The sequence below is a fragment of the Rhinolophus ferrumequinum genome, chromosome 20, assembly GCF_004115265.2.
Source record: "Rhinolophus ferrumequinum isolate MPI-CBG mRhiFer1 chromosome 20, mRhiFer1_v1.p, whole genome shotgun sequence".
In the NCBI taxonomy this organism is placed as follows: domain Eukaryota; kingdom Metazoa; phylum Chordata; class Mammalia; order Chiroptera; family Rhinolophidae; genus Rhinolophus; species Rhinolophus ferrumequinum.
The window spans coordinates 53,430,001-54,583,433 of NC_046303.1; the positions used below are offsets into that span (position 1 = coordinate 53,430,001).

General features: G+C 38.3%; 3 protein-coding genes and 3 pseudogenes across 12 annotated transcripts; 4 read left to right on the forward strand and 2 right to left on the reverse strand.

Moving 5' to 3' along the window:
* The first annotated feature begins 60,408 nt into the window (after positions 1-60,408).
* On the forward strand, positions 60,409-160,612 carry CDK13 (cyclin dependent kinase 13). Of its 4 annotated transcripts, none has more exons than XM_033088464.1 (15): positions 60,409-61,993; positions 84,984-85,649; positions 89,178-89,348; positions 90,772-90,911; positions 92,458-92,628; positions 122,568-122,757; positions 124,669-124,725; positions 135,945-136,046; positions 136,148-136,225; positions 145,881-145,997; positions 146,561-146,692; positions 151,174-151,221; positions 152,705-152,910; positions 158,161-158,610; positions 159,189-160,612. In XM_033088464.1, exons 1-15 carry the CDS (start codon positions 60,777-60,779, stop codon positions 160,034-160,036), a joined length of 4,593 nt encoding a protein of 1,530 aa, XP_032944355.1. In that variant the 5' UTR covers positions 60,409-60,776; the 3' UTR covers positions 160,037-160,612. The 4 variants fall into 4 exon arrangements, with proteins under 4 accessions (XP_032944355.1, XP_032944357.1, XP_032944356.1 ...); XM_033088466.1 differs by having other exon boundaries at positions 158,341-158,610; XM_033088465.1 differs by lacking the exon at positions 151,174-151,221.
* Positions 160,613-181,519: 20,907 nt separating this feature from the next.
* MPLKIP (M-phase specific PLK1 interacting protein) lies at positions 181,520-199,680 on the reverse strand. 2 transcript variants are annotated; one of them, XM_033088476.1, is made up of 2 exons: positions 199,208-199,680; positions 181,520-181,715 (listed from the first exon to the last, which is right to left on the reverse strand). In XM_033088476.1, the coding sequence occupies exons 1-2, from the start codon at positions 199,544-199,546 to the stop codon at positions 181,590-181,592; spliced, it is 465 nt and encodes a 154-aa protein (XP_032944367.1). In that variant the 5' UTR covers positions 199,547-199,680; the 3' UTR covers positions 181,520-181,589. The 2 variants fall into 2 exon arrangements, with proteins under 2 accessions (XP_032944367.1, XP_032944366.1); XM_033088475.1 differs by lacking the exon at positions 181,520-181,715 and adding an exon at positions 197,662-198,189.
* Positions 199,681-199,912: 232 nt separating this feature from the next.
* On the forward strand, positions 199,913-919,348 carry SUGCT (succinyl-CoA:glutarate-CoA transferase). Of its 6 annotated transcripts, XM_033088469.1 has the most exons (15): positions 199,913-200,155; positions 216,662-216,713; positions 217,301-217,374; positions 227,546-227,631; positions 228,168-228,218; positions 234,529-234,649; positions 293,563-293,654; positions 315,077-315,220; positions 342,124-342,219; positions 460,327-460,398; positions 473,652-473,749; positions 517,785-517,887; positions 679,118-679,187; positions 806,304-806,367; positions 917,910-918,057. In XM_033088469.1, exons 1-15 carry the CDS (start codon positions 200,056-200,058, stop codon positions 917,929-917,931), a joined length of 1,245 nt encoding a protein of 414 aa, XP_032944360.1. In that variant the 5' UTR covers positions 199,913-200,055; the 3' UTR covers positions 917,932-918,057. The 6 variants fall into 6 exon arrangements, with proteins under 6 accessions (XP_032944360.1, XP_032944359.1, XP_032944361.1 ...); XM_033088468.1 differs by lacking the exon at positions 679,118-679,187 and having other exon boundaries at positions 917,910-919,348; XM_033088470.1 differs by lacking the exons at positions 460,327-460,398; positions 679,118-679,187 and having other exon boundaries at positions 917,910-919,348.
* LOC117012326 (cytochrome c oxidase subunit 6C-like) lies at positions 376,186-376,456 on the forward strand (annotated as a pseudogene).
* On the reverse strand, positions 488,662-489,386 carry LOC117012324 (ribosome biogenesis protein NSA2 homolog; annotated as a pseudogene).
* Positions 919,349-1,057,001: 137,653 nt separating the features above from the next.
* Positions 1,057,002-1,057,708, forward strand: LOC117012572 (ER membrane protein complex subunit 7-like; annotated as a pseudogene).
* The last annotated feature ends 95,725 nt before the right edge of the window (positions 1,057,709-1,153,433 follow it).

Genomic DNA, 1,153,433 nt, shown 5'->3' on the forward strand with positions numbered 1-1,153,433 from the left:
CCTGGAGACATTCGCCAGCTGGGGTTCTCCAGCCTCCAAAACCAGATGGCCGCGCTAGGCAAGGTCCTCACAGATGTACGTGCTTACATTCTGGAAAGGACCCCCATTTCCCTCGGTACCCCTGTATACCCCTTTACCCCAGGAGATCAGGTCTGGGTCAAAGATTGGAAACGCGAACCCCTCCGGCCCAGGTGGACAGGCCCTCATACTGTAATATTCGTTACTCCCACTTCTCTTAAAGTTTCAGGCATTGTCCCGTGGATCCATCACACCCGGGTTAAAGGAGCCCAGCCAGAGACCGACGCCTGGACCGCCCAGCCTGACCCGGCTTGTCCACTCTGTCTGACCCTCAAGAAACAGCTCGGATGAGCCTCGCTGTCATCTGCCCGGCCTCCGTCTTCGCTGTTATTGGACTCCTATTGTTTCTAGTCTTTGCTGGTCTCGTTGCATCCTCTCCACCGAGCTGGTCACCACTGGAAAAGGGACTGTTAGGGTTCTACTTCCTGTTCTGGGCTGGTTGCCTCCTCTCCCTAACCTGTCTTAGGCAGCAACCATGATTTGGCTTTTTCTCATACTATCTCTTCCCCAGGAAGGAGTCACGACCTCCCCTTCCTGTCCCTCAGGCTGCTGGGGAAAATTCGCTGGCCACCAACCTTCTCGTACTTACGTTTCATAGAGACCTCCATCACCCGCTACAGCCCGGATCCTTGCCCTACGGGGTTATCGTCCTCTTAGCTAATATGATGATCTCTAAGTTGTTACCACTTACGATCATCAATAGGAGGGACATGATGGGGAAACTGACCTTAAAATGGTTCCCTGCCACGTGGAACTGAGCTAAAATGGTGGCCCGAGCAGAGAGAGAGGTCCCCAGCCTAAGCCCCAGCCCACTTCCGCATAGCCCCCCCGCAAGCCATACCTTGAGCCAATCACCAGACGACACCTACCCCTTCCCCAACTCAAGGATGTCCCCAACCCATAAAACTTGCTCAAAACCTTGCTAGGGGCTCAGTCTTTTGGGAAGGATCCCGCTGAGCCCGCCGGCGGAATAAAGCTGACTCTCCTAACTCTCTGAGTGCCACTTGGGTTCTTTCCAGTCTTGGATTCTGCAACAGAATCACACAGTATGTAGCCTTTTCAGATTGGCTTCTTTCACTTAGCAATGTGCATTTAAGTTTCCTTCATGTCCTTTCATGGCTTGATAGCTCATTTCTTTTTAGTGGTAAATAATATTCCATTGTCTGATTGTGGGGACAGAGCCAGGAGTGCACTTTCCAGGCTCTCGGCCTCACATGGAAAAGTGCTCACTCAGGTAGTAAATGGCCATCAACTGTGATTGGATGGCCATCAACTGTGGCTAGTTGGCCGTCAGCTGTAACCAGTGAGCTATTCGCCACTAATATAACTGCTGTGGCTATGCTAGCAGAAAATGGGGGCTAGCAAGAAGATGGTGGCTGAGCCTGCAAGCGCGGATTGCAGCTAGCAAATGAGATTGGTTGGCAGAGAGAAGTGGACGGCAGATTGCGGATCGTGTGGCTCCTGCTTCCTGTGTCTCCAACCCAGCTGCCAGAGAGAATATAGTGATATGACTCCCCTACCTATGGCTCCGTGGGTGTTCCTTTTTGGCCTCACTATATCCTGCGTTATTATGTGGGGAGCGGGAGCTGAGACCCCACCTGTCACCTCGCATGACACAGGTGTAAGGCAAAAAAGAAGTATTCTGAATCATATTTCTGGGTCTGAGTATGACCTACCCCTCCTCCCACCCTGGCCCCTACCTAGGTCATTCTCAGAATTACCTGGAGAGTTTCATGCAATGCAGATTCCATCTGCCCAACAGGGAAGTCTCACCCAGGTGTCTTCGGTATGGCTTCGAAATCCATCTTTCTGTTCATGAGCACCTGTGAGCACTCTGGGGCGGGGCAGGAATAGAATAGAGTGAGCCCCGGGGCAGCATTAGGGAAGCACATGGACAGTCCCCTTGGACTCACCCCAGTCAGGGCCCTGCTCGGGTCTCCTAAAATTGTGTAGGGAAAATTGGGTCTCCCCGGGGAGGTGGAGCCAGTGGCCTGGGTCAGAAAAAACACAGGTTATACCTATAAGGTCTCAATTACAATGGGTTTTCACTGTTATCTTTTAAAAACTTATCTTCAATTAGTGGTCACAGCCACAGGGCAATGTTTCCAGTGAACACACACCTTCAGGCCTAGAGATGGCTAAGAACTGTTCATAATTTGTGACACTGACTTTTCTCAAACAGAAGCTTTTAAAGATGCTATATTATTTTCCCAGGGATGCTGTAACAAATTACCATGACTGGGTGTCTTAGAACAACAATTTATTCTCTCCCAATTCTGGAGGTCAGAAGTCTGAAATCAAGGTGTCAGCAGGGCCACGCTCCCTCTGAAACCTGCAGGGGAGATTCCTTCCTTGCTACTAGCTTCTGCCATGTGCTGACAACCCTTGGCATTCCGCAGCCTCAGCCGTATCCCCCAGTGCCTGCCTCCATGGTCACGTGACCTCCCTGTCTGTGTCTCTGTACCTCTGTCACCAGATCTCCCTCTCCTTCTGAGGGCACCAATCATTGAATTTAGGGCCCACCCTAAATCCAGTATGACCTCATCTTTACCTGATTACATCTGCAAAGACCCTATTTCCAAATAAGGTCACGTTTGTAAGTTATGGATGGACATGAATTTTTTGGGGGTTGGGTTCGGGACACTATTCAACAGAGTACTGATGGTTTTTCATTTGATTTGGATTCGTTCTCTTCACCTAGCTCCAAATAAGCTGGGGTCTTTTGTAAGGGTTTTAATGGATGTTGCTAACCATCTAGCACCAATTTAAAAAGAAGAGAAAATGATATTCTTCTCACAGGTGAGCTGGCATACCAAATTATCCATGAGCTCTGCTCCCCTACAGAAATGCACATTTATAGGGGAGCATCCGTTAGGGTTTCACACCTTGTATTCACTTGTACATTTCCAAATGTAGTTTGCCTCAGTTTATAGTCAGTTGAGCCCCACGGAGGCCAAGTGATTTCCCAAGTTCACCTAGTTCATAGTCACCTAAAAATATTTATTGATTCTCTCTTGCATGTAAACTTCTATGCTGGGTCATGCAGGGGCCAGACTAGAACCCTGGACCCCAGGTTCCTGGTGACCTGCTCTTCCTCATCTAAAATGCAATTTCAGCTACAGCCTCAAATCACCTGCCTGGGAACACCTGATGTTATCTGCCCTTTCACTGCGCTGACTGATGGTGAAAAGTAGTACTGGTAAGTTTGTTGGTGCCTCAGCACCGATCAAGGCAGTGGCACCAGATGGGACCAGTAGTCACTGCTTTCTTCATCCCCATGCATGAGAAGCTTTTTCAAAAGCCAGTAACGTTTAAGAACATTCCTGGTAAAGCTATAAAAAGTCATTTTTCTGGATTTGTCTTATTGACTTAATTTGATAAAATCTCGATCCTTGCTAATCAAACCTTGATCCCTGTTAATATCCTGTGTATGAAATAAGTATGCATGAAGCACTTTGCTATATACTGAAGTACAGTGATTGTCCAAGAAAAGCGCCTGAGCCATGGTTTGAATTGCAAACTGAACTAGCTGCATTTTGCATGGAACACCATTTTTACTTTCTGAAACAACTCCCAACAGACAAACCAGATTTATTCGCACTTGAGTACTTGGCAGGCATTTCCTCAAAAATGAATGGAGTGTGTCACTTTAAGGAAAACAATTATCAGCACCTGTTACCAGTGATAAAATTTGAGCTTTCAAGTAAAAAATCGAATTTTGGAAAACTCGAACCCACCACTCTTAGCAAGTGGGACTGGAATGAGTGTTTCCTCACATAAACCAGGTTTTGTGTGGTCTGATTTTTTGTTGGCACCACAGGAGGGAGCTCATGAGCTTTCCTATTGCCTTCTCAGATCTTGGCAAGAGGAAAAGGGGAGGAATAGGCTGAAGGATGTCCACGCTCAAATATCAGATAGAGTCAGACTCACAATTAAAATTCATCCCTGATATTTGATGACTGAAATGTGTCATGCTCCATTTAATTGTTTATTTTTTTGCTTCTTGCCAGGCACATTAAAGCTTGTACCTTTTCATTTTTTTTTAATGTATTTTAAATATTTTTGCACTTTATTTATTTTGACATTCAATATTATTTTATACTAATTTCGGGTATACAATATAGTGGTTAGACATTTACATGACGTAAGAAGTGATCCCCCTGACTAGTCTAGTAGCCACCTGGCACCATACATAGCTATTACCATACTATTGACTATATTTCCTATACTTTACATTCCCGTGACTATTTTGTAACTATCATTTTCACTTCTTAGTCCCTTCACCTTTTTCACCCTGCTCTCAACCCCCTCCCATCTATCACCCCGATCAATCGAGTACCCACCTGATACCATATATAGTCATTACAATATTATTGACTATATTCCTTATGCTATACGCTACATCCCCATGACTACTGTGTAACAACCAAGTTGTACTTCTTAATCCCTTTCCCCTTCTCACTCATCCTCCCAACTCCCATCTGGCAACATCAAAATGTTCTCTGTATCTGTGAGTTTGTTTCTGTTTTATTAGTTTGTTTATTTTGTTCTTTAGATTCCACATATAAGCGAAATCACATTGCAACTGTCTTTTTCTGTCTGACATACTTCACTCAGCACAACACCCACCAGGTCCATCCATGCCACTGAAGATGGCAAGAACCCGCTCCCTTCCATGGCTGAGCAATATTCCACTGTGTATATGTACCACCTCCTCTTTATCCATTCTCCCATCAACAGACACCCAGGCCGCCTCCACATGTTGGCCATTGTAATGGCCAATGCTGTAATGAACATATGGGTGTACCCCTTGAGGCAGTTTTTTGGGTTTCTTCAGATAAATACCCAGAAGTGGGATTACTGGGTCCTTCTTTGTATCTTGCTATAGCATTGGTTTTAAAGTCTATTTTGTCTGGTATAAGTATTGCTACGTACCTCAGCTTTTTTTTTTTTTTTTCATGAAACACTTTTTTCCCATCCCTTTACTTTCAGCCTGTGTTTCTTTTGATCTGAAGTGAGTCTCCTGTAGGTAGCACATATAAGGGTCTTGTTTTCTTATCCATTCAGCCACCCTATGTCTTTTGATTAAAGCATTTAATCCGTTTACATTGAAAGTAATTGTTGTTAGGTATGTAGTTATTGCCACTGGACTATTCATGTTTTTTATTATTTTGTCTTAAAGAAGTCCCTCTAACATTCCTTGTAATGTTGGTTTGGTGGTGATGAACTCCTTTAGCTTTTTCTTGTCTGGGAAGCTCTTTATCTGTCCTTTGATTCTAAATGACAGCCTTGCTGGGTAGAGCAATCCTGGATGGTGTACATCGTTGCTTTTCAACACTTGGAATATTTCCTGCCCCTCCCTTCTGGCCTGCAAAGTTTCTGTTGAGAAATCAGATGACAGTTTTATGGTACCTCCCTTGTAGGTAACTAACTGCCTTTCTCTTGCCGCTTTTAAGATTCTCTTTGTCTTTAACCTTTGGCATTTTAATTATGATGTGCCTTGGTGTTGGCCCCTTTGGGTTCATCTTGTTTGGGACTCGCTGTGCTATCTGGGTTTGTATATCTATTTCCCTCACTAGATTAGGGAAGTTTTCCATCATTATTTCTTCAAATAGGTTTGCAATTCCTCGCTTTCTCTCTTCTCCTTCTGGTATTCCTATGATGCAAATGTTGATTTGCTTGATGTTGTGCCATTAAACCATTAAACGCTCCTAATATTTTGGATTCTTTTTTTTTTTTCTGTCCTGATTGGATGTTTTCTGCTACCTTATCTTCCAAATCATTGATTCAATCCTCTGTTTCATCTAACCTGCTGTCAATTCCCTCTAATGTGTTCTTCACTTCAGTTATTGTATTCTTTATTTCTGACTGGTTCTTTTTCATGTTTTTTTTTTTAATCTCCATTTTTATGTTTCTATCTCTTTGTTGAAGTTTTCCCTCAGATCTGAGCATATTAATAACCAGAGTTTGAAGCTCTGCATCTGGTAGATTGCTTATATCCAGTTTGTTTAGTTCTTTTTCTGGAGCTTTGTTCTACTCTTTTACATGTTTCCTTGTCTCCCCATTTTGGCTGCCTCCCTGTGTGTGTTTCTATGTATTAGGTAGGGCTGCTATGCCTCTCGGTCTTAGTGATGTGTTCTTATATAGTAGGTGTCCTGTGAGACCCAGTGGTGTAGTATTCATGGTCACCAAAGCCGGGTGCTCCAGGTGTGTACCTTGTATGGGTTGTGTGTGCCCTCCTGTTGTAGTTGAGCCTTGGTAGCTGTCTGCACATCAGTGGGAGGGACTGACCCTCAGGCTGATTTGTTGTGAGGACTGGCCGTGACTACAATGGAGGTGCTGTGGTGCAAGGGCTGACCTTACAGAGCAGAGTTTGTTTTAGTGTGGCCCTGGTGCCTGCCCAGTCTTCCCTTTGGGTGTGTCGTGGCCAGGTGATGCTCCAGCTTGGTCTGAAGCTGGCCACCAGGTGTGCCAGCCTTGGGGCCTCCTGGGAGGGAACCCCTTGAGGCTAACGTTAGCCATAGCCTGTGCTCTGCCTGGGACCACGCGGTATGAGCCACAAAACAATCTGCAGGTGGCCGCCACCACACTAGGCTTACAGGTGCCTCAAGGGCCCAATCTGTGAATTGAGGCTGGCTATCACTACTGTGGGCTTAGGACTGCTCAGCCAGAGGTATAGGACACACCAAAGACAGATGCTGCTTGTCTGGGTTTTGTGAACCTTTGAGAGATTTTAGGAAAGTCCGCAGCATGAGATGAGACAGGCCATTTGGAAGGCACTGGAAGATCTTGGGGGGGCTGGAAATTTCGATGGGCAGGGTCTCTGGGAATCACTGTGGTGGAGCACATGAAAGGGGTTAGCCAATTTGATGGAGACTCAGATATGGCTCTATCTGCATGCAGTGATGGGGAGGGCTCAACAAAGAATCAGTGGCTTCTGCCAGCTCCTCCGTCAGAAGAAACCTACCCCTCAGCCCTTGTCCTGAAGCCAGATAACTCAGTTCCTCCCTGTATGTCCCTAGTGACTTCTGAGCTGCTGTCCCAGTAGTGGAGTGCAGAGTGAGTGATTCCATTGGTGAGTAAGCCCACGTGCAAGCCCTTTTAAGAGGAGTGCCTAGAATTGAAGTGGCCCTCCAGCTCACTCAACTATAATCTTTGCTGGTTTTCACAGCCAGAAGTATGGGGACTTCTCTCCCTGGCACTGGAACCCTGAGCTGTGGAGCCTGGTGTGGTGCTGAGATCTCTCGCTCCTCAGGGGGGACCTCCACAGCCAATATATCCCTCCTGATTTTTAATGGTCATATGTGGGTGTGGGACCAGCCTGTTCATGTCTTCACCCCTCCTACCAGTTTCGAGGTGGCTTCTTCTGTATGTCCTTAGTTGTAGGACTTCGGTTCAGCTAGACTTCAGATGATTCTCAGTGATGGTTGTTCCGTAGTTTAGTTGTAGTTGATGTGATCCTGAGAGGAGGTGAGCACAGTGTTTAACTACTCCACCATCTTGACCCAAAATCCCCATTTAATTGAATTTGACTTTGCAACAAATCAGCCATTGCAGTACTCTATGAATCCTATAGCCTGAGACTGGTTAGCAAGTTCTGTTGAATGCCTTGTTCAAGAGCCCAGCACTGCGTATTTTGCAAAGTGAAATGTGTGCCTTGGTCAATATCAATAACATCTGGAACTGCAAAGAAGACAAGAAGTGTCTTGGTGAGCCGTCACATTGTGATTTCAGTATGTGCAGAAATAGGTGTGACCTTGGTATATATTTTGGGTATCTGTGAGGCAACAAATTTCCGGAGTTCTTTTCCCATAAGGATGCAACTTTGGATAAGGAATTGTTGCTGCCATTGACTGGACCAGATGGCTGACCACTGGCAATGAATAGTTCAAGTATCTGTAAAAACATGCAGATAGGGCTGATGGTTGGCCAGGGACCAGTGCTAAGTTGACTGCCTGAAATCTAGCCAATTATGCTGACCCTTGTGTCCCATCCCTAATTAGGGATGTCCCAGTAAAGAGATGAAAAGCAGCAGCTCTCCAGCAAGCTCCATCATGTATAATAATGGCAATGCTACCTGTAAAGTGTGCAAACTCCCATTGCTATTCACTCTATCAGTTCCCAGGGCCTTCCCAGGTCGCCAAGGGGTCTGGGGAGGGGTGACTAGCATTCTAGTATCTGGCAAAGGCTGCCACAAATGACCCAGGGCTACTTGAAAGACAGCCTCAGTCTCATTCTCCAAGATCTAAACACCAATTACTGAAACGTTTTATTTAGATTAGTTCCATCTAGAACAGAGTCTTGGTAGGACACAGCAAATGCAGCACAAAGCAAGACAGTTCAGAGTGGAAGCTCCCCAGCAGGTAGCAGCTCAAAATATATGCTCAGCAGCAGGTGACAGAGCTAGTCAGCAAGCCAAAGCAAGAGAAGAAATATCCTTGGTGGTGGTTACCACCTAGATACCCTGCTCATTATGCCAATTGGTGGGTTCACCCTGCCTTCTTGGGGTGACCACCATAGTTAATACAAAAATTAATAAACATATTTTTAAATTCTCAGTTTTAATTTCCAATACCGTAAATTTCAATAGATACATCCCACATAAACAAAAACATTTTGGGGTCCTCTAAATATTTTAAGGGTATGAAGAGATCCTGAAACCAAAGAGTTTAAGAGTCACTGGCATATATATTTATAAAAATGAAACAAAAGTCTCACAGAACAATGGTGTTCCTTATATCGTGTGATGCATCCTGATGGTTTTTTTTCTATCTTATTCTATTTCATCCTTTAAAAAGTGCTGTTCATGCCCACGAATGGTTCATAAGCTACAGCTTAAAAACACTGAACTAAATAAAACATGAGGGTAGTATACTGTAAATTTCTGGGGGGCACTTTTTATTTAAATTAAACATGATAATTGTTGGAGAAAGACGTGCCTAAGATTGCACTGCCCTACAGGACCATGTTCTCACTTCGAAGCAGAGTGGCGTTAGTGAACTAGAATCTCATTAAGAATATGGAGCCAAAACTCAGAGTTTGAATGATCAGAATAACTTCTGTGTGCTGAGCTTGAGGCTGACCAGTCCCTTCTAAGGGCTAAGGCCCTGTCTGCAGATTCTGTGGCCTGACCAGCTAAGGACTGTATCTCAAGGCCCTCTTCCCAGGCCCCCAGCTGTGGCTTACTGGCACTTGATCCCTCGGTGACTTATTCAGGCTGCCAGCAACCTCTGATGTGGTCTGGCGAGACTGAGCCAACTCGCTGTGAAAACTAAGTAAGGGCTCCCTGTGGGCCACAAGTAAGGTGAGGGTGTGAAGAAGCCCAGTTGTAAAGAGAAGACAGAGTGGACAGAATCACATGAAAGAAGAAGAGAGGCCATGAGTAAGAGTTCATATGGTTGCTAAGGGAGAAAGGGACAGGCATGTTCTGGATGGTTCTCTAGTCCCAGTATACATGTGTTCTTAGAGACAACTCTTTCTCTTGAGATATCTAAATCACGTGAGTTTCTTTAAAGGGACCTAATTTCAACAGGAGCTGTGTTTCTAATTACAACCATTGATTCTAACTAGGAAAGCAAAACTTTCGTCATTTTAAAACCTTCCAGCTTACATACTAGGGAAAAAGTGGTTTAGAAGCAGGCATGCATGTAGGTTTTGAGAGGCCTGAAGCTTACACAGGCGGGGTGGCCATCTTTAAGAAAAAAATAGTTTTGAAGTGCTACTTCCACATGTGTGTGTGTGTGTGTTGTTTCCCCTCATTTTTCATCGCTTAATTTTGGAACACAAAGGAAAATTTTTATTTTTGGTATTTTCTGTTTTAAAAAACATTTCTTTTGGAGAATATTGATTTTCCAATTGCCTGTCTTCCAGATTTCTTGCTAATCATTGGAAATTTGGTTTAAATGAATGGTTTCAAAGAAATCTGTGCTGCTTAGTTCTGCCTAACTGCCACTCTAAAAGAATGGTGAAGGCAAAAGAATCAACAGTATGTATAAATAGGAAGCTTAATTATGATATTGTTAGCTGCTGGAGAGCTTACATTTAATCTTGGCCTTTAGCTTGTGAGAAAGATACACAAATTAACAGTGTGAGTCAATTCAACAAAGTCTCCAGTTTCCTATGTCTTGCTGGTGAAACCCCAGGCTTCTCTCTGAATGTTGGCTGTGCTGTAGGCCATTCCATGTTATTGCTTTGTTTGTTGTGGATGGCAAAACATGTCTTTGACTTTTTCTTTTTTAATCTGGAAGCAGAAGCACTACATGGAACATGTTTACAAATTTTAAACTCTCCTGGATAGTTGTAGGAAAGAAGGCAGGAGAGTAAGGGAATTCACGCATGAGAAAATCTAGGAAGGGCCTGGCACCATTTCACTCTATAGCTGGGCTCAGGTGGCACCTCATGTTGCAGGTGTGGCCATAAGAGATAGCTAGACTCCACCCTGCCTCTGTAGCAGACAACCCTGTAGGGCAATGGTTTCCCAAGTGGGGTCCCAGGGCCTGGAGCATCAGCATCACCTGGGAACTTAGTCGGAATGCACATTCCAAGGTCCCTCCCCAGACCTACTGTAGCAGAAATCCTAGGGGTGGGGTCTAGCAATTGCTTTTAACAAGCCCTCCATGTGATTCTAATGCAGACTAGAATTTGAGAACCACTGTTTAGAGGTTTGTATTTCAAGGTATAAGGATATGCAACACACACGCACTACCGGGAACGGGATCATAAGGACCTGTAATCCATAACATGCATCTCATCTCCCACATTCAGGCTTTTATTCATGTTATTCCTCTAACTAGAATATTCTTTCTCCCTCCATGTCCAGGCCCATCTCTTGGAACCGTGTCCATTTTTCAAAGCCAAACCAGTTCAAAACCTACTTCAAGCTCTAACAGATTTCCCCGATCCATCCACCCCTCTGAAATATGGTGTCTGTCTTCTAACGGGAGTCCAGTATAGAACATATTTGGTCTTGAAGATACTTAAAATTAGAAGCTTGACATAACCAGGTAAAAATAATTTGGAATGAGTGTGGGGGTTCTCCTCCATGATGACTACTAATTGATGCCCTGGATGGCCCTTTCCTTTGCTTTCTATCAAATCACATATATTCCTGCTTCAGGGTCTAATTGTTCCCTCTTCTGGAATGTATTTACTTAAGATCAGGGGTCAGAGATCATGGGTCAGCAAACGTAGCCCATAACCTATTTGTGTTTGGCTTCTGAGCCAAGAATGTGTTTTACATTTTTAAATGGTTAGAAACAAAAAAAATCAAAAGAAAAATATTTTGTGACACATGAAAAGTACATGAAATTCAAATTTCATTGTCCATAATTAAGAGATTAGTGGAATACAGCCTTACCCATTCATTTATGTTGTCTGTAGCTGCTTTCTTGCCTCTAGGGCAAAGTTGAGTAGTTGCAACAGAGACTGTACAGCATGCAAAGCCAAAAATATTTACTATTTGGTCCCTTACAGAGAAAGTTTGCAAACTCCTGCTCTAGATAACCTCAAGTTTCAATCCCTTGCTTCATTCAGATCTATGCTCAAATGTCACCCTATCAGAGCGATCTTCCTGGACCACCCTCCCTAAATGGAACTCGTGCTGCACCCCCCACACCACCGCCCACCCTTTGCAACCTTATGATGCTTTATTTTTCTTTGCAGCACTTATCTTCAACTGATGTTATATATTTATTTGTTTATTATAGGTGTCTTTTCTTTAGAATTCAGCTTCATGAGATCAGAACCTTTATTTTGGTTCATCATCACATGTCCAGATGCTCATAACAAACATTTAAATGAATGAATAAATATTCTCTAATAAGAATCCTTCCTAAGACATTTCCTCATAGTTAAATCATTTTACTTTTACTTTTGGATGGGACATGGGGTCAATTAAGCGTAGTCTCTAGACTAAGTAACAGTAACATAAAGAAAATTGGAGATATTGTTTGCCCTACAAAATAATGACTATAAATTGCAAAATAGTTTTAAATTAAAAGACCTGGAGGTAAAGCCTTCAGACATGGAGGCCATTTATCTAAACAATTTCTCTGGTTTTTAATGAGAACATCCAGAGTTACCTACTGGAATTTTAGAAATTGATTTTGACCACTTAATTTTTAAGAGGTTTTAGGGACTATTTTGTCCCATTCTGTTTCTGTTTCATTTCAAAATTCTTCCACAATTTTAATCCTATTTTACAGACATAGAGTGTAGACAAAAATGGGTTACAAGACATGAGTACTGTTTACTTTAGGGTAAGGAATTTTCTAGGGAAGTAGCCAGCATCACTCAAGAGCCTCAAATGATCTTCTCATGCCCTCCCAATTCAAAGTCCAATCAGTTGTCTTTAAAGGGATAATTCATTTGCTTTTCCCTCATTTTCCTAAGGCTTGTCTTCCATAGTTCATCTGCTCAAGACTTTTAAAGAAATGACCTCAGGTTTACCTCATGCTAGATGTTCACTAGGGATACGCCCTCTTCCCTTCCCTGTTCAACTAAGATAGAAGGATCTATCTGAAAGTACAGATTTTATCATTATATTAGGGAATATATACAAATGACTTCTGGAAAATCTGAATTATGAGATTATAAAATTTTGGTGGTTCTCACAGGAAGACTCTGTCACTTTTGGGAGAAGTATGACTTCTATATTAAATTCTGAACGACTTTTCTTGGCTATCATGGTCTAACCCCCAGAAAACAGAAGTGACTTGGCTGTGCTTACACAGCTAGATGAGGACCATGTGTCCTGACTCCTTGTCTGAGGGCCCATTCCTCCTCCCTGCATCTTTCAACACCTCCCTGAAACACTGTCCTGCATTTCCCCCCTTTAAATGCACAGGAAGAGAAAGATGCAGGGAGGCCATCACTGTGTAGACAAAAAAGGGGTTCTATGAAAAGTAAACTCACAGGGTGATCCGATCATAAACTAACTGGACACGTCATGGTGGGTAGTCGCACCCCAGGCCTGTAACTTCTCAGTAAAAGCTTTAAGCCAGCCCTGTCCATTGTTCTTCTACATCTAGGTTAGCACACCTTTGAAATAACCACCTTCCAGAGAGTATATAACCTTGTAACTACCCTGTAATTCAGTCCTTGCCTGCTTTCTCCCACCTCATGTAATCTCCTTAATTTCTTTTTAAAAATAATTTTTTATTTTTCAATTATAATCGACATACAGTATTCTATTAGTTTCAAGTTTATAACATAGTGATTAGACATTGATATATCTTACAAAGTGATCACCTTGATACATCAAGTACCCACCTGACACCATACATAGTACTGCAATATTATTGACTATATTCCCCATGCCTTACTTTACTTCCCCATGACTATTTTGTAATTATCAATTTGTACTTCTAAATCCCTTCCCTTTTTTCACCCATTCCTCTCAACCTCCCTCCCATCTGGTAACCATCAAAAATGTTCTCTGCATCTATGAGTTTGTTTCTGTTTTGTTTGTTCATTTATTTTGTTGTTTTACATTCCACATATAAGTGAAATCATATGGTATTTGTCTATCTCTGTCTGACTGACTTCACTTAGCATAATACCCTCTAGGTCCATCCGTGTTGTCACAAATGGCAAGATTTAATTTTTTTTTTTTTATGGCTGAGTAATATACTATTGTATGTATGTACCACTTCTTCTTCATCCACTCATCTATTGATGGAAACTTAGGTTGTTTCCATATCTTGACTATTGGCAACAAGAATAATGAACACCATTCAGCAAGACGCCGCCACACATCGACACAAACACAGCTGTGAGACACTGATATACCAAGGTTATGAAACCTTACCAAGCTGTTTGTACAGTGCTGCCAATGTAAGCGCATGGTGGCAAGTTCGTGAACATAATTGTCAGACCTCATATGTCTTTCAAAAAGCCTCCAAATGTAAGGAAGTGGGTGTCCCATAGGAAAAGGAAGAGCCCATCACTGTGGAACTAAACACACATGTGGCCCAGGACTCAGAAGAAAAAAGAGGCTCCACTGGGGGCTGGAGGGGCCGTGAGCCCTGTGGCTGTCCCTGCCATCAAGACAGTGAACAAGTGGATGAGGGCGACAGGAGGACAGTGTCTCAGACCACGCACCAGTCTACACAGAACTCCTTCTGGCGTCTGTTTCACTTCTGCCTTCCAAATTCCTTACCAGATGTCTCCTGCGGTTCTTGCCAACCCGGAACTGTGCAGGGAAGGGAATTCCGGGAAATGTAGTTCCAGTTTAACCAGATTGCTACAATCCCAAGCCACATACTTGGGATGGGGACATCCTACTTTTGCTGGGGAAGCGCCACCATTCTTTCTCTGGCTTTCAAAAAGCTGACGGTGAAAAAAAAAAAAATCCCGTCCAGGAAACTTCCTCTCTTTAATATTTACTTTGTGTTTTGTTTTAGAGCAAAGGTGGAATTATTCCCTGCTGCCAGTCTCTGGTCTGGACACCTGGGTGGGCCCTTCAGAACCACCCATACCCTCTGGCCTTGGGCCTCGTCTCCCCAGAAGTGGGTTGTTATCTCAATCAACACTCAGTTATGGTGAACAGGGAATCCCTCACAGTCACCAGGGGTTTTAAAGAGTTTGGGAAGTGCAGCTAACTTTTTCAAGGATCTTAATTATATAAGCATTATGTTCCAAAATCGATTTTTCCTTAAGTCCTGGAAAACATCTTCTGAATGTGCCATAGTTACAGAGTAACATAAATGGCAGTGTAATTATAGCTCCCATTCTGATCTCCAGGATAGGTCTAGACCCAAAGTTGCTTTTATTTAAATAATCTAACAATTGGAGGCAGCATAGCCTAGGTCAATGATTATTGAACTTTGGACTGTGGCAGAACCACCTGGAGGACTGGTGAAAACTCTGTTGGTTAGCACCCCCAGAGTTTCTCACTCAAAGGTCCAGGGTGGAGCCTGAGAACTTGCATTCCCATCAAGTTTCCACATCATGGTGGTGCTGGTCTGGGGGCCATACTTTAAGAACCACTGGCCTTGTGGTGAAGATCGCAGGCTGCTAGGCCAGACTCCATGGGTTGGGCTTCCAGTTCATCGTGAGTTTGCTGTGTAACATGGGCTAATTACTCAACATACCCGTGCCTCATTTTCTTTATATGTAAAATGGGGATGATAAAGGCACCTACTTTGGGGGGCTACCATGAGGATTAAATAAATTCATCCATATAAAATATGGAAATTGTGTTTCCATAAGGTTCTTGATCCATAAAATACTTTATCCACGTAAAATATGGATACAGCATATCATCAACACTGCAACGTTTGCTATTATTTTAATTCAGAATATGTTTTGTGAGTCCGTGATTACGTAGCAAATGCATATTATGAAATATTCCAGATCCACAGCTATTCACACTTATAAAGGCTGAATCTGCAAGCAACTGAAGTTTTTTATTTAATTTCTCAGTAATTGGTTTTGACATTTTTATGTCTCTTCATACTTGTCTCTTAATACTTTTCTAATGATGATCACGGAGTTTGGAAATGCCAAGCAAATGCCTTAGGGGAAATGTATTATGATAGAAATACAGCAAGTGCCAATGCCAAGTCTTTTACAAAATATTTTAATGGAAAAGCCAACTTTACGGCAAAGTTTGAGTTTAATTTCTTAGTTGAACGGGGGTGGCAGCACTTCACGGAAATTTGCAGGAGAGTCGCTCTGAGCTGTCTCTCTATCCCGCACCCCACCGCCCCGCAAGAGGCTGGCTTTTTCTTGCACTTTGAACCCAGTTTCCTGTATCTCAGATTCTTTCATATCCTTGTTTAGGTTTTAGACTATTCGTGGACCGGGTCCGCTTCCTGTTGGGGACTCTGGCGTCAGTTCGTGGGTTAGAAAAAGCAGTTTCACCGCCGCCGCAAGACTAACCTGAAGTGATCCTAAACAGGTTCCTGTGCCCCTCTGAGCTTCAGTTTCCCCTGTGGAAAATGAGGCCAGTGGAATGGAAGATCTCAGAGGTCATCAGCCTTGACAGCCCCTTGTTCCAAGTTCAGAGTCGGAGCTTGTAGGAGGTGTCACAGCAGGTGGGGCCATTCGTGCTCCCCAGCGAGTTCCAAGTTGCGGCGGCCGGAATCAGGACTCGTGTGTCGGCGCCAGTGTGTGCCCGAGAACAACACGGCGCCCTTCGGAGCTTCCCGTTTACCCAGCGTAAGACATGTAAAACATTGTCTGCGACATGAAAACAAACCAGGACGTCTCAAGAGATTCAGTAGAAAGTCACATCAATTTTTAACACAACACTGATGACGTCAACAAAATTGCATGCCTCAGAAGACTTTTTCAGGCGCCACCTGCCCACTGTCTTTTGTATGTAGGGTACTTCCGTGAAGAACGTCGCTTTGGGCAAGTGTTTTATTTAATTGGAGCCTAACAGGTTTTGTTCAACAGAAACTTCTTTTGGAGAAGAGTGCTGTGGCGCCCTCTGGTGACTTATCACGAGTAAGGCATCACTCGCCTTAGAACGCCTGTTTCAACCTCTCACACCAAATAATCCCATTTTGCCTTTGAATCCTGTTACCTGCTTCTGGGTTTTTGCTTTTACAGCTAACTCTGTGTTTCCCAAGTAGCAGTTGTGAGATTCCACGTTGATAATATGGTGGGCTTCAGGCAGGCTCAGAGAGGAAGCGTTAATAAACTAACTTGGTGGAACTGCCAAGTCTGGTGTTGGTGAAGGTTGTCAGTCTGAGCAGGGATAGACGGCGTGTGCCAGGAACCTCACATGTTCTGTGCTGGCAGTCCAGGTGTCTGGCTCTCTGGAACCCCTTGCATTTCCTCTACCTCCCATGTGCACAGCTCACACAGGCGTTCACCTTGTTCCTCACAGGCTGGCTCCTCTTGGAGCCCCGATATGTACCCTAGTGCTCCGGTGAGTGAAGGGCCAGATCCTGATCCTTGTGCCTGAAAGTGTTGCCAGAAATACCAATATTTCTCCAGGGACCAACTGCATCAGAATCTTCTAAGACACCACCTACTTCCAGACTCCTGGGGTCCTGCCCTGGACTTGCCACATTAGACTCTCGGAAGGTAGAGATGAGAATTGTGCTTATATCCCTAGGTGATTGTTAGGCAAGCGAAGATTTAGGAATGGCTTCATAGATTTGTGACTCATTGCCATGATACCCTCTGTCCACATAATAAGTGTCTGCATTTCTGCTGCCACTGCGCTAACCCAGCACCAAGAGAATTGGACCTTCTCAGATATGAGCACCAGCCAGGGAGTGCGAATGTGAGCCTCCTGGCTCCCGTCCCAGGAAACACGTCATAGAGTAAATTTCCCAGCTCTTTCCTGGACCCATTTTGCTTCCAACAGTCTAGTGTTTCTGAGGTTTCAGTAAGACTCTTGGCTGAGCAGTTTTAAATTATGCCCATAACATTAAAATAAAAACCTGAAGGAACTTGTAAGGTTATAAAAGCACATATAATCTGATATCTATGTATTCTCAGCATCATTTATATTTAGACAAAAGCTACCTACCTAAACAATTGTGAGGTATTTTGGTGGCTTCGCTCAGCTGAGACACTCTGTCTTTATTAGTGTCTGTCTTTCTGTGTGGGGTGGGCATGGCCCATGGCCCTGCACTTGACATGAATAGGAAGAACCTGAAAGTGAGCATTTGCCATTTCTGTTAGAAATAGTCAGGTCAAGGGCTTGAAACTCACCCCAAGTTCAGGGACTCAGGGTTGGGAAGGACAATAAAATCCAGCATCTTCCCCAGGGCAGGAATCCCTTCCCACATGCTCACTCAGGGACGTTACCTTAGGTGTTGACTTTTGCAGCTGTCTGCCCTTGGACCACGTTCAGGTATACTTTTCATCCAAGTTCCCAGGTGCTTCTTTGCCCAGCAAGCCTCACAAAAGAGGCAGAGAACGAAATAGCCTACGAGTTCACTAACGCTGGTCACTGTGTTGTAAGTGCTGACGCTCACAGACTCTAGAGCAGGGCTGCCCAACACAGTAGCCACAAGCCACAGGAGGCCACTGAGTGCTGGAAGTGTGGGACACACCAGACGCTGGAAACAGGGTAAGAATCTAAAATATCTCATTAGTAATTACATATATGTATATACTGATTGAATGTTGGCATGATAATATTCTGGACATACTGGGTCATATAAAACATATTATTAAAATGAATTTTACTTGTGTATTTGTCCTTTACAAATTTGGCCATTAGGCAATTTAAAATTACATAACAGGGCTCAGACCCTATGGGTCTGAACCTGTGGTGTTTGTATCATGGTCTGTACTGTGACTAACCTTTTGGGGCTTAACCACTTCCCCAAGCTATATGATCTGTCTGCTTCCTGCTAGTTCTTCTCCCCCGGGCCAGCCCTATCCTACTGCCCATGGACATGTGTGACACATGACACTTTTTGCTAGAATGCCCCAGGTGGCTCATTCCATTGCTGCATAACCCTAGCTGTTAGAAGATGCAATCTCATGATTAAGCCAAAACATGCCTCCCTGGGACAGCTTTCTATGAGAATAAATGAGTCATGGTTAATGACTAGATAGTAACAAATTTATGCCATTTATTTAACGAGTTCCCTATTGCTAGTTATTTACTCTGCCGTCAGGTTTCTAAAAATTATGATAATCATCCTTACACTTAAATCTTTTTACACATGTTAAAATGATTTCCTTGGGATAAATACTTACTAATATCATCTTTAAAACTTTTGACACCATTCTGTATTACATGAACAACTTTGGATATAATTTTTTTAATCTTTGTAATTATCATAAAACGGTAATTTTTATTAAAAATGTTGCATTAAAATGGTTTAAATGAGTTTAAAATAGTACTTTATTATTTTCCTTTGTTTTAGTGGTATGATATTTTAACTTTCTTAGTTTATTAAGAACTTAATTTCTTTTTAGCTCCCTTTCTGTTAATGGTAGAAATTAAGTAGAATTCAAATGTCAGTTATTACATGCATGTTCTCTTTGAGAGGTATTCTATGCATTTTCCACACAAAGATACGACACAATGCACGTTTTCCTATGCCTTTAATTTTCTTTTTTTTTAAAAAAATCCCAGACTGGCTTTTTTTTTTAACCCTCTTTAACAAATGTCACCTGTTACCTTAGTCTTGCAATAACCACTTGGAGCAGTGAGTTCTTTTCCTTTCCTTTGTTTTTAAATTTTATTTTACTTTCCTTATTTTCATTTGTCTTTTCTTCAGATGGAAGAGTAGGCAGTCACATCCTGAGTGTCCTGGGGACCCACAATGGACAAGTTTGCTCACCCCTGTGTCTTGTGAACTAAAAAGGGTGAACACCAAGGCCTTGGGCCAGGCTGCAGAACCCTCTCCTCTAAGACCTGCTGGTGGAGGCAAAAGGTAAGAAATGACAGAGTTCTTCTTCTCATAAGGAAGTTCCAATCTTTCCTCCTCTATGCCGCAGATTCTTTTCTTTCTTTTACCCCTTCTCGATTTAACAATGCAAAGTCCCTGCTTTGCATATAATTGGCACTATACAAATGCTTGCTTGTTGAATGAATAAATGAAAATATCAATGGGTGAATAGGGAAATACAGAGTTAGGCTTGTTAAAGTAATACTAAAGATTTTCATCCATGTGAATGGCTTACCATGAATGACCAATGGCAGTGTAGCACAAACACTATTGGGGTACCATGGACTCATATACTGTTAGAGCTGGGAGGGACTCTTGAGCTTTTCATGTCTCAAGGTCCCAAATTGATGAATGCAATTAGAATTCAGTTGGAAGTTGTATTTATTTAGCCTGCATAGTTTTGTTACTGCTGATGCTTTTTACTTTTAAATCAGTTACCAACATATAAATATTGGGAGATTTCATAAAAAGTATTTTGGGGCATTTTTTTTAACTGGAAAATCTGGCACCCTATAAGTTGTTAGTCTATAAATAGCCTAATTAATTAGGTAAGCTGTGGATGATCTAACATTGAGCACCACGACCAGGGGGAAGCAGCATGACCAGGAATTCTTTAATGATTTGTTTTCTTCTTATCAGTCCTATCCAAGGCTCTTATTTACTGGAAAAGCATGTCTTAGAGGTGACTCATTCCATCGTTAGAGGAGTGAGCCTCATTCCATCGTTCCCTACATGGGCCACACTGTCAGCCTCTAACCAGCCTTCAGCCATAGCTTTTCCTTCCTAACAGCACCCAGATTTTGTTTACAAGAATGCCACACCCACTAGAACCCCCAGGTCTAAGAGGAGGCCTAAGTTTTCCATGGATAATCCCACTGCCCCTTGTCAATGATCAGTTAGGAGTGATCCTGTGACTCAATTCTGGCCAATGAGACATGAGGGGAAGTCTTTTGGAAGCCTTCTGGGAAAACTTCCCTCATTCATAAGAGAGAGCTGTAAGAGAGGTCATCCGTATTTCTCTTGACATTTCCTTTTGAGAATGTGGATGCTAGAATTGCTGCTGCTCTCTTATTATGAGCCCAAGAATGAAGTCAATGTCAAGGGCTTCAGGAGAGAAAGAGAGAAATAATTCCAGTCTTTGGTAGCACAGTGAGCTCTTGAATTGACCAAACCTGAAGCATTCCCTACCTTAGTTGAGACTTTTAGTAATGCAAGATAGTGCATTTTCTTATTTTTAAACCAAATTGATTTAGACTCCCTGACATTTGCAGCTTAAAACATCCACATGATACATCTCCAAAACACGGAAGCTATCTTGTACTTAACCATTTATCCCTTTCCTCATAGCGCTAAGATATTGTAGTATATTTTGTTTGATGGTTCAAGATCAACTTTTCATGAAGTGCCTAACATGGGGGTGATGTGACCTGAAAAAGAAATTTCAGGTATCAACTACTGTTCAGTTATCTTTTTTAACTCCTATCAAATGGTACATAAAATTATATTAGTCAGCATAGGATAGGACAGAATAGGATAGGATAGGATAGGATAGGATAGGATAGGATAGGATAGGATGCACTAACACCCCTGAAATCTCAGTGACTTAGCACACATTTTAAAAAGTTTACTTCTCACCATCACAGAATTTGATTTAGGTGAGTGAAAGGGCTCCATCTGGTGACTCAACAATCAGACTTCTTCTATCTAGAAATGCTGCCCTGTCAATTTGGGGCTTCCAAGGTCACCATGACAAGGAAGAGAATACATGGAGACAAGAATGATAGGACACTAGCTCTTAAATATCTCCATTCAGAAGTGACACATCACTTACATTCGCATTTCATTGGCAATAACTAGACACATCTCTTGCTTAATGGCAAAGGAGCTAGGACGTATAGTCTCCCCACATGCCAGAAAAAGAAAGGAGAACCAGATATGGATAAGCCCTTTCCGTCTCTATAACAATGTCATATACACGTATATATTAGTTTTGTATAAAAAAGTGACTATTTCATGAAGAGGAACCTGAGAAAGCACTAGTTTTAAAAAATACTACATGGAATTCTTTGTAATCAGATCAATGAAACATTGCTATTCTATTCCATGTATAATTCAAGAAAACAACTCTGCTATACAGAGCCTTCTTAGTAATCTATTTGATAAAGTGGTCTTCTCTACTCTGAGTAGTAAAAATTATTGTAAAAATTACCTTTAAGTACTTCCACTTTCTAAAAACTAAATATGGGAGTTCAGCATTACTGTTGTTTCACACTAAAGTAGCATTCTTTTAAAAAGGGACTGTAAAAGAAAAGAAAGAGGATGTATTCTCCAAAAATATCAATGTCATAAAAGACGAAGAAAGGCTGATGCAGAACTGTTCCAGATTAAAGGAGATTAAAGAGACATGACAACTAATACAACATGTGACCCTCATCTGGAACTATACTGGGGAAAAAATGATATAACATTACCGGGTCAATTGATAAAATTGACAAGAAACTGACAAGCGATGAGGTAAAAGTATCTATGTAACATATGCTAAAATGATAACTGTACTATGGAAATATAAGAGGATATTCTTATTCTTAGGAAATAAACACCGAAGAATTTAGGGGTAAAGGGTCATGAGGCTATGCAGCTTACTAAAAACATTACGTACCACATTCATGAATCAAACGATTCAGTATTGTTGAATGTCAATTCCTGCCAAATTGATCTATAGATTCAATGCAATCCAATAAAAATCCCAGCAAGCTCTTCCGTAGAAAATGCCAAGATGATTCTAAAATTCATCTGGAAATGCATAGGAGATACAATGCCCAAAACAACTTTGAAAAAGAACAACAAAGTTGGAGGACTTCCGCTAGCTGACTTCAGTACTTATTACAAAGCCACAATAATATGGTATTGGTACTGGGATATAGACATATAGATCATTGGGGCAGAATAGAGACTTCAGAAATAGACCCACATATATACATATATACAGTCAATTGATTTTCACCAAATAGGGCTGAGACAATTGGATATTCACATACAAAAAGATGAATTAAGACGCTACATTTCAAACCATATACACACAAAAAGACAACTCAGAATGGATAATGAACCTAAATGTAAAATAGAAACTATAAAACTTGTAGAAGAATACATAGGAGAAAATCTTTCTGGTTAGTCTAAATAAGATTAAAAAAAATGCTCTTAGATATGATACCAAAAGCATGATCCATAAAAGAAAAAATTAATTGATTAATTGGACTTCATAAAAATTAAGAACTGCTCTTCAAAGACACTGTTAAGAAATAAAAGGCGAGCCACTTTGGGGAAAATATTTGCAAATCACATTATCTGGTAAAAGTCATGTATCCAAAATATATAAAGGACTCTCAAAAACTCAATAATGAAACAAGCCAATAAAAAATGGGTGACAAGACATTTCACCAGGAGACACTTAATGTCAAATAAATACCTGAAAAGGTAATTAACATCTTACTTTTTATGGAAATGCAAATGATTACCATGACATACCTCCACACACCTATTAGAATAGCTAAATTCAAAAAGACTGACCATAGCAAATATTGGCAAGGATGTAGAACAAGTGAAACTGTCCTACACTGCTAGTAGGAGTGTAAAATGATAAAACCACTTTGAAAAATAGTTTGGCAGTTTCTTAAAAAGTTAAACATACACATACTATGTGATCTAAGTTTTCCACAACTAGATGGTTACCCACGAGAAATAAAAGCATGTGTTCATTCAAAGACTTGTACATGAATGTGCTTCACAGCTTTATTTCTAATAAGTCCAGGCTGGAAAGAACCCCAATGTTCATCAAGGGAAAGAACCCCAATGTTCATCAAGTGATGAATGAGTAAACACACTATGTGTCTCTATACAATGTAATACTACTCAGCAATAAAAAGGAATGAACTACTGATACATGCAATAACACACATTTCAAACTAATTATGCAGATAAAAAAAATACAGGCTTTGTGATTCCATTATATAGAATTCTAGAAAATATAATCTGTAGAGGCAGGAAGCAGATTAGTGGTTGCCTGGGGACAGGATAGGGAGGGGAGGGGCAAAAGAAACTTTTAAGGGTGATGGATGGGTTCATTATCCTGATTGGGGTGGTAGTTTCATGGCTATGCTTAAACTCATCTAGTTATACATTCTGAATTTGGACAGTTCATTGTATGTCAATTATACTGCAGTAAAACTATAAAAAAACAAAATCATGTTACTTACTAATAATGCACAACCAAAATCTAATACCTCTGACATTAGAACTCTCATCTCTTCTTTGTCTCTGTTCCCTCTTTCACTACTTATAGGAGGAGTAATAACCAATCTTATTGGGGAGATTGAAGAAAGGAACATGTGTGACTGCTCCCCTCTCTTTTGAAGCAGCTTGTCTTCAGTGCTTGCAATCTAATTACACTTGTATAAACTTCCTAGAATGAGAATTATCCTTGAAGTGGAGGGGATTTAAGTTCAATTCTGGGAGGAGATTTAAAGAACCCAATTGTAGTTATTGATCAAGCTACGTTTTTCAATTCAGCCTCATCACCAAAAAAGCTGATATATATATATATTTAACTTTTAACTTGTATTTATTTTTTAAGTGTGTTTTTCCAGGACCCATCAGTTCCAAGTCAAGTCGTTGTTTCAATCTTGTTGTGGAGGGCGCAGCTCACACTGGCCCATGCAGGGGTCGAATCGGCAACCCTGGTGTTACGAGCATCACGCTCTAACCAACTGAGCTGACTGGCAGCCCCAAGACGCTGATACTTTGATCTCTGTGTCTCTCAGATTGTTCGGAAGTGGGAACTTGAACTTCTTAAATAGCACCTCCTCCTCCCTCATAGACCATTGGGAAAACAGTGGCACAAAGATGAGAATCAGTGATTTGCCCATAAATATTTCACAGTCTGGGAGGAAAACTACCCCAAGATTTGTAACGTATGACCATTTGCACGGTGCAAATATTCCCACAATGAAGTGGCTGAATCTCAAGTTGCTGAACGCAGTGTTGGGAAGAGGGGCACATGGTTGGCTTTTGTCAGCTGATGCAAACGAGCTCCTGCACAGCAAGGAGAGAACTCAGGGCAGAGCTTCGACCGCAGTCCTATGTGTGAGATGCCGCTAGGCAGCCGCAGTGAATAATAATAATAATACCCTATGATGGAATAATGTTAAGCCCGTTTCTCAAGTAGAATACAGAATTTGGAACCACATTCAAATCCCTGCTAGAATAGTTATTTAGTCACTCAACAAACCTGGCAACACCTAAGTGTGGTCCTATTCTAGGTGCCATGATAGAGTGATAGAGAAAATAGACAAACTTCCTGCATTCATGAAGCTTATTCCAGTGGTGAAGAAAGACTATAAATAAGGACAGTAGTGACAATGCTATAAAGAAGAATAAAGAATAATCCAGGGTAACAGGAAAAAGTGTGATGGGCGAGTGAGGGTGAGGGGCTATGGCAGAAGGCTGACCTAGAAGCCTGTCAAGGCAGTAAAGATTGATCAGTCAAGAGTGACAGGAGGCAGTGTCCCGGGAGAAGAGTCTGGAAGAGGACTCTAGGCAGAGGGGACAGCAAGAGTAAAGACCCTGAAGTACAAGGCTAAAAAGGTTGGTAGGTTTGTTGATGGGAAGTAGTGGAAATGCACATCTATTCTCAGTGAATTAAGAGTCAAGTGCACAGTAAGAATGGAGCAGAGCAGGGGGCTCTGAAACAGTTGTATGAGAAAGTGGGAGAGTGACTAGGCCAGGGGAAGGTAGGATCGTGCGGCCATGAAAGGTCAACTTGAGGTTTGTGATTGCAAATTTAAATGAGAATCATTTCTCTGGCTGTGTCTGCTTCTCCAGCCACAGTTCTACCAGATGCAGGCATGGAGAAAGTAGAGTCAAGTAGAGTAAGAACCTCTCCCGGGTCCCAATAGGAGACAGACGGCACACTCCAATCGGAATCATTGTAGACTGGTTTAATAAAGGTGCAGTTTCAAAGATGATGGGGGTGCTTCTGTGCCGATTCCAGGCCTTGAACCTTAGGACGGTCTGTCAAATTCTACTTCTGCAGTTTTGGGAGCCGTTAGTCACCAGGCCGAGCTCCTCTGCTGCACAGCCCATGTGGGAAGAGCTTATGGAGGAGCCACACAGAGAGGCCCAGGCTTGGGGCCTACTTGGGGAGAGAGAAGTGTCACTTTCCCACACCCCAGTGGAGCCCATCCTTCTTGCTGTCCCCGCCCGGGTACCAGACACGGGAGTGAAGACATCCTGTGGACGTTCCAGCCCAGTCATCATGTGACCACAGCTTTAGGAGAGACCACTTAGGAGACCAGCAGAAGAACCGTTCAGCTGAGCTTTGATCAGCTCACAGAATCATGGGAAATAATAAAATGGTGGTGGTTCTAAGTCAGTAAAGTTTTGTGTTAGGTAATTAAAATAGCCACCAGCCAGGCAGCAACCCCCAGAGAGCGAACCTGGGAATAAACATTTCCACCTCACTCTTCTCCCTCCCTCTGACCTTGTAGGTGCTCCCCATAAGTTGAACATAGTCAGAAGCAGAAGGCAGGGGAACCTTTCATGCTGTCTGTAAAGGTCAGCCTGTAGGACACAGAGCAGGGGAGAGAAGACTGGAGATTGGATCTGGAGAGGCCAATAAAAGAATATTCTGCAGGGTCCACTCCCTTTTCCTTTCAGGTCTTTCCCTTCTTGCTCTTTGTGCAGGTGAAAATTCGTCTCCCTATCACGGGAGATATTCAAAGTCCTTCAGCTTCTATATTATCACAGGAAAATGTCTATGCAGTCATAGTCCCACCTGAAACCTAAAATATTAGCCAACACTAGTGCTGTTCATATCAGATGGCTAGGGTAAGGGGGGAAAGGGAGTAGAAAAATAATTAATTCATAGAAAACATTCCCATCCCTTCTTTGTGACTGATCATGAGGTCTAAGCAGGTGGTAATCACATCTGCTTTCTTTCACATTCCCTTCATATTTCTCTTACCCTCTGATAGCACCTCAGCTGGATGGGGTTCTTTACCTTGTAGGGTAACTCAAACCTTCATTCCTGTGAGATTTGAGTCCTTAGTGGTCTTCTTTTTTTCCATTGCTACAGTTTCCCTTTGACTAGAACAACTGGCCAAGTGAGTACTAGGAGACACCCAGTGAATTCTTTGGGCTCCAAATATAGATCTCTGCCTTCTTTGTGTATCAGCAACCCAATGTCTCCCTGGTAATCAGGATCAATGACCCCAGTCAGCATAGTAGTCTCATTCTCTGCATTGCTTCCTTGGGCACTAGGATCTCTAAATCCAGAGAGGCCAAGGTCACAGGGACAAAAAGCAAAAATTCTTCAAGTGTATGGTGTAACAGAGGGACCACTCCCAGCTCCAACCCTTGGTTCCCAGGCTCATGCATTCTGGCTAGGAAAAAGAAGACACCGTATATTGGTCACTGGTTAAAAGCATACCTCAATTTATAGATCAGCAGCCCAACCTCACAGGGGGCTGTCTCCCAGCTGATGTCATGGCCAGACTTTCAGCAGGCCATCCCACTGTGCTGTTACACCAACCACTTCTATAGAGTGGAGCCTGTGGTGAGATCAGTGAAGTTCACAGACGCTGAGCCTATTGCTCCACTTCTGTTGCCATAAAATGCATCCCCAAGTCTTGGGGATATGTTGGTGATGGATAAGGTATTTCAAGAGTTCAAAAACTAGCGGAACTGGCAGAAGCACTGAGATCTTGCCACTGATTTTTCCAGAATTAATTTTTCCAAGTCTCTGACCAACAGAGTCACTGTCTGTGTGTCACTATAGTTCTGTACCTCAGGCTGCTTCTTCTTCCATATGAAGCACACAACTAGATGCAGCACCCAGAGCTCTGCCCATAGAAATTTCTCTTCATTGCTGGCCACCCTTTGGCAGAGTGCTAGTGTGGCCGCCACCACTTGCAGCTGTGATCGCGAAACAGGTAGAGCACCAATAAATGCAGCCTATGTTTTTCCTCTATTAACTGGCCATGCGGCATTCCTCATAGGGCACCAGTGCAGACTGAGGAAGCGGCGACAAGGCAGAGGACCATGGGAGTCTGTCCCCCTGCTTACACTTTCCTCGTGCTTTCCAGATCTGTTTACAAGACTGGCCATCACATTTCTATTTTATAAGAAATCTTCTGTGCATGTCCAATTTTGATGTTTTGGTGGAATAGATAACACCCAGTTCATGATGGCAGTTTGGGACACAGGTGTCTGTCAGGGCCCAGTAGTAATCCAGGAGCTTTTCTTCTCTCTCTCTCTCTCTCTCTCTCTCTCTCTCTCTCTCTCTCTCTCTCTCTCTCTCTGAATGGATAATACTTGAAGGGCTTTCAGGAGCTGAGTCCTTCCAATGAAGGATGGAGCCCATACATAGTGAGTTCTTAAGGAGTAATAAATATCCTAACTTCACTTTCCTCCCTCTTTCTGACCTCCTTCTGGGTTTTCCATGGGTTGAGCTCAAATGAGACCCAGAGAAAAGGAGTTCATTGATGACCATATAGGTCACCTTCCCAGGGCACAAAGCAGAGTAGAGAAGGGTGGAAGGGAGATCTGGAGGCAAATAGGAGAGATCATGCACATCAGGTGACTATAGTAAAGGGAGGAGTGAGAGGATTAAGAGTAAAGCAAAAGGTCATAAAACACTTAAGTTAGGTAGGAGGAGTGATGAGGACATGGGAGGAAGAGGAAGGCAGTAAAAAACTGCAGGATCCTGTAACTATTAGTCCAAAGGGAGCATTTATGTGGGGGGACCACAGCAAGTTGGAAAGATAGAAGGTGCCCCGTAAGAGAAGGGAATTGCTTAAAATAGAAGTTCTGTGTGAAATATTGGTTATGATAAGGTTTAGAGGAGCACAGTCCAATGGAATTTTCTGTGATGATGGAGGTGCCCTGTATCTGTGCTGTCCAATACTGCAGCCATGAGCCACATGTGGCTACGGAGCACTTGAAATGTGGCTTGTGTGACTGAGACTGGATTTTAAATTTTATTTAATTGTGATTAATTTAAATAGCCGAGTGGGGCTGGTGGCTACTAAATGGAACAGTAAGGTCTAGACTAGAGTATGATCACATCAGGTGCTTTATTGGGGCTTGCAATCCTAAGGCTGCAGAGTGATGGAGAAAACGAAGGAGAAGAAGCAAATACATTGTGGTGAGTTACTGAGTTGGTCACAGCTTCACAAGGAGATTCACTAGTTGCTTAGCTACACAGGATGTCTCTGGAAGTGCCATGTGGCACTGTTTTATATGGGAAGGAAGAAAGATGCACTCAGCTACTGGCTCCTACCCATCACCTGCCTCCCGTTGTCTGAGCTTGCCCCCGGGGCATTAATTACCCCATACTTCTGGGTTGTGCAGGGAAAGCAGTGCAGCTAGTTCTTCATCTAATCTGGAAGTGGTGGAAGAGGCCATTTGGTGGGTCAGTTTGGACCTGGATGTTGAAGCTGCTGCTTCGTGATTTGGCATGAAGGAGGTAAGGCCAAAGCCAGGCCCTTACCCTGGGGCAGTATGAGTTAGCTGGGATGTTAGGAGACTAGGTGAGCTCATTGAACAAGAGGCCAAGGTCAGAGGGTGGGGTCCGTGGGAGCCTGACCTGGGAGTCTGATCTGGGGCATAAAAGTAGTGTGTTATGTTGTGAGTGACCTTGGGCAAGTCACCTAAGCACTTCAGGCCTCGTTCCCTCTTCTATGCAATGGGTAGCAGTACCTACCTCATATGCTGGCTTGAATTATTCGTATCTATTATACCAACTATTATTATAAGAGTTTTGTGATAATAGGTGAGGCAGCTATCATTCTTGCCATTCCATGGATATGAAAATTGAGGCTAAGAGAGATTAAATAAAACCCCTTATAAATGGCAGAGCCAAAGTTCATCTGACTCATCCTCTTACTTTTTCTACCATATCACACTTCCCCTTAAGATTTCATCAGAGAACTGGATTTCAAAACTCTTAGAGAAAGATTCAAGCATGAAAGTGAGCAAAAAGTTACATATGGGTACAGATATTAGAAAGGGTAAAATGTGTGTCCAACAACATGCAATTCTAAAATTTCTTAATTGATTTTATAAAGTAAAATGGGGTTTGAAAGCAGTTTTTAAGTAGAGTTTTAGAAGTACTCCAAAAAGTGTTTGTTTTGAAATAACTTATTTTGGTTGACTCACAGTGATCCATTGAAGCATAGTATATAAGACCCATTCACCATTCCGAGCAATTTTCAGGGGACCAGTCTCATTTGCTAGGTGAGCACAGCAGGAAAGCGGCTATCGTTGGGATCACACATGCTCTGACTTGTCAAGACCTACCTTCGAGTTTTGTCCTGCCAAGTAACAGGCTCAGCTATCATGATCTCTAATCCCTTGGATCCAGGTGCCTCACAGACTGTTAGAGCCAAAGCCACACAGCTTCCCCTGACAGCAAACCTATTTTAAATCTGAGTTCCAAGGCAAAGAAAACGAGATGGAAGGAGTCATTAAGCAAAGGCCCTCCAGGCTGCTATGAGTAAAACTCAACAATTAGAAAGAGCCGTGAACTGTTAGTTTTTTGCACTTTATGTAAATGTAGAGAAAAATCAAGACTCTTTTAAAAATAGGGTTGCTACTTTCTAGCCTTCAAACTTTCCAAGTAAGGTGATATGGAAATGACGTTAATGTAATGGAGGTAAACAGAGCTCTTCACACAGCAGAGACGAGCCGTCTTATAACTGAAGGCTTTTCTTGTAAATTGTATGGACTTCATAAGGCTATGGAAATAGAAACTGACACCTGTTAACTGATGTTATTATCCTGAGAAGCTAATACTGGAAGGGATGAGGTCATCCAAATGTTAGGCTGAGTCAGGTGTCCTGGACACCCAGGGCCTCCCCCACGTGACAGAAACAAACAGGGGTTTTACATCTCCAAACTTGCTCCCCTAGCCCTAAACCAGAAGGTGGTGGCAGGGCCAAAAGGTACAATGATAATGGATACGGTCTCCTTTCATGGGGAGCTGAATGGTGAGCTACTGATGTAAACATTTACATAGACTATCTCTGAGGCCATTTATAGTGATAAGGAAGAAGAGTTTCAATACGTTATACTCTAGGATGGTGGAATGCTCTAGAAGCAAATTTAAAATAAAACTTCCACCAAAAGAGAGAGAAACTGTGCTGTCAGAGAAGAAACAAGTCTACCTACGTCTTTATGTTCTGGTGCCCAGAAAGACACCTCCACGGACACAGCAGGACTCAACAAATCTTTGCTATCAATGCTGACAGGACAAAAGATCAATTTAAAAAAATAAACTTGTCCTGAGGTTTCCGAAGTAATTATTTGTTTGCTTTTTACTTTCAGTGATCAGGGGATGAAAACATGTATGCTTTGACTTCACATTATCTCATGAGGCATAACTGGCTATCATTTCACAAACAGCTGTGAAAAAATGTTTTAAAACTACTTGTGTCTTCTTCAGATGAATTTTCATTTAAACCCCTCTCCTTTTTCCAACATTTACAAATATCACTTAAGGTTCTGCTCCTTGCTAGTTGTGTGATGTTGAGAAAATTACATGATTTCTTTGATCCTATATTTCTACATCAATGCCTATTTCGCAGGGATGTTCTGAACAGTAAGTGAGTTGTTGTCAGTGAATTTCCTTGGCAGGATTCATAGGATTATTGGATTAAAAACTTGCAAAAAAATGACAGTTAAGTTTTACTGATGATATTTACATTTTCTCTTTTGAATCTAATGTGAATATGTGAAGAAAAAGGGAAAGAACCAGGAAATAGTCCATATTTTAGAAAGTACATTAGAAGAAAGTCAGTGACATATGACCTAAACCTTTTTCTCAGATTTAGGCCAGTTCTACCTTTTCTGAAATATGGGCAGTTTGAATTTTATTTTTTGAAGAATTTTGTTTAAAACAAACACCTTTATACATCTAGATTTTTCGGAATAAATACAAAAAATTATCAGGAAAAGAATCCTGCAGCATTTCTGGTTTTATCTGGGTCTATCTTGTAATGGTTTATAAAATGGGACAAACTGTTTAATTTTCATGCACCCTGTTTTTCTCAATTAAAATTTTGTGCAAAAGAAACTAATGCAGTAAGTTTCTGCTCATAAATTCAGACGTGAATGGAAATCAAGTTTCTTTAAAAATCATCAGCAGCAATAAATATTTAGTGATTTCCTACTATTTTATGCAGTATGTAAGCAGTGGGGATGTAATTCAAGCTTTCAGGAAACTTACATTTAAATCATTGAAAAGGAAAGTTAGGAGAGTTGATTATGAGCACATTATTCTATGAGAAAACAATTCTTTTTGTTAGAAATTTTGTCTTTTTTTCTGTTTGATTTTGTGTAAATGTGGTGTTATACTGGGACACCACTATGGGGAGTGGGAAGAGAGCATTTGAATGTAAAGTGTTCTGGGGTGGGTTAGGAGCACAGGCAGGGGTTTGATTATTCATCTGGCTTGGGATTTGCCTGTTTTATAAGTGAGCTGAGAACTAAAGTCATTCTTTAGAAACAAAAGAAGAAGCTTTCTCATTAAACCAAGTTCACTAGTGAAATTAGGGTCAGAAGAGATGAGTGAAGATGCCAAACTACGATGAATTATTCAATAAGATGCTGTGGAAATACCCGAGATAGTATATAACTCAGCTTTGGAGGGAGGGAGGAGGTCCCTCCTTGGAGGAGGGGCAGACCTAAATTGAACTTTAGTGGGATAAGTAGGAGTTAGCCATAGGAAAGAAGATTGAGAAAGGAAGAAAACATGCTCAGGAGCTCAGGTTCAAGGACTAGCAAGCACCGCATTTGGAATGGTAGTTGGAGAGCTGAGAGATGAGGCCAGAAAGGTGAGCAGAGTCATATCAAGAAAGGACTTAACTCCGTCATGAGGCAACGAAGATCCATGGAAGGATATAGGTTCGGGGAAGGCTGGAAGCAGATGTGTCTTTGATTAGGTCCCTCAGGACTAATGTGGAGAATAGACTGAGGGAGATAGTCTGGGTATTGGCGCAGTTTTTCCTCAGTGCCTTAAAGGGAAGAAAGTGACATATAATAAACCTGTTTCCCAAATTTAATCCAATTTAAATTTTTTAATGTTGCTTTTAGAAGCAACTCAGAGCTTGACTAACTACCTAAATAAATAAATTCAACTTTTAAACTTCATGTAAATAAATATACACTGCTAATGTATTGGTAGGTTTTTATAGAAACAAGAATTTCAAGAAAAACTGGATGTAGTTCTAGCTATGATTTTTCCCTTGTGCAATCTCTATGGTTTGATTCCTTTGATTTATCATTTAAAATTATTAGTCATGTCTGATATCATACACAGTTGTATAATTAAGGATCCTTACTCCCTCTTTGAAGGGCACTAACACCTCCATGAAATACAGATGTCGCTTTCAAGGTTTTTCATAGGCGGTTTAAAAATGAAATCAGCAGAATATGTTCTTAATTTTTTTAGTTTCTCAATAGTGTAAAACTTAACAGTATAAAACATTACTCAGTGATTTCCTTTCCAAAACTTAAAGCGTACTCAGGATTAAGGGCTCTGGTGGTTTTCATTGAGATAAATTCTGAGAAACACAAGAGTGTGGAAACATTCATTCTGTCTGTTCTTTCAAAGGTGCTAAGATATGTTTTTCTCCATAGAGAGGCAGTGCCTTTTGCTACTTCTCCAATTTTTCTCAACTATTGGCCTCTTCTATTATTACTGGCAGAAACATTTTTAGTTCCTCCTTTCTAAAGCAACTTCCTCCTAACAGTAATGCCTGTCTACCTTTAAAAATCAAAGAATATAAAAGAACTTATAACAAAAAGCAACAGTCACCTGCCCCACCCCCTGTTCCATTTTCCAGAGGCAACTGCTTTGAATCATTTTCTTGCTATTTCTTAATCAATTTTAGACATTTTCTTTTTACCTCCTGCTATGACAGATGAGGGTTTAGCACATTTATTCCATATCTCAGTTCATTTACCTCCCTTCTCATTTCTATTAGTCATATTCCGATACTGTATTTAGGTTCTCTATTGCAGCGATTACAAATGGATGGCCTGGAAACTAGCTCTGACTACACATGTATTTGGATTTCATTGAGTTTAAAAGAAAAAATTGAAAAATGGTAAAGTTTCACATTTAAGAAAAATCTAAATATTTAGCTTCTCACAAATGTCAGATGGAGCATGCTTTCATTTCCTAGGGCAGTTATAACAAAGTATCACAAAGCAGGTAGCATAAAACAACAGAAATTTATTCTCACACTGTTCTGGAGGCTAAAAATCCAGAATCAAGGTGTTGGCAGGGCCATGTTTCCTCTGAAACCTATAGGAAGGAACCCTTCATTGCTTCTTCCAAGCTTCTGGTAGTTTCCAGAAATCCTTAGTGTTCCATGATTTGTAGCTGTATCACTCAAATGTCTGCATCTGTCTTCATGTGGTGTTCTTCCCTCTGTGGCCATGTCTCTTCATCCAAATCTCTTCTTGTAAGGACACCAGTCGTTGGATTTAGGGCTCACCCTAATCCAGTATAACTTCGAATTATATGAAAAAAACCCTACTTTCAAGTACAATCACATTCTGAGGTTCCAGGTGGGCATGAATTTGGGGGGAACACTAACCCAGTACATGGCAAATATGGCCCCTATCCCAAGAACTGATCAAAGCCGGTCAAGTGGATGTACTCTCCACTTGAGAGACACCTACTTAGTATGGGTGCCTACTTAGTATGGGTGCCTACTTAGTATGCCAAAGTTCTCATCACATCTACAAGGCAAACACATACACTAATATCTGAGCCCTTCTTTTCATGTATATTACCTGCCTCACTCCTGTAAACATCTCAGTTTGCCAACTGTGCTATTGGTTACCTTTATAACTTTTAAATAATATACCAAAAACTTCGATTTCACGTTTCATAATCTTTTGTCAATATCTCATGGCTCCTTTCCTGTTTTGTAAGATCAGGATATTAGTTTTTTCCTCTCTTCCCTCTATCTCTTGTGTTCCTTTTTCATCTCACAGATTTTGTCAGCAGCACCTTAATTGTTATTATGAGTTGATTTATGTCCTGCTTCCCAAAATTCATATGTTGAAGTCTTAATTCCCAGTACCTCAAAATGTGATCTTATTAGGAAACAGGGTGATTGCAGGGTGATTGCAGATTGGTTAAGATGAGATCATTCTGAAGTAGGGTGGATACCTAACCCAACATGACTGATATCTTTAAAAGGGGGAAATTTGGAGATAGAGACACACAAGGAGAATGCCATGTCAAGGTGAAGGCAGAGACTGGAGTGATGCAACAGAAGCCAAAGAACACCAAAGATTGCCAGCAAATCACTAGAGAAGAAGCATAGAAGAGATTCTCCCTCACAGTCCTCAGAAGGAACCATATAATATGCAGACAGTAATTATAAGAAAGCTGGAATAACTCTAGTAAGATCAGACAAAGTAAACATCAGAACAAAAACTATACTAGATATAAAGTGGTACATTTTAGTATTAAAAAACTAGGAGAAGTGTTTAAATTTAGCAGGAAGGTAAAATTTCCAAATGTGTATGTACCTAATAATAGCATTTCAAAATATGTGAAGCAAAGTCGATAGAATTAAAAGAGAAATAAAAATATTCACAGTTGCAGTCAGAGATTTCACTCAACTCAGTAATAGATTAAGTGGCAAATCTGTAAGAATATACAAGATCTATAAGCCAAATTGACCCATTGACATTAAGGACACTTTTTTATCAGAGTAATAGATTAAGTTGGGTGTGGAGAATACACACCCAACAACAGAAAAATGCACATTCTTTTTAATTTACAATAGAATAATTACTACAATAGACCTTATATTGGACAACAAAACAAGTTCAATAAAGTTAGATGTATTGAAATCATAGTGAGCATGTTCTCTGACCATAATGGAATTAAATTCAAAACCAGTAGCTAAAGTTATATAAGAAAAGTCTAATTATCTAGATAATCAACACATTTGTAATTAACTATGGGCTGAAAAAGAAATCACAGAAGGAATTAGAAAATATTTTGAACCAATTGATAATAAAACAACAACACATCAACTTGCAGGGTACAGCTAAAGCAGATCTTAGAGGGAAATGTGTAGCTTTAAATACTTATATTAGAAACAAAATGAAGTCTAAAATCAATAATTTATGCTTTCTCCATAAGAGACAGAAGCTAGTTAAAGAAGAGTAAATTAAACCTAAAGAAAGTGAAAAAAAAGAAATGGTAAAGATAAGAATGAATTCAATGAAATAGAAAATGGACAAACAAAAAATGATAACTAAAAGCAGCTTCTTTGTAAAGGTTTGATAAAAATAATAAGCTACTAGCTAAACAGTTAAAAAATGAAGAGAGAGATATAAATTAAAAATAATAAAGCTAAACAGTTAAAAAATGAAGAGAGATATATAAATTAAAAATAATAAAGTTGAAAGAGGGGACACTGCAACACACATTGAAAGATGATAAAATAATACTATGAAGATCTTCATGGCTATAAATTCCACAACTCCAATGAAATGGAAAAAATCCTTGAAGAACACAAATAACCAAAATTGATATAAAGCACAATAACTATTAAAGAAATTAATTTTTAATTAAAAACTTTTCCACAGAAAGCTCTATGCCCAGATGGCTTTACAAGCCAATTCTCTGAAGCATTTAAGAAAAAAATAATGAAATTTTTATACAAATTCTTTCCAAAAATACAGAATGAAAGAATAATTCTTCTCATTTTAAGAAGTCAGGATACTCTTGATACCAAAACCTGAAAAGTCATTTTAAAAAATGTTTATAGAGCAATATCCATTATTTACTTAGGTGCAAAAATCCTTGTGCAAATCTAACAATATATAAAAATGATAATATGCTTATAATATGCATGGCTTATTCAAGGAATGCAATGTTGGTTTACCTTTTGAAGAGCAATCGATGCAATTCGCTATATTAACAGATGAAAAACAAAAACAAAACAAATCTATATGATTATCTCAATCAATGTACTTCACCATGTTAGTGAAATAAATGATAAAAAACTCATCTTCATGTCAATAGATGCAGTAAAACATTAAGAAAATTTATACTCATTAATGATAAACTATCAGCGACCAAGGAATAAAATGAAGCTTCATCCAACTTAAAAAGGATATCTATAAAAAATATACACAGAACATCACACTTAATAGTGAAAGACTTAATGTTTTATGCCTAAGATTAGGAAAAAGGAGGAAAATTGTTGGCTCTCAACACTTTTTTTCAACACTCTACTGGAGGACCATGCTTACCAAAAAAGACAGGAAATGGCAATAAAAAGCAATGCAGATTGAAAAGTAAGATATAATACACTTTATTAGAGATAGCATGATCATATTTATGGAAAATCCTAAAGAATCTATCAAGAACTTAATGGAACGAATACGTGAATTTACCAAACTAAAAGTAAAGCAGGCCAAAATACAAAAATCAGTTGTATTTCTAAATACTAGCAATGAAGTGAAAGAAAATGAAATATTACAAAACTCTTATATGAAAATTTAACTAAAATTTTATGAAAATTAACTAAAAATGGATCATGGACATAATATTCAAATGCAAAAGTATAAAACTTCCAGTGGGAACATATATTTGACCTTGGGTTTGGTGATGAATTTTCAGATACACCGAAAGCATGGTCCATGAAAGAAAAATTTGATGTTATACTTTATAAAAATTAAAAACATCTGTTCTGTGAAAGAGACTCAAAGACAAGCCTCAGACAAGTTATTTGCAAAACACATGTTTGATAATGCACTTGTATCAAAATATACCAAGAACACTTAAAGCTCAACAGTATGAAACAACCCAATATTTAAAAATGGGCAACAAATCTGAAGAAAAACAAAAAAACACATCACAAAAGATACACACATGGCAAATACACATATAAAAAATGCTCAATAGCATTTGTCATTCGGGATCTTCTAATTCAAACGATGAGATACCACTACACACACATTAGAGTTGCTAAAACCAAAAAACTGACAATACCTGTTTCTGGTAAGGATGTGGGGAGCAGGAACTCTCGTTCATTGCTGGTGGAAATGAAAAATGGTATAGATACTTTGGTAGTTTCTTACAAAGCTAAAAATAGCTTAAAACAACCTATTGAATGGGAAAAGGTATTCATCAATGATACATCCAATAAGGGGTTAATGTCCAAAATATATAAAGAACTCATATAATTTAACACCAAAAAAGCAAAAACTCTAATCAAAAAAGGGCAGTGAACCTGAATATACATTTCTCCAAAAAGGACATACACATGGCCAATAGACATGAAAAAGTGTTTAGCATTACTAATCAAATGCAAATTAAAACCATAAGATATCACCTTACACCTGTCAGAATGGCTATCATCAACAAATCAACAAACAGGTGTTGGTGAGGATACGGAGAAAAGGGAACACTCTTGCACTGTTAGTGGGATTGTAAATTGGTGCAGCCAATTTACATTATGGAAAACAGTATGGAGATTCCTCAAAAAATTAAATATAGAACTAGTATGAGACCCAGCAATTCTATTTCTGGGTATTTATCCAAAGAAACCCAAAACACTAATTTGAGAAGATGTATGTGCTCCTATGTTCATTGCGACATTAGTCACAATAGCCAAGATATGGAAGCAACCTAAGTGCCCATCAACAAACAAATGAATAAAGAAATGGTGGTATATATATATATATATATATATATATATATATATACACACACACACACACACACACACAAAACACACACATATATATGTATATATATAGATATATACGTGTGTGTGTGTGTGTGTGTGTGTGTGTGTGTATATATATATATATATATATATATATATATATATATATATACTGGCCATAAAAAAGAATGAAATCTTGCCATTTGTGACAACACGGATGGACCTAGAGGGTATTATACTAAGTGATATAAGTCAGACTGAGAAAGACAAATACCATATGATTTAATTTATATGTGAAATCTAAAAAACAAAATAAATAAACAAAACAGAAACAAACTCATAGATACAGAGAACATTTTGATAGTTGCCAGATGAGGTTTGGAGGGATGGGTGAAAAAGGAGAAGGGATAAAGGTGTACAAATTGCCAGTTATAAAACAATCATGGTATGTAAAGTACAGCATAGGTAATATAGCCAGTAATATTGTAATAATTATCTGTGGTTTCAGTTGGATACTAGACTTACCTGGGTGATCACTTCATAAGTTATATAAATGTCTAAGCACCGTTTTTTACATTTGAAACTATTATAATATTTTAGGTCAATTGTAATTGAAAAAATTATTTTAAAAAAGATCAGCAATTGACAGAGGTTTGAGGGGGAGTAGGAGTGGGTTAAAAAGGTGAAGCACGGGAGAATTTTTTAGGGCAGGTAAACTATTCTATACGATAATCTAATGGTAGACACATGAGTTTCACAGCAGTTTGATTCACAATAGTGGTGAACTGGAAACAGTGTGAGTGTCCAACCACAGGTGAATGGATAAACAATGTGACATATCCATACAATGGAGTGCTGCTCAGCAATAAAAAGAAAGTGATTACTAATACAAGCCACAACATGACAAATCTCAAAAACATTATGCTGAGCAAGGGAAGCCAGAATCATATACTCTATGATTCAGTTCATCAGAAATTCTAGAACATGAAAACTTATCTACAGTTAGTTGCCTGGGGCTACGTGGTGGTGGTGGTGGGGATTGACTTCAAAGAGGCAAGAGAAAACTTTCGTTTTTGTGAATGAAAGTCTTAGCTTAGTGTGGTGATTATGAGCCTTATACATTTGTCATTATGTTATACATAAATTATACATCAACAGAGTTGATTTCGTTAAAAACAGAGGCAACCGTAAGACTGACTGGATCATTTGTGCACAAAGCTGAGATTCTCAATTGATAGGCCTTCCTTGAGATTACAGGTCAAGTGCTGGCTTTTATACTGGAAACTTTTTCAGCGCCAGAATGGAGAGCTTTTCTCTGCTGTGCCAGATCTTTCCTATCTCTCCTAGTTCTCTGTAACAGTTCTTCAGAAAGGAATTCTCCTGTGCTCCCCAACCTCCCAGGTGTAATCGCCTGGCTGCCAATGAATCATTGTTTCAGGGTTCACGTGTGAGTTGGTCTGTTCCAGCTTCAAACCATTCTCATTCTGACTCACTTCTCTTTTCTTCCCTCTGTAATACTTCCTGTAACTGAGTCCAGAACCTCTCCAAAATTCTGCAAATACAAAGTTGTTCGTTTGTTCTAGGATTTTTACTTCTTGATGTGCATCCATTGATTTAACCTCATTGAAGGGCAGTGTGTTAATTATGTATTGCTGCATAACAAATACTGTAAAATTTAGGGGGTTAAAACACAATGAAATGGAGATAAGGATCATTGGGGATCACCTTAGAGGCTAGCTACTACAGTCAGTAAATACTTACTTGTCTGTTTATGTCCATCTACTTCATTTTTATTCCTCACAAATGTTTCACCTGTCACTTGTGAAGAAAATCCCAATCTATTTTTATTAGTATGATAGATATGATGATGCACATAACTAAGGAGTTTATAATATTTTAAAATTACAATTGTACATGTTTTTCTCTTTTTAAAACATTATTGAATTTTTTTGAACAGTTTTAGGTTTAGAGAAAAATTGAGCCAAAGTATAGAGAGCTCCCCTCTACTCCCCACCCCTCAGTTTCTTCTATTAACATCTTGCATTAATGAGCTAATATTTATACTTTGTTATTAACTAAAATTTATAGTTTACATTAGGGTTCACTCTTTGTGTTGTACATTCTATGGATTTTTACAAATGTATAATGACATGTATCTACCTTTACAGCTTTCATATAGCACAGTTTCACCTCCTTAAAATATTCCTTGCTCCACCTAGTCATCTCTCCCTCCCCTGAATCACTGATCTTTTTACTGTCTCTAGTTTTGTCTTTTCCAAAATGTCATATAGTTGGAATCATACAGTATGTAGCCTTTTGAAGTTGGCTTCTTTCACTTAATACTATGCACCTAAGATTTCTCCATGCCTTTTTGTGGCTTGATAACTCAATTATTTTTATCGATATAATATTCCATTGTATAGATGTACCACACTTATTGAAGGATTACATGGTTTCTTCCAAATTTGGGCAATTATAAATAAATAAATTTGGCAATTATATAAATAAATATATAATATTGATGTGCAGGCTTTTGTCTGGATATGTATATTCATGTCATGGATATGTATATACATGTATATGTATATGTATATTCTTTTTCATCCCTGTTTCTTCAGGTTTACACTGGATTTATTTTTATCTTAGATGGTTTATTTCTTCTACATCTGAGAAAATGCCCTCATCTTGTATATATGAGCCCGAATTCTTATTAGGTTCTCAGTAAATATTAATACCACAAAGTTTCCTCAAAATTCACAAAGAAATTTTAAAATTTGTTGAGTGATTTTCAAAGTTCTTTGGATTTTTAGGCTCTGGCCATTTTCACAGAAAAGTAGAACTGTGTGCTATAATTGAGATTGGAGCACTAAATAACTCTTGCGTAATGCAACCAAAAGTATTTTAAGTTCTTTTCAATTGATGTTTCAAATGTCTATTTTGTAATTTTTTTCTGTCCTTAACTGAGCACTTCATTAAGTAAAATTTCTAGCATAACCACATCTGAATTACATATTCCACTTAACTACAGAATGATGATGTTTCTCTAAAAACACCACACTCAATTCATGTGTTTTTATTACCTTTTAAGCCATTCTCAAGTCCCTAAATACACCAAAACAGACTTCTCTGTGTGGGAACACATATTTTGCTTTAGTTCTAGAGAGCTGTACAGAAAGATGTCCTTTCTTGGCTGCTCTGCATCCAACAGTTCTTCCTGTCTGAGGGTCCCCCACTGTCTTGCTGAGAGGCATGCCCTCCTTTCCACTCTGGAAGTGTGAGGGACCATATCCTGATGTCCCCCACCACTAGCAGCCTGGGCATGGGCACATGAGCTTCAGCAAATGATTATGTTCCCAGAAATTTGATTCTTGACCAGTGACAAAAAGACGAGATACAATTTACTGAATGAGGAGATTATTTCCAAGGGCACTGAGGTGGAATCCCCAAGGGACTTCAGCAGTTCCCTATAACACAGGTGTTTGTGTTCTGCCCAGGCTATTCCTGCTAACATTTTCCAGCTTCCTGGCTTCCTGGAGTTATCTGGGTCTTTACCTATTTTTCAAACTTGCTATTACAGCTTCCTGTCAATTCGTGAGCCCTTTACACTGTTCCAATAAACTCCTTTTTCACTTAATATTGTTAGAGTAGGTGTTATTTTATTTATTTATTTATTCATTTATTTATTTATTTTTTAGTTTCAGGTGTACAAAGCAATGTATAGACATTTAACCCTCATAAAGTGATAACCTCCCCCCAAGCTATTACCCCTCTGACATCTTATATAGCTGTTACAATTCCATCGACTATCTTCCCTATGCTGTACTCCACATCTCATGACTATATGTACCTATATATTTAGTTATAGTTGACATTCAATATTATTCCACTTCAGTTCTTCAAGTGTATAGCGCATTGGTCAGGCATCTACACAGTCTATGAAGTGATCCCCCTGATAAGTCCAGTGCCCATCTGGCACCTTACATGATCTTTACAACATTGTTGATTATATTCTCCATACTGTATTAATTACCAAATTGTATTTCTTAATGCCTCACCTTATTTGCCTGCCCCCAGCCCCATTTCTATCTATCACCCTGATAGATCTAGTACCTATCTGGCACCATACATAGTTATTACAATATTATTTACTATATTCCTTATTCTATAACCTACATCCCCATGACTACTGTATAACAACCAATTTGTACTTCTTGATCCCTTCCCCTTTCACCCATCCTTAACCCCCCTCCCATCTTAAAGAAGTCCCTCTAAGATTCCTTGTAATACTGGTTTGATGGTGATGAACTCCTTCAGCTTTTTCTTGTCTGGGAAGCTCCTTATCTGTCCTTCAATTCTAAAGGACAGACTTGCCGTGTAGAGCAATCTTTGTTCTATGTCATTGCTTTTCATCATTTGGAATATTTCCTGCAACTCTCTTCTTACCTGCAAAGTTTCTGTTGAGAAATCAGCTGACAGTTGTATGGGGGCTCCCTTGTAGGTAACTAACTGCTTTTCTCTTGCTGCTTATAAGATTCTCTTTGTATTGAACCTTTGGCATTTTAATATGATTTGTCTCGGTGTTGGCCCCTTTGAGTTCATCTTGTTTGGGGCTCTATGTGCTTCCTGGGCTTGAATGTCTATTTTCTTCACCAGATTAGGGAAGTTTTCTGTCATTATTTCTTCAAATAGGTTTTCAATTCCTTGTTTTCTCCCTTCTCCTTCTGGTACCCCTATAATGCATATGTTGGTACACTTGATATTGTCCTGGAGGTCCCTTAAACTCTCCTCAATTTTTTGGATTCTTTTTTCTTTTTGCTATTCTGGTTGGGTGTTTTCTACTACCTTATCTTCTACATCACTGGTTGGATCCTCTGCTTCATCTAGTCTACTATTGATTCCCTGTAATATATTCTTCATTTCCATTATTGTATCCTTTATTTCTGACTTGTTCTTTCTTATGGTTTTCATCTCCATTTTTATACTTCCTATCTCTCTGTCGAAGTTCTCCCTGAGATCATCGAGAATTCTTATACCAGTGTTTGGGACTCTGTCTGATAGATTGCTTATCTCTGTTTCACTTAGTTCTTTTTCTGGAGCTTCATTCTGTTCTTTTATTTGGGAAAAGTTTCTTTGTTTCCCCATTTTGGCTGCTTCCCTGTTTCTGTTTCTATGTATTAGGAAGAACTGCTAGAACCGGTAAAAACTCCAGTTTTAGTAGAATAGCCTTATGTAGTAGGTGTGCTGTGGGATTCAGTGGTGCAGTCTTTCTGTCCACCTAAGCCATGCGCTCTAGGTGTGTCCCTTGTGTGGGTTGTGTGTGCCTTCCTCTTGTAATTGAGCCTTGGTTGATAATTGCACATCAATGTGAGGGATTGACCAGTGGGCTCTTTTGTTGTGAGGACTGGCTGTGACTATAGTTCTCCTATGGAGCAGGATCTGCCTCAACAGGACTCTGGTGTCTGCCCAATCTGCCCCTTGGGTATGTTGTACTTGGAGGCAGCTGGGTGATGGTCCATCTCATTTTGAAGCTGGCCATTGGGGGCGCCAGCCCCAGGACCATCTTGGAGGGGATCTACTGTAGGTCAAGTTCAGCCACAGCCCCATGTTCCAGCCAAGGCTACCCAGCGGGAGCCAGAAACAAATCCTCAGATGGCTGTCTCCCATGCTGTGCTTGGAAGTGTCTTGAAAGGCTAAGCCATAATCCAAGGCTGGCTGTGGCTAGTGCTGAGTTTAGGGCTGCTCAGCCAGAGGTACAGGACACACTCAAGCCAGATGCTCCTTGTCTGGGTTCCGCGAACCTTTCAGAGTCTAGGAAAGTCTGCAGCTTGAGCCAAGGCAGGCGGTCTGCAGGAAAAAGCCACTGAAAGCAGCCTGGGTGTGCCTAAGTTGGGTGGGGCCAGGTCTCCAATCACCAGGGTGGGGCGAATGAACTGCAGCACATCAGATATGGCGGCCACCTGTGTCCACAGGCCTGGGAAAGGGGGAGGGCTCAACAAAGAAACAATGGCCTCCACCAGCTCCCCAGTCCAGGAGATAGCCGCCCCTCCAGCCCCCGTCCCAAGCCAGACTCAATTCCCCACCATTTGTCCCTGCTGCCTTTCCAGCTGCTGCCCCAGCGCTGGAGCTCAGAGCGAGTGATTCCATTGGTGGGTAAGTCCGTGCACGGTCCTTTTAAGAGGAGTGCCTGGGAATGCAGCCATGCTCCATCCATCTCACTCAGTCACAATCTCTGCTGGTTTTCACAACCAAAAATTATGGGGACTTCTCTCCCAGCACTAGAACCCTGGGCTAGAGTGGGGCTGGGATCTCTCACCTTTCTAGGGGATGGGGAGGGACCCCCACAGCCAAAATACCCTTCCCAATCTCTAATGGTCACACGCAGGTGTGAGACCAGCCTGTTTACGTCTCTGACCTTTCTACCAGTCTGGAGGTGGCTTCTTCTGCACGTCCTTAGTTGAAAGGCTTCAGTTCAGCTTGATTTTAGGCGATTCCCAATAATCATTGTTCTGTGTATTAGTTGTAATCTACTGCACCAACTTGGTTCTAAGTTGAGTAGCTCTTACTTTTAATAGAAGTAGTTTAATTGATGAATCAGCAAAATCAATCCATTCATTAATTCTCCCAATATTCATTAAGCACCTAGCAGGTACCATACCTTGGGTCAGGCTTTAGAACATGATGGTGAGTAAAGTAGACACTGTCCCTACTATCTTGAAACCTACAGTCTACTGGAAAATACAGAGGAGCAAAGAGATGACTGTAGTACATGCCTGATGCGGAAGGACACTATTCATTGGGAACAAAAAGGAGGAGCATTTAACTCAACCTTAGTGATGGCAGTAGTGGGGGTTACCAGAGAAAGCTTCAAGCAATATCTACATTGAGATTTGAATATGTAAAAATTTGACCTAGTTGAGAGGTAGGAGGTGGGGTAAGTATTCCAAATAGTAGGGATCGCCCATGTGAAGCAGCAGAGTTGAGAGAGGTTCAAGACCTTCACAGAACTAAAGCAAATTTTTATATGACTGAAGTGCAGAGTTTGAGCAGAGATAGAAACATGATTCTGGAGCAGTAAGTGGGCCTTGGATCATGCAAAGTAATGTGAGTCCCATAAAGGTGTTAGTACCTTCTCACATAAGGAGTTGGGAACAATGAAAGGGTTTTAAACGGGATCCTCAGCCTGGTGCCTGAGTGCCTGACACAACTGTGTTAGAAAAGCATGCAGAATTTAGGAATGGGAGCAAAAATCTCTGCTATTTCATGACTTCAAAATATTTTTTTTAAAAGAACAATGACAATGTGCTTTCCTTTAGTGTGGAAATGATCATCCTGAGTTAAAAATCAGCAGAAAGGTTTATTGAGAATATTTTTAGAAAATGGTAATGGATTTACTGTGAGTCATCAATATTCTACAGAGGATTGCCTATGACCGTGGCCTTCAGGTTTTTTTTGCTTGTACTTCCTAAAATAATTTTGAAAGCCTATATATTCCTTTGCACCTTTTTATATTGACATTTAAACTTTTTTCTTTATAAATTTAAATAGTTGCGAAGAATACAATTTTCTGTCATAAATATTAATATTTAAAAATAAAACTATTATATCACTCTTGTGTGTTTCCAAAAGACTCTCAAACAATAGCTATTTGATACCCACTATCATTCTTTTTAAAAAATGACATCAACCTTTAATTGGCAGAATTTTACACTGTTCTTTTTCTCTTTGAATTTGTATTTCCATTTTATTTCTCTCACATAATTATCTCCAGTTGTAACACAATAACACACCTTTTTGCTTTAAAGTCTTTTATTGATCACCCTATTATATACATCCTGCTATAAAAATATGTATGTAAATGGAAATTTATGATAATTTTTTCTAGATTGAGTCATAATTTCAACTATCAGTAATATACAGTTGAGTAAAACAGCAGGCATATTTCATGTTTTGACTAATAATTTTTAGACATTAGTTAATCTGCCCCCTATAAGTTCATGTATCCATAGAAGAATATTACTTAGTATGAGACAGGTTGTAATGATTAAAAGTCTTCTTCACACCAGTGTTTTGAATCATGGCTTGGTTTGCCTTTGTTCTTACACTTTTGGGCGATGTGCCATTAACATTAGAGAATGAGTGAGAATTTTGTCTTTGTTTTGTAAAGTTGGAGAAAGAGAGCCAGCAAGATAACTTGATCACAACAACATTCTTAGGAATATCAATTTTAGAAGTATGGAAGTTGAGGATCTGAAAACTGATTTCTTCAAAACTTTCCAGCCCATGTACCCTTTGGAATGTCTTTGAGTACCACTAGTGAGTTTGAAAACCGTGAGAATAGCGTAAAGAGTGCTGAACAGCAGGCAAAATAAACTTGGCTTGTTTGACAAAGTAGGAGTAGGAACTTAGACATTTGGTTTGTGTAACTCTCAGTTTCCATCAATAAAGGATGGGATTGAGCTAATTTGAAGATTCTTTCCAGCTCTAAATGCCTGCAATTTCCACTGGAAATTTTCAGCTATGCCCAGGAAACTGGAAAGAAGGCCAGGCACCAATACAGAAAGAGAAAAGGAAAGAAGGATAGGATTTGTGTGGTTACTGAGGACACAATAAAGGACAAGGAAAGGATATTGCTTGGATATAGATCAAGAAACACTTTTTAAAAAATGTTTTTATTTTGTTTAGGATACACAGAGGGTGCCAAAAAAAAATGTATACACATTTTAAGAAAGGAAAAAGCTGTATTAAAATTGTAATACCATGAATGACGCTAACATTCATTTGATTAACACCATCTTTTGAGTGAATGTCATACTGCACATTGCTACCGTAATTCAATTCAACTTCGTAAAGTAATACATAGATAACATCTCTTAAAAAGTGTATACATAATTTTGGCACTTCTGGTACATTTGGGTTAAAATGCCAGTTTCACATTATTGTTTATGTGTCTGTAGACAACTCAGTGTCCTTGAGATTCACATTGCTTGACTGTTAAATGAGAATAATACTGTATACTTTGCACTTTAAGGTGACCATTCAGTGACAGAAACTAAACTTTATTCCGCTTAGGATAATGCTTTCAAAGTTCATCCATGTTGTGGCATATATCAGAAATTCACTCCTCTTTATTGCTGAACAAATACTGTATTGTATGGATATGTCACATTTTGTGGATGCATTCATTTGTTGTTGGGCATTTGGATTATCTCCACTTTTTGGTTTTTGTGAATTATGCTGCTATAAACATTGATGTACAAATTTTTGCATGGAAATATGTTGTCATATCTTGTGGGTCTGTACCTAGCAGTGTTTATACCTAGCAGGTTTATGATAGCTGCATCATATTGTAATTCTATGTTCAACATTTTCAGGAACTGCCAAAGTGGCTGTACCATTTTTCCATTTCCACCAGCAATGTATGAGGATTCTAGTTTCTCCTCATCTCTGACAAAACTTGTCTATTAATTATAGCCATCCTGGTGTTTGAAGTGGTATTTCATTGTGGTTTTTATCTGAATTTTCCCAATGGCTAATGATGTTGAGTATATTTTCATGTCCTTTTTAGCCATTTGTATATCTTTTTTTGAGAAATGACTATTCGGATCCTCTACCCATCTTCAAATTGAGTTATTTATCATTTCGTTATTGAGTTGTAGGAGTTTTTTATATATTCTAGATAAAAGTCCCTTAACAGGTATATAATTTGTAAATACTTAATAGGCTGTCTTTTTCACTTTCTTAATGGTGTCATTTGAAGCACAAAGCTTTGAGAAGTCCAATTTATCCATTTTTCTTTTTGTCACTTGTGCTTTTGGTGTCTCATCTGAGAAGGTTTTATGTTACCATATGTTGTATTTATTCCTATGTTTATATCTCAGAGTTTCAGAATTTTAGCTCTTCTATTAGGTCTTTGATCCATTTTGAGTTAATTTTTTATATAATATAAGGTAAGGGTCCAATTTCATTCTTTTGCATGTAGCTAGACAGTTGTCCCAGCATAATTTGTTGAAAAGACTATTTTTTCCTATTAAATTATCTTGGCATCCTTGTTAAAAATCATCTGACCATAAATATAAAGGTGAATCAATTTTTGCTAATTCTAATACTTTTATTGTAATGCTCTGGAAACAAAGATTCACATTCTGGTAGAAATTATTTTCTTTGACCTATTACATCAATAGTGTATTTTAAGATTATAATGACCTTATTTATGAGAACTTTTAAAACAACATAGATGAATTGTTCATGTTGATTTATGCTTTCTCCATCAATTCTGTTAGTTGATGTAATTGGAAATTTAAAGTGTTGTTCCGTAGTTGAACTTCCAAATATTCCTTAATAGCTATTTCCTAAGAGTATATATTCTTATGAAATTAAACATTAACAAAATATTTATTCCAATTAATTATATCTCCTTTACATTCTGACATAATTCAATGTATTGATTTGATTTATCTCTGTAAGGCATAACTAGTATAATCTAACTATAATGCACATATTTTGTGCCAGGGTATGAATCCTAATTTTTAGACCAACCAATTCCCTAAATAACCACAAAAATTGCTCTAGGACAGGCATGAAAAATAATTTCATTGATGGTACCATCTCTGACCTATTGGCAATGGGCCTCTAAATGTGTAAAAGAGGAGTGTGGGGGCGGCATATCTATCAGTTCAGAGTTTTACTAGTGAAATTGATCTTAAAATTTTATCATAAATTTTACATTATACTTTCTTTTATTCTGGAATATATTACTCTGTGTGTGTGTGTGTGTGTTTGTGTGTCCCAGATTTTAAGAACAAAGTGATCTGTGATTTTTGGGGATTAAAATCAAGAGCATCATTGAATTTCACCTTCCCTCCAATCAGTTCTCCAAAACTGTCTGCCCCAATACCTATTGTGTTCCCAATTCCTTTCTTATTGAAAGAAAATTTAATCCTAAAAGTGCTGTTATAAACTTCAGGATTCTCTTTCTGTAATTCTCTCCTTTTTTCTTTCCTCCATTTCTGGGATGTGGAGACATGTCAGTATGAATACATGGAAGAACCCAGAGTATGACACACACAGAGGGAAAGGCTTCACTCTCGGGAAAAGGGACTGCGTGTAACATAGTGAAGTGAGGGCTCCCATAGCCTGGCATACCAATGGGGCCCCAGTGCCAGAGGTAAAAATACTGGTCCCCCTGAGAAAGGGGACCCAGCAGCCTCAAAATCCTCTCTATGCAAATAGCCACTGCTTGGTTTTTTGCCCTTCCAGTGATGGCTGCAGAATCACACTCGGACCATGTCCTCCTGAAGCCTGAGCTGCTGGGTGGTGTGGCTGATCTACTGCAGTGTGGGAGTCAGGCACTTACGTTGAGATGGAGTCTGAGGCTATATTTAGGATGAGCAGGAAGGAGTGCTATCATTAATTAATGATCTCTACCATGAAAGTGGGATGGGAACGTGGGGTCACCCTTAATAATTAGAAATTTAGCTATGATAAAACTGGAAAAAGCAGTAGCTTAAACATATTACCATTTTTATATGTATTTTTCAGTCCAGGGGTCGTTTGGCAGATCTATAATGTCCTCAGGAAGCCAGGCCCTTCTATCTTTTCTTCACCAAGCCATGCTGAGTATGCGCTTGTTCCTTTGTAGTCACAAGATGGTTGGTCAAACTCCAGTATTGCATTTAAATTCCAGACAGAAAGAATAGTAAAGGTGAAGGGCTAAAGGCACAGGTCAGCTAAATTGGCCTTGCATTTTAAGAAGCATTCCAAGAAGCCTCAACCAACAACTTCCATTTACATTTCATTGTCTGCAACTGCATAATATAATCATGTCCATCTGCAAGGAGCGCTGGGAGATGTAGTTTCTAGTTAGGCACATTTATACCCCAGCAAAACCAGTCTTCTGTTACTTATGATTGGGGAGAATTCATATTAGGAAGGCCTCTAGCAGTTTAGTCCACCATTATTATTCTATGGATAGGTATCCTTCAGCTTTATTGAACCAACAAGAACTTTCCCCCCACGCCCCACCCCCCACACACAGAAGCAGCATTTTGCTTCTGCAAAAGGTTCATAGCAAGTGTGGGCCTCTGAACTGTGTGAAGATGAGTGTGGGAGAGACACATCTATCATTTCAGTTGTACTAGTAAAATTGATCTTAAAATTTTATCATAAATTTTGCATTTCTTTTATTCTTGAATATATTACTATAGTTGGGTTTAACATAAATTTCAGGAGCACAGTTATCACTGTGAAACATCTTGTAATTCGTAAAAGACTGAACTACAAAGCTGACAGACAGACTTGGTTTAGGATCCTGGATCCACATTTACTAGTAGTATACTTTGGGCAATACATTCAACCTCTCTATGCCTCATTTTCCTCATTTGTAAAATATGAATAATAATTTTTATAGGTAGGGTGGTCAGATAATTATATATTTAAATTTGGAAACTTATGTGCTAGAAAGGGGATACTATTAATAATTATGCTTGAATAAGAGGCATAAACCAGGCCCACCCCAGGCCAACCCGGGCCCATAGTCGCTCTACTTACAGGCATTGCTGAGAAGATTAAATGAGAAAATAGACATAAAGCACTCAGCACAGAGCCTGACACACAGTGAGTGCTTCAATAAATACTAGTCACTACTTCTTTTCACCACTGAATTGAAATGTTCCATTATTTCAGCTTTGCTTTTCTCTCTTTTAACAATATGAGGTCAGACAATTAAGTTTGTGAACTCATCCTAGAAAAAGTGCTGCATACCTCATTGCTGAATATCACTATAGTCACCTTTGAAGTACTCCCCTTGGAAAGCTATGCACCATAGCCAGTGCCTAGCCCACCCTTCAAAGCAATTTTGGAACTCTTTTTCTGGAATGGTCATCAGAGCTGTTGTCATATTACCCTTGATGTCCTGAATGTCATCAAAATGTCTTTCTTCCAATATTTCCTTTATCTTTAGATAAAGAAAGAAGTCAGTGGGGGCTAGATCAGGTGAGTAGGGAGGGTGTTCCAATACAGTTATTTGTTTACTGGCTAAAACCTCCCTCACAGACAGTGCCGTTTGAGCTGGTGCATTGTCGTGATGCAAGAGCCATGAATTGGCAAGAAGTTCAGACTGTTTTCGTCTTTTTCACGCAGCCTTTTTAGCACTTCCAAATAGTAAACTTGGTTAACTGTCCAGTTGGTACAAATTCACGATGAATAATCCCTCTGATATCAAAAAAGGTTAGCAACATCTTTGCAAGAAGTTCACAAAATTAATTGTCAGACCTAGTATAATATGCTTGATTGTTCTTCCTTGTGATAAAAGATAGTGGGCTGAAATAAAGATAGCTTAAATTTTTGCAAAACAGAAAAACCTAATTTAAAGTCAAACAACCAACCCCTTTAAAGGAGGAACAATGTAGAAAGACACTGCAGAAATTCCTAGTTATAAAGATTCTGGAATGATTGCGCATGACCTATCTGTGAACTATATGTACCATTTGGAAGCATGAAGGGGAGAATCAGAATATTAATGATTTTTGTATTTTGCATTTCTCAAAGGTTTTGGTCTGGGTAATCCCTTTACAGTCTTAAATTTAGAGGACCACAAAGAAGCTTTTTAAAATTTGACTTATATCTATTGATATAGAAATAAAAATTGACAAAATTTAAAAATATTCATTTAAAATAACAATGATCCCATCCTATATTAACACAACATATTTAAATGAAAGTAATTATCTTTACGAAACAAAACAAAAATTAGAGGATTATTGCTTTACCTTTCTGCAAATCTCTTTATTGCCTGGTTAATAGAATTGAAACTAATGCTCATATCTGCCTTTTTATGCAATTTGTTGCAATATGTTATTTTGCTGAAAATATATGAATGCAATGTGTTGTTGGGAAAGGAAGGGTGACATATTACTAGCCTTTCAAGATAATTCTGTTTACTCTTTGACACAAGATCAAAAGTACACTTTCTTAAAGGTTAATTGTAAAGTAGAATCTGAAATTATATCAATGAACTTTTTGTACTGTTACATTAAAACCCATCAATCTGTCTTGTACTTTAAAAAAAAGATTTTTATTAAAATACAGCTAACATACAATATTATATTAGTTTCAGGTGTATACCATAGTTATTCAAAATTTATATACCTGAAGAAATGATTGCCATAATAAGTCCAGCAGCCATCTGACACCATACCACGCTATCACAATGTTATTGATTATGTTCCCTATGCTGTACATTACATCCCCATGACTTATTTGTTTTATACCTGGAAATTTGAACCTCTTATTCCCCTTCACCTTTCCCATCCCTCCTTTTAAATTTTTCAATTACAGGTGACAGTCAATATTATTTTATATTAATTTCAGGTGTACAGCACAGTGGTTAGACATTTATACTGGAGGTGTAAAAAAATGTATACACATTTTAAGAGATGTTATCTTATAATGTGTATACATCTTTTTGGCACCCTCTGTGTAATTCAAGAAGTGATTCCACTGATTACTTCAGTACCCACCTGGCACCATACATAGTTATTACCATATTATTGACTATATTCCCTATGTTTTCTTTTATAACCCCCTGACTATTTTGCAACTACCAATGTGTACTTCTTATTGCCTTCATCTTTTTTACCTAACCCTCCTTCCATCTATCACCCCAATAAATCTAGTACCCATCAGATACCATAAATAGTTATTACAATATTATTGCAATAAGAAATATTATTGCAATATTCCTTATGCTGTACGCTACATTCCCATGACTACTGTGTAACAACCAATTTGTGCTTTCTTAATCCTTTCCCCTTTTTCACCCATTCCCACCCCCCTCCCATCTGGCAACTATCAAAATGTTCTCTGTATCTATGAGTTTGTTTCTGTTTTGTTTCTTTATTTTGTTCTTTAGATTCTGCATATAAGTGAAATCACAATGCATCTGTCTTTCTCTGCCTGACATACTTCACTCAGCACAGCACCCTCCAGGTCCATTCATACCACCACAGATGGTAAGAACCCATTCCCTTCTAAGGCCAAGCAATATTCCATTTTATGTATGTACCCCCTCCTGTTCATCCATTCATCCATCAGTGGGAACCCAGGCTGCCTCCACATCTTAGCCATTGTAAACAATGCTGCAATGAACATATGGATGCACACATTCCCTCGAAGTAGCATTTTGGGTTTCTTCGGATAAATACCCAGAAGTGGGATTACTAGGTCCTTCTTTGTCTCTTGTTTTAAAGTCTGTTTTGTCTGGTTTGTGTATTATTACTCCAGCTTTTTTCTTGTTGTTTCCATTTGCATGAAATATCTTTTTCTATGCCTTTGCTTTCAGTCTGTGTGTATTTTGATCTGAAGTGGTTCTCTTATAGGCTGCATATGTAAGGGTCTTGTTTCCTTATCCATTCAGCCATCTTATCTTTTGAATGGAGCATTTAATCTATTAACATTGAAAGTAATTGTTGACAGTTATATAGTTATTGTCATTTAATATTCATATTTTTTATCTTTTTTTTCTTTCTTCTTCATCTTCAAGAATTTCCTCTAAGATTCCTCGTAATTCTGATTTGGTGTTGGTGAACTCCTTTAGATTTTCTTGTCTGGGAAGCTCTTTATCTCTCCTTCAATTCTAAATAATGTTATGCTTGATGTTGTTCCAGAGGCCCTGTAAACTATCCTCATTTTTTTTTTTTTTGATTCCTTTTACTTTTTGCTCTTCTGTTTGGGTGTTTTCTGCTACCGTATCTTCTAAATCACTGATTCAATCCTCTTCTTTATCTAATCTACTATTGATTCCCTCTAATGTATTCTTCATTTCAGTTCTGACTGGTTCTCTTTTATGTTTCCTATCTTCATTTTTATGTTTCCTATCTCTTTGTTGAAGTTCTCGTTATCATTGAGCATCCTTATAACTAGTGTTTTGAACTCTCCATTTTGTTTGCTTCTTTTTCTGAAGTTTTGTTCTTTTATTTGGGACATTTTATTTCTCTTCCCATTTTGACTGCCTCCCTATGTTTGTTTCTATGTATTAGGAAGGGCTTGTCTTCTGGTTTTAGTAGAGTGGCCTTATGTAGTAGGTGTGCTGTGGGGCTCAGTGGCATAACCTCCCTGGTCACCTGAACTGGGCACTCCAGGTGTGTCCCTTGTGTGTGCTATGTGTGCTATCCTGTTGTAATTGAGCCTTGGTTGCTGTTTGCAAGTCAATGGGAGGGACTGACCCTTGGGCTCATTGGTTGTGAGGACTGGCTGTGACTACAGTGGAGGAACTGTTGTGCAGGGGCTGACCCTCTGGAACGGGATTTGCTTTAGCAGGACTCTGGTGCCTGCTCAATCTGCCCTTTGGGTGTGTTGTTCCCAGATTTGACCAGATGATGCTCTGGCTGGGTCCAAAGCTGGCCACCAAGCTTGCAAGCCTCAGGGCTTCCTGCAAGGGGCCCTGTCATGCGGGATATCAGGTGGGGTCTCAGCTCCCACTCCCCACATAAGAACGCAGGACATGGTGAGGCCAAAAAGGAACACCCATGGAGCCACAGATAGGGGAGTCATACCACTATATTCTCGTTGGTGGCTGGGTTGGTGACACGGGAGGCAGGAGCCACACTATCCATAACCCACCATCCACTTGTCTCTGCCAAACAATCTCACTTGCTAGCAATCCGCTTCTCTGCAATCTGCAATCCACACTCCGCCGCTTGCTAGCTCAGCCACCATCTACTTGCTAGCCTCCATTTGCTGCTAGCATAGCCATAGCAGTTATATTAGTGGCCAAGGCTCACCGGGTAGAGCTGACGGCCAACTAGCCACAGCTGATGGCCATCCAATTGCAGTTGATGGCCATTTACCACCTGAGCCAGCACCTTTCCACGTGAGGCTGAGAGCCTGGAAACTGCACTCCTGGCTCTGTCCCCACAGGCCCCCACCATAAACTAAGTTCAGCTGCAGTCTGAGCCTTGCTCAGGGCCACCTGGCATGAGCCACAAAACAATCCATTGATGGCTGCCACCTGCTCAGGACTTGGCAGTGCCTCAAGACACCAACCTACAAATGGAGTCACCGGTTGTCATGAGGGTTGGGCTTGGGATTGCTCAGTCAGAGGTATGGGACACACTGAAGCCATACCTCTGACCCATACCTATACCTTGTTTGGGTTTTGTAAATTTTAAGAGATTTTGGGAAACTGTGCAGCATGAGCCAAGACAGGCTGTTTGAATGGAAAAGCCACTGGAAGTGGCTTAGGTGGGCCTGAAAGTTGGGTGGGGTAGCGTCTCAGGGAATCAAGGTGAATCAACAGTGTTAGCCAGGTTAATGGAGACTCAGATATGGTGGTCGCCTGTGCGTGCACACCGGGAGTGGGGAGGCCTCAACAAAGAAACAATGGCTTCTGCCAGCTCTGTCTAAGGGAAAGCTGCCCCTCCAGCCCTTACCTTAAAGCCAGATAATTTAGTTCCTCCCCGTATGTCCCTGGCACCTTTCCAGCTACTACCCCAGTGCCAGAGCTCAGAGTGAGTGAGTCCATCAGCAAGGAAGTTCATGCGTGGTCCCTTTCAGAGGAGCACCTGTGACTCCATCCACCCTCGTCTCACTTAGCCACAATTTCTGCTGGTTTTCACAGCCAGAAGTATGGGGATTTCTCTCCCCATCACTGAAATCCTGGGCTGAGGAGTCTGGTATGTGGCTGGGACCCTTCACTCCCCCGGGGGGGACTTCCTCAGCCAACATATCCCTCCTGATTTTTAATGGTCATATGTGGGTGTGGGTCCAGCCTGTTCTGCATATCTGCCCCTCCTACCAGTCTCGAGGTGGCTTCTTCTGTATGTCCTTATTTGTAGGGCATCGGTTCAGCTAGAATTCAGGTGATTCTCAATGATGGTTATTCTGTAGTTTAGTTATACTTTTGATGTTGTTGTGAAAGGAGGTGAGCACAGTGTTTACCTACTCTGCCATCTTGACCATATTTCCACACTGTCTTGTACTTTGAATGAATCTTTTACTCATGCTTTTCTAGTATCATCCATTAGTCATTTGAAAAATATTGGTTCACTGAGTTTTGCAGATATTCCAAGTGTTTACACATTTCAGAAACCTAATACTTTAGAACATTCTAGAGAACATGAACACAGAACACACATTCCATTAACCATGATAATAATGATGTCATAACATGTTGTACTGCCTCTGGAAAACTCCACGGTACCTTTGTAAAAGAATGACAGTGAAAAAGACAAATCATGCCCTTATTATTATGAAAATAGTCCTGTGATCCACTAAAAAGTTTAAGTCTCAGAGCATATGTTAAGAACAGTTGATATTGTATAACATGATCTGTTAGATAAAGCAAAAAATTTACCACTTTTTTTTTTAAACCAGGAGACAATAAATTATAACACAAACAGCAAAATACTCCCAAGTGGCAATTTCAAATCTCCTTATATGGACAGAAGTACACAAGCTTATTATCAAAACAGATGGCTTCTAATTTAAAGGTCTTTCTCTTTTTTTTTTTTTTTTTTGGAGTTTGAATCCTATACATTATTAGTATTTCAATGCGTGTGGGCAGGTATCTTTGGGGAGCTCAAAATGCTTAATTTCTTCCTGTTTTCCCCACCCCCTGTAAGATAGAACTTTTGTGGAAGCATGTAGGTGGCAAAACCCCAGTAAAGATATTTTAGTACATGTTTTCTTTTTATAATCTGTTTGCAGTTTTCTGTTTGCAAATTTCTATCCACTTACTATGGATCAAGTTTGCTTTGCAAGTGTAAGATAGATGACATCCTCAAATGGAATTGGTTATAGCTGTGAAGAACTGCAAGGTAAACCTTGTATTTTGCTTTACTTGTTCTCTTACACCAGGCTTTTCAAAGTAGGATGATGAGGCAGGTTGATCTACTTTTTGGAAAAACCCCTTATAACTAGTCTTTAGCAGGAGGCTGCCTATAGGACCTTCACTCAGCAATACTGCCAAGGAGAAATTTGTTCTAGGCACCTTGCCCTTACTTTTCTATTCAGTTTCCCAATGCTCTTACCATTTCCTTCTGGCTGCATAGTAGGTCCCACTGTGTGGCCCACCTAGGCCTTCTCTCCTGAGAAATGCTCTGACTTCTAGATTACCTATTCCTTTTCTCCTTTCTTTATCCTTCAGCAACACCCTTTGTATTCATTCTTTCAGTGAAGTCTGATCTTACTTTTTAACTCAGTCGTTTGAAATACAGTGTTAGTGGATGTGAAGTCAATTAAAATTATTTACACTGAGGTATGAATGATGGATCGATACCAAGTGTTTAAGAACTAAGAACCAACTGATGGTCTGAACAAATAAATGCGCAAAGGGTGACTATACATAGCCATTGAATGGACTGCTTAGCTTTTCAATTGAACCGTATATTAAATGCCAATAAGGCATTTAGATTTTAATGTAATTATCTTAAGGGCCAAATCTATAAATAAAAGAGAGCTTGGTAATGTAAGAAATGAGACATAAAGTTGCTAAATGAAGTTACTAAATTACTTTTGGCAGCCCTACAGATTTAGATATTAAGACGAAAGTGGGTGAAGTGCTAAGGGGGCAGCCTTATTTTTTTTTCAATTTTATTTATTTTAAAAACATTTTTATTAAATTTATTGGGATGACATTAGTTAGTAAAACTATATAGGTTTCAAGTGTACAATTCTGGAATACATCATCTATATAGTAAATTGTATGTTTACCACCCACTCAGTTCTCTTTCCACCACCATATATTTGTCCCCCTTTACCCTCTTCTACAACCTCCTCCCTCTTTACCCTCTAGTAACTACTAAACTGTTGTCTGTGTCTATGATTTTTCATTTGTCTGTCTTGTTCATTTGTTGCTTTTAGTTTTATATCCCACATATGAGTGAAGTCATATGGTTCTCAACTTTTTGTCTGACTTATTTCGTTTAGCATGATAATCTCAAGATTCATCCATGTTGTCACAAATGGCAGTATTTCATCTTTTCTTTTGGCCGAGTAATATTCCACTGTATATATGTACCACATCTTCTTTATCCAATCATGTATCGAAGGACACTTTGGTTGTTTCCATGTCTTGATCACCATGAATAATGCTGCAATGAATATAGGGGTGCATACCTCTTTATGGATGTTTTCAGATTTTTGGGGTAGATATCCAGAAGAGGGATTACTGGTTGTATGGTAATTTTATTCTTAATTTTTTGAGGAAACTCCATACTGTTTTTCATAGTGGCTGTACCAATTTACATTGCCACCAGGAGTGTATGAAGGTTCCTTTTTCTCCATAATGTCTCCAACACTTGTCATTACTTGTTTTGTTGATGATAACCATTCTAACAGGTGTGAGGTGGTATCTCATTGTGGTTTTTATTTGCATTTCCCTAACAGCTAGTGAAGTTGAGCATTGTTTCATGTATCTGTTGCCCATTTATTTGTTTTCTTGGGAGAAGTGTCTGTTTGTGTCCTCTGCCCATTTGTTAAGTGGATGTTTGTTGTTGTTGAGTTGTAGTAATTATTTATGTATTTTGGATATTAGCCCCTAATCAGAGGTGTTGTTTGCAATATCTACTCCCATTTGGTTGGTCGCCTTTTTGTTTTGTTGATGATTTCTTTTCCTGTGCAAAGCTTTTTAATTTCATATAGTACCATTCATTTATTTTTGCTTTTACTTTCCTTGCCTTTGAGGTCAAATTCATAAAAATCCTATCTAAATCCAAGGTCCACAAGTTTAGTACGTATGTTTTCTTCTATGCAATTTTTGTTTCAGGTCTTATGTTTAGGTCTTTGATCCATTTTAATTTTGGAATTTGGTGAGATGGCAGTCTAGTTTCATTCTTTTTATGCAAGGTTAGCCTTCATTTGAGCAAGATATTTGCACTTCAAGGCCGCTGGTAATAATAATTCCAAGATTTTTCAATAGTTCCTTTTGATGGTACACTTAGTCCCCAGATTAATTTATGGCTTTTTTAGAAAAAAGTGAACTTCGATGTTATCTAAACTTGACACAGAGATTCCCAAGGTGTTTTTAAGTTAAGATGGGGCCTTGGAACTTCCATGTATGTGAGGCAGTTTAAGCTTAAAGCTACATCTGTCTTCTATTGCAGGGTGACCACTCTTCTGCTCTCGCAGCTCTTTCAACCTCTGGGCTTGGCTTAAAGTAGATGATGGGAGACTACCAAGTCTAGGAGGCCACAAAACACATTTTTCTCCTCAGTCTCTCTAGATTCTTGGCTCTCGCAGTGACCTTTCAACAAGCAGGCGATGCAGCGCCTGAGGGAGAATCGGAGAGACATTGCGCGCTGGACGCAAGGAACAGGCACAACCGGCGTACCATCGCTGCGAGAGTCTCAAGCAACAGCAGTGGGCGGTGCACGAAGTCTCTCCTTTCTTTAACCCTTCTTCACACATAGTCCCACCCCCACCGGAAGCGGTTACTGTTACGCCACTTCCGGCCCGGAAGCCCATCGCTGGCGGGAGCGAGCACGCCGGTGCGCGGCAACTTTGTTCCCGCCTCCTTGTCCCCTGACACCGCTCACCCTCGGCTTCCCCGGAGCGTGACGTGCGTGCGCGCTCCTGGCCTTGCGTCTGGGCCTAGGGGAAAGGCCGAAAGAGCGAGGAGAGGGAGGGGTTGTGGAGGTTAGGGTCCAACCAGCAAGTCCCGTCGCCTTCCCTCCTGACGAGGAGCGGAGAGGGAAGGGGAGGAGCGAGCCGGGGCCGGTCGCGCACACCAGAAGCCTCCTCGTGGGAGGGGGGAGCGGAGCATAGGGGCAGCTCCGCCACCTCTGCTCGCGGCGGCGAAGGAAGAAGAAAGTCAGGGCCCATACCCTCCGCCAAAGACTCAGAAAGGCCCCCCCCACCCCCATCTCCCCGGAAACAGACCCCCGCCCAGCCCCGCACACTCGCTGCCCCAACCGAGAGCCGCAGCCCGGTCGCCCCCGCCTTGCCCCGCCCCGCCGGCCGTCCCAGCGGGCAGCAGAGTGCGCGAGGCCCTAGGCCGGGAGTTGTCAGGCCCAAGCCACTTCAGAGGCGCCCGCCGTGTGTCGCCACCACCGCTGGAGGACGACGTCGACGCGGAGGAGGAGGCGGCAGAGGCGTGTTGTTGTCTCGCCCACTCCCCTCCCCTGAACTCGCACCCAACGTCAGGGCGCGATGGAGTGAAGCGGCGACGAAGGTGGTACTTCCGCGTTGCGCTGCCTGAGCTGAGAGCGCGGCGGAGGCCGCTCCTCCACCCCGGGGGCACTTGGAGGACTCCGGACTCCCCCGCAGGTCAGCGCCCGGCGCATCTGGTGTTTTTGCTGCTGAGGATAGGACGACGGGCACGGTCGGGAGCTCTGCCGCCCGGATTCCTGCTTCCCTCAGGCCTGGAGGCCGCTGCGTATTCCACTGTGACCTGGAACCCAGGGACCCGAGTCCCGACCCGGATTATCGTGGCGTGTCTCCCGGCCGGCCCTGGTGCTCGGTGTCCCTCCGTAGCCGCTGCTGTTCCCGTTTCCGGAGCGGGAGATGGCCAGGATCTGACCCGGGGAGAGGCCGCACCCGCGCCGCGCTCTGCGGCGAGCTCTAGGCGATGCCGAGCAGCTCGGACACGGCGCTGGGGGGAGGCGGGGGCCTGAGCTGGGCGGAGAAGAAGTTGGAGGAACGCCGCAAGCGGAGGCGATTCCTGTCCCCTCAGCAGCCGCCGCTGCTGTTGCCGCTCCTGCAGCCGCAGCTCCTGCAACCGCCGCCGCCCCCGCCGCCTCTGCTCTTCCTGGCTGCTCCCGGCACGGCCGCCGCCGCCGCAGCCGCCGCCGCCGCGGCCTCCTCCTCTTGCTTCAGCCCGGGCCCCCCTCTGGAGGTCAAGCGGCTGGCGAGAGGCAAGAGGCGCCCAGGAGGGCGGCAGAAGCGGCGCCGCGGGCCCCGCGCCGGGCAGGAGGCGGAGAAGCGTCGGGTCTTCTCGCTGCCCCAGCCGCAGCAGGACGGCGGTGGCGGTGCCAGTAGCGGCGGGGGTGTGACGCCGCTGGTGGAATACGAGGATGTGAGCTCCCAGTCCGAGCAGGGGCTGCTGCTGGGGGGCGCCAGCGCGGCAACGGCGGCGACGGCTGCCGGGGGGACGGGGGGCAGCGGCGGGAGTCCGGCCTCCTCCTCCGGCACCCAGCGGCGCGGGGAGGGGTCGGGGCGCAGGCCCCGCCGGGACCGCCGCCGCAGCAGCGGCCGCAGCAAGGAGCGCCACCGCGAGCACCGGCGGCGGGACGGGCAGCGCGGCGGCAGCGAGGCCTCCAAGTCCCGCAGCCGCCACAGCCACAGCGGCGAGGAGCGGGCCGAGGCAGCCAAGAGCGGCAGCAGCAGCAGCAGCGGCGGCCGCCGGAAAAGCGCCTCGGCCACGTCCAGCAGCAGTAGCAGCCGCAAGGACCGAGACCTGAAGGCTCACCGGAGCCGGACTAAATCGTCCAAGGAGCCGCCTTCGGCCTACAAAGAGCCGCCCAAGGCCTACCGGGAGGACAAGACCGAGCCCAAGGCCTACAGGCGACGGCAGCGGTCCCTGAGCCCCCTAGGAGGCCGGGACGACAGCCCGGTGTCCCACAGGGCCTCGCAGAGCCTGAGAAGCCGCAAGTCCCCCAGCCCGGCAGGAGGTGGCAGCAGCCCTTATTCTCGGCGGCTGCCGCGCTCTCCGAGCCCCTACAGCCGCCGGCGCTCCCCCAGCTACAGCCGCCACAGCTCGTATGAGCGGGGCGGCGACGTGTCTCCTAGTCCCTACAGCAGCAGCAGCTGGCGCCGCTCCCGGAGCCCTTACAGCCCTGTGATCAGGTGAGCCCGCTGTCCCGTGCGTTCGTCTTTAGCTGGACTGGCCAGGTCCCGGAGGCAGGGAAAGTGGTGATTGGGCTCTTCCAAACCATCCGAGACTAGAAAACTCAGCTTCGGACGCGTTTCTAGTAGGGAGAGGCGTTTTGGCGCCTCTGACACCTCTTACGGGGTTGGAGGGACAAAGCAACAGGTCCAACAGAGCTTTTCTCCTTGCTCAGGCAGGAAAGATTTCTAAGGAAGAGTTCAGAGTTTTAAACTTGTTGCATTAGTTTACGAACAGGTTTTTCTCAGTTCGTTGTTTTTTCAGCAGCTAATTTTGGTAAACCTACAGCCTGTTTAATTTGTGATAATTTTGAAAGCTCTCAAGGTTTCATTGTTGGAGATTTAGGAATGGACTGCAGTTTAGGGCTAAATATTGTAAAGGAGAATTTGAATCACGTGTTTATGTCAGTTAGATATAGATTGCAAGTGTGTCATATGATACAACAATGGGAAAAGCAGCTTTTCTGTAAAGTTCGTTCTTTTAATATGTAAGAAAAGCTTATGTGGAAGCTGTTATAGAACTATAAAGTTCCAAATTCTGAAGCTGAGGAAGATAATCCATTTTGCAATATTCCTGTGTGGAATAATTTCTTACACCATCTTTCAAAGTTGTAATTTCAAAAAAAAATTAGAAAAATGACAATATTGTGGTTTCTGTGTTGGTTTGTGATGACACCCAGTTGCTAATAACATATAAATGTAATCTAGTTGGTGTAATCCAGTGGAACCAAGTGAATGGCTTAGTATATTCTTATGCTTTTACACTATTTACTGTTAAGTTACTATTTACACTTACTTTAAAGTTAAGTAGACCTTTAAATATTAGGATCTTTGCTCAGAAATCTTCAAAAGGTGTAATTTAACCTAGTGAAATTGGAGTAAATCTTCCCTATATCTGTTATGCCTTCTGATGTATTCTCCAAAAAAAAAAGTGTGAGCATTGATATATACTATGTTAAGAAGTGTGAATTAAAAATAACTTTTGCATGTTATAGTCCTTAAGATGTCTGGAAATTCTAGGCCTTTTAGTTTAGGGTATTACAAAATGACATTTGCATTGATTGTGGTTTTCGTATTGGTCTTACTTTCATTAGTGCCAAGTGGATGCTAGGTACAAGTTATATTGAATCTCAGAACAATGTATGTACCTGTAAAATTAGCAGATGTTTTTGAAATGTCAGCCAGGTAAATGTTTGTAAAGATGTGATGATGTGAGTACAGCTATAGATGTGAGTTTGTCTTTAAACCAAAACAGCTAGCTGTATGAATCTCTTCATTCTTGCTAAGTGTTCAAGCACACTTAAAATCCTAGTTGATTGATGCTTTAAGCAAAGACTGTCAACACTGAAGACTCATTTCACCAGATTTAGCCTTTACATCTTGTAAGACCTTATGTTTTACTTTTAGTTATTTTAGGTTTGCCAAAAGGTTTGCATTTTTTCAATTGAATTTATTTTTGAAAACTGATTAGGTTAAGTTTCAGGACTTGAAATAGCAATTTTAAGTATATGGTGCAATTTTAAGAATGGATTTTGTGTTTATCAGACCTTTTAGTTGCTGGATACTTTTGCAAGGTCCTTTATTATCTACTAGTGCTATGTGTTTTGTTTATATTATGTAGTAGTGGTATGTATGATTAGGATTATTCATGATTAGCAAATATTTGTTGAGCACATATTATATGACAGATACTGTTCTAGGGACCGGGGTATAGCAGTGAAGAAGGCAACGTCCTTGCTTTCATGAAGCTTGCATTCTAGAGGACCATTCATTACTGAATCTTTTCATGGTGTTTATATTGACCACTAGTATTTCTAAAGGGTTGTATTTGGAATAAGCTTTAGAATATTTTGGCCAACACTACTGACAGCTGGCCATTTGGTATGTGCCTGAATACATCTAGTAGAAAGACATGGCTTTGAAGACAGCCTGTTCCATTAGATTTGGGACTCGAGTTCTAGTCTTAGTTTGCCCAGGGTCTTAGCAAGACCCTTGCAGACTCAGTTTCCTAAACTGTAACAGGGAAATACTTGTTTTTGGATGATTTTAAGAAGTAAATGAAAGTTTATGTTTCACAAAGTATAGAAATAGTGTAGACTATTACAGAAATGTGATGTGATTGAGATACTGTTGAATAGCTTGAATTAGACTTTTCATATTGAAACAGAAACCCTTCTCTGTGTAACTTTCACCCACTGCTTTAAGTTTAAACTTTTGGAATGATACAGAGCAAACCTGTATGCTACCTCTTTAGAATTAAAGGCAGTTGCCATGTCGTCTGAGTCTTTTTTTCTCTTGGCCAAAAATACTCATTTTTCATAAGGTACGTTTTTAGATTTTTCGCATTATATCTAGTTTGTCAAATGTCCTTCTTAAAATGTGGGGCCCAGAATTTACAGCTAAAATAGTTGATTGAAAAACTTAAGATTTTTAAATATAACAAATGTATAATTACTGTTTAGGAAACAATTAATTGAACTCTCTTATCCAGTTTAATACAAAAAGTTTTATTTAGTTTCAGAATTTAGTAATTGTGATCCCCCATGTTGTGGTGGCCCATGTTGTTTAATGAATATAGACTGCTGGATTGGGAGCTCCATGAGGGCAACTAGCCTGTCTTGCCCACCATTGTAATCCTAGTGCTCAGCATAGTATCCGGCACAAGTATATTTTTAATTGTTAAATGGGTAGATGAAGGGATGATGGAGTTTACTGAGCATATGAGATATTATTGTGGGCCTGGATTATGTAAGTATTAATACAGACCATGTGTTGCAGGAAACAGCAATGTGATCTTTTTCCAGCCTACCTGGAGCTTACCATATTTTGCCATGTATAATGCGCTCCTGTGTATAATGTGCACCCACGTTTTGGGGCCAAATTTTCAGGGAAAAAATAATCTTTTTTAATTTTTTAATTCAAATTTTTATTTGTTTACATTTAGGTACTTGTTTTTTGTATTATAAAGGAATTTTAACATTTTTTAATATGTTATGGTACAAAAAATTTTATGTAATAAGTAATTACAAAACATAAGAACAGATACAAGGTACAAGAAATTTTATGTACCGGTAACAAATTTAGAATATTTACGCATCACAGAAGGCCAAGAACTCTTAGTTGTTGCAAGTTCGTCGTTAAGTTCAACAAAACCGATGATCGATGATCGATGATCGTAATCCAGGGTATTATTTTGCGTATGGATATCGTTATTAATTTCTAGAGTTACGTTTTTAACTCATAAACGTAAATAAAAATATTAAAACCATATAGATACAGAATTAGTGCTGCGCATGTATAATGCACGTCCTTATTTTTCTCTCACAAATTTGGGCAAAAAGTGTGCATTATACATGGCAAAATATGTTATATGTTAATGAACTGTCAGTGTAGATATTTTTAAGGAAGTGCATACACATCCAGAATACTAGTATTGAAACCATGGTATTGCTGATTTTTTTTTTTTTTTTGGTGTTAATTCCTAGAATAAATCCTCTCCATTTTATTGATAACCTGGTTTACAACCTGCTCTTTGCCTTCATCTGAATCTTTGGTCCTTTGCTCATGCTTTTCTTTTCATCAGTTCCTCTTTACTTTTTCCCGTATGAAACCGGTTTACCATATTTTCTTTATTACTTGATTATTGAGGTGTGGGAAGTCACATAATTTTTGCTGATTGGCTCTATAATAAATGTGAGGGTGTACCGAAGAGAGGAACTGTTTAGTATTTAGGTAGGAAAGGTTGGGAATGGTACTGACATTCGGGTTTTACTGTGTGCCAGTATTGATAAATACTACTATGTACCAGTATTGATAAATACTTCGTGTACATTCACCCCAAAAACTCATGTAGTAGTTGGAGACATTCCTATTGATAGATTGGGAAACGGAAACTCTAAAAAGTTAAGTGATTTGTTCCAAGGTCTTCTTAGATTCAAATACAGAGCTGGTTCTAAAGTACGTGCACTTGATATTATGCTGTATTGAACCTCACCTGGCATTCAGGGGAGCTGACCATCTCACATAATGATCTGTTTTGCTAAAATTCAACCCATTTGAGTATTTATGTATTAATTTCTGTTTCCTGGCTATCTTTGCAGCATTTTGAAGTTTTTTTGGGGGGTGGTTCTGAAGGGTAGTTCTGTCTATATTCTTGGGATGAGGATTTTAAAAAACGAATTCTATAGATTCTTTCAGTTTATTTTGTCTTTACTAATTAGTAGCTTTTATGAAAATGATGCTAAAATCATTTCTTAAAGACATTAATTACACTTAGTTATTGATGGAATATTGTAATGGAATATCTTGATCTGAAGTCACTCAAGTCTGATCAGTTACAGTTAGTACAGTAAATTGTTGCATATACTCGTAATTGGTTCTCTCTCTGAACCTGTGAAAGTGTTCTATCCCACAAAGAAGCTGTAGAAGCCTGCATTATGGAAAAATATCGAGACCCTGAGAATCTGAAGATGGGTGGACCCTAGATGTAAATAAGTAAATTTGTTAATATTCACTTCAAGCGAATGTGGGGTATCTCTATTATGGAATCTTTAGTGTTTTGTCCTAACAACTGGTGTTCAAAAATATATAAAATAAAGACATTCCAGAATAATAAAAAAAAGAAGCTCCTGTCATAAAATGCTGCTGATTTGATGTGTACTTAATAGAAATGTCATGAGTGTCTTTAGATGCATGGAATTCTTAAAATGCTTTTAAAAAGTGTCAAAAATATAGGATACTAGAATAAATGCAGAAACAGACGCTCAGAAGGGTTGGAAATTTATGTGAACTGTTTTAAGTCTTCAAACCTGTAATTAATTTTTTCATTCTCAAGATGGCCTTGTGTTTTGCTCTTTCCCGGACCAAACTTTACCTGACATTTACATCTATTCAGACCTTATCACATTTTTGTTCTAACTGCTAATTCCATTTCCCTTTCTAGCACCGTAGTTCAGGCCCTCATTTTATTTATCACACTTCCTGTTATTCTGTTATTCTTTTCTTCCCTGTTCATCCATTCTTTTCTTCTTAGTTCATTCCTTATCAGGAAAGTTTTGTTAAAATGTGGTTAGATTGTATCACTGCCATTATGTAGATTTAAGTCCAAACTGTCTAATGAATCTTCAGGAAATGCCATTTTTGATCTTGCCCCATTCTATCTTTTAGAGCCACTTTCATTTCTCTATATTTTTACTCTTGCTGTTCTTTTAGCTTGAAATGCTCCTTTTTCTCTTCTATGCCTCCAGCTTTGTACTCAAAACCCAGCTCAAATTCCACCATCTTGAGACCTTTCTCCTTTCATCTAGAAATATTTCATTCCTTTTCTTATATTTCTAGAGTACTTTGCTTGATGTTTGTTTAGAGCTTTAAAAAAATTATATGTCATATTTTAATTATTTGGATGGCTACATTTGTGTTTTCCCTACTAGATTATAAGCTTCTAGAGGACAAATTCTGAAGTGTAATTAGTAGTTGAATTAATTGAAATAGTATTATTCTGCACAAATCAACTTTTGCACAGATACTGATTGTGTCTGTAAACTTGCTATTTTTGGTCTGCTGTATACTCTAGGATGGGGAAATTAAATGTTTTGATTTAAAAGGAGAGAATTTAAGAATCTGCTCTTTCTAGCTTCTGCTTTACTGGAATGAGTCAGGGATGCGGGGAGTTGGCTTTCAGTGTGAGTAGAACAAAATCAGACCTGGTGTTTATATTTTTACTCTTGTTGTACTGATCAAGATAAATGATCTGGTTTTTCTGGTGAAACTTTTCTGAGTAACCTATATGTTTTATTTCCTAATGCTGAAGAATTGTAGCTATTTCTGAAAAACCAGTTTAAAATTAATGTTACTTACTATTCATATTTCAGGTCATTTAAATCTTTTATTGTGTACTTTTTCTGTGAATATTACTTAAGTTTTTGTTATTTAGTTTTTGGTTGGCTTTCATATGTAGATATTTGTAAGCTTTAAAGTTGGTATTGGAAGCAAAAGCATCAAGCTATAATAGGATCAGAAGTATTGTTTGCAGTGGTTTTTGTTTGGTGAATTTCCAAACTGTGTACAACTAAATTGTGAGAGAATCTAGTGTTTTTAATATATTTGAAAAATAAAATGAATGTAGATTAGAGGGTAAAATTTCGGTTAAAAACTAGAATTTATATAAAATGGAAATGGAAAGCATAGTGAGAGAAACTGAAAACTGAAAATAGTTAATGGGCGGCATGCTCCCCACTTTTCTGTTTCTTCATTTTCAGTTGGATAGGGTCACTTTCACTAAGGTAGTTGATTGACCCTTCAAACTTAATTTATCTAGCATTAAATTAATTATTTCATCTCTCTCGGAGTCATTTTTTTTCCCCATATGCTGCTCTTTGTTATTTTTCACCTGTTTGCAAGGATAATAGAGGCCAAGCCGATGGTAGAAATTTTCCGTTAGTGTAGAAAAGTGTAAGATTTTAAATAAGGTCCCCCTGAATCCAAGCTCTTGAAATGATAACCTATGACATTTTGATGAACATTATTCTCAACTTCTCTATGCATGTATGTATAGGGTTATAAGATTTTACATAAATGAGAACATACTACCATGCTATTTTGTACCCTGTACTTCATAGTATATTCTTTTTATTGGCTCCTAGTGTTCTCTGTTGTATGGATGTAACATAACTTGTTTGGCCGAGTCTGTTTTGCTGGACTCTTAGTTTTTAATTTTTGTTTTGTGTATGTATTTATTGCAAATTTTTTTGTGTGCATTTGTCCCATAATATCTTCCAGATTGGATTTCCCAGGGGTAAAGTAAAATTGTTGGGCCAAAAATGATATGCCCAGTAGTTTTAATATACTGGGCATATCAGTATATGAATATTGCATCTTCAGAAGGCTTTTACCAGTTTGTATTTTCCAACAGTGTGGGAGTGTTCATTTCCTTAGTCTCAACATCAGTTGGCATTGTCAATTAACCCATTGTTTTCATTTGCATTTCTTTAATAGCTAATAAGGCTGAATTTATTTTCATCTGTTTATTGGATGTTTTAACTTATTGATTCATTTTTGTTTGTTTTCTTATTAATTTATGAGTCCTTTTTGTATTAGTGGTATTAACTTTTTTGGTGGCATTAGCAAGTATTTTTCATGAGTTTGTCTTTTGTTTTTTAACCTTGTTTATGTTTTAAGTTTTTGGTGTGTGTGTGTGCACGCGCGCACACATGTGTTTTAAGTGGTGGTAGTTTCTCCCAGTGCCCAAACTTTAGTAATATTTATCTTTTCTCCCTCCCCACTTCCAATAAATTGCTTGTTCTGTTGGTCCCTTTGCAGTGGTCTTTAGCCCACTTACTTTGAAACTTCTTAGTTTGAAACTTCTTTATGTGCTTATTGTTGGGTCTGCTTGCTTTTGGGCTGTTACTCTTCGAGCCTGTCCAGTTTTCTGCATTCAAATTAATCTTAAAATACCATTTTTTATAAAACATATTTACTGAATCAAATTCCTTTTTTTTTTAGGTTTTATTGGGGAACAGTGTGTACTTCCAGGATTGTTTCTTTCAATCATAGTTGTGGAGGGCACAGCTCAGCTCCAGGTCCAGGTCCAGTTGCCCTTGCTAGTTGCATGGGGCGTAGCCCACCATCCCTTGCGGGAGACGAACCGGCAACCTTGTGTTTGAGAGTCCGCGCTCCAACCAACTGAGCCATCTGGGAGCTCAGCGGCAGCTCAGCTCAAGGTGCCGTGTTTAATCTTAGTTGCAGGGGGCGCAGCCGGTAACCTTGTGGTTGAGAGCCCACTGGCCCCTGTGGGAATCGAACTGGCAGCCTTCAGCGTTTAGGAGCACGGAGCTCCAACCGCCTGAGCCACTGGGCTGGCCCAGAATCAAATTCTTGAACTGGGCTTTTAAGATCCCCCACCCCAGACTCATTTAAACTGCCCTATTTCCTACTGTATATGCTGATCATGATATAAACTGGACTCCTTACTATTTTCTTTTTTTTTAGAAGGGGGAGATGATAAAGGTTCACTGGATGTGGGTGAATAGAATTTTCCCCCTGCCCTTTATTATATGCCACTCATATCTGTTCAGTGTTGCTGTTTGTAAATACAAGCAAATATGAATATATGTTTTTATTTCCCTCCCTACTGTTTTATACAAAAGGCTGCATGTTATGTAACCTGTTTTTGTAACTTTCTGTCCTTAGCAGTATGTCCTGAGGATCTTCCATGTTGGTACTGCGAGAGCTCCCTCCTCCTTTTATCAGAGCTGCATAGCGTTCCATTGTATGGCCGGTTGCCTCCTAGTTTATTGAACCGGACCCTTACAGATGGACATTTGAGTTGTTTCTAGTATTTGCTGTCACAAGCAATACCTCAGTGAACAAAGGAAGCTTTTTAAAAGGTTGCACAGCACTGCATATGCTGCTTATAATGAGATTATTTATTCTTAGAATGCTGGTTGGTTTTATTGGTTGATAAGTTCCCAGTTACAGCTGTTCATGACTGAAACATTGATGATGGGACTGACGTCCCTTCATAATTCAAGAGTCATTAGTATGACTGCCCCATGGAGGCCTAAAGCCCTTACTTTAATAATAAAAACTTAGGAGATTTTAATAATAAACCTAACCTACTTAAGGCCCTTTGCTGAATAAGTCTGAATCACTGATCACTGCAATTACTGCTATGGCAGATGTAGAGCAATTTAACAGGGATAAGAGTGAAAAGATAAATTACACCTCAAGATTCTTTTTTTACTTTTTATTTTCACCCTCCACCTACTCTCCTCCCCCCTTTTGGTAACCAACAGCTTGTTCTCTGTATCTGTGGGTCTGGACTCCTTACTATTTTAAATTGTAAGCCCCCTGTACCTTAGTTTATGTCATTCCCTCAGTTGGCCAATCCTATTGCCCATTCTTCCGACCATAGTTCAGGTGTCATCTATGAAGCCTTCATTAATTTCATCCAGAGTGATTAATTCCTTTAGCACTGAGATTATCTTTATGGATACTTCCTACATCCAGGATTGTATTAGTGTTGTCTCTCCCCCCACCCTCCTTAGGTATATGGGACCTGTTTTAGACATTCAATTAAAAAAAATCAGTTTTATTGAGGCGTAATTTACATACAGTATGATTCACCAATTTTAATTGTACAGTTGAATGGGTTTTGACAAGTAGTTACATTTGTGTAACCACCACAATTACAATCATGATAAAGAACATTTCTGTGGCCCCCAAAAGTTCCCTGTGTTACTTGTAGTCGGTCCCCTATTCCTGCCTGTGGCAGTCCTTGGCAACCACTAACTTGCTTTCTGTCATGTTACCTTTTGTGAACTTGATACAAATGGGTTCATATGGTATGTAGTCTTTGGTGTGTGCGTTCACTTAGCATGGTGTTGAGGTTCATTGATATTGTTGAATGTTCAAGTGGTTTCCTTTTTATTTTTGAGTAGTATTCCATTTATGGTTATGCCATTAATTTGCCTATTCATTCACCCAGTTGAGGAACATCTGATTGTTTTCAGTTTTTGGCTATTATGAGCAAAGCTTCTGTGAACATTTGAGTCTTTTGTTTTTATTACTTGAGCCTTACAGGTGCTTCATATCCTCACTAAGACTTCAGTTTTTGTCAGTCTTTGATTTTAGCTGTTCCAGTGGATGTGTAGTGGCATATTGTGGTTTTATTTGCACTTCCCTAATGACTAATGTTGAGTGTCTTTCCATGTACTTATTTGTTCTTCATATCTTTTGTTAAGCGTTTTAAAATATTTTGTCCATATTCTTTATAAACTGGGTTGTCTTACTAAATTGTAAGAATTCTTGTACATGTTTTGATACATATTCCCTATACAAGCTCCTTGTCAGATATGTGTTTTGCAAATGTTTTTTCTCAGTCTGTGGCTTGCATTTCCTTAACAATAATTTCAAAGAGCAGAAGTTTTAAATTTTGATGAAATACAATTTTGCATTTTTTTTCTATAATTTGTGCTTTTTGACCGTACCTTCCCCCACCCCGCAAAAAAACAAAAACAAAAACAAATAAAAACCAAAACTGCTAACTCACGGTCACAAAGATTTTTCTCCATGGTTTAAAATATACATCTTCAATTAATCAGTCTACCTTCATGCATAATATAACATTACAAGAGTATACTTCCATTTTCTTCCTCTTTTGCCATGTTCTATTTCTACATATGTATGACTTAACGTATGTTATATATAGATACGAAATTTTAAAATGGGAGAAGTCACTTGTATCTACTTTAATATGTACCTTTGCAAAAACTTGATTCCTTTGTGTACATCCAGGCTTCTATGTAGTATTTTCTTCTGGTCAAAGGAATGATTTTGAACATTTCATAAAATGCTGTTTTGTTTGTCTGAAAGCCTCTATTTTGAAAGATATTTTTGCTGGGTATGGAATTCTACATGGACTACTTTTTACCCCTCAGGACTTTGACTTATTCCACTTCTGGCTTGGCATAGTTTGACAAGGTTTTCCATAGTATTTTGTCTCTGTTTTACCCATTGGATTGTAAGTCCCATGTAGTTCTTTTTAACTCTTAGTGTCTCTTAAGCACCCACCACAGCATATGGTATGTAATAGGTACCCAGCAAATGATAAAGTGATTTGGATAAGAAAATACCCAAGACTTCAGAATTAAAAAAAAAAAAAAAATCCTGTGGATACTAACAGGGTCTGATATTGGCCTATGAACAGATTCATAATGACTAGTGCTAGACTAATCAAAAGTATCTGTCTTTGGACAAATCAAATATTAAGCTCTCCCTCTACTTCTCACCATCTTTTTCTCTCTTCAGTGAAACATGAAGACAAACATGGACTTTATGTTCAGTGAACTGGAACTTATTTGCCTGAGCCAATCTGTAAAAAGTCTGCCATGTGTCTTATTTTTTTTAACTTTTAGTGTTACATGAGGAACATGAAGTATACTTTTAGAATTAACAAAACATTGCAGTTTTATGTCATTTTTTCTAGTTTTAAAAATTACGTCTCTTTTGAGACATAATTCACACACACCATATGATTGACTGATTTTCAATAGTACATTCAGTGGTCTTTAGAATATTCACAGAGTTGTGCAACCATTACCACTAATTTTAGAACATTTTAATCACCCTCAAAAGAAACTGCCTGTTAGTAGTCACTCCCCATTCTTAACCTCCCTCAGCTTCTGGGAACAACTGATGTACTCTCTGTCTATGGATTTGCCTATTTTGGACATTTCATATAAATGAAATATAATTCATGGTCTTTTTTTACTTAAGCATAATATTTTTAAGATTCACCTATGTTGTGCTGTACTTCATTTGTTTTCAGGGCAAAATATTCCATTGTATGCATATATCACATTTTATTGTCAGTTTCTGGGCATTTGGGTTTCCATGTATTGGCTATTAAGAAGTATGCTTCTGTGAACATTTATATACAGTTTTTGCATAGAATTACATATTTTTTTCTCTTGGGTGTATACCTGGGAGTGGAATTTTTGGGTCGTATTTCTATTTTTAACATTTTAAGGAATTGCCAAACTGTTTTCTAAGGTGGCTACATTATTTTTATATTCAAACCAGCTATACATGAGGGTCAATCCATGGCTATAGTTGTCTTTTTGATTATTGCCATCTTGGTGTTTAAAATGGTATCTCATTGTGACTAATGATGTTGAGCATTGTAAGTCTTTATTGGCCGTTTGTATGTGTTTTTTTGGAAATGTTTATTCAGATCCTTTACCCATTTTAAAATCGGGTTGTCTTTATTGCTGAATCTTAAGAATTCTTAAAGTATTCTGGATAAGAGTCCCTGATGTGACTTGTGATATTTCTCTGTCTAGACAGGAATTCTTGTATTCAGGAGAGTCAGTAATAATTTAACACAAAGAAATGGAGTTTTCCTTACGTGATGTGTTCATAACCACTTTGGCCATTCTAACAGTGTGATTTTGTACAAGTCTCTTAGTTTCGGAGTCATTGTGTGTGGTCTCAAAAGGAGAAGAAGAAAAGAATTCCTAGTGCGAAGTGTCAACAGAACAACCACAATACCCACTTAGTAGATCTTATACCTTGGTTTAGCTGGGTAAATATCCAGTATAAAGGAAAAAGCAAGGACTTAGAAATTATACAGATGTGGATTTAGGTACTTTTGTAGCAGAACAATATCAAGCGATCAAGCAGTTCCATTTATTTATCGTTTTTGATCCCTGGTCTTTATACTTGTAAAGTGGGATGCATAATGCCTACCTAATAAAAAATCGCTTGAAACAACCTAAGTACTATGAATAGGGGAGCTGTTAAATTATGGTACAGATATATGATTTGCAGATATTTTCTCCCATTGTATCCCTTTTTGTTGATATGTCCATTAAAGCATAAACGTTTTTAGTTTTGATGAGGTCCAGTTTATTTTTTCTTTTGTTGCTTGTGCTTTGGTGTCATAGCTGAGGTTTTGCCTAATCGAAAGTCAGAAAGCTCTTACATCTTGGTCTTTGATCTGTTTTCAGTTGATTTTTGTGTATGGTGAGATAAAGAGGTGCAACTTCATTCCTCTGCATGTGGATATCCAGTTGTCCCCGTTGTTTCTCTCCATTATATTGTATTGACATTCTTGTTGAAAATCCACTGACCATAAATGTGAGGGTTTATTTCTGAACTCTCAATTCTATTCCATTTATTTATATGCCCATCCTTATGCCAAGTACCACACAGTCTTGATGGTTATATAACTTTGCAGTAATTTTTGAAACAGGAAGTGTGAGTCCTCCAATTCTGTTCTTTTAGATTGCTTTGACTTTGTTTTTCTTTTGGGGGTAGGAGTGAGGCTTTTCCACATGAATTTTAGGATCAGCTTGCCAGTTTGTGCAAAAAAGGTAGCTGGGACTTTCACAGAGATTGCACTGAATCTGTAGATCAAGTTGGGAGTATTGTCATATTAATAACATTAAGTCATCTAATGCATGAACATAAAATGTCTTTGCATTTATTTAGGTTTTCCTTAATATTTTCAGTTGTGTTTTGAAGTTTTCGTGGTGCAATCCTTGCACTTCTTTTGTTAAATTTATTCCTAGCTATTCTTTTTAAGGCTTTTGTAATGGGAGTTTTTTTTTTCATTATTTCATTTTGCTTGTTCATTATTAGTGCATAGAACTGCAATATATTTTTCTATATTGATCATTTTTCCTGCCATCTTGCTGACTTGTTTCTTAGTTCTAATATTTTTCAGTGGATTCCTTAGGATTTTCTATATGCAAGATTATGTCATATACTATAGTTAGTTTTACTTTTTTTTAGGCTGAATTCCTTTTATTTTTTTTCTTGCCTAATTGAAATGGCTAGAATCTCAAGTACAATGTTGATTAGAAGTGGTGAGATTGGACTTGCTTTTCTCATTACTGATCATATGGGGAACGTATTTAGTGTTTGTCTACAAAATGATGCTGTGAATTTTTCATAAATGTCTAATTTTATTTTTTGATTAAAATTGTTTCCCTCAGAGTCTAATTTTTGGTGTCAGAAAAAAGTTCTGGATGCTTTGGTTGATTCTTAAACATGAGCCTATGTACTATCCATTATTGTTCTAGGGACTAGGAGAAGAAAAAATCTGTTCATTATGAAAAATTATGTATTAATGTTGATAGTATTTTCTTTATGTAATTAGTGTTACTTAAAGCACTCATGATTTTCTAGATTTAATTCTTGGAAGTTAAGCAGTTGATGTAGTGAAATAGGAATAAATCTGTACAACCTTTTTCATTTTTATTAAAGAACGTAACATTGATTTTTTCATACTATACATTTTGGTTTATAGTAATTTCTGATGGTGTTTATCTTTAAACTTTTCTGTATATTTCAGTTTTCTGTAATAAAATTATTTTACTACTTTTAACCTTTGCACTCTGTTTAAAACTTACATATGAAATGCTTGAAAGCAGTACAGAGTCATGCAGAACAATATGTGAAAGAAACCCTTTAATGTTTTTCTCATTTCCATTCTCTTCTAAATATATAACCATGTAAGGAGATTGATATACATTCCTTTTCTGCGTATACTCATATACTTACATACAAACATGTACACATAAACATTAAGAATGTTATGCCATAAGTGTTGTTACCTACGTGGTTTTTTTCAGTGGTATGATTTGAAGATCTTTCCAGATGGCTACATACAATTCCATAATGAAATTTATCAAGTTTCATTTAACCATCAATTGTTGGGCACTAAGCTATTTTTTCTGTATTACAAACAACCCTTTAAAGGTTATTGTGTAATAACTTTTTGACACAAATGGAATTGTTCTTATGAGTGGAATTGCAGATCAAAAACATTTCATAAATACTGCCAAATTGCCTTTTTAAAAAGGCCTAGCAATTTTATATTCTCTGATTATTTATGTGTGATCATTTCTCTGCATTATCAAAAATACTTGATAATTTCAAAATTCCACTTTTTGCCATTCTGATGGATGCAAATTTATTACCATTATTTTATTTTACCTTTTCTGGTTACTAGAGAGAAGGGAGCATCTTAATTTTTTTATTGGTGATTTGTATTTCTATCATGACCGAATTATTTTTCTTATCACAAAGACCCTCTAGTTATTAAAAATAAGGGATATTTTACGTTAGAAAAATTAGTTTTGCTCATTAAATCCTAATTGATAGTGGATGCCAAACATTTGATTGTTAATAAAAATAAATTTAGCTTAGTGTTTCTATGAAGAAGCTAATTAACTAAATGTAATTGTCTCCTAACTTTTTAGTTTAAGTAGAATTTTATCAGTGGACCTATAACCATTAGTTAACTAGATGGATATCAGTTATGCAAAGCGTTCTGCTAGTATTTGCAGCCATTCAGGAAAGTATATAACCTGTTGTTTACTCTTCTATTCATCAAATCAGTAAATACCTTTTGATCCTTTACTGCATGCGATACACAGTTTTAGGCATTGGGAATATAGTAATAAACAAGACAGTGATGGAGGAGGGGTTATATATGTGCTAATTTATCTTTTTAGTGAAGGAAATTCTCATTGTGGAGTTGATAAATGGAGACCTGAATGACGAGAAAGAGCCAGCAATGTGATGATCTCAGCATCCCAAGAGAAAACACTGTGTGATGAGATACCACGTCAGGGAGAAGGGTGACCTTTTGAAGAATCAGAAAAGAGCCTCATGAGTGAAGGAGGATGTAATAAAGATGAGAGGCAGTTTGGGTCTTGTGGATCACAGTAAAGATTTTTACTTTTATTCTAAATGCAGTGAGAAGCCATTGGCGAGTTTTAGGCAAAGGCTTGACATAATGCAATTTATGTTTTTAAAAGGTAAAGATATAAAATACAAGGCAGTGTGTAACAAGTGTATGTGATTTCAGCAAATGGGGAGGTGACAGAGGAAATGGGACTTGAGCTTGATCCATGAAGATAGATAAGAATTGAATAAATTGAAGGGAAGGGTGTAGAATAATAGTGCCTGGCTTTAAATTGGAAGACTTGGTCTTAAATATTGACTCTACCCCTTCATAGCTCCTGGCCTGTAAATAAATTTCTTAACACTTTTTATTTTGGTTCTCCCATTTGCTTTCTCTATACCTTGCTTGCTGTGAAGAGTAAGTCAAATGAAAAATGCTTATAAAAGTGTTTTGTAAACTGAAGTTCAATGGGGTATGTTTGTGTATTCAATATAAGATGACTGTTTGTAGTATTATGCTAAGGGCTGTGGAATGATAAAATTAATTAGACCTGGTTTCCGCTCCTCAAAGAGGATATAGTCTAGTAGATAATGTGGTAGATAAAAGACAAAGTTAAGAGTGATAAAGATCATAAGAAGAATGCAAATAAAGTGCTATGGGGATTCAAAGAAAGAAGAGCATGTTTCTTTCTTGGAGTTGGTGGTAAGGCTTTATGAATAAGGAAGGACTTTTGATCTAGGCCTTGAAAGATGAATAGGACTTAAGTAGAAAATGGAGGGAAGACAATTTCTCAGTAGATGAATCTGGGAGTCAAGGCATGGATGGAAGCATTAGGCAAATTCAGAACTTGATAAGGAATGGTAGGTTAGGGCCAGACAGACCATGTAGCACCTTAATACTAGGCTAATGAAGGTGAAGTACATTCAGTAGGAGCACTGTCAGCCGTGTTCTTAATTCTGGAAATATTTATTGAGTGTCTGTCATTGCTGTTTCTGCTAGTTAGGGCTATGAAGATACAGTGATCTCAGTTTAGTTGGGGAGGCCAGATTATCTAATTATGACTCTAATGAGATGGTCAAAGGATGGTGGGATCATGAGACAAGGAACATCTTCAGCTGCCTGGCTTAATAAGGGAAGGCATATGGAGGTGTGGTAGACCCGGTGCTCTGGTATGAAGTATTCCTTTGCTTAGCAAATAAAAGAGGTAGAGAGAGGAATGTGAGAGAAACATTCTAGGCCTGGCACTTTATGTGTTTTGCAAAGACTGGACAAGGTCTTTGGGATTGCTGGGCAGGGTCTTTATATGCAGTGCAAGCCTGAGGTTTTGGTAGAGGGATAACTACCAGAAAGCTTCAGGTGGCGGTGTGGAGAGTAAATTGGAAAAGGCAGAGACTAGAGGTGGGCAACCTGGTAAACGTATATTTTAGAAATGATGTTTTATGTTATTTGGTCTCTATACCAATTGGGCCAAGTGGGAGATGATGTTGGACCTAATGTGAAATAGTAGTTATGGGGATAAAAGAGACGGGAAAACGGGAGAGATGCTTAAATATAGAATTGGCAGGACTTGGAGATCAACTGGATATGGAAGAAGGGAGGAGGGGACCGTGTGGAATATAGAATGACTTCTGGATTTCTGCTATTTCAGTGGACACCATTGCCTGAGAATAGGGTATATTTAAGGAGAAAGGGGGTGGGTTTGGAGAGGAAGCTTAATAGTTTTAGCTGTATTATGTTGAGGGTGCGTGTAGGATAGTTGGGAGTAGGGAGGATGACTTGGGGGGGTAATCAGTATTTAGGTGATGATGTAAGCCACACATAAGCATAAATTAAATTATTGTAGGAGAATGAGTATAGTGAAGAAGAACCTTAAGGAACACTGAGAAACAGCCAGAGAAGTAAGAAAATAATCAGGGGGGGGACAAAGGTAGTGGAAGTGGTTAGGAAGTGTGTTTAAGGATGTGTCAACATGGTCGTCACAGATAATGATATTTTTAGTTTCTCTTCCCTTCTCCACCTCCCTTCCCCCCCAAGAAAAAGTATATGGGCCACTGATCACCACAGTATTTGCAGTGAGGAGGGTATGAGCCAGAATTTGGCTGTAACTGGAAGGAGAGGTAAAAATACAACATCAGGTTACCATCATTTGCTTGGTTTTTTTCTGGTCTGTTTTTAAACATCTGAGAGACTTGAATTATTTATTCCATGAGGGGAAATAGCCATTGGACAGCAAAGGTTGAAGTCACAAGTAATAGAGTTGCAGTAGAGGAGCCTGGCCTAATGCATTTCAGACTTTAATGGGGATCTAGTGAAACGCAGATTCGGAGTCAGAAGGACTGGGTTGGGGCCTGAGATACAGCGTTTCTGACAAGCTCTGTGTTGATGTTGATGCCGCGGGGCTGTGGGCCACGCTCTGTGAAGTGAGGGTCTAGAGAGCGCGGGACCCATAGCCTGCTCCAGGGCTCAGCCTGGCGTGGGAAGAGAAGCGCCGCTCCTCAGGTGGGATGTAAGCTGCATGGTGATGCAGTTCAGTTTGCAGGTAGGAGACATGCCTGATAATCTTTGTTGTTGTTTTTTCTGTGAGATAGAATAATAAGGTAGGGTTAAGAAAAGACTGGGAATGGTGGTGTGAGCAAGAAGAAAGTTGCGAAGGTTTTGAATAGCTACTAAAAAAGAAGGACAGTGAGTGAATTGGGGACATGTGATAATTATTGAACAGTGAGGATTAGTGTGGTTATGGTGTCTAGAAATAATTGGAGCAGGGAGAGGTTAGATACGAAAAGATCAGTTATTTTGTAGATGATAAGGTAGCCGAGAGGAAAGGAGAGGTAATGAGTACAGGAGAGGAGGGCATGGTAGGCTGAATAGTGCTCCCCCGTTGTGAACCTGTGTATATGTTACCTTACATGGCAAAAGGGACTTTGTAGAGGTGATTAAAATAGGGGTCTTGAGATGGAGAGATGATCCTGGGTGAGTACTCTGTAATCACAGGGTCTTTATAAAAGGAAGCAGGAGGGTTGGAGTCAGAAAAGGCTATGTGATGATGGAAGCTGAGGTTGGATTGTTTCGGGACCATGAGCCAAAGAATGGAAAGTCTTTAGAAGTTGGAAAAGGCAAGGAAACAGGTTTTCCCAAGAGATTGCAGAAGGAATAAAACTCTGGTGACATGTTGATTTTAGCCCTCTGAGACTGATTTTGGACCTCTGACTTCCAGAACTGTAAGATAATAAATTTGTGTTGTTTAAGCCACTAAATCTGTTGTAATTTATTACAATAGCAATAGGAAACATGCAGAGATGTATGGATGTAAGGGAATGTAGAGCTAGAATCAGTAAAATGAGACAATTGATGGTATGGGCACAAAGGAATTGGGTAGATTTCTAGCCTGGGTAAATGGGTGGAGGAGAGTAGTGAAAGTAAAAATACAGACTGGCAAGGAAGCGATGTTAGAGGAAGGTGTTCACTTTGCCTATAAGTATGGATTAGTTTGGGTGAAGGAAGATTTGAAACAGGAGATAAATTTAAGATGCTGCCATAGTACTGTTACAGTTAATAGAGCTCTTATAATCCCAATACACGACATACTAGTTTGATTACTATAGCTTTGTAATATAGTTTGAAATCAGAAAGTGTGTTGTCTCCACCTTTGTTCTTTTTCAAGATTGCTTTGACTGTTCAAGGTCTTTTGTGGTTCCATATGTATCTTAGGATTGTTTTGTCTATTTATGTGAAAAATGCCATTGGAATTTTGATAGGGATTGCATTGAATCTGTAGATCCCTTTGAGCAGTGTGGACATTTTAACAATAATAATTCTTTCAGTCCATGAACATGGAGCATTTTTCCATTTATTTGTGTCTTCAGTTTCTTGTACCTCCTGCGTTAAATTTATTTATAAGCATTTTGTTGTTTTGATGCTATTGTAAATGGGATTGTTTTCTTAATTTTTCTTTACAGTACTTTGTTGTTAGTGTATAGAAACACAACTGATTTTTGTATATTGATTTTGTATCCTGCAACTTGACTGAATTATTATTCCTAACAACTTTTTGGTAGAGTCTTTAAGGGTTTTCTATCTAAGATCATGTCATCTGCAAACAAAATTTTAGTTCTTCCTTTCTGATTTTGATGCCTCTTATTTCTTTTTCTTGCTTAATTGCTTTGACTAGGGCTTCCAGTGCTGTGTTGAATAAAAGTGGTGAGAATTGGGCATCATTATCTTGTTCCTGATGTTAGAGGAAAAGCTTTCAGCTTTTCACTGTTGAGTATGATATTAGCTGTGGGCTTGTCATATATGGCCTTTATTATGTTGAGGCATGTTCTTTTTATACCCAGTTTATTTAGTGTTTATCATGAACAGGTGTTGAATTTTGTCAAATGCTTTTCTCTGTATCTATTGAGATAATAGGATTTTTATCCTTCATTTTGTCAAGGTAATGTATCACATTTATTGCTTTGCATATGTTGAACTATCCTTGCATGGGAAGCGTTTTATACCTTTTTTTGAGGGGTTGTCAACAAGTTTTTGAAATGAACTCAGTTGCTATTAGCATGTGAAATAAACAGGGTAGAAAAATTAAGCTAAAAAATACTGTGAATAGTGGCTACTATATTGGATATCACATGTATGGAACATGTCTATCATCCCAGAAAGTTTTATTGGATAGCACTGTTCTCTGTTGTTTTATGCAATGAGGGATTGGATATTATAGTAAAATTTTTGAGAATCAGTGTTTGCTAGTTAGGTACAATTTCAGAAGACCTGGACTCAGAGAGATTGTGTGATTGGATCAGGTGAACAGTATACTGTGCTGTGTCTCTCTGTGAGGGACACTAACCTAATTAACAATGAGCGTTAAGCAGTTGGGTTTCAGGATACTGGAGTTTTATCCTGGTTCTGCTTTGTGTTGTATGAATTTGGGAAACCTTGTTAGAAACATCAAAAGGTATCTTCACTTCTTAAAGAGATCCTATAACCTTAAAAACATTAACAACAAACAGGAAACAGCTAATACATATTCACTGCAAAATCTGTAGCATAAAAGTACTAGAGAAAACATTTTTAAAAATAAGAAAAATCTTATTTATAAAACAAGAACTTGCTGTCTATACCATCCTTTTCAGTTCTTTTAGTAAGACATCATGCTGCGGTTCGTTATACAGTCTTAGAGATTTACTTCTCTTACCCTCATAACTTTGTATGGCTGAAGAATTAGATCATTAGTAAAAATGACCTAACTTGAATTTTATATTTATGTTTCATGTTCTCAAATTATGTGTTATAACAGTAAATATAGAATTGAAATTTATTATCAGATGTGCAGTACCTGAGAGAATGCAAGTTTACTGGGACATGAAATTAAAAAGTTAAGGAACTTTTGAAGGAAATAGAGCAATTGGAGAGGAATGGAGGATGTGTCTAGGAGAATTCAGTTGGTATATATCATAATACGTCATTCCCAAGATATCTTAAGAAAAAAACAAATCCCTTTTATGGAGCAGAACTTTTTAAAAGTCTTTACTGATAGCTCTCTTATTTAGATTCTATCCAGAAAGGAATAATTTAATATGCCAGAGGAGTTAATTATGTTGGGATTTTTAGCCAGTATCTTTGTAGCTCTTAGGTAAAATTCACTGATCATAAATTTCCAAGTTAAATAAAATTTATGTGTCTATATGCTAGTGTAGGAAAGTTTATTTGAGAAAAGGTCTGTGCTGTTACCCCTGATGAGATGACAGTCTCTCTGCTTTCTCCTGCTGTGTGCTTTTCTGCTGCTCATCAGTATCTGATCAGGGTGTGGAAACACCACTTGTATCAATCAGGCCTGTTTTGAGGTCCAAGACTCTTAATTCTTACTGGGGAGAAAATTAAAGAGGGACTGATGGTTTCATAATATGACACTTTTGGTTACTATATTAAAGTTATCCAAAATACGTTACAACCCAATTTATCACTTTTCTATTTAGCCAAACATCGCCTCTCATTTCCATGAATAACTATAAGCTCATTGGTGATTTTTAAGGATTAGTGTGTATATAGATATCTAATGATAAACAAGTGTTAGAATATTTTCTAAATCACTGTTCTTATTAATCGAAAATAATGTGACGAATACTTTCTATGAAGTTTGTATGAAGCAGTGGCTCAGTGCTGAATACTAGTTGGCCCTTGGTACATTTTGAAATGTTTTTGAAAGAGTGAATGAGGGAGAAGTTGAATTTATATTACTTGCGTTTATTCTAAACGTAATCATTTTGTTTTTCATACTAGAATTGTAGAATGTTTCTACACTTTTCTCTCCATACTATACTAATGTCAGATAAACAAAAATGTCCAGTTCTTCCTTTTCTTTCACCCATCTTAATTATGGGTTTCTAGAAGTTTATTTGTTTTCTCCCCATTTACGCTTTCTCTGTAACTTCCACAAAATGTTAGCAAGAACTTTCTCTTAGGGAGTATGTTAATGTGTTCATTGTGTTAACTTACCTACTTCACAGTCAAAAGGTCTGGGTTTAAGACCTGGTTTACAACTAGATCAGGCAAGATTCTAGAAGGAAACTGAATCCAACTCAGATGGTTCAAGAGGCTTTAATGAAGGGCCATAGACATAGGGGTGGATTACGGGAACCTACAAGGGATGTTTTCACTAGTTACAGAGGGCAGCTCAAAGGGGCGAGGAAAATAATGGTGTTACTGGAGGCTGGTGACAGCTGTGGAGAAGGAGGTGCTTGTCAGGTGCCATGGTAGTAGAGGGACACAGCTTCTATCAGAAAATGTGGCCAGAGAAAGGAGGGAGCTGGCAAGAAATAATCCAGCCTTTCTCTGCCTTCTGATCTTCTGTCACTGACAGATGGCATGAGCACCTAGAAGATGGGTGTGTTGAGGGCAGCCTCCTTGGTCACAACGTAGGGTAAAGCGTATTGGAGGGAGAGGGTAGCGGCCATATGATAATAACCAATGTGACTACTACGCAGCGAGTGCGGGATTGACTTAGGTAACCTCGTATTTTAAATTCAGTTTTTTATCTGTAAGCTGTAGATACCTGGGTTGGTATGAGTGCTTTGTCTTGTATTTTGTTTAAGTTTTGATATGGATTTGAAAAGCTCACTGGATTCTGTGCTGCATTTGTTTTACAGGAGCTTTGGTTGCCACCATGATTTTAAATGTTAGTTTTATGTTTTCCAGTAATTTTTGAGAAATGAATTACACATTATTACACATTATTAAGTATTTTCCAAGATTTAGAGACTTTTACTTATTGCCTAATGACAGGTTTTGTCTTTTTCACTCTTGCTGTAGTCAGAACACTACTTCTGAGCTTACGGGTGAGGGTGCTTCTGAAATGTAGAGATTGTCTCCCTCGTAGAAGATTGGTCAGAGTTCACCCTACTGCTGCTACCACTGGTCTCCTTGTTGCCGGCTTCTGTTTTTTGAGACAGCGTTGATGCCTTGTCACACTTTTTTCCTCCTACTTCTTAACAGTATTTCTTCTCACAGAGATCTACTTTTATCCAGCTTCACCTGAACATTTGTAGGCTAGACCAAGGTTAAGACAGTCACCCTGTTTTAAAGACAACTATAGCTACCAGATCATCAGATAACATTCGTAATTTTTTTAAAAAAACCATACAAACTATGTTATGATTTTGAAATTAAATCTCTAACTCTCTTTCATTTCATGGCTCAAATTAGAAGTTTTTGTAAATCTCAAACTGAACTTTTCTGAATTCTGACTAACTCTTAATTATTTTCCGCCAGACGATCTGCTAAATCCCGAAGCAGAAGCCCATATTCATCTAGGCATTCAAGATCACGTAGCAGGCACAGATTGTCTAGATCCAGAAGTCGTCATTCTAGCATTTCTCCTAGCACACTAACTCTGAAGAGTAGCCTGGCAGCTGAATTGAACAAGAATAAAAAAGCCCGGGCTGCAGAGGCAGCACGAGCTGCAGAAGCAGCGAAAGCTGCAGAAGCGGCTAAGGCTGCTGAGGCTGCCGCCAAAGCTGCCAAAGCCTCGAACACTTCAACACCAACCAAGGGGCACACAGAAGCTGGTGCCAGTGCCTCACAGACCAACCATGTGAAGGATGCGAAGAAACTGAAGGTCGAGTGTGCACCTTCTCCCTCCAGTGGTGGAGCTGTAAAAAACGACAAGGCAAAAACAAAGCCACCTCTTCCTGTAACAAAGGTGGACAATAATTTAATTGTAGATAAAGCCGTCAAGAAAGCAACTGTAGTTGGGAAGGAGAGTAAATCTACTGCTGCTACAAAGGAGGAACCAGCATCTCTTAAAGAGAAAAGTAAACCACTGACACCGAGCATAGGCACCAAGGAGAAGGAGCAGCATGTGGCTCTAGTGACCTCTACGTTACCCCCTTTACCTTTGCCTCCCATGCTGCCCGAAGATAAAGATGCTGATAATAGGTAAGCACCAAAATTTGGTCAGTATCTGTTTCAAGAAAAAAATAAAAGTTTTTCTTTAAAAAACTTTACAGACTATAAGTAAGTGAATTAATTCTCTTTATTATATATGTCTTAAAATGAAGCACATTGCTTGTAGAATGGCAAAATTATAGTTTAGGCAAAGAATTCCAATAATGCAATGTATAAATATCAGTTTGAGTTTGGGAATTAGAAATGCCAGTATTTATTTTGGTTTAGTATTTCTCGATGATACTATCAGAGACAGGACATTTTATGAAAGAGTCTGTTCTGGGTGGTATAAAGCTTGTATCTTGGTTATTTCTAAGTTTTTTCAGAGGCCTTTTAAATTTACCCCTTTTGGTGGCTTTACGAATTCATCACTTGTTAGTAGTTTTTTCTTGACTTTTAAAAACTTTTTACAATTAGAGATTAATTACATATTACAGAAAATCCATAATGCTTTCCTTTAACATGTTTACAAATTTCTATTATGAATATTGGGGATGTGGCTTGTTTTTTATTTTGAAACATTTTATTTTTAAGAGAATGAAGGTAAGTGTGTCTAAAGTAAATGCAATTCTAAGAATGTTTCTTAAATGTATGCTAGGATGGAAACATTATGCTATTGTGTGATATTTGCCTATTATACTACTTAATTTTTTTCATTTTTATTTTTATGAAGAAATTAGAGCTGTTTTCCCCGCTATTTTTTGTTAAAAAGCAGCTATATGGATAATTTTCCTAGATGACATCTTTATAAAAAATTTTAAATGTAGTTAGATCTTTTAAAACTTCTGAGTTTATAAATTTAAAAAAGGTTAACTCAAATCTCACAGAAATTTGGTTTTGGATTTTATATGAAGAAGAAAGATGAGGCTCTCCTCTATCACCTTGTAGACTAATAGACCCAATCAGTAACATTATTTATTGAATAATCCATCTCAGTGACTTGTAGTGTCATATATAAAAATTCTTACAGATTCCTGTATGTTTCTGCACTCTCTTTTCTATTAACTTGCTTTATTATTTATTTGCCAGTACCTTTTGTTTCAACTTCTTTAGATGCATGGTATATTGGCTCTCAAACTCAAATTTCTGTTATAGGGGTAGGAAGGTAATGTAAAAGTGAGGGGATGGGATAAATACTGACTAGTGAACAGCCCAGATATTCAGCCTCAACCTTAGTGTTGCTGTTGCTGTACATGAATTTGGGCCCAGTGGTGCTAGAGTTTTCTTTTTTTTTTTTTTAAGAAGCCTGGAATTTGAATGTTTATGTAAATCTTCTGATTTAAAAATATTGACAATTAAATCAGAGTGTTTTACAAAACATTGGGTAGACAAAAATATATGTTCTTTGACTTCAACCAGCCTTTGGCTTCTAGTTTGAGATCTTTCTAGACAGGCTGACCATATGACAGGGCAAATCCCACTTCATTATTCTTTTTTAGAAATTTCGTGGCAGTTGTTTGCTTTTATTCTTAGACAAATTTTAATGTCAGTCAGCTTGTCAAGTTGTATTTAAAAAACTCTTCCTTGGGTTTTGTTTGGGACTCTATTAATGTAATAGATTAAGTTGGAGACTGACAGCTTTACAGCATTATAGTTTCCTATACAAAAACATGTTCTCTTTTCATTCATTCAGATCTAGTTTTATGTTCATCAGTCAAATGTTTTTTAGTTTTCTTCTATTGGTCTAGTACATTTCTTGTTAAGGCATTGTATTGTTTTTGTTGTAGTGTATGGAAACTTTTTAAAAATCACATTTCCTATTTGGTTATTGCAAGTATTCAGTGAAAATAAAATATTTTTAATTATATAATGTTATTCTTGGAAAGCAATATTTCATTTCTCTTAAGTCGGGGAATCTTGCTGAATTTGATAGTTCATATAATGATATATTTGAATATAGGCAGTATTTTAAATTTCAAATTATAAGTAAAATTAAGACTTTTAGTTTAGTTTTTCCCCCAAAAAATGTTGATTTGAATCCTCAGATAAACGAGAATTTTTGAGTAAAGTCTAAATGCAGGTTAGCGACTACAGTTTTCTAAATAAATTATTTTAAATAGGCTTATTTTCAGATAGTGTTCAAGTGGAGTCTTTTCTAGAAAGAAGTTTTTCCTGTCTTTGAATCCTGATTTAGTTACCCTTTAGTTACCACATTACACTGGGTATCTGTTTGTATAGGACTTTATCCTGCTGCTTACCTGATGGTGTCTTCCAAAAAACTGGAAGCTTTTTTCTGAGAGGAACAATATTTTAATGCATTTGTTATTGTTTTTGTTGTTACCTCTTCAGTGCCTTATGTAATACCAGGCACATAGGGGTGTACAATCTGGATTTGTTGAATGGGACAATAAAATTGAAAAGTGGGCTCCGTGATATTATTAGTTTAAAAATAAAACTGCAAACCAATTTTCTTTTGAGCATGTTTTCTCTCTTAAAGAACCTTCTAGGGAGTAACACAGGGTTATAAAGAACAGGTACAATTTTATTATGATTATTGGTAGTTTTTATCAGATGGTATTAAAGGAACCATTTGTTCTACAATAATACTAATGTTCGAAACTAATAGAAGGTATAATTAAAATTAAATGATATGTTGATAACTTTATTAGTAACTTATGACCACAGCAGTGTAGTCTCTCTAAACCTTTTCATTACGGGACTCGTAACTGCCATGTAAATATGTGAAGTCCAAATGTTACTGTCCTTTTATGATTCTCTTTCAAACATGTTCTATTATTAGATAACAGATTTTGTAATATCTGGGAGGTTTAAAATCAGTTACCAAGTTCAGATATACTTTAAAAGTCAGAGCTCTTTATTCATTCATAATAACTACATAACTAAGCTTCAAGTTTCACTTGCAATTCTAGTAAGCTAGAGCCTTAAAAAAATTTAGAAGAATCAGTGTCCAGTTTAGAAAAATTAACCTGAAAAGGGGTGCAGCTAAATTAGTTGTTTGTGGTTATTTAAATGGGCAAGATGAATAACAGCATGTAGTTTTATTTATTTCTTACAAGACAACTTTTGTTCTTTCACTGAATCAAACCAGTGCTATTACAAAATTAATAAATTTTCTTGTAAAACATGACCAGTTGACTTTCGATTTTAATGTAGTTTTATAGTAATTATATATAATTTTTAAAAATACACAATTTTTTAAAAACAGTTTTAAAATTACAGTGATGCTATAGGGAGTCCCCATATACCCTACACTGAGTTTCCTCATTATTAATATCTTACATTTAATATGGTGCGTTTGTTACAATTAAGGGACCATTGTTGCTAGTCCATACTTTGTTCACATTTCCTTAGTTTTGATCTAGTTCTGTATCGTTTTTACCCCTACATTTAATATTTTGCAGTTGGATATAGTATATTATTTTAGCTGGAAAGTAAAGAAACTCAGTTTAGTATTTTGCCATTTCATGCTACTTAAGTGTAAAACATGGCTGCATTTTAATTTTTCAACAAAATACATTTTTGTGTTTTGTTATTTGTCTGACTCCTTTCCTTTTTTAGTTTACGAGGAAATATTTCAGTAAAAGCAGTTAAAAAAGAAGTAGAAAAGAAACTCCGATGTCTACTTGCTGATTTACCACTGCCCCCTGAGCTACCAGGAGGAGATGATCTGTCCAAGAGTCCCGAGGAAAAGAAAACGGCAACACAGTTACATAGTAAAAGGAGGCCTAAGTATGTGCTTGCTTTCTACCTGCTCTTAAATTGATCAGAGATGATTCTGGATCATCATAAAATCATAAAACACAAAATTAGGATTTAAAATAATAAAAAGTGTATTTATTCCTTAAGTATATGAATAAATTCTATTAGCGTTTTGAAAAAAATTTTTCATAATTGCCTGCATACCTATTCAAAATGACTAATAAAATCACATTTAATTTTCTGTCACAATTTGTAATGTATTAATTTCTTGGCCTATTGTATGTGTTCAATACAATATCTTCTATAATTAAGATATTTAAATAACACAGAATCACCGAAATTGGACAAGGTGGAAGTTGGCATTCAGTGAGCTCAAACAAAATTAGTAATGGGCAAGCTGCTCTACTTTCCTTTGGTTTTAGCTCCATTTGTTCCCATAACTGAATTCATTCTTCATTTTGCAAGAGGTGGAATCGAAGAAGGTTTGAAATTTGTGTTATAAATTAGCTTCGTGGAGATAAGTAAGTAAGTACGTGGAGATAACTCTTTCCCTTGAAACCTATTCCTCAGTTAAGGGGGGAGAATGTTGATTCCATTTTTACTTTTATTTAACCAACTGAAAATGTGAGTAAGACTGAGATAGATCCAATTTAAGCATTGCTGTTCGGGTAACACCCTGAGGAGTATGAGTTGATTTTCTAGTATGGAGCAGAAAGCTAGAAAACTTTTAAGATAGTATCTCCTTGAGTATTAATAGCTTTATTCCTTTTTTTGAATTTGTTATCTACCAGAATATTAAAATACTACAGAATTACATATCTCTTTGAAGAATGTCAGGTTTTATCATATGACACACACGCACACGCACACACTTAAAGTGTGGATTCCTGAGAGTTGGTTTTAATACTTCTGTACTCTCTTAGACTAAAAGTCTTTCTGGTGTTTCCATTTTTAAGATAATTTTATCTAGCCATAAGTCTACGTTTGTCTGTTATCTAGCCATAAGTCTACGTTTGTCTGGAAGCCTTATAGTTAGATTTTTGGTGATGTTCATTATCCAAATTTTATCTTTTGAAAGCTAATATATGTAGTCAAAGAATGAAAAACAAAATTTTCTGGAGGTTGATTAGAGAACTTTGACTCTTCATACTAGTATCAATTTTGTCCACTCACTGAAAAATTATGTTTTATTTCTGAAAGTCCTTCATACAAGCTTTACTTCTCTTTCCCAGTTTAAGTGCTAGTCTACAGAAGAAGGGTTAGTGTGGTGAATGACACCTTGACTTTCAAGATAATTTATAATACCAATCCCAGAGTTGCTTGTCTTAGATCACAAATATGGAATGGTAGGGGAAATAAAGTATATGATTGGGTGGAGGTTGGATATTGAGTATTAAACAGTGTATTCAATTTGCTTGATTGTATATAAAAACTTCAGAACTATATTTGATAGAATATGTGGGCCTCGCTATGGTGAAATCAAAGAGAAAGATATTGACTGGGGAAAACGCTGCGTGGATAAATTTGATATCATCGGAATTATTGGAGAAGGTACCTATGGACAAGTTTACAAAGCCAGGGATAAAGACACTGGTAAGAATGCCAAAATGCGGTGGATTTTTGGTCCTATGGAATATCATTTGTATTTCTCTTCTAATTTATCATGTTTTTGTTTCATCTTGTTTTTTTGTTTGATATGTGCACTTATGTAAGATATGAGTACATGTAAGTGGGTTTATATACATTTATATATTTTTAAAGTGTTCCTTTAGTATTTGTGATGTGTAGAACGATGGGTTTTGGTTTCTTTTAGTATATGTGCTGCCGAAGCAAGCACGGTTTTGGTTTCTTTTATGGTGAGTAAATTCTTACATTGTTAGTAATCAGAGGAAAAAAGTATCTTGACCTTATTTCTTAGTAGTCAATTTTGTTCTAGTAAGCCTTATGCAACACTTATTTTGTCCAAAATATATATATATATATATTTTTTTTTTTTTCTGTAGAAATTACCCTTTATTTGGAGGCCAGATTTAGCTGCTTAATCTTTCAGAACATAATCAGGAACTTGAGAGACAGTTTTAGTTTTAAAAGTCCTTGCAGAAGAGGAAAAAGTAACTGTCAGATGCTATGTATTTTACTAAGTAATGCACAGAGTCAGTGTATAATCCTATAACTTCTTGTTAAAATAAACCAGTAGATTAAAATTACATAGCTATTTCAGGCCTTTTAATACAGGGGAGACTACCTTATACTTAGAAACTCCTGAAGGCAATTATAGCATGGAGTAATAATATGATAATGATGCATTATCAGAAAGAGATTAAATTATAACTTTTAAAGCTGTTTATTAAAACAAGGAATCACCCTCATTTTAGAATTCCATAAAAAAGAATCAAATGCATTTTAATGATTAAAAGGATAAACATTCTTTTAGAAAATTTGTTAAGTACAGAATTCCTTTTCTTCTCCAAAGTAGATTGAACAAAACTTTATTATGATGAATAGTTTCTTATAATAGAATCTGTGTGTGTTTAATTTAATGTTTAGATTTTATCCAATACAAACTCACTCATACCTAAATTATGAGGCTATTTAGTATAGGGAGAAGAGTGCATATTTTTGAGACAACTAAACCAGATTTTGAATCCCACTTTCACTAGTGCGTAACCGGGCAACTTTGGGCAAATTACTATGTCTGAGCATCTGTTCTTACCTGTACGATCTACAGAATTTTCCCATCTGTTCAGAGAGATTTTATGCATATATTAGCATATTGGATATATTTATCCTCCCCCTCCTTTACTTTTTAAAAATGACAGTGTAATGTGTCCACTCTTCATCATCCTGCTTTTTTCGTTTAATATATATTGGAGAGCATAAAATAACAATACATATGGACCTACCCTGTCTTTTTATACACTTGTATAGTATTCCACAGTTTGGATAAATATTCCATAATTTATTTAACCAGAATGTTAATTTCTTGAACTGTCAACATTATAATTTGGTATATTGCAAACTAAAATATATTTTGTGGGTCGTAATTTCAAAAGGTAGGAACAGAAATTGTGAATTAAAATATATTTAAAATTAAGAAAAATGTCATGTGGTAACCTGATTTTATTTAATTTTCTAATAGGAGAAATGGTAGCCTTAAAAAAAGTACGTCTAGATAATGAAAAGGAAGGCTTTCCGATTACAGCAATTCGAGAAATTAAAATACTCCGGCAGCTTACTCACCAGAGTATTATCAATATGAAGGAGATAGTTACTGATAAAGAAGATGCTTTGGATTTTAAGAAGGATAAAGGTATGTGTGCATACTTATGTAACCAGTTCTGTGTCTCATGATTTTGCTATCTTGCAGATTTTGTTACAGATATTTGAGTAATTACTAGATACATTTGAGTGAGTATTAGATACATAAAACTATTACCTTAATGACTATTACCTTAATGTCAAACTACATTTTTAAATGTAGTTATGTTGAAGAATTATTTTATTTACTTTAGTAGTTTTTGAGTCACCTACATAAACATCAAAGCATGTTTACCAGTATCACACATAAAGTATTTGCTAGTAGTATTTGTTTTTCTGAGCATCAATATAATATTTAGTCTTCATTTTTTAGTGATTGAGAAACAGTTTGTAGTACTGTTAGAATATATTTATCTTACATTTTTAATGTTATAATGCTTAATATATAAAGAAACTTTATAGTAGGCTTATATGTTATTTCTAAAAGTGTGGAGGCAGAAATCTTAACCTAAAATAGAACTTAATAAACTGCAATGGTATATGGTTGGCTTTTATCAGAAACCCTGAAAAAAAACGATTGGTGTTTTTATTGAAGTAGTTATAATTAGGACAGCATATGATGGGTGAAAGAAAGTCTCTACTGCCAGTAGGTTTTAGATCTTCAGAGTAAGATTTTGGAGCCAAGGTTAACTTATTTATAATCTGTGGTTTTCGAAGAGCAGAATCCTTTTTTCAAATTAACTCTAACTATAAAAGATTAAAGTATGTTCTGTTGAACATGGAACTTAGCCTCCTCCTGTCCCTAACTATACACACACACATACACATATTCTCTCTCTCTCTTTCTCTCTCTCTCTCTCTCTCTCTCTCTCATTCTGGGGAATGCATTGTAAAATGATTGATATAATATATAGTAATTGTTTTGCATAAAGGAACTTCTGCTTGCATGTATTCTGTGTGCGCTGTGCAGCTCATCAGAATCATTCATTGATGTCACTTCCATTTGTTTTTGTCCATAATAAAGCCCATATTCTGTAGCCTGACTTTATAACCTGGTTTGTATTTTTAACCTTATTTTTCATTACTAGTGGTTGAAAGGATACTCGTTTTACTTGGGCTAGTATGTCTGGGATTTGTGCCTTAGCTTATTAGCAGTGCAGTCTTATTATTAGCAAGGCTTTTAGCCCTTTTGAGCCTGTTACTCCTTCCATCCCTTTAAGGGAAACATTTCTCTTACTGTGAAGTAAGAATTAAATTAAAATTTTATACCTGAGGGTTGTATGCAAATGTTTTTTATTAACCTCGTACTTTAGCCAAATTGATATATTTGTTATTTCTCCCACATACGCTGGACCTCCTGTTTCTTTGATCTGTGGGATCACACCCCTGCCTGTTTTTCCAGCTCCATGCCATTTTACTGATTGCTCACCAAACTTCGGTCACGTTGGTCTTTTGAGTCATCAGATATTCCATTGCATTTCTCTGCCTTAAAGTCTTTCAACATGCTGCTTCCCTGGGCTTAAACTTCTCTAACCACGCACGCATGCACATACACAAACACACCACACATAAACATGTGCACTCACGATTTGAAATGCTGACTTCTCATCAACTAGGTCTCTGCCTGGATGCTGCTTTGTTCATTAGTGAGGCCTTACCGGACCAGTCGTCCCACTTTCTACTGCATATAGACACATACAAGTTAAGAGCCCTAGCTAGTCTTTTTCTTCATAACCTTTTCCAGAATAACTGTATTGATTTGTTACTTGTTTCTCCACATGAGGATAGGAACCATACCGTTTTATTCACTGTTACACCCCCTCCCTAGCTCAGTGGCTAGGCTACAGAAGGTACTGAATGACTAATTGCTGAATCAATCAATCAATGCACTCTACTTATTATAATCTTGTCCATCCTTTTTGAAAGACTGCTATCTCTGAACATGTAAAGTATTCATAGTTTCTTTGTATTTGTGGTCACGATTTACTTTCTTTACCAGATTATAAATTCCACGAAGACTTTTGTTTTAATTGTTCCACAGTTCCTAGCACTGTATTTTATAAATCATAGCTTTTCATGTATTTGTACCCTCATCTTCTTTTTCCTCCACCATAATTCTGTAATTATGAGTCATGATAAATAAGAAAGTGTGTTTTATCATGTAAAAAGTTAGATTTAGGTGCCAGTTATTAGTTAAATATATTAGAATATGTGAGGGAGTATAAAATTTAAAACATTATCCCTTTTCAAAATTATTTATTTTATTGAGATATAATTGACATATTAGTTTCAACAACATAATTCAATATTTGTATATGTTGTGAAATGATCACAGTAAATCCAGTTAACATCATTTACCACAGTTACAGTTTTTTCTTGTGATAAGAACTTTTAAGATTTGCTTTCAGCAACTTTCAAATATACAGTACAGCAATTATTAACTCCAGTCACTATTCTGTACATTGCATCCCTGTGACTTATTTATTTTATAGCTGGAAGTTTGTGCCTTTTGATTACCTTCACACATTTCACCTCCCCCGCACCTCCTGCCTCTGCAACCAACTTTGCGTAATCCCCTCAAGGTCCATCCATTTGGTAGCAAATGTCAAGATTTTCTCCTTCTTTAAGGCTAAATAATACTTCGTTTTATGTATACATACCACATTTTCTTTATTCATTCATCCTCTGATGGACACTTAGGTTGCTTCCATGTCTTGGTTATTGCAATAATGCTCCTGTGCACATGGGGTGCATATGTCTTTTCAAATTAGTGTATTTGTTTCCTTTGGATAAATATCCAGAAGTGGAATTGGTAGATCATATGATAGTTCTATTTTTAATTTTTTGAGGAACTGCCATAGTGTTTTCAATAGTGGTTGCACCAATTTGCAGTCCCACCAACAGTGCCCGAGGGTTGTTCTCTTTTCTCTGTATCCTCACCAACACCTGTTATTTCTTTCCTTTTTGAGAATAGCTGTGTGAGGTGATACATATTCCTTGTAATGAATCTATTAATTTTGATGGGAACCATGTGAGGCAGCATGGAATGGGAAATAGATTTGGAATTTCTCCCAGTTTCATCGAAAAATCACTGTATAAATTTAACATTTCTGCTGCGGTGTTCATCTATAGTTGAGTGATATTTCCATGCCGCTGACTGCGGCGTTCGACTTTACCCCAGGAGCTCAGTGCTCCAGAAAGGAAGTTTAGGAAAGCAGATGTACATTTTTCTGTATTTTTGTGTTTTTCAAGAATGAATAACAATAGGAAGTTTTAATACTTTAAAGTAATCATTTATTTTAATAAAATGTAGCACCTTAACTGTATTTACTTTAAAATATAAATACTGTAATTATTTTCTGTGGATTTTTGACACCTTTTAGAGAACAAACTTGAAATCAATTAATGCATTGAAAAGGTTAAGGTGTACAGCCTGATGGTTTGATTTACATATACTGTAAAATGATTACAACAATAGGTTGAGCTAACATCAATCTTCTCATGCAGATAAAACAAAAAGAAAGAAAATAATAAAAGAAAAAACTTTTCTCCTTGAGATGAGAACTCAGGATTTACTCTCTTAGCAACTTTCCTATGTATCATACAGCAGCGTTAGCTCTAGTCATCATGTTATATGTCACATCCCCAGTACTTATTTATCTTATAAGTGGAAGTTTGTATCTTTTGACCACCTTCTTCCAATTCGCTTCTCCCTACCCCTTGCCTCTGTTAACCACAAGCCTGATCTTTTTTTCTATGAGTTTGGTTTTCTTTCTTTTCTTTTTTAGATTCCACATATAGGTGATATCATATAACATTTGTCTTTTTCTGTTAGACTTATTTCACTTAGCATAAGGCCTTCAAGTACATCCATGAGGGTGCAAATGGTAGGATTTCCTTGTTTTTTTATGGTTGAATAATACTCCGTTCTCTATATTTACTACATTTTCTTTATTCATTCATTCATCCAAGAACACTTAGGTTGTTTCCATGTCATGAACATGGGGTGCAGATTCTTTTCCAGCTAATGTTTTCATTTCCTTTGGATATATTCCCAGAAGTGGAATTGCTGGGTCATATGGTAGTTCTGTTTTTAATTTTTTTGAGGAACCTCCATACTGTTTTCCATGTTGACTGTACCAACTTGCATTCCCACCAACAGTGCACAAGGGTTCCTTTTTCTCCACAATCCTCAACACCTGTTATTTCTTGTCTTTTTGATGATAGCCATTCTAACGGGTATGAGGTGATACATAATAATTTTTAATGAATATTAATTTTGATGGGAACCATGATGAGGCAGCATGATTTGGTGTAAAGGGAACTAAATTTGGAGTCCTTGAGTTCTAATTTTGACCATTCTGTTTGACATTATACATCAGCCATGCTGGAGCAGAAAGTATGGGAATTTTTATTTAATATTGCATATTAGAATTCATAAAATTTTAAAAAGTGGAATTAAATACATAAAACAGTTTTAATATGAAAATTACAAACCACAAACATCAACTAAAATATGAACTTATGAACATTTGCATTATCATAACAAGCCATTGGCTATATAAAAATGGTAGCATAATTTTTTAAAAAAACTTGGCTGTATATAAAAATGAAAAAAAAGTCATGAAAACTTGTGAAAATGAAATATTATTTGGTCTTAAATCATTGTCCTTATGAAAACAGAGTTAAGTGGTATCACCAAGTCATGGGTGTATTTTTGTGCAAAAACTTAGAGATGCTGAAGGAAGTTTTTTTGAAATAATCGGGGGAATGGAGGAGAGGTAAACTAATACTAAACTTTGTTCCTCTTTTAATCCTCAGGCAGTCCCATCTTTGTTTAAATAACTTTGAGAGGATGTTGAACCTTTTTGTCTTCAATTCTTTTATTATTAGGAAGGGGGAGTTTTTGTTTCACATAAAGTATTTGTACCTCTAGATCTTTATTGTCTTCAAGTATGGAAGGAGAGTGAGATGCATATACTTGTATTAATTTCAGTACTCTCATGTTCATATTTCACTGTTTTTGAACTAGTATGTGAATTATTTTGCAATAGAAGCTTTGCTTTATTTTCTTCCAGTGAGGACTATGAATTTATAGAAAAGTACTTTCTGAATGAGTATAATATTTAATTTAAAATTTTAATGCAGTTTGTAATTCTCTAGAGAATACCTTTGTTTTGCAATTACGTGCAGTATGAAATAAAAATGCCATCATTAATCTCCATCTCAAGATGTAAATATTTCAATATTCAGATTTAAAAAACGAAATGATGTCACTCCAATAAATTAGTATTTTGATACTTAAAATTAACATAATATCCTGGAAAACCAAAAACCAGTATTTACTATGTACAAATTAAGTTAGCTGTAATACTTTCAATATTAGTATTTGTTTAATGAGGAAATTTGAACAATCTAACTTTGAATTTTTCCTAAAAATCAAGAAAACAGTGTTCTGATAAGTGTTTGTGACAGAGTGTCAATGTATGGTCAGAGAAAGAATTCTCAAATGTCACTTCCTCTGTAGTTTCTGATTCCCACGCGGTGCTCCCCTACACTTGCGTTTCGTGTTCTACACAGTTCTGTTATAGTATTTTCTAGTTTAGTTTGTCATTATGTTTTCATATTGTATTCCTGTCCTTGAGAGCGGGGACTGAATTTTATTTTATTTTGTATTTATAGTGTGTAGCACATACAGTAGATTATCACTAAATTTTGAGTAAATAAATGAATGAATGAAATACAAAAGTGGTAAGGTTCTATGGAATAAGTAGAATGTTAAACGTGGGTGCGATTTGGATAGGTAAAGAGGAGTGCATTCTAATTCATAACTGTCATGATTTGTTTTATGAAGCAATAGAAGATTGGCCTATCCCCACAAAATGTCTTGCTTTAAAATTACCTGCCCTATGTCATTTTCTTAAAAATGTGAGCTCATTTCCTCTATGTAGAACTGCTGATATCTTGTAAGCTTTGTGAAGGAAGCATTACGGTGTGATTGACTGGTTCATTCTTTGACTACACAGATATTTATTATACTAGGTTCTAGACCTGGGCAAGTTCAGTTCCTTAGTGACATTAGCCACCCCTCAAGTGCTCTGTAGTTAACCTTGACAACATTTCAATAGTGTAGCTATAGAACATTTCTATCAAATTAGCAAGTTCTATGGAATGATTCTGCGATTAAAGAAAATAACATCCCTGACTCAGGCTAGTTTCTGGGAACCAGAAGGATTAGTACTTGGTAGATCTATATCAGACTAATATATGAATGACAAAATTATTTCTGTCCAGAAGTTTTTCCTTATTGTTAACTCAGTTAATATATAATTATTAACTGGATTTTTAGTGGTAGGTGTTGAGTTTCAAAAGAAGTGGAAAAAAATTAAATACAGATTGGTGCAAAAGTAAGTGCATTTTAAAAGGTTAAAAATAATTGCAAAAACTGCAATTATTTTTGCACCAACCTAATACTGTAGGCTGTGGAACCTACCAAATGAACAAGAGAACTTTGTTAATAAAAGGAGTCTGTTCCTACCAACTATAAACTATGTCTTCTTTTTTTTTTTTCCACCTTAAAAAAGAAAGAACTTGCAGGTTATTTTATTAAAAATACAATTTTCTGTTACTTTGGGCCTCCAGTAGCATATTGAGGCAGGACTGAAAGTCACATGGAAGTTTAAATTTTTTATGTACTGGAGGATCCTACTCATATATTGTATTCATTATGTTATATAAAAGATAAAACTTATAGACTCAGTGTTACATTTCATTTGTGTGTGGAATTTTATGTGAAATTCCCAATTAAGACTATCAGGCCAGGGATTTATAGTTTTAAGATCCTACTATCCTCTTTTTATGTAGTACTGTTAGTATGTACAGTTAGTAACTTTTTGAGTGGGGCAGAGGAGAAGAAAGGCAAATATTAATGTATAGACTTTCTGTACTTGATTATAAAAGTAATAAGTTTATTTTTGCAAGTTTGGTAAATAAAGGTGAAATTAAAGTGACCCAGGTATTATCACTATTATTTTTCCCTATGTATCTTTTCTCACATATCTGTGATTATTCCCAAACTGAGAATCTGCTTCTTTCATTAATGCAACATGCATTTTTTATTGGCGTAATTTATCACATGAATGAACCATATTTCTTGCCTTCATTGTTGCGTATTTAGGTTGTTTCAAGCATTTCAGTACTGTTTCCTATATTGAAATTTTACACTGGGAAATTCTAGCAGTGGTGTGCAACTATTCATATACCTTTACTCAAATAAGGGACTTTATCGGCTAGGAAAAGTCCTGACCAACTCTGAATTATACATTTGGTTAGAAATCAGGTAATGAGTGACAGCATTACTGGAATTAATGAATAGATATCCCATTAGTCCTAGCAGTTAGTCCATAGACGTTAGAACCAGATTCTTTTCATTCTGTTGTTCTTGTGTATAAAACTCTTATTCACGTCTGATTATTCCCTTAAATACATTAATAGAAATAGGATTACTAGGTCAAAGGATTTGAACTTTGAACTTTCTTGACACATATCACCAAATTGTTTTCCGGAAAGGTTGTGGCAATTTACATTCTGAAATACAGGGCGGGAATAGAACAAACTAGGAATAGAAGGGAACTGCCTCAACCTGATAAAGAGCATCTATGAAGGAAAAAGAGCCACAAGTGGCTCTTGCCCCTTTAGTTCAACATTTCCAGGGCAGTTAGGCAAGAAAATGAAACAAAAGGTAACCAGATTGGAAAAGAAGAAATAAAATTACTACGAGATGTGATCAAAAAATATGGTGAATGTTGAAATAAAAACATTTATTACAACAAAAGACATAATGGCATTAATCCCCCTCAAAATACTCCCCCTCATTTCAAACTCACTTATCCCATCATTCTTGCCGCTTTTCTGAAGCAGTTCTGGAAGTAAGTCCAGTTTCGTGAATGTCTTCAGTTGCGCTATTGTGGCTGCCTTGATGTCCTGAATCATTTTGACTTTGGGGAAGAGCCAGAAGTGGCATGGTGCCAGATCCGGTGAATAAGGTGGATGAGGACACACCGTAATGTTTTTATTTGACAGAAATTGCCGTACCAGAAAGCGATGTGTGACACGGAGCGTTGTCATGATGGAGGATGAACTGTTTGACGATTTAATGGCATTGTTCATGATCCGTGATTTACAGCACACTTTAAAACACACCTCCCCTCAACCATAACTCCCATCTGACTGACTGCGCTGAACAAGTGGAAACTTGTCATACACTGTTATTTAGGTTCGACATACCGCTTCCTGTGTTAAAGATCCCTGCCTTTCCTTTGGATGGCACTCGGCAGCAGCATTCACCATAGTTTTTGATCACACCCCATATTTCTCATTTGTGTGTGTGTGTACAATATAAAAAACTCTATGGAATCCATTAAAAAACTCTCTGAACTAATAATAAACAAGTTCAGCAGGACAGAAGGTCAGTATACAAAAATCTTTCGTAGTTCTGTATACCAGCAATGAACAACTCAAAGCAAAATTAAGAAGAGTTTAGTTTACAGTAGTTTTAAAAAGAATAAAATATCTAGGAACAAACTGACAAAAGAAGTATAAGGACTGGTAGCTCGAAAACTACAAAACATCATTGAAAGAAATTAAAAAAGGCTTGAATAAATGGAAAGACATTTCATGTTCATGGATTTAGCTGAATAGAAGGAAAGTCCACAGTTAACATCATATTCAGTGGTGAAGACTGAAAGTTTTTCTTCTAAAATCAAAAGAGAAGGATACCTGCTTTTGTTACTTCTGTTCAACACAGTGGTGGAAGTCCTAGTCAGAGTAATTAAGCATGAAAAAGAAGTAAAGATATTCAAATGGAAAGGAAGAAATAAAGTTATCACTGTTCATAGAAAACATGATTTATATGTAGACAATCCTAAAGAGTCCACGCAAAAAATATGAGAATTAATAAGTGAATTCAGCAAAGTAGCAGGGCACATAATTAACGTGCAAAAATTAGTTGTGTTTCTATACTCTTTAACAGTGAACAGTTTGAAAAGGAAATGAAGATAGTTCCATTTACAGTAGCACTGAAAATAATAAAATTCTCAGGCGTATATTAACCATGGAGATGAAAGACTTGTACACTGAAAACTGCAAAACATTGCTGAATGAAGACACCAATAAGTGAAAGACATCTGTGTTCATGGATTAGAAGACTTAATGTTGTTAGGATGTCAATACTACCTAAAGCAATCTACAAGTTCAGTGCAATTCCTATGAAAATCTCAACAGTGGTTTTTTTAGAAATAGAAAAATTCATCTTAAAATTCATACAGAATCTCAAAAGGACTCCCAATTGCCAAAGCAATCTTTAAAAAGAAGAACAAAGTTGGAGGTCTCCCACTTTCTGATTTGAAAACTTACTACAAAGCTACACTAATCACTCAGTGTAGTACTGGAATAAAGACAGCTGTATAGACTAATGGAACAGAATAGAGAGCCCAGAAATAAGCTCTTGTGTATATATGGTCAAGTGATTTTTGACAAGAGTGCTAAGACAGTCAACAGGAAAAAGGCAGTCTTTTCAAAAAAGGTGTTGGAAAACGTGATCTCCACATGCAAAACAATGAAGTTAGACCCTTACCTAGCACCATATATGTGAGGTAGTTGAGGTAGTCAAGCTCATAGAAAGTAGAGTGTTGGTTACCAGGGGATCGAGGGAGGGCGGGAAGAATGGGGAGTTATTGTTTAATAGGTACAGAATTTCATTTGTGCAAGATGAAAAGCGTTCCAGAAATACATGGTGATGGTTGCACAACAATGTGAATATACTTAGTGCCACAGAACTGCACATTTAAAAATAGTTAAGATGGTAAATGTTACATATATTTTACCACAGTTTAAAGCAAACAAAAAAGGAACCATATATGCTGCAGCATGGATGAATCCTAAAAGCATTAATGCTACGTGACAGCAGCCAGTTACAAAAGACTGCATTGTATGATTGCATTTATAGTTGTCCAGAATAGACAAATCCATAGAGACAGAAAATAGATTGGTGATTGCCAGGGACCTGGGGAAGGGGTGGAAACGGAGGAGTGAATGCTAAGGGCTATAAGGTACTTTCTGAGGTGATGAAATGTCGTAAAATTCAGGATGGTGATGGTTGCACAACTCTGCAAATAAGTAAAACCAATTGAATTATATACTTTAAATGGGTGAATGTATGGTATATGAATTAGATCTAATAAAGCTGTTACTTAAGACAAAAATAGCCCAGCTAGCTCCCAAGAATTCTGTGTTCTGATGAAAATACTGTGTAAACTGAGAGGGGTAGCTGTTAGAGGAAATGGCGGGTCTGTTATAGAAAAATGAAGCTGGAAAGATAGATTACGACCAAAAATGGTACTTGACCTTAAATACTGTGCCAGGGAACCAAAATACCAACTTTTATTTTTTTCAAAAAAAAAAAAAAGAAAAATAGCACAGTGCTTATTGTGTATTTTGACCAGCATTTATTATTTTATTTGATCTTTGGCAATTTGATGGGTAAGTCATATCCTATCTTATTAAAAATTATTTCTTATATTATGTAGATTAGATAGTTTCTTGTGCAGAGGCCATTTATATTTCTTTATCCATATACTCCCTGTTTACGTCCTTTGCCCATTTTTAAAATTAGGGCATTAGTGTTTTTCTTAATTGATTTTAAATACATTTTTTAAATAGTAAGAATGTTCATCTTTTGAGTGATAGTCACTAAAACTGTCCAGCCATCTGGTTTCCTTGCTCTCCATGTGTTTCTTACGTTAGTGCTCAGTAAATGTTTGTCGAGTTGAATTGAGGAGGAAATTATTTATGAAATAGATTGTAGTCGGTTCTAAAATAACCAAATGAACCTTTCATGATTGTGAATTTTGCATAATCAATAAAAGATACGGGAAGGTGCTTTAGTTATATTCAGTGAAATATAACAAATAATGCTTTTAAAGGAAGAAAAATAAAACTTAGGAATGACTTCCTTCTCTGGGTCACAAGAAAATGTAGAGTTAGCATCATGTGTTGAAATGTGGAGTTTTAAGAACAGAGAAATCAGTATATATAGGTGCCCACCAGGACATGACCTATGCAAAAGGATTGTCAGGAATGTAAGGGAAAAGGAATCTATGGGAAAATAGGAAAGGGGTTGTGGGAATGGGAAGGGGGTGGGGTGGGGAATACTGCCAGTGTCTTTTCCCTGGCAGTATTTCCTGAAAAGCTAAATAAGAAATATGTTCTTTGGGGGCAGATGTTACAAAGTAATAGTAATGGGAAATATGTGTAGAGCTTAAGAAAGAGTATAGTTTGAATTCTTTTTCCATCATTATATAATCTGTTTTCCTCATCTGGAAAATGGGGTAATAATACCTAACTCATAGGTTTATTGTATTAAATGAAATAATGCATGTGAAACAGCCTAGAATATTGCCCATAGTAAGTACACAGTAAAATTTGCTGTTATTATAGCTTTGTGGTAGTTTGTGAGGGTAGAAATAAATCAATAATATAATTATTTATTGTTAAATAGAGCATGGAAGTGTGGGAAAAATTAATATTTTAGTTTTAGTTCGCTGGTGAAATTTCATTATGTGATCAGACATCAGGAACGGTGCTGACCCAGAAGTTGGGAGGAAAAAAATAACCTTGCTGAAAGCTTGCAGTAGTCTCTAATTATTAATAGTAAAAGTTGTCAAGAAGAGTGCAAAACTTCGGCCATCTTTGACTAGCTGTGATTGATTGGTTAACCCACTAGAAGTTAAAAATTGCATTGGATCCTAGATTCCTTCTGAGAAAGATGTCAGAAGAGTGCAACTGAGCAGCAGACGATAAGACAGATGCCGATTGCAGAAGCCATGGTATGGGTTTGGAATGGAGAATAGAAGGGGAAAGTTAAGAAGCAGGTGGTCTGACATTGAGAATGTTATGGCCGTCAATAAAGAGAAAGAATTCTGCATTAAATTCTGTAGTGGGGAAAGGCAGTGGGGAGAGGTGGCAATGACAGCGCACCATTTAGGCCTCATCACCATGTAGGGCGGTACCTAAAAGATAGCCGTTATATTGCTCTGGGGTTTTTGTCCTCTCTTAGCAAACTAGTAACTCCTCATGGTTTCTTCATGGTGAAAAGAGGAATGAGGCAGTCAGGCTGGGGATTGTTTGTAGTAATAGTGATAATGGGCAAGTTGTTTAGTCTCTGTGCCTCATGTGTACAAGGAGATAATACTTTTATAGCTTATTGTAAAGCTTAAATGGACAATATATGAAATATTTTCATCTCTTTAATAGTTTACCGTTTTTTTCTTTGTGCTTACCACAGAGTCAGCCGACATACTAGGATGCCACTCGTACTATGATATGTTACAGAGGAGACTTAATATAATAGTTGAGCTATTTTGCAATTAACACATAAGACTTTTGGATTTCTTGGTTTTTTTTTTAGCTTGTGTGCAGAATGTCGATGAAAGTCAGATGTTAGAGTTTGGAGGGTATTATGCCAGGTGTCATTATCTTGAGAGGTATATCATCTAAGGTTTAAAAAAATGTGAACTGTGGCATGAATGCTCTGTAGGCAAAGTTCTCCTTTATAGCTTATAAAAAGTTTAAGAGAAAAAAATAAACAGGCAATAAGACAACAATAGTTTCCAGTAAATATTAGTAAAAATATTCAGCCTCACTATAATAAAGGAAATGTACTGTAAATATATTTTTTTCTATCAAACACTGGTAGTGTTTTTAAAATAACTTTTCTTCCTTATTCTTTTTAGAATTATAAAAATAACATCAGGTTGAATTAAAACACTGAAAATAGGAAATAAAAACCATAAATGAGTAGAAGGGAGATGCATGCAAAGATGCTGTGACACTTGGCCAACAGTGAAAGAGACACTGAGGTTCCTCTCCTTTTCAGTTTCTTTCCAAACTTTTTGTGCAAAACAGGTATACACAGTATTCATGAATTTTTACAAAATTGAGAATGTAATACGCAGTATTCTGCAAAATAGATATCTCTGATTATCATTCAGCCATTAAAAAACAAGATAGGGTTCTCTAGTTTTGTAATTTGTACATGTTTTTTTGCACTGGGCTTTTTCCTGTAGATGGATTTTTGGTTTTTAGCTTTTACTAACAGCTTTAGCTTTTACTAAAACACTGTTAGTAAAAGCTGAAAAGCTAAATATCTTTTATAATTCTAAAAAGAATCAAATACGTTAAATATAAATCTGTGCATGTTTGTTTGGGTCTTTCTGCAGAATACCTTTCTAAAAGAAATTGTTATGTTAAATGATATAATTATTTTATGTTAATAGATATAGCCAAATTAACTTATAAGAAAGCTTATACCAGTTTACATTCTTGTTAAAATTTTGTATGAGTGCCTAGTTTACTGAAACACATTACATTATTGATTTTACATTTTTTGTCCATCTGATAAGAGAAATTAGTATTTTTATTACTTGTGAGGTTAAAGTTTTTTCATGTTTCTTCTATTCTGTGAATTGCCTGTTCTGTTTATGTTTTCTTACTGACTTGAGAGATTTATTGTGATATAGATATTAATGCTTCATGTGTTTCACATATCATAGATAATTTTTCCCATTTCTGTTACTTGCCCTTACTTTGCTTTTCCGTGTTCCTTTTATTCTAAATCTCGTATGTGGTCATGTCTGTTAGTTTTGGGGGGTTCTTTTTCGAGGGAAGGTGGTTTGTCTCATTCTTAGGAAAGTTCAGCCCTCTGGAAAATTATGAGACCTTTTTTGTATTTTTTTTTCAACCTCTATTTTAGTTTTAAAAAATATTTAAATGTTTAGGTCTTTTTTTGTCTTACTCTGTTCTGCCATTTTTATCCTATTTAAAGTTCTCCCATGTTCTGGGTGCTCCTGTTTTATTGATCCTTGTGTATGTCCTGCTACTATACCATGTTGTCACAATTATTGCAGCCTTATATTACATTTTAATCTCTGGTTGATAAAGGTCTCCTCATCCCCTTAAAAAAAGATCTTGCTTATTTTCCTGCATTTAGATGGATAGGAAGTGCAAAAACTTATTAATAAAGATTTGACTGAAATGACCTTGAAAATATTTGAGGAAGGGCAAAGATTTTTTAAAAACTTGGTTAGTGTATGGGATCATAAACAGGTATTACTCATGTAATGATTAAGAGTGAAAATTGGTATAACTTTCAGAGAGTATTTAATATTTAAAGGCATGATATGGTGCCTGGCACATATTAAATGATGTATAAATTTAATGTTGATTAATAATGATTTCTTAAAAATGTAATAAGTTTTAATTCAGCAATTTTATTTTTAGTAACATAAGGAAGTATTGACTAAACGTAGGTATAGCTATGAGAATGTTCTTCATAGTTTGCTTATAATAGCAGAACGTTAAAAATAAACATCTAGCAATAGAGAATTATTGAACAGAACTATGGCATATTACTGCGGAATACTATATAGCCATTAAAATTATATAAAAGTTCAATAAGGAAAATTGTTTACCCTATATATTGTGAACTAGGAAAAGTTTACAAAGGAATATGTAAAGCTTAATCCAATTTTTGTATTAAAAATTATTCCAGGAGGACAGAGAAATCTTAGTGGGTGATGGAAATTACCTTAATTATAGCCACAGTGTCACAGGTGTATACTTTGTGAAAATTGCTTTAATTGTACCTTCTAAATATGTGCAGTTTATTATTGTCACTATATCAAAGCTGTAAATATTTTTCTGTTAAATGTAATAAACGTAAAGGAAACTGTTGAGTTTATTACTTCAAGAAGTAAAACTAATAGTATATATACATATAGAGAGAGACTTATTTTAAGGAATTGGGTCATGCAGTTGTGGAGGCGGCACGTCTGAAATTGGTAAAGCTGACTGATGGCTGGGAATCCTGGCAGGAGTCCTTGTTGCAGTCTGGAGTCCACAGGCAATTCTGAAGGCAGAATTCCTTCTTTAAGGAACCTTAGTCTTTTTCTTTTAAGGCATTCAACATTATTGAGGGTAATCTTCTCTCCTCAGAGTCTACAGATAGAAATGTTAGGCATATTTAAAAATACCTTCACAGCAATATGTAGCCTGGTTTTGACCGCACAGCTGAGCACAACAGCCTCACCAAGTAGGCACAAAATTAACCACCGTTCTGTCAGAGTGATTTCAGAAGAGTATTGGAAAATCCAGTTGAAATGGTTTAAACCACATGGGAATCTGTTAGCTTATATATAAAGAGATCTAGAGAATGGGCAGGCTTTAGGGTTAGTTGATTCATTGGCTTAAGGATGTCATCAGATGCCCAAGTTATGCCATCCATGTGTGTTTTCCTTCTCACTGGAGTACGGTTTGGAGTGTGGCAGTTGTTCTTATCTGGTGAGAGGGAGCTTTTTGGCTTCCCATGGCTTTCTGAAGTCCCAGAAGGGTTCTCTTTCAGGGCCCTCCTCAGGCCTCATCGGCCCAAATCTACTTATGAACCAGTCGCAGCTGTGAACGAGCCACCAGGAGGAGGGTCACCAAGAATCTATGTAACATAAAATGTACCCAAGTTAGAATATGATATTAATAAAATGAAAAAAGAAATGCAGAAAAGTACCGTTTTCCAAACTCAGGAGCTTGGTAGGAGGGAGGGAGATAATTGAGTTGTACAGGGGCCAATGCAGTGACTTTACCTGAAATCTGAAGACACTCGAGTGAGTATTATGGAAGAAGACTCAGAAGTATCTCCTCTGCTAGGCGAAGTAAAAGATATGTACATTTTTTCCATTTAAGTTACTCTATCTCTAGGACAGGAAGGAATTGGCAGCCAAATATGCTGAGTAATCAAGTTAATGGAATTACCGACCATTTCTAATTTAGGATGTGGAGAGTTGCATTGATATCCTCTTTAATCTTCTGACTTTAGTGTTTTATTTTAGTGAATGTAATAATTATTTCCTGACTAGTCTTTCATCGCTTTCATTAGGGTTTAAGTTCATTTCACTTTTGGGTTTTCAGGTACCAAACTGTTAATTTGGGGATTTTGGGTCATTTTAATATAATGTGATTTTCTAACAAATGTTATACATTCGTAATATTTGTCCATTTTTACAGATACTTGGTGTAACAGGAGTTGAATGATTTTTCACCTCAGCGCTTTTCGTTGTTTCTGGCTTTAAATGAGTTTTCTGAAAGTGAACTGAAGTTTTACCGTATGTTCTAGATTTAATATAACCAGTAAGCTTTTCAATGTCTGTAAGTTCAGGTTTGCTCTTCATTTTTAAACCTCTCTACTCCCCCAGGCTATTTCGTTGCATAAGAAAGGCTGGACTGGCACGCTCCCCATGCAACATGAAGTGATTATGTGCGTCCCAGAATGTGACTGAGGTTGCACATGCATCTCATTGTATATTCAGCTCTTATGTTAAATGATGGCAGTTTAATAGGGCGCTTATGATTAAGCTAAATAAAAGTTGTTTAAACATAACAAATATGCTTTAGGTGGCGACAATATAGCTATGGGTAAAACAAGGTATAAGTATAGTTTTTTAAAAGCAAGATAAGTTTGGATGATACGATTGCTTTAAACGTTGATGTTATGAATCATGAAGTTATAAATTAAATGAATCTGAAATTCCCAAAGATTAGTTCATCTGCTAGTCTTTAGAAATAATATTTTTGCTCTTTTAACTCTCTACAATTCTCTTTGAGGTAGAAAACTAAAAAATTATGAAAACACCACTAAATAAGTAGACCCAAATATACTCTTTTGAAAATTAATTAGAAAAACTTATAACAAATCTGAAATATGAATTAGTGTTTTATATAATATTAAAAAATGCTTACTGTGGGCCAGGCACTGTCCAAACCTCTTTACGTATATTAACTCATTTAATCCTTATTTTTTTAAAAAATCTATGAGAAGTGGAGAAGGAAATGAGGTACAGGAAAAATCACAACCAGTCTTTGATACACAAAATATCTGATATATGAAAAATAGTCACTAGAAATATTCTCTGTCAAGCAGATTGATTTTAATAGGATATGGAAAGTCTAACTTTGATGTATCACAGTATATTTATGGGAGACAGCATTGGAAATAAAATGTTGAGGCCAGGTACACACCTATGCCCTTCTGCTCCCAGTTTGGTAGCATTAATGGATTTCTACTCTTTCTAGTCTTACCACCTTTCTCGTAGTGGGAGCATGTTTACTTGCCTGGCTCACTGTCTCTGGAGCTGTGACTAAGTTAGGAATGGAGACCCTGACGGGAAGAGGCAGGAGCTCTCAGGTTTTCTCAGAGTTTGAAGTTTAGAGGACTAGGGTTTTCCTTGGACCTCTTTATGGTGTAAACCCCCCCTATGGAACTTACATTCTAGTGAGTATGATTCTACCATAAGAGCTGAGGATTGGGGCTGGGATGGGGTTAAGGGAATAGGGAAAAGAAGTTCTTTCCTCTCTACTCCAACTTGAACAGAACGCAGGGTCAGAGGAGAGTGGAGAAATGTCCCCCATCCACCCTCAGTGATAATATATGGCTTGAAACTCCTAATGTTAGGTCAATTCACTTCTTCCTGTTATAGCTAAAAATGTTTTCTGGCAGTTACAGATTAAAGGCAAAGATGGCCACAGGAAGAAGGGTTTTGCTTTCTTTTCCTTTCTTTACAGATTTCAGGCAGAAATGTTTTTGAATTTCACATAAATGTCTTGAAAATTTACACATTATAAATAGTTCGTCTTTGATTCTTTTACTTGTTTTCTCAAGTAAAGAAAAGTACTTTTTTTGCGGCCCTTACTTTTAGAACTGTTAGCTCATGTCCATTAACTACCTTGATTATTTCTGATGTTGAATTTCAGAAAGCAGAGTTCCAGGGCAATTTATACCTTCTTTTTGATTATACATTTTCATAAAGATACGTGGAGTCGTAATACTAATATCACTGATACTTGTCCTGCCATACCTGTCCTAACATTCAGTCTTGCATCAATCACTTTGTTAAATATTAAAGCTGCTAGAGAAAAATCGTACAACCATGTGGGTTATTTTCTTCTCAGATTTGTGCTCTACAGTGCTGGCACTTCAGGGCTGCTGGACAGTCCGTAGTCAGCTTCTTCATTCTACAAAGCAGAATCCTGTTCTCTTAAGAGAAGACATTGCTTCATTCTCTACAAAGAAACTCACACTTACCGGTGAGAATTCACTCTCTCAACTTCTAACTTTCCATGCACTTATCTCACTCTGTATCCATTTCACTCTTTTATCTCAGAGCAAGTAGTATTTCTTCTTCCTGATTAAAGGCGGTTCTTTGAAGTTCCTAGGAACCTTGTTGTGTGTTACCTCGTGTATTTTCAGACTCTTCGCTCTCCACTGGCTTCTTACTTTCAGCAGCAAACCTACTCATCTGTCTCCTATTTTAAACAAAACAAAAAATCTTCCTCTGATTTGAATCGGCCAATAACTCCATTACTCTTGTTCCTTTCTTTGTTGCCAGACTTTTTGAAAGAGTAATCAGCACTTACTGTCTGTAGTTCCTCACTTTTTCATTCATTAGTTGGTCTGAATTATCCTACCACTTTATAAAAATAAGGTCACTAATGATTACTTGTCAAACCAGTAGTAATTTCTCAGTTTTTTCTTACTTTACTTGGGCAACATTTACTATATTGACTTGCTTCTTTAATGTCTTCTTGGCTTTTCTGGAAAAGCTCTGGTCAGACTTGTTTTCTCTCTGTCTGATTGTTGCTTCATAGCCTCAGTCACTGGCCCTTTCTTTGCCTTTTCCTTAAATGTTGATGTTCTTTAGGGTTATGTCTTTGGTGATCTCTCTTCTTCCCAGATACTCTCATAGCTCTAAGGTGATTGTCATCATGAGCTCTGTGCCATTGTCTCATAAAAGTATTTCTAGGCCTGAGCTCCTGATGGCCACCACTATTCCTAGATCTCTGTGCTCACTTTACAAAGGTGTCTCAGACTGAGCATGCCCCGTCGCCCCGTCCATCTGCTTGCTCCTAGCCCTGCCTTAAATCTCTCTCCTTGATTCCCCAATAGGTTTCATCTTTCAGGGTAGTACTGCATTTTTTTTTTTTAATTTTTATTGGGGACTATTGGGGAGCAGTGTGTTTTTCCAGGGCCCATCAACTCCAAGTCAAGTTGTCCTTCAATCTAGTTGTGGAGGGCGCAGCTCAGCTCCAAGTCTAGTCGCCGTTTTCAATCTAGTTGTGGGGGGCGCAGCCCACCATCCCATGTGGGAATTGAACCGGCAACCTTGTTGTTAAGAGCTCACGCACGCTCTAACCAACTGAGCCATCCGACCACCCCCCACTGCATTTTTCAGCCTATCAGTTAAAGCATTATAATACAATTATTTAGTTATCTATCTGCAATGTTACTTTATTAGGCTATTGATATCAGTGTTTCTTATTCATCTTTGTACTTATAAAAAATAAATTACTGTTGGCTGTTCTGTTGAATAGTCTCACTAAGGTAAAATTCTAAAATAACTGATACAATATAAAGACTTATGTAAAATATAGATTCTGAAAAAATAGGGTTTTCAAATGGAAACTTGTAGTTTTTTAGTCCATATTCACCATTCTTATTCCTTGTGTCTGCTTCCAGCGATTACTGATTTATTATCTTTAAACAAGTAGGATCTAGGTTAATACAGATCATTTACAGAATGGATAATTGAAAGTAGATTGGTCTCTCGCATCCTTTTCTTGAAATGGTTTTTCCGTTAAGAAGAACCATCTGTAAGAATTTTGAAACACATTTTTATAAGTTGTGCTAGCTATGATTTCACCTTTTCAAAATGTTTTGGTCATAGTGTAAAATACTGTTTTGGATTAGTAATAAGTGGACAATTTACTTTCATCTTGTTTAAATTGGTGTGCCAGTGAATTTATTTTCTTGGTGTATTCCCCCCACTTCTTGCCATATAGTTTAATAATATAACAGTGTTTCTTCTTGTTATTTTTAGTAACATATTTTACCCAAAATAGCCACAAATATTTTTTCAACATGTAATAAACATTAACATTATTTTAGGTGGTGGTTTACATAGTTTTGTACTAAGTCTTCACAGCCACCGCACCACACATCTCGTCTCAGTAGGTCTAGCCACATTTCAGGTGCCCCATAGGTACTTGTAACTAACGCTTGTGAATGGACAGTGTAGTCATAGACAGAATATAGCTTGATGTTGGCCCTTCTTTGGAATTGACATTGTGTTTGACCTATTTTGGTGTCTCCTACCAATATCTTTTTCTCTACTTCCTATTTACCTTACTTCCTGTAACAGCCTGGGGCTTTTTGTGGAGGATCCACCTTTTATCTCTTCTAAATCTGTGGAGCTGACTCCACTTCCAGTTCCCTAGGGCTGCGTCACTCAGATCTGGCCACTTAGAGCCTTACAGTTTTCCTGTCCCTGGGTCTGAGACTTTCCCTCAGATTGCTGTATAGAGTGATGTCTTCTTAACTGAGATGTGAGCCTGAGAGCAAGAAGGCATTGTTGCCGCAGCAAGTGCCTGAGGCCATATGGGTTCTGAGGCGAGAGCCCGCGCTGAGGAATGGAGAGAGGGAACTTAGACTCTCGCCACAGGATTTTTGAAAGTTCTGTTTCATTCCATATCCAAAACAAAGGAAAATATTTAGAAGATCGATAAATTACCTTTTTTGTTTTTTTTGTTTTTTTTGTGCATTGTCTTGTAGAAAGTCCAGGGCTGACTAAAACTTGGATTAGAGGTACGGATTAGGGAATAGCACAGAATTCTTCTGGGGCTGTTGGGAGGGTTTCCACCGAGTAGAAGTCAGGTCCAAATTGTGATTCTTACGCCTCAGATGCTTGACTTGACTTCTTAGCAAGTTGTTCAGACCTTTTGGTGGGACAAAGAAGGATTCAACCTAATTATAGTGAACAATAATGATTGTACTATCTTAACAAAGGGGATCAGAAATACAAGCAACACAATAATTTATCTCCCTAGGGTGTTCTCTTCATTTCATTTTATTGCTTTGCCTGTGAGTATAGAGCTTACTCTGATCAGCTTTTACTGAATTTAAAATCTCTTGTATTCTAAGGAGTTTTAACTAAATATTCTTTAATCTTTCCCTCTTGAAAATAAAGTTCCTCTGTAAGAAGTATAAAAGTAAAATGAGTTTTCCATAGTCATTGAAATAATGCCAATATACATGAAAAGATAATTTCCCATTTTCTCTTTCTACTTTGTGCCCAACTCAGTGTTAACGGCCTGTTATGTATCCTTCTAGACCTACTATGCTCAAAAATGGAAATAGAAATAATAGAAGTGTATATTTAAATATATACATAGAGGGAGAGCGAGAGAGTCAGGCAGTCAGTAAAGCAGAGACATGGTCCAACAGAGAGAGTTTGATGGAGTCTGAGAGAGACCCACAGATAGGGACACAATGAAACAGAGACAGACAGAGAGCCACAGGAAATCCCACAAACACACACACACATGCACGCACACCTTTCACTGTTTGAAAAATCCTCTGTGTTCCACCTATTCATTCCCACCCTCAAAACCCTGGCAGCTACTGACTTTTTACTTGTCTCCATAGTTTTACCTTTTCCAGAATGTCATATAGGTGGAAACATACAGTATGTAGCCTTTCCAAATTGGTTTCTTTCACTTAGTAATATGCATTTAAGTTTGCTTCGTAGATTTTCATGGCTTCATACCTCATTTCTTTTTAGTGCTGATTAATATTCCATTGTCTGGATGTACCAGTTTATTTATCCATTCACCTACTGAAGGACATTTTGGTTGCTTTTGTATTTTGACAATTACGAGTAAAACTACTATATACATTCGCGTGCAGGTTTCTCTGTGGACCACTCTTGGGTAAACACCAAGGAGCGTGATTTCTGGATCAAATGGTTAGAGTATGTTTGCTTTTGTAAGAAACTTCCACACTGTCTTCAGAAGTGGCTGTATCTTTTTGTATTCCCACAAGCAATGAATGATGGTCCAAATCTTCACCAGCATTTGGTTTATCAGTGTTATGGGTGGGATTTTTGCCATCCGAATAGGTGTGTATGGTATCCCATTGTTATTTTAAGTGTCATTTATTTGTCTAATGGCATCTGTTGAAAATGTTTACAAATGCTTATGTGCCATCTGTGTTTTTTCTTTGATAAGCTGTCTCTTCATATCTTTTGCCCACTTTTTAATTGGGCTGCTTGTTTACTTATTGTTGATTTTTAAAACCAGTCTTTTATCAGATACATGTTTTGTAAAGATTTTCTCCCAGTCTGTGGCTTGTGTTTTCATTCTCCTAATGGTGGCTTTCTCAGAGCTGAAGTTTTTAATTTTAATGAAGTCCAACTTCTTTCTCAAGAAGACCATTTCTGCTTTACAGATTGTGAATTTGGTGTTGTTTCTACCAAGTCATCAGCAAATCTGTGTTCACCTGGGTTTTTCTCCGATGTTACTTCTAGAAGTTTCATAGTTTTGCATGTTACCCTTAGGTTTATGATCCATTTTGAGTTAATTTTTGTGAAGCGTGTAAGGTCTATATCTGGATTCGTTTTTGTTATCGCATGTCTGTTGTTTACCTATTCCAGCAGCATTTGTTGAAAAGACTATCCTTTTGCCACTGAAGTGTCTTTGTTAGGTTGTTGTAGATCAGTTCACTTTTTTAAAGAGTCTATTTATGGGCTTTCTGTTCAATTCCATTGATCTCCTTGTCTGTTCCTTTGCTAATACTACATTGTATTATTGTATTGATTATTACAGTTTTATAATAAGTCTTGAAGTCCGATAGTATCAGCCCTGTAACTTCATTTTCCTTTAATACTGTATTCAATATTGTGTTGGCTATTCTACATAAACTTTTGCATTTCCATATGAACTTTTTCAGTTTGTCAGTATCCACAAAATAACTTGCTGGGATTTTGATTGGGATTATGTTAAATCTATACATCTGCTTGGGGAAGAACTGACATCTTGACAGTATTGAGTATATCCTATCCATGTACATGGAACATTTCCATTGATTTAGATCTTTGGTTTCTTTCATCAGAATTTTGTCATTGTTCTCATATAGCTCTTGTACATATTTTGTTAGATTTATACTAAAGTTGGGTATTTTTTTCCTGCTAATGCAAATGGTGTAATGTTTTTAATTTCAGATTCCAATTGTGCATTGCTGATATATAAGAAAGCAGTTACCTTTTTGTATACTGTGTTTCCCCGGAAATAAGACCTAGCCGGACAATCAGTTCTAATGCATCTTTTGGAGCAAAAATTAATATAAGACCCGTTCTTATTTTACTATAATATAAGACCGGGTCTTTATAATGTAATGTAATATAATATAATGTAATATAATATAAAATACTGGGACTTATATTAATTTTTGCTCCAGAAGACGCGTTAGAGCTGATTGTCTGGCTAGGTCTTATTTTCAGGGAAACACGGTATTAACTTTGTACCTTGCAACCTTGTTAGGAACTAATTGCTTATTAGTTACAGGACTTTTTTTCTTGACCCTGGGATATTCTACATAGACAGTTGTGTCATTTGTGAACAAGGCATTTTATTTCTTCTTTCCTAATTTGAATACTTACTTCCTTTTCTTGTCTTGCTGCCTTAGCTAGGTCTTACAGTATCATGATGAATAGAAGTGGTGAGAGGGGGTGTCCTTAGCTTGTAGATGTTAGTGGGAGATCTCTCACCATTATGAAATATGATGTTAGCCACAGGTTTTTGTAGATATTGTTTATCAAGTTGTGGACGTTCTCTATTCCTAGTATGTGAGTTTTGTTGTTGTTTTTGAATCATGAATAGTTGCTGGATTTTGCCAAAAGCTTTTTCTGCATCTATTGCTATCATCGTATGTTTTTTCTTTGTTAGCCTGTTGATGTCATAGCTTACATTAATTTTGATTTTTGCCTTGCATACCTGGAATAAACCCCATTTGATCATGTATATAATTCTTTTTTATACGTTGTTGGATTTAGTTTGCTTATTTTGTTAAGAATTTTTACATATATGTTCATGAAACGCATTGGTCTTTAGTTTTCCTTTCTTGTAATATCTGATTTTGGTGAGAGTAATTCTGACCTCATAGAATGAAGCTGGGCGGTAGTCTGTCTTTTTGTATCTTCTGGAAGATAGTGTTGGGAATTGGTATAATTTCTTCCTTAAATTTTTGGTAGAAATCACCAGTATATCCATCTAAGCCTGGTGTTGTCTGTTTTGGGAGGTTATTAAGTATTGATTCATTTTCTGCAGTATATAAAGGCCTATTCAGATGATTTATATCTCGTGTTAGTTTTGGTAGATTGTGTTTTTCAAGGTATTGATCTTTTCCATCTAGATTATCAAAGAGGGCATCGAGATGTTAATATATTCCTTTACCATCCTTTTAATGTTCTTGGGAGCAATTGTGATGACTTGATATTAGTGATTTCATTTCTGATAATAGTAGTTTGCACCTTTTCTCTTTTTTTCCTTTAGTTAACCTGGCTAGAGGTTTACCAGTTGCTTGATCTTTTCAAAGACTCGGCTTTTAGTTTTGTTGATTTTTCTCTGTTGATTTCCTGTTTTCAATTTTATTGATGTGTTCTAATTTTTATTATTTCTATTTTTCTGCTTACTTGGAATTTAATTTGCTTCTTTTTTAGTTTTCTAAACTGGATAATTAGACTGTTGATTTTAGATCTTCTTTTCTAATACATTCATTCAGTGCTGTAATTTCTCTCTAAGCAATAGCTCTGCTGCATCCCACATAATTTGGTAAGTTGTGTTTTCATTTTAATTTACTTCAGAATATTTTAAAATTTCTTTTTAGACTTGTTCTTTGACTTATATGTTTTTTAAAGTTTTTTTTAACCATTAGGATGAAATTTCTTTTTTTTATTATTATTTGCTGCGGGTATACAGAACAACAATGATTAGACATGTACACCCCTCACAAAGTGATAACCCTCCCCCCAAGTCTACTACTCCTCTGACATCATACATAGCTATTACAATACCAATGACTATATTCCCTATGCTGTACTTTACATTCCATGTGTCTCTATCTATTTATCTATCTATCTGTCTACACACACACAAACACATACACACACACACACACACACACACACACAGTGCCAAAAAATGTATACACATTTTAAAAAAGGAAAACTGTATTAAAATTGTAATACTCAATATATATATTACCGATAACAAAAGATGAACACAAGTCACGTTTGACTTCTGCAATTACAAGAGGTGCTCAAAGTGGTTGCCATCAGCGTCCAGACACTTCTGATGATGGTGAACTACTGCTTGAGCAGCATTGACCAAAGTGTCCACTTGTGTACATTTTTTGGCACCCCCCCGACCCGGTATATATATAATTATAGTTGACATTCAATATTATTTTATATTAGTTTCAGGTGTACAGTGCAGCGGATAGGCATTTATATAATCTACAAAGAGATCCCCCTGATAAGTCCAGTACCTATCTGACACACTACATAGTCTTTACAACATTACTGATTATATTCCCCACACTGTATTTTACATCCTCATGACTATTTTGTGACTACCAATTTGTACTTCCTAATCCCTTTACCTTTTTTTACCCATCCCACAATTCCCTTCCTGTCTAGCAACCATCAGTTTGTTCTGTATATCTATGAGTCTATTTCTGTTTTGTTTGCTCGTTTATTCTGTTCTTTAGATTCCACATATAAGTTAGATCATATGGTATTTGTCTTTCTCAGTCTGACTTACTTCACTTACCGTAATATCCTTGAGGTCCATCCATGTTGTTTCAGATGGTAAGATTTTATTTTTTATGGCAGAATAATACTCCATTGTATAAATGTACCACAATTTCTTTATCCAGTGGTCTATTCATGGGCATTTTGGTTGTTTCCATATCTTGGCTATTGTTAATAGCACTGCAGTAAACATAGGGATGCATATATATTTTCATATTAGTGTTTTAGATTTCTTTGGATAAATATACCAAGGAGTGGAATAGCTGGATCATAAGGTAGTTCTATTTTTAAATTTTTGAGGCATCTCCATTCTGTTTTCCATAGTGGCTGTACCAGTGTGCAATCCCACCAACAGTGCTCGAGGGTTCTCTTTTCTCCGTATCCTCCTCAACACTTATTGTCTGTTGATTTATTCATGATAGCCTTTCTGACAGGAGTGAGGTTGGTATCTCATTGTGGTTTTTATTTGCACTTCTCAGATGGTTAGTGACGTTGAGCATCTTTTCATATGTCTGTGTGTGTGTCCTCTTTAGAGAGATGTCTATTAAGGTCCTTAACCCACTTTTTAATTGGATTGTTTGTTTTTTTTATGTTGAGTAGTATGAGTTTTATATATATATATATATATATATATATATATATATATATATATATATATATATATATATATAAATTTTGGATGTTAACCCCTTATCAGATATATCATTGGCAAATATTAAAAGTTTTTTATTTTTTTAAACTAAGTATTTTGTGGTTTTTCAGCTATCCTCCTGTTAATGATTTTTAGCTTAATTTCACTGTGGTCTGGTAGTATGCTTTATATGATTTCTGTTCTTTTAAATTTGTTTAGGTATGTTTTAAGGCCCTGAATGTGCTTTATATTGGTGAATGTCTCATGTGAATTTGAAAAGAATATGTATTTTGCTATTGTTGGATGAAGTATTATATAGACATCATTTAGATCCACATCATTGATTATTGTACTGTTCAGCTCAAATATGTCCTTACTGATTTACTTTTTGTTTTTTTTTTTGCACCTGTCAATGAATGTTAGGGAAGTCTTGAAGTCTCTAGCTATAATAGTTTGTGTACTTTTAAAAATTTGTGTACTTCTATCAGTTTTTTTTTTCCTGATTTTGTCAGTAAGGAGTGAAAACATTAAGGGTTGTTGTGTCTTGGAGAATTGACCCCTTTATCATTATGCAATTGCCCTTTATTCCTGGTAACTTTCCTTACTCTTATGTCTGCTCTTTGTAACATTAATATAGTTATTCCTGCTTTCTTTTGATTAGCGGTAGTAGCATGGTAAAGCTTTCTCCATTTTACTTTTAATCTATCTGTCTATATTTAAAGTGGAGTTTTTGTGGACAACAGACAGTTGGGTCTTAATTTTTTTATCCATTCTACCAGTCTGTGTGTTTCAATTGGTATATTTAGATGATCGGCATTTAGGGTAATTATTGAGATAGTTGGATTAATACCTACCATATTTGTTATGTGTCCTATTTGTCCTCTTTTTCTTCTACTCTTTTTCTGCCTCCTCTCATCTTAATTAAGCTTTTTATATGATTTCATTTTTTTTTCCCTCCTGTCTTATCCTATCAACAATGCTTCTTTTTAAAATTTCTTCAGTGGTTGTCTTTGTGTTTCCAATACATTCACAATTTGTCCAAGTCCTCTTTAAAATAACATTATGTTCCTTGATAGGTAGTATAGATATCTCATAACAATATTCCCAATTCCTCCCTCCCTTCCTTATAATATTGTCACTCATTTCACTTACCTACAAGCTGTAATCACTGAAAACATTATTGCTGTCATTTTAACAAAGTGTTAACGGTTAGATGAATTAATAAGAAAAATAAAAGATTTTGTTTCACCTTTATTTATTCTTTTCTAATGTTCTTCCTTTCTTTATGTAGATCTGAGTTTCTTTCCTATGTCATTTTCCTTATTTCTGACGAATTTCTTTGGCCTTTGGCAAGACAGATCTACTGGGCACTAATTTCTTCACTTTTTGTTTGTTACAGATTGTTTTTATTTCTCCGTCACTTTTGAAGGATAATTTTGCTCGATACAGAATTTTAGTTGACAATTTTTTTCAGTTTTTGTTTGAGAATGTTTTTATTTCTCTGTTACTTTTGAAGAATAATTTTGCTGGATATGGAATTTTAGGTTGATGGGTTTTTTCTTTCAACACTTTAAATATTTCATTCCACTGTCTTTTTGCTTGTATGGTTTCTTAAGATAAATCAGATGTAATTTGTTATCTTTGATACTGTATAGGTAAGGTGTTTTTCCCTCTGGCTTCTATCAAGATTTTCTTTTTGTTTTGATTCTCAGCAGTTTTAATGTGATTTACCTAGGTGTGGGTGTTTTAGTATTTATTTTCTTTGGTGTCCTCCAAGTTTCCTGGATCTGTAGTTTTCATATCTATTATTAATTGGTGGAAATTTCAAACATTTTTTACTTCAAATATTTCTTGTGTTCCGTTCTCTTTATTGTTGTTTCTGGTATTCCCATTGTACATTATGTTAACACATTTTGTAATTTTCCCACAGTTTGGAAGTATTCTGTCCCTTTTTTTTCTTTACATATTTTGGTTTTGGAAGTTTCCATTGATATATCTTCAAACTCACTAATTCTCTGCTTGTCCGTGTCCTATGTACTATTACACTGTTTTCGGTTTTGAGCATTTACTTTTGATGCTATCTTAGAATTTCTATTTTTGTCCACTGACTTAAAATGGCGATTTTAATAATTATTAGATACATATTTGGGACTTGTTTTCTAGTGTATATTATATTACAGTGTTCTGTCTATTCCTATATTATGCTGGGTCATATTAATTTCTGGTAGGACAAGTGTTTATTTTCAGAAATGTTTTGGCTGGTACTCTGGTTTTCATTTTCTTCAAGGTGAATTTTGAAATTATTTTGTCAACTTGAGTGTTCTTAGAGCAAAAGAAAACAAACCAAATTGTTGGTGCTTTTATTGAAATTGTCTTAAAATACAGAATTTCATAATTTGGTATTTCTTAATGAATTTGTATAATTCTTTTTAAACTTTATTCCTAATCATTTGTAGTGTAATTTTTTTCTATTGTGGAGTCATTTAAATTTTATTTTCTAATTGTTGCTGGCATATATGAAGTCTTTTGCTTTTTGTATATGGTTTTCTCTAACCAAACTACTCTCTGTTTATTCTTTTGGATTTTCAGGACGTTCATCTTATCTACCAATAATTATATTTTTGTCTCTTTTAATATTTATACTTTGTCTTTAATTTTACTTCCTAACTTCTAGAACAGTTAGTAACAATGAATTTTTTTGTTTTGTGTACAACACCTGGCATTTTACTAGTAAATATGTTATTAGTTTTGGTTTCAGAGAGATAACCATTATAAACTTTTAAGAAAGAATCCTTCTATTGGAAGTTTACTACGAGATCTTTGCTCTCTTTAATTAGAAACTGACTGTGAACTTTCCTCAGATTTTCTGACATATTGATAGTTTTTGTTTTTTGACATAGATGTATTGAATTTTATTAGCTTTTCCATTCTTGATTTGCTAAACTAAACTGCTTGATTGAGATTTTTTGGTTTAGCTTTTGGTTCAATTTGTGCAAGCTTCATGTAAGATTTTTGAATCTCTAATATGTACAGTTGTGTATATGCTATGTTATTTTATGTTTTGGTAGCAGGATTAAGCTGGTTTTATAACTTAAAGTTGTAATTTGTGTGCTTTCAAATGCTCTGGAGCTGTATAGACAGAGTTCAGTTATGTTTGTTGAAGGCTTTAAGGAAGTCATTTAAAGTCCAACTGGGCCCAGATATATATTTTTTTAATTAAAAAGAATTCTTTTACCACCTTTAAATTTTCTTTGATGAGCTACACTGATTTTATTCAGCTTCTGCTGAGAGACAATTTGTTCGATATGTAAGACAGTTAAGAATTTATTTTATATTAATCACACCCAGAAACTATGAAATGTGGAAATCAGCAGGCTTGATTTTATGTCATAAGAATTTTGTTGATGAGAAGCAAACTGAGTTAAGATGTGTCCTTGGGGTGTATTAAACTAATATTACATTCAGCTAGAAAGAAAGACGTTATTAAAATGACAAAGTGTAGCGCCTCTTTTCAGGGATTAATTTTCACCCCAGAATTTTATTTAAAAAATGTTGAACCCGCAGAAAAGTCGTAAGAATAAAAATATTTAATGTTTTAATTGTTCTTGTTCGTAGGTGCATTTTATCTGGTATTTGAATATATGGACCATGATCTGATGGGACTACTGGAATCAGGCTTGGTTCATTTTAATGAAAATCACATAAAGTCATTTATGAGACAGCTCATGGAAGGTCTGGATTACTGTCATAAGAAGAACTTTTTGCATAGAGATATTAAATGTTCAAATATTCTTCTAAACAATAGGTATGATATATGTGTTCAAAATGAGTGTTATAAAATGTATGCCTTGATTTTGTTAAAAGGATTTATAATTTAGGTTACAGGTGACCCTTGAATAACTCTGGGGATAGTGGTGCCAAACTTCTCACACACACACACAATTGAAAATCTGTGTGTAACTTTTGACTCTCCAAAACCTTAAATACTAAATAGCTTCCTGTTGATCAGGAAGGCTTACTGACAACTTAAGTAGTTGAGTAACACATATTTTATATGTTATATGTATTATATACTCTATTCTTAGAGTAAAGTAAGCTAGAGAAAAGAAAATGTTATTAAGAAAATAATAAGAAAGAGAAAATACATTTATAGTATTTATAAAAAAAAAATATCTGCATATAAGTGGACCCATGCAGTTCAAAGCCATGTGGTTCAGGGGTCAATTGTACAAGGTGTGATCAAAAAATATGGTGAATGTTTTAATAAAAATTTATTACAGTAAAAGACACATCGCCATTAATCCCCCTCAAAAAAATACCCCCTTGTGTCGAACACACTTATTCCATCCTTCTTGTCACTTTATGAAGCAGTTCTGGGAGTCCTCTTTCATGTCTGTAGATAACGCTGTCGTGACTGCCTCCATGTCCTGAATTGATTCAAAACGTTTACCTTTCGTGGTCATTTTGACTTTGGGGAAGAGCCAGAAGTCACACAGTGCCAGATCCAATGAATAAGGTGGATGAGGACGTACCATAATGTTTTTATTTGACAGAAATTGTCGCATACCAGAAGCCACGTGTGACACGGAGTGTTGTCATGATGGAGGATGATTTATGGCACATTATAAAACAACACCTTCTCTCAACTGTAGTTCACACCTGACTGAATGCACCGAACAAGTTGAAACTTGTCACACACTGTTACTAAGGTTCGACGCACCGCTTTCTATATTGAAGGTCCCTGCCTTTCCGTTGGATGGCACTTGGCAGCGGCATTCACTGTAGTTTTTGATCACACCTTGTATTTATTGCTCAAACTATTTTAACATAGTCAGCAATATTACAGCTTGGGGTATTTCTGAAGTTGTGTTAAATATACTTTAGTTAATTAACTTCCAGTAATAGTTTGTCATATACATAAAATACTTAGTAGTTGAGTTTCTTGTTTGTTATTTCAAATAATGTGAATGGATCTTCCAATAATTAGTATGATTTTAGCTTTAGTGTAAGAATAGATTTTAGAATTTTTTTTATTTAGTTTTTTAAAAAGTCATTACAGTTTTAAAGTGAACTTTTATTGAAGTGTGTACAGACATACATACACACATACACCTACCTACATACATACAAACATACAAAGCTTATGTTGAATATTTTACTGAGAGCATAACCTGAAGTCTGATAATTCCATTGTAATTGGTATTTTTTGTTAGTTTAAGTGAAGTATGCCTCATCCTGATTTTAGTTGATATAAAGTGTTCTATGCACCTAGCCCGTCTGAGAAATGGAAAATTAAACATAAATTTAAAACAGTGGTTTAGTTCTTGAGCATTATTGACTTGAACTGATAATTTGTCTTATTAAATAGTAGACATTATCTCATTTTATTTTCATTGAAGTGTACTTTTGTAGATAGGAACTAAATAGTACTGAAATATTGTTACAGTAGTACTACTGTAATAATTGTAATAATAGTAAAAATAGCACTAGTATTATAGTAGCTGAAATTACTCAAAGAGAAGTACTGATTTTTTACCTTATTTTATCCTGACTTTTTCCACTTGCCTTTACCTATAGTACCTTAGGTACTGCAGTGTGATCAAAGTTCAAGTTTATATGAGAGTATTTTTGATTAGCTCTGGGAATAGAATATGACTGTGTGATTAATTTAAAGGAGACTAATAACCTTTTGTTCGTTTTATTTTACTTCCACCAGAGGGCAGATAAAACTTGCAGATTTTGGACTTGCTCGGTTATATAGCTCAGAAGAAAGGTAAGAGTACTTTCAAATAAATATTATAGACACCGGAGACCAGTTTTAGAAGCTATAGTAAGAACATCTTATTGATAGTTTATTTGTGTAAGGAAAGGGAAATCTACTTTTCATGGTTAAATGCATGGAGTAATAAAATTTTACACCATAATTGGATTGACAGAATTTTATACATTTATCTCAATTTTAAAATAATTGTTTTTTTAAACACTTAGAAGTAAATATAATTTCTTTTAAAATGTGCCATTTTAAATGTAACTTAAGTGAACTTAAGGGTTTTTTTTAGAAATTTATACTTAAATTTCTATTGCATGTTGAGACATTAAGATGTTTGTAATTTTTGTATTTAGTGAAAAACCTTAGTATATACTTTTTATATTGCATGTTTAAACTAATAAACTTTGTTTTAATTATTATTTTGGACTTCCTTTTTAAAAAATTAGTTATATCTACAGCTTGTTTTAAGCTCCCTAGGACTTTTTATTTAAACAAGTTATTGTGAGGAAGTTCAGTATATAGCTTCTCTTTGTGGCGCTTCTCTGGCTAAAGTTGGCATGTTTCCCACTTTGGCTCCTTTTGTGCCTGGTGATAGTGAAATATGACTTGTCTTGTTAGACCTAATATGTAATTTCAAAATAAAATTGTTTTGTGAAGTAGTAGATTATATGTAAATAAACTGGAATTAACTGAGTTTAATAAAGCTCTAGTTTAGCCCATTCCTTTCTTATCAGACACCACTGTTTCTTCATTTTTAGATACATATTTAATTCTGACTTTTTTTATGTATGACAACACTGATTTCTTTAGTGTAATTATATTTAATATAATGAAATATCACTTATTTGGAATTCTTAGAAATAGGTATGTACTTTCACTGACTCTTTGCCAGTTCCTGGTTAATTGAAAAAAAATCCTCTTTCGTTGAATTTTTTTAGAGTGAAAAAAATCTGTTTATTTTGAAACTTGTAGTGCCTGTGACATCATTCTGAAAATTATTTTCATTGTTTAGTGTGTGGAGGTTTTTAAATGGTGTGCTTTGGATCTATTTGAGGTCCATGAAACCGGTCAGAAACTGTGGCATGGGTTGTTAATAGGCATGGCTAAGGTCCCTCTATACCTACATTAGCCAGAGCTTTTTTGGTTTTGTTTTACCTACTATGCTTCTAATTAATATTTTAAGAAAGTGTCGTATAGTTGGTTTTTTTTATTTAAAGTTTAAAACTATTCTAGAGCTTAAAAGCTACAACCTTCATTTTGCATTTGAGAAAACTGAGACCCAGAAAGGATTGAGTGAGTTTAAAAATAAAAAAAAATATTTGTTGCCAGAGTCAAGAGAGTATATAGTTCAAGGTTTCCACCTCCCAATTTTTCATTCTTTCCATCCTATATAATAGTGCCTCATGGTAGAAATTGAAGGAAAAAAATGAATAGGTCCAAATGTTTACTTAATCCAAAATTTGACTCGAAGTTGTTTTTTTTTTAAATTTTTTATTGGGGAATATTGTGTTGGGGAACATTGTGTTTCTCCATGGCCCATTAGCTCCAAGTCATTGTCCTTCAATCTAGTTGTGGAGGGTACAACTGAGCTCCAAGTCCAGTCGCAGGGGGCGCAGCCCACCATCCCATGTGGGAATTGAACTGGCAACCTTGTTGAGAGCTCACACTCTAACCAACTGAGTCATCCGGCCGCCCCTCTGGAAGCTCAGCGACAACTCTTTGTCTTCAATCTGGTTGTGGAGAGTGCAGCTCACTGGCCCGTGTGGGAATCAGACGGGCAACCCTGTTGTTTAGAGCTTGCATTCTAACCAACTGGGCTATCCACTGCCCTGTAAAGCCAAATTTTATCTATCAAATCTTTTTAAATGGAATGTTGGGTTTTAATTGTCAGGTTGTGATATGGTCCTCGTCCTGCTGAATTGATACCGGAGTTTTGAGCTTAAAGAAGTAGGAAATTTAAAATCTTAATAACTTTGCGTTTTTAGATAGTGTATACTGAATTTTTCTGCTTAATCAAATTTGTAAGGTAAAATTTGGTGTATAAGTTTGTTTTATAAGCAAATATCCTATCCTTCAGGGGTTTATGTACTCCTTTAAAGCTTTTCTTTTTTCAGATTTGGATAATTCCAATTTCTTTAAAATCAGAAAAGTAGGCTTACTTTAATGGAACGACTTTAAAATACATCTATTGTTCCAGTAAATTTTAATAACATAGTGATTTCTAGCATACTGAAATCTGCCTTTAACAGATTTACTGTATTGTCCCAAATTTTCTAGCTGTTCCTTCAAATAAACACACAGTAAATGATTTTTCCTTCACATTTCTTTGTTATAAGCAGAAAGAAAGATAGGGGTTTACCATAATACATTCCTCAAAATGTTAAGTCACTTTGAAGTATTTTCTAAGTAATTAGCTAGAGACAGAATAACTGAAGTGGTCAAGAAATTACTGCAGGGTTTTGATTTGTTTTGAAATAGAGCAGATATCATCTTACCGCTTTGTAGCATCATCCACATTCCCACTCATTTGATTTGGAAAGTCTTTCTTTGAATTTGAGAAAAATTGATGGAGTTATAGCTAGTAGGTAGGAATTGAACATTGAGGGAGTGTTACCAATATGGATCTCCTCTGTCAGGTGTGTTACAATGTAAGAAAGAAGGAAAGCCACTGGGTTAAAATTAGAGGGAAAATGATTCCTTTAAACTTGAAGAAGCATTTTCTCATTTTGAACGTCAGTATTCATACTTCGTTCCATTTGGTGTTGGGAAATATAGAACTTGAGAACAGAGGTTTTTGCCCCAGTTTTTCATTGCCCAGTTCATTTTTTTTTTCGGTAGCTATTTTAAGTCCAACTTTTCCTGAGACTTTAGTCACAGTGATATATTCTCTTTGGAGTTTTTATTTTATTTTACTTATTTATTTAATTTAATTAATTAATTAATTTTTTTGCACTTTATTCCTCAGGGACAGAATGAGGGGGTGGAGGAGGCCCTTGGTTCCTTCCCAAGCAGCTTGTAGGGCTTTTCATTTCCTATTTCCTGGACTCTCATAACATCCTTGAAATCCTCCCCAAGCACTACTTTTGCTATAAAACTTTCTTAACCCTTCAGGCACGTCTCCCTAGGCCCCACACCAAGCCTCTCTCAGCCCACCCTGGTAGCCAGGTCGCTGAACTTCCCACTCTGATCACTGACTCCTCTGAGCTTCATTGTTTATCCTCTGGAATGATGATTTCATGTCTCCTATCTGTGAGTCTCATCTTCTCTCCTGGAAGCTGAGGCCCGTGGCTTATATCAGTGTTATATAGGAGGCAATCCATAGGTGGACACTCACTGGGCTAGCCAGTCACTGGCCCCAGCCCAGCCTTTGTTCTCTGGTCATCAGTGGAGGACTATCTACTTGATCTGAATTCTCAGAACATTGTCTCTTTTCCCATCCACCTGTCAGTCTGGAGGACATTTTACTCACGGCTAGCCCCTCCAGTGTTGCTGGAGCTGGGGACAGAAAAGATTCTGAAACCAGAGAGAAAGGGTGAAATTTCTGGGCTAACTGAATTTCTGATATTCATGCTGTGCTAGGTTGATACATGGTCTTCCAGAAGATAACCCACATTCTAATACTGGAGTTTTTATTTTAACAAGTGGTTGCTCCAATGCTTTTCCAAATGATGGGAGTAAATTCTCTTTATGTTTCTGTGCCATACGAAAAGTATGTGCCTTCCATATAAGCTGAAATTAATTTCATTTTAATGCAAGGAACATAAAGCCCTTAGGCCTGAATTGGGAAACTTTGGCTTTAGTCCTGACATTGCCACTTACCTAGTTGTGGAATATTGGGCAAGTCACTTAGTCTCTGGAGACCTCATTATTCTCAACTTTAAGATGAATGACTTAAAGTCTCTAAAAATCCTTATTTATAAGGTATTGAAAAATAACTTTCATGGTCCTAAAAATTAATGTGATCAAAATAAGTCTTTAGAACATTTTGAAGGCAGTATTGCCATCTAGTGGCTTTTCATAAAATTGCCATTAAAAGCAAAACTAACCCAAAGCTATGTGTATAGGTATTAATGGGGGAGGAAGAGAGATATTATTACCTCTTCCTACTTGCCCAAGGACTAGGTGAGATTATATTCAGGATAAAATTACCTCCTTGATGCTGGTCTTTACTTGTGTTCTTGTCTTTTCACTCAAGCTAGAATTGTAGTTACTTTAAAGACAGGAGTGTCTTTTAAAGTTTTGTATTTCATATGCCCTGAAACATAAAATACATTCCTAGTTACTGTTTCATTGATTTTGATCCGGATAAAGGTCATCTTGATTTGGCGGACGCTGCTGGTATAGATTAGTGCAGAGGGCTTTGGGAATTCTAGGTCACACAGAGGATCTTCTAGGAGACCCTGGGCAGTATTGGAACCTTGGAATATAAAGATCACTCAGAACATGAATAACAATAAAGAAGGTGACTAAACAAGCTTCAGGACTGAAAATCTCATTTAGATCACTGTTAACTATAAGATCAGTTGTCTTCCTTTGGCCCTAATGGAGTAGATTACATTTCGAGTGTATAAAATGGGAAAGGCAATTCAATTCTTTAGGGTACTGTGACCCCTCCTCAGGTAGGGGAAATCTCATTAATTCCCGTAATACTGAAAACTTACAAATCTGAATTTCAAGCCGTGATCTTTTTTCTGATCTCTAAACCTGTGTGTTTACTGGACCCCTCTGGATGATCTAGGTACCTTAAATTTAAAACATACTGTTACAAACCCTATCTTCACATCTCCCAGAAAAACGCCTATTCCTTTTCCTTTATTCCCCACTTTAGTTAAAGGTATCCAGTCACACACATATGTAGATATGTCTCACATAGACCATTGCAAATAAAATTTAATTCATTTTCTTGCCTTTGGTCTTTCTCCCTAATAGTCTTTTCCCTTGCCATTCTGACCAACTACCATCCCCTGCCCCTTGGATAATAGTAATGTTGAACTATTTGCAGTTCAGTAAACAAGCTGAGCTCTTGATTACCTTGTGAATCTGTATAAGTTGTTTCCTTTTGTATGGAATTATACTTCGAGTTACCTCCATCTGACAGATTTGTGTTTTTCCTTCATTGTGCAGTTGGGCAATACTTCCTTCGAAATCTGCCCTGAATCCCACAGGCTACACTAGGCACATCTTCGTTTATGTGTTCAGAGAAAAGTATTCATTATTTTATGTAGTACTTGGAATATATTATTATAATTTATATTGCTTCCAGAAGTTGAAGGCTCTGTCTAAATAGCTACAACCATAGTCAGTTGGTTCTTTGGTCTGTTAGTGCTTACTTAGGGCAGTGCCTAGCTCAGAGTTTCAGTCAGTATTTGTTTATAAAGAAAGGAACAAACTTAACTAGCATTTGTGCATGGTACTTTATTTTATATAATTCCCCTTCACAAGAATTATTTTAAGAGAAAGCAGTCCTCTGAGATGGGTAGTGTCGATATCATTATTCTTACGCACATTTTAAAGATAAACTGAAATTTAGAAAACTTAAGTGTATTTCCAAGATCACACAGTTAGTAAGTGGCAGAGCTAAGTAAAAATTAAATTTGGATCTTTTGTCAGAAAAGCTGTTTACTTTCATTATACTGGAGTACTTCCCTGTTAAGACTCTGGATCTAACCTGGGCTACCTAAAAGTATCTTCCAGGTGCAGAGCTCTAGGGGCCTCTAAAGTTGGCTTTGGAGATACCATTAGGCTGATGGCAAATAGTCTTTTGTGGCAAATCATCTGCTCAACTTCATGGTCGGTGTTATCTTGTCCTTCAAATATTGTATTTTATTTGTGCCAAACGATGTATGCTCATTTAATCTTCAGCAGGTTAGCAAGTATGTGATGCTTTCATTTCTGAATCTCCCTTAAAGCTTCTTGAATATCTAATAAAAGGTCTTATAAATGAGAAATATTTTGATACCATCAAATATTTAAAATTAATCGAGATTTCACATGAAAGTTTTATTAATAAAAGTCTAATGACTACGTTTTAATGTTTTGTTAGCCACATTAAGGCAGATGGTTTAAAAAAAAGACGAAGGAAGTGGGGTGTTTTTAGATGTTACGTCCCAAACTATTCCCAAGAAATAGTTTCTGCTTTCTTTTCAAAAATTGTTAATGAGATTTACGGATGAAGATATATGGTAGAAATTGCAATTCAGAATGTTTAACGTTGAGACCATTATTTCTGGATCATTACAAAGTTTAGTTTCTAGACATCCAAGAATAGCAGTTTATTGGCATTTTGTTTTGTTTTTCTCATCTAATGGCAGAGGGATTTTTTTTGTGTGTGTATGCTAGGTTATGGACGTTGTTGCTTGGATGTTGTTAACTTTAATTATGGGAATGAATTGGAGTGGTTCATTTTCTTTTCCCTCAGCTGCATAACATTCCACTGTATAGTTGTACTAAATAGGTTTCTCTTTTTAAAGTGTATTAATTTATTCTGTAACCTAAGAACCTGACCATATGTTTTTCAGTCCTGTTTCTTTTTCAATAGGAGTGAATTTGCTTTTTGTGAAAACATTGGGTAGCCATCTCTCAAGAATGTAATTTTTTAAAAATCCATAAGAAAAAAATAAAGCATCTTGCATGTGGTGTCACATCGGTTTGCGTTTTCTCTTTGTGATCTAAACAGGACCATCTTTAGAATGTTGGCAATGGGTAGCCAAACCTGGCAGACCAAGTTTGAAATGTTCATTTCTGGGGATTCTGGATTTTCATTTATATGTTAAACTTTAGATGGTGTATTTTCATATTACAATAATAGTATTTTAATTTTCTGGGCTTTAAATGTCCTTGTAAAAAGTACCTTTTCCTTTTGTCTTTACATTTGTAAAGACAGCATCCTAATCGTAACATGGAATGTTTTCTTGATAGCACTGTGAACAGTTATTAATTGGGTGATTCAAAACTGGCCTTAGTCTCTGCTGACTCCACCCACCTTGGAATTTGCTCATATGATTAAGGGCCTTTTGTCTGCAAACTTTCTTGAAGCTTACTTCTTTCTCATTCAACACTAAGGTGGAAAGTGAGGTATGGCACCTAGTTTGCCAAATTTTGGAATAAATCACCAAAAGTATTTTCTTGACTTGAAAACAAACATTTTCATTGTTTATTGTGAATGTTAACTTCTAAAAGTTTATTAAAGACTAGCTTAATAAAAATCTTATTTAAATTGTTTATTAAAAACATTTAAAGCATAATTATAGCACCACTGTCTTCTTGAAAGTTTTCTTGCTGGCTCTGCTCTCTCCCTTGCTTTATCTCCTTGCTCTCAAAAATGAGCATTTGCTCAGTCTTCTCAGGGAACCGGTGGTTCTGTGTGATTGGAGCAAGAACCAAGTAATAAAGAATTCTGTAAGCCTTTCATGGATATTCTCTAGAAGGCAACAATGTGAATTAAAAGTGTAACACATTGACATTTTATTTTATACTATCACTTTGACTACACTTCAGAAAATGGACTGACCTTGTAAGTCTGGGAGCAGGGGCAATCAGGAAATGGTTGCAGTAAACCTAGGCAGTATGATTACGGCTAAAACTAGGGAATGGACTTAGGTGTTGGGAAGATGGAGATGAATTATATCTAAGATGTAGAATTGTTAGAACCTCATGGTTGAATGTGTTGTTAGCCTCCATTCCTATTATAAAATTTCTGTTTAAGCAACTGGATAAATGGTTTATTAGTTAGGATAAGGTAAACTGCTATAACAAAGAGAACCTCAAAATTTAGTAGCTTAAAGAATAAGAAGTTTATGTATATTTCTCACTTCATAATTTGAGTGTTTTTGTTTACCGTGGTATATAACTAAGAATATTTAACCATATCATTAGATCAAGTGGTGATTCTGCATCATACAGTCATTCAGGGATCCCGGTGGGAAGATCTGCCATCTTTTTCACATGCCTTCCAAGGCTGTCACCATCTCTGTCAGCCCGAAGCTAGAAAAGAGGGAGGAGTGTTATGAGCCAGACAAGAAATGGCGCTGATCACATATGTTCATGTTCCGTTGCGAGAGAATTTGGTCATGTGACCACACCTAACTGCAGTGAGGATGGGAAATGTAGTGTAGGTGGGCAACTACTATGGAAGAAAGGAAGAACAGATTTTAGAAGACAGCAAGCAATCTCTGCCATAAACAGTAATGTTTGTGGAGACAGGAAGCTGGTTTGCGCCGAAAGATAATAAATTTCTTTTGGGATGTGCTAAGATACAAGTACATAAAGGACTTCTAAGTTTGCATGTATAATAAAAACAGACAAATGATTGTAAGATGACATCAATTGAAAAAATTACTTTTGTTTCTGTGTAACAATGTTATGATACATTGTTTAAAAGTTATTGTTCTTGGAAAATATCAAAAGGAGGAAAGTGGGAGTGAAAATCGGAAGGAAGAGGAAAAGGACATGACAACAAGGATTGTGTTTATTGTTATGTGGTTATGGCATTAAGTCAGTCAATTAAAAATATTAAGTGCTTACTTTATGCCAAACACCGACCTAGGTAATACCTGTGGTTTAGGTATTAGACATACAGCTATGAAAGATAGACCAATTCCATTGTCTCATTTACATGGTGATGAGAAAAAGTAGACAATGAACCTGTTTAGGTATTATCCTTCTATGTGATTCTTTTTTCATTTCTTAGAAGTTTTTTAAACAAAGTTAGCAGCTCTAATTTGTAAATTTTAACTGGGATTATCCAGAACCCCCAAATACTTGAAGGGCCTCGGATTTCGCTCTGAGCATCTACTCTGCGTTTTACCTGTCTAGACCAGATAGGAGGCTGAGTCACCTGCTGTCCTGGGAATACACCCGTAAGGCAGTGCTGGGTTCTTGGGGGAGTACAGTACTACTTGTCAGGCCCTAAGGTAGGGAAGACCATAGCCATATTTCACCTCTCCTTAACGCCTCAATCTTCTGAATTCCTGGGATGTCTAAGGGCAAAGTGATGGAATCTGTCACTGAACAGATCTCTGATCTCTGACCAGAGTCTCTGATCTCTACTCTATTGATATTTCAGTGACCGTAAAGAAAAATGGCAGGATGGTACTTTGTTTTATTGAAATTATTTCTCATCCTTTACTTAGTTCTTATCTTTATTCTGACAGAAACTAAGCTTTTGGAAATATTTTGAAAAGCTATTAATTTGATACTGTAAGAGTTAAAAAAACTAGTCTAATTTTAACTGCTAGAGATGACTATATTCTAAATGTTGCCTGAAACTTGATACAGAGTATATAAAGTAATCTTATTTAAGTACTCCTTTTTCAGTAGAATTTAGTAACCTTAATTTATGTAATTTCTCCACATAATTCAACATGCTTTTTAAAAAAATATATTTAGAAACCTTTTTTAAACATAAAAGGATTTAAAAATTAACTATTTACAAATAGATTTGTATTAATTTAAACATTTTCTTGAGACTAAGTATATAGTTGCACTTTAGTAACAAGATCATAGGTTTCATATGCTTATAGACCCTTGAAATGTTTTAGAAAACTAGTCATCATAATTTCACAAACTTTGTCCTCCCCCCCAGCTAGCGAATTCATGTGTGTCACCTCAAGTTGCAGGGCCATGCACACTAAGGCATTGATCTGGGCTTTGTGTGTGGGGTTCATAATAAAGATGGTCTCTGGGCTCTTTTGACTTTCTGGGAAGATAGAAAACAAAATAGAGTGTTCAATACAGTGGTAAGTATGATACAAATTTAAGGATGTGCAAATAAATCTATTGTAAGTAGAGATTATACTTTATGGAGATGAGTCACAATGTCTTGAAGAAGGTATAGAATTTGAATAAAAAATAAGGAATTTCAAATTTAAAAGGAGTTAAGCATAAAGAGGTGAACATATTTTTAAAAGATGATTAAGTCCAGTTTAATTCGAGTAGCTAGAGTTTAAAAGATCTTACTATATGAAGATAAATGATGCCGGTAAACAAACAAAATCACTTTAATATTATTAGAAAATTCTAATTTGCTGTTGAAAATATACATCTTATACTGTTCTCCTTATTTCCACAATTTATACCAAGGTCACTTATCCTTTTTTCCTTGAGTTTGGCACACTGTTACTGTAGTCCTATCTGTGGTAATGCTGTGATGTCCAGAGTTTAAATTATTTGGAGAACTTTGGCTGGGTGGGGGCAGAGCACATAGGCTGCTGAGCTCTTAAGCTAACTGGATTTTCAGACCTACAGTTGGCAAGAGGAAATTGCTTTATAAATATATTATGTGCTCCTTTTCCTTCTTCCCCAAACTAGTCCAGATCTAAGCCAAAATAAGTGAATGTCTTGGAATACAGCCTCCCTGGGGAATTTCCTATGACATGGCCTTTGCATCCATATTATTTGGAGGATATCCAGAAAGAGAGGTTTAGAATTTAAAGACATAAATCATCACTCTGAAGTATGTAATCCTAACCACAGATCAGTCAAAGAACCACCTCTCACTTCTTAGTGAATCACCTAGAACATGATCATTCTCTGAAGATTGAAAACACTTTGCCAGAGAATTTATATTGTGGTGGTCAACCTAGTCCCTAATACAACTCCCTAGATAATCTCTTCTGTGATAAAGAGGTAACCATGTGTATGTGTCCTCTCTGTTAGACGGTGACAAAGGAAACATCTGGTAAAGTAACATACCTATTGCTAGTGGTTCTTTGCATCATGGACCTCAACTACTACGATCTGCATTTCTGTACTTACTATTCACATACTAAAATGGGTTGAAATCATAGATGGCAAAAGATATGCCCAGTTGAAAACTTGTTAGTTGGTTCCAGTTAGAACTGTATCTTGCTACACGTTAGTAATTTGACAGATTTGGTCAAAATCAACTCCCTTTAAATTCCTTTAAAAGTTATGAAAAGTAAAAGCAGTGCTGAACAGTTGAGTTGATTAAAAAGACCTTTCTTTGACCAGATTACAGTTAAAACCAGCCAACTACTTTTTTATATATATATTAAGGGAATTTTTTTCAGTCAATCACATTGCTCTCAGATTTATTTTATGACCACATACTAGATGTCATAGCATGTCTCTATTTGGTAGGCATACGAAAGTGGTTTTAGTTAGGATTGGAGGAACGCTTTGATTAGCCAAAATAATATTTCCTAAGAGAATCTCTCTTATTCTAACAGATACTAACTCCAAAGTTGGTTTTGTTTTTTCAGTCGGCCATATACTAACAAGGTCATCACTTTATGGTACCGTCCACCTGAATTGCTGTTGGGAGAAGAACGATATACACCAGCTATTGATGTATGGAGCTGTGGGTAAGATAGGCTTATTGACTGGCTTAATTTACTTGAAATTTCTGTTAGTAAGGTAAAATCATATCTTTTGGTAATGGTGGGTATTTTTTTTTTTTCATTAGATGTATCCTTGGTGAACTCTTCACTAAAAAACCTATATTTCAAGCAAATCAGGAACTTGCACAACTGGAATTAATAAGGTAAGCTCATGATTGTAATATTTGCTGGGTGGGGATTATTATACTCTACAGGAGCTTTTAAATCTTTTAGACTGTTTTCAGGAAGAGAACAGCATGGGTCAGATTAATGATTGCGGAATGGAGGAGAAACTGGAGTGCAGGCACTTCGATACTTGATCTAGTAAAATCAAGGATATTAAAGGGCTTGAGGCTGAAAAGATAAGGCTGGAAAGGAGTGAATATGAGAGAGAATGAATGGTAGATAATTTTTTGTTAAGTATGACAGGATGGAAGAATTAATGTTTTGGGATATTGTAAAGAAATAACTTTTATATACATTTATGCATATATATGTGTATCTATATATATGTGTACACAGCAAAATATATGCATATATCCACTAGCGTAGATCTTCATTATTTGGAGCCCATCGTTGGACTTAGGTTGTAAGTCACCTTTCTCTTCATCTACTATTTTAAAACAAATTTCTTTTTTTAAAAAAAGAGCTTTGGTTTTCATACGTAATGTTATTTTGCAACTTGTAAGATTTACACGACTGTTTCAAAATACGGTTGAAAACTTTTAGAAAAAATATTACTATGAGGGACAGATAACCAATATACTATGAATTTTCTCTTCAACAGACTTATTGTATTAATAGATGCTTTCCATTCCTTCTGTAAATAATACTAGCTTAATAACATGGCAAGCTGAATGTCTGCAGCTAGTAGTAGGCTATCACTCTTAGTAAGACTATATACTTATCCCACCAGTTGAAGGGTATGATGACCAAGAGGTAGTTGTTTCCAGTTTTTTATGCCAACTTTTTATTGTATGTTTGTCATTAATTAAATATAGACAGATGCAGTGCTTTACAAAGACAACAAAGTTGCTGTCAAATTAATTACGGATGGGCAAGTAACTATAAGTTAGAAAGAAAATGTAAAAGACTTTATACTCAGATTGCTTTTAAATCCTTGATGATATGTTATGGGTATGGTTTGTGCAAGAAAGCTAATGCAGAATCCCATCCAGTGACTCCTCTGTTCAAAGAGAAGGCCTTGGCTCTCCGTCAGAAGATTGAAGAATAAATGTACATTTATAAATTTTCAGTTAAAATAAAATATTTGAATTATGTGTCTGTGTATCCTTTTTTGAAGTGACTACCTTTAACCTATTTTTTCACTTAACCATTTGTCCATATCGTATTAGATACTAGGGCATCTATTAATGTTAGCATTTATTTAGTTTATATATGATGCTAACATTACTTTAAGACTTTCACCTGAATTGGCCTCAGTTAAGCTTCATAACAACTCTATGTCTTCTTTTTAAAGTTAAGAAAACTGAACCTTACAGAGGTAAAGAATTTGTCCAGAGTCAAAACACTATCATGGTGGTAAAACTGAAATTTAAATGTAGACAGTTTACCTTAGCATCTAAACTTTTAACCAATTTCCAGTACTAGAAAATAAAACTTTGGGGAGCTTTTTACAAAATCAATATGACATAAACACCAAATTGACAAAGACAACATGAAACATTTCTGCAGAGTGTTAGTCCAAAAATTCTAAAGACGATTAGCCAGTAGTGTCCAACTTTTCATTAGAAAATTAACTTGTATAGTCAAGTAGATTTTACCCCAATAATACAAAGATGTTTCAATTTAAGAAGTCTATTGTTGTAATTCATCATTTTAATAGAAATAAAATAATATGTTCGTCTTGGTAGGTGTTCAATAGGCACTTGCTAGAAAATATAAACTGCTCATTAAGGAAGTATAGAGGGATGATTCTTTAACATTGATAAAAATATATATCACAAGCTGACAGCCTGAATAATTATTGGTAAATTATTAGAAATAAAGACAAGAATGAAAAAACGTTGTCTTCTTGTATCATTATTTAAGAGTATTTTAGAAGTACTAACCAGTTATCTGGTAGGGTTAGAAAAGGGATCCAATAAGAGATAATTAGTGGAAAGATGAAGGATGAAGGCAGTATTGTCATAAATTACATATAACATTGCATATATGCATGCATGCAACATACAAGGGAATCACCTGAAATATCTTAAATAAAAAGTTTGGTAAAATGACATGTGTTAAGAAAATTACTAATTACATGTGTTAAGAAAATTACACAATATACTAATATATATTATACACTAATACACATATACTAAAAGCAATAGCTTAAAACAAAATACAAACCAACAACCAGTTAGAAACATAGTGGGTGGGAAAGATGCTTTTTAAACAACCACTACCGTATATACCCCAGGAATATTGAAAACTGTAATGTCCCACTTAAAATTGTAAAGAAGATTTGAATAACTATTGGTGAGGCATATCTTGTTTTTTGGCTAGGAAGCCTTAATTGTTTTTAAAGATTATCCTGTATCATTATAGTTTTATAGATTAATTTTAATGTTCATTCAGCAGGATAAAAATGAAAATAATGAGGAAAATCTTAAAAAGGAGGACATTTTGGCATATCATATGTTAAAACAAAATTATAGTAACTAAAACCATTTTGTACTGGCATAAGATACGTAGATAAACCAGTGGAATTATATGGGAAGTCCAGAAATAAAGCAAGCTTCTATGGACCTTGGAATATAATACAGAGGACATTTCAAGTTGGGGATTAATTGAACGGTGTTTGTTGATTGCTGGTTGTGTGCCAGTTACTAGGTTCTCAGGATACAACAGAAGGTCAAAGTAGTATCCTCAGTGCCTGGTAACTGGCACCCAACTTTTTCTACTTTCTGGTTGGGGTAACAGACAACACAAATAAATTAATAAAATATATTGTGTTTCCCCGAAAATAAGACCTAGCCAGACAATCAGCTCTAATGCATCTTATAGTAAAATAAGATTGGGTCTTATATAATATAATATAATATAATATAATATAATATAATATAATATAATATAATATAATATAATTAATGTAATATAGGACAGGGTCTTAATATTAATTTTTGCTCCAAAAGACACATTAGAGCTCATTGTCCGGCTAGGTCTTATTTTCGGGGAAACGGTATAAGTGTAAGGGGATAGAAAGTGTTGGGAGGTAGTGTTGTAGATAGAGTCAAGGAATGTCTGCCCCACAAAGTATCATTTGAGCAGAAATCTGAAAGAAGTGAGGGAACAGCAAAGTAATGAAAATCCTGAGGCACAAATATATTTGAGTTATTTTATGAGCATGTCAAGTCAGTAACTGACTCATATGGCAAAAGAAAGAAAGCTCAGTCGATCCACTTGGTGTACAGTTATTAAAAAGGAAATGGTAGATCTGGAGATACTGACTTGGAAAAAAGCAACATAGTTACAAGAGCAATTTTCCAGAAGGCTATGTTCGATTTGATCCCATTTAAGTAAATCAAATTGAACACCTCAAGAGTCTGGAATTGTTCATCTCAACATGAACATGTGAGAGGGCTAGGGAAGGTTATATATTTCAAATTGTTTTTGTGTTGTTGGTAAGATAGCACATATTTAGTAAAACAGAAAAAGATGCTTCAACTTTGATTCTGTAGCATTAATTATTTTGAAAACATGAGAAATAAAGGAAGTTTCTGATAAAAGAAACAAGGCTCCCTGATTTGAAGGAGGCAGCAGAGTATATTGAAAGGGGAGGGCTTTGGAATCTCTCAGACCTCGGTTCTAATGACCGCTCAGCTACTTCCTGCTCTTGTGACTTAGGGTAAGTTCCAAAATATTCTAAGGTTTTGTTTTTTTTTTCCCCACAAGTAAAACAGGACTAATAGTATGTTGAGGGTTGTAAGAATGAAATAAATGTAAGTTTCCTAATATATACTTCTCCCCCTCATGCTGGGATATTTCTCACATCTAAGGTCTCAGGAATGATGAGGTCTAGAGTTTGTATTGTACAATTATGTGCAAACAGATCAAGGGTAGGATTACTAATCAGAATCTGTCTTAAAGAGGTTTATATTACTACACTGGTCAAATTATTTGTATTTTGCTTTGTTGCAGAAGGTATCTTAGGCAGATTACAAAAGTTTTGCTATAGAAGTAGCATGGATTAAAAAGTGATGGCTAAAGAGAGTGAAAAATTAAAGGTGAGGACAAATTGGATGAATGAAGGCAAAAATAATTTTACACAGAGTCACCACTTTTAACTATAAGCCTTCCTTATGAAATAAAAGACACTTACAATCTTGGAGGAGATTAAAAGTAGATTGGAATACAAAGAATCCTGCTTCTCTCTATCCAGCCTTCCCTTACTTCCCCTATTACCCACCTCTTCCCAAAAGCCTCAGCCTGGATGGTCACACAGGTGAAATTTAAAAAACTTTAAAGGCATTGGCTTTGGTTGTTCCAGAGTATATGAAAAGAAAGAAAGTTCCTATATTTTTAAAAATGAAGCATGAATACCTTCATAAATCAATAGCATGAAAAATTCTGTAGACTTGTGCTTCTTAATTGTTTTGGCCTCAGGACTTCTTTACCCTCTGAAAAATTATGAAAGATCTCAGGAGCTTTTGTTTGTGTTATTTGTCTCTGTTGCTATGTGCCACATTAGAAATAAAAACACATTTAAAATTTTAAGTTCATTTTAAAATGTTAAAAATAACATCTTTAATTGTAAGAAGTCAATATTTTCCAAATAGAAATAAATGTTCGTTAAATGAATAGCAGCATTTTACGTTTTTAGAAATCTTTTAATGTCTGGCTTAATAAAGTACATCTGGGATCCTCATATCTGTGGTATGCCTGCTGTTCTCAGTAGTGTTTTCAGATAATTGTGCATATTTTTTTTTGAAACTGCACTAAATAAGTGGTAATTTTCCACAGGTTAGTTGTAATGTGCAGTCTTGAACCATATGAAAGAATATTTTGTACACTTAATATACTGAAATCCACTGGTCTCTCTTGCACTCTTGAATGGATATTTTACAACTGTGATGATTTTGTAACATGTATTGAACATTTGGAAAACACTGTATCACTGAATTGAGCAGATCTTCCAAATATAACATTTCATCATATTTTTGTTACCACCACTCATCAGAAAAGCCTTCAGGTATTAGTTGTGAAGCTGTCAATTTCATGGTGTAGATAATAAGTTTTTTAGTATTCTAATTTTCTTCTGAATGCTTGAATTGTGCAATTGACAGTTGTCTTCCTCGGAGTTGTCTTTCTTGGAGTAACAACCTAACTTTGTTCCTTTTCGAGAAATTGTCTGTCAGATACCTGGGTCTGAATGACCGTAGTTTGTTAGTTCTTCTCGCAGGTAAAAATGTTGATCTATGAAAAAAGCAGCTACTTCAGCTTGCAACTCATGTAATTGCACAGGTGCTTCTCAAGATAGCTGTCAGACTTTGCTGTGCAACAGAAGTGCTTTGTTGAGTAATACTTCAGCACTGAGAATATTAAAAAGATGTATATACTCAAGCGTTAGGGTTTAATAACATTAATAATTTTGACTGCTTCATTAAGTGCATTCTTAAGAGAAACTGGCTTCCTCCCTGCCCTGAGGTTGTGTGGTTGTGATGAGAACTTAACTGCTCATAGTTGGGTGCCACTGCCTTGAGTTGGTGGGTGTGCCCACGTTGGCTTTGCATCATGAGGGCAAAGTCAGCACATGGAAAAAGGCAAATCATGTCTCCATGATGCCTTTAAATGTCCAGACCCTTGAAGGGTCTAGGGGGTACCCGAGGTCTTTGGACGATTTGTGAGGACTGCTGGATACCGACCTCACATGATTATTGATGCAAAACAACAGCATTATACTACAATAAGAGTACTTTTAATAGGACCAGTTGTATTCCTCATTTGAATGTAAGGATGAATAAATATTAGGAAATCTCTTAATACAATTCACTACATTAGTGGCCCAGGGAAGAAAATGCAGATGATGATTATAGTAATAGGGTTTCTGAAAATCAAACTGATAAAACTGAAGTATCTTTTTAAAAAAGGCACAAAAATAAAACCCCTAGTAAAAAGGAATAAATGAATGTCTCCTTCACAGGATATATTTGTGAATTTGTGTCTGTAAATATCTTTAAGTATTGTGCTTTTCAAACCAGTCGTCATCCTTCCTAGTGGTAAACAATGAAAGTACTCCCATTAAAATCAGAAACCCCCAATATTGTGTTGCATCATCATTCTGACATTGTTTAGGAAAAGTAAAAGATAAAACCCATTAAAAAAAATACAGGATCTAATTGAAGGAATGTATATAAAAATGAAGGAAACATAAAAATTGAATATTTCTGGGATAGAAATAGTAAGTTGTGTAAAGACAGCAATTCTTTCTAAATTAATCTATAAATTCAGAGCAGCAGTTGAATCCCAGGAGGATTCTCCTACTTTTGGAGTGTGACAGTATTGATTCTACATTTCATCTGCAAGGAAATTCTGAGAGTAGTAATTAGAGGAATGAGTAGACCAAGGAGTTTGTCCTGTCAACCTTAAAAAAAATATAAAGCTACAATACGGTATTGACACCAGAATAGATAAATCAGTAGCTCAGAATACATTTGCAAAATAGACCTTAAATATTTGGGGTTTTGGCATATAAGTCATTTTAAGACATCTTCAGGAACTGATTTTGGGATAGCTGGTTGGCCATCAGGCACAGATTTTGCTAATAGGCAGTTATCATCAATTACTGTGCTTCCTAGTTTCTACCGTGTTTCCCTGAAAATAAGACCTAGCCGGACAATCGGCTCTAATGTATGTTTTGGAGCAAAAATTAATATAAGACTCGGTCTTATTTTACTATAATATAAGACTGCGTCTAATATAATTTGATATGATATGATCATGATATGATATAATATAAACTGGGTATAATATAATACCAGGTCTTATATTAATTTTTGCTCCAAAAGATGCATTAGAGCTGATTGTCCAGCTCGGTCTTAATTTTGGAGAAACAGGGTAGTAATTTTCCCTGCCTCAGTATAAATATTCCATCCTGCATGCTGCTACCAATTAGATAACTTTAGTACTCAAATGTCTTCCCACAACACATACAATAAAATAATTTAAACTCTTTAGCTAAGAAACTGATTTTTATTATAAGACTATTAATGGACCAGATACTAGCTCATTTAGTTTCACAGCTTTGAAGTAAAATTAATCTCCATTTTACAAAAGAAGAAACAGATTCTTATGCAATGCAATTTGACCAATATTACACAGACAGGATTCCATTCTAAACGTTATTTTCGGAGTTTGTCTTTATTGTACAGTTGGCCCTTGAACAACATGGGGTGGGGCAGCAATCCCCTGTGCAGTGGAGCATCTGAGCATAACTTCTGTCCCCGGTGCCCCGTAGAACTTCACTACTAAGAGCCTGCCGTTGACCAGAAGCTTCACGTATAACAGAAAGAGGCAATTAACGCAGATTTTGTATATCACATGTATTATACACGGTATTCTTAGAATAAAGTAAGCTAGAAAAAAGAAAATGTTACTAAGGAAATCATAAGGAAGAGAAAATACATTTATAGTATTTATTGGAAAAAATCCACATGTAGGTGGACCTGTGCAGTTCCAACCTATGTTGTTCAAGGGTCAACTGTATTTAGGCAAACTGCTGCTTAAACTGTATTGCGTGGCCCTGTCTATGCTTCCAGCTAAACCTGCCTGAGCCCTAAGTTCCTCCTATACAGATTTCCTCACTTTTCCTCCCAAAAGTGTGTACGTGGCTACTGCCATGCCTTTGCCTGTGTACTTACTTCTCTTACTCCCTTCCCCACTTGTCTATTGTTTGAGGGACATGATTCCCAAACTGTAATTTAGTGAGAGAAACATAAATGTAAACAACTAAAATACAAAGTAGGATGAAATAGTGTCAAGAGAAACAAGTAGCATGCAAAGAGTGACCATTCTGAGTAGTATTGGGGGTACAGAAAACTTCTATACCTAGGTTACTTTTGATCTGAATCTTGAGAAATGAAAAGAATTCAGCCAGGTAGAATCTACGGAGAAGGAATATGAGCATAGCTATGGAGGAGTGGTTGACTTGAGGGGAGAGATGAATTGGGAGATGAGACTAGGAAGGCAGTTTGGGACCAGATCATACTAGAAAGCCAAGCTCCCAAGTTTGGCCTTCTTTCCCAAGAGAGCCACGATGTTTTTCAGGCGGTGCTGAAAATTGGCTTGTAAGAAACGAGATTGGGAATGTACAAAGAAGATCTTGTATCTTTTAAAAAGCTTGGGTGTAGGAAAATCCTAAACTACAGTAGTCCCTCCCTTATCTGAGGTTTCAATTTCAGTTAACTGCAATCAACTGCGGTCTGAAAATATTAAATGGAACATTCCAGAAATAAACCATAAGTTTTAAATTGCATGTTGTTCTGAATAGTGTGATGAAATCTTACGTCATCCCACCTGGGACATGAATCATCCCTTTGTCCAGCGTGTCCATGCCATATAAGGGTGAATCCAGTCCAATAAGATAACTTTGAGAAAGATAGACCATACATTTTATTACAGAATATTGTTATAATTGTTCTGTTTGACTATCAGTTATTGTTGTTAATCTCTTACTGTGCCTAATTTATGAATTAAACTTTATAGTAGGTAGGGAACAACATAGCAGATGTATGGTTGGGTACTGTCTGTGGTTTCAGGCATCTACTGAGGGTCTTGGAACGTACCCCTGCAGGTAGGGGATTACTGTATATTGAAACAAATAACAATTTGAGTGACATAAAGCTTAAAAAACGTGAGAGGTCATCTCAAGTAAAGTACATGTTTCTGAGGTAGCATTCTAAAGCTCAGCTAAAGAATGTCTGGCAACTGTAGTTGTCATGCTTATTTACATTGGTGCATGCATTTATATGTACGTATAAAATATTTTTACTTTTAGTCAGTGATACATGGACCTTTTCTTTTTACGTTTGAAGACCAGTTGACAATTTTATATACAATGTACATTTATCCTTGAGATTCAGTATACTCAAGCATATTCAACCAATTTTTTATCTACATATTACCAACATCAGTTAGTATTTAACTGTTTACCAGCTGGAGTTACCTATTTGTTACAGCATTCTATAAATTATCATAACAAGGGCTTACTAATTGATACAAAAATAATGAGTGTTTTCAAGATGTAGATAAATAGAGAGTAAAACAGTTAAAAATTTCCTATACCTTGAAATCAGTGGCACAAATTTGAAGAACTTGTTTGTTTCAGGGATGTTACTTTCAGGTCCTCCTGCTGATGGAATTCAGCAGTCTTTACAATATACTTACCTTCCTGAGGGTAGGATATCTGTTTCTGCTATTATTGCTAACTTTATTATATCCATGAGAAGAGGTAATGACAAGTACCTATAAAACCAGAGAAAGACATATATTAAACTCGAGTTCCTTAATTTATGGGCATAAAATTCTTCAGTTTGGTTCAGAATATGTTCAGTATATTTTGAGTGTTACTTGTGTTTTAAGATTTGATTTTGTAAACATTGGAATGTTTGGAGTGTTAGAAGTATCCACTGAAAATAAGTTTATTTCTTAAAACAAGTAATTAAGTTGGATGACTACAATATTTAATGCGACTTATACTCGTATCAGGACTTCAGCTTTTGTGTATTTAAAAATGAGTTGATGTTTTGTATAGCAGTTGTATGTGTTATTTTTTCTGTGTAGTTTATAGTGATGTACTTCTCTTTGTGTGTTTAGCCGTATATGTGGGAGTCCATGTCCTGCAGTGTGGCCCGATGTAATCAAACTACCATATTTCAACACCATGAAACCAAAGAAGCAATATCGTCGAAAGTTAAGAGAAGAATTTGTTTTGTAAGAAGGGGGAGCTTAAACATCCATACTACACTGAGTGATTTTTGTTGTTGTTATTTCTTGTGAATTCTAAATGTCACTCTATCCTGTATTGACCCAAGGTAGACTTAGCACAATTCTTCTGTGTCATATAATTTTGAGTTTCCCTTTGCTACATGCAAATTACCATGTCACCACCATTATGAAATCAGTGGTTTGGGTTTGTGTGTTTGATTTGGTGCTTATGTGAAAGAACTTGAATAATATTTTAAATTTTAATGAAACAGCTTTCAAGTTACTTGAGCTCAGGTTTTTATTTTGTTGTAGGAAACTGTTTTGTTCAGTTCTTAATTTATGTTACAAATTACCCATAGAGTAATAAAATGTACTGTTGTTGGCCAAATTTAAATTTATTTAGAATAATAGTTATAAAATTATGTAAAAATATTTCTCCAAAAGAAAATTGGAATTTAGTGGAATAAAGTATTGCAAATGTTATAAAATGCTAGTCTTTGAAAAAAGCTGCTAAAGAAACATTAAGCGGTGTGAAGAACATGTCTGACCCCTGTAACTCTTCCCGCCAGCATTCCTGCAGCCGCGCTAGACTTGTTTGACTACATGCTCGCCTTGGACCCCAGTAAGCGCTGCACTGCAGAACAGGCCCTTCAGTGTGAGTTCCTGCGGGACGTGGAACCCTCAAAAATGCCTCCCCCAGAGTAAGTGACCTTTTGTTATTGTTAGATCCCATATGTAAAGAATTCGGACAGTTTTAATAACACCTGTATATAAACAATCAAAAACTATTCCATGATTAGTTAAAAGAAATAGAACAAATCAAAATAAATAGAATAATAGTAAAACACATAATTTGCACATTTAGAATACAGAATCTTGTTTAATGTTCAGCTAACCATATAGGACTAGCAAAAGTAGCCTTCCTCTAGCTAATTTCACTAATATATTTTAACTCTAAGAAAATATTACTGCTGTAACTCATTATTATTCTAGAACTCCTTATACCAGTACAACTGCTCATACTCCCAGTTGCTATAGCTAAAATTTTGAGTGCTGTGCTAAACATTTTTCATGCCTACATTAATCTTTATAGTCCTCTCAGGTGGGTATTAGTATTATTATCATCATTTTACAGAGGAGGAAGCAGGCTCAAAGAGGTTAAGAAACTTGCCCAAGAATATAAATCTAGTAAAGGGTGGAGCCAGCTCTTAAATTCAAGTTAGTCCAATAAGAAATAGGAATTCTGAAATACTTTTTGGCAAACTATGCAATAGAAAATTTTTATCATTGAATAACAGAATATTAGTATCAAAAGCCTGATTGTATACAGTTATATACTGTATACAATCAGTATATAAACTGATTGTATACAATCAGTTTATTGTCCAATGTGGGAAGGGGGTGGAATGCATAGAGTTTGGGAGTGAGGATAGCTGGGTTCTTGAAATGCCCCCCTCTTGTGGCTCCTGTAATTTCTCTAGGATTGATTTGGGGAAAGGGGAGGGGACAAAGCAGTCCATTTGGTTCTTCTTGGTAGGATCTGGAAACTTTGTAGGGATTTTCTTAGTAATTTTTAAAAGGAAGAAGTGTCCTAAAAGCAAGCCTATCCCAATAATAATAAAATGTTTCCATGTAATTCAGTTATCATATTGTAAATGAACAAACTTGGGCTTTGGAGTTCAAATCCTGGCTCTTCCACTTAGATTGGGCTTACTATAATTCAGTGAGACCATCATATTCAACTTCATGAAATTTTTGCTGTATTTGAATAGCCATGTGGGGTTATTTGAAAGGCATAAAGGATCTATCATCTGACATGTTGAGGGACCTGAATCATTCATTGTTGAATTATTTCATGGGTTTTTTTTGTTTTTTTTTTTTTCTTATTAGTATATATCAGCAGTCTTGAAACTTTGGCTCTAGTATTCCTTCAAATATTTTTAAACTTTTGATTTGGAAAACTTTCTACTTTAGGGAAAAATTAGGAAGAATAATACAATGAGCATTCATAGATCCTAAACCTGCAATCAACAGTTTTTAATGTGTAGGCACATTTGCTTTATCACTCTATATAAACTTCTTTTCTGAACTATTTGAATATCACATATTGTGTAAGTGACACTTCATTTATAAATAATTCGCACGTATCTATAAGAACTAGGACTTAATTCTATATAACAACAGTACCATTATAAAGCACAAGAAATTTAACGTTGCAGTATCTAATAGTCCTTTGTCAAATTTCTTCACAGTAATCTTTACAGCCTGTTGATTTGCGGGGGTGCGATGAAGAATTCATTCAGAACTCACACATTTCATTTAGTTGTCATGTCTCCGGTCTTGAATCACTTTTTGGGGAGGACTTCTATGACACTGACATTTTTTAAAAGTCTGAGCCAGCTGTTTTGTAAAACATTCTACAGTCTGGCTTTAAAATTGCTTTCTAGTAATTAGAATTAGAGTAACTTTTTATTTATTTATTGTTTTTGGCAAAAAATACTATGTAGGTAGTGATGTGTACTTCCTTCTGTTATCATATCAAGAGGAATATAATGTCATTTTTCTCCCATTATCGATAACACTACGTCGATCTCTTGGTTTAACTGGTCCACATGAAAGAATTCTGGTAAAACTGTATCAAAGCACATTTTTAATTGACATCTAAACTTTTTTTTAATCGAGGGTTTGAATAGCACAAAAGATGTGATTTTTAGTGTATCATAAATGTTGACACCTAAATCAAGCAGTTACATCACTTTTAAAAATACATTCAGTGGAATCAGAATATCTTAGTATGTTTATATTCAGCAATATTTACTTAGAAAATGTATGAAGAAAACTCTTCATACATTGAACATTGTTATTTTTTCATCTTGAACTTACATTGCTTTTGCAGGTTTTTAATTGCAACATATATTTTTGCTTGAAAGTATTTTATTGATTACCCGATTATACTTCCTCAAAACAATGTGTATATAAATGAAAATTCAATTTAAAAAACTTCCTCTTACTGGTATAAAGCTCTTGTCATTGCAAATAGTAGTAGTACATATTTCAGTTAAAAAAGAAAGATTTAGTTGAAAATTCAATGTAATGAAATAAATAGTGCTGAGATTCCCCCCCTCGTGTAATTTGCGTATCTATCAATTAATAGTACTTATTTTAGAATGGCACATAGTTCCCCATTAATTGTAATTGTGTTTTTATTATTTTAAGTACCCTTATAAACAAGCATTTGAGAAGGGTAGAGTTTTGTCAGTTATATCACTGAGTTCTTTGAACTCATTCCATATTATGTCCCCCTAATCACAGTGATCGGTCATCAAAAATTATTTTAATGACCTTTAAAACAACAAAGGTCATTATTTTAATGACATTTAAGGTTTTTTTTCCTCCTTTAATTTTTTTTGACAGTAAAGAATTGGAAACAGCATGACTGCCAAAAGATACGTATTTTATCCAGTCATTGATCATTTAGTTTTTCAAATTTTGGTGAAATTACTTCAGTTACTGCATTACTGCAGTACATCTGAATTCAGAATATCCCAGTAAAGAAGGTTTACCAATACTTATTAAATGACTTCTTATATTTGTTACTTTTTCTTTTGCTAGGACTTGTTTAATCCAGTATACTTAATAAAGGTTAGAAAGTCAGCATGTAATATCAGTGCTACTTTGCCAATCAAGTTTATTAAATTGTGTTTCTTACTACATTTTTAAAATATGTTTTTGTCAAAACCTTGAAACTATAGAGATATCCCATTCAATTTATGAAAAATGCCTGCTATATAACCTAATTGGAAACGCTGTTCATATTGTCAAATGCATCACATCACCTAAATTCATTCAGTTTTTATTAGAACATACCTGACTGCATTTTTTCCCATTAAAAATAAATGTTAATACACATCTTAGTGAAAATTCTGTAAACAAGTAATAAATTATTGGATACATCTTGTTAGATAACATCAATAAAGCAGTCAGGTCGTAATTATGATACTGAATTAATATTTAGATTAAGAGTTTACAAAAAGAACATAATCTCTCAGTATTTTGTAATATGTAATATGTACTTAAAATTTTAAGTGATTTATGAGGTTAATCTCTCAGTATTTTGTAATATGTAATATGTACTTAAAATTTTAAGTGATTTATGAGGTAAGGACTGTGAAGAAAGGCCTTGGTATTCCTTTGGGAACTGTGTATGTACTAAACTCCTCTGATCAGTTTCTGTTAGGAATAATCAAATGAGAGTGGGGCATAAAAAAAAACAACACTCCATTAATTGGATGTCCTGTCAAACTTTTTTGATATATTTAATGAAAATAGAAAAAGTGAATTAGAATGACAGCTAGCCTATAATTTTATTTTTTCTTAATAGCAGGTATAAAGCATTAAACAGTTTATAAGATAGAATATGATCAACTGTAATCAGAATAAATATTTCATGATGTGACTTGATAAAAATAGTTTTAAACTACCTTATTGAATGATGATAAGTGGTCTCAAACATGAACATAGGGACTCCTATGTGAGAGGCGCTGTCTGAGTACTTACAGCTGTTAACATACATTACTGCTGCCCCATAAGGTATTATTAATCCCAATTTTAAAGATAAGGAAACTGAGGCACAGAGGTCATTACTTGCCTAATAATATACAGTAAGTGTCTGAGCCAGTATTTGAACCTTCAGAAAAGTACATAATTTGGTCATCCTAGTAGAAAACATTCCTGGTACATACATCTGTGAGTCAGCTTCTCTAAATCTATATACTGTTTGAACTATTTGATGGGTAATGTTTATCTTTCCTAGAGGTGAGTGTTGCAATCATCCAGAAAGAATCTTACCTTTACATTATGGGAGGGAGAAAAAGCCCTTTTCAGTGGCTTTCTTTGCTTTACTCGTGGGATTCTCCTGCAATAGCAATGCATTCATTCCCTGAACATCAGGCTGAAGGAGGTGAAATTACTTCAGTTACTGCATTACTGCAGTACATCTGAATTCAGAATATCCCAGCAGAGGCTAATGCCACATAGCTTGTAATACACACAGAGAGAGAGAGGGAAGGGAGGGAGAGGGAAAGCGGGAGAGGGAGAGAAAGGGAAGTCTTTGGCGGGATTATGATGCCTTATAGCTTCCCAATATCAATATTTCAAATTGTCCCTTTGTTTGTTACTCCAGGAGGTTTTTACACGCTGAGGCAATGCACCATAGTAAGATGGCTGAGAGGTATGCCTTTGTTTTGTTTTTGGACCTCAGGTGCATAGACTTGGTTTAATCATAATCCTTGTGTCACTCATCATTGGTCCATGCATGGCTCTCTTTTTTTCTTTCAGTTACTTAATTTAATTAGTTATTTTAAATGATGTTGATAAGCAGCCATGAGCCTACCAAATTAAAGCTAGCAGCTTGAAAATAACCTACTTGAATCATATCATACCGTCTCCCCCCCCAAAACCTATCCCCTTGCCTTCCTCCACCTGAGGTAATTGTCATTCCTGTTCTCTTTTGTATATATTTTTGTTGCCATCTATATGTACTCATAAAAAGTTATATTTTAAACTTTTAGTTGTTTTTAGTTGTATAAAAGAGTGTCATGCTGTTTGTAATCTTTTGGGAATGACCTTTTTTTTTTAACTTAATATATTACATTGCTAAGATTCGACCATATTGTTGCATATGCCTTTATTTTATAACATTAGATAAGAGTAAATGTGAAAGCGGAGGTATGAAAGAATTTGCTGAATATGTAGCTCATTCTCAAAGATCAATTTTAGGAAAGAGGACATATGGATATGGAAATACTTTGAAAAACAATTCTAGGTTTACCCCCTAGAAAGTCTTCATGATCCTTAGAAGAAAACATATAGGTTGAAGACTGCAGATATGTATCACCAGGTTGGGGCTGCTTAAAGGAATTTATAGTTATTCTGGGCAAGTTTATTAACCTTTCCAAGCCTCAATTTTCTCATCTTTAAATAGATATAACAGTAACTTCCCATTGGGTTGTTAGGGTAAGAAGAAAACATTTATAAATCAAATATTTATGTCTTTATTTAAACAAAAGTTATTTTGCAGTGTTGTCAGGTTTATGAAATTACATTCAGGTAGAATTGTTTCAGAATTGTGGGTCATTTTGATAGCTACTAGTTATTCAGAACTCTTTGTTGATGAGTAATGAGCCTGGAGTACCTGTTTTTGAAACTCCTCTGTTGCATCAGTTTAATTCTGCAACATTGCTTATAGAGGCAAATACGAGGGTATTAAAAAGTTAAAAGCTCTTACTAGAAAGTTTTGCACAAATGTCTAGGCTTACTCCTTTTAATCCTATGTCTACTTTTTGCAAATCGGATATTTTTTGCCTTTTTTTCATGTCATATTCAGTGTATGATGTATAAAAATTGGCTTTAAAAAATTGCACCAAGGATAATTGAAACCTATTTTTATGACATGCTCTTCATTTATAGTTATAATAAATTATTATTTATTGATTATTCAGAAGCCATAGATTAATAGTCTGTCTATGAAGGTGAAGTCCTGAAAGGAGGTGGGGCATCAAGGCTGATTTTTAGCAGAAGAGTTTACAAAGCCGATGTATGAAGTCTTCAAGGACAACTTCGGGGTGATGGGGGAGGTGTTGTTAAAAATACTAGCATTTTGTCGTTAAGAAATGTCACTGCAATTACGAACAATTTAATTTTTGTTTTTTCAGTCTTCCTTTATGGCAAGATTGTCATGAGTTATGGAGTAAAAAACGAAGAAGACAGAAGCAGATGGGCATGACTGATGATGTTTCCACAATTAAAGCCCCCAGAAAGGACTTGTCTCTGGGCTTGGATGACAGCAGAACCAACACACCCCAGGGTGTGCTGCCGACTTCACAACTGAAATCTCAGGGCAACTCGAATATGGCATCTGGTCAGTAATGCTTCCATGGGTTGGTTTTCTTCATATTGTTTTGTGGCTGGTGTTGATTACATTGCTGGAGTGTTAAAGCATTTGTGGTTAAAGTTGAACATTAAGGTTTATTCACTAAACTTGACATTTCCTTGATACTTCCTTATGCCAGTATAGACATTTCACTGCTACGAACACCACAATGTTGAAGAATCTCAAGGTAAGATTAATTTATAAAGGAGGTATCAAATTACATGACTAGTGATTAGTCAGATTTCTCTTGTTTCCTTTTCCCCCCTAGTGGCGGAATGGGTAAGTCTTTTACTCAACACTATTCTCACAGGCTCAGCGTCAATGTGTGTGAATGCTTAAGGAGTAAATCAAAAATTATAATAGAAGCTCTTTTCATACTGTTTATAATATCCTCAGATTATTCTTAATATATTTCCCATAGTACTATAGAATCTCAAAGGTTGGAATCAGATTTTGTGCCAAAAATGACTTGAAGTATGACAGAGAAGAATATTTTGGGGAAACTTAAATTTCTTCGTCTGACTCAATCCGTTATAAGTGTAAGCATCTTCATGAGAAACCAATCTCATCAGTGTTGGAAATATTGTTAAACTTATCCTCTCATTTAATTAACTTTTTTAAAAATGGAATCTACTCCCTCATTTTGCCTCAGGAATCCAGAAAGCATGCAGCTTCAGGTTTTTTTTTTTTTTTTTTAACGATGACAGAGACTGATATGAAATAAGTAGAAGCAACTTTGTGTAATTGTGCTATGCATTATTGCACTTCACAGACACTGCAATTTTAACAAATTGGAAGTTTGTGGCAACTCTGCATTGAGCAAGTATATTGGCACCCTTTTTCCAAGAGCATTTGCTCACTTCGTGTGTCTGTCACATTTTGATAATTCTCACAAGATTTCAAATTTTTCCATGATTATTATATTTGTTATGGTGATCTGTGATCAGTGATCTTTGATGTTACTATTCTAGTTTTGGGGCTCCATGATGGTGCCCACATAAGAGAGCACTTAATTGATAAATACTGTATGTATTCTGACTGCTCCACTGACAATTCCCCCATCTCTCTCCCTCTCCTCGAGCCTCCCTATTATTCCCTGAGACACAATAATATTGAAACTAGGCCAATTAATAACCTATTATAATGTCCTCTAAGTGTTCAAGTGAATGGAAGAGACACATCGTCTCACTTTAAATCAAAAGCTAGGAAAGATTAAGCTTAGTGAAGAAGGCATGAGACGAAAGCAGAGCTAGGCGGAAAGCTGGCCCTCTTGCGCCAGTTACCCAAGTGGAGAATGCAAAGGAACAATTCTTGAAGGAAATTAAAAGTGCTACTGCAGTGAGCAACTGAATGATTCAAGAAAGTGAGATAGCCTTAATTGCTGATTTGGAGAAAAGTTTAGTGGTCTGGACAGAAGATCAATCCAGCTACAACATTCCCTTAAGCCAAAGCCTAATCCAGAGCAAGGCCCTAATGCTCTTCAATTCAGTGAAGGCTGAGAGAGGTGAGGAGGCTGCAGAAGAAATATTTGAAGTTAGCAGAGGCTGGTTCATGAGGTTTAAGGAAAGAAGCTGCCTTTATAACATAAAAATGCAAGGTGAAGCAGCAAGTGCTGATGGAGAAGCTGCAGCAAGTTACACGGAAGATCTAGTTACGATAATTAATGAAGGTGGCTACATTAAACCACAGATTTTTAGTGTAGACAAAACAGCCTTATATTGGAACAGGAGGCCACCTAAGACTTACATAGCTATAAAGGAGAAGTCAGTGCCTGGCTTCAAAGGACAGCTGACTCTCTTAGGGGCTAATGCAGCTAGCAGTGGGAAGCCCGTGCTCATTTACCATTCTGAAAATCCTAGAGTCCTTAAGAATTATGCTAAATCTACTTGCCTGTGCTTTATAAATGTGACAACAAAGCCTGGATGACAGCACATCTGTTTACAATATGGTTTCCTAAATATTTTAAGCCCTCTGTTGAGACCTACTGCTCAGCAAAAAAGATTCCTTTCAGAATATTACTGCTCATTGACAATGCACCTGGTCACCCAAGAGCTCGATGGAGAAGTACAATGAGATTAAGGCTGTTTTCATGCTTTAACACAACACTCATTCTACAGCCCATGGATCAAGGAGTAATTTCAACTTGAAAGTCTTACTGTTTAAGAAATGCATTTTATAAGGTTATAGCTGCCACAGGTAATGGTTCCTCTGATGGATCTGGGCAATGTAAATGGAACACCTTCTGGAAAGGACTCACTATTCTTTGTGCTACTAAGAGCATTTTGTTATTCATGGGAAAATGTCAAAATATCGAATTTAATAAGAGTTTGGAAGAAGATGATTCCAATGGATGAGTTTGAGAGGTTCAAGACTACAGTGAAGGAAGTCACTGTAGAAGATTTGGTGGAAAGAATAAGAGAACTAGAGGTAGAAGTGGAGCCTGAAAGTGGGACAGAATTGCTGCAATCTCATGATAAAACTAATGGATGAGGAGTTGTTTCTTACGATGAACAAAGAAAGTGCTTTTTGAGATGGAATCTACTCCTGGTGAAGATGCTGTGAAGATTTTTGCAAAGACAACAAAGGCTTTAGAACATTATATATACTTAGTTGATAAAGCAGCATCAGGATTTGAGAGGACTCCAATTTTGAAAGAAGTTCTGTGGTAGAGTTTTATCAAACAGCATTGCATGCTGCAGAGAATTCGTTTGTGAAAAGAAGAGTCAATTGATGTGGCAAATGTCATTGTCTTATTTTAAGAAATTGTCACAGCCACCCCAGCCTTCAGCAACCACCACCCTGATGAGTCAGCAGCTGTCAACATCTAGGCAAGACCCTCTACCAGCAAAAAGTTTACCAACTCACTGAAGGTTAGCATTTTTTAGCAATAAAGTATTTTTAATTAAGGTATGTATAGTGCATTTTTAGACATGATGCTGTTGAACACTTAATAGACTACAGTCTAGTGTAAACATAATATGTTATGTCCTGGGAAACCAGAAAATTTGTACTGACTTGCTTTATTGCGATACTCACTTTATTTTTGTGGAACCAAACCAGCAGTATTTCCAAGGTATGCCTCTCTCTGTGTGTGTGTGTGTGTGTGTGTGTGTGTGTGTGTGTGTGTGTGTGTGTGTGTGTGTAGAGGTGGTAGTTTATTAAACATGAAAAAGTAGCCTATATATATTAAGAGATGAGTAAATATTGATTGGTTAGTTGATTGTAACAGATCTGTGAATCAGATTGAGCTACTGGTGGCTGAGTGTAAATACAGAGTAGATTAGCTGAGAAAGCTTTAGGAAGATTACCATTAATGCTTTCCCATGTAGTCTACAAGCTCATACTTGACCTTGGTCAGACTACATTAAAGTGCTGATACACATTACTTTAAAAACCAGAAGCAATTGTTATTTGTTGTAGAAAAGTAGTCTTCAGAGTTTCTTGAAACAGAGAATTCCCCTTATACATGAAAATATTTGATCCACATAGCTTTGGAAAACACAGCTGTTGTACGCCATGAGGGCTGTCTACGTTAAGTTAAATATTATTTCTTTTCATACTAAAAATGTGTGAAATATGGAGAAAGGCAAAAGAGAAGCAACAGGAAGTTTTCTTAATTTGTATTTAAGTTACATGTTTTACATACCATCTGCTGAAACAGGATTTGAGTGACAAGAAGTTTGGGTGGCAGTCAGTTGTCCTAGGTGACTCTCTGGTCTTCATTGCTCCTCTTCATGGAACTGATGTCCTTTCTATTCTACTGGTAGAGATGGTAGAATAGAGGGTGGTTATTTTACCCTATTTTAGCTGGTAAGAAATGAGTTGCCCTTTCTGGGCTCATTTCATTATTGTTTATTACCTACATATTTAACAACCTTATTAATGGAGTGTTTCATTTTATATTGTGTTTTCCTTTTTTTAAAAAAACTCATTATTAAGTGAGAATTCTGGTTTTTTGAAATAGAAATGTATCCTCTGCTCCATTTTCTTCATTAATCAGTAAAGTGTCTTGAAATAAGGAAATGCCGCTTCTGTGAAGGAGACACCACAGTTGAAAAAGAGTAGTTCTCTGAGCTCACACAGAGACTGCCTGTTAATAGAGAAATGAAAGGGAAAATGAGGAAAACTGGCTCTTGGGGTGTAGTAAACAAGCTTGATTGCCTATTAATGTGGCAGGTCACAAGAAGAACTTGCCAAAGTTTGTTTTGATTAATCCAAAAATAACATGAAATAATAAAAAGTATCTCAAAATATGTAAAGGGAATATAGAAAGATTGCATTAATAATCAGTTTTTCATCTTTTTGGTGTTGCTTTTCTATTATGTGGTTATGGAAATTGCTTATCAGTGTCTGTATTATCACTTAACATATATAATATTATATGCCTTTGAGCTGTGTTGTTATATATGACTCAGATAAGTTTGCATAAGAACCTGTATAAACCATCAGAAGTCTAAACTGAAAATTGGAAAAAGAAAAAAAACTGAATCTGTTTTGTTGATGATCAGTGAATATCATCTTATATGTACATTGTAAGAATGCTTCTGTAGGAGGTCCTAACTTACCCCACAGGACTTAAAGTTAATTTGAATAAAACACACTTTATCAAAGAGTCTACCACATCCATGAATTTAACTGCAAGTATAAGGTTAGGTTCTTAGATAATAAGCATTATTTTAGATAAGCAATACCGTGAATAGTTAAGAGCTCAGACTCTGGAATCAGAATACTGGGTTCAAATCTCAACTCTGCCACTTACAGAGTTTGTGACCTTGGGCGAGTTATTAATATTTAGTCTGTCTGGATGTCAATTTCTTCTTCAGTAAAAGAAAAAATGTAGCTAATAAGAGAGCAGGCCTTATAAGGGTGTTGTAATACAGGATAGAACCTGCTTAGAAAGCTCCTGACACTGTATCCCTCGTCATCATTGTTCCGTTCACATTCCCAGGTGGTATTTCCTGGTTAGAGCCATAGTAGTGGTAGTCTTGATTTTCCTTTTGAAGTATTTGCCCCTAGAGATAATTTATTCAAAATGGACCACAGTTCGTTCTTTCGTTGTTGTTATTTTATGTGCAGTGAAATCTTTACATGAAATTGAACTGAGATTCCCTTTTCACAGTGTTTCTTAAGCACTCTCCTAGCTATACATATTCATGTGATAATAATACAGAGCCATTTTGGGTGGTGGGAGGAGATGTGAGTTGTGGCAATTCTAATTAATACAAATTTTGTCTTTAGTAAAAACAGGCCCTGGACAGCAGTTAAACCACAGTGAATTGGCAATTCTACTAAACCTACTACAGTCTAAAACAAGTGTTAATATGGCTGATTTTGTCCAAGTGTTGAACATTAAGGTAAACTCTGAGGCTCAACAGCAGCTAAATAAAATAAACCTTCCTGCTGGAATTTTGGCAACAGGTGAAAAACAGACAGATCCATCCACACCACAAGAGTCTTCGAAACCGCTGGGAGGAATTCAGCCTTCTTCTCAGAGCGTGCCGCCTAAAGTGGAGACAGACGCTGCCCAGGCGGCTGTACAAAGCGCCTTTGCAGTTCTGCTGACTCAGATAATAAAGGCTCAGCAGTCAAAGCAGAAGGATGTGCCGCTGGAAGAGAGGGAAAATGGGTCGGGACATGAAGCAGCATTACAGCTGCGGCCGCCTCCGGAACCCAGCACGCCGGTATCGGGTGAGTGGCAGGCTTCAGAGCGCCGACATGGCGCGTCCCCACCGCAGCCCTGCTGTGGGCGAGCGACCATCAGTGTGTACTGTTCAGTGCTCTGCAGATGTCACTGGTCTTAGGGTGGTTTTGTAGTCTGTTTATTCCTAGCAGTTGATTCTTCAGCTAGTTACTCATGTGCGAAATGACTCATGATGAGTACCATAGATTCTTCCCTTGTGTAGACCTATGGTTACGAAATCATATTTTACTCCAAGAACAGCACGATGACTGACCAAGGCAGAAACTTTATGTGTACAGTAGTTTTTATTCTTCAAGCAGTGTAAACAGGCATAGATGAGATCGCTTTGAAAAGGCAGATACGATACAGATTTGGTCACCATAGACTTAAATGGTAGAAGGCAATATTAGTCCTTATATACCGTTGTCCTTTCCATTTCATTTTTCATTTTTTGTTGTTGTTGTTGTTGGGGGGGAACAGAGATGGAACTTCTGATGCTTTTTAGGATCACCCGTAGGAAATATGAGCTATATTGAACATTTAGTTCTCCAGGTTTTGACTCTCCATTTCGCTTTGTTTCACTTAGGGCAAGATGAGCTTATCCAGCACCAGGACAGGAGGATACTGGAGCTCACACCAGAGCCAGACCGGCCTCGTATTCTGCCCCCCGATCAGAGACCTCCCGAACCACCTGAGCCACCACCAGTCACCGAAGAAGACCTGGATTATCGGACAGAAAACCAGCATGTCCCCACCACTAGTTCTTCACTAGCAGACCCTCATGCTGGAGTGAAAGCAGCCCTCCTCCAGCTGCTCGCCCAGCATCAGCCCCAGGACGATCCCAAAAGAGAAGGGGGTATTGATTACCAGGCAGGAGACACTTACGTGCCCACCTCAGACTACAAGGACAATTTCGGATCCTCTTTCTCTTCTGCTCCGTATGTTAGCAGCGATGGGCTAGGGGGTAGCTCTGCCCCCCCATTGGAACGACGGAGCTTCATTGGAAACTCAGATATTCAGTCTTTGGATAACTACAGTACTACTTCATCTCATTCTGGCGGCCCACCTCAGCCTTCTGCCTTTGCCGAGTCGTTTCCCAGTTCCGTAGCTGGGTATGGAGACATTTACCTCAATCCCGGTCCTATGTTGTTCAGTGGAGACAAGGACCATAGATTCGAGTACAGCCACGGCCCCATCGCGGTCCTGGCAAACAGCAGTGACCCTTCCACAGGGCCCGAGAGTACTCACCCTTTGCCAGCCAAGATGCACAACTATAGCTACGGCGGCAACTTACAGGAAAACCCGGGTGGCCCCAGCCTCCTGCATGGACAGACCTGGACTTCTCCTGCCCAAGGGCCCGGGTATTCACAAGGATTTAGGGGACACATTAGCACGTCAGCTGGCAGAGGTCGCGGCAGAGGGCTACCGTACTGAGTATCTGTTTTTCCTCAGGCACATCATTTTTATCTGGAAAGACTTTTCTAGCTGCAATTTAAGGCAGCAATCCAAGAGACTTGAATAATATTAATTCAACAACAGCTTTATTTTTATGTGGAAAGGGTCTTGCATACAATAGTTTAAAAAAAGACCAAAAAAAAAAAAACCTTTGCTTAAATTCATGCTGTTCTAAAAACTAGATCTATCGATTGTACATCTTCACAAATTCTAGTTAACAATTTTATTTTGTATTCTTGCAGTTTTAAGTGGATGCTAATCTTAGGGACATAAAAGTCTTTTATGGCCCTCTTGCAGATCTTCTGAACTATGCACATTTGTGCTTTTTTTGTAAGTTTGGACCAACTTTTATGTAACAACCAACCAACCCCCCCTTCCCCTTCAGTTTTACAACAATCAGAAAGGGCACTGATTTATTTGGTATTTTTCTTTTTACAAAGCTACCTTTAGTCAAAGGTCACTGTCAGTCTTTGCACCTGCTTTCAGTGTTATTGTGAAAGGTGTACTTTGTGCTCATTTCAGAAAATAAAACACAACCTTTCTCTTGATGCAACAGTTTTATAAAAAAAATGGTCAATGTTATTTTTGTTTTATTTTGCAGATTATCATAACCTGGCAAAATGCATTCGAATAAAATAGTGGGTTTTATATGAGAAATATGGGTGGGGTGGGAAGGGTAAGTAAGTGCCTTAACAGGTAAGCTTAAAGTCTGAAAAAGTAGTTAACCTTTACACCCAGTTGTCTTCTCAAGGGAATCAGTACATTGTATTGAAGAGGCAGGGAGCTCTCGGGTGTTTAGGGTCTGCTTGTTCAGTTCCTGCTAGATCCATTCTCTGCCCATCACACCGTTCTCCTTTTCTGCCTGTCTTTGGGCTGTATTACTTTCCACTCCACCTTCTCTGGATAGGGGACTAGAACTCCAATCAGTACCTTTTGTTACTTCTGACACATTCTGAAAAGTTTTGTCATTTAAATGGTTGAAAGTAATAACTAAATGGGAATTTTAGAGTACTGTTTCCTTTTAGGCTGCCATATTGTTCCTGTTTCCTTTTGCCTTGGGTAATTGCAAGATAGGAGCAAAGCATAGTAACAGAATTTGCATAATTTTTCTCAAGTTCGTGGGGAAGGGTGGCAAACACCATATTTGAAGTTACACAATTGCCATTTTAAGAAAAAAATTAACTGTGTTCACTTGTTAACTAGAAACATTGCCTAGATTGAATTTATTGAAGCAAAGAAAAAGTAGTAAGAGGAAAACCTCTTATCTTCCCTCCTCTCATCTTTTGTGAGGTTTATTAGGACTTCTTTTGCCAGACTTAGAGCAACTTTAGTTTATTTTAACATTTTTTTCTTTCATTAAAAGCAGCAAAGAATGATGGGCAAATCCTTATTTAAACTAATGGTGTCACGTTTAGCTTTTTGTGCCCACTCACACACACACATATAATAATTCAAGAAAGGAACCAAAGGTAGATAACCAATGTTTCCATGTCACAAAATGGAAAAATAGATTCTGGAAATGAGAGTTGTGCCAATTAACCATTTTGTTTTGACTATCCTCCTGGTAACTTATGTTTTTTATTAGAATCTTAAATTGAATCAACTGTTACAGAATGGATATTGCTCTAGTTCTAAAGTCAGTCTTTTAACCCTGTGCCCTCTATCTGACTTGTGAACCTTCATTTAAAACAGTGTATGGGAAGCATTCTAGTTTGGTGAGAGTGAGACTATTTTAAAGTGGATAATTTACCATTTTACTGCTATAAATTGATGTCCGTTGACCGTTTTGTTTTTTGATGGAATTTTTTGTTGGGGAGAAATGAATGGAAGAAAAATTTATTTTGCTTTTATTTGAATATTAAGTACTAACTACTTACGAAGCTACATTGCAGGAAGTGAAGAGATATTTTGAAATTTAGCAAAATAGCTACAGTATTCAAGTATCTGAAATTTTAATATGGTGAGTCTTAGAGCTTTAGACTTTCCTATAAGTGACAGTACCTAAGTTATTCTTAGTAGTCACACTTGTTAATTCTGCTGACCATAGCAGCTAACATAAAATTGACGATATTTATGTGACATGAATAGCCTGTGTTTTAAAAATTAAATATTTTATATAAAATTGAACTGTGTTTGGATAGTTTTTCTAATCAAACATTCTAGTCATGTATCTATGTTACAAGAGTGGCTCGGAGGACAGGGAAATTGTTGCTTGAAATTGAAAATTTGAACTGCAACTTCTAATGTTACCCTAAGAGAGCATTGATTGAGACACATACCGATGTTTATGCATCACTTAGAAAAAATGTTGCCAATTAAACCACAACACAATTCTAAATAAGCTGCGTCAATTTTAAGATATTTCCCAAATTTGTTAAGTGAAAGAAGGTGTCTTAAAATTGATGAAATATGGTAGTGAAAATGTTAATGCATCCTTCCAGATCATTTAATATTTTAGTGAATTTGGATTAATAAAAAGAGTGGTGGAATCGGGAAATTGCTAATCCTCTAGGTTATAGTAATTGCAGTAATATTACTACTACTAGTAATATTATTTTTGAGTGAAATCGAAGGAACATAAAATCATTGCTCAAGTTTTTTAGACAGAAACAGGTAAGTCAGGTTGGAAATAAGATGACGAAAACGTAAGAGGTTGAACAACTAAAGAAGAAAATATTTGGCTCCATGTGAAATTCCCCTTTGTATTTCCTGCACAGCAAGCTTTCCTACATGCAACTCGTGTTTCCCGTCTTCACTATTTGTTGGAAAGGTGCCGTCTCCTGTGTAATTTTAAATAACTCATTTTAAGGGGTTTATTGATTAAAATAGTTTGTGGAATGTGAATTAATATAAAGCTTTAGCTGTGGTTGAGAGCTTCATTCTGTCAGTAGATGTATATCCAGTGCCTACCAAGTGCCAGGTACTAGTCTAGTATGAGCAGGCAGCACTAAACAGGAAAGGCTTTATTAACTCATGCTTCTAGTAGGCTGAATGAGCGGGAGGATTTAAAAAGTGTCTGGAAGAAGCTAGTGGTGTTTGCTACCGTCAGCTGTATTTACACTTAAGTGAATGTAAGAAATGAAAATGTGAATGTATGTACAATTTTAAAGTCATATTTGAACAGAAGGTTCTGGAAAGCAATAGAACAATTGAAAATTCAGTGATGAAAAAAATTTAAGTTGCATCTAGCCAGTTTGCAGTAATCCAATCTGTAGGAAATACCAAGATTTCTTGAGAAAAAATAGAAGGTAATTGGGTTAAATGCTTCCAAATTAATCTAACTGGTACTTCTGAGTTCGTTTTGCTCTATTTGCTTTGAGCTGAATCCAGTTTTCACCCTAAGTCCTTTTTTTTTTTTTTTTTTTTTTTTTTTGGAATAAAGATCTATTGATTCCCTGGCATACTGGTTTTGGTATTTTAAAAGTCTGAACAGGACATTCCAATAATATTAAAGCATCTGGTCCATGTCCTCACTTTACAGCTAAGAAAAATGAGACTTAGGTGTATTGCCAGTGCTTGTTCGTCTAAGTCATGTCTAAATTCTGCAGTGAATACTTAACTTTTCAATAAGAAAATGGACTAAAAATACCAGTGTTATAGTAAAATAAAATCATTAAATTTAGAACACTGAACAGCTAGTTTAATACAGATGGCTTTAAAAAGTCAAAAGACAATTCAGAAAAAATAGGAAAAACAATTTTAGGAAACTTATTTAATGAGGAGCCTATGGAGACTGTCACATAAATAGTCTTTTAAAAGGCAGTTCCTTTTCTTTTGAAGACACTAGTAACTTAACTATTCAACAATTAGATAAGACTGAATCTTTTATTAAAGCATTTTCTGTTTGTAGGAGGAAGATTAATATCAGCGGGACTGCAAACACATTCTTTCAAGTTTTTATAATTAATTTGTTTTACAAGGGGAGCAATGGTTTCCCATATACCAGAGGCCTCTGCAGATAATTTCTTGAATGTTTCCAGTTTATTTTAAAATAAAGCTATTAACAAATTAAGCTATTGAGGGATCCAGTTGAAGATGGAGAAAACAAAATTTTGATCATAATGGAAAAACCTGCCCTTTGAATTATGTAGACTAATAAATTTTGTGGGTCTCACTCCTTTCACCGTATCAAATGTCTCATTAAAGAATTTTCTGCTTCTAATTGCATTCAAAATGAGACTGTGTAGGGGTGGCTCATTAGCTTAGTTGGTTAGAGCGTGGTGCTAATAACACCAACGTTTCTGGGTTCAATCCCTGCATGGGCCAGAGCTGCGCCCTCAAAAAAACCCCACAAAAAACAATGAGGCTGTGTAGTTTTTATTCTTTCTTCACAATTAATTTATTGTAAAGGTGTTCTTTTTCTGCAAGAACTTTTGGTAATGTTTTGTAACTGTTAAACCTAATGTGTTTAATATAAGCCATTTTTTTTTAAAGGCTGTATTTGATAGTCTGTAAATTAACTGCCATTAAGAATTCCAGGCCATTTTTAGCCTTGTTTTCTTCTTGCTTATCTGCAGAACAGACTTAGGATAATCTTATCTGATAAAGATGACCACTTGTTAGCTACTATGGTATGTTTTATTGACAAACTTAAAACTAGCCCTTATTTTTTCCTTTTTACATTTGTACATATTTGAAAACATAGGAGCAAGTACAAAGCTAACCACCATTAATATTTTGCCTTTGAGGAATGTATGTGAATGCATATCTACTTTTTTTTTCCAAGCCATGGGATTATATTGCCAATATAATTAATTAATTTTTCTCAATAATATATTGTGAACATTCTTCTATGTCAATAATTCTACCCTCTTTAATGGTTCTAAATTATTCCTTATAGAACCATAATTTAAAAATTCCTTATTGCTGGACCAAAAATATTTCTAATTTTCTGTTATAAATAATAATTGATGAAAATCCAAATAAATACATACATACAAGCATACATAATTTCTTTGGAATTACTGGTCTACAGAATGCACTTCTAATATTTTGCTGCATTCTAATTGCCCTCAAGACAAGTGCAAGTTTTATGTTCCTATTACTTCCTGTTTTCATTTAGCTATGTTGTGTATTTAAAAGTTTTCAATCTTTGCCATTTGACACGTTAACTTGTTTTAATTAATATTTCTTTGATTACTAGTGAAAGTCATTATTTCATGTTAGCCAGGTGTCTTTTATTAACTATGCTTAATTTTTATTCCTATGCTTAGTTTTTAGGTGTTTGTCGCTTTGAAGAGCAGTTTATATAAGGAAGGTAGCCCTTTTTAAACTATAATCTTAAATATAGAGATGTGTTTTGATGGGGGGGTCTCTACATTGAAAGCATAGAATTGTGTGTGTGTGCGCGCGCGCGCGCGTGCACGCCCGCGCGCACGCCCCTCATTAAAAGTTAAGAATTTTCTTTATAGTTCTGATATGTTGGGTTTTTTAAAGCTTCTAAAAATATTTTTGTTGCTTTTAGAAATGGACTCTTCACATGATTATAAGTATTGCAATAATTTAAATGTCACTGCTTATATAGGAAAGCTGTCATCATGTGATTTTTAAAAAGTCACATATTTTTAATTTTCAGTTGGTTATGATAATGGGAATTCTTGTTTTTGATTTTATTAATTTTTAGTGTTTATAATTTAAACTGTAGATTCGAATACTTCAGTATGTTAAGAAAAAATCTTTGGGAAGTCCATTTATTAGTATCAGATGTTAAATGTTTTTATCAGATGCTTTTCAGTGTCTACCGCTTGGGGATTTTCTCCTTTGATCTGTTGATGGTAGACACCAATTTCATTAATAGAATCTAATATTGAGCTTTTTGTTAAAAATGCTGCTCTATTCTATTGACTAGCCCTGTATTTAGTATTTTGTATTTATATTTATTCATAAGAGATGTCTAGTTTTGATAGCTTTCCAGAATAAACTGGAAAACTATTTCATGTTTTATTTGCTTTATAATAGTTTATATGTCCTACGATTATCTGTTTACTGAAGTGATGCTGTTTTATTTATATGCAGATCCACCTCTTTTCTTGAAGGTAATTCACAATTTTTCTATTTCCCCATGTGTTCTTGCTGTGTTCAAGCTTATGTTTCTTGACTAAATCTTGGTAATTATCCTTTTGCTGGAAATTCGTCATACAGTCTACCTTGTATTTAAAATGCTTTCAGCATATAGGTGCACTTAATACTTTCAGTGTTTTAAATACACATATCATCTATTATTAAATATCTTTTAAGTGTCTTTTCTCATGACTAGACAACTACAATTTGCGCCTTTCTATCTTCATCCACTTTCTTACCACCAGGGGATAATAATCTATCATTTATTTCTAATTTATTTCAGCATTTTGGCTTTGATTCCTTCCTTCTACTTCCCTTATTTATTTCTACCTCTTGAGTTGAATAATTGGTCCATTTATTTTTCTTCCAGTTCTAAAAGAAACCATTTTAATGTTATAAATTCTGTGATAATTTCTTTGGCTCCATCTTGTAGGTTAGGAATGTTGTATTTAATTTCATTATTTTCTAAATATTTGTTGGCTGCAAATTTGATTGCTTGTTTGACCCAAGAATTATTTAGGATAGTGTGTTTCCACTTCCAGGTGGTTGGCTTTATTTTAATTTTTAGTTTAGTTTTTGTTAATAACTTATAATTTGTATTACGTGTAGTTTGCTTTGCGAATTTATTAAGGATTTCTTTTTAGGTTGCTAATCAAACAACTTTTGTAAATATTTTCCGGCTGCTAGAATGGGTATGTCCTTTGGTACAATTTTCATATAACCATTAAATCAATATTATGAATTAAACACTGGTGAGATTCTCTATATCTCCAAGGAGTAAGACATGTAAAATAAATTCTTACACTGCTTTGTGTATTTTCATATATATATGTATGTGTATATATATATATATATATATATATATATATATATATATATATACACACACACATATATATGGGGTTACCAAAAAAATATATATATGCAAATGGACACTTTGGTTAACGATGCTCAAGCAGTAGTTCTCCGTAATCAGAAGTGTCTGGATGCTGATGGTAACCACTTTGAGCACCTCTTGTAATTGCAGAAGTGACTTGTATTCATCTTTTATTATTGGTATATATTGAATATTACAATTTTAATAGGTTTTCCTTTTTTAAAATATGTATACATTTTTTTGGTACCCTCTATATTTTGCTTTATATGTTCAGTGCTATATTCAGCATATACCAGTTCATAAATGTGTATTCTTTTTTCCATTTATTGAAGTTTCTTTTAACATTTCGAATTCTGCTAAGGCCGATTTTAATATTACCACCATTATGTGGGCTTCTATCAGTTTATGTTATACTCTCCACTTCCCTTTAAAAATATATTTTTAATACTACATTGCTGGCTTTGCTTTTAATCTTTTGGTAAACTGATTTTCATTTTCTCTTTTTATATTTGTACTTTGGTGTCTTTTGTTGATTTGTAATGTATACAGACTGTTTCTATTTAGCTTTAAATATTTCAAAGATATTTAAATCTATTTTTTGAATGAATGACTTCAGGAATGAGTTGCTACAGGCTGTTTCCTATATAAAATGAAATTTGCACTTTCACTTTATTCTGAACACGTACTTCCTCTTTTTTGGTACTAAAATTCATGATTTTAGACAGTTAAAAAATAATGATGTTTCTGTCCTGTTACATAACTATTATAAACGTTTCCAAAATGTACTGCTGAAAACATGCTTGGGTAGAATGTTAGACACATGCATTTTAAGGTTAGGAATGGATGAGCACGCCCATCATTACAGGGGTTAAACATTTTGTGGCTGATCTTTGTTACCCAGTTAAGAAAGAGAGGGGTAGATGGAGGGAGGAAGGAAGAGAAAGAAAAACGAGGTTTGGAAAAGAAGAAAAAATTGTTGATGGCAGACTATATGACTGTGTAGAACATCCAAGAGAACCTACAGATAAATTATTAGCAATAATACGAAATTTGAGCAAGTTGCTAGAAACATTTACATAGAAGAACAAAGAGCCAAGAATAGCTCATTTTGAAAAAAACAAGAATTTGGACTTGCTTTACCAGATATTGAGATTCCTGGAACAGTTTGTTATACACAAGTAAAATAAAGTGAAGAAAAGACAAATGTTGAAACTACACATTTTCATGGGTCTGAATGACAAAAATTAAAAATACTGAGGAAGTGAAAATATACTTTGTTTGACCTAGCAATTCCATTTATGAGAATCTGTTAATCAGAAATAACCCATGTATCATTTATATAAAGTAATGAGTAAGTATCTTAAATATTTATAGGAGAATGATTAAATATTATGGATAAAAGTATAGTATGACTCCATTTGGTTAAAAAAATATGTCTATATATAGTGCATAGAAAAAGAATTTGAAAACTCAAGCTTGTTATGGGTTATTATAGAGCATATTGGTTTGAAAAGCAGGCTTACAAGCCAGTTCAAATCCTAGCTTTTACCATTAATCTATATAACTTTAGACAAGTTATGAAACACTGAGTCTCAGTTTTTACTTTTGCGAAATGGGTACAATACCTAAAATTCTCAGGAGTGAGTAACTTCATAGTGCCTGGTCTATAGTAATTGTCTTATGAATATTTGATGCTGTTAGATTGGGAAGGTGTGGTGAGGGGGAAAATCATGTTTCGTCACTGATAACTTATTTTTTATCTCAAGAAAAATGTCTTTGTAATAAAATAAATTTTTATGTTGGAAGATAATGGTTTCAGTCAACAAATAGCAATATTCACCATTAACGTTTTCCACAGAATATAAAATATTTGAACTATCTTCTATCTAGTTCCATCTTAAATATCTGAAAGAAGTGATTACTGGAGAACTATCTGAAGTATATGTAGTTCATCTGTTCTTTTTCTTTTAAACATTAGATTTTATTTTCAAATTTAGAGAAATGATTTCTCTGTCTCCATGGGAAGGGATGATGGTAAGCTAATTCTACAATTGCTAGGAGGAAATGGTATGTCTTCTAGCGTTGGAACCATTCGCTTCGGATATTTTGGTCTCTACCAAGCGTTCAGATTGGCTCTCAGGCCGCACCTGCACAGTCTCATGTGCGCATCAGGCTCGTGTGGGCATCAGAATCACATGTTAAACTTTATTTTTAATTGTACTTTAAAGCTTTTATGTAAGTATAATGTATTAATTAAGGTAATATTAAGTTCACCTAATAAATTTTTAATTACGTTTGTACACATGTAACCACCTCCTAGATCACGGTGGAGAGCATGTCTGTTACTTCAGATGGTCGTGCTCCTTCCCAATCTTTACTCCTCGAAGGAACTACTTTTCCAACTGTTATCACTTTAGGGTACTTTTCCCTGTTCTAAGCTTTATAGTAAGGAAACCAGACAGTTCATACTCTTATTAACAATTTTGAGATAGCATCATCTCAAGTAAGATTAAACATCCATTTATGATAAAAGTTCTCAGCAGACTTGAAATAGAAGGGAACTTTCTTATTTTGATAATAATAAAATACCTACAGTAACAAAGCTAGTGGGGAAATGTTGAACACACTCTCCCTGAGGTCCAGACAAGACAAGGATGTTTACTATCATTACTTCCTGTCAATATTTTACTAGTGGCCTGAGCCATAAAACATGTAAAGATTGGAAAGGAAAAAACATCTGTCTATTTGTGGATGACGTGATTTTGTATATAGAAAATATGGAAGAATCCACAAATAATTCAGCAAGAAAACCGAATGAAAGATCAATATACAAAAATCATTTTTATGTTAGCAAAATTGGAAAATGAAATTCATTAAACATCACTTACATTAGCATAAAAAATCAAATACTTAGGAATAAATTCTACAAAAGATGCACTTCTATACTAAAAACTACAAAACTTTGTTGAGAGTAGTTAAAAATCTAAAGCTATGGAGGATGAGTGAGAGTGCGAGACAGTGCACTAGCTCACAGGTTGGAAGTCTCAATATTATGATGTCAATTCTGCTCACATGGGGCTATCTATCAGAAACTCAGCAGATTGGTGTGTGCGCATACTCACGCTAATGTGTAAATTGACATGTTGACATTAAAGTTGTGCAAATGCAAAGGAACTAGTATAGCTAAGGCAACCATGAGGAAGAACAAAGTTCAAAGAATTTTTTCTAACCAATGCTTAATATAAAGTAACAGCTATTAAGATAGTGAGGTATTGGCACAAATATGGACAGAGAGCAATAGAACAGAATATATAGGTTGTTGAAGGTCTTTGAAAATGTGACCACTGGCTGACACTGAGCTCCATCTGGGCAGTCGGAGACTCCACACCCCCTGTGCTTGGAATATAAGTTCTGCCCATTGTTCCCACAGTGGGAGTTTTTAAGGACACAGACTTCAGAGAAATGTTTTGTTGAGCTTAACTGGGCGGTATATGTGACTGAACTCATTAAGGACTCTATATAAACTTTTAAGATTCCAGTGGGAGGGTTGAAATCGACTCCTCTTGCAGAGACCAAGACAGGCTTCGTACTACCGTGTTTCCCCGAAAATAAGATCTAGCCAGACAATCAGCTCTAATGCGTCTTTTGGAGCAAAAATTAATAGAAGACCTGGTCTTATTTTACTAGAAGACCGGGAATATAATACAACGTAATATAGTGTAATAATAATACCTGGTCTTATTTTACTATAAGACTGGGTCTCTAATATAATATAACATAATAAACACTGGGTCTTATATTAATTTTTGCTCCAAAAGACGCATTAGAGCTGGTTGTCCAGCTAGGTCTTATTTTCGGAGAAACACGGTAAGTTCCCTTGCTTTTTACATCTGTCGTCTGCCTATCTCCAGTGGTCTGCTCTTTCTTCAGTCTCTCTTTGCCCTCTGTGTATGGGGGCCTGTGTCAGATTTCATCTGGGAAGCTCCCAAGATTTTGAACTAATACAAGTTCAGAAACAGACCCTCACATACACTTTCACCTACATGAAATTCAGGGGAGATAAAGCAATCTTTGCTAAAAATGTTGCTGGGGTAATTGGTATCCATGTGGGGAGGAGAATGAAGCTTGAGCCCTATATCACATCATATTCAAATAATTAATTTGGGATAAATCATAGGCCTAAATGCAAAAGGGATAAAAGCAAAACTTGTAGAAAAAAATTGATTTTTTATGACGTTGAACAAAACACAAAAGCACTAACATTACTTCATTAAATTTAGGAAGAAGTTCATGTATTCTTGCACTTACTCTAAGTAGTACCTCAGATCAAGCTAGACCTTCAGAATTTCCATCATCATCCTGATAGTAAAATTGCCTTAACTAAAATATTTCTGTTCAGCTTTCAGCTTTTTATCAAAGGACACTATAGGAAATCTGAAATTACTACTGCATTTGCTATAGTTGATTCTTTAACCAATACTTTGTGGTGTTTACTGTGGGTTGGGTAGTGTTCTAAACACTTTATAAATATTAACTTATTTAATCCTCATAACTCTTATGAAGTAGATACTATTCAAAACTACATTTTACAGGGGTGGCCAGATGGCTCAGTTGGTTAGAGCCATCAAGGTTGCTGGTTCAATTCCACATGGGATGGTGGGTTGCGCCCCCTGCATCTAAATATTGAAAATGGTGACTGGACTTGGAGCTGAGCTGCACCCTCCACAACTAATCTGAAGGACAATGACTTGGAGCTGATGGATCCTGGAGAAACACACTGTTCCCCAATAAAAAAATATATTAAAAAAACAAGACAAAAAACTACATTTTACAGAAGAGGATACAGTCATCCTCCCTTATCCATGATTTCACTTTCCACAGTTTCCATTACCTACAGTCAACAGTGGCTGGAAAATATCAAATGGAAAATTCCAGAAATAAACAATTCAGAAATTTAAAATATCCCACCTGAGTAGTGTGATGAAATCTCACACTGACCTGCTCCATCCCTCCCAGCATGACTCATCTCTTTGTCCAGTGTATTTACCCTTTATTTAATTATTTATTTTATTTTATTATTAGTTTCAGGTTACAAAACAACATGATTAGACATTTACACCCCTCACAAAGGGATAACACCCCCAAGTCTACTATCCGTCTGACATATATACACACACACACACACACACACACACATAGGATGCCAAAAAAATGTATACACATTTTAAGAAAGGAAAAAATTATTAAAATTGTAATACTCAATATATACTGATAACAAAAGATAAATACAAGTCACGTTTGACTTCTGCAATTACAGGAGATGTTCAAAGTGGTTACCATCAGCGTCCAGAAACTTCTGATTATGGAGACCTACTGCTTGAGCAACGTTGACCAAAGTGTCCACTTGTATACATGTTTTGGCACTTGCATACATTTTTTACACATAATTATAGTTGACATTCAGTATTATTTTATATTAGTTTCAGGTGTACAGTGCAGTAATTAGGCACTTACACAATTGATGAAGTAATCACCCTGATAAGTCCAGTACCCATCTGACACACTACATAGTCTACAACCTTATTGATTATATTCCCCATACTGGGTTTCACATCCCCATGAACTATTTTGTGACTACCAATTTCTAATCCCTTCACCTTCTACCCATCTCCAAAACCCCTCCCATTTAGCAACCATCAGTTTTTTCCTCCATGAATCTATTTTTGTGTTGTTTGCTTGTTTATTCTGTTCTTTAGATTCCACCTATAAGTGAGATCACATGGTATTTGTCTTTCTCACTCTGACTTATTTCACTTAGCATAATACCCTCTAAGTCCATCCATATTGTTGCAAATGGGAAGATTTTATTTTATTTTTTTTAATGGCAGAGTAATATTCCATTGTATAAATGTACCACCATTAATTTATGCAATGGTCTATTGAGGCATTTCTGTTGTTTCCCTATCTTGGCTATTGTGAATAGCACTGCAGTAAACATAGAGGTGCATATATTTTTTTGAATTAGTGTTTTGGATTTTGTTGAATAAATACCAAGGAGTGGAATTGCTGGGTCATATAATAGATCTATTTTTAATTTTTCGAGGAACCTCCATACTGTTTCCAATAGTGGGTGCACCAATTTGCAATCCCATCAAAAGTGCACAAGGGTTCCCTTTTCTTCACATCCTTGCCAACACTTATTTGCTGATTTACTGATGATGACCATTCTGATAGGTGTGAGGTGATATCTCATTGTGGTTTTAATTTGCATTTCTCTGATGATTAATGACGGTGAGCATCTTTTCAGATGTCTATTGGCCATCTGTATATCCTCTTTGGAGAAATGTTAATTTTGGATATTAACCCCTTATCAGATGTATTATTGGCAAATATCTTCTCCCATTCAGTAGGATGTCCTTTTGTTTTGTTGATGGTATCCTTTGATGTGAAAAAACTTTTTAGTTTGATGTAGTCCCACGTGTTTTGCTTCTGTTGCCCAATATCAGTAAAAATATTACACTGGTAATATTAAAGGGTAATGTCTAACAGTTTACTTCCTATATATTTTTTAGGAGTTTTAAGGTTTCGAGTCTTACATTTAAGTCTTTAATCCATTTTGAGTTTATTCTTGTATATGGCATAAGAAGGTGGTCCAGTTTCATTGTTTTGCATATATCTGTACAGTTTTCCCAGCACCATTTATTAAATAGATTGTCTTTACCCCAATGTAAATTCTTGCTTCCTTTGTCGTAGATTAAATCACCATATAGACATGGATTTATTTCTGGGCTCCCTATTCTGTTCCATTGATCTATATGCCTGTTTTTATGCCAGTACCATGCTGTTTTGATTACTATAGCTTTGTAGTGTAATTTGATATCAGGTAGCATGATACCTTGAGCTTTGCTCTTCTTTATGACGATTGCCTTGGCTATTCGGGGTCTTTTATGGTTCCGTATAAATTTTAGAATGATTTGTTCTAGTTCTGTGAAAAATGCCATTGGTATTTTGATAGGGATTGTGTGGAATCTACATATTGCTTTGGGTAGTATGACATTTTAACTATATTAATCTTTCTTACCCATACGTGTGGTATATGTTTCCATTTATTTGTTTCCATTTATTTGTCTTCTTTAATTTTTATCTTCAATGTCTTATAATTTTCTGAGTACAGGTATTTTACTTCCTTGGTGAAATTCATTCTTAAGTATTTTAAAATACAATTGTAATTGGGATTGTTTTCTCAATTCCTCTTTCTGATAGTTCATTATTGGTGTTTAAAAATACAACAAATTTCTGAATTTTTATTTTGTATCCTGCTACTTTACTAAATTTATTTATCAGTTCTACCACGTTTCCCCAAAAATAAGACCTCGCCCGGACAATCAGCTCTAATGCGCCTTTTGGAGCAAAAATTAATATAAGACCTGGTTTTATTTTACCATAATATAAGACTGGGTATAATATAATATAATACAATACAATACAATATAATAATATAATATAATGTAATATAATAGTAATAATATAATGCTGGGTCTTATATTAGTTTTTGCTCCAAAAGACACATTCGAGCACATTGTTTGGTTAGGTCTTATTTTCAGGTACACATGGTAATAGTTTTTTGGCAGAATCTTTGGGGTTCTCTCTATATAGTATGTCATCTGCAAATAATGACAATGTTACTTCTTCCTTTCCCATTTGAATGCCTTTTATTTCTTTTTCTTGTATGATTGCTGTGGCTAGAACTTCCAGTACTATGTTGAGTAAAAGAGGTGAAAGTAGGCAACATTTTCTTGTTCCTGATCTTAAGGGGAATGCTTATGGCTTTTCCCATTGAGTGATGTTAGCTGTTGGTTTATCATATGTGGCCTTTATTATGTTGAAATATGTTCCCTCCATTCCCACTTCGCTGAAAGATTTTATCATAAATTAGTGCTGGATTTTGTCAAATGTTTTTTCTGCATCTATTGATATGGCCATATGATTTTTATTTTTCATTTTTTTAATGTGGTGTATCATGTTAATTGATTTGTGGATATTGCACCAACCTTGCATACCAGGAATGAATCCTACTTGTGCATGGTGTTTGATCACTTTAATGTATTGCTGAATTCAGTTCACTAATATTTTGTTGAGGATTTTTGCGTCTATGTTCATTAGGGACATCAGCCTATAGCTTTCTATTTTTGTAATGTGTTTGTTTTTCAAATCTGGGTAATGGTAGTCTGGTAAAATGAGCTTGGGAGCCTTCTGTCTTTCTGGATTTTTTTTTTTTTGAACAGTTTGAGGAGAATAGGTATTAATTCTTTTTTGAATGTTTGGTAAAATTCACCTGTGAAGCCATCTGGTCCAGGACTTTTGTTTGTTGAGAGCTTACTGATTACTGATTCAATTTTGTTGGTAGTAATCAATGTATTCAGATTTTCTGTTTCTTCTTGATTCAGCCTTGGAAGATTGTATGCTTCTAGGAATTTATCCATTTCTTCCAAATTCTCTAATTTGTTGGCATATAGTTGCTCGTAGTATTTTCTTAAAATGTTTTGTATGTCTGTTGTTACTTCGCTTTCATTTCTGATTTTATTTATTTGGGTCCTTTCTTTTTTTCTTGATGAGTCTGGTTAAAAGTTTGTCAATTTTGTTTATCTTTTCAAAAAACCAGCTCTTGGTTTCATTGATCTTTTTTTTGGGGGGGGGGGCGGTCTCTATTTTGTTTATTTCCACTCTGCTCTTTATTATTTCCTTCCTTGTACTCACTTTGGGCTTTGTTTGCTATTCTTTTTCCGTTCCCCTAGGTTTAAAGATAGGCTGTTGATTTGTGAATTTTCTTGTTTCTTTAGGTAGGCCTGCGTTGCTATGAATTTCCCTCTTAGGACTGCTTTTGCCATGTCCCACAAATTTTAGGTCGTTGAGTTTTCATTTTTGTTTGTCTCAAGGTATCTTTTGATTTCTTCCTTTACCTCATTATTGACCCATTCATTATCATGTTATTTAGCCTCCATGTGTTTGTTTGTTCTTAAGTATTTTTCTTATAATTGATTTATTGTTTCATATCAGTATGATCATAGAAGATACTTGATATGATTTCAATCTTCTTAAATGTATTGAGATTTGTTCTGTGGCCTAACATGTGGTCTATCTTGGAAAATGTTCCATGTGCCCTTGTAAAGAATATATATTCTGCTGCTTTGAGGTGAAATGCTCTAAAAATATTAAAGTCATCTGGTCCAGTGTGTCATTTAAGGCTGCCGTTTCCCTGTTGGTTTCCTGTCTGGAAGATCTGTCCATTGGTGTCAGGTGGGGTATTAAAGTCTCCTACTATGATTGTGTTACTGTTGACCTCTGCCTTTATGTCTATCAATGTTTATTTTACATATCTATGTGCTCCTATGTTGGGTGCATAAATGTTTACTAGATGATGTCCTCTTGTTGGATTGATCCTTTTATTATGTAATGTTTTTCTTTGTCTTTTATTACAGTCCTTATTTTAAAGTCTATTTTGTCTAATATAAATATTGCTACCCCTGTTTTTTTCTTGTTTCCATTTGCGTGAAATATCTTTTTCCATTCATTTACTTTTTTTTTTGCCATTCATTTTCTTTCAATCTCTGTGTGTCTTTTGATCTGAGATGGGTCTCTTGTAGACAGCATATGCATCAGTCTTGTTTTCTTATCCACTCAACTACCCTGTCTTTTGACTGCAGCATTTAATCTATTTAAATTTAAAGTGATTATTGATAGATATATCGTTATTGCCATTTTATTATTTACATTTTTGATCTTTGTTTGTTTTTCCTTTCCCCTGCTTAAAGAAGTCCTCTTAACATTTCTTGTAATCCTGGTTTGGTGGTAATGAATTCCTTTAGCTTTCTCTTGTCTGGGAAGCTCTGTATCTCTCCTTCAATTTTAAATGACAGCCTTGTGGGTAGTCTTGGTTGTAGGCCCTTGTTTTTCATTACTTTGAATATTTCCTTCCACTCCCTCTGGCCTGCAAAGTTTCTGTTGAGAAATCAGCTGATAGTCTTATAGGAGCTCCCTTGTGAGTAACTAGTTGGGTTTCTCTTGCTGCTTTTAGGATTCTCTCTTTGTCTTTAACCTTTGCCATTTTAATTATAATGTGTCTTGGTGTGGATCTGTTTGGGTTCATCTTGTTTAGGACTCTCTGTGCTTCCTGGGCTTATATGTCTATTTCCTTCACCAGGTTAGGAAAGTTTTCAGTCATTATTTCTTCAAATAGATTCTCGATCCCTTGCTCCCACTCTTCTTCTGATACTCCTATGGTACAAATGTGGTTAAGCTTAATGTTGCCCCATAGGTCCCTTAAACTATCTTCATTGTTTTGTATTCTTTTTCCTTTTTGTTGTTCCAATTGAGTGTATTCTGCTACCTTGTCTTCTAAATCACTGATTCCATTCTCTGCTTCATCTAATCTGTTGTTGTTTCTTTCTAATATATTCTTTATTTGAGTTATTGTTTTCTTTATTTATGACTGTTTCTTTTTTTGTGGTTTCTATGTCCTTCTTTATATCTGCTATTTCTTTGTTGAAATTCTCACGAAGATGCTTAAGCATTCTTATAATCAGTGTTTTAAACTCTGTCTGTGGTAGGTTGGTTGCCTCCATTTCATTCAGTTCTATTTCTGGAGGTTTTCCCTGTTCTTTCATTTGAGACTTTTTTTGTTCCCTCATTCTGGCTGCCAGAATGTATTTGCTTCTGTGTATTTGGTAGATATCCTATGTCTCTCAGTTTTTGCTGTTTGGCCTTATGTAGTTATGTGTCCTTTGTGGTCCAATGAAGCAGTTTCCCTAACTCTTGTGCATTGTCCTACAGTGTGTTGTGTGTGTTCTCCTGTTGTAGTTGAGCCTTGATTGCTTTTGGCCCATTAGTGGGTGGGATTGACTCCCAGGTTGACTGACTGTGAGGATTGGCTATGCCCACAGTGTATGAGCTGCTGTGTGGGGGCTGACTCCTCAGAGGAGGCATCACCTCTGCAGGCTCTTGTGCCTGTTTAGATCCCCCTTTGGGCATGCCACTAACCAGGTAGTGCTCTGGTGGCCTGAAGCTGGCCTTTGGGTGTGTTGTTTCTGGTATCTCTTGGGAGAGTCTTCTGTGCAGGCTAATTTCAGTCTTGCTTGTGACTAGCCCATGGCTACCTGGTAGGACCACAAAGCTATATGTGGTTGGCTGCTGCCTGTGCTGGACATGGAGGCACGTAGGGACAGCCTCACTGTAAACTGAGGCTAGCTGCCACCAATAGTGGGCCTGAGGCAGCTTAGCAAGAGGCTCAGAGGCCCCTAGGCCTATTGCTACCTGCCGGCTGCCTATAACGCCCATCCATTAAAAGAGCCTCCTTAGATGTGCATGCTGGTGTAGTTGATCCGGTGTTAAGAGTGCCCTTGGTGATGCAGCACTAGCTGGGTGGGGTGGAGTCCTAGGGAGTCACAATACGTGGCTGGTGGTTTTTACAAAGTTGATGCAGATTCAGTTCTTACACCAGTGCCCAGCCTGTGACCACTTCGCACAGTGCCCTAGGAACACTGCAGCCAGCTACCACATGCCTCAGGCCAGCAAATCCCCAAGAGCTGCCCAAGAGTGGCTGTGGCGCAGGTTTGGGTCACTGTCCACCACCAAAATCTCTCCAGGCTGTCACTGACTGACTGCTGCTGTAGAAGTCCTCTGATGACTGTGGGGCAGGGCCGGCCAACCAGGCACCCAGAGTGCAGGCCCTGGCAATGCAGCTCTAGGTGGATCGGGGTGTTGTGTGGGGGGCTGGTACAGGGAGCTAAGGGTTGTGGTTGGTGTTTTCTAAAAAGTCAATGCAGTTTCAGCTCCCGCACTGGTGCTGGGCCTGTAACCACCCTGCAAAAATGCCCTGAGAACATCACAGCCAGCCACTGCCTTTCTCAGGCCCTCAGGTTCCCAAGAGCTGCACAAGAGACGTGCTCGTCTTGGGTTACTGCCAACGTTTTCGCAGGCCATCGCAGGCCATCTGCCCACTTCAAACACACTTCTGCCAGCAGCCCAGCAGTCAAGAGTCTCCCAGGTGATGTAGCACCTGTTATGCGGGTTCAGGGACCCAGGGCATCTCCAAGGTGGTGTGCATGCGTGGATTCCACCAGGCAAATGCACGCAGTCCCTGACTTGTCCCTTTGCGGGAGGGCTCAGCACTGAAAAGATGGCACCCTCCTGTAGGCCACACGTGTGCAGGCTCCACACAGGGACAACAACGGCTCCTGTCACTCCAGCTCCCACATTGATGCCACACAACTCAGTCCTTCTCTGCACATCCCTGGGCCCGAGCTCTTGCCCCTCCTCCAGAGACCAGGTGAGTGCCCACCAGCTAGTCCACGTGCCAGCTCTGGGTTTCCAATTGCCCTCTGCTCCACTGGGAAGGGCAGACAGAGTCCTTGCTGATTTTCACTGCCAGATGCCATGGGAACTCCTCTTCCTGGCACAGGAAGCCTGGGCTGGGGAGCCTGGAATGGGGCTGGGACCCCACCCTCTTCTGGGGGGGACCTCTGCCCCTGAAATGTCCCTCCTGGTGTTCAACCTCTCTCTGAGGGTTTGGGGTCAGCCCGTTTCGCATCTCCGTCCCTCCTACCAGTCTCGATGTGGCCTTTTCTTTATATCCTTAGTTATAATGGTTCTGTTCAGCTAGTCTTCAGATGATTCTTGAGGTTGATTGTTCTGTAATTTATTTTTAATTTTGGTGTGATCCTGGGATGCAGTAGGCATAGCGTTTACCTAATACACCATCTTGGACTACTCTCTGTATCTACCTTTTATACACTACCTGTTGGTAAGTTGCTTAGTAGCTGTCTATGCCTTGGTTATCATACAGGGTTCGGTACTATCTGCAGTTTCAGGAATCCTCTGCGGGGCACAGCACGTATCCTACATGGATAAGGGGGACTACTGTACTGATAAAGAGACATTCTACAAATTGACCACAGTCCCAGGGTTGGGATTTGAACATAGCCATAACAAAATACTGCAGCCTGGGTGGCTTAAACAGAAATTTATTTCTCATAGTTCTGGAGGCTGGAAGTCCCAGATCAAGGACCAGCAGGGTTCAGTTTCTGGTGAGAATTTCCTCCCAGCTTGTACATGGCTGCCTTCTTGCTGGGTCCTCACATGGCCTTTTCTTGGAGTTCATGGAGAGAAAGCCAGATCTCTGGTGTCTTCTTTTTTAACAAGGACACTAATCCTATTGGATCAGGTCCCTACTCTTATCACCTCATTTAACCTTTCTTACTTCCTTACTCCATATATAGCTACACTGGGGGTTAGTGCTTCAGTATATGAATTTGTGGGGGGACATTCAATTCATAACAGTCAGTCTGGCTTCAGAGTCCATACAGAACCACTTATTTTAAGGCCCACATGAAAACTTTCTTTAAGAAATTGGTGCCAGGACAGACTAGCATATGAGCACACTCTCCTCCCAAAATGTGTGTATGTGTTTGTAACAATTCAATAATAGCACTGGGACATAGGCCTCTGTGTCCTAGAAGTTTTTGAAAATTCTTGGTAGAGAACAAATGAAGTTGGAGGAACTAGTATAATAAACAACTAAAAACTTAGGAGCAAACTACCACATTGTGAAATACTCCAGAGTTTTCAAGTTCAGGGACACTAAATATAGGAGGTCTTTTGTATGCCAATATAATTAGTGAAACAAAAACCTAGTTACAGAGAATCACTTACAATGGGGATGGGGGGAGGAGTTAGGAGGGGGGGAAGGGCAGAGGAGAATTCCATAATGGGGAAAAAGTCTGATTGGTACTTGATCTTCAACGATTATGAAAGCTATGAAAATAAGTATTACATTTATAGTTAACAAAATTCTGGTTATAATTGCAACTATGCTAATGGTTAAAATGAATCACCCCTTTGAATGAATCACTAACTGAATCACCCCTTTTCCTTTTTTGGTATAATCTTTCTCATGAAACAGTGTGACAGCATAATAGATAGCCTTCATTCCATGCTCATTTTTGTAACCTATTCATCCCTCTGACCTTCTATTTAATGATATCTGGCCTTAAGGCAATTTGAAACCATGGCCTCTGGTAGGAAGGAATGATTTCATAGTCCTATAGATCTGAGAAAGGAGTAACAAAGTTTATCTTTTCTCCCTCAATCTTATCTCCTGCTATGTCTTCTATTTCCTGGGGCAGAGAATCACATTACAGGCCACAGCTGGAGGGGATGTCTGCTTTCAGATAGGCCTCCTTCAGCTGGATGCATATTATAAGAAATAGCCAACATATTTCAACAGCTTGAATTTTTCCCCTACCATTTTCCATAATACTACACTTCCGTAGGTACATGGTTAGTGTCTCAATGTGTAAGGTAACAATTTATCAAATTTAAGGGTCATCAGAACCCAATTCTCTATCTCTTTTACCTTGCCAATTCCACATTCTAGGATTTGCTACTTGAAGCACCCCACTTCATTTAATTATACTCTGTACAAAGTCAGGATGTGTTTGGCTGCAAATAACAGAAAATCCAGCTAAAAGTTGCATAATCAATAGGGAAATTTATTTTCTCACATAAATCCAGAATAGGTTAGGCTTCAGACACGGTATTTCAGGACTGCAGGCTTACTTCTTTGTAGTTCTCTTGGTTCTGTCTTTCTCTGAGTGTCAGTTTCATCTTCAGCACAGTGGCAAGATTGTTGTGGCAATTCCAGGCATCCCAGTCAGACAAAGTTCTCTAGAGCAAGAAGCATCATCTCTTCAGAAGTACATCTCATAAGCCAAAATTGAGCTACATACACACTGCAAGTCAATCACTGAAAAGGGGAACGAAATGACCAGCCTGACTTAGACCAGGGTAGATGGAATGTTGGAGTGTTACCTATAATCATTAGTAAGCATTAATTAAAAAACAAAAATGTGGACAAAAGTATGAGTCAGAGTTATTGTATTTAAAAACATGATTGCAAACAAAAAAGTGGATGGGCTGTAAAACAGAATATCCACAGCTGAAGATCAAATTAGTGAGCCTGAACATCAAGCTGAGAGATGCTAGGATGATCCTGTCTAAAATTCACCACTAAAAATTTAAATGAAGAAAAGTGTAAAAGGAAAATTAAGAAACGGAGGATAGATCTAGATATCCCACCGTTCATCGATAAGAGTTCCAAAAGTAGAGAATGGAGAGAATGGAGAGAAATAAATAAAGAAATATTGGAAGACAATTTCCCCAGGGTTGAAAGAGACATCAGTCTTCTAATTGAAGAGTTTCACGGAATGCAAAACAAGATGTAAAAAATTTACAGTTGAACTACATCAAAGTAATATCTTGGAATTTTAAATTTAATGGAACTTTGGCTTTATTGAGGAGCTAGCAAAAACAGACTATCTACAAAAGAAAGAGAATCAGACTGGCATCCGATCTGTCACACTAACACAGGATGCTAAAAGTTTCTGCAACATCTAAGGGAAATAATTCTGACCTTAGAATGCCATACTCTGTGTGTTAAGGTAGAGTTGTGTTCCCTTGGCCTTCTTGCTTTGACTGAAATGTGGCTCTTTCCGGAGAACACTGATTGCCCTGCAGCCTTCTCAAGTGATGGCTATTTTCTCTCCCATGTACCACGAGGCCTGGAGTTTATTAGGTGTCATTCTTGATTTTCATTTTCACTTTCAGACCATTCTTGTTGCTTCCTTAAAACTACACAGCTTTGACTGTCATGTCATCAGACTATATCACTCACTTCTCCCTGTTGCTGTTATTTATTGATCTCTGAGTTATTCTTTTCCTTTCACCCTCCCCAGCATACTTCACTTCCTACCCCTTCTTGTAAGATTTTAATTCATGGCTCACTATCACTCTCCTATTTCTATCTTGATTTCAACATCCTTGTGGATGATTCTTCAAATCTTGGCTTCTTTGTTTCTTGACCACTTTTCCCACGATCTCATTCTCCACCTCATGTCAGCTACTGACGCTCTTGCCAAACTCTGGACTTTATCAACCGCAATTCCATAATCCCCCTTTAAGCCCTAATTTAAAGCAGATTACTTATACTACTCCTTGAAATCCCTCCCCATAAGTTTGCAGCTTGCTCCCTTCAACTACCTTTTTCATTATAATCACTCCCTCACTCCCTTATATACATGTTTAACTGCTGTGTCACCTTCTTGCTTTCTTTTACTCACTTAAAAAACCAACACTCTGTTTCGACTCAAACTCCCAAAACACTATTTAAATCCACTCTATGCCTACATCCATACAGCCGAACACTACTGCCACATGCAATTTCCCTGCACTTCATGACCACTGATCTCTTGTGGGCCCGTAAGGCTGCCCAACAATTACACTGCCATATTTCACCAAATCTAAAACATACACATTTCACACTTAGTAGCTCTGAAATGAGGATGTGTCTTCTACGTGCCACTGTGGCATGTCCTATTTAATTTGCAGGGTTTTCACTTTGTTAGTGGAATCTGGAATAACAGTGTGTCTCACAATCACGGGCATCTTAGATTTGATCAAGTATAGCACAATTCTCGAGTCATTTTCGTTCTCTAACACGGTCATCTAATACTGTCCTCCTCTCAGACCGCCAGACCTCCCTTCCTGTATTAGTCGCTGGAGCTTCCGAGGCTGCCATCATGCTGTGTCCTCACATGGTCTTTCCTGTGTGCTCGCATGTCTCCTTCTGTGTCCAAGTTTCCTCTTCTCACAAGGACATCCATTATATTGAATTAGAGCCCACACTAAAGGCTTCACAGTAACTGAATTATCTCTTTAAAGACCTTACTCCAAATATACTCACATCCTGAGGTACTGGGGTCTACAACTTCAACATATGAATTCTGAGGGGACACAACTCAGCCCATAACACTCCCTCATCCTAAATTTCAGTTGATGACTTTTCTCTATTTCATAGATGGAGAAATAAATAAGAGAAATTCCAAAGCTCCTACCTTTCATTAACCGTCTCCATTTCATGAACGTCTTTCCTGTTACTATGGATAAACTATCTGTACTCTTAGAAAATCCCTTCTTGCCAAAACAAAGAGCCTCCCTCCAGCTCACATCTCTCTCCTGCATTATTAATTTTTTCCAATATAAGCTCCAAGGGGTCCAGAGTTTTTTATTTTGTTCTTCTCTACTAGAATTGTGTCTGGTATGTTGTTCAAACTCAATATTTAGTGAACAAAGGCTGATTTTATATATACATAGATATTTTATAATATTTTATATATACATATATATTCTATATATACATATATATCATAAATATATCCATTTATATATAACATGAATGGGTGTACTAGAAGGGAAACCCTTCACTGGAAGTAGAATTATAACAGTTTGTTAAGAGAATAAAATGGAACAAAATTAAGTCAATCATTCCAAGAAAGCAGAACCTTCATAAGAACAAGTAGGTAGTTAAAGAGATGTAGTTGCCTGAAGAGAAAAGTCTCATTGCTCATCTCCATCGTCATGTAAGAATGACAAAGGAGATTCAGATAGAACCATGGCTGAGCAAAAAACTCACGTTACTGGCAAGATAGGGAGTCTCTGCTATTCTCTTCAGTTAGCGTGTGTTATATGTATATGGTGAACATTGTATGTTTCCATTTCTCTCCCATCCTTACGCAAGTTTCTTTTTTTTCCCCTCACTTCTTTTCTTTTCTTTATCCTCCTTCTCTCTCTCCCTCTCTCCTCCTTCTCCTATTCCTTTCAATTCTAATTACCCTGTCTTCTTTCTACCACTGCATATTGAGTATGGTGGAATTGTTTAACTGTGTAATTTAGCTATAATTTGCCATAAGCCGTTGTATTGTATCTAGACTAGAAAACAAATCTATATCATCCAGAACTTTTTTGAACTTCAATATAAATGAATAATGAGACTAAAGATGCATCCAGGGACTAAGAAATTAGATCAAGAAGCTGGAGACATGTAAAAAGCTGGCAAATGAAAACTCGAATCTCAGGAAAACTACAGTCTTTCTAACCAGTGGTGGCAGCCAGACGCCATATTGAAGATGGTCTCTGACTCACTTCTGCCTCCCAAATCTTGGGCAAGTGCATCTAACTGGCAAAATGGAATTTATGTTCAGAACTCTGGGTGCAAGGGAACCAGAATAATTAAAAGAAAGAAAAAAACAAACCCAGTTTTCTAACCTTTCCGAAGAGAAGAAAAGTGAATGAAATAAAAGTTGAGGGACAATTGAAATATTTACTATATACATGATTTTTATATAATTTGTGTTGATTTTTATAAATGTACACTTTAACACATATAAAATTAAGTATTACAGTGACAATTTAATTCTAGGTATTGGTGTATACAAACATTTAACACAGATCGTACACAAGGCAATAGCAGGACTGAGAAAACCAAGGAAGGAATCATACTTTTCCCTCACACAGAGATCAGCTGGAGGTCTAACACCTTCTAATTCTTACACCTGGAACCTGCTCACTCCCAGCTCCATGCTCACTATTTTAATGCACGACAGTCTTTAACCATGACTATTTCTGTGGTTTTACTAAATGTCCTCTGGGAATCCACTGTCAACTCTCTATTCTGTTTTCCACACAGAATCCAGAGCAAAACAAAATTAATAGTAATAACAATTAATAGACTTTTTTTTTGAGCACTTTAGGTTTACAGAAAAAGAGCAGAAAATACAAAGAATTCCCATATATCCTCCCACCCCCACTTTCCCTATTATTGGCATCTTGCATTATTGTGGTAACATTTGTTATAATTGATGAGCCATTATTGATACATTCCTAAGTAAAGGCACAGATAAGAGTTCACTGTGTTGTACATTCTATGCATTTCGGCAAATGTAGAAGGACATGTACCTACCATTATAGTAGTTTCAGTGCTGTAAAAATCCTCTGTGCTCCACCCTCCCTCCACTCATCTACCCCTCCCAACTCCTGGCACCACCGATCTTTTCACTGTCTCCACAGTTTTGCCTTTTCCATAATGTCACATTGTTAGAATCACACGGGTATGTGGCCTTTTCAGATTGGCTTCCTTAAGTTAGTAATATGCATTTAAGTTTTCTCCATGACTTTCTGTGATTTGATAACTCATTTCGTTTCATTGGTGAATAACATTCCATTTTACAGATGTACCAGTTTGCTTACCAATTTACTTACTGAAAGGCATGTTGGTTGTTATAAACATTCGTGTGCAGGTTTTTGTGTGGACGTAAATTTTCAACTCATTTGGGTAACAACCAAGGAGTGGGATTGCTAGATCATTTGGAAAGAGCATATTTAGTTTTTTACGAAACTTCCAAACTGTCCTCCAAATTGGCATTTCCACCAGCAACGAATGAGTTTCTGTGGCTCCACATCTTTGCCAGCATTTGGTGTTGTCAGTGTGTTAGATTTTTGCCATTGGATTTAACCATTGTAACAGTGGTGTTTCATTGTTTTGCAAATATATTCTCCCCATCTGTGGCTTGTTTTTTCATTCTCTTAACAGTGTCTTTTGGTGAAGTTTGAGGAGAAGTTTCAATTTTAATGAAATCCACCTTTTTCTTTTATGGATCATGCTTTTAGTGTTGTATCTAAAAAAGTCATTGCCAGGGGCGGACAGGTGGCTCAACTGGTTAGAGCTTGAGCTCTGGGCAATGGGGCTGCCGGTTTGATTCCCACATGGGCCAGCGAGCTGTGCCCTCCGCAACTAGAATGAAGTCAGTGAGCTGCTGCTAGCTCCAAGTGGCCTGATGGCTCAGTTGGTTGGAGCACAGGCTCTCAACCACAAGGTTGCTGGTTGGATTCCTCCACTCCTGCAAGGGATGGTGGGCTCCGCCCCCTGCAACTAACTACGGCAACTGGACCTGGAGCTAAGCTGCGCCCTCCACAACAAAAATTGAAAGGACAACAACTTGACTTGGAAAAGTCCCGTAAGTACACACTGTTCCCCAATAAAGTCCTGTTCCCCTTAAAAAAAAAAAAGTCATTGCCAAACCAAAGGTCACCTAGATCTTCTCCTGTGTTATCTTCTTTATAGGTCTGTGTTTTACATTTAGGTCTATGACTCATTTTGATCTAATTTTTGTAAAATCTGTGTCTAGATTCACTGTTTTGTTTTTGCATGTGGAAGTCCAGTTGTTCCAGCACCATTTGCAGAAAAGTATTCTTTCCCTATTGAATTGCCTTTGCTTCTTTGTCAAAGATCAATTTGTGTTGGTCTGTTTCTGGTCTCTCTAGTCTGTTCCATAGGTCTGTTCCATTGACCTAGTTGTTTATTCTTTCACCAATACCACATGGTCTTGTTTACTGTAGCTTTATAGTAAATCTTGAAGTCAGGTAGTGTCAGCCCTGCAACTGCGTTCTTCTTCAATATTGTATTGGTTATTTTTGGTCTTTTGCCTTTACAATTAAACTTTAGATTAAATTGGTTAATATCCACAAAATAACTTCCTGGAGTTTTGATTGGGATTACATCGAATCTATAAATCAAATTGGGAAGAACTGATATCTTGACAACATTGAGTCTTCCAATCCATGTACACTGAATATCTCCATGTATTTAAAATTTTTTATTTCTTTTGCTAGGTTTGTAGTTATACATACATATCTTGTGTATATTTTGTTAGATTTATACCTAATTAGTTTTCTTAGTGCTAATATAAGTGGTATTGGATTTTTAAATTTCAAATTCAAATTGTTCATGACTAGTATATAAGAAAACAATTAACTTTTGTGTATTAACTGTTTATACTGCAACCTTGCTATAATTGCTTATTATCGTGTTTCCCCGAAAATAAGTCCTAGCCAGACAATCAGCTCTAATGCGTCTTTTGGGGCAAAAATTAATATAAGACCCGGTATTTTATATTATTATTATATTATACCCGGTCTTAAATTATGGTAAAATAAGACCGGGTCGTATATTAATGTTTTGCTCCAAAAGATGCATTAGAGCTGATTGTCCGGCTAGGTCTTATTTTCGGGGAAACACTTCCAGGACTTTTTTCTTTTTATTTGTGATTTTCTATATAGATAATCATGTCATCTGCAAATAGTTTTATTTCTTCCTCCCCAATTTGTATACCATTTTCCCCTTTTCTTGTCTTACTGATTAGGTAGGGCTTCCAGTATGATATTGGAAAGTAGTGGTAAGAGGGGGCATCTTTGCCTTGCTCCTGATCCTGGTGGGAAAGCATTTGGTTTTTCACCATTTAGCATATTAGCTGTAGGTTTTGTGTAGATGTTCTTTATCGAGTTTTGGAAGTTCCCTTCTAGTCCTAGTTTGCTGAGAGTTTTAATTATGAATGGATGTTGGATTTTGTCAAAAGCCTTTTCTGCATCTATTGATATGATTGTATGATTTTTCGTCTTTAGTCTGGTGATACATTAATTGATTTTTGAACACTGAATCAGCCTTGCATACCTGGAATCCTACTTGTTCATGGTACATTTCTTTTAAAACATTGTCGAATTTAATTTGCTGCTATTTTGTTGAGGATTTTTGCATCTATATTCATGAGAGATATTGGTATAGTATTCCCTTGTAAGGTCTTTGTCTGATTTTGGTATTAGCGTTAATTCTGGGATTATAGAATGTGTTAAGAGATCAGAGTTATAGTTCTAAGAAATGAGAAAAGCATATGTGTACCCCATAGCCAGCCTTAATAAATCGTAATATTTTTGAAACTTGGATAGATTGGAACACACACCCACCTACCCAAATTTATTTGAAGCCTTTAACTCCCCACCCCATCTCCAAATAATTACTGTTATGAATATAGTGTTTGTTACTTTTATTCATGTTTTCATACTATTACTTTACACTTATACATCTATAAATAATACAAAATATTGTTTTGCAGGCTTTTACATTTTATGTGAAGACTATCATATAGGCTTTTTTTTTCTTTCTTTTCTTTGCTCAAAATTATTTTGAATTTAATTAATATTATATCATGAAATTCTAATGAATTCAATTGTTGAATTTTATTACATTGTGCAAATATACAACTTATTCACCCTTTCTCCTATTGGTGGTCAGACTGTTGCTAATTTTTTGATTACTGTAAAGAACATTCTTGAATATGTCTCTGCACAAATTCAAATGCAAGGATTTCTCTAGGTTACATATTGTAAAGGAAAATAATTCATTTTGTGTCTTACTTCCCTATTTGCAAGAATAATTTCTGCTAGGAGGGCTTTCATATACTTTTACTCAGTAAGAAAATTAACAGTATTTTTATGCTGAGTTAATATGAAAACGATGAGGTCATGTTCAGCAGGTTATTATACAAAGTTTGTGAGCAAATTCAACCTACTATTCCAACTCTAATAAACAAATTTCATGCAAAAATATTTTTAAAGGTTTACTTTTCTATAATCTCATGTTGACAGGTAACAATTCTTGGAGGATAATATTAAATATGAATCTAAGAATGTATAGGAATGAGTCTTTGTCCTTCGGAGTCAACACTTAACAAGTACATCTGACCTAGATTTTATGGTTTCTGCTACATAGTCTCTGACCTTACAAAAAAATCTTTCTGAACATATTTTCGTTCCCCAAAGTACTTTGACAATGTTAGAAAGCTTTCTAATTCTACGCTATTCTAACCTGTGGCTGTTTCCAGCTACAAATTTAGGAAAGGCTGAATTATGTTAATTGGGGTTTATAATAATTTTATTCCACAATATCTAGATATGGATTTCCTGGGTTTCAGGATATTGAGCATCTTTGGCTTTACTATATTGCCAAATGCTCTCTAAAGTGATTCTTCCTACCAGTTTATATTCGCATGAGTTGTGTAGGATGCTCCACATCTTCAACACATTGTGTTGTCAGTCTTTTACAGTTTTATCAATCTGATGAATGTGATGTGAAGTCATTGTGACTTAAATTTCTTTTTGATTATTAGCGATTCACATGCTTATTGCCCATCTAGGTTTTCTCTTCTATAATTGTATTTCTTGGCCCATTGGGTTACTTGTCTTTCTAATAGATTTGTAGAAATTGTTTACATATTCTAGATATGAATAATTTTAGTCATCTGTATTGTAAATAGCATATCCTTTAACTTTATGCTATTTGTTGTTTTTAATATTGATACAGTCAAGTTTCTCAACCTTTTATGTGCTCTTTGTATAAGAAATCCTTCCCAATTCAAGTTACAAAAAATGTTGCCTACATTTTCTTCTAAACATCTTTTAAAATTCTTTTTAGTTTTACTTTTCACATTCAGGCCTATTCTACTTGGAATTTTGTTTTTAAATGGTATGAGGTAGGGATATACTATTATTTTTTTCAAAACCATAAACAATCGACCTATTACCACTTACTGTCTGTTCTTGTCCCATTGATCTAGTGCTATCTTAACCATATATCTAGTTTTTATATATGTGTGAATTTGTTTCTGAAGTCTCTATTTTTGTGTCTTTAGTCTGTTTATTCTTGCACCGATCAGTGATTAGTTTTACAAGTTCATCTGGTTGAGCAAGCCTGCTTACATTTTTCTCATTCAACCTTTTTTATGGTGAAACTTGACCCTTCCTTCTTTCATATAAATATTGGAATCATTTTTTAAGGTCCACAAAAATTATTTTGAGATTTTGAATGGAATTGGATTGACTTTATAGATTAATTTAAGGAGAATGGACATACATGCAATATTGTACCTTTTCATCCGTGAATAATCTACTTAGTCATGCTTTTTAAAAAGTTCTTTAGAAATGCCTTACAATTTTCTGTTGTCTTCCCCTTCTCCACATGCCAGTATTTATTGCAGCTTGCTTTGGAGGGTGGGGCATTTTATAGCATTTTTTGACAGCTGTGTAGAAATGTCGTTAATTGTATCATTCTTTGATCCACAGTAGTTCAAAAACATTTGCCTCTTGGAGTCATATACAGACAATATTATCTGGAAACAAGATCAGTTTCATCTCTCCATTTACAAGTCTCAGATCTCTTCCCATTTCCTGACAACTTTCGTGTATTTGATTTTAAGCAATATTTTTTTTCATGTACTGTTATTATAGATCCTCTCATTTAACCAATTAATGAGGTGTATTATAGAAATAAATTTCCAGATGCCGAAATACCATTGTGATTACTGAGATAAACCCCATTAGTTCCTTTTTTGTTTGTAATTGCTTAATTGTGATGTCTTATTTAGGATTTTTAACAAATACGTTCATAAATGAAATGATCTACAATTTCTGTTTTTAGGGTCCTTTGCCAGGTTTGAGATCAAATTAATTCCATAGGTATAAACTGTGTTGAATTTTTTTTTTTTTTACTAAAAATTATTGTAATACAGGAATTATGTATCCCTATGAAGGCCTGGTAAATTTGATGTTATTTGTAGGGAGAAGACATGATTATCAACTCAGTATCTGTAATGCTTATTGGTTTATTCTGACTTTCTATTTAAGCTGATTATAATAATGTATTTTCTAAAATATTACTTATTTCATCTATGTTTTTAAATACTCTGGCATAGAGTTGGTCATCCTGTTTGTATGATTTTCAAAGCCTTTATTGGTAGTAATAGAATTTCTTCATCTTACTCCTCAGCATACCAGGAAAACCAGTCATTTTTTGTCATCTGGGTCCAATGGACCCTTTAATTTTGAAAAATATTTTGTTCTTTAGTGAAAATGTAGAGAGTAAAGAGATAGTTAGAAACAACTTTATTAGAAATTTTAATAAGAATGTAAACATAAACACACAAATTTTTATTTAATATTTTTCTGCTTTTGAAGGTATTTAATACAAAAGATGGGTAACATCCCTTAAACACAGCTAGGTGTTCATCAACTGTCATGAATCTAGTATATATTCATCTTATGAATCTTGACTCCAGAGTTCAAATGTATCTCTAATGGGCTCTTGTTTATTATCACTTTCTTTTTGCACTTTCATCTTCAAAATGCAATGCATTTAAGAACTCTGATGTCACATTTTTGTTGAAGAGAGGATGGTGATCTTTTTTGCTTCATAATTGCAGAATATTTTCACTTTCTGATTTCTAAACACCAATTAAAATGGGAAATCCAATTGATTTTTCACTTACATCACCTATTTTTTCAATCACCTGCCTTTAGTATTTGTCTACTTACAAACCCTATCATGTAAATTTATGATGAACACGAAAGATGTTCTTGTCACAAATTATTGTGTTATAAAATCCTTCCTTTTGGATGACTGACTGGATGAGCGTATCATATGTCCTTTTGTCCTTAGAAACATATTGTTTGCTCATTGAATCTTGAGTTTCAGAAAATTTTTTGTCTTGAGATTTTGCTTATGAGTCCAGAGTGCTGATCTTTTTAATAATCATGAAACATCTGTTAATTTTCTTTGCCATTATGGATGAAAAATGAAAAGTGTTAAATTCCTAGTTGGGCCCAAATAAAAGCTTAAAAAACATTTACATAAATTGTGTTGCTAGACTTCTTTTATACCTTCTTTTAAGATGATGCAATATTTGAGGCCATGAAATAAGAAAACTGAAGGGTAATGCAAGTGATAATTTATTTCACTGTTGCAGTATCCTTCTAAGTGATCCATCACTTGTTTTCTTACTGCAGTCATTTTTTTTTTTCAGCATAGTTCCTGATGTTACACTAAAGGTTAATATTGCTTATGTTTTTTCCTCTTGTTCTTTTTTTTCATTAGTCTTGGTCTACTTTAACCCAAAGAATAGGCTTTTACTTTTGTCGACAAGCTCTATAGTTTGTCTTCTGTTTCACTGACTTATTTTCTGAGGGAGGGTACTTTTTGTTCTTAAATTTATTGAACATTTTGGTCAGAAAATATGATCTGCACATCTATCAAATCTTTGAAATTTGCAGAAATTCTTTGTGATTTAGAACATTAAAAATTTATTCTATACTGTGTATATTTGAAAAGAATACATATATACAGAGGGTGCCAAAAAAAGTATATATTTTACAAGATTTTTAGGATTCATTTGATTCACACCATCTTTCGAGTGAACGTCATACTACACATAGCTACTGTGATTCAACTTTAAAAAGTAATACTACATAGATAACATTTCTTAAAATGTGTACATTTTTGGGCATCCCTGGTATTACATATAATCTCTACTTTGTATACCAGTTCTCTGTATCGTTACAGATTCTACATCACTTTTCTAAACTAGCAAATAGATTGATTCCATTTCTCTACTCCAATCTGATAATGTCTTTTAAAATTTTTTTTACGTTTTAAAGATTCATTGTTATTACTGAAATATTTGGACTTATTGCTGTCATTTTTTACTTTTTTTCTTCCTTCTCTGACTTCTCTTGGATTTATGGTTTACTACAGTTCCCTTTCTACACCCTCTGCTATGTTGAGATCCTTAAAAATTTTGGTTATCTATTCTTTAAAGTAATTTTGAAAAGTGATGTACTGTTTTACGTATTTTCATGTCAATATAAAAATATTTTTATCATAAGTTCAGGAAATTGCAAAGGAAGTCATTTCTGTAGTAGTGATATTTTAAGCTAAATCTATTACATTAACTCAATTTAAGTATCACTGCAATTTGGTATCAACCATCACTCCTTAAATTAGTAAAAATTTTACACTATTTTATTGGCAATTCATTTCCATTTTACTGCCTCATGTAATTTTTATCTCATTGCGAAATACTGTGATTCTTTAAAATCTTTTACTGCTACTCTGTCAGATAGCTGCTTTTCAAAATACATAAAAATATATTTATTGAAATAAAAAACATTTTTGGAAATTAAAAAATTCCATTCCTTATGACTGTAAACCTCCAAATGTTAAAGACTGTTGTCTGGATTATCATTAGTATTCAAATGATAAAAACAACAAATATATCAATTTTAATAAGTTATTAAAACACAAAATAAAGTTTAATTGGAAATGTATCTATTAATGAAATGGATAGTGCTGTATTTTTCTATATTCAAGGGTAAAGACTGCTCATTGCTAGAATGAGACATCAATTTTATTCCTATTTTTAAAGTATAGATATAAATGCTGAGAACTCATTCACACATATAAATAAAAAGCGAATTTTATTATAGCAATGCCACTTAGTTCTTGGATGCTTTTTATGTAATATACCACAAATCATAAAACTGATCATTAAATTATTTTTAATGATCATTAATTGACAATTTGATTAAGGTTTCTTCAATTTTGCTGAAAGCAAAGAATTAAAAACCACTCTTACTAAAGACCTTGTTCAGGCCATTTTCCTTTTCAGCTTTTTGGAGTGTTAACCAAAAAGATTTACTAAGACTTACCTACAACTCTTACACTTAGTCACCTTGCTTATTGATCGTTAATACAAACTGAGTAAAAACACCCCCACAAAAATTGGAAGTTGCATAGGTTTTTTTAAGGGTGATTATATTATATATAGATTAGAAATTTTGTTTGAAAACCATTTTATGCTTTTTATAGAATTAGGATACAGTTTAGAAATCTGAGAAAAGTTAATCCTAATTGAGTAATTAAAGCTAGTTTTTTTAAAGTTAAATGCGTTGTATCCTAAAACTCTGTTTTACGGACATTTATGCCTATACCTACCTATATGTAAGTATATGTTCTGCTTTTAAGAGTATTGTTTATGCTATTTCATCAAACTAAGACACACATTTTAACATCTCTGGATGGCATATCATAGTTTAGTTGACAGTGTTTTTACTAAGTGGTATATAATGGTGAATCATATAATAATTGTGTCTTAGATTAGAAGAAAAATTAGATTAGACTATGGAAATTCAGAGCAAAAAGATACTGGGTCACTAATAAATTCAGGGCTTATGCAAGGTATACTGATAGTGATCACATTTTATGACTACTACTGATGACTACTATTTTATTTACAGTAAAACCCACAATATATTTGTTAATTTAAACCTAAATACACAGGAATGAAAAAAGCATAGAAATGGCTTGGAGACAATGAGCAGATTTTGGCCAGATAAAACATTAATACGAATTTGCAGAATCTAATAATAAACCTGGGAAACGTTAATGAAAATGTTTCTCCTAGGAATCTGAAAAACGCTCTAGAAAATATAAAACCATGAACTTACCTTTGAAATGATCTTTCAACTTTAAGATGTAATGTTATTATCAGAAATAAACATAAAACTTAACTTCCTCCTCCTTGGAATCATGCAAATTATGCTACTGAGACAGGTTTGAGATATATTCACTGTGCTCTTTACCATTATTGATCGTGGTCAGTATGCCTGACAGCAGATTTACCAAAACCCATCATGCTTTTATACCAATCTTGAATATTCTAAGCTAGATGAGGCAAGCAACCTTATGATTTGTTACCTAAAAATAAGGTGACTTTCCCTCATGCTCTCTTACTTTCACACTATTCACCCCCAAGAAAAGTGTTTTTTCGAATAGTCATGAGAAGAAAGGCAAGGTCATTAAACAAAAACTGTCACCACTCTCTTTCTATTTGACAACACATCTAAATTCTGAACATCTCCACGTGGGCCAATATAACTCATTTCTAAGATCACACTCCACCCATGATGAAAATACATTAATTTTCACCACACTTCCTTGTTGGAAATGAAGAAAGGTCTCCTTAGGTTCAAAGGGAAGGGACATAACTCCACATCTTGATGGGGTAGGGGCAAGATTCCGGAGAGTATGTGGATCTAAAATATTGTTGGGGTCATTTGAGAAATACAGTCTGTCACAGGTTTCTCTTGTAAAGTAAGGAAGAGTGACTGTGAAAAGGCAGAAGGGAAAATGGGCAATTGATCATGGAAATGCTCCTTAGGTAGACCAGTTTTAAGAGAGCACATATGGGAATTGAGGATCTGGCTCTGGATCCCCAAAGCTATCTATGCTTGCACACCCCTTGGAAAGTTGACTACTTCTAGGAGTATACATACCGTTGTTTGAAGATCCAGCTATATATTATTTTTCCATTCTTTAATTATATGAATATTTAAGATGCTTACTTAACTATAATTTTTTGTTCTAACAAAATTATTTAGTATTTCTGTAGAGGTAAAAATGGGTATTCTAGAACACTAAGAAAAATCATTTAAAGAATAATCCATTTTTTTTTTCACTCAGCTAAACAAAAATAGGCTAATAATAGAAACAACCCAAAGTATCAATGTGGAAAGAACTTTGACAACTAAACACATGACCGACTAGAGCAATACAGCAATGCACCTTTGCTGAAATCAAAAAATATTCCTCTAAAGAAGATTAGAAAACATCAGACCTCTGGAAGTAGATGTTGGTAATGTGGCAGGAAAAAATTTTTAGAAGTAGTTGTTTAAAATTACACTTATAAAGTAGTAAAATAAAATGCACATAAACCATTATACAGTTACAGTTTGAAAGTCTTCCAAATATGAAAAACTTTAGCACAAAATCCTTCCTGCCTTCTTTTCTTTGCCAATAACCCAGTGATCTCTAAGAGATGGCTTAATAATTATTTCCAAAAGCCATTTCCTACAGATTTAAGCACCTACTATTTTTCCAGGCATCATTCTAAGAGCTGAGGAGATAGGGGTGAATGAGAAATAGCTTACAATTTATTGAGTGCTTACTATGTGCCAGGCTCTGGCTTAAGTTTCACACATGTAAACCCATTTAATCCTCAAACACAACACCTCTATGATATGGGTACTATTAATTTCTTCATTATACATATGAGAAAACTGAGGCATAGAGAAGTTAAATAACTCATCCAGCTAGTAATCGGTAGTAGTAGTCCTGGGTTTTCATGGAGATTTTATTAATCTAAAATCCTTTCCTTTTCATTTTCTTCTTTGCCTCTATGAAAGACCCAGCAAACAAATAGTACTGGGAATGGCTCAAATAGGTGTGGCCATTTCATTTTTAGACATTTATTTCTGGGAACGTTTAAGAGAAATTTTAAGTAGCTCTATTTTCATGTATTATGACCTCAAAATATCTAAAAAGCCTCGTTTAAATATTTTGGGGGAAAAATCCCTTTATATTTTTCTCTCCATTACTGTAGGTAAACATACATAGCATTCCTTCCTGTGGAAAACCATTTCTCCAATCCAGGTAGGCCTAGTGGGGCTGAGGATCACAGGACCCTATCTCATTGTTGGGGTAGGTCCACTGTTCAAACTAATTAAGCCACACTGCCTTTGTCATAGTTATTAGATCAGGACTACCGAAACATGATCTAAGCAAGGCTAATCTGTCATCCCTGGGAAATGTCCTCTTCACAATGGAAGTGAGATGGCTGGAAGCCAGTCCTCAAGAGAAAATGACTCTACAATACTGAGAGATGTGGAGAAATTCAGACACTAAATACTTTGATCTAGCTATGCAAGAAATAAATATATCCTTGCCCTTTCCAGCTAAATGAGTATGAAGGGTTTAAAAACTTTTTTTTACTTGAGTGCCTGTGACTTCCAATCAAGTTTCAATGCATTTTTACAAAAGCATTACATAAAATATGCACATAGAACAATGGTTATAATAGGAATAGAAATCTCCTTTATTCACTTCTTTTACCCCCCTTTTACTTATGAACATATAGAACTGTCTACAGCTCAAAGAATCGTTTATCTCTTTTATTTTCAAATGTAGTAGGCAAAATATTTACTTATGAATTCTAACTAAGTGATTACAAAGCATTACTTTAATAATTCTACTTCTTTAGCATATGACAAAACCACAATATAGCTAGAAAACAAAATGTTTTATTTTAAAACACTGGAAAAACATTAAAAGACAAATGTCCATTATATTACCAAGAATGTTAACTATTTGGAAACTATAAATCTTCTAATTTGTGGTAGGCACTTCCAAAAGAGCTAAATATTGCAATTTATTCTACCATATGTCTTCTCTAACACCAACAATATTTGACAAGATGAAAAATACCAAGAAGCCCTAACTAATTATTCAATCAAAATCACCATGTTAGGGTTCAACTTAATTACACAAGTAAAAGTTTTGTCCAAGATGTTCCTGACACATGAGGGTTCCAGTTGAATTTCAGAAATGTTAACAAAAGTATCTTCCTTTTTTGCCTGTGAATGTTTGAGTATTGCTGTATCGTTGGCTTATATCCACTACAGATATTGGTTCTAGGCCAGCCCAAGGGTCTTCAAGCATTGAAGGCTTGAAATAACTTTCCAACTCATTAGATATTCTTTTTTCTCTACCACGCCCTGATCCAAAAGGTGTAGATGTCCTTGGAGAACCCTTTAGAAAAAAAATCAGTTAAAAATAACATTTAGTAGCGATAACTGGTACTTTTTCTTTAAAAGCTAATTGGGATCACATTGCTAGTTAAAAGTTGTGCCCTGAATTCAAATATGTTCAACTGCAAAGTCTTCCTTCAATCTAGTGTTTTTGTTTTTAAAAAGCATTTAAACTAATTTGATATGCTCATTTATTAATAATTCCATGCCCATTGTCACCTCACTTTTGGGTTTCCAATGTAGTAACTTTGCAGAACTATCAAATGGTGAAGAAATAATTATATTTCATTTTTTCCTCAAAATTTCCAGTTTCTTCTGAAGAAAAATTAAAACTTTTTAACCCTACAGCTTCAAAATTTCTAGAACCTTTCCATCTCATTAGCTCCAGACTCAAAGGGGTGGAGTTGGTTTAGCATAAGGGGAAAAGCACCGAGTACATGCAAGTTATAAACCACAGAAATCCTACACACACCACAAATACTCTCTTTCATCGTCCCGTATTCACTCTCACTGAGAGGAACGGGAAATTTACAACCATCACCGATATTCCCTTGAGAGGACTTGGAGCAGAAGCCAGCGTAGTTCGAAAACAAAGGCCGGAAAAAAGTGCCAGCAAATGGAAGGATGGTACTAGCCTATAAACAACCCTCTAAACTAGATGAAGTCTATGTGGGAATTCATTTGCTTTTTTTCCCTCTGGAAGACCCGGGCTCAGAATAATTTACTGGAACAGTCGGCAAGGCCCGACAAAGGAGATGGAATTAGGGAAATCTCCTGTGAATGAGTGGCGTGTAGCGGCTAAAAGCAGGAGGGCTCTAGAAAGTAGGGCTCTGCCACTTTCTAAGGTAATCTAAGAAAGTTACTTAACTTCTCTGAGCCTCAGTTTATTCATCTAAAAAGCAGGGCTAACAATAGTGTCTCACCTCATAGAGGATTAAACAAAATAATCCACGTAAAGGGATTATTAGTCCAATGCCTGCCATACAGTAAGAGCTCAGCAAACGCTGGCTATTTATTACCTGGGGGTGGGTCAGCTGCTGCCCTGGGGAGTAGCCGAATTGCTGCTGGGACCCCGCGGGAGACCTGGAGTAGGAGCCAGGGTAGCCGCCAGGGGACGGAGACCCGAACCGGCCCCCCGGGAAGCTGCCGCCGTGTCGCGGAGAGTGGCTGCTCCCGTAGGGTCTAGACCGGGGCCCGTAAGGCGACGTGTGGTGCTGGCTCCCGTACCCGTCCCGAGGGGAGGGCGGCCGTGGTCCGCCTCCGCCAGGGGTACCCCGGAAGCTGCTCCCGCTACCCCAACCTCCTACACCCGGGCCGGGGTAAGGAGGGGTAGGGGGTCGAAAATTCTGTCGGTGCATATCAGGAGACGAAGACCTCACTGCCGCGTTCTCTCCCCGGAACTGTCCCGCTCAACCCTTCACAGAGCATTGGTGGTCCTTTAACAAAACAGTCCTCCGCCTGCTAGTACCGTACAACACATTGGTTCCGGACTCACAAAAGGTTCCGCTAGGGGCAGAGGGATAAGTGGGTTATTGAATTGGGTATCGAATGACCGAATTTAAATGAACAGAGTCGAGGAAGAAGAATTCTCTTCTTTTTCAGGAAAGCCGAACACACACAGCCCCAGCACAGCCTTTGCAGTCTCGCGGTCTTTGGTCGGGACCCACTGACCAGATGATTGCCCAGCGAGCGATGCGGCCCGGGAGCGCTCCGCCCAGCGCGGCTCCGCTCGGCGTGGTCGGGCCCCGCTAGCGCGGGGCGGGGTGTGAGGTGTCCGTGGGCGCCCCCAGCGGCTGTGGGCGGCGCGCGCACTGTGTTCTCTCCTCACCGCTGGGACCGAGGGTATCTCGGGACCGAGAGGCGCGCGATGCTGGCAACACTGGCGAGGGTCGCGACTCTGCGGAGAACCGGACTTCTCTCCGGCCCGGGCAGCAGGAGGGAGCTGTGGACGGGCCGCCCGCAGTCAGGTACCCTCCAGGATTCGGTTGGTGCGGCGAAGGGGATCCCAGCCCCAGACCCCTACCTCAGGCGGCATCCTGAGTAGAGCGCCCATGCTATCCTGAAGTTTCTGCTGCCCCCGCAGCCCGCCTTTTGGCCGTTGCCTCCCCGCGCACTGGCTCCGTCGTCCCGCGGCGGGCCCTGCCCCGCTCTCCGGCCGCCCCGGGGTCACCCTGCCCCGCGCCGGGGGTCGGGAGCTCGCTGCAGCGGGTCGCCCCGCGCGCGGTCCTACTGGCGAACGTCTCCCCTCTCTGGTGTACCCCTACCCTGTCGTCCCTCAAGTGTAGATAACTAAACATGTACAGCCGGCCGCGTTTCAGGAGGGAGTTCAGATTGCCTCTTTAATTTGAGGGAGAAGCTGTGCTAACAAATGCCGGACTTTACTCCCTTCCTTGGATTAGCAGGTTAGGGAGGTGGCTAGGAAGCAGGGATACTTATTTTCAAAGAGCAAAATTTGGCCAAAGCTCTTAAAATCTTGATTCTTTCACAGACTTTTAGTTATAAAGAAAAAATGTGATAATTTAAGAATGACACCTAATGTATAATGAAACGCCTTTGTACCAGGCAGCTGTCCTAGAAATTGTTTAGAATTTGAAATTTGGATTTAACTACAGCTTTATAGAACTTTCTTTACTCCCTCAGAATGTGGAATGATAATCACTGAGTCCTGAAATAAGCTTGTATGAAACATAAAGAACTTTAGGACTGATTCTTGCTGCTGCCACTCCTCACTGCCTCTTTTACATGTTTTGTGACATGCCTAGCTGGAGTGTGCCTTCTCAGCTTCCATACTCTTTGATGGATGGAGATCCACAATTTTGTTGTTCATTCTGAGGGAATTTGGTTCACCAAATTTCTCCTTTGAAGCAAATTGTAGAATCAATCAAGGCAGTAGAGTGTCATCAAGGCTTTCGATGCAATTAAGGCCTGAGGAACCCAGATTATGTACTTTACTATATACTTATGTTCTGGCCCAAAATTCTCCTTTCTGGGCATTGTCTTTGGTGCTTAGTTTAGTACTTGGTAATTGGGCACTCGGTTCTTAAATGAATGAATGAGTCACATCATACTGGTCAGTGATTCCCACCTGATGTCCTTTTATATCATCAACCAATCTACTTTTCCTGGGTGGAGGGAGCAGGAAAATGGGGGTGATAGGAACCAGAATGCCTTTATTAATTATTTTATAACTGGCAAATGATTTCCAGAATTGCATAAAATACTGTAAGTGGTCTTTTTACTTGGCTTATACTTCTAGAATACTCTTCCCTATAGTGATATCTTGCTATCTTCTGCACACATGAACTTGCATTAGAAAAGGGAGAGGGAAAGAAATACAGTGGAAAATTTTTGACAGGTAGGTTATACATGACAGTGTGCTCTTCATCACCTTTGCAGGTATATATGAGGATTGAGGGAGAATAAATCATTAATAAGTATCTTGTAGAACAAACTAAAAAGAGTCTCGAGGCTTTGGCTAGAAATAAATGATAAAGATTTGTTCAAGGGTCTTAGGGTTTGCAAACAGGAAACACAACTAGGCAATACCCCGAAGAAGACACAAAAGCTGAGTTCTTAAAGTACATTTTTGAGAAGTACATTCTTTAGAAGAATTAACCCTGCATTCTTAGCCTCTGGATTGGTTCGAGATAGTAATCCCCTAGATGACTGGTGACCTGGATAATGGATGTCAGGTGGTCTGAACATTCTTTGCTTTGCCCTTCAGGGAATAATCAGAGGGTTATCTGAATAGAATAGTTTCCTCATACCTCAACTTATTTGATTTTAGTAATTTAGCAGCTTGACTATAGTGACTCTATTTTATTTCTTCACTCTATTCCTGAATATGAAAACTCCATATTCCACTTGGATTACTTCTGAGAATAGGCCACTTCTCAGGTGAGAAACTGGCCTAGAGAAGTTAAGTGACTTGCTTTAATTCACATTGTGAGTAGAGGTGGGACCAGAACTCAGTCTTCTTGCATCTATTAAACTAAAAGGGGTTCATTTTGCCTGCACGCGTCAAAGCCAAACGAGATACTAGGGGTCTGCAGCAAAAAAAGTAAAGCTTTATTTAAGGAAATGGTTCCAGCCAGAGACACAGGTGGGCTAGTGCTTAAAGACCTGGCTCCCCATGACCCCTAGGGGATAGGTTATATAGGGGAAAGATTATTAGTCATGATGGTAAGGGAGTTGGTGTGGTGGGCTCTACTGGTTGGTCAGGGCTAGGGTAGGAGGCAGGTGATCATTGCATCAGGTCCTGATGTCAGTCATGGCAGCATTCTTCCTGGTCTCGAGGGGATACGGCTGGTCGGGTCCAGCCACCTTTATGGGTCTGGAATCAAAACACAACTGTTGTCGAGATGTTACTTTAAGTTTGACAGAAACTTTGTTTCTGTGGTCAGTAGACCTGAGGCTTTGTTCCTAAGACTGTTTGAGGGTAACCTAAGGGCTTAACGAGTAAGAGAGGGGTCACAAAGGTGGAAGGATAAGGAAAGAACAGAAGCAAGTGAGCCATGGTGCTATTAGACTTTTTCAAGGCCAGTTTGAATCACGGGGAAAGAAAAGAGAAAAAGTAATTTTTAAGGAAGTGAAGTTTTTGAAGTGGCTGCTGGATTTTATCAAATGCTTTTTCTGCATTTATTGATATGACCATATGATTTTTATTTTTCATTTTGTTAATGTGGTGTATCATGTTAATTGATTTGTGGATATTGAACCAACCTTGCATACCAGGAATGAACCCTACTTGATCATAATATATGATCTTTTTAATGTATTGCTGAATTCGGTTTGCTAATACATTGTTGGGGATTTTTATGTCTGTGTTCATTAGGGATGTCAGCCTATAGTTTTTTTTTTTTTTTTTTTTTTTTTTTTTGTGATGTGTTTGTGTGGTTTTGGAATCAGGGTAATGGTGGCCTTGTAAAATGAGTTTGGGAACCTTCCGTTTTTTCTGGGTTTTTTGGAATAGTTTGAGGAGAATAGGTGATATTTCTTTTTAAACAATGTTTGGTAAAATTCACCTGTGAATCCATCTGGTCCAGGACTTTTGTTTGTTTGGAACTTTTTGATTACTGATTCAATTTCATTGGTAGTAATCAGTCTGTTCAGTTTTTCTGTTTCTTCTTGATTCTGCCTTGGAAGATTATATGCTTCTAGGAATTTATCCATTTCTTCCAGTTGTCTAATTTGTTGGCATATAGTTGCTCGTAGTATTTTCTTAAAATGTTTTGTATTTCTGTGGTGTCTGTTACCACTTTTCCTTTTTCATTTCTGATTTTATTCATTTGGTTCCTCTCTGTGTCTTGATGAGTCTGGCTAACGGTTAACTAAGATTTTTTGGTGTTTCTTTTTTCAGTGGACTTAAATATATATATATTTTGTAGAATCTTATCTTAAAAAGAACACACACCATACTTGGAAGCCCAAAATATGAGCACAGATGGGTTTCAAGCAGGAATTGGGATCCTAGAGCCCAGCTCTAACTCAGTATCTCCACTTTAATTGCCCTACTGAAAATGGGCTTCTGGGGCACCTCTGAGGAATTCCCAGGGATTTCTAGTAAGGGTTTGAAAGCAAGTTTTGTAGGAGTTGTCAAGTATTAACGAGTGCTGCAAATATAAATACTTTGGTTAATTTTACTATCTATTACCAAGAAGTGAATATTTTCATGTTTCTGCATGGTCAGGGCTTTCTAAACTAGAAACTAGAACCTGGGTTAAAGGACAAGCCTTGGAGGTTAAAAGATGACTGAATAGATTGTTAAGGTACTCCCAGGAAGTTTATGTTTATATTTCAAAGGGGTATAAAACTCAGAGCCTTGGAGATATTTCCACAGAGTTAGGTTGTAAAACCAGTGAAGTTTATCTTCCCCCTGGAGATATTCCAGAGGGTAAGAACCCAGAGACCTTCCCCTTTTTTTCCCAAGGAGACTTTGCTTACCTTAGGGAGATTAACTTTTTCTGCCTTTTCCAGGGAAGGTGGCAGCCAGGCAGCTATCCTATACAGACTGCCAGAATTATAATTTTGGGGACCTTTCCTGTATGTGTAGGCTGAACAGTTGGCTCTCATTACAATGCCTGTGGCAAATTAGATGTGGGAAATGGTGCATTTCTTGATATAAGTAACAATAAGTGATCTCTGATCTAGATACCTGTTTACTTTGAAATATTACGAATAAGCATAGATACTAAAAATGTTTTTGATGTGAAACTTTTTTTAGGACAGGAGAATGAATTAATAATTTCTGTGTATAGAAACATTTGTGTGTATACTTAGAGCATACTTAATATTTATGTCCTCAAACTTTTTAGATTATCTCAGTTTTCCTTATAGAGGTCCTATTGTTTCACGATAAAGCCTGACAATAGTAGAAATGGACATGCATCTTTAGGAGATGATTGGCTCACTCCTTGATAGGGTTAGGCATGCACTGAACACATTAGACCGCTTAACTGTCACTTAAGCAATGTTCTCATTGGTAAGTCCAGTATCAGAAACAGTTTGTTCAAGAATCTGAGTGCCAAACTCTTTGATGATCCTTTTAATTCTAAGCATGTATCCATTGTCCATGGTAATGAAGCACAGGTGAAATGTTTCATACATATTTACTTCTTTGTAGACTAATATTCTTCACCCAGGTGTAACACAGGTATTAATGCATTAATTCACACTTAAAAGTTTTCATTGAAAATAATAAAATTGCTGACAGAATACTTCAAAGTGAAGAAAAATGTAAGAGTATGAATATTGTGTTTCAGACATAAATTTTTGTTTTAAAATGAGTACATAAAATTTTAATGTTGTTAGAATTTGTATCTTTCTATTTTTACAGTTATAAAAATAATACATATTTTTTTGTAGAAAACCTGAAATGATTGGAAAAGGAAGAAGCAAGAAAAAATATTAATCTCTTATCCAAACAGCAACTACTAATACCGTGTTTTCACAAAAATAAGACCTAGCTGGAGAATCAGCTCTAATGTGTCTTTGGGAGCAAAAATTAATATAAGACCCAGTATTATATTACATTATATTATATTACATTATATTATGTTATTTTATATAAGACCGGGTCTTATAGTAAAATAAAACCGGGTCTTATATTAGTTTTTGCTCCAAAAGACGCATTAGAGCTGGTTGTCCGGCTAGGTCTTATTTTTGGGGAAACATGGTATTTAAGTAGAGAAAATAAACCTCAGTTTAAATCTTTAAAGAGGAAAATAAAAGCTTTTTAAGGGGAAAACCCACTATACATGAATATTTTATATAATCTGGACTTGGAAAAACATGATACCTGTGCAGAAAAGTGTTAATATAGCAGGCTTCAGGCTATTATTTAGAAGGACCCTCTAATAAGTTTGGCTCTTGGTTAGCATCTGAGAACTTGACACTTGAACTGCTTCCTAATTAAAAGGGTGCCCAGATGGTTTGTACAATAAATATGATTTATGATGAACACTTTCTTTTCTTCTGGGAGTCTGGGATTTTGGTACATGGGAAGCAGAGTGCCTATGTGAATAGCCCTTAACAAAAACCTTGGATTCTGAGTCTGTAATAGATTTCCCTGAGCAGAAACATTGCACGTTACCATATTTTTTGTTGTTGGAGAAAGAAGCATGCTTGGAGTGGCGCCTCCTGGGAGGGAGAAGACCTAAGATGTCTATTCATGGATTTTCCCAGAATCTGCCTGTCTTTTTCCCTTGGTGATCCTGTCATATATCATTTTGCTATAATAATCCTTAGTTTACTTATGAATACATTTATATGCTGAGTCCTGTGAATCCTTTTAGCAAATCACTAAAAGTCTGGATAGTCTTGAGGAACTCTGGAACAATACCAAAGGCAGAAAGTAGAACAATTGATTTTTTGAAAGTGAAATTCCAAAACAATTCAAAAAGCAAATAGCAGATAGGGGAAAAATACTTTTGTTACTGGAGAACAAACTCTTCTCGGCATGGCATCCAGGATTTTGGTATCCTGTACAAAGAATTGAGCGGGACACCAAAAGGCAGTGGTGAAAGAGCAGTTTATTAAAAGCAAAAGTACACTCCAAAGGATAGGAGTGGGCCTGAGCAAAAGCGTGGCTCAAAAGGTGACGACTGGCGAGGACTTGGAATTTTTATTTCCTTTTCTTCTAGAATGGGCTACTCCTCTCTGGGTGTGGGGTTTCTTGCTGGCACTTATGACTGACAGGATACCATTACCTTTATCTTTTCAGACTGCGCATGTTCCTTCCCAGAATTCAGTCTATTATAATGATATTAATGAACTTCTGAGCATATGCATGATATAATGATGGTATAAAGAGGCCAAGGTGAGAAGAAGGTTGTTGTGGCCTTTACTGTGCAGATGTGAATGACTCGTCTAATCTAGTGAGGTAGTTTGTGTCTTCTGTCTTCATAGTGGTTAATGGTTATGGTAGATAACGGAAAAATTTGGATGTAGAGGGAGGTTTCTGGGAGGTCTCTGAGTGGTCGCTCTCCGTAGGCCATGTAAACATGCAGGAATATTTGGAGACCCCTTTCCTATCTCTAACTGCCTGCCTCATTTCCCCCTGAGAAACATGATCCCCATAAATCTCTATGGAAAGTTAAGGGACAGGAGGTCTCTTGTTCTGCATCTGCTTCCTGCTGAATGTGGTCGTTGTCCCTACCTATCAGGGATTCACAGAGCTCTCGCCCTATCTGATCTTAGCTTAGAGGAAGGAGGTCTTGGGATCCTCCTGGAAGACCGTGTTGACCTCTTTGGTAAGGATGTATGATGGCCACTAGATGAGGAGAGATAGATTTTAGTTAATAGACTAAAAGCGCTGGCCCAAAGAGCAGGACTCAAAGCTACTGACGCAGGGTGAAAGTCCATTTAGCTTCATGGGGCCTGTGGCCTTTTCCTCTGGTTTTAACTAGTTATTCAGGTGGCATTGTTTACCCAGGAGCTGGGCCCAGAATAGCCTGGAAAGAATGCTTTGCAATAATGATTACAATCATCAAGCATAAATTGCAAGCTTCTGTGTAATTATCTGAAGCAGGGGGCAGGAGACATTCTATGATTCAGGTTAGGAAAAATCTTTTGTTTAAGATTAAGAAACTAATTAAAAAAGTGATTAGGACCAGGGATGAGGGAGCTAAGAAACTATGGAAAAGGAGACTTAAAATTCCTATAATGAGGGGGCTCTCTATAAATATTACTTATAGAAAGTTAATGTTTATACTACATAAAGAATCCATACAAACCAATAAGAAAAAAAATGTGCCTGTAAAAATATGGGCCAACAATACTGGTAAGAACAGGTAATTTATAAGACGATATGAAACAAAGCAGTTATGAAAAGTTTAATTTCAGAAGTTATTAAATAAATGCAAAATACAGTGGAGGTGACATGCAAACTTTTTTTTTTGTTTTTTTTAAAGATTTTATTGGGGAAGCGGAACAGGACTTTATTGGCGAACAGTGCGTACTTCCAGGACTTTTTTCCAAGTCAAGTTGTCCTTTCCATCTTAGTTGTGGAGGGTGCCGTTCAGCTTCAAGTTGTTGTCCTTTCAGTCTTAGTTGTGGAGGGTGCAGCTCAGCTCCAGGTCCAGTTGCCTTTGCTAGTTGCAGGGGGCGCATCCACCATTCCTTGTAAGACTCGAGGAATCGAACTGGCAACCTTGTGGTTGAGAGGACGCACTCCAACCAACTGAGCCATGCAGGAGCTCAGCGGCAGCTCAGCTCAAGGTGCCATGTTCAATCTTAGTTGCAGGGGGCGCTGCCCACCATCCCTTGCGGGACTCGAGGAATTGAACTGGCAACCTTGTGGTTGAGAGCCCACTGGCCCATGTGGGAATTGAACCGGCAGCCTTTGGGGTTAGGAGCATGGAGCCTTAACCGCCTGAGCCACCGGGCCGGCCCTGACATGCAAACTTTTAACTTCCAAATTTGCAACAAACAATAAATACCCTACAAAACTAAGAGATCATATTCAGGGTTATAAAAGTTGGTGGAGAATACCATTTTCATATACTGCTGGTGCCAGAATATACACATATATATACATTATATGTATATGTATATATATATATGTATATACTGGCATATACTGGCATGCATATATATATGTGTGTGTGTATATACATATATATATATATATATATACGTATATGTATATACACACAAACATACACTGGCCTGCCTCTGTTCCTCTGTTCTTGGAAACATTCTCGTTTTCCCCTCTCCATTTCCCAAAACTCTAAAAGCCTTAAAGAATAATTTATTTATTTATATACACACACACACACACACACACATTTTTGTTTTTTTATTTTTTTTAATTGGGGAATATTGGGGAACAGTGTGTTTTTCCAGGACCCATCAGCTCCATGTCGAGTCGTTTTTTTTTCAGTCCAGTTGTGGAGGGTGCAGCTCACTGGCCCATGTGGGAATTGCACCGGCGACCTTGGTGTTATGAGCGCTGCGCTCCAACCACTGAGCCAACCGGCCTTCCGCCAGTATATATTAATAATGACTTTCTGGTGAACAATTGGTATGTATTAAAAGTTTTAAAGAGTTTGGAACATGGACATGGCCTGCCTCTGTCCTTGGAAACATGCTCCACATTTCCCCCTCTCCATTTCCTAAAACTCTAAAAGCCTTAAAGAATAATTTTTTGTCTTTACTTCTTGAAGTGAAGTCTCTGGGAGAGTTCCATAGTCTTTCACACAGAAAGCATCTTAAATTCTCTCTAGGCATCTCTCCTGTTCTTCAGAATTACCCTTGGAATCTTTAAAAAACAAATGAAATCATGAAATATATGTATTCACCTCACACACTTCTTCCAGTCTTCTCTTCCCTTCCCTTCCCTTCTGTTTCTCCTACTTAAGTATCTGCACTGTTCTACAAAATAGGGCCCACAATTTATTTTGGGTTGAAAGAGCCTGATTGCATTCAGTTTAACGTTGCACCCCCCACTGATGCGCACCACATTTTCTTCCTTGCTGTGATACTTTTAATTCCACCTCAAGTACCTATGACAGTATTTCATCAACCTAGAATGGGTACTGTTTTTTCAGTTGTCCCCTGGAGGGGATGCCTTTTTCTAAATTGCGCAGAGGACTTGCCTTTAGTCAATTTTCTCCCATCGGAGAGTCATATTGCAAACACAGACATTCAAGGGGCCTCTTGCGTTTGTGAGCACTCATATTCAGGAATTCGTAACTACCGTTTACTCCACCAGTTCCTGGTCCAACCATGTCTGATCCTGTGAGTAGTTGCTTCAGGATGGCCCATTAAAGACGCCTGAACACTGAAGAGTTTTTTCCTTTGGCTTGCTGACTCTTGGTTATGAATTCTGTAACTGTTGGGTTGGTGCAAAAGTACTTGTGGTTTTTGCCATTTTTTTTTAACATTTTAAACCGCAATTACTTTTGCACCAACCTAATATAAATTGATTTATAAAGTCTATAAATTGTACTGTTTTCCACCCTTCCACATACTAATTGATAGCAGTGTTCTATTTCCTAAATGACTTGGAAAACAATCTGTTGCATACATCAAGTTAATATTTAAAAGTTTTTGTCACTTACGTAAATTTTATATGAACTAAAGTGAGAGTAAGATCTGGAATGTGTGAGGAATTTGTTTCCCTTTTGTCTAGTGGGAGAATGCTTGTTGTGAAAGATTTATTCGTAGCCTGATTGATTTTAGGAAAGAATACGTATGGAAGTTGAATACCTGTATATTGACTTCTTTAAAATGATTCAATATCTCTTGGGAAGGTCTTCTCATATCTCAGAGTTTGGAGGACTGCTGCCAAAGGGACAGTAAAAGAGTCTCCCCGTGAAATGGACTTCCCAGGTGTTGGTTTTGATGCTGTGAAATTGCATAGAGGCTACCATTTCTTTTCCTCCAGTGCTTGGCATCTTTGTTGGTCAGGATAGGCGAGGCTGTGCCGTGGCGCAAATTAGCCCACAGTCTCAGTGGCTTTATACTGTTGATGGTAAAGGGGCCACATGTTAAACCTGACAAACTCAGGAGACTGAAAATAACCACATAGGAAGGCGTGAACATAAAAATTCCTAATTAAGGTGGGCCATGGCGGGAAGTCACATCTTTAGCCTGAAGCTTCCTTGGTAAAGTCAATCTTTACCTTAAGTGAGCCTATCTGTTGTCTTTTTGCATCATCTGGGATAACATCCTTGGAATGTCAGTAATCCCTTTCTGGACCAGAGCAGGAAACTACAGAATCCCTCATTATTATTCTTGTCCCCTGATTACCATCTCTATGTGCTGTAAAAAGTGAACTATTAATGATCCTGTACCCACCTATGTAGAAGAAGTAACTGTCTCTAATTTACTTTTATCCAATCCCAGAAATTTCCCTGCTTTGCTTTCTCCCACCCCCTTAATCTACAACCATTGGATTTCATTTAACCATTCTCCTTTGATTCTACATATAAAATAAGTTGCAAACTGCCATTTTGGGTAGCATTTTCTCAATTCATTGAGATTTTGCTTCCTGGCGATTGTTGTCAGTTTGGTTCAAATAAACTCTTACAAGCTTTTTCTTAGGCTGGATGTTTTTTCATTGACAATACAAACAGTGAAAACATTGTTTGGGCACATAAAGCTTCACAATTTGAAACTTGTAGCCTCTAAAGTCACTGCAGCAGAATAGAGGCCTAGAGGATTTCATGGGACATTTTTGAGGGTTAGGCCTGGAATTGACTTATATTGCTTCTGCTTATGTTTCATTGGCCGAATTCCAGGCATTTGGCCCCAACCTAACTGCAAAAGAAGCTGGAAATTGCAGAAGAGCAGAGGGATTTGGGATTAGCACTGATTTGTACTTTGGTTGTGGCATGCTTGACCCATAACTCAAAAGCCTTCTTCTGTTCTTTTTTGCATCATTCATACTGTAAATTTCTCAAGTTTTCATTAAAATGGTAGCAGCTAACATTTCCAAAACCTGTCTGATTGCAAATTCCACAGTAATAATTGAATTCTTGGAGTGGAAGGGCAGTTCTGAAGAAATTGGGTGTCAACAGATGGTGAATAATAAGTTATTATAAATTATTATCCATTTCACTTGTTCTCTGGTTGTCTCTAGATGGTGTAATTGCCTTATAATGCTAGCATCACTTTCATACTACCTTTTTATAACTCAAAAATTTTAATTTTCCTGGAATGTCTTCCAGTGTATACTAATTTTCCAAGTACCCAAAACTCCTAAAATTACCTGCCAAGCTATACAATTAGGAATAGAGCTTTTTTCAAGACTTCTAACCTGTTCTAGAATGAAAACATCTTGCTAACTACTCTAAATAAAGCTTCAGTACATTAAGAGAGCATGCTTTGAAGAGATGTCCATCTTCCACTTTCTCACTTCTAAGTTCTCGTAGTCAGATTCTCTGTAAAATAACAAATTAAATAATTCTTTTGGTGTATATCACATGGTCTGTTTGCTACTGATATTTGATCAGCTTGTTTTTTTGACCTGGCACTTTTTAAAAAAAAATTTTTAATGCCTCACTAGTTAGCTCATGTGGTGAGAATCCAGATGCCATGATTTGCTGTCACACAAATGAGCCACTTGTGTGTGCACCTGTCAGTTACCTCCACTTTGGTGCTGCTCAAGTTTATTTGTGACCTGTAAACCTTAGAGCCCAATACCAGGAAAGTCCTAGAAGCAGCTCTGGCCAGTATAGAGTTCATGGCAGCTTCATTATAATTGTACTTGTTTACATGGTTGCTCAGCTGTACCATCATAACAGGTTTCCATCATACAGGCCAAATAAGATAGAGTGATATACAAGCTGCTCAATGTATCTCAACAAATTATAATGGATGCCCTTTCCAACTGTTTTTCCCCTGTAGTAAACCCCGCATTCCCATCCAGCCTATTGTGGTCTTTCACAAACAGGCAAAATATTGGCCGTAGATGTCCTTTTTAAGTATAGAGTATTCAGAATCACGTTTTTTTTTCCCCTATCCTTAAAATAATCATGTATTTTTCTTGTTTTCAAATCTGGATTAAGGTTTTAATAGGTGGTGTGAGTGTATAATACATATAGATGATGATAATGCTGCTGCTGCTGATAACAATTGTCAACTTGTAGTAGCATTTATTTACATGCCCGGAAGTGCACTAAGCACTTTACATACATTTCATTTAATCTTTGCAAACTCTTGATATAGAGATATAGATGTTTCAGATGAGGAACCTGAAGCCTGAGAAGGTAAGTTACCTTGCCCAACGTCGCTTGGGTAGTAAGTAGTGGAGTCGGGAATTAAATCCAGTTTCCAAAGTTTATGCTGTTAAGTGTTCAACTCATTCATTGATTTTGACTTACATGTGCTCTAGAAGTTCTTTCTGGATGTCTTCTTAGGTAATAAAAGTAAACTCTCTTGACTGATGTCAAATGAATTCAGTTGAAAAGTTTTTGCTTCACTGAACAAAAATTTACTAATTTATTATCACTGTGAGACGACATTAGTAGTGAAATTTAGACTTCTCTTCATAGATTTGTAATAAGATTTATGGGATGGGAAGACCCCTAAACATAGTTCCTGTGTCACTTGAAATAAGATAAAGGCCTTAAAAGAGATCTGAGTACAGAAGACCAGTTATTTTAGAGACTTATGTAACATAAAGAATTACTTGCCTATTCATTCTTAATGATGTCAAAATATCTATTTATATTTGAGGTCTTTTCTATGTTTTTTTTCCTCTAAAATATTTTGTTTTCTCTCCCATTTTGTTTATTTTTTATGTCTTCACTTTTTTGCTTTTTGTCTTTTTTTTGTGCTGATTATACACACAATTACAATTAAGCAATATTACAGAAATATGTAACTTAGCTAGTGAAAGTTCTCCCTAAATTGTTTCCCTAAGAGTTGAATACTGATAACATTTTATGAATGCTTCTGCAACTACCAACATATATTATTAATGTTATTTTTTTACAAAAATAAGATCATATACATTCTATTCTACAATTGTATTTTATTTTTAAACTTAGAAATATATATACAGAGGGTGCCAAAAAATATGTCACGTTTTAAGAAAGGAAAAAACTGTATTAAAATTATAATACTCAATATATACTGATAACAAAAGATGAATACAAGTCATGTGTGTAAAATTTTTGGCACCCCTGGTGTGTGTGTGCATGTGTGTGTATTCCTTTTTTTTTTTTTTTTTGAGAATTTTCATAAGAGTCTATTTGAACCAAACTGACAACATAGACCAAGAAGCAAGGTCTCAAATGTTCCTGAGAATAACTGTTTTGCAGCTTCTTTTATGCATTCGAAATCAAGGAGGATATTTTGGCCAACATTCTATGTCAGGGTATGTAAATCTCTAATGTTTCTTAATATCTGCGTGGTATTCTGTTATATGGATTTGCAAGTGCTTATTGAACATTTCACCTGTTGGTGGATTTTTGCATTGTTTTGAATATTTTGCTTCAGTATTAACATTGGGGCAATTCACTAAAGAAGATACATGAATGGCCAATTATTAGATGAAAAGATGTTCAACATCATTAGTCCTTAGGGAAATCCTAATTAAAACTATGAGAAACATTACATACATATGAGAATAACATTAAAAAGATTACCAATTCCTGGTGTTGAAAAGATGTGGAGCATCTAGAATTCTAATGCACTGTGATACAACCACATTGGAAACCTGTTTTACAGTTTCTTAGAAAGGTAAACATACACTAGGTATTTACTCAATAGAAATGAAAACATGTCCACACAAACACTTGTACATGAATATTCATAGCAGTTTGATTCATCGTACTGAAACTGGAATCAACTCAATGTCCATCAGCAGCTGAACGGATAAACAAATATGGTGTATTCCATGTAGTAGAATACTACTCATTTATAAAAATGCAACAGTATGGATGAATCTCAAAGTCATTATGCTGAATGAAAGAAGCCAGACACAAAAGAATACATACTGTATGATTTCATTAATATAAAATTCTAGAGAATGCAAACTAAATTATAGCGACAAAGCCAATCACTGATTGCCTGAGGCGGGGAATGAAGGGAGAGGTAGTTTGCACAGGGACTGAGGAAACTTTTAGGTGATGGAAAGTTCTGTTTCTTGATTGCAGAGGTGAGTTCACAGGCATGCATCTGTCAAAATTGATTTAAATGTGTACCTTATATGTAAGTTATTCTCCAACAAAGTTGATTAAAAGACATCTAAAGTATAGCAGAAAATTAAATAAAAAGTTCTGCAGTGACATATTTTTATACCTGTGTCTTAGTATACATGTGGAAGTGTGCCATAAATCATCCTCCATCATGACAACGCTCTGTATCACACATTGTTTCTGGGACAGCAATTTCTGTCAAATAAAAACATTATGGTCTGTCCTCATCCACCTTATTCATGGGATCTGGCACCATGTGACTTCTGGCTCTGCCCTAAAGTCAGAATGATTCAGGACATCAAGGCAGCCGCGACAGTAACTAAAGACACTCATGAAAGAGGACTTTCAGAACTGCTTCAGAAAGTGGGATAAGTGTGTTTGAAACAAAGGGGAGTATTTTGAGGGGGATTAATGGCAATGTGTCTTTTACTGTAATACATTTTTTTAATTAAAACATTTGCCATATTGTTTGATCACACCTCGTTTATGAAAGTGCCCATTTCACCACACCCTTGCCAATACTGGAGATATTATAAATGTTTGCCAGTCTGGTGAGAAAAAAATTCTTATTGCTATACATTTAGTTTTCATCTTTTTGATTATAAATGAAATTTCTATGAATATCTTTTGCTATGCATACTGGAAATTTTTATTTATCTGTGAATCGACTGTTCATGTCCTTTTCCTGTTTTCCATTGGGCTTTCTTTCTTACTGAGTTGTCAAAGTTCCTTATGTGTTATAGAAACCTTTTGATGTTTATAGCAGCTTTCTTCATAATTGCCAAATATTAGAAGCAGCCAAGAAATCCTTCAGTAGTAGGTGATGGATAAATAAACTGTGGTATATCCAGGTAATGGAATATTATTCAGCACTAAAAATGAAGTGATCTATCAGACCATGAAGGAAACTTAAATGCATATTATTAATTGAAATAAGCCAATCTGAAAAGGCTACATACTGTATAATTCCAATGTATGATATTCTGGAAAAGGCAAACTATGGTTACAGTAAAAAGATTGGTTTCCAGGGGTTAGAGGAAAGGAAGCAATAAATAGGTGGAGCACAGATTCTTAGGGCAGTTAAACTGTTTTGTATGATGTTGTACTGATAAATACATGTCATTATGCTTTTGTCCAAACATTCAAGTATAATGCCAAGAGTGAACCCTAGTGTAAACTATGGATTTTGGGTGATTATGATGTGTCAGTGTAGTTTTATTGACGGTAAAAGTGGACCACTCTGGCGGGGATGTTGAAAGAGAGGCAAGTTTGTGCATGTGTGGGGGGAAAAGTGCACATAGGAATTCTCTGTACTTACTGCTCGATTTTGCTGTGAATCTAAAACTAAATCCAAAAAAATTAAGCCTATTATTAAAAAAATGTGTGGAACCAGTAGTTTCATCATTTTTCTCCATAAATTCAACCTGATCTCAGTCATGATGTAAATTTTGTAAGGCATTTGACTAGAATTTGATTTTGTGATTTGATGTTAAATATGTTTAGTGAAGTAGTGATATAATTACTGACCTATCTACTTATTTTTAAAGCTGACAGGTGAAGAGAAGAAGGAAATACACATATGATTGTATATTGTTTAATAAACTTTGAAAGTCGACCTTTTTCCTTGTCTTAAGTGTAGAATATGCAGAGGCCTTTGTTGTTACTTTTTTGTTGTTAGTACTTTTTTCTTATTTGGTTTACTATTTATTTATTTAAGATGGTAAATTTTTACAGCAGTTTTAGGTTCACAGCAAAATTGAGAGGACGGTACAGAGATTTCCTGTATATTACCCCCCACCCCCACCCCATGCACAGCCTCCTCCATTATCAACATCCTGCACTAGAGGGTACTTTTGTTACAACTGATGAATCTGCACTGTCACGCACTGACATAATCACCCAAAGTCCATACTTTACACTGGGGCTCACTCTTGGTTTTGTACATTCCTTGGGTTTGGAAAAATGTATAATGACATATCTAACATTATAGTATCACGCAGAGTATTTTCAGTGCCCTAAAAATTCTCTCTGCTCAGCCTATCCATCTCTCCTCTCACTTTTTATTTTTCATTAGACAAACTATCTTAACTCTAGCTGGGGACTTAATTAATTGGGAATAATCTGGAATTGGAGGCTTTAATTTTTAGTGATTGACTTAATTGGATCAGGTCAAGATTGCTGTGTACGTATAAAGCAGAAATATTGTAAAGATAAAACACTTTTTTGGTAGTAATGGAGAGTACTTAAAACATAATATAAAGAATTCTGCAATCTTTTTCTAAATTAGTAATCGATACCCTTCAAATATTTTCTGTGTTTTGCCAGATACTGACAATGTGAAGCCATTGGAGGGTGTAAAAATTCTGGATCTAACAAGGTTTGTATTGGCTTATCTGTGTTTTGGCTGTTGAGTTTTTACCTTCTCTCAGAAAACATTTATTTTTTAGATTATAAAAGGATGCTTATTATCAAAATTTTGGAAAGAAACAAAAAAAAATTCCTGTAGTTTTATCATTCTAAAGGACAATTAATATAATATTTATTCATTTCTTTTCCATTTGCATATTTATAGTATATAATTTTTAAATACAAAAATTTGAACCATATTGAAATTACAGTTTTACCCACAAAAATGTAAGATTATTTTATTATATAGTTGTCACAAAATTACTTAGTCATCCCCCAATATTTCACTATTGTAAATTAGTCTTCCTTTTACAAAAGTCATTGTCTCAGGAAATCTTTTAATTTATTTCCTTAGGATAGAATTCTGGAAGTAGAATTACTGCACCAAAAGGAATAAATATACTTTTTAAAGCTCTCGATACATATGACCAAATTAGTTTTTTGAACAGTTCTAACAATTTCAATACTTACTAGCATTATATGAGCTGTTTGTATTGACTATTAAGAAAATAATATAAAAATCTTCAAGATGGTAATTTTTCATTGTTTACATTGTAGAGTACTGGCGGGACCTTTTGCTACTATGAATTTAGGAGATCTTGGAGCAGAAGTTATAAAAGTGGAAAGACCAGGTAAAGCTATTGCTCCCTTTAAAACATAGAAACAAGCTAATAAATATTTTTAATAGTTTTAAAAATATCCATGTACTTATATGTGGGATGAGGAAATGATTGAAATGCAATGATTATTTTCTCTTCTCCATTCCTTACCGTATTTCTCCAAAAATAAGACTGAGTCTTATATTAATTTTTGCTCCAAAAGACGCATTAGGGCTTATTTTTTTTCATGTACAACAATCTACATTTATTCATTTGTTCATGTACAAAAATCTACATTTATTCAAATACAGTCATGTTGTCTTCTTCTGGAACTTCGTCATAACTCTCCAAACCCCGAATTCCGGTTTGAATTTCTTGCGACTCCATTTCCTGTAGAACCGTTGGCACCAATCTCTCATGTCCAGCAACAGAGCTCTCCTTAAATGAGCACTTCTTGTCCATGTACCCTGCTTATAGTGCATTGGCAACACAGCTGTCAATGATTTTATCCTATGAATTCTTCACCCAAGTCACGACCTCTTGCAGGCTAGGCTTCACAAAGTTTCCACACTGATTTCTCTCCATTCTATTTTCAATGTAGTCATTGATTTCCATGCTAAAATGGTCTTTGAATGGCTCATTTATTGCAATATCAAGAGTCTGGAGATAGGCAGTCATTCCTGTGGGAATCATTATTTGATCTACTCTCTGCGAGGAAATTCTTCATGTCTTTAGCGCGATGAGTGCTGGCTGAATCCCAGACCAGCAGACCTCTTTGGCAACCTCACAAAACAAGTGGCAGCATTAAATCGACCCACTTCCTTATAACTGCTTGTGTGCACTAAGCTTTTTCGGTTTCAAGAACATAAATGCCTGGAACACGTTCCACCTTATCTTTCTTGCCCGTAGTGATGATTGGAGGTGGGGCTTTCTTTCCATCCAGACGAATTGCCAAAATACAGGTAACATGCGCTTTTGTAACCAGTGGAGGGAATATAGATTGATGAGGCACCCCTCTGATCAATTGTCGTTTGAGATCCTTGGCCCATAAACACTGCAGTTTCATTCATAGCAATCATGTTGGAGAGTTGGAATTTAGAAGTCGATGCCATCAACAAAGGACTTGAATGCTAGTGCACGTTTAATAACTTCAGTATCTTCCAGCTTGAACAGTGTTGTCGATCTTAGAGACAGTTCATATCACTGAAGGAAGCCATCCAGCCAGTGCTGTGATGCTTTGACTTCTTCTGGGGATATTTCTAACTGTGGTGCCATTGCAAGGGCAAATGCTTGAATATCAGCCCTGCGCACAACCAAAGCCTTTGCTCTCCTGTCTGTAGTCCATTCACAGATGATGTCTTCTGGCTCAGGAAATAATGGTTGCCGACCTGATTCACACTTGCGCTTCTTAGCATTTCCCTCGTCTACCTGTTGACTGAGGTTAGTGTACTCTGCTCACCATTTTCGGACCACTCGGAGATCCAACTTCTTCTCTTTGCAGAAAGCCCTAAGATACTTGCCCCAGGAGTCCTCCACATTTCCTTTTTTGTACTCGACGGAATAGCTCTTTCTTTTTGCACTCTTCTTGTCTGGGGATCAAAATGTTATTCCCTTTATATCTGCCATTAAATCAAGTGTTAATTGAAGACTTACGAGACAGGAGTGGCACCAAAATGATGACAGTTAAGAATGATGGTCCACACAAAAGTGATGAAAAATTGCAGGCATCAAAATTCAGAAAACGTTTCTTTATTTCACACAAGTGCATTAGATATGTCCTTTACAACACACGATATATTGAATTATGAAGATTTATATTAGGCACAACCATATCTGTTTGTTACCAAGTGCACACATTTTTCGTGCATTGTATCTGTACTCTGATTGGTCATTTGGCAATATGTCTCGAGTTCATCTGTTTATGTAGGCGTTTATTTCTTGTCCAAAGGCGCCTGCTTGGGTATTTACAAGTAATTAATTATAATTTATATTATCACTTATTTTAAGTATTAATGTCAATAATATTATTTATACTAATTAAATATCATTATTATTATTTTTTAATTCAATATGTCCGTCGTGTATTGCAATGGATGTACTAAATGCGTACATCTGGCTGACGATCTTAACTCGGGCTTGTTTTTGGGTAGGGCTTATATTATGAGCATCCTGAAAAATTATGCTAGGGCTTATTTTCCAATTAGGTATTACTTTTGGGGAAATACGGTGTTGCCTCTGAACCTATGCTAATGATCTCTTTTTACTCTTTATAGGTTCCTAGTGCTCAGACTTAAGCCAGTTTCTTCACATGCACCTGGAAGCCTCTGGTAGAAACTGAGATGCAACATGTAATGATGCTAACAACCCTTATCATAGTGCCAGGCACATTTCTGAGCACTTGCCTATGTTAATTTAATCTGTACATCAACCTTATGGGCTGATGTTATTATTCCTAGATTATAAATGAGAAGACAGAGACAGAGATAAAGCAATTTACCCAAGGTCACACAGCTAATAAGGAATATCCAAGCACTTAGCTCTGATTCTGACCCTCCTTAGCCGCACACAAGCTTTACCACTGAGACAGATTGGAGTGGGCCTCGTCATAGTCCCTCACTGTGCCATGAAGTAATGGCAAGAATAAGGGGAAGGTAAAAGGAAGAAATAGGACATAGAGGAAGGAGAGAAGCAAAAGGAGTCAAAGTACTTCAGCAAGGAACCCAAGAGTGGGTTGGGTCATCTCTGTTCATTCAACGTCAGAAGGTGGCTTGCACCACACATGTCACCCCAGCTAGTTTAAGTGGGGTGCTGTAAAGCCCAGGGTTTGATCATTTTGAGCTGAGGCTTGGGTAGCCCCAGGGCAGTTAGCTCTGGTTCTCAGAGTGGGCGGCATCATATCACGGATGGGGGCAGCATGTGGGCATTGGGTTGGCTCTCACACCACTGGCTGGTCCAAGCCACTGGAGAGGGTGGGCAGACATTTCTCAGATTCGACTCCAGACTCTGAACTCAGGTTCAGAACAGGATTAACTTGGATGATCACGCACACTTTGTGTGGCATCCCTGGCCTCCCACCACGTTCAGGCCATGGGTGCCTCTTACTAATTGCTGACTGGCAGTGCATCCTTCGCTCCGAGAGTCAGCTGTTGGTTTAAGGTAATAGCTGCTTCCCTGTCCATTTCCTAAATGACATTTTCTAAATGAGACGTAAACAACACTGTAATGTGTTCCTTCCAGCTCTTCCCCTAGTTAAATGACAGTTTCCTTTTGGAGAGCCACCTTTACAAAGCAGTAGAAGCTCAACAATATTAACACCAAGAGATCCCAGGACAGAGTGAGCAAGAGAGAGAAAGCTTGCAAGTGAAGGCACAGATGGTGCGTGGGTATGCAGGGTACTCTCAGCAGGCTTCAGTGGAGATGCATTGACTCCATAGAGGGATGAGGGCACCCCACCAGTACTGTCATGAATTATAACTGAGTATGGGAGTGAGGTCTTAGTGCCTGGCTCACATCAAATAGACTGCTCTATTTTCCTGAACAATCACCTTTCACCCTTATAAACTCAAAGCACAGCAAAGCAACTGCTGATATTTAATGGTATCACAGTAGCCTTTTATGTGTCTAGAAGGCACAGAAACTTTGCAGATGTGCCCAGTGGTGTAAGTCAGATAATTATGAAATTAAGTTTTGGCAATGTAAAAAAGGAAACCTTTTACAGGTGATTCGGGTTTCCAGTGAAAGATAGTTAAAAAAAAAGAAAAAGAAAAAGGAACCCATGCAACCCCAACCTAAGTCATTCTTTTCTATTTCTAATAAAGAAACATTTTCCCATTTTATAATTTTAGAGATTTTGAGGGAAAAACACCTAAACTTATATCAATTCTTTGTTTTTATGTTTTTCATTTAGCATCTTTCCCATTCATTCTTCCCTCTTTGTTCACCAAATAAAATTATCTATGTACACAATCTCACTTTTATTTGATGCCTTCTTAGCATTTTGGTGTTCAGTTCATGCTAGTATTCATGGTAGTTCATGGTCAAGTGGCTTATTGCCCCTTGTTGTGTGCCCCTTTCCTCCAACAAGCACTCAAAGGGCAGAGTCTGTGTTCTGTATATCTCTACATCATCCTACAAGCAGTTTTTTGGGGAAGGTTTCAAAAATTAGCGTCCTTATTTATTCTTGACTATCTAATCCTTGTGGATTTGGAAGAGAGTTCCCAAGTCAGTGAAAATGGTCTAGCCTTGAAGAGTATGCCTGTATTTGTAAGACTCACAAGAGACTATAATTACATCAACTTCTTAATTTACCATAATGATTAAACCTTTAATGTACAATGCTTGATTTGGAAGATTCAGCTTTCTGCCTATTAGATCTTCTTAGGAGGCCAAAGCAGTTAGCAGAAGATCCTCTGATCAGCATGGGAAATATATATTATATATTTATCTGACTGTTTATCAGGCTCCAGGTGGTAGAAGAACCTGATGAATCCTGCTTTCCAGAGATAATGCTTCATTTATCCAGTCAGTTTTGTTTGCTGCTTTTTGTTGTTGCTGGATACATGCTGAATAACTTTCTAGCCGAACATCTTCTTTTTCAGGTTCCAGAAAACTTGTAATTTCAACATTGTTATCCAATTTCAGTACCACAGCACTTTCTAATTTCAACCACTGGGTCTTTCATTCCTAGATAGAGCATCCAATCTAATTTTTCACTATTTCAGGTGATCACTAGGTCAAATATTTGTATTTATGTTAATTTGAGAAATTATTTCCTGTTTACTTAGGCCTATTTTTCCTTTACACTTTTTTGTTTCTATGGAGGGCCACTTTCCTTTGTCTAGGGCTTCATTATGTCCCATAGCTGTACACTTGGTATGAAGCTTTGTTCCCTGCAGGTGTTCATCACTCTTTTTCCACAGGTTGCTCTCTTTTCCTTAACTCCCCTGCCCAATACATTTTAGTATTCTTATTATATATTGAATTATTTTGGGTTTTGAGGTAGTTATTCAACACAAATATGAGGAAAAGTGACTTAGCAGTATTTTCAAATTTTAGTAGAGAACTAGTCACTTTTTGTGTCCACTTCTCCAGTTCTATAATTAAATAAAATTTGGTTGTAGTTTTCTGACTTAGGACTTAAATTATTATTATTTGTGTATTCAAAGAGCATATCAAGCTTAAGTATGTTCTTCTAATTTTAGAGTTAGTCATTAGGTGTTAGCTCCATGACTCCAGGGCCAGGCAGTTTACATGAATGAGTGAAGTAGACTGGGTGTTCCAGGGTTGTCACTAGTAGGCAGGGATATGAGGATAGGCATGTTGGTCTTTTGTTCACTGCTGTGTCTGCTCTGCAAAGAACAGTGTCTGTGACCTTGGAGATGCCTAATAAATATTTGCTGAATGAGTGAATGTGCTAAAATATCAATTAAGAAAGACAGTCTGAATTTTTATATGAGATCTCCAGATTTTGAAATCATGGCAGCTAGTTAAAAACTTTAAATTGTGTGTGGGTCAAATAAGGTATGTCTCTCCATTTGCCCATTTTACCAGTTTGTGACCTTTAATGTTTATTTCCTGTCATGTGCTGTTGGCATCGATCCTGTGCCTCTCTAAAACCCTGGTTGTATACCAAGGACAGGTGGGGCAGGAAAGCCGAACAGCCCTCTAATTTTTATTTCTGACATTATGTCCCCCTGAGATATGAACACGTACATTGAAAATAAACTGTTTGATTTTAACTTTATCTTGGCATTGCTTCATTAAATTTTTTTTTTAATGTGTTGGGAACTGCAAAATAATGGAAGTGTCTGGACTTTCTCTTGACTGTGAGAGGTCCTGTCTAATCTTGAAGATCCAGATTCACACATGCATTTTCCATGAGGCCTCTGCTGGTTTCCTGCTAGAAGATTCCCTGTGTGGGCTCTTGGAGTTTGTTTTTTCCCAGCTGTTTTGAACATGCTATTTTGTTTGATACTTATCATTTATTGCTTTGTGTTATCGGTTCATCTTCCATTAGAATTAATGCTTCTTTTTCCTCTGTCCTGTGTCTTCTGTTTCTCTTGTGAGTTTTTTTTCTTAAATAAATGAGTCCATTTTAGTCACTGGTTGTGTTTTCCAAAAGGCTGCGTCTATTTTTCTTTGTCTATTTCAGAGGGCTAATAGATTAGGTACTGTGTTTCCCTGAAAATAAGACCTAGCCGGACCATCAGCTTTAATGCGTCTTTTGGAGCAAAAATTAATATAAGACCCGGCATCTTATCTTATCTTATCTTATCTTACCTTACCTTACCTTACCTTACCTTACCTTACCTTACCTTACCTTATCTTATCTTATCTTATCTTATATAATATAATATAATATAATATAATATTATATTATAATAAGACCAGGTCTTATATAAATTTTTGCTCCAAAAGACGCAGTAGAGCTGCTGGTCTGGCTAGGTCTTATTTTTGGGGAAACACGGTATATCATTAAAATGAGATTGAAATTTAGGCTTTAACTTACATTCACAAATTCTCTTTTGGGGGGGCTAGTGATAGATTCTTCAAATGTAATCACATATAGAGTGATTAGTTTCTTACCTCAATATTTAATCTGAACTTAGGAAATTCTTAAGTGATGCATTTAATTATTGATTCATTTTCTGAGTTCTATCTGTGTTTTTTGCCAGTTGTTTATTGTGCAAGAAAACTTTTTTCTGTTAATTATTTCTGTCTTTGAATCAAACACAAATACATTTCAGAATTACTTGAAGTAGATGTCTAGACTAAAATACCCTATTTTTTGATGTTTTTAAACTTTTATTTTGAAGCAAGACCTGGACAACTAAAATTTTATTGTAAGATAGTACTTTAAATTAACTGAATTTGCTAATCAGTAACTTATTTTGCCTTTTCTGATTTGTTGTTGCTACAGACCTTTTTTATTTTATTAAATTTATTGGGGTGAAATTGATTAATAAGATTATGTGAGTTTCAAGTGGACAATTCTGTAATACAGCCTCTGTAAATTGCATTGTGTATTCACCACCAAAGTCCAGTCTCCTTCCGTCACCGTATATTTGACCCTCTTGACCCTCTTCTACCTCCCCACCACCCCCTTTTCCCTCTGGTAACCACCATACTGCTGTCTGTGTCTATGAGTTTTTGTTTGTTTGTCTTGTTTGTTCGTTGCTTTCTGTTTTATATCCCATATGTGAGCGAAGTCATATTCTTGACCTTTTCTATCTGACTTACTTCGTTTAGCGTGATATTCTGAAGATCCATCCATGTTATTGCAAATGGCAGTATTTCATCTTTTCTTATGGCTGAGTAGTATTCTGTTGTATATATGTACCACATGTTTTTTATCCAGTCATCCATTGAAGGACAGTTAGGTTGTTTCCATGTCTAGGCTACAATGAGTAATGCTGCAATGAACATAGGGGTATGTATACCTTTATGATAAATATTCTCCAAAATTTCAAGTAGATACCCAGAAGTAGGATTGCTGGGTGATAAAATAGTTCTATTATTAATTTTTTGAGGAACTTCCATACTGTTGTCCATAGTGGCTGTACCAATTTACATTCCCACCAGCAGTATATCAGGGTTCCCTTTTATCTACAATCTTTCCAATGCCTGTTATTTCTTATCTTGTTGATAATAGCCATTGTAACAGGTGTGAGGTGGTATCTCATTGTGGTTTTGATTTGCATTTCCCTAATAGATAGTGAAGTTGAGCATCTTTTCATATATCTGTTGGCCTTCTTGGGAGAACTGTCTGACTTTGTATGTCTTCTTGGGAGAACTGTCTGTTCGTGTCCTCTGCCCATTTTTAAATTGGATTTTTTTGTTTTTGTTGTTGATTTGTTTGAGTTCTTTATATATTTTAGATATTAGGCCCTTATTGGAGGTGTTGTTTGCAAATATCTTCTCCCATTCAGTTGGTTGCCTCTTTGTTTTGTTGATGGTTTCTTTTCCTGTGCAGAAGCTTTTTTAGTTTGGTATAGTCCCATTCATTTATTTTTGCTTTTATTTCCCTTGCCTTTGAGGTCAAATTCATAAATTCCTCTTTAAGACCAAGGTTCATAAATTTAGTACCTGTGTTTTCTTCTATATATTTTGTTGTTTCAGGTTTTATATTTAGGTCTTTGATCGATTTTGAGTTAATTTTTATGTATGGTGAGAAATAGTAGTCCAGTTTCATTCTTTTGCATGGGGCTTTCCAATTTTCCCAGCACCATTTATTTAGAGGCTCTCTTTTTTATTGTATGTTTTTGGCTTCTTTGTCAAAAATTATATGCCCATTCATATATGGTTATATCTCATAAAATAGCTTTCAAGGTAAAAAAGGTAACTAGAGGTAAAGCTGGACATTTTATAATGATAAAGGGGACAATATATCTAGAAAACATAATGCTTGTCAATATATATGCAACCATTCTAGGAGCACCAAAATGTATAAAGCAATTACTAACAGAACTAAAGGGAGAAACTTTTTTTATTGTGACAAAAGTCACAATTATATGAGGGAACCTAAATATCCCATTGCCAGCTATGGATAGATCATCTACACAGAAACTCAATATGGAAATATCAGCCTTAAATGACCCATTAGACCAAATAGACATAATTGATGTTTACATAACCTTTCATCCCAGAATACCAGATTATACATTCTTCTCTAGTGCACATAGAACATTCTCAACAATTGACCATATGCTGGAACATAAAACTAACCTCATCAAATTTAAGAAGACTGAAATCATACCAATCATATTCTCCAACCACAGTACTTTGAAATTGGAAATCAACTGCAAAAAGAAAGAGGGAAAAACCACAAATATATAGAGATTAAACAACATGCTACTAAACAATGACTCAGTCAAAGAAGAAATAAAAGGAGATCAAAAGATACATAAAGAATGAGAATAACAATACGCCATGTCAAAATTTTTTGGATACAACAAGATTGGTAATAAGAGGGAAGTTATATCATTACAGACCTATTTCAAGAAAGAAGAAAAAGCTTAAATAAACTAACATTTCATTTTAATGAACTAGGAAAAGAACAAATGAGGCCCAGAATCAGTAGAAGGAAGGGAATAATAAAAGGTAGAGCAGAATTAAACAATAGAAAACAAAAAGCCAATAGAAAAAGTTAAGGCAACAAAGAGCTAGTTTTTTGAAAAGATTAATAAAATTGATAAATGTGTGGTTAGACTCACTAAAGAAAAAAGAAAAGACTCAAAATCATAAATGAGAGGAGAAGTTATGATGTACACCACAGAAATACAAAGGACTGTACGAGAATACTATGAAGGACTATATGCCGCCAAATTCAACAACCTAGAAGAAATGGACAAGTTCTTAGACATATATAAACTTCCTAGACTGAATCACAAAGAACTGAAAAATCTAAATAGACTGATCAACAGTAAGGAAATTGAAACAATCATCCAAAACCTCCCCAAAAGCAAAAGTCCAGGACCAGATGGCTTCACTAGTGAATTCTACCAAACATTCAAAGAAGATTTAATAGCTCTCCTTTTCAAACTTTTCCAAAAATTGAAGAAGTGGCAGTATTTCCTAACTCATTTTATGAGGCCAAGATTATTCTGCTATCAAAAACTTGCAAGGATAACACAAAAAAGAAAATTGCAGACCAATATCTCTGATGAACACATATATAAAAATCCTAAACAGAATTTTTTTACAATTTATGTATCATTGTTCTATACCTAGGCTGAGATGCCATTTTATTGTAAAGGCTAACTGATCATTATTCTGATTTAAATAATATTTAACAAGCATCTTCTGTAGACTGAACATTTTCTTTGCATATTTAATACCAAGAAACACTTAGAAAGAGCTGACTGATTTGCTTGCCAAAAACAGAGTAATTCCCCCTCCCCCCGCCAAATTTGCCATTAATGAAATCTGAAGACTGCCAGTAGGACATTACTTTCTGGATTTTGACTTTCAGGGGTGGATTTTAGTGAAAGAGGATTTAGGAAGGATTTAGTGATTAACATGAACAGGTAAAGATTTTGGACAGTCTGACTCGCTCCTATGGCCTTCTCTAGGTTTTTAATTTCACTGAATTGAGTAGATTTTGTTCAGGCATCTGTGAATGTACATATATGATGAGTGAGCCTGTTGGTTTGAAATGTCTCATGATATTTTAGAATTAAAAACTAATAGCTCATATTATTTTCAGGAGCTGGTGATGATACACGAACTTGGGGGCCACCTTTTGTGGGGACAGAAAGTACTTATTTTCTCAGTGTAAACAGAAATAAAAAAGTAAGAATATCATTCCTTTTTTTTTCTTTTGCTCTCTTTGTGTAATTTTCTTGTAATGACGAAACTTTTGATATCATCTTTGTTTGTTTGCACACTTTTTTGTAGATGCAACTAATATTTCACATAAGGTGAAATTTTATTCATTCACCAGTTACCAAATAGAAACAACAGAGCTTTTACTAATCTTCCTTTTCTACTAACTTAAAACATTTCATGAGACTTTATAATGGTTTTATAATGGAAATAGTTTTATTAAAATCGTTTAATGTGTCTTACATTTGTCATTATTTTGGAGATTGGTAATTGCCTAATATTTGGTATTATTATTTGAAGAATTTTTACTATAATCCTTGCTACAGTGTAACATATCTAAATTGCAAATAAAATCAGTAAAGATGATTTAAATGTTCCTTTGGGAGGAAAATACATTTGTTTTTAGAGGAGAATCTATCATATGAATGGCTCCCTTGTTGAACTGTCAGTAATAAAGAAAAAACTTTTTGATACCATTTTAACATATATATTTTAATTTTTAGAGTATAGCTGTTAATATCAAGGATCCAAACGGGGTGAAAATCATCAAAGAGGTACAGTATGCTCAATGGAGGGCCTCTTACCACCTGGGTTGTAATTAGGGATTTGAACATCGCAGTAAAAGTGTTATAAATTTTATTTCATTGACAATCTGTAATTTTGCTGTAAATGCCATTGTAGAATTTAATTTTACTTTTAGAGAGAGTATAATTTTCTTTATAATTTCTTGTATATTGTGTATCATGTTTCTCCATGAGGGTGTTCAATTGTAGTACTAACTACCATTTACTGGGTGCCTACACTATATCCGATCATAGGCGTGGGCACGTTAGTTAGATTATTTCCTCAAATCTTCAGAATTTGACTTTGTGAATGAGGTATTAGAATCCTCATTTTCACAGCAGGGAAATGAGTCTTATGGGGCTTAAGTTATGCTCTAAAGATCACATAGCTAGTAAAGGGAAGAGCTGGAATTTGGACTCTGGGTAACACCATGTGAGAGCCCAAAGCTATTTTAAACATTCAAATGGCCAGTATGTCCAGACCTGATCTATTATCTTTCCTTCAGGGGCAGGATTACACAATGGTTTGGGGCATACCTTGCATTCCACTGCTGAGATTCAAGTCCCTTCTCTATTTATTAGCTATGTGACTTCAGGCAGGTTACTTAAGTTCTTTATGACTCTGTTTCCTTATCAGTAAAATGGGGATAATAATAGTACCTACTTAGGGTTGTTGTTAGAATTGAGTTATGTGTAGGAGAGTGCCTCCCATAGTCAACACTCATTAAATAGTCATTATTGTTATTGTTTCTGATGCACATGAAGTTGGATTCATCATGTGAGATAAAACTTATTTGCCATCCTTGTTCAAGTTTAAATGTAATCTAATATATATATGTCTATTTGATTAGAGACCAAATTCCAAAATTTGTTTTATACCAAATCATTAACTTTGATATTGCTCTTTTGCTACTTTCCTTTCTGTTTGGCTGATTGAAAGATAACTTATTAAGATGCGAATCCGTGACCATCCACTTTGGTTCTGTTGGATCAATCCAGCAAATTTAGAATTTTTGTTTACTAGATATGTTTTGAACCCAAAGCTTGATGATTGTCCTGATCTTACTGTGTTTTTTCCTATACCTTTTCTATAGCAAAATTTAATTTTTTTGTTTTTTCTTTTTCAGTTGAAACTTAGCGTGATTTTTCTAAATTGTTCTTCATTTCCTTGTAGCCCTGCTCTGTTTTTCTATAGTGGCTACTCTCACCTCAACCCAACTCCCACTGTCTTCATTTTCAGGTTTTTTTTTTAATCTTCTCAGTAGTTATTATTATTATTATTATTAGTAGTAGTAGTAGTAGTCGTAGTGTTTTATCTAAGAGATTGTTCTTTCCTTAATTCTTCTCTTTCTGTTCTCAATTTCATCTTCAATGTTCACAGTTTCTACTTCTTTGCTTTCTTTTCAGGACATTCTGATATTTTATCCTGAATAGTCAAGGTTTCAGATTTGATTGAACAAATACTTTACAATTTCAGTAGGGCTTCTTGATGAGGCAGTGTTAGGTGGAATTCATAACTCTTATTACTACTGTGTTTTCCCGAAAATAAGACCTAGCCGGACCATCAGCTCTAATGTGTCTTTTGGAGCAAAAATTAATATGAGACCTGGTATTATATTATATTATACTATATTATATTATATTATACCAGGTCTTATATTAAAATAAGACCGGGTCTTATATTAATGTTTGCTCCAAAAGACGCATTAGAACTGATGGTCTGGCTAGGTCTTATTTTCGGGGAAACATGGTAAGATATCAGTGTATATTTGAATATTTTAGGCTTACAGGTATAATTATGACCAAAATAAATAAATTGCTGGGACTTCCTTTTCACTCTCCTTTGATCCTGCCAGTGTCCTCCACCAGACTATAACAATTTTAAATCAAGTTTCATTGTGGGCTTGATTTCTCCTCATGTCTGATTGATAACAATAAAGTACGTTTCAACTCATATTAAACTTAGATTGTCTGGGGACATTATTCATGGCTATGGTTTTTAGTTGGTTATATCATTCGTAAGTTATTTATCTTACTGCCTGGAGGAAAAATTATTTTTGCCTAGTTTTTTTATTCTTTATGGCGTGGATTTCTTTTTTGGCCTTAAGAATAGCAAAACAACCTCTGCATTCAGACCTTGGTGGCTATGACTGCTAATAAAACGAGTCTAGTTTATAGAAATGGTTCCAAAGTGTTATACAAAGCAATCAGCTGGATACATGAGCGTTCCAAAAAATATGACTCCTTTGTCAACTAGGTTAACCAAAAATATGTTGTCTGAAAAATAAAACTCAGCTTAGAAAATCTGTGTGGAGCCTGGTATTTTCATGACAATATGATTTGATAACTTTGTAACATGTTGTCTGTATTTTAAATAATTCTCCATGTTAATTAGTTGACACAAAATATCCATGCTGTGTGCATGAATAATGGTCCACAGAGTAATGTCATAGGTTTTACTTTCCTCCAGCATTTTATTATGAAAAATTCAAATATAAAGAAGTTGAAAGAACAGTATAATAATCAGCTCTCATTTGCCCTATCCCTAGATGCAACAATTTTAACATTTTCCTATATTTGCTTATTTACATATGTATACATATATATATTTGTGTTTATGTGTGTATTTTGAACTACTCAAAAATAAGTGGGAAGTGTTATGAAACTTTGCCCTTAAATCCTTCAGAATACATCTCCTATGAATAAGGATATTCTTCGATATAACATTTAAAAATTATTTTATGATTTTTTTTCACTCATAATGTTAAATTATTATCATCTCTTTCACCTCTATTTCTAACCTTGCTCATCCATTCTGTTCCTAAATTATATTCTGAAGAGAACTCAGAATCTGATACTCTATATTTCAAATTGATTCTAGTTCTTATTTACTCTGTCACTGGAAGGAAGATTTATTTTTTTTACACCCTTTTAGAAAGAAAAAGATGGTGCATTCTCTAACTCATGCAAAATTGTGCTTGTTTTTATTCTGGGCAAGATTCTAGAATAGATTATTAGGTAATTTGTGACCTCCTAGGTGAAGAAGAGGTGATGACCAGTAAAACTGGAAACCAGTATTTTTTTTCTCAGTTTATTTCCTAGTAGCTTATTGTGTCAGGGAAATGCAGTAAACATTTGGTCTCCGCTGAAGCAGTTGAGTTGTATAAGACTTGGAGATAGCGTAGAGATCAGTATAACTCAGAGAAAGTTTTCTGATGACTCTGATTTTATCACTGTTTTGAATTTTTATGAATGACTTTACTAAAGCTATAGGGGACATACAAGTACATGATCTTGAAATGGGCGAATGTCCTGAAACAGAGAGGGAGAGAGAATGTGTTGAATGACAAACTCATGAAGAATCAGAATCTAGTAAGTGGCTAGTTTTTACTTATTTAAAACAAATATTTATAAATTGGAGAAAAGAATAATTTCTTCCCTACATACTCTTCCAGGAATATTTTATCAATAAATATCAGTGCATACATATTCTTGGGTATCATAAAAAACTACTTGGGCATCTTTATCAGTAGAAATCTTTCGCTCTTAAACTCAACTTTTCCATATTTTTTTAAATAACATTGTAGCGTCAGACTACATGGTACTCTGAACACATTTTTAATTAAATTTTTTTTTTCTTGTTGCATAAGCAATGTCTGTTCATGGGCAAATAGATTAATATTTTAGTGTATCCTATCACATCTCTTTATGCCCTTGTGTACCAATTTCCCCCCCAAAACATGAGATAATACCATGTATATTATTTTTTTAATCTACTTTTTTTGGGTTAATTGAGATATTTAGAATAATTTCTGTTAGCATAGGTTATTCATTATATCTATATTTTTGTCTTATTGAAACAGTGATTTTGTTTGTGGTCCATCTGAATACTTTATGTGAATTGAGATGTGATGTAGGATTCCATAGAAGTCTAAATATACAAATGCCCTATGTAGTTAAAAAATTTGTTTCTGTTGTGGTAAAATATATATAATATGAAAATTTCCATTTTAACTATTTTTAAGTTTACAATTTAATGGCATTACATTCATAATGTTGTACAACCCATCACTACTATTTCTAAAATGTTTCATCACCCCAGATAGAAACTCTTATCGATTATATAATAACTCTCTAAGAACTCCATTTCCCTCTCCCCCAGCCCCTGATAATAGCTAATCTACTTTCTGTCTCTGAATTTGCCTATTCTGGATATTTCATATGAGTGAAATCACACAACATTTCTAGTTTTCTGTCTGGTTAATTTCACTTAGCATCATAATCTTTTCAAGTTTCATCTATTATGTTTTTCCTTTTTATGGCTGAACAATATTCCACTTTATGGATACCTCTGTCTGTTGATGGACACAGGTTGTGCCCACCTTTTGGCTCTTGTGAATAATGCTGCTATGAACATTTACATACAAGTATCTCATTGAGTCACTGTTTTTGATTATAGCCAGGAGTGAAATTGCTGGGTCATATGGTAATTCTATGTTTAACTTTTTGAGGAAGCCACACAGGGCTTTTTAAAATTAAAAATAATTTATTAAATGTTATTTGCATAAAGTACTATATCATGCACCGTCCAGAAATCATGCAGTGAGAGATGACCAGTGTAGAAGCCTAGATGTGTCTGATGTAGTTTGTTTTCTTTAGTGCTTGAAGGAATGCCCTGTAAGTAGTAAATAGAGGTACAAAGAAATGTGTAGAATAAAGTGATGTGTAACTGTAGCTTTCTGTTTTAGTAATACTAAAATCTGCCCTCTGTCCAAATCCCCAAGCAATACTTGGTAGAATCATTAATAAATGCACCTTTATTGGGACTCTCCCGTAGCATGCTGCCATGGAGTTGCCCATAGGAGAAGTAGCTCAATGTTAATTGGCACCTGAAATTTGGAAAGGATACCTATATGGCTTGAGATTTGGGGTGCATACTTAAGCTTTTCTGTCTCTGTCTGTATCTTAATCCATTTATCATTCCTCTTCTGCAGGTGGTCACCTGGTTCTGGTGCCTCTGTTTCAGGTGATCTCGAGGATGACAGCTTATTTCCTTATTTCCTTGAAATGTCTCCTAAGATTTCCCCCTTTTATCCTAAACTTGGTTAAGTCAGGAAATTCCATATACATACTCCAAATTTGGTGACACAATAATAGACAAGCACTCAATTTATTTATGTGTTTCCATCTAAAGTTTATGTTACTTCAACCTTTTCCATTTAGAGCAGAGGTTGGCAAACTGTGTGGGCCAAATCAGGTTTATTTTTGTATGGCTCATGGAGTAAGAGTGGATTTTATATTTTCAAAGATTGTTGAAGGAAAATAAAGAAGAATGTGTGATACGTAATCTATGTGGTCTGCAAAGGCTAAAATATTTACTATTTGACCTTTTATGGAAAGAGTTTGCCCACCCCTGATGTAGAGTCTGATTCTTTTGCATTAGTTGCATGTTTGTGAATGTATCTACATCTATGTCAATATGGCTATTAAAATTTTTGTTAAACAATTATTAGGTACTTGGATGTGTTCAAGAATTAGTGTAATGAATTTCTCTGGGTGACCTAGAATAATTTATGTGATGACTTTAAAAGACTTTAAAAGACACGTAGTCACAATTGAAATTTTGAAAAGAATTTTAAGATTAAGGTTTTCAATGGTTCGTTGTCCTCTAATTCCTATGGCAATGATCTTGGAATCAAAATCTATGTCTTGTTTCACTGGGTTATAGTTTAATAGATTTTCAAAAATGGTTCGTTAGTTAGATTTAAAACTTTTTGGAAAGAAAGCATCTGAAAAGTATGGAAACATTTCAGAATCACGTTTACATGTGTTAAGTGCCTATATGTACATGTTGTAATGAGTAACATCAGTTAACAAGGATGAAGAATAGTAGAAACATTATATTTAGTTTTTTATAAAGGGTTTAAAAAGATGTTTTTCATATATTTTATTATATACTTATATTCTAATTTTTCTACCTAAACTTCTGAAAATATATTTGGACCATGTAACTTAGATATTTCTTACATTTAAGATAAGCAAAATCCATTTAATACCATGGTATTTACTGAAAATTTTAATAGCCATGGTTTTATTGGCAGTAATACCTCAAGTAGTTGACCAGTGCCTTTATGTTGATCTAACTCTACTTTGTAATTTTACTTTTCCTGTGATTTTTATGGACTATTACAAAAGTGAGTGTCAGTCGTGTTTACTGAAATTAGAATTCTAGAATGTGGGGATTTGTTGAAAGTTTGGAAGTCCTTTGAGGAGTCTGACTCATCTTTACCTCTTCTTTCAGCTTGCAGCTATTTGCGATGTATTTGTGGAAAACTACGTCCCGGGCAAACTATCCACCCTGGGCCTGGGGTATGCAGACATAAACAGGATCGCCCCGCACATCGTCTACTGCTCCATCACAGGTATGGCAGTCCCACTCTCAGAGGACGGGTTTCCAGTTTCTGGTTTTCTTTGTCTATAAGAAACCTCTTACTAGTGTTGGTTTTCTTGAAGCTGTTCTGCTTTCCCTCTCCTCCAAAGCCATTTTAGGTTGCTGAAAATTAACCATTAAAGAACATTAATCTAAATGAATATTTTTCGTATATTTATTGGTAAATTATATTTTTGTGAGTTGTCGGCCTATAATTTTTGCCAACTGTTTAAATTGCTATTTTGCAAACATATGCAAAATACCGTTATTAACTCATATATAGAATTACAGTTGAAATGTTAATGAGCTTATGATAACATAGGAACTCAGCATATCCCTTCAATATATTCAAAAGTGCTAAGCCACATGAAGGAAGAAAGTGCTATAAAGTCTTCCAGATTGTTCAGCCCTCATATTGAACCTCATATATGTGTGTTTGTGTATGTGTTTAGGCCAAAGGGAAAAAACAGTCATCATATTCATTAGTTTTACATATTTTATAAGCACGTAACTATTAGTTAGGGATGTGATAAAGTGGCTCTGAAAATTGAAAGTTACCTTAAGAGTTTTTGTCAGAAAAATTCATATTTTCAGTCTTCATTCCTTCATTCATTCATTCACCAAATACTTACTGCAGGCCTGTTATCTGAGGGCATTGTTCTAAGGTTCTGGTATACAGCAATGGGCAAACCATATCCGTGCTCGCAAGGAGATTTGCATTCTAGAGTAGGGAGACAGGTAATCAATAAGTAAATAAATACACTTTTTTTGTTTTTGAACTTGAGTTTGGTAGTTTTAAAGACTAATGAGAGAAATAAAACAGGGCAAGGGGGGTGGGGTGAAGAGGATGTATTTTATACTGGGAGGTGAGAAAAGCCTTCATTGATAAGGTGGCATCTGAGCAGAGACCTGAATGAAGTAAAGGAGTAAGTCGTATAGATATTGACAGAGGGGGAACAATAAGTGCAAAGGACCTGAGGTAGGAATGTGTGGGGCATGTTTGAGAACAAGCAGGGATGACTGAAGCAGCCTGGGTGAGGGGGAACGTAAAGGGAGAAAGTCAGGCGATGTTGGTTAGCAAGATCTTAAAGGGCCTCTTAAGGAATTTGACTGTTACTCTGAGTCAGATTGGAAGCTACCGGAGGGTTTTGAGTAGAGGAGTGATGTGACCTGATGTATTTTTAAAAGGATCATTCTAGCTACCGTGTTGAGAACAGACTAGAGGACAAGGCTGCAGATGGAAGAACTACGTGTTACAGACAAAACTATTGAAATGTTCTAGACGAGCAGCGATGGTTGCTTGAATTAGGGTGATAGTGGTGGAAGTAGTTGAAGGGTGACAGGATTCTGAATATGTTTCCAAGGTAAAGGGGATAGGATTTGCAGAAAGATTAGATGTGGTAGCAGAGAAAGAATACACATGGCCTGAGCAATTAGAAGAATGGAATTGCTATTTGCTGAGTTGAGTAAGACTGTAGAAAGAAGTTTTGGTAGGGAAAATGTTAAAAGTTTGGTTTTGAAAGTTTAGAAGTCCCTTAAGACGTGTGACTCACCTTGTGATGCCTGTTAGATATGCAGGTGGAGATGTAAAGTAAGGGATATGGCTTGAGAGTTGAAGGGAGATGTAAAGTTTGGTAGCTGTCAGCAGCTAGATGGTATTTGAAGCCTGGCTGAAATCATTTAGAGAGCGAATGTAGACTGAGAAAGGAGAGTCCGAGCGGCTCAGCCTGATGCCCTCCAATGACTAGGTGTTTGGGAGCTGACAAGAACACAGTGAAGAAGACTGAGAAGGAATTGTTAGAGAGGTGGGAGGAGAACCTCTGGAAGCCAAGTGAAGAAAGTGTCTATTTTTACAGACAATTTAAGCTTTAAAGTGTAGACGTTTAAGCAGAAGGGCCTAGAACATAAAGCATGTATAGACCGGAATGACTTGCAGCTCCTGAATTCACTGTGCTGCCTTTCACTTCAGAGCCTTTCCATGTCATGTTCCATTACTTGGAACTCTATTCTCCAACCACACCTGCTGACTCTTTGTCCTTTAGCTCTCGCCGTGAAAGTCATTCTGGGCAGCCTTTGTTGGTCCTTGAAGATTGGGTGGGGTGTTCTCTGTCACATTTTGTGTTTGCCTCTCTATTTGCCTGTCTCCCCCACTACCCTGTTCATTCTCAGTTCTATACACAGTGCAGAGCACATGGTAGGGACTCAACAGGAGTTTCTTGAATCAGTGAATAAATAAGCAGAACTTGATTAAAGAGTTTTTAATAGCTGCCATTTTTTTTGTGCAGTCCACTTTTTGGAGATGATACCGAGCTGTAAATATTATGTTCACATTTTCCAAATAAACTTTCAGAGGATAGCCTGGGGTTAGTGCATAGTTGGCCTAATCTGTTATTTCTTCTACAATTTGTCCATGGCTCTATATAGTGATCGTTACTGTAAGGTATCAAAAGAGCCTGCACCATGAAGTAAATATTCAGGTATTGTCGTTATGCGTTAGGTTTTTTCCTAAGACAGGTAGGGGAATTAATACATTTAAAAAGGTTTTAAAAAGGAACTAAGCCAAAATTTTCCTCCTTATATTATTTCAATAAATTTATCTTAAAATACATAGATATGTATAAATCTTGTTATACTGTAAAAGCCACAAAAACATGTTATCTTAAAGTATTTGTTACTCATAAAATAATAACTATCAAAATACTGTTTTCTGTGCATTCAGGTTGAGATATTTTGATACTTTGACTATGACATACTATTTTAGTATAAATGGTGCTTTTCACAATGTAATTATCTGTGTAGTGGTATTTTAAAGCTGGAACTGCAAAGTGTCACTGCTTGTTGTTATTTTAGATGATGAAGAGCCCAGCGATCATTCACTTCTCTGCTGAGTGAGCACGAGAGACAGGCTCTGTACATAGCAGATGCCTTGGGCACTAGATCTGACTCTTTCGTATGTACTATTTGATAGATCTGTAATCACACTTTCATTTTTGTGTCTCTATCAATATGTGAGACAGGAAGTTTTCCTTAAAATCTTGCAGTCCAGTGGAAATTCTGAGGTCTAAAATATTAAAATAGGTAAAATATTACCTCTGAATTGCCCTCTTAGCATAAAAATACTGCATATATGACAAATGCGAAATCTTATATGACAATAAATATTCTCATTCCCATGACTGTGGGTCGGCTTCAGTGGATCTAGACTGATCAGGTTTGGCTCCAAGTTGTAGGCTGGGCCTGGTCTGCTCTGTGTCTCATGCCCCTCAGATCAGTGGCTGCCCAATGCCCATTCTCCTCCTAGTGAAAGACAGGAGCATAAGAGAACAAGCCCGTTCTCACAAGCAAGGGTAAAGCCGCTGCTTACATCACCTCTGCTAATGGAGGAAAGTCACATGACCAAGCCCAATACCACTGGGCGATGAAATATATTCTACTCTAGTGGCAGGAACTACAAAGTCGCATGGCAAAGGACATGGATTCTGAGAAGAGTGAAGATTGGGAATGACAATGCATTTTATCACATCACCAAGCCAAGTAAAATGGGAAGTCTCACACTTCCCAAAGTTCTACATCTGTACCTAACTGTGGTTAGAGTCCAAAATTCCTCTGGGCCATGGCTTGTGATGGGAGAATCTCTCTTTTCTTTCAGTTCTCAAATCCTGCATTAACATTTTAGTGTGACAAAGAGCCTAGGAGATAGATTATATAATTCAGAAGTTCTCAGCTAAGGGGAAAATGGGGGTATCATATGCTTTTAAATGATAGGACTGGGGGAATAAGGGAGTGATGGAGAGAGGCATGTGTAGTCTGAAAAAACAACTCTCGTAATTCTGTAATCTCCTGCATCCACACACAATCATTAGAAAAACACCCATACAGTAAGTACCGTCTCCTTTATTTCCTGATTAGGAAACAGGTCTAGAATAGCTACAGTCCCTAAAGTCACACAGCTATGTAATGGCAGATGGGTTTAAAATTTAGGCTTCTTGCCTTAATATTAAGTGCCTCTGTGCTTTCCATTCTTAGACATATATCACTGTTAAGTGATGACATGAACTTTGTGATTACAAGACACTGAACAATTTTAGTTGAGAAAAATACATTTTTGCTATTCTCTTTCATTTGTTGTTAATCATATTTGCAATGGTGGGAGTCACCAAAAAATTTGCTCATCAGGGAGTCTAAATTTCAACAGATTCTTTTGGAAGCAAAGGTCATTTATGAGTCATGAGTTTGTGTGTATATAAAGCAAGGGCCATCTCTTTTTTAAAAGTTTGATATTCTTGGTAATCAATGTTTGTTTTTTTATTTTTTAGTAAGACTGATTAGATCAGTCTAAAGTTGCACATGTTGTTATTGAGACCCTAGACTTTCCTGATGTTTCCAGTGTTATTGCTGTCTTGTCAGTGCTGTCCAAGCCCAGATAGTCTGTTTTCACTCCCATGTTGGCCTTATTGCTGATGAGAGTAATCTTAGAATGGTTAGGAGATTTACTTTAACGCACTCTGACAGTTGTGTGGTTGAGATTGCCTCGGGCTGTGAAATCTGGTCTGCCAGACAAAAATGCTAGACTGATCACAAGGGAGGAAGGACCTGATTATTTTTATTAGCACAATCCTTTTATCATCTTAGAGGAAGCTGAGTATGAACAATAGGGGGCAGTGTTTAAAAAGCTATTTCACTAGGAATTTGTTTTTGAGAAAACTGTAGGGTTTCCTGTGTACTACTGGCTAGAGAGAATCTCTGAAAGGACCTATTTATATTTTGTAAAAAGTCTTTTTTAAGAGTGACCATTCTCTATCTCTCTGTGCTTTTAGAATTATATAAATATTTTCCACAACAACTTAATTTTAAATTGTGCCTTCTTTTCCTTGTATCTTCTGAGCATGTTACTAATTATAAAAATTTATCAGTAAGAATTCTCTCTACCACATGTTAAAATATTTATTTTTTTCCTTGTTAACTTTATTATTCTTTTTTTTTTCTTTCTAAAAGGATAAACATTGCATTTTGACTAGACTAATTTTGTGGTAGGAACATTGTGTATGCTTTTTAATAAAATTTTCTTTTTTTTTCTTTAAGGAAGGGGGTTTGCAAAGTACCTTTTTGATTTTTGTGAATCCCCAATGGCTCCAAGATTCCACTTGGGCCTCATGAGGTACTTTAGGACTCAATTTAGAGAGAACAGTACAGAGAGTTAGACCAATTCTTTAGTTTTAAATAGAAAAAGCCAGAGAGCTTCACTTATAAAACAAAGGAATAGCGCATATAAAAACAACGGAATAGCACGTATAAAAACAAATAGCCGTGTGATTTATGGATGATGTGATACAGAATTGCACAACTGAAATCTATGTAATTCTACTAACAATTGTCACCCCAATAAATTAAAAAATAAATAATAATAATAAAAAAAAAACAAAACAAAACAAAAAAAAAACAAATAGCCAAGACAGTTTTAAGGAAGAACATGGGAGGCAGGTTTGCCCTGTTAGGTGTGAAGACCTGTTATACAACCATAATAATAAGATTATGTGATATTGGCCGAAGAATAAAGAAATAGATCAGTGGCACTAAATGGAGAGGTCAGAAACATACTGGCACATATATGGAAACTTTTTTTTTTAGGGCTTATACTACAGATCATTAAAGGATGAAATATGCAGTAATTGATGGTAGAACAATTGGTTGTCTTTTTGGAAAACAATAAAATTTAATTTAGGGTTTATTCTATATAGTGAAATAATGTTTTTGGTTGACTTAAGCCCTAAATGTGAAAAGTAAAACTTTTAGAAAATATAGGAAAATGCACTTATTACTGTAGGGCAACATGCAAAAAGTACAAACTACAAAGGAAAAGATTGATAAACTGGACTATATTTTAAAACGAAAACTTTTATGCATCAAAAGCCACTATAAAAAAACAAGACAAGTCACAGACTCTTGGAAGATAAATGACAAAGGATTAATAACCAGAATAAAAATAAAACTTCTTTAAATCAAATAGAAACATGAGAAACAATTCAAGAGAAAAATGGGCAAGACCTAGAAAAGGAAACCTGAATGACCAGTAAAAAGTTTTTCAATTTCATTAGTCTTTAGAAAAATGCAAATTAAAACAAAAATAACATCCAAGAGATTGACAGACATTTAAAAGCCTGACAGTACCAAGTGTGGATGAAGCAAGGAACCCTTGAGCATTGCTGGAGGACTGTAAATTGATATTCATGTGGGGAAAGCGAATTGGGGGCCCTTTTGAGACTGGACATGAATCTACCCTATGACCTGGAGTTTCACTTCTAGGTCTGTTCCCATAGACACTCTGGAACATGCACAAGGGGAGACATAAAGAAGAATGTTTGTGGCAGCATTGTCTGTAATAGCAAAAAGGTGAAAATAGCAAGCATATTTCAATATGAACATGGATATATGTGTAATATAATGTGAGACTAGTTAGCAGTGGAAAGCTGAACTGGAATTACATAACATCAGTGTACATGAATTATACAAAGATAATAGTCAGTGAAGAAAGCAAGTTACAAAAGATGATACAGAATATGACAGTATTTATATAGTGTTAAAATTATACAAAATATTATGTTTTTTTGAGTAATTCACTCTTATGTGGTTAAAATGTAAAGACATATATGGTAATGAAAACTTCTAAATTTAAGAGAATGATTACCCCGGGGGGAGTGGGGAGGCAGGGACATAGGGCAGGGAATGGATATTCACAGGACTTCAGTTATATTTGCCAAATAAACATGAGTATTGTTATATTATTTCATGTACCTTCTTATAGGAAGTAAGAAGAAAGGTTCAGAAATGCTCACATCATTCCCTCTTCCCTCCGTCTGTCCCCTCCCACCCACTCCGACACATATTTCTCAAGCGTCTGTATATTCCTGGCTGTGCTGCATGTAGAGGGTGAACTTGGTGACATGTACAGGCAGACATGGTTCCTGTCTTTATGGAGTTTACAGCCTAGTGTTGGAGACATTTTCTTTATGGAGTTTACAGCCTAGTGTTGGAGACATTTTATAAAAAGTTGAAAATATAGTTTGGCATGTTGTAACAAACTGTGCTATTATGAAAGAATCGAATGGTACTGTGATGGAGATTAATGGAGGTGGGGATGGATACTGTAAATGGGGTGGTCCGGGAAGGCCTTTCTGGGGAGGTAACATTGAGTAGACCTAAAGTATGAGAAGAAGCCACCCATTCAGAGAGCAAGGGGAGGAGTGATTCGGGCAGAGAGAGTGTCAGGTGCAAAGGTCTGAAGGTGGGAAGACTCTAGATCCTTCTAATGGCTTAAGTGGGCCCGGACTGCCAGACTGGAGCAGGTGTGAGAAGACACTGCATGGGTGTGTAAGTACCCTAGCATACGGGAAGGGGTTAGAGGAGTAGAGGGGTTTGATGCAAGTTACATTAAAAATCATCTTTAGAAGAAAGAGGAATTAAATACTGGTTGACTCACTGAAGAACTTCCTCATAAACATTGGAAATTGAAATAAAGTTCCTGTTTCAGAGAGCAGCTACTAAGATAAAATATCTTTAGATTACTAAAGAAATCACTGCACTCACAGAGTCCCAGAGTCAGTAGCAGAGAATTTTGAGCTAGCAGCTCACCCAGCATTCATATCACGGCAGTGACAATACGAAACAGAACACACTGCAGTTGATTTCTTACGGAGTGAGTTATAGTCATCATTTTCTGTGTATTTACCACATAACCAATCTTCTAAAGAATAATTAGAAGTCTGCTTGCACTGTAAATCCATTAAAATTTTGAAGGGGAGAAAAAGAAGGAAGGGAGGGAGAGAGGAAGGGATGGAGTGTGGGGAGGAAGGAAGGAACAAAAGGGAAAGAATTAGAATTAAGTCTAATGGAGTAACAAGGGCAAGTTTTTTTAACCTCTAAAAATGATAATCCAGGTTAGTGCACAGGACATTCACATGGCATTATGCATCATTTCTAGATTGAATAATCAATATTGATATGACATTAAAATGGGTCCTCATAGTCAAAATAATTGGAAACCACTGGTCTGAATTATGAGTGTCTCTTCTATCAGGAAATAGTTTTTCCCCAGAATTTCATGGTGTTGTGGCCATCTGTCCCACTTTATAGTCAGTGATCCCAGACAGAAGGGTGGTTTGACGTATTTACCACTGCATACCAAACTCATTATTTAAACAAACAATGACACCGTCTCTGCAGAGGAAAAGAATATTAGCACATAAGTACAAGATTTCAAAACAGAGCCCATAAAGCTAGAGATGTAGATTATATTTTGTCTGTAGACATGGACTGACTCCAGAAAGTGACTTTATGCCTTCATTTTATCCCCCAAAGGCATACCCTTTTTATCTTTAAATACTTTTTACCCTTACACATATAACAGATGTGTCACACGAGCTACTCAGTGGCGTGTAAGCAGGAGCTTCATTCTTTCCCACCCTACCTCTGCAAACCTGCACTCTTGACTCATTTTCCTTGCTCATGGATGAAATCCCAGGCAAGTCCTATAGATTTTTTTCCACTTATTTCATTTAAAGTATTAAAAAGTCCAGTCCAATCTAAAATAAAGACTTCATACTCTTGTACAATTTATGACTTTTCCTTTCCCCAACTTGAGCCTGCCTTCTTGGAAGCCTGAAGAGGAGGGAGGTTAAAAGGGGGAGAGGGAGAGGGAAAAGGAGGGGGAGGGAGAGAGAAAGAGAGAAAAGAAAAGAAGAGAGGAGAGGAGAGGAGAGGAGACGAGACGAGGCCAGACAAGACGAGACGAGAGGAGAGTCAGAGTCAGTTTCTTCATTCTTCCATGATCTTTCTCTTCCTTATTGCTAGTTGCTGTTTGTAATTCCTTTAGAGTCAGGCCCCCTTAGGGAATTGCAAGTGAACTGGTACACAAACCCCATTATCTGACTGGTGTAGTTGGAGCCCTACATTGGAGCCTTCTGCGTGCGTGAAGATCAGTTGATGGCTCTTTGTCTTATGGGGCGCTTTGTAGGGTTGTCAGAGAGCTCAGACTGTACTCGTTCCCCTCTGGTCCCTGGGTTTTGGTAGTCCTCTATGCAGAGTCTATGTGTTCAGGGAGTCTTGTCATATAGTCTGTTCTCCTGAGTACAGTTCCTTTTAAATGAACTAGGTCTGCTCTCCTGATGGTCTGCGTGGCCCCCGGGGAAAGCTTCCTCTTCTTCACCATTTTAAGAAGTGCAGTTTACTCCCAAATCTGTTAGTTTTGCTGCTTTGAACTGATGTAACCGTAACCTCTTGCTTTGGTATGATTTTCAGCACATGTCAAGTTCTGAGGTAATTTCACATTCTCAGAACACAGGCCCAAACCTCGGATGCTCCTGTTGAAGTCGTTCTCATGTGGCCTGAAGTAAAGGGGAGGCTGTTTGCCCTCCACTGTGGCCGGTGACGTGCACAGCACACTGCTAACTCTTTCTAAGGAAAGCCTTGCTAAAGGCCTTCCTTTTCCACTTTTGCTTGCGTACCCTCAAATGGGTGATAATAAGATAAACAAAAATGGTTTTATAAGTTTTTAGCATGGCCTGCATTGTGTTCTGGCACTTAAGACATTTTTTCTGGGTTTGAAGTGTCAGCTGAAATTGAGACAAGAGTCCTTTTTGAACATTCTTAAACTCAAATTTTATTGAAGAAATATGTTGTTCAGGTGGGAAAGAATAACATTAAGTAGAGCAAACCAGAGATATCTGTCTTCAAAGTTTTTAAGTATGAAGAGATAATATTTAATAAAAGTGTTTTAACTAATTTTATGCACACTTTCAATTATTTAAACAGAAATGAAAAGGTCAAGTTTTTCCATATACGTAATTTCTAAATAAATGTATTTTCCCAATAGCAAATACCACTTTAAAACTGAAAATGAGTTGTTACTGGGATAAGGACAATTATTATACTTTTCCTTGGGAACTCTTTATGAAACTATGGGATTAAGAAAACTAAAAAAATAAAAGAAAATCTGTTGGACAGGAACATGGACGAAATGATACTCCATTATGTTAAAAGAGACAAAATCGCTCTTAAAAGAGCTCTGCTGGGTGTCATTATGGATATGCAGTAAGTACCATCTCATGACATGACTTTATACATAAATGTATGTTTGACCTACTCCAATTCCCAGATACTTTTATTTTTCTTAACAGTATTGATCTATAAAAGAGAAGCCCAAGACTTAAAAAGGAGGTTGAGCTGTCTTCTCAATGCTTTAAAACTCCAGAAGCAAAGACATAGCTTGGACTTAGAAATATGGTATAAATCTAGAATCAGTTGGTTTTACCTTTGGTCTCTGATTTCTAATATTCTCATATAAAGGCTCCCAATTTAAATAACCTCTTGGGGTCCAGCGACCAGCAAGATGGAAAAAGATGACAATGTTAGTTAATGTCAAAGCAGTAGTAATTTCAAAACCCTCACAAGTTGAATGTTTCATAGATCGTGCCAGATAACCGTGCCAAGACTTAACCACTATCCAAAAATCCTGTCGTCAGAACTGAATTGTTTCCCCTTGTGGTAATAGGCCTGGTAAATAAGTCCATAAATTTAAAGAAGCGACGTTAGATAAGAAGAAATGTTATACTTAAAAGGATGAAAAAAAATGTTAGATAAAATTTAGATGGCATTTATTTCATGAATGCTAATATTTTTTTCCATTTTTTGGGTAGCTTTCCAAGCGTTCATTACTTCAGTATAACAGCTTTCAGCCTTTTATTTAAACCGTAGTATCTTTAATCACAAAGGTCAAATGTATGTTGAGTAAGTGATAGTCATGTACCCTGAAAGATCAGGGAGGTCGATAGAATATCAGATTGTGGGATCAGCGAATATGATTTGTGAAGAACGTAAAACCCACAAAAGTTTATCAAATGAAAAATACTAAAGTTTAAAAACTTTGGCAGACTTGTTTGGTTATAAGAAAGAATACTCTAACAAATAACCCTATTAAAAAAGTGGGCAAAAAACTTGAGTACACATTTCTCCAAAGAGGAATGTGCCAATGGGCACATGAAAAGATGCTCAACATTACTATTCATTAGGGAAATACAGGTCAAAACCACAGTGAGATACCACTTCACACGCATTAGGGGGACTGTTACAGAAAAAACAAAACACCGAAAGTGTTGGTGAGGATGTGGAGAAATTGGAACCCTTATGTACTGATTGTGGGTATGTGAAATGGTGTAAACCACAATGGAGGTTCCTCAGAAAATTAAACATAGAATTACCACATGATCCAGCAATTCCACTTCTGAATATATTTCCAAAAGAACTAAAAGCAGGACTTCAACAGATATTTGCACATGTATGTTCATAGAGCATTAATAAAATGGTCAAAAGTTGGAAGCAATCTGGTGTGTATTGATAGATGGAGAAATAAAATGTAGCACATACATAAAATGGGGTATTATTCATCTTATTAAGGGAATTCTGATACGAGGTGTGGTCAATACGGTGAATGTTTAAATAAAAAGAAATTTATTATAGTAAAAGACACATTGCCATTAAATCCCCCTCAAAATACTCCCCCTCACTTCGAACACACTTATCCCATCATTTTTGCCACTTTCTGAAGCATTTCTGGAAGTCCTCTTTTGTGAGTATCTTTAGTTGCACTGTCGTGGTTGCCTCGATGTCCTGAATTATTTTGACTTTGGGGAAGAGCAAAGTCCCCAAATTTCACAGTGCCAGATCTAGTGAATAAGGTGGATGAGGACACACCGTGATGTTTTTATTTGACAGAAATTGCCGTATACCAGAAGTGATGTGTGACACGGAGCATTGTCATGATGGAGGATGATTTATGGCACACTTTAAAACACACCTTCTCTCAACTGTAGCTCACACCCAACTGACTGCACCGAACAAGTTGAAACTAGTCACACACTGTTACTAAGGTTTGAGTACCTCTTCCCGTATTGAAGGTCCCTGCCTTTCCATTGGATGGCACTTGGAAGCAGCAGCATTCACTGTATTTTGTGATCACGATGGAGAGGCTCCGTGTCACCCATTGCTTCTGGTACAGCACTTTCTCTTAAATAAAAACATTATGGAGGGGGATCAAATGTATGGTGATGGAAGGGGAGCTGACTCTGGGTGGTGAACACACAGTGTGATTTATGGATGATGTGATACAGAATTGCACACCTGAAATCTATGTAATTTTACTAACAATTGTCACCCCAATAAATAAAAAAAAAAAACAACACATTATGGTGTGTCCTCATCCACCTTATTCATGGGATCTGGCACCATGTGACTTCTGGCTCTTCCCCAAAATCAAAATGATTCAGGACATAGAGGCAGCCATGACAGTGCAACTAAAGACACTGTTTCAGAAAGTGGCAAGAATGATGGGATACGTGTGTTTGAAGTGAGCGAGAGTATTTTGAGGGGGATTAATTGCAATGTGTCTTACTGTAATATTTTTTTAAAAATGTAAACGTTCATCTTATTTTTTGACCACCCCGTACATGCTACACAATGGATGAACCTTGAAGAAATTGTGCTAAGTGAAATAATCTACTCACAAAAGGACAACTACTGTATGATTTCACTTATACCTAAAGTAGTCAAATTCTGTAGCATGCCAGGGGCTGGAGGGAGGGCAGTATGAGGAGTTATTGTTTAATAGATACAGAGATTCAGTTTGGGAAGATTAAAAAGTTTTAGAGATCGATGGTGGTGATGTTTACACAACAATGTAAATGCCACTGCACTGTACACTTAAAACTGGTTGACATGGTAAATTTTATGTTATGTGTACTTTATCAAAATTAAAAAATAGAAAGCAAAAAAAAGATTAAAAAAAACAAAAAGAGACTAGTCTAAGTCACAAGGTTTACTATGGAAGAACATAACATAATGGTAACATAGTTACAACCACATGAAAATGTTTTACTGTGTCATGAATAGTGGCCTACAAATACAAATATTTGATGACTAGGTATTAAATATATAAAACACTCCTTTGTTCAAGAATAAATTATTTCAAGGATTTTAGTTTGTATTTCTTTTTAATCTGATGGGATTAGTCTATATGTATTAGCACACAGTTGTCATTTGCTTTGTCAAATGAATTCAAAATGATTCTGGAGGCTCTGGCTAGAAATAAATGATAAAGACTTATTTGAGGGTCTTAGCATTTGCAAACTGGGAACACAGCTAGGCAAAAACCCAGAAGTGTTCCAAAGAAGAAAGAAAAGTTAAGCATTCTCTTAGTAAAAAGTACATTCTTGAGAAAAATCAGTCCTGTATGCTTAGCCTCTGGATTGGCTGGGATGAAAGTAATCCTCTAGATGATTGGTGGTCTGGAAAATGGATGTCTGGTGGTCTTGATATGTAAACATTCTTTCCTTCGTCCTTCAGGGGATAATCAGAGGGTTATCTAGAGATTTGATGTATATCCCAGCATTGATACAGGACTGGAAAGTTCAAATGTTTAATTTTCCAGGCTAAAGCAAGGATAGAATAATTTCCTTATACCTCAACCTACTTGATTTTAGTAATTTAGCAACTTGCCTCTAGTGACTCCATGTCACTTCTTCAATGTATTCCTCAGCTTCATACTCAATACTGACCAATACTCTATTTTTTTTCTTCTTTTTTTTTTTTTTGGTCAAAATTGTAACCCATATGCTAATTTTACATCTTTAGATTCTATCTTTATCATGCTGTTGACAATTTATCACTCTAATATTGTCTAAGAAATACTAAAAGGATTGAGGAAAGTATTTATTCATTTAAATGACTACTTTCTGAAGAGAAGACTTGCCTGTTAGGATAAATAGTTATAATCATGAGAGTTCTATGAGAATTGCTGATTTTACTTCAAGGTAAAGATATTATAATTATTTAAAATTTTTCAATTTGACAAATAAAATTTTATGGTCCCAAGTATTTCTAGGAAGGCACATTTCCCCTATTCCAGCTAGAAATTTCAGTCATGTTTCTTGCAGCTCTCCAAGGAAAGCCAAAATGGTAGTATGGGGATATGCTGTCACCTCAGTTAGACACATCCAGAATTTTATTTATTCTGTTACCATCCTTGTGTTTTGAATTCTCTGTTCTTTACCCACAATACCTTGGGCCCTTGCCTCCCACACACCCTCATTTCTGTTTCTAACCCAGCATATGGGTGCAGTGATTCCACCTAGCTGTACATGTTCGTGTCCACAAAAATAGCTCATTTAGATCTTTTACCTGTGAGAGGTTAGTTGAAGGTGCACGGGATCAGTTATCAGCAACAAAGTCTTCAGTCTTCATCTCTCAGTGTTTCCTTTGGTTTTCTGTTTCTTTGGATGGAATACTATATGCTTCTGCTCTCTAATCTCTTCACCATTTCAGATCTGGTCTGTCACTTGGATTTGAACTATTTTCTTACATCTGGAGGCCATGGAGATTACTGCACATAAGCCATTTGGTCCATCTTTTTTACTGTCTTGAGTCATGCAGTATCGAAAACAACCAAAGCTAATGTGAAAAGCATAGAACCAGAGACTGTGTGGCTCAAACACTTTTCAGGTGAAGATAGGAAGGAAAAAGAGGGAGATGGCATAGGGGGAATCTCACATTGTGAGATACAGCTATGGAGAGGCCAGTGTTACGTACAGTGTATTTCCCTTTCAGGCCCCCTCCCCCACCTGCCTTACCACTGCACCCCCAGTGTTTCATTGCATTCGTGCAGGTCCCCAACTCAGTTATCCAGACCAGGGGCCTTGAGGGGCCTGTGGCCAAATCTGAGCAGCTGTCTCCTTTTGAGAATAAAGTTTTATAGGCGCACAGCCATGCCATTCGTTTACATATTGTCTGTGGCTACTTCTGCATTGCAACAGCAGACCCCGCAAAGCCTGAAATATTTACTATCTGGCACTTAACAGAAGTTTGCAGGCCCCAGATCTAGAGCATGTGGTGTTTATGGCCAGAAGGCAGGGATGACACCACAGGATGGAGAGAAAAAAGTATTTGTTCCTTTTGAGTCTAGGCCCTGCGGACACTGAGGATAGAAAACGCATTCTGATGTTAAAGCCAGATATCTGAGTCCTGTGCCCACATTCCCAAGAATTAAAACAATTCTCTACAATTAAAATGATTACAGATGTAGTGAGAAATGGAAGCAGGACAAAAATTACATTTGGTTTGGCTTTTATAACAATATCTAATTTATTGAGTGTTTATTATGTGTTAGATATTGTGCTAAGCATTTATTAGGGATTACCTCATAAAAGAGAATACATAATTGGCATAATTTATGTATGTAGAGGCAAGTCTTGTTATATCAGTTTAATTGTTTATTATGCAAATATGTGGCATACTTTAAAGGTCTCAACAAGGATTTGTGTACTGTGTGACCTTGGGGAAGTCATTATACTGATCTGAACTTAAATGTCCTTGTCTCTAAAATGGGAATAAATCTGCCCCTGCTAGTGAGTCTGAGATATAATTCATAAAAGTCTCATCAAAATTGTAGTCTATAGATATTAAAGACATCGAGTAATTAAATGTGTTTCAGACTGTGTTATGTAAATTTTACATTTGGTATAATGCTAATTATACTTGGAACTCTTTTTCATGAGACTGTTAGAATGGAGAGCAGAGTCAGTAGTCAGAAGACTTGAATTCCCAGTTCTATCGTTATTGGTTGTGTAACTTTTGTCAAGTTACTTATCTCTTTTAACCTCTGTTTCCTGGTTATAAAATGGGAAGTGGTACAGCTGCCTCCCCCGCAGTGTTATTGTAAGGATTAAATGAGTGCAAATAGAATAATGCATACAAGTGATACAGTCTCAACATGCAGTGTATTTTCATACCTGAGTCTTCTACTCTCCTTCCTCCACAGTACTCTGGCCTTTCGCCTTCTTCACGCCATCAGCTCCAGCAAGTACACAGTGAACTCAGACGGAGAGGACACTGCCCTTGAGCAACCTAAACTCAGGGCAACCTCATCTGAACTGTCAGTCCTCATGTTCTAGTATTTCCCACATTCTCTGGCTTATTCTCAGATGCTGTCTGCGCTTACTTTATTGTATGTTGTGGTAAAGTGCAGTTATTTTTGCTTTGTAACTGAGCCCTCCCAAAAAAATACAAATGGAGGAATGTTTTCTAAGTTAAAAAAAGAAAGGATTTGTGGAACCTATGCTGAGATGGTGGAATAGCTAACCATTGAAGAAATAGTAATTGACATAGATACTTTGTTAGTTACCTGGAGCATAAAGATTACTAAAACATGTGGGCAGCCCACAGCCCCTCCGGGGAAGGAGATAGTTCATATGGAACCAAATGGTTACAAATCAGTTTCAGGAATGGACAAAAGTGCAATGAAGCACAGATTAGGAGGTGACTTAACGCTGTGATGATGGTGGTGTGTAGGCAGGTCTTAACAATGGAACAGTTAAGTTGGCTTTTGAAATATGATTAGTTTTGTTCCCAGGCAGAGAATGGAGGGAAAAGGCACTTTAGACAGTGAAATCAATCAAGCAAAGGAATTGAGGCATGAATGACAAAGTATGTTCAAAGAACTGTGCAAAGTCCTTATATGGATAAAGTGTGAGGTGGAAGATGAGGCTGGGAAAGTAGATTGAGGCCCCACAGAAGAACTTTATATGCTAGATTTTAAGCTTCGTCTCCATCCTGTTATCAATAGGAAATCATGAACTATTTTAAGCAGGGAAATGTAATGGTCAAATCCATTTTAGGAAGATAATTAACTGCAGGTAGAGAATTGCATTTAATAAGAGAATATCCTGATGGCAGTTGACCAGTTATAGATATATTAAAATAGTACTGGAGAGGAACAGAGAGTCTAAACAAAGCCGACTCAGTGGAGACAGTGGAAACGATGGATTGAAGAATGACTTAGCACATGAACTGAGTGATCAAAAGAAAGGAATTGAGATGACTTAAAATTGTTTAGTTGAGCCATTGGAGAAGCATCTGGGGATCTGGGAGAAATGAAAAATGTTAAGTAAGTTCAATATCGGGGGCCATGCAGGAGAGAATTTCAAGGGGAAGATAAAATGATCAGTGTGGCTCAGATACTATGCAGAGGGCATTTCTGTCCTTGTACTCCCATAGCCCCTTTTATAGTATCTTGATTTTAACATTGATTAGATGGTGTTCATCTGAGTATGCACGCATATATCCACCCATCCATTTATTCATTCAGCAAATAAGTATTGTATCCACTCCATACCAAACACTGTAATGTAATTATTTAATTGACTTCCTTCTTCCCTCAAGTAAGTCTGTGATCACCTCGAAAGCAGTGTGTCCTTTTCCTTTATGTCCCAGTACGAGTATGATGTCTATAATGCATTAGTTACTCAACAGATGTTGAGTTAATTGTTGAGCCAAATTGGATATGGACTGGAGAAAGAAACCATGAAATTAAATAATGAAGAGGTTAGTGTTAATCCCCCAAGAGCCATTTGCTAGAATGCTGGGAGAAGAAGTAAATTATAAGGATGTTTAGGAGTGAATTGGAGGTGGTAAAATAGAGATAATAAGCTTTCAATTCTTCAAGAATTTTTAGGTTAAACGAAAGGTGAGTTTGGATGGCAGCTGCCAGGGAAGAGAGGGTTGGAAGGCTTTGATAACACACATGCAGTCGGACAATGAAGTTCGCGAACTTGTGGCAACGATGTCGCTACCGTTTTTTGATATCAGAGGGATTATTCATTATGAATTTGTACCAACTGGATAAACAGTTAACCAAGTTTACTATTTGGAAGTGCTGAAAAGGCTGTGTGAAAAAGTTAGACGACCTGAACTTTTTGCCAACAATGCATGGGTCTCACATCACAACAATGCACCAGCTCAGCTGTCTGTGAGGGAGTTTTTAGCCAGTAAACAAATAACTGTATTGGAACACCTTCCCTACTCACCTGATCTGGCCCCCAGTGACTGCTTTCTTTACCCAAAGATAAAGGAAATATTGAAAGGAATACATTTTGATGACATTCAAGACATCAAGTGTAATACGATAATAGCTCTGATTCCAGAAAAAGAGTTCCAAAATTGCTTTGAAGGGTGGACTAGGTGCTGGCATTGATGCATAGCTTCCCAAGGGGAGTACTTCAAAGGTGACCATAGTGAAATTCAGCAATAAAGTATGTAGCACTTTTTCTAGGATGAGTTCACAAATTTAATTGTTAGACCTTGTATGTTTTCTTGAATGCAAAAATTGTGTCAATATATAAATTTTAGAGAATGGCCCCCTCGTGCAGCATTTAAACTGTATACAAGTCTTAAAAAAGTCAGCCTTTTGCTTTGCTATATGGAAAGGACAGTAACTTTGCTGACTGAATGCCCTCTAAGCTGAGGCTGTCTAACATTCTGCTTACTTCTTCAGGTTACTCAGCAGTCTGTCCCACCCCTAGTCAAGTCCTCATTAACTTTAAGGCAAATGCTTTTCATATTTCCTCTTGTCTCCTTAAGAACCATTCCCCCAGTTTCTCTCAGTTCCATACTTCCAATTCAGCATATATCTTTGCTATCAAATGCCAATTTATATGTTGTATAAGTCAGGGTTCTCCAGAGAAACAGAAGCATTAGACTACATACAGATATATGAGGAGATTTATAGGAATTGACTCCTATGGTTATGGAGGCTGAGGAATCCCACAGTCTGCCATCTCCAAGGTGGAGATCCAGGAAAGCCAGTGGTGTAATTCAGTCCAAGTCTGAAGGCCTGAGTATTGGGGGGATGGGAGTTGGAGAGGGGCAGTGGAGTAAATCCCAGTCTGAGTCTGAAAGCTCGAGAACCAGGAGCACTGTCAGAGGGCAGGAGAAGATGGATGTGTCAGTTTAAGCAGAGAGAGATAATTGCCCTTCCTTCACATATTTGTTCTATTCAGGTCTCAACAGGTTGGATGATGCCCACCCACATTGGTGAGGTGATCTTTACTTAGTGTAGTGTTTCAGATGCTAATCTCGTCCTGGGATACCCTCACACACCCAGAAATAATATTTTACCAGCTATTTGTGCATCCCTTAGCACAATCAAGTTGACACATAAATTGAACACATGTATTGCCTCAATTTCAAGAATGTCTACCTTAACAAATAACAGCTTATATTTATTGAGCCTTACTTTGGGATCAAAGTGTTGCAGAAAAACTGTTGTAGGAGGAGGGTTCTTGGCTACACCAAGAAAGAATTTGAGAGCGAGCCAGATAGTAAAGCGAAAGTAGTTTATTGAGTAAAGATCTACTCTATAGGCAGAGCAGAGGTTGCCTCCGAGTGAGAGACAACCTTGACTTGATGTATAGCAGTAATTTTTATTTGGTATGTATTTTATATGGAAATGAAGGGGAGGAATATTCTATTAGTTCTAGGAAATGGGTGGGTTTTTCACAGAATCGGGAATACACCCATTTTTTGTGCTTATGTGGTCTTCAGAAGTGTCATGGTGGGTATGTTATTTAGTGTGGAAATGTATTTTAATGAGGGTTTATGAGGCTGGAGGTTACTTGGAGGTGAATCGTGTTGCCATCTTGGTCTTGGCCAGTTCTGGCCAGTTTGTGCCACATCCTGGTTTACTGTTGTTTTTCACCCTTAGTTGACCTTCTATTGTTTTCTGTCCTTGGGTGTCCTGCTGTGTCCTATCTCAAAAACTATATATACATTACCTCCTTTGGTCCTCATACAAATTCATGTGGTAATACTAATTATCCTTACTTGCAGTGATGAAACTGAGGCCTAGAGTCTTGGCCAGAATCACAAGGCTAGTGCCAAGACTCAATCCTTAACAATAAAGATAAATTACCTCAACTTTTTGTAGAAAACTGCCATAATAAACTACTCCAAAATCTCAATAACTTTATACAGTGGAGTTTATTTCTTATGTCAGTCTAGAATGAGTCACTGGGGGCTTTGCTCCATGCAGTCATTCAGGTATCCAGCCTTCTTAACCTTTATGATAAATTAAAAAAAACGAAAGTAAAGTTTTCTTTGCAAACCACCAGTTGTGATGAGGAGGTTAGGAAAGGCCCCATAAATGAGGGGGCATTTAAGCAATGGTCTAAAGGAAGCGAGGGAATGAGTCATATAAAATCATATCGAGGAGAAGAGCATTCTAAACAGATTAGTAAGTGCAGAGGTCCTCAGGTAGAAGTGAGCTTGCCTTGTTCAAGAAACATTGAAGAGTTGATATAGTTGGAGCAGAGTGAGTGAGAGGAAAATGAAGATTTGATTAGATGGGTAGTTAGGGACCAGATCCCATGGGGCCTTGTGGGCAGCTTTAAGGATTTTGGCTTTTACTCTGAGTGAGATGGCAAGCCCATGAGGGATTTTGGAGCAGAGCAGTGGTATAACATGATCTATATTTTGAAAGAGTTAAGCAAGGAAACCAGTAAAGAGTCTATGTGTGAGAGGCTGAGGGTGCCTTGAACCAAGAAGATAATAGTGGAGCTGGTGAGAAGTGGACATATTTTAAAGTTAGAACTGACAGAATTTGCTGAAGGCTTGACGTAGAATTCAAGAAAAGGAAAGAAATCAAAGATGACTCTAAAGATTTTTGCCTGCACAGCTGGAATGGTAGTATGTTGATTAGTGGTAATCTGCTCTAATAAACAAGTCCCACATCTCCATGATTTAATAGTTTATGCCTTTCTTATGTTTCATGTAGTATGAGTCAGAATGGGCTTTGTGCTATTTAATCGTTCCAGAACCTAGGTTCTTTCATTTAGTAGCTCACCTATTACGTAGAGTCCTGCATCACATCATCTGTAACCAGCTGTCAGATGAAGAAATAGTGTATGTAGGATTACTCTAAATCAAAACAAGATAAATAGGAAGAAATCCTCATCTGTGCATATCATAATGAAACTGTGTAAAATCAAAGACAGAGAAAACATTAACAGGAGCTAAAGGGGGAGGGGAAGACAGATTATTCTCAAAGGAATGAGTTATCTTACAGCTGAGTACTCAATAGCAGCACTGGAAGCTAGAAAATAGTGGACAAATATCTTTACCAAGGTGCTGAAATAAAACAACTCACAGTTCTCTAACCATGAAAATATTCTTCAAAAATGATGAAGTCAAAGACGTTTTCCAATAACACTATACTGAGAAAATTCATTTAGTAGCAATCCCCTACTAAAAACAATTCTAAAGGCTGTTCTTCAGGCAGAAGGAAAATGAACTTAGATGGGTAAATCTAAATGAATGTTAACTGTATAAAGCATAACATCATGTGGGTATTAAGAATATATATGTATACACATATTACATATGCATTAATATATAATATGAATAACACAAATATGATAGCAATGGCAAATAAGTCGGGAGGGGGTGAAAGGGTTGTAATGCTTTTGCATTGTCCAGGAGGAGGATAGAGGTAAAGATAGACTGATAATTCCAAGGATATATGGTATATTTTGTAGGCTAACAACTAGAAAAATAGAAAAGAGCATAACTTTTAAACTAATGCAAGGGACAGAGAATGACAACAGATATGCAAGCAATCCAAAAGAAGAAAGGAGAGACAAGGAAACAATAGTTGGAACAAATATAAAGGATCTTAGAAGATGACTGAGGCGTTAAACCCAAATATATCATGCAATTATTTTAAATATAAAAGTATTAAAATTCCCAGTTAATATCAAAGATTGTCAGACTAGATTAAAAAAAAACCCAGAATCCAACTGAATGTTATTTATGAGACACATCTAAAAGAAAATAATTCACAAAAATTGAGAAGAAAAAGATGGAAAATGACATAGCATGTACATAGTAGCTAAAAGAGAGCTGGTGAAGTTTTATTAATACTAAACAATAGACATTAAAGGAGAAAACAATATGAAGCAAAATAAGGGATACTTGATAATGATTTATGGCTCATGATTCACATGATTTATAATGATCAATTCACCAGAAGTTTGACAATTATAAAGATATATGTCCCCGACATGACGTCATAATATATAAATCAAAAATTGAAAATAGCTATTAGGAAAAAAACATAAATTCACAATTATAGTTGAGGATTTTAATACATCTTTCTCAATAACTGATAGGACAAATGACCAAACAAATCATTAAAGTTTGAAAGATTTGGATAATTGGGTAATGATCTTGACCTATTGGAAGGAAACCTTCAGAATTTTAAAGCAAAATATTTAACCTTGAATTCCATATCTAGACAAATCAAGTGTAAGAGTAGAATAAAGATTTTCAGACATAAAAGTTTTATTCAAATTCAGAAGTTTTACTTCCTTTGCATATGTTCTCAGGAAGATACTGAAGGATGTTTTCCACCAAAATAAATGAATAATAATAATAATAATAGTAATAATAATAATAGAGGACCTCGGATCCAGGAAACAAAGGATTCAATAGAGGAAAGAGATGAAGGAAAACCCTTGATGACAAGGTGTAGAGCAGGCCTAGAGAGCATCTGGTTCAGCTTGGGCAAGAGGTCACAGGACTCCAGGAGGTTGTCTCCAATGTAAAAAAAATGGAACTGAGAGAGTAGCTGATGTGTTCTGTCATCATATGGGAAATTCAATTCTATTGATTGGAAAGGTAGGGGGAAAATTTAGGGATAAGCATGGTAAACTAAGCACGCCAAAAAGTGAGGAAGAGAAAGATAATGGAGCTCAGAAATGGACAATATTTCCATAGTTCTAATAATATAAATACTGGTCAAAATCTGTCATATAAGTATGGGAAGGGAAATGGTGTGTGATAGCAAAAGCCACACCTTCCATATTAGAAAGCTAATATTTGATGTCTGAAGTTGAAATTCAAGAAATAGTAATATGTGTATCATTTAACGTATTGAGGTAAATACACTAGAGGAAACAGCTAAAAGGGATGGAAGTGGTCGTCTTAGGGTAGTGGGATTTAAATGTAGGGAAATGTGACTATGGTTTTTTGTTATTCATCCTGGAATACTATTTATCTTACAAACTAAGTATATATATTACTTATATGAAATAAAAATTAGAGCAAACCTGAGGTTAGCAAGGGCATTAGTGATGTCTGCATTAAATGTTATCGAAGCACTTCTTGCTGGAATTGGGGTTCACATTGTAGTGGGATAATATCAATTAGTAAACACATTAGATGTTAGGCATTGTTCATCACTTTGCATGTATTAATTGATATAATTTTACAACAGCGCATCAAGGTAACTTCTATAATCATTCATAGTTTTTGAGCAGGAGAACTGCAGCACAAACAGGTTAAGTCACTTGTCCGGGATTGCTCTGCTGTAAGCGGTAGGTAGAGCCAGACCTTGACCAGGCAGCCTCACTCAGTCCTGCTTTTATCACGTCATAGTCTCCATTGTTTGTTTTCCTGGGAGGAAGTGCAGCTGAAAGAGGTGAGTTACATATCTATACACCTTTGACCAAACTAATCCCATTGAATTGTATTTAGTAAAAATTCCTGAACTTTAGGCATTTGGAAGGCACAGATGTAGGTTTTCCCCATTTTTATATTTCTTTGGTTATTTCTGTCATAATTAGGAGAAAGGATTGTGATTCCTGAGCTCACTCTCTGGTTGGAAACCCATTGCAAATTTTTAAGGTTGTGATTTATCCCTCTCTGTATGTCAGAACTATGGACTGGGAGCAGGGAGTTGGGGTTATGGTGACATTTTTCATTTCATTGTGGGTTTAAACTGAGATTTAGTTAAAGTAGAAAGACTGTATAGAAAGGAGGCAATATGTATATGTACGAGCTAATTCAGAGGGAAAATTGATAGGTCTTGATGGTGTGAAATATGAGTCAAAGGACTGAGAAAGATCCCCAAAATTTTTGGCATAGACATGTATTTTAGGGTCTATCAGAATTAGTGATGTCTCTTTTTTTCTGGGCCATATTATACTTTGATATTTTTAACGACAATGATGAATTTTTAGGATACCAACAAACAATGACTAATTGAAGAGTTTCATATATCATTTCTTATCAAATGCAAATAATATTTAGAGATAGCTGAAGGTTTTTAACTCATATGCTATGGATGGTTCTGGATTTTGGAACTATTCCATTAGTAAGTAGAAATAGAGGAGGACACCTCATAGTCCAGACCTTTTAGGAAATACCTGGCTATAATTATCTTTTGTAGGACAGAGATCATGGAACAAAAATGAAGGTTTCTTACTGCTTTCATCCACAGGAATGCCTGTTCTAACTTGTTTACTTGTTTTGGGAGACAAAAGTGTTTTAAAAGTATTTCAATGTTTTTGTTGTTTTTTTTCTTTCCTTTTGTCTTGGTTCAGAAATACAGATAGATCACAAGAAAGCATGAAGGAACATGACTGGCTAGTACCCTTTTTACGTAAGAAGGAAAAAGGGATTACAGGGCAGCCAGGAGGTTCAGGCCACATAAGGATGTTCCTGGTGGAGTTTTCTTTTCCACTCTTAACTGTCCACAGAAATGCTATATTTCCCCTCTCTCAATATTAAATTGAATGGCAAGTTTATAGAATCCACAGCTGAATAGAGCAGAGGTTTGCTGCATCGAGGTTTTTAGTCTCTTCTTTAACTGCCCGATACTATGATTAAGCCAGGGCCGCAGATACTGTGTGAGGTCTGCCCCCTTCCCTGAATTGTTTCCGAATTACTCTTGTCTCCATCTCTGCTCACAGTGCTTTTTTTAGTTATCAAAGCACACCAGCATGCTGTGCGTGTCTACCAATCTTCATCTAATTTCTCCTCTGTTGTGTAGTCTCTGAATGGCCGTAGAAACAGAAAACAAAATGGGGCTGATGGAGGACCCAAATTCTGGTTCTGGAAAATTGTCTTTTTTTACATGCAGTTTATGGATTCTAGAATTAATGACTGTGCCAGGCTACTGTTGGAAAATCTTGCATTTGTGTGCACAGATGTTTGGCTATTTGCCATGTGCTAATCCTTCTGGAAAAAGATGGGTTTGAAAAACCATTGCTAATGTCCCTTGTGTCATGCAAGGTTAGGGAGTTCCATTCCAAGAAAACAATTTACACAATTTAAAAAAAAGGGATGAAAGAATGACAGGAGAGTCTCTGAAAAATTATTTTATTTTACTCTTTGGGGAACTAAGCAAATATGCTACTTTGTAGTAGTAATGTTTCTATTAAAGAATGGAAGAAGCTTGGCTCCTAGTGCTCCAAACGAGAAAAAAGAAGGTGTTAATTGGATGTCATCATGATCAGTCATCTCAATTATAAGTCAGGTCACCTTGTCTCTGAGAGGTAGTGACCAGGCCAGGTCTGTGGAGATTTTCCATGGATGAACCTCTCTTCACCAGGCGTGTTAATGGTAAGGATGGTGATTCTGTTGTTTGTACCTTTAAAACAAATGTTAATCAGACACAATAAAACAAAAATAAAAAAATAAAAACTGTATCAGCAAGCACAACAACAAAAAGAAAACAACAACAACAACAAAAAAGTGCAGATAATACCTTAACATAGACATTAAAAGGGACCTTGTTAAAAAAAGAAATCTCTTTAACCCAACTTCTTTCCTTAAAATTCTAAATATTTTGTTTATTGCCATATAAAAAGCATCAACTAACTAGGACCTTGTGAAGATGAAGAAATCTATTCTCATCTCTGGCTGGTTTTCCTTAGAATAGGAACATGTGGAAAAAAGTCTGTTTTTTCTACTCATTTGAAGGTGGCCTGTGTGATTCTGGTTCAGAACAGAACCCACAGGATTTATCACTCAAGAATGTGCTTCTTAATGCTTTGCACCAACCATACTTTTAGTAGACATTCTCCACTAAAAACGGAATGTGATGTTATCCTCCCTTTTAAGTTTTTTTTCCTTTTCCCCCCCACTTTTGGTCTTTATTGTATCTCTTCGTAGGTATTTTAAAAATATTTTTTAAAAAATTAGTTTCAGGTGTACAAAACAACAGAGTTATTAGACAATTATATACCTCACAGAGGGATAACCCCAGTAATTCTGTTACCCATCTGACACGGTACAAAGCTATTACAATATTATTGACTGTATTCCCTATGTTGTACTATATGACCTTGTGACTCTTTTAAAATTATAGTTGGCATTCAATATTATTTTTTGCAGCACTATACACAATAGCTAAGACATGGAAACAACCAAAATGCCCATCGGTAGATGACTGGATTAAGAAACTGTGGTACATTTATACAATGGAGTATTATGCAGCCATAAGGAAGAAAGAAATCTTACCATTTGCAACAACATGGATGGATCTAGAGAACATTATGTTAAGTGAAATAAGTCAGACAGAGAAAGATAAGTTCCATATGATCTCACTTATTTGCGGATTCTAAAGAAAAGAATAAGTGAATGAACTAATCAGAAACTGTTTGGGAGACAATGAGGAAAAACTGAGGGTTGCTAGATGGGCGGGGGGAGTGGGGGGTGGGGGGGAGGGTGAGGGGATTGGAGGGCAGTCGGTGACCACAGGATGGCCACGGGGTTTGAAAATTAATCTGGGGAACGTAATTTGGTGGTTACCAGAGCGTAAGGGGGTTGGGGGGTGGGGGATGAGGGTGAGGGGGATCAAATGTACGGTGATGGAAGGGGAGCTGATTCTGGGTGGTTCTACTAACAATTGTCACCCCAATAAATTAAAAAATAAAAAAAAAAAAAAAAAAAAAAAGATAAAAAGAAACAGGCCAGATTAATTTGAGTAATCTCTTCTACTTAATCCATTTTGTCCCACATATTATCACTTCATCATCTAATCAATGTGAATTATTAATGAGATATATTTTACGTTACTTGTTTCTCACCAAGTCTTGGAAATCTTTGTGTATATTATCCTTGCCGCATATCTCCTTTCTCACAAGGCACGTTCAAGTGCTCTGATGTCACGTTTCATGGGGCTGATGGCTGCCATCCTGGCCAGTGCAGATATAGATAAGCAAATCCGAGGACATTGGTTCTCTCGGTTTCTATGGGCGGGATAGGGAAGAATTGTCCATCTGGACATAAAGAATTTAAGGAAGCTGCTGGGCTGACGATGAGCATTAGAACAGAAATGAGACCGAAGAGCCAAATGTATTAAAGACGGAAATAGAACACGCAAGAGAAGCTCAGAAGAAGGAAGACTCGGAAATGCTCCATTGAAGGGCTTTGTCCACTGTGTAAGCTCTGAAGACACATCACCCCACGAAGTTCTCACAGCTATCTCTGTCATCTGAGGAAACTGAGGCCCACAGCACACGTACAGCTAGGAGGTCGGGACCACAGGATTCAAAGCCACATTTGTGTGACTGCGATGCCGCCCTGAAGTTTCAGTAAGGCACCGCGGGGATCAATTATGTTTGCGCCAAGGTAGAAAAGTTTCTGCTGGAAAGGTTTGTCAGTAAGTTACTATGGATTTCAAAGTAACTGGCTCTGCGTGGTTTTCATCCCAAGACCGACTGGAAAATTTAGGCAGAATAACATCCTCATTGTAACTAGAGGCCAGGCATCGCTCGTCGGCAACTTTACTCACTTCTTCGGCAGAAAGGCATTTTTGAATTCAGAATGGAAGTATCTTTAGTGTTTTATTTTTAAAGGAAGTGCATGTCCATTATAAAATGTCCAAAAGCATAAAAAAGAAGAGCTTCCGAAATTCCTCTTCCCATGCTGCCAGAATCACTACAGATGGTTTTGTATAACTAGAATAAAGAGGGTCCACACAGTAAAAAAAAAAAAAAAAAAAAAAAAAAAAAAAAAAAAAAAAAAAAATTATAGTTGGCATTCAATATTATTTTTTATTAGTTTCAGGTATATAGCATCATGCTTAGAAATTCATATAATTATGAAGTGATCCCCCTATAAGTCTAGTACCCACCTGGCACTATACACAGTTTTAAAAATATTATTGACTATATTTCCCATAGTGCACTTTACATCCTTGTGACTCTCTTTTAACTACCAATTTGTGCTTCTTAATCCCTTCATCTTTCTCACCCAGGCCCTCACATCCCCTCCCTACTAACCATCAGTTTGTTCTCTGTATCTGTAGGTCTGTTTCTGTTTCGTTTGCTTATTTTGTTCTTCAGATTCCACATATAAGTACGGTATTTATCTTTCTCAGTCTGACTTATTTCACTTAGCATAATACCCTCTAGGTCCGTCCATGTTGTTGGAAATGGTTAAGGTTTCATTCTTTTTTATGGCAGAGTAATATTCCATTGTATAAATGTATGATTTCTTTGTCCAGTTGTCTATTGATGGGCATTTCGGTTGTTTTCATATTTTGGCTATTCTAAGTACCACTGCAGTGAACATAGGGTGCACATATCTTTTTGAATTAGTGTTTTGTGTATATTTGGATAAATACCCAGGAGTAGAATTGCTGGGTCATAAGGTAGCTCTATTTTTAATTTTTTGAGGAACCTCCATATTCCATAGTGGCTGCACCAATTGCAATCCCACCAACAGTGCACAAGGGTTCCCTTTTCACCACATTCTCGCCAACACTTGTTGTTTGTTGATTTATTGTTGATGGCCATTCTGACAGGTGTGAGGTTATTTCTCATTGCGGTTTTTATTTGCATTTCTCTGATGATTAATGATGTTGAGTGTCTTTTTATATGCCTATTAGCCATCTCTGTGTCTTCTTTGGAGAAATGTCTATTCAGATCCTTTACCCATTTTTTTAATAGGAATTTTTTTTTGTTTTTTGGTGTTGAGTTGTATGAGTTTTTTTTTTTTAATATAAATTTTGGATATTAATCCCTTATCAGATGTATCATTGGGGAATATCTTCTCCTATTCGGTAGGATGTCTTTTTGTTTTGCTGATGGTTTCCATCACTGTGCAAAAGCTCTTTTAGTTTGATGTAGTGCCATTTGTTTATTTTTTTCTTTGTTTTTTTTGCCTGAGTAGATATATCAGTAAAAATATTACTAAGGATAATGGCTGAGAATTTACTGCCTATCTTTTCTTTTATGAGTTTTATAGTTTCGGGTCTTACATTTAAGTCTTTAACACATTTTGCGTCTATTCTTGTAGATGGTGTAAGAAAGTGATTTGGTTTCATTTTTTTTTGCATGTATCTGTCCAGTTTTCTCCACATCATTTATTTAATAGACTGTTTTTACCGTACTGTATTTTCTTGCTTCCTTTGTCATAGATTAATTGACCATATAGGTGTGGCATTATTTCTGGGCTTTCTATTCTGTTCCATTGATCTATGTGTCTTTTTTTTTTTTTATGCCAGTACCATGCTGTTTCGATTACTATAGCCTTGTAGTATAATTTGGTATCAGGCAGTGTGATACCTCCAGATTTGTTCTTCTTTTTCAAGAGTGCTGTGACTATTTAGGGTCTTTTGTGGTTCCATATAAATTTTAGTATTATTTGTTCTAGTTCTGTGAAAAATGCCATTGATATTTTGATAGGGATTGCATTGAGTCTGTAGATTGCTTTGCATAGTATGGACATTTTAACTATATTAATATTTTCTATCTATGAGCATAATGTATGCTTCCATTGACTTGTATCTTCTTTAATTTCTTTTTAGACTGTCTTATAATTTTCTGGGTATAGGTCTTTAACTTTTTTGGTTAAATTTATTCTTTGGTGTTTTATTTATTTTTTTTGATGCAACTGTAAATGGGATTTTTTTCTTAATTTATCTTTCTGATAGTTCATTATTGGTATATAAAATACAACTGATTTCTTAATATTAATTTTTTATCTTGCTACATTATTGAATTGATTTATCAGTTCAAATAAGTTTTGGTGGAATCATTGGGGTTCTCTATAATATCATGTCATCTGCAAATAATGACAGTTTCACTTCTTCCTTTCCCATTTGGATGCCTTTCATTTCTTTTTCTTGTCTGATTACTGTGGCTAGGACTCACACTACTATGTTGAGTAAAAGTGGTGAAAGTGGACATTCTTGTCTTGTTCCTGATCTTAAGGAGAATGCGTTTATCTTTTCCCCATTGAGTATGATATTAGCTATGGGTTTGTCATATGGGGTCTGACAATTAAGTTCGAGAACTTGCCACTGTGTGCTTACATTGGCAGCGCTGTACAAACAGCTCAGTAAGGTTTCATAGCCTTGGTATATCAGTGTCTCACAGCTGTGTTCCTGTTGATGTGTGGCAGTGTCTTGCTGAGTGGCCTTCATTATTGTTGTTGCTTGTTTTTGTGTGCTCTTGTGAGAATGTCTGAGCTTGAATTGGAGCAACAAACAATGTATTTCTTTAACAATGTTAAACTTGGCAAGAGTGGAAGTGAAATCAGGGACATGTTAGTTGAAGTTTATGGTAGTAATGCCATGAAGAAGCGGCAGTGTACAAGTGGATTAACCGTTTTTCTGAGGGGAGAGAACGCGTCACTGATGAAGAGAGGTCAAGGTGCCCAGTAACTAGCAGAACTGATGAAAAGATTGCAAAAATTCACCAAATTGTGCGTCAAAATCATCTGCTGACTGAGAAGCATAGCAGACCAAGTGAACATCAATAGAGAAACAGGAAAATCTTAACTAAAAATCTTGGCATGAGAAAGGTGTGTGCAAAAATGGTCCCAAAGGAGCTCCCTGATGAAGAAAAGTAAAGGAGAATTGAAGTTTGCCAAGACCTTTTGGAGAGGCAAGGCGATAGTTTGGGCCATTTTATCACTGGTGATGAAACATGGGTGACCCTGAAACAAAGTGTCAAAGTATAAGATGGAAGTCAGCCAATTCTCTATGGCCAAAAAAGTTCTGTCAGTCCAAATCAAGAGTCAAAACGATGTTGCTAATGTTATTTTGATATCAGAGGGATTATTCATTATGAATTTGTACCAACTGGAAAACAGTTAATCAAATTTACTATTTGAAAGCGCTGAAAAGGCTGTGTGAAAAAGTTAGACGAAAATGACCTGAACTTTTCACCAACAATTCATGGCTCTTGCATCACGACAATGCACCAGCTCACATGGCACTGTCTGTGAGGGAGTTTTTAGCCAGTAAACAAATAACTGTTTTGGAACATCCTCCCTACTCACCTGATCTGTTCCCCAATGACTTCTTTCTTTACCTGAAGATAAAGGAAATATTGAAAGAAAGACATTTTGATGACATTCAGGACATCAAGGGTAATATGAAGACAGCTCTGATGGCCGTTCCAGAAAAAGAGTTCCAAAATTGCTTTGAAGGTGGACTAGGCTTTAGCATCAGGGCATAGCTTCCCAAGGGGAGTACTTTGAAGGTGACCATAGTGATATTCAATGAAGTATGTAGCACTTTTTCTAGGATGAATTCGTGAACTTCATTGTCAGTCCTTGTATGTATGGGTCTTATATTCTTATCCATTGTGCTACCCTATGTCTTTTGATTGGAGCATTTAATCCATTTACATTTAAAGTGCTTAGTGATAGGTACTAGTTATTGCCATTTTATTATTCATATATTTGATCTTCTTTTGTGTGTTTGTTTTCTTGCTTCTTCTTAAATAACTCTCTTTAACATTTTTAGCAATACTGGTTTGGTGGTAATGAATTCCTTTAGCTTTTTCTTGTTTGGGAAGTACTTTATCTCTCCTTCAATTTTAAATGATAGCATTGTTGGGTACAGTTGTCTTGGTCGTGGGCCCCTGCTCTTCATCACTTGAAATACCTCCTGTCACTCTCATCTGGCCTGCAAAGTTTCTGTTGAGAAATTAACTGATAGTCTTGCGGGAGCTCCCTTGTAAGTAACAAATTGTCTTTTTCTTGCTGCTTTTGAGATTCTTCCTTTGTCTTTAACCTTTGGCATTGTAATTATCATGTGTTTTGGTGTGGGCCTGTTTGGGTTCATCTCTTTCGGGACTCTCTGTACTGCCTAGGCTTTTATGTCTATTTCCTTTGCCAGGTTAGGGAAGTTTTCAGTCATTATTTCTTCAAATAGGTTCTTGATTGCTTGTTCCCTCACTTTTCCTTCTGGTAACACTATGATGCGAATATTGTTATGCTTGATATCCCAGAGGTCCCTTAAACAATCTTTGTTTTTTAAAATTCTTTTTTCTTGTTGTTGTGATTGGTTGTTTCCTGCTTCCTTGTCTTCTAACTTGCCGATTCGATATTCTGCTTCATCTGGGCTGCTCTTGATTCCTTTTAGTGTAGTCTTTATTGCAGTTATTGTATTCTCTATTTCTGACTGGTTCTTTTTTATGGTTTCTATGTCCTTCCTTATCTTTACTATCTCTTTGTTGAAGTTCTCACTAAGTTCCTTAAGCATTTTTATAATCAGTGTTTTAAACTCTGTTTCTGGTCGGTTGGTTACCTCTATTTCTTTTAGTTATTCTTCTGGAGTATTCTCCTGTTCTTTTATTTGGGACATGTCTTTGCTTTTTCATTTTGGCTGCCTCTCTGTGTTTGCTTCTATGTATTAGGTAGATCTTTTAGGTCTCTCAGTTTTTACGAGGTGGCCTTATGTAGTAGGTATCCTGTGTGGGCAAGTGGTGCAGTCTGCCTGACCACCTGTATATTCTAGGAGTATTCCTTGTATGTGCTGTGTGTATTTTCCTGTTGTAGTTGAACCTTGATTTTGACACATTGGGAGTGGGATTGACTCTCAGGCTGACTGGCTGTGAGGGTTGCCTATGCCCACAGTGTATGAACTACTGTGTGGGGCTGACGCCTCAGGAGGATTTGTGCCTATTGAGACCACCATTCGGGTGTGTCACTTTGGGGCTAATCAGGTAGTGCTCTGGAGGGATCTGAGGCCAGCCTCTGAGTATGTTGTTTCCAGTTCATCTTGAGTGGGACTCCCATGCAGGCCAATTTCAGCCCTGCCTGTTACCAGCCCATGGCTACCTTTTTGGAGCCTCAAAGCTATATGTGGTTGGCTGCTGCCTGTATTGAACTTGGAGGCATGTTGATGTGGCCTTACTGTGAACTGAGGCTGGCTGCCACCAATATCAGGCTGGGGCAACTGAGCAAAAGGCCCAGGGCCCGCTAGGTCTGTTGCCACCTGCTGACTGCTCATAAGGCTCAGCTGCTGAAAAAGCCTCCTGAGGTGCGCTGGCCGGGCTGGTTGAGCTGGTGTTGACAGCACCCCTGGTGATGCCACCAGATTGGGTTAGGTGGGGTCCCAGGGTGTCATGGGGTGTGGCTGGTGGTTTTCATGAAGTTAATGCCGATTCAGTTCTTGCACTAGTGCTGAGCCTGTGGCCACTCCACAAGATGCCCTGAGTATACTCTGAGAATACTGCAGCCAGCCACCACTTGCCTTGGCCACATAGATCCCTGAGAGCCACCCAAGAAACGCTGCTGCACAAGGTTGGGATGATCATCCGCCACTGAAAGTTTCTCAGGCTGCCGCAGTGTGTCCACTGCTGTAGAAGCTTCCCGCAGCTTGTGGGGTGGATATGGCTGCCCAGGAGCTGAGTATGATCTGGGCAGTGCCACACTGGCTAGGCAGGGCAGGGTCCAAAGGAGTCACCAAGGTGGTGTGTGTGTGCAAATGTTACCAGACCAAAGGGTTTTCAGATTTGACTCTTTGGGGGTGGATTCAACACAGGAAATACTGCACCCTCTCGTAGTCTGCATGTGAAGCGGGCTCCACACAGGGACAATGGTTGCTCTCTCTCTCTGGCCCTCTCCCTGAAGCCACACAACTCAGTTTTCCCCCATATAACTCTGGTGCCTCTAGAGTTGGGGACCTTCCTCCAGAGCCTAGGGTGAGTGCTTGCAATTGAGTGATTCTCTGCATGGGTCCTTTAAATGGATGTCTGGGTTTCTGGCTGCCTTCCATCTCACTGGGACAGATCTCTGGGATTCATGCTGGTTTTCACTGCCAGATGTTGTGGGGAGTCCTCTTCCTGGCACAAGACCCCTGGGTTAGGAAGCCTGGTGTGGGTTGGGAACCCTCACTCTCAGGGGAAACCTCCATCGTCAAAGTGTCCTTCCCTGTGCTCACACTACCTGGGGGTTTGGGGTCAAACTGTTTTGTGTCTCCACTCCTCCTTCCAGTCTGAATGTGGCCTCTTCTTTATGTCATTGGTTATAGGTGTTCTGTTCAGCCAGTCTTCCGATGATTCTTGAGGTTGATTGTTGTATAATTTACTTACAATTTTAATGATATAATGGGAAGTGGAAGACACAGCGTTTATCTATTCCGCCATGTTGGGCCCTCTCCTCTCCGCAGGTATTTTGATGGGATGTTGAGGGAAAGCATAGTGGGATGTCTTTCTCCTGTCATGTTAACCCATAAATTGAAGAACCAGTTTTGATATATTCCCTGATATTTTATCTGGCTTTAATGATATTCTCAGAGTGTTCCAGATATTTATTTACCTCTGGTGCAAATTTAGTATTAATTAAAAGCGTAAGGCTGGCTTTGGAACTACCCTATCAGGAGGAAACTTGGTATTGGTTCATGACTTTGTGACAAAAGTTTTGCCACGTATTTCAGGCTATGAGACCATCATGCCAAGTGATAGTCTCTGAGTGATAATGGAGGACATACTGCTTAGCCTAAGTTGTATGTGGAGATGACAGAATCCGAAGGTCTCTAATCATTTCGTCAAGCCCATTTAACTTAGGGCTGCAACAGAAACTACTCTTTGTGCAATAGTTTTTCATATAATATAGGAAGTTTTCTATTCCTGGTAAAATTTCATAAATATATAGATATCAATTTTCTGTGAATTAATGCCAGCCTCACCTTAGTTTGTTATTCTAAATTGGTAAATTCAAAATTGGTTTTGGATTAGCCACAGAACAATTTTGAACCTGAGCTGACTCTCCCTGATGCAGAATGTTTTGAATCATCTTTCTTTGCCATTGTTTGGATTATGGAAAGAAAATGTAAATTCATCTTAATATTAGTTTAGCTGAAATAATTAGGAAGACAACTTTATTGAAATAAGACTATATTTTTGTATGGAAGATACACTTAACTGATCACTGTACTGGACACCTGAAGCTGAAGTTGAGCAATAATGAATGTCAACTACAGTTTTATATATATATATATATACATATATATATATATATATAATATCTATATCTATGTCTATATATTTTATTATATATATAAAATTTTATATACATTTTATTATATATGTATCATATATATTATATATATATTTTATATATATATTTCATATTATATTCATATTTCATATATATTTCATATATATTATATGTAAACATATATATACATAAACATATCTATATATACATAAACATATCATGTATATATATACATATCATATATATATATTTACAAGAAGTGGAGTACAGCATTAGGAATAGAGACAGTGGAAATGTAATGACTGTGTGATGTCAGATGGGTAGTGGATGGGGTGAGGGGGGGCGGTCACTATGTGAGGGATATAAATGATAAATGTCTAACTAGTACATTGTTTTGTGCACCTGAAACTAATTAACAAAAAAGATACACCAACTGGAATGTTTTATTTTAAATTTTTTTTTTATTCAGTGTCTTCACCATCAGGGGAGATACCAAAGATATGAGTATGGTCAGGTCTCCTCTTAATATTTGCCAAGCTTTTATCAAAGCAAGCAAACAAACAAAAATTAGTTTTCATCATTTAGTATTGGGAAATAGACTTTGTAATTATCATTTATTAGAAATCTAATTATAGAATAAACCACATTAACTATGCTTTTTTTGGTTTTAATTTTTTATTTTTCAATTACAATTGACATACTATATTATATGAGTTCCAGGTATACAACAAAGTGATTAGACATTTATATCACTTACAAAGTGATCACCCCGATAAAGCTAGTACTCATCTGACACCATACACAGTTATTACAGTACTACTGACTATATTCCCTATGCTATATTCTATATCCCCATGACTGTTTTGTAACTACCAATTTGTATCTCTTAATTCCATCCTCCACTTCACTCATTCCTCTCCAATCTGGCAACCATCAAAATGCTCTCTGTATCTATGAACTTGTTTCTATTTTGTTTGTTCATTTACTTTGTTCTTTAGATTCCACTTATAAGTGAAATCATATGGTATTTGTTTTTCTCTAACTGACTTATTTTACTTAGCACAACACCCTCTAGATCCATCCATGTTGTTGCAGATGTCAAGATTTCCTTCTTTTTTATGCCTGATTAGTATTCCATTTTATATATATGTGTCACTTATTCTTTATCCATTCATCTATTGATGGACACTTAGGTTGCTCCCATATCTTGGCTATTATAAATAATGCTGCAATGAACATATGGATGCATATGTCTTTACAAATTAGTGTTTTGGGTTTCTTTGGATAAATATCCAGAAGTGTAATTACTGGGTCTTTCTTTGTTGCTTATTATAGCCTTTATTTTAAAGTCTGTTTTGTCTAGTATAAGGATTGCTACCCAAGGTTTTTTTTTTCCCATTTCCATGAAATATGTTTTTCTATCCCTTTATGTTTTCCATCCCTTTCCATCTCTATGTATCTTTTGATCTGAAGTGAGTCTCTTGTAGGCAACATATATAAGGGTATTTTTTTCTTATCTATTCAGCCAGGCTATGTCTTTTGATTGGAGCATTTAATCCATTTACAACAATTAAAGTATTTGTTGATAGGTACGTAGTTATTGCCATTTTATTATTCATATTTTTTATCTCTTTCTTTTTTTCCTTCTCCTTAAAGAAGTACCTTTAACATTCCTTGTAATACTGGTTTGGTGTTGATGAACTTCTTTATGTTTTTCTTGTTGGGAGCTTTTTATCTGTCCTTCGATTCTAAACGACAGCTTTGCTAGGTAGAGTAATCTTGGTTGTAGGCATTAGCTTTTCATCACTTTGGATATTTCCTGCCAATCCTTTCTGGCCTGCAAAGTTTCTATTGTGAAGTCAACTGACAGTCTTATGGGAGCAACCTTGTACATAAATAACTGCTTTTTTTCTTGCTGCTTTTAAGATTCTCTCTGTCTTTAATCTTTGGCATTTTAATTATGATGTTGTTACCATAGAATCAAAGGGTCTGTTGCCTGTGTGTACTCAAGCTAAATAAGACAGGAAATTGCAGCAAAGAAAGTAAAGATTTAAGAAGTTTTTGCCAAGCCCGGATAACACGTGAGCTAGTGCTCTCAAAAACCTGGCTTCCTTATGGCCTCTAGTAGGGTTTCCAGGCGGGAATTCCCGTCTGTTCTCAGGAATTTTTTTCACTTTCCCATTCCCGAATCCCGAGAAAAGTTGGTCGGTAAATCAGGAAAATCGGCTCCTTGAACCCAGTAATACCCACAATGGGAAATAAACGTACTACTCCCAATGTATTTCTTAGACATTTTTCCTATTTATCGCTAGGGTTTCTGGATGGGAATTCCCTCCTGTTCTCGGGAATGTTTTTTGCTTTTCTATTCCCGAATCCTGAGAAAAGTTGGTCAGGAAATTGGGAAAATCGGCTCCTTGAACCCAGGTGGTTGGTAGTGTCAGCCGTCACTTTGTGGAAATGATTCATTGTGGAGAAAAGAAAACAGTTTATATCTCGGGATTTGGGAATGGGAAAGCGAAAAAAATTCCTGAGAACAGGCGGGAATTCCCGCCAGGAAACCCTAGCCTCTAGTGACTACGTTATATGAGGGGAAAATCATTAATCATGGTTACTATGGGAGTTGGGGCTGGGGACTCTACTGATTGGTCGGGGCCAAGGCAGGGAGCAGTCGATTACGGCTTCAGGTCCTGGTGTCAGTCATGGCACTGTTTGGTCTGGTTCCAGTGGATGTGGTTTATGGGGCCATTCTGCTTTTATTAGTCAGGAACTGAAAAACAACTGAGCCCAAGGTGCTATCTTTATGTTGTTAAAACCTTATTCTAGTTTGAGGTTTAGCTGTTATATCCTGTCACAGTTTATAGACCAGAAGCTTCATTCTTAAGTGAGTTTGATGCTGATCAGAACCTAAAGTCCTAAGGGCTTAATGATGAAAAGGAGTGAACATACTGTATATGTACAGGTAGGATGATTTGGGGAAAGAATGCAAGGGAGTCATAATTCTATCAGGCTAAACAAAGCTAGCTTGGATTAAGGAAAAATTCATGCTAAAGAAATGAAGTTCATGTGCGGTTACAATGTGTCTTAGTATGGGCATCTTTTGGTTCATCTTGTTTGGGACTCTGCACTTCCTGGGCTTGTATGTCTATTTCCTTCACCAGATTAGGGAAGTTTTCCATCACTATTTCTTCAAAATTTGAAAAAGGTTTCCAATTCATTGCTCTCTCTCTTCTCCTTTTGGAGCCCCTATTATGTGAATGTTGATACGCTTGATGCTGTCCCAGAGGCCCCTTAAAACTATCCTTATTTTCTTGGATTCTTTTTTTTTTTGCTGTTCTGATTGGGTGCTTTCTGGTACCTTATCTTTTACATGGCTGGTTTCATCTAATCTACTGGTGATTCCCTCTAATGTATTCCTCATTTCAGTTACTGTATTTTTCATTTCTGGCTGGTTCTTTTTTATGTTTGCTGTCTCTGTTTTTACATGTCCTACCTCTTTGTTGAATTTCTCACTGAGATCATTGAGCATCCTTATAACCAGTGTTTTGAGCACTGTGTGTGGTAGATTGCTTGTCTTCATTTTATTTAGTTCTTTTTCTGGAGTTTTTTCTGTTCTTTTATTTGGGACATGTTTCTTTGTCTCCTCACTTTGGCTGCCCCCCTGTGTTTGTTTCTGTGTATTAGATAGAGCTGCTGCTATGTGTTCTGGTCTTGGTAGAGTAGCCTTATGTAGTAGGTGTACTGTGGGGCTCAGAGGCACAGTTTCCCTGGTCACCTGAGCTGGGTGTTGCTGTGTGGGTTGTTTGTGTCCTTATGCTGTAGTTGAGCCTTGGGTGCTGTTTGCACGTCTGTGGGAAGGATTAACCCTTAGGCTGATTAGTTGTGAGGACTGGCCTAGACCCTACAGTGGAGGATCTGACTCTAAGAAGCAGAATTCACTTTAGCAGGGCTCTGATGCCTGCAGAGTCTTTCATTTGGATGTGTCATTTGTGGAGGTGGTTGGGTGGTGCTCTGGTGTGGTCTGAAGCCGGCAACTGAGTGTGTTGGTTCTGGGGACTCTTGGAAGGGTCTCTGGTATAGATCAGCCACTGCTTGTGCACTAGTTGGAGCCACTTGGCAAGAGGTACAAAAATCTGCAGATGGTTGCCACTTTTGCTGGGCTTAGAGTTACCTGGGAGAGCCTAAGCTGTGAACTGAGGCCAGCTGCTGCTAGTGCTGGGCTTAGGGTTGTTGAGCAAAAAGTACAGGGCATGCCGAGGCCAGTTGCTGCTTGTTTTGGGTTTGTGAATGTTTGAGAGGTTTTTAGGAAAGTCTGTAGCATGAGCCAAGACAGGCTTTTTGTATGGAAAAGTCAGTGGAAGGGGCCTGGGTGAGTCCACAAGTTAGGTGAGGTGGGGTATCAGGAAATAACCAGGGTGGGGAGAATGTTAGCCAGATTGATGGAATCTCAGATATGGCAACTGCTTGTATCTGCATGCTGAGATGGGGGGAGGGCTCAACAAAGGAACAGTGGTTTTTGTCTGTGAGAAAGCTGTCTTTCCAGCCCTTAGAGAAGCTAGACAAATCAATTCCTCCCTGTGTGTTCCTGGGACTTTTACTGCTGTTGTCCCAGGGCTGGAGCTCAGAGTGAGTGAAGTCCATGCACAGGCCCTTTCAGAGGAGGGCCTGGGACTCCAGCCACCCTTTGTCTCACTCAGCCACAATCTTCTGGTTTTTACAGCCAAAAGTTGTGGAGGCCTTTCTTCCTGGCACTGGAATCCTGGGCTGAGGAGGCAGGTGTGGGCCAGGGAACCTTCGCTCCTTAGAGGGGACCTCTGCACCTGAGATATTTCTCCGAGTTTTAACCACCAAATGTGGGTGTGGGACCAGCCTGTTCTGCATCTTCACTCCTACCAGTCTCGACATGGCTTCTTCTGTATGTCCTTAGTTATAGGACTTTTGTTCAGCTACATTTCAGGTTATTCTCAGTGATGGTTGTTTTGTGATTTAGTTGTTTGTTGTGATGTGGGAGGAGGTGAGCACAGCGTTTACCTACTGTGCCATCTTGACTGTAAGTCTAATGTTAGCTATGTTTTTAAATTTAAAACTGTTATTGTTCTTTTGTTAATCATAAAAGTAAAAAATGTTTATTTTGAAAAACTTTGAAAATAGAGGACTATTAAAAAGAAAATAAGACTTACAAGCCACCACTCTGAGATAACTACATCAGATTTTGGTACATTTACATAATTTTTAAATTAAAAAACAGTTTCAAAAGAAATAGTTCTACAAAATTAATAATCTCAAGCCAAAGGAAAAGGCCTTCAATGGGACCTCTGGGAGGATTTGGTTTTTGTTCCCTGGAAGTTGGTAGATAAATGGATTGATGTGTGATTTATGTCTTAGATATTTAGAGAGCCAGAGGATGTCTGGGGGGCTGTGGTTTGGGAAGCCATAACAGTCCTGCCAATATTTCCTGTGGATCAGGATGAGAAAGAGGAAAACATTGTGTGGTGGTTTTAGATCCTGCCCATGAGGGCAGAAAGAAACTGATGGTGTATTGATGACGTCTGGGGCTGAGGAAGGACTCAGAAGTCATCAGCTGGAAAAGACATCAATTCACCAGTGTAAAGAAACCCTAGAGCTGAGATCCCTACCGATGAGATGGGGAAATCTTTGAAGAACCCATTAAATTGCCCATGTGACGAGTAAGCTTTAAACCCCTTCCAAGCCTAGAGAGCACCAACACTAGATCATCACGATGGATAAAATTAATTAAGACTTTCCCTGCTGACCTCTTCTTCTCTTCCAACCCCCTCCAGCCTATGCCCAACCATGGAGGCATTAGAAACTGCTTAGTGGGGAGCTATGTAGAATTGTGTTCTGTCTCTATTGGACACTGGTTTTTCTGAAGTGCTGCTAATTTTCTTGAAAGCAATATTTGCACATTGCAGGTGTTTAGTAGGTATTTTTCAGATTAATATTAGTGGAATAAAATGTTGCAACTAGAAATGAAGTGACTGTTGAGGTTCCTACTTTGGGTTTGAACAGTTTGGTAGGTGTTATTTTCCTTTCCCAAGTTTTGCTTTAAGGCACTGGACTTGGTAAGTGGTTTTAATTAGCTTGTGCTGCCCTCTTTGTAGGCTTAATTTTGTGTCTTTCTGAGTGACACCTTCATTACAGTTTAGGGAAAAGTCTTGGAATATTGTGAGGGAGGATAGTGTAATATATGTTGACCCTTGAACAATGTGGGTTTGAACTGCACGAGTCCTCTTTTACATGTATTTAGCATTATTTTAAACGTTATTGAAACTTTTCTTCAAGTATCTTACACAGAAGCCCAACACAGATAAAGGTGGAACTGCTCAGATTAAAGCAGAGCGAAGAGAGGAGGGGCATTTTCCCCTATAGACTGGTTGAGACATTGGCTGTGCCACTTACAACTTACGTGACTTTGGAAATTTACTTAACCTTTCAAGTGCAATTTTCTCATCTGCCAGTGATAGGGTTATTGTAAAGATTAAATGAGACAATGAGTGTGAAGTGTTTGGCATTTAGACAGTGTCAGCTATTCCTAACCTTCAGTGCTGCTGCCTCCCCCTCCTGTTCTTCCTCCTCCTCCTTCCTAAAGCACTGGGGCAAGTTAAATGGTTTTCAGGTTCGAGTTAGAACTCATTACTTATAGTCTCTTATTCCATGGATGGGGATATATAAATACTGTTGCTTTATGCTTCTTTCTGCAGCCATCTATCTGTCTGTCTGTCTTTCTATCTATCATCATCATCCATCTCCTATATCATTTATCTAAATCTATCTACATATTTTATGAACAATAAAAAGTAAGCTACAGATTTGTGATGCCCTTTTACCCCTAAATTTCTCAGTTTGTGTTTCATAAAAACATGGAATTCTGTATGTAACCAGAGTACAGTTACCAAAATCAGGAAATTAACATTGAAATAATACTATTATATAATTTAAAGACCTTATTGATAATTTGTCACTTGTCCCAGTAGTGTCCTTTATAGCATAAGAAAACCCAAAAGCTGTATTGCATTTGATTGCCATGTCTCTTTAGCTTCCTTTAATCTGGGTCTTTGTAGTTTTTGGGTCTTTTTGTATAGTTCATGGAAAACATTTTTGAAGAGTGCAGGTCTATTATTTAGTAGAATGTCCCTCAACCTGGAATTGTCTGTTGTTGCCTCATGAATAGATTCAATTTAAGTACTTTTGACAATCACACCATAGAAGTGATGCTGCGTTCTTCTCAGTGCTTCATATCAGAGGCACATACTGTCGATTGTGCATTACCAGCAATGGAACTTTGATCAGTGGGTTAAGATCGTATCTGAGAGGTTTCTCCTGGGTACAGTTATTGTTTTACCCTTTATAGTTAAAAGGGTATATTGTGTGTGGGGGTATACTTTGTGACTATGTCAATATTCTGATACTTGCTGAAACTGGCATCCACTATTTTTATCATACATGGATGATTCTTGCCTGAATTTACTATTATTATGATGTTATTAAATGCTGATTTTCTGATTCTACCATGCCTTTACCTCTATTATTTGTCTTTCTATTAAAGGGAGAGCTTTCCATTTCCTTTATTTATTTATATCAGTGTGGACTATTGTATTCATATTTTATTCAATCAGTTACAATCCTTTATTATTATTATTTATTTTGATGATCAGATTGCCCCAGATTTGGCCAGTGGGAACACCTTCAGGATGTCTCCTGTATCTTTTTGATGTGTCCTCATCATCCTTTGAGCATTTTCTTAATTTTTGGCATGAGATGTTCCACGTTTATCCTGTTTCTACCCCCAACCCTTCCATTCCTGGAATTGACCATTTCTCCAAGGAGCCCTGGTTCTGTTCAGTGGAATGTTATTTAAGAACCAAGATCTGACCATTAGATGTAGTTAAAACTGCAGATTTTAAAACCTCTTATTAGTTTATTCTACAAATGATTATTTTCACCAGTGCCATTAACATGTTATACTATTTCTCCTGATTTCATGTTATTTCTCTGCTTTTGGATTGATGTTACTATGTGTATTTGCTTATTTAGGAAGCATTGCTTACTCGGAAGTCTGTACTTCAGAAAGGCTTTAATTGCTCCCAACTTTGAGTAGTTCAAATCTTACTGGATTTTATTTGATATCTTCTTTACTTGGATTGCTTTTATCCTTTTGTTTCATTGATCTCTATTAAATAAAGATGTAGACTGTACTTAACTGAATATTTTTCTCTTGGCAATGGAACAAGGCTAAAGGGGATACTTGTTAATTTGTTACCCGACCAAGTTATTCATTTATCTGGATTTAATTTGAGACAATGTTTAGTCTCTATAAAGAGGTTAGTACTGAACATTTTTGTGTTCTTTGCCTAAAATGTCCTCTCACAGGCTGACGTAGTGCTGCTATTTGGAGTGTGGGAATCTTGCTATAGGGAATTGGTTTTATGTGAGAGTCTGGCTGGATTTTTATTTTCTTTTCTACTTGTTGAGTTTTTTTTTTATATTTCTGTCATTTAAAATTTGATTTTGCTCCTAAATGAAAAATATGTAGCAATGATAATTCTCTTTATTCTTTAATGATTTTTTAAGGCACATCTCTCAGAATGTGAGCTACTACATTCTTCTTGTCAAAAATGTTGGGGTATAGATGTAACTATTGGTATAGTTTCTTTTGAATATATTCCATGAAAATATATTTGAATTCTTAATTTGAGGGCAAATTCTGCAATTTATTTTTATCATATCAATATGATTTATAATAGTGTTTTTCCCTCCCTACTTGATTAAGGCTTCTGGAATTTAGGATCTCTCTCTCTTTCTGTACGTACATCATTGTGGGTGTAGTTAAAGGCACTCTTAGCACGATGCATTGGCATTGAGCATCAGAGCCTTTGTAATTGTAGACTCCATTTGGATGTTGATGGTTTTGAAGACTTTTTATTTCGTTTCCATAAAAAATAGTGTATATTATAGACAAGATGGTGTCTTGATGCCCAGTAATCCCAAACTCCTGTCAATCCTTGCCTGTAAAAACATTTGTTTTGATAGTTTATGTGAAGCATATCACAGGCATACATGAAGTAGTATAAAATACGAAAACATGCAGTAGTCAAGTAACAAGTGTTTATTCAGTTCCTACTGTGTGTTTAGTGTTATGCTAAGTAGTTGGAGAAAATGAAACATGCATAAGAAATAATTGTCAAACAAAGCATACTTTTATATACTGGCATCATCAAATTGAATATCATAAAACAACTAATTCTGTGATAAGGACATATCAGTATAAAATTTTTTTTTTTTTTTGGCTTAGTAAGCTTTTGCTGCATCACAGAATACTGCTTAACTTACAAATTTAATTACCTTCTCCAAATAGGACTATATACCTCATAGTATTATATTTCAGATGTTTTAGGTGCTGTGCAATTAATCAACCAATTTTGCTGCCTCTCTGTGATAGCGATTTGAGGGATCTAATTTCAAAGGTTATGGGGTAACAAACAATATTAATCACATTTTTGGTCTCTGAACAATGTATGAACTGTTGATATTCATGGAAATATTTTATAAAAGTGGTTACATACTAATGAGTGCCAACACTTCAATAATTACTTTTAGAATCCCAGTAAGTAGATGTGTGACTTTAGGTAAGCACTTAGTTTCTCACAACATCATTTTTCTCAATAGTAATTAAACTAGGATTATAAAATTTACCTCTTATCATTCTTGTAGAGGTAACACACACAGAGCACCAGCACGGTTCCTGGAACATAGCAAGTGCTCTGTACATGTTAACTATTATTATTATTATTATTACCCTAAATTACCTCTATTAATTGACTGTATAGAGTCTTTGGGTTAAGTACTAGTTGTGATTGTTTAGCAGGTATGCAGGGAGATCTCTTGCTACATTGAAATATATAGGAATCTCACTGGAATCCCGCTGAGGTATGTTATCTTGCACGTAGAAAGGTACTTACTTTACAGCTTGTAAGTGCTGTCTCTGTACCCTGAGGGAAAAAGAAAAAAAACATCCAAATGACATGTGACTGTGAGAATCTAAATCATTGTACATATGACAGAAGGACAAATCCTATGAAATGGAAGGGATGATTGTGGGAAAACTTTCACAATAGGAAGGTTTTACACAATGCCAATAGAAAAAGTTGAGTGACAAGCCATTAAGAATATGAAACTTGGGCCCATTTACTGAACACATCTCATTTAGTTGTCACAGTGGAAGAAAGAGGCATAAGGGGAATGTCCACAAAACACAACACACAAATGGAAAAAACCAAAACACTTATAGAGAACTGGCTCTTGAATTTGTTTCTGAATTAATCCTATAAAGTAGAAAGAGGCTAAGAAGATTCTTCAGAAGAGAATAGAACTCTCCTGTTCAGATGAAGGAGAACCAGATTGGGAAACTGAGAACTTGAGTGTTCTCGTTTTGCTATTGATTTGCTTTACGACCTTGGACAAGTCCTTTAACATATCTAGGCCTTAGTTTTCTCGTCTCATAAGCAAGAATTTTTGTCCAGGCCCATTCAGCTCTGATGTTCCTTACTGTACTTACAGACATTCAAAATGAAATTTACAGGTAGTTCTGAAATTTATTTATTTTTTTGACATTTTATTGTTGAAAATTTTGAAGCTACATAAAGTAGAGAGGATAGTCTGATGGCTCTTGGGGCACACATATCCAGCTCCATAATGACCATGGCCATTGTATTTGTCTTATCATTGTGAGTGCTTTGGCGAAAATGAAAATATGGTCAAATGTGAGAGAGTTTCTAGACTGGTCAGGGAAGACACCTTTTAGCAGGATATCTTTAAGACCACATAATCAGTAGTAGGCAGCCATGCGCAGGTTGGAGGAAGAAACATGCTAGGTGGTACCAAGTCCTCGGGAATAAGCCGTGGCGTGTATTCAGAGAACAGTGAGTAGACCAGAGGGCCTCAAGGTAGAAGGCAGTGGGAAAACTGATGAGAGTTGGCCAGACAGCGGGCGGTGACCAGGTCATAAAGGACTCTCAGCCAGATTCACTCTGGGTGACTTGGGAAGCCCCTGAAAGCATTAGGCAGGAATACAGTGCACTCTGGTGGATATTTTAGAAAGATCACTGGATCACAAGAGGCAAGCAGGAGGTAGAGAAACAGGAGGCTAATGAAATAGTCTGGATAAGAAACACTGGAGTTAGCTATCTCTGCCTTTTGTCATTGGGCCAAAGAGCCATTCTGAAGCTCTCAGTTGCTTGGAAGCCTGAAAGGTGTCCTTGATCGGTGCCCTCAGAACTGCCCTGATAACGAGGTGCTGTGGGCCTGGAGCCCGTGGATGAGCAGCTGTGATTACCACCAGGCTCCTGAACCTATCTGAGCGGGGTGGGGGTGGGGCGTGAATGGGGTGCCAGGAGTGCCAGCATATATGTTCACTTACTTTCTTCTGGGGAGAGTTCATAGCTTCTCATCAGTCTGTCAGAGGGACCTTTGACCTCCGCAAGATTAACCTAGGACAGAGTGTTGAGTGCTGTGGTGGGTGTCATAGGAGTTACAGAAAAAAGCACCAGTGGGAGCTCCTGCTTTTCAGGAGCTCCTAAGTTAGTGGAAAAAGAAAACACTAAATTAGACACAAGAAGAAAAATGAGTGAAATAAGGAGTGGGCAGGCCAGGTCATCTGGTATTAAGGGCAAATTAAAAGATAAAAAAAAACTTTTTGCTTTAGTTTCCTTCCCTTGCATTTTTACTGACAAGTCTGAAAATGCGTTTTGTTTATAGTGAATGTTCATGAAAGCCACAAGATGGCGCAGTCGTTCCTTAAAATTAATGTGAGTCGGTGAGGGGGTGGGGTGGGAGAGGGGAGAGCGAGAGAGCGAGAGAGCGAGAGCGAGAGCGAGAGCGAGATAGAGAGAGAGAGGGATAGAAAGAGGGAGAGGGAGAGGAAGAGAAGGAGGGGTGCGGGGGAGAGGGAAGCAGAGGGCAGGAGGGGGAGAGAGGGAGGGGAGAGGAAAGGAGAGAGAGGGAAGGCGAGAGACGGAAGAGAGGGAGGGAGAGAGAGGGAGAGAGAGGGAAAGAGTGGGGGAGAGAGGGAGGGAAGGAGAGAGAATGAATCAAGGAATGAGGGAGAGAAGGGGGTTGGGGAGGGAGAGAGGGAGCGAGAGAGAAAGAGAGTGAAGGGTGTTTCTCTCTGATTGTTCATTACCTCCTTAATTTTCCTTACCTCCTTATTTGAATATAAAATAGAACCGACATGCTTAAATTTTTGCTCTTTAATTTGGATTTTGATCATAGTTGTTTTTGGAATTGTCAAGTTAAAAATAAAATTAAAAAGAACTATCTAGATTCCATGCTTACCATTTTTCAGCTCTTTATTAAATTATTAATGAATAATTCAGTCTTCACATTGCCAACAGAGTGATCTTTGCAAAATACTGTTTTGATAATGTTAGTTTTCTGCTTTAAAATATTCTATTTATTGTCATAAATATTTGTTGATAGTACTGGTAGTCAGTATTCAAATAGTTAAGGTAAGTGTATGTGAAAAGGTAGAGTAATCTTTGACTCATACTGCAAATATATATATATATATTTAAACATAAATATATTTATTATTTTTAAAATAAATATAATATATAAATATATACATATTTATTATTATAGACAGCTTTTCTAAAATGAACAAGTGCAAGGATCAAAGTACAACAATTTTCAATTTTAATGGGTTATTAAAGAACATAATTGCAATGCTTATAACATTTATTCTCATCATTTCAACATATCTCAAGGCAGTTTTTGTTATTCTCAATATTTTGTGGAAATGCAAGCTACTATATTATTAGTATATTAATCCATGAACATTTATTAACTAAGTATATTTGGTTCTTGATGAAAAATGCATTTTGTCTATACTTTCGTATCAAGTTGGATCCTCAGATCTTTGAGATAAATGAGTATCGTGGACACTGAGGCTCAGGGAGGGTAAATGAATTGTCAAAGACACAGCAGTTGGCAGAGCTATAATTTGAATCCAGAGTTTTTCATTCCTAAAACACATCCTCTTATTTATTCACCATGCCATATTGCCTCCACGAGAGTAACTATATTTTTCTTTAATAGAAATACTTGGAAGTTGTAATTTGTGTAATAAGACATGTATGATGGTACACTTTTATTTAGCAAGCTGTTTGTTTTCCTGCAGACCTTCATTTGGAAAACTCTGTTTAGAGTTGTGCTGATGGTAGGGACATCGTGTATGTCCCATTTGATGGATTTGGGCTCCAGGCCAGAAGCCTGAGCATCCGAATTTGCCTATGTGGAGCAGACTGAAACTTAATTCCTTCTCTTGCCTTACTGTTGAGATAGCAGGTGTTTTGTGGGCACACAGTGTTCCTGCCTTATGGTGGAGTATCTCTCTGCTCCTGGAGGGCTGTTTTATGCTGGAGATACCTGGGCTGTAAAAACCATTGTGTTTGGGACTAGAAGCCTGGTCTAGGGTGCCCTTTATAGCTGTAAACTGGATGCTCTGAAATACAAATTCTCTCATAAGCTTAGCACTAATTTCTGTATTTCTGCATGGAGAATGTTGACTTGTACTTCATTTCCCTTTATATTTCTATCATATCCCATTTTTGCTTTTCTAAAGATTTAAAAAGTAATAGTTCAGAATTTATGTGATTTGTTTTTGGAACTGGGAGACAGACGTAGCAGAGCCTATACTTTTTTTTTTTAAATATAAGTGGAAGTATTGTATACATTTTAAGTGTTTTTTTTTTTTTTTAAATTTCATTGGGGAGTATTGGGGAACAGTGTATTTCGCTAGGGCCCATCAGCTCCAAGTCGTTGTCCTTCAATCTAATTGTAGAAGGTGCAGCCAGCTCCAAGTCCCCTCGCCGTTTTCAATCTTTAGTTGCAGGGGTTGCAGCCCACCATCCCATGCGGGAATTGAACCGGCAACCTTGTTGTTGAGAGCTTGTGCTCTAACCAACTGGGCCATTCGCCCACCCCAGAAACTTTACTTTAGTGTGATTAGTTTCTACATGAATGAAGACATTTTGGTATTTTTTTCCCCCTTTCTTCCGCCTTCCCCCCTCACTCTAGTTCAAGCCCTTGTTTCTCAGTCTAGGACTGAGTTCCCTGGCCCATGCTGGTATTATGAGCTTTACACTCCCCTTGGCCGAGGCAGTCGGTCGCCGGTCATCAGTCGGCTGCTCACAGCAGCCCACGGCAGCACTCAGCAGCCCACGCCGACCTCAGGCTGTTAACGGCAGCCCAGCTCCAGGGAGAGCTGTTGTTCACAATCTTAGCTGTAGAGGGCGCAGCTCACTGGCCCATGTGGGAATCAAACCGTCAACCTCGTTGTTAGGAGCACAGCGCTCCAACCACCTGAGCCACCAGGCTGGCCCCCTTTTGGTATTTTTTAAAAAATAATTTTATTTTTTTATTCATTCAACAGTTTTAATTGAAATAAGCATAGTAAGTTTAAGTATAGTGGAAAGAATACTAGCTATGAATAAATATTGAAGTTGGCTGATGGATTTATTATACAATTCTCTACATTTGTGTGAAATTTTCCAAAATAAAACATAAAAGAGAGACATGTTGTGACACCTTTTCTGCTGTCAATAATGATAAATATAATTTAATCTTGAACTATGTTAATCTCTTAATATTGAGTGATAATTTTGTCTGGGGACTTTGTTTTATAAACTCACATTTTGTTTCTTTTTCCCCCCAGACTTACTGAGGAATAATTGACAAAACTATGTATATTTAAAGGGTACAATGTGATGATCTGATATACATATACACTGTGAAATGATCACCACAATCAAGTTAACGCATCTATCACCTCACGTAGTTAACTTTTATCTTTTTTTTGGTGGTGAGAATAATTAAGATCTACTCTTAGCAAAATTCAAGCATATAACACCATATTATTAAGTATATTTGCCATGCTGTACATTAGCTCTAATTCATTTTATAACTGAAAGTTTATAGGGTGTACTCTTTGACCAACATCTCCCTGTTTCCCCAGCATCTCTCAAACACCATTCTACTGTCTGTTACTATGAGACTGGCTTTTTAAGATTTTTTATTTTTTAGATTCCACATATAAGCGAAACCATACAGTATGTGTCTTTCTCAGCTTGGTTTATTTCACTTAGTATAATGCCTTCCAATTTTATCCAGGTTGTTGCAAATGGCAGGATTTCCTCCTTTTTTATGGGCAAATATTTCATTATATACCGGGGGTGCCAAAAAAATTTATATACATGACTTGTATTCATCTTTTGTTATCAGTATATATTATTACAATTTTTTTTTTAAAGATTTTATTGGGGAAGGGGAACAGGACTTTATTGGGGAACAGTGTGTACTTCCAGGGCTTTTTCCAAGTCAAGTTGTTGTCCTTTCAGTCTTAGTTGTGGAAGGTGCAGCTCAGCTCCAGGTACAGTTGCCATTACTAGTTGCAGGGGGCGCAGTCCACCATCCCTTGTGGGAGTCGAATCTGCAACTTCGTGGTTGAGAGGACGCGCTCCAACCAACTGAGCCATCCGGGAGCTGAGCGGCAGCTCAGCAACAGCTCAACTCAAGGTGCCATGTTCAATTTTAGTTGCAGGGAGCGCTGCCCACCGTCCCTTGCGGGAGTCGAGGAATCAAACTGGCAACCTTGTGGTTGAGAGCCCGTGCTCCAACCAACTGAGCAATTCGGGAGCTCAGCGGCAGCTCAGCTCAAGGTGCCGTGTTCAATCTTAGTTGCAGGGGGCACTGCCCACCATCCCTTGCGGGACTCGAGGAATTGAACTGGCAACCTTGTGGTTGAGAGCCCACTGGCCCATGTGGGAATCCAACCAACAGCCTTCGGAGTTAGGAGCATGGAGCTCCAACCGCCTGAGCCACCTGGCCGGGCCCTACAATTTTTTTTTTTTTTTTTTTTTTTAAAGGAGGTCGCAGCTCACAGTGGCCCATGCGGGGATCAAACTGGCAATCTTGGTGTTGTTAGCACCACGCTTAACCAACTGAGCTAACTGGTCACCCCCAGAATATTACAATTTTAATATAGCTTTTTTCTTTCTTAAAATGTGTATACTTTTTTTTGGCACCCTCTGTGTATAACATTTTCTGTATTCATTCATCCATTGACAGATACTTAGGTTGTTTCCATATCTTTGCTATTGTGAATAATCCTTCAATGAACACAAAAGTGCAGATACCATTTTTAGATATTGGTTTCATTTCATTTTGACATATATGCAAAAATATGATTGCTGGATCATATCATAGTTCTATTTTTAATTTTTTGAGGAACTGCCGTATTGTTTTCCATAATAGCTATACCTATTTACATTCCCTCCAACAATGTTCAAGGGTTCCCTTTTTTCCCACAACCTTGCCAACTTTTGTTCTCTCTTGTGTTTGATAATAACCATCTTAACAGGTGTGAGGTGATACCTCATTGTGGTTTTGGTTTGCATTTCTCTGATGATTAGTGAAGTTGAGCACCTTTTCATGTACTATTGGCCATTTTTACGTCTTTAAAAAATTGTCTGTTCAGGTCCTTTGCCCATGTTTAAAATCAGATTATTATTATTTGCTATTGAATTGTGTAAGTTCCTTTACACATTTTAGATATTAATCCTTTATTGGATATATGCTTTGCAAATATTTTCTCCCATTCCATAGAATTGCCTATTCATTTTGTTGATTGTTTCCTTTGCGGTGCAGAAGCGTTTTAGTTTGATGTAATGCCATTTGTCTATTTTTGCTTTTGTTGCCTATGCTTTGATGTTGTATCCAAGACATTATTGCCAAGGTCAATGTGAAGAAGGTTTTTCCCTATGTTTTCTTCTAGGAATTTTACCGTTTCATATATTACCTTTATGTCTTTAATTCATTTTGAGTTGAGTTTTATATATGGTGTAAGATAGGGATCTAATTTCATTCCTTTGCATGTGGATATCTAGTTTTCCTGACACCATTTATTGAAGAGACTATCCATTCTCCATTGTGTGTTCTTGGCATTCTTGTGCCAAGAATTGATTGATCATGTATGTGTGGGTTAATTTCTGGGCTCTATTCTGTTCCATTGGTCTACATATTTGTTTTTATGCCTTCACCACCTACTGTTTTGATTACTGTAGCTTTGTAACATATGTTGAAATCAGGAAGTGTGATGTCTCCTTGCTCTCAATAGCTTTGGCTATTTTCGGTCTTCTGTAGTTCCATGTGAATTTTAGGATTATTTTTCTATTTCTCTAAAAGTGCCATTGGGATGTTGATAGAGATTTCATTGACTCTATAGATCACTTTGGGTAGTATGAATATTTTAACAATGTTGATTCTTCCAGTCCAAGAGTATGGGATATCTTTCCATTTATTTGTGTCTTTTTCAATTTCTCTCATGAATGTACTATAGTTTTCAGTGTACAAGTCTTTCATCTCCTTTATTAATATGTTTCTAAGTATTTTATTGTTTTTGATATTATTGTAAATAGGATTGCTTTCTTAACTTCTCTTTTAGATAGTTCATTGGTAGTTTATAGAAATGCAATTGACTTTTATGTGTTGATTTTATATCCTGAAACTTTACTGAATTTGTTTATAGGTTCTAAAGGTTTTTTTTTTGGTGGAGTCTTTAGGGTTTTCTATATATAAGATCATGTCTTCTGCAACCAGAGACAATTTTACTTCTTTTTTTCATGTATTTGATCTTGCCTCATTTCTCGGGCAAGTATTTTCAGTACTATGTTGAATAGAAATGTTTCCTTGTTCCTGATCTTAGAGGAAAAGCTTTTAACCTTTCACCACTGAGGATGATGTTAGCTGTGGGTTTGTCATGTATGGCTGAGGTACAGTCCCTCTATGTCCAATTTGTTGAGAGGTTTTTTTTTCTTGTTGAGTGTTTTTATCTCAAAATGGTGTTGGATTTTGTCAGATGTTTTTTCTGCATCTATTGAGATGATCGTATGATTTTTTTATACTTCATTTTGTTAATGTGGTGTATTACATTGATTGATTTGTGCATGTTGAACCATCCTTGCATCACTGAAATAAATCCCATCTGATCATGCTCTTTGATCCTTTATATATATTGTTGAATTCAGTTTGCTAATTGTTTTTGAGGATTTTTATATCTATGTTTATTAGGGATACTGGCCATAATTTTCTTGTAGTGCCCTTGTTTGGTTCTGGTGTCAGGAGAATGCTGCCTTCCTAAAATGAGGTTAGTGTTCCCTCTTCTTCTATTTATTGAATTTAAAAAGTATTGATATTCTTTTAAAAATATTTGGTAAAATTCACCAGTAAAGCTACCTGTTCCTGGACTTTTGTTTGATGGGAGTTCTTTTGATTCCTGATTCAATCTCCTTATTAGAATTTGGTCTGTTCAGATTTTCTATTTCTTCATGATTCTGTCTTGTGAGGTGTTATATGTTTCTAGGAATTTATTTCTTCTAGGGTGTCCAATTTATTGGCGAGTAATTGTTCATAGTAATCTCTAATTATCGTTTGTATTTCTGTGGCATCAATCGTAATGTCTCCTCTTATATTTCTGATTTTATTTTTTTGAATCCTCTCTCTTTTTTTCTTGATGAGTTTAGCTACAGGTTTACCTATTTTGTTTGTCTTTTCAAAGAACCAGCTTAGTTTCATTGATCTTTTCTATTGTCTTTTTAATCTCTAGTTCACTTATTTCCACTCTGATCTTTGCTCTTTCCTTCCTTCTACCAACTTTGGGCCTCATTTGTTCTTCTTTTTCTCATTCCTTGACATGTAGAGTTAAGCTGTTTGAGATTCCTTGCTTTGCTGCAGTCCATAAGTGTTGGTATGTTGTATTTCCATTTTCATCTGTCTCAAAGTATTTTTTGATTCCTATTTTGACCCATTGGTTGTTCAGTAGCATGTTGTTTAATCTCCACATATTTGTGAATTTTTTAGTTTTTTTGTAATTCATTTCTAGTTTCATACCATTATGGTCAGAAAAGATGCTTGATGTGATTTTAGTCTTCTTAAATTTATTAAGACCTGTTTTGTGGCCTAACATGATTTAGCCTAGAGAATGTTCCATGTGTGCTTGAGAAGAATGTGTATTTTGCTGCTGTTGGATGGTATGTTCTATAAATGTTTGTTGAATCCATCTGGTTAAGCATGTGGTTTAAGTCCAATATATTCTTATGATTTTCTGTCTGGATGATCTAACCATTATTGAAAGTGGGATATTATGCTCCCCTACTGTTACTATATTGCTGCCTCTTTCTCTCTTCAGGTCTGTTAATATTTGCTTTACGTATTTAGGTGCTTATATGTTGGGTGCATAAATATTTACGAGCATTACATCCTCTTGTTGGATTGACCCTTTTATTATTATATAATGACTGTCTTTGTCTCTTATTACAGTCTCTGTCCTAAAGTATATTTTATCTGATATAAATACAGCTACTCCTGCTTCCTTTTAGTTGCCATTTGCATGGAATATATTTTTTCATCCCTCACATTCACTCTGTGTTCTTAAAACTGAAGTGAGTCTCTTGTCTCACTTCAGCATATGGTTGGATCTTGTTTGTTTTATCCATTCAGCCATTCAGTGTCTTTTGATTGGACAGTTTAGTCCATTTACATTTAAAGTAATTATTGATAGGTATGGACTTACTATTGCCATTTTGTTAGTTATTTCCTGGTTTGCTCCTTTCTCTCTTGTTTTCTTCCGTCATGATTTGCTGATTTCTGTAGTGGCATGCTTAGATTGCTGTCTCTTGATGTTCTGTGTATCTGCTACAGGGTTTTGCTTTGAGTTATTACTATGAGTTGGCATAAAATATACTTACAACAGTCTATCTTAAGGTGGTAACAGCGTAACTTCAAATGTATACAACAGTTCTACATTTTTACACCCCCGACATTTTATGTTTTTGATGTCACAATTTACATCTTTTTATATTGTGTATCCATTAACAAATTGTAGTTATAGGCAGTCTTAATACTTTTGTCTGTTAACCTTTATGCTAGAGTTATAAGTGATTTACCCATCACTATTATAACATTAGAGTATTCTGAATTTAACCATATATTAACTTTACCAGTAAGTTTTGTACTTTAACATGTTTTAATGTTACAATTAGCATCCTTTCATTTAAGCTTGAATAATTCCCTTTTACATATCTTGTAAGGCTGGTCTAGTGGTGATAAACTCTTTCAACTATTGTTTGTTTGGATAACTCTTTATCTTTTCTTCAATTCTGAAGACAATTTTGTTAGGTAGAGTACTCTTGGCTTGTAGTTTTTTTCTTTTTCTCTCACCACTTTGAATATCTTATCCCATTCCCTTCTGGCCGGCAAGGTTATTGTAAAATCTGCTGATAGTCTTATGAGGATTCTCTTGTATGTAACAAGTTGCTTATCTCTTGCTGCTCTTAAGGTTCTCTCTTTGTCTTTAACTTTTGAAAATTTAATTATAATGTCTATGTATGAATCTCTTTAGATTCATCATATTTGGCACTCTTTGGGTTACCTAGATATAGATGTCTGTTTTTTTGCCCCCAGGTCAGAGAAATTTTTAGCCATTGTTTTTTTGAATAAGGCACTTCTGGGACCCTTATAGTGCATATATTGGTCTGTTTGATATTCCATAAGTCCCCTAAGCTAGCTCCACTTTTTCTCAGTTTTTTTTTTTGTTTGTTTGTTTTCCTTTTGCTCTTCTGGATGTATGTACTCCACTGTCCTGTCTTCTAATTTTTTTTTTTTTTTTTTAAGATTTTATTGGGGAAGGGGAACAGGACGTTATTGGGGAACATGTGTACTTCCAGGTTTTTTTCCAAGTCAAGTTGTTGTCCTTTCAATCGTAGTTGTGGAGGGTGCAATTCAGCTCCAGGTCCAGTTGCTGTTGTTAGTTGCAGGGGCACAGCTCACCATCCCTTGTGGGAGTCGAACCGGCAACCTTGTGGTTGAGAGGAAGCACTCCAACCAACTGAGCCATCCGGGAGCTCAGCTCAAGGTGCCATGTTCAATCTTAGTTGCAGGGGCAGAGCCCACCATCCCTTGTGGTTGAGAGCCTACTGGCCCATGTGGGAATTGAACCGGCAGCCTTCAGCGTTAGGAGCACGGAGCTCCAACCGCCTGAGCTACTGGGCCAGCCCCCTGTCTTCTAATTTGCTGCTCCTTTCTTCCATTTGATCTAGGGTGCTCTTGAACCCCTCTACTGAATTTTTCAGTTCAGTTATTTTACTTTTCAGCTCTTTGCTTTCTGTTTAGTACTTTAAATATTTTCTATCTCTTTGTTGAAGTTCTCTCTTTATTCAGGCATTGCTTTCCTTGCCATGGTGAGCATCTTTATAATTAAGTTTTATTTTTAACTATCAGGTAAATCACTTATCTCTATTTCATTATGATAATTTTCTGAGATTTGTCTTGTTCTTTTATTTAGAGCATACTGCCTTGATTTCTTCATTTTCCTTGACTTCCTGTGTTGGCTTTGTGCATTAGCTAAAATAGCCATCTCTCCCAGTCTTGACAGACTGGTCTCTGGTCTTGTGTGGGAGATGAGTCTTGTTGGTGAGCCCAACCAGAGGTCCTGGTTGCCTCTCAAACCTTTGTAATTGTCCAAGCCACTGTCTTTGCTCTTCATGCCTCTCAGTAGTGAGGGTGTAAGAAGACCCATCAGTGTCCCAAAGAGGGTGCTTGTGGTCAGCACCTAGATGCAGGCTGATTAGAAGCTGGGCCCCTAGGCAACAATTACTGAAGCTCGCAGTCACACTCCTTCTGGAGGGAAAAAATGGGAGACAGGCATTTTTGCCATCTCTCTCTGCACTGAGACTGGGTGTATAGCTGTGGGGGTGCTCCCAAGCCTGTTAAAAACTGCCTGTTTGTTTGCTGTAGTCCTGTGGGACTTGTGAATACATGCCAGGTTGGCAGTCAGAGCTAGGTGATGCAGGAGCTTATCCCTCAGGTAGTAGCTGTAAAAGTTGAGGAACAAGAGACACGTGTAGAAGTTCTTTCCAGAGACACTCTGGTGATGTGGTTTTATTGTTAGCATTGCTGGAGAGGTAAGGTGGGAGAAGTGCCGGTTGGTTCTCTCTGGTTCCGGGTAGCATCACAGTCAGCACGTAGAAGTGTGTTAATGAGTGTCAGGCCCTCAGGTAGCAGCGTATGAAGTACACCATCAAATGCTTACCAGGGAGAGACTGAGAGGCTGATGGTTGGTCCACCCCTTGTGTTCTGAGCCCCGGGGCCTAGCTGTGGTTCCAGCTCCAGCGCCCATTAACTACCTCTTTGTTTGTGACAGTTTTGTGACCCAAACTGCTGGCTATCAGCGCTAGTAGTTTTGGGGGCCTGTCCCTCAGGTGGGAGCCTAAAAACTGGAGCACTAAATGTGCTGTTGAAACCATTTGCTCCTGAGAGAAAGTGGGAGTTGGGAGTTCCATCCCAATTGTCTGACACTGTGGAGTGGGGTTTATGGCGAGAGTGTCTCTCAGCCTTTCCTCCCAATTTTGATGTGGGTATTTTCTCTTGCCCAGTATGTAGGAGTCATTCAACTCGTTTCTGGATTTCTCTTAGACGGAATTCCTCCATGTGTATCTGTAAGTTCAGTGTGGCCATAGCAGGAGGGAAAGGGCTGTCTGTGTTGCCATTTTGCTCAAGAACAGAGCAAAACGAAATAGGAAAATCCTCTTTGGTTTCTTTATTAATTTACTTTCTACCTATTGGTTGTTTTTTTAAAAATTGTTTTTTATATAACAAGTATTTATTTATTCATTCATTCATACAATAAATGTTATTGGATTCTATTCTAGATGGTGGGGATACAACAGTGAATTGAATGGAAAAAGAATTCTTGGAGTATATATTTTCATAGGGAGGAAGCAAAATAAATTAATAAAAACTACGTTATATATCTTGTCACAGGGGCTATGAAGACAAGTATAATCAGATAAGGGGAATAAGAGTGAGAAGTGAGAGTGCTCTTTTCTAAGAGTTCTTTGGGGAAGGTCCCTCTAATAAGGAAACAGGTGAGTGCAGCCGTGCAGGACGGAGGGAGTGAGGTATGTGGACAGACGGAGCCGATGGCAGGACGGTGCTCCAGGTGGCTGGAGAAGCGAGCAGAGGCCTTGAGGCACCCACCGCTTTCCTGATGGTTCTAAAGCAGAGTATGCAGGGAGTTTCGGCAACTAGCTGATGGGCATGGGAGGCTTCTCTGCTGGCCACTCTCTGATTGGCACACGGGGTTTAGCAACAGACTCATGTAGCTCATGATGTAACTAACCTTGTTATTCAACAGTAAGCGCCAGGGCTGAGGAAAGCAGGAGAAAATACTTGTTGTGTTTTCTTGATTTTTGCTGATGCCAAAAAAAAACAAAAACAAAAAGGTATGCTTTCACTGTCTCTGTAATCTACAAAGCACTGTTAGATGTAATCTTTTATTTATGTTCAAGATTTTAATCATTGTTTATATTTTCTTTGTATACTTGAGATAATATGCAAACAGAACCTGGGGGAGACATTGTTTTGTTTTCCTTTGCGTATTGTTTGGTATAGAACAAGAGTAGTAAATACCCGCAGGAGTCGGTAAGGTAAGTGAAATGAGGAGTGAGGATGAGGCAGAAAGGAGTGAGTGGTGGAGACCTTGCAGACTTGGAGAATTCATGCCCTGTGTAAAGGGAGAGCTGTTACTAAACTCTCATTGTTGCCATGTAAGAATGTGAACCTAGTTTGAATTTACTTTCTGATTTTTCAAGAAAAGCCATAAATTTTCATTTTTTGGTGCCATCTCCTGGTTTTCAAACGTTAGAAACTAAATAAAAACATTTCAAGACACTTCAGGCCAGACAAAACATTCGTGCAGGTGTTTTGCGAAGCTTCTGGGGTACACACTGTAATTAATGTTTACTGCCTCCTTCAGGGGATGTGTAGCTATAACAGTAACCAAATGCTGCAGGATTCCTGGATACAGATGGTTGTAACACACCGTTTTATTGCTGCTCTCCTGCATGGTGCTGAGTATGTCTGTTCTCGTTTTAGGCTATGGCCAGACGGGTCCACTGTCTCAGCGAGCTGGTTATGATGCGGTGGCCTCCGCTGTTTCTGGCCTGATGCACATCACAGGACCTGAGGTACATACCCTTCTTCAGACGACTCATAATTGTTTTCCCCAGGCGTTCTAAAGGGAGTCACATCTTTACTCACCCATAGGCTTATAGTTGAGTTACTTTTAGAAAGAAGCCAGGGAAAGTGAATGACTTGTTAAAGGTGGAAGTATTCATTATGAATGTGCTTGAGCCTAAATATCAATCTGGCCTCATGAAAAATAACACTCTTTTTATTTAGCAAGAAGCAATAAAGTATTAAACACAGAAGGTATTACATGTATTATATTATTCCTGCTTAAATAGACACATCCATGTGATTTAGGCATACTGCTTTTGTAGAATGACTGACTGGACTAGTCCACAGATGTCCATTCTACCAGAGTGCCTTCATGTGGCCTTCATGTTTCCTTTTCCTTCTTCTATATTTTAAGAGGTTATTTATTCAAAAATTTGTTACTTAACGCTTCAGGTGTGGTTGTATGTGATTGTTATATGCATTAGATTCTGACAATGAAAGAATTATTTGCTTTTATAATAATCTCTCTCCAATGATGATAGGTTGAGAAGTTCCTAAAAAGTATTTAAGCAACCAAAATGTGGTTGGTTAAATCAAAGACTTTTAGAAAATGCACTCTGGGAGAAAATAGTAAGAATGTCCTTAAATTAAAAAAAAAAAAATGTGTGAAAGCCCAGTAAACAAAAATACTAAGAGACATCCATTTCTAAAACAAATTAGATTGGTAGGCTTAAATTTTTTTTCCCCAGTAGGTGTTTCTTCCCTGAATCACTTTCTTCAGTTAATTCTTCAGAAAATATTCCTGCAGTATTAGGGTAAATAGGTAAAGTAACCCCAAGTGTTCTTTTTTAAAGCCTTCTTTTTTATGAATTTTAAAGCAGGCGTTCAGATTTCAGTGACTTGAAATATAAAGTCTTTTGTACTTTCTTTCTCTGCTGTTTCATTTTCACAAGTCTTAGAAAAAGATGTGTGTGGCCTTTCCTTAAACTGTTCAAGGGCATTGCTCTTCATTCTGTCCCTTGAGAGAATGGAGCATGGATCTATTTCCCTTTGCTCTATCCCACTGAAGTTGTTGTATGTACAAGTCATTATTGTGGGTGGTTTTATTTCAGAGCACTGAATTACATTGTGAATATATGGAAGGATCTGGGGCTTTTACATTTGTGTGTTCAAACGTGAAAATGAATGAACACACAAATGACTGAGCTGAAGGGTTGCTGTAGCTCCTACTGCACTGCACTCTGTCCTCTGACTGGTGACCACACTGTGCTCGCCGTGCCACCTACAAGTCAGTAACTTTATCTCTTGTGTTATCCTGCCTGGGCGAGCTGTGTTCTACCTCACCATAGATTGGGCGCTTACTATGTGCCAAACATTATTTCATATACTTTACATGTATTAAATTATATAAACAGTATTTGTTTCACATGGGACACATCTCCCAGTACTTAATTCATCGATTGAATGAGTGGTAGGGGACATGTGTTCCCTCTGTATACTGGGAGCTCTGGCAGACAACAGGGTGGGCACAATCCTTAATGGGAAAAACAAACATTAGCAGCAAATAAGCATTAAATACAAGTAAAAAGAGCTCTGAAGTACAGGGTGCTATTAATATATATCACAGCATGCCTCAGACCACTGTAATACTCCCAAAAATCTCTGCAAAGTGTGGTTCAACAGCAAAGGATAAAAGCAGATTGAAGAGAATCAGGTCGTGCTTCAAGTCACCCTTGAAGGGGTTGTTTTCCTGTTATCAGCGATATAGATCACAATGTCCCAATCCTCTGCAGAGGGCGCGCAGGAGGGGTCAGCTCTGAAAACCCTGGTGTATATTTTCACTAGCCAGTGCAGACTCACTACTGCCAACTACCTCATGTGACATAGGAACGTTTATCTGGCTACACAGCTGTGCATTTGTGCTGTAGCTTAACTCCATGTTGTCATGTGACTGGTGGGAACCCAGGCTTCTGTACCACTAGGAGGCTTCGCCACATCCCCTTGTACGGTGTACCTAGTGGTTTCGGGATGGTCATTCAGGGAAGGCTTCCCTGAGGACCAGATAGTTAAGGGGGGATGCAGTTGGACATTAGCCTGGTGATGAGAGGGCAACACCATGCATGACATCCAAATGCTGGGAGTCTGGAGACTTAAGAGTCTGGGAGACTTAAGGAGCCCAAGGAATGCCAGTGTCATCTGATGGTTGTGAGGTAGCAGAGAAGGGCAAAATGAGGTTGAAGAGGTAAGGAGTGGTGGCTGAACTTACTATTTATGAACTTATTATATTAAGAGTTTGAAGAGAAGAGAAGATACATTATTATATAGACATATTTTTAGTGATGATCTAATATATTTCTGCTTGGAAAAATGGGTGATGTTCCCAAAGTATAGACAAGTATTATGATGAAAAAACACAAATTGCATATGTTTTCTATAACAGAGTATTAATACCATTTTCTCCCAAAGGGGCATCACCTAAATGTATAATATAGGATAAAATTTATGATGAGATTTAAGCAAACTAGTTACAATTGACTTCCACTACATCTAAAGTCTAGCCTTTTAGGTGTGCTGTGGTGTTGTCAGGTAAGATTTGTGTTTGATTAGGGAGGAAAAGAGAACTGATATTGAGGACCTGTGCTGGGCTAGCCTCTTGCTTGGTGTTTTACACATGCTGTTACATGTTTTGATCCTCACGTTGATCCTTCCAGGTAGGTGTTGATAAATTCTGTAGCTGAAGCTTAAAGCCTTAGGTCACTTGCCCATAGTGCCCAGATGCATAAAACACTGAAGCCAGACGTGGAACCCAGGTCTGCTTTACTCCTTCTAGCTATACCATATCCACTCTCCGTGCTGCCTGAAGAGCGAGTCCTGACTTCTGCTGTACCTGCGTCTTGCTACTGTGCACTACTGATACAACAGGGTACAGGGGATTGAGCAGGCCATTGGGTGTCGTGAGAAAAGACTGACCTAAGTCCGGAGGCCTGGCTCCATTTAATTCACTCCTATGTGATGTTTACTGGCTGCTGAAAATGGGCCCCAGGAGAATATGAGCCTCAGAAGACCATGGTCTTTGCTTGGTCAAAGCTGTATCTGTGCCTAGAACAGAGCGTGGCACTTAGTAAGCACTTAATATATGTGCTGAGTGAATGGAAAAGTGAATACCTGGAACTGTGCTCTGTGATCTTGAACATCTCATACAGCTTCTCTGTGTTTCAGTAAAGTAAGTGTGTGAGCATCACTTCCAAGTATGTACTACCAATGTAAGGTAGTACACTAAAAATCAGCACTTGCTTGGCTTATCTGCAGGTTCCTCAGCTGCACCCTTGTAGATACTGATTTGTGGATGGAGCCCTTGGTATGCATATTTAATGCTGGAGATGGTTTGTGGGTCACACTTGGAAGCTTTATGAGAGGTGTTATTATTAAAAACACCTTTGCATTGGAAGTAGACAGCAGGTATTTTTTCAGAGACTCTGACAGAAGTTAATGACTTATTAAGGTCTGTATATTTAAAGTATAATATGTGTTTCAAACAAAATTATATTCCCTCATTTTTTTATGTTCATGGCTCTATGCTAACCGTTTATTATTCATAAAGGATATCTATCTATCAACTTTTTTAAATGCATAGTGGTTGGGAATGAAATCAGTGAGTGAATATGAGAGATTCTGGAAAGTAAATGACTCAGACATATGTCATACAAGTACATGTTCTAAGTAACAATTCACCTGTAACATCAAGAAGAGTTACATTGGTAAATCAATGAACAAAGATGGATTGACCGTATGTATATAATATTGTATTAGATACTATAAGGAATTTAATAAATTGCTCTATAAGTAACAATTTATTTGACGAGTTTAGATTTATACTCATGGAAAAATTAGAAAATAATAGAAAACTGTATAAAGTTAAGTACTTGTAGATCATTATGTAGCAAACAATATAGAAAACTGTAAGGTAGAAAAGACCTCTAACAAGGATCAACAACCTTTGAAAGCCTTTGAGTTTTATTATCTTAGAAGCCTGGGCTTAGAAGCCTGTGTGTGTGTGTGTGTGTGTGTGTGTGTGTCTACATATGTGATGTTTGCAATGAAGGAAGTTCTTCGCAAGCAGCTGAGAGGGTTAGATATATGAGGGCAAATTAGTATGGTGGTAGTTGTCAGCTATTTCAGTGAGAACTTCCAGGGTGGGGACAATGTCTTAGTCAACTTTATGTCTTCGTGTCCAGTACAATAGATGCACTTAAAATGTTTTTTAACAAAATTTAATTAATAAAATCTTTAAAATATAATTTATGGCTCTAATTTATGGGATCTGTTGGAGAGAACTTATTATGACTTAAATAAATAAAATATAAATGTGGCTCAGTGATGGGATTTGAGTTGAATGGTACCTGGAAGGATGAATGGGATTCAGATGGTTTGAGACATTCCTAGTGGAGATTGCACTGTGAGCAAAGACGGAAGCAGGAAAGAATGAGGCATACCTATGGAAAAGCAATAGGCCAGTTACGGAAGAGCTGAGTTAAGGTTTCAGAGTAGTGGGGAAAGTTGGTTGAAGCCATACTTGGGAAAGTCTTCAAGGTCAAGTAAACAAGTTGGGATGTTGTTTGCTCACAGTGAAGTTAGGGAGATTTCTCAAGAGGAATGACATGATGAAAGCTGTTCTTTATAAAATTAGTTTGGCTCATGTGTGCAGGATGAATTAAATCAAGTTTACAAGTAAGACTTCTTAGATATTTATCTCCACTTTTAAAAACTGAGGAAACACAAATAACTATGCAAAAAGAAAATGCTCTTACATTGTTGTCCAAGGATACTGTATTATATTTAATTTATATTTAATTTATTTTTGAAGAGGTAGTAATACATTAACATAATACTAAATCTACAAGAAACACAAATATGTTGTCTATATGCTTTATCATACAAACCAGGACTCTTAAGAGTGGAAGGGCTCTCTATATGATAGCATTGAGTAATAAACCAGGCTTGTTTTTGTCACCCTATCTAAGAGTCGACAACATTAATCTTCTTTCCTCTGCCCCTACCCCACCTTCTTCTCTTCTCAGAGACAATCAGTGCTATCACTTTTCTTTTGCATCCTTTTGGAAATATTCCTTAAAAAAACAAGCAAAATAGTCCTTTCTCATTTTTTAAAAAATGCAATTGGTAATATACTTTCTCAATTTTTAAGAAGTCTGATTAAAATGAGGTATAATATCTGTACAATAAAGTGAAAAATCTTAAGGGCGTGGTTCAATGATATTTTAAAGATATATACATCTGGATAAACACCTTTTCAAGATATAGCATATTTCCATTACTCCAGAGAATTCCCTCATACCCTTCCCAAGAATTACCACCTCCTCTTAGAGATAACTACTATTTTGACTTCTACTGCTATAGACTAATTTTACCTATTCTTGAACTTCTATAGATAGAATTCTACAGTATGTACTTTTTTATGTCTGGCTTCTTTCGCTCAACATAATGTTTTTGAAGTTCATCCTATTTTGTGTGTATCAGTGGTGTGTTTTATTGCTGTAGGCTGTATTAACATACCACCGTTTAGCCATTGTTGTGTTGATGAACGAGCTGTTTCCAGCTTTTCTCTATTATGAATAAAATATCTACAAACATTCTTTTGAATGTCTTTGGGTGGTCATGCACAGAGCAGAAGGGTCACAGGTTAGATGCATATTTAGTTTTAGTATACTGTCAGTTTTACAAAATGGTACCCGGTTATACTCTACTAGCAATGCACGAGAGTTTTAATTATCTTCCGACTTTTGACAATGCTAGTGTTTTTAATTTTGGTCATTTTGGTAGGTTGGTTTGTTGGTCAGCAGCTCACAACAGCTCTTGCTGGCTGCCGGCCAGTTATGGTGGCTCGGCAGCCCACCGGCAGCCCAGCTCCAGGGAGAGCTGTTGTTCACAATTTTAGCTGTAGAGGGCGCAGCTCACTGGCCCATGTGGGAATTGAACCTGCAACTTTGGCGTTAGGAGCTCGGCGCTCCAACCACTTGAGCCACCAGGCTGGCCCAGCTTTAGAGTTTTAATATTCACATTTAGGATTACATAAACTAAATATTTTATATTGTATTTTATTTCATTTCATATATCTTGGAGCTTTTTCTTTATCAGTATACTTGCTCTTATTGTGTCTATATCTATGGATGTACCATAATTTATTTAACCATCCTCTTCTTGATGAGTATTTCGTTTCTTTTTTATTATTTTGCTATTAGCATAAGACTACAGGGAATATTTGCATACCTGTGTTCTTTCTCACATGTGTCATTATATCTACAGGAAAAAAGTCCCTAGAAGAGGAATGCTGGGTTCATTTGTACTTTCAATAGATACTGACATTCCTGAGATTGAACCAACTTACATTCCTATCAGCAATGTCTGAGAATAAAGACCTATTTTAAATATGAAATATAGTACAGTTGACCCTTGAGCAACACAGGTTTGAACTGTATGGGTCCACTTACAGGTGGATTAATAGGTGAGAAAGTGGAGGCACCTAGGAGAAGAATCTACAACTCTGAGTTCAGAGTTTCAGCCATTAAATGGAATTTCCTTCACGTAAGGGAAATATTACTTTGTGAAATTAATATGTAAATGTCGCTATAAAGCACAATTTTAGCATCAGTGAGTGGTTTGATTAGAGTGTGTGTTTAGAAGGTTCATATACTGTGTAGTTCCAGAGTCTGTGCCCATAAATGTGAAAGGAGTGGCTGTGGTGACTGTGTTCTTGTACATTAAAATCCTCTTTTGATCTGAATATACCAGTTTTTGTTCTCCCTGATGTCCTTTGTACTTCTACCATTTTCCTACCAATTAGGGCTGAAGCCACCTACTTAGAAAGTTTTAACATTTTTGTTGTTTTATAAGTAATTAGGTTGATTAATATAACTAAAGAAAAAAATGCTTAGTGACTTTTCAAATTCATACCTCTTTATTGAATATCTGTCCAAATTGATTAGTTTCTTATATACTTTTTTGTTTTTAACCAAAGGAAGGTTTTAAATAATAACTTAGAAAAACAGATAATTTTTTACTTCCTCCTTTCCTCCCTCTCTTCCTTCCTGTTTTACAGTATATTTCATTTGGCAGACTCTGAAAATAGTGGGAATAGATATGGAAAAATGAATGAAAATGTTAAATAGTCTTAAATCGTGTCTGGGAAATAATGCTTGGTAATTTTTTCATTTTATAATATAGGATACTGTGATGTAACAGAAACACCTTTACAGGTGATTTTCCCCCTGTAGTTTTTGTTTTCTTTTTATCTAGATTGCATTATTTTTAAAAAATAAAAGGCACTAAAACATTTCTGCTACTAGAAATTGTCATTTTATTTTTTAAAATAAATAATTTAGGTTTTACTTTTTACTTTTTATTTTTAAAAATACTTTATATTTACATAAAATTTGCAAAAATAGTACACAAGGTTCCTATACGCTTCATTTATACCCTTCTGCATTACCCTGTACTCACTACCCTTTACCACTTTGTAATGTTAACACTTTATAAAACTGGAGTACAATGATCAAAACTAAGAAATTAACACTGGTACAAGACTATTAACTAAACTCCATATGTACTTTATTCACATTTCAGTAGTGTTTTCATGAATGTTCAGGGTTTACCTTTACTGAGTACTTGAATACATGAATGAATACTGGGGAATGAAAGAATGTAAGAAAACATCATTGATAACAATGACGGTGAAGAAATACATGAATGTATATGGAAAGTGAATAATTGGGAAAACTCTTAGTACTTTCATTTTATACTTTGTCCTCCCACTATAACTGTGTGTTTTCAGTCTTAAGTAGAATCTTCCTTTTCTTATACCTTTGTTGATGAGAAATATACCTATTTTAGTTTTACAGGAAAATCATCACAATTTGTTCTTATAAAAGGGTTTCATTAATTTATTAAAAGAGCTAAATGCATTTAAAGTAGTTCGTAAGTGACCATGATAAAAATAAAAAAAATTCTACTCTTAATTTCTAGAACTAAAATTTAGTAAAATAAAAATATTACTTAATTTCTAAAAGTCTACATGGCAGTTTCAATCCATTTCTTTCAGTAAATTAGGATGGGATTCTACGGCATACTGGTTAACAAATTTAGTTAATTACCCATTTTTCCTGAAATGGAAGTTTACTAAATATTCTGAGTGATGAATTCCTATATCTATTGACATAAAGAGACAGTGCCACTCAATTTCTCCCAGATTTGAGAAGGGACACATTGTTTTGTATTGTCATGGTGGTAGGACTCCAGCGGAGCTTCAGATATGAAAGGGGAGTTTCAGTCCTTGTGTACACACAGCTGCTTCTCGGATTGTGTCTGATTGTATTATACCTGGGAATACTTAGTCTCTTCAAAGCCACAGTGTGGTTCTCTGGGGTTTCCTGCTGGCTAAATGGTAATTTATTTTCATTTCCTTTTTCCTCTGGCATGCTGACAATTCTTCGATGACAGGAATATGATTACGAGGGATTTCCAAAGTATGAGCATAGCTATCTCTGAATTATACTAGAAAATGAATGGTACATCTTTAGTTATTGGTACCAAATAGCCTTTATACAAATACAAATTCTACCAAATACAAATTCTTTAGCAGGCCTTTAAAAAAGACTTTTTGTTAACTTTATTTTTATTTATTTCTATTTTTCTGTTTTGTTTAATTACCAGCATTATAATGGTATTTTAAAAAAGAAAACAGTTTCATGAAGATGTAGTTCATATGCCATACCAGTTACTCATTTAAAGTACACAATTCAATGGTTTTTAGCATAGTCACATAGTTGTGCAACCATTAATCACCACAGTCAATTTGAGAACATTTTATAACCCCCCCCCCAAAAAAAAAAAAAACACCATGCCCATTAACAGTACTTCCTATTTCCACTTCCTCCCAGCCTCTGGCTTTACTTTCTGTGTCTAGGGTTTGTCTTTTCTGGACATTTCATATAACATGTGTCCTTTGATGACTGGCTTCTCTCACTCAGTATAATGTTTTCAAAGTTTTTCCATGTCGTAGTCTGTATCAGTACTTTATTTCTTTTTATTGCCTAAAATATCCCATTGTATGGCTATTCCACACTTCATTTATCTATTTATCAATTGATGGACGTTTAGGTTACTTCCACTCTTAGGCTTTTGTGAATAATGCTTCTATGAAAATTTGTGTGTGTTTTTTGTGAGGACATATGTTTTCATTCTCTTGGGTATATACCTAGAAGTAGAATTGTTGGGTCATATGGCAACTCTATGTTTAACATTTTGAGGACCCGACAGACTGTTTTCCATAATAAGTACACTGTTTTACAACCCCACCAGCTACGTGTAACAGTGTTGATTTCTCCACATCCTTGCTAACACTTGTTATTATCTTTTGTCTTCATGACAGCCATTCTGGTGGATGTGATATGGCATCTCATTGTGGTTTTGACTTGCATTTCCCTAATGACTAATGAAGTTGAGCACCTTTCATGTGCTTAGTGGTTATTTATGTATCTTCTTTGGACAAATGTGTATTTAAACCCTCTGCTTATTTTTAAATTGGGTTATTTGTCTTTTTATTGTTGAGTTTTAAGCTCATTGTGGTTTTGATTTGCATTTCCATAATGGCTAATGATGGTGAGCACCTTTTCATGTGCATTATGGCCATTTGTATATCTTCTTTGGAGAAATGTCTGTTCAAATCCTTTGCCCATTTAAAAAATGGGTTATTTGTGTTCTTATGATAGAGTTGCAAATATTCTTTCTAAATTCTGGTTATAAGTTCCTTATCAGATATGTGATTTGAAAAAAGTTTCTCCATTCTTTGGGTTGTCTATTTTCTTGAAGCACACATTTTTAACTTTAATGATGTCCCATTTATCTATTTTTTTCTTTTGTTGCTATTTGATTTCATATCTAAGAAATCATTGCCAAATTCCAGAACATGAGGAATTACTCCTTTCTTTTCTTCTTTTCTTTTCTTTTTGTATTTTTATAGTTTTAGCTCTTATGTTTAGGTCTGAGGTCCATTTAGAGTTAATTTTTATAGAGTGAGGAGGTGGGGTCCAACTTAATTCGTTTGTATTCTTTTCCCCATTTTTTTTGGAAAAGACTATTCTTTCCCCATTGAATTGTCTTGGTACGCTTGTCAAAACAAATTGAAAGTAAATCTGAGAGTTTCCATTGTCTGTATATTTGTTTTATACCATGCTGCCTTATTTACAGTAGCTTTATAGCAAGCTTTTCTTTTTTTTTAGATTTTTTTTTTAATTGGGGAAGGGGAGCAGGACTTTATTGGGGAACAGTGTGTACTTCCAGGACTTTTTTCTAAGTCAAGTTGTTGTCCTTTCAGTCTTAGTTGTGGAGGGTGCCATTCAACTTCAAGTTGTTGTCCTTTCTGTCTTAGTTGTGGAGGGTGCAGCTCAGCTCCAGGTCCAGTTGCCGTTGCTAGTTGCAGGGGGCGCTGCCTACCATCCCTTGCGGGACTGGAGGAGTTGAACCGGCAACCTTGTGGTTGAGAGCCCACTGGCCCATGTGGGAATCGAACCGGCAGCCTTTGGAGTTAGGAGCACGTAGCTCCAACTGCCTGAGCCACCGTATAGCAAGTATTGAAATTGGGAAGTGCAATTCTTCCAACTTTGCTCTTCTTTTTCTAGATTGTTTTGGCTATTCTTTGTCCCTAGTATTTCCATATGAATTTTAGGATTAGATTTTGTTTCTGCAAAAAAACGCTCCCAGGATTTTGGTAGGTGAAATTTCATTGAATCTATAGATCAATTTGGGGACTATTGCCATATTAACAATGTTAAGTCTGATTCAGGACAGTTGGATGTCTTTCCATTTATTTAGGCCTTCAATTTCTTTCTTTTTCTTCTTTTTTTTTAAAGTTCTCAGAGTATAAGTTTGTACTTTTTATGTTAAATTTATTTCTATATATTTTATTACTTTTGATGCTATTGTAATTGGAATTGTTTACTTAACTTCATTTTTGGTTTGTTTATTGTCACTATGTAGAAGTACAATTTATTTTTATATATTGCCTTGTATCTTGCAAACTTGCTGAACTCATTTTTTAGTTCTAGGAGGTTTTTAGTGACTTACTTAAGATTTTTTATATACAAGATTATGTCATCTGCAAGTAGCGATAGTTTTCCTTCTTACTTTCCAGTTTTACTTCTTTTTCTTCCCTAATTACATTGGCTAAAGCCTCCAGTACAATGTTAAATTGAAATGATAAGAGCAGTAATCCTTGTCTTATTCCTGATATTAGGGAAAAGCATTTAGTTTTTCACCTTTCTGATGTTAGCTGTATTTTTTTCACGTATGGCCTTGTGAAGTTGAAGTTCATTTCTAGTCCTAGTGTACTGTGTATTTTATCATGAAGGATGTTGAGTTTCATTAAGTACTTTTTCTGCATTTGTTGATTATGTTGCACTTGTCCTGTATTCTAATGAGATGGTAGTGTTACACTAACGGATTTTCAAATATTAAAGAAAGCTTACGTTTCTGAGAAAATCCCAATTGTTCATGTTGTGTAATCTTTTTTATATATGGCTGGATGCTGTTTGCTAGTATGTTGTTAAGGATTGTTTTGTGTTCACATTCCTAAGAGATACTGGTCTGTAGTTTTATTTATTTATTTTTTATGTCTTGATGTGGCTTGACCTCAGTATATTACTGGCTTCATAGAATGAGTTGAGAAGTGTTTCCTCATCTTCCAGTTTTTGGAAGCATTTGTGAAGAAGTAATATTAATTCTTCTTTAAATGCTTGGTAGATTTCACCAGTGAAACTAAAAACCACAGCCTAAGCTTTTATTACTCTGTTGGAACCTTTGTGATTACTAATTCTATTTCTCTACTGGTCATGTTTATTCATTTTTTTCTATTTATTCTTTATCAGTTTTTGTAGTTTGTGTCTTTCTAGGAATTTGTCTGTCTCATCTAGGTGATCTAATTCGTTGGCATATAATTATTCATAGTATTTCCATATAATTCTTTTTATTTATGTTAGGTTGTTTAGTGATGTTCCTTCTTTCATTTCTGATTTTAGTAATTTGATTTTTCTCTTTGTTTTGCTTAGACAGTTCAGGTAAAGATTTGTCAATTTTGTTAATCTTTTCAGGGAGCCAACTTTGTGTTTTGTTGACTCTCTCTATCGGACTTCTACTCTCTATTTCATTTTTTTCTGCTCTAATCTGTATTATTTCCTTTCTTTTGCTTGCTTTGGGTTTAGTTTTTTTCTTTCCCAATGTCTTACGGTGAAAGGCTAGGTTATTGATATTGTCTTTCTTCTTTTTAAATATAGGTATTTCCAGCTATAAATTTCCCTTAAATACTGCTTTAACTACATCCATAAATTTTGTTATGTTGTGCCTTTATTTGAATTCATCTTAAAATGTTTTCTAATTTCTTATGTGATTTTTCTCTGTTACTTTTTGGTGTTTGGGAGTATCTTATTTACTGTCTACATATTTTTTTTTCCAAAATCTGCCTTTGTTGTTGATTTTAATTTCATTGCATTGAGATCTAAGGACATATTTTGTATGAATTCCTTTTAAATTTATTTCCGCTTGTTTTGTGGCCTATGATATGGTCAGTACTAGAGAATGTTCCATATGCACTTAAGAAGAATGTACATTTTGTTGTTGTTGGATGGAGTGTTTTATAGATATCTATTAGATATACTTGGTTTATGGTGTTAAAACCTTTTGTTAAAACCTTTTATTTCTTTTTTTAATCTTTTATCTAGTTCTTCTATTCATTATTCATATTTGAGTATTGAAGTCTCCTATTATTCCTGAGCTATTTCTCTCTTTAAACTTGTCACTTTTTGCTTTTTGTGTTTTGGAGGCTCTATTGTTGGGTGTGTATTTGCTTATAATTGTTATATCTTCTTATTGCATTGACCCCTTTTTCATGACAAAATTTTTTTCCCTCTAGTAACATTCTTTTTTTTGTCGTATTTTTCCTGACATTAGTAACAGCTACTCCAGCATTCGTATAGCTGCTGTTTGCATGATATATCTTTTCCCATGCTTTCATTTTCAACTTATCTGTATCTTTGAATCTAAAGTGTGTTAGTACCTAGTAAAATAAGACCGGGTCTTATATTAATTTTTGCTCGAAAAGACGCATTAGAGCTGATTGTCCAACTAGGTCTATTTTTGGGGAAACACGGTAAGCCTGTTTCAATTAGTGTTTCACTAAAATTATGTAGCAAAAATGGTCATTTTTAACAGTGACAATATTCTCTCTAATATATGGGTGACTTAATGTTTGTTTAATGTTCATTCATCTCACATTGTTATTCTGGATAATGTAATAATGTTTTTAGAATATTTATCAGGTATAGTCTCCCCTTTTCAGGAAATTAAAGTAAAATACAAAGGATTTATTACACTATTTATTCCTATTGGTCTGAAAAGCAGAGCAGATATGATTGAATTCATTTTTGTAGTGAGAAAGCAGATGTCCATAAACTTAAACATAAATTTGAGTTCGTTACTCACGGTTTTTTTTTTTTTGGCATTCAAGGTGAAATTTTTTTTTTTTAAGTTTATTGGGGTGACAATTGTTAGTAAAATTACATAGATTTAAGGTATAAAATTCTGTATTACATCATCTATAAATCCCTATAAATCCCTATAAATAGGTGAGCATCTATTGTGTGCTCACCACCCAGAGTCAGTTCTCCTTCCATCACCATATATTTGATCCCCCTTACCCTCTGGTAACTACTAAACTATTGTCTGTATCTATGAGTTTTTGTTTCTTCATTTGTTTGTCTTGTTCTTTTGTTGCTTTTGGTTTATATACCACATATCAGTGAAATCATATGGTTCTCTGCTTTTTCTTTCTGACTTATTTCGCTTAGCATTATACTCTCAAGATCCATCCATGTTGTCACAAATGGTCCTATTTCATCTTTCCTTAACCACCGAATAGTATTCCATTGTGTATATATACCACAACTTCTTTATCCATTCATCTATCGAAGGACATTTTGGTTGTTTCCATGTCTTGGCCACCGTAAATAAAGCTGCAAGGAACATTGGAGCACACGTGTCTTTATGTATGAATGTTTTCAGATTTTTTTGGTAGATATCCAGGAGAGGGATTGCTGGGTCATATGGTAATTCTACTCGTAATTTTTTGAGGAACCTCCACACTGCCTTCCATAGCGGCTGCACCAGTCTGCATTCCCACCAACAGTATATGAGGGTTCCTTTTTCTCCACAGTCTCTCCAACACTTGTTACTATTTGTCTTGTTGATGGTAGCCGTTCTGACTGGGGTGAGGTGATATCTCATTGTGGTTTTTATTTGCATTTCTCTGATGATTAGTGATGTTGAGCATTTTTTCATATGTCTATTTGCCATTTGTATGTCCTCTTTGGAGAAATGTCTCTTCAGGTCGTCTACCCATTTTTGGATTGGGTTGTTTGTTTTTTTGTTGTTGAGTTGCATGAGTTCCTTGTATACTTTGGATATTAGCCCTTTATCGGAGGCACTGTTTGCAAAAATCTTCTCCCATTCAGTTGGTTGCCTCTTTATTTTGTCGATGGTTTCTTTTGCTCTGCAGAAACTTTTAAGTTTGAAGTAGTCCCATTCATTTATTTTAGCTTTTACTTCCCTTGCCTTTGGAGTCAAATTCATAAAATGCTCTTTGAACTCAAGGTCGGTAAGTTTAGTACCTATGTTTTCTTCTATGCAGTTTACTGTGTCAGGTCTTATGCTTAAGTCTTTGATCCATTTTGAATTAATTTTGGTACATGGTGACAGACAGCAGTCCAGTTTCATTCTTTTGCACTTGGCTGTCCAATTCTGCCAGCACAATTTATTGAAGAGGCTGTCTTTCCTCCATTGCATGTTTTTAGTTTCTTTGTCAAAAATTATCTGTCCATATTTATGTGGTTTTATTTCTGGGTTCTCAATTCTATTCCAGTGATCTGTATGTCTGTTTTTCTGCCAATACCATGCTGTTTTGATTATTGTAGCCCTGTAGTATAAGGTAAACTAAGGGAGTGTGATACCTCCAGTATTGTTCTTTTTTCTTAAGATTGCTTTGGCTATTCGGGGTCTTTGTGGTTCCAAACAAATCTGATGATTTTTTGTTCTATTCTTTAAAAAATGCCATTTGGATTTTGATGGGGATTGCATTAAATCTGTATATTGCTTTGAGTAATATGGCCATTTTACCTATGTTGATTTTTCCAATCCGTGAGCATGGAATGTCTTTCCATTTCTTTCTGTCTTCTTCAATTTCTGTTAAAAATGTCTTACAATTTTCAGCATATAGGTCTTTCACATCCTTGGTTAAGTTTATTCCTAGGTATTTTATTCTTTTTGCTGCAATTAGAAAAGCAATTGTTTTTTGTATTTCTTTTTCTGAGATTTCATTGTTAGTATATAGGAGTCCAGTGGACTTTTGTATGTTGATTTTGTAGCTGGCAACTTTACTTTATTTGTTGATTGTTTCTAATAGCTTTTTGGTGGAGTCTTCAGGGTTTTCTATATATAGCATCATGTCATCTGCAAAGAGTAACAATTTAACTTCTTCATTCCCAATTTGGATGCCTTTTATTTCTTTCTCTTGCCTGATTGCTCTGGCGAGGACTTCCAACACTGTGTTGGAAAGCAGAGGTGATAGGGGACAGCCCTGTTGTGTTCCTGAATGTAGAGCAAAGGTCTTCAGTTTTTCACCGTTAATTATGAGATTAGCTGAGGGTTTGTCATATATGGCCTTTATTATGTTAAGGTATTTTCCTTCTATATCTATTTTATTAAGTGTTTTAATCATAAATGGATGTTGTATCTTGTCAGATGCTTTTTCTCCATCAATTGATATAATCATATGATTTTTGTCCTTTATTTTGTTTATGTGATGTATCACATTGATGGATTTGTGGATGTTGAACCATCCTTGTGCTCCGGGGATTAACCCCACTTGGTCGTGATGAATAATCTTTTTAATGCATTGTTGTATTCAATTTGCTAGAATTTTGCTTAGGATTTTTGCATCTGTATTCATCAGAGATATTGGTCTGTAGTTTTCTTTTTTTGTGTTGTCCTTACCAGGTTTTGGTATCAGGGTAATGTTGGCCTCATAAAATGAGTTGGGGAGTACTGTCTCTTCTTCAATTTTTTGGAAGAGTTTGAGCAGGATTGGTATTAGATCCTCTTTGAAGGTTTGGTAGAATTCACTAGTGAAGCCATCTGGTCCCGGACTTTTGCTTTTTGGAAGGTTTTGGATGACTGATTCAATTTCGTTACTGGTGATTGGTCTGTTTAGATTTTCCAGTTCTTCATGGTTTAGCCTAGGACGGCTGTATGTTTTTAAGAACTTGTCCCTTTCTTCTAGGTTATTGAATTTGGTGGCATATAATCCTTCATAGTATTCTTGGATGATCCTTTGTATTTCTGTGGCATCCGTGATAACTTCCCCTTTTTCATTTCTGATTTTGTTAGTGTCTTCTCTCTTTTTATCTTAGTGAGTCTAGCCAAGGGTTTGTCAATTTTGTTAATCTTTTCAAAGAACCAGCTCTTTGTCACATTAATTTTTTTCTATTGTCTTTTTGTTCTCTATTTCATTTAGTTCTGCTCTGATTTTTGTCATTTCCTTTCTTCTGCTGACCTTGGGTTTCATTTGTTCTTCTTTTTCTAGTTCTTTAAGGTGTCACATGAAGTTATTTATTTGGGATTTTTCTTGTTTCTTGAGATAGGCCTGTAATGATATATAAATTTCCCTCTTAAAACTGCTTTCACTGCATCCCCAAAATTTGGTAGGATGTATTTTCATTGTCATTTGTTTCTATGTATCTTTTGATCTCTCCTCTAATTTCTTCTTTGACCCGGTCGTTCTTTAAAAGTCTGTTGTTTAATCTCCATGAATTTGTGTTTTTTTCTGTTTTCTTTTTGCAGTTGATATCCAATTTCAAAGCCTTGTGATCAGAGAATATGCTTGGTATGATTTCAGTCTTCTTAAATTTGCTGAGGCTGATTTTATGTCCCAATATGTGGTCTATCCTTGAGAATGTTCCATGTACACTAGAAAAGAATGTATAGTCTGATGTTTTAGGATGAAGTGCTCTATACATGTCAATTATGTCCATTTCATTTAATGTGTCATTTAGGGCTGCTATTTCATTATTTGTTTTCTGTTTGGATGATCTATCCATAGCTGTCAATGATGTATTTACGTCCCTTAGTATAACTGTGTTTTGGTCAATTTCTCCCTTTAGTTCTGTTAGTAGTTGTTTGGTATATTTCGGTGCTCTCTGATTGGGGGCATAAATATTGATGACTGTTATGTCTTCTTGTTGTATAGTCCCCTTTACCATTATGAAATGTCCATCTTTGTCTCTTGTTATCTTTTTCACACTGAAGTCTGTTTCATCTGATATTGGTATGACTACACCTGATTTTCTCTGGATACCATTTGCTTGGAGTGTCAGTTTCCACCCTTTCACTTTGAGTCTATGCTTGTCCTTGTAGCTGATGCGTCTCTTGGAGACAGCATATGGTTGGGTTTAGTTTTTTGATCCAATCTGCTACTCTGTGCCTTTTTATTGGTGAGTTCAGTCCATTTACATTTAGGGTGATTACTGATATGTGAGGATTTCCTGTCATTCTATCTTTAGTTTTCTGGTAAGGCTGTCTCTCCATTGTTTCTTTGCTTTTTTGTTGTTGTCTATTATTTCTGTGTGGTTGTATTCTATGATGTTTTCCTCTGTTTCTTCTTTTATTACAGTATATATTTCAGTTCTGGATTTTTTTTTGAGTGGTTACCCTTAAGTTTATGTAAAAGAAAGTTTGATATTTAGAGTATTCCATTTTCTTCAGCACACTTACTTTCTCCATTACCATATTCTGGTTCAGGCCTTTACTCTCCCCCTGTTTATGTTTTGGTTGGCACAAATTGTCCCTGTTGATGGTGGTCCAATAGCCTCCTTTAGTATTTCTTGTAGTGTAGGTCGTGTATTAGAAAATTCCCTCAGCTTCTGTATGTCTGGAAAGGTCTTTATTCCTCCTTCATATCTAAAAGATATCTTTGCTGGATGTACCATTCTTGGCTCATAATTTCTCTCTTTCAATGGTTTGAATATTTGTTTCCACTCCCTCCTGGGTTGTAGAGTTTCTGCTGAACAATCTGTTGATAATCTAATGGGCTTTCCTTTATCGGTTACCGTCTTCTTTTCCCTGGCTGCCTTGAGGATTCTTTCTTAGTCGTTGATTTTAGACAGCTTCAATACAATGGTCCTTGGAGACGGCCTGTTGGGATTGAGGTAATTATGTGTTCTATGTGCTTCTTGGATTTGAGGGTCCAGTTCTTTCCACAAGTTTGGGAAGTTCTCATCGACAATTTGTTTGAATATATTCTCTGTTCCCTTCTCTCTTTCTTCTCCTTCTGATATGCCCATTATTCTTATATTGCTCTTTCTGATGGAGTCAGAAAGTTCTTGTAGAGTTCTTTCATTTCTTTCAAGTCTCAAATCTGTTTCTTCTTCCATCCGTGTAATTTCCAGGTTTCTATCTTCAATGTCACTGATTCTTTCCTCCATCCGGTCAACTCTACTACCTAAGCTGGCTATTTCATTGTTAATTTCTTCTATTGAGTTCTTAATCTCCAGAAATTCCATTTGGTTCTTTTTTAAAATTTCAATCTGTTTCGTAAAATGCTCATGTTGTTGTTTGATTGTGTTTCTGAGTTCATTAAACTGCCTTTCTGTGTTTTCTTGCATCTCGTTGAGTTTTTTCAGAACTGCAATCTTGAATTCTCTGTCATTTAAGTCACATATTTCCATATCTTTAAGTTCTTTTTCTGGAACTTTTCACTTCGTTTCTGAGCTATCTTGTTGCCTTGGTTATTCATGGCAATTACTGATTTATTATTTCTCTTCCGAGACATCTACAGGATTGGGTTCTGCAACAGGTTGATAGGAAAAGGTCTTTCTTTTGTTTTCCAGGACTTGTTGGTCGAATGTTTTATTTTCTCTCCGACTGCAGCCTTTTTTTCTCTCTCACACGGTAGTGCTATGTTTTCTCTGCACTATTCCAGCTTCTCACACAATTGGGGGATTCCATGGGAGACGTGCTTCTCCTCTGTTAATAGTTTGCCTGGGTCACAGGGCGCAGTGTCTGTGTGGGTATGTGGAGAGCTTTTGAAGTTCCAAAGCTCTTCCTGCACCAGATTCAGAGTCCATGTGTTTCAGCAGTTCTGTTTACTCCTGCCGGAGGTATCTGCCCAGGTATGTGGGGACCGGGGCCGGGTGAGTTGTGAGAGGTGGCCCAGAGTATGGCGGCGACCGCCACCACAGCTGGTTCTGCTTCCACAGCTCCCTCCTCTTTGCCAGAACTAGTTGGGCTGCGAATCTGTGTCTTGTGGTCCACAGTTCTCAGAACAGCAAATATTCTGTTCTTTTTATCTGACACTGCTACTGTTCTATTTCTCGTATTCGGCAGGTGGGGTTGGGGCGAGCTCTGGGAGGGTAGGGAGGGGGCGATTAGTCTCAGTGTCTAAGGCTTCCTTTCTTTGCTTAGCAGTTAGGGCTTAAGCCACCATTTTCAGCTTTCTTCCCTCAGACTTTGCTCCGAGGTCTCTGCTGTGAATGTTGGGTTCAGCCGTATTATATGCTGACCCCTCAGGAGGAACTGTGGGCCATAAGCAGAGCCCTAGGAGTCCGAGTTCTTTCCTCTCCCGTAGCTGCGGTAGTTCTGGGATGTAGCGAGCTTGGAGCACTGAGATAGGTCTGCGTCCTGCGCCCCCACGGCTCCGTCTCCACACTTCTCCCTTCCCTCCTCCCCCGCTTGCGGGATTCGCCCACCTTTAGGTGAATTCAGTAGTGGGCCTCTTCGTCTTGCCTGTCTGCTGTGCAGGGAGTCCTTTGTGGAATTATAGCTGTTCCATTTGTTGTAAATTCCAGGGGAGATTTCCAGAGGCTCACCTCACGCCGCCATTTTGATGACGTCTGTGTTTCTCACTGTTAACACATTAAATAATCTTAAATCCCAATGACAAATTAAATTCTAAATTTACTGATTTCAAACTACTACAATACAAGTTTTGCCAATAATGATAGTTAGAAAACTGCTGGAAGTTTCCAATTTTCATGGCATTGTTTTCCTTGCACTTACTTGCTTTTAACGTTATTTAGTACTGTCATAAAATGATTAATATAGTTTATGTGTGGACTGCAGAAAAGGAAAAATTAGCTTCTGTAAATGAATGGCATAATGAGTCAGGAAGTGAATGAATGAATGTATCAATGAGATGAAGTGTTAAATGTAGGTTTTTTTAGGTATTTGGTGCAATGAGAGCCTTAGCAGAATTCAAGGTAGTGAAAAATAGGAACTGTCAGATATAACTGTGACTGATAATGATGCTGATGATAATTTCGAAAGCTAATTTTTATAGGGTACTTAACGTTTGCTGGGTACTGTTCTGGTATCTTTACATAAATGGGTCAAGGATTGGATTGTCGAATCAGACTGACATGAATTGTGTATGTTAATCATAATCAAGTTTTACTTGTAATTTCAAGGATACAAGCAATGAAAAGACACAGGAGAAGCAGAAAGAAGTCCTGGAAATTGAGAGAGGTCCCCAGATCCTTTCTTCCCACAACAGACAAAACTTTCCATGTCAGAGCAGTAGATAAGATTTCTAATGAAGTACATGGATTACTTCATACAAAAGAGAAGAATACTGCAGGCTGTGAAACATCTCCATTTTATACTCAGATAATTGCATAGCTTATTCCCCATACCCATAAATCATATCTGCTATACTTTTTAGACCAATAGGAATTCTAGCTTTGTTTGCCATAGTAAGTTAATAATTCTAACTCAGGAGTATCCTGATAAAAGTCTTATGTGGGTAAGTTCTTTCTTTTTTTTTTTTTTTTTAAAGCAAATATCATCAGTATATTTGCCAGTTATTAGCATGCTTATAAGGATATTACCCCTTCTCGCCCCCCCCACCCCCAGCCTTCTCCCCAACATGGGAAAAATATACTACTTTAACTCTTTCCTCGCCAACAGATTGACTCATTTAAATTCAAGTTCAATTATTTACCTTTTCAGTATAAACAAGATAAAATATATTAAGAAGGAACTTCAGACATGTTTAAAAAAATCTTTTACTTCGTTTGCTTTGGTTTAGTTTGGTTGGTAGAGGGTGGGGTGAGAAATACAGTAAATATACAGTAAATATAAATACATCCTTACCACCAACAGATATCCACAATAGTAGTTTATTGTATTTCGTGCATGTGTGTGTGCGTGTGCACGTCATATGTAGTTCTTTCCTCTATTTGACCTTAGAATATTTGAGAAATAATAGATGGTTTTAATTTTAAATTTTCTCTGTTTTTTTCCAACCCAAATCTTAAATTAGGATGACGATCCAGTTCGTCCAGGAGTGGCCATGACTGATCTTGCCACTGGCCTATATGCATGTGGAGCCATTATGGCTGGATTGATACAAAGATATAAAACTGGAAAAGGACTGTTCATTGATTGTAACCTACTGTCATCTCAGGTACCAATCCAAATAACATTTTAGATGGTGGTGTAAAAACATGTATCTGGATTATATTCTTTCATATCAAATTCAGTGGGTGCATCTGTAAAAATAGAAACAAAACAGGAAACACCAAAAAGCTGTTTTTTTTTTTGGTGTACTTAATTGTTGTCATATTAAAATAAATGGACCATGAAGATTTTGTTGTATGTAGACATTGCTGTTGAACTAGATTTTAAGGACTGTAATTAAGTGGGTCTATTACTACTTGTAAAATGAGAATACAGTTGTTTCTATTTTATTGTAACATGAATTTGTAACTTCTTTACCTTTTTTTGTGCCATGGACCCTTTGGGTATTCTGGTGAAGTCTGTAGACCTTTTCTCAGAATTATGTTTTTAAATGTATAAAATGATATACTTAGGATTACAAAGGAAGCTAATTATATTGAAATGTAGTTATTTCAGTGTAAAAACTAATTTTGTGTTGTACCATATATGATTTTTTATAAACACATCAAACCGCAAGATATATCAGTGGGTCCAATAACTGTTGCAGTTTTGAGGTAGTGTTGAATATTAACGACATTTAAGATACATGCAATAACTGTAATATATGACAATGTATATGACGTTTATTGGTGATGAAGTCATAGGTACTGCTAATACTCCTGTGGTTTGTTGCCTACATTCGTAATTGAAGAAAATGCTAAACTTTATTTAGATGTTGATGAAAATAAAGATATATATTTTTTCCATTCAAGTCAATTAGTTCCCAGAATTCTTTCCATGGAGTCCAGGTTACCTGGTTTAGGTAGTTATCAGTTATGTTATGCTAAATACTAAGCTAGTGGAATAAAAAGGTTAACTCACTGTCAAATGGACATTTTACCTCTTTTTTACTGGAGCAAAACCAGCTGCTATACCATATATGGAAGTTGATTCTGACTAGATAATTTTTCAGGGATAGAAAAAAAGAAAATGTCTAATTTGTAAAAGGAGACATTTTACTGTGGGAAAAGTCACTTTATAGAGAGAGAACTCTGTTGGGAATTTAAGATTTAAATGGTATACATGGGAAAATAATAAACTTAGAGCAGTGCTTTGGAGATTTTTTTCTCTTAGATAAAATTAAGGCGGTGTACACAGGGCTAAAGACATCAATATGAATGAAGGTGAAATACTGTGTATACGTTTTCAACACTAGCTTTGAGACACGTCAGGAGTTTAATGGTTATATGAAAGGGCAAAGGAATCTCTCCAAATGAATGATCTATCTCCTTAACAGAGAAACACAAATGTTAGTTGTGGGAATAAGCTGAAATTTTTTTCTTACTTCCACTGGTTTTATAGCTGTAAGGAACCTGACATAGGTTAAATGACTGGTTGAAGGTTGCATGTGTAGTTAAGTATGGAAGCCATGAAAATTTCACAGGTGTGTAACTTGTGCAGTCACAGAGGGCCTGAAGCTTAGTTTAATTGTTCTGTTTTCATTGCCTTGAAATTCTTAATAACTTTGAACAAGAGGCCTTACATACATTATTCATTTTGCACCAGTATTTGCAAATTTTGTAGCTGGATCTGGATTTGGGACTCTACTAGGTCTGCAGATCTCTACCTAGATTGCTTAACTTCTATGTCAATGATGAATTAGCTTTGGAAAAATTACCTTTTTAGAGTATTGTTGAGTTTAATTCTCTTCTAGCACCTAATATATTAATTCACAGCATGGAAGTCTATGGTTCCCTGGAAGTTGTTGGTTCAGGTAGGTGTTTCAGAGTGAGGGTACAGTAAGTGCAAACATATGCATTACATATGCACACACACATACATTCCAGCCATTTTTATTTTTACATTCTAGCCATTTTGGGTGTGTGTCTATATTTGTTGTTTATGTTGCTCCTTGAGACTGTCAGTTTCGTAAGTGCAGGAGTAGTATTTGTTCTTGCTTACAGTGGTATCCTCAAAGCCCAGCCCAGTTATTTGTCAAATAGCAGGCTCACCCAATCTTTTGAGATCAGATGGAGAACTGTATTACCAATGGGTAGGTCTCATTAGCCGCTAAGTTTGCTAGGGAAGATTAGAAAAAGGTAGAAAACCATTGACTTAGGATAAGTACTTGAGATGATTTGCTTTTGGAAAACATGGTAGCAGTGATTTAGCCTGTTGTGCTGCAGCTAACCTAGTTGGAGGTTGCTAAGATTATTAGTGTATCTAAGACTCATTAACTACCTTTTTAAAAATTGAGGTATAAAAAAAAATTGACATGTAACATTAAATTAATTTCAGGTGTACACCATAGTGATTTGATATTTGTTTGTACTGCAAAATGGTCACAAGTTCTAATTAACATCCATTACCATAGATGTTACAATTTCTTTTTTTTGTGGTGATAACTTTTAAGATCTATTCTCTTAGCAACTTTCAAATATGCAATTCATTAATAATAACTATAGTCACCATGCTGTACATTACATCCTGATGATTTATTTATTTTATAACTGGAAGTTTGTACCTTTTGATCCCTTTTACCCATTTTGCCTATACTCACTGCCACTTCTGGCAACCTCCAATCTGTTCTCTGCATCTGTGAGCTTGGTATTTTTTAAAAAATTAAAAAAAAATTTTTTTGTATAAATGTTCACCTACATTAAGTAGATAACATTTGAACTTAATTTTAGCTGCCTGGAAAATGATTGTGATTTCATACAGTGGTAAAAAACATACCTTTCCGCTCCTTTTGATTGCATTACATAGCATGACAAACTAATGATTGTAACATTTAATAGCAGTTGCTAAAAATGAAATTTTGTACTCCCTCTCTTAAAAGCAGTCTAGTGTACAATGGACAAACTACACTTGATTTGAATAGTAGCTAATTATTAACTCAGAGATGATTGCCTCAACCACAATAAAAGTTACATTGTATAGACATGACAGTTGCCGGGATGTGGTTTTTAGTGGGCACCAAATTTTTTGTAGTTTCATGGCTATAAACTTTTAACCCTTGTCATAAAATTCTTTGGTTTTAAAAAAATTTTTTTTAGTCTTTATATGATTTAAAGTTGTCAACTGAAGATTGTCTAACGTCAGCATCTAAACAGTGTTCTTTAGATGATATTGGTAAATAACAAGGAAGTGGGTTTGGATATGGTTCCAATTATTCTGTTGCTCTTATTCTTCTGTTGTGGCTTACAGAAATATCTTTGGAAGCTTTAATATCCTTCCTGTACTTAATTGCAACCAGGCTCCCATAATTACTACTACAATGAGTTAGTTTTTTTTAACACCAAACTTCAGCAATTATTTTCACATTCTTTCTCCATGTTTGTAATATTGTTCATATTTAGAGTAGATAAAATTTTAGCTCTCATTATTATAGCACATCTTTATGGATAAAATTTTGAATTTCAAACAAATATAGAAATCTGAAGTTTATCTTTTTTGTGTTTTTAGGTATCCCTCTGTTTCTGCTTTTCTTTTTTAATTCTATATATATTTTATTACAATTTTAATGAGTTATATTTTACATACTATAAAATTCACCCTATTTCAAGTGACTATTTAACAGTTTTCAGTAATAATTGATAATTACTAGTGGGAGAATGTCTCAAAGGAGAAAAGAATAAAACGAGAGAATAAACTTCACAGTAATCTAATTTAATTCTCTTGTTAGATAGTTTAAAATAATTATGTGCTTTTAAAATGTTTTGAAAAATAGAAATATAATTAACATCAAGATATAAAATAAATTGGAGGAGAAATATCCATTGGTATTGACAAATATTCACTGAAATTAGATTTTGACCTTGTAGAATCTTATAGAATAATGGATTTAAGTGACTGTTCCTAAAGGTGAGTTTAACAGTGTTTTAGAATCACCTGTATTCTATACTACTAGAGTTAGAACAATTTGTTTTCGTTGCTAAGTTAATGGATTTCACCTTCATCTTTGTATTTTCTAGAGTCGGAAAATTTTATGTAGAATAAAAGGTAGTAATCGTATCCTTCTGTATTGGCTAGTTAATGGTGGCTCTTTGTCTGCCATAAGTTATGGACCAGCTGATCCTAGTGGAATGTGTCCATTTGGCCCTCACTCTTAAACCATCGTAGCTGAAGGATAAGTAGCCACTAACATTGAGCATGGTGGCTCAGATTTAATTTCTAGGAAAATCAGTTTATTTCTTCACAGAAGCTGTATGAGGTATAATGGCAAGTAATTTAAAAATATTTTTTAGCCTAGAGTCATTACATACCAGCAATATATAATAAGATCTTGATTAGTTGGAGTGCTTAGCAATGTGGGCATTCTGGTTGATTTCATTTTCTAGGTGACTGAGGGCTAGAGGGAAACTGCTTTGGTTTCAACCATTTCCATATAAAATGTCCTAAAATGCTTTAATTTACTTTTCTGTTGTGGTAAATGCCATATACTAAAAATATTTTCACGTGAAGGGTTATTCTGATCTCTATTTTTTTTTTTTTTACCTATTGATATTCACTTTAGGGAGTAAGAAATTAAGTCAGATCTGCTCTATCCATCTATCCATCCATCCCTCCATCCATCCATCCATTCATCCCTGTTCCTCTATACCAGAGGATACAATAAATGATAAATAATCCCGCAAGTGTCCTGCCCCATGGAATATACATTGTAGTTGGAGATACACTTGTAGACAGCAAACAAGTAATAAGTGATAAATTTGCAGAAGGAAATAAACAGTTTGATAAAGAAAGCAGAGTCACTTCTGTTAGCCAGGACAAGATTATTCCAGAAAGAGGGAACAGTGCATGCAAAGGACTGAAGCAGGACAAAACGTGGCGTGTTCCAGGAACTGACAGAAAGCGGCCGTGACTGACTGGAAGATGTCCCCTAGAAGGTGACGTTGGCACTGACCATTCATACTTATCTGAAGAATAAACATGGGGTATAACATTTAACGATAACTCAATATTGTACAGTTAGTGGGCCCATTAAAAGCCAGGAGTGGGTAACAGACTGTTCTTTCTTGGGGGGGAGGGAATTTCTTGGCAGGGTATGAGGTCAAGCCTGTCGGGCAAGAGTTGAGTTCTGGTGCAGTTTTGGTAGAATGAAAATAGAAACAGCACAGGACTGCAGACAGGTGTCTGTTTTCTGCGACTTGGGCTGAGTGAACACGGGTACTGAAAGGGCTGAGACAGGTTCTGGAAGAAGAGTGCTGTAATTATAACAGAATCTTCCAAGGTGCAGCGTTGTGAGAAAGCCGTAAACATGCTGACTTTGGAGTAGATGCTGCATTCTACAGGCTGTTTATATTCTCCACAGTTGAAATTTTGAGAGTGACTTGAATAACACAGTAAAATTTACATCACATTTACTTTATGCTAGACCCTGCTCTGAGCACATTGCATATAGTTACTAATTCATTTCCCCAGCAGCTCTGTTATTCCCATTTTACTCTGTGAGCGTGTGTCACAGAGCCAGTGAGGAGCAGAGCTGGGACCTGAGCTGTGTGGATCCAGAGACTGTGCTGCTCTTCCGCTATCCCTAAGAGTATAAGGCCCTCCCAGGACTTATCCATTTATTGAGTGCCCAGTGCCAGGAATGCTGTTATTCCTGGCAATGTTCTGGTGAATAAGGATGTCTGGGGAATATGTTTTACCTCTTAAAAGGGATGTACAAAGATCATACGTCTTGGCTTGTCTTTGGGAGGATGATTTTAATAAGTAACGTGATCAGCACTGAGCAATAGAATTTAACATGATGAGTGTACATTGATCTTGTATCTTGCAACCTTGCTGGGCCTAGCTTTTTTAGTTCTAAGAGTATTTTAGTGGATACGACAGGATTTTCATGTCATCTGCGAATAGAGATAGAGTTACTTCTTCCTTTCCAACACCGATGTCTTTTGTCTCTTTTTCTTGCCTCATTGCTGTGGGTAGAAAGGATCCCAGTGTAATGTGGAAAGAACAGACATACTTTTCTTTTTCCTGATTTCAAGGCAAAAAGTTAAGTTTTTTCCAGCATGTATGATGCTAGCTGGGGGTTTTTCATGTACTTTAATCAGGTTGAAGAAGATCCTTTTACTCCTGGCTTACTGAATGTTTTTATCATGAAAAGGTATAGATTTTGGCAAATGCTATTCCTGCTATTATATTATCTTACTACTTTCCTTGTTTTGCTAGATTTTGGCAAATGCTATTGAGATCATTATTTGGTTTGCTCTTAATTCCTATTAATATGTTTTTGATTACTGACTAACATTGATTAACAGTTCATATTGATTAGTTTTTGTACATGTACCAATTTTGCAATCCTGGGAAAAATATCACTTAGTCATATTATACAATACTTTGTATGTGTTACTGTATTCGGTTTGCTAGGATGTTGCTGATCATTTTGGGGTCTGTATTCAAAAGGGGGAATTGGTCTGAAGTTTACTTCTGATGTGTTTCTCAGTTTTTGGTTTCGCTGATACTCACCTCATAAAATAAGTTGTTCCCTTATCTCCTAGTTTTTGAGAGTTTGTGAAGAATTGTTACTAATTCTTTAATTGTTTGATAGAATTCATCAGTGAAGCTAAAAAAAGCCTGGGATTATTATTTTTTGTGAGTTTTGTGATTACTAATTCATTTTCTCTTCATGTTATATGTTTATTCAATTTTTTCTGTTTATTTTTTATTCAGTTTTAGTAGTTTGTGTCTTTGCAGGATTTTGTGCACATCCTTTAGGTTATTTAATTTATTATTAATACACTGGCATCGTGTTCTTATATAATCCTTTTCATTTTTATAAGGCCAGTAGAGATGTTCCCTCTTTTCTTCCTGGTTTTAGAACTTGAATCTTTCTTTCTTTCTTGGTCAGTGTAGCTTAAGGTTTGTTAATTTTGTTGATCTTACCAACAAACCTACTCTGAATCTCACTGATTTTTCTCTGTTGGTTGTCTATATTCTCTTTCATTTATTTCTGCTCTTTATTATTTTTTTCCTTTTGCTAGTTTTGGGTTTAGTTTGCTCATCTTTTTCTGTTGTCTTAAGGTGGAATGTTAAGTTATTGACTTGAGGCCTTTTTCTTTTTTAATATAGGCATTTTCAGGTATAAATTTTTCTCTAGGAATTATTTTAGCTTCATTTCCTAAATTCTAGTTATTGTGTTTTCATTTTCAATCATCTCAAATTACTTTCTAATTTACTTTGTGATTTCTCCTTTGTTCCATTGGTTTTTAGGAATGTGTTGTTTAAGTTCCACCTGTTTGTGAATTTCCCACATACCCTTCTGTTATTAAAATCCCACTTCATTTCATAGTAGTTAGAGAACATTCTTTGTGTGATTTCAGTCCTTTTAAATTTACTGAGGATTGCTTTTGGCCTAATGTATGGTCCATCTTGCAAGATGTTCCAGGTGTGCTTGAGAAGATTGTATATTCTGCTGTTGTTGTGGAGTATCATATAGATGTCTCTTAGGTCTGCTTGGTTTATATGGTAATGTTATGCGTAACATTTGAAGAATTTTTTCTAAAACAGAGGCACTATTTTACAATCCCACCAGCAATTTATGAGGTTTCCAATTTCTGTTCATCCTTGCCAGAACTTTCTATTCTCTGTAATTTTTACTTTAGCTATTAAAGTGTGCAAAGTGGTTTTGATTTTGTTGCCATCACGACCAACTGGGTGTTAAACATCTTTGTTGTCCTTGTAAAAATCTCAGGTTGAGTATGCCTTGACACCCAGGAAGACTGAATTTGGTCTCTGAGTGGTACCGTGAGTCTTTATAACCAGTACTCATACTTGGCTGCACATTGAAAGCACCTGGGAAATTTCAGGAACTGCTGCCTATGTCCCACCCCAGGACCTGTGGTGTAATTGGTATGGGGTGTGGGGTGGGCATTGGAATTGTTAAAAGCTCTCCAGAGGATTCTAATATGCAGCAGTGTTTGAGAGCCACTGTTCCATGAAATGATTCCCAAACTTATGATGTATGAAAATCAACAGGGAGTTGATGTTTTTTTAAACTTATTTTTTTCAGAGCAGTTTTAGGTTTACAACAACATTTCCCATCTACTACCTGCTCTTACCCCTTATCAATATTACTCATCAGAATGGTACATTTTTACCAAGGGTGAACCTACACTGACACATCAGAATCCCCCAAAGTCCATAGTTTAACTTAGGGTTCATGCTTGGTATTATGCATTTGGTAGGTTTGGATAGAAGTGTAATGATACATATCCATCATGACATCATACAGAGTATTTTCACTGCCCTAAAATTCCTCCGGGCTGCACCTATTCATCCCACCCTCCCTCAACCACTGGCAACCACTGATCTTTTTACTGTCTCCATAGTTTTGCCTTTTCCAGAATGTCATATAGTTGGACTCATACAGTGTGTAACCTTTTCAGATTGGTTGCTTTCACTTAGTAATATGTATTTAAGGTTTCTTCATGTCTTTTCATGACTTGAGAGCACATTTCTTTTTAGTACTATCTGGATGTAGCACAGTTTTATAATTATGAATATCCAACATTTTGGCAATTACGAATAAAGCTATTATAAACATCCCGTGCAGGTTTTGTGTGGATGTAAGTTTTCAACTCTTTTGGGAAAATGCCAATGAGCGCAATTGCTGGCTCGTATGGCAAGAGTATATTTAGTTTTGTGAGAAACCGCCAACTGTCCTCCAAAGTGGCCGCACCATTTTGCGCCCCACCAGCAGGGAGTGAGAGCTCCTGCTGCCCCATGGCCTCACCAGCATCTGGTGTTGTCAGTGTCCGGATTTTGCTTATTCTAATAGGTGTGTAGCAGTCTAGGGAGCTATTTAAAAAAAACAAAAAACAACAGATTCCCTAACTTCATGTTGTCATGTGTCAGATTGAGTGGGTCTGGGGCAGCACTCAGCAGCCCCAGGCATTTTGAAGCAGCACCCAGGAATCTGACGCAGTAGACCGTTGGGTCACAACTGAAAAAGAAAGTGTGTCTCAGAGTGAACCTGCAAGGTTGCTCTTCCATGCTTCATCTTGACACTCTTGACATTACATTAAAGTTCCCCCAAATCATTTTTAATCAAGACTCCAGTTATACATGTAGCATTTTTTTTGGCTGTCCTGTGGGTTTCATCATGGGCATCACTGTGTACTTCACGTCTCTGTTCTATGAGCTCCATGGGACTTTAGCTGGACAGGGAACTGAAACAACACAGAGTGGTTAGAAAGAACCCTTAGGCTTTCCGATTGGATGGCCCACTGAGCACAACTGCAGGCTATGATGAGATGGACCCGCTGATGGGCCAGCCGGCAGCTGGCTGGTCAGTGTGCCTTGCAGTCCTAAGGAGTGTGGAAATTCTTCAGAATGAACCCCTGACTTGAACGGAAATGGCTGCAGAGGGGACATTCCCCGGGGCCACACACACAAACCTCATTCGATTGCACTTCTCACGTGCTGGTGACTGGAGTTCACATATTTATCTTTTTAATTGTATTTATTCCCAGGGGCATGTTATCAATCATGACATGTTAAAAATGAAAGGGTTTAAAAGCTGGCCTTAGGTGCTAATTGGAAAATATACTTTACAAAATATTTAGATTTGTAAGTAGTTCTGTGGTGCAAGGCATTCGTTAATTTAAGCGAAAGTTGTGTTTTATTAGTGTATGTTAAAAATGTCACTTGCATAACAATTTAAATGTATAAGGGATACATAGGAAACAGAAACAAACATGTTACCGTTCTATGTTCCCTCCTGATGACTTTACAGAGCAGAGCACATGACTTTTCCACACTTTTAACAAAAGAAATACATGTCCAGGAAAAAGATGCCAAAAATATACAAATGTGTAACTTAGTACCGTGCTTCCCTGAAAATAAGACCTAGCCAGACCATCAGCTCTAATGAGCCTTTTGGAGCAAAAATTAATATAAGACCTGGTCTTATTTTACTATAATATAAGACTGGGTATAATGTAATATAACGTAATGTAATGTAATATAATATAATATAATATAATATAATATAATATAATATAATATATATAATACAATACCAGGTCTTATATTAATTTTTGCTCCAAAAGGCGCATTAGAGCTGATTGTCTGGCTAGGTCTTATTTTCTGGGAAACATGGTAACTAAAAGTTTTTGTACTGCCACTCGTTAGCAATAACTACTATTAAAAGTTTGGTGAATATTTCAGAAAAAAATCTTGTTTAAAAGAATTCATTAATGGATCTTTTTTGAATTCCTTCCAGGGAGATATCTATTTACCTATCTACCTGTCTATCTATCTATCTATCTATCTATCTATCTATCTATCTATCTATCTATCTATCTATCTAAATTATTTTGGCTTAGTGGTATAATCAGCCATAATAGTATGGTTTTGGATAAAAACTAAACTTTAGAATTCAGTTAAGTCACAATATACTATTCCATGTACGAGGATTTTGAAAAAGTAATTACCTTTCTCTTTAGGTGTATAGGTAAATTTTGCCTGTTTGATGCTTGGTCATCTGTGCTCCCTACATCCCCAGGTGTCTCCAGCACATGCTTAAGGTGGCATCTGGTTTCCTCTGGGAGTTCCACATGGAGGTGCTGCTGATGGGGTGCTACCCACAGTTTGCTTTGCTGTTTGGAGCAGCCATTCCAGCCCTCCGTCCTTACTGACTGCTTCTGAACTCCATAGGTTTTACTGGGCAGCACTGCAGTCCCCTGGATGGTGACAGCATTGTGTCCTCACTGGTGACCGAGATGCTTCATGAATAGTTGGAATGATTTCTTGAAGAAAACGAAGTATTCTAGCCAATTATCAGCAACCTCTCTTACCCCTCAAATTAATGGTTTGGGTTGGTCTTATCAAAGTCATGTTAATTAAGAAATAGTAGGGGGAAATTTAAATGTATGGGTAATTTGACGAAAGTCACGGTAAAGTCAAAGTGAGGTTATTACTAATGTTAGTTTCCCTTTTTATGGAAACATTCTGGAGTAGTTATAGGAAAGATGGTGATAACTTGCAGGAGGATGTGCACGTGATTCTCCCACTTTGTCACCGGATGGCACTGTGGGCCCATGAGCTGACTGGAGGTCGGGCCTCCTGTGCTTCAAGCATTGTTCCACAGTGCTGGAGGACTTTTTGTATTCACTTCTAATGTCTAATTGCACTTGTTGCTTCTTTCCTAGTACACATTGAAATTGATGTTGGTTTATTAGGTAGAACATTTTAATCTGCGTGCAAAATATATATTTTTCCCTATAAAGTAAAACCTCGTTTTTTTTTTTTTTTAAACTTAATTTTAAAGTTACTGTTGAATTAACGTCTTTGCGTTTGGGAACCTTATTCAGGCCTGCGGAGTGGAGGTCAGGCAGGCGGCATAGATTTCAATCTTCACTTTGCTACTAAGTAGCTGAGGTCCTTGGGCAAGCCTCGAAATGGCTGTATGCCTCAGTCTTCTCATTTATTAAACAGGGACAATAGCAGTGTTTGCCTCCTAATACTGTGTGAGGATTCAAATTCGTTTCTGTGTGTGAAGTGTTTACGGCAGTGCCCATTACATTGTAATCACTACATGTTAGCTTTCATTATATCATTATTACCATCGTCTCCTCTTACTGCCTCCTTTTTCGTTCCCTTTACTTACCTCTTCAGCACACGGTCACCTTATTCCTACATCCGCTTCACCCTGGCGTGTACTGATATTGGGAGCATATTGGTTGCAGCAATAGAATATAAACATTAAAAAGTAATTTTTGCTACTGCTTTTTTTAAGTTGAGGAAATGTGCATGTTAACATGCCTCAACAAAAATTAAGTTAAAAATACCGATGACATACTTACTGCTTATTGTAAATATGTGAGGCCCATGGATGCTAGCTGGTACTTAGACTAGGCAGAGAACCGCAATAACTTGTTATAAATCTTGGAAATACTCTCTAGTCAGCTGCAGCAAAGATGTGAGAATTTTGAGTAAAAGTACTCGGGCTCAGCTGTGGGAACTCTTACTATGGGAACTCAGTTACTCTTGAGGTAACAGGTCCAGGCCTTTAGCACTAAATTGGTGAAAATCAATGCACTGAACCACAGCTCGACAGAAATTAGTGCAGCTAGTACATATTGCTGAATACAGGTAAACCCTTGTACTTTTTGCTCTTGCTTTTCTTTGCTTTGGTTTTGGTACTATCAGCAAACTCCTATTGACTTTAGTGGGATCACTTCCTGAGCTTCCCATGTACACTCTAGAATATCCCGTGATGGGAGCATGTTGAAAATCAGAAGCAAAATTTTTTCATGGTGATCAATAATAACAATATTTGGATTCTACCCCTGCCCAAAATTTACATTAAGAGCAGTCTAAAAGGACACATGACAGTTGCTTTTCTCTTTTTTAACCACGGTCCCTTTCTCTCATGCTTTCTCTCAAAACATGCCCTCCCTCGCTCCTTCTCTGCGTCCCTCTCTCCCTCCTTCCTTCCTGTTTCTTTAATCTCCCTGTTTTCTTGCTACAGTAAAATTGACCTTATTATAATTTTTGGGTTGCGGCAAAATTACAAATTCTTGTTATTTTTGAGCATCGTGAAAAAAAGAAAAGACCAGTAACCTTGCTAAAGTAGATCTGAGACTGAAAACAAATCTTGTGGGAGGTAGGGAGGGAAGATGGAATTTCAAAGTGGTGCGTTGAGGTAGACTCCTGACACATGCCCATGTGGCCCCTTCCTGTGACATGGTGGTGATTACTGCCAGGACAGTATCCAGAAATATCAACCACGGATGGGAACTGTTTTAGGAACTTCCATGGGTCTGTGTCCTTCCAAAATTTTGTCGTGTTTTTGTTCTTGGGACCTTGGAAGCGGTTTCTGGAAAATGCTTTTCTTCTAGCCCATAGGAGTATGACATTCATGCCCCAAGGGCAGGGAGTGGTAAATAAAGTGTTGCCTTCGGAAGCAGACACGTGTGTGTTAGGGCGGCTGGGCAACAGTCGTCTGGGTGTGAACCCATGCAATGTGACACGACAGGGATTTTGCCTGACTACAGTCATATCTGGTTTCATGTCCAGATATCCTTAATGATAAAATCATTTAATCAGAGGTTTGTCTTGTGTAGGAATTTTTCTACTCAGGTTTGTAAGGTCTCCATCAAATATCTGTTAAGATCTTCAAACGAATCAAAAGCCTTCATAGTTTTGAGACGCAATCATGATTCTGCCACCAAGAAATAAAAACTGTTTTTCATATTTTGTTTCTTAAGAATATACAATTAAATAATACTCTTAATTTGTAAAAATATCCATTTTTGCTAACTGCTGAATTTATGACTTAAAATCTGTTACAATGTCCTTTTTTTTTTTTTTTTTGTGTGTGTGTGTGTGTGTGTGTGTGGCTTAAATAGCACAATGGTTAGAAAAGGGAAAAGAATCCAAAGATGGTGTTTCAGATTGTCTAACACTGTTGAATTTAAGCCGGTTTTTGTTTTTATGTTTTTAAGTATCAAGCAAGCACAGTGTCTTGGTTTTTTTCTTTGTTATCATCTAAGAGTTTTTTGTTGTTGTTGTTGTTGTTTACTTTTTGAATAGAGTATGACTATAAACTAGGAATTGCAAAATTGAATGCTTAAATATTACTGGCAGGTAATTAAAATGAGTGGACTGAGCCAGACAATAGGGACTAGTGGGGGCCATGGGCTAAGAAGGCGCATTGTATCTGAGGGCATTGTCATTACTCAGCCCAGCCCATTGCCACCCTGTGAGAATGTGGGCCTGTGGAAGGTGTGCTTGTAAATATTTAACTAGCCTTCTTAAAAGAAAAAAAAGCTGTGATTTGCAGCATTTGCAATTCTAATGGTGTAAATATTCCCACATAGCTTGTGTCAGCCTCTAATGTGATTGTCACTGAACATGTTTGGGAGAGTTATTAACAGTAGGCACTTGCACACCAGGTTAAGCTTGCTCCCCATACCACCAGCCCAGTGTGGCCAGAGGTGCAATTTTGAAGCAAGAAACCTGAATTTTCATATAAAACTTCTCAGGTTTTAAAGAACTATGTAGGCCAAACAAAACCCGTTAATGAAACGCATCATGCTCACAAGCTGCCAGTTTACAACCTCTGGAGGTAAACTGACTATACTTGTCTTAGAAATCTTATTGGAAATCCATTTTTGCTACTTTATAGTCAAACTGCAGATGTTTAATCAGTAGTTCCACTGGTATTTTTCTGAACCAACTGTGTTTTAATGTGTGTTTAATATTTGTAAAAGGTAAAAAATTTACAGTTCAGAAATTCCTCCTTGATTAATAAAAACAAATATACTTGGAATTTCTAAAACTGATTAACCAGGTTTGCCATCTGTAGGAGGTATTTTTCCTAGATGGATTATTTGTATCAGTGAAAGATGGAAAACACTAATCTAATTCATACAAGTTACTGAACTGTATAATAAAACCCTATGTTAGCTGTTTGGTCTGTATTGGCTTGAACAATATGTTTTTTTAAATGATAAACTTTCATTATTCTTCTTTTGGAGTATTTTCAAAGCACTGTTACAATGTTACTCTGTAGCCACACAGACAGCAGCTGTGAGGAGGCTGCAGATGATTCAGAGCTCAGGATGTTGTGTGAGGGGCCTGTCTGAGACTCAGACCCAGGCCTGTTGACTCAGGCTCCACATTTCTTTCCACCAAACTGCTTAGGATGTCAAAAAGTTTCAAAGGCTGTGCTCTCTTCAGAACTGTCTAGCCCTCCAATTGTGGTTACGGAGTAGGAGGAGGATGTGGCTGAGAGAATGATCGAGTCTGATGAGATGAGAACTGACACTACAAAGCAGTGGCTGCTAGGGTTCTATCACATTACAGTCTCCTGGCATATAAAAACATATTTGTGGACATGTTAGAATACAGGTCATATGCAAATGTGCTGAATTAAGGACATCTGAGAATATGGATACATGATACAATGCATCATCAAAGGCTGATTATGTTGCTGTACCTTTGAGGTCTGTTAGAGGTGATGTTGAAAAGCCCCACACATCTACAATTTGCAGCTTAGATCTTAAAAGCCAATCGACTTGTGCCATGTGGCCTGTTGTTGCTGAGTTCTGACTGTGATGAAACTTAGTGATGTTCTGAAATCAGTTTACTTGATTTTAATCTCTGATGAGATGTGTTCGAACATGGGAGAGATTGGCCAGGCATTTGTATATATAGTGGAATATTCTCATTGTTTCTGTTCCTGTGTAGTGGCTCTCAAATTAATAAAGATGGTCGTTGTATTTGCCAAATGCATTTTGTGTGTGTTGGGAGGTGGGCACAGGGTGGTGTGAAAAGAATGTGCTTGTCACTCAAACTCATCCTTGAGCTGAGTTCCTTAGGCCAGCTTCCAGTCAGATTGCTGCCCCCAAACTACTCATGTCACCGGGCTTCAGCATGTTTAATGAGTCTTCTCATGAGACTGTGTGTCATGAGGGCAGAGAGTGCATCTCTTTTTGCCATTGTCTTCCCATCACCTCGCGTACTGCCTGAACAGAGCAGTCAATCAGGAAATATTTGCTGGATGAAAATGTGAACTGTAAATGGAAGATTTTTAAAACTTTCAGGTAAAATAGAATTAATATATAAGATAGAGAATGTGTTTTCTCTCTCTTGGTGTTCACAGAGTTGGTTTTTTCCACCACTTAGTTGGTTTTTGCTAATTAACACAGCAATCCTTGGCACTGGGTACCTGTATTCATTGTCTGAATTTTTGCTTGAAGTTTAATGACATAACACATATTTTACCTGCTGAATCATATGGTCACTGACATCATGATTTCTTGTCCTAATCCACACCTGGCTTTGCGCCTTTCCCCAGAACTCCCATGAGGTCACTTTAAAGAGTCACCACTAAAGAACTCAGTCCTGTACTGCATTCCAGCGAGTCTGCCCTGTTATTCTGGGAACTGTTCCACGGAAGCTGAGAAGGCAGTGTGACATGGCGAGAGAAGAGTCATCATCAGGCACCTTTGCTTTCTTAGATGTTAGTCAGAACGATAGATGTAGGCAGAGTGTAAGTAAATACATTTTGTTCTTATGCTGGGGCTTGATTTATAGGCTGTTGTGAAGTGCAGGGTTGTTTTATATAGTTCTGTGACTTAGAGGTTCTAGGCAAATGCCATGAATTTTCTCCCTTCAACCTGGGAAAATGCCTGACATTCCTCTAAGAGAGATTCATTCCTTTAGCTCCAAGGCTTTTGAGGCTTCATGAATTTTCTATTAAAATCTGTGTATCCTGGAAAAGGTAACATCATGAACAATCTTTACTTGACACCATTTTTGGTGATTTGGCTATGCATTCCAGCTATTGTTCTCTTTCCTGCTTTTACTGCCAAACTTAAACTATTTGTGTTTGAGGTGTCTGCTGCCTACCTACTTTTCTTAACCCCTAATGTTACGATGTCCACTCCAATTCCTCCTTCAATGGCTAATTTCCTTTTGTTGATTCCAAGATATTCACCCTGATCCTCCTGGACCTTACTTGGCTTTTGGACATACATTCAGCACGATCCTTTTCGCATGCCCATCCTCTGGTCTCCAGACACCACACCACACCTTTCTGTTCCTCTTCCTACCTTTACACCCCGTCCTTCTTTCATCCCCTCCTCGTTGGTCTCCAGTGCCTGCCCTTCTCCTCTGCTTTCCCTCTAATTACCCCAGCCTCGTCTTCCACTTCAGTGGTTTCAGAAATGTGTGAGTTTTCTATTGCTACATTATAAATTAACACAGATGTAGCTTAAAATAACAAAAAGTGATTATCTCATAGTTTCCATGGGTGAGAAGTCTCGGAAAGACTGGATCCTCAGCTCAGGTCAAGGCTACAGCCAGTGTCCATCGGACTGCAGTTCTTTCTTGGGGCTCAGAGTCCTGTTCCAGACTCGCTCAAGTTGATGGCAGAATACAGTTCTTTGTGGCTGAGGAGTTCATGGAAGCTGTGTCTTCAGGGCCAACATGAACAGGTCTCTCTGAGCTTCACCTTTTAAAGGTTCTTCTGATTCCATAAGCCCCACCCAACACAGTCTCCCTTTTGATTAAAGGATACCAGGGCCTAAAGGTAGAGGTGATCAGAAGCAGAGGAAAAATGTGACAAATAGAGAGAATTGGAGAAGTACCCTGAACTAGTACAGCTGAACCAAGTGTATATAGTTCTTCCCCAAATGAACCACACCTTTCTGTCAAAGCAGCAGGCTCCAGGGCTCCGTGCAACAATGGGGAGATCTGCAGGCGTCGGGGTGTCAGTCTCTGTTCAGCTCCTTAGCCTCTGACATGCCTCATGCTCCCTCAGAGGTCCCCCGTTACAGACCCACCACCTCAGTTATGACTTCGGGGGAGACTTGTTATTGTATCTCTCTCCTCCTCCATGAACTTTTCGCTTCGATCATACACACGCTTTTAGCCCACTGAGGTCTTGACCCCTAAGTATTCCCTTCTTGCTGCCTACACCGCTGTTGCTTTTCTCTCCCTGAACACAAGGCCTCAGGGCCTGACATTCCGCTCTATCTCAGCCTCTGTCTATGTTTACCCTCTTGGTCTGTGGTAAAAGCATGGATGTGCTTGTCCTGTGTGACTCTGCTCACCAGAGCCAGGGTTAGAGGGACAGAGAGGCAAATTTCAGCCTGTCTCATTCTATGTATCTGCTTTTCTGTGGGGTTTGCGTCTAACTTTCCTCTTTTTTACTTGAAGTATTTCTTCATTAAGATTCTCCTCCCAAATTAGACTGTCACTCAGTCATTTATTCACTAGTTTAATAATTACTGAGTGCCTGCAATATGTCTCAGGTAGTTTTCCTGGTGCTGGGGAGAGAACAGTAAACGAATCGTTCTTCCCTCTCGAAGCTTCCATTCTAGTGGCCAGAGAGACCAAGAAGTGATTCCATCTAATGCTAAGACTCCACACTTTCAACTGTTCATTTTTCTAGCATATTTAAATGAACTTCAGGTGTTTTTTTTTGTCCCCAAAAATAAAACTTTTATCTTCCTGCTCAGCTGCTTGAGCTGCTGACCAGTCTCTAGAGCCCCTTTGCACAGCCTCTAGATGCTCCTGTGCCCCCACATTCTTTTCATTCATTCCTTAGCCCCCTTTAATCTGGCTTCTGTCCTTTATTGATACTGAATCTTAGTGGTCAAATATAATCTGGTCATCAAATCTAATGACTTGTTTCAGTTTTTATATTCATTCATTCATTCATTCATTCATTCATTCAGAAAGATCCAGTACTTTTCCATCTCTGCTATGACTTGGCCTATACTGTTTCTTTACATGGAGGCTCTTTTCCTTGTTTTATGACTGAATTCCCTTTACCAAAGGGTCAACTCAGATGTCACTTCTTATCCTTACTTGATTTTTTAAAACAAGTCCCTTGTGGCACTGATTATTTCTATTTTGGAGTATAGATTTTAACCTTCTTGAGAGATGAAACTCTGTTTAATTGCTTGTGGGGTCTCCAACCACACCTGACAGCATGCTTTGCATATAGTGCTTATTAAATATGAGGGGTGCCAAAAAATGTATGCACATGACTTGTGTATACATTTTTGGGGCAACCTCTGTATCTGCTAAATGCATGAAGGAAACAGCAAAGAAAAGTAACTTTCCTTCTTAGAATTTCTTTTTAAAACTAGTGTTGCAGAACAATGTACTATTTTATTCTAAAAACAGACATATTTTAAAGAACTAAGTTATTTAAAATATAAAACCCTAGGTTTCAAGTGTACAACTCTGTAATTAAAAAAATAATTCAAAAAAATTCAAATCATAAAAAAATATATAAAATCATATTTGAAGAAAACTTTTGAAACTGAAACTGTGGCATCACAGATATAAATAAATAAATCATGTCATTAAACGTTGCTTTTTTACATTTGTACTTACTCATCACATTTTTTTTCAGTTGTTCATAACCACTTTTTGAGTATAGTGATTGACTGTCTCAGTGGTTTATGGTAAGAAATGTGTTTGATGTATTATCCTAAACATGTTTTTGATATTCTGTCTCTGCTGTCTGGTCTTACCTTCTAGCATTTGATATTCACTTTCCTCATATGTCTGATTTTGATTCAGATGGATTGGCAAAGTTATTCTGAGTATAACACAACTATATTTTTATGTAATAATTAAAGTCAAACTTATCTGTGGAGGTTTACCTTATTGAAAAGGATGCTTAATCACTGTTTTTTCTTTACCAGGTAGGACAGTCCAATAAAGCTTTTCCAGGATCAAGTCCCTTCAGAATCTTAAATAGTCCGATTTAGTATATAATTTAGTATAGAATGCCAGAATCTGGACTCGTTGAGTTCAGGTCCTGCTGACCATTGACTAGGTATGTAACCGTGGGCAGATTTCTAAACTGCTCTGTGCCTCAGTTTTCTCATTTGTAAAATGGGTTCATGAAATACCTCTCTCATACAGTTGTCATAAAAATTAAATGAGATAATTCACATAAAATGCTTAGAACAGTGCACGATAAGTGTTTAATAAGTTTTAGCTTTTTAGGTTTACTCCTTTACAAACACTTAAAATGACAAATGTAGTACGAATAGGTAGAATTCTTATTCTTCTTTCAATATGGGTAGCCAGAATACCTTCCCTACTTCTGAATGTTTTTCTCCTTGGCCCTGGTGGTTCTGAAGGAATTAGTTTACTTTAAGGTGTGAAGGACAAAGTGTAGCAGATTAAATTGCATAGGAAGTTTGACATGCAAAGTAATGGTGTTAGGATGAAAAAGATAGATGTCAGGATCTCAGAAGCTCTTTCTGACGTGAGGCTCAGTTTCCCTTCCTCAAAGGTATGTTCTCCATGAATGCCAGCCTCTTCCTTTCTGTTCTGGCGTGTTTGTCTCGGAAAATCTTACAGTTAGGAAATGAGAGAGGCTGAGCAGACGGAATGTGAGGAGCACTGTCAGTGCGGGTCATGGTGTCTCTGAGCAAATGCAGACAGCTGAGTGGTCATGGAGGGGTTGCAGTGCACTCCAGTGATGGGGGAGGGGTGGGGCTGCAGGTATATCACACGTGGAGCCAAGGATATAACCTACGCTGCAGATGTGAAGTCACGCGCTGCTGGGGCGAGGGGCTGGGAGCAGAGTGGTCGGACAGAGGAGGTGGTGGTGCAGGGGTGGCTTAGAGAGTACAGTGACCTGAGTGCTAGTCATTGTTTTTCCAGTCACCAGCTGTGAGATTGAAATGAGATACTTACCCTCCCTAGGCCTAGTTTTCTCATCTGTAAAATGGAAGTTGTAATGCCTACCTCATGTGAGATATTTGGGTTGCATTCATTGCCCCTTTGTACTCCATATAATGGCCAGGTGATCTAATTATATAAATCAGTGGCTTCCCATGATCCTTAGAATAATGCCTACAGGAACCCATGTGATATGGCGTTCGCATACCTCCCTGACCTCACCTTACTGTTCCGTCTTTTACTTACTATGGTCCAGCGACAGTGACCTTCTTTCTGTAATTATATATGGTAAGCTTTTTATCTCAATAAAGTCTTTTAATGAATTGATCTTGTTGCCTGGAATGATCTCCCTTAGGTTTTCACATGCCTTCTCCAGGCCTCACGTTAAACGTATTAATAACGTCTTCAGAGAGGTCCTTTCTAACCCATCAGTCTAGAAGATCCCTCTGTGTGATTCTGTTTCAGTTTCTTCATATCACTTATCATTTCTTGACGTTTTCCCATTTGTTTATGTCTGAATGTACCTCACACTAGGAGTGCGACCCTATCTGTCTGCTATAGCCCCCGGGCCTAGAACAGTTCCTGGCACATAGTTTTTGAATAAATGAGTGGATGAAAGAGGTGCTGGTTGACACTAAAATAAGTATCAGTTTCCTTTCTTTCTCTGTGACTCCTCTTCCTTTTCTGCTTTCCTGTGAGATGAGAATAAGACATATAAAGATGAGCCTGGAGCGTCTTGTAGTGCCATGCAGGGCGGAAGTGCGGAAAGCACACTCACAATAATGGAGAATATGTCAGGGACACGGGAGCCAGTGTCCTCATACGGAATGCTGTGAGCAACAAAATAAAGTAGCAGCGGGTTATAATGTAAGTGTGAAGGAAATATCCCTGAGTCTGTGCTGATACGTAACAAATACATGATTGAATAAATGTGCAAATAGGGGAGAAAGACAGATTTCCTGTGCAGAATTCAAAATAATTTATGTGAACTCTTGAGAAGGAGGATCATAACTGCTCACCTCTTAAGTGTGGGCTGTGTCAGGTGACTTCCATCTAAAGAGTACAGTGTGGAAAGGGGAGGAGAAAAGAGCGGTTTTCCAGTGGAGTAGCCTGATAAGCACGACCTCTTCCAGGTGATCGAGCCCAACACCACAAGTGATAAATCATGTTGATAGTAGGTACCTTTGATATGATGTGTTGAAAATGGCACTTACTTTTGTGGTCTTCCTTCCAAAACCCCATAATCCCAGTGTAAGGATCAGAAAAACATTTTAAAAATCCCAGTTGAGGAACATACTACAAAATACCTCATCAGTATCCTCAGATCTGTCAAGGTCATCAAAACCAGGAACGTATGACAAAGCTGTGACGGTGAAGAGGGGCTTAAGGCGCCGATGATGGACGAGCTATCAGGTGGTGGTTAATGGGGATGGGACCGTGGAGCAGATGAAGGGCGTGGAGTCAAAGGAAAGCTCAGCAATAACGGTTTATCCAGGTTGGTTTTCTCATTGAAAATAGGTATCACACTAACGGGAGATGTTACTAATAGGGAACTGAGGGTGGGGATACTTGGGAACTCTACTCTGTTGGTGACTTTGCTGTAAATCTGAAACTGTTCTAAAATAAAAAGATTTTAAAAAAGAGTAGTGAATATTTTCCTACATGATGCTGTATCCTTCTGTTGCATCATTTTTAGTGCCTACTTTGTCTTCTATTGTATGTATTAATAGATTGATATCATATCTTATTTACCCTACCCCCTATTTTGGGGCATTTAATTTGACGCCATTGACCATACCTGGGATTAGTGGAAAGTCTATTTTTGACATGGAGGCTTTTCTCCTTTTGTTTTATGTTATTTCTGAGTTCTTCTCTAATCTATCTTTCTAAATTTCCCCTTGGGAATGACTTTAAGTACGTTCTATATGTTGATGACTACAGCTCAGGTGATTGTCTTGCAGGCATCTCCAGTTTAACACATTCGAAGATGCACTCTTATTTTCCTTTACCTTCAACTTGTTCCTCTCTCTGACTTCCTTATTTTTGTTAGTGCCTTAGTAGTTTACCCAATATTCAGCCAGAAATCTGGGAGCCATGTTTGGCTCCTTCCTCTCCCTCGCTGTTCTATCTGATGTTTCATTCCCTACAATCTTTCATATCTTCTGTCCATTCTGTCCGTAGAATATACCTTAAAGTGACTAATTTTTCCATATCCACTGCCAGCATCCTAGTTTGAGTATCATCGACTTATGCCTGGACTCTTGGAATCCCCATAACTCATCCATTTTCTCTCTGGCCTTTTATCAGTTCATACTTGGGATTGAATTGCACATGCAGTGGGAAGCCCTGTGAGTTTTAAGTAGAAGGGCAGTATGATAAGATGTGTGATTTTAAATTGAGCATCCTGAAAGATGTGCAAAGAATGCCTCCTTACCGTGACCTGCAAGGCTGGCATGACCTGGCTTTTGTCACCCTCTCCCATTTCATCTCCAGGTCTCCTCCTTGCCACCCTTCAGCTACATTGGTCTATTTTCAGTTTTCTGTGCCCCATCTGCCAAGCTCCTTCCTGCCTTAGGGCTTTAACACGCGTTACTCTCTCTGTTTTGAAAGTTCTCCTCCATCTCCTCTCCCCATGCCAGTTCATATACCTGTTTGCTTAGCTGTCTTCTCCGCTGTTCTTAAGTCCAAAGGGGGCAGACTATGCCCTTTCACTTACTTAGGTATATCCAGTACCTAGCATGATGCCTCACACAGAGCAGCCCTCAGCATTCGTTGAACAAGTAAACAGCTAGTAATTGCTGTTGTCATTCATGCATTAAAGAAATTAGTGTGCAAGCTCTGTTAGGTGCTGTGAGAACATAGAAAGGGTTTATAATATAGAATCTTTACCCTGAAACGGTTCCCAATTTAAAAGGAGTGATAAGATGGTAAATAATATTGCAACATGGAAAAGGGCACTGTAGTGAATTTGAAGTTCTGCTAGGAGACAGGTGTGTGACCGCAGATAAATTACCTCCCTTCTCTGTTCCTTTATTTATCCATCTGTGATATTAGAGTTTGACTAGATTTTCCTAAGCCTCTGGCTTTATATCTGGTGTGCAGTTAATGTACATTGGTTGAATTATTTATTCCCGAGCACCATCCTTGGAGAGATGGTTGTGATCACATCTGGGTTTAAGAACTATTGACCTAGGTCTTTCTAGCTTTGCCGTCTTATAATTCTAATTGTAGTGCAAGGCAGACTGTGACAGTGCAGCAGGAATCAGGCAAATTAACGCCTTGTATTTGTTCAGAAGCAGAGAAAATATTTTGTTTTTGCTTGGGTGATGGGGGGAACTTAATGGAAAAGGAGTGGACTTTGAAGGATGGATGGAGGTGCGGGCAGGCGCGGGAGTGAAACATAGTGGGTGTTTCGTCTTAATTAGAGGCCAGAATACATGCAAAGACGCCGGCGAGAGAGGACCCATTTTGATGTAATGGACCAGAGTTTTAGCCTTGTTTTCCCTACTTTGTCTGTCATACTTGGTTGTCCTTTTGGAAGCAAAAGATTCTATTATTGCATCTGGATCCTCATTTGGTGGAAGTGAAATATATGGTGATAGATCCCATGGGTCTGCTTTGGGAAATAATGGGGCATTTTTATACTTAAGCCTTTTGGGGCTGTGCCCTTTGAGATCCACTTTGACCACCCTGTTGGTTTTCTGGTTACACACAAAGACTATCAGGACCCGCTCTGTTATCTAAAATAATAGTTTTGCTGTCAGAATGATTATTATTCAACCAAAGTTGGCTTTTTTGTTTAGATGAAACCATATAAAGGCAACATTCTGAGTAAATTATATAGCATCCACATGATGAAATAATGAGCCTAAGTTTAGGGGATGAAAGTAATGATCTAATGCAACATTTAGAATGGATATGAACTACGTAGTTATTAACCGAAAAGTCACATCCTGCATTCTTTTGATTTGTGGAAAATTTGTCATTAATTGCCAGGAAGCTTCTGATTTTTTCATACATAATCACATCATAGCTGTTAACTTTCTCCCCCTTCTCCTGCCTTAAAATACATCCTTGTAAATAGTAGATTACTTTCAGATCTGTAATACCCCTTTTAAACATTGCGTTACTAAGTTTAGCTCGGTTGCTCCCTTTTTAAAAATAAAATTCTTTGTTACCCTCAGCTTTGCCTCTGAGTAGTTACTGACAAATCACACTTTGTTTTGGGATGACAACTGGCTTAAAATCTGATTTAATCTTTTTTCCCAGTGAGAGTCTGCTAGTTGTGAAATGCTTTGTTTTCATGAGTTAGCAGTGTGTGGAGAAAATGGATATGGTATTCCATTTAGAAACAGTCTGCAAGATGAGTTCTGACCCTTCATTTAAACTCATTCTAAATGGGACTACTTTTATTAATAGTTGTCACAGATAGCTTATCAAGGCAGGGTTAGAAAAACAGAAATTAAAATTCAGAAGCAAGAATGAGGTCGTGGGCAAGAAGTGAGGCAGCCAGGTGGGATTCAGTCCGTGCCTAAACCCCGGCAGCCGTCTCAGACGCGTGCAGGACTCACAGGCTACCCTGTGGGACCAGTCAGCCCGTGTGTCAGGCAGCTTTTGCCGATGCTGGTGTACTGACATCAGTTGACTTCGAAATCCAAGAAGTGGAAACACTAAGCCTGTTGTGATTAATTGCTTGCAAAGAATTACTTCTATTAATGTGAATTCGTTGCCTCCAATAGCACCAGAGCACCTTAGAGAGTGCTTTAACCAGGATGTATTTGAAAAGAACAAACCGCCCCACAACACAGCTAGATGAAAGAAGGACATTTCCTGTAGATAAGAAAATAGAAAACAAAACAGAAAAACCTTAGACTAGAGAAAATATCCCCAATTTCAGGAAGAGCCTTCCTGGGAAAATTGCTACTGTGGCAACCCTGCTATCTGTTATCTGCCAGGCTGTTCAGTAGAATAATAGTCAGAAGTTAGAACTTGGAAGTACATTTAAGACCATTTACTGTTTTGCACGTTGCGTTCTGTGTTTGTGTTGCCTCTGGTGACATTGTAGGTCAGCCTCTGCTTCAGCCAGAGCGCTGGGGGGTGTTATCTGCTTACACAGGAGGATTTCACGTGTTAGGGGATTGGATATGGGAGTTCTGCTCTTTTATAAAGTCTGAAAACCATTGGTTTATGTCAAGTGCCCAAGATTTTAAAGAGAATGTATCTGATGGTCAAAGTAGTTAAATTATATACCTACAGTTGCACAACTAATTAGAGGTTGACAGAAATTAGAAACCATGAATCTGGACTTCCCATCCAGTGCATTTTTACTACAAAATGTTGATTTGATTTTCCACTTTGAAAGACACAGAAGTGATCTGTGAAATGGTGATTAACACTAGGCAGCCCCAGGCAGCCCTGGAATGCTCCATGGTTCAAATGCGCAAGACCAGATGGAGGTCCAGAAGTGGATGACTCAGAGTTTATTAGTTTTGCCACCTGGGCGCTACAGCCGAACCAGCTGCCATGAGGCAGTTCCAATTTCAACAGAGCAGTAAATGAACATAAAAGTCAGTGTAAATCCCGAGAATACAGGAAAGGAGAATGGCTGCTGTTGCAAGGAGATGCACCCAGGCCGAGCCCTATTTATAGCCCTTGTAGGAGGCGCAGGTGCCGTGCCAGGCACAGGGCAACAACAGGTTGTGTCACCACGCCCTGAAAAATCAGCCCTGCGTGTTCCAGGAGCCAGTCTCAGTGGGATATGTTTGCCTTGCTGGCTTGGTAGATGCCCAGTCACTTCTGATGCTCTAGAATGGCATAAGCAAGCCCATGCTCTATGTGGATTATGTTATGAGGCCAGAAGCTTTTTTCCTGGAAATTGGGAAGTTGTTGTTAGGTCACCTCCTTCCCATGTTTCTAGGCCCTTGGAGCCATGGATATTCACTGGAACATAAGCTGCTTATGGCAGATTACCCAGAATCAATCCGTTATCTTCCTGTTTTCATATGGAATTGAATTATTGTGGGTTTTCAAGATCTGTATTAGGAAATATTGTAAGAGTCAGAAGTTGACCCTAAGGTTTTAGATGACCTCTTTACTAGAACTATGGTTCTTGAAAACTGAAATGAGTATATAGTGAGGACATGGGGCCAGAAGCAAGTTGGGGAAGGTGCAGTAATTTTTGTTTAAATGAGGATGATTCACTAATGAATGAAAAAAGGCAAATAATCTTGATCTGCTGTGTGTGAATGCCTTGGACAACAAGTAACAGAAACTTGACTAAACTAACTTAAACAAAATAGAGGTTTCTTATTGTTTTATGTAATGAGGAGTGTAGAGGACTGTGGCTGTTACTTTGGTTCAGCTGCTCAGTGATGACACAGCTCTTTTATCTTGGTGGAAGGTCAGAGGACAGGTGGGTGGGGATAGGCCTGTGCTGGTGGCTGGCGTATTTTCCTGTGGCTCTGATGTTGAAGGCTGGGCCAGGTTCATGTGCTGGGTCACCCTCTGCCTTCAGGTGATCTCAGGAGCTCATTGATGTTGGGTTAGTATTTCTCGATTGACGATTACTCAGGACTAGTCTCATGCAGTGATGTAATACTGCTCTTCCTTTCTTGATGTCTGCGTATTTTCTAGCCTGTTGGGAGTTTTGTCTCTTTTTTCTTTTACAATGACGTAAATTGAAATCAAATGAAAACTCTCATAATTTTCTGCTTATGAGTATCCATAAACTAGCTTTTTCTGTTTTTTTTCCCTTTCTGGTAGGTGGCATGTTTGACCCAGGTAGCTGCTAATTACCTGATTGCCCAAAAGGAAGCGAAACGGTGGGGCACAGCTCATGGCAGTATTGTTCCTTACCAGGTAAGAGCCCGACAGTGCAGCATCCGGCTGCTCTAATGTGCAGTTCTGTGCAGTGTGAGTTTGAGACATGATTTCCTTTACAAAGGCTTCCAGGGTATTCTGTCATGTATCTTTGTCTGACTATAACAAGGTTCTGTTGTTCACTTTAAATGCTGTGTTTTACACATTTCTTCATCAGAAGATTAGTAACAGGACACTTAAATGGATCAAAGAAACTCACTGAAAGTGAGTAACTTTTGAACTCATGATGGTTTGCTTTTTTTTCTTTTTTCACCTAAAAGAGGCCCTGATTGTAACCATTTTATAAAGCATGGTTTGTTCACATGTCAATTATAAACCAAATGCTACCTACCCCAGCTGACAGTGATATTCTCACAGGGTTGGAATAAAGTGAAAATTTGTGTGTGATGGATATTCATTTTTGAGCAAAGCAGAGGGTTTAGGAACTACTATTCTTTATTAAGTGTCTAAACTTAGAAATTCTTGACTTCGGTAGTGTAAATGAGTATGTGAAGGAACTGTGATCTTCCAAAAATAAAACAAAATAAAAAACTTTAACTCTTCTTCCAAAAGTCTAACCTTTGCTTAGCCCAATTGCATCATATCTCATTATATTTACCAATGTATTTGTCATATTTTCTGCGCTGTGTTGTCACTTTAAGAGTAGAAGTGTCTTTTCCATCATGGTGTCCCTTCTAACATGCAGTAGAACTACGTACTAAATACTGTATAAACATCTGTTGAATAAAGAGCAAATTTTATGATAGTCATTTCAGTGCTAGTGCTCTTGACAGAACATTTTCCATTTGCTAGGAAAGCCATCAACACTGCTAATCATCCTTTTAGTTTTAAGAACATTATTTCCTTGTGAAAAACTAGTTTCATTTTCATTGTTAATACAGATTTGAGGAAAGACTGGCCCAGTGTGAATCTAGACTTCCTTCTTTCTATTTCTATGTATGGTCCCTCTACACCTGAGGCATTGCTGTGATTTCTCTGGAGAATTATGATTTCTCTTGTTCACACATTTAGCTAATCTTTTGGCATAATTACAGTTGTGGCGACATTTTCTTTAGTGCCTTCCGTGTTCTCTTCCACAGTGGTTTTATGGCCACCATTTTCTTCCCCACTACTTCGCCCTCTGTGTTTACCCCTACACTTCTAGTCAGACCTACTTCAGTTCACAAAAGTGGTATTTTTCAACTAGTTATAAACCATCAAATTCAGCCTTCTCATTTTTCAGGTGAGAAATGTGACACCTACATTGAATAGGTGGACTCTAAGTGTGATCTCCTGCCTCCTTGTGGAACGTTCTTTCAGATCCTGGTACTTTTGACAGGGGAGTGTATGATTCCAGTCCCCTCCTTCTTCTCCACCCCACACCCGCTCCATCAAACTTTCTCCTAGCTGAGGGCTTGATCATATGGACTAATTAATTATGCTCATCATTGATAAGGGAGAGCCCTCTCAAGGGCATTTTGACAGAGGACAGGACAGTGTTGGAACCCATGGGAATTCATCTCAGATAATGGGAGTCCAGGCTTCAGTTTTTGATGTGCGTGGAGAGAACATTTGTAAATGGAAGGCTTTGCAGTGTAATTCCAAATCACATTGCATAGGGAGGTGTTCACGTATATGTTCAAATATAAGATTCGTAATTTGTTTTTTGCTTATTTGAAAGAGAATGTCCTTTTAAATAATCTTTTTTTCTTTTTCAATTGCAGTTGACATACAATATGATATTTAGAATGTATTTTTTGAAAGTTTTGTGTAGACTGCAGTTATCTACCTGGGTGTTTGCACCAGAGCTGTGACATCTTGGGTGTGGTGTCAGTTATTTCATTGTGATGTGAAAGAAATGTATACTCTTTGGCTTTTATTACTGTAGGTAAAATACATGAGGACCTCTCTCTGTGTGTATTTGTGTGTGTATTTCTGTTCTTTGAAGAGAGAAATGTACATTTTCTGCTTAAATTTTCTGCTTAAATCCCAGTCACACAAAATGGATAGTGTGCTTATTTGATCTAGTTGATTGCAGCTTTATTATTGGTAAGAAATAAGAAGATATGCTAGGGTTTTTCCTCAGGAGCCTAGAATTAAATTGTTTTCTCTTGGTAGAGAACTGGTTTTGTGATTCAGCGCTGTGATTAAGGAACAAATGCAAATTTAGCCCGAATGAAACTAACATACCAAGATGGGCCCTAGATATGCTTATAGGCCCTGATCTGTTTTCAATTTTTAAAATAGATTTGGGAAATATTTTTATGGGTGAATGCCAGGATAATTATAATTCAGTTTTCTATAATAATTATAGATTTGCATCTGATTTGAGTTGTCTTGAATTTTGAGCTGAAGTCTATAACGGAAGACCCTGACGATCCCAGGATATAGTTACCGGGCCCAGCCCACTTTCCTCAGCTCTGGATGAACCCTGTCCGCAAGATCACAGACCTTGAATGCATGGAATGTAAATTTCTGAAAAGTAGTGATCCTTGATTTGTTATTTTATATACATGCAATTCTTAATTTCTTGGGTTGATTATCCACTTTTGCCCTTTCTTCCCTATTCTTTGCCTGCCCACTTTTTGAGAATGAGTAAGCTAAACACATGTAGACAGAACTCTGGTAATCATTTGTTACTTGTTGAACATCTTGGTGGATACTTTTCTGAGAGTTCAGATTTTAAAAAGAATTTTTGGATTTCAATTACTTTTTTGTTCCCGTTATCATTGTATTTTGCCCCTGAGAAGCACCCAGCTCAAGGGATTAATAATTATATAATGTTCATGTTAATATGTTTAATGCACAGGCTTTTGTCCAATGCTTGTCAGCGTTTCAAACAATTATACGAGTATTTACAAAGACCGGACGGTTTTGTGGATGGGAGAGGAGAGTGCAGAGAAAGCAGTTAGCTAGTCTTCAAAAAGAATATGTTTTATTAGGTAACAAAGGTATCAGTGGGGCCATTGCCCTTTAGATTTATGACTAACATGATAATCCCCCTAATTTCATAGGCTGTGTATATGTAGAACTCTCTCCCAAGTTTCTTCAACATTCTAGAACCTGTATGTGTATGTCCTCTGCTTTCCAGTCTTGTGACCCACACTGACTTCTGCCTTTCTCCAATGTCACAGGAGATCCATTCACAAATATACTCATGAGGACAGGAGACTATACTGAATATTTTGAAGAAAAATGGGGAAGTTTTTACAGATGAAATTTATAGTCTTCCATAGGAGGCCTCACCTTTCTTAATCAAAGCCTTTGGCTGCTAATAGGGAGTGTCACTGTCGTGAATAGCATAAGATTCTCCCCACCTTCTATTCCGTTCTTTCCCTTCTTCTTTTTGGCTTCTCTTCAAGAGCAATGAATTCCTCTGGTATTATACAGAGTTGTTACACTCTCTAGGGCAGGCACAGATCTTTGGGCGGCTATCTAACTGCTTAACAATTTACAATTTATTTGAAGAGAATCCCTTCCTAAGGGAAATGCTGGTGGATCTAATAGAACCCTACTGAGCTCTCTGTGTATCCTGATAAGCATTTCTTTCTGAGTCCAGACCACCTGAGAGAGATCAGAGCTTCACGTACTCCTTCAGCTATGGTGTTGCTACCATGATCAGCATAAAATGTCGAAGAGACCAATCCAGAGAATGAGACCACACCAGAACTCTGTCATCTCCGTAGAAGACTACCAGAACGAATCCCATTGTTCTTTACACATTTGCTCCAATTCCTAACAGGAATCCAAGTCTTCCAGACATCTGTTACCACCTGGGTGATCATTCTCACGTGGCTCTTTCACCTCTTCCTTTGACCCAGCCTTTCCTTCTGTCATCAGTCTTGGTGGCTCTGAAATCCACGTAGAGGATCCAAGCAACAGCCTGGCCTCTTATTTTTTAATCCTCACATTGTTCTTAATGGTCTTTTCCTGTTTCACTCAGATCCCACTCAGGTATTTCTCAAACTTGAACATGCACTTGAATCATTTAGAAGCCCTGTTAAGATGCGGCTTCTAATTCCAGACGATGCCAGTGCTGCACTATGAGTCATAAGGTTCAGGATCTAGACTTTGTGGTTATTGATGACAGTGCCACCTCCTTTGTATTCAGCTGGCAAATCCCAGTGTTGATTAGACGTCACACTCCATGTGTTCCAGTCCTGCACTCAAGCAGTGAATGTGGGTAGAGGAAAACATAGCTGCCCCATTGACTATCCTGCTCTCAGTTTATGGCTGCCTTTCTCAAGTGTCTCTCTCAGCCTTACCCAACGATCCTGTCACATTTAGCTACATGTTTACCTCTGAGAGGACTTTTCCACATATCTCTCTCTTAAAGTTCCCCCCCCCCACTCATCCTGCGCTAAAGACTTCACCTCTTATTTCACTCAAAAGTGATGCAATCAGAGGAGAACTGTTATATCTTTTCTCAGCTGTACCTCCCAAACTTCTACATGTATATCCGTAGGTAGTTCATTTTATTCCCTCCGTAATGGATGAATCGTCTCTTTCCACATTCTGCCTACTTAGTGGCATTGCTTCTGCACGTTATCTCAGTAATCGTTTATGTTATCTGCCAGGGGATAAACATACGATCACGTCCTTCATCTTAAAAGAAACCCAGCAGCCTTCCTTGGACCCCCATGGCATGTTTTTTTCCATCTTTCATCCCATTTCTCCATGTTCCTATGTTACAGAACTCAAGAGTTTCGGGTGATGTCTGCTTGAAGGAATCACTCCACCATCTCTTTACGAATCCATTTGTGCCTCACAGGCAGAGATTTTATAGCACTCTGAGGCCTCAGGAGGGTGGGTGCTGGGATAGCTAGGGGAAGTTGACTTTCTGAGCAGTTCATTAATAAGAATATTCTTTTTTTGCTTTTTCTCGAGGCTTTCAAATATAGGGTCTTCAAAGTGAATTTTTCCCAATGACCTGATAATTCATACGGCAACTTCTTTAAAACTTTTTTTTTTTTTCTGGAGTAGCTTCTAATTCAAGATTCTGAAGAAAACAATTATTCATATGATTACATAAAATCGTGTCTCCCTTTCTTCAGTTGGTTTCATTCAACCAAAGAGTACAGCAGGAAGCTGTGCTATTATTTCTGGTAGGGACGTTATACTGTATATTTAACTTGGCACAGAGATTCAGACTGGCAGTGAATTTCAAGTTCGAAGAGATATAGCACTTTGTTATCATTTCTGAGAAAACATCAGAATGCTGCTAAATCATAGCAGATAGGTAATCTTGGAAACCTTTTATTTAACCCGTGTTAAGGATTTTTTAATAAGTCAAAGTGTAAACGATATACATCTGTCTTTTCTTGGGTGATTTTTTTTTTTTTTTTTTTTACCATATACTAAAGTATTCACTAAAGTCTGAAAGTACAGTTTAAACAAGTATGTGATGGTATTGCATATTTAATTTAATTGGTGCATTGGTAGTAACAGTAATAATATCATGCTGTCTTCCACTGAACACACTGTGTAAATGATACGTGTGTGTGTGCATGTGTGTATAAACACACATAGACACATATTTTTTTCTCATTTTATTGTGATGAAAGGAACACCTACAGAGATGAAGAAACTTTCTTGTGGCCATAACTAGAAAGTCAAAGAACCTGGATTGGAACAATGGTTTTAAGATTTCAAAGCTTATTTCCTTTCTCTCTATATCCAAACTAGTAGGTTTTGTTGTTGTTGTTGTTGTTGTTTTGTGTGTATGCGCTTGATACATCATGGACACCTGTCTTAATTTTTTTGGCAGATGATAGAATTCTTCTAATCTGTGTCCATCATCTCTTTGTCAAATGACCTACTTGTCATGATTTTAGAAGTTACCAAGCCTACCAAGTGACCTTATGATAGAAGTATATTTGAATTCTGAGCTATGGGTAGTTACAGGTTTCCCTCTACCATGTTTTCAATTTATGCTTTCACAGGACTCAATAAATCAAATAACGGTTTGTTGAGCCCTCTATGGGGTTTTAGTTCCTGAAGGCTTCCAGTTGAGGAAGAACTGGGCCCCTTATTTCAAGACAATCAGAGGCTATCTAGCAGGCACAGCTGGGACAGGTTGAGCTGTGGGGTTGGACAGACCTGGACCCATTACTTGACTTACCACTAATTGACTGTGAAATCTTGGACAAGTCTTTTAATATCCCTAATGTTAGCTGCTTCCCATCCATAAAGGTAATAATGATAGTTGTTTTCCTGTTTATTGAAGGAATTAAATAAGATAGTGTGCGCTAAGTGTTTTGTGTAGTACCTGACTCTCGTAAGCGTTTAATAAAAGGTGGCTCCTATAATTATTTCTGTCCTTGAACTAATAATTATAACTTTGTAAAATAGTTTCTAAGAAACTACAGAATAGTATTTATGGAAACTATTCATGGCAGCTTAGGGGCAGAGTAAATAAGATATAATGTACTGTACGTTTTTATTTAAAAAATCTGTTCTCAGATGATTTTTAGAAATTATAGTATTGAGCCTTTGCCCAAATGTAGTGTTATTGAAGAAAATACAGTTTGAGGAGAATCATACGCAGCAGTACCACTCAATTGTCAGAGGGAATAGGGATTCTAGTTTTACTGAGGTGTCTAGTTAATTGAAGTTTAATATAAATTTGTACTTAACCAAATGAATCATGACAGAAATGATTTTCAGAAATGATCTCTGAGAAGCCACAAGATGGGAACCTGACTCTATAAAAGATACATACTCACCCTTTTGTCGCCAGAAGTTGTGGAGATTTCTCCTTCAGTTTTTAAAAAGTGAGAGAACTACAGAGCATTTTCAGTATCTGTTCTTATAATCTTAAGGTTGCAATGAACTTGGGTAATGTATACCCAGTAAAACATACTAGGTGATTTATTGGGAAGAAAAGTGTGGGTGATAGCAAATGGATGAGATTACATCTCAGAGGTTTCTGCAAACCTTTGGATTTCTTAGCACTGACACGTTAGAATGTTCAAAGTATGTATGTGTGGATGTATTTTACGTTAAGGCATGAATTGTCTGAATTTCCCCAGTCCCTTTTGTTCTAAAGGTTTTGGTGAGGTCACTTTTAAATATTTGCTTTGAAGCTTATGTGCGCCTTGAGCCTTACAAATTTGGGATCCTTGTTAAAACAAAACAAAACTGTTTATTTGAAGATCCAGGTTGAAACCATTGACCAGGCTTTGCCACGGTCCTGAGAATATATCATTGGGCAGTCCAACAGGAGATAAAATTAGGGCAGATATGCCAGCTACTGACACAACAAGCCCTCTAGTCTTCTCCTTAGAGAAGGTTCAGGTTTCTTTGATTTAAAATAAAATCCCTAAATCTAAAATAAATTAGGCAATATGACGTTTAAGGAGAGCATATTGTCTGAAGAATAAACATATTTATGACTGTTCAAAAACTACTGTGATTTTTAAAAATCAGAATTGCCTCCAATTGACAAATATGGTATTTTTAATGCATTTCACTAGTAGGTAAAAAAGAAAGAGGCACAAAGAAAGGCAATGTATCTTAAAGAATAAATCTGGAATTTTTTAGGATCTTATCAGCTTTTCTTGCATTCTCAATTTTGTCAATATATAGGCAGAATTCATGGAATAATGTTGTTTATGCCTATTAAATTTGGCTAAAATTATCCAAAAGAATCAAATGTCGTTATGAATATTCAGTTAAATAATATTACTTTTAATATTATATTAATAATAATCATTATAATCATCATTAGGAATAACATTTATCGAATCATTATGTGTTGGTTATTAAGTACATTAAAAATATTAATTCATTCCTCACAGCAATGCTGTGAAATACCCGAGATGTCAAAAATTGTATGTACATGACTTGTATTCATCTTTTGTTATCAATATGTATTGAGTATTACAATTTTAATAGTTTTTTTCCTTTCTTAAAATGTGTATACGTTTTTTTGGCACCCTCTGTAGGCATGCTGTTGCTCTCACTTTCAGGTGAGTAAGCTGAGGTATGGAGAGGTTAGGTGACTCGGTAAAGGTCACATGTAAGTGGTATAGCTGGGTTTCTAACTGAGGCGGGGAGACTATACCCCAAAGGCGGATGATGCAATGCTACTTACTTAAACTGGCATGGTTAGTGTCATTTTCCATCTTCATCCCACGTTTGAGGAAGAATTATGTGACATTTTCCTCTACGTAATTTTCCCTTTAGGACTGCCAAGAGCAATTGAAGAGGTATAAGCAATTCTGTTGTTTACTCATTACAGAGATCCTTAATTATGACTTAAAAGCAAATTTCCTTCAGGAAGTCAGGTTGTACATCTTTTGAATAAATCCTTTGATTGCATATGCTGAAATTGTATTAGGAGCATAATTAAGTCAAGTTACAGGGAAATCGCTATCTCTGGCTCAATCTGTGTAATAAGAACGGTCCATCCTTGAGCAGTGTAGAAGCTTCGTGTGGTTTTAGTTGTTGGGAGACTCATAGTTTCTGGTTTTCATACTGTATTTCTGTGAGGCTGGTAGGCTGGGGCAGGAGTTGGGGTGGGAAGGGGTATTTTGGGCACGAGGAAGTGTATTCAGGGGAATGGGGTGGGGGCAGCCTTGGAAGAAACCCAGTAGGCAGATCTAGAGATTCCAACCCCATTTCAATGAGAACAGCTCTCCTCTTCATTTGAAATAGGGGTTCCACTGCTTAAAAATGATTGTCCAAGATCCATTGACTTGTACTAAAGGATTCTACTGGACATGAAGTGGGTTTTGTACGTGTGTGTGTGTGTGTGTGTGTGTGTGTGTGTTTGGGAAAAGAGACTGATTTTCTTCACTGTTGATGGCTCCTAGAACTGTGACCCAGAACCAAAGAAGGGGCTCTGATTTAGCTGAAATGGAGGCTTTGACAGGAGGGATTTGCGTGGGGCCTGGCACTGGCAGAGCTCCTCTGTGGAGGGGCCCGCACCTTACTTTACAGCCAAGGTCTGGCCTGCTGGCTCTGCACGGAGGCCAAGGCTCTTTGGCACAGACGGATGACCCAGGACTGGATTCTGGACACAGTGGATTTGGGTGTATCGACACATCCTGTTCTGTTCTTAGGGGTGTTCCGGACAAATGCTGAGCTGCTGAGGAGCTGCGCTTAGCACTGCTATAATCCCCCCACCCCGATGGCTCCCTGTCCAGGTGCAGGTTTCCTGGGAGAAAGAAAGGAAACGAGTTCTGATATGGTACAAATTAATATTATAATTCAATATCCAGAAAATCAAATAATGAAAGGAAACCTGTAAGGTGTTATGTTCTGAGGTTAACCTGCATTGGAGACTTGAACAAATCGTGTCCACATATAAGTCTGCTCTTTTCTTCCTTAGTTTTGTTTCTGGCAGTTAGTTTCCTGAAGGAGTACTGTTGCAGGGACTCTGGTAATGGTAAAGCAATGTGCATGCCAAGTGGGCTAGTGAAATACGGTAGTGACATTGAAAAATCATAGTATTAATCCATTTGATCTAATTTTGACCCAGAAATGATTCTCATGCCTGTCTCTTCCTTCTTTTCTTTCCTGAGGAGTCAAAGCAGGTGTGGAATGCTTTAGGTCCTCCCCACTCAAAGTGGTCCAGGGTGCAGTGACATTGCATTACATGGAAATTTGTTAGAAATAATAGATTCTAGTTTATTCTGCTGAACCAGAATCTGCATTTTAACAAGATCCCTAGGATCCTTTTTTTTTTTTTTTGATTTTTATTATTCTTTTTAAAATGCTTGATTTTGAGAAGCCTGGCTCTAAAGTGTTTGTGAAATCCTTTTGGTCATTGTATTATGAGTCCACTAGATGTCACTCTTGTAACCTGGTAACGGATGGCATTTTTCATTGGGGACTTGGAAGAATCTGTGAACATGATCACATTATTAGGTGATTTCCTCCCTGTCCTTAGAGCCGCTGATATACACGTTGATTATTTAAGGTAAAACAACCTTTTTCTCTGGTTCAACATCTTGGAGAGAGGTTCCTGGGAATGATTTTAATTTTGTTGAATCAGCACTCTTGCCTTCTGTCTTTTCTGCCTTCAGGTCCCCTGTAGTTGGGGTTAGTCTGTCATTATATAACCTTAGCACAGAATATGCTGCAGTTGCTCTGACTGCCTGGCTTAGTGAGAGAACAGCATGCTGGCCTGCTCAGCACAGGGACTCAGAATGAACGTACAAGTTTGACCTCTGTGGAAATGATGGAGAGCAGAAAGGAAACAAGACTGTCCTGAAATTAGCATCAACCTCTGTGTGATTGCTGGAGGAAGTGCAGATCTTTCTGAATTCTTGGAGTGTCTCAATGGTGGTTTACAAAGAAGATGGAGTCCACTTCTGCTTAGAAAGAAATGTCCCCCGTGTAATCTTGTAGGGTGTTAGTTTCAGCCATGAAGATGAAGGGGCATTTATAAGTAAAGTAAGATCCAGAGGGAGGTGATATACTTTCAGAGACATATGAGTCCCCTAGGACAAATCCTGTAGCAACTGGTTAGGTCTGCATATTAGGAAAGAGGGCTGAAAACGTTAAGGAAGGACTGTGCTTTAGAATATCCCTTTTTTTTTTTTTTTTTTTTTTTGCCAGATGCCCAGCTTGAGAAGATCTTGAAATAAATCAGTTCTTTCAAAACACAACTTTCTCTGAGTCTGATGTGGTTTTTCATCTGTTCCAGTTAACAAGGCAGCCAACAAGTCATAGAGTAGCAGTTGTGTGTGTATGTACACCTGGGTATGTTTTGTGAGTGTGTCTTTCCTCTTCTTGGTGGATGTGGGGGCATTTCATTTATAATATCACTAAATGAATGAAATGTTTAATTTGATTTCAGTCAAGTAAATGTACTTATTGGTATGAAAACAATACAGTTTTAGCATAAATACAATCTTTTGTTAAAAATAATTAAGGTGGCCATAAAATTTCCTTCTAAGCTTTAGAGCCCTTTTTGTAACATCATTTGCTATGATGTGATTCTAATGATCAGGAGCAGAATTAATTTTAAAGCACTTTACTGAAAATCAGTTTTATTTGTGAAAAGCAGGTTCTAAGTTGTGGAAAACAAGTCTAAAATCCCCATTCCTAGCCACAGCCTAAATGTTTGCCCCTGCAGTGATCAGTGATAGGAATTTACACCACCATCGCCTTACTGTTGAATTTCCTTTTCTCCTTTTTTTTGTTGTCTGTTTTTTGTTTTAACTGTTGCTGCTGAGACTCCAGATGCTGCCAGATATAGGAGCATACTTAGATGTATCATTTAAAAGCAAATTGCTTCATTCCACTCAGCCTCCTTTTTCATTTGTAAAACAGAGATAATACTACCTACCCCATGAAAGGCAGTGATGATTTATCAAGGCAGTGTATACAAAGGGTGTGGCACAGAGTTAGGCCCATAGTGTGCGCTCAGTAGGTGACAGCTGTTACTGCCCTATCGCAGCCACCCCACAGACCCACATCTGGTACTCTTTTCCCTGTCTCTCAGTGTTATGACTCAGTCCACCAAGGGCTACAGGAGCCCTTGTTCCTATACGTCTTCCCCACCAGAGGACAGCTGCAAGTCAAGGAGGCGTCTGCCTTTCCCACTGCCTGGCAATGTGTATGCTGAGGAGGTGAGTCAGTGGGGAGCAGATAAAGAGGTAGGGAGAATGTTGATTCTAGAACTGCAACACGGAGAGAAGTTCTTACAGGCCCCATTGGAACTGTCAATGACGACTTCCCTCAGTGTTATAAAGCAACAGAATTGTTAGCACTGTTAGTGTTGTCACGACAGCCACCTCGCAGGCTGGCTCGTGATCCTGTTTAAACATTGTTTCTGAAGAGACACAAGCCCAGAGACGTAAACTGCCAAATCCCAATTGAATTTTTGCACCATAAGTTCCAGATTTCCTGATCTTTATTATCTCTACTGCTCTGGACTGACCTTTTTGGCTTAGAACGACCTCTAGGGTTTGAATAGTTATAACTCATACCTTGGGGTCACTGGGACGTTACCTGGTTAGCAGCAGCCACGGAAAGCTACTGTGAGTGAGTCTGAAGAGACCTTCCATGCTGAAGACACCCTCGGAAGAGTCTCTGTAGTTCTGTCATAAGCCCTCTGTTTCATTCGGTAATAACCTGTGGATAAAGAACAATGGGGATTCTGGTGTACCCACAACTTTATTAGTGTACAGAAGATGAGGAAAACTATTAAAGAATTATGAGCACTGTGTATCTTCAAAATATACTCATTTTTCTTGCTAGACTTCTGGAAGCTGCACTGGATTTTTTGCCATATATATATATCTATCTATATATCTATATCTATATCTATATATCTATATCTATATCTATATCTATATCTATGATTGTTTAAAATACATTCTCAAAAAACCTTAAAAAGGGTGTGGGCTCTCCTTTGTTTGTACCACATCATTCTTGTTTCCATTGCAAGGAGTCGAGTCAGTAAGTTCAGTCCTAGTTCACAGAAGCTGGGGGTAGGGAACAAAACTTATAATGGTGTTACTGTGTAGATTGCAAAAGAATCTGAGGTTTGTTCAGCAAATATAATGGTGCATTGAGGTGTTGTGTTAATGTGGGGGGCCAGAAAATGAGCTCTGTGTGTAGCAAATCTGTTAAGTGGAAGTTTGGTGATTAACCTAAAAATTGGGAGAAAGTTGATAAGTGCCTGAGACCCAATTTGAGACTTTGCTGGGGTGATGGTGGTGGAGTGTGGCAGGAGGAGTGAAAGGAGAAGGGGTTCTGTGATGTGTTGGATGAAGATAGGCATGGCAAAATTATCCATTGGTATAAACAGGAAATTGACAACTTTGTAGAAAAGCTAAGCCCCAAGTATTTAAATGTGTATTGGATGTATAAACTCTAGAAGTATAAAAAAGAGTGGATAGGATGGTTGGTAGCAAGCAAGGAGCCTGATTCCATTTTCTTTTTGTAGGCTTGATAGAAGGAGAAAATCTGTAAACTAATGAAAACTGGTACTGCTATGTTAGAAAATCTATGGGAGTATTAGGGATAGATGGACTGATGTGATTGTAATAACATTTTATATGTAGAAATGAGGAAAACAATAAGCATAATAAAAACAGTGATACCATGTGCAAAATAATACTGGAGAAGTAAATTCTCTGTGGATGAGAAATTCATGCTCAGTAACGAATATATTTAGGGATGCTATGGACCAGTGGCTTTTAAACTTTTGTTTTCCTCCTAATTCCTTTGAGAAATTAGTAGAAATTATGGAATCCTTTCTCAGAAAAATATACATATACCTGTGTAATCTTGCCTATGATTCCAGGAGCTTCTCACACTTCCTGAGTTCCATCCCTGGACCCTAGGTTAAGATTTCCCACCAAAGACCAACTGAATTGGGTAATAATATTGAAATTCTATTGATAATACTGGAAAATTAGACTAAAGTAGCTATGAGGGAAATCCTATCCTGAGATGGAAAGATGTCACACAAATGTCTGCTTCATAGGTCATGTTTTAGAATTAAGGAAGGAATGAAATTACGCTGGATTTGGACCTAAGATTAGACTGGGATTGGTGCAGGAAGTTATCTGTGACTATTGTAATAATGTTCACAAGTCAATTCAATGCAACCTTTTGAAGGGTAGTGAGAAACCAAAAAGAAAAAAAAAATTCCTATCAGTTTATTACTGAGTTTTACAGAATGGAACTATGATCAAATCAACATGTGCATGAAGTTAAAATTGAAAGACAGTAATGTTTTAAAAAGTCTGTAACTTGTAGGAAACCTGGAAATGCTTTAAACACATTAATGGAAGGGCAAGGAACTATGTCACATACTAGAGATTAGGAGCTCATATAAAAACTTTTGCGTCCATCTCATAAAGTAAAAAGCAAAAATCGGGGGGAAAAGTTAGGAAAAGATTGTTCAAGTGAGAACAGGGAAGGTGTCAAAGTGTGACAGGTCAGGTGTAAATAAGAAACCAGTCAGACACTAAAGGAATTCAAGAAACAGCACAAAAGGATTGCAATCCAGAAAGAAAAGCTTTTTTATACATGAAAGGCAGAAGGTCAACAGGAGAATCAATGGGACCTCTTGATGATCAGGGTGCAAAAGATGTACTCACGGGGAAGAAAGAAGATCTAAGAGGCTCAATGAATTCTCTCCTTTGATCTGTGTTGAAACATAGAAATTTCCACTGTCATCATGTCTTTTGAAGCAAAGAGGTAAGAGATGTAGTATTAGATCAAATAGTGGTAGGGGACCAGGATGTTCTATCTGATTGACATGCTTGGTATAAGTCAATTGATGAAACTTTATAGTATTCATTGTAAGGGTGTGAAGAAACTCAAGGGAATAAACTGTGACCAAAATGTGAAATAAGTCATTGCAATTCACTATTAATGAGTTGCACTCTTGTTTCCATTCTAATGAGGAGACCCTACAGTTTATTGACGGGTGAATCGTATTCATATTGGAGAGTCCAAAAGTTGTAGGATCATCGACGACTTAGCCGTATACCGATGGAGAAAAGTACTCTGTTTTCTGTCACATACTTGAAGAACTTGAAGAGGTAAATAAGCACTAGGAAAAAGCAACCGATGTAATTGGTTTAGACTTCAAGGAGTCAGTTACAAAGTTTCACAACAAAGCTATTATTCCAAATTGTGTTACCATGGAATTAGAAGGAATATTTTATCCCACATAGGTATTAACAGAGGAAACAAAAAGTGGGATGTGTGAGCCTGCTGTTGATGGAAACGTGTAAACACTGAGGCCCCTCTCGGGATTTCTGCTGGACCTCTTTATTCAACATGTTTCTAGATAATCTGGAAAAGTACACAATGAAATTTCTGAGAGTGCAGGACTGAGCTCTTTGGCTGGTGAAGTTATAAATCAACAGGAATAAGCTTTTGAAAGACTGTATAAGTGCACAAGAAAATCGCGGGGAGGCTCCGGTACTGTCAGAAGCGCTACCCATGTAGGGAACAAGAAACCAGACTAAACGTGTAGAACTGTGGGCTTTGAATTATGTAGAAACCTGCTTTCATTTAGGAACCAGAAGAGGAATTTGGAGGCACTGTCATTGCATGCTTCTGAATAGGCCAGCAGAATGCTGGCAGGTTTTGAATCAAAGGTGCACTTGAAACAAACCATTGTGCTCACTGTGGTTGTGACTGTCATATTTCAGAAAGGGGTCTGAGAAAGACCTGGTTTTGAATTCTTACTCAATCTTTAAAGGATCGTTATGAGAACCAAATTAAGTGTGTGTAAAAAATTGCCTGGTATGGTGAACTGTGGCAAGCCGTGAATGCGGGTCTCAGAGGGGACACGATGAAATTAGACTGTCCTAGTTGGAGGAAATCATTTAGTCTCTCACCCAATACAGGAAAGTCCATTCCAAATGCTGATCCAGCCTCCCTCCAACTCAGCTGTAACAAAATCATTTCTTATGAGGGAGACAATTCACATTTTGAAGGCTCTCATTGTCACTAAGGACTTCTTATTTAGTTGAAAGCTGCCTTTATGTCATTTATAGGACAGGAGACTAATAGGGCAGAAATAACTTAGAGAGATAACTTAGAGAGAACCTCTTTGTGGATGAGGATGAGGAATATAAGGTGAAGGCACGTGAGAGACACATTGCTGTTTGTGAACGCTGATTTTTCAAATGATTAGTAAATCATAAAGATGGCTACACACAAACCTACACACCTCTGTTTAGTTAATAGTTATTAGATGTTTAACTCAAAGTGGTAGGCTTTGTGCCAAGGGTGAAGAGTCGTTGACATTCCATTTTCCAAAGTCTTTAAAAAAAAATATTTGGGAGCTCTCTTTATCCATATTGACACTTTCAAATCCTAGGATAACAGAAGGTCCCAATATCTTAAAAGTTGGTCTTTCTCAGCCTTGAAAGAATCTAGTCTGCACTGTCTTGCTTTTTTTTAGAAGCATGGCATATAAGAAGCTTTCTATGTGAAATAATGACTTTTGATAAACATCTTTGCTTGCTTGTTCATTCATTCATTCATTCATTCATTCATTCATTCATTCATTCAATAAATCCTAAGACGAAGCTATGGAATAGGTTCCATAGTTATACCCCAGTACACATGTCTTCATCAGCCTTTCACTCTTAAGTTTATTTCAAAATTTTATCCTAATTCTTCTGTTAATTCTGAAGATTATTGTTAGAAATCACCGTTAGCTCATTAACTCGTAGCTATGATAATTACTTGCATAATGTAAATAAATCTGTGTACTAATAATTCGTGACATTCACCTATGATAATTACCAGCATACCATCCCACAGAATGTAATGGCCAAGGCTATAGAGCAAATTAGACTTAAGAGTTGGAGCCAGATCTTTCCAAGGCTGAGGGATCAGAAACTCCTTTGGTGTTCCAGTCACAGAATCTCAGAGAAAAAAGATAGATCATGAGGGCACTTCACAAAACTATCAAAAGCGGAATCCCTTGAGCTGATCTCAAACTTGAAAATATATTTTTTTCTTCCCACCACCCGAGGCCCCTTCTTTGCACATAAACATTTCCGTTAGTAGAAAGTGTGACCACCTTTCCTCCCTGTCTTCCATGCAAACCTTACGCCTGTTTCCAGGAGGCTGAGTAGTGGCCATTCAACCTGCTCACTTTATCTTCAAGTAAATGTGGTGGCTCCAACCCGTGAGATACATTCCAGTTCAATGATGGCATTTTGTTCTCTTTCTTCCTAAAACTTGGGAAATTATAAATTTAAAACGCCAGGTTGGGATGTGTTTCCACCCACATGAGTTCATAAAACATTGCCTCATTGATATTTCTGTTTGCATTATTAGTATGTTTATTTTATCTTGATATTTGTAAGACCCCCAATATCCAGGCCCACCTTGATCTTCCATTTGTTTTATTTTTACCGCTTTTTTTTTTACCTACCCTCAGGCTGACATTTCATTTTCTGTATTGCAACTGGCAGTCCTTTGGAGCAGGGGTTAGGGGATGGCAAACTATGGCCCATGGGCCAAATCCAGCCTATGCCTGATTTTATATGGTCTATGAGCTAGGAATAGTGTTTACATTTTTAAATAGTTTTAAAAAGTCAAATGAAGAATAATATTTTGTAACACATGAAAATTATGTGAAATTTAAATTTTGGTATTCCTAAATAAAGTTTTATTGAATCACAGTCGTGCTCATTTGATTATGTATTATGTATGGCTGCTGTTGTGCAATAATAGAAGACATAAACTGTATGGCCTGCAAAGCTGAAAGTATTTATAATGAGTCCTTTACAGAAAAAATTTCTGACCCTTGCTGTAAAATATCTTCAAAGACCCAATCAACATCACTCTATGTTCCCCTTTGGGCCTTTTCCTCTCTCAGGACTTTTACAACTATTTTCGTAAGGAAGCAGGCCCGGAACTTTCTTTTATCATATTGTTCTTGTTTTGTTTTGATTTTTGTGTTATTATGGAAGTCTCATAAAATGAGCTGGGGAATATTCATTTCTTTTCTGTTCTAAGAAGATTACTTCTAAGAAGAGAATTATCTGAATATTAAACGGTTGGTAGAAACAGACTGTTAGACGATATGGGCCTAGTAGTTTTTTTTTAAGTTTTCTTTTTTAATTAAAGTTTATTGGGGTGACAATTGTTAGTAAAGTTACACAGGTTTCAGGTGTATAATTCTGTAATACATCATCTATGTATCACATTGTTTGTTCACCTCCCAGAGTCAGTTCTCCTTCTATCACCATATGTTTGATCCCTTTTACCCTCATCTACCGCTCCCCTCCCTCCTTACCTTCTGGTAACCACTAAACTATTGTCTGTGTCTATGAGTTTTTGTTTTTTCATTTGTTTGTCTTGTTCCTTTGTTGTTTTCAGTTTTGCATACCATATATCAGTGAAATGATATGGTTCTCGACTTTTTCTGTCTGACTTATTTCCCTTAGCATAATAATCTCAAGATCCATCCATGTTGTCGCAAATGCAGCAATGCATTAAAAAGATTATACATCATGACCAAGTGGGGTTCATCCCAGGAGCACAAGGATGGTTCAACATACGCAAATTGATCACTATGACACACCACATAAACAAAATAAAGGACAAAAATCATATGATTATATCAATAGCTGCAGAAAAAGCATTTGACAAGATACAACATCCATTTATGATTAAAACACTTAATAAAATAGGTATAGAGGGAAAATACCTTAACATAATAAAGGCCATTTATGACAAACCCTCATCTAATATCATAATGGTGAAAAACTGAAGCCCTTCACTCTACGTTCAGGAACACGACAGGGCTGTCCTCTATCACCTGTGCTTTTCAACATCGTATTGGGAGTCCTAGCCAGAGCAATCAGGTAAGAGAACGAAAGAAAAGGCATCCGAATTGGGAATGAAGAAATTAAATTGTCACTTTTTGCAGATGACATGATACTATATATACAAAGGCCTAGTGGTTTTTACATGGCTAAATTTTAAATTACAGACTTGGTTAAAGATCTATATAGCCTTTCTATTTCTTTTTAAGTCTATTTTATTGAGTTACAGTTTTTCTAGAACTTTGCCCTTGTAATCTAAGTATTCTAATTTATTGTCATACAGTTAAACGTATTCTTCCATAATTATAAAAAATGCTCTTATGCCCATTGGTTTCTGTTTTCATTCCTAGCATAGAGAAAAGAATGATAATGTATTAGACAAAAGCACAGCCTGTATAGCCAGATTGTCTAGGTTTGAATCTAGTTTCCACAATTTTCTGGTTGTGTGACAGTGAGAAAGTTGTATAACTTTTCTGTGCCTCAGGTCCTCAACTGTAAAAATGATAGTAAAATGGCATCTACCTCATAGGCTGTACTTAGAAGTTTATAAATTTTTGATTATATGTTACAGACTCTTAATAACTTAATATTAATTTCTATAGACAATAAAAATTGTGTATGTAAAGAAGAAAAATTAGCTGAAATCCACCATTCAAGAGAGAACTACAATAAAATATGTGTGTGTTTTTTCCGGTCAGTTCTTTCTTTTTATGTGTGTGCATGCATGTTTTTGTGTGTATATGTGTATCTGTGTGTTTATTTCTAGATTTGGATACACACACACGCACACACACATACACACACACACATATACATAGCTGTATAATGCATATCAGTATCTCCAATTTTTTCTTTGTCCCGTGCATCTACCATATCATTATAGATCCTTCAAAAACATAATGTTTTAATGTCACATGGGGTAAAAATGATGCTGTGATGAATAGGCATGTATATAACTTTATCAAAGATTTTTAGAAAAGGAACGATGGACATTTCCCAGTTTGTTTTCCTAAAGTTTGTATGGATTTAATTATTGTTTTGTTTCACTTGTGTTATTAAAAAGTATCAATAGCACATTTTTATCACTTGAATTTAAGTGTAAATTCCTTAACGTATCCTAGAAGGGATCTATCCTCTGCTTGTCTTTACTGTTTCAAGTCTTGGTATTCTGTTACATTCCCCGCCATTGTCAGCACTTGTTGTTTGTGACTGTGCGGTGTGCGAGCTCAACTCTGCAGGTTTCCTTGCTCTTCTTCCGCTGGAGACACTGCCATTTTTCTATTGGTTATTGGCTAGTGAGTTTATTTTGCTTGTTTTGTTTATTCTCTTTCTTATTGATTCGTAAAACTTTTCAGATGTTGAAGGTAGTAATCTTTTGGTATATAGTTGTAATATTTTTTCTGTGTTATTTGTATGTGAATTTTATATGTGGTAGTTTTATTTATGTAGAATATGTTGATTTTGAAAAGTAATGAAATCCATCAATCTTTCCTTTAAAATTTAAATTTTTGGAGTAATTTATGTTTTCCTATTAATTTTATAATTTTGTTTTCCCACTTTTGAATTTTGAATTCATTTGTAATTTATTGGTATGTAATATGAAGTAAATTTTAACAATTTTTTCCTCTTAATAATATCCTAATTATTCCTGAATATTTGGTTAAACAATCCATTCTTTGTCCACTGTTTAAAGTGTTAATTTTGTCACATATTAAATTTATATATGTTGGGCTTTCTCATCCCTCTATTCTATTTATTCTACTAATGTTTCCTCTTAAACCTGTGTCACGCTGTGACTCTATAATATGCTTTGCTATTCTGTGGTGAATATCTACCCCTTGTTTTTCCTTTTCATCATTTACTTAGATATTTTTGTTAGTGATTTTTTTTTAAATAGGTAAAATTATTTTTTTCAAGTTAAAAAAAATCCCTTTGAGATTTTATTAGGAACTGCAGTAAACATATGTTGTGTTTCCCTGAAAATAAGACTGGGTCTTACACTGTTTTCCCCCGAAAATAAGACTGGGTCTTATATTAATTTTTGCTCCAAAAGACGTATTAGGGTGTATTTTCAGGGGATGTCTTATTTTTTCATGAACAACAATCTACATTTATTCACATACAGTGATGTCATCTTCTTCTGGAACATAGTCATGACGTACTAAATGCGTCCGTCTAGCTGTTGATCTTAACTGGGACTTATTTTCAGGGTAGGTTTTATTTTCAGGGAAACACGGTAAATTGTTTGGTAAGAATTTTCCCTGTCACTTGCTGATTAATGTATTAATATAATAGATTTCTTAATATTGAGTTAATTAAATATTTTTGTGACCAATTGTCTTTAATCCTAGTTTATTTTTCTTTTTAAATGTTGCCGATCTAATTTGGTAGTATTGTACATCTATTTTTCTAAGTGTGTTGAATCATTACTTTTCTTTGTGTTTTAGGTTGTAGTATGAGGGCAAATTTTGGGATCAAATTAGGCAGTTTTCTAGTTTTATTAAGATTGCACTTTTTAATCTTTTTTTATTATTGAGATATAGTTGAAATATAACATTATGTAAGTTTAGGGTGTACAATTGTTGATTTGATGAATTTGTATATTGCAATATGATTGCTATTGTAGTGTTAGCCAGCACCTATTACGTCACGTCATTATCATTTCATTTTTTGAATGTGGTAAGAACTTTTTTTTTTTAACATTTAAGAGCTAGTCTCTTAGCAAATTTGAAGTTGAACTTTTTTATGTATCAGGAGAAGTGTATTTTCTTTGAATATTTGATAAAAAAACTTCTAAAAACGATCTGGTTCCAGTGCCTTTTCGTAGGGGATAATTATTAATTCATAATAGTTGTTTATTTATTCAGCTATTCAGCTTAATTAATAATCATTGCTCTAAATTATGTAATATTGTTTCATAGTTTTATTAATCACCTCTATTTGTCACCAGGTCTCCTTCTAAATTTTTTTGTTTGATTCTTGACCCTCTTATTTTTTTTTTTAATTGGAGAAGGGGAACAGTGTGTGTGTGTGTGTTTCCAGGACTTTATTGGGGAACAGTGTGTTTTTCCTGGGACCCATCACCTCCACGTCAAGTTGTCATTCAGTCTTAGTTGTGGAGGGCACCGTTCAGCTCCAAGTTCAGTCACAATTTTCAATCTAGTTGCAGGGGGTGCAGCCCATCATCCCATGCGGGAGTCGAACTGGCAACCTTGTTGTTGAGAGCACGCAGTCTAACCAACTGAGCCATCAGGCCACCTACCGGCAGCTCAGCGACAGCTCAACTCAAGTTGCTGTCTTCAATCTAGTTGCAGAGGGTGCAGCTCACTGACCCATGTGGGAATCAAACCAGCAACCCTGTTGCTCAGAGCTCGTGCTCTAACCAACTGAGCCATCCGGCCACCCGACGCTCTTATTCTTATGTCAATTTAACTCATGTAGTTTTTGTTTTATTTTAAGAAATTCATTTTTGATTTGTCAGAATGATAGCTTCTTTTTTTTAAAATTAAAATTTGCAGAAGATATTGTAAAGTTGGTCTTCATTTAGTAATTTTTTGAGTCTTAAATTTACAAATGTGTTTTCTTTTAATTAGGAAGATGTACTTCCATTATCTTCAGATTATCTTTATTTTGGGTCTCTATCTGCCCTCCATATTTATTATGTCTCCTCAATTTCATTCTTAGTTTTCTTTTTGGAAGAACTTTTCAGATTTGTCCCCCACATAACTTATTCCAATCTCTGCAGCACTGAAATTTACTCTTTTTGCTTTTAATACGTTTGTGTCATAGTATTCTTATCTGCCTCTATTGTAATTTCTTCTGACCTCTCAGCTAGTGCTGCTGTGTCATTATCTCATGTTTTATCTTATATGTCTTTGCATTTTATTAAGTTGATAAAACAGATGTCATATATAATTTACTTCTTTTCCCTACATAAATGGTTTTGAAATTCTTCTTTTCATAGATTTGAAGTGCTATGTTCTCTTTCTTTTATGTTGTAGAATATTTTATAGGGCTTCTTCATCCCTTCTCTGTATAACTGAACAAGTTCTCATCTCTAGTGTCTGGTGTTTGCTGGCAAACTAGGTAGGTGGCCTTGCTTCTGTTTAGTACTTATTGCTGTCTGGTTGCTGTTCAAAATTCTTTTAACTGCATAAATTATTTCAATGTCTAAGCACTATGCTGTACACCTGAAAATAATACAAAATAATATTGAATGTCAACAGTAACTGAAAAAAAATAATAAAAAATATCTTCATGTGAAATGCTCATTGACATAAATTTAGATTCAGGAGGAATTAGAGGAGTGGGCAGTCTCATCAGGGGAATGATATCCCTTTTCCTCCCTGTGCATTTCATTTAGCTGTTTCCCTAGTGACTAACTTTCTGAAGCTGACTTTATAGTAGTCTGTTTTTTTCAGTTGTAAACGGGGTCTCATGTCTGGAATATTTGAGTCTAGCTCTTGTCATTTTGCTTTCTGTTTGGTGATATCAGTGTAGCAATTCTGCTTTCAAATATTGCTTCTTCCTCAGTTGCAAAATGGAGGCTGTGCCACTTGCTCCCCATCTATTGTATCGTCACCTCATTCCTCTGACAAGGGCTTCTTATATTTATGTTAGTGTTGTCTTTTAGTTGTATAAGTTATCAGTGGACCCCTGGTGATTTCATTTTTGTTTTTTGGTTCATTTAGAATATACCTAACAGAAAATCTTCAAAATTACTATTCCAGTGTTCTTTATTCTAGTACTGTTATTTTTGCTTTTTAAAATAATTTCTAATATAAATAAATAAATCCATTTAAATGGATATCTAGAAAGAGTAATATGAGTAGGTAATATTTTTCATGTCAACTTCTTACTTATAAGTTATACTTTGTTTAAAAAAAATCTTTGCCTGTTTGATAGGTGAATCATACTCATTGCTTTTCTTTTCATTTGTTATATTATTGATTTTGAATGTTTTTTCTCATTTATTATATATATAATGAAATATATATTTATATTCTTTATCTATTGTGGTATAAGTTTTCTTTTGAGCATTTTACAGATTGATAATATTATGCCTCCCTGATAATTGTTATAACTATTCCTTCCAATTGTTATAACTATTCCTTTTCTATTTTTTTTTAAATTTATTTTTAATTTATTGGGGTGACAATTGTTAGTAAAATTACATAGATTTCAGGTGTGCAATTCTGTATCACATCATCCATAAATCCTTTTCTATTTTTAATGCATAAAATGTTACGTTAGGCATTACATTTAATGAGTATGATTTTATGCTGTAAAAGCATTTTCCATTCTGAAATGTGACAATAATTGATCTCTTTTGGTCAAATTTGTATGATTTCACGTTAAACAAATTATATATGCTTATTTCCCCCTATTAAAACTAAACAAATTATGTTCCTATTTCCTTGAATGGATTATTAGATTTATTTGGGTATTCAGTATATTGTGCTAATAATAATGTGATTTTTTTTTTCACTTCCCTTCCAAGATTCTCCAAGCCTTTACCTCATTATCTCATTAATTCACATAACACCTTTGTGGGTTAGGTAATAACTGTGATCAGAGTTCCACAACCTGTTTTTAGAAAATTTCTAGAATAAATAAGGCTTTATTTTGGTAACAAAACATTTGTAAGCAGCTATTAATCACTAGCTAACATCACATTTCGAGTTAGGATAAAAATGTAATCCCATTTAATGGCAACTTTGCCACCTTTTGTTTTCTGTCTTCATTTTTCAGTCAATGGGAAATTTGCTACTCTTATACCTCTTTCGTAAATGAAGTAGGTTGAGTATGATTGAAGAAATGGATATTTGAAATTTTAGATTAGTGGTTCTCAATTTTGTCTTCATAGTACAATTATCTGAGAAGCTTTTAAAAATATTAATACTCAATATTTATCTCCAGAAATTACTAATTCATTGTTCTGTGGTGGGACGGGGCATTAAGAGTTTTTCAAAAGCTCCCAGGTTATTTTAATGTGCAGCCAAAGAAGAAAGCCATTATTTGACATCAGTGGTTCTCAAAGTGTGATCCCCAGACTGCTCTCTCTCCTCGGAGCTTGTGAGGAATGTACGTTATCAGGCTGCACACTGATCTGCCGAATCGGAAACTCTGGTGATAGAGCCCAGCAGTCCGTGCGTGTGCGTGCATGTGTGTGTGTGTGTTTAACTGTAATTTAGATCATTATAGATTCACATATAATTGGAAGAAATAGTACAGAGACCAGTTTCACCAGTTGTATGTGCACTCGTGTGTGTCTGTTCTGGGCAGTTTTATCACATGTGTGCTACCACCACAGTCTAGACACAACAGGAATCTGTGTTTTGCCGAGGCTCCAGGGGATTCTGATGCAGCTAAGGCATGAGAATCATCTTTTAGAATGAAACTACAAGAGCAGGCAGGGACAGTTTTTTCATAAGGATTTGTCTATGTACTCAAAATGTGCTAACAGATAAGCGGCAGTCTCACCTGGGAGCTTGACAGAAATGCAGGATCTCAGGTCTCCTCTCAGATCTAATGAATCAGAGCCTGCACTGTATACAAGATTCCCCAGGTAATTTGTGTACACATTGAAGTGGAAGGATACCTGAGGAATAGGTTAAAAAAAAGAAAAAACAAACTCAAGCAAACGAAAACACCAAATTGGTTTTTGAAATTTTGTTTAGATATTTATTCTTCTAATCAATAATTCTTGTAGTAAAGCTAAAATCAGTTGTTAAGCAAACTAATATCAGTTTTTCTGCTTTTATAAGTCATTTTAAGATTCATTATACTATTATTTTTGTCTGTAGAAGTGTTGTTTTTCTTTTTACCACATATATAAAATTTGATATTTTCTGTTAGTCTTACTATTATAACATCTTAAGTGCAAGAAATACGACAATCATCATCAGCTTCATCAGTATCAAACTTGAATGTGCCCAAACCCATTTTTCTCCATCTCTTTTTTTCACTTCAGTCATTTACTTCTGATAAAATTGGAGATACTGGGTTTGTTTCTGGCTCCTCTTGCAGCAATTTTGATGACTATCATTATTTTATGCTTTCATTTTATGATATTTGTTTTGAGAATCTGAGAAAGAATTTTAAGGAAAAAGTGCTACAGTGAGGAAAACAAAAAAGAACAGGGTGGGTAGCCCTATTAATTGATTTCTATTTTGTCCATTTTTTAAATTCTCTTCTGCCTGGATACCCACCAAAGAATAAGTGAGCACATTTACAGTTTTGTCCTCTACACTCTGTAAGGTGTCAGAGAGTAATCAGTGAGACTAGGGATATGTAAAACCATGACAAAATGAAGAAGAATGTGTGAGAGGGCCATAAACAAGGGAGGACGCAGCTCAACCTGGGGAAGGTGTTGTCAAATAGGCTTTCACTGAGGTGCATCTATTCACACTGCATGTAGAAATCTGAGTAGGAATTTGCCAGGCAGATACATCAGTCAGGGTGTCAGCAGAAAACAAATTCAGCTCTGATAGTGCAAATGAAGGCACTACATACACTAGTGTAGGCGGAGGCAGGGAAGGGAGGAAAGGTGGGAAAAGGGGAGGGGAAAGAAGCGCAGGCAGGCCTCATTTGATTGCACTACGCTTTATTGCACTTCACAGATATTGCAATATTTACAAATTGAAGGTTTGTGGCAGCCCTGCACTGAGCAAGTCTAGGTGGCATTTTCACAACAGCATCTGCTTATTTCATGTCTCTATGTCACATTTTGGTAATTTTCATAATATTTCAGTTTTGAATTATATTTGTTATGGTGATCTGTGATCAGTGATCTTTGATGTTACTATTATAATTGTTTTGGGGCGCCATGACCACACCCACATAAGATGGTAAACTTAATCTATAAATATGTTGTGTTTTCTGACTGCTCCACCAACTCACCGCTCTTCCATGTCTCTTCGTCTCCTCGAGCCTCCCTATTCCTGGAGACAGAACAATATTGAAATTAGGCCAGTTAATAACCCTGCAATGGCCTCTAAGTTTCAAATGAAAGGGAGAGTTGTATGTCTCTCACTTTAAATCAATAGTTAGAAATGATTAAGCTAGTGAGGAAGGCATGTTGAAAGCCAAGAAAGGCTGAAAACTGGGCCTCTTGCACCAAACAGTTAGCCAAGTGTTGAATGCAAAGGAACAGTTCTTAGAAGACATTAAAAGTGCCACTCCAGTGAGCACACAAATGATAAGAAAGCAAAACAGCTTTATTAATAATACAGAGAAAGTTTTAGTGGTCTGGACAGAAGATCAAACCAGCCACAACATTCCCTTAAGCCAAAGCCTAATCCAGAGCAAGGCCCTAACTTCTTCAATTCTGTGAAGGCTGAGAGAGGTGAGGAGGCTGCAGAAGAAATATTTGAAGCTAGCAGAGGCTGATTCATTAGGTTTAAGGAAAGAAGCTGCATTCATAACATAAAAGTGCCAGGCGAAGCATCAAGTGCAGATGTACAAGCTACAGCAAGATTTCCAGAAGATCTAACTAAGATAATTAATGAAGCTGACGTTGGGGCTCCAAAGATAATTTTTCCTCCCACCTTCTAAGTTCTTCTAGCTGGGCTAATAATTACACTTAACAGAGACAGATTAATAGGAGAAAATGTCCAAAGTTTATTTTACAGATATATATTTGGGGGGTCCATAAGAATATGAGACCCACGACAGATCAGGCAGTTGAGGCTTATATGCCATTCTGGAGCTAAGGATAAAGGGGATTTGCAGTTTGGGACTTTGAAGGGCAGGAATGAAATTCACATGGAGATGGAAAAGCAAATGTTTGGTAAATAAATGGTTTGCTGGGCTATCTCTAACCATGAGACCCAGAGAAGACTTTGATCAAATGGGCCTTGCTGGGTTTCTCTCTATCACACCCTAGTTTATATTAAAGTATAGTAATCTGTGATGCTATTTCCCTTCCTACAGCATGTTCTCTAAATTCCTTTTAGACAGTTAGGGGGAAGGTCAAAGGTTTTTCCTGAGTCTTTTGTTTGTTAAAAACCAGCTTAAAATCAATATCCCAAAAGGGGGTGGCAAAACTTTGCTTCCCTTCTGTACTTAACACTAAACAACAGATTTTCAACATAGATGAAACAGGCTTTTATTGGAAGAAGAGCCCATCTAGGACATTCATAGCTAGAGAGGAGAAATCAGTGGCTGGTTTCAGAGGACAGGCTGACTCTCTTGTTAGGGGCTAATGTAGCTAGCAGTGTTTAAGTTGAAGCCAATGTTCATTTACCATTCTGAAAATCCTAGAGTCCTTAAGAATTATGCTAAATCTATTCTGCCTGTGCTTTATAAATGTGACAACAAAGCCTGGATGACAGCACACCTGTTTACAATATGGTTTCCTAAACATTTTAAGTCTACTGTTGAGACCTACTGCTCAGCAAAAAAGATTCCTTTTAGAATATTACAACCATTGACAACGCACCTGGTCACCCAAGAGCTCTGATGGAGAAGTACAATGAGATTAAGGTTGTTTTCATGCTTTAATACAACACTCATTCTACAGCCCATGGATCAAGGAGTAATTTCAAACTTGAAAGTCTTCCTGTTTAAGAAATGCATTTCATAAGGTTATAGCTACCACAGGTAGTGGTTCCTCTGATGGATCTGGGCAACGTAAATGGAACGCCTTCTGGAAAGGACTCACCATTCTAGATGCCATTAAGAACATTTGTGATTCACAGGAAGAGGTCAAAATATCAACATTAACAGGCATTTGAGGAAGTTGATTCCAACCCTCATGGATGACTTTGAGGGTTCAAGACTTCAATGGAGAATGTAACTGCAGATGTGGTGGAAGTAGCAAAAAAGCTAGAATTAGAAGTGGATCCTGAAGATGTGCTTGAATCACTGCAGTCTCCAATGTGGAGTCCACCCTGTACATGGGTTCTTTCTTTACTATTCCTAAAGTCTGATTCTGTGTCAGAACCTTTTGGTAAGAGTTTTAGGAGGTATATTGTACCTTGTATGTATGTACCTTGTTCCTCTTCTGACAGTGTTAGAGTTTTAAATTTATATCAATCATAATCTACACCAATTTTTATACTTTGGTAACCTGTTGTACTTTTGGGATCTATAAATAGTTCGTGCTCCCTGGAGACTGAAATGCTCCATTTTACTATCAACCTTCTTGAGCAGGGGTTGGCAAACTTTTTTGGTAAAGGGCTAGATAGTAAATAATTTACGCTTTGCAGGTCAAGAGGCAAGCTAGAGGATATTATGCAAGTACTTGTACAATAAGAGAAAAAGTAAACTTCAACAAAATTTCGATTGATTAAATTAAAAATATAACAATTGAGTATAATTTCTTTTTGTAATACAGATTTGCTAATGAGAAGAATGGAATTCTTTTTGTTTTGGGAGGATAACATTTCACTTAATTTGTGTATAAAGTTAGTGTTCTCTATCATCAGCATTGTTGCAAATATTTATCTCTTAATACTGATCTGTAATAAGAATTTACACATTTCATCTTTGAAAATGTCTTTTCACATAGAAAGGGGCTGCCAAATAGTGATATCAATTCACAACTATCTGATTTTAATTGAGCGTATTCATTGCCTGGAAGGCATTCATAGAATTTATTAGAATTTCTCCTGACATTTTCTTTCTACATATCATTATATTGCCGATTAATCACTTACAGTTGAAAGTTAGGTGAAAGCTCCTCAAATGCACAGTAAAATGGATTTTGAAATACGGAAATTTCTTTTGCACTTGCATCGAAGTCTGAGTAACACTGCTGTATTTTAAGCTCAGAAAATGTATCTGCTGCAAATGTGTGTGGGAATGGAAATCTCACTTTTTGTTTTAACTTTTGCCAGCATGGGAAGTACATGAAGTAGCCTGACATTATTTGTGATTCAAACATTAGTTGTCATTGAAATGACTTTACTGCCATAAAGTTTTGCATGTACTTGCTGTTTTGCCTTGTAATTTCAGGTGGAATTAATTAAAAACGTTATCAAGTCCACAGGAAAAGCTAATCTTCAAAGTTATTCAGTGTTCGGTGATAGTGGTTAAGAGTGTGATTCTCCTCATTCAGGAAAGTCTCATTCTTGACCAGGAGTCAGGATATTCAGCTTCTGTTTCTGAGAAAACTTTGTGGGGCTATCAGAACAAATGAAGATGACCATTAATACTACTGGTTTAATGTCACATGATAGATTCATATATTTTTCTCAACGTTCCTGCTGATGAATAATACAATGAATAACCATAGGCTTTAAACACCCTACATTTTTACAAGCTCTGTAAATTTGTCCAACTAAGGCTCTTTTTGCTCCACACATAATTTTTACCATCCTGTTATAACATATCTTAGCAGATTTTACTTACGTTGTATTGAATTAGTGGTTTTTTCATCTTCTTTGGAAATATTTTTGTTTATAGTTGTTCCGTGCAGCCTAGTCATAGAGGCTGATTCTTCAGTCACTTCAAAATCAGTGTTGATTCCTTGTATAAAGAACAACTAAGCAGTATCCATAACATCTGTCAACTCATCAAAGCCAAGGAAACCACTCAAAATAATGTGTCTCATTTTAAAATTGACTATTGATATTGCTTCCAATGTCTTAAACTCTTTGAACAACTGTTCTTACCAAAAGACTAATAGTCCGAAACAAGTTTGTTTTCTCTGGACATATTGCTTCAGCTGCTGCAATCAAACATGACTTAATTAACTCACCATTGGTAAATGGCTTTCCTTGTTTGGCTAACAAATGAGCCACTCATGAATTCACTTTGGTTACAATCTCATTTTCATTTGTTTACTTTTGTGAAGAAATTCTGCTGTGATGAGATATTCTGTTTTAAATGTTGTAATTTTTCTGACTCCTGCTTTTCCTGCGAGTTGGGAATATTGCGAAGCTTAATCGGGCATGTATTGTATTCTTTTAGTACAGATAGAATGTCATGGAATAATAAACAAAATGCTTTGTCATCTAATTCAATAACTATATAGTCCATCTTCAGTGTGTGCTAAAAGTATGTCATATTTTCCTCTTTTCTGGTTTTGATGTGATAGGTATGCAGTGGTAATAAAAAAATTGTGATAAAATAATACGCATGACATTTGAAATGCTGTTGAGTTATAACTGTCACTGTGATTTGTAGTGCACCAAGCAGGTATGCAAAGCAGTGAGTGTGAGAATGCTGTATGTGGTCTCTGTCACAACCGCTAAACTTTTGTAGTGCAAAAGCAGACATAGATGTCAACAGATGAACATGGCAGTGTTTTAATAAAAGTTTATCTATGGACCTGAAATTTGAATTTAATGGAATTTTTGTCTATCATGAAATATTTTTCTTTTCATTTTTAAAAAAAACACTTACATATGTAAAGATAATTTTTACTTTGTGTGTCATATAAAAATGGTCAGCTGGCTGTATTTGGCCTGTGGGCTGTTGTCTGCTGACACTTGCTACTGAGCAAGTGTAGGATCTCAGAGTCACTGAAGAACACAGACGGCAGGTCTTGCTTTCAGACTTGGTATAAAAGTCAGGAAACCTCTGCTGTCTCATTCAGCATCAGATCCCCATTCAGCAGATAGATGCTCAGTAAGCAGTTTTTGAGTAAGTAAATGATAGACAATTCTGGCATATGATAAGCCTATAAACGTCTGTGGGATGAATGAAATGAATGAATGACTTAATGTATATCTTACACAATATATGGGATTCTAAAAACAATGAGATTAAAATGAATTGTTTAATCTTAGGTTAAAAATAGGGTGGCTAGCCCTGAGAAATACGAAAAAGTGTTCAGTAGCTGGGAATCCTTTGGGCTGGGCCACTCATTTAAGTAATAATAACTGGAGAGTGTATTATTTTGGATAATTCAGGTGTGAGGGAAGTTGTAGCAGACAAACTATATACTCTATGGGTTATTTCAGTAAGGCTCTTTACGGTTATGTTTTATAAATAAATTCCTTGAAAAAAGCTATGCAGAAAAAAATGGAAATAAAACTAGGAGCTAATAGTGTTTTCCGGGGGGTGAACTCAGTGTATTTTAGTTATTCAATGTACTGGACTATTTAAATGAAGCCCACCCTCCCAAATTAATGTGTGCTTTCAGGAATCCGGTTTGTCTCTAGGATATGGGTAACTCTGGGACATAGGACTGTTAGCCAAAGGTACATTCTCCACTACAGTTTCAAACTCATTTAGATTGCATGCAGATGAAGAAATCAGTGAGCTTTTGCTCATCCCCTTGGGCGTGGGGCTGCCCTCTTCCATCAACTCAGAGGCGTTTCTTACTCCAGCCGTCTTAACGTCGTGTTGTCACTTACTAGAGCAAGATTGGATGTGACGTGGCGTCAGTCCAAGTTTCTTGTTTGGTTTTGTTCGAGAAGGGTTGGCATTCTGGCTTTTTTACATCCTAACTGTGTCATCACAGGCAAGGTGCTTCCCCTTCCAGAGCCTTGGTTTCTTCCTCTGAGGAAAGTTGTAACATGATCTACTTCAGAGTTTGAGTGTAGAGATTAAATGAGACAATATGTGTCAACTGCTGAGGGCAGTGCTTGGAGAAAGGTAACGGTAGATATTTATATTAAATGACAGATTTCATACTTTAGTATTTCTTCATTTAAGATGACTAGGTGACTATTGACACTGCATAATGCAAGCTTATTATGGACAGAGTTAACAGTAACTACTTACAAATGTTGGGTGAATGAACTACAGCCTTTTCATACCCACAGGATAGCCCATGGGTCTGCTGTGCATGTGTGTACAAGACGTTTTTAACTACTATTTTGTTAACTAGTATTTTTGTTGTTTTCTTACTTTGCTTGAAAGAGGTTAATGCAAATTTCGTTAATGAGATTTGTGAGAAGGAATACAAGGGCTATTAATCATTTGTTAGTTTATCCATTCGTTGTTTATTTCAACAAATGCTGATCACCTTGTGCAAGCACTGGGGACAGTGAAGGACAAGATGGGGACCCTGCTCGTAAGGTGCTCACTTATAGCTGGGAGACCATCAGTCAGTGAGTGAAGCAGTAATAGAGTAGAGCATGGGATACTGGGAGGAACGGAAGGGGCGCCTAAGCTGGCTGTGGGAGACCAGAGATTTTCCCAGAGGAAGGAAATCTCTGCTGAAGCTGGTGAAGTAGTGATGAGGGGTTCGGACTGGCAGCAGAGGGAGCAGTGAAAGTGCCTTGGAGAAGGTTTTATGGGGCAAGCGATCTGATGAAATGCAAACGCTAGCTAAAGGCAGGAAGGAGCCTGTGAAAGGTTTTAAGCACACAAAAACGTTTGTGTTTGAAATGTGATTTTGATAGGTGTGCAGGACAAGTGAAGGCTGTGAGCAGGGAGACCACTGCAGAGGCTGTTGCAGTGTGCCACGAGAGAGGAGATTGTGGCTGTGGAGCTAGAGAGAAAGGGAACAGATTCGAGATCTACTAAAGAGTTAGAGTTGATTTTATTTGGTCCTCATTGAGGGCAGGGATGTGAAAGATGGAGGATTAAATAATGATTCCCAAGGTTTTTACTTCAGCCTCTGGGTGAGTGTTAGTGCTATTCACTGAGATAGCTAACCTGAAAGGAAGAACAGGTTTTGTCGGGAGAAATGAAGAAATACTGAGTTCTTTTCCAGTCATATTGATTTTTCAGTGATTATGGGACCTTTGGATGGAGATTCCCCCTAAACGTCTGCAGTTTAGGAAAGGCATTCTAGCATGTGTTCCATCTCCCAGGAAGCAGTCTAATCGTTTTTTGGGGGGCACCAACAAAGCATGGGCACTTTACCCCTCAAAAAAGAACATTAGAAAAATCTATAAAGAAGTGATTTAAAATTTAAAATACTTTTAAGTTTTGTGTCAATTTAAAAAGCATAATTTTAGTTTGTGGTTTAATGTTGCTTTTATTTTGAATGACGAAGGCAGTGGGCACTAGAAGGACAGATTTGTGAGTCACTGCCATAAAGATGATAATGAAAGTGACTGAGCAGACGAGCTTATTCAGGGAGGGAATGGAGAGCAGCGGTTTTCTTTCCTGACCGCACACTGGAATCACTTGGGGGCTTTAATAAAATTCTATAACCTAGACCCGTCTCGAGAAGTTCTGACTTAATTGCCCCACGGTGACCTGGGCCAAGATTTCAGAAGCACTGGCCTGGAGTGGGAAGAGGTCCCAGTAAAGAATACGGAAAATCACAGCAATTAAGGGTCAAGTAAGACAGGTAGACTGCCACAGAGTTTAAGGAAACAGCACCCTTCAGGAGCAGGCGTATCTGCATCATATGTGCTGGATTCAGATAATTGAGAAGTTCAAAACCAACCAACGAACCAACCAACCAACCAACCAAGTGACCAACCAACCAACCAAGCAATCAACCAACCATTATAATCCTCCGAAGTCCCCATCACTACCAACTAAAGTATCCCGCCTGGGATGTATAAAAATGAAAATGACCGCTATGGTTAAAGATTCTGTTATAAACCTACATGCTAGAGAAGGGAGCTTGGGAAAGGAATTCATATGCATTGGCCTCAGTATGTATGTATGTATATGTAATTTTTCTCTTGTAGTATTATATAGCTATAAGTCTTAACAATGATTCAGTCCAACATAGGAGGAAACTTGAAAGTGGAAGCTTAAGTCTGGAAGCAATAATGTTTTTTTTAAATTGTGATATGATTCATATACGATAAAATTCATCCTTTTAAAAGCGGCATCCATTTCTCCATCTGGAAGGATGTTGGTATTAAGGGAGTGTACATAGCTACCATGTCTTCCAGTGCTTTGGCGAAACCTCAGATGCATGGTCTTCTGGCCAGGCCCCTGCGATTTCATATTGTTGGAGCAGTCATTGTTTCTCTGGGGGTTGCAGCTTTCTATAAGCTGAACCAAGGAAGAAGGCGTATGCAGATTTCTACAGAAATTATGATCCCATGAAATATTTTGAGGAGATGAGGAAGGCTGGTATCTTTCAGAGTGCAAAGTGATTTCGGAGTGTAAAGAATTTCTTTGAGTTGACTTCCAAGGAAGTTTGTCACTGACCTGTGTTCCAGAACTATGAAACATGGATATGTGGGCTAAGGGATAGTTTCTCTTGATAAATAAACAAATGTTGTAGACAGTAAAAAATAAATAAATGAGACGAAAAATTCATCTTTTTAAAATGTATCATTCAGTGGTTTTAAGTATATTCACAAGGTTGTACAACTACCACTACTAATTCCAGAAAAAAATGTAGTTTTATCCTATGTGATAGGATAAAAATTTGCTTTTAGTGATTTTATTTGTAAAATATAATTTTGTCTAATAGTATATTATATAAGACCCAGTATTATTTTATATTGTATTACATTATATTATATTATATTATACCCAGTATTATATTATATTATACCCAGTATTATATTATATTATATTATATTATATTAGACCCAATCTTACATTAAAATAAGACCAGGTCTTATATTCATTTTTGCTCCAAAAGACACATTAGAGCTGATGGTCCGGCTAGGTCTTATTTTCGGGGAAACACAGTATGAACTTACTCAACACCACCAAAAACAACCTCTTATTTAAAAAAAGTTATTTGACTTCTATATAGTGAAACCTAGCATCACATGCTATAAATAATAGGTAACAGTAAAAATAAATATAATGGAAATCAATAATGTAAGATTCAACTAAAGCAAATATTTATCTTTAATATATGTTGAATCTCTCCTCTCATGTCCACTTACTTCCATCACCGCTGCCCCCACCTTGGACCACAGTCTCTGTCTCTCTCACAACACTGCAATCCTCATTCATGTTTCCCTGCTTCCACTCTTGCCTCCCAAGCATTAGAGACGCAATCCTTCACTTGGCCTTCATGTCTGACATGATCTGGCCTTGGTACCCGGCCTGTCCTCATCTCCCACAATCCTCCTCCTCTTTTACTGCTCTCCAGGTAAACTGCCTGCTTTCATTTCCTCAGATGAGTTACTTTCCTTTCAGCCTCTAAGGCTTTGTTCCTGCAATTACTTTAATCTTCCTGGAACACTCTCCGCCTCTTCTCTTTACCTAGTAAACTCCTACTCATCCTTCAGATTTCGTGTCTGATGTCACCTTCTCAGGAGCTCTTCATGACCACACCCCCCATGCTTCCTGCTCTTCCCTCCTGAGTCAAATCACCCATTATAAAACTTTAGCCTAGGGGGCCGCCAGGTGGCTCAGTTGGTTAGAGCGCGAGCTCTGAACAACAGGGTTGCCGGTTCGATTCCCACGTAGGCCAGTGAGGACTATACTGAAAGACGATGCAACTATACTGAAGGATGACGACTTGTACTTCTAGTAAGTTCTAGTAAGTTCTCTAGGTAGGTCACATCCAATGAGGTCAGCACTAGACTGCATAGTGGTGTTGGGGGATCAATACTCTAGAAAACTCAGCAAAATGTTTTTTGTAACTGTCTTTCCTCTTTGTTTTGGAGGTGAAATGGAGGAAGGGGAGGGAGTACAGTACTGTTATATATTTCTCTGGCTTTTCTGGGAAGAAAACAACTTCTAAGTTGAGTTCTTCCTGAAGAAACTAATTTCCAGTTATACCTGTAACAATTTCCCTATAATTGCTTCCCCTTTCACACTGTCATCGATTCTGTTCTAATCCTGACTCCCCATGTCCGTATTGCAGCAGCTTGGTATATAACTGTTTAACCATTTTATATACATTTGTGTATGGCAACTCACGGAACGTTACAGTATGCCACTGAGAGAAAGAAGGAAGTTGAGGTGAGGTAGGTCCACTCCGGGAATGACTGCAGAAGCTGTGGTCACAAGAAGGGGGGTGGAGTGGGCGTTAGCCCCAATTATATTCTTTAAGAGGCATAGAAAAGTTGAATCCAATCTGGGTTTAATATCAGAGATTCCAGTTATCATGGTACCATGGGCAGAAAATAGCAGTGTTGGATAGAGGCCACAGGGAGTCAGGTGGGCCTGAGGATTTCCATCCCAAGGATCAGTTGCCAGAGACCTGGCTTCTGTGGGTTGTATGGGTATTCATGTCGGGAGTGGGCCAGGTTGTGGAAAGGGAGAGGGAAACTGGTGACATTAAGCAGCCTTTCAGAGCAATGGCTAGATGAGGGGATGTCGGTGGCCAGGCTGTGGTCCCGGTGGGGCCTGGAGGGGGATACTAGGCAGGTGACGGAAATTCAGCCGAGGATACATGGTTCATGCAGCACTTCCCCTGTCATTCCATACTACTGATTCTGCCTCCTAATCCCTGAAGTCTGTCCCCTCAGCTCTTCTCTCCGCCTCCATGCTCTCCTTGCCCTACTGCCTCCTCTAAGAAAATCTGAGTGTCACCATCCAGCTCAGAAGGCTTCTTCGCTGGTTCCTGCTGGCCAATACTTACTGAATATTTCTTAGTGTTTCTATACAGTTGATCCTCATCATGTATGGACTGGGTACTGTGAATTTGCCTTTCATGGCCATTTGCAGCAGTGTCACCTGTCATGCATGTTCCCAGCTCAGGGCGAACAAAGCAGTGCTTTGCCTGCTGGTTTCAGCTCTCATACTTTAAACTCATGTCCTTTCGTGGTCTGTTTAATGCCATGGTTTTCACGTTTTTGGTCCTTTTTCTTGTGATTTTGCTGTTTAAAATGGACCCAAATTGTGGTGCCGAAATGCTGTCCAGTGTTCCTAAAGTGTAAGGAGGCTGTAATGCACCTTACGAAGAAAATATATGTGTTAGGTAAGCTTCATTCATATATGAGTTATAGTGCTGTTGGCTGTGAGTTCAACATTCATGAATCAACATGTGTTAAGTAGGGTGTCCTTAAACAGACACACAGCAAACAAGGCGATGTGTTAGTGCATCCACGGAAGTGGCAGGCCAGAGGCTCCCGGATCCTAGCCCTGTGTTTGGACTAAATCAGTGCTCACTGTGAGTTTATAGAAGAAAACCACTGCAAGTAACTAGAATTGAGTGAACAGTGACTCAGTTTTTACACACACACACTGCTATTATCCCTGTTTTACAAAAGTGGAAACCAAAGCTTAGGGAAGTTAAATAATTTCCTCAAGGTCCAGTGAGTGGTGTACCTGGAACTAAAACTCAGGACAGTTTGACTCCAAGGCTCATGCGCCTAATCCATAGGCAGTGTGGTCTCAAAGCCTTAGCATGGCAGATGAGTTCCCTTGGTATGGCTCTAGCCTAGGGACTCTGCAACAGAGAGTGGGGCGTGGGAGAAGGGGACCGAGAAGGGAGGCAGGCCCAGACAGCAAGGGGGCTCATGTGCCATGCTAGGGTTTTTAGACAACACAGTCAAGTGGTCAAAAGAGAAAAAAGCGAAAATCATCCCATCATATCCTAAACTGAGAAAACCACAGTTAACACCGCTAGGTGTATCCCCACCTTTCCCTCTGCCACACTTCCTCTCTCTCTCACTCACTCATAACCCTTAACATCCATCCTAAGCATCGTGAAAAGAACCTGAAAGTGAGGATCCCTAGGTATGGTTCTTCGTGCGGCCCCACCTACATATAAAGCACTCCACTTCATGTAGAGGGGCTCAGCAATGATCCCTCGTGGGGGAAAATCACTCCTGATTCTCCAGATTGGACAGTTAGAAGGATTTGTGTGCAGGGAGAAGCAGCTAAAGCTCGGAATCCTACACATCTCCCCTGAAGACTCATTATCCTCTCAGGGATTTCTCAGGAGCCAGTCAGCACCACCGGGTCATGCAGAGCCCAGGGGCATCACTCTGTTCGTGGTTTTGTAACCTGCTTTATGTTGTTCATGTTGATGTAGACTTTAAAATTAGCACTGAAATGCAAGAAGAATAAATACAGATTTGTGCAGAATAAGAAGAAAGTAAGATATACAAAGAAAATAGCATGACCAAAAGCAGAGGCCTGAGGGAGGGTGGCATTTTCCAATGAGACCCAGGGTTGTGTTTGTGTGTGTTTGACATGATCTTACTGGCTTGATGTCTTTCTTTTTTTAAGATTTGTTGTTGGATTATTTTTTCCCCCCCGATGTTCTTCCTGTTTTCTTACAAGTGCAGTAATGGAATAACAGTTGAAGAGCTGACAGATTCACATGAAGACAGTTTTTGTAACATCATCTGTCAGGTGTCTGTCTCTTTCTTAGTAGTCATCTGGGATTTTGAAGACCAATGGTAGCCATTGCACAAATGTATTGCTGACCTTAGACCCTGCATCTTTTTTAAACAATGTTCGCAAAGCAGTTTGTGGTTGATGATGAAAACTGTCTGTTAAAATGTACTGAATGGTTAACTCTTTTTATATTTTTCTTATTTACACACCAAATGCATTAATCTGATTTTTAAACTAAAGTGTTTAAGTCATGGCTGCTCTTAAGCACGTTTTTCTTTTGAGCTCTTATATGTTATTCACCATTTGTATATGGGTATCCTCCATAGTTTTGCTTCTTCTGATTTTCCTGGTAAATATATATTCCTGAAGGTTATATATTTTTTTCTCAGCTGGAAAATAGCATCCAAATGTTTTAATTCTTAATAGAATTAACTTTTTTATATCAATGGAAAAATCTTTAAAATTGTTCAGACAAATCATATAGAAATATACACATATACATATGTGTGTGTGTGTATGTATATATATATATATATATACAGAGGGTGCCAAAAAATGTATACACATTTTAAGAAAGAAAAAAATGTATTCATATATACCGATAACAAAAGATGAATAGAAGTCACGTTTGACGTCTGCAGTTACAAGAGGTGCTCAAAGTGGTTACCATCAGTGTCCAGACACTTTTGATTACAGTGAACTGCTTGAGCAACGTTGACCTAAGTGTTAACATCTCTTAAAATGTGTGTATACATTTTTTTGGCACCACCGATATATATAAACTTTGAATGAGAAACCTATAAAAATCACAGAGAATGCTTTCTAAGAGAACATTATTCCATGAAGTATGGTTGTTTACAAGAAAAGGTAATGTTTGTCTGAAACACAGGAACAAAAGTGACTGTAAGGAGCAGGTCTATTCTTAATCAAATAACTGCAAAGTTTCAATGTGAGTAACCTACATACACTGTCCTCTAAGAATTCGTAATCTCAAATCCATATTTGTTTTCATAAAAAGTTGTACAAATATATAAAGACAGAGGATTATTATGTTGCAAGACCGAACTCTAAAATCAAGACTTAATACTGTGTATAAAAATTATATCACGTGCTTTAATTGTATATCATAACAGTAAGTATTATTAAACGATTTCAGAGAATTCATAGGTGAAAATTACTACCAGTGAAGCCCAAAGGAGAAAAACTATGACAGTATAAATTTCCACATAGGTGTTTTAAAGTTAGAAAGCTACACTTTTTTCTCCTTTTACTTTGTATGGACATGTTAAATGATTCTAGAAATAATAGGTATTTAATTCTGTGGTTTTCCACTTAACTATAATAGAATAAGATGTATATCAAATTTATATCTGTAAATTAACCCTAAAAGTAACCCTAAAGCTTTACAGATTTTAACCATGGAGAGCATTATGAGATTTTAAAATGACTTTTAAGTTAATAGTCCCCTCATAATTTGAGGGTATTGGTTTTAATGCATGAGAATTTTCAGCGGAAGGGTATGTACTTCTGAAGAAGGAATGTAATACAAGGAAGTTCTCAAATTCAAATTAGGAAGATACTGAGTGTCTCCGGACTGGATTCTGTCTATATATGTGTATTTCTGATTGTTCTTGATATTGGAATGTCTAGTGTAAGTTTATTTTTATAAGTAACAGCAGAGATAAACAGGTGATTTATCTATGACTCATTCTGTTTATGGAGAATCAATTTTAGAAAGTATTCTTAGGGGTTTTGATGAGATAACTCAGTTTTAGTAGAAATGAGTCAATGACAGGAGTAATAGAAATCTGTTATGATGTTTCAGATATTCTGTAGATAAAAAGTACTTGCAAGTTGAATTCATTATCATAGAGTTTACTCAGGCAGGTACAAAATAGCTACCATGTTCCCCAAAAATAAGACGTCGCCGGACCATCAGGTCTAATGTGTCTTTTGGAGCAAAAATTAATATAATACCCAGTCGTATTTTAATATAAGACCAAGTCTTATATCATATATCATATCATATCATATCATATCATATCATATCATATATATCATATCATATCGTATATACTGGGTCTTATGTTAATTTTTGCTCCAAAAGACTCATTAAAGCTGATGGTCTGGCTAGGTCTTATTTTTGGGGAAACACGGTATATTAATTTTTTCTTTTTATGTATGTAATTTATTGGCATATACCTATTACCTCTTCTGCATCTGGTCATATACCACAATGTTTTGGTTAATTATTTTTGTTTTTTTAATTTTTTGCTGTGAAGTAAGACTTGAAGTTCTTAGTGAAGCAACTGAGTTGCATGGCACGTACTTGGCAGTGCAGGATACAATTGTATAGACACGGAAGGCAGCATGTTAATACAGTGTGTCGGGCACGTAGCTGGGCACGTGCTCATGATGGATTGAGGAACAAGGAATATTAATCTGGCTCTGGAGTAAGAGCTATTTCTGGAATGGAGGTGAGGAGAATCTGCAAGTACAGTTTGAATTAACATTTATCTGGTGCTTTTCGCATGTATTTTCTGTATTATCCTTCAAACAAACCTTGTGAAGTAGATGTTCTCGTCATTTTACAAATGAGGAAATTGAGGTTCAGAGATATCAATTGCCTTAGTCGTAAGTTAGCAAGTAGATTTAGCCGATGTCTTCTGGCTGCATATTCTTTCCCTTTTCTATCAAGTTGAAATAGAGGCAAAGTATTGATTCAAATTAAGGGGAGCAGCACAAACTTTGTGAGAGAAGCAGTGCCTGAAGGCCTTGAGGAAAGGTAACATCTGTATGTATGGAGTAGGGGTGTCAGAAACTGGATGAGTGGCTTCTGGACTGAATTTAGCCTGCAGATGAGTTTGGTGTGATTAGCCTGGTGTTTTTTTTTTATAAAGTCTGAATTTGAATGGCTTAGGGAGAAAACTCATTTTCTAGGTTTATCAGTCTCCACTATATTATTTTCATCTGATTGCACTCACTGGTCTGTTGGGATTCTGCCATTCCTTTAGCATGCAATCCAGAACTGAATGAAGCGCATGTGCAAGACATGGAGGAAGATGTGAGGGGAGTGTAGAGAGCAATGTCATCTGGCCTGAGCATAGGTTGTTTTCATCAAGGGTGCAATGGTGGAGAGTTGTTAGGGACCAAATTGTAGATGCCATCCATCCACCTTCATCCCCAGTTCCCCTACCTCTCCCATAGAATCTAGATTGGATGGGTTGGCCACAATCCAAAGGAGTAGGATTAAAAAGTGTGCTTTATGGTGCTGAGTACTTAGAAGGGAGGGCCTGGAATTTCAAACTTAATTGAGGTAGGTCCAATTTCTGTGAGAGTACTGGTGCACACAGGGTCACAAACCTCAGTCTTCTGAGTTTGGAGAGGAATCATGGTGTTGTGGGTAAATGAGGAAAGGTCTGGAGTTTTGCTGTGAACACTGGATGATGTTTGTGTAGTAGTCCCCCTGTATCTGGGGGTGGTGGTGGAGACATTGCAAGACTCCTAGTAAATGCCTGAAACCACAGATAGTATCAAACCCTATATATGCTCCATGTCACACATCGCTTCTGGTATGGCAATTTCTGTCCAATAAAAATATTACGGTGTGTCCTCGTCCACCTTATTCACTGAATCTGACACGTTGTGACTTCTGGCTCTTCCCCAAAGTCAAAATGACAATGAAAGGTAAACATTTGAATAGATTCAGGACATCAAGGCAGCCATGACAGCGCAACTAAAGACACTCGTGAAAGAGGACTCCCAGAACTGCTTCAGGAAGTGGCAAGAACGATGGGGTAAGTGTGTTCGAAGTGAGGGCGTGTATTTTGAGGGGGATTAATGGCAATGTGTCTTTTACTGTAATACATTCTTTTTAAAATTTAAACATTCACCGTAGTTTATGATCACACCTCATATACTGTGTTTTTGCCTTTACATCCATACCCATGATAAACTTTAATTTATAAATTAGGCACAGTAAGAGGTCAGTAACAATAATAACAAAACAGAACAATTAGAACAATATTCTGTATGTAATAAAAGTTATGCGAATGTGGCATTAAGTAAAATAAGTGTTACTTGAATTTAAGCACTGTGGTGCCATGACATCTGACAACCGCGATGGCTGCTAAGTGACTAATGTGCGTGGAGAGTAGAGAGATAGCATAGATATGCTAAACAAAGGGATGATCCATGTCCCTGGCAGGACAGAGAAGGGTGGTGCGAGATTTCATCACATACCTCAGAATGGCACCCAATTTGAAACGTATGAATTGTTTATTTTTTTGAATTTTCCATTTAACATTTTGAGACCATGGTTGATCAGGGTAACTGAAACTATGGAAATTGAAACTGCAAATAAGGGGGAACTACTGTAGTACTCTTATGGGACAATGGAAGCATGGTGTTTTATCAATAAAAAAATTTTAAGAGTCGGAGAGAGTGGAAAGGTGCAATCAGTTTTGTTTGGGTATGTGTAAGTTTGTTTCTTGGAATACCTAATTAAGACAAGTCCCTCTGACTAGCCACTTTTAGGGTAGGAGTTCCTTCTTTTCTTCCAATGGACTTTGAGTTTTTGGACGAAATATTACCATATTTTGCTGTGTATAATGCACACTTTTTTGCCCAAATTTGTGAGGGAAAAATAGGATGAGATTGTACATGGGTAGTACTAATTCTGTATCTCTATAAATGTTTTTAATTCTTTTATTTATGCTTATGAGTTAAAAACACTTTAGAAATAAAAAACGATATCCATATGCAAAATAACACCCTGGAATACGATCATCGGTTTTTTTGAATTTAGGATGAACTTGGGACGACGAAGAGTTCTTGGCCTTCTATGATGCATAAATATCGTAAATTTGTGACCGGTACATAAAATTTCTTGTACCTTGTATCTGTTCTTATGTTTTGTACTTATTTCTTACATAAAATTTCTTGTACCATAATATAGTAAAAAATAAATGCTAAAATTCCTTTATAATACAAAAAAACAAATACCTAAATGTAAACAAATAAAAATTTGAATTAAAAAATTAAAATGGGGTCTGAACACACAATGTGATATGTAGATGCTGTATTACAGAATTGTACACTTGAAACCTATGTATTTTTACTATTCATTGTGACCCCAATAAATTTAAATTAAAAAAAAAAAGTTAAAACAAAAAAATTTTTTTCCCCTGAGAGTTTGGGCCAAAAACCATGGGTGTGCATTATACACAGGAGTGCATTCTCCGTAGCAAAATACAGTACCTATCTGTGTCTGAATCCATAGCCATATCTGTATCTGGATTTTGAAATCGCAGGCTTCTTTTCCACCTCAGGGCCTTTGCACATGTTTTATTTCCTGTATGTTATGTTCTTCCTCCACTCTTAATGGAGCTGATTAGTTCTTATTCTTAATGCTTTACCTGTCAGCATAAATATCCCTCCTTTGAAAGTTTGTTTCTGACCACCCTATTTAAAAAGTAAGTTATACTGCTACCTTTGTTATTTAATCTTTTGTTAATTTTTACCACAGCATTCATCAATTTATAATTATTTTGTCTAGTTATGTGTTTGTAGCTATGTACCCTCATAGTAATGTACCCCATAGTACTCTCAGGGAATGTAAATTCTGTGAGAGCAGAGACTATGAATTCAGAATCTAGTTTATCGACAGAATGGATGTTCAAATATGTGTTTGTGAATAAATGAATAAATAGCTAGGATACAACTGAAGAAAAAAATACCATGAGTTTTGATGAGCGAGCGTACCATAGGTTCCTATGTCAGCTGGAAGATGTGAAGATGTTTTTCTAATGTGTATTATAACTGAAATTCAATGTGTAATAACAACAGGGGATGCCATATAGATATAGATTAGATATATAGATATAGATTATATAGTTTAAACTGTTAAAATAGAACATTGCTTAATTCTTTTAAAAATTATGTAATTAACACATTTGAAAGTAGAAAGTTTAAATCACAGAGAAGGCTGTAAAGGGAAAGTAAAACTTTTCCTTTCCTCTAATTCCAGTTTTAGTTAATTACTATTAATATGTTCTTATATCTTTTGAGAAATTTTATATATGTATCTCTCTATCATTGCTCTATTTATCTTTCTCTTGCCAGTTAACTAGTAGTTATCTATTTGTTATTTAAACCATTGACAGATTATAAAATTAATATGGTTTGGCTATTTGTTATTTTCGTTTAATATGTCTTGGGTATCTTTTCATGTCAACACATAAAGGTATAATTACTCTTTCTTTAACAGTTTGATACTACTCTATTTTTGAAGTTTCATCCCATTATTTTCTTTCTGTCTTAAAAACTTCCTTTAGCAATTCTTTTGGAGCAAGTCTGCTGGATACAAATTTTCTTAGTTTCCATTCATCTGAGAATGTCACTATTTCATCTTCATTGCTGAAGGGTGTTTTCACTGGATATAGCTTCTGAGTTATAGTATTTTTTTTCTTTCAGAATTTTAAAAATGTTGTGCTAATTCCTTCTGGCTGCTGTGGTTTCTGATAAGAAATCCATAGTCATTTGAATTATTGCCCCCTTATAGGTAATGCATCATTTTTCTTTGGCAACTTTCAAGATAGTTTTTCTTTCTCTTTAGTTTTCAACTGTTTGGCTCTGTATCTGGTGTGGATTTCCTTGGCTTTTTCATATGTGAGATTCATTCAGCTTGTTCAATCTGTGTTTATGTCTTTCACCTGGGACGTTTTCAGTTATCATAAAAGAGTTTTCTCAGCACTGAACCTATTCCCATCCTTTCTTTCTGTTACTCTTATGGTATGAATGTTAAACCTATTGTTATTATTACTTTTCATTTTAAAAATCTTTCCCCCCCTTGTTTTTAAGATTGGATGATTTCTGTTGATCTGTATTCAGGTCACTTACTCTTTCCTCTGTCATTTATAGTCTGCTATTGAGTCCATTTAGTTAATTTTTAAATTTTGGTTATTGTATTTTTCAGTTCTATAATTTCCATTTGATACATACATAATTTTCATTTATCAAATTTCCATTTGGTAAAATTTCCACTTGATTAAATACCTGATACTATAATTTTAATATTCTTTTCAAGAGTATTTGTTATTGTTATTTGAACATTTTTATAACAACTGCTTTAAAGACTTTGTAAGATAATTTTAACATGTGCCATTTTATCTGTGTCTGTTGAATGTCTTCCTTTGTGAGTTGAGATTTTTGTGACTCTTCATATGCTGAGTAATTTTTAATTTTATCCTGGATATTTTGAATTTAATGTTGTGGAACCCATGGTTATTTAAATACCATAGAGAATGCTGATGTTTTGTTTTAGCAGACATTTGACCCAGTTAGGTTCCGGCTGTGAGTTCAAACTGCCTTCTGTTGACTCTGGTTCTAATGGCTATACATTTTGAAAGTTTTTGCAGTGCCATTTGAATCTGTCCTGCACGCACACCACCCAGTGGTCAATCTGGGACCTGGGCTGAGGTCTCTGTTAGTTTAATTTTCAAAGTCTCTGACATACTAATGAAGGTCAGATCCATCCATGTATAGATAGGGGGTGAGCCCTGAGTTCATAAACAATTTTATGGGGTCAGTTTCCAGACCTTTTTCTTTTCTACTACGTCTTCAGTTCTTTCTGTTTTCCTGGGCTCTTCTTTATGATCCTCAGACCAGGAACTGGTGGGTCGCCCAACCAAGAGAGAGGAAATAAAAACAAGGGGTTGGTGCCACACCATTGCAGCTGCACCAATCAGAGATAAAGTCTCCCCTTCCTTATAGTTCTGGCTTTTATGTTACTGGCCACTTTCAATGCCACCACTCTACCCCTCCAACCTCTCTTGGGCAGTATTGCCTCTGGACTAAGGCATGAGAAAACAACAACAACAACAACAACAACAACAACAACAACAACAACAGCAGGAGAGAAAACAAACCCATGGAAATTTTCCCCATAGTTTTTGAACTTTAGGAGTTTCCTTTTCTGCTCTTTGAGCAAGAAAGGAAGGTTCACTACTAGATCTCTCTCTGTCTGCACCACAGTGCTCACTTTTAGGTTTTGGCTGTCCTGAGTGCAGACCAGTGGCACTGGAGGAAAACAAAATGGCAATCTCACTACCAGTTTGATTACACTTTACATTTTGGTGTTCCTTCCTGATTTACCTGCTGTTACTTACTTTTCTGAGTCAAGTCGCTGCACCACACATCCTGTCCAGGTTTATAGTTGTAGTCATTGGGAAAGAAAGTTGGCTTGTGCTTACTTCACCTTATGAGGTGCTGGAACTCCATCCTATTCTTTATTGTTTGTAATTGTCTATTTGATATGAAAAGTTTATTCTCAATTTGTTTGCTTGTATGTTTACTGTTTGTACATTTGTACATGTGATTAAAAAAGTGAAGAGCTATTTTAAGTTGGAAGTGAGCTTGGCTTAGTTTACGTCATCCCTTGATAGAACATCACTCTGAAGGATTTGCTACTTCTGCTCTACTTTATTGGATCAGAGGAGGTCATGGGGAACTAGTCTCAGTCAATTTTTCTCTTTTTATGGAAAGGAATACTTCCTAAGTATACAGAAAAGAGCATGTGAAAGAACATATAAAGCTTTGGATTTGTGGTCTAAGATTATACCTTTAACTCATAATTATATTGGTAACTATAATGGCTTAAGTGAGCTTAGAGAGGAATAAAATATTACAGGTTATTAAATCAAATGTATTTACATTAATTTAAATGTGATAAAGAAATAAAGAAACCAATAAGCTTCACATGTTTATATCAAGTTAAGCATTTCAAGTTTTTAAATTTTTTTTTAAAGATTTTATTGGGGAAGGGGAACAGGACTTTATTGAGGAACAGTGTGTATTTCCAGGACTTTTTCCAAGTCAAGTTGTCCTTTTTTTTTTTTTTTAATTTATTGTGGTGACAATTGTTATTAAAATTACATAGATTTCAGGTGTACAATTCTGTATCACATCATCTATAAGTCACATTGTGTGTTCACCACCCAGAGTCAGTTCTCCTTCCATCACCATATATTTGATCCCCCTTACCCTCATCTCCCACCCCCAACCCCCTTACGCTCTGGTAACCACTAAATTACGTTCCCCAGATTAATTTTCAAAACCCCTTGGCCATCTTGTGGTTACTGATTGTTTTCTAATGTCCTTTTGATCTTAGTTGTGGAGGGTGCAGCTCAGCTCCAGATCCAGTTGCCATTGTTAGTTGCAGGGGGCGGAGCCCCACCATTCCTTGCGGGAGTCGAGGAATCGAACTGGCAACCTTGTGGTTGAGAGCCCAGACTTCAACCAACTGAGCCATCCAGGAGCTCATGGGCAGCTCAGCTCAAGGTGCCGTGTTCAATCTTAGTTGCAGGGGGCGGAGCCCACCATCCCTTGTGGGAGTCGAGGAGTTGAGGAGTCAAACCGGCAACCTTGCGGTTGAGAGCCTACTGGCCCATGTGGGAATCGAATTGGCACCCTTCGACGTTAGGAGCACAGAGCTCCAACAGCCTGAGCCACCGGGCCAGCCCAACCATTTCAAGTTTTATTTCCTACTATGTTGATTAGCTCTATCATTAAGATAAGGTTTAGTCTATACTTATTTTTACACCAAAGATTTGCAGTTACAAAAATGATTTCATTGATATTTCATTTATTAAATCATTAAATCTGTTTTAATTTATATTTGTTGATTTACAAAATCAAGTATTAAATTGTGACCATTTACAAAGAAACAGTCTTGGTTTTTCCTCTGCTCATAGTAGGGCCTTACTTTCTACATCCTAAAAAGAATCTCGAAATTTCTATTTTTACTTAATTAATGATCCAAGAAAATACATATGAGGAATTGTTTAATAGATAAGTTTCTTTCTAGTAAAGAAAAAGTACAGATAAAAATATCAAAGAGCAGAAATGAAATAAAAGAAAATTTATTTTAGATTGTATGCTTAGAAATAAATCTATCAGAGAGCATGTTCCTTGAATATATAAACTGATGAAATGACAAGTTAGATGCTTTGAAAATTATGTTAACTCTAGCTTGTGAGAAAAATTGAACTAAGATTTATGATTTATGATTAATGCCATTTCCATTAAGCCATGGTCAAGACCTAAGAGCAACAGAACAAAAACCCATTAAGCTTTTATGCATTCTTGTATTCACTCAGTGTGTAGTTATAATGTCCTGCTGTGTGGACAACCCTGTGCTGCTTGCGGCGGGAGACACAGAGGTGGGTGTATGTGGACTTCGTCTATGGGTGCTTACCATCTAGTAGGGATTATAAAGCAGTATCTGAATTTATAAAATTATGTTATTTATGTCAACAGAAAGATATAGATAAAATGTGGGAATTGAGATGAGGAAGGGATTATGTCCATTTAAAATGAAGTTATGAAGGCTTTTTGGAGGAAATGGTAATTGAGCTGGGTTCAAGCATTAAAACGAAGGGCATTTGGTGCAAAATGAATTGTAAGATCAAAGGCAAGAAGGCTGTCAGGGTAGCTCCCTGTAGATGACATGAAAATGGGTGAAGGGAGGGATGGGGGAAACCAATTTGGAATATGGATTGAAGCTTGATTGTGGATAAGTATATAGATAAAGGAGAACCATTATTAAAAAGAGACATAAACTAGTAGTAGCTGTAGGTCAATGCTAAGTGCACTAGGTAGAAGATGAAGGTTGAATGTGTAGGTGTTTTACAGTATTCAGGGATACAAAGTTGAATATATGCAATTTCGGGACAGAAATAATTGTGATGGTATGACACACGGAGAAAGCCATCTGATAGTTTCATATGTAGTTTGGGGAGATAGCCATTAGTTCTGTGGAGTCTTCAAAGGCTTTGTAGAAAGGTGGAGTTTTAGTTGCTGTTTATCTCTGGTCTTGTTATTATCTCCTTGAATCATAGGTTTTCTACCAGTCAGTCATGACCCAGCTGTTGACCATGAAGTCTTTCTCTTCCGGGTGCCACCACTATGCCATGCTTCCCTTAGCTCACAAGACTGCTCTAGCTCTTTTGATCATTCATTCAACAAAGGGTTATTGAGAGCCTACTATGTGCCGGGCACTGTGCTTACCTGTGGAGACTAGTGGTAGATGAAGATAGGCGTTTTTCCTGTCTTCATGGGTCTTCTTGGCTGGCAGGGAGGACATGTTCAACAAGTAATTAAAATAAGGTATGATCTATATTAAAGATGGAGAGTGTTGGGTAGTATGGAAGATAAAGTCAGGACTCTTTTCAATGGTCGTAATATTTCAAGGAAATTGAAAGTAGTCCTATTAGTTCATAGATTAATTGTCACTGCCAGAGTCTTTGATAGCCACTAGGAATAATCTGTATTAATTCTGAAATGCAATTAAATTTCTTCATTGTGTGAGGGGTGAACAAAGCAGGAGGACTTGTGGCTGGGAGGCAGGGCATTGAGTCCAACGGTCCCAACTGGGATTCAGTCAATACTTCCTTGCTGTGTCATCTTGTATAAGCTGCCTAATGTCATTGCCTTCCGTTTCTTCAATTGTAAAATGGGGGAAATTATATCCATCAACTAGGGTTGTAAGATTTTAAGTGAGAAGAGTATTTAAAGTATCCTTTCTTGTCTTAGTAAGTGTTCAATGAATGATATCTTTTAAAAAAGGTACAGTGCTTGTAAAAGAATAGGAATAACTAGTGTCTTAAGCTCCATGTAGGATTTTTACTCCATTTCCACTGATTACTGTCCTGAGTCAAAAAATCTGAACTTGTGCTGTTGCTCCCTATAAAAGAGGGATCACGTTGCCCCCACCCTTTCTACCAAAGAGGTATAAAGATTAATTACACCATATAACTCTTTATTCACTTTGACAGAAGGTGCTACATAGTGTTTTATTCCTTCTCAAGTTAGTTTTTTTACAAAAGTTGAAAATACTCACATCTCTAATTCTGTTGTTTTTTTTTTTTCCCTTAATGCATGTGGCTGTTTAGTTAGCTTTTAAGGTGATGTGTGGACATTTCTCATTAAACCAACAATTTATGTCACTTTATATAGCACTGCCAAAGTCCTTTCTTGACAGTCTTGTGACATGTAACAATTGTTAGGTGGGTTGGATACATATACAGATGCTTAACCAGATTTTATTGATTATAAATAAAATAGCTTAAAAATAAAATTTTAAAAATATAATCACTGCTGCCATTTTCACAAAAAACTCAGAATAAAGAAATATGGGGTGTTCTCTTAGGGACAAGAAGGATGGCTTAGTGTTTTCTTCTTTGTACTAGGATACAGGTGCAATCTGGAAAGCCACTTTAAGAACTGTCACAAGTACAAAATATAGTGTGTCCTCAGGAGTGTGTGGAAGACAGGACGAGAGCTGATCATGCCTTTAGAAAGCCCCCTGACTCTGAAAAATGAAGTATCTGTAGGGTGTATGAATCTTCTCAGTAAGGTCCAGTGTATAAGAAACGTTGCATTACGGTTTTTTTTTTGTTGTTGTTTGTTGTTTTAAAATCAACCTAGATTCAACTCTGAGCTCTCATCCCACCACCTGAAGGGAATTCAGTCTCGGTCCTAGTGGGATTCCCTCTCTCATTCACAAAACTGTGCGGCTGAGGGGCTGTGGCACAGAACCGAGTGTAAGAGTGATCCTTGCTCTTTTAGTCCAAATTAGTTTCTACTTTGATGCTTATTGTCTACCAGTTTCTCTTAACAGAGTGTACTGGCATTGTGGGGGAACACTTTTGTGGTATAGGACTGTCCTGTACGTTGTAGGATGTTTTTAGAATCCATGATTCTCACTCATTGTGATAACCCAGCCCTTTGGTTGAGCCCCCTAATGGATGGACCTACTTTTATCTCTGCAGCCAATCCCTTGCAATCTGATGGTGTTGGGGCTCTCATGTCCTCCATTACATAGGGACCTAGTGGGCTCAGGTACTCTGAATGGAGCCTTGTGTGACCACGTTGCTGTCATTTCCTATGGAATGACATAGGAAACTCTTGGAACTCTGCAAGGGGGTAGCTGTGGGTCCCATCAATGGAGGTCCCATAGATCTCCAGCCCATCCTTTTACTTTTCTAAATTCTCTTTTCTATTTATTTGTTATAGATAAAAAATACTGGAATACATTTTTTTGATATATTTAAGGTAACACTATGACTTTCTTCTTATATATTTTATTTATATATTATTATTGAAAATATAGCTGACATACAATATTATATCTGTTTCAGGTGTACACCATATAAATGTTATTCAACATTTATATATCTAAAGAAGTGATCACCTAAGTCCAGACACTATCAAAATATTATTGACTGTACTCCCCATGCTGTACATTATATCCTCATGACTTATTTGGTTTTTACCTGGAGATTTGAACCTCTTATTCCCCTTCACCTCTACCCAACCCTTTTTAAAAAGGTTTTTACTTACAGTTAACATTTGATATTATTTTGTATTAATTTCAGGTGTACTGCATACTGGCTAGACATTTGTGTAATTTAATAAGTGATCCCCCTGACTAGTCTAGTACCCACCTGGCACTATATGTAGTTATTACCATGTTATTGACTATATTCCCTATGTTTTACTTTACATCCCCATGACTATTTTGTAACTGCCAATTTGTTTTTCTTAATCCCTTCATCTTTTTTACCCTGTCCCCCAACCCCCCTCTCATCTATCAGTGTGATAAATCTAGTACCCATCTGACACCAAACATAGTTATTACAGTATTACTGACTATATTCCTTCTACTATACCCTACATCTCCAAGACTACTTTGTAACAACCAATTTGTACTTCTTAATCCTTTCCCATTTTTCACCCACTCCCTCAAGCCCCTCCCATCTGGCAACCATCAAAATGTTCTCTGTATCTATGAGTTTGTTTCTGTTTTGTTTGTTTATTTTGTTCTTTAGATTCCATATATAAGTGAAATGACATTGCATCTTCTTTGTCTAATATACTTCACTCAGCACAATACCCTCCAGGTCCATTTATGCCACCACAGATGGCAAGATCCCATTCCCTTCTCTGGCCGAGCAATATTTCACTGTATGTATGTACCACCTTCTTTTTATCCATTCTTCCATTGATGGACACCTAGGCTGCTTCCACATCTTGGCCATTGTAAATAGTGCTGCAATGAACATATGAGTACACATGTCCCCTTGAAGTAGCATTTGGGTTTCTTCAGATAAATACACAGAAATGGGATTACTGGGTCCTTCTTTGTCCCTTGTTATAGCCTTTGTTTTAAAGTCTGTTTTGTCTGGTATAGGTATTGCTACTGCAGCTTATTTTTATTTTATTTTTTTCATTTCCATTTTCATGAAATATCTTTTTCCATCCCTTTACTTTCAGTCTGTGTGTGTCTTTCAATCTAAAGTGAGTCCCTTATAGGCAGCATAGGTAAGGGTCCTATTTTCTTATCCATTCAGCCCTCCTATGTCTTTTGAGTGGAGTATTTAATCCATTAACATTGAAAGTAATTGTTTTATATATATATATAAATGGATATATATATATAAATGGATATATATATATATATATATCCATTGCCATTTTATTATTCATAATTTTGATCCTTTTCTCTCCCCCCATAATAAAGAAGTCTCTCTAATATTCCTTGTAATACTAGTGATGAACTTCTTTACCTTTTTCTTTTCTGGGAAGCTCTTAATCAGTCCTTCGATTCTAAATAATAGCTACACTGGGTAGAATAATCTGATTGTAGATCCTTGATTTTCATCACATTGAACATTTTGTGCCAGTCCCTTCTGTTCTGCAAAATTTCTGTTGCAAAATCAGCTGACAGTGTTATGGGAGCTCCCATATAAGTTACTAGTTGCCTTTCTCTTGTTGCTTTTAGGATTCTCTTGTCTTTAACTTTTGCTATTCTAATTATGATGTGTTTTGGTGTGGGCCTGTTTGGGTTCATCTTGTTTGGGACTCTGCACTTCCTGGTCTTGTATGTTTATTTCCTTTACCAGGTTAGGAAACTTTTCAGTCATTATTTCTTCAAATAGGTTCTTGATCCCTTGCTTTCTCTCTTCCCCTTCTGGTACCTCTATGATGCAAATGTCATTAAACTTGATGTTGTCCAAGAGGTCTCTCAAACTATCCTAATTTTTTTAGATTCTTTTTTGTCTTTGGTGTTCTGATTGGGTGTTTTCTGGCACCGTATCTTCCGAATTGCTGATTTGATCATCTGCTTCATCTAGTCTACTGGTGATTCCTTGTATTGCAGTCTTCACTTTAGCTATTGTATTCTTCACTTCTGTTTTTTTTTTTTTTTTTTTTTTGTGTGGTTTCTATGTCCTTTTCTATGCTTCCTATCTCTTTGTTGAAGTTCTCACTAAGTTCCTTGAGCATCTTATAACCATTGTTTTGAACTCTGTCTTTCGTAGATTGCTTGCCTCCATTTTATTTAGTTCTGTTTCTGGAGTTTTCTCCTGTTCTTTCATTTGGGATATATTTCTTTGTTTCCTCATTTTAGCTGCCTCTCTCTTTGTTTCTATGTATTAGGTAGATCTGCTATGTCCCCCAGTCTTGGCCAGGTGGCCTTATGTAGTAGGTTCCCTTGGAGCTCAGTGGCTCAGTCTCCCTGGTCACCTTCACCAAGTGCTCCAGGAGTGTCCCTTGTGTGAGCTGTGTGTACCCACCTGTTATAGTTGAGCCTTGGTTGCTATTGGAACATCAGGGGGTGGGATTGACCCTCAGGCTGATTGGCTGTGGGGTTTTGCCACGTCCACAGCTTCCAGGCTGCTATGTAGGGGTGTACTCCTTTGAGATGGATTTGCCCCTGTGGACTCTGGTGACTGTTGAGATCGCCCTTTGTGCGCCACTTGTGGGGCTAATTGGGAGGTGCTCTGCTGTGGTATGAAGGCAACCTCCAAGTGTGTTCATTCTGGGGCCTCTTTAAAGGGGCTCTGGTGCAGGTGCAAGTTATCCGCTGCCTGTGACCAGCCTGGGACTACCTGGTAGGAGCTATACTGCAGTTGTTCACTACCTGGGCTACATCTGGAGGAGCATGGGAGAGGCCACACTGTGAACTGAGGACTTCTGCTATCAGTACCAGGCCTGGGGTAGCTCTGCAAAATACCAGGACATCCTGAGACCTACTGCCCCCTTTCAGCTCCATTAAGGTTCAGCCACTGACAAAGCCTTGTGTGGTACGCAAGTTAGGTGATGCAGGGTCTCAGGGAATCTCCAGAGTGGGAAGAGTTGTGGTCACCAGGTTAATGTAGATTCTGGTTTGGTGTCAGTGCTGAACCTGAAGCTACTCAGCAAAAGTGTCACAGCACACTGAGGCTAGTCGCTGCCCACCTCAGGTCTGTTGGACTCTAATAGTTTTCCAAGAAAGAGTGCAATGCATGCTGTGTTAGTTGCTTGCCAGAGAGGTATTGTGGGAATTGGGTGAGGTGGAGTCCCAGTGAGTTAGCAGGGGGCAGAGCTGTGGAACTCACAGACCAATCAGATTCAGATTTGGTCATAAGTGTAGGGGGCGGGCTCAACACAGGAAAGATGGTGCCTGCCTGCCGGCTGCTGGCTACATGGGAAATAGGACCCCACACAGGGTAAACGGAGACTGTCCTCCAGCCATCGCACCGAGGCCACACATCTCAATCTGCTCCCTCGATGCCTCCGACATTCCTTGAGTCACCGTCCCTCCTCTGGAGCCCAAGGTGAGTACCTGCTAGTGAGTCTGTGCATGGGCTCTTTAAGAGGACACCTGGTTTCCTGCAGCCTTCCGTCCCACTTGGACGGTTAGAATCCCCATTGTTTTTCACAGCCAGATATTGTGGGGGCTCCTCTCCTGGGCACCAGAACTCTTGGCTGGGGAGGCCGGTGTGGGACTGGGGTCCCTCACTCCTCTGGGGGGAGCTTCACGCCCGAGATACCCCTACTGATTCACAACCACCACATGCAGGTGTGTGGTCAGCTCAGCGTCTTTTCCCCTCCTACCAGTATTGACGTGGCTTCTTTATATCCTTAGTTATATAACTTCTGTTCCGCCAGTCTTCAGATGGTTCTCCAGGTTGATTGGTGTGGGGACAGAGTCCCAGAAAACAGTTTCCAGGCTCTCGGACTCACATGGAAAGGTGCTGGCTTCGTTATTAGATGGCCATCAGCTGTAATCAGATGGCCATCTGCTGTGGCTGGGTGGTCATCCATCGGCTGTTACCAGTTAGCCGTTAGCCACTAATATAACTGCCGTGGCTAGGCTAGGGGGTTGGTTGGTTGGCAGAGAAGCGGACGGTAGCTTGCAGCTAGCAAGTGCGGTTAGCAAGCAGATTGTGGATTGTGGATCGTGTTGATCCTACTTTCTGTGTCTCGCTCTGCCGCCAGCGAGATGGGGGTGCAGGAAGACCCCTCATTGGGGTACTGGCGGATGTTTGCTTTTGTGTCTCAACCATCCGCCATCGAGAATATAGTGGTATGACTCCCCTATCTGTGGCTCCATTGTTGTTCCTTTTTGGCCTCTCCATATCCTGCATTCTTTTGTGGGTAGTAGGAGCTGAGACCCTGCATGACAATTGGTCTATAATTTAGTTGTAATTGAAATGTGTTCGTGGGATGAGGCAAGCACAGCGTGTATCTACTCCACCATCTTGGATCGTTTAATCTCCAGCCATTCCTTATGCTTAGAACAGTCTTTTTCTTCCTTTTGCTGCTTGTGCCACACCTGTCACCTTTTTTGTCCTCCACTATCACACCAAATGCAGTAGCTTCTTTTTGTCTCCATAGCACAAGGCTTTTGGAAAACTATAGCCAGGAAGGGAGGTTTTCTCTAGGTCACTTATGCTTTAGCCCTGCTGTTTATCCTGTGCAAGGAAGTGCAGAAAGTTTGGGCATCTTCTCAGAAGGTGGGGTGGAGGCAAAATAGAAAATACAAATCATTTCACTCTTTTGGGCTATTCAATAGCAGCAAAACCAAAAAGCTAATATCGCAATAAATGATCCTGCTATGTACCCCAAAATAGATTTATATCATATTCCCTTCAAAAATGAATGTTTCTGCCCTACCATTATGGTCTGATTTCTTTACCACAGAGAATCAGAACTCTGTAACTTGGGCAAATGGGACACATGGCTGTCAGTAATGAGGCAAAGGCAAGGAATAATGTGACAGGGTGGAGGGCTGCACTTGGATTTTTTCTATTGGGGTTCCTCAACTGAACAATGGAACACAGAAAACGATTTGAGCTACTATTGTTCTCAGTTCTCCCATGGCTGGCACTTTCTAGTTTGCTAGGAGAGTAGCTAGTTCATTCCCTGCAGTGGATGCCTTAGGGTATTAGAGTTTATTTCTCTAGCTGAGCTCTGTAAAGTGCTTAGTGCTAATCCGCTAATCCCTGATTATCTGGTCCTGTTATCCTGTGAAATAATCAGAACGGGTTTACAGACGGCTTTTCATCTGTTAAAAGAGGAGGGTAATAGTACCTACCAGATGGGGCTGTTAAAGTATTAACAGAGTTAATGTATGTTAAGTGCCTAGAACACTGCACTGTGTGGTAAGTGCTGTTGGAGGGTTTCATGTCATGGGTCCAGGCACTGCTGAGCACCCTACACCTTCGTGCATGCTCACTTACACTCTCTAATCCCTCCTGAGACAGAGACTAATACCCCATTTTAGAGGAGGAATACAAGGCTTCAAGAGGTTTTTACTCATCCAAGGAAACATCACCAGTGAGTGGATGGGTTGGAACAGGTTGCAAGTACAGAAGGAAGTCACCTCGCACAGGTGGTGCCGAGGGGCTTGGTCTCACCTATGGGAAAGCCTCCAGCAGCACTGTGCTGAGTTCTGCATGCCTGTCCACGGCTTTTGACCGAAAGAGGAAATCTAATGAAAATTACTACAATGTTAAGACTGAAAAATCAATCTGGTAAAGCCTGTTGAGTATGGAGCTCACACCTGGAATATGTTTGTCCTCCTTCCACACTACTGAAAACTATGCTGTCATTACAGGCTTTAATGAAGTGCAGGAGGGTGCTTTGGTAATTAATAGATTGCATTGTATTTTCTTTAGGGTAGTGAACAGGCTTATAATATAATGAGGAAACAGGCTTTAGAATTGAACTCAATTTTAATACAAATCATTGGAAAAATACAATTTAGAATACACAATTTAACATTTTAAAAATTAGCAGATGTTCTTGTAGAACTTCACATTTTATATTTTCACATCATCATACTCTGAAGTAAACTAAACGCAGGATCTCCTATTATTTTGTGTGTGGATAATTCATCATAATTTAGTATAAGGGATCTTTTTTCCCCCCAGAAAAAGTCATTCATGGTTCGTAGTATTCATGTTTTTATCAGTTAAGAACTTGAAAAATATGTTTGAGATAATTTATTTGTTGTGAGAAAAACTGCTCCCCTATCTTTTCATTGGTATTTTAACCAGATTCTCGGGTGACTCAGATGCAGATTCAAGTCTGTGAGTCATTAATCTGCTGTAGGCCATACTACCTCATTCCCACCCAGCTCAGAAAATAAAGGAGCCTCTTCACCCCTCCAGGTGTTTCTGACCTCTTCATGAAAGCTAGAGAGCATTCCAGAAGAACTCTGTGGGAAGAGGCTATTGTCCATAGGTTCTGAATTGCTTACCAATTCAGGTAGTTTGGTTTTAGGTTAAGTACAAGTTGAAAGCTGACATCCTGGTACTGAAATGAGGAGTTCATTTTATATTCTAGCACCTACAGAGGATCTGTCTTCATACAGAACAGGGTCTTGGAGGCAGGGCCAAACTTTTCTTTAAGAAACACCTTGAATTTACTCAACAGCCTCTAACAAGGACTTTTTTTGAAACTCTAGAGAACTACAGCCAAGAGCATGTAAGAGGTCATCTTAGCTTAGCTTTGTGGAAGGAAAACCATGTAAATCATGAAAGAATATTAAATGTTTAAAAACTACCTTATCTTAAGTGACTTCCTCCTTTTTTTCCCCATTGCACAGATTCAAGAAGTGAATTATTTAGCAAATAATACTTACTTACTTCTAAGACTAATTTCAGGTAAATTAGCAAGAACATTAAAGTGGGACTCAAAAGACCATAGTACAACTTGGACATGGGGAAGCCATTTAACTTTTTTTGAACTTTACTTTTTAAATTTGTAAACGAGGATAATGTTTTCCTCAACCAATTTTCTTTCCAGAATTATTCTAAAGAATAAATATTTGGAATGTGCTCTGAGAAGTATTAATTGATATTCTGATGTAGATTAACCCATGCTATTGTGTGCTTACAAGAGCTAGACTAAGACTGAGTATTTGAGGGCTGACAAAACAACTGTTAGGACTCTCTGAAACGCTCCTCGGGCTGAAATGAAGTATTTGTTCTGTAAGAAACAATTGCCCTTCAGCTTCAGTTATTGCTTGTTAGCAGATTTAATTCCCTTTTGACTCTGGTAAGAATAAGATTAATAATGGAATTGAAGCAAGACTAAAATGTTAACTCCCCCAGGATGTGGAGAAAAACCACATGCGTACAAATGTGTTTAACATTGATTTTCCACATTATTTACTTTGGCTGATTTCCTTTTAAACTCACATATATGTGTAAAATTAGGCACCTGTTGAAGAGAGTATTAAGCATTGACTTATTTTGTTCATTCATCTTTTTTTTATTACCTCATTCAACGTCTTTTGTAAAATACAAACTATTCTTTTTTTAAGCAGTGTTTGGACAAAGAAAGACAAAAATGATCACAGGCTCCTAAATTTTTATGCTATCCTTATTTACCATAAGGGAATGACTCCCTTCTGACCTCCTACATTCCTTTTCAACAAGTTTGATCTTGTAAAAATTTTAAAATATGAGTACTAACCTGGTATTAGAAAGTGACATGCAACTGACGGGCCTTACCACCAGACGTGTTCACGTCATGCCACTTGGAAGAGTTGAGAGCCTTGATGATCGATCACTGAAGTGGTTAAAATGCTCGCAGAGTGGTCTTGTCCCGCTGTATCTCCCAGCACACCTCTGTGATGTGTACATTAGCTTCAGCCAAACCAGACTGCTTCTCAAAAGAGCATGCGTTCTTCTGTGGTTGGGACTTTGCTTATAATGTTCTCTATATTTAGAAAGCCTGTAGCCAGCCAGCCAGCTTTTACTGACCAAATCCCATACATCCTTCAGAGCTCATTTCACAAGCCTCCTTATTCACATACTCTTCCCAATCCTACCAACTGGTTGTGATATTTATGTCCGTTGAGCCCCCAAAGCACTTTGTACGTACCTCTCTGATGGCACTTAGTTCATTCTGCCTTATGCTTTGGTTATTTGTGACCTTGACTTCTTTCCTTTGCTAGGCAGCTGGAGAGCAGGGACTATGTCTTTCTTCTTGAAACTCTTTGAAAGTTAATGCTCTTCTTTCCTCAAGATAATTCTTGAGGAATCTAAAGAAAGACTGGTCAGAAATGGGGCGGATTATATCAAAGATAAGTTTCTTTTGTCTTTTAGACAATATTGATCAAAGGGGAATATATGTATTCTATTTAATAAGGGAGTCGAATCAGTGTTAGAAATAGAATATGTAGAGTAGTGAATGAAGAGGCATGTAAAGACTAGAGAAATCCGTGAGCTAATGAGGAGGACACAGAAGAATGTTGGTGTCTGCGTGATCACAAGAGGAGGTGACTGAGGGCTCAGCTGGACTGTTGGCGTCCCGCCCATCGCGCGTTTATCCACTTCGGAGCTCTCCCACTGTGGGCAGACAGTTCCCGTGGCCACTGACAGCTCCCACGTCAAGCACCTGTGTCTCTCTGATTCTCTGCCTGAGGGCTTCACCCACACACGGCTGCTCAGAAGTGCCAGGGAGTTCATGCCCCCAAGGACAACCCTCAGCCAGTGACGATGACAGTCTGGTTACATAGTCCACCTCCTCCGTCCCTTGTGAGGTAATTTGGGGGGTATTGCGTGTGGTTTCCCAGGATGTACCAGTGGGGCTGAGTGTTCCTTGACCACAGCCGTAACCTGATCGTTACCACGTGATTCGTTGGCTTTTCTCCCTTCCCCATCGCGCTTTCATTTCTCCTTAACTTAAGCTTCCTAGGATCACATAACAAATAGAGTCCTCTTTTGGCTTAGTCCATCCCAAGACATTCTGACCAAGTAGGGCTGAGGTCTTAGCTAAGAACAAATTACTTCAATTATAAGGTCCCATCTTCATATTAATAATGTGATAATGACAGTAGCCACAGATAAAAACGACCATGTGGTAATTAGAGTGGGAAAAATGTGGTTGAGTTAGGATCATTTTGGAGAGGATTTTTGGAGAGATTTGGGAAGAATTTGTGCAGTGAACAAAGGATGGACTTATAAAGGGATGATCTTGGGTTGTAGATAAAAGTAATTGTGTTGAGCCTTCCAGTTGAAAATGTAATATATGTTATATATGTCTCCTATCTTGTGATGAATTTGGCCATAATCAGTATAAATAAAACATGTTTTGTACCTCTACATTGCACAAATCTGCCACATCTGATGGCCGTCCTAATCCTATTGCAGTATGGAAAGTGAATCTAGAAGGAGTCCAACAGGTGAATCTGCTGTCACCCTCTTACATTTGGTGAAGGGGTTTACAGCGGATTCACTTTGATTTGCTAGCTGGGAATTAAAGTTTTTTTTTTTTTTATCATATTACACTTATTTATCATACATGTATCAGGGTAATATTTACATATACTAATTTCTATGTTGTTATTTTACCTATTCAAAGTAGATTTAGAGTCAGTTTTCAGGGGAAAAAAAAGCAACAGCAAAAGAATTCAAAAGTGTAAGCCCTGAGGGGATTTAAGGCATGAAAGAAGTTACCATGTTTTCCCGAAAATGAGGCCTAGCCGGACCATCAGCTCTAATGCGTCTTTTGGAGCAAAAATTAATATAAGACCTGGTCTTATATAAGACCCAATATTATATTATGTTATATTATATTACATTACATTACATTATATAAGACCCGGTCTTATATTAAAATAAGACCGGGTCTTATAGTAATTTTTGCTCCAAAAGACGCATTAGAGCTGATGGTCCGGCTAGGTCTCATTTTCGGGGAAACAAGGTATGAGAAAACGTTAGAACTCTTAGGTGATACCCCAAATTGGCTTAAAGTAAAAAGAGAATTTATATAACTCAGTGGCCCCCAGGTGGAACTACTCCCAAGCCAGCTTGATTCGCGGCTCAACCACACTGGCATCATTTTTTAGGCCTTGCTCCAAATGGAGCGATTCTTTTCTCAGACTGTATTGTGGCCCCAGACGATGGAGGTTCTCTCACTGCCACGGGAGACAGACAGCACAGTGGGCCAGAGTTCACACTCAAATTCGAGAGTTGGAGCCTGTTGGCCCAACTTGGGTCAGTGTCCATCTCCACACCGAAGCAGACTGAAATGAACACATTACTTTCCACTTTCCAATCGTATGTCATTTGTTTCTTTCTCTTGATTTACTGCACTGGTTAGGTCCTCCAGTACAATGCTGAGTAGAAAGATTAAGAGCAGGCAACCTAGCCTTTTCTTGATATTAGAGAAAAATAGCAGTGTTTCATCATACAGTGTGATGTTAGTTATAGGTTTTTCATAGATTTCATCTATCAGATTGAGGAAGTTCCATTCTATTCCTAGTTCGCTGAGGATTTCTTTAAAATCATAAATTTGTGTTGAATTTTGTTAAGTGTTTTTTTCTGCATTAATTGAGATGATTATGTGGATTTTCTTCTTTATTCTGTTAGTATAGTGAATCATGTTAATGAATTTCACCTTGATTCTTGGTCTAAATCAACCCTACAAGGTCATGATGTATTGGATAAGTTTTATAAATTGCTGAATTCAATTTTTGTGTGTTTAATTTTTATGTCCATGTTCTTTTTAAAATATTATTTTTTCAGTTAAGTTGACATGCAATATTATTTCGCATCAGTTTTAGGTGTACAGCATATGGTTAGACATGTATATAATTTATGCAGTGATCCCTGGATTAGTCTAGTGTTCACCTGGCACCATACTTAGTTGTTACTGATTACATCTCTATGCTGTACTTTACAGCCCCATGACTATTTTGTAACTACCAAGTTGTATTTATTACTCCCTTCCCCCTTTTCACCCAGCTTCCTAACCCCCCTCCCTTCTAACAACCATCATTTTGTTCTCTGTCTGTATGAGTCTGTTTCTGTTTTGTTTATTTTGTACTTTAGATTCCACATATAAGAGATACATAAGTATTTGTCTTTCTCAGTCTGACTTATTTCACTCAGCATAATAACCTCTAGGTCCATCCATGTTGTCGCAAATGGTAAGATTTCATTTTTTTTATGGCGGAGTAATATTCCATTGTATATATGTACCACTTCTTCATCTAATTGTTGATGGGTGCATGGGTTGCTTCCATATCTTGGCTATTGTAAATAATGTGCGTCCATGTTTTTGAGTGATATTGATTCATTATGTTATTATTATTATTACTTTTTTGTAATACCTCTGTCTGGTTTTGGTATCAGGGTAATGCTGGCCTCATAAAATAAGTTAGAAAGTGTTCTGTCTTCCTCTATTTTCTGAAAGAGTTTGAGTAGGAAGATTAATTCATGATCTTGCTCTGATTCTCAAGGGATACAGTCAGTTTTACCCAAGTGACGATGGAAGAAGGATAATTCCCCTGCAAAAAAAAAAATGAGGTAGTGTTGCCAGAAGAGAGAAGAGTGGAAGCTAGATGGCACACACAACAGATGACCATTACAGAGTGAGGCAGAACAGGGCTAGATAAGACTAGATTAGTAAAACTAGGTAAGATTCCCTGGGTTGGTAGGGCAGGAGAAATGGAGAGGGCTGGAATGGGGAGGTCGGGCTCCTCACGAGAGGCCAGGAGCGGGAGCAGAGTTTGTATCCAGAGGCTGCCCATTGTTCACTCTCCTGGGAAGCTCTTGGGACCTACCTTTGTCTCTATCTGAGCAGAGTTTATTAGTGTCACCTGTGGCTAGGGGATTGCATGCATCATTCTTCTGATTGGCGTTTGGTGAGGACTTAGCCCCCTGCTAGCATGTCTTCCACTGACTTCCAGCTGGGGTGACGTGATCCATTTCTGTGCATCCACATTTGACTTACTTCCTATTCTATTTACGTAAGTGGCAACCCACCTTTCAGTGTCTTTTGATACTCGCTTCAACCCCGTCCCCAGGGGAGTAGTGGGAGTGAGAGGGAGGGCACAGCTACCCTCACCTGTACTTGGATGGTGTGAATAGAGCCAGATGGAACTCTCCAGTGCAGGTGGTCATCAAAAAAGCGACCTAATTCATCCCTTTGAAGTTGCTAAAATGCTTTTGTTTTACACCCTTCTTTCATCTTAATGTTAATCTTTAACTGTGATTTGCTCCTTTCTTGTCAATCTTGAATTATGAATTATTCGTTTTAACTTCTGAGATTAAGGAAAGATAATGGGCTGATTTGTTTGCCTTCTGGACTAGTCTGTATCTCACAAAGCCTCAGATAACATTTTTTAAAAATTTATAGTGTTTGGTCTTAAAAAGGACAATTTTTTCTTTCATGATCATCTGGTAAAAACTATCTACTTGGGCTTTTTTTTACCCCAAACCTAGAAAATCATTGTATGACAGGATAGGACCCTGTACAGTATAGGACACTTTGCTCTCCTTACTCACACTTTCAAAGGGTCTGTTTTACTCGAGGTTAACGTCTAGGAAGGGCTGGATGTTGAGGTGGTTTAGACAAGCTCTGCTCTCCGGGGGACCTGCAGCCCTGTAGACTGGAAGTGGTGGGCACTGAGGAGGCAGGGGACAGGACACACAGGAGTGTCAATGGGAGATGCTGCTAATGTACTCCCTTACGCAGGACACTGGTAAGGCCCACGCAGAGAACAGTCAATGAAACTTGAGAGGTTCTGAAAATGTACGTTAAGGACTCTTTATTATCTGGTATTTGTTCTTCCAATTTTGCAGTCTGGGAGTTGGCTGTTCGGTTAAAATAAGGAGTGATTAAGCCCTAGGGAAAATGGACTCACAATGACTAAACTCTGATTTTAACTATACACTAGTTTAATAACCTAAAGTAGCAAATCCTTCTTCCTAGAAGGGAAGTTTCCATAAGACCAGAAATATCAAGAGCTATAAATCAAGAAGAAAAAGCAGCGTGGTGGGGATACAGGATTTGAATAAAGTGCTGCCCCAGGAAAAGCCTGTCCTGACTATTGGGGTACTCTACCCTGTTCAGGCAGGCTCCTCTCTCCCAAACCAGGGTCCTGTTTCTTCCTGGTGCTCTTTCAAAATGGCTCCAAGTGGCTCCTTTTAATATTTTTGGTTGAAAGCACTTTTATTTTTAACCACACATTCCAAATGGCTTAATAAAAAACACATTTAAGTGAGTACTCAGAACTATAATAGCTAATATTAATCGAGCATTTACTGTGTGCTAGGTACTGTTCTGAATGTTTCATATAGATGGTCTTCTTGATCTCTTACACCCACTCTATGAAAGAAGTATTATTACTGCCTGCTTTTTGTTCCCAAATGAAGAAACTGAGGTATATGGAGGTTGAGCTTAGTAACTGAGGTCCTACCGTTAGAAAGGGTGTTTCTAGAACCTGTGTGAGTAAGCGTTTTGTGATTCTGCCTCAGTGTTTCTTTTGAGCTGGTTGGACCTTAGAGATGATTTGGTATAAGCTGTTTTCATTTTGAAGATGAGTGACAGAGAATGTTATGGGAACTCAGTTTATGGCTGACACAGAAGACCAAGCTGCCAGCTGTCCCTGAGCTTTCTGACGTCCTATGTCCTATGACTTCAATTAGGAAGGGCAGCTTATGTCATAAGAAGCAAACATTTTGTTTTTATAAACTTCCGTGGAGTAATATCGATGGTAAGATAGAAAAATAAAGCCCAATAACAATATACTAATGCAAGGACAGTGAAATTTTTGTTTTGGAGATATTATTTATACGAATAAATAAATATTATTTATACGTTCCTACTTTCTTTCTGTTCTACTTTTTTTTTTTCTGTTCCACTTTTGAAAATGTATCTAGCTTTTTTATTTTTGGCCCAAATGTGTTGGGATGGGAATCCATATATATAGTTTATTAAAAAGTTACATTAAATGTTTCTCGAAATAAAATCAATCCCCCCATCCGATTTTAGAAAGGCCTCTCATTGCTTCATTCTGATCGGGTAGGATCCACCCTCTTTAGGGTGAGAGGAAGTTCAATCTCCAAACAGCTTAAGCTTTGGACTCTCCAGAGGAAGCACAGCCAACGTGCTGATTTATGTATGGTTTTCATGATGAGGACTACTGTCTTCCGTGGATTTAGGTGAGGACACCAGAGACATTTATTGGAAACTTCATGTTGCATTCACTTAATTTCCAATAGGTTAGAGGCAGCCCGGTAGGTGATTTTATGCGCAGAGGCATTATCTGGTCTCGATAGCTGTGTTATTTACTACATTTTAAACTGTAACCTTATTCCTTGTGTCCTATGTTCATTCTTACATGTATTTTTCCATATTCCTTCTTTTGCCTTTGGGGAATGTATGACTATAAACTATATGTTAAGCACAAACAATTTGCTTTTTGCTGTCAGTTTCCATAATTTTATTAGGTTTTGTACAAAAATGTAAGTGCTTTTGCTGATGACCTTGCACAAAAATAAGGAAGTTGATAAGCCAAACAATATAAAAATCCTTCTGTCAATAAATAAAGTGTCCCATACAATTTTTGCTCACTAATAAAATAAGGCTTGTTGTGACGAATGAAGCTGGATAGTGTTCTATCCACCGCACATTTGAATGTGGTACAAATTATATCTCATTGTATTAAAACCAATGATAAGACTTTCAGGAACGCTGACTTTTGCCAGAGGTACTACAAGCCTAAAGGAACAGAGGGATAGCATTTGCAAAGAAGAAATATTAACTATATTTTAACTGTTAGTATGTTGGGCCAAAGGGGAAAGTTACACGGTATAACAGTGGAGGAGCCATTCTGAAAATCAGGACGAATGTGTATATAACCCATACAGGTCACTATGACCTGAAAACCCATCAGAGTAGCTAAAACTTTTAATCTCTGAGTCTGCCCTGTCTCTGGTTTTGATGTACTTAGATGACTCAGAACTATTTCTACTCAATTTCTTCACAAGAGAATGGAACTAATTTAATGCAGTTTGATGGCAGCATGTTTTTGTTTTCTTTGTCTATATAGCAAACAGGTTGAGTTTATAGTGTGAACATGCCCTTTTAATCGCTTTGAAGGTTAATTTTGGAAGCAGCATCTGCTCCTGGGGATTCTTTTTGACTAGCTTGCTGGCTGATGAAATGTAATCAATCTAGATGGAATCATACATTCCAGTCTTGGCCACTTCTTTTGTGAGTTTTCTTTTCCACATTTAGCAACACAGGAAAAGGAGCTAGGGTGGGATGGCTAGCTAAGGTGGGATCAGGAGAGCACAAGGAAAATGCCGAGCGTGGGGATAGGTCACGAAGGAGCTGACACAGACTTGGGAGCATTACGCTGTGCGCTCTCTCCAAGGGAAGCTCTGCTTCTGATGGAGTCGTCTTGGGCAAGCTGCCGAATTTTACTGGGCTTGAACTTTCTCATCAGAAAGAGGAAACATTAGAGCTGATGAGGTTCTGTGCAGTCACTGTTCCACGACTATAACTGAAAGAGGGAAAGTGACGTTGGTCTTACTCCTTAGGAAGTTGGGCAAGGCTCTTGGCACCTTGCGAAGGACAGGCACCTCAGCAGTGACCATTGTTGTCCTTTGTCCTCCTTGGTCTGAGGAGGACATGCCTTCGGGAGAGACCTCTAGTTGCATGCGTTGCTCTCTGTCTTTGCACACGGAGGAGATTCTGATGTCTGATGCCTGTACACAGCTTCTTGTACAGAAAAATACTTTTCAGGCCACCAGAGGCTCTGCAGTCTGATCCCATGCTCTGCCAGGTCTGCGCTGCTAACAGAAGTGTGCCCCCGTGATGCTGGGACTGCAAGGTTTCTGATCCTCATTCTGGGATCTTGATAGAATCAGCTGGGCGTTTTCACCTGAAATACCACACGAAACTCTGTGGTCTTCTGAGCTGGGGTATGTGGTTTAATTTCTAGACCTCTTCATCACCTAAAACCCAGACCTAAACCTCATCACCTTCCTGCACACTGCACAGGAAATCAAAGAGGTGAGGCCCCCACAGGTCCCGAGAGCAAGAGGAGCTTAAGCAGATAGGCTGCCTTCTGGGCTGTTAGTAAGGCTGTGGCGTCAGCTTACTCCTATGTATCCAGTTGCGTGGCTGGAAGGAGGAAGTTTCAGTTATGAGGCTTCAGTGACCTCATCCCAGGTAACAATCTAGTCTGTGTTTTATGCTGATTTTAAAATGATAGCAGATATAAGTGTAATAGGTTGTGTGTCAGACGAATATGGACCTCAGTCTCTCCATTTCTATAATTAGGATAATGCCTTTTCTTTTTCCATTACCATTAAGATAATATGTTTCCTGCTTTAAAATTAGCATTTGGATATGTCATCTTTTAAGTATCACAAAGCACATTTACTTTGCTTCTTACAATATCAATTTTTCTTATTATAGAAAAAATTTTATAAGATTAGCATTTTTAACAATTAGGCAATGTCCCTTTTAATTTAGGAAATCCTATAATGCTATCACAGCAGATTTTAATTGTGATACTATTAGGCAAATAAAGTGCTTATTTAGGTTAATTAGAGAGCTAATGGGATCAGGGTTTTTTCGGTTCTGAGTGAATTTAGACAAATCTCTTTTATTCAGAAAGCTGTAACTTTTCATAAAAATATAGCTCAGGGATAAACATGCGCAAAATCTGTTCTAGTCTTTTGAGAAGTTTTTAAAAGAGTAAATAATATTGCACAATATTTTAGGTGCTCATTCATATTCAGCGTCAGTTTAGAGAATTCTGAATTTTTCCATTGATCATTTGGCTTGGGAGTAGAAACAAAGGATCCCTCTCTTTTTTTGTTTTCTATTTTTGCTGAGCTTTAAATTATATATAAGGATGGAAAACTGGGAAATATAGTGATAATCTAGGCTCTTGGTTTAAAACAAATGTCGAAATAAAGTTCACCTTACAAAAATAAAACTTAAATATATTTTTTGAGGGAAAAAAAAGAACGAACAGAGCTTTGAGGCCTTCTTTTAAAAGACTACAACAAAGAAAACAGAAAATATGAATGAAAATGAGAATTCAAATGCCCAAGCTTATAGAAAAATAGTTACAACTTACCTTATTGTCATAAGATACCATTTTGTATTGATACCTCTTTGCTGATTCAAGAAAAAATTTTCCATACTTCCTGGACTTTCTGAATAAAAATATAATAAACGTTGCTATATGACATTTCAGGAGCTGGATGAAGTGGCTTTTAAAATTTAAGAACTATTCCAGTTATTTTGTTTTGTTAAGATAATAAAAGCCAGAAAGCATTTGTCAGAATGTTATCTGAAATGAAGGTAAACATTTGTTTAATCGTATATTTTATCTTTTAAGTTGATGAAAACAAAACATTACATGTTTACTATTACTGTGGCAAAAATGAAAAAATAAACTAAGTGTCATATATTTTGGGATGATATACTCCTATATATCTTAAAAGTGGTCCAATTTAAGTTGTAAAAGGATGGAAACAGTTAGTTTCAGTACTTAAGAAGATCATGCCAAAATGAATGAAAAAGTTACATTGAACTCTGTAAGTACTGAAGAATGAACAACATTGCCAATACTTTGCTTTTGATCTTCCCTCATTCAGTTTTGGCAATCCTCAGCAAAAGGATTTGGCAGGTCTGAGAGTTTAGAAGGCTTTTTAAGGAGTACAGGTAATATGAGTACCCTTTTTACACCACCCCCAAGTTATTTTTGAGTGCACACAGGAGAATCGGCAACAGACTAGGAGAGCATTTTCATTTATATTCTAAACTAGAGGATCTTAGCTTCAAACAGGACACATTCTCTGAAACAAGAGCCGTTCCCCAGTGAGGCTGGGAGAGTTTTCTCTGACGGTTAACTCACTAACCTATCCTTGAGTTCAGATGTTTGCTTTAGTCTGTTTTACCTGTTTCCCTTGGAAGGATATTAATGATTTGCTGATTTTGAGGCCAGCAAGCTTTTCTAAGTCATTCAAACTAAATGTACTTTTCTGTAATCCTTTGGTGGTCACTATGTAAAAAAAATTTAGATTGAGGAGCTGCCAGTTAGCTCAGTTGATTAGAGCGTGGTGCTCTTAACAACAAGGTTGCTGGTTCGATTCCCACATGGGCCACTGTGAGCTGGGCCCTCCACAACTAGATTGAAACAACTACTTGACTTGGAGATGATGGGTCCTGGAAAAACACACGTAAAATAAATAAAAGTTAAAAATAAATTTAGATGGAAGGTGCTTTTTTTTTTTTTTTTTACATGACAGAATTCCTAGACCATTCCTCAAACTTGAAAGTGACTTCCTTACAGTCACCTCCTTTCTTTAAATGACAGATGCTCCTGGTTATCAGTGTATAATGAGTATACTTGCACATTCTATTTATCATATATGTTGGCGCTTCTATTGAGAACATATTCTTTAGTGATTTTTCTAGACATGCTCATCTACCTTACCAGTATTAATAATGTAGAAGAACTAGTCCTTTTCATTTGAATGTTTTTGTTCTATTTAGAAACAGGCTTATGCAAACTGAGGAGGACTGACTTTCTTTGATTATGGCTATTCTTCCTAGGATGCCTCCCTTTCCTACCTACGAAGGTGACCTAATGGAACACCTTTCTGACTAGTTCTCACTATAGCTTCTCACCAAGCCCTACTTTTCCAAGGCAGTACTCAACCTTTGAGATGATTTTCACCCCTTTTTTCTTTCACAGTTTACCGAAGCAATTTTTTTCTCAGTTGCTTTTCACTGTGGAACGAATCTCACATTTATAGAATTCAAACAACATATTTTTCTTTGCTAATTACAACTTTAATTGAATCCACATCATTAAAATAACATTTATGAGGTTTTTCTAATTACAAAATTAAAACATTCTCCTAGGAAAAATACCAAAATGCTAAGGAAAGACAAAACAAACTGAAACAAAACAAAGTAAAAATCATTGGTAATTTTACTGCTTAGTAAAAAGTACAGTTTATATTTTTTGTGTGGATCCTACAAATAGTTATCCCATTAACTTATAACCACTTATTAATTTAATCTCTTAATTATAAAAACTAATTTTATAAACACATACACAGAGGCTCACATGATCTGTTTTCCATTGTTTCGGTTAAACTCTATTATCATTATTTTAACTTCAAAACACGTTTAGACATCTGTTTTTATAAACTCTCAAGCATTCTTCTTTTTAAATGTTTTCTTATGATTATCTGTGTATACTTTCAGAGAAATTTTGAGTCATAATGTCAAGTTAAAAACATCCTTTCAGATTTTGATTGGAATTGCTTTAAATACAAAAATTTATTTGGTTAGTTGACCTGTAAACCATTACTGAATCTTCTAATCCAGGAAGATGGCACTAATCAACCCTTATAGTATGCCTCTCAGCTAATTTTTATAGGTTTCTTCATATAGATCATATATATATTTTTGTTTATTCCTAGATATTTTACATGTTTTGGGGGCTGTAGTAGGTAGGATCTTTTCCCATTATGTTTTCTAACCAGTAACTGTTTATGATTTATAAGGCTCATAACTGGCCACATCAACCAATATCCTTTTTATTTCTAATTGATTCTAATCAGATTTTGGGCTGTATTTTAACCTCTAATTTTACTTAGTTATTTTTAATGATTTTTAAAAATTCAATTTCGTATTTTTGCCCTGAATTCTATATTTGTTTGTTTGTATGACGTTTTATTTGTTTGGTACAACTTTGACCATAACTGAAGGCAATGGAGAGACATGATGGATCTGCAGGGGCTAAGAGTGTGTATCACCCACATCTGAGCACCAGTAGTCATGGGCCACTTGACCATAGGGATGCGCCAGGCAATTTCATTGTGCGATTATCATAGAGTGCACTTTCATAAGCCTAGACAGTACAGCCTATGACACACCCAGGCTGCATGGTGCAGCCTGTTGCTCCGAGGCTGCAAGCCTGTACAGCATGGTGCTGTACAGCACAACATGAGATTAAATCAAGTAGAAGATGAAATGATGCAATCAAGAGACATGGAAAATTCGAGGTGTACAGGGTGGCTGCCAATGTAACAGGGCATTCTGTTTTACCGCCAACCTTTTTTATAGGTAGAAAGAGTACACTCTAAGGATAAAAAGTTTAGTGTAGTAAATACATAAACCAGTAACATAGTTATTTATTATCATTATTAACTATTATGTACTGTACATAATTGGATGTGCTCTACTTTCATACGACTGACAGTGCAGTAGGTTTATTTGCACCAGCATCACCACAGACTTGTGAGTACTGCCTTGTGCTACGATGTTATGACAGGTACGATGTCACGGGTGATAGGATTTTTCAGCTGTTATACTTTTTTGGGAGCACCATCGTTTATGCAGTTCGTTGTTGACCTAAACATTGTAATATGGTGCCTGACTGCATTGTGGTTAAAACCATGTGCTGTGGTGCCAGACTTGCCAGGTTTGGTCATAGCTGTGCCACTTATTGTCTGATTGGCCTTCGGCAAGTTAGTTAACCAATTTGCACCTCAGTTTTATCATCTATAAAATGGGGATGTTTTGAGAAGTTAAGTAAGTAGATATAAAATGCTTGTGGTAGTGCCTACAGTGTACTATGCACTATGCGAGTATTTGCTGTTATCATTATTATTCTTTATTTTAAACTTTTTGGAATAATTTTGATTTAGATATGTCTTTTAAAATATAGTGCTGTCTTTAGTGCTCATTTGTATATTACTGATCTATTTGGTTATCCTTCTGACATATGTGATTTGAATTTTTCAAAATCTTTTTTACTGTTCCCTTTGTTTTATGTCTTTTGAAACCTTGCTGTATTGCTTATTTGTTCCTTCTAGTATTTTGGAGTCTATACATTTGCTTTAATTTTTCTAAAAAAATTTTCCTGTTAAAAAAACTTACTTGAAAATATATTTTTCCAGTAACCCACAGGAAGAAACAAACCATGTTGATTGTTTCCCTTGATAAATGGAAAGAATTTGCACCCTTTCACTTTCTTTGCTTTACAACTTCCAGACTTCTGTTTGCATGTTTTGTTATTTTTGATCTCAGTTACTAAATTATTATTTTTAACTCATGTATATTTTCTTTCAATTATTATACTATTTTATATTCATATATTAGCAGCTATTGGGATATAATTCTGAGACTAAGGAGTGGCAGTATTCCTTCCCATTTCTTTCATAACTCAATTTGCATATTCATGAGTTTTTCTTTTCTTTCCTTTCTTTCCTTCCTTCCTTCCTTCCTTCCTTCCTTCCTTCCTTCCTTCCTTCCTTCCTTTCTTTCCTTTCCTTTCTTTCTTTGCCTTACTTAACCTCTCAGTGACTGAAATATTCCTCCAAACATTTTATTTTTCCTCTAGTATACATGGTGGGTATATTTTATAAGCCCTTATATATCTGATAATATATTTCTGTTGTCTTTACAAGTGAGTGACATTTTGCCTGGATATAGAATTCTTGAGAGGCAATCTTTTTCCAAATATATATTATATATATATATATATATATATATATATATATATATATATATATATATATAATATATATATATACACATGTATATTTAAATATATATATATGTATATATTATATATATATATACATATATATATTTAATTTCACATGTAATATTGTGAAGTGATCTAGGTCAATCTGCCATTTAAAAATACAGACTTTTAAAGGACTATTTCTTTATCTTTGAAAAATATTCATCAGGATTTGTCTAGGTTTAATGACTTGTGTCCTGTATAGGGTGAAGATTTTTGGTTGGAAAATTTAGATTTTTATTCAGCTCAGTAATTTTGTTACTGAGAAAGCTGATTAAGCTAAAAGAATACAGACTAGGAAAAATAAATGACTTATCTCGCTCCTCCGTGATCCACTGACATAGGCCAATGAATCAGGCATTTAAAATAAGGAAATTTACTGAGTGTGTTGGGCAAAAAAGTGGCAGGGCATCCTTTGCACCCCTTCACCCTAACCCCATCCACTTTTGTAACCCTGTTCTAATGATCAAATACTCTTCCTCTTGTTGGGCGTTGTTGATGGCAGATATGATGTAAGTGACTTCTTACTCAAAGATGGAAGTCAGAGGCACCAGTAGGGTTTCATATCTGATCATTCCTTTTATGGTGTTCCCAATCCATACATTCTTGTCCATTTGACCAGAGACTCTGCTAGTGGTTCAGTGTCCTCATGACTGTCACTTCAGAAGCCTCTCTCCTCTCATTGGCTTATTTCCTCCTAAGTTTGATGCACACATAGAGTGCTTACTTCTTATTGGTGCATCTCCTTATCTTGCTAGAAGGCAAAGGTTAACTAGGAAGTAACCATTTTTTAGTGGTGAAATGTGCTGACCAAGACAAAATTCTTAATTACTGCTTAGAGTAATTGTAATTTGTAAAACTAGCTGATGCTTTCCTCATTTTTCCAAGATAAGATTAAACAATATCAACAAGAATAGCTATTAAGGAAAGTTTCTTGTGTACTATTAGATGCTTTTGTCTCATTAAGGTTTCTTTTTTAGTAAAATACATTATTTATATGTCAAAGCTCCATTTTTATATCTTATATAATTTTTTATTTTTTGACCAATTTAATATTTTTGTCCCTTTTTTCTTCAGTCTTGGCCAGGTTTATAAGTTTGTCTGCCACATGACTTATTACATTTTCTGCAGTATAGATTCTAACCTTTACATAAAGTTTAGTTCAATTTTAGATCCTATTAAGGCACTCTCTCATTCCTCCCTGCATTCTTTTAGTGAGTCCATCAATTTTCTCTTCCTGTGAGAGTTTTTCATAGATCATCTTTACTCTTTGTTTGGAGAGTCCACAGTGTTTTCTTTAATTTCTTTCAGAGCATAAATAAATGCTTTCTAAAATTTACTTATGTTTTCTGTTGTATTTACGTTAAAAATATGCTCTTCACCTCTTACATGCTGTATTTATTTTCTTTTCTAGGGCATACTATCTTTATGGGTATCATTTCATCTGTATATTTATACATTTTTAAATGAAAAAGATTTATTTTGAACATGTATTTGCCAGTAAGTAGCATGGATAGAGTTTTTGGGGTTCCTGTCAATAGTCTGTTGTGTGATGTTAGGATCATTCCATAAGATCTACAGTTAAAGGGCTGGATGGTATAAATTTATATTAGTGACCCAGAAATCTGAAAGAAGTTGGAGACCTGGACATCCAAGCAGGGACATTTCCTCTCTGCTTGCTTTATTTTCTATACATGGGGAAACTGCTATTCTGTAAGCCAGCTTTCCATAGCTAGTTTCTTTTTCTTCTGGCTTCCCCTCAAAAATACTGTTTGGCTGTATCTGACATCCTTCCTGCAGCTCCTGACTGTTGTTTCAGGCAAAAACTCTACTTCAATGGGAGAGTCAGATTCCTAACTCATTTCATTCACCCAAATAAACTCCAGATGGGTTAAAGATTTATATGTAAAAAATTAAAACTTTAAGAGTACTTGTAGAAACAATGGGAAAACATTCATATACTGTTTGGGCGGCAATGTACATTTTAAGTCCAAATACAAGGGCAAATTAAATTACTGGTAGGTTTAACAATTTAAAAATGTATCACATCTGTATGTAAGAAGGCTCACTCCATGCACACTATTATATAGTAAATAAAAATATAACATGATTTGATGGTCAAGGAGTGAGTCCTATGTATGAAGAATTTTACAAACTAATAAGGAAAATATGAAAATCCGAATAGAAAAATGAGGAACATTAAGAGCTAATCTATAGAAAAGAAATACATATGACCCATAAGGATATGAAAGAAGTCTTTCTATGTCATTATTAATCAAATAAGTGTAAATCACAGCAATGAATTATAATTTTCTGTATTATATTGATAAATGTAAAGAAAAGGTAATAATACTTACCCAGTACATCATGGAAATTTCTCTTTCCAAGACCTCATTCTTTGGAATAGTTGTGTAATATTTCATGGCTTGGATGTGACATGATTTATTCCCCTTTTGATGGACAGTATTTTGTTTCCATTTTTTTTGCCACTGTAATAAATTCTGCAATAAGCATTCTTTTAAATATCAATAAACTATCACTATTACCACCATAGGATAGCTGATCAGGAATGGGATTGCTATAATTTAAGATAATGAGGAAGCAATTCACAAATTTACCAACAATATATGAAAATGCTTTTGTCCTACCTCTAATTTTCTCTAATACTGGGTTTTATCATCCTTTAAAATTTTCCCCAACCTAATGGGTAATAAATTGAATAGCAGTGCTATTTTAATATTGTATATTTGCATTTCTATTCATATTATATTTTTCTTGTTTTAATATTTTTCTTATTAATATGTAAGAACTCTTTATATTAATGATATTTTCCCAATCCATTTTTCATCTTTGACTATGGTTTTATTTTTTTATCTAGGCATGCCTGACTTTTCTTCTGGAACCTTTGGGCTTTCTACCTTTGCTTACAAAAGCTTGATTAAAAGGTCTCCCCAACATTTATTTTCCTAAATTATTTTACTTTTGTTTTATTTTTACATTTGTCTTTACTCCAATTTGAAATGTTTCTTTATATGATGGGAAGTAATAGCCAACTTAATTTACTTACAGATGGATAACTTGTTTTGACAGTATTTTGAATAAATACTTTTTTATTATTAAAATACAGTCCTACCTTTGTCATATTAAGTTCTTGTATATATTGGGATCTAAACTGACTCTCTTTCTTTTCATTATTTTTTGTTTGATTAAGATGATGTTATAGGAAGTTTTAGTAGATGGCTGGTAAGTTCTCAACTTACTTTTTTTCTTTCATATTTTTTCTCTTTTTAGACATTTATTCTTCCATATGAATATTAAAATCATTTTAACCTAATTCCAAATGATTTTGATTCTCACTAGATTGCTTTCAAAGTGTATACTTTTTGGAGGATATGTATTTATAATATTTTGTCATCAAATCTTGCTTTCTAAAGACATAGTTTGCTTATCTACTTGTTGAAATCTTTCTTTGTATTAAAGAATAAAATTTTATGCCTACTTAGATAGTTTTCACTGTTGTGAAGAGCAGTTTTTTTTCTATTTTAATTTCTAAATGATGTTTGTTTGGACATAAAATTTGGCCTGCATATAACATATCTAGTCACCTTATCAAATTACCTAGTGAATTATAGTAGTTTTATTTTTAGGGTCTTTTGAATTTCTAGGTATAAAATATATGTCTAGAATATAACTTTGTATCATCTACTGTGTGTGCCAATTATTTTATTTTTTAATCTTCATATACTAGAATTTCAAAATCCAGTTTTGGATAACAGTGGTGATAAAAGATAATTGTGATTTTTATGATGTTTGTCTTTCTATGTAGTATTTACTATATTTATTTCCTTCCAGTCTTACTTGGAGTTCTTATTAGAAATTACTACTAATTTTTATCAAGTAACTTTTTATACTATTTATAGAATTGTACATAAATGTAAATTTTTCTTTAAGTTTGGATGCAAGAATTTGTTATGTTTCTTGTCATATTTGGCTTCCTACCGTGTTTCCCCGAAAATAAGACCTAACCGGACAATCAGCTCTAATGCGTCGTTTGGAGCAAAAATTAATATAAGACCAGGTCTTATTTTACTATAATATAAGACTGTGTATAATATAATATAATATAATATAATATAATATAATATAATATAATATAATATACCAGGTCTTATATTAATTTTTGCTGTAAAGGACGCATTAGAGCTGGTTGTCTAGCTAGGTCTTATTTTTGGGGAAACACGGTAAAATAACCCTTGCATTTTGATTATATTGCATCATTCTTTTGAACAATTGCAAATATGGATAGATTCAATTTGATAATTTGTTGACATTATCTGTATATTATCTCCTCAAGTGAAATTGGACTATTATTTTCTGTTTTAAAACTTAATTTTTGCTAGTTTAAAATTTAAGAAATTAGGAAGCTTACTATCTTTTACTCCAATCTGGAATAATTTAAATAGCATTGAAATTGTGTATGAGTCTTTTAAAACTTGGAAAGGGTGCAGTTGTAAATCTGGGCCTAGTGCCTGTAAAATTATTTTTTAAGTGATTGATAATCTTGATAATCTTCATCATTAGTGATTTGTTCTTTCTACTCTTTTCATTAAGTTTTGGTAACTTGTATTTTTTAGAAAATTACTCATTTATTTTTTATAAAATTACTCATTTGAAAGCTAGGCTTTCAAACATGTTTTCATTGAATTACATATAATATTTTCATACTTTTTTCTAATTTCCTTTGTATCAGTTATATCTCTGTTTTCATTTCTTCTTGCCTACTTCAACTATTTATCTTTTGTTCTTTATCAGACCTGTTATGTATTTTATGTATTTTATTGGTTTTAGCAAAGTCAATTTTTGATATTTTTTTATTATATATTTCAGCTTTTTCCTTAGTTAATTTCTACATATTACTTTCTTTTGGTTTATTTTGTGGCTTCTTTTTACTTATTTGAAATGTACTTGATTCCATTATTTTCAGTTTTTTTTAAAAATGATATTTAATCCTGTACATTTTTCTGTAAGACTTTGTAGCTGAAATGTTTTGATATGAAGTAGACTCTCCTTTTCATTGTATTGTAGATAATTAGTAACTGCTGTTTTTATTTTTTTTCTGATCTAGGTATTATTTGGGAAAATATCTATCAATTTTCAAAGAAGTTTATTTTTTATAAACTTTTATTATGTTTTTCTAATTTATTGGTTTATAATCAGAAAATGTGACCATACAATTTGTCAGGTTTTATATATGTTAGGCATTTTTTTGTGTTCAAGTGTGTGAATTATTTAAAAACTTGTTTTACGGACATTAAGAAATAAAATGTTCTCCATTTATAGTATGTGAATTTGTATTTTTATGGATTTATGTAAAAATCTTATTGACTGATTATCTTATTCTGTTTTTCTATTAAATATATTATTTGATTTTTCTATGTGATTACACATTTTTAATGTATTAGGTCTGTGGTATTTTGGAAGATGTATATTAATATCTCTCTGATTGTGTTATCAGTTACTTGCATTTCTGCTAGCTTTTGCTTTATTTTGCTTTGTTTATTTTCTGTTACGTTACTTTAACATCCTCATTATTTAAATTTTATGTTTTTGAAATTAAACCTTCCTTATAAATCATGGTTTTATTATTGCATAATGCCTTTCATTATCATGTTTTATACTTTTAATTTAAATTCAGCCTTGTTGAATATTAATATTACTACTTTTGCTTTCTTTTTGTTTACACTTGAATGGTAGTTGTGTTTTTCTTTTAATTTCACTTTTCTATGTCTATCATTTAAAAAAATATATAAATATGTACTTGGGTATTATTTTTCATTCAGTCTATTGTATCTGTCTTTATGGAGGCATTCAGCCCATTCACCTAGTGCAGCAACTAATTTGATTTCCTTCTTTCCTGTTTACTAACTCGTTTTCCTTGGGTAACCACTATACTCCTTCCCATGCGTTGTTTTCCTCTGGCTAGTTTGGAAGTTCTGTGCTTCCTCATTGCACTGGTAGTTATTAGACTATTCCTAACACTCATTAGAAAACATTTTGTAAGTATTATGTCAAAATGAGCCAGTAACTCTCCTCTCTTCCCCAACGTGACCTGTTTCCTTCCCTATAGACACATCCATCACCCTTAGTCTGGGCCCCCTCTTCCAAGTTCCTACTCTTGGCATGCCCTAATCTGTTCTCTATTTGTATAATTTTGTTATATGAATAGAATCATACAGTATGTGACTTTTGGAATTAGCTTTTTCTCTTGCTGTATTTCCCCAAAAATAAGACCTAGCCGGACAATCAGCTCTAATGAGTGTTTTGGAGTAAAAATTAATACAAGACCCGGTATTATATTATATTATATTATATTATATTATATTATATTATATTATATTATATTATATTATATTAATTATATTATATTATACCGGATCTTATATTATAGTAAAATAAGACCGGGTCTTATATTAATTTTTGCTCCAAAAGACGCTTTAGAGCTGATTGTCCGGCTAGGTCTTATTTTCGGGGGAACACAGTAGTATAATTCCCCAGAGATTTATTCAAGTTATGACATCCATCAATACTTTATTACTTTTTATTTCTGGGTAGTATTCTGTAGCATAAATATACCTCACCATTTTTAACCATTCACCTAATGAAGGACATCTGGATTGTATTCAGTTTTGGGCTTGTGAGTAAAGCTTCTAAAAACATTCATGAGCAGATTTCTGCGCATACCTAATTGTTCATTTGTCTTGAACAAATGTCCAGGAGTGCAGTTGTTAGGTTGTATGGTAGTTGCATGTTTGGCTTTATAAGAAATGGCCAAACTATTTTCCCAAGGACTGTACCATTTTACATTCCCACGAGCAATGCCTGAGTGATCCACTTTCCTTCCTGTTTCCCAGCATTGGTGTCATCACCATTTAAAAAAAAAAAACTTAGCCATTCTGATATATTTGTAGATATACCTCCACAATTGTGGTTTTAATTTGCTTTCTGTAGTCACTAATGATGTTGAACACCTTTTCATATGCATATTTACCGTCAGGTAGTGAACTGTCTCTTTATGTCTTTCGTCCATTTTCTCATTGGATTTTTTAAATTTTTTTTACTTTTGAATTTTGAGAATTCTTTATGTGTTCTAGTCTTTTTTATATTCTACTAATCCTTGGTCAGATAGGTAGTCTGCAAATATTTTCTCCCACTTTGCAGTTCATCCTTTCATTCTCTTAAAATGGTCTTTCTTAGAGAAAAATCTTTTACTTTTGATGAGGTCCAATTTATCATTTTTTTTCTTTTATAAATTATGATATTGTGTCAAGATTAACAACTCTGCCTAACCCTAGATCCTGAAAGTTTTTATTCTATTTTTTCTACAAGTTTTATGTTTTACATATATGTCCATGATCCCTTTTGAGTTATTTTTTATATTAGGTATGAGGTTCATTTATCGTCTGCCATTGAGTTGCCATTGGCTGGCCTGTGGATGAGCTGCCAGTGGTGAGGTGCCACTGTCTAACCCCCACCAACTATAGCAAGAGAGAGGTTCTGTGCTAGAGGACGAAGCCACATAGAGTACAGGGGTTATATAGGTAGGCAGATTATACAGTACATGGTCACTGAGGTGGTTTGCATGGGCACTTCAGCTTTACAATCTGTCAGTTACCCAGAGGTTCTTTATGTTTGTAAAACAGGAGAAGCGACATTTTTTTCCATGTGCCCTCTGAGTGTTAGACAACTTAATTCTGAAAGGAAATTAAAATGTCTTTTTAACTATCAGAATTCATAAACTGTAATACATTTCTAACGAGAATTTTAGTATTCATCAGGGCCCTGAAATGATGCTTTATTCTTTTCCTTACTCCCTGCCTACAGCAGAGTGCTGTAAATATATTTGGAAGTTATTATGACAAGAGATGTAATTTAAAAGAAGAATACCAGTGTAAAGTGTGTTAACTTTAAGGTGTAATGGGATGCAGCAGAATCAGAAAGGAATGTGTTCATTTATGTAGCAGTGAGTTCCTGTTTCAAGGAGCAAAAGGCAAAGTTCATATTACATATTGTCAATGGATAATTTGTCATAGGTTTTATTGATTAAGTTTCTTTGGCCAATGACAAAGTTACTCAAAAGTAGTGTAAAGAGAGATCTGATAGCAGGAATTCATTTTTTTTCTTTTACTTAACCACACTTTTGTATCTTGTTAGCCAACACTAAACCCAGATAGAATTCTCAATATACTCATAAATCACTTGATTCATTACTGGAAAGGGAAAGTAATTTTGTCTTGGATTAGAAGGAAAAGGAGGAGAGTTATAATTATTTATCAATTTAAAGCTACTTTCTCCAAATTTTTTCTGTCCACAAAGACATACAAAGTACAGTTTGTACTTTTGGTAGCTCTCTCTTCTTTGATAAATTTGATATGTTACATTTTGTAAATTTAAGATATATAGTGTGTTATCTTGATACATTTATATACTGTAATACAATTGCCATTTAAGCAATATTTATATCATTACAACATTATAATACAATATTATTGTCTCTATGCATTATGCTGTTCATTGGCTCTCCATGGCTTATTTACTATTCCTTACAAGTTTGTACCCTTAAACACGATCAGTCTTATTTCCCCGCCCCTATCCCCTGGTAACCACCATTTTCTCTGTTTTTTTTCCCCAGGTTTGACTTTTTTGATTCCACATAATTTATATCATATAGTATTTATCTTTCTCTGACTTATTTCACTTAGCATAATGTGCTCAAGGTCCATCCATGTTGTCTTGAATGGCAGGATATCCTCCTTTCTCATGGCTGAATAATAGTCCATTGTGTATATATACCACACCTTTTTTTTATCTCTGACTGCCATTTGGATTGTTTCCATATCTTGGCTATTGTGAATAATGCTGAGGTAAACATGGTTTGCATATATCTTGTCAAAATCCCGTTTTCGTTTTTTTGTGAGGGGGGTATATACCCAGAAGTGGGATTGCTTGATCATGTGGTAGTTCTATTTCTAATTTTTAAAGGAAACTCCATATTGTTTTCTAGATTGGTTGGACTAATTTGCTTTCCCATTATCAGTGTATATCAGTGGGTTCCCTTTTCACCACACCCTTGCTGACACTTGTCTTTTTTCTTTGTGATAGCCCCTGTAACAGGCGTGAGGTTTTAGAATCTCACTGTGGTTTTGATTTGCCTCTCCTTGATGATTATTGATGTTGAACGTCTTTTCAAGTGCCTGTTGGCCATTTTGATAGCCTCTTTGGAAAGATGTCTATTAATCAGATTGTTTGTATTTTGTTATTTAGTTGTGTTAATTCTTTTTCATTTTTAATTTTTTTTATTGGGGAAGGGGAACAAGACTTTATTGGGGAACAGTGTGTACTTCCAGGACTTTTTTCCAAGTCAAGTTATTGTCCTTTCAATCTTAGTTATGGAGGGTGCCGTTCAGCTTCAAGTTGTCCTTTCAGTCTTAGTTGTAGAGGGCGCAGCTCAGCTCTAGATCCAGTTGCCATTGCTAGTTGCAGGGGTCGCAGCCCACCATCCCTTGCGGGAGTCCAACCGGCAACCTTGTGGTTGAGAGGACGTGCTCCAACCAACTGAGCCATCCGGGAGCTCAGCTCAAGGTGCCATGTTCAATCTTAGTTGCAGGGGGCGGAGCCTACCATCCCTTGCGGGACTCAAGGAATTGAACTGGCAACCTTGTGGTTGAGAGCACACTGGGCCATGTGGGAATCGAACCGGCAGCCTCGGAGTTAGGAGCATAGAGCTCTAACTGCCTGAGCCACCGGGCTGGCCGGTTGTGTTAATTCTTTATATATTTTGGATATTAACCCTTTATCTAATACATGTTTTGCAAAATTTTTCTCCCATTCTGTGCACTGTTTCATTTTCTCACTTGTTTCTTTTGCTGTTCAGAAGCTTTTGAGTTTGATGTAGTTCCATATGTTGATTTGTGCTTTTGTTTGTGCTTTTGGCGTCATTTCCAAAAAATTATTGCCAAGACCAATATTGATGAGCTTTTCCCTTTTTTTTTTTTTTTTTATTAAGATTTATTGGGGTGACAATAGTTAGTAAAGTTACATAGGTTTCAGGTGTACAATTCTGTATTACATCATCTATATATCACACTGTGTGTTCACCACCCAGAGTCAGTTCTCCTTCCATCACCTTTACCCTCACATATATTTGATCCGTTTACCCTCATCCACCACACCCCTCCCCTCTTACCCTCTGGTAACCACTAAACTAGTGTCTGTTAGTTTTTGTTTCTTCATTTGTTTGTCTTGTTCCTTTGTTGTTTTCAGTTTTATATACCACATATCAGTGAAATCATATGGTTTCGACTTTTTCTGTCTGACTTATTTAGCTTAGCATTATAATCTCAAGATCCAACCATGTTGTCGCAAATGGCACTATTTCATCTTTTCTTATGGCAAGTAGCATTGCATCGTGTATATATACCACAACTTCTTTATCTAATCATCTATCGAAGGACACTGATTGTTTCCATGTCTTGGCCACCATAAATAAAGCTGCAGTGAACATCGGAGCAGCCGCTATGGAAGGAAGTGTGCAGGGAAAAAAAAAAAAAGTTAAGAATAGAATTCCCAGATGACCCAGCAATCCTTCTCCTGGGAAGCTACTCAAAAAATCTGAAAACATTTATCCATAAAAATATATGTGTTCCCTGTGCTTTCTTCAAGGAATTTTATGATATCAGGTCTTACATTTGAATCTTTGATCCACTTCAAGTTAATTTTGTGAGTGGTATAAGATAAGGGTCTGATTTCATTGTTCTGCATGTGTTTCTCCAGTTTACCCAACACCATTTGGTAAAGAGACTCTTTCCCCCATTGGGTGTTCTGGGCTCCCTTGTTGAATATTAAGTTGATTGTATAGGCTGGGATTTAATTCCTGGTTCTCTAATTGTCTCATTGGTCTGTGTGTCTATTTTTGTGCTGGTACTGTATTGTTTCTATAACTATGTCTTTGTGGTATAGTTTGAAATCAGGAAGTGTGATACCTCCAGTTTTGTTCTTTTTTTCCTCAGGATTGCTTTGGCTATTTGGGATCTTGGTTCCATGCAAATTTTAGGATTGTTTCTTCTATGTCTATCAAGAATGCTTTTGGTATTTTGATGGGAATTACATTGATCTGTAGGTGGCTTTGGGTGGTATGACCATTTTCACAATAATTATTCTTCCCATCCATGAATACAGGATATCTTTCCATTTGTTTGTGTCTTCTTCAGTTTCTTTCATCAAAGTCTTGTAGTTTTCATTGTGCAGATCTTTCACTTCCTTGGTGAAATTTATTCCTAAGTATGTTATTGTTTTTGATGCTATTGTAATTGAGACAGTTTTCTTTATTTCTTTCTCTGATGCTTCATCATTAGTGTAAAACAATGCCACTGATTTTTGTAAGTTCATTTTGTAACTTGCCACTTTACTGAAATTATTGATTATTTCCAACAGTTTTTGAGATTTTCTATATATAAGATCATATGGTCAGCAAATAGTGACAATTTTACTTCTTCTGTCTTGATTTGGATGCCATTGATTGATTGATTGGCTAATTGCTCTAGCTACTGTGTTTCCCTGAAAATAAGACCTAACTGGAAAATGAGCCCTAGCATGATTTTTCAGGGTGACATCCCCTGAACATAAGCCCTAATGTGTCTTTTGGAGCAAAAATTAACATAAGACCCAGTCTTATTTTCGGGGAAACTTGGTACGACATCCAATACTATATCGAATGGAAGTGGTGAGAGTGAGCAACCTTGTCATGTTCCTGATCTCAGAGGAAACCCTTTTCATTCTCTCTATTGAGTGTCATGAGAGCTGTGGTTTGTTGTACCTGGCCTTTATTATGTTGAAGCATGTTCCTTCTATACCCAATCTGTAAAGGGTTTTTATAATGAAAGCACGTTGCATTTTGTTGAATGTTAGTGTATAATCCTTTTATTGTATCTTGAATTTGGTTTGCTAATACAGTAGTTCACTCTTATCCATGGGAAATATGTTCCAAGAACCCCAGTAAATGCCTGAAACAAAACATAGTACCAAATAATATATATGCTGTTTTTCTTACACATGCATGCCTATGATGAAGTTTAATTTATAAATCAGTCACACTAAGAGATTAACAGCAATAACTAATAATACAATAGAACAATTATAACAATATGCTGTAATAAAAGTTCTATGAATATGGTCTCTATCTCTCAAAATATCTTTCTGTATCGTACATAGAGTGTGGATATGCTGGACAAGAGGATGATTCATGTCCTGGGTGGGACAGAGCAGGATAGCACGAGATTTCATCACACTTCTTAGAACAGTACACAATTTAAAACTTATGAATGTTTATCTGTAGTTTTCCATCTACTATTTTCAAACTGTCATTGACTGGGTAACTGAAACAGTGGAAAGTGAAACCATGGATAAGGGGGGACAAGAGTATTGTGTTGAGAATTTTTGCATCTATATTCATCAGTGATATTGGTGTTAGCTTTCTTTTCTTGTGGTATTCTGATCTGATTTTGGTATCAAGGTAATGCTGGCTTCATAGAATTAGTTTGGAAGTGTTCCCTCTTCTTCGATATTTTGGAAGAGTTTGAGGAGGACTGGCATTAATTGTTTTTTAAATGTCTGGTAGAACTTACCAGGGAAGCCATCTGACTCTGGACTTTTCTATCTTGGGAGTTTCTTGACTCATTATTGGTCTGTTTAGATTTTCTATTTTTTCCTGATTCAGTCTCGGTAGGTTGGTAGTATTTCTATAAATGTGTTCATTTCTTCTAAGTTACGTAATTTGTTGGCATATAATTGTTCATAATAGTCTCTTATAATTTTCTGTACTTCTGTAGTATCAGTTGTGATGTCTCCTTTTTCATTTATAATTTTATTTATTTGAATCTTGTTTTTTTTCTAATTAGTCTAGCCAAAGGTTTGTCAGTTTTGTTTATCTTTTTGAAGAACCAGCTTTTACTTTTGCTGATCCTCTCTGTTGTCTTTCTGGTCTCTATTTCTGCTCTGATTTTTATTATTTCCTTTTTTCCTGCTAACTTTGGGCTTAATTTGTTCCTCTTTTTCTAATTCCTTGAGGTTTAAAGTTAGGTTGTTTATTTGAGATCTTTGTAATTTCTTAATATGCGCACTTTTTTAACTATAAACTTTCAGAACTTCTTTTGCTGTATCCCACAAAAGTTGGTATGTTGTATTTTCATCTTTATGTGTTTTGAGATAATTTGTTAATATCCCTTCAATTTCTTCTTTGGCCTATTGGTTGTTTAGATGTGTGTTTTTTCTGGATGGCCGGTTAACTCAGTTAGTTAGAGCATGGTGCTGATAACACCAAGGTTGCCGCTTTGATTCCCATGTGGGCCACTGTGAGCTGCGCCATCCTTAACTTAATGCCATGTTTGTCAGAGAAGATAGTTGATATGATTTCAATCTTAATTTTGCTAAGATTACTTTTGTGGCCTATTGTGTCATCTATCCTATAGAATGTTCCATGTGCACTTGAGGAGAATGTGTAATCTGTTGCTCTCGATGGAATATTCTGTATACATCAAGTCCATTTGTTCCAAATTGTTCTCAGTTCTAACTTGTTCTCAATCCCAATGTTTCTTGTTCATTTTTCTGTTCAGATGGTCTATCCATTGCTGGTTATTAAAGTCCCCTTGTATTGTGTAGTTCTATTTTTCCCTTAAGATCTCTTAGTAACTGATATATTTTGGTGCTCAGATATTTGGACCATATATATGACTGTTATGTCTTCTTTACTTATTAACCTCTTTGACATTATAGAGTGACGATTTTGTCTCTTCTTATTATATTTGGCTTGCATTTGTCTGAAATAAGTATGGCTACACCTATTTTCCTTTGGTTACCATTTGCTTGGAGTATCATCTTCCACACTTTCACGTTGAGTCTGTGTTTATCTTTGGAGCTGAGATGAGTCTCCTGGAGACAGCATGTAGTTGGGTCTTGTTCTGTATCCATCCAGCCACTCTGTGTCTTTTGATTGGCAAGTTTAATCCATTTACATTTAGGATGATTATTTGATATACGAGGACTGACTGTTGCCATTTTATCTTTTGTTTTCTGGTTGTTTTGTATCCATTTTTTCTTTGTATTTCTGTTTACCTTTTAGGTTGCTGGTTTTCTATGGTGATTTGTTCAGTTTCCCCTTGTTAAATGTTTTGTATCCTTGCTCTCATTTTTTGTTTTGTGGTTACCATGAGGTTTACATAGATAGTCATAGATAAAATAGTCCTTTTTTTTGTTGATAGCACCTCTTCATCATTTGCCTATACAAATTCCATCATTTTCATCCTTCCCTTTTTTATTTTTGTTGTCACAAATTATTCCTTTTTAATGCTGTGTTTGTTACCAAATTGTAGTAGCTTTATTTTTAATGTTTTTTCCCCTTGAATCTTTATGTTATGATTGTTTAACACTGCATCCTAAAATAGTTACAATTTTCTGATTTTCATTTGTTTATGACCTTACTAAAAGTTTTGTGTACTTTTGTCTTTTTATTTCAAGTGGAAGAGAGTCTTTCAACATTTCTTGTAAGGCAGGTCTAGTTGTGGTGAATGCTTTTAGCTTTTGTTTGTCTTGAAAAGCCTTTATTTCTCCTTTGTATCTGAAGGATAACTTTGCTGGATTGAGTATTCTTGGCTAGCAATTTTTACCTTTTAATGCTTTGAATATGTCATTCTGTTCTCTCCTGGCCTATAGAGTTTCTGCTAAGAAACTGCTGATAGTCTAATGGGAGTTGGGTGTGGTTCCTTTGTGAGTTACTTCCCCTCTGTATTCCCCCTGCCCCCACCAAATGCCTTTAAGATTCTTTATCACTGATTTTTGACAGTTTCCATTACAATGTATCTTGGAGAGGGTCTTTTTGCATTGAGATAGTAAGGTGATCTATTAGTTTCATGGACTTTTATGTCTAATTATTTCACCAGGTTTGCAAAGTTCTCAGTTATTATTTCTGTAAGTAACCTTTTTGCCCCCTTCTTCTTCTTCTTCTGGTATACCCATTAGTCTTATGCTGGAGTCTGATAGCTCTCATAGTATTCCTTCACAGTTTAAAAATCTTCATTCTCTTTCACATGAATCATTTCTATATTTCTACTTTCCAGATTGCTTATTCTCTCTTCTATACGATTTGCTTTATTTCCGTTACTTTCTAATGCAGTCTTCATCTCATATACTTTCTTCAGCTTCAGAATTTTTGTTTGGTTCTTTTTTAGGATTTCAATCTCTTTGGTAAAATATTTCTTCTGTTCATTAATTTTATTCTTGTGTTCATTGAATTGCCTTTTTGAGTTTTCTTGTAGCTTGTTGAGTTTCTTTATAACAGCTCTTTTGAATTCTCTATCATTTAGATCCTAATCTTCTATGGCTTTGAGATTGGTTGCTGGAGAATTGTCATTTTTGTTCATATTCCTTTGATTTTTTCGTGGTGTTTGATGAGATATGCTTCTGCCAGTGTGTTTGAAGTAGCAAACATCTTTCTTATTTAGTGAAACAAACCCTTGTTTATTTTTGATTTTTAGCAGTTCAACAGGTTAGGAATTAGAGGCCTTTCTTTTGTTTTCCAGTAGGTGGCACTATAGGACAAGTTTTTGGTTACTCTTACCTGGGCTGCTTCATGGCTATATTTGGGTGTGCACTTGTCACTCTTTGCCCTGGGGGGAGGGGGGGCGCACTGATGCCGGGTTGGGGTTGGCCAGGGTCACTGAGGTTTTCGGAGTCACCAGGGTTGTGGGTGCCATTGTTGGGGTCATGGTCACCACATCCGCTGCAAAGGGGTTGGTGTTGGTGGGTGTCGCCACCACTCCTGGAACTACTGGGTTTGAGGGCATCGCCACTGCTGCTCCCCAGGTTTTGCTGCTGCTTTCCTGGTTCACCACTTCCAGAGGTCCAATTTACCCACATTCAGACATATAGATGTGTGGATCTTTCAGGCATCTGGTGTGCTGTGCAGAGAAACCTTTGTTAAGTTATGGATTGTATGCTTGTAAATTGAAGGGGAGACACAAAGTGAGTGACATGCTGCCGTGATGATGTTGTCACTCTTTTCTTCACATGTCTTCTTGTTTGCTATCGGTGGGAAGACATGAAGAATTGGATATCTTTCCAGCATAAGACTAATGGGTATACCAGAAGAAGAAGAATGGCATGGATATCTCTGTGAATTTACAGTCCAGGTCCACTGTTGAGGTGGGTCACTGCCAAGCGGCATGTCTGGATGGAAGGAGGTGCATGAGGGACTGATATCTTGGTCAAAAATCTGGTAGTAGTCGTTGACCTTGGTGGTTACCTGGGGATGTTTAGTCTGTAACATCACAAGAAGAGTTAATGGAGGAGCTGTATTAGTCAATACTTCTGCCATGTCAGTCACTGCAGTAATTAGTTTCTGTGTATTGTCTTACATATTTCTTAAAGCAGTCCAGTGAGGTAGATATTAGCTGCATTTTGCAGAAGAGGATAAGGCCCAAGGATGTTATGTAGGTGGTAAATTGCCAAAAAAGGAGCCTGGGCTCCTAACCTCTGCATTTGACTTTATTTTTCCCCGTAACTGGTTATGGTTTTAGGCGAGAGAACAGGAAACTTGAGTTAGCACTTGGTGTATGGTGAGCACCTTGGGCGAGACTTAGAAGGCTGCTGTGGGAGTACTCGGACACAGGGAGATCAAATAACTTCAGGAAAATCAGATACTGATGGGAGTTTTGAAGCATGAGAAAGAATTGATAAATGAAGAAGGTGGGGAAAGAACGTCCTGGTGATAAGGAATATCGTTCTATGAAGTTATGCGGGTGGGTAACTATATGGGGCGTTGACTGCTTCTAACTGCAGTGGAAGTTTCTTGAGAGTAGTGATGGGAAATGAAGCTATGAAGTGGGCAGGAGTCAGATGAGATTGTGTAAATTACTTTTGGCAGAATTATGTCTGCACATTTCATTTGAAATTTCTAAGTGCTGTGAGGCAGATTCTCTTACAGGCTCTTTCTGCTGCTGTGGTTTGCATCCCATTGCCATGGAACAGCCCTAGCTCAGTATCTAGTTTTCACTGGCTTGGTCTACTGTACAAGCTGCACCTCCTCCTCTGGTTTTTCTAATATATACTTTCTTGAACCTCGAAGCAAAGCTTTGATCAGGTCTCTCCCCTGACCGCAAACTTATAGAGCCTCTCTAAGATTTATTGATTAAAATCCAGCTCCTTTGACATGGAAGCTATTGAGGCTCCAACCCATTTTTTCAGCTGTACTCGAGTATCCTCTGCCTAACATATGTTCTGATCAAGAGCATTGTTTGTGTTCCCACTGTGCTCTCTCACGGAGCCTGATCAGGCTCCAGTCAGGCTACCTTCCCATGGCTCTGGATTTGCAGTCTATCTTGTCTAGCCAGGTAGGTAGAAAGCTATAACAGATGCTTTTTAACCCATTCCTGAGACCTCTGGCACCCTTCAAAGACCTATAGGAGCTACCCTCTGCAGCTCTGGGAATTTTTATAACATTTACCTTCTACTTCTCACTTTCATCTACTTTTCTGAGTTTCCATCTTACTGTCAAGTTCCCGGAGATCTGTTGCCTTCTTGTTTCTTTGTTTTCTCCTCGTTACCTCACCTCTTGCATCATTAACATTCGCTTTGAGAAACCCTAAGGCAAGTGACCCCCTACCCCTAGTGCTGACCAGATGGGACTCCATGATACTTTACCAGAATCCCAGCTCAGCGTTCCTCCTGCCCTCTGGCCTGGAAGGATGATTGACCCTAACTCCATGACACTGTTCATTTGTTTTGTAATCTATTCCTTCAACAAATATTTACTGATACCTGCTGTGTGCTAGCACTGGAGACAGCCTGTTGAGCCAAATGGTAGAGATGACCCCTGCTCTCTAAGGAGGTTAGGAAATGCTTCCTCAGGAATTCCCCAAGGCTGAAACTTGTCGCCATCCCTAAGACTATGAGCACTGACCCTGAGCTGTGGCTCATCCACACAAAATGGCAGGTCTTTCTGAAGCATTGTCAGAGAAGCGCTCTCAGCTTCCATCTCTGAGCTTTTTATCTTGCCCCAACTCTCTCCCTTATGTATTAAAATATTGACCATGTTTTTGCGATCTTGTGTCTAACATTTGAATTCCAGTATCTTCCACTTGTGTCATCTGCTCCCAGATCAAGACCAGGTATAGGTAACTCAAGGAACTGTTTGTACCTTTTTTTTTTGATCTGTGGAACACAATCAAAATGGATTTAAATGCTTCTAAATTAGTCTTAAATTTATAATACACATGTAATATGGTGGAAGCAAGTGGTCAGAAATATGGTGTGTATTTCTGTGTTTATGTTGGTAATATTCTACTAGTATTTAGAATGGGGTGTGATTAAATTTTTAATAGATAATTTATTGGCTAGAATTTTTGAGTGGTTAGTCTGTGACAGGCACTGTACTAAAAGTTACCATATGTATTATTTCATTTAATCCTTCGGAAAAATGATCAACACATCTTTCACTGAATTATGTATAAATCCTTTCTTGGGCTTTTCACAATTTGGCCTACACCTTCTTGTCCAGACCCGTTTTCCACTACCTTGGAATCCCTTATGACAACTAAACATGCGCCTGGCTGTTTTGTGTACTGTATTGGCATTAGCATGTGTTTTTTCCCTCCACCTAGAATACATTCTTTTTTCTTCACATCGAAATCTTTGGAGTTGTTACCTCTTCAGGACACTCCACTCACTAGTATTGAATATGAGCTTTGGCATCTTCCATAAATGAAGTAGATGCTCAGTGAATATTTGTTGAATTAAACATCAGGTCCTTTGGGTAGCTTTGCTGATTTGTCACATTTAAACCAAGCAGATGTTCTGTAATAGCTTAGTAATTAATATGATTCGAGATGGGTTGCTGCTTTTCACCTCTGCCATCTTAGAGAACTAACCAGCTATCAAAACAAATAGCCTCTCTAAAGCACAGAATCACCAAGAATCGCTAGTACTTCATATTGAGAAATTTCCATGATTTAGGAATAATTTATATTATATTTAAATGAAGCAAGTTCCAAGAAGAACAATTTATAGCTCTTTCTCCCTGTAGGTGCTCAGTTGTTTTGAATGAATGGACCCTAGGATATAGGTACTGTTATTATTATCAGATTAAAAATGGGGTGCCCCATTTTTAATAATAAAATAAAAAAGAGCGGTTAGATGCCTTGCCTTGGTCACACACAGTAACAAGCAGCAGAGCAACACCTTCACCTATGTGTTCCTGTCGCCTGGTCCATGTTCCCAACTGTTTCAACAGTTTATCAGAGGTATAATTTTAAACTGAGTATCATTTCACATTTAATTCCATTATTACTTTTTGGCATACCACCCTTTCAGGAATACCCAGATTCCCAGATGTTGTGACTAGTGACTAGAAAAATAATAATGTTACTGCTGATGTATTTCATATCCAGTGAGAAAATGCATGTCAAAGTTTCTGAAATCACGGATTATTTTATAGAAAAAGGTAGGACTAAATTTATTTGGCAACAAACTTCCAAAATATATTTATAAATATGATTGCCAAACTCTTTTGTATGACTTTCCTTTATAGTACCTGTTCTTCAAAATAATTGAAAAAAATCTTCCAAATGGTCAACAGTTGCTTTTATTTTCCTTTTACTTTTTAAAAATGTTACTTACAAAGAACACACATGCCAGATTTCATTTAATTGCATTTTTATGGTCTAGTCATTAACCCACTAAAAAAAAAAAAGTAGCTTAAATGGAAACACTGACATAAACCTCATTACACTGGCTCCAATGTGTTGCTATCATAAAGTATTCATCTTCTATATGTGTATGTTTTCACAGGATACTATTGAAAAGGTAATGGAAAATTAACGTTGCAATGGAGAATTTGATTCTGTGTATACATTTTTTAAACACTCCAGCACAGTGTATGTTTATAACATCAAGGAGTTTATTTGGAATTAAGGTTTATCATAAACTTTATGATATTTAAAACATATTTTACAACTGGTCATATATTATTTCTGTTCCCCATTTTCAAGTTTTTTCTTATTTCTTTTACAAAATATTTGTTATGTATCTCTCTGGGCTAGTAACAGTCTACTTATAATCAGTTTTTAATAAGAAAGAACAAGTCTTAGGATTTCAAAGTGATCAGTTACACTTTGCCTCATCACTTATTTTTTTGACATTTAAATTCTAAAGCATGCTCTGCTGTGGTGGGGCAGTGTGTCACATGGTAGAAATGGCTGAGCCTGAAATAATCATTTTAAAGACACCACTGTGATTGTCATCACCATCGTTATTATTGTTACCTCACCATCACCTTTGGTCTCACTGGTATGGACAGAGAAACTTGTCAAAGGAAGCCAGGTATGGGGAACTGACGACAACTGAGGTGGTGACAGGGACGTGAGAATGTGTGCAAGCCTGGAGGCAATTTCTTTCCATACGTGGTACTTGATATATGTGTGGATATGTGGCAATAGTAGACGTGGAAGATTTTCATGATTGATTTTAGACTCTGTGGTCTTTGCCTTATCAATCCAATCATCTCCATATCAATTTGTGAAACTTGAGAAGAAATGAATACTTTTCTCCAGATCTAGAGCTTCTGCCACATTGTAGGTACTTTGCATGAAGAGGTTTGATGTTTTTTAACAGTGTAACCATAGACAAGTTACTTAACTTCACTACGGTATGCTTCAATTTCTCTACCTGCAAATGGAGATACGCATAAGACTGACAAGCTGATAGGTTGCTGGGAGGCCTAAGAGGGTTTTTACATAGCAAGAATTCAATAAATTGTACTATTATTACTTAGATAGTGAGCAGTTTTATAGTGAGCTTGATAGACGTGGGTTCTCATCTTGGTTTCTTATTTAATGGTGTTCAGCTAAGCTACTGTAAACTCGGAGGCCTGATTTTCTTATGAGTAAAGTGGGATAATAATATAGACTTGCTAGAAAAATGCGATTATGTATGTAAATTGCTGAGTGTAGAGCCAGACCCAGTAGTGGGTGCTCAATGAATGGGAGCCATTATAATTATTTACAAAAAACACAGTAATAATTAGATTGAGTGCCTAAGGACACTATGTTTTTACAAAACAGCTTTACTTTACCCAACAACATAAAGAACAAAAGTCAGTGTTCTTAGGGACTCATGTAGTTCAACATTACCTCTCAGCCAAAAGAAATATATTACAGAGTAAGTGGTTGTAAATGCTATGTTCTATTTATACATGAAGAGGGTGTTGTGAACTCTGGAGCCACATTTTAAATATCATGTGTGTGAGGGCTTTCTTGTTTTTTACCTCATAAAATATCCTCATTTTAAATGTCTCTAAGTGCATGTAAACATGTATAAACTAGCCCCAAACACTCATATTAAAATAAGCGAGATCTCCTAGACCAGACCATTTTCTTTCTTTTCCATTGTTTTATTGCAGTCCTCCTATCAGGATTTCATGTTTGATGTTAAAATCACAGAATTTTATAGCTGGAAGGAACCAGTCCAACACCCTAAATTTGTAAGTGAGGAAACTCTGACCTGACAAGTTTAAGTGATTTGCCTAAGGCTGGATAGTGAGTTAGTGGGAGAATCCTGGTCTCTTGTCTGAGCCAGAGCATTTAGGGACGAGAAATGACAACTGGATCCAGACAAAGTTGAAACTTTTATCACTCAGGAGAGGTAGTTTTGGAGTCCGACAGAGTGACCCTCAGCATACACATGTATGATGTAAATCTTACAGCTGAAGAAAGGATTAGGTGGAGCTGGTGCTGGGGACCCTTATCCTGTGGCAAAGGATGGCTGTTGTGAGGTTATCTGATGGAGTAACATACTAGTTATAAAGGATATTGTGACCTCAGGTATGTTAAGTAGCAATTATGTAGGGATGTCAGGGCATACCAGAAAGGCAAGCACCACGGAGTGTCTAAGTGGGGGCAGTAGGTTGAACAGAAGAGCACAGCACCTTAGCTCCAGGCTGCTCTGCTAATTAGTAACGGGAGGAAGTTACTTATCTTTAGTGTTTCAATTTCCTCAACAGTATATTTATAATAATGCCTACATATTACGGTTGTGCTGACAATCAAACAAGGTCATTCATGAAATGAATTTAGCATAGTGTCGCACGTATTGTAACCACTTAGGAAATAATAGCTATCACTATAATTCCAAGTGATCAGTCTCTTCGTGGTGGGAGATCTGTTACAGGGAGATGAAGTCTATCCCTTAAGAAAGTACTTGGAGAATTTATTAGGTTCTCAGAGTCTTAGCAAAGTCAGCCACAATTTAGGATACCATTCTAGTCTGGACAGATAAAAGGGGTGCTTAGTAGAGAAATGGAGGCAGAAACCTGTACCCTGAGCTTGCCAATCAGGTGGGTATGTAGTATTCTTAGAGAGTACAGCATAGAGAATATTATGTTTCCCAGTGTATACAAGGGAGCTGACTATGCCTTAGACTCAAGAGGCTGTGTGTCTAAGACAAATTTCAGTGACTTCATCCTGACTGGACTCAACGATCACTGGTGGACTTCCCTCCTGGGCGCTTGTAGAGAGATGCTTTTAAATAACATCAGGTTACTATTTATTGTGATGAGCTACTTTGAAACTTACTGATATTCAGTAAACATCTTTCAGGTATGACATTTTCTAAAGATGTGTGTGTGTGTGTGTGTGTGTGTGTGTGTGTGTGCGCGCGCGCGTGCGCTCGCACAACTGCTGTTCCATAATGAGTTTTTAACTGTAATGATGACTAGGGATAGTTGTATTTAAGGTTTAAGTTCTAAGACGTTGCTCTAGGTTTCGATAATGCCAAATAAACATCCATCTGAACTTCAAAATTCTAAGCAACAAATTTGTCCCCACCACAAATTTCTGATATATTCCAAGAAACATGAAAATATATGGTTTTTCTTAGCTCTTCATATGGCTTAATTTCTGTTTGGATCATGGAGTTTCATGGGAAATCTGTGCAGCCTGAACCAGCTTGAGTGAGTAAATCTTGTCAGCATGACATGTTGTTAAGCCTGTACACTAAAGATGAACACAATAGGCAAATAAATCCACAAATAATAAAAGAAATTTATTTATACATGTTTTTTATCCCATTAGGTCTTCCCAAATTCTCCTTGGAATGTAGATGTAAACATTGAAAACTAAAGCCAAAGTACAACCATAAAAATAAAATTTTGAACCAAAGTGAGACAGAAAACATTTTGTTTCTTATTGGCCTTCCAGAATTGTCAGAAATAAATTTCTGTTGTTCATAAGCAACTCAGATTGTGATATTTTGTTATTGCAGCCTGAATGGTCTTGGAATAATCTGCACAATATCCTATAAGGTGGGTGTTACTGTTATTTTATAGAAGAGGTAACTGAAGTTTTGTGACTTGACTGGGTCACACTGCTAAGTAAGTGGTAGAACTGAGGTTTAGAAGCTGAGTGGTAGAACTCAGCTGTCTGATTTCAAAGTCAATGCATTTCCCCCTTAACGTCTTGTATGATTAACATTATACTATTGAAGAGTAACCTCCCACAATTCCGCAGTCTGCCCAGGCCCTGGCAGTCACCTTTGTACTTTCTGCTTATATGAGTTGGCTATTTTAGATACCTCATATGTGGGATCTGTATTTGTCTTTCTGTGACTGGCTTTTTTCACTTAGTATAATAGCCTCAGGGTTCATTCATGTTGTCGCATATGACAGGACTTCCTTTTTTTTTAAAGGCTAAATAACATTCCATTGTTTGTCATGCATTTTTCATTATCTACTTGTCATTGTGTATTCAGGTTATTTGCACCTCTTGGCTATTGTGAATAATACTGCAATCAATGTGGGAGTGCAAATCTCTCTTTGAGATCCTGTTTTCAGCTCTTCTAAATAGATACCCAGAAATGGGATTGCTGGGTCATAAGGTAGTTCTATTTTTATGGAACCTCCATACTGTTTTCCATTGTGACTGCATCATTTTGTGTTCCCACCTCCAGTGTTCAGGAGTTTCATTATCTACATCGTTGCCAATATGTGTTGTCTTTGTTTTTTTGATAATAGCTATCATTACAGATGTGAGGTGATACTGTATTTTGATTTACATTTCCCTGATGATAAGTGATGTTGAATATATTTTCATATATCTGTTAGCAATTTGTATGTCTTCTTTGGAGAAATTATTTCTATGTCAATTCAAGTCTTTCTATGTCTATTCAACTCTTGAGCTGATTTTTAAATTGGATTATTAATTTTTTACTGCTGAATTACAGGAGTTCCTTTGGATGTTAACCCCTTATCAGACATATGGTTGGCAAATATCTCCTTCCATTCTGTAGGTTGCTTTTTCACTGTGTCATTATTTCCTTTGCTGTGCAGAAACTTTTTAGTTTGATCTAATCCTACTTGTTTTTATTTTTGTTGCCTGTGCTTTAGGTGTAATATCCATGACATCATTGCCAAGACCAGTGTCATGAAGCTTTTCCCCAATGTTTTCTCTAGGAATTTTATAGTTTTGGGTCTTACGTTTAAGTCTTTAATCCATTTTGAGTTGATTTATTTTGGTATGACGTAAGACAGATAGATGTTCATGTTGACATCCAGTTTTCCCAACACCATTTGTTAAGGAGACTGTCCTTTTTTCATTGTGTATTCTTGGCAATCTTGTTAAAGATCAGTTGACTGCATATGCATGGATTTATTTCTGGGCTCTCCGTTCTGTTCCATTAGTCTGTATGTCTGTCTTTATGCCAGAACCATGCAGGTTTGATTACTATAGCTTTGTAATATATTTTGAAATTAGGAGGTGTAATGTATCTAGCTTTGTTCTTCTTTCTCAAGATTTCTTTGTCTATTTGTGGTCCTTTGTAGTTCCCATATGAATTTTAGAATTGTTTTTTCTATATCTGTAAAAAAAATACCATTGAGATTTTAATGGGGATAGCGATGAATTTGTAGATCACTTTGGTTAGTGTGGACATTTAAAAAATAGTGAGTCTTCCAATCCATGAACATAGGATGTAGTTTCTTTTTGTCTTGTTTAATTTTTTTTTCATCAACGTTTTGTAGGTTTCTGTATACATGTGTCTTTTTTACCTCCTTAGTTAAGTTTATTCCTAGGTATTTTATTCTTTTGATCCTATTCTAAATGGGATTGTTTTCCTAATTTGCTTTTCAGATATTTTGTTGGTGGTATATTGAAACAAAATAGATTTTTCTTATGTTGATTTTGTAACCTGCAACTTTACTGAATTTGTTTAGTAATTCTAACAGTTTTTTAAATGGTATTTTAAAGATTTTCTATATATTAATGAAAGATCACATCACCTGAAATAGGGACAATTTTACTTCTCTTTCCTATTAGAAAAGAAAGTGCCCTTTAGTTCTTTTTCTTGCTTAATTTCTCTGGTTAAGATCTCCAGTACTCTAGTAAATAGAAGTGGTAAGTAAGTATGGACATCCTTGCCTTATTCCTGATCTTTCGGGGAAATTTTCCACTGTTGAGTATATTGTTAGCTGTGGGCTATTCATATATGGCCTTTATTATGTGAAGCTGTGGGCTATTCATATATGGCCTTTATTATGTGAACAGAATTTCATTCTGTTCCTAGTTTGTTGAGAGTTTTTATCATGAAAGGGTGTTGATTTTTGTCAAATGCTTCCTCTGCATCTATTGAGATTATCATGTAACTTTTATTCTTCATTCTGTTAATGTAGTGATTAACAGACATTAATTGATTTTCATATGTTGAATCATTCTTGCATCGCTGGATAAACCCTCTTGGTCATTGTGTACGATCCTTTTTGTGTGCTGTTGAATTCAGTTTGCTAGTATTTTGTTGAAGAATTTTGCATTTATATTTATGAAGGATATTGGTTTGTTATTTACGTTTCTTGTGGTGTGTTTGTCTGGCTTAGTATCATGGTAATGCTGGCCTCATAAAATAAGTTTGGAAGGGTTTTTTCCTCCTCAATCTGTTTTGTAAGAGTTTGAGAAGGAATGGTATTAATTCTTTTTTAAACATTTGGTAGAATTCACCAGTGAAGCCATCTGGTCCCTCTATGAGGGTATTCCTGGATGCAGTTTCCCAACTTGTCCCAGTCCTGGTAGTTAATGAATTCAATTTTGATTACTGATTTTGAAGAATTTAGTATAAGAGCTTAGAAGTAGGTCAGTGTTACAAAGCAGATTCCTGAAGAAGTCATGGTTGAATCTCTGGGAGTGAGTGAGGTGACAGAACTGAAAGATAAGGAGAAAAAAGAAGACAGGTGAGGAGAAAAGCTCAGGAAATCCCACAGAGTAGGAGAAATTGGAATTAAAAGGAAGTAAGATTGTGTAGTTTCTCCCCAGGGTAAAACAGGAGAGTATTGTTATTGGGGGCAAGGAGATCAACCAAGGTGAGGACTTTGAGAAAAACAATTGTGATAAAGATGCCATTTGAGAATAGTTTTGGTGGAGTACTGGGATGGAAGCCATATTACAAGGAGGGCAGGAAGGAAGAAGTGAATGGTAGGGAAATGGAAGCAGAGAGGGACTACTACCTGAAAAGCAAAATAATTTACTGTATGTAGTTAAATAATTAAAAACTGAATTTTAATTTATTAACATGTGGAGAGAAGTGCCCGAAGAACTTTGCAAGTGTCATTCTCTGCTCACACCACCTGATTAACAAGATTTCATGGTCATTAACAATTTTTTTTTTGTTTTAAACTTGACCTTATTAGATGGAAAATATGGATTAAGGTAAAATAAGTCACAACATTTTTCTTTTGCAATTTAGCTAAATCCTTTATTAGGGACTTGTATAAAATTGCAAACATAGTTTATCCTTTAGGGTATAATAGTAAATCAAACTTTAAATAAATCGGTTAATTTGTGAAATAAACACTGGAGAAAATGAAAGCTCACACTCTGTGGAGTCTTCTGGCTGTCAGCAGGGTCCTCGCTCCTGTACAGGCCTGATGGGTTTCTGGCCTTTTCTGTGGAAAAGTCTTCTGGGAGAAATTAATTGGTATGCCTTCAAAAAAGGGTTTCATGATCAAATTAATCTGAGAAACTCCTTTTAAAAAATTCTAGGCCTCTTTTGGAGATTCATAAACTTACTAGCACATTAAAGTTTGAAAAGTAGAGTAAAAAATGCTGTTCAATTGCATTTCTCAAACTTAGTGAAGAAAAGATGTGTGAGTGTGCACACGTGTGTGTGTGTGTGTGTGTGTGTGTGGTGGAAAGAAGGAAGATTGTAATTAGTACTTTATAGAACAGTGTTTTATGGAACTAGTTTGGGAAATGTCAGTTTAAAATCTCTAGTAAAAATAAATATATTCAAATACATGTAAGGACTCCTTATATGTCAGGCCCTGTGCTAAGCAAATTGACAGTGAGCCCGTAAGATATAGACCCAGCCTTGTGGCTCACTGCTTCCCCAAAACTCTGCTGTGCAAAGAACTCCAGTCATATATTGACTCCGAATTTGCATCATATAACAGTTTAGGAAATCTATATTGAGGTCTTTTTTGGTTCTAACAAACAGAAATGGAGTCAAACCAACTCTGATAAATAGGGGTGGAGTGGATAAGGGGAAGGTTATTGGAAGGCTACAGAGATTTTGCAGAAACAAAAGTGTAGCTGTGTGGTGAGAATCAGGGCGACATCGTGCACGTGCAGTGGCTTAGTCCATATTGTTTGCTTTGCATAGTCTGAGTTTCAGTCTTTCTGAGACTTTCTTTCTTACTTACACCTTGATGGCCATCCCAGCCCCACCTCCACATGAGTTTTTGAACTCTCAAGCTGATGTAACTGGTTCCTGGCTAGTGGATCTATTGGCTGGCTTGAGAGTGGTATCCACGCTGTTTTAGTCAACTAGAGGTGAGGAATGGTTGGTCACATGATGCATGAAGCTGCTTCTTCAGGGGGTTTTGGGAGGGGGTGAAATAGAAATTAGACACATTTAATGAAATTGGGATGAAGAATTACAGTGCTTGAGGAAATAGAGAGTGATAAATTATTTCCAGAATATTCTGTTAGTATGCATAAAATTTTTTAACTCATTCCCACCTTTATTTATAGAGCATGAATCCCAGAGGAACTAAGATGTAGCAATTACTTAAACAGATAAATAAAGTCTAAAACAGAATTTCCTGCTACTCTTGGCCTTTTAGCTAATATGACCATTGCTGGCAGGGGGGTACAGAAATACCAAATATCTTCTCTGAAGTGGTTATGGAGACCAGAAAGAATGACTGCTTTCTTCACCTTCCGACCTACTGGAAGGACTTATTGAAAATTCTTTTCAGCTTGTTTTGGAAGAATGCTTGTAATGGCTCTGCTGTTAAGTAACTTTGGAAGGAACAACTTCCTAGTTGGTCTAAATTTTGATGCAAAAGAACCTCACATAACAGCCCCCGGACCTCCGTCCTGGTATATGTGCCTGTGTGAGTCTGCCTTCCTCGGGTAGCCTGTGACAGACACGAATGTAGAGAAAAAGATTTGGAGTGCATCTTGTTTTTTCTTGAGTATTTCATGAAATGGAAATGGTTGAGGTACGTTTTGAGACCTTGATCCTCTAGCAATTCAGCATGACTCCTTCTTTTGAACAAGCCTGGGCTCATTTCTGCTGCTTCTCATAGCCACACATAGAAGGGTCAATTGATCTTTCCATCATCAGATTCAGGCTTGACTCAGTATCCAGATTCATGAGCACTTGAGACCAGAAGTAATTAATCCATGCTCAACTCTGATAATTTGGCCTTCTGATTATTAATTTCCCAGGGAGAGAATTCATTGATCATATAGTCTTCAAGGGTTCTGGCTTCTAATATAGTTCTTTCTCTCTATACAGTAGCAATTCATCACTCTGGCATCTACCTTAATCTCACATGCATGTTAGATGGCCTGAGTTAGCCTCCCAGGTCCTAATCACCTAGGTGAAGGAGTGAGTTCTCTAAAGAACCAGTCCAGACCCTGAAATATGGCAATCTCATCAAAGTCCTACTAGCTGCTTGCAGCCTACCACCTTTTCCATCACTTGTCTCAGTTAGAAAGGTCTGTAAATATTTAAGGTGGAGACTTCCCTGAGCTTTTCCTGACCCTGGAGTTGATTTGTGTTAGAGAACGTGGTTATCCCATACGGACTGTGTTTCACCTGCCCCTGTGAGATAGCAGGGCCATCCCATAAGCACTCATTCTCGACTGAATAAGCCAAATAGCCATCGGCACTTCCCATGATCTTTGGGCCAAGCCTAATGATGTTTTGAGTATCTGTGTACTTTAGATTCTAAAGCTTCTATACAGGAACCTATTTTATATTTGGATGAAAAAGAAATTTTACTTCCAATTCATGTTAGTTACTTGTAGTAGCTATCTGGAGTGTTTTCTGGGAAGAATACTAAGGTTGATCCTATATGCTTCAAGACAGTGCCAGTTACAGCAACATCTGCCATTGGTGCTGGGTTGGTATGATGATGATGTAATTGATGGTTGGAAGTGGTGGCGTATGAGTGGATCTTTGTTGGTCCTGCTCCATGGCAAGATGCCAGGAGATTTCTTCTGGCCAGCCTTCAGGATAACAACTTCCAAACACTGTGGCAGGTTGAGAGATCCTTGGCTCTGAGTATTAGGGGGATAAGAGAAGAGATCTTTTGGACAATTAAATAGCCTCTGAAAGTAGAAGAGCTGTCTTGTGAATGGGCTAAATTTTGACCGTGGTAGAAAGAATGAGAAGTGCTTAATTAGAGGGACTGAGTTCCTCATTGTTCCAACTACAGGGCACATTTGTCCATTTCCCATGACGTTTATGTTCACCCTTACATGTAGTGAGGAAGGAAGTCAGGTGGGAATTGATTCTTAGTGTGTTTTTCATTCCCAGGGGGTCCTCATTTTTGGGTCACTTACAGTGCCTCATCTTTTTTACTTCATGCTTACCAGTTTTGCCAACAACTTTTTTGTATATTTCTTGAATTTCCTAGTTTGCTGTGATCCATCATTAATACGTTGGACTCGACTGAACAGCATGTGTTAAGCTCCTATTATGCCAAATATTGTCCTAGATGTTAGGTGTGACTACAGTGGGTAGCATGTTGGCTCTAAGTTGTCTTGATCTGGTAGCCAGGCTGTGATCACCAGAGGTCATTCTCATTGCTTCGTGTACCTTTGTTCAAGGGCTTGGGCTTCTGCTTTTGCCTGTATTCCCCGGACTTCTCATGTAGTTAACTGCTTGGTCGCAGTCCATCCACCCTTTGCCTTACTTTCACAGTTCCTCTTATAGACATTTGGCAAGTCTCTGGGCCTCCTTTCGTAAGTGGGACCTTGAAGCGTCTGCATGTACGTTTCAGGGACCAGCTGCCTACTGTAGGGCTTTCAAGGATTATTCTTTTGAAATTTCTCACATCATTTCCTTCCCGTATCCCATAGTTTTTCTTACTGACTGCTTTCCTGAACCATGCTTATTCCACCTTTACATATTCTCCTGTCAGCTGGGCCTATACCCCAGTGCCGCTTCACATCTAATGGGCAGGCCTAATGTCAGCTCCGCCCACCCCCCACAATTTCAATCTTACTGTATGTGCTCTATGTCTTGTCATTGATAAATCTTCAGATATGATAGAATTAAGATATGTTTGCAAAACCTTATTGGCAATCCACTCTGTAATCCACTTTAGAATATTCTTATTGTAACTTTAGTTAATATTATTTTGTAGCTTGATTCTTTGCTTAAAGGTAAAATGTGACAGCTTGAATAAAGCGCTGGCCTATGAAGGCTTTTAACTAGTTTGAGATAAATGTAGGCTCATTGTCAGAAATAATGTTTTATTGTATGGTACATTACTAGTATGCTAATGTGATTGATGTAACATGTTTGAGATAAAATCAAGGGCACTTAAAAAATGCTTAACACATTCAAGGGGTTTTTTACCTTGAAGTGCTCCTGGATAATCAATATGGACTTTGCAGTAGAATTTTTTTGTTACTTTTCCATTAAATAGTAGATGCTTTTGGCAGCCTATTCCAAATAATTTGGTTTAAGATTTTTTATAATGCAATTAATTTAGGATTATCAAAACCAGTTTCTGGCCCATACTTTCCAGGAAAAATAACTCCATGTGCCATTTTACATTGTGTCTGAGACACATGTTGACTGTTTTCTTGAATGACTCCAGGCTTCCCTTGAAAAGGACTTCTTCTATAAGAAAAATAATATCCATTGACAATTTGGGAAGAATATAAAAAATTTAAGACAGTTTCCATTTCCTTCCTTGCCATTGTTTCCACACAGAGTATCAGAAACTGAGTGACTGAAAAACCTAGATACATTTGATTTGAAATAAAATTTAATTGGTTTTGAAGAACCTCAAGCAAATCTTTGAACATTCAAACTTCCTGTGGAATTTGTAAATCCTGGCCTGTGGGGGGACCGGAAATCAGTACATGATATTGCTTTCAAGGCTACTCTAGAATTCAAGAAAAGGGTTAATATATAGAAATGGGTCCTCAAAATGGCCATTTCCTATGAAAATGTGCAAAGTCAAATAGGTAGTAGGTGAAATTAGAGACTCCCGGGCTCGCTTACCACTTATCACCCAGTTCCATCCCGTAGATGACGCTGTGCTTGAGTGGTAAGCAGTTTGTGCCTCATTGCCATCTGGCTCATCCAGCTTCAGCACCATAAGGTGAACTGAACTGTTAATGGTAGGAAACAGTGCTCTATATTTGTCACAATGTACTAGCACAGACCCAAAGTCAAGAACTGCTTGACATTCCAGAAAACATTCTCATGGCCGTGAGTTAAACTTCATGGAATGTCTTTTTCCAGTGGATGATGAAATCATTTAGCAATGGTTACCTTTTGTGGAAGAAAATCTTGTTAAAAATTAAGTATCTCCAAGAAGGCTTGACATTTGTGCCTTTGTTTCTGAAGTAGACACACTACCAATTTTATGCACTTTACTTAGACCAGAGAAAATACTGATAAATCAATATGTTAGCTGAAGGGGGTGATACAGAAAATTTCCGTTTTCCTTTTTTCCTTTTGATGAGCTGATATATTGAGTTGATGCAGAACTTCTAGAGATCCTCCTGTGGTTTTATATTTAGTCAGCTCAATAATTAGGACACAATTAAAGCAGGTTAACATGCCTAGAAGCTCAGAAAGCAGAGTATCTGGGAAGAAATAGAAACTTCCAAGAACAATGAGAACTCCAGATTGATCCTCCTATTTCTTTGCCTTCAAGTCTGCTCAATATTCTCTGCTCCTGAATCTTACATCTTTACCCCTCTGTCTTTCAGGTGTGGTCCCATTTTATATCTGAAATTGCTCTGACAAGAGGAACCAAACTCTGAACCTCCAGGTCCTCTTGACTTTTACATGTCACCCGATTTGCTAAGTTGTGCTGTTTCCTTGGGGCATTTCCTTGACACAATATTTCCTCAGCCTAAAAAACACCTCTCTCCCAAGAAAAGAGGTTTATCATGACTAAAATGTGAAAAAAATTCATATAATTTCTGTGTGGTTTCCCTATCAATGAAACTTGTCACCCTTGATTGAAGAAGCATAGCTCATAGCAAGAAGCATTTCTTTCCTCAGAAATAATAAAATCTGGTCTTCCATGAGCAAAGGCTTGGTTTTGGCTTTGCCTTTTAAAACTATAGAAATTTGGAGTGAAATCAGGAGCATGGTGGCATGAAGCGTCCCCGTGAACTCTCCCCTTCACGAGTTGAACAGCTGTAATTCAACAAAGGATTCCTTGCACAATATACAGACATGCCTGAGAGATTCATGCATTGAGACATCTGAAGGTGGGCAAATAGGGGCAGGGCGAATAGGAGAGGAGGGAAGGGAGAAGCAGAGATGGTGCCATGGATGTAGCCTGGAGCTCACTGTGGTCCCAGGTGCGGGGGAGGATACAGGCTGCAGGTGCACTCTTGGTGGCCCCGAATATTTCTGCCTGAGTGATCAGCATATAACACAACTGAACCCAATGATCGGGGCAGAGACTGAATACAGAAGTATGACAGCTATGTTCTAGCAGCTGCCAGAACATTGGAACTTCCTATAGCAGAAAACAAAGCCACAGAGCCTGGCCACCTCCCCTCACCCTCCCAGAACTCACCTCCCTGCACCCTTCCAGAGCTAGCTGGAGCCCCAGAAGAAACTACCAGTGAGTATTGGGATTAAAGAGAGATTATCTACAGCTCTGAAAGCTGGAGAGACAGTTCCTGAGTGGCAGATGCATACTGCGACTAATCTGAGTGGTAAGGGTGGAGATAGAGAGGCAGTCGTGGTCTGGCAGTTGCCGTTACTTGGAGGAGAACCAAGCCACAAATACACCAGCTGGCCTCTCCCAGCCCACCTTTCACTGCTGATCCCAGCAGGGCACCCAGGGCTGCTGAGGCACACTGCTCTGCATCTGGCTGCAGGGGCAGCACTGGGATTTCAGGGGCTCAGAAACCCTGCCCACCACATTCTCCCATGGGGGTTGGGACCTGAGACCAGGGTGACCTGATCACAAAGGAGACACTCACCTCCCCAGGGAATCTTCCACTGTGAGAAGCCAGAGCAGGGAAAGAGAAAATAAAACACTCCAGTACTACCTAGTGGAAAACAAAACAAAGACCCCTTCATATCAACTTGCCTCAGAACTCATTCCCATAAATGTCTAGGAGGAGAAATAACTCATCAAATGCCATGAACAACCTAAGTAACAAGGCAGTTCAGAAAGAAATTTAAAAATCTCCAGAAAATAAAGACATGGAAGTATGGACTTAAATGACAGGGAATTCAAGATTGCTGTCCTGAAAGAACTCCACAGGATGCAAGGAAACTCAGATAGGAACTTTAATGAACTCACAAATAAAATCAATGAACAAATACTTTACCAAAGAGATTGAAACTTTCAAAAAGAACCAAGTAGAAATTCTGAAGCTGAAGAACTCAATAAAAGAGATGAAGAATGAAATAGAGAGCTTCGGAAATACAGCTGACTGGATGGAGGAAAGAATTTGTGATATAAGAGATGGAAATCTGGAAATGATGCAGATAGAAGGAGAGACCTGAGAGTTAAAAGAAATGAAAGAACTCTACAAGACCTATCTCACAGAGCAATATAAGAATAATGGGCATACCGGAAGGAGAAGAGAGGGAGAAGTGAAAAGAGAGCCTATTAAAACATAGTCAGTGAGAACTTCCCAAAATTGTGGAAAGAACTGAATCCTTGAATCTAAGAAGCAAACAGAATACCTAATTATCTCAGCCCAAAAAAGCCTTCTCCAAGGCACACTATATTAAAACTGTCAAAAATTAATGACAAAGAAAGAATTCTCAAGGCAGCCAGGGAAAAGAAGATGGTAACTTATAAAGGAAATCCCATTTGATTATCATCAGATTTTTAGCAGAAACCATAAGCTAGGAAGTAGTGGAATCAAATATTCAAACTATTGAAAGGGAAAAATTGCCAGCCAAGAGTAATGTATCAGCAAAATTACCCTTTAGATATGAAGGAGTAATAAAGACCTTTCCAGACATACAGAAGCTGAAGGAATTTTCTACCACAAGGCCTGCATTACAAGAAATACTGAAGGGGGTTATTCTACCTGAAACAAAAAACCCCAAAGAATACAAAACTGTGAGGAAGATGACTAACAGACAGAGAGAAGCAGAAAATTGCAACCCCTATTCAGAATAGGGCACTATACACTTAAATATAACATAAAAGGTGGAAGGAGGTAAAAACATGAAAAAGAAGAAGAAGACAATGGCTACTGCAACTCAGAAGTGAACTCACAGCATAAATAGGGATAATTTGTGACAACACAAACATAAAAGAGGACGGGGTAAAGGTCTGAATATGAAAAGGGGAATGGAGGTAAGATGCATGCATAAGAAAAAGCACTACTGTATGTATGAAACTTTCTTTTACATAAACTCAATGGTAACCACTCAAAAAAAATCTAGAACTGAGACACATACGTATAAAAAAAGAGAAAACAGGGGAAAAAAATCACAGAAGACCAACAAACTACAATAACAGACAGAAAACACAGGGCAAAGAAACAATGGGGACACTGAGCTACCAGAAAACAAAAGATAAAATGGCTATAGGAAATCCTCACATATCAATAATCACTCTAAATGTGAATGGTCTGAACTCATCAATAAAAAGGCATAGAGTAGCAGATTGAATAAAAAAACAAAGCCTAACCATATATTGCCTCCAAGAGACATATCTCAGCTACAAGAACAAATACAGGGTCAAAGTGAAAGGGCGGAAAAGGATGCTCCAACCACATGACATACAGAAAGAAGCGAATGTATCCATACTTATACCTGAGGAAACAGACTTCAGGGTAAACAGGTAACAAGAGACAAAGATAGACATCTCATAATGATAAAGGGGACAATACAACAAAAGACATAACACTTATCAATATATGTATGTTCCCAGTCAGGGAGCATCAAAATGTGCAAAGCAACTACTAACAGAACTAAAGGGAGAAACTGACGAAAACACAGTTGTACTAGGGGACCTAAATACATTGACATCTTTGGATAGATCATCAAACAGAAAATCAATAAGGAAATATCAGCCTTAAATGACACTTAAACCAAATGGACACAATTGACATTTACCAAGCTTTTTAACCCAGAACACCAGATTATACATTTTTAGTGCGCATGGAACATTTCTAAGGATAGACCTCATGTTGGGATCAAAACTAGACTCCTCAAGTTTAATAAGATTGAAATCATACCAAGCATATTCTCCAACCACAATGTTTTGAAAGTGGAAATCAACTGCAAAAAGAAAGCGAGAAAAACCACAAATATGTAGAGATTAAACAACATGCTACTAACCGAATGAATAAAAAGGAGCAATAAAAGGACAGGTCAAAAGATACATACAAATAAATGAGAGTGAAAATAAAACATATCAAAACTTTTGGGATGCTGCAAAAGTGGCAATTAGATGGAAATTTGTATCATTATAGTCCTATCTCAAGAAATAAGAAGTATCCCATATAAACAACCTTACATTACATCTTAAAAAACTAGAAAAAGAAGAACAAATGAAATCCAAAGTCAGTAGAAGGAAGGAAATAATAAATATTAGAGCATAATTAAGTGAAGTAAAGAACAAAAAGACAATAGAAAAAATTAATATGACAAAAGCTGGTTCTTTGAAAAGACTAATAAAATCGACAAATCCGTGGCTAGTCTCATTATGGAAAAATAAAAAAAGACACAAATAAAATCAGAAATGAAAGAGGAGTAGTTAAGGCAGATACCACAAAAATACAAAGGATCATACAAGAATACTATAAAGGACTATATACCACCAGATTCAATAACTTAGAAGAAATGGACAAGTTCTTAGAAACATATAGCCATCCTAGACTGAATCACAAAGAACTGGAGAAACCTACATAGACCATTCAACAGTAAGGAAATTGAAACAAATCATCCAAAACTTCCCCAAAAGCAAAGGTGCAGGACCAGATGGCTTTCCCAGTGAATTCTATCAAACACTCAAAAATGAGTTAATGCCTGTCCTTCTCAAATTTTTACAAAAAAACTGAAGAAGAGGCAATACTTCCTAACTCATTTTATGAGGCAAACATTACCCTGATACCAAAACCTGGGAAGGATAACACACACACAAAAAGAAAACTACAGATCAATTTCTCTCATGAACACAGATGCAAAAATCCTAAACAAAACTCGAGCAAATCGAATACAACAATACATCGCTATCAAGTAGGGTTCATTCCATGGGCACAAGGTTCAACATTCGCAAATTGATCAGTGTGATACACCACATAAACAAAATAAAGTTTAAAAATCATACGATCATATCAATAGATGCAGAAAAAAACATTTGACAAGATACAACATCCATTTATGATTAAAATACTTAATAAGAAGGGTATAGAAGGAAATTACTTCAATGTAATAAAGACCATATATGACAAATCCTCAGCTAATATACTTAATGGTGAAAAACTAAAAGTTTTTCCTCTTAGATCAGTAACAAGACAGGGATGTCCCTTTGGCCCCCACTCTTATGCAACATAGTATTGGATGTCCTAGCCAGAGCAATCAGGCAAGAGAAAGAAATAAAAGGCACCCAAATTGGGAATGAAGAAGTTAAATTGTCATGTTTTGCGTAAGACATGATTCTTTACATATACTCATAAAATCATAAAGACCCCACCAAAAACCTCTTGGAAACAATAAACAAATACAATAAAGTTGCAGAATAAAAAAATCAATGTATAAAAAGCCATCTCATTCCTATATTAACAATGGAAATTTCAGGAAAAGAAATTAAAAAAAAAATCCTTTTGCAATTTCAACAACAAAAAATACCTAGGAATAAATTTAACAAAGAATGTGAAGGAACTATACACTGAAAATTATAAGATGTTGTTAAAAGATATTGAAGAAGACACAAATTAATGGAAAAATATTCCATGTTCATGCATTAGAAGAATGAACATAGTTAAAATGGCCATATTACCCAAAGCAATATACAGCTTTAATGCAATCTCCATCAAAATTTCAGTGGCATTTTTTAAAAGAAATACAGCAAAAAAATCATCAGATTTGTATGGAATCGCGGAAGACCTCAAATATCCAAAGCAATCCTGAGTAAAAAGAACAAGGCCGGAGGTATTAAAATTACATTGGAAAGCAACAATAATCAAAACAGCATGGTATTAGCAGAGAAACGGACACACAGAGCTTTGGAACACAATTGGGAACTTAGAAATAAACCCACATATTTATGGGCAAATAATTTTCAGCAAAGGAGCCAAAAATATACAATGGAGAAAAGAAAGCCTCTTCAATAAATGGTGCTGGGAAAATTGGAAAGTCACATTCTAAAGAATGAAACTAGACTGCTATCTGTTACCATATGCCAAAATGAACTCAAAATGGATCAAACACCTAAATAAAAAACCTGTGACAATAAACTGCATAGAAGAAAGCATAGGTACTAAAGTTAGGCACCTTGGGTTCAAAGAGGATTTTATAAATTTGACCTCAAAGGCAAGGGAAGTAAAAGTCAAAATAAATGAATGGGACTATATCAAACTAAAAAGCTTCTGCATAGCAAAAGAAACCATCAGCAAAACAAAGAGGCAACCAACCAAATGAGAGAAGATATTTGCAAACAACACCTCTGATTAGGGGCTAATATCCAAAATACATAAAGAACTCCTACAACTCAACAGCAAAAAAGCCCTAACCAATTAAAAATTGGGCCATGGACTTGTACAGACACTTCTCCCAAAAAGACATACAAATAATAACAAGTGTTGGAGAGGCTGTGGAGAAAAAGGAAACCTCATACACTGTTGGTGGGAATGTACATTGGTACAGCTGCTATGTAAAACAGTATGGAGGTTCCTCAAAAAATTAAGAATAGAATTACCATGTGACCCAGCAATTCCTCTTCTGGGTATGTATCCCAAAAATCTGCAAATATTTATCCATAAAGATATGTGTTCTCCTGTGTTCATTACAGAATTTATCACAGTGGCCAAGGCATGGAAACAACTGAAGTATCCTTCGATAGATGATTGATTAGATAACGATGGAATACTACTCTGCCATAAGAAAGATGAAATAGTGCCATTTGCGACAACATGGATGGATCATGAGATTATAATGCTAAGTGAAATAAGTCAAGACAGAAAAAGTCGAGAACCATATGACTTCGCTCATATGTGGGATATAAAACTGAAAGCAACAAACGAACAAGGCAAACTAACAAAGTAACAAAACAACAGTTTATTGGTTCCTGGAAAGTAAGGGGTTGGGGATTAGTAGAAGAGGGTAAAGGGGGTCAAATATATGGTGATGGAAGGAAATTGACTTTGGGTCGTTAACACGCAATGCAGTATATAGGTGATGTATTATAGAATTGTATATCTGAAACCTACATAGTTTTATTAACCAGTCACCCCCAATAAATTCAATAAAAACAAAATAAAAAAACTATAGATATTTGCCCCTGCTCTTTTCATGTAGAAGCAATTGTGTTTTCCTCCTGAAGCTTGACTTCCTTATAAAAGTGGTGAGTGTTTGCAGCCCAATTCAGTGCTTTTGATTGAATTCTCCCAAAGATGGAAATCCTGCCAGTGGGGTGAAAGCATGGCATGTTGTCACTTACCTTGCCTGATATGGAGAGTGGGGCAATCATGGGAGTGAGAAAGATGGGTGATTTGCAGAGTGGATGAGGGCCTAGGCATCAGGATGTAAAGGGTTAGAATGCACTATGTAGAGCTCAGTATATTAGTGATTATTTAATAGTAATGATATTTATTGAGTCCCAACCTTTTATCAGCAACTATTCTATGTACCTTACACTGTGGCTCAATTCCCTTGAAATTGTTTCATTTCAATAATCAGTGAGTGAAGCATTTTACCTTTTGACCATCTGTAGTCTCCTGTTCTTCTACCATGCTCTTACTATGACTGTTTTTTGACTTCATCAGGATTTATCCACTGACACGTCTCCCTTTGCCCTATCCATACCACCTCCTGTCTTCACCACCTTCCTTATCCAGATTGTCCATGATTCATTGTTTAATAACATCCTGGGTATTTTTCTAATTTTCCTAAACCTGTATCTTTTCTTCATATTATTCTGGCAAAACCCTAAACCTAGTGAATGTAAATATTCATTTATTGTGTGTAACTGGGAGATAATGGAGAAAGGCATTCAGTTGGGTTCTCAAATCTTCAGCGTTCCCGTTGTGTTTATCTGGTGACTCTGTTCTACCACTCTCTTCAATGACACATCAGCACGTCTCTGTTCAGTCTTCTAGTCTCATATCTCCCAGCCCTACTCAGTTGGTGGCCTCCTCCCTTCTTTTATCAGCAAGTACATGGACCCAGTTGGAACTTCCTCAGCTTCCTGCCACCATACTGACATGGGGACCAGCCTCTGCATTGCAGGCAACCTGTATTCTCAGTCCCTTGCTCATTTTCCCCCTTCACAGCCACACTTCTCAGACAGATATTTGCATGTGCTTTCTCCATTTCCTTAACTGTTACTTAGTCCTTGAGTCCCTTCAAACTGCATTCTGTCTGCATTGTGACACCAGGGAATCATTTACCGAGATCACGAAAGACCACCTGTGGGCATTCTTTAGTCCCCACTTCACTGTCTGGCTAACTCCTCTTCTCCCAGGTCTTCCAGGGGGGGAGGCCTTCAGACTCATCCTTGGCTCTTTTTTCCCTTACTCTACAGTTTGAACTCTCTTTCTAAATGGCCTCATCTATGTGATGGCTTTAGTAATAGGTTAGAATCAAATGACTCCCAAGTGTTATCTACAGTTCCGACTTTCATCTGGTCCTCAACTCCTCCTCATTTGAAATTTCTTCTGGAATATCTCAAAATATCCTCAGAAACCTAAACACCATACACTCCACCTTCTTCTCCCTTAACCTTTAACTCTCAACCATCATATTCAAGTCATTACCAACTCAGTCGATTTTACCACCTAGTACTTCTTGACTCTATTTCCTTCCATCTCTGTTGTCAGGGCCCTAATGTAATACACTGGCATCTTAAAAAAAAAACTTAACAATATTGAGATAGTTTTAGATTTACATGTATTTTAAGAAATAATAGAGACAGATCCTGTGTAGCTTTTATCCTGTTTACTCCAATGGCAACATCTTGCAACACTATAGTACAATATTCACAACCAGGATGTTACCACTGATACAGCCAAGATACAGAACATCATCATCATGATAAGGATGCTTCCCGTTGTCTTTTTTTTTTTTTAAACAAAAAATCTTTCGAGCAGTTTTAGGTTCACAGAAAAATTGAACAAAAGGTACAGAGATTTGCAATATATCCCCTCCCCTACACATGTAAAGACTCCCCCCCACTCCCTTCACCCCAGAGTATATTTGCTACATCTGATGAACCTACATTGTACATAATACTCATCCAAAGTCCATAGTTTACATTAGCGTTCCCTCTTGGTGTTGTACATTCTATCAGTGTGGACAAATATATAATGACATGTATCCATCATAATGGATAGGATCACACAGAGTATTTTCACTGCCTTAAAAATCCTCTGTGCTCTGCTTATTCATCCCTCTCTCCCCCCCTGCTCCGGAAACTACTGATCTTTTTACTGTATCCATAGTTTTGCCTTTTCCAAAATGTCATACTCGTATATTTGGGATCATACAACATGTAGCTTTTTCAGATTGGCCTCTTTCACTTAGTAATATTCATGTAAGATTCCTCCATGTCTTTTTATGGCTTGATAGCTCATTTCTTCTTAATGCTGAATAATATTCCGTTGTCTGGATGTATCACAGTTTATTTATTCATTTATCTGCTGAAGGACATCTTATCAAATGGACACTTGGCCACACCTTTAATGTTTTCTTCTGACCACATTTTCTCATTTTTCACAGTATAGATAGTCTGTGAGCTTTCCAAATCCTTAATTTCTGTTTTCTTTTTGCTTAACAATTCTGTCTTTGAGTCATTTCTCTTTTTACATTGTACTATAACAGTCAGGAGGAGCCAAGTTGTACTTCAGTACTTTGCTTAGGAAGAGCTTTAGCTAAATATCCAATTTCATCACTTGCCAAGTTCTACCTTCCACAAAACACTAGAACATGAACATAGTTCAGCTAAGTTTTTGCCATTTTGTAACAGGGATCGCCTTTCCTCCAGTTTCCAATAACATGGTCCTCATTTTCATCTTAGACCTCATCAAAATGATCCTTATTTCCACCAGCATTCTGTTTAGGATGGCATAGGTATTCTCTAAGAAGTCTAAGGCTCTCTCTACAGTTTTCCGCTTTCTTTCTGAGCTCTCACCAGAATTCTCCTTAATGTTTTGTTGAAGGCAATATAGATTTTGTTCTATCATGTACCTCAGAACTCTTCTAGTCTCTACCAATTACCCAGTTCTAAAGATGCTTCCATATTTTTATTTTTTATTTTTGAACTGCAGGACCCAACTTCTCAGTACCAAGGTCTTAGTTCATTAGGGCTGCTATAACAATACATAGACTGCGTGGCTTAAACAACAAACATTTATTTCTCACAGTTGTTGAGGCTAGGGGGCTCAAGATCAAGGCCCTGACAGATGTGGTGCCTGGTGAGGACCTATTTCCTGGTACATAGACGGTCATGTTCTTGCTCCTTACACCGTCACATTGGGTTAGGATTTCAACATACCAATTGGAGTGGGGGGACATGACCATTCAGTCTACAGTACAATGTCATATTTTTAAAGAAATTTATTTAAAATATATTTATTAAACAAACAGTGTAGCAACAAAAACAAGGAACAAATAAGTATGTAAAGCTCTCAGAATCTTACCTTCATTCCCACAAATATGTGTGGTGGTCTTCAGTCTAATTGTATTCTTGTGGCCTAGCTGCTATTAAGTCTTCACTTTCCTGTGATCATTAACTAGTTATCTCTGCTTAAAATGAAAAAAAAGTGGATTTGGAAAAGATGTATTTCATGGTATGGTTCAGGATTACAGGTATTTGTTCATTAATTTAAAGGAAATGAACACACCCCAAAATGTAAACTTGTTGGGTATGTCACTAATCTAAAATTTTGAAAATCTTTCTGTGCATTATACTTGGCAACACACATTGTTACTTCGCATCACTTATCTACTCCCTGACTCACTCTCTCTCTGCAAAAAAAGACAGCAAACAGCCTGTGTACCTTCATAGTCATCAGTGGTTTGTTGAGACATCTCTGCTCAGAATCTTTTGTCCCTCACTCACAGTTTTATTTCAGATTCCTTTTCAATGGTTTGAGAACACTAATGCATTATTTATAACACTAACTTTGTTTTGTCCTGTGGACAAGGGAAAATAAACATTTAAAATAGTGCATGTGATACCTTCTTAGTCACATTCATTACCAAATCAAGCAAAAATGTAAATAAAATAAAACTCTGTTAAAGTGTTTTTCTTGATCCATTTTAGCCACAATTCTATTACATGGAACCAATCATTTGATTCATTCATTAACATTTTACAAGCATTTATTAATTGCCTATTATTCTTCAGATATCATGTTAGGCCTAGTAGGAACAATAAAAGAAAAACTACAGTCTGCCAGCTGCAGTCTAACAGCACTGTGCAACTGTCCAACTTTCTGCAATGACGGAAGTGTTCCCTTTCTGTGCTAATATGGTGGCCACTGGCCACATGTGGCTATCGAATGCTTGACATGAAACTAGTGTGTCTGTGGAATCGAAATGTTAATTTAATTTTTCTTAATTCTCAACAGGTTTATTGAGAATTCACATACATTTCACCCATTCAAAGTATAGAATTCAATGGTTCTTAGTGTATTCTGAGTTATGCAGTCACTACCACAATCAATTTTGAATATTTTCATCACTGACAAAAAAAACCTCGATATTAGTTAGCAGTAACTCCCAAATTCCCACAATTTCCTCAGCCCTAGACAGCCACTAATCTTTCTGTCTCCATAGATTTGACTATTTTGTGCTTTTCATATAAGTGGAATCATAACGTATAATCTTTTTTGACTAATTTAATTTTAGTTTATTTAAATTCAATAGCCACATGTGGCTAGTGGTTACCATAAGAAGCAAGTGAACTAAAAGGCCAAATACAGATGCTTAAGGAATCCTGAAGGCTGAGGAGGAGATAATTCTGAGAAAGAGGCATGAAACAGGTCAGAGAGATTGGAGATGAACCCAGACAGAGCTTAAGAGATAAGACAATTCCTGAAGGATAGGATGGGTAATAGTACTAAGTAGTACAGAGGGGTCAAGGAAAGAATCTCAGTGTAGTGATAGCATAAGAATCCCGATGACAGAGGGCATTGGAATACCGTTGGTGGTTGATGAAGAAGTGTAGGCAGCTGGCACTTACATATCATTTGGAGATGGGGGAAGAAAAAAAAATTTCAAGATAGCTTGAGAGGGGTGTCAGGATTGATGGAGATTTTGTTTTGTTGTGGTTAATAGTTTTAATGTAGGCATGAGCCTATATGTAGACAGAAGACAACAATCCAGTGGACGAGAAGAGATTCAAGGTGATTGAGCAGGGTTCTGGAGGATGTGAGCCAAGGTAGGACCGAGATCATTAGCATAGGAGTAAACCCTGCCAAGAAAGATGTTTCTCAGAGGCAGGAGTACGTGGAGAAAAAGCAGGTGAAGATCCAGAGCAGTTGCTACATAGAAAGGAAGGAAACTAAAGGAACTCATTTACATAAGGACAGTAGGAACAAGTCTTTCTGAGGGTAAAGTTTGGTTCCTCCAACCTGTACTGTGATCACATGTGGAAAGCGAGTGCTGAGTTGTCCAGAGGGGCTAGGACTATGGGAGGTGGGAATGTCCATTGCTTATAGGTGTTGCTGTCCAAATGAATGTGTTTCCGAAAAGGGCAGACATTTTCAGGTACATAAAGCCACATGAGGTCCAGAGATCCAGATGTGTCAATTTTCACTTACTAAAAAGTGAAAATTGCCCAAAGGTTTATATCTGAGATTTTCAAAGATGAAATGTAGCTCCATCAGCTCACTCATCCAATCCTCCCTTCTTCCTTTCTTTCTTTCCTGCTTTCTTTTTCCCCCATCAATTCTTCTTACACTTTGTAGAAAATAACGTACCCTTTCTTTGCCCTAGAAGGAAAAATGGAAACAAAACACAAAACTTTGGGAAAGTCCAATATTAATCCATACTGTAATGAAGACAGAATTTCATGTTATGAGTTGTAGTAAAACTCCAAAATTCCCGTATTTTCTCCCCCCGCCCCCCGCCCCGATGTTATAACATTGGAAGAGCCAGGAAGTGCTTTGAAAATCCCAAATGAAAGTAACTATGCAAATATAAGTGGAAAATATACTGATTAATTGATACTGAATTGATAGCATTGCTTTAGAACAGACTTTCTGTATAAGTTTTAGAAATTAAAGCCAACTTTTGTGGTATTCTCAATATATAAAAATATATATTTATGTGTGTATTTATTTATTTTAGGCTTTTAAAACCAAGGATGGATATCTTGTAGTTGGAGCAGGAAATAACCTGCAGTTTGCTACCGTGTGCAAGGTAATTTGTAGCCATTGGGATGGGTGGATGATACATGTAACAACTCATTTAGTTTAAAGCCAGAAGGTTAACTTTTGCCTAGAAAGGTGTTGCTTAGTCTATAACCAACTCAGGACCCCCGTGTTAGCACTTAAACAAATGCCATTTTCATACTTACAAATGCTAAGTACAGGGTCTGAATCAGCACTCTGACTGTATTTTTTTTTTTTTTGAGGTATCTGTATTTTGAAATGAAGAATGAGAGTAACTTAAATTATCCTAAAACTTGACCTGTCTACCAGTTCAGACAAAAAGGAAATGAAAATAAGTAAATAAATATAAAGGAATTTTTACAGCAGGATTTTCCCCTTCTCTCCCTTTCACAGCATGAGATCTAATTAGGCCCACATATAGTTCATTTAAAATTAGCTTTTGTTTACTGAGTACCTTTCTGCAAAATGCATGTTTTAAGGTTTTAGCAAATAGTTATATCAGAAATATTGCTCCTCAACAAGGCCTTAAAAAAGGCCTTGGAATCATTTGAAATAATTTTATGTTGAATATACTCTAATTTTTAGCATTGCTTAGACATTTCTTAAAATGTTGATGTTTTTTCATTTATCTAGACGTTTTTGGCCTTTTCTTTTAAATTAAGGCCTTAGGTTTCAGTTCACTTTTTCCAGTAGTAACACCAGGAATATAATCTATTTTTTAAAAAATATTGTTTTTCTTTTTCTTACCTGTAGGATAAGGCCTCACCTCGCCTACTAAGGATGTTTTCTCTGATTGCAAGAGGTTTATTTTTTTGTACTAACCATACTACTATACCATGAGCTTTCAGTTTTATTCAGGATGCTTGTGAGTTCCTTATACAAACCTTGTTTATTGCAGTTAACTTATTATGTACAAAAATTATTTATTACCATGCCTGTTTTGTATGAGAGTAGAACTGAAAACCACAGCAAAAGGGTGGGAAGTACCATGGAGAAGGTGACAAATGGAGATAGTTCCGATTGCGGGAAGGGCTGTAACATCTGAGGTGGGAAAGAGGGGAACTTTTATAATGGTGACTCTGAGTAAGTGTAGAGAAAATTGATTCAAACATTTGATCTGGGATCAAAGAATCTGTATTATGAACGGTCAATGTTAAAAATATGAAACATACGGAAGCTGTTGCCTATGAAGTCATTTGCGTACTCTAGCTGCAGAGATGCTATAAACGAGTACAGATTTTCTTCCTGGGCCATATGTTTTGGAGTTTGCTCTCTCCAGAAGATGGGGGAAGGAGGGAAGAGAAATCACTGGTTGACATATTCTTCACTTTTGAAAATAACTGTACTGATTTCTTTTTATTTTTGATTCATTACTGCTGATTAATTTGAAACTTTTGAACTTCCTCATAAATATCCACAAGAACATTTTTTGAAAAAAGATTTTCTGAAAGCAGAATATTTGCCATAAAAAAAGTCTTTGTACTAAAATGTGACTTATTGTCATGGTGTATTCTGACACATTGTTTAAAAAGTAAACTATCAGAAGGCGGTAGAGAATGGCATAACTTGACCTTGTTTTTTCCATATGTGAGTTAGGAATGATAATCCCTATTGTGAACTGTTAAGACAATATCTATAAAACTCCTTGGGATCCTCAGAAGAAAAGTTTTATGAGTATAGGATTTTAATGTTATTTACATCATTTGCTAGGCATGTTGAGCAATATTGCAATCTGATTGATTTTTTCAACCTTCATAATTATATCCTTACATGTAAACTTGTCCTAAAAACCTTTTCACCTAAGAGAAATCATCTGTGTCTTTATTTTGATGCAAAGTTCTCCCTGCTCCCATATATAGTGAGTGGGTTTCTTATCTCATACTGAGATGCTTGTCATTCAAACTGGACTTACAGAATATGAGGTCCCCAGTTTTTTTGACAGTGAGCCCCTCAAAATTGTTCTTTTGCCAAATTGGGTCCATCATGAAAGATAGGGCCGCTCTACCTCCTGGGAAGAAATGTGGCAGATTGTCTGCCAGAATGAGTAGAATTCACTTAAGTCTCATCTCCACCCCAAATAGAATTTGATACACTCTTAACTAACAGTTCTTGGGGAGGGATCCTCTTAGGGGGCTCTTACTGTCAGGGATTAGAGTGACAGCAAGAGCATTGTGTTCAAGGCTTAGGGTTCAGAAAATCTTCCTGCATGTAAAGTGAACCTTGGTTTATAACAAATCCTATTTTATGGCCCTTAACATGATACAGAAGAGTGGGGAATGTGAGCATATGTAAGCTATTTTAAACTGATTGATGCCAACACTAATGGGTGTTCCTATTTGAAGTACATTGACATCCTTTTAAAAGTCATTTAGACTGAAAGTTTCTTTTATTGGAGGCAATATGCATCGGTTCTCAACTTCAGCATGCATAGGAAATCCCCGTGAGTTCCATTCCCAAAGATTTTGACTTAGTATGTCTGAGATAGGGCACAGGAAACTTCAATTGCAATATGCATTGTAGTTGATTTCGGAGCAGGTGGTCTGAGGATATTATAATAATTCCACGGCATTCTGTAAGTCTTGAAACTAGTCCGATGACCTCTGGTAAAGTCCTTAATCTTTGCTAAGCATCTGTGTCTTCATGATAAGATGAAGATTATAATACGTACGTTTTGTAAGAAATTAGATAAGTAAAATACTCAGTACAGCCCTGGCTCACAGTATGCACTTACAAATGGCCTTTATGAAAATTAGGTGTGGAGATTCTGGTTCTGGGTGAGATGGAGTGGGATAAACACACTTCTCCTTATCTCTTCCATGGAACACAGAGATAAAACCTAGACAGAATGCATGGAGCATCTATAAGAGGTCTCTGAAAAGGAGAGAATTGGGGAAGAACCCCAGAATTTGAAGTACCTCTAAGTAGGCAGGAAGTTTTCCAATTTTTCCCTGCAGTATGAGCATGGCCACCCTGGAGCTTGAACCCTGGCAGTGGGTACCAGGGAACAGAGTTGAGCTTTATTAAACGCCCTTCATTTTTGGGCGAGGAGCATGAAAGTGAGCTCTGAGGTCAAAGAGCTTGTGAAAATCTCCATTTTTCCTTCCCCATTTCCTCAGGGCCCAGCACCCAAGAAACCCTATAATGACAGCAACAGGTGAGCAGGATCCAAACCTTCCTTCTTTATTGCTGAGCTGGGATCCCAGGAAAGAGGAGTGAATCCTTATTGTTTTATTCACTGTCCTCCCGTGGCCTCTGCCCCAAAAGTATGCTGGGCAGTGAGGTAACTAAAGGGGGAGCTGCAAGAAACTGAAAAGAGATTGCAGAGAGGGAAGAGCTTCAGAAAGTGATCGTTAAAGTTGTTTATGAACTCCTGTGCTCACCCCGGAGCTGCTCATACACTAGTACAAACCTAATCAACACACCAAAGATGTTGAGAACTGAGTTAACAAATAGACGACTGTCCAGGCTGCTGGATGACCATTAAATGGGGGCACATGTGGGACAGATTCGAATAGTACAGTCTTTGAAAACTGAACCAACACTAGAACCGAAACACCCAGAAGGGTGATTGGAATTTGCAGCCTGAACCTAACCAGGTCAACTGTTTGCTAAAAACAATAACAACAAAAAATATCTGTAGAATTTAAACAGACCCAGAGACTCATAATGTAATATTCAAAATGTCCAGGACACAATCCAAAATTACTCAGTATATGAAGAACTAGAACTTGCATGAGAAAAGACAATCAATAAATGTCAATGCCAAGATGACACAGATGTTGGAATTAATTTGCAAAAAATTTAAAACAGCTATTATAAAAATGCTCCAACAAGCATCACAGACACAGTTGAAATAAATGGAAACATAGAGGATCTGGTCCCAGATGACAGTGTAGAATATCCTGAACTTACCTCTCCCACGAACACATTGAATCCTACTTATAGGCAGAGAAGTACCTTTGAAAGAAGAATGTTGGGCTGACTGAACACCTTCCGCACATGAGAGAGAACACATAGACATGGATGGTAGAGATGCAGGGTATCTGGGAACCCCAAATGCACTAACATTAAGTAGGGAGGGATCACTGAAGGGCCCATGCACAGACTCATCCACCCTGAGGCACAGCAAAAAAACCAGTGGTTTAAAAGGCGCCTAGACTATATGGGAAGGAAATCCATTTACTAACCATAGAACATTTTCTAAACAGGAAGGGGACTGTGGGAACTCTATCCAATATCAGAGACCCTAGAGAGTACCATTTGTCATGCTCCCACTCCATGGGTAGGAGCATGACATGGGCAGGAACACAATCCAGGTGCTCTGGGCACCTGGCAAAGGTCATCCCAGTGTGCTCTAGGCCCAGACCCACACCAGGTCTGTGGCTTGCCCTTGGGACTCCCTGCAGCCCACGCCCCCTCCAACTACAGCTCACACCCCTGTGAAGCTTGTCTCCTGAACTTTGCGCAGTCTGAATCAGCTCCAACTAGCTTACCAATGTGGCTCTGGTACGGCTTGCCCCCAAGACTCCTCGCAGCCTGAGCTGTCCCCAACAACAGACCCAGCCAGTCTGTCAAGGCAGCCTGCGTGAGGCTTGACCCTGGGACTCCCTACGGCCCATGCTTTCTGCATCTCCACCTCCAGCTGGCCTGTTACAGACACCTCGTACATGCAGTCTACAAAGGGGGAGCTCCAAAGAGGGCTCTTCCTCAAGACCAGGAGAGGTTGCTGTTTTGCCTAATTCAAAGAAACAAACACAGAGAAACAGCAAAAATGAGGAGACAAACTTGTTCCAAGTGAAAGAACAACACAAAAACCCAGAAAAGGAACTAAATGAAATGGAGACAAGCAATGTACCTGATAAAGAGTTCAAAACATAGGTATAAAAATGCTCAACAAACTCAGGAGAAGAATAGATGAACTCGTTTAGAACTTCAACAAAGAGACAGGAACAGTAAAAAAAGAACCAGTCAGAACTGAAGAATACAAGTGAAATGAAAAAGAAAAAAAAAAAAAAACAACAACACTGGAGGGAATCAGCAGTAGATGAGATGATGCGGAAGACTGAATCAGCAACCTGGAAGACAAGGTAGTGGAAAAATCACCCAATTGGAACAACAAAAAGAAAAAAAATTCTTTTAAATGAAGATAGGGTAAAGGACCTCTGGGAGAACATCAAGCATACCAACGTTCATAACATAGGGATCTCAGAAGAAGAGAGAAAGGGACAAAATCTACTTGAAGTAATAATGCCTAACAAGATGAACCCAGAGACCCACACCAAGTCACATCATAATTAAAATGCCAGAGATTAAAGATAAAGAGAGAATCTTAAAAGAAGCAAGAGGAAAGCAGTTAGTTACCTTCAAGGGAGCTCCCATAAGACTGTCCGCTGATTTTTCAGCATAAATATTGCAGACCAAAAAGGGAATGGCATGATGTATTCAAAATGATGAAAGGGGAAAAACACCCTATAATCAAGGATACTCTACCCAGCAAGGTTATCATTCAGAATTGAAAAAGAGACAGAGAATTGTCCAGAATAAGCAAAAGCTAAAGGAGTTAATCACCACTAAACTGGCATTATAAGAAATGTTAAAGGGACTCCTTCTAGTGGAAAAGAAAAGGCCAAAATTAAAACTAAGGAAATATAGGAATGAAAAAATATCACAGACAAAGGCCACTTAGGATAGGCAGTGGAACAACCAATTATAAATCTTATATGAAGGTTAAAAGACAAAACTAAGAGCATGTGTATGTACAGTAATAAATTAAGGGATACACACACACAAGATGTAAAATATGATGTCAAAAACACAAACATGGGGGTGTATAAAAATGTAATGCTTCTGGGATGCATTTGAATTTAAGCTACCATCAATGTAAAAAATAGATTGTTTTAAACATAGCATGATATATCTAAATCTCATGGTAACCACAAATCAAAAACCTATAATAGAGACACACAAAAATAAAGACAAAGGTCCCAAATGCATCATTAAAAAAAAGTCATTAATGGACAAGAAAAGACAGAAAGAGAAGAAGAAAGGAACAGAGAAGTACTACAGAAACACCTGGAGAACAATTAATAAAATAGCAATAAGTACATACCTAACCACTATTACTCTAAATGTAGAAGGACTAAATTCTCCAATCAAAGGCACAGGGTAGCTGAATCAATTAAAAAGAATAAGACCCGTGCATATGCTGCCTACAAGATACTGACTTCAGACCGAAAGTCACACAGACTTAAAGTGAAGGATATTTCATGCAAATAAAAGTGAAAAGAAAACTAGGGTAGCAATCCTTATTTCAGACAAAATAGACTTTAAAACAGACTGACAAGAGACAAAGAAGGGCATTGGATAAATCCAAAAGATTGCATAACACATGTATGCACCCAACATAGGATCACCTACATACATAACGCAAATAATTACAGACATAAAAAGAGATTGATAGTAATACAGTCATACTAGGAAACTTTACCACCTCACTTATATTAATGGATAGATCATCCAGGCAGAAAATCAACGGGAAATAGTGTCTTTAAATGACACATTAGGTCAGATAGAATTAATATATAGCTGCAGAACATTTCACCCCAAAATAGCAGAACACATTCTTTTCAAGTGCACATGGAACATTTTCCAGGATAGACTGTATGTTAGGCCACAAAACAAGTATCAGTAAATTTAAGAAGATTGAAATCATATCAAGTATCTTCTCTGATTACAACAGTATGAAAAGAGAAATCAATTACAAGAAGAAAACTGGAAAAATCACACACAAGTGGAAGCTAAACAACATGCTGCTAAACAATCAATGGGTTAGTGAAATCAAGGAGCAAATTAAAAAATGTCGTGAGACAAATGAAAATGGAAACAGAATGATCCAAAATCTTTGGAACACAGCAAAAGCAGTTCTAAGAGGGAAATTTATAGCGATACAGGCCTACTTCAAGAAACTTACAAGAAAAATATCAAACAATCTAATGTTACAGCTAAGGGAACTAAAAAAAGAACAAACAAAGCCCAAAGTGAGTAGAAGGGAAGAAATAATAAAGATTAGACTAGAAATAAATGAAATGGAAACTTATAAAAATAGAAAAGATCAATGAAACTAAGACCTGGTTCTTTGAAACATAAACATAAACAAAATAAATAAACTTTTAGTCAGACTCATCAAGAAAAAAAAAAGAGGGCCTAATTAAGTAAAATTAGAAATGAAAGAGGAGAGGTGACAACTGACACCACAGAAATACAAAAGATTATGAGAACACAATGAACAATTACACCCCAATAAATTGGACAACTAGTAGAAATGAATAAGTTATTAGAAACATAAAATTCCAAAATTGAATAAAAAAGAAACAGAAAATCTGAACAGATTGATTATTAGAAATGAAATTAAATCAGTAATCAAAGAACGTCTAATAAATAAAAGTCCAAGATAAGATGGCTTCACAGGTGAATTCTACCAAACCTTCAAAGATAAATTAATATCTATTCTTGTCAAACTAATCCAAAACATTGAAGAGGAGAGAAAGCTTCCAAACCAATTCTATAACAAGGCCAATGTTATCCTGATACCAAAACCAAACTATAAAAAAGAAAATTACAGGCCAATACCCTCATGAGCACAGATACAAAAATCCTATTAAAATATTAGCAAACTGAATTCAGCAATACATTAAAAAGATCATACAACACGATCAAGTGGGATTCATTCCTGGGATGCAAGTTTGGTTCTATATCTGCAAATCAATTAACGTGGTACACCACATAAACAAAATGAAAGATAAAAATCATATATCATCTCAATTGATGCAGAAAAAGCATTTCACAAAATTCATTCATTTATGATAAAAACTCTCAACAAGGAACAACAAGGGTATAGAAGGAACATACCTCAGCATAATAAAGGCCATATATGATAAACTGCACAGCTAACATCATACTCAATGGTGAAAAGCTGAAATCTTTTTATCTAAGCTCAGGAACAAGACAAGGATGCCCATTCTCACCATTCTTATTCAGCATAGTGGAAGTCCTAGCCACAGTAATTAGGAAAAAGAAATAAAAGTTATCTAAATCAGAACAGAAGAAGTAAAATTGTCACTTTTTCCAGATGACATGATACTACATATGGAGAATCCTAAAGGTTCCACCTAAAATCTATAAGAACTGATGAATGAATTCAGTAAAGTTGCAGGATATAAATTTCATATTCAGAAATCAGGTGCATTTCTATACACAAATATCAAGCTGTCAGAAAGAGAAATTACATAAAAAAAAATCTCATTTACCATTGCATTAAAAAGAGTAAACTACCTAGAAAGAAATTTAAATAAGGAGGTAAAACACCGGCACTCTGAAAACTATAAGACATTGAAAAAAGAAACTGAAGGAGACACAAGAAAATGGAAGGATATACCATGGTCATGGATTGGAAGAACTAATATTGTTAAAATGTATATAGCACCCAAAACAACCTCCATATTCAATGCAATTCCTATCCAAATACCAGTGGCAGTTTTCACAAAACTAGAATAATCCTAATATTTACATGGAACCACAAAAATCCTGAATTGCTAAAGTAATCTTGAAAATGAACAAAGTTGAAGGTATCACACTACCTGATTTCAAACTATACTACAAAGCTATAGTAATCAAAACGGCATTGTTCTGGCACAAAAACAGACACTTAGATCAATGTAACATATTAGAGAGCCTAAAAATAAATCCACATTTACATGGTCAATGAATATTGAGAAAATAGGTAAAATGTATAATCGGGAAAAGACAGTCTCTTCAATAAATGGTGTTGGGAAAACCTGACACATACATGTAAAAAAGGAAACTAGACCACTTTCTTATACCATATACAAAAAAACCCTCAAAATTCATTAAAGACTTAAATATAAGACCTGAAACCATAAAACTCCTAGAAGAAAACATAGGCAGTAAACTCTTTGACATTGGTCTTAGTAATCTTTTTTTTTTTGATTTGGCTCCTTGGGCAGAGGCAACAAAATAAAAAATAAATGGGACTACATTAAAAAGCTATTGCACAACAAAGGAAATCATCAACAAGATGAAAAGTGGGAGCTATCGAGTGGAAGATATTTGCAAGTGATATATCTGATAAGGGGTCAATATCAAAAACTTACAAAGTATTCATATAACTCAACATCAAAAAAAAAAAAAAAAAAAAACAAACGAAAATCCATCCAATGAAAAAATGGGCACAGGACCTGAGCAGATATCTCTTTAAAGAAGACATACAAATGGGCAACAGACACATGAAAAGATGCTCAGCATCACTAATCATTTGACTTACAGGGAAATGCAAATCAAAAACCACAATGAAATATTACCTCACACCTGTCAAAATGGCTATTAATAAAAAAGACAACCTATAACAATTGCTGGCAAAGATGTGGGAAAAAGGAACAGTTGGGAACTGTTGTTGAGATTGCTAATTGGTGCAGCCACTATGGAAAACAATATAGAGATTCCTAAATAAATTAAAAATGGAACTGTTGCATGACACAGCAATTTCTCTTCTGGGTATATATCTGCAGAAAATGAAAACAGTAATTAAAAAAGATGTATGCACACAAATATTAACTGCAGCATTGTTTACAAGAGCCAAGATACCTAAGCAATCCAGGTGTCCATCAATAGAGGAATAGATAAAGAAGATGTGGTATAAATGTATACAATGGAATATTATTCACCCACCAAAAGAAAGAGGTATTGCCATTTGTGGCTACATGGATGGCCTAGAGAGTATTTTGTTAGGTGAAATAAGTTGGACAGAAAAAGCAAATATTATAAGATTCCCCTTATATGTGGAATCTAAAAACCAAAACATGAACAAACAAAATGAAACAGAAGCAAACTCATCGATGCAGAGAACCAATTGATAGTCGCCAGTGGTGAGGGGATTGGGAGATAGGCAATAAAAAGGAAGGGATTTACGTAGTACAAAGTTCCAAGTATGAAACAAATAAGTCATGGAAATGTAATGTACAGCATGGGGAATATAGTCAATAATATCATAATAACTGTATAATGACAGATAATTACTAGACTTATTATGGTGATCACTTTGTAAGATATATAAATGTTGAATCAGTATGTTTTCACTTGAAATTAATATAATATTGTATGTCAACTATAATTAAAAAGCAATAAATGGAAAAGTAGAAGTGTTCAGTAAAGAAATAGAAGATATGAAGAACAAAATGGAAATTTTGTAACTGAAAAAATACAGCAACTAAATAAAAAAGAACTTTTCACTAGGTGAGCTTAATAGCACAATGGAGATGCAGAGGAAACATTCAAAGAACCTGAAAATAGATAAGAAATTATTCAAGCTGAACTATAGCAAGAAAAACACAATAGTCCTTTCCCCTAAAAATAAAAGAAGGAAAGAACAGATCTTTAGAGACAATAACAAAAATATTTATGTTATTGTAGTTCCAGAAGGAGAGGTGAAAGAATATATGTTGAAAAAAAAATTTGAAGAAATAATGGCTGAAAACTTCCCAAATTTGGTGGAAGATAAAAACCTACAGATTTAATAATTTCAGCCAACCTCAAATTGGATAAAACCCAAATACATCCATGCCCAAAACATCAAAATCTTACTGCTGAAAACTAAAGACCACAATAAAAATTTTGAAATCACCTACAGAAAAATGATCTATTAGCCATGGGGGAACACTGCCTCAACTGACTGCAGATTTTTCAGAAGCTACCAGCCCAGAGCGAAGTGGCACAATGTTTAAAGGGTTGAAAGGGAAGAACTTCTACCCAGATTTCTACACCCAGTGGAAACATCCCTAAGAAATGACGGTTAAGTGAAGACATTCTCTCTTCTTTTCTCCTTACCTTCCTCTTTGCCATCCTTCTTTTTTGAATAAACACTTGCTTTGTTATTTCTTTGGGGGAAAATAGGACCTAGTTGGAATACTTCACATTTATTTAGTGCCTGATATATGAAGCACTTTCCATTTACATTGTTTCATTTTGTCCCAGGCAGTATTATTTATTTATTTTTTTTAATTCTATTTTTTTTATGTTAGTTTCAGGTGTGCATAACAACATAATGATTAGCCATTTATACCCCTTACAAAGTGATAAGCGCCCTCCCCAAGTCTACTACCCCTCTGACATTGTACATAGCTATTACAATACCATTGACCATATTCCCTATGCTGTACTTTACATCCCATGAATATGAATATATATATATATATATTTATAGTTGACATTCAATATTATTCTACATCAACTTCAGGTGTACAGCGCAGTGGTCAGGGATCTACTCAGTCTATGAAGTGATCCCCCCATAAGTCCAGTGTCCATCTGGCACCCTACATAGTCTTTACTACATTATTGATTGTATTTCCCATACTGTATTTCACATCCCCATGACTATTTTTTGACTACCAATTTGTATTTTCTAATCCCTTTACCTTCTCCCCCATCCCCCAACCCCCTCCCATCTAGCAACCATCATTTATACAATGGAATATTACTTAGCCATAAAAAAGAGTGAAATCTTACCATTTGCAACAATATGGATGGACCTAGAGGATATTATGCTAAGTGAAGTAAGTCAGACTGAGAAAGACAGATACCATATGATCTCACTTATATGTAGAATCTAAAGGACAGAATAAACGAGCAAACAAAGCAGAAAGAGAATCACAGGCAGCACTCTTTAAAGCACGTAAAGAATGTTTATGATCACAACATGGGAGGCGGAGTCCAGAACATTCTGAATATGTGCATAGCTGAAGACAGACTTTGACCCATTACTTCACATCAACTGTCAAGGAGAAAAGAGGTCCAATTAGTCAAATTCAAAGCAGAACACATGAGGGCGTCTCAGTTACCCTTAAGTGCAGTCACTGAATAGTCGTTTATGTCGCGTATGGTGTATTCTGGGTGAGACCAGATTTATAAATTTCACCTGTGTATCAGTGAAGGCACTTGTTTTTCCTTGAAGTGACTTATTCACTCTAAGGCAGAGAGGCTGGGTTTGGATTCCTTGACAAGCCTTGAGGCCAATTCTGGGCTCAGGTGTGACAGGGCAGTGTTTAGAAAGGGCACTGTACATGATGTTGTTTTGTAAAATGTGAGAGAGTAATGCTGTGTTTATATTCCTGAAGGAAATGAACTGGTGAAACATGTGAAAGAGAAATCACACCACTGACATGCTCTCTTCACTCCAGGGAATAGTCTTCACTTCTCTCTGCTGTGTGAGATGATGAATGGATTGATTTTATTTAACCTGTGGGAAACAAATGAAACCATTAAATGTTTATATTTAAAGTAAATACTTAATAGAGGTAGTGAAGCTTTCTGTAGGCTGCATGCCCTACCCCTAGCCCATAAATACTCCTGACTTTCCAACACAACTGCCAAACTGCTTCCACAGATTCTTTTTAAAACTTCTTTTCAATTCCAAAGCCACTTGGTACTTCCACTGTGGTCTTTTTTTAAAACTGCAAGATGTCCAAAGGGACTTGCAAGATAGATTTTGCCTTTGTTGAGGAGGAACAAAAGAGGAAGTATATATATAAAAGCATTTCAATTTGTTATTCCCTCAGGGAGAGATATTGAAAAAAAATAGTGACACTTCTATAGGAAGAGTATTTTTTAATTTGGCATTGTTTTAATGGTGAGCATTTGGGGCAACTGTACACACTTTCCCTTTATTTTAGCACCTTGTACAACAGCCTGGATAGGACTGCTGGGACAGATAATATTATTTTATTTACATGTGGAACAAATAAGTGAATGCACCTAGAAGATATATGTTGATTATGGGCTTCATGTAAGTTCAGATGTGCACTTAAGACATTGGTTCTCAGAATTAGGTCAGTTTTATCCAATTTTGTACCTCTCTTCATACTCCCTCTAGATGAGAGTTTATTGTGAGAATCTGATAACTCTTTTCCTATATTGTCATATATGAATCCAAGACTTATTACAAGGGTCTGATGACTCCTTTCCTGTGCTCCCATATGTAAGAGCTGTAGTAAGAACTTCTTATAAATGACCAGCCCAGTCACAGCATTACATCTTAATTGCATGATCCTCCCTGCTGCTTCCCTCTGTTGCTATATAGCTCCTGTTGAGAGAAGATTAAAGACCAGCTAGGAATGGTCTTGGGGAGCGAGTGGTAGACCTTGGACACTAGTACCCATAGGCAGGTACATGAAAAACTTGTGAATTAGACAGTAATTTTTTTTCCCCTTTTAGATCTTGAATTTGCCTGAACTGATTGATGACTGCAAGTATAAGACTAACAACCTTCGGGTACAGAACAGGAAAGAGCTTATCAGAATACTGTCTGCACGGTAAGCTTGGATCTACTGTTTGTACATTTAAGAATGATGTCATTAGCATTTTACTACTGATGTTTTGCGCTGTTCTTTTTTGGCTTATTTAGATCAACTTGTAATTCTCTTCCATTTCCCTAAATTGGTTAGTGGAAAGAAATTTTAAAGCTAAGTATTTTCTTCATTTGAAAGCATTTTATATGTCTTCTTAAGTACTGAGTATAACAATGATATAAACAAGAAACTCACAATGTCTTGAATGTCTGTGGCATGTTGTTTGTGTTTCGTCTGTCATAAATACCAACAACAAAAATAACAATTTAACATTACTTTTTACCTTTACTGTGTTGAAAACTCCACATTCCTGATCTCACTTAACCCTTACCATCATCCTGTGAGGTAAGTTTTGTGTTATTTCCCTTTTTACAGATAAGGAAAATGAGACAAAGGGAGGTTAAGTCAAGAGTGTGTTGGCTTTCCTGAGCCTCTCCTGTGAAGTTTGTCATGATGTTTTAAAAACGTCCGAGTGATTTATGGGTCACAAAGGATTAATGTTAATCGATTAGAGTATTGGATTTCCAAATTATTCCATTAATGTCAGGTTGTGCTTTTGTAAAAACCTGTACCAATTTTTCAAGTTTGCCTCAGAAAAGGGTAGTAATTCTTAATATTTTTTTTATCAGTCTCACTTGTTTTATTTCTACATTTCTCAGGCTATAAAATAGGCTTTGTGGTTTTTGCGTATCTGGATGTCAGCTTGAGCTATTCATCAGGGTGGAACATTTTATTTGTTCTTATGCCAATAAATTAAGTACTTTTATTCGAATACCATACTTTTCTTTTGAAAAGGCCCTTGTATTTCTATGCAGTATATATCAAAGTGCTTAGAAGATAAAATTCTGCAAATGTAATTTTATTTCCGTCGCCTTTATATCTGGGGATCTGTACACGAGTCACTGGTCATTACCTGTTGTCTCCCTCTTGGTTTTTAAGCACTTCTCCACACTGCCCGTATCTCCTCCGTGTGCCAAATGCTCTTCCCTCAATGGGGCTCTGCGGGTGGGACTGATTCGCAGAGAACAGGCAGTGGGAACCCGGCTCTCTTTCCTGGTCATGGAGTAGAACTCTGACTCTCCTGCAAAGCCTGAGAGCCCGCAGTCATTAACCTTTCCCCACATAAGAACTGGCCATTTATTCCTGCTTTTTGCCTCTTTGCCTCTCAAGCAGTTTTTAATTCATTTAATTCATTGATATGACCTTTTCCTTTCACACCATGGTTACCAAGTTTCAATAATAGGCACTTGTGAGAACTTTATAAAAGCTCTTTGATAGTCTAAGTAAATCATATCCATGCTGTAAGAAGAGTGGACCCAAGAAAAATAGAAAACCTAGGCAGACACAAGTTTCATCTTATTATTTAGCTGCCAACACTTGCATAACTTCAAGAACCTCAAAGTTAAGTTAATTGGTTTCCTAAGTCCTAAAACTTTTATTCCTTGCTAAATTCTGTTATAGAATTCTGCTGTGAAAAGGCTGTTAGTAGTACCTATAATAGATTAATTTCTGTTTTCCCTCTTTGGGGTGAATTAAATAATCTGTCACCTTCTTTTTTCTACTCATATATACAGAAGGGGAATTCCAGCATTTTGGAACCCATAGGTTTGTATGTCTTCATTTAAACTGAATAAGGGACAAGGAATCAAAGTACAAAGAAGAGAGCAGAGGATGGTCTCAGGACAAGGAATTTCATGGGAGATGTCACATCATAGGACCTGCTGTTACACAAAGTCCCAGGAGAGCCCGTTTTGCTTGCAGCCCAGATTTTTGGCTCCCTTGTGCCAGTGTGCTGACGTTTTTTGGTGCCCTCATGCTACGCAGTTCTTCAGTCTCTTCCAGCTCAAGTCTCCTCTCCTATGGTGGATCAAACAGTGGTGACCAGGGAAAGTTAGGATAGGATACATTCCCACTTATAACCTTGTCCTTTGTTTTTCTGAACAGATGTCACTGGGTTCATTAGTATGGTCTACTCCTCGGCTTTCGAAAGTCTCTGAACATTTTAAAATTTACCATTCTCATTATGTGATTTTATGTTTTTCTAATGTTCAAAGTGTTCAGTGGCTCTCTCCTAACTGTGATATTAAATTTGGTCTCTTCAGTCTGTTTAATCTGACATCATGGTCTTCCACACCCTGACAGGATCTTTTCTTTTCCCCTTTCTCAATAAAAAGCGCCTGCTCCAACCACACTCCCCTTCGGTTTCTTTCATTCTCTCCCTGGAATGCTTCCCAGACTGACCATTATTCTGAAACAGTCGTGCTTTCAGGTCAGTTCTACAGCTTCATGAAACCATCCTCAAATGTCTCTACATTGGTTTAGAAGACAAGGTGTCCTTTTGTGCCTTGTATCCAGCCCATCAGTTATTAAACACAAACAGAATCCACATGAGTTGTTGTTGGGAATATTATTAAAGGTCTGCTCAACACATTGTTCCTTTCATTTCACAGCAGTCTCAGAACTTGTGAATCATAGACATATTAGCTCCCAACCACAAAAAGGAGGCAGGCAGAAAGCAAGGATAGGACCCAGCATTTTTTCAATGCCAAGTAGTTACCAGAAAAGTATTATTAGTATTCCCACTTTACAGACGAAAATTCCAAAGTGTGGGAAGGTTAGTCTCAAGGTCAGGCACATAGTGAATAGTTAAGAATGGGATTCAAAAGGCAATACTTTTTACATGTATCATATTGCTTCCCCAAAGTGGTACATGAAACGTTGCTGTGTCCTTGTTTGTTCAATCACTGAATAAATATTTGTTGAGCACTGGGGATAGAGAAGTAAATGAAACAGTGAGTTGGTGAAAATGCAGGGAAGGGAAACTAGCAGTGCCATAAATTGGGAGTCCGGCTGGCTGGCTAGGGCCTCTCTGATAAAGTGACACTTGAGCAGAATCCTGTAGGAGAAGAGAGAGGGAGACTAGCAGACATCTCGGAGAAGCTTCCCGGGTGGCGGGTGCATGGTTGGGAGTTTAAGGAGAAGCGAAGAGGACAGTGTGTGGAGGTCGTGATTAAGAGGCAGCGTGGACGTAGGTGGGTCCAGAGAGAGCATGGGGGAGGTGGCAGGCCCATCATGTTGTAAGAGTTATGACTCTAGGATGAGTGGTTTCTTAAACTTGTGAAACAGAGGATTTTGTTTGGTCATAAAATGAGTTTGCTTATCAATGAATTATTTTCTAATTAACCTAACAGGGCATCTTTTTTTCCCCAGTTTTATGGAGTTATAATTGACATATAACATGTATTAGTTTAAGGTGTTCAACATGATTCTATATATATAATGTATGTATATATTATATATATATTAATATATGTATATATTATATATATTAATATATGTATATATTATATACATATATGTTATATATATATCAGGTGTGATCAAAGAACAAGGTGAATGCTGCTGCCGAGTGCCATCCAATGGAAAGGCAGGGACTTCAATACAGGAAGCAGCATTCAAACCTTAGTAACAGTGTGTGACAAGTTTCAGCTTGTTTGGTGCAGTCAGTTGGGTGTGAGCTACGGTTGAGAAAAGGTGTGTTTTAAAGTGTGCCATAAATCATGGATCACGAAAAACGCATTAACATGAAATTTTGTTTCAAACTGCAAAATAGTGCTCAAGAAGCACATAAAATGTTAAAATTAGTTTGTGATGATGCTGTAGTGACCATGAAATCAGTTTACAAGTGGTTTGAGCGATTTCATGATGGGTAAATCCATGGAAGACGATGAGCGATCGGGATGTCCTGCAACATCAAAAAGCCAAGAGAATGTTGAAAGAGTAAGTGAAATGAGTCTATCAAACAGGCAGTTGACTATTAGGGAAATTTCTGTGGATCTGAACATCTTTTATGTTTCCACTCAAAGCATTTTAACAACAGATTTGAACATTAGGCGAGTGAGTGCAAAATTTCTTACACGCATTTTGACTGTCGAACAAAACCAACAGCGTTTGTTAATTTCATTGGAGTTGCATGATCATGCCACTTCAGATTCCAGCTTTTTAAGACATGTCATCACAGGAGGTGAAACTTGGGTGTATATGGTTATGATCCTGAGACTGAGGTTCAGAGTTCTCAGTGGAAATTACCCAGCTCTCCTTGTGCAAAAAAAGTGCATCAATCAAGATCTACGAGTAACATCAAGGTGATGTTAATTGTGTTTTTTGACTTTGATGGAATTGTGGGGGCTGAGTTTGTACCCAGGAGCACTACAGTGCACTCTGAATATTTTAAGGGCTTATTAGAGTGTTTAAAAAACAATGTGCATGGAAAATGGCCTGAGAAATGAGCAAACGATTTCATCCTCCATCATGACAACGTTCCGTATCACACATCGCTCCTGGTATATGGCAATTTCTGTTAAACAAAAATATTACGGTGTGTCCTCATCCACCTTATTCACTGGCCCTAGCACCGTGTGACTTCTGGCTCTTCTCTAAAGTTAAACTGACCATGAAAGACAAATGTTTTGAACCAATTCAGGACATCGAGGCAGCCACGACAGCACAACTAAAAACACTCATGAAAGAGTACTTCAGAACTGCTTCAGAAAGTGGCAAGAATGATGGGATAAGTGTGTTCTAAGTGAGGGGGAGTATTCTGAGGGGGATAAATGGCAGTGTGTCTTTTACTGTAATAATTGTTTTAATTTAAGTATTCACCTATGTTTTGATCACACCTCATATATATATAACATGTAATATGTTATATATATATATATATATATATATATATATATATAAATGATCACCACAATAAGTTTAGTTAACATTCATCACCTCATGTTGTTAGTTTTTTTGTTGTGATAAGAACTTTTAAGATCTACTCTCTTAGCAACTTTTAAGTATATAATACAGTATGGTTGACTGTTGTCACCATGATGTACATTACATCCCAGAACTTACTCATTTTATAACTGCAAGTTTTTACCTTTTAATCACCTTCACCCATTTTCCCCACCCTGAAGAGATGTCTTGAAGGGAATACTCTACCTGATAGAATTCAAAGTTTTCCAGTAGCTTAGAGTCAGCAAAACTTCCTTCCTCACCTGAGGGACCCAAGAGTTTCAATGGTAAATGCTTCTCATTTATTCATTCTTTCACTCATTAATTCAACAAATAGTTACGTAACATCTACTATGTGCCAGCGACTGTTCTGAGCACTAGGAATATAGCATAAGGAAAAAAAAAGACAAAAGCTCTGCCCTCCCATCCAGACTTTCATTAGAGTAACGCTTGCAGACTTTCTAGAAGACTAAAAACAAAAACGAAAACAAAAACACACTCTTCCATAAAATCATTTGTTTTGATATGTCTACAAAGTTAGAATTCCATATTTTTCATATAACTGTTTTTAAAATGTTGGTTGACTAAAGTACTGCAGCTATAGGCTGTATAGGTTAGTATTTTATTGTCTTTTCGTGTTTTTTTGAGCATGTTGATACACATGTTACAATTTTTTTAGTGTGGTTTTCCAATCATTCCTATAGTAAAAGCCTTATTTTGGTGACAGTAGCTATAGTACCATGTTTTTGCCTGTTGTCTGCTATTAAACATGTTGTAAATATTATGTTATAAATGCTTTCCTTTAATGCTCATAGACACTTTCCTCAGCCTACATTTTTATTTTAGAAAGTTGTTAAAATATGTAAAAATGTAGAGATTTGTGAGAGTGAATTTGCACTGCAGACAACTTTTAAAAAAAATCTAGGAATGATGCACTCATGGTTTTCTTGAAACAAACAAACAAACAAAAAACCAAAAAAACAACTCATCCTTTTCACCCAATTTGATATCCACATGTGAACCAGACGCATTTATGGATTTTTACAAAATTACTCTCCTAAATATACATAAAAAGTTTCCTCTCCTGTTTCAAAATCTTCGTTTCAAAGTATTTTTATGGAGTAAATTTTGATTCACTTCCTGAGTAATTTTCCAAGATAACTTCCCCGCCCATGGTAAGCGTTCATTTAAATGTTTTAGAATCTGGTGATTCCTTTTGCGTTCTCCTATGAAATTCACAGACTCTTTTGAAAGTGCCTACTAGAAATGTCAGTCACTTACCTCACTTTTCTGTTATTCTTGCTAAATATAGTTTGATGCTACTCGCCGGAGCGGTGGGTCTCATTCAGGAAGGCAGCTGCATGGTTTTGTCATCAAGCGAGTTTTCCTTCCCCCACCAGCCCACGCACATTCCCTCAGCTCTCAGGTGTCCCTACTCCCCATCCACGCCATAAGCAAGGATTTTTTTTTTTTTTTTTTTTTTTAATTTAAAGGTTGAAGACTTTCCCCTTGAGCTTGCCATCTGATCCAGGGTGTTGCAGAAAGTTTGTTTACCCAGCTGCTGATCTTGAAAACTAGGCAAAGCTAAAGCACGTTAAAAGTTCCGAGCTGAAGCACAGAAGAGGAGATATAATAGAGGCCCGTCCAGGGCCTGTTAAAGCGAACCCCATCTCTGCAATGCTGAGGAATAACAAACTGCTAAAGCAGCAGCGCTCACAACGCATCAGCATTTTTACCATAGTTAGGACCTCACAAAGGATGAAGATCATGATGTGTCTTGAAATAAAGAGAAGGATGAAGATGACGTGTTAGCACTTGGGGAGAAATAATTGGAAGACATGAATGAGGATGAAGGAAGAGAGAAATGGTAGAGACAGTAAACTACAATTCATTTTATTTCTCTCCTTTCTCTCCTCACCAACACTGTTGGCCACAGACTCTGGGCTCTGGTGCTGCAGATGCAGAGGAGACAGATAAGGTCTGAGCCCTTGACGGGCTCCAAGGTCTAATTAGGAAATAAATGAGTACAGCGATGGTTGAGTAGTGTGTGCACCAGCACATGCGAAGGTGCCGGAGCCCCGAGAAGGGGCAACCACCTCCATCTGGGCAAATCAGGGAAGGCTTCCTGGAGACGGCGCCACCTGAGATGCCTCCTGAAGGACAAATAGAATTAGGTAGGTGAAGAAAGATTGTTCAACAGGTGAAACAGCAAACTGAATGTAATTTTATCGGGCAGAAAAAATAATCATAGAAAAATAAATGTAGCTTGGAAAGAAGCTGCTGACAACTTTAAATTGCTTTTTTAAAAATGCTGTCTATGAGTATACATGTTGCACAAGCCATGTCTGTATAGCCCTAGTGAGGCATTTCTAAACAGTTGGTTACACTACACTGTGATGAATAAAACGAACAGCATTAGATAAATTTAGCTTTTACAATACTGTGGCAATCCCTTTAGTGAAATAAGTTATTTTGGGTTTTGAATGATATGAATTTTCTTCAGTTAAGTTTCTAATATATAATTGAATATTTATGTGTTTTCAGAACTTACTATATCATAGTACTGTAAAATTAAATGCCATAGATCATGGCCTTCTAACAGAGGCGCTAAACAAATATTGGTTGAATCAAGGGCTTATTAAAGAGCTTCATCTAATCTGATCATTTCCAAAATTGGCGTCAAATTAATGTTAATAGACGCACAGAATGTTAGATAATTGGACCTGCAGATGTTAGTTTTAAAAAACTGGCATCTTGGTACCATCAGGCAAATGTGGTCCCTCATGTGCTTCCCTGCGTGGGTCCTTCAGAGACTCTGCACAGGTAAAGTTTAAACCTTAACACATGTAATTGCATTTTCCACCTTGTCACCTTACAAGCACTTGTAATTCCTGATAATGTGGCCTGGACTTTTAATCCTCTGTGGCTTTCCACTAGCTCTGCACAGCTCTTCCCAGAGACTCTGCACAGGTAAAGTTTAAACCTTAACACATGTAATTGCATTTTCCACCTTGTCACCTTACAAGCACTTGCAATTCCTGATAATGTGGCCTGGACTTTTAATCCTCTGTGGCTTCCCACTAGCTCACTGCTATTCCTTAAACGATGCAGCTTCTTTGTCTCACTGGTTGCTACCACCAGTCCTTTAAAATGAACACGGGATTCAGGAGCTTTCCTGCCTCACTTGTCTGTTTTAAGGAGTCCCTCCTTTGCTGCTGTATCAAAGCATCTACGAGGTCAGACACTGAAGTTCACGAACTCATTGTAGAAAAAGTGCTACATACTGGTTCTTCATTGCTGAATATCACTACAGTCACCTTCGAAGCACTTCCCTTGGGAAGATATACACTGATACCAGCGCCTAGTCCACCCTTCAAAGCAATTTTGGAACTCTTTTTCTGGAATGGCCATCAGAGCTGTCCTCTTATTATCCTTGATGTCCTGAATGTCATCAAAATGTCTTCCTTTCAATATTTCCTTTATCTTCTGGTAAAGAAAGAAGTCACTGGGGGCCAGATCAGGTGAGTAGGGAGGGTGTTCCAATACAGTTATTTGTTCACTGGCTAAAACTCCCTCACAGGCAGTGCCGTGTGAGCTGGTGCATTGTCGTGATGCAAGAGCCATGAATTGTTGGTGAAAAGTTCAGGTCATCTAACTTTTTCATTCAGCCTTTTCAGCACTTCCAAAGAGTAAACTTGGTTAACTGTCTAGTTGGTACAAATTCATAATGAATAATCCCTCTGATGTCAGCAAAGGTTAGCAACATTATTGCAGCAAGTTCGGGAACTTAATTGTCAGGTCTGGTATTGCACTCAACTGTCATCATTTACTTCTGTTTCTCCTTTACAAGACTAATTTTTTAAGGTAGAGACTATGTCTTTTTTTTTTTTGTAATACAATTTTTTTTAGAGCAGGTTCAGGTTCACAGCAAAATTAAGAGGGAAGTACAGAGAGTTTCCCTACTCTATGTCCACACAGGCGCAGCCTACCCCTTCTCACCATTCCCGCCAGACTGGTGCTTTTGTTACAATTGATGAACCCACAGTGACACATCATAAGAGATTATGTCGTTTTCATTTTTATTTCTAGTGCCTATTTGGGTTTCTGGCACTCAATGAATGTATGAACCAATGAGGGGCAAAGCTATCCAAATTTGGCAGAACTGGTTAAAGGGAGACGAGAGAAGACCCCCTCAGTGTCAGGTGAAAATAAAAAGAGAAGAGCAGTGGTAGTTGGAAATGACAACTTTGTCTGAACTAACCTGAGCTGTCTCTGCTATGATCACAGAATATCAGAAGCCTGAATTCGTGACCAGAGTCTCTCACTACTAACTCTTGGTCTCGAGCATGTCCCCTGATTCTGCTGAGCCTCAGCTTCTTGTATGTACGGAACACATGCCAACACTTACATCCTAGTGAGCACTGAAAAACAGACGGGAGTGAAACGGCTAGCACGGTGCTGGGCACCCAACGGTGCTCAGTCTGTTTGAGGAGACTCAGCCCTCAAGAATCAGCAATTACACTTCTGAATCCTTTTACCATCAAACTTTTCCTATATCATTTTTTAAATTCATAAATTCCATGTTTTTGAGAGATTCTTCTCTACCAAACTGTAATTATGATATGAATTAACTTCCATAATTTTGATTTAATCGTTATTTTAACTGCCAATCAAATCCTAATTAGGATGATTTGTAACTAGTATTATTGTACTGATTTAATTTAATTCTAGCAAAAGTAAAGCATGCCATTCTCGTCAGCCTGTCTAGCCTTATTGTAGCTAAATAAATGATTTTTCTTCAACTTAAACCAATTTTTTTTAATAGCTCACATGACTGAGGACTACATTTAACTTTGTATAGCGCTGTTCATAAAGCCTGTTAATAGTGCTTAGTTGGTTTTAAAGCAGAAGTGGACCCTAATAGCTCATACTCTGTTCCCTTTCAAGAAATACTTGTTTCTCAGTGTGAGCAATGAATTGGGAACTTGTGAACATTCCGCTGCATTTGTGGTTGTATCTCATAAAGAAGGAAACACTTTTGAGTGTTCTGTAGTGACTGTGCTGTGTTAATAGCCGCTATGAACAGTTTCAGTCTGGGCCTTTGGACTAAATGAGTGTGTACATTATGATGGTTACAGTTTTCAAAGTTTTGGTGGCTATCTTTGGCCTTCCTGAAAGCTGAAGTCTTACTTTTCTGTTAAACGACATCCATAATATCCTGAATTTTTATTTTTGGTAGAAAATCAAACTCCGACCTGCACGGAACCTCCCGGGAGCCCCATTGGCTGTCAGACCTGAGACGTGCACCAGCATTCACTATGCGTTTGAAGGTGGGAGCCAGACCCTGGCTCCTCCCTGAGGCAATTTGTGCCTGAAAAGGGTTCACTTCGCGGCTCTAGGGTGCCCCCTGTTGGCTGTTCCCAGCCATGCTCGCTTTTACCTTCTGACCTGCCTTTTTCCAGCTCTGCTCTTCACTGCCCAAGCTCTCTGTCATATTCTCCCCTCTGTAGCTTCCCCCGTTCCACGGAGACCTACTTCCTGCAGCTGCCCGGCCGCCTGCTCCAACCGGACGCAGTGGAGCTGTGGTCCTGGACAGCTCTCTCTCCTGCACTGGCTCTCTTTCCTACATCTCAAATCTTCCTCTTTCTTGGTCAATTCTTTCATTTTCTGATATGGCTGCTAAGATTGGTTAATGGATGGTAAATGTTCAAGAAAAAAAAAAGTAAAGCTACGTCATATTTCATTTCTAATAGCTATGTATCTCTTGCCTCTTCCTCTTCCCTCTTTCTTAAATAATCCCCATTTCAATCCTCCCTCCTGCCTTCCTTCCCTGGCCCCATCTTTTATCCTTATCCGTCTTTCACAATTTAAACAGTTTTAAAATTAAATATAGATATTATGTATCAACTTGCTAGTTGAGTTTTACTTATTTTCGTAAAGGTTTCGTTGAACAAGTGGTTTGCTTAGAGAACAGGCAGGATTTTATCAGTGGTCACCATTGTGATATAATTTAGAAGTATTGGAAGTTACCGCTAGTGTGCAGAATATTTTGTTCATTTCACAGATTCTGCAGTTAGAGATTCTTTTGTTTTGGCTTAAAAGTTTGTCTATTCTTCAGCTTTAGACAGCACAGGGAGAGTAAAAGCAAGAACTCTTATTCTTTAGTGTAAATACATTTTCCCGAACCTTTTCCTCAGATTCGATTTGAATGTTGAGAAAGTAGAGAGGTCATGAAAGCCCTGACTGCCTAAGGCGGGTGAAGAGCAGAATGAGAAGTGAGAGCGTTCAGGAGCCCAGAGGTTCAGATCCCCCTGCCAACACTGGTGCCAGGGCCAGAAGGCCACAGAGTCTCTTAACGCGGGTTAATTGCTCCCCTCTCAAAGCCTCACAACAGTTGACTCTCCGTGTCTACATGTTTTTAGTACTCATAGAGAAATTTATTGTTTTCTCCCTCTGAAACTTTTTGGTCAGTCTAATATTCTCTTTCCCTTATGATCATATTTTAAAACCTCTTCTGCCAGCCTTTACCCCCTGACTTCTATTAGTATCTTATGAGGACGCATTTCATGTGATTAATGTATATCCTCAACCTACATATTTAATTTATTGTAACCTCCTCCCAGCCTTTCATAATGCTTTGAATCATATCATTGTAGGTTTATCTGGCATCCACTGCAAAGAGCTGATTTGGGTAAATAGACCTGACATTTGGTGTGGGTCACATTTGTTTTCTTATGCATTCCATGGCAGCTCTGCCATTATCAGCTCATAGATGGTCCCTTGTAAAATCTCTGTATTTTATATGGCACATTTTCTGAATGTTGGTTATTTGGAGATAGATTGAAGTGGCTATGTTGTTGTTACTATAAAATCAGCCTGGAGGAAAAAAGAATGAAACACAGCCCTGGAATCCATGCTTTTGGCTTACAGAATGCAGAGACAACCACTGCAACTGCAAACAAGCTGCTCAGGACCAGGGCTCTTTCCAACCTGTTAGGAGAACTCTCTGTGACTGAGAATCAAATGATGTCTTTAAGTGAGTCAGGATGGAATGGAATGTCATCCCACTCCTCTGCACCCCCATTCCCCATTTTTTTTCCAGGAGGGCTGTAAACCATTCCACACTGCCTTTTAGTGGAAAGAATTAGGTGGTAGTGGTGGGATATTTATGTGTACGGGTAGAGGGGAGATGATGGTGGTGGGAGGGAATCCAGTAAACTGCTTCCCTGGATAAAACAGGTAATACCCTCGTTTTTCCGTTGGAATTTAATGCATAGTTTTAGATTTATAGAATGTTACAGTTCTAAACTTGGTGAGCTGGATAGAACTTTGGATGTCATTGAACTTAACCCCTTCTGAAGTGTAAGAACTTAGAATTTAACAGCATCATGGCCAGAGACCCCTCAGAACCAACTCCAGAGGCCTTCCTATTGGGAGCGTGTAGGTGCAGCTCTCCAGACTTTTCTGGCTGACGTTGTTTTGCTCCTGACTTTTGAATTGGATAGAGAACCTGGAGTTTGACACAATCCCCAGGCACTCTGGTTTGCGCCCAGACTCCCAGACTCCTTTCTGCCTTGCCCGATTTCCTGCCTGTCTTTGACCCAGACTGAATTCTGTGCTACAATTTCTTTGCCCCCACTTGGGTTCTATTCTTATCTCCTCTTAGCTTTGGCTTGCCAGCATAGGCCTTCCTTTGGCCTTTGAGCTTACACCAGCTGATGTTTCTAGTTAGAGCTGGTTCTACCTCTCTTCCAGTGTTGACAGCTGACATCCTTGCTGAGTCTTGATGTCCACCAGCTGTCCAGCATCCTGGACCATTCCTGCGTTACCAGCTGCTCCTGACCATCTTCACCTAGACAATGCACAGTAGTTTTGGCAAGCTACTCACTGCTTCCAATGCCAGACTGGACCTACCTTGACTCTACTTTAACATGTTTTTCCCAGTGTCACATAGCTCATTGGTGAGGCTCAACTTGGAATCTAATTCAATGCCATTTCTGTAGTACTTACAGAATAACTGCTTATTTTCCTTTTCTCTAACTATAAATTTTATGTTTAGAATAATCTAGCTAGGAAAAGAGCATAAGTGATCATTCTGTCCCTCCCCACTTAACACACACACACACACACACACACACACACACACACACACACACTTTTAATCATTCTATTTCTATTTTCCTTTCTTAATGATTCTTCTTTCCTCTGTTGTGAATTGTTTTTCTTTTCCTCATTTGCTAACTTTGGAAAAAGAAAAATCCAGACATTGGAATGTCTGAGTTTATTTAAGTCTCAGTATGCTGTTCAATTTAATGAAGGGAAACAAAAAAGGAAAATTAGAATGCTGGCCTGGACCTTCCTGGCTGTGGGATTGGTCCTTTTTGGAGGCCACTGATATATACTGTATTAGGAGAATACGAGTAATCGATGGTGCCAAGCTCTTTCTAAACACATCAAAATATAGAAGTGAATTCTAAAATAAATTTAGAACTATTAGAAAGTTAGAAATTGTCAGAAACTTAATTGTTTTATAATAATTTAACATTTTCTAAAATAGATTAAGGAAAGAAAAGGGGACCTATGTAGTATACTTAATGAGGCATACAAGGTATGATAAAAAGATATGGTGAATGTTTAAATAAAAATTATTACTGTAAAAGACACATTGCCATTAATCTCCCTCAAAACACTCCCCCTTGCTTCGGACATACTTATCCCATTGTTCTTGCCATTTTCTGAAGCAGTTCTGGAAGTCCTTTTTCATGAGTGTCTTTACTTCATCCTCCATCCTGACAATGCTCTGTGTCACACATCACTTCTGGTATCTGACAATCTCTATTAAATAGAAACATTATGGTGTCTCATTATCCACCTTATTCACCGGATCTGGCACCGTATGACTTCTGGCTCTTCCCCAAAGTCAAAAATGACCATGAAAGGTAAACATTTTGAATCGATTCAGGACATCAAGGCAGGCACGACAGCACAACAAAAGACACTCATGAAAGAGGACTTCCAGAACTGCTTCAGAAAGTGGCAAGAACAATAGGATAAGTGTGTTTGAATCGGGGGGGGGGGGGGTATTTTGAGGGAGATTAATGGCAATGTGTCTTTTACTGTAATTTTTTTAAAATTAAAGTTTATTGGGGTGACAATTTTTAGTAAAGTTACATAGGTTTCAGGTGTACAATTCTGTAATACATCATGTATACATGACATTGTGTGTTCACCACCCAGAGTCAGTTCTCCTTCCATCACCATATAATTTTATCCCCTTTACCCTCATCTGCTAAGCGAAAATTTTTAAAATTTAAATATTCACTGTATGTTTTGATCACACCTGATATGTCATACTTGGATACCCAGCTAACAGAGAGCATATATTGTTTTCTAGTGTCTATGAAACATTTACAAACTCTGATGACAGACTAGGTTACAAAATATATCTTAGTAAGCTTCAGAAAAGAAAAACCAACTACAATGAAACACTCCAAAAATTAATAACTAATTTAAATATATAAGCCTAGCTATAACTATAAAACAGTACTGTAAGTAAAAAAAAAATTAATGGGGTGAAAATTTTAAAACCTTAGATAACTATTGTGCTACAGCAAACGATCCTAAAACCTCTTGCTTTAAAATGGGTTGGCAAACTTTTTCCATCAAGGGCTAGATAGGAAGTATTCTAGGCTTTGCTGACTGTATGGTCTCTCTCCCAGCACCTCACTCGACCACTGTAGCAGGATAGTAACTAACCACAGACAATACTTCAGTGAGTGAGACTGACTGTTTTCCAATAGAACTTGAGTTATGGACACTGAAATTTGAATTTTATATAATTTTCATGTCTTATGAAATATTCTTTTAAAAAAACTGGGCCATTTTAATGTTTTTTTATGGTAGAATAAATAGTTCTCTTGATGACTTCAGACACGTAAGCTGTTTGGTAGTACTCAGAAACATCACAATAAAGGTGGTTTTCCTGACTGGTATATAGTCTTCAGTAATTATAAGGAGTTTCTAGTAGGAGCCTGCTGTCAAACCAATGAGATGGCGTTTATGCATCCATCATTTTCAGCACTGGGCATATTTGGTAACCTGGGCATATCTCCCCCAAATAACCTTGCTTCCCGTGTCACAAGGCCCAACTTGCCCACGTTCACCTCAGTGAGCATACCTTTGGTAATAACACCCAAAGCTGCATAAAGTGGGGATGAGGGACTCTTCTTTATCCCCGGTACTGGCAGGCAGAAGGTGGCTCTCAGTCAGGAGTGTTACATGGGGTTTCCAGAAACAGAAGCCCATCGGCCTGCTGAATCTTTCACATTTACGTGGTTTTCGAGTAAAGCCATCTCTAGCAAAGCAGACTTCAGTAACCATCCTCTTCCATGTTTTCTCTTTCTCTTTTCTATTCTAATAACTTTTCACACCTCTGTTTCTCCCTGGGCACAAACTTGGGCAGAGGGACTTCCCATTTTCCCCACTTTCTCTTTTTGTTTTTGTTTAATTATACTGGAAAGTAGCTCGGGCCTGTCTCCTCTCTGCCCAGAACATATGCAGGTACTGCTCCTTGTGGAGTCTTTTCATCATTTTTCTGTTTGGTATTTCTCTTTTCATGCATCTTGATTGTCTTTTTCATGTGTATTTTCTCAGCATGGCGCTATTTATGGTAGAGCTTAGCTTTGAGACCAGTCATCGTTTCTGCCTTCTTTGAACGTTCATGAGCCTCTTGACCTTCCACCTTCCTTCTTTCTCTTTGTCTCATGATAATCTAAACGGGCTTACGGTGTGACTCAATATATTCGTTTTGTGACATGGTTACAGCCACTGAGTCGCCTGGCACAGACCCACCCCCCGCGCAAGAAGGTCTCAGCTCTCGGTCTCAGAAACTTCGCGAGCGAGATAGTCTTCTTTTGATTTCTGTCAACCACAACCACTTAAAAATGTAGCATCCATTTTTAGCTTAAGGGTTCTACAAAAACACACTAAATGTGGTCCATAGTTTTTGAGCCCCCGTTTTGAAACAACAGTGGTTTTTAATTTTTCATGTTTCTGAGCATTGTATTGATGGTTCTGCTGGATTTGGAGTACCCACTTATGTATTTTGGGGGATCCATCTAGGTTTCAGCTAGGTAATCATGTAGGCTGGAAAGTCCACGATAGCCTCACTCACGTGTCTGGTTGGTACTGGCTCTTGGCTGCATGGAGTGACTTGGATCTCTTCCTTATCTTTTTTGTCCTACAGGCTGGAGAGCCTTTCTGACATGGTAGTAGTTGAACACATGTTCAAAGAGGAAGGTAGAAGCTAGGAAGCCTCTTGAGGTCTGGGCTCTCGAACTTGCACAACGTCTCTTCCATCACGTTTTGGTTGTTAAAATGAGTCATGAGGCCAGCCCAGATTCAAACCAAAGGCAATCGTTTATTTTTTTAGAGAATTTCTTACAATCTTAATATTCTAATATATATCACAAATCCCTATGGCGAAATGTAGCAAGCAGTGATTTCCAAACTATGTGACCAGAGAAACTTGCTTTTCTCCTTTCTATTCCACTCTCCCCTACTTCTATTAACATATTGAGGGACGCTAGTGTGCCTTGGAACACAGTTAGGGAAATCAGAGTATATCATCTAATATAATTTAGGAAAATAAATACTGAAATAATACCAGATAGGATAATAATAATATGATTATAATTATATATAAGTATATAATTATAATAGAATAATAATCTATCAAAAGAATAAACCACTGCAATTAAGCAGAGCTTGTCACAGATATTAAAGTTATAGAAAACCTTGGACTTAAATTTTCATGGGAGTTCTGAACTTTGCTGTTATATTGCACTACAATAGAGTTATGTAATTCTTGGACTAGTTTGGATTATTTTAATAGCAGAACAAAAGGACTGTGCATTCATGCTCAAGTTTATCTCATAACATAAAACAATCAAAGAATGTATAATTAATGCCACAGCTATCTGTGGTATGCTTAAAGATAAATTATTTAAATTCTTAAAGTAATTAAATTCAGTAATTACTTAAAGCTAGTAGAAGATTTAAGAATGATTCAGAAATAGCATAGGGTGGTGTCTTAGTTTGATCCAGGGACTTGGGTACAGATAATTTATTAGGAAAATGACCTCAAGAAATACAAATAAACAAGGGGAACAATGAGGCAAGGAAGGGTGCGCTGATGAGCAGGTTGTCATTGTGGGCAGCTGTCATGCTGGGGACACTGACAACTGTGTGGGACATGCTTCAGAATCATCTCTGCAGAGGACGGGCATGCGGGGGCATTTGTCCACAGCTCCTACCTCCCCGTGTTGGAGGGCTGCCCCTCAAGGTGCAGTCCAACCAGCTCCATGGCTTTGGAGAAAGCCCCCCTACAAAGCGGAGGTGCGGGCATTGGAGATAGGAGGCTGTCAGCAGGCTGGGACTGTCCTGTGTAACTGCCGTAGAGCCCTGTTGGTCAGGGCATGTGGGATGGTGCATCGATAGCCTCTGCAACTGTCGGTGTCAGAGGACAGGAAAGGATGAAGGAATCATGGTTAACAGCAACTGACGCTCGAATCAGAGAGCTCAGCTTTCAATACTTGTCCTATTAGTTGTAAGATATTTGGCAAACTGTGTGACTTCTGTGTTTCAGATTTTTTGTAATTGGGGAATAATAATACAGTAGTACCTCGGTTTTTGAACGTCTGCGTTGAACATTTCGGTTTACGAACACCATAAACCCGGAAGTAAATGCTTCAGTTTTCGAACATACTTCGGAAGTCGAACATGTCAAGCAGCTTCCGCTGAGTACAAGATCCTGAGGCCTAGTTTTCAGCTGTTTTCGAATGTTTCAGAATTCTAATGGTCTTCCGGAACGGATTACATTCGAAAACTGAGGTACCACTGTAATACTAATCCTTATCTCTAGAATTGTTGGAGAATTGAAAGCACTCAGAAGAGTGCCTGGCATAGGGCAAGCACCTGGTACGGATCTGGCTGGTCAGCAGTATAGTGAGATGCTGCTCGGTGTGTGGGTAACAGATCTGTTAATGAGGTCTAAGCTTTCTGCCCCATTTGGCAGACATGGGGCACGCTGACCTCCATTAAGAACTAACCCCAAAACACTTGCTTTTTTAAACCCTCACTACTACTAAGCCTCATTTGTCTTTGTGCATTTATTATTTTTGGACTTAAATATCTTTTTCATTACTTTTGTTTCAAACAAATTAACTGTTCAAACAACCTGACTGCTGTCTCTACCCATTTCTTGTTATTCACAAATCTGACCAACATGACATCATCTAAATCCTCATTTCAGTTCAACAGCAGAAACCATCCTTTTTCCCCAAGATTGACACTAAACTCTGGGTGTATCCTTGCCTTACTTCAAATTCACACAGTTATGGCATCATGCTAACTACATTTCTCCACCTCGCCCACAGAGATATTCTGAACGACCTTGTTAGTATTGGTGGTGAAATCCAGCATCCCTTTGCCCATAGTATTTCCCTCACATACCTGTTTAGAAACCAATCAGAACAGAAAATGAGATTGGCTTGGTATTACTTGCCTATAAGAAAACCATATTAGCTACTAATTCTTACTATTTACTTTTCTAAGAATTAAAAATGTGCTTCAAAGTCCTTCACTCAACAAATACATATTGAGCTCCCACTCTGCCTATCATTATTTTGAGTCCTAGGGTTACTTTCCACAATTCAACATCAAATGAATAAAACCCAGGTTCCTCATATTAAAAACAGGACAATAATCATGCCTCCTTGCAAAGTCGTTACTATGATTTAGTGAGATAATGGATGAAAGCACCTAACACAGTGCCAGAGTGGAAAAGGTAGTCCATATGTCCGTTTCCAGAGAGAGTAAACTCAAAAAACTTACGCATACATTTATTGATCGATGCATTCATCCATTAGTGCATATGTTCAAGCACCCTTTTGTTGCTCACCTCATTTATTGAGGTGGTGAAGCATAAGGGGAGGTGGAAAGACCTTGGATTCTGGAGCTTATACTACCTGGGTTCTAATCCTGGCTCTATCTCCTACTAAGTCTGTGACCTTGGCAAATCACTTAAACCTCCGTAAGCTTTAGGCTCCTCATCTATCAAATGGGGACAATCCAGTATTTATGTTATAGGGTTGTTGTGAATAATAGATGTGTAATATGTAAAGTGCTTACAACAGTGTCTGGCACATAATATATGCCATATAAATGTCAGCGATCAAATGTCATGCTCTGTCCTGACACACCAGAGACAAGCCAGACTCATTTCCTGCTCTCAGTACTTACGATTAGTGGGGATCCCCATATTCTGTATGAAGCCATGAGACTGCTTCAATCGTCTCTTTTTTTTTTTTTAAAGAATTGGAAAAATTTTGAAGCAAAAAGAATGTGATGGACACTTAGTTCTATTTATATATTGCCAAATTGTTTTGGTGTTTTGTTAATGGACATACATAATTATATGCACATATAATTATGAGTTCTGTTTTTGAATTTGCTTAAGTATTTTTGTGTATGTTGTGTAAAGTATGTAGTGTATATTGGTTATATATTTACTTTAAATTGCTTATGTAATAACCTGTTGTATACATATTCTGTAGTATATGAAGGCATTTTGTTATTTCCTAGGCATTTAGGGTATTTTTACTATTTTACTGCTATTAGAAGCTTTTGATTTGAATATCACCGTGCAAAAGGAATCATTCAAACTGAATGAATAGATTTATAATTCTTATTATTTAATAACAGATTGTTTTCAAGAAAATTTGAGTTAATTTGTAGCACCTCAGTAATGTGTTATCATTCATTTTTCCCACTTTGTACAGTAAATAATGATACCTCAAATTGTTTAATTTGCTTTTCTTAAATTATAAGTGGGGCTGAGCATGTTTCTTTGTAATTATTTATTTTCATCTCTTCCCTTTACATAAAATATTTTTCTCCACTGATGAGTAGGCTCTGAATTGTTTAAATCCTTTTTATATGCCATATTGAGGAGTAAGTAAAGGATGCAGTAGTGTTTAGCTCATGGAAGAGAAGACTTGGTAGAAGAGCATGACTGTTGTTTTAAAATATTAAAGGGCTGAGAGGAACATGGTATGAGCCTCCTTAGGCTTCAACAAGGATCAATGGGAGGAAATTTCCAGATGCAAATTCCAGGATGAATGTGAATGGTTGTATTCTAACTTTACAGCATTGGTTCTCACCAGAAAGGATCCTTAGAATCTCCATCAGGGAAAGGAGGCTGGTGTGGCTGAGGCGAGGGAGAATGGAGAAAGAGCAGAAAGATTGGGAAGCTGGAGTCCTTACTGAGAGATTTCTAGGTGTGTGCTGAGTTACTTCTGAAAGCACTGTTTCCCCCAGCAGAGCACCTCCTATACTGTACACATGCAAGTGCAGCTGGGGGACCACTATTCTGGGTTTCATGTGTTGGGGGAAACTGCCAATAAAATTCATTCCACCTCTAGCATCCTTTGAAATAAAAAATATCATTTTACAGCTTATAACTCTCTATACCATTTTCATGTTAGTGTATTGTGTGCTACAACAATATAATGTTCCTTTTCCTGAGACTATTCATTCATGGAAGACACCAGATGAGCACATGGGTAAATTTGTGAAGCCGTAGGTTTTCATGCTTTATTTGAAAATTTCTTTTTTTTAATGGATTTAAATTAAATTCAGTAGAAATATATTAAAAACAGGATTTTGAAACAGGAAAATGAAGGAGAAGTTGCAGGCTTGCATTTCATGGTGTGTTGCTTTCCATTACCATATATATGGATTTAGATTATGTTTGATATGATGCTGATGGTCTAAATGTGAATTTTAAAGTGGCTTTGGGGACTATGAATGGACATCATAAATCACCTAGGTGATGTATTTTAATCTAGTGCAGGACTGGATTAAAGGAAGCATGAAAAAGAATAGAAACTGAATAATAAATGAGTGTCTTTTGACCTTAAAATGGCACCTGAATCGCAGTCTATTAGGAAGCTTCTCCAAATATCTTAAAAATAAAACCAGATGGTGGTGGCAGAGGCAGCATAGTATTTGGATATTCCCAAATCTCCATATAAAAACAGAGCTACTAGAGAACAACATGAGAAAAATCGTGCAAAACATTTACAACAAAATGACAAGGAACCCTCTTGTTCCCCTAAGTATGAGTAGGAACAAACTATCAAAAACCATATGACGTGAACAATATGAATATTTGTAAGGGAGAAAGTGGGGGAAAGCACTGGGGTCTCTGATGGACCTGAGAGCAGGTCCAAAATAGCCTACAGGTATTCTTTGGAAGCACAGGGCAAATATGAGAATAGCAACTGGAACTAGGAGGTGAATACAAGGGATCCTTGGTAAGATCTGAAGAGACTGGGGCAGTGTAGCCTCTATGAATTCTTGAAAATAACCCTCCAGAAGAGGGCTCCACACAGAGAAACTGCAGGGAGTGAAATAAAAATTAAGCAGGATATGGACAAGAGAGATAAAGACAGAGAAGATACACGTAAAAGTGATAGAGGAGAATAGACTCACGAAATTTTGAAAAGCAAGCTACCATATATATTTTTAACACTACACAAAAAAACTAAAGAGGGATTTCTATGATGATAGAAGGGCTGTTTGAACCAAGCCACTTTATAAAAGTTCAGGAAAACTAATTTGACATAACAACCGCAGAGATCACATCATACAGCGATCACATCCTACACAAGGTTATTATAAGATTTTAAAAAAGGAATAAGCAGAATAATATCCCCATAGGCAATGAAAACATTGCAAAGACATGTTCATACAACACATAAAAATGAACTAAAAGACATTAAAAATGATATAAGACATGAAAGAATAACTTGACAAAGAATTAGAAAAACACAAAATTAAGTGAAAGAACTCAGGAAAGTATTAGGCAGAAAAGTAAAAAATTAAGATTAAATTAGAAGGCACGCACATGAATCAACAGATAGTTTTCCAGGAAAACAATGAAAATAAAGAAAAGTTTTAAAAAGCAATGGAAAAGGATACTACAAGCAAGAATTTGAGAAAGTGTAAAATGTTGAAGATAGTGAAACACAGTCTAACACATGAATAATAGGTGTCTCCTAGAAACAAAACCAAAGCATGGGAACAGAACAAATACAAGAAACAAGAGGGTGTCCATAACCTCTGAAAACACAAGCTAATAAACATAATGTCATTAAAGATATTTTCAATATATAAAACTAAAATAATATCTGTGTTTCCAGAATTTTAAGGTCGTTTCTATAATCAAAGAAAACTTACTGGAATTAAAAATTAAAAGAATTTGAAGTTACATAGTATTGAAACAGCCCACCATAGTACTGAAACGTCATCAAAATGGCGGCGTGAGGTGAGCCTCTGGAAATCTCCCCTGGAATTTACAACAAACTGAACAACTAGAACTCCACAAAGGACTCTCTGCACAGCATACAGGCAAGATGAAGAGTCTCACTACTGAATTCACCTAAAGATGGGCAAATTGCATGAGCAGGGGAGGAGGGAAGGGAGAAGTGCGGAGACAGAGCCGCGCGGGCCCAGGACACAGACCTAGCTCAGTGCTCCGAGCTCACCGCATCCCGGAGCTACCGCAGCTGCGGGACAGGGAAGAACTCGGAATGCTAGGGCTCCGCTTATGGCCCACAGGGCTGAGGGGACAGCATATAACATGGCTGAACCGAAGTCTCACGGTAGAGACCTCGGAGCAAAGACTGAGGGAAGAAGGCTGAAAACGGTGGTTTAAGCCCTCACTGACGCAGAGAACAGAAGCCGTAGGCACTGAGACTGGCCGCCCCCTCCCTACCCTCCAAAAGCTCACCCCGCCCCCACCTGCCCGGTGCTAGAAGGGGAACAGTAGCGGTGTCAGATCAAAAGAACAGAATATTTGCAGTTCTGAGAACTGTGGACCGCAGACACAGATTCGCAGCCCAACTAGTTCTGGCAAAGGGGAGGGAGCTGTGGAAGCAGGACCGGCTGTGGTGGTGGTCGCTGCCATTGCTCTGGGCCACCTCTCACAACTCACTTCACCCCTGTCCCCACCTATCTGGGTGGATCCCTGCAGGAGTAAAAAGAACTGCTGAAACATATGGGCTCTGAATCTGGTGCAGGAAGAGCTTTGGAACTTCAAAAGCTCTCCGCATACCCACATGGTCACTGCGCTCTGTGACCCAGGGGAACTATTAACAGAGGAGAAGCCCGTCTCCCAGGGAATCCCCCCATTGTGTGAGAAGCTGGAATATATAGTGCAGAGAAAACATAGCACTACCGTGTGAGAGAGAAAAAAAAGGCTGCAGTCAGAGAGAAAATAAAACATCCTACAAACATGTACTGGAAAACAAAAGAAAGACCTCTTCCTATCAATCTGTTGCAGAACCCAGTCCTGTAGATGTCTAGGAAGAGAAATAATAAATCAGTAATTGCCATGAATAACTAAGGCAACAAGATAGCTCAGAAACAAAGTGAAAAGTCTCCAGAAAAGGAACTGATATGGAAAGATGTGACTTAAATGACAGAGAATTCAAGATTGCAGTTCTGAAAAAACTCAACGAGATGCAAGAAAACACAAAGGCAGTTTAATGAACTCAGAAACACAAAGAACAACATGAGTATTTTACGAAAGAGATTTAAATTTTAAAAAACAACCAAATAGAATTTCTGGAAATTAAGAACTCAATAGAAGAAATTAAGAATGAAACAGCCAGCTTAGGTAGTTGAGTTGACCAGATGGAGGAAAGAATCAGTGACATCAAAGATAGAAACCTGGAAATTACACAGATGGAAGAAGAAAGAGACTTGAGACTTAAAAGAAATGAAAGAACTCTATAAGAACTTTCTGACTCCATCAGGAAGAGCAATATAAGAATAATGGGCATACCAGAAGGAGAAGAAAGAGAGAAGGGAACAGAGAGTATATTCAAATAGTCGATGAGAACTTCCCAAACTTGTGGAAAGAACTGGATCCTCAAATCCAAGAAGCAATTAGAACACCTAATTACCTCAACCCCCACAGGCCTTCTCCAAGGCACATTGTATTGAAGCTGTCAAAAATCAACGACAAAGAAAGAATCCTCAAGGCAGCCAAGGAAAAGAAGACGGTAACCTACAAAGGAAAGCCCATTAGATTATCATCAGATTTCTCAGCAGAAACTACAAGCCAGGAGGGAGTGGAACCAAATTTCTCTCTATTGAAAGAGGGAAATTATGAGCCAAGAATAATATACCCAGCAAAGACATCCTTTAGATATGAAGGAGGAATAAAGACCTTTGCAGACATACAGAAGCTGAGGGAATTTTCTAATACACGACCTGCACTGCAAGAAATAGTAAAGGAGGCTATTCGACCACCATCAACAGGGACAATTTGTGGCAACCAAAACATAAAAGGGGAGAGTAAATGCCTGAACTGGAATATGGGAATGGAGGAAGGCATGCTGAAGAAAATGGAATATTCTAAATATCAAACTTTCTTTTACATAAACTGAAGGGTAACCACTCCAAAAAAATCCAGAACTGAAATATATACTGTAATAAAAGAAGAAACAAAGGGAAACATCATAGAATACCACCACACAGAAATAATAGACAACAACAAAAAGGCAAAGAAACAATGGAGGCACAGTCTTACAAGAAAACTAAAGACAGAATGATAGGAAATCGTCACATATCAGTAATCATCCTAAATGTAAATTGATTGAACTCACCAATAAAAAGGCACAGAGTAGCAGACTGGATCAAAAAACTAAACCCAACCATATGCTGTCTCCAGGAGATGTGTCTCAGCTACAAGGACAAGCATAAGACTCAAAGTGAAAGGGTGGACGTTGACACTCCCAGCAAATGGTATCCAGAGAAAATCAGGTGTAGCCATAATGATATCAGATGAAACAGACTTCAGGGTGAAAAAGATAACAAGAGACAAAGATGGACATTTCATAATGATAAAGGGGACTATACAACAAGAAGACATAACAGTCATCAATATTTATGCCCCCAATCAGGAGCACCGAAACACACCAAGCAACTACTAACAGAACTAAAGGGAGAAATTGACCAAAACCAAATTATACTAGGGGACCTAAATACATCATTGACAGCTATGGATAGATCATCCAAACAGAAAATAAATAACGAAATAGCAGCCCTAAATGACACATTAGATGAAATGGACATAATTGACATTTATAGAGCTCTTCATCCTAAAACATCAGACTAAACATTTTTTTCTAGTGTACATGGAACATTCTCAAGGATAGACCATATATTGGGACATAAAACTAGCCTCAGCAAATTTAAGAAGATTGAAATCATACCAAGCATATTCTCTGATCACAAGGCTTTGAAATTGGATATCAACTGCAAAAAGAAAGCAGGAAATAGCCCACCATGTATCTGAGAATATAAGTCCCCCAAAATCAATCCTAAGACATAGTAAAATTATTGGACTTTAAAGAAAAATCCCTTTGAGCATCGAGGCAAAAAAGAAAACATAATTTATAAAGGAAAGAATATTAAAATTATCAGATTTTTTTCAGAAACAGTACTTAATGCCACAAAAACAGGAGTCGCATTTTTAAGATACTCAAAATAAGAAAATAAAGGTTTTTACATCTGCCAAACCTGACCTTAAAGTATAAAATACACAAATTGTTAATAATGTACAAACACTGAGTAATGTTCTAAAGAATTGAGCTTCAGTTAACAGAGGCACTTGGGAAGATAGTGACTTGACCTAAAGACTGATGGAGAGCCTAATTTACATATATATTTATATGTATATGACTAAATGGAGTCAAAGGGAAAGAATATAATATATAATATGTGATGACTACATCGTCTGACTGTAGATGCAGAGATATAGTACATTAAACATGGGCGGTAGAATTGGGGAAGCATAATTAAATTTTTAAAAAACATTTTAACAGGTTGTGGTAGCATTAAGATAGCTATGCTGAGAATATGTGTATATGATGTAGGATAAAGCAAATGAGTAGTTATATGCTGTTCTAATTCTATCATCACATATGTCCTTGAGAACCAGAATTATTCTAAAAATTCTGTACATTAAAAACCACCATAGATAAAAGTTTAAGGTAAATGCAAGGCTGGACTAACATTCATAATGTAAAAAGACTTTTCACACATTAATAAGAGAAAGGAAAACTCAATAGAAAATTGTTGAAAGATTATAGTTATGGAGTTTTGTAAAACAAGACACACAAATAACCAAAAGCATCAGGAATTATTGACACCTTTTCTTCTCCTACCAAATTGGGAAAAATCAAATCCATGATAAAAATGATAATGCAGAGTTTCTGTGAGAGAAACTGCTTATACAATTCATTTGTCAACATTTATTCTTCTCACTGAGACCTTCTCAAGTCACCCTATTAAAAGGTGCAACCCCATCATGGAAGGGCTTTATTTTTCTGCTTTATTTTTCTTGATAGCATTTCCACAAATATATACATATTCCTCATTTATCCTCTCCCATAGGCAAGCTCCAAGGTGAGGATTTTTGTCTGTTTTGTTCACTGTTGCAGCCCTAGACAGCATTAGCACTTCATAGGCCTCAGTAAATACTTGTTCAGTGAATGAATATAAAAATGTATTAAAATTGTATTTTAAAGGATTTCGATTTCTAAGAATAAAATCATGTATAGAGATTTAGCTACAAGGAGGTTTATTAAAACAGTATTCACATACTTTAGGAAAATAAAACATAAAAATTCATATTGTAGGTAGGTAACTGTTTCTTGAGATGGACATATGATTGCCAAATTTGAATGGTTACAAAACATTATGTATGATCTGTTCATCTGTCAATGGACACTTGGGTTGTTTCAACATTTTAGCTATTGTGAATAATGCTGCTGTGAACATGGGTGTGCAAATACTGTGCTATGTATTTTATAGTCAGAATATATAGCCATTGTATATCTTCTATTATTTCCCTTTAACTCCATTTAGTCATCTATATGTATATGGCTCAGCACCAGTATTTAAGTCATTATTTCTCAGTTACTTTGTTATCTGAAGTTCATTCTTTAGTAGATTACGTGAAGCCCTGCTTTCAGTTTTTCTGGGTGTATACCTACAAATGGAGTTGCTGGATCATATGATAATTCTATTTTTAGTTTTTTGAAGAATCACCATGTTGTTTTTCACAGTGGCTGTATCACCTTACATTCCCACCAGCAATGCACAAAGCTTCCAATCTCTCCACATCCTTGTTAACACTTGTTTTCTGCTTGTTGTTGTTGTTTTCCCCATAAGCAGCCTTCTAATGGGTATGAGGTGGTATCTCATTGTCGTGTTTTTTTTAATGTATCATTTTATTTGTACACTTAAAAAGTTGTACATAGAAACTTATAATACAGTTCTGTAAAACTGGAAGAATTGTCAGAGAAAAGGGAGGATATTACCTTTCATTGAGTGATCATTAAGGAAGTTAAGAGAAATAAAAGCACAGTCAAATGTTAAAAATAGAACATTTTCCAGGTACAAATTTGATAAATACAAAACAAATTCACAAATTACTTTGAAGTCTAAATATCTAGTTAATAAACTCAGACTTTATACCTCTAACCAGCACTGGTACAGCACTTCAGGGATATAAAATTAGTTTAACTCATGTGTAGTGTTGAAAGAATGTGCTCATTAAGCAATTCTTAAACATATACACTTTTTTCTAAACTGTGCTGTAAGAGAAGATTTATCTAGGCAGATAAATCTCCCTTAATACTACACTTCTAAGAAAAATCATCAGTGACAAAATGAATCATAGGTGAAAAAATATTTTCCAAAATATGGGGACACATGAATGTATAAAATGTATAAAAACCTTTGTAAATCAGTACTGTATCCAATACATGTATCAACTTATTAGATACTGTATTCTCAAATTTAATATTAAACAATCACAAGAATGTAGGAAAAATTTCCTTTGCTACAGTTTTGTTCAGTATCATTGTAGTTTTGATTTGCATTTTCCTAATGATTAGAAATGTTGAACATCTTTTCATGTGCTTTGGAGAAATGTTTATTTAAGTCCTATGCCCATTTTTGAATTGAGTTTTTGTTGTTGTTGAGTTTTCCGAGTTCCTTATATACTCTGGTATTAATTCCTCATCAGATGTATTATTTATAAATATATTCTCCCATTATGTAGGTTGCCTTTTTACTCTACGGATAGTGTCTTTTCATCTACAATTTAAAAACATTTTATGAAGTCTAATTTATCTATTTTTTCTTTTGTTACTTTTGCTTTTGGTGTCACATCCAATAAATTATTGCCAAAACCAATGTTGTGAAGCTTTTGTCTTATGTTTTCTTATAAGAGTTTCATTGTTTTAGGACGTCTTACATTTAAGTCCTTGATTCATTTGAGTTAATTTTTGTATATGGTGTAAGGTAAGTGTCAACTTCATTCTTTTGCATTTACATATCCAGTTTTACCAGCACCATTTGTTGAAAAAACTATCCTTTCCCCCATTGAAAGGTCTTGGCACCCTTGTCAGAAATCACTTGTGAGGGTTTATTTCTGGGCTCTCTATTCTGTCTCATTGGTCTGTTTTTATGCTAGTACCACACTATTTTGATTACTGTTTCTGAAGTTTGAATGATCTTTTGTATGGACGTAAATTATTAATATGATAATAATTAGTGTGAGTTGAGACATAATGGCTATTTAGCTTTGTAAGTATCTCAACGTGTTTAAGAGCTAGTTGTATGAAAAGTCCTGAGTGACCTTGAACTAGAAGGCAGTGACTGGATTCCCTGGATGGACTCTTACTTCATATTTTGTGTGGCCTGTGAGTTGACATTCAGACAACGGAGAGAGCTAGTGAATGCTAGGAGGAAAAAGATACTTTAACCATAATTTATCAGTAATAGGAGTATGTAGAGATAAATTCCCAAGATGAAATAAGGTCTATGGAAATTACAGGAAATATTAAATCTGTGATTCTGTTTATGATAGAAACACCAACAAATTCCAACTGTTTCTCTGTAGGTTATGGAAATGTCACAGGCCTGTTTAGGGTTACTGCATTGTGGACTCCAGCCTGGATCTTATGGAATCTCATTGGTTTGCTTTGGGTTTATTCAGATTTGTCCAAGAGACATTTCCTATGGGCAATACATTTGTGGAATGTAGCCCTGTGCCTAATTTTTGTTTCCAAAACTTCTGTTTAAGTTTCTTCTACCTCCTTGCCAACAGTTTGCCTGCCTAGAAATGTTAGTGTGGTTTTATTTATTTACCACTAATGTAACACTTAATTGGACTATGCACTGTTCTAAACACCTTCAGTGTATTAATTCATTTAATTCCTCATGACAAGCTTATGAGCTAGATACTATTTCTTAAACCAACATGAAAAGCAATAACCCTAAAGGACAAAGAATAATAATATGTCTACATTAAAATTCATAGTTTCTGTATGAAAAAGAAAATAAACCTAAAGACAAGCTATAGTCTAGGAGAAGAAATTTGAGATGCATATGACTAATAAAGTATTTGCATCTAGACTATGTCCACCCAGAGAATGAATGTACCTGTTGAGAAGGGCTCCTGGTGGCTAATTAGGCACAAATTTAAAAACAGAACCTAGCAGCCATTGCTGAACAGAGACCTCTCACACATGCCACACTTCAGGAAGCAGTTGCACTGAACTGCCTGCCTCATGCACTAAGCTGCCTGCCTCCTGCACTGAACTGCCTGCCTGCCTGCGTTGTGTTCCTGCCTTGTGAGCCAACCCTTATAAAGGATCTCTTAGGATCCTACATCAACCAATGGGCTGAAGACCTGCCCCCTTCAATCAGAGCTGCACAGCTGTAACCTCATTTGCATCTTCACCAACCAATCAGATAGGCCCCATTCGAACCAATTAGGACAGTGCTTTTTGGACCAATCAAAGTGTGAGGATTTGGAGTCCTTGTTTGCATGAGAATGGACCTATCAGAGATCAGGGCTGGGGACTTCTCTCTATAAGTTAGGTCTCTTCTGCCTAAGAAGAGACCTGACTTATAGGTCTTGGTCAGTTTCCATCAAAGACTGTTTCCCTGGCTGGAGCTGTAAAATGGGAGCTGTCTTGCCTGAGTGGAGCAGAGCAGAGTTGAGGTGCAACACCAGGGGGGCCAAGTTGCAACACCAAGGCCACCTGCTCCAGGGCCACCTCACTCCAGGGTCACCTCACAGCTGTGCTGTTCACAGCCATGCTGTATTATAATTGAGCTGAATCATAATTGAGCTGTTGCACAGCCACAGTTGAGCAGTTTGCACTGCATAAAGTCTCCCCCTTCAGTGCACCCCAAATAGGGACTCCTTTTGTGGTTGAACAGGTACCAACAACCATTGGTTGACAATTTTGCAAATATTTCTATAAGTCAATAAGAAAAGAAACACAGTCCAGCTGAAAAATGGGCCAAAGATATGAAGAGGAAAGAAACAATAGGAAAATAACCCATCTAATAGCCCTTAAGATTATGAAAAGAAGCTTAATTTCTCTAGTTGTGAGAAATGCAACTTAGTTTAGAGTAACCATGAGATGTTGGTTTCTATCAGATTGGACAAACTTTCATCTAACAATAACAAGTTGGTGAGAATACAGAGTATGGTAGAATCAGAAAGTGGCATCAGCCACTTTGAAGAGCAATTTGCAAAATCTGAGACAGCTAAAGATGTGCCTGCTGTATGACTCAGGAATTCCACCTCTGTATCTATGTGTACCTTAGAGAATCAGTCCCATATGAACAGAGAAAGTATAAGGTTCTAGTGAAACACGGTGTGTGATATTAACAAACTGGAACTAATGGACCATTGGTAGGAGAAAAGATAAATTTTAGAATATTTGTACAGGAATGTGCCCAGTGGATAAAATGAATGAGCCAAATCTACATGTATGAATATGGATAGATCCTGAAATTAAAATGCTCAATAAGAAATGCAAGTGTAAACTTTAAAGACACACATGATATTTGCATTGCTTATGGATTCATCCAAACAGATACATGAATAAGTAATACAAATAAAATAACATGAACAGAGAGATGCACATGAACCTTAGGACGGCCGTTACTTCTGAGAAGGAAAAGAATAAGGTTGAGGAAAGGTACGAAAGGGGCTTTACCTGTGTGTAACATTTTATTTCTTAAAGATATGAAACAAATATCCTAAGATGTTAACATTTTAATAGTGTGGGTAGGTGAGAGGACATCGGTATTTGTGTTACTTTATTTTCTGTGGTTTTCTGTTCCTACACTTTTTGGCTTGTGTGAAATAGTTAAATAAAAAAAGATATTTAATAACTTAAAAAGTAGCTCTACTGGATAATATTCCTGAATTTTCTTTTAAAAATCTTTGGGAAGCATTGCTGTGATACTCAGATAAACTTCCAAAAACTTTAAAATTATATGGACAGGATGTTTCCCCAAGTTTTATATTCAGTTCTTACTGGTTTATAGTGTAAGGTGTTTTGCAATTCTCCATCGTTTATATTAAGTCTCTGTAAGATGTTTACTTAGTTTTATGGGTTTTTCACAAAATTATTTGGAGTTTAAAGGCACAGCTTTCTGAATGTAGTCTTTTGCATATCACGAAGATGGTGTGTTAAGAGATCGTTCTGTCTACTATCTTGGAGAGCCACCCTTAGAGTCTAAAAAGGAAATCCACAATTGTAATTACATTTATTTGTGTAAGGTGATGAAACTGCAAATTTTAAAAGATTATGGGTTTGGGTTATACAACTATCAAAACGTACTTTCAGAAAACTTAGGTTGGCAAATCTACAACTCTAGAGATGGTAGAACAAAAAGACAGGTAAACCTTTCTGCTTACACATAAATATATGACATTTTTTTTTGTAAATTCATATTTCCATTTATATGAACAAATCATTGTATGCGTTATAGAGTGCTTTTGTAACATAAAGTCATATGTTAATATTTGGATTTTCATATAAAACCTCTGAAAAGACAACTAACTAGACCTCTCCAAATAACTTACATTTTTAGAGCCTGAATTTTTATGTGGGAAAATAATTGACAGGATTCAAAATGTAGTCTTACTACAGAGTCTCCATGTAAATTTGTCCTTGAAATACTTTTCTGTTGTGACCAAAAGTGGTGAAAAATTCATGAAACCAAGAGGAATATGATTTCACTATTGCCATAAACTTCGCTCTATTTTCTGATCAAAGGACTGAAAATCATGGAAAGAAGTATCTTTGAGCACCTCATAAAGTGTAGCAGGAGATAAGATTAAAGGAAACCTTTCATTTGCTCCAAGTTGCTGTCATTTGACTTTTTCTTTTAATTGAGGTAACATTAATTAGTAGTAACATTACGTAAATTTCAGCTGTACAATATTATAATTGCATATCTCTGTGCTCTATTGCGTGCCCGCCACCAAAAGTCTAGTTTCTTTCTGTTACCATAAATTTGCTCCCCTTTACCCAATTTGCTCTTCCCCATCCTCCTTCCCCTTCGTAACCATTATTCTGTTGTCTGTATTATGAATTTGTCTTTCTTTTGTTTGTTTGTTACTATTTTTTATATTCTATATATGAGTGAAATCATGTTTTTTTTTTTCCATTTGTTTATTTCACTTAGCATAATACCCTCAAGAACCATCCACGTTGTCACAAATGTCACTGACTTTTAAGCACCAGGTTTTGGCCAGGGGCACTCCAGGCCTGTTAGGGAAATGACGCCTCCTCTGGATATGGACACGGCATCAGTCCCAGTAGGCATTTTTTCATTACTGACAGGAATTAAGGCTTTGGACTTGTCTTAACCATTAGGATGAGACAAAAAGACAAGATCTTTAAACCTCTGAGGCCTCTCCACAAACTATATTGATTTTTGTACCTTTTCTAAAATATTTATTTTTCAATGACAGTTGACATACAATATTACATTAGTTTCAGATGTACAACAGTGATTACACGTTTAAATAACTTACGAAGTGATCACCCTGACCAATCTAGTACCTATCTAACACCATACATAGTTATTGCAATACTACTGACTATATTCCCCATGCTGTATCCTACATCCCCATGACTACGTTGTAATAACCGATTTGTACTTCTTAATTCTCTCCTCCCTTTCACTCATCCATCCCCAATATGGCAACCATCAAAATGCTCTCTATATCTATGAACTTGTTTCTGTTTTGATTGTTCATTTATTGCGTTCTCTAGATTCTGTATGTAAGTCAAATCATGTGACATTTGTCTTTCTCTGTCTGACTTACTTTTTTTTTAGCACAATACTCTCTAGGGCCATCCAGGTTATTTTTTTTTTAATTATTTTATTATTATTATTTTTTTATGGTTGAGCAGTATTCCATTGTATATATGTACCACTTCTTTACCATCCATCTACAGACACCCAGGCTGCCTCCACATCTTGGCAATTGTAAGCAATGCTGCAGTGAACATATGCATGCACACGACCCCTCGAAGTAGTGTTTTGTGTTTCTTCAGAAAAATTCCTAGAAGTGGGATTACTGTATTCTTTGTCTCTTGTTATAGCCTTTGTTTTAAAATGTATTTTGTCAGTATAAGTATTGCTACCCCAGATTTTTGCTACCCCAGTTTTTGTTTCCATTTTCATGAAATATTTTTTTCCATTTCTTTACTTTCAATCTGTGTGTATCTTTTGATCTGAAGTTAGTCTCTCCTAGGCAGCATATGCGAGGGTTTTGTTTTCTTATTCGTTCAGCCATGCTATGTCTTTTGATGAAAGCCTTTAATCCCTTTACAACAATAAAAGGTAATTGTTGATAGATATGTAGTTAGTTATTGCCATTTTATTATTGATATCTCTCTCTCTCTCTCTCTCTCTCTCTCTCTCTCTCTCTGTCTCTCTCTCTCTTTCTCTCTCTCTCATCTTAAAGAAGTCCCTCTACAATTCCTTGTAATATTGGTTTGGTGGTGATGAGCTCCTTTAGCTTGTTCTTGTCTGGGAAGCTTTTTATCTGACGTTTGATTCTAAATGAAAGCTTTGCTGGGTAATCTTGGTTGTAGGTCCTTGCTTTTCAGAATATTTCCTGCTACTCCCTTCTGGTTGTGAAGTTTCTGTTGAGAAATCAGCTCACACTCTTATGGGAACTACCTTGTAGGTAACTAATTGCTTTTCTTTTGTTGCTTTAAGATTCTTTCTTTGCCTTTGACCTTTGGCATTTTACTTATAATGTGTCTTGGTGTGGGCCTCTTTGGGTTCATCTTGTTTGGGACTTTCTGCGCTTCCTGGGTTTGAATATCCATTTCCTTCACTGGGTTAGGAAAGTTTTCCGTCATTTCTTCAAATACGTTTTCAATTCCTTGCTCTCTCTCTTCTTCTGCTACCCCGATAATGTGAATGTTTGTACTTTTGATGTCCCAGAGGCCCTTAAACTGTCCTAATTTTTTTGAATTGCTTTTTCCTTTTGCTGTTCTATTTGGGTGTTTTCTGCTACCTTATCTTTTACATCGCTGACTGGATCCTCTGCTTCATGTAATCTACTATTTGATCCTCGGTTTCATGCAATCTACTACTAGATTCCCTCTAACGTAGTCGTCATTTTAGTTATTGTATTCTTTATTTCTGACTGATTCTTTTTTATGTGTTCTGTCTCCATTTTTCCATTTCCTGTTTCTCTGTTGAAGTACTCCCTGAGATCACTGAGCATCCTTACAACCAGTGTTTGCAACTCTGCATCTGGTAGATTGCCTGTCTCCATTTTGTTTAGTTGTTTTTCTTGAGCTTTGTTCTGTTCTTTTATTTGGGACATATTTCTTTGTCTCCCCATTTTGGCTGCCACCCTGTGTTTGTTTCTATGTATTAGGTAGGGCTGCTGTGCCCCACCCTCCATCTTACTAAAGTGTCCTTATGTCGTAGGTATGCTGTGGGGCTCAGTGGCACAGTATTTCTAGTCACCTGAGCCACGCACTCCAGGTGTGTCCCTTGTGTGGATTGTGTGTGCCCTCCTGTTGTAGTTGAGCCTTGGTTGCTATTTGCATGTTAAGGGGAGGGATTAACCCTCAGCCTGATTGGTTGTGAGGACTGGCTGTGACTATGATGGAGGAGCTGTTGTGCAGGGGCTGATACTATGGAGCAGAATTTGCTTTAGCAGGGCTGTGGTGCCTGCCCAGTCTTGCCTTTTGGGTGTGTCATTTGTGGAGGTGATTAGGCAGTCTCTGGTGTGGTCTGAAGCTGGCCACTAGTTCTTTTGAATCTGGGTCCTCTTAGGAGGGGCTCTGGTGCAGGCCAAGTTTAGCTGTAGCCTATGCCTTGTCTGGGCCCACTTGGTATGAGCTGCAAAGTGAACTGCAGATGGTTGCCACTCGTATTGAGTTTGGAGTTTCCTGTAGAAGCTCAGCTGAAACCGAGTCTGGCTCCCTCTAGTGCTGGGGTTGGGGGTACTTAGCAAGAGGTATAGGGCATGCCAAGGCTAGATGCTGCCTATTTGCGGTTTGTGAACTTTTGAGAAATTTTAGAAAAGTCCATAGCATGAACCAAGACAGGTTGTTTGTACGGATAAGACAATGGAAGCAGCTTGGGTGGGCCCACAAGTTGGGTGGGGTGGGGTTTCAGGTAATCACCAGGGCTGGGCGAATGGTGTTATGTTAGCTAGGTTGATGGGGACTCAGATATAGTGGTTTCCTGTGAGTGCAGACTAGTTGTGGGGAGAGTAGAACAAAGGAAGAACGGCTCCTGCCAGCACTTCTGTCTGGGAGAAAGCTGCCTTTACTGCCTTCGCCTTGAAGCCAGAGAATTCAGTTTCTCTCTGTATGTCCCTGTAGCTTTTCGAGGTGCTGCCCCAATACTGGAGCTCAGAGTGAGTGAGTCCATCAGCAAGGAAGTCCATTCACAGTCCCTTTAAGAGGAGCACCTGGGACTGCAGCCACCCTCTAGCTAACTCAGTCACAAACTCCACTGGTTTTCACAGCCTGAAGTTGTGGGAACTTTTTTCCTAGTACTGGAACCCTGGGCGGGGGAGCCTAGTCTGGGCAGGGATCCCTTAATCCTCAAGTGGACCTCCACAGCTGAGATATCTCTCCCAGGTGGATATGGGACCAGCCCGTTCTGCATCTCTGCTCCTGCTACCCGTGTTGAGGTGTCTTCTTCTTTAGTTGTAGGACTCCTGTTCAGTTAGACTTCAGGCAATTCTCAATGATGGTTGTTGTGTAGTTGTAATTTTGATGGGGTTGTGAGAGGAGGCAAGTGCAGCATTTACCTACCCCGCCATCTTGATTGGAACTCTGATGTTGGTACCTTTTTAAATTGTTTCAACTATCCTCATTGCTATTACTCCCTGCCTGGCTTGAACTTTCTGCATTGTCATACCCTACTACGGGATCTCCAAATGTAATAAAGGCAGCTTGGGATTCTTGACACTGGTGTCATCACCAATCCCCAGAGGCTTCAGTACAAACACTGATGTTTTTCAGAAAAAGAAATAAATAACAATGAAGTAATATATATATTTTAGAATTCCTAGAAGCTTAGACTTTTTGTCTTTAAAATTTTTTTAATTAGTTTTCCAAATTGAAATATAATTGACATATAACATTAGTTTTAGGTGTACAACATAATGATTTTATGTATATCCTTTCATAACTACTAAATATCTGAGAGCTAATGCTCAATAAACAGGACTTGCTATAAAATTATTAAAATCCTGTCGTTGGATTTACAATTATAGACATTTATATTTGACGTGACATTACTACTAAGTATGCACCATTTATTGGGTGCTTAGTATATGTTAAGTGCTGTGCTAAGCAATTTATAGCTAATTACATTTTCTTAGGTGAGAAAATTGTAGCTCAGAGAAGTTAAACAATTTACCCATGGTCTCAGAGCTAGGTCAGGTTAGGATTAAAATTTGGGCTTGTCTTCTCAATAAATTTTATTAAATAATTTCTTATTATCTTTTATAAATGGCAGCAGTGTATAGTGAGATGAATTCTGAGCCTGAAATGTAAAGACTTGGGAGTGAGTCCCAATAATGCTTCATTTTTCTCATCTTCAAAATCAGAATGATTTTCCCTTTCTCATAGAATTCTTGAAAGGGTCAGATTAGAAATGGTGACCAATTTTATGAGACGTTATGGGACTGTAGGGTTGATCTGTGGTCACTGGTAAACAAGTCAGGAATAGCTGGAGTTGAGACAAGTCACTTGGTACAGAGGTAACGTCCATCTTTCTGCAAACAGTAGCTGAACTGCCAAAGGCCTAAGTCTGGCACTGTGTGCTAAATTTGATTGGGCTGGTGCTGGCATCTAGCCCATCTACTCTGCTGAAGCAGCACAGAGAAAGACTATTTCAAGACCCCACCAGCTGAGAAGATTGAGCCTTCTGATCCATACACTTCTACTTGACTTCTCTATGCCTTAGTTTCCTAAATCGTGAGGATCATCAAACTCACCTCATGGGCTCATGAGGACTAGAAATAATATATACAAAGTATTTCTGATGGTGCCTGGTACATAAAAGGCTCTCAGTTAAGAGTAGCTTCAAGATGCTGTGCTTCCTTTTTTAGCCCTCTGTGGGACTGGCCTTCAGCCGCACATCACTCACAGAGCTTTGTCTGGTCTGCTCTCCTAGACTTTGCTGCCCACAGAGTTGGGGTAGAAAGTGGTGATTAACTCATGAGCTTTGGACCCAGGTAGACTTCCAGCTTTTCTACTTAATGCTGATATGAGTTTAAAAGGTTACTTAAACTTTCTAAAGCTTGGTTTGCTCATCTTTAAAATGAGCATGATGATGGTGACTACCTCACAAAATTTTTGTTAGAATTAAATGAAATAATTTATATAAACTTCTTAGCACAAAACCTTGCACTTGGTAAATATTTAAATAGTTTCTTTGAGTTGAAAAATTGTGAATGTCATGAATTGATATTTCGATTAAGGTCATATAGATAGGTGCTGGGACTGTGATCAAAACCAAATCTATCCACATCTCATACATTTTCTAGTGTACCTCACTTCCTGTGTGTATTTGAATACTTAGAATAGCATTGCTCCCTATTACTAGAAATATTTCAGTATACATAATATGATGATTTTGTAGGATCATAGAAAACAACAGATGATTTTTAAGGTCCTTTGAACTCTGGAGATCATATGATTCTCTGGGTAATGTAGGCATACACTAAATCGAAACATTATATTTTAAGCATTTATTTGTAAGATGATGCAAACTTGAAATTTATTTTTTGTAAGACATACTTCTGTACAGAACTTAGAGATCAGTGTAGAAGAACAAGAAAGAAGAGGAGATGCTGTCATAATTACAAGGTGTGATTGAAAAACATGGTGAATGTTTAAATAAAAAAAAATTATTACAGTAAAAGACACATTGCCTTTAATCCCCCTCAAAACATTCCTCCTCACTTCAAACACACTTATCCCATCACTCTTGCCACTTTGTGAAGCAGTTCTGGAAGTCCTTTTTTGTGAGTGCCTTTACTTGTCTTTACTTCATCTTCAATCATGACAAAGCTCCATGGCACACATCACTTCTGGTGTATGGCAATTTCTGTCAAATAAAAACATTATGGTGTGTCACCATCCATCTTATTTACTGGGTCTGGCATTGTGTGACTTCTGGTTCTTCCCTAAAGTCAAAATGATTCAGGACATTGAGGTAGCCACAACTAAAGACACACATGAAAGAGGACTTCCAAAACTGCTCCAGAAGGTGGAAAGAACAGTGGGATAAGTGTACTTGAAGCAAGGGAAGCTATTTTGAGGTGGATTAATGAGTATGTGTATTTTACTGTAATAATTTTTTTAATTTAAACATTCACCATATTTTTCTCTCACACTTTGTACATATAAACTAAGAGGCTCCAATTGTCTTCCTTCTTCCAATCTCTGTATCTAAATAAACCTTTGTATGCGTTGCTTTCTCTCAGCAACATTTTAGGAGAAAATAATCCGCCCCACTAATTCAAGCTTATGTGACTGAGAACCTCTCATTCTTCCCAAATAGTCATATAATTATTCATTCAGCAAATACTGAGTGCCAGCTATGTTCTAAGTTCTGGGAATATAACAGTCAAGAAATAGTCCTTTTTTCTAGGTTAAGAGAAGATAGTGATCCTAGGGAGGGAGACAGCTGGACTGATTTGAGACATAACTAAAATTTGTATTTTGTTAAAGGAGAAAGATTGGAGGCAATACGTTTTTAATGAACTATTGCCACAGCCCAAGTGTAAAGGATCAAGGGCCTGGATTGTGATTGTAACGGTGGGAATAGAGAAATAAAACTTAACTTTTGAAAAGTTGTTTCTACAGGGCAATTATGTATAAATTATATGAAGTGATGAAGAATTCCAGATTTAGCCAAGGGTGTGAGTTCCAGCAAGTGTGGGATACTAAGTTTATAAGGGAATCGAAAATTGTAGCCATCCACGGACATGTATTTATGGGGCTAGTGCGTGTGAGTGGAAATAGCCCATGATAATTAGGAAAAGGGAACTGGGGAAAAGCCAGGCCTAGAAATACTGATTTGGGTGTCCTCTGCATAGAGATGACAGGATTACTTAGGTGAGTAAAAGAGAGCAAAGAATATTGGGAGTGGATGAAAAAGGTAAACAAATTAATAAAAGAAACAGAAATGGTCACAGAAGTATTAAAAATCCAAGAAGTTACAGTGTCATAGGATCTAAAGATCAGAGCACCAAATACTGCACAGAGAGCAAGTAGGATGAGGACTGTGAATGAATATTGGATTTCAGAAGTGCTCGCTGGAGACCCTTGGGGACTGGGTAAGAAAAGGTGTTGGTGACCAAGTCAGATTTCAGAAGCTCAAGCAGTGATGATGAATTGGAAACTGATAAATGAGATAGTAACAAAAGGGGTAAGAATGTCAAGAAAACTTTTTCAAATGGAAAGTTGTTTATGGTTGACAATAATATGGAAGATAATGATAGATTGAAGATGCTTCAGAGGGAGAGAGTATGTTGCCTCCTGTGAAGTTTCTTTATCTCCAGCTTCACCTGTATCCTTCCATTGTCTATATCGATGATGATTATGTCAATCTGATGATTATGTCAATCCCCTGCTGAAAGACCCCTCTGGATTCCTCAGTGCCAGTGCAAATCCAGTATCTTTAGCATAACCGACAGAGTGCCTATGCTCTGGTTCTAGCCTTCTTTTTGCCATTTAGGGCACAGATTTCAGATTATTTCTAGGTGGGGCCTTTGAACACATTATTCTCTCTCTGTCTCAAAGATCCTCCCTCCCGTCTTTCACATGGAAGACTCTAACTCATCCTTTTAACAGCTGGCTGAAATATCACCTTGTTTTTGAACCCTTTCCTGACTCCCAAGTCCAGTTCAGATCTCCTTTTTTGGTGCATCAACTGTATGTTGTCCATTTATATTTTTGTCTTAGCATTCTGCATTGTAATTCATCAGTTTCCATAGCTGTGTTCTCCATTAGACTGTATGATCTCTGAATGCAGAAACTTTTTAGTTGTTGTAATCCCCATGACTGGCACAAAACAAACTCTTACTAAGGTATATAGATGGGATGGAAGTGTAGAAGCATCATAGTACGAAGTGACATAAGCCAGACACAGAACTACAAATACTGCATGATCTCATTTATGTAAAGAATCTTAAAAAAAAAGGTGAACTCATAGAGCTAGAATGTAGAATGGGGGTTGCCAGAGGTTAGAATGTAGAGGAAAAGATATTCGTCAAAGGGTACAAACTTTCAGTTATAAAATGAATAAATTCGGAGAATCTGTTGTGCAGCATCGTGATTATAGAAAATACTGTATTTTACACTTAAAATTTGCTAAGAGAGTAGATCTTAAGTGTTCTCACCACATGACACACACAAAAATGGATGTGTTATTTAACTTGATTGTAGTAATCATTTCACAGTATTATACAGATTAAATCATATTGCTCTCCTTAAAAATCATATTGTGCAAAGTAAATATATATAATTTTTATTTGTTAATCATACTTAAAAAATTGAGGGGGGGAGCTATATTAATTTGAGCAAGTTAATTCTCGGAACCTGAGATTCCTATTGGTCAACCGAGGATAATACCATGCAGTCTAAATTATTTCCCACTCTCACCTTCATGGCCTGATCTCTTAGGAGTTTCTCTCAGGTCTGATTTGGTTGCAACTTGAATCCATTCTCTAAAGAGTTGTTTGTTGTTTAAGTTAAATTTTGATGTTAAGAAATTTAAACTCAAGTCCATCTTTATGTAGCAGTATTTATTTCATCTACCTAAGTGATACAGTCTGATTAACAACACCTAATTGGGCATCAAGTGAATTCAATAAAAATCTAAAATTAAATATAGGGATCGATTTAGTAAGTCCACGATCATGAATTGTTTTATGAGTCTCCAGGAGGAGGCTCTGGCTTTGAGGCTCACTGAGCTGGATCTGAGGACACCCTTCTTGTCTTATCTTCAGGGTAATATTGCTCTGAGTGATTCAGATCAGCTCTTTACATGTTTTTAGCAGAATTTTTGTGGCTAATGAAAACATGAGCTTACAGCTTTTCTGCATAGATAAAGGAAAAGATTCCACATCGGATTTAGATCAAGAGATAGACTTTCAGAAGAAAATGATGGATGTGTCCTCTGGGAGCAGAGGAATGCAGAGATGTTCTGTCTCTGACTGATGGAGTCTACAGCATTTAAGAAAACTTCCACGCCCACACCCACGCAAATACACAAACAGTGGTCACAACTGCAGCTCCAGACGCTGCCTCCCTCCCCAGTCTCATTTCTAAAGTGCATCTGTTGTTTTCCATAACATGAAATAAATCCCTCTCTTTTGCCCAGTGGTGAAAAGCTTATATAAATACTAAAACTTCAACTATTCCTCCGAGTTTTCTGTTGGCAAGCCTGCAGCTATGGGTCTGTTTGGATATTGACATGCATTTTCTGTGTATATTTTTCAGGCCACTTGGGTGAGTCCAGTGGTGATAAATTCACTTGTCTGGAAAATTTATCAGACTAAGCCTTCTAACACTCTGTTTATAAAACCTTAAATAATTGACACTGTTATTAAAAAGGCTTCGGTTTTGAAGTATCTCTTATTTTTTCAGCATATATCATCTGGTGATATATATCTGTATGTATCTTAGGAAGTCTTGGCCCGGAGATGACTTAACAGTCATTGAAAATAGAATATGGATGTGAAGAATCGATTAATGCAAGACATTTAATCTTGCATTGTAGTGTTCCCATAAAGGGAATATTTTTCAAAATTTAGAAATAAAGTATTGTGTACTAAGTGGAGATAATTAACATTCCTGGGCTACAATTAAAATGCATGATGAAAAAACTTTATTCGTCATAATGGAGAGAAAAGGGAAGGCAGTATATTTAAAGACAATAATGCCTGGTGTGTAGTAGGCATCTCTAGATGTTAGTAGAATAAGTGGATGCATGATAGGATTAATTACATTCCTAGTGAAAGTTAATACTACCTTCATTAAAAATTGATCAGAGGGCCGGCCCGGTGGCTCAGGTGGTTAGAGCTCCATGCTCCTAACTCCTAAGGCTGCCGGTTTGATTCCCACATGGGCCAGTGGGCTTTCAACCACAAGGTTGCCAGTTCCCCCTGCAACTAAGGTTGAACACGGCACGTTGAGGTGAGCTGCTGCTGAGCTCCCAGATGGCTCAGTTGGTTGGAGCACGCCCTCTCAACCACAAGATTGCTGGTTCGATTCCCGCAAGGGATGGTGGGCTGTGCCCCCTGCATCTAGCAACGGCAACTGGACCTGGAGCTGAGCTGCGCCCTCCACAACTGAGATTGAAAGGACAACAACTTGACTTGGAAAAAAAGTCCTGGAAGTACACACTGTTCCCCAATAAAGTCCTGTTCCCCTTCCCCAATAAAATCTTTTTTTTTAAAAAAAAAGATCAGATCCTTATTTATATGGACATTTTTATATAAAATTATATAAATAATTATCTAAATATTTTATATAAAATATATATGAACATTATTAGATGGCAAACAGAGAAGTGTCGTCAAAGTATTGATGCTGTTTTTACACTTTTTATTCAATAGTAGAAGTACATTTCTCTAATATAATCTCCAGTGGAATCTGCAGATCTGAGATTAATTCTAGCTATGCATAAGAGATTTGAATTAGAAGTTCATGAATACTAAATATTTCTACTATATGTGCCCTAGTCCTTCCATATTAATAAAACAGTTTACTTGCTGCCAGTAATCTACTTTAGCTAATACTTTAAAAAATCTCTTTTCACCTAGATTGTTACTTTAAAAATAGTTTGCTGTTTTAACAATTAGCAGTTCTAAAATTCTTCATATGTTACAAACTGTAAGTGTTGAGTTGTCTTTGAGGATCCAAGATTTTGTTCACTGTCTTAACAGAGAAGAAATATAAAACAGTAAATCTCATAAATGAATTATGTCCCCTTTCCTTCCTAATAGAGAAAATAAAGGAAATCAAATAAGCTTTTATGTTTGTGAAATCCAATTTTAAATTGCAGTCAAAACAAAACAGAAGTAAAGGACTTTAATGAATTTGAGTGTTGTTGCCTAAACTGAGATATCAGTCTTTACATGTCTAGATTTGTTCTGCTTAGTAAGTCACAGTCCAAATAAATAAGTAGCTAAGATTGTTTTTAGGCTACTGGTTATGGCTGTTAGTTCTGATGTTCTTTAAATGTAATGGTGATACATAGCTTTCTTTTAAAACATATTAGTTTAGTTTTTATTTTGAGGAATCATTTAGTATATCAGGGTCTTTCACCTGATATACTATGCCCGAGAGCTAAATAATACTTTACACAATGACATCATGCTCAAAATTGGAGTATTGTTATTATTATTTTCCTAAAGAGCTCAATGACACTTTGAAATTCAATTAATACCATTTTCCATAGAATCTCTCTTTGCCAAGGGTCTCTCTGTCAAAAAGTCCATAAGGACAGAAATAGAAGGAATTACATCTGTGAGGGTGGATTTTCAACCATGGGATCTGGGTGGCTATTCTTACCACTATGGTGCAGCTCAAGACAGTTCGTATCAGCAACATTCTCTCAAAACTAGGAGCAAAGGAAGCCTAGGAAACAGTGTCGGTATTGGTTGCTTCCAAAAAGGGCCACATGAGCAAAATGGTGTTACATTCTTTAGAGTATAAAAATGCATGCTTTTCGTTTCTGTTTCTAGGTTTGAAGAAGCAATGACCAGCGAGTGGTTACACCGCTTTGAAGGCAGCGGCGTCCCATATGGCCCAATCAACAATATGAAAAATGTATTTGCAGAACCACAGGTTTGGTTTTTGAAATTTTTAGTACACTGCAGTTAAAACACAAATATTTGCCTCTGTTTTCTATCCAGATTGATTCATACAAATGTACATTAGCCATTGGCCTAGCACTTTAGTCATATAACATGATTTTTTACTATTACATTAAACTGTAGGTCTGAAATACAAAGAATGAGAATTTAGAACTGACTGTCTGTGATCATACTTTTATGTTGATCAGATCTAACGTATTTCTTCAGCAGCGTACATAAAATTTCCAAGGTCAGGACATTTATTTTTCCTAAAAAACAGAAATACAGACACTGAGAGGTTGGGGTCAGACACTCAGAGATCATTCTCTGTAGAAAGAAATATGAGAACTTTCACAATTATAGCCCACCTCATAGGTACAATGCAAGTCATAGTTCATTCTGCAAACGAGAGGCTTTTATATGCTCTGATTAATGTGCATTATTCATGAAGAATAAATTGTACTTGAATAGAGATTCATGCTGTACATTGATAACAGGCTCCTTTGTGAGGTCCAGAAATAAGGATCAACTGAAAAAAATGTTTCTTGTAAAGCATTGTTGAAATGATTATTTTTAGATGATGTCAAAATAACAAGTTTTGATTTTATTACTTTAATACCACTGCAAACATTTTACCATTTCTGAGATTCACATAACCCCAAAAGGTAGAAGAATTCCATTTTTCTGCGAAGCTTTCACTATGATTATTCACATAGCTTGTTAGTCTCCAACATATACAAATTATAGGGTTTTCGACAGATACTTTTCTTTTATAAAGTGGCAGATTTTTCTTTGAAATGAATTACTGAAAATGGAATACATTTTTTAAGGGAGGAGAACTTTACTGAAAACTGATTTAACCCTTTAACTTTGGTACCTTTGTCTTACATGAATATCTATTTGAAAGAGAATTGGAGTATATTTAACTTAATATTTACAATATTTGCTGGAGAAAAAAGTGAATGAATTCAGGAATTCTGCTTTGTGCTGTTTTTTCTGTTAAGATTGTGACTGTGGCAAAGATTTGTTCATAATAAAACAGTGGTCAATGAGTATTTGAGATGAAGGAGCCCACTTGATGTGTACTGAGTTTGTGTGAAAGGGTCCCCACCACATCAGTGGATTTAATGCCTGGTGATTCGTTGTGATGATGTAGCAGTGTACACACTCGAAAGTAGTAGACCAGAAGGCCAGTTTTCTCATTTCCTAGCTTTGAGCCAGTGCTTTGGCGTTAAGCTGTTGTGGGGGAGCGGGGGAGTTTTATTATTACTTTTCTGCTTAAAAGGGTTACTGAGGTATGTAGGGCTTCACATTTAACTCAGTTTGAGAGCACATTTCTCTAGAGATATTTCCTAAGAGTTTTTCCATTAGCATTTCTGTTGCTCCACCTGTGTTTTGTCAGGGATTTAAAGTCATCAAAGTAAAGGATGTTATTGCACAAATTATTAGATATTTTCTAACAATACCTATTGTTTAGGCTTTGATGAACCAGGATCCAAGTTCCCACTGAGCACCTTAAAATTGTTCACTTTATGGGCTGGTTCAGAATGAAGATAGGATAATTAGAATTTCCATTCCCAATTTTCTCCCGTAGTTCAGTTTAATTACTTTAACCTGCATATCTCATCTCTTTTCAATCTTCAAGGAATTTCTATTACTGGTCTATGCCATGTTCCCAGTGCTTAGCCCATCTTCCAAATGGAGAAGATTGATATTACCTAAGTCGGGATACCAAGTTTTCTTTTTACCACATCTCTGAAAATTGCCTTCTTAGACTTCAAAATAATAGATTCTAATTGTTACAATTCTAACCTCAAAAATTCTTAATCATGCAGTGATAGTAGTTGACAATTTCACTCTATTTACAAGAGAAGAGTTGGATATATATATATATGTATATATATATATGTATGTATATGTATGTATGTGTGTGTATATATATATATATATATATATATATATATATATATATATATATATATATAATTTCATTCTTCTTTGGAATTTAAACCCTAAAATATATTTAGAAATTTATCTGATTTTTAGTAAGACTAGAGAGCAATGTAGTAGTAGTATATTTTTAAATTAGCAAAGATGACTATGACAATTGTAAGTAGGACTTTTCCTACACAAGAGGCAAGGATACCGTCTCCCCTGTGTTTGAAAATGTTTGGCCCCTTTAGGAAGAAGTCCATATAATTTTGAATTTTGAAAGGAATGTAGAAATTACTGGGCTGTTTTATAAACTTTCTAGGCTTCAATTTCTTCAGGTATAAAGTGGTGAGATGGGATCTTTTCTCTATATTTTTGTAAGTGTTAAAGGAGGTAATGTTTATTAAGGACACATAGTAGGGATTGCCAAGTGGTAAATGCTCAATGAATGGTAGTAGCTCTGGTTTTGATGGTGCCTTTTATGGTTAGTTTTTTGTTAAAAAAAAAAAAAAAAAACATTTGCTTTTACTTACCACTGTTTAGTAGATCAAGGCAAATCCAGTGTAGTGTGGGGATGGGGAGCTCTAACACATATCCTTTTAAGAAAATACATCTACAGACTGTGCCAAGTTCTCAACCCTTCGTTATTTCTGATTACTGAAAATCCTTTTTTTTTTCATTTTCCATAAAAGTATAATTTCCGTTTAAGGTGGCCTCCCTTGTTTTTCCCCTGATGAGCTGTGCAGTTTCTTGGCGCTGGGAGCGTGGAGCCGGCCACTTGTGTTCAGATGTGGGGCCGCGTTGCTGGCGCCCACGGCCGGCTCTCCATGTGTGCGTGCCGCGCCAGCACAGCTGCTATTTCAGCTGAAAATTGATTTGGGTGAAGTACAAGGCCTGGAACATGGCACAGGAAGTGAAACTTTGATGAAGTGCAAGGGGGTATGTCTAATTAAAAAAAAATTAAAAAAGGATTAGAAGCATCGAAAAATACGAGAGTGTTTCCTGTGGGCCTACTTACCAAGTGGACCATTGACATGTCATTTGTGGTCTACATTTCATCTTGGTAGACAACAGAAATTTACTGAGGGTAGTAACTATTTCTAAACTAAATAATTTCATCAATGTTTGGAGAAAACTGGATTTTTTGACTCAGTTGAAATGCCAGATGATTTCTCTTTCTTAGATAGATGCAAGGTTCTCTACTTTCCATCCTTCGATTTCATGCGGTAGACCTTTGCACAGTTAAAATGATCCTGCAGTCATCCACTTTTAAGTCAGTCAAGAATACTGTGGGGGTTTGGTCTGTATTTACTGATAAGTCTGAGAAGTTTTGATCCCAAATTCTTCCAGTGGTAGTGTTGTTTTTGTCTCTCAGTGATAAATTATCTGTTGAAAACTCTTTGCATTGTAGAAGGGTAATATAGATTGTCTGCATATAGATTTTCGTGGTCATTTTTCCAAATGGTTTCTTAAAATATTTTCTTTTAATTAGGCCAAGATTGTGTAGCACAATAAGTGAATTCTTAAAAAGCTTAAAAAACATATTAGATGACCTCAGTATGGTCTATTTAACAGACCCTTGGGAATGTGTGCATGAAATACATTGTGGTTTGAGGTTTTCCAACCCAAACAGCTTAAAAGAAAATGCAGCTTTTAATAGAAACTATTCAATTTCCTGCAAAAATAGGTATGGATCTCACCACTGAGACGATTTAAAAGGATCATTATCTATGATGAGAATCAAAAGAGAGTGTGTTATCCTGCCTTTTGTATTTTGTATGTTTGGCGATTCTAGTGTATCACTGTCTTTGAATGAACTGCTCAGTTAAAAAATATATCAAACATATATGTGTGTGTGTGTGTGTGTGTGTGTGTGTGTGTATGATTAAACCTCTGATTAATGTTTTTCTTTCTCCTTCACGCTGTGACCTCTGGGTGGGGAGGAGAGGGCAAAGGGTGTCACAGAACTGGTGTTATTTAAGTCTTCACATTTGTACCACACAAGTTGAATACATCAGGTGTGAGACATCACCCTGGAGCATCACTTCTGAGAACTATTGGGAGGGAAATATCAGAACTGAAATATCGCAGCTGGCCCTGACTGTAACTGGCGCCAAACACCTGCAGACTCTAGGAGGATACCAAAACAAAACCCCGCCCTGTGCAGCCGGCCAGCCCGTACAGCCCTTCCTTAACTTTGCATCACCATCAAAATTAATTTAACATTTTCTACGGAAAACTTATTCTTCCTGTCCCAGAAGGCCATTACATCTCCTTCAGCAAATCTTTCATATGGGATAAATATGTCGTAGAAACAAACCGAGTGAAGTATTGAAATATTTGATAGCTTAAAATTATCTGTTGTTTTCATATCATAATTTGTGGAAGCCTGTGAAGTTTGAGGTTTTATTAATCTCTAGGCTAGTTCATATTCCCTAAGTGATTTTGTTTTAGCATATTTTGGCAAAATATCTGAGTATCTGGGAAAAAAAGAAGCCTTCAATATTCATATAGTAAGCACCAGAAACACCCCAAAACATAGACCAGCTTTTCAAGCCCTTCTAACACACACACACACACACACACACACACACACACACACACACACACTATTGATTACTTTCAAAGATTACCATTTAAATGGCATTAGTTAATATTTATTGAAATGCAGTTGCATAGTCCTGGCAGGGTTATACAAGTCAAGCAAAATTATATCCTTGTCTCTAATACTGCTGGGAAATATATACATACTAGCTCTCAGTAACTGGAAAACAGTTGATGAACATCTGAAGTATAACAGTATGTCTGAAAAATAATTTGTAGTAGACAAAGGAGGTAAAAAATAAATTTTAAGTGTACCTCTGAATATACGTGGCACATTTTAGATGATGAACAAATTCAGATATATTATGTATGTCTGTTTTATGATACCTGGGTATATAATATTTTCAGTTTTTGAAAAAATAATGTATTTTAGACTTCAGTAATTAAACGAAATACAAATTGAGGCTTTAAGGCTTTAATTTCATATTACAATATAAAGTATAAGAAAATAATTTCCAATTTTATTTTGTTGAGTTGAAAGGAATCAATGTAACAGCACCTTGTGTATTATTATGTAAGAGGAAACTCATTGAAATGTCAAATAAAAATTACTGGTATTTTATGTTCATTTTTTTTTTTTTTTTTTGCTTTTCTTAGACAAAAGATTAAGCTCAGTCAATTTTTAATTGTAATTTCCTCATAAATTTATGGAATTTATATCTTACATGCTACAAATCATTGTTGCTATAATCATTTTTTTTTAAATTTATTGGGGTGACAATTGTTAGTAAAATTACATAGATTTCAGGTGTATAATTCTGTATTATATCATCTATAAATCACATTGTGTGTTCACCACCCACAGTCAATTCTCCTTCCATCACCATATATTTGATCCCCCTTACCTTCATCTCCCAACCCCCACACCCTTACCCTCAAGTAACCACTAAACTATTATCTGTGTCTATGAGTTTTTGTTTCTCATTTGTTTGTCTTGTTCTTTTGTTGTTTTTGGTTTATATACCACATATCAGGGAAATCATATGGTTCTCCGCTTTTTCTGTCTGACTTATTTCGCTTAGCATTATACTCTCAAGATCCATCCATGTTGTCACAAATGTTCCTATATCATCTTTTCTTACCGCCGAATAGTATTCCGTTGTGTATATATACCACAACTTCTTTATCCATTCATCTATCAAAGGACATTTTGGTTGTTTCCACGTCTTGGCCACCATAAACAAAGCTGCAATGAACATTGGAGCACATGTGTCTTTATGTGTAGATGTTTTCAGATTTTTTGGGTAGATACCCAGGAGAGGGATTGCTGCGTCATATGGTAATTCTATTCGTAATTTTTTGAGAAACCTCCACACTACCTTCCATAGCAGCTGCACCAGTCTGCATTCCCACCAACAGTGTATGAGGGTTCCTTTTTCTCCACAGTCTCTCCAACACTTGTTACTATTTGTCTTATTGATGATAGCCATTCTGACTGGGGTGAGGTGATATCTCATTGTGGTTTTTATTTGCATTTCTCTGATGATTAGTGATGTTGAGCATTTTTTCATATGTCTATTTGCCATTTGTATGTTCTCTTTGGAGAAACGTCTCTTCAGGTCCTCTGCCCATTTTTCAATGGGGTTGTTTGTTTTTTTGTTGTTGAGTTTCATGAGTTCCTTGCATATTTTGGATATTAGCCCTTTATTGGAGGCACTGTTTGCAAAAACCTGCTCCGATTCAGTTGGTTGCCTCTTTATTTTGTCAATGGTTTCTTTTGCTGTGCAGAAGCTTTTAAGTTTCATATAGTCCCATTCGTTTATTTTAGCTTTTCCTTCCCTTGCCGTTGGAGTCAAATTCATAAAATGCTCTTTGAACCCAAGGTCCATAAGTTTAGTATCTATGTTTTCTTCTGAGCAGTTTATTGTGTCAGGTCTTATGCTTAAGTCTTTGATCCATTTTGAATGAATTTTGGTACATGGTGACAGATAGCAGTCCAGTTTCATTCTTTTGCACGTGGCTATCCTATTCTCCCAGAACAATTTATTGAAGAGGCTGTCTTTCCTCCATTGCATGTTTTTAGTTTCTTTGTCAAAAATTATCTGTCCGTATTTATGTGGTTTTATTTCTGAGTTCTCAATTCTATTCCATTGGTCTATGTGTCTGTTTTTCTGCCAATACCATGCTGTTTTGATTATTGTTGTCCTGTAGTACAAGCTAAAGTCAGGGAGTGTGATACCTCCAGCATTATTCTTTTTTCTTAAGATTGCTTTGGCTATTCGGGGTCTTTTGTGGGTCCACACAAATCTGATGATTTTTTGTTTTATTTCTTTAAAAAATGCCATTGGGATTTTTTTAAATGATGGGGATTGCATTAAGTCTGTATATTGCTTTGGGTAATATGGCCATTTTAACTATGTTGATTCTTCCAGTCCATGAGGATGGAATGTCTTTCCATTTCTTTGCGTCTTCTTCAATTTCTTTCAAAAATGTCTTATAGTTTTCAGCATATAGGTCCTTCACATCCTTGGTTAAGTTTATTCCTAGGTATTTTATTCTTTTTGCTGCAATTGCAAAAGGAATTGTTTTTTGTATTTCTTTTTCTGAGATTTCATTGTTAGTATATAAAAATGCAATGGACTTTTGTACGTTGAATTTGTAGCCAGCAACTTTACTGTATTCGTTGATTGTTTCTAATAGCTTTTTGGTGGAGTCTTTAGGGTTTTCTATATATAGCATCATGTCATCTGCAAAGAGTGATAGTTTAACTTCTTCATTCCCAATGTGGATGCCTTTTATTTTTTTCTCTTGCCTGATTGCTCTGGTGAGGACTTCCAACACTATGTTGAAAAGCAGAGGTGATAGGGGACAGCCCTGTCGTGTTCCTGAACGTAGAGCAAAGGGCTTCAGTTTTTCACGATTAATTATGAGATTAGCTGAGGGCTTGTCATATATGGCCTTTATTATGGTAAGGTATTTTCCTTCTGTACCTATTAAGTGTTTTAATCATAAATGGATCTTGCATCTTGTCAAATGCTTTTTATGCATCAATTGATATAATCATATGATTTTTGTCCTTTATTTTGTTTATGTGATGTATCACATTGATGGATTTGCGGATGTTGAACCATCCTTGTGCCCTGGGAATGAACCCCACTTGGTCGTGATGAATAATCTTTTTAATGCATTGTTGTGTTCGATTTTCTAGAATTTTGTTTAGGATTTTTGCATCTGTATTCATCAGAGATATTGATCTGTAGTTTTCTTTTTTTGTGTTGTCTTTACCAGTTTTTGGTATCAGGGTAATGTTGGCCTCATAAAATGAGTTAGGGAGTACTGTCTCTTCTTCGATTTTTTTGGAAGAGTTTGAGTAGGATTGGTATTAGATCCTCTTTGAAGGTTTGGTAGAATTCACTAGTGAAACCATCTGGTCACGGACTTTTGCTTTTGGGAATTTTTTGGATGCCTGATTCAATTTCGTTACTGGTGATCGGTCTGTTTAGATTTTCCAGTTCATCATGGTTCAGCCTTGGAAGGCTATATGTTTCTAAGAACTTGTCCATTTCTTATAGGTTATTGAATTTGGTGGCATATAGTCCTTCATAGTATTCTTGGATGATCCTTTGTATTTCTGTGGCATCTGTGATAACTTCCCCTTTTTCATTTCTGATTTTGTTAATTAGTGTCTTCTCTCTTTTTGTCTTAGTGAATCTAGCCAAGGGTTTGTCAATTTTGTTAATCTTTTCAAAGAACCAGCTCTTTGTCACATTAATTTTTTCCATTGTCTTTTTATTCTCTATTTCATTTAGTTCTGCTCTGATTTTTGTTATTTCCTTTCTTCTGCTGACCTTGGGTTTCATTTGTTCTTCTTTTTCTAGTTCTTTAAAGTGTCACATGAAGTTATTTATTTGGGATTTTTCTTGTTTCTTGAGATAGGTCTGTAATGATATAAATTTCCCTCTTTAAACTGCTTTTGCTGCATCCGAAAAATTTTGGTAGGATGTATTTTCATTGTGATTTGTTTCTATGTATCTTTTGATCTCTCCTCTAATTTCTTCTTTGACCCAGTCGTTCTTTAAAAGTATGTTGTTTAATCTCCATGTATTTGTGTTTTTTCCTGCTTTCTTTTTGCAGTTGATCCAATTTCAAAGCCTTGTGCTCAGAGAATAAGCTTGGTATGATTTGAATCTTCTTAAATTTGCTGAGGCTGATTTTATATCCCAATATCTATCTATCCTTAAAAATGTTCCATGTACACTAGAAAAGAATGTATAGTCTGATGTTTTAGGATGAAGTGCTCTATACATGTCAATTATGTCCATTTCATCTAATGTATCATTTAGGGCTGCTATTTTGTTGTTTATTTTCTGTTTTGATGATCTATCCATAGCTGTCAATGATGTATTTAAGTCCCCTAGTATAATTGTGTTTTGGTCAATTTCTCCTTTTAGTTCTGTTAGCAGTTGCTTGGTATATTTCGGTGCTCCCTGAGTGGGGGCATAAATATTGATGACTGTTATGTCTTCTTGTTGTATAGTCCCCTTTACCATTATGAAATGTCCATCTTTGTCTCTTGTTATCTTTTTCACCCTGAAGTCTGTTTCATCTGATACCATTATAGCTACACCTGATTTTCTCTGGGTACCATTTGCTTGGAGTGTCAATTTCCATCCTTTTCTTTGAGTCTATTCTAGTCCTTGTAGCTGAGATGTGTCTCTTGGAGACAGCATATGGTTTAGTTTTTTGATGCAGTCTGCTACTCTGTGCCTTTTTATTGGTGAGTTCAGTCCATTTACATTTAGTGTGATTATTGATATGTTAGGATTTCCTGTCATTCTATCTTTAATTTTCTGGTAAGGCTGTCTCTCCATTGTTTCTTTGCCTTTTTGTTGTTGTCTGTTATTTCTGTGTGGTGGTATTCTATGATGTTTCCTTCTGTTTTTTCTTTTATTACAGTATACAGTTCAGTTCTTGAGTTTTTTTTTTGAGTGGTTACCCTTAAGTTTATGTAAAAGAAAGTTTGATAGTTAGAGCATTCCACTTTCTTCAGCACGCTTACTTTCTCCATTCCCATATTCCGGTTCAGTCCTTTACTCTCCCCCTTTTTATGTTTTGGTTGCCACATATTGTCCCTGTTGATGGTGGGCAAATAGCCTCCTTTAGTATTTCTTGTAGTGCAGGTCGTGTATTAGAAAATTCGCTCAGCTTCTGTATGTCTGGAAAGTCTTTATTCCTCCTTCATATCTAAAGGATATCTTTGCTGGATATATTATTCTTGGCTCATAATTTCTCTCTTTCAATAGTTTGGATATTTGGTTCCACTCCCTCCTGGCTTGTATAGTTTCTGCTGAGAAATCTGATGATAATCTAATGGGCTTTCCTTTGTAGGTTATGGTCTTCTTTTCCTTGGCTGCCTTGAGGATTCTTTCTTTGTCGTTGATTTTAGACAGCTTCAATACAATGTGCCTTGGAGAAGGCCTGTGGGGGTTTAGGTAATTAGGTGTTCTATTTGCTTCTTGGTGTCGAGGATCCAGTTCTGTCCACAAATTTGAGAAGTTCTCATCAACAATTTGTTTGACTATATTCTCTGTTCCCTTCTGTCTTTCTTCTCTTTCTGGTATGTTCATTATTCTTATAGTGCTCTTTCTGATGGAGTCAGAAAGTTCTTGTGGAGTTCTTTCATTTCTTTTAAGTCTCAAATCTCTTTCTTGTTCCTTCTGTGTAATTTCCAGTTTTCTATCTTCGATGTCACTGATTCTTTCCTCCATCTGGTCAACTCTGGTTATTTCATTCTTAATTTCTTAATTTCTTCAATTGAGTCCTTAATCTCCAGAAATTCTTTTTTTTTTTTTTAATTTCAATCTCTTTCATAAAATGCTCACGTTGTTCTTTGATTGTGTTTCTGAGTTCATTAAACTGCCTGTCTGTGTTTTCTTGCATCTTGTTGAGTTTTTTCAGAACTGCAATCTTGAATTCTCTGTCATTTAAGTCACATATTTCCATATCTTTAAGTTCCTTTTCTGGAGACTTTTCACTTTCTTTCTGAGCTGTTTTGTTGCCTTGGTCATTCATGGCAATTACTGATTTATTATTTCTCTTCCTAGACATCTACAGGAGTGGCTTCTGCAACAGGTTGATAGGAAGTGGCCTTTCTTTTGTTTTCCAGTACATGTTGTTTTTATTTTTCTCCGACTGCAGCCTTTTTTTCCCCTCTCACATGGTAGTGCTATGTTTTCTCTGCACTATTCCAGCTTCTCACACAATGGGGGGATTCCCTGGGAGATGGGTTTCTCCTCTGTTAATAGTTCACCTGGGTCACAGGGCGCAGTGTCTGTGTGGGTATGCGGCGAGCTTTGAAATTCCAAAGCTCTTCCGCACCAGATTCAAAGCCTGTATGTTTCAGCAGTTCTGTTTACTCCTTCAGGGATGTGCCCAGATAGGTGGGGCTAGGGGCGCGGTGAGTTGTGAGAGGTGGCCCAGAGCAATGGTGGGGCGACCACCACCACAGCCCGTCCTGGTTCCACAGCTCCCTCCCCTTTGCCGGAACTAGTTGGGCTGCGAATCTGTGTCTGCGATCCACAGTTCTCAGAACAGCAAATATTCTGTTCTTTTGATCTGACACTGCTACTGCTCCGCTTCTAGCGCCGGGCAGGTGGGGGCGGGGTGAGCTCTGGGAGGGTTGGGAGGGGGCGGCTAGTCTCAGTGCCTAAGGCTTCCGTTCTCTGCTCGGCAGTGAGGGCTTAAAGCACCGTTTTCAGCCTTCTTCCCTCAGTCTTTGCTCCGAGGTCTCTGCCATGAGTGTTGGGTTCCCCCGTGTTATATGCTGCCCCCTCAGCCCTGTGGGCCATAAGCGGAGCCCTAGCAGTCCGAGTTCTTCCCTCTCCTGCAGCTGCGGTAGTTCCGGGATGCAGTGAGCTCGGAGTACCGAGCTAGGTCTGCGTCCTGCGCCCGTGCGGCTCCGTCTCCGCACTTCTCCCTTCCCTCCTCTCCCACTCGCGCAATTAGCCCACCTTTAGTTGAATTCAGGAGTAGGCCTCTTCATCGTCTGCCTATCTGCTGTGCAGGGAGTCCTTTGTGGAGTTATTGTTGTTCAATTAGTTGTAAATTCCACGGGAGCTTTACAAAGGCTCACCTGACGCAGCCATTTTGATGACGTCTCTCCTTTTTTTAATATAACCTAAGAAATTTGGATGCACCAATTTTTCCAAACTATTACACTTTTACATAGTTAGTTATCCAAATGGAATGCCTTGGAATCCAATTGGAATTACCTGATTGACCTTGTCGGAAATAAGATTGTTAAATTTATGTTAAAGAATAAAAGCTTTCTTTAGTTTTTATCTTTTCATAAAAATATGGAAGACGTGGTTTAGGTCAAAGGAAACTGTAATCAGTTATTCATTCATTCATTCATTCATTCATGTGCTATATGTATATGGCCTTGTATTGGGTATTCTGCCAAGGGGGAAGGATGATGGAAAACAGTGAATCAATAGTACAAAGATGAAGCTATTAAACATTCAAGGAGAATGCATGGTCCATTTCAAAGTAGAAAATGTCCAGTGTCACAGAGAATTACACAGATATGCTCTGAGTATTTTTAGTGGTGAGAAATAAAAAGCATAAAACAGCATTAGATTTTCCCATTGAATGAATTAACAAAAGCTTAAAATCTGATAAAAACTTATAAAATAACTTAATCCTGAAACTTACCACAGAGCTCTTTATTCCTTTAAATACTTTTTGTAATTATTTTATCATATTACTAAGAAATTCCTTCTCAATGATTAAGAGGGATCTAATGGAAGGTTTCAACTTTTGCTATTCAGCTCTTTTGAAATTATTTGTGACCTGAGAACATCCTTAGGGTTTTTGGTTTTTATAAAGGTTTTTTTCTGTCTGTTTCTCTTTCTCTCTCTCACACACACACACATCTTATTCATCAAATTCCATGTATGTATCTCATATTTTCCTATTATTTCCAAATATTTCAGAGTAGAGATACATACTATAATCACTGACTTTTACAAGGCTTGAACTCTCAAATTAGGTAAAAAATGAAAACCAAGAAAGGGTAACCTCAGGGAAGTAAAAATCGGAACCACAATGAGGATGCTTCATACTGTTTCCCACAGTGGCTGTACCAATTTCATTCTCTCCAACAGCGCTCAAGAGTTCCCTTTTCTCCACATCCTCACCAGCACTTTTTATCTCTTATCTTTATGATGATAGACATTCTAAGAGGTGTGAGGTGATATCTTGTGGTTTTGATTTGCATTTCCCCAATGATTAGTGACGTCAAGCACCTTTGTATGTACTTATTGACCATTTATATGTCTTTTTTTGAAAAATGTCTTTTCAAGTCCTTTACCCATTTTAAAACAAAAATATAGATTAAGTAATTTGAAATTTATCAATACAGTGGAACAATGTATTGCTTCTATCAGGTTTTTGTGGAGTGATATGGAAAGAGTTCATTTATAAAGATGGGGAAAAAAGCGTGTACAAAATAATATATAATGTGATCTCAACTTTGCGAAAATACATGTTCTTTAAAAAATTATATATTACCTTTTTAATCAGAAAAAAATGGTTAAAATATTCCCATAGCTTAAATAGTTCCTTAAGGGGAAATTTTAAATAAATGCTGACTATTTTTGAATAGTTAAAACAGATGCGAATACTGAATGTTATGATGTAAGAGATTTATTCTAGTGAAAATACTTTTTATTATCATTTAATTATACTTATTTGCATGCATAAAACATTCTAGTTGCATGATTGGTAGTACCGATCATAAATAATGATTGACAGGGACTGAGTGCCATTGATATTTTAATAACTTTTCTAAACTGATTAACGATGAAGGAGGAATAGATACAAAATGGGATACTCATAGTCTAAGGGGACCATGGAATGGAGGTCTATGTTTTTTGAGAACTCACAGTTAGAAATGGATTCTGGATTTGCAATTTATCTCTTTTATTTTTGCACTTGTGCTTTAGGTGTCATACTAAGAAACCACTTTCAAATGTAAGAATGTGAATATTTTCACTTATACATTTTTTCTAAGAGTTTTGTAGTTTTTAAGTCTTACATTCAGGTCTATGATCCATTTTGAGTCTGTGTGCACACGCATTTCTGCATGGTGTGAAGTAGAGAGTCCCAGGTTATTATTTTGCATGTGAATATGACTACATCCAATTGTCCCGACATCATTTGTTGAAAAGACTGTTCTTTTCCCAGTGAATTTTCTTTGTACTTTGTTAAAAATCATTTCACAATTAATGTAAGGGTTAATTTCAGAACTGTGATTATTTAGGAGTATCTTATTTTATTTCCATGTTTGTATGTATTTCTCAAACTTGTTAATGTTGATTTCTAATTTCATTTGTTGTATTTGAAAAACAAACTTCGAATGATTTCAGCTTCTTCAGATTTATTGAGGCTTATGTTATGTCCTAACATAGGATCTATTCTGCTGAATGTTCCGTGTGTTCTTCAGAGGAATGTATATTCTTTGGAGTATTTCATAGGTGTCTGTGAGGTCTTCTTTGTGTATTCCATTGTTAACTCTTGTATTTCCTTGTTGATCCTCTGCCTAACCATTATGCCCATTATTGAAAGGTGGGTGTTGAAGTCCCCAACTATTATTGTTGAATTGTCTATCTCTCCTGACAATCAGTTTTTGCTTCATGTATTTTGATCTCTGCTATGTGCCTATATGCTTATCATTGTTTTATCTTCCCGATAGATTGTCCCTTTTATCACCATGAAATGTCTTTTTTCTAATAACATTTCTTTTGTTTTAATATCTATTTTCTGTTATTAGTATAGCTACCCCATTCTCATTTCTGGTTGCTGTTTGTATTGTACATCTTTTCCATTCTTTCATTTTCAGCCAATTTGCATGATTGAATCTCAAGTATCTCTTACAGAGACAGTATATAGTTGGATCCTGTTTTTTTCTTAAGCCAATCTGAAAATATCTGCCTTGTGATTGAATTGTTTAAGCCATTCTCACTCAATGTTATTATTGATATAACTGGATTTACATTTGACCTTTGCTTTTTGTTTTCTATGTGTCTCATGTCATTTTCATTACTCTGTTCTTCCTTCATTGTCTTCTTTTGCATTAAGTGTATATTTTCTACTGTAATATTTTAATTCCTTTAATTATTTAAAAATATTTTTAGTTATTTTTCTTACTATCTTTTCTGACTTAGTTACAGTGAAATATGGAAACTACTCCTATATAGTTCATAGTTCATTTTTTGTGTATAAAGATATAAAACATCTATGTATTACAAACTCAGCAATACACTGTTATAATTATTACTCTATGTAACTTGTTATATAATATTAAGTCTTTCAAGGAAGCTGAAAGAAGAAACGAGTGCAAGCCTATACTTACGTGAGGTGTGGTCAGAAAATACAATGAATGTTTAAATTAAAAATTATTACAATAAAAGACACATGGTTATTAATCCCCCTCCAAATACTCCCCCTCGCTTCAAACACACTTATCCCATCATTCTTGCCACTTTCTGAAGCGGTTCTGGAAGTCCTCTATCGTAAGTGTCTTTAGTTGTGATGTATTGGCTGCCTTGATGTCCTGAATCATTTTGATTTTGGGGAAGAGCCAGAAGTCGCACGGTGCCAGATCCAGTGCGTAAGGTGGACAAGGACACACTGTAATGTTTTTATTTGACAAAAATTGTTATATACCAGAAATGATGTGTGACACTGGGCATTATCATGATGGAGGATTATTTATGGCACACTTTAAAACACACCTTCTCTCAACCGTAGTTCACACCCGACTGACTGCACCAAACAAGAACAAGTTGAAACTTGTCACACTCTGTTACTAAGGTTCGATGCACTGCTTCCCGTGTTAAAGGTCCCTGCCTTTCTGTTGGATGGCACTTGACAGCAGCATTCATCTTTACCATCTTTTGTGATCACAACAGAAAGGCTCCGTGTCACACATTGCTTCTGGTATGTGGCAATTTCTGTCAAATAAAAGAGGAAAAACTGAGGGTTGCTAGATGGGCGGGGGTGTTGGGGGTAAGGGGGAAGGTGAGGGGATTAGAAAACAATCAGTAACCACAAGATGGCCACGGGGTTTGAAAATTAATCTGGGGAACGTAATTTAGTGGTTACCAGAGGGTAAGGGGGTTGGGGGGTGGGAGATGAGGGTAAGGGGGATCAAATATATGGTGATGGAAGGAGAACTGACTCTGGGTGGTGAACACACAATGTAATTTATAGATGATGTGATACAGAATTGCACACCTGAAATCTATGTAATTTTACTAACAATTGTCACCCCAATAAATTAAAAAAAAACAATTAAAAAAAAAAACAACAACAACAAAAAATTATGGTCTGTCCTCATCCACCTTATTCACTGAATCTGGCACCATGTGACTTCTGGCTCTTCCCCAAAGTCAAAATGACCACGAAAGGTAAACATTTTGAATCTATTCAGGACATCGAGGCAGTCACGACAGCACGACTAAAGACACTCACGAAAGAGGACTTCCAGAACTGCCTCAGAAAGTGGCAAGAACTATGGGATAAGTTTGTTCGAAGCGAGGAGGAGTATTTTGAAGGGGAGTAATGGCAACGTATCTTTTATTGTAACAATTTTTTTTTAATTTAAACATTCATCGTATTGACAAATATATTGTGATAGGCCCAACGGTGCACTTATATACATATTCTTTTTATTTATTTATTTATGTATGTATGTACTTATATTTTTTAAAGTTTATTGGGATGACAATTGTAAGTAAAGTTACATATATTTCAGGTACAATTCTGTATTACATTATCTATAAATCACATTGTGTGTTCACCACCCAGAGTCACTTCTCCTCCCATTACCATATATTTGATCCCCTTTACCCTCATCTACCACCTCCCTGCCCCCCTTACCCTCTGGTAACCACTAAACTGTTGTCTGCATCCATGAGTTTTTGTTTCTCATTTCTTTGTTTTGTTCTTTTGTTGATATAATTTATAAATTACATCATTCTTTTTTATGGCTGAGTAATATTCCATTGTATATATGTACCACCTCTTCTTTATCCATTCATCTATTGATGGACACCTAGGTTGCCTCTATGTCTTGGCTATTGTAAATAATGCTGCAATGAACATAGGGATGTACATGTTCCTTCAAAGTAGTGTTTTGGGTTTCTTCAGATAAATACCCAGAAGTGGGATTACTCGGTTCTTCTTTGTCTCTTATAGCCTTTGTTTTAAAGTCTGTTTGGCTGGTATAAGTCTTGCTACCCCAGATTTGTGTGTGTGTATTTTTCTGTTTCCATTTTCATAAACTATCTTTTTCCATCCCTTTACTTTCAGTGTGTGTGTGTGTGTGTGTGTGTGTGTGTGTGTGTGTGTGTGTCTTTCAATCTGAAGTGAGTCTCTGTTAGGCTGCATATGTAAAAGTTTTGTTTTCCTATCCATTCAGCCACACTATGTCTTTTAATTGGAGCATTTAATCCATTTACATTGAGAGTAATTGTTGATAGAGATGAAGTTATTGCTATTTTATTATTCACACTTCTGATTTTTATTTTTATTTTATTTTACTTTTTTGTCTTTTTCTTCTTAAAGAAGTCCTTCTAACATTTCTTGTAATACTGGTTTGGAGGTGATGAACTCCTTTAGCTTTTTCTTGTCTGGGAAGCTCTCTATCTGTCCTTTCATTCTAAATGATAGCTTTGCTGGGTAGAATAATCTTGGTTGTAGGTCCTTGCTTTTCATCACTTTGAATATTTCACGCAACCCCCTTCTGGCATGCAAAGTTTCTGTTGAGAAATCAGCTCACAGTCTTACGGGAGCTCCCTTGTAGGTAACTGGCTGCTTTTCTCTTGCTGCTTTTAGGATTCTCTCTTAGTCTTTAACTATTGCCATTTTAATTATGATGTGTCTTGGTGTAGGCATCTTTGGGTTCATCTTGTTTGGGACTCTCTGTGCTTCCTGACTTGAATATCCATTTTCTTCATGAGGTTAGGGAATTTTTCAGTCATTTCTTCAAATAGGGTTTTAATCCCTTGCTCTGTCTCCTCCTTCTGGTACCCCTGTGATGTGAATGTTGGTATGCTTGATGTTTCCCAGAGGCCCATCAAACTCTCATCATTTTTTGGATTCTTTTTTTTTCTTTTCTGTTTGGGTGTTTTTGGCTACCTTAACTTATAAAATGCTGATTCGATCCTCTGCTTCACTTAATCTATTGTTGATTCCTTCTAATGTATTCTTCATTTTAATTGTTGTATTCTTCATTTCTTTTTTTTAATTAAACTTTATTGGGGTGACAATTGTTAGTAAAGTTACATAGGTTTCAGGTGTACAATTCTGTAATACATAATCTATATATCACATTGTGTGTTCACCACTCAAGTCAGTAAATGAGGGATCAAATATATGGTGATGGAAGGAGAACTGTATTCTGCATTTCTGACTGGTTCATTTTATGTTTTTTAATTTCTGCTTTTATGTTTTCTATTTTTTTGTTGCAGTTCTCCCTGAGGTCAGTCAGCATCCTTGTAACCAGTGTTTTTGAACTGTGCAACTGGTAGATTGCTTGTCTCCATTTTGTTTAGTTCTTTTTCTGGGACATGTTTCTTTGTCTCCCTATTTTGCCTGCCTCCAGCTGTTGTTTCTATGTATTAGGTAGGGCTGTTATACCATCCCATGTTCACAGAGTGGCCTTATGTATTAGGTGTGCTGTGGGGCCCAGTGGCACCATCTCCCTGGTCACCTGAGCCAGTTGCTCCAGTTGTGTCCCTTGTGTAGGCTGCGTGCACCCTCTGGTTGTAGTTGAGCCTTGGTTGCTGTTTGCACATAAGTGGGAGGGAATGACCCTCAGGCTGATTGGTTGTGATGACTGGCTGTGACTACGGTGGAGGAGCAGTTGTTCATGGGCTGACCCTGTGGGACATGATTCACTTTAACAGGGCTCTGGTGCCTGCCCAGTCTCCCCTTTGGGTGTTATATCCATGGAGGCAGCTGGGTGGTGCTCTGACTTGTTCCCAAGTTGGCCACTTGGCATGCTGGACCTCAGGACTCTTGGGATGGTTTTGACCACAGGCCAATTTTAGCTGCATCCTGTGCCTTGCCCAGGGCCATCTGGCCTGAGCCACAAAGCTATCCGCTGATGGCCGCCACCTGTGCTGGGCTTGCAGGTGCCTGGGAGAGGCTAAGACATGATCTGAGGCTGGCTGCTATTAGTGCCGGGTTTGGGGCTTCTCACCATGAGGTATGGAGTACACTGAGGCCAGAGGCTTCTTGTTTCGTGTTTGTGAACTTTTGAGAGGTTTTAGGAATGTCTGCAACATGAGCCAAGGACAGCTCATTTGTATGGAAAAGCCACTGGAAGTGGGTGGGCCCACAATTTCCGTTGGGGCAGTGTCTCAAAATTATCAGGGAGGGATGTAGAGTCATATTGAAATTGATGGAGACTAAGATATGGCAGCTGCCTTCCTCTGCATATTGGGAGGGGGAAGGCTCAACAAAGAAACAGTAGCTTCTATTAACTCCTCTGTCCTGGAGAAAGCTGCCCCTCCTGCCCTCACTCTGAAGCCAGACAATTCAGTTACTCCCTGTAGCCCCTAGCAACCCCCAAGCTGCTGCCGCAGAGCTCAAGCATGGTCCCTTTAAAAGGAGCACCTGGGACTGCAGCTGCCCTTTTCTCACTCAGCCACAATCTCTGCTGGTTTTCCAGTTAGAAGACGTGGGGACTTCTCTTCCTGCCACTGGAACCCTGGGCTGGTGAGCCTAATGTGGGGCTGGGTCCCCTTGCTTTTAAGGGGGAAACCTCCACAGCTGGGATATCCTCCCTATTTTTAACTGCCATATGTGAGTGTTGGACCTGCCCTTTCCATGTCTCCATTCCTCCTACCAGTCTCTAGGCGGCTTCTTCTGTATAATATTAGTTATAGGACTTCTGTTCGGCTAGACTTCAGGCGATTCTCAATGATGGTTGTTCTGCAGTTTAGCTGTTTTCTGATGTGGTCATGAGAGAAGGTGAGCACAACGTTTACCTATTCCAACTTCTTGACCGGCCAGGAGCCTTGTTCAAATTCATATTTCTGGGCTTAACAAAGCCCAGTGCTTTCTAATGTCTTTGGATGAGACTCAATTGGCATGAAGATTTCCCCAAATTTTTCTGGTACAAACTGCATTTTAAGAACCATTACTGGGATTTGTAGAAGATTAAATTGAAAGTGTAGTTTGGGCCTCAAATGTGAGGCACTTAAAATGTTACTCTAAAGGATTTGGATTTTGTCAGTGAGACCAAGAGTGATTTTAGACCAAAAAAAAAAAAAAAAAAAAAAAAAAAAAAGCAGGGGGTTGGGGGGTGGGGGATGAGGGTGAGGGGGATCAAATGTACGGTGATGGAAGGGGAGCTGTCTCTGGATGGTGAACACACAGTGTGATTTATGGATGATGTGATTCAGAATTGCACAACTGAAATCTATGTAATTCTACTAACAATTGTCACCCCAATAAATTAAAAAAATAAAAAAAAATTAAAAAAAAAAAAAAAAAAAAAAAGCACTAAGTATCTTTCCATGTCTTCTCACCTTCCTTGATCTACTTCTGTTTATGTTCTAGGCAACTTGTGTGCTCTTCTCCCATTCACTAAAGACTTGTTGTCTGCAATACTCTCTCCACATGCTAGAAAAAAAGGGACAATAATTTTATACCTCAATTTGAAATTTCATTAACCCCTAAAATTCTGAAAGGTGTCAGCCTAATATAGGCATTGATTTAAAAAAAAAGGGAAGACTCTTCTAACAAGGCCACATATATGAAGACATTGATATGTAGAGAATATTAATTTTGATGCTAAATGAAAGGTGATTTGAGGGGTGCTTTTAAAACCTTAGTAAAGAAGACATCCTAAAAAGCTGTTTTCATAGATTAATTAGAAGATTATTTTGCTTAATGATTAATCTAGGCCTTAGGTGCTAAAGACTTGAGCCAAGTTGATAATTTTGCATTTTGGAAATAAGAGATATATTCTCATTAAAAAGAACTGATTGGAGTCTGTGACTATTTGAATATTGGGAACTACAAGTTAGAATAAAAATACCGTAAGTGTCTAGTATCCAGAAAATATAAGCAACTCCTTCAACTCAACAATCAAAAGACAATCCAAGTAAAAGTGGAGAAAGAATTTAAATAGACATTTGTCCAAAGAAGATATACAGATGGCCGATAAGCACATTAAAATACACTCAGCATCAGAAGTTATTTTAGAAATATAGATCAAAACCTCACTATGATACCACCAGGATGACTATCATAAAAAATATAGACGATACAAGTATTGTTAAGTATGTAGATGAAATGGAACCCTCACATATTGCTGGTGGTGACATGAAATGGTGGAGCTGCTTTGGAAAACAGTTTGGCAGTTTCATAAATTTTTAAACATGGAGTTATTATCAGACCCAGCATTTCCACTCCTAGGTATGAGAATTTAAAACATAAAAATGTGTCCACATGTGTGCATAGAAGCTTTATTTGTAATAATTAAAATGTGAGTAACAATGAAATTTTGATCAGGTGATGAACAGATAATCAAATGTGGTTTATTCATACAGTGGACTTTTCTTCATCTATAAAAAGGTATGAAGTACAGATACATGCTGTCACTCTTGAAAGCATTATGCTAAGTGAAGGGAGCTAGACATAAAAGGCCACCTATTGTAGGATTCCATTTACATGAAATGTCCAGAATAGACAAAATCACAGAGACAGAAAGTAAATTAGTGGTTTGCAGGGGCTTCGGAAGCGAGGGGGGATGGGAGTCGTTGCTAATGAGTATGGGGTTTCCTTTGGGGGTGGGAAAATGTTCTAGATACTTGTACTGTGCAAATTTGAGAATATTTAAAGTCACTCAATTGTACACTTTAGAAGAATGAATTTTATGGTATATAAATTATAGCTCAAAAGAAAAACAAAAAGGATACCATAAGGGGTTAGAAAGTCAAAAACAGAAATTAGTGTTGGGAGGGTTTAATATGATGTATGTGGAGGAACATGGAAAATAGACTGAATTAGGTCTTGAGTTTTAGAAAAGAGTAGGATATCTCATATACTCCCTTAAAGCTGGTTTCTGTGTGTTTGTTGGACTTTGTATCCTCAATTCCAGGCACATTATAGACCTACAGTATAATTGGAAACAGGATTAATAGAACACCCATACATTCTTGAAAATGTGGTGTTGTATTTTGATTTGGACTGTATCTTTTTGTATACTATTTTAGTAATTACTCCAAGGATTATAATGTACCTACTTAACTTTTCACAATCTACATAGAATCGATATTCTAAGTTCACTTCAAGTGGAATATAGAAACTTTACCATGGTATAGGTCTCTACCCTCGACTTTTGTGTTGTATTTGTCTTATAAATTACATGTACATACATTGAAAAGTCTATCAGACAATATTATAATGTTTGTTTTTAACCATGAAATATATTTTAAAGACTTCAGTAGAAAAATAGTCTTATATTTACAAATATGTTTACTATTTTTCTTGTTCTTCTTTTATTCCTGATGTTTCCAGTTTCCTTATAGCATTATTTCTCTTCTGTATGAAGAATTTCTTTAACAGTTCTTTTAGGATTGATCAGCTGGCTACAAATTACCTTAGTTTTCCTTCATCTGAAAACATCTTTATTTCACTTCCCTTCCTGAAGGACATTTCTACTCAGTAGAACTGTTGGTTGACAGTTCTTTTTCACACCTTAAAAGTATTGTGCCATTGCCTCCGATGAAAAATCCATAATCATTCAAGTTGTTGTTCCATTATTAGGTAGCATGCCATTGTTTTACTGCTTGATCTGAATATATATATTTTTTTAATCTTTAAGTTTTAGCAATTCTGAGATGTCTGGGCACAGATTTCTTTGGCTTTATCCTAGTTGAGATTTCCTGAGCTTCTTGAATCTTTAGGTTTTTGTTTCTGCCAAGTTTAAGACCTTTTTGGCTATTAATTCTTCAAATATTTTTACTGCATTACACTCTTTCTCCTCTACTCCTGAAACTCCAGTATGAATGTTAGACCTTTCGTTATTGTCCCACAAATTCATGAGACCTGTTCATTTTTATTCAATCTTTTTTCCTTCTCTGTTATTCACATGAGCTTGTTTCTCTTGATTTATCTTCCAGGTCACTTGGTCTTTGGGTTCCTGGACCAAATTCCAACATGTGTGTGAGGACTTCCCTATACAAACAAGTAATTCTCATACATCAGCAGGGTGTCCAAAAATTCAATTCTATTCTTATGTTGTCTACCCAGAGATAGCATCAGATTCCACAGGTTCAGGGTTCAGTCCCAGAAGACTGCAAAGGCCAATCACAAGCCCAAGGTGTTATCTATTTTTCTGACTGACAGGCTAAACACTGGATGTTCCAAGGATGCCCTCCAACTCAGGATGACAATTGCAAGTCCAGGTTGTGGTTGGTACATCTGACCGACTGGCTATAAGCTAGAGGTTCCGATGACCCCTTCTTTGGGTTTCATTAATTTGCTAGAGCGGCTCATAGAACTCAGGAAACCCATTTACTCACTAGATTACTGATTTGTTACAAGGGATATTACAGGATATGAATCAACAGCCAGATGAAATTCATAGGGCAAGGTTTTAAACAAAGGAGCTTCTGTGCTTGTGCAATTTGGGGCCTGGCATGCTGGTACATGGAAGTTCTGGCTTCCCAGCCTGGACGCTCTCTGAACCCCTTCCCTTTGGGTTTTAATGGAGGCTTCATTACATAGGCATGATTGATTAAATCATTGGCCATTGGTGATTGAGTCAACCTAGGCCCCTCTCCCCTTTCCAGGAAATCAGGGTGTGGGATTGAAAGCTCTAGCCCTGTTATTCATACAACCAGCTCATCCTTAAGTGCCTTCCAACCTCATTTCATAAACTCAGTTGGGGTGGAAGGGGACTTGTTATGAATAACAAGAAACCTGTTTCACCTTTATGGCTCTGAAGCATTTTCAAGAACTCAGGACAGAGACCAAATATTGTAACAAAAGATACTCCCATTACTTTTATTGCTCAGGAAATTCTAGGGAAAAAACATATATATATATATATATATATGCATTTCTTCTGAATCACAATATTGGACTCTGTCATTTCAAGGTGATTGGGTTCAAGTCACAAGTTCTGGTTAGCCTCCTGTGAGCATGGTGAATATCACTTCAATTTTCCAGCTTTTTGTACAGCAGTCTGAATCTGTGTGGTGTATACTCCACCTAATAACCAGTCTGGGACCTGGGTGGTATTGTATCTGTTAGTTCAGTTCTCAAAGTGTGGCTTGTCGAATTCTATATGTGCGCACCCAGGAGTTCATGAGCAACTTTATGCGGTCACATTCCCAAGTTTCTCTCAAGATCTCCTCGGTAATTTCCCGTTTCCTGGGGAGCCTCTTTTGGCCCTCTGGCCTGCATGTTATCCTCCCGTGCACTTCCACAACTGTACCTGTCTTTGGGGCCAGGTGGCAGCAGGACAGAGAGAGAAAAAGAGCAACTGGATTTGATGCCAACTTTTTGAATCTGCCGTTGCATAGAACTTAGAGTTCCTTTTTTCTGAGGATTTTGGCTTTTGCTGGCTCCCATTGCCTCTGCTTGTCAAGGCTGCTGCTATCACTGTCACTACAGCATAACCTGAAAGCTAGGGTAGGGGAATGGATAAAAGAAAAAAAAAATGAAGTAAGTCCATACTCTCTTTGATTTAGAACTAAACGGCTTCTCCTCGAGCTTTCTCTATCTACATCTGTCTTACTCCGTTTGGGCTACTTGAACAAAACTACCATCACTGACTGGGTGGCTAATAAACAACAGACACTTATTGGTGGCACTTGTGCTGGAGAATGAGAAATCGAAGACCAAGGTGCTAGCAGATTCAGTGTGTGGTGAGGGCCCCTTTCTGGTTTATAGATGGCCGATTTTTTGGTGGCAGGGGTAAGGGTGTTCTCAACAGCTTCTTTTATAAGGGTGTCCATCCCATTCATGAAGGCTTCACACTCATGACCTACTCACTTCCCAAAGACTCCACCTCCAAATGCAATCACACTGGGTTTCAACAAATGAATTTGGGGGTGGAGGGGAGAAACATGCATAGTTGTTTTCTCTGTGATGAGTTCAGACTAGGGGATACAGCAGTTAAAAAAAAAATTGATAAACTTACCGCTTGTGTATATGGTAGTATTTGAATTCTGTTCTTTCCCAGTCCATCTGTTGCTGTTTAGTTTTGAATCCTCAAATAGCTGTTCCATGTATTCTGTCCAGGTTTTATAGCCACATTCAGTGGGAGATAATGTAGAGTATACTTGTTGCTCTATAGTACCTGGAACCCAAATGTTTCAACTTTTAGGCAAAAATTTCTTACGATTTTTAAAAAAAATTTCTAGATCATTTTCCTTGAAGAGAATTCAAACATAGTTGTTAAGTTGAAGTGATCAAAAAGCTCATGTACTTTACAACTACTTATTCATGCAAATTAGAAATTTTATGAAATATGGAATAAAAACAAAATGTAGAAATAAATTGAATGAAGAAGTTAATAAATAACTGGAACTATAAATTAAAGCCCCAGTTTTTATATTGCTTATAGGGTAAGCAATTGTTACAATTTTGAGCATCTATATTAATATATTTGTACTAATACCGTACACTATTGGTTTTGAATGCTTTATATATTGGGGTTTTGTTTACTTTTTTAATTAAAATAAAGGATTCCTGATGAAAAGAAAGAAAATCTTCTGACATAGGAATAAATAATTAGCTTGTTCTTAAACTACTTTCCTTAAATATCAGTTTTCTGTGTCAGGCATTTGACAGTTATCTAGCACTATTCGGCATTCTCTGATAGATGCAACATTCTGGAGTATGAGGGAAAACAGGAGTTTGCAGAAAGATGAGTAAGACATCAGAGCCTGCAGTGGTCAAGGAGACTGAGAACAAAAATCTGTTTCCTTATTTATGAGCAGTACTATATCATTCATCCAATTTTTCACAGCAAATATGACATAAGCCTGGAACATCTTGTGCCAGTAAGTGAGGAAGTGCCCACAAAACGATGGGAACATGGTGAAAGTACAAAGGAGCCAACGTCAAAGAATTCTCAATGACCATAATGGGACAATTTGAGTAACAAAATAAATATAATTATGAATATAATCCATGGAATACAATAAATATACATGAGTCTATACTACTACATACATGTAGTACATATAGTATGTACTACATACATACTATAAAAAAATAATTGAATGAATAAATAAATAAATAAACATGGAAGAATGGAAAGAACTCTTCATATTATAGAATTTCAACTAATAAACATAGAAGGAATGAGGGAAATAGAAAATAACCTTTAGGTAAACATCATAGTAATGATTGTTGCAGGGAAGAGCCATTGATAGATGCTAAAATTATGATGAAATAGAGGATATTTGTATAATCTCAAAGTATCTCCCCTTCTTAGTTACAAAGTGAAAATTAATAACTTTACAGCGGGGGAATCTTACTGTCACCAGTTTATTTAAGTGATCAAAATTAGTCTCACCAGTAATAAGATCTATCAACATCATGAACCCTTTGATATGACACATAACATCACTTTTGTGCCCAAAATATATAACTTTAATTAAGGGAAAATAGCTCACCAACTCAAATTGAGAGACATTCTATAAAATAGCTGACCAGTACTCTTCAAAAGTATCAAGGCCATGCAAGATAGAGATTTAGGAACTGCCCCAACTGTAGGATGCAGAAAAGACATGACAGTTACACACAGTGTGGGACCCTAGATTGTATCCTAGTCCAATGAGAAGGACATTCATGTGATACCTGTCAAAATTCAAACCAAGTCTTTAAATTAGTTACTAATATTATATCAACTTTACTGTTTGGTTCTGATAATTTTACCATGGTTCGGTAAGATGTTCATAGTAAAAGCTGCGTGAGGAGTGTGTGAGAACTTATTACCGGCCCAAGGTCCATGTGCCTTGAAAAGCCAAAACTCACATCAGAGTTTGGAGTAAGGAGAGGTTTATTGACTGAGAAGGCACCAACTGAGAAGATGGGATCCCCCTTGGTACCTCAAATCCATGGTAAGAAAGTACAGAGTTTAGCCTTCTTTTATGTCAAGGGAAGGGGGGATGGGAGGGACGAGAGGTGATTGACACAGATTCCCGGGTACCAGCAGGGGTCCGAGGACTATTATGAAACTTCTTTGTTCTTAGTCTGTTGACTCTAGTTGAAGTGAGTCCAGTCACGAGGTTCCTGCAAATCTTTGATAAAGTCTTTATTTTTGTATATATTTCCCTTATCTCCTGGGAGAGGCACCTTCTGGTAACAGACTGTTTTGTAAAACTCAAGTCGCAAGCAGAATTCCTCTAATGATTAGCATGTCTACATGCAAGAAGCTATTATCCCGAAGGCCATAGGAACAAAGCAGGCTTGAGCAAGATGGAGTCAGGAGGCCAAGCATTTCATTCTGTTATAAACTGTGCTTTGCAACTTTGCTGTAAGTCTAAAATTTTTTCAAAATGAAAAGTAAAAGATAAAACACAAAAAAATCATTTCAAATACCTCACATTATATACATGCAAAGACAAAGAGGCTTGCACTTAAAAATAAAGTTAAAGTGTAAAGTGGTAGGAAGTCCTCTACAGAACATGCAAAAGAAAATTCCATATTTCATTGTCTTTTTCTTATGTTTGTGTCATTTAAAAACAATGCTTATCAAAAATCAGAGGATTCTCGTATGTCATTGTTTTTGTTTTCTCACATTTCAAATTTACTGATTACAATTATTCTCCCTTTGCTGTTTCAGGGACATGAAATACTGAGTAGTATGAAGCCTGAACTATTATTAGTATTTCTGCATCATAGTTGAGATTTTATTTCTGATGACTGAAGACCACTAAGACAGCCACATACTCAATCAAATGTTCAGATCTTCTCCACATAATTGTAGTTGATCCCTTGTCAAGAATTTAAATGAAAGATAATTTAAATTCATTTTTCCTTACCAAACAGATTTTTGCTAATTTATAAAATGTAATTAAAATGTTACCAGAATGCAGTTACTCTTGGAAATACTTCTCTACAGAATCTCATTTTTGCAAAATAGATATGTCTCATTTAACTTTTATGAAAAATGGTTAAATTTTCAAAATTGGTTCAGATGCTGTCTAATTTCTTGGTGGCACACTGAAGTGTCAATAGTTGTTGTAAGCCCTTCTATATCATCAGCAATGGTTCTCAAGCAGGATATGCATTCAAGTCACCTAGGGAACTTTCTTAAACGCGGACCACAGAGCTCCAGCCTCAGGGATTCCGCTAGCACAGGTCTAGTATGGATTTGGGGATATTTAGAAGATTCCGCAAGGATTCTATTGTAGAACCGTAGAATGTTTAGGAGAGAGGAGAGTGTGGTGATTATGAATGTGGTCTTTATAGTGGAGCAGACCTGGCTTTTATTCGGGCTTTGCTGTTAACTCACTGGGTGACTGGGTAACTACTCAACTTCCATGTGCCTCCGTTTCCTCCTCTGTAATATGGAGGCTTTAATGATTTGTACCTCATTGGAATTTTTTTTTGAAAAATTTCAATGAGATAATGCATGTAGTGCACTTAAAATGAAGACATTTTTATTGATTAGCTTTTTAAGCTGACAAGGTGTTTTCTGGAAAATGTGATGGGGGAAGGGAAGGTACTTCAGGCAGAAGCAGTAACCAAGCAAAGAGATGGGAGATGTGAGACCCTCAGGTGGTGTGCTATGGCCAGAGCACAGAGTTTGGGTGAGACATGGTAAGAGATTCAGGACAGAGGATAGATAAGCCCTCAGGTCCAAGCTACAGTTAACGCAGCCTCCCAGAAACTTGCGTTGTGAGTTACTGGGAACTCAGTGTGGCTATTCATTCTTCGTTCTCGACCCTGTTAGCCAGAACTATGGGCCTGAGCCTCTATTAACCTCAAATTCTGGGAGTAATCAAACTATAGATGACCAACAAACAAGCACTGTGAAAACGTATGTTCCAGGTTACAAGAAATCAGCTACTTTAATATATAGACTTGTGTGGGCATCTTGGGGAACAGTGTTTACTGAGATGCAAGTGGATTAACGTTTCCCTTTCTGAGCCCCATTCCTAACCATCTTGGGGTGTAAAATCTGTTTGAAAGAGCTCTTCCCAGGGTAAGATTTACTTTCTAGTCCCAAGGAGCTCTATTGTACTTATCCTCAGGTTGTCACTAGAGAGAAGGCAGAACCTAAGTGTGTTGGGACATGCACATGCAGGGGCAGACCCAGGCTAAACAGCATGATCTGTGCTCTGGGGTCCCGTCACAAGGCACGTGGTGACATCAGGCCATTGAGAATGTCACCTTCATCCAGAAAGTTTTTAGGAATGCAACTGGGGCTTATTTAAATTAGGTGGTTCTCATACAGATAGTGGTGGTTTCATGGTATTTGGGCTCAGAGAAGTGATTTTATGCAAACTGTAGTAGAAATACAGTTAAATAAGGACTGGATTTTTTCAGAGACTGAGAAACGTGGAAAAGATGCAGCCTTGGATGCCCTGATGTGTCATTGTCTGTTCTTCACTTGTAACAGTGTAACTGGTGTGGAATGTGGACAATAGAAGAGGCTGTGCATGTGTAGCCTGGGGGGATGTGGGAACTCAAGGTACCTTCCTCTCCAGTTAGCTGTGAACCTAAAACTGCTCTAAGAAACTAAAGTCTTTCAATTACAACAAAGGAAATGCTCTAAATAGAGGCTGAGGCTCCCTTTAGACTGGGCTTCACAGCACTGAGGTGCCGCCCCCCCAGCTCAGTGCCAGCTGTGTGCAGAGTGAGTGCTCAGCCCTGGGGAGGAAGAATCCCAGTCCTTGGTTGACTCTAAGCAAATATGAGATTAACGAATAAACAAATCCCAAATTCTTTGTTGGCAATGAGAAACATTGCCCCAAAGCCTGCAATACATTATATCGTTTCCCCAAAAACAAGTTCTAGCCATACAATCAGCTCTAATGCATCTTTTGGAGCAAAAATTAATATAAGACCCAGTCATTATATTATTATATTATATATTATTATATTATATTAATATATTATATTATATTTATCATATTATATTATATATAATATGATATATATTATTATAATATATATATATTATATAACACCCGGTCTTATTTTACTATAAGACCGGGTCTTATATTAATTTTTGCTCCAAAAGACACATTAGAGTTGATTGTCTGGTTAACTCTTATTTTCGGGGAAACACGGTATCTATCTGCCAGGAATTGAAGAACTCAGAGAGCCAAGTTAGTCATTAGGACATTGGTGGTAAAGATGAGATTTGAAGACTATTCGAGCTTTCTTGTTTTAATGTTCTAAAACTTTTTGCTTTGAAACAGATTCACAGTGCACTGCAGAGATGGTACAGAGAGGTCCTCTGGGTCCCTCCCTCAGTCCCCTCAGTGGCTGCATCTTACTTAGTAATAGTGGAGTAACAAAACAAGGAATCTGGTAGTGGTACAATGTGTATGTAGTTCTAGGTCGTTGTATTACACCAGCGTGCAGATTTCTGTCATAACGACCCTAATGAAGATGCAGATCTGTTTCATAACCACAAAGCTCTCCCTTCTGCTACACCTTTGTGGTCACACCCATCACTGCCTCACTCCTAATCTGTAGCAACCATTCATTTGTCTTCCATCTCTGTAATTGGCATGTCAAGAATGGTGTGTGACTTAAAAAAATAACAGCTTTACTGAGATATTATTTACATTCCATGAAGTTATTCTTTAAAGTATACAATCAATTGTTTTTGGCGCATTCACAGAATTATACAACCATCACTACTATCTAATTTCAGGACGTTTTCATAACCACTACAAGAAACCCTAGCAGCACTCACTCCTATTTTCTCTCCCCTTGGGCCCTGTTTGTATGTATTTGCCTATTCTGCACATTTCATATAAATATGTGTCCTTTTGTGAGTGGCTTCTTTCACTTAGAATGTTTTCAAGGTTTTTCTATGCTGTAGTATGTATCAGTATTTCATTCCTTTTTTTGGCAGAATACTATTTCATTGTGTAGATATACTACATTTTACTTAGCTGTTCATCAGTTGGTGGGGTTATAGCCACGTTTTGGCTATTACGAATAGTGCTTTTATGTAAGTTCATGTACAGCTTTGTGTAGACGTATGTTTTTGTATCTCTTAGGTGTATACCCAGGAGTGGAATAGCTGGGTCATATGGTAACTCTTATATTTAACTTTTTGAGGAACTGCCAAATTGTTTTCCAAAGTGGCTGCTCCATTTTATAATCCCATGAGCAATGTGTGAGAGTTCCAATTTCTCCACATCCTTGCCAACACTTATTATCTACCTTCCCTCCCGTCGTCTTTCCCTCCCTCCCTCCCTCTCTTCCTTCCTCCATTCCTTTCTTTCTTCCTTACTGAAGGGACTATTCTTTCCCCCATTGCATTATTGGACACCCTGTTGAGAATCAATTCACAGTAAACGTGAGGGCTGATTTCTGTTCCATTGACCTGCATGTCAATCCTTTTGTCAGTACCACACTGTCTTGAACTATAGGTTTGTCAGTTTTGAAATGAAGAAATGTGAGTACTCTGAGATTGTTTTTCTTTTTCAAAATTTTTTTTCAGATCCCTTGCATTTCCATATGAATTTTAGAATAGCTTGTTAATTTCTGCTAAGAAGTTGGTTGGGATTTTGATAGGAATTGTTTGAATCTGCAGGTCAATTTGGTCATGTTGCCATTTTAGCACTCTTAAATCTTTTGATCAGCAAAGATGGTATGTCTTTCAAGGTTTTTAGTCCTCTTTAATTTATTTCAAAAATATTTTATGAAATACAAGAATACAAGTCTTGTATTCTTTTTGGTCAATTTTATACCTGACTATTTTATTCTTTGTGATAATATTATAAATGAAATTGATTTCTTAATTTTACATTTTAAATTACGATTGCATGGAAATAAAACAGATTTTTGTATATTAATCTTGTATCCTTCACTCTTACTGAACTCATTTATTAGTCCCAATAGTATTTTTGGGAGAAGGATGTGGATTCCTTGGGATTTTTCTATCTGTCCAGTCTGGAAGACTTTCATTTCAATTTTTGCCTGAATTCCCTGGGTAGAGCCTCCGGTATAATGTTGAATAGAAGTAGCAAGAGCAGACATCCTTGTCTTGTTCATGATCTGTGGCGGAAAACATTCAATCCCTTACCATTGACGTTTACTGTGGTTTTTTCATAGGTGTCTTTTAGTAGGATGAGGAAGTTACTTTGAATTTGTTGTTTATTGAATGCTTTTATCATAAAAGGGTGTTGTATTTCTTATCTGTTGAAATGATCATGTGTTCTTTTATTTTTTTTATTGATATGGTTTATTACATTACTTGATTTTAAGATGTCAAATCAAACTTCCATTCCTGGGATAAATTCCATTTAGTCATGGTGTATATTCCTGTCTTTCATTTGCTAGTATTTTATTGATGATTTTTGTTTTGTTTTGTTTTCGCACATAAGAGATATTGGCCTATAGTATTCTTGTTACATCTTGTCTGGTTTTGCTTTCAAGGTAGTACTGGTTTCATATAGTGAGTTGAAAATTCATAATAATGAGTTTGCCTCATATATGTATATGTATAATTTTTTTAAAAAAAAATTAGTTAATAGGAGAAAGAAGAAGAAATATGTTTTATTATATCCCCTATATTTTCATATTTGTTTTTACTGGTGTTATTTTTAATTTTTTTTAAAAAATATGGACTTGAAGAACTTCCTTTAATATGTCTTATAAGCCAGGTCTGTTAGCAACAAATTCTGTCAGTTTTGTTTACTTGGGGATGTTCATCTAGATATTTTGAAAGATAATTTTGCTGTATATAAGACTTTTGATTGACATTTTTAACTTTCAAAATTTTTCAAAACTTTCAATACACCATCCACTGCCTACTGGTTCATATGGTTTCTGATGAGAAGTCAGCTGCCAATCTTGTTGGTGTTTCCTTTTTGTTTTAACTAATTTTTCTCTTGATTTCAAGATTTTATTTTTCTTTCTTTTTTTTTCTTTTTTGCTTTTAACATTTTGGTTGTGATATGTCTCGGTGTAGATCTCTCTACATGTAACCTACTTGGAGTCATTGAGCTTCTTGGATATGTAGATTAATGTTTTCATCAAATTAGGGAATTCTTTAGCCATTATTTATTTATTTACTTATTTATTTTTCTTCTTCTTTCTTTCTCTCCTCTTCCCTGGTACTCTTATTATGCCTCGGTTGGTGTACTTAATGGTATCACATTTTTTCTCTGAGTCTCTTGTTTTTCTTCATTTTCTTTTCTCTCTGCTTTTCAGATTGCATAATTGCTATTAATCTATCTTCAAGTTTACTGATTCTTTCTTCTCCCAATTCAAATTTACTTTTTAGCTTCTCTAGTGAATATTTCATTTTACTTATTGTACTTTTCAATTCCAAAATTTTTATTTGTTCTTTTAAAAATAATTTATCTCCCTTTATTGATATTCTCTATTTGGCAAGACATTTTCATCATTCCTTCTTGTAATTCACTAAGTATACTTTTCTTCTTCTTTATCTCCTTCTCCTTCTCCTTCTTCTTCTTTTTTTTCCTTCTTCTTTTCCTTCTCCTTCTCCTTTGTTTTTGTTTTCTGAACATACTTATAAGGTTATTTTGAAGTCTTTATCCATTAGGCCTGACATCTGGATACTCTCACAAGCAATTTCTGTTGTCTATTCTTTTTCTTGTGTATGATTCATATTTTTAATGTTTCTTTGCATGTCTCATCATTTTTGTTGAAAACTGGACAATTTAGATAATGTACTGTAGCAACCTTGCATAAGGATTCCCCCACCACTCCTCGGCAATGTTTGTTTTTATTTTCTTGTTTATTTGTTTAATGGCTTTTCTGGACAGATTTAGTGAAATATTTCTCCCCCCCAATATTTGACACCTCTAATGTTTTCCTTCAGAGGGTGCAGCCTCAGTCCTGTGTAGAGTCACCATGGGGTTACAGTGGTTTTAGCAGAACTCTCTTTGACTTATCCAAATCTCTTTGTTAAGTTGTCTGCCTCTGTTGATATCACATCCAGCTGTTAGGCTCCATTAATCGCCAGGCTATTTCTGTATTGTTTTTAGCAATGCCCTTGAGCATCAATAGTTCCACATTCTGATCCTAAATTAGCTCTCATTTGCAAGGATAGATTTGGAGGCCAGTCTTTGTGGTTTCTTCTGACCTCAGGAGGGGTCTGTTTAGCTTTCCTGTTCCCTGGCTTTCTCTGGTAAATAAGCTGGCCTCCAGTTTCCTTTTTATCGCTTTTCTTTTTTGGCTTTTATGTAGCTACTAGCTTCTTATTAATTGCCTTCCAGTAAATCTCCAGTTATTTATTTATTTATTTTTGAGAAGATCTTTATTCATGAACTTCCCCTTCTCTCCCTGGGGAAAATCTCTGAGGCATTGGTCTGGAGCTATAGGCAAGGACAATGGTGGCTTCTCTCAGAGTAACACCCCTTCTTTATGAGCAGGGCAGTAGATAGGAGTGGCAGCTTCTGGTATTTTAGTTTTGCCTTTCCCAGTATGGAACCTCTGTTCTGTGAGCAATCTGGGACAAGAGTAACTAGGATCTCAATATTTTTGGCCTATCTTACCTGGGGTAGAGCCTTGGTTCTATTAGTTGGAGTTCGGTGTAAGAAGACAGCACTAAACGTGTAATAGTTCTTGCCTGACATAAAGACTATGTAATACTGAGCTGGGGATTGGGGGCGGAGATGAGAAATGCTGTTGGCATGCACCTTCTGGAGAGATACTGTAGCCTTAGGCTGGGAGCTGGGTGGATAGGGAGTCCTGTGTTCTTGGATGTACCAACTTGGAGTATAGCTTCTATCCTGCCATTCTCAGGGGCCACTAAGAGAGGTAGAGGGAGTGGGTTGTGGCTCAAGTACCATAGATTTTTGCTGTTCCTATTGAGATTTAGTAAAAATTTGTTTCTTTGCTGTATACCCTTAGGATAATTTAAAGAAACTTTAAATGGTTGTTTTTAATCTTAATTTTCACCAGTGATGGGTCTTTCACTGAGGAGTGGGTCCATGGAGCTTCTCATGTCATAATTCTGTAAGTCTCTAAATGCCCCCCAGAGCCGCCTTCCCTCCCATACATACATCTGGTAAATTTTAAGTGCATTTTGATATGTGAAAGAAGCCAGGAACAAAAGGCTGCATATTATATAATTTCATTTATATAAGACATTCCAGGAAAGGTAGAAATATAGAAAAACCAATTTGTGGTTGACACTGGTTAATACTGGGAGTACAGATTGATTACAAAGGGGCAGCATGGCAAACTTTGGGGGGGGTGATTGAACTGCTCTATATGGTACTGTGTTGGACAATACTGAACTTTATGTATTTGTCAAAATCCATACAACTCTATGCTATAAAGAGTATGTAAATGACTAAAAAAAATCAACCAGGATGTCAAGAAAACCCAAGATGCAATCCAGACTATGACAAATGAATGGCATAACTACACTGAAAGGGGTAGGGATAAAAGGAGCTGACCTAAGTAACTTTAGTTAATGGTTTTTTTTTTGAAAATGGTTTTTTGATGGGATACTGTAAAAGCTAAAGACAAAATTACCACATACATATAATGTGTTCTATTTGGTAAATTTGTTTTTCAAATGGGCATGGGTTATGACTTCTGAAAGTACTTTACATGTATACTAGGTTTGAATAAATAAGTATATATATATAGTAATGAAAATCAGATTGTTTATATTGTAAAAGAAGCTATAAATAAGCATAGTAGGAATAATAAAATGAATTCTGTGTTGCTGGGTTTGAACTAAAGATATCAATATCAATCCATGTGTTCTTTTAAAAATACATACAGGTACATAGATATGGAAGTAATATAGGTATATATGCATGCATTACTTAGTATTCATACATATGATGTCCTAGAAGTAGTGATTCCCCAGTAGTCATGACCATATTAAACCACAGATCTTGCTTTCTAAATATCATTGTCCTGTTAAAAACTATCAGAGCTTCTTGGGGTAATAGTTGATTTCATGGCTTGTGAAGGAAAAATCCAACATAGGCCTGGCCATTTGTTGATGTCAGAAATAAGGAAGTGGTAAAAAAAGAAAGTATAGGGGCATATTAAAAGGATAAAGAAACTAACCTGAAAGAACTCCCAATCCCAAATATAGAACAAATTGTACAACAAAAGATCCAAACAACAAGAAACAAACCCACAAGTCGTTTGAATTACTAATCAAATAATATAATAAATAATGATTTGTTCTTACTGACGTAATAAATGGTTACATAAATAAATAATTGGGGGATAAGGGAAAAGTCTTCTTTACCGAAGTATTGCACTTAATAAATATATATGTATAGGAATGGAGGAAATAGAAAATTGCCTTTTCTAGTCAAAATGGGGGAGTAGATAAACACTGTGCTTGCCTCTTCTTGTGACCACATCAAAATTACAAGTAAACTACAGAAAAAACATTATTAAGAATTGCCCAAAGTCTAGCTGAACAGAAATCTTACAACTAAGGACATACAGAACAAACCACCTCAAAACTGATAGGAGGGGCAGAGAGGTGGAACAGCCTGGTCCCACACCTATGTGTGATTGTTAAAAGTCAGGAGGGATATCTCCACTGTGGAAGTTCTCTCTGAGGAGGAAGGGGTCCCAGCCCCACACCAGCCTCCCCAGATCAGGTTTCCAGTGCCCGGGAGAGAAGTCCCCACAACCTCTGGCTGTGCAAAACAGTGGCAATTGGGACTGAGAGAAACAGAGGGCTGCTGGAGTCCCAAGCGTTCATCTTAAAGGGCCTTACTCACTGACGGACTCACTTTCTCTGAGCTCCAGCATTGGGGCACCAGCTCGAAAGGCCCCAGGGACATACAGGGAGGAACTGAGTTGTCTGGCTGCAGGGTGAGGGCTGGAAGGGCAGACTTTTCCCAGACAGTAGTGCTGGCAGAATCCATTATTTCTTTGTTGAGACCTCTCTGCTCCCAGCATTAGGATGGAGGTAGCTGCCATACCTTGTGTCTCCATTAACCTCACTCACACTGTTGGCTGCACCCTGGTGATTCCCTGAGATCCCACCCTATGTAACTTGCAGGCCCACCCAAGATGCTTCCAGTGGCTTTTCCATACAAATGACCTATCTTGGTTCATGCTACAGACTTTCCTAAAATCTCTCAAAGGTTCACAAAAGCCAAACAACAGCAACTGGTTTCAGTGTGTCCCATACATCTGGCTGAGCAGTCAGCCCAGCACTAGTCGCAGGCAGCGTCGGCTAGTGGCTTGGCCTCTCAAGGCACCTCCAAGCACAGCATGGGTGGTGGCCATCTGTGGATTGCTTTGTGGCTTATGCCAGGTGGTCCTGAGCTGGGCACAGGTGGAAACTGAACTTGTTCTGCAGTGGGGTCCTTCACTAGAGGCCCAGGGCCCAGCATGCTCCAGAACAGGTTTGGACTAAGCCAGAGCACCACCCAGCTGCTTTCATGGGTGACATACCGAAAGGGTAGACTGGGTAGGTGCCAGAGCCCTGCTAAAGCAAATCCTGCCTCATTGGGTCAGTCCCTGCACAACTGCTCCTCTGTTGTGGTTTTGACCAGTCCTCACAACCAGTCAGCCTGTGTGTCATTTCCTCCCATTGGTATGCAAACAGTGACCAAGGCTCAAATATAACAGAAGGTCACACAGTCCATATAAGGGACACACCTGGAACACCCAGCTCAGGTGACAAGGAAGACAGCACCACTGTTCCCCACAGCATACCTACTACATAAGGCCATTCCAATAAGTCTGGGAGACATAGCAGCCCTACCTAATACAGAGAAACAAACACAGGGAGGCAGCCAAGATGGGGAGACAAAGAAACATGTCCCAAATAAAAGAATAGAACAAAGCTCCAGAAAATCTAGGCAAACAATTGACCAAACGCAGAGTTCAAAACACTGGTTGTAAGGATGTTTAATGATCTCAGGGAGAACTTCAACAAAGAGATAGAAAACACAAAAATGGAGTTAGAAAACATAAAAAAGAACTAGTCAGAAATGAAGAATATAATAACTGAAATAAACAATACACTAGAGGGAATCAACAGTAGATTAGATGAAGCAGAGGATCAAAGCATTGATTTATAACTTAAGGTAGCCTAAAACACCCAATCAGAACAGCAAAAAGAAAAAAAAAATCCAAAAAATGAGGAGAGTTTAAGGGCTTTTGGAACAACATCAGTCGTATCAACATTTGCATCGTGGGGGTACCAGAAGGAGAAGAAAGAGAGCAAGGAATTGAAAATCTGTTTGAAGAAATAATGATAGAAAACATCCTTAACCTGGCGAAGGAAATAGACATACAAGCCCAGGAATCAAGAGTCCCACAAACAATAAATCCAAAGAGGCCCACACCAATATGCATCTTTATTAAAAAGTCAGAGCTTCAAAACAAAGAGAGAATCTTAAAGCAGTAAGAAAAAAGCAGTTAGTTACCTACAAGGGAACTCCCAGAAGACTGTCAGCTGATTTCTCTATAGAAACTTTGCGAACCAGAAGGGATTGGCAGGAAATATTCAAATTAATGAAAAGCAAAGACCTTCAATCAAGATTACTCTACCCCAAAAAGCTATCATTTAGAATGAAAGGACAGATAAAGTGCTTACCAGACAAGAAAAAGCTAAAGGAGTTCATTACAAAAACTGTTAGCAGGACTTCTTTTAAAAAGAAGAAGGAAAAAAAAAGATGAAAAATATGCATAATAAAATGGCATATCTAGCAACAATTACTTTAAATGTAAATGGTTTAAATGTTCCAATCAAAAATAGGGTGGCTGAATGGATAAGAAAACAAGACCCTTACATATGCAGCCTACCAGAGACTCACTTCAGAACAAGACTCATGCAGGCTGAAACTAAAGAAATGGAAAAAGATGAAAATAAAAACAAGAAAAAAAAGCTGGATTAGCAAAACAAAGGCTATAACAAGAGACAAAGAAGGACCCAGTAATGTTACTTCTGTAATGTTACAAGGTATTTATCTGAAGAAAAATTCTGCGTATTTATCTGAAGAAATCCAAAACACTACTTTGAAGGCACATGTGCATCTATGTGTTCATTTCACCATATTCACTGTAGCCAAGGTATGGAAGCAAACTGGATGTTCATCAAAGGATGAATGAATAAAGAAGAGGTGGAATACATATACAATGGAATATTACTCAGCCATAAAAAAGAATGAAATCTTGCCATCTGTGACAACATGGATGGACCTAGAGGATCCTGTGCTGAGTGAAGTCAGACAGAGAAAGACAAATGTCATATGATTTCACTTATATGTGGAGTCTAAGGAAGAAAACAAACAAAACAGAAACAAACTCGTAGATATAGAGAACAATTTGATCTTCCACCTGGTGGGGGGGAGGTTAGGGGATGGGTGGAAAAGAGAAAGGGATTAAAAAGTACAAATTGGTAGTTACAAAATAATCACAGGGATGTAAAGGATAGCGTAAGGAATATAGTCAATAATGTAATAACTATGTATGGTATCAGGTGGGTACTAGATTTATTGGGTTGATCACTTTGAAAGTTATATAAATGTCTAATCACTGTGTTGTACACCTGGAACTAATATAATATTGTATGTCAACTGTAATTGAAAAAGAAAACAATTATTAATATAAGAAAATTACCATAGAACATCACAGTAATAATTCCTGTAGGCAACATCGACCAGTGAATGCTTAATGTGGGTGAATGTTTAATAGGAAACAGGATATTTGCGACACAGTACATCCTCTCTCCAAATATGTATTAATTTTAATAGGAGGAATAATAACTTTCAGCAGAGAAAACGTGCAGATGAACTTTAACTGTAGTCCTGGCAACATCATAATAATTATAATAAATTTATTATAATAATATCATTAATATTATTATATATTTAAGATATAATTAACTGTAGTCCATGGTTTAATTAATAGTGTTATATCAATATTAGTTTCTTAGTTTTGATAATTATACCTGATTATGTAACAGGTTAGAATTAGAAGTGAGGTAAAGAGTACATAGGAACTGTTTGTAACTGTTTTTTCAACTCTTCTGTATGTCTCAAATTATTTTTTAAAAATTTAAATAATTAAAAAATACAACAAAACAACACTGAATAAGAGATGTTGCAAGATGGTATGTGTATAGTAGGTACAAAATGTGTTTTGAGCTGAGAATAGGGAAATGTTGAGAAAATTCTGACAGCATCTGTCTGAATTAAATCTCTGAAGTAAATTATCAGAAGAGTAGAATTTATAATAAAAAGGATTGTAATGGGGCCAATTGATAAAAGATAAGACAGGCTATTGATAAATTTTATTAGCTTATAATAGCAAACAAACAGACAAAGCTTATTTTTGCTTAATAATACATGTGGGTTTTTCTTCCAGTAGAGGACATATCTTGCCAGGACAGATTCAGTGTGAATTTGATGAAACCTTAAGGCAGAATTAGGATAATTTATAAAAGTGTCCAACAAACTTCAGCTTTTTTGAGAAGATCATTCAACTACTCATTTATTCCACGTACTGAGTAAATGACAGAGTCAGCAATACCATGTGACTTATTATACTATATGTTGCTTTGGTCTTTGGACTATTTTTACAAAAAGGAAGCTGAATAGGTTCTGATTTTAAAGTTTGGAAGACTATGGGATAACCAATGGGAAATTAGCTTAATTAATGCAGACAAAGAATAATCAAAAGGAAATAATATGGAATTTTTATATAGGGCTAGAAGAAAAAGAATTTTTATATAGGGCTAGAAGGGTTGGCACCCAATTCATACTTAGGGGATACTAATAGCAAGTTTCCTAGACAGGTGGAATAGAAAAACAGAAATGAAAACTAAAAGATATATGATACCTTACAATACTAAGAATATCCATAATCTTCAACATAAAGCATTAAATATAACTAAAAAGGCTAGAGATGAGATAGATCGAAGAAATTAGTGTGGCGTTAAGGTAAGCTTTGTAGGGGCTTTCATGATTTAGAAAAAAATTCTGTGAGAAAATCTGGGTTTCAATCCTCTAACCTTGAATAAGTCTACTCCTGGGAACCTCAGCTTCATGATTTGTAAAATGGTGATAATATCGATCTCCCAAGGTTATCATGAGATCAAATGAAGTAATGGATATGAGAGGACTTTGGTAAAATATTAGTTATTATATTTTAAAGGAAATGTGTTGCAAAACAAACAACTAGGACTCTGTCAAGTCATTTGCTCAGTTAGAAAGGAGAATAGAATGAATTCTTGGTCTGGACAAACCAAGCTGGAGATGAGGCATTGCCACTACAGCTGTGCTCTCACTTTGTAATACTTCTTGTTTGTGGAAAGTCTCCCATATGATATAACTCGACTCAGAGCTTCATTTTCCCCTTATTAATTGGCAGCACACTCACGTGCCACTGCAGAGTCCTCGAAGGAGGTGTTTATTGTTGCAGTTTAGATGGAAGGAGAAAGGATAGAAATGTTTAAAAGGGACACATTCTCTTTAGTTGTCTTCTAGATTGGCAGATATAATTTCAACTGCTTTGGTTCTAAAACAAGATTTCAACCACAGGGTAGTAAATAATTTTGTAGCAAGAGTAGCCAAAGGATTTGCAATGCCTAGAATTGTCCTGGTCTGGGAAATACAGGTGAAAAACCAAGATTATGGGACATATGATGAAAGTAAAACTGGATGCAGTCAGATTAGAAGCAAAACTCTCCTTTAACTCGTTTTACATTCGAATGGGGTATGTGTGAGTTCATTGCTGCAGAGTATGTAAGAAGTACTACCATTACTAATTGAAGTATTTCATTTCAAGGACTTCCTTCTCTTGTTTTCTCCTTTCCTCTCTTTTATCTCTTTGCTTAGTAGTCATGCACGTGGCTTTTGGAATCAGAGACAGATAGCTGTCTCTGTCACTAGTTATGTGACCTTGAACAAGTCACTTGTCTTTAAACCTTGGTTTCTTTATTTGCAAAATGGTAATTATAATATTGGCAATTGTAGGGTTATTGTGATGATTAAATGAGGTAATCTAAATATTGCTTAGTAAGTACAGTATGTGGTACTTAATAAGGCTTCAATAAATGTAAGCTACATATTATAATTACTATGACTGTCACCGTTAATTACTATTTGCTGAGTGCCTCCTATGTACCACTCACTGTCGCTGGGTGAGTTCACATATCTTTTAATAATCCCAGCAGTTCTGTAGGTAGGTATCATTATAAACTCTCCTTTATTGGGGAACTTGGAGAATACACTGGACCTACTATTTGTTTGCTTTGCTCCTGCAGTCTTTGCACACGCCTTTCATACACACATCACATTAACACGTTCACCTTCACTCTTCTACGCCTCTGTTTTGTTCACGCTTTTCTGATCTTCTTTTATGCCGTGCACTATCTGTCATGTCTTTCGTATTTGTCTACCCTGCCAATCTCCGTTCAACTCCAAACAGGACTCTGAAATTTGATTACTATCTTCATTTTTTTAATCAAAACTTCTCTATTACAGGTGAAAAATGACTTCCAATTCGTTCATTTTTTTTTTTTTTACCTCATACCTTCTGACTCTTTGCAGCACTGACCTTGGTGAAAAGACTCACCTTTAAAAGCTCCTTAAAAAAAACCCAAAACAAACCAAACTTTGTTCATAGTGTAATCATATCCCTCCTCTGGTTCCTTCTTTTAGAGACACTGTAGAATAGTGAGAGATGTATAGGCCAGCATCAAATGCATTTAGGGCAGGGTCCTTGCTCTTTCTGTTTCTGTTCTGTTAAATTGAGGGTAAGTTCCTGAACTTCCCTAAAATTGCCAAACCTTCCTAGGCAGCGTTGTCTTATTTATAACATGCTCCACCCCTCTGACTAGGAATTGAGTGAAGATATTTGTGTACCATGTTCATGCTCATTAATGTCTCTCAATAATCAGACAGAGAAAATGACACATTTATTTATTTATTTATTTTTTAAATTTATTGGGGTGACAATTGTTAGTAAAATTACATAGATTTCAGGTGTACAATTCTGTATCACGTCATCTATAAATTACATTATGTGTTCACCACCCAGAATCAGTTCTTCCATCACCATATATTTGATCCCGCTTACCCTCATCTCCCACCCCCCAACCCCCTTACCCTCTGGTAACCACTAAATTACGTTCCCCAGATTAATTTTCAAACCCCGGGCCATCTTGTGGTTACTGATTGTTTTCTAATCCCCTCACCTACCCCCTTACCCCCACCTCCCCCGCCCATCTAGCAACCCTCAGTTTTTCCTCTTTGTCTCCAAAATTGTTTCTGATTAGTTCATTCACTTATTCTTTTCTTTAGATTCCGCATATAAGTGAGATCATATGGTACTTATCTTTCTCTGTCTGACTTATTTCACTTAACATAATGTTCTCTAGGTCCATCCATGTTGATGCAAATGGTAAGATTTCTTTCTTCTTTATGGCTGCATAATACTCCATTGTATAAATGTACCACAGTTTTTAATCCAGTCATCTACTGATGGGCACATCGGTTGTTTCCATGTCTTAGCTATTGTGTATAGTGCTGCAATAAACATAGGAGTGCATAAAGATTTTTGAATTGGAGTTTTGGATTTCTCCGGATAGATACCTAGGAGTGGAATTACTGGATCATAGGGTAGTTCCATTTTCAGATTTTTGAGATACCTCCATACTGTTTTCCATAGTGGCTGCACCAATCTGCAATCCCACCAACAGTGCACAAGTGTTCCCTTTTCTCCACATCCGCACCAGCACTTGTTGTTTGTTGATTTATTGATGATAGCCATTTTGACTGGGGTGAGGTGGTATCTCATTGTGGTTTTTATTTGCATTTCTCTGATGGTTAGTGAGGTTGAGCATTTCTTCATATGTCTGTTTGCCATCTGTATGTCCTTTTAAGAAAAATGTCTCTTCAAATCCTCTGCCCATTTTTTAATTGGGTCGTTTGTTTTTTTGGAGTTGAGTTGAGTGAGTTTTTTATAGATTTGTGATATTAATCCCTTATCAGATATATCATTGGCAAATATCTTTTCCCATTCAGTAGGATCCCTTTTTGTTTTATTGATAGTTTCCTTTGCTGTGAAAAAACTTTTTAGTTTGATATAATCCCACATGTTTATTTTTTCTCTTACTTCCCTCGCACGAGGGGATATATCAGTAAAAATCTTACTCCGGGTAATGTCTGTGAAGTTTCTTCCTATATTTTCTTCTAGGTATTTTATGGTTTCAGATCTTACATTTAAGTCTTTAAGCCATTTTGAATTTATTTTTGTATATGGTGTAAGGAGGTGGTCCAGCTTCATTTTTTTACATGTGTCTGTCCAGGTTTCCCAGCACCAGGTTTCACCATTTATTGAATAGACTGTCTTTACCCCACCATACATTCTTGCTTCCATTGTCGTAGATTAAATGGCCATATAGGCATGGATTTATTTCTGGACTCTTTATTCTGTTCCATTGATCTATGTGTCTGTTTTTATGCCAGTACCATACTGTTTTGATTACTGTAGCCTTGTAGTATAATTTGAAGTCAGGTATTGTTATACCTCCCACTTTGTTCTTATTTCTCAAGATTGCTGAGGCTATCCGGTGTCTTTTATGGTCCCATATAAATTTTAGGATTATATGTTCTATTTCTGTGAAAAACGTCGTTGGTAGTTTGATAGGAATTGCGTTGAATATGTATATTGCCTTAGGCAGTATGAACATTTTAACTATATTAATTCTTCCTATCCATGAACATGATATGTGTTTCCATCTATTTATATCTTCTTTCATTCCTTTCTTCAGTGTCTTATAATTTTCTGAGTATAGATCTTTTACTTCTGTGGTTAAATTTATTCCCAGGTATTTTATAGTCTTTGGAGCAATTGTAAATGGGATTGTTTTTTTAATTTCTCCTTCTGATGTTTTATTATTGGTATATACAAATGCAACTGATTTCTGAATATTAATTTTGTATCCTGCTACTTTACTAAATTCATCTATCAGCTCTAATAGCTTCTTGGTGGCGTCTTTAGGGTTCTCTATATATAGTATCATATCATCTGCATATAATGATAATTTTACTTCCTCCTTACCAATTTGGATGCCTTTTATTTCTTTTTCTTGTCTGATGGCTGTGGCTAGAACTTCCAGCACTATGTTGAATAGAAGCGGAGATAGTGGGCAGCCTTGCCTTGTTCCTGATCTTAGGGGGAATGGTTTTAGCTTTTCCCCATTGAGTATGATGTTAGCTGTGGGTTTGTCATATATGGCCTTTATTATGTTGAGATATGATCCCTCTATTCCCACTTTCTTAAGGGTTTTTATCATAAGTGGCTGTTGGATTTTATCAAATGCTTTTTCTGCATCTATTGATATAATCATGTGATTTTTATTTTTCATTTTGTTAATGTGGTGTATCACATTAATTGATTTGCGGATGTTGAACCACCCTTGCATACAAGGGATGAATCCCACTTGATCATGGTGTATGATCTTTTTAATGTATTGCTGAATTCTGTTCGCTAATATTTTGTTGAGGATTTTTGCATCTATGTTCATTAGAGATATCGGCCTGTAGTTTTCTTTTTTTGTGGTGTCTTTGTCTGATTTTGGGATCAGGGTGATAGTGGCTTCGTAAAAAGTGTTTGGGAGTCTTCCCTCCTTCTGGATTTTTTGGAAGAGCTTGAGGAGAATAGGTGATAATTCTTTTTTTAACGTTTTGTAAAATTCACCTGTAAAGCCATCTGGCCCAAGGCTTTTGTTTGTTGGGAGATTGTTGATTACTGATTCAATTTCCGTGGTGGTAATCAGTCTATTCAGGTTTTCTGTTTCTTCTTGAGTTAGCCTTGGAAGGTTGTACGCCTCTAGAAAATTGTCCATTTCTTCCAGATTGTCAAATTTGTTGGCATATAGTTGCTCATAGTAACTTCTTAAAACTTTTTGTATTTCTGCAGTGTCTGTTGTCACTTCTCCTCTTTCATTTCTGATTTTATTAATTTGGGTCCTCTCTCTCTTTTTTTTAATGAGTCTGGCTAAAGGTTTGTCAATTTTGTTTATCTTTGTTTGTCAAGATGAAATTTTGTTTATCTTGTCTATGTTCAATCCAAGAACCAACTCTTGGATTCATTGATCTTTTGTATTGTTTTTCTGGTTTCTATTTCATTTATTTCTGCTCTGATCTTTATTATCTCCTTCCTTGTGCTCCCTTTGGGCTTATTTTGCTGTTCTTTTTCCAAATCCCTTAAGTGTGAAGATAAACTGTTGATTAGTGATGTTTCTTGTTTCTTGTTTCTTTAAGTAGGCCTGCAAAGCTATGAATTTCCCTCTTAGGACTGCTTTCACGGCATCCCATAGATTTTGGGTCGTCGTGTTATCATTTTCGTTTGTCTCGAGATATCTTTTGATTTCTTCCTTGATCTCCTGCTTGACCCATTCATTATTTAGTAATAAGTTATTCAGCCTCCATGAATTGGTGTGTCTTCCAGTTTTTTTCCTGTAGTTCATTTCTAATTTCATAGCATTGTGATCAGAGAAGACAATTGGTATGATTTCAATTTTCTTAAATTTATCAAGACTTGTTTTGTGGCCTAACATATGGTCTATCTTGGAAAATGTTCCATGTGCGCTTGAGAAAAACGTGTATTTTGCAGCATTGGGGTGAAATGTTCTGAAAATATCGATTAAATCCAAGTGGTCCAATGTATCATTTAAGGCTGTTGTTTCCATATTGATTTTCTGTCTGGAAGACCTGTCCCTTGTTGTCAGAGGTGTGTTGAAGTCCCCTACTATGATAGTGTTACTGTTGATCTCTGTCTTTATGTCATTCAGTACCTGTTTTATATATTTAGGTGCTCCTATGTTGGGTGCATAGATGTTTACTTGGGTTATGTCCTCTTGTCGGATCGATCCCTTTATTATTATATAGTGCCCATCTTTATCTTTTAATATGTTCTTCATTTTAAAGTCTATTTTGTCAGATATAAGTATTGCAACTCCAGCTTTTTTCTCATTTCCATTTGCATGAAATATCTTACTCCAACCCTTCACTTTCAGCCTGTGTGTGTCTTTTGTTCTGAGGTGAGTCTCTTGTATACAGCATATACAAGGGTCTTGCTTTCTTATCCAGTCAGCCACCCCATGTCTCTTGATTGGAGCATTTAACCCATTTATATTTAAAGTGATTATTGATAGGTACATAGTTATTGCCATTTTTAAATTTGTAGTTAGGTTGTTTTGATCTTTCCTTTCTTCTATTTACAGAAGTCCTTTTAGTCTTTCTTGCAATGCTGTCTTGGTGGTAATAAATTCCTTTAGCTTATTTTTTTCTGGAAAGCTCTTTATCTCTCCATCAACTTTAAATGATAGCCTTGCTGGATAAAGCAATCTAGGTTGTAGGCCTTTGTTTTCCATCACTTTGAGTATCTCCTGCCACTCCCTCCTGTCCTTCAATGTTTCTGTAGAAAAATCATTTGATAGTCTTATGGGAGTTCCCTTGTATGTAACCCTCTGTCTTTCTCTTGCTGCTTTTAGGATTCTCTCTTTGTCTTTAAGCTTTGCCATTTTAACTATAATGTGTCTTGTTGTGGACCTGTTTGGGTTTATCCCAAACTCTCTGCACTTCCTGGGCTTGTATGTTGGTTTCCTTCATCAGGTTGGGGAAGTTTTCCGACATTATTACTTCAAATATGTTCTCAATCCCTTGCTTCCTCTCTTCACCTTCTGGTATTCCTATGATGCGCATGTTGTTGCGCTTGATGTTATCCCAGAGGTCTCTTAAGCCATCCTCATTGTTTTTTATTCTTTTTTTCTTTCTGTTGTTCCGTTTGGGTGATCTCTGCTACCTTGTCTTCTAAGTCGCTGATTCGATCCTCTGCTTCATCTAACCTGCTGGGAATTCCTTCAAGTGAGTTCTTAATTTCGGTAATTGTGTTCTTTAGTTCTAACTGGTTGTTTGTTATGATTTCTACATCCTTCTTTATGTCTTCTCTAAGCTCCTTAAACATTTTTATCACCAGTGTTCTGAACTCTGTCTCTGAAAGGTTGGTTACCTCTGCTTCATTTGGTTCCAGTTGTGGAGGTTTCTTCTGTTCTTTTTTTGGGACGTGTATCTTTGTTTCCCCATTCTGGCTGACTCTCTGTGTTTGCTTTGATGTATTAGATAGATCCCCTAGAGTTCTTAGTTCTTGCTAGGTTATCTTATGTAGTATGTGTCCTTTATATTTGACTTGCACTACGTCGTTCTTCTCCTCTGCGTGTGCTTCAAAGGTGACTCTTGTGTTGTGTACATTGTCCTGTTCAAGAAGATCTTTAATTGCTTTTTGCTTGTGAGTAGGTGGGGTTAACTCCTAGGCTGACTTGTTGTGAGACTTGGCTCTGCCCACCGCAGGGTGTTCTGCTGCCTGAGGGTTGACCACTTAAATATGGTTTGGCCTCTATGGTTTCTAGTGCCTGCAGAGAATTCCCTCTGGGTGTATGACTTGTAGGTCAAACCCAGTAGTACTCTGGTTTGGTCTGGAGTTGGCCTCTGGATATGTGGAATCTTGTGCCTCTTAAGCTGGGCCCTGGTAGGGCAGTTTCAGAACAAAGCAAATCACCAAACACAACAACAACAACAAAGAAAAAATTCAAATACATTCACATGTAAAACACCCGATAACCCCCACTCGACACAGGCAAAGATATCAAAGATATAAAGACAAAGCAAAACAAAACAAAACAAAGCAAAACAAAAAGCAGTGCCAGTCTTGGCTTAAGCCCACCAAGTAATGTCCAGGTTGTCCTCTGCTGTACCAAAGAGCCCCCTGCTTATTGCGCAGGCAGAGCCTGTCACCTGGTGCCCAGAGTGACTTTGGGACTGTAGATTTAAATGCGTGTGCCTGGGGGGTCTGGATGATAGTTTTTACAAAGTCAGTGCAGTTTTTGCCCTTGCCTGCACATATGCACACTGAGAGTAGCACCACCAGCCCCGTGTCCATTACTCCTGAGTCTTAGGGCACTTCTTCAGTGTGTGTGTGTATGCGGGGGTGCAGGCGGGAGATTTCTGAGCTGCTGAAAGCCCAGAGCTGCGTCTGCCTTACTGCTGATCCCTGGGAGTGTCTCTTCAGTTGCACTTGCCCCACCCTAGGCAGGCCAGAAAGAGTGGGGGCTGGGGATGGAGGGGTCTTCTCTCTCCCAGCCCAGCTGCGCGTCACCCTCTTCCCACAGGTCAGAAAAGGTGGTGGCTGGGGATGGAGCAGTCTCTTCTCTCCTAGCCCAGCCAAAATCACACTCTTCCCAGCCTCTTCCATGGGTCAGGGCTGCCTGTCAGTCTTCCCAGAGCCTGAGCACCACTACGGCTCCTCTGTAATCTGACACTACTCCTCAGTTCAGGGGCCAGTTTAAGTCTCTGGAAGGGCGGGGTAGGATTGGAAGAGCGGGGGGGAGGGGCCCAGGTATGGAGTCTGTGTTGTTTGTCCGCCCTAGGGCCCACTAGCCGCCCTCCCGGCGGGAGAAATCAGCCGTGGGATGCAGTGAAAGAGCCCACCTCCTGGTCTCTGTGCTCTCCGTTCCGCCCTGGATCCCGTGCGTGCCCGGAACTGCGGGTGCCACTGTGGTTTTCGCCGCCGCCGCCGCCGCCGCCTGGGACCCCGCCGGGGCCGCGCGTTTTCACTCCGCCCCCTTCCTTCCTTCCCCTGCTCGCCCAATTAGCGCACCTTCAAGTAATCCTTCCACGAGTCTCTTAGCTGTTCTGTGTGATGAGCAAAGAGTTCTTTGATGGGTTATAGGTCCCGTTTGTAATAAGATCCGGAGGAGAACTCAGAAAATGCGCCCTGCTGCCGCCATTCCTACGACGTCGAAAATGACACATTTTTAATGGATGTCAGTCAGCCTTTTTTCCTCACCACTTTCGTACCTGTTCAATGGGCCCGTGTCCCAAGTAGCCGGTGGTGCAGGGACAGAGGTTATGGGTGGGCTCAGCCACAGAGATCTCTGCTCACCAAGGCTCCTGTGTAACTTCTGTCTGACCAAGAGCATAGACCAGTACTGAGCTATTGATACGGCTCCATTTTCCGGGGGCACCAGTCAGCCACTTCATTGTAGGTTGATTATATTGGACCCCTTCTGCCCTGGAGGGGGCGTGATTCGTCTACCCTGGAATTGACATGTAATCCTGACACAGAAGTACCTTCTCTGCACACAATGCTTTTGCCAGCACCAGCATCCGTGGACTCACCTGAAGCATTATCCACTCTGAAGATGTTCTGTACAACATTGTTTCTGATAAAGAACCTTATTTCACAACAAAGGTGTGTTGCAGTGGCCTTATGCCTATGGAATTAATTTGTTTGACCGCATGTGTCCTCACCAAGAAGCAGCTTTCCTAATGGACAGGTCGAAGGATGGTGCTCTGTGTTACAGGATGCAGAGCCCAATATGTGGTGCTTCTCTCCTGTGGTCAAAATATACGGATCTGGAAATCAAGGAGTTAGGAGTGGCTCCTTTTAAAACCAGAACATTAGATAACCCACTCTCAGATTTTTTTACTTTTCTCTGTAGAGCTTTAAGCTCTGCTGGTTTGGTGGTCTTGCTTCCTAAGAAAAAAAGCCTCTACCAGCTGACACCATCATGACTCAGTGAACTGAAGACGAGACTACCACCTGACAGTTCTGGGATTCTCATGCCTCTAAAGCAACAGACAACAACGGTCGTCACAGCTGGCTGGGGAAATCGATCCTGATTACCACGGGAGACCAGGATTGGTGCTAAACAGCTGGGGCAGGCAGGGCCGTTTTTGAAACGTAGGGCATTCCCTTGGGAGCCTCTTACTACTTCCCTGTCTAGTAGTAAAAGTAAATGGAAAACTACACCAACACAGGATTCAGACACTTCAGGAATGAAGGTTTAGGTTACCTCACCAGGTAAGAAAAGCACAGTTACCTGCTGAAGTCTCTGCTGAGGGCAGAAGAAATTTGGAATAGGTAGTGAAAGGAGGGAGTCGTAAACATCAGAGACAGCCTCATGACCAGTTGCACAAATAAAGACTGTAGCAGCAATGTATATTTCACTCTTTGTTTGTTCTGTTTGTATGAATATACATACATATTTGTATCTGTTAACTTTCTTCTATCTGGTCCTTCTTTTTCTTATTTTATAGATGTTTAGAGATTAATTTCCATTTAGCGTGAGGTAAGAGGTAAGATCCAAATCGACTGACTGAATTTGGGGAGTAGCATTGCATAAGGATGGATACCATGATTGTGGCAATTTGGTCTCTGAAGAGAGCGTGTCTTCATTTCTCCTAATAGCTGTATCTTGTTAATGGAAACATTGAGTTGTGTTGTTTTTTTTGACAGGCGGTACGTGGGTGTGGGTTGTCCAGGTTGTGACCAGTGGCTGAGTGTTTCTTACCTGCATATCCACCGTTTTCTATCCTGCTTTGTGGTGTTGGAATGGAATTCTGAACCACACTTCTGCTTTGCCACCTTATTTCCTGTTTGAACCTTACACAGAGGAGGCGCTAGAGGGAGTCAGCAAGGTGGGAGAGGAAGAAAAGACTTCCCTGTTTTTCTGCTCTCTTCCTGTGGGCTCCAGTTCCTTTGTGGTTCCCATGATCATCACCCCAGCAACACTCTTCACCCCGGCGACAGCACTTCTGCCATGTGGCAGAAGCTGAATCAAGTCTGAAGTTTTTCTCACACTTGAAGGATTGGCTTCAAACTGTCCTGTCTCAGAGAAACCAGATCCAACTGGCCAGCACCTTCTCCTCAGAGGTCTGGGGTTTAGCTCCACAGCTTCGTTCTCTAAGGTTGCAGTTTAATAATTCTCACATTTTCTACTGTGTCCTAGGAGTGGTGACTGCTTCCTGTGGTTGCTACCTTTGTGATAGGACTTTAGAGTCCTCCTTTTATCTGTTCAGTTGACCACCTAGCTAACAACTTTAGTGGAGAATTCTTTTTATTAGATTATCTCTGAAAAGAGAAATGGTGTGATTTTTCTCTCCTGACTTGACCCTGAATGGTACTAAAAGTCTCAGAAAAAAGACAATTTAATTGGGAGAAAATTTTGTACAGGGAATAAATAAAATGTACCACAAAGGAAAATATCTCATAAATACTTGAAAATTTCCATCAAGGAGTACCTAAACTAAGCTGTCCGTTTACCTCTTAGTTTGACTGATGAGTAGAATTACTAGAAGTTGCTATAGCAATAACCCCCAAATTACAAGCGAAAATATGTTCTCCCATTTGCATATTTACAAGTTATTTTCAGTCTGCTGCTGAGGGTTTCACACCACTGTTGTGGGCAAGGCTCTAAGCACCCTTGGGCAACACTAACCACTCTGTTCCCCAATAGTAAATTACATGCAGTGTATTATCAAACCCCAGGTCAGAAATCCCAACTGACACAAACATTTTGCTTACTTTCTAAAAATTTCAGTGTTCAAAATCCATTACGTAAAATTTGTCTTATGCTGAATGCTCAATGATACCTTATCACTAATGTCTGCCAAACACTGAGTGAAGTTAACAGTGAAATATAGAAAGTCCGAGTCCCTTTGTATTCCTATGTTAATAATAATTTTATAACATTATCTATAGAATTTAGAAAGGTATGAAGAGTGTACTAATAGCAAAGACTGAGATGTTTAGGACAAAGTTGTGAGTGTTATTTCTTCAAATCGATAATATAAAATCTCCAAAATAGTTTTTCCCAACATGGAGACATCTAGAACATCTACAGATTTTAAAGTAGGAATTTCAACAGATACAATGAAATTATGCATAATTAAAAAGAATCAGAAAGTCTTATACCTCGATATTTAATATCTATCTTAAGAATTGTAATTTGTATCTACCTATTTTTTCCCCTGGAAGGACTGATCTCAAAAGGCAAAAGGATATCATAGTATTGTTATAACCTAATGCAATGTCTGATTGTATTGATTTTCTATTATTGCTGAAACAATTTTCTACATAGTAGTTTCAAATAATGCAACTTTGTTATCCTCTAATTCTAGAGATCTGAAGTCTAAAATGGGTCTCACTGGGCAAAAATCAAGGCATCTGCAGGGTTAGGTTCCTCTTGGAGGCTCCAGGGGAAAATCCATTTTCTTGCATTTCCAGCTTCTAGAAACTGCCCGCAGTGTTTGGCTCATGGCCTGCTTCCATCTGTAAAGCCTGTAGTGGCCAGCTGAGTCTTTCTCATAGGATGTTACTTTGAAACTGATTCTTCTGCCTCCCTTCTGCTTTTATAAGAACCCTTGTGATAACACTGGGCCCACCCACATGATTCAGGATAATCTCCCCATCTCAAGCTCCTTGGCTTAATCACATTTAGAAGTCCCTTTTGCTATGTAAGTTAACACATTCACAGGTTCTCGGATTAGGATGTCAACATCTTTGAGGAGTTATTATTCTGCCAACTGCACTGGTCTATGGCAGGGAATAGATATTACTGACTCAATGGACACAATAAAGTTGCACCTTGTACCCAAAAATAGGGACAAAAAGTTTCCATGTAAATATTATGCAGTGGTTAAGGCTATCGTGCAATGGTAGGCAGTGCTGTGGTGAGCATTATTTTTAAAGAATCATCTTAATAGTTTTAAAATCATTAATTGTTTATGTTATATTATACTTAATTAATTATCTAAATGTCTAATTATTTTTAAAGAATGCACATGGTATATAGGAATGACAAATTTCTTTAGATGGTACAATTGTGACTCAATACACATCGATGAACATCTTCATATTTATCTGGACTTACTTTTGCAAGTGTTTCTATAATAAATTCTTTGAAGTATTATTTCTGGTCGAGTGGGTAAACACAACTTAAAAATTTTAGTAAAAACTACCCAAATGCTTCTCAAAGGTGCTGCTAATTTATATTCCAGTCAAAACTGAATGGAAAATGCTTGTTTTCCCAAATCATCACCAAGACTAGATACTATCTGTCTTCAGGACTCTCACTAATCTCACTGACAAAAAGATGTGCCATTTGCATTTCATAAACACTACCACTAGCACTTTCAGTTCCTACATGAAAAATGAGAATGAGACTTTTTTATGTCTGTTTGTCTTAACGATTAAAATCCTTTGCCTGTTTTTCTATTAGATTTTAAGAAGTTTCTACTCTTGTATATTATGGATTATGCCCCCCTTTCTATATATAAACAGTAACTTTTTTCCCTGCAGACTGCGTGTCTTTTAACTTTATGTGTGCTTTTCTTATTGTTTTATTTTTGTTTGATTTATTTTTGCCAAACAGAACATTCTAGTTTCTAATCAAATAAGTTAGTTTTTTCCTTTCTGGCGCCTGGGCTTTGTGTCTTTCATAAATGGAAGCGCACCCCTTTAAAGCGATTAAAGTAGTCATATTTGTTTTTCCTTTGATATTCTTATAGTTTTATTTTTAGTTCTTTATTATTTCAAGAATTTTTGACTATGATGTGATTTTTTTTTAACTTTATTTTTTTAACGGGGCGAAAAGCCATATATCGCAATGCCATTTATTGTAGTCATCCTTTACCTGCTGGTTTGTTATCTTACCATTCTCACAATAAATTTTCTGTATGTTTTTCTGGATTCTCTATTCTGCTTACTGTTCAGTCTATATATACCTGGGTTAGTTTCTTGCTGGTTTTTAATGATTGTATTTGCATAGTACGTTAGGCCAAATTTTCTTTTTAAAAAATGTTGTTGCTCATTTCATGAATCTACTTTACATAGATTTTAGAAAGACATGTGGGATTTTCTTAACTTATAGATTAATTTGGGGACAAATTTACACTTTTACAATATTGAATCTTCCCATTCAGAAGCATGGTGTTTCTCTAGGATTTAAGGCTTATTTATGTCCATAGCAAGATTGACAGGTTGACAGTATTTCTAAAAACATGTTTTACACATTTTCTTTATCTTTATTTGTAGTTATCATATGAGTATTTGAATTCTGAATGAAATCTTTAAGGGTTTCACCCTCTAATTTGTGATTGCCACCATGTAAGATAGCTACTGATTTTATGTTGATATTGTTTCCACCTGGCTTAGTAAACTCATATTTATTTTGATAATTTTCTAAATGTTTCACTGGACATCAAATTGTTGTTAAAGAATGCTAATTTTGTTTCTTACATTACATGCTTAATTCTGTATGTCTTTTTCTGTTCATAGTATATTTGTTATAACCTACTTTTTGTCCCTTTTACTATATCCTGGGAGATTTCTTATGATCTTCTAAGTCACTAATTGAATTTTTATCCATATCGATCTTAATATTTACTCATCTATTGATTTATTTTGGCCACAGTGCTTTTAATTTCCAACATATGCTGATTATTTCTCTCCTTCCTTCTCTTCCTGTTCTTCCTTCTCTTCCTCTTGTTTTCTTTCTTCTGAACAGCTTTTTAAATTTTTTTTTATTATTTTAATTTTTTAAGTAATTTTTTATTCAATTACAGTTGACGTACAATATTCTAATTGTTCAGGTGTACAACATAATGATTAGACATTTATATCACTTATGAAGTGATTGCCCTGATAACTCTAGTATCCGACGCCATAAATTGTTATTACAATATTATTGACTATATTCCTTATGATACAGTTTACAGCCCCATGACCATTTTGTCACTACCAATTTGTATTCCTTTCCCCTTTTTCACCCATCCCCCAACTCCCACCCCCCCATCTGGCATCAATACATTCTCTGCATCTATGAGTTTGTTTGTTTTGTTTGTTTGTTTTGTTTTTTAGATTCTACATATAAGGGAAATTATAAGGTATTTGTCTTTCTCTATGTAAGTTATTTCACTTAGCATAATACCCTATTGGTCCATCCATGTCGTTGCAGAAGGCAAGATTTCATTCTTTTTTTATGGCTGAGTAATAATCCATTGTATTGAGTATATGAGTACATGAGTAAATCCATATGTACCATTTCTTTATCCATTCATCTATTGATGGACATTGAGATAACTTTCATTATCTTGCCTGGTGTAAATAATGCTGTAATGAACATATGGATGTATATGTCCTTTCGAATTAGTGCTTTGGGTTTCTTCCGATAAATACCCAGAAATGAGATTATTGGATCCTTTTTTGTCTCTGGTTATAGGCTTTGTTTTAAAGTGTATTTTGTCTGGTATAAGTATTGCTACTCTAGATTTTTTTTTTTTGTGTGTGTGTGTGTGTGTGTGTGTGTTTCCTTGAAATAACTTTTCCATCCCTTTACTTTCAGTCTGTGTGTGTCTTTTGATCTGAAGTAAATCTCTTATAGGCAGCATATGTGAGGGTCTTGTTTTCTTATCCATTCAGCCATCCTATATCTTTCACCTGGAGCATTTAATCCATTTACACTTAAAATAATTGTTGATAGATGTGTAGATATTGTCATTTTATTATTCATATTTTATATGTATATTTTTCTTTTTAAAGAAGTCTGTCTAACATTCCTTGTAATACTAGTTTGGTGGTGATGAACTCCTTTAGCTTTTTCTTGTCTGGGAAGCTCATTATCTGTCCTTTGATTCTAAATGATAGCTTTTTGGGGTACAGTAATCTTGATTGTAGGTCCTTTTCATCCATTTGAATATTTTGTGCCTATCCCTTATGGCCTGAAAAATTTCTGTGGAGACATCAGCTGACAGTTGTATGAGAGCTCCTTTGTAGGTAACTAACTGCTTTTCTCTTGCTGCTTTTATGATTCTCTCTTTGTCTTTAAGCTTTGGCATTTTAATTATGATGTGTCTTGCTGTGGGCCTCCTTGGGTTCATCTTTTTGGGGACTCTGCACTAACTGGGCTTGTATGTCTATTTCCTTCACCAGGTTAGGGAAGTTTTCTATCATTATTTCTTCACGTAGGTTTTCAAGTCCTTGTGCTCTCAATGATGGTTGCTTTGTAGTTTAATTGTAATTTTGATGTGGTCATAGCAGGAAGCAAGCAGTGTTTACCCACCCCACCATCTTGACTGAAACTGAATGATGCTTTTTAAAAGAATACGATATATTCTTTAGTCTTGTCAATTATAATGATTATAATCCTCTAAAATGTCTATTTCAGAAATTCGTATTTCTTAGGGATTAGTTCTGTTTTGAACATTTTTAACACTTTGTTGGTTTCTCCTAAATGTTGGTGATTCTTGTTAGTTTTTTAATAGTTATTTTTTTTTTTTGAGGGACTCAGTTGAATGTTTTTGGTAATTAGAGGGTTGTTTCATAAGGACAAATAGGCTTTCTTATTCCTTCAGCAGTTAATTTGGTCGAATCTCAGGAACCTGGGCTCTGGTGGTCGTTTCGTGGAGAGAGGAAGAAGCCTGTCTGCTTCACGTCTAGAATAGAAGCCCTCTTCCTTTATAAAACTGTTTACTCTTGCTATGTGGAACAGCACTAGCTTAATATTTAATTCAAATGCTGCTATATAGATTAACCAGAGACCAATGTTAAACTTTTAGACACATTATTTTCTCCTAGCAGTTGTAAATTCAGCATAGCATAATAATGAAATTGGAAGCACTGATGTACAGTGAAATCTAGGATAAACAGGCTTTAATTTATTTTCTGCCATAATGCCTGTTCTCAAATTGGTATTTTACATCTTTTATCTTTTTTCTGAAGTTGTGGAGAGTGATGGAAAAGAGTTGCTGGAACATTCATGACATGTTTTGGAGATACTGAATATAGAACTGTGATTCAAGTCTAGGATTCACATAAAGAAATAATTGGAGGTAAAGGTGGAGCCAGACAGTGAAGGTGTTTATATTTTTGTTTAAGGACGTTGGACTTTACCCTGTCAGAAATGAAGCATTTTTGATGGGTGTGACAAAGGAAGTATCATAATAAAAGTGGCTTCATTTGACAGTGGTCTCCATGTAAGTATGAGGGAAGAGGAGATTAAGATCCCATTGAGGTAATGTAAGTTGTGGTGCAAAGAAAGTGACATATAGAAGAGTCTGCATGAAATAGTTTTAGCCTTTGATGATTTCTTGGATGAAGAGAGAGGAATGCTTCAGAAGGTATCAAGGTTTCAAGCCTGGGTTACTGGAAAAGATGTAATAAAACTACACAAGGAAACAGAGGTTGCTATTTATTTCCCGATTTTAGCTGTCATTTACACAGTTAGACACAATCATATTTTATATCTTGAGTTATTTTATATATTTTGTCCATTAGTGCTAAGACTATCCATTGATTACCTAAGGCTGTGTGATGGGAGCAAGGATGAAAGTGAGTTTTTAAGCTATGTGCTGGTCAGACTTGACTATTTAGTTGCAGTATCTGCCGTCTTGTCACCAAAACGATTCAGTGCATCCGACCACCTGGACTCAGTCCTGCTCCCATTCTGGATCATAATGAGGGATATCAGAATGGAGCCGATTGAAGAAGTGATTCATGAAAAAACTAGACCTTGACCTGTTTGACTTTAAAAGAAATTTCAAAAATTTATGGAGATTTTTACCATGTAAAGTTGGTGTAAAAGTCCATGAAAATCCTTGTTTCAGGCCACCTAGTAGTGTTTGTTTATGCCTCTATTTCTATTGGTAGATATACATTCAAGAAAACACTTCTCATAATTGCACTGTTTTTTCAGTAACTTAGTTTCACTGTGTCCTGTCTAGCCAATAGAGTTGCATGGTTGTACTAGTTATGGGATTGCCATAAGGTTTAAATGAGCAAATAAAAGTAATGTGTCACAAATGTGCTTAGTGAGCCCTCAGTAACTCTTGACTATTATTGCTATTAGGATTCACAGACTGAAGAAAGTCATCTCTTGTTTTTACTGATCATGTTGTGATGTTTAAGGCAGTGGATCTTAAACTTTTGTGTGCATTGATATAATCTTTAGGGTTTATTAAAACACAGATCACTGGACCTCATCCCCAGAATTTTTGATTCAACTGGTCTTAGGTGGGACCTGAGAATTTGTATCTCTAGCAAGTTTCCAGATGGTATTGATGCTGCTGGTTGGGGACTCAATTTTTGAGAACCAGTGCTTTGGGGGTGGGGAAGGGGGGATGAGGTTTATATTCATAGTAGAGTAAGTTATTCTGTAGTTAGCAATTCCATTCTCTTCTGGTTGTACATTCTGAACCCCAGTCTGCTGTGCTCTTTGTTTTCTGAAGCAGCAGCGACCCGTCAGCAGGTGACACATTTCCTTGCTCCTCTGTCTTTGAGTTTTCCCAGGGATTACTAAGCAGACCACTGTGAGTGCTGGCACTTTTCTGTTATTTTAAGGAGTTCTTGTTTTTTTCCAGGGTGGTTTTCCCTTGATGCCAGAAGATGTGAATAGGAACATTATGATGATGCTTGGGTCTCTCTTAGTATTTGATATCTTGTAAAATTTATATTTTCCATTTAATATTAATTTGAATGCAAGCTTTTCTTTCTCACATCCTTTTTAATTCTCATGTAATTAGTCAGAGTTACAAATGGCATCACTTATTAGCACGGCAATGTGGTTTTCGGCATCTCTGCAATGAAAATTTAAACTACTTGGAACTCTAGCTTACATTCCTTTAAGTCTCTATGATCTAAATATTCTTTTCCGTGATGCCAAAAGATTCTGTGTGATCATCTAAAGTTTGAAATTCTTTTTCAAATCAAAGGCACTGCCAAACTCAGAAGCAACTGTGTGAAGAAAATGTGTGGAAACACCAGTCATTACAGGTTGGTTTATAAAAAGAGTTGCAGATTGATAGGTCTTTGAAAAATGTTTGGTGACACAAAACTCTTTCAATCAGTTCCAAATCTGGCAACTCTCTTGTTGCATTAGATTTTCTTTCCTTCACTTTTCTTCTCTCTCTAACAGAGACAGACACATCCCTTTTTCTGCGTCCCATTTTAGATGACTGATGGAAAAGTAAACACCGAATATGAGCATGTGGGGATGGTTTATTTCTTTTTACATTGACTGGAAGGCAGTGTTGAAAGGGAGACACTGCTGTCATTTCACAATGTAGGAAATTTAGAAAAGGTGTTAGAGCTGTTTTAAATAATTTCTATTTTTGGATTATGCCATTCATGAGGGTATGTAGTCTTTCCTTTATAGAAGGAATTTGTTTAAAATATATCTGAGGTCTCTTGGTGACAAATAAACAATGTGTTCAAAAGAAAGCCCTGTAATTTTTTCATTAGATGATTCATGCTTAAAAATGTCAAATGATCAGAAATGAAAGACCCAATGATCGGGTCATTTGAAACATATGGTTCTGGGAATTATCGTGCAGGCCAGCTCTAAATATGGAATCTCTGTCCCTTCTTTTGTCCTTGCAAAGAGAGCGTAATTGTTGTGCCTACTTCTTTTCTTTTTGTATCGTAAATTCAGTGTCCTCACTTCTCCTTTACTTGTCAGGCTGTACAGGATAGCAGTTAGAGGTAAAGACTAGGGAGTGAGTTTCCCTGGATTTAAATTGTGACTTTACTGCTAATTCATTGAGTAATGTGGAGAAAGCCAGCTAGCCTTTCTGGGCCTCCATTTTTTAATTTGTAATATCCAAGATAATGAGTATACTGACCTTGAAAGATTGCAGTGAAGATTACGTAAAATAATACATGTGATGCCCTTAGATCAGTTCTTGACACATACTAGGCACACTCAATCCATGTTAGCTTTTATTGTATCCTTTGATTGGACTACCTGGTTTGATCATTTCCCCCAGAGAGGGAAGATTATGACAACCTCAGTGTAAATTGCTATTTAGGATTTCATTTGGGAATGGTTCAGACTTAAATTACCATAAATGTTATAAATTTAGACGCATCTTTGTGAAAATTGAACATGTGACATTTGGGTCATGGGATATCTTTCTACGAGAAACCATATTCTATTACAGTAATTTCCCCATACATTAACAACGGAAAATTCTTTCATTTTGTGAAAAAGGGTCTGTGATCTTTATTTCTATTCTGTTTTCTCTGATGAATGAAACCATTAAGAATGGCTTGAGTTCAATCTTGATATAATATAAATAAATACATTCATTGAAATGAATTCTTTGGACATGACATGCACACTGATGATATTTGGGGCATATTAAAATGAGGTATCTAGATTCTTTATAGTCCAAGCTCCTACTTGTTCCTTGATTCTCCCAAATCATTAAATCAATATCATTCATTACTTCTTGGAAAGGACAGACCCAGCTGAGAACCACAGAGTCATCATTTGGCATTGAATAGAACAGAATTTGTCACACCTATAGTAAGATGATAATCTTGAAGTAAGCACCTTTTGTTTGCAAAACAAACAAACATTATTTTTTGAGAAACAAAAGAGGGGCATATGTTCTGATTTCTTATAAATCAAAACTTGGAGTGGAGATCAAGCAGTAGAACAGAGAAGAGCAGAGCAGAGCACAGGCCAGAACATACAGGAAGTTCCCACAATGTGGGAAGGAGTGGACCTCCCAGGACTGGAGAGGATACTGAAAGATTAGTGTCATGCGAGGCGGCCTGCGGGGTCTCAGCTCCCGCTCCCCACACAAGAACGCAGGATATGGCTAGGCCAAACAGGAACATCCAGGGAGCCATAGGTAGGGAAGTCATACCACTATAGTTTCACTGGAGGCTGGATTCACACAACCCGCAACCTACTGTCCGCTTCTCTGCCTGCCAACCCACCAACTGACCAACCAGTAATTGGCTCACTGGTTACAGCTGACGGCCAACCAGCCACAGCTGACAGCCATCTACTACCCGCATCAGCACCTCTCCAGTGAGGCCGAGAGCCTGGAAACTGCTCTCTGGGACTCGGTCCCCACAAGCAGAAGGTCAGAAAGCTGGCAGAATACCTTCACTTCCACACCCTGCCACCTTGGAACTGGGAGAGGAGAATAAAATACCTGATTTGTCTGAATTCAAGAGCACTGACAGTCGATACGCCCAATTATTTGGGAAAAGCCTGGTGAGGTTGCAGATTCTTTATCATGGCAAAATGCCCGACCTACTGGGTGGGCCACTGGCTCACACGGAGGCTAAGGGTCCCTGGGAAGAGCCCGCGTACCGCACTGTGCAGCAGAGACAGCAGCTGAAAGTCTCCTTCCCCTTTCCCTCCCCACTGTCCCCATTGTGGGAGGACACTAGACCAAAAGCTGGGATGCTGGAGGGTGCCGAGTGCGGGGATTGCCCCACCGAGCACAACGGCAAGCTCCATGGCCATCAGCAGTGGGTGCCAGCCTGGCACAGGCCAGAGTGATCAGTATCACTTGTAAAGGATCCCCGTAGAGTGGGCAGACTGAAGGACATCTCAGCAGAAGCCAGAGAGGACCCAGAGGATAAAGGAACCAGAGGTGCCTCTTCACCCAGATCGTATGATCGTGGAAGAAGAAAGAGGAAACAAAGTTTTCCTGTAATTGTCAAGTTAAAAGATTTTTTATTCATTTGTTTTGCCATCAGTAAGAATGAGGCCTGTAAGGAAAACAATATCAGTGATAGTAAATCCAGTTGTAGAATATAAACTTCACCCTCGCTACAGCAATTATTAGTTAAGATAATCATTCTGTGTTCAAAAGAATGAAAAGTTGAGTTTTCCAAGGTCTGGAAATGTGGCAGTATAAACACAGCTCACTCAGCCCCATCGTGGAACACATGCCCCCACAACCCCGGTGTCTGGAGAGTTTTAACCTAATTGCTCACCTGACTCTAATTTCTCTTTAAATTCTATCCTGCATAGTTCTGCCGACATAATCATCTGCCTGCAGTCTGCCTCTGTTGTCTAGTAGTTCCCTGACTCAGGAACCTCAATGATGTGTTTGTTTATACCTAGAAGTCCTGTGATTCACTCTTAAGGTTTATTTGTTTCTTGCTTTATTGCTATTTTTTGTTCCTTTGAACGGTTCTAATTATAACTTATGGTGAGATGGGAGCAGTGTTCTGTAATTTTTAGCTACAGAAAATGACTATTTGGAATCAGTTTTCTTTCTTTGTCTTTGCTGTTATTTGAAACATATACTTTTTGGCATGAAGATATAATTGTTTTAATAAAGAATCAAGCTGACCTACAGCAGGAAGTGTATATAACTCTTCAAATACTACTGCTAAGCAACTGGAGTCAATGAGCAGACTGAAACTTGAGAAAAGCATGCTTACAATTTAGCTTTGTGGGATATTGAGTCTTGTGTATCAGTTTGCCCGTTTCATGGGATTTGTAAGCTGCAAGACCTTGATGCTAACTTAATACAAACAAGATAACATATTCTTAACAGAATGTGCTGGCCATATGTGGGGTTCATTTGATGACGTTTTTCATTTTCTTTATGAAATATATCTCAGGACCACTAGCAGTGATATCATGGAGAGCCAAGTATCCATCATCTCTAAGGGTTTAAATTTCAGATCCAGTTAACCTGACCTGAATCCCTACTATACTACAAATGACTAAGCCCAATGTTTCTGTGCATGTCATGTATGCATTTTATCACTCATTCAGGTTTTTTCTTCTGCTGTGGGTTAGGCATGTGCTAGGTACACATGATGAGCTGGAAGGCACAGTTTAGGAATTCAAGGAATGTGTAGAGTGTGCTTGGGAGTTGGACCAATGAACAGGTAAATATTAAGTATTTGTACAGGTTGATCTTGGAGCCTAAAGGGTGAGCTGATTTAACTTGGAGGTGGTCAGGGAGGGGTTCCTTGATTGTTTTTTAATTAATCCTTATTATCCAAGTACACAGAAGAAGATGGCGTTCAAAAGAAAAAGGACATGAAGGTGACACCTTTAGGGAACCTTAAGGAGTTTGGTGCGAGCAGAACATAGGATGCACGTTGAGAAAGTGGTTAGATATTGGGGTTGAAAGGCAGGCTCAATCACTTGCTTTAAATCTCTCAAGGACTCTGTAAGTGAGGTGGGGTTATGCCTTTTTACAGATGAGGAAATACACTTCGGAGCTTAAAGAACTTGGTTCTGGCCACAGGTGAGCAGCAGAGTTGGCTCTTCTGATCCAGTGCTCATCTCACTATCACAACAGAGAAGTTACTGGGTGTTTTAGTTTCTTAATGGCCACTTTTATTTTTAACAATATGATCAGTCATAAAATGTGAGAAAGTGTTGAATTAGAATTGCTTTCTGGTTATGAACAATGCTATTTAGATAACTGGACTACTCAAAAATGTATTAATAATAATTCTTGCTCTTGTTATAGCAGGCGAGAAGTTCCTATCCACCTCCACACTGTATGGTTACAGTTTGTGTTGAGCATGAGAAATTTAAAAATATGTTTCTGCCACATGCATAGGACAGTCGTTTAGTTTAGTTATTCCAAATACCCACCTGTTGGGAAGCCTGGGAGGTAAGCTCACATAGCTGAGGAAACAGACCTAAGGGACAGAGCAGGCTAGAAGCGTGGCCTCATGTGCATTTTTATGTAAGTTTGGCCAGTATCATTGCATGAATTTTTCAGGAATTAGGATCTAACACTAGTGAATGGTTTGATGTCTTAGAGTGACTTTGCAACAGCAGAAATATTAAAAGAATTTCAGAACCCTAACAAAACAAAACAAAACAAAATAAGACAAAAAACTTAGCCATGTCTTATGCTCTTTTGAGGACCACAGAGGGAAAATAATCTTTTTTAAAGGGAAAACTGATTAACTTGGGGCTTATTCCTCCTAGAAGAGGTCCAGTATTAGGCTTTATCCAGGTCTATGTGTTTGTATAATTTATCTGGAATGAATGGAAGGAACCTATAGTATTCCTTATGTTCTTAAATGGACCCAGTAAATCATGAAATATTAAGCATTTCAAGTGTGGCATCCCAAACTGAACGTGTGTGTGTGTGTGTGTGTATGTGTGTGTGTGTGTGTATTTTATATGTTTATGGGTTGCCTCAGGTTACTTTTAACTTGTAGTGTTGAATCCAAAGTTGATCCAGAGTAAGCATGCAAGAGGTTTTAGAAGACATTTCATGTTAACATTTGACAAAAAAGTTTTTTTTAATATTAAGAGAGGATTTTCATAAACTAACGTACTGATTCCATTTTGTCATACAAACAATAGTATCAGCATAATGTTCCACAACAATAAAGCTTTTGAACCTATAAGTTAATGTTTAATATGTGAATTATAAACATAATATTTTAATTATAAATCAATACTACATCATCTGTCTCTTAGCTTGTGTGACTGAATAGAACTGTGGTCTTTAAATTCAGTTGAGTTGGTTAACAATTTCTACTATTTGTGACAGGCTACTAAGTCTCTCAATAGACCCTCTCTTCCACCCCCAAACTATTTTAAAATAATGCAGAATAGAACATGAGTTGCTATAATAACTGTACAAACTAAAGTAATATACCATGTAATAGCCATGAAATGCAAGGAGCATTATTATGAAGTTTGTAATAAATAAAGAGCGAAAGTGTATAAAGGTGATTCAACCATAAAAAGTTTAATTTTACGTTTTAACTAAAATCAAAATCTGAGAATCATGTTTGCATCATCTGTACAATTTATGCACATCCTCAATTGTTTCTTTTAAATGTTTGTTTCTTTTAAAGATAATGCTGAAGTTTTTTTCATTTTGTTCAAATTATTGGCCTCAAAATGTAAATTTAAGTTTAATGATATTACATCTAATCTAACTAATACACATTTTAGAATAGTAATTGAATATCAATCTTTCTATGAGAACCATGGAGAAGTATGTAAATAAAAAAACCATAATCTTGTCTTCTCTGAGAATTCAGGCTTTGTTGATTTTCACTTGTTCAGAGAATATCTTTTCATATACTTTCAACTCTTTTGCAAATAAAATAAAATAAAATTTGAAATTTAGCTGAAACTTCTACTTTTGAAGGTGAAGAAAATATCTATGTTTAAGTTCTTTAGAAAGAATTCTTATAACTTAACATATGATAAAGAAATTTTAAACCAAATGTAAGTTCAGATTTGAAAAATAATATCACCAAATCCCTTGATTTACCAGTCACCTATTTGTTTGATTGAAAAATCATTTTTTACAACATCAGTGTTTTAATAACTTTTGGAAATGTTTCAGTCACACCTAATAATGCACTATGGTGCAAGCCCAGCATGTTTTTTAAAATTGTATAGCTTCTTGCACATTATTAATCTCTACTTGTTGATATTTTGAGAAATGGCCAATCTTTTTGCAGATGCATACAAAGAACTGCTAGTATTAGAGGCAGTTTGCAGTTCTTTAATTGCCATTTCCTCTGAAAACTTTCTCACTTCTAAATCTAGAAGACATATATAACAGTATATACACTGAAATTTTGCAACAAAATGTCTTCATGTGTTAATGGCATGATGTTAGGCCAGGTTTAAATTTTTAGGAAAATAATTTTGAATTGGTGCAATAAAAAAAACCAAACACCTATGTAAGATGATCCCACTATTCTTCATAATGTCCTGTTTAAGGTGGTTTCTGATGCCAACTGAATGCGTCCTACACAAACAAATGGTGTTTTGTGACGTACCACCTATTGTTGCATCTGATATTATTGAATAAACTGAAGGATATCGATGTCATTAACAGTATTGAATAAGAACTTGCTATTTGTTTACCAATGATTTCTTATTGAACTTGGGCATACTTGTAAGAATCAAATCATGAATTCTTAAGTTAAAATGATTTTTAAAAATCTTTCATTCTGATTTCCAATAATTTCCAAAAACCTTTAGTCACTGTTGAAAATTTATTTGTGCCATGTTAATGGTAAACATGTTTTTAAGAACTAAGATGTTTTCAACCATACGTTCTTCCGACTTTCTGGTTTTCTTAACATTTTTATAATTTATTCGTGACAGTTGATCACGAAGGGCTGTACTCCAAAACTGCAATGATTTTTATTTGTATACTTCATAAATATTTTCAGTGTTCTGTAAGTAACTTTTTTTATAAATTAAATTTTTGATGACAGAACAAATTTATATCCGTTTAAGTGTACTACCCCAGTTACCATTTATCTAAATATCAATATGCTTTAAAATATATTTTGTCTTAAAATTATTATAATTTGGAGATACAGTTTTGTACATAATATCACTTCCTTTTATGAGTTTCCCACAGTGTACAGAATCCAGGCGTAAAGCACACTGTTCTCTGCCCGTGCGCCGATGCCAGATCTGCAGTCACAGAAACCGCAGCTGTTTTCACCTGATGCCATTAGCACCATGACTTGACTCCCCCATTTTTTGTAAAACATTATAACATTGACTTTTATTTTAACATATTGCCAAGTAACTTAAGTTAATAAGAACCCCAAATCATTGAGCATATGTTGTTTGTGCAGAGAGATTTCTGTGGCATGGGGGCGGCAGAGCCCTGGTAGAGGAGGTTTAAGTGTTCACAAAAGCAGGAAACCAGTTGGATTGATCTTTTCAGAAGCTTGGCTGTGAATGGAAGGTCAAAGGAATCATTAAAGGGTGATATTGGGTCAAGGATGGGAGAGACTTACACACTTCAAAAAAGGCACTAACAGCAGGGAGGCAGAGATTGCTTATTCTAGAGAAAGAAGGAGCATACCAAATGGAATAAGATCATGACCATGAAGGAAATGGGAAGGGATAAATTCAGAACCTCGGAGAAAGGGTATTGCAGGCTCTGACATTGGCAGGAAGAAGCTGGATGTGGGGGGTGGATTGAAGGTTAAGGGCCAGGAAATCGAATGAGTTCGTGCTTTGTTCATTTTCTCAATTAAGGAGGAGACAAAATTATTTCTGAATGGTCAGAGGAGAAGGCAATGCAGTGTGATGGGTGTGTGAATGGAAAGTTTTGAAATGGCTATTCTCAGAATTGGAGGTGAGTTAGTCAAGTGGGGCCCGGCAAGTAGTTAGCCGTGAGATGCTAAGAGTCAGTTTAACAAGCATTTCCCGAAGGCTCCACGTTAGGCACTCGGTTAGGCTCTGGGGATACCACGATGAAAGAGCTTTGTAGACGTGTAAATCACTGGGTACCCTGAGGTGCTGCTCTGGGAACTGAGAGGAGGGTGTCTTTCTCAGCATGGGGAGAAGAGGTAAGCTGATAAATTTTTCTTAAAGGAGAACATCTTAGACCCTTTATATGTTTGGTTAGCTTTCATTTATGTATTTCAAACAAGATTATCTAGTTTTTAAGCAAATTAGCAGCAGAAAATTCTAAAGGTCTAAGTAATGCACTAAATGATATCTGATAGAACAATAGGAAATAAACCAGAAAACCGAAAAAAAAAAAAAGAGCACTGACATCTTAGTCAGACTTTTCCAGTTGTTAGTGACCAAAATCCAATTCTTAGTGGATTAAAGAGAAAACAAAAAACAGGGGTACAGATTCATACCATTGTAAAGTCTGGGAGTCACTCGTTGGTTTCAGGAATGGCCACATTTAGGGGTTCAAATAATATCATCAGGTCTTGGTCTTGCTACATTTTTTGAGAAAGGATCCTCTTCTTTACTCCAGCAGTCTCACACTGTAGCACCTCTAAACCTGTGCATTTCCTTTGGGGAAGTAAAACTTCCCTTTTTGCCAACGCAGCGTTGCAGACCCCTGAGCCTTGGGTGTGGGAAAGCGGCGTTCCCTGTCACATCTGGTCACAGGACTGGGTGGCTAAGGTTTGCCTTACATTCCAGGAAGGACAGAGAAATGCAGTTATTCATGTTTGGTGTTTCAACTTTGGGTGAAATTACAAAATCTACAGTTAAAACTTATCATGAACTTTTTCCTATGGATTAGTTAAGTGTTTTTAAGGCTTTATTCATTACTTCTGAAAGCTTCATCTTTATTAACAGTATAGCCTGATTACTTCAATATAATTCTGAATACATACCATGTGCAACCCTGGTTTTTAGAGTGAATAATTTAAACAGTAGAAAACAGAAATATACATCAGAATCATAGATATTGTAGACTAAATCATATGTGCTTGTTTGAGAAATCAGTTTTGTGGTTATATAGCTCTGAATAGATGAAGCGTTATAAAATCTTCATTGTGGGGTCCCCTTAATATACAAATATACTGGCCTCTTAACAGAGGTCTTGAATCTTTTGAAGTTAATATAATCCAAATGACTATTAAACACTTTTCTAATAATGTTTAATATAGATAGCAATAGTAAAAATTGAATATTCCTAAAGAGATTAAAAAACAGTCAAAATGTAGTAGCATAAGGCTAATTTTAGACTATATTATAAGCAAGGGAGTTACTATTTGGGGACGTTGAGAAAATAATGCATATATGTTTTATATCATTATGAGTTATTTTTAGTGTGCCTTAATGACCTGTATCTGAATTCCTATACTCTTTCCTTTTTGTTGTTAGAATAATGACCATGGTCACGGGCTTGAAAATTAATCTGGGGAACGTAATTTGGTGGTTACCAGAAGGTAAAGGGGTTGGGGGGTGGGGGATGAGGGTGAGGGGGATCAAATGTATGGTGATGGAAGGGGAGCTGACTCTGGGTGGTGAACACACAATGTGATTTATGGATGATGTGATACAGAATTGCACACCTGAAATCTATGTAATTTTACTAACAATTGTCACCCCAATAAATTAAAAATAAATTAAAAAAAAAAAAAGAATAATGACCAAGGATATCTACAAAACAGATTGTTTTCTTTACCTGATTTACTTTAACTCTTAACACCTCAAGGGCATTCACCTGTAGGAGATTAATTTAACTTTATTATTGATGTTGCTCTTACAATAAGCCAGGTAAGAAAGTACATCTATGGTGAAGCATGCCATATTGTGTTTTGGTAGTTCAATTTTGTTACTATAATTAATGACAATAATAACTATTACTATTGTTGCATCATTTAGCTTTGGTGTTTTTGACATAAGAAACCATCAGCACGATCAAGGTAATGAACATATTTATCCATTTAGAATTAATAATTTTTAATGTTTGGCTTTTGAAACTATGTTTGAGAGCAGTTTGAACACAGTTTGAATGCAAGCGTTAGGATTATTACTGATAACCAGATCAATGTCCTTGCATGAAAGATGTGAAACAATATAAAAAGTTTAATTTAAAGTTTGTATATAACCTATAGAAAATGAAGGCTTATGACTTGATCTTGGCAGTCAAAATATCTTCTTCCCCCCTTCCTAAAATATACCAAACCAGATAAGGTTACTGTCAAGGTCACCAACTTTATTTATTTATTAGAGGGCATTCTGCCCTCTAAGTTTGTGCTCAGAGGTTGAAGCTTCCTAAAACAAAATAAGCACCATTGTTATATAAGCACTCCATGTAGGCAAGGTACGTTTAGCTTTAACAGTAGTTTGGAATATTAAAGATTAGAATACGAGAGCTAATAATCTGGGTAATTTTTTCAAGAAGTGCTTCTCAAACAAATAAACAAACAATCAAACAAAAACAAAACAAAAAAGCAAACCCGAAAGCGAAGATTAAGGCTCTGTGCTGACAATACAAAGGAATGATAAGACAAGTAGGGATTGAAGTTTCACTGGAGACGTCTTCTTGGGTAAAGACAGAACATGCAAGACCCCTGACTCTATGAAGTGGGTGTGCAGATGAAGGAAGGTTGAATGAGATGCTTGGTACTGCCCGGGGGCAGGGGAAAGCTGGCTATCCTTTAAAAGGCTCTAAAGTGAAGCTTGAGCTCATTCCTCCCTACTCACTGAGATGGTTCTGTTTCCTTGTTTTTAACTTCTTTACTCAAGAAGATAAAAGAGCAAGTAGGGAAATCTGGGAAAAGAGAACTATGTGTAAGGAATACTAAAGTAAGTCTGGAAGAGGTGAGAACATGAAAGACAAGATGCTGTGTAGTCCAGCACATTCAGAAGTGACCTCAGCTTTGATTCTGAGGTTTCTGGCAGCCAACAAAAAGAAGGAAACCAGGTCACTTACAAGCATCATGATTTTCATAAGATTACAATAAACAATTGTTCTAGAGAAGCAAAATTCCTCAGTGGAGCTAGAGAGAGAGACTACTTTTGGTAGTCCTTACAGAGTTAGGGAAATTGGTGTGCCTTTTCATTTATCTCAAATGTTACACAGAATCTTCTGATCTCCAAACTTCTAAATAAAAATTAGACCTCTCTCAATCATAATGTAAAAGGTAAAAAATTTTGCCAGCATTTTTTCATCCTAGAAAAATGCTTCTGATGTTTGTTTTTTTAAAATTAAAGTTTATTGGGGTGACAGTTGTTAGTAAAGTAACATAGATTTCAGGTGTACAATTATGTATTACATCATCTATAAATCCCACTGTGTGTTCACCACCCAGAGTCAGTCCTCCTTCCATCACCATATATTTGATCCCCTTTACCCTCATCTACCACCCCCCGCCCCCTTACCCTCTGGTAGCTACTATACTATTGTCTGTGTCTATGAGTTTTTGTTTCTCATTTGTTTGTCTTGTTCCTTTGGTGTTTTTGGTTTATATACCACATATCAGTGAAATCATATGGTTCTCTGCTTTTTCTGTCTGACTTATTTCGCTTAGCATTATAATCTCAAGATCCATTCATGGTGTCACAAATGATCCTATTTCATCTTTTCCTACCGCCGAATAGTATTCCATTGTGTATATATACAACTTCTTTATCTATTCATCTATCGAAGGACATTTTGGTTGTTTCCATGTCTTGGCCACCGTAAATAAAGCTGCAATGAACATTGGAGCACACTTGTCTTTATGTATAAATGTTTTCAGATTTTTTGGGTAGATACCCAGGAGAGGGGCTTCTGATGTTTTGAATCATGGAATAAGTTATCGTTTTCAGCATTAACTAAATGCCAATAATAAACAAGGTGCTGTCAAGCTTTGGAACTCAATGATATTTAGCATGTTTTATGCTATTTTTCAGGTTGCAAAGTGCTCTCACATTTATTATCACATCAAACTTTTACAGTGTCTCTATGCAGTAGATAATATTATCCCTGTAATACTATCTCTTGATAAATGGTAGGTATTTTATTATGCCTATTATTTCTCCACATTATCAAGATTAAAACAATAGATGAAAGTATGCTCTTCATAAATAAAATAAGTATTAGAGAAAAACATCTATAACTACGGTTTGAGGTCCAGGGAATGGCTCGTGTGAGCTCACACAGCGAGGAGGTGGTGGGGCCAGGACTCATGCTAGCACCTGATCTTTCTTTCTTAAAATGGTATGTTTTTCCCACTGTAACAATTACAGTTGAATTTTCCAAGGGAAAACCTCCCACTGAATCATTTACCGTAGTTATAGATGTTTCTTTCTAACATTTATTTTATATATGAACAGCATACTTTCATCTATTGCTTTAATCTTGATAATGTGGAGAAATAATAGGCATAATAAAATAGCTACCATTTATCAAGTACCATACCATTATTTTATTTGACTATTACAATAGCCCTACAAACCAGTATTGTTTCCACGTTTCACATATGAGGAAACCAATGTCGTCAGAAGAAATAAAAAGTAACATAGCTGGTATGTGGCAGAGACACAATTCTAACCAGGTCTGTTTCACTCCAAGACCTTGTTTTGGATCACCACACTGTGTGGCTTGGCAGCTTTCATGATAGACGTCATGATGGTCGGGTGAATTGAGTTTGAGACCATTGTTATTCTGCCGTTGTCAGGAAGTTATAGAAAGTACAGCTGTCTGCCCTGGCTGCTGGGGAAATGCCTGCTGACTCTCTAGGGCTTAGTAATGTCGGCACCCGGGGAATGTTCCCAACCAAGCTTTGCACCTGTATTTAAGAGCAGGACTTCGGAGTTCCAAGATGAAGCTGCCAGCCTAATTTCCATTAGGTCTTAAAGTGAGTAGTGAAGAGAATGAACTTGCACTTCTGACCCGGGCACCATGTCTGTGTCACAGTAGAACCTGCACTTTAGAATTCAGCACATGGGCACCTTCCTCCTTCCCTTCACTGTGGTATTTGAGGCAGTAAGTGGGTGTTGCCATTTTCAATTCACTGGCTCATGAAGCTCAGGGAAGTCATGGTTTTAGCAAGAAGAAGATGAACCATATCCAACTTATTTTAGAATTCAAAGCACTCATTTTATTTTTTTTCTGTAACAATTCCTATCCACTCATATTCCCATGCTTTCGATTTATTTTTGTGCACATGGTTTATGTTTTTCCTCAGGAGCTATAGTAGGCACTGTAGTGAGTGCAAAAATGAGCAAAAAAATAAGCCCCTACCTTGAAGGAATTTAGGATTTTGCGGAGAGTGAAAAGGACAAGCAAGTATTTTAATTAAAAAATCTCCAGGCGATGTAAGCTAAATGCCCAAGGAAAATAGAACCATGTAGAATTAAATGCATTAGTAAGCAGAGAGATGCAAATGAAAAGAATGAGATGTCAGTTTATACTGAATAAACAGCAAGAATAAGAAGGCTGGATAGAGTCAAGTGTTGGCTGAGACGTGGGAAAACGAGGCCAATGTGCACCTCTGGTGAGAGTGCACAGGTGCAGACATTCTGCTGAACAGTTTGGCATTACTTAGTCAATGACTGACTTATCTCTGTGACCCTGCAATTCTGTGACCCCTGCAAAACTCTTTGATGTACGAGGTCAGACAATTAAGTTTGCAAACTTGTTGCAACAACGTTGCTAACCTTTTTTGATATCAGAGGGATTATTCATTATGAATTTGTACCAACTGGACAGACAGTTAACCATTTGGAAGTGCTGAAAAGGCTGCGTGAAAAAGGTAGACGACCTGAAATTCTTGTCAACAGTTCATGGCTCTTGCATCATGACAATGCACCAGCTCACACGGCACTGTCTGTGAGGGAGTTTTTAGCCAATAAACAAATAACTGCATTGGAACACCCTCCCTACTCACCTGATCTGGCCCCAATGACTTCTTTCTTTACCCGAAGGTAAAGGAAATATTGAAAGGAAGACAGTTTGATGACATTCAGGACATCAAGGGAAATACGATGACAGCTCTGATGGCCATTTCAGAAAAAGAGTTCCAAAATTGCTTTGAAGGGTGGACTAGGCACTCATGTCGGTGCATAGCTTCCCAAGGGGAGTACTTCAAAGGTGACTATAGTGATATTCAGCAATGAACTGTGTAGCACTTTTTCTAGGATGAGTTCGCGAACTTAATTGTCTGACCTCGTACATCCCAGTAAAATTCCCAAACAGGTCCATAAGGGGCCATATGTAAAGATATTCATTTCTGGGGTCCAGGAGTTCATTGTCAGAAGTGTAGATAAAATGTGTGCAGTGCGTTAATGGAGTACTGTGCACAGTTAGGAATCCCCACGGCAACACGAGGGATCACACAGTGTGGAACAGTAAAAGAAGCAGAACGCAATCTAGCTCAGTATCCATTTGAATAAACTAACTTACATGCATAAAAACAGTACATATTTTCCAAGAATCCTTACTAATTAAAAGATTCATATTCAGTATATTAGAATGGCTTCCTATGGGAAGCGGAGAATGGGAATGCGGGTTGAGAATGAAAGGGAAAATATGAACAACACAGGGTGTATCCATAAACCAATAATTATAATGGGACATTAAATGAGGGGTACATATGTTTAAATCAACCTTAGATATCAGGAAAAAATATAAACCATGGAGATTCAAGGTAGTAAGAAGTCACAATTGGGGAGTTCAGGAAGTGCTATATTGAGAAGGAGTCATGTGAGTTGTGTTTTGAAGGATGGATAAAATTTGGACAGAAATTGGAGAGGATAGGAAGCTGGCATAGGACCTAGATACTGGATATATGAAGACAGCCTTCCCAGGAAAAACGTCAGGACCAAAAAGTGCTTGGCAGCCCGGTGGCAAGAGCCTGGGTTCAGTGAGGAGAAAGGGATTTGCTTTGGTCCAGGTGGGGCACTAACGTTTAGCACTGAGTGTCAGGCGCCATGCTGAGTCCTGCACCCCTTATCCCTGTAATTAATCCTCATAGTGACCATATGTCATCACTAATCTCATAACCATCATCACCATCATCATCATCCACTTTGCAAATGGGGAAACCATGTCTCAGAGAGGTAAGGAACTCTCCAGGCACACAGCTTGTGCTGGAGTCGGGACAAAAGCCAGGTGAACCTGATTCCAAAGCCTGTGCCCTTGGTCCCGTGCTGGACTCCCTTCAAGGCCATGTTCTGTGTCCCTCTGGCAGGTAAGTGGTTAAAGTAGTCAGAAACAGCCCTGTGCTATGCATGGCTTTAATTATCCCATATGCTGATTAGTTTGATAGCAAAGGATATTCTAGAAGGAAGCTGCCCGTATTATAAAGGCCTGCCTATATTATAAAGCGTTTCTGCTCATGTGTCTCTCATTGAAATGATGGAGGGGCTCTGCCAACATCAAGCTAAATAAGGAGAAAACATTTATAAGCACCTCTTTAACCCTGTTAGAGCTATATATTGTGAAATCCCTTCAAGTAACAAATGGTAAGAACAAAAGGGGCAAAACTGGCCTTTCAACTACAGACTGAGATTTAAGCTTTAGAGGACCTGGTTTATCATGCTGTCTTGACACAATTAATCTCCAAGCTTCTATGCAGTGACTAACAGGAGAAATGACATCTCTAAGACAGGGTTCTGAGTCTCAGCATATTGAACTGGAATGTAGCACACATATTTTGGTCAATGCAGGAATAGAATAGAATAGTTAGTTGGGAATGAATAGCCAGGCGAACATTTAGGCCAATGATTAAATGTTGCCATGTTTTGGAAAGTGACATTTGCAACATGAGAAATGGTTATGTATGGAAGCCCATCAATGGAAACCAAACGCCAAAATGTTGGGAAAGGGCTTTTAGTGATAGATCCATGTGAACTGAAGTTTTAACAGGTCTGTTTTTTATTTATTCCTTCCTCTTTCTTGCCTCTCTACCCATTTCTCAAATTCTTTCTTTGCTATTTACACATCAAAACATCTGGGATTGGGTTTTCAGCACCTGCTATAGGAAGCAGAGATTTTCCTGCTGCAGACATGTTTTTAAATGGCAAAATTTAAATGAATATTCCCTATTTAGTTCAAAAAGGGCATGTTTTAAAATCTGATTCTGGACAAATACGCAGCTTAAGAAATAATAACAACAACAAAATAATATTAACAAAAGAAATACCCAAACATGAAAATCTTATTAAAAGAATAAAACAAATGAAGGATTCAACACGCAGACTGAAAACACTCTTCCTAGTTTAGGCCTGGAAGACTCGGCAGTACATCTGGTTAACATCTTGCACTTTGAAGAACTCTGCCTTGCAAAACCTTCTGTACCAATGGCACACAGAATAAACGGTTGTGTTATGACTTTCAGATGGAAACCTGCAAAAGTTTATCTGCTGGACTGGGCTCTGAACTCTTACGACTTCTGGTTCCAACGGTTAAAAAGGTTTTGTGTGTGAATTATGATTAACTTTTTCAGTTTACACCAGAAACACCAGAAAGAATTTTTACTTGGAGAGATTGCACATGCTGTGGAATGAGTAGAATGTTTTAGTTGTGATGTCCAAATGGAACTGAAATCTCCCTAATAGGGATTTACAGGGTGCATTTTGATAATCATGTATGTGTGTATATTGAATTGGGAACATAAGCACCGTATTTGAAGTATGAGCAGGTTAGAAAACCTCCATAACTGGCAACATTCATTGAAAGTTTTGTTGAGATAACAGGAGTCTATTTGCTTCCAAGTATGTACAGAAAAATGCCCTTATATTGATGTGGCAAAAATCACACTTGGTAAGGAGGGATTGTAGTCTGGAATAAGTTGTTGACACATTAGAAAACCCTTTTGAGATTAGTTTGCTACCAGAATTTCACTCTATTTGTTTACAGTTGGCATGGCTCTGGGGGTAAAAATCAAAAAGCGCAGTTTCCACACACACAGGTTCTTTGTTTAGCAGCCATGCGGACGTGCGTTTTCTTGATCTGTGGGAAGGAGATACTTCCTTCTTTCCTGGCCGCCCAGGAGGCTCGCTGCCAGCCTCTTGCCTCTGTGTCCCTAGCACCCAGCAGACACGTCTCAGAAAAGCTATTTGAAGCTCACTGTGCAGCGAGTGGGTGTGTGGGCACAGGAGAGAGATCATTTCCTTCAGAGACATCCACCACCTCGGAGCCAGTCAGAGGGAGAATCCGCTGTGGGTGCGGGGGCTTCCTGCAGACGGGTTTCCATGTGCGTTTTATGCTGAAGCGGACCGTGGTGACAAGTTTCACATTAAATAGCTATCTGCCTTTTCCGAAATTTCACGTTCTCTTGTCTTTGTAGGGAAAGTGATGTCGTACTCTACTGCTCCTGTAAACAGTGTCATTTAATTAGTGTCCGTTTATCCTTGCGCGCCGTGCAGGCTGCGTTCTCCTCGCTGGGACACCTTCACAGACTGGTTACCTGTGCTCTCGGGGACGGTGAGGTGTGTATTCATACACTGTTAGTAGCCAGAAGTTTTCACTAGAGAAATAAGTTTAGTATACTGCTATTATTTTGGTTTAGAAAATAGCTGCAGACTTCTCAGATGAATAAGACATAGCAGAACACATGGTCTTCGTTATTCAATAACTCTCCCTCTGTAAAGGAAACATGGTCTATTTCCCATTTGAGAAGGAGCTTACAACAAACTAGTAAATATGGAAAGAGGGCTACACATGTCCTATAATTTTATTGAATAGCTCTCCCCATGCACTTATATAGCCCTCCCTCACCCCAACTCACACACACAGCATGTCCAGGGAGACGTTTTCCCAGCTGGTATTAGCATAATCATTACCACATTATAAACAAGCCTGTGGAAAAATAGCCGGAGAGATTTAGATGGCTTGTTTTATAAATGAAGGCAGGTGGGGATGGAGAACCAGATATTTTGGAACAAATTCTTTTCTTCCCATTCTTTAGAAATAATAGGTTAGATCTCATAAACCTCAATGAATAGCGTGGACTGAGGACATCAAGTTGAAAGGAGTCATGACATATTCAGTATTCCTGGATAAAAGTCAGCGAGAGGTTTACCATAGAGCCCCTCTGCGGGAAACATCGGCCTCTCTTTTTTCTCTCCTCTTGAAGCAGAAGTGGAATACTTCTCCTCTGGTTTCATGCAGTTCCTGTTGGTCAGGCTGCTGGCTCTTTCCTCCTTTCTCTCTCTTACTTTTTCCTGGAGTGACTAGATGAGAAATCCGGCCTTACTAGCTAATTCCAAATTTACTGCCAGGACCAGAAATAAAATATGACGTAAAATATGGCCTTACCTGAAAGCTTCAGGACGTTAAATGCTGTTAGATCCAGGTTTCATTGGAAAAAGAACCCAAGACGAAGGAAAAGAATTTTATGAAAGTAAGAGCTAGTCCATGTGTCCGAGTTCTAAGAGATCAGACAACAGGCTAAAAAGAGATTTAGTGTGCTGTCCTCTTTTCTTTCTTTCTTTCTTTTTTCCCATTGATTTTTATAGGCATACAGAGAATAACTATGTGTGTTAGCCATGGAAGAATCATGGGTGTGTTCTTTTCAACTTCTGACTGAGGAAATACCCAGAGAACTGTACGGTTCCGATGATGAAGGCTTTGGTGACCGTGGGTGCGTCAGCACACTCCCTATGGGCTTATGACATCTTCTGTTGCCCAGTGACTGGTTTGTAAGATTGCCTTAATTTGATCAGAAGGGCTTAGCTGTGAGTATATCTATAAAACCAGAATCATATGTAATGTGGATCACATGAATTGGAACATCCAGGAAGTTAATCTTCAAGTACAGTATTCAAGTGTCTCTTGACTTTCTGTTTGGAATAGGTTAATACAGCTCCTTTCTCCTAGCCCAGCTTTGGCTCAGATGTAGGTAACCATTACCTACGCAGACCGATGGGAAGGGAATGCACATGTATCAAACTGGCATCACTGCCTGGCCTACTGGGACCTCACCTAACCCCTGTGCAGTGTCCTCAAATTGCATTAAGTGCTAATGTTACTTAATGCTTCATTATAAATAAATTATCTGATATGAAATGTGTTATTCTCTTAAGTTGGTGTTTTCCATGATTAAGAGAATTAGATTAAAACAGGCTTATATCAAAGTAATGTGCTTATTTTTCCATTATATGCTTGTAAAGTTAATAAAATAATTGATAGTGCGAAGACTGCCAAGCTTAACAATTAAGCCGTGATGTCCAAAAACCTTGCTTGATTCATTATTGATTGAGCACTGATGGAATATTCATTGTAGTACAAGAACAAAGTTAAGGCAATGTATTCACAGCTTGAATAAAAACAGCTAAGTATTGTTTCCTATTGATAATAGATCTTAGGTTTATAGAACAGAGAAGGAGCCTGGAGGATCTCTGGTCTAAACGGCTCCTCTTGTAGATGAAGAACTGGAGAAGCTTAGAGAAGGGAAGTGCCTTTCTTACTCCAGGGCATAGTTGCTCAGCTAGAATTAGAACTCAGTCCTATTCATTCTCTGAGCAGCGGACACTACCCTTCCCACTTGCCATACCCTAGGCCTATCCCCTCATCCTTGGTGCCAACTTCTGCAGCATCTTTCAGGCTGTATGCTTAGTCTCTGGCCTTCCCCAACTTCAGTCCATCCTGCATAGCACTGTAAGATTAACCTTCTTTTAAACATATTTCTTAGCAAGAATCCCTCCTGTATTAGAGTTCTCCAGAGAAACAGAACCAGTGGACGCACGCCCGTGCGTACACACACACACACACACACACACACACACACCACCCCGGGAGAACCAGTGGTACGGTGTGAGTCTGAAGGCCTGACAACCAGGGGAGCCAGAGGTGTAAGTTTCAGTTTGAGGACAAGAGAAGACCAGCTGAGTCTGCCAGAAGTTCCCGCTTCCTTTGCCTTTTTGTTCTATTCAGGGCTTCAGTTGATTGGCTGAGAGCCACCCACACTGCGGAGGGTGACCTGCTTTATTGGTCTTTGGATTCAAATGTTAATATCATCCTAAAGCACCCTTACAGACACACTCAGATTCACAGTTGACAAATATCTAGTATCTCATGGCCCAGTAAAGTTGACACATAAAATTAACCATCATACCTTCCTTAAGAAGTAACAATGGCCAAGTCTTCTTATTTTTTCTCTTTTTAGAACAGCCTTTCATTAATTTCAGAACTCTTTCATGAACTTGACCAGCTTGGACCTCTTGGTTACAGAGAAAAGCAGAGCGAATGCTGGCTTGGAGTGCCAGATTGCTCTGAGGTACTGGGAAAAGCTTTTTCTGATGATTTTTCTTGTTTTAAAAGAAATACGTGTTTATCATAAAATGCAAGTTATGGAGATAAGCAAAAGAAGGAAATAAATGGTTTCCTTAATTCAAGGATCATAGGTAACCTCTTTATAGCTGTTTAGACTTTTATGTATGTGATTAGTTTTATACAGATCATATATAATACTCATTCTGATTAAGTTTTCATTTTTCATTCACACATCTATGAAAGAGTTATTTTTAATCATTTCATATTATTTGCTTTGTGGGTATCTTTTAATTTATAAACTAATGCACTGTTGGATACCAGGTTATTTCGTTTTATACTGCGATATACACCTTTGTACATACAGCTTTGTGCACACATCTAATTTTTCTTTTAGAAAAAAACTTAGAGATGTAAATTTTAGTTTCATTATCACATCAACTCATCTTCTAATCCTAACTATGTTTTTTACATCTTTCTAAAACAAATCTTCTAACTAGTGACCTTAGTTTTATACTGTCTTATAGTCTTTACTTTCTCACAAGTGTTAATTTTAGTTCTCCAAATCAGCTTGTCGAAGGGAAAAATCATATTTTATATTTCTGTGTATAGATATAAACAAATATAAAGTAACTGATTTGAGTTGTTAGTAAAACTTACTGTGGGTGGTTAAGCTATTTTCAGTTTAATAGTCTAAAACCTAAAGAAATTATCTAGTACAGTTTCTATCAGCTTTGAAAATCTAATAGCTCACTAGACAATTTAAATATAAATAATGTTTCTCAATCTTTCCATCATTTTACACGTTATTGAACACTTATTTTTTTGAGTACATTGTTGCAATGGTGATGTTTGAGAGTTCAGTGACACACAAGACACTAGTTTTACATATAAACACAGTGATCTAGCTGTGTTTAGACCCAGCGATCTAGGTCATACATCATACATACCAAATCATTTTGGGTACTTCTATGCTTGCCATGGTATGATGTTCTGTGGAGAAATTGTTTCATTTAATTAATGACATGGATGCTACCCTTTGTGAAAATGACATCCACTGTCACTTTATTGTTTGGACTTTTACTTGATATTTGGTCTAATGATCTAGACTTTCTATAGGTTTGCTTAAGTTATAGATAGAAAACACTGCATACTAAAACTAGAGCTATTTGTGTGATAACTAAGACTAACCACTAATAAGCCTTGGGATGATCATTGATTTAAATTGAGTATGAAATTAGAACAAGCATAAAAGTAGTGCAAGCATCGCCTGGAACTTGTTCAGAAGGAAAACACAAAGATGATAACAGTTCCTCTGCCTAAGGACTGGCTCACTCTGTTGGGAATTTGGACACACAACTCATTCGTGTGTCAATTTCAAGTGGTGATTCAGTTTGGCGTTAACATAGTGTCATTTGAATGCAGAGGCAAGAACAATTATTGTGACTCAGAGGACTAAGGAAGGTTCATTGAAAAAAAGACATTTGAGCAGGGCCTTCAAAGATAAGTGGAATTTTGGTGTGTGAGTTGTGAAAAGTGAATTATACATGTCGGGATAGCATGAAGAGGCAGTATAAACATCTGACCATACATATTTGTCACTGGAATGTTGAATGGTCCAGTCTAATGGAAGAAAAGGATGAGGGGGGAGGAAAGTGGTAGAAGACAAAGTGGAAAAGTAGATAGGGGTCAGAGTCTGAGGAATATTTAGTGCCATCCTAAGCAGTTCAGGATTCATTCTGTAGGCATTGGGAGGCAACGAGGAGAAGATTTGAAGCGGAGGATGGCACAATTGGGTTTAACTGTTAGGATCATTACTCTGACTTTGTCACAGAAGATAGATGGCAAGGGCTAAATACTGGAAATGAGGGCACAGTTGGGAGTCTTTACACACAGTTCAGGATGACTGTCCACAATTATAAATTGTTAGTTATCATAGTGACTCTACTACATGATAAATAGACACGTTAATTGAGTTAAACTGACGTCCTGGGTCTTATCTTTGACTTTGGGTCTCCCAGTACTTTTATGGGATATCAATGTGTTATATAGTCTCTTTCTGTAAGAGGAGGGAGTGTTGGTATCGTCATAGGTATTGCCAGCGCTACTAAGTAGTCCTGATATTCCAGAATTCATCTTCTCTTAAAGACTTAGATTTTCAAGAGGTTGCATTTGCTTTCTGGTACAGATTCTGCACCATTCCACCTCTTTATTCCCTCCTCAGAAGGCAGGAACAGAGGCAGATCCTATTAAGAACGAGTTATTCCTGCTTGGGTGGAAGACAGTTATTATTCCCCTCACATTGAGGCAGTTGTTACAGATAAGTCTTACAGATAATTTCCTTACAGATAAGTCTTATCCTGAGACTTACAACTAGCAAAGATTTATTTGAGAACCATGTAATCACACACGATGGAGAAAACCTTAACTACATTTATTAAGTGATTATTTGAACATTAAAAAACAAGTATACGAATCTATTTCTCCTTGGTCCCCAATTTCAGTTCACTTAAAAGTGTCCCCCAGCCCCAACAGTCATTGTTCTTGTCTCTGTCCCTTACTCTCATGCTCTATTTTGCTGCCTTGCAAGGTGCTCTGGATGCTTTGCAAAGTTCACATACATTTCACCTTTTTTTCCCCTTCTTCTTCAGGACCCATTTATTACATTACAGAGCTCTCCCGATCTGGCTAGAAAGTCTTACCAGAGCACTTTCCCTTCTTCTTGTTTTATCTTTTCCTCCTTTTTTCTGTTTCTTTTTCTTGTGCCTTCTATGTCCACCCCCGACCCTCCACACCCCATGGCAGCTTGCTCCATCTTTCATCAGGCTGCAATGTGCTGTTGTCCCAATGACTCCTTGCTCAGCAGCCCTCACTCAGCTGTTCTCAGGCCCTCTGTACTCAAGTGCGCGGACTCTTTAGCTAATGGGTGGCCCTAGGATGCCTCCTGATTGTCTTCTTGGGCCCCTTTCATTTTTGTGGAGCAGGACTGTGAAGACATTGCCAGGAGTGCAGTTTCCACATCTTGCCCTCATGTGGAAAGGTGCTCACTCGGGTAGTAAATGGCCATCAACTGTGATTGGATGGCCATCAGTTGTGGCTGGTTGGCCGTCAGCTGTAACTGGTGAGCCATTGGCCACTAATATAACTGTCGTGGCTACGCTAGCAGCAAATGGGGGCTAGCAAGAAGATGGTGGCTGACCTAGCAAGAGTGGATTGCAGTTAGCAAGTGGGGTTGGTTGTGAGAGAAGTGGGCGGCAGGTTACGGATAGTGTGGCTCCTGCTTCCTGTGTCTCCAACCCAGCAGCCAGCGAGACTACAGTGGTGTGACTCCTTTATCTATGGTTCCGTGGGTGTTCCTTTTTGGCCTCACTATATTCTGCGTTCTTATGTGGGGAGTGGGAGCTGAGACCCTGCATGACACCCTGCATGACAAATGGCGCAGCGAGTAGGGTGCGGTGCGGGCCAAAGCTTCCCGAAGGGCAGTGGAGCAGTTTGTGTGTATGAACACTCAGTCTCAGGAGGACAAGGAGGAGCAGCTGCCAGAGAGCTGGACCCCCATGGAAGGGTGGAAAGATGCGGATGGTTTTCCAACCAACATTGGCTGGAAAAAGCAAAGGTTGCAAAGGTCGTTGCTGCCCTGTAGGCTGGGAAGTGCTTGCTGAGGCAGCCCGGATGCGGGACTTGTAGTCCCAGGAGGAAACGTTTGCTGAGTCCTCCATGGGAGATGAGGGTGAGGTCAAGGTCATCCCTCACCCCCAGGTTGGGGAGGACTTGGAGCCCATGCCCTGCGGAGAGGGCACACATTGTGAGGCCAACACACAGCCCTGGTGAATGACTGTGGACTATGGGGAATCGGCACCATCCCTAATTTAATGGACCTCTTCATTGTTTGCTTGGGGACGTACCACCATGCAGTGGAACTGGCGGATGTTTGTTTTGTGTCTCGACCCGGCCGTTGTGGAGAATATGTGAGAACCCTGGCTGTGCCCAGAAAGACTGGCTGTGCCCAGAAAGACTGGCGGTACTCTAAGAGGCCCTGGCTGTGTCCAGGAAGTCTGGCTGTGCCCAGAGATAGTGGCAGTGCCCTGAGAAACCTGGCTGTGCCCAGGAAGTCTGGCTGTGCCCAAAGAGAGTGGTGGTGCCCTGAGAGCCCTGGCTGTGCCTGGGGAGACTGGTGGTACCCTAAGAAGCCCAGGAAGTCTGGCTGTGCCCAGAAAGACTGGTAGTGCCCTGAGAAACCCTGGTTGAGCCCAGGAAGTCTGGCTATGCCCAGAGAGAGTGGCAGTGCCCTGAGAGGCCCTGGCTGTGCCCAGAGAGCCTGGCTGAGTCCAGGATATTGCATTCACCTCCAGGCTCCTCGCACAGGGCCCTTTGCGGAAGATGCTTGTCACGTAGATTGTGAGGTGAGATCCTGTAGGGGTGGAGTGTGGGGACAGAGCCAGGAGTGCAGTTTCTAGGCTCTCGCCCTGACATGGAAAGTTGCTCACTCGGGTAGTAAATGGCCATCAACTGTGATTGGATGGCCATCAGCTGTGGCTAGTTGGCCGTCAACTGTAAACAGTGAGCCATTGGCCACTAATATAACTGTCGTGGCTACGCTAGCAGCAAATGGGGACTAGCAAGAAGATGGTGGCTGAGCTAGCAAGAGCGGATTGCAGTTCGCATGGCAGATTGCAGCTAGCAATTGGGGTTGGTTGTCAGAGAAGTGGACGGCAGGTGCAGATAGTGTGGCTCCTGCTTCCTGTGTCTCCAACCCAGCGGCCAGTGAGACGATAGTGGTATGAACCCCCTATCTATGGCTCCGTGGGTGTTCCTTTTTGGCCTCACCATGTCCTGCGTTCTTATGTGGGGAGCGGGAGCTGAGACCCCGCATGATGCCCTGCGTGACAAGCACTCTCCTGCTCCCCTGCCCCCCTCTTTTGCACAGCCCCCTGCCCCCCACTCCTGGCCTGCCTTGGTTACCTCCTTAGTGAGCGAGTGTTCCCGCCTTTGCACTGAAATGCTGCTTTCTGGTGTAAAAGACAACTCAGTTTCTGCATAATATAAAGTTCTGTTTACTTTCCCTTGGAATAGTCTGTCTCTTTGGAGGGAAAGAATTGGACTTCCAGGCTGAATGCTCTCAGAAATACTATCACTTCTATGGACATATTTAATGTATACTCCCATCTAACTTTTAAAACATATTTAAACTATCTCGCAAGGTTTGTAAACAGAGAAGTGGTTCAGTTAAATCACGAGGAAATACACAATGTAAGGGAGAAAGAGAAGTAAATATATAGTGCTAGGTTGTAACCAATACTGATATTCATGCGGCAGGACATGCATTCATTCAACCCAGCGGAAGCGCAGTGGTTGGGGCTCTGTGGCGGCGGGGAGGGTCTAGTTGGGGAGACACAGGTACATTCGGATGATGACAGTGTGGTAGGAGGGGTGCCACAATACAGACATGTGACAGTCATCTTGAGCACATGGGTCAGACAGTGAATAATTGTGCCCCAGCCCAGGAAGCTGCTCCGTGGTACTGGTGCTCAGTCAGCCAGCCTGGGAACAACCGAGAGGCTGGAATAAACGAGCCTCCACAGGCAGGCGTCACACCTGTGCTGCAGGCCGTGACAGGGCACTTTCAGCTCAGGTGTAGGTTGGTCAGAATCATTACACGTGAGCTACCCGGCCTGGGAGACTTGAAGGATCAAACGTGAATCATTCAGATTGTCTGCAGAACAAAAGCACCTCTGAGGTGCTGCAGGCTTGTTCTTGAGAGGTTCTTGGTCGCCATTGTCATGTCACACTGACCCTTTTCTTAACAGCACAGCCAGTAACATCTGTTTCTGTGTGAGTCCATGGAAGGGGACAGGCAGGCGTGGTTTAGTGCAGCCTGCGTGCGACCTGTAAGAAATTTCATCTGGAGTGAATTCTACTCTGTGGTTCTGAAATTAGGGAAAAGAGGAAGTTGCTTTTATTACTGTGGCAAAGGAGGCCCCTCTATCCTGGATTCCTCTTTCTTTTTCTAATTTGTAACCATTTCCTGACTGACATTCATGTTGCATGCTTTTCATGAGCTCCCCATGCTTAAATCAGTGAATGGCTGGGGCTGTGCTCGCAGCCTGGCCCAGTCCCACACCTGGGCTCCCACCGCTCCTGGATCACAGAGCGCCTGGTGCGTGGTCCTATCAGGCGAGGCCGGATGGAAACTGCTCAGCCAGCTTCCTCCAGCACGTTACCATGTGCGTTACCACGTGCGGGGCTTGCTCGCCTGGCTCCTCTATTTTCTTTGTCAGCATGACTAAGATCAAAGTGCAAGAAAGATACATGACTGATAACCTAGAACTTTGCCCAAACACAGAGGCTACTATCTGGGCAACGTCTTCCATACACTTTCCCCAAAGGCACGGAAGGAAAGGGCCAATTATGTTTTAAGTACAGCCTCTCGCCACAGCCACTTCCAGCCACCCCCCTGCTGTGTTTCCTGAACCATCATAGTCATTAATCAATTGGTTCAGGGATTTGAGATTTCCTGACCTAATCACAGGATTTGGGAACGCTGATTTCTGTTTATATGAGGCTGCGGCTCTGATTGCCGGCTTTGTACCTGGCTGAGCTCACATCTCATTCCATATTCAGGGCCTGAGATGGTTCTGGCCATTTCCCTGAAGACTGGGTATGAATTATGTCTGCTTGTGCTGTGAGCCGAAGACAATTCACTTCTAGACTGTGTTCCGTTTAAAATAGTATTGACAGACCATGTTCATAGTGGCAGCAAGAATCTGTGGAAGTAACTGGACAGGTAATAATTGCGTTAGGGCTTGTGTTCCAATTTTAAAAAAAAAGTACTTCTCAGTGTTTCTGAGTTTACTTCTGTCCTATATATATTTCCTCTTGTCAAAATGAATATTGCTGCCTTAAACAAGGGGAGAGATGAATTGGGGGTATGGCCACAAGTTAGGGAGTAACTAGCAAGTAACAAAGAGGAATAATTCTTTTGGAAAAAATAGCATTTAGATGACACAAAAGGTCTTATTTGTTTCGCGGAATTTATGTGATTATTCTCTAGATTGGTGTGGTCCCTGAGATGTTGAATCATATAGAATAGCCCTAGAAGGCTGAGTTGGGTGACGTAGCCCTTGTGTGCTAGCACTGTAAATTCTATTTTCTTTATCAAGACGATTATGTTTTGCACAGCACACAAATGGTAATTCCCCCCATGGATTTCCAGAAATCACAGCTAGTCCATGTGATCACTCTCATTCCTTCTGGAAACAGATAGATAGATAGATAGATAGATAGATGGATATAGGCAGATAGACAGACAGATATCCACACACATGCACAGACTGCCATGTCATTAGCTGAGAGTGTAGATGCTTCTCACACCACTGTCGTCTTTAGTAAGCTGTCACATTGTGTTTGTGTGTGTGCGTGTGTGCACATGCACACACAGGCATCTTCAGTGCTGTTAGCTGTGCTGTTTTTCAAATGTTTCGTTTTCTTTCCCGGAAATATTGGCATGTTTTGGAAATACTGAGAATGGCCCAATCAGAGTAACCCTCGTACCAGATAGTGGAGCAGCGCTGCCCCAGGACGCAGACCACTCAGGTTAGCTCTTCCTGGTGGGCTCATTGAGATTGACACTTAACTTCTCTGGTTCTCTTATTCCTCCCCTGTAAAATGGTGATAATAATGACGACCACAAGGATTTTGAAGAGGATTAAATTAAAAGAGATAATGTATGAAGAGATATTGTTCAGTGCTTTCAACTATCTTTTGAGTCTGCAGATGTGGATTTGAATCTTGGCTTTGCTATTTAAAAGCTATGTAACCTCAGGCAATTCATTTAATTTTCTGTGTCTCAGAAATAAATAGCAGAAGGCGTGTAAATAGCATAGTGCTTGGCACAAAGTAAGCACTCAATAAATATTTGCTATTATTATTAAATTATAAAAACTATGTAAATGTTAGCTTTTTATGATGAGCTGATAGTAAGACAATAGCTCTGAGAGTGAATGGTTTCCTTAACCTATGCTAACAACAAATCTGGAGAGTTTAGTTCAGTTAGCATTTTGTTGATTTATAACCTGACAACTTTGTGAGGGAATGAATGTATGTGTATCTATAAGTTTAAGCTAAAAGTTCGACGGTGTGCATTTGTCTTAAAGACACCTGGAATCATTTAGCTTGTTCATGGTTTGGAACTTTTCTGGGGTAAATACGAAAGTTAAACAGCATTTGTATGGTTGTAGCTTCTCTGAACTATGTTTTGCTGTGGGGATCATTTTAATGACGGTTGTTTTGAGGGTAAGAATGAGTTTACTGTTTCAGCTAAAAAAAAAAAAAATCAGACTTCGTAGAAGTGTATCATATCTATTGATACATGCAGTTTGCCGGAAAATATTCCCCTGTCTTTCCTTATACATGCCTGGCCCCAGATCATATTTCCATGACCCCTTTCTGCATATCCTGTCCCACTAAACTATGCTAGTTTTTCATAAAGCATACATTTCTGTATTATGTATTCATAGTCACTTCTAAGCCACTTATCTGTAGGAATTATCTGGTCTTCTAGACATTATTTATGATTACAAGCTATGGTAGCAACGCATGTCTTCATCCTTGGTTGATATAAACCAATTCTGAGGCAGTGTGGGTATCTGTGAGCCCTGGACCTGGCCCAGACGCCAAGGAAGGAGGAAGGAGAAGAACTTCCAGGAGATGGATGGGGAGGATGGCTCCCATGGGGCTTCAGGCCCTCCTTGTGACCAGTTACAATTGTTCTCCTCTGTCATTTTGTTCTCACTGAATTGGCCTCATGGAACTGCATCACCTGAGCCTCAGCTTGGTGGTCAGCAAGGCGTTCTCTATGTGGCTGTCCCTTCATCTAGTCCAAGTTCCCCTTTCTTTCCTGCTGTATACTTGCTCACAAGAGGGTGTGGGGGCTGGGCAGGCAGCAGGGTCACAGATGGCCTTGTGCATGGTGCCGTTGAGCTTCCATGGGGCTGTCATCCAGTGGTGGAGCAGACAGTGTCCCTCCAACTACAGCCTCATCGCTCACCTGCAGGCTGTTAGAACAGACCGCTGGAACCCCATCCCCGAGGATCTGACTCAGCAGGTCTGGGTGGGGACTGAGATTTTACATTTCTAACGCTTTTGGGAACTCATTACATTGGAAATACAGTGTGCTGAGCACCAGGTCCATGCACCTCTGTAGTGATCTTTATGATTCCCTCAGCCAGGGCCTAAAACAGTAGTTGTATGGTCTCTTCTCTCCAATTTCTTAGCAATTTATTTGCCCCTCATAGTATCTACTACTATCTACTCTATATAAAGTATGCATGTCTTGGCTTTGCTACCAATGTATAAAGTCTGAAGTTGAGTGTATTTGTGGCATTTATCTCACTTCTTCGAATGTTCAGTAACTATACTTATACCACAGGTTCTGGTGGCCCGCTACCCAGATCCCCTGGGAATCACTTTACTATCTCTGTGTATCTACCCTCCAGGTTCTGCATACTTTGTTTTCTACGAAGTTAAACTTGTAACTTTCTTCAGAGGTCTAAACTTGAACTGCTAGAGGCACTTATCTCAGACACATGGAGAGTTAGATTGTCTGTAATCTTCCATCAGTACAAAAGCCCAGCTTTCTTGCCTTGAACTGGAAATGTACACTCTACAGCTCTCACACGTCAGGCCTGAGAAGGAGCCTCACCTGAAGGTAAGCCCCGTTTAGCTTCTTGCACTTTCCTCTCCGGCTTTCCTTACTTCCTTAATGGTGTTCTCCCAGGAGCACTTCCTAAGAAATCACTTGCACACTAACTGGTATTTCAGGGCCTCTTGCTGGCGAACTGACAGGTGTTGTGTAAATGCTTGAACAAAAGAGTGCGTGGAAGGAGTACAGTATCATAGGCACATGGACTGAATCTAGACTGCCTGGGTTAAATCCCAGTTCTACCAGCTATGTGACTTGGGCAAATTATTTAACCTCTTTGTGCTTCAGTTTCGTTATTCATAAATGGAATTAAAATAGTACTTCATCAGGTTGTAAGAGGATTAGATAAATTGATATTTGTAAAGCACTTAGAATGGTTCCTGGCACAGAGTAAATGCCAATTAACAGTTTGTAGAAACAAATTAAAGATGCATTGAAAGAAATTAAGAAAACAAATAATTGCGATGACATACTGTATTCATTGATAGGAAGACGCTATTGTTAAGATGACAATACCAACCACAGTGACCTATAGATTCAGTGTAATCTCTATGAAAATCCCAATGGCATTTTTTGCAGAAATAAAAACCCCATTCTTGTTTTTTTCTTTTTAAGATTTTTATTGGGGAAGGGGAATAGGACTTTACTGGGGAACAGTGTGTACTTCCAGGATTTTTTTTTTCAAGTCAAGTTGTTGTCCTTTCAATCTTAGTTGTGGAGGGCGCAGCTCAGCTCCAGGTCCAGTTTGCCATTGCTAGTTGCAGGGGGCGCTGCCCACCCATCCTTTGCGGGACTCGAGGAATCCAACCGGCAACCTTATGGTTGAGAGCGCGCTGGCCCATGTGGGAATCGAACTGGCAGTCTTCAGAGTTAGGAATATGGAGCTCCAACTACCTGAGCCACCGGGCCGGCCCAAAAAACCCCATTCTTAATGAACTCTGAATAGCCAAAATTATCTTGAAAAGGGATAAAAAGTTGGAGGGCTCACACTTACTAATTTCAAAATTTACTACAGAACTATAGTAATCAAAACAGTGTGTGGTACCAGCATAAGGACAGACACAGAGACCAATGGAATATAACAGGGAGCCAGGAAATAAATCCTCACATATCTGATCAATTGATTTTCACAAAGGTGCCAAGATCATTGTATGGGGGACAGTCTTTTCAACAAAAGTGCTGAATATCCACATGCAAAAGAATGAAATTGGACCCTTACCTTATATCATATACAAAAATTCACTCAAAGTGGATCAAAATCCTAAATGTGAGACCTAAAACTATCAAACTCTTTGAAAGAAAACAACAACAACAACAAACGGGAAAATCTTCATAACTGGGTTTGGCGATGATTTCTTGGATATAATTACAAAAGCCCAGGAAGCAAAAGAAAAGACAGATAAAATGAACTTCATTAAAATTAAAAACAAAACAAAACAAAAAAAAAAAAACATCTGGACATCAAAAAACACTATCAAAAAAAGTGAAAAGACAACCCATACATAGAATGGGAGAATATATTTGAAAATCATATACCTGATAAGAGATTAATATCCAGAATATATAAAGAATTCCTATAACTCAACAACAAACAAATAACCCAATTCAAAAAATGGGCAAAAGACTTGAATAAACATTTCTTCGAAGAAATTATATAAGTGGTCAACGAGCAGAGGAAAAGATGCTCAACATTTTTAGCCATTAGGGAACCCAAATCAAAACCGCAATGAGAAACCACTTCACACCCATTAGGATGGCAGTTACAAACAAACAAACAAAGCAGAAAATAAGTGTCAGCAAACGTGGAGAAATTGGAACCCTCATGCAATGTGGGAATGTAAAATGGTGCAGCAGCTATGGAAAAGTTTAGCAATTATTCAAAAAGTTAAACATAGAATTATAATATGATCCAGTAATTCCACTCCTACGTATATATACCAAAGAATTGAATGCAGATACTCAAACCGATTCTTGTACACCAATGATCAGAACAGCATTTTCACAATAGCTAAAAAGTAGAAACAATCCAAGTGTCCATTACACAGTTGAATGCCTGAACAAAATGGTGTATACAAGGAAATATTATTCAGCCATGAAAAGGAATGAAATTCTGATACATGCTACAATGTGGATGAATTTTGAAACATGCTAAGGAAATAAGTCGGACACACAATGACAATATTGTATGATTACACTTATATAAGGTGCCTAGAATAGGGAATTCATAGAGAAAGAAAGTAGAATAGAAGTTACCAGAGATAAAAGAAGAGTAGGGATTTTTATTTAATGGGTACAGAGTTATTGTTTACTGGGTAAAGTTTCTGTTTAGGAAGATAAAAAATATTTGGAAATAGATAGTGGTGATGATTGGACATTATTGTAAATGTACTTAATGTAATTGTATACTTAAAATGGTTACAGTGGTACATTTATGTTACGTTTATTTTGTCAGATTAAAAAAAAAGTGCATTAATTCTAGTCTTTCATTTTGCTGTTCCTATTCTGTATCTGGAACTTTCTCATTAATGTTTCTTTTCTCTCTCCCGAAAGAAGTACATATAAGTTGTCTGTGGGCATTTAAACAAAGTGGCTGAATAGTGTGAAGTTGTAAACATCCAATTAAAAGCAGAGAAACAAAAAAACACACTGTGGATAAACACGAATAAATAAAGGAATAATTAGATTATTTGAAAATTCTTTACGTTTAATCAGAATTTGCAATAACCCATGAGTGCAGTGAGTCAGGTTTAATTATTGATGCCATAAAGCAGTCTGAGCCTAGAGTTTTCTTCAGCTTTACCATTTATGATTTTATAAAAGCTATCCATATGGGTCCACTTGGTTTGGGCTTATAGGCAAATTGGTCTCCAGCCAGAAGCTCCATCTTCTTATGTATCACGTCTCTCCATAGAGCTGAAATGTTCCCCTGAAGAAAAACTTTTAAAAATCCCACAAACTCTAATTTAGATTTGGCAGTCACTGTGCTGTGGTGTTTGAGTGTTTTAGACTTAGCAATAAATAATGTTTTAAAACTTCCAATGTCTTAGTTGCTGTGCTCTCTGTAACTGTAGGCAAAAATCCGAGACAAAAGAGTAAATTACATCTGATAGAGTCACTTTGTTTAAGATTGTCCTTCCCACCCCATAGCCTCAGATTCTCCTCATTTTTATCATGAATAGTGAAGGAAAGTGAAAGGAGGGAGGAGAGGAGGTGCGTTTGTTCATGAGCTAGTGTTCCTCAAGGAATCAGCTGACAACTTTGACTAATAATCTTCATGACGTTTACTCTGACATACTTGTGCTTTTGCTTCTCATACTTTTACATCTTTATCTTAAGACTTTCTGGTCTTCCTCTGGGCAGCCCAGTGCCGGGGGTCTGTGAGACAGAGGACTGAACCATTTAAATATGTTACTTAATATCCAATTTCATCAAAAGGAAGACAATGGGAACACAAGGCCAAATTCCATTTGACAGGTTTCCAAACTTCAGCCAGTCTCACACTCATTTTATACAAAACTAAGTCATATCTGGAAGAAGACAAGACATAAAGAGACAAAACGATATGTCAAACTATTTAATACAAAAAGATTTGGTCTTGGACATGTAATAGAATATTTTTTAATCTTTACTATTTAGATTCAAATCAGCTTATTTTCCGTTGTTGGTCTCGGATTCTAGGTGAGATGGTAGTTGGTTATAAACTATCCTGTTTAAAACATCGTGATGTTCCTGGTGGATCTGTTCTTAAAGTGTGCAGATATGATGCATCCCTCACCCTTCATGCATGGAGTTAACTGTAACAGGTGAGTGGCCCTGAGCGTATAGCGAGGTTGGCCATGTGAGTACTTAGTCAGTACCCACTGATTGAAAATGTGAGCATTTGGAAAGTCACACACACCATGTGTGTATATATATACATACATACATACATACATACACATATTCCCCCTTCCTTTTGTGCAGAGCGACTTCAGAAGCAATGGCATGGCCAGTGCACAGACAAAAAGGAATGGCCTCAGGGCACAGAGCAGCGTCGTATAACTTATGGGGGGGGTTACAGGCAATCCCCCTATAACACGGCACTTCTGTAACACGGTTTCACTCTAACATGATTTGAGAATTAGAAATCTCCGAACAACATGTAGCATAATAAGAGCTTTAAGAGCAAAAAATATCTCGTTTGAAAATTTTCATTTGAGTGTAGATGTCGTATCAGATTTGACTGCAGAATTTCCTAAATGAAGCTTCCTGAAAGAAGCTGAGTTTGAGAAAGGACTTCACAAGTGCTTAGCACTATATAATGAAATTTATAAAATCTCTCAGCTAAAGCAAGCAATCTTAAAATAACAGATTTTTTTGCAAAAAGTACAGAAGTCAAGAGTAAGCTGAAGAAAAGTTCAGAGGATGAAGATATTTTGTCAAAAAGAAAAACGCCCTTGGTTAATGGTGCTTAGCAGTGATGATGAAGAAAACATTATTTAATGCATATTATATGTTATACTTTTGGTGAAAATTGCTTTAATAAAGATATTTGTCTTAATTATAAAAATATGATAGTATGTTTTTTAAAAATGTTGGAACCTAACCCCATTTTTTACTAGTTCTCTTGTTTCATATAACCCTGATTCACTTAACATGGCATTTTTAAGGACTCTAACAACCGTGTTATACAGGGATTACCTGTATAACTTTTAAAACTGGTGTGTAAGGGTTGCTGTTTTCACACAGAGCAGAATATCGTTCTCACACAGTTAACAGTGTCAAGCATACTCCATCACAGCAAGCTCAAACTCCTGGGAAATCTGAGACGTGATGTGTCTCAAGTGGAAACCCTATCCACCAACAATCTTAAATTCCTGAGTAGAGATTATACTGATAGAGAAAAGTTGGTTATTTCCATCCAGTCCTCCAAAGCTCACTATTTTCCTGTATGAAATGAATGTATTATTTATTTACCTTTAGTGCAAAATTTGCGTGGTGAAAATTTGTTGATGTGCAGTGAATCCCTAGTGGGAAATTACTAGAACTGACAAGACTAGGAATATTGTTTTCAAATAAATTTTTAAATTGACCTTGATTTTCTGTGTTTCTTAATTAATGTTTGCAAATCTGCTGATTTTACTAAAAATCTTTTCTTGCTGTATTAGAGTATAGCATCACAACAAAATTAGCATTCCATATGTTGTTTTGTTAAACATACTTGGTGATTTTCTTTAAAATCCCTTGGGAAATGTTTTGAAATTTGCTGAAACAAATATGCGACAGTGGAAATTAAATGGTGATCATCACCACATTGTTTTTCTTGTAAAAGCTAGCCTGTGCTTGGACTCGGGAATGCTATCACTGAACACACCACCCTTAGGAATTACTCACGGTGGGTAAGACCTAGAGAAAAGCATGTTTACAAGAGGTGGGTAAAAGCAGCTTGCACAGAGTCCCAGCACTGCCACGAAAAGCACATCAACTTTTCCAATGGCCGTGGTGGCAAAAACCATCTAGAAACGTTTTTATTGGGTTTGGTCTTTCCTAACGGAACAAGAAATCCAGCTACATTTCCCCTAAAATCCCCTTTAGAATCTTAAATAGAAACAAAAGAACATGTTTCGTCTGAAATTGGAGAGCTGGGTTGTGTCCCATTGGTAATCACTTTGACATTTAATCATTTATTGAAACTGAGATGTGGAGAAAGTTGTCATGTCTGTCTTCATTTCAAACTTAAAATTAGTCCACAGACATATTGAACGTCTACTGTGCTCTAGGGGCTGGAGTGACTGATAGGAATAAGTCACAGGCCACCAGTACCTTTGCTTTGCAGGGCATCAGTGGGCAGCACGTCAGGGCGCTGGGAGGTACTCGGGGTGATTTCACAGATCAGATGCTTAAGCTGAATCTTAAAAGATGAATGCAAGTTTTACCAGGTAGAAAAGGTGGGAGAGAACATACTAGGATGAGCGGCTGACCACATAGGGCATTGAGGTGGGAAAAGCTGCAGGATGTTGGTGTGATGGTTGATCATTCAGGGTCACTGGGGCATGGGGTTCACGCATGGAGGGACACACATTGGAAAGAGAGGTGGGTGTGTGTTTTCCGTGGTGTGGAGGACCTCAGGCTTTATCTTGTAGAATATGGAGCCTTTGAAGAATTTTAAGGAAGGACAGAAATTGATCAATGTGGTATGAGGGGAAGGCAAAGAGACTGAAGACACCGGTGTTAATTAGGAAGCTGGTTTAGTATGCTTGGAGAGGATGATGAGGGCCTGAACTAAAGCATAACAGTGGGAATTAAAAGGCTCTTTTTTTAGGTCTGAGAAATATCTAGGAAGAACTAATTTCACTTTCAGGAATGAATGTCAGATAGAAGGAGTCACGAGGAACTGCAGAGTTTGTGGTGTGCACCCTGTGCAGATCACAGTGCCGTTCTGTTAGGTAATACAGGGGAGGCGTCCAGAGGAAGAGAGGAGTGCTGTTTGTGACACGTGGAATTTGAGGTTAGAGTGAAACATGCTGGAAGGATGGATCTTTGCCTTGGTTCTGATAGATGAAGAATTTCCTGCCACCTTTAGGGGCTCAAGGCTCTCCTTCCTCGGAGAGAAGGGTCCAGGTTTAATGCTGCCCCCTTACATGTGTGTGCCACCTAGGGGCCCTCTCCCGTCTCCTGGCCGTCCTCAGCCTTTCTAATGAGCACTGGGTGGGTCCGCGTGGAGAAGGGCTCACTGTCAGTGCAGGCTCCCCTGTCATGTGTGGCTTCTAGTTATTACAATGCTATGCCCTACTCATACTCTAAGAATTTGTGAAAGTTTTAGGGGTTTCCTTCTTAGCTGCTTGTAGGGCAGTTACCGCTTCCTCCCACGCTCTGCCCAAGGTGACATAGTTCTGCATCCGGTCTGTCTTCAGAGGGCTGGTCACTTCTTTGGTCCTGGTTCACCTGGCTGCCTTGCTACATTTGCTCTAGGATGAGCTCAAGAAAAGTCACTGTTTGTGATCACTTGGCTTTTTCTCACTGTCAGGGAAAGAACCTCCTGTGGCTTTCTCCATTCTCATCGGAAGAGGTACTCCCTCTATAGAATCAATTTTGATAATTAAAGAGCTGGCAGTTACTTTAGAACATGATCTGAAAGGCAGACTTTGACCAACTGCTGGCAGGTAGTTAGAGCGAATAAAAAGTGGTTCCTTGAAGATGCTGAGGTTAGAGTTATCTGTCCTCAAATATTCTCAGCAAGAACCTGGATAGACTCTTCTAGATTATTATCCAAATCAAAACTGTTTCCATTACACTGCCTTTACTTACTGTCCTTCTGACACTTCGACACCTTAAAGACCCACCTTGCAACTGAGGATAAATAAGCAAAATGCAAAACAAAAACCTAGAGTGTCCCTAAACCTCTCATCCTTCAATGGGGACATAGTGCTTTGGAAACTCTTACTATGACCATTGAAAACCTGAAGATGAGTGTGGAAGAGGGAACAGTTGGACACGGGCACAGTATTTTTCTTCCGTGAATTAGATTAGGGGGTGGGAGGGGTCAGCAAACATTTTCTGTAGAGGGCCAGCAGGCTGTAAGTATTTTAGGCTTTGCAGGCCTTGCAGCCTCTGTTGCAGTCATTCTGTTGCAACTTGATGCTGCCTTGTAGAACAAAAGCAGCTATAGACAGTACAAAGGCAAATAGGCATGTCTGTGTTCCAGTAAAGCTGTCTTTACAAAAATGGGTGAAAGCTGGATTTGATTCCAGGGCTGCAGGTTGAAGGTATGCCACCCCTCCATTTTGGTCATGTGGCATCTACATCACAGAGTTTGCAGAGAAACTCATTGAATTCAGGCCTAATCTAACGTAATGAATTCGAATATTTGCCAATGAGATAAGGATCCTACTCTGACATGTAAAATCAATAATAAATGTTTACTGTATGGTCACCCCAAGTGCTTTATGGAACAAGGCAGAGAATCAGTGATTACATAAATATCAATAGATACATGTAACAAATATGTATATGATGAAAGAAATAGCTAAAAAGAAAAATACCAAAATATTAATATATTTTATAACTGAGTTGTGGATTTACTTTTAAAATATGCCAAGTCTCAAACAAAAAGCTTTTATAACTATATAACTTTCACAATCAACCAAAAATTATTTTAAAATAAAAGAACACTGATATGTGTATCATAGGGGAAAGGGATGTCCTTAAAATTGTTCTATATAGGAATTAATTTTAATTCATTCTATTTACTTGCTTTAAGTCATGAATCAGAATCTCAATTTCCTTTCCTGCTAGAGATATGTCCATTCCTTTAGATCACCATTGAACGTCTTGAGAATGAAGATAATGGCATCATGTTAAAAGGGCTTAATATTACTCACATTTACTAATATTAATATCACATGGCCCCTCATAGGAGGAACTGGGCCTAACATTCTGTATCCAAGGATGGAAGGAACCAGATCCCCCCGATGGTCAATTTTCCTTTCTGTTAGTGAACTGAACACTCCGAGAGACACTTTTCTTAATTCAGAGCAGCCTTTTGGTATATTGAGAATGAAGGCACTTTTCCAACCTCCAAAAGGCCCAATATTTGTCTGCTCTCGATAAAAAGCACTTGCTATGTTCTCCTAGAAGTAGAACCACATCCATCTTCTTGTACCCTGGGAAGAAGGTAATCCAGGATGGATAGCCAGGCCTTTCAGCTAGTAAAACTGGGTCTGGAGAGGTAGGGTGGGCCCTAGAAGTAGGCTGTAGAGGTGGCCGTGTGTTATTATCAGGGCTGGCTGAAAAATAGACAGAATTCATCATTATTATCTTTCCATTCCCCTTTTAGTGACTTGCTCTCAATTCTTTATTTTTACTCATTAATTCTCAAGAATCTAACGCACAGTTCTCATCCCCTAGATCTCTTTGTATCCAGACATTTATGAAACTGGCTTTCTGCCTGTAGTCACACTAGGCAGAAACTGTTAGCTAATTTATGAAACTCACTGATGACATAAAGTGACTAAATTGTGATTCTGCACAGGTATATTCTGCAGTAGTATGAAAGGGAACATAATTTGAGGAGAGGAATAAAGGTCAATGGTGAGTCAGTTTTGTACTGGGGCGTAGGCCCATCACCATTGCGTCTTACACAGCGTATGTAAGATTCCTAGCGTATATTCAATGCATGTTTGCAGATTGTCGAATGATTCTGCTTCACTTGGTGCATCTGCAATTCAGCCTTCTCAATCTTGGGTTCCTGTCTTCTGCCCAGCACATAATCAACTAAACAAAGAAGGAGTAGAATTACTGCACTGAAAATATTATTAAGGGAATTCAATCACAAGAAGTCTCAGTTACTTACTAAAGATATCATGAATGTTAGATCTACAAGTTCCTTTCGTCAAGCCCTGTTTCGGGACATTTGGCCATTGTGACTTTGTCTTGGCTCTGCTGTTATTTTTTACATGGTGTTAATGTGTTCCTGACGTATTTCAGAGACCAGGTTTGTCAGTTACTTTGAGGGGGTCCCATGAATTTCTCTCTTACACTTTTGAAATGAAATTTCAGAATTGAATCAAATTTATGTTTCAGTCAAAATGGATATGATTTACAGATGTCTGATCCCTTAAAAACAGGTCTAAAAAAAAAAGCTTTTCTATCAACTTCAGTTTTTGTTTTCTTGTCTCCTCTAAATAAGAACTTATTCTAAGACATTTTCTATAAGACTATATTGTGTTAAAAACATCAGTGCATGTTAAACTAAGTACATTCTATTTGCTTATGTTTGAAGGTTTGTTCATCGGGGAAGTTGTATAATCCACTAGCAAGTTGTGTGTGCCTTTCAGAATGTGATTATTGCTCATAAAAGTGGTTTTAATTGAAAATTTTATGTCATGGATAGCCTGTAGCAATCTTAGATCCACATACCTATATTTATGTGTCTATAATTTATTTTTTAAGGTTCCCTATACAACAGTATTTTGAAATTACTAAAGGGGTTTTCTTTCTTTTTTTTTGTTACTCATAGGGTAACTTAGAAAAGTATTGCTGTTATGTTCAACTGTTGGCACTATTGCAGGCAACTAAAAGCTTAGGAAAATTATCCCCCGCCTTTCCCCTCCAAAAGCCACATCTAAAAAGGTCACAAAAGGAAACACACAATTCAAATAATCTCCATGCTGTATCTGAGATTAACTTGGACACAGATGTTTTAACTTACAGTTTGATCTGGCGTAATATATACATTTAACAAAATCCTGTTTTGTATTGCTTCTATAAACACTGAAGTCTGATAAAAGTATATTGATTTTTCTGCTATTTAAGAGCTTTTTGAACCAGTGCTTAAAGCGGGTATTCTCTAAGGCTTAAATTAACTCTTTCAGCTTTGACATCTGGTTTTTGTGTAGGGGTATGTGTGTGCATGCAAATATGTGTTGGTTTATGCTTGAAATGGATTAGAATGGCAAACCATTTTGTGGTCTGCAATATTTTACTTGCTAAGGATAATCATTAGACTTTGTTCTTGATTTTTTTCTTAGAAGATGAATGATTCAACACTGTTCATTACTGCTCATTTCCTAACCACACTGTACTCATTATAGGCCTAGATATTATCTAAAAAGTTTCTGAAAATATTAATGCAACATGAATAGAGTTTCCTCCCCACCCTGGGCATTTCAATATGGACATCATACTTCCTCCTCCTGGCCTTCAGGCTTTCTGTCCAACTGACCTTAATGTGAGGGCCCTCCCAGAAGTGGCTCGGTACACACCAGTCTTGCTTTCAAAGTTATGCTCACACTCTGTCCTTTCTTGGCAAATATTAATGCCACCAGATTAACTGCTCTCCTTGTGCAGGAGCACGGCAGCCTCCACAACTGTGAACAGCCTTCCCCCAGTTACTTGTGTCTTCACACCAGAATTGTAACCTTGGTAACTCCTCGGGAAAAGACCTCTCCAACTTTAAAACATAAAAAGAAATGTCCATTCGGCAACACCACGACCTTTTGCAGCTACAGAAACTCTTGCTAAGTGGAGTCTTTTATGATGGCATAAGATAGGTTCTGAGTTAGACAAGACACTGGCTATTCTGAGGGCTTCTGGGGCGTTGTCATTTACAAAAGGTCATTCACACAAATGATTTCGTTTGAGCTTCAGTGTAAAGTTCTGAAGTTGGTGTTTCAGGTATCTCTATTTTGCAGATGACCACACAGTCTCTGAGCGATGATAAGTGTAGAGGCAGGAACCTAAATTCTGCATTTCTTTTATTTCACCATGCATAAAGACCATGTGTCTTTGGATATAATGGACAAACATTTGATTCAGTGCAAAGTTAGTCAAATGGCTATTTTGTGATGTTGGACCACATTTCTTAATTTTTAAATTCATCATCCAGGTATACAGTAAGCATAATGTATAAGAAAATTATTCCTCCATAGAATATTTATTTACTAATCAGACAAACTCCGGCACACACACACACACACACACACACACACACACACACACACACACCTTTCAAGGTCAGGGGATGAAAACATATGCAAAAACAAAAGCTAGAAATCTATAAGGTATTTTGCAAAGGCTTCTTACCTTAAAGAGCTTTCTTGAACAAAACTTATAGAAAATACAAATCTATTTCAGTGTTTGCATGAAAACCATTTGAAAAAGACTTTGCTTCTCAGCTCACAGCGTGGCTGCTTCACTGACCCACAGCGGTCACTGCCAGCTACTCCCCTTTGCAGATCGTCAACACGAGGCAGGGCTTGTCCAGACGTCTGGCTGGAAAATGACACTGTAGACATGTTAGGCTCAGCAAACCCAGGACATAGTCTCAGGTACAGTTATTATTTATTGGTGTCAGCATTATAGGATTATTCTGTATATGCTTTTTGAGATTTTCTTTCATTTATACTTTATAAAAGTAAAATATCTTCTGTTAGCAGAAAATACCTAATAAGTTCCTCAATGAGAATGGGGATTCTATCAGCAATGGTAGAAGGCAAGGAAGTAGTGTAATTTTAAAGAAGATGGGTTTAAATCCTGACTCTCCTACTTACCAGCTGTGCAATCTTGGATAAATTAATTTTCTCTTTGAGCCTTGGTTTTTCTCATCTGCAAAACATAAATAATAACATCTATCTTGAAGTGTTGCTTAAAAGATTGTAGAGAATATGTGTATTGGCCCAAGATGACATTTGAAGAACTCAGGTATTTAATTTACGTGAGGAATGGCACCGGGAAAAGCCTCACTGGAGGACGTATGCGCTGCCAAGGCCCTGTAACTCTATTGCTTGAAACACCAGGTAAGGGAGACGGTATTCAGGGAGCAGGCGGATCAGACCGGAAGCAGCAGGACAGTAAGCGCTCCTCTCCTCTAGGGGCTGCCCAACCTGCGGCCAAAGTACTGTCGCCGGATCAGTAACGTGTGAAACGTCATGCTTGTGCTCAGTATCTCTTCCCACATAGTTTTGATTTATATCTGCTTATTTTATCCACCAAATTCGCTTTTATGATCTTCAGCTCTGTTGAGCCAGCACATCACTGCAGGCACAGGCTGGCTCCGATTCCGCTTCTCACGGTCCTGACAGAACGGTCAGCTTAATTTCCGTCACAAAATCTTAGTGGCTCTTAAGGGTGTCAAAACTCAGTGTTTCCCATTCCAGGTTGAATCGGCAGCTCAGTGGGGCCCAGAGGAACCTCCTTTAGACTTGCGAACTCAGCAATGTGGATTGACAAATCATTGAGAAGACACAAATGTGGGTTTGAATTTCTACTGTAAAATCTCAGTTATCTGAATGTCTAAGGATCATAAAAATGAACTTGTAATTAATTCATTGGTAGTTGAGAGTTACATTATAAAAATAATCATACCATCTGATCCCTTTGACCTGTGGTCTATTCTATACATAAAATTGCATTACAGCGCTTTTAATCTTGTTAAAACTCCAATCCTAACCTTAACGATAAGGTTGGTATTGCCCTTAATGTAATTAATTGGAAATTAATAGGCCGTTATTTTCCCACTAAAATACGACCTCAGGTACCCAAAGTTGATGGCTTGTAGCTTCCATAAAAATAAAGGCTGCGCAGGAACACCTCTATCAAAGCTTTCATGGAAAATGTGTCTTTCCAGACAAATGACTACATTGGGCTAGCAGCTCAGTGGTGATCGTATTACGTTTCAGAAAATAAGAATTGTTTTAATTACCAGAAGTTGCCGCTGCTTTTATTAAGACTGACTCATTCTAAACGTTTTTGGTGGACATGTTGTATGTATTTCACTCTTTACTTTTTAAACAGAATATATTAAAGATAGCTTTTTCTGAAAGACATGGGGATAACGTTATAGATATTTATTCTTTCATTTGTTTAGTCAGCAACTATTGGCTGAATGCCTGTCCAGTGACAGTCACTGTATAAATGGAATTTTGAAGAACGAGAATGTAGCTATGTGAAGACTGGGGAGAAGAGTTCCAAGCAGAGAGAACAGCATGAGCAAAGCCCTGAGGTGGGAAAGAACGAGAGAGGTTGCGGAACTGAGCGAGTGGGGCAGAGAGTTGGGGAGGGACTGAGAACGATAGATTGGAATGCAGTTAAAGCTGAGGGGTTATTAGTGTGCATAGTAATTGTCCATAATGTAAACGTCACCAGGATGCTGTAGATTCTGTAATGTGTGCGATGTCTTTATTTTGTGACATTTTTGATGTTGTTTTCTCCAGTTTCTTCCTTTACTAATTCTTTGACTTTGTACCAATTATTGCATCTGATTCTTATAATGAACACTATCTTCTTTCCAATTTTCTTTCCATTGGAAAGATGAATCAGATAAGGAAACTAATTAGAATTCTGTCTAAAGAGTAAAAAAGTCATGGATTTGGAACACTCTGGGCACAATCTGTAATCTTTCACCAATGGACCACTTTCCTTCTACAGCTCAGTTTCCTCATCTACAAAACAAGCTCATGAGAAAAATAACACGTATTGCTCTTTCAGTGTGTAATTTGACCTACAATGGTTTGGTAAAAGATCTTTAAACGTCAGTTGCACAGTTATTCTTGCTACATTTCAGTTATCTGAAAGTGTTAACTAGTTCTTTAAGTAACAGAACCCCAAAACATTAATATTTCTGCATTTTGGAAATGCATGTAATTATTTCTATTCCAAAAGTCTAGACACTAAACGTTCCATGCATGGACACACAACTATTAACTCTTTGAGGGGAGGAGCTGTCTCTTCTATTTTTATATCAACTGCACCATTTGCCACAGTATTTTGAGCAAAATAGATGCTCCAGAAAATGTTTCTTGAATGAATCCATAAATGAGTAAAATTTGTTGGCATGAATATGACTTAAATTTTTGCTAAAAGCATCAGGAGTCATCACCCTGCTGCTTTTCTGTCTTCAGAAAAGCTTTTGTCTGGCACCAGTTTGTTAAAAATAAAGTGTGGATATATGGTATTCTAGAATTCTCTGGGAGTATGTAGGAATGTGTAAGATGTTCTTCAATGGTCTCAAGCGAAAAGGGTTAGAAAGCAACGCTTATATAGAAATAAAACCGTTTCAGACAGTGGCCAACCTCTGCAAAGTATCTGCAAAGCAGCAGTTAAATGACAAGAGACTTTTCTCCTTGGTTGTTGTGGTCCGAAGCTGTCCACTTACCTCCAAACCGCACTCCTGGACAACTGCAGGGGAGGGCTGAGTGGAAGGGCAAGGGTGGACGAGTGCTGACAGCTGTCCTGAATGTGGCATCTCATTCCCCGTGGGCCCAGGTCTGCTTAGCATTACACAGCTTAGCTCTGGTCAGGATGTGGTCAGTGTTTGTGGGAAGGTGTATGAGAAATTGGCTTTCCTGGAGGAACGCTCCCGAAAATTTACACTGTGCATGTGAATTTTAGTCTAGAAAATTGCCTATAAAAATTCAGAGGGGAAAAGAAAACTTACTGGTTTGGCAGCAGGGAAAATATTTCTTTGCCTCCCCTAAGACAAAGTCCACAGAACTCATAGTCTATATGTGAAAACAGAAAAATTTGTTCTTGGAAATATTTTGGGATCACCAGCTCTCAGATGGTTCGGGTCAATTCATTAGGGGTCGAATGATTCTGGAGAGTTTTATGGGGGTCAAGGAAAGAAAGATGAAGAGTTGGGGTGGGGACGTTGTAAAGATGACGAGTACACTTGTGATAGAGCTTTCCTTGAAGATCATGAGACAGTCATGGAAATTACTGATCTGTGCCTCAGCTTAATGGGGATTTCCTTTAGTTCAAAGAGCCGTGGTGGAAGAAGGCATTGGGGAAAAACATTCACACTTCTGAAAGAAATTTATGATTTTAGTCTCATGATATTGCTGTGGTGTTTAACTCTTCCTTAAGCATAAGCAACTAAGTCGGTGATATGTGAGTCCTGATGGCTGGAGATTGCAGGGGTTAATCCAGAGCGAAGGGTGTGTCTGATAAGGACCAGGTGTGTCTCCTTATTTCTACCTGGGGTGGTGTCATTGGTAACATCCATTGTGGCATCAGACTTCGGTGGGACCAGAGCAGACAGGATGTTAGCCATGTGGGTAAGTGATTATCTGTAATGGAGAGACCTGTCCTCTTCATTGGGCTGAGAAACTCCTGACTGAGGAAGGATGTTAGAGCCACAGAAACGCATCCCATCAGAATGTGTAAGCACAAAAGTTCACTTTTTGTTTCAGCTTCAGCGGTGACCTCTCAAAATTGCTTGCTCAGCCTTTTTTAACACCAGAGCAACTTAACAACAAATCCCGTCTTTTACCGATGCTGCGTAAAGCAGCTCCTCTGGGCCTCTGGCTTTGACAGGATTCATTCTGAAATGGTCCTGTGTCATCCAACCCCGAGCCATCTGAGAGCTGGTGTTCTGTTCTGTTACCCTTAGCACAGAACAATCAGACAAGGTTTTCCAGAGTCCAGCTGTGACTCTTTAGATTATTGTCATGTTACAACAGAACAACTATTTGAATGGAAGCCAAAGATGTCCTTGAATCATTTGGTATCAGGGCACTGATGAGCTCTGCAGACATTTCAAATTCCTTTTCCTTTCCTTCTCTCCATCCCCTTCCACCTTAACCAGGTGTGACTTAATCCAGTGTCCTTTTCCCCTAAGTAATAAGCTCGCGCACGCGTGTATATGTACATAAAATTTAGGTACATATAATTTTTTGTATTGTGAAGTGAGTTTTCACAATAGTGGGTTTTTTGTTTGTTCGTTTGTTTGATAAGAGCTGGATACTCTCCTGGTCTGTTTTAGTAATAGGTATGTGGAAGTGGAGCTCCAGTTTTCATTGCATCCTATGGCTCTCAGAGCTAACAGATACCCTAGTGATCTGCTAAGCCAATTCTTGGTTATTAGAGATGAGGAAACTGAGGCTCAGAGTGTGAAGAGCTTTACTTAAGATCACACAGGTAGTGAGTGGCTGGCAGAAGTAGACCTGACTCAGGCCGTGGAATTCTGGTTCTCTTTCCTCTGAGCACATGATTTGAGAGCTTTATTCATATATTTTACTTATCACATTTTTCTCCACTTAAAATTGTCTGTTACAAATGGGCTAGTTTTATTCACCTATGATGTGTCCCTTGTTTTTCATGGTAAATGTATGAAATGATTTTCTTCTGAAATGAAGTTACGTGAACACATATACTTTTTGTCTGTCTGGTATGCTCACTGCTGTCTCCCCCTCCTCTCAACACATCTGTCTGAGGAACTCCCACTTATAACCGAGGCCCAAGTCCTCTGGGAGTCTGTGCAACATAAGACCTTCTCCGGATAATACCCTCCCCTCACCCCACAGCTTGTCCTGTCTGGCACCCCTTTGGGTATATGACTGAGCAATTTCACATTGCGATTGATTGAGTGATTGATTGATTGATTGATTCTCTTATCTCTTTTATCTCCAGTTTTATAATATAGAAAATGGATTTTGTGTAGACCAACCTCTAAATAATTTAAAACCCCTTTCCCTTTATTTCTAATTTTGTTTCTGAACATGTACGTCATCTTGAAGGGGATCCTATTAGTTCACTCTCCCCATAGATTATTGGTAAATCAGTTTTTAGTTTCAATTAACTGACATTTATTGAGCACCTAGTATTGCAAGTAACCACAGGACTTGATCGTGAAGACATCATCATATTAAATCCTCACTACAGTCCTGGGGAGTTAAGTTGTCCTCTGTGATGTGTGGGTGTGGAAACCGACTTGCAGAGAATGCACATCTCCCCGAAGGTGTATCGAGTCTCTGCATCTGAAATTCAGACTCAGCCATTGAAGTCCATATTCAAGATTTTTCCACATTACATCCATTCTTGTCTCATTAAGCACTTTGTTTAGTATGCCTGTTTTTCATTAAGATACAAGAGTGGCAGGGGTTGGAGTTGGGGGTGGAGATTTTGGAAGTTTTGGGGTAAATTCTTTGGATTATCTGCCATATGTGTATCTGTTCAAAAATCACCACCACCAATATAAAAAAGGTTTAAAATGTTAAAACTTTTGAAAGAAGTGGATCCCTTGATCTTTGGTTGTTGTTGTTATTGTTGCTTTTATTTCTGTTTATAACTGCTCTGATTTAATTTCTTACTAATACTTTTTTTTTCTTACTAGGAACGAATATTCTAACCAGTAGAAGTTCATTATTCTAACCATTGGGAAATAGTTCTTAATTATCTAAGGATAATGGACAAGAGAGGATGATAATTAATTTACTCATTGGTTCAAAATGTGGAATTTGTTGTCTAGAAGCTTCCACTAAATTCTTTGTCAGACCTAATCAATAGCAAATATGAAATTAAGCTACTTGTTTTTTTCTTTTTTCTTTTTATTAAACTCAGAAGTCCTATTGGTTCATTAAGTAGCCATATATAAAATGGTAAAAGGGAAGAGAAGTTAGAACTCTCTCAGGTTTCCTCAAACCAAAGCACCAGCACCTGAAAAGTCGTGAGTCACGTGTAATGCTCTCCTGTGTTGGGAAAACTAGACAGCACTGCTGAGCTGTAATAAATCAGTCTTTTATAATTCACTGTTGCTCATTTTGGGCATTTGTCAGTTAGAATTGAACAGTAAAAGATGGGTTATTTTTCTTACATAAACTTACAAAATAAGGCTCGTATTGCTTATTTAGCTTTTGGAACAACTCAGCTCTTGTGGCAAAGCAGAAATGTGTTGGAAAGAATTAAAATAATGAAAAGTGTTTCTCTGTTGGTAGAGCAGCAGCATGAAAATTGCATGTGAGCTTTACCTTTGCAGTGTTTGGATATTAACTCTATTTTGTCTTCTGTCTCACAGCTGGCCACTAAGGGCAGCAGGTTTTGAAAAGCAAAAGGGACAGAAAGTAGTGCCTGCTGTCACTGGAGGAAAATACTCCTTAGATGTGGTTGGCTGAGAAGCTATTTCATCCCACCAAAAAGATAAAAATATCTCTCCAGTATGGTGAGAGTATGGTGAGAACAAAGTTAGGGAAACCAGAAGGCTCTTGGAGATCTGAGTATTTTCGCAGACCTAATATGTGAAAGTTGGAATGAGGTGGGAGGGGAAGGCTGGTCAACATCGTTGCTGGTCAGTGTTGTTCAGGTGGTCAGCCAGACCAGAACGGAGGAGTTGCCAGAATTGTCCTTAATTTTATAGACAATGGCTTGGCTGAATTTTGTTAGAGCCATTGTTTTCAACTAATGTTTTATATTAATATTGGTACTTCTACCCTCTTTTTTGCAATTGCCTATCTTTTTGTTTATCTATTAATACTAAACCCTTATTACTTTCTTTTAATTAAAAATAAATCTGATTTGTCAACCTCTTTTTAAATGGGAGAATCATGGCTATTCACATTCATTTGACCACTGATATATTTAGTAGTTTTCTTTCCATTTTATATTATATTTAATATCTATTTCCTTATTTTCCCTTTATGAAAAATGTATACTATTTTTTGAAATTATAATTTATTTACTTTATTCCCTTGCTAAATTAGTTTCTCTTCTATTAATGGTTACCTTCACTTTCCAGTACTCATGCTCTCACACATGTTTCTGTATTATCACATAGAATCAAGATACCAAAGTTTCTTTTACCAACATACTGTATTTGTGCAGGAAGATAAATTAAACCTATAGAAAACCTTTGCTATCTAATCATCTTTTCCTATATCTTTACCCCAAACTCCTAAGTTTTACTGAGATAGTGTAATATTAGCACAATATGTTTATTAAAATTTCCCTCGTGGTAGATCTCTCTTATCTCAGGAGTCCTTATACAGCATGTATTTTATACATTTCTAGACAGTCTGTGAGTGTATCATTATCTATAAATTTAATTGTATGTTTATAAGATGTGCATATATGTGTGTGTATTTATTTCTCATTAATGTTTCCTCTTAGTCTCTCTTCTCTTGGGGCTCCTGTTCATGCATATTGTTTCAATGGATTTTTAAAAATATTTTCTTTAGTTGGATGTGTGGCTCATTTGTTACTTGAATATCTGCATATCCAAAGATGTGTTTGTTTTTTTCAAGCCTAATAATGAGTGGACATTCTTTGGGTTGCAGTTCTTTAGATAATCGATAGTTATTATTTTGCTGTCTTCTAACATCCAAGTATGCAAATGAGAAATCTGATCCATATATGATTCTTCTTTTCTTTTTGCAAAGTAATTGTTATTTCAATCTGGAAGACTGTAAAATTTGGTTTTAAACCCTTGTATTTAAAGAATTTTTTATCATATGTGCCTAAATGTATTTTATCATCATTCTATTTAAAACTCCATGGGTTCTTTCAAGTCCTTCTTCCTTTTGGAGGATTTTAAAAAATTATTTGTTTAACAATTATTTTTTCTCTATCAGTTTCTTCTCACCCCTTCTCCCCACAATTTCCATTCTTCGGATGTTAAGGACCCTTGGGTTTATCTTGAGTTGACTTCTCGTTCTCTCATGATTTCTATCTCTTTGCATGTTTTCTCTTTCATTTTCTAGGCTATTAATTTGACCCTTGACAGAAACCATTCTCTCCTTCAGTGTATGTAACAAATTTTTTAGTTGAAAGATTATGGTGGTTTTGGTTTTTTTAAATCCTTGGGTAGGGTGCCACAAGTGGTTGTGGTTGTGCGAATGGCAGAAGGGCTGTTGTCTCTGACCTCAGTGCAGTAACGAGCAGGTGGTGAGGTTTATGTCCAGATACCAGAAAGCTTCTCTGTCCCCTGGTCTCTACATGCAGTCTGGAATGTTCTTCCTCTACAGTGGTTCTCATTCCGGGCTGTCTGTTAACATTGGCTTGGGAACATTTGAACAATACCAGTGCCCAGGCCGCACCACCTTAGCCCAGTGACATCAATCTCTGATTCCTTACTCCCCCAGGGATTCTCAGGGGAGCCCCAGTTGAGGGGTGTGGTGATCTCCCAGCAGGCTCCAGCCACTCAGTGGAAAAGACCCATCCTGTCCACTCAACGTAAATGGGCTTGTCAACGCCTCACCATGACACTTTCTAGTAGCATTGAGCACTCTCTGATATTTTCTTTTTTATTTAATTCTCTATTTGTGTATCGTCTGCTTCCTCTCCCCAAATAGAATGTAAGCTCCATGAAACAAGAGCTTTGTCTAGTTTATCACTGTATCTCCAAATCTCAGAACAGTATCTAGAACGTGTAAGCACTCAATAAATATTAATTCATGCCTGCAATATAAAATCACAAAATTGTGGCTTTATCCCAAACACTGTGTTTGGCCCCAAGGACAGTACAATAATAAACAACAACAAGAGTAGCAACAATAGACAAAAAATTTACAAGCAGACCTCATTGTATTGTGTTTTGCTGTTTTGGGCTTCACAGATGTTGCATGTTTTACAAACTGAAGGCAAGACCCTCCACCAGCAAAAAGATCCCCACTCACTTTGTTGCTGTGGTCTGAACAGAACCCGCAATGCCCCCGGGGGTAGGCCTGTAGTGCGTTCTGCCCTCATAGAGCTCATGATCAACTAGATTACTTTTTTTTTAATTTTTAAAAAACATAATGTCTTGTTAGAACCACCCAGAAAAGTAAATGGTTAAACAAATAAAGGGGAAACATTTTCCCATTTAAAGACGGCCACTAGCATCTTGTCTTTTTATTACAGTTATCATCAACACACATTTACACAGTTTGATGGACTGTGTGGTTTATGGAAACTGAAGTGGTTTGGGGGCTCTGATTCCTTCTGCCCTCCCTTGCAGCTCAGTGCTGTCGGAGCTGGGAGACAACACAGTCTCCTCCCCCGCACAGCCTGTCCTTGGTGTGTGTGGGGGGGTCCTCCTGGTGGTCCAGGGCCAGCACCAGCCTTCCTGCTGTGGTCGGGCTGCAGGAAGTACTCTGCAGTCCCTCAGTTCAGCCGGACAGACACATGAAAGAGCCCAAGAACACACACAGAGAAAACACATAAACAACAGTACACTCATCCATTTTTATGGAATGGACAGAAATGGTGTGGGGGTGCTTTAGCACATGGGGTGTCTAGATGCCAGAGGGTTTAGTCAGGAGACAGTGGCTAACTCTTGACAGCAGAATTCCAGTGGAGGGAGCTCAGTTGGGGACAGTAGGACCAGAGGCGGCAGGCCAAGGGAATGCTGTGCAGAGTCCTGGAGACTAGCTACAACATCCTGTGAGGCCACAGCAAAGCGTCCCCTTACTGCTCTTAGGGAATCCTGCCTGGACAGAGCGCGCTCGCTCGCTCCTTAGGGATTGGGCAGAGCAAGCATTTCCTCATGCTCTCCTTCCTTCTGAGCTCACTTACCAACCTGATCAGATGTATTAGAGGACAACAGAGACAATTTTAAAGCAACTCATTCAACCATTTGAAAGAATCTGCATAGCCAGTGTAGAAATTGTAAGAAAACAAACCTCAGTGTTAACTAGCTTATCTAGATTTATTATGTCTTTAATTGTTAAGCCATTCGAAAAGCATAACTCTAGAGCTTTGTTTTTGCAATGCAAACTTTCAAAGAGAAATTAATTAGTTGATTGAAACATGAGTATGAACAAGATATATTTTTTCATATATAGTACATATGGTGTATATATAATATAGATTATGTATATATTGTATGTGTATATGGCTGTTTGTCTAAATGAGATGACAAAAACCTGCTGTCTGTTTTGCTGCTTATTTAATCATTAATTCAATACCTATTTATTGAGTATGATGGGCATGGTGTATATAATGGTTAGATTTTTAAAACGTTTACAATTAAGTGAAGGAGGCTCTAATTAGGAGAACTCTAATTCCAGGTGTGGTCTTACTTGAATAAAAATGGTTCTACGAGAGACTGGTGTCGGGGAGACCACCTAAATGGGGGTGGGGGTGTTAAGGGACATTTAAGCCTAGAAGGAGTTAGCCAGCCAGAAACTACTTTCCATTTAAGGGTTCCTAGAAAATCTGCAAACTTGACATATTTCATAGTTGGCTTTCAAAACTAAAGGAAGAAAAGGGACAGTAACTTGTTTTGGTTTTTATTGTATTCTTGGAGAAAGATATGGAAATTCATTTTCCCCCTAAAATATATTCATTGTGGAGGAAGCCTAAAAATGGACTACTTCTTTTTGTTTCAAAATTGTGATTTTATCCCATACATTTAATATCCTACCTCCCAAATGATGTGTGTGTATGTGTGTGTATAATCTCTTCCCTGATACATATCGGGTAAAATACTATATTTGTACAGGAAATAAGAAATAGGAACACCCACGGGCTAGAATATTTGAATAATTTCTGTAAGATGTAGTACAAATAGAACGTAATCTAGGAAGTGCTGCTCAGCCTGCCATTTACAGCAGGGGAGGGAAAAGTTGCCTGGAAAGTAACCAGAGAGAATCTCAGAGTCCCAAATCACCTCCATGTTTGTAAAGGCTAGCCTATGAAACTAAAGACAGGAAACCATCTAACACAGAAGTAAATGTACGTTCTCTTGCAGGACTAACTTGGGAAAACAAAACTCACGAAGCATCATCATCCTTCTTTCCACTTTGGTACTGGAAGTATTTAACAGGGACACACAAAATCACTCACAGAACCTATTGTAAACTCCAATCCTGGACAGACACACACCACTTTTATGAGGATCAAAAGGGAAAAGTCACTAGGGGAGATTGCTTTCAGAAATAACAGGCAAACATAAAAACATCCTCATTTTCCTTACATGGAGTCATCGCAGATTATAAACCTACACGTATAATTGGGTCTCAGAATGGACTTATCCTTTTGAAAATGGCCTCACTGGCAGGACTGTGAAGGATGCGTTTTATGATATCATTTATGTTATTTTCAAATTGAGGACATATTAACAAATTGTGTAATGGTTTTGGTGTCTCTCAACAATAATGTATTTGAATTCCATTATTACATTTCACAACCAGAACTAAAGTTCAGTCACTATTTGCCACTGAACAATTATAGTCAAGGCATAGGGTCTTAAGGATATTTTTCATTAATAAAAGTGCTGTAAACGTAATTCATAATTTATGTATTTGATAGTCTTCTTTTGGTGGACACTAGTTTTTATCTGTCCTGAAGATATACTGTGGCCCAAAGTTTGAGAAGTTACAGCATTCCTACTGCTACTATAACAAAGGCCTTTCATTGAAGGCCTGCTCCTCCTGCCAGTTACTGATGCAAACACAGAATTAGGTTGCTGAGTAAGAGCAAGTGTGTGGAGTCAGGTGACTCCAGCTTTCTGTAACCACTTTGCCCCAAATTCCTCACCTGTACATTGGGGAACTAAGACTGGTTCTTGCATTCGGTGAGCCCTTAGCTCCATGTCTGCACAGAGCATGTGCTCAGTACATATTAGCTCTATATCCAGAAAGGTTAGGAAAACGATGGTTTAATAATGTCAATATATGGCATTTTCATAATAATAATCATCTTGATTTTATTTTTATATCCTAGATATTGTCATGTTTTCATTCACAAAGAACTTAGGTAGCTCTATTTCATGTATAGGTATACCTTCCTTAAAAACTAAACCAACACAATAACAAAAAACTGACTCACTGTGAAGATATGATTTATTGAACACAAAAATTGGCAGCTCTGTAATGGACTTTACAACATAATACCCTTAAATAACAATTAACTGGTTATCTGAAGCTTTTGAAAACAAACAATTCATTGAATGAGGAGGTACATCAGTAAAGGAAGATATATTTTTTAAAAAAACCTAAAACTAAGTAAAAAGCAAAGGTGAAAAAATAGCCTTGAATTCCCGTTATATAATCTGAACCTTAACGGTTATTTATTTTCTTGAATATAGAAGGAGACAGATATTTTTGGTAGTCTATAAACTCTTCTGTCCTACATTGATACAGCTTTCCTTGGTTCTTTTAACAAATACATTTTAGCATTACATATTTGTCTTAAAGTGATCATTAAACATCAAATATCCTTACTAACAATAATTCAACGTATATTTTCCAAAATACATCTTTCTTGGAATTATCTGATGATCTTTAATTGAGTCAGTGATTTTACCTTCACATTCAGATAATTAAACTTAAAATCAAATCCTTTTTCAATTTAAGGCTTTTATTAAAATATAGCTAACATACAATATTATTTTAATTTAAGGTATATCCCATAGTTGTTCAACATTTATACACCTAAAGAAGTGCTCACCATATGTCCAGCACCCATCTGACACTGTACCATATTATCACAATATTATTGACTATATTCCCCATGCTATATATTACACCCCATGACTTATTTGTTTTATACCTGGAAATTTGGACTCTTATTCCCCTTCCCCTTTTAATTTATCAATTACAGGTGACATTCAATATTATTTTATATTAATTTCAAGTGTACAGCATAATGGTTAAACATTTATGTAATTTAAGAAGTGATCACCTGACTAATCTAGTGGCCACCTGACACTGTACATAGATATTAACATGTTATTGACTATATTCCCTGTGCTTTACTTTACATCCCCATGACTATTTTGTAACTACCAGTTTGTACTTCTTAATCCCTTCCCCTTTTTCACTCACCCCCAAACCCCCTCCCATCTGGTAACTGTCAATATATTCTCTGTATCTATGAGTTTGTTATGAATTTGTTTCTGGTTTTTGTTTGTTTGTTTTTTAAATTTTGTTCTTTAGATTCCACATGTAAGTGAAATCACAGTACATATGTCTTTCTCTGTCTTACATTCCGCTCAGCACGTCACCCTCCAGATCCATTCATGCCACCGCAGATAGCAAGAACCCATTCCCTTCCCTGGCTGAGCAATATTCATTGTATATATGCACCACTTACTCTTTATCCATTTGTCCATTTACTGACATCCAGGCTGCTTCCACATCTTGGCCATTGTAAACAATGCTGCAAAGAACATATGGATGCACATGTCCCCTTGAAGTAGCGTTTGGGTTAATTCAGATAAACACCCTGAAGTGGAATCACTGGGTCCTTCTTTGTCTCTTGTTATAGCTTTGTTTTAAAGTCTATTTTTTCTCTCTGGTATAACTATTGATACTTCAGCTATTTTTGTTGTTATTTCCATTTTTGTGAAATAACTTTTTCCATCCCTTTACTTTCCATCTGTGTGTCTTTCAGTCTTTTGATCTGAAGTGAGTCTCTTGTGGGCAGCATATGTAAGGGTTTTGTTTTCTTATCCATTCAGCCATCCTATGTCTTTAGAGTGGAGCATTTACTCCATTTACATTTAAAATAATGTTGATAGATTTGTAGCGATTGCTTTCATTATTCATAATTTTGATCTTTTTTTTTCCATGTAAAGAAGTTCCTCTAACATTCCTTGTAATACTGGTCTGGTGGTGGTGATGAACTCCTTTAGCTTTTTCTTGTCTGGAAAGCTCTTAATCTGTTCTTCAATTCTAAATGATAGTCTTGTGGATAGAGTAGTCTTGGTTGTAGGTCCTTGCTTTGTATCACATTGAAAATTTGGTACCAATCCTTTCTGGCCTGCAAAGTTTCTGTTGAAAAAGCAGCTGAGAATCTTATGGGAACTCCCTTATAAATTACTAGTTGCCTTTCTCTTGCTGCTTTTAGGATTCTCTCTTTGTTTTTAACCTTTGCATTTTAATTATAATGTGTCTTGGTGTGGGCCTGTTTGGATTCATCTTGTTTGAGACTCTCTGCGCTTCGTGGGCTTGTATGTCTGTTTCCTTCACCAGGTTAGGAGAGTTTTCAGTCATTATTTTTTCAAATAGGTTCTCAATCTCTTACTTTCTCTTTTTTACTTTTGGTACGCCTAGGATGAGAATGTTGTTATGCCTGATGTTGTCCCAGAAGTCTCTTAAACAATCCTACTTTTTGGATTCTTTTTTCTTTTTGTTGTTCTGATTGGGTGTTTTCTGCTACCTGTCGTCCAAATCACTGATTCAATCCTCTGCTTTATCCAGTCTGCTGGTGATTTCTTCTAATGCATTCTTCATTTCGGTTATTTTTTCCTTCACTTCTGACTGGTTATTTTTTATGGTTTCTCTGTCCTTTTTAATGCTTGCTGTCTCCTTGTTGAAGTTCTCGCTAAGTTCCTTGAGTATCCTTATAACTATTGTTTTGAACTCTGTCTCTGGTAGGTTGCTTGCTTCCATTTTGTTTAGTTCTGTTTCTGGAGTTTCTCCTATTCCTTCATGTGGGACATATTTCTTCATTTCCTCATTTTGGCTGCCTCTCTGTTTGTTTCTATGCATTAGGTAGATCTGCTGTGTCTCCCAATCTTGTCCTGCTGGCCTGTGTGGACCTGGTACAGTCTCCTTGGTCACCTACCCCAGGTGCTCCAGGAGTGTCCCTTCTGTGGGTTGTGTGTGCCCTGCTGTTATGATTGAGCCTTGATTGCTACTGGCATGTCAGTGAGTGGGATTGATCCTCAGGCTGATTGGCTGTGAGGTTTTGCCATGTCCACAGCTTACAGGCTGCTGTGTGGGAGGATTACCCCACTGAGTGGGATTTGCCCCAGTGGGCTCTGGTGCCTTTGGGCGTGCCATTTGTGGGGCTAATTGGCCTGTCCTCTGCTGTGGTCGAAGCCAACCTCCAAGTATGTTGGTTCTGGAGCCTCTTGCGAAGGGCCATGGTGCAGGCCCAGGTCACCCACTGCCTGTGACCAGCTGAGGACTACCTGGCAGGTGCTACAAAATGATCCATGTTTATTCGCTGCCTGTGCTAACTCTGGAGACATGTGGAGGAGGCTATGCTGTGAATCAAGGACATCTGCCACCTGTACCAGGCCTGGGATAGCTCCACAAAAAGCCAGGACACTCTGTAGCCTGTTGCCACCTGCCGGCTCCCTTAAGGTTCAGCCCCGATAAAGCCTCATGAGATACACACATTGGGTGAGGTAAGATCTCAGGGAGTCACTTGAGTGGGAAGAATTGTGGGCAAGAGGTTATGTAGACTCCAGTTTGGTGCCATTGCTGAGCCTGGAGTGACTCAGCGAAAGTCTCAGAGCACACCAAGGCCAGCTGCCACCCACGTGTGTCCTGTAGACTCCAATGGTTTTTCATGAAAGAATCAAATGAAGTTAAGGCTGAGAAAGTGCCTCTGGTGTTGTGAGAGTTGGATGGGATGGGGTCTAAGTCAGCCAGCAGGGTGGAGCTCTGGAGCTCAGTAGACCAGTCGGATTCAGATTTGGCCATGGTGGGGGCGGTCTCAACACAGGAAAGATGGCATCAGCCTGCCAGCTGCATGGGAGGAGGACTTCCTCACAAGGAAAATGGAGACTTTCCTCCAGTTTTTACTTTGAAGGCACACATCTCAATTTGCCCCCTTTATGCCTCCGACACCCCCCAAGTTACCATCTCTCTGCCGGAGCCCAAGGTGAGTGCCTGCACATGAAAGAATCTGTGTGCGGGCCCTTTAAGAGGACATCTTGGTTTCCTGCAGCCTTCCATCCCACCTGGATGGTCTGAATCCCCACTGTTTTTCAAAGCCAGATATTGTAGGGGCTCCTCTTTCTGGCACCAGTACTCTGGGCTGGGGCAGCCAGTGTGGGACTGGGATCTCTCACTTCTCTGGTGGGAGCCTCTATGGCCGAGATATCCCTTCCTTCTGGTTCTCAATCACTACGTGGAGACTTGGGGCTAGCCTGTTTCGTGTATGCACCTCTCCCACCAGTCTCAACAGGACTTCTTCTTTATATCTTTAGTTATAAAACTTCTGTTCACCCAGACTTCAGATGGTTCTCCAGTTTAATTGTTCTATAAGGGTAATTTTAATGTGTTCACAGAAGGAAGTAGACACAGTGTTTATCTACTCTGCCATTTTGGATTTCTCCCTAAAATCATTCTTAAACATATAAAATATAAAGAATGTTTTCATACTGAACCAATGGTTCTTTTCATATCTGTAGCATGCTTTCATTTCTATACAAATACATAAATTGGCAGAGTACCTTATGGGCTACAATAATCCTGATGACTTAGAACCAATATTTTGTCATCATTGAACAAGTCCTGAGCCCATCTACCCTGACTCTTTGGATAAAGACAAAACTCATCCTGCTGTGCACCTGGTCAGTTGTGCAATGCTGACCAATGAACAGCTGTTAACAATAAGGGTATTGTGCATATGTAACACAGTTCATGATCTTGTAGTTAGTCTCTTGATAAATGGTGAAACACTAGGGAATGTCCTGTTGCCAGGATGCCTGCTTCATGGAAAATACGATGTCTATATTGAACTGTATGCTTAAATCTTCTCTCTATATATCTTGATGGACTCAGGTTCTAGAAGGTCACATTAGCCTTCCCAGTTGGCTTTGAGGGGGTTAAGCCTCTCTCAGCCAAGAAATGGCCATAGAGTGTATAATAAGGGAATGTAATTTTAGGAACCATTTTCTGTTGACTTATCTTACCACTTGAACAAAAGTCTGTATCATGTTTCTTCCCATTGATGTGGGTGTGTCCTTTTGTGTGTATTCAGGAAAGGCTTCCGTTTGTTGAGTGATCTTCATGCAAACATCTTGGAGTGCTTTACAAAAGAATTTTAAAAATTAAACCAAACAGGATATGAAACTGTGCTGCCAAACAAGTAAGTCTTTAGGCATGATTTAAATTTAGTTAATGACATAAAGAGCTAAATCTGTGAAAGGAAGCACGTTCCTTGGAGCAGAGAAAAAGAAGCAGAAAACAGATACGAATATTTTGTGTAAATCTTCCTTTGAGTAGCTCCAAAAATGTTCTTTTAGAAGTGTAACTGGAAAACCCTAGGTTAAGTAAGTTCCAAGGAACACTGTTTTAGGGGAAAAGACCAGATAATATCTTCCATGTGTGTAGTGATATACAGATTACAAAGTGTTTTCCCAGCCATTATCTAATTTGATTGTCACATCATCCCATCAAAGTATTTAAGGAATGTGTTATCCCATTTTACAGATGAATAAATTGATGACAGGAGATATTAAGGTATTAAAATCACTTAACTAGAAACTGTTAGAGCTAGGATTCGACTATGGATCTTGACCTAAATCTGGTGTGCTATTTACGGTATCATGAGTCTGTGTCATATCATTTATGCTGGATATTTTTCTCCTGCCCTTATGGGTCTCTGTTTCTGAGGTAATAGTGATGGCTCTGGCTTCCCAGGGTAACCTGGCATTCTGCTCCCTCTCAGGAAGAACTCTTGCCATTGTTGTGTAAGTGGGAAATTAGAAAACCAGGGTCTTCTAATGCAAATGAATTGCAGATGATAATGTCAGGACTTAATCCTTTAAGAACATTTAAACTGACTTTGGTGCTTTCTCTTTCAAGCCACCATCCAGGTGTTCCCAGAATCCTCCCCAAGTAGATGTGATTGGATTGATCTGGGCATCAGCTCCTGTAATTGTGGGTAGATTCTCATGGTAAGAGACTGTAGTAGGGAAAATGGAGACATTTTAATGAGTGTCCTCTCCATTGCTGGCTCAGACCAAGGGTGGTTATTCTAGGACCTCTGAAGATTCTGTGAGTATTGTGGCTTCAGACAGTGATCCATGGCCTTGTGGCCGAGGGGCAGGTGATGTAGTACCTGAACTGGTTCTTGAGACATACAATATCTATCTCTTTAAGGCAGATCACTCAGAAGTGACTGCTACTGCTGTCAAGTTTTGTGGTTTTGCATTTTCTTCTGAAAACACATTTCGTTTCTTATCCAAAGGGATCCATTTTCTTTGATACTCCTTTAGCCTTAGACATAGCTGGGAAGAACACGGTTTTGTGACTCTATAGATCTTTGGCAAATCACATGTGGTGGGGCCAACAGCAAGCAGCTGAAACCACGTCTCTGTGATCAGCTTCCTGAACAGGTCACTCAAGCCAAATATCAGCCCAAATAAGGCAATGGGAAACAGAGGAACACCACCTGGGCAGGTGGGGCTTTCCAGAAAGCGAGCAAACTTATGGATGTTACTTTTTTATCTTACATTTTAATGTACTATTAAGTTGTTGCAAAAGTAATTGTGGTTTTTGCAATTATTTTTAGCCTGTTAAACCTCAATTACTTTCGCACCAATCCTAATAGTTTTTGTGGAGTTTTACCTTTATATTTAAGAAATTTATATAAATACTTCAGCCGTCTTGCCTTTAGCCAAATAACACAGCCTATCCAAAAGATTTATGTGACTTCCATATGCCAGCTGAGTATGTGAGACAGGAAGACAGACCATCCATGAGGAACTATCAGGGATAAAAGATATGGGCTGAAACGGCTGTTCCAAATGGCTGCATTCCCTGCTGGCCTCCTGGATGGGGACCCTTCTCTCACCTTTAGTCTCTCTGGTGATGAGTTATTTCTGGATGCATTGTGCTCATCTTTGGATGCTGCCTTCCCCCTTGAGCCTGTGTTTTTCTCAGAGTCACTTTGATTGCCTGTTCTCTATTCATTCTTTTCAGCCTGACTCAACTTTGCTTGTTAGCCTCTTTGTCTGGATTTGTTCTACACTTACTTTGCTGATCTGCCCTTAGTTTGATGTGTTTCGATCTACATCCTCATCATGTGATTGTCACATGTCACCCTCTGTCTGACTCCATTCCTGATCATTTAGTTCCTCCATGTCTCAGTGTGTTAGTTATGACCCTCTGTGTCTAGCACTGTGCTTGATGCTCTGGAAGGAATAGAAAAAAGTATAAGATAAGATCGTGCCCACTTTTCTACCTGTGTAGAATACTCCTTTTCCTATATGTCCTAAGCATTTCATGCCCCACTTCTTTACTAGCCTGACTTTGATAATCATTTCTTCTTTTCTACAGTCTGAAAATAAGACCTAGCTGGCCCATCAGCTCTAATGCGTCTTTTGGAGCAAAAATTAATATAAGACTTAATTTTTGCTCCAAAAAACTCATTAGCGCTGATGCTCTGAATAGGCCTTATTTTCGGGGAAACACGGTATTCCTCCAGCATTTGTGGTCCAGGTGGCTCAGGATCACATAAACGATGCTGCATCATTGCTTAATGTTTGTATTATGATAAGCTCTTGGAAGGCAGGTTTTCATATCCTCAGGCCCTGCCAGAGTGTCTTGCACAGAACAGATGCTTAGTTAGTGTCTGCTATTTACTGTACTAGTTTTGTATGGATTGTAAGATTATATGCACAGAAAAACTGATAATTTGACTGTGTCATGTAAGCTAGTTCTACATGGAACTATATGTATAGATTTAAGTGTTAAGTAGTGTTGTTCAGTAGAAGTTTATGTGAGGATTGAAATATTCTATGTCTTCATTGCCCAATATAGCAGCCACTAGCAGCTTTTTCTGTCGAGCACTTGAAATGTGGCTACTGTGACTAAGGAGTTCAACTTAAGTTTGATTTAATTGTAATTGACTTAAAATTTAAAAAGCCACATGTGGGTAGTAGCTAACAAATTGGATAATACGTGCTACAGGAATGTGGAGAATGGAAAGATACATGTGGACCATGAGTTGGAAGAGTCCTCATAGAGGAACATGACCTTGGGTCTTGAAGATGGGAAGCTGAAAGAAGGGGTGGCATATTTTAAGTGAACGGATGTAGCAGAAGCTCTGAGGTAATTGAATATCTTACATTTGGGATCAGTTTGAAGACTTGAAGTTAGGAGAATTTGAGAACTAGAGATAATAGGAATAATAATGGCAACCATTTATTGATACTACAAGTCACATACTGATTTAATTTTTATAACAATACTATGACTCAGAAAATATAAGTAATTTGCTTAAAGGTAAAAATGAATATATTGCACACCTGAGATTTGAACTAAATTCTGTCTAGCTCAAAAACCTTAACTCTTAATCACCATACAATACTATGCTATAACATGTAAAGAAAGACTTACACGGTAAAGTCTTTCTTTACATGTCATAGCATAGTCATCTGGTAAATGGTTAAACAAGTAATGAACATATCCAACCAATGAATGCTACTTAACAATATAACAAATAACAGACTACAAATAAATGGAACAACATGGATAAATGAATTTCAAATGCATCATGCTAAGTGAAAGAAGCCAGGTGTAAAAGGCTACATACTGTATGATTCCATTTGTATGACATTCTAGAATAAGTAAAATTATAGGAACAGAAAACAGATCAGTGGCTGCACATAGACTGGGAGTAGGGGAGGCATTGCTGCCTACTGAGAAGCAAGACAATTTGGGGTGGTGCATAATGCAAATATTCTGTACTTTGTAGTGGTGGTTACATGATTATGCATTTGTCAAAGCTCACAGAACTGTGAACTAAAAAGAGTGAATTTTACTGTATGTAAATTGCACTTCAGTAAATTTGACTAAAAAAGAAAAACTTACAAGTAGATCCAAGTTTATTTTCACAAAGGCAGGTGGGAATATGGTTGGTTATTCTAACTTGGGCTCTTTTGAAACATAAATAATTCTAAATTTCTTGTGTCTAAACATATCTTCATATTTATGATATATATACACATATAACAGAAAAAGGATGTAGGAATTGAAGACCTTTAAAAGAGATGTGTGTGTGTGTGTGTGTGTGTGTGTGTGTATGTGTGTAGCAGTTAAATTTGTATTTAACAGGAGTTGACACAGTAAATGTTTATTCAACTTGGTGTTTATTTGCCATTGGCATGGGAAAGAGGGTTGAGGTGCAAAAGGAAGAGATATTTTAATTAAACCTGAATGGTAAGATGTTGTATGATTTATCCCATTTTCCTTTTATTTTGTTAAAGTGAAAAATAACTACCATATGAGGTCATCAGCCCTTTTGAAAGCTTGCTTTAAAATTTCCCAATACATAATGAAATTCTTGCTTTTACAGCAAACTACTATATGAGACAATAGTACAATGGATATCTTTTTGCATATACTGATTTACTCCTTTTATATTTCCAAGAAAACTGTCCTGCAGAATTATCTAAAAGGCTTACATGATTTTGTCTTCACTCATTTTGTTGTGTGTTCATAAAACCATACATACATCCAATTCTTAGGCAGAGGGGACGTCAAAATATTATACGGCCCAGGCTGGTGTCTGTGAGCAGGTAAGGGATTATCTCTGTGTTAAAATTGAAGCGGTGATATACAGAGTTATTAAATAGCTTTCCCAGGGTTGCATGGGTTTTATGCTTTAAAAATGATTAATCTTCATAAAGAACTAAAAACAAGATTAATGACTGTGATAGAAGCATTTTTCTTGGTTTTCTGCTTTAAGCATTTCTCCAGGTTCAAGCTTTATTAGCATCATATATAATAATACTTCAATAATCCTTGTTTATTTTAAAATAGTCTTATTAGGGAAAGTCTAAATTACAGAATATGTTATTCTTTGAATAGATTGCATTCATCAATGTGGAATTTGAGGTAATGAATATGAAAACACTTTGCTGGCCATAAAGTACTAAACAAATGTTATTCTTTTCTTTTAGTTTTATCTTCGAGTCTTTTACTTGACATTTTTTCCTAGACTCCCGAATGGCATAATGCTTACATTTGCAGAGAAAAGTGTTATCTGATATTTTTTTCTGGCTAGAAAGTAATTCTATCGTGATACAAGTAAATATATAATTAAATATCTATATCTACATATAACAAAGTTTCAAAGAGTGAGCTAATTAAAATAATCTTAATAAAATTGCTTTTTGAGCTGATATAAAAGCAGGGATTGGTGTCTTAGCGACTTGTCACTCTGTTCAGTGACCTCGGAGTATTATTTAAATATATAATACATGACTGTGTGTTTGTGTGTGTGTATCCTTAAGGCGGATCCTAAGCAACATTTCCATATTTACCCCTTTTAATTTTCCTTCTTGTAATTTTACTTTAAAGGTATTTAGGGACAGATGGAATATAAATAGAGCCAGAATTTACCAACTTAATTGTGTTAAGGTAATATTAATATTTCCATAAATATATTTCGTTTGACACTTCATGAAAACTTAAAACCAAAGAAAAAATGGTAACTTTGTTGATATTATGATTTTTTTTTAGGTATTCTAATATTCTAATAACATCTCCATAATCACTTTACATTGGTAGCTGATAGCTCGTAAAATAGGCATCTGGTCCCATTGCCTCCCTCATGACCTGTCACAGAGATCACATAAAATTATGATGGCTGCTATTCCTAGATTTGCAAACTACATGCTGAGAAGTCCTACAATCGCTGATTATCTGGAAGAGAGGTGCATCTTCTCATGTTGTCTGTCCGAGCCTGTAGGCTCTGGGCAGAGGGAAGGTGGGCAGAGGGCTAATGAAATCAGAGGGCAAAGAAAGGAGGTGGGCCTGTGTATATTGTAAAATGCTCAGTTGCTAATCTGGGGAGATGCGTATGGAATGGGGGACTGTGATTTTGGGAAAACATGGAGTAAACTCAGAAGGCAAGTCATGCCTGGGGATTTCCAATTTGATTTTAGATTCTGTATTTGGGTTCTGCCAAGAGTCTGTTGATTGAGGGGCTTACCTCAAGTTAGGCAACGTTTTGAATACAGTTTTGACTGAGATGTTTTGATGTTTACCATGAAAAATTTTTGAAAAAAAGCAAGGTAGTGGTAATTTAATATATTTTCTCCCAAGAACTCATTTTGTTCCCATCTCTAGGTCTTGGGAATGGTGAGTGAAGTTCAGAGATATCAGCTGCACACATTTTCCGTTATAAACAATGATTTTTCCTTTGACACATTTGCATCAAAAAGCGCTCCGAAGAGCTAGATGAAATATGCTGCTTGGAATTAAGGTCACAGATAAGAGCCAGGTGATCAATCTAGATCAGAGCCTATTGGCAAAGCATAATTGTGGGTCTGACTCTAAGTGAGTGCGTGACAGAGAGAGGAACAGGACACAGATGGGGAAGGACGTGGCCAGGTAAGAAGGCAGCAGGCTTGCGGGGCTATTGGGGTGCAGCACACGTAGGTGGAGTGACCTTGGAGTACAGACCAGGGAAGGAGCCGAATGACACTTCCTGCCCTGGCCTCCACTTCATGCGCTCCTGGCAGGAGCCTGTCTCCTTTTCTTTCTTGTTTCTCTCCTTGATTCTGGGAAGGACTGGATGAGTAAATGATGGTAAAGCACTCAGTGCTTGGCACATAATCTGTATCAGTGTTAGCTTATTATTTCTCTTTGTGCCTCATGCATGCCCCCAAATAAGCACCTCCTTCTCCCTTATCCCCTGTTGACCCAACTCAGACTCCAAGTCACCAAGTGGTTGCCTCGGGAGAGCATGCTGGGCTAGGTGTCTCCTCCCAGCATCAGTCACTGCCACTCCACACTTTGGTTTCCACAGAAGGACCTTGTTCCCCCGGGGTGGACACAGGTCCTTACCTAAATCACCATAGTACATCACTTTGTGTGAGACATAAATTAAATTTGGGGGTAACCGAGGGAGAAGGCAACACTGGGAATGAGTCTCGATAGCAGCACACGTCCAGATTCAGCTCAGACTCGTTTTAGGCCAACTGCTGACTCTCTCTCTCTCTCTCACACACACACACACACACACACACATACACACACACACACACACACACACACAGCAGAGGTAGCTCAGCGTCCCCCAGCAGAACCACCCAGGCCTTCCTACCGTGAGACTTTCCCAGGGTTATGCAGAGCAAGAGTACCTGTCCCTTCTGGGCAAACTCCTTTTCTCTTCACAGGACTACAGCCTGGTCCTGTGTGGCACCAACAAGAAAATCGTCACAGGTCGTCACTGGTGCATTTCCCAACCCTGTGTTTACACACAGTCATTATAAAATAGAACAGAGTACAACTGCTTTGACAGTTGCTTCAACAAAGCACCGCTGAAGTGGGATGAGAAACCCGAAGCCCTTCTCCTGGGGCTTCCCCACCCCCATGGCAGTCCGTCAGGCCACTCTTGTGGGTTTCCAGTGAACATCAGGTCTTTGACTCCTAGGAGTAGCTTATTGACTTTTTCTGCATGATCATTGAATCATTTTCACTTTATAGTAGCTGCTGGCATTGATAATGAAAAAGACAAGGAGGGGGGGAATTTTCACCAGATATCAGGAAAAAGAATGTCCTTTATATATTTAATGTTCTAAGGAAGAAACATAAAATTTTAAAGCTTACAATCTTCCAGAAACTTTTAAATATGTATTATTTGCCACAACTCTGTGGTGAAACTATTATCCTCCATGTTGTAGTTGATGAAAATGGGCACCTAAAAAAGGTGAAGTTATTTGGCCTGGGTCATAATGCTATACAGTGATGGATCTGTGTGACGCTAAAGGCTGCATTCATTCCATTCCCCTTTCCATCTGTGGAGCCTTCCAGAAATATACTATGCTTGTTTAATTTCTGCTATAATACATTCTTATAATCCATTAATACCTTGAGCAGAGAAGCAAGTGGAGTAGAGCCTCTGAACCTTGAAAAGCATTTCATAGAAAGTGGGAGTAGTTAATTGGCAAGTTGAAGTTCCTAAGACTGACAATATTTTAGAGGCAGAAGACAAGTCCTCACATTACTTCTTAGACGGGGCATGGAGAAAGGAAAGCTTGAGGAATTTCAGCAACTCCCTTTGTATTGTGTTATCTCAATGGGCTACTAGCTACATCACCTCCTTTTTTTTTCTTTTTTGCCACAAAAAGAAGAATACAGTAAATTTTCAATATAATATTAGGAACTAGATACAGCTATCTCACCAATTCTTTTCTTCAAAATCACTCAGCTATTAACAACCATTAAAAGTGAAATGTGGTAACCAGAATAAACATAGAGATGGTCTTTGCTAAGAAAGTATACATAGTCTATTTACACCTGTGAACTAGGTAGGATTTAGAATTTGTACCAGTGGTTGATAGCCTATGATCTTAAACTTCGTAGATTAAACAATTTATATTGATCAAAAGCAGTTACTGGTACCGTTCCCCTGCCTAACGTTGATGGAAAAATTATGCTAAATAAGACAAATAATTGGAAGGAAAAACATCTCAAAATAACACTAAGTAGTCACATTCCCACGTAGTGTGAAGTTTTCATTTTATTCAGAACATGGCTGACATGTTTATAAGTTAAGCTTCTTTTCAGGCCAGAGAAGCCCACAGATGTCTCATCTGGGAGGACTTATTTGCTGTGTGACTTGCTTTATTGTTACTGTTAATAATAAAACAAACTGTTCAATTTAGAAATCATTCCTTATCCTTTCCATTGCTCTTTGCACATTTCCTTGGTAGCTTTAAAATGATCCTTTGTATTTTAATAGTCTACTCGCTCCTTTCAATAAAAAGAGCTAAAAAATTAAACTACAGTAGGCATTGGGGGTACACCGTGTCCTGGGAAGCCATGTTGGTATACCAATATGAACCAGATCACAGACTCACAGACAAGATGCTACAACTGCTTTTGCAAATGGAAAGGGAACATTTTGATAATGTTGCATGTTGCTGCTGCAATGTAAATTTTTATGTTCTTTAGGAAATTGGGTTCTTTAGACATGCACAAATTATTCTAAGTTGAATCCTTAGAAAGTCAAAGAAGAACGCTTTAAGGCCCTATGAGCTAGCAAGAAAACATAAGGCTTCAGCTCCATGAATGGGCCACATACCAAGAGGTTTGACTTTCCATATCTTTTACTACTTGGGCATATGTTTCACTGTGTGTTGGAGGTCCAGCAGTTGGAGATGGTAGGAGATCTTCTTTCATCTGTTACATTTGGGTATTAAAGTGTTCATTTGCCTTTCATATTCCTTTTCTCCCCTATCACTTATCTTCCCTATTACCTCCCTTTAGGGGCTCATATACTAGTGCGTTAAACACATCAGTGAGAGTTTTAGTAATTTTCATATTATGGTTATCCATATCTGTATTACCACATTCTGTTATTTAAAACCAAGTGATTTCGATCACTAGTGGTAAATAGATTATAAGATTTATTAGGTCAAGGATCATGCATTTCCCCCCCTTAATCTCTGTGTTACCAATGTAGCCAAGTACTGTATCCAGTGGGTGATAAATGAATATTTGGTAATTAGATGAAATAATGTTACCCATTTCTGGATATAAACGCCGAAGCACATGAGCTTACGATCCTCTTTAGATAAGTTACACAGCAGATAGATAGAAGATGAGGAACTTGATCTATCTTTTTGCTGTTCTAATCAATCTTTGTTTTCCATCAGACATTAAAAGGAAATTCTTATAAAAATTTGATTGCTAATAATTGAATTAATTTTTTCCAACGTATTTATCAAACGAGGAACTGATTTGTCCTGGCTTCCTTAGCAAATGCTCTTAGAGATATAATTGTGTAGTTGTTGTGCTACTTCAGGTTCAAACAGGTTTTTCTAGAGTCTTTCAGACTGGACAGAGACTCACCACAATACCTAGGAACAATGTGTATTTTATTCATTTAAACTAAATCAATAGAAAATCCTGTTTCAGTAAAACACAATTCAATTTACTGTAATAAGCGTGATCTACTTTACAAGCCTGGGGTAGGTACAAATAAGGTCAGGTGGTACATAGTCATCAGTGCTGTTTACCAAATATTTCCAGCTTTCTGCCTTCTTGCAACATGGTAGCATTGCACTTCCTGGCTTTCTTATAGTGTGATGGGAATATGTGAGTAGATCTGGCCAAAGTGTTGTGAACAGAGAGTGTATGTCATTTCCAGGCAAGAGCATTTATTATCCGGTCTCATTACCTTTGGCATGGTGGACTGGTAAATGTCTGAGATGGTGGCTTCTCTGTCAGCCTGGGCCCTTGAGTTACTAAAAGGACCAGGGTCCACCGCTGACCCAAAGTTGTCACATAGCACAGGAGAGAATGAATCTGTTGTTTTAAGCCATTGAGGATTGGGTGTTTTACCGTAGCATAATCTAGCCTATTCTCATTGCTGTAGGTAATATTTCTCTTATTTTGCAGCTAATCTGTAGAACACTCAAAGATTATCATCTGCCTTCTCCTTCAATCTGTCCCCCAAAACCCAGTGTTTTTGTATTCAGTAAGGTCAGAAAAAAGACTGAAAAGTCTTATCATTCCACTACTACCTTTTCTTCATCTCTGCCACCTAGTGTGCCTGTGGTTTCTCACAGACAAGTGGTGTTTGTCCACCAGAGCGATAATACTTTGCTGGTCCAGATCTCTGCTAGGCCTAAGTAGTGTCACATGCCCAGATGTCCGCTGTATCCTTGGCCATTCCCCAGCACATAGCAGTGTGAACGGATGTGGACCACAGCGTCACTCTACTGGAACCACAGCTCTCTCTTGAGTGTTGGGCCATGGTGGGTCCCTCTCTGGGCACTTGATGCCCTCGTCTGTCACTAGATCATAGTTAGACTCATGATTCATCGGAGAGATTCTAATAATCTTGGACACCGTCAGGAAAGAAAGCAGTGCCTTGCCCTTGCTCAGGGAGACAGATAGATACATATACAGTAAATTCTAGTATATCAGCATGCCCTGTCCATATTACAGAGGCAGAAACTCTGTGAAAGGAAAGGCTTTGCAGAGTGGTAACTGATTGAAAACTCAAAGTGTCTGATTTTTTTCCTAGTAGAAAACTAGAGAATAAAAATTGAACAAAAAAAAAAATGAAAGAGAGAGAGAGAGAGAAGAAAGAAAGAAAAAAAAGAAAGAAAGAAAGAAAGAAAAGAAAGAAAGAAAGAAAGAAAGAAAGAAAGAAAGAAAGAAAGAAAGAAAGAAAGAAAGAAAGAAAGAAAAGATAAAAGAAAGAAAAGAAAGAAAAGAAAACTGGAAAAAGGACTACAGGGAGAGGGACTGTTCACGTAGACCTGAAAACGTTAAGGAAACTGACTCCAGAGTGGTTGGAGCAGGTGGGGACGTGATGAGACATACACTGGGAAGGGAGTCTGTTAGAATGCATGGGGAGTGAGAAATAGCTGTAGGATATTATTCAGGAAATCAGGTGGTGACATTGATAGAAGATAGTAGCTTTCACGGTGATGACAGCCACCGTCCCAAACACAGAGTGCCAGTTTCCAAAGCTCTCCTATCTGATGCTTGACTTCTAGAATTGAGAGTATTCTCTTTAAAGTGACTTGAGAGAGGGAGCTTGTTGGTCTTTCGAAATACTGGCAAAGAAATCGTGCTTCCTAAAGAGGTCATCTCCAAATCCATCGTATCCTCGTCTAGCCAGGATGCTACCCGTGGTGGCTGTGGAGTTGGAATTGCAAGGGAAACCTAACGTGCCTCACCTTGCTCCTCACTTCCTTCTGAATAAAAGGCTCTCTCTTTCCTGCTGCCCATTTCAGATGCCACAGGAAGCAGCTCTGCTTTGTGGTCAGATGCAAGAAAGGGTGGTTGAAACCAGCCTTTTAAGGGAAGCCTCAGAAGTCGGTGCTTGGATTCAATTGCCACTCCCGTTAGCCTTGCCACAGGATACCACAGTGTTAGGGGTGTTTCTGAGAAGTATGTGGGAAGCTTGTGCATTCTCATTAATTAGGAAATTAGACTGTGGACTACAAATTGAAGAGTTAGGAATGTCTTTATTTAAAGTTGAGGAAATGAAGCGTGGGAGGTTAGATGATAGCTATGCTTTTTACACCAAATTGCGGTAGGTGGCTTGCTTTTACTTTGGGGGTCATATTAACTTCAGCACCAAAGCTGCTCCCTTCGAAAGCTGGTCAGTCCTCCTACGGGTGGGTTTGTTTTACAAGACTTCCTGTGTGAGCAGGATTCTGAGTAATATAAGTAACCTTACTGATTACAGGCCTTCTTTCTCCTCCCTCAAACTGCCCATCTGAGTTTTCTCTTTAAAACTCTGACTCCTAGAAACAAACTTAAAATACAATTGTTTTTCATTTCTAAGCCAAGTTTCTCTAGGCTTACCAGCTTGTGCATAATACACGTGAACTGTAATCTCATCTCCATTCACAAGTATAATTCCAGGTCTCTAGTCCCCCTCTTAAGTGGTCCTTTCTTCTGATCTCCTCTCTAGTCCCTGACCCCTTGCTGGGGGCCAGGCCCCAGGAAATCAGTGGGGGCAGTGCTTCTGCAACCAGCAGAGCCTGCCATCGGGACCCTGGCATGTGCATCAACAGAGCTGGCAGCAGGCGCTCTTCTAGCTCAGCTCTTTCAGGGTCTCCATGTGGTGCCAGCACATCTAGTTGTGAGGAAACTGCACTAGGCTCCTCACAGATGAGGAGGATGCCTCTCTTCCTCTTTGCAGTTTACTTTGTCTGTGGGCCCTGGAGCAACATTCCTTGTGCCCATCAAGGAAAGCCGTGTCAGCTGTACCTGCAGTCCTTTCTACAGACTGGTCCTGGGCCCTGCACCCATGCGAGACTGCAGACTATTCTGCCTGGTGCTGTCTCTCCCCGCATGTATACACAAAAACATTTTATTATTCATTTTCGGGAACCTGCCCCCTACTCCCCAAACAATCAAAAACAAAAATTCCAGTAATGAAACCCTAAAAGCCAGAGTTCTTATCCACCCTTTCATCAGGTGTGTATAAATCCCAATTTAGACTCAAGTTGGATCCCTGCACATCTAAAACAAATCACTTCGTGTAGGTCTTGTTTTAACCAAACTGAAGCGGGTGTGCTGAACATCTGTCCGGCAGCATCTGACGTGCCGTTGCTGTTAGATGAACGGGTTCTAATGCTGGTGGTTACCACATCGTTTGCAGAATGTCATCCACGGTATTAATTTTGTAAGTGTCACAAGTCTTACGAGAGAACCTCTGTGCGTCAGCTTAATGCCCAGGGCTTTCGCGTCAGTTTAGGGTTAAAAGTCCTAACAGCCCTTGTTCCTTTTCCCTGGCCGGAGTCACAGGACACTTAGTACTGACTTCCTACGTGATTCGAAAAATCAAGCCTCAAATACTGTGGGGGGAAAATGGAATTCATTAAAATCAGAGTCAACCACTTTTCATGGTCAAGGGCGCAGGGAAATCCAGAATTTCTAAGGAATCAAGGTCGACATGCTTTTCCTCAGGAGTCTTCTGGAGTAGATTCAATTGAACAAGAACTTGTTGTGTGTAAAGGAAGCAGATAATTCCGTGAAGTGAGAATGGTGCTCAGACTTCTCTAATTAGAGACAGCTTTTTGTTGTTTTTTAAAGCCATCTTTCCTTTGAAATAGGTAGAATTCAAGGACATGTTTAGGTACCTATGTTCTACACTCTCTTCCAATATTTTTTGGTTGAAACATAAATGGAATTCTATGAATGGTGCCAATTCTAAAAAGAAAGAGAAGAAAGGAGCTGTGTTTTTCAGGTCACATATTTACATGAAATTTGGAACTGTTCATAGCCTGGAAACAAACACATCAAAGCCACGCATGGGGTCCTGCACAGAGATGATCTTAAAAGGAAGCAAATAGCCCCTACGGTAACAATTGCACACATCAGAGATATGTAAAGTTGGACATCTTGATGTGCACTCTAAAAATTCCTTGTTATTCAAGTTTATCTTTTTTTTTTTTTAATTTATTGGGGTGACAGTCATTAGTAAAATTACATAGATTTCAGGTGTACAATTCTGTATTACATCATCTATAAATCTCATTGTGTGTTCACCACCCAGAGTCAGTTCTCCTTCCATCACCATATATTTGATCCCCTTTACCCTCATCTCCCACCCCCCACCCCCCTTACCCTCTGGTAACCACTAAACTATTGTCTGTGTCTATGAGTTCTTGTTTCTCATTTGTTTGTATTGTTCTTTTGTTGTTTTTGGTTTATATACCACACATCAGAGAAATCATATGGTTCTCTGCTTTTTCTGTCTGACTTATTTCGCTTAGCATTATACTCTCAACATCCATCCATGTTGTCACAAATGGTCCTATTTCATCTTTCCTTAACCACCGAATAGTATTCCATTGTGCATGTATACCACAACTTCTTTATCCATTCATCTGTCGAAGGACGTTTTGGTTGTTTCCATGTCTTGGCCACCATAAATAAAGCTGCAATGAACATTGGAGCACACGTGTCTTTATGTGTAGATGTTTTCAGATTTTTTGGGTAGATACCCAGGAGAGGGATTGCTGGGTCATATGGTAATTCTATTCGTAATTTTTTGAGGAACCTCCACATTGCCTTCCATAACGGCTGCAACAGTCTGCATTCCCACCAACAGTGTATGAGGGTTCCTTTTTCTCCACAGCCTCTCCAACACTTGTTATTATTTGTCTTGTTGATGATAGCCATTCTGACTGGGGTGAGGTGATATCTCATTGTGGTTTTTATTAGCATTTCTCTGATGATTAGTGATGTTGAGCATTTTTTCATGTCTATTTGCCAGTTGTATGTCCTCTTTGGAGAAACGTCTCTTTAGGTCCTCTGCCCATTTTTCAATTGGGTTGTTTATTTTGTTGTTGACTTTCATGAGTTCCTTTTATATTTGGACATTAGCCCCTTATCGGAGGCACTGTTTGCAAAAATCTTCTCCCATTCAGTTGGTTGCCTCTTTGTCGATGGTTTCTTTTGCTGTGCAGAAGCTTTTAAGTTTCATATAGTCCCATTCGTTTATTTTAGCTTTTACTTCCATTGCCTTTGGAGTCAAGTTCATAAAATGCTCTTTGAACCCAAGGTCCATAAGTGTAGTACCTATGTTTTCTTCTATGCAGTTTACTGTGTCAGGTCTTATGCTTAAGTCTTTGATCCATTTTGAATTAATTTTGGTACATGGAGACAGATAGCAGTCCAGTTTCATTCTTTTGCATGTGGCTTTCCAATTCTCCCAGCACCATTTATTGAAGAGGCTGTCTTTCCTCCATTGTATGTTTTTAGCTTCTTTGTCAAAAATTATCTGTCCATATTTATGTGGTTTTATTTCTGGGTTCTCAATTCTATTCCATTGGTCTATGTGTCTGTTTTTCTACCTATACCATGCTGTTTTGATTATTGTTGCCCTGTAGAACAAGCTAAAGTCAGGGAGTGTGATAACTCCAGTATTGTTCTTTTTTCTTAAGATTGCTTTGGCTATCCGGGATCTTTTGTGGTTCCAAACAAATCTGATGATTTTTTGTTCTATTTCTTTAAAAAATGCCATTGGGATTTTGATGGGGATTGCATTAAATCTGTATATTGCTTTGGGTAATATGGCCATTTTAACTATGTTGAATCTTCCAATCCATGAGCATGGAATGTCTTTCCATTTCTTTGTGTCTTCTTCAATTTCTTTCAAAAATGTCTTATAGTTTTCAGCATATATGTCCTTCACATGCTTGGTTAAGTTTATTCTTAGGTATTTTATTCTTTTTGCTGCAATTGCAAAAGGAATTGTTTTCTGTATTTCTTTTTCTGAGATTTCATTGTTAGTATATAGGAATGCAATGGACTTTTGTACGTTGATTTTGTAGCCAGCAACTTTACTGTATTTGTTGATTGTTTCTAATAGCTTTTTGGTGGAGTCTTTAAGGTTTTCTATATATAGCATCATGTCATCTGCAAAGAGTGATAATTTAACTTCTTCATTCCCAATATGGATGCCTTTAATTTCTTTCTCTTGCCTGATTGCTCTGGCAAGGACTTCCAACACTATGTTGAAAAGCAGAGGTGATAGGGGACAGCCCTGTCAGTTCCTCAACGTAGAACAAAGGGCTTCAGTTTTTCACGATTAATTATGAGATTACCTGAGGGCTTGTCATATATGGCCTTTATTATGTTAAGGTATTTTCCTTCTATATCTATTTTATTAAGTGTTTTAATCATGAATGGATCTTGCATCTTGTCAAATGCTTTTTCTGCATCAATTGATATAATCATATGATTTTTGTCCTTTATTTTGTTTATATGATGTATCACATTGATGGATTTGCAGATGTTGAACCATCCTTGTGCCCCGGGAATGAAACCCACTTGGTTGTGATGAATAACCTTCTTAATGCATTGTTGCATTCGATTTGCTAGAATTTTGTTTAGGATTTTTGCATCTGTATTCATCAGAGATAATGGTGTGTAGTTCTTTTTCTGTCTTGTCCTTACCAGGTTTCGGTATCAGGGTAATGTTGGCCTCATAAAATGAGTTAGGGAGTACTGTCTCTTCTTCAATTTTTTGGAAGAGTTTTAGCAAGATTGGTATTAGATCCTCTTTGAAGGTTTGGTAGAATTCACTAGTGAAGCCACCTGGTCCTGGACTTTTGCTTTTGGGAAGATTTTGGAATGACTGATTCAATTTCGTTACTGGTGATCGGTCCGTTTGGATTTTCCAGTTCTTCATGGTTCAGCCTTGGAAGGCTATATGTTTCTAAGAACTTGTCCATTTCTTCTAGGTTATTGAATTTAGTGGCATATAGTCCTTCATAGTATTCTTGGATGATCCTTTGTATTTCTGTGGTTTCCGTGATAACTTCCCTTTTTTCATTTCTGATTTTGTTAATTAGTGTCTTCTCTCTTTTTATCTTAGTGAGTCTAGCCACGGGTTTGTCAATTTTGTTAATCTTTTCAAAGAACCAGCTCTTTGTCACATTAATTTTTTCTATTGTCTTTTTGTTCTCTATTTCATTTAGTTCTGCTCTGATTTTTGTTATTTCCTTTCTTCTGCTGACCTTGGGTTTCACTTATTCTTCTTTTTCTCTTTCTTTAAGGTGTAACATGAGGTTATTTCTTTGGGATTTTTCTTGTTTCTTGAGATAGGCCTGTAATGATATAAATTTCCCTCTTAAAACTGCTTTGGCTGCATCCCCCAAATTTTGGTAGGATTTATTTTCATTCTCATTTGTTTCTATGTATCTTTTGATCTCTCCTCTAATTTCTTCTTTGACCCAGTCGTTCTTTAAAAGTATTGTGTTTAATCTCCATGTATTTGTGTTTTATCCTGCTTTCTTTTTGCAGTTGATATCCAATTTCAAAGCCTTGTGATAAGAGACCATGCTTGGTATTATTTCAATCTTCTTAAATTTGCCGAGGCTGATTTTCTGTCCCAATATATGGTCTATCCTTGAGAATGTTCCATGTACACTAGAAAAGAATGTATAGTCTGATGTTTTAGGATGAAGTGCTCTATATATGTCAATTATGTCCATTTCATCTAATGTATCATTTACGGCTGCTATTTTGTTCTTTATTTTCTGTTTGGATGATCTATCCATAGCTGTCAATGATGTATTTAAGTCCCCTAGTATAATTGTGTTTTGGTCAATTTCTCCCTTTAGTTCTGTTAGCAGTTGCTTGGTATATTTCAGTGCTCCCTGATTGGGGGCATAAATATTGATGACCGTTATGTCTTCTTGTTGTATAGTCCCTTTTACCATTATGAAATGTCCATCTTTGTCTCTTGTTATCTTTTTTACCCTGAAGTCTGTTTCATCTGATATCATTATGGCTACACCTGATTTTCTCTGGGTACCATTTGCTTGGAATGTCAATTTCCACCCTTTCACTTTGAGTCTATGCTTGTCCTTGTAGCTGAGATGTGTCTCTTGGAGACAGCATATGGGTGGGTTTAGTTTTTTGATGCAGTCTGCTACTCTGTGCCTTTTTATTGGTGAGTTCAGTCCATTTACATTTAAGGTGATTATTGATATGTTAGGATTTCCTGTCATTCTGTCTTTAGTTTTCTGGTAAGGCTGTGTCTCCGTTGTTTCTTTGCCTTTTTGTTGTTGTCTATTATTTCTGTGTGGTGTTTTTCTATGATGTATCCTTCTGTTTCTTCTTTTATTACAATATATATTTCAGTTCTGGATTTTTCTTGAGTGGTTACCCTTAAGTTTATGTAAAAGAAAGTTTGATATTTAGAGTATTCCACTTTCTTCAGCACGCTTACTTTCTCCATTCCAATATTCTGGTGCAAGCCTTTAGTCTCCCCCTGTTTATGTTTTGGTTGCCACAAATTGTCCCTGTTGATGGTGGTCGAATAGCCTCCTTTAGCATTTCTTGTAGTGCAGGTCGTGTGTTAGAAAATTCCCTCAGCTTGTGTATGTGTGGAAAGGTCTTTATTCCTCCTTCATATCTAAAGGATATCTTTGCTGGATATATTATTCTTGGCTCACAATTTCTCTCTTTCAATAGTTTGAACATTTGGTTCCACTCCCTCCTGGGTTGTAGAGTTTCTGCTGAAAAATCTGATGATAATCTAATGGGCTTTCCTTTGTAGGTTACTGTCTTCTTTTTCTTGGCTGCCTTGAGGATTCTTTCTTTGTCGTTGATTTAGACACCTTCAAGACAATGGGCCTTGGAGAAGGCCTGTTGGGATTGAGGTAATTAGGTGTTCTATTTGCTTCTTGGAGTGGAGGATCCAGTTCTGTCCACAAGTTTGGGAAGTTCTCATCAACAATTTGTTTGAATATATTCTCTGTTCCCTTCTCTCTTTGTTCTCCTTCTGGTATGCCCATTATTCTTATATTGCTCTTTCTGACGGAGTCAGAAAGTTCTTGTAGAGTTCTTTCATTTCTTTTAAGTCTCAAATCTCTTTCTTCTTCCATCTGTGTGATTTCCAGGTTTCTATCTTCGATGTCACTGATTCTTTCCTCCATCTGGTCAACTCTACTACCTAAGCTGGTTATTTCATTCTTAATTTCTTCAATTGAGTCCTTAATCTCCAGAAATTCTATTTGCTTTTTTTTTTTTTTAATTTCAGTCTCTTTCGTAAAATGCTCATGTAGTTCTTTGATTGTGTTTCTGAGTTCATTAAACTGCCATTCTGTGTTTTCTTGCATCTGGTTGAGTTTTTTCAGAACTGCAATCTTGAATTCTCTGTCATTTAAGTCACATATATTCATATCTTTAAGCTCCTTTTCTGGAGACTTTTCACTTTCTTTCTGACCTGTCTTGTCGCCTTGGTTATTCATGGCAGTTACTGATTTATTATTTCTCTTCCTAGACATCTACAGGAGTGGCCTGTGCAACAGGTTGATAGGAAGATGTCTTTATTTTGTTTTCCAGTACTTGTTGGTAGAATGTTTTATTTTCTCTCCGACTGCAGACTTTTTTCCCCTCTCACATGGTAGTGCTATGTTTTCTCTGCACTATTCCAGCTTCTCACACAATTGGGGGATTCCCTGGGAGACGGGCTTCTCCTCTGTTATTAGTTCACCTGGGTCACAGGGTGGAGTGTCTGTGTGGGTATGCGGAGACCTGTGCAGTTCCAAAGCTTTTCCTGCACCAGATTCAGAGCCTGTATGTTTTAGCAGTTGTGTTTACTCCTGCAGGGATGCACCCAGGTAGGCCCAGAGCAATGGTGGCGACCATCACCACAGCCAGTCCTGCTTCCACAGCTCCCTCCCCTTTGCCGGAACTAGTTGGGCTGCAAATCTGTGTCTGCGGTCCACAGTTCTCAGAACAGCAAATATTCTGTTGTTTTGATGTGACACTGCTACTGTTCTGCTTCTAGCACCGGGCAGGTGGGGGCGGGGCGAGCTCTGGGAGGGTAGGGAGTGGGCCGCTAGTCTCAGTGCCTAAGGCTTCCATTCTCTGCTCGGCTGTGAGGGCTTAAACCGCCATTTTCAGCCTTCTTCCCTCAATCTTTTCTCCGAGGTCACTGCCGTGAGCATTGGGTTCAGCCATGTTATATGCTGCCCCCTCAGCCCTGTGAGCCATAAGCGGAGCCCTAGCAGTCCGAGTTCTTCCCTCTCCGGCAGCAGCGGTAGTTCCGGGATGCAGCAAGCTCGGAGCACTGATCTAGGTCTGCGTCCTGTGCCCTCGAGTCTCTGTCTCCGCACTTCTCCTTTTCTTCCTCCCCCGCTCACGGGATTCGCCCACCTTTAGGTGAATTCAGTAGTGGGCCTCTTCGTCTTGCCTGTCTGCTGTGCAGGGTGTCCTTTGTGGAGTTATTGTTGTTCGATTAGTTGTAAATTGCAAGGGAGCTTTACAGAGGATCACCTCATGCCGCCATTTTGATGACGTCTGCATCCTACTTAAGTTTATCTTTTGTCTTGTTGTGTTGACCTGAAGCACCTAGCTCATTTGTTCATGACCCAAAGTGAGAGATTGTGGGCCTGCAGACATCAGGATCTGTGGGCAGTAACCACCAACCACGTATGTCTTTGCCACAAATCCATGTGGTGCAAGTGCAATGGATTTCCGAGTGGTAAAATAATATCACTTAGAATATTTTGATTTCTGAAACAAATTTCCCTAGGCTTACCAGCTTGTGGATAATACATAATAAAGTGTGATATTCTCTCTATGCACTAGTATAATTCCAGTCTCTAGTCCCACTCTTAAGCAGTCTTATTTTCCCCGACCCTCTTGCTGGGTCCAAGACCCAGGATCCCTTGAAGTTTGGACCCCAGACTAATGGGGTCCAGGCCCCAAGCTGATCCAAGTTAATGCTTATAGAAGCTTTTTATGTTACAAAAAAAATTATGTGAACCACAGAATGACCTGACTTCACATTGTGGTTCATTAACGCAAAATTCCATGGTGAGGAGTATCACAGGAACCTCACTCCTCTCTCTTCCAGTATGGGAGGACAGCTGCTCTGCGGTAGAAAGCTAAGCGTGTAAAATATAACACAAAATAAGATCCCAACATTCAAATAGCCAAATTTGAAGTGTATTTAAAAATCCATAATTGCCCTTTGCCTGAGAGTTTTCATATTAAAGCACCTAACATATCCAAATTAGAAATAGTTTCTTTGGCCTTTTATAGACATAGTATTTCAATTTTGTACTGAAACTAAAATGTAACTTTATGTCATTATTTTGAAGGCTTTCATCTTTCAAATTTAGGATTTTAAATATCGTTTTGCATTAAATAATCTCAGTTCAACTTTGCTGAGTGAAATTCATTCTTTTCTCCCCCAATCTTGTCTGCTATAATATAAGATTAGATTATAAGTCTACCTTCAAGATATGGCTGTGTATTTGCTCCAGACATAGGGAAAAAACAAACAAACAAACAAACCCAAAACCGGAGTTACTGAAGCAGTAGGAAGTCATAGTGGCATCAGGAGAACCGTTTCCTTTCCTTCTGGAATCTTCCCTTCTTTTTCTCCTGAACTCCAGTTACTTCTAGGTGCACTCTCTCTCCCTTCCAGTATGTTAGCAGCCCTTGTCCTCCCATAGATCATGTTCAGTAGCCCCAACGTCCTTCACAGCACAGTGATGCCCGGAGGACCCACCCCCTTGCTTCCTGAAGATGGCTGGAGTCTCCCTAATGCTCTGCTTTTCAGACCTGCAATAACGATGGGATTTTGGAGCACATGGGCTGGCATAGTCATTTTAAACATAAGAAGGTCTAAGGGAAAAGAACTTCCTCTGAGCTTCTGGAGAACTGAAATCCTAGGAGGAATTATATAATTGTTTTATTTAGAGTTATTCTCTATTTGGTGCTAATGTGTTTTTAAGAATATCTAGCCTCTATTTTTAGGAGCAATATAACCTAAGAATATAGAAAATATGTTGATTTAAATTTGATTTTCCTAAATTCAAACTAGATGCTTAGAGAATTGGGTGTTAGAGACTAAAAGGGGTTAGATACATATAAATATATATATAAATACATAATGATAACAAAACGTGCTTTCATTGGTATTTTTATTTGCCCAAAATAACACATTTAAAAACGTGTTTTCCTCTCTACTTAATTTGTGAGTTTCTAGAAGACAGAGATTACATTTTATTAATCTTAGAATTCCCAACAGAATCAACATAGTAGCTGCTCCATAAGTATTTGTGAAATTAAGTCCCTTTATAATAAATAATACTTTTATGATTGGCAAGTGGGACTGCAAGTCAGGTCACTTGAGATTTTATTCTGAGTTTAGAAAGTTCTAGGCTTTGTGGTGAGCATACATGGTGGCCTTTGGGATTGTGTACGACATGGGGCCCAGGTCTAGGGCAAATGGTCTAGAAATGGAAGGAACTTCCATCCTTATTTGGTGTGCTCCGTTTTTTAAAAATAAACTCATGATATTACTATGCCTTATTATAATAGGTAAGCATGAAATTTAATCAACATTGAATATTTGATATGCATAAGCTTGCCCCACTATCTTCTACATCTAGAGTGATCTTCCGAACATGCAAATCTGATCATGTCACTCCCTGTTTAAAATTCTTCAGTGGCTTTTTATGGCATCAGGGTGAAATCATACCAGTTAGCGTGATTCACAGGTCACATCCAGCTTCATGGTCCACTGCTCCCTTGCTCCCCACTCGTCTCCAGGCAGCTGGAAACACCTGCAGCCTGCCAGTCATCATTCCCCATTCTTCTCTGGACCCTTGCACAGGAGGGGAGGGAGGTCCCTCAATTTGGGGATAAAATTCCACCTTTTATCTCTGCTCAAGATGTATCTTGAATCAGGAAAAAGACAATATTTTATGTGCTCTTTCTGCGTGTTCACAAGAGGCCCTTGCTACCTGCTCCCTCTTGACAGGTTTTGTGGTGAACAGAGCAGACAGCCTCCCTGTTCCTTTGCTTTTCTCAGACAAAGTAGAGACAGGGAACATGGAACATTTCTTGAGAGTTACATGAATCTGTTCGGTTTTTTATTTTGCTTTTATAGATTAGATTTATTTTGCTTTTATGTCTTACTCTTAAGACAACAGAAACATGTCTTTAGAAAGTGAGAGGATGCCAGTCTTCTACTTACTTACCCCTCCTAAAGTATAAATATGGATTTAGCGGAAGGAGTTTACCCCTATTCAGCCTTTTAATAGCGTGGTGACCTTAAGGCTATGCTCCCGATGCCTAAATGCCTCAACGGAATCATTAAGAACGGAAAATCATTTTCCTTCACATTTGGGGAGGGCACATGGAAAGCCTCCACCTCCGCGTTCCTTTATTTACTCTGAGGAGGCAGGAATCAGAAGATATGCTGTCGCCCGTTTGGGATGCTGTTCTGTAGCTGTCATATCATTAGGAGTGAGAAAGGTGTCCTTTTCTAGGAAATTAGCACGCTCCTAAGTGAACAGCCTCCCTGTGGCCCCCTCTCCCCACTGGCGCCCACACTAGTGTGCCAGAGATCTGGGAGTTCGCTAACCCCTCATGGTGAGTGGGGAGAACAGAACAGAGCGCCCGGAGCAGGCGAGGACAGCAGGTCAGCGTGCTGACCCGGGTTCGGGTTCTGGTTTGCTGAACGACTCCGCCCCAGCCCAACTGCGCACGGCGTTGGCGGCTGTGCGCCCTCTGCTGGGCAGAGCAACACAGGCGGCCTCCTGCAACACGTAGCCGAAGGAATTTGTAGCTTCTGCTTTACACAGGGGCAAGTTTCCTTCTCAGGGCGAGGCTCTGCCAGTGTAAGATGAAGGTCCTGAAAACAGAACCTTGAGTTATTTACGGTAAGTTTAAGTCTAATCTGAGCAAACAAACCAGAACTCATTTTATGTTCTGCCCGGTCAACTTCCTCTCTATGGGGAATGTGGCTTTAATCTTGTGCTTATGGCATGCAATTCATTGAGAGGATACACCAAACTGGGTATGTCTGTGTTCAGGGTAGATGGAACACAAGAGGAACCTACTAACTCATACTTTCTATTTGACCTATGACACATTTTTAGGGGAGTGGAAGATTTTGGTGTTTGAATGCTTTTCCTTATGTTTAATATAGATCCTGCTCATTAATATTTCAATTTCAGAGCTTAAAATTTTATTTGAATTCCATGCATTCATTTATATTTTAGTCATTCAACAAGCATTAATGGGCCCCTGCTATATACGAGGCATGGTGTAGGGTTGTGTAGAGTGCTAGGAGATGGAGGAGAAAAGCAATACCCAGAATCTTGAGAAGCTTAGTCTAGAGGAGGACTTTTAGTCTTGCCACATAAAAAGCAATTAATAAAGGAAGCGACACCTTGTTTGGAAAACACAGAAGTCAGAATAACAACACCATGAAGGGGCAGACGTTAGGATAGACTTCACGGCATGGGCTGTAAGTACTGAGAGATGTTTGTGTGTCTTCCGGTTGGACAAAGTGGGACAGGGCAGATAGGAGATGGCAGTGGGAAGAGATGTATGTGTGTGTCTCATGGAAGGCTGGGTCTTCTGAGAGGCTAGAGTCCAAGCAGTGGAGAGTGGAGAGGGCTGAGGCTAGAGGAAGTGTAGAGCCAGTTGTGAAGGGCCTTGCAGCATGGTAAGCTGATTATATCCAACCGGATTATGTCTGGATTATGTCTAACTGGAGATGGGGAGTCAAGGAACTGTAACCAGGAAAGGAAAGGCAGCTTCTCAGCGTAGAAATGTCGCAGGAAAGTAGAGGGGGAATAGAGGGCAGGGGAATGTCAGAATATCAACAGGAGGCTAGGTAAGAAACTGTTGGAGTCAAAAAAAAAAAAAAGAATGAGAGTGGGGATTCTGGAAAAAGGATTAACTGGAAAACTGCTTGAGAGGTGGAAACTGATTGTCTGAGGAGGACTTGACAGGTTGCTGATGATGAGACCAGGTGAACAGAAAAAGGTGTGGTGTGTCGATAATGACTTTGAGCATTGGAATTTGAGGTAACTACATGTAAGGATATCCACTAAATGGATGGAAATAAGGGTCTTGGGCTCAGAGAGAGGAAGTGGCTACAGTGGGAGATTTGGGTTCACCAGCTGGAGGAATCAATGACTGTACAGGAAGAGTCTCCATATGGAGAGAGGGCAAGAGGCAAAAATGGAGCATTTCATACTTCCTTCTTACTTAGTAAGGACGTAATTTCATGACCTGCTTTTTAAATATTAAATGTTGTCAAGGATGTGGATTTGGGTAACATTTTACCTTAATGAGAAACCCATGCAAAAGTAAGTTTTCAAAAAAATATTTGTGCTCCTACATGATCAGCTTACATTGTGGAGTCTATTAGCTTTAGCATGTTGGGTTTAATGGCAATGTATCTTTTCAAAAACTCATTAAATCAGAAATGACTTAAACATAAAATCTTAATGAAGTTGATCTATTCAAGTTAAAAAGTTAAAAGCAGGATTAAGTTTTACATATATGATAAAGCATCAAAGATTGAATTCTTTTGGGGTGAGCTTTGGAATGGGAAAATAGAAAAAGATTTAATTTGTCCTGATCAAGGGAGAATCAACATTCATTTTTATCTATATTTGTATGTATAACTAGTTCTGAAACATGCCTAGAATTCTTTCTAGCCTCTTAATGAGGAAGGAGGAATTTAGAGTACATCTAAAATCTTATGTTTTGTTGATGAGGAAGCTGCACAATAAATTTAAGAAACACTGCAGATTGTATTTATGCCTCTTTCGAGATTCATAATACACATTGTCACATTAAAGGCTCTGAGAAGTTCTGCAAGAAAGAAAATTGTTTAACCTAGATTTTTCCCAGTGTTATTTGATGACCAATCCAATATTTCCCAGAATTTGAATAATTGTACTTCAAAGGTTTCTTTATAATTAAGTGGAAGAATGTAAGATTTCAAGCTATTAGTCACAAAGCTCAGCTCAGTTAGCAAACATTTATTGATCCCTTAATATTTATAGGAACTGTGTTTGATAGTAAGGACACAAAGTTTATTCATAAAATAACAGTAATAATAGTAGCTAAAACTTACTGAGCACTTTCCAGGTACTAGAATATTTGCTAAGTATTTTATATACACGTATACCATCTCATTGAATCCTCTCAGTTCTGGGAGGGAAGTAGATCTATTTTAGAGATGAGGAAATTCAGGCTCAGAGAGGTGAAATGATTTTCCTAAGGTCATGGACCTAGTGAATTACAGAACTGGTTCCAATATAGTTTCTATCTGATCTTGCTGCTCACATTCTTATCCACCTTAGAGCATTCACAGCCTAAATCATGGCCATAAACAGTCCCAAGACGGGCTTCAGAAGGTCTTTGGACTTGAGAATTTCCAACCTGTGCTAACAATCCCTGACATGACCTTGACATGACCCTGACAAGTCTTCCTCACGTAGCATCCAGGGTAGCCCCTTTCTCTCTGAACCTGAAGCTCTTGGTATCAAACAGCCCTTTGTTGGAGTGCAGTATCTCGTTTCTCCCACATTACATAATGTAACATATATGAAGTAGATCAGGATATAGCTAATTTACAACTTTCCTGTATGGTTCCTGAATGTTCTTTTTTCATTTTTTTAAGTGGGAAAAATGAGCACTATATTTAAACCTTCTTTATACACTCTAGGCAATACTTAAACACTTACTCTTAGCAATTTGTGTTTTTAATGAAATAGGGTTTCCTTTTGGGTCATTTTCATAGAGTAACTTTGGTTGTTCAAACATACTCTGAAATACATTGGGGATTATGGTTTCAACACATGTAAGCCTAAGGCCAAAGTATGAGTAACACATGATATTTTGTTACATTTCATGAACAAACCACTGTTTTGTGGTATAATACAAAACACAGCTAAGTAGTTTAGATCACTATCAGGCATTACAAGGTTAGGTTTTCAATTTATGTGATTACTCAAAGCTCATTAGAAGTATATTCTCTAGCTCTAGGGAATGTGGCCTAGAAAATTGTGGTTTCCCTTGAGAAAATGGTATATTTTTAGTCCATTTATTATGTTTTTAGTTTATCTCAATTATAGCCCTTTGTACTTTTAGTACAATAGTTGAATTCACAAATAAACTTACAAAGTCTATTTACCAACAGGCTAAAAGGAGAAAAGAAAAGAAAAGAAAATACATTATTTTTATTTATTAACTTAAGCTCTGTCTTCAGAATGTCACAGACTTTCTATGAGTGAAACCACTATTACAAATTACTCTCTTTAGATCATACCAACTGTAATGTGGTAGAGAGCACGAAGTTCTAGTTCTGGCTCTAGGGTATGCTAGAAAATCAGTTGACTTTCTAATTTTTTGGTTTCCTCACTTAGAAAATGGGCCTACTTTTGTGCTCCCTGGAATGTGGAAGTTCTTTGGCGGTATTTTAGGAATAACATAAGCTTCAAAATGACTACTCAGGTGCATAGGGTCATATTCTCTTGCTGGCTCTGTGATCTTGAATGAATTCTCTAACTTCTGAGCCTCAGTTCCTCATTGTATTAACCTTGTGATACTTTAGCATGGGTCTTATTTTACATGGCCCTGAAATTTACATTTATCTTTTATTAGTGATCTCATAAACTTTGTTGCGTAAGGGGGAGTATTAATATAATAAACAAATAAATAAATAAGAAAAAAATAATTAAACCTTTTGTTAGAAAACAGCTAGTTCCCAAATGAGCCTGACATTTGACTTGTAGTGGGGTAAGAAAAACATGGGTCAACTTACACCTTATTTGCTCCCTCTTGGAAAATACATTTGTTTTGGCAAACCCCAAATTGAATGTTTGGAAAGGCAGTATTCCTAGAAGATACCAGCAAATCCCCATGATTCTGGACTGCTCTTGGGACCACAGTGCTAGTTTGAACAATCGTCCTGATTTTTAATAGCTTATTTTGTTGTGGCTTGTTTTGGGCCAGGGGGATTTATTCATGCTGATGACTTCAGATCCCATCCTGAACCTCCCATGTTGCCCCATGTCAGTTTAAGATTAATTATGGTAATTCTCACAGCACTGAGTGTGCCTCAGAGTTTCTATCTGGACAGATATGCCTCCTCTGATCCAGAACCCAGGGCTGGGGGCTGGGAAAAAAGGATGAGGGTTTGGGGAAGGACGTGCGTTTTTAATGTTTCCCTGAGCACGCTGGGTCTCAGCAGGACAGGCCTTGACTTCCCGAGGCTAACAGCACCAGTAGGCACTTCCTGTAGACTCGCTGTACATTTCCTGGCTCTCATGCATTTTCATAGTCAGGGTTCATCAGATTTAGTAATAAAACTCCAGAATGACCATATGCCTTGAGGTGTAATTCCTTTTCCAACATTGAAAATGAAAAGGCTATTAGGTTGTGAATCTGTAAATAATCAGTCATTCCCTTGTTCAAGTAAAACAAGTTAGCATAATTTATCAGTAAATTCAGTTTTCTTTCGAGTGCCATTTATATCCCCATGCTGTATCACGATGGTTTGTAATGACTTATTAACAGTAATACCTTAGAAGGTTTTCCATTTTAGATGACCAGGGGTGAGTTGTGGTTGAAAGAGGACCAAAATGTACTGGATGTCCTTTGGCAAATAGAGTTATTGGAGCTTCATGTGGAGTGTTGGTTTTACTTTAAATCAAATGTGTTTCTTGTATCACATGTACCCCATCGGGGCAATAATCCTAGGAAGAAAAAAGTCACAAAATATACTGAGTTATATAGTAGAATTGCACAGTGGTAATTGTAGGAGTAATGGTAGTAACAAAGCTACCTTTTTTGAGTATCTGCCAAGATTTTTTCTAAGTACATGGCATATATTATCTCATGTAAGCTTCATACTCCTAGAAAGCAAACATTAATAATAATATCTCTACTTTACAACCTTCTAAGGACAGGCATTTTTTTTTGTCTTCCTTTTACAGGTAAAGAAACCGAGGCACAGGCAGGTAAAGACACTTGCCCAAGGTCGCACAGCTATTAACTAGGAAGGCTGATCTTTTGACCTGGGCAGCTGGTGTGCAGTTGCTGATTTAACCACTATCACGGAGCTGCCTCCTTAGTCATTTTTTATTGTTAATAGTTATTTCATCATTTTATTGTTAATAGTTTATTTCATCAAAGCATTGCTAGAAGCCTAGATTATTCCCCCCACCCCCTTTTAATAACATGGCACTGCTTTGTAGCAGCCTTCCTTCGAAGCAGTTATAATGATTATTATGGTCATAATGCGTTATGGAGTTTAAGGGTATGCGCGTGATTGTCTGACAGCTACCATTTATTGACATGTTATGTCAGGCATGTTCAAAGTTCTTTACATGCATTACAACATTAATCCTATTATTACGTATCAATAAGGATAATAGCAATACTTATTCCACAGACTTAAAACTATCAATATATACAAAGTATAGGATGCATGGCACATAGTAAATCCTCGAGAAATGCTAGTTATTATTATCCATGTTACAGATGAGGAGACTGAGACTTTAGTAAGGTTAAATACTTGCTCACTGGTGCACAGCTTGTTCAGAGGCAGCAGAGGGCTTTGAACTGAGGCAGTCAGAGCCCACACCCAACCACCACACAAGCAAGGAAAATCAGAACGTGCGTGTATTATCTTTTGTTTTACTTGGTTTGATTGCCAATCAGAACTGAAGCTTTTGTTTTACTTATGAAAAGCAGTATAGTATCAGATAAGAGACAAGATTTGGAGTCAGCCTGCTTGATTAGAATCTCATTTCTACCCCTTGACGGTTGTGCAACCTTGGGAACTTTACCTAAAACACTTGGGAAATTTACCTAAACACTCTGTGCTTTAGGTTCCTCATCTGTACAGTGGGGACAGATGTGCTTTAGGTTCCTCATCTCACAGAGTTGTTTAGGGGATTAAATGGGAAAAACCCATTTAAAACTCTTAGTATAGTGCCTGACTTATGACAGCATTCAAATAAGATTAGCTATCATTATTATGGTTATTTGGAATAAAATTACACATGTATACTTTGAATTTTAAAGTCACATTTAATCCTGGGAGCCAAATTCAGTGAACACTCCTACAAACCATACCGGACTCAGAGTGGCACAGTTATAACAGGGCTTTAGAGGGAACACGATGAGGCTGCTTGCACAGCTAGAGAAGCTGGTGGGGCACTGGGTAAAAATGCCAGGAGTGAGCCACATTGTTACATTTATTTGGGACGCTTAGAAACTGTTTAGGCAGTTAATTCTCAAGTTATGCAGGGAATCAGAATTCACTTAGCTCCAGCACCACTGTTCTCCAGACCTAGGATACATGGAGTGGAGAGAGACAGAGAGAGAGAGAGGGAGGGAGGGAGGGAAGGAGGGAGGGGGAGAATAAGAGCAATGCACAATGACGTTTTGACATTGTGTCTTCCTCATCTTTGATTCTTTTATTCTTGGAAGATAAGCCAAGTGGTGTAGTCTTCTTGCAGCAGCCGACATGCAAGCTTCTGTTCCCTCCAGTCTTACTATATCCCAGTATTTCTAAATAACACAGTAGTGAGTGCTATGAGTTACAGTTTTGATTTTATTAACTTTGGTTTTGTCGGGTTTTGGATATCTTATTTATGCTAATTCATATGTTTAAGATTTCACAGTCCCCCTGTCTGAAGAGTCTATAGTTTCCTTCAAGGAATAACTAGGGATGAAAAGATCAAGAAATACCATAAACAAATCCAACACTTGTTTGTTTCAAAACCCAGTCTGTTGTCCAGTTGGCTTTGATGTTGCTTCATTTTTCTTGCTTCGCCTTAATTTTGTTGAGTTCTGCATTCAGAAGACAACACATTCCCATGTGGCTCCCACCTACTTCTCCAGTCCGTTCTGTTCAGTGGTGGCTTAATGGACGTTAATAGATGCTCTGCTAAAGAAGTGTACTGTTTTCCATTAGTTTGGGAATCACTGGCTTATGCAACATAACCAGGCTTCTTTTCAGCTGAAACTTCAAAGAGGCTGTGTGAACCCAACGTACATGTCAGTCTCCCAGGGGACATGATCATAGCTCTGTATATTTAATGGTGGCATCTTTATTTCTTCTGACGTCTTGAAGTTAGTGTTTGAGAGCCATGCTGTGGGAAGTGCTAGTTTATATGGCACTCATTTTATACATGGAATAGTTAGGGAAAAGTGCCGCAGCTTAATGGTAATTGTGCTGTTATTTTTTAAGATTAAATAAATGCCATTCCACAGCTTATTAAAACATGAAAATCTTGAATTCAGAACTTGCTAGAGTGTTTTTTGCCTTGTATCCAACTTAAAAAAGAGGGAAATGACAAAAGAAAATAATTTATTTGAAAACATACTCTCATTCTATACTTGAATCCTGAATCTACCATAAATTTAATTTAATAGTATACTTGTTCTATCTACAGTCAGATTGTTGAAAGACACCTGGGTACAGCGAGCTCCTCAGGTAGGAGATGTTGTTGTTGTTTTACAAATGCAAGCCAGTACAATATAGCTTAATAACAACTAACAACTTTTTATAATAGAGATTAAAACAAAAATATTTCTGTTCTCTGTTCATCCCCAGCTACCCAGAAAACTACATTTCTAGAACCTCCCAATCCCAGTACAGTAAATGGGGTGATTTATTGTGGTGATATTTTAATTCTTAGATGGGAAGAAAATTAACTTTTGCTATCAAGACATGAGACTCTAGAAGAATACTGGATAGAAAGTCAGGAGGTCTTGGTGACCTTGGTTGAGTTCCGACCCCATTGAGCACCAGGCCTGGTACACAGCAGGTGCCCAGCACATGTTTGTGGAATGAACTTCAGCTGGATGCCTTTTATTTCTCATCTGTTCAGAGAGGTTGGGAAGAATACATGACCTGTTAGGTTCCTTAGAGCATGGAAATGTAGGTTCTATAGTACTCTGTAGTTCTTAGATCGTTTAGGGAACACACAAGGATCATTAAATTTGCTATATATAATAATAAGACCCACTATAAGCTATCTTTTAAAAATTGAGTCTTCCTCCTCACTTCAGCTTTATCCTATTGATTATACATGACATGCTTTCAAATGTAAAGAGTGAGTCCCTTCTCTGCACAGACATAAAGGAAATTATTACTGTATTGCTGATGCTATAGGAGAGTTTGCAATCTTGGAAATCACACACCATTTAGTATTTTTAATATCCTTAGTGTTGAATTAATGTACTTAATTAACTCTTAGAAACATGAGCAGTTTCTTTTCCCTCAAAGATCTCTTTATATTTTGAATTCCAGGACCACTATGTCAAAAATATAATAAATATGGGACTGGAGAATGGAGTTAATATTGATTGCCTGTTATGTGCCAGATACTATATGTTTACGTATTTACATATACCAACCTCCTTTATTCTTTAAAGAAACCTAAGTACGATAAATTAGTTTGAGAAATCAAGGCTAAAGTTCAAGTGATTCGCACAAGATGTGAGAGCTAGTAAATGGTGAAATAGTTATACAAACCTAGTTATCCTCAGAGAAAAAGAAAAAACTATTTCAGGGGTAAGTAGTCCATTTCAAGTAGGTGGTGTCTGTATAACTGCGGAATTAGTAGGGAGAAGAGAGGCCCTGATGGTGGAGAGGGATGGGGCCCTCGTGGTCCCTGAGCAAGGGTCTTCAGTAGAAGTGGGGTATGACCTATCCTTTCCACCTTGTACTTTAAGGGGAGCTGAAAGCCTCAGGTGGCATTCCATTCTGAGTAGCCTGTGTTTGTGGACAATACACTTAGCAGGATATTTTTATTTCATTAATGTTGGTTGCCACGGCAAAGTCTACATTTTCCATTTACATATAAATGAACTCAGACATTCAATAAATGTTTCTACTTCAAATATTCATAAGATATCTTTAGTGGATTAAATGTCGGGAGTAGTCATGACTTTTTCATACCATGATGTAAAGCAAATGAATATTATGCCTTTTTTAAAAAACTCATACTTTATTTTCAACTTCTTATTTCTGCTTAATATTTAGAAAAAATAATTCTAAGACATTTGCTTCTACTTCTCACTGTTTTGAAGAAATCATTCTTAAAGACTGGAATTATGTCTTTAAAAGATGGATGAACATTGTTTTAATATCTAGAAGAACACCTTTGTGATACAGGGGTTTAATGAATACTCTAAGATGATCAAGGTTAGATGGATGCATTGAGAGGTCGTCTAGTCCTGGGCTTTGAATAAGACCTCCTGCAAGGTTTCTATCAAGCTTGAAGCTTTATACTTTGATGCTATCTGAAGTTTGCCCGTGAAATCTGTGCTTTGACATATTTTTTAAAGAAGAAGTTTTTATTGTCACTGTAAAAGAGCTCAGTTGTTCAGTAAAATTGGGATGTAAATTCAACTGGTTATATTTCTGGTTTTTAAAAGAAGGTGCTATTATTATTAACTGACCTGCTCTTCAAGAAAAAAAAGAACTTAGCTACTTTAAAAAGTCACTGTAGATCCTCACTAACTTAGTGGGATTAAAAAGTTGTTTTAAAATCTCAGAAGACTTAAGTCACACATCTCAGAAATTCTATATCCTTCGGAGTTTGCCTATAAAGTAGTTCTAAATATTGAAAACCAATAACCACATATACATTTTTCAGTAAAGAACTGACTGTATTTGCTTTTTTTTTAATTTATTGGGGTGACAATTGTTAGTAAAGTTACATAGATTTCAGGTGTACAATTCTGTATCACATCATCTATAAATCCCATTGTGTGTTCACCACCCAGAGTCAGTTCTCCTTCCATCACCATATATTTGATCCCCTTTACCCTCACCTCCGACCCCCCCCCCCCCTTACCCTCTAGTAACCACTAAACTATTGTCTGTGTCTATGAGTTTTTGTTTCTCATTTGTTTGTCTTGTTCTTTTGTTGTTTTTGGTTTATATATCACATATCAGTGAAATCATATGGTTCTCTGCTTTTTCTGTCTGACTTATTTCGCTTAGCATCATACTCTCAAGATCCATCCATGTTGTCACAAATGTTCCTATATCATCTTTTCTTACCACCGAATAGTATTCCATTGTGTATATATACCACAACTTCTTTATCCATTCATCTGTCGAAGGACATTTTGGTTGTTTCCATGTCTTGGCCACCGTAAACAAAGCTGCAATGAACATTGGAGCACACGTGTCTTTATGTGTAGATGTTTTCAGATTTTTTGGGTAGATACCCAGGAGAGGGATTGCTGAGTCATATGGTAATTCTATTCGTAATTTTTTGAGGAACCTCCACACTGCCTTCCATAAGGGCTGCACCAGTCTGCATTCCCACCAACAGTGTATGAGGGTTCCTTTTTCTCCACAGCCTCTCCAGCACTTGTTACTATTTGTCTTGTTGATGATAGCCATTCTGACTGGGCTGAGGTGATATCTCATTGTGGTTTTTATTTGCATTTCTCTGATGATTAGTGATGTTGAGCATTTTTTCATATGTCTATTTGCCATTTGTATGTCCTCTTTGGAGAAATGTCTCTTCAGGTCCTCTGTCCGTTTTTCAATTGGGTTGTTTGCTTTTTTGTTGTTGAGTTCCTTGTATATTTTGGATATTAACCCCTTATCGGAGGCACTGTTTGCAAAAATCTCCCATTCAGTTGGTTGCCTCTTTATTTTATCGATGGTTTCTTTTGCTGTGCAGAAGCTTTTAAGTTTCATATAGTCCCATTCGTTTATTTTAGCTTTTACTTCCATTGCCTTTGGAGTCAAATTCATAAAATGCTCTTTGAACCCAAGGTCCATAAGTTTAGTACCTATGTTTTCTTCTTTGCAGTTTATTGTGTCAGGTCTTATGCTTTGATCCATTTTGAATTAATTTTGGTACAAGGTGACAGATAGCAGTCCAGTTTCATTCTTTTGCACGTGGCTTTCCAATTATCCCAGCACCATTTATTGAAGAGGCTGTCTTTCCTCCATTGTATGTTTTTAGCTTCTTTGTCAAAATTATCTGTCCATATTTATGTGGTTTTATTTCTGGGTTCTCAATTCTATTCCATTGGTCTATGTGTCTGTTTTTCTGCCAATACCATGCTGTTTTGATTATTGTTATCCTGTAGTACAAGCTAAAGTCAGGGAGTGTGATACCTCCAGTATTGTTCTTTTTTTCTTAAAATTGCTTTGGCTATCCGGGATCTTTTGTGGTTCCAAACAAATCTGATGATTTTTTGTTCTATTTCTTTAAAAAATGCCATTGGGATTTTGATGGGGATTGCATTAAATCTGTATATTGCTTGGGGTAATATGGCCATTTTAACTATGCTGATTCTTCCAATCCATGAGCATAGAATGTCTTTCCATTTCTTTGTGTCATCTTCAATTTCTTTCAAAAATGTCTTCTAGTTTTCAGCATATAGGTCCTTCACATCCTTGGTTAAGTTTATTCCTAGGTATTTTATTCTTTTTGCTGTAATTGCAAAAAGGATTATTTTTTGTATTTCTTTTTCTGAGGTTTCATTGTTAGTATATAGGAATGCAATGGACTTTTGTACGTTGATTTTGTAGCCATCAACTTTAATGTATTCGTTGATTGTTTCTAATAGCTTTTTGGTGGAATCTTTAGGGTTTTCTATATATAGCATCATGTCATCTGCAAAGAGTGATAATTTAACTTCTCCATTCCCAATTTGAATGCCTTTTATTTCTTTCTCTTGCCTGATTGCTCTGGCAAGGACTTCCAACACTATGTGGAAAAGCAGAGGTGATCGGGGACAGCCCTGTCATGTTCCTGAACATAGAGCAAAGGGCTTCAGTTTTTCACCATTAATTATGAGATTAGCTGAGGGCTTGTTATATATGGCCTTTATTATGTTAAGGTATTTCCCTTCTATACCTATTTTATTAAGTGTTTTAATCATAAATGGATGTTGTATCTTGTCAAATGCTTTTTCTGCCTCAATTGATATAATCATATGACTTTTGTCCTTTATTTTGTTTACGTGATGTATCACATTGATGGATTAGCGGATGTTGAACCATCCTTGTACCCTGGGGATGAACCCCACTTGGTTGTGACGAATGATCTTTTTAATGCATTGTTGTGTTCGATTTGCTAGAATTTTGTTTAGAATTTTTGCATCTGTATTCATCAGAGATATTGGTCTGTAGTTTTCTTTTTTTGTGTTGTCCTTACCAGGTTTTGGTATCAGGGTAATGTTGGCCTCATAAAATGAGTTAGGGAGTACTGTCTCTTCTTCAATTTTTTGGAAGAGTTTGGCAGGATTGGCATTACATCCTCTTTGAAGGTTTGGTAGAATTCACTAGTGAAGCCATCTGGTCCCGGACTTTTGCTTTTAGGAAGGTTTTGGATGACTGATTCAATTTCGTTACCGGTGATCGGTCTGTTTAGATTTTCCAGTTCTTCATGGTTCAGGCTTGGAAGGCTATATGTTTCTAAGAACTTGTCCATTTCTTCTAGGTTATTGAATTTGGTGGCATATAGTCCTTCATAGTGTTCTTGGATGATCCTTTGTATTTCTGTGGTGTCCGTGATAACTTCCCCTTTTTCATTTCTGATTTTGTTAATTAGTGTTTTCTCTCTTTTTATCTTAGTGAGTCAAGCCAAGGGTTTGTCAATTTTGTTAATCTTTTCAAAGAACCAGGTCTTTGTCACATTAATTTTTTCTATTGTCGTTTTGTTCTCTATTTCATTTAGTTCTGCTCTGATTTTTATTATTTCCTTTCTTCTCCTGACCTTGGGTTTCACTTATTCTTCTTTTTCTAGTTCTTCAAGGTGTAACATAAGGTTATTTATTTGGGATTTTTCTTGTTTCTTGAGATAGTCCTATAATGACATAAATTTCCCTCTTAAAACTGCTTTCGCTGCATCCCAAAAATTTTGGTAGGATGTCTTTTCATTGTCATTTGTTTCTATGTATCTTTTGATCTCTCCTCTAATTTCTTCTTTGACACAGTCTTTCTTTAAAAGTATGTTGTTTAATCTCCATATATTTGTGTTTTTTCCTGCTTTCTTTTTGCAGCTGATATCCAATTTCAAAGCCTTGTGATCAGAGAATATGCTTGGTATGATTTCAATCTTCTTAAATTTGCTGAGGCTGATTTTATGTCCCAATATATGGTCTATCCTTGAGAGTGTTCCATGTACACTAGAAAAGAATGTATAGTCTGATGTTTTAGGATGAAGTGCTCTATATATGTCACTTTTGTCCATTTCATCTAATGCGTCATTTAGGGCTGCTATTTCGTTATTTATTTTCTGTTTCGATGATCTATCCATAGCTGTCAATGATGTATTTAGGTCCCCGACTATAATTGTGTTTTGGTCAATTTCTTCCTTTAGTTCTGTTAATAGTTGCTTGGTATATTTCGGTGCTCCCTGATTGGGGCATAAATATTGAGGGCTGTTATGTCTTCTTGTTGTATAGTCCCCTTTACCGTTATGAAATGTCCATCTTTGTCTCTTCTTACCTTTTTCACCCTGAAGTCTGTTTCATCTGATATCATTATGACTACACCTGATTATCTCTGGGTACCATTTGCTTGAAGTGTCAATTTCCACCCTTTCACTTTGAGTCTATGCTTGTCCTTGTAGCTGAGATGTGTCTCTTGGAGACAGCATATGGTTGGGTTTAGTTTTTTGATCCAATCTGGTACTCTGTGCCTTTTTATTGGTGATTTCAGTCCATTTACATTTAGGGTGATTATTGATATGTGAGGATTTCTTGTCATTCTATCTTTAGTTTTCTGGTAAGGCTGTGTCTCCATTGTTTCTTTGCCTTTTTGTTGTCTATTATTTCTGTATGGTGGTATTCTATGATGTTTCCCTCTGTTTCTTCTTTTATTACAGTATAGATTTCAGTTCTGGATTTTTCTTGAGTGGTTACCGTTAAGTTTAAGTAAAAGAAAGTTTGATATTTAGACTATTTCATTTTCTTTACCACGCTTACTTTCTGCATTCCCATATTCTGGTTCAGGCCTTTACTCTCCCCCTTTTTATATTTTGGTTGCCACAAATTGTCCCTGTTGATGGTGGTCGAATAGCCTCCTTTAGTATTTCATGTAGTGCAGGTCGTATATTAGAAAATTCCCTCAGCTTCTGTATGTCTGGAAATGTCTTTATTCTTCCTTCATACCTAAAGGTTATCTTTGCTGGATACATTATTCTTGGCTCATAATTTCTCTCTTTCAATAGTTTGAATATTTGGTTCCACTCCCTCCTGGCTTGTAGAGTTTCTGCTGAAAAATCTGATGATAATCTAATGGGCTTTCCTTTGTAGGTTACCGTCTTCTTTTCCCTGGCTGCCTTGAGGATTCTTTCTTTGTCGTTGATTTTAGACAGCTTCAATACAATGTGCCTTGCAGAAGGCCTGTTGGGATTGAGGTAATTAGGTGTTCTATTTGCTTCTTGGATTTGAGGATCCAGTTCTGTCCACAGGTTTGGGAAGTTCTCATCAACAATTTGTTTGAATATATTCTCTGTTCCCTTCTCTCTTTCTTCTCCTTCTGGTATGCCCATTATTCTTATATTGCTCTTTCTGATGGAGTCAGAAAGTTCTTGTAGAGTTCTTTCATTTCTTTTAAGTCTCACGTCTCTTTCTTCTTCCATCTGTGTAATTTCCAGGTTTCTATCTTCAACGTCACTGATTCTTACCTCCATCTGGTCAACTCTACAACCTAAGCTGCTTATTTCATTCTTAATTTTTTTCTATTGAGTTCTTAATCTCCAGAAATTCTATTTGGTTCTTTTTTAAAATTTCAGTCTCTTTCGTAAAATGCTCATGTTGTTCTTTGATTGTGTTTCTGAGTTCATTAAACTGCCTTTCTGTGTTTTCTTGCATCTCGTTGAGTTTTTTTCAGAACTGCAATCTTGAATTCTCTGTCGTTTAAGTCACATATTTCCCTATCTTTAAGTTCGTTTTCTGGAGGCATTTTACTTTCTTTCTGAGCTGTCTTGTTGCCTTGGTTATTCATGGCAATTGCTAATTTATTATTTCTCTTCCTAGACATCTACAGGAGTGGCTTCTGCAACAGGTTGATAGGAAGAGGTCTTTCTTTTGTTTTCTAGTACTTGTTGGTAGAATGTTTTATTTTCTCTCCGACTGCAGCCTTTTTCTTCTCTCACACGGTAGAGCTATGTTTTCGCTGCACTATTCCAGCTTCTCACACAATGGGGCGATTCCCTGGGAGACGGGCTTCTCCTCTGTTAATAGTTCGCTTGGGTCACATGGCACAGTATCCATATGGGTATACAGAGACCTTTTGAAGTTCCAAAGCTTTTCCTGCACCAGATTCAGAGCCCGTGTGTTTCAGCAGTTCTGTTTACTCCTGCAGGGATCCGCCCAGATAGGTGGGGCCAGGGGCGGGGTGAGTTGTGAGAGGTGGCCCAGAGCAATGGCGGTGACCACCACCACAGCCGGTCCTGTTTCCACAGCTCCCTCCCCTGTGCCGGAACTAGTTGCGCTGCGAATCTGTGTCTGTGGTCCACATTTCTCAGAACAGCAAATATTCTGTTCTTTTGATCTGACACTGCTACTGTTCCGCTTCTAGCACTGGGCAGGTGGGGGCGGGGTGAGCTCTGGGAGGGTAGGGAGGGGGCGGCTAGTTTCAGTGCCTAAGGCTTCCGTTCTCTGCTCAGCAGTGAGGGCTTAAACACCATTTTCAGCCTTCTTCCCTCAGTCTTTGCTCCGAGGTCTCTGCCATGAGCGTTGGGTTCAGCCGTGTTATATGCTGCCCGCTCAGCCCTGTGGGCCATAAGCGGAGCCCTAGCAGTCCAAGTTCTTCCCTCTCCTGCAGCCGCGGTAGCTCCGGGATGCAGCGAGCTCGGAGCACTGAGCCAGGTCTGTGTCCTGAGCCTGCCTGCGCGACTCCGTCTCCGCACTTCTCCCTTCCCTCCTCCCCAGCTCGCGCGATTCGCCCACCTTTCGGTGAATTCAGTAGTGGGCCTCTTCGTCTTCCCTGTCTGCTGTTCAGGGAGTCCTTTGTGGAGTTATTGTTGTTTGATTAGTTGTAAATTCCAGGGGAGCTTTACAGAGGCTCACCTCACACCGTCATTTTGATGACGTCACTGTGTATTTGCTTCTTGATGGTTTCAGTGATATGCCCCTTGTGCTATTAAAAAAAAACAAAAAAAAAAACCCAAGTAAATTCTTATTTCTTACATCATACCAATTTTTCAAATCATGTGTTACCTCAGCTTTTTCATATGTACTCCATCAGACTTTCTCAAAAAATATATATTTTTTCTGTTTTTAGTTGCCATTCTTTTATATACTTGAGAGAAAAATACATTTTTACTTTAACTTTGCTCCTTAATCACACTGTGTATTTCTTATAATCTATTTCATTCTTTTTCTAAAAGGCATTGCTCTTGGAGATTTCCTGTTTTAATTTTGACTGATTGTTTTCTAGGCCTGTTGCAAAACTAACATCCTGAAAATTATTTTCAAAGGTCTCTTGAGTTGATTCAGCATTAGGTATCACTGATATCTTTCTTTTTTGGTCTTTTTATTCCTATGTTGTCAGAGTACTATTTGACATCTCTACTTGGATATCTAATAAGCATCTCAAATTTAGTTGATCTTCCCACTAGACCTGCTCTACCCAGGGTCTTCTTCACCTTTGCTCATGGCAACTCCATCTTTCCCGTTGCTCAGGCCAAAAATCTTGATGAAACCACACTTGACTCCACATCTAACCCAACAGGAAATGCTGAAGCTTTACTGCCAAAGTATATTGGAACCTAACCAGACATCTACTATGACCATGTGCAACACTGAAGTGGTAGCCATACTATGGTCGCAAAATTGGGCATGACCAAATGACTTTATTATCATTACCAAACTGGAATATGCAAGAGCTGCAGCCAGGCTAAAAGAATGTCTTGACGCATTTTGAATGAAATTTCCCCCCCTCAAAAACCCTTGATGGCATTTGGTAGCTATTTTCAAATAACTTAGGGACTATCAAATAGATGGAAATAGTAAGAAGTATTTGTTGGAATTTACACTGTCTGTTTTTTGTACAGCAACTTAAAGTTTATAAAGCACTTCATATAATTATCTCATTTGATCTTCACGAACTTTCTAAGTGATAAAGAAACAGAGACTCAGAATCTAAATTATTTGACCTAAGCTTGCTAACTGAGATGACATCAGAATTTAAATCTGATTTTTCTGTCTCTAAACTTTATACTGTTTCTGTTGCTTTTCTTGTCTTCCAGGAGGCATAATTAGGACCAATATTCTGAACTTAGAGACTGCGATTCTCATTGAACAAAAACGGACATTCTCATAACTAGAGGTTCCAAATTAGAATGTGCCCAAATTAGAATGTATCCCTGACGAGGGATACCCTGGGATCTTCCACATACCTTTTGAGAGATGAAACTCTGTTATTTATAAATGCCTGTGGGCACATCTGCTTCTGTAAGAACTCACACATCAGACATACTGCTGGGCCTCTTGCAGTCTCATTTTAATAGACCTACTACATTTTTATTAAATTATTGAAACTGCTAAATTATTAGTCATGACTACCTCTTCCTTGTCCATTAATTCTTTAATATTTGTATTATTTTCTTCCATCCTATAGTAGGCCAGTGTATTTAAAATGAAAGCTAATGATAATTCCTGACAAATAGTTGGAAAATATATTCTGTATTTCACATTGCCAAATGATATTAATCTATTTATTTTTTTCATTCAGAGTGCTTAAACACTTTGTTAAAATCTAGATGAAGTGAATCATTTCTGACAATTTTATGATTTATTGTTTTTGTGTTTGCCAGTCTTTATACATTAATAATAAGTGGCTTTTCCATCAGGTTTACAATTTTTTTTTGAATTTTTAATATATATGAGAACATATTTTCATGACATAGTTTTTAAAATCTGATATAGAAGATTTATTTTAGTTTTATAACCATATATAATATAATTCTTACCTTTTATATCACAGATTTTGTCAGTCAAGCATAGCCATTTTAAAATGTCTTTCTCTCAAATCATTAGTGATGTATCAGCAGGGTTATGATTGATTTTGAAGTAAACGCTGGGACCTTACATTTTCATCTGCCCCTCTCTCTTCTTTTTGGTCAAAGGTACTTATGGATGACTTAGGCTCATCATTCAAAATGTAGATATGCTTTTCTCCTTTTCCTTTCATTAGCAGACATGAGTTAGACAGGTATTGATTTATAACTTTTGTCCTAGAAGATGAATTCTAAGATATTTTGGAAAGTAACCAGCCAAAGACATTTGAATGACTTTAGCACAAGGTGGTGCGCAGATGAATGAAAGAAAGATAAAAACCCTGGTGTTATAGTGAGGATGAGGTAGTATGAGTTTTCTTTATTGGATTATAACATTTGGTTTTGAAAAAAGTCTCAAGTAGAAAGAAGCTAGGCCTCATGTCGAGGGCTGATATTTTTCATTAGTAGAGTATCAAACTTCATAGACTCTTTTACTTCCAATTCAACTTTCAAAGTTACCCACAGAGTTTTCATTTTTGATTCTGATTTTACACAATAATAGCAGGAGAATTTGGTGGCTTTCCTCTGTATTTTACCTTTTCAATCAGTGAAAAAATAAGCTGATTTTTATAAATTTTTCAGTACTGCTAGGATAGAGGCGTGGCCAGTGTCCAATCCCATATCACAGGATTGCAGGAGTGCTACAGGGGATGAATAGTCCATGTTTCCATGAGGCTGGCCTACATCCCAGCCATCATGTACTGGAGTCGGCACCCCAGCTGACAAGACATGGCACATTTTCCCAGCTTGAAATCCATAGATGGTAGTATTTACACCATGGGAATCGACAAATAGTATAAATCAAAACTCCTGCCTGAACTCAAAGAGCTGGTTGGTAAACATTTACCAGCATATAGTAGCTGACTCAAACACACTTAATTTCTGTGACTTTGCTAAAGATATTTAACTGCTCTGAGTCTCATTTTCCATCCCTGTAAAATGTGGGAAGCTAGTACTTCACAAACCTTTTGGAAAAAAAACAAATGAATAGCACAGATAATAACATGTAGTATAACAATGAATGGCTGTAATAATAGCGATAATGATAAAAAATAATTATCTCAAACACAAATAGATTGTGTGTGTTAATTTATATGACCGCTTTACTCACTGTTAGGTACGTGGCAGGAGGAACAAGGTTGCAAAACACTGGGAGAAACTTCTGCTTTTCAGTGGACACAGTCTTGGTGAGCTCTTTCTCCTGTCATTCTTTTCCCAGTTTTGGTTTCATTCAGCATTTATTTTCAGGATTTGTCATATGGCAAACCACTATGTAAGTATAGCGAGGACTGTGTTTTGTATTTTGTGGCCTGTTCCATTTTGCTTCTGAAATAAGGAGGAAACCAGTTCTAGCAGTGAGCACCAACAATGTACCATGTGCTTTCACTCATGCTGTCTTCTAAAGCATTTTTATTATACTTGTTTATGTATATTTATGTGTGTAATATTTATTGTGTATATGTAATACTATTATATTATTGTAGCAGGTTGAGGAATAAATGGGAAGCAAAAAATTGAAGGTACAGAAGGACATCAGCAGTTATGGCCCAGCAAATGCATCAGAAGGAACCCTGTGAATGAGGGAGCTTTTCCATGATTTTTTGCTTTTCCCTGTCTTTCACCTTGCAGCAATCAGTGATATAAATGGGCCAGTGTGGTTACTCCTGGAGTCAGCTGGAGATGCTGAGCTGTATATTATTCTTTGGCTTGTAGCTTGAGGGGACAGAGTCGCAGATATAGAGTGGATGGAAGTAGCTGCCTAAGGAGAAAGACCTAGATGAACTCTCTGGGGCTTTTGCCGATAAAGCAAAGGAGAATAGGAGAACAGAGGAAGGGGTCTCAGGCCACAAATCAGCCCCGAAACTTATCAGAAGAGGCTACAGTGAGGTTTTCTGACATATGGAGCAGTTACAGAAATCTGGTGATAAGAGGAAGAAGGGTGTTCCAATAGTTTGAGGAGAAGGTAACAGGCAAAAGAAAATTAGAGTTGCAGGATGTGAAATCAAATGATGGAACTTCCCTCTTAATGTGGACCATCTGGTCATCTTATCTTTAAAGCAGTGATTTCTCAGTCATTTTTCATCTTACATCACGATGACCATATGTCCCAGATTTCCTAGGATGGGGCAGATTTCAAATTTGTTTGCCATTGTGAGACCACTGGTTCCAAGTCAGGACTGGAAAATATAATCACTATTCTTATACCTCCCTCTGCCGGTTTGTATTACCTTTGTCACCTTTTGTTTCCAAGTGGTTAACAGCATCAGGAAGCAGCTGTCCAAAGCAATGGTTCCCAAACCTGGCTGTGTATCAGAATCACTGGGACACTGGTTAAAATACTGGTTCCTATGGCACTTGCTCCTGCCTGTTGTCCCCCAAATTCAGGTTCATTAGGACCTAGAAGATACTCAGCTGTATTTTTTAACAAGTGTCCCCTGTGATCATGAGGTAGCTGGCTGGTAGTCTAGTTTTGGAAACCAGTAGACCAAACAATGCCATTCACAGCTACCTCCAAGCATGGCGGAGCTTCTTACAACAGGACTTCTCATATGGGTAGGAGGTCTTTGAATTCCTGGAATTTTATTATGAAGTGTGTGAGGATGGGTCCATAGGCAGTTCCCTAGGAGAGGACTGTAGCTTTAATCAGGTTCTCAATGGAGTTAGTGGCCCAGGAAAAATAGACCCAAGGCTTAGCGCCGACAATCTGCGATGCTGTCCAAAAAGTGGCAGGCAAAGATCTTAGACTTCAATTCCCTCGTGCTTTTCTGTATTTTTTGTTTTCCATCTCAGAACTAATTACTGATTAATCAAATAGGAGTTTCTTTCCTGGGTTTAAGGAAAACACACACACACACACACACACACACACACACACACACACACTCCTATAAACACCCAACTGACTTTTTCTAAAATGATGACTTCTCTCTCACACAAGTATTTTCAATTTTGTCAGCCAGTAATGTTTAATATGGTGTGTGTGTGTGCACGCGTATGTATGCTTGAAGGGTGATGGTTTGCTGGGGTTGATGATCTGATTACCTGAGTAAGCCTCCCTGTATCCTCCCCTCCTTGCTGTCCACCTTTACCTGAATGTCCACCCAAACAGGTTCTGGACCTGTGGTCCAGTGAAATCCTGTTTTAAACCTTGGGGTTGATATTCTCCAGCTGTGTTTCCTCAGCTCTAGGGAGATGTTTTCCCTGACAAACATTTGTGGTTTAGGGAGCCAAGCAATAGATTGGAAACTTCAGGGTTGCGAGTTCTAACTCTGGGTCTGCCCTGACACAGTGTGTGACCTTGGGCAATTCATTTGATCTCTTTCCAAACTCTCTGATGCTTGATAACAGGATTTTCTAGAAATCTTCCTGCCAATAAAGGCATATGGAACCACTCCTTGGTTCCACAAGGGAAGGCTACACTTCATTATCCTCAGGCTTTTAACTCTCTCTCTCCCCCCGTTTGCCCGTGTCCTTATACGGGCCTTACTGTGGCTGCTTGTCCAAGTCTTAGAAATACTTTCTTACTTTTCTTTCCAAAAGCACATCAGTAGTGCTACTCTGCTTCAGCCCTCCCCAGGATTCCACACTTTGTCCCCAAATCCATACCCCATGGGACTAAACTGCCCAGGCTGCCTAGGAACAGTGACAACTGTGCAGAACTGTCTGCCCTGGGGTTCACATGGCTACTGGAAACAGAAGAAAGTTAAATGTCGCTCTCATTTTTTTTACATTCTACAAAGTACAATTTATTGTTTTATGAGCGTCCACAAATCATTTTTATACTTCCTCTACTTTTTAACATCTCCTTTTATAGAAAATGATTAAGTTAATAAATTTTATTAAAAGCAATACAATTCCAAAAATTTTTTTTTTGGTAGAAAATATGCACTATTTCAGTTTTTGTACTTTGTTAGAAGATCATTTACTCAGATAAAATGTATCTTTTAAGTTGCGGGAAACACACACACACATACCCCAGTGTGTTACCAAAAATTTTGTGAGGTGGCATGGGAGAAAATCATGTTTTGTAAGGAGTTTTACATTCCTGAAAATTGTTGCTTCCTCATTTAAGAATAATGCTGGAGCAGTAGAGTTGTGACTCTTCCATTCTTACTAATATTTTCTTCTGCCTCAAGATACCAGGTCCGTCTGGAAATTATAGTCACTTTATTTTTGCCAATGATAATTAAAGGTTCTTGACTCAAACTATAAGAGTCAGCATATAGTTCAATCAAATGGACTTAGGAATTAAACAGTGGAGTACCTTTGCTTGTGTGTTGTATGTCTGACACCTTTTGACTCGTCTGGGATGGGGAACCTTCCTTCTGCTGGGTGACCCCCTCATTGTCCTCTCAGCCTGAGGCTGCCCAGAGCACCTCATCCCTGGCCTGTCTCCCCAGTGGACCATTCTCTCTCTTCTGTCTTCACTAAGACATCTTTTGGGTAATTGCCAACCTGGAAATTGTTTGATAATCTAATATCTACATATTATTCCTCTAAAAAGGAAGTGTTTTAAAGTAACAATAATAGTTAACATTTATTATTTTACTCTGGGCTAGTACTTTTTACAATACTGTATATGTAATTTTGTATTTACTCATCACAATAATTCTGTGAGGTCTTTTACTCTTACATACCTACCATGTAGATGAAGAACAAAAATGTGTTGAGGTAATTTGCCTAAACTCACACAGTGAATAAAGGTAATCTGACTTGAGATCTTGTGTACTAAATTAATGTGCTCCATCTGTGAAAAATAGCCAGATGCACCTTTAATGTGGTTTTAAAACAGTGATGGGAAGACCCCAATCACAGGTAGAGCTGCTCTCTGGGTGAGAGGAGAGTGGTGGTGTGTGGAGGTTCCCTCTCCTCTCCTCTCCTCTCCTCTCCTCTCCTCTCCTCTCCTCTCCTCTCCTCTCCTCTCCTCTCCTCTCCTCTCCTCTCCTCTCCTCTCCTCTTCTCTCTCTACATATGCACACACAGACCAAGCTGAGCAGACATTCTTTTATCTGTTTCCACACTGGATTTCCTAGTAATGTTTCATCTGAAGAAAGAGTTTCTCTGTAAAATATAATACAAAATAATTAGAAAATTATTGCTCCCTACAATTCTACTTATCATAGTGCATTCTTATCTTTCCCCTCTGATCTGGAAATGCTAATGGAAGTCAGATGTTAGCTGAGGTCACCCTTGTCTCTGAGGTCACCCTGTCCTTTGAGATTTAAATAAAAATGTCTCAATCTCCCATTTCATATCTCCTGGAAGGTTCCAATGCCATCCCCCACATTTCTGCACATTCTCGAAGTGATTACCATGGGCAGTTTTTCCTGGTAAACTCTTGACCTCAGCTGTGTCTTACCTCCCCCAGCTGCCTTTTCCTCTGGGTTCCATGCTGACCTTGAGGGGAACTAAATTCTTTTTTTCTTAACTTGCATTTCCCCCCCACTCCCCAATCCACTCCCACAAGGAACAGTTCATAATGAAGACCTGCAGGCAACAGGACAGGGTTTATATTTCAGCAGAATATTCCAATAGAATAGTGGGCTTCCTTCCTCTTCAACATTCTTAACACCAGGAAGTTCTTAATGACTGTACTTCTCTGCCGCACCAGGCCCAGGCTGCACACTCCTCAGGGCTTGGTCCTCCTCCTGGCCTTCCCCTCCCTCCCCTGTTCCGTGCCCCCTTCTCCCCTCCTTCTTCCATTCCCCCTCTCCCTCCCCGCTTCCCTCCTCCCCCGCTCCTAATCCTCCTTTTCCTTCTCCTCCTCCTTCTTGCCATCTCTTATTTTAAAATCCCTCAGTATTTCTTCAGCTAGTCTTTGTTGCGTCCTTCTGAACCATGTCTCCCAGAACCTCACCTTTTCTACGCCGAGAAATTTATTAGGGTATTTTTCTAAATGAAGACACTTTTCTGACCAGGAGAAACTCTGGTGCGAGCTCCTGAGATGAGTTTTGTCCCAGCCACATGAGCTCAGCGTGGCCCTGTTGGATGGGTGTAACCGCTGACTAGCAAACCCACTGGAGGCTAGTTTCACTCTGGCTGGGTGACAGTCAAGAGACTGTGAGAAGGATGGGTAAACAACTCATCTTTTCCCTCAAACAATTAATATCAAGAGTGATAAAAACCACTTTTTAAGCAGATGCTCAGCATTAGGCACTACGCTCAGCACTTTACATTTTTTACTTAATTGAAATTTCACACTCTCTGAAGTCCGTATTTATACTTTCTGTCAACTAGTGAGAGCGGTTAAGTGACTTGCCCCGAAGTCACAGGTTAGAAAGTGCAGCAGCCTGCTTCAGGCCCTCACTGACATTCCATGCTCTTACTGCATTACTAAGCTGTTCAACCACCTAGTGGTCAAAAGAATATTCTTTTCCTAAATTTTCCAGTCCCCCTCCGGCATCCCTCGCTCTCCTCCAGAGGTTCCTCAGAGGCCATGTCCTGCTCCAGCCTCCTGTCATAGAATTTGAGGAAGGCACCTATTTTTGGTTCCCTTGGAGAATATGCGCTTTTTCTAATATACATCAGAGAACTGAGCTTAATCTGCACGTCATGTTAACTGTGTATTTAGGTATCTGTATTTCTAAATGAAATGTGCTAAGTAAACTTTTGTTTTAAAAGCAATTACGAGACAGCTTTTGAGGAAAGGCTGTAGACAGTCATGGGCCTAAATTGTGGTTCCATATCGTCTTGTGTGTCCTGTGGCACGCCGTTTATCTTCCCTGAGCCTCTGTTTCTGTATAACATCGCAATAATACCTACTGCCCTAGCGTAGTACTTGGCACTCAGAAAATGTCCAATAAATGTTAGTCTCTTGCCATTTATATTTCTGGCTGAAGTGCTCAAGTCAGCATATTTACTCAGTATTTGTTCAAAATATCAAGTGGGTCCAACACTGGAAGTTGAGGAACGTGTTATCCATCTCCTACTTTGGGGGAAGATTCAAAGGCATGTAGATGAAAAAGCTGAAGTGGATTTAAGACCGCTGGGGTGAAACTCCTCTGCTAGTGCTTGATGGCAGGCCAGCTCTCTAAATGTGTGAAGAAGTTGAGTATGGTTTTCATATCCTCAAGTTGAAACGTGTCTCCCGTGCTCATTTGAATATAGCAGTTGACTGACTTTTGTATTTTGGATTTTTATGTTATCAACTTTTACTATATTGATTGATTTTATATTCAAGTTTACAGTAAATGTTTTGTTATAGTGGTTAGCACCAATCCAATGATTTGACAAATATCTTCTCCAATAGTCATAAGTATAAAATATCTACATTGTATTTGTCTAGAACCACTTCTCAGGCAGGTATGATTCAATCACCAGCATATACTATTTAATTTCTCCTTAAATCAGTGGTTCCTGTCAGGTGAGACATCTATGTCCAGAAATCAGGCACACACAAGGATTCCTCTTGTCCTGAATGGAGACATTCACCTAACAGCAAATCCTGCTCCTTCGTAACATAAGCAACTGCAAGCTGAATGGAAATGTGTGTCCAAGAAAAGTGATCCTTCTCCTTCCAGGTTCTAAGTTATTTCTGAAGGTGAATAGTAGTAAAAACCGTGAACTTTTCTGTCTGTTTACGCATATTGATTGTATAGCATTGGTTCTCAACTCTCACTACCCATCGCAATTACCAGATTTGTGGGTGCCACCCCTCCTAGGTTCTGACTGAGTTAACGTGGGATGGAATCCAAGAATCTTGACTTTTCAAAAGCTTTTTCTTAAGTATATCTGTACAGATAGTGCCTGTCTTTCCAATGGCTACATTGAGACAGCCAATACATACAAATAGCTATTTCTGTTCCTTTCCAACCTCTGACATATCTGTTCTTCCACCTGCTCCTCTCCACCCAAGCCCTTGTTATTCTTCATAGAAAGTTGTTTTGTAAATATCCTTGGGTTTCCATGGACTCTGAAGTAGAAGGAGTTCAAACAATGGTAATTAGCATAGGTAATGCTTATGCAGGGATCTCAGCAAGTTTGATTTGCCTGAGCAGTGACTGGGCGCCTGTCCGCAGCCGTGTTTACTCTGTTTACTTCGAGTAGTCAGGGAGGGTGCCGCTGCAGACAGCAGAACTGATTATAGCTAGTTAAGTAGACAAAGATTTTATATAGGGGATTAGATACTTCAAAATTGTCGGAAGACCTGGAATAGAAGGCTGACCTCCCAGAAGCTTTCTGCTGTGTTCAACCAAGAAAGTTGCACTGTCTCTGTAGGAAGCCGATGGCAGGCAGCTGTTGCTACCAGAGTTCTGCTTTCTCTGCTGCCCTCAGGAAAGTGACAGTGGCTGCTAAGCCAGGAAAACCTAAGTCAGGAACCACAGTCTCTGGCAGGAAGTCGGGTGCTTCACACTCTGCTTCTCTCTCCACATGACTCATTATTCAAAACCAAAATTTCATGTAAGTTCATCTGATTGGTGGAAACAGTCTTGCCTGAAACCCTAGTTACAAGAGTGTCTTGGAGTTTTCCCCGCAATTTTTAACTCTCCAGTCTCTTGCTAGCTAGAAGGGAGCTAAAATAGATCTTGGACCAAAATATTCTCGGTATCTGCTAATTCCCTTGCATGTTGCATGTTTTCACTTAATTTTATTACATTTTCAGAAGTGTCATCATTTAAAAGTTAATTTGAATCCTAGAATTCATTGAATACTATATTATAGTCATTGTTTCTATGAGGAGGGGGAAAACATTTCTGAGATCAAAGAACACTCTTATCAATATGTTTTTAAATCAAAGCTCTTTGTAATATCAAGACTGCCTCATTGGAGAAGCTATCTTGTTACATATATGTATATGCATGTGTATAGGTGTCTGTGTCTATGTGTGTTCTAGTAACACAAATGATTTTGAAGTCATATGAGTACCTGGGCTATCATTATTATTGCAGTTCATAATGTAGAGTCGGAGGTCCTGCCAGATTCTGAAGTGCCACAATGATTACAATAGTAACATTGATTGAGTCCTTGCTTTGCACCAGGAATCATGCTTTATGAGTTCTTGTATTTAATTCTTCCAGTGATATGAGTTAGGTATCATTTTTATCATCCCATTTTACCTAAAAAGAAACTGAAACCAAGAGAGATTAAGTAACGTCATCTCCTACATAGATCCATAGCAGGTAAATGGCACAGCCAGGACTTGAATCTAAGACTCAGATCATCCAACAAAATGAATATGAATGTAACTTTAGTGTCAATATTTTATTTTAATCTAATACCAGATGGTGTCATTTGTTCTTTCTGTCTCTTTCTTCTTTGCTGGTGCATGTGTATGTGTGTGAGTTCAGTTTTGGACATGTTGAGTTTGAGGTCCTATGGAACATTCTTTTATCTTCCCATCTTTGTTTAGAATAAAATTTAAGATACATAGTTTATTCATCTGTAGCTCCAAAAGAAATACTAACCCACATTTGTCCAAATGGTAAGCAGGAAGGAGAATGTATGGGTTCACAGCTCATCAAAAGCTACAACACTCTTGTGATACTTCACCATCTGGTGGTCAGAAACTCAAGTGAGCCATCTGGGCACTAACTAAGCAAAGACCATGTTATTGAGGGACCTTCTTACTTAGCTGAGAATTCTGTTATAATCTGGCCATTTGCCAGTTCCAAGGACTGCTAGCTAGCTGTCATGTAAAAGTGGAATTCTCAATTTATACTCTAACCCATGCAAATCTTAGCATACATAAGAACTGTGTGCATTTCTGCACCCACCCTCAGAGGTTCTGGTTCTGTACAACTCCACTGAACACCATTTTCTCTGAGGCCGTTTGTGACCCTTCTAGTTGTCATATGCAATAGCATTTTGCACTCTTGACTATTTGCTCTGTCTAAACTCTGTCCTCCCGTGACTTCTCGAAATGAATACTCTCTCCTAGCTTTGTTTTCTTTTTTTTTTTCTTGTTCTTTTAGTCTCTCTTCTCAGGCACCTCCTCAAAAGTTTCTAAAATTGTCAGTCCCTAAAATTTAGATATTTATCAAGGTCCTGTGTTTGTCCTTTTGGGTTCAATGGGGAGCTCTTGGGAACTCTTCTAACTCTGACTCCTAACTTCATCCCCAAGGAAGAGGGATGATTAAGCGGGATCCAGGGCAATGACATTTATTAGATCCAGGTGCATGGGATTCTCTCTCTGTCTGTCTCTCACTGATTATGACCCTTATACAATCTCTCTCTTCCTCCCATGAAACTGAGAGTAATATGGATTTGGGGCCATTACTGCCAGGGAAATGCCTTACTCTGATAATACCCTGGTGCTTGAATTAGGCAATCTTTACTCTAGAGCATCTCTCTTGTTTACCTCAGCTTACCTCTTCTTTGACACGGTTTTTCTTGACAGGGAAGTGGTCAGATACAGAGGACTGAGACGTGTGTTTCCGTTTAGGGCAAATGGACTAAGCGGCCTTTGTAACTTGCTGTAAGTGTTGTGGATCCTTTGTATCTGCCTCTGGTGTTAGAACACGGATGGTCCAGTCTCTCTCACTCCCCAAAGGACTTTCTGTAACGGTGAAGGTACAGTGGTGAAGTGTTGCAGTGGTAACACAGACACTTTGATCTGGTCTTACTAGTTTTGACCTGTAGGCATGTATTTCCTTGGAAATTTGTGATGGGAGCTTGAGGGTCAAGGGTAGAGCCTGGGAATTCTGGGGCAAGATAAAGCTTAGGATTCTGGTTTCTGAATCTCTCCTACTAGACTTCCATCATAATCATAACTTACAAGACCTACTTCTCGTTGCATATCCTTCCTTTGTTTCTAAATAGAATTCAGCTACGACATATACATGTGTAGGCATTTCCAATATTCTTGTCTTCAGCTAATTGTCTGTACTATATGTCAGACACGTATAATCACTTGTCATCTGGAAGTTTTTCCTTGGGTGCTCCACAGGATCTCAAACATGTCCCAAACTAAGCCCTGATCTTTCTTTTTCTCACCCTCTGAATCTGCCCTTCCCTACCCACCTCAATATAACAGGCACTCATGTCAGAAACAAAGAGATCACCCTTTACCTGACTCTCTTTTAGCCCCCACATTCAACCTGTCAATTTATACACTGGTAACTTTTAAAAGAAGCTTTCTGGAATCTCTCTTCTTCACTCTCACTGCCACTGCCTTACTTAGGCCTTCATGATTTCTGACATGTTTCTTAAAAAGAGCATCCTAAGAGGTTTCTCCACCTGCAATCACCCCCTTACAGTTTCCAGGTGTACATAAGATGGAATCACCTGCGTTCAGTTTCTCAGAACAAAACCCAGAGCCCTCATCTTGCTCCTCTGTGATTAGCTCTGTCCTCTCTCTGCATGTATTGTCCACACTGGACAGTATCTGCTCCCGAAGTCTGTGCTCCCTGTCCACTCCACAGTGATGCTGGCCTACTGCTCCCTCCCACTGCGCAGGTGTCCTCACCTGGAGGACACTGCCCACGAGCCACTCCTGCCTCGCTTTCCAGCCCCTCTGTGTGGGACTTACTCCTTCCAGATCCTCTCTTTTACCACTTCTTTGCTTCTCTCTGTCATGGTACTTGCCTCATCCTATTATACTTTTCAATTTACTCATCTGTTTATTCATCTTCTACTACACTGTGATCTCTGTAAGATCAGGATCTAGGTCTTTTTCATCTTTACATAAGCCCAGCCAAGCACACAATCTGACACTTATAAAGCATAGATTCTGTAGTTTACATCAGTAAATGAAATATCTATCCAGAAAGAATGAACCTGTGCGCCACCCTTTAGGACATGTAAGATCTAAACAATTTAGCCAATCATTTGAAATCAGAGAATCTCTCCTATAGAAAGTAAGTAATAAACTCAGGACAGAGAAAATGTTCTCTCTCCCTGGGGGTCATTAGAGTGGTCAGGCAGGCTTCACAGAGGAAGACCTGTAAGGACAGCCTTGAAAGTAGACTCTGAATTGCCAGAGAGACAAGAGGCAGAGGGACTTTCAAGCTACAGCTATGAAAATAATGTTTGGACCTCCATTAATTCTCTATGGCTGGAATGGGGGTGGGTGTGTGGCAGGAGGAAGGGGTCAAGTTTGAAGGAACTTGAGAGGGAGAGTATGTCGCCCAAGTTCACATAGTTTATTAGTTGCTGAGTTGAGAATCAAGATTTTTTTCAGTTGAGAATGAGCCAGGAAAGTTGTTGTTGAGAATTAGCCATCCGAGTTAAAGACTGCCTCACCTGTCAGAGTATGTACCATAAAATATCAATCTTGTGAATCTGTATTATGTATTTTATCCATGTAAAATTGATATTGCATGTAAAATATCAAGGGAGGAAGATATTCATGACCCTTTGAAAGATTCGTCAACCCACAAGAGGAGCTAATTTTGTGGACTGAAGAGTTAGAATGAAATGCTACAGTTTGAGAAGAAACATCTCGACATTTTTGAGACCAATTTCAGCGGGGGCAGTGAAACCCCAGCACTTTAGAAGAGAAAGTTCCAGGTGTTGCCTGCCTCCATCCCCCTGACTTCTGGCTTCCTGCTTGTTGATTTCAGTGTGCTCGGGCACAGACACCCCGCACCTCCTCTTCAGTCAGCTGGCTCAGTCCTACCCTCTGTGCTTCCGGTACTTCTTCTGCCTCCTTCCTCTGTGCTGCCCTGGAAACTGCTGCTCTGTCAACAGCTCCCTTACTGCATCTGCTGTTCCCAGCCTGCTCCTTCAGGGGCCACTCAGCCCACACCCGGAGGCCTTCACAGAGGAAGGAGGCAGAAGCATAGCGAGCATACCAGCTGCATATCGAGTCACACCAGAGAAGGAAGCCCCTCTTTGGCTCCATGTGGGCTCTTGGGAAGTCCAGAAGTAGCTCTTTTTCTTCTTTTACTACTGCTTCTTCAGTTTACATTATAAAATACCTGCTATCTGTTCACAGCTGCTTCACTCAGTATCTCAGAACCTAGATACTGTTCCTTAGGAAAGAGTAACCACAAAACAAGGATCAGCAGAAACGAGAAATAGCATTCCTCGTGTTATAATGCCATTTGTGGTAAAAAGACTTTTCATGTGCACAGTTGTAATATTGGAACTGAGGTGCTGTCATTCTTTTGTTCTCATTTCCTATCTCAAATGGAGAGGAGGGCTCTTGTGACATGAGCACAGTAAATGTTAGAAAAACAAAGACATAAAAGCCCTTTTTTTTTGAGTACCTACTCTATGCCAAGAACTTTCGGAATCCTCGTGACAGAAAGATAATAAGATGTATGTTCTGTCCCCAAAGAATAGAGAAGGTAAATTTATAACAAATGCTTACACAGTTGTATCATAGAATACACATAAGATTCCGAGCTGACAGACTGGGAATTAACTAACGGGTGTGGTGTGGTGTGCTGTGTTTCTGTGTGTGTGAGAGAGAAAGAAAAAGTGCAAGAGAGAGAACCTTGTTTGTTTCATATGAAAATTTTATGAAATACCGGGAATGCCAAAAAATGTATACACATAGTTTGTATTCATCTTTTGTTATCGGTATATATTGAGTATTACAATTTTAATACAGTTGTTTCCTTAAAATATGTATACATATTTTTTGTACCCTCTGTAGTTACTAGGTTGGTGCAAAAGTAATTGCGGTCGAAAAAGGTTAAAAATAATTGCAAAAACCGCAATTACTTTTGCACCAACCTAATATTAATATCTCTGCTTTATAGATTAGAAAATTGAGGCTCAAAGTGGTTGTGTAATTTGACTCAAGTCATCTAGTAAGTGATTAATGTGACATTCATACCTAACTTTGTCTGACTCCAAACACCACAGTTGTTTTATTTGACTCCATTGTCTTCTGTCTTCATAACCCTGTATTCTAGAATGATAGAAAAAACAGCTGAATGAAAACAGGAAATAATGTTTGTTATCCGGAGCCCTCTGTTGTAACACAGATGTACAGTGCAGCTTAACTTTGAATCAGTCTTCGTTTCTCACAGCATTATTTCTATGTAATGGGAAACCATTTAACTTTCGGCATGCACTCCTGATTTATGTTCAGTAACACCTTTTCTTCCTAACTTCGGCTGTATTGTATGATTATGGAGTTTGAACATGATATGCATGTGGGACGAGAGTTAAATTGTCATGTGGCATTTGTTGTTCCTGTCACCAGCCATTTAGATTTCATTTTACAAATCAACATTCAAGAGGCTGTTTTAACTTATCAACAAACTAAATCAGCAGTTGCCCTATAAAGTGGCAAAAGAACCCTTTCGTGATATGCTAGGGATAAAGTGGCTCGTTTTTAGGCTGTTTCTTTTGTAATCAGGATGGTAAAAACCAAAGATTTCTTCGGTCAGACCCTTCCAGTACATGTTCATCTCTTCTGAGACGTAAGACCGCCTCCATGTGAAAAGCCTGGGTGCAGTATGGCACACATAGCTGGAAAGACTTGAGTTGAGATTCCCTTGATCACAGACTGACGCTTTTCTAGGAAAATAGAGGTCTACCTTTTGCTACATGAACTTGAACCTGGAGTCCCCCCTGCATTTGCACCCACGTTTGGCTTTTAATCCATCTTGGTTTTTGAAGCTCCTGGAGTCTTTCTCTGGACTCTGACCGTACCCCCTGTAAATGCTTCTCGGCCCAGAACCCTTTCTGACTATTTGACTGGGATGCTGGCCTCATGGAATTGGGACCTCCAGCTCCCTGGCCTAGAACAGTGCCTTGTACACATTGTGCCCCTGTAAGTGTGTGTGAACTGAATTCGCGATTATACAAACTCAGGCTGACCCATTGTCGCCTGACATTGTTTTCCTCCTAGAATGGAAGTCCTGGCCTATGTTAGCATCACAGCGAAACATTTTTTTTTTTTTTAAATCCCACACTTTTACTGAGGTGTATTGACATATACCATTGCATAGGTTTAAGGTATACAGCATAATGATTTGATACGTGTATATATTGTGAAATGATGAAAAAATGTTTAGTTAGCATCTACACCTCACGTAGTTACAAATAATTTTCCCTGGGATTAGAAGTTTTAAGATCTACTCTTGTAGCAACTTTCAAATACACCATACAGTATTATTAACTATAGTCACCATGTTATGCATTATATCCCCAGAACTGATTTATCTTATAACTGGAAGCTTGTACCTTTTGACCACCTTCACCCATTTCCTCTACCCCCTAATAATCCTGCCTCCGGCAACCACAAGTCTGATCTCTGTTTCTACAGGTTTGGTTTTTTTCGATTTTACCTTTAAGTGAAATCATACAGTGCTTATCTTTCTCTGTCTGGCTTACTTCTCTTAGCATAATGCCCTCAAGTTTCATCTATATTTTTGCAAGTGGCAGGATTTCCTTATTTCTTACAGCTGAATAGTATTCCACTGTATATATGTACAGCATCTTCTCCATCCATTCTTCTGTCGATGGACGATTAGATTGTTTCCATGTCTTGACTATTGCAAGTAATGATGCAGTGAACACGGGGATGCAGTTATCTCTTTGGGATAGTGATTTTCTTATCTTCAGATATATACCCAGAAGTGGAATTGCTGGATCATATAATAGTTGTTTTCAATTTTCTGAGGAACCTCTATATTGTTTTCCATAGTCGCTGCACCAATTTACAATCCCACCTACAGTGCACCAGGTTTCCCTCTTCTCCACATCCTCACCAACACTTGTTGCTTGTGTTGATTTATTGAGATGGCCATTCTGACTGATTGACGTGATAACTCACTGTGGTTTTGATTTGCATTTCCCTGATGATTAGTGACGTTGAACATCTTTTCGTGTACCTGTAAGCCATTTAAATATCTCCTTTGGAAAAATGTCTGCCTGTGAAACCCAGATAGACTCCTTCCCTTGTCTTTTGCTAGAAAATGGGAATTATGTCTTTGTATCTAGCTGGCATAAAACTTCTGGCTAGTAGATGCCAGACTTTCTCGTCTGAGTCTCCTCTTAACTGTTCTGAGATTGCCATAGGTGTGCTAGTCAATCATCTGTCCCTTCCACACTTCACTTTCCATTTCCTAGTCAGTATCACTCAGCATGAAAGTAAACTAGACAGCCATGAAAAAGGAATATGGAGCCATCCCAACAGTTCCTTTCTTCTGACTTTTTGCCCTTCTGTGCCTGAGCAAGAAGAAAAAGAATCAGTCATATAGCTGTTTTCATATGTGTTGTGTAAAATCATATTTATTCATGCAAAAAACAATTAATTGGTGTTAACTATATGTCAGTCACACAAATTTGTGAAAATATGATTTATTTTCTCTGTATCTTCAAATAAGAAATTTAGAATCTCCCATTTAGAAATATTAAACAAAAAATGATGAGTTTACAACTTCCTTTGATATTTCAGGACAATTATATTCCTAAATGCCACTAAGGTTACCTTTAATAACCTGTATATTTCATAAGTCTAGTTACAAACTCTATTAGCTAAGTAAAAAAATATATATATATGCTAAGAAAATATCTTCAAAAACCACAAGAGGAGAGAGAGACAGAGAGAGAGACAGAGAGAGGGAGAGAGAGAAGCTGATTTACAAGGATTTCATCACATATCACAACACAAATTCTATTAAATTGGCTAAAGGAATAATCGTGTGTCTTATACATTCTTTGTATCACCCAACGAAGGTACTCAGAAACTTTACCTCTGCGTTCATTTACTGATATTTAAAAAATAAAATCAGAAGTGTCAGTATTGTTTTTTCTTTTCAATCGATTTAATACTTAATAGTAAGGGTTGAAAGAGCGTCTGTCTTTTTTAAATAAAAGAAACTTTTGATAAACGATATAACATGCAGAAACTGACTTCTCTGCAGAAAGACACTGAGATGGGCTGACTCAGCAGTGTTTTGGAGCCCATTAAGCTTGCTCACAATGAACTGACATGTAGGCCAGTGTTTCTGTGAAGTCTGCGGTCACTGCATGTGTCAAGTCACCTGCCCCTTCAGACAGGAAAATGATACCTTTTAGCAGGTGCTTGTACAAAGTCAGGCAATCAGAGCTTGTCTTTGAAAATTAGAAGACCCAAAGAACTAGTTCTCATTGGACTAAGAGCTTGTTTGTGCTTTGAATCTAAAGCAAAATCCTGTAATTCAAATATTTAAAGGCTCCTAAACAGCTGTGGATATGTGCAAATGGTTCATTTCCCATGTGAGGAATGGAACGAGTGCTATCTGCGTGTCTTCTTTTGCATAAATATACACACATATTTAAAAGTTGTATTCTTTTGGTAGTACTAGCGGTGAGTCAAGTAGTCATCAGACCCTTCTGTTAACTGTAGCAGTTGCTTCATTGTATTCATTTCAGTTTTTTATTAGAGCAAGTATATCATTTCATGCAGTGATAGAATGATTTTACCTTCTTTTCATCATGATAAAGATGAAAATTTTAGCTATGAACATAATAGAGATTTTCATGCAAAATAGAGAAAAAATAATGTTTGCCTCTGTGGTCAAGACGGCTGAGCGGGTTCACATGGGGTACAAAGTGGAGAGTGTCTCCCTATCTATTTGAAACACAAAACTGAAAAAAAACTTTTAAAAATGTAGAGTTTCGCTAACAAAGCAGGATTATAATTTAAAAAAAATCTCTGGTGAATAAAAACAGAAGGAAAATTCACATAGAGAGCAGGGGCTGAAGTACCCAGGCACTGAGACTGGGAAGAGGGAGCAAGCCAACTAGCCCACCCCATGGAGTGCGCACGATGCCTCCATAGTGCACCAGGGGCCCCTGGCCTCTGTGGGGTCGGGGCTGTGTCAGAACCAGCCCAGCAGGCAGCGGGGAAGCTGAGCCCCTTGCTCATGCAGCCGCATTTCCGGTACTGCCTCCCTTTGCTTCCAAGGGGACTAGAACGCTGGCTTCCTGCTTCTGGCTGGCAACGCCCCAGTCTTCTGGTGTAAGACCTAATTCTGAGCTGCACACTCCCAGGTCAGGCTGCGGCTATAGTGAAACCTCCCACTGTATGGAAGTGAGTTTAGGAAGACATAAAGGCAAAGAAAAAAAAAAACAGAAAAAATACTTTTATTCCAATTTTTGCAACAAAACAAACAAAATTTCCTTGGCAAGAAAGAACTCAAAAGCCCAAATTTAAAAACACAGATGGCAATTTAAGACAATGAAAGATAGCCAGTATTCCTCCCCAACGAGAGGAATTACGCTTGGGGGATTGGAATCCAGCATTCATTAAATCTTTGAAAGGATAAAAAGGAACTAGTATTCAAATTAAAAGGTAGTAGGAGACTGAAAATAAATATCAAAATTTTTGAAACTAGTATAGAGGAATGAGGCTAAGAATCCATTAGAAATCTTGCAAGTATATTTTTCATATAGATTAAAAATTGACAAAAAAGACTTTCATAAAGAGGATGAATAATAGGTTAGACACAGTTGAAGCGATAGTTAATGAAATGAAAAATAGAACTGACTAAATTATACAGAATGTTGCCAAAAGGGAGGTAGGAAGGAAGAAAGGCAAGAAAGAAGGAAGGAAGGAAGGAAGGAAGGAAGGAAAGAAAGAGATGAAAATATGAAAGAGAAAAGTTAGAGGATGAATTGAGACATTAAAATATATTTGTAATAGAATTTCCAGAAGGAGAATGAAGACAATATACAACAGATGATAACAGCTAAGAATTTTCTAGAACTGAAGAAAGCCATGAGTTCTCAGCCAGAAAAAAGCACAAAGTACCAATCAGATTAAATTAACACAAAACAAAACAAAATCTACTTGTAAACACATTTTGTTGGAACTTTAAAATAAGGTAATATTTTGAAACATTAATTTTTCTTGTAGACATATTGTTGCCAAAACAGAGTCTGTCTGCATTATTGTTTCTTTTTCTATCAAGATCACCTATTAACTTGTTTTTATCACCATTATTTATTAAGTGAAGGACTAAGTGATTAAAATAGCCAAAATCTGAATTTCGTTTTCTTATTAAGGAGACACACACTTTGGTTTTGTTAGTGGATTAGACATATTTTCTTTCATAATTGGTTTTGCATGTATCTGTCAATACTATTAACATATGTAATACCCAATTAAGTATTTTCTAATTTTCTCCCAAGGTATGAATATTACTCACTGTTGTGCAGATATTTAGGTATAACTACCGTGTTTCCCCGAAAATAAGACCTAGCCGGACCATCAGCTCTAATGTGTCTTTTGGAGCAAAAATTACTATAAGACCCCGTCTTATATTATATAAGGTCGTCTAGTAAAATAAGACTTGGTATTTTATATTATATTATATTGTATTATATTATATTATATTGTATTATATTATATTATATTATATTATATTATATTATATTATATTATATTATATTATATTATTATATTACATTATATTATACAAGACCCGGTCTTATATTATAGTAAAATAAGACTGGGTTTTATATTAATTTTTGCTCCAAAAGACACATTAGAGCTGTTGGTCCAGCTAGGTCTTATTTTCGGGGCAACACGGTAGTTGATGCAAGACTGTTGTTCCCTTCCTGCCTTAACTTTGGTCTTAAGTTACTATGAACTTATTTAATTGAACATTCCAAAGCCATCTTATCTCTAGGATTCCTTGGAGTGGGTTTCTTATTTTTTTTTTTTTTTGCTTATCTGTTTTATGGGGTACATCAAGGGCTGATACTCAGCTGGATACACTTGTGTAATATACTGACCAGCACTCATCCAGATTGCTTGATATTCCAATGATCAACTGGTGCAAGATTCAGTGATATAAAACTCCCTCAAGATTCAGTGATATAAAACAGTGACAACATTTATCTTGCTCATGAATCTGAAATTTGGGGAGGGCTCAATGAGGCCAGCTTGTCTCTGTTTCACTTGGCATCAGCTGTGATGGCTCCAGAGCTGGGGGCTGGGATTATCTGAAGGCTCACTCAGATTGACCTGATGATGCTAGTTATTGGCTGGATCCTCTGCTGGGGCTGTGGCCAGAATACCTACACTTGACCTTTCTATGTGGCTGCTTGGCTTCCTCACAGTATGGTGGCCAGGTTCCAAAGGTGAGAGAGGGAGGAAGCCAGGTAGAAGCTATGTCTATCTATCATCTTTGTCACCTAGTCTTGAAGTCACCCAGGGCCACTTTTACCTCATTCTAGTCATTGGAAATAAATCACTAAGGCAGACAGACTCACAATCAGGGAAAGAGGAATTGGACTCATCTTTTGATGAATGGAAGTATCAAAGAATTACAGACATTAAGACAACCATAGTCTTTATATGAGGTACAGAGAATAGACAAATTCACAGAAACAAAAAATAAAGTAGAGGTTACCAGGTGTTGGGGGAGCAGGCATAGGGAGTTGTTTAATGGGTACAGAGTTTCTGTTTGGGAACATGAAAAAGTTCTGGAAATAGATAGTGGTGATACTGAACAACATTGTGAGTGTACTGAATGCCACTGAATTGCACACTTGTAATTGTTAAAAAGGTAGATTTATGTTATGCATATTTTGTTACAGTTAAATAAATAAAAACATATAGTCTGCACTTGTTCTAATTAATCAGTGCCTGACCATTTTGGTCTTAAAATATTTTAAATACTCCTTTTGGATACATATGTATCCCAAAAGTATTCATGAAAGGTATGGACTCCTTACTCCTCCCTTTCCTGGAAGGATTCGTAAAGATAGAGGTAAAGATTGCTAATGAAAGGAGTGGTAACATTTCCTAGCTATGTGCTCCCGGGGCCATAAGATCTGGAAAAATTGGGGAATAAGCTATTTCCAATTTTAGTTGGTGAGCAACCCAACAGGGGAGCAACTTTTAATATGTGGGGATGACTGAGGAAACACGTTTTCCACTTAGTTTTGGTGAACTCATAATTTTGTTTCACTTCAGGGAAAACTCACTAAAAGAGAAATTATAATGGAGATTTTCAACTTCTAAACCAAGCTTCCTCTTTCTGTTCATCAAGGGCAAGAAAAGCCAATATCCTCAGTGACTCATAGTTATGTTGGGACTTGGTGAGAGGCTGTTAGACTGATCATCTAGTCAGCAGCACTCCCAGAACCTGTGCAGTCTTGTCACACCTGTCACTTCCCCGAAAACATTTGAATTCAGTATCTGGTATCAAGGAGAAGTACGGCTGAGACTTGGGAACCAGCATCTCCAAAAGGTAGCAGTGTTTACTACCAAACAGGGTGTGTCAGCCCTGGGCCATTTCGTGTGGCACCCTCATCCAGTCCTGTGAATAGAGTCATTTTGGTATATTTGCTAGTTCTTTCACATCAGACTTTAGTCATCACACCACCACAGCACGTGGCTCACTGACCTTAGAAAATTGGCTGTCTCCATTTCTGTGTGCTGGTTCTTTAGTAGGAATGTCAGAGCTTGGTCTCTTCATATTTTGCCACTATGTGAGGATGCCAACAGGGGTTCTAAATATTTACCTCTATGGTTCCTCAGTTTTATAACAGTGATAACATCTTCATAGTAACTTAATGATTATGCCAACAACATAAAATCTACTCCTTTGAGGATGTAATGTGGTGATTGGAAGATTCTTTAGAGGCAAAGGGTTAGTACGCATAAAATTTAACACAATCAACTAATGTGGAAGGAAAGCTTTGGGCTTGGTATCATAGTGTTTCTCCTTTTGGGGAGTGTTTGGAAGTATTTGATAACATTACTATTATTTGGGGTGATGCTGCTTGAATTTTTTCAGAAAATACTATGGGGCATATACTTGCACATATGTGGTGAATTTTATCAGATCTACTCAGACAGTGTGCCCTAAAGAAGCTCATGCACGTTTCTGTTTCTATAGCTTCCGTCTCTTGAACAGTAAGTTTCCTTCAAAGTGAGAGTCAGCTGCCTTTTGATGGGTATGAGCCATTGTCTTCCAACTTGCAGAGGTTTTCAGTGGCAGGTTTGTTTCCACAATGCCTTGGTTGTGAGGTATATTGTAATGCATAGGTAATTCCTTATTGCTCGTTAAGTTAAATTTTTGAACGGTTTATTTAAAAAATTTTTGAATGGTTTATTATAAAAAAAAGATAAATTAGAACAGATTCCAGGTTTTCCCTTTAATCATATTGACTTGCATTCTGACTTGCTTTCGTGGTGGAAGAGAGTAAGTGAAGCGATGACTGATCACTCCCATGTGAGTGTATTTAGCAGGGAAAGGTCATTCATCAGGTACATATTGAAGAATTCTGGTTAATTGGGCACTTTGTGTTAATCTTGGCAGTTTACTTGTGTCTGTTTTTGAAACATCTCAAGAACAAAATGACTGAACACATCCCAAAGTGGAGAAAACTGCCTTAGACTGCTTCCAGAACAGTTCTTGCTTTTCTGTGTAAAGTGAGGAGAGGACCTGGTACCTGAGAAGGTTGTGAATTTGTCCTGTCTGTCTTTGGGAGATGTTTAATCCTAGTGTATGTGTGTGCTGTAGAGGTCTGCGGGGGACGAGAGGAGGAGACGTGTGTCAGGAAGAGGGTGTGGGAGGGACACAGAGCCTGGACTGTGAGGACCTGGGGACGTGCAATGGAGATCCAGTGAAGGGGGAGAGGAACAGATCGCTCCAGAGATATGCTGGAGCATGTGCTAGAGAGGAGGGCATTGTAAAACTTGAAATCCAAGGGAACAAAAGTCGATTATTCTTTGCTTTGCATGTAAGAGCTCTTCTAGTACCTCTTATTTCATTACTCTGTCTGGCCCTGCTGAAATCAGTCAACCAAAGAAAATGGATTGGATGGTCACCCACTTAAATAGAAATATCAAGATGTCAAGATTGAACTGAATGAACAGTGAGATGATTTAAAGTTTGGGGCATGAATGTGACTGCTTAGCAGGTGTGTTTCTGTAGCTTCTTGTGCAGTTTACAGAATTTATACCATTGGCCAGCCCAGCTTGTATCCTTAGCCCACTCTGCTGCCTGTTGATAGCCCAGATTTCACTCACTACTCCTCTTCGTATGTCTATCTTCTTGGGTAGACAGCAAACTGTGGGGGAAGGACCACATGTACCCCATTAATTACTACATCACCTGTGCAGGGCAACGCCAGCGTCAGTGCTAACTGAATGTTGGCAAAAGATGAAGCATCACAACATCTCAAACCAGGTGAATCTGAATTTGAATTCTACTTACTTGACAGATATCTAACTTGAGCCAGTTACATTATTACTCTAATTTTCAGTTTCTTTGCCTGCAAAATGAGGGTAATAATATGTGCATATGTAAAAATTAAAGACAATGTTTGTAAATGACTTTATTCAGTTTCGGGCTCTTAGAAGGTTCTCAATCATTTTTATTATTTGTAATGATAATATTAAAGTCATCTTTCTCTGGTTTTTGCTGGATTGGTTAGAAGAAACGACTGCAGCAAAAAAGCCAGGAAGATTCAGCATCACTGTGTTTGAATATGTATGTGAGAATGTGTAAACTATCCTTAAGATCTTGCTAGAAACTCTTCATTTCAGAAGAATATAAAACAATGCTGTACCTTCTTCATGAACCCTTCCTTCAAACTTCTGTTGGCTGTCGTTTTCCATTAAACCCAGTAAGTCAGAAAATCAAACAACGAAACTAAAAAGCTAAAACTAAACATGGGAAGTGAAGTAAATATTTACACATGGCTTCCATAAGCATGATATATGTTTATACCTTTAGTATGTTTTGATTTGTGTATCCTACCACCTCGAGATGTAAGCTTCTCGCAGCTGGGATCCTTACCCCGGACATATTTTGTTTGCTCTTATTGTATCTAATGACTGTCAGAGTCCACCAATAAATATCCTAGGCTTAGTGTAGATACAGGCATGGATAATTCAGCAAGGGTTCTTATCGACCATTCTGTGTCTTTGCTTGGCTGCTGTATCAGTAGACTCGAAGACTCAGCCCCAGCTGTCCTTAGAGGCCGTCTATAAAAAGTGCAGGTGTTCAGCATTAGCAAATAGTTCTTATTATATGGATCGACTTTTGGCAGCTAGTAACGATGTTTCCTGAGATTGAAAAATGATTTTCGACCTTAAACAGTGGTTTCACATTACTGGAATGCCGAATTAAAAAAACACACAACACACACACACACACACACACACACACACACACACACACAGAATTCCTTTCATCAAGTAGTACTGAAACGGTTTTTGTTAGTTGTATACATTGCATGATTTGTATATTTTATAGTAGAATGTAAGCCTTTCTTTTTAACTGTTGTGGTTAGGTTTAGGTCCTCTGCCAAATGAAGCAGACTATGAAGAATTAAGGAAGGGTAATGCGTGCTGAGGTTCTGTTCTTGGTAAAAGGGACCAGGGCCTGGCCGGACGCCCCAGAAGGACCTAGGCTGGAGATGTTTCCAAGACTTTAAAAATACTAGGGCATTTTGTGTTCTACTAATGAAGACTTGTTTTTACTTAATCAGATTTAGCAGATCACCTTTTATCCCTGTTTACAGGAAGTGCAAATGCCCTTTGTGATGTAACTCTTAATTCTGTTGAATCCTTTCTCCACCTTAGCCTGAAGTCACCACTGGGCAGAATTGGAGGACCTTGTTTAAAATGACTATGAGGAATTGAGAAATGCCCTCTCTGCAGTCTCCATTCCATATAGATATAGATATAGATATATATATATATATACATACATGTATCTATATATATATATATATATCGATTAAAGCAGAGGAGGAGCTACATGGCTTGGTACATTTGGTACATGTCAACTTCTAGGTAAAAAACACAAGACTAAAAATTTGAAGCACAGGGCAGAAGAGTGCAGAGGTGCAACAAGCTTGCAGCTACAATTTGAGCCCTTCACTGCTTACTTGGGAGTTTGCTGAGGCAGCAGAGAGATCAGTTTAGCTAAAATAAGGACAAGACAGTGCCATTGGGTGGGGTGGTGTTGGGGGACTATACCTGAATTTATCTTAAGGAAGGCCGGTTCTGTTAAATGAATAATTTTCCTTACTTTGGCAATACATCACTGACTTTTTGGAATCTTTGCCGAGGCAGGTTAAGCCTTGATACCAGGGAAAACCAAACAACCCAATGTCAATTATCTCAACTGAGCTCTACTTTAGCAGACTTGAATTACGGCCCATGGCAGGAGAACCCGAATGTCCCATGTGTTAATGTCCCCTCGATCATCTTACCTTCTATGTCCTTCAGGTCTTTGCAGCAGAGCGCATTTCAGGTTTTTGTTCACATATGAAAGGCTCAGTTTCAAAGGCCTGGGTTTTCACACCCATGTCAGTATCACAGACTGAAATGTGACACAGGTACCTGGCCCTGGCTGCATACTTTCTTTAAACCTGAGCCAATAATACTGCAAAATGTTAGGGTAGGCACTCTTTCATCTCACACTTTAAAGTGAAAGGTTTGTTGATATAACCCAATTTCCAGTCTGCAGAGGTCACCCTGTAATGTAGCACAATGATGATAAGCTCATCAGTGTTGTTTGATGTTCCAATTTCCCTTCCTTGGTTTTTAGCCCCACTTTGTTTTGTGAAGCAAGTTTAGTAATAGTGATATTTTGGCTTGCCAACATGTGACAAGATGATTTCCCCTGACACACAGAGTGGCTTTAAACCACGCACAAGCTTTGCAGGGTTTATACCTGGATATAATTTGGAGAGGGAGAATAGAAGTGAGTATGTTCTTACATACATTTGGTAGTGTTGTTGGGCAGGATAAGGGATAAGATGCAGAGATCCTAAACTCTAGTTCCTGGCTCTCCCGTGACCTCGGCAGCAGTGAAAGTGTTCTGTATGACAGCATTCAGCAGTCAGCATGAAGTCAGCTGGTCTCAGCGCAGTGTCTGCACCATGTGGTATGTGGGCATGGACTGACTGTGGGGACGGAGGAGACATATAGGAAGCAGTGTCACCGGAGGGAGGGCATGAGCTAGTGTCTGTGAGATGCTCAGTTGCCCTTTGCAGACCTACGAACCTCAAATCTAAGGCCACATCATTGTTTCTAGTCCCTGTCCCAAGTTCAGAAGCAGAATCGAGGACGGACATGGAACAAAGCCTGTTACCTGGAATACTGGAAGGTGCCAGTTGGTTAGGGATCAATCCATCAGGCAAGTGAAATACAGGTAGAAACATCTAAAAGAGCCAATATCTGGCCTTTTATGATTTATAAAAACATATGACTCAATGTTTTCACTTGATTTGATTTCATATTATGCAGCCTGATTCTGTCTTTAAAAGCCAAGTCAGTTTTATCCTTCTGGTGTAGAAACACCCCCACTCTAGCCCAAGGTCAGGGTTATAGCGAGGGCAGTACACACTAACTAGCAGCTGCCTGTTGTGATGGAATCTGTTATCTTTGTTGACAGAAAGGCGCCTTATTCAAATTATTGTGCGGGAGGTCATCTTGGAAGCTCTACTAGTTTATTTCTTTTCCTTCAGTTAAACCATCCTGACAATAATTCTTTACTCTTTTATAAATATCTGTTTCAGCAGTCAAGGGTATTCACAGATCTTTTGGTGGCACTTTTCAGTGTGAGCTCCCGGCCAGATATGGCCTCCTCTAAGACCTGTGGACATTATTAGATGGGGTGTATGGTAGCAGAAAATGGAATGAGACCAGTATTGATACTGCTGCCTTCCAAGTGAGTTGAAACTGGCTGTGTTGTTTTCCAGCCCTTGACTTGAGGGGGCCACCGTGATAGATGCTGGTCTCCCGGTCTCCACAACTGACTCAGCAGCACAATGGGGGCCCTCAGATAACTCCTCTGGTTAGCATGGTTCCAGCACAGTAGGACCATTGCAGAGGTTTAGAAACAATAGTGCAAAGCCCTGAGGTTCGTCTGAGTTGCCTTTGGGTGGCTGCTGGGAGGAGAGGGGCATCCTCCAGGGTCAGGCCTGGGCTTTTCACACCTCTTACTTTTTGCTCCTTTCAGCCAGAACAGCTCTGTCTTTTGTGTTTTATATTGGAAGAAAGCGTTCAACAACTAAAAGAAAAAAAAAAATTAAACACCACTGGGCCAAATGATCTTTAGGCTCTTCTAGCTTGTTGAGAAATTAGAATTCTTCCTCTAAATATCAAAATGTACAATCTGACAGTATATGCCAGTACAAAGGAGAATAACTTTTTTCCTTTTTCAGGCATCCCTACAGAGGCCCATAAAATAGAAACATCTGTCCTTCTGGAGACACTGGGAAGGGAGGAAGCTTTCAGCCTTCCTTCCAGCCCCCACCCAAAGGACAGGGGGGCTTATTTGATTGCCTAATTGAAGGAAAGTAATGAACTTGGCCAGCTTGGTCCCGTCGGGGTTGTGTCACCTGGTTTGCTGGCAGGCAGGGCATGTCCTTCCCTCTCGTGGTGATTGGATGGGCAAGCTGTGGTTTCTGCCTCAGGGACAACTTGCATATTGGTATGGTGTGGGCAAGTAGGGAGCCTGGTTGTGACCTCATGTACTAGCCACATTCTCTGATCCAGCTTCACTAGTGATAAAGCTGATTGATCCTATGTGACTCCCGCATCCATTTCTCAGTAAATCCTGAAACTGTAGGAGTGCGAGAGATGGAGGAAGTTTCTTTGGAGAAACTCCAGCAAACTAAATCCTTACTCCTTGGCTGTTACTTCTTGATTTGCAGTGTAGAGAGACCCTCTGCGGACCTCCTGACCTGCGCCTTCCATGTGTAGACTAAGAAGTCCTCTTGTGTGGCCCTCGCTGCTCACTGCCTCCCCGAGGCTGGGCTGTGCGCGCCGCGGGCGGCCACGGCTCCCTGGGCGCTGGCTCAGTACTGCGCCCCCTTGGTGCTGGGGCCTTGCCTCTCCTCACATTGCAGCTACAGTTCGGTTTGATTCAAGGCCCTGTGAACACCACAGGTAGGTCTGTTTTTCATAAGAACGCTATCATGCTTGTTTGTTTTTAACTCCCTAGAGCCATGTTTGTTGATCTCAAGAAAGCACGCAGGGAATTCAGCCTGGCTGACAGGAGCAGGCGCTCAAGCACGCCCGACCTTTCATCTCAGGACGTTTCCCTCTGTGTCATGGCGAGCAGAGGTGTCCCCGGTCGCCCGCCAAACGTCCGGGAGCCTTGCAGTCAGTCTGTCATGCCCTTTGCAGATCCCGGAGGAAGCCCTGTTGTTCCTCCGTCTCTTCGTGCCCCTATCGGGCAGACCTCGTGCAGCATGTGCCCTCCTCAGACTGGTTCACGCGTCCACCGGAGGCCCTTTCTGGCTCCATTCACATCTCTGCACCTGGGTCCAGGGGAAGGCAGATCTTAACGCTTTTCCTCAGCTGCGTGGCTGCTGTGTTTCTGTCTTAACTTTTCTCCAGTGCTTACAGCATGATACCTTTTGAAAAGCTCCCCCTCCCCTTTCCCTCCTCCTACCCCTCTGGCATTCTGTCCCATTGGCATGGGAAACATGCTCCAGCCCCCTGCATCAGTGGACAGGGCTTCCGGTGTGAGTCAGCCGGGCTCTGAGAAGCAGGGGCTGCTGTTCTGCGCTGTCAGGCCCGTGTCCCATCCCTTTCCGTCATTAGTCAGCGCCCAGCTTAGTGCAGAGGGGCTCCCCACACAGGCTGCAGCCAGGCCTCTGCCTTCCCTCCTATGGCTGCTCTCCCCAGGCAGGGAGCTGGAGAAGAGCAAGGAGGTTTTGACCTACAGGGCACGTGAGAGGACCATCTAGAGTCCCTCCAGGGCTTGGAGATGTTGGCTGTGGCTCTCTGCTCTCCGCTGGGTTGGTGCATGGGGCAGGAGGGCCAACGGTGCGCAAAGGGCCAGAGATGAAGTGGACATAAGAGGAAGCTCTCAGGGCTACCTTTCTTGTGATACTTCAGCTCACACTACACGGGCAAACACCTGTTCAGGGGCACGCAAACAAAGCTGCCTATCCCAAGATTTTCCCACCCACCTCCCCGAAACACTGATGTGTCTTCCACAGAGAGCACTTACCACTGCGACTCTTTTAAAATACAAGTATGTGGTCAAGTGCAGGCAGGATTCTGATCACAGGAGACAGGTTGGGGGATAAAAACCTTAGGTCATTTCAGTCGGGATGTCAGACAGATGAGCCCTTGGTGGGATCCAAGGATAGATGTCATTCTCCTGCAGGGTCCCCACCCCTTATGGGAGGAGACGGAGGTCAGCCCTCAGCCAGTCAGGCTGGAGTTCAAGCCACGGCTCTAGCCTGAGTGGGAACTGCCTCTCCAGGTCCCGGCAGCTCGGATCCTGATTAACTAATACACTTTCATCTCGAGTTCAGACTCCACATCTCAGTTCCAGGTGTGTGTATCCAACTGCCTCCTTTTATCTCCAATTTGGATACTAGATGTCTAGATATTTCAAATATTACCTTTGGAAAACTGAACTCTCATCTGCATGTTCGACTTCACCACCACTAGCCTCCCCGCAATATTTTCTCCAAGTCCATCCTCGTCTCAGTCAGTGGCTCTGCCACTGAGCCATTTGCTCATGCGAGAATCCTAGCAATGGCCCTCAGTCCCTTCCTCCTCCCTACACACGATGTAGTAGCAAGCTCTGGCATCTCTCACAACAGACGACGCAAATGCCTCCAATTCTCCACCACCCACTAGTTTAGGGCCCCATTACTCTTCACCCAAACTCTTCATATAGCCTCTTTTCTACTCTCCCCATTTCCACTCCTTTCTATCTATTTTCCAGAAAACAACCAATCTTATAAAAAACAAAATTTGAATAACTTGTTCCTTTGCTTAAAACCTATCAGTGCCTTCTCAGTACAGTTAACTAGAATAACAATGTATGTCTTGCCGTATCCTCTGAGACCAAGCTCTGCAACGTCTGGCCTCTGTTTAGCTAACCCATACTTCCCCGTCCTCTGCCACACTATACTGACTCCATTTCTGTTGTTTAAATTTGTCTAGTGCCTATGCCTTCAGGACCTTCCCTCACCTGGGCCACTCTTCCAGCCCTTGCCTCCCGCCCACCCTTTGTCTACCCTGTTCCTCTTATCCTTGAGGTGTTTAACTAATTGTCACCTCCTCCAAGAGGCTTTCCCTGACTACCCAATCTAACTAGGTCACCTCTTACTATTTTTCTCCATCTGTAGACCTGTTAGTTCCTTCATGCTGCATATCACAATGTATGATTCTGTGTTTCTTTAGTGCTTTAATTCCCTAAACTCCAGGAGGGAATGTGCTATTTTGTTCAGCATCTAGTACAGGGCTTTGTGTCAATGAATACTTGTTACTTGGCCGAATCATTTAATCCAGTGTGGGTCAGGGTGGGAAGGATGGTAACACTGAGTCAGAAATTGGGCATGCCTACCAGCAGAGTCAGTGCCGTGGGCAAACTGCAGACTTCCTTCTTCTTGGGGCTCTGCTCTGAAGGCACTGACCAGGGTCCAGTGGGCTGGGCTGGGCTGGGTGCCCTTGGAGGTTTCAGGCCTCCAGTACCTGCAGCGCTACAGGGCAGGGCGGGCACAGAGAGGAACTAATGGTATCAGGGACCTCAGCACCCACTCTGGCCTGTTTCACTGGGGGCTGGACAAGCAACTGAAATCCATAACATTAAATCATTACAAATCAAGGCGATATTGAAGGATATCGAATAATATGTGGAAATATATCAGAATTACTTGTGTGTTTGGGAGGAGCGGAGCAGGAACAGCTGTCCAATCCCCATTTGATTACTTTATGACCTTTGTGCCTTGTGTATCATTAAAGTTATCATACTGTATTTCAGGGGTATGCACTCAGTCAGAACATACATGTGGAATATTTAGAAGGTACAATTATTCCTACCACCGCTTCTGTTTCTACTAATACAATCAGGCATACCATATGAAATTGCGGCCAAATTATAGGTAAAATGCAGCTGACCTGTTGTTTTTGTTGAATAGATGAGCAAAAAGTTTGCTAAAACAATGTTCTGAGGCAGACCCTATTGTACTTCCAGCTTACAGATTAGGACACTGAAACACACAGAAGTTAGGTCATTTGCCCCATGCAGCCGGAAAGTAGCAGATTCTGATTATAAACCCAGGTTATTGGTGTGTGGTCTCAGCATCCCATGTAAACTTACCACTACCTCCATCCCATGCAGTCCCTGAGCTTTGTTAAATTCCTTTGAAAAGCATACAGGCATATCCAGAACTATCAAAAGGTGAGTATGAAAAATACACTTTACTTTTATTGTTATCAAGCAAACAGACTAAGAAAGTCTAAAAAAAATCATTTTAACTGTAAGAAAATCTTGAAAGTACAGCAAATTATGATGAAAATATGAATTGCCTCTTATACCAACCAATGTTAACTACTATTACTATTTTAATGTATTTCCTCTAATATTTTTTCTATGTATATTTATGTGCATAGATTATTTGAGGTCATTATATAGTTTTATATATTTAACTATCTATGTATATGTCAATATTTTTTACTTTATATCATGTCACCAATATTTTCTCACTTATTAATTATTCATTCACAATCTGATTTTTAGTAGATGTTTAATATTTGTATAGATGTATGCTAATTTGACTGTTTCCTTATTGTCACATATTTAAATTGTTTCAGATTATTTTATGTGTGCCTTTTGTAAATATCACATCTCTGTTATGGGTGGAACAGTGTCCCTTGTGTGATATGTTGAAGTTCTAACCCGTGGGAACTGTGAAGGTGACTCTGGAAATAGGGTCTTTGCAGATGTAATGGAGTTAAGTGGAAGCCATACAGGATTCAGGTGGGCCCCGAATGCAATGACTGGTGTCCTTATAAGTAAGAGAGAGAGTTAGAAGCAGTCACTCACACAGGGGGAAGATGGCTTGTGAGGACAGTGCAGGATTAGAGCGATACAGCTACAGGCAAGGGAACTCCTGGGATTGCAGGCAACCACCAGAAGCCAGAAAGAGGCAAGGAAGAGTTCTTTCCCAGAGTGCTGACACCTCGCCGGCTTCCAGAACTGTGAGAATCAATTTCTGTTGTTTTCAACTACCGAGTTTGTGGCAATTTGTTACAGCAGCCCCTAGGAAACTAATTCAATAGTAATATTTTGGTTTTTGACCAAATTTGAGTTTCCTTGAAAAAGTTTTCAGTTGTTACTCTCACTAATATATTTATCTAATGCCTTTGACTTTTTTTATTAAATTTATTGGGGCGACAGTGGTTAGTAAAATTACATAGGTGTCAAGCATACAATTCTGTAATACATCATCTGTATATTACATTGTGTGTTCACCACCAAGAGTCAGTTCTCCTTCCATCACCATGTATTTGACCCCTTTAATGTTTTTTATATGCATCCTCCTGTTACTTTTTTGTTATCTTTTCAATTGCTTATATCTTCTTCAGTGTTTTGAAACATGTTTATTTTATTGCCTTTACATTTTTGAAAACCATCTTTGACATATATTTTTCTAATTGTCAGAATTAAGATTGAAACAGCAATATTTAAGTTGCCTATATTTGAGGTTATGAGTTGAGCAAGTTTACTTTTCCCTCCTTTCTACTTTTAGGTCTTAAAATATAGTAGTGATAATACCTCACATTTACTGAGTAAGAGCCATGATATAATACTGTGCCGGTGTTTACATGTACTTGTAATAGCGTATCTCATTTTACAGAGAAGACCAAAACATTGAGAGATTGTGGAACTTGCCCAAGCTTACTAGGGAACTGTACTATTGGGCCTTCCAAATAAATTCTGGCATTTTAGACTTAATTAGTATTAGACTATGATGTTTTACATTAATTATATCTTTTACTTTAAGAATTTTTTCAGACATTTTATTTTAGTATTGAAGATAGATGGATTAACTGATTAGCTATTTTCTATGTTTGTGTAGTTTATGATCAGAGACTTGATGAAATTTAGTACGTGTATAAAATGCTTGCAATTCTTTTTTTTTTTAATCAAGTGCTTTCTCAGATCAGATCTCAAGACCAAGACTAATTTTCAGTTATTTACAAATAGGCCATATGGTAGAAATTTTAGTACACCAAGTGACACAGAGGCCAAAGAATACTTTTTTCCCCTTTATTTATTTATTTTTTCAGTTACAGTTGATATTCACTGCTATTTTATATTAGTTTCAGTTATGCAGCATATGGTTATATATTTATATAATTTATGCAGTGATTCCCCGACTAGTCTAGTACCCACCTGGCACTATCCATAGTTGTCACAACATTATTAATTATATTATCTATGCTGTACTTTACATCCCCATGACTATTTTGTAATATCCCTCTATTCTTTACTGAGTATTAAAATGTTATATATTGGTTATCTATTGCTGTATAACAAATTATCCCAACACTTAGCAGCTAAAAACAACAAACATTTATTCTTTCAAAGTTTTTGTGTCAGGAACCTAAGCATAGCTCAATTGAGTGCCTCTGGCTCAAGACTGCAATTGACACGCTGGCCTGGACTGCATTCTCATCTGAAGGCTCAAGTGGGGGGTTGGATTTTTGGTAGGGTTCAGTTCCTCCTAAATTGTTGGACTGAGGGCCTCAGTTCCTCATAGGCTCTTGGCTGATGGACTCCCTCAGTTCCTTGTCACTTGGGCCTCTCAATTGGGCAGGTTATAATGGCAGCAGGAGTCCTCAGGGCGAGGGAGAGAATGAGAGTACCCAGGACAGAAGCCACAGTCTTTTTGTAACCTAATCTTGGAAGTATCATTCTGTTACCTTTGCTACGTTCTGTTTGCTAGAAGGGAATAACTAAATTCAATCCACACTCAAGGAGTAGGGATTACATAACAGTATGAATACCAGTAGATGGGAATCATAGGAGGCCATCTTAGAGGCTACCTGCCATATTTTGGTTTTAGCTCTTTGACGAGATAACATTTGAAATCTCACTTCTGAGGAAGTCTGAATCACCTGAGATCATTTAGAGGAAAGTGACCTGAGGGTTTAGACTACAACTAGGCACATGCTTCTGGGGGGAAATTGTTCTGCTTCCTCTTATAATCTGTTTTAGGCAGAAATGAATAGCAGGGATCACATGGGCACCTTTAACCAAATTTCAGCAGTAAATTAGATATTCCTTCATTGTCATTTGGTATTTAGTGTTGGAAAGGATCTTGCTAAAAGTGACCAAAATTTGTTGCTTTGCATTGCTGAACTTGGAAATTTGTTCCACTTAATTTTGTACTTTAAAAATGTTATCAGGATGTGCCTAGGAATACATTTTTTCATTGGTTTTCCTGTGAATTATAATAAGCTGTCAACCATTGCAATCTGCTTATATGGGCCTTTCTTCATCTCAAGAAAACCTTTTCCTCTTATATCTTTGATTATTGCTACTTTTATTTCATTCTTTTCTTTAGGAATACCTTTCAGCCTCAGCTTAGTAGCTCTCATGTCCTTCTTCCTGCTTAGCTCTTTTTCTTTGTTCCAAGAAAACTTCTATGCCCACCACTACATGATTGGAGTTTTTGTGTTGTTGATTCATCTGTTCCTTCAATGCAGATTTTAATGATTTTAAATCTAACAATGTGGCTTTAGTGTCCTTGCAATACTTTTTTCATTTTATCATTACCCTTTTAATTTATCATTTCATGTTTTCACTGTTGTTTCCTTAAGATTATTTGTTTCTAGTCATAGTTGTCTTGTCTTCTTGTCCTTTATTGAGGAAACCAAACATTTCCTTAAAATTCTTCTCAGTCCTGAAATAGATAATGTTATGAAGTGTTTTATTCTTCCCTGTCTCCGGAATGCTTTTTTTTCCTTCTCTTTTTCATCAAATTATTTTTAATTTTCTTTTTACTCACCTTCAAACAAGGATCCAAACTCAGTATTTTTCTTTCTTTCTTTCTTTCTTTCTTTCTTTCTTTCTTTCTTTCTTTCTTTCTTTCTTTCTTTCTTTCTTTTTCTATTCTGGAACACGAAGCTCTTTTTAATTAAAGTATAGTTGACATACAATCTTATATTAGTTTCGGGTGTACAATAACGACTTGACATTTATATACTTTATGAAGTGATCACAAGAAGTCTAGTACCCATCTGTCACTGTACAAAGTCATTGCAATATTGACTATATTCCCCATACTGTATATCATACCCCCATAATTTATTACATTATAAATTTGCACTTCTTAATCTCCTTCAACTTTTTTGTCCATTCCACCCACTGCCCTGCTCTCTGGCAACTATCAGTTTGTTCTCTGTATCTATGAATCTGTTTATTTTGTTTTGTTTGTTCATTTGTTTAGTTCAGATTCCACATATAAGTGAAACGATACAGTATTTGTCTTTCTCTGACTTATTTCACATAACATAGTACCCTCTAGATCCATCCATGTTGTCGCAAATAGCAAGATTTCATTTTTTTTTTTATGGCTGAGTAATATTCCAGTGTATGTGTGTGTGTGTGTGTGTGTGTGTGTGTGTATTCTTTATCCATTCATCTATCAATGGACACTAAAGTTGCTTCCACATCACAGCTATTGTAAATAATACTACAATGAACATAAGGGTGCATATATCTTTTTGAATTCGTTTCTTGTTTGTTTGTTTGTTTTCTTAGTGTAAGTGCCCAGAACTGAAATTGCTGGATTGTAAGGTAGTTCTATTTATAATTTTTTGAGGAACCACCATACTATTTCCATACTAGCTACATCAGTTTACATTCCCACCAAAAAAAAAAAAAAGGGTTCCCTTTTCTCTATATCATCGCCAACACTTGTTTTTTGTCTTTTTGATGACAGCCATTTTGACAGATGTGAGGTGATATCATTGTGGTGTTTACCTGCATTTCCTTGATGATTAGTGGAGTTGAGTACCTTTTCATGTCAGACTCGGTATTTTTCAATAAACAAGACAACTATATTGTACTTTATATAAACTGAGACTGAATTGCTTTTTTCAAATGAAATTTATTGGGGGGTAACACTGGTTATTAAAATTATATGTTTCAGATGTACAATTTTATAGTACATCATGTATATATTGCATTGTGTACTCACCACCCAAAGTTTAGTCTCCTTTTGTCACTGTATGTTTGACCCCCTTTAGTGTCCTCATCCCCCCACCCATATGCTTTCTCTCTGATAATCGTCATACTGTTGTCTGTGTCTATGAGTTTGTTTGATTCTTGCTTTCAGTTTAGTATTCCATATATGAGTGAAATCCTATGATTCTTGTCCTTTTTTGTTCGACTTGTTTCAGTTAGCGTGCTACTTTCAAGATCCATCCATTTTGTCACAAATGGCAATATTTCATCATTTTTTATGGCCAGGTATTATTCCACTGTATACGAGTATATGTACTACCTCTTCTTTATTCAATCATCAGTTGAAGGACTGTTAGGTTGTTTCTGTCTTGGCTATTGTGAATAATGCTACATTGGACATAGGGGTACATATACCTTTACAATAAATGTTTTCAAATTTTTCAGGTAGATACCCAAAAGAGGGATTATGGGTCACATGGTATTTATAGTGTTAATTTTTTTGAGGAATCTCCATACTCTTTTCCATAGAGGCTGAAACAGTTAACATTCCCACCAGCAGTGAATGAGGGTTCTCTTTTCTTTATATCCTCTCGAACACTTGTTGTTTCTTGTTTTATTGATAATAGCCATTCTAACAGGTATGAGGTGATGTCTCATTGTAGTTTTGATTTGCGTTTCCCTTACTGCTAGTGAAGTTGAGCATTTTTACATATATCTTTTGGCTGTTTGTATGTCTTCTTGGGAAAATATTTGTTCAGGTGCTCTGTCCATTTTTTTTTAATTGAATTATTTTGTTGTTGTTGTTGTTGAGTTGTATGAGTTCTTTATGTATTTTGGATATTAGCCCCTTATCGGTGGTATCATTTGCAAATATCTTCTCCCATTCTGTCCGGTGTCATTTTGTTTTGTTTATGGTTTCTTTCGCTGTACAGAAACTTTTCAGTTTGATATAGTCCCATTCATTAATTTTTGCTTTTACTTCCCTTGCCTTTGCGGTCAAGTTCACAAAATCACCTTTGAGACCAAGGTCCAAGGTCCATTTGTTTTTTTCTATATATTTTATTGTTTCAGGTCTTATATTCAAGTCTTTAATCCATTTTGAGTTAATTTTTATGTATGGTGACAGCACCTAATTTCATTCTTTTGCACGTGGCTTTCCAGTTTTCCCAACACCATGTATCGAAGAGGCTTAAGATGTTAGCTGACTCTTGAATGGACATTGTCTGAGTATATTGAAAAAGCTGAAATCAATCACCCAGCTCCTTTCCCTCTCTTTATGGCTTGAACAACCAGAATAATCTGTGAGTTGTCTGATTAGCAGCATAGAGTCCTATTTCTGGCCCAGGTAGGCTATAAATCTTTGAGGAAAACATTTACCCATTTGGATCTCACCTTTAACCTCTGAAAAACAGGTTGACCAGGTTCACTGGGTTATTTCACAGGACCTCTGTCTGTTAAGTAGCAGAAAAGTTGGGTTGTTTTCCCTTCCTGAATTCTAAAATTAGTGTTTATGGAAATGATTTAGTTGTCACTAACAGTATTATGGGCTCCTGTGTGACATGGCAGTGAGTACACATCAGCTGTTAAGAAACAAAGATCTTGCTTTCCTACTGGAGACATATGGTTAAAACCACAACAACAACAATTACAAAAAAGTACCAAAAGGATATTTTGCACACACAGAAAAAAACCTTAAAGAGAATTAGTTTTAAGAAGTATACCACTGACTTTTCCTTGATATCTTATAAACACTGAATAATATTGAGCTGATTTTTTAAAATTTGATGTTAAATTAAGATACTAGTTACTTTAGCAGCAGGGAGATGGGTAGAGTACATTAGGGAGTGAGAAGTAATCTTTTGCTGTTGTCACTTCTGAGAATGAAAAGTATAAGAAGAGCTCCAGCAAAAAAAAAAAAAAAAAAAAAAAAAAAAATATTTCTAATTGCAGTGCAACCCACAAGCTTGCACATCCTATAATGAGAAAGCTCCTTGTTCACTGCCAAAATCTGCCATCCAATCTGTCTGGTAGTTGATTTCGTTATTACATTTTGATGTGCCCTTGACAAGCTTTAGCACACAAAAACTCAACACTTCCTCCTGAACCCCTCCAGTACCAGAAAGATCAGGGAGGCTGACAAAGGCCTGTGCTCCACTCAGTTATTTACATAGCTGGAATGTTTATAAACAGAATGAGTGTGAGGGGAGCAAAGCCTTAATCACACCAAGCAGCTCTCTGCCCTGCATGTGTTAAAATAGCAACTCTATCTTGTCCCGCACTTCGTGCTTCACAGAAAGACCCAAACTCAGTGCCTGAAAACTGTCCTGAGGGGTTTAAAAATGAGGAAAAACAACTCTCTTTTCCTTTGATAATTCTGACGCATTGTTCCCCCACTTTGGGTCTGTAGCATCTGGTGTTGTTGCAATCATCTTTCCATGTCACCCTGATCCCCTTGGTCCCAGCGACAGCACCAGGCCCCTCCCAGTTCCCTGACCTATCCTCACAGATTTACTCCCACATCCAGACTCCAGTGGGAAAATAGATAGGATTCAGTATTATAGTAATTTCATGAAATATGTTACAAACCTCAGAAAAACTTAAGGGAAAGGCAATAAAAACAAACAATGCCACTGTGCCTTTGCAAATATAACTCCATTTTCCTGCTCTCGTTTTAGTTTTTCATCCACAGGTGTTAATGTGATGTAAATGTTCTGGATGAGTTTTATTTGAAAGGTCCTAACCTGTTCCTGGGAGTGAAATGTTGCTTTCAGCATTATTCTCAGCTACACTAAATGTCTTCCACGTAAACAGGTTTCTCTGGTGTGGGCAAAGTGTTAGTTTGCGAACTTGACTGTTGGTAACCCTAAATGTTAGAAAGGGCTCTGTTACAAAGGTGAAGACATGCTGTGGTCCAGGATTGGCTCTAACTCCAGGGCTTGTGATTGCCCTGATTTGGATGAACTAAGATGATCATAATATATTACTAGGGACTATTTTTGGTGGGGCTGCTGGGGGCGGGGGCGGGCAGTGGTGAAATCATAAAGGTATAATTCGCTACAATCATAAAAATATATATCAAGAGATACATTTCATGAAATGCCTTTAACTGTAATGATAAACTTTTCTGAGAGATCCAGAGGAGAATACTTTCAAATATATATATATATATTATATATATATATATAAATACGTATATATATGTGTGTATATATATATATATATATACACACACACATATATATATATATATATATATACACACATATATGTTTAATTTCCTGTATTCTCTTGTGCTATGCCACTGACATGTTAAGTTGTAGTGTACATATAGCTTCCTGTTTCATTATGTTTTGTTTACCAAAAATATCTTGCTTTTAGAAAAATAAATTAACAAAGAATAGACTGAAGAGTGAAAGGGAAAGTTGAGAGAATTGTTAGCATTTGTGGAATGCTTTCTATACCAACATAGTCTCCTAATCATTAGGTATTTTATGTAGATTATAAAATTTAATGCAATAATCAGAACACAGATTTCTTCAGGATAAGAATTATTCCCATTTCCCAGATAAGGAAAAGATAAAGAAAGATTAAATAACATTCCTAAAATGACACAGCCAGTAAATTAAAATCTACATCAGACTGATGCCAAAACCATGCTTCTCACAGCACCTTTTTTTTTTTTTTTTTTTTTTTAAAGACACAGGATGTCTGAACACATAGATTTGACCCTAACACACAAAATCTCCCAGGCAGAATGTGCATTCAGAAATTTGCCTTAGTTGATCAACAACTGATAGAAACTACTCATGCATATAGTACTAATGACTCTAGTGGAAATAAGAAGCAAATATACCCACTAGGCAGGGGTAGCTCTTTCTTGTTTTCCAAAGGTAATTAAGCCAACTAAGTCCTAAGAAAACTCTTCCTTCTGTTTCACATATAACCAATTCCAGATGTGAAACTGCTTCCCTACAATAATTGGTTAGTGTTTTACTTTGACTGGCTTGACATTTCTTAAAACCTACTCCTCTCTCAAACTCATTTAGATGCTGGTTTCCAGACTGAAGTCAAATGTGGACCCTAAAGTGAGGAATGTCTGCAAACTGAAAATTCCAATTTAATTTGCACACTCCTCTTGAAACCTTAGAAGGGAAGGGGAAAGGAGGAGTGATGATCTTCCAAGGACCAAAGATCCAGTCCCACTCTGGTGTGTTCCTGTGGCTTAGTCCCTCTTCCAGGCCAGACCCTCAACTGGGGCCTTCTTGGCTTGGAGTCGTTTTGCTGCAGTTAACATTTAGTTCACACATCATTAGGTGAACCCAGGTTACAAAGATACACTGCTCTTGTCATAGCAGAAGTATGCTGCGTGCACCTGCAGTCTGAAGTTTTTGTGGAGGGAATAGACTAAAATGAATGAAAAGATTGAAACCATTTACTTTTTTTGTGACTCCACCTGCTGTGGTATATTTTTGTTGGAAGGGATAACTAGAGGTGTGTTTATGGCTTTAGGGAAAGGATACATTAGGGGTTACATAGTTTTAAGGCTATTTTTTTCTTTAAAGCTATAAATCAAATTTCCATGAAAACAGTTATATGTATATAACTGTTACAGATTTTGTGTATGTATATATGTATGTGTTATCCTTTGGTGAGTCAGGAAGGGATAATTTCCTTTGTTGTTAGCCCAGGAGTAATTTGCTCATGGCAAAACCATACCTGTGCTGTATTTGATATTGACAACGAGGTCAGAATAAAAATGAGCCTACCATCCTTATAAACTTACAGTCATCAGATTCTGCTTTAAGTGTCTTTCAGGAGAGCATATTCTATATCAAGTGTTCAGTTAGGCCCTGTTACATTTAATTAGTACTCTCATGAAGTAGATTTCATGATCCTCATTTTCCAATGAAGAACCTCAGGTTAAAGATGGTAAGTGACTTGAGAAGCTCTGGTAGCTCTTCAGTGATGGAGTTGGGGTGAGATACCCGTTTAATGATAAGAAATCCAGAGATCGACAGCAAACCACCATTAACTGAAAGCTCCAAAGCCCCAGATGGCAGTCAAACACATTCCCCCTCTATGAATACGTATCAAGTCTTCAGTTAATCCATTCGTTTCTATTTATGACTTCTAGGAATTCCTTCTATGTAGCATTTCTGTTATTAACCTCAGAATACTTACAGGTCAGAATGACTATATGCAGTCTAATCTCTGTCTTGAGGAGTCTCAGCTTACTGAGATAGGAACATGAAACGGTCTTGATTTTTACCCTTCGATGTTTTCAGGTCTGTTATGTTGAACACTCCCCACACCACCCTCATCTCTTAACGTCATATTGGGGTGACTCCATAAATTTCCAGTTATTTTAATAATATTAGACCTAATATTCGTTTAAGCCTATACTCAATTTAAAGCCCTCTCTTTGTCCTATCAAAGGCTAGTTTCTTCCTTAGAGTTATGAGGTGTGTGGCCTGGCCATGACTTGCCAGCTTGCCATACTCTTGGAGACTTAGATACGTATCTGTCAGGGTCAGCAGGAGGAATAGCAGAGGCAGATATTTTCTCTTTTCTTCTCAGCCTTACTGAGGTATAATAGACAAATGAAACTGTAATGTATTTAAAGTGTACAGTGTGATGATTTGACAAATGTATCCACTGTGAAAGGATTCTCAACACTGAGTTCATTCACACCTTTTTCTCCCTTGGCTTTGTGTGGAGCCACCAGCATTCTTTCTTTCTCCTTAGATACATGTATACTACTCATGAAATCAACCCCTCACCTCCTGCTTCTTCTTAGTCCTCTCCTTGCATGAGCCGCAGAGGGGGTGTGGGGTAATTGTTGGTGGGTAGAAGTGTCTCCGGGGGCTCACGGTGATGTCCAAGAGAGGGCTCATCCTGAGTGATCACGTTCTTGTGTTCATGCAAGAATTCAAGAGCGAGACAGATGCAGGAAAGCACAGGGAGTTTATTGAAACGGAAGTATTCAGTTGAGAGGGAAGTGTGGGTGAACTCAGAGAGCAAGTAGTAAAAAAAAAAAATAAAAATGAGAAAGTCCTAACCAGGGTATTTATCCCCTCTGGGGGCAGGATTTGGTGACTTCCCATTGACCTGGCTCTTCAGTTTCCTCCCAGTAGGTGGCATCCTCAGTTTCCCTCTCTTTCCTCCTTATTGGCTCCTCTGGAACTTTCATGGAGTCAGATGCATGCTGGGAGTCATAGTAACCACAGTGCAAATGAGATTATAGTGATATAATCAGCTAAAGGGCAGGTCCCAGTCAAGGGCATTAGCCTAGCTGGATGAAACTGGTTCTTGTTCTTCTCCAGCTGCAGGTGCCAGATACAGTCACTTGTTACCTGTGGAACCAGTGAGACACGTCACGTTGTACCTTGCAGGGGGTTGTCAATTTCCTAGGCTACCTATCCTGCCTCAGTAGGGACACTACAGTTAGTAATTTTTTTTGAAGCTCTCTCTGGCTCCATTTATGAGACATGATAGATGATATTGTTTAAAGTAATTTTAGTTGCTATAATAAATAAACCCTGAAATTTTAGTGGCTTATTCAACACAAGTTTGTATTGTTCTCATATAAAACCTCCTAATCGGCACAGTTGCTCTGTATAGTCATTCAGGCTGAGAGAGGCTCTGGCATGTTCCATATGAGGCTTGTGATGTCACCTTGACCTAGACACCTAGACAGCGACAGAGAGAAAGCATGGGAGTGTCTGCGAGTTAGACCTGACCTGGCATTCGTAACTCCTGTTCACATGTCACTGGCCAGAACTTAGTCAAAGCTAATTGTACAAGGAGGAGGAGAGAGGAAGTGGCTGGGAAATGCAGTCCCTGCTCGGGAAGCTGCTTCTCATTCTGCATTAAGAAAGGGGAGCATGAACGTTTGGTAGGCAACTGGCCGTGGCTGTCATAGGACGGCCATCACAAGTGTAATGGGCACACGTGTGAGGTGTGACACATGCAGCAAGCACAGCCACGTGCTCTGAGAGTGAGCCCCTCCTTGCAGGGACTGTACCTCACTCCGTGGGCTCTATTGCCTCTGCAGCTGCCCGCCCTCCCGAGCTGGCCAGTTCCTGATCGCACAAAGTCAAGACCAGCACATCTGGCCTTGGGACAGTTTACATCCCGCAGGGCCCATCAGAGCTCTCCACCCCCCACCTCTGCATACTAACAACCTCAGTCATATCCCATTTGCCACCCTCCACACCCTCACTCTTTAAATCTCCCATCATGGTCTCTCATCATCAACTTCCCTACAGGCTCAGCCTTTTCTTGGAAAGTTCCCTTCACTTTCTTGCTCTAATGACAGCCTAACCTGCTCTCACCTGAGAACACTTCCTGTCCTGCAATCTGCTCAAATGATAAATAGGTTTTCTTCCTGCTGCACACATCTCAGGGCTGGAAGGCCAGATACTTATCACTTTTCTCTACTTTCTCCTTCTAAATTGTCTTTTCTTCTTCTATCTTTGGTGTGCATGTCATCAGATTTTATTACCCTTAGCCCTACTTATTGTCATCTGTTGGCCCCCTGCCTCTCTTATTTATGGAAGATGTCAGCATTTAGATCATCGTCTCACTGTTGTCTGTTTTTCCTTTCATTCTTAGCAATTTCGCATCTAAGCAGACAATTCAGATAATGCCCGGGGTCCTAGTTCTCTGACCTTTTGGCTTCCGTGATCTTCTCCACATGTTGACAACTCACTCAGGCAGTAATATCTTAGATGTCATAATCAGTAATAATTGCGCCACCTCAGAAAACTTGGCTTGATAAAAGCAACCCAGAATGACCATCACTTTCTATAGTACTAACTCATTTAGTCTGGTTCTACCTTTCCAAGAACTCTCCCACTAATCGCTTGCTTTTCAACGATTCATCCTTCTCCTGTGCCCTCACTTCCTTGCTTGCTGACCTGCATTTCATTACCCATCCCTGTAACTTTCCTTACAATCTCGTGTTCCTTGTTGCTCTCTCCTTTTATTGTATTAGACTGGCAAAACCCGAGTCTGATTAAAACCCCCATCTCCTTCTGCCACATCGGCATCTGTGCAGCTGAACATCGCCAATGAAAAAACATACACCTTTACTGACTGGACTCAGTTCAGATTTATGACCAAAAATCTCAAATGGGAAGTAGTCTTGGTTCTCATATATAGAAAATAGGAAGACTTTTGTACTTTAGCTGACATCAATAAAAATTTCAGCATAATGTCCAAATAATGCAAAAATTACTAGTGTACTAGTGTATCTTCATATTACAGTAAATAATTACTGCCCTCTTTCATTAAATTAAAATAAAACAAAACTGGTCACTGTTATTGCTTTTATTTGTTCAATTTTTAATTAAGGACAATTCTTTTAAAAATAACATTTTTTTCTATTTCCTGCTTGTTAATGTAATACATAGACATTTCAAAAAATTGGAAAATTTGTGGATAAAAAGAAAGTTATGTAAAAGTATGACTTACTTTTAAAGCCATCAAGAGAAAATTATTTCTGACTTTTTGGTGTAATATTTATATGTGTTTAGTTACTTAATGGTCCCTCCCCCAACGCCTCTCTTGGAGATCCTCTCTGAGTGGATGGTCTCTTGTACATGTGTTCTTAAATTAATCCATATCATAATCATGACTGGTAACCTGTTGCCAGCACTCTGACCACAAGCCTGCTGATCCTCAGGTAGTTTCAAGGCTATTCATCTTGGACTATGACGGCTTCAATCTCACCTGGTCTTATGTATAGGAAACATAGCAGGTAGAACCTCGCTGTTCAACGTGCGATCCACGGACCAGCAGTATCAGCATCACTTGGAGGTGTGTTGGAAATGCAAAGTATCGATCCCCGCGTGCTTTGGGTTGAAATATGTCTTATTAAACTTCGTACATTATGTTCACCCCCCCAGCACCTCAGAATGTGACTTTATTTGGACATAGAATCTTTACAGAGGTCATCAAGTTAAAATGAGGTCGTTAGGGTGGACTGTAGTCCAATATGACTGGTATCCTTATAGAAAGGGGAAATTTGGACACAGAGAAACATGCATAGAGGGAAGATGTTGTTTATAAGCCAGTAGAGAGGCTGGAACAGATCCCTCACCATCCTCAGAAAGCACCAACCCAGCCAGCACCTTTGTTTTGGACTTCTAGACTCCAAAGTTTTGAATACATATCTTCTGTTGAAGTCATCCCGCTTATGGTACTTTGTTACAGTAGCCTTAGCAAACTAATACACACTGTAGAGCTATGAATCAGAACCTATGAATCAGGATTTTAAAAAAAATTCTCAAGTGATTTTTATGCATGTTAAACTTTGGAAACCTGGAGTTAGAATGCTTCAAGGGCAAATAAGGGAAAACCTAACTCAAATAGTCATCAACAATCAAGAGGATTGATTGCAGTGGTTCTCAACTCTGGAGACAGGTTAGAGTCAATTGGAGAGCTTTTAAAAAATACCAATGCCAGGAGCCTAGCTCAGAACACTTAAATAAAGACCCTTTGGGATGAGACCCAGGTATCAGTAACCTTCCCAGAAGGATCTAATGGACAGTCAGGGATGAGAACTACTGATTTATTGCCTTAAGTAACTGAAAAGTCCTGCATGGTGTGGGCCCTGGGTGTGGTGAACTAGGGCTTTGGTTTTGATTCTCTGCTCTCCACATGCTTGTTTTGTCTTCAGATGACTTCATTCAAGGTCGCAGAGACGCTGCTGACAACACTTATGACTTATTGCTTTGTCAGTCACCTCCAGAGGGGAGGGAGGGTGCTTTGCTTTATTCTGACTGTGTCTACTTATTGCATTGGTTGTCCCTGAGCTATATATAGCTAAGGCCCAGGGAACACAAAGTACTGAAAGGTTTGAACCTGGTTTCTGTGCCCGTTCCCAAATCAGTAATGATGATGAGGGCAGAAGGGCAACTCTGATTGGCTCAGACCAGAGGAGGCTGACCTCTGAAGTCAAAGGTGAGTTATTCCCCTTCAAACTTCTGGGCTGTTACAGAGCAGGACAGGGGTAGATGAAATCATTCGGTATGAATTCATCAATTTTAATGTCCCATGTGCCAATAGATGTATAAATACAGTAAATAGGAAGGAAGGGAGAGGGGAGGGAGAAAGGAAAGGGTTAGCTTTGCTGAGGGAGAGTTAAATAAAGCCAGCTAAAACAGAAGGTTTAAATGAGATCCAGAGTCTTACAATACTCAAATTACAGGTTTCAATCACTCACATCATACCAAGAACTAGGACTATCTCAAATTTAATGAAAAAAGACAATCAAAAGATGCCAAAACTGAGATGACACAGATGCTAGAATTATCTGACTAATTTTATTTTCCGATTTTTTTTTTTTTAATTAAAGTTTGTTGGGGTGACAATTGTTAGTAAAGTTACATAGATTTCAGGTGTACAATTCGGTATTACATCATCTTTAAATCCCATTGTGTGTTCACTACCCAGAGACAGTTCTCCTTCCATCACCATGTATTTGTTCCCCCTTACCCTCATCTCGCACCCCCCACCCTCCTTACCCTCTGGTAACCACTAAACTATTGCCTGTGTCTATGAGTTTTTGTTTCTCATTTGTTTGTCTTGTTCTTTTGTTGTTTTTGGTTCATGTACTACATATCAGTGAAATCATATGGTTCTCTGCTTTTTCTGTCTGATTTATTTCGCTTAGCATTATAATCTCAAGATCCATCCATGTTGTCACAAATGGATGGATTTGTGAAGGTCCTATTTCATCTTTTCTTACCGCCGAATAGTATTCCATTGTGTATATATAACACAACATCTTTATCCATTCATCTGTCGAAGGACATTTTGGTTGTTTCCACGTCTTGGCCACCATAAGCAAAGCTGCAATGAACATTGGAGCACACGTGTCTTTATGAATAAATGTTTTCAGATTTTTTGGGTAGATACCCAGGAGAGGGATTGCTGGGTCATATGGTAATTCTATTCATAATTTTTTGAGGAACCTCCACACTGCCTTCCATAACGGCTGCACCAGTCTGCATTCCCACCAACAGTGTATGAGGGTTCCTTTTTCTCCACAGCCTCTCCAACACTTGTTACTATTTGTCTTGTTGATGATAGCCATTCTGACTGGGGTGAGGTGATATCTCATTGTGGTTTTTATTAGCATTTCTCTGATGATTAGTGATGTTGAGCATTTTTTCATATGTATGTTTGCCATTTGTATGTCCTCTTTGGAGAAATGTCTCTTCAGGTCCTCTGCCTATTTTTCAATTGGGTTGTTCGTTTTTTTGTTGTTGAGTTTCATGAGTTCCTTGTATATTTTGGATATTAGCCCGTTATCGGAGGCACTGTTTGCAAAAATCTTCTCCCATTCAGTTGGTTGCCTCTTTATTTTGTTGATGGTTTCTTTTGCTGTGTAGAAGCTTTTAAGTTTGATATAGTCCCATTCATTTATTTTAGCTTTTACTTCCCTTGCCTTTGGAGTCAAATTCATAAAATGCTCTTTGAACCCAAGGTCCATAAGTTTAGTGCCTATGTTTTCTTCTAAGCAATTTATTGTGTCAGGTCTTATGCTTAAGTCTTTGATCCATTTTGAATTAATTTTGGTACATGGTGACAGGTAGCAGTGCAGTTTCATTCTTTTGCACGTGGCTTTCCAATTCTGCCAGCACCATTCATTGAAGAGGCTGTCTTTTCTCCATTGTATGTTTTTTGCTTCTTTGCCAAAACTTCTCTGTCCATATTTATGTGGTTTTATTTCTGAGTTCTCAATTCTATTCCATTGGTCTATGTGTCTGTTTTTCTGCCAATACCGTGCTGTTTTGATTATTGTAGCCCTGTAGTACAAGCTGAAGTCAGGAAGTGTGATACCTCCAGCATTGTTCTTTTTTCTTAAGATTGCTTTGGCTATTCGGGGTCTTTTGTGGTTCCAAACAAATCTGGTGATTTTTTGTTCTATTTCTTTAAAAAATGCCATTGGGATTTTGATGGAGATTGCATTAAATCTGTATATTGCTTTGGGTAATATGACCATTTTAAATATGTTGATTCTTCCAATCCGTGAACACGGAATGTTTTTCCATCTCTTTGTGTTTCCTTCAATTTCTTTTAAAAATGTCCTGTAGTTTTCAGCATATAGGTCTTTCATATCCTTGATTAAGTTTACTCCTAGGTATTTTATTCTTTTTGCTGCAATTGCAAAAGGAATTTTTTTTTTTATTTCTTTTTCTGAGATTTCATTGTTAGTATATAGGAATGCAATTGACTTTTCTACGTTGATTTTGTAGCTGGCCACATTACTGTATTTGTTGATTGTTTGTAATAGCTTTTTGGTGGAGTCTTTAGGGTTTTCTATGTATAGCATCATGTCATCTGCAAAGAGTGACAATTTAACTTCTTCATTCCCAGTTTGGTTGCCTTTTATTTCTTTCTCTTGCCTGATTGCTCTGATGAGGACTTCCAACACTATGTTGAAAAGCAGAAGTGATAGGGGACAGCCCTGTCGTGTTCCTGAACGTAGAGCAAAGGGCTTCAGTTTTTCACTGTTAATTATGAGATTAGCTGAGGGTTTGTCATATCTGGGCTTTATTACGTTAGGGTATTTTCTTTCTATACCTATTTTATTAAGTGTTTTAATCATAAATGGATGTTGTATCTTGTCAAATGCTTTTTCTGCATCAATTGATATAGTCAGATGATTTGTGTCCTTAATTTTGTTTATGTGATGTATCACATTGATGGATTTGCATATGGTGAACCATCCTTGTGCCCTGGGGATGAACCCCACTTGGTCGTGATGAATGATCTTTTTAATGCATTGTTGTATTCGATTAGCTTGAATTTTGTTTAGGATTTTTGTATCTGTATTCATTCGAGATGTTGGTCTGTTTTCCTTTTTTGTGTTGTCCTTACCAGGTTTTGGTATCAGGGTAATGTTGGCCTCATAAAATGAGTTAGGGAGTACTGTCTCTTCTTCAATTTTTTGGAAGAGTTTGAGCAGGATTGGTATTAGATCCTCTGTGAAGGTTTGGTAGAATTCACTAGTGAAGCCCATCTGGTCCCTTTCTGGACTTTTGCTTTTGGGAAGATTTTCGATGACTGATTGAATTTCGTTACTGGTGATCGGTCCGTTTAGATTTTCCAATTCTTCGTGATTCAGCCTAGGAAGCCTATATGTTTCTAAGAACTTGTCCATTTCTTCTAGGTTATTGAATTTGGTGGCATATAGTCCTTGATAGTATTCTTGGATGATCCTTTGTATGTCTGTGTCATCCATGATAACTTCCCCTCTTTCATTTCTGATTTTGTATATTTAGTGTCTTTTCTCTTTTTATCTTAGTGAGTCTAGCCAAGGGTTTGTCAATTTTATTAATCTTTTCAAAGAAGCAGCTCTTTGTCACATTAATTTTTTCTATTGTCTTTTTGTTCTCTATTTCATTTAATTCTGCTCTGATTTTTATTGTTTCCTTTCTTCTGCTGACCTTGGGTTTCATTTGTTCTTCTTTTTCTAGTTCTTTAAGGTGTAACATGAGGTTATTTATCTGAGATTTTTCTTGTTTCTTGAGTAGTCCTATAATGATATAAATTTCCCTCTTAAAACTGCTTTTACTGCATCCCCCAAATTTTGGATGTATTTTCATTCTCATTTGTTTCTACGTATCTTTTGATCTCTCCTCTAATTTCTTCTTTGACCCGGTCGTTCTTTGAAATTATGTTGTTTAATCTCCACATATTTGCAGTTTTTCCAGCTTTCTTTTTGCAGTTCATATCCAATTTCAATGCCTTGTGATCAGAGAATATGCTTGGTATGAAATCAATCTTCTTAAATTTGCTGAGGCTAGTTTTATGTCCCAATATATGGTCCATCCTTGAGAATGTTCCATATACACTAGAAAAAGATGTGTAGTCCGATGTTCTAGGATGAAGTGCTCTATAAATGTCAATTATGTGCATTTCATCCAGTGTGTCATTTGGGGCTGCTATTTCTTTATTTTTTTCTGTTTGGATGATCTATCCATAGCTGTCAATGATGTATTTAGGTCCCCTACTATAATTGTGTTTCAGTCAATTTCTCCCTTTTGTTCTGTTAGTAGTTGCTCGGTATATTTTGGTGCTCCCTGATTGGGGGCATCAATATTGATAACTGTTATGCTTTCTTGTTGTAATTCCCCTTTATCATTATGAAATGTCCATCTTTTTCTCTTGTTACCTTTTTTATCCTGAAGTCTGTTTCATCTGATATCAGTATGGCTATACCTGATTTTCTCTGGATACCCTTTGCTTGGAGTGTCAATCTCCACCCTTTCACTTTTAGTCTATGTTTCTGCTTGTAGCGAAGATATGTCTCTTGGTAGCAGCATATGGTTTGGTTTAGTTTTTTGATCCAATCTGCTACTCTGTGCCTTTTTATTGGTGAGTTCAGTCCATTTACATTCAGGGTGATTTTTGATATGTGAAGATTTCCTGTCATTCTATCTTTGGTTTTCTGGTAAGACTAGACTGTGTCTCTATTGTTTCTTTGCCTTTTTGTTGTTGTCTGTTATTTCTGTGTGGTAGTATTCTATGATTTTTCCCTCTGTTTCTTCTTTTATTACATTATATATTTCCGTTCTGAATTTTTTTTTCTGAGTGGTTACCATTAAGTTTATGTAAAAGAAAGTTTCATATTTAGAGTATCCAATTTTATTTAGCATGCGTACTTTCTCCATTCCCATATTCCATTTCAGGCCTTACTCTCCCCCCTTTTATGTTTCAGTTGTCACAAATTATCCCTTTTTGTCCTGGGCGAATAGTCTCTTTCAGTATTTTTTTGTACGCAGATTGTGTGTGTGAAAATCACTTCAGCTTCTGTATGTCTAGAAGGTCGTATTCCTCCTTCATATCTAAAGGATATCTTTGCTGGATATATTATTCTTGGTTCATAATTTCTCTCTTTAAATTGTTTGAATATTTGATTCCACTTCTTCCTGTCTTGTAGAGTTTCTGCTGAGAAATCTGATTGTAATCTAATAGGCTTTCCTTTGTAGGTTACCATCTTCTTTTCCCTGGCTGCCTTGAGGATTCTTTCTTTGTTGTTCATTTTTGACAGCTTCAATACAATGTGCCTTGGAGAAGGCCTATTGGGGTTGAGGTAATTAGGTGTTCTATTTATTTCTTGGATTTGAGGGTCCAGTTCTTTCCATAAGTTTGGGAAGTTCTCATCGACTATTTGTTTGAATATACTCTCTGTTCCCTTCTCTCTTTCTTCTCCTTCTCGTATGCCCATTATTCTTATATTGATCTTTCTGATGGAGTCAGAAAGTTCTTGTAGAGTTCTTTCATTTCTTTCCTCCATCTGGTCAACTCTGCTAACCAAGCTGGCAATTTCTTTCTTTATTTTATTGAGTTCTTAATCTCCTGAAATTCTATTTGGTGCCTTTTTAAAATTTCAAACTCTTTGGTAAAATGTTCACTTTGTTCTTTCATTGTGTTTCTGAGTTCATTAAACTACCTGTGTTTCTCGCATCTCGCATGAGTTTTTTAAGAACTGCGATCTTGAATTCTCTGTCATTTAAGTCATATATTTCCATGACTTTAAGTTCATTTTCTGGAGACTTTTCATTTTCTTGAGCTGCTTTGTTACCTTGGTTATTCATGGCAATAACTGATTTATTATTTCTCTTCCTAGACATCTACAACAGGTTCTGCAACAGGTTGGTAGAAAAAGGTCTTTCGTTTTCCAGTAGGTATTGGTAGAATGTTTTATTTTCTCTCTGACTGCAGCCTTTTATTCTCTCTCACACTGTAGTGTTATATTTTCTCTGTTCTATTCCGCTTCTCACACAATGAGGGGATTCCCTGGAAGGCAGGCTTCTTCTCTGTGAACAGTTCACCTGGGTCATAGCGCGCCACCTTCCTGTGGGGAAGTGGAGAGCTTCTGAAGTTCCAAGGCTCTTCCTGCACCAGATTCAGAGCCCATTTGTTTCAGCTACTCTGTTTACTCCTGGAGGGATCCACCCAAATAGGTGGGGACAGGGGTTGGGTGGGTTGTGACAGGTGGCCCAGAGCAATGGTGGTGACCACCACCACAGCCAGTCCTGCTTCCAGGGCTGCCTCCCCTTTGCCGGAACTAATTGGGCTGTGAGTCCCTGTCTGTGGACCACAATTCTCAGAACTGCAAATATTCTGTTCTTTTGATCTGACACTGCTACTGTTCCGCTCTAGCAGTGGGCACGTGGGAGTGGGGTGAGCTCTGGGAGGGTAGGGAGGGGGCGGCTAGTCTCAGTGTCTAAGGCTTCTGTTCTCTGCTCAACAGTGAGAGGTTAAACCACCATTTTCATCCTTCTTCCCGCAGTCTTTGCTCCGAGGTCTCTGCCATGAGCGTTGGATTCAGCCGTGTTATATGCTGTCCCCTCAGTCCTGTGGGCCATAAGCAGAGCCCTGGCAGTCCGAGTTCTTCCTCTCCCACAGCTGCAGTAGTTCCGGGATGCAGCGAGCTCGGAGCACTGAGCTAGGTCTGCGTCCTGAGCCTGCGTGGCCCCGTCTCCGCACTTCTGCCTTCCCTCCTCCCCCACTCACGCAGTTTGTCCAACTTTAGGTGATTTTAGTAATGTGCCCCTTAGTCTTGCCTGTCTATTGTGCAAGGAGTCCTTTGTGGTTATAGTTGTTCAATTTGTTGTAAAATCCAGGGGGAGATTTCAAGAGGCTCACCTCACACGGCCATTTTTATGATGTCATTTGAGAGAGTTTTCTAATGTAATTATATACGTTATATTATATGTATATATATAAAATATACGTTGCCTACGTGCACATACATTCATATGTGTAGAGAAAGTGGTGTATTTTATGAAGAAAATTAGTAGTTAAATGTGCTCACTTAGTCACACCATGTGCCTGGGTTCTCTGTTGTACCTGTGAAACTGGCAGAATGGTGCCATCTTGGAGGCTGGCCCCCACAGCAGCAAAAGCTAAGGTCAAAGTCCTATTTTATCTCCTGTTTCACAGTATTTTGTTGGCAGCCACGGTGACATTTTTACAGCTTTCTATGCTCCCTATCCATGAGCAGGAATGAATAAATTTGTGCTGAAGTTAGGAAGAGGCTTGATGTAGAGTTACACTTAGCTGTCAAGATATAGTTATCCATACCTTCTTACTCCACTAGAAAAATTCATCTGAGCTACCAGTTACCAAAAGAAAGAAAATAGGCATGACTAGGGCATGAATGACATCTCCCACTGCCTTCCTGAACACATTCACTGAAAAAAAAAAGCCAGGCATCAGTGGGCAGTTTTTAACAAAATCATAAGAAAAATTCCATGACAATAACATAGAGTGAGTGGCGTGAATTATTTTTCCAGGGATGGTCTGCTCATGTCGTATAGCTACCATAAGAACTATGACATTTTGAATAAAGTTTTTGATGTTAGAACATATATATATATTTTTTTTACTGGGGTGACAATTGTTAGTAAAATTACATAGATTTCAGGTGTGCAATTCTGTATCACATCATCTATAAATTACATTGTGTGTTCACCACCCAGAGTCAGTTCTCCTTCCATCACCATATATTTGATCCCCCTTACCCTCATCTCCCACCCACCAACCCCCTTACCCTCTGGTAACCACTAAATTACGTTCCCCAGATTAATTTTCAAACCCCGTGGCCATCTTGTGGTTACTGATTGTTTTCTAATCCCCTCACCTTCCCCCTTACCCCCACCCCCCCGCCCATCTAGCAACCCTCAGTTTTTCCTCTTTGTCTCCAAAACTGTTTCTGATTAGTTCATTCACTTATTCTTTTCTTTAGATTCCACATATAAGTGAGATCATATGGTACTTATCTTTCTCTGTTTGACTTATTTCACTTAACATAATGTTCTCTAGGTCCATCCATGTTGTTGCAAATGGTAAGATTTCTTTCTTCTTTATGGCTGCGTAATACTCCATTGTATAAATGTACCACATTTTCTTAATCCAGTCATCTACTGATGGGCATTTTGGTTGTTTCCATGTCTTAGCTATTGTGTATAGTGCTGCAATAAACATAGGAGTGCATAAAGATTTTTGAATTGGAGTTTTGGATTTCTCCGGATAGAACATATTTTTTTTCCACAAAGAAAATATAGGTAATTTGATCCAATTAACTTAACCCCACACTGTAACCAGTTTGGTTTACTTGCCCCAGGTTTTTAGGAAGGTCCCTTGACAACTAATGCAATAGGACCTTAGCCAGTTATGTTATTCATAAGTTTCAGATTCTTTCTGGTTGACTTTGTCAGCCACATATAGTTTAAGGTAGTGGTGATCAACAATTCCTCACATCAGAGGCTGGACACAGACTGCTTCAGAGAGCCCAGGCGGCCATTATGAAGGGCTCTGGCTATTGGGCTTACCAGATTTCTCAAACCCATTTATGTGAGGATAGAAATACATTTACAATATTTTGATCACATATTTTGCCACTAATTTCACTGATTAAAGAGTATTTCCAATATCCGTTATGCTACTGAACAAAGACCCTGGTATATGTCAGATCTGAAGATAGCTGAAGACTGTCTTGTGATAACTGTATCTGGAATTGTCCTTTTGATTAAGATTTTTCTCATGCTGACTAACCACCCCTGAGGTATTCACTCCTGATTAACACAGATAAGCAGCCCAATGGTGTAGATGAAAATTAAAGCACTTGCACCGTCTATGCTGGAGTATTTTTAAAGAAAGTTAGAGTCTCATAAAAACCATTCATTGGGGAGCTGACCAAGGTTGCATCTGCCCCACCACACACCACTGCCCATTATGATGCCAGACCCTTCAGTGGAGTCAGGATCCTTTTTCCACTTTGTTCCTGTTTTGATACTTTGGCCCCTGTTTTGATGGCTGAAGGCAGGCATGGACAACAGAAGATAATTAGTTGATAAAATAGCAATAACATTGGAAAATTTATAATAAAACAGCCCAGATGGTAGGGTAGAGTCCTGAGTCTACCGCCAAGCCCCTCATGAATTAAAATTTAGTTTGTCTTTGTTAAAATTTTCCTCCCTTTTTCAAATCTCATTTGCTGTCTTGTAATTGATCTCTTCTTACTCATGCCAGTATTCTTTCATGATGGGAATTTCATATCTAAGCTAGACAATGCCTTAACATAAAGCCATTTGCTGTACCATAGGATTTTGTGCCATTAATAGATCTATTTTATTTTTTAAGCCAGTAATGCTAATATGTGTTCCTCCATCCTAAATTAAATGGTTAGTGAAAAGAAAATGTAATGTCACATTTTGGACCCTTAGCGTTTTAAGGAACAAGTCTACATGAGGTCATGTCTTAATCTTCACAGAAAGTTTATTTTTACAGAGAAACGCAACCCTTTTCCTAGAACAGAATAAAGAGGAAGGATAAAATTGTTAAAATAACTTAAATAAATAGAGCTAATTTTTTTGGGGGGAGTTGGCAATAGATGGATTTGGTTCTTTAAAAAATTAAAGTCAGTTGTTTAACACCTGCAAAAGATTCAGGATGTAACTTTTTAAAAGGGGGAAAATCAGAGAGGAAAAAAAAAGAATTCTTAGTACAGTAAATGTTAGCATCTGAAACTCTCGCTTTGGCTTACTCATGAGTGTTACTTAGAAGTCTGTCCGAGACTCATTAGGTTATTTAAAATCACAGGTCTATCCATATGCAGACCAAATGTTTAAAAAAGGACTGCACACCCACAAAAGAAGTAAAAGAAAAATAAAAGGCCTAACAGTTTGCCTTGAAAGACCCAGGGTACATTCTATTGTCAAAGGTAATTATATTGCCCATCCCCTACCCAAAGATGTAACTACTCCTTGTTTCATGAGGTTTTATAGGGGAGAAAAATTCCATGTTTCACAATGGTAAAGTTCCAATCCGGAGGGAATTTTGACATAATTTATAATTGGGAGTCACATATTTCCCATTCTGCATTTTCTGTGTTCTCTTTGATTATAGTGACTATAGTTCCAAGATTCAAATCTGGGATGTGTTGCCAGTGTAGCCATGGTCATTCTACCTGCGGGTGGTGATCTATTAAAGTCGTACAGTAAGTGAGAGCCTAGGGAGAGTGATGACTAACAAGATGAAACACCATGTCCAGCTTATTACCGTGACCTATTCAACATCAGATTTTATCCACACTTACATCAAGAAAGTCCATGCATTTTCTTTAAACTTAAGCATAGTATTAAGTGGAAGCAACTTTCCACTAGCAAAGGATAACCGGAGACTTGCTATGAGACATTAACTCAAAACATGCTGTGTAAATACAGCTCAGGTAAGGGCGACCTCGAGGAGGTTTCATAGAAAACTCAGGCTAAAGACAAAAAAAATCCCCTACTCTTCCTGGGAAGAGGGAGGGAAGTTAGTATTTTGTTTGTTTTTATCTAGCTTGATAATAGCTTTTATTCTTTATTTTTGCAACTGTAGGCCTAAGTTATATTCATCTTATTCTCTTCAAAGTTTTTGATGTCTCCAAAAATAAAGGATTTGAAAATGAACAATGTGTAGTGTGAAATTGAAAGGATCAGTTCCGTTTATATTATTGTTATTTTTTTCAACAGGTTTTGGAGATTATATCATGTCAGTAGCAGAAATAGGATTCCTTTGTATTTTGTAGTTTGTCAATTTACTTTCCTTGCTTTATATCAACAATTTATTCTTTTTTAAAATTTAGATTACTTTTCTGCTTGAAAAAAAAACAACACCTAGACCTTTCCTTTGAATAGGAATTTTAATAAAAACAATTATCCAGTTATTCTGTGTAAATTAAAAAAGGCTTTATCTAGTGAACAAAGGGATCATGGAAAGGTGCTCGGCATCACTAAGCATCGAGGAAATTCAAATCAAAACCACCGTGAAATACCACCTAATACCTGTCAGAAACACTGTCATCAAGAAGATAAGCAATAACAAGTGTTGGCGAGGATGCAGAGAAAAGGGAACCCTCGTGCACTATTAATGGCAATGCAGATTGGTGCAGCCGCTATGGAAAACAGTATGGAGGTTCCTCAAAAAATAGAACTACCTTATGACTCAGCAATTCCACTCCTAGGCATTTATCCAAAGGAAATGAAAAGAGGATATCGAAAAAATACCTGCATTCCGTGTTTATTGCAGCATTATTTACAATAGCTAAGATATGTGGTATCTATCGATCTATCTATCTGTCTATCTATCTATCTATCTATCTATCTATCTATCTATCTATCTATCTATATCTATCTACCTGTCATCTATCTATCATCTGTCTATCATCTATCTATATTATATATAAACACATAAATATATATAAGATTTTTATTAAAATACAGCTAACATACAATATTAGTTTTAGGTGTACACAATAGTTATTCAACATTTGTATATCTAAATAAGTGATCACCATAAGTCCAGCAACCATCTGACACTGTACCATGCTTTCACAATATTATTGACTATATTCCCCATGCTGTACATTACATCCTCATGACCATCTTGTAACTACCAATTTGTAGTCTTTAATCCCTTCACCTTTTTCATCCTGTCGCCCAAACCCCCTCCCATCTATCACCCTGATAAATTTACTACCTAGTACCCATATGGCACCACACATAGTAATTACAATATTATTGACTATATTCCTTTTGCTATACCCCACATCCCCATGGCTACTATGTAACAACTTATTAGTACTTAATCCCCTTCTCCTTTTTCACCCATTCCCAACACCCCCCTCCTGTCTGGCAACCATCAAAGTTTTCTCTGTATCTATGAGTTTATTTCTGGTTTGTTTGTTTGTTTGTTTGTTTGTTTTGTGTTTTAGGTTCCACATACAAGCAAAATCACATTGCATCTGTCTTTCTCTGTCTGACATACTCCACTCAGCATAATACCCTCCGGGTCCATTCATGCCACCACAGATGGCGAAAACCCATTCCCTTCCATGGCTGAGCATATTCCATTGTACATACCTCCTCTTTATCCATTTATCCATCAATGGACACCCAGGCTGCTTCCACATCTTGGCCATTGTAAACAATGCTTCAATGAACATGTGGATGCAACCCTTGAAGTAGTTTTTTTGGGTTTCTTCAGATAATTACCCAGAAGAGGGATTACTGGGTCCTTCTTTGTCACTTGCTATAGCCTTTCTTTTAAAGTCTATTTTGTCTGGCATAACAATTGCTACCACAGTTTTTTTGTTTGTTTTCCATTTTCATGAAATATCTTTTTCCACCCCTTTACTTTAAGTCTGTGTGTGTCTTTCAATCTAAAGTGAGTCTCTTGTAGGCAGCATAGGTAAGGGTCTTGTTTTCTTATACATTCAGCACCCCTGTCTTTTGATTGGAGCATTTAATCCATTTACATTGAAAGTAATTGTTGACAAATATGTAGTTACTGCCTTTTTGTTTTAATTTTTGTCTTAAAGAAGTCCCTCTAACATTTTTTATAATATTGGTTTGGTGGTGAGGGGCTCCTTTAGCGTTTTCTTGTCTGGGAAGCTCTTTATCTTACCTTCAATTCTAAATGATAGCTTTGCTGGGTAGAATAATCTTGGTTGTAGGGCCTTGCTTTTCATCACTTTGAATATTTCCTGGTAATCCCTTCTGCCCTGTAAAGCTTCTGTTGAGAAATCAGCTAACAATCTTATGGGAGCTCCCTTGTAGGTAACTAATTGCTTTCTCTTGTTGCTTTTAAGATCCTCTTTTTTTCTTTAACCTTTGGCATTTTAATTATTATATGTCTTGTTGTGAGCCTCCTTGGATTCATCTTGTTTGAGACTATGGTACAGATTGCTTGCCTGCATTTTGTTTAGTTCATTTTCTGGAGCTTTATTTTGTTCCTTTATTTGGGATATGTTTCTTAGTTTCCCCATTTTGACTGCCTCCCTGAGTTTGTTTTTCTGTATTAGGTAGGGCTGCTATGTCTCTCAGTTTTAGTAGAGTGGTCTTATACAGTAGGTGTGCTGTGGGCCTCAGTGGTGTTGTCTTCTTGGTCACTTGAATTGGATACTCCAGGTGTGTCCCTTGATTGGGTTGTGTATGCTCTCCTTTTGTAGTTGAAACTTGATTGCTGTTTGCACGTCAGTGGGAAGAATTGACCCTCAGGCTGATTGGTTGTGAAGACTAGCTGGGACTGCAGTGGAGGAACTGTTGTGCATGGGCTGACCCTACAGAGCAGGGTTCGCTTGAGCAGGGCTCTGGTGCCTGCTGAGTCTACCCTTTGGCTGTGTCATCCTTGGACGTGGCCAGGTGATGCTCCTGCCTAGTCCAAAGCTGGCCACTGGGCATGCCAGTCCTGAGGCCTCCTGGGAGGGCCCTCCGTGCAGGCCAATTTCAGCTTCAGTCTGTGCCAGGCCTGAGGACGCTAGGCACGTGCCAGAAAGCAATCTAGAGTGGCTGTCACATGCACTGTACTTCGAGGTGCCTGGAGAGGCCAAGCGGTGAATGAAGGCTGGTTGCTGCTAGTGTCGGCCATAGCGCTGCTCAGCCAGAGGTACAGGACAGGCTGAAGTCAGATTCTGCTTATTTAGGTTTTGTGAGCCTTCGAGAGATTTTAGGAAAGTCCACAACATGAGCTAAGACAGGCCATTTATACAGAAAAGCCAATCAAAGTGGTTTTGGTGTCCCCAAAAGTTGGGTGGGGCGTGGTCTCTGGGAATCACTAGGGAGGGGTAGATGAAAGGTGTTAGACAGTTTGATAGAGACTCAGACAGGGCCTTTGCATGTGTCTGTATGCAGGGAGTGGAGAGCTCAACAAAGAAATAATGGCTTCTGCCAGCTCCCTCCATCTGGGAAAAAGCTGCCCCTCCAGTCCTCACCGCGAAGCCAGACAAATCAGTTCTTCCTGGTATGTCCCTGGCACGTTTCTAGCTGCTTCCCCAGTGCTGGAGTTCAGAGCCAGTAATTCATCTCTGAGTAAGTCTCTGCACGGTCCCTTTAAAAGGAGTGCCTGGGACTGTAGCTGCCCTCCATCTCCCTCAGCCACAATCTCAGCTGGTTTTCACAGCCAGATATTATGGGGAATTCTTTCCCTGGCACTGAAACCCTGTGCTGGAACCCCTTGCTCCTCTGCTCCTTGGAGGGGTGGGGGACCTCCACAGCTGAGATATCTTTCCCAATTTTTAATGGACACACGTGGGTGTGGACCAACCCATTCTTCATCTTTGCCCCTCCTTGAAGTGGCTTCTTCTGTATGTCCTTAGTTGTAGGACTTTCGTTCAACTAGACTTCAGATGATTCTCAATAATAGTTGCTCTGTGGTTTAGTTGTAATTGATGTGGTCTTGAGAGAAGGTGAGAACAGTATTTACCTATTCCACCATCTTGACCAGAAAAAAAAATGATATTATTCATCCGTAAGAAAGAAGGAAATTCTGTCATTTGTGACAACCTTGAGGGCATTATGCAAAGTGAGATATGTCAGTCACAGACAGACAAATATTGTATAATATTATCTCACTTATACATAATCTAAAAAAGTCAAACTCGTAGAAACAGAGTAGAATGGTTGTTACAAAGGGCTGGGGTAGGGTAATTGGAGAGGTGTACAATTAAGTTCATGGACTTGTTGCAACGAAGTTGCTAACCTTTTTTGATATCAGAGGGATTATTCATTATGAATTTGTACCAACTGGACAGTTAACCAAGTTTACTATTTGGAAGTGCTGAAAAGGCAGCATTAAAAACTTAGATGACCTGAACTTTTTGCCAACAAGTCATGGCTCTTGCATCATGACAATGCACCAGCTCACACGGCACTGTCTGTGAGGGAGTTTGTAGCCAGTAAACAAATAACTGTATTGGAGCACCCTCCTTACTCACCTGATCTGGCCCCCAGTGACTTCTTTCTTTACCTGAAGATAAAGAAAATATTGAAAGGAAGACATTTTGATGACATTCAGGCCATCAATGTTAATACAATGACAGCTCTGATGGCCATTTCAGAAAAAGAGTTCCAAAATTACTTTGAAGGGTGGACTAGGTGCTTCCGTCAGTTCATAGCTTTCCAAGGGGAGTACTTGGAAGATGACTATTAGTGATATTTCAGCAATGAAGTATGAAGGACTTTTTCTAGGATGAGTTCGTGAACTTAATTGGCAGACCTCTTTGTTAAAGGGCACACACTTACAATTAGAAGATGAATAAATTTTGGAGAGCTAATGCACAGCATTGTGATTATAGTCAACAATACTGTATCATAAAGTTCAAAGTAGCTAAAAGACTAGGTCTTAAATGTTCTCACTACAAAAAAAGAAGAGATGATTATGCTATTAGGTTCGCGCAAAAATAAATGTGGTTTTTGCAATTATTTTTAACCCTTTACACCACAATTACTTTTGCACCAACCTAATACATGATAAAGGTAGTAGCTAACACCGTGGTTGTAATCATATTACAATATATAAATGTATCAAAAGAATATGTTGTACACCTTAAACTTATACAGTGTTATATGTCAATTACATCTGAATTTTTTAAAAGTTTCCCATATTAGAAAAAAAGATCAGAGCTATTTTCCTCATTTGCTCTCTGTCAGGTCAAAGTAAATGCCAGTTTACATCTTTAGTTAAACTTTATTTAGCCTTGAAACTTCTCATACTATTGCAGAAATGGCTGTTTGAAGAGGTCAGTTATTTTATATTCTCACCTGTACTCCTTTTTGCAGGACTTACTCATGAAGTCAGAGCCTGTGCTTTTATCTTGGGTGTTTACAAATATCTATATTCCATCGTTAGCACATCCCACTGGCTTGTATAGCATTGATAGGAATGGCTCTAACAAGAGTGTGGAAGACATTTGGATGTTTGAAGTTCTCTTTTCCACTGTGGGGAACTTCAGACCTCTTGGTTATGCTCAAAATTATTGATCAGTGTGTGATGAGTAGGTGGGTCCTCCATTGTTGACACAGAGTTGACCCTTGACAATTTTATTGAGAAGATAAGACAGTCTCTCTGGTGAATTTTAAATTTGTGTATTTATCAAGCCTAGTGAGTGTCCACTTTCACTCTCAGGCTTTCTTACTTATAGTTCTCCCATTTATAATAACTGTATGAGTTGGTTTAGAAGTTGGTAATCTATATTAGTTTACTATTGTTGCCATAACAAATTACCACAAACAGAGTGGATTGAAACAACACACATGTATTATCTAACAATTCTGTTGGTAATTTAAACCAGGCTAAAACCAAGATGTCATCAGGCTTCATTCCTCTGTGGAGTCTTCACAGGACAATCCATTTACTTCCTCATGTGGATGGTTAACAGAATTCAGTTCCTGGTGGTTGGAAGATTGAGGACCCCATGTTTCTGCTGATTGTCACCTGAGGGCTATTCTCAGCTTCTAAAGGCTGCTGTACTCTTTGGTTCCTAGCCCCCGTCGTTTGTCTTCAAAGCCCAACAATGGTGTGTTGAGCCCTTCTCATGTTGCATCTCTCTTGCTGCAGCCAGGAAAGGTTCTCCAGTGCTAAGGCCTCATGTGGTTAAATTGGATCACAGGATAATCTCCTCACATGAAGGTTTGTAACCTTATTACATCTATACTTTTCCCATGTAAGGTAACATCACAGGTTCCAGGGCATGGCATCTTTGGGGACCCATTAGTCTGCCTGTCACGCAGTCTCTGTGTGACTAGCAGGTAGAGATGCCAGAGAAGCATTGCATTTTATTTGGGGCCTCGTTATGAGACTCTATCCCACCCTATTAAAATCCTTCCTTGTAATTAAAAAAAATTATTGTATCAAAATAGTAACATACATGGTTTGAAGATACAAGAAGAACTCAGGTTTATAATGAAATGCAGCATCCTCTTGCCCTACCCATTTCATCTCTAGATTCTTGTTTTCTGGAAACTCTTAAAGTTGTTTCTTCTGCTAATTACCTCCACATTTCTAAATAACGTGATACTGCTGTTTCCTAATTGTTTAAAATTATAGACATTATATATTTTTTATGTCCCATGGACAGTGAGGATTTAGCTCTTTGGTATCACCTCCCACACAACTCACAACTTGTTTTGCACCCATCCCTTTCCAGTGTAATTGGTTATTGTTTTTGGTTAAATCAGGAGCCAGTGTTTACATTACTGTGGGTACGCAAATATTTCTCACAATTGAGAAACATAGTGTTTTATGAGTATATTTTTTTTCTGAATTTAACAGTTGCCTTTATTTATCCATCCCTTAGTTTTCTCTGTTTATAGTAGTATTTCATACCTAAATTTTCCAATGGAGCTGTAATACTCCACTATAAGATAAAAAATAAAACATCATCTCTCAGTTCGTGTTTACCTAGATATACTTCCTTACCCCTTTATCCTGTTGCTCTGATTTCGATTAATTCTTTATAGTCCTGATGTTCAAATGACTTTCTGACACTTCCCTTCATCGTCACCTTGAGGCTATTTTCTAGAACCTTGTTTTTCTATTAGAAAAAGACATGTAGGACATAATTTTATTAAGACTTTGCATATTGGAAAAGTTCTTTGTTTTCACCTTTGATTGATATTTGGTTAGATGCCACTCATTGTCTTCTGTCTTTCAGAGTTGCTTTGAGATGCCTATTGTCATTCTAATTCTTTATCTTCTGATTGTGTTTTCTTTCCTCTCCAGTAACTTTCAAAATAATCTTTTTATATCTCCTGGCTGAATATTTATCATTGATGTATCTTAGTATGAATATTTTGTCATTCATTATGCTACTTGGATAGTCATTGACTCCTTCAAATCTGGAAGTTTTCTTGCATTATTTTTTTGATGATTTCACAATCACAGCTTAATTTGTTCTTACTTTCTAGATGGATCATCTTAGTCTTCTCTCCTGCTTTCTATATTTTTAGTTCTACAATTCTATTTCATAATTCACCTATTTAATTTCTCCTTCTATATTCTCCTCTGTTTTGAATGAGGAAGGCATCTTTCCCTCAAACACCGAATGGATGTAATGAGTAAATGGGTAAATTAAGTGTGTTATACTTGATTTATACTGTTCTTCTGGTCCCTGGTTGCCTGTTTCCATTTTTTCCCTTTTTCCTTTTCTTCTTCTTCTTCTTTTTTCCCCCCTTAACTTTGTCTCTACTTTTCTTTTGAAATAGTATGAGTTAGAGATTAGAAACATAGGCTCTGGATCCAAATTGAAATATTGTGAAAGTTGCCATACTACTTTGTAGCTTGTGACCTTGAGCAAGTTACTTTAGTCTTTATGTAGCTCAGTTTCTTTATTGGAAAATGAGGATAATAATGGTACTTACCTTATAAAATTGTTATGCTGATTAAATAAATTTATGTGTATATGTACAAAACATCAATATGTGTAAAGGATTAAGTGGATTTATTTGTGTAAAAAATTAAAATGTGCTTGGATTGATGCTTAGCCCAAAAAAGACAGCATTCACTGCCCATTAATATTGAAGAATGTGACTAAAAAGATGATTAGAAGCTTATATGTGAGGACATGGTTTGTTTCCTGGTAGCTTTTTTAAAAAAATTTTTTATTGGGGAATATTGGGGAACAGTGTGTTTCTCCAGGACCCATCAGATCCTAGTTGTTGTCCTTCAGTCTAGTTGTGGAGGGCACAGCTCGGCTCCAAGTCCAGTCGTTGTTTTCAATCTTAGTTGCAGGGGGTGCAGCCCACCATCCCATGTAGGAATTGAGCTGGCAACCTTGTTGTTGAGAGCTCGCACTCTAACCAACTGAGCCATCCGGCTGCCCCTCCAGAAGCCCAGCGGCAGCTCGTTGTCTTCAATCTAGTTGTGGGTGAAGCTCACTGGCCCATGAGGGAATCGAACCAGCAACCCTTTTTTTCAGCGTTTGCGCTCTATCCAACTGAGCCATCCGGCCACTCCTCTTGGTAGGATTAGCTGATAAAAAGGTGTTGTTTTTTTTTTCATTGGGGAACACCAAATACCAGCATCTACAGATGTATTCTCTTGGTCTGTTCAATTCTCTAGAGAGAAATCCTACAAATCTCTGCCTGTGGGGTTTAAGCCTGGTTGTCTGTGTTCTAGGAGCCAAGTGGGGGAAGGAAACTAAGGAATCTTACGATTGCCATGCAGATGTTTACTTAATTGTCCAGTTTCCTTCATGGAATATGGCTTCTGTCCTCATCTATAGATGGTATTCAACCTTTCCAGAAAGTATGGGGAATGGCAGTCAACACTCAGATACAAATGCTCTTGTTTTCGGCTTTACCTTAAACCCCCACCTTTCTGAGGTTGCTGGTGCTTCCAGCTCCAGGATTTTACACTTAAACTAGCTTGTTTCTCACAGCTCTCCCACCCTCCAATCCGTAGTTTGTTTTTCCCACCCATTTTCAAGTTTCCACTGCATTTTCAATTTATAAAATGTTGCTACCGTCTCTCATATTCTGTCACTTCCTGTCCTATTTTCTTTGTCTTTGTATGTCTAACGTTTTTTCAAAAGTTCCTTTACTATCATTTTTGTGGATAATTTGTAGGGAGTAATAATAAACATTTCTGTTCAACCACCATGTCTAATTGTCTGTCTCCAAGCAAGGCCTAGCTTTACTGCCAGAGGAGGGGGGATGGGAAAGCAGAGATCTGACATCAGTGGACACTTGGTTGTGAGCAGGTATTCTTGTTTCTGGTTCTGTCTTATTTTCTCTAACTCTGCTGATGTTGTAGTTGTGATTTCTTGTGGTGACTTTCAACTTGACTCCAACTCTCTCTCAGAGTGGAAGATTAATTTCCCTTTGCTGTACCAGTAGTGGATGATGCTCCAATCCTTTTTCACCTGTAGTGCCCCCTACGTGTATCTGTTGGCCCCTTGGTAGCCCCACCACTCACACACCTCCTCTAATCTCTGTGTTCCTTCTTGAGGAGCTCAGAAACAACTGAGTTTCTCTTCCACACCTCAAAGTTTCCAGGAGGAACTGGAATGGGGTGCCTATACTTTTCTCTTGCCACAAACACTATACTGTAACTGCTTCATTCTATTGTCCTGGGCTGCTGCAACAGATCTCTGTCCTGCAGCAATCTCTAGCTGAGAAGCAAACACTAGCCTCTATTTTTGTCCACACATACCTCGTAAGACTCATGTCGAACTCCTTAGGAACTCTCTTATGATGATCAAGATCCTCTGAGGGCATTTCCAGAGGATCTTTCAGATTCTACAAGTCAGCAAGTCTCAAGCAGAGGAGAGGAGATGATACTTGGACATGGTGAAGATGAATTATTCTTGTCTTTCAGTGTATTTGGAATTACAGGCCCAGAAATGTTGTTTTGTCCATCAACTTATTTACCAAGGAAGTGACTTGGTAATATAGAGCTATTCATTCTTCAGTAAAATTTATTGAACATTCAAGATGTTAAGACAACCTGGAAAGTGTCATAGAAATGTAAAATCTTAGTAACATTTTTAACGCTATCTGAGTAAATATCAGTGCTATGTAAGTAAAGACCTTTGGACTCCCATGGCACTAGACTGAACCTTCTTGCTCATGTCCATTTTGCAATGGATGCCATTAGAGACTTAATTTCCCTCTCCTACCAACATTCCAGCTGGATCTACAGGGTCCAAAGAAGGTCTCTGTTGTCAGAGATCTAAAGGGAGATGCTTTAAGAACAGCTAGCCATCGTGTGCCTGAGTGCCAATTTATCCTCAAAATCAAAAGACAGGTATTGTTCCCAATCACTGGAATAGTTGTTATGGTGCTTTTATTTGTCTTGAAATTTTTTGTTCCCAAGATACAATTAATAATAAAAAACTGAAAACAACTCCTAGAGCCCCAAAGTAGTTGTATCTAAATAATAGATTATCATCAAATCATTGAAATGTATATAATATTAAAGAAGAGATAGAAAGATACAAAATTTTTCACACAGTTTGATTGTAATTATAGTAAAAGCAACATGCAAAATAAAAAAGTGTGGAGGGAAATATACTCAAATATTAATACTAATTGTGTTTGGAAATGAGATTATGGGTAATTTTCCCTTAAAAATGTTTTTCTGCATTTTCCAAATTTTCTATAATGAAAATTTATTCGAGTTACTCTTTTGTATATAAATAATTTTTTGTAATACATATAATAAAAATAACTTTCAATTAAAATTGGCATATTTGTGTATGAGATTGAGTATTTAAATTTTATATTTATATTTTAAAGAAACTTTAACATCCTAAAGTACCACTATGGAGTTCTACACTGGAATGGATTTATTTCAAGGCTAACTTAAAGGACTGTGGGACCAGAGTGAAGGAAAGAAAGGAAGAAACTTATTTAATTCCATGAGGTAAAGACCCAACTTTACATTTCTTTAAAAACTTATCATAAGCAGGACTTGCTCACAAAGCCACAACTTGGGATTGGTATGTATTGCAATTCCCATCGTCCTGAATTTTTCCCTCTCTATTTGTTCATTCTAAGCCTATCAAGTAATTGAAAAAGCGGACATCTCATTGTTCTAGAGAAGATTTAAGTTTCCAGTTGATGGCAAGTGATGAGTCCCAATTTCTGGGGAAAATAAAAATCATAGGAAGGCAGTATCTTTTATCTTTTTACATGTGAATTAAAAAAAAAAAAATCACAGCTTTCCCAGCAAACAGAGAGCAGAGTTTGTTTAGAATGTTGTTCTTAAAGGGTAGGGAAGATTCTTATCAGTGATTTCCTAATGAAAGAAGTTGACAACCTTAGATGGAGTCTTTCTGCCGCTGGCCTGCGAGCCTTCCATAAAGACCAAAGATTTCCTTGATCCATAGTTCTTTCTCATTGTGTGAAAGGAATCATACAGCAAAAGCAGAGAGTCTTCTTGGAATCCTGGTATGAATGAGATGAAACCACAGCAAAAGGCTCATTTCTTGTAAATAGACCAAGTCTGTTTGCTGAAATTTAAATTCTTGTAGTAAACTCTGCTGGACATTTCTTATTTAGTTGAGTAGCTGGCGGTGTGGTGGATGGATTGGAAGGTGGGGAAGTAACTGGGGAATTGGAAGGGGACAATGATACAGAGTTCATGACAAGGACTAGCTGTGGGTATCTTATTTTACCCAGGATACTCTCTTCCTTAAGTCCCATGATCTACCCCTGTGGATTTTCCACATTAAGCAATAAGTAGCCACTGTAAATTACCACTTAATAGGATCAATTCCTCATGTCAGAAACCTAAAGTGTTCCAACAGAAAGGGAAATTAATATTTTGCTTTTACTTTCTGAGGATTGCTGCATATGGTCACCATACTCCAAAGAGTTTCAAATTCATATTTAGATAGATGGATTTGTTCTCTCATGCATTTGGAATAGGACTAAAAAGAATCTTCATAGTTGAGCCCTTATTGTTGAATCAAAAAATGATGCCAGAAACATGTGGAGCTTGGGACATGGGCCAGGATGGTAAACATAATGGTTACAATTTGGTTGTCTGTGACTATTGCCTTAAAGCTCTTTTTAAAACTTGTGTTTACAGTATCATTATCCATATGAACAAGAATATTTTTGTGATGTGAGTTGACTTCTGTTCAAAAGAGGGTTTAAAACAAGAAAATGCTTTAGACTTTCTATCCAGCCACCTTTAGATGTGCTTTGTAAGTCAAATATTATTTTCTTAAGTGCTGACTTCTTCTCCATGGCTAATTAAGTTACGTATTAATTATTGAAAAGCTACATTTTCATAGGTTTTGCTGTAAGTCACATTAATGGACCAGTTAGAGAGATTCATCTATAGAAACATTTAAGCTGGAATAGGAGGACCTAAAGTTTGTGACCTAGAAAGTCACTGACAGGGTCTATTTCTCCTCCAGTAGTAAAGGGAAGAGTCCCTCCAGACCAAATATACTTGAGCCATTTGCATTGGGCTCTCTGACTTTTCCTCTTGGAGGCAGAGAGGAAGATCTAGGAAAAACTGAGGTGTTGGGGTCCCTACTATTGGAGAAATAAGTATCTCAAGGAATGCACATGGAGGCTATGGAAACAAGAGGAAGAAAAGGAAGTTGAATGAAGTCCTGGATTGATTTGGAACTTTCATTGAAGATTCAGGACATTACTTTCTCTGTGTGTTTACGGTCAGTCAGTATTGTCTCATGCTAAGAAAAAAAACGCATATGAGTATAGTAGGCTCCAGAAAACTGAGTAATGTACGTGAGAGACTTCTTTTTTTTGTCTCTAGGACCCGAGTAAGACCAGAGATTTTCTCCTCACAGCCAGATCATAATCAAAAGCCATACCATTTTCTGACTGTGAAATATCAGTCATAGAGGTCTGGAAACAGTCAAAGTCAGTGTGATCCATAATTCTCCCCAGAAGGCAGGCACAGTTTTCTGGTGAGTGTGGAATCAAAGTAACCATGTTAGATGTATTAAAAATTTAATAGAGCCAAACCAAAATAGCCTGCTATATCTACTCCACAATGGTGATAACTGTGTCAGTGGGGCCAGAAATCCTTAAAGTCCATTGGCTTAAGAATCCTACATTCATCTGCATATGAAGGCCATCCTTGATATCAGGGGTGTAGTATTCCACTCAAAGGAATGTCTCCCTCTCTTAGACTATTCCTGGAGGGACGCTTCTAAAACCTGTTATTATAATTTTCCTTTATTCAAGCTTTCAACAGCTACATTCCTCTTTTCTATAAAGAATACATGGTGTGGGGGTGGGAGAGGGGACAAGGAGTATACAGACGAGAAAACATGCACAAAATTCAAGAAAGCCACAAAAATTTGTTAAATGTGGACCGTGTAGCAAAAAATGTTTATATTTCTTTCTCATTTAATTTCTCATTTAATTATTATAATAATACTGTTTATTTCGTAGATGTAGAAATGGAGGTTCATAGAGGTCTTGCCCGTGACCACATAGCTAGGAGGTGGTAGAACCAACATTTGTTATCCTTTAATGATGTTTCTCAATAAACCCTATTGAGTGTCTCTTATATCTCAAGACTATACTGGGTGCCGAACAGAGAAAGCTCATGATACAGTGTGCTGTGTGCTGTAGGATGATGAGAGACTGAAGAATGCAAAGAAGGTAACCGTTTTGCAGGGAACACAGATGTTCCTGTGGTTTAGGGAAGTTTCAGTGAAAGCATGGCATTTGTCGTTCCTTAGAGCAGCGGTAGGAGTTTGCCAGGTTAAGAGGACAGAGGTGTTGGGGATAGAATAGGCAAAAGAAGGTATTTCAGCTCTAGGAAGTAAGAATAACAAAAGCAAAAATTTGAAAGCTTGACGGTCTTGATTTTATGGACTTTCATGTTAGTCACAGAAAATGCATTAAAAGATCTTTTAATGTGTAAGAAAATAATGGAGACTTCATTAGGGGGAATCTGGATGAGAAAAATAGAACTGCAGAATTTTTTGATGATTAGAATATGCTACCACAATGGACACTTTCATTAACGCAACTAAGAACATTTCACAGAGCTTGGATTTTGGGGTGGAGAGGGCTCGGGCGTAGGGTGAGGGCAGGGACATCGGTAGAGGAGAGAGGGTTCCAGAAGAAAGACAGGTACAGATAGGGCACCAACATTAATCTTCATTTTAAAAGTTTGCAAGAGCCTGCTAGGCCTCTGCCTTCACCCAGATGTCAGCTGAACTTGACTCACGGTCAACAAAATTCTACCAATGACAGACTGAATTCTGACGAGAGGGGCATGTTCTTGAGAAGTTTGTTGGGGAAGGAGAAGAAGAAGGAGATGGCTTTCAGATATTCATGCTTTGTTTTAAGTGTTAAGAAAGGGACCTGATTAAATGGAGGGAAGAAGAGTGTTGACAGGTGTCATCTTTGTAATCATGCCCCTTCACTCCTAAGTGCTTTGGGGAGAGAAAAGGAGGTGTGGATGCCTCTTGGAGAGTTATGGAGAACTACTCTCTGGTCTGAGAATGTTCCTAATCTCTGCCCTAGCAGCCATTATTTCCTTTAGTAGAAAAGCCCAAGCCTTCGTTTTCACAGTCCTCTTCCAAAATACTTACATAGTGAGTGCTTATGAGTTTGGGCTTTGGCCTGAGAGAGAGGTTGTGTCCCATACTGGCTCCACGACTAATGAGTTGTAGGACCTTGGGCAAGTTAATCTACCTATTACATCCCCACTTTCCTCATCTGTGAGATAAGAATGATGGATAGCACTTACCTCACAAGGTCTGTGTGAAGATGAAATTAGATAAGGAGAGCTACAATTGATGGATATCTTAAAGAAACTCAGGTGCTGTTTTTCCAAAGTGCTTATATGCATTCACTCATCTAATTTTTAAAACAGTGACCTTATTATCCTCATTTAACAGGTAAGAAAGCTGAGGACTGGAAAGGATAAATAAGTTTCCCAAAGTCACTCAAGTATCAGAGCCGGCATTTGAAACCAGGCTTTGGACTTCAGAGGTCACACTGTTTGGCTACCATACTATACTGACTCTGAAGGCCTGTAACATATTTGGGTACATTAGCTGGAAGATATAATCATGTAACAAAGATTTGTTACATAAGCCTGATGCTCGACATATCCCTCAGTAGTAGAATTTTGAAATCCTCATCTTACCTTGATGACACTTTAACTGATATTCACTTCTTCACAAATCTCAGTGACATGTCTGCAGTTAAAAATAGTTATTCTTTCCATGACCTGGAAAGTTTTAATGAGTGGTACACCTTTCAGTCACTATTTTAAAACATTTCATTTCAACCTGTGGAAAATAGAAGCCAACATATCAAGCCCTCACAAAAACATTGTCCTGCCATGTTTTCAACCATATTTTTGAAAACATTCCCACAGCTCAAACAAGTTAAAGATGTCAGTATCAATTGTATAATCAACATGTACCTGGATATTTCTTGGGTTGCATATTCACGTAAATTTAAGTCGATTCTGGTTTTATCAACCATTGCCCTCAAAAGGGATCTCCAGATGTTCCAAAAGTTAAAGTTGTGATTTTGCCTGGCTACCATTTTTGTTTTCCGTCTTGACAGTTTTTGCCCAAGGCCTGAAATGTTAACGAGGAAGACTGTCTTTAGTCCAAAACCTACCACCTTGTTTCCATGTGCAAAAGCTGACATGGAGAAAGTTCAGCAAGAATGTCAGGTCTGCCCTAACATATCTGTCATGGTTTGGAAGCGTGTGATCAGAGTCTTGGCAAAACCCCGAGGAGAGGAACTCCTCCAGCGGGAGTCCCAGCCTGCCATCCCTCTCTTGAGCTTGGCACATAATGCATTGGTCTTTAGTGTGTTTGCATCTCAGAGTCAGGCTGGAATAAGCTTCATTCTCAATGTAGGGCTTTTCAGTTTTGTCTCTAGTATTTCCTTTGCAATAGAAATTTTATTAACATTCATAAATAAAGTTTTCCACATACTGTCATCTATCTCTCTTCCACCTAACTTTTCCCAGATTTTCTGGGGCTTGTCTGAAAATGATTCACATTGTTAGTGAACAATTTCCACATTGTTCTTGCTGATCTCGAAATAGAACCTTCCCCTTGGTTAAGTCAATGAGAAAGATACGAATTTGTCCTCTTTTGGTCTTGTTAAACAAACAAACCAAAGAAGACATAAAACAGTTCTTGCCATCAGTGGCCAGATTGCTCCTTTTGGAAGATAACACTGCCGAGGAAATGGTGCTGCATTTTCTGAAATAAAATTAGTGTCTTGCCTCAAGAAATAGTGGGATGAATCTGGACCACACACCTACAGACTTTTTGGGGGGTTAGATAGCCCAATGACACTGGGTCACATGGTCAGTTCTAGGGGCTTCAGCTTGAAAATCAGACACACTTGTGTTTACCCCTTTGTTCTGTGGGTCTTGGTTTTAGGAAAGATTAAGGTCAGCATTGGGCATAAAATGAGTACTTACAAGGTATTACTGAGGGGGATTGAAATTGCCACCTGCACTCAAATAGCCAACACACAATTGCACCCAGTTAAGAACTGCTGCGCTAAGAAGATGATGAAACTAGGGCCTGGAGAGGTTGAGCAGATTCCTACGGCCACACAGCTAGTAAGTGGCAGAGCTAAGACTACAGAACTTTTCTGAGTGCAAAGTGCTTATCCACTCCCCTATCCATACTCCATTCAACCATCCTCTTTCTTCTTTTCCCTTTTGTGCCTAATATCATATGTCTCATTGACATTTGCTTAACGTACTGTGTGTGCATGCACCCATGTCCAGCAGATGTCTGCTAATATTTCAGAGCACTCTTAAACAGACTGTGCATTAATCTTCAGACACCCTCAGAAAGAAATGGTGGAAAGGAAACCTATACTTGCATCATACGGTAGCGGTCTCTGGACCAGCAGGTCATTTGAGTGGAGATCTGAGGTCAGAGGTTTGGGTATGTGTTCAGACTAGGAGTCCCCATTGCCAGCAATCTCTCATTTCCCAGTGGGACTTACACTGCCCAGGCTGTATCTTACGTTTGGGGTACGTAGACTATCCCAGTCTCCAAGAGATGAATTAGATAATACGAAACGCTTTTTACCCATGTGCTGTTGTAACACAGAAATGACACCCAGAGCTGTAACTAGCCAACTATATCGTTGGTTTTCCTTCTCATTCTGTAGACATCATCTAAACCTCTAAACTCCAAGTTTCAGCTGTGTTCTCTGAAGAAACTGAGCCTCTAGGAAGGTGTGAGAATGCTAATAGATTTAATGTTGTGATTTATTCACTCCTGACTATTGACATCAGCTCTTCATGTTCAGCAACGTTTTCTTCATTACTCCATAAATGCACGGGTGTTTATTCCTATGGGGAAACACTACTGTTCACGATGACTGCAGCTGAAAAACAGGATGATAAACATGAGAGATTAGCAGGACTCAGGAGAGGAAGCAGTTCAGGGATGGCCAGCCAGGGTCTGTGGAATGTTAAAGCAACTGTCATCCGAAGAACAGTTAATATCTTAGGGACATGCAAAAGGACATTGTGTTGGCAGAAAATAACCGAGGGGAGTTTTAGAGTACAATGTATAATCAGTGTGCAGTTCACAATTGCACAAATATTCACACCAGGGCACTCTGCAGATAGTGGCAGCAGATAACCCAAACACACTCGTGAGTATACGTGGACTCACCATTGAAGACCTGCTTCAGAACTCATGCCCGTAGCTGAATCTTCCCTGTCTCGCCGACAAAGACTCATTGGCATTTCACTCAGCCCTCTATGGCTCTTCTCTGTGTATAAATCTGTTAACTCCCCAGACTCGAGACCCCTCTAGGTCTTGGGCTGAACTGGTCGTTGTTTCCTCATCACCTAGTGAAATGTGCGTATGTAGCGATGATCGATAATGATGGCTGAATGAATACAGGTGGTCAAGGCAACAACCAGGTGGTTCAAGTCATTTAACTAACTGATAAGGTGTGCCAGGCATGGTGTGAGGTGCCGAGCAACAGGAACATCTCACAGAACTGTTGGCTTTTTCTCCCCAGTGGTCTAAGTTGATGTATCAATATGACTGCACCTTACTGCAGTCAACTCATTGAATTTGTCAGTCAGCCAAGAAGTTTTTTCCTCAGTTCTCACTACGTGCCAGATGTTTGCAGGACCTTTGAGAACACAAGGTAGAGAAGTTAACAGGAATTACTCTTTGGTGTCATAAATTCTGTGCTTCATATATGTCCAGGATTTTGGGAAAGCAGAGGAAGGGATTCTAACTTTCTAGCTGGACGGAATCAGTAAAGACTTCCCAGGTTGTGTGAGCTGAGTTTGAAGGCTGAGTGGGAGTTCCTTGGGTAGGACTTTGCGGTAAGGTACAGGATGAATAAGTCCTGGGGATGCAGAGAGAGCCGTGAGGGGAAGCCTGCCAATTGTCGGCGTGGATGGGGCAGGGGTGACAGTGGCTTAGAGGCCACCGGGGAAGGAATAGGTGGTATCTATCAAAGGTGGCCTGAGCCATGGCTCTTAGAGCTGCCAGGGACGAGGAGGCAGGAGGAGGTGACAGGGACAGAACCCAGTGACTCAAAGTGTAAACTGAAAAGGCTGAGGCTAGGAGTGGACTTGCCCTGGATCGGAGTCTCAGGAATTTTCAAGGCTGGAATGTAGACACCTTTGCATATATACATTTGTAACAGGAGTACAAGGTCAGGGCTGAGCTATTATAGCTCAGGATTCTTCTCCTTAAGAGTTAGGCCTCCTTACGTGGTCCACATCAGAGGCAGAAATGATTGTTGTTATTTGCGTGGAAATTTCACAGACGCTTTGAGTTACTTATTTCAGGATATCAACATAATCTTCTTAAATAGCTTACTTTTCTTCTCTTGGGCTTTTACTTTGATTTTTTTTTTTTTTTTTTTTTTTTTTACTTTGTCTAATTGGTTGCTAAGATTGGCCTTAGCATTGAGTTAGGGTTGAAACATTACATTTTACTATCTAAATAATTGGTGAGTTAAAAATACTTCCAACAGTATATGACTCATACTTTTCAGCTTGTATATGAGAAAAGAAGGTGGGCGACTGTGGATGGTTGTACTGCAGCACAGACTTCAGTACCACTGAGTTCTAAATGTCATTTCTGGCCTGCTGGGAAGGCTCTGACGTTCCCAAGTCACCCCAGACCTGCACGCTATGCCTGAAATGAGTTAGAACCACAGCCGTTTAGATTCAAGTTCATTACCTACAGTGATGTATAACACTTTAAGTTCCCATCAATCATACAGTTTTTCATGTGTTTAAAAGACCTGGGAGGAAGTTTTGATAGGTGGGAGTTGAGGTTGAGAATAAGAGGTTACAGGGTGGGAGATGCACAAAATTGACCTGTTTTGTAATTTTGTCAGATTGATTCAGTTTGGTTCAATTTGCCAAATATTTACGGAGCATGTGCTGTATCAGGATGCTGTGTCACACCCTCCGGCTGTCAGACCTGGCTTCATGTGCCCCTTGCCCTCAGTGAGGGTCCTAACCTTTCCCAAAGCTAAGGTGAGCATACAAATAACTGAGGTGACAGCTCATCGTGTGATGAGACCAGCTGCTACGGGGCACCGAGGGTTGAGAGTGAGTCAGCATGTGTGTGCAGTGGCAGGAGTGGCGACTTGGGGAGGCAGGGAGCTCAGGCCACGTGGTGGATGCTGAACAAGAAGGCTGTGTGACAACTGCCCCACTAATACAGCCAAATGACCTTTGATAAATTATGCAGACCTCAGAGCTGGCTTTTGCGCATCTGTAAAGTAGGGATGACAAAGTCTCCCCTTCTCACTCAGAAGTTTGTTACGAAGGTCAAATGAGTTACTTAATGTTAAAGAATGTGAAATATATAAAGGGCGTTTCAATGCTTTTCATTGTTTAATTGTTACCAGAATTAGAATCAGAATCCAGGCTATTTGAGTTAATCCCTGAACCACTAAAATCTGTGAGCATTTTGAAACTCTTTTTTTCTTTCCTTTTTGCTGGAATTTACTTTATTAGAGAACTCTTTGTGGTTGCTGTAGGCAGCTGCATGTGTCTCTTGATTTCCAGAGGAGGGTGGAACAAGGACAGGGAAGAAGCTGACATTGATAAGTGTGGGCAGAGAATTCTAAATTGTATGAGTCACATACAATTCCTGGGACTCTGAAGATGCCTGAGACTTCTCGAAAGACTGCCTCACATGCTGTGTTTTAAACTGCACGGTGTACACGCACAAGCCAAGTGGACCTGCTCTCACATCTTTAGCCCCACCTTAGGACTAGAGACCCAAAGCATTCAGGAGAACTTATCTTTTTCTTCAGAGATGGGTCTTCAGGCCTTGCTTGAGTGGAATCCTACATTGTAGGATTTAAGTGATCATGAAATGAAAGACCTGAGCATTGAATCCATTCAGGGAAGCCAGCAAAGGAAATCTTGACCTACTACGGTTGTTTGAGTAATTTGGAAAACTGAAGGAAATACCCCAATCATGCTGTCTGTGTTTTGAACAATTTTCTATTAGCTCTGCTTCAAATCGATTATTCGTATTTTTCTTGGGACTGAAAATTGACAGATGTCAGAGGGAATGCTCCATGACTTCCTTTGTCCTGAACGTCAGATGAAAGAAACGTATTTATTGACTATGTTGATGGTTTTATATCTGAGTTATGGCCCCAGTTGAATCGTTCTTTTTCTCAGTTTGGACAGCGAGGATTCGGATTGCAAGGGAGACTTTCTGAGCAGTAGCACGTTGTGTTAGCGACCACCAGGAGGTGTGTGGTGCAAAAAGAAGCCACTGATTCTGGTTTAACTTCCTAAACAGACCACAGCGGGAGCATGAGAAGACTAGATACCATTACAGTCATGCACTGAAGACAAAAGAACCAACACAGAAACAAAAGCCAACATCACATCCTTTCTGAGGAGCTTCGTATGGCAAACCCAGTCGGAAAATTACAAGCAAGGCTAGGGGCTGAGAGGGACACTTCTCTTCCCCTCTTTGGTTTGGTTGGTAGTGGCCCTTCTAAAACCCTGGCTCCTGTTATCATTCTTTCCTTCTATAGTTTCTTCAAGAAAGCCCCCGGCCTCTGAGGCTGGCTCCCAGCCCCACAGCAGATTTTCAGTAGGAGGACAGGACAGCGAACTAGCTCGGCTCTGTCATTTTGTGACACTGTTGTCCACTCCCCCACCCACACTCCCTCTTGTGGTGTCTCCTAAAAAGTTCTGCCAACATTAAGCAACCACCTTTTAATGTTGCTTTGGCTGAACTTGTCTTCTAGGAAGTGAGTACGGTAGAGCACCCCTACCTCAGCCACTCCAGCCACTTCCGAAAGCCAAGTTCACGGGCCACTCCAGGACTCAGCGGCCCTGCAGGTGTGGGCCATCTGTGAACCATGCTGGCTGGCCTCAGCCGGACAGGCTGGCAGCGCCTGCGAATAACACTACTTTCAAAGGTGCTGCTACTTGCTTTATCAAAGACAGAGTCGTGAGAAATAATGATTGTACACTGGCTACATTCATAGTATTTTCCTGATGATCATCTGGAAAATGACAGAATTATTTAAGGAAGTAGAGAAATACGTAGCAACTAAAAGAACTGTTCAAAGTCCACAAGCCATTCCGGCACCAACAAAAGGTGAATTCCAGATGCTTTCTACCACATTTCGTCTCATAAGCCGCGTTCTGTGTCTGTGTTGAGAATTTCTAGAGCAATTCTAAAAATGGAACATGCTCTGCCATCTCAATTTGTTAAAACTCCACTGAGAAGCTCTGTGAAGTAGGTAAGTGGGGGCTTCCCCTCACTTTCAACAGAGGAAATTGAGTTGTAGAGGCAGTTTCTGTGTGGCCTGCAGCCAGACGGTGAGTCTGTGGGAGATCTGTTCTGAATGCCTCGCCTCAGACGGGGAGTACCGGCTGTACCCAGGCCACAGCTACAACCCTTTGCTGACACAGGCTGCCAGGGTGAAGCAGTAGAAATGTGTAAGAAACTCGAAGATTAGTGTGAGGTCCACCTGGGTTACGTCATCACAGGATGCAACTTACACTTGGTCCTCAAACCTTCCTGTAAACCCAGCCAAAAACTAACTTCCCAAAATAACCGTCACCGCCACTAAAAGCCTGGCTGGCTGGTGCTGCTCTCAGGGCGACTTGGAAGCAGCCAGGTCTTCCTCAGATTTTCCAGGTGGCAATAGAGATAATTACCAATGACCAGATTTCTTTTGCGTGTAACTATTTGTACTGGATGTGCAGGCAGGCTGCAAGAACAAGTTTAGAAGACATTTTCAAATCCAGCTCCTAATCTTTCATTCTGTTGAGATACTTTTCCCTAATGTGAAGGAAACTTGGCACTCTTTCAGATGAGGACAATAATGGAGTGGAAAATGGACATTTTCATGTGACTTGTTCTGCAAAAACATCAAAGTCAAAGAAACCAGGTTAAACCATTATTCATTACCTCTAAGAGCCACAAATTACCCTCTCAGCTTCTCGGACTGTGGGCATCTGTCTGCCTTTTCACCCCCCCCCCTCCCCCGCCCCGCCCGTGTGCTCAGCAGTGACATCTGCAGCAGATGGAGGCATTGGTACATTCCATGTATGTGTATCAGGAAGGCTCTGAGCCCCCCTCACTTAACCCTCTCTGCTGTGGGGGCCAGCCTACTGGAAAGCTACTTTCAGTGTCCTAGTGATCCGTCACCGTGAATCCACTCCATGTTTTCGGGATTGAGAGCGCTGCAGAATAAGGTGTTGTCCTGAACGCCCTGCAAGCACCAGGTGGCATTTCCAGCTCAACCAAACATCACTAAAATGCATTTTTCTGGGCTGTCTCTTATCCTGTGGATCTCTCACCTATAAATCAGAGCTAAACATGAACTACTTTGACAGGAAAAATGATGCTCCTTTCAAATCAGCCCACACAACGTGCAAGATTTTGACTAGAGGCAGTCGTGTTCCGTATGCATAATGGAGCCATTCTACCATCTCTGCCTGCCTTTTGTTATTCTAAGGAAAAGCATCTTAGGGATATCCACATAGAGTATCCTAACAGGAGAGCTGTGTATTCTGATGCATTCTGTGTGTGTGTGTGTGTGAGTGTGTGTGTGTGTGTGCGCACGTGTGTGTGTGTGTGAGACACACACACATACACACACAGAGAGAGAGAGAGAGAGAGAGAGAATGTGTACGCATACCTGAGTCTCTGTATTCTGTATGGGTGTTGGTTGTTGCTGGACCCACCTGACATGGTTCTTTCTAATAGTTCTGCCCGGAGAGCTCAGTCGGCACAGGCGCAGCTCTGCACTGGCCCACAGCATTCCCTCAGAGTGTGATTTTTGAGCCCTCTCCTCCTCCCACCTTCCTCCATCTCTCTATAGGTACTCAGATTTCTTTGGAGATTGGAAGAGTTAGAGATTATCTTGCAGAGTAGATTTCCTGAAAAGTGTAAATTCCTTTCTTAATGTAGGAAAAACAGATCCAGTAAAGTTTAGTCACTGGCCCAAGGTCAAACTAACTAGCGATTTTAAGAAAATCCTATTCTTGACTCCAAGAGCTAGCAATAAAGCAAATACCTTTTTACTTCATTGGTTCCAGGGTAACTGATACTGAACTTTCCATACTTATAATCCCAGGTGGTCATGCATATACACAAGAGATTCTCAAACAGAAACATGGATCATCTCTTCCTTTTTCAAGCATTGTTCCTGATTTGGGGGCCAACAATCTGAAGTTACAGACCACTGTACTAATTGCTTTGAGTGGATACCAGATAATGGTGACACGTGGTCCCTGTGTTGTATGAGCCTCCAGTCCACCCAGGGAGGCAGCGCTCCACAGCATCTTACGGAGCCCGGGCAGTGATATGTGCTCCACAGAGAGTGCGACCTAATGATAGGAGCAGCCAACCTGCCAGGGGGAGACTTGGATGGCGAGTGTTCCTTTCTGGAACACTGATATGAGTCAGGAAGAAAAAAGTAAAACCTGTCAGGAGTCAACAAGGTTGTCCAAAAGCCCTCGCTAGGAAAAGTGGAGCTCCATAGATCCTCATTGGGAATCTTAGTGCAGGCACGATGCTTATCACGTGCGCTAGAGGGTTTCTATCACTCTGGAAACTTCCAGGCTTTTGATTCAGAAGAACTGGTCTTGAGATCAGGTGCTATTACTTGCTGGCTGTGTGACCTTCAGAAGTCACTGACTTCTCTGAGTTTCCATGTCTTCTCTAAACAGAGATGGTAGTATCTACTGGACAAAGATAATATGAGGATTAACAGACGTGATGTATGGGAGAGTGAGGAGGATAACACTGGACAGGGGCACGCGGGAGCTCCTACATCTGTCCTGTAACCTAATTGCAGTGAACTAGAAGCACCAGAGTAGAAGAGAGACAGGGACGGAAGGCTGCAGAGTGAAATTCATTACGGAGAGCACAGACTTCCAGCTCACAGGTGACCACTAGGGCAGAGGTCACTTAACACAGATCATCAGCTGTCAGGATAAATGTCCAGGCTTCACTCAGCATGAGGATATCATTATATCAGTGCCATCTGTCCACTTATTAAGAATGAGTGTACTCCAGCCAGATCCAGAATAGCCGAGAGCCTGGCCTCACAGAAGCATTTATCTTTTTGAGTATGAAATTGCAGTAATTATAACACCAACAACTAACTCAGCTAATACTGCATGTGTTACTGTGTTCCAGATGCTATTCTGAGAACTTTGCATTGTATTAACTTACTTAATCCTTGCAACAGCTCACTGAGAAAGGCACTAGTCTCCCTATTTCGCAGATGGTTAAGTTGAAGCTCAGAGAGGATAACTTTTTCCAAGTCACACTGCCATCAAGTGATAGAGCCAGGATGTTAACTAAGTAGTCTGGTTCCAGAGTCCACACCTCTAACCACTATACAAATGATATTAAACTAACTAAGTGCTCATTTGTCAGATATGCAGAAAATATCTGAATATTTGCCTGTCAGTTTTGTATTTTGGATATTCAGAAAACCACATTTTATTCAAATTTATCAGTTGAAAAAATTGGATTCTTTCTTGCCCACACTAAGTTTAGCTATTGTTTTGTTCTGTTTGTTTTAGATTACATTTGAAAATTTTTTTGACTTTTTATTTTAACATAATTATAGGTTTACAGTAAGTTGCAAAAATAGTACAGAGACGTCCTGTGTATCTTTCCCCCAGTCTGCCCCAATGGTTACGTCTTACATAATTGCTGTACACTATCACTATGAGGAAATTCATATTGTACAATGTGAATACACAATTCTCTGCCATGTTATCACATGTATAGATTCATGTAATGATCACTGCAATCAAAATGCAGAACTATTCCGTAACCATGAAAATATTCATACTTTCATTTTCCTTCAGAATTTATTGGTTCATCTGGAATTTATTTCAATGTGCTATTGAGAAGTAGGGAATCTATTTCTAAATTCCAACTTTCTCAGCACCATTTATTTTACAAATCATTGTTTTGACATTAATTAGAAATTCCACCCTTCTGTTCCAGCACTACATGATTACAAACCCAGATCTTACAAATCTCACAGCCATTGTTTCTTCCAGTTTACTATGTCACCTCCTGAAATTTGGGATGTGGCAGAAGTAGGCTTTGATTTTTACGCCGTCAGAAACAACAGAGCTTACATCACGGTCTTAGGGCACTAACCTGTGCTGTTCATGTGAAATTTTTGCCTTTCTGTTTTTGGTCTTACATATCTCTGGGTCTCATTGGGACAGTGGGGAGAGCTGGACCATCTGCCAGAACTACTAGTAACTTCCTTCCAGGGCAGTCCATCTCAGAAACTCAGAGGTGACTGGGCATGAGATCACAAAACTCCATATTCCATCACAGTTTTAATTTCCTTAATTGTTTTTCAGCCTTAGTTTCTTCATCTGTAAAATGCAAAAAGTTATATCTACCTCAAAGGGTCATGATTTTTATGTGGATTAAATGAGGTAATATATTTAAATGTATAGCCTAGGAATGGCTCAACATAATATGTGTAATATTTTATGATCATTATTATTTCTAATAAGATATTTCCTTTATTCTATGGCAGATATATTTTTATGCTTTGTATCAGTGTGTGCTTTCAGTCATGATGGTATTTGTATTCCCTCTTGAAAAGTCAGCATGATAGGGTCTTAGAATTAAAGAAATGTGGTTATTATAAGATTTGAATATGAAGTTGATGATCAATGTCTTATTCTGTTCAGGTTGCTATCACAAAATGCCATATATTCGGTGGCTTATCAACAACAGAAATGTATTTCACACAGTTCTGGAAGCTGGGAAGTCCAAGATTAAGGTACCGGCAGATTCAGTGTCTGGTGAGAGCCCACTTCTCAGTTCATAGGTGGCCATCTGTTTGCGGTGTCCTCACAGAGCAGAAGGGGACAGGGAGCTCTCTGGGGTCCCTTTTATGAAGGCACTATTCCCATTCATGAGGGCTGCACCCTCATGACCTCATCACCTCCCAGTGGCCCCACCTTCAAGTACCATCACATTGGGCGTTAGGTTTTGACATATGAACGTGGGGGACCCAAACATTCAGTCTGTAGAAGTCAACAAGCAGGAACATTGTCTTTGCTCCCCTGGATGGTGTCTCTCATGGCAGTGGCCTCTTCTGTTGGCTCTCACATCCATTCCGCAGCTTCCTAGAGGTGGCTCTGGCATAGGAACAACTCTCCTTGCTCCCAGGACACCTTCAGTGGGCAGCTGCCTCTCGTGATCTTGCTAAATCTTAATGTAGAGGCAACTACAGCATCATCAAGGGTTTACAAGATAGCTTTGTGTGATAGCTTTGTGTTTAGGAAGCTGGGCTACATGAGCCAGCTGCTCCTCCTTCTTCCTCTTGTGGACACAGCCCCACAAATCCTCCCATAGGTCAGATGAGCAGCCCTAGTCCTTAATGGAGACGTCAGAGATATAGTGGTCATGACACAGCTCTGACAACTGGAGAGCTACTCACCCTCATTGTCCATCTTCACCTTGGAACACAAGAACACCAGTCCCAACAGCAACCCTGGGTATACTATAATTGCCCAAGGTAGAACTGCTTTGAATTAAATTTTAATAGTAACTCAGACTACCTGAATCTATATCTGACACTAAAGGAAAGAATGTACCTTCAAATGAGGGGTATAGATTTGAAATCCTAGTGTAAGCCGTGAAAATACTGCAACAGTTACTATTGCAAAACAGGAGAGGTGAAACAGACCATTTTTCAATGGTCTTGGGGAAAACAGACCATTTCTTCACTCTCTTTCCTCTGCATCACCCTCAGTTTGCTTTGGGGGGTGTATATGGGTGTTTTGCTACTCAGCTGTCACTAGAAGACACAAGAATTATGCTGTGATTATCATTTCTGAAAGAGACACCTCTGCAGGAAATTGGGCTTCAAGAGAGGAAAAGTGTGTCTTTTCCTGAAGGAAGTGCTTGTAGAAAGCTACATCTGGGAAACAAATCAGGGAGAGTGTATAAATAAACTTCTGGCATTTTGCTTGAATGGTGAGATAGTACCTTTGGTCCCAAGGAAAGTAATTTCTTTTTGGACATGATCCTTAAGGCATGTGAAAGATTCAGGTTTAATTTTAAAACCAGTACCTTCATTCTTTCCATTTTCCATAAACCACCTGACCACAGGCACATACACCACAACCACCAACACTGGGAAACACACAAATGGGAAAATTGAATTCCACTTAGAAAAGGAGTATTAGAAATCTCCACAGATTTAAGCCTTAAATATTGTTTCTAAATAAGCTCTAGTGGGTTTTTTGTTCCTTTCAAAAGAATTCAATTCTTATGTTAAAACTTGCTTGGGTTATAAATTGTAATTGAAATCTCTTTTCCATTCATTTAAAAACTTACTGACAATAAAATTTTAGCAAAAAAATAGATTTTATTGGGAGCAAAAAAATGAAATAGAAAATTTTAGTTAGCATAGATGGTATCAAATGTCTTTTGTATGGTATTGTTTAATAACATGTTTATACACTTTGAATGAAATGGAATGGAAGGAAATAAAGTATTCCTTACATTGTAGCTTTAGAGAGTAGAACTTGGTCTCAGTGAAACTTCACAGATCTCCACAGTACTGTATAAAACGACAGGAAGCAGGGAGCTATTTCATGAAATACAATAGTTCTAGTGTCAACCAAGATTGAAACATTCCTTGAGTACTCTGTGCCATAATGATGTCCTATACCTAACTCAGTCTGGGTACCAGACTCGGTGCCTTTGTGAATTCTTCCTTCCCATTCCATGTTGTGATAAAGCAAAATGGAAGGAGAATTGCATAGAATGTGCACATCTTGTAGGGCCATTCAGATCTCTCAATGAATTAAAGAAGTAAATGAGTAGATAAGTAACTTTCCTGACAGCCATTTGTCTTCATCTCATTCTTGCCCAGTCTACAGCAATACCCTTTTACCCCTGGTCTCTGATTCTCTTGCCCCACCTACAGTCTATTCTCTATAAGGATACACTTTTAAAATGTAAGTCCAATTCTGCCACCACCTGCTGAGAACCTCTGAGAGCTTCCCATGACGTCATGGGTGCACTATGCCCTACAAGCCTCTCAACTCCTGCCACTGTCTCCTGGCTATGCAAGCACCTATGCAGTGTCATTACACTTGCTGCTGCTTCTGTCTGGAACACTCTAGTTATTCCCAGGACTTCACTCACTGCATTTAAATGCAAATATCTCCTCCTCAATGAGCGCCCTGCCCCCACCCCAAGGTACTACTCTCTAACCACTTTCCCTGCTTTACTTTTCTTCATAATATATATTTTTTTCATTCTTTGACATCAGGGTACATGTACTTACCCGCTTTTTGCCTATCTTCCTCATCCGAGTGGGAGCTCCCTGAGGGTAGGCTTTTACCTGTGGCCTTTGCTATGGAAGCCAAGATGCCCGACACAGAGGGACTCAGTAAACATTTGCTGAATGAACTGTTTTATGTTAGTGACCATGAGCACCAGCCCCTCTTGGTTCTTCTTGTCCTTTCTCTTCATATCATTGAACATAAATAAAATTGTACAAGAAGAATCTCTTATTCACTACCAGGGATTGTCATGACATGTACAGTTTAGAACTTAAATGGTCAGTACAGATGATCTGGTCCATCATTTTTCAGCCTTTTGTTTTTACTGTGCTGAAACAGAGTATAGTCTGATATACCCTATGGGTATTCCCATATGTATTTGGGAACTTCTTTCCTCACCAAACAATATTGATTCTCACTCATCATTGCTTATAGAAAAGCTTTATAATCATTACAACTATTAATGTCTTAGGCTGGTTCTTTAGAAGCAGAATGTGAGAAAGGGGTTTGGGTGCACAGATTTAGGAAAAACCTGTAGAGACTGAGGATAGCAGGATAAGGAAGGAGACGGAGTCCCTAAGGGTGGGGTCTGAGGTAAACTCTAGCCTTGGCCTGACACACGTGGCTCACAGAGCAGAGCTGTCTGACCTTCAAGGGGTCCAGGCTTAAGTACCTGATGTAAGTCAGCCACTGGCCGCCCTGGGGTCGGGGGTGCTAGGTGGGTAGATTCCCAGGCATCTCCTCTCGTGCTGTCAGCCAAGGAAAGATCTGTGGAGAAGGCCGCAGGAGTGAATCCTTGGCTCTATTGCTCAGAGCAGCCTGAGGATGGCTGCACTGGCTGGCCGCGCGGATCTCAATGGCCAGGCACAGCAGCCTCCACTACAGATGGTTTTCAGTGGTGACTGCTCACTAAAGGCCATAGTAATAGTGCTCAAACTTCAGTATGCATCAGAATCACTTGGAGGGTTATTTAAAACACACATGGCTGGGCCCCACTGCCAGAATTTCTGACATAATTGGGGTGGGGCTCAAAGATTTATTCTAACAATTTCCCAGGTGCTGCTGATGCTCGCAGGGGTAGGGGGACAACTTTGAGAACCACTCCTCTGGGTTGAATCATGCGGAAGATTTCCTTGAGGCCATTCTTAGACAACAGAAACGCAGACCTTACTCCAAAAACCTTGGAAATTAATGTAGATCTTTACTGGAATTTTCTTGAAGAAGGGACCGAGTGTGTGCACACTACCCCATACTTAGCAAGGTTTCTAAGAAACAGTTTTGGATGTTGTTCCTCTCTTCAGAATTTCACTGTTGACTGTAACTGCCACATCTCCCTAAGTTACCAAACGTTCTCTGCATGTCCGCCATGCGACGAGCCACATCTTTCCATTCCAGAAAGTGTTGCCGAATTCAAGACAGAAACACATTACTATACCTATAGCCTTGAGTTTGCTTTTATTTACGTAGAAACAAGCCATTTGTACTATTTTTTCTACAGGTCTTAGGAACAAATTATTTGCGATCCTTCTCATCATTTGTAGAAAGAATACAGATACAGTTTCAGTCTCTGTTCTATAGATAGTGAGTAGGGGGTACAAAGTGGGGGTACGGTTTTTAATGTTCTACCACAGAGTCCTTATCTTTGGACGTTTTTTTGCACTTCATGCCTCCTTCATCCTCATTCCTCTAATATTGATAAAAGGAATGTTTTTAGTGATTAGGGTGTATGAATGTGAGAGAGAGAGACAGAGAGAGAGATTTCTAAAATCATGCCTAAGGAAAAAGAGATGAGAAAGTACTTTCTAGTCACATTAAGAACTAGGCTGGGTTTGTGGGGGGAGTATGCTAAAAATAGATAATTTTAGTTGAGTAGAGAAGCCTAGCAAATAATCATCAATTTATTGAAAGATCAGCCCCAAGGGCTCACCAGAGGTTTTCTTATTGTTTACTTTTTCCCTGGGATTTTCATTTAAGAAAATTTCCTTTAGGAATTTATTTGAAAAGATGCCATCTGAAATACACTCAAGGTTTCACTGTGTTTAGAGTGTGGAATGCAGCCCTGAAGGTGTGAGAAGATGAGCCCTTGCCAGTGGAACGAGGTAAAGAAAGGACCAGGAAGTAACTGGTTGCCTGAGCAGGCCGACGCTCACTTAGGTTTGGATCACTGTTTCATAAATTCAGTGAAACTCCTAGCTTCGAGTTTAGCAATCCCAAATACCTACGAGGGCCAAGTCAGGGAACATGGGTGAGGAGGCCGAAGAGCGTAGGTAGAAACGCAGTGTGGAGACTGCGGCGGTGACGGGGAGGGCAGCGCGCATGCGTTTCTGGGGGCCACGCAGACGGCCCCATACTTAGAAGAGAAGCTAGAAATCAGGATTTTGTTGTGAAATCTTATAATTGGGCCACCAGTTTGCAAGTCTGTATTAAATGCGCCCATACCTGTTGCTCTTCTGCTGTCTAAGCCCCCTCACCCAGCTCCCTTCCCCCACCCTTCTGAAACCCCAGCGCTGAACCCTGCCGCTCATCTGCTGCACTGCCTCCTGTGACAGCCCCAGACTCGGAGCCACTCATTGGACTTCATACTCTTCGGAGACCTCTGTTTTTATTGAATGTTTGAATTATTGTTAAAATGTCTTCTGTATCCCCAACTAGATTTTAAGTGTGCAAAGTCTCTGAGCACAATATCCACTTTCATGTCTTTGCTTCCCCTGCAGTGACTCATCCTTTGCCCTATACAGAGCAGGGTGACTGGCTTACACTGATTTAGTCCTCCCCGCAGGGCAGGGGCTTCATATCCCCACCTGCATCTGGTCCTTATTATGGCGGGCAAGTGAGGCCTGCACGGAAGCTGAGGAAAGCAGGCTCAGGAAGCCCACCTGATCTGCAAGGTGGCCCAGGCTGTGAGCAGAGGAGCTGGCGCTTGAAACTGACTTGGGCTTCCTTGCCCTTTATGTTACTGTCTTCCTCAGCTTGGGATGCTCTAACAAAAACACCACAGACTGGATGGCTGAAACAACAGACATTTGTTTCTCATCGTTCTGGAGGCTGGAAGTCCTAGCTCCAGGTGCCAGCACATCCTGTGTCTGGTGAGTGCCACTTCCTGGTTTGCAGATGTCCATCTCATGACTCCTCTTATAAGGGCACCAATCCCATTCAGGAAGCCTCCAGTCTCATGACCTAAACACCTCACCAAGGTCCCTCTAATACCATCATCGTATCGGAGGTTAGGATTTCAACATGAACCTTGGGGGGACACAGTCATTTAGTTCTTAATTATACTGACCACAGCTTCTTTGACTGGTAAATAAGGATTTTAAATGGTGAATCAATGATTGAGTATTCAAGTTATTTTATACTGATTGTTAGGCCATCATCTTGTAACCTCTAGGATATGTTATTTGTTAAAGGGGGGATACTATTAACAGAGAAGGATGGTAGTGAGGTCTGATCAAAATATAGTCTACCTCCTTTTAACCACAAGTAATTTTGTAAGAACAGATCTGCTGTATTTTCTGGACAAATAAAACATGTTGTGTTTTATCAACAGAGCTGGAGATATGTATGATATAGTGTAAGTATATAAGTTGACTTTTCCCCCCATATTTTGTAATAGGATGTTGAACAAACCTCCCGTAGCATGTACAGTGTAGAAGGGAAACTAGTGACTGCGTCTAGAAAGAAAAAGAGAGTTTAAGATCATATAAAACTTGGTTTGAGTATGCAATTCTTACTTGTAAAGAAATGCTGGCCATATGAAATGGAAGTGTAGTGCATTTGTCTCTTTTCTTATATTTATTAGAACCCCTAGTTATATGCTATCCTTGCAAAAAAGGATGTTGAATCAAACATTTCAATATTCAGCCTCTGAATGTGCCTCAGAGAAGGATTGAGTCTCTGAGCTGGGTTGATAGGTTTCCTGTAGGGCCGGTGATACATGCAGGCCTCACATCTCCCAGAGTTAAATTTAGGAGCAGACTTCAGAGGATGCTGCCACACCTTTGTTCTTTTTAAACCCTTGGGTTTTCCTGCTACTGGATCTTGGGACGTTCCTATAACTTTTTCAGTGATCTGATAAAAGTCTCCTATATCTCTTTCAATCCAAGATTTATCTAAAAATGTAATTCATATGTCAATTACAGTAGAATTATAAAATCTCTGAACTTACTTTAAAATGAAAACGACTCTTTCCCCTCAACCCACTTCAATTCAGAAGTCCGTTATAGGGGTCAGAGGTGGGACACACGATTGGCTTCTGTTCTATTTCCTCACCTGTTGTTTGCCCCCCACCTGTCACTCCAACTACATGCTGGGAGAGGGCTCCAAGGAGAGCTGGGCAGACCTAGTGTTGACTCTCTGGGCTTTGCAGTCTGCTCAAAGCTGACTCTCTCATGGAATGCTGCCATGGATGACTCTGAGTGTCTCCCACTCCGAAACCCCACTGCAGGTCCCGTGGCTCAGAGAGTGCTTCCCTTGCCCCTGGCCAGTTAGCATTTCCTCTGCCCTAGCCTCGGGACCCTATAGATACGATAAACCTCCAAACTTTTCTTTGTTGTCTTCTTCAAGCCTCTCTTATTAAACTTGAGGGGAGGAGGAGTCTGACCTGGCCAGAAGGTGTTATTACAGCAAATGCCACCATTCTCCACCATTTTCATGTTCAGGTGCTGGATGCTGAGTTGCAAACCAATGTTCACTGCCTCCTTGCAAGCCTTGCAAAGGTAGTCTAAGACCACAGCCACCTCTTACTTTGTGTTTAACCTTTGTGCTTTAACCAAAACAGTGGTGGAAGTAATTCTGTTTCAACATTCTATAGCACATGTAAATCCTACTCTGGGTTTAGGTATCCAGCAGTAGTCAATTTGAGTGTTTGTCTGGGAAATAGCAGTTGTGTATAGGATTGTTTGAGTTATTCTTTCAACAATTATTCCTTCAGACTCCAGCCCCCCAACTTCTTCAGCCCCTGCCCCCACCCCCAACCCCTTGCATCATGCTTTACATTTTTCTTCTATTCTCTGCCCCCTTTTGGAAAGGAGGTATTTTGACTACATCAGGGGGTATCATTTGGCACCTACCTCCCTTTTCCCATGTAGAAAACTACCCCAAATTATTAAATTAAGAGATATTTAAACTTTATGACACTTTCTATGGTGATATTATTTATCTGATATTAATTATTGAAAACAAAAGCAATAGAAATACAACTACTTATTCTCCCTCCCCCATCCCAAGAAAATCAAGATTTCCTGAGATTTGCTGTGTACCGAGTTAATTGCCTCTAAAAACTGAGAACTATGGCTCTGCTGTAGTTTCCGTTTAATCTCCCAGTTTTGCCTGAAGCCACGTAGTCGGCCTCAGAGCAAGCCTCTTGTCAGCCCTTACTCCCAAAATGAAAACCATGTGTTTATGTGGGATTTTTTGTTTTTCTCTTAAAAGTTCTTCTCCATTATTTAATGAAACTATTTAGTAATGCAAAGGTCTTAAATAATAGGGTTCACATTGACTGTTGTAAATTAAGTCACATTAACACAAACACTTGTTCTCAGAAGCAAATTTAACTCGGGACATGGTTAAAACCAACCATAAGACCCTGGAGGAAGCTAGAAACTCTGAATTTTTATAGCCAATCTATATAGGAGAGTACATAAAAATAATATGTAATGAAATATTTAATACTTACACAGCTCCCATCCATCTTTTCCTCCTTTCATGAAGGCAATTTATCAATCTAAACTCCCACCCTGGATAATGTTAGGTCTGAACCTGGTTTAATGGTAGAAAAGTCTAATTCACACTGCAGTTGTATCACACTCCAGAAAGAGGGACGCAAGTCATAGGTCTGCCCCGAGTGAGTCATGAAGATGTCCCCTCCTTCCACGGACCAGGAGTTAAGATTGTCTGGAAAGTAAGAATTGCAAGGTTGTGACTTGGATTATGAAAAATCACATTTTTAATTCTACTGAAACAGTATTTTAAAAAATAAATTCTCTCTTTTGTTTTTAAAACAAAGCAACCTAGTACAGATTCTTGAGTATTTATTCATTCCATTTGTGTAGCAAAGAATGAGCAGCTTATGGGCAGTGCAGCAAACAGAACAGATGTTAATGTAGGAGGTGGGATGGGGAAATTTTGCCATTGTGACCTGATCTGCACAACTGTAAGGAACAGTTGGCCTGCTTCTGCGCCTTCTTAAAACCCCTTCTCCTGGCACGTCCTCTCCTACCATTTCGTAACCCAGTGTCTGACTGGAAGATGAAAGGAATATCACCGTACTCCAACCATGAACTCTCCTTATTTCCCACAAAACAGACAGACGAGGAAAAACGCTCAGCTCTCATTCGCCAGCAACGGTGCTCTCACTGGGAAAGCAAGTGAACTGAAGTAGTTTATAGCTGGATGTGACTGACTGTCCTCTGAACTCCGGACTTCTATATGCATATCTAATGAGAGCCAATGTGTGGATGTATCCACGTACAACAGCTCAAGCTCAGCATGTCCCAAACTGAGCTTTTCTTGGCCCCTCCTGCTGTGTTTTCTCTCAATGGATGGGCACAAACATATCATCCGGCATACAAGCTGCTAAAGGGACAATCTGCCCAGACTTCTCTCTGTCCCTCCCTCTCTGTATTCAGTTGTCAGGTGCTAATTCCACTCCTCACTGTATCTTCTATCTGATTCTTTTTCAGTTCCCCCACACTTGTCACTTGACATTCTTATTGTCATTTCAGTCCCTGAGCCCAGGTCCACTTGCAGTTTCCTCAACCAGACAGGCTGTTGGTACACACCCTCCACGTTGTTAGGCAGTTCCCACCTTCACATCTCCACTCGGCTCTTAGATTCCCATGATTCACCACATACCCCTCCCTGTGGTTTTTTTTGTCCTCCTCCCTTGCTCTGGACCACTGTTGACTTCTTTGTTCTCCGTTTCTCTCCCAGTGTACATTAGTAAACTAAAGATTGAATTTTCTAGCACTTTTTATTGACATCGCTCCCCCACCCCGACCTTCCCGGCTGGTTCTCTGAGAGCAGAAACATCCTCTTAGCTATGTGCCTGTCACATGTGCCAGGCACAGAACAGCTGCTCATCAAGTGTCTGCGGAGCGCACTGACTGGATGTGGGCACTGTAACGATGAACTTGTGAACTCCGTTACTGAGCTGGGGACGTGGGGGAAGGGTGGGGGTGGGGCTGCTGTTCCACCCTGCTGGGCTCTCAGTAAATTCTTATGGAGTTTTGTTGAGTACTAAAAGCAGAGACGTTCCAGCCCTGCACAATATCCTCCCTGACTCCAGTGGGCCAGATGCGTGGTCGCAAGCAGTGAGGAACAGTAGTTTTTAGTTTGCTGGGTCCTGTTCTTTATTATGTGACTGAAGCAGTGATAATTCACTGACGGGTGTTTCACACCTACAACTAGAATCCCTTCCGAAGCTCTAAACATTGACTTCACAACCTTCAGTTAGGCCGAAGTCTACAAACTGTTTCTGTAAATAGAATTAATCAATCAATGAAAATCTATTAAATGCTTGTTGTGTTTAAGGTGCTGAAATAATAAGAATTACTAATGTTTAAATAGAATAAGCTTTAAATATGATATAGGATCAAAACAGAATTATTCAATAAATATTATTAGAGTAATTGGCTAATCCATTTGTGCAAAACTAAGTTTCAAGTTTGTTAAAGATTTAAATGTAAAATATAATAATAGAAGAAAACACAGGTAAATATTTATGACATAAAATTAGAGAAATCATGAGCATGAGAGCTAAAGAAGAGATCATTTGACTACATAAAAACTAAAATCTTCTGTGTATCTACAAAACACAGCCACACATATAAAGCCATGATATATTTTATGGCGTGTCAGACTGATTACATAATGCAACCCTATATTATAAGTATTACTAAGAAAGGGGAAAATAACCCCCAGTTATACTATGATACATCCTCAGATGTAAAATGTGATTTGATTTTAAGGACGTTACAATGTGTGTGGATCCCATGTGCCTCTTGGGATCAAGGAAGTATGGCAGCAACTAGCAAAATCAACATGACAGAGAAGTGTCAGCGACTCAGCTGTAGTGGGAATTTTACTTAGTATCATCTTTCTGGGTGCAATTTAGCAGTTTTGAGCCAATGTTTACAAAACACTCATCCTTTTGACCCACAGATTTTACTTCTTGGAATTCATGCTGAGGAAATAATCAAGAATGTGTAGAAAGATTAAGCCACATATTTGTTCACTGCCATAATATTTATAAAGCCAAAACACTGGAATAATTTAAATGTTCAGAAATCAGTGATTAGTTAAATAAGTTATAGCAGATTCATCTTAGGACCCTGTCTTTAGTCATTAAAAATGATGCTGAAGATGAAGATGAATTGACAGGAAAGATTTTCACTGCGTGTTGCAATTCCATTTCTCCAAGACAATATCTGTAGATATGGTTTTATATATACACACACACATATATATGTATGTATGTGTGTATATACGTACATACATATATACATAGGAAAAAAAGCTGGAACTAAATTTATATTAGAGGTGGTTTTACTGAGGGTGGTGCCATAATGAGAATTTTATTTTCTTTGTTAATTCATACATTTTGGTTTTTAAAATATATGTAACCTATAATGGCACAACAATTAGTTATTTTCTATTTAAAATGAAAGACGTGCCTTTAGTAGATTTAAAAGATTACTTGATATATGAAAGGGAGAATGCGAACAAAACTTATTGTTTCATTTGTTTAAAATCGTGTTTCATGTAATGAGCATTCTAGTCTAAAAATTAGTTTCTCCCTGTTTTATTACTACTTTGATTAGTAACAAGTCAAGTGTGTCTCATGCGTGTATTAAGACTCTAACCCCTACAACCAAGTCCAAAAAATCTTGTGAAAAATTTCAGAAAGAATTCTTGAGAAGTAACCAGGCACTTAAAAATTAACAAGTATTCAGTGTAAGCTGACCTTGAGTGTCACATGTTAACATCTGTTTTTCATGTTGTGATACTTACTTGAGATCTGGTATTATTAAGTAATGAGGAAAATATCTCACTGTTAATTATAGGTAACAGGGCAGTAACTTGAGGCTGATGGATCAGCATGCTTTGTCTGTATAATGCAATTCAAATAAAATCATAACATTATGGCTATGACCTTCATCCGTCAAGCATTTATACATTTTTTTCTCTGATAAATGAACTGCTAGGCTTTCTGACTGCTTAATAATAGTCCAATAAAAAGAGAGAGAAACAATTTTTGGCCTTCCATTTAAAATTGCTATCTGCAGTGTGGCCATTTAGGTATATATCTAAACATTTTTAAGTGATTCTGCAGTGACATTTTTTTTTTCAGTGAAAGAACGTTGAATATTTTAAATAATACTTATTGAAATGGATTCCACATACTTGTTTCTGAGCCAGTGTCTACACTATTGCCACAAACTCTGGGAACAAGTTCTTATAATATTAGAGACTATAAAAATATTTATTGATAGTCTTTCTTCCCAAAGACTATATAATATAAAATTTTGTAAAACCCACAGATATGAAAGGAGACCACTTTGAAAAAGTGATTGAATATAGTTCTTTCAGCTACTAACGATAATCTGTACATTGCCTTTGCAGCATTCCTAAAATGCAAATTTCACCATGTTACTGCATGTTTAAACTTTGTAGTGTCTCTCACTGTCCTTATGATAAAGTCCAAACCCCTAGCATAACTTACAAGCCATCCATGGCCTGACACTAGCCAGCCTCCTGAAGCTCCTCCTTTCCTACCTTCCCTTCCCATACTGCCCTGCACCAGGTAGCACTCCCTTTAGGGCACTGGCTGTCCCCTGCTCTCCAGCATATGGTCCTTTGCTCGTGCTGTTCTTTCTGAAGCTGTCTGGACATTCTTTCTCTTCCTTGGTCTTCAGTCCTCTATATCCCAATCAGTTTCTCCTTCTGTTCCAGGCACTTAACTTTATCCCTTATTTATTATCACCATTGTTATTGCTACTACCGTTATTATTTAACTCTCCTGCTGTTCTAGCTGTCAGGTAATTGCATTAGGTCAGTTTCTCCATTCCTGACTCTGATCTTTCTCAGGAGCTTTGGGTTCTGCTTGTTTTTCCCACTTTGGTTCCTTTGGCAACCTACTGAGCTGTGGCCATCCCTCAACAGCCACACGTCAGGGAACCTCAAAATGTATGGGGGCGACCTCTACAAGCCACCAACTCAAGAACAACAAAACTGAAAAGTGGGTCAGGCAAAGACTTACCAAAGCCCACAACAGAAAACTCAAAGGCAGAATGATGTTGATCATTGGTTGAACACAGGGAAAATTGGAATAAATAATTGGCAGGGTTTCACAAAGCTATAGGATACAAATGTCACATCTTCTTGGAACATCAATTTTATATAATGGAGTAATGTGAAGTGTCATTTTAAAAAAATCATGGCAGAATGGATATGTTGTGGATAAAGCATGAAATTACAAAGAAATTTTATCCATGGTCAGGCCTCTGTAAGCTTTCCCCCCAAATCTCTGAGGAATCCCTCTTCAGTTCTGTGTTCTATTTGGGTCCTTTCGGAGGACATGGCTGAGAAGCAGAGACTACAGTATTACTCAGGCTCCTTCCAGATAAAACAAGAAGGGTTTTTTTGGTTTGTTTGTTTTGTTTTTAATAAAAAGATTAGTGTGTCATGTTAAACATGACCTCTGTTAACAGTGGTATTCTGCCTCTTTTATATAAGCAAAATAGTAACCTTAATGTGACCAAATACCACTTGTCTATATCATGCTTTTGCTTCTTGCATGTGTATGTCTTGTATCAAAACACATCTTTTACATATCATCTTTGAAATAGGACAAGAAGCTACATGGAGTTTTGAAAACATGAAGGAAGACCTACCACATGTTACATAAAAGATTTTAAAACAGACCTATATTTTCTCTCTGTCTATGTTCTACCTGGATTTATAATAGTAGGATGTTTTTCCTGGTCTGTATGAGCCTGAGATTCTGAAAGCACAGCTAAGGTTAATTTTTCCCAAATACTCAAACAATGAGTCTGGTGACAGTAATTGGGGCTTTTGATGTGCCCACTCCAGTGACCTATTTATGCAAGAGCCCTACATAGGCAGGTAGGTCCTGGAGCCAACCTGTAGCAGTTCCCTTTACTCTGAGGATGTGTTGATGGATGAAAGCAGAACCTAGTCACTGCCTGTCAGTTGCTCTGTAGATGAGAACACCCTGATTTTAAAAAGTGAAGGGTAAATCTTGGTGCTGGGAGGTAACACACCAGATTAGCACAATACAGAGCTCCCATTTGATCCTATACCCCAATTAAGTGACACTTATGCAAGTTGCATTTTTATTTCAGCCCTGAGAGGTATTGTGGACTTTCTTTAATGAGTGTTATATTTAAGCCCTTTGAATAATTTTCTTTCTGCAACTGGGGTGGCAGACAAGGAATGCTATCAGTGCATCTTGCTGGGAGACATAATGGTGAAATGCTGCAATGCATGGAATTTTATTTGGGGCCGCAATTTAATAAATGATGGACTATCTCTAGGTCAAATCTAGTCCAGATCAGTCACTACCATCTGTCACCAAGCTACAGCCAACTGGCAGCTGGTTGGTGGCCATTATGAAATCCATTAGTAGTTTTAGTTCATTTCTTAATGAATGGACATACTTATGCACAGAACATTCCATAATTGACCATTTTCTTAAACAGCTTCATTCTGTTCCTATAACCTGGATGTTCTTTGCCTCTGTGGAGTATCTCCTGGTTTGCAGTTGCTACAGTGGGGACCAAGTTTCTTCTATCCCTGTTTATGCAGATGTGTACAATCTGTGAAGGGATGGCAGGTTTGGACATTTTGTTTTTCATAGCTTGAAGTAGAAAATGTGATTCCCAGTGAGACTCCTAGAGTTGGAAGCACGTCAAGACTGCCCTTTCGGGAAGGATGTGAGTACTGCATGGATAGTCTGGACCCAGATGAAAGCAAGACTTGTAGAAGTCTATGACCAAGAAAACCTATCCATTTACCTATGAAGAAAGCTGGCCTGTGTTTGGGGCCATTTTCCCCATTGGTTTTTATTTCATCTGAATGATTCCATCCACCACAAACTGACAGAGTAGAGGACTTCCTCTTTTTGGATTGCCAACAAGCACATTTTGCTACCAGTAAATTCTCCTAAATAATAAGCACCATGAATAACACCCATAGAGAAAAAAAAAAATTAATGTATAAAAAAGGCTGACAGCTGTGAAAACAAAACAAGCATGCACTCTTCAATTTAAAGAAATCCTAGATCGCTCTTATGCTGTAATATGGGAAAGTCTGTTGGCAGAGTCATAGCTTCGCTCTGTGTTTGTGTAATAAACACACATATAATCAAGTGAAAGTAGGGCTTGATGCAGTGCTCAGCCATTCCCATGTTGAGACAATATAGCTCATTTAAATGCTCCTTGAGAATGTTGGCTCATTCAACGAGAAACAGTCAGCTTCAGACCAAATAAAGTAATTCCAAAAAAGCAGTCAAACCAGTTGCATGAAAATGAATTTTTCACTTCTCTACTGGTTGTTTTGGAATCACACTGACACAGAGAGAAGGCGGAATGAGCATTCTAAAACCACATTGTTTATCCACTCTAGATACAGTGGCCCTCAAGAACCACTGATGAATCTGCATTTTCTTCAGATGCTTGTGGTCCTGAAGCAGGACCTTTCAGAGGTGGGAGCAGAGGGGGTGCTCTCTGGATCTGATCAGCTGGAGGACTGATGCTGTGAAGATCTCAGGCTGGGGTGGTGGCAAAGGGCCAGAGAGTGCTCTGTCCCCCACCACCCGCGCACAGAATTTTCACTCCTTGTGCAGTCGATGAGTCTGGAACGCAGACTATGTACAATTCTGCCAAAGCAAGAGTTTCTCCTTACAAGGAATCAACTTCATGAGGACATTAAGTCTGATTCAGGGGCTAAGCCTGTATTCTATACATAAAGTTGCTGATGGCTCCATGTCAGCCAGTAGCATTCGAGGAGACAACTGCTGTCAGTGACTGACCACAGAGAGCCGTTGCTTCCTGGATGGGCAGTCAATGAGTCCTGGGCAGGATTTAGTGATTTAGTCATTGGTTCTTGCATTCAATTAAATTCGACGAGTAGAAAGTTAAGGAAAACTCGAACTCTCAAGTCTTTATGCTGTTTTCAGTCTGTCAGAACTCATGCGTAAGGGAATGAGAAGAGAGCACCCGAGTGAGTGCCAGTCTGAATGGAATGTGTGAGAGAGCAGACGCTGCTTCCTCTGCTGAGGTCTGTTTCTGAGGGATTTGGTGTTAGCCTTGCTTAAACCAATTAGGTTGGCTCTCAAAACACAAGACAAAGCACAACAACCAAAAATCCTCTTAGTGGTGTGAAAGCCTTCTCAAGCCAACCTAAAACAGATCACAAATCCCTGAAAGGTACTACTTTACCTCTAGCATGCAGGAAACTGGTCAAAACAGGTCATTTAATCCTCTTTCTTAGAAAGTGAACATTTTGAACTTTATTGGCTCAGAAAGGAAAGAAATTATGAAAATCATTGTAATATGCATTTTAATAGCCTTGTACACTTTACAAAACCATTGCTCATCCGTGATTTATCACGCCAGTGGAGCTCAAGAAAAGTAGGTGTTCCCAGAAGATGCTTGCTTTCTAGTTCCAAAAAGCTCACATATGGAGGTCTACATTTATTTGATTGTATCCATTCAGACAAATAATATAGTAACTAGTGTTCCTTGTATTGGAAGAGGATATCAAAATTCTAGTCTGCTGATTCCCCTGTATTTGAATGTAACCTGAAATTAGAAAAGTTATAGGGAGTAAGTGGAGAATTCCCACTAAATTACATTGTAATGTAAATCTTGCCCAAAGGTAGTTTTTGAAGAAGGGTAGCCAAATACTATCATTTACGAGTTTTATTCTTAAGCGTTCAAATTTCTTAGATGGGAATGTGTATAAATAAATTAATGTGTAGATTTAGAAATCCATTTCTAGGAAATATGGGTTGGTAATGCTACTTCAGAGACAGAGAGAGATGTCCAAAGGAGATGGCTGACTGATACATCATTAAGCATCATACATGTGCACAAGATTTTCTCCTAGTTTGAATACAGAAGCAATCAGTAAACAACTCTTGACTGAAGGAATGAGTACAATACATTTCTATATGATGTTCTCTCTCTCTCTCTCTCTGTTTCTTCCCTACGCTGAATTACTGCATTCCTACTTTTCCTACCACATCTTTTAAATAGCCTCTGTGCTCTTCAGTAATGTCAGCCATCTGAAATGAATCTGTCAGTAATGCTATGGGAGTCATTTGCTTCCAAGATCAGTTGGCTTGGGGTCCAAATACAGAAAGCAAACTAGCAGAGTTTTCTGTGAACTTTCTGTAGGACTACTGAAATTTCTCGATAATCAAAATGGTCAAATGCTTCTGTGGCACTGTGTGAAAACTGGGAGTCACCACTTCATCAGGTACTTTTCCGTGGGGCTGGACCTTGGGCCCTCACCTAACATGGGATACAGCAAGATCAATTGTATGTGGGCTGGAATCTTTGCCCTATGGCTTCTTTGTGACTTTTGAAAAGACTTTCTGAGTTTCAGTCCCCTTCACAGTGGACACTTAGTGAGCAGGTCTGAAAGGAAAGGCTGGCCTGGGAGTGACTGGCACGGTTCCAGGGGTCAGCAAGGGTATTCTCTGCCTCTCTGCCTCTGCCCTTCCCAGCAAGTGCAGGGGCTGCCACCTTTTCTTTTCTTTTTGCTTCTATTTGCAGAAAAATACAAAAAGCACAGATACCTCACCTGATCATTGGGCAGGTGAGCACTTACCTTCTGGGATGTCTTGTCTCCTTGAAGTTATCGTTCTCTGAAAGAGAATGAGGATTGTTTTGATTTAACAAGAACAGTTTCTGATACTAATATTCAGAAATGGACTCTTACTGCCGATTCTGACTTTTCAATTAAATCATAAAATCACAGGAAATCACTGACTAATTTGATTTTTAAGACCACCTTTTTGGTGAAAAACACTAAACTGTGACTTTCCAGGAAACATTAGTTATTTATCTCACATACTACATCCTCTTAATTCAGGCACACAGTGGGGGTGTCGAGCCTTTAACCACTCACATTGCGATTGTCTGCTTGCTATCTGCACTTCAGGACAGGGGATCTTACTCCTCTCCACCCCCAGTACCTTCCATGTAATAGACACTTGGCAACTGTTGTTGGATCGACAAATGGATCAATATTTATGTATTTCCTGTCTATTTTGTATTCCTGTCTAGAGAGTTTGTAACAAAACACATGTGGACAAGAGCAATCAAATTATGATAAGAAAAAGACCAGACGTTAAGAAAATGAAAAGATATTTGTGCCAAGGGCCAGGGCCTGGGATGAGATCATTGAAACACTAGACTTAACTCCAAATGGAGGCAAAAAATGAGCCATGATTGACTATATGGTTCTCTTAATCTGGGAAAACAAAACAAACAAGGGGATTTCCTCACACAGAGGCACCAGAAAGTGGGAGCATTTTCAGATGACAGTTGCCACATCTGATCCTGTTTGTGCTTACCAAGTAGGAACAACCTACTTGATTGTTCCCCTCTCCTGTGGCGTTCTGAGATGGAACGCAGTGGAATCTGAGATCAGGTGCAGCAGGTGGTTTAGTGAGCTCTCCTCTAAAGTCAGTGCAATGCGATTTGAAAATGTATTATACGTATACATAATGTATATGTTTATTATGTATATGATGTATTATACAGAATATGTATATATAGTTATACATGTAACTTACACATGTATGTTTATCTCATGTGCATGAAAGCCAAATATCTATTGGAATCAACTCTATATCCTTTATTTAAAAAGAGAAAAATTTGACTGAATTTGCCTATAGCCCATCTTTATAGCCATGGAAATCTCTAGGAGGCTCCACATACTTGAGGGAAACGCTTGGCTAGAGGAGCGCCCTCAGCTGGGAGCTGTTGTGCGCCCCTTGCAGTTCCTGTTCCCCACGTCTTCCTGTAGCCTGGCCTTGTTCATCCCCAGGTGTATGCCTCTGGAGGTCTCATGCAGTTATATAGTGTCTTGCCGCTGAAGGTGTGCTCAGGCACCAGCAGCATTACTTGGGAACTTGTTGGAAATGCAGTCTCTGATTTGCAAACCTCCTACACCAGCTCCCCAGAGGCTCTTAATCATGCTAGAGTCTGAAGCAGTGATATTGAAGACACTTAATTTTGAATGAATGAGTGAGTGAATGAATGCAAGAAAAACACTAGGCCTTCTTTCTTTAGAGTATTAGATATGTATTATCTGAAACTTTCTTCTTAGAATCCTAATATCCAAATGACACAATGCATTTTCTATTTTGGTAGAGAGGGACCAACTTAGAATCTTCACCCAGTTTTAATCTTTTAAGTTCCTGCTTACTTTTCTTTTTTAAAATGTAATTTTATTTTATTGTTTATTTGTCTTAATTAAAAGTTAATTTAAATATATTTGCCATATAATATCGTGTAAGTTTAAGGTGAAAGCAACATGTTGATTTCACAATTTGAATATTGCAGTATGGTTGGCATTGTAGCCTTAGCTAACACCTCTGTCAAGCCACATCATTATCATTTGTCTGTGTGTCTTTGTAAAAGTGTTTCCTTCTAGATAAAACCCCACCTACTAAGGAGGTGGCCAGCAGGACCCTTAAGGGTCTTAGAAGACAATAGGCAGTGGAAACTTCTACTCCCCTTCCTGACTGGCTTCCCAAGCTTCCCTCTTTGTTCTTTTCTCTCTCTTTTAACTATTGGAATTCACCAGAACTTTCTCTCCTCAGAGTTGACTCACAGGCTCCCTCCTAGGGATAATCTTTGAATCCTATAATCAGTCATGTGTACCTGCCTTACAATCCTATTTCTCAGCAGACTTAATCCAGGTCTCTAGTGCTCAGAATCGCTGTGCTGTTGATGAAAGCCCCAGACGGTTTCCAGGGAGAAATTGGAGTTTTCCTTGCTTTTCCTGCCTTAAATCCTTTGGCAGTCTTGATATATGAGGATACATTTTTTAGACAAGGAACTTGCCAGAGGGAGTATGGAGAGTATAGAACTTTACAGAGAGAGGTAGCAAGCAACTCCTGGTGAAAAATAATAGATAACTTCATAATCAGGAAGACAGTAATTAGGCATAGAGAGTGGGGCGGTGGGGGCGAGGCAGCGTTGGTCCTGGCACCGGGCAGTCCCGATTCCGATCCCAGTTCTTTAAACTGGCTGGTGACCTTGAAAGTTACATCGACCTCTGTACTTCAGTATCTTTTTTGTAAAATGGGACTAATGGACAAAGAAAAGAAATAACCCACACAGAATGCTTGGCACCTAGTAAGCACTCATTAAATCTAGGCAATTACTACCTACTATGTACGAATCTGTATGGCCCAGGCACTCAACTCTTTCTTAGATGTCTGTCAGGGTCATAATAACTCATGGAGACAGACTACATGTGGAGCGGGGTGCAGAAGAGCTGAGGTTTCACAGCAGTGCAGTAATCTATCAGCCAAGTTGCCAGGGTTTTGTTTTGAAGGACACAGACATTGGGTTGACTCCCCACCACCATGAGGTACACACTGTAACTGACCACACAGGTGCTGCATGAAATAGGCATTTCAAGGAACAAGCTTGATCAGCAGGGGAGGGGTGAGTGCTTACAGCTCAAGGGCTTTGCAGAAAGAAAACAAAGAATGACACATAAACAAGGTGCAACACTTGTGTGGCAGGTGGAAGATGAACGGCATCCTCAGCAAGGCTCTTGGGACAGTGTGTGATTGAAAGGCTGCACACACTGTGCGTTGTGTTTGGAGAGACAGGTGAGGCCTGTGGGCTGTCAGATACCCAACAATATATTAGTAGGAATGCTATCGTGTTACTATTGCTCACTCCTTCGGTCCCTGTTAGCTACATTGTAACTTTTTCTCTATCCGAGGATGTCAGTGATCTTTGAGATTTCGTTTTTTTGCTTTGCACTAGTATACTTTTCCACACTTAATACAAAGCTGTCATGGTTTCTTTAGTAGGAAATCTATTACTATTGTCCCCTGTGAGTTATTTTTTAGCTTATCCAAGAGATACGAATTCATTTTTGCATTTCCCAGTCACAATTGTTGGTTAGCTAGTCTCACTGGATATGAAGCTGCAACATTTTGGAAACCGTTTGCTGAGCATTCTTCTTCATTTTCACCAATAGAATCTAGCCCACTGGACCATTCTCCTCTTTTGTAAGCACTTTTTATTTAGGTGAGTCCCAAGGGCCTTTATAGTCCTTTTTCATCACACACCCATATTTATTGACAAATGGAGACCATTCCACTGAAAACACTCAAGTATGCCCTTCACGCCTGATAGCTGTGTTAAGGCTCAGCAAGAAATATCCTCTCTTTCCATGGAGGTGTCGTTTCTTCCAAGTTAGCCATCCTGGTCAGATTAGATTTTTTTTAAAGCTTTGATTCTTGACTATGTCACTATCAATTTAATGTAAACTTTTTGTCTAGTATTGAATGCATGAGTCATAACGATGAAATGTTTAGTTACTATGTGCAGAGAGAAAATTGTGCCTACCTTAGGGATGCTGTGGCTCTAGGTGCTAAAATTAAAAACGTGGAGATTTCACAGAAAAATCTGGACTTAGGAATTGTCATGAAAAACTGCAGGGTCTGGGAAGCCTGGATCTAACCTACAGGAGCTGAGAGTCAACTGTTGCCTTCAGCTGTGGCACATGCTTTCCTGTTTTCCCTGCCACTCACTGGTCACTCATTCCGATCCCCTCACCGGCCTTACCTGCCCAACACCTGTAGGTATTCCAGCTGTGACGTCTAGTCTACAGGATACAGTCCAAACTTTAGCCTAGACTAGAAAGCTGCACTCTTGCCCTGAGCTCCTTTTCTAGCCTGTCTCACACTTGCAGATCACACTCTTTCAAGCCCCTTGGCCTTTAATATGCTTCCATGTCCCACAGACATTCCAGTGTTACCCTCTTTGCAACCTGTGTCCCGTAAGACTCTACTTAAATGACATTTCTTTTGTCAAGAAATGGCCTTCTCAGAACAACTTCCGTGCTTCCTCTTCTAATCCTATACTATTAAAGCATTTATCACATTGGTTTCTAATGATCCGTGACATGTAGTCCCTGGGAAAGTGACCACACCTACTTACCTTCACACCTCTTGAGTGGTACCTGCTATAGATAGTTGTGAATAAGTGTTAGTTAAAAAAAAAATCAGTATGTTGAAGTGCTCATCTACCATTTGGCACATACCATGTTTCCCCGAAAATAAGACCCAGCTGGACTATCAGCTCTAATGCATCTTTTGGAGCAAAAATTAACATAAGACTCGGTCTTATTTTACTATAAGACCAGGTATAATATAATATAATATAATATAATATAATATAATATAATATAATATAATATAATATAATATATAATATAATATATAATATAATATAAGAACGGGTCTTACGTTAATTTTTGCTCCAAAAGACGCATTAGAGCTGATTGTCCGGCAAGGTCTTATTTTCGGGGAAACACTGTAGCAAGTACTTATTAAATTTAATCTGAATTGGAGCAACTAGTACTAGTATCGGAGACTGGAGTTTTACATGAATGAGTTCTGCTTTGGATCCTATGAAAAGATAAAGTCATAGTGTAATGGCTAAAGGTATGGGCTCTGGAATCAGGCTTTCTAGATTTAAATTCTATTGTAGCTCTTCCCTTGCCAACTGCTCAATGTTTGGCAAGTCTCCTTCCTAAGTTAGCTTAACAATCTGTGAGTGGGCATTCTAATAGTATCTGCTTCAAAGGCTATAGACACAGGACTCAGCTCTCAGGAAAGTCTTCATGGGGAGCAGAAGCATAATGTCCAAATCAGAGGAGTAGTGTCAAGTGTCAGGTCCAAAAGGTAAAGCATGGTAAAGCATCGCTACAAATAGGAAGACAGATCACACAGCTAGAACTCAGAAGGCAGTGTTTCCCATAACTGGGAAGTTAAGCAAACCAGAGGCAAGAAGCACTTTTCTGCCTGTTCCACTGAGAAATGCCAGTGCCCTGAACATCCAGGCTGAAAAATGTGTCAGACAGGTTGATAATATGTGATGCAATTGATGAGCCACTGGACACAAAAAGTCGGCTGGGACTTGACTGTGTGGAAAGGGGGCTCGGGCCCCGCTCTGGCTAAGTGCACTCTCTCTGTTTTCCTTTCTACAGTTACCCCTCAATCCACAGCCTAACTAACTCAGGCCACAGTTATATGTGCAGGACTCCGCCTTTTTGACTGATAAAATCTCTTGGCGCATCCAAAGGATTATTTGCCCACAAAGTTATCACAGACTTTGCTCACACATCAATGTTATCTCCCCCAGCCCTAGTCATACAGACTCTTTCCTAAAATAGTTCTGCTTATCTCTTGCCCTGGAGCAAACACAACAAATGAAGTGTTTCCCCACCAACACAAATTCCCATGAAAACCAAACCAAAATGTAAATTGAAAACACAGAATTTATTGAATTTTGAAATTACCACCTTACTGTTTTTGTTTTAGCAACATGCTATTTATCATAACAGTTTTGGGTTGTTTTTTGTTTGTTTTGCACCTGAGCAGATTTGTTGAATGATGAATCAGGTGCAAGGGGAATGGGTGTACAGGTCCATGACCTTCCTACAGCTGCAGGACTGCAGCTTACTTGCCTCTTGGGTGGCTATGGTTCTCTAGAATGGCTGACAAAGCAAACAAGTGACATTACTATCTCAAGGCAGACGACTGAGTACTCACCACATATATCACTCGTGTTCTGCTCTGTGGCCGCTGAAATATTGTGTGTGCCCCACAACATTTCCTCTGTGGTTTCCTGATGCTGAAAACCTTTCCTGGTGAAACTGACATACTGACTCCAGAGCGATAACGAGTCTTAAACGTATTTGGCATACATGACTTTATTAAAGAAGAAACTGTTAAGGAAGCAGACGCTGATGCTTTGTTACTTCCTGCTGTCCTTCGTATCCCTGTGGACTCGTTGAGGGAAAGCTTTGCTTTGCCAAATACAGAGATGCCTTATTGTAATTGGATCCCAAAGGAGATTTAATCTCAATAAAGTTTACAACACACCCATCAGGGAGACAGAAAGGACGCTCTCAATAAAGTATTCCTGGCGTCTTACCGCGCTCGAGCTTCAAGGCAGCACTCGAGCAACAGCAACAGAAGCAATGACAAGCTGCCAAACATTTGCAAGGTTTGGTGTCCACCATTCCTTCTCCTATGTCTATGTGGCCTCCAGGTCAAGAACGCTGGAAGCTGTCACAGTGGGAAGTGATACTGAACACTTAGAAACAGCATAATGTGTGGAAAGAGTACAGGCTGTGCCATCAGGGAAGTGTGAGTATGCCACTTTCCCCCTCTTTTTACCGTATTAGTCAAATCATTTTACCTCCCCAAGTCTGCTTCTTCATCTGTAAGATGGAAAGAATAACTCCTATTTCACCTGTCTCTGTATGGATGAAAGGAGCCAAGGCAGGCACATGGCCCCTATGTGGTGGGCAGGTCCTCGGCCCTCACACTCACCTTTGTCCTTCTTTGCATTCCTGCCGGTTACACTGTCTAACCCTGACACATCACTCAGAAAACTGCCCACTCACAGAGTCTACATGAATTTTTTTTGGTCATGCTATATTTTTACCCAACTAACTTTTTTCCTTCTCATACTCTTTTGCTACTTTGGTCCCTGAAAGAGAAGAGTGGTTCGCAGTGATTTACTTTCAGGTGACAATTTCTTGATCAACAAATGAACATTAATGAGGAAAATGTTTCCTTCCATGGCTTCTGAATAGGATCAAGAACTGCTTCATTAAATGAAGTATGTCAGTTATGCCTATTGGACTGGGCACCCAAGTCTGTTTAGCATCTTCAGAGTCTCCAGGGAGAAGAGGACTAAATCCAGTAAGAAAAATTTCCAACCTTCGGATTTTTTCTTAGACCTGATCAAAATTCACAGTTTTTCCACTGGGCAGTTGGAAAATTCCTAAGAGGGAAGAAATTATTTGGTTCTTGCTATGTGAAGACAGCAAACACCATCACCCTGCTGATCACCTTTTAAAATGTCTCTGCAGTCCCTGTGCTGGAGGGGAAACAATGCTTTCTCAATTGTCACTGAAGTTTGTAGCAAAGGGCCCTGGGATAATTTTATTAAAGGCTCCAATGCCAAGGAGGATTAGGTTAAAGATATAATAAATCTGGGATTCTAATATCCTGACTTTAAAGTTCATAAATCACCTTTATATTTCACTGGATTCTATTGTATTTCCTCTTTCATTTAATGTTTTTTTGTTGTTGTTGTTGCTGCTGCTGCTGTTGTTGTTTTTCGTTTTTTTTTAATTCCTTGAGCTAATTAATCTTGGGAAAAGTTGGAACACCAAATTAAGTCAGAAATAAATGCATGTTAGTATTTCTAGAGGAAAATAATTGTAAAGGTATCTATATCTTCCAAACTAGTAAGTTTGGTAAAAATTGAGTGTGGGAAAATTATTTCAATCAATATCAAACAAGGCACTATTTTTTAAAAATAGTGGGACAAAAAGAAGGTACTAAATAAAATGCTAGAAATGAACTCAAACATACTAATATTCCCAGTTTATGTAAATATACTTGAAATCCTGCAGTTAAAAGACAAAGATGTAACAGAATAAATCCTGTGATGTTCTACTTTCAAAAGACACACCTAAATCTTAGAAAGGTTGACTGCATAAGCACAAAATGATATACGAAAAAAATGCAAACCACAATTAAGCTAGTGTAACTTGACTAACGTTAGACACTACAGACTTTAAAACAAAATTCATTACTATACAAGTCATGGAATGATAATAAAAATTTCAATTCACTGGAAGGGTAAACTAACTCTAAAACTGTGCGATGTGTAATGAACAATTTTAAAACAATAAGTTTGACAATTTAGTGGAGTGGTAAAATTATTAGAAAATATGTGTTATAGAAATTTACTCACAAAAAAAGAAAATCTGAACTGTTCTATATTGATTAAAAGAATACATTGATAACTTAAAAACTTCTCACTAATAAAACACCAGTTCCAGGTAGTTTGCTGGCAAGTTTCTACCAGGTATTAAAAGACCAGATAATTCCAATCTTACACAATTACTTTTAAAAAAATAGGAAAAGTAGCATTACTCTAGTTCATTTTATGAAGTAAGGTTGTTCTTAATACTAAAACTAAGCAAGGGAAATATAATAATAATAATAATAATAATAATAATAATAATAATAATTGCAGGCAATCTCATTAATGAAAATACGAGAAAATTGAAAACAAACCAGAACTCAAAGATTAGTTGGTTTTTTAAATATAAGGTTGGTTTAATATTAGAAAATTAGTTCCCCATGTTAACAGATTAATGGAGAAAACTATATAATCCTTCTAATAAATGGATAAAAAGTATTTAATGAAAATCAACATGTATGGTAAAACTTCTCAAAATAATTGGAATAGATCTCCTAACCCAATAAAATATGCCTGTTAATGTCTTGATGCAAACATACTCAATGACAAAACATTAACCGCATTTCCTTTAAAATTGGGAGATAAAAAGATAAAAATGTTTTCTACTAACCCTTCACCAATGTATCAGTAGTCCTAGCCAGCAATATAACATAAGAAAACAAAATGAAAGGTATAAGAATTGGAAAGGAAAAACAAAACTGTAATCATTCAGAGATGGCATAAATAACTATAGAAATCTCAACAGAATCTACAAATGAGTTATTAATAAGTGTTTGCCATGTACAAAATAAGAAATTTAAAATTAATTTTATTTCTATATGTTAGCAATCAACAGAAAGTTTTATTTAAAAATATCCATTTTACTAGCAGCTAAAATGGGCTGCTTTTGTTAGGGATAAATCTAACGAAAAAATGTGCAAAACCTTTATGAAAAATGCTAACACCTTATAAAAATATTAAAATGACTTAAATAAATGGAAATTATTAAAGTAAATTTTTAATGGGTAGTAAGATAATATTGTACAGATATTGTTCCTGCCCAACAGGGTTTTCCTGGAAGTTGACAGGCTGATTTTAAAATTTATAGAGAGGAGCAAAGGGCCAAGAACCCCTGAAGACAAAAGACAAGGCGGGGTGCGGTGGGGTAGGGATCTTGCCAAATGAAACCCTGATACTTATAAAACCCAGTGACTTAGTCAGGGTGGTATCAGCATAGGGGTAAACAGACCCACAGTACAGAACTAACAGCCCAGAAACAAACCCAATGTGTTTAGAAATGATCTACAATAGAGCTGGTATCGCAGATTCATGAGGAAAGGAAGGACTGCTCAAAAACTATCTGAGGGGAAAATGAAATTGAATTCCCTTTCACATCATATATAAAATTCAATTCCAACTTTCAAAAAACAAAATATGGAAGACCAAAATTAAAAAATGCATAAAACTTTTCTTTTGAGATAATTATAGAATCTCATGCACTTGTAAGAAATAACACAGAGAGCTCCCACGACCCTTTGGCCAATTCCCCACGGTGACCCCTTGCAAACCTACCTCAGAATTCACAGCCAGGATAGTGACTGATACACTCAGGATGCAGAAAAGCTCCATCACTGAAACCCCTCCTGCAGCCCCTGCACACATTGTCCTCTCCTCCACGCCCATTCCTCCTCTAACCTGTTGTCTATTTCTGGAGTTTTATCATTTTAAATATGCTATGTAAGTGGACTCATACACGCGTAACCTTCTGGAATTGGCTTCCTTTTCACTCAGCATAAGTCTCTTAAGATTCATCCAAGTTGTCGCATGAATCAATAGTGTATTCCTTTTATTTGCCTATGAGTATCCCACAATATGGATGTGCCGCCAATGGCTTATGGATGCTTGGTTCTAGGATAGCAGTGTTGTTTCCAATTTGGGGCTGTTACAAATAAAGCTGCTATGAAGATTCATATGCAGGTTTTTTTAGGAACACAACTTTTCATTTATCTGGAATAAGTGCTCCGCAGTACAACTGCTGGGTTGTATGCAGCTGCATGTTTGTTTGTTTATTTATTTATTTAATTGTAAACTGCCGAACTATTTTCCACAGTGGCTGTATCATTTTATATTCTCACCAGAACGTATGAGTGGTCTAGTTTCTCTTTGCCATTATTTTCTATCACTTTAAAAAATTGCAGCCATTCTGATAGATGTATATAATATCTTGTGCTTTTAATTTGCATCTCCCTAATGATTAATGATATTGAATGGTGCTTATTTTCCATCTTTATACCTCTTTGGTGAAACATCTGTTTATGTCTTTTGCATATTTTTTAATTAGGCTGTTTGTATTTTTACTGTTAAGTTGTAAGAGGTCTTTACATCTATACCACATAGTAGCCTTTTGTTAGATATATTGCTTGAATATTTCTCCTGGTCTGTAGCTTTTTATCTCCTTAACAAGAGCTTTTGCAGAGCAATCCTCAAGATTGCTCCTAAGATTTTATAATTTTAAATTTATACATTGAAATCCATGATCTATTTTGAGTTAATTTTTGTATAAGATATGAGATTGAGCTTGATGTTCATTTTTATTTTTTTCCTTCAATTGTTCCAGTTCCATTTGTTGAACAGGTTATCCTTCCTCCACTGCATTTACATCTTTGTCAGAAATTATTTGGGCATCTTTGTGTGGATATGTTTCCGAGTTCTCTATTCTGTTCCACTGATTTGTGTGGCCAAGCCTCTGCCAATATCACATTCTCTTAGAGGCTATGGGGTATACCTTAATATCAGGTAGACAGATTCTCTTTCATTGTATTCTACTTTCTAGATTGTTTAAGCCATTTTGAGGCCTGTGTCTGCCCATATACATTTTAGAATAAGCTTTTTTATTTCTACAAAATAAAAAATAATAAAAAAATCTTTGCTGGGATTTTGTTAAGAATTGCACTAAACCCATGGATAAATTTGAAGAGAACTGACTTCTTTACATGCTGACCCTTCAAATCTAAGAACATGGCATGCTTCTTCATATATGCAGGTCCTCTTTCGCTGCTTTCACTAGCATTTTGGAATTTCCAGCATACAGTCTCTACATGTTTTGTTAAGTGTGTATCTAAGTTTTTCATTTTCTTTTGAGTGATTGTTAATGATATTGTGTTTTTAATTTTGGGTTCCTTATGTTCATTGTTGGTAAACAGAAATGTGACTTATTTTTATGTGTTGATCTTGTACCTGTGACCTTGTAAATTCATTAGTTCTAGGAGTGAACATTCCTTGGAATTTTCTATGTAGACAGTCATGTCATCTGTATGATTTCTTCCTTTTTTTTATATTAGTTGCAGGTGTACAAAACAACATAATGATTAGACATTTACACCCCTACAAAGTGATAGCCCCTCCCCCAAGTCTACTACCCATCTGACATCATATATAGCTGTTACAATACCATTGACTATATTCTCTATGCTGTACTTTACATCCTGTGATTAATATATAAATATCTATATTTAATTATAGTTGACATTCAATATTATTTTTTATTAGTTTCAGGTATACAGTGCAGTGGTTAGGCACTTATATAATTGACGAAGTCATCCCCGCGTAAGTCCAGTACCCATCTGACACCCAACGTAGTCTTTACAACATTCTTGATTATATTCCCCAAACTGTCTTTCACATCCCTGTCACTATTTTGTGACTACCCATTTATGCGGCCTAATCCTTTCCATCTTTCAACTCCACTTCCATCTAGCAACCATCACTTTATTCCTGTATCTATGGGTCTAATTCTGTTTTGTTTGTTCATTTATTCTGTTCTTTAGATGCCACATATAAGTGAGGTCATATGGTATTTGTCTTTCTCAGTCTGACTTATTTCACTTAGCATAATGTTCTCTAGGTTCATCCATCCTGTCACAAATGGTAAGATTTCATTCTCTTTTATTACCGAGTAATATCACAAATGGTAAGATTTCATTCTCTTTTATTGCAGAGTAATACTCCACTGTATAAATATTCCACAATTTCTTTATCCAATTGTCTATTGATGAGCGTTTTGTTTGCTTCCATATCTTGGCTATTGTGAATAGTGCTGCAGTAAACATAGGGGTGCATATATTTTTTCGAATTAGTGTTTTGGGTTCCTTTAGATAAATACCCAGGAGAGGGGCTGCTGGGTCATAAGGTAGCTCTATTTTTAATTTTTTGAGGAACATCCATACTGTTTTCCTAGTGGCTGCACCAATTTACAATCCCATCAAGAGTATATGAGGATTCCCTTTTCTCCACATCCTTGACAACACTTACTGTCTGTTGATTTATTGCTGACAGCTATTCTGACAGGAGTAAGGTGGTATCTCATTGTGTTTTTTATTTGCATTTCTCTAATGATTAGTGATGTTGAGCATTTTTCATATGTCTATTGGTCATCTGAGTGTCCTATTTGGAGAAATGTCTGTTCAGGTCCTCTGCCCATTTTTTAATTGAATTGTTTTTTTTTTTGGTGTTGAGTTATATGAGTTTATATGTATATATAAACTCAACACCAAAAAAACAAACAATTCATATATATATATATATATATATATATATATATATATATATATATATAGTAACACCTTATCAGGTGTATCTTTGGCAAATATTTTCTCCCATTCAGTAGGATGGATTTATATTTTGTTGATGGATTCATTTTGTGAAAAAACTCTGTAGTTTGGTGTAGTCCCATTTATTTATTTTTTTCTTTTGTTTCCCTTGCCCAGGAGATACCAAGTTCTGACAATTCTGTTCATGAACTTGTTTCAATGATATCACTAACCGTGTTTGATATCGGAGGGATTATTCATTATGAATTTGTACCAATTGGGTAAACAGTTAACCAAGTTTACTATTTGGAAACTATAAAAGGCTGAAAAGGCTGCATGAAAAAGCTAGGTGAACTGAACTTTTTGCCAACAATTCATGGCTCTTGCATCATGACAAAGCACCAGCTAAAATGGCACCGTCAGTGAGGGAGTTTTTAGCCAGTAAACAAATAACTGTATTGGAACACGCTTCCTATTCACCTGATCTGGCCCTCAGTGACTTCTTTCTTTACCCAAAGGTAAAGGAAATATTGAAAGGAAGACATTTTGATGACATTCAGGCCATCACTGGTAATACAATGACAGCTCTGATGGCCATTCCAGAAAAAGAGTTCCAGAATTGCTTTGAAGTGTGGACTAGGTTCTGGCATCAGTGCATAGCTTCCCAAGGTGAGTACTCGAAGGTGACCATAGTGATATTCAGCAATGAGGTATGTAGCACTTTTTCTAGGATGAGTTCATGAACTTAATTGTCAGACCTCTGTATATAAGTGAAAATATTACTAAGGGGGTCTTACCTTTAAGTCTTTAATCCATTTTGAGTCTATTCTTGTATATGGCATAAGAAGATAGTCCAGTTTCAGTTTTTTTTTTTACGTGTATCTGTTCAGTTTTTCCAGCACCATTTATTAAATAGACTGTCTTTACCCTAATGTAAATTCTTGTTTCCATTGTCATAGATTAAATGACCACATAGGCATGAATTTATTTCTGGGCACTCTGTTCTTTTCCATTGATCTATGTATCTGTTTTTATGCCAGTACCATACTGTTTTGATTACTATAGTCTTATAGTATAATTTGATGTCAAGTAGCGTGATACCTCCAGCTTTGTTCTTCTTTCTCAGGATTGCTATGGCTATTTGGAGTCTTGTATGGGTCCATATAAATTTTAGGATTGTTTGTTCTAGTTCTGTGAAAAATGCCATTAGTGTTTTGCTAGGACTTGCATTGAATCTATATATCGCTTTGGGAAGAATGGACATTTTAATTATCTTAATTCTTCTTATCCATGAGCATGGTCTATGTTTCCATTTATTTGTATCTTCTTTAATTTCTGTCTTCAATGTTTTATGACTTTCTGAGTACAGGTCTTTTACTTCCTTGGTTAAATGTATTCCTATGGATTTTTTTTTTTTTTGATACAATTGTAAATGGGATTTTTTTCTTAATTTCTCTACCTGATAATTTGGTATCAGTTTATAAAAATGCAACTGATTTCTGAATATTAACTTTTTATCCTGCTACTTTACTAAATTCATGTATCAGTTTTAATAGTTTTTGATGGAATCTCTTGGGTTCTCTCTATATAGTACATGTCATCTGCAAATAATGACAATTTTACTTCTTCCTTTTCCATTTGGATGCCTTTTATTTCTTTTTCTTGTCTTATTGTTATGGCTAGAACTTCCAGTACTATGTTGAATAAAAGTGGTGAAAGTGGGCATCCCTGTCTTGTTCCTGATCTTCAGGAGAATGCTTTTAGCTTTTCCCTATTAAGTATGATATTATCTGTGGGTTTGTTGTATATAACCTTTATTATGTTGAGATATGTTCACTCTATTCCCATTTTGCAGAGAGTTCTTATCATAAATGGATGCTGAATTTTGTCAAATGCTTTTTTCTGTATCTATTGATATGACCATCTGATTTTTATCTTTTGTTTTGTTTGTGTGGTATATCACATTAGCTAGTTTGTGTATATTGAATGAAACTTTCATACTAGGAATGAATCCCACTTGATCATGGTGTATGATTTTTTAATGTATTGCTGAATTCGGTTTGCTAATATTTTGTTGAGGATTTTAGCATCTATTAATATGGTCTTTAGGGATATCAGCCTATAGTTCTCTTTTTCTCTAATGTCTTTGGTTTTGGTATCTGGATAATGGTGGCCTTGTAGTGAGCTTCGGAGACTTCCCTCCTTTCTGGATTTTTTGGAATAGTTTGAGGAGAATTGGTGTAAATTATCTTTTGAATGTTTGGTAAAATTCACCTGTGAAGCCAGGACTTTTGTTTGTTGGTAGCTTCTTGATTAATTATTCAATTTTGTTGGTAGTAATTGTTTTTTTTCAGATTTTCTGTTTCATCTTGATTCAGCCTTGAAAGATCCTATGCTACTAGGAATTTATCTATTTCTTCCCAATTGTCCAATTTCTTGGCATATAGTTGTTCATAGTATTTTCTTAAATTTTTTATGTTTCTGTTGGTCAGTTGTCACTTCTCTTTCATTTATGATTTTATTTATTTAGGTCCTCTTTTTTTCTTGATGAGTCTGGTTAAATGTCAATTTTGTTCATCTTTTCACAAAAACAGCTCTTGGTTTCATTGATCTTTTGCATTTTTTTGTCTCTATTTCCTTTATTTCCACACTAACCTTTATTATTTCCTTCCTTGCACTCACTTTGGGTTTATTTTGCTATTGTTTTTCCAGTCATTTCCGTGTAAAGATAGGCTGTTTATTTCAGATTTTTCTTGTTTCTTGAGGTAGGCCTGCATTGCTATGAATTTCCCTCTTAGGACAGCTTTCTCTGTGTCCCATAGATTTTGCATTGGTTTGTTTTCATTTGCATTTGTCTCAAAATATCTGTTGATTTCTTCCTTGATCTCATTATTGACTCATTCTTCATTTAGTAGCATGTTATTTAGTCTCTAAGTATTTGTGTGTTTTTCAGGTTTTTTCTTGTAATTGATTTCTAGTTTCATATTATTGTGGTCAGGGAAGATACTTGACGTGCTTTCAGTCTTCTTAAATTTATTGAGACTTGTTTTATGGCCTAACATGTGGTCTATCTTGGAAAATGTTCCATGTGCCCTTGAATAGAATGTATATTCTGCTGCTTTGAGGGGAAATGCACTAAAAATATCAATTAAATCCATCTGGTCTAGTGTGTAATTTAAGGGTGCTGTTTGCGTGCTGATTTTCTTGCTGAAAGATCTGTCCACTTGTGTCAGTGGGGTATTAAAGTCCCCAACTATGATTGTGTTATTGTTGATCTCTGCTTTTATTTTGGTCAATATTTACTTTATATATTTAGGTGCTCCTATGTTGGATGCTAAATATTTACTAGGGTGTTGTACTATGGTTAGAGTGTTCCCTTTATGATTATGTAATGTCCTTTTTTGTCTATTGTAGTTTTCATTTTAAAGTCTATTTTTTCTGATATAATTATTGCTACCCCAGCTTTTTTCTCATTTCCATTTGTATGAAAAAATATCTTTTTCCATCCCTTTGATTTCAGTCTTGATTTCAGCCTTTCGATCTGAGGTCTGTCTCTTGTTAGGAGGTATGACAATTAATTTTGCGAACTTGCCACCGTGCACTTACATTGGCAGCACTGTGCAAACAGCTTGGTAAAGTTTCATAACCTTGGTATATCAGTGTCTCACAGCTGTGTTCGTGTGGACATGTGGTGGTGTCTTGCTGAGTGGCGTTCATTATTGTTGTTGCGTGTTTTTGTGTGCCGTTCCGAGAATGTCTGAGCTTGAATTAGAGCAACAAACAAACACTAAATTTCTTGTTAACCTTGGCAAGAGTGAAAGTGAAATCAGGGACATGTTATTCTAAGTTTATGGGATAATGCCATGAATAAAATGGCAGTGTACAAATGGATTAAACATTTTTCTGAAGGGAGAGAATGTTTCACTGATGAAGAGAGGAAGAGAGGTCAGGGTGACCAGTAATGAGCAGAACTACTAAAACATTGCAAAAATTCGTCAAATTGTGTGTCAAAATTGTCAGCCAACTGTGAGAATCATAGTAGACCAAGTAAACATCGATAGAGAAACAGTTAGGAAAATCTGGACTGAAAATCTTTGCATAAGAAAGACGTGTGCAAAAATGGTCCCAAAGGAGCTCACTGATGAACAAAAGCAAGAGAGAGTAGAAGTTTGACAAGACCTTTGGAGAAGCAAGACGATGTTTTGGGCTGTGTTATCATGGGTGATAAAGCATGGGTGTGCCAATAGGACCCTGAAACAAAGCATCAAATTGCACAATGGAAGTGAGACAATTCTCCATGACCAAAAAAGTTCCATCAGTTCAAATCGAAGAGCCAAAACAACGTTGATAACGTTTTTTGATATCAGAGGGATTATTCATTATGAATTGGTACAAACTGGATGAACAGTTAACAAAATTTACTATTGGAAGTGCTGAATAGGCTGCACTGTGTAAAAGATGAAAATGACCTGAACTTTTTGGCAACAATTCATGGCTCTTGCATCATGACAATGCACCAGCTAAAACGGCACTGTCTGTGATGGAATTTTTAGCCAGTAAACAAATAACTGTGTTGGAACACCCTTCCTACTCACCTGATCTGGCCCCCGTGACTTCTTTCTTTACCTGAATATAAAGGAAATATTGAAATGAAGACATTTTGATGACATTCAGGCCATCAAGGGTAATACAATGACAGCTCTGATGGCCATTTCAGAAAAGAGTTCCAGAATTGCTTTGAAGTGTGGACTAGGTGCTGGCATCAGTGCATAGCTTCCCAAGGTGAGTACTCGAAGGTGACCATAGTGATATTCAGCAATGAGGTATGTAGCACTTTTTCAAGGCTGAGTTCGTGAACAGAATTGTCAAACCTCGTATGCATGGGTCTTATTTTCTTATCCATTCAGCTACCTTATGTCTTTGAATGGAGAATTCAATCCGTTTACATTTAAAGTGGTTTTTGATAGACACATAGTTATTGCCATTTTGTTATTCATATTCTTTCTCTTTGTTTTTTCCTGTCTTCTGCTTAAAGCAGTCCTTTTAACATTTCTTGTAATACTGACGTGGTGGTAATGAATTTCTTTAGCTTTTTCTTGTCTGGGAATACCTGTGTCTCTCCTTCTATTTTCAGTGATAAGCTTGCTGAGTAGAGTAGTCTTGGTTGTAGGCCCTTTTTTTTCCCATTACTTTGAATATTTCCTGCTACTCCCATCTGGCCTGCAAATTTTCTATTGAAAAATCAGCTGACATTCTTATGGGGGCACCCTTGTAAGTAACTAGTTGTCTTTTTCTTACTGCTTTTAGGGTTCTCTCTTTGTCTTTAAACTTTGCCATTTTAATTATTATGTGTCTTGGTGTAAGCCTGTTTGCGTTCATCTTGTTTGGGTCTTGCTGCTCTTCCTGGAATTCTATGACTATTTCCTTCACCAGGTTAGGGAAGTTTTCCGTCATTATTTCTTCACATAGGTACTCGATCCCTTGCTCCCTCTCTTCTCCTTCTGGTACTCCGGTGATGTGAATATTGTTATGCTTGATGTTGTCCCACAGGTCCCTTAAACTATCTTTTTTTTTTCATTCTTTTTTCTTTTTGTTGTTGCATGGGTATTTTATGCTACCTTGTCTTCTAAATCACTGATTTGATCCTCTGCTTCATCTAACCTGCTGTCAATTCCTTCTAGTGTCTTCGTCATTTCAGTTATTGTATTCTTTATTTCTGACTGGTTCTTTTTTATGGTTTCTATGTATTTTTTTATGATTGCTATTTCTTTGTTAAAATTCTCACTAAGTTTCTTAATCATTCTTATAACCAGTTTTTTAAACTTTATCTCTTGTAGGTTGGTTGCCTCCATTTCATTTCATTTCATTTCATTTCATTTCATTTCATTTCATTTCATTTCATTATTTCATTTCATTTCATTCTATTCCTAGAGGTTTCTCCTGTTTTTTTATTTTGGACATGTTTTTTTGTTTCCTCATTCTGGCTGCCTCTCTGTTTGCTTCTACGTGTTAGATCTACCATGTCTCTCAGTCTTTGCTGAGTGGCCTTATGTAATATGTGTCCTGTGTGGTCCAATGATGCAGTCTCCCTGATCTCCTGTGTGTGTGTAATGGTAGTGTCTCTTGAATGTGTTGTGTGTATTCTCCTGTTGTAGTTGAGCTTTGGTTGCTTTTGTCACATCAGGGGGTGCGATTGACTTCCAGGCTGACTATGAGGTTTGGCTATGCTCATAGCGTATGAGCTGCTGTATGGGGGCAGACCTCTCAGAAGAAATTTCACCCCCATGAGCTCTTATGTCTGTTGAGACCCATCTTTGGGTGTGACACTTGTGGGCTACCCAGGTAGTGCTCTGCTGTCATCTGAAGCTGGCCTCTGAGTGTTTGTTTCTGGCATCTCTTGGGAGGGACTCTTATGAAGACCAATTTTAGCCTTGCCTGTTCCTGGGCTGCAGCTACCTGGTGAGCACCAGAAAGCTATATGTGGTTGACTGGTGCCTTTGCTGAACCTGGAGGCACGTGGGAGTGGCCTTGCCACAAACCAAGGCTGGCTGCCCCCAGTATTTTGCCCGTGACACCTCATCAAAAGGCCCAGGGCTCCCTACGCCTATTGCCACCCACCAGCTGTCCGTAAGCCACAGCTGTTGAAAGAGCCTCCTTAGGTGTGTGGGTTGGGCTGGTTAACCCAGTGTTGAGAGTGCCCTCGGTGATGCAGCATTAGCTGGGGTGGGGGCAGAACACCAGGGAGTCACAAGACATGGCTAGTGGTTTTTAAAAAGTTAATGCAGATTCAGTTCTTGTACGAGTGCTGACCTATGACCACATTGCACAGTACCCTGAGAACACCGCAGCCAGCCACCGCTTGCCTCGGGCTCACAAATCCCCAAGAGCTGCCCAATAATGGTTGCAGTGCAGGTTTTGGGTTACTGTCCACCACCAAAAGTTCTCTAGTCTGTTGCACACCTTCTGCTGCTGTAAAAGGCTTTTGCAGCTTGTGGGGTGGGGCTGGCCACTCAGACACCAAGAGTACCTCAGGCAATATACTCTAGGTGGGTGGGGTGGGGTTACAGGGTGTTAAGGGGTGTGGGCAGTGGTTTCTACAACAACAGTGTAGTCTCAGCTCCTGCACCAGTGCCGGGCCCATCACGACCATGCAAAAATGCACCAAGAACACTATGTCCAGCCACTGCCCGTCTCAGGCCTACAGGTCCCTGAGAGCTGCCCAAGAGACTCTGTGGTACATGTCTTGGGTCACTGCCCACCACCAAATATTTCCTGGCCCCTCATGGTTTGTCCGCTGCTACTGAAAGTCTTCCACAGTCTGTGGGGCCTGGAGCAGCCCAACAATCAATAATTTCCTGAGCAATGTAGCACCAACTATTCGGGGGATGAGGATCTAGTGAATCACCAAGGCAGGGTGCATGCACAGATTCCACCAGACCAATGCAGTTCCAGACTTGGCCCTTTGGGGAAGGGCTCAGCACAGAAAAGATGGTGTCCTCCTGTAGGCCACATATGTGTCAGTCTCCACACGGGGACAATAATGGCTCCTGTCCCTCCAGCCCTCTCCCCAAAGCCACCCCCATAATCTCACCCCCCTTATCTCTGGACCTCTTGAGTTTCCACCCTTCCACCAGATACCAGGTGAGTGGTTTCAAGTGAGTGAGTCTGTGTGTGGGCTCTATAAGAGGGTGTCTGTGTTTCCAGCTGCCTTCTGTCTCATCCAGATGGGCAGACAGAGTTCTCACTGATTTTCACTTCCAGAGCCCTGGGCTGGGGAGCTCAGAGTGGGGCTGGGACCCTCCCTCTTCTAGGGTGACCTTCACTACCAAGGTATTCCCTCCCGGTGTTTAATCACTATCTGTAGGTTTGGGATCAGCCTGTTTTTCTGCTCCTCCTACCAGTCTCAGTGTGGTCTCTTCTTTATATCCTTAGTTATAGGGTTTCTGTTCGGCTAGACTTCAGAGGATTTTTGAGGTTGATTGTTCTATAATTTATTCGTAATTTTGGTATGATCCTGGGATGCAGTATGCATAGAATTTACCTAATCTATGCCTATTACCTAATCATCTTACACCTGTCTCTGAGTTTTTCCTTTTAATTTTTTCTTGCTTTTCTTTTTTTGTTGTATTTCTTTTCATATTTCTTCCTTTTATTTTTATTTATTTATTATTTTATTTCATCCTTTCTCATTTGTATGTCTTTATGTAAATTATGTCTTTATTTCTCAATGTATTACAGTAGGTAAAACTTCTAGTAATACGTTGAATACAGTGGTGAAATCAGACATTGTTGCATTGTTCTCAATATTTGAGCAAAAGCATTTCATCTTTCACCAGTAAGTATGATGTTACCTTTAGGGTTCTCATAGAGCTTCTTTATCAAACTAAGGTAATTCTTCTCAATTCCTAACTTGCTGCGAACTTCTATTATAAATGGCTGATGTTAAAACTTTTATAAGATAATTTAGGGGAGTAGGGAAGAAATTTTAAAATATGTCATAAAAACTGTAGAACATCAAAGAAAAAGTCAATAATTTTGAGAATGCTGAAATTAAAAACTTATGTTCATCAAAACACCACAAAGTGAGAAATAAAGCCATAGTAACTCAATTTATGTTTCAATGAAGAATTTGTAACCAGAATATGTAAAGAACTCTTATGAATCAATAATAAAAAGGTAATTTAGCTAATAGAAAGACATGCAAATGACTTGAACAGGCATTTCACTGAAGAGGAAATATGAATGGCTATTGTAAGCAGGGAAAGTATACTTAACTCATTGGTAATCAAGAAAATGCAAGTTAAAGCTTCAATAAGATACCACCTTGCAGAGATTAGATTGGAAAAACCTAAAAACTCTGGTAAATATATACAAAGGGTGCCAAAAAATGTATACACATTTTAAGAAAGGAAAAATCTAGGGCTCAGCTGGTTGGAGCCCTGTGCTCCTAACCCCGAGGTCACTGGTCTGATTCCCACATGGGCCAGTGAGCTGCGCCCTCTACAGCTAAGATTGTGAACAACGGCTCTCCCTGAAGCTGGGCTGCGGTGGGCTACCGTGTGCTGCCAGGGGCGGCTGGTGGCCAGCATGAGTGGCCAGCAGCCAGTGTGAGCGGCCAGCAGCCGGCGAGAGCTGCCGTGTACTGTTGTGAGCATCCGACCTATGACCGGCGACCGACTGCCTCAGCCGGGGGGAGAGCAAGGCTCATAATACCAGCATGGGCCAGGGAGCTGTGTCCTACACAACTAGACTGAGAAACAACGGCTTGAACCAGAGTGGGGAGGGAGGAGGGAGAAGGGGGAAAAATTGTGTTAAAATTATAATAATATATACCAGTAACAAAAGATGAATACAAGTCATGTTTGACTTTTGCAATTACAAGAGGTGCCCAAAATGGTTAGCATCAGTATAATTTTAATACAGTGTAATTAAAATACATTTTTTTGGCTCTCTCTCTTTCTCTCTCTCTCTCTCTCTCTCTCTCTCTCTCTCTATATATATATATATATATATATATATATATATATATATATATATATATATACACACCAATAAAGTTTTGCTAAGGATGTAGTGCTGAAAATAATACTCACTGTTGGTGAGAATTGTTGGTACACCATTAAAAAAATAATTTGCCATTACCTAACATGTATCCTGTGTCTTAGCTGTTCGAGCTCTAGGTATATGCCATAGAGAAATTGTTGCACCAAGAGATAGGTTAATAGCAGCATTGCTTGTCATAGTAAAATAATGGAAATAATATAAGAGCATAGTGGATTAATAAATTAGTATATTTATATAATGGCATACTTTACATTAACAGCCAAAATTGACCCATGGTCACGAGCTCTAAAATGGAAGAATTGCACAAGTAATGTGAGAAAGGCAACTCAGAGAAGAAATATACACTCATTGTTTCATTGATATAAATGTTGATTGTAAAGCAATCACTAAATTATAAGAGATACACACTTTTGGTGTATTAATATGAAAAAAGTAAGGAAATTATAAAAAATAGAGGAGAGTGATTATTTGAGAATGGAAAGGGGAGTTACTGGGGCAAACTTGGAGTTTTAAACATTTTGATAATAATCTATTTCTCAAGCCAGATGTTGGATAGGATTTTATTAGTATCTGTTAAGCTATGCATTTATATTTTAGTACCTCTTTGAATGATTAATATTCACATTTTTTAATTAGAGAAAAGAGGGAAAAGGCTGTGTTGTATGCATTAGCAGAAGAATAGGTTGTTACAGTAATGGTTTAAAAAGAAATAAGAAACCCCAAAATGTAGTGTTTAAATCTGATCTTTATTATCTAAGTAAAGCTAAGAGTTTACATGTCAAGTTTTTCATGAATTCATGTTTTTGCATTTTTATGGCCATTGTTTTCAGAAACAGTTGAATTAACTTTTAATGTATTAATTGTAAGTCATGCCTTCAGTTATGTCACTTTCCAAATTTTATTCCAAGGTTGTTTTCCTCTTAAGCTAAAGAAATGACTAAATTGATAAAATGGACAATACAATATATGATGTTACACCAATAGTTTTTTGCTTTCAAAGATATTATTTCATGTTTTGGAAATAGTTTTCTGAGTTTTCCCAGTGAAGAAGAATGCTATCATCGTTTTCTTCAAGTGTGGTAGATTCACTTTACGTGTATAAAGCCTGTGCCCATTGTTTCTGTGAATTCATAGGCCACCCTTTCTGACTTTTAATAACTGTCACTGACCATGCAGAGCCTCTCAGCATGGCCTCTGGATGGTCTTCAGATGTGCAATATCTAGGACAGATTCAATATCACCTGGAAGATGCATTAGGAAACTGAGGGAATTGCCAAGCGACACTGGAACTTGATAACTAAGTTTGTAAAAGTGAATACATTTTGGAAGCCCAGTAACACAGTTCTGTGTCCAGATAACTATTAGATAGTAGTACTTCCTTTTTACTGATGAGGGTTCTGAGCCTGGATACTAAGTGCCTTGCCCAAGGTCACCTGCTGGGTCTGTCTCCTCCAAATTTGAGCTTGGGTGGGGTCCAAATCCTTCCTCTTTTCACAGCCTTTGTATCTGTGGTATCCAGGATATCCTTTATTAACTAATTGGGCTGCATGGTGCTAAGCAGTCCAGACAGTCCGTTTGGCTGATTTTCTTTCCTCAATGAATTGACTAATTTGTTTTACAGAATTGATCACATAGATTAACAATGACTAATAATAGAACAATTATAAAAATATACTGTAATAAAAGTCTCTCTCAAAATGTGAAAGAAAAAAAATTGACCACATCAGCTAGTTATTTTCATGGTAAATCTAATTATGCTCATTCATTTGTTTCTTTTACTAAGTCTCCAACTGCCAGGTACCTGGCTTAGAGTTTAGGGTCAGACATATGTACATTATCATCCAAGCTCAGCCACTCATTGATTGTGAAATCTTGGGCAAGTACTTGACCTCTTTAGACTTCCATCACTTTATCAGTGGACATGCAGATGATAGTAATACCTACATAGTTTAGTTAATGAGAGGGTTAAATGGGGACAACCCATTGACAACTCCTAACTCAATGCCTGACCCTAAGAGTTTTGTTGAGAAATAGCTGCTGTTATTTTGTTCATTATTGTAATTGTTAACCTTAATGTTTTATTTCAATATCACTTTTGTTCTAAGACTTTTACTTGCCTCCTTGTCCTATATCCTTCAGCTTCCTTCTGGAGAAAGCAGAGGCATTTTCTTGTTCCTTATTGGACATTGCTCTGTCATTATGGAGTTTAAACTGTGTTATACAAATAGGCTCAGGTCTCTAATTCCCTACCCTTTCTTCTAATTATAGGCACTGTGAATGAAGTTCAGTCATCTTTTTATCACTAGCCCCTTCATATAAGCTAGTACATAGATCTTCTGTGACGTTTGCTAAATTGAATTGACTAGGTCATGCCTCTATTCACAGTGAATGGATAGATCAGTTCTCTTTTGTGCATCATTGTTAATATTATTGATAGTGTTCTATTGATTTTTGATGTGCTCCTTACATGTATCATTTGTGTAGGTCATTTAATATTGACACTCTATCAATTTCTTTTCCTTTGAATATGGCTTGCTACTTCTACTCTCGAGTTTGAATATGCCTTGCTACTTCTACTCATGACCGAGATCTATTGCTTTCTGTAAAGATTTTCACTGCATATATAATGGGTATCATTTTTTATTTTACAGATTTTTTTTTCAGATTCCTGCCATAGGATTTTATAAAAAGATTTTCTTACTTTCACTTAAACTTTTATTTCCCACATCACTTTAAGGTATACATTTTACTCTTTCCCCCATCATTAATACATTACCATTTGACTCTGTCATTAGGCTGTCAATCTGTAAATCTCTTGAAGAAGAAAGAGAGGACTTATTTTAAATAGGCCTGATACTTTGCTAAAGAGTATCAGGTGCACTGTCTACAATTTTATTCTTGTCAAGAAAATGCTTTTGAAATTTCAAGAAGAAGAAATGAAATTTAGAAAAGCTACTGAACCAATAAAGATGTAGGGGGGATAAAATAAATTTAAAAAGGACAAAATCCACTACAAAGTTCTAGGGAAGGTCCTTTCCATATTTCAGAATAACTAAATATGTAATGAAGAATATCCTGAATGGCCAGAGTGAGGTTCTAGGCAGGAAATTCTCCCGAAAGGAAAATGCTGGTTGAACCAAGGTCCCTATTCCATGGTTGGTGGTCAGAAAATGAAACACTATTAAATTTGAATTTCTAAGTTGAAGGTACTAGAGATTGGGATGTTGAGCCTGAATGAGAAAAAGAAAAGGGAACATTTACTCTCCATTCTCAAAGAAATGTGGTAAGCGGCAGTTCCTCCATCTCCAATGAAGTTAAGATGAGACAGTATGCCTGACTTGCAGCAGGAGAGATTTATGCTAAAATCCAGAGAGACTGCCTGGGCTCAGAGATCATTGAATATGTTACTAAGCAGAGCAGGACTCGCCCCACAAACAAGTCTGGAGAGTTTTCCAGCATTCCGAATCATTAGGCAGGGTTTCCAAGGACAGCACTACCACAGCCTCAATTGTTCTCTGAGATAATCTGACCTGATTCACGAAGAAAGCCTATCAACTTCAAACTTTATGTAAAAAAGTGGGTGGCGACCAAACAGGGGAATAAGGCAGTTCTTTCTCAAGACTGGGACTCAGACTATCCCATTTGCCTCATAACTGTATAAATCCTCCAACAAATGAGAAACTGCAGTTAGCTTTCTTTGCCAGACATCGGGAAAAGTTATATTTCTGCTTAAAACAGAATAGTTTTCAATGCAAAGAAATTGATAGGTTAGATGACAAAATTTCCTATTGGGAATCACATCTATAGACAGCAATGGGGGGAAGGTTGGAGGAAGTACGCTCCTTAAGCTGCTGGCGTGAAAAACTTCAATCAGCCGCTCGCTTTTGCTTCACAAAACTTTGACGTATGTCCCTTGACCTTTACCAACTATACCCTTTCACGTTTGATACTTCACGTTTGCTGCCTGATTACAATGCAGCGCTAATTTATTTCAACACTATCGGTTGAGTTATATTTAGCTAAGAACACTCACTTTTGTCTTTTGTGAGTAGCACTGCAGTGTTATTACAAAGAGGTAGTCAGGAGGGCAAGAGAGATACGAGAAGAATGATTCAGTGTGCAGATAATTGTTTCGAGTGAAATTTAGCTCGGTATTTTTGTTCCTGTCCTCAGAGAACTGAGATTTAGCACCGCGGTGGCATTTAGCCCCCACCCCCACACAGGCGGGGGCTGTGCTGGGCGGGCGCTAAGAACGAGCCACTCCAGAATTAAATTATAGCACAGTTCCAACACTGGCAAAAATTTTCTCTGGCCAGCTTTGGGTGCCAAACTGGTGATTCCAAAAGAGAGGCAAGGGATCCCTAGAAAGGATCTCCATATGGTGTGACGTCACCCTCAATGACGGGGGTTGACATGGTTGTTTAAAGAGTATGTCATCCAAAAAGTGGTAACCATTTCCAAAAAAAACAGTGAGCATATTTAGCCACAGCAGAGTTATAGTTCTAACCTTAAAAAAGTCACCTAGGAGGTTGTCTTTTTGATGGTTTATTCCATAATGGGACCAAAAAGTTCACTGGAAATGAATAAAACCTGACACTTGAGCTCTTTCTCTGAGTTTTCCAAGTGAGAAAACATTTTTACTAGTTTATTTATTCTATGCTCTTTTGCTCTGTGAAGAGATTATATAAGACTATGAATATGCAAATTTTGCTTTCACCCGAGGCTCAAAATGCTATAGAACCCTTACAACTTGCCATTCTTTGAGATGTTAGCATGAAATTGTGGTTCATGAGTGTCCTGTACCACTGGAATACTTCTGTCCTTTAGATCCACATACAGAACAGGAAGAGAGAAGCTCTCCATTTGGTAGGTAGTGCCGGTGAAACACAATTCATGTGTAAGCCATGCATATGTCTCACTGAATAGACAGTAATAGTAATAGTACATTGAATTTTGGGGATTCTTTGAGACAGTATCCCCAGGTAGCCTCCAGTTGTTAAAAAACAAAGAGCTAAAAGAAATAAAGGAACTATCTTAGTAGCATTTTCATTTGTGGGATTATAAAACATTTTGCATCCAATAATTTGGCTTTTGTGTCTGGTGTCTAATTCCATGTCCTCTCATCTCGTCCTCTTCCAACAGCTGGAGGGTACTTGATCCCTGGCAGACTTTTGTTTTCCTGCCCACCCTATAGAAAAAGCTACAGCCCCTGTATGCCAAGGATTTCAGTAGCTCTGATACAGTAGTCAAGCAATTCAGTAGCGGGTCCCATTTCTGCTGGCTGGGCACTGAAAGATTGCCCCTGTCCCAGTAACTGGCTTTGAGTCTTAACCCCGAGACCAAGTCTACCACGCGTTATTGATGGGACACCAAATACCTCTCTTGGTCCCAGTGCACGAGAATCTAGTCAGCTCTCTAAGATGAGGTTTCTGGCTTTTTTTTTTTCTTAGTTGTCTCCCCCACCCTGCCCGCCCTCCACTGACTGCAAAATAGTGGAGTCCTAGTTGTGAAAACTAGTCTTACGAGTAAGATCTTACTACCACTGAAAACATCTCTGGTTTCAATCTCCTGCTCAGGCCTCTGACCTGTCCCTCCTCTGGGGTTCCTGTCAGTGGGCCCTGCTCATTGCTTCTCATAGCAGCCCTGAATGTGCCCACTGCCAGAAGTCACTGGGCTTTCTGATACTCGGATTCACCTTTCACACTGGACTGACTCCCCACACCTTCCACTGAGTAAATTGACAGGAGCACATGTGCCACACCAGGTCTGGTTCCTTCCGTCTTGTTCTGCAGTTGAGCTTGGCCAAATCTTGCTATGAAGTAATGCAGGAAGAGGCTGAGCTTTAATAGTCAAAGGATCATACATACATGAAAGGGGGGAAATCATACCCTACATTTAGGAGCAATTAATGTTTTTAAGAGTGGGAAGACGATAAAAATGTAGTTTGCTAGTCATTGAGTCTTCTATTTTTTTTTTTTTTTTGGTTTCACTTAGTGTAATATAAAACGAAACATTATTTTCATCTCAAATATTTGCTTTCAAATGAAAATTTCAAGCATCTCTGTGTTTTCCAATATCTGTATTCTATGGTCTTAACAGCTGGCTTTCCATCTATCTTGAGATTGAAGATAATTTCCTTTTGTAATGTATTTTTCTCTCTGTTTTTACATTTTAAGGTGTTACACAATGGCCTCATTATGGAAATGAAACATCCGACTGTAGGGAAGATATCAGTCCCAGGTTTGAAATTTTTTATTTTTCTTAACACCTGCCTTAATTAATTGTTCCCTATGCTGATCACACAGGTAGCTGATGATCCCCCAAACAAATTGTCAACACATTCTGCAAACTTTTCATTTTGGATAAAAGAATCACATCCACAAGAATGCATGCTGAAGCTATAGAACTGTCTTTGCTCTAAGGAACACCCAATTGGCTTGGTGCCAACAAAATGCTCGTATTACCTAACTCCATTTTGTGTAGTCATGTACTCACAAGAGTACATTACGTAGTTGTACAGAATGATAATGATAGATATGGCAAATATTATGAAGTTATGCATGGTTCATATGAGAATGGGAAAGGAAGCCTTGATAGAGGTGGTATCCAATGAAGGCTATTGGCTGGTCAGTCTGGGGCATTTTCTTTCCAAACTATGGTTCAGGGCATTGATTTTAGCTTTGCAGATCAAGAAACTAAATGTTTTCAGTAAACTCAGAATATATTGAAATTTTGTAACTTGACTCATACCAAACTCACCAAAGACATTTTGGCCTGAGCCAAAATGCCAACTTTTTCACTTCCGGGGGGAGTTCTCTTTCCTTGTAGCCAGAAACCTCATGCCTACTCTCAGAGTGTTCAAACTGTACTGAGAGCATATGACCAACATGTTACCACCCACACACTGCTCTAGTGATCATAATATGACCATTCCTCAGATCTGTTGTCTCCGCTCTGGGCATTGCCGGAAAAACACTCCACATTCTTCCTCACTGTGTCTCCATTTTCCAGACTATACACAAACCATACACTTAATTTTTCTTTTCTTCTGACAGAACATAATGAAATTAGTTAAGATGTAACTTTGGTCATTGTCCTGAAACTATATCCTTATCGCCTTGCTTGAAATTTGGGTATCTCCCAAAATCCTCAATCATGGCAGTTAACTGGCATTGAGCATTTACCTCTACAAGTTTTGGGTCTCATTTATTGAATAATTACATTGTTAGTTTCATTCTAGATGTGATCTAATTTTAAGATTTGGGACCAGCCTGACAATAATGTCCCAGAACAGATCAAGTAATGACTATTGGCATGTAAAAAAATAATAATTAGAGGGAATTATGAAGAATAAATCATAGTTTATTCTAATAGAAAATTCTAATGTACAGAAGCATAAGGAACATTATAGCTGAATTAAGGAAGGTAACTAAGAGAGAAAGCAGGTGTGGCATATCAGAGATTGGGATCACATGTTAACATGGAACTACTATATCGTGCAGAAGGTGATGAAGAAAACATGCTAATAAAAGGTAAGGAAATTGTTCATTAATTCATATTATTGAGCATATAGTATGTACCAGGTAATGCTTTGGGTCCTGGGAATGCAAAAATAAACCAGACTACTTGGCCCCTTGCCAAATGGATTGCATACTCAATGGAAAGTCTGATGATAAAAGCAAGCAATAGATGTTCCCATAACTGTAAGTCATGATAAGTGCAAAGAAGGGGAATTAATACTGTGCTGTCATAGAGGATAATGGCAACAGAAGTGACCTATGTTAATTTGGTTGATCCGAGAAAGACTCTCTGATAGGATGTCTTATAAACTGCGAATTGATGAATAAAAAGAAGTCAACATTTGGAGAGTCGGGGAAAAGCATTCCAAGCAGAAGGACCAGCATGTGAGGAGACCCCAAGGTGGGAAAGAGCTGGGTGGTTTTAAACCAGTATGAAAGGTGAGGAAAGAGGACAGGAAATGAGACTGAAGAGAGAGGCAGAGCCTTGAAGCCCCACTGAATTTGCTTTTACTCTATTTTTAAGCAGGAGAGTGAAATGACACAATTACAACTTGAAGCAGGGAGTCAGGTTAGGAAGTTAGTATAGGAATTCAGGTGATGATATCTTAAATTTGGATAATGGTAATAGCAATAAAAACAATGGTCTGGTCAAAAAAATGTAATCACAGTTCTTTCAGTATAAAAAGACTTCAAGAAAAATTTTGTCCAGTAGTTTTTAACTTTAATTTTTAAACAGTGGAACTGATTTTCCAAATGAAGTCTCAATATCTAAAACAGACCAAAACAGTTTTACTGATTGGTAGGTTAGCATTCCAACTGTTTAGCTTTCTCCCCCTGCTTCCATCATTCTAGAGTCCTCCAAATGCCTCCTTAGAACCACGGGCCCGGAAAAACAATTCCAGAACCTAATTTAATTCCACACATTTACAAATGAGGTAATGCAGTCTTTGATATCCCCAACACATGAGAGGAAGGGGTAAATATTTGAAAGTTAATACAACTGTTAGCATGATAGTAAGGAAAAAAGTAAGTCAGTGGCCAACCTAGAATGAACTCATTGGATGCAATACTCTCTCAATAAATCAGATGTGAGTTTGCTCTTTCCTGGTAAATAAATGAACAATCAGTCTCAGGAAAAGGAAAATATTTTATCAGATTCCTAAAGAGGAAAGCATACCCCTTTGGTTCACTTTAATTTATAAGTGTATCTGTTAGCTATTATCACAACAATGCTGTGTAACAAATAACCATAAGCATTTCAGTGGCACTAGAACAGAAGCATTTATTTGTTCCTTGGATGTGGATCTGTGTGGAAGATGGCCAATCTGGGCTGGGTTTGCCTGGGTCTGACAGGTGCAGGTCTGGCACCTGGTGAGGCTGGCTTCTCACTGTGAGTTCGGCTCAGTTCTGCTCTGTGTGTCTCTCATGTGCTTCTCATGGCAGTGGCAGTGGCAGAAGAGCAAGAAGCCAAACAGAAACCATGAGCCACTTAAGGCCTTCTGCAGAACTAACAGAATCCTTCTGCCCGTATTGTATTGGCCAAAGCAAGTTCTAAGCTGTATCCCAAGAGGTGGGGAAATATATTTTTTCTTTTTAAGTGAAACTGCAAAGTTACATGGCAAAGGCATAGGGAGGGGTAAACTACTGTGGCCAAAAATTCAACTACCACCATAAAATTCTTAGATCTATAACAACATTTTCTTATCCTTTATTTTTATCTTTATTTCTCTTTGGAAAATTCTATTGTTGTTTCTTTAATGTCTGTAGGGCTTAAGCATATTTTCGGTGTCTATCTTATTGACTCACCGTATATTGTTTCTATAGAATTATCAACATAGGCAGTCTCAGACTTGAGATGAAATGGATATGTTTAGGTTATTTTTGGAATTAGTATCTGATCTCAAGGGCAGCACATCTGGACTGTCCATGAAATAGGAAAGACAATTCTGCTTGTAGACATCAGATAAGATGGTGCTATTGTTTCTTCTAATTCAGTGTATCCCAGTAAGAGGTGAGTCAGACAGGATAGGAGTTATTAAACTCAAAGGGAATTTATCAGTAAATAATTAACAATTTTCCCATGCATTGCCTTTTTCACTGATTTTATTTACCTATAAAACTTCAAGGGATGTCCCCATTGGACACCTCATGAATGCTGGAGAAATAACTCCACAATTGCTTCAGTGATTCTCCCACAATGCTTCAGTGAGGTGACTCTGCCAAAACACCTGAAAGGTGGGTAGACTTAAAAGCGATTTTATGCTACACTGTTTGCTACTTAGCCAGTGGAGATACATTTTTGAATTCATTAAATGTAGGTCTACAGATTTACATATATATCTGCATCTTTACATTTACAGTAAAAATCCTGTTAACATTACTTAAAACTACTTACTTCTATTTCTTCTGTTATTAGTGAACTTCTTGTAATTTCTTGTGATGTACTGAATTTTCTGTATGTTGTACTAATTTGCCTGAAGCATTTTTTCTTCATAGTTACTAGAAACATGTCTCTTGAAGAACAGCGATAATTCTTATGTAAGGCTGATTGCACCTTTTTTAGAGATGTAGAAATCCACAGCATTCCTTCAGATTCTCAAATTAGAGTTCCTATATACTCCTAATCAATTAATACTTAAAGGTGCTGGTCAACCAATGTTTAATATGCTTTGAACAGGGATGGGAAATTATTTACCTCTCCAGAATTCTTACTGGCTACTTAAAGAATTGAAAGCATTTAATACATTGTTACTATATTTGCAATCATTACCAATATTAAAGTACAACAAGTAGTATTATCTAAATTATCTCCTTTATTAATTAATACCTGTTTCCGTATGATATGAGAAATACTCCCTTTTCATATCATTTCCTACCACCTTGAATCTACAGTAAATAATTAAGAAAAACATTTCATTTGCATATGTATATGTCATCGTTAAAGCATGCAAACTAGTTAGTGCTCATGAATTATCTCTGAATATGATTTGTGGTTATGCTAATGCTATTGTTTTTTGTTTCAGATATTTTTCATGAGACTAGTCTTTCACTTGAGCTTTAAAACCTACTTTACAATTAAAGGTGGAGAGAAACTAATAAAAATTTATTATTAAGGGGAGTATAAATGAGAAAACGTATCATTCTTTTCTTTGCCAGGCTTAAGTATTCTAGTGTTCTAAGAATCCCCAATAAGGGGAATAGTCATTCATTTTAGCTCGCTGTTAGTGACAGAAGTGTCAGCACACTGGGCACAATGTACTAATATGCTCATATTTAATTAATACAACCTAATTGAGTGCCAAAACTCACTCACAGCCACACCCACAGAACTGAACTCACTAAACCTATTGTCTTCCATATGTTACATGCAGCTCTGTTGACAGAGCCAGATCCGAACAGGTCCAGTCACTCACAGAGCTTACACTACCACTGAAAGGCAGTGTACAATAAATACACAAGGTGGGTGAGTGTTTCCATGGAAAACCAGAGTCTACAGCGTGATGCTCTGGAAGCACCAACCAGGGAGACCTCACCTAGTGTGCGGGACCAGGAAAGGTTTTCCTGAGAAGTGAAATGCAAACAGACGCATGAACAATGACCAGGTATCAGCTGGGCCAAACAGGTGTGGGCTGAGAGAGCACTGTGGAGCCCTGAGTTCTGGTGCACTGGAGGAGCTGCGAGGGGCTCAGATGGAGAGAGCAGGAGGGGCGGGCTCACAGTTACTCTATGGAGGTAGCCAGAGGCCAGAAGAATGGGACCTAAAATAGAACTAATGACCAAATAAAATGCAAATCAAAATGTAACGGAAACTGATGCTCAGGTCTCTGAGCTCTCTCAGATCTAGAGGCAAAGGTGGAACTTGGAAGAGGAGGTTGGGCAGGAACCTCAAACCCAGTTGGGCAGAAGTTTCATTGATTAGTTTTAGGGGTCATTTCTACAAAGCTGCTGAGTTGGTTGAAGATTTTCGTGAAACTCATAATGTTCTGCGTTTTAAACTGAAAGTGATAAAAATTTGTCATTGCTAATTACTGAAATGGAGAGATACTTTAAAGTTCATACCACAACATTTCTTCAACAAGAGATTGGCTATTCTATAAACATCACCTTATCTGTGACTTTACTGGAAAGATCTTACATTAGTTGCTACATTCCCCAGGATGGCCAGTTTCCATCGAGCCAGCCACAGTTTGCATCTCCTTGTGATGCTGCTGGACAGGGTGGAGAGCACTGTCCTTTCACGGCCGGTGCAGGTGCCCAAACTGCCTCAGTGCTGAGTCCCAAACTCAAAGGCGATCACTGAGATGGTTTGCTGTGTAAGTGAGGTTCCTCCGCATAAGCCCTCAGATGGTCCTGTGCTCGTGCGCTGCTACTGCAGCAGCGCTCTGGGAAGTGCTGGAGTGATGAGTGTGTCGGCCCTATGACACAGAAGCATGCAAAAAACAGAAAGCAGGTCTCTATGCATGCAAAACAATTTCAAATTGCATTCCCCTCACCTGCTGGTCCCCTGATGTGTGTTTTTCAGAAAGCAGCTCTAAGTTCTTTTAAATAAAACTTTCCCTAAGCCTTTTCCCATAGGATTTTAATATTCATACTTGGAGCCTGCTCCAGTTTTTCCCTGGGGGGGTGTTGGATGCAGGAAGACAGTCACCACTGTGAATTAATGTAGCTCAAACCAAATTATTAGAATATTGATGTCTGGATTGTATAGTGAATTTTTAAAAACTTGAATGTTCTTTATTTTATTATTTGACACATTTTATTTCTGAATGTTTTGCAACTTTATTGAAATGATCTAAAACATCTTTCTTTTGTAAGCTCCTGGAGGGCAAAGATGCAGTCATATTTTTGTGATTGTTGTATTGATATTATTTTTATTCCATAAAATTGATCATCTTTTACAGAGATTTAAGATCTCAACATTAAAATGCCTTTCATATTTACTGACGTATTATACTCTGCTTTATCCCTACAGTTTTCTCTGTTATCATTCAGTCCAAAATCATCTTTGAATATTTCTTGGATACATGCCAGTTATCTGGCAATAAATCTTTCAGCATTTAATGTCTCCGAAAATATCTTTACATCACATTTGTTTTGAGATCATGATCGCTAGGTATAGATATGAGGTTAACAATTGATAGCCTGAGAAACCAGGAGGCGTAGACTGAGTACGAGGCAAAAGCTGCCTGCAGAAGAGTGAGGTGGAGGAACGCTGGGAAAGACCCACATCCCAAGGTGTCCGTGCCAGGCTGCTAATGCTGAGGACAGGCCAGGAGAACTAAGGCCAGCCTCCTAGTGACTGAGAGGCTGTCATTTTAAATCTCACCAGCATCCTCTGCACTAAGTACTTAATAGATATTTTCTGGATGATGATTAGAATAAAAAACTATTAGATGAAAATCACTGGAAAGATGATTTGTGACAATTTTAAGCAATATGTGTTTTTTTAATGAACAGACTGGCTACCTGTGGAAGCTATGTGTGATTTAGTTTACTCCTTTAGTTTGTTTCTAGTTTGAAGTATGTAAAGAAGTGAGCACCTAGTCTCTTGAATGGTTACAAATCTTCCTCTTCTGGGCTACACAAGACTTCACCTTCACCTTTACTTTCAGTTTTTTTTTTTTTTTTTTTTTTTTGTTGTTGTTGTTGTTTTTAGCCCCTTACCTAGAAAATTAGATAGTATTTCTGAAATCACATGTCCTCAAAGTGCAGGTACATTTTTACAATGGATAACATCAGTGGGGAAAGTTGTCAAAAATCTCAATGGAGAAAAAGAAAAATTAAGAGGAACCAAAGTTTCAGCTTATACCTCTCCATAAAGTTTAAATATGTTAGTCTTGAGAAGGGATTCTAAGTAAAACTAATCTGACAGTAAAAGGTGGGATAAGTTATTTCTTCCAAGTAGAAAAATCTTTCAGTTGACAACAGGAAGAGTGTAAAGTTTTCATGTAGTGTGTAGTGCATAATCTGTCTTCTAGAAAAAGCATACCCCTTCAGGGAGCAGGGTAAGCTGTAAATAGAGAAAAGAGATGAAAGGAAGATTCTATAGTGTCAACAGAATAGAGAAAGCGGGCAGGGAAGTGAATTTTCAAATAGACTAGCCATGGCACTTCCCAAAGTCCTCAATTATTTTTACCTTTATGAAACCCTTAATGCACAACAATGTACTGAGAGGTAAAGAAGTCAGTGTACCCTCAGCTGACTTGACCCTGAGTGCCTGCAGCCTTCTCTGGCAACTGCATGGCCGTGAGGCGGGTGGTACACATTGCTGCCTTTCAGTGACAAATGGATAGCACAATTACTCTGTTTCCTAGGACAGCCGGGAGGAAACAGGAGGAGTGACTTGCATCCCCAGGAATGTCTTTCTATCAGGAACCAGAGAAGCCCTAAGATCCAGGTGACTGTCGCTGACATGACTCAGGGACCTCCACCAACTAGGCTTATTGGTGCCACGACAAAGAAATAATTTGTTAGACCTGGGCTTTCATGCTTAGGAAATTCACGTTCCTGTTAGTTGGAACCGGGGATGTGGTCAAGAACTCAGTTGTTCCTCTTCAACTTGTCCTCTTCCACCTAAGATGTTAAGCCAATCTAATAGACAAGAGATTCTTCACTCATTAAGAAAGTGACATTTAAGCTAAATAATTTTCCTGGATGAATATTTAATTGGACTCACACATTATTTGGTGTGTTTTCTCAAGGATCACTATACTGAATGATCCTTGAGGTTAGAAGTGTGTTTGAAATCACCAGAGAGGACCACTGAATGTCAAACCAAATCAAAACGATGAAAACAAAAATGAAAAGCCATAGGAAGAGTGGAAGCCTCAGTGATGTAAAACATTTTTGTTGTTGTTGTTATTTTGTCTTAGAAGGTGAATCAGAAATCTTCTGGGATGAATTCTTGAGTTCTTGTATTTTTTGCAGCCAACTTTCATTGGGTACCCAGAGAAGTCTTTTTCTAGATCAAACCTAAGTGCTGACTTGATGATAGATCTTTAGAGAATAAATTAATTCAATGTCATTAAGCAAGTAGACTGGCTGAAGAAGTGAAATCATACACCATGTAATAGCTAAATGTAAAAAAATTTAAATTATCTTCCAGTTTGGACTTCCATGCTATGGAATTAACTTGGATAATCAAGAAGGGACTTTATCTTTGCCTCCAAGTGGGCTTCAGCTTAGAGTGTGTTGCTTGGCTTCCTAGCTGGGTTTATTCATGGCTGGCGGTGGAGGTCATTCAATTCCTCTCTGAAACAGGAATGGCTTTGCTGTTCTCCAGCATTACCAGGTCGGTATTCTTTGGTTCATGAAGATATGACAGTTGGGCTGAATCCCATAGGAGTTTCTTTTTTCTTAATATAGATCCTTAAAATACCAAGATATATCCCTGTTAAGAAATGTTAGCCAGAAAAAAATATCAATGAGTAAGCCATCTTAATGGAATTATAGTTTAATTTTGACTAGGTACATAGTGTTATGTTAATATAGTAAGTGTTGGTGGAGGTGAAGAAATGGTGGTTAAAGGGTTAAATAAGAACCTCCAGATATTTTCATATAACCAGTGGGTCATGTTCAATATCCCATTTATCACATCACTTCCAAACCTTAAGGATTTATTTGACACTGAGCTGGTCTGTGGGGCTCATGGCATATCTCAGCAGGAGCGAATGCTGTCTTGTGTGTGTGAGTTCTGTATCAGGCTTTATGGAACCACATCTCCATGTTGTCATGTCTTTATCTGTTATGGCGCTAGCAGTCAGTGTGTCTCTAGGTTCATCCTTTGAGTGAGGTTAGGATACCGCATAGAGGGGAAGGGATGAGGGGCCTTGAAATGCTTCCCCAACTTGTCCTTCGTTGGAACATCATCTAAGTCACAGCAGCCATGTGACTCTCAGAGTGGGTAACCCATTAGTCTAACGGACGTGCAATCCCATGTCTGTTGAAAATGTTCCTATGAACCCTCTACTTCAGGTGATTGCAAGAAGCTATATGCTTTTCAAACAATTAAGGAAAAACCTAATTTTAATTAGATGAAAAATGAAAAAGAAATAAAAGACATTTGGGGAATTTGAGGATAGTATGTGGTGAAATAAAAGTACTAACAAGATGCTGCAGCCACAAAAAGCTAGAGAAGCACTACCCCCACTGGAATTGAAAGCACATCCTCAATACAGTTTGCTTCCCATAAATTCCTCAAAGACATCAGCTTTCTCTTTGTTGCTGGGCCTTCAAATGCGTGTGTGACCTTAAGTAACTCACTTCACATTTTAGTGCCTTGTATTCTGTTCTAATGGGACCAATTTTTTCATTCTTTCAATTTAAAAGAAAAATGCAATTTACTGTACTGCATATAAATATATTTTGTGAATAGATTTTAATGGCATCTTTGCCATGGAACATTCAAATTTGAAATGAGGGAATGTAAGCAAACATCTTTCGAGTACTTCTCTATGTAGGGTGTGTGTGTGAGCCCATTATTATACACAATTTGTTTCGTCTCCAGGACAATTCAGTAAACATCACATTATTATGTCCAATTTACAGATGGGAAAATTGAGACTTGTGGAGTGTTGTAGCACCAAACCCAGGTTTAGGTCTCCCCGAAATCTGTCTTCTTTTCCCTATTTACTATTGTCTCAGAAGGTGGAACCAGCTCTTGTGTTTTTAACCTTCCAACTTCTGTCTCTCATTTAAAGGCTGCTTAATGTATTTTACATGTTTTGTTTAAAGGTAAGCTTGGAAATTTGTGTAAAGAATGTTTAAATTTCAAGAATTTGAACTTAGATCGAGCCTACCTCCTCTGGGAGTTAAGTTTGTTTTTTTATAAAGTCTGTAATTGTGTTTATATATATATATATATATATATATATATATATATTTAAAAAGCCCTTGGAAAATGCATTGTTAGGCTCTTTCGATATTCTCAAGAGCATGTAAGTGTAAATGCACCAAACATGTGGATTGCATTCCCCTCCAGTTGTACTGTTTTCACACATTAACAGAAAGGCAGTTGGAAAGGGGGGAAAAAGAGAAATGTTGGGAAATATATACATGCTCGTATGCAGATTTTAATCATCAAAAGACTCAAGATGCCGAGTTGCCCCTGACTTTCCTAGACTTCTCACCTTTCCCATGATCTGCCCTCGGTCCGCATGGTGTGTTGCCGAATTTCCTCTTGCTCACTTGGGGCTGGCTGTGTTCTAAGTCAGAGCTAGCTTTTCTTTGAGCAACATTACACTGCAAACAATGTTGTATTGGTATATGAAAGTTAAGATGAGTGGTCAATACTATGGCCAGAACAAGAATTTAAAGATTAATTAGTGAAATTCTATATGATTCCACTCATATGAGGTACCTGAGTGGTGAAATGCATAGGAACAGAAAGTAGAATGGTGGTTGCCAGAGACTGGGGGAGGGAGAAGAGGGCAGTTAGTGTTTAACAGGCACAGAGTTTCAACTGGGAAGATGAAAAAGTTCTGGAGAGGGCAGTGGTGATGATTACACAACGATGTGAATGTATTTAATGCCACTGAACTGTCCACTTGAAAAAGGCCAAAATCATACTTTTTCTGTTGTATATATCTTACCACAATAAAGAAATATAATTACTAAAAGCTAATTAGCTCAGTTCTAGGTTGTTTTCCTGAGTACTGTGCTATATAGGTGTGGTGTGCACAAAGGACAGGGTAGAGTGGGGTGCGGACAGGCTCGCTCAGGGGGCCTGAGGGCAAAGCTTGGCTCCGCAGTTTGTATTGGAGATGAGCTTGCTAAGCTGCTTTAGTGGCATCTGTCATAGGACGAACAAACACTTACCTCACTGTGACTCCTGGTACTTAAAACATAGGTACCAAGTGCTCAGCCCAGAAGAGTTCAGTGGAAGCACATTATAGATCGTTAATAAACTCTTAACAGTATCTACAGTAGCAACAAGTCTTGGGAGAAAATAAAATGAGTCACATTATTAGTTATTTTCCAAACATTAGAAACTAAAGACTCTTGCATATTTCTCTAAGAAATACAGTCACATAACAATTCTTTTGTTTAACAGATATTTATCTAGTATAGTATCTACTCTGGGCCAGTGTTGGCTGACAAGGAGCTCAGCCTAGAGGGCATCTGGTAGTGACCCATCAAATAAAATGCAGCAGGGACAGGGAAACCCCGGACTGGTGCGACCAGACATGTGTTAGGCAAAACCATCTTCTACTCTTTAACCATCTTCTACCTAGGAGCTCCCGCACAGATATGTTCTGCATGAAGTTAGTGGGGACCATGCAGTGTGAAAGCATCCTTGAAAGCCAGCATCGTTCTCTGACAGAGCATGCAGGTGAAAATAATATTCAGAGATCACAGATGAGAATGTAACAACTTGTGCAGGGGAAATTAGAGAAGGACCACGATACAGTGCAGTGTTTTCCAAAAGACACTCTGCAGACCCTACAGTTTCTTGAATCCTTAATAGTTGTCCCACCAAGAAATGACCCTGTTGTCAAACAACTTTGGGAAACCTGCCTTAAACAAAGACCAGTGCATTCTGTTTACCTTGACAGTTCTGAGAACTGTTAATTCACATTCTGAGATAGGTCTGAGTCTCTAAGGAGATACTAAAAACCATGTTTTCCTGTTAGTTGACAGTGGCACCCCCTTTTCCCCGGAGCTCTTACTAAGAACTCATGGAAAAGCATTTTGTGGGTCACCGCCCTGGGAACATGTGTGCCTTGGAATCATATGTGACGAGCTGTAATGGCCATTTACTGGAGAAACTACTAGTTTACACTCAAAGGGAAGAGACACCAAATAAGAAAACTGACCATCGTCCATCCGAGGGTTAGAATTTTCTCCTGTTTCTTAGCTCAAGGGACCAAGGGTCTTGAGAAGTATTAGAAGGGGTTTTACCTTTTTACTATGGGGTTGGACACCTATGAACACTGGGCAGGAGAGGGTCAGCCAGGAGCACAGCCAGGGGGGTGTCTGGGTGGCTGAGGGGCCGTAGTGTGGGGGGCACTTTCAGCCCTAGCTGGCTAGGCCCCCACCAGGGAGGGCCTCGCTGACAATGAAAAGCTTTAATAATGGAAGTGGTTGAGGGCAGCACCAAAGTGCAGATCAGAAATAGCTCACACGGTGATGCTCTTGCACTAGAAGCAAAAACCATCCTGGGATCTAAATAAATCACTTAAGAAAACACTTTCTCTTCATTGAGCCTTAGTAAAGCCGCATTAGGAGAATTCTGCACAATTGTTCCTACTCTGGCTTAGAAAATGGAGTTGATTAAGTGGAAGGAAATTTTTTAAATGTGACAAAGATGATGAGGTGATTAAGGGGTAGGATTTAAGTAGCAAGATGTGGAGAATTGAAGATGTATGAGTGAGTAGCAATGACAGTGAAGTGTATGATAGCTGCCTATAAATACCCAATTAATTGCCTAATGTGGCAAATGAGAAGAAACAGGCTTTAAACACCAAAAGGGAAACTTGAATTGAATTCATTTAGGGAAGCAGTATTTACCAGAAAGGGTGACTTGAGTGCCATTGCACGGAAGCCAGCTGAGTTATTTGGGTAAAGACTCTGGATGATACTTTCCTTTCTTAATATAGCCTGGTACCAACAAAGATTGTTTCTTTTAAAAGGATGCATAAGTTTTCATGTTTCTTAGGAGCAAAAATTGAAGAATGAAAAAAATGATTAATTTACGACAGGGTATAGTGAACTGGTGACAACACATAGGGTTGCTTCAAGCCTTTAGATGTGTTTTCCTTTAAGGTGAATTATAATAATATGTGTAAGAACCATAGAGAATCTGTGCGTTATGCTCCATTGTGTACAGACATTCCCCCTGTAATGTGAAGCATAAGAAGCACTGTTACTCTAGGAAGCACTTGGCAAAACCAGCTAACCCTTAGTGAGTGTGCTTACACATTAGGTGCATCACATATATTGTCTCTAATCATATTGACACACTGAGGGAGACACTAGTGTGGGGACAGAGCCCCAAAAAGCAGTTTCCAGGCTCTCGGCCTCACATAGAAAGGTGCTGGCTCAGGTAGTAAATGGCCATCAACTGTGATCAAATGGCCATCAGCTGTGGCTAGTTGGCCGTCAGCTGTAACCAGTGAGCCATTGGCCACGAATATAACTGCTGTGGTTACGCTAGCAAAAAAAAGGGGGAGCTAGCAAGAAGATGGTGGCTGAGCCTGTAAGTGGCACAGTGAGGGTTGAGAATTGTGTTGCTCCTGGTTCCTGTGTCTCCAACCCAGCCGCCAGTGAGAGTATGGTGGTATGACTCCCCTACCTGTGGCTCCGTGGGTGTTCCTTTTTGGCCTCACCATGTCCTGCGTTGTTGTGTGGGGAGTGGGACCAGAGACCCCGCCTGACACCCTGCATGACACTAGTATCTCCATTTTACAGATGAGCAAACTGAGCCTCAGAGAAATTAAATAATCTGCTTGCACAACCAGTAAGTTGCAGAGCCAGATCTGCATTCAGTTCTGAGTTTCTCAAAAATCCCTGCCCACTTATTGCGATGCTATGCTGCCTCCTGAAGGCATTTTCACCATAATTTTTATAAACTTTAGACCAACGACTTAGCATATATGAAGCACTCTGAGTGAAATGGTTTGCTTGTGTTTTAGCGGGTGGTCACTAAGATGTTACCACACTTATCCTGATGACATCACGGCTCAGCGGAGGCAAATAGCTTACCTATGGCTGCCTGTGGAATGAGCTAGGCGAGGCTAGATGGAGGCTAGGGCAGCTGGCTCCACCTCTCTGCATGCAGAGCGAATGTATGCGGAGCTCTGTCAGATCTCAAAACCAGCATCCAGATTTGATTATAACTCCTCTTTGTGGGCTTTGGAGCTTTTTGTTATTTCTTCCCTTGCCTCATGGAGTTCATATCTGTTTTCACATAAACAGAAATGATTCCTTTCTGAGCACTTCATTGTTGGTGGCATTATGGAATGTCCCAGGAAGGGGAAATGGGGCCAATTATAAAGAAATTCCTCTTAAGCTTCATTGTTTATATGAAAATGCCAAAGCCACCAGCTGTTACAATAGCAGACTTCGGTAAAGCCCTCGTTCCCAACTGTCCTACAGCATACATGCAGCAGGGGGAGATAATTCCAGTAGACTTGATTAGAAGATGAAAAGAAAGTTCCCCTCGTGTCATCCGACATTCATGAGTTTTATGGGAAATTTAGGAAATCTGCACTTTGGTACACTTTTTATCTCAGTAAGAACTTCCCAAATTGTAAGCATGCAAGTGACAACTCAGGTTCTAAGCATTCTCTTAAATATCTTACCTCAACTTACCACTGAGATATTTCTTTGAATAGAGAGAATATAGATTGAGAAAAATTCATTTCACATCCAATTTATAAGACATTTGAGACAAACAGCCCGTCAGTGTTACCGTTACCTCATTCGCCTTTTTTAGTCATCAGGAATGACTGCTTATGTCTTTTACATTCATGGAACACATTTCAAATCTAAGGAATTCAGTTCCATAGCAGGCCCTTAGCAGAAATGATATATATCATCTTGTTTGGCTATCTTTATAATGATTTCTTCTTTTCTTAAAAAAATATATAAATGGTATATTAGGACTGATGGAAAAAACAGATCTGATGGGAAGGTTGAAAAATAAGTTATTTAAACAATTCTTCTGGAATTATTTAAAAGAGTAGGGTGGAATAGACTCCAAGAACAAAAGAATATAATACTGAAGATTAGATTTTTTAAGTGAAGCTTAATTGGAGCAGCTTTACCGTACTGACATGGTTAACGCATCTTCCCTGTTAGCAAGTCCAGTAGAGGTAAGCCCAGCTCCATTTCCCGCCTCTGCCACCAGGTACCAAGGTGAGCTGTCAGTTTCCGGGATGTGAACTGTAGGACAGCTGGGACTCACAGCCAGCTCACCCGTGCAGGCCACAAATTGGAGCAGCGTGCTCTTCCTGGGAGAGAAGCTCTTCCTGGGAGAGAAGCTCTCCCTGGTGGTGTTGGAGGCTCATCCTTCTCTGTTATTCCAATTTTAGAGGCTCTTTGTGTTTATGGTAGCTCAAGGTATAATCACAATGACACCAGGGTGTTTCTTCGTCTCCTCTGCCTGGGTGTAGCAATATGGCCCATAAGTCCTCAGCTTACACGATATTTGGCATTTTAGGTCTAACAGTAGTTTTCATTAGTTGCCTTCCCTTCGTTTGCAGTGAATTACAGACAATTTTCTCTCTGGTCTATTTTTGTACATATTTAATTGTGAAAATTTTCATTAAGATAAAAAAGAAGAAGGAGGAGAAGGAGAGGAAGAAAAAGGGGAAGGGGAAGGGGAGGGGGAGGAGAAAGAGAGGTGGAGAAGGAGAAGAGGAAAGAAGAAGAAAAGTCATTTAAACACATTTGGTCTTAAATCAAATGAAAACTATAGGAACTGCAAACCAAAGCCTGCCATTTTGGTTGAAATAACAAAATGGTTTCTGTGGAAATGAATTCTTTGCATTAAAATACAAAACAAAACAAAAACAAAGTTTACTGGAAGATGCATCTTGGACTCTTTAAATTCAGTCCTCTCCCCAACTTCCTGCCTGCAGTCCAGAGTCTGATACAAATACTTTAGGGGGCATGTCGTTTTGAAAAAGGAAATAAAAGCCGTGTGTTTTCCCTGAAATAAAAAATAACCAACTAACTTTTAGGCCTTCACGTCATCTATTTAAGTATTTGAGCCAAAAGAAAAGTTAACTATTTAGAATCAGAGGTTTCTAAACCAAATAAAGAGCAAATTTAATTCCTTCTAATCATTTGTTTCCTTTGTCTTTATTTTAAAGGTCATAGGAGGTAATATCAAAGAACACTAAAGGAAGGCAAGTTAAAGGGGAAAAAACAGAATTCATGAGTGAAAAAAATAGAGGGAATGCTCATATTTGAACAGTTTCTGAAATGGTCTAAATCAATCTTTCACTGTGACCAGCGAATGTGCCTTCTCTTCTGAGCAGGGAAACTCTCTGACAACACGCCTCTTCCTCTGCTTTTCTTGAATATCAAGCATCACCCTCTAATTTGCACCCAGGTATTTTCTTTGGACTGCTCTTCTTTACCCTGATTAAATTAATTCACATATCCAAAAGAAAATGTCAACATGGAACCTTTCATGTGAGGTGGGAAAAGGAAAAAGTTTATTTCAGTGCTCTTCTATTTAAACACAATGGAATTTTGCTATAACTTTATATTCTTGCTTTCCAATATAATATGGTTGAAATCATATTATGATTTGAAAAAAGTGCACAAAAAGCAATACATAGCTCTCATATGCAAATCCTGGTATCAGTCCTGATGTTACAACAAAATTCAACCTTATATTTTTATATGTGGGTATTACACCTATTGTTTTTTTTCCTCTCCCAAATTTAAATCTCAATGTCAATTTATTGTTGTTTTCAAATAAAATGTAAATATTAATATGTTAGTGAGAACTAAGCCTTGGAAATAAATATTTTTCCCTACAGTACTCTATTAGGGTAGATAGATCTGCTGGATAATTTGAAAATTAGTCAGTTTTAGAGTTTAGGAGATACACATATTTTTAATATAAGCAGCCAAATTTTATTTTTCTGGCTTATTGTCATGCAGGGCGGCCTGTGGGGTCTCAGCTCCCAATCCCCACATAAGAACGCAGGATATGGTGAGGCCAAAAAGGAACACCCAGGGAACCATAGTTGGGGGAGTCATACCACTATATTATCGCTGGTGGCATCCGACTCTCTGCAATCCACTCTTGCCAGCTCAGCCACCATCTTCTTGCTAGCCCCCATTCTCTGCTAGCCTAGCCACGACAGTTATATTAGTTGCCAATTGCTCATTAGTTGCCAATGGCTCAACGGCCAACTAGCCACAGCTGATGGCCATCCAATCACAGTTGATGGCCATTTACTACCTGAGCCAGCACCTTTCTATGTGAGGCCGAGAGCCTGGAAACTGCTCTCTGGGGCTCTGTCCCCACACTCCACCCCTACAGGCTCTCGCCTCACAATCTGCACGACAAGCGTCTTCCGCGAGGGCCCTGTGCGAGGAACCTGGAAGTGAATGCTATTTCCTGGACACAGCCAGCCTCTCTGGGCACAGCCAGGGTTTCTCAGGGTACCACCAGTCCTTCTGGGCACAGCTAGACTTCCTGGGCTTCTTAGGGTACCACCAGTCTCCCCGGACACAGCCAGGGTTTCTCAGGGCACCACCAGTACTTCTGGGCACAGCCAGACTTCCTGGGCTTCTTAGGGTACCACCAGTCTCTCGGGCACAGCCAGGGCCTCTCAGGGCACTGCCACTCTCGCTGGGCACAGCCAGACTTCCTGGACTCAGCCAGGGCTCTCAGGGCACTGCCACTCTCTCTGGGCACAACTAGACTTCATGGACTCAGCCAGGGCTCTCAGGGCACTGCCACTCTCTCTGGGCACAACCAGACTTCATGGACTCAGCCAGGGCTTCTCAGGGCACTGCCACTCTCTCTGGGCCTCTCAGGGTACCGTGCTGGAACAACAGCAGCTCACAGTCAAGGTGCTTACATATTCTCGATGGTGGCCGGTCAAGACACAAAAGCAAACATCTGCCAGTTCCACTACATGGTGGTATGTTCCCAAACAGTCAAGTGGTCCATTAAATTAGGGATGGAAGGCAATTCCCCATAGTCCATAGTCATTCGCCAGGGCTGTCCTGGGGGTGAGGGATGACCTTCACCTCACCCTCATCACCCAAGGAGGACTCAGCAAGTGTTTCCTCCTGGGACTACAAGTCCTGCATCCGGGCTGCCTCAGCAAGCACTTCCCAGCTCACAGGGCCGCAATGACCTTCGCTTTCTCCGGCCTATGTTGGTTGGAGAACCGTCCACGTCTTCCCACCCCTCCACGGGTTCCAGCTCTCCAGCAGCTGCTTCTCCTGGTCTTCCTGAGACTGAGTGTGCACATGCACAAACTGTTCCACCGCTTTTCATAGAGCTTTGGCCGACACCGTACCCTGCTCGCTGCACCATGTGTCATGCAGGGTGGCCTGCGGGGTCTCAGCTCCCATTCCCCACCTAAGAACGCAGGATATGGTGAGACCAAAAAGGAACACCCAGGGAGCCATAGATGGGGGAGTCATACCACTATATTCTCACTGGCGGTATCTGCTTCTCTGCAATCCACGCTTGCTAGCTCAGCCACCATCTTCTTGCTAGCCCCCATTCTCTGCTAGCCTAGCCACGACAGTTATATTAGTGGGAAATGGCTCACTGGTTACAGCTGACGGCCAACTAGCCACAGCTGATGGCCATCTAATCACAGTTGATGGCCATTTACTACCTAAGCCAGCAACTTTCTATGAGAGCCTGGAAACTGCTCTCTGGGGCTCTGTCCCCACACTTATATATGCAATTCAATGTGTATGTGTGTTTGTATGATATATTTTAAAATGTCATGTCAAATATTTTAAGTGTTATATAAATGTCACTTTTTTGCTATTATTATATATGCGACATCTACTTTGTGCCATGGGAAATTTAGTATGTTGAATGGAGGTGATGGACTGGAGGTGGTAATGCAGGCATGAAAACTGGAGTTCATATTTAAGGAGACCTTATTTTAATGACGATGATTTTGTAATAGCAATAGCTCTACATCTAACATAAGATGTGTTTGGAAATGTATTGTATGTATTTACTTATGAGGTGCTTTTGAAAATGTTCCAGTGACTCAAGCCCTTTAAGTCTGTAGTTTGCAAAGAAAAAGTTTACCTAACCCACAAGACTAAAAACAAAATAAACTAGTAGGAATTAACCTACTAATTTTTTCCTTTTTAATAACACAGGTTCATAGAATTCTTCATAGAATTTTTTAATATTAATTCCTGTACTGAAAAAAAAATACCCTCCTTTATATATTCATACACAAACGGTATGCTATAGAATGTAAATCATGCAATATAAAAGTAAACTGTATGGTATTCCTACGCCTAACACTCCAAAAACTATCTTAATGGGGCATTTTTCAAAATGCCATTAGTCCACAGGATCTCTTATGGGATCCTTGGGTCTTACATCAAACCACAAAGGAGAGAGACAGGGTTTGTCACCCTAGCAGAATGGAGCCAGGGATGTGAGAATTTGGAGCTGGACAGACAGACTGGTGTAGGTCAAAGGATAGCAGAGGACAACCTACCTGTGGGCAACAGAGAATGCCAACCCATCAGATGGGGCACAATAACTGGTACATATGGGGTCATACTTACCAAGAGATAGCAAGATGTCTTGATAGGCAGTGGACAAAACACACAGAGATCATAGGTTCAAGGGACATCGTGGAGTCCTAGCAAATAGTGTGCCATGGGCCTCAGGTAAATCCTTCTGCTTAGCAAGGCCTCAGCCTAAGGACTGATATTTAGGAGCAAATCTCAAGTCCTGGCATGAGAAAGAAAATGGCAAGAGCAAGATAGAATCATGCATTTTCTCAGTCCTGGAAGGACAAAGCTGCCAGAATAGTTTGAAGGACAAAAATGAGCTCCAGGGAAAGAGAAAGAACATAGTTTTCAAAACTTGAGCAAAATGCAAGAATTTGTTTCAGGGCAAGTCCGAGCCTGCAACGAAGACTACCCAACCCCGTGTCTTCCGAACACAGTCCCCAAGGCCCTCATGCTCTTTGGAAGTGGAGAAAAAGTATCAAGAGGCAGGAAGCCAGGCAGAATAACGACAAGAGAATGTTTCCCACTCAAGTGTTGGGGTTGTCCCTCTCTGTTCAGCAAGTGACAGTCCAGGGGTAGTGGTTCTCAAGCTACTTAACAGACTATTTATCAGAAATTTCCACAATATCAATGGAAGAGGCAGTAACTGCTCCTGGAGGGATCACAGCAGTCAGTCAATAGGAATCAAGGCCATTTCTACACCCTGGACAACTTGTAGAAGTTTCCTGGGGTCCCTGATGTCCCCATGGACTCTAGATCTCTAACAAGGACACTGGGGTGACGTTTTAGCTTCTCTAGGCCACTTTGTGGGAGTTACCTTTTGACCAGGGGGCAAAGCCACCCAGGAATCTGTTCAGTTTATTGGGACAGCTGGATGCCAACAGACAATCTGTTTTAAAGAGCCAAGACCCACCCCATCTTTCTATCACGATTTCTAGGAAGCAGGTATATTGAACATGACCAAGACCAAATGGGGCTTTTTAGAAGAATCTTTGCTGTGAAGACCATGCTGACACTTCAAAACCGAGCCCAATAGTCAGTTCATTTACTTTCAAATAATGTTCTCTTTTCCGTGTTACCATCTAGATACCTTCACGTTATTGTTGATGCTGTTGGTGACACAGTTGTAACACACGAAATATGTTTATGTTTTTCCCATTTCTATGTAAACACCTAAGCAGGCATCCAAACAAACATAATCACCTGCACTGTCAACTGCTGCACAACGTATCTTGATGGGGGTGGTGTGTGTGACAAATTGTCTTTACGGAGAGAGCAACCTACAGAGCGAGGAGCCTGGACTCACGTCTTGCAAAGGGCATGTGTATTAGAAGTCTTGGATATTGTAGTTGACTTAGAGAGGGATGTGCCATCCTAGGACAGAGCAAAGACTAATTACTAATGTTATAGAGAAGGGAATTGGGCTCAAAATGTAAACAAACTTTCTTACCTATGAAGCACTAAAGAAAAACAAAGGAGTGCAGAAAGTGTTAATCTTCCTGTAAGATAGTGAGCATTGCAGTAACTATCGAGTCAAAGTAGACAGTAGGTGGGCACTTAGCAGGGATGTTATATTTAAGTGTATAGTAGGGAATTGACCTAAGTGGCCTTTAAATGACCTACAACACCAAAACTTGACACACCAATGAAGGAAATAAAGCTGTTTCACTTTCCTCCCCAACACTGGCTGTACATTCTTGGATTGAGCCTATATGTGCAATCACTCCTTTCTAATGGACTTTTTCCTTCTTCATTTACATATGTGTTGGAATTCCTTCTACATATGTGTAATTAAATCCAAACTTCTTAGCAAGACATTCAAGCTTCTTGATGGTGAAGCTGGCTACTGCTCTCCCATCTATTTTCTCTCTGAAGCCCTGTCATGTTGACCTTGTCAAGTTCCCTGAAAAGACCATGCTATTTTAACTCATGTTGTTTCTTCTGTACTGAGTGGCTTTTATTTTCTGTTTTGCCTACATAACTTCTATTCAGCTGTATCAGGGTGATGTATAGCCAAAAAATAGACCACAAATAACACAGTCTTAAACAGAGCTATAATTCTTTCTTCCACAACTGTGAGAAAGTGGGCAGTTCAGCACTGGTATGGCATCTCTTCTCTGGGACATCCATAGTAAACCAGGCTCCTTCTAGCTCATTGCTCTGCTACCCCAGGAGTATGGTCTTTGTGTTTTTAGTACAGTATGGTGTTTAGAGCTCTGGCTATCACATCTATATTCTGGACAGAGGGATGGAGGAAGGAACAGAGAGGAAAAGGAGCAAAGGGCTCATCCCAGCTATCTATTTGGGAAGTTTCCTGAGTGCTGTCAAATTATACCTCTGTTCACATACATTAACAAGTATTTAATCACTGGAAAGAGTCTTGGAAGTGTAGTTTTCCTCTTAGGGATGAGGGATGACATTGGCCTTACTAAAAACTGGATATTCTATTTCTATGGAAGAAGGGAAGAAATATTAATAGACAAGAAACCATGTATATTATATTATCACTTAAAATCAAAGTATATGGTTCTTGCTATGGGAAGATTTTCTTATCCTCTGATTGAATTAGTTGTCCCTCTTCTGTGTTCTCAGACATTCTGTGAATATATTCCCTAACTGGGTTAAATGCCTTTATTTCCTCAGCTATCTCTAATTGGACTGTGAGCAATTTGAGGCAGAAGCTCTAATTTTATCACTGTATTGCCTAGAACACTAGCTATAAAAAATTACTGATATTGAATAAATGAATGAATTAACCCTGAAAAGTTTCCTGATGTAAGTATCAGAGAAATTTTGTGATTTATGTCAATATTTTAATTTAAGGTGTATTGTATTTTGTGCTCTTAAAATAATTTTGTAGAAATCTCTAGAAAATTAATAGAGCATATAACAATTATATAGCAAATGTTGCATGTATGTGTGTGTGTGTGCATGTGTATATTATAGCTCAAAAAGTGAGAATTCTGCTCATAGTAAGATATACATAGATTTTCTTCACATTTCCACCACATCTTTCCCTGTAAAGATAGTTTAGAAAAATATAATCAAGGAGAGTTTATGTTAGTTTAAGCCATTAAAATGCAGCAGATTTCATGTGGACCACACTCTGTATCAAGGCAACCAAACGATGTAGGTAACTATAATGCTGTACAGTTAATAGCTAAACTCATAAATTTGTTGAGTAAAAATCTATTGAGTAATAAAAACACATAACCTTTTTCAGCAATTATTTTTTCTGATATACATTGTTTTCTGTAACATATTTTAACAGTGCCATTAGGTTATCAGTCCTAGAAAATAGGTATGGTGGTCTGGCGAAATTCAGAATCCTATAGCACTCTTAAAGTTTAAGCAACTGATTTTACCTAGTAAGTTTAATTTATGATTAATGGGAGAATGAAAGTGCAATTGTTATTTTCAATATGTAGGTCTTCATTTTTCTTAAGGATACTCTTTTGATAATTAACAAATATTTATCATCTAATGAAGAAATAAAGTACATAAGACTTAAAAGGAAATATAATGTTAAAAAAAGACATGATACCTGCTCTTAAAAACTTATAAATAGGGAAGAGATATTATATTAAAAATTGTAATGTGTTGAATTCTGGTCAAGATGGCAGCATAGGTAAATGCTGTGTTCACCTCTTCCCATGACTACTTCAAAATTACAACTAAACTATAGAATAACTGTTATGGAGAATCACCTGAAGTCTAGCTGAACATAAGTCCTACAACTAGGGACATACAGAAGAAGCCATATCGAGACTGGTAGGAGGGGCAGAGACACAAAACGAGCCAGCCCCATACTCATGTGTGATGGTTAAAACTTGGGTGGGATATCTCAGTTGTGGCGGTCCCCCTGGGGGAGCAAGTGGTCCCAGCCCAACACCAGGCTCCCCAGCCCAGAGTTCTAGTGCTAGGAAGAGAAGTCCCCATAACTACTGGTTGTGAAAACCAGCAGAGATTGTGGTTGGGTGGGACGGAGGGTGGCAGAAGTCCCAGGCATTCTTTTTAAAGGGCCTACAAATGGACTCACTCTCTCTCAGCTCCAACACTGGGGCAGCAGCTCAAAAGGCGCCTGAGATATACGAGGAGAAACTCAATTGTCTGGCTTCATGGCAAGGGCTGAAGGGGCAGCTTTCTTTCAGACAGAAATACTAGCGGAAGCTATTGTTCCTTTATTGAACTCTTCCCCCATCCGGCCTGTAAGCACAGGTGGGTGCCATACATGAGTCTCCATCAACCTAGCTAACAACATTTGCCCCACCCTGCTGACTTTCTGATACCTCACCCAAATTGAGTGTCCACCCAAGCCGCTTCCAGTGACTTTTCTATACAAGTGGCCTGTCTTGTCTCATGCTGCAGACTTTCCTAAGGCATATCCCAGGCATCTCCAAAACCAGCACAAGTAGCAACCATCTGCAGATCACCAAGTGGCCCAGGGCAGGGCACAGGCAGCAGCTGACCTTGGCCTGAACTAGAGACATTCCTAAGAGGTTTCAGACCACACCAGAGCACCACCCAACCACCTCCACAAACAACACACCCAAAGGGCAGACTCAGCAGGAACCAGAGCCCTGAGAAGCAAGAGCCCTGCTAAAGTGAATTTTGCTCCATAGAGTCAGCCCTTACACAATAGCCAGTAGTCACAGCCAGTCTTGTAGTCACAGCCTCCCCTGTAGTCACAGCCAGTCCTCGCAACAAATCAGCCTGAGGGTCAATCTCTCCCATTGGTGTGCCAACAGCAATCAAGGCTCAACTACAACAGGAGGGTACACACAACCCACACAAGGGACACACTTGGACTACCTGGCTCAGGTGACCCAGTAGACTGCACCATTGGGCCCCACAGGGCACCTACTATACAAGGCCACTCTACCTAGATCGGGAGACACATAGAAACACACAGAGGGAGGGAACCAAAATAGGACACAAAGAAACATGCCCCAAAGGAAAGAACAGAAACAAAGCTCCAGAAAAAGAACTAAATAAAACAGAGACAAGAAATATACCAGATGCAGAGTAAAAAACACTGGTTATAAGGATACTCAATGATCTCAGGGAGAACTTCAACAAAGAGGTAGAAAACACAAAAATGGAGATAGAAAAACATAAGAAAGCACCAGTCAGAAATGAAGAGAATACAGTAACTGAAATAAAGAATACATTAGAGGGAAACAACAGTAGATTAGATGAACCAGTGATTTAAAAGTTAAGATAGCAGAAAACACCCAATCAGAACAGTAAAAAGAATTTTAAAAAATGAGGATAGCTTAATGGACCTCTGGGACAACATCAAGAGTACCAACAGTTGCATCATAGGGTTATCAGAAGAAGAGAGAGAGAGCAAGGAATTGAAAACCTATTTGAAGAAATAATGACAGAAAACTTCCCTAACCTGGTAAAGGCAGTAGACATACAAACCCAGGAATCACAAAGTCCCAAAAAAGATGAACCCAAAGAGGCCCACACCAGGACACAACATAATGAAAATGCCAAAGTTTAAAGATAAAGAGAGATTCTTAAAAGCAGCAAGAGAAAAGTAGTTAGTTACCTGCAAGGGAGCTCCCATAAGACTGTCAGCTGGTTTCTCAACAGAAACTTCTCAGACCAGAAGGGATTGGCAGGAAATATTCAAAGTAATGAAAAGTAAGGCCCTACAACCAAGATTGCTCTACCCAGCAAAGCTATCATTTAGAATCAAAGCACAGATAAAGAGCTTCCCCAACAAGAAAAAGTTGAAGGAGTTCATCACCATCAAACCAGAATTACAAGGAATCTTAGAGGGACTTCTTTGAGATGAAAAAAAAACACAATAAAAATATGAATAATAAAATGTCAATAACTATTAATACATATGTATGAACAATTATTTTGAATGTAAATCAATTAAATGCTCCAATCAAAAAACATAGGTGGCTGAATAGAAAAGCAAACAAGATTCTTATATAGGCTGCCTATGAGAGACTCACTTCAGATCAAAAGACACACACAGCCTGAAAATGAAAGGATGGAAAAAGATATTTCATGACAATGGAATTAAAAAAAAAAATAAAGCTGGGGTAAGAATACTTACACCAGACAAAATAGACTTTGAAACAAAGGCTATAACAAGAGTCAAAGAAGGACCTAGTAATTCCACTTCTGGGTATTTATCCAAAGAGACCCAAAACACTAATTTGAAAAGACATATGCATAGGTATGTTCATTGCAGAATTATTTACAGCAGCCAAGATATGGAAGCAACATAAATGTCCATCAATAGATGAATGGATAGAGAAGTGATACATATATGAAGTGAGGTGTTACTCAGTCATAAAAAAAATAAAAATGAAATCTTGCCATTCTTGCAACAACATGGATGGACCCTGAGGGTACTGTACTGAGTGAAATAAGTCAGACAAAGACAAATACAATATAATTTCACTTATATGGAATCTAAAAAACAAAATAAATGAACAAACAAAACAGATACAAACTCATAGATACAGAGAACATTTTGATGGTTACCAGATGGGAGGGGGATTGTGAGGTAGGTGAAAAAGGGGAAGGGATTTAAGAAGTACAAATTGGTAGTTACAGAATGGTCACCAGGATGTAAAGTACAGCATAGGAAATAGAGTCAATCATGTCATAACTATGTATGGTTCAGATGGGTACTAGATTTATCAGGGTGATCACTTTGTGAGTTATATAAATACCTAGTTACTATGTTGTACACCTGAAACTAATGTAATATTGCATGTCAGCTGTAATTGAAAAATAAAAAAATATTTAAAAAAAATTGTACTGTGTTATAGTGGTTGAGGTTAATTGAGTAAATTAATGAATAACCATAAGAATTGGGGAGACCATTTCTTCAGAGTATTCTAAGGAATTCTTTTGTGAATTTCCTGCTCCTGTTTTCCACTATCTTCTACTTCAAGAATTATTAGAGGATTATTAATTAGCATGGCATTTTTCACTTTGCTCCTTACAACTAGGGTGACCATATTTCCAATTTGCCTGGGACTGTCTCAATCTATGCCTGTGGTCTAGCAAAATTATTAATAGTGTCCCTTTCACTCCCTGGAGGAGTCAGCCAACTTACAGCCTGCTTCTCCATCCTCAGCAGTATGTACTTACTCTCATTTCTTCCTTCTTTCTCACTTTCCACACCAAAAGCATGTACCTGTCCTGAAAAACTCAGTTTTGGGCTTTGATTCCCACATTCCTATTATACCTGCTGACTATCAGGTCATACTCAAGTCTTGCACATTGTTTCAAGTTCCTGTGGTTTATAGATAAAAGCCTGTATTCTTTGGAGGAGAACATACTTCTAATTTAAAGGGAAAAAAAGACATTTCCATGCTTGAGCTCACAAACATTTTTTTAAATAACTGTAGATCACCTAGCATTGGGTATATGTACTTTCTCAAATTAAATAATTTGATTTACTGTAATTAATTTAGCTTTTGGCATTTAAAATTATTTTCTTCTGAAGGAATCAGTTGTTCCGTTGGAGTGAACATACTGTATAGAATGATCAATCAATTGATAGATGGATAGATGGTAGATAGATCACTAGTACTTATCCTTTTAAGTGGTAATCCTTTTTAACAGTTTTCCTTATTTTATAAAATGACTTAACTACCTACCTGGCTTTCTTAATCTGGATCTAAAAAAAAATGAAACATTTTCTGTTTTTGTAATCATTAGGAATGTTTATTATTTTTTGTGTAAGTGATGTTTTTCTCATAGACTCCTGATGCATATGAGGTTGTCCTTTTTCTATAATTTTTGAAACTGTCTTTTTTATTTCATATTGTTCTCAGTTTATTGCTTCTATTAGTTCTTCTTCCTCACTTATGATATGTGTCTGCTCATCTACTGTAGGCTCAAAAAAACATCAGTATAATGATCATAATTGTTAATAAGATCAAGGTAAATTGGCTCTGAATGATTAGCAACTCTCTGATGGGGAAAATCCATGGGTTTTTATGGCACCACTTTTGGCTGCACAGATCCTTTTTGCTTGCTTTTTGTCTGTGTTCCAAGTTGTTGAGTTTGTAGAATAGTTGACCTCTAGATAAGTAAAGTGTTTTTGTAATTCTATTTGAAAATTAGTGTGGAAAGTTAAGGTGTGCACCCCTATGGAGAAAGCTGAGGTCAGGTAATTCATTCCTGAAGCTGTGCAGTCATAAAGATTCACATACTGGGCTCCGAACTAGTGTTAACCAATCAAATTGTTCCCAGAGGGGTGCTCACTTCCTAGGCCAACTCTTAACACACTCCACACAGCCATTTGAGGCTTCCAAATACTTGCTTGGTGCATGGACAGAGAAACAGGAAATCAGAGTGAAATGGGTGCTATAAATCTGTTTTGTACAGAAATGTAGTGAACACATTTTAGTGAGGGCAAATGCACTACATCAGACTAGGATTCCACAATACAGCCTAATTCATCTGGGAAAGTAAGTCTTTCTTTTGTTGCACTTCTCTTTTTTCCTAATTTAAGACTTGCCAAAATTATGTAGCGCTTATGTTTGTTTCCAAGTTTTAGAAGTCAGTCTTCCTTCCCCTTTATCGAGTGTTTTAAACAAGCTTTCTACAAGTCACAGAAAAGGTAAGCAATTCTATAAAGGAGATTTAGCTTGTCTAGTGAGAACCCAAAAGTTATGATTTATAAAAGAATGCCTTCAAAATTAGCAGGTGGAACTGAAATTAAAAGATCTACTCTAATTTACATAAAAGAGAGCTCAATACGGACAATGATACACATGTATGTGTCACTTTCCTTTAGGGAATAGGTGTTAAAAGTTAACCCTGAAAAGTTCCCAGGCAGAGTGTCCCAAGAAATTAATCTGTCATTTTCAGATTACTCATTGTGGAGGTGGGGAGACAGTTGATGGTGTGGATTTTTGCTAGCTTTTGTTTTTTAGATTCTATGGTAACATTTGTAGGCCAACGGCACAACTATGTCTTGCCTGAATGCAATTACATTTCCTAACAGTTATTTCTGGTGCTGATATTTGTGTGCAGGCAGGTTATTCTAAAGCCTTGAAAAGACTTATGGGTTTTGATTCTATGTTGGCTTTTTCCACAATTTACATACTTCAATCTGCCCTGAACAGTACAACTGTGAAATATAATGACTAAGCCATTTTGGCAAAAAACACAAATTAGATATGAACGTCAATATATAATTCATGAGTTTTTATGGCCATCAGTGCTCGTCCACTAGTAACGTTTAGGAAAAAAAGGGGGAGAAGTTTTAAAATGATTCAGATCTTTTTAAATTGTGAAACAACAACAACAACAAAAACTAAATGGGTCAAATGCTTGTTATCAAAAAATGTATATTAACAGTGGTATTTAATACTTACTTTTGGTAACTGCAATTTCCACTATGGTATTACTGGGATTTCTTTCTGCACAGAAGAGATACCAAAAATAAAAAGCAAACAAACCACCCAAAAAACAAACTTATAGTTGAAAGCCATAATAGTTAGTTGCCTGAATATCTCTGAAGGTTTTGAACGATAAACCTGCTTTCTCATCTATAGCCATTAATGTAGCTTGTGCTGACAGGAGGTGATCTCGCAGGCCAGCACTCACTAATGTGTCCTGCTCATAACAAGTGGGATGTCCGTAGTCCCATTACGTCCCCTGATTTACAAGTAGATGTATTTTATTTCTGGACTCAGCCATTGACTTATACCTGAGGTCTTTGGCAGGACACAGAGTCCCACTTTCTCTTCTGGAAAAGTAAACACCCACAGCATACTCAGTTAGCAACACTAAAAGGTACATCTGTCCATCCACTAATAGTTACGTGGGCACTGACTCCAGTCAGACACTGGGTCAGGTGCCTAACACATAGTATTCTAAAAATATTCTGTACTGTAAGGTAGATCCTATTTTCTCTGCTTTCCAGATTAGAAACCAAGATTTAGATTGATTAAGGACATATTTAAGGTCACACAGCCAGTGAGAGGAAGGACCAGTGTTTCAGCAGACATGAGTCTGAGTCTAAAATCATTGCACCGTATGTATCTTTGTTTGGCTTTACTTCTTCAGGGGAGAGAATCTAGTCTGATTTTAGATGGACACACTATCATTTTTAGAGGGCAAGCCCAGATATTAAGCTGTCTCTGGCTTAAGTGTAAAGTGAGTGGATTATTTCTGCCCATTATCTCCTCCCATGGAAGTATAAATAAGTCAATATAGGTGCAGGCTTCCAAATTTCTTTAAAAAAACAGCAACATAAAATCACGTCTGCATGTAATGTCAGAGGGAGGCGCTCAATACATAGTCTGAATATAAATGAGCTTTCAGAAATGGTTTCTTTCTGGATTTGTCAGAGCATTTCTTTTCCTGTTTCCCAAGTTCCTAAAGAATCTCTTCAGTTGAGATATTGTGTCCTTCCATGTCAGCTCATCTCCTGACCAGCCCTCTGAGCCCCGCCTGTGTGAACCTCTGCCAGTCTCCTGCTGGGCCATATTGCAGTTTGCAGTTTGCCACCCAGCAGTTGCCTCCCTCATGCCTCTGTGAAAGTCAGCCGGGGAATCCAGGTGTCTGAGGTCTAAACCCTAAATCAACTCTTTTATTTTCTAAGCTCAGAATCTGCTATTGATTCACACTGGGGTCTTTGAATCAGTTTTTCCTTTCTTCTCTGCCTCAGTTTCTCAACCAATGAAATTAAAGAAAAAAAGCCACATGTGTTCTGAAAGGAGAATCCAGTCTTGTTTAGATTAAATGGATTTTGAGGTTTTTTTTTAGGATTCAAGCCCAAGTTTCTTTTTCTTTTTCTTTTTTATTTTTTAATTTTTATTGTTCTCTTTGGCATATGGTTCTTTCACATCATGAGAAAAATTCTATTTCCTGGATTTGAGTTTTCATATTCTTCTGGACATTTTAGTTATTAATTACTTACTGTTATTTTTCCAGAACCTAGTGGCAACAATTTTCATATCAGTGTTATTTTCTGTATATTATTTTAGTTTTCAGTGTCAACACCTCTATCTGAAAGGGGTATTTGAAGTTGAATAGTTTTGTGCTAGGATCAAAAATGCAGAGTGCTAAGTCAAACACTTGCTTTTACATTGAAGGTGTAAACTAAGGTTGGCCAGTGCCTAGCAGGCAGGCTATTTCCCATCCCAGGCCTGTGGCAGACATTGCTAATCAATCCTGGGCTCTTTTCCACCAAGCATGGAGGCCACTGGCTTTAGAGAACTTTTCTTGGCACAGGGCTCAAACAATCATTTGGAGTTGACATGAAGATCAAATCCATTTGCCATGCATGGAACAATGCCCCCTGTGATAACACTAAAACAGAGTTTTCTCATCAGGGACTACTTGGAAAACCTTAACGAAAAGACACTTTGTAATGGAGTGGTGCATCACGGAAGAGGCCCTAATATTCTTATAATCTCTATGATGGTTTAACGGGGATCTCTTCTATGAAAAATGCTTTGTGAAGAAATGAAATCTTGACTTAAAAATCCCATTGCCAGAGACAGGGATGAGAGAAAATGTGCTTGTCTTCTGTAGACAGCATTTCATTATACTTAATCTAGAGAGAACGCTCAGATTCGTGTTCACCAAACATTATGGAACTATTTCTGTGCCTGAACCCAGACACCAGAGTCCAGGGACAGTCCCTACTGGTGTTCTCCTGAGCCTGAGCACACAGGTACATTAGGGAGCTGTGCATCAGATGGGACAAGGGAGCTGTGCATCAGATGGGACACTCTTCCCTTCCGGTGACCAGGATCAACTCCTCACAGTGGGTAGTAAGGTAACACCTTCCTGTTATTGAAGTGCTAGAGTAAAAAGATATCTGATCCAAATTGAATAGCCATATTCCTATTTATGTTTCTTTCGTGGGATTTCTTTTTTTCAATCAGTTCACTTTATTTTTGTCATTTTTTAACTAAAAGTGAGCAGTATAAAATTTCCGTGATACTTCGTATTAATTTTGGAGGAAGAATGACCAAATGGCTTAAAAAACTCTAATCGACCAGGAGCTGCCCTAGGGTGACCCTCTTTCGGGAGTGCTGACACTGCTGGGGGTTTGGGGAGAGCTGTGAGTGCCTGGGGCTGGACAGCGCAGTGGTGAGACTACCCACAGGTCTTCCATCATTTCCTGGGATGTCTTTGTTCTTCTCAAGGCTCTTTCGGTTATAAGAAACAGATACACACTTAAGTTGCCTCACGCAGAGGAGGATTTATTGAAAGGTTGTGCATGGGAGAAGCTGAAGGACTAGCTTCAGAAGTGCAAAGGCCAAGCTGTGCCACGCTCCCATCTCCGTCTCTCTGAATCACAGTGCTTCTGCCTCAGTCTCCTCTCACTTTGCCACCTGGCTTCCTCAGAACATTCATAGTCATTCCCCCCCAAGTCCCCCACTAAACTAGCATATGCTTGAGTCATAATGGCCACCCCAGCGCTACCTACCACTACTTGTTGGCTGTAGTGGCTGCAGATAACTAAGCTCAGTGACTTAGCTTCCCAGTTCTTAATTCCACAGAGAGGACTTGGGCACCGCTTATCTTTGCAAGCCAGCCCATTGGTCACAATGTCACATCAACTGACATCCAGGTTAGTTGCCCTTGAGTTAGGGCCCTATTGGTTTAATCATCTATGGCCCAAGCTTGCAGAATCACACTGTATGTATCGCGGTTGCCTTCTCCAGCCTCTGTAGCATGCCTGTGTTTCAGCACCCCTGGATGTATGAGAATATAATGATGAAGCCTGGAGTTAGAATCAAAAGAATCAACTGGACATACATGGGGAACAGTGTAACAGTGTAGTAGCCACTTCTAAAGCTGGTTCCAGAGAGTTGACTATAGGTTTAAAGTTATGTTTTAGAAATTTAACTATGACATTTATTCCATATCTAATTTGCATCCATCTTCACTTTTTTTTTTCTGGCTGAGGTAGAATCATTTCAGAATCGCTCATCTTTCCTGTAATTATTGCCACTTATTTCATAATTTAAAGATCTAGGAATGTTCTCTGTCACCCAAAGGTGACATAAGGCTACAAAGAAAGGACTCTACATTTTCCATTCTGGAAGCCATCAGAAAATCATCAGAACGGATCATAGTTTTGGAGTTTGAGGAGCTGGGTTAATTTGTGGACCTATTTGGTATAAAGCTTGTGATTTTCTTACCCTGAGCTTTCCAATAAATGAAATATGATGTTAGTAGTATCCTGGGATCAGACCTGAGAGCCTTGAAGTAGATGTTTTTTAGGAACATATTTTCGTGGTAGGGAAGACAAGGCCAGAGGTCTTGGATAGGAGGAGATTTTCCACTCCAGCGCTATTTTCTAGATGGCTTTTACCAAGTGCAAATGAAGCCATGATCAGAGGCCATTTATCCAATTTCCTTCCAGCCTTGTAAGGAATGTTACGGTGGACTTGACCAGCACACACCCATCCCTTCAACTTGTGAAGAGGAAGTAGATAGCACTCTGAGCAGTGAGCTTGGAGAAAAACTCAAGCAGGGTGGTTCAGGGGTCTGAGATCCCGCGGGATCCTTCTTGCTTGTTCTGACTCTGTTGACATCTTTGCCCTTGAAAAATTCACCCAATCTCTTTCCAGGTCTGAGTTTCCTTATCTGCAAAATGTTAGTCAATCCTCCTCCATGATTTTTAAGAACCATTATGAAGTTTGCTTATTAATGATGATAAGAATGTTTGGAACTTATAAATATTTCGTAGGGAGAGCCGGTATCTTTCCTCTTGCTATAAGATTGGAGGAAGTATGCTGCATCTCTTCTGTTCATCTGTAATTTAGTCAGCTTGTGTACAGACTGCATTGCATTAAACGCTGAACTCCGATCCTAGTGTTTAAACATATTAAATACAAAATATGAGTAGTATAAATTGTGTGAAACTCTTTGGTCTCCTACTTGGAGGCCTAACAAGATTTTGATACAGGGTCACCAGAAACATTATACAGACACTGCTAAGAGTAAGTGGAAGTCTTTTAGAGGGTGGCTGGAAAATAGTCTTACTGCAAAAGTAGTAGAAACCCATCACTCCGGGATTTATAAGTGGGCCAGGAAAAATTGAGGAGAACCAGCCCTCAGTGCTCATGGGTGGGCAAGGATTAGAAGTATTTGTTTATTTTATTTGCACATTAACTTTTTTAATGCTACTCCTTTAAAGAACACACAAAATAAGCTTTACAGATAACAGACTCCAAGTTTTAAACTCTTCAGTCCCCCAACAGCTCTGAAGGGGGTCGCTGCCATAATTAATCCAAAAGAACATCCACCTATTTCTCCCTTGAGAAAAATAAAACTTTATGACGAGGTAGTTTTCCATTAGTGTTTGTGGCTAGAGGACATCAGCACATGTCTTCTATTTCTGAGATCTTGGTTCTGGGATTTCATTAATAAAAATACAGCATAATGGATATGTAAGTAGGAGCATACTGCCATAGGGGAACTATGGAGACGCCAATGAGGATTATTCTCTCCTTTCATTGTTGAATTGCAGCTCTACTTGTTTTTGTTATCCCCAGATTCTTTAAGTTGTGCATTTTCCTTCCTTTTTCCACAAGATGTGGTCATTTGTGTCCTCCCTTTGCTTTTGTGTGTGAGGAGTGACCTGCAGCCGCTACCTCGCTGCAATTGTATCTCCCTGAAGTCACATTGCATATGGATCAGGCACTGGTGAGTGCGGATGTTCTGAAAGAAACCGAAGCTCTTTGGCCTTTTCCTTCTTGCATCATGCTGTTTTCTGTTTTCTCCTGGCCTGTGTTTTTCGATTTTACTATAATAATCTATAGTCTTTAATATTTTCTCCTGGGGCACAGCTCAAGAAGAAAAAGAACTCTGTGAGGAGTGGTAGAAACTGTTGACAAGGAAAGTTTGAAAATGAGGTTTTGTTGCAGTTTTCACAAACTGTGAGCTGACACAGAGGAACCTCAGCAGTTACACATATCGGCTGATCCCTCTGTTCTCTGAGAAGAAGGGAGAGATTTATGGAATCCTCAGGGGCCAGGGCCACATAACCCAGTTTGAGCTTAGAAGGCGCTAGCTTCTTAATGCCAAGTAAATTTTGGAAATGACTTTCCTTTGCTGACAGTACCCTCATTACTGATTGTGTAGAGTAATTTATCAGGCATTTCTTAAAATAAACCGTTCATTTATACTAATAGGACTTGGCAGGAAGGAAAAATTGGCAGGACTTGGAGTTCCTAGTGTGGGTTTTTTCTTTTCTTCTTCTTTTTTTTTTTTTTCAATTTTGTCTTTAAAAAATTTAAAAACACCAACATTGAAAAGTTTTAAACATTTTGAGGAAACAATTTTTAGGGCCAGCTTGAAGTTCATTAAAACATAAAGTACTGCATTATAAATCTTCAAGATGGAAGAAAGGAAATATTTCCAATGATGGAAGTTCACCAAAATTAAAAAGTACAATGTCACTGATTTTATCTTTCTGCATTCTTCAGACATTGGGTTCCTCATGTTGATGCCTTTGTTACTTATTTTGATATCACATGGGCTTTTGAAGAGAGCTCATTTCACTTTTTCTCCTCCATGTACAGTTATAGCCTCCTTCTTCTTGAAGTCTAGGTTAGTTAGCTGTTTCTCTTTAGTTATGCACATAAGGTATCAGTATTGTTTATATATACCCAAGATAGCTATTCTCAAGGCTTTCTGCTTATCTGCATAGTCTTAGCCTTGGCTTCTGAAAATATATTTTCATCTTACATTCCTTTGTAATTAAAAGGACATCACCAGGATTGATAACTTTTCCTCTTGAATAAAATGATAGCCGTGCAAATCATAATAAAATAAGTAACAATGAAATCTTCAGGCTCAGGAAACGTAGTTCAGCCATCTACCAGCACTGGGAATAAACAAAGCTTAGGAGCCAAACTCTTGACAAAATGCTCTAGTACAGGAGATATAGCCATATTCATATATATATATATATATATATATACACATAAATATACATATACTTCTATACTTCTATATACATATATTATACACATACATATATACATACATATTACATAGACACAGACATATTCTATATGCATATAAAATAATATATACACATCTGTACACACATATCTTTTTAATAATGGAGTGTATAGTTACAAAATGTGTTGAGACTCAGGCATGCCAGTAGGTTGTATGACTTCAGATCAAAACAGAAAGAATAAATGTGGTTTTCTGAGAAAGAATGAAATTCTTAAAAAAATAAAAAAGGGTCTGTTGATGATTGAATTAAACTAAAAGGGTAATACGGGCCAAGTGGAGCTTATAGTAATGTGTTAGCAATTGTTTTCTTACCATTGAATTAGCAGCTCTACCAGCTCTCAGGCAAGACCACTTCCTTAGATGACTTTTTAACATCAAATAGAAGTTATCTCTTTGTTTTCATCTTCTTTTCTATCATGACAGTACAACTTGCTATTTGTCTGAAACTCAACTTTTAAACTGTTTTGTAATGTGCAAACTTTTGCATAATTTATATAATCAGGTTTATGCCTATTCTCAAAAATATCTGGAAGTAAATACATCAAAATAATATTGTAATGTTAAGAATAATAACTTTTCTGTGTAATGAGATTATAGGTAATTTTTCTCTATTTTATTTAGTATATTTCCAAATGTTTACAATGCTACTTTAATATTTAGAAAAAATATTTCCAGACAAATAAGGGGAAGAAGCATATACCTTATTTTTTAGAGGTACAGTATAAATAAATAGAATATTGTTTTTCACAGAAAGCTTAAAGTATGTTTATTATTTTTTATCAATATGCATTGTTGGGCCTTTACATAGTCATATTATATCCTATATAAACTTATTTTTTATATTGATATTGAAAAAAATGCGCCTGACCAATCCACAGGTGACTTCTAATTCTCTAGTTTTCTCACACGTTTATTGACAAATAAGTATTTTTGCTGTTTACTTTCTTTTCACTTTTAGACTATAAAACAAACATATGCAAAATTTGGAGATGTCTTCACCAGTTTATTTTGACTGTTGTCTGTGGTCTATGATATAAAAAAGTTGAATAGTAAATACTTGGGCTTTGTAAGTTTCCTTTTTTCCCTAACCAAAAATATCAAACAAAATCTTTAGCAGAATTGCCCCTGGAGTCACCAAATTTATATCACTGCCTTGAATTCCAAGCTGAAGAGCTGTCTAGAAAAGTTTGAGGGCAACATGTATTTGGATTGGCACACAGATTCATTGAATCTGAAAATAATGAGAGAATCCAGAAAAAAAATTCATTGCTGTCAAGTTTGAAAGTAGTGCCGTGGGACTCATTTCTCGTCATTTTTCAGATTAAATCCATACCATGAAATTACCATGTTCTTCAGCACAAGCTACAGAAAAATGGAAGAAACAGTTGTTTCTTCATGAAAATTCTTCTTATCACAGTAGCTTGGGGTGTCTGACAAACTTAGGAGATTTCAGCCCCCTCCTTTACTTAACCTGTCTAACCCAGGCTGCCTTTTCCTTCCCTGCTCTGCCTTTGTGTGAGGGGACTCAGATTCCACAGGTCTGAGTGAGGGAAACTTCCCACGTCCAACTCTGCCTAGAACAGTGCTGTGTGGTTATGACGTTGGGGTAAAATGTTGGAGTCCAGCAGATTCTGTGCTGAGGCAAGTTCATCTTGGGCATGGGGTTTCTCCTGATATCAATGATTAGTCAGACCTCCAGCAAATATTGGAATGGAACTTGTGTCTGGTTAATAATTCTGGGTGGGGACAACATTCTAAAGCTTGCCCTGTGGAGGCCAGCTGGTGCTAGAAAGAGGACACCAGGCTACCTTGCTGGGAGTACTATTTTAGTCCTTGGGAATTCCATATAGAATGAGATAGGGCTTTCAAGCCCCACAGAGGCCAAATAGCTTTGACAGGGTCAGAAAGCTTTTCCTAATTAGCTTGCTGTGTGTGTAATAGTCTTATTTCCCTTTTGTTCTTCTTTAATATTTAGTAGAGAAACTTTTCTGAAAGTTTCAGCCAATTTCAGCTGAAATTAATGAACAGAGCCAATTGGTTCAAGTTTGTTTCAGGGCACCAAAGGAAGAGGCCCATAAGGGGTTCATTCTCTAGAGTCAGAGGGAGAACTCAAAAAGGGAAGTGAAATTCAGGAGGAAAGACCTGGGGTGTTTGTTCACATCCCCCTTCCCAGAAGTAGATTCTAGGTCCAGAGCTAAACTCTGAGGGTCCCTCACTATGTCTTATGAAAGGAAAAAGCCCACTGGTGAATGATTGAGAAGACGCACCAATGTTGATGTGGATATAACTGAATATCGGTATGGTGAGGCGGGGACGCTAGATTTGTCTCCCCTCTGAACCTCTCAGAGATTTCTCAGTTATTCCAACCAGGTCTAATTTACTCATCCAAAAGGTTTTAGGCCCTGATAAAATTGATTTGTGCCCTTTAAATTCACATAAAAGGAATTTGTACCAAAAATGCCAATTCGATTCAGAGCTTTTAAAGGGCCATTGTATCTTTATCATTTTTGATCTTCAGTGGTGAGCATGGGTGTGTGACTCAATCAATGCTTGTTGAATAAATATGTATTAAGTTAGTGTGTGGGGAAAGCCTTTTACAATGTCTGGATATTTCTATCCTTGCCTACAGTACCTCTTTCTTAGTTTAAAAAGCATAGTATGGTAAGTTGGTATTCTCCGCGTGGTTTGTTCCTGGTTTCAAAGCAAACAGAGGCAGCTAGCTTAGAGCAGCTGTGTGGGAAGCGTAATCTCAGAATTTTGTGAAAGATTATTTCTGCTCCACTCATCAGTATGTCTGTTGTTATCTGAGACTTGAGCTCCTCTGAGGGGGCCTCCCTTGGAGAGGGCTAACAGCATTCTTTTCATTCTCATTTTCAGTGTTTCAAGTGGACCACTCAGAACTGCTTAAGTCATCCTCTTCTCATAGCTATTTCTAACACTTTCATATCATTAAAATCCTACATTACTGGGGATTACATTCAGAGGACTGGGTTCACTTGCTTCTGGGCAGAACTCATCCCTTATTAATTCCCTGTGGATTCCTGATCTCTTGGACCAGACAATGCCCCTTCTTTGACCTCTGTTTAGTTCATCTTTCTGTAAGAAGGACTGGGGAAGAAAATAAATTTAAAACAATTACAAGCATAATGTTAAAATGCCTTAAAAATTCCCTCATAAATATCTGCACAATATTATTAGACATGATTAGAATATATGCAAATAGTACTCAGACAGGTTAAGTGGAAAGGACATTGAAATAAGGGTTAGAATCAACTTTTCTACTTAGATGTTTCCTTATCTTGAGGAAGTCAATTAATCACATGAGCCTCTATCTCCTCACGCTGAAATATATAAATACTTACAGTCTGAAATAAATAATACTAACACATATCTATAGGATCCCATGAATGCAATGTAATTTGGCATATAACATCTTGACAACACAACATTCATGTAAAGCCATTCTCAGTTGTAATCATGGCCAACAGCTAGATGGTTTTACTCTATCAATCACTGTCACCACCATTCTCCCCTAGGCCTCCTGACATTTATAAATTTTGCATTTTCTACATAAATTTTTCCCATCAAAAACTGCCTTTTAAAGTGAATCAGAATGCATATAAAATTGACATCATCTGTTTCTTCTAAGGAGGAGTAAACTACTGAATTGTCCATTGCTGCAAAAAAGAGCTGTTCTCAGGTTGAATTGGTTTAACTACCTGTTTTTCACTAATTCTTTAGGGGTAGGAACCATGACTAAATTAGCCCAATGAAATGAACTCTGACTGTCTGGCAGTCTTCCTGTATCTAGGAACCCTTTCCTGACAGTAGCTTTAGATTTGTCAGTCTCACAAATCCCTTTAAAAGAAGCTTAGTCCTAGTTAGGCAGTATAAATTTGATAGTGAAATTTCTTTGGGCCCAATTAGTAACAAGAAACTTGATGTAGACCCAAGAAAAGCCTCCAAGGCTTGGTCAAAATAGGTGGGAAACAGTAACACACCTACACGCACTTTTACTTGCAGCACCCCGCATCATTTGCAAAGTAGTCTACGAAGAAAAAAATGTTAGCGATAAAAAATTGCATGCAGTATGCTCCAAATAGGTCTGTTTCAGAGTGAAAAAAATATTAGCAAGCAGAGGTTTTGCCACTACATTACCATTAGCAAAATCATTAATTATATTTCTACTTATAATTTAGTTCAAAGAAAAATAATCTTAGCTTAATTAATGCCTTAAATCTCCCTATAGAAAGTTAGTAAGTGAAATATTGATTAAGGCTGGTAGTAAACACAAAACATAAAATTCTAATGTGTTCTTATGCAATTTGAGTACATTATTTCAGGCAAACTTAATGGCAATAATATACTGAGACCACGGTTCAAGAAGTAAATGATTACAGGGAATAAGAGCAAAATAAAGATGGCCACTATTAATGAATTTGCAATGGTTATTTTCTTTAAGACATGTGTTATAGAGTGTTCTTAGTTTCATGTATTCAGCATCACATTTTTGATTAGCAGGAGAAAATTCAGCTGTGAGGTTGGCCTTCTCAGAAGTCATTTGGCTTAACCTGGCAATTATTCCTGGCTAATTGAAAGTAAAGATATTCCTAGATGAAATTAAAATAGGGTTCATTAGCAGAAACAATTCTGAATATTTTTGCTAATTATATTGTTGCATATTATCCAAATAAATAAAAGAGCAATGCCTAACAATTCTCTATGGAAATAACCAAGAGGAAAATATAATTAATTCGTATAATAAAAGCAAAACCAAACTGGGATATACATGACTCAGGTATACACAGAAATGGTATTCAAAGTAATTAACAGCTAAGCTTGGGCCCTCACCAACAATGATAGGGTGCTAGCCATGGTATCAGAGCAGGCCCTCTGAGGGTTCAGCCTCACCAAGTGTTAGCCCTTTGTTTCAGTGGAGTCCCAGGGAGGGCACGGGGGTGGAGGACAGCATGATTTAGTAATCACTATCTCAATATCTCAGTAACCAGTATGGATAAACCACTGCACACCAACTGAGTATCAGCCATGGGAAATACATAATAATCCATTAGTAAGTATTCGATTTATTTCCCATTAAACTTTACAAATGGAAGCTGTCCTGAGTCTGTGGTCGTCATTGTCACAATTAATGTATAAGCCTAGGGCAGGTATGAAAGAAGAAGATGCCAGGTAAAATGCTGCATAAAAATCCTTAGTAGATAGCTGAGAGTTCCATTTCTGATAATGGGATGACTAGCTTGTAGCACACAACCCTCCCAGCAAGGACAATAAGAAAAAAGGGATAATTAAAAAAAAATCTGTTTGAAAGCACTGAGCAACTCCCAAGAAAGCTAGAACTTTCTTTTTTGAGAAAGGAAGCAAATTGCGGTGAGACCTATTCTCCTTCACTTTCTCCCCATATTGGAACACTACATGTTTTGATGCATGCCACGGAGACCTACCAGAATGTGGGGTCTTAAATCACGCACCAGTTTTCTCTGTGTTTGGGTGTAGGGATACTTAAGACAGCCAGTTCCCAGGGAAAAGTGGATATTAGAGATAAACATAAGAAGACTATGAAAGGTGGAGAAAATAATCAGACCAGCTAAGGATCTTAGGAACCAGGGATCAACATGGCAGTGAGTTCCCTGGGTTTCTTTTTGCCTCGTGTATCCCAAATTGGGTATTGAAGAAGCTGGTAACCAAGCAATTCCAAGACAAAAAAAAAAAAAAAAAAGCTCCAAGAAATGCCTCTTCTCTCTTGCTGAGGGACCAGGGAAGTGGGAAGGTGCAGGCTAGGATGACAGACGACTTCTTGGCGATGACTTCCCTTCTTTAGTCAAACATCACAGACAAAAACTGTGGTCCCGCTTCACCTCTGTCAGCAGACAGTGTGGGGAGCCTAGACTTTTGCCCTTGCTCAGATTTTAAAGCAGCCAGGATAAAAATACTTCAACATGCAACTACTGTGTTTCCCCGAAAATAAGACCTAGCTGGACAATCAGCTCCAATGCATCTTTTGAAGCAAAAAATTAATATAAGACCCTGTCTTATTTTACTTATTTTACTTATTTTTCTTATATAATATAATATAAGACCGGGTCTTATATTAATTTTTGCTTCAAAAGATGCATTAGAGCTGATTATCCAGCTAGGTCTTATTTTCAGGGAAACAGGGTACAAACACACTTGAAACAAAGGAAAAAGTAGAAAATCTTATCGATGAAATAGAACGCATCTGCAAAGCAATAGAATAAATAAAGAAGGGCCAAATGGAAATGATAGGACATGTTGACCCTATAAAGTTTTCATTTTCTTTATGTAGATCTCTGTGTAGGCTGGGGTATACATTCAACATTCAGATATTTCTAGTCTGTCTCAGCTTTTACTTGGCACTTGGCCCTTTTATGTCCTCCTCCTCACCACGGTTCAATAGGGTTGCTACCACCTCCCTTCGTCAATGAGGAAACACGAGTCTATTGCATTCTCTTGCAATTCAGGATTAGGCACATAACCTTGATCTGTGAGAAATGTCTAGAATTCTTGCCAGAATTATTGGGGAAGATACCTTTTTTCAGATAGATTTGCTCAACGGTTAGAATATAAGTACAGGCTCTAGCCGTCATATTTGCCACTACTGGCAGGGAGTCTGCTTGAGGTAGGCCAAGGGACAAAAAGAAAACATGAGACTTAGGGTCCTGGAAACCTGCTTTGATCACCTGCATCTACCTGGACTTTGCTGAGTTAGGTTTTGAGTTAGGTCACTTGCTTCTTAAAGGACCCCAAGAAATAGAGAATCCTAAAGAGAAAAAGCCTATTTTATGTCATAATTCTATGGATTAAAATATAGAAAGAAGCTGATTTTTGTTGTGTACTTGCTTTGTTTTCAAAGAACTGTGCTAGGCTTTCTACTCATCAAGTTATCTAATCTCGTAAAACCCAATGTGGTGAGTGTGATTTACACATTTAACAAATGAATAAAAAAGGAGTCTGGAAAGGTTAGGAAAGGTGTTCAATCAAGGCCCTTAACTAGTAAATGCCAGAGACAAACTTCAAAGTCTGACATGTCTGATCCCAAAGACTGCCTTCAAATTACAATTTGTCTTACACATATGAGGAATATAAAATGTGTTACAAATAATAATTTCTCCATCACAGAATTTTCACTGCCCTGGTACAACTTTTAGATACATACTGAATATGAAAAACCAAATACTTACTCAGTAGTGAGCCAACATACAAAGAGTAGAATTTTAGTAAAATATCTTATCTCTGAAAACCTAATTAAGGTTTAAAGGTATCTATGATACCAATAGATATTAGAATAACAGGATGGGTTATAGAAATTATTTGCCGGTGACTAAAATTAACTTCAATGTAATAGTGAAATAATTCAAGAATATTATGTCACTCCATGTTTACTTTCTACACATAATCATTTAAACTTCGATCACTTTACCTTGGAAAAATATAAATTTGAGGTATTACTTGTAGTTTTGTTTTAGAAACACTCTTTAACTTATAGAGTGATGAATAAATATTTGAGTGTGATCTGTTTTGGATATGGTATTGTATTCATTACTTAGACAATGACTCATGTTCATTATTTCCATCTGTAAGCAATGAGTTAAATTGCTTTTTTGATGCAGTCCTTTTATTTGCTAGTCAAAGAATATTATGAATGATTGAAAGGATTTATAAAATGAGGTGGCTGAGATTTGTTCTTATTTGCTTCCAGCTGAAAGCATAATATACTTAATGTTTCCAGGATATGGAGGAGCTAACAGATGTCAAAAGAGCAGAGAAGGCTATTTTGCTAAGATCCCTCAAAAGCCAAACAAAAATCTTTCCTTTTACCAAATTCATAAACTTTATTTATCAGACATTAATTATATTTGACAGAAAATGCATTTGCTGTTTACATAAAATGTATCTTTTTCCTTTTCAAATAAGAAAATAAAAGTTGTTATGATAAAGGTAAAACCACTGGATTAAAATTAGCGTCTTCATAACCATTACTGTAAACTTTATCTTTGTAACTTTTCATTGTCTATACAATGTAGACAAATAAGTTTGCTCAAAGTTGGAAACAAAATAATTAAAAATCGGAGATAGTTTTTACTCGCTATTTTGAGTAACCAGCTTTCTAACTGATCTGAGTTTCCAGGAGCTGCATTTAATGATGGATATTTTATCTGTGGATTTACTTCATTGATCTAGGTCAACCTGGAATTCTTGAAAGAATAACCATAATGTTGTGCATTCAAATTTTGAGAGCAAGATGGTAGTTCGAAGAAATAAATTGCTTAATTCTGTTTCCATAGGTCCCATGTAAACAAACAGTAGAATGTTGGCAAGTTTTTGCAATCAAGGCCAGAGTTTAATAAAGTCAGGACCTCTGGCTACACTTGATAGGTGAAGGATTGATCTAAGATGGGTAAATATGAGGTGTCAGCACAGAAATTTTGCAATTATAATAGAAGAGTTCCTATTGGGTGGCAGGAGCTGCATTGATTTATTTTTTTAAAAAGTCACATTAAAAGTATACATCTGTCTTAAGATACATCTTGACTTTAGAAATATGAACCTGTGCTTGTTTCTTAGAATAGAAAGGAACAGTGTATATTTAAAAAGTTTTAATCTAAAGCAGGGCTAGGGTGGTTAGCTAAGGAATTTTACAGAAGCAATGTCATCTGTACACACCCCATCCTATCCAAGTACTGTCAGCCCCATCATCGGCCCCTGAGGCGGACGACCTCATCTACAGACTTGTGTATTGTAGTCTCGTGTTGAAAACCATCGCTTTGATGGGAAGGGTATTTCAAGGGATCTTCAATTTATCTAATGCCTCTTGTTCTGATTCCACACTCATCAGCAACCTATTAATTCCCAAGAAGAAAATATACTGATGAAACGTACTGGACTTATGTAGCTATCTGGTCCATGAGACAATGGTTGCTGATGTAAACTGTTAGTCTCTTCTCGTGATTATGATTCCATGTAGTTGACTAGAGGTGGAGAAGGGCCCAGTCATGGAAACATGAATATTTGTGCTTCACATGACAGCTATATACATTAAGGAGTGGCGTTCTGGTGTCTATTTCAGTCCTAAAGGCATTTTGATTTTGAGTGTATCAGCTTTCATGAGACTGAGAGCTGATAAGAACCAGGCTGTGGGTCTTTGAAGCACAAGGTTTGATCTAGCTGGAGTTCCCTTCCACCAGTAGTTGGTGCCCAAAGCTTGTCAGTGTATCAAAATCACCTAGAGAGCTTTGTTAAAGTAAAGATCCTGTGCTTGAGATGCTGTTTCAATAGACCAGGTATAGCCTAGCTATTCACATTAAAACAAAAAGCAAACAAACAAACAAACAAAAACACTCCCCAGATGGTTCTAATGCATAGCCCATGTTTGGTTACCACTGCTTTAGAATGTCTCCATATGACATTCAGATGTGCCTTCCTTTAACTTATATTTTAAGCCACAGTTAGATTTAGTCAGCTGCTAGATTTGCTTGTGTTATACTCATAAATTCGGCCTTAGTGGAATTTCTGGCTGAGTAACCGTGATGCACAGTCTGAGTTTGTAGAAAGGGGGATAGCCATATGGGAAGTGCTCAGGGCGGCTTTGATGTGGTAAACAGGCGGCCATACTCACTGCTCTCTTCTCTAGAGAATTCAGTTCGGAAATGATTGGCGATGGCTCTCCCCTTATCACTGCTGTCCTTTCTCCACTTAGTCATTTAATTGATCAGCATCTGATCCTTTTTACTTTGTTTCCATAATTATAGAATATTAATGAGACCATTTGCACTGACTAGTAGAATCTATACTTCTGGCTTCATTTTTGCTGTTGAGATGTCAGCTGTCTATCTAATTATGTCCCTTTGTAGGTAATCTTTTCTCTCGATCTATGAGTATTACTCAACTTAAACTTTTCTCTTAGACCTCCTTTATTTTTTCAGTGTTACTGAGATGTGTTTGGGTATGGATTTATTGATATTTTTATTATCTCACTTGGAATTTGTTAGGCTTCCTGAATCTAAGAAGTTATATCTTTTATCAATGCTGGAAAATTCTTCAAATGGTGACTTTATTTTCCCCTTCTGGAACTCCACTTAGATGTGTGTTAAACCTTACCACTGTATCTTTCATGCCTTTAACTTCTCTTTTATATTTTCCAAATCTTTGTTCTTTCTATTACATACTGAGTAGTACCTTCACTTCTGGTTTGCAAATGACTAAGTACCTCTTTGATTGTGTCTAATATGATATTTAATCTTTTCATTTAAAATTTAAATCTTTTTATTTAATTATTTCATTTTTGTCTTTTCATCAATTTTTATTTATTTAATGATTTCATTTTTCACTTCTAGAAGCTATGTTTCCAAATATTTCTGATTATTCTTACAGACTTGTTTTTTTCATATAACTTTGATTCCTCCTTTTATTTTTTAAACATATTTATGTACTGGATCTGATAATCTAATGTCTGAAATATTTGAATATCTGATTGTTTGTTTGTTTGTTTGTTTTTCTCTGTCTAGTTCACAGTGAGCTATTTCCAATTTCCAGGTATGTTATGTATGTTACATTTATGGAAACTTTATCTGTCAGAATTCTTTCAGGCCTAGATTGAGAGCACATTCCATTATGTTGGCTTCTGGTAGACATCTGTGACACTTTAAACCTAATGACTCTTTAAACTATATTCCACCTTATAGTTTTTGTGCCCACCCTAAGTGGTATGAATAAAGCTCCAAACTTGTATGAGGATTGACCTGTGGTATGTTACACATTCTCAGGGACATTATTTTATCAATCTTTGTCAAAATCAAAGCGGGACATATAATTTTTCTTGCCACTGTGACATTTGAGGTGGGTTTTATTTCCAGTTTACCATTTCACTGAGGTTATAATATTTTGCGGGGTGTCTAACCTTTATGGGGAGTCTCAAATATGACTTCTCACCTTGTACAACCCTTAGTCTATGTCTTCTGTTTTCCATGTGGTCATTTATGCCAAAGCTGTAAGTCAATGAGCATTGGTATTACTAGATGCTCTTGGGGAAGCTGCTAGCTTCAGAACTGAATTAACTTTTATGGTTTTCCCTATCTGTTGGGTCCTCCCCACCTCCCTTCACCCCTTGCCACCACACAGAGACTTCTTTTACTTTCTTGTTAACTCAGCCATACATTTAAAATATTTTTAAAATATATGCTAAAATTTTTAAATGTCTTGGATCAAGAGGGGTTTTCATGATAGTTAATCCACCATATTTCCATAAATAGTTCTTTTAAAAATTTAATTAAGAAGAAAATTTTTACTTCCCAATTCTTATTTCATGCTATAGACAGTTTGAGCAATCAAGCAATACAAAAGTTTACAGGAATTTTAATATACATCTTTTCCAATACCCTCATTGTATTTTTCCTGATGAGTACGTGTATACCTGGATCAGCACTTCCCAAAGTGAGTTGCATTGAGCACTAATCTAATTATGTAGGCAAATAGGCTTGGGAAACACTGGCTTACCCAAAGTCACAGATTCCTGATTGAAGAAGTTGTATGGTGTGTGATGTGCGTGTGCCTTTCTGAGAGAGGGAAAACTCAGAATTGTCTCCCTGAGACGCATGTGAGGAAAGCTGGCCTAGAAAAATGCCTTCCCAAAGACCACAGGATAGTTATTAGCAGAGCCAAGACTAGAACCCCGTTCTTCTAACCCTCTTTTCCTTTTTGTCATCACAATGAAACATTTTTGTAAATAGCTGGTTGTGAAACTATTTTCAGTAGTGCCCCATCCTCAAATTGAAATGCATTTGGAGCTCATCTTCGTTCACTAAATGAAAGAAACATTGGCTTCTCTCCTCAAAACAGCTAAATAGGCATGGTCCAGAAGTTCTTCAAAGAAAATAAAATTTGAGGTAGAAAAGCGGGGGTTCCAGATCTTGACCTGAAATAGAAAATCATTGTTTTCATAGGGCTTCAATCCAAATGAATGTAGAGATATAGTAATCTCGTCTGATTTTTAAGAGGGTTTATGTTCTCCTGAAAATCATAGTTTTTAGTTGGCAGGGAACAAATTCCCAAGAACAAGTTGTGACAGAAAACTTTTTTAAAAACTACTTTTGGATTTCAACCAGCAGCATGTGCAATTTCCGACGGTTAGTGTATTCTTCCCCCTATTACTCAGAAAATGGACTGTGGGAACTTGGGAAGGTGAAGTACAATGTTATTTACATTTTTGTGCCAAAACATTATGAAGTGAAATAGTCAAACATGCTGAGTGACTGCAGCATATGAAAATTAATAGGAACATTTTGAATATGTGATATTCTACTTGAAACAATATAAATGAAAAGGGTTCTGTCGAGGCACTTTTTGACCTCTTTTAAGTGTTTTTCTTTCCTTCTTTCTTTCTTTCTTTCTTTCTTTCTTTCTTTCTTTCTTTCTTTCTTTCTTTCTTTCTTTCTTTCTTTCTTTCTTTCTTTCTTTCTTTCTTTCTTTTTTTGACACTCTCAGTTGTTTATAATAACGTCTTTGAATCCTTGATCTTAAAGTTCTTTCCTTTCAGAATTTCCTTTTCTTTGTGTGCAACAAATACTTTTCAGGGAGAAAAACACAGTGCCTTGAGTCCACTAATAGTCAGCTAATGATGCCTGATAGCATTGAAATAGGTCAGTGAGGGTTAGTATTGGGTTTGGAATCCAAGTGATGGTGTCCCATTTAGTTATGAAGTCAAATGGATACATACAGACATATGCAAAGGGAATGAGAATATTATATATATTTTAAGGAGAGAACATCTCATTGAAGGCTAACCATTTCTGAAATGGCAACTTGGTGGAATTCTTATGAACAAGAAGTATGTCATGGAGAATTGATAATAATGAGAAAACAGAAGAGAAAGAAAAGAAATATTCAACTTTCACTCTCTTTTACGTACCAGGTTAATGTGCTGGACACTTATTCTTGTATTATTACATTTGTATCTCAAAAGCTAAGAGGCAACTTCTACGATTATCCCTGTTTTACAGATAAGGTTAGAGAGCTAGCAAGCTAAAGTAACTTGATCGATCTCTTAACATTATAAATGGCAGATCAGGAATTTGAACCCAGTTTTTTCTGACACCATACTCCTGGTCTTAATTACCCAGCTATATTGCTTCTTATTGAGCAGGTGTGGCTATAGGTTATGTTTTGTTTTTGTTCCATATATATATATATATATATATATATATATATATATATTTTGTTCCATATATATATATATGTATATATATATTTTCCATACATGTTTTGTTCCATATATATTTTGTTATATATATATATGTATATATACATATACACACATATATATCTCTGCCTATATATATCTCTCTCTATATATAGATATATATATATATCTATAGATATAGCTATATAGAGATATCTATATCTATATATATCTTTGCCATTTGGAAAAAGGGTTTGACCTTATGCAGTGAATCTAAAGCAGTGAAGGTCTGGAGCCAACTGGTAACCCTAGCAGTTTGGCGTGAGGCAAGTGCTGAAAAGAAAAGATGACAGTGAGTGGAGGTCAGCAATGGATGAGCCTATAGCTGGTCCTTGGGGACAAGCCAGAGGTGATCTGGAAGCTGAATGTCCAAAGAGCAAGGCCGGCTAGATCCAGGGTTGGCTGGGATATGAGAGAAGCTGTAAGTGGATCAAGACATTTCTGAAAAAACATTTTCTAGTTGTCATGACCAAATTTCCTCAATCTATAGCCTAGAGGGCATACTGAGGGGGCCCATTTAAGTGTTGGGGTAACTTTGCATAGGTCTAATAGAATAGAGAAGAGAGTAGGTGATGCACAGCTTAATTCCATGCATTTTCGGTTAGTGTTTATGAAACAGCACATGAACCGTTTTTAGTTTTTTATTTCAACTATAAAGCTGACCTTTGATATCAGTGTTTTACTTAAAGTACACAAGATCTCAGTTATAATAATAGCTTAGTTGAAATACCTGCCTTATTTTCTCACAAAAAAATGCATATCGAGTGGGTCCTTATAAACCAATTTTTCATTTGAAAAATATGACTACTCCCTTCATAATACACAGCTCAGTTATTTCAGCTTTCTAATTCAAGATTTCTCAGTCTGCACTGGCTTTCTATCCTCTGAAATCCCTTCTTCCTCTTGCATTTTACTCTCTGAATTATTCTCTCCATCAGTCACTGTAGCTAAAAACTTTGCTATCATTCCTTAGCCACTTCTTCTCCCTCGTCCCCCATATCCACCTGGTCAACAGAACCCTCAATTCCAAATTATATACACCTCTCAAATTCATGGCTTTCTCTCCAGTCTTAATTCTTCATCCTATTTACCTTATAGGCCAATGGGCACTGATTCTCAGCCTAGTTTATTGTCAAGCTGCAGGGCTCGTATGAGCAAAAGTATGGAACTCAAAAGGAAAGGACAGGGGCTGCTTTGCTTGGAAGGTATAATGCAAGTGGTGGATACTTTCAGGGTTCTGAGACTCAATATTAGATTCATACTATGTGTGGCCTTTGCACACAGGTCAGAACTCAAGTTCCATAGTCTGGAATATAAAAACTTTACAGCTGGAACTCATCCGCCTTCCCTGCCTGCCGTGCCCCACTCCAAATCCCAAACTCATCCGTGTGTTAGCCACTCAGACATATTGCAGCGTTATTCAGTTGCGTGGATTCATGTCATTTCCTCTGCTTGAGGTGTGCACCCCTGTCAGTGCCACCAGGAGAACTCTAAGCCCTCTTTAGAATTCAACGCATCAGAAACTCTGGTGGAATTCCCAGCCACAGACAGATTCTCCAAGCTGCTTTACCCCCCCCATCCCTATGCAGGTACATTTTCTCACATTTATCAAACTGTGTTATGGTCATAATTTGGTATTATATCTTCCCCTCTACCCAGTAGACTTCTTGAATGTAGACTTATATTTTATTGGTCTTTTATCCATAGACTGTTGCATAAAGTCTAGATCAATAAATGCATGTGTTGAATGAGTGATTGTGCTAAGATTAATTAATTATGACAAGAAACGGCTTCTGGCCCTTGTGATACATATTCTGTTGTTTTCTATGATGCATTCCTTTTTGTGAGATATTCTGACACCTGTAGAGATGAATACATGTAAATAAAAGAAAAGATGTGTAAAGGATTGCTAAGTTAGAGCATTAAGATATTGAACAGGCATAGGAAATGTTTTTAAGTTAGTGCAGTAAAAGACAAACTCAGAATTCATTGCTTGCTGGCCTAGCTTTAACCAAAAAAAAAAAAAAAAAGAAGTGAATTTTAACTCATTTTAGAGACTAATATAGCCTAGTGCTAGTGGGTAGTATTGCAAAGTATATTGATGTCTTGGATTTTAAATACAAATAACTTGTTTTCTTTAATGCTATAAGGTCCCAATACCACCACCTTTTTTCTGTCCTTCATGCTTTGTGTATGCTGCTTAACTTCTCTGAGCATCGTAATTCTTAAGTGTAGGAAATTCCTATTTCATAGAATTATCATAAGGATTCAAGGAAGTAAAATGTCTAAGATCCTGAAATATGGGCTGATATAGTTAGCACTTACTAATAAATGTTGACATCTTTCTCTCTTGTTCTGTTTTTAAAAAAAGTTATTTTTGTTAAATGGACTCTACCTGCTAAATACGTAGTGACTTGGCATTCCTCATTATGAGCTGAACTACCCGAGCCCGCCATAAATCCCTGCAGACCTTTGCTTTAGTAAGATTCCGTAGGCTCCAAGGATGAACAGCATAGCTTTGCTGGAGTCCAGTCCTGTGAGCTGGACTTCTGCGAGGCAGAGTGGATCCTGGGCCCAGACACATCTCCAATGGCACCTAAGAGGTCCTAAACGACCACCAGAGCTGCCCCCCTCCCCACCGAAGGGAGCCTGGAGCCCAGCTCTCTTTGTGTGCGGTGAGGCCTTTGGGATCCTCTAGAATTGGTCCTCTCATGTACCCAAACACTCAAACCAAAACTTCTTTTTTAACTAACATCCAAGTTATTGCAATTTTTGACAGCTTTGCTTAGGAGTAGCATGCTACTTTTGAAAATTTCTAAAGAAAACATATTAAAAATACCCTGTGTATTTTGTTTGAAAAATTGGCAGAAGTTTGTTATTTTGAATTGACAGAAGTATGTTACGATGATATATCCTCACAGCTCTATAAAGAAAATTACCCAAACAACCAGAAGAAAGCACAGAGTGAAGGGATAGAAAAGGGATGGTTAGTTGATGGCTGACATGTGAAACCCTTTACCATTCATAAAACATTAAGTTATTTGAGCTAAGGAGGAAATTGCTGAGGATTAGGTTTATAGCACTTGATCATGTCTCAGAAGTGCTACCCTGGAAAACTTGTCAAAGACACACACACACACACACACACACACACACACACACACACACACAAACAGGCAATCCCATGAGGAACGTAGGCTTTGTAGCTTGTCATTTATTAAATTTGTCAGTTGAAGCAGTAAGGATTATGGCAGGAGATTTATAAATTTTTCAGAAAGCCTGGCATGGAGAAGCCTTACCCTTTGCAGTAGCCTGGAAAATGTGGTGAAGGAAGTTTGTGGAACAAGCAGAATGCTGACTACCTGCTGTGAAAAAGTCATTACCATAGCGAACCTGTCACACATGAAGCCAGGAAGCAAATTCAGGAAGGGCTCTCTTCCTGAAACTCAGCAAGGTTTTATTCAGAATCTTTTGTATAAAGGGCAATTCTTTTATAGCACAAATGCTATGTTGGATCCAGCCACAGCGCACCTGGAAAATAACACTGTGCTCCAGGCAGACATTTGTTTTCATTTCTGACATTCAGGAGTCACTGTCATGAATGTCCAAAGATTCATTCTTGCTGACCCAGCCCCAAGTAAGACTTACTGCTTTCCCTTCACATAATGATGGGTGCTGCAGTGCTCTGGGGTCCTCCTGCCCTGAAGAGTGTGTGTGTGTGGTGGAGGGGGGCTTGTCCAAGTGTGATGTGGTCTGAGGCAGGCCTAGGGGTGGGCTGAGGGGTTGTACCCATGGCCTTTTAAGGTCTTCATTGTGCATGCTGAATACCACAGAAACGAAGGCTTCTGTTTTTTATCTGCCACTGCTTACCATAAATGCGAGTTTCTTTATTTCTGTGTTTTCTACCCAGGGAGATGTATAGGTTATATAGAGAGTTCTATATTGTGTACTGAAATTGAAGCTACAGTGACCTAAATTTACAGTGTCCACATTTATAGAGTGTTGGTTACTATGTTTCAGTCATTATTTTAAACACTTTACAAATATTAATTAGTTAAATCATATAGTTTTTACACTCGTCCATGATGTAGGTGCTATTATTACAATTATTTGATAGATTAAAAAATTGAGACAGAAGCAATGAGGCGGCTTAGCCAAAGTCACCAAGTCAATGAGTGGTAGCTTCTTCAGGTGCAGTAAGTGGGGGCTGGTTTCACGGCCACGCTCACCCACCTCATTACACTGATGTACAGCCGTGGTGTGGTGGTGGCAGCCAGTGGGCTTCAAGTGTACTGCTCAGCCTGTTCACGTGGAGGAATGGTTCCACTGTGAGTACAAATAGTTGAAAAAGGAAGACAGCGCGTGTAAGGAAGTGGATAAATCCTGAAGTTTATGAACACTCCTGGAGAGAGCCCAAAGGACTAAAGCCTCTGATCTTCCTACTTCAACATGCAGATCTCCCGGGCATTTGTTAATTTCTGCAGGAATTGCTGATCCAGCAAATCTTGGAGTTTGGAGTTTACGTTAATGTTAGTGCTCCCAAACAATTCAGAGCATCTGTAGGGGGTCTGAGATATATTTTATCAGACATTTGTGCCTTACACCCACAGGCTTTGGGTTATTTCATGGAGGATGGAAAGTAACTAAATTTTTAAAAAAAATTTTATTAAAATATAGCTAACATACAACATTATATTAGTTTCAGGCATACACCATAGTTATTCAACATTTATATTCTTAAAGAAGTGAGCACCAGAAGTCCAGCAACATCTGACACCGCCCCACACTACCACAACATTATTGACTGTATTCGCTGTGCTTTACTTTACATCCCCATCACTATTTTGCAACTACCAATGTGTACTTCTTAATGCCTTCAGCTTTTTCACCCTGCCCCCACGCCCTCCCATCTATCACCCCCCAAAATCTAGTCCCATCTGACACCATACATAGTTATTACAATATTATTGACTATAATCCTTATGCTATATCCTACATTCCCATGACTACTGTGTAACAACCGACTTGTGCTTCTTAATCCCTTCCCCTTTTCCACTCATCCCCAACACCCCTCCTCCTATCTGGCAACCATCAAAATGTTCTCTGTATCTATGAATTTTTGTTTTGTTTTGTTTGTTTGTTTATTTTGTTCTTTAGATTCCACTTATAAGTGAAATCGTATGACATTTACAGATGGCAAGATTTCATTCTTCCTAATGGCTGAGTAATATTCCATTGTATATATGTGTCACCTCTTCTTTATCCATTCATCAATTCAGAGAAACACAGGTTGCCTTCATATGTTGGCCATTGTAAACAACGGTGCACTGAACATATGGATGCACAGGACCCCTCAAAGTAGCGTTTTGTGTTTCTTCAGCTAAATACCCAGAAGTGGGATTACTAAGTCCTTAATTGTCTCTTGCTGTAGCCTTTGTTTTAAAGTCTATTTTGTCTTATATCAGTATTGTTGCCCCAGCCTTTTGTTTGTTTGTTTCTGTTTTCATGAAATAACTTTTTTCCATTCCTTCACTTGCAGTCAGGTGTGTGTCTTTTGATCTGAAGTGAGTGTCTTGTAGGCAGCATATATGAGGGACTTGTTTTCTTATCCATTCAGCCACCCTATGTCTTTTGATTGGAGTATTTAATCCATTTACATTTAAAGTAATTGTTGATAGATATGTAGGTATTGCGATTTTATTATTTATATTTTTGGTCTTTTTTTCTTTTCCTTCTTCAACTTAAAGAATTCCCTTTAAGATTCCTTACAATTACTGGTTGGTGGTAATGAACTCCTTTAGCTTTTTCTTGTCTGGGAAGCTCTCTATCTGTCCTTCAACTCTAAATGATAGCTTTGCTGAATACAGTAAAGGTCCTTGGTTTTCATCACTTTGAATATTTCCTGCCAATCCCTTTTGGCCTGCAAAGTTTCTGTTGAGAAACCAGCTGACAGTCTTATGGGAGCTCCCTTGTAAGTAACTAATTGCTTTTCTCTTTCTGATTTTAAGATTATCTCTTTGTCTTTAACCTTTAGCATTTTAATTATGATATGTCTTATTGTGGGCCTCTTTGGGTCCATAGTATTTGGGACTCTCTGCACTTCCTGGGCTTGAATATCCATTTCCTTTGCCAGGTTAGAGAGTTTTCTGTCATTTCCTCAAATAGGTTTTCAATTCCTTGCTCTCTTTCTTCTCCTTCTGGTACCCCTGTGATGTGAATATTAGTATGCTAGATATTGTTTTAGAGGCCCATTAAACTGTCCTCTTTTTTTTTTTTTTGGACTATTTTTTTCTTTTTGTTGTTCTGTTTGGGTGTTTTCTGCTATTTTCTAAATTGGTGATTTGATCCTCTGCTTTATCTAATCTACTGTTGATTGCCTCTAATGTATTCTTCATTTCAGTTATTGTATTCTTTATTTCTGACTGGTTCCTTTTTATGTTTTCCATCTCCATTTTTATGTTTCCTATCTCTCTGTTGAAGTTCTCCCTGAGATCATCGAGCATCCTTATAACCAGTGTTTGGAACTCTGCGTCTGGTAGATTTCTTGTCTCCAATTTATTTAGTTCTTTTTCTGGAGCTTTGTTTTGTTCTTTTATTTGGGACATGTTTCTTTGTATCTCCATTTTTAGTGCCTCCCTGTGTTTGTTTTTATATGTTAGGTAGGGCTGCTATGTCTCCCAGTCTTAGTAGAATGGCCTTATATAGTAGGTGTCCTGTGGGGCCCAGTGGCAGTCTCCCTCGTCACTAGAGATAGTTTCTCCAGGTGTATCCCTTGTATGGGTTGTGTGTGCCCTCCTCATGTAGTTGAGACTTGGTTGCTATTTGCACATCAATGGGAAGGATTGACCCTCAGGCTCATTGATTGTGAAAACTGGCCATTAACTGCAGTGAAGGATCTGTTTTGCAGATGCAGACCCTGTGGAGTAGGATTTGCTTTAGCAGTGCTTTGGTGCCTGGCCAGTCTGCCGTTTGGGTGTGTCATCCTTGGAGGTGGCTACTCCAGCTCATTTAAAACCTGGCCACTGAGCACAACAGCCCCAGGGCCACCTGGGAGGGAACTCACTCCAGGTCAAGTCCAGCCACAGCCCATGACACACCTAGGGCAACCTAGCATAAGCCACAAAGCAATCCTGAGATGGCTGCCACCCATGCTGTGCTTGGAAGTGTGTTGAGAGGCCAAGCCATGAACCAAGGCAGCTGTTGCTAGTGCTTGGCTTAGGGCTGCTCAACCAGAGGTATGGGACATGCTCAAGCTAGATGCTGCTTGTTTGGGTTTTGTGAACCTTTGAGTGACCCTACAAAAGTCCACAGCATGAGCCAAGGCAGGTGGTTTGTGTGAAAAAAAACACTGGAAGTGACTTGGATGGGCCTGAAAGTTGGTTGGGGTGGGGTCTCAGAATCACCAGGCCTGGGCATATAAACTATGTTAGCCAGGCTAATGGAGACTCAGATATGGCAGCTGCCTGTGTCTGCAGGCAGGGAGAGGGGAGCTCAACAAAGAAACAATGGCTTCTGCCAGCTCCTCCACCTGGGAGATAGCTGCCCCTCCAGCCGTCACCTTGAAACCAGACACCTCACTTCCTCCATGCATGTCCCTTATGCCTTTTGAGCTGCTGCCCCAGTGCTGGAGCTCAGAGTGAGTGAGTCAGTCAGTGAGTAAGTCCATGTATGATCTCTCCAAGAGGAGTGCCTCAGAGTTTAGCTGCCCCTGTCCCATTCAGCCACAATCTCTGCTGGTTTTCATGAACAGAAATTATGGAGACTTCTCTCCCTGACACTGGAACTCTGGGCTGGGAAACCTGATGTAGGGCTGGGAATCCTTGCTCCTTTTGGAGCGACCTCTGCAGCCAGGATATCCCTCCCAATTTTTAATGGTCACACATGGGTGTGGGACCAGCCCGTTCAGCCACTCTATCTCTTCTCTCAGTCTCAAGGTGGCTTCTTCTGTGTGTACTTAGTTGTAGGGCTTTGGCTGAGCTAGACTTCAGGTGATTCTCAATAATAATTATTCTGTAGTTTAGTTGTAATTCTGTGTGGTCTTGAGAAAAGGTAAGCACAGCGTTTAGCTACTCTGCCATCTTGACTGGAAAATTGGTAACTAAAATTTTGTCCTAAACATTTTCCTATGCTGTGTATCTGTCCTGGATGAGAAACTTTGTAGAACTCAAATTCATCTTTGTGGGTAGGTTTTATTTGGGCAATGAAGAAGTGGGTTGGAAAAACTGGCAATTGTGAGATAATCTAAGACCTTTATCGTGAACATGAAGACTTGTTTTCAGGAGAGGATGCCCCTTCTTCTGGGAGGTACAGCAGATGGCAGTGTACTCCTCTGAGGAAGTAAGTTTAGAAATGAAAGCTCTGGGACATTTCAAATTGGGCTGAACTTAGAACTCATATTTATGTACCTTGGACATGGGAATGAGGAGAAAGACAACATCCCTAAAGGTTGATATAGGGTTTATTAGCTGTGCTTCAGGCCCCTGTTGGAAAAGCCCTCACAATTGCCCTTGGGGAGGATGTGACTCCACAGAGCAGCCATTATAGCTCTTTTGAACAAAAAAGAATCTGCGTATAGTCTTGCATCCCTTCTAACAAATATTAAGCATAGCCACAGAGATACTCAATCATTAAATGAAAAGAAAACAGAAATTGTTTCCTGTGACATGAATTTAAAGAACAGACTTATTTTTTTTGTCTCTTGAATAGAAATAGTGAATTGAAGTGGAATAAAATTAAGCTAAATAAGAGGAAACAGTGAAATTTTGTAGACTGTAGAATAGTCTCACTGGGAACATTTTGGAAGCCCCATCACTTAGTCATTTCAAACTAGACCAGACAAATGACTTGAAGATATGCTGCAAGAGGCAGGGATGTAGAGAATAGACGAATGAATTTTTTTCTCCATCCCCTATGGAAATTTCCTCAGTGGTTTCAGCATACACACACACACACACACACACACACACACACACACACACACGGTCACCTACTTTAAAATTGTCTCCTTTCTGACTTTTCAATTAGATCATCACCAAATGGCATTTTTAAATCTCAGAAGCTTCTTTCTATTGCTGAGTCTACATTTACTGTCTATTCTGATCTCCCTTTTCCTTCATTGTGGACAAGATTTTCTATTTAGACTATAAAATCCTTACAAGTTCCCCTTTGTCATATTTAAAGCCTTGTAAACACCTTCCCCACTGAGTCCTAGTGATTGCAAGTAGTGAGCAGTAGAGCTTCCTCTCTCTGAAACTTGATGGGGCACAAAGAGGATAACCGAATTCCCAACAAAGGGGATATACAGAAGCTGTACATTTCATCAGGCTCATTCAAAATACCCAAATGGAAAACCACTGAGCATTCCTTTCGTCCCTTGCGCAACACACACTTTTCATGGATAGCTGGTAGAAATCGCCACATTGAAGAGCCAACTTCATGCAAATTTGGAGCTGAAAGTGGGGATATTAAGTGTAACCATCCCCCCCCCTTTCCTATTCTTCAGAGTACAGCACATTTTGCACTAGAACTTATATAAATGACCAAATTTTGTTTACTCTTTTGTTTCCATTTTGTGTTCATTACAATAAGGAACTTGAATGAAATTTTAAAGATTACTTATGGTTTTCCATTTAAACATGCTATCTTTTGTTTCTTGATTATGGGAAATTAGAAACTGGTCACATGTTTGTTTTAAAAAGATATTTAACTATTTGAAGTGGTTGATCACAATATGATATAATAAGAATATCAGTTTTTTATTTTCAGTTGTACATTTTTTGGAAAACAAAACTTTTCTGTAATACTTCATTCTTTTTCTTCTCTGCCATTCATGGTCAAGACCAAGCAAGATTCTCCATCTGGCCTTGTGACATAAAACAGTAAAATAAAATACTAACAATGATAGTAATAATAAAAAGCAGCAGCCACTTATGGAGTACTCACAGCTATGCCAGACCTCGCACTAAGCCCTTCATAAGTACTATTTTATTTTATCCTCACAACTCTGTAAGTAAAATGTTCCTTTTTTACTGATGGTAAGATCAATATTAGAGAGGTTCAACTATGCTTAAAATCATACAACTAGTGTGTAATAGGATTCTAGCCAATTTTTTTTTTTCTGACTCCAAAGCCCGTGTCTCTCGCTACTCGCCTTAAGCCTCAGAAAGACACATTTTCATTTAAATCTTAAGGAAATTATTGTATTTCATGTGACCTTCCCTTCCCTCACATTGTGTTTTCTTATTCCATTCTCAAGAAGGAAATAAATAAGGAAATTCTCAAGAAGGAAATAAGAGTCCATCTTATTTAGTAATTATTTAAAATAATATGTATGAACCATTAAGAATAGTGGACACTATTATTATTGATTTTGCCAGCTATTAAAATAGTCACACAATATGATTATGCACCCAAGGATGGGTTCTTTGGGTAAACTGAAGAAATCAGGCAGAGGTTCTAAAGAAAATCATATAGTAAATTGAAATCCATTTAAAAGCAGCACATTCATACTGTTGTTTTGGGGATTTTTTTCAAACACTGATTTTGTTCAAAAGTATAAAACACATTGTTACAATCCTTAGTGGAAAGGGTAGTTAGTACATTGGTTACATTTGCTTTTGCAAGATGAGGAAAAGCGTGATTTATATTATTTTTTCTACCTAGTATCTAGAAAGATCAACTTCACGACATGACGTTTACTCACTTTCCACGGGAAAAAGCCATCTATTATAGTAGGGTGACTAAATGGAACATGGGATTTTGAGAGAATAGTATTTTATTCATTATTTCAAAGGTGCTGATCATAGTGATCTAAGAATTGATGATTGCACCAGAAGGAAAAGTCTGTAGACCTCATCCTGCCTTCCCAAAGCTTACAAATTTGGGAGGCATTATACTCGTACACCTCATGCATAAATACAACATCGGACATAAAACTAGAGAAGAGACGCTTACCAAAAATGTAAGCAACTGCTTAATTGAAAAATCAAATATTGATATATTCTTTTATTTTTCCCACTCCATATAGGATGCAGGCTTCGTGTGGACAGATACTTGGTATTACTTAATTAATTTCTCTCTCTAGCACCTAGTAAAGTTCTGGGCACATAATAGGCACTTAATAAGTATGTCTTAGATAACATGAACTTTAAGAGACGTAATCAAGGGGACAGCCCCTCCCCCTGCATGTATTCCTGCATCTATGAGGAGGAAGAGTGGGTTGTCTGCCTTCTTCTTTCTAAGAATACCACTGTCCAGGACACTGCCCTTCTCAGACAGAAAACATTCATTAAGCGTAATCAAACTTGTGGGTGATTCAAGGACTGAATATCTTAAATGAAAGCATCTGCTAGAGAATATGGTAAGGTACTCATGGATTGTCTTTGTCATTTATGTGTTCTGAATTATGCCCAGTTTCCCACGGGTAAACACCACATCCTAAACTGCCATAATAAGAGATCAGTGCCATTGTCATGGCAGTGCTTGTTTCTCCCAGCTTGAGTGCAGAAAACAAATGTTGGCATCCTGGGGCTGATTCTGCACCCATGTGGAATAATTTAATTTCATTAATAATGCTAGAAGTGTTAAGAAAACATTTTTAGGAAAAAAAGAGGCAGAATATGGAAGCATGCAAAACCAGTCTTTTTCATCTGAGCTCCAGGATCCATTTGTTTTCCATTGTTTGCTGTGCTTATTCTAGATCTGTTTTCACTTTTATTTGTGGTCAGCTTCGATATGTCTACACGAAAGCACACATCAGAAGTACAATGACTCTGTCTTTTTATGGTATGACTACAGACAGTTGGACATTTTTAGGGTCCACTGGCTCCTGGGTCAGTTTTCCCAAGCCTGCTTGAAACATGCTGGTTAATATACTGCCAAAGAAAAGGCATTACCTTTAAAGGCACATAAATCCAGGCCACTGAACTAGGCTCTGGGCTGGAACTCTGCCCTTACATCCTCATACATAGGATCTCATTCCCCCAGCTGCATTCTGCCCCTTTGGAATTCTTACATAGCTTTCATTGACTGCAGTGGCACTCATCCAGGTGTGTCCAAGGGTAGAGTCTGGCTGGCTGTTCTATAATATACTGTTTGGGTCGGGGCGCAAAACCAAAACAGCATTGCTTACTATTTACATGAGCCCTTCATCAATTTCTGGACGCCAGAATAGATGAACTCGCTGCTTCTGAATAACTCATTCATCAAAACAGACATGAATGTTTTTAGTCCTTGGGTTTAGTTAAAAAAAAAAAAAATTGTCTTGTTCACTGTCTGAAAGCCACAGTATGTTGGGGGTTCTTCAGTTCAACCCATGCTGACAACCAGCAAGCTGACAGCACCTTAAAACAAGATGACCTGCTTTTTGGCAGAGAGCCATATGTGTGTGGGCCGTTGTGGCCATGAGGGTGTGACAAAGACACTGAGACTGGCTTGAACCTTCTTGAAACTTTCCTACCAAGTTCAAGTTCTTGTCAACCACTTGGGGAGCACTCTGGCACCATTCAAACATGAATCCAGCCTAGGCAACTGTTAATAACCCCCCCACCCCCTGTCAGGAATCAGTAGTTTTTGTGTGTACTTGACTTAATGGCAGTTGTCATTTGTTTTATGTTCTTGTGAAAAGAGCCCATATTCCTCTGGGGTACTTTTCAGTATAAGAATGCTAGTGCTGTGCTTTTGAACATATTAAATGGTTCCATGTGTATTATCAAGCTATTGTAGTAGCAGAAAATGAGGGTGTTGCTCTGACTTGGTCTAAAATCATTGTGTGTTTGTGAAATGTCATCTGAGGAGCCTCAGAGACTAACACCAGAAATGTGGAACAGAGAAGGAAAGGCTCCTTAGAGTAGGGCATGCATCATGGAACACTTGGGGGAGCCTTCTGAGAAGCAATGCATAGATATGCTTCCAAACCCTCAAATATCAAGCATCCCAATGAAAACCATTAAGTTTAATGATATCTTTGTCTGCAAAAGAAAACGAAACGCTTAAAGAAATTTCAAGTTTACAAGTACCTAGGGCTAGATATTTTGGATTGCGTTCCAACTTTGAAGATGGGGTTTGTCCAAACCCTACAGTGTTGACGGGGTTTTGTTCTCAAAGGGTTCCAGTTGGTCCTGAATAGCCAGTTTTAGGGTTTCATCAAACTTATGGTCAAGACTTGCATATTTCCAACCGCAAATCTGCTCTGTTCCCTAAATGGTTTAAATCTAGTTTATCCTGTCCATGCTTCTATGACTGTTGAGAATAATTTTCTCCTAAGGAATTATTTGAACACTGAGATTCTATTCAAGACAGGCTTGCCTTCTCTTCTCAACCATCATCATTGTCACTGCTCTCTTCAACCTGATTTTCCTCTCTTTGCTTCTTTTGTTACTCTTTTCTCTTAATTTTATAAAATTAGGGAAACTATGCTGGTTCTGATTAATCTTGCTGTCTTGTACCCATCTTTGGGGGATTTTATGCTGGTTCTGTTACTCCCTCTCCTTTTATTTGTTTCGTTATGAAAAGCATCGTTATGAATGTTTCTCTTGAGATCAGGTTCTGATTTCCACAGATTTAAATACAGAGAAGCTCCACCATTTAACCAAGTTGCTTGAACTAGCGCTTCACATCATTTTTAATGTCGTGGAATAAATTTAAATTGATAACATTTGTACAAGTGCTGGGGTAAGAACCCTGGAGAAAACAAATGGGGCTCCTTGAGCCAGAGGCCACAGAGTTTGGCTCAGCTGCTCTGAGGGGTGAGATGATGTATATCTCAGAAGACTCATAACCTATTTGGAGCAGTGCCATGGAATAGCATGTGACAATCTCTGGCCTCAATTCTTTGTAGATCAATTTCCTGATCTACAAAATGGAAATAAGAGGGGTATCCACTACCCACGTCTTAAAGTTGTAACGCTTAAGTTAATTCATACACATAAAGCACGCAGCACAATTCCCGCCGCCCCAAAGGTACTAATTGGTAGTAGCAGCAGTAGAAGCAGTGCTCATTTAGCAGCAGTTGCAGTAACCTTGTTTTTTATAATCTCACAAGTTGGAGAGAATGGTCGACAAGCCATAGGCCAATTCTATTAACATGATCGAAGAACAATTATATTATTTGATGCCTAATATGATAGACTAGGAAATCTTGATGTGAGACCTCACATGATAGGGCTTCAGTAAACCAAGGCCAGTGAGGAGGGGGAATCGGAAGGCAAAGTCTGAAGGAGATTACTCAGTTTCTCATTAGAAACAAGCAAACTGCTCAGGGACGGGGTCACATCACTAAAACAGTCCATGAGCTGAGAGTTGAGGAAGGACGATGGCCCTTGAGGAAGGGTCTGCAGGAGGGAGCTGAGTACCCAGACAGAAGCCTAGTATCTTGACAAGGTTCACTTGGGGTAGTGTTAATCGTGATAGAAGGGCCATCTGGCCTCGCCAGACATGTCCCTGGGCCACCTGTCCTGATACTGTTTGCCATCAAGGGAAGCACTAGAGGGAGTGGGGACAATGCAGGAGTTTCGCAGTGGGCTGCAGTCCTGGGAGAGCTGCTTAGTTCCCAGGTGCCTCCCTCTTGAGACTGGCCCCTGGCCTCGCCTGCAGATAGAGGTTGTCAGACACCCAGCAGAAGCCCGGGCAGCCCGAACAAGTGGGAATGGCCATGTGGAAAACTAAGAAGCCTCAGCTGTGTAAGAACTGTGTTCAGCTAAGTCTGGGTTGTCTGCACAGAGGCATCCATGTGCTGGGCATCTTCCTCCCTCACCGCCCAAGGGGTCTCCTTTCAGCCTGCTCCTTGGGACCATGGCCTCCATTTCCCAAACCCCACTCTCTGCAGTTTCACAAAACTCGGTTGAACAACTTTGTCCTTCCATTATCCAAGCCTAATAAGAAATTCAGTCAGCTGTGGGTTGGCATAAGGAACTGGTGGCGAATGCCCCAACTCCCTGCTTTTATGTAAAAACGTCTCCTGTATGTGTCATTCAAGCAGACTGTTTTCCTTCCCATGAAAGTAATTGTTGTCTCTTAGGGATTTTAGATGCGACAGAATGCAGGCCATCCCAAAGTCAGGCAGGAGAGGACTTTGGACAATCTCTTTCACACTTTTTGGTCTCAGTTTTCTTCTCTGGAAACAGCAAACTGGACTTGATAAGGTAAATTTGATTGGCAATGGTTATTGCTGTTGAAAATATGATTTTGAAGATGAATATACCTGATTTTAAAATCTGGTTCTGTTCCTTTACAAAGGTGACTCAACTAGACTAGAGTCTCAGTTTTCTTATCTACCAACAAGGTCATTATAAAGATTATATAAAATAATGGTGTCAAGTATTTTATAGTGCCCACATATTGTAAGTGCTAAAGAATTCTAGCCCATATTATTGTTTTCATCTAGGACTAAATTTTATACACATCTATTATTATCTACCACATATGCCAGTACTCTTTTCTATTAGTGGATAAATCAAAATGGGCAATGGGGACACTATATTTTATTTAATATATATGTACATTTGTGTGTGTATGAATGTAGTGTGTGAATGTATTCTTTCTTGTTCTTGTTCTTGTTCTTGTTCTTCTTCTCCTTCTCCTTCTCCTTCTCCTTCTCCTTCTCCTTCTCCTTCTTCTTCTCCTCCTTCCCCTCCTCCTCTTCCTCCTCTTCTGCCTCCTCCTCCTCCTCCTTCTTCTCCTCTCTGGCTCTCTCTCTCTCTCTCAAAAGAAAAAGGTAACTGGATTTCCTACCATCAACAAAATCTATGATTAACTTAGTTAAAGAGGTATTATACCAGCATTTAGTTCCTCAGGCTCTTTCACAATCCTCCCTTTGAGTCAATGGGCCATGGAGACAGCAGATTGTTTTAATGCCGAGGCGGCTGCTAAGACCAACCTTCAGCACCTCCACATGCAGAGGTAAAGGTCCTTTCTAACACAGAATGAACAGAATCTTGATGCATGCGGTATTCAAACCCTGCAGTATTCGCTGTGGGCCTTCACCATGGAGCCAGAGCCTGGTTTCTTAGGAGCACACATGTAAGAAGTCAAATCGGAGCTGCATGAAGTTCTTGTAAAGAAGGAGACTGAGACAGGGAGAAATGTTTGTTTGTAGCGTCTTTTGAGAAGAGAGGTTTGAAGAATATGAACCAATGCCTCTGTTGTTCAACATCACATTTCTCATTCTAGTTGAGTGGGTTTTGATGTAATTAAGAGGCTAGAGCATCTTTGATTTTGTGTAGTGTGAAGGCAAGTCTGACCTTTTACTTATTTATTTATTTATTCATTTATTTATTATTTTCTCAAAAAAACATTAATCTATGCCTGTAGTCTGCCAGCATTGTGCTAGGTGGTATAAGTACAAATGTGAATAAAACTGGATCTCTACCCACAAGGAACTTAGAGTCTTGGAGGAGACAGATAAGGAAACCACCGCTCTCAGTATAATGGGTTGGTGCTATGAAAGAGGTATACAGAAGGTGCCGTGTGGACACCGAGAAGGACCCCTGAAATCAGTGGGGAGTCAGAGGAGGAGGACTCGCATGAGGCAGCGGGAGGAGTTTAGTGGTGAAGCTGTGTTGGAGAGAAGTTAAAGCGTGTAGTCAGTGAAAGTAGAGAGATTAGATTTAGATTCAGATTATTGACTGGAGCTATTAGGACAATAACATCATCCATTGATGTCAGGAACTTAAGACAAAGAGCTGTTTTGGCAAAATAATGATGACTTTGGTTTTAACCTTGTGAATTTGATTAACTTGTGGGACATCCAAACAAAGATAAGGTGTCCAGCAAATAATTTTCATTAGGAGGTTGAAGCCATGAGTATGTATGCACTTCTTCAAAGAGAGATTATATAGATATAAGAAAAGTAGGTCATAATACGCCTGAGGAATACCTATTTTTAAGGGTTGAGATGAGGAAATAGAGATGGTGAAGAAAAACAAAGAAATAGCCATGCAACTAGGAGGAATACCAAGAGGAGTTATATCACACAGGCCAAGAGAGTAAGACCTTTTGGAAGGAGATAGTTATCAGCAAAGTCCAACATCACAGGTACAAGGTAATACATAATTGTTAGGTGTCTCTATTACGCATGTGGGTTTTTTGTCAGTAAAGAGTTTGTTAATTCAAAATTTCTTAAGCACTAGTGACTTTATTGTAAGTACACACTCAGAAAATGAAGTAGATTGAACACTATTTATGCAACCAGGTTTGGGGAGACTAGGAACTATAGCAAAGTCAGGTCTGGTAGAGAACCGAACACTGCTCAGAAACTAGAAGTTTGTTCAGGATGCATTGCAATTCTTGTACTCAGTGTACCTTGTTGCCTGCGGAAGATACTATGGGAATACACAGGAGGTTCCCCAGTGCCTCCATGTAGGAGGTGCTATATCGCCCCTCTTCAGGCTGCCTGCCTTCAACCAAACTTTTTATTTCTCTAAGGAGGTCTCCATGCTTTGGCTCCACTGCATATTACCATCTCTAACCAGCCTTTCAAAGAGGTAATCCCCATGTTTCTAAGTAGAGAGGGACCTCATAGTCCACAGATTGGTAGTGCCGGGTCACTTGTATACCACCACCCTCTGGGCTCTAGTCAGCTTAGCCAGGGAGCCAAGGCAGTATGGCACCCAGACCATGACTACTTCTTCTTAAAGAACGACCAAGACTGTTCTCCTCAACAGGGGCAGTGGCTCTGGAAGGTGCTTCCTCTTTTAAAGTCTCTTCTTTAGTACCATGGATTCTGTGGATGTGGAAGTATTGGTGTACAGGGGGAGTGCTTTCAATGGAACAGTGGAGACAGAAGCCAGAGTTTGGATTCTAGTAAACCTAGGAGTAAATGGGAAGTGAGCCAGTGGAGACAGGGAAACATGAGTCTTAGTGGGAAGGAAGATAGGAGGTACAGTACCAGTGCTAATAGGACATATGCTCGCAAGACAAGACAGAAGATACGTCAGCACTTTATACAGTATTAGAAAAGAGAGAGCAGAGAGAAACAAAGAGTGTCTGTGCAGGGAGAAGATGATTGATAGACTGAGCCCCTAAAGAGCTGGGAGAATCTTGGCAGGGCACCATCACTCACTTTATCCATATTTACAGTCATCAGTGGACTCCCTTATCTGAGGCAGCACGATAATTTTGGGTGTGGAAGAATTCTAAGAGAGATTGGAGAAGAACTCAAATGAAAGTGAGAGTGTTAAAGAAATGAGAAATGCCATGTGAGTGGGCAGCTAGAAAGACCAATGGGAACAGGAAAAACAGAAGAAGGGAAGGTCAGAAGGCGAGAGAAAGTAAAGAATCAGTAAGCAGAAGTTTGGCCAAATATCCCCAAGGGACAGGTTGTGTGTCCTCTTGGATATCCTGATGACTTTAAGGGTTTTGTTTACTTCTCTGGAAGCAAGGAGAAAGACAAAAGCAGACCTGGGTTGTGAGGTCTCTCCTAACTCACTACCACAGCAGGCAAGACTCCAGATATTCTAGAGCTGCTTATTTGTATCAATAAATGTTTACTGCTGTTCTATCAACTTAGTGATGATTTTTAACCATACATCTGTCTGAATTTCTTGGAACAATCTCTTTTTAAAAATTTTAATACCGGAAATAATCCCAGTGGATAAACCAATTAGGTCTTAAAAATAGAACCTTTGTTAAAAAACCATTATAATTTCTCTTCTGGCATTGAGCTCTGTCATTGATAAATTGCCCCCAGCCTCCTCTCTTAACTTCTTAGGTTAAGACTGTCTCTAGTACATACATACACCAGAAGCACTAAGATTTTTTCATTTAAAAATAGATCCAAAGGCAAACATATTTCAAGTGGATTTCCTACTATGGGGATTTCAAAAACTAACACTGGAGGATGAAGGTGGAAACTATAGTTTTATATTTGTACTCAGCCAATGCAATTTCTACTCCCATAATTTTCCATTTCCTTTACCTGATATTACTACATTGCTTATTATAAATATGAGTTGTAAGGGGCAGCTTTTTTGTAAGCATTTGAGACCTCTATTTTCTGCTTTGAGAAGAAAATGGGCCTCTTATTAATACAAGTTTTCCTTTTATTTTTTCCTTTCTCTCTTCCTTCTTATCCTCCTCCTCCTCCTCCTTTTTCTTCTGAGAGAAGGAAAAAAAGAAAGAAGCTATTTAAAGGTTAATTAAAAGATGTTATTTATATTTAAGTTTTCATTTCCTTTAAGTGTCAGATCTGGGATTCAAATAACTATGGACTAAGAGATGGGCCAGGCAGCTGTTCTAGTCCCATGAAATTGCCCTACTTCAGCACTTTATATTCAGCACTTTGACAGAGTCAGAGCCAATTTGCTTTCTGGTTTATAATCTTATCGCTAAATAATAGCCAACATACTGAGCGCCTAGTAGGTGCCAAACACCGAGGATGAAAAGAGAATGAGGATTGGGGGCCCTCGCACTGCAGTGGTGATCAGGGGCAGTGAGACTCAGAAATGGGGAAAATGACAGTGAACAAAGATAGAAAATTTCTTCCTCTAATGAGAGGTAGCTAGCTATATTATCAACTTCACTCTGATGGGAGAGAGCAAAATATATTTCTTGCTCAAAAAACATGTTCCCTAAGGAATGGACTTTTCCTATTGCTATGAAGCTGATTACTGTCCTTAAACCCACGGAATCTTTGCTGACAGGCCTGCTTGCTTTCAAAACTGAAAGGGGTGTGTAAAGGGGAAAAGGTGTGTGTGTGTGTGTGTGTGTGTGTGTGTGTGTGTGTGTGTGTGTTGGGGAGGTGGAGACAAAGGAAGGGGCAAGGGGAAAAACATCAGGTAGGGGGATGAAAGATGTACTTGTGCAAATGAAGTCATTTTCCTAATTTTTATCTTAAAATGATCACTATGGGTGAAACAGGAAATACACAACACAGAGAACATCCATGATATAATATGGTGTGCATTAGTTGGGCTAAGTAATGCTAGCTGCTATAATAAGCAACCCCTACATTTCAAATAATTATTTCTTGTTCGCCTCTGTCACAGTTCAATATGGTCATGAGGGAGAGGACATCATCTCATGCTGTCTTTCAGAACTCCAAGCTCTTTCTATACAGTAATGCCACCATCTTCAATATATGGTTCCAAAATTTCTGCAAAAATTACAGAAACATGTTAAAGATTGTGCAGTAGAAGGGAGGGTTGTGGCCAGGCCTGGAAGTAGCATACAAAATTATCACTGCATTCCTCTGGATAGAATTCACTCATGGACCAAAATTTATTGCAAAATAAACTGGGAAATGTATTCAGCCTATATGTCCAGAAGGAAAATAAACTGGTTTTGGAGAACATATGGTATTGTCTCTGACATGTGGTAGTACTTTCATCAAGCTAAAATTGACAGTGATGAGAGTTCTAAATGTCCGAAAAGAGTCTATACAAGTAAGGTCTTGCCCTTATTGGAATACTGGCTTCCTTGTTTTTGCATTACTTAGAAGAGTTTTAAATTGTATAGTTATTATTTATATTTCTGTATTACTTGAGTGAAGAACATTTTTAAAGTTTCAAATTTTTGAGGAAACCAAATTTAAAGTACATGGTGTAGGCTAAGCTTCCTTCCTTCCTTCCCTCCTTCCCTCCCTCCCTCCCTCTTCCTCTCTCTCTCTCTCTCTCTCTCTCTCTCTCTCTCTCTCTCTTTCTTTCTTTGTCTCTCTCTCTCCCCCCACCACCCTTCCTTCCTTCTTTCCTTCCTTCCTTCCTTCCTTCTTTCCATCCTTCCTTCTCATAGTAGATATAATCACTGTCTCAATTACATGCAAAAACTGAAAAATAAAAAAGAAAAACCTGACTTTTAAAAAATACTAAAACTCAACTTAACTAAGGGAAAATGGAGGGTAGAATCGTTTATGTGTTTACTTTGCAGGAGATACTTCCTCCGGGCTCTGACTGTTAGAGTTGACTCAGCTAATTAGGCAGCTGCCCCATCCTACCCAGCTGTGTGATGGGCAGTTGGAAGAACCACTTTCTTGGATTAAGATTCCATGGGTCCTTGCATTCCCAGCTAGAACTTCCAACAAGCTCCCATGGCATAAGAACCTGCCTTTCAACTTTATCATTGCTGTAGCAATAAGTAAATGACTATAGTAGCAAAAAATAAAGAAAAATAAATCACTAAAAATCCCAGCATTATGTTTATGTATTTCCCTTTTCCCCCTAAAACTTTTTTTAAGTGCTGCAGACAATATAATTAGAGACTTAAACTCAAAACGTGAAACCATAGTAAACAATCCGAATGCTGTACATTTTCAAATACACAGATTGCACAGCTAGTTGTCTCTTTAAGTATTAAATGGTAGCTGCTAAAGCATACCATCAAGGATTACTTTTAGCAAAAATCACAGCTGGCTTCGAAATTAATTTGAAAATGAATATAATCTATAACAGGTACATATCCATGAGGTGAAGTAATTCTTGGCATCCTTCAATTGATACACTATCTTAAAGTTTAGGGCAAAGCATTTAGCATTCAGGAAAATTACACATAAGATTGCATTTTATGAATTTTTTCCTGGAAGTGTATGAACAAACATTACAAACATGCTATACACCTGTAAGGCCTAGCATGATGGCAGGTAACTAGGGAATATCTGCTACACCAGAAAGAAATCTGTGCAATGAATCAGGCAGAAAGCAGCTGGTGAAGAAATCAGACGCAGAGTCGGAGTCATCTGTGGAAGGTATTTGAGTTCGCTATAAATATTTCGCAAGTGTTAGGTGAAGAAGCTAGACCTCTGGGCTTCAGAACCAGACTCTAGGCTTGCTGCAGTGCAGAGAAATGGCTTTCAGAAAGCACACAGCTCAAGACGGAGAATTAGCATTTAAACAGTATGTGGGGAATGTTGTTGATTTGGACTTGGCTTGCTTTTGAATCACCCACAAAGTGTCAGTCTTCAGAAGAATTGGCCCCGGGTTTCTAGAGAGTGTGGCCTCTTGGGTGCCCTGTCTTTCCACTGCTAGCAACAAGTGCCTCACTACAGAAAACAGGGGTGTTTCTTTTAAGTCCTGTATTAAGTACGCACTGAGCAGGAAAGAGCCTTTGCCTGTCCCTGAAGGCACAACATAAGGGCATTGTGGTGAGTAACTGAGAACTTGGCCAAGACAAAAATATGTCTGAGGTTTGGGAAAGTGGGATGCAAGTTTGCTTTCCTTCACCCCCAAATTTGGCACTTCTTACTTCAAATCTTTGTGTCATGCATAGCTAAAAAATAGATGAACTAAAAGGAGTCCCCCAGAGTGAGATGGGAGCACAGGAAAAAGGAGGGTTGGGCCGGGAAAGGGAAGCATAGGAAAGAAAAACACAAAAACAGATTCTGGAGCAAACTCGGGCACAAGGTCAAGTGAAAACATCAAGTGCAAATGGCCAAGGATTAAAGGTGACGGTATGTGGGTGGAAGGTGCTGCCCTGCTCTGAGAATTTCTGCAGGGGAGTAATTCCACTGGACTCAGGCACCTGCTCCCCTAAGATCAAGCCTCAGAAAGGGGAGAGAAGCCTTAAGTGGTACAGGGAAAAGGGAGGGAGCAAACAGGCTGCTATGGGTCAGAAGTGGGAGACATACTAAGCTGACCCCATGCAGAGGCCAAAGGGTTGCTTCTCTGCTCACCAGCTACAAGCTGATTCTGATTTGGGGCCCGCAAACTGTTCTACAGTCAACTGAAATGTGAAAAGCTCTTAATTCCAGTGAAAGGTTAGGCAGAGGAAGCTTGGATCTGGTACTAGCCGCGAGGCTCATTCCCCCTCCAGGGTGTGTCTGGCCTGAAGCTTTGGGTCTAACGTTGTGGCCAGGGAGCTTGATCTCGGAGGCTTTTGCCCACCCTCAGGGGAGTCTTTACCATCCAACTCTCCTTCAGTCCTAAGCAAGGCTGGCAAAAGGGAAAAAGCCACAAGAACTTAAACTTCACAAGAGCAACAACAACAAAACTTCCCTACATGGAAATCATCTACCCACAGAGGGGCCGCTTGTCTCTTGGTGGTGTTCCTTTGGTGCTGCCAGCACAGAGGTTGCCATTCTGTCACACACTGGCAGCAGGGTCCTCCAGCGCAAGCTCCGTAATGACATCGGTGGAACTGTCACTTCAAAACTCATGCCTGGGTCCTTGTGTGGAATGTGCCCTCTGTCTTCCCTCATCTCTCTGGAGCTGAAATCCAAACACTGCCGTTCTTTTAGGACTCTGAAATAAAAATAAAACAGATCGTTGGAATACGAGTGAGCAGGAAAATAACGGGAACCAGCAAGTATAGCTTCTATGTTCAGTTTTACGTTGCTTGTAGAAGTGAATGTGTAGTTAATTCATGGATAAAATGAGGCTGCCCCAGGGGTAGAAACTTGGGGTGAGAACTCTCTCCCACTTTATGGCTCCACTTTTGGGGACCAAGCAGTGGAACGAGTTGGGGGTGCTATAGGCCGAGATGGCTTCCTTCTTGACTTGATGTCGGTAAGCTAGCATTTAATCTTTCTATAACCTTGAACAAGCCTCCCTTTCCTCTCTAATAGCTTCACGGTCAAGGAGGAATGAAAAGGATGAGTGGATGGAGAAAGGTTGCTGGAGGGAGAGCTGGTATGTAGGGACTTTCAAAGCTCCCTCACCTACCATCTTTGCAGAGAGTTTGTTTCCTTTTCCTATTTTCTAAAATGTGTCTGACTCAGATAAAAAAAATCCCAAAAACACAATGTTAAGTGAAAAAATCCAGGTACATAAGAATATAGTACAAAAATTAACCATTTATGTTAATTAAAAAACTATACAGAATTGTAGTATACATTATTATGAAGATATATTTATGTAATAAAAGCTAGAAAACATGAGCAGGATATATACATCAGCAAAATAACAAGCCCCACCACCGTGCTCACTTCCACGGTAGCTGGCTGTTATTGAGGGCTTTCCACATGGCACGCACTGTTCTTCAAATTGGCTCACTGAAGTCTCTGCAAAGGAAAGAAGGGTTTGGGGTGGAGGGGCTGGGACTTTCACTGTATTTGAAATGAATATAGCAAAATGCCCAAATGTTCACAAATTACGAATTTTTGTGGAGTGTCAGTTACTTTATTTTTGGTGTACAGTGTGTTTGAAACATCTCATAGTTTTTTAATTAAAAGAAAACAAAAGCAATAACCAAAAGAAACATGAAGACTGTTAGTTAGCAAGGGCCCCTTCTGCCAAGGGACACAATTCAGTTTCCACTGATGGAGTGTGTCCCCCCCAGACCTTTAAATGCTGCCCTGGCCGTGGTTCAGTCCTCTTCCCTTTTCTCTATTCCCACTCCCCAGACAACTGGCTGCATCTGGTCCTGTGCCTTTCAGACCATCATTCTGCTGAGGACTCTACAGTGTCTGTTCCAGGCCTGCACCCTTTCCCACACTCCAGGGCCCACCTGCTATCTCCACACAGACACCCAATGGGAATATGAAACTCAACCTGCTTGAAAGAGAACCCCAAACAATTTCTCCAACAGTGAATTCCCCATCATGGTGTCAGCTGATGGTCATTTGAGCCAATTCAGTGCCAAATGGGGTGCAGTGAAGAAATAAACTTTATTCAGTGCAAACAGCTCAGTTGTGAGACAGCACAGTTATGAGAACAGCACAGCTGTGGGATAGCTCAATAGTGTTACAGCTCAATTATGAAGCAGCACGGCCATGAAACAGCATGGCTGCAAGGCACCCCTGGAGTCAAGCCCCTCTCCAGCTACACAACTCTGCTCTGCCTACTCTCTTCCACTCTGCTTTGTACAGGTCTGCTCTGCTCAGCTCTGGCAAGATGCTCCAGCCATGAAACACAGAATTCATTCCTCAATGGAAAGGGAAAGTGCGCTGTCTGAGTAGAGGGGAGCTGACTTATATAGCAGAAGTTCCCGCTGGTGGTCCCTAATCAGTCCATCCTCATGCAAACGAGGGCTCAAAATCCTTGCAGGTTGATTGGCTTAAATGGCAATTCCTGATTGGTCAGAATGGAGCCATTCTGATTGGTCAGTGAAGATGCTGATGGGGATATAGCCACACAGCTTTGATTGGATGAGGAAAGCCTCAGTCCTATTGGTTGAAATACAATTCCAGAACTCCTTTGTAAGGGCTGTCTCAGGCAGCAAGAACACAGTGCAGGAAGGCAGTTTAGTGCAGGCTTCTCCATGAAGTGTAATTTGCGTGAGAGGCCTCTGTGTAGAAATGGCTGCTAGGCTCTGCTTTTAAACTTGAACCCAGTCAGCTACCAGGAGCCCTTCTTAGTAGGTATCTTCTTTCTTGAGGTTCACAACATTAAATAGCATCACCTTTGGAGTGAAAACTATAATTTGATTCTTTCTCAGCTACTTCTTTCTCTCACTTTCCACAACCAAGCCAAGCAAATCTTATTGGCTCTAATTTCAAAATATACATTAAATCAGAACCCATCTTGGCCTCCCACTGCTTCCAGCCTGGCCCCAGCACCATTGTCTCTAGCCCACCCACTGACTGGAGTCACCTCCCAGTGCTTGCTGGCTTCCACCCTTGTGCCACTCCAATCTCTTCTCCATATGGCTCCTTTAAAACCTCCCCAGGGCTCTCCTGTCCTTGGAACTTAGTAGAAAGTCCTTTTGGTGGTGTGCAGAGTGCACACCAATGGGTCACCAGTCCCCTCAGCGCCTCCTTTCCTTGCTCCCTCCACCACAATCATTACAACCTTATGGGAACTTCATGTGTCTCAGGTCCATGCAGGCCTGCCCCTTAGCTTGCCCTTCCCCTGCCTGGATACCCTTTTACATAGATATTTTGATTGCTCTCTCTCCCTCCCTTCATTCAGATCTCTACTGAAATCTCATCTATTCAGAGAAACTTCCCTGACCACCCCACCCAACATAACAGCTCTCTGGCTTTCTTTCTCCTTGCCTGGATTTATTTCCCTAGAACAGCACCTGGCCCATACTAAGCACTCAACACACATTTGTTGAAATATTGACTTAATAACACATCTTGAGGATGAGCTGGTTGCAGGCATTTCCACATACATTATTTCATTTACTTCTCACAAAAGTGCTCTGAGGAAGTCATAGCCAGGCAGTGCAGATGACTGAAACTCAAGAGAATGTGCCCAGTCTCTCATCGGTGCGGACGCTGAGAGCGGAATTCAAACCTGTTCCTTTTTTACTCTCATCTCCCCTTATATCACACCGCATCTCTCAAAGGGAAAAGCCACCATCCACCGTCTGCTGTAGGCTGTCAGGGATTGTGCTGGTCACATTTATAAAATTATTTTGATTTCACCCTGAGAAGTAAACATTGTCTCCATTTTAGAGATGAGAAAATTGAATCTTCTGAGAGGTTAACTATTTTGCTTAAAATCACCATTTCTGTTCAGTGACAGGATGGCTTCCAGACCTGCCTCATGCAGAGGGAATTCTCTTTGAATTCCCACGAAAGGCTTACTGCCCTGTCGCCTGTCAACAGCACAGGTTTACCAGTCCTTGCCATTGTGTGAATGATTCCAACTCGGCCTTCTCCCCTCTCCTCACTCCCCCCTCGGTGGCTGGGACCTCTCCCCAGAACTTTCACCTTCTACTCATTGCTTACACCTGCTGGAATCTCAGAGGAGCAATCGTTTCCATGGGCCACCCAGAAGCGGGACATCAGAAGACAGATTAGGTCAAAGAAAGCGAGTAAGAGAACAGCCAGTGCTGGAAGACAGATGGTGCCCAACTTGCAAATGGGTTTGTTTGCTAGAATGTCTTTGGAGGGCTGTCATGAAACACATGTCCCCATAGAAACAATATTATCAGTGATGGATCGGGTCTTAGGATCATTCATGAAACCCCGTATAATGTAAATGTCAAACCAAGATGCTGCTAGATACTCCTGGAATGTTTGAACATCACTAGCAAATCAGCATTAGTCACATGGATTCTGTGGGAAAATAGATTTTGAGTTCTAGTTGGGAACACCAGGAGCACTTCTGTTCACATTACTCACCTGATACTTCTGTCTCTGTGTGGCATTGTCCTTACCTCGTCCTCCCATCCTAGCTGGAATTCAACAGGGCTGGTTGTCAGCTTTGGAAAGTGGAGGGTGCTGGGTGTTTGAAGGAGGCAAGAGTAAAGGGCTCTGAGAGCAAAAGAGGGCCCTTGACAGGGCAATAGCCTATGCTTAGAACCTGTATGTAATAGGGTCTCCTTTTCAGGGCTCAGCACGTTTTGGGGGATGGTGGGGTCTTCTGTGATGTGGTCAGTGACCTGAGCAGGTGGAGAATGACAGAATATGAGCAGTCGGGAGGCAGTCACTGTTCCGAAAGGGCCACACGTGCAGATGTATGGCTGCTCTCTGTGCGTGTGCTGACATCTTTGGAGAGTACAGGTGGCACTTTGATGAAACAGGTGGCACTGCAGAGCTGGGGAAGGTACCCAGAAAGGGAATCAGAAGGCCCTATCATTGCTCTGCTTCCTTGACTCTAGGCAATACGTAGCATCTCAGAGCCTTATTTTCTTTTCATGTTAAGTGGGAAAGTACTAATTATCCTCCACTCCACAAGGTCATTGTGGGTAGCTATCATGTTATGATTGTGAAAACAATTTCTATCCCAGTCAATGCTTTATTAGTGTTATACTTAGCATTATACAATAGGCCATGTGTTATCCAAAAATAAACATTCTTTGGTGTTCTGGCACAAAACAAGTGAGAGACACAGACAAACTTTCATCTATTCACTATGGTGGGTTTTTTCTTTTATTTGTTTTAGTTTTTCTTCAGTTCTAGCAAAAGAAAATTATACTATAAAGAGGGAACCCCGACAACCCCCTTGTTCTAGCCTTCTCCATTCCTGGCCATTCCCACTTCTGGTCCTGCATGTCTGCCTGCCACCCTGCATCAGACCACAGAACGCGTGCTCTGGTGGGCTGCATGTTCTTCCTTTAGGCGAATCTACCTTTCCAGGCACCCATTTTTGTTGTTCTGCTTGAGAATAATCTAATAAATAATTCTTTTTTAAAAACCTAATAATAAGTAAATAGATCACTTTCTAGTTGCAGATTCCTAGAGGAGAAGCAAATCTTTATCTAAATTCCAAATGTAGGGATGTTGAGCTGAGATGGTTCATATTCCGAGACCCTGCATGTCATAAGAAAAATTAACAACCCAAGGAGGGTCCTTATTTGGAAAGCATTTCCTCCCCGGTGAATTATTTTCCCCCAGTTTGTGACATAAAGTTCCTATATGGAAAGCAAATTTTGACCTGAATGACTCCTTTTACTTTTATTAAAATTTTTTAGCGGGAAATAATTTTTCTTTTTCTTTATGTTTTCTTCTTTTTTTATTATATTAGTTTCAGGCATACAAAACAACATAACGTGCAGTGGTCAGGCAAGATAAGGATGTCCACTTTCACCACTTTTATTGAACATAGTTCTGCAAGTCCTAGACACAGCAATCAGACAAGAAAAAGAAATAAAAGGCATCCAAATTGGAAAGGAGGAAGTAAAATTTTCATTATTTGCAGATGACATGATACTATATATAGAGAACCCCAAAGATTCTACCAAAAAACTATTAGAACTGATAAATGAATTTAGTAAAGTAGCAGGATACAAAATTAATATTCGGTAATCAGTTGCATTTGTATACACCAATAACTAACTATCAGAAAGAGAAATTAAGAAAACAATCCCATTTACAATTACATAAAAAAATACTTAGAAATAAATTTAACCAAGGAAGTAAAAGACTTGTACTCAGAAAATTATAAGACATTGAAGAAAGAAATTAAAGAAGATACAAATAAACGAAGCTGACTGACTCCTTTCAAATGACTATTTTCTGTAGGAGAAGAGAACTTATTCAGTACTTTGCCATTTCAGTGTGTTCATAAACATATTAATTAATTGGCCACATTCTGTTTTAAGTCCCAGACTGCATTGTGTCTTTTGAAAATTGAAGTCATGGACACAACCATTTTCACCTTGGAGAGACTTAAAAATAATGATGTCTTGCAACGTTTCTCTAGAAATTTGCCTTTCAGGATGTTGGCTTATGCTGCATCATTACAGTACAGCCAGCGGCTTTGAGATCAGATGCTGCGAATGTTCCTCTATTTGTCTCTAGACTGAATGAGTCAGTAGGAGATTTGGTTCTAAAACATCCCAGCTGGGCATTGGTTAAGGCAGCGTGTAGAATGCTGAGTCCCTCCCCACAGCCAGTTCACTTAGTTCTGTACAAGAGGTACATTGGCGCAGGACTGTGGGAGACACCAGACTCACTAGCCTTCAGTTAAGCAGGACCTCAGCTTTCTCACTGTTTGGAAATCAGTAGTATCGTTACACATCTTTCTCAGCACTGTTCCACTATGACGTGCTAGAGTGGCCCCTGTGGGGTGTCAAAACGCGGTTCTCCAGGTTGATGAGTTTCCTCTTATGCTGTACAAAGCCTTTCTAGTCATCTTAAAATAGAGCATTTCTGCTTTTAGCTTTCTGGGAACGGGGAAGTATGTTGTAGGAAATCCAATAAAATCTCTGTTACAGATATGCCTTTGTGGAACTGGATGCTACTACAGTCAAACTGAGCTGACAATGGTTGAATCCAAACTGTGATGATTTGGGGGATGAGGGTGGATGAAAGTAAGAGTTTTCCAAGTGCATATCCTCGGCCCCTGTTGTCAACATTTATATCAGTTACATCAGAAAAGATGCATCTGAGACAAAACCAATAGCATCAATGAATTTGCTGCCTGAAGTATTCAAAAGTACAAGGGTGGTCACCATGGTGCCCTTAGAATGAGGGTCCAATCCATGTCAGTTCACTGGAGCAATGCCACATTCGCCACAATGCAGGATCTTATTTGAGCAGTCACTGCAAATAAAATGATTGGTGGGACTCCTAAGAGGCACCTTGAGAGTTTGGTCTGTTGAAACAGAGGTGTAGTATCCAGAATAAAGGAAAAGAAAAATCTTTGATACTGTGAGCTCCCAAAGTGTCACTTAATTTTGGTACACAGTTATTTGGTTAGAAATGTAAATGAATTGGAATCCACACTGGGATCCAGCAGTGAACAGCTAGAATGATGAAAGACTTACAGCCGTAAAACACTTTTGAAGAACAGAAATGTTTTTTAACTTGAAAAAGAATGAAGGAAACAATAATTATTCGTTATAGAAAAAAATGTTTAAACATAGACTGGGTAACCAGAAAGATTCAAGCATATGACAGGTGTTTTGACCCAATGATAGCAGGGTCCTTTGCAACTGCTGTTCTAGGAGGCCATGGGTGTGCTTCTATAGATGTACCATTTGTAAAATGATGTCTTTTTAAAAAATGTTTTGGAGCTTTGTAATATTTTCCTTAATTGTCTAATTTGTGGCTTCCCGATGCTCATGCTTTACTGAGACGATGAAAATATTTTCTGTACAGTCTGTTATGATAGCCACTAGCCACATGTGGCTATTGAACGCTAGAAATTTGCTAATTCAACTGAGGAACTGGATTTTCAATTTATTTAATTTTAATACCCACACACATAGGGTCGGTGATTATGACACTGGGCAGGGCACGTCAAGGCATTATCTCTCTTCCCTTTCACCTTGTTCACAGTTTCACAACTTCATCTTTTGTCTCTTTCAGATTCACCGAAATGCTTAAAAGCAAATGTATAACAGAATTAAAATCTCATTTTCAGATTACTAAACATGAACTATTAGTTTTTCGAGTCCTTCTAGATATTTTCTGAGCTCCATATCCATGTTCTTCAAATTCCTTCTTATCTAATGACATGTTCTAGAGAATACCTTCTCCCATTTCTTGCATGTTGAAATATTGATGGCAGAAATTAAATTCTGTTAGTGCTCTCCTTCTGACAGCACCCACATTCTATTGCCAAACCTCCAGAAACAGTGTTTTCCGTAAAGGACCTGCATTCGCTATCCCCCAACCCAGTGTAAACTGATTTATGTGACATGGTAGGTTATCCCCAAGGCTTGCCAACAACTTGGCAAGAGAACATATTTAATGGTTGTATTTATATTCTCAAAACTTTAAAAATGATTAAAAAGAAAAACCTTTTGGGATTCAAAGAAAAGTTTGTTCTTGGTTTGATGTAAATCTTCATTGACCCGTTATTAAGCCCTCTGGTCCACAAAAATCACTTTTTCATACCCCAAATTTCAAGGCCCTTCCACTTAGGTTAGGGAAATATCCAGTATCTTCTATTTGTAGGAAATCATTAGTATCTTCCATTTTCTTGGGGTAAGGTGTTGGATATGAGATGATTTGTAGTAAAAGATGAAAAGCACTGATCAAATGTAAGATATTGCTTTTATTGTCTTCCTATAGCTCTTTAGAAACTTTTTATTTTGAAATAATTGTAGATGTATGTGCAGTAGCAAGATATAATTCCTTCCCCCAGTTTCCTCCAATGGTAACACCTTACATAAATGTAATACAATAGCACACACAGGAAATTCACATTAATACAATCCACTGATCTTATACAGATTTCACCAGTTTACATGACTCCTTCGTGTGCGTGTGTTTCCTTCTATGTGATTTTATCACATATGTAGAGCCATGTGAACACCGTAATGACCAATATCCAGAACCGTTCCATCACAAGGATCCCTCATGCCAATCTTTACAGGCACTGCCACTTCCCACCCCCCCCCTTCTATAATCCGTATCAAACACCGTTTTTCATCTCTACAATATTTTTATTTCAAGAAAGTTATATAAACGGATTCAGATAGTATGCAACTTTTTGATTTGGGCTGTTTTTTTTCCACTCAGCATAATTTCCTTGAGATCCATCCAAGTCATGCTTATCAATAGTTCGTTTATTTTATTGCTGAATAGTAGTCCATGGTATGAATGTGACAAGGTTGGTTTAACTATTCACCTGTTGAAGGACATTTGGGCTGTTTCCAGCTTTGTGAACAGAGTTCTGTGTGAACATCAATTTTAATTTTTCTACGATAAATATCCAGGTGTACAATTGCTGGATCATATGGTAAATGTACGTATAGTTTTGAAAGAAAATGCCATACTTTTTCAGAGTGTGACTGACTATAACATTTTGCATTCCCATCAGCAGTGTATCAGTGATTCAGTTTCTCTGCATCATCACCAGGATTTGGTGCTATTATGGTACTATTGTTTATTTTAGTCATTCTGATGTGGTTTTAATTTACATCTCCGTGATAGCTAGTAATGGTGAGCATCTTTGCATGTGCATGTTAGTCACCTGTATATTTCCTTCAATGAAATGTCTGTTTATGTCTTTTGCTTATTTTCTAATTGAATCGTTTGATATTTCCTTTTTTATTTCGTCAAGTATATGGTGTGCAAATATTTACTCTAAGTCTATAGTTTGTCTTTTCTATATTCTTTCAACATGGTCTTTCATGGAAAAAAATGTTTTTAATTTTGATGAGGTCCAATTTGTCAATTTTCCCTTTCATGTATCTTGCTTTCGATGTTAAGTTGAGGAACTATTCACCTAGTTCTCGGTCCCAAAGATTTTCCTCCTCGAGGTTTTATTCTGAGTTTTATAGTTTTACATGTTAATTTATTTCTGTGATCCATTTTGAGTTAATTTTTTTATAGGATATGAGACTTAAGTTGAGGTTAGGCTCCAACACCATTAGTTGAAAAGGACTTCTTTCCTGTATTTAATTGATTTTGCATGTTTATCAAACACCAGTTGGTCGTATTTGTGTACATATATTTCTGGATTTTCTGTTTCCATTGACTGATGTTTCTGTCTCTCCACTGATACCACACTGTTCTGATTACTATAGCTACATAGTGATACATCACATTGGGTAGAGTGATTCCTTTTACTTCATTCTTCTTTTTCAAAATTGTTTTATTTAGTCTGGACATTGTACCTTTCCATATAAAATTTAGAATAAGCTTGTCTTTGTCTACCAAAAAAAAAAAAAACCTTTCTTGGATTTTGATAGGAATTGTATGGAACACAAATATCAATTTAAGAACTGACATCTTTACTATATTGAATTTTCCAGTTCATGAACATAGTATGTCTCTCCATTTACTTCCATGATTTTTTTCATCAGCATTTCATAATTTTCAAAATACTTATTCTGTACAAGTTTTGTTAAGTTTATTTTCTTTGGAGCAATTGGAAACAGTATTACATTTTTAATTTCAGTTTCCACATTTTCTTTGTTAGTATATAGATATGTGATTTTTTTGTGTGTTTATATTGTATCCTACATCCTTGCTGAAGTCACTTATTAGTTCTAGAAAGTTTTTTTTGTTTGTTTGTAGATTACTTGGCATTTTTCACATAAATAATCATGTCATCTGCAGAAAGGGAGAGTTACATTTCTTTCTTTCCATTCATATGCCTTTTATTTCTTTTTCTTATCTTATTATAGTGACTACAATATGTTTATGGAGAAAGTATTAGTCTTTTGCCATTAAGTATGATAGTAGCTGTTGGGTTTTGTGAAGGCTCGTTATCAAGTTGAGGAATTACCCTCTATTCCTATTTTGCTGAGAGTTCTTTTCTTTTTCCCCCCAAAATAGGTGTTGGATTTTGTTTAATGCTTTTTCTACATCATTGATATTATCATAAGATTTTTCTTCTTTAGCATGGTGATATGGTGGATTGTATTAATTAATTTACAAATGCTGAACCAGCTTTGTATAACTGGAATAAATCCTACTTTGTCATGGTATTACTTTCTTTTTAACACATTACTAGATTTGATTTGCTAATATGTTGAGGACTTTTATACTTAAGTTCATGAAATATATTTGTCCCTAGTTTTCTTTTTATGTACTATCTTTATCAAGTTTTGGGATAAGGGTAGTACTAATCTCAGAAAGTAAACTGGGAAGCATTTTCTACTTTTTTATATGTTGGAAGAGATTTTGTAAAATTAGTCTTAATTCTTCTTTAAATGTTTAACAGAATTCTCCAATGAAATCATCTGGGCCTACATGATTTCATCCGGAAGATTTAAAATTTGAATTCAATTTCTTTAATGATTATAGGACATTCAGATTGTCTGTTTAATCTTTTTTGTGGTTTCTCAGGAATTGGTCCATTTTCTAAGTTATTGAATTTATGAGTAAATAAACATATTGTCTCTTTAATGGCTGCAGGATCTATAGTGATATTTCTTGTTTTATTTTTGATATTTGTGATTGGTGTTTTCTCTGTATTCATTTTTTCTCAGCCTTGGTATAGGTTTATCAATATTATTGATTTTTTTTTGAAGAACCAGCTTTTTGTTTCATTGATTCTGTTTTCATATTTTCAATGTTATTGATGTCTGATTTTATTTTTATCAATACCTTTCTTTTGCTTCCTTGAGTTTATAATTCTCTCCTTTTTTCTAGTTTCTTTTGGGGGATACAATTCAGCCCATAACAAAACCCCAAGCAAGTCTCCTTTCCCTGCTCTCTCACGCCATTTTCTGATCTTCTTGGGAGTCACCATGCTCTTCCCAGAAATCCTCATTATATGAGTAATAAAGCTTTCATGTGGTTTTGGTATGAGTTTGTCATCATAACTCTCAACATTTGAACCAAATTTTGTAGCCAGTGGCTACAGCAAAATCACATATGTAAAGAGTGGCTATTCAATATATTGTTGAATTCTTAACCCCTAGGACCTAAGAATGTGACTGTATTTGGAGATAGAGTCTTTAAAGAGGTACTTATGTTAAAATGAGATCATTAGTGTTGGCATTATTCCAATACGACCAGTAGCCTTATAAAAAATAGGAAATTAGGACACAGACAAATACAGAGGGACGACCAAGTGAAGACACAAGGAGAACATTGCCTTCAATAAGTCAAGGAGGAGGTCTCAGAAGAGTTCAACCATGCCAACACCTTGATCTTGGACCTCTAGCCTTCATAATTATCAGAGAGTAAATTTCTGTTGTTTAAGCTACCCAGTCTATGTTACTTTGTTATGGCAGGCCTAACAAACTAATATAGGTTTTTATGGAAATTAGGAGGTTGGTCTGGGATGAACTTTCTGTGCATGTACATGGGCTGGGGCTTGTGTACCTTCCCACAGGCACCAAAGGAGATAGCACCTATACTTTCTTTTCAGTTTTCCCAGATGTAGAGAAGAAAGGCAAGGGGAAGCTTAAATACTGTCAGTAGTCAAATACCAAAAAATGGAGTCAGACTCTATTACAGATTTTAGTTTTTTAAAACTCTTTGAGGTTTTACTACATGGCTCAGAACATGGCCAACCTGGGTGAATTTTACATGGGCACTTAAAAAAAAAGGGATATTCTGATCTTACTGGGTGGAATGTTCCATATATGTTGATCAGTTCTTCTATATCCTTGCTGATTTTTTCTCAAGTTGTTCTAACAATTACTGAGAGTGGGATGTTGAAGTTGTGTATTCTAATTGTGTATATTTCCATTTCTCTTTTCAGGGTTATCAGTTTTTGCTTCATGTAAAGGGGATTCTGTTTTTTGGTGTGTACACATTTAGGGTTATGTATTTCTGTTGAATTGATCCTTCCATCATTATGTTATTTCCTTTTTTGTCTTTAGTAATTTTTTTTGTTTTGAAGTCTACTTTAGCTGATATTAATATAGTCACCTGCTTTTTCTAAATGAATATTTGATGGTATATCTTTATTCAACCTTTTACTTTCAACTTACCTTTGTCATTAAATTTGAAACGGGTTTCTTATAATCAGCATATTTTTTATCCTTTTTGCCAATCTCTGTCTTTTAAATTTTTTTTTTTTTAATTGGGGTATATTGGGGAACAGTGTGCTTCTCCAGGGCCCATCAGCTCCAAGTCATTGTCCTTCAATCTAGTTGTGGAGGGCGCAGCTCAGCTCCAAGTACAGTCACCATTTTCAATCTTTAGTTGCAGGAGGCACAACCTACCATCCCATACAGGGAATTGAACCTACAACCTTGTTGTTGAGAGCTCACGCGCTAACCAACTGAGCCATCTGGTCAACCCCCAATCTCTGTCTTTTAATTGGTGCATTTAGACCATTGATATTTAAGTATTATATTTCCCCTACTTTTATCCATTCTGATATTCTTTCCTTTCTGAAACTCAATGTTGTCTTCTTTTATCATTTCCTTTCTGCTGAGAGAATTTCCTTTAGCCATTACTTTAAGGGTGGGTTTGCTATCAACAAATTATTTTAGTTTTCTTTTATCTGAGAATGTCTTTATTTCCTCTTCATTCCTGAAGGATATTTTTGGCTAGAAATAGAATTCACAGTTGACAGTTCTTTTCTTTCAGTAATTTTAAAAAAATCTATTTCCTTCTTTTCTCCATTGTTTCTGATGAGAAATCCTCTGTCATTTGAATTGTTTTTCCGTCATAGGTAAGGTGCTATTCTTTTCTGACTGCTTTCAAGATTTTTCTTATGTTTTTTGTTTTCAGAAGTTTAACTGCAATGTGTCTTGGCATGGATTTCTATGGGTTTATCCTATTTGGAGTTTGTTCAAATTCTGACAACTGTACATTTATGTCTTTCATCAAGTTTGGAAAGTTTTTAGCCATTATTTTATTCAAATACTTTTTCAAAAAGTCCCACCCTCTCCCTCTTTTCTTCTGAGACTCCAGTGATAGAAATGTTAGCTCTTTTGTTATTATCCTGATTTTTAAAATTTTATAATAGTTTTTTAAAAATTTATAGTCAATTCTCTCTCTGTTGTTAGATTGGAAAATTCTATTGGTTTGTTCTCAAGTTCACTGACTTTATCCTCTGTCATCTCCTCTCTGCTGTTGAGCCTATCAATAATTTTTTTTTTTTGGTTGTCATATTTATCAAGACTACAATTTCTAGTTGCTTCTTTTTAATAATTTATATTTTTGCTGAGGTTTTATATTTAATTTGTTTTAAGAAAATTCATGAAGGATTTTTATGATGTCTGTTTTATAATTTTTGTCAGATAATTCCACATCTGATTTATCTTGGCATTGACATCTGTTGATTTGAATGAGATGAAACTGCTCTCATTCAAGTTGTGATTTTCCTGGTTGTTATTATAATGAGTGATTTTCAGTTATATCCATGGCATTTTGCACATTATGTGATGAGATTCTATATCCTATTCAAGCTTCCTTTTATTAAACAGGCAATCTCCCTGTTGTGGTGTGGCATGAAGGTTGAGTAGGTGTGTACGGTCATCTTTTCTCTGGGCTCCCTATGCCACTTAGCTCACTGCCAGATTTCTATGACACTATCTTGGCAGGGTAATTAGAGTACCATATGCTCCTTTGGATGGGGACTGAGAGACTTGCTCACCCTGGATCCTGCTGAACCTACAGGTCTGGGAAATCAGAGTGTTGCTGCCTGCTTTTGTGGGATTGGGGTAGGTAGGGGTTGTAAGATAGAAGATCAGCTCTCAGCATGGCCCCTCTGGAAGCATCAATCAGTGATGGTGGAGGAGTCTTCCCTCTTGGTGTTTTGCCAGAGTACGGCAGATATTAAAAAAAGTTTTAGGGTTTCATTAGGCCACACTTATCTATTTTTTCTTTTTTTTTTTTTTGCTGGAAGAAACAGACCTTACTTGTCTTTGGAGACTTCTGTGGTGCCCTGTCCAGTGTGTATGGGAGGCCACAAGGAAACCCAAGAAAACTCTTCTCAGTGTTGTTCCTCAAGTCCCAAGATCCCTTGGCAGTCACCTTCTTGTTTCCATCGCTCAGAATTTTCCTATGCGTTTTTTTGCCCTATGTCCAGAGTTTTCTTAATTGTAAGAGGGAAGACTTGGAAGAATGGGACTACGCCATTTTGTCCAAAACTGGAAATCCAATAAAAATTGAATTTTTATGTACTGCTTTTTAAATATTTTATCATCTATTTCCTAATGGTAAAATAAACATCATCCCTTCAAAAAGTGTCTCTCTGTAGAAATTTCAGACTAGATTCTCAGCATGAATTTGAATCACTGCTGGTCATCATAAAGTTGAAACTCAACTCTCATTGCCCCTGCCCCTCAGACTCTGCAGTGTTAATTACAATAAGAAGAACAAGAAGTAACAATTTGCAAGTGCTTAATATGTGCTCCATCCTGAGTTAAGTACTTGGCAGGTGTTTTCTCATTTAATCCTCCAAACTAGCCTGTGAAATAGATACTGATATCATCCTATAATATAGATAAGGATATTGAGACTAAGGGAGGTTAAGTAATCTGCCCAAATCCACATAGCTAAGAAGTGGCATGACTTTTCTAATTTAATGATTCAAGAGACTTCTGATGTGCTTATGATTTTTCTTATGATTTACAAGACATTTCTGGCCTAGTTTAATTTATTTGTAAGAAATGATATGTTTCATATTTTTCATTTACTTAAGCTGGATTGTTACTCAAGCAAAATTAATGAAGTTACAATGTGGAAATATCTTCCCAGTCAGCATGGACTGAGGATATCCTAACATTTCATACACAACAGCTAACTCTACCTTTAGCGGATGAACAGAACTGAGTTTGTGTTCTTGGAAACTGTGCAAAGAGCTCCACGTGAGGAGAGAATATTACTCGTTCACTTAATATATAAACAAGTAAATGACCATATTCAAATTTACAATGAAACTGGGAAAATGAAAACAACACTTTTTTTTTTTAATTTATTTTTAATTTATTGGGGTGACAATTGTTAGTAAAATTACATAGATTTCAGGTGTGCAATTCTGTATCACATCATCCATAAATCACACTGTGTGTTCACCACCCAGAGTCAGCTCCCCTTCCATCACCATACATTTGATCCCCCTCACCCTCATCCCCCACCCCCCAACCCCCTTACGCTCTGGTAACCACACTTTTGATATTCAGTAGTTATTAGCTCATTATATCTTGTGTGTTAAATACTTTTAAGTAATTCAAAAGATACTAGGAAAGAATAACCACAGAATTAACGTGCAAGAGTGTTTGCAGGGCATTTTGTAAGCACCAATCTAAATAGCTAATAAGGAGAATGTGGGAAAAGCAAGAAACAATACATTAGAAAATGTTTGTGTACCACAAAAGACTTATTATTATTATCATTATTATTATTATTATTATTATTATTATTATTATTATTATTTTGTGAAATTCACAACACCCACTAGCAAAGAGAAACTTAGGAAACAAGAATAAATTAATGTGCAATTGTAGAAATTAGAGTTCATATAATTAAAAACCAATACTTATATTCTCCAAGTAGAAAAAAAAGCCATTAAAATTCAGAAGAACTTATATCCTTCTATGAATGAATAATAAACATTTTTTAAAAGTCCCGCAATGTTTTCTTGAGCTATTTTACATTGTTCAGAATTCTATGTATTATTGTTATAATAAAAAATTGATTTCTAAGCAAGTTTCATTAAGGTAAAATTTGGTCTCATTGTACTAACATCCAAGTGGTAAAACGTTTCTTTGTGTGAATAGTAAAATTACCTTATACTACCTTGTTTATTTCCAAAAATATAGGGGTCTTTTCTCTTCATTCATATAGTCATTCAACAAATATGTATTGAGCATCCCAATTTACTGGCTTCTGGACATACAGTGCACACAAAATAGATATTATTCCTGCCCTCATGGAACTTATAAATTCTCCTGAACTCCTGTTTTTATCCAACCTATAAAGCAAATCTCTATACTCAAAAATTCCACCTACCTGTTGGAAATGTTTCATCTTTGGAATGTTGTAGGTGCCTGTCCTCATGGGTAGCAAAAGTACAAGGTACCTAGCTGGATAAACCAGATGCAGTGAGAAAAAAGACATTGCATTGGGACTTTCTGTTTACATATGACTCTCTTGGATTATAGTTAGTAATAGTGCTTCACCTTGCTTTTTAGGTCAGTTAGACAACATTTATTTTGCTAGAATCTTGAGGTCTGTGAGTATAAATACTTTGAGCTTCATGGTTTTAGAAACCTCATAACTAAATTCAAAGCTTAGTTGAGCTAATTCATTCATTCATTCATGCATGCATGCATGCATGCATGCATCATTAGCAAATATGAGGTGTGATCAAATAAATAGGTGAAAGTTTAAATAAAAATATTTATTACAGTAAAAGATACATTGCCATTAATCCCTCTTAAAATACTCCCCCTCACTTTGAACCCACGTATCCCATGTTTCTTGCCACTTTCTGAGGAAGTTCTGGAAGTCCTCTTTCGTGAGTGTCTTTAGCTGCGTTGTCATGGCTGCCTCAATGTCCTGAAACATTTTGACATTGGGGAAGAGCCAGAAGTCGCCCAGTGTCAGATCCAGTGAATAAAGTGGATCAGGACACACCGTAATGTTTTTATTTGACAGAAATTGGTATATACCAGAAGCAATGTGTGACATGGAGCCAGTAAATTGTGTTGTCATGATGGAGGATGATTTATGGCACACTTTAAAACACACCTTCTCTCAACTGTAGTTCACACCTGATTGACTGCACTGAACAGGTGAACTTGTCACACACTGTTACTAAGATTCAACGCATCGCTTCCTGTATTGAAGATCCCAGCCTTTCCATTGGGTGGCACTAGGCAGCTGCATTGACCGTATTTTGTGATCACAATGGAAAGGCTCTGTGCCACACATCACTTCTGGGACAGCAATTTCTGTCAAATAAAAACATTACGGTGTGTCCTCATCCACCTTATTCACTGGATCTGGCACCATGCGACTTCTGGCTCTTCCCCAAAATCAAAAAGACCATGAAAGGAAAACATTTTGTATCAATTCAGGGCATGGAGGCAGCCACAACAGCACAACTAAAGACATTCATGAAAGAGGACTTCCAGAACTGCTTCAGAAAGTGACAAGAATTACAGGATACATGTGTTTGAAATGAGGGGAAGTATTTTGAGGAGGATTAATGGCAATGTGTCTTTTACTGTAATATTTTCTTTTTATTTAAACATTCACTGTATTGTTTGATCACATCTTATATTTGTTGAGGAAACCAGACACAGCTCCCTGCCATCGTAAAGCTTACATTCTAGCAGAGGGAGACAGACAAAGAATGATAGACATACACGAAAAGTATGGAAGAAAGAGAAAATAGAGCAGAGTAAGCAGATTGGAAATAACAGGGTCAGAATGGCAGGTTGAAAGGTTTAATGTGGTAGGAAGTTAGGGGAGACCTCATTGAGCAAAATCTTGAAGGATTTGAGGGAATGATCTGTGTAGATTTCAGAAAGAAGGATGTTCCAAGCAGAGAGAAGAGGTGGAGCAAAGCCTTTGCGGATGAGCATGCTTCGTAAAAAGCAAGAAGGCCAGCAGAGCTGGAGCAAAGTGAGTAAGAGGTGGAAAGGCAGGGGGAGCTCACAGGGGCCACCACTTAGTGGGAAGTTCGATGAAGTATGTAGCATTTCCTAACCCACTCTCAAGAGTGAAACGGGGAAAGCTTTGCAAAATTCCAAGCAGAGGAGTGGCATGACCTGACAGTTTTTAAAGCTGCCTTGCTGAGAATATATGGCAATGAAGCATGAAGGAAGGGAGACATGGTAGGAGGTTCTCATAGAAATCCAGGCAAGAGGTGATGGTGGCTAAGACCAGGCTGGCTGTAAAATGTGGTTAAATTCTGTATACATTTTGAAGGTAGAGCCAATAGGATTTACTGATGGGTTGGATATGTGGTGTGAGATAGACAGAAGAGTCAAGAAGACTCCATTTAGAAACCTGCTGCAAATACATTAATTTGGAAGCCTTAACTTCTCTTTACTTCTATATTTTACATATTTCTAGTAGGCTTATTTCCAATTCTAGGCATTTAGTTAGCTTTTTTCTTTTTGTGTAATTCTTTTAGCAATTTTTTGTAAAACACTCACCATGTGGTAGGTAGGGGATACAAAATAACTAAAACATTAATTTTGGTCTCAACAAAAAATCACAAGAGGTAAAACAGTTAGAAATTGAGATATACCACAGAGAGAAAGCCAATCACATGTCATAGGGAGTCCGAGAAGGGCGATTTTCCTTTGCACTGTCATGAAAGACATTAAAAAGTGCAGAAATTTTTTATTAAATTACCCTGAACCTTCAAAGTTTACAGAAGAACTTTTTAGAGCTATTTGAGGTAAGAATCACAAATAACCACCTGCTCCAACTCTGCTCACTTCCTCCTCTCAAAACTGAATCAAAATGCAATCTGGCTTCTCTGACTGGAAACTTCTTCCGGTATTTTCCTTAATGGAGCATAGAAACAGAGGAGGTGAGGAGGAGGTCACTACTTTGAAGGTCTATGAAGCTTAAAATGTTCTGGCTACAGACTCCAGCTGAATCAATTTTGTTTTCCATGGTGAAGTCTAACCAAACAAAATCTTGGGAATGAGCCCAAAGAATTTGTATTGAACATTTGAATTTTAGAAGGGAAAGAAGCGGGAAAATTGATTATTTTGGCAAAGAACACATTGTCAGCAAGGTGTTTCTTCATCCTTCCTAGCGTTTTCAGAAGTGTTGAAAATAATTAGCAGCAAACACAAATGTTGGAAAGAAGCATTCAGGGGAGAGCTTCTTCCAGCCCAACATTTTTCAGAGACCTCAGCGAAAAGTTTGGGTAGCTCACTTTGAGGGGAGTTGGCGTGTTTGCTGATGAATATGAATAGCATTTCCTTATGGACCATATATTTTTCCAGCAGGAAATAGATAATCTACTATGACATTTCAGTGGTTTGGAACAAGATAGATAAATCAAATACAAGTTGCCCCGTTTCTTTTTAAATGATAGATAAATGCCTTAATGGATTAGCAATCATAAAATATATACGTATGTATAATACAGTACTGCTTTATAACACCATCTGCCAAAGAATGGTATTTATTCAGCCACTGATATGAGAACAGATTTTCTTTCACATTATGCAGGGAGGAAATAATCCTAGTGTTAACGAGCATGCACTTTGTATTTAGCCAGCCTAAGTTCTAACGAAATTCTTTAGTTGACTGGTTGTGTAATTTTGATAACGTTACTTAACTCCACTTTCCCTGTCAATAAAATGGTATATTAATAATCCTCCTTTTAAAAGTCATTGAGTCTATCAAACAAGATAATATATGGAAAGCATTTCACCAAATGCCTGACACATGTAAGTACTCAATAAGTAATAGCTGTTATCATCATTCCACTGGTCAAAATTGGCTACACAGAAAATGAGAGTTTCAAAGTATTTGGAACATTTGAACTGAATGCTTTTTAAAGGAATGTTGAGGGACTAGATTAATGAATCTTTCCTCTGGTCCAAGCAAATCGGACTCTGTATTTAAATCGACGATATAATCAGTATCCATAGGCTAGGTTAGTTATACTGTAGTAACAAAATATTTCCAAATAACATTGGCGTGAAACAATAAAAATATATTACTTACTCACACTATATGTCCATCATAGGTTGAAAGGGCTCCAGGCTGGTGGAGCAGTCACCATCTCACATGACACCAAGTTGACATACCAGAGACCCAGAGGGACTTAAATCAGCAAGTGAGTGTTCTGACCTGGAGGAGGCATACACATCCCTTCCATTTACAGTTTGTCGGCCAGTCAAATGGCCTCACCCAACATCACAGGGGTCAAGACATGTAATACCCTATGTTCCTGGAAGGTAGAAACTGGAAATTTGATGGACAACACTGACGACTACCATAGGACGATAGACATAGCTGAAAATCTACATTAAAGTTAAAGGTAGTGACACTTGAGGTACTCTTTTTTTTAATTAAAAGTTACAACAGTAGTGATGAATGGTGCTTCTAAACTCTGAGTGAGACTGAAGGGTGTACCACCTTTCAAAGTTGGTGGTACACACCATATGTTGCCTTGAGTTTCAGGGATGCCTGACCACGTAAGCAATCCCATAGATTGAGCTCTTCTGTTAAAGATGTCCACAGCCATTTTTATTCTCTATGGCCTTTTCCCACCATTCCACGCTCATTTAAATGGCTTTATCTGTTTTGATCTGACATCTAATGGGTTTAATGTGTTCTAACTGTATGACTGCATTTGGTGCCTTGGATGCTATGGCTGAGAGGCGCCATATAAAAAATATTGTTATTGTTATGATGATGAGTTCAAGCACTAGAGGGGAAATTGTGAAATAACTTGGTACTGGAGCTATCATTATTTTCAGGAAAATGAAGTTTGGCTTTTCATTACATTAGTAAGCCTTGAAGATTAAATGGTATCGACAGCATGTATCTTAGCAATGGACCAAAGAAGTCAAAATAAGAATGTTTGATATAGCACTTCATGTATTATAGAACAGATGTTTGCTTTTAAGTATTCTTGATATTTTTAAAAGTTGACACTCATATCTACTATTGAAAAACAACAACAGATGAAAAGACCCACACACTTACTTTCAATATTATTCATTTTTGCTTCCATTGTGATTGGATAGGCCAGCTATATTAATTCATTTAAACCTTAGTGTTGATCATTTGCCAGTATGCTGTGAAGTTGAGCAATAGATTGTTTCATTGCTTTAGAAATGCGTCATCAAGATGGGAGGTGCATAGAGTTCTGGAAAAAAAGGACAGTTTAGGTCTCTTCCCTCGTGATGATGTGATATTATGTTCCCATTACTTGAATATTCTTTATTGTTTCCCACATGTTTTTGGCTGCAACTGTTTACATTATTAAGTTGGTCTGGATTATAGAAATGTTGCTTGAACTCTGTATATAGTTATTATAGCTTGAGATGTTTGTATAGATTGGGTAGATTCCCTTTTCAGCCTAAGAGAATTATGGAAGGTTTTTAAAAAGGAGATGAGACAAAATAGTCAGGTTCTTGTTACTGAAGGGCCTCAAACCACAGATGGAAAACACTACAGGGCTAGTCTGAGGAATTTTCTGGCACACTAGGAACTGGGCCCTCCCTGTGCCGTAAACCAGATAACTTTCCACAGAGAGCACAGCACAGGCTTCATTTCTTTTTGGCTGAGTAGAGAGAGGAAGGCTTTGGAGAGCATCGCCTAACTCAGAAACATGAGAAATCAGAACGTATTGATGGTCCTGTGATTTTAGGACTTTCTACAAGGAAATAGGTGGCATATGACTAATTTAAAATGGTGAGCTAGTAATGTGTACATATGGCATAAGAATTCTAGTAGAACTGTGCTCTAGAAAGACAGAGAGAACAGACTCATCAGAACATGAAACCTGATGCTGTTCTTGGCTTGTTCTACTCTGAGACCCCTCAATTCAGTTTCAGACTTAAATAATTCTCTCTGCTTTTGCTCTTCCCCTTTCAATGGGATGCAGTGTGGCCCATCGGCCAAGATTCAGGATTTGGAGCAAGACTGTCTGAGTATGAATCCTGGCTCTGCTCCTTACCAGCTCTGTTACCCTGGGCAAGTGACTTCCCCTTTATGTCTCTCAGTTTCCCCCATTTGTAAAATGGGAATGATAACAGTACCTTCTAACCTTATCCTAAAGGCTGAAGGAACCAAATGTGTAAAACACATATAATAGTGTCTGGCACAGAGTAAGTTTTTGTTAAGTAAGTAAAATAAGTCCCATGTTTTCAAAGTTTTTTTCTAATGTAATAGTTAAAATTCAAGACAGTATAAAATTAATTAAAATGAATTGGTGTATGTTCTGATGCTTTTGGAGACAATAAGTATGCGCTTATCAAATGGGTGACTTGGGTAATCATCTAACTTCCCTTATCATCCCTTTTGTTATCTGTAGGAAGAGGGGAAAAAAATACCTATCTGTATTAAAATACCTATCTGTATTGTTATCTGTAGGAAGAGGGGTTATAATGAGGAATAAACATTGAAAAGTTCTTGCTATGTAATATGTGCTTAAGAAATGGTTGATTCCTTCCTCCCTTTTCCTTTTCCTTTAAACAGTCTTATCCTTGACCATTAAGAATTTTTAAAAGTTCAAACTTTTACTCCCGACTTGCTATCACAAATCTAAAATGCATGTTCTTGGTGTCTAAGACTCTACTCAAGGAATCTGCTTGAGGAATCTAGGTTGATCACAGCAGCTAACATGTATTGAGTGCTTACTCTGTGTGGGGTACTATTCTAAGAATTTTTTTGAAATCTTCACAACTTTATATGGTAGTTACCATTATTATCCCTATTTTACAGACAAAAATACTGAGACACAGGTTAAGTAATTACCCAAGGAGATAGTCAACAAATGGCACAGCTGGAAAGTGAACTAGACACTGTGGTTACGGAGTCCACACTCTTAACTACCTTGCCATATCATTTCTCAAAAATAATGACTATGAAGTCAGCAGATATATATATGCATCTGCTGTATGTTCTTGTACACATTTCTTAACCTCAGAGAGGTTAAGAAATATTCTCTTTTGTGATATAAGAATAAAACACATTAGTGAATGCAAAACTTGTCTAAGTTTATTGTGGGGATTGAATTAAATTACAAATAGAAAGTACCCAGCCACAGGTTTGATATACAGTAAGAACTCACTAAGTACTCGTTTCACATGTTATCATATATGACCTAGATGCTGGGACAAGATTCCTCCTCACCTATCTTTGCATTTTGACAGCTTCCAGCTCTTGAACTCTAGGTTCCACGAAGTTTATTGGTTCATCCTCCCTTGGTGACACGTGCAGACATTAAAGTAAAAGGCATTGCTACTTTTCTAGAGTCATACACATCATCCCTGAGGGAACACAGGCAGTTTGTACACAGACCTCACTTAGAGGTGTGTGTAGCCTACAATGGCACTAAATTCCCTTCCTTGTATGGGAGAAGAGAAACCCAGGGCTTTGACCACCAATCACTAGACTAGGTAGGCCCCTCATAAGGACAGTGCTTGGGGTTCCAGTTGATGTGCATATGTTTCAATGTTTTTCAGTTTGATGATCTTTATTATAAAATAGGAAAAACACCCAACCTTCATTTACCCCTAAGTGTCTATGACTTAGTATAAGAGAACTGAGTTTCTTTCTGTGAGACACAAAGTCCACAATTATTTCAAAAGTAAAGCTGTCTTAATTTCTACCCTCAAGTCAGTAGAAATTTGTTTGTTTTAAGCCAAGAATATGGAACTTCTTTTAAAGAAATACATTTATCTCCAAAATTATGAGTTATAAAGATTAATTTTTCATTCATTTAATTTGCTACCTGGAGACAGTAAACTTTTAATGCAATAGATTTTAGTATAAAGCTTAGACAGTAGACAAAAGGCTGCATAAACAATTTATTTAAGATCTCAGTATCAGGAAGATAGTGGGGTAGGTAAGTGCTGTGCTTACCTCCTCCCATGACTATGACAAAACTACAACTAAATTAAAGAGCAATTAATCTGGAGAACTACCTAAAAACTAGCTGAACGAAACTCCTATAACTAAGAGACCACATCAAGACTGGTAGGAGGGGCAGGTACATGAAGCAGGCTGGTCCCACACTCACATGTGGTGGTTGAAAATTGGGAGAGCTATCTCAGCTCCACATGTCCCCACCGAGGAGTGAGGAGTCCTAGCCCCACACCAGGCTCCCCAACCCAGGGATCCAGTGCCAGGAAAAGTAGACCCCACACCAGCTGGCTGTGAAGATCAGCAGCATTCCTGTCCTGTCCCAGTGAGATGTTGACTGCTGGAAACCCAGGTGTCCTCTTAAAGGGCCCACACACAGACTCAGTGGCTCACAGGCACTCACCCTGAGCTCCAGCGAAGGGACAGAGGCTCAAAAGGTGCCAGAGACATACGGGGAGAAAGTGAGTTGCATGGCTTTGGAGTGAGGGCTTCCATTGTCCCTGTGTTGAGCCCTCCCCTCTTGTAGCTTGCAGGGGCAGGTAGACACCAAATCAGAACCTCCATTAACCTGGCGAACACCACTCACCCCACCCTGGTGACTCCCTGAGATGCCACTCCACCCAACTTGCACCCTGCCCTTGGCTCTTTCAGTAGCTCAGCCTCATCAGCAGACTCAGCTTATGCTGCAAGCTTTCTTAAAACTCCCCAAGGTTGGCAGACCTTGGGCAAGTGGCGGCTGACCTCACTGTGCCCTGTGCATTTTGCTGAGTGGACCCAGGCTAAGCATGGCTGGCAACCAAACTTGAGTATCAACGTGGCCTCTCTCAAACAACTCCGGGCCCAGAACAGGCAGCTGCCAACTGCAGATCACTTTGTAGCTCCTACCAGGTGGCATCAGGCTGGGCACAGGCAACAGCTGACCTTGGCCTGCACATAGCCCTTCCCAGGAGGCCCCAGAACAAATATATACCCAGTAGCCTCAGACTCAATGGAGAACCACCTGATTAGCTCCATAAATGCCACACCCAAAGGGTGGTCTCAGGAGGCACCAGAGCCCCACTAGGTTGAATCCCACTCCATGGGGTCAGCCCATGCTGTGGTCATAACAATTCCTCACAGCCAACAAGCCTGAGGGTCAACCCCAATGACTGATGAGCAAACAGTAATCAAGGCTCAACTACAACAGGAGGGCACACAAAATTCACCCAAGAGACACTCCTGGAATTCCTGGCTCAGGTAACTGGAGAGACTGTGCCACTGGGCATCAAAGAACACCTACTGCATAAGACCACTCTGTCAAGACTGGAAGACATAACAGATCTACCAAATACATAGAAAAAAAACACATGAGAAGGAGTCAAAATGAGGGGACAAAAAACATGTCCCAAATAACAGAAAACAAAACAAACAAACAAACAAAAAGAAAACAGTAGAAAACTCCAGAAAAAGAACTAAATGAAATGGAGGCAAGTATTTTACCATATAGAGTTCAAAACACTGGTTATAAGGATGGTCAGTGAACTCAGGGGAAGAATAGATCAACTCAGTGAGAACTTCAACAAAGAGATAATAAAAATAAAAAAGACACTGAAACGAGAGAGGGAGAGAGAGAGAGAGAGAGAGAGAGAGAGAGAGAGAGAGAGAGAGAGAGAGAGATAGAGAGAGAGAGAGAGAACCAATCAGAAATGAGAAATACAAAAACTGAAAAACTGAAATGAAGAATACACTAGTAGAAATCAACAGCAGATTAGATAAGCAGAGGATCGAATCAGTGATTTGGAAGATAAGGTAGCAGAAAACTCCCAATCAGAAAAGCAAAAAGAATTTTAAAAATGAGAATAGTTTTAAGGAACTCTGGGACAACATCAAGTGTACCAACATTTGCATCATAAGAGTACCAGAAGAAGAAGAGAGGGAACAACAGATTTAAAAACCTATTTGATGAAATAATGACTGAAAACTTCCCTAACCTGGCTAAGGAAGTAGACATACATGTCCAAGAAGTGCAGAGACTCCCAAACCAGATGAATCCAAAGAGACCCAAACTGAGACACATCATAATTAAAATATCAATGCTTAAAGACAAAGAGAGAATCTTAAGAGCAGCAAGAGAAAAGCAGTTAGTTACCTACAAGTGGGCTCCCATAAGACTGTCAGCTGATTTGTCAACAGAAACTTTCCAGGCCAGCAGGGATAGGCACAAAATACTCAAAGTGATGAAAAGAAAGGACCTACAACCAAGATTACTCTACTCAGAAAGGCTATAATTTAAAATAAGAAGAGCTTCCAGACAAGAAAAAACTAAAAGAATTCATCACCACCAAACTAGTATTACAATAAATGCTAAAGGGACTTCTTTAAGAAGAAGAAACAAACAACATTAATACAAATAACAAAATGGCAATAACTACATACCTAGCAATAATTACATTAAATGTAAGTGGGCTAAATGCTCCAATCAAAAGACATAGAGTGGTTGAATGGATAAGAAAACAACACCAATACATATGCTGTCTATAAAAGGCCTGTTTCAGATTGAAAGACACAGACTGAAATTAAAGGGATGGAAAAAGTTATTTTAGGAAAATGGAAATTAAGGAAAAGCTGGGATAGCAATAGTTATACCAGACAAAAAAAGACTTTAAAATAAAGGCTATAAGAAGAGACAAAGAAGGACACTTTATAATGATAAAGGAATCAATCCAAGAAGACGATGTAGAACCCTTTAAATATTTACACATCCAACATAGGAAGCATCTAAATTCATAAAGCAAATGTTGACAGAAATAAAGGGAGATATTGACAGTAACACAGTACTTGTAGAGGATTTTAACACCCCATTCACATCTATGGATGGATTGTCCAGACAGAACATCAAGAAAACAGCAACCTTAAATAACATATTAGACCAGATGAATTTATTTATATTTTCAGAGCATTTTACCCCAAAGTAGGAGAATATGCATTATTTTCAATCACCCGCAGAACATTTTCCAGCATAGACCACATGTTAGGCCACAAAACAAATCCCCATACATTTAAGAAGATTGAAATCATACCAAGCATCTTCTCTGGCCACAATTGTATGAAACTAGAAATCAATTAAAAGAAAAGAAACTGAACAACACACAAACACATGGAGGCTAAATGACATGCTACTAAACAATGAATTGGTTAACAATGCGATCAAGAAAGAAATCAAAATATATCTTGAGACATAAAAAAATGAAAACACAATGACCAAAAATTTATGGGACACAGAGAAAGGAATCTGAGAGAGAAATTCGTAGCAATCCAGGCATCAAGAAAAAAGAAAAATCTCAAATAAACAATGTAGCCTTACACTTAGAGGAACTAGAGAAAGAAGAACAAATAAAGTCCAAAGTGAGTAGAAGGAAGGAAATAATAAAGATCAGAGTGGAAATAGATGAAATAGAGTCTAAAAAATTATATAAAAGACCAATGAGACCAAGAGCTGGTTCTTTGAAAAGACAATCAAAATTGATAAATCTTTAACCAGATTCATCAAGAACAAAAGAGAGAGGACTCAAATAAATAAAATCAGAAATGAAAGAGGGGAAGTAAAAATTGACACCACAGCAATTCAAAGGATATAAGCACATACTATGAACAATTATATGCCAACAAAATGGACATTCTAGAAGAAATGGATACATTTCTAGAAAAGCACAAGCTTCGAAAGCTGAATCAAGAAGAAATAGAAAATCTGAACAGATTGATTACGACTAACAGAATTGAATAAGTAGTCAAAAAACTCCTAACAAACAAAAGTCCTGGGCCAGATTTTACCAAACATTCAAAGAAGAATTAACACCTATCCTTTTAAACTATTTCCAAAAATTCAAGAGGAGGGAAGGCTCCCAACTTCATTTTGTGAAGCCAGCATTATCTTGATTCCAAAACCAGACAAAGGCACTACAAGAAAATTATGGCCAATATCCCTGATGAACACAGATGCAAAAATCCTCAACAAAATATTAGCAAGGTGAATTCAGCAATATGTTAAAAAGATTATACCCCATGACCAAATGGGACTTATTCATGGGACTTATGCATGGGACTTATTCATGGGACTTATTCATAGGTGTCTTATTGCATCTTACCTGTATTTTCAGAATATATTTTAGCAAACGTCAGAGACAGGCATATCCCACAAATCACAAGTTTGTTTCAATAGCCACATAACAATTAATATGACACACTACATAAACAAAATGAAAAATAAAAATCATATGATCATATCAATAGATGCAGAAAAAGCATTTGAAAAAATTCAACATCCATTTTATATATATGCTCTCAGCAAAGTGGGATTAGAGGAAACACCTCAACATAATAAAGGCCATATATGACAAATACACAGTTAACATCATACTCAATAGTGACAACCCAAAAACACTTCCCTTAAGGTCAGGAACAAGACAAGGATGTCCACTTTCATCCCTTTTACTCAACATAGTATTGGAAGTCCTAGCCACAGTAATCAGACAAGAAAAACAAATAAAAGGTATCCAAATTGGAAAGGAGGAAGTAAAACTATCATTATTTACAGATGACATGATGCTACACATAGAGAACCCTAAAGATTCCATCAAAAAAACTATTAGAACTGATAAATAAATTCAGTAAAGTAGCAGAATGCAAAATTAATGTTTAGAAATTGGTTGCATTTGTATATACCAATAATGAACTATCAGAAAGAGAAATTAAGAAAACAATCCCATTTACAATTGCACCAAGAAAAATAAAATACCTAGGAAGAAATTTAACCAAGGAGGTAGAAGACATGTACTCAGAAAACTCTAAGACATCGAATAAAGAAATTAAGGAAGATACAAATAAATAAAAGGCTATATAGTGCTCATGGATAGGAAGAATCAACATTGTTAAAATGTCCATACTACCTAAAGCAATTTATAGATTCAATGCAATCCCTCTCAAAATACCAATGGCATTTTTCACAGATCTAGAACAAATAACCCTAAATTTATAGGGAACCATAAAAGACCCCAAAGAGCCACAGCAATTTTGATAAACAAGAAGAAAATTGGAGGTATCGTGCTACCATATATGAAAATATGCTATAAGGATATAGTAATCAAAACAGCATGGTATTGACATAAAAAACAGACACATAGATCAATGGAACAGAATGGAGAGCCCAGAAATAAATCTATGCATATATAGTCAATTAATCTATGACAAAGGAGACAGAATATACAATGGATTAAAGACAGACTCTTGAATAAATTATTGGGAAAACTGGGCAGGAACATGCAAAAAGAATGAAATTGGGTTAACTTTTTCACACCATCTACAAGAATAAACTCAAAATGGATTAAAGACTTAAATATAAGACCCTAAACCATAAAACTTCTAGAAAGAAACATAGGCAGTAAACTTTCTGACATTACTCTTAGTAATAATTTTGTTGATATATCTCCTTGGGCGAAGGAAACAAAAAAAAAAAGGAAAAAATAAACAAATGTGACTACGTCAAATTAAAAAGTATTTGCACAGGGGAGGAAAACATCAACAAAATGAAAAGACAACCTACTAATTAGGAGAAGATATTTGTCAATGATACATCTAATAAGGGGTTAATATAAAAAAATTATAAAGCATTCATATAACTTTAATATACAAAAACCATACAATCCCATTAAAAAATGTGCAGAGGAACTGAATTGACATTTCTCCAAAGAGGACATACAGGTGGCCAGTAGACTTATGAAAAGGTACTCAACGTCACTAATCATCAGAGAAATGCAAATTAAAACTGCAATGAGATGCCACCTCACTCCTGTTAGAATGGCTATCATCAATAAATCAACAAACAAGTGTTGATGAGAATATGAAGAAAAGGGAACCCTCGTGCACCTAAAAACAACCTAAAAACACTTCCCTTAAGGTCAGGAACAAGACAAGGATGTCCACTTTCCTTGTTGGTGGGATTGCAAATTGGTGCAGCCACTGTGGAAAACAGTATGGAGGTTCCTCAAAAAATTGAAACTAGAACTACCTTATGATCCAGTAATTCCACTTCTGAGTGTTTATCTGAAGAAATCCAAAACACTAATTGAAAAGAAAAATGTATCCCTATTTTCACTGCAGTGTTATTTACAATAGCCAAGTAATGGAATCAACTGAAGTGTCCATCAATTGACTATTGGATAAAGAAAAAATGTTACATACATGCAATAGAATATTACTCAGCCATAAAGAAGAATGAAATCTTATATTTGCGACAACATGGATAGACCTAGAGGGTATTATGCTAAGTGAAATAAGTCGGGGGGCGGGAAGGAAATAAGTCAGACAGAGAAAGACATACCATATGATTTTACTTATACAGTATGTGAAATCTAAAGAACTTTATAAATGAACAAACAAAACAGAAACAGACTCATACATAGAGAGAACAAACTGATGCTTGGCAGGTCGGGGGGGGGGTGCGGGGGGACTGAGTGAAAAGGTGAAGAGAGTAGGAAATACAAATTGTTAGTTACAAAATAGTCGTGGAGATGTAAAGTACAGTATAGGGAATATAGTTTATAATATTATAACTATGTATAGTGCCAGGTGGTGTTAGACTTATCAAGGGGAATCACTTGATAAATTACATAAATGTCTAACGACTATGCTGTACATCTGAAACTAATATAAAATAATATTGAATGTTAGGTATAATTTAAAAAAATTAAATTGTGATTCTAAAAAAACCCTCAGCATCAGGGATGTTGGAATAAATATAATTGTGATGGAAATATATTGTTTTGGGATAAGGACATTTAGATGCTAAATGACTTAAATTTACATGTCCTGGCCAAAACTCTTCCCTGAATTCCAGACATGCATAGGTAAAATCCCACTGACATCTCTGCAGGGATATCTCATAGGCACCTCATACAGCATATACATACAAAAATTTGATTACTGCTTCCATCCAAACTTGGCCATGCAATTTATTCAATCTTATCCATGTGGGTAAATGGCCCCACCAGTTGTTCAATGTAGAAACACAGGATTCTCTTTTTGATCCTTCTCTTTCCTTCCTCAACTGCCCTGGTCTGTGTAATCCATCAGTGAGCCCTCTCATTCTATTGCCAGAATAGCCCTCAAATATGTCCACTTTTCCCAAACTCTAAAGGGACCTGCCTAGGCCAGGCCACCATCCTCTCTTCTGATCTACGCACAACAGCCTTCAAACTCATCCCAAAGTATCCTCTGCCTAGCAACACGAGTATTCTAAATCTTGTCTCTGCTCTTAAAGCTCCAGTAGTTTCCCACTGAACTCAGAATAAGACCCAACTTCACTACTGTCGCATCTAAAATTCTGTGCATTCTCTTCTCTGCCTCTCCCTCCAACTTCATCTAGAAACTTCTCCTACCAAAATATGTTCTATCCACACTTGATCTTTTTTCAGTTCCTTGAACAACAAGCCTATTCACACTGCCAGAAATCTTCTTTCCTCCACCAGTGTATTGATAGCTCAGTTTCAGGCTCAGCTTAAAGACCATCTAATCCGTTTGGCCTTATTACACATCCCACTTACAATAGTCCTTTACTATCACAACGGCCCCTTCTCACAGTGCCTACAATATTCTCCTCTTTTTTTTTCTTCTTTTTTTTTTATTGGGGTGAAAATTGTTAGTAAAATTACATAGATTTCAGGTGTACAATTCTGTATTACATCATCTATAAATCCCATTGTGTGTTCACCACCCAGAGTCAGTTCTCCTTCCATCACCATATATTTCATCCCCCTTACCTTCATCTACCAGCCTCCTCCCCCCTTACCCTCTGGTAACCACTAAACTATTGTCTGTGTCTATGAGTTTTTGTTTCTCATTTGTTTGTCTTGTTCTTTTGTTGTTTTTGGCTTATATACCACACATCAGTGAAATCATATGGTTCTCTCATTTTTCTGTCTGACTTATTTCGCATAGCATTTATACTCTCAAGATCCATCCATGTTGTCACAAATGTTCCTATATCATCTTTTCTTACCGCCGAACAGTATTCCATTGTGTATATACACCACAACGTCTTTATCCATTCATCTATCGAAGGACATTTTGGTTGTTTCCATGTCTTGGCCACTGTAAACAAAGCTGCAATGAACATTGGAGCACACGTGTCTTTATGTATAAATGTTTTCAGATTTTTTGGGTAGGTACCCAGGAGAGAGATTACTGGGTCATATGGTAATTCTATTTGTAATTTTTTGAGGAACGTCCACACTGCCTTCCATAATGGCTGCACCAGTCTGCATTCCCACCAACAGTGTATGAGGGTTCCTTTTTCTCCACAGCCTCTCCAATACTTGTTACTATTTGTCTTGTTGATGATAGCCATTCTGACTGGGGTGAGGTGATATCTCATTGTGGTTTTTATTTGCATTTCTCTGATGATAAGTGATGTTGAGCATTTTTTCATATGTCTATTTGCCATTTGTATGTCCTCTTTGGAGAAATGTCTCTTAGAGGTCCTCCGCCCATTTTTCAATTGGGTTGTTTGTTTTTTTTTTGTTGTTGAGTTTCATGAGATCCTTGTATATTTTGGATATTAGCCCCTTATTGGAGGCACTGTTTGCAAAAATCTTCTCCCATTCAGTTGGTTGCCTCTTTATTTTGTCGATGGTTTCTTTTGCTGTGCAGAAGCTTTTAAGTTTGATACAGGCCCATTCATTTATTTTTGCTTTTACTTCCCTTGCCTTTGGAGTCAAATTCATAAAATGTTGTTTGAACCCAAGGTCCATAAGTTTAGTACCTATGTTTTCTTCTATGCAGTTTATTGTTTCAGGTCTTATGCTTAGGTCTTTGATCCATTTTGAATTGATTTTGTACATGGTGACAGATAGCAGTGCAGTTTCATTCTTTTGCACGTGGCTTTCCAATTTTGCCAGCACCATTTTTTGAAGAGGCTGTCTTTCTCCATTGTATGTATTTTGCTTCTTTGTCAAAAATTATCTGTCCGTATTTATGTGGTTTTATTTCTGAGTTCTCAATTCTATGCCACTGGTCTATGTGTCTGTTTTTCTGCCAATAATCAAACCATACTGTTTTGATTATTGTTGTCCTGTAGTACAAGCTAAAGTCAGGGAGTGTGACACCCTGACTCCAGAGAAAAAGAACAATGTAACACACTCCAGCATTGTTCTTTTTTCTTAAGATTGCTTTGGCTATTCGGGGTCTTTTGTGGTTCCAAACAAATCTGATGATTTTTTGTTCTATTTGTTTAAAAAATTCTTGGGATTTTGATGGGGATTGCATTAAATCTGTATATTGCTTTGGGTATTATGGCCATTTTAACTATGTTGATTTTTCCAATCCATGAGCATGGAATGTCTTTCCATTTCTTTGTGTTTTCTTCAATTTCTTTTTAAAATGTCTTATAGTTTTCAGCCTATATGTCTTTCACATATTCCTAGGTATTTTATTCTTTTTGTTGCAATTGCAAAAGGAATTGTTTTTTCTTTTTTTTTTATTTCTTTTTCTGAGATTTCATTGTTAGTATATAGGAATGCAATGGATTTTTGTATGTTGATTTTGTAGCCGGCAACTTTATTGTATTTGTTTATTGTTTCTAATAGCTTTTTAGTGGAATCTTTAGGGTTTTCTATATATAGTATCATGTCATCTGCAAAGAGTGACATTTAACTTCTTTATTCCCAATTTGGATGCCTTTTATTTCTTTGTCTTGCCTGATTGCTCTGGTGAGGACTTCCAATACTATGTTGAAAGACAGAGGTGATAGGGGACAGCCCTGTCGTGTTCCTCAACGTAAAGCAAAGGGCTTCAGTTTTTCACCGTTAATTATGATTCTCCTCTTTTCAGCTAAGTTTTTAAAACAATTTTATAATTTCTATCAAATTTTAACTACCTATGTATTTGTTTCCTTATTTGTTCATTGTCTATCTCCCAAATCAGAGTATAAATTCCATGAGAATAGGATGCAGTGTGTTTTGTTTGCTGATAGATCGCACTGCCTAGACAGGGATAGATACTCAAAAATTACATATAGAATAAGTTAGTGGATAATTAATTAATTAAAATGACTTAAGCAGTATTTATTCGAATATCTTTAATTGTTAGCAATCATGAGGTCAACAAATTTGCACTGAATGACAGAGCATGGACCATGGAGTCTGACGGATAGGAGAGCTTCTCCTGATTCTATCACTTACTTAGCTGGGGAACCTTAGATAAACTAACCAACCCTTTGAAGGGCCTCAGAGTTCTGATCTGTAAAATGAACATTGTAACGGTCTCTATTTGATAAAGTCTCTTGAGATAATGCAATAAAACACAGTCTACAGTCATTACAGGTGTTAAAGAAAGGATACTTGCCATTGTCTTTATTTTGTGGGACTGTGAAAGGTATTAAAGATCCATCAGCAAACACAACTAGCATTTTTTCTGTCCCCATAGGGGGTAGACAACTAAACAGACAATTTAATGCACAAAGCTTAGTGCTGTTTTAGAGGATGCACAGGTAATAGGTGCTACTCGCATGTTCTTGGTATCAAGGTCAAGTGGATTTTCTTTGTTTATAGTCCATCAATTACTTAAATCTTGCCACATTGTAATTTGCTTCATATTTGAGTTTTGATTTTCTTAATGCAAATTTTGTTTTCCTAGAGTTTCTAATTATTAATGTAATTTTATCTCATGAATATATGTTTCCTACATTTCAGTTATACTAGTTGTACAATTTAGGCTCTTTTTGCCTTCTTAAACTCCCTTTCTGAAGGTCTCGGTCCACTCCCATCTACACCTTATTGACTCTCCAGGTCTGAGTTGTTGTTGTCCTAGGGCCTTCCTTCCCTCATTCCTTGGTTGGTTCTCACTGTGTACCAAAATTTTCTTCTATTATTCACACCCATGTTTTACTGGAGTCAACATAAAGAAAATTTCTCAGTAAACTTACTTAATCTTTGTGTGTTTGAAAATGCATTCCTTTTTGATTAATCATTTGACTAGATATAGAATTCTAGGTTTTGCATCATTTTTGTTTAGAAATTTGAAAGCAAGCTTTACTTTCTTCTAGTTTCTAAAACAAACTAGTGAGATTAGTCCATATTGAGAGATTCAATCTTTCTGCTTTCAGTCCTACTTCTGTTCTAAGATCTCTCTCAAAATTAATGGTTTCAAAATCAGAGGCTTTTGAGGAGTGAAATGGACCAATTGACATCTACTTCATCTCAGTCTCCTGGTAGAATATTCTGGGCTTCAATGCTCTCTACCTCTTTGAAACCATGACTGTGATCCCATCCATGACATTCTTAAAATTGTTGAAATAACTAGTAATGCTCCTTCCCATTCTCTTCACTCACATGAAGTATTAGTTGTTTGTTGAACTTCTATGCTTTCATTTCAGTGGTATTTCAGGAGAGAGTGAAGGTAATATTTGTGTTCAAATTCCCTCCCTCCACAAGTAAAACTTGAAATTATTGTACAGTTTGCCATCAGTGTATGCACTGCAATGTATTTAACCAGTACCCAAGTTTGGGGCATATTTTCCTATTTTTTTTCAATATTATAACTATTTGACTTTTTAATCTGGAAGGAAGAGGATGGAGATAGGCTTAAGGGGGAAATAAATGAAAGTGAAGAACTAAATACCTAGTTCTAACAAAGGTTACCTTTGGACGCAATGAGCAGATGGAAATGTAAAAGGAAGGTACAGAATCCCACACCAAGAACCGTCACAGGCTATAGGGTAGAAATCCATGTGGGAAGGATAGAGCTGTTAAGAGTATTAAGTACATTTAGAGATTTGTATAGATTCTTGCCTATAAAATTTATTCAACATTTCACATTTTTTATTATATCCATAGAAAAGCATTTTTAAAGCAAAATTTCTCCATCCAAGTGTGTAAACTCTTACATTTAGTTGACAAATTTCCCTCCGGAAGGATTGCACGAATTTGCACTCCTACCAGTCACCAACCTTTTAAAAACAAGAAATATCCACAAGATTTTCTAATTTCATAAACAAAATTGTATCTTGTTATGTTCATATGCATTTTCTTGATTATTACTGATATTAAATATTACCCATATTATATTACTAAAATGCTCAAAACAACTCTCGAAAGGAATTTTTAATCTCATTTTAGAACTGTGTAGACTGAGGCTCATAGAATTTAAAAATTCTCAATATCCCACAGCTTACAAATGTTTGAAAGCATACATGAACATAGATATCACCTTGCCAAAAATGAATTTAAGAATATATAACTTATCTGCTCATCTTTTTAAATGGAAGATCAGATTGTTTATTCTTTCTGGATGTCCAATGTAAATAATTTTGTCAAAAATTTCTTACTCCTTGAACCAAATGTATTTTCAGAACCCTTTTCTCCTTTTTTCTTTGTGCAAAGCTTGGACTGGGAGGGATGTCCCTGGTACACTGGATTATTGTACAGGGATGCAAGAACAGGAAATTTCAATTAGCTCATGAGAGCTTAGCTTTCTCTGGGATTTGGACGCTACTTTATTTGCTTTATTGCATACACATATGTCCTTATCCAAGCAACTGTAAAAATTTACCAAGTAATACCATCCTAGCAACCTAAATTATTTAAGATTTTTTTTATGCAAAAGGTTAAATACCCTTAATCTGGTAACACTGTCTTCAGTGTAACTCTGGAAGCTATCAGGAAAGTATGGTAGACAGTGGGAGCGACATAAGTTGAACTTCGCTTTCATATGTCTGAACCTGAAGAGTTTTCTCGTACCATCATTGCCTGGAGGTTAAAAGTCCAGGTTCTTAGTACTTATATATGCTATAATATGAATGGATCTCAAAAACATTATTCTGAGTGAGAGAAGACAGACACAGAAGGTCATCTATTGTATGATTCCATTATATGGCATATATAGAACAGGTAAATCCATAGAAACAAAAAGTAGGTTGGAGAGAGTGGAGAGTTAAGAGAAACCATCTTATGGGTAGAGGGTTTTACTATGGAATGATGGAAAAGTTTTGAAATAGATAGAGGTGGTTGTTGTACAGAATTGTGAATGTGCTAAATGCCACTGAATTGTTCAGTTTAAAATGGTTAATTTTATGTTATGTGAATTTCACTTCTAGAAGTTATTTATTTTAACATCTAAGTCCTTGAACCCAACAGACCGTTACTTGGATACCGACTCTGTCACTTCCTAGCTGTGTGATGTTGGGCAAGTTATTCTCCTTTCCTAACCTGAACTCTAATGTTAACCCTTTCACCTCCAGTACTCACACAGGACTGTTGTGAGGATTATATGAGATAATGTATGCTCAGCCTTTGGCACAGTGGCTGACACAGCAGAAGTTCTTAGGAAATGGTAGCTGCTATACTATCAACAGCAGCAGCAGCAATAGTGGTAGGAACTGTATATTCAAGTGACTGCTTATGAGTTGGAAGTCTCATTTCAGGTCATTAATTTAGGAAAAAGTCACATAACACTAACTTCAGACAGGTATTCTCTCTGTGGAGTCCTTTTGAAAGGCAAGTTTTAAAGGGAAACTATTGTGGGTTAAAATAGAACCAAGTTTGAGAGAACAAGGAGTAAGGGCTGCATCCCTAAAACATCAAACCACCAGCTTTCTCAGAACAGCAGCAATGTGTGCTCCTTTACTGAAAAGTGACCAACCCATGAAAAAGTCACACACTGGGTCTCAAAAGGAAGTGCGAGAAAAAAAGGAGCCTCAGAGAAGGAAAACTTTGGCAATCAGTTGAAATTTGCCATTTACCTGCAGTGGGGGCAATGTGTTAGGCAGAGGTGTGGCCTGATGCTTTTAGGAGGCCTGGGTCCTCTAGCACTGTCAGTACCTTTTTTGAATGGGATTCTCCAAAGAGCTTGAAGCACATTTGCCGCTTTCCTGACAGACATTTGTCACCCACACATGTTTTGGTTTCATTTGTTCTTCCTATGAGCTTCCCAAATCAAGAGGAGGCTTGAAAAATTGTTATGAGATAGAAATGCACAGTTTTGGAGTCTTCATGTGACTACCTAACTTGTTTTCCTGAAGGCTAATCAAATGAGATATAAAGGAAAGCCAACATTAATACTATTTACTGAATGAGGCAGCAAAGGTAAAATGTGCCCCCCAATGTCAGTCCAGCTTCTCCATGAAAGAGTGGGGAGTGAAAGAGGCTGCTACAGTTGTCTGCTTCAACAGGAGACAGTTCAAAAGGACATGGATTTGCATCCTTGTGCTATTAATTATTAGCCATGTCACCTGAGTAAACCTTAGCTTTGCGGACTTTAGTGGCCTTGTGTGAAGAATGGGAACAATAAAATCTATTTCCAACACTTGTTGAAAGCATTGCTTGGAGTGCTCAGTAGTCAGCAAGTAGCTGGCACTGCATATCCCTTTCCCTTCGCACCCTGAGCTTCAAGAGAGATGCGGTGGCAGCTTTTGTCATAGAGAAACCAGAGGGTTCTGTGGGTTAAGGAATACTTGCTGAATGCTTTCTAACCATTATCTCAGTTAAATCCTCCCATCAGGTGTGTGTAGAAAACATCATACCCAGTTTACAGCTGTGGGACATAAGGCTCAGAGAAGTTACATCGGTTTCCAAGATGGCTGCTAGAAACTGTAGCAGCTAATAACATCCAAACTTAGTTCTCCCTGACAATGGGTGTCACGCAGGGTGTCATGCGGGGTCTCAGCTCCCGCTCCCCACATAAGAACGCAGGACATGGTGAGGCCAAAAAGGAACACCCACGGAGCCATAGATAGGGGAGTCATACCACTACATTCTCGCTGGCAGCTGGGGTGGAGACACAGGAGGCAGGAGCCACACTATCCGCAACCCACCATCCACTTGTCTCTGCCAAACAATCTCACTTGCTAGCAATCCACTTCTCTGAAATCTGCAATCCACACTCTGCCGCTTGCTAGCTCAGCCACCATCTTCTTGCTAGCCCCCATTTTCTGCTAGCGTAGCCACGACAATTATATTATTGGCTCACTGGTTACAGCTGACGGCCAACTAGCCACAGCTGATGGCCATCCAATCACAGTTGATGGCCATTTACTACCCGAGTGAGCACCTTTCCACGTGAGGCAGAGAGCCTGGAAACTGCACTCCTGGCTCTGTCCCCACAATGGGGCCTCCACATGTAACTTCTACCACCAAAAGTCTTCAGCCAGGGTTTGGCTGGTATTTAGTTGATCCACGGTTGTTGAATTCAATCTTGGAACTATCAAGTAGACACTGAATAGTAAAATTTTGGGTTGTCCTCACCTGGGCTCAGAGTCCAGCTTCAGGAAGACACTATGTATCTGTGGTCATTGTTCTCTTGAACCCAGAGAGCCCACTCAGTTGATCACCCTGCCCCTCAAGAGTCCCTGTGACAGGACTGGCAGCTTCTGAACAGGCTGGGCACATACCAGGCATGTACACGCAGGCCCCTTCAGGGTGGTGGGCAGGCCTGATGGCCACTGGACATCTGGATGACATGGAGTCAAGAAAAGCCACATGTGAAAATCCATTTCTTCCAAACGATGGAGCATCTGCCAGGATGTAACGGGCAGTGACAGTCTTGGCATTCACTGGAAACCCCCCAGGCTGCGTGGGTAATTAATCTCCTAGGGTTAGTCAGTAACAGGTTTCCTGTGTTCCACCTCTTTTGACAGGCCCAGCTGTGAGATACAGTAAGTTCAAGATGTCAGAGGCCAGGCCACCTCCCCTGCTCGGGCAGCACACAACATACATCCTGAAGGAAGTCCTCCGATACGATGACAGGGCCATCGGTGAGCTGCTCAGCACTGGAGTGGTGACCCAACATGAAGTTGAGTGATAAAGGGGAAAAGCTCTTTCTCAAAAACCACAATGTGAATGCGCTTTGCTGGCAAAGGCAGTACTCTTTCTGGAAACTTCTCCCCAGTTCGGGTGCCTGCCACGGAAAAGAAGACGTAGATAAACTCCAGACTTCCTGCTTAGCATTTGGCTCTGGCATCCATGAATCCAGTGCTCTCTAATGTATCCCACCTTTCATTCTTTACCTTTCCACCGCTGCCGCCCCAGATAATTGATTAATTGTGGATTTGTGGGATTTTTTTGGTAAAGATTTCTTTTCTGTAAAATTACATTTCTCATTCTAATTATACTAATAGCCTGAACGTTTTTCCTCTCCAGCCCATACAGGTCTGAAAAAGAGCAGATCTCTTGACGTTCTCTACTTGCACATAAAGTCCTCATTTAGACCTTTGTTAGAAAGTCAAAGCAATAAGCAGAATGACAGTCTCAGTGATTGATTTTAAACAGAATCACTTAATTTTGAGCTCATGAGCCCTTTGTTAATCTTTAATTTAAACCATGGACTTTGCAGATGGCCATTATAAAACAGCCCCATTCTCCCCCGTGGGAGTAAATTTTTGGTTTATGCTGTATTTCTCTGACTATTTCATGTTACGTATCAGAAAATCAGTTTCCACCAAAGAATTTTGGGGTGTAGGTATTTATCTGCATTAGGGGGTGAACAGTGGTTCTTTAATTGATACCTTATTTTGACCCAAATGCAAATACAACAAATTTTATGAGTATCAGATGGCTAGCTAGGTATTAAATAATGTATAAATAATGAAAAATAGAGAATGAAATTTAAAATTTTTCATGGTATTATGGGTATCCACTATAGAAGAATGCATCATGCTTTGATATTAAATATTGTGTTTAAGCACTTAAGTGTTGGCCAATTAATTCAAGTATAGAAAACATTTTCTGTCCAGAAGATGATAACTGTATTGTATATATGTTCCAGAATAAACTGTCGGTCAGACTGCCAATCACCCACTGTCAGGAGACCAAGGAATCAGATGACTCTCACAATCAATGGCCTGATATGATTGATCTCAATCCATGGCTGTTAGACACACACATATTTAAAGTCATGTCATTCCATACCAAATGGTAATGGAAAGTTAAATTACAGATAGTTCTTTCAAACTGTGATTTACAGCTAGTTTCCTTTCTGTGTTATTTTTTGTGGGAATGATTTGAGACATTTATCCATGCTGTAAGCCAAAATGTGTCTAGAATCAAGGATTCCAAATAAAAGGAGATGTCTTCTCACAAGGCCTCATGGGACTTTTTAGAAGAATGCCTACTAATTCTTGAAGCAGTTACTGTGCTCCCTGTTTGTTCTTTGTGCACATCTTATTCTGAAGAACTCCTGCTGTTATTCCACGAGTTTGGATTTCATCATACAAGGGTAATTGATGCCTTCTGCGGACTTTTCCCCCATGGACACTTCATAGATATATATTTAGAGACATTCACTTCAGGCCAGACATCTAAAAAAAATTCTTTCATGTATATAAAACTAGTAATGAAAACGGTAAAAGGCTGAATGACAGAGAATTAGCAAAACTACATATCCTGAAAGAGCAATCCACCATTTTTTGTACTGATCCAAGTAGACATCCTGAAATGCAAATTACTTGGTTACTGAGCAGTGACCCTAAATATCTGGGTAGTCATATGTAGGAGGATGCGGATCATTCAGAGAGGATCACAAAATGCCTCTAAAACCTTGAAATCAATCACAAGTGCAGTATTCGTACGTATCGGAGTCACCATTGGAGACTGTCTCCAGTGTAATCATGTGTGTAGCTATCCAGATTTCCACCTATACACCTTACAGTGATCCAGGAGCACTTTGAACCTGTTCATCATCCAGCAGAAAGCATTTACTCTCATGATTTAGTGAGAGATATAATTCAGAATATGTTTCAAGTTCAGATAGATAATTAGTCCTGAAAGAAACATGGTGCTTGCTAAAATTTCTAGCAACATGCCCCAGATCATGTCATGCTTATAAACAAATGTGATGTTTTAATTGTCAGGGCCGATTATCTCACACATTCCCTAAGCTGAACACACTACTAAGACACCACATGCTTAAGTTCAGTTTGTGTCAAGGCTGGCCTTCTGGCCGGTTCGTGTCTGAGACTGGCCTAGAAAGGTCTTTGAGACTTAGTGGTTACTTGTTGTGGAAGTGAGAGTGCGTCCACAGCAAGTAGGCTTCCTTCCCTTGATTTTGTCTGAAACTTTTTGCTTCCATAATTTTCTGGTTAATCAAGCATGATAATTTCCAACATGCAGTCTGATATGCTGAATGTTTTCCTAGAAGAAGAGAAATGAATATTAATCACTTTGTGTGCTACCCCAGTATTCGTTTGTCTTCCATCCATGTACTAGGGGTAGAAGTACAATCACGATTTTAAAAGCAAAGGAAGTCTCACGTAGGCTATTTCAGATTGGGTCATTCAGCTACTAAACCTTGATAGCCCCACCAGGAGAGTTTTGCATGAAGACTTAATCATCCCTGCTTTCAGACTTCTTCAAGGAAATTTAAGACCACCCCTATGTAACTTGAATTTGAAATTTCACCACTGACTCTTTTGTCCTGTGATTGCATGTTGTCTACTTAAAAAGCTTTATAGATGTGAGTCTTGCTTGTCACTCTCCCACGTGGCTCAATGCTGCCTTCATCCATAGGACTCATTCTCCAGATAAAGGTCCCTAAAGGCACTAAGAGAGAACCCCAGCTCAAGGCTGAACATACTGTCCAGATCTTCTGCCTCTCCTCAGATTGCTCACCATTGATTCCCAGTTGGCAAAGGAGATAAGTGGAAAAAGGGCACGTTCCTCACCATATATAGCTTGAACCTGGGATTATCATTTTCAAACTCATCCCCAAGATTATGATATTCTTTCTTGCATTTGCTTCTGTCTTAGAAGGCTGCCTGCTATAGGGAGCCCTCATCATTGGTGAGATTCCTGAGACATGATGGGCCTACGAAATAGTTGTTAACCTTGACTGTAGTATCAATGATCCTGAAGAGGCCAGACTACCAAGCTCTCTTCTCTTCCCTCTTGATTTTGTGGTACAGTATTATTTGAAAGGAAGATGAAAAGATTCAGAAAAAAGTATGCATTTCCATTCCCAAATAGCAATTGGAAAAACAAAAAGCACATCAGAGTCTCTTATATTGAGATGTAGACGTTTTTTTCAGACATCAGGATAAATTCTATTTCTTATTACAATCCTAGTATAGCAATACCAGGTTTAAATGTTTTGTACATTACCGCTCTCATATGATACTTAGTTTTTCATATAAACATACCGAGCTATCTTGTGAACACAGAGGGCCCTGAACTTTTAAACCAGCCTGGCAGTATGCAGGACAGGTTTATGTGGTGTGATTAGTGGGGTATAAGCAATTCCAACAGACATGTTTCCCCCACCACCCATTCAAAACCATGTGTTCCATTGTCACTCTAGGAAGTTAAAGTATTATAAACAAATGAATGCAAATGCTTTGTGCTCATACATTTAATTCCACACACAAGGGAGAAGAAGTACAAAAAAAGAAAGTTTTGAAGATATGAGAGTTGAAATAGGTACATTTGATTAGCAGGAGATGAAAAGGAAGAACACGGCCAGGCCAGGCAGGCCCATGGGTGCATTAGCTCTGGAGACCGCAACACCAAGGCAGTGTGAGCCCAGCCGGACATGTCAGTGCCAAGAGCGGGAGTAGGCCCTGGTGGCAGCTCAAACAGGAGACAGATTTCAGTCACCGCAGAATTTTCCTGAGAAATAGCTTTTTTCCTATTCCTTAAGACTTTAGAATCAAAGGGACTGTCCAACCACCTGCCCCTTTGCACATTCTTCATACGACGCTGTGGTAGCAGAATAACTGGCCCATCTAAGATGCCCATGTTGTAATTCCAGAATTTGTGAATATGTTACCTATATGGCAAGAGGGAATTAAGGTTGCTAATCAGTTTACCTTTAAATAAAGATTATCCTGGATTATGTAGGTCGGCCCAATAAAAACAGAGGGGTTCTTTAAGTGTGGAAAAATAAATGTCAGAGTTATGTCATCTGAGAAAGCCAACCATTGCTGGCTTTGACAATGGAAGTGAAGCAAGAAATGTAGTCACCTTTTAGAACATGGAAAAGGCAAGACAAATGGCCTCTCCCAAAGAGCCTCCAGAAAGAACGCAGCCCTGCTTGATTTTAGGCTGATGAAACCTGTTTTGCAACATGTTTTTGACTTCTGACACCAGAACTTTAAGATAATATATTTTTGTTGTTTTAAGGCCACTAAATTTGTGATAATTTGTTACGGCACCAAAAGGAAACTAATAATAATACAAAGGCTACTCTGCCATCAAAAGTCTAAAGTGACAGGAGAATTACTACTTTGCAAAGTGACCAGTTGACACCTCCTTGCTTTTTTTCTTTTTTCCTTCTCTTTTGTTAGCCTACTTCCTACCATAACTTCCCCCCCAATTCTTTGAACCTCCTTCCCTTCCTCTCTTTCTCAGTGATAATAATCTTTTTCCTCCCTCTCCTTTTATCTTTCTCTCTCTTTTCTTCCACTTCTATCTCATCTTTCTCTCCTTCTTTCCACATAGATACACACAGTTATATATTCATGAGACACAACGTGGATACCAAAGCCTGCAACTGACCTTCAAAGAAATAAGACTTGCCCAGTAATTTGGAAGATAACTAGTGGTGAGGCTGGCCATGACTTCACCTCCACAAGCAATCTTGAATTAATCTCTGTGTGGAGTGGTTAAATAATAGCTACCCCTTCTTCTCCATTGAAACTTGGGAAGATGTGAAAGAGTACTCCCAACGCTGTTGGGGCAGAGGCAGAGCCCTCAGGCTTATTGTCTCTCTGTCATTTGCCCCCATATTTTCTTAGTTTCTAAGAAAAAACTGACTCTGGTGGTGAACACACAATGTGATATAGAGGATGTATTACAGAATTGTACACCTGAAACCTATGTAACTTTACTAACAATTGTCTCCCAATAAAATTCCCGAAATCAAAAACTAAAATAAATAAAATATAATGCAGAGAACAGTCCGGAATCTAATGGCCAGGGCCTTGCGGCTGTGATTACTGGGCTTTCATTAGAGAAAGGGGGTCGGGGTTGGGGGAGGGCAGGATGATCAATAGTTCTGCCCGCAGCCCTAGGCTTTGCCTCTGTTTCTTGTTCTTTCTTAGAGAAGGCAGGCTTACTCGGCCTTCAGTGGTGATTACTAGTTTGTCCCTAAGCCATTTTAGTCAAATGGCCTCCAGAAGGATGGGGGCCGTCTCCTCTTCACTGGTTTTGCCATCTGTTAAAAGGGGTGACTGGGTCCTCACAGCTCTCTCTGCTTTCTTCTTTTAACAGGATGAAAAACACTTTGACAAATTCTCCCCCCTACCGATACACACATTCTTTTTCTTGCAATTAACCACATGACAGTCTATTCAACTCAACTTGGTTTCTTTGGCTCCTGACCACATAGATTGGAGACACAGTGCTTTCCTGTTCCTCATCCTGCCACCCCGTACCTTTCCTCTCACCCAGAAGTTTTGCACAAGTGCTCACCAGGAAGGAAGACACTCTGCTTCAGAACACACAGCCGAGATGTTGGGATGAAAGAAAGTAATGCAAAACAGCCACAGGAAAATATCTTTCTTTCCGCCCCTTTACCTCTTTTTGAACCCTAAGGAAATGTTCGGACTTCCATGGCACCTCTTGGTATGAGACGTGGCAACATGTGTAACACACATTCACCCTGACAGTCTTGAATTATCTTAGATTTTACAAAGAACTTCCTGGCTGTTCTTGATAGAAGCTTTGAAATATACTACTAATGGACATTACTGTATTTCTTTGGAGAGGGTAAAGAAAATTGCAGCATCCATTTGGTGGGGGGGGGATCTGGTTAAAATCACTATTTCTGGGATAGAAAAATGAACTCTATTTCCCTGTCTAGGATTGCCCTTATATATAGCCAAACATGGTTGCAATGGCATTGCCACAGACAAAAGGGAGAAGGCCAGAAAGGCAATGACCCACAGGCTACCTCTGGCAACAGTGCCCAGTTATCTAGGACCCTGAGAATCTTTTCAGCCTGATTGGCTGAACTGTGTAAGGGAAAAGGTCTGAAGCAACAGCAAACTAAGGTGTCCCATTCTTAAAAACATGACTGGAAATATCCAGTCACTAGGGCTTCCTTCCACCTCTGGGCCCATGATTCCCATCTTCTGAATCCCAAACATTTTGTCTGGTTCTCCACCTTTACTTTCTGGAAAAACCTAAGTGCAAGCATGTGGCTGCCATACTCAGGCAGAGGTGGTGCTCAAGACTTGTTCAGCGAATCAGCGAGCTTAACTCACTGACAAACTCATGAGAGATCACACTGATCAAACCTCAGTGTTTCACGCAGCTACTCTCGTATGACTCAGGTGACATGAGGTGCAGTGAGTAGCTTGGGGGGGTCTCTCTGTGGGTGCATTTCTGGGGGAAGTTTTATTAACTTAGGAGAAAGAGCCCTCAGATCTAGAATAGTCTGGGGGAGAAAGCGGCCTTTGCCGGTAGTCAGAGTTAAAACTTAATTTCCTATGCAAACTGAAAGTAGATTTACTCTACTCATCCCTGTGAAATAAGAACTCTTACTGAATTCTTGTTTTCTCTCTCTTAGGACACATAATAGAGTTCAGCAACACTGGCAGATCTTTTCATGACTTTTGTGCCAGGTTAAATTTGATGCTAAATAATCATAATAATATTATAGGTAACGTCTATTAAGCTCTTACATGTGAACCACTATTCCCAGTAGAGTTACATGCACTAACGCAGGGCTAAATGTACCTGGGAGGCCTAACGAATCTGCTTGCCTGTCAGTGTGCACACACTCACGTGTCCTCCAGCCTACCACGCTCAGTGTCGCTCAGTGCCACCATGCCATTGTTACCACAACACGACTTTCAGATCATGGCCCTAAAACTCATGGGCCTTATGACTTTGAGATCCTCTAAGGGGTACAGGGGCAGACAAAAAAGACCCTAGTCCCATCATTTCAACCTTTGCACATGCTCTAGAAATAACCGGGTTCCCAAAGGGATTAGCTCAGTTTAAAGGTGGTCAGCACTCGCCTCCCGGAAAGTCTCCTCAGGCTGCCATCTCAGCAAGAGCAGCTTTCATCTGCCTAAAAGTCCTAAGAATATATACTTCTACAAAAGAGGACCTTAACCCCAGCAGATATTTCTGTGTGTAAATGTCCAGATACAAACTGCCATTCCAGTTTGTACAGATACAAACTGCCATCAAGGACAAATGGAGTCCTGAAGTCATTGATGAAGTAGGTCAAAAGCAACTCTCCCCAAAACCACAGCTGAGGAAAATGACAGCGCTGAAAGGGCTTGGGTTTAACCACTTAGGGGAGCAGCCAGCACACTGCTGAAACCTACAGGACACGGAGAGAGAAAAGTCCCCTGTAAATAAACTGTGGCTTGCTAGAGATACTGAAAAATGTTGGAAAATGAGTGACACACATTTCCATTTAAATTTCAGATTGTCCTTGGACAAATGAAAGAAGTATGAGAGATGTCCTGGGTGATTTATATGACCCCAGCAGGAGTTAAAAAACTATATTAGTGAGAAAACATTCACTTGTGTAAAAATCTATCTTATAAACAAATTCAGTGAAAAATGTAATTCCTCCAAATGAGAAGATATAAGAGTGAACCATACAGATCACTTGTTTTCGTTTATTTGGAGCATTTTCAAAGTATTGGAGTAGAGAGGAGAGGGACGTACATCTTCGTATTTGTCTATTAACCCACGAATGAAGTTTTTTCAGATCCCCACAATTGAAGGTGACCTCTGCATCTCATTTGCTCGCTCAGTCCTCTGCATTTATCTGACCATAACAGTTACCCCACACTGAGTTATGATTGCTGGTCACCCGTTGTTCTCTCCCCTGAAACTGTAACATCCTTGTGGGTGTCTTAGTCACCATTGTATCTCCAGTGTTTATGATGATGACTACTCTACAGGAGATACACAATAAATATCCGATGGATAGATATTCTCTCACGCACCAGATTACGTGTTCTGTGGGAGAGGAATGTTCTGTTACTCATGGTGCCTGCAACAGTCTTATAAGATGGTCACCATCAATTCCTCCTTCCCTACATATATGGGCCTTTCTTCCCATCAGGACATGCACTTGTTTTCCCTTTCCCTGAAATCTAGGCTGGCCAGGCCAGGTGACTTGCTCTTTTTTTTTTTTTTTTTAACTTTTTATTTTAAATAATTTTAGATTTGCAAAAAATTACAAAAAATGTATATAGAATTATCATATACTATTCATTCAGTTTCCACTAATGTTAACATTTTATATGACCAATATATAATTATCTAAGTCAGGTAAACTAACATTGATATGATGCTATTAGTTAATCTACAAACATTATTCAAATATTACTAGTTGTATCACTTTGGTAGACAGACTTCTAAGATAGACCCCAGGATTCCCAGCTCCTGATGTACACACAGTCTCTCTCAGTTATTCAATCAAACACAAATCTAAGTGCTATTATGGGAGGATTTTGCAGTTGTAATTAAGGTCCAAAAAAATAAGGAATATTATCTGAGTGGACCTGACCTAATCACATGAGTCCCTTAAATCTTAGGTCTAAAACAAACAAAGAAACAAAAACCCATAGACAATAGTCTAGTGGTTACCAGCGGGGAAGGGGAAAATGGGGGTGGTAGATGAGAGTAAATGGGATCAAATATATGGTGATGGAAGGAGAACTGACTCTGGGTGGTGAACACACAATGTAATATATAGATGGTGTATTATAGAATTGTACACTTGAAACCTATATAATTTTACTAACCAATGTCACCCCAATAAATTTAATAAGTAAATAAAATAAATAAATAAATCTGGGTCTAGAGGTCAAAGATTTTAGTTCAGAACTTTGAAGCACAAAGGGAATTTGACATGAGAGAACTTTCCAAAAAGATATGCTGTCCAAAAATGATACACTTTGACCAACAAACAGAATGTGGTAGAAGTTATGCTGTGTCAGTGTAGGCCAAGCCTTGAAGAGGTTTGGCATCTTCCACTTTTGCTTTTGGAAATCAACCGCCAGAAAGAAGTCTGGCCACTACTCTCAGAGAAAGAAGGGCCCCTTGGAGAAGCACAAAGACACCTGGCGTGTGAGTGAAGCTCCTTGGACCTCCAGCTCAATTCTGCAGCTACGTGACTACAGTTGAGTAAGTGCCCCCAGCCACTGCCACAGGGAGCCGAGCTGCCCAGCTGAACGTCACCCAAAACGCTGAATCCACATAAACCGATGGCGTTTTAATCCACTGCTTTGAGGTGGTTTGTTATATAGCAAGCAATATGTAAGGAAAATGTCTAATTCAGAAAAGGAGTTCAGTAAATATTTAATGAACGTAGTTTGATGAATAGTGTTTGTGAAGTCTTGGCTGATTGAAATGGGGAATAATATGTTCTGGTTTATTAATTATTTTTTCTATTGAAATAAGGCAACTCAAAACCTGCTTTTGTTGAAAGTTCTTCTGAAATGAATCCCACTGTTTGTCCCTTAAGAAATGGAACATGTTGAATCATTTGATGATGTGGTGCCTCAGGGTCATTATTCTGACCAGAAGCAAATCCTTTCCCATCCTCAGATGAAACCGCGGACACTTGACCAGTAATTGCCATGTTTTTGATCTTGGAAGAGGTTACGCTTAGGAAAGGTTACTGAGGGGTTTCCGTGGTAGGCAGCCTCTGAGGTAGCCCTGCTTCACAGCCTTGTGCTGTCCATTGTTCCGACATTGTGACAAGGTTGGTCTCGGGGAACCAAAACATACAGCACAAGTAGTTAGGTTTGGTGATTAGGTTTTGAAAAACCAAAGCTTCGCTTCGGTTCTCTCTCTCTCTCTTTCTCTGCTCTGCTCTCTTACACACTCTAGAGAAGCCAATTGCCATGGAGTAAACAACCCAGACAGGGGACCACATGACAAGGAACTGAAGCCTCTGACTAACTGCCAGTGAGGAGCTCAAGCCTGCTAGCATGTCAAAAACATGAGTGGGTTTCAAAGCAGATTCCCTCAGTGTAGCCTGAAGACGACTGTAGGCCCCAACCAAGTTATTGACTTCTCAGAACTCCCAGATCCTTGACCCTCAGAAACTGTGTGACATAACAAATATTTGTTGTTTCAACTTTAATTTTAATAAGATTAGGTTAGCTTTGGTTTGGGGGCACTTGTTACAGAGCACTAGATAATTAATATAGTTCTCCATTAGATTATGGTAAAAAGTCGTTTTTAATGTATGACTTTCTGTTTTGACTTTTCAATGTTTTCATTTTTGTCAGTGATCAGCACTCTTGTTAAGTGTGATACACCTTTACAGCCAGTGTGGAGGCTTATAGGAATAAGGGATGGTGTTGCCTGCTGTATGTTAACCATTTCTGAGAGTGCAGGGTAGAAATCACAACAGCAACAGAGTCAGTGAGGGGGCAGGAGCATGCAGAACCTGTGAGGGCCCCTCAGAACCGGCGCCATGTCACAGTGCTTCTCAAGGGGGAGGACAGCATTTCCCCACCCCCACCCCTCTCACCCTCATCCCCACGCCCCCGCTGTGGGACATTTGGCGATATCTAGAGAAAGTTTTGGTTTTCATAACCGGGGCCACATGGGGGACCGTTAGAAGCTGACATCTGGTGAGTAGAGGCCAGGCATGCTGCTGAACAAGAGCAACGACCCGGCTGGCCCCACGGCACAGAACTGCTCAGCCTGAAGTGTCAAGAGAGCTCATGTTGAGAAGCCCTGTTCTAAAGGAAGCTGATCCGTGAGACAGAAGAGCAGGTGCCTGACTTGTCGCCTCTCTGTCCTTGTTAATTGTTTTTAATTTTTACATTATATAAGTTTAAGGGAGGAGGGAGATGGGCTTACTGAGGTAGAATATGATCCTCAAAAAGCCTACAATTTTTTTTAATGGAATGTGAAATCCTTGTTTAAGACTTCTTGCGATACATGTGTTTCTAAAGTGGAGGGAGCCAAATATTCTAGTTAATGGTGGGAACTCATAAGCTATTCTTCACAGTCAGAAGAATAAGGACATAAAATCAAAAAATAAGGACATAAAATTATAAGGACATACATTAAGGACATAAATCAAAATTCAGGAAAAATCTTAGTCCTTAGTATAATCAGAGTACTGTGACATACCCAAGGGACACTGTCCAAGTCCCTCCTTGGCCATCGTTTACTCTGTGGAGAAGGGGCTTTGATGAGATAACTTCTGACATCCTTATTTCAGGTTCACACATTCTGTGGTTCTTTCATTTAGGGTCATACCGTGGATGTACAGACACTGCCAGAAGTACAGACAAAACTGACAGACAGTTTTGAACAATACAGTTGAAAGGAAAAACACACTTTAAATGAGGAATTAGGAGTACTCTTTTGGGTACCTGGTTTTCCAGAACTGTAGGGAAGTAGAGTATTTACAAAAGTTAACAAATGTACTGTGGGATAATCCACACATGCCTTCGCACATCTTCCTATGCATTTGATGTGTGCCCTCTGCAGATGTCTACTCTGGGGATGAGTTGAGATATGATTGAGGCAGAGAGAAAGGACTCAGGCTGCAGCCTCAGCAGAACCCAGATGACCCCTTGACTACATGCCCAGAAATCTCCCCTGTACCCCTGAAAACCTGCAGATCTGGATGTCATAGGCTCTCTACAACATGGAGCTTTGGAAGGGGACCTGGGGACCTGAAAAGGAGAATAAGGCTGTGTGCAAAACATTAATCAGCATTTGCAATTCTCCAATTGTTCTGACAAGGTTAAAGTGAGGACCAAAAAACTCACCAACAAACTTCCCATTGGAAAAAGTAACCTCACCAGAGGAAATGATATTTCAAAGAATTGAGTGGAAGAAGAACATTTATAAAGGTCATAAGATAGAATTTAAGCCTAAATAATGACTTTTTCTTGGCTGTAATTCTCAACTCTGTAGACCTAAGTAAGTTACACCTAGAAGATATACAAAGGGAGGACCATCTGGCAACCAGACTCCTGTACCAGTGTGACGATATTACTCAACTATCAGAAAACAGCCAGGCTCCCGGATCCACCCATCCCTTTCCAGGTCCAGAGTCACCGTTTAACCCTGCCCTTCTTGCTTCCTGTCCTTCTTGCCTTCTGCCACTCTTGTCCTTTCTTCTAAACTCAGTTTAAAAGTCACCTATCTACTAAGACTTTTAAAAATCTGTTCTGGTCCATTCTGATTATAATGGATTTCTCCTTATTCTGCTCAGATTTTATTATACTTATGCCTGATTTTATTTTGCCATCAATAACATTGGTGAAGAGCTTGTGTTTGTTAAGCTTTGGACAGATAGAGAGGATTGATTGGGACATGGTGCTCACATCAAAAAACTGGAAATCAGACTGGAAGACAAGACAATTATACTAACTTGATGCAGACTACCGATACCTCCTGGCACTACATAAGAAATGCCAGCACTATTGGAGTTCAGAGGGGAGAATAATCTCTGTAACCTGGTGTGTTTAGGAAGTTATTATGTAGGAAACAAACCTTCATCTTCAAAGAAGAGTGAGATTTAAATAAGCGGAGGCAGGAAGGGTATTACATGCAGAGGTGAGCAAGCCATGCAGGCAGGAAAACCATGAAATAGTTGGAAATAGAGATCTTGAATGAACAAATTTAAAGAGAGCATTTGAGTAGTTAAAGAAGGCCACCATAATGGCAATAGATTGGAAGATGGGAGAGGAGCAGATTTTAGAGGGTAGTTGGAGGCCTTGAAAGTCAAGAGTAATTTTTCTGTGGACGTTGGGATGCCGGTGTGGATTTTCCAACAAGGAATTGACCTGCCCAATGTTGTAAGGACCAAAGCTAGCAGTCTTTATGTGCTCTACACATTTTGTTCCATCGATTATGTTGTGTTAGCTTAACCAGATTATAAATGACGAGTAAACCAGTAATATTTTCCCTAGTTTTATAGCATGTTTCTTCTTGCCTGCAGAGTGCTCAGGATTAAGCATTTGTTGGTGAGTAAATGTCATTGTTATTGTTCCTCTATAAATTTTTATCAGGCTTAGATGCTCCAAATGGGTTATAAACCCTAGCATTGGTATGGGCAATTGTGTAAGAATTTGTGGTACACAGTATAGTCTCTATATAATATAGTCTCTAGGGCCAAGGGTGCAGAGCCACCTAGATCAGGCTAATCATGTTTGAGCAGTGAATCCTGAGGGTTGTGTTGGAAGATGGAGTCTTAAGAAGCCACTGCCACACTTTCAGAGCTCTAGAAACTTACCACCTCATCGGGCTTCAACATTCATCCTTCTCTGGAAGAAGATGTATTTATACAAGGTCATGGTAGTGGTTACAGTCAACACATGGGAGAAATTGACACTAAGTCTGAAAAACTCTGAGGCCATCTGTCTGCCTGCTCCATGGAAAGTATCAGCCCCTAGTACAGATTTAGGCTGAGCCATATGCAATATGCAAAACGGCGCTGCAGTTAATTATGGGATTCTCCCCGGTCAGTTCAGTCACGGCCAATTAAAATGGCTGTAGCAATTTCCTTAAGCCCTGAATTCTAGGTTGCCTTGTTCTATCTACCATTTAACACTTTACTGTCCATACATATGCCTTAGTTTCCAAGATAGATTGGAAGTTTCTTAAACATAGACTTTGCGTCCTATATTTCTTTTGTATTCTGCTAAGCACCTGGCATGAAACAAGAAAATGAGTTAGTGCTCAGAAAAATAGTCGTCAAATTGGTCTGTTGAGAAAACTCACTCTCTCAGAAATGTGAAAGACCAGCTTTTCTGTCAAAATCATTGTTCAGCAACGAAGATGCACTCCTGGCTGTCGTCGGGAAGACTTCCAGAGTGCTAAAGGTAGTTCTATGTACCTAAAGTTTACAAAGTGGCCGACAGGAAGAGTACAAATGGAATAGTGCCGCTCTTCAGTTCTGTCCATGACCTTGATGGAGCCGTGCCCGTGTCCTTGGCCAACTTCTATAACTGGTCATTTTACCTTCCCCTCCCCAGCACAAGTGGAGTCCCAGAATCCTTTCAAAGTACCACTTTAGACCATCACTAGAAATACATCTTACATGACACAAAAAATAAAATTCATGTGCCGTTTCAAGACTTTGAAGTGATAGCCAGTTGCATCTTTGGAAAAAACTCTGTAAGACTAAGGGTAATGTAATGTGGACAAAAATGCAAATAAGAGGTGACCTTTACTGGACATTTAAATAGTCTTTCCCTATGTCCATTTCTCCTCCAAAGATGAATCTATGCCAGTCACAGCGGCTCTCTTCTGCTTGCAGTGGTAATTTTAGAATGAGCTTGTGACCCAGTTCTGGCCAATGAGATGAGAGAAGTCTACTGGAATGTTTCTGGAAAGTTTGCTTTGCCTTTTCTTATTGAATATGAACAAGAAATGCTGTAGTCTTAGTTGTCATAGGAAGCCAAAATGTGACCAGGAGAAGAAGCAGCTTTGGGATAAATCACTGCCAAGAATAGCATATGAGAGGGGGGAAAGAACCTGGATTTTTGACAATCCATCAAATTGTCAATCATTTTGTGCTGGAAGCCTACTCTTCTGGATTCTAGCCTATATGAAACACACATTTACTTCTTGTGTTAGCCAGTCTGAGTTACTGTTTTTGTTGTTTCAACCACAGTATCTCTGGGCAGGGGAATATCCTATCTTTACAGAGATTCTCTCAATTAATCTTCATAGAAACTCTGTAAGGTTGACACTATCTTCATCCCCATTTACCAGGGCAGGAAATTGGGAATTAAATTGCTCACGTAGCTTTCCTCAGGTCACAGAGCACTTATGCTTTGGAGCTGTCATGTGTACTCAGGAACTCACATTCTAAGCATTATGCTAGAGTCAAGCTGTCAATTTATTTCATGGAAAAAAAGCAAGAAAGATAATAAAGTAGGAAATGTACAGTCTGTGCATGTTGAAGTTTCTAGAAAGTTGTTTTAACACATTAAAGGAAAGATTATTTGTCTCTACCAAGTTGAAGAAGCTAATGCCATCCATGACTTAGAAGTCTATTTATGAAAAGTATTTAATTTGGCGTCTTTCCTTTTAGCAGGCCACAGCTATGTTTTAGAAGAAAGGAAAGCTTCCATCCACCATAAATCAAAGGTTCCTTTTCCAACGCCTCATAGGTTGTGTCTGTCCCATGGAAGGTGGAGTTGGCACTTTGGGTGGGTAAAGCCCTTAGGGTGGGTTAGGGGATCATTAACGCTGGATGTGTGTGTGTGTGTGTGTGTGTGTGTGTGCGCGCGCGCGCGCGCTCCTTCCTTCCAGGGCTGCCACACTTGACAAATGCTGCTCAGAGCCACAAGTTCCCACTGTGAACATACGCTGTCTGCAACCATTGCTCCTGGAGGGGCCTGTGCAGCCTGGAGCCATTCCAGGATTCCACATCGTCAGCGTTCTCATTTCCCTGGGATCAGCTATCCTTCCTCTTCTTCTTCTTCTTCTTCTTCTTCTTCTTCTTCTTCTTCTTCTTCTTCTTCTTCTTCTTCCTCTTCCTCTTCCTCTTCCTCTCCTTCTCCTCCTCCTCCTCCTCTCCTCCTCCTCCTCTTCCTCCTCCTCCTCCTTCTTTTTTTTTTTGATAGTACGCTTCCCCAGAATTCATAAAAGCTTTCTCTTCTTCAATATATATGTGGATTTCCCCCACTGTTTTACTTAGAGCCTGAATTGAGTTAAAAAAAACATTTAAAGTTGAGGCGTACTTATTATTTTTTTGAAGGAATATCTTCCTTTTGTGTATTGATCCCTTTAACCCATTTGAAGTCTCCTTAGGCCAAAGGATATTCTCAGATGAACAAAGTTTCTCTTGAATTATGGCTTGTAGTCAACACTTTAAATGATTTTTAGATAAAATGTAATAAAAAAATTTAGCAAGAGCTTCCTAAAAGCATCCCAAATGTGTGTCTGTGTCTGTTTACTGGAAATCACATGTGATTTCAAGTTCATCATTGGATATTTCCCCCCAAATCATTACCAAATGGTTTCTAAGCATGTTGATAAGCATTTTTAGACATAGCCTGTGTGAAAGCAATTTTGACATATTGTGTGGATTTTCAATAATGTACTGCAGGCACTATTGAGTACTCAGTGAATGGTGTGTGTGTGTGTGTGAAAACTCTTCTCAGTATGCAAACCTTTTGTGAAAACCATGAGCTTTCAAAACTAAAATGACGAACTTCTCTAGGGAATTGACTAAAGATATCTTTAGATTTTTTTGTTTTGTTTTGTTTTGTTTTTTGGAAGCTTAACCTTTCTACACCAAGTGCTAACAATTAATATAAAGACTAGAATTTGAGATTTTCAGTTCTAGAAATGAAAGCCTGGCTGAGTTATTGGATACTTGAGAATTTACTTCTCATGATGCTGAATTTTCTTTGGTCTTACATTTCTAAAATATGCTCATCGCATTGAATTGTTTCTGCATGTGTACACATATGTCATATACTCTGAAAATGCCTGGTGACAAAAGCAGACATGATGAAACACTGAAGATCTAAACAAAGCTCTGCCGTGCACTCTTTTCTTAGATCAGTGATGATTCCACCCTCCACTTGTTCAGTTAGTTTTATTTCTCTTCTGTGTTCCCCCAATAGTTCCTTCACCTTCCCAGTGACGGAAAGTATTATTTTCATCTTTCTTTTCAACTTGGGCCTATATTATCTTGTTTTATCTTTTTCTTTGTTTGGTTGGGACAGAGTGGGGGTTGGGATTGAATTTTAATTTCTACAGTACTTTCTGTATCTTTCATTTTCCTTTTTCATAGAATCCTATTCTTGTTTTCTGGATACCATCTTGTTTTCAAATCTCTCTGAGACTGTTAATCAAAAATTTCCTTTTTCAAAAAATATTATCCTCTATTTTCCTTATTATTCCTGTTTTCTCTGGTATCATTTTCCCTCTGTGTTTATCTCTGTTATGGGACAGGTTTTCTCTGGTTTTATGGTGATACTTAGTAGTTTATTCACATTTACAAATGGAGCAATGGTGACCTGGTTGACATCCCTTTATGGGCAGGGCAGATTGTTTGGTAGGCTTCATTTTAGGGTGAACATGTGGGGAGTTGGTCATTTCATTGAAATGCCTGATTTGGGAGTGTATTGCTCTTCGGCATTGGCTATCCTAGTTTTCCCAAACAGGTTTGTTTTGTTTTGTTTTACAAAAAGTAAGTTGTTATATTTTACCTGGAAGGTACAAATTGGGTATAATTTTATGTGTAAGTGTGTAGATGGGTGGGTGGTTCAAAGTCAACTGTTGCTTATTCAGACTTTTACTTATACTCTGTTGTCAGCTCTGTGCTGTTCCCTACTGGGCAGATCAACAATCTTTTCAAGCCTACTGTCCCCCCCCTCCACCCACCAGTGCATGCGCACACGCACACACACACACACACACACATACACACACACCCCTTACTTTCTAAATTACTACTCACCCAATTTACATCTTCCAGAAATGTTGGAATTTTCTTGTTTACTGGTGACTCACATCATGTCTTATCTGTCATTGCTTGTTAATGCCTTTTATCTTATTTGATATGATCAAAAATTATTTATAAGGAAAACTTTAAAACACACATAACATTAGAGATAACAGTATAACTATTTCCTGTGTGCTCATTAACCAGCTTCAACAATTATCAATATTTTGTGAAAAAATTTCCCATCTCCTTCCACCTTTTTTCTTAGAATATTCAAAAGCACACCCAGACAGCATGTCATTTAACCCATAAATACCTCAGTATACAATTTTAAATATTTGCAAAGACACAATTTACTTAAGGTGTTATTTCAACTATTATTTTATTTATTTTTATTTTTGTATTATTAGTTTTAGGTGTATAAAACAACATAATGATTAGATTTTACACCCCTCACAAAGTGATAAGCTCCCCACCCACTACCCCTCTGACATTGTGTGTAGCTGTTACTATACCATTGATTCTATTCTCTGTGCTATACTTTACATCCTGTGATTATATATATATATATCATTATAGTTGACATTCAATATTATTCTACATTTTTAACTGAGATATACATGCATATAGGATCATTTTCACATTGAACAAAATAATTCCTTAATATTACATTGTATACAAATAAAACATTATTCAAATTGTTTCAGTTATCCCCAAAAGTGACATTTTATACTTTGAATTGTTTGAATTGAGATCTAATCATGGCCCACAACATGTCCTTAATGGTTACATTTCTTAAGTTTCTTTTATTCTATAACAGGATTTTTTAAATGTATCTTTTATATTAAATTAATCAGCCAGCTTTGCTATGGTAATAAATGACCTCCAAATCTCAACTGCTATAGCATAAAAGGTTAAAAGTTGTTATGTCCGGCTCACATTGCTCGTCATCTGCAGCTGAGCAGTGGTTCAGCCTCTCTCCGTGTGTCTTTTTATTCTGGGATCCAGGCTACTTGTGTTAGTATATTCTCGTGGCAGAAGTAAAAGGGCCACAAAGCCAGCAATGACATGACCAGCAAAGCTTTGCTTAGACATGGAATAGTCTCCTTTACTTACCCGCCATTGGTCAAAGGGAGGCAAAAATGTGTACAGTTCCTCCAGGAAAATGGCCATCCAAAGTGCAGTGGGAACAAATGTATGAACCTTTTCCAAGTGTATAATCCTTATTCTTATAGGAAGCGGGAATGAATAATTGCACAATAATAAAATCCACTGCACATACCTTTGATCAATTAGAGAACCTAGGTCTTTTATTCTGTGGCCTGTCCCACATTGTGGATTTGGCTAATTAATTCCTCATGCTATTATTTGATTTATTCTTTTATATCCTAAAAACTAATATTTAAATATAGAGGATTGATTGGATTTGGGTTTGATATTTCTTTAGGCAAAAGTACTTCATAGATGTTCTTCAGATGTACTTCCTATTGTACCACCTCTGAGGCCACAATATAGTTGATTATCCCATTTTACTAATAATGCTAAATTTGATCATTGGGCTCATTGGTATGAGCCTGATGTTTTAATTAAAAAGTTCCTCATCAACATTTCATCTTATGGTTTCAGCATCCATTCATGATTATTGTCTAGATTCATTGGTTCATTAAGGACTACAAAATAATGATTTTTCCCCCTAAGTCAATCTATCTTTATTAGCAAAAGTAATAAAATGTTATGATAAAACTGCCATATTGAATCATAGCTACTGTATTTATTTTATATTTTGGGGTCTGAGTAAAATTTCAACTGTAAATTTTTTTATTAAAAACAGTTTATAAATCATTGTGCTAGAGGATCTCTTGGATACCTTCCAGCTCTAATGGTTTGTGATTCATGACAAAACAAAAAGTACAGCTGATAGAAGTTCTGTTGTGAGTGTACAAAGTAGACAGTTAGATTCTCTCTCTGGCTTAGAGGATTATGACGAAACCATGGAGGGTCCCCCTGAACAATAGCTTCTTGTAGGGTAGAAAGAGAGTGACCCTCCAGCCTTCAGTCTTAGAAGCCATGCAGAATGATTATGGTGCCATGTTGTGCAAGTACACCCAAATGCAGGATATAAAACTGGTATTACAAAGCAGAACAAAAATAACCTCTACCCTTCTCTTCCCCCATCTCCACTATGGTGCCTTTAGCTTCCTCTAAAGTACCCTGCGTCTGTCCCGTGTTCTCATGGGATAACATGTCCTCCTTTGTTCTCAGAAACATGAAGGCAGCCAGCATTAACCTCTTCTCATGACCCATCACGCAAAACTGTTAAACTCTCACCTGCCACTATTGAAAAACACAGCTCTGCTATGTTCAGCGCCCCCTGATATGCTGCTCTGATTTCCTTTTAAGTGGGAAGAGCCCCCCATATTTATGTTCCATTTCGTGACATGACTTGAAAAGCAATTCTCTTGGGCACGCAATGATTTATAGAGATTTTAGTGGAACAACTCTCTGAAGTTGAATCCTCTTTTGTGACTCAGGCCCATGTTTATGGAACTTAGAACAATCGGAATGACAGCACTTTACGGCATATTAAATGCTCCTTCTCTTGCTTTGGCTAGGACATGCATGTGGCCCCATATCCTGATATAAAACAGGGCAGTGTTGGGCCCTTTTTAACCTCAGAAATACAATGACTCCAGCCATGCCAAGTAAGGCAGCAGGCTGGGAGATAACCTCAGGTCTCTTCCCGGTCCTAAAGGCAGTGGCGCCCTTCCTTCTGTGGGAGTTGACACTGGCTTCTATCACACAAGCTGGTCCTGAAGAGAGTTAAGATGGAATCCTGTTGATGGACTGTATTTATTCTGAGGTTCTCACTCACACCTCAGGAAACACAGACTGCAGAAGAGCAAGTAAATGGGAAAACAAAAGGAGAAACTGAAGAGGGAGTCTTGGAAAGTGGTGTAATTTAAGGCAACATTAAGGGCCAGTGTAGAAACAAATGCACAATTAAATGCCAGCAGAAAAAGAGGGTTACTTGGTTTGCTAAGTAAATCAACACTGGCTCTAATGGTGGTCAAAATCCCTGAGAAAGGTTCCTATTCTCACACCATGTTTGCTTCTAAGTTTTGTCTAAGACAAAGTCTTGGAAGCTATGAAATATCCCAGTAGAGGGGAAAACAACTCAGTAGATCTGCCACAAACAAGGTTACCTGTTACCCTCCAGGCGTCAAAGGAGGATCCACCAGGCTGAAAATTACAGAGGGAAAAATTAATTTATGAAGGTTAGGAAATAGCAAACACTAAAGTTTAAGTTCTGAAGTCTGGCCAGTATAAACAATTTCACATAAATCTCTATTTACTCCTATTTGGAAGCAGACAATATGACCCAGTTGTTCTTTAGCACATGTGACCCTGTTGTCTATCATTAACCAATTGGAGTTCTTTATGGTCATTACAGAGAGGACCATCTTAACCATCTCAGCCACTTCTTCTGGTACAGATTCATCCTCTTTTCCTTTATGGAAGACAACACCCAATGATCACTGTAGAATTTATATGTATTTGTGTGTGTGTGTATATGTGAGTGTGTGTGTTCTTGTGTGTCTGAGTGAGCTCTCAAGATTCCCTGTATCATTAACAGAAGGAGAACAAAGATGTGCTCACTATTAAAACAAACAATAAGGCTCCTAGAATGATGGTCACACTAAGTGCATGGGAAGTCTGCTTCCCAAGAATTCTCTTTAAAGTTTACTTAAAAATCACAAAGATGCTATAGGTGAACATTGGGCATTTTGAAATTGTATGAATTTAGTGGCTTAACAGAAAAATAAAATAAGATATTGAATTCTTGGTCTAATTTTAAAGTAAAGAGGAGAAAATGGTGTGATCAGAATTGGAATTTTATCAGGTAAAACCAGATTCGTTTTATTTCATTTACTCTGGAATCAATTATTTGTCCTTGACTCTTTCTTAGAATAATTACCTGTGGCTTGAGGTCTCAAAAAATTGTACCCATGTCTACCTGTCCTTTTTTCACATTCTTAGTATATATGTGGATCTGCGTGCTTTCCTTCTTCTTCGTAGAGCTCTTTCACTGCCCTAATCCTTGGCTCTGACACAGAGTGCCCAGTGCTTGATAGAGAATTACCTTCACAGTTCACTTTCCAGTACTTTTCCTTATGGCTCTAGCTCTGCCTAACTGAAAGCAAAAGATTACACTAAGGCAATCAGAACTTGGCATTCCTGACTTCAGTTTGTGTGGTCAGTTCATCAGGCCTCTCTGTGCTTTCTTTTCAAAACTATAGGTTTGTGAACTAAGTGTCAGTCCAACTCATGAGCTGCAGGAGGTGAAGATTTTCCCATGTGTGTTTGGAATAAAAAACAGTGTGCTGCTGGAGGTTGGGAAGGTTGGCCCCAGTGACTCAGCTGCTATTTATCCCATAGTGAACTCCAGGTGTGACTGCGATGAGCCTGAGCGTTGGAGGATGTGGGACTCAGTTTCTTTTATTTGATCCATAGGTAACATTATGTGGAAATTAGTGGTATGATCCCTGGAGTCCAACGGCCTGAAGGGCACGTCTTTATACTGACATGTATTCTGTACGAACTTCGAAAAATCTCTGAATCTCTCTGTGTCAGTTTCATTTATAAGCTACACATAATATGTGTGTTTATATCATAGAATTGTGAGGATTAAAAGAGATAATGCATATGGAATGCATAGAACAGAGGAAGGTCTCCTTATAAGTTAGCTACTGTAATTGTTATAAATAGCATAAGATTGGCCATCTAGAAGTTAAGGGTGGGGCTTTCTAGGATGTACTTTACCTGTTTTAATGTATCAAAATGGAGGTGCCTCAAATGGATTTTTTTAACACGAAGTTTGGTTCAACTTCACAAACATTTTACAATAAGCGATTGGTGTACCTCTACCTCAGTCCTGAAGGAACAGACATACCTTCTCTGCCTACTCCAGGGACTCTTCCACTGAATTGGCACCGATTGTGGGAGTAGGATATACAACCACAGACAGGGGATCCAGTCAATTCAGTTTCCAGGAACTTAAATAACAGAGAAGTTCTGCAATGGAAAGTTTGTTCCAGAAAGAGAAATAGTACTACAATCATGGCTCATCGAATCACACTGGGCTTTCCTTTCACGTGCTTTGTCTTGTAACCCTAGTGAAAAAAAACTGACTGTTGAGGAACTCTTACCTTAGGCAAGATTTATGTTCAGCTTTCCTGATATTTGGTTCTTTTACTGAGATCAGGCTCATTCCAAGATGTTTATATTTGAAGAGCCCCCTGGAAAATTTTCTGAGCCAGCAACAGGAGATGGCTACCTGGCTGATCGTGCCCTCTTTTGCTGGTACAGGCAGAGAAAAGACCCAGGGAATTGTTGATCTCCCTGTCAGGGTCAGCATCAACATTAGCTCTTCGGAGCTCATGATGGTAAGTGATATTTTAGGCTTCCTGACCTATCTGTGTTTCCCTTGTCTGTCATATTCTGGTGAGGAAACAAATGCTTTGGGATTCCTGGATAGATGCGTCTTCCCTATGGCTATGTGCCCCGAGCTCAGTGGATGGTTGAGCCTGGCAGACACCCCATGGCTTGGTTCATCCTCACATGTTAAGATTTGGCCCACATCTCCTGCTGTGCCAGATGTTGGGGAGCATTTGTGAAAGGAATCATTTTTTTCCTAAAATTTTCAAGCAGAAGTCACAGTGACCTGCTGAGAATACAAGAAGGTCTTGGCAATTTAAATTAGACAAAACATCTCTTACTTGGTAGAAATGAGCAAGTGAGTGATGGCCCCAAGAGAGAAGAAAGAGAATCAATTATTCTAAGGAGTATGTATTGTGGAGTCACTGAAGGTACGAGTGAGCAGAAGGAGAGGAGTAGTTGGGCATGTAAGAGATGTGCAGTAGGACTAGTCTTTGCTTTATGGTTTTGTTGTTAATCTGAACTCTTCTTTTCTACCCCAAAGGGAATTTTCCATCTGGCACAATAGTTGAGAGCATAGCCTTGGTGCTAGACACACTTGGGTGAGAATTTCAGCTCTGCCACTTACAAGATATATACCTTGGTAAAGTTGCCTGATCTCTCTAAACCTTTGTTTCCTCATTATTAAAGAAAATGACTTCTGTTACATAAATTAAATAAAAAGTAAACATAAAGTACATAGAATGGTACCTGCCAAATAATTCAATGGCACAAAGAGTACCTAGTGGTTGTAGTGGTGGTGGTGGTGGTGATGGTGTTGAGGTAGTGGTGGTGGTATTGAGATGGTGGTGGTGGTGGTATTGAGATGGTGGTGGTGGTATTGAGGTGGTGGTGGTGGTATTGAGATGGTGGTGGTGGTGGTATTGAGATGGTGGTGGTGGTGGTATTGAGATGGTGGTGGTGGTGGTATTGAGATGGTGGTGGTGGTGGTATTGAGATGGTGGTGGTGGTATTGAGGTGGTGGTGGTGGTATTGAGGTGGTGGTGGTGGTATTGAGATGGTGGTGGTGGTGGTATTGAGGTGGTGGTGGTGGTATTGAGGTGGTGGTGGTTTTGAGGTGGTGGTGGTGGTGGGGTTGAGGTGGTGGTGGTGGTGTTGAGATGGTGGTGGTGGTGTTGAGATGGTGGTGGCGGTATTGTGGTGGTGGTATTGAGTTGGTGGTGGTGGTGGTATTGAGATGGTGGTGGTGGTATTGAGGTGGTGGTGGTGGTATTGAGGTGGTGGTGGTGGTATTGAGATGGTGGTGGTGGTGGTATTGAGATGGTGGTGGTGGTGGTATTGAGATGGTGGTGGTGGTGGTATTGAGATGGTGGTGGTGGTATTGAGGTGGTGGTGGTGGTATTGAGGTGGTGGTGGTGGTATTGAGGTGGTGGTGGTGGTGGTATTGAGATGGTGGTGGTGGTTTTGAGGTGGTGGTGGTGGTGGGGTTGAGATGGTGGTGGTGGTGTTGAGATGGTGGGTGGCGGTATTGTGGTGGTGGTATTGAGTTGGTGGTGCTGGTGTTGAGGTGGTAGTGCTGGTGTTAGCATAAGTGGAAGAAGAAGCAGTGATATCTGCAGGCTCTCACTTTTTCATCACAAGGTTCAGTGATCCTCCAAGTGTGCCATAGCAGATGTACTAGCTTGGAGAGAAAACAAAGATTTTTGGCCTCATCCACTGCCTTCTCCATAGAACCTGTTCCCACAATTTCTGCCTGCTTTTAATTGAACCAGACTTACAAATGGAAAAAATAATTATAAATGTCAATATTTCTAACACCTGCCTCACCTGAGCTCCTCAGAGACCTGACTATGAAGATTTCCTAAGAGTCCTGGTTAGAGACCTGCCTTTGAGTCTTCCTCTCTGGGGACTCCTGTTCCCCTTCCTGCCTCCCCAGCCAGACAGGCCAGGTGGTTTTCCATGCCATCAGACTGAGGTCAGATTCAACTTCAGTCCTCTAAGGAAAAGGTACCATTTCCTTTGACCAATCCCCTGGAGCCAACCTTCATCCTGTGATTGGCCTTCTCCCAGAGTGATTCATAACCTAGAATCTGGCCTTGTGCTGACCCCTGACGTCTTCCTGAGACAGGGTGAGACCTGCTGTGAGGAAAGGCAATCATTATATCATCCCTAAGCCAAGGCCACATAAACACTTCCCTTCTCTAATGAATAGGCTCCAAAGGAAAGGCTGACTAGTGTGGTGTGGCCCTCCCAGGCCAAGGGTGTGGATGAGAACTTAAGCTAATGTTGGTGTTGGGAACATTTAAATATCAATTTTCTGACTTTTTCTCATTATAGCAGAATGTTAATGCTGTTGTAAAAGGACCTTCACCCTTTTTTTTTCCTTTTAAAAGACTTTACAGAAGCAGAATAAGAAACCACCCTATTAACAGTGCATTGTCCAAAAAGTGTCAGTGTATCATATGCTGTGGAGGCCTAGAATATATGAAGATGAGTCTCAAGGGACGTGGAGAGATGGGCGTCCCTGTACATGAGGCAAAATAATGCAATAATGAAGACCATGTATGATAGAGTTGGGCAGAGGTAGGCTAGGATTGTGACTGTGAACATGCTACTGCATTTCCTCATGGGTAACAGGGGGAGATGGATGGTACCGACCTCGTAGGTAGCATGTTAGGTATGTTAGATAAAGCTCGTGAACTCCTCAGTACTGCACCTGGTGCAGAGCTCATGCTCAGTCTATGTAGGATGTGGTATGGTAAGGGACATTGGAGCCCTGAGGGTAAACACTATGCTCTGGCTGCAATGAACACCTGGATTTAGGATATTTGAGAGCTAAGGTTTTGTCTAAGCCTTGAAGCAAAGTGTGATTTCCACAGTGGCTAAGGAAGTGGCATGGATAGAGAATAAACACTGAGCTGTGGAAGGTAAATTCACCAGACAAAGGGTGGTTTAGAATGAAGGGTATGTGGGGTGGGGTGGGGGGGGGGAGGTGCAGTGAATGGAAAAATAAGCTGGGCTACAATGTTGGTGGGCTTGACTAACATACTAAGCAATTCTTCCAGAATGGGAGGCTTCCGGTCTCCCAGCACTCTAACAAGCCAACTCCCAGAACTATTAACCCCGAGAGACAAGGGAATTCAGAGATACAAAAATTGGTATACAGTGGCTATCCCAGGCTTGTTTCCACTACTGGGATTCTGACCTACTGACAGATCTGAATGATTGGAAGGGCAGGCCCAGAAAAGTCTATTTGTATGAGAAATTGAGAGGCCATCAGGGAAAATAACCATTCCAAGAAGTTGACTTTTTTTCAAAGTCTTCAGCTGAATAGAAAGTAAGAATAATTCTGAATTCATGGCATCTCTTACTTTGTTCAGTCTCCCATGTTCTAGTCTACCCTGAAGTTCTATGTTGGATAAAGTTCCTGTAAATAAGAGATGGGAGAAAGTTCTAGGCCAATGGAATAGCACCGGCAGCCACCCCGAGCTCAAGTTAGAAAAACCACACTTGTTTAGAGAATGTGTTGGGTGGCAGCAGGACAGGAAACTGGACACCAGTTAAGAAGCTACCGCAGTAGTCAGAGGAAGAGGTGGTAGCGGGGATTATGGAGAAAAGGCTAGATCCAAATTTATTTTAGCAGTAGAACCACAGAGTTCAATAATGAATTAAAAGAGAGGTGGAATCAAGAAAATCTGTTATGATGTAAGAGGGGTAGAAGCTTGGGGGAGAGGGGTTGTCACTTTGTGAGGGGTATAAATGTCTAACTATTACATTGTTTTGTACACTTGAAACTAATAAAAAAAATTAAAAATTAAAAAAATAAAGAAAATCTGTGAAGTTTCTGGCTGCAGCCACCAGGATGAGATTTGGAACTATCAACTGAAATGGAATATACAGGGATAAGACACTTTGTTGGCAGGAAGAATCAAGAGTCCTGTTTTTGAGAAATTCAAATGGAGTCTCAAGGAGTCATTTGTTTATCCGAAACATTTTGGTGTTGCAGGAGTGGCGCAGGCTGGAGACACAAAGGTGAGCTTCCAGAGAGAGGAAAGGGGCAGGGCTGTAGGATTAATGCCCAGAACCTCCAAAATTTAGTGCTTGGGGGGAGGAGGCAGAGTCCACAAAAGGCGCTGGAAAGAAGTGGCCAATGGGTTATGATAAAAAGGAAAGGGGAATGGCATCTGGAAGTGGGGAGTGGAGAGCGGTTTCTATCAAGGTGGCAGTCGCTCAGGTACCACTGACGGCCTCCCTATGCTAGGCTTGGTGCTAAGAATTCTACACACAGAGCTCTTATTTGATCCTGGCAGTGGCAACACTCGGGTTGAAAACTAGGTGTCTGGTTCCAAAGCTGATGCCCTTCCTACTACACTCTGCTCCTTCGCCGTGAGCATCCTCGTTTTGCAAATAAAGAACTGAGCATGAAATGATGAGGCAGCTACACAGACCAGCGGGGATCCACAAGAACCTGCCACCCAGGGCTTCTTGCTCCTAAACCTCTGTGTCCCTTCACCCACAGCGGGCTTCCTCTCTTACTCTGCTCCCAGCACGATTGAGAGACTCAGAATTTATAGCAATGCTCTCCATGAAGACCTAAACACAGTAGGGATACACCCACCGTCAGGGTTCCAGCAGTGTGTTTGAGGAATCCAAGTAAATTGATTTGCATAAGAGGCAACAACCAATGACATTCTCAGCTTTGTGCTTTATAGAAAGAACACAGGTTTTTCTGATGACCATGTCACAGAATATGTAAGGCCAGGTATACTTTGGGGGCAGTGGCCAGGGACATCTAAGCAGGAACCCTGGTGGATGGGGTGCACCTGCACATTTTCAGCCCTCAGTGGGGAGAATTTATGACCAACCAGAGTCAGGCACTGCTCACTGCCTCAGGTCAGGCCAGAGAGGAACATGTGGAGGGGGATGCTAAGCAGGAAGCCGGGCAGACCCAGGTGTCTGCCCCTGTATGTGGATGGGAGGGAACTCAGATGCAGCTGGGCGTGGCAGCTCCTACTGCTGTTCCTGGAATCCCAGCCATGACTGCTGCTCAAAGGCCCTCTCTGCTGATTTCCCTGGGCTGTCAGAGTCACTTAGGCTGAGGCAAACAGCCTGTGGCCTGATGCCGCATGATTGTGTTTTATTTGACTGATTTTATTTTGGCACAAAGGCAGCAGAAAAATGCAGACCTGCTGGAGCTTGACTGTGGCAGATGGAGCAGGGGGATCCAGGAGTTAAGCTGTGCCCTGAGGCAGGTCCAGGGGCCAAGCAGGCGTCAGCGGAAACATGGGCCCTGGTGGGCCTGTGGGTTGGCTGGACACTGGGGCTCCAGGAGGACATCTGGAAAGTAGGGGACATTAGTCTGTGGCTTACAGCTGACCTGAGCAGTCTGGAAGCACCTGACCCTGCAATGTTCCCTGGGAGGACAGCTACTTCCAAAGCCTGAGGACTGCGTGCTTTGTGGGACCACTACCTTAGTGGGAGGAAGGTGCCTCACAGTGGGCTTGGAGGCAGGGCCCTGGGAAGCTCATGCCTGATCTCTGAGCACCTGAATCCCAACAAGAGTGGCTCCCAGGGGCCTGTCTGACCATGGACCATCGTTGTCTTCAGAATCAACAGCAGAGCACATGGTCTCCGAGGGCCTGAGGGCTCGGGGTGGATTCACTTCCTCCCACACCGAGACCCCTCACTGTGGAATCCCACATGTACACAAAGTAAATTCCTCCATCACCAACGTCTCGTCCAACCAAAAATAAGTGAACTAACCTCCTTTGACTATATTATTACCACCAGCCACAGTCCTATTTCACTGGGCCTTTTCTCAGCAAACCTCCAGGAAAGGGCTGTCCCCTCTTCACTCCTCCTTACTTGCTGTTTCTCCCCGAACCCAAACTCATCTGAAATCACCAATGGGCAGGAGTGAGAAGGAGGGTGCCCTGTGGAGGTTCTTCCCTGAGTCTCCCTCCAGGATAGGGGCAGTTCCCTCTCCTGTGGGGACTGCCTGGGGCCATGAATAGGCAGTCCCCTGATTACCACCATTCTCCACACAGCCACTAAGGAGGTCTTTCACAAAAGGAAATTAGATCACGCCCAGCAGGTGCTCCCACCCTTCCACCAGTTTCCCATCACAATAAAAGAAAACTTAACCCTCCAGCACCCTGGCTCTGACCTCCCTGCTTCCCTGACTTCAGCTCTTGCTCCTCTGAAATGCTCCTCTGAATTGCTCCCTGAAATGCTGCTTCCTCAGATGCTGTCCCAGCTGTTCACCTTTCAGTTCCCTGCTCAAGGTTACCTGCCAGACAGTCCTAGCCTCGCACCCTATACAAAATAGGCCTGCAATGACCTTGCTTTCTGTAAAACACCTGTGTGTTTGTGCTTATGCCCCTTTTCTCCTGCAGAATGCAACCTCCATGAGGGCAATCATTTTGCATCTCTTATTCAGCACTGACAGCATGTTTGACACATAATAGTTGCTCAACAAATACTTATTCAATCATTGAGTGAATAAAGGGTCCATGTGATTGCCAGATGGGCACGATGGGGAGACAGAGGAGCAGTGGAGAATAAATAGGGCTCAGAGTGTGCAGGCCCCTGAGTGTTGTGTTAACATATTTGGGTTTCACCTTCCAGGAGGTGGGCAAACCACAGAAGAGCTTTAAGTAGTTCAGGAACAGGATCAAAGTTGTGTTGTAGAATGATCACTGCTGGCTGGGAAGAATGGGTTGCAGCAGCCAGTAGCAGAGATCTCACTAGAGGGGCCAGTGCAGAGCCACCGACAGCCTCCAGCTGAGCCCGAAGAATTTCCAAAGGCAGGGAGAAAGGAAAGGTATGGGGTTGTAGAAGGGCAGAAAACAAGCTCCCTGAGGTCTGGAGAGGCCATGAGATGATCCACTTGTTAGGAGTGGAGAGTTCCTATAGATCGGGGCAGTCAACCTTTTAGCTAAATGAAGAAACTTGCCTTTAAACAAAATCGTATTCAGAACCTCCACGATAAATCAGATGAAAGTGGGTGTCACTAGGGCTGGGGAAGGAGCCCAGAGCCAAGTCCTGCGCCTTCCACCCTCACTTCTGTCCCTCCCCACTGGTGGCCTCTAAGCCACTCCTGCAGAACCCCAGAGCTGGGAGGGACCCTGAGGGCTTCTGATGTGGGGGCGATAAGAGCTAGAGCACCCTGAGGTTCCTGCCTCGGCTGACGTGTGCAGTGTGCCGCTGTCGACCTTCTCTCTCTCTGCACACAGACTGGCACCTCTCCCCCCAAGCCTCCTCGCCAGCGACCTGACTGGACAGAGGTCTCTGCAGGACCCAGCAGTACAACCGAGCCGCAGGCAGGGCCAGTCATTCACCTCATTCCCCCCTACCTTTGGCACCTCTGTTGCTATAACACATCCTATGAAGGTAATTGCATGATGGAACACAAGTGGTTCCAAAGCCTACTGGCTCCAGGCTATTGTGTCAAAAGTGTGCTTCTGAAACGCATATAAAAAGACAAGCGACTCAGGAGGTAATGCGCATGCTCCAAAGCAAAAAAAAAAAAAAAAAAAAAAACAAACGAAGGGGAAAACACAAGAAACACAACTCTAAGACCACGTTATGAGTGTTCCCAGGAGAATGAAAAGGCTCCACAAAGGTAATCCCAGTCCCTTGAGCGCACAATATGGTTTTTATAAACTTCCCTGACTCCTTTCTGTTTTTTTGTTTTGTTTCGTTTTGCTTTTTACCATTTCACCCCCACAATACACTTTTTTCTTAAGGAAATTAAACACAAAACACTTACTGTATATTTAACTTAAAGACGGGGGGGTGGGGGACCGCTCTCAGTGTTGAAATGTCATTAAGGAGGGTGCCGCAAAGCTGAAAGGCCAGGAAATTACGTCTTTAATCTGCCATTCCATCCCTGACACAGCATCGTGTTCAGCGCTGCACATCACTGGGCTTCAAAGTAGAAATTCAGTTGATTCTAAAGACAAAGCGGCAGCCCCCTCAGGGGCGGAGGCTGAGGCTGTGCCCAGGTCTAAAGGTCATGGTAACAGCAATGCAGGGACGATATAGCTCCTGTTACTGTGGGAACTGCCGCCAGACCTCTGAGAGGAAGCTGTGGCCTGGCTGGGGGACGAGCCCACACAGGACAGACTGTGCTTTCCAGCTCTGGGAAGTTGGCTCTGGCTCCTCTTTTAAACGTGGCTCCCCCCTCCCCCCGCGGTGTCTGCTCCTTTAATTGCCCCCCCACACACACATCCCGTCTCTGCACCTCTCAAATCTGGCTGCCCTCCAAGGCCCATGGCAAGCACCCTGGTTTCTGTGCCATCATCTCCAAGCCTCAGCCTTTCCTTCCTTTGGCCCCTCTCCGCCCTGCTGCAGATTTGGAACTCTGAGTTTATGGTGATGTTCTACCCTGTTGGCCAGATTGCTAAACCTCTTGATGTCTCCCTGTCTGTAGGTGAACTAGGTAGTGGTGTGGAATAGTGACGTCATGCCCATGAAACCCTCTGAATGGGGCCTGGCCCATGGGAAGCTTTAACGCACACTACCTATTATCGCAGCCAGTTAGAGCTGCATGAGTTCCTACTGCGTTCTGGTGTCCTGTCCCGCACTGGGGGTAGGGGGGGCGGTAAGTGGTGGGGGGCAGAAATGAACAACATAATCAAGGGCTGGAGCCTCATGGCTCATAGTCTCTTGGGGGGGTTATCACTCACTTGCATTTTTTTCATGCACTAGTAACCGCTCTTCCTCATATTGTGATTGTATTTATCACTCCCCTCACTACTTCCAAAAGGACTGGGTTTATCACTCCCATTTTGCAGGTAAGAAAAGTAAGGCCTCTGACAGGTTAAGTAGCTTGCAAAGGTTCCTAGTGAGGAAAAGGTGGAGCTGGGATCACCCAGGGTCCATCTGTCTCCAAAGCCTTGCCACCCTGTTGTGCTGCTGGTTCTCCCTCTTAGTGACTTTCAGACTTAAGAGTTTGGACCCGTGCAAACATCAGGTGGTGCCGGCCTATTGGCCAGTGTGCATTTAGTCAGCATCAGCTTTAGAATTAGGGTTAATAATGCTCCTTTGTGTTTTCATCATTCCTGGCTTTCAGCAATGTGTTTCAAAGTAAAAGGGAGATTTTGGTTTTCATGAATAAAATATTTACTAAGTTTTTCTACATGCCTGCCCTTATGAGTGCCGTGCTGGAGGTTAATGTGGACCATTGTTTTGCTCATCTTACGCTGTGAAGGGGAAGTGACTGAGACAAGCTCACACAGCCCTGGCAATGCGCCTGGAGCCAGCATCCTGCCTCCTCCATAGCTTTGGGGGCCTCAGGCGTGGCCCCCTGGGAAGACTCCTCTTCCCAGGATGGCCAGACCTCCCAGGCTGCTCTTTATCCCTTCAGTGCTGCTAGGGCAACTCAGCTGGTCAACTTCTTAATCATGAGGACTCCTGGACCCAGGCTGGCTTTCTGCCTGAGGGCCACATTTAACCCATGGTGGGGAGGGAGGGAGGGGCGGGGACGGTGAACACTGGCTTTCTCCAGGAATGTGGCCTTTGGGAACCATGTTGCCCAGCCTGTGCTGGCATCTTACTCGCCACCACCTGCTTCAAGACGTTTACTTAGTCAGTCATTCAACAGCTATTACTTAAGCTATGGCTGTTGGCATAATAGATGTAAAAGAAAACTAGTGTTTGCCCTTGTTGATCTGCATAGGTAATTCCACAGATCTGGTTGGCTAAAATAGCACTTGTTTGTTGTCAAAAGTATGTTCCTGGGCCAAGTGGGTGCCAATGGACTCTTGAGAAGAATGCTGAAAAAGCATGAGAATCCTTGTCTATGAAGGGCATGGGATACTCTCAGGAAACTGTGCTCGAGAAACCACAAATCAGCATAGGAGCTGTGATTCCACAGGGAGCTGAAGGGACTTCACACAGAGTGAGAACCACTGGGCTGGAGTGAGGGGGTAGTCACAAGAAAAATAACACCTCATTTGTTTTTCATTTATGAAGTGATTGATCTATACATGATTTTTCCTCAAAGGATTTTACGTATTTTCAAAAGTACATAAAATTCAAAATATAAGATAAATGAGAGCATATATATTTATACATATATGTGTTTGGATATATGTACGTGTGTGTGTGTGTGTGTGTGTGTGTGTGTGTGTGAGTGATAGTAAGTCCAAGGATTATATTTGGTCTATTGAGCATAAAGAAATACATCAGTTTGGCTGGATGTGTGTATGTGTTGCAGGGGTGGGAATGGGAAAGGTGTCCTGACTCTGAGCTTACTGTTTTATGTTTCCTCTTGTGATTCATATTCTCTCTGGCTTCAGGAAGTTTTAAGTCCATTACAGAGTAGATATTTCAGATGACTTCTAGCTCTAACATGGATTCCAAGAGAACTTCCATTACAAAGGATTAGGAGAGTCCTCCAAAGACCTCAGTGACGAGTGGCTGGTGAAGAAGCAACTTGGGGAGATGGCTAGTGAGGAGGAAGGGGATGAGTCTCTTGGCTGGTTCTAAGTCTCCTGTTTCCTTATCAAGATCCTTTGGTTGTCTCTTTGACAGGCAAAGATGTCCTTACTATTTGTGTCAGCTTATTGGTAATTGTTCAGGAGCCTGGTCCCTGTATCTCCATCTCACGAGGATAGCTGTTTAATTCTATGAATCTGCAATATACACTGTGAAGCAACCATGGCCTCAGAGTGCTAGACAGTGAAGTTGGTGTCTATTCATTTGGAGGGTTGCCCTGAGGTGTTCTGGAAGCTCGGACTCCAATCTGCCGTGATTTACAGTCCTCTTCAGACAGAGGCTCGCAGAGCACTCTGCACATCCACGTAGTTTTCTTGACAAATATATATCAAAGCAAAGGACGCCAGGAAATAAATCGAGAAGCAGAAATGATAAATAAACACAAAGTAGAGTAAGGGAAATGAAAAATATATCTGGTTTCTGATGGGAATGAGTTGGGTTACAGTCTTAAAAATCCCTTAAAATAGTTCAGAAATGCTAAACGTGAAAAAAGTTGTTACATTTTTTTTAAGGTTTTGTTTTTTTAGAGCCGTTTTAGGTTCATAGCAAAATTGAAAGGAAGGTACAGAACTTTCCCATATACCTCCTGCCCCGACACATGAACAGCCTCCCCCACTGTCAATACCACTCACTAGAAACTAAATTTGTTAAAATTGATGAACCTCTATTGACACATTATAATCACCCAAAGTTTATAGTTTACATTAGGGTTCACTCTTGATGTTGTACATTCTATGGATTTGGACAAGTATCCACCATTATGGGATCATACAGAATGTTTTCACTGAATATTTTCTTTGCTCTGCCTATCTTCTGCTCCCCCAGTAATCTCTGGCAACCACTGATCTTTTTACTGTCATAGCTTTGCTGTTTCTAGAATGTCATATAGTTGGAATCGTACAGTATATAGCCTTTTCATAGTGTTTTTTTTTTCACTTAATAATATGCATTTAAGTTTTCTCCCTGTCTTTTCATGGCTTGATAGCTTATAACATTTTAACACTAAATAATATTTCATTGCCTGCATGTACCACAGTTATTTATCCATTCACCTACTGAAGGGAGACATCTTGGTTGCATCCAAGTTTTGGCAATTATGAACAAAGTGTTGAATATTTTTAAAATTATACAATCTCAGAGCCAATATCGTGATTCAGTAGTGATTCACTGATCATTTTGTACAGTAATGTTAGAAATAAGGAGTATGGTAATGCACATCAAGCCAAATCCAGGCAGATGGTAGTGGACAAATGAATAGGGCTTGGGCTAAAATGAAATATTATCCTGCCCCATCAGGATTGATTGCAGTCCTCACAGGGGCCCAGGACTCTGTAGCACATACAGAGGCATGAACTGCCCTTCAACTCTAAGTTTACTGTCTAGGAGTCGTTCTATTAAGAAATCGGAATCTGTGTTTTCCTTCAGAGACCATGAGATGAATGTTCAGGCAAGATTTTCCTGCAAATCCAGGCATTGTAGTTAAACTTGTGGCCAGAATGATGTTTGTGTTTAATGTATTTTTCTTTTTTCAAAAAAGATTAAACCACAGAGAGTTAATAAAAGGCTGTGTTGTTTACCTATAAAGTCATCTCCTTGTATTTTTTAAAATAATTTAATTCTTATAAAATCTCAATTTAAATGATATTTTCAAGTTGACTTTCAGGATCTGTGTGTCTCTCTTTATCTATATCAGTCTAAGGAAGGACTATGACTGAAAGAAATATGCTCGTATCCAGTTCTTCTCTGGCCTCATCTTTCTGAAAAGGTAGAGAACCAGTAGCTCCAGGAGATGTTCTTTAGGTCAAAAATCAAAACTGTTAGAGTTAAAAAATAACAACAACAACAATAAAAGACCTCAGAAAATGTGTTTAATCCGTTCATATTACAAAGGAGAATCCAATCCCAGAAAGATAAAATTATTTTCCTCACTTCAGATCTCCTGACTCCAAATCAAGGTACTTTCTATTGTCTGGGTCCTGGACTGCTAGCAAAATCAAGGTTCGGCAGCCATTTTATTTAGTTAAACTCTTCCTCTGAAAGGCTGCAAAGGGTGAGAAGTAAATCTAAATGGGCATCATCCAGAATAAGTTCCCCTGAGAGACAGTTTGTGCAATGGACCCCACCCTATAGCCTTGATAGAGAATTATGGAAAGTAACCAGCAGATAGAGTTGAGAAAGGGAGAAAAGAGTGTCAGGGGGCAGGAAGAGAAGGGTGGTGTGCTCTATGAGACCACAGCTTTGCTCAGACTCTAGTCATTGAGCCAGAGGTTCAATATAAGAACTTCCTTGGATACCTCTGGAAGCCCCAAGAGCAGATCACAAATCTGATACCAGGTCACTTCTGACTGTGAGGTCACTTTTTGCTTATATTCCCACCACCTCAGAATGAATAAAGACAACCTTCTCCTACTTGGCTAACCTTCCTCTAGCAATCTTCTTTCTCAGTGGATAAAGGATAAGTACTCTTTTGTCAGATACAAGACAAGCGATGGTGCACAAGACTCCCAATGGGAACTGTGTTTAGCATCTCTAACCTTCATTTCCAAATGTTGCTCCACATCCTCCTGCCATAAAGAAAGATCAGTGGTTTTGATATATGGTATGATGACAGATAACACTGTAGTTTCATTCTTTTGCACGTGGTTTCCAACTTTCCCAGCACCATTTAATGAAGAGGCTTTCTTTTCTCCATTGTATGTTTTTGGCTCCTTTGTTGAAAAGTATTTACCCATATATATGGGTTATTGATCCATAAACGTGTCATATATATACTTATTTCTGGGTTTTCAATTCTGTTCCATTGGTCTGTGTGTCTGTTTTTCTGCCAATACCATACTGTTTTGATTATTGTCATTTTTAAGTATAATTTGAAGTCAGGGAGTGTGATAACTCTTTCATTATTCTTTTTTCTCAGGATTGTTTTGACTATTTGGGGTCTTTTGTGATTCCATGCAAATTGGATGATTTTTTGTTCTATTTCTTTAAAAAAAAGCCATTGTGATTTTGATGAGGATTTCATTAAATCTGTATATTGCTTTGGGTAATATGGCCATTTTAACTATGTTGATTCATGAACAGGGATCTTTCCATTTTTTGGTGTCTTCTTCACTTTCTTTTAATAATGTCTTATAGTTTTCAGTGTACAGGTCCTTCACATCCTGTGTTAAATTTATTCCTAAGTATTTTATTCTTTTTGTTGCAATTGCAAAAGGAATTTTTGTTTTCACTTCTTTTTCTGAAATTTATTTGTTAGTATATAGGAATGCAATGGATTTTTTACATCAAAATGGATCAAAGCCCTAGTTATAAGATCTGAAACAATAAATTGCACAGAAGAAAACATAGGTACTAAACTTATGGACCTTGGTCCTAGAGAGGATTTTATGAATTTGACCTCAAAGGCAAGGGAAGTAAAAGCAAAAATAAATGAATGGGACTACGTCAAACTAAAAAGCTTCTGCACCGCAAAAGAAACCATCAACAAAACAGAAAGGCAACAAACCAAATGGGAGTAGATATGTGCAAACAACACCTCCAATAAGGGGCTAATATCCAAAATGTATAAAGAACTCATATAGCTCAAAACAAAAAAACAAACAATCCAATTGAAAAATGGGCAGAGGACTTGAACAGACACTTCTCTAAAGAAGACATACAAATGGCCAGCAGATATATGTTAAGATGCTCAACTTCACTAGCTATTAGGGAAATGCAAATCAAAACCACAGTGATATACCACCTCACACCTGTTAGAATGGTTATCATCAACAAAACAAATAATAACAAGTGTTGGAGAGGCTGTGGAGAAAAAGGAATGTGAATTGGTACAGCCACTGTGGAAAACAATATGGAGGGTCCTCAAAAAATTAAGAATAGAATAACCACATGATCCAGCAATCCCTCTTCTGGGTATCTACCCAAAATACCTGAAAATATCTATCTGTAAAAATATATGTACCCCTATGTTCATTGCAGCATTATTCACCATGACCAAGATATGGAAACAAATGAAGTGCCTTTGGTAGAAGATTGGATAAAGATGTAGTACATATATACAATGGAATATTATTTCTTATGACTATAAGAGAAGATGAAATACTGCCATTTGCGACGACATGAATGGATCTTGAGATTATCATTTTAAGTGAAATAAGTCCGACAGAAAACAGTCAAGAACCATATGATTTCAGTTATATGTGGGATATAAAACTGAAAGCAACAAATGAACAAGAAAAACAAACTAACAAAAACTCATAGACACAGACAGCAGTGTTGTGGTTACCAGAAGATAACGGGAGAGGGAGGTAGAAAAAGGTAAAGGGGGGCAAATATGTGGTGATGGAAAGAGATTTGACTTTGGGTGGTGAGCACACAATTTGATATACAGATGATGTATTATAGAATTCTACAGTTGAAACCTATATAATTTTATTAACCAATGTCACCCCAATAAATTTAATAAAAAAAAGAAAGATCGAGGATGTTTAAGGGACTAGAGGGTCTCGAAAGGTGCCTCTGTGTCCCCAATAAGGCTGAGATTGACATTAAGTCATTTGCTTAACAGGCATGAACCCATCAGCCCGTGGTATATTTGGACATTGAAGATCACAGGAAAGATGATCTATGGGAAATATCAATGGCAACAGCCCAAGCTTTGCCCACCTTACATTATCCGTACCAGCTTTCATGGGCAGCCAACCATCCTTGGCCTCTCTGATGGTTTTTGCACCAGCAATCGTTACAACTTTATTATAGCCCCTTTCAGCAAGTCATGAATTTTTACAGCCAAATTACAAGTCTGTTTACAGTTAAGTGGCAGCAAGTACTTTTAAAGCAAGTACTGTAGATATTTTTACAAGTGAGTTTGCACCATCAGAAGCACACAAAGTATATAGGCAGAACCAGAACACCAGTGAGACTGTTTAAGGTTCAATTAAATGGGGTAAATAAAGGAGCTTTATTTGGATGTTGGAGGCAGGTCCCCATTAGGCCCAGGCTTGGATTCCATTGTGAAACCATGAGGTCTTTGTATGTGCTCTAATGATAGGCTGATCCTATAGTTAAAGAAACATAATTTTCTTGATTAACTGTACTAAAATTAGGATAATTACATTGCAATTTAAAAAGTATTTGTTATTGTATGATTTCATTTATACAAGCTACATAGAATAGTCAGATTCATAGAGATTGAAAGTAAGATGGCAGTTGCCAGGGGTTCGGGGAGGGGTACATAGGGAGTTGTTTAAAGGGTATATGGTGTCAGTGTGGGAAGATGAAAAAATTCTGGAGATGGATGGTGATGATGGTTGCTCAACAATGCTAATGCCACTGAACTATATCCTTAAAAATGGTTAAAATGATAAATTTTAAAATTATGTATATTTTACCACAATAATTTATTTGGAAGCTGAAGACATATATTATTATCTTCAGGTAGAGGATGGGGTTTGGGATTGGATAAATGACAACCCCTTTTTAAAAACACATATTTAACTTCCTATTCTATTTGATAACTTTGATAACACTGATATCCCCGGTTGTATGAAGTGATTAAAACATTTTAGCTTTATCATTTCAGCCACGTTTGCTTGTTTGCCTGAGTAACAGTGGATGATGGTATTTTTATTTATTTTATTTCTCAATTTTCAATGATTTTTATTATTAAACAAATATAATAAACCAAGGTGAACTTGAACTTAAAGAGTTATAATTAAACAAATGTAATTAAAGTAGTATTGTGCAATGTTAAATTATATATGTAGATAGACAGATATAGATATAATTGTTTAATAAAAAAGGAATAAAAGGAGGATCATTAAATTTAGCATTTATGATTTTATCATATCTATAATATATTATATATAAAATATATTTTTATTATATATAAAACATTATATATAACATATATTTTCATTTTTATTATATATATATATATAAAATATATATACATATATAATATATATATGGCTTGCTGATATATATATATATATCAACGTATATTAGAAGATATGTATATATATCAGCAAGCTTAATCAAAAAACAAAAATATGCATGCTTAGAAGGACTAAATATTTTAACTATGAATATAAATAATTTAAAATGTAAAAATAAAATGCAATGTTCATTATCATCTTGAAAACTAATTTAAAAAAAGAGCAAAATTAAAATGTTAGGCATATATTTATAATTTCCACATGAATGTTAAACATTAAACAGAAAAACAAATATGGGAAACATTGAAGACATTGAAAGACAAGCATATTATCATATTAACTCTCCCACTGATAACCTCTGTTTAACTCTCCAATAAACATAAGACTCACAAGTATTTCCCTTCTTGACACCTCCATTTTAGTGATTCATTGGCATTCTGAATACAAAATCCTCAAGAAACTCTTGATTTCCATCCTGTAGATCTGTTCCTCTGCCAGTAGACAGAATAATGGCTTTCTCATTCTATTTCTGGAAGTGGTGAATATATATGTTATGTGGCAAAACGTACCATGCAGATATATTTTGGGCATGTAGGAAAAGACTATATGAAGTAGAAGAGGATTAAAATCTATAAAGAATGACAGAGGGAAGTATGGAGAGAAAAAAGAAAGGGAGAGGAATAAGATACAGAGAAAAAGAGAAAGACAAAGAGACAGAAATGGTTGAGCACCTTGATTGGATGTCTTAGTTATATAAACAGATGCTTTTCCTTATTTTGCTTATGAAAGATTGAAATGAACTTCTTTCACAGGACTCTAAAAACATACAGTCAAGTGCAAAATTGAAATTTGGATGTGGGGAATTTAAAGTCATAGACTGATTGGAGATATGATTAATGCAAGTGATAGTTACATAAAATTAAGTTCATGAACTTGTTGCAACAATGTTGCTAAACTTTTTTGATATCAGAGGGATTATTCAATATTAATTTTTACAACTGGATGAACAGTTAACCAAGTTTACTATTTGGAAGTGCTGAAAATGCTGCGTGAAAAAGTTAGACGAAAATGACCTGAACTTTTCATCAACAATTCATGGCTCTTGCATCATAAAAATGCACCAGATCACAGGGCACTGTCTGTGAGGGAGTTTTTAGCCAGCAAACAAATAACTGTATGGGAACACCCCCCCTACTCACCTGATCTGGCCCCCAATGATTTCTTTCTTTACCCAAAGGAAAGGAAATATTGAAAGGAGGACATTTTGATGACATTCAGGACATCAAGGGTAATACTACGACAGCTCTGATGGCCATTCCAGAAAAAGAGTTCCAAAAGTGCTTTGAAGGGTGGACTAGGTGCTGGCGTCTGTGCATAGCTTCCCAAACGGAGTACTTCAAAGGTGGCTGTAGTGGTGATATTCAGCAATGAGGTAGGTAACACTTTTTCTAGGATGAGTTCACAAACACAATTGTCAGACTTTGTGTTCTGGGTATTAATCCTTTAGCAGGAATGAGATTTGTAAATATTTTATCCCATTCCATGGGTTACCTTTTCACTCTGTTGATAGTGTCCTTTGATGCACAAAACTTTTCAAATTTGCTAAAGTCAAATTTATCTATTTTTTCTTTTGTTGCCTGTACTTTTGATGTCATACCCAAAAAATTATTACCAAGTTCAAAGTCATGAAGCTTCCCCTTTATATTTAATTCTAAGAATTTTATACTTTTAGCTCCTACGTTTAGGTTTCTGTGTAATTTGTTTTTAATATGATCAACAGAGAAGGTGTAATTTCTAGAAAGGCCTAAAAATTAATGAGATGATGGTCTGAATTGATGATAATAAACATTGCCCTCATTTTGGAAGACTTCTAAGGAATGCTTGGTACTCACTGTCTTTACTTTTCAAGACTTTTTATTATTTAATTTCACTTTCAGAAGGTTCTTATACAATGTCCATACTAAATTCATTCAGCCAACCCATCAAAGCACAACTCCTGTTATTATTTCATGAAGAAAACAAGAAGTTGATGAAAATTCTCACTACTGTCTTCCAGAGGCTTAAAGGAATAATATGTTTGCTGAGGGAATGAACTTTAAAGTATGCCCTCCTGATCAGAAGGTTGGAGTGGCATATAGCCGAGCAATGAGTATATCTGGGTGAGGGGAAAAAGAAAAAAAAAATTCTCCACCAGAAGAATGTAGATTTTTTGGCTCTGGTTGGGACAAAAAGCTGGTTGACCAGTAGCTGGGCCAAGACAGCAAACTCTTTGACTGGTTAGCACCTTGAGAGTCCCTATGGGTTATGCCTTGTGTGAAATATAGACATTGAAGAAATCGGCTTACTATAACTATCTGAATCTATGTGTCATTTATGCTTAACTGAGTATATTTCTCTAAGTTTCTTATTTATTACCTTGTTTGTTAACAAGTCAGATTCCATAAATGGGAACATTCTGTCTTATATAGCTCCCACATGATAACTGACAGGCATCAACTAGGAGAGAAATACTGGGGAAGCTTATTTAATAACATAGATCTTGGTCCCTGCCCTAAAATACAGAACATAATTTTGGGGGAATGGTGTTCAACAATGTGGTTATTCTGATGTCCTGTTCACTTTGAGAACCAGCATCCTCACTTTGCCAGAACACTTATTAGTCATTTGATTGGGTTAACAATAAAACACATTGCCTGTATGATATTAGCAGGTGCCTAAATCTGAATTTCTCCACACGGCCTCTGAAACCTTACAGATTAAAACGGAATATAAACAAAATCATCCATAGACCACACTTAGCATACTATGAGACTGAGATTGCTACAGATTTTAATTTGTGTATACAAGGGAAAAAAACATCCCAAACTAGAAAGTTTGACTCCAAAGCCCACACTAACATTGAGAGCAAGTGGACACTACACAGAAAAAGGAGAGGGCTGTGATGCCTAGTGTTGGTGGTTGTATTATTTTCCTAGAGCTTCAGTAACATGTTCCTACAAAGTAGTTGGCTTAAAGCAACATACATTTGTTCTCTTGCAGTTCTGGAGGCTAGAAGTCTGAAATCAAAGTGTCAGCTGGTTTGACTGCTTCTGGAGACTCTTAGAAAGAATCTGTTCCATGTCATTCTCCTAGCTTCTTTCTGGTGGTTGTCAGCAATCCTTGTGTCCTGTGGTTTATAGCTTCATCAATCCAATCTTTTGCTCATGGTCACATGATCTTTTTCTCGGTGCAATTGCATGATCTTCATCCTTCTGTGTATATCTGTGCCTCTCCGTCTCTAAATCTCCCTTACATTATGAGGACACCAATCACTGGATTCCGGGTCCTCCCTAATCCAGCATGACCTCATTTTAATTTGATTACATCTGCAAAGATCCTATTTCCAAATATGGTCACATTTACTGGATTTGGATGGATGTTATTCCGAGGGAACTCTGTTCAACCACATACAAAGTCAGACAATTAAGTTGGCAAAATTTCCACTGTGCACTTACATGTATAGTGCAATTACATGGATAAAGTCACCTCCAGAGGGGGTGGTCTCACCCTGAGTGAGAAAACACTGAGAATGCGTCTGCGATCTGGTAGGTGAGAGTATTGGCTATTGAGAACATTAAAAAAGGAAAGTGGCATGAGAACTGGAAGGAGCAAATGTGGCCTTTTGGGAAAGCACTAGTTCATGGAGAGACTGGCAATTTGGAGGGGCAAGTAGTCTTTGGAGGCTTGGTAGTAAAAGGTTAAAAGTAAAGGGAATGTAGAAGTTAAATAAAACCAGAAAATCAGAAGACATGGTTACCCCTTTTGCACCCTCTAAAAGTGCCACCTATTGAACAAACTGCACTTCACATGCTATCGTAAGAGAGTCCTGTTGAACCCAGTGAACCATTCTTATCTGCATAGGGTCTCCTATTATTGCCGATGTATGAAATATAAGACATTCCAAAATGAATAGAAAATGGCAGGCAACACTGGAACACAATTAGTATAAGAAGCAAACCTAAAAAGAAATAAGACATTTCAGCTCATGAAAAGTTTTGCCCTAAAATAAAACCACAAAGCAGAAGAAAATTGTAACACCCCAACCACACTTAAACATCTGTAAATGAACATTTGTAGATATGAGGAAAACTCTTTGAAACAGAAATTCAAAAACGCAGAACAAAAGAAAGGAAAAATCAAATGACGTGAAACCAAGCTCACAAAAGAAATTGAAGGAAAAGATAATGTCAACTTAGAAATAAAAATAAAATTGCAAGATGCCCTAAGGGAAATAGATTTGACTGAAAATATAATAAAGAGTATCAAGTAGAGGAAAGAAAAGAAACAAGGTAATGAAAACACTATAAAAAAATTAAAAAGAATCAAGAAACATGACAAATAAGTAAAGAGCTAATATATATATAGTATATATGTACCAGGTGTGCCAAAAAATGTATACAAGTGGATACTTTGGTCAGCGTTGCTCAAGCAGTAGTTCACCATAATCAAAACTTTCTGGACACTGATGGTAACCACTTTGAACACCTCTTGTAATTGCAGAAGTCAAACGTGATTTGTATTCATCTTTTGTTATCGGTATATAACAATACGCAATTTTAATACAGTTTTTCTTTCTTAAAATGTGTATGCATATTTTTGGCACTGTGTGTGTGTGTGCATTTATACATATTTATATATATTTATATATATTTATATGTAGTTGAAGTCCCTGAAGAAGAAAAACAAAACAAAGGGTAAGAACCAACAATAAAATTACAATTCAAGAAAACTCTCCAGAAATAAAGGCTTGAATTTACAAGTTCTAAGACCTTGTCATATAAATGAGAAACTGTGGAATAAGCAACTCTGAGACATAAACCAAAAAACTTTCATAAAGATAAAAATTTTAAAAACCCTCTGGGCCTCAAAGCAATGAAAAAACACAAAGAAAATTAGGTTTTGCATCGAACTTCTCAACAATAGACAAGACCATATTGAAGAACATTTTCAAGAAACTCAAGTATGTGATCCAAGGATTATATCCAGCCAACCTATCCTTCAACAGCTTTGAATATGCAAAACTCTAGCCTTCCTGTACTCCTAGCCCTTCCTGAGGGATGTCCAAAGAGGCAGGCTTCATGCACGTCATAGAGAGCTGGGAAAACTCTGGCAAGAGAACTAACGGTGAGACATGGATGTATTTAATTGTAGATCTAAGACTAAAATAAATGTTGGGACATGGGTGAAAAAATAGTGTAATTTTTTATTGTTCTGACAAAGTACAACAACTCAACTAAAAAACTGGGAGAAGTGAAAGAGGAGAAAATAGAATAAGCACATTGATTGATGCATAAGAAATTTAAAAATCAAATTTTAAAAATTGCTATGCAATTTCGAGTTGACAAACCAAATAAAATTTTGCTGGAGAGGGAGCTATTTTTCCAGTGGTCTCAGAAAGACTCAAGATGGTTCTCTTTTTCCATCATGAAGGTGCTTTTGCTGCAGCCGTGGATGCTTCTTTATTTCCTTAATTGGAGGGGGCTTCAGTACACAGCGAGAAGGTGGAAGTAAGAATCTGGTACTTAGGAGACATAGTTGTGTGTGTGTGTGTGTACGTGTGTGTGTGTGTGTGTGTGTGTGTGTGTGTGTGTGTGTTTGCAGACTTGTGAGAGTGGGGACTTCTTTCTGAATTATAATCATGAGCTTTCCTGGTTTCTGCACTCCTTGCTGAGCCCAATGATTAAACATTTTCTCAGTCCAGAAATGCAGTACCTACATCCTGACTTAGCCTACTTGCTATTGTGTTATATGTTACATTCCCAGATAGAAATTCACACTACTGAGACAAATTTCTAGAAGGGGTTGTGCTTAATGTCACATTTTCCTCCCTGGGATCTGAATTCCTCATTCTAATTGTTAGAGCCTATGAAGAACAGGTGTCATAATACTCATGTAATATAACCAACACTTATTAAATTATCGTTGTATGTCAGGTGTTATGCTTGTAAAGCAGTACCTAATGTAGTTAACATTGAACTCTTATTATTTTTATATGGTTACCTCATATAATGCTCGCAAAAAGACCCTGTGAAGTAGGCGTTATTACTCTTCCCATTTCACAGCTGAAAAAACTGAAACTGAGATTAAGTATATTATATTTCCAATGTCACATGGCTAGTGGGTTGCAGAAAGAACTTGAATCCAGATTTGTTTAACATCACAGCCTATTCACTTAACCACAGTGTTATTTCTGGATGGGATCTTTGACTCAGAATTGTGTAAAGATGGGAAGAGTGTGTTAACAATGCCTGAGACACACGGCATCTTACAGCTGTAACATAACACAGAAGTCTGACATCATCTTCACCAAAACTGAAATAGTCAAACAAGACAAGTTTGTTCACTTATCTTAAGATGGAGAGTCAATCCTTACTTTTTAATTCTTAACCCTAGTAAATAGAGGTCTGGTCTCATTACTTTATAGTTTCAAAATGTTCAAAAGTAACTTTTTTTTGGTACATTATGTATACAAATCAGTAAGAAAAAGACTCATACTCAACATAATAGCAAAATGGCAAAAGCATCACCAGGAAGGTCACTTAAAAATATGGACCATAAGTTGGTTAAGTAAATTTTGGAAGATCCCTACAATGAAGTGGCTGTTAAAACACAGTGAGCTATTTGTAGCTGCAGAAAGCCACCATAAATTATTAAAGAAAGAAGAATTTACAACATAATAGAGATTTTATTGAGTTGTACGCTTATGGGTGCACTTTTCTATAAAAATTATGAATGGTATAGTTCCATTTTTGTTGTATATGGATGGATACATCATATACAGAAGAAAATCTTTGAAATGGAAGGCCTTAAAATACCCACAAAACTATCTCTGGGTTGTCATTTATGTTTTCCCCCCTTTATTCTCATGTGCTTTTTTCTAAAATGAACATAAACTTCAAGCATAGTAATAAAATTTTATTAAGTAAAACAGAGTAGAGACGCAGTCATCTGTTGTGGCAGAAATACAGCCCCAGCCACTTCCAAAGTCAACAGTTCCTGCTCGGGTCACCTGGGCCGGAGCGCCGCCAAGGGGAGGCCAAGGTTTGGGAAGCAACAGATCACTGGGGAGCAATGCCGCTGGATACTCACTGTTTGGGTTCCCAGCGTGACTTGTACAAACAGCGTGTGCTTCCACCTGCCTCTATGACTTACTGCCCTGCTGTGTGGCTGCGTGTCACCCAGGTTCCCTCAGCTCCTGCTCACGGGCTGGGAGCCAGTGCTCATTCGCTGAGTGGTGTATTATTTTATGACAGTCGCAGTGAAACATGAAGACAACTGAGGTGTGTGCTGCTGATCTTAGGACATTTAGGGAGGGGAGTAAGAGAGGAGATCTATCCTTACACATGACAGTCTCCTCACTAATAGCTGCCTTCGCATGACTTTTCTTTCTGTGCAACTTCATCTGGAATTCAGTTTTCTCATTATTACCTGATTCCAGATATTTCATGAGACATTTCAATTAGGCCACTTGTCTGGTTATTCTGGCACCTTCCAGACAGGCTGGCTACAAGGTTATGAGATAGTTTGGACTCATCTAGTGGCTTTATCAGGAAAGTTTTCAGAAAAGTGAAGTCTGTACAAAATTCCTACAGAGTGGCGGCTTTTAAAGCCAACTTGTCTGAGTCTAAAAACAGCATCTTGGTTAGCCGGGGTCCACCCAAGGGTGTCTTCCAGGGACGTGTTCACATTACCAGCTGACTCCTTGAGTCGGGGTTCAACAGGCTAACTCACTTCTCTTTTTCCTTGTTGGAACCTGGTGTCAAGAGGGAGAGCATTCAGAATTGGAAAATTTCAATCCAATCCAGCTGCTCCCGTATTAACCTGGACGTAGAGTTTTTTTTTTAATTTAATTTAATTTTATGTGTTCAGTATGGAGAGTACTTTTCCAAAGCCCATCAGCCTACAAGGGAGGATTCTGTAAAGGGACCATTGAATATATGAAGCCTTTGAGATAGGAAACAATCAAAGTCTTAACCAGAAATGTATATCAAGCAGTATGCAAAAGACTAAGAGCAAAGGTGATGGATGTTAGGCCAAAATATGAGAAAAATGGCAAAATGCCAAGTCTGTGAAGATTAACTTTTAATGGAGGGTAGCAAGAATTGTAAACATAGGTTGGTACTTGCTATATGCAGAAAATAGTTAACTTATCATATTTTGTATTTAAGAGACATCAAGATGTCTGCCACTAGGTGGTTGTAAAAATATGGACCATTTTTATAATGAGATATGAACTGGACAGTTGATCCATGTTTATAAAGTGTTGTTTGCCTGCAATCTGAAAGGACATAATGGCATTCAGAAGTGGTGGGAAGTACGAATGTTTCACTGTGTGCCTAATATTGACCAAGGATGTTTATACCTTATCTGACTAGTGCCATTGTTTTGCTGAGTTTGGCAGATAAAATCATCCTTTGTGGTATTTGGCTTCCTATTTCCTCATCTGCTCTTCCACCCCACTGATCAGTGCTTACTGTATATGGTAATCCCATGTTTCTCAGAAGCAGGGAGCATACTTTATCTCTCTACGTCCAATACCCAAGGTAGCCAATGACACACGATAGATCCCAAATACAGTCACTAATTTAGCATTTATTTAATGATTGACTCTTATGTGTAGAAAGTATGGTAGGCCCTGGGAAAAAGTCAAATGCCATTAGAGAGAAATTTGCAGGATTTGGTTTTATTGGTTTTGTTTTGTTTTGTTTTGTTTTTTTTGTAATAAAGACCAAGCTGACACTGGATTGTGATTTAGAGGGGAAAAAATGGAGGAGATTCTGATAAAAATGCTAAAAATTAACCTGGGCTTTTTTATATATGTCATTGTCTCCCCACCCCTCCAGCCCCTTCTCTGGGACCGGGGTGAAGGCCTAACTTCCATTCTTCCTGAATACTTCCCTCAAAGAAGCCCGGGTGACTCTTCTGCCTCAGAATATTTCTTAGGGGTGGGGCAAGACCAGAAACCAAAGAGGAAAAACTACAGACAAAGAAAAACAATGCAAAGCAAGCAAATAGGCAATACAACCCACCACAAACTTTAGTGAAGTCCTAAGTTATGTAGATGTTGTGATTGCTGTTTTGAAAATAATCTACATTTTGAGTTCCTTTGAAAGTCAATGACATTATTTTAAAATCTTCAATTGTGAGCTGCTACAAGAACAATTGTATAATGATTGTTAATAACATTTAAGTTCTTTAATTATACAATAAGTTAAATACAAGAAACAATTAATGAAAATAAGTAGTAAACAATAAATATTAGCTGAACTTTTGCCTACTGATTTTCTGGAAGACAGTAAATGAAAGGAATGTAAGTTCACCAAAATCAAACAAACTTTGTCTCTACTACCATCCACTTTCTTTTTCCCCTTCCTCCTTTCTTTCTTAGTCTTTCTTCCTCTTTCCATCTATTTATTCATTTATTTAACCAATATTCAGTAGACCACCTTGATGTTCCTGGCACTGGACTGAGAGCTTGGTGATAAACAAAATAAATTTCCTGCTTGTTTTGCAGGTTGTGACTGGGCTACCGATGAGTGGTACTTCCTGTTGAGAAATAAAATAGATTCTCAAGAATTATTCAAGGGAGCTGAATGGCTAAATCAATGTCTGTTTTTTTCTGAATATAAACCTTTGCATAAAGCAGGCTCTCTCAACTTTGGCACCACTGACACTGAGAGCCAGCTAATTCTTCATGGTAGGGGTCTTACGCAATGGTAAGATACTTAGCAGCCTCCCTGCTCTGTGCCAACTAGATGACAGCAATACTACTCAGCTTGAACAGCCCACAATATCTCCAGACATTGTCAAATGTCAAGTAGTTAAAAACCACTGGTGTTAAGACACCATGGAAAGGAGTCCTCTTGGTTTCACTTCTCAAATCCCTGTGTTCAAGGATGGACACTAAAGGAATTGTACTATGAACTCATGCAGGAGGGAGGTGTGGGTGTATGTGTGCGTATGCGTAAGTGTCAGCTAGTTATATACGGTGATAGATGGAAATGTTGACAATTTTAATTTAAGGTCTATTGCTGTTTTTTCCTAAACACTCTTCCCCAAAGTCTTGCATTTAAAGAAACAATATTGGCTTTTATTTAACACATTTACAGCAGTGAAATTTATTGAGGAATAAAGAATGCATCAGCTAAACTTACTGTGACAGCTTGCTTTTCTCTTCTTGAAGGCCTAGGCCATACTCACTGTCCTACAAAATTTCTTAATTCAATGTTTACAATAACTATCTTTCTATTAGTTGTAAGTTGGCCAAATTTATGACATATTAGGCCTGTATTTTATGTGTTACTTCTACATTCTTACCCATTTTATGGGACTGGGATCATAATTTTAGCATTTCAAATTATTTTGGAGGTTTGTGGTGGTTGTATCTTATTTATATGACATATTGTTGGTTATATCAATGATTTATTTGCTGCTCAGCCCTTGGTCAGGATCATAACTCCCAATTATCCAACCAATTATAATATTGTTCTGTGGGAAAACTTCAGCAGCTGAAACTGTTGACTAATTATAATTAAAAAAGAGCAGCTTAATATCAGATGAACTAAAACTAAAATTTTGTTTTGGTCAACAATCACCAGTGTTCACAAGGCAAGTCCTAAGTCACTCCATCTATCACGGATTTACATTATACTGTTTCCCATGATGGATTGGACTATGCTTATAGCTTTTACTGTGAAGATGTCCCATTGATAAGAATTGTTTTGAACAATTTCCAATTTAAAAATAATTGCTTTGTTACTACATGATACAGTAATCTGGGTTCTGAAAGACTACACATTCAGGCAATTAAATATATGCCAAAAGAGCTGACTTTACCATACTACAATGTGGAACTCACTACTTAGTTTTCAAAACAGAATGCTACTTTGCTTTCAGCTAAGTTCTGTTCCTACAATATTTAATAATGCTGTTTAGACACTTGATGCACAGGTCAGAGGGCACACACCTGGTCTGCTCCAGCCCTGCCAAAGCCTACTGTACTTCCTGTCTTCTGAATCGTTGGACTATAAGACACACATAGTCTATCTTTAAAGGACACCCCTGGGGGGAAGTTTGCGGGTGAAAATGGAGAAACACTGCCATCTGCCACTAGGCCACATGCACATTAATTTTGTCACACATCCTGGTATAGAAATGTTAGAGTGGAAAACGACGTACATCTTAAACTGAAAACATCGCATCTCGCGACTCTCTATTAGCCCTTCCAAAGGAAACATACAGGCTAAATAAAAAGTGACCTTGATCTGTGAATGCAACTGCTAGATAATTCCCTTGTCTCATATTCTATTCTACTCATATTCTAACTGGATGTCTGCTTTTAGAAAGAAATTCTGGAGCATCCACTACAAAAAATGCCTTAATGAGCTATTGCCAAAACAATGCTGCATATCAATCTCCAAGTTTGGTAGCTTAAAACACAAGCGCTGGTTCTCTCACACAAGCATTTGTGGCTCTGCAGGCTCATCTAGGTGGCTTTGCTTCCAGCTGTGGTTTGGATTCATGTCCACTGTAGGTGTGTTCATTCTGGGACCCAAATGGAAGGGGCAGCTCTATCTGCAGCATTCTCTTCTCATGGGAGATTATGGAAGCACAAGAGCCAAGCCAAAATGTACAGCTCATTTAAAACCTCTTCCTGTCATGTCCACTGACATTCCATTGGCTATAGAAAATCATATGGTCAAGTTGAGCATCGATGAGTCAGGAAACAAACTTCACCCACACCAGAAATGGAAATAAATAAATATTTGCTGAACAATAATCCAACCATCACAAAAATTATAGCATTTCAAGAAGAGACTAAAAGAGATGTTAAACAGATTTATTTTAACACTTGTTCTTGAGTTAACCCAAGCATTGCTTCTTCTAGATATCCAAGTTTTGTCTAAGGGTTCTCCCCTCCTCTTTTAGTTCCAAATGTCTGGGTAGGATTCCACCCTCATGCCAAAAATACAGCATGTAGCCCCAAGAGCAAGTTTTATACTCTTAGTCACAGAGACTAGTATATCTTAGGACAAGGCTGATAATGCTGGGGCAAGTACTCTCAGTTTGTTTTTTTAAGTCATATGCTAAGCAATATCTACTTCTGGACTCTTAAGTTTTGTGCGTCAATTAATTTCTGTGCTTGATACCTCATATTTAGGAACTTAACCACAGATAGGATCTTGACTGATACAAATCATTACCAGGAGTGGTATATGTAAGAGACCCCAAAATATAATAATGCTAAGCTGAGCAAGTAGAGTGGAAGGTATTGAGAACTTGCTATTCACAGCATAGAAGTTGGTGAGCCAAGTTATTCAGTGGTATAGCCTTATCTTAAACTGCTGTATCTCAGACCCTAGACCATATGCCTTCAGATTCTGCTGCATGAAGGAATTTGGTAGGAGAAAGTCAAGATATTGGAACATCTGAACCACTTTTTTGTGGCCTTTAAAATAGAGACAATGAAAGTTTTACCAGAATTAGATAATCATATGTTGAAACTGGCATATCTGGAATCAGAGGAAGCAAAGTACAATTTTGCTGAAAGATGACCTTCTGCATGAAATCTGTAGAATAAAAAAACTAAGATTGATAGTCTGGATGATTGCAGGGTTAGAAAAGTTTATTCTCTACCCCAAGCAAAGGTCAGTGCAAACTAAATCAGAAGAGTAGGAGACATACCAGAAGATATCTTCAGAATATGGGGCAAACTTATTTTCCTATCAGTGCCAAGCACTTTCTGTTTGTATTTCTTATATGATTAAAAGGAGGATTACTCACTTTGTGAAGGCACACATGCTTGATACCTGAGTGCCAGGTTAGGTTTCTTACCTTAACCCTTGTTTCTCATTGTTCTGGGCAGTGCAAAGGTGAAGGTCAGTGAAGGAAGGACTTTAGGGATGGACAGTGAACCGATCCCATAACTGATAAACAAAAATTCTCAGGCTGGATTCCAATTTAGAGGACCATGACCAAACAAGATGGAAGGCTTTGGATACTAGTCTGTGGAGTTCTGTTTGGAACTAGATAAAAACTAAGCCATTTCTAAAGGAGAAATCAGAACAATTGTCTATGAATGATTACTCTCTAAGAAAGCACTCAGACATGAGAAATGTTAATGAAAAATATGGGCTAATAATGGGGACATTTCCCACACTGTCCTTCTAAGATATGACCACATAAGACAGGAGATTATGAAGATTCTACCAAAGAGCAAAAAGTGGTCATGAAGGCAAAGTCTAGGAGCCATTCTCAGCGAGACCAGCTGAGCAAGGACTCATTCCCCACTGGGACAGGAAGTCCCAGGACTCATTCCTCACCACTCCTGCCCAGCTCTGTCCCCATTCATTCCTTGAACAAATGCTAGGTACTTGCTGCACCCCAGACAATGTTACAGAGGTACACCTGTAACAACAACAGTTTGTATGTGCAATGCCGTACCGACTACAAATGTGTCCATGCCACCTGGTTTTTTGTTCTCTCTCTGCCATTGTGAACTGAGTGTGTGGGTGCCTAGTTATAAGGACTGCGGGTCACCCAATAATCCCAAACCTGAAGTGAGGTGCAGCCATGGAATGAGATTTTCCTCTCTTTTTCTGGGGATTGAGAGAGTATGTTATATGTAGATGTGGACATTAAAGAAAGAAAAAAGAAATACATATTATTAAGTACTAGCAAGTATTAGTAGTAGTTCTAAGATTTGCTATGAACATTGGCCGGCCGGCCAAGAGGTGTGTTGTCATGGATGGTTGTTGTTTGTTTCTCTGTCATCTGTTTCCTCTTCTCTCAGGAACAGACCTAATATTTTGTTGAGTCTCCTCCTTCCTCTCTCTCGGTCTACATAGTCTGGGTGTGCATCCATTTACAGCCCTAGGAGTGAAGGCCTAAGCCAACCACTGAATTGCATTCTGCTCACAGTGGTTGATTCAGGGATGGATATGACCAAAGCTAGTCCAATTAAAGTGAATCCCAAGACTTTGAGAATGCCAGGAAAGACTCATTAGTTATCATTGGATTTGAATCTAGGATTATGTAGCCCGGATATCTTGTGATGATGAGAGAAGTGTCTCTTTGAGAATTGAACCAAGACAGATGAAGAGAAATTCACTGACTCTTGATAGCATTGTGTGATTTACAGCACGCTATTATAATTGGAACTATGTCTACCCTTGAATAGTTCTGTTATTGAGCCAGTGAGCTGCCATTTATGTTACATTCCACTATTTGGTGTTTGTGTATATGTATGTGGATATGCTGATGGCACTTTTTCAATGTGAGACTGTATAGATTTTAAACATTTATTACTTGTTTGTTTCTTTATGTACACAGATATTATACTCTTAAAAATATCCATATATGAAGCTACTGATAAAACCACAAGAATTCCAGAATAGTCGTAGAATATAAAAGACATTATTGATTGACCATCACTTAGAGTGCAAAAAGGCAGAAGCTATTTACTTATTCAAGTAAATAAAGAGTCAGAAAAGACACTGTAGATAAAAGAGGGCTTCAGAGACTAAATTTGTTAGGTACTGAAAGCAGCCTGACACAACAATAAGCTATAGTTCAAAGGACCCAATGAGGACCATAAAGAGTTCCTCCATCATACAATTTTGATTTTTTTTTCTTTGAGTTGAGAAGCATTAACCCCTCCATGGGAAGACTTTGGAAAACTTGCATGGCTGTCAAATATCTAATAAATTTTCTTTATATCTTTGACTCTTCTAATCATCATTAAATGGCCTTCCAATGCTCTCTTTAATTTCTTTTAACTGTCAATCTCCCTTGAGAAGAAGTTGCAGATCTTAGTTTTATTACCCCTCTTACCCACTATTTCTGTCTTGCATTGGTTGGGGTGGGGCAGGTGGCTCTTACAAAAATACCACTTCCCCAAATTTAGAGGCTCAAAGAACAAAATTTTATTTTTCTTTAAAAGTTCAAAGTTGGTGGGACCCAAGCAGCCACACAGATTCCTGTCGTCTTGTGACTACACCATCCCTTAGGGTCTCTCCATCATCTGCATTGTGGTGTCTGAGTTGTAGACATGCCCTGGCTCTAGCGTGAAAGAAGGTGGAATAAGACTTTCTACAGCCTGGAAGGTCAATGTAAAGGAGTGGAAGGTCTATGGTACAGAAAGTGCCTAATTTACATTGGAGAGAAATTAGTCAGATCATCATGGCAAAGGAAGTGGGAAATGGTGACTAGCCATGAGCTTAAAGAGAAAAGAATGAAATTGTGTGGAAAATAAAAGTCTTCACCATATGTTCCCACCCTCCTGAAATATTTAGTAAGGAGAGGAAAACTATAGAAAGTCTATTAGCCTATTAAATCATTAAGGCTATGCTTACAAGAGGAGACCCAAATTAGCATAGAAACAATTAATTAATTTATTTTTTTGGAGATATTTTCCTTCCTTCATTAGAACTTTCAGCCACTCTCCAGGGTGAAATGTTTAGCATTCACTGAATGAAACCATAATCCTGGAAATGCAACGCTTGGAATAAACGGATGGAGCAAGAATAGATAAAAGAGACTGTACTCTTTGATGCCTACCCTGGCTTCAACAATCTTTGTTTATGCCTGAAATTCCTTGGTATTGAAACACTCAACCTGCCTGAATTCCTTAGAGTCTAAATTTCACAAGGAGGGGTAATGCTTTTTATCTCTTACACCCTTGTTTGATATAAATATGTTTATTTATCATTGTCAGAAAAGTCTGGTGCTTGAGAGACTCTGAACAAATCAAAGTCTCCACAAAAGTCATGATGAGAGAAAAATTACCCCAAACTCTGATTTACTTCACAGGCATGGAGAGCCATCCATTTAACTGTTGGCGTTTCCCCCTCTCTTCATTCCTGGGTGAGCTCATTGAACCACACTCCTTTAACCACCTTTTAGTAATAGGTGACTCCCATGTGTATTTCTGTAACCATGACTTCTTTTCACATCTACACTCACATGCTCAATATCTACCAGGCGTTTCCACCTGGATATCCCACAGGCACTTCAAACTCAACCTGTCTACCACTCTTATTTCCCTCAAAATAAGCTTTCTCCTGGATTCTCTATGTTATTTGTTGGTACCTTCATCTACCCAGTCACTCCACTCAGACACGTGGGAGTTATTTTTGAATTTTCCATCTCTTTCATTTTCTATTTAATTACTCAGAAAGTTCTATTAATTTTACCTCATAAATAACGCCACCCATAGGTATTTTTTTTTTATTAGTTTCAGGTGTACAACACAATGTAATAGACATTTACACTCCTCACAAAGTGATAACCACCCCCCACCAATCTACTACTGCTGTGACATCTTATATAGCTGTTACAATTCCATTGACCCTATTCCCTATGCTGTACTTTACATACCATGACTATATATAAATTATAATTAACATTCAATATTATTCAGCTTCAGCATCAGGTGTACAGTGCAGTGATCAGGCATCTATACCGTCCATGAAGTGGTTTCCCTAAAAGACAAGTGCCCACATGACACCTAATTCAGTTTTTATTATCTCTTAGCCATAAATATTGTGATAACTGATTGACAGAACTTCTCGTCTCAGTTTTCTCTTCTCCACCCCCCACCCCACCCCCCACCTCCATTTCACTTTCCACATTGTTGCTAAAAGGATACATCTGACCATCTCAGTCCTTCCTGCAAAATCTTTTAGTGAGTCCTTGTTACTTAACTAGGTCCTACACCTCCAGAATGCATTCAGGCCCTCCACAATTTGTCTTACCTTGATTCTCTGAGCTCATCTCCCACGGCTCCTCTATCAGTCCCTCTGCACCTTTTGTTCTAGCATCACCTCAAAATCCCTGAACACATTTTGCTGACCAGTTGTTTTTGCTCATGCTTTTCTCTTCTCCCATGGTTTTGCTCACAGTGTCCCCTACTTGTCCTTTACAACTCAGCCTCAGAGCACCTTCTCTGGTATTAACTCTCCTGTCCTTGAATACCTTCTCCCACCTTCTCTACTGGGATAAAGTTTCCTTCTGTCTCCTATACAGTCTAGAATTCATCCATTAAGATTGCTTATATGTCTAGCATACCTGCTACACTGTTATTTTCTCAAGAGGAGGAATCACGTCTTGCTCGCTCTTGTTTCCTAACTGCCCAGATTTGGCATATACCGTACTATTTTTTATATCCACCTACATGTTTATCTTTACTAGTGCTCTTTATTTCTTTGCGTGGGTTTGACTTACTCTCTAGTGTACTTTTATTTTATCCTAAAGGCTCTAGTTAGTATTTTTTGTAGGGCAGATTTGCTAGTCACACATTCTCTCAGTTTTGTTTATCTTGGAATGTCTTCATTTCTTCTTCTTTTTTTTTTTTTTTAGGTTTTTTTTTTTCCAATTACAGTTGACATTCAACATTATTTTATATTAGTTTCAGGTATACAGCACAGTGGTTAGACATTTATGTAATTTAAGAAATGATCCCCCTGACTAGTCTAGGACCTACCTGGCATAATACATAGTTTCTTCATTTTTCCTTTAATCTTATTTTGAAGAACATGTTTGTTGTATACAGAATTCTTGGTTGATAATTGTTTATTTTGTGTACTTTGCATATGTTAGTCCAATGTCTTTTGGTCTCCATGGTTTTTGATGAGAAATCAGCTATTAATATGATTGATGATACTTTGTGTGATAAATTGCTTTTCTCTTACTGCTTTCTCTTTGCCTTTTGACAGTTTGGTTATGATGTGTTTTGGTTGGATCTCTTGGAGTTTATCCTATTTGGAATGTGTTGAGCTGTTGGGTGTGTAGATTAATATATTTTTAGTCAAATTTGGAAAGTTTTCATACATTATATCTTCAAATATTATTTGTCCCCTTTCTCTTTCTTCTCTCCTTCTGAAACTCTCACTATACATATGTTGGTGCTCTTGATAATATCTCACAAAGGATGGTATCCTCTGAGGCTGTACTCATTTTTCTTTCTGATTGTCCGACTTAATATTTCAGTTAACTTAATATTTGTGAATTCTTCCTTCTGTCAGCTCAAATTTGATGCTGCTCTTTTTCAGTAAAGTTTTTCTTTCAGTTATTGTACTTTTCAACTCCAGAATTTCTACTTGGTTCTTTTTATAATTTCTATCTCCATTGATATCCTAAAATTAATGAGACATCATTCTCATACTTTCTTTTATTTCTGTAGACATAGTTTCCTTTAGTTGTGTGGACATATTGAAACTATCTGATTTAAAGAATTTTTCTAGTAAGTCCAATGTTTGGGCTTCTTCAGACACAAGTTCAATTGACTGGTTTTGTTCCTGTGTATAGGCCATACTTTCTTATTTCTTTACATTTCTCCCAATTTTTTGTTAAAAACTGGACTTTTTAAATAACATAATGTAGCAACTCTGGAAATCAGACTTTACTCTTTGCATGGAACTTGTTATTGTTCCTGATGTTGTTTGTTTAATGACTTTCCTAAACTAATTACATAAAGTCTGTATTTGTCATATGTGGCCACTAAATTCTCTGCTCAATTAGCTTAGAAGTCCACTAATTGTTGGAAAGAGATTTTCTTAAATGCCTTCTTTCCAGCCTTTGCCAACAGGCTCTGTATGCACTGAGGGGTGCCATCAGTGCTCATGCAGGAAATTTACAGCTCTGCCTCAGCCTTCACTTACTGCTTATGCAGAGTACCAAGTTCAGTCAGCAGTGTCTTGGTGCAATCCCAAAGAATACAATAGGAATGCTTGAGCTCTATCCTGTCCAGTGTGCAGAGGACAGTGACTTCTCCTTTAGCTGGTGAAGATTCCATTGGCATTGTGAAGGCTGCAAGAAGTAACTAACGCTCTCTCATTCTGTGTTTGGCAAAACACAGTCATACCTCTAGGCTTGTTTGCTTCTACACAGAAACCCCATGGATGTCTTGGAGGTTATCCTCATGTACTGTGACATTGTATAAGTAGATGAATATCTAATATAAAATAGTTTTTTTCCCCCCAGTTTAATTATCAATTTGTTATAATCACGCCATTCCTTCCATGCATGAAAATATCAGCACAGATATCTATTTAAAAGAATTACCACCCATGATTATGTTCCAAGATAGATCATTAAGCAACATTTACCATCCACTTTCTTCATCATTTGGTAATTCAGACAAGTTGCACTGGAATGTAATCCACAAATAGATTTGGTGTCAAACCTGGCAGTAACCCTGCTCACCAGAAAACTTTGATTCTACACTGCCAGAGATGACCATTAGATTCTGAGCTTCTGTAAGGTGGGTAAAGCAACCACACACAGAAGGGCATGGAAGCTCACTGACACTCCTTGCTCAAAGGTTTTTCCTCATAGTGGTCTCAGCAATGATTTTTGGAAAATAGGACTTGAAATATATAGTTCTTATGCTCATGTCACCCTTTTGTTTCCATACAAGTTTATTCTTTCATCAGTCATTATACGTACATGACATCAATATTTGCAAGGAGAGACCTATTAGTGCCACCAGAAGGAGGATCCATTTGGCTTCCTGGTCCAAACAATAATGTGTGAAACCAAAGAAGGTCTTGCACAGTGCACAGCAGTCCAGATGCTGTAGATACCCCATGAATGCCCCATGAATCTAGAAGATTTGGAAATTCAGAGGCCTGTACTTTAGTGGCACTAAAGATATATTTTTAAAGAGAAACATTACAGATATATGGCACATCAGTTTGGAGAAGTTTGGAGTGTCTTCTTCCATTTGTTTTTCTGCCAATCTTTCTCACGCTCCTAAATATTTTCTCTTTTTCAAAATAAAATCTTCAGGAGAGGAGTGAACATGGCAAAATAGGCAGGCTCTGTGCCAACTGCCTACTGGCAAAAGAGCCCACAGGGGTCAAGCCTCCTCTGAGGAGTCAACCTCCACACAACAGCTCATACACTGCAAGCAGACCTAATTCATACAGCTAGTCAGCCTGAGGGTCAATCCCACCCTCTGACAAGCCAAAAGCAATTAAAGATCAACTTTAACAGTGACACCTCTGGAACACACGGGACAGGAGAATAGGGAGACTGTTCAATTCAAATATGAAGGACACATACTACACAAGATCACCCAGCAAAGACTGAGAGACATAGGTGATCTACCAAATACATTGAAGAAATCACAGAGCAACAACCAGAATGAGGAAACAAAGAAACATGTCCCAAATAAAAGATCAGAAGAAACCTCTAGAAATGCAACTAAACAAAAGAGACAACTAACCTACCAGAGACAGAGTTTAGAACATTGATGATAAGAATGTTTAAGGAACTTAGTGAGAATCTCAACAAAGAGATAGCATACATAAAGAAGGATACATAAATCATAAAAAATAACCAATCAGAAGTAAAGAATATAAAAACTGAAATGAAGAACACACTTGAAGGAATCACCAGTAGTTTAAATGAAGCAGAGGATCAGATCAGAGATTTAGAAGACAAGATAACAGAAATCACACAATTGGAACAACAAAAAGAAAATAGAATTAAAAAAACAATAAAAATAGTTTAAGAGATCTGTGGGACAACATCAAATACAACGTTAGCATTAGCATCATAGGAATACCAGAGGAGAAGAAAGGGAGCAAGGTATAGTGAACATATTTGAAAATATAATGACCAAAAAAGGTGAAGGAAATTGATGTACAAGTCCAGAAGCACAAACTCTCCTCTTGTTTAGAGAGTTCTAAACAAGAGGAACCCAAACAGGCCCACACCAAGACACATCATAGTTAAAATGGCAAATATTAAAGACAAAGAGAGAATCCTAAGAGCAGCAAGAGAAAGACAGTGGTTTATATACACGGGAACTCCTATAAGACTATCATCTGACTTTTCTACAGAAACTCTGCAGGCCAAAAGGTAGTGGCAGGAAATATTCAAAGTGATGAAAAACAAAGGCCTACAACCAAGATTGCTCTATCCAGCAAGGATATCATTCATTTACAATTAAAGGAGAGATAAAGAGCTTCCCAGAAAAGAATAAGCTAAAGGAATTCATTACCACCAAACCAGCATTGTAGGAAATGTTAAAAGGGCTTTCTTAAGCAGAAGAAAGGGAAAAACAAACCAACAAAGGAAGACCAGAAATACAAATAACAAAATAGCAATAAATATGTACCTATCAATAATCACTTTAAATGTGAATGGACTAAATGCTCCAATCAAAAGATATAGGGTGGCTGAGTGGATAAGAAAAGAGGACCCATGCATAGGCTGTTTACAAGAGACTCATCTCAGATCAAAACACACACAGATTGAAAGCAAAGGGATGGAATAAGATATTTCACGCAAATGGAAATGAGAAAAAATCTGGAGTAGCAATACTTATTTCAGACAAAATAGATTTTAAAAAGAAGACTACAATAAAAGACAAAGAAGAGCACACATAATAATAGGGTTTCCAGGTGGGAATTCCCACCCGTTCTCAGGAATTTTTTTCGCTTTCCTGTTCCCGAATCCCAAAATATAAACTGTTTTCTGGTCTCCAAGGCTGAAACTACCAACCACTTGGATTCAAGGAGCTGATTCTCCCAATTTCCTGACCAACTGTTCTCGGGATTCAGGAACTGAAAAGTGAAAAAAATTCCCAAGAACAGGCAGGAGTTCCCTCCCGGAAACACTAACGATAAATAGGAAACATGTCTAAGAAATACATTGTGAGTAGTACGTTTATTTCCCATTGTGGGTATCACTGGGTTCAAGGAGCCAATTTTCCCGATTTCCCGAACAACTTTTGTTGGGATTTGGGAATGGGAAAGTGAAAAAATTCCTGAGAACGGGCGGGAATTCCCACCTGGAAACCCTACTATAATAATAGTAGGGATTAATATAATAATAAAGGGATTGGTCCAACAAGAGGATATAACCCTAGTACCCTACACAGGAGCTCCTAAATGTATAAAACAGATTATGACTGTCATAAAGCCAGAGAACAAGAGCAGCACTATTGTAGTAGGGGAATTTAACACCGCATTGTCACCAATGGACAGATCCTCCAGACAGAAAATAAACACGGAAACAGTGGCCTTAAATGACACTTTAGACCAGCTGGGTTTAATCAGTATTTTTAGAGTATTTTACCCCAAAGCAGCAGAATATACATTCTTTTCAAGTGCACATGGAACATTTTCCAAGATAGACCAAATGCTATGCCACAAAACAAGTCTCAATAAATTTAAGAAGATTGAAATCATATCAAGTGCCTTCTCTGATCACAGTGCTATGAAACTAGAAATCAATTATAAGAAGAAATCTGGAAAACACACAAATACATGGAGGCTGAATAACATGTTACTGAATAATCAGTGGGTCAATAATGAGATCAAGGAAGAAATCAAAAGATACTTCGAGACAAAGAAAATGAAAACACAACAACCCCAAATCTATGGGATGCAGTGAAAGCAGTCCTAAAAGGGAAATTCATAGCAATGCAGGCCTACCTAAAGAAACCTGAACAATCTCAAGTCAACAGTCTATCTTTACACCAAGGGCACTGGTAAAAGAACAGCAAAATAAACCCAAAGGGAGTACAAGGAAGGGAATAATAAAGATCAGAGTGGAAATAAATGAAATAGAGACCACCACCACCAACAAAAACAATACAAAAGATCAATGAAACCAAGAGTTGTTTGTTTTTTTTTTTTTGAAAAGATAAAGAAAATCGACAAGCCTTTAGCTAGACTCACCAAGAAAAAGAGAGAGACAGGACCAAAACTAATAAAATCAGAAATGAAAGAGGAGAAGTGACAACAGATACCACAGAAATACAGAAATTTTAAAGAAAATACTACAAGCAACTATATGCCAACAAATTAGACACTCTGGAAAAAATGGATAAATTTCGAGAAGCATACAATCTTCCAAGACTGAATCAAGAAGAAACAGAAATTCTGAATAGACCAACTACTACCAAAGAAATAGAATCAATAATCAACAAGCTCCCAACAAACAAAAGTTCTGGACCAGATGGCTACACAGGTGAATTTTACAAAACATTCGAAAAAGAATTGACACCTATTCTCCTCAAACTATTCAAAAAAATCCAGAAGGAGGAACAGCCCTCATGCACATTTTATGAGGCCACTATTACTCTGATCCCAAAACCAGACAAAGACATTACAAAAAAGAGAAAACTACAGGCTATCCCTAATGAACATAGATGCAAAAATCTTCAACAAATTACTGGCAAACCAGATTCAGTACTACATTAAAAAGATCATACAGCACAATCAAGTGGGATTCATTCCTGGTATGCAAGGTTGTTTCACTATCTACAAATCAATTAATGTGATACACCACATTAACAAAATAAAAAGTAAAAAATCATATGGTCATACCAATAGCTACAGAAAAAACATTTGACAAAATCCAGCAACGATTTATGTTAAAAACTCTTAGCAAAGTGGGAATAGAGGGGTCATATCTCAACATAGCAAAGGCCATATATGATAAACCTACAGCTATTAGGGTGGTGCAAAAGTAATTGTGCTTTAAAAGGTTAAAAATAATTGCAAAAAATTATTCTTTTTTTTTTTCAGCCATCCTTCCTTGTATATTAATTTTGGTGTAAAATTACTTTTGCACAATCTAATAACATCATACTCAAGGGGGAAAGGCTAAAACCTTTTCCCTTAAGATCAGGGACAAGACAAGGTTGCCCTCTTTCACCACTTTTATTCAACATAATTCTGGAAGTTCTAGCCACAGCAATCAGACAAGAAAAAGAAATAAAAGGCATCTAAATTGGAAAAGAGGAAGTAAAATTGTCATTATATGCAGATGACATGATTCTATATAGAGAGAACCCCAAAGATTCCACCAAAAAACTATTAGAACTGATAAATGAATTTAGTAAAGTAGCAGGATACAAAATTAATATTCAGAAATCAGTTGCATTTGTATACACCAATAATAAACTACCGGAAAGAGAAATCAAGAAAACAATCCCATTTACCATTGCTTCAAAAACAGTAAAATACTTAGGAATAAATTTAACCAAAGAAGTAAAAGACCTGTACTCAGAAAATTATAAGACACTGAAGAGAGAAATAAAAGAAGATACAAATAAATGGAAACACATATCAAGCTCATGGATAGAAAGAATTAATATACTTAAAATGTCAATACTACCTAAGACAATACCGTATATAGATTCAACACAATTCCTATCAAACTACCAATGGCATTTTTCTCAGAAATAGAAGATAGAATCTTAAAATTTATAGGGAACCACAAAAGACCCTGAATAGCCACAGCAATCTTGAGAAATATGAACAAAGTGGAGGTATCATGCTACCTGATATCAAATCATACTGCAAGGCTATAGTAATCAAAACAGTGGTACTGGCATAAACAGAGACACATAGATCAATAGAACAGATTAGAGAGCTCAGAAATAAATCCATTCCTATTTGGTAATTTAATCTATGACAATAGAAGCAAGAATTTACATTGGGGTAAAGACAGTTTATTTAATAAATGGTGCTGGGAAAACTGGACTGACACATGCAAAAAAACGAAACTGGACCACCTCCTTACGCCATATATGAGAACAAATTCAAAATGGATTAAAGACTTAAATGTAAAACCCCAAACCACAAAACTTCTAGAAGAAAATATAGGGAGTAAATTTGCAGATATTACCCTGAGTAATATTTGTACTGATATATCCCCTCAGGCAAGGGAAGTAATAGAAAAAAATAAGCATATAGGATTACATCAAACTAAATAGTTTTTTCACAGCAAAGGAAACCATTAATAAAACCAAAAGGCATCCTACTGAAGGAATAGAGACAGTGGAAATGTAATGGCTGTGTGCAATGTCAGAGGGATAGTGGATGGGGGGAAGGAGGTTGACACAGTGTGAGGGATATAAATGATTATATCCCTAACTATTACATTGTTCTGTGCACCGGAAACTAATAATAATAATAATAAAAGGCATCCTACTAAATAGGAGAAGATATTTGTTAATGATACATCAGATAAAGGGTTAATATCCAAAATACACCAAAGAAACAAACAACCCAATTAAAAAATGGGCAGAGGACATGAAGAAACATTTCTCTAAAGAGGACATACAGATGGCCAACAGACATATGAAAAAATGTTCAACCTCACTAATCATTAGAGAAATGCAAATAAAAACCACAGTGAGATACCACCTCAGTCCTGTCAGAATGGCTATTATCAATAAATCAACAAATAACAAATGCTGGTGAGGTTGTGGAGAAAAGGGAACCCTGGTGCACTGTTGGTCGGATTGCAGATTCGTGCAGCCACTATGGAAATCAGTATGGAGGTGTCTCAAAACACTGGAAATGGAACTACCTTATGACCCAGTCATTCCACTCTTAGGTATCTATCCAGAGAAATCCAAGATGCTAATTCAAAAAAATATATGCATCCCTATGTTTATTGCAGTGCTATTCACAATAGCCAAGATGTGGAAACAACCAAAATGCCCATCGGTAGATGACTGGATTGAGAAACTGTGGTACATTTATATAATGGAGTATTATTCGACTATAAAGAAGAATGAAATCTTACCATTTGCAATAATATGGATGGATCTAGAGAACATTATGCTAAGTGAAATAAGTCAGATGGAGAAAGACAAATATCATATGATCTTACTAATATGTGGAATCTAAAGAACTGAATAAATGAGCAAAGTAAAGAGAAACAGTCTCAGAGATATAGAGAAAAAACTGATGGTTGCTGGATGGAAGGGGGTGGGCATGGAAGAAGGGGAGGGGATTAGAAAGTACAAATTGGCAATTACAATATTGCCACAGGGATATGAAAGACAGTTTGGGGAATATAATCAATAATGTAAAGATTTTGTAGGGTGTCAGATGGGCACACATCTTATTAGGGAGAGCACTTCAGGGATGGTGCAGATACCTGATCACTGTGCTGTACACCTGAAGCTGAAGCTGAATAATATTGTATGTCAACTATAATTTAACATATATATGTAGTCACAGGATGTGAAGTACAGCATAGGGAATAGAGTCAACGGAATTGTAATAGATATATACGATGTCAGAGGGGCAATAGATTGGGGGAGGATGGTTATCACTTTGTGAGGGGTGAAATGTCTAACTATTACATTGCTTTGTATACCTGAAATGGATAAAAAAAATAGTATTAAAAAGAACCCAGAAAAAACCTAATATACCCTAGCATATTTAACATACCCTAGCAGCACATTGCTTCTCTCCCCGGATTTTAACACTTCAGTCCACAAACATGTATATGTGTTTCAGTGAGTGGTCCAGAGCATCACACACTTACATCACTGGTGATATGACAACTCGTCTGAGCAAGCAGAGCTGAAAAATATGAAGTTACCATAAGGATTTTTGAAGTTGAATGTTTATTCTCGGAAGATTGGGTTGCTCTTTTAAGAACGGAAATATTGTGTACACACAGATGAAATTAGGAAATAACAACATCAGGGTTTACTGTAACTGGATGTGAACTTCCTTGTCCAATCAGGTCACTTTAAATTACATAGTGGATTCAAAATATTTAGAAATACTTAAAGAATCTTGAATGATTTCAAACTGGAGTAAAGTTTACCAAGTCCAAGTTGACTGTCCTTTGAAGACTGAACTTCTTGTCCAAACATGGGTCCTCTCTAAGAGAAGCCTCTGGGGGCAGATGGGTTCACACACAGCACCCCACCCTGCCCTCCAACAACGGTGAGGGAGTGTGATGCCCAGTTCAATAGACTGTTTTCCGCAAGAATCCCCAGCCCCTACACACACACACACACACAAACACACACACCCCAACAACAACAAACTCAAGAAAAGACTGAATTTTGCCTGGTGTGGGGACAGAGTCCCAGAGAGCAGTTTCCAGGCTCTCGACCTCACTTGGAAAGGTGCTGGCTCGGGTAGTAGATGGCCATCAGCTGTGACTAGTTGTCCATCAGCGGTAGCCAGTTAGCCATTAACCACTGATATAACTGCTGTGGCTAAGCCAGCGAGTGCGGATTGCAGCTAAGCAAGAGGTTGGGTTGGTTGGTTGGTGGGTTGGTTGGCAGAGAGGCAGACAGCAGGTTGCGGATTGTGTGGCTCCTGCTTCCTGTGTCTCCAACCCAGCCGCCAGTGAGAATACAGTGGTATGACTCCCCTATCTATGGCTCCATGGGTGTTCCTTTTTGGCCTCACTCTATCCTGCGTTCTTATGTGGGGAGCGGGAGCTGAGACCCTGCATGACACCTGGGCAGGCAGCACACTTGAATTACTAGTGAGGAATTCTAAGTTGAAAAGTCCATCATCAACGTCACGCAAATAGTATGCAGTTCAGTGGGAAATAGGTGGGTTATTTGGCCCTGTCTGAGCTGATCACACCACGGTCCCAGGCTGACTTTTGATAAGGAACACAGTGCCTGTTAGATAGAAGTGTCAGAGGTCTGTGCCTGGAAACTTTTCTGCCCCAGTTGGCCTGTTTATTTTCAAATCTAAGCATCATTTTTTCAGTTAGGTTTCCAGGTGGAGCATCTGGAGAGGAATGTATTTCCATCTCCCTCCCTTTATAATAATTGCCAAGAAGCCGACCAAAGCAAAGTGATTGCATTTGAAGCATCAACTGCACCTGTGTTGGAAATTTTATCTAAACAAAGAAACATTATTGTGCTGCCCCAGCCTGTGCTTTCACAGGTCTTTCTTCCAAGTCATACCATTTCAAAATTTACCGATTTATTAATTATTTGAATTATTCCCACATATATGTATTATGGTTATTTTATTTTCAAGTAGTTTGATTTTGTACCCAGAAGTAAAAGACATGTCAGCAGATGTAAAGGTATTATCTGCTGCCCGAGGGAGACTGTCACTAACTCCTCCCCAAACAAGAACACATCCCATCCCAAATCAGCTTTCTGATGGGCAGAGAGGTTCTCCATTGATTTTTACTCCTTCCAATGCAACTCATGCATTGTCTGCTTGGATATTAGACTCCAATTAGGTAGCTTTTTGACATAATGTTTTCCTCTGCATTTAGGAATGAAAATGTCTCTGGAAACCTGAACAGAAGGATATGCTTTCATGGATTACCTGGAACCAACTCATACTGGGAAGAATGTGCTTGTGTTGCTCTCCTTCAGGACAGCTCTGTTAAATTAAGTGGAATATTCCTTTCCAAATTTATTTGCATACAAAATTTAATCATGTTAAATGGGACTCTATGGAATAACTATGGAGAGCTATTACTGACATATATCAATATCCTAGTTCAAGTCATCTGGTTCTCCACGACCAGAAGTGTGTATCAAGCTCTGCATTCTTCCTGGCAGGGCACATGCATCTAGGTAACCTAGAAGCAATTCCAAATCATCAAGACGGAAGTTCCAAAAAGGCCAAACACAACAGTTTATGCTGTTCATATTTTGATCCTCTGAAAGATGTCAAATGCAGGTTTGGACTGTGTGTTTACACACAGCTGACTTACTCCCGTACTCTGATTAGGGCAGGCATCAGGAGGGGTTTCCTGGACTTGTCAAGAGCAACTGTTTTTCCTTCACTTTAGTCCTTGAAGTGATGTCTCCCAGACGACTGGATGCCAAACTGAACAAGTGGTATTAGGAGTTTTCAGAAAAGTTTTTATATTCTATGTAGTATTTCTTGTTGTGTTGAAGATATTGAAAAACCTTTCAAGAAAGACTTCTGTAGTCATTTCCTATCAATGAATCATTCATAAATTGAAAAAGATTTGCGTCAGTATATTTGAATAAACATAGATCTTGTCTATCTAGTTCTTGGTTGGGAAAGTCTTTTGGGGTTTAAAGAAACCCCATTTAGGTCAGAGGGACAGTAAACTCATATAAAGGGACACAGAAAGGAACTTGCTAAAATGTAAACTTCATTTTAAACATCTTGTTACAACCTAAAATCAAGGTACACCCAATCTTCATGGGGATGCCAGGCAGTGTGAATGGATGTTCTGTGACCCAGATTCCAGAGAGGGGCTCAGAAAAGCACAGACTCAGCACTTGTCACAGGCCCTTGGTGCCATCTGGTTGGGACCCAGTCAGCCCAGTCACAAAGCTCGTATTGTGAAAGATAGTCAATGTTATGCGGCACTGAGTGAGGGTGCTTTGTTCTCCAGAGCTGTTCCAATCTCCCTGTGAGATTCCATGGGATTGATTCTAATTGGGTAGACCCAAAGTATATACTCTTCTTTGCAGAAGGTGCAGACTCAATTCTTTATGTGCTGGAAATAACTTCCTATGAGAAGTTGTGTCTGTAGTTACCCAGGGCCTAACTCTGGAGGGAGATGGCAAAACCATCAATGAGGAAGGTGAGAGTTGCTCACCTGTAACTTGGTTACGATAGACCCACATGTTGTGATTGAGTTTCTCTGGTCTAGATAACGAATCTCTTTTCAATGACCTCATCACACCACTGGCCTTTCACACCCCCACTGAAAAAGCAATATTAAACCATCTGTTATCTAACCTCAGCAAAAGGGTTGTCTAAAGGCTAGCACTACACTCATGCCTCCACTCAAGGTGGACTGACAGAAAGCTTCAGACTTGGGCTTAAACATGGCTTAGATGAGGTTGTCTTTCAATGTTGTGCCTTTGATTTTCTGAGGGGGACTCTGTGGTGTCCTTACCTGTGGAACCCTGGCTGAGTATACTGCCTGTGACATCACTCAGTGCTTCTGATATGAGGCCCCATCGGCACTATGTCCTTGAGAAATTAACAGAAGAAAAATACACTTGCTTCCCTGTGGAACTAGTATGTTTCTCCTTACCTAATAATAAAAACTGTATAACAGTCCATATCTCCCTTTTTTTGCTTTGGCTGCCTTATAGCCAAATTTAACTGTGCTTGCAATTATGTAAGCCCTACACTGTATGTATTTACTTTCTTTTATCATTCTCCCTTCGTTTATTTTTTCTTTTATTTTCTTAATTAATCAATTTGTTTTAGTCTTACCCTCATCAATGACTCTGAGTAAAGAGACAGAGTATAAATTAGTAATAACAATAAAAATGAACAATGGTAATTTTCAGAATAAAGATTGCTTCATTTCAGCATGATTATTGGCCAATTTCTAATGGCAATGCTGTAAAGCATATTAATTTAGTTGCATATGGTATTTTATTTAAACTATTATATATTCACACTAAAACAAATTTAACAAAATCAACAATACTTTGGTGTTTTGGTTGATTAAAATTTCAAGAATTTGTCAATTCTACTTCCACAAGACAAATTAGACTCTTAAAGAAACTGTTACAGAATCAATTTATGCAGTTACTATCAGGGATTGAATTCATTTTAAAATGGCACACAGAAATGAAATTTGATTTACATTAACTGAATCTCACTAATTTGCAGATACCATGATTGAAAGAAGATACTTGATTGTAAATCCAAAAAATTATAAGAATTTAGTCATGGTAATGGCCTAGTTTCAAATACCACAAAACAAAGTTTTCTTCTTCCATTGTTTTCCCTCTTTTCTGCCCTAACCCACTCTTACTCAGTAATCAGAGAAGACAGATCAGGGTTCCTATTTGCAATGAAAATCAAGGTTATGCAATAAGAAGAGGGCAGTATTGCTGGTGGGAGATCAAAATGGCGGCGTGAGGTGAGCCTCTGTAAATCTCCCCTATAATTTACAACAAATGGAACAACTATAACTCCACAAAGGACTCCGTGCACAGCAGACAGGCAAGACAAAGAGGCCCACTACTGAATTCACCTAAAGGTGGGCAAATCACGCGAGCAAGAGAGGAGGGAAGGGAGAAGTGCACAGACAGAACCGTGCAGGCGCAAGACGCAGACCTAGCTCAGTGCTCCGAGCTCGGTGCATCCCGGAACTACCGCAGCTGTGGGAGAGGGAAGAACTCGGACTGCTAGGGCTCCGTTTATGGCCCACAGGACTGAGGGGACAGCACATAACATGGCTGAACCCAATGCTCACGGCAGAGACCTCAGAGAAAAGACTGAGGGAAGAAGGCTGAAAACGGTGGTTTAAGCCCTCACTGCCGAGCAGAGAATGGAAGCTTTAGGCACTGAGACTAGCTGCCCCCTCCCTACCCTCCCAGAGCTCGCCCCGCCCCCACCTGCCCGGTGCTAGAAGCGGAACAGTAGCAGTGTCAGATCAAAAGAACAGAATATTTCCTGTTCTAAGAACTGTGGCCCGCAGACACAGATTTGCAGCCCAACTAGTTCTGGCAAAGGGGAGGGAGCTGTGGAAGCAGAACCAGCTGTGGTGGTGGTCACCCCCCGCCATTGCTCTGGTCCACCTCTCACAACTCACCCCACCCCTGGCCCCACCTATCTGGGTGGATCCCTGCAGGAGTAAACAGAACTGCTGAAACATACAGGCTCTGAATCTGGTGCAGTATAAGTTTTGGAACTTCAAAAGTTCTCAGCATCCCCACATGGACACTGCGCCCTGTGATCCAGACAAACTATTAACAGAGGAGAAGCCTGTCTCCCAGGGAATCCCTCCATTGTGTGAGCAGCTGGAATAGTGCAAAGAAAACATAGCACTACAGTGTGAGAGAGAAAAAAAGGCTGCAGTCAGAGAGAAAATAAAACATTCTACCAACAAATACTGGAAAACAAAAGAAAGACCTCTTCCTCTCAACCTGTTGCAGAACCCACTCCTACAGATGTCTAGAAAGAGAAATAATAAATCAGTAATTGCCATGAATAACCAAGGCAAAAAGACAGCTCAGAAAGAAAGTGAAAAGTCAGCAGAAATGAACTTAAAGAATTGGAAATATGTGACTTAAACGACAGAGAATTCAAGATTGCAGTTCTGAAAAAACTCAACGAGATGCAAGAAATCACAGACAGGCAGTTTAATGAACTCAGAAACACAATCAAAGAACAACATGAGCATTTTACGAAAGAGATTGAAATTTTAAAAAAACAACCAAATAGAATTTCTAGAGATTAAGAACTCAATAGAAGAAATTAAGAATGAAATAACCAGCTTAGGTAGTAGAGTTGACCAGATGGAGGAAAGAATCAATGACATTGAAGATAGAAACCTGGAAATTACACAGATGGAAGAAGAAAGAGACTTGAGACTTAAAAGAAATGAAAGAACTCTACAAGAACTTTCTGATTCCATCAGAGAGAGCACTATAAGAATAATGGGCATACCAGAAGGAGAAGAAAGACAGAAGAAACAGAGAATATATTCAACCAAATTGTTGATGAGAACTTCCCAAACTTGTGGACAGAACTGGATCCTCGAATCCAAGAAGCAAATAGAACACCTAATTACCTTAATCCCAACTGGCCTTCTCCAAGACACATTGTATTGAAGCTGTCTAAAATCAACGACAAAGAAAGAATCCTCAGGCAGCCAGGGTAAAGAAGATGGTAACCTACAAAGGAAAGCCCATTAGATTATCATCAGCTTTTTCAGCAGAAACTCTACAAGTCAGGAGGGAGTGGAACCAAATATTCAAACTATTGAAAGAGAGAAATTATGAGCCGAGAATAATGTATCCAGCAAAGATATCCTTCAGATATGAAAGAGGAATAAAGACCTTTCCAGACATACAGAAGCTGAGGGAATTTTCTAATACACTAACTACACTACAAGAAATACTAAGGAGGCTATTCGACCACCATCAACAGGAACAATTTGGGGCAACGAAAACATGAAAAGGGGGAGAGTAAAGGCCTGAACTGGAATATGGGAATGGAGAAAGTAAGCATGCTAAAGAAAACCGAATACTCTAAATATCAAACTTTCTTTTACTTAAACTTAAGGGTAACCACTCAAGAAAAATCCAGAACTGAAATATATACTGTAATAAAAGAAGAAACAGAGAGAAACATCATAGAATACCACCATACAGAAATAATAGAGAACAACAAAAAGGCAAAGAAACAATGGAGACACAGCCTTACCAGAAAACTACAGATAGAATGACAGGAAATCCTCACATATCAATAATCACCTTAAATGTAAATGGACTGAACTCACCAATAAAAAGGCACAGAGTAGCAGATTGGATCAAAAAATGAAACCCAACCATATGCTCTCTCCAAGAGACACATCTCAGCTACAAGGACAAGCACAGACTCAAAGTGAAAGGGTGGAAATTGACACTCCAAACAAATGGTAACCAGAGAAAATCAGGAGTAGCCATACTGATATCAGATGAAACAGACTTCAGGGTGAAAAAGGTAACAAGAGACAAAGATGGACATTTCATAATGATAAAGGGGACTATACAACAAGAAGACATAACAGTCATCAATATTTATGCCCCCAATCAGGGAGCACCGAAATACACCACGCAACTACTAACAGAACTAAAGGGAGAAATTGACCAAAACACAATTATACTAGGAGACTTAAATACATCATTGACAGCTATGGATAGATCATCCAAACAGAAAATAAATAACGAAATAGCAGCCCTAAATGACACATTAGGTGAAATGGACATACTTGACATATATAGAGCAGTTCATCCTAAAACATCAGACTATACATATTTTTTTCTAGTGTATATGGAACATTCTCAAGGATAGACCACATATTGGGACATAAAATCAGCCTCAGCAAATTTAAGAAGATTGAAATCATACCAAGCATATTCTCTGAGCACAAGGCTTTGAAATTGGATATCAACTGCAAAAAGAAAGCAGGAAAAAACACAAATACATGGATATTAAACAACATACTTTTAAAGAACGACTGGGTCAAAGAAGAAATTAGAGGAGAGATCAAAAGATACATAGAAACAAATGACAATGAAAATGCATCCTACCAAAATTTTAGGGATGCAGCGAAAGCAGTTTTAAGAGGGAGATTTATATCATTACAGGCCTATCTCAAGAAACAAGAAAAATCTGAAAGAAATAACCTCACATTACACCTTAAAGAACTAGAGAAAGAAGAACAAATGAAAGCCAAGGTCAGCAGAAGAAAGGAAATAACAAAAATCAGAGCAGAACAAATGAAATAGAGAACAAAAAGACAATAGAAAAAATTAATGTGACAAAGAGCTGGTTCTTTGAAAAGATTAACAAAATTGACAAACCCTTAGCTAGACTCACTAAGATAAAAAGAGAGAAGACGCTAATTAACAAAATTAGAAATGAAAAAGGGGAAGTTATCGCCGACACCACAGAAATACAAAGGATCATCCAAGAATACTATGAAGGACTATATGCTACCAAATTCAATAACCTAGAAGAAATGGACAAGTTCTTAGAAACATATAGCCTTCCAAGGCTGAACCAAGAAGAACTGGGAAATCTAAACAGACGGATCACCAGTAACAAAATTAAATCAGTCATCCAAAACCTTCCCAAAGCAAAAGTCCGGGACCAGATGGCTTCACTAGTGAATTCTACCAAACCTTCAAAGAGGATCTAATACCAATCCTGTTCAAACTCTTCCAAAACATTGAAGAAGAGACAGTACTCCCCAACTCATTTTATGAAGCCAACATTACCCTGATACCAAAACCTGGTGTGGACAACACAAAAAAAGAGAACTACAGATCAAAATCTCTGATGGAAACAGATGCAAAAATCCTAAAAAAAATCCTAGCAAATCGAATATAACAATGCATTAAAAAGATTATTCATCATGACCAAGTGGGGTTCATCCCCAGGGCACAAGGATGGTTCAACATCTGCAAATACATCAAGGTGATACATCACATAAACAAAATAAAGGACAAAAATCATATGATTATATCAATTGATGCAGAAAAAGCATTTGACAAGATACAACATCTATTTATGATTAAAACACATAATAAAATAGGTATAGAAGGAAAATAACATAATAAAGACCATATATGACAAGCCCTCAGCTAATCTCATAATTAATGGTGAAAAACTGAAGCACTTTGCTCTACATTCAGGAACACAACGGGGCTGTCCCCTATCACCTCTGCTTTTCAACATAGTGTTGGAAGTCCTTGCCAGAGCAATAAGGCAAGAGAAAGAAATAAAAGGCATACAAATTGGGAATGAAGAAGTTAAATTGTCACTCTTTGCAGATGACATGATGCTATATATAGAAAACCCTAGAGACTCCACCATAAAGCTATTAGAAACAATCAATGAATATAATAAAGAGGCCGGCTACAAAATCAACGTCCATTGCATTCCTATATACTAACAATGAAATATCAAAAAAAGAAATACAAAAAACAATTCCTTTTGCAATTGCAACAAAAATAATAAAATACCTAGGAATAAATTTAACTAAGGATGTGAAAGACCTATATGGTGAAAACTACAAGATATTTTTAACAGAAATTGAAGAAGACACAAAGAAATGGAAAGACATTCCGTGCTCATGGATTAGAAGAATCAACATAGTTAAAATGGCCATATTACTCAAAGCAATATAAGATTTAATGCAATCCCCATTAAAATTCCAATGGCATTTTTTAAAGAAGTAGAACAAAAAATCATCAGATTTGTTTGGAACAACAAAAGACCCCGAATAGCCAAAGCAATCTTAAGAAAAAAGAACAATGCTGGAGGTATCACACTCCCTGACTTTAGCTTGTACTACAGGGCTACAATAATCAAAATAGCATGGTATTGGGAAAAAAACAGACACATAGACCAATGGAATAGAATTGAGAACCCAGAAATAAAACCACATAATTATGGACAGATAATTTTTGACAAAGAAGCAAAAAACATACAATGGAGAAAAGACAACCTCTTCAATAAATGGTGCTGGCAGAATTGGATAGCCCCGTGCAAAACAATGAAACTGGACTGCTGCCACCATGTACCAAAATCAATTCAAAATGGATCAAAGACCTAAGCATAAGACCTGAAACAATCAACTGCATAGAAGAAAACATAGGTACTAAACTTATGGACCTTGGGTTCAAAGAGCATTTTATGAATTTGACTCCAAAGGCAAAGGAAGTAAAAGCTAAAATAAATGAATGGGACTATATCAAACTTAAAAGATTCTGCACAGCAAAAGAAACCATCGACAAAACAAAGAGGCAACCAACTGAATGGGAGAAGATTTTTGCAAACAGTGCCTCTGATAAAGTGCTAATATCCAAAGTATACAAGGAACTCATGCAACTCAACAACCAAAAAACAAACAACCCAATTGAAAAATGAGCAGGCGACCTGAAGGCATTTCTCCAAAGAGGACATACAAATGGCAAATAGATATATGAAAAAAATGCTCAACATCACTAATCATCAGAGAAATGCAAATGAAAACCACAATGAGATATCACCTCACCCCAGTCAAAATGGCTACCATCAACAAGACAAATAGTAACAAGCGTTGGAGAGGCTGTGGAGAAAAAAGAACCCTCATACACTGTTGGTGGGAATGCAGACTGGTGCAGCCATTATGGAAGACAGTGTGGAGGTTCCTCCAAAAATTACGAATAGAATTACCATATGACCCAGCAATCCCTCTCCTGGGTATGTACCAAAAAAATCTGAAAACATTTATCCATAAAGACACGTGTGCCCCAATATTCATTGCAGCTTTATTTACGGTAGCCAAGACATGGAAACAACCAAAATGTCCTTCGACAGATGAATGGATGAAGAAGTTGTGGTATACATACACAATGGAACACTATTCAGCGGTAAGAAAAGATGAAATAGGACCATTTGTGACAACATGGATGGATCTTGAAAGTATAATGCTAAGAGAAATAAATCAGACAGAAAAAGCAGAGAAACATATGATTTCACTGATATGTGGTATGTAAACCAAAACAACAAAAGAACAAGACAAACAAATAAGAAACAAAAAGTCATAGACACAGACAATAGTTTAATAGTTACCAGAGGGAAAGGGGAGAGGGGGGTGGAAGATGAGGGTAAGAGGAATCAAATATATGGTGATGGAAGAAGAACTGACTCCGGGTGGTGAACACACAATGGGATTTATAGATGATGTAATACAGAATTGTACACCTGAAATCTATGTAACTTTACTAACAATTGTCACCCCAATAAACTTTAAAAAAAAAAAAAAAGAAGTGGGCAGTATTATCAAGAGAAAGGTTTATCATGTGCATTTTAATTAAGAACCACAAGCTACTTCCAAGGACAAACAAGCCTCTAGAGATCTGACAGAGGTTTGACTGTGGTGGAACTAAATGGGACAACTGGTTGGGAGCCAGGGTTCTTAGGAGAGGGAAGCAGGACACAAAGACTGTGAAGGGAGACCAGGAGAAAGAAGGCTCCTGAGGAGGATTCGGCATTGATGGATGAATTGAAAACGAACTAGTCAGCAAACAAACCTGTTTTGAATCATCCTTTGAACACACATATGATATCAATATTGTCTTTCTGGTAATGAGTTGTCCTCTTTTACCCCTTCAGAAGTTAAGGACTTCATTAAGGGGTGATTGAAATCTTGACTTAATCATAGAACAATAGACTGCCATGTTGAAAAAGATTCATGGTTTGGTTGAAAGAACTTTTGAAGGAAAGACTGGAGAGGAAATGTGTGTCATGTGGGGTGTCGTGCGGGGTCTCTTCTGGGGTCTCTAGTCCTGCTCCCCATGTAAGAACTCAGGATATGGTGAGGCCAAAAAGGAACACCCACGGAGCCATAGATAGGGGAGTCATACAACTATAGTCTCACTGGTGGCTGGGTTGGAGACTCAGGAAGCAGGATCCACACGATCTGCAACCTGCCGCCCGCTTCTCTGCCAACCAACCTCACTTGCTAACTGCAATCCGCCGTGCGAACTGCAATCCACTCTTGCAGGCTCAGCCACCATCTTCCTGCTAGCCCCCATTTGCTGCTAGCATAGCCACGACAGTTATATTAGTGGCCAATGGCTCACTGGTTACAGTTGACGGCCAACGAGCCACAGCTGATGGCCATCCAATCACAGTTGATGGCCATTTACTATCCAAGTCAGCACCTTTCCACGTGAGGCCGAGAGCCTGGAAACTGCACTCCTGGCTCTGTCCCCACAATGTGAAACTGTTCTAGAGTCTGTTTCAAACAATATAGAGACATTTAATTGTGACTCCATCAGACCTCATATTTCTTCCCTTCTATCTTTTGGAAAATTTGATGCTTACCATCACATGACCCTGGGCGTGATCAAACACATGCTTCTCTGAGCTCTGTGTCTACAAAGCACAAGTTAGGAGTCATTCACAGTCTGTTTTGTTGCACAGGTTGGGTGAGAACCTGGGCTCTCTCTCCCACTGCTACAGTGTCCTGCGCTGCCTAATAGCTGCTTCTTTCCCACAGACCAAAGCACAATTGCACCATTGAGGAAAATATGCTGCCCAGATCACAGAGGCAGGGATGTTATCCTTGTCCCAGCTGGCAAAGAGAAAGTTGAGATTGGATCATGAAGTGTTATTGTAAGTCACCAAGTTCATGTGTAAGTATTGAGAGAATCACAGAATCTCCATTTAATGACTAAGACAAGCACAGAGCCCCTCAGAATGGAGACTATTTCATAGGAAACTGATAACCAGATTCTCCCACACCCAAGCAATTAAAATAAAATAACCTCCTCCCCATTTCCCAAACGCACACACTCCCACCCTCAATCAAAATGAAGTGAACGATGTACTTCTATAAATCCTGGCTATGTAGCTTTGAATGTTTTTTTTCCCCAAATGATAGAAATTTCTGAAAATGAACCACAGTGATTTCTCATATAGAAATATATGCAATAATCACAAAAAGTACTCCCCCACTATTTCTTCTCTAATATAAAGCCTAAGACCGAAATTAAATGAATATAAACTAGACATGATGTATAGTTCTAATCTGTGGAACATCATTTTAGTAATAGATAAAGTTTAATAGATGTGGGGACAGAGCCAGGAGTGCAGTTTCCAGGCTCTCAGCCTCACATGGAAGGGTGCTGGCTCAGGTAGTAAATGGTCATCAACTGTGATTGGATGGCCGTCAGCTGTGGCTAGTTGGCCGTCAGCTGTAACCAGTGAGCCATTGGCAACTAATATAACTGTCGTGGCTACGCTAGTAGAAAATGGGGGCTAGTAAGAGGATGGTGGCTGAGCCTGCAAGCGGTGCAGTGAGGGTTGCGAACAGTGTGGCTCCTGCTTCCTGTGTCTCCAACCCAGCTGCCAGCAAGACTATAGTGGTATGACTCCCCTACCTTTGGCTCCGTGGGTGTTCCTTTTTGGTCTCACCATATCCTGCGTTCTTATGAGGGGAGCGGGACCAGAGACCCCGCAGGCCGCCCTGTGCGACAATAGGTTTCTAGGTAACCCAGCCATTTTTCCTTTCTACTTTCATGGACTTAAGGAAATTTTCAAATGAGAAATACACTCCTTCTGTGAACAACGGACCTGATAAGAGTTGGAACAAATCCTCTTTTTGTCCACATTTTTCAGTCTTATTTACATACTTTTGTAAAACTAGAATGAATGAAATAGGACGAGACAATCTCGATCTATCTGAAATATTTACGAAATAAACCCTTTACAGTAAGTCACTTACAACACCTCTAAACTGAACCCTCCTCTTCATGTGCCGGTAACTTTGAATTGAACAATGGAACTGCATTTGCCGATTCAGCAATGAGGAGAACTGCTTTAAGTTCAAACTCATTTTGCTGTCAGCGCTAAACTCAAACGTGGGGTGGGCATATCAATCACGACCAGTTGATTACTCTACCTCTGCATATATAATTTGGTGGGTGTTATGGCTCTGGGGAGTTGAGAAACTGAAGCAGTGTGGTGTCCATATATTATTAGTTTCCAACTTCAACGAGACCACCTCAGAGGCCAGGAGGGACATCAAATATCAGAATAAAGCTCTTCTAGGATTATGGGGAAAAATGTTGTGCTGATCAAAAGACAAAAAGGCTGGGCTGCCTAAGGGTATGAAGACGGTGACAGAGCAAAAGAGCTCTCCGAAGCAGAACCTCAAGCCACAAGAGAGCTGTTCTCCATCTGCAGTGGGCTCCAGTGGACCTGCTACGGAACCTGTGCTGACTCGTACACTCCGAGTGCTGCCGTAACTGATGGACCTGAGAGAGTGGAAAGCCCTCAGGAGCCCTGAGGTGGAAGTGTCAGAGGGCCTGCTCAAAGCCTTGTGGATGCTGGTCTGTCCGGAGACCCAGGCCCTTCCAGCCGCTCCTCACCTACGCTTTCGTTCCGACTCCTGCTCCAACCAGCTGAGTGAGACCAGCTCGAGGTGCTGTGCATGTCAGGAGAAAACCATTTAATGATAAGGCTACTTTGTCCTGATCCTGAATTAAGAGCTAGCTCTGTAAACTCTACTGCTACTACTTGTTCCAGAGCCTTTCTTGGCAAAACCCTTGTGTTAGAAATGCCTTTTCAAGACCTATCATGTCACAGGATCTGTCTTGACATTTCAAAATCTTTCAGGAAACATTAGGTTATGCTCTGCTTAATATAAGGGATGATACTAAAGCAAAGAATATTTAGAACTTACATGTGGTCCTTCTTTTAGAGCCCTATCCCAACTTATCCATTGTAAAGAAAACACAGAATTCTGATGTCCAGTTTCAGACTCCTTTTGGATTATTCATTATGCCTAAAAGCTTTTATTTTGTTTTCTAGATCTCCTTTGATTTGCCTGAGATAATCTTCGTTTTTTAAGTGTTTTATTAATAAATTATAGAAAAGGTTTAAGGTATGCTTAGCTCTATAAGAGAATCTCATAAAGCAGATGATACTGTTACATGTTAGTTTTTCCTGTTGGCTTTTGTCCCAGGACATTGACATTCCCTAGGTGTTCTGTCTTCAGTGGCAGCAGAGAGGGGCTGCCCTGTGTCAGACAGAAGCAAACAGTTCCAAAGCAACATTCTTTGCAAGTAGAAATCACCCAATTTACTCCTTTCTGCACAGCAAAATATTGATGGCAACACATTCAGAGTCCATCAGGAAGTGTTCTTAATTTGGAACTTTCAGAATCAAGATTTGTTGAGCCTGTTTGAACTTCAACTATGAAGTTTTAACTGTATTTATTATTTTTTTTGTATAGTACAGGTACTCTCTTTTTTGACAAGTATAGCACAGATGTTGATAATACAAGTATAAATAAGACATGGTTTTTGTCCTCCAAGAGCTCAGAAGGCAATAGAAGAAGAAGTTCTGCAACAAAGAAAAACAAAGAATGGTAGGTGTTTTGAGGAATTTGCATGTGATCTCACTGGGACTCCAAGAAGGGAATTCAACTTGGAATGGTAGTTATGATGCACTTCCTCGAAGGGCTGAGTCTCGAAATAAGCATCTGACAAGGTGAGGGTGGGGCATTCATAGGGAAAGGGCAAAATATCAAAAGAAATGAGTCTGGAGAGCAGGGCAAGGAGAAAAAGGCAGCAGGAGCAGATTAGAGTGGAGCCTTACCTGCGGAAGAATTGACGTAAAAGAGTGACATACTCTGATTTGCGGTTGGTTGTTTTGTTTTGTTTTTAAAACATGTGGCAGCAGAAATGTGTTAGAAAGATGTGATATGAAGACTGAGAAACTAATTGAAAAATAATTGCAACATCCAGCAAAGTGATGAGGAGGCCATTAGATGGGGCTGGAGTGAGATGGACTGAAGGAATGGACTGAAGAGATTTACAAGGGTGACTACAGAAGTGAGTCAGCGAGATTGAGGGCCGGTCTCAAACTGTGTGGATGGATTATGTTACAGCTCGTGGAGGTGACAGAGGACAAATTGTCTTTTTAAAAAAAAAAAAAAAAGCTTTACTGAGGTATATTTGACTTATAAAATCATAAGATATTTAAAGTATATATCATGGTGACTTGATATACAATGTGAAAGAATTCCCTCGCCCATGTCATTAATTAACACATCTATCACCTCACATTTATTTATTTACATTATTGTTATTATTATTATTATTATTATTATTATTTTTTTGGTGAGAACATTTGAGTTCTAGTCTTTTAGCAAATTTCAATTACAAAATACTGTGTTATCAAAAATAGTCACATCTTTTACATTTGTTCTTCAGACTGTTTCATCTTATAGCTGAAAGTTTGTACCATTTTACCAACTTCTCTCTATTTCCCCCACATTCCAGCCCCTGGGAACCTCTTTCTTACTCTGTTTCTATGAGTTTGATTTTGTTTTTTTAAAGATCCTACATATAAATGATACCATATATTACTTGTTTTTCTCTGTCTGGATTATTTCACTGAGCATAATGTTCTCAATCTCCATCCACATTGTTGCAAATGGCAGGATTTCCTTCTTTCTCATGGCTGAATATCATATCACATATATATATATATATATATATATATATATATATATATATTTATTTAATATAAGACCTGGTATAATATAATATAATACAATACAATATAATATAATATAATATAATATAATATAATATAATATAATATAATATAATATAATATAATACAATATACCAGGTCTTAAGACCAGGTTTTGTATTAATTTTTGCTCCAAAAGATGCATTAGAGCTGAATGTCAGGCTAGGTCTAATTTTTGGGGAAACATGGTATGTGCTACACTTTCCTTCTCTATTCATCTACTGATGGACAATTAGGTTGTTTCCATATTTTAATTATTGTGAGTAATGCTGCAATAAACATCAAAGTTTCTGCACAGCAAAGGAACCCGTCAACAAAATGAAGGAAAGGTACAGAATGGAAGAAAATATTTGCTAATCATATATCTGATAAAGGGTTACTATCCAAAATATATAAAGAACTCATACACTCAATATCAAAAAACAATCTGATTTAAAAATGGGTAAAGGGACGACTGAATTTTTTTTTCCCAACGAAGACATACAAATGGCCAACAGGCACATAAAAAGATGTTCAACATCACTAATCATCAGTGAAATGCAAATCAAAACCACAAAGCGAACCACCTCACATCCATTAGAATGTCTATCATCAAAAAAGACAAGAGATAGATAAGTGTTGGCAAAGATGTGGAGAAAAAGGAACCCTCCTGCACGATTGGAGGGATTGTAAATTGATGTTCTCACCATGGAAAATAGTATGGGTATTTCTCAAAAAATTTGAAGTAGAACGACCATATGACCCTGATATTTCACCTCTGGATATATATATCCAAAGGAAATGAAAACAGGATATCAAAAAAATACTTGCATTACCATCTTCATTACGTTACAGTCAGTCCTCACTTAACGTTGTCGATAGTTTCTTAGAAACTGATTTTAAGCAAAAAGATGTGTAACAATACAAATTTTACCATAGGCTAATTTATATGAAGAAGAATAAGTTCCTACAGCATGTTTCTGGTCACAAAGTCACCAAGCTTCTACATAAAGATCCAAAACACTTCTAATACTAAATGTTGACATTAATGTCAGCTATACATATGCTTAAAAAAGATTAATACAAACAAGATAAATCTTTTCCAACCCGTTTATTCCAGTTCCGGGTCATGGGTAGCTGGAGCCTCTCCCTGCAACTCAGGGCACTAGGTGGGCACCCACCCTGGACAGGACACCCTTCCATCTCATGGCCACTCACAGCTACACTCACACTCACTCAGACTGAGATAATTTAGACACTCCAGTTCACCTCATGTGCACATCTTCTGGATGAGGGAGGAAACGAGTGCCTGGGGACCACCCATGCAGACATGGGAAGAACGTGCAAACCACACAGACAGTGGCCCCTGTGGGAATCGATTTTTTTTTTTCTCATCAATGTGACAACAAAACATTGAATGAAGAAACAACATTACTTGAGGACCTGCTCTGTTCACAGTAACTAATACAGATTGTCCTAATAGCCATTAAAACACCAGTGTATTTAGCATCTAAGATTCTAAAAATTAGATTCTGATACTCATCTTCAGTGTTCTAAGAAGACTGTGTCTAATAAAGGACTTTCCCATTATTTCTTTTCTTTTAGGTTCATGAGTCATCATCTGTAGTACACGAAAAGCTGTATCCTCTCAGGAACCTTACTTCTTTTTGCAATTTTCTTCTGTATATGGGTATCCGTTCATAGTTTGTTTCAAGCACAAGTATTTTGTCACATTCTTTTTTCTAGTAATTCTTTTTCAATTATTATTATTATTATTATTTTGTTATTTATGTTTACTATAGGAAAGAGGAGACCATACAAATGGGAAAATAAATGAATAAAACTCTTTTCTAAGTCTATCACCTAGAGAAAGCTCCAGCTGACACTTCTTCTACAAAATTTTATACATGTACATCTGTGAAATATTTATGTGTTTATATAAAGGTACATCTTCTATACACATTTCTTTGTACCTGCTTTTGTCACTGAAAAATGTAGTTTTATTATTTCCATGTCAATAAATATGCATCCCAAAATCCTTTTAAATGTCTATACCATGCTTTGTGTATGTCTGCAGCATAATTAATTCAATCACTTTCTCCTTGGAGACCATTTAGCTTCGTTGTTTTTACTAAACAATGCCATCTTAAGTTTCAGGTTTGGAATTTGATTTTATCCCACTTGCCGGCTCAGCAGTTAGCCTGTTACTGGGTTGTGATGCGGGCAGAAGACACAACACTCCCGGATCAGAGACAAGGGACTTTGTTGCCTGCGGCACAACAGGCAGCACGAGCATCAGCATGTGCATCAGATCCCCTTGCCCCAAAGCCCACAGCTGTGATTCCATGGGCCCAGGTGGATGAGGTACACATGGTGAGTTTGCATTGCTGCTGAGGGATACTGAATTTAGGGAATCTAGTTCTTCTAAGTGAGCAGTAAGCAAGCCTGTTCTTTGCTTCAGAAGGAGATATTAACCTCATCCTTCAAGGTCTCTTGTTTGAAATACAAGCCTGAAAAATGGCCTGGATAAAGGCTGGGAAGGATATTGCATTCTAGGGATATCCAGCAAGATGTGTAGGAGCATCAGAGACCCTGGAAGGACTATCTCCCAACAATAACCATTCTTATACATTTTAAAATATCCTGAGGGCAAATTCCTAAGAATGAAATTATCCAAGCAAAGAGTTTGCACTGCTGTAGACTTTCTGTGCGTGTTACCAAATTACCTTCTAGAAACTCACTCTCGCTGGTTTGCTCTCTCAATTGTGCTCTGTGATGTGACTGTGGCTGCTTGCTCCCTTGCCAGCCCAAGAATGACCTTGCTCATCTGAGTACTCAGGCCCAGACTGGCATTCTCTGCTTCTCCGGGGATATATCTTATTTGTATTAACAGGAAGGGGATTGTAGCAGAACCATTTCCTGATTGGTGTCAAGCTGAAAACAGATCTCTTGCCTCAGGTTGGTGGGAACAGGAATGTGAAGATAAGCAAGAACACGGCCTCTCCCCCACAGCAGCAGGTCAAGTCTCTTCCTATTCCTGAGGCCCAGACCCCTGTTTTCTTATGTGATCTAACATTATGGACAGGTGGTATGTTGTGCTTGTGTGCTTCTAGGTAAATTTTAATATTTCAAGGCAGTCTCAAAAAACAAAGTAATTCTTTGGGTTACTTTTGCCAAATAATAAAGTTATTTGACATAAGTATCATTGAAAACAGATGTGGAAATAAACAATTCTTACTCTTTTACTGCCCTTCCCTGAGGGCACTTAGCTTATGCCAATTTGAATTTTGATGTTGAAAGTTTCAGTGTCTCTCTTTTCCAGGTGTGTTGTCTTTAATATATAGGGAGAAGAGGACCCTTGAGCAGTAGCTAACACTATTAAAAGCAAGACTGAATCATCAGAGAACTAAGTGAATAGGAATGGTTTGTCCTTGAATCCAGACCTCCCATGTGATAAGATTCTGGTACATATATCCTGGTTGTATAGCTAGAGCCTGCAGTTTGGGGCATGGAAAAATCCAGACTCTTCCCATGTCTTTGGTGTATCCACTTATTTTTGGTTTCCTCTTCTATTAAATGAGAATGTAAATATCTGACTCTGATCTCAATGAGAGAATCAGTTGAAAAGTCCTTGATTTTATTTATGTGTATGAGACCCAAGTATAGATTGCCAGACAGCATTTTGTATTCTACCTGGAGCCCCTTCTCCTTTATCCCCTAGCAATGGCTCTCAATGGTTTACCCATGTGTTTCCTGGCATTGGCAGCAGATCGATGGAGACGGATTACCTGTTGGTCAGGTATGGTATCTTCTGGAAGTGAATGAGCTGAGTGTTCTGCAGACATTGACTACTGCTCTCTGGGTGGCTTATTTTTGTCTCAATACCAGGGAAGCACATCGTTTTCTATTGGAAGGTTTAAAGGAAAAGTCCATAGTGCCTAAAGAGCTACATTAAAAGAAAAGTGGTCCTGTGTTTCTTCCTCATCTTGTGGTTCTGTTCATACCGAGTGCCCATTGAGTGTCATCCCACTACTGCGCAGGCAGGCAGAATCAGTCATTGTTATAGATTGAATGCTTTTGTGCTCCCTCAAGCTCCCTACCGTGTTACCCCGAAAATAAGACCTAGCCAGACAATCAGCTCTAATGCGTCTTTTGGAGCAAAAATTAACATAAGACCTGGTCTTATTTTACTATAATATAAGACAAGGTCTTATATACTATAATATAAGATAAGACCAGGTTTTATATTAATTTTTGCTCCAAAAGACGCATTAGAGCTGATTGTCTGGCTAGGTCTTATTTTCGGGAAAACAAGGTATTATAAATTCATATATTGAAGCTCTAATCCCCAGTCTGGCTACATTTGGAGATAGGGTCCGAGAAGTGATAAAGGTTAAGTGAGGTCATAAGGGTGGGGCCTAATCTAATAGGGTTGGTGCCTTTATAAGGAAAGGAAGAATCCCAGCAAGAAGGTGTCTGTTTGCAAGCCAGAAAGAGAGCTCTCATCAGAAACTTAACTGGCCAGACCTTGAACTATAACTTCTAACTTTCAGAACGGTGAGAAAATAAATTTCTGTTGTTGAAGCCATATAGTCTGTGGTATTTTGATATGGCAGCCAGAGCCGACTAACACAGTCATATAAACTTTCCAGAGATTGTCACTATGATGGGCAGGAGGGAATCCCATCACCTTTCAGATGACTTGTCAGATGTACCCAAGAAGGGCATTACACCCCGACTGGTTCCAAACCAACCCCCTCAAATCTCTTCTTGAGAAAATACAAATTCTAGGTTAAAAAAAAGAAAAAAAAAAGAAAGAAAGAAAAGCAGATCACGTGAGCTCCAATTTTTTATTCTTATCTATGCTGAGCCATTTTTCCATTTTTCTGTAAAACGTATGCAGATCACAACTATCCAGATACTCATCCAACTTTAACAGGAAATAGTTGCTGAGTTTTCTGCCTTGAGATCTACATTACAATTTTCTGAAAGAAGCTAAATCATATTTACCATGGCATCCATGCACCTCATTACTATAGGTGGTCAATACATATTTGTGGCATGATGAATGAATGAATGAATGAATGAATGAATAGTAAGTGAAATCTAAACTAACTATAGTGTCTGCTCAGTTTTCCAGATCATTGCTTCTATCTTTGAAATAACTTTCTTTACTCAAGGCTTTCTATATGTATCCCCTAAAATAAATAAACCTGTCCAAGTTACCTTTATCTAGTTCCACTCTGTAAAGGATGGAAGATTTGGAAGTGGTCCTCTCAAGGACCATCTTCCTCATATGTACAGTGTGTCCCCCTGGATCTCTGTGTGTGGATGGCTTCCTCAAAACCCATGTCACAGTTGAGATGTTAAAATCATTTAGGTCCATTTTATGATGCTTAAAAAGGAGATCAAGATTGCATTAGTTATAGGAAGCTGCCTCTTCTGTTTGCAAATATCAGAATACCCAACTCACAGGGCCTTAAACCAATCGTTGTATTTTCTCTCCATATATGTTACAAAGTCTAGAGGTAGGCCACCCAGTGCTGATGATATTTCAGTTCGGTAGCCTTTTTATTAATGCTTTATATATGGCTCCTGCCCCTCCAGTCATAACATCTGCTTTCCAGTCAGCCAGAAATGGGAAGGACACCCTTTTGCCTTTTTATTTCAGAGCCATGATCCAGCGCAGGGGACTATACTTACTCCTCCTTGGCCAGAGCGACATGTGCAGCCACCCTCAGACGAAGGGTGATGGGAGGACAGGGAGGAATTTGTGTTACTGAACAAATCTCCCAAATCTTCACATTATCTTAAGTAAGAAGAGGAAGATTTTGGGAAATTCCAAATAAGACTTGAAGGGGTGGACCTAAGAGTGGCTTCTGAGAGTTCAGTAAAAAGAGATTATGGACATTCCTTTTACAGATGGCTTAAATGATCTCCATGGAGGCACAAGTCTGTGTCAGCTTGCTCTAGTCTGAATGGCCAACCCAGATCAAGTGTCCCTCCCACCCCATGTGAATCCATCATGATTAGGGGACTTGTTGGCTGAGGGTCAAGTTTGGGTGATTCATTAGTAGGAGTCGCCCAATGCACCTGTGGCCATTCTCAGAGAAAGGAGGTCATTTTGAGCCAGGGAACCTGAGGTGGGTCTATCTAACCTTGAGGGAGTGAATGGAAATGGCAGGCAGATTCTTCCAAGATTGTGTCCTGCTGCCCTCAGTGGACTCTAGATGTGGTTTTAGAAACTGTGGAGAACAGAGCTCTGGTTTTAGCATCCAAAGATGGCCTTGAATCCCAGCTCTGGACTATGACTTTGGGCAAATCATTCATTAGACTTCCATTACCTCATCTGTGAAGTAAGACTAGAAATATCCATGGATTAAGTTAGAAAATGCAGTAAGCACACTCTGACAGGTCTAAAGCCTGTGTATATAGAAGGTGTTGCTATTATTTTTAGAATAGTGCCAAGCTGTTCCTACTTTTCCTGGTCATTGATATGTTTCATGTCACTCAACTCAATCTCGTGAACATAGGCCATGTATACTTAAAAGAAGAACATTTTCCTTATGAGCCATGCTTTGAGTTTTCCAGGCTTTCTGTCACCTCTCACCAGCTGTGTTCTCTTTCACGAGTGGTGGGGGAGAGACACGTATGTGCCTAGGGCAAGTGTCTGCTCGAACCAGGAGCTGGGTCTCATGATCCCATTTGCAGTGGATGTGAATAGAGAATGAAAGCCCTGATTCTCCGCTGCTCATTGAGATCACACAGAACCCAAAGGGTTAAAGCAACATTCAAATGAGCCACATACTACAGTCTCTAACACGCTGTCCAATGAGATGGTCACTTAACCACACTACATTCAATGAGGTAATGGTCCCACAAGCCTCCTCTTCTCCTTGGTAGAAGGTGCATAAAATATAAATAAGTGATCAGGTTACAGAATGAACTCTGAATGACCAATTTTGGTTCAAATAAAGGCCTTCTCCTACCCCACAGTTCCCTGACAATAAATCTTTCAGCAACAAGTTGATCCCTCTCAGAAGCAGACTGTCTAGCAATGTTTTCACCGTCTGCACTTGTCAGGATGGAGTAAGTGCAAGCTGGAAGCCCAAACACACATGTAACTGCAGACTAATGGCCTTGAATAAGTTTTCTCTTTCGAGAGCCTTTTGGTCAATACACTGGCTGCTGCTGGGAGAGAATAATAATAGCAAATGCAATAGACCATCTGCAAAAGAGAGCTGCTGATCTGACTTCCAGAGTATGCTAGCTGCAAGTTAAAGGGAGAGGACACAGCTCTCACTACTAAAAAGAACGACGGCAATGTCATTTTCAATTTATCCATCCTCTTAGTTTTCCTTTGGGGTCGATTATTTAAAGTTTGTCATGAAGCTGTGCAAATTCATTAAGGAAATTGCATGTGCTATGTATGCATGTGCTATCTATGAGATAGACCTCATTTTCTCAGGTCTATCTGTATCCATGGAAAAGGGATATGAAGGAATTAGGGCTTCAATGTTTCCGAAGGTACTCTTTGGTGACAAGTTGCACGATGAGGTTGATGGGGTGGAGGTATCCAAACTTACGAAGTTGCTGCTCTGACCAGAAATGGAAACCACCCTCTCCCATGGGGATGTTGTTTTTGATAAAGAAATAAGACAAGGTTATTCTCCTTTGTCTTGTTTCCCTGATTCCCCTGGTATTTGCTTTTCCCTCCAAATTAAGTAGGACCAAACTGCATCTAAGAGACCAGTGCATGCCTGCTTAGGCACATATTGTCAAAGTGCCACCAGCTCCTGCTCATGGGGGAAGACTTAGTGTTGGATTTGGCTCATGTCCTTCTGTGAACCAGAGGCTGCCTCTATGGCCTGATGGGCTGTCCACTTGACCCACAAACCTCTGTCATCCTGGGCCTGACACTCGTTCTTTCTGGTCACCACTGGCTTGCTGGTTTGCACTTCCTTGAGTCATTGACAGGGTCCTGGATAGCCCCTACTGTCCTTGTGTGACTTACCAAAGGCTCCCTGCTCTTGGCAGACCAACTAGAAAGCACCCTTCTGCAGACTGAGGCAACGGAGTCAGGCAGGTGCACCCCTCCACCCATCACACAATGCATGCTGTGGGTCTGGTTGGTGGCAACACATTTCATCTTTCTCTTTGCCTCTAGCCAAAGTGTCACAGAGAGGTTAGCTGCAGGGCAAGGCACGCAGCACTCATTCTCCAATCTCCTTTGACTCTTGCATCAGGCGACTGCAACATCTGTGTATGAACAGGGACAGCTTGGCACTTGCCATGGAGATTTTCCATTCATTCATTCATTTATTCAACAAATGCTTACTGAACACTTCCCAAGTGCCAGGCACATGTAAGGTGCTGGGGACATTGAGGAGATGCCATGACAGATTCGGTCCTGGTGCTCATGGGTCTCATGGTTAAGGTAGGTGACAGGCAGAGTCATTTCATAATGTATGCATGCTAAGGAAATCGTGGCTGGGGTTCGGAGAAAGAAAGTAACAGCAAGACAGGAAGAAAGATATCCAGATTGGGGTATTTATAGTGAGATCAGAAGAATAAGACAAAGCCAAGGTCAAGACAAGAAGCAGTCCAATCTGAGAAAAGGCCAGCCTATGTCAAGGCTGAAGGCAGAAAAGTACAGTCATGCCCAAGAACCAAGAGGAGTCCAGTGTGAAGGGGATGGAACTAGAAAAGGAGAGAAGGCACGAGATGAGGTTATTGCAATGTATGTGAGACAGATGATTAGGCCAGGTCGAAGCTTTCCGACTGTGTTCATCATGTAGTGGGAAGCATTGAAAGGCTTTATGCAGGAAGAGGGCATGATTTGGTTTAGGATTTGTGATGTTTACTTGGCTGATAGTTCCAGTTGCTATGACTGGTGTTCTCTGCCTTGCTTGTTCCTATGATGAACCTCCCTGACTGGGAGGAGTAGAAGAGTGATATACCCCACATATCCAGGCTCCTTTGTCCACTGTGACTTCGCCAGCATGGCCCTTGGCCTGTGTCGCCACAAAATACTAACCCACACATCTGCAAGAGGACATTCTTGACTTGGTTTCCCCCTTGGCATTTCCCGTTTTCAAGCTTCAAGACATCCACAAGCAAGCATCCTTGGGAGCTTTTTTCCCTCCTGTGTGAAAGAAGTATGGTTCCTGTCACTCTGCTCTATAACCAATTACTAACTCTACCAGAATTCAAACCTGACCCAAAACTACCTGTGAACCTGACATACTGTGTGTGTTACTCTAAAGACCAGAAGTACTGTTGTAAAAATGCTTTACCTTTATGTAGGTACTAAATATGTATTTGTGTTTTCTCCAAGTGCACTGGTTCTCAGCAGACCATAGAAGGTCAATGTACGGTGGTCTGACGAGCCACTCAGAGCATCTGTCATCAATGAGCCCTCCTGGACAGTGGTTATGTAGACCCCTCGGAAACCATGCTGCAGCTGGTGAAACTTAGTTCCGATAAAATTGTTGGTGATATGATCAAGTCATCTAGAAAAGGGAGAGTCAGTTGTCCCTTCCCTTGGTGGCCTCCATACAGCTTCATGAGGTGAGGAGTGGGGGACATTTCTGCCCACCACTCAGAGATACGTTAAGAAGGAAGAATAAATTTAAGCACCCAGGAACTTCAACCAAGTCACACTTCTCTCTATCCATTGGTGTAAGGGGAACACGGGAGAGTGAAATACACTATAAGAAAGCATGCAAAACTTGCTCTCTAGAGATTTTTTTGGGGAGAAAAAGGACTACTAGAAGTATAGTGCAGTTGGTCCAGGGAAAGTCGTCAAATCAGACTTTGGGGTTCAAATCTCAACCCTAACATTTCCTAGGTGTATGTCTTTAGTCTGGTTGGGCTGCCATATAAAAATATCACAGATTAGGTGGCAATTTACAGTAAATAATAAATATTTATTTATCATAGTTCTGGAGGCTGGAAATCTGAGATCAGGATGCCAGTGTGGTCAAGTACTGGTGAGAGCTTTCTTCCTGTTTTGCAAATGGTCACCTCCTCATAGTGTCCTCCCATGCTTCTGTGGGAGAAGGAAAGGGAGAGAGAGAGGGAAGGAGGGAGGGAGGGAGGGAGGGAGGGAGGGAGGGAGGGAGAGAGAGAGGGAGAGAGAGAGAGAGAGACTGTGGTGTTTCTTCTTTTAAGGGCACGAATCCCATCATGAAGACCCCACTTTCACTTTCAGGACCTCATCTAACACTAATTACCTCCCAAAGGTCCCTCCACAAAGTACTATTTTATTGGGGTTAAGGCTTTAAACATGTGAATTTTGGGGAGACAGCCCATAGCACTCTGTCTCTGGCCCTTCAAAATAATGTCCTTATCACATGCAAAATATATTCATTCCACCCCAACAGCCCCAAAAGTCTTAACCCGGTCCAGTATCAACTCTGAAATCTAATGTCCAAAGTATCATCTAAATATCATCTAAATCAGATATGGGTGAGCCTCAAGGTGTGATTCATCTTGAGGGAAGATTTTTCTCCATTGTGACCCTGCGACTTCAGACAAGTCGTATGCTTCCAAAATACAATGGTGGGAGAGGCAGACGATAGACATTCCCATTACAAAAGAAAGAAATAAGAAGGAAAAAAGAGGTGACAGGTCCAAAGCAAGTTCAAAACCTAGCAAGGCAAGTTCCATTAGATCTTAAGTCTTGAAAATAATCCTCTTTGGTTTGATTCTTTGCCCTCCAGACCCACTTGGGTGGCAGCATCATCTCCATGGCTCATCGGGGTGTCTCCACCCACGTGGCTCTCTGCAATGACTCCACTGGGTGGCAGTCCTAACCTTTACAATCAGGTAGTGGCAGCCTTGCCCCCATGCCTGTGCATTCTGGGCCTGTTGATGGAGTGGCAGCTGTGTTGATCTCTGAATTGCCTTTGGAGTACTTCTTCCCTTTTCTTGAAAGATACTGCAAGTTTGCAGCCAAATAGCTCTACGGTTCCATCCTGTGAAATCCAAGAAGTCTAATAGCTTCCCTTCATTCTGTCCCACCTCTGTCTCCTTTAGTTCAAACTGGCAGTGTCTCTGATTGTATAATAGCACCTCTATTCTTGGCTTCTGTTGAGGTGGCTGATTAAGTTCATGAGTCAAACCCACAATCTCTTATCAAGTGGTGATTCAGCCACACCCTAGTGTTCGCTTCAAAACAAGCTTGCTCAGTTTTTTCGTTGTGGCTGAGAACTTCCCAAACCTTCAAATTCTGTTTCCTTTTTTTTTAAAAAAAAACATTTTTTTAAAATTAATTTCAGGTGTACAAAAAAATGTAATAGTTAGATATTTATCATTTATGTCCCTCACACAGTGATAACCCCCCTTATCACTGGTTCCTTTTTGCTTAACAATTGTTTCTTCAGTTTATCTCTTTCTTCTCTCATTTTGCTTTCAGCAATAGAAAGGGATGAAGTCATCCAACACTTTGCTTAGAAATCTCCTCAGCTAAATATCCCGTTTCATCACTCATAAGGTCTACCTTCCACAAAACCCTAGAACACGAACATAGTGCCGCCAAGATTTTTGCTATTTTACAACACGGATCGCCTTTCCTCCAGTTTGCAATAACGTGTTCCTCATTTCCATGATACCTCACCGGAATTGCCTTAGTGTCCATATTTCTACTAGTACGCAGCTCAAAACTCTTCTAGCCTCTCTACCCATTCCAGTTCCAAACCCTCTTCTACATGTTAGGTGTTTGTTACAGCAACACCTCACTTCTTAGTACCAAAATCTGTCTTACTTGCTCAGGTTTACATAACAAAATACCATAGACTTTGTGACTTAAAAAACAGAAGTTAATTTTTCAGTTTTGGAGGCTGGATGTCCCAAGATCTGCACTTAGCAAGCTGGAGACCCAGGAGAGGAAAGCTGATAAGGGAAGGTCCAGTCTGAGTCCAAAGCCCTGAGAACCAGGACAGCCTAAGTTGTAAGTTCTAGTCCAAAGCCGGGAGAAGACCAACGTCCCAGCTCGGAAGTCAGGCAGGCTGGCTCCTCTTACTAGCCTTTTGTTCTCTTCAGGTTTTTGTCATTGGCTGAGGCCCATCCACAGTAGACAGGGCAATCTGCTTTACTCAGTCTACCATTTCAAAGGTTAATATCATCCAGAAACACCCTCACAGTCCTACCTAGAATAATGTTTGACAAATGTCTGAGTGCCTCGTGGCCCAGTCAAGTTAACACAAAATTAACCATCATAGTAGGTGATGCCCAGGATTCTCATCCTCTCTGTTTATCAGTTTATTCATCTATAAAATGGGAAGAATAACAAAACCAACCTCACAAAGTTGCCTTGAACAAACTTTTCAATGCATGTGAAACACTTAACAGTGTCTAGCCCACAACCAGGGCTCAGTTCTGGCCATTATTATCACCACCAGTTGTACACATCACCCGATAACAAGTCTATCTTGAAAATCAGAATTTTCATAAGTGACATCAGCTCACCCTGATTACTCATAATGCTGTAATTTCAGGTGTTATAGTCCCAAGCATATTATCTCAGGATGTCTCAATAGGTATCATACCTATTGAACCTAAAAAATCTTACTGAACTCTTCTGCAATATAATAAGAAGCACAACCTGCATTAGAAGCACCTTCGAACTACTGAAAGAGCACATCTCAGGCTCCACACAAAAAGCTATGACACCACTTACTGGGCAGGAGGCCCAAGGGTCTGCATCGTTGATGACAGCCTCTGATCATTCTGATGCACACTGAATGTGAGAACCCCTGCCATGGGCCTTGGCACCGGCTATGGATTCTGGTTTCCCTCCCTCAGTTTTATTAAACTGATGTGTATGTACTTTAATGTCCTTGCTCCATTGGAGTTTCTGTTTGCATTTATCTCTGTTGTTCCTCCAGTTGTATATCATCTTCCTTTGGGGTGGGGCTGTGTGCTTGGTTGATGCTTGTGGTCCAAGGCCTGCTCACCCCTGGCTTGTTTACTGCTACTGAACACATCATCCCCTTGCTACCCTCAACCATAACAGACAGTCCTGCCCACTCCTTCCTGACTTATTCTGTATTGTATTACCTTCTCCCCCCACCTCCTTCTTGGTGACTTAAGGAGCTGTTTTTATTGTTTCTAGAGCCAACACATCTGTCATATATTTCCATCCAACTTAAAAACATCGGAAAATCACTGGTTACTTAGTACAAAGTCATGCCTGCACCAGAGGATCCCTTCTTCTGTGACTGGCTCTCACTCCATGAGACTGGATTTTCCGGGCTGCTGCACCCCCACAATTCCTTGCTACCAAGGCCCTTAAACTCGGTAGACAGAGATGCCTCTCAGCCTAGCTTTGTGTACATAGTTGCTTAATCTCATGGATTAAAGTAAACTTGTGGTTCATGCACAGTTTCCCATTTTGGTAGACTCCTTGTTCTCCATGAGCACAAAAACTTAAGGCATAGTTATAACTGAGGAGGCGATACAGCACAAAACGTGTTAGCGGCATACTGTGAATCGATTGGAAGACATTGGTCTACCTCTATCAGAATTATGTTTATAACGAATGTCTTACTAGACAGAAATAGCAGAAATCAATTTATTTAACCTCAACAAATAAGGAATTTGCTGGAGGACATCAGAGAGCTCTGGGACACGTCAGGCACAGAGCACAGGTAAGGACTGTGGGATCCTGTGCAGGTGGGGGCGTCTTGTAGAAGGCATGCAGGCAGGAGCAGAGTGGACACTGAGAGGTGGCCCTGCAGCCTGATCCTCCAGAGTCAGAGTCCAGGTGGAGGTTCTGATAGATGAGTTCAACCAGGTGTCCCCTCTCCCATGGACAAGGACCTTCCCTAGAACTTCCATAGTGAAAAGCGAGCCTTTTCCTTCCACCAAAGCTTTCTTCCAGGTACTAAGATTTGGATGTTGTATAGCCAAAAATGACAAGAAGTTCACCCCAAACGTGATTCACGTCCCCCTATTTCTACTGCAATATCCATTGGTTAATGACGACTCCTATTTTTTTCATGCACTAGGCTAAATGCCATTTATGTAGAATCTTGAATCCTTACCATGCCCTCCAAAAAAGACGGTAGTAATGTGTGTTTTTTAAAGTTGAAAAACAGTCTCAAAGAAGTTAAATAACTTGTCTATGACCACTCAGATGGTAAGTGATGGACCCAGGATTATCTGACCCCAGAACGGATGGCCTGTCCACTTTTTCACACTGTTGCCTCTATATTTTATCTTCACCTGAAATTTTCCCCTGTATCCCAAATAGGTTAGGTAAGTATGGCTTCTTTCTTAGCTATTGCATTCACATCTGAATAATAAAGGGAATTGACAAAATTATCTCTAAGGCTCCTCCCAACTGTGTCATTTTCTTTCTATGGCTCTATTCCAATGGCTACCATTTAAAACGGTATTAAGTGTATAACTGCAGAGCAACTTTGGATGACGTTGGTGGAACCATTATCACTATCAAGTGTGGGGCTGTTGTTTTCTTTGGTCTTATGCAACCTTCTCTGTAAGACTGTACTTCTCCCACCAAGTCAGTTCCATGAAATCTAAACTCAGGCCTGTATTCCTGTGGAACTGGCTGCCAAACATACAATTCCTGCTCTCCGGTTGGTGACATGCTAATCACCCTTTGTTCTTCTAAATGAATCCATCTTAGAGAGACTCAAAAGAACATTTTCAAAGAAGAAAGTGTATGTGTTCACCATTTTTATGGGGACTAAGTGAAGGGTGGGTTTTCAAGTAATCACTCCTGATGTTATCTTGGGCATCCGTTGTTTGAACAAGAAACAAAAAGCCACTTGGACGCTATTGCAGAACCATACCGCTGGCTTCAGTCTGGAACTCCTGTCCAAAACCGCAACTCATCAGGGCATTAAAAGGCACAGACTCTGGGCATGTTCCTTCTCCATGAAGAGAAGTATGTGATTCATTTATTCAATTGTTTTGTAAGTGGACATTTATGGCGTACCTCCTTGGGGCCAGGGGTTGGATTGGTGTTGAGCTTTTACTTACAAAAAAGACAAATTCCTCAGAAGGGGTAAGTAGACATTAAAGAATAATGAAAATGTAGGGTGGTAGAAATGTCACATTATGAATGGCCTGGAGACTGTACTAGAGGAGCACAGAGAAGGGAATTACTATGTGCTTTGGGGAGAAATTGAAAAAATCTAGAAAAAGTTACATTTGAGTGGAGTCGTAATGAAAACAATTTTACTCAGAAGATAAGGGGGTGGCTATTTGAGTGCTGAAGGACAAAAGCCTGCAAGTTTCAGGACCTAAAGAGTTCAGTTTGATTATGAGTTACATAGGAGGGGAGTAATAAAGGAGTGAAAAGAACATTTAAAAAGGAGCTAAAATAGGCCATGATATGAATAATCATATATTTTATGCAAAGGTGTTTGGATTATGTTTATAGAGAAACATTCAAGATTTTCAAACGAGAGAGTAATGTGATCAGATTGCCTTAGAAAATCACTCTGTTGACACAAGAATGGATTAGACCAAAAGTAGGTATAAACTTTTATAGACAGTCAAATCACAGGTACAGTTTTATAATTTTGGTAAGAATTTATGCAAGACTCATTATTTTTCATAGTCTCTTTTAAAATATGAAAGCTATGAAGATCTGATATGAAAATGTGTGGTCTTTTCATTAGGAAATAATTACTGTGCTGATTTTCTTTTACTGGCCTGAAATCTTAAACAGAAAACAAAAAGCAAACAACCAAAAAAAAAGACAGTAGGCCAGAACAGTACACCTTTGACTTTTTGTAACATAAATCTTGTATAGAATGGATCAAAATTGGTCCTCTAATCCATGGAATGATTACCAACAATATCCTCAATTATGGTGAATTCATAAGTTATTTAAAATACTGTTTTTTATTTGAAAGATTTCGCATTAGTTGTCTAGCCACTGAAAATACTTATTTAACATTCAGTGCTATATTTAAGAACCATTTTCAAACATCTATCATGTATCATTGTACTAGATCAGAAGATGTGAATGTGGACTGCTTTAAGACATGTCAAAATGAGTAAGTGTTTTAGCAAGCTGTTCTATTTCTAATACAAGCCAGTGAATAAAACAATGAGCGAGTCTGCAGTGTTGAGATGGGAAAATATGAAAACCATCCCAGCTTACTCCACTCATCGCCATGGTTTCATCATCTATTACACAGTAAAACAAACATAGCCACTGACTATAACCCTTAATGAGCATATGTGACTCTGATAATATTTATCAGGTTTATTTGTTTGAGGCCAACTAAAACGAAAAGAAAACAGTGAGGCATGGGGTCATTAGTCTCTTCTGACGTGTGCTGTAATTATTAGGAAAACATCCCTAGTCTATTTTTAGGAAGTACCTTCATCCCCTGAAACGATAATGGCCCATGGAATAATCCCTGGGATGGAAAACAGAAATTCCCAGAATTAAACGTTCTTGTTCATCTGTTCTATGGTCATAGGAAATCTATCAGCACTGTCATTTCTCATCAACATCGTCGAGAAATGCTTCACTTCAGGGCATTCTGCAATACTTCCCAACTAGACTGCCTTTCATCTTCATCTCTTCTAAGTAAGAGTTCTCCTAGGCAAAATAAATGAAAAATATCACCTCCTCCAGGGAGCCTCTCTTTCCTTGCAAACGTGAGCACTTGTACTTTATATTATTTTCACTTATATAATCTGTTTATTCTAATGTTCAAAAACGTTATTAAATTATGGTTGCCAATCAATATTATTCAACTTCAGCTTCAAGTGTACAGCACAGTGGTCAGGCATCTACACCATCCATGAAATGGTCTGGAGAAGGGTTAGCACTATGTGAGAGGTGTGAATGTCTAACTGTTACATTGTTTTGTATCCCTGAAACTAATAAAATAAATTAAAAAGTTATTAGAAAAATCATGCAAAAATGATAGGAGCAAGACATTGTTTTACGTTTCACGGTGATGGTGTATGGGGGAGATGGCAGATAGATGAAAAATGTAGTTTCTTCCCTATAGAAGTGCAATACCCAACAAAAGAGATAAGGCAGGTCAATAGGATCAAAAAGTGGTACTCAATATCATTTCTCCTCAGCATTTCAGAGGGATGAGGCCCCCTGCTTCCAATTCTGAGACTCACCACTGATTGTCAAGAGTGTGTGGACATGATGAGGTGGCCAGAATGCAGGCTGGTGGGATGGAAGAAGAGAAAGATATGGAGAGTCGTTTGAGAATTTTCAGGAGCCATTTCAGTGATTCAAAGCGAGATCTTAGGAATAAAACAGGTATGGGTTAAAATGCAGGGGGCCTCCTACTAGTTGTGTGATTTTGATGAGTTTCATTCATAGTCATTTTGAAGTTCAAAAGATTTGTATTAACACTAAATGAGATACTGCAAAACCACATATTGTCCAGCTTATCAGTTCTCAATAAAGGGCATTTGCTATTTCTGTTGCTATCATTTTATGCTTCTCAGAGGGTATTCTTCCCACCCTTTACCCCAGTTGGAGACTCATTGCTTTAAATTGTGAAATGTCTCCCAATAGAAGCAAGTATATGCTGGGAGCTCAGAAGAAAAGGAATCCTATGACTTTGGAGGAGGGGATCAGAGAAGGCTTCGTGGAAGAGATGCCATTATAGCTGGTTCATAAGAATTGATTATGATTTAAGGAAACAGTGATGAAGGATCCATCCATGAGTCAAATGATAAATGGACAGCATTTACACATTTCTTTCTTGGTGTTCCAACATGAATTCCATGCATTTGTTGGGTATTCCCTCCAGAAATGGTTAGCTCCTTAGAGTAGGAACCATGACTTCACATTTTATTTATTATCTCTACAGGAAGCCAATCAAAATAAAATAAATACTTTTGTTTATGGCCTGGGGCCTGTGTGGCAGTCATTCTTATAACTGAGAGGTTGGTTAATTCACTGTGAAGCACCTCCTCCCACCACCACTTCTCTGTATCCTTCTCAGAGAAAAGGAGACTTGGAGAAAGCTGAGGTAGATCTGAGGAATAGGATGCAGCCCTCTTGTTTCTAGATAGCTCCGTCTGTGTGAGCTCCCATTTACACTCCAAAGAGCATGGTACATGGAATAGAATTATGGTGCTTTAGGTTTATTCATCTTTTGGAATTCCTCTTTCATTGGTAAATTCTTTTATTTTATTTGTAAAATTTCCAACATCTTTTCAGCTATGCAAAGAGCAACTAGGTGAAGATGTTTAGTTAGAATGTGTGCAGAAGCATTATAGGCCAAGAACACCCATGGAACTGGGGTCGGGGGAAGATTTATAATGAGGGCAACTTCCAAGGAAGGAAGGTGGGCATACTGCCTCATCATTCCTCCCCACGAGAAGAGTCGCGTTTTAGTGCTACCAGGTTTTGGGTTTTGTTTTTCTTAAGGAAGATGTGATTTCCTTGAAGGGATCTTTTGTAGTATGGCATAAGCTCCTAAGACAGTAATACCACAAGGAACTGTTTTAACACAACTAATTTTATACAATGCTGACTGGCTGGGTCCTGAAACATGGATAGTCGTGTTGAAGATCATAAGGATGCTAAAGAGGAAAGTGGCTGTTTAAAACGTGTTTTAAATATGTATTCCACTGTAATATATGTTTATTACAGAGAGAAGAAAAACAAAAGATCGAGATAAGCATCAAGAATAAAATAAAAACCTCACATAAGCCTGTTATTCTTAGCATTCATTTATGTACCCTGTTTTATAGATAGATAGTTTTTAAAAAGACAGAAGAATGCTGAAACTACTGTTTATGATTTGATTTTTTTTCAGTTAATGCATGAGCTTGTCAACAAATATACTTTTAGCACAATCTTAATTTTTATATAGGTGTTTTGGTTTCATCCTCAGCATACAGTCTCACTTCACCTATTGTATCATGATTGGTTTTGGGTGGGGTGCTGGGTGGGGGGGTGGGGAGAAGGTATTTACTTCTTTCTGTTTAGCCATGAGATTGAATGGAAAGACCCCACCCACCAATCCACGAGTGCCCCCAAACTCATTTAAATCTATCAGTGTTTCCATCTTCAACCCCTGTGATCAGGACAAGAATGGGAATCCAACAGTTTGGGCCATGGCGTGACAACAGATCCTAAGATCAGCAGACAGAAGAGCCTTTCTCTCTTCCGGATGGTCTTTGACGTTGTAAAACTGGGAGTTCTTTCATTTTGTGACCACAGAAGGGGAGCTCTGAACTGCCTGAGCAACGCTTTCTACTCTGGGCCTACGGGATGGGTAAGAACTGCTTTTCCCTTGTTCTGAAAAGACTTCCCTTAGAAAGAGTGGGACATAAAGGCTTTGTATGGACTAGTTCTGGGTATAATGGGAGGAGATTTGTCTTTGGAGTGAACCAAACCTAAGTTAAAGTCCTATGGTCACAGCCACTTTTAACAGCAGTTTTACTCCAGGTGAATTTCTCTCTCTTTGCAGCTGTTTAAGTGCCTTTAAAGTGGGGAAAGAAAACGTATATACAAGTTGAGAGAATTCAAGAAGTACATTCAAGAGCAAGATTGTTGTGAGATTTGGGTCTTGTGAGAGAGACAGGACAGAAAAAGATACAGAAGAGTGGGGAGAGAGAGAAAGTGAGGGAACAGAGGGACAGGTTAGAAGGAGTCAAGGTCTGGGGATCTTGGTAAAATGCAGATGCTGATTTGCGAGGCCTTGGATAAGGCTGCAGTTTCTGTGTTTCTCACTAGGCCCCGCCTCCAGTGGTACAATCTGCTGGCTTGTGCACCACTTGAGTAGAAAGGCTCTAGATCTCAAATGAAGATGGACCTCCTCATTCTATTTTTATTCCCCAGAAGCCCTCCCTAGAACCCATTAAATGGCAATCCTGGCTGTGTTCTGTGTTCTGTGTGCTGTGTTTGCTCACTCCAGAGAGGAACATGCTTAGTAATGGCAGGTAAAGGGAATGCGTCATCACCTCTGCTTATCCTTAACTTGAAACACCATTACAAATGGAGCTGAGCTCCTAAGTCAGAAAGCACTGGTGGAATTATAGCCGAGGCCTGGGTGGAGGGCATCTAAGGAGGGAATGTGGGAAGCGAAGAGCTCTGGGTGTCACCAATTCTCACTATTGTTGGATGTTCATATCTCATGGCACAGGAAACAGCTCCATCTGCAGTTTCCTTCATGAGTCCAGGGAGATCAAAGTACTCTTTCCATAGAAGCTAGGTAAGAAGGTGACTTGTTTCCCATTGGCAAGAATTTTACATGTGGCCAGAATCCAATCCCCGCGTTCTGTACGTTTGAGATTTAATTGAAGAGCAATAGATTTGGAGGCAAAAGAACTGGATGTCATTCAGAGCTCTGAAGTTACCTGCTCAGGTCCTTGAACGTGCTACTCAACCTCCCTGAAACTCAGATTTTTCATCTGTAAAATGAAAATGATCAAATAGCACAAGCTTCCTAACAACCCCGTTATGATGAACATGTGAATAAATATATGAAAGAATTTTGAAAAGCAAACAAAGAAAACATTACATAATTATAAAGGATTATAGTGACAAGAGTTTTAAGGCAACTTTGTAATTGCCCAATTGTAAAATTATGTCTAAGTCTCTAAAACTCAATTAGGCAGGACCCAAATAGACCTGGAGGAGCAATGTAGAGAGAAAGGTCTACAAGCTGTCCAGGAAGTCTGTCATGTATCATGATGTTTCTCATGGTGTGGTCACCTCTGCTCCCAAGGTTATAAAGCTGGTCAAGTTAGGGCCAGCCAAAGCCAGGCTCCAAATGGTAGACTGGATGTGCCTTTAGCTTGATAGTGAGCAAATCTCCTTGGTTTCATAAAGCACATTTGAGTAAGAGGATGGAATCCAATTTCTTACATATTGTTGATATTAGAATGAAAATACACCCCAAAATCCAATGTAAGGAGGAAAGAAAAACAAAGAAAGCATCCACTCCCCTCCTCCCCCAAAGAGTTACACCCAATTTGGGAAGCCTGCCAGCTTCCTAATACTTTCCTTTTTTAATTCCTTGATCTGAATGAACAAATCCCATGTCTTTGTTCTGAAGAGATTGGAGCACATGCTCTGGATAGGTTTCTTGATGTTTTTAGAAGATGCGGGAATCACTCAGAAACCACCTGGCAAACAGAGCAAGAGATCTGGAACCTGGCCAGAGGAGGACACAGAAGGTAGAAACTGGTCATCAGCTCTTTTTGTGTCTGAGTCTCTATGGTCCAATAATCAGATGTTCCCGTATGTTTCATCAACAGAACGATTCTGACGGTAATGAAACTGGAGATACTGAAAGTGAAGGGTACACCAACTCATCTCTTAGACTAGGAATAGAAATGATGAGAAAGTCAAGGAATCAACTCTGTTTTCCCAAAGAATGACTCTTCCAGTTAACCACTGAATTTTGCCTAAATGTGATCTTCTAAGTGTATCTTCTAGGTATTAAGCAAATTAACACCCACCCCAAGGCAGGTGCACACATTGCGTCCTCCTTACCTCCTCCTCTGTCTCAGCACTTACCATCTTATTTACTTTTCTTTAGTTTTCTGTCTTCCATCACTATAATGAAAGTTTCATGAAAGTATGATTTGTTTTTGACTATTATATCCCTAGCACCTAGCGTGGTCTGAAAAGCAAGTGCTCAATAAAAATCTCTGAATGAATGATACCCTGATATCTATGCCCCTGAAAACGTCCTTCACTTTATAGTTTTAGGTTATTCTTCTGCTTTTTTCTTTCTTCTTCCCTCCTTCAATGTCTTCCTTAGTCTATTTCGCTCTCACCATCATCATCATTAAAGTCTTCACATAAAATAATTTGCATCCCTATTCATGGAAAATTTGAAACCCTATGACCCTCCCTGACGGTCCCTCCTGGTGATATAATCATTGGGCAGAGGAGGAGCCAGCAACTGACTTCAAGTTAAACACATCCAACCTCCCCCAGACAGGCGGCTTCCTTTGTGAACATTTCTCAGGCTATGTTTCTCTCTAGGGTATTTATGAAAAGGGACTAGGTTAGTTAGATAAAAAGAAAGACATAAAATCACTTTCTTGGTGATATATATCAGGGGCATGTGGTATGTCGATGTTCTCACAACTTGAATTGTATAGTGAGTTCTAAGTGGCAAGAGACATGTTTCTCTCGTGTGAGCAATTTTGTCACAGACAGGAAAATATCTTTGGGAAATGTCTGACTTATAGTAAGCACTCAAAATTACTGGAAAGAATGCGTGGATGAAATTCCCCTGGATGCTTCCTTCTCCCTCCTATGTTGGTGGCTCAATATGGGAATTTGAGATAGAGTTAGCTGCATGTCCATGCTTTGCTTCTCCAAAGCCCAGCTGTCCCTGTGTAGCCTCTGTCTTCCTGTACATAAAACATCCCCTGTGCATCTGGAGACTCAAAGAAAGAGCCCCACCAGTCTGCACATGAAATCTGCAGCGCTCGGCTTCTGCACCTGTGGACTGAGTGATCTGGAATATATTTGTGTTTCCCGGTCACACTTGGAGCAGTGAGATTTGACCTTTAGAAAGCAGTGGTTTGTTGAGAGCCTGTTCTTAGTTCTATTTAAATCATATACGGTGCAAGAGCCATTCACCTCTGCCTACTGAAGGCTGAAGGAATGTGCCTTGAAGCCAAGTCTAGCCAGAATTCCAAGGCCAGGCAGTCAGCAGGGCAGGGAAATCACCACAGGGTCCATGCCAACTTTCTGTCCTGCATTTTACCATTTTTGTGTTGCTGGATTTTAGCCAATATGGGAGGTCTTCTGTGCCAAGAATGACCAGAACAAGTGGGTTGGGGTTTCTACTGGAGCTTAATTTAAGTGCCCCACCTTCCTTCAGCTCCTCATTTAGAGGACTTGTGATGTTTCCCGAGGCAGCCCAAAGGTTTTCCAGGCCTCTGGTTTACTGAGAGAAGCAGCAAGGGGAGGCCAAGCTATTCTCTGTCATTTCTCAGTTTATAGCCACCTGTAATCAATCATCAGATGAATGGGGATTTACAAAAAACAATTGAATTAGGAAAGTAGTAATCCCATCTGTCAATGTGATGAATAAAATACAGAATGAAAGTGGACAAGACAGGCAAGGTCTCGCTGCCTGTCTCACGTTCGCAGACACCCACTCCAGCTCAACACCTCAAGCTTGCACCATCCCTGAGCCACACAGCTGGCATCCCAAACCTTCTGTCCCCACCCATTTCAAACTCCATGTCCTAAGGGCAACATTCTCCCAGCCTCTGACTCTTCTTGTTAGGAGTCAACTCTCTTTCTCTCTCCCTCATCCCACACATCCAATCCGTCCTGAAGTCCTGCTTCCACCCCCACTGCCGTGTGCTAGGGCAGGTCCCCCCTCTCTCACCTGGACCATTGTAGTAGTCTCTGCTCTCCCTCCTAAAACCCTGCTCTCTACCCCAGCCCCACCCTCAGCCCTATTCTCTCTACTGCAGCCAGCCCCGTGCACTTACCCTATGAATCTGATCTTGCTCTTTCCTGCACACCATTCTAATCGTTGATCACACCAGACAGTTTCTGGTCTACCCAACTCCACCCTCCACACACACCCTCCTGTGTCAGGACTGCCTTTGCCCTCGCTGGCCAGCTTCCTTCAGTGACATTCACTCCTCAAGAGTTGGATATGGTGGTATTTCCTAGAAGTCTGCTCCAATGCATCACCTTGGGCCACATACCCTTTCTCAATTTGCTCATAACTTTCCACGTAATTTTGAAATTATTTGATGGCTTCTCCTCCCTAAACTCTCATCTCCTAGAGAGTAGAATTGTACCTAATAATGCCTGGCCCAGTACCTGGAACATAACAGGTCCGGAAACCAGTTTTCTTGGCATTCATCCCTTGACTTTCATTATTTCCTGTCTTGACACTGGTGTAGACTGTCCCTCTAGTGATGCTGGCCCTGGGGTCTTGTGAAAAGCCCTTCCAACACTGACCAGTCACTCGCAGGGGGTATCTCTCAGAAGTCCTGGAATCCAGCCTCAGTGTTCTTTCTGCAGTTCTAAGTTTTTTCAATGAGGATTTAATTCCTGCATGACTTCGAAACTAGGTCTGGTGAGTTGAGTATATAATCATAATTAAATTGAAAAGTTGTCCCAGAACAAAGACAGAGAGGAACGTAGGGTTAAGTGGAAGAAGTCACAACTGTATAGCACCCGGTAGGTGCAAAGGGCTGGTCATCTTCTTTGGAAATGTCAGTAACCTGAGTACCCAGTTGGTACTAAAATTAGCATTTTCTTCTGAATTCTGGCTGCATATCAATATCACCTAAGGAGCTTTAAGAAAAGCTGATGCCCAGGTACAATCCCAGAGATTCTGACTCAATTGGTCTGGGTAGAGCCTGCGTATTGGTATCTTCTAGAAAGCCTCCCTACCCAACTGACTTTTTGAGCATCCAGAATGGAGAAGGATTGCTTTACAAGGAGCTTAGGCTCTTCCCAGCCAGAGCAAGTCTTGTCCATGTGTCTCGCATGTCAGTGGACTTCACAAATGCTTAGGGGATCTCTCTGTAGTTCACCTTCAAAGGATTCTTCAGCTTGGAATTTTATGAGAGGAATTTGTTGAAAAGAAAAAAAAAAAAGAAGGCTATAAAAGGATCACATTTATGTTTTTGTAACAGTTCATTTAAGCGCTGGTGGGCACTTACACATGTAAATATATACCCCAAACAAGTGTATTATGTGTACACCTCCACAGAGTGCGGGATGACAGGCGTTGCTATGCTGTGACCTGCTCAAGTGACACACTTTTAACTTTACCTCAGATTTGGGAAATGTCTAGAGATTGGCCTTCATCCTGGGAGGACATCTTCCAGGGTGAGGGCGTTGCCTGAAAGGCAGACTCTCCCATTGCTCAGTGTTTTTTTTTTTTTTTTAAAGCATTCTTCCTATTTTCCTGAAGTAAATCCCACCATTACTGAGATTAAAGGATATGATAACCCTGTTGCTATAATTTAAGCTTTTAAATTTTTGTTGTTGTTTTTCAGCTATTTCATGCCTGCTACATTGGAACTGCAAGTTCAAAAATTCTGTTCTCACTTTCCTTTGGTCCTTCAAAAACATCCATCTGAAGAAAGAGGTAGGCTAACAGAGATTAACAAAAGCACTTTATACTCGCTTCATATTCATCTAGGAGACTGCAGATTATATCATTTAATAATTGTGAAGCAGCTAGGAGAGTGCCTCACGCCCAGATAGCCCTGGGTAAATGTTTGTGTAACAAATAGCTAAAGGTAGTGGAAAGCTGCTATTTTTGTTTCCCTATGACACTTCTTTTTGGGCCCCTTGCCCAATCAATGAAATTCTAGTGGACCAGAAATCCCAAAGCCCACTTTCCCAAACAGTGGAGAGCAAAGCTTCCAGTAGCAGGGCCATAGTAAGATTTTTCTGGGTGGGTTTCTAGCATGTTCACCTTCGTTGACCTCTTCCTCCATAAAATAAAAATATATTAAAAATTACATGTTATGACTGCTTCAGTATAAAGATGAATATAATACAAGTTGGATTCACTATTATCTATGAACTATTATTAGACTAACTTTTTTCTTCTGATTTTAAATGAAACGATTTAAACTTTTTTTGTGGGCCTATAAAAGTTTCATGGGCCTTTGGCACTATAAAGAAGTTGGGGAGCTTGTCCAGTGGTCCTATAGCAAAGGTCTTTTTTTTAAACTTTTTATTGGGGAATATTGGGGAACAGTGTGTTTCTCCAGGGCCCATCAGCTCCAAGTCGTTGTCCTTCAATCTAGTTGTGGAGGGCGCAGCTCAGCTCCAAGTCCAGTCGCTGTTTTCAATCTTTATTTGCATGGGGCGCAGCCACCATCCCATGTGGGAATTGAACCGGCAACCTTGTTGTTAAGAGCTTGTGCTCTAACCAACTGAGCCATCTGGCCACCCGCAAAGGCCTTTACTTTGTCAGTTCTTTTCCTCTCCAGGACAAGATGGGAGTGTTTTGCTTTGTTTTTGAGATTTGGGAGAAGGCAGAATTCATAGAGAAATTGTAAGGAAAATTTAAAGCAACTCAACAAGTCCTTATTAAGTATCACTATGTTTGTGTGTGCATATGTATTTCTCATTATACTTCTCACATACACACGACCAATTGGTCTCTGACGGAAGGAGTTTGCAATCTGCTTACTATGCCCATAATTTATCCCTATCCCAAATGTTTTCCTATGAAGAGCCAGACATTAAATAGGATTCTAATCCTAGACTATGTAATTACGGTTCTTCAACTATAAGCAACTAAGTTAGACTCTGGCTAAGTTAAGGTAAAAGAAGAAATTTGTTGGAAAGTTACTGGTGAACTCTAAGAATTTATGACCTTTTTTCTTCAAGATGCTATGCTATATTGCATTATCCAAGCCAGGGTGAGAAATTTGGACTTAATTACCGTGTGAAAAGGAAGTCATCAGCTGGATTTAAAGAAGACAAGTGATCTGATTTATATTTTCAGATAATGTCTCTATCTGCTGCATGGCAAACGGATTGTAGATGTCTGGTGTGGAGTCAAGATAATAGGTTAGGACACGCATTCACGGGCCAGGTGAGAAATGATGGGACTTCTGCTGGTGGGGAATGTCCACATGGAGAGGAATGGACAGAGGCAAAGCATATTTTCAAGATCAAGGACGAGAAAGAGGCATCAAAACTTTCTAATCAGAGGCTTCGAGGCTCTTGATGTGATGAACGAGGTGAATATTCATGCTACTTACTGACAAGGAAAAAAAAGAGAATTGGACAAGGAACATGCTTGAGTATGGTATCAAAATTATTGTGGAAATTGGAGGTGCTTATTATCTATCCACAGATAAGTGGTAAGTCGGGAGTTTCAGGGAAAGGCGAGAGATGGGGACATCTCTTTTCAACCGGAACGTATGTGAGTTTCAGGTGAGGGGTCTGGAAGAGTTTTCTAAGTTAAAGATTCAGGTAGAGAACAGAAAGAGGCTACAATAGAGCACCTTAGCATGTATAGGTCAATCAGAGGAGGTGGGTGAGGGAGGGTTGGAAGCAGAACACAGTGTCCTAGAAACTCAGAGAAGAAGCACTAAGCCCATCTGAGGATAAAGCAAGGAGAGAGAGGCTGCCAGTGGATTTGGTGGCGTGGAGGTCATGGGTGACCTTGACAAAGGCAGACTCAAGGGTATGGTGGAAGTAGAGGTTTGTTGAAATGAGTTGTCTCCCCCCCGCCCATTCTACCTAGAACAATAGGGGATAGAGAATGGGATATTAACTGGAGGAGCTGTGCAGCCACAGACAGAATATTTTACGGTTACATGTTGGTATGCTGATGACAGTGATCCAGTAGAAAGGGAGAATTTGGTGATTTAGCAAAGACAGCAGCCGATATTTCAAAAAGACAAGGCACGAGATCCAAGTGTGTAATTGGAACAGTTACCATCTGGTGGGAATGAGAACTTTATCCCTTATCAGAAGGCAGAGGGCAGAGAACCAGTATGCCAGCAAATATGGTGGCAGAGAGACAAAAAAGCTCCAGGTAATTGCTTGTTTTCTCCATAATGAGGCAAAGTCATGAGCTGACGGTGAGAGTGGTTGTGACGTAGAAGATATGAGAACAGAGTGTGGGGAACAGTTGTTTGGGGAAATGTAAAAGTGAATATGAAAGGGAGATACATCTAGGGCTGTGTGGTACTACTGAGTGTCCATTTGAGATTTATGGACACAAACTTTATGAGACCAGTCAGTATAGTGGGTGTTTTGTCCAGCAATGTTTAGCTGCATCAGGGCAGGAGCCGTCGCTGCTATTATTAACAATAATACTAGCTGGCGTATATTGAATGCTGACTATGCATCAAACACTTTTAAAAACAATTTACAAGTGCTTACTTTATGACGTATGTGCTATTATTGTGAGGAAACTGAGGCACAGAGAGGTTAAGTAATTTGTTCAAGGTCACACAGCAAGTAAGTGTGGGAGCCTATTAGGGATCTTAGTAATTCAACTCAAAAGACCACGTATTCACATCTCATAGTGTCATTACTAGGAAAATAAGCCAGTGGTCTATAAAGCATCTAGCATAGCGCTCTGCTCATAGAAACATTCAATGAATTTTAGCTAATATGAATAACAGCATCTAGAGAATGATATCTATCTACCTCCTAGAATTTTTGTAGTTTAGAAGTGCTGACATGTATGAATTCTGAGCCTAGCACCTACACCTTATAAATATTGGTACACTTCTACTCTATCGCGATCCTCCCCCCGCAACCTATGCAATATTGTGACATCCAAGTCCTTAGTCATTTGATTGCTGAGAACTGTGTTTCCATGTGAGACCACTAGGTGGCGGCAGGAAAGAGCAAGCCCGTTTCATCATCTACTTTCAGATCTTAGCCCAGATACAGGTGGGCAAGCAGAAGATGCATATTGACAACCATAATACGAGTTATCATAAGCAAATAAGTAGATGGATAGAGAGAAGGATAGAGTTTCATTTAAAGCATATATTTGGAAGAGCAAATAAAGCAAAGAGCATGTAAATCCAAAGAGACTGATCTTTGATGGGCAGACAAGAAGGGCCAATGCAAATTTCTTGTGCTTTAAAGCCAAAGATGACAGAAATCTTGCCTATTTTCTCTTGCCTATAAAACCGAGCTATACTCCTGAACGGTTAAATGTATGGGTCAGACACAATTTCCAACAGCGGCATGGACACACGCATACTTCCTTCTCGTGCCTCCTGTACAGGTAATGGAGATGCAGAGCTGTAACTCAGTAAGGTCTGTGTTCCTGCCCCCACCTTTAGCTCCGCCGGCCTAGAATTTGATAGTTATCGCTCTAGCTGGCAACTCCATCCAAGGTCAACAAATGAAAACACCTAGTGTTCCAAGGAATGTTGCCTCATAAGAAGAGTATCCCAGGTATCTTCCTTTGTGCAACACCTACATTCCAACCCTTTCTCTCTGAATGGCAACAGTCAGCTACAGAAACAGCACAGCATGCTTTTCTTATCTTTATTTCCCTTTGAGCAGTGATGTAACGCAATTGAAATCTCTGCCTGTTTAGTTTATCATCACCAGTAGCTCTCTCTATAACTAAATGGTATTCTGAAAAAGACAAAGATGCAATGGAAATAGAAGTAAAATAAAAACCCACCTGCCACTTACCATGGCCTTTGGGTACATTTTCCGAGTTCCACCCTCCCCCACCCTGGCCATCTTCATGTCTTTCTACTGTTTTCTGGATGGCCCCACTCAGGCCATGTGTATGTGCTTGTAGCCAGTACAAGTGAGCTCCCCAAACACAGATTCCCATGAAGACTGAACAAAAGAGGGGGAGAGGCAGAGCGTGTTAATGCCTCCTTAGGCCTCCGTCTGATTCCCATTAGGTCCACTGACTGCTTCTCATTAGGCCCGTTGCCGCAGCGTCTTCCAGGCCCTGGATATGTCGGCCAGGGCCTATTGTCATGGCTGGTCGAGAAGGTCCATTCCATTCACTCATAAATTGAATGTGGCTTCTGAAAAGTCCCAGGCAATTTCTTTTGGCAAAGTTAAGACAGGCTTATTGTTGTTATTTGCTCTTTTTTGAGCAATCCTAAGCAGGGTGGGAAGAAGAAATAATTAAAAAGACCCAGTGTGAGACCTTCAAAGTCGGCTACAGAAGCAGGACACTGAGAGGTAACTCTTCAGCCAAGAGGCCAGGCTGCTGTGCAGACATCAGCAACGGGTGACATCGTGGGCAGTCACAAACACCGTGGGGTCAGAGAGTAGCCATTGTGGATATAACCGGACACCCTGCAGGCACTCTGTGGAAGAGAATAGCTGTCAGGGCACATCAGGACATCCGGGAGCTATACCTCCTGTCCTCCCTGATCTCTGGGAACATTTTCCTAGGGTGTAGAACTAAGAGCCACATAATAACATGGAAATGTTAGCGGATTGTTGAACATCATATATATTATGTGTGTAGTGCACTACCCTGGGGAAAATAAATCACAGATCTCAATATTCTTCTGAGTAAAACAAGTGCCTGATCCCTTCCATCAGGAAGAAAGCTCCGAGGATCAGTCAGGCCAGTTCACTTAGGGATGACTTGCTATTGATGACATCAGTGGACATGGCCCTGAATTATAACACGAAACACATATTTCCAGTTGTAGAAGCAGATATTGATAAACATTTGCTCAAAAAGCGGCAAACAAATGCTTTCTTTCTATGTCTCTCTCTGCTGTTGTGTTTTGTCTTGTTGGAGTTTCTCATTTGGTGAACATCATGCGGGCTCAAAATGGTTTTAACCTCATCTGGTGCCTAAAACCAGAGAAATAATACTCATAAGGAAATACTTAATTTTTTTTTCCTGGACAGTAAAGCTCGAAGGAAAAGATTTGGTAACCTTTACAAAGCAAATGTTTTCCCCTCAACTAAGTGTGTAATCTAGGTCTGATATAGACTGATAGAGGAACATCAAGCTGCCCAAGAGAAACATTTATACAATTAGATATCAGTGTAAGATTTGACACTTTCTGCCTGCCCCGTGCCCCTGCACAGAGGGAAGAGAAGAGCCGCCTCCATGTAAAGCCTTCTCCTCCATCAGGATGGAAGTGGGTATCCCCCAAGGAAGGAGGAGCGAGATGACTCATGAGGGTGTGGGCCCTTCAGACACAATCCAGCTGCTACAAAGGCTGGAAAGACGTGGTCACTTCTCTTTTGTGGGTTTTGCCCAAGTTCTCAACGGCCCATTTTTTTACACGAGCATATCAATGAAGTCACATATCTTTAAGGTTATTGCAGTGACGTCCAGCAATGTGGTCAATCTTAAAAGGATCTACGTGGAGATTAGCGACTAGAACTTGCTGGTGTAAAAGGTCATGGTCATTCCAAAGAGGTTTCTGAGAAAGTTCGTTTTTTTTTTCCTTCTTTCTTTCCTTTTGTATTGGCTTCTCAGTAAGTTCCAGCATCTTCGGTGAGCTGCCCTCATCCTTTTGTAAGTTCTTTCACTTTGGAGGACTCGACCTCTCAGCCTTCCAAAAAATCTGGATCCCAAACTGTGACCTTCATTTACAACATTCCCAAACAAACAATGTTGATTTGTGGAGCACACAGTTTTATGAAGCCCTTCTAAGAGAGCAGGTCTCTGTGCATTAATATCCGAAAGACTCGTTCTCATTGGTGCCTGTGGGCCATGATTGTGGGGATGACATAAAAATTTTAGCTCCAAAGCTCTTTCACAGAAAGCCCAGTTCAGAGACAGGCTAGGACAATGGGCTGAAAATGATCTTGGCCTTTCAAGGGCTTTATCCTCTCCAAAGTTCCAGTGTGAGAACCTGATCTCCCAGAAAGTATTACTTTTATTGCCAACCTTAGAGAATCACTGGCAAAACTAATTAAAGAATTTGAACCTCATTCTGTCTTTCATTAGCTGACCTTCAACCAGGGGCTGGACTCAAAACAAAGCCGCTCTCAGCCAACAAGATATAGAATGCGAGGCTCTCACCAGGGTAAAGGGGGCTGCACGCTCTCATTCTCCTCTTTGAAAGAGCTACTTGAACGCAAAATACCTCGCTTTTTTTTCCTTTATACAATGGAAAAAGCGTTGGGTTGCCATCAGAAATAATGAAGTTTGAAGTTCCTGAAAGTTATTCATTTATTGGACCCGAATTTCCACCCTTTCCTTGAATTCCAGGAGCCAGGTCAAGACAGTGAGCTCTCATGGAAAATTAAGCACTTTTGCAAAGGTGCTTAAAAAAAACAAAACACTTGTTTCAGGTTTCAGACTCTTAAGGGGATGATGGTCATTGATTTCCAGGCTGAAGACAACGATGTAGACTTCCAGGTATGAAGAGACTGACGTGGAATCTGACCAGTGTACCTGAAAGGCCTCTGCCATCAGATGTTTGGTCCCATCCTCAATAGTCATGCTTCTTGTTCTTTATTTTCCCTACATGTTAAGATCGCATAGTTTGGCAGTCATATAATGATCCTACAGAATGATATTTATTGATTGAATATCTTGGCTGATTGAAGAATAACTATTTTAAGATTGTGAAATGATTTTTGAAAGTTACATCATTATCTACTGAAGTGAAGGAATCTATTATAGCACACACCTTTCCTAGTTTGTTATACAGCTGACATACATTTAAGGAAGAGGGGACGTGAAGGGGGCTCCTGGAAAAAAAAGTTTATTTTATCGATATGGAAAAATATTAGGCTTAGAGATTCATATATATTTTTTTTAAAACCAAAGAACAGAAACACAAATGCTATTTTACTTTAAAATGTTTTTTTGTTTTCCTGTTTTAACTTTGGTAACAATGGAACAAAAGTTTGCGTGACAGTCATCCTATGAAAATAAAGGGTGGATCTCCTTTCTCTAGTTGTTCACTTGCCTTGCTAACCTGATTTATTGTTATCCGACTGATTAGTCTGTATAATCCTGTTAGAACGTTCACAGTCGAGATTGCCTCTCTGAACAGGCTTTTCCAAATGCATTTTACTTTGAGTCAAAACCTCTTCAATTCAGAGCAAAGCTAAGTATAAGAGTGGCTAAACGTAAGGATAGACCGAAGCATGGGCTCAGAATCGGAGCTCATGCAGTCCTCCTCAGTCTGGTTGGAGCACTGTTCTTGCTGTGGCTTGCCTTAGGATGTCACCCAGGGAACCGGATGCAGTGCTTCGGCATGTCATGTAAACCCCTCACTCTGGAGACCTAATCTTCAATGTGCCAGAAAGATTCTCTTGCAAATTACCAAATAGTTGACTTTGAAAATTTGGTGAAAGATTTATGTGGGGTGATCAATGAGTGAAACGACACTATGCAATCCCAGAAAGATGCAAAAAGTAAGAAAAAGAAAACGGAAATTAACATTCTTGGATTATTTGACCATGAAAGCACAAAAATTGCTTTAAATAAAGGCTTCTGTGACAATGGGATCTTGAAAGAATTGCAACTGAGATCCAATGAAAAATGAAAGAGTATGTAGTTTTCAAAAAAATCTCTGTACTCAATTGTGCTATGTAGAATATACACTATTTTTCATGTCCCTAAACAAAATCTTGGGTGTATTCCATAACTTCCTGGTCACATTTGGTAATTAAAACTTAGTGTGGCTTAATTTAAACCCTTAATTGCATATCCAATTTACAGCTAGATCTGTGACTCTGGCTGCTTAGAAAGAGGGTGGGGGCAAGATCTGGATCTGGATCAATGCTATTCTCTCCCTCCTTTAGGCCCAGCTCCTCAGGAGCCAGAAGAAGGACTAGGGGACTCAGAGAAATCCCTCTTTAAATGTCCTCTTGCCCTTGGAAGGGAGGCACCTCTGGGCATCGTCCTGTTTTTCCCTGGTTCCCCATAACCTATAGTGGTTTCCACATAGCTGGTGTATGTGTCATTAGACATCCCCCCACTCTCCCAGTGCAGCCTTGTCTGCCGTGAGCCCTGTGTGGATATCCCAGGTCTTGATTTGGTGGCTTCTGGAGGAATCCCATGGCTCCAGCACCACCACTAATGCTTGGGCTCCTTCATGTGGAGCTGGAGTCCTTTTTCGTCACCTAAACATGGAAGAAAACTAGGTGGGTTGAGTTCTTTTCCCACGTATTTCTGCTATAGTCCCTCCAAGTTTCGATACTCATATATTCAGAAATTTCTAGACTGAAGGAAAGACACACATTGCATATTCCTGTGTGCCTTGTCCCACCTCAGGGCTGTGCGTCAAGCTTGGCAGCAGTGGAACAATCCTCTGTCACCCTGAGGGGTAGTGTCTGGTCCTTACGCATTATGGCTTCTTGATGGGTCTTGTTAGAATATAACTGTATCTTTATTTCCAGTGGTATTAAGTATCTTGTTTTACTAGAAAAAATGGATTAGACTTAAAAGTGACTTATTTGGGGGAAAATGTGGTTCTAAAAATTGTAATTTATGTGGTAATGGTCAATTGGATGAAAGATTACATTTCACGCAGAGTATCTGAATTATTCATTTTCAAATTGATTTTTATACATAGGACTCAAAACAGAAACTTTTTCTTGATGAAAATTAGAGGAAGGAGACTGAACTGAGCTTACCTTCCCAAATCACAGGCAGTGTCACAGGTCAGATAAAGTCAGAGTCATGGAACATATGTTATATCATATTCCCACTTGATCAGAATCCTCTTGAGAATTCAACTACTGACTTAGAGCCTGAAACTCTTGGGTCCACTCATGTATACATCCTTTCTCCCGTCCATTCACCCATCTATCTATCTATCCATCTCAGTGTCTTGATTGTTATCAAAGTGTTATTATACAGTGTTTTATTATGTGGTCCAGAGATCAACTGCATCTGGGGTATGCATTTTTAACAAGTACCCCACGTAAGTCCCATTAAAGTTTGAAGACCTAATGAGAAGTTAGGTTCTGAAGACTATGGAAGGGCACTTTCTTACCAGTAAAATCAGTTGTCAGTCACCTCAGTGATGTTTTTCCAGGCATGACTGCCTCATGAAGAAACTTCCCTTGAAACATGTCCAATATATTTTATTCCCATGCAAACTTTAACGTGCACGTGAATCAAGTGAGTCTCCAGTGCTTGCTCAGTATGTGGAAGTTTTTGTAAAGTGCATTCAGAGAGAGTTCAAATCATAAAGCAAGCTGACTCCCTTCCCTCTAGCTTCATACCACCCAATGGTAAGTACTTCTTTGCCATCTGAAATTATTGTTTATTTACTGCTCATTCCTTCTCAAACCTGAGTGTAAACTCTGGTGTTAAGCACCACCACCTTGCTCGCTCTGATCCCAGCAACTGCTTCAGCAGCCGACACATAAGAAGCATCAGTTAGTGTCTGTTAATGTCAACAAGCCACATAAATTTTCATGAGTAAAACACAAATTTTGTCAAAATAACCAGAAGACACTGAAGTGAATTAGAGACCACAGTGGATTGAAGAATGGTTAGGGTTAACTTTGGAAATATTCCTAGAGGTATCCATCTTGAGCTGAAATCAAAAAACCCTTCTGAATGGTGCAGAGAATGAAATGTAGGAACTGGTTCCTCTTCTGTAGACTAGTTTAAGCAAAGGCCTTGAGGTAGAAATTAAGAAAAGGGTTTTGAAAAAACAAGAAGGTCAGCTTAGCTGGAGCAGAGAGAAGTCACAGTGAGAGGGGCATGAGGGTGGGGTAGGCGGAGGAGAGCTGGAATCAATGGTCAGAAGTTTATATTTGGTCCAGATGGTGATAGGAAGCCACTGGAGGGCCATGTTTACACATTTTCAAAATCCAATTAGGATACCACATGTTTTTATGGTCTAATCACCCATTTTGGACCCATTAAATAAATTAGTTGAAAGAGAAAAACAAAGGAAAAAAATAAAACTATGTGTCATTTGATAGCATTAGGAAATCATGGAATAAATGTGTGAAATTGGAATGTTTGACCTGGAACCAAATTAATCCAAATATGGTCTTGATGACTGAGTCTTGAACTGAACCAGGCCCACACTGATATTTGAAAATATGAACAGTTAAGAATGAAAAAAAAAAAAAAAAAGGAAATGATGGTGGTTTGGGTGAGGAAAATAGGCATCTCTGTCCTTTTGAATGGTTTAAACATTGCTTTCTGAGGGCGGAAGGCTCAGCCAGCTGATTTCTCATGCTCAAGTCCAAGCTCTAGAGTCAAACAGTTCTATAAGAACACTGGTTGATACACATGAGGAGGAAGCAGCTGTTTCAGTGGAATTCCCTCTGGAGAAGAAGGAAGTCCAGCCATCCAGATGGGATCAGGCAAAGGCAGGAGGCGAGGAGAGAAAGCAGGCATGGGAAAGAGGGCCTGGGATTTGGTGTGACACCTACTGTCTATCCTTTTCTCAGCCTTAGCCACATTATTTTTTAGAACCCCGTAACTCAGTATGGTTCTCCAACTGTGACGTCTACAACCCTTGGGGGCTTATTAGAAATACAGAAATTTAGACCTTACCCCATACTTCCTAAAGATGAATCTGCAACTATAGCGATATTTCCCAAGTGATTCATAAGCACATTAAAGATTGAGAAGCACTGTGTTAGAGCATTTGGAGACAACGTGATAAGATAAAATGAGAATTGAGAAAAGTGAGAGAATTGTAGTTGCATGGGCGAGGAAACAGTGTACATAGTCCTCCCTGGTCCCCAACAATTGAACCTGGATAGATTACAAGAATTGCTACAGACCCAGCCACATATATCCAGCCATGGAGCTTCAGACTCACAGGTGTACATTTGTGTGAACAAATAGAAGTGTTTGGGAATGCATCGGTGGGAGAATGGCCTCTATTGCAACCCCAAATCAGCTTATTTTTTTCTCTTTACGATGTGACTTTGGAGCTACTATCTATCTATTCCCCGAATTATATCCAGTTCCTTTCATCAACTACATTTTATGTTCTTTCCCTGTTTCACTTTATATTCCACCCTTGTACCTTTCTTGAGTAGAGCCTCAGGTCAACCAATAACAGAGGACACCAAATCAAGACAGATCTGAAACCATTTTCCATTCAGCTGGAAAAGTAATAATTCCCCAGTTTCTCAAGTGTGGAAATTTCCCAGAACCAGCCTCTTTCCAGGGCCTGGGGACCCTCCCTCATTAGGTCTAGAGAACTTTCCCTCACTCTTAAGTATTTATTTATACTCCTATGAGGTTCCAGACTTGAAATGCTCACACTCCACTCTGACACTTCTGGTCAGCTCTCCAACTCCTTATTGCCTTTCTTTGTAGTTGTCTGTTTGCTTTGTTTTGTTTTATTTTGTCTTTGTAAAGGGCAGTGAACTATAATACTGAAGGGCAGCGGCTTGTATCTGACAGATCTGGGTTCAACCCAGTTCCACTGCTCTGTGATCCTGGTCAACTTATTCAGCCTCTAGGATAGACACTGAATTTCTTTATCTGTAAAATAGAAGTCATAATACCAGCTGCATAGATATTTGTCAGTATTGAAGAGACAATGTTACTTACCTAAAGTTGTCAGCGCGACACCTGCACATAGCAAGTGTTCAAAAAATAGTAAATGGTTGCTCCCTGGGGCTTTCAATGGTAAATTCATTAGGTAACCTTGACTTAGAAGAAATGTTAGTACATCCAATGCCTCATTTATATTTTGATCACTTCAATTCTCTCTAGACAGGGCTGCCCTAAGATTCACATAGATTTTTAAGTAAGGAGACTGCCACCCACACACTCAATTACACTAATCTTATATCCAGAGAAACTAAAAGAAAAACTAAAATAAAGCAGAAGAATGAAAAATCAGGAAATGTATTGTGATAAAGCTCTGGGTGTACTTTTTGGACTCTCAGGATCTATGCTGAAAATTCTAAATGGAAATTCTAAATGAGATGGAAATTCTAAATTCTCAAAAGAGATTGACCTTGTTTAGATATTTCCACTTTCAGAACTCTTATGAATTTCTGTTTAAGTGAATTACTTGGTTGCCAACACACTCATGCCATCTGCAAGTCACCATTGATAATCCACGTAAACAACCTCTGATAAAGTCTTATATTATTATTTTATTTTTAACTAAGTCACTTATGTGATTGCAAAAAGTTTTGTCCCACGCAATGATAAATGCAAATGGCATTTCACTTCAAATGCGGAAATAATTCATGATTTCTCCTCCTTTGGCTGACCAGCGGTTTATCACAGGTCGTTTACATAGAGCTGGATGGCTTGGTAAACTAATCACTAAGCCCTTTCATGTGGTACTGTGTTCTCAGTACATCATGTGAAATTAGTTTGATGATTTCAGTTCCTTCCCTTGGGATCCATAACGCAGTTCGTAGATGAACCCAAAACAATTTGGCTGAACCCACCAGCCTGGGTCCACATCGGGGACAGTTGTGTCTTGATGTTGGATTCATCGGTGGCCTGTGAGTCAGTCCTGACTTCTGAGAAGGAAGCTGTGGCTGAGGACTTAGATAAAAATATAGTAATAAAAAGGTGGTGATTTGTGTGTGCATGTGTGCACAGGTGTTGTGTATGTATGCACATACGTGTGTGCGTATGTGACTGTACTGATGAGCTGATTTAGGAGGCAAATATTCTGACAGAATTTCAAGTGCTATTTAATACAATTTTGATCATGACCTATTTTAGTTGATGTTTTTAAAAAAGAGACATTAACTTTAGATTTTTTTCCCTCTAATTTATTTATCTTCCTAATCTATCACAATATTTCTGGCCCCACATACTTTTCCAAAACTTTCCTACTCTTCTGTCAAAAGATGAGGTCTGAGTGCCCTGTCCTGGGGGAGATTCTGCAGGCGTTAGTGACCGCCCAGTGAGTCAGGTATTGAAATGTTGGGACTGTGAGGCCCCAGGACTTCCAGGACCAGTCCATAAAGAGTTTACAGCTCTTCTCTCTCTCCGTCTCAGACTCTCCCCACATGTGCCTTGGGAACCCTGAGCTGACATGTAAGAAGAGCAGGATCCTTAAGGCTGCCGTGCTGGAGGTGTCCTGGGGAGAGACCACAGCACAGAGAGACAAGTGCCTGGCAAGCCCAGGGGTCCAGCCCCCAGCTGCTCCCGGCTCCTAACTGTGGCCTGAACATGCATGTGTCTCAGGAGCTTCCAGATGATCCCAGGCCCCCCCCCTCACGCTGCCCTAATCCACGCCCAGTAGACCCAGCCTTTCAGAGTGAGCCAGTGGAGCAGAGATACGCGACCCCCACCAAACTCTGCCCAAATTGCAGATTGATGAGCAAGTAAGTGTTATGATGGTTTTAAGTTAGTACATTTTGGGTGATTTATTATACAATAATAGATAACTGGAGCATACATTATGTGAAATTAACTTGATGATTTCTTTTTTTTTTTCCTTTAGGGAATTATTTTGGAGGGAACCATAACCCAAGTCAAAGACAAACCAAAACATTTGACTGAATCCACCAACTTCTGTTCACACAGGGGGACAGTTGTGACTCGCTATTGATGTTGTGAAAGTCAGTGAGCCAATTTTGGCTTCTGAGAAGGAGGCTTTGCCTGGAGAAGCAGATAATAATATTTTGTTGAAAAGTGTGTAACACATTGTACCAGTACTGATTTCCTGGTTTAATGCTGAACTAGAGTTACGTAAGACAAAACCACTGGGGAAACTGGCAAAGGGTCATGGGACCTCCCTGTGCTATCTTACAACTGCACAGAAATCGAATTATTTCAAAAAAAATTTTGAGTGGTTAAGTATGAGTGCGCGTGTGTGTGTGTGTGTGTGTGTGTGTGTGTGTGTGTGTCTATGGCGAGTGGACTGATTTGGTATGGCAGATATTAAGGGACTCCTTAATAAAAGTTTGATCATTACATAGAATAGTTACTTAAAAACAACAACAAAAAAATCAAATTTAGATATTTTTATTAATTCAGTCACTTCCTTCACCTCACGTCAAATTTAAGAATTGAGAAGGGGCATTTTACTTCCATCTTTTCAGTCAATCAGCACAATTTTGGAAAAGGCATAATAAATATTGATTAAGAGGAACTGAAAACTAAACAAATGCCAGCCTCTCCAGTGAGTCCCAATTCTTCCAGGTATTGTGAGGATGTGTGATCGTGAGTGCCAGACTGGAGATGGTGGTCACTGAAGAAGAAAGCTACCAAGCTTGATGTTAATCTTAGGATCAGTCTGAAATGATTACTAACGAGATGGATTTTTAAACAAGGGCCAACAAAACTGGGGAGAATTGCACAGCGACACCAGATTTTTGCTAAATTTTTACTAAACTTTCTGAATTCCCCTTCTGTTGTTATTATTAGATTTATTTTACTAACAGATGGAGGAATATGGAAGACCCCTAAAAACACATTAGGGATCTGACACAGCATTTGTAGCACCTATATGAACAGGCTGGAGAAATTGGGGATGACCAAATGGAACTGTAGAGTATATGATTTGTCCACATGTAGCATGGACATGTATGCTGAAAATCCATTCAGTTCCCAATAAACTACCTGTGAACTGTGATGTTTTTAAACAAAATGATAAGTATTACTCCTGGCAGAACTTTTTAATTAAATGAGAGATACAATTTTAGGCAGGAAATAGTGGTATGAATTGTTGACACTGAGAAGATTTTTTTCTCCCCAATAGTCTGATATCGAAGGAATCAGGAATGAAAAGAGGGACAATGAAACAGAGATGGAGTTCAAATAAGATCCTCTTGTCTCAGTAAGAAGGCTGATTAATTAATAGTGGAGTGAACAGAAGCTTTTTGCTTTGCATTAGTTTGATGGTTTGTGTGTGTGTGTGTATGTGTGTGTGTGTGTGCTACTTTTAAGCAATCGATTCAGTGAAATAAAGTAGTGTAGAGTATTACTGAAAGTTATTGTGATCAGGGATTTTCAAATTCAGCTGATCAATACGTCCTGTGTCATTTTAGAAATGTATATTCCCAGGCCCAACTCCAAACCTTGTGAGTCAGAATCTCTGAAAGTAGAGCCCTACATTCCACATTGTTAAGTGCCCTACATGTTATTCTTAATATTACCCAGGTTTGCAGAGCTTGGTAGAAATGAATGGATGTTTCAGTTTCCATCCTTCTAGTGACACTGGCACAAGGCTATTTCTATTCAACTGCATTGAGATAACAAGACTGTCCATGGCAGATTCCTGGTAGAGCCTTTCAGACAATAAACTCCCAGAGACAAGGCAGATCCAGCATGACAAAATATATTCCCTGCTTCCTCCCTTTGATGCCAACAGTTCACTACAAAAATGTCCCCTGATTGGGCATTGAGTGAAAGTAGGAATGGGGGTGTGCCAGGAGGGACAAACTCAGAAAAGACCCTTTATCAGCATGGTTTCTGCATTCAGTTAGAACTGCAGATCACAAAGGTTTTGAAGGTGTAGTGTTTCAAGGAATTCCTCTAAACTGGAATTCCTCTAAACTGGAAGTGCTCATAAAATTGGTTCTCTTTTTTTAAAACACCCTGATTGGGCATATTGACAAAGGGAAATAGGCTCTTACTCAAAAATGGGTTCTACTCAGTTTTGTGACCAGCACAGAGTTTCACCCTGATCTTTATTGTATTATTCAGGGGATAGCAAGCAGCACTGGCTTAAGATTAACTTCTCATTCACATCACAGTACACTGCAGGCACCTTGGGTCTGAGTTCCACAGGGTCATTCAGGGAACCAGGATCCTTTCTTCTAGCTCTTCTGCCATTTCCTAGGGTCTCAGACTCCTTCACTGAAGTCTTTGCATTTGACAAGCAGGTGAGGAATGAGAAAAATAGCATGGAAAATCTATGGGAGGTTTGTTATGGGCAAAGCTTGGGAATTCTGTTAGCCAGAACCCAGTTTCATGGCCTCACCAACTGCAAGGGAGGCTAAGAAATACAGTCCAGCTATGTGCGTAGGTAAACATAGAAACAGGCTTTGGTGAACACATGGTAGTCTTTGCCACCATCTCTTTAGCAGATTTAAAGATATGATGTCATGAGAACGGTACTTTATCTCTGTGGTTTTCCACCCCCAAACCCATAACCCCCATCCAACCATGAGGAAAACAGTACACAAATCCCAGTTGAGGGATATTCTACAGAATGCCTGACCAGTACTTGGCAAAGCTGTAAAAGTAATCAAAAACAAGCAAAGTCAGGAACTGTCACAGACAAGAGGGGTCCCAGAAGATGTGACAAGCAAATGTAACGTGGTGTCCCGGATGGGATCCTGGAACAGAAAAAGAACATTAAGTAGAAACTAAAGAAATTCTAATATAGTATGAACCCTGGTTAATATTAATGTATCAGTTTTTGTTTGTTAATTGTGACAAATGCACCATACTAGTGTAAGATGCTAATGATGGTGGAAGCTAGGTCTGGGACACATGGGAACTCTCATTCACAACTACACTTATACGTGAATTTCATTCATGACTTTTCAAGAAATCAAAAACTGTTTTAAAATAAAAATTTTGTTTAAAATTTTTAAAAATATGAGTACCAAGAAACCTTACAACTCCCGATTTCTCACCATAGCCATGAAAGACCACTTTTCCTACTGAGGTATGACTACTTCAATCTGCCCCTTATATTCATTTCCCCCCCTTATATCTGTTCCCTTTACTTTTCCTCATCTCAAAGTGATTATTTTTCAAAAACAGTCCTGTATCACCTTTTTAGTAGCATGCTTCATGCTCCATTAAGAGCATGGACAAAACCAAGAGAAAACATAATGCAAAATTTAAAAGCCATTATGCCCCTGTATTGAAACATACACACATGTCCTTAGATACAAACACACACACACACACACACACACACACACACACTCATCCAGGAAGCTTCTCACCCAGTTTTCACTAGGATCACTGCTTTTAGACTTTCATGTCACAAAACTTATTATTAACATCAATAGCTTATACAAGAACTTATTTTCATCATATTTTGCCCTTTTTCTGTATCATCCCAAAATGTTTTGTACAGTCTAAAAATACATATTTGGAATTTTCACCAAATTGTAATAGAGTAGAACTTTAAAGTAATATTAATTCAGAAAGATTTCCCATTAAATTTTATTTTTTCCATTTAAAAACTCTCCCAGCTTAGTTAGTTTGGAAAATACAATGCTCCATAACACAGTTCTGGAGACCTGAATAGGTGTGGAGAAGAGTCTGAGAACTCCCACACAAAAAAATACATTGACACGGGGCCGGCCTGGTGGCTCAGGCGGTTGGAGCTCCATGTTCCTAATGCCAAAGGCTGCCGGTTTGATTTCCACATGGGCCAATGTGCTCTCAACCACAAGGTTGCCAATTCGATTCCTCCTGCATGGGATGGTGGGCTGCACCCCCTGCCACTAACAATGGTGGCTGGAGCTGAGCTGCGTCCTCCACTGGGCTGCGTCCTTTCAACTGAGATTGAAAGAACAACAACTTGACTTCGGGGAAAAAAACACACTGACCTCATTTGGTTTAATCCAAAGTTATCCAAACTTCTTTGGCATGGAGCTTTTGTTTTAATTTTCTTTCTTTTTTTCCCCTTTCTTGTCTATTGTCCATTAAATTTCTTGTGGAAGTAGTGATTCTTCAAATATATTTTAGATAATGTTACACTCAACATGTTAAGTTAAATAATTTTTGGCTTCTTTCACACATTTATAGAGAAGAGATGTGGACCTTCTTTGTTTTTTCTGGCCTTATTTTAAAAAATTAGGCACTCATCATGAAATTAGGAAAAAAAGAACGTTTGTGTTGTTTTTCGTGCATGTGTTTGGGTAAGTTATTCTATCTGAGCCTTGGTTTATACATTTTATAAAAGTAGGCTAATAAAAATCCCTGTTTGGGGAGTGTGCTGGGTAGATTTAATGACAAACTTAGCCTGTGCAATTATCTCTCTTCCTGGCTGATGGAGAACAGGGCAAAATATCTGGGTGACCTGGCAGCTCAGTGTTGACTAAACAGGCTAATCCTGATGAATTTCATTAAATCAAGAACTCCGGTCTTGGACAAGAAGCAGTGAAATTGGTTCCTGGTGGTCAACAAGTGAGGGCACAGAAAAATCAGCAAGTTAGGACCTGGGATCAGGGTAGTGGGTGCAGATAGAGATTCATGATAGCACAGCACATGCCTTCATACCAGCCCTTAGCACTGACATTTATCGATCATTTGCTCCATGCTGATACTGTGCTAAGCATTTAACACGCGTTAGCTTATCTCATGTGTGGGGACAGAGCCCCAGAGAGCAGTTTCCAGGCTCTTGGCCTCACGTGGAAAGGTGCTGGCTCAGGTAGTAGATGGCCATCTAGTACAGCTGTGGCTAGTTGGCTGTCAGCTGTAACCAGTGAGCCATTGGACCCTAACACAACTGCCGTGGCTACGCTAGCAAAAAATGGGGGCTAGGAAGATGATGGTGGCTGAGCCTGCAAGTGGTGGAGTGAGGGTTGCGAACAGTGTGGCTCCTGTTTCCTGTGTCTCCAACACAGCCGCCAGTGAGAATATAGTAGTATAACTCCCCTACCTATGGCTCCATGGGTGTTCCTTTTTTGGCCTCACCATGTCCTGCATTCTCAAGTGGGGAGCAGGACCAGAGACCCCGCCTGATACCCCGCATGAGTCCCTGCATGACGTCATGTCAACAACAACCCATGAGACAGGCCCTTTGAGGACCGTCATTTTACAAATGGGAGTGGTCCAGAAACTTGCTCCTGGTTAGTAAGTGGCCATGCCATGACTCAGATTCACTCAGGCTCCAGGACCCCTCTTACTACTATATCGTCTGGGCATCATCTCTCTGAATCTACGTTTTTTATTAGATTGAAACAGTGACAGCTCTCTATTGTTTTCTTCTCATTACTCTCCTTTTCTTCTCATCTGTTAGCTTACTGTGGGGGTCTTGTTTTTTGTTTTTTTTAAATAGTCACTTTCCCCACCCAACTTTATTTTCCAGGAAGAGTCAGGGCACTAGCACATCCCTTCCCAATCCTGTGTTTCTGATCAAGGCAGAGGTAAGGCCTTTCCATGTACAAGGCAACGTCTCCTCATTTCTCCAAGTGTGGTTATCTGGGACTCACTCTTGCTGACAAGAAGCATCTGCTTGCAGCCTCTGCTACCAGCGGCCGTTTAGCACTGGAAGAACTGCCCTCCACGCAGTCACCCTCCACCGCTGCCACCGCACTGCTGCAGAAAGGCTAGACACTGTGACATGGAAGAAGGTTCTGTGAAAAGCAGAGGGCAGTTGCCAGGCTGGAATAGGAGGACAAGCCCCACCACTATGTCCAGTGTCATTTTTAGGGGACTAAATATCCTCACATCTCAAACATCAACAAAGATGTATCTTGCCAAAGGTGGCTTGCCATCCAAAGCCTCAAAAGGGAACATTCTCCTTATTGAAGTCACTACAGTTTAATTTTTGATCCTTAGCTTTTTTAGATCTTTAGGGAAATAAATGATTGAAATCTATTATTTATTTATTTATTTATTTATTTATTTTTATTGTTCTGCAAGTACATTCAGGGTGTACACATGTTAACTAATCTTAGAGACTGATGTGCATATTTTTTAAAATAGAAATATGTTGTTTTATGTTTAAATATGTTACAGCCAACAAGACCACACATTATATCTAAGATGGACTTGCCAAGGCAGAACCCATGGATTCTTGTCTCCCTGACTCACCTGATTCTTATTCATATTTTTTCTGTTGTTTTTCTTTTAAACTCAAATTTGCTTTTTTCTAATTACAAAAACATGGTAGAAAATCTGTGAAACAGATATTAGTAAAAAGAAAATGAAGAAGAAAGAAAGTAATGATATCTTGTAATCCCACCATCCAGCAATAACCACAGTTAAACATCTTCCAGAAATTTTAATATGAACACTTATATGTATAAGCCAGATGTCAACTGGGTCTCTCTGCTCCTTATTATCTAGAAAAGATGGCTTAGTCTTTCATTTCATTGCTCTCCTCAATATTTTGGCAACTTCCCAGGATCTCAATTCTATTGATCACCTGTGACTCCTACTTCCTGCTTCTTTTGAATTCCATTCTTCACTCTTCTGCCTACAGCTGTTCCTTTATTTTGCTTTGGCCATAGACCCAAATGTGGAAATAAGGTTCTTTCCTTGACTCAGTAGTAACAACAAATCATCCATACAAGAATTTTCAACGTGCAGCAGACTTCACTTCAGGATGTGAAGACCATTACATTTGAATGTTCCACATTCTTTTTCTGAGAATTCTTTGGTCTTAAGTCATGTTATTCAGCCGTGCACTTTTTCCCTTCTTCCCATTCTGTCTTTGCTTTTACTCTTTCACAAACAGAAATTATATTCTTCGCTTTCTTTCTAACAAAGCAATTCAGTTGTTTAATGACCTTGCCCACAAATTTAACGTCAAGAACGTTTCCTTTCTATACATAAAGTCTCTCCCAAAGTATTGACACTGTCTTTGTCAACAGAGCTGGAGTTATTGGATGGGGTTCATTCATATCCCCACATGTGGTCTGAAGCTTCTACTGAGATCTAAAAAAGCAGTACATGACACAGACAACGGGAGTTGAAAACAAGGCATTCAACATGGTAGGAATCTTAAAAGACATGTTAAAATAATTGGTTTCATAGTTCTTAAGCCCCCCCCCTTCACATTAAGGATATGAAAGGAACAAAAATGGAGATTAGAAAACTTTTAGAAAGATTTCATTGAATAGAGCAGTTAGTGGGCTGTAGGAATCCCAATTCCAACCAGAAAGATGGGGAGTAGGATGCTTTTCATTTTACATTAACTTCTCGGTTAAAAGCGAGAAGTTTCAAGGACCACTCAGAATGGATTTGATATGTGTTCTCCTCAGTAAGGAGACACGGTAGATGTCTAACTTTTGCTTAGAAAACCTAAAAGCTGAGATGGGTTAGATGCACCAGACTGGGCCTGCCTGCCCTCAGGGACAAGTATGGTGAATGTTTCCTATGGACCATATATGGCTGCACAGTCAGGGAGAGCTGGTCAGACCATCTTCAATTCAGCCCCCAAGGAATTCCTCGGTACTTACAGGGTCACTGCCTGGTGGAATGCTGTGAGGAAAGCGAATGATTGGAAAGAGCCCAGGACAAAGTCATGGGAAATGCAATCATATGAGTCCAGTGAGGTCTCCAGAAAGCCCAGCAAAGGGTCTACCAGGGAAAGAGAGTTTTGACCTCCAGCCAGTCCCCCAAAACATGGCACATTTCATTATAAAAGCAGTCAAAAACTTCCTGCTCCCTTACCTCTCCCCTGTTCCACTGAAACCCTGAAAGTATCAGAAGCCATAGTTCAAAAAAAAAAAAAAGGAAAATGGGAGAAAGGTGAGGAAACAGAGTAAGGAATGAAAAACAAAGAACCACCAGCCCTTCCAGACTTTTCAACTACAGAAGGCCCAAATTAGATAAGGGAGAAATTTTATTTTTAAAATTAGGTTCTAAGTTTTGAGAATAACATGCTAAGAATGGTTAAAAAAATGGAACAAAACAAAATATAGGCATCCCTAAGAGTCTATCTAGAGGAATTCCCCCTATCTAATAAAGTCTGAAGAAGCAGTAGAAGACAAAACTAAAGATCCTAACTAATGAATTTCTCTCCGTTACATTTACTCTTATGTAACATTATTTTTCAATTATTAACAATTAAAAATAGTTGTTAACAAGTGTTAACAATTCTTTAACCAACTTCACTGAACTTTGGTTATTTTTTATTTTTCTCTATATACGACACTGACATAATTACTTCATACATCTTTAAGTATTTCTTTAGGACACTGTGAGGCTGCTGGATCAAGATTTAGATTCAAGATTAAAACTTTAGTGATGAATTGCCAAATTCACACCAATTTACATATCCTCCATGCATGAACTTGCCATAGATACATTAGAACTTTCAAGTTCTGCCATCTTCAAGTGACTTTGCTCTCCTGACCCTGATCCCTTGTGGGCTGTAAGTCTCAAAGAACACAATTAGTTCTTGAGGTGGTGTATCACCTCATTCTTGTTCCTATACTTATGAATGCATTTCAGAAATCTAACCTGTTTACATATCAGCAGCTGCCTTTACATTGTTTGTACAGTTTTTATGGTTACAAGGTAGAACCAAAAACACACCATTATTTGTGTATCTTCGCTAGGTTACCTATACTTGGGCTGGGAAAAAATATTTAGCAGATCCATTTTTTTCCAGTAGATAAAATCAAATGTCATGTTTTCTTTCTGAGAAAGCTGTGACTGCTTCCCCTGACCTCACCACCTCAGCTAAAGCTGGAGTTAGGTTAATTCAATGGATACAGCTTCTGCCTGAGGGCTCTGTATGGGTAGCAGCAGTTCTGGGCCTGACCAGGGTGGGGAAGAGCACTGCTGTGGGCTTTCTGGGACTTTGGCTATAGGGGAAACAGACCCACATTTAAACAATCTTAAGAAATATTTGAAAACACGATTTCAATGAACGGCTGTCTCCTCTGTCTCTATTTGCTAGGAAATACCTTCCTATGAAATATAATTCCTAGCTGGCTATCATTTATCATGTTCCCTGTGTTTGATATTCACCAACATAAAAGTCTTATTTTGCCAATTCCCTGCACTTAATTTTCATTCTCCTTCATTTTTCCATTTCTCTTAGAGTGAAACTAACACTCAATTGCCAGGGGATTGAATGAATTGTAATTGTAAATACAAATGTTATCTTATTTCCTGAAACTTATCTCATGCTATGTCATGGATTTACCAGGCCCCACAAAATATGAAATATATGATGAGCCTTAAAGGGAAAGTCTCTTTGCAAGTATATGAAAAAAGTCTTAAATTCCAGAAGGGCGAATGAACAGATGGACACTTTGGGGACATGTGTGTGTGTGTCATTTTTGTTTTACATTTCTTTGGCTCTGCAAGAGACTGCATTTTCTATGAAGTATGGTAGTTGAAGTGAAGGATAATATTAAACTAAACCTGGAAATAAAAAATGAGAAGTAAAGAATTTAGCAAAAATGCAGTTCCTTATGCCAATTTTGAAAATTTTCATCATCGAAACACGGATTTAAAACAATGTGGATGTGGACTAAGACACAAAAGGTAAATATTGACTGATGTAATGGAGAGTATTTTTCTTGGAGTGTAGATGCCATTCTAACACATTCATATATGTATTTCTGGGTTTTATTCATTAACAAAATGCATTATTTTAATAAATTTTCATAAAAATAATTGTAGGTTGGTGATTTTTCCCTTAGTAATGATTTATTACATAGACAGTAAAGCACTGAGTAGCTGTAGCACTGTAGAGCACTGAACCTCTTGACATAACATGAAAATTCTGCATAAGTTATCATAACACAACAATTTATAAAATATCTGTGGGAAAAAATAAATAAAAGGAATCCCCAGTTTCCAGAAATAGTGAACTCCTTGCCACTGTGGAGCTCACTGAGCCTCAGCCTGATGTTGTGATGGGGTAATTTAGATTTTGATAGGGGCCCTACAATCAGTGGGCTGAAGTATTAGTGCTCATCCATTGGCAAGAAATGTGGATTTTGGCCCCATGAAGCAAGGTGCCTAAACTAAACTGAGGCTGGCATTGAACCCTAGAAGGGTTACCCATTCTGTGAAAAGAGCCCCCAAGGAAAACCACCATGACCAGACTGACAGGCTGCATGAAGCTTGCTCTTCCCAGTGCTCGGGGTAGAGTAGAAAAAGAAACAAGTCTTTAGCCAGCCATGGGCACAGGGTGACAGTCAAATTTACACTACCAGCTATTGCAGAATCTCAAGTAAGAAATCAACATGAAGCTGGTGTTGGACAGAAAATCCTTGGGTACCCTCAGAAAACACACAAGAAAAGACTTACATAGAAAAAAACAGATTCCCTTTATTTTTCCCTCCTCAGGTATGTTTTTAAAATTGTTCAGTTGTTATAGTTTATTTTTTGAATGTTTGTAGTTGGAAGTGAGTCTGCAATAGTCCAGTTTTACATGTTGCTGAAATCAGACAATGAGTTACTTTTTAATGTAAGAAATCACCATTCAGGGGAGAAAAGAATGCCAATCTGAAAAAATATTAAGATGTGTTTGCAAGAAAAGCATTGCAAATAATGTAAATAATTATTCACTATAAGGGAAAGTCAACAGATACAGTCAATAAGAGGATTAATGCCCCCACTAAGAACTAGAAATAATAGAATAATCTGAAAGAAAACAGAGAACAAAAGTATCTAAAATTATTAAATATTTTAAAGGAATAAAAAACATAATGAAATGCATAACACAATGTAAATGAGCAATCTAAACAAAAGAATTAAATTGAGCTTCTTTGTACAAAAAAAATGAAAATTAAAAATCTGAAGGGTAGACTAAATGCTACATTAAACACAGTAGAAGAGAGAATCGACAAACAAACATATAAAGTCTTAGGTTTTACCAGATATATAGGATCTGGAATTGCCTCAACTGTGAAAGAGAAATTAACAATATGCAAGATAAATTTAGGCAATCTAAAACATGTAAAATTAAAATTCAGAAAGAAAAAAATAGAGTGAAAAGAAAGAGGCAACATTCAAAAAGATAACAGTTGAATATTTTCCAGAATTGATTAAAAACATCAGTTTTCAGATGCAGGAATCCCAATAGATCCTAAATAGGATAGATTAAAACAAAATCCTCCCTTAGATACATTGTAGTGAAACAATGGAATACCAAAAGACAAGAAGGTCTTGGGAACAGCTAGGGAAAAAAAAAAGGTATTTAAATAAAAGAATAATAATTAGACTGATAATGAATTTCTCATCACCAAAAATAGAGATCTGAAGACAATGGAATAATATCTTCAAAGAACTTTATATTGATAACTATCAGTGTAGGATTCTATAAGTAGCTAAACTATACAAGACAGAAGTTAAAATAAAGACATTTTCAGACAAACAATGAGTAGGAGTTATTTCTTTAAAAATGTTTGATGAAAGGACAACTTAAGAGTACAATCAAATGAGAAGAAAGTTAACTCTGGAATGATGAGTAGAATTAAAAAAGCAGTGGTGTGCAAAGGATTGTTAAAATGGGGGATAAGTCTAAAGACCATTGACTGTTAAAAATATTTTTAAAAACTCTTTTGAGAAAGACTTAAAAGTAAGGTGGAACTAAAATGCTAGAAAATATCACCATGGAAGATGGGGGATCCTCCAAAGAACGAATGTATTTTGAGTTTCTTCTAATGTTTGAGACATAAGTAGAAATATTGATTTGCTACATTAAATATACATATTAAATTTTTAAGATAAGCATGTTAAAATAGAATACATATTTTACCCCAATAGATGAAAGGAAAGGATATATATATATATATATATATATATATATATATATATGAAAAATAAAAGTAAGGTAAATAGAAAATACAGATCAGTCCATGTAAATATAAACTTATTAATTAATACAGCTTCTCAAATTGAGTTTTATTTTAATAATTCAAATATCTGTTATAGTTATTAATGCTGTTCACTGAATGATTATGTTCATTCTGGACCCATGGCTTGGATTTCACCTGCCTGCCCCCTAGGAGTGAGGTGTGGCTATATAACTGATTATGACCAATTTTGCAGAAGCTGAAGTAATATGTGCCCAGTGGGGTGGATGGTATATCAAGTTTCCCTTTCTTCTACTCCAACCACTGGCCATGCTGCAGAGAGCGGCTGCTCTGGGCCTGAGGGTAGCAGGAAGTGGAGCAGAGCCTTCCAGGGAAACTTGAGGGACATGCTGCTCGAGAAGAAATAAATCTTTGTTGTTAGAGCTTTTGATTACCACAGCATAACATAGCCCATCCTCACTGATATATAAACAGAAATATATAAAATATAAAGAAATATACTTTGAAAGTAAAAAGGATGAGAAAAAAATAGGAAAGCATTAATCAAAAGAAAATCAGCATATTAATGTTAGGAAAACAATTCTCGAGACAACAAAGAATTATTACAGGTAAAGACATAAAAATATTCTTCTATAAGAATAAAAAGAATAATCAGTCTGCCAGGAAAATAACTATCCTAACTCTAACATCATAGCTCCAAAATAATGCAGTCAGAATTAACAACAGAATTACAAGGCAAGATAGACAAATTCACAATAATAAGCTAACCCTGCAATCCCATTTCCCTCTGCCGGCAAGGGTGGATTGCTGGATTGCTGTCTGTGTCACCTGTGACTGGGGAATGGCATCCGAAGAGCTATCTCTAGCAGGGCTTCTGGGAAAGGAATTTTTTTTGTTTGTCCTAATACAAAGCCAGGGATGCCTTTCAAGCCTCTGCCTTTTGTTCTGTGTTTGAATGGGATTTCATGAAAAAGTGATGGTTGAAGTAGCAACAGCCGTTTTCCTTCAGAGTTCTTGTTAGTTGATATTTTATGAAACCTCACTTTCTATGCCAGTGTTAATTGCAGCCCAAAGCATCCTAACGATACAAAGGTGAACTTGCCTTATTAGGTATCAATAATCCTGATCAAGGTATGGTAATTAAAATAGCATGGTATTAGTGAAGAAACAGACAAATTGGCCAATGGAAGATAACATACAGATATGTGAACTTGATATATAATAGAAGTGGCAGTGCAAGTAAGTGCTATTAAATAAATGATTCTGAGAAAATTCCATTTGGAAAAAAATTAAGTTAGCATTCTAACTCAGAAATATTAGCTCCTTCCTGATAGAATTATACTTATTTTTGTAATATAGAAAATTATATTCCAGGAGGAATAAGACATAAATATGGAGAGAAAATTTTTTAAATATTTAGAAGAATATATCAGAGAAATGTTAAATTTTATATTATGTGCATTTCACCACAATTTTTATAAAACAATATATGCTTATGGACAAAGATTTAATAATCAATACAAAATTATAAAATTAAGTTTAAAACAAGAATATATTGCAGAGTATCTTTAAAAGCTTAGATTAGAGAAGGATTTCCCAAACATGCAAACCACAAACTGTGAAAACAAAGAATGATAAATTTAATGATATTAAAATTAAAATCTTCTGTATAACGAAAGACAATCCAAAGTTAAAAAACAAATCACAGACAGGAAATGTATTTCCTACATTTATAACTGACAGAATCCATATTCAAAATGTGTAAAGAACTCCCTCAGAGCAATAAACGAAAGGCAAACAACCTATTGTGGTTTTTTTTTAATAGTTAGACATTTATCATCTATATCCCTCACACAGTGACAACCCCCCTCCCCAGCCATAAAGAAGAAGGAAATAGTACCATTTGCAACAACATGGATGGACCTAGAGAACATTATGTTAAGTGAAATAAGTCAGACAGAGAAAGACAAATACCATATGATCTCACTTATATGTGGAATCTAACTAAAAGAATAAATGAACGAACTAATCAGAAACAGTCTCAGAGACATAGAGGAAAAACTGAGGGTTACAACCTATTGTTTTTAAAGGTGAAGGATAAGTGTTCAGCAGAAGAGAAAACTTAATGGCCAATAAACATGTGGAAAGACACTCAGTCCACCACAATGACAGGGAAATGAAGATTAGAGCAGCGAGAAATGCCTCTTCTCACTCATCAGTTTGGCAAAAAATAATGTCTCATCATAATAAGTGTGGGAAGGCTGTGGGTTTGGGGACTCAGGTACTGAATGTGAGGGGCAGATTGATATGGCCCCTGAATGGATATTGCCAAGCTTCTCTCCAGACTCTACAAACCAGGTACATGTCCTGAAAATATACCCAAGTGCACAAGGAACTGTATACAAGAGTCTTCACTGTATATTGTTTACAATAACAAACAATCAGATAGAAACAGAAAGACTCATGCATGAGTCACGGAGAAATTATCCTACATGCATGCAGCGGCTTACTACACAGCAGTTAAAACAAATATCCGAGATCTACTGTATCAACGTAGATCTGTTCTGAAAGTGTTCAGGGTTGAGTAAAAAAAAAAAAAGTTGCGATTACAATATATAATTTGGGTAAATTAAAAAGCAAATAATACTATATATTTGCCTAAGTGTCAAAATATAAAATCATCGATGGGACACTTATAAAAATTCCAAGACTGTGGTTAATTCTGGGATAAATGGGAAAGGAGTACATGGAGCATTTCAAATACATCTGTAATATTTCCTTTTTCAAATAAAGAAACAGATCTGAAAGAAATAAATGCCAACCTTTATTAAGTCTAACATTAGATATACTTGGGTGGCTGTATATTATGTTTAAAATGTAATTAATTATTTTACATGTTTGAAATATTGTCAATGTATAAATATTTTAAAATAAAACATGAATCATACATTATAAAATAAACAAAAAGTTAAATAAAATAAGTTACGAATGAAGGTGAAACAATTTTAACTACTATGGTTGGAAGGAAGACATCCATTCCTTTTAGGGTGGAAAGAAGAGAAAGGAAGATGTACTACATCTCGGCCCTGCATCTGACTGTGTGCCCACAGCTTTGGGAAAAGCACCTTCCAGGTGATGAGAATCAGATGCAGCTGCATTCAGGTGCTCTGCACAGGTTCGCATTTGTAAGTCTGGGAACAGGTGGGAGAGGTGGGGTGTGAACTCAGAGGAGGTAGCAGAGGGTGGAGCCTCTGAGAGCTGACCCCTCAGCCGGCCAGGCACCTCCTACAACCTCCGTGAGGGGATTTGCTCTGGGTTTAAAGGTCTAAAGAAGCAAACAAGCTCCAGTGTCTTGTACGGCTGCTGCCCAATGGGTGTGATGTCCCCTCATGGCCAGGGCCTGAGTCATGGGCTCCACATTCAGAAGGGCCTCGTGCTCAGTATGGTGTCCTGCGGCTGCTGCCATGGAACACTGGGAAATCCGGGGTGTTTAGGGCCGAAAGCCTCATTCATCTTCATATTGACACCTTGGTACTAATTCTATTTATATTCAGTGAAATAAACAGCAACGACTTAAAATAAATGTGCAATAGGAATTCAGTTATGGTATCTCAGAAATGATTATTTAGGCTGTATTTAGGTAAACACAATCTGATCGTACACACACAGCATTAATATACACACCTAGGTGGGAAGTCTTATACAGGCTTTATCCAGATCAAAGACACCTGCCTAATGCAGGCTGTCATAGGTGCTGGTTATATTATTCTTAGGTTTTCATGCATAAAAACGTTTTTTGAAAAATCAGCTGTATTTCTAGAACCCAGACAGAGAGGGTTTATTCATACATTTACTTCTGAAAGCTGAAACAACCCTGGAAAAAGAAGTTCAGGCCTTTTGCCTAGGACCTTAAGAGCTGCCCCTGCCCCGAGGGACTCTGTGGGGTCCATGAGCAGAGAAATGATAAGACTGCCATGTCACTGACTAGGTTTGAAGCTTATATTATATTGGGGTGGAGGGAAATCCCCCTTTAGAAGCCCCATTAACTCCTGGATATACATTTCCTTCTGTGGTGTAAGAAGAATGTCTGGAATGGAAGGAACAAATATGCAGGAAGTTTGTATGTCCGTTTTATACATACTACGATCTGTGGTTGTGAGAGAACCGAAGGTATTTAACACAATGACATTCTCAGTCATGGCATTCCACTGGGTTCCTGGGGAACATAAACCAGTCGTCTCCAGTGGAAAAGTCTCAAGCTCCCACTGGGAAAACATCAGGAGAAAATAGACATAACAGAAACATATTTGATTTTTAAATGTCATCTGAAGACCGCAGAGAGTCTGTGATATGAAAGACCCAAATTCCTCTTTGGTCTACTTAAGCCGAGTAGTCACCACATTATCACAACATGCTGGGACTTGAAGAGTCAGAAACAGTGCAGCTGGCATCTCAGTGCAGCCACGCCTTCTGCCTCTGTGCAAGTCAGTTAACCCTCCAAGTCTCACTTTCCTCGTCTGTGGAAATGGGGGTGATAGTGGGACCTTTTTCATAAGGTAGGGGATTAGGTGAGCTCATGCATGAAAAATGGTTAGTACGGTATTGGTGCTCCGGAAGCTCTCGGGGGGTGAGAAGGACGGTTATGAATGCGGGCCGCCAGGTACTCAGGGCCTCTGGTGTCTGGACCCTGTCTCCTTTCCCTAATTTCAGTGCAGAGGGAACCTGTATGATGGCAAAAGATCTAGAAGCCAAGAGAAAGAAGGGATGCTTCAGTTCTGAGACAGACTCTGGATATGATGGAAAACTAGCATGGAATAAAGGAGACAGAGTAGATTTAGCTGACACCTCAAGAAATAAAAGCATTGGGACTTACTATTTCTGTTGACCACTAAATACTCCCAGAGAGGACTAAGGCATTACTGGCCGTCCTGAGTTATTAATGTGGAAAGCAATATACCTACATGATTCAGCTCTCCAGCTGTGAGACGGGCAAACCCAGCATATTCTAGTTGGGTGATTGAGGCCTGGCCTTTCACCTCTGTAAGCCCACATGGGTCCTTAAGGCATGCTCCTTCACCTCTGGAAGTCCAGGTCTCTCACCTGTAAAATTGGGCTATCAGTCATGCCTCCCTGTGGGCTTGTTGAAGTGTTAAATGTTTAGCCCTCAGTCGTGTTAGCTAGTATTCTTTTTAATGTGTCTCTAGAGAAGAGCTATGTTTAGAGGATAAAGTGGCACCACAAATCACATTTTTGGCATGCCTTCCAGACAATGGATCAAAGGTTTAGCATTTCTGAATGTTCGCAGCCAGGCTCAGTCAGCCTTTCCTCTTGCCCTCCTCCCCTGTGTCCCCAGTATTGGGGGAGCCCTCATGAGGACTTCTCAGCCAGCCAGCCTACGTATCGTGTTGTGACCTGAAAACTCAGTCATCTGAAGGCTCTCTGACGTGCGCATGACTCACCTCACCCTAAATGTTACTAGCTATGAGGCCAGTGCTACTTGTTTACACAGACTATGGGGCCTCAGCTGTACAGGATCACGTCTCCTTGAAAATTCCTAGTCATGTATTAGTCAGACCACTGCTAGCCCAGAGAGGAGAGCCTGCCTCCAGATTTTGCACGTAACTTATGGAACCTTTTGAGTAAGCAGTGGTGGGCCACATGCCTCGACCTGTGTGGCCAGGGCTAGGCACATGACTGAATGGAAGGATCTCCACGAGACAGTCCCCGCCACCCTACGAAGCCCCTGTGTCTACTAGGCCTGCGAGCAGCATCTGAAACTCCTGGGTATTCTTTGAAGAAAAAATCATGCCAGAGGCTTTTTAAAAATAGACTTTATTTTTCATAGCAGTTTGAGGTTTTCAGAAAAAGTGTGCCAAAATTATAGAGTTCCTGTATATGCTCTCTCCCCACTCCCAGTTTCTCCTGTTATTAACATGTTGCGTTAGTGTGGTATGTTTGTCATAATTGATGGGCCAAGATTGATACACTATTATTAACTAAAATCCATAATTACATTATAGTTCACTCTTGGTGTTGTGCATTTTATGGAACTTGACAAATTCATAATGTCATATATTCACCATTACAGTATTGCACAGAATATTTTCAATGCCCTAAAAATCCCTCGTGTGCCACCCTCTTCCCAACCCCTAACCACCACTGATCTTTTTACTGTTTCTATAGTTTTGCCTTTTCCAGAATATCATCTGGTTAGAATCATATACAATGTAGTCTTTTGAGATTGGCTTCTTTCACTTAGCAATAAGTATTTAAGTTTCTCCCTATTAAGGGACATCTTGGTTGCTAGCAATTTTTGGCAATTATGAATATAGCTGCTAGAAGCATTTGTGTGCAGGTTTTTTTGTGGACGAAAGTTCTACATGGACTGCTTTTTTCATTATCAAGACCTTCAGCTGCTGGCCGAACTGCTGAGAGCTGCTGTCATGGTGGCTGCTCCGTGGGGCTTCTTCTCTGCCCTGCTGCTGCCGCTGCTAGCAGGGGATGCCCAGAGCTTGGAGGTGGCCAGGGCTTCTGCCCAGGGGTTGGGAGGGATTGCGGGTGGGCATAGGAGATCGCTGAAGGTCATGCGGTTGTTCCAGGGCTGAAGCCTAGGACTGGGTCTCGGTGGCCCTAGTGCTGGTAGACGGAGAACATGTCAGCTTCCTTAAGACAGATGGGAGTTTTGTGGTTCATGATATACCTTCTGGATCTTCTGGAGTGGAACTTATATCTCCAGCTTACAGGTTTGATTGAGTCTGAGTGGATATCACTTCAAAAGGAAAAATGAGAGCAAGATATGTGAAATATATCAAAACATCAGAAGTGGTCTGGCCGCCCTACCCTCTCTAAATGAAATCTTCAGGCCCACCTTCTTACTATGACCGGGGAATCATGGGGCTGGACAGACTGATGAACCCAATGGTTATGATGATGCTACTTCCATTGTTGCCATCTGTGCTCCTGCCCAAGTGGTCAACACACATGATGCTGACATGACACAGGAAATGGAACAGTCACTGAATATGCTGAATTCCAGCCACAAAAGGCCTGACGTTTCTGAGTTCACGACAAAATCTCTTCAGAATCATCCAGCAAGTCTAGTAGTGGCAGCAGCGAAACAGGCAAAAGTGAGGCTGGCAAAGGGAGATAGTTGTGTGGTCCAGAGCTGGCATTTGCACAAACACGGCAAATCTGGGTGGCATCTAAGTCTTGAGGGAAAACCACGTGAAGCAACCACTACTCTAAACTTGAGTCATCCTTAAAGTTGATCTCTTACAACCGTTGACTGTGATAATTCTTCCGTATATGTTTTGTACTTTGTTACACAAGAAAACCCAGCTTTCATCCTGTGTCTATATGATGTCACTGAATTAATTACAGTGTACTATAGAAAATGAAATTAATAAATTATATGAAGTACTATACATTATGTATATTGAAATGTCTTAATCCAGAAAAAAAATAAAAAGATCTTGAGATTGATTCTAGCTCTTCTGCTTCTACTTGTTTTTTCTTAGAGTATACCCAAAATGGGGTTTTCATTTTAAAGCTTTCTCATTGGAAAGGTGGGCTGGTGAAGTGGGAAGCATGGGCTTCTGTCCTGTAGGAGTGCATTTGACCTTTCTGATCTTCGGCTTACTCATCTACTGGAGGTGTGGTAACAAAGGGTGGGAAACATGTGTGAAGATAATAGTTAAATAAGAAGTGGTCAATAAATGTATTTTTTATTTCCCTGCACTCTTTACTCCCTCTTCCCATCTCTCTTATCTTTTCCTGCTGAAAAATTCAGTAAAGTAGATTTCCAGATGATCTTCTGCTTTAATTTTCACACATTCTCATTCAGTATCTGAGGATTTTCGATACAACCCTGACTTTCATCCGTGATCAATCAATCACACATTATAAATTTTGAATGCATGCTGACATTTCTGTGTGGGCTCTGCATTTACAATGAAGGAGAAAGTTCCAAGGTGAGTCTTCATTGGCTGGTAGTAGCCAGCTGCCTACTGAGTGGTGGGAGGGGCTTGGGAGTGGCCAGTGAGGGGGATGGGAAGATAGTAGTGAGGGAATACTGTGATACTCACTCATACTTGGGGGTTCATTAGTGCATCATAATGATCATGCAGTAGGTTCTATGCTAACAGTTTATGCCAAGTCTTGATAGCTCCTTGAGATGACTTTAGATGTCACAGGTCAGTAAGCACACTAGTAGCATGGTCTGGTCACTCTGATTCATAAATTTTAGAAGTTGTGTATACACACAGTCACTACCATGAAAGACTGAAAATAGGATCATCTGTTTTCTACTCAATTGCCTCATCAAATAAGAGGAAAACAATTTAGAATGGAGTTATCTGAACTGATCCATCAAAGGCGGTGAGAATATTCTACCTAGACAGGCCACCAGAGTTGAGAGAGGCTTCAGTGTGACCTTCTGTAACCATCTGTGATTCCTGTTTCAGGCCCTGCATTGGATCCCTGTGCTGTTCTGACAAGGTCATCATGCCTGACTCTTGCCTACCTCTCTCCTGCTTGCTTGTCCTTGTTTCACAGTTCAGACATTCTGAACTTTAAAAGTCTCCAGAAGCCCAGTAGTCTTCTCCCAGATCCTTTAGAAGATGCTGGCCATCCCTCCTAGAAGGGCCCACCCATTGCTCTCCATCACCCTCTTTCTTTGCTAGTTTGAGCAGCCTCCCTAACTCCCACTGGGCTGGGTGTGCTGCCATACCGTGCACCCCCATTACATCATTTACTTCCCTTATCTCGGCACTCCTTCTTTGTGTTACACTCACCTGTTCATGTGTCTCCATCCCTCTGCTGGAATGCAAGCCCCATGCGAGCAGAAGTCAGCTTCACTCCTTGGTGCTCATAGGGTGCAGCTTTTGCCTGACTCTGAGTAGGGTTTCAACACATGAGTGAATGAATGAATGCACCTAAAATTAGATTCAAGAAGCTTGAAGCACATGTAAAATTGCGAGGGACTGTGTGAAAAGGGAAGGACATTAGTGTCACTGTTACTCACACCACAGCTGTAAGCACAAGCAAATACATACAAAAAAAGAATCATCTTCCCCAGATGAGCCTGGGCACACACGCTGGTTACCTACCCAGCATCCAGGTGTCTCTTCTTCCCCACTAATACCATCCCGATTTTGTTCAAGGGGACAGTGTTGCAGATTTTAAAAATAAAAAGCTCCATTTATAGCACACACATTCCATTGCAATTGGAGGTACTGTTTCAGATAGCTCTCACCAGTGAGATGCTGAAGATTTCTGGGGATTCAGGGAAAGTTTGGTTTTCCTGGTAAAGTGGCATCTTTCCTCCCCTTTTCCTCACTTTGCCTGGGATGCAAAGGGAAGGTGAGGTACAACAACCATAAAGATGAGGCTGTATTCTAAGGAAGGCAGATCTGAAAAAGCCTCAGATGTTAATAATTTGGAGGCACGTACCCTCAGATATATCATTGAATGAGGATAACAAACTGTGTAAGCCACAGTAGATTGATTTGTGTCCCATGGAGAATCCCATTTCTAAATGACACAGGGATCCTGAAATGAGTGCACTTGAGTTTGCGGGTGTGGGAAGCCCCCGATTTGAGCTCTTAATTTGTAAGGCCTAATGTGTATGGAGCAAGGGAAACTAGCAGGGCCTGAATGTCTGGGCATTTAATACTCAACCTGTAGGTGGCTCAGACACCATTAGTCCTGCCACTGTGCAGACATCTGATTAATAAATGTTCAGAAGTTGCAGGAAATCAGATCAAGTACAAGCACTCCCCCCATCCTTCTTATGGCGTCTCCCTCCCAGTACCCCTTCCACGTTCTACTCTTTTGCCATACTGGTTTCCTTTTTTGGCGTTCGTATGATGAAGTACGGCTATTTGAACTTCTCACGTCTCTATTGGCTTTTTGTTGAGAACTGGATCTGAGACGTTCACATATACAGCAGAAACTTTGTTATCCAAACATGTTTATATATCGCCCACCTAAGACCAACTCTTAGAGTGTTGTCCTGGACACACCAAGTCTTTAAGGTTTGCAAACTTCTCTTACAGCCCTGGGATGCCAAACTCACCTTAGTGGTTTCTCTCTCCCTCTCTCTCTCTCAATCTCTCTGTGTGTGTGTGTGTGTGTGTGTGTGTGTGTGTGAGTGTGTGTGTGTGTGTAAACTTACATTCTTTATTTCAGTTTTCCACTCCTACAAATTGTGATTCAGTTGATAGAACCCAGGAATTTGAATTGTTAACAAGCACCCACGTGTGACATCTGCAGGCATTCTCTGGATTAGACTGAAGAAATACCGACGTATGATAGACCTCAGGTAGCCCTGTGTAAATTAGCTGGCCCCATCTGAGAATAAGGTTTTGAGAAAGACAAAACTGGATTCAGGCCTGGGGAGTGAGGTAAGTGGAAAAAGGATATGGGAAAAGAAACTTGACATGAGGGAGAGGAAATGATACTAAAAAAGCAGGATAAAGTTGTCAAAAGACAAAATTTCCATCTCCTCAGGACCTCTCAGTGCTGTCCTTGTACCTCACAGTGAGAGAATGTCAGTATCAGATTATCTGCCGAGCTTAACAACTGCATGCTTATTATAATAGGTTAAACCAATACAACACAAGAGGCATACGCAATCTAATTACACTACTCATTATGTTTAAAGATTTAAATTAGGCTATGTTGACATGGCCCAAACTCTTACTGACACTCAGATCATTTGAATTCAGAAGACTGTGTGCAAGCATGTGCAAGGTAGGTGGGGTGTGGTGTGTCATGATTCATGTAATATCTGTGTGGTCAAAAGAATTCTTATTTTAGAGAAAAATAAGACAGATTTACAAAGGAGAGCTCATTACCTCTGGGCCACGCTCTTTTTCCTTGGGTCAAAGCAGCAAGCATTTAAGGTTGAATCTGAGCCTTGAGCAAACAAGGTTCACAGTGGGGTGTTTGGACCAGGGACACCTCGAACTGGAGCTGGAACAGCCAGAGTGGCTCCCACATCGTTGCACCGAAGCCGAAGCCGAGCTAATAAGAATTAATTGGTCCTTCCTGTGCACCGGGCTGAGGGCAATTGGGTCCCTGGACACGCTGACCGTTTCATTTACTCACCATTTGACATGAGCTCTTGGCTACTGTGTTTGGAGCTTAAACAGTCCAAACAGTAGCCACATTCTTCTGCGTGTCCATCCATCCTTCTTTGCTTCTTTTCTTTCTTCCTTCTTTCTGTCTACCCTTCTTCTGGCCTTCTAAGGAAGGCGGAGCAGCCTCAGAATGGAGTTGTTCTGCCAACAGAAGACAGACATTACTTGTTGTCCGGCCCTCTCTCTAGGGGTGGCAAGAGGCATGGCTTAATGAGGCCCCAGCCTGAGGAGTGGAGCTGAGGACACAAACACTAAGGCGCCGACCCTAGTATGTGGCTCCGGCGGCCCCCTGCAAACCCTGTCAGCATGGGCCGGCTGCACCCTGCCCTCCAGCTCCCACAGGCCAGGTCCCACAGGGCCCTTGTGCTGTGGGGCAGGACCCTGGCTCTGTAGCTCAGCAGCTCAGTGGCTTTTTTTTCTTTCTTTCTTTTTTTTTTTTTTTGCCACGAGCTGCCTGCTGGGCTAACTCAATGTATTTCTTCACCCAGTAGAAGACTAAAGTACCCAGTCAATACAGGCTAAGGCTGGTTTGAATTTTGCGGGGACTTCTTATAGATGCTGTCTTCCTATTGCTAAGATAACAAGGTTCCTGAAATGATATCTCTGGCTATTTAGTGCAATAAGGTGGCCTCCTGGGATCCAAATAAGATGAATAGCAGATGGGCTCACATTTGTTTTCTATGTTTTAAAATGACCACTCACAGTGCAACCTACCTACTCCCACAGCAGGGTGGCTTGACCTCTCCTCCCCAAACCAGTGTCCTCCCATTGTGAAATCACATGCCAATGCCACACGTGAGGGTATGTGCTCATGCACACATGGGTATCCAGAGACACTCCACTGTTTCCATTACTCTCTCTACGTGGTCCCCGATCCAGGCTCTCATTTCTATGCTCTGGCCCCGGGTATTCACATGAACACATGACGGATGGAAAAAATATACAGATGAACTTTTAAATTTTATTTTAGTGTCTTAGAAAAAATAAACTACCAATCAAAACAGCAATTCTGTGGATTTTTAAATTTGAAGCTAGGTTATTTTAAAATAGTTGACTTAAATAAATGTGTCACCCCAATAATTATGCAGGTGGCATGCTGAAATATCAAAAAGTCAGGAAAAAGGCAACTTCTTGACATTCAGGAAATCATTTTAGCCACTCGGGCTTGTTTGTGATTCCAGCTACTCTGCTTCCCCCCAAAGGCCACTTTGCCTCCCATGTTTCAGACCCTAACCCCACAGGTAGCTCCCCTATCTCTAACTCATCGTCTAGCCTCAGATCTGGCCCTTTCCTCTTGGAATCTTTTCTGACTTTCCGGAAAAGCAGCCCCTCACCCTTGGTACCCCTTGGTACCCCGTGGTACCCCTTGGTGTAGTCTGCTCTCACGACACCCTCGGCAGAGACCTGAATGTCTTTGTCTGGGTGCCCGTTTCCCCCGAGGCTGACAGCTCCTTCAAGAAGGAATCAGGTCTCTTTCACATGTGGGTCCTTGCGGACTTGCCTGGGGCTGAGCTCAGTATACAATACGTGCTCAAAAAGAAATGTCTGTGGAATGAATGAATAGAAGGTTGAGTGCGTGAATGAACAAACCAGTGATGGACAAACAGCTCATATGGCCCCCTCATCAGGAGAGTAATCTATTTAAGGGTCCTTTCTAGAAAATGTTTATACATATCAAAACACTTGTGACAATGTTTTTTTTTTTTTAATTAAAGTTTGTTGGGGTGACAATGGTTAGTAAAGTTACATACGTTTCACGTGTATAATTCTGTATTACATCATCTATATATCACATTGTGTGTTCACTACCCAGAGTCAGTTCTCTTTCCATCACCATATATTTGGTCCCCTTTACCCTCATCTACCACCCGCCACCCCCTTACCCTCTGGTAACTAACTAAACTGTTGTCCGTGTCTATGAGTTTTTGTTTCTTTATTTGTTTGTCTTGTTCCTTTGTTGCTTTCAGTTTTATATCCCACATATCAGTGGGAAATCATATGGTTCTCGACTTTTTCTGTTTGACTTATTTCAATGTATGTTAGAAATTTTTCTGTGTCAGGAAAACCTAATATTAATATTTAGGAGCATGTTATTACAAGACAGACCTGGGTGCAAAATCTGGTTCTGACAAAAATTACTTTGGTAACCTCAGGAAAATTGCTTAACTAACCTTCCATTTTCTTATTTGTAAACTGGATGTCACAACAAGTTATACTGGAAAACTATTAAAAGCCCATATATATAAAACTATTAGGATAGACTGGGCTAAGGGAAAGGCTCACACTGAAGCCCACTTTACATAGAAGTGCTTGATGAAATGATCCACATATTCTTTTTTTTATCAGCATGCACATCCCTGTCTTCACCACAGAAGATTCTGGGTGTAATGAACATGTGCAGATTAGTCAGTGTGTTTGATGGGAACACCACATACTGACCTGCAAGGAGCCCACTTCTCGGTCTATGTTGGTGGATTGCTGTCTCCTGCATTGATATCAGGCCACTGTGTGTTATTTTTCCTCTGATCATATATGATAGCCTAGCCTCCCACCACATTTCTTCATTCATGCAAACACCTTTCTGCTAGTTTCCTAGTTTTCTCAGCTGCTCCACATCTCACTCTCCCTATAAGCTGCTTCACTCTCAACGTAACACTGGTTTCACAGAGAAAATGGAGGATGACAGGAGGTGTTGTTCCTGGTCCCCTGAGTGTCCTCCAAATGTGTCTGCACCATCTACTATCTCTCTAAGGCTAACTTCTACGCCTTTCCCTGTGGGGTTCTGTTTCTTCTCAAAACTTCTGCCTCTAATTTACCCCAGAATCTTTTCTTTTTCATGAACATCCTGCCTTTTGCACACAAACTTTTAAAAAAAATCCTACATCCTGAAATGGACCAACAAAAAAGCAAAATAATCTTTTCTTTGACCCTTAAAAGCTAAAGGCTTAACTCTCCCTGCCTCCATAGTCAGCTTTCCTGACCATTTTTGCGTTTTTATCCCCACTTTACTCTTGGTCAAGCTCTCACCTGTCTTTCCACTTCAGTATTCTACTAAAAGTCTTTTCTCTAAGGCAGCGGTGTCCAAACTGCGGAGCACGGGCCAACTGCGGCCTGCAATCCATTTTTTATTGGCCCGCAGCAAATTCCAAAAATATATTTAGTTTACTTAAATAAACCAGGTGAGGCAATACGTACTTCACCTCGAGTGAGTGGCCCGGCTGTTTGTGTATTTTACCCCATGTAGCCCTTGGTAAAAAACGTTGAAAAAAGTTTGGACACCCCTGCTCTAAGGTCTCTGACAACCTTCTAATTGCCAGATCAAATGGCTTTTCTCATCTTGTGTAAGCTTTCGGTATTTGTAGCATTTATTGACTCTCTTCATTCCTTAGAACTCTCCTTTCTCTTGGTTTCCATGGTTTTACCTCCCTTTTTGTTGTTTCGGGCACTCTCCTCATTTCCTCTTCCATCTTCTCACTCTTTCCATTACCCCAGGATTCTTTGTACAGTTACTTTTCTCACCACATTCCTGCCCAGGACAATCTCACTCACTCTCACCTGTAACTCAACTGCTAGCAATCTGCCTGTACTCCCAAATCTCTCTCCAAACTCTCTTCTTATCCTAGACCCGCATTTCTAGCTGATATGCTCCCAAATGTACCTCAAGCTTGCCATATTCAGAGCAGAACTCATCGCTAGGTGACTCTGACCACAGCCCACGTGTCTCAATGTAGAGTACACCTGGAATCTATAGACCATGAGTTGGATGCCTGACCGAACTGTGTGTTACTGTCTTGTAACCTTGGACAACTTATATTGTCTCCCCTTGTCTCAGCTTCCTTGTCTGTTAGACTGTATGTGTGTGGATTAACCAAGATGAAGTTCGTAAAATCTGGAGCACAAAAGAGTCCCTTCGCTCTGTATTGCCTCATCACCTTACCAGTCAAGGGCTTTTATCTCCATCATTCTTCACTATTCTGTCCTGACCCTCTGAAGCAGAATCATTTTCCTCACACAGACTCTCCCTCCTTTGAAGCATCGATTATATACTTCCATAGATATCTGTTGGTGTGCTATCTTCCCCTCTACATCGTGAGCTCCTGAGTTCATGCTGAATCTCTGAATTTTCACACCAGGCATTCAACAAACCAGACACACTCAGGCATTCAACAAACATTAGGTGAATTTCATTAAGTTGAACAAGATTTTAAAAAATGATATAATACATATACTCAATAAGATTCTAGAAACAAGACAATAAAGTCCATGTCCTTAGACATTTTTACTTCAAAGCCCTGAGTTCCAAAAATTGAGTTTACTGACAAGGCTGCAAATCTCTTAATTAACCTGGGAAAATTCACAACTTAAAAGGGCTTTTCAACTGCAATCCCAGGACGACTTCTAGAGTCAGCTTTGGTGTTCTTGGCAACACTGGGCAGGCCCTCCCACCCAACATGTACACTATGGAAAGGCCTTGGTTATCAGTTCACTGCCATTTGTGCGCTTTTCTTCTTTATTTGGAAAGGTAGGTTGGAACCTCCCTCCAACTTTTCTTGAGAAAAGCTGAAAAAATGGAAACTTCTTAAGTAATTGATTTAGCTTCCCTGAAGCTCCTGGTTCTTGGCAGTTCAGATATTGGAAACTGCAATAAGATTCCTTTTTCTGTTATGTTTTCAACATTTGGTTCTTAATCCATATAAAAGTGCAGTTGCTATGAGGGAGTGTTGTTGGGTCACTCAGAACACAGGAAAGGAAGATAATTATAACACATACACACCCTGCAAAGGGGGCGAACTGTTCTTCTTATCCTTTTTATGTTTTCCTCCCTGAGAAACCTTGACTTGGGGGATGCAAAATGAGTTGTGAGAAGCCCAGGTCACTGGGATGACTTCCTGTTGCTGAGACAGGAGGAAGGTAGTAGGTGCCCCTCTTCCTTTCCCTCCCCTGCCCCTTTCTGTTAGTCCTGGGTGTGAGCAGAAGGTGCTGCAGGGTTGTGTGGGGACTCTCTCAAGAACTCCTGCTGATGCCTTCTGTGTTTTGGCTTTTCCTATTCTTTCCTCTCCCCCATCATTCTGTGAGCAGCAAACTGAGGTCCTGAGAAGCTAACCCTCAAAAATGGAACCATGGCTGAAAGCCCAAGTGAGGTTTCTCGTCTCTGACATGCCTATTCACACACTGGATACCATGCTGCTCTGAACAGACAAAGTGTTATACTTTACGCACTAGTAATGTACCCAACTCTTCTGTGACCAATGCAGGTTTCAGAGAGGGGTGGGATGTGAGCCACCTCTCTCTACAGTAGAGGGACACAATGGTTACTAGAATTAACCGAGGCAGTACAAGCGACATGCAGAGTGATGCTGGGTGAGTAGAAAGTGCTCTGCAATTCATAATTACTGCTTATTTCTTTTACCTATGTTTTATTGTTTTATTTTACCTCTATCATTTCATTAATTTCTCTGTTGGCAGCTCTTTTCCATCAAAGACCCCTGCTCTAATCCGAAGTCCCCTATGACTCTGTTCTATCAAGTGAAGGCATCATGAAGCCACCTCTCTAACAAGTGTTTGTCACTGAAAGTTAGTCTCTCAGCATCCCCTGTATGAAGGACACCAAGCCCTGGGGAGTTGGCTCTTGTGAAACCAGGCTCAAGGCAGGAAAAGAGGATAGTCCAGTGTGTGTGTCTGTGTGTTTGGTGTATGTGTGTGCACACATGTCTAGGGTTTCTTAAGGGTTGACGAGGGAGGAGTTAGGGGTTTGGATAGAAAAGGTTAATATAGAACCCATGGATTTGTTGGAAGGAGATACCACAGTGGTGATGATCAGGGAAGACTCGAGGAGAACGATCCCAAGGATGTGAGAGTTATGGAGAGAAATAATAAGAGAGAGGGTCCCTTTTCTGCTCCCCACTGTTTGCCTCAGACCACCTTGGGAAGCCTGGTTGGGGCCTCTGGGCAATCCTTAGGGTTAGTGATAGGGCCTTGAGATAATCTCTGCAGTCACCACTTGGGTTCCCCACCTCCACCCCCATCACTCATATTCTTGTCTTTTTCCTCATATTTCCTTGGCTTTGGCCTTATAACCAGTGTCTAGGCTACCATGGACCTCTCGCCACTTTCTTCCAATGTGCTAACAATATTGTCGTTTCTCATATTTCTTGTCGATTGTATTTTTTTCAAGGAAAGAAAAATGGTTTCCATATTCAGTACACAAATCCAGTCACAGTGTCTTGGATGAAAAGAGGTATTGTTTACAGAATTTGGTGTTTGTGTTCTGCCAGACTCTAATTCTCCACCACTAAACTGAAAGTTGGAAAGGAAACTCCCCTTTCTGATTGCCCCCCACACTCTCTGGGGCTTCCATGAAGCTCATGCTGTGTGCTACAGATCTTCTCTGCCCTGCTGCTCTTGGGCCCTCGACATTAAGGAAAGGAATACAGCATAGCTACCCATCGACAGCAGCCCATCTGACCCTGAGATCTGGCCAGGATCATGAGGGGCAAGGAGAGTAGGGGGAAAATGGGACAGTGCAGGACTAATTAAGGTCAGTTGACCTAACTTATGAAGAAGGAGACAATGTTTTTAAATTCTTATAGACACCGATTTTCTCAAACTGGAGGACTGTTGTGGCATCCTTGCTCATTTCTAGGTAAGTCAAATTGCTTCTACATTTAAGAACTTCTCTCCATTTCTGGACTTTAAGGGTCTTGCTTTTTCTTTTTCGTTTCAAAGCAGGTCTTTTGATAGCCAAAGCAATCCTGACAAAGAAGAACAAAATTGGAGGTCTCACTTCCTGACTTTACAACTTATTACAAAGTTGCAGTGATCAAGATACTTTGGGACTGGCATAAAGACAGACATATAGACCAACAGAATAGTGAGCCCAGAAATAAATCTTTCCATATATGTTCAAACAATTTTCTACAAGGGTGCCAAAGCTATGTACAAAAATTAACCAAAAATGGATCGAAGATCTAAACATAAGACCTAAAGCTATAAAATTCTTAGAAGAAAGCATAGGTAAAATCTTCATGATATTGGATCTAATAATGGTTTCTTGGATATGACACCAAAAGCACAAGTAATAAAAGAAAATAAAGATGAACTGGAGTATATCAAAGTTAAAAACTTCCATGAATGAAAGGACACAATTAACAATGTGCAAAGGCAAACTACAGAATGGGAAGAAATATTTGTAAATCATACACTGATAAGGGATTAATATCCAGAATATACAAAGAATTTCTACAACGAAACAAACAAACAAAAAAACACACCCACAAATAACCTTTAAAAATGGGCAATGGATTTGAATAAACATTTCTCCAAAGAGGCTGTACAACGAGCATATGAAAAGATGCTTAGCATACTAATTATTAGGAAAACGCAAATAAAAACCACAGTAACACCTCGAACTCATTAGGATGGCTACTATCACAAAAACAGAAAATAGAAGTGTTGGCAAAGATGTGGAGAAATTGGAACTTTCGTGTACTCTTGGTGAAAATAGGAAATATTGCAGCCTCTGCAGAGAACAGTATCGTGGTTTCTCAAAACACTAAAAATAGAATTATCATATGATCCAGCCATTTTACTTCTGGACATGTATCTAGAAAAACTGAGAGCAGGGTGTTTAAGAAATATTTGCATACCCATGTTTACAGCAGCATTCTGCATGACATGACAGCCAAAGAAGGAAGCAACTCAAGTGTGCATACATAGATGACTGGGTAAACAAAATCTGATACATATATGCAATGAAATATCATTCAGCCTTAAAAAGAGGGAAATTCTCACCCATGCTACAACATAATGTCCTCCTGGAGGACATTATGCTAAGTGAAATAAGCCAGTCGCAAAACAACATTTACTGCACTATTCCACTTATATGAGGTATCTAAAGTAGTCAAAAATCATAGAGAGTAGAACGGTGGCTGTCAGATGCTGGGGGGATGGAGAGTCAGAAATTATTGTTTAATGGGGATAAAACTTCAGTTTTGCCAGATGAAAAAGTTTTGGAGATTGGTTGCCCAACAATGTGAATATACTTAACACTAGTGAAGTGTACTTTCAAAAATGGTTAAGATGGTAAAGTCTAAGTTATGTGCATTTTACCACAATTTTAAAAATCAACAACAACAACAACAACAACAACAACAACAAACCAGGGCTTTTGATGAAAGCAATGGTTTCTGTTCTGCCTCAAACATGTCCAGGATTGAATCCCATTATGTCACCAATGTTAAATAGGTGGCTTGACCTGGGTTAAGCTTCTGTTTCCTCATCTGTTAATGGAGGGCGTACATTTCCTCACAGGGTTACAGTGAGGATTGAATGAGGTACTATCACTTGTAAAATACTTAGCACAAAGTCTAGCACATAGAAAGTGCTCAATAAATGTTGGTTCCCTTTACCTAATATTTGTCTACCCTAAACAAAAAGTCAGTCAATCTGTCAGCAAAAAGGATTTACTGGGGGAAAAGAAAGGATTGCAATGGGTATGTGAGGCCATGGTGAGCTACATGCAAATCCCAAGACATAAAAAAGAAGGAAGTTCTTTTTTGAGGGAAAGAGCAAGTCACGGGGAGGGGCTGTTATAACCATAGAGTTCCTTTTACTGTAGGCCTTTTGCAACAGCCATAAGGTATGAGAGCTCCTCCTACAGGCCCTCCCAATTCTTGTCTTGGTTAAGGTCTGTCATCAATTTTGACAAATTCATGAGCACAAGTGAGTGAGGGCCAGTTGGATTGAGGTCTACATGGAAGGTCTCTTGTCGAGAAGCAGCGTGTGCCTTGTGGACAGTCCCTGCAAGCTGCTCTGCAGGAGAGAAGGGGTTGGTGTACTGTTCACCCCAAATTTGTAGGCCAATGATGTTTTGAAGCTATGTTTCTGGTGCTTCCACAGGACTCTCCTAACTGACTTGGCTTCTGACTTGTGCTGACAGGGAGGCAGAAATTCTCCCACTCAGAATTGGTTATTTTCTACTGGGGATGAGGGTTGAAAAGGGGAAGGAAATTATTTACATATATGGCCAACACACTACCATTTCTTTCCATAACTAGTATTTCCCAGTTCCCCTCAGAAGTTCTTACTATCCTGTGGCTTTTGCTGGAATACTGGTGGTTTCCCAGAAAAATTTAGCTTCTTTTCTAAACCTCTGCTCAGCGATCTTAGGATCCTTGAGTGACAGACTTGGTTTAAGTGTTTCTGTCCTTGAACTTTAACATTTAGACATTCAAGAGGAAACGTCAAAGTTTGAGGAATGTATTTGACCTATTCCCAGTGCCAACTTGTCCGTGCCTGGTCGGATGTCCACGTAAAACATGCTCTATCTATTACAGAAAAGTTGGTTAAAGCTGTCTTGGGGTGCCCCCACTCTCCTACGCAATGAGGTGAGAAAGTTTGGGGTAGGGAGGAGGAAGAACAGATGACAAGGGGACTTGAATTCTATGGTATCCATGGGCCAAGTAAAGGCAGTGGAATTTTAGCTCTATAGAGATATTGACTACATTTATTAGCCGAGACAGTCTCAGATTCCCAAAGTCACCGCATTAATTGGAGAGGTATGATTTCAAAAGAATGGTGAAGCATTTTTTCCTTTAAATCTTTTCCCCTTCAAGACGGAAAGTGCCTGAAATGATTACTACTATTCTATGTTTTCCTCATTTATATTAATAGGTATTAAAGTAATGGGTTGTGTAAAATTTTTCTCAGGATGAGTTTATCAACTCCCTCTCTTAGTCTACAGTTATTGATGGCCCCTGGCAGGAGGAAGTAAAGTCTCAGAGTAGGTGTGTCACATGGAATAGCAGAGAAAGGTAGTGCGGCCTAGTCTAAAGCTCCCCAGCAGTGGTCCTGGGACCAGCAGCATCACCTGAGGATGCCAATGCTCAGGCTGTCCCCAGACCTGCAGAATCAGACATTCTTGTTTTAAGAAGCCTCCAGGTGAACCTGATGCATGGGCAAGGTTGGAAACACTCCTCTACCATCCACAATCCATAATTCCTGTGTACCGAGTTCACACTTTGTGCTAGACTTTTATATATTTTATCTACTAATTACAGCAATCCCTTGAGGTTGAGAAGTCTCCATGCTGAGCCAGTGGTTTGAACTTTTCTCCCAGAGACAATTGGAGATAATGAAAGAGCTCTTAACAGACACGACTCTCACAATCTCTGTTTCCCAAAAATTTCACTTATTTTTCGTAAGGCGCCAAAGTATGAAAATGAGCATACCGTCTGCTTGACCCTTGTACTGACTGACACCACATGTGATTAAGACAGGATTCACTTAATTAATGCCCAGGATGCACTTAGCATAGTGCATATTCTAGACAAATTAAACTTGTCACTGTAATTCCCCCCTTTTCCCAAATTTCTATTACTAGTGTGTTTTTGTGTGTGTGTTTTTTTTTAAATTTCAGGTTACTTTTTCTTCCCGAAAATGTCATTTCTATTCGAATTCCTTCATTTACAAATATTATCCATGTTTTCGAGTCCAGCTCAATCCCACATCCTCTACAGCCTTCTTAAATGCTCACTTGGGAGGTCCTCATCCTTCCCTCTGCATCCCCATAGGCCTTAATCTTTACAATTGAACAAAACTCAAAATACCCTCGGAGAGTCTAGCACATCACAAACAATCAAAACTGTTAGTTAAATGTAGAAACAAACACAACACTGAAAAAATGTATAGGTGTTCTAGAAATATTTTTTCCTAGCATTGTCACCATACAAGATGTGACCAATATGCAGACATTCCATCTCATATTCTTTCTTCAGTACATTCAAAGACTCTATGGAGAAATTATTCTCCTCTCTAGTACTTTGTAGGCATTGATTTTTACTCTTCATTGTCAAATTCCTCATGTGAATAGTCTGCAAATGCAAATGGCAAATGGATTCCACTCATTGTGCCAGTTGAGCACTGTGCTGTGGAGAGCTATAAATTCTCTGCCATCTAAACTCATCTGCAAAGACTTTGGGGTCCTTTCCGATGTCCTCCGTGGACAAGTATCCAGGGGCAGCCATTCCCATGCCACGTCGTCTGCAGTCGCCTCCATTTTCTTGGACTTAGTGACTCTTTACCCCCTTCTTTCCATGAACTACTCATTATCATTAATCTATCAATAAGTAGGTGCATACTGTGTGCCAGGAGTCTCTTTAATGCTGTGTTTGGGGATTTCAGGCAGAAAAAGCCCTACGGGTAAAGGCAGAGGCATGGAGCAGCCCAAAGGAATCCCATTCCCCTTGTGCCTTAGCCCGCTTATAGGCCCAGAAATACCTGCTCATTCAGTCTCAGAACCCTCCCTGATGCCTGCAGGTGGCACTGACCACCCACAGTATGTCTCTGCACTGAGCTCCCAGAGACCTAGATGATGGCATCTCGTAATTGTGTACATTTCCTCGCCAGTCTCTCTCCTACCACCTGGCCGCCCCTCAGGAACTGTCTTATTCCCTGGGCCGCTCTGTGTCTGGCAGATAGGGCACTTACATATTTTTGAATGAATGGATAGATTGTTAGACAGATGAGTGAGTAAATAAATGTAAGTTTTGGCCTGTGAGGGATAATGTATCAAGTTTATACAATTCCAACTTAATTTACCAGTTCACTTGAAAACAACAGAGCTGGAGAAAATGTGTGATTCTTATTTACTAAAATATTACTAAATTTATCTTATTTAAACAGTGGATGTTCCACAGGTTATCACAGAAAAGTGAGAGAAAGGGGAAGCTGTTTCTGTCAACTCTTCATCTAATGCAAGAATGGCCCGTTGCATAGACACATGTCACTAGGGCATGGTCTCCCTCTGGAAGGTGGTGCTGTTGGGGGTAGGACTTGATTTCAAGTAGCAACTGAACCTCAGATCTGGTCCCTGGCTCTCTGTGCTGGGAGAAAGTCTAAGGAATTATAAGAGAGCGATGGGCCCGGAAAGTGAGTCATTTCCTCCCCTGGCCCTCTACAGGGTTGGCCTGTGAGACTCTGAAATGGATTTGGAGTGACCCCTGATGTGTTCTTACCCCCCACAAAGTAGCCTTAAAAAATATCTTTATGCCTAACAGGACGTGAGCTAAACTGAGAAATGACTCTGCTAGCCAGCAACGTAAGTCATCAAGCTAAGGGGTGGGGTGCAGCTGGTGAATGGTGTTTGTGTTGTCTCACCAAAAGTGCCTCTGGGGGGTGCAGAGAAATGTCAGGGAGGACATCCTAGGAAGAGGGGCAAGCTGAGCGTCTCCAAACAGCCACTGACTGAGGCTGTGTCACTGATTACTGCACTAGTGAGACTCAGGGGGAATGTGGGAGCTGGCAGGTGAGTCAGACACACACTCAACATGCATGGACACCCCAGGATGGGTGCATTTTGTAAAGGGATTCCTTTACTGTCAGCACCTGACAAGTGCTGACCTGAAGATTAGCAGGGTCAGCATGGCTGGGTGTGTGTGGGGGCAGGGGATGAAAAGCACCGGCCTGAACACATTTCCTTGGTGACAACAGGCCTGGGTGACAATGCACAGGCTTCCTAATCAGCTGAGTGTATCTGTGGGCTAGGCACTGAGAGCACACTGGGGAGAAAAAGCCAGAGGAAGAGAGGGAGCCAGCTCTACTTTGCTAAAAGAGGGATTAAATTTCAACCCCTGGAGGAAAACAAAAAGTGAAAATGAAAAATGAAAAACGCTAAACTCCAGGTTTATTTTGTGGACTTATGTTGTGTTTTGAAACACTGACCTGTCTTTGAGCACTTGTGGAATGACAGATCCCTGCATTTGTACCACGGCTGCCTAGCTGCTGGCTGGCTCAGTAGGCATCTCCCTGACAGTGCTTTTTGGACAGAGTGGTGAAGGGAAGAGCGAAGCCTGACCCTCCACATTCTGTCTGATCCAGCACAGCTGCGTTTTCTCATTCCTGAGAACCGGACGAGTTTCCTGAGCCCTGGGCTGATATTCTGTACCATCGTTGGTGCAGCTGTAATTTTCACAGGGGGAGCCGACTTGAACCTCTAATCCTTACTCCAGACACCTTGCACTCCTGAGACTGGTGTGTATGCATGCATACGTTTTTTGTTTCTTTTTTTTTAAGGGTTTTTCAGCTGTGCTTTTGAGAGAGTGCCTCTGTCCAAAATTTTAGAAAAGGAAAAGGAAAAATAGCTGGGAGGGGGTTACTGTCACAACTGCCTGATTCTGACCGCAAAGTTTTAACATTTACAACAGCAAAAATAATGTTATTGTCCTCTACTCACCTACTTATGTCTGTCAATTCCTGTTTCCTTTTCTGGAGTCAAATGATGGATACCATGCCCCTCTTTTTGCTTTGAACCATGGAAGAATTAACCCAGAATTAAAAGTACGAGAGACGGGTGGGGGGAGCTTGGAAACCCATTACAACTAGTCGCAGACTTGCGTAACCAACTTTAGATATTTTCCTCAAGACTTATATTTTGGGAAGGAGCTATTTTATGAATGGATAAGGCCTGACACACGAAACGCGTGGGATCTGTCTGAGTGCCTCATCTGGGTCAGCTGTGACATCTGGCTCTTATGAATCTGGCATATTGTGACTCATGGATACACAAATAATAATCCTTGATAGCGACCACTTGTGACTGCCGGCAAACAATGTCAAATGCCAGGGAACTGCTGTGGCCGCTTTGGCTGAGGTGCTCAGACCACTGCTGTCCGGGCTGCTGTCAGGGCCGCTCACCAGGCTGCAGGGCTTCTCACCCCACTAGGACCTCAGGCAGCTAGCCCAGCGCATGGCAGATGGTCTGGATTTGAACCCTGGCACAGCCACGCCTCAGCTGAGAATGTGGCCAGGTAGTTAACTTCTCTGAGTCTGTTTCTTTACCTGTTAAAAAAAAAAAAAAGTAAAACAACGTAATTAAAATAGCTAACATTTATTGAAACTGCCCATGAGCTGTTCTGAGAATGATACAGGAATTATTTCACTTAAAAATATAAAATGTGATGTGTTTGGTACCTTTGCCTATGAGGAAACTGGTGCACAGCCACAGTGGCAGCAAATGTTTGGGCTAGAATTCCCTGTGCTTTTTCTGAGACACCAGAGCAGTGGTATTCAACCAGGGGTAATTTTGCTCCCTAGGAGATATTTAGAAATGTCTGGGGACATTTTTAGCTGTCACAACTGGGGCCGGGGGAGGATGCTACTGGTATTTCCTGGGTTGAGGACAGGGCTGCTTCCTAATATCCTACAGTGTATAGGATGGTCTCCACAACCAAGAAGTTTCCAGCCCCAAATGTCCATAGTGCTAAGGTTGAGAGCCCTGCCTTAAAGCCTGTCCTCCTAACCACTGCTCTAACTCCCTAGATGATACCAGTGAGGACGGGTTTTGGAGGATAAAGTGGGAGGATACATATGAAACACTGAGCACAATGCCCGGCACATAGTAAGTGCTCAGTAAACTCAAGCTTCCATCGCTGCTGCTGCCGCTACTGCTTTTCATCTCCAACCTCTTTTCTCCATTATTAGCAATGTCTTGACCTTGGTGTCTTTTTCCCTTGAACAGCCCGTGAAATATAGTAAGAAAAGACAGATTTCCTTTTTCTGCCGAGTGCTTGCTTATGTTGTTTTTTGTTTTCCCCCATAGAATGCCTTCTGTGCTCAGACCTCCACGGGGACATATGTGTGACTTTACCTGGGAACTGCATCACTGTGTGTTTGTTGGAGAGGTGGCTCTCCATCACGCTTCTTATGAACATCACCTGGGTCGGCAGGGCTTGATCCTCTAGCGCAGGGGTGTCTAGACTTTTTTCAACGTTTTTTCCAAGGGCCGTATGCGGTAAAATACACAAACAGCCGGGCCACTCACTCGAGGTGAAGTACGTATTGCCTCACCTGATTTATTTAAGAAAAGTAAATTTATTTTTGGAATTTGCTGCGGGCCAATTAAAAATGGATTGCAGGCCGCGGTTTGGACACCCCTGCTCTAGCAGGTTCATCAATGACCAGGCAATGCCAATTGTCCAAGCGTTAGGAAACTGCTTTCATCAATGAAGAAAGTGTCATAAATGAAAACTCAGAAATGAAGGAATCTTATGGCTTCCTGTTATGTATCTAGCCCATGTTTAACTCTAGAATATCCCCACAAGTCCTTTCTTCCCTGGAAGTTGAGTGGGTTAGAACATAGTAAGGAAAAAGTAAAGACTTGAAGGATCAACAATTGCTATACAACAAAAGGGAATTGGTGGTGGGGGGAACAATGACTTGACTTTTCTGTTCTTTGTACCTCCTCCCAGTTGGGGGCACAATTTCAAACCCCAAGTGGGTATCGGTCATTGCTGAGAGCTACCTGAGAACCTGTGCTAAAGTGTGCACTTTTCTGATGGCTGGTCCCACGTTTCTCAGAGCCACTCTATTGTTTCTGAGTACGGGACACTGTAGGTCACAATGCTTACGAAATAGGTGATAACAACCACAAGTCTGCAACTATAGTACATTTGGTGAATGTTTGCCAGGCGCTCAAGCCCTCACTGTTCTAGCCACATAACATATATTAACTCATCTTCATAATAACCAGACAAGAGAGGTTCTATTTTTACCCCCAGTTTAGATATGGGAAAAACCAAGGCACAGAGAGGCTAAGCGATTTATTTGCCCCAAGTGCAAAGATCGGGGGTGGTGGAGATAAGAAGTTAACCCAGGCAGTGTAATGCCACCGGCCACACTACTGCCCACAAGGACAAGCTGCCTCTACATAGAAGGGGTTAGAGGTCATCTAGTCAGGTGGGCAAAGATTCCAAAACTTAGAATCAAGGAGGTCAAGAGATCACACGAATAACTGAAACACATGCTTCAGTTGCCAGCATTCTTTATGAGCTATTTGTATTCCTCACAAAGAGCAGGGGTTGATGAGAGGGGACACACGGCCAGGGGCGACGCGGCCTCACGTGAGTGTGGTTTCAGATGAGAACCAACCGGAAGCTGTCATTCTGATGAAGGTATGGGGCGGGAATTTGGGGTTACAGAGAAGGTGTGAAATGCTGATCTATAGCTGTGAACTGCATCTAACCATAATGAGGTATTCACAAATGCACACCTTCCATGAACCATCCAGCAAATATTTTCTAAGTGCCTGCTGTGTGCCACAGGAACCAGTCAGCACCGCTGGATATATCAGCACAGAGGCGCTACACTTCTAAAGGAAAACATTACGGCATGTGAGTATTCTTTGAATGTAGATGTCAGCCTATTCAGAGAGATGGTTTTAAATATAGACTCATTCTATCATTCTGTCATGTTAGAACTGTTTAGTCTACACTTTAAAAGATTCAAGGATTGGACACACTGTACAAACTGAGTTTGGTAGAGAAACTGAGTTGAATCAATATCCCTAAAGAAATACCTGACACACAGGGGAGGTCTGGGGGTTTTGGCCTTCTCTAAATGTCACCTCTAATTGAACTTCTAATGCCTACTAAACTGTAATTAAAAGACACTTGACCATTCAATCATATCATTTGTCAACTGTAAATGCTGGTATCCACCAACCTGTTACCCAATTGCCAGAAAAAGTTGGTGGAATATAATCAATAATGTAAAGATTTTGTAGGGTATCTGACAGACACTTGTCTTATTAGGGAGACCGTTTCAGGGACAGTGTAGATGCCTGATCACTGCACTGTACACCTGAAGCTGAATAATAATGAACGTGACCTATAATTATATATATATATATATATGTATATATATATATTCACAAGAAGTGAAGTACAGCATTAGGAATAGAGGCAGTGGAAATGTAACAGCTGCATGCGATGTCAGAAGGGTAGTAGTTTGGGGGAGGGAGGTTATCACTTTGTGAGGGGTGTAAATGTCTAGCTATTACATTGTTTTGTACACCTGAAACTAATAATAATAAAAACAAGGTTGGTGAGGGACCTTGGTAAATGCGTTGATAGTCTTAGGGTCATCATGATTACTTATCCATTAGTGTGCATAAATCCTTACAATTCTTACCTTTATATGTTGAAAGAAATCCGAGTCCTTTCACATTCGTGGGCACACATATCTAGATACATGCTTTGTGTCTTAGAGGAGAATGAGACTAGACACCAGAATGACACCTTGTATTCCATGCATTTCCTAGGAATGCACATGGATTTGCCTTGAAACAACCTCAAAAGCTTTTCTAATCATTTTTGTAACTAAAGGCCATGCAGTTGCAGACCAAATACCAGGATTAATGTAACGATCTGTGTGGTTGTACTCACTGTCATTTTTGCCTAAAAGCTTTCCACCAACTCCCAAACCCTCCACTGCTGTCTTCTTCCCCAATATATCACTGCAGCTGTCTGGGAAAAATCACCATTTTGACAAATCTGGTGGACAAGTGCCAATCCTTCTTTTACTGGACATTCACACTATTTGACAGTTGCCTGATCATGCCTTAATCCTCTCTCTGTCTTTGACTTACATGATTTACCTCTCTAACTGCTCATCCTATTGCTGTACCTTGTGCTTTCCAGCAACGACTTTTCTTCTCAGCTTCAGACTCCTCTACATATGCAACTGCTGGTTGGACATATACACTTAGATTTCCCACAGTAATCTTAAACTTAATTTGTCCCAAACTTAATTCGTTCAGTTTCCATTCCATACCTGTCCCTGTCCATGAATTCCGTTCATCTTAATGAACATGAAGGCCAGCTTCCTAATACCCTGGCCAGATCCCAGGGAGTGAACTGAGTCCCCAAACTTTCCTTATTTCCCCCAATCCAGGAAACTAGCACATCCTACAGACTTACCTTGGAGTATATCTTGACTCCATTCCCTTCCCACAATCATTTTCTTGTTCAGCTCATTGTCATTTCACTCCTGCACAACTGCAATAATAGTGTTATTTGTTATTCTTCTTGACTTCAGTATCTCTCCCTTTTGAAACCATCCTCACAATGGTCAGTCACATATGGGCTACATATGGTTTTTAGGTCAAAGGACCTTTCATTTTAGGTTCAAGAAAATGTCATATTGTTTAAAGTAAAGCATGGTCACAACATAGAATGGTACTGGCATAAAAACAGACACATAGATCAATAGAACAGAATAAAGAGCCCAGAAATAAACCCACGCAGACATGATCAATTAATTTATGACAAAGGAGCCAAGAATACACAATGGGTAAAGATAGTCTCTTTTTAAAAATGGTGTTGGGAGAACTGGACAGCTACATGGAAAACAAGGAAACTCAACTACTGCCTTACACCATACACAAAAATTAACTTAAAATAAGTTAACAATTTGAACCTAAGACCTGAAAGCATACAACTCCTGGAAGAAAATATAGAGGGTAAGCTCCTCGACATAAGCCTTAGTGATGGTTTTTTGAATCTGACACCAAAAGCAAAAGCAACAAAAGAAAAAATAAGTAAGTGGGACTATATTATATTAAAAAGCTTCTGCACAGCAAAGAAAACCACCAACAGAATGAAAAGGCAACCTACTGAATGGGAGAAAATATTTGCAAACCATATACCTGATAAGGGGCTAATATCCAAAATATATAAACAAAGTCATATAACTCAATAGCATCACAAAACAATCATTAAAAAATAGGCAGAAGATCTAAATACACACTTTTCTGAAAAAGATTTACAAATGCCCAACAGGTACATGAAAAAATGCTCAACATCACTAATCATCAGGGAAATGCAAGTCAAAACCACAATGAGACATCACCTCACAACTGTTGAAATGGCTATCACCAAAAGACAAGATATTAAAAGTATTGGTGGGGATGTAGAGAAAAGGAAGACTTTGAGCACTCTTCTTGGAGATATAAATTGATACACCCACTATGAAAAAACAGTATGGAGGTGCCTCCAAAAAGTAAAGCTATCATATGATCCAGATCTCACTTTTGGGTATTTTCCCAAAGAAAATGTATTTTCTTTCACTAACTTGAAAAGATATCTGCACCCCCATGTTCATAGCAGCATTATTTACAATAGCCAAGATACAGAAACAACCTAAGTATCCATCAATGGATGAATAAATTGAAAATTGTGATGTATATAGTGAAATCTTGCCATTTGCAACAATATGGATGAAATTTGACTTGCATTATGCTAAGTGAAATAAGTCAGAGAAAGACAAATACCATATGATCGCTCTTATGTGTGAAACCTAAACAACAAACAAACAAAATAACAACAACAAAAAACAACACAGATACAGAGAACAGATTGGTGGTTGCTAGAGGCGGAGGATAGGAGTGAGAGAAATGGGTAAAGAGGGTATAAAAAAAGACAATCTATAAAATGCCATTCACTCAGTTGATTAACTATTATTTCAAGTGGAGTCTTGCTCAGCATTTTCTAGCTATTTTTTTTTTTTTTAATAAATAAAGCATGGTAACAAGTTAGAATCTGAGGTAGTTATTTTGAATGTCTTTGAATGTTTGTGTGTGTGTGTAGTTATTTTGAATGTCTGTGTGTGTGTGTGTGTGTGTGTGTGTACATATACACATGTATTCCCCACCTCAACTATACAGGATTCAAAGTGTCAGTTTACAAGTTTCTAAAAGCATTTTTTTTTTTGAGGGGGTACTCTACAGTAGAATTTGAGGAAATTCGACAGGCAGTTACATAGAAATTGAATTAAAGGTAAATTACATCAAATTAAAATGTAAGCTCCTTTAAGACAGCTGTTCATGATCCCTTGTTATGCCTCGCGACACTTAGCAAAGTACCTCATATGATTGGGTTCAGACCCAGGAAAGAGGAAACTTGCAATAATCAAAAGCGTATGGGGGCAGTTAATCCTTTACGGGTTAAAATATGCCAGTCTTTAAGGAGAAAATGGAGTGGATTTCAGAAGCAAAATGTTTGTGTATGATGAGTTGGAGTTTTTTTTTTTTTTTTTTTTTTAATGGAAAAAAGAAGACTAAAGGAGCCAAGAAGATGCTAATGGATGAAATGCTTTGCACATATGGGATGGAAAATTGTGCTTGGTTAAGTCAAAAAGCAGCTTCTGAGGAGTGTATTGTGGCTGTGGCTTCACAGGTGCCTGACCCGCTGGCCCCGCGACATCACTGCGCCATGTGTTTGGCCCTGGTCCTCCACTCCAGCCGCCATGCGGGAAGATCGTATTCAGTGAGGCAGAAACTTCTAGAACTTCTTGGAACCGCTGGTTGTGCCAAAGAAGATCCCCTCCTTCTCACCCTTTTATCCACACACAGGAGCATTAAAGAGCTAAACAGCTCTCATCTCAACTTCCTCCCAACCTCAGCCTTTTGGCTTAGCCTCCTCTGAGGAGCAGCTGTTTTTCAGCTGATGTTAAAGCTCACACACTCTACGTTAAATTACTCGATTTCTTCATAAAGGAAAAGCTCCTTATATCTGGTTTGTTTTAATTTCTTCTAAATATCATTCCTACAGGAGTACCTCACTTTACACATTTTTAACTCTCCTCAGGAATATGTGGTTTATGCACTGCAGTATAAACCCGATATTTGCAAATTGAATCAGGGTTGAAATTCACTAAAAAAGGATACCATTTAAAGAGACCATGTGGGGAATCCTTTTATTTTTTTATTTTTTTTTTTTTTACTTTTCTCCTCTTCTTTCTTTGTGTTTTTTTTTTCTTCTGAAACAAAGAATCCTTTGATGATACAAATGACTGATTTTCTTCATTCTTTTGCCAGAAAACTATACTCCATTTTTATAAGCTTAGTAGATTTTGATTGATGTGGATTGGGATTTCTTAAACGGGGACACCCACTTGTTCCCAGGCAAGTGGTTAGATCACGTATCGCTCCTCATTTTTCCAGCTTGTTCTTACATTTCAAAAAGTGGTGACTGTGTAAGAATGTAATATTTGATAAAGATATTTGAATTCCTGCATCCAAACAAATGCCATCCCTACGAAGTCATCATGTTGGGACAACCTACGTGGAACTTGGAGAGAGCTGTTTTTGTTCCAGTTTGGAAATGACACTAGAAGGACAGTCTATAAAACCTACAGTCACAGCAAGCCAGTTCCACAGATGGTCCTGCTGTGTGCTCAGGTCCTGGCCATGAGGAAAGTCGGTCTTCAGGACCAATGGCGCCTTCCCTCTCACCAGTTCCCATGTCTCTACCTTTCCTCTACTTTATAAATATCAGCAGCTACATTGAAATAGTACCTGTTGTACACCAGGCACTATTCTCACCAATTTACATAAACCAGCTCATTTCATCTGCACAGTAACTGGATGCAGTAGGTACAAGGTCAGCATCTTCATTTTGCAAAGGGCAAGTTCAGGCAGGAGAGGGTAGGCCATACTGTGGCAGAGCTGGTATTCTAAGACCTAAGCAGTTCACTCGATGGGCTAGGGTGGAAGGAGCACCCTGATTGTGAGGAGGGTCAGCACGCATGTCCTTCCTCAACAACAATTTATGTTCACTTTGCGCTTAGCCGATACGAAGCTCTGCTCTCTTATTTTCTTTAATCCTTCCAGTACTCCTTACCATCTTGTAGTACTCCTACGGTCTTACAGTACTTCTAACAATCCTTGTAGTACTCCTTATGATCCTTAGAGTACTCCTTACAATCCTTACAGTACTTCTTATGAAACTACAATACTCCTTATAATCCTTACAGCATTTCTTATAATTCTTTCAGTACTCCTAATGATCCTTCCAGTACTCTTCAGCCTGACTGTACTCCTTATAATCCTTATGATACTCTTTATGATCCTTGCTAATATCACCATTTACAAGTGCAAAAAGCCAGTAACTCAGTCTAGTTCACAGATCTATCTGGTTGGGAGGGGAGAGCGTTCACCCACAAACTTTACCCATTGTGATGTGCATAGTTACACTGAGCACAAAGAATCTGTCTCCATTCAAGGACTTGCAAAGTAGTGGGATGGGTAAGAGGTTTTTGAGGACAGGGTAGCAGTCCCTGAAATTTTATCATTCAAATTTGACTCTTATTATTGGATCTACCACCTCCCCCCACCCTCTCTCTATATACACACACTCACACACACACACACTCACACACATGCACACATGCATGCATGCATATGTACCAAAGAAAGCTGCTTCACAAAATAAGACTTTTCATTATAAAATGCAGAACTCTTACAGCAAGTTAGGATAAGCTGAACAAAATTTTATGCCCAGGAAGAGCTTGTTGAGATCCCTTCTCTCTGTGAGGCTGTGATTGGCTGGCTGGAGGTGAGGTAGATGAACTGTCAGCTGCTGGAGAAGTAGCTTGTTCAGCACCAATGAAGGAAATGCTGTCTGGATGACATGCTTCTTCTCCCCACACCTGAGGTTGGCACCTCAGGAATACCCTAAAGGGACAGAACCAAGTCAACTCCCGAGGGAACCCTTTGGTTCCTGCATGTACTCCTGTGTTCTCTGTGCCAGCAAAGGGGTCCCCTCCTCCCAGGCATCTGGAACCTGAGCCTCACTTGTCCTTCGATTTGAACTTCTCGGTTACCTACACAGCCACCAGTCACTCCCTCTGTCCACTCCCCACACTTTTGCCACTTCAATAATCAGAATTGCCTGCTCCTAGAACTTTTTTTTTTTTTTTAATATGGATTTGTTTAGGTTATTTTCTTACTTAGAAACTTGCCAAGGCTTTCCATTCCTCATGAGAACACATCCTAATTCCTTGGTTTATCCTTGGAGTGAATTCCTTGGAGTCTTTTCTAACCTTCTAAATTTAACTCCCCTGCTCTTCCACTCATCCTTTCCTGCCTCCACTCACCCTGCACTCTCGTTCCCTGGAGGACTTAATTAACTTTGACATGCCAAGAACTTGTATTCCTTCATCACTTTGTCCTTGCTGTCCCTTTAGCCTCCAGTTCCTCTGCAGTGATTGAGTTCATTTGCCCAAGGCATGACTTCCATGTGCTTCTTCTCGGAGGCCATTCTTGGTTCTCTACCCCAGATGTTATCCCACAGAAGCCCTTAAAGATAGAGGAGAATACAATACCTCCACTTAGTGTGTGCCAGGACACCTCCACTTAGTGGAGAATACTTACACTCCACTTATTGTGTGCCAGGGCCTGTTCTAAACACTTTATACCTCTTAACTCTTTTAATCCTCTCAACAACCCTACTCTCATTTTATAAATGAGGAAACTGAGGCACAGGCAGTTCATGGACCTCTCTGAAGATCACATGTGTGGTAAGTGGCCGAGCCAAGAAATGAGCAAACCGATTATGCCTCCTCCTCTTTTCTCAAGAGCTTACCCCAGTATCATCCAGCATGAAGTCTGAAGAGGGCGGACAAAGTTTCATCTTATGGCTTGAAGCCAGCCGCTCATACAAGGTACAGTGGTGCATGCTTATGACTGAGGAAAAGTGTGCTGATATAACACAAGGTAATAAAACAACGGAAGGAACTTTCCTGAGGAGTTAGATCGTTTCAGTGCCTGCTGCCTCAAGATGGTAGAGAAAAAACAGAGAAGGAAACATCCTTGATGATAGCTTCTGACATTTGCTTTAAATCAAAGAATGTTGATGGAAGACATTATTTTGACTCTCAGAGTCTATCTAAACAGACCTAAGAGTCAGCCTGAGGTCCGTGGGCATAGTCAAGCTTCATCCCTTAATTTCCACATAGACTTCAATCGCGAAGCCCTGTGGGACCCAAACTAGTCCTCAGTTTCTCTGCACACACCATGTTCACCTTGCATTTTCAGGTGGCCGGGGTCACAGCAGAACCTCTGAGGTTCACGTGGGCCTTCCTGGGGGGGGGTATAACCTGGGCTGTGCTGCTTCGGTGTGCATTGCGTGGGGCTGAGGTGATGGTGGGCCCACAGGGGAATTCATCAGTTTTAATTTCACTGCATCAAAATAATCAAGCCAGAATATTAGTATGGTGATAATTGCTTCCCCCCTGCATGTTTACAGAGAGGGAGAAACAGCTGGGAGGGTTGACATCTGAAACAGGAGCGGCTGATCGTTACTTGTGCAGCAGATGGGCTTGGGTTATGAATAAGCAACAAATGTGACAAGAGAGAGTCACGGGGTTGAGGCAGGCTTGCTTTGTGCACGGCCGGTCACCCTGCTGCTTGCCCTGGTCCAAGGTTTGGGTTGCTGGGCTGCTTCTTTTTATGGTCAGAGATCTGATACTACTGGATGTGACAAAACCTAGAGCAAAATTACACTGGAAAAGTATACGAGAAGAGCTGATACATGTTTGATGAATAAACGTGAGGTCAAAACACAAAACAGACCCGACCAGAAGTGGAAATGAAGCCCCTCTGCCTGTATTCAAGCTCCTAGCAGGTGCGTACACCTACACCTCACAGGAGGGGGAGCCTCACTGAGCACAGGGAGCTCATCAAATGGCCATTCTGGGATGATGGGATTTGACAGGTGTCAGACTGTTCCCATAGTCCACGAACACCTCCCCAACTAGTTTGTCACTAATGCCTGCGGTTTTATGTTTGGGAAAGTATTCCTTCCTGTTACGTAGCTGAAGGAAGCTCATTAAAATGCAAGGTCCTTGAGGAGGAGGATGGTAAAACTTCCAGCGTTTACTACGACCATATACAAATTGGCGTGTCAGGTCCTTGCCAAACTTCACCATTCCCAGCTCTCAGAGCTGGAAAAGTGATGGGGGAGGGATTACACTCAGGAGAGGCTGTAAACGTTGTGAGTGCCCTGAGCATCTGGTTTTCCCTGGTCTGCCACTTACTAGCCATGTGCTCTTGGGCCAGGTCTTGACCTTGGGACATGTAACCTTCAGGAACTTCATTTGAAAAAAGTCAGAGTAATGACAAGTACTATGAACAGGGCATAGAAGGTTGTGCAGATCAAAGAGGGCAAAGATTGTGAAAGCACTTTGAAGACTGTGAAGCAATATACAAGCATAAGGTAGTTAGTGATCACAGTGGGAGTGAAGGTGTGGGGAGCAGTAGTTCTTATAATAAAAAACCTGATACTTTTCAATAACTGCATATAGTATTGGGGGAGGAGTAGAGGAGCTGGAGCTTCTTTATAGCTCAAGTAAAGAAAGCTTTTACTAAAGGAGGCATAACGTGGCTAAACAGAATAGCCCCTGAGGTGCCTTCCCGCCAGCATTCCAGATAGGGGCATCAGGTCTGTATTTCTGGTTAATATCAGAGGATGCTCTGGTCTAACCCAGGGGCAGAATTAAACTCCTTCCAAGGCCAGCAAAGGCAGAGAATGCAAAGCAGGAATCTCAGGGATGATTTAGAACCATACAGGAAGAGCAGGAGCTGGAGGGGAAATGGGAGAGAATACCAGTGCCCAGGTCCTGCGCCTTGCCTCGGGGTAAGGAGTCAATATCTCCAGATAAAGCTGGCGGGAAGCAAAGACGATTGGAAGTTCCTGATAAAGACTGTCCTTCAAATTAACGTTGAGCAACTTTATCATCAGGAACTATGAGGAAGAGCCCTGGTAGAATAAAAAGGGTCATGGGGTAAGATGTACTTGTTAGAAGAGCACTTTACAGGTGTAAGAGATCCGCAGAACTTGACGGAAGATAGCACAACGCCAGACTGTGAGGTTCCAACAACGCCTAGGTGAGGAAGAACTGCAAATTCATAGCAGAGCCACTCGTAAACCATCATTGATCCTCTACAGTATGTGTTATGTTGACTTGCACTGACTTGTGCATTAAAATTTATTTTCCTTCCATTTTCAACAAATCTTTTATCTTTATAAGATCCCAAGTTAAGAAACACTTAACAGGTATTTTTCCAGGTGAGCTGGCTTGACATTATAATCAAAATGTTTATGTCTGGAGTGCACAATTGCTGGCCAGCAGCTCATGTAATAGAATATTGCCTCAACTGGGTTGGCACCTTGGTTTGCTCCACAAGACACAAGCTTACAAACAGTTCTCTGTCAATTGCAGCTCTAAGGCTCTCGCCATTTTTATCTCAAACCATCACATAACGGCACTTTTCTTGTAACTCCACTCATGCTGGCTCTCCACCTGGCATGATGCACATAGGACCACATGGATCTCTTACCTGCACTGAGAGTGACTAATCGCTCTTAGGTTGGGCTTTATTTTGGATATCTTTCCAAACTCCCAAGTGAATGAAATCTCAGAATTGCCTGCTGATTTCTACACATCCCAGGGCTGAGGTCCTTAATTCATTGTTCTTTCTTCTCCTAGTCTATTCCCTGGGACCTTTTCTGGCTCCTTTTCTTATCATAGCACATGTTTTAGTGGCTCCTCCTGTACCTGCTCATTTAGGGCTCCAGCCTTTTCCAAAGGCCCACAATCGAGTCTTCGATTAATCAGAGGGTTCCATGTGTTCTCATCGTCAATTGTCTTCAAGCTTCAACCACCCAGTGTCCTCCGTCTCCCGCGTGGGCCTCCCTCCCCAGTGTCGTTTCTTTCACTCCCTCTGATCCCCCACAGGAGACACATTTGTCTTTCAGGTGCTGACATCCTTGTGGCTGCTAAAGCTTAGCTCAGTGGTGAGTTCTCCATATACTAAAGCTGCTCTGGGTTCCTTCTAGGAAATAAAGAAAAATATGTTCCCCGTCTTACTTATGAGTTACCCTTGGAGGAGAACGTAAGCCAAACTTTTGGTGCCTCGAATTACTTAGAGTATTGAGCAATTGCCACCCACCCAGCCACCCAGCCCATCACTGCTTCTCCAGAACTGGACAAAACATGGTGTAAGTACGTGCCTCATCCACGTATGGCTCCCCTCCGAGGCCATAGCTATGGCAGTCCCTCTTTCACAAATTAAAACGCATCGCCATGTGATCCCACTAGCTGGTCATACCTGTGGGGCCAGTTGGGCACTGGGGCCAAAGGCAGTCATCTAGATAGAGGACAGGCAACGGGCAGGCTGGGAAAAGCTCTGGTTCACAGGCACTCTATGTTACATAGTGACTAACTAGACCATTCCTTGGGATTTGAACCCAGTCTACACTGTAACTTGATGACTTGACTGCAGAGATAGGGAGGACACCACACTGCAATGGCAGAGCCCTGGAGGAGGAAACAGCATGGCTCAAGGAGCACCAGACACATGAGGCAGCAAGGTCTGTGTCTTGTCCTATATGGCGTTTCAGTCTGGGTAAAGAACAGACCCTTCCCTTTGTAGTCTTCTAAGAAGCAGCTCCCAATTAAAGTAACTAGAGCACATCTGTTTTCATCTGACAGCTCTTACGACCTGCCTCTTGTTCTACCATATGAAGAAAATTCAGTGTCTGTCCCCCACACTTGTGCTTGAGAAAATAGCATCGATGTGCCATCAACTGGGCTGCTCGTGGAAAAGAGAACTCCTTGTTTCCTAATCCCCTTGATACCAGAAATTAGAGCCCATAGAGAATGTGAGAGCCTCAAACACACCTAATGCAAAGCCAGTCCCAGACCTGGTGCCATCTCTACTCTCTCTACGTGGACAAGCTCTCCACCAGAGCCGGGAACCAGGAACTCTGGGCTTCAGTAACGACAGCAGAATTGGGCCCAAGCTGAGTCAGCCGCACCCCTTGGCATTTCCCCAAGTGAAAGGAACAGCGGGTTGAGGTTACTTAAGATAGGAACTCTTTAAACAGTCTCCCACTGGGGATGCTTTGACAAGCCAGCCAAAGGGCCTCCTTTCCCTTGCCCCTCCTCAGCCCAACAATGACAAAGTGAGGGCTGTGGCCTCCAGGTGAGCACAGTTCTCCCCAGAAGGGAAACAAGGAAAACAAACAAATACTCTGTGTGGTTGCAGAGTTCCCAGGCTCCATTTCAAAGGCAGTCCCTTATGGCTTTGTTTGCCCCTGTTTTTCCCAGCATAGGTGTTTGATATCACACAGACCTTTTCTGAGATTTCCAAGGAAAGAAGTATTTAGTTTACAGTGCGTAGCCAAGATTTTCCTAGTTTGAAAAAGGGAATGAGTTACCTGTGCACCGAGCATATTGAAAAGCCCCCAATTGTATGGGTGCTGATGGGACATGAGAAAGTTCAAATCAGGTATCTACGAAAAGCACCTATTGCAATGCCCTTTTCTGAGACAACTTAGCAGCACTATCTGTCCTTGGCTGAAGGGCAGCCTCCTCACTGGGACGTCATTCCCCTTTCCCAGCTTCAGGTGTGCCAAGAGTAGATCAGGCCATGAGGTGATTGCCTACGCAGGTAAATTTGGAAAAGACGAAATAAATTTTAGAGGGAATAGAAAATGCAAGATTCCTATAATACTCCACATGTTGCTGGGATTTGCTGACATTTGGAACTCTCAAAACCCTTCCCCACTTTGCCCCCGATACAAGCATGACTAAAGTATCTAGGGAACTTTCATTTTGCTTCATTAACTCTAGCCTAGGCAGGTACCAAAATGGGCAAGCATCAGCTGTTCTGAGGGAAACAAGAAAATCTGTCTTAGCCATGAGGAAGAACATTCAAGGGAGTTTTGAACACAAACAAACATCTCTAGGGCTTACTATGGGTCATGGAGGAACAGGGGTAAAAGGGGTGGGGTCCCCAGAGAGGGATTGCAGGCAGAGGGAGCTCAACCCCTACTCCCAGTGCTAGGATGCCACCTGGGGCAGCCATGGGGGATTAGGGAAAGGTCTCCAGTCCCCTTCCCACTGACTCCCTCCTCCGTGGGGGGCTGCATCCTTACCATTTCCTCTTGCCCAGTGACCAGCTCCTCTCGCCCCCTTAAGCCTGCTCTCATAAATCAGCCCAGGGAAGGTAAGAATAATTGATAGGGTAAGTATGTCTTTTGACCACCCCTTGGGTATTTGCATTTTAATAGAGGAAGAGTGGTTTTAGTCTTTGACTTATTAAAAACAGTGCCTCAGTTTGAGGTTTCCAAAACGTACTTGTAGGAAAATAAACATGACATGGGCAATGGCACCTAGCTAACGATTAGTTTTGTATAGGCACTTCAGTCCTAGAATAGAAAGTGGCACTTTCTAGCGAAAACTTTCTTTAAAAAAATCTAATCAATTAGAAAACAGTAAATTCCTTCCCTCTGTCCACCGCTCCCTCCCTACCCATAGTCAGGAAAGGGCCCCTGGCAGCATGCCTGAAGGCTTGGGTAGGCAGTATGCTAGCAGCTCAATGCAGCACATTCTAAACTTTGGGCCATTATGAGTTTGACTGACAATGGCAACCAGAGTGTGAATTGCCTTCCCATACACTGGCCTTGTGTTTGGGTGACAGACAATACCTGCACATCCAGCGTGGGAATCCTTACCTACTATTGCTATCAGTAAATGATTCACAAGGCCTACAAACAAATACATGTGAGCAACCATCAGCACCCCCTGGACAGATGCCTCTGCCCTGGGTGTGTCCAGGTCAGTGAAACACAGCCCAGCAGAGGGAGAAGATCTGGGAAGCCACTGAGTTGGCACTCCACCCCTCTACCTCTGTGACTTGCAGTATGGCTCTGCCAGAGGCCAGGGATGCCAGGAACAGCCAACAGAGCACGTGTCCATGGCTTACTGTGTGCAGGCACTCTTCTAGGGGCTTTACATTCATGATGTAACATAATCCCCATGTTATACATGATGAAACTGAGGCTTAGAAAGGCTGAAGTATTTGCTTAGCTACCCACCTACACATGTATGAATGAATGCCCAGTAGCGTGCCAGGTATTATGAGAGAGTTAAAAGCATAAAGAATGGCATCTGATTTCAAAGTTAATTTCAAATCTAATGTTTTTTACCTAGATGTGGTCCAAGCATGGTTACGAAGAGACCTAAGCAACCAATGAGGTTCTTTCCAAACCCCATTATAGTTAAGGTGACACGAGTAATCCACATAAAACAATTCATGTACAACTAAGCTCGGTGGTCCAATTTCAAAATATGTCTCTGAAAAAGACTTTTTAAATTTGAGGTTAACTTTAAATAAAATACATAAAAGTGTAACTATCTGTATGTTTACTATCTGACAGTAAAAATGCACGTAATAAAATAATTCACACATTTATGTATATAAATGTATAATTTGATTAAGGAAATTAAAAATCCTGACACTTTTAGTCTGTTATATTAATGGGAGACAATCTGAAGTGACTAACTACAATTTTGCCTTTCATTTTCCTTTCTGACTTTCCTTTAATAATCAAAAAAAAAAAAACTAAAAAAAAACTTTCGTAAGTAATAAAAATTACCTATAATTATGTAACTTACATTTAATAAATAATATTATTTATAACGTCCAAAAATGTATAATTTTCAAAATTTGTTTGAAAACATCCTTGTGATTTTTTTAAAATTTCAGTGAATGTACTAAAATTTAGTTTTTCGGTTGGATCAATTTTTGTTGTTTTACGTAAAGCTGCTCTGAATAATCTTGTTCTTAACTGTTGTTTTTATACTTCTAATCACAACCTCAGAATGCATCCTAGAACAGAGTCACTGGGTTAAAGTCTGAACTCTTTAAAGATCTTGACACTTACGATCTAATTGCTTTCCAGAAAGGTTTAAACAGTTTTCTTTCCCATTAGCAGATTGCAGGAGTGCCTATTTCCTGTGGTAACCATTTCCAATTTATTTCTTGCCCTGAGAACAATCAAACCACCTCTTAAGCTAGGATTCTATTAGTAAATAGCTATTTTCTTTATTGAATTGGAAAAACAGTTTACATGTGAAGAAGCTTCAGATATTAGCTGTAATTCTTTTTCCCAGTTGATGTTTATGTTTTCCTGGGACATGTTATATGTAGCCCAGGTAACTTATTAATCATTTGCTATGTAATATCTTCCTCTACTTTCTCTTCATTTTTCTTTTCCTATTACTTTTAATATTAGAAAGTTTGTACCCATTTTAAAATCAGCTAAATATTAAATATTTAATAAATAAAAATTAAATTAATTTCCCATTAAATCATGATTTTCATAAACGATATTTATTGAACAATTCCATTGACTCTTTGGTCAATTTTTATACCAGCAATATACCATTGCTGTTGTACTACAATATATGTGTTAATACCTTTTAGAGTAAGTCTTATCTGTTTTCATCTGCTTTTTCTTCCATGAAGTTTAGAACCATTTGGTCAATTTCCAAGAAGAAAAGCAATTGTTTCAGGAATTTGTGCAAGTATCATACCAAAAAATTGGTGGTCTATCTATCTGTGTACCTACCTAGCTTTGTGGCTAATTTTGATTAGAATGCCTTTACTGTTTCATCACTAAGTATGATGTTTAAAATAAATGTTCCTGATTATGATAAGGAAGTAGCTATGCATTTCTACTCAAGTCTTTTGTTTAAAATAATCACATATGGTGTTGGAATCTGGCCAATGCATTTTCAACATCTATTGAGATGATCATATGGTTTTCTCATTACGCTCCTACATGGATGCTCACTCTAGTTAAATCAATCTGCTTGCTCATTTTTTAAAATTTTATGCTTTTGTTTAAGTCCCTTAGAAAAACAAAAAACAAAACAAAAACAAAAACCAAACAAAGAAACAAAAAAACCTGATGTTATTCTATAGTAGTGAGGATCTCTAGATTCAAGTGATGGATAGCCAAACTGTAAGTAGCCAAAACAGAAAAGGAAATGTATTTAATTATTTAACTGAAAAGTCCAGGAGCAGAGTTGACTCAGGAACCCAAAAGATGTCATGAGGGTTCGGTTTTGCCTTGCCTAGTACCTGAAACTTCAGACTTTCATCCTCACAAATGCAAGTCCAGGAGGAACCAAGGTCTTTTTTAACAACAGCTCTAACACAGTCCTAAGCTAGTCTCTCTTTGATCCCCAACTGCTCACAAGCTCAAGTCTGTAGTAATCACTATGGCCAAGCAAAGCTGATTGGCTGAGGTTGGGGATACTTGTCTACACTGAGGCTGAGAGTGGGCTAGACTGAGAGTAGGAGAGGGTATTCACAGGGCAAATTAAAGTGCTGTTACCAAAAGAGCAAGAATGGAATCCAGATGTACATACACAGGAAGTATCTGCTATGTACCCTTAGTAGCTTGAAACCTCCCAGGATTGAAGGGCTGAAGTATTTGGTTTTCTTCTGAGCATGTTGTTTCTCCACGCTCCCCAACCCACTGGGCTGTCACCTCCTTTTACTGGGGTGGCCACTCTCCACAAGTCATGCTGTGAAACTAAGGGCCTTCATACCCCACAGCTCAGTCTGCTCTTAGCATGAGCTGTTTCTCTGGCTCAGGGCGTGCTGGTATTTCTCTTAGAAGATGCCCACTGTGTGCAAATCCCCGACTCGCTGCTGCTCACCACAGAGACTGTGTGTGGATGGAGCAGTCTCTTGGCTGCCCCACATGGAGCTGCTCGGGTGGACAAGGGCTGGTGTGGCCTTCAGGACAAGGATTTCATCAATGATCCCAATATAGCCACAAGGGGCATAAAACCATGGTTCCCATCATGGTTCTTGATTCTTGATGCTGATTTCAGGTTGCAGCTTTCCTGTTCTTTCTGAGCTACGAGTTTCCAGACTTTTTCCCTCTGCCACTACTTTCCTCACATCCACTGTTCTCCATGAAGGCCCCTCTTCTTTACTAAGCCTCAAAAGGGAACGGGAACGAAATGTAGTACTTCCCAGCTTAGGAGGGTACTTGCCTCTCTATGGGGACATCGACCTCCAGGAGCTCCCACTTCACTCAATCATTTAAGGCATTTCTGAGGATTAAAAAGGGAAGCCCACCCAAGGCTGAATGGAAACCACTTCCAGTCACCCTTAAGATGTAAAAAAGACAATTAGAGGTAAATACATTGGATCTCCCTACCTCACAGAAGTGTTACAAAAATCAGAAATGAAGATTTAGAAGGCAAAAATTCTTTCTTGGTAAATCAATCAATCAATCAATCAATCAAACAATCAGTCAGTCAGTCAATCTGAGAGACACAGGAATACATTACATTTAAAACTGCCCTTTGAAAGAAATTGGAGTGTAATTGCCAGAGATAATGACAGGACACTGTGAGGGCTTACCAGTGAAAAGGCAATGGGGAGAAAGCTGCTTTGTGTGGCTCAGGGAAGGGCTGAAGTCAGCTGCTCAGAGCAGTTGGTTGCCTGGAGGCTGAGGGTGGGGAAGGAGGTGGTGAAGGAGGGTGGAGTAACCCAAGTAAGTTTGCCAAGGCTCAGAGCAGGATTTGGCCGCTCAGGCTTAGACTGCCTGAGTCCGGTGCAAAGAAGTACAATTGCTTCCTTGTGAATCTGTTTGTCTTGCATTGAAACCAGGAGAGGGATTTGGTGGCTCACACAAGCTTGGAAAACAGTAAATATTCTTTACTTACTGGGTTTCTTTTCTGCCTTTCATCTTTTGTCTCTGCTGTCCCTTTCCTGAAGGTTTGTTACACCTCAGCAAATCACCAAAGCCATCAGGATGGATTTAGGGTTACAGGCAAAGTGCAGTTACAGTGTTGGCCCCACGAAGCTCCCTTTCTGGTGTTGGCAGGTTAACGTGTCCAGAGGAGGAAAGTGGACATCGCCAGGTGCCACACTCCCCCTGGAGTAAAGAACAATTTGAGTTGATTTTATGCCTTTTAGAACCAACTTGTCTTGCTCTATTTTGCAGATAGAAAACGTGTAGTCTTTTCCTGTGAAGGTGGCAAATGCAATGTTGTTCTTTTGCACAAGTCAAAAATCTTTGGCCTAAGACACTATGTTTAAAAGATAGCTGCCAGGTGCCCAGTCTAATTATGATTCATCTTTTTCATCACACTTTCAAACCAACAGACATCACGATTGTTATCACACTCTATTGGGTAGAAGTGCTAAGGGAATATGGCCTAATGAAAACATTAGCCCACACCTTCTCAAGTCTGCGCTGCTGCGCTTTGTCCATCATGGCACTATGGTCTGTCCTCACCAAAACTGAGAATTCAGGTGTGTGTGAACCCCACAATCCCACCTGATGCATCACCCTGCACTACTACTCTTTCCCTCTCACTTTCTGTAATATGAGATGTGAAGATAACCACCACACCGAAGGCTTCTGTAATACTGGAAATATGTTTAGATGCCATCAGATTCTTCCAGATATTAGGTGCCATTGGCACAAGAACTTTGAATTGATTTGAAAATGGACCATGAATTCCCTGATCTTTACTCTGAAAATTTCTAAACACAGATGTCATGACACAGAGGGTATTAAAATCAAACATTGCTTTGAAAGACAGCATTTGTTTAGAAGTATATGGAAGCTGGCCATTTTGAATCTATGATGTTCCAGCAAAACTGAGCAAATAACAGAGAGGCATGTACTACTAGTTCTCACAGAGTCATCTTCCTTTGCATTATTCCCAGCAGTGAACACAACGGGGGTACTTAAACTGTAGAGCACAGTCCCCTCAGAAGGCATAAAATAATCTCAGAGAAAAGGAGACTTAGTTTGGAAAAGAGCACATTCAATAATGTAATACCATTTTACATTGGGAAAAACGTTGACTTAACAACACACACTTAAGAATGTAAAGTTGGTCTAAATTATCTGGCCAAGTAGAAGTATACAGAAGCCTGTGGCTTGGCAGAGTCTCCTTGGTGGTGTTGTATATATGATAAGACAGAGACAGAGAGAGAGCAAGAGACAGAAAGTGAGAGACAGAGAGAAGAGTCTGCACAGATTTCAAAAACTGCTCAAGTAGGTAGGAAACACCTCTATTTCCTTCTTCAGTCTTTAACTTTTCTGGATGACAAGAAAGACACGCATTGCGATATTTCTCTGGGAACGACATAGATCTTTGTATGCGTATTTGTATGTGCCATACACAGTCATAAGTGGCTTGTTTTACCATGACAGTATTGCAGGGTAAATTACTGCTCTACGATTATTTATACACAGTGGTTTGAACCTGAGGGTTTCTTTTCCTTGTTTGGGTGATGGACCATCGAATATCAAATTTCCTCTGTCTGCACTGTCGTCCCATGAAACTACTTGTTTCTAGTGAATGCAGAGCTTGGCAACCCTCGATGAAGCATATTTATGAGTTAAGTCCAAATGAATCCAAAACATATGGATTAAATTTCCCTTGAAATATCTAAACGAAAGGTGGAAAGCACTTCGAACAATGCATTGGGGATCCGCTGTTCCTCAGGCCAATTTTAAAGCTAGAGCTCTTTCTTCCAATCAAAAGAGCTCCACATTGGCTCATGTGGCCCCGTACTTGAAGGTCTCCATCTTGGCTCTTCACTGGCTACTGCTGTCCCAGGGCAAATGCGCCTGGATATTCCAGCAGTGACCACACCAAGATCCAGAGGACCATGCATCAGGCTGAATGGGGAATGCTTTATTGAATGATGCAATTTACTGTCTCTTCCAGGTTTCTGCCTCGTCCAAAACCGTAAGCACAATTAATGTCGAATGTATAGGTAGAAAAAGGAAGTTTGGAGGGCATCCACAAAGCATTCTGAGGCAGAACAAGGATCACACTGGGTCTCCCTCCCATAAGCCTCAGTTACAGTGAATGTAGTTCAGTAATTTTTTAAAGAAAAAAATAAAACAGAACAAGAAAAGCTATCCAGTCATTATAGTGTCTTCATTTACAGATAAGCCAATTTCTCTAAACTTGTGGAACAATTATATGATAGATATGATAGCTGAACTTTATCCCATGGTGTTGAATTTATGTTTTTTGCATTTGCCATCTTGAATTGTAATAGTAATAACTTCAAGTAAAGTTGCTTCAAATAATGTCTGAAGCTTTATTCTCTTCTCTCTCTCTCTCTCTCTCTCTCTCTCTCTCTCTCTCTCTCTCTCTCTCTCTCTCTCTCTCTCCTCTGTACATATGAAGGGTAATCCAAGAATCTGAAACCGTTATGACTCTAAGCAAGGTTATCTCTAAAATCACCACATCTTTTGTACATATCTGTTTGTGTAGGATTGAAAGGAAATGCTCCTTGTATATTTTCTTATTACCATATTATTTAGTTAGTTAGTTAGCTAGTTAGTTTTCAGGAGATGGAAATAATGTTCTCTCCAGTCTTTGGCCTCAACAGAATATTCCAATGAAATTAAGGCCTATCTACAAACGAGCTGAAATTTGGAAATTGATATCTGGTAATTTGCTCTATCAATGCCCATGCAAAGAGATTGATTATGTTTTCACTGGAGAGAGTTTGATTTTCCTCAGGCTAATGCTTCCTTCATCGAGGCCAGTGGATCTTCAAAATATCGTGTTCTCAAAATCTGATCATGTGCACATTTATCAGAGTCCAAGGTTGTAACAGTGTCTTTGGAATCAAGCAGAATCAAGCATTTTAGGCACTGAAAATGCTTGTTGTGGCCAGTGCATTGCCAATGAGACTGCAACTGGCTAAGGCAAGTGACTATAATTTTAATACACATAAAGGGAAATTGTTTTCTCCCTCTCACCTACAGCAAAGGAGAGAAAAAATGTATACTTAATGACATTTTTAGACTCGCTATAAATGAGTTTGAATTTTAGTCTTTAATAATTAGCACTCATCACAAATAAATATCCTCGTCAAAATAAACCTGTGCCAAATGAGTTCCAGTTGTCAGGCATCATAAAATTGTCATTGCTTTACTGTTTTTCAAAGTTTTACATCTAATCTTAACACTCAAATTCCTTGTAGATATACGTAGATAAATTTGAAGAAGTGGATATTTAATAAACTAACATTGTAGAGAAAACAAATTTAGAGAAATTGATCAGAAGGCATGTTTTGTGGTCAGAAATATTTGATACTATTGTTTGTATCCACCAAATAAACAAGGTAATAGCTACCTGCTCCTTTCTCTGGGTAGTCGTTACCTTTCTGTCTGGATTTTATCCTAGTTAATCTTGAATAAGGGGAAAATTGTGAAAATGTTGGAACAGATGGCACCTTGTAATGTATTCTCAATGACTCTCAAGTAACAGTTCAAATTTAGTCAAGAACAAAGCCATACCTCTCCTTAGTCTATGAGCGTCCCCACAGAGCCTGAGTGTTTAGAATCCCAAATGGAGATTCTAAATGTATGATGACTGGTTTAGGGTGTATCTGTTCTGTGCAGATATTTTCTCCATCCTGTCATCATCCTCCAGGCTCTCCAGGCCAGACCTCCCTGTGCCTTGACCCCCTGGCTCTGTCCCATAGACTTTAAGTCTGGCTCAATCTTGCACTCTGACTGGAGGGAGCAGTGGGATTCCCCGTTAACTATTCAAGACTTGACATCTGGCTTTTCCTCCATATTTCTCTAATCGAGTTATTGGAAGCCAACTTTTAGTGTCAATCCACTCAGAGAGAGTATTCAGAGAAATATTTCTCCTTGTCACATATGGAGCATTATCTTTTTAGAGAAGAGGCAAAATATAAAAATCAATTCTTTTAAAACAATATAAGGACGATTTCCTTGTATTTTTACATGCAAAGGTGAGCCTGAAGAACAGTGAAGCCTTCATTTTCATCTCATGCCCTTCATTCCAAGTACATGGCATGTGTGCATGTGTGAGTTATGGACACACTTTACTTTCTTTTTAGCACCAATAGATCAAAATTACCTTAATATTTTTAACATTTGGATAATTCATTTTCTTTAAAGCAGTGAATTTTATTAAGAAAACTGGCTATATCAAATAGAGAGGAGTAGTATATAAGTAAAATAGAGCATATTAGGTTTATTTATTTTGTTTCTTTGCTTTTTAAATTCACTTTTTACACCTGGTACTATGACCCAAATGGTTGTATGTGACTCCAGGGTAGATTTTATTGACATTAAGTGTGTGGCAGAAGAAGTACGCCTGCCTCAGACATTGACAAAAGATACAAGATTCTGTCTTGGTTGGTTTGACTGCCTTTGTTAAGATTCAATGAGTTTATGAAAACAGGGTGATAAAGTCAATATCCTTGTCCCTGTCATTAAAATTAACAGCTGTTGACTGTTTTTTAGCCCCCCTGTAGCCTCCAGGTAGGACCTAATGAGCAAGTCTCTCCAACTAGTCACAGTGGTCACTGAGTAATTCATTCTTAAGAGCAACTTCAGTTTCCAGGGATAGAGTGCTCTTGACTCCTTGGGATGCATTATTGAATAACCAAAGGCTACAGAGAGACTTGGATTAAAATTCTGCACCCACCCTTATTAACCTGTGCTCTGCAGTAAGTTCTGCCACTTCTCTGAGCCTCCATTTCCATACTTGTCAAATGCAGATCCTAATACCTGCACCTCAAAGTTGTCATGATGATTGAATGAGACAAGATGTGTAGAGAGCTTATCCAGAGTAGGTTCCAATACATGTCGGTCAAACTTCTCAGCATTGGTGGACTAATTTCAGATCTCTCTGCTTAGCATTTTATTTTCTTCCAGTGTGGAGGCAGAGAGCTCAGGGAAAGGTACACAGCTTTTATTGTAAAATTTGTTTGATCTGCCCAAGTTCAACAGGTACCAAAGATTATTTGGGGCAATGTTGATAGGTCTTGCCTGCCACGATAGGGACAGGAACTAGCATCTTTATATTTCCCTACTCCTTACAGAATTTGAAAACTTCCTCAAGAGAATTGGAATGGGCAGAACTGTAACAAATGTTTAGTTACACCTTGTATAACATAATTGCTTTATTAACAGATAAAAATCACTTGATCTATATATGTGCACATCAAGGTATGGTAGTAGATAACCAATTTGGAGCTTTTCATGTTCTCTAAAATAATTAAGTGCAATTCCTAATATCATATCATATACAGTCAATGAACTATTGTTTTCCCCATAGAACAATTCTAATACACATTGAGTTTCATGGTCACTTGAAAGACTTTTGTGAACTCAAACCAGTCAGAATGAATTTAACCTGAAGCCACATTTTTTCTTCCACTTGAATCAGCCCTATTGAGTAAATGGAGAACGGTAAAAAAAACACTCATCCAATTCTATATTGCACACCTAGTAACATTACTAATATATCTTCATTTTTCTTTAACTAGCATTATCAAAACATGAGGCCAGAAGGAGGAGATTTCAAGAAGTATGGTAAAGAAAAAAATATCATATAATATCTATTTGGTAAAATCTAACGCAATGAATTCACAGTAAGTAGACAGCAACACACACACACACACACACACACATCTATAGGGGGAAAAAAGCACAAGTATAGATCATAATCTTTGCAAAATTTGAATGAGGGAAGAGCCACATAAACAATTTTGGAAATTGTTGTGCCTTTTAACCAGGACCCTCAGAATCAGTTTGGGCAAAAAGAAGTGGAAATTCGAGAATAAAATTTCATTACTATCTCCCAACTGAGGGAGACTCAGACAAAAGTGAGTGTGTAGATACTTCGGGAGATTATGGGGAGGAAACAGGACAAGTCTGAAAATTAGAAGCCCCTCTTTAGCACCCCAAAGTCTCACCTGAGGTCAGAAAACAAAAAAATGGGCAAAATTCCTACCCATAGAATTATAATCCCCTTGAGTTGTAATCTCCAACAGCAAACGGGTACTTAGCTGAATGGAAGACAAAAGAGAAAATACACAAAAACTCAGCAAGTGAGTTCTGAGGGAGTGAGATGCCCTATGTATTACGTTGGTGCAAATGTAATTGCCGTTTAAAGGGTTAAAAATAATTGCAAAAAATGCAATTACTTTTGCACCAACTTAATAGAAATGGTAAATAAAGCAGCTCAGTTAAAGAACAGCTTCTTCTATTTCTATTTCTAAACTAGAAGTTGTGGCCTACAGCCATGGATTTTGCTTCTTGCTGCTTGAGAGCAGTGGGTGAAGCTGGAGAAGGGAACAACGGGGTCAGATTACCTGCTGCTCTGATGATCCCTACTGAAAGGACCGGGGAGGAAAGTTTCCTATAGCTGAAGGTAACCCAAACAGAATGGAGAGATGCCCTGGGCCAGGAGAAGTGAACTCTAGCACACACCTGTGAACCAAAATGTTGAAGGCAAAGTGAAGATCAGACCCTCCAAGCACATTGTTTTATTGAAGTGAAGAAGTGCTACTTTCCTTTACTCCCTCCAAATTGTTGGGGAAAAGAAGAAAGTCTCCAGAAAACACACACTATCCTGACTCCAAATTGAAGCTATAAGGAGGAAGTCAAGTAAAGGTGACAGAATGTCCAGGAGAATCCATCAGCACGTTATCAGAACAAAGATCTAATAGACTTGCTGGTAACATAAAAGTGACGAAAAGAAATATTATGGTAACTGATTACATGATATCAATATCTATATTATGGTAACTTGGAATGTGTGGGTAAAAGTTTAACAAGCTCTCTGGGGGGAAAACTGCAATTTGTAGCACTTGCTAATTACCACGGTGTGAAAAGTCCCACCATAACTAATTCAACCTGCCAAAGTGACATCACTGAATGTGAAGTTGGGAAGAGATATTCATATTTGACTCTCACGAGTCAGCTCCAGCACACCACTGGTGGTAAATATATAAGAATTCAGTGTAATAAATATGGAGGAGAGGAAGAGCGTGCATAAGACAGATAGTGCCTACATACTGTAAGAAAATGTGAGCCAGGGAATGTAAGGAAATTCCCAGCAATGAGGGTTTTTCTTTTTAGAACATAAACAGGACAAAAATTCTTTAAAAGAAAAACATCAAGAACAAAACATTGAAAAAAAACAGACACAGTTTCAAAGCTAAGGGAATACATTCAGGATTAAAATTAAGTAACTACACAATAACTAAGTAAATTAGACACATCAAGAAACAAATTGACACCTGTGAAAATTAGTAACCAACAAAAAAGTCTTTATATCAATGAAAACTGCAGAGCATATTAGATTAAAACAATTTTAGATCAAAATGGCAATGTGAGGTGAGCCTCTGGAAATCTCCCCTATAATTTACAACAAATTGAAAAACTCCACAAAGGACTCCCTGCAGAGCAGACAGTCCAGACGAAAGGTCTGACTACTAAATTCACCTAAAGGTGGGCAAATTGCGTGAGCAGGGGAGGAGGGAAAGGAGAAGTGCGGTAACGAGCCACGCGGGCTCAGGACGCAGACCTAGCTCAGTGCTCCGAGCTCACTGCATCCTGGAACTACTGCAGCTGTGGGATAGGGAAGAACTCGGACTGCTAGGGCTCCGCTTATGGCCCACGGGACTGAAGGGACAGCATATAACACGGCTGAACCCAATGCTCACGGCAGAGACCTTGGAGCAAAGACTGAGGGAAGAAGGCTGAAAACAGTGGTTTAAGCCCTCACTGCTGCAGAGAACAGAAGCCTTAGGCACTGAGACTAGCCGTGCCCTCCCCACCCTCCCAGAGCTCACCCTGCCCCCACCTGCCCAGTGCTTGAAGCGGAACAGTAGCAGTGTCAGATCGAAAGAATAGAATATTTGCTGTTCTGAGAACTGTGGTCCGCAGACACAGATTCGCAGCCCAACTAGTTCTGGCAAAGGGGAGGGAGCTGTGGAAGCAGGACTGGCTATGGTGGTGGTCACCAACATTGCTCTGGGCCAATTCTCACAACTCAACCTGCCCCTGTCCCCACCAATCTGGGCAGATCCATGCAGGAGTAAACAGAATTGCTGAAACACACGGCTCTGAATCTGGTGCAGGAAGAGCTTTGGAACTTCAAAAGCACTCTGCATCCCCACAGGGACATGGTGTCCTATGATCCAGGCGAACTGTTAACAGAGGAGAAGCCCGCCTTCCAGGGAATCCCCCCATTGTGTGAGAAGCTGGAATAGTGCACAGAAAACATAAACTACAGTGTGAGAGAGTAAAAAGCCTGCACCGGATAGAAAATAAAACATCCTATAAACACATACTGGGAAACAAAAGAAAGAACTCTTCCTATCAACCTGTTGCAGAACCCCGTCCTGTAGATGTCTAGAAAGAGAAATAATAAATCATTAACTGCCATGAATAACCAAGGCAACAAGACAGCTCAGAAAGAAAGTGAAAAGTCTCCAGAAAATGAACTTAAAGATACGGAAATATGTGACTTAAATCACAGAGAATTCAAGATTGCAGTTCTGAAAAAACTCAACGAGATGCAGGAAAACACAGAAAAGCAGTTTAATGAACTCAGAAACACAATCAAAGAACAACATGAGCATTTTACGAAAGAGATTGAAATTTAAAAAAGAACTAAATAGAATTTCTGGAGATTAAGAACTCAATAGAAGAAATTAAGAATGAAATAGCCAGCTTAGGTAGTGGAGTTGACCAGATGGAGGAAAGAATCAGTGACATTGAAGACAGAAACCTGGAAATGACACGGATGGAAGAAGAAAGAGACTTGAGACTTAAAAGAAATGAGAGAAATCTACAAGAACTTTCTGACTCCATCAGAAAGAGCAATATATTAATAATGGGCATACCAGAAGGAGAAGAAAGAGAGAAGGGAACAGAGAGTATATTCAAACAAATAGTCGATGAGAACTTCCCAACTTTGGGGAAAGAATTGGATTCTCAAGTCCAAGAAGCAAATAGAACAGCTAATAACCTCAACCCCAACAGGCCTTCTCCGAGGCACGTTGTATTGAAGCTGTCAGAAATCAACAACAAAGAAAGAATCCTCAAGACAGCCAGGGAAAAGAAGACGGTAACCTATAAAGGAAAGCCCATTAGATTATCATCAGATTTCTCAGCAGAAACTCTACAAGCCAGGATGGAGTGGAACCAAATATTCAAACTATTGAAAGAGAGAAATTATGAGCCAAGAATAATACCCAGCAAAGATATTCTTTAGATATGAAGGAGGAAAAAAGACCTTTCCAGACATGCAGAAGCTGAGGGAATTTTCAAATACACCACTTGCACTACAAGAAATACTAAAGGAGGATATTCGACCACCATCAACACGGACAATTTGTGGCAACCAAAAAATAAAAAAGGGGAGAGTAAAGGACTGAACCGGAATATGGGAATGGAGAAAGTAGGCATGCTGAAGAAAATGGAATAATCTAAATATCAAACTTTCTTTTACATAAACTTAAAGGTAACCACTCAAAAAAAATCCAAATATATACTGTAATTAAAGATGAAACAGAGGGAAAAATCATAGAATACCACCACACAGAAGTAATAGACAATAACAAAAAGGGAAAGAAACAATGGGGACACAGTCTTACCAGAATACTAAAGACAGAATGATAGAAAATCGTCACATATCAATAATCACCCTAACTGTAAATGAACTGAACTCACCTATAAAAAGGCACAGAGTAGCAGATTGGATCAAAAAACTAAACAGAACCATACGCTGTCTCCAAGACACGCATCTCAGCTACAAGGACAAGCATAGATTCAAAGTTAAAGGGTGGAAATTGACACTCCAAGCCAATGGTATCCAGAGAAAATCAGGTGTAGCCATACTGATATCAGATGAAACAGACTTCAGGGTGAAAAAGAAAACAATAGACAAAGATGGACATTTCATAATGGTAAAGAGGACTATACAACAAGAAGACATAACAGTCATCAATATTTATGCCCCCAATCAGGGAGCACCGAAATATACTAAGCAACTGCTAACAGAACTAAAGGGAGAAATTGATCAAAACCAAATTATACTAGGGGACCTAAATATATCATTGACAGCTATGGATAGATCATCCAAACAGAAAATAAATAACGAAATAGCATCCCTAAATGACAAAATAGATGAAATGGACATAATTGACTTTTATAGAGTACTTCATCCTAAAATATCAGACTATATATTTTTTTTCTGGTGTACATGGAACATTCTCAAGGATAGACCATATATTGGGACATAAAACTAACCTCAGCAAATTTAAGAAGATTGAAATCATACCAAGCATATTTTCTGAGCACAAGGCTTTGAAATTGGATATCAACTGCAAAAAGAAGCAGGAAAAACCACAAATACATGGATATTAAACAGCATACTTTTAAAAAACGACCGGGTCAAAGAAGAAATTAGAGAGAGATCAAAAGATACATAGAAACAAATGAGAATGCAAATACATCCTACCAAAATTTTTGGGATGCAGCGAAAGCAGTTTTAAGAGGTAAATTTATATTATTACAGGCCTATCTTAAGAAACAAGAAAAATCCCAAAGAAATAACCTCACGTTACACCTTAAAGAACTAGAAAAAGAAGAACAAATGAAACCCAGGGTCAGCAGAAGAAAGGAAATGATAAAAATCATAGCAGAACTAAATGAAATAGAGAACAAAAAGACAATAGAAAAAATTAATGTGACAAAGAGCTGGTTCTTTGAAAAGATTAACAAAATTGACAAACCCTTGGCTAGACTCACTAAGATAAAAAGAGAGAAGACACTAATTAACAAAATCAGAAATGAAAAAGGGGAAGTTATCACGGATGCCACAGAAATACAAAGGATCATCCAAGAATACTATGAAGGACTATATGCTACCAAATTCAATAACCTAGAAGAAATGGACAAGTTCTTAGAAACATATATCCTTCCAAGGCTGAACCATGAAGAACTGGAAAATCTAAACAGACCGATCACCAGTAAGGAAATTGAATCAGTCATCCAAAACCTTCCAAAAAGAAAAACTCTGTGACCAGATGGCTTCTCTAGTGAATTCTACCAAACCTTCAAAGAGGATCTAATACCAATCCTACTTAAACTCTTCCAAAAAATTGAAGAAGAAACAGTACTCCCTAACTTGTTTTATGAAGCCAACATTACCCTGATACCAAAACCTGGTAAGGACAACACAAAAAAAAAGAACTACAGACCAATATCTCTGATGAATACAGATGCAAAAATCCTAAACAAAATTCTAGCAAATCGAATGCAACAATGCATTAAAAACATTATTCATCACGACCAAGTGGGGTACATCCCAGGGGCACAAGGATGGTTCTACATCCGCAAATCCATCAATGTGATACATCACATAAACAAAATAAAGGACAAAATTCATAAGATTATATCAATAGATGCAGAAAAAGCATTTGATAAGACACAATATATATTTATGATTCAAACACTTAATAAAATAGGTATAGACGGAAAAGACCTTAACATAATAAACGCCATATATGACAAGCCCTCAGCTACTCTCATAAATAACGGTGAAAAACTTAAGCCCCGTGTTCTATGTTCAGGAACACGACAAGGCTGTTCCCTATCACCTCTGCTTTTCAACATAGTGTTAGAAGTCCTCGCCAGAGCAATCAGGCAAGAAAATGAAATAAAAGGCATCCAAATTGGTATGCTATATATAGAAAACCCTAAAGACTCCACCAAAAAGCTATCAGAAACAATCAATGACTACAGTAAAGTTGCCGGCTACAAAATCAACGTAGAAAGGTCCATTGCATTTCTATATACTAACAATGAAACTTTAAAAAAATTCCTTTTGCAATTGCAGCAAAAAGAATAAAATACCTAAGAATAAACTTAACCAAGGATGTGAAAGACCTATATGCCGAAAACTACAGGACATTTTTAAAAGAAATTGAAGAAGACACAAAGAAATGGAAAGACATTCCGTGCTCATGGATTGGAAGAATCAACATAGTTAAAATGGCCATATTACCCAAAGCAATATACAGATTTAATGCAATCCCCATCAAAATCCCAATGGCATATTTTAAAGAAATAGAACAAAAAATCATCAGATTTGTTTGGAACCACAAAAGACCCCAAATAGCCAAAGCAATCGTAAGAAAAAAGAACAATACTGGAGGTATCACACTCCTTGACTCTAGCTTGTACTACAGGGCTACAATAATCAAAACAGCATGGTGTTGGCAGAAAAACAGACACATAGACCAATGGAATAGAATTGAGAACTCAGAAATAAAACCACATAAATATGGACAGACAATTTTTGACAAAGAAGCAAAAACATACAATGGAGAAAGACAGTCTCTTCAATAAATGGTGCTGGGAGAATTGGAAAGCCACATGCAAAAGAATGAAACTGGCCTGCTATCTACCACCATGTACCAAAATTAATTTAAAATGGATAAAAGACTTTAGCATAAGACCTGACACAATAAACTGCATAGAAGAAAACATAGGTACTAAACTTATGGATCTTGAGTTCAAAGAGCGTTTTATGAATTTGACTCCAAAGGCAAGGGAAGTAAAAGCTAAAATAAATGAATGGGACTCTATCAAACTTAAAAGCTTCTGTGCAGCAAAAGAAACCATCGACAAAATAAAGAGGCAACCAACTGAATGAGAGAAGATTTTTGCACACAGTGCCTCCGATAAGGGGCTAATATCCAAAATATACAAGGAACTCATGCAACTTAACAACAAAAAAAAAACAAACAACCCAATTGTAAAACGGGCAGAGGACCTGAAGAGACATTTCTTCAAAGAGGACATAGAAATGGAAAATAGACATATGAAAAAATGCTCAACATCACTAATCATCAGAGAAATGCAAAAAAAAACCACAATGAGATATCACCTCACCCCAGTTAGAAAGGCTGTCATCAACAAGACAAATAGTAACAAGTGTTGGAGAGGCTGTGGAGAAAAAGGAACCCTCATACACTGTTGGTGGGAATGCAGACTGGTGCAGCCGCTATGGAAGGCAGTGTGGAGGTTCCTCAAAAAATTACGAGTAGAATTACCATATGACCCAGCAATCCCTCTCCTGGGTATTTACCCAAAAACTCTGAAACCATTTATCCGTAGAGACAAGTGTGCTCCAATGTTCATTGCAGCTTTATTTATGGTGGCCAAGACAGGGAAACAACCAAAATGTCCTTCGATAGATGAACGGATAAAGAAGTTGTGGTATATATACACAATGGAATACTATTCGGCGGTAAGTAAAGATGAAATAAGACCATTTATGACAACATGGATGGATCTTGAGATTATAATGCTAAGCGAAATAAATCAGACAGAAAAAGCAGAGAACCATATGATTTCACTGATATGTGGCATATAAACCAAAAACAACAAAAGAACAGAACAAACAAATAAGAAACAAAAACTCATAGACACAGACAATAGTTTAGTGGTTACCAGAGTGTAAGGGGCGTGGGGGGTGGGAGATGAGAGTAAAGGGGATCAAATATATGGTGATGGAAGGAGAACTGACTCAGGGTGGTAAACATACAATAGGATTTATAGATGATGTAATACAGAATTGTACACCTGAAATCTATGTAGCTTTACTAACAATTGTCACCCCAATAAACTTTAATTAAAAAAAAACAATTTTAGAAATCAATAACTATCTAATATAAATATAAGTGATCCATTTGAAATAGAAAACCCAACAAATGATAGAGGAATTATATACTGGATCAATTTAATTTATAAATATGAATTCAAGGCTCTTACAAACATTAGCAAATAAAATTCAGCAGCACATTGAAGAAAACTACAGCATAATCTAATAGGTTTTCCTAGCAATGAAAAATAGTCTATTATTAATAAATCATATAATTCATCATATGTACAGATTAAAAGGTAAAATCATATTTATTTCAAATATATCAAAACATAATTTAATAAAATTCAACATCCATTTGCTAATTTAAAAAAAGAAAGATTGACATAAAACTCAATTGGTACTTCTGCAACATTTTCTGGGTATACACATGTATATGTGTATTTGTGTGCATATATATATATATATATATATAAAACAAATAGGCTCTCTCTCAGTCTCTCTCTGTCTCTCATATATATATATATATATATGAGAATATATATATATATTAGAAAAGTCATCACCATCCTAATGGTGAATCATTAGAAGCATTCTATTAAGGATGAAAACAGGGATGCCCTCCATAACTACTATATTTAACATTGCTTTGTAAATACAATGCATTTAAAAAACACACATAAAGGAAATATAATAATTGAAATGCTCATGCAAAAATAACATATTTGCATAATATTGAATACTGCGAAAATTCAAGAGAATCAATTAAAATGATTAGAATCAATTAAAATTATTCGAATATCATTTATTTGAATAAGTCATAAAATTAAAATAAAAAATAATAGCCTTCCTATGTGCAAACAATATCCAATTAAAAATAGGTTGGTAAAACAAATTTCTTTTACAATATAAAATTAGTAATTATATATTTTGAAATGTAAATAATCCCTATAGAAGTACGTAAACAAAAAACCTAGTTCTCCTTCTATCACTATATATTTGAGTCCCTTTTCCCTCTTCTACCAACCACCATCCCCCCTTCCCCTCTGATAACCACTAAAGTGTTGTCTGTGGCTGAGTTTATTTTTTTCTTTGTTTAGTTTCTCTTGTTCATTTGTTGCTTTCAGTTTTATATCCCACGTATGAGAGAGAACTGACTTTGGGTGGTGAAAACACAATGCAATATGTAGATGATGTATTATAGAAATGTACACTTGGAACCTATACCATTTCACTAACCAATGTCACGGTAATAAATTTAATAAAAAACAAAACAAAACAAAACAAAAAACCCTCAAATGTTTCAATATCATGTCTTGAATAAGAACACTGAATTTTGAAAAGATTCATTAATATTTTCCATTTATTCACTTAAATAGTATTTATTGAGGGCCTATTATATATCAAGCACTGTTCTAGGCCTTGGGGAGACAGCAGTGAACAAAATAGATAAAAGCACCTGAACTAAAATATTCAAAAAATATTCAAATAAAAAGATAGTTCAGTTGCTAATTGTCAAACTAGTAGGTTGACAAAATTAATTTAAAATGATTGATGATATCCAGAGCCGTGAGGATGTGGGAAGTGGGAGTTGTACAGTAACCAAGCATTTCTGTAAGACACACTGGCATAATCTTATTTTAACTGTATTTACCATTTGATAAAAATAGCATATAAGAATAACAATATAGATATTTGAAACAGAGAAAAAATTAAAAACAGATCCAAAATTTCATATATAACAAACAGGCTTTCAATTCAGTGAGGAAAGAATGCTTTATTTATTAAGTAATATTTGCATAACTGTTCATCAGTATGGAAGAAAACAAGACTGGATCCCTACCTTACAGCTTATCAAAAATAAATTCCAAAGAGATTAAAATTTCAAATGCTAAACTGATTTAAAAAATAAATGTATTTGTTGACCCTATGATCCCACTGTTATAAATTCATCACTGATATAAATTAATAAATATGTTCCAAGCACTGTATGTAATAGAAAACAACTGGAAACAACCAAATATGAGTCAATGCAAGTCTAGTTAAAATTTAAAGATGTACATCCATATAAAAAAGTGTTATATAGCTGCTGACAAGTAGTAAGTCAAATTTGTGTCTACAGGAAAGATCTTGTAGCTATTTCATTGGATGAAAGGAGTAAAGCAAAGTTAAAAACATCATGTGCTATCTGTTGTGTAAAATTTTAAAAGGAATTATACATAAATAATAATTATATTAATAATAATAAAAGTGTAATACCCAGTACTTATTTAATTATGACCATGTGCCAGCTACTATTTGCAGCACTTTACATGTTTGAACAACTCTAAAAGATAGGCATTATTAATAGGTCCTCGGTGAGCTAGAAAGCCGAAGTCAATTGCCCGTGATCCTAGTAAATGATGGAGCCGGACGTAAAACTAGGCAGCGCAACTCTAAAATGTTAACTGTTAATCACTGTGCTTGTGGACACACACAGACACACGATTCTTTTCTAGAGAAAAAAAATTATTAGTTGTAGTTATCAAGAGTAGAAAAATGAAAATTGAGGACTAGAAAATGGGACGCTTATAGTCATTTTCTAACTTTCTGTACCTGTTTGATTTTTAAAAACATGCAGATTTTAATTTTTCTTGATTAAACAAAATAAAAACTTAAAAAAAGGAAGAAAAAAAGGAAGGGATCCCAAGCGTCCTCAGGACTCTAGGGAGAAACGACCCCAGCACGCATGACACTTTCGTGGCACAGAACAATGAAACTTGAAGTCAGGGACCATGAGAGCAGCAGGTTCCTGGCTTTTGCACCCCCTTTCCTGAGCTGGTGCGTGGGACTGACCTGCTGGAGCAGAATGTGGGCGCCACTGTGTTGCATTTCCTATCAGCAAAGAGATCAGAGAAGGATGCTGCCTTCTCTATCGTGTCTCTCCTATCAATCGATCGAATTCTCTCCTTTTCTATGTGCGTGACACCATGATACCCAGGAGCTCCGAGAGCGCTGCTGGGCTCCGAACAAACAACAATGCCGGCGGGTGCTCACTTATCATCCCATGGGAAGGAAGGGCTGAGAGCCAGCACTAGTTGGCTAAGTCCCTGGCACAGGGGCTTGGTTTCTTTGGCAGGAAGAAGTCACCATATGTCTCCAGGCACCAGCTAGTTGGCCACCTCCAAAGGAGGAGTACAGTATCCGTCGTTAGAGGACTCAGGTGTCAGACACACTGGCAAGCTCCTGGCTGCCACCTGAGACCTTCGGAGCACCGCATTGTTCTTTTCCAGGTTCTGAGATGGAGGTCAAGAGAGGCGACCAGGCTATTACTGTTGGGCCACAGAGAAATAAAATCAGCCCTTCTGCAAATTCATAGTTGGTGTCAACAGATAAAATGTCCGGTGCAAATGGCAAAAATAAAAAGACTTCGGGGTGTTCCAAATCTGTCTTCTGCACTGTTCCATAGTGGTTTCCTGGAATCTTGCCTTATTTTCTCCAGTGATAGAAGGAATGGATGCAAATCAAGTTCTAACCATTGACTCATAGAGCCGCGTGGCCAGAAAAGTTACAAGTAGAGATACAAAATTATATTTACAAGGGCGTGTGTGTGTGTGTGTGTGTGTGTGTGTGTGTCTGTGTGTGTACAAAGAAATTACCATACTCTTTTTCCAACACTGATGGATCAGAAGGTGACGGTATATATTTACAAAGATGGGTTTTAGAAAAGAAAATGCAAAGGCAGTTTGTGTGGACTCAAGAACTATTTGTGGGGGGTGATGTGAGGACAGGAGTGGTTTTTCAAGATATTATTTGTTCAGGCTGCCTCATGACAAAGATTTCTTTTAAAAAACAAAGTCAATCAGACATATCAGATTTGGGGCCTCTTCCTTTATAAGGAATTATTTATGTTAGTCTAGATCAGTGACTATCAATCTCTTTGGTCTCAGGACCACTTTGCACTCCTAAAAATTATTGAGAACCCCAAAGAGCTTCTATTTATATAAATTATATCTATCTATATTGACCGTATTCAAAATTACAAATGAGAAAGTTATTACGTTTAATAATTTATTAAAATAACAATAAACTCATGACATGTTAACATAAATAACATTTTTATGAAAATAATTATATTTTCTAAAGCAAAAATAAAATTATTAAAAAGTAGCATTGTTTCATATTTTTCCAAGTCTCTTTAATATCTGTCTTACTAGCTATGGTGCTATTGTAGCCTCTAGAAAACTCCAGTACACTATCTTATGAGACTGAGAACAAAAAAGGATAAATAATGCCTTATTATTATGAAAATAGTTTTATTGCAAAGACCTTATAGTTTCAAGAACTCCAGGCTGAACGTGGAGAACCATCAGTCTGATTAACAAGCAGGCAACTAAGTACAGTAGTCCCCTCTTATCAGCAAGGGCTGTGTGCTAAGACCCTCGGATCTAAAGCACAGATTGTAGAAATCCTATATGACCGTACAGTTTTTTTCCTATACATACATACCTTTCACTTAAAGGAAGCTCTTTACAGCTTCTCTGTGGCATATCTGAAATTGCCACAATTACTACTCTTTTTATTTACATTTTATTTATTTACATATCCAATATTATTTTATATTAATTTTAGGTGTACAGCACAGTGGTTAGACATTTATATAATTTAAGAAATGATTCCACTGACTGGCTTAGTACCCACCTAGTACGTACTGGCCTAGTACGCACTATACATAGTTATCACCATATTATTGATTATAGTCTCCATGCTTTACATCCCCATGACTATTTTTAAACTATCAGTTGGTACTTCTTAATCTCCTCACCCTTTTCACCCTTTCCCTCAGTTTCCCTCCCATCTATCATCCTGATAAATCTAGTACCCATCTGACACCATACACAGTTATTGCAATATTATTAACTATATTCTTTGTGCTGTACTCTACCTCCCCATAACTATTGTGTAACAACCAATTTGTACTTCTTAATCCCTTCCCTTTGTCCCCACTCCCAAACCCTCTCCCATCTGGCAACCATCAAAATGTTCTCTGTATATATGAGTTTGTTTTGGTTTTATTTGTTTGTTCAGTTTGTTTTTTAGATGCCATGTATAAGAAAAATCACATTACATCTGTCTTTCTCTGTCTGACGTACTCCATCCAGCACAATACCCTCCAGGTCCATCCATGCCGCCACAGATGGCAAGAACCCATTCCCTTCCCTGTCCCAGCACTATTCCATTGTGTGTAAGTACCACCAACTCTTTATCCATTTTTCCATTGACAGAAACCCAGGCTGCCTCCACATTTTGGCTATTGTAAACAAAGTTGCAATGAGCATATGGATGCCTACAGTCTCCTCGAAGTAGCATATTGGGTTTCTTCGGGTAAGTTCCCAGAAGTGGGATTATTGGGTCCTTCTTTGTCTCTTGTTTTAAAGTCTATTTTGTCTCTTGTTTTAAAGTCTATTTTAAACTAGCTACCTCAGCTATTTTTTTTTTTCCATTTTCATGAAATATCTTTTCCATCCCTTTACTTTCAGTCTATGTGTGCTTCAACCTGAAGTGAGTCTCTTGTAGGAAGCATATGTCAGGGTCTTATTTTCTTATCCATTCAGCCCACTCTGTCTTTTGATTGGAGCATTTAATCCATTTACACTTAAAGTAATTGCTGATAGATATGTAGTTACTGCCATTTTATTATTCATATTTTTTATCTTGTTTGCTTTCTTCTTCTCTTAAAGAAGTCACTCTAAGATTACTTGTAATACTGGTTCAGTGGTGATGAACTCCTTCAGCTTTTTCTTGTCTGGGAAGCTCTTTACCTGCCCTTCAATTCTAAATGATAGCTTTGCTGGGTAGAGTAATCTTCGCTGTAGGTCCTTGCTTTTTATCACTTTGAATGTTTCCTGCCACTCCCTTCTTGCCTGCAAAGTTTCTGTTTTGAAATCAGCTGACAGTCTTATGGGAGCTCCCTTGTAGGTAACTAACTGCTTTTCTCTTGCTGCTTTTAAGATTCTCTTTGTCTTTAACCTTTGGCATTTTAATTATGATGTATGTTGGTGTGGGCCCCTTTGGCTCTCTGGGTTCATCTTGTTTGGGACTCTCTGCACTTCCTGGGTTTATATATCTATTTCCTTTGCTGGGTTAGGGAAGTTTTCCATCATTATTTCTTCAAATAGGTTTTCAATTACCTGCGCTCTCTCTTTTCCTTCTGGTACTCCTATGATATGCGTTGGCATATGTGATGTTATCCCAGAGGCCCCTTAAACTTTCCTCATTTTTTTGGATCCTTTTTTCTTTTTGTTGTTTTGATTAGGTATTTTCTGCTACTTTATCTTCTAAATCACATATTTGATCCTCTGTCTCATCTAATCTACTGTTGATTCCCTCTAATGTATTCTTCACTTCAGTTATTATATTCTTTATTTCTGACTGGTTCTTTTTTATGTTTTGTTTCTCCATTTTTACATTTCCTATTTCTTTGTTGAAGTTCTCCCTGAGGTCATTGAGCATCCTAATAACCAGTGTTTGGAAATCTGCATCTGGTAGATTACTTATTTTCATTTTATTTAGTTTTTTTTCTTTGTTCTGTTCTTTTATTTGGGACATGTTTCTTTGTTTTCCCATTTTGGCTGCCTCTCTGTGTTTGCTTCTATGTATTAGGTAGGGCTGTTGTCCCTCCTGGTCTTAGTAGAGTGGCCTTATGTAGTAGGTGTCCTATGGGATCCAGTGGTGCACTCTCCCTGGTCACCAGAGACAGGTGTTCCAGGTGTGTCCTATTGTAGTTGAGCCTTGGGTGCTATTTGCACATCAGTGGGAGGGACTGACCCTCAGGCTGATTGGTTGTGAGGACTGGCCATGACTACAGTGGAGGTGCTGTGGTGCAAGGGTCGACCCTACAGAGCAGGGTTCACTTTTGTGGGGCTTTGGTGCCTGCCCAGTCTGCCCTTTGGGTATGTCACCCTTAGAGGTGGCCAGGTAATGCTCCAGCTTGGTTCAAAGCTGGCCACCAGGTGTGTTAGCCCTGGGGCCTCCTGGAAGGGAACCTGCCATAGGCCAAGTTTAGCCACAGCCTGTGTTCTGACCAGAGCCACCTGGTAAGAGCCACAAAACAGTCCATGGATAGCCACCACCTGCACTAGTCTTAGAGGTGCCTCGAGAGGCCAATCTGTGAACTGAGGCTGGCTGTCACTAGTGCTGGGCTCAGAGATGCTCAGCCAGAAGTACAGGACACACCGAAGCCAGATGCTGCTAGTTTGGGTTTTGTGAACCTTTGGGAAATTATAGGAAAGTCTGCAGTATGAGGTAAGAGGAGCACCTTGGACTCCAGCCACCCTCTATCTCACTCATCCTGAATATCTGCTGGTTTTCACAACCAGAAGTTATGGAGATTTCTCTCCCTGGCACCGGAACCGTGGGCTGGGGAGCTTGGTATGGGGCCGGGACCCTTTGCTACTCTGGGGGATATCTCTACAGCTGAGATATTCCTTCTGGTTTTTAATGGTCACACATGGATGTGGGACCTGCCCGTTCCATGTCTCTGGCTCTCCTAACAGTCTCAAGGTGGCTTCTTCTGTATGTTCATAGTTGTAGGGCTTCAGTTCAGCTAGACGTCAGGTGATTCTCAATGCTGGTTGTTCTGTAATTTAGTTGTAATTCCAGAATTACTACTCTTGTGCTTTAGGACCCTTATTAAGTAAAATAAAAACTACTTGCACACAAGCACTGAGATACCACAACAGTTAATCTAATAAACAAGAAAGCTACTAAGTGACTTATCAGGCGGGGAGCAGAGACAGCCTGGATACATTGGACAAAGGGATGATTCACGTCCCAGGTGGGACAGAGTGTGACAGTGCAAGATTTCATCATATTACTCAGAACAACATGCAATTTAAAATGTTTAAATTGTTTATTTCTGGAATTTTCTATTTAATATTTTCAGATCATGGTTGACTGTGGGTAACTGAAACTGTGGAAAGTGAAACAATGGATTGGCAGGACTAGTAATTGAAGTGATGTGTGGGAAGGTCAGTGGGGCTGCTGAATTGAGTAAAGTGTTACTAGTACTATTATATCCACTGTTTATAAGCTACACAATGAAAGATGAGTACTCTTGGTTTGAGGAAGGCAGTTATAATTTTGAAAATAAAGCCATGTGAGGTTGTTTTGTGAAAAGCACCTAGGAAAAACACATGTCCAATTAAGCAACAGTAATAACCCAGCTATCTTCATGTCCAAGACCCTGGATTCATGGCTGGGCAATTTCGGGACTTCTGATGAACTCAATAATTGAGAGTGTGGGAATTTTTAGAAATTAGAAATCCAGTGCCCTTTTTTCTTAAACTAAGTGTTGCATTTGGAACTCTGTAGCAAGGTCATTATGCATAAATGGCATGCCAGTTTTAATTCGCCCACAGGTTAAAATGGACAGGACAGATCTTTGTCTTTTGGTTGGAAACTTCTATTTATCTCTCAAAGATTTGTGAGGAGATGATGAGAGAATAGATGGAAAAGCCCACTGACAAGTTAGTGAAATCAAATAAATATAAGATTTTTTTTTCTATTTTTGTCTGATTTTTGGAAGGTCTATGTGGGATAACTGCCATGTTAATATCCAAAATCTGACCTTCAGGGAATACATGGACCACACAGAAATCTGACTTTCACCACACAGATAGTTAAAAATGGGGATACACAGTAAGGAGTTTAATGCATTCAAATTCATTAATAATTAGTCACAAGGTCATGAATGCTGAAAAACACAAATCGGCTTGTGGCAAATAGACCCAAATAAGCTTTCTGAAATATTGGATTCTTTGCAAATGAAATTTCTTCCACCAGTACCTAGAGAAAATACCATACATGAAGAGAACTGGGTTTGCAGCACAAGAATACCAAAGAAATGAACGCGCGCACACACAAACACACATACACACACACACACTCACACACACACATGCACACACACACGAAAGTATCCTGGATTTAGACATCCCTGTTTTGTGGGTTTAACTGCTGCCTTGCTTCTAGCTTCAGAATGCTGGAACAACATCGTAAAGATTTCTGATCTGTCACCATTGGAGTGGCAAGCACACAATAGAGGACACAGGTATTGAATTATAATGTTGTACACCTGAAATTTATGCTATTAGCCAGTGTTGCTTCAATAAATTTAATAAAAAAAAAAGATTTCTGATCTTCACTGATAAGCATAATCTAAAGTAGCTATAAAACCTCTGGCCAGTTAATTAACCTATAATGAGTCCATTTTATCATAAATTGATATAATCATATACTCTTTGCAAGGATTCAATGAGATAAAAATGTGCACAAAGCCTAGCTCATTGCCTGGTACTTAGAAAATCCTTGGAGAATTTCCTCTCCCTTGTCTATCCCCACACAGTTCAAGGGGACAGGGCAGTCTGCAATCTTAAGGGCCTTGGGACTTTGTATATTTTGGCCTCATAGAGAAATAACTCGTCAGGAGAAAGGTGAAATTGTCATGTCATTTAAAGATGGAAGGAATGCTGCAATTGTTCCCTAAGCATTTGTGTTATAATTCATATGAAATTTAAAATTTACTGTGTGAAAGCAAACCAGACTAGATTAATTATTCAGTATACTCTGTTAAGCAAAAATCTGCTTTTCTGGGTCTTAATAACCTGCAAAGAGAAGTAAGTTTGGAAAGCCCAAGCACACAAATAAATCAGGTGAGTAAAGTCTTAGGATTACACAGATTGGCAGATGAGAGCGCAGCTCCAGGAAGGACCTGGGGGCTAGCAAGTCCTATAGCAGGGTATAGGCCAAGTCGCCTGCAGTTCTAGAACACTGCTCCCCAAGGCTCAGTGCAGTCCATGGCAATGACAAATAAATGATGCTGCAGCACTTTAATTCGATGTCTGGAAATGGAGACTACTGGTGACAGAGGGAAAATGCACATATGTAATTTGTTGGTGAATTTTCTCTTTGTGTGCCATTAGACTCATTGACAGTACGAACAAGATGTATTACCTTTGACAGCAGAGTAGGGATGTATAATGCACAAAGGAATTCTTATTGTTTTCTTTTTTCGGAGTTTGAAATTTCTTACCCACGAGGGAAGGACAGACTGCTATTTGGGTCAAACTGCTAACATCTGAGTCTGTTAAGAATTGGTTGGTAACAGTTGGATGAGGAGCCAGACTTGGCCTTCAGACTTGTTTTTTCAGCCATGGTCACCTGTACTTCAGTACAGACAAGAACGTCTATCCTAGAGGCTGCTGTGTCAACAGGATTCTATCAGTCAGAGTAGATAGAGTCTTGCCTCAAGGAGGCGAGCAATCCAACAGCCACACCTAACCAGTCATTAATAGATTCTTCACATGGCCAAGGAGGTCACATGATGTGATGTCCATGTTCAGAACAGCACCAGGGTGGGGCCTGTGGCACTGGGAGGCTGAAATTTCCGGAGGCTCACCTTTATTGCAGTCTCATCTTTCTCGTTGTCTCGTTTTCTCTGTTCCTTTAGTGTCTCTCTTCATTTCTTTCCTTCTTTCCTTCCTTCCTTCCTTTCTTCCTTCTTTCCTTCCTTCCTTCCTTCCTTCCTTCCTCCCTCCCTCCCTCCCTCCCTCCCTCCCTTCCTTCTCTCTCTCTCTCTCTCTCTCTCTCTCTCTCTCTCTCTCTCTCTCTCTCTGTCTTTCTTTCTTTCAATTAAAGTTTATTGGGGTGACAATTGTTAGTAAAGTTACATAGATTTCACGTGTACAATTTTGTAATACATCATCTATATATCACATTGTGTGTTCACCACCCAGAGTCAGTTCTCCTTCCATCACCATATATTAGACCCCATTTAAAAACTGAAAGAACAAAAACACATATACATAGACAATAATTTAGGGGTTACCAGTAGGTAAAGTGTCTCTCTTCTTATTAGGACTATCCAGGTCTTTCTTTTTTCATATTATTATATTTTTCTGTTTTTTCTCTGTTTTCTTCCCTTCCTTATCTCCTTTAATATTTTCTATTAGCTGATCATAGCATGAACAAATATTTAAAACAGATCTGTCTTAATATGGTTTTTTCCCTTAATCTAACTTTGCACCAGTATGTTTGAATACAGCCACTATATAGCCTGTGAACTTCCCAAATTGCACAGTTTTCTATTCATTGAACACTCAGCACATATTCACACATTTGAATATTTTGCTAGAAATTTCCTTTCTGACATTTCTGCCTACTGATATATTACAGTATTTTAAGCCTCAGTTCAGCTGTCACTTTCTAAAAGAAGCCTTTTGCAATCCTCTTAGGTAGTCTTCTTTAGATGATCTCCATTATTTCTCATTTGATGACCTTATTAAATTTCATAACTTTATTTACTACTTTTTATAGGAGTAAATAAACAGTACTCCAAACTACAATACTCCAAACATTGATACTGATATGTCTATCAACTACTTATTTAATATCTCCCCATGGGTGACCAGTTTATCCTGGAGGACAATAAGTTCCCAATAATATATAAGTAATTCCTAAATTCACATATGTGCATCAATGAATATGCCCCTTCATACACACACCCACACACCAGGATGTTAATGGACATGTTTTCCCTTCCCATACTCAAAAGCAGTTTGAGTAATCTGGTGCATCAATTATTTTTAAAATCTCCATATGACTGGAGCAAATTGCTCTTTTCTGAGCTTTTCTTTATTCACTGCTTTGTGTGAAGTAATTATTCTCTTGCCAAGGCACACTTGATCCCTGGTGTGATTGTGTGACCAATCTCTCAAGTCCCGAACCTCCTCAGGCCCTGAAGGACCACTACTGGACGTCCACAAGAGCCTTGAGTTATGCATCTGTTGAAGGATGTGGACCTTAGTAAGGGACCTTGGTATGGGATGCCCTGGGAGTCTTCCGACACTATAATAGTCTTTCTGAAAAGAGGCCTGCAGCCCACTTAAAAAATGTTCCTTATAAGCCAAACTTTCGGAAGTCCTACAGACACAGCACAGATGGGTGTTTGACCCAAGTCTGTCTATGTAAGGGAAAAGGTCAGACTGACAAATATTCCTAGCACCTTCCAAATACAACAGAAAAAAATGGGTCTGTTTGCTAGAAGTTGCCATGGTAGTCTCCACAAAGAGGGTTTTTGCATTCATGTTCTCTGTCTGTCAGTATGTCTACTTATGTTTTAAGAGGAGAACTTGCAAACCAAAAGAAAACTAAGGCACCTTATTATGTCTTTCTCCTTTGTGAAACAGATCGGAATGAATTATAAATGGATTACTTATTGATTATTTTAAAAGGCATTAAATTGTGTGATTAAACCTGAAGCATTAATAGAAAATTTAAATTTTCTATACTGTGCCCATGCTTTGCAAATTTAAAGCTAACTACGAGTGGATGTATTTTCTTCAATTATATTAAAAATTAAATGAACAAATACATCTTGTGTGCACAGATAACACAAAATAAAAGCAATTATTTACAGATTTATTAATTTGATCTGTAGGTCTCAATCTTGTAATGCAACTACTTAATCAGAAGCAAGTAAAAACTTTAAAAATAGCCCTCGGTGGATTAATGTTATTAAAATATGTGGAGGAAACAGCATCAGGGAAGTTCAGGATAAGCTTATTTGATCGGCGCACGTCATTACTTATCTTCCTCATTTACTTATCTTCAAGCTACTTTCTGGATTTCTGAAAGATTTATCTTTCTTTCACACATTCCCTACATAAACCAAACCCTGACTGAGACACTAGATATAACTAATTAGTTATTCTTCTAAATGAAACATTTGTAGCCATCAGTTTATCTAAAAATTTATAGTTGCATAATAAAATAATGCTTTTATTTTAAGTTTCTCTTCCTCTACAGAGTAGAGAAGCCAATTTTCTGACTAACTCCCAGCAATGCCCAAGTAAGATCTTCTGGTGTGTTGGATGCTAAAACCACTGATGAATCATCAGATTGATGAATGGCCACACAAATTCAGACCACACAAGACTTCAGACTGGGCCTAGAGTAAGTCAAAGAATCGTCAAGCATTTCAATTTCCTTGTGAAAAAAAGGATTGTTGAATTAATATTTTAAATTTATAATCTGGAAGACTTGACATGACTTACATGTCTCTTCATGGTCCTTTCCACTCTTTGACTCAATTAATAGTTAGATTTAGTTCATTGACTGGTACTAGTTACTACAGAGTTGTTTTAAAAGAAATTGTTATTTAGATTAATTCAGCCTTTTCCTCAAAAAAAGTTGGTTTAAAAATGTTGTTTGACTTTTATATGTGTTATATCTCATTTTCCATTAAAATGATTTATACACTTTTAAAGTCTCAAAATTAAATTCCACACTAAAACACACATGATGTTACTGTAACACATAAGAAGGATTTTAAAAATGAGTGACCAAGCTTTTGAGACCTGAGTAGTCATTTCTGTAGAGATGTCAGCGCTATTATTATTACTATTACCAACTACAGTTTGGATCATACTACTCCTAAACTAGAAAACACTACTTCTAATTGTATTCTAAAATGTTTGACGATGACTTTTATTTTAGTTAAGGGTTTGTGAGTTAGATTATTATTCCAATAGATCATACAGTTTGACTCCCTTTGTCATTTATAATTGTACATGGTCCATTCCTAGCTTGTTAACTGCTCCTGGTTGTTGCTCTTAACATGGCACCTTTCTCTGGTAAGCTGGATTCCAAACTTCACCATAGGGCAAGTGAGCACTTCCCAGACTTCAAGATCTGGGGAAAGAGGGTGTGTAAATCCTGTTCATCCTGACAATGTAAATCACATATAACTTTTCTAATAGACTTTATTTTCTAGAGCAGTTTTATATTCACAGCAAAACTGAACAGAAGATACATATTTTCAATGTACTGCCTGCCCCCACATATGCATTTTGCTCACTAACAATATCTCACATCAGAGTGCTGTATTTGTACAATCAATGAACCTACACTGACTTATCATTATCACCCAAGGTTCATAGTTTACTCTAGGGTTCACTCTTGGTGGCACACATTCAATGGATGTTAACAAATACATGTACATATAACAAATACATGTATATATATATATATATATATATATATATATACCATTAGAGTGTCCTACAGATTAGTTTCACTGCACTAAATATCCTTTATGTCCTGCCTTTTCATTCCTCCCTCCCTAACCCATGGAAACCACTGGCCCAGGGTCAAGGCCAAGCGTCAGACCCAGGGTCAAGGCCCAGAATCAGGCCCAGCATCAGGCCAAGGGTCAGACCCAGGGTCAAGGCCCAGGATGAGGCCCAGGATCAAGGCCGTGTGACACTCGGGGCTCCTGGCACACTGCAGTCCCCTGAGACCAGCACACATCTGTCCTCTGATGCCCTCAGCCCTGCTGTTTCTCAGGCTTCAGCTGAACTGCGACTGCTCCACCCAGATGGTCTCAGCTTAGATGCTTGTCTCACTGTCCTGTTGCCCGAGGAGCAAAAATGTCCCTTTCCCCACTCACAGCCAAGTGTCCAGGACTGTCCCCAATAACCACACCCTGCTCCCCTGAGTATCAGCCTTTCTATTCCTTACTGATCCGTTTCCTCTTCCTCCAAAATTAATCCCCTGACTGGGCTAATCCCTGAAATTACTCCTGAGTGTCTCTCTTTTAGTATTTTATTAAACAAGCAGGATTTTACATGTTATCTCCATGTCATCTTTAATCCCAACAAGCTGTTGCTTTTTCTGTATCTATTCAGCCAGCATTTCTTAGATACCTGTCCTACTTCACACAGTGCACTCGGATCTCCTCCCAAGTGCTCCTAAAATTCTGCTGGACGAATTAGTTTTGCCTTTTACAGAATGTCATATAGTTGGAATCATACAGTATGTAGCCTTTCAGATCATACAGTATGTAGACTTTTCAGATCAGTTAGCAACATACACTGAAGTATACTCCACCTTTTTCATGGGTTGATAGCACATTTCTTTTTATTGCTAAATGATATTCCATTATTTGGATGTACTATACTTTATTTACCATTCCCCTGCTGAAGGACAACTTGGTTGCTTCCAAGTTTTGGCAATTATGAATAATGCTGTTATAAACAATCACACGCATGTTTTTGTGTGGATATAAAGTTTCAACTCGTTTGCATAAATACCAACGAGTGATTGCTAAATCACGTGGTAAGGGTGTGTTTAGTTTTGTAAGGAACTGCCAAACTGTCTTCAAAAGTGGCTGTGCCATTTTTGAATTCCCACCAGCAATGAATGAGAGTTCCTATTGCTCCACATTCTTGCCAGCATTTCACATTTTCCATGTTTTATATTTTGGCCATTCTAATAGGTGTGTAACAGATTCTTGTTGTTTTAATTTATATTTCCCTAATGAGATATGATGTTTGGCATCTTGTCATTATGCTTATTTTCCATCTGTTTATCTTCCTTAATGAAGTGTCTATTCATATCTTTTGCCTATTTTATTCAGGTTGTTCATTTTCTTACTGTTGAGTTGTAGGAGTTTTTGGTATAATTTTGGATAACAGTTTTTTAGAAAAACTGATTTTTATCATTAGATGCATCTTTTGCAAATATCTTCTTCTAGTTTGTGGCTTGTTTTCTCATTCTCCTTATAGTATATTTCACAAAGCAGATTTTTAATTTAAATGAAATCTGGCTTATCAATTATTTCCTTTATAGATTGATTGTGACTTTGGTGTTATATCTACAAATTCATCACCATATTCATGGTCATCTAGATTTTCTCCAATTTGTTTTCTAGGAATTTTATAGTTTTGCATTTTACACTTAGGTCTAGGATTCATTTTGAGTAAAATTTTGTGTGGGGTAGTCTGTGTCTGGATTTTTTTTTTTTTTTGCATGTGGATGTCCAGTTGTTCCAGTTGCTGAAAACAACGATCTTTTCTCCATTGTATTGCTTTTGATTCTTTGTTAAAGATCAGTTAACTATATTTATTTGGGTCTATTTATGGACTCTTTATTCTGTTCCATTGATCTATTTGTCTATCCTTTTGCCAATACCACACTGTCTTGATGATTGTAGCTTAAAGTCAGGTAGTGTCAGTCCTCCAATTTCATTCTCCTTTCATATTGTGTTGGTACTCTGGGCCTTTTGTTTCTTGTAAACTTTAGAGTTAATTTGTTGACATCTACAAAATAATTTCTTGGGATTGGATTGTGCCTGTAGATGAAGTTGTAAAGAATTGACATCTTGAACATACTGAGTGCTCCAATCCATAAACATGAAATACCTCTTCATTTATTTAATTCTTCTTTGATTTCTTTCATTTGAGTTTTGTAATTTTCCTCGTGTAATCTTGTACATATATTGTTAGATTTATACCTTAGTATTTCATTTCTGTGGGTTGTACAGAATTTTAGTCTCAGTTCCAAATTCTAGTTCCAAATTTTAGTTCCAAATTTTAGTTTTTCATTACTGATATGTTGGAAAGCAATTGACTTTTATATATACTTACCTTGTATACAACAAACTTGCTATAATGTCTTATTATTTCCAGAAGTTTGTTTTTCAATTTTTTTTCAACTTTTTACATAGATGATCATGTCATTTGTGAACAAATAGTTTTATTTCTTCTTTCACAATCTGTATACCTTCTATGTCCCCTTTCTTGTCTTATTGCATTAGCTAGGACTTCCAGTAGTGTGGAAAGGGAATGGTGAGAGAAGATATCTTGCTTTTTTCCTGATCTTAATGGGAAAATTTCTAGTTTCTCATCATTAATTATGATGTTAGCCATACATTTTTATGAAATTGAGGAAGTCTGCTTCTGTTCCTAAGTTGCTGAGAATTTTTATTATGAATGGGTGTTGGATTTTATCAAATGCTTTTTTTTGCATCCATTGACATTATTTTGTGGATAATCTTATTCAGCCTGTTTTGATATGGTGGGTTACATTAACTGATTTTTGAATGTTGAATCAGGTTTGAATACCTGGGATACATACCATTTGGTTGTGCTATATAAATATTTTTAAACATTGTTGATTTTGATTTGATAATATTCTGTTGAGGATTTTTAAATTTATGATCATGAGAGATATTGGTCTGTCGGTTTCTTATTTTGTGATGTCTTTGTCTGGGTTTGGTTTTAGAGTAATGCTAGCCTCATAGAATGAGTTAGGGAGAGAGAGTAGAGAATTGGTATAATTTCTTCCTTAAGAGTCTGATACAATTCACCAGTGAACCTACCTTGATCTGGTGATTTTTGTTTTTGAAGGTAATTAATTATTAATTCAATTTCTTTAATAGATATAGGCCTATTCAAATTTTCTATTTTTTCTTGTGTGAGTTTTGGCAGCTCGAGTATTTCAAGTTATTTGTCCATTTCATTATGGTTATCATATTTGTGGGCATTGAGTTGTTCATAATATTTGTTTATTGTCACTTTAATGTCTATGGGATCTATAGTGATGTCTCATTTTTTATTTCTAATATTAGTATTTTGAGTCTTCTTTTTTTTTCTCATTTAGACTGGTTACGTATCAATCATATTGATCCTCTCAAAGGATCAGATTTTGATTTTATTGATTTTTCTCTATTGATTTCCAATTTCATTCTATTTTACTTATTTTTTTATTTTCTTCCACCTACTTTAGATTTAATTTGTTCTTCTATTTCTCTAAGGTGAAAGCTTAATTATTGGTTTTAGATCTTTTTTTTTTTTCTAATGTACGTGTTCAGTTTTATAAATTTCCCTCTAAGTGTTACTTTTGTTGTATCCCACAATATTTGATAAATTGTACTTTCATTTTCATTTATTTCACCATATTTTAAAATTTGCCTTGTGATTTTATGTTTGGCCTATGTGTTATTTAGAAATGTATTGCTTAATTTCCAAGTATTTGTGGATATTCCAGCTATCTTTCTGTTATTGATTTCTAGTTTAATTCCACTGTGGTCTGAGAGCAGACATTATATGATTTCTATTCTCTTAATTTTATTAAGCTGTATTTTATGGCCATAATATAATAACATTTTGGTGAATGTTCCATATGAGATTGAAAAGAATGAGTATTCTTCCCTTGTTGGATGAAGTAGTTGGCATGTCAATTTTAGTCAGTTGATCAATGGTGCTATTGAGTTTAACTGTGTATTTAGTGATTTTCTGCCTTCTGTATCTATTTCTGATAGAGGAGTGTTGACTCCAACTATTGTAGTGAATTCATCTATTTCTCTTTGCAGTTTCACCAGTGTTTGCCTTATGTATTTTAATGATCTGCTGTTATTAGCATACATATTAAGGATTATTGTGTTTTCTTGGAGAATTGACCCATTTGCATTATGTGAAGCTAATTATTATTCCTGACAACTTTTGTTGCTCTGAAGTCTGTTTTGTCTGAAATTAATATAACTATTTCAGCTTTCTTTTGATTAGTTTGCATGGTATATATTTCTCTATCCATTTAGTTTTAATCTATATGTGTGTGTACTTACATTTAAAGTGGGTTTCTTGTAGACAACATAGAGTTGGGTCTTGTTTTCTGATCAATCCTGACAATGTCCATCTTTTAATTGATGGATTTATATCACTAACATGTAAAGCGATTACTGATATAGTTGGATTAATAGCTACCATTTTTGTTACTGTTTCCTATTTGTTGCCCTTGTCTGTTATTCCTAATTTAGTCTTGGCCTCTTTTCCGATTTTTGTTGTTCTAATTAAGCATTTTAAATAATTACATTTTCTCTCCTTTGTTAGCATATAAATTATACTTTTTTTATTTGTTTACTTTTAGTGGTTGCCCTAGAGTGTGCAATATCCATTTACAATGAATCCAAATCCATCCCTTCTCTAGTGCTCTTCCTTTCTTTATGTAGATCTGAGTTTCTGACATATATAATATTCCTTCTTTTAACATTTCTTGTAAGGCAGGCCTAGTTGGCAACAAATTCCCTCAATTTTTGTTTGTCTGTAAAAGTCTTTATTTCTCCTTCACGTTTGAAAGATAATTTTATAGAGTAAAGAATTCTAGGTTGGTGTTTTTTTATCTCAATGCTTTAAATATTTTACTCTTCTTCTTGTTTGCTTGGTTTCTGAGGAGAGGTCAAATGGACTTTTTATCTTTGCTCCTCCATAGATAAGGTGTTTTTTTCCCTCTGGCTTTTTACAAGATTTTTTTCTTTATCTTTGACTTTCTGTAATTTGAATATAATGTAGAACTGGGGGCATTTATCTTGCTTTATCATTCTCTGAGATTCCTGGACCTGTGGTTTGGTGTCTGACTTTAATTTAGGGATATTCTCAGTCATTATTGCTTCAAATGCTTCTTGTGTTCCTTTTCTTCTATCTTCTCCTTCTGGTATTACATGTATGTTACCCTTTTTGTCACACTGTTGTAGTTGTCCCAAAGTACTTGGATATTTTGTGCTGCTTTTCTCCCAGTCTCTTTTTCTCTTTCCTTTTTTATTTTGAAAGTTTCTGCTAACATATTATCAATCTCAGGAATTCTTTCCTTAGCTGTGTCCAGTCTATTAATGATCCCATTAAAGGCTTTCTCTATTTCTGTTATAGTGTTTTGATCTCAAGTATTTCTTTTTGATTCTTTCTTAGAATTTCTTCTGTCTGCTTACATTATTCATCTGTTCTTGCATGTCATTTACTTTTGCTATTAGAGCCCTTAGCAAATCTATCATAGTTTTAAAAAATTCCTGGACTGATAATTCCAATAATCCTGCCATATATGAGTCTGTTTCTGATGCTTCATCAGTCTCTTCAAACTGTGTGGGCTTTTTTATTTGTTTGTTTTATTTTCCTTTTAGTATGCTTTGTAAATTTTTTCTTCATAGTCATACATAACGTACTGGGTAAAAGAAGCTATAAGTAGGCCTTTAGTAAGTGGTAGTAAGGTATTGGTGAGGGCAGGTGTTCTATACTCCTATGATTAATAGTCTTTTAAAGGACCTATGCTCCTGGATCATGAGTTTCACAAGTAATTCTCAGTCTCATCCCCTTCACTTGTGACAGCATAGCTAAAGTTGGCTGCATTTGTGTATTTCCTTTCGTCTAGTTGGAAGATTAGAAGGAGCTAGAGTTAGGTATTTCCTTCCTCTCATGTAGAAAGCTAGAGTGGACTGGAGTTTGTTTTTTCCCTTCTCCCAGGTCAATCGGGCTCCATAAATTCCCAATAGGTTAGATTTTGGTAAAATAGTTTCTGTTTATTTGTTTGTTTGTTTTGTTTTTCTGAGGGCAGGCCTTGTTAAGAAGAACAAAGTGTTATGTTGTATTTCAAAATGGTTCCTTTCTTCCTCAGCCTGCTATGATCTTCAATGGGTGAACTTGGTAGGGCTCCTAGAAGTAAAACTCACATAAGTGTGAGGTCTCCCCTATGATCGGTCTCCCTGGAGTTGTTCTCTCTCAGGCTTGTCTACTTCTAGCAATTTGTCAACTATGGTTCAGGTTTTACTACCTCAGTACTGGTTCCTGTAGATTTCTATTCATGGGTTTCTTTTCTGGTAATTTGTGATTCTATGTAACCTCCTGTCTGTCTCTCCAACTTTGGAGGAAGGGGTTTGCCCTGTGACCTCACTTTTCTGATGGACCTAAGAAGAGCTGTTGATTTTTTTTGTTTGGTTAGGATTAGTTGTTGTTTTTTAATTGTTGTTAGTATGAAGTGACAGCTTCCAAGCTCTTTATATGCTGTACTAGAAACCGGAAGTCTCATACATAACTTTTGAAACTAAATCTTTTAAGGGGAAGCCATTGGCTTTAAATTCCAAAGGCAACAACTGATTAAGTTTAGCTGAAATGATCTCAAGATCTGGAAGCTAAACTAATTAGTTTATTAATCAGGCTTTCAAGCTGGTAATGCTGATTAGAGATGCCTCTGGCCTCCTGTTGGGTTTGGCCAATGGAAGGTACTAACAGGGGTGAGGAGAATAAGTGTAGGATAGCTCTTTCCAACTTTCTCCCTGCTTGATGTTTCAATTATATCAGAAGTTATAGCTCCTGCCAGGTGGCCCCATGCCCACTGTGACAGCTGTGGCTCAGGTACCAGTTTTTCTTTCTTTGGCCCCTTCAGGCCTAGGGGTGTTATTGGCTTCCCTTTGATTGTAGTCTGTGGGTGTCTCAAGGGTTTCCCATACCCTACTCATACCTCTAAAAGCATTCTCATCAGGCAACTTCTGTTTCATGCCAAGACTTGACTATACACCTGTCATGAGGGGTGGCATGCAGGGTCTCTGGTCCCACTTCCCACATAAGAACGCAGGATATGGTGAGGCCAAAAAGGAACACCCATGGAGCCATAGATAGGGGAGTCATACAAGTATATTCTCGCTGGTGGCTGGATTGGAGACACAGGAAGCAGGAGCCACACTATCCGCAACCTGCCATCCACTTCTCTGCCAACCAACCTCACTTGCTAGCAGCAATCCGCCTAGCCGCATCTTAGTTTGTATGTTGTAAGCTGTCTTTTTATGCTCGATCAATCGTTATGTCCTGTACCATTCATTTCATTTACCCTTTGATTTTGATGCACGTCCAAGCATGGTTCAATTTGAGCTCAACCCACTCTAGCTGCAACCCACTCTTGCTAGCTCAGCCACCATCTTCTTGCTAGCCTCCATTTGCTGTTAGCGTAGCCACGGCAGTTATATTAGTGGCCAATGGCTCACTGGTTATAGCTGATGGCCAACTAGCCACAGCTGATGGCCATCCAATCACAGTTGATGGCCATTTACTACCTGAACATGCACCTTTCCATGTGAGGCCGAGAGCCTGGAAACTGCATCCCTGGCTCTATTCTCACAACACCTGTATTATATAAAATCAGTGAAAATGTCCATCAGTTGTGCATATAAAATCAGACATTTTGTTTCATTAAACAAACACCTTCCAATTAATGAAGCCTAGCATAAAAAAGTTGACACAAATGCAAACTGTATGCTTGTGCTTCTTTAGGGCTTTCCTGGGATATGTTTTGTGTTGTGCTCTTTCATGCTTTTAGTTATGCTTGTTTAGTTGTATATACTGACTTTATCATCATCATTATATATAGTTTTATAGTATATAAATATACTATATTTTATAGTATATAAATATATTTGTATGTTATATTTATATATTATGTATAGATTCAATAATATATCTAATTGCTCATAAGTCAAATTAATAATCTGTATCTCTGGTATGCCTGCTCTCTAGAGCTTCAATTTGTATTAAATATCTCTGCCTTCCGTTTACCCAAGTGTCATGCAGGATATCATGCGGGGTCTCTGGTCCCGTTCCCCACATAGGAATGCAGGGTATGGTGAGACCAAAAAGGAACACCAATGGAGCTGTAGATAGGGCAATCATACCACTATAGTCTCACTGGTGGCTGGGTTGGAGACACAGGAGGCAGGAGCCACACTATCCGCAACCCGCCGTCCACTTGTCTCTGCCAACCAACCTCACTTGCTAGCTGCAATCCGCCTCTCTGCTATCCGTAATCCACACTCCAGCATGCCACCCCATGCCAGGACGCTACACCACTAAACCAACCCCTGCTAGCTTAGCCACGGCAGTTATATCAGTGGCTAATGGCTAACTGGTAACAGCCAATGGCCAACTAGTCACAGCTGAGCTGGCACCTTTCTATGTGAGACAGAGAGCCTGGAAACTAGTCTCTGGGGCTCTGTCCCCACACCAAGTATCTCATGCTGACTATGTCATAAGCTGAGACCACTCTCCCTTTCTCTCCAAACCTTCTTCTCCTATGTTCTCCTTGTTTAGTTAGTTTTACTATCTCATCTGTAATCTAAATTGGAAAAATGGGTGTTATATTTCACTCATCCAGCCCCTAAAACCCTATATCTAATTAGTAAATAAGTCCTATTAAGTATGCCTCATAAGTGTCCCTCGATTCCTTATGTTCATATTTATTCTCACTGCCACAGCCTTAATCCAAGCTCTCAACACCATTTTCTACGACTATTACAATGGCTATTTTGAGACCCGCTCTCTCTACCTTGCTTCTAGATTATGTGACTCTCTGTTTAAACACTTAATAGCCTCTATACCTTATAGCAATGTTTTTTTAAACTGCTGGTTATGATACATTAGTGAATCTTAAAATCCACTCAGTGGATGCATGCATAAATACACTAATAAACACACACATACACACACCAATATAACAGACCACATTTTATAAGATACTAATCCTTACCACATGCACTACACTCTAATATTTGTATTATGTAATTTTGTGTTCTATTTTATTTTAAATGAGAGTCCTATTAAGGAGCAGTATAAAATGTGGGATATGGACAAAATATCTGAGTAATTCTGTACTGCAGGCACAGCACCAATGCACTTCACATTCCATCCTTCACCCATGTTGCACATAGCCAGCTTATTTTGTTTATGCATTTCATCCTTCTATGATGCTTTTGCCTACTGTTCCCTACTTCTTGTATCTTCTCTCTGAAGATGCCTCAAGTCATGTTTTAAGGTCCCATGCAACTGTTTCTTTCTTTGTAGACTCTTAAAGTAAAATTAATCACTCTTTATTTTTTGTGTATTTGACATGTCCTTTCATGACTCAAAAAGACAACAACCTTGATTTAATTTGTTTATGTGTACATCTGTATTCCTCAACATGGAACTTCCTGAGACTTTTATTTACTTTTATATCCTCAATATCTAACACAGTGCCAGGCAGTGAGTAGTTAATAAAATATTGTTAATGATTATTGTGATATTCAATTAAAGACAGCAGCAAGGATCTTGAAGTAATGGTTGCAGTAAGTACCTGCCTACCCAGAGGAAGGCTTGTGGCTGGGGAAAACCACCTAAGGAATTTCGTTTCTGAAGTATTGGTCTAATCGTTCCATGCTCATTATCACCAGTAGGTAAATATACACTTAACTTTTTAAGAAACTACCAGACTGTTTTTCAAGGTGTGTGTACCATTGTATACTACCTGCAGTATATGAAGATTCCAATTGCTTCACATTCTCAAAAGAATGTGGTAAGATTAGGTTTTTTAATTTTGGCCACTCTGGTGGGTATATAGAATTTCACTGTGGTGTTATTCATATATTTGTTTACCTTTATAGCTATACTATGCTTTCTTGATTACTATAGCTTTCAAATAAGACCTGGAATCAGTAATATAAGTCCTCTAACTTTGTTCTGCTTTTCAAAGTTGTTTTGCCTCTTTTTGGTCCTTTATATTTCCATATGTACTTTGAAAGTGGTTTGTCAATTTGTACAAAAACCTCCAGGGATTTTGACTAGGATTGCAATGTATTTATAGATCAATTTGGTGAGTATTGACATCTTAATTTTGGAAACTTTTGGAAACTGTGAACATGATCTATTTCTCTATTTACTGACTTTAAAAAAATTTCTCTCATCAGTGTTTTATATTTAGTATCTATTTCTTTTAGGCAGAAAATAGTTGGGTGGCTGGGCCTTGCTTTTTTTTTTCTTTTTCTTTTTCCCAGTATGATAATCTTTTTACTGAAGTATATAGACCAAGTACATCTAATGTGATTAATGAGGAGGTTGAGTTTAAATAGAGAATCTTGCAATTACTTTTTTATACTTGTCACTTTTCCTCTTTTTGTGCTTTCTCTTGGATTCATTGAGGAATTTTCTAATTCCATTTTATCTTCTCTGTTGGTTTAACAACTGTAACTTCATTATTATTGGTTACTTTAGGAGTTATAGTATACATTTTTAACTTACCACAGTGTTCAAGTAAATTTATGGCACTTTAAGAACAAGTTAAGGAACTTACTTAACAGTATACTTCTATTCCCTCACTCCTGGCTTTTGTACTATTGTTGTATATTTTACTTCTACATATATTACAAACATCACAATTCCTTATTATTACTTTAAAACAGTCAATTATTTTTAAATAGATTTTTGTAATAAGAAAAAGTCTTCCATATTGCATCAAAAAGGAGAGATTCAGACATCAATTTGACAGATATCAGGATATAAAAGGTATTTAAAGATATGAGATAAGATGAAAGCATCAAGGTAGAAAATGAAGATAAAAAACATGGTCCAGACCTAAGTCCCAAGAACTCCATCATTTAAAACAGCTAGATAAGAAGGAACAAGCAAGAGATGAAGAAAGAGTGATTGGGAGGTAGAAGGATGAGTAAGTGAGTGGTGTTAAAGAAAATAAGACTAGTATTCAACTGTGTATAATTCTGCTAAAAGGTTAGAGAAGGTATCAGAGCTTTACTGAATTAGAAAGTATCATACCTTTACTAAATTAAAAATGGAGAAAAAAAGAATACTTTAATGCAAATTAGGGCCACTTATGAAGCATGAATAAATTACTGAATAATGCTCATAATAAAATATTGAAGAGAAGGAAACATACAGATTTTGATGAACTTTCTAAAAATGGTATTTCACATATGCACTCCTTTAAATTTTGTTCTCTGGAAGAATGATGCCTGGGGATATTTGGCAATTTTAAGGAGAGATCTTTGCATTTAAACATGAAAATATAGGACACGTTTTTGCCTTTGGAGAAGGTTAATTTTCTGTTGACTTGTTCTAAATATAGAGAGAAAGATGGGAGGTGACTGCTAGGATGAATAAGGGCATTTTAAACGTGTTCTGTCTGAATACTTTTGCCCAATAAAAGTTATTTGTAATAAGGTGATGAAGGTAAAGAATCAGCTCCCTACAGAAGAGAAGGCCAGTAATAAAATTCAGGATAATGTGAAAAGACAAATGGAAGCATACCCTGAAAACTGGTGGATAAAATTCCATGTGAAGAAATGTCAAATAGTGAAGACAAGGTCAAAGTTCCAGAAAAGGGAACTATATCAAGCCTAGCAGCATTAGGAGGGAGAGAGTTCTGAGGGACTGGAAAAATAAATTCCCATCTCCAGTACAGATTGAGAATAAACAGTATAAAGAGAAGACTGGGAACCAGAAAGAGAGAGTCTGAATGAATGCAAATGGAATTAAATTATTTCAGGCCTCTATAAGGGATTAATGAGACTACATATAAATTATGGTTAACACTTGTTCGTGTGTGGACATGGGATGGCATGGGATGAAAAAGGGGCTTGAGAACTGTGAAGTATTTGGTTAGATCAGAGAAAGAACAGCATCCTTCTGACAGGGCTCAATCACATTCCAGCCCTCGCGTTCCTTGTTCAGGGTAGCCTGTAAGTACAGCGAGGAATGCCAAATGGTGCTGTTGCCCACAGTGGAGTATTTCCATGGTCTTTTGGAAATTTCTAGCATGGGAGGGGCTGCAAAGGACCATATAATTATAAAGCCTGAGGTGAAGAGCAGAGGTGGTTGGTTCGGATAATAATTGCCTGAGCCTTTTAGAGCTTTTGTGGGGCTTCCTTACGTGCCTCCCTATCACCCCACCCCACCTGGGAATTTAGCATCAAATATCTTTGTTACTGTGTTCATCCAGGCTGTGTTTACTCAATTCTTTTGTTAAGTTCCTTGAGGACCACAGAGCTTGTATTAGTCATCTTAATGTCCACACAGTTATAGCTCAGGATCTTAAATGCAGAAGAAAATCAGCAGAATTTGTAGGCGCATCCTTCACCAAAATATGAATGGTTTTTCACTGATGAGGGTTTCAACAGCCTGGAAGAAGTCATTTGAGGTTTTGGATGTGCTGAATCTACATTTTTTAGACTTCTAAAAAGCACAAGGGCAGTCTATTTTAGGCACTACTCAATATGTAGTCATTATTATGAGACATGTGTTTAAAAAGATATTTTCTAACGTTTCCGTTTGAATATCCATTTTAGAGGTGTGTGTCATTGTGGCTAACCAGTATTAGTATGACTGATGATTACTGTTATTCTGTGTACGTATGTCCTTAATGTGAGTGTAGAGAGAAATCCACAGACTATTTAATTAATGTATTTGAAAAGTAATTCCTCCAAAGACAAGAAAGAACTTGTGCAAGATTACAAAGGAATGATCTAATACAAGTTCCCACAATCCTTCTGTAAGGTCACCTAAAGAGTGCCTGTATAGGACTCTGAGCTGTAGAGTGACCATTTATTACACTTTCCAAGTGCCCATTAACAGACTGGTATTTCCACTATCCTATTCAACCCTCAAAATAATCTCATTTTATTGTCCTCAGTCAACAGATAAGGAAACTCACGCTTAGAGAGGTCAAGGTCCTCAGGACAATACTGTGAGTTAGGTGAAGATCTGGAATTCAGAGGCAGGGTTTCTGATCCCAAATCACATATTCTTTTTACTAAACAATACTAATTTTCCTTGTAATAAGGACTTAATAAATACCCACTGAATTTAATTCAACAATCCAAATATAACCAATAAGAGAAAAGTCAATACAAAAATGCAGTGAAAATGTAACCAAATGCAACTTTGCTTTGTCTCCCTTTATTCCTTGATAGTGTATATGGGTGTAGAGGGTTGTTTTTCCCACCACCAAAACTTTTCCAGTCAGTCTTAGGTCACAGACAGATCTAAAATACATTACAAACCTGTCTATTAAGAAATTAGTGCGTCCAGGTTAAGATAATCATTGTACTTTTCATTTTCATTTTAAGATTAGACTCCTCCATTGCTGCCTCCTGTTAATGCCTATATTAGATAGCCACCTACCATCTGGGAATGGGTATGCTTAGATTTTCCTGTTTTGTTCTCCAAATTTTTGTTTGGTCAGTGACCAGTACAGTGGTAAGTTGACCCCTACCCACTCAGATGTTTTTTCTCAGGTGGTCCTTTCCATACCCATTCTCTTCTGATGAATCTCCTTCCTTCCAAGCATCCTCTTAGATAGGACTTAAGTAGCTCTAGGCCTTCTCATTTATTTGTGAAAAACACACACACTTTGCTCTGTCCTGAGTGAGAGATTAATTACTTCCCAAGTGACCTTTCTCTGTCCTGCTTCAGACCACTTTCAATCTTTTCAGGCATGAATAAGGCCGCAATCCAAGATGGACCGATATTCTAGGAACAAGCTTCAAGTTCTCCATATACTTGGCAGAGTAGATAGCAACAACCCACTCCCAGACCCACTCCCCAGCAAATCACCTTCAGGTTGGAAGTGGCTTACCCACATAGCAATTCTCTTGAAAAACAATAGCTCACAATTCCTTTCCTACATACTCTGATCCCCTTTTCTGGCCCTAGCTTGATTAAGGCTTTGTGGGGCTGGATCTCCACTGTTTCCTTTGTGAATTCTACATTTTGGCATGGCTCTTCTTTTTGATATTCAAAATTCTATTTTGCCACTTTAATAGAAATTTTAGAATTGACCCTTGTTCTGCAAAGGTAGTGTATATTTTATTCTGGAATGAACTACATTAATAAGAAAGAGCCATTGACCTGTTTACATTAAAGTAGAATTTAATTTAAAAGAAGTTACTAATTATGCTTATGGGATCATCAGCGCTAAGAATTTAGAGAGAATCAGTGGGCAACCGAATTGAAAGGGGCCTTGAATTCACATGTCATTTGGTCGGCCATCTAGGTCTACACAAATAACTTGTTGACACATGTCCAGAACTTACAGATACAAATATTTGGTTGAATCAATAAACTATAGCCACTGTACTTTTAGAAGACGTAGGGATCTTCCAAAGAGAAGACTCCTGTGCTTTTATATTTTCTAAAGACATGCCATTTATTAGTCTGGCAAGGTAGAATTGAAGGAGGGAAAGAAACACAATTTCTGGGAAAACTGAATTGTCTTCCTTACTTAAAAAGTAAATTGAAGGGTTTTTCTAAGAGTCTAAAACTGGGAAACAAATGCTCCATACTCTTTTTGCCTGACAGCAATTCTAAGGAACTTAAGTTTGGAAATCTTCTTAGTGAAAAATATTATTTGGTAAAACAAGGTATTTTCTGATTTGATGTAGTGGGATAAAGCAAATTTCAATTTTTACAAATAATAAGCTAGTCTATTTTTATTGAAAACAAACTTTGACTTTTGCACACACGTCAGCTAATTTGAAAGAACTAGAATGAAAGTTTTATTATTCCTCACACAGACACTGAGATTGGATGTCTATGTGTAGGTCAATGGAAACCCATGAACTTAGATTTTGGGGCTTTAAATAATGTCATAGGCCACCAACCGAATCAGCTAATGTACATTAAATCTAAATCATCATGAATTTGTCATTAAGACAGTTAAAGAAAGGGACACATTTAATTCTAGGAACAACTGTGTATATAATATTTCCTCTATGGAAATGCAGACATAAATTATCTTTGTTATGATTTATTTCAAATTATTTCCCAGAACACTCACTAGAGCTCTCTAAAGGTTATAATGGAATCTATCTGGAGACCCCTAGCCAGCTTTAAGCAAAATACTGCTAATCTATTTGTTTTACATTTTGATGTCAAGTACCATTAGAAAAAAAGAAAAAAAAGAATTCCACTGCTTCAAAAAAATTCTATCAAAAACCATGTCTCTATTCGTCATGAATATATTTTTCTGTATGTATACTTGGGAACAAAACACATAGTTTGATCCTGAGACCTCATTATAAGTGTTATATGTTGTCCCTATCTAAGGAGACCAACTAAGAGATCATGTGAAGTGCTATGACTCCTTTCCAACCTGATATGCTGTAAAGTTTCATGGACTAAATTATTTAATTGTGGGGAGTGATCCACCTGACTCTTTTGTGATATGACTCATTGAGAGGAACTTTTATGCTTCAGGTGCTAGAAAAAAGAGGAAAACATAACAGTGTCCTTTTGGTTTATGATTTACCTTTGACAGAACTGGCTTATTTGGAAATTTCCCATTTAGAAGGATCTCCAGATATCTCTGGAACTCTTAAGAAGGGACTGAACAACCCTGGTAGAAGGCTCTTTGCGCCATTAATATTTCTACTGCTCTAAGATCCAATGGAAAGAAGATGAGGAAAGAATCTCCTGACTTTCGTATATGGGTAAACTGCATGATAAATCCTGGAATTCTCTTGCAAGCTTCTAATATACTCAGGCAAGTAAGATATAGCATGTATCAAGATGGCAAGTAGATGCATAGATTGTGTCTACAGAAGTGCATTTTATTTGTTTGGTAATATAGTACCAGAAACACTGGCAGAGTAGTAGGGGAAAATAAAGGTCAATGATATGCCCAGCATTGACTGGTGTAGATATCAAAATTAGAATTGAGTATAACTCAAGTTCAGAAACTGCACAAGGTCATGGGAGCAGAAATATCTTACTGAATTTTGAGAGACAATAACATCTGACTACTTCAAAGGACAAATTGCTTGCCTTCCTAGTAGTGCTAGGGTAAAGTAAAGTAGTGCTAACGTAAAAGTATCACTCAGTGACTAATAAAATCAGGAATTATCAAAATAAAGAGACAAAGAAAAGAGACATTATGAAGTTAAAACTGGCAAGACTTAGCAATCGATTGTTTTGGGAATGGTAAAGGGAGCAGAACAAATGAAAATGGATGGTAAACTGAATGTTGGTAGAGTGATTAATTTGAGTGGGGAATTTCAGGATCTTGGTTACTTGGAGAGATGAATGTAGTTTGGGATATGATAAATGAAGTGAAATATAGAGATGGAAATTAAATCCTGGAAATCAGAAGAAAGGATAAATTTGAGAGTCCCAATGTAAAGGTGAGACCTGAAATCATTGCTTTGGATTACTGATAGAGTATAGATGAAGAGACCACAGAAAAAACCTTGGAATTGGGAGATGAAGCACAAAGCAAGGGAAAGAAACTGAGAAGAAGCCAAGAGGAAGGCCAGTTCCCTACTTTTTTAGCATTACAAAACACAACCACACAATCCTTCTGTGTTGTATTAACCATAAAATACAATTAAATAGAAAACAAAAAAAATTAAGTTAAGGTTTTACGTAAATATTTGATGCAGTTATGTTCTATAAAATTACTATAATATTGAATTAGAGAATACTGAACCGTTGCTCCTAGCAAAAAATACAGGGTTGGGTTCCTGTGAGCTTCTGGTGACATTTTTGTCAAATGTTCAATACATAACCAACCAAAAGCATAAACATGTTGAAAAAGTGGCACTACATATACTGCAAAAAGAACACTTGTTTACAGTATGAGAGCTTAAACAAGAAGACAAAACATCACCTCATTTGACTTCAGCTGGGAATATGCGTCACTTGATTCAAATTTTTTCACAATTCTGTATGTCTATGAATAATCGTGAAATTGCCACCAAAAAAGCTGTAAATAATGAGGATCAATTGTGTGTGTGTGCGTGTTCACAGAACAAAAATCATTATAGATAGCACTAATGGAAAACTCAGTAGTAGGTTAGAAAATAAAGTTAAGAAACTATTCCAGGAAAAAGAACAAAAATTAAAAGAGATGGAAAGCAGGAAAAAAGGTTTAAGAAAATAAAGGACAAGACCCAGAAGGCCCAACACCTAAATAATTTTTCCCCTGAAAGAGATAACACACAAAATGGGTTGAAGAAAATCAATAAATAAATAGTTAACTTTTTTCAGAATTGAGCGACATGAGTTTACAGATTGAAAGGCCTACAGAGTTTCCAATAAAATAGATGAAAATAGAGCCACAGCAAGAAGAATTATTGTGAGATTTCAGAATGCTAGAGACAAAAAAGCAATTGTATAAACCTCCAGAGAAGAAAACAGAGAGTATACATAAAGGATCAAGAATCAAAATGAAATCTGACTTTTCTAGATTAAACTGGAAAAAAGAAAATGATTGAGTAATTCCTTTAAAATTTTGAAGGAAAGGGAATTCTCTCTAGGATTCTATACCTAGCCAAACTATCAATCAATTGTAAGGGTAAAAATTAAGGCATTTTCAAACATTCAAGGTTTCAAATATTTTGCTTCCCCAGTACCCTTTTTCAGGAAGCCAATAGCAGATGTTCTCCACCAGAGGAGGTAGTAATCTAGGAAAAGGAAGCTACAGGATTCAGAAAACAGGACAGTCAGCACAGCAGAGAAGCAAGATCTTCAGGATGATGAAGAAGGGAAATTCCAGGATGACAATAGTGCCCCCAGTGTTGAAAGGAATCAGTCCAAATTGGAACATTGTGACTCAAAAGACAGACATGTTGAAGGTTGTTATCATCATGATTTCTGTTTTAATACTATATTTTTAATCTGGCTAAAGGAGGGGCTAACGGAATTACTTCTTCAAAACAAAGAAGTATATCATTACAGAGGGAGCGATGAGACACAGAGAATAAGAAACCCAAACAAAGAGAAAAGCAAAGGGAATTCTAAGGATGATGAACAATGGGAAGTCCCAGGATGACAGTTATGAAACGAGCCTAGAGATGTCTCAAAACAAAACAGAAACGAGGAATTGAAGGATTACTGATGTGATTTATCTCATGAAAAATTAATCTGACCAGTTTTTGGAAGGTGTTTAAACAATTAACAATACATACAAAGAAAAATAAGAAAGTAAAAAATAAGGTATGTATTCACTTCAGGAAAAACTAAATTAAGGAAGAAAACAGAATCATAGTATGCCATAATGCTCAAGTGTGAATACTATTTTCCTAGGTATCATAGTGCTAACGCTGAATATTGATTCAACTTCAAACTATTGTATGGAAGAGTGGGAATGTTGCTGTTAGAGAGCTAATGTCTAATCTATCAATACAGGAAGTCAATAGATAATTTCTAAAATTGATGAATCAAAAGTCAGCAGTATAACATTATTTAAGAAATATGAAGATGTGTAAATACTAAAAGTAATAGGTATCATAAAAGAGTCAAAAGTGGTTGCTTTGGGACAGGAGTGCTGGAGTAAGTGAAAAGGATAGGGCAAGGAACTTGTAAGTTTTTCAATGAGCCTCCTAGTAAGATTTAACTTTAAATCTTGTACATTTTTTTAGATTAATTAATAATTCATTTGAAAATATTGTACTGAATTCACACTTCTTCCAGAAAACAAATCACTTAAAACTGACTGCTGATAACAGTAATTGTGGAGGTCTGGATTGGTAGGATCATCGGGTCCAGCAATTTTGACCAAATTGATTGCGCACTCCAGGTAGCAGTGTGCCTGTACCCAGGGTATAACAAAGGGAACTTTTTGGAGCTGGGTTCCAGTTACCCAGATCTCCCAATATTTTGGCTAAGAATGCCTTTCACTTAACAAAGACTTATGACCAGAATTGGATTGCAATAAGTTAACCTTTCATTTCATTTAACTTAATTCCTTAAGTTAGATTGCTACTAAAAATCTATTTATAGGTTTTTCCCACTTTTACTTTCTTCCAGGAACATTATCTGGCATTCTAAACTTGGGGAAAGTCAGTGTAAGGAACCTCAAAATCTTGGCAGAAAATATAAGTTCTTAGAGGTCTCATGAATAAAACTAAGCTATGGGATGTTTCAGGATTGACCTTCAAGATCATCTTTTCCAAACCCCTCATTTATGTGTTACAAAAAACTGTTGCCAAAAAAGGCTAAGTGGCTTATACAAGACCATCTAGCTATTAATGGCACAGTGAGGATGAATACTCAGGTTCCTAACTTCCTGCTCAGCGGCCCTTCCCCTCCATTACACAGCAGTCCACCACAACAACATGACAACACAGCATGCAGGAAAACACTGCTTTGTATTGCCCTGTGTGACCATATCCCCACTGCCCTGTCACAGCAGGATACTCTGTGCTATGCTACACTGGTACACGCCTACCATCTACACCACACAGCATGACACAACAATGCACTACATCACACCACACACTGCTATACTAATCTGGACTCACCATGTTGCACTATAATATATTATACTACAGTACACTACACTAAACTAAAAACACCATTGTTAAACAAATAACCTGGAATGAGTTTCAATCTCCAGTCTTCAGGGTATAATCCACAGCAGTCCACCAATGTCCCCAACCTGCAAGCTCAGTCCAACTCCAGTTCTTGAGCTGATACTGACCCTTTCCTTGTGCCTTCTGCAGTGGCTTTGGGATATAATTACTTTCCATGTAGCAGACAGCCTTGAGTTTTCCTAATGTTCTGGATTGCTTTGGATCATAATCCAGTGTCATTGCCCCAGGGATGATCCCTGGACTCTTCTATTGTTATCAGCCCACCTGAATGGTGCCCCATTTTGAAGGCTGAATCCTGTAGGTCACTCCCTGTGCTCAAGTCCCTTTTGTGTGCTGTAGTTTATAGGGCTGAACTTTGCTTTTGGTGCCCTTTCTAACAAACTAAGCAGGGCCCCAACTCCCTCTTTGGACTAAGAAGACCCCAGCCCTGCTATCATCTTGTCTTCTCTCCTATCCTGGTGATTGGAGATGTGAGAAGGAACTTGGACCAACAACATTATTGCCATCCCCAATAGCAGCAGTAGTGGTGATATTATCTTACCATCAAGAAACAGAGAGTTTTTGAGTGGAAATTTACATTTGGCTAAAATCTTGGTCCTTGAAATCATGTTTGACTTTATCACTTACCAGCTGGAGACCTGAGTATTAGTTTCCTCACAAACAAAATGGAGATAATAATGACATCTATCCCCTAGGATTGTCTTGAGGATTGAATGTGACTATGTACAGAAGGCTCTTTGCACAGTACCTAATGTATAGTTAGTGCTAAATAAATGTTAGGTATTATTATTTCATTCCATCCTTAAAAAATAAAAACCTTGGTAACATTATCTGAAACTAAATTTCAGAAAGATTGAGTAACTTGTCCATGATCATACAGTTAGAAGGGACCAGGTAAACTAACCCCTTTCAGATACCTCCCTTTGATAATCAAGCCCCGTCTGGTCTGGATTTCTGAGCAATGCTCTGCTAACCTGTTGGGCAGCTCTAGCTTGGATCCCCCCTGGTGGCAGGCGTCTGCCTGAATCGTGACAGGAACATGTTGATCCCCGTTGGACCCATGCCTAGCCCACCCAGCACTGACTTTTCCGCCTGCCTCTGCAACAAGGACAGATCTCTCAGCTCCTGTTCCAACCTACAGAGCAGGGCTGGTGCCAACACTGCTCCCTGCCCCAGGCTTGTCTGGCTGCAGGTAGGCTGCTCTGATTCACCAGAGAATCCTGAGTCTGACTAATCCTTTGTGTAATGTCTTTTGCAGGGTCAACATGATAGCCATAAATGGAAAAGGGGCAGGGAGTAAAAGAAAGAGAAAAAGGAAGAAAGTTTGTGTCTTTTACCAGCTCAGTGAAGTGAACAGGAAATGGCTCAGTACAGATCATCTCCTCACTGTCTTGAGGAAAAAGAAAGGATGATCTCCTCTGGAGTGATCGAAGAGTTAATCATAACCTGGGCAAGAGTTTATCACCCAGCATTCGTGTTTGAATTTTGGAGAATTCCCTGTTTCATCTCAGCACATTTACTTCAGCGCTTGTGTCTATTTTAATAACCTGGAATGCAATTCCCTTTGCTCATTATTCTCCTTCATTACGGGTTTTTCCGACCCTCAGGGTAGGTGTATGCTTCTAGCTGAGTGATTACTCGTTGAATCTTCGCCAAGGGATGTTCTGTTCCAAGAATGACACACATCTCTTTGGGGATGACTCGCCACCTAACAGAGGTGGGTGGGAGGTCAGGGGAAGCCCCTACCCAGGAGAAAATAGTTTCTTTGTGTGCTTGAAGAAAAACACTCAGATGATGAACAGCCTGATTTGGGGGCTGTGAGTGGGTGAGCCACTCCAGTGAAGTCATCTTCAACGTTCCCTCATAAGGAGAGATTAATGAGCAGAAGAATTCTGACAAGACTTAAAGCCAAAGGCAATTAGTGAAAGCTGAATTACTTGAATTCCTTGCAGTTATGAAATCATTCCATCCTAATGAAATTATACATGCATATATCTTTATATTTTACCTGAATAGCGATATTGCACATAGGACTATACTATATTCTTTTATTTGCATGTACGAGCATTTTCTACTATGTGTTCAGTGGCCCACTAGTCCCAGGAGAAGCTACATGAAAGAAAAGTACCATGATCAATGCCACGTGCTGGAGCTCCCTCGCTGCTATGCACGAAGGACATTAGCACATTGCATGCAGTAAGGATGTTGTTCAATTTTATTGATTCCAACATTCCGAATATGTTTGTACATGAGATCTTTTCCTCGCCCTAACACCTATTAATATTCCAAGGAGTCAATGCTTCATACAATATGTACTTTGAGAAATGGTGATATACTGTAATGTGACAGTCAAGTCATGGAGCAGACCAAATGCTCATCTCTTTGATGATGCCAATGCGTAAAACATTTTGACACTCACATATTTTACTCATGTTGCTTTAAGATACTATGTGATGATCTTTAGAACATTCTCAGTGATTTGAAGAGGTTTGGTTTTTATAAATTGCCTTCACTCACACCTATCAATTGAATGACATCACTGATTAAGCCATGCCACTATAAGTCGCAGCGAAGTACCTTTTTATAACTGAGAAAAAGAAAGAACTTTTGAGACCTTCGTCACTCATTCTATAACTGGGTTATTATACCAACGTCTGGACTGGATCCTCCAATTCTGCCCTTCCCTGCTTTGGTCCACTTCACCAGCAGAACAACCTTTCTTAATTCAATGAATAGGCAGTCACTCTCCTTGATCAAAGCCTAGCGCAGCCCCAGGTCAAGTCTTTCTTGCAATGCCTGGTTTTAGAGATCTTCAAGAATCCCCATCCACCCACCTTACTTCCTCCACTTCCCTGATCCCTGAAATTGCCCACTAGACCTCACCATCTCAGTTTCCCAGGTCCTTCCTATCTTGTTCTGATTGCTTGAAATAGTCACTTTTTCCTCTTGGACCAACCCATAATTCTTAAAGATCCATTTTTTTCTGATCTTTCTTGAAGCATTAGCTGAATATGCACATAATTATTAATGTAATTATCCTCTCCCTGCCTTCAAGATTTCAAAGCTATATCGATGGTGATTGTATTTTCTAAAGCCAAATACAAATGTTCAGTCTAATGAAAAGGAACCCATGAAAAAATGACATAAAATATGAGAGATCATTGTAATTCTGGAATATATGTGATATCCCAGAATGTTTGAAACAGTCTCAGATACGTGTGATATGTTCTTATGTGACACAATTTAGGAAAGAATTATTTATTCCCATATAAGTTCACATTTCTGACTCTCAATGGCATTCTAAGTTACTAGATACTAAAGAGTCATATTTTTTAAGTCCTTCTGACTTCCTCTTGCATATAGCACACATGCAAGCTTCTCAAATGTTTTCTTGCGTAAGAAGAGTACAAAATAAATTAAATTTTAAGCACTTTCTAAAAATGTATTGATCATTTAATATTTCAGAATTGCAGTGGGAACAATTGAGCTAGGCAGTTTCGGCTTAGTAGACCAATGTCTTGTTGATTTTCTCATTTTCACATTCTATCTTACAATCAAACCCTTACCTCACCTATAGATGCCATCCATTAGAGAGACACAGAGTATCTTGTGCAATTCAGGAATCCACTTAAATGGTACTTTCCCAGAAAATGATAAATCAGGATTATGTAAAGAAAGGAAAATGCATAGCCAGCCTCAATCCCTGTCTGTTCCCACACCTGGCTATATCCCTCTATACATTCATCATATTGCTCTGAAGTTATGAGCCATGACTCCTTTCTGGAAAACTCAGCATTATGTAATGTGTGACTGAGCCCCTGGCAAAGACTGTAGACGCAGGGTTAGACGGACACTTTATGTAAGGAAGATGAAGTATCAGTGGTTTATCATTACTTCAAAAACTGTGGATCATGAAATGACATTTCTGAGCCCATATTCTTTTTCCAGGGGTGGTGGTTGCTGTTGTTTTTTGGTAGTAAATTGACTCAATAAGTATTATAAAATTCTAGTAGACTGTTGTATCATAATGGCACATTCTAGGCTCTGCCCAATTGACTTACACATTTAGAAACATTTCAAAAGTGGAACAAATTTGTCTGATTGTTTCTTTCCATGAATCCCACATTTTCCATTGAAGATCAGAAGTTACAGAATTTGAGTCACTTTTCCAGGACAAAAAAAACCTCTAAAGCTCGTAGTAGGCCAAAACTCACACGTGTGTTAAGATTAGAAATGAGCAAATGTCTATTAATAGAAGGAACACTTTTGTCCTATTGCAAATAGCTAGATACTGAAGAATACTTGTTATTGTATTATTATTATTATTAGTATTTATTATTATTATAATTTCCATATGATCCTAGTATGCTGTAGTGCCTATAAAAGCTTTATTCTGGAAAATGTTTTCTTCAACTTATCTGTCTTGTTGCAGAGATTTATTCATGAAGCTGGTAGCGAAGGAAGAAGAGGACAGTCACTGGGCTAGTCACAGCAGCCTTCTGTAATGTGATAATCAGCAGAAGTATAGAGGGCAAAGCCGGACTGGTCTCTTCTCCTGGCACCAAGTAAAGATCACACAGTTAGCCAGTTTTCCAAACTTGGAGAAACCTATATGACTTAAATTGTCACCTATTTTTATCCATTCATCACTAAATCATAAATACAGAAAACATAACAAGAAAAATAAAGCACTTTGTATTCGTTTTCTGTGAACAAAGAATATCTTTATATTTTGGGTCACTATATATATTTTTTTTCCAAATCAGGCCAATTTTAAAAGGGAAAGGGAGCATTGTTAACACTTAAACAGACATAAATTGGGACATTATACTAAACTGGGATTAAAAATTCAGTTGTATTTGAAAGCATGGAATATAGTAATACGTAAGAGATGCAAAATAAAATAACAAATAGATTACCCCAAAGTGCATATTTGTCTCAGATATTTAAAAATTACCCCCTTTCTTTGAACTCAAGACAGTCAAATTTTCAAAAACACTTATTGTTAAGAAGCAGCCTTGTAAAGGGCAACTCCATGACAAGTGCTAGGTGTGCTCAGATCACAAGCTCCAGGTCTTCTCACAAATCGGGTAAAGAAAGAGCCTGACTGGGACCCGCCAGGACCTTCCTTTCCTCCTCATTGGCGATTAGTCATGCTGTGGTGTTTAAAACTGAAACGTTCGTTTTAAATACTACAAAAATGTGGCACAAAGCGCAGGCAAGGCATCTGTTCCAGCAAAATGTTATGTTTTGATCATTTTCAAAAATGATTTTTCTGTTTTTAAAGAAAGTGTGTGGACATGGAGATGAGTCAGTCAATCTGAGGGGTACTGTATGCTGGGTTATTTTAAAAGCTGTAAAATTTAAAAATACATGGGAAAAAATAATTTTCCTTAAATATTATTTCAATTTTATTCTTTGACTTAGTATTCTTTTTCTTTTTCAATCTTTCCATAGCATCAGATTCGTTGCCAGAGAGAAAAAAATGTCATCTCTAAGGCAGCTATAGAATCATCATCATATGGAAATGGAGATGCAGGCCTCCAAAAATGGTTACACTCGCATGTGTAGATCTAGGTCATCTTTGTTTGAAAAGAATGGCATATATAATGCATAGGTGATTTACCTAGGTATATAATTACATTTGTTGTTAAAACAGGTCCTGATTACATAAATAGTTCCACAAATCAATCTACCCTCTGACTAGGACTTTTACTACTTTCATATTAAACCTACTACTCAAGTGTGATTGTACATAAACTGTATCATAACTTCAATATTTATGTTTTGGTCACTTTAAAAACTATTTTCTGTTTTTAAAGAAAAATTACATAACCTCAATATTTTCTATTCTGATCTACATACCCATTGGTTTTCTAAATAAAATGCATTTAGTGTATTAACATTGATTGATAGCCTGATAGTAGGCTATTCTCCAGAATTAGAATACTTGAAACCTCCACGTAGTACACAGTAACACAGGATTTCAGTAAGATTTCTCTTACTTTCTGTATTTTCTTTTCCAGTCTTACAGTATTTCTCTGCCACAGAGCTTCAAAAGTAAATTGTAGTATCTGTCTGTAAATACTCATGTGTAGCTTGGTCTCATTCTGAGGGTTTGAGAGTTACCCACAAGTTCTAGCAGAGAACGAACACTGACTTGCTACGTTTTTCCCAAAGCAAATCATGTTACTTTCAGTGCCATTTCTTTATCTGGAGAAAGAGAGAGAAATGACAGTTATCTACCCCTTAACAGATTACTGAATTCTGAGATGTGAGAAATTATTTGCATTTGTAAAGCACTTAGTTAGAATTTACCACCATACCAACTGAAACAAATCAGAACAGCTACCTAACCAATTATTTTTATCTTGATCTGCTCATTTTGGCCATCTAAAGCAATTTAATCAATTGGACCAACCATTCTGAGATACAAATTGGCTCTTGAGAAAGCCAAAACACCAGATTGGCTGCTTTTTTTTAATTGGTGTTTTTCACAATATGAAAATATTGGGTGAAAATGGAAAAACTGAGTCAAAGATACAGATGTTTGATCCTCCCTTTGCCAAATAGGCACACTTTTTGTAGCATTCAGATTTGCAACTGAATTTCTCAGCTTTCACCAGAAAGCCTGTCATCATATAGATATAGCCTTAGAGGAGCTGTAAACATGAAACTGATATGGTCCCAAGAAAAGCATCTCTTTTACCCAAGATAACAGTTGCTTGTACATCTGCTGTTTTCTCCTCACTAGGCAGCTTCCAGGATAGGAAGGGCACAGGGACCATTGTTCAAAATCCTAGAGTGTTCTCTTCTTTATGTAGGCCTCAGTTTGCTTAGAAAGGAGAATACCTGTATAAGCCAATCACGGCCATGACAAAAAGGGTTTCCTTCCTGAACTGGTCCACTTAACAATTCAGATATAGATGCAAAATCTATCATTGCAACATCAAGGCAGGCATGACTCAGAGCCATGTTTCCTGGATTGGTTTGTCTTCTTATAAACTGACTAAGACTTCTATCAGACATCAGATTGGTGTGCATCAAGCTATTCTACACACACGAAACCCAGTCTGCTAACAACACTCACATAGTTCAAATGAGCTTAGCATAAGTAAATAATACGATGCTTAGGTGCATGTGCTAAGGGAGGTGGGGTGGAGAACCTGACGCAGTAAATGCATTGTCATTTGCCTGTTTTTGATAGCTGACATTTGTTTGCATTGCTTCTTCTATATCTGAGCACATATAAATTCAAAGACACCACCACAGTATGTAGTATCTGTAATTTTTCTTTTTTCCTCCTTGGATTCACTCCTCTTGAAATATCACATTTTAATTATGTACATAGCAATGACTTCATTGCTTCTTCACTCAGCAGCAGCCAACTCATTTTCCCCTGATGGTATGATGACCTGTCCTTGTGGGAGAAACCCATCTGTTTATGTTCTTTAAGCTGTATCTACATAACGAACAGGTTTTGTATGTTTTGAAACCATCTTTCATCATTTCACTACTCATTGCTTGCCTAGAAAGGAGAAACCAAGTAGCTAGGAGGAAACCCCTGAACTCAATAAGCATTTCTAGCAACATCAATAAACAGTGAGCACACTTCGCATAAAGAACATGGCCTGAAATTTTTCAAGGGCCATGAGTTTCAACCCATTTAAGTATTTGATCTCAGTATCAAATATGAGCATAAACCATTTAGCACAGGGCTTGCTTGGCAAATAGTATAATAAACAGTAGTTATATTTTTTATTGGGATTATATATGAAGTGAGCAGGAGATAAACTATTTGACTCTTAGTAATGTGTGGATGTTAATGAAAACTTGTTTTTGCAACCTGGTTTTCTATCTGATGCTAACAATATGTTTATAAAGGGAAGTGATCCTACCTGTCTGCCATAAATTCCTGGCTTGACAGTAAACACTGGTTGAGATGCACATAATAGAGTACCTTCAAAAGAAATTTTGTACTGTCAACTTACTTTTACAAGTAATTGGGGACGATTGTTATCACCTGCCACAAGAAATCTTTCCATGAGAAGGGTTTATTCTAGGAAGAACGCAGTGTTCGACTGTAGAACATTTGGCCTCTCCATGTAGTTTCTGCATTCTACGAGTAGAACAGTCTTCTCTAATGTTGGCCAATAGTTAATTCTATATAATGGGAATATATAGTGGGAATTCTATATAAAGAGATAATAACTCAGATTTGCATCTAGAGTAAAATTTAAGTTTAATCCAGGGACAAAGTTGGTAAAAGTTCAAAAAAGTCTCCTTCTCACTCCAAAGAAAGGTACATCTTTATAGGGAAGAATGGATATAATTTCTTTACACATAGTAGCCTATCAAAAAACTAGGTAAAGACCCAGGAGGATACAAAGCACTGTCTAATCTAAGCAATGTCAAAACTTGACCCAACTTCAGAAACCCATAATGATGCTCAAGCACAGACTTAGACATAACAGTCATGGAATTAAAGCAAATTTAGATTGGCAGAAGAGCCTTAAGTCCTTCTTCATGAATATTGAGGGACTGGGGATAGTTTATGAGTATCCTGTCTTTCTCAGGGCCAAGAGTTTGGAGGTGAATGGGTGTCACGCGGGGCGGCCTGCAGGGTCTCTTCTCCCGCTCCCCACATAAGAACACAGGATGTGGCTAGGCCAAAAAGGAACACCCACGGAGCCACAGGTAGGGGAGCCACTATGGTCTCACTGGAGGCTGGATGCACACGACGTGCGACCTGCTGTCCGCTTTGCTGCCAACCGACCGACTTTTTCCTCGACTCCACTCTCGACTCACCAACCAACACAGCCGCGGCAGCTATATTAGGAGCCAATTGTCTAACCGGCTATAGCTGAGGGCCAACTACTACCTGAGCCAGCACCTTCCACGTGAGGCCGAGAGCCTGGAAACTGCTCTCTGGGGCTCTGTCCCCACAATGGGGCCCTCGGTACCAGTAAAAGCATACTACTTCAGCTTCACCTCCTAGTCCAACCATGCAGCATAGCTAGCCTAGCCCTTCTGCCTAGGCCACAAGTTTTCCCCACCAGCTTCTTCACATTTTCTTCCAATTCCTTTTAGTTTCTTCCCTAGTTAAGAGAGATCTGAGGCTGGATACAGACCCCAGCCACATTACAAGGCAGATCACCATTATTTGGAAAAGGAAGGAAAAACAGTAGATGTACTAGAAACTAAGAAGACAGAAAAATCACTTTAGGCTGGAAAATTTTTCCAGAGAGAAAAGGAGATGTGTTGGGTTTTGAAGGTAGACAGCAGCTGAATATGGCATTCTATAAAGGCAAATGATGAAAGAGAAAGGAAAATCTGAATTGTAGGGAACAGCCCGGAAGTCATTACAGCTTCAGCTTGGGAAGTTGATTTGGTGCCATCTAATAGGGCATCACATTAACCCTATTGGAAACAAATGACTAGGGCTTCCAGAGAGAAGAGCAAGACCTAGGCATCCCTACCATTTGCTCCGGCAGCCTCCAACACTGAATTTTCACTGGAAGAAGGGGAACAGTTTTTATTGAACAAGTACTCTTTTTCAGGTGAGGTTCTTCTTACTCTTCTGTCAATTATATTCCCCATTTCCTGCTTATGCACATTTCATTATACTTAAAGGTTGTGCCAATTACTAAGCTGCTGTGTCTCAGCTTCAAACCCACCTTCTACTGTCAACTTTGTGTTCTGGGCCTGGGACTCTCAAAGCCTATTTCTGCCTGTTGGAGGTTCTGTTTTAGGCTCTGCCAATAGAGAGTGGTGCTAAAGGGAGACTGCAAAGCCAGAGGAGAAGGACTTTCTTTTCCCTGTCTGAGTTTCACTCAAGCAATGCTTCTTCACCCCAACTATGCCAGATCGTCCCTGTAGCCACAGCTTTTCCAACATTGCTGGTCAGGCTCCTGAAGCCCTTTCAGAGGTGTCAGCATGCATTGAGCCATTGATGCCTGCTCATAGGCCTGAAGTCCCGCCTCGCCTGGCCGCCCCTCCAGCTTGGAAGTGTTTATAATTCCAACCTCTTTCCTTAAGCCCCCTGTCCTGCCGGTGGTGGCTGTTTCCTGCAGTTGCTACCTCTATAATACCTTAGAATTTTACTTTCACTTTTTCAGTTCTTCGATAAATAGTTAACAATTCTTAATACTGGGCCCTCTGTTAAAGTAACTGGAGTGGTTTCTGTCTCCTGACTAAACCTTAAATGTAACTAGATTATTTAATCGATTAACTTTTCTAGTTCCCACAACTACCTTGTAACTTATTTTATCTGACCAAATTCTTTATTCTTTTAGCCCTAATAATAACCTCATTAGATACCTGTCGAAACAGAGTATTATTATTCCTTTCCAACTAATTGTAATTCACTTGAATTAGTCAAGACTTTTATGATTTTAGGTGATAAATCTGAACACAACTAGATTAGGACAAAGGGAAAATTCCTTGACTCATACCCACATGTGGGTGAGGGAAGGGGGTCCGCTGGGTGTATAGCCAGGCCCTAGATACAGGCCTGGAATGAGGAAGTTTCTGTTTCACAGTGTACACATATGCCCACACCTCTGTTTCCTATTTCATTTTCTCAGATTGTAGAAAACCCACCTACTGGATTACATGTTCCAATTTCACCACCATAGAAAGTTAAGACTTGCTTTTTCTCTCTCTGGTCCCAAGCTCAAAAATGCCAAGAAAGGGCCTCATTAGTATAATATGGATCAGGAGTCCACACCTGTACGGAAAAGCTGGAAGGTGACAAAAACATTGTTTCAGTTTGTTATATGTGTTCCCCTGGAACAATTAACAGTGTTCAAGGGGGAAGATTTATAAACCAAGAGAAGCTCCCATTGAAAACCCAAAGTTAAAGTGGAAGAAAGATGCCCCAGCAGAAGGATGTATTCTGGCCTTGGCAAGTGAAACCATAAATGTGCACTGCCCGGCTCTTACAGCAAACTTTATAGTTGTACTCTATGTGTCAGTACACAATAGCTCAGGCTCCTATGCTTTGCAGAAGTACACAATCATTATTAATAAAATGTATCGATTGTTTT

Bases quoted from the DNA above. Each gene is read 5' to 3' on its own strand.
- SUGCT (XM_033088468.1), top strand. From the start codon at position 200,056: ATGCTGGCAACACTGGCGAGGGTCGCGACTCTGCGGAGAACCGGACTT. The intron at 460,399-473,651 runs GTAATTTGTAGC...TTCCCCTTTTAG, and splicing joins AGTTTGCTACCGTGTGCAAG to ATCTTGAATTTGCCTGAACT. The intron at 473,750-517,784 runs GTAAGCTTGGAT...TTCTGTTTCTAG, and splicing joins ATCAGAATACTGTCTGCACG to GTTTGAAGAAGCAATGACCA.
- CDK13 (XM_033088464.1), top strand. From the start codon at position 60,777: ATGCCGAGCAGCTCGGACACGGCGCTGGGGGGAGGCGGGGGCCTGAGC. The intron at 85,650-89,177 runs GTAAGCACCAAA...TTCCTTTTTTAG, and splicing joins GATAAAGATGCTGATAATAG to TTTACGAGGAAATATTTCAG. The intron at 136,047-136,147 runs GTAAGATAGGCT...TTTTTTCATTAG, and splicing joins ATTGATGTATGGAGCTGTGG to ATGTATCCTTGGTGAACTCT.
- MPLKIP (XM_033088475.1), bottom strand. From the start codon at position 199,546: ATGCACCGACAGAATTTTCGACCCCCTACCCCTCCTTACCCCGGCCCG. The intron at 198,190-199,207 runs GTAATAAATAGC...TTTTTTCTAAAG, and splicing joins AGCAGCTGACCCACCCCCAG to GGTTCTCCAAGGACATCTAC.